Here is an 851968-nt window from a genome sequence, read left to right as displayed (position 1 = left end):
GAAAGCTTCTCTGTAAAAAAACTTTCTAGTTTAATACTTCTCTTTAAAAAATATACTTAGTAGTACTAATCTAATCAATTTTTAAGATATAATTACTTATATTTCTTAGCTTTAGTAGCTTGTTATCTTATTTAGTAACTCATTACTAGTTTTTTTTATAGCTTTTACTCTGAAAGCTGTTTCTGTAATTATTACAGTCTTCAAAAAAAAGCTATAATTTACAAGTTCTCTAAAGAAAATAGTTTAGAATTTTAAAACATAGCTTTTAAAAAATTACTATATTAAAATTTTCAGCTTTTAATAAAATAAGTAAAATACTTTAAATTAACTAATAAGTAAGATATAAAATAATCTTAGAAGATATTAAAAAAAATAATTTTAAAATATTTTCTTCTGTTTTCTTATTTAAAAAAAATATTTCTTAAAAATATAATTAAAATACCCTTATATCTGATTCTTCTTCTAAATTTACATAGTAAGATTTAAAAATTAATTTTCAAGTTTTTTTTATTAAAGAATATTGAAAAAGCAGGATTATATTCTTATATAAAAAAAACTTAATATTTATACCTTTATTTAGAAAGACTTTTCTTTTTAAGAAAAATAATGTATTATTATTTTTAAGCTCTGAACTTTTAAATCTTGAAAATCAAAATTACATAGCTTAAAAATTAAGAAATTAATACTTTACAAGTCTTTTAAATACTAAAAATAACTTTAATATTTTAAAAATTTATTCTTCTACTTTAAAGTCTAATTTAAATGTTAATTAAATCTTTAATTAAAATCTTCTTTATTTTCTCTAAGTTTAAATTCAATAGTAAAGAAGAAAACTTTAAATTAGTTAAGAATAATAAATCTTCTTAATTAAAAAGCCTTTAGAGAGAAGAGACTCATTTTTAGATAAGTTCCTAAGTACTTAAAAAAATGAGTAATAGAATTTTTTTTTTTTTACAAATAAAATAAAAATAATAACTTTACTAAAGTAAAAGATTACTAAAAAAAATGTGTTGCATTCTTAAGTTCTTAGCTTCTAAATTATTTAAAATACTAGTCTTTAATTTTAATAATAATAAAAAAGCTTTTTCGCTCTGTGTTCACTTCTCATCTCTATCTACTTAATTTTCTTTTGAAATATAAATACTCTGAATATTTATATTTTTAAATCTTATAAATATTGATATTGAGTTGATAAAATTTATAAAGATAAGTATTAAGGAATCTTTATTATTTATAAAATCTCTACTAAAATCTTCAATATTTAAAATAAATTATCTCTTCTAAAAAAAGAGATAGAAATTTTTAATAAACTCTTTAAAAAAAATCTTTAATCTAACTTCTTTTTACTGGAAATAGAAAAATCGTTTTATATTAAAAATATTATAATGGCTGAAAATTTAAAATTGATTATAATTACTAAACAAACTCTTCAAGTCTTATGATATAGATAATAAGAGAGATTTAAAACTATTGTATGAAGTATATTATAATACTTTATTTATTAAATCTATAAGTACAAAATATTCAATCATAAACAGAAAGCTAAACATAGTTTTGTACTCAAAAATATCAAAATAAATATATATAAGTGCTCTATTTATAAAATTATTGAAAGAAAATATATTTGCATGTCACTAAAATATACTAATTATTTAAAGAATTATATTACTTAAAAGTACTAAATATATATTCTTTTACAAAATCTTAATATTCAGTTTAATCCTTCAGTAAATTAATATTAATGAGATTTGAATTTAGTTCTTCAATATATAAATTTATTTCTAAAAGATCTTATAAAACAGACTCTGAGGATAAAGCTCAAAACTTAAGCTTAAAAAATAAAGTTAGATTCTTATATACTAATATATATATATTAAATAAGATTTTTGATACTTTTTCAAAATTAACTTTTCTTCAAAATAATATTGAAAGAAATTTAATAGCTATATATATATATATATATCTTAATATTAAATTTGAAAAGAAAATTAACTATATTTATTTTAAGAATTATAAATAAACTTAGATAATAATTTTACAATATTTTATAACATATAATATTGCATTTCTTTCTGAAAATAAAGAGATAGGATTTACAGTAGTTTATTTTTAATAGAAAATATTTTAAATATTAATTTTGCTCAACATCAGATATATACTCTAGTAATAATCTTCTAGTTATAGATATTAAAGGTAAATACAGCTAGTTTTAATTTATCTATATAACTAATTAATGTTTATAATAAAAAAGATCTGAAGAATAATGTAATCTACCACTGACCTGGCCATATCACTAAGTCAGGCACACTACCAAGTCAGCCACCAACATCAAAATATCTTCAATTCCCTAGTCAAGCCACTTCAATATACAATTATACCACTAAATCACAATAAAAATGCAAGAAACTCTATAAAGATAGAGAGAAGACTTGAACTTGCAATAAATACTATTAAAAAGTAAAAAGTTACTATAATTTATAAAGCTCTATATTTATATAAAGTGTCTTTATATGACTCTGCAAGATCAACTTAAGAGCAAATTTGCAAAATTAAATTTACATATAAAATTTACACAACTTAACTGAAACTGAAGAGAATCAGCTAGTTCAGTAGGTTCTTGATCTAGATAAACAGGTATTACTCTCACAGCTAGAATGTGTTAAGGGTATAGCTAATTATCTTCTCTTAAAATAGAATTCTACAAGATCTCTACAGATTAGAAAGAACTGAATTTTAAAGCTAGTAAACACTATACACAGCTTTAATACTACTATTCCAGATACTATAATTATGAACATGACTAAATATGAAGACTGAAAAATTATTAAGAATTAGTTTAAAATCTTAGAGAATATAATTGCTAAGCATTTTTCTTTGACAATATCTATAATTTTAATAAGACTACTCTGTAGTTTTGTAATGAAACTCTGTACAACTATCAAGATTATTAGTAATACTGAGCACTCCAGTCTGACAAAGCTTTTACAGTCTGAAAATGATAAATAAATCACTATAATTGAGATTATTAATATCTCAAGCTAGACTCTTTCTTCATACTATTTTTAAAAGTCTGATTCTTCACAAAGACTAGTTTGATAGTCTGCCAGATGACTAGAGACTTAGTATTAGGTCTAATAACTGAACTATAAATATAAAAATGTTTATTTCAGCTACATACCTAGAGTAGATTGACACTTATTTACTTCTTATTCTGAATAACTACAGCAGTTATTTTACCTCTGAGTTTTATCAAATATGCAGTAAGAATAGAATTATATTTCTCTGCATGCCAGTATACTCTTTCTATCTTCTACAGTCCCAGAATATCAGTATTCTTGTAGTTCTAAAGCAAGTATATGAAGAACTGATTGAACAGCACATGTAGCTTAAATTCAATACTATTTAAAAGTTTAATTTCTTGAATATCTATCCAGTAGTATATATAAAAGTCTTTAAATCTCAGAATATTTAAAATAGTTTTATAGCTACTGGTATAGTCTTATTTGAATTAGACTAGATTATCTAGCAGCTTAATATTCAGCTTTATATGTTTACTTATTCAGAAAGCTAATTTAGTAACTTCTAGTTATTCTGAGTTCTACAAACACCTAGCAATAATGAAGATCTTTTTAATAAAGAAAGTTTTACAAATCACTACTCTTATTTCAAAATAAAACCCAGAAGAAAGCATATACTCTTTCTATATCTAAGAAGATATGGTCAACTATTTGCTAATTGAAGCTTGGTTATAGATATTTCAGATCTTATCTAGTAAGATTATTTGACTACCTTTTCAATTTATGCTATTTCTGCAATTGTGTTGAAAATCTAAAGCATCTACTATTAGACTGCTCAGCTTATCAAACTGAAAGAAGAAAAATTTAACAAGAACTTAATATTTCTTAACTATCTTTAAATTTTATTTTTAAAACTGAATTGGGCCTAAAATAGCTAGTTTTATTTTTAAAATATACTGAAATAGCCACTAGATAGTGGCTTTCTCAAATATGTTAATTTTATTTCTTTTTAATTTGTATTACATTGCTACAAGAATTTTTATTTTTCTTTGAAATTGATACTATACTATCTGTTATTTGACTTTTGTGAAGAAAGAACATCTCATATTGCCTTGAAATACTTTGATTTTTCCCTTTTCCAGTTTCTACAATGTATACTAAGTAAATCCTAACAGAGAAGCTGCTAGGTAGTCTTTATAGTCACTAATGGTATAAGACTATAATAAATAATAATAATAATAATAATAATAATAATAATAATAATAATAATAACACCTAGCAATACCTGCTGGTTATATAAACTGGTGAATAAAATCAATAATATTATAAGACAAAGACTTGAGAGCTCATCTTAAGACTTGATGAAAGAATTTAATTAAATTATCAAGATCTGTAAATACAAGATAGTTAATACTACTGTTATAAAGAAGTAATATCAGAATATACTTGTAGCAAATAAGAAAGAAAAAAAAATACAAGAAATCTAAATGCCAGATTCAACATAAAGAAGATTTAACTTGAGAAGAAGCTCAAACTCTTATTATTCCATCTGCTAAGATAGTTGAACTGCAGCAACTGCTTATTATTTAACTTTCCAAGTCTTCAGCTTCTGAGTCTATATAATATTCACAGGCTCTACTTTGTATCAAGATGTAGAAACTGCTAAATTATAGATTATACAAGAAGAAGCTGCTTTAATCCTAGTGTAATCTAATTTAATTTAATTAGTTATTGTTGAGCATTAATAATTTAAATTAAAATCTATTTAATTACTACATACTATACAGTGATTTTGGTGGCTAACTCATTGGTGTAGTTAGCTTAGTAGTGAATTATGTTAACTTAAATCATTAAACTATTAAAATGAGAACTAGTAAATATTTTAACTAACATAATTCTCAAGTAAGCTGATCACTCAACCAAACTAATCACCTTAATATATATAAAAATTTCAACTTTTTAATGCTTTATATCTCAACTACTTTATATAAAATCATCATAAAAATACTATATATCATAAAATTTATAATGAATTATGTAAATAAAATAAATATTTCTCAGATTATAACTTCTTTTACTGAATTTTTTATTAGCTTTATTAAATAAATAGTTAAATAAATAAATTTTTATAGTATTATTTATTGAGAAATAGTACGAAGTATACTATAAATATTAAATTTAAAGCCTATATCTAAAAGTGTTATTAAGAAGCTGAATTTACTAACTACTACAACTTTATATATATAAACATATTACTTCAAGAAGAAAAGAGAAGAGAATAAACAAGTATATATATAAGTATAATATATACAAAATATTTGTGTATAGCACTAGATCAAAAAAGGAGTAGTGTAGAGGTTCTTAAATACTAGAACTGTTAGTCACTATAGTAGGCATCAAGACAGCCTAAGAGAAATAAAGATTTAACCTCCAACATATACTTTTGCTTGACTTGAAATAATGTCAAGTGTAGATTTTAAAATATACAGATCTTTTGCAATATTATTATCTCAAGCTACTAAATTGAAAGCTTGAATTCAAGTAGCAAGAGAATAGAAGAAGTTATTTTCAAGCATAATAATGGATTCAATCTGTAGGATTTGTAGGATTCATTAGATTTGGTAGACCTGAATGTTCAAATCCTGAGATGGGATGAAATGGCAGAGTGGTCTATTTGTTTTGATATTTACTAATTTGGTAAGAGATTTCTGTTCAACTATGCCACGCTTTACTTGTTTTTATAACGACTTTTGTTCCACACCTTTATATTGAGTACATCTGCTGGTCAGAAACAAAATTTGGCAAACTGAACCCCACTAACATGCCAAATTATAGCTAAGCCAAGAAAGGAATATCTGGTGACAGGCATCTCCTTTTCCCAATTTTTCAGTTGGCTATTGAAATTTCCACATGCTTAGAAGTTGAATCAACTATCCAGTGTTGCTTGGTGTCACAGCTTCCAAGATGCTTGTTGGTTTGTGTGGAGGTCATTGTCAACTTTCTCTATCCAAAGTAGTCTTGAAATCAGTTGAACTGACATATCCAGAATGTATTTAGGCATTTGTGCAGGGAAGCGCTCTGTGGCAAAATATCTTGTCCAAAAGCACAATTTCAGGATTCTTCAGTTAGCAACAGAGGCTTGCCAGCCTGCTCATTTTGATGCAGTAGATCAGCTACACCTTCAAAGTGGTGCCATGGCTGACACACCTGATCAAGTGTTCCAATCGGCTGATGATTTAGTCCTTTTCATCACAGCCCGATGGCAGGAACACTGGGTAATCACAGATTTATCAAATGAGTCCCTTCTTGAAAAACTCCTTTTGCGACCCTTTTTCTTACTTGTCAGCATTGATGCTCCCATTACACTTCGTTGGCGCCGCTTTACAGATAGGTTTTGCTCCTACAACCCCACCATTTAATAACATTGAATTAATGGAAATATAGATGTTGGAGAAAGCAATTGGAACCTCCAGAACTTGAGAGGTTTGTGCTCCTGAATGACCAGCACCAGTATCAGCATAAAAATGGGGTGGTTTACGTGGACGCACATGCCCACATCCGATTATTCAACGCGTCATCATCGATACACGACCTGCATGCTGCTTTGGATGCTCTGGATATACTGAACCACCAACGGCTACGGCCGAGTTGGGACGAGTATTTTATGCAGCTAGCCTCTTTGGCGGCGCAAAGGAGCAATTGTATGAAACGGCGCGTTGGTTGTGTCCTTGTGAAGGATAGACGAGTCATGAGCACTGGCTACAATGGCACAGCACGAAATACTAGAAATTGCAATCAAGGAGGGTGTAAGTTGTGTGTTGCTGTGGCATATGTGCAAGCTAAGACTAACATCTGGTAGGCCCTAGGTGTAACCTTGTGCAAGGAACAGCACAAGCATTGTCCACCTGCCTCTGTTTGCACGCAGAAGAGAATGCCCTTTTAGAAGCTGGCCGCGAAAGGATAGGTGAAGGATGTATTCTATACTGCAATACGTGTGTATCTTCCCTTTTTTTCTTTTTTCTTCTAATCCCGACTCGGACAACGTACTCCAGAATTAGCATACCTAACCTACCCTAACAGGTGTCCTTGCCTCACCTGCAGCGTCAAGATAGCGCAGCTGGGTATATCCGAGGTGGTGTATTCTCAAGCTTACGATATGGACAGAGAGGTTTGTTTGACCCTAAAGCAGCTTTGTGCATGGTGTACACGCCGATTAAATCTGCCATAGACTGCTGCTATTCTGGAAGAAGCTGGAGTAAAGCTTCGGCAATTCTCGCCGGTAAGTTACGCCTGATGAATTGGGAAAAGATTACGGTCATTGATTGCATATGACAGCCTTGCAATGGATTGATTGATATTAGATTCATGTTTAAGCAATCCTGCATCCAAGAATCCCCAGAGTAAAGATCCCTTGACTATCAATTATTGTTTGATATTTAATCAATATTTTGCAAACAACGTGCTTGTGAGCAGCCTGGGCAGGGTCAAATATCACCATCATCATCATCATTATTATTAGTATCATTTATCAACTCTTTTTCACAATACAATTAATTCTTGTTATATTTAATTAAAAAGCTCTTATTTTGATTCTTCTGATCTGAATTTTCAGATAAATTTATCTAGTAATTATTGAAATTTTTGGTTGGAAAAATAGCGCTAGTCTTATGTCTGCCAGCTAAGTTACTCATCTTCAATCTTCATAACTATAAGATTGTTTTTCATCTGCTATTATACTCCGTAGAATAAAGTACAAAGGACTTTGTATAAAATACTACATTTTGAAGCTATCATCTTGTATTTTTAACTTTTCTTTGCATGTTGAATCTCGAAACTCGGGGTTGATTCTTGAAGTTGATGGTGGTGTGCAAAACTTTTGATCCCTGACTGTACTCCGTATGGAGTAGCTTATCCGGACATCAAACCAACACATTTGTCATTTTTATAGCTCCGATTTCACCCCATTGAGGGAAGTACAAAAAGGACAAGATGGTCTCTAATTCTATCAACCCGAAGCGCTTTTTGCGATCCCAGGACGGAGCCCTAAAATCGAAAAGCGAGTTGTCCATTTACTTTCCCAGGTATGAGCAGATATTGAGCTTGACGCCTGCTAAGGTTGGTGAGTTTTAGTCATAAGTTCTTCCCATCTTTGACAAAAGTCGAACTGTCAAAATTTATCCATTACGCATACATGTAGTTGGTTGAAATGACTGATTTTCCAGAATACCTTTCTACCGAATCCAAAGTCAAACTCATTGACGACGTAACTCCATCCGAAATTGTGACACACCTTTCCTCCAAACCAGGATCATTGCACGAACAGGAAAGACTACTGTACAGAAACCCTATTCTCCCTGGAAGAAGGAACACGCCGTTTATCGACTTGCGCCAAGCCAAGCTCATCGAGGATCCCACGTTATCCCCCACTGCGAGTACCCAAGCAAGGGACCCTCTACTTAATGGAACATATTTCAAAGCTCACAGAAGGATCGAACGAAAAGAGACGCAACTCCGTAACATTGAAAAGGAGAGAGCTCAACATGAAAAGATACAAATAGACCGTCTACTAAGCGCGTTACGTGGGGCAGATTGGCTTCGAGTAATGGGTGTTAGTGGTATTGCTGAGTCGGAGAAACACCTTTACGAGCCGAAACGAACCTACTTTATTATGGAGTTGGCGGCATTGCTGGATAAATTTAAAATTTGGAAACAGAAGGAAAAGAGACGGAAGCTAAAACAGCAGCTTCTTTCGACAAAGGAAAACGATGATGGGCATCCCGCAGACAACGTTCAAACAGCTAATCCAGATCAATATTGTCATAAAGTGAACGAATCCTCGAGAAATGAGGGAAACGACCCGTCAGGGACCGAAGATATCGACGCCTGGGCTGCGCATCAGCTTCATCAGGAAGCAATGTCAGCGTTACCCATCGATCACGTGAAGCCTGATTTCAAGCTGAGCCGGCCAGACAATGAGATTTCGTTGGTGAGATCTCAAAATGCAACGAGTCTTACCTCAACCCTGTTACTAAACGGGAAGCCGATTACGTTCGTTAACGACCACCATCCTGTAAGGTTCGTCTCTCCTAGTCGCCCGAGGCCCGCGTTGAGTAATGCATTCGGTCAGCCCATACCGGGGATATCGCGGAAAGTATTTCATCTGCCAAGATGTATTTTGACGGAAGAAGCTATCAGGGATTGCCTAAGGAGAAAGAGGAGGAGACGAAGGCGGGAGAGGCTGAGAGCGACTTAACACGCAAAAGCGAAATTGTAGATTTAAATACCCCCGTGCTCCATGGTTAAACTGCTACAGCAGTTGAACCCTGATGACTAAGAGTCCTCCCAAGCTAAACCTAATTGGGCCTTTCATATCTAACTACGGAGTACCTAGCCTACATAAACGCACATTGAAACGGAGATGGTTCTCGACCAGGCTTCGTTCTGTGACTTGACGCATGGGTATTGTCACCTCACCGTTGCGACACAAATGACCCTGGGAAATGGAACCAAAATTCACTCAAAGCAAAAGCTCAAGCCCTAAGAGCCCTACTTCACCATTGCCGCGCGAGGATTTCACTGAAGCTGTTGTTGATGGTAAACTTCGGCTCAGTTTTTGTATTCGATAGACTGGTTCAGGGTGACTGACATTATTTTCTAGATCCACCAAAGTTTGATCTAGAATCATACCTTTCAAATTATGAAGGTATGTACCACTCTACCCATGATCAGGCTCTAAATGCGGGCCTTGGGGAGCTGTACGTGGTAAATATGCGTGCATACATTTGTTAACTCACATTCTTACATCCATTAGGAAGGACGAGATTTACCCGCCTTTACTTTATCGGCACACGCTCCAGTTATTTAGCTACCGAAGCATTAAAACTAGCCTTAGTGGAAGCTCGGAGTGGAAAGGATGTAAAGAACTATCAAAAGGCGTTGGAAGCCCTGGTCAAAGTAGCGCCTTCGGAAACCGACACTACCCTTGATAAAATCTGGGTTGAACAAACACTAAAAAGCGTGAAGGCCGATACAGACAGACTAGAGCATGAGTTGAAGGGGTATAAAAACAATCTTATCAAGGAAAGCATCCGAGTAAGTCAAGTTTGGGCATTTTCTGGTTAAGGTCGTGACGCTAATGAGTTTTATTCAGATGGGCAACGAAGATCTGGGGTATCATTATCACCAAATTGGTGACCTGAGTGCGGCATCTAAGGCTTACTCACGGATGCGAGATTACTGCACAACTACATCCCATGTTGCCTCGATGCTATTTAAGAATATCAATGTTGCAGTTGACCGCGGCGACTGGCTTGCGGTTCAGTCAAATGTCTATCGTCTTCGAAACCTTCAATTTAAACCAGAAGATGAAACTAAGAACAAAGCAAAGATGTGGGCATCCCTTGGCTTATCGCAGTTAGCGACCGGAGCTTATTTTGATGCCGCCATGAGTTTTGTGTCCACTGATCCCAACCTGGGCGATAACTATAAAGAGATAATATCTGCAAATGATATTGCTGTCTACGGTGGGCTCTGCGCAATGGCATCGATGGATCGATCTGATCTTGTCAGCTACGTGTTGGAAAATAAGTCATTCCGAAATTTCCTTGAATTGGAACCACATATTCGACGAGCAGTTTCCTACTTCTGTTCCTCGAAATTTCGGCCCTGTTTAGAGATCCTTGAGAGCTATCGCGGCGATTATCTCCTTGATATTCATCTACACAATCATGTACACCATCTCTACAGCCAGATCCGCACTAAGGCGATACTGCAATATATCGTGCCTTATAACCGAATCGCCCTAAGATCCATGGCAAATGTGTTCTCTCCAAAAGATATCATGACCAGAACCCAGAGAGTGACAGAAATTGGTTCCACATTTTTGTTGGAACTTCTCACTCTCATTCAGGAAGGCATCCTTGATGCCCAAGTGGATTTGGAAAGAGACGTCTTGATAAGTAGACAGAAAACCATTCGATATGGAAATCATCAGGCAGCTCTTGATAGTCTAAATGACTACATGAACACTGCCCATTTACATTTAGTTCACTTAAACATATTGCATGCTGGTTTGGATGTTCCAGACATTCAACAATGTGCTTCTGATTCTCATTTTTTTAATAGCAGATAGCTCTAATAAGACCAAAAAGTAAGTGCCTGTTGCGGAAAAAAAGGTCAGAAAATTTGAAATTTAAGATGTGGTCTGAATTTGCTTTAAAGCTCTTTATTGTCATGGCCAAGCTAAAGTTACTAGCTAAAGCTCTTATAAACACGAACATATTGCTTGGAGAGAGAGAGAAGAAAGATGGTAGGTGAGTGTATGTACAATATATTCACAACATTTGTGTGTGACACTAAGCCAAAAGAGAAATAGTGTGGAGGTCTTCTACATAGCATGCTATCAAGGGTTTAGTTCAAGAAGGGTAGAGGTTCAACCCCTTACAACACCTCTCTTCTGTTCCTCAGATGTTGCACTATTACTGATGTTTGCAAATGCTAGAGATCTTATCTTAATACTTACAGTACTCTCATTTATCAAGAGCTACTGTCTTCTTCATAAGTATAGTGTTGTTTCTCATTAGATGTGTGTATTCTTTCCATTTGACAAGATATTTAAGATGTTAGCAGTTTCTTCACTTTTTAAAAATCTTCTCTACTTTATACTCTTTCTCTTTCTTAATAGTGATTCCTGGTAACTGCCAATCCAACTGCTGCTGGATACAGAGATTTGTGGTGACTGGTTAGAGAAGCTGCATATAAAAGATGTTGTGAATTTTTAATAATGTATTCAGATGATAGCTATATAAGTCAATTATCTTAATAACTGTAAACTTGATGTTCTTTGCATCTAGCTTCTTGCTTATATAGTTTATCTTAATATTACACAGATCTAGCCAGACTTTATTCTTTATTTTGAAGTTTTATAAAGATTTATAATTATAATTAGTGTATTTTTCTTGCTTCTATTGAACAGTAGTTATTACAGACTAAACCTATTCAGCAGTACTCTGTATTTTATGCATGATGATCTCTGCTTATTTAATAGAGTTGTGTGAAGATCAGTTTGTGAGTAAGTGTTAGGGAACCTGATGTAGATCTCATGGGTTGTCCCAGAATTTAAGGTACAAAAAAGCTAAGTAGGTTCAATACTGACAACTGATGAAAAAGAGTTGTATATAGAACATATAGATCTGCTAACTAGAAGACTGAATGCTGAGATTTCCATAATCTGTACAAATTGTGTAATTTTTATATTTTCAGAGTTGGTGATCATGTGAGTTTTTCTGAACATCTAATGTCATCTGATACTGGATTAGTCTATATTTATTTAGTGCTTGGTTGGTCTACATTTATAACACTGTTCCCCCTTCAAAGGTCTTGAACTTTGAAGAATAAAGTTACTGAAGTTGTTTTTTATATGTTGTTGTAGCTCTTCTGTTATTAGTGAAGTCTTGTAGCTTCTTGAATGTGCAGATCTCTGCACTTCTACTGCTTGTCTATATAGATATTCCACATGTATGCTACTGCTAGTTGCAGTAGATATTCTATATTGTAAGACATTCATTACCCTGTTATGAATATCTAGTTTTCTTGTTACATTATTGTCTTGGTTTATCAGCTTGTATTTTAATTAGATTAGTTGCTATATTATCTGTTATCTGTTATTATGTTATTTATCAACAAGTTGTAGATCTAACTATTTTAAAATATTGTAGTTATTTTAGATATAAATAAAGATTTCTTTATTCTTATTCTTCTTCTTCTTCTGCCATGTCTGGCCTATAATTTCACAATATCTGTAACCCAGAGCTCTGTTTTCAGTAAGAATGAAGATATCTTCCTGTGTTCAATATGTGTCTATTCTATGTTTATAGATTGTCTTGATAAAAAGAAGCCATGTATGTGAAATGTAGAGAAGAATTCTTACAAGTACTGTTTGAATCATACCATCTGCAAATGCTGTAATATAAGAGAGTTTTCACTTATTTTCTTTGCTATTCTAATATAAATATAGATTTATAAGTCTGCAATTACTTTTGTACAAAAGTTGTTGTGTCTTTGTGAAAAATACTTGAATCTCACTACTATAAACTCTTATTAAATGATTCTTGCAAGAGAAATATGTGGCTTAATATATAATTATTATGGTTTGAACTCTAGCACTGCAAAGTATTAGAAGAGTTCAGTTAAGAAAATATATACTTCATATTATTGTACTTTATTCTTAGTTGCTAGTTCTTCTATAAAGTATTACTGTTGTTTAATACTGTTATCTGGCAATATTCTTAAAATCTCTTCTGAAGCAGTTTCTGATAATGATACTTGAGAGCCTTTATATTTTCTTACTTTTATTCATGTTAAAATATTGCAGATCTGTATTGAAGTAGAAAATGTACAGGTATTTATTAATTGGCTTGCTATACACTTAACTAGTGAAATGAAGAAGCTCTGTAGTACAGCTGAAACTAATTTTGTATATTTACTTTATTATTTTTACTTGTTCTAGACTAATTTTGATGTAGACTAATATTATGTTCACTATTGATAATCTGACTGATGCTGTTATCTCTAATTTTCAGAGTATTATAAATATACTTTACACATCTTATTATTCTTCTAACTTTATATCTGCTGTTTTATTTTTGTCTGTTGCTATACTATCTGCTGCTGTACTGTCTGTTATAATACTATCTGTTGTTGTGCTGTCTGTTTCTGTAACTTTTGAATATTATTTAGCTTTAGCTAGCTTGTCTCTGTTGCAGCCATGCTTTGAACATTCTTGTGATACTCTCTTTTGTTATTAGTTATTTGGTTTTGTGGTGTGTGGTAGTATTTAATCTTGTTTTCCCCCATGTGTAGTTTTCTTCTTCTTGTACTTAGGTTTATCTGTCTTGTGGTAGTTTTATCTTTTTCTTAGATAATTCTTGAGAATCTCTTGTACATTTTTGAGATTTTTCTCAGACTTCTATATTAATTTCTCAATAGAAAATTCTTTCCACTTCACTAGATAATGCTTCTTGTGATAGTGCACTTTATTGTCTAAGATTTCATCTACTTTCTACTGATGATGATTATCTACCAGTACTGCAGAAGAATATATTTGTATCTCATTCTTCTTTATATGATATGATTCTAATAATAAAATATAAAAAATGTTGTAAATTTGATAGCTTGATAAGAGCTTCAATTAATATATGTTATTTTCTATAGCCTCTATTACTGAGAAAGATCTATAGTACTTAGCTTCTTGCAGAAATATATTATATGTAAGTTCTTTAATAATAATATTACTTTATTATTAGATCCATATATCTTGTCTTATTATTTCTGATTATAAAACTATACTTAATCTTTTTTTGCTTTTGTTAAATATTCTATCAGACTATTTTTTAATATAGAGATTATTCTCAGTCTTCTGTTAGATGTTATCTGTATATTGTTAATCAACTTCTAAATCTTATCTGATTCTCTAGATTCAAAGCTCTACATTATTTTAAATAAGAATATATATATTATAAAGTATTCTAATCTGTTGTATGCAAACTCTGCATATACAAGCTATTTCTTCTAGTTGTCTTATCTATAGCTACAGTAAATATAAAAATATTTCTTCAAGATCTTGTTTAGTATCTTTATTTGACTACTTCTTTGTAAGTAAAATACTGTGCTAAGTTTCTATCTAACTTTTATATAAAAACATAGCTTTAACCAGTATTTGCTTCTAAAGACAGATTTCTGATCTAAGATAATATTATTTGAAAACCTGAAGTTTTTAAACATCTTTTTTAGTAAGAGATTTGCTATCTCTGATGTATTAATTTTCTTTCTATATACAAGAAAATGTGCAAGTTTTGTAAATTAATTTACAATAATCAGAACTGTATTACATGAATCTTTCTTTTCTTTACTTCAAGAAAGATCTGTTATAAAGTTTATAAATATTAAATATTAGAGATTACTGGATGTTAATGATAGTATAAGTAACTTATATAATTTATGTGTTGAAGTCTTCTCTTGTTAGCAGATTTGGCATTTATATATATATATTTGAATATTTTATCTTATTCAATATTATTTATATTTTTGCTAAAGTAAGATAAATATCTTTATTATATTAAAGTAATGTGCAAATAAGTTATTATAATAAATTTGTAGTAGTTTCTGTCTTAAAGCTAGATTACTTGAAATATAGATTCTGCTACTCTTTATTAATAGATCTTGTTTATTAATTTTCCACTCTGTTTATTAAAATTCTGCCTTGATAAATCTTACTTGTACAAAGAGATTGTTTCTTTGTATCTTTAGTAATAGATTCAACACACTCTTAGTTAATTTATTATAGATTTTTTTATCTTTTGTTACTATATTTGTGTACATACAGAAAATTCAGAATCTTCTGTGATATCTATATTAAGTCTTCTCAGCATCTCTAACTGATGCTTTCTGAACTAACTTAACTGTCTTGATACTATCAGATCTTCTCTGTACTATCTTTATCTTTCTGCCAGCATTTAGTCTTCTAGTTAGTAGACTATTTATCACAGGTACACTCTTTTCACAACTCAGTCAATTCTTGTTCAAACTGGACAAAAACACATTCATTTGAAAGCTATTTCTCTATCTAACAAGCTCTCTAATCTTCATATGAATTGCATTGCTAGTTGTTGAAATATAAGTAGAAATAGATGGTGCCAGTCTTACACCTGTCAGAAATATTTCTCATACTATTACTCAGCAACCACATGGTCTTTTCATCTGAATTTTGAGAGACAAGCTCAATAACACTCTTTAAACAAAGTACCAAATTGTCTTTACTATATCTTTACTATTTGTTGTGTTATTACACTCTTTTTATCTGAAAAATCTCTTACCAAACACTCTCTTATTTTGGTTTTTCTTGCCAAGACTCTTGCTTACTCACATTTTATTGAGATATGTCAAGCTAAGCTAGAGCTCTTATCTTATCTTATCTACTTCCATCTGATCTCTCTGCCTCTTCTCATCTGATCTTTGCTCTCCAGGCTTCATGCCAGCACTAAATCAGTTCTATCAACTTGATACTCTTGGTATAGCTGAGCCAAATTGATCTCTGCAAATTCTGATCAACCTTTACTAAATACTAGTATGTTTTATACTGTTTGGTAGCTGAGAAATCAGAATTAATTAGTGAAAAATAGCTTTTCAAATACTTATAGTAACTAAGTTTTTGAACTAGAAACAAGCTATAATATAGGCTACCTTGCAAATCAGAGCAGTTTTTATTAATTTTTCTGCATTTAAGAAAAAAATCAAGCTAGATTTCTAGTGATTTAACAGGTTTGCTATCTTTTCCATCTGATAAAATATACTAGCTTTCTGGTGCTGCTATATCTGAAAAAACCAGCTGCCCTTCTCACTTTTCTGCTCAGAATATACCTTATTTTTATAGTATTGACTTTGGTATCTTGAATATAAGTCTTTACTACTAAATTTAAGAATATTCTCAGCTGGTTTCTAAAAGCTTCTCTGTAAAAAGCTGTCTAGTTTAATACTTCTCTTTAAAAAGTATACTTGCTAGTATTAATCTAACTGATTTTTGAGATATAATTGCTCATATCGCTTAGATTTACTAGCTTGCCCTCTTGCCCTCTACTCTTCTAATAGTTTTTTCATAGTTTTTACTCTAGAAGCTGTTCCCACAATTACAGTCTTCAAAAAACAATTACAGTGTTCAAAAAAAAACTATATAATTTGCTAGTTCTCTCAAAAAACTAGTTCAGAATTTAATAAATGTAGCTCTAGCTAAAGAAAAATCTACTATATTGAGATTTTCAGCTCTCAGTAAAATAACTGAACTAGTTTGGGTTAACTAGCAAGTGAAATACAAAATAATATCAGGAAAGATTTTCTTAAAAAAGTAATTTTAAAAAATTATCTTCTGTTTTCTTATTCAAGAAGATACTTCTTGAAATATAGTTAAAATATCTTCTACTTCTAATTCTTCTTTTAAATGTGAACAGCAAAAATCTAAAGTCAATTCTTAATCTTCTTGCTAAAGGATCTCAGAAGAAGAATCATGTTCTTGTAGAAAAAAAACTAAATACTTGTATCTTGAGTATTCAAAAAATCTTTTCTTTTAAAGAAAAAGAAGATACTACTGCTTTTGAGAACTCTGAAGTTCAAAATCTTGAGAAAAAAATTATACAGCTTGAAAATCAGAAAAGAGTAGCTACTAATAGTAGTAACACTTCACAAAGCTGCTCTCAAGAGAAAGTATTTACTAGTAATACTTTCAAATCATATTCTTCTGCTCTAAAAACTAGACTAAACTAAATCTGCAGTCAAACCTGCTTTACTCTCTAAAGTAAATAATAAGAAAGATAAGAAACAGTTCTCTGAGCCAAAACTCTTTAGAGAAGGAAGACTAATTTTCAAGATAAATACTCAAGTACTTGAAGAGATCAGTAACAAAGCTTTCTTCTTCAGAAATAGAATAAATGACAGCTTTACTGAAGCAAATATTACTGAAAAACCAGTTATTTCTTTAATTACTAAGTTATTTAGAAACCAATCTCTAATTCTAATAACAACAAAAGACTTTTTAGCTGATTTTCTTCAAAAATACAAGCAAACTTGAATATCTATATTTTCAGATCTAATAAACTTTGATATAGAGAGCATGAAAATTTACAAAGATAAGCACTGGAAAGTCTTTGTAATTCATGGTATCTCTACAGAGATTTTTAATATAAAGAATAGATTATCTTTTCTAAAAAAAGAGATAGAAACTTTTAACTCTATCTCTTTAAAAAGAATCTCAATCTGGCTATCTTCTGCTGAAAATAGAATACAGAAAAGACATGCATCTGCTGTCTTTTATATTTCAAATACTATAATAGCTGAAAATCTGAAAACAGTTATAATTGCTGGACAGAATCTTAAAGTTTGTAAATATAAATAGTTAGAAAGATTTAGAAGCACTATGCAATGCTTTAACTATTAAATTTATAAATATACAGCACTAAACTGTAAAAAAGAAGCTAGATGTGGTATCTGTACTCAAAAATATTAAACAAGTATGCATGAATGCTTAATTTGTGAGATTACTGGGAGAAAATATATACAATTTACATTAAAATATGCTAATTGTCTAGAAAATCATATGACTAAAAGCACAGAGTGTATTTTCTTCAAAAAATCCAATTATTCAGCACAAAATACTAGTAAATTAATATAACTACTAAGAGCTGAGCAGAATCTTTCCAGAATTAAATCTGTTTGTAAGAGATCTCATGAAACAGATTCTGAAGATGAAAATCAAGTTGTAATCTCTAAGAAGAAGACTGAAGTTAGACCATCATTTATTAATTTATATTAAATGAAACTTCAAATACTTCTTCAAAATTAATCTTTCTTCAGAATAATATTAGAAGAAATGAAAAGTTAATACATACATGTCTTAATATTAGATTTGAAAAGAAAATTAATTATATTTTAGTTCAGAAATTATAAATAAGCTCAGATAATTAGTTTACAGTCTCTTATAATACATATTATTGCATTCTTTCTGAGAACAAAGACTTGAGATCTAGAGTAACTATTTTTGCTAGAAAACAGTTCAGATATTAACTCTGCTTAAGATCTGACATATGCTCTAGTAATAATCTTCTAGTTATAGATATTAAAGATAAATACAATCAGTTTGAAACTATACAAGTAATAAATATTTATAATCAAAAAGATCTAGAGAACAACTCAAATCTCTGAACTATTAAGAGAGAACTAGTAAATATCTCAGCTTCTCAATACTCTATTGTTACTGGAGATATGAATGCTTACCATTCATGATGGAATTTAAATATAGTCAATTCAGTTAGAGCTGAAAAACTAGTAGAATAGCTTGAGGAGAATAATATGAATTTAATAAATGAGATAGACACAGAAACTTTCTTCAGACCAAATCTATTATTTAAATTAATTATAGATTTGATCTTCTTCTCCACCAACTTAACTCAAAAGATACATGAGTGGTGAATTGATGAAGCTCTTCACTCTGACTCTGATCATGAAATTATTCAATTCAGTATTGAACTAAATACTGAAAATCTTGTTGAAAATTCACTTTATTCAAATTAGTATAACTTTCAGAAAGCTAATTGGAATGAAGTAAATAAATCTCTTCTTTAAAATCTAGAAAAGAAAGAATTTCAATGAACTTCAATAGAAAATACTCTATCAGAACTTGAATTAGAAGCAATTAAATTAAGAAATCTAATTCAAATCTCTATTAAGAAACACATTTCCAAAAAGAAAATAACTGAAAGATCTAAGTCTTGGTGAAATAATGAGCTAAAAATCAAGAAAAAAGCTATAATGAAAGCCTTTAGAGAACTGAAGAATAAGCAAGTTAGCTTAGAGTTCTTTCAACAAACTAGAAATGACTACTTTAATGTTATTAAAAAGGTAAAGTCATCTTGTTGGAATGAATTTCTGGAGAATGCTCAAGAAAAAGAGATTTTTAAAGCATATAAATATATTAAAGAAAAAAGAGTGGAAAAAACTTCTATTCTAAAATTCTCAAACTCTGAAAATGAAATAGAAAATAAAGCTATCTTATTTAAAGAGAAATGCAATGCTTTTATAAAAACTCTTTTCAGAAAACCACCAAGTTATCCACCAATAAATTGGAATGAATATCATGAAAATCCAGATTAGAAATGGCCTATTCTTCAAGAAATAGAGATCAAGAACTCTATTTTTTGAGGCTTCAAAACCAGTATATCTGACCCAGATGGTATATTCTTTCTTATACTACAAAAAATCTATCCAGTACTTAAAGATAGATTTTTCAAGTTATACTCTATACTATTTGAAAAGGAATATCATCCAGAAATCTGGAGTGAAGCTACTGGAGTTATTTTAAAGAAATTAAATAGAAAAGCTTCATTATTAAAATCTTACAAAATCATTTCTCTACTTAACTGCTTGAAAAAAGTTATAGAAAGAGTTATTACTTCTAGACTTTCTTATTAAACCTCCAAAAATAAACTACTATATTTTGATTAGTTTGGAGGAAAGAAGTAATGCTCTGCTATAGATACTGTAATGAGTTTGGTACATGATATTCAATTAGCAAAAGCCAATAAATTAGTAGTCTCAGCTTTTTTTATTGATATAAAAGAAGCATTTGACTATGTTTTACTGAATAGACTCTTAAAAGTCTTCTCTGATTTGCAACTACCTAAATCACTAGTTATATAGATTTTTTATTTTATGCAAACAAGAAAAATCCAACTGGTTTTTGATGGTGAGAAACAACAAGATAAGATATCTATAAATATTGAAATTTCTCAAGATTCACCTTTATCTCCAATACTTTTCTCTATATATACTATATTTTTCTTTAAGAATAATAATGATTTAGATCTTAAAGAAATCAGAATTTCTAGTTATATAGATGATACTGGACTTGTTATCTTTTCTTTCTTAATAGAAGAAAACTGCTTTAAGTTAGATAAAGCTTTACAAGCAATGTCTAATAGACAAGATTCTCATGTGGTTTAATTTGATATGGAAAAAACTGAGTTAATTCACTTTACTAAATTATTTAGTGAACATAACTCAGTTAAACTACATGATCAAGCTTTTAAATCAAAAAAGCTAGCAAGATAGTTAGATATTTGGCTTGACAATACTCTTACTTTCAAGAAACATGTTAAAATTAAGATATCAGCTGCTGAAAGAGTTTTTAATCAAATAATTAAACTCTCAAATACTGAAAAAAGCCTTACTTTTCAAGCTATGAGATAACTTTATATAGCTTGTATTACCTCAGTAGCTGATTATGATGTTCAGATTTAGTGGAAGAATCAAAAAAATCTTCTTAATAAGTATGAAAAACTTTAAAACTCTACTTTAAAAAAGGTTCTAAGAGCTTTTAAAACTTCTCTAATTTATGCTATGGAGATTAAGGCTACTATTCCTCCTGCCAAAGTAAGATTTAATAGACTATGCAGAAACTATACTTATAGACTATTAAAAATGTTAAAAGAATATGTAATTAGAAAAAGAGTATCTTCTAGCTCTTCATCTTATAATAATGATGTTAATCTTGATTAGAGAAGGGTTTTAAATTAGAATCAATCAGAATTAAATAATGAATATGTTGTACAAACATCAACTAAAAGAAAAAGAAAAAAAGAAAAATCAATAAACAAAAAAAGTATTCAAGTTAACTATTCAGAATTTGTTCAATGATTTCAAATATATTATCTTCTCTAAAAACAGAGAGAATCAAAGCAAAATGAAATGCATCTTGATCTGAAAATCTAGCTGATTTGATAGATATTCAAATTGAAAATTCAGACAAGAAAACAGCTAAAGATAGTCACATAAATAGAATTAAAGATCTAGATAATAGATTTTTAATTCTCTATTCAGATGAATCCAAAGCTGAAGAAAATTAATATGCTGGTGCTGGTGTATACAATCTACAAGATAATATTAGATTTTCATAAAATCTAGACAAATATCTTAAAGTCTTTGATGCAGAACTGTTTGCTATAGATAAAGCATTTAAATTAGCAAGTTCTATCTCTCAGTCTCAATCAAGATTAATATCAGATATCTGGATATTTTCTGATAGTCAAGCTGCTATTCAGAGACTCATGAATCAAGATCTTAATTCTGGCTTATATTATCTTCAATCTATAAGAAAAACTGCTAAGTCTATTAAAAATCAGCAAATTAATTTACATCTTCATTGGGTTCCTGCACATGTAAATATACATGAAAATGAAGAAGCTGATCTAGTAGTAAAGAAAGTTATAAAATTAAATCAAGTTTGTTCTGAAAGATATATATCTCTTACTTATATAAAAAGACAAATAAAAGAACAAGTAATAATAGAGTGATTTGAGAATTTTTTTAATAGAGAAAGTTCTACAAATTACTACTCTCAATTTAAAATAAAATCCAGATAGAAAGCATCTACTCTTTCTATATCTAAAAAGATATGATCAACTATTTGCTAATTAAAGCTTGATTATGAATATTTCAGATCTTATTTAATAAGATTATCTGACTACTCTTCTAATTTATACTATTTCTGTAATTGTGTTGAAAATCTAAAGCATCTACTATTAGACTGCTCAAGTTATTATACTGAAAAAAGAAAAATTTAATAAGAACTTGATATTTCTCAACTATCTTTAAAATTTATTTTTAAAACTGAATTAGGCTTGAAATGGCTAGTTTTATTTCTGAAATGTACTGAAATAGCTACTAGACAGTAGCTTTCTCAAATATGCTAATTTTATTTCTTTTTGATTTGTATTATATTGCTACAAGAATTATTATTTTCCTTTAAAATTAATATTATGTCCTATCTGTTATTTGACTTTTGTGAAGAAAGAACATCTCATATTATCTTGAAATACTTTGAATTTTTTCCTTTTTTTAGTTTCTACAATATATACTAAGTAAAATCTAACAGAAAAGCTGTTAGATAGTCTTCATAGTCACTAACTGCATAAGACTATAATGAATAATAATAATAATAATAATAATAATAATAATAATAATAATAATAATAATAATAATAATAATAATAATAATAATAATAATAACTATATTATTCTGATAATTCTAAGCACAATCTTTTGTACTATCTTCCTAAATTATAAAAATCTTTTATTTATTTATTGCTGATAGTTTCTTATTACTAACTAGTTATAGATATAATATATTCTATATCCAGCTTGAAAATTCTTGTCTATAAGATGCTTATCTGTCAGATCTTATTCTTATATTACTTCTTTATTTTGAGATTGATTCAGACTGCTACTACTATCAGTAGCTTGAGTATCTGCTATCTGATAGAATAGTGAAGCAATTTTGTTGATAGTAAATTCTTGAATGTAAAGTCTATTGGAAAAAGATCTCAAAGAAACATAATAATAGTCTATATCTGAGGTTATGCTAGATACTATTCTTGTGCTGCCTGCATAAAAGATAATAGTCTCTTTTTGCAATATATTGTTGCTAAAAGTATGTCTGATCTTGTGATAAAAAAGAATATCTGTATATTTTGTATCTGATCTAACTCTTCTCATGCTTGCTTACTATATTCTGAGATTACTGAATATTAGACTTTTTCTCTTCAGAAAGTTCTTGATACTTCTTTGTGTATTCTCTTTAACTAAAAGACTAAACTTGTTACTGCTTCTGATTCTGATAGAAAAGTATTAAAATCTTCTTCTGTCTTTGAGTGAGTTTCTCTAAAGCTATATTCTTATCTACAGACATTCATTTCTTCCTTGCATAATATCAAAAATAATATTAAGATATTGTGTAGTACCTGTGCTACTACTTAAACTGTTCTACAGAAGATTGATGATTATCTTGAAGAACTTGATAATATTTCAGAGAGAAAGACTAAAGACTTAACATCTGATTACAGATAGTAGATTATGACAATTTTTTTCTTGTTCTCTTTTAAGATTATTTCTTTTATTTTCTGTACTCTTCAAAGTTACTTTTTTACTTTATACTGTTTAGAGTTCTATTTCAATATATTTATTTATAATTAGCTGATAAAAAATGATAAAAATTTTCTTAAGATCATCAGTATCTTGTATTTTTCCCACCATCTATTATAATCTGAATGTTAAACTAGTAATCTCTATAGTAATTATAAGTTTTAACTAAATCACAACAGCAAAAAGTCTATTAAATAAGTTGATAAACTGGCATTTACTTTCTTTCTTGTCAGATTCTACATTATTAGAGATGTTCTTCTGTTTACTATTGAATTTCTTCTGTTCTGATTCTCATAAATATTCTGACTTATCATTCTTATTCTTGTGAGAATAAGCTTTGCATCTACTACTTTTTTTGTAAGAGAGCTGGTTACTACTGAATGTATTACTATCTTTCTATTAGTTTTTATTTCTGGTGATACTATATATAATCTCTTTCTTCTCTCTCTCAGACTCTAACTTATTCTCTGATCTACTTTCAAGCTTTTTCTATTTATACTTGATGATTATAGATAGCTTCTGATAAAAGGTAATATTATCTTTATATATGTTTATAATGTGTTTTATCTCTAAAGATTTTTTAACTGACAGATTTTTCTTCTTTAGAATATGACTGACTGCAGATAAAGATTATAATATTTCAGAATTCTTTATATAAGTCTTCACCAATCTTGTACTGTTAATAAGATTCTTTAGAACTCTGCTGTCAGATTTCTCTAGAATGTATATTTCTAGTGAATATGTTTTAATCATCTTATACAGACTAAACCATCTAGATTAAAACTTCTTGAGATCTTTATTTTGTATGAGAACTCAAGTCTCTATCTTGAAATTTGTTTTCTGAACTATATTATCTTGTATATACTTTAATTTAATAGCCTGATTAAGAAGAAGTTCATTTCTTATTAATCTGATGTATATAATATTGTGAATTCTCTCTTCTGCATTCTCTAAACATGTGTTGTCAGGGATAGAAGTGTTGTTATTGGAAGAAATACATGGGTGAATATCATATAAAAGATAGAAGAGACTCTGTTTATTTATGGCATGGAGATAAATGTGTGTGGCAAACAATACTTGTGAGAGATATTCATCTCAAAGATATATGAGCTTTCTGAGAAGATATTGTAATGGAGATTCTGGTACCTTATTAGAACAAAGATTGTTCTAGTCTGAAGTACAAACCATCTTAAAGCTACTATTACTGAGCTATATAAATCATCTGTAGTCTTTGCATCTTGCTCAACACCTGCATACATCTTTGCACTTTTTTACACACTTATTCTTTATTACTAGTTTGATTATTAGTTAGAGAATATGAAGATCTCTTGTTTATAAAGCTTGCTACTGTTTCTCTTTAGAGCTACCTGTATTAGTACAGAGCTTTTTGATACTATTACTTCTTATAAGCTTAGGTGTCTGTTAGAGCATACCTACCTCTGTTCTTACTACTTGGCCATTGTTATTCTTACTATATTGTGATTTTTCACTTTCCTGCACTCTCACCATCTCAATTAACTTGCCTACATTGATAAGGCACTCTATTATACTCTGCTTCATTTGGTGACCAAGCTGAGATCTGAAGATAATAATGTGGTCATTTGGTGGCTGCCAAGAAAAAACAAATTCTTAGACAGATGAAGCAATACACTATTTCAAGGTAAGATCTTATGAACTAGGAACACAGTACTAATCAGATTTTTATTTAGAAATAAGATTAGGGAGCTTAGATTTGAATAGCTCTTATCTAAAGCTTGCTTGATAAACAGGTTTTTGAAAAGAAATTAAATCATTAAGAAACAACAGAACACACTGTGTGATATAACTAAAGATCAAGAAATCAAGAAATCAGAATCAGAATCAACTATGGCTGAAGATACTACAGAATTGTATGTGATTATATTACAAAATGAGAACAGAAGAATTGTGGTTCATTGCCACATTTCTATATCTTTCTCTAGCATAGCAAATGCATCTTGATTTGATGGTAGAGATGCTATCTTGTTTATTGAAAGATTTTATCAGATGTGTAAGAATCATGAAGTAATTAACTCTAGAAACATTATTAAATAGTTGGCTAGATACTGTATTACATGAATTGGAGAATGGATGAAGATCTTGAAAGACTACAAGAAAAATAATTAGAAAGTATTCTCTAAAGAGATTATTCATGAATTTTGTGATCAGAACATTACTTACAAAATTTACTGTCAAAATTATCTTCAAGTAATTACAAAGAAACTGTGTGCTTGAAATGGTAACATTCATGTCTATGTCTGAGAATACACTACTATCACCAGTATAGTACAAGCTAATGAAAGGCTTGACAAATTCACTGAGATGTCTTGGTTTCTTCAGAGGCTATCTGAGAAGCTTCAGAATAAGATTATTAACAAGACAAAGCTCAATCTTTCAGATAATATGTTGTCTATTAATTTTAAAAAAGTTGTTTGAATGACCATAAATTTGATTGACCAGTATAAAGAGAATAAAAAGATCTTTAAAGAAGATGAAATAAAGCAGAAGAAAGTAGAGAAGCTTGATGAGCAATATTAATTAGCTAACAAATCTTCTACAGTTGAAGCTTTAAAGAAAACAGCTAGTTCTGCAAAGACTGAAGAATCTGAATTGAAATTCAAAGTCAAGAACTCTGAGAGTACTAATATTGAAGCTGCAATTGAAAAGATAACTAATAAGTTTACAAATTTAGCATTGGCTATGAAAGTACAGTCAAATCAGATACAAGAAAATTCTGATCAGTATTATATGCTGCAGAGAAAAGTGACTCCAAAATCTATATCAAATTATCTAACAAATGTGACTGCTAACTCTGCAACAGTATAAGAGAACATCCAACTGCAATTAGTTAATTCTTATGTAGCTTGAAACAGTTTGCTGATAACAAGCTATTATTCTAATGACTGAGAAGAAGCTTGAACTGAAGAAATTTCAACATGTCTCTCATACTTTTACTGTGAAAAATCTGGACACTGTTAATCTTAATGTTATGAATACCAATCTGATATGAATAATAGGTACTGCTATATTAATAATGAAGAAAACTTATGCATGGGTTCTTCTAGTTAAAACTATCAAGTTGTCACTTCTAAATCTGGAATTCTGAACATGTATATTGTACAGTCTATAAGAGAAAATGAATAGGTGATTCTGGAGTTAACAAGCCCTAAAAAGAAAACCAGTCAGCAAGAAGAAACACCTTTAGCAAATTCAACCAGTGTGAAGATTCAAGCAGAATAACTTGCATATCTAATATCTAATGAAGAGTCTGATTTGGATAAGAAATATAAATCACTGGACAAAAGAATATTAGTTAATATTGAAACTATTGAAGAAGCTAAGAATAATTAAAAGACTAAAATTGCAATACTTTATACTTAGTATACTGAACAATTTATTACTTACCAGAATAATCAAGCTAGAGTTGATGATAATATCATGAAAGATGTTGAACTGATTAATCAGAAGAAGTCTGAAATTCAGAACAAGTTTATAAAGAAATAAAGATCAAAATATTTTGCAACAGATTATTTATTCTCTCAGATCTGTAATTTAACAGATGCCAATAAATTAATGGATTGAATTCTCAATAGAAAAGTTGAAGTGTCAGTCAAGAAGCTTATAGATGCATCACTAAAGCTTCATCAAGTATTCTTTGAATCAGATTGGAATAACAATACTAGCAAAAGCCATGTAAAGGTTAGAGTCTCCAAACCAGTTCAGCCTGAGCTAAAGATTAATTCTGGTTAACTTACATCAAAGCCCATGGTACTAAAATCCAAAACAGCATATAGAATATGTTTGCTATATGCACCAGTTACTATAAATTAACAAGAATTAATAGTGTTGATTAATACTGGTTCAGAAATTAATTTGTTATCTTGAAAGTATACTAAAATATTGAATTTGTCAATGGAGAATAAGCTGTAAGTGACCATGGTTGTTTAAATAAGAGAAATCACTTCTTTTTATGTGTTTTGTGATGAAGTGCCTGTTCAGATCAGAGATATTATTACTTATATCTCTTTTCTTATATTTGAGGAAGGGGATCAGCAACTTATTCTTGAAAGATCTTGATAATTTGCTGCCTGTTGGGAATGCAACATCTCAGATGATAAAGAAGTGAACTGTGAAATTTATAATAAGAAATGAATATGTTGTCCAGTTTTTGAAGACTTTAAGCCAAACTCAAGCAACATGAAATATATGACTGATAAATTGAACAACAATTATTTAAACAATTCAACAAATATTTAATTAGGTGGATACCTGTAAATACAAGACCTGATGAGGATGAAGAAGATGTGATGAAGACAATAGATACAAGAATTAATGAGAAGGTTGAAGGTCAGGAGATGAAAAAGAATAGAAAAGTCAGAAGTGTTAGCAGCAGTACTGGTGTTGATAATTACAGTAAGAAGAAAAAACATAATTCTAGCAATGGTGAATCCAAAAGTGTGCTAAGTCTAATTAGATTGACCAGCATGCTGGTGAATCAAATGAATTAATCAGAGAACAAGAATAATTTTGCATCAGAAGTTTGGATTTTCCAATCTCTGCTTTCTGATCCAGACAGTGTTACAGCTCACTGTGAATATTACACACATGATATTAATTCCAGCTTAATTCAAAAATCTATTTCATAAAGTGCTTGATCAATTTACATATCTCTGAACAAAATCATGATTTTATCATAAAGAAATCACATCAGATAGACATTTTCAATAGTGAATGGGACATCAGGCTGTCTTCTTCAGAAGTCTGAAGAGTGTGCACTGCTTATAAGCAGAAAGCTTATAAAATAAGACTATTAGCATCTGGAAAATCTGATGGAAGCAAACCAGAAGATCTAGATAATTGAGTGAATATTTGTTTGAATAAGTATTACTCTGAGAAGAAACACATTATGTTTAATTGTGAATTTGATAACTATATTAGATCTAGAATTGTGCTCTTTTCTGTTGGAGAACAGCTAACAAATAAGAGAATTGAGAAGCTGAAAATTGGATTTGAACTGATAAGTCAGAAAAAGAAATTTTTCATATCAGTTCTCTATAAGTGTGCAGAGGTGTTAGCTTGATTATTCAAAGATCTATATAATGTTCATTCTAAATGCTTGCCTCTGCAGATTACTAAGACAGAATCTCATAATGCTTGGCAGACTAAGACTTACTGAATTTCTTATGCTCTATATGATAAGCTAATAAAAATCATTTAAGACAGATTAGAAGTTAAAATGTTGAAGCCTTGTCATAATTTATATATTAATCTCTATTTTCTGGTTGCAAAGAAACAGAAAGATGAATATTATTTAGTTGATGCAGTACATATATACAACAAAGTTACTATTTAGGATGCTTTTAGTTCTTCTAATATTGACAAATATGCTGAAGACTTTGGTAAACTTGTTATAGCTAGTCTATATGACTTGTTCTCTAAATATGATAATTTTCTATTAGCTGAAGAAAGCAGAAATATGACAGCCATTGCAACTTCTATTAAACTTTTTTGCCATACAATCTTAGTTCAAGAGGCAACAAATTCACCAGCTTAATTCCAGTACAGGATAATAAAAATTATATAAAAGATTTTTTCAGAGATTGCTCAAGTCTTGATGAATAATCTTGAAGTAAAAAAATCATGTGTCAAGAATGAAACTGAAGTCCTCTCAAGAATAAGAAGATTTGTTTACAACTATATACTAAATCTGAACTACATTTTATAGCTTGTTAAAATCTCTGGAGTCAAAATCTCCAGCACCAAATCTCAGTTCTACATGTCTGGAGTTAATGTTGTTTGATGAGTCTGTAACTATGACAGACAATAACCTGAGAAAGTCAAAGTGGCAAAAATTGTGAACTGGTCTACTTCTATAAATATTACTGAATTACAAGAATTTCTAGAACTTGCTGAATATTTCTGAATACTTATAGAGCATTATAGTTGAATAACCAAATCTTTACATTATCTGCTTCAACAAAATGTTATATAAACATAGACTGAAGAGCAAAATGATATCTTTATGCTTTTGAAACAAAAGTTATATTCATTCTCTATTGTTCTTCCAATCAATTATAATCAAGATTTTTTACTTATCACTGTGGCTGTTGATGTCAGTAAATTGGAATGGGGAGAATGCATTATTCAGAAGTAAGAAAAAGCTCAATCTTTTGCATAATATGAATCTGAAGTATGGAATGATTCAGAGAAAATATATAATGCTGGCAAACAAGACTGCAGAGCTGTTTTGAAAGTCTTCAAGAAATTCCAACATCATATCTATAGAGTACCCTTTATCTTGAAAATTGATACAAAAACACTTGTCACCCAGCTTAATAGAACTGCTACAGATGTTCCAGAAGTCTTGGTTATTAATTAGATAACTTGAATACATGTCTTCAACTTTACTGTTAAACATGTTCCTGAAACAAAACATACAGCTGCTGATGAACTATCTTATCAAGAACTAGATATTATTATTATTATTATTATTATTATTATTCATTATAATCTTATGCAGTCAGTAACTATGAAGACTATCTAACAGCTTCTCTGTTAGAATTTACTTAGTATACATTGTAAAAACTGAATAAAGAAAAAAATTCAAAGTATTTCAAGGCAATATGAGATGTTCTTTCTCCACAAAAGTCAAATAGCAAATAGGACATAATATTAATTTTAAAGGAAAATAATAATTCTTGTAGCAATGTGATACAAATCAAAAAGAAATAAAATTAGCATATTTGAAAAAGCTACTGTCTAGTAGTTATTCCAGTACATTTCAGAAATAAAACTAGCTATTTTAAGCCTAATTCAGTTTTAAAAATAAAATTTAAAGATAGTTAAGAAATATCAAGTTCTTGTTAAATTTTTCTTCTTTCAGTATAATAAGCTGAGCAGTCTAATAGTAAATACTTTGGATTTTCAACACAATTACAGAAATAGCATAAATTAAAAGAGTAGTCAGATAATCTTATTAGATAAGATCTGAAATATTCATGATCAAGCTTTAATTGACAAATAGTTAATCATATCTTCTTAGATATAGAAAGAGTAGATGCTTTTTATCTGAATTTTATTTTAAATTGAAAGTAGTAATTTGTAGAACTTTCTCTATTAAAAAGATCTTCAAACTACTCTATTATTGCTTGTTTTTTTATTTGTCTTTTTATATAAGCAAGAGATATATATCTTTCAGAACAAACTTGATTTAATTCTGTAGCTTTTTTTACTGCTAGATCAGCTTCTTTATTTTCATGTATATTTATATGTGCAGGAATCTAATGAAGATATAGATTAATTTACTGATTTTTAATAGACTTAGCAGTTTTTCTTATAGATTGAAGATAATATAAGCTAGAATTAAGATCTTGATTCATGAGTTTCTGAATAGTAGCTTGACTATCAGAAAACATCCAGATATCTGATATTGATCTTGATTGAGGCTAAGAGATAAAACTTGCTAATTTAAATACTTTATCTATAGCAAACAGTTCTGCATTAAAGACTTTAAGATATTTTTCTAGATTCCATAAAAATCTAATATTATCTTGTAGATTGTATACTTCAGCACCAGCATATTAACCTTCTTCAGCTTTGGATCTATCTGAATAGAGAATTAACAATCTATTATCTAGATTTTTAATTTTATTTATGTGATTATCTTTAGCTGTTTTCTTGTCTGAATTTTCAATTTAAATATCTATCAAATCAGCTAGATTTTCAGACCAAGATGCATTCTATTTTACTTTGATTCTCTCTGTTTTTAGAGAAGATAATATATTTAAAATCATTGAACAAATTCTGAATAGTTGACTTGAATACTTTTTTTGTTTATTGATTTTTCTTTTTTTCTTTTTCTTTTAGTTGATGTTTGTACAACATATTCATTATTTAATTCTGATTGATTCCAATCTAAAAACCTTCCCTAATCAAGATCAACACTATTATTATAAGATGGAAAGCTAGAAGATACTCTTTTTCTGATTGCATGTTCTTTTGGCATTTTTAATAATCTATAAGTATAGTTTCTGCATAGTCTATTAAATCTTTGGCAAGAAGAATAGTGTATGCCTGTAGAATGTAAACAAGATATATAGTAACTATTCTATACAAGTAGTTAATACACTTTATAATTCCATCATGCAGTGTCTTCAATTCAACTCATCACATACAATTGTAAAGATGGGGCCAAAGCAATATTTAATAAGAGAGAAGACCTGTATGGCATAAAAGCATCACTAGATCTTGAAAGATTATTAAAAAGACATATTCAAGACAGAAGAGACAGATCACAAGATACACTATAATATGCTAAAGAGAATCTGAGTTAAATATAAGTGATATACACTCTCAGTAGTTTGTATTAAATTATATTGACATTCATTGCAGGCAAAATAGTAGTAAGAAGAATTGCAAGACAATTAAAAATAAAGCTATTAAACAGCTAATAATTAAGTAATTTGTTAAGAGCAAGTCAAAGAAGTATTATAAGTATCAGCTTATGATCTCTCAGCAAAAAAAGAGAGAGAAGAAGAAGAAGTGTTACTGAGAAGAGACTACAGAGATCAAGAATAAAGCTTGACAAAACAAGAAAGTAGAATTTAAAAGTAATAAAATTTGATAACAGTTCTGACATATTTAAATCAAAACAAGCCAGATACAGTATTCTATTACTATATATAAGCAGGCCTGGTTTCATTAAATGATAGCCAAACTTCAGATTAAGATCATGGCTCATGATCATAATTATCTTGCTGTGGTTGGTGTGTTAAGAGAGGGAATTAAAAAGAAGATGAGAAGATTTCTAAGTCAATTACAGAATCTGATGAAAGATAACAACAGCTCACCTACTTTAGAGAAGATGGAGAAAGATGATTTCAAGATTGTGGTGTTCTCTGATAAGAACAATAAGAAGAATAATAAGATGAATAATAATTAAATTATTAATATCTAGAGAAGAAAGTTAGATTTTTAGTTCTTTTTTTATATTAATTTGAGAATGGGGTGCTATTAAATTGGCAAAATATTTTATTTTCCTGAAGAAGAATGTTCCATTTTGTAGATAATGATTTTGTAGTTAGTTACTGTACAGAGTAGAATGGGCCTAACTAGCTGAATTATCAAATTTTGCTTGAACTATTATTTACCAAATTTTGTTACTTTTTTGACTAAGACAGAACTCAGAGAAAAATCAATTTGATTGTAAAAAAAAAAAAATCTAATTAATGACTGAAGCCAGCAAACAAGCAAAATTTACAGAGATTTCTTCAGAATTAACCATAGTTTAATATGGAAAAAAACAATTTGTATTGTAAAAGAAGCAGCATTACAAGTTATTTGTTACTTGATGGTTAACTACTGAAGCTGCTCAGTTAGTTAAGAATAAGAAGTGTGGTAACCCCAACTAGAAGATAAAGTAATACCATTCTGATTTTTGACTAAAATTTAATCAGATGGCAAAGCATTCTAAGAGTACTTTAGAGATGATTTGCAAGCATTGCTAAATCTTTCTCAGTTATTCAAGCTTTTCTTAAAATAGTATAAGTGATCTGAAAAAGCATTTAACCAGTAAAAACTGTATAAAAACTGATAATGAACAGAGTAATACTCTGATTAACATAATAGTAGATTATGAATTCTAATTTTCTAAATGTAATAGATTTTAGTAACAGTTCTGGTATCTTAGTAACAGTTTTCAAAGTATTTTTGAACAGATTCAGATCTGCCTGTTTCTAAATATAATTAAGATAATTTTCTCCAGCAGCTTATGTGAACATTAATATTTTTGAATCTCTTATTTTATACTATTAAGCATCCAGTATTTTATATATTAATAATCATGCTTAATTCTGCAATGATATTACAGATATCTATACAAGAAACATTATATCAGATTATAAATAATATGTATAATCAGCTATTCTAAAATCTTCTCTTCAATTATAATTCAATAATCAAGATATCTCTGATGATAAATAATTAGACAAGTCTCAATAATCTTGTCTTTATAATAATTAATCATTATTATATTATAAAAAATTAAGAATACTGTAAACATTTACTGAATTTTGAAAGTTTAAAAAGTGCTTATACTAACAAGAATATAATAAAGATTCTTTAATAATTATTAGCAGTATAAAGACTTGAGAGTAATCTTCTTGTAATTATAAGTAATAATATATCAAACAATAGTATTATTTAAGTACATCTTATACATCAGTTAAGACTAGTATTACAGCAGTTGAACAAGATAATTAATTAAAATACAGACAGTAGAATAATATTCTATCTTATTTATATGATTTAACTTATAGTTTAAGAGCTGGTTTGCAATCTCAAGATTCAGCCAGATAATAATAATCTATTCACTATCTTTAATAAGAGCTTAATTACTGATAATCTAGCATTAACAGACACATTTGCAAATACTCTTAAAAAGATAATAAAATTTGGTAATAATCTTAATATACTTGAGTTAATTTACTAATCTTTACTTAATAATAGATTTATCTTATTATTAATATAATCAATGCCTCTCTTTAACTTGCTGCATGTTTCTGAAAATATCAATAAAAGAATCAGCACAAGATGATTCAAGATGTTTGCACAAGATGAAATTTTATCTATAAGATATATATTTATATCTTATTACTTCAACAAGCTGTAAACTTATGAATTCAGAACTCATTACTAAAATAATAAAGACTTTACTTATTAGATTATGACTGAAAGCAGATAAAGTATATAATTAAATTATTACAGCTATTTAGTTAATTTATCAAGATACTGTTCAAAACAACAAATCTAATAATTTATCTAGTATAAGCAATCTACAATCATCTTTTCCAGTATTTAAAAAGAGAAAAGAACAAGACTTAATAGTTAATAACAAGAAAGAACATTGAAGAAGTTATTAAAGCTGCTAACTTGAAATTTCAGAAATACTATAGTGATACTGAGCATTTAAAAAGTGAGCTACTAGTTATAGCTCTGCTCTTCATCTATCATACTGTATAAGAGCATATAATTCAGAGAATTAGATCAGTAACAAGTATAAAATATACTAATAACATATTTTGAGGTTTTACAAAAAGCATTATAAGAAATATAAATAGTTAAGAGAAGTAATACTTGATGTAAATAATATATATTTATTATAAGTATTATTCTGATCTTCTCTCTGCTAACTTCTCTAGAATATGAAGCAAATGATTTTTGAGAGATCTTATTAAAGATAAGCAAATTTTCAAAATGAAATGAAGTGATATTTAAATAATAAGTAAGAATTTAATATTATTTAAAGCTCTAATTCTGGAAGAGTAAAGAATGCTAGAGCCTGATTTTCTAACTGTTACTCAGATAGCAAGAGATATTCTAGCTGTATCTTTAACAGAAGTTAAGATAGAATAGATTTTCAATATTACTTGAAATACATATTATTATTAATAATTACAGCTTCATGCATCTACAATCAAGAAAATCATGCTACTTAAACATAAAGACAAGATACATATGCTAGATAAAGCACTTATATTATATAAGAAGTTGATCAAGAAAGTTATTCAAGATAATCAAGATAATTAACATATTCTAGAGATTATATAGAAAGAGATTACAAGTCTGCTAAATTCACTACTTAATTCAGATAAGAAACAGAAAATATATTAATATTATTAATAGATAGACTCAAGTAGTTAAAGTTTAATAGCTTGTAATATAATCTAATTATATAAAAAGTATTATTAAATTTTGTTACTTTTTCAAAATTAAATAAATTAATAAAATTATGTTAGAACTGTTATTAAATTTTGTTATCTTTTAATAATACAAATAAGACTAGAATTTCCAGTTTTATTTTATACTTTACTAGTTCTGTCTCATATACAGTATTGAAATTCCAGTTCTATTCTATTTTATTATGGCCAGGTTCCAGGCCTGTTCTATTAGCTAGATTTTAATTCCAGTTCTAATTCTATTCCAATTCCAGCTTCTATAGAACTGTCTCAATATGCTGTTAAACAATCTAGTTTCATTTTATTGAGCTGAGCTTCAACCCAATCCTGTTCTTGGGATGGGAATTGGGATGGGAATCCAGAACTAGAACAGGAAATTCTGAAATCAGATATCACTCTACCTCTGATCACCAATATGAGAATGTTTGACTTTAACTAATACATATAGATTACTGAAGTTAACAAGTTCACCACCAGCAATCTTCAGAAGAAATGGGAGACCACTGAATCTGTTGTTATTCTCCAGCTAATATACTGGTGAGATGATAAGTTACAAGACACTAATACCACAGTACTCACTTGGGTTAATAATGAATACAACATGTACTACTATTATCAGTAACTAATAGAAGATTGCAATAATTATAGATGGTTGAAAACAATATACTACAGTATTAGCTAATAACTTATGCACCAAGACTCTGTATATTATTTATGGTACATGCTGATAAGATCTGACCATGCTTGAAAACTTATCTCCTATCTATATTATATCAAGTATGCTAAGTCAGGGGATAAAACTAGGTTTTGCCATATTAATATTAGAGTGGTATCTGGTTTCAGAATTTTCTATTCTGGTTCTGGATTTCTGTCCCAATTTCTGTCCCAAGAACAGGATTGGGTTGAAGCTCAGCTCAACAGAATGAGACTGGATTATTTAACAGCATATTGAGATAGTTTCATGAGAGCTGGAATCAGAATAGAATTGGGACCAGAATCAAAATCTAGCTAATAGAACAGTTCTGGAATCTGGCCATAATAAAATAAGATAGAACCAGGATTTCAATATTATATATGAAACAGAATCAGTAAAGTGTAGAATGAGACTGGAAATTCTGGTCTCATTTATATTGTTAAAAGATAATAAAATTTGGTAATAATTCTAACATAATTTTACTAATTTATTTAACTTTGAAAAAGTAATGAAATTTGATAATGCTTTTTATATAATTAGATTATATTACAAGCTATTAGACTTTAGCTACTTGAGTCTATCTATTAATAACATTAATGTATTTTCTGTTTCTTGTCTGAATTAAGTAGTAAATTTAGCAGACTTGCAATCTCTTTCTGTACAATCTCTGAAATATCTTGATTATCTTGATTATCTTGAATGACTTTCTTGATCAACTTCTCATATAATATAGATGCTTCATCTAGCATATATATCTTGTCTTCATGTTTAAGTAGCATGATCTTCTTGATTATAAATATATGAAGCCATGATTATTAAAAATAATATATATTCTAAGTAATATTGAAAACTTATTCTACTTCAATTTCTGTTAAAAGTATAATCAGAATATCTCTTGTTATTTAAGTAACAGTTGAAAAATCAGACTCTAGCATTCTTTACTATTCCAGAATTGGAGCTCAAGATAATATCAAATTCTTATTATTTAAATATTACTGCATTTTATTTTGGAAATTTGCTTATCTTTAATGGAGTCTCTCAAAAATCATTTGCTCAATATTCTAGAGAAGTTAGCAAAGAGAAAATCAGAATAATACTTATAATAAATATACATTATTTATATTAAGTATTACTTCTCTTGATTATTTATATTTCTCATAATACTTTTTGTAAAATCTCAAAATATATTATTAATATATTTCACACTCATTACTGATTCAATCCTCTGAATTATATGCTCTCATATAATATAATGAATGAAGAGCAGCAGCTACAGCTAGCAGCTCACTCTTTAAATACTCAGTATTATTATAATATTTCTGGAATTTCAAGCTGACAGCTTTGATAGCTTCTTTAATATTCTCTCTTATTGTTAACTGTTAAGTCTTATTCTTCTCTTTTTCTAAATGCTGGAAAAGATGATTGTAGATTATCTATACTAGATAAATTATTAGATCTGTTGTTTTGGACAGTATCTTGATAAATTAACTGAATAGCTGCAACAGTCTAATTATATACTCTATCTGCTTTCAGTTATAATCTAATAAGCAAAGTCTTTATTATTTTAGTAATGAGTTCTGAATTCATAAGTTTACAGCTTGTTGAAGTAATAAGATATAAATATATATCTTATAGATAAAATTTCATCTTGTGCAAATATCTTGAATCATCTTGTGCTGATTCTTTTATTGATATTTTCAGAAACATGCAGCAAGTTAAAGAGAGGTATTGATTATATTAATAATAAGATAAATCTATTATTAAGTAAAGATTAGTAAATTAACTCAAGTATATTAAGATTATTACCAAATTTTATTATCTTTTTAAGAGTATTTGCAAATGTGTCTGTTAATACTAGATTATCAGTAATTAAGCTCTTATTAAAGATAGTGAATAGACTATTATTATCTGGCTGAATCTTGAGATTGCAAACCAGCTCTTAAACTACAAGTTAAATCATATAAATAAGATAGAATATTATTCTACTGTCTGTATTTTAATTAATTATCTTGTTCAACTGCTGTAATACTAGTCTTAACTGATGTATAAGATGTACTTAAATAATACTATTGTTTGATATATTATTACTTATAATTACAAGAAGATTACTCTCAAGTCTTTATACTGCTAATAATTATTAAAGAATCTTTATTATATTCTTGTTAGTATAAGCACTCTTTAAACTTTTAAAATCTAATAAATGTTTACAGTATTCTTAATTCTTTATAATATAATAATGATTAATTATTATAAAGACAAGATTATTAGAACTTGTCTAATTATTTATCATCAGAGATATCTTGATTATTGAGTTATAATTAAAGAGAAAATTTTGAAATAGCTAATTATACATATCATTTATAATCTGATATAATATTTCTTGTATGAGTATCTGTAATACCATTACAGAATTGAGCATGATTATAAATGTATGAAATGCTGAATTCTTGATAGCATAAAATAAGAGATTCAAGAATATTAATATTTGTACAAGCTGTCAGAGAAAATTATCTTAATTATATTCAGAAACAGACAGATCTGAATCTGTTCAAGAATACTTCAGAAACTGTTGCTAAGATACCAGAACTATTACTAAACTTTATTATATTTGGAAAATTAGAATTCATGATTTACTATCATGTTAATCAGAGTATTATTCTGTCTGTTATTAATTTTTGTACAATCTTTACTAATTAAATGCTTCTTTAGATTACTTATATTATTTTAAGAAAAGCTTAAATAACTGAAAAAGAGTTAATAATACTTGCAAATTATTTCTGAAGTACTCTTAGAATGCTCTGCTATCTGATCAAATTTTGATTAAAAATCAGAATGATGTTGCTTTATCTTCCAGTTGAAATCACTATAGTTCTTATTCTTAATTAACTGAGCAGCTTCAGTAGTCAATCATTAAATAACAAATAACTTATAATGCTGCTTCTTCTATAATACAAATTATTTTTTTTCATGTTAAACTATAGTTAATTTTGAAGAAATCTCTGTAGATTTTACTTGTTTGCTGGCTTCAGTTATTTAATTAGATTTTTTTTTTCATAATCAAATTAATTTTTCTCTAAGTTCTGTCTTAGTCAAAAAAGTAACAAAATTTAGTAACAGTTCAAGCAAAATTTGATAATCTCCAGCTAGTTAGATTTATTTTACTCTGTACAGTAATCAACTACAAAATTATTATTATCTACAAAATAGAACATTCTTCTTCAGGAAAATAAAATATTTTGCTAATTTAATAGCACCCTATTCTCAAATTAATATAAAAAAAGAACTAAAAACCTAACTTTCTCTTCTAGATATTAATAATTTAATTATTATTCTTCTTACTATTCTTCTTATTGTTCTTATCAGAGAACAATACAATCTCAAAATCATCTTTCTCTATCTTTTCTGAAGCAAGCAGACTGTTGTTATCTTTAATCAGACTTTGTAATTAATTTAGAAATTCTCTCATCTTCTTCTCAACTCTCTCTCTTGATATACTAACTGCAGCAAGATAATCATGACCATGGTTCATGATCTTGATCTTAAGCTTGACTATTATTTATTGAAACCAGACCTACTTATATATAGTAATAGAATGCTGTAGCTGGCTTGTTTTAGCCTAAATATATCAGAACTGTTATTAAATTTTATTACTTTTGAATTCTATCTTCTTGTTCTGCTGAGCTTCATTCTCAGTTTCTGTAATCTTTTCTTGATAATACTTCTTCTTCTGTTCTCTCTTCTTTTACTAAAATATTATAAGCTGGTGCTTATGGTACTTTTTTAACTTGCTCTTGACAAATTACTTAATTATTAACTATTTAATAACTTTATTCTTAATTATCTTGTAATTCTTCTTGCTGCTATTCTGCCTGTAATGAATGTTAATATAATTTAATGTAAACTACTGAGAGTGTATACTACTTATATTTAACTTGAATTCTCTTTAGCATATTATAGTATATCTTGTAATCTGTCTCTTCTGTCTTGAATATATCTTTTTAATAATCTTTCAAGATCTGGCAGTGCTTCTGTACTGTACAGATCTTCTCTCTTATTAAATATTATTTTGACTTCATCTTCATAATTATATATGATAAGTTGAATTGAAGACACTGCATAATGAAATTATAGAGTGTATTAACTAACTACTTGTATAGAATGATTACTATACACATTATTTACATTCTACAGGCATATTACTATAGGCAAGCTCCACACATTATTGCTATGCTAGCTACAGAATAATGAGAATATGAAGTGTATTAATCTAGTACTTGTATAAAATAATTACTATATATATTGTTTACATTCTACAGGTATATTGCTATAGACAAGCTCAACACATTATTACTATACTGGCTGCAGAATAATAATATAAGATCAGTCTCTCTTTTTTTCTTTTTCTCTTTCTCTTCTTCTTCTTTTTCTTCAGAACTACTGTTAATAATTTTTCTCTCTTTCTGATTATTTACTGCTCTGTGATTCCTCTGTACAAGAATCTGTACTGCAATAAAATAAGTTATATTAAGAGATAAGTGCTTGCAGAATACTGTTCTGACACACATTATTTACTGACAAGATGTTAGTTTTCCTCATATGCATTTATTTTATACAGCTGGAGAGAAGTAGCACAAGACTGTATTAAAAGAATGGGCCCTGAAGAAGAGCAATTGACATAAATCTAATAAAGATATTGATTTGGCTAAATTTAATCAGAAGAACCTCCACCTCCACCATCTTATTCATAATTAAAAGTCTGGCACTCATATGTCAAAAAGTAATAATTTTTAGTAATGGTCTTGATGCTAATTAATAAAATAGATATTATCAAGAAAATTCATTACTTCCAGAGCTCTACAGAGCTAATTCTTCTGGTAATTCTGTTTCAGTAATTGATTCAGAAAATTACTTTGTCTTGTTATCAAGAACATGAATATCACTAATAACATTCTGCCATTGAGTTACTTCAGAAGACTGCTGAAGTAATCTTGTGCACTTTATTTAAGTATAAGTTACTATTGACAATGGCACCAATAATTATACTAAGTAATATAGGCTCTGTTATGGCAATAGCATACTATAAGTACATTATAATTAATGCTGATGACATGAAGCTCATTCTTGACATTAGTATCATGACCAGATTAAACTATTTTGATCTAATTAATGTATCTGATTACTGTGCTTTTACTGTTTCTGCTTCTGCTATTACTACCTGCTGTCTGCATTCTGCTCCTGTTCCATTAACTACTGTTACTGCTCCACCATCACTATTACTGCTTATCACTGCCTCTCTGCCTCCCTCCAGCACTGACAGGATCTCCATCTATCAAATAGCAGATATTAGAGCCTTTGTCCAGTTCACAAAGCTGGTTCTGGAGGAGCAGGAGAAGAAGAAGAAGAAAAAGAAGAAAAAAAAGAAGAAGAAAAAGAAAGAGAAGAAGAAGAAGAGAGAGAAGAAGAAAGAGAAAAAGAATTATAATAATAACAAGAATAATGATGATGATAAGAATGATAATAATAATAATAATAATAAACTTGCTATTTAGATGGTTTCTAGTTGTTTGCTAGCTTTAACTATTACTTAGTTTTAATACTTTGTTTTTTTCTTTTACAATCAAATTAATTTTTCTAAGTGTTCCACCTTCATCAAAAAAGTAACAAAATTTGGTAACAGTTTCATGCAAAATTTGACCAGTTTGACTCTTGACATAATGGAGCTGGGAAATCCAGTTCCATTCTGGTCTTACTATAAACCTGGTCAGAATAGAAAATAAGAATCTATTTTCTCTGCTGGAATAGAACATGGGACATAATTTTCTATTTGAGGACAGGACCAGAAAATAATTTATAGAATAGAAATGGTAACAGAATCTCAAGCTCTTGAGTGGAATAGGATATGGGACTGAGATTTCATATTTGAGATTCTGGCTGTTTCTAAATTCAGAACCAGAACAAGCTTCAATAGGAAATGGGATCCTGTTCTGGTCCCAAATACCAGTCTAACTAATATCAATGTTTCAAATACTATTACTACTGGAAGAGGTGTTAACATGATATAAGAATTCTTGATCTTAACTACAGAAGAGCCTGGTGACTACACAGAAATCTTGCCAGAAATGCATAATTATCTAGAGAATTGGTAGAGACTAGTTAAAGAACAAGACTTATTCACTAATAACTATATTTACTGCATTAAGAATACAATATATACCAAAGATAACAAAAGAAAATTTGGTATTAGATAGATTAATATCATTTGCAAATCTGGCAATGTCTATATTATAAGCTCTCTGCTGCTGCATGAAGCTTACAGTCTATACAAAAAGATCTGGTGTACTATGCTATTCTGGTATGTGGCAATTCAAGAGAACTATAAATATCTTGAAGTCAATAAAGCTGGTACCTGGTTATAACTCTCTGCTGCATATAGAGATCTGGTTCCAGAGCTATTATTATTCTCCAGCTATTTAAATTGTTACACATTAGTTTTATATTAATTTCCTACCACTATTCAATTACAAGGCTTAGAAGCTATATCAGATACTTTGATAGGCCAAATTAGGTAGAACAACTCTATAGTAATTAAGGAACTTGATATTCTCTTTGGCTCTGATGACAAAAAAACTCAGAACTTCATTAATAACTGATGTCTAAAGGCCATACAAATTGCTTTAGATGCCATTGTCAAGACATACTAAATTGAAAAGAAAGCTTTTGGTAACAAACTCTATTAGCATTATATGCATAACAATATTGATCCAGTGTCAGTGTGGTCTTCTTCTCTCAAGAACTTGGTGGAAGAAGAGAATTATAGTGATTACTATTAGAAATTGCTGCTGTCACTTGCTTTATTATTATTTCCTACTTTTCTTACCAAACTGCCAATTACTATTTCTTATCTTTACTAAATTGCTTTTGTTTTGTTTTATATATTACTTGTTGTCAGGGGACACCAATATTGAAGGCCAGAAGAAAATGTAGTGAGAATTCTGGTATCTTATTAGAACAAAGATTGTTCTGGTCTGAGATGCAAATCATCTCAAAGCTACTATTGCTGAGCTATATAAACTATCTGTAGCCTCTGCATCTTGCTCAACACCTGTGTGCATTTTTGCACTTTTTTACACACTTGTTCTTTATTGCTAGTTTGATTATTAGTTAGAGAATATGAAGATCTCTTGTTTATGAAGCTTGCTACTGTTCCTCTTTAGAGCTGCCTGTATTAGTACAGAGCTCTTTAGTACTATTACTTCTTATAAGCTTAGGCATCTATTAGAGCATACCTATCTCTGTTCTTACTACTTGGCCATTGCTATTCTTACTATATTGTGATTTTTCACCTTTTCTGCACTCTCACCATCTTAACCAACTCACTTATATTGACAAGACATCCCATTATACTTCACTTCAATATTTTATCAACATTCTATCAAGAGTGCTATTCAGATTCTTGATCTTTCTGTTTATTCATGAATGATAGAACATTATTGTGTAGTGCTTTGCTTAAAGCTATATAATATAGTAATGAATAACTTCAGACAGAAGATTGGTGCCATTATCAGATAACAACTCTTGAGATATACTATAATTAATATATATCTTATTATGAATGAACTTTATAACTTCTTTATCTGTTGTCTTCTTTAGAGACTTTGCTAATGGCCAACTAGTTATATAGTTAATAGCAGTTATGATTTACTGGTTTCTGTTAGATATTATAGGTAATTATTCTATAAGATTAATACTTCATCTCTTGAAAAACTTTATATAAATATCAATTATGTATTAAGTCTCTCCTCTCTCTAAATTCTTCTTCAATTCTTTGATTACTTGATAATTTGAATATTATTTGACTGCATTCTGAATATATCTCTTTATATTAAATCAATATCTGTGAGATTGAATGACTTCTAAAAATTTAAAATATTTTAAATAACTGAATTTATTATGCATATATCTGACCAAGTTATTGCAAAAGAGTTTCTTGATATACAGCACATTCACATTCTTGTCAAACACATAAATAAGCATATTCTCATGTCTATTAAATGGATTCAATTTCTCATATCAGAATAGTTAACTCATCTTCAAAACTGTTTAATAAAGTGATGAATTGTCAGACAGTTTCTTTAATTAAAGATAGATTATTAAGATATTATACCACTTTTTTTCTCTGCTATTATAGAGAGCAGAAAAAGTCTCAGATTAAGTAATATTAGTTGAGCTGGTTTCAAGAAAATCAGAATATCTGCTAATAGTATCAGAAACTACAGCTTCCTTGCCAGAACAATATTAAATTCAAAGATTATATTTCTGAAAGTTAGCAACTTAACAAGCAAGTTTTTTTAATAATTTGCAAGTTGTCTGAAGATACTGCAGACTCTTATAATTAGTGATTATAGTTATCTGCATTCTGTTATTAATATACTAATTAAACATCTTCAGAGTGTATTTAATTACTAACAGCTTCTTCTTGTAAACTGAATAGTTAAGGTCAGCTCTTAAAAGCTTTTTGCTGTTAAATACTACAGAATAAAGAAATTTATTCTCTCTTAATTAATAAAGAGCACAATTAATTACTCATTTCAAAGTATCAGTCTTGATTATATAAGGCTTGCTTCTATATAGTTAAATTATAACAGAATCTTTTGTTACAGCTTTATATAATTCCAGAAAAATTAAGTAACAGACAGTATTTTAAACTATCAGATAAAACTTTTTTTTTCTTATTCTTTTGTTGATTTCTCTTAACAGATTTAATAAAGAAGCAGTAATTCAAGAAAAGTTCTTGATAAATTATCTATAGAATATAACCAAACTCAAGAACTGTTGAACTTTGTACACATTCTTTAGTACAGGTTATTTTGTAATCACATTCACTTTAGCAGATAAGAGTTATATCACTTTCTTTTCTATAATGTGACCACAATACTCAAGGTTGTTCTTTAGAAATATATACTTACTCTTTTTTATATAGAGTGTATGTACTCAGAGCTCATCAAAAACTTTTAAAAGATACTTAAAATGTTTCTTCTCTGACTGAGAGAAAATAACAATATTATCAAGATACACTAAGCAGAATTTACTAATATATTTTGAAAGAATAATATTTATTATTATTTGAAACAAGAACAGAGTATTTGTAAGTCTGAAAAACATTACAAGAAATTTATACTTACTCTATTATATGTTGAATGTAATCTTCTTTATTAATAGTTTACTAATCTGAATCTGTCAGAAACTAGTGGCAAGATTTATCTTTAATAAAACTCTAGCATTATCAACAGTATCTAATAGCTTCTAAATTCTGGGCAGTGAATAAGTATTTTTCCAGATAACTTTATTAAGTGCTTGATAGTTAACACACAATCACCAGATACTGTTAGACTTCTTAGTGAAAAGAACAGAAAATTGTCATAAACTTGTAAATAGTTATATAAGTTCTTATTTTAATAATATCTTGTTGATCTGATGCTTCTGTTGCTTGACAAGTGTCTGTAATAGTGAGTATATATAAATATTTATTAATGATGTGTTTCCAGTATCAATGTTGAGCTTGAATAATTAGTCTGGTGAAAGTCTTAATAATAAGTTCTTTTAAAAGACATTCTTATACTTATCAAGTAACTTTCTTAACTTTGAATTCTTAACAGAAGTATTCTTCTTTTTCTTCTTTTCTTTTCTCTTATCTTTTATCTTTAGAATATAAAGGTAACACTCTGTTAACTTCTTTTGCAGAATATGAACTAACTGATAATCTGTTATTAGATTCAGCTTGAGATTATCAGTGTTGATATGCTGTTATATATCACAAAACAATATCATGTGTGTTTATTTTTATCTATTAGTAATATTCATGCATACTGACTTTTAACTTATATGTAAATTCTAAGTTTCTAGCTACAATCTTTTCAAGATTAGTTCATAATCAAAGTTATTGAGAATTCTAGTAACAATGCAGTATTTGAAGATGCTGAGTTTAAAATAAAGATAAGTTCTGTGATTTAATTATATATATTCTCTGTTTGGTAGTTTAACAGCTTTCTGAAAGAGAATTAACTTAACTTTTATCTTTTCTGCTAGAGCTTTATTGATAAACTTAGTTAATGCTTTAGAATTCAACAAGATCTTTATCTTGATATTTCTGTTAGTTCTAGACACAACAATCTTTATATAATAGAGTATTTATTTTGATCCTGCAGTATTAAGATGTTCAGTATTAAATAAAATAGTGAGTAATTTGATCTCGAGAATCTCTGCTGGGTTCAGTAGATCAGGCAGATTAGAGATCTTATTAGAAGTAGAGATCTTATATAGAGTATTAGCAAGTGTCTCTGCATTCACTGACTCTACTCTTTTCTTAATTCAGAATTAGCATTGAATTTCTTCTTTTTTCTTCTCTTCTTCTTTTTGTCAGTTCTGTTCAGGTATTTGGTTGACTACTCTTGTAGAGTCTGATTGAGGATACAGATTTTCATAAAGAATCTTTATTAGACACCCATATATTCTGTATTAAAGAATAACTAAAATTAATTGCATATCAATTCTTAAATTATAAAACAAGATCTTGACTACTCTGTTGGAGATGTATTGTAAAGATACATATTTAACAAAGAGATAATCTTTTAACATACTACCAGATGTAATCTGAGAATAGAATTGCTTGAGTCTTCTGAACTAAAGAGAGCTGAGCTATCTACATATGCATAACTATAGGCTGATGTTGGAAGATATTAAGATCTATCAGAGTTTGTAGGCTCTGATAAAGTATAACTAAGAAAAGAAACATACTATAGTATATAATATAGATGTAAGGGAACTACAAGTCTATATTACTTAATATAATTGTTGATGCTATTGCTAATAATAACTTATACTCAAACAAAGTACACAAAATTACTTCAGCAGTCTTCTAAAGTAACTTAATAACAGTATATTACTAGTGATATTTATATTCTTGATGACAGAATAAAGTAATTTTCTGAACTAATTACTGAAACAGAGCTGTCAGAAGAATTAACTTGATAGAGTTCTGGAAGTAATAGATTTTCTCAATAATACTTATTTCACTAATTAGCATCAAAATTATTAAAAATTATTACTTTTTAATATACAAGTACTGGACCTTTAATTATAAACAGAGAGATGGAAGCAGAGATTCTTCTGATCAAAATTAATCAGATTAATATCTTTATTAACTTTGCATTAATTACTCTTCTTTAAAGCTTATTCTTTCAATGCAGTCTTGTACTACTTCTCTCCAGCTGTGTGAAATGAATACACACAGAGAAAACTAACATCTTATTAATAACATATGTGCCAGAGTAGTATTCTGCAAGCACTCATCTCTTAGTATAACTTATTTTATTGTAGTGCAGATTCTTGTACAGAGGCATTAAAGAGCAGTAAATAATCAAGAAAGAAAACAATTATCAACATCAGCTCTGAAGAAAAAGAAGAAGAACAGAAAGAGAAAAAGAAAAGAAGAGAGATTAATCTTATACTATTGTTCTGTAGTCAGTATAACAATAATATGTTGAGCTTGTCTATAGCAACATGCCTATAGAATATAAACAATATGTATAATAATCATTCTATACAAGTACTTGATCAATACACTCTATAATTTCATCACACAGTGCCTCTAATTCAACTCATCACATATAATTATGAAGATGGAGCCAAAATAATATTTAATAAGAGAGAAAATCTATATAGTACAGAAGCACTGTCAGGTCTTGAAAGGTCATTAAAAATATATATTCAAGACAGAAGAGGCAGATCACAAGATATATTATAATATGCTGAAGAGAATTCAAGCTAAATATAAATAATATGCACTCTCAGTAATTTGCATTAAATTATATTGACATCTATTGCAGGTAGAATAGCAGCAAGAAGAATCACAAGATAATTAAAAATAAAGCTATTAGATAGCTAATAATTAAGCAATTTATCAAGAGCAAGTTAAAGAAGTACTACAAGCATCAGCTTATAATCTCTCAGCAAAAGAAAAGAGAGAAAAAGAAGAAGTATTATCAAGAAGAGATTACAGAGATCAAGAATAAAGCTTGACAGAACAAGAAGATAGAATTTAAAAGTAATAAAATTTAATAACAGTTCTGATATATTTAGGTCAAAATAAGCTAGATATAGTATTCTATTGCTGTACATAAGTACACCTAATTCTGTCAAATAATAGTTAATCTTGAGATTAAGATTATAGTCTATAGTTATAATTATCTTGCTGCAGTCAGTGTATCAAGAGAGAGGTTTGAGAAGAAGATAAAAAAAGTTAATTACAGAGTTTAATAGAAGATAACAGCAGCTCATTGATCTTAAAGAAGCTGGAGAAAGATGATTTCAAGATTGTAGTATTCTCTGATAAGAACAATAAGAAGAACAATAAGATGAATAATAATTAAATTATTAATATCTAGAGAAGAAAGTTAGATTTTTAATTCTTTTTTTATATTAATTTAAGAATGAGGTGTTATTAAATCAGCAAAATATTTTATTTCCTCAAGAAGAATATTCTATTTTGTAGATGATAATGATTTTGTAGTTAGTTACTATACAGAATAAAATAGGTCTAACTAGCTAGAGATTATCAAATTTTTCTTAAACTGTTACCAAATTTTGTTACTTTTTTAACTAAGACAGAACTCAGAGAAAAATTAATTTGATTGTGAAAAAGAAATTTAATTAATGATTAAAGTCAGTAAACAAGCAAAATCTACAGAAATTTCTTCAGAATTAATCATAATTTAATATAGAAAAAAATAATTTGTATTGTGGAAGAAGCAGTATTATAAGTTATTTATTACTTGATAATTGACTACTGAGGCTGCTTAGTTAATTAAGAATAAGAAGCATGGTGATTTTAACTAAAAGACAAAGCAATACTATTGTGATTTTTGACCAAAATTTAATCAGATGGTAGAGCATTCTAAGAGTATTTCAAAAGTAATTTACAAGCATTGCTAAATCTTTCTTAGTTATTCAAGCTTTTCTCAAAAGAGTACAAGTGATCTAAAGAAGCATTTAACTAGCAAAGATTGTATAAAAACTGATGACAGACAGAGTAATACTCTGGTTAATATAATAATAAATCATGGATTTTAATTTCTTAAATATAACAAATTTTAATAATGATTCTGATATCTTAATAACAGTTTCCAAAGTATTCTTGAATAAATTCAGATCTGTCTGTTTCTAAATATAATTAAGATAATTTTCTCCAGCAGCTTGTGCAAATATTAATATTCTTGAATCTTTTATTTCATGCTATCAAGAATCTAGTATTTTACACATTAATAATCATCCTTAACTCTGCAATAATATTACAGATATCTACACAAGAAACATTATATCAGATTATAAATAATATATACAATCAGCTATTTCAAAATTTTCTCTTTAATTATAATTCAACAATCAAGGTATCTTTAATAGTGAATAATTAAACAAGTTCCAATAATCTTATCTTTATGATTATTAATGATTATTACATTACAAAGAATTAAGAGTATTATAAGTATTTACTAAGTTTTGAAAGTTTAAAAAGTACTTATACTGACAAGAATATAGCAGAGATTTTCTAATAATTATTAGTAGCATAAAGGCTTGAGAGTAATCTTCTTGTAATTATAAGTAATGATACATTAAATAATAGTATTATGCAAGTACATCTTACATATTAGTAAAGGCCAGCATTGCAGCAGTTAAACAAGCCAACTGATTAAGATACAGACAGTAAAATAATACTTTATCTTGCTTATATAATTTAACTTGTGATTTAAGAGCTAGTTTGTAATCTTAAGATTCAGCTAGATAATAATACTCTACCCACAATCTTTAATAAGAGCTTAATTACTGATGATCTAGCATCAACAAACACATTTGCAAATATGCTTAGAGAGATAACAAAATTTGATAACAATCTTGATATACTTGAGTTGATTTACTAATTTTTACTTAACAATAGATTTATCTTGTTATCAATGCAATCAATGCCTTCTCTCAACTTGATCTTTCAGTTATTCTCTTTTTGAGAATATGTTTTTCAATGGAGATTTAAATTAGATTTCTTAATTTAATTGCTTTTAATTCAAGTTTTGATGGAGTATTTTCTATTGAAGTTCATTGGAACTCTTCTTTTTCTAGATTTTGAAGAAGAGATTTATTTATGTCATCCTAATTAGCTTTTTAAAAGTTGTATTGATTTGAATAAAGTGGATTTTTAACAACATTTTCAGTATTTAGTTCAATACTAAATTAAATAATTTCATAATCAGAACCAGAGTGAAGAGCATTATCAATCTACTACTTATGTATCTTTTAAGTTAAGTTAATGTAGAAGAAGGTCAAATCTATAATTGATTTGAATAATAGATTTGGTCTGAAGAAGATTTCTCTGTCTATTTTATTAATTAAATCTATATTATTCTTCTCAAGCTATTCTACTAGTTTTTCAGCTCTAACTGAATTAACTATATTTGAATTCCACCATAGATGATAAGCATTCATATCTCCAGTAATAATAGAGTGTTGAGAAGCTGAGATATTTACTAGTTCTCTCTCAATAGTTCAAATATTTGAGTTGTTCTCTAGATCTTTTTGATTATAGATACTTATCAGTTGTATAGTTTCTAACTGATTGTATTTATCTTTAATATCTATAACTAGAAGATCATTACTAGAGTATATGTCAGATCTTAAGCAGGGTTGATATCTAGACTGTTTTCTAGCAAAAATAACTACTCTAGATCTTAAATCTTTGTTTTCAGAAAGAATATAATAATATGCATTATGAGAAACTGTAAACTGATTATCTGAGCTCATTCATGGTTTCTAAAATAAAATATAATTAATTTTCTTTTCAAATCTAATATCAATTATTATTATTATTATTATTTATTATAGTCTTATGCAGTCAGTAACTATGAAGACTATCTAACAGCTTCTCTGTTAGAATTTACTTAGTATACATTGTAGAAACTGAATAAAGAAAAAAATTCAAAGTATTTCAAGACAATATGAGATGTTCTTTCTCCACAAAAGTCAAATAGCAGATAGGACATAATATTAATTTTAAAGGAAAATAATAATTCTTGTAGTAATGTGATACAAATCAAAAAGAAATAAACCTCTGGCCCTCAGCCACTCTAGCTCTGAAGTTCTAGATCTATATGAGAATCATACATGTGGATCAGCATGATAATGAATCTATAGGAGGAATTGTACATGGAAAAGAGTACATAAGATAAAAGGTCTAGTAGTAGCAACTATATATGACTTGTAGACAAGATTGCCACTGGCTTTCAACAAGAGATTTATACAGTGGTGGCCTTTTATGTATGCTTGCAAGCATGTGACTTAGTGTCTCACAAGACCACATGTACTTCTAACAGCTTGTGAGCTCAGACTCTAAGCTCTCATGGGTATTGTTCATCTGTGTAAAAGGTTTATAAGTGAATTCTTACAGATTTCTCTCTCTTGTAAGCCTTGATCCCTCAAGACAGCTGTCTTATTAAAAATCTTCATGAGTAGAAAAACAAAATCTCTTGGAAAAAATAAAAATTTCCTTATAAGAAAAAGAGTACAGCCTCACTAGAGATGTAATATCAACACAACTTCAATAATACAACACAACATAACAACACAACAGAGCTCAATAACACAATAATATGTAGAGAGTCTTTATTGTTCTCACTAGCTCTATATCACTATTAGATAATGAGTACTAGCTTAAGAGAGAGCTTTCTCTTGCTTTCTCTTTCTTTTCTTTTCTTCTCTTTCTTCTCTAGTTTATATTATTATTATCAAGATAAGTAAACCCTTCAAGCACTGCTTTATATAAGAGACAGACTTGTGGAAGATCTCTGATGTTCTGAAAGAAAAATAAAAATAACTATATTTTAATACTCTGTCCATCTGACTGCAAGGCCACAAGCTAGTGAGTTCACTTCTGGTTATGTCTTTACTTTATGTAATCATAAGATTTTACCTTCATATAGAGTTTGATTTACAGAGAAGCTTATGCTTGCTAGAAGCTGCCAGTTCACTCTCTTCTCTTCTTCTCTCTCACAAGTCATTACTGCTCTTCTCTCTCAGAAGAATCTTCATCTCTTCCTCTCTTTAAAGAAGAGTTGTCTGGATCTTCAGTAAGTAGTCTTTAGAGATTGAGATATATTTGTAACTAATAGTTCTAGAGCATTGTTGCTTCTTCTCTCTTCTTTTTATCAGTTACTGTCTCTCTTCTGCTAGCTCAAGTTGTAAGTATCTTCTCACAAGCTGATATTTGATTTGTGTACTGATGGAGTTAGAGTTCTGCTGCTCTATCTTCTTCCTCTACAGTTATTGTGCTGGCTCCAGCCAGAAATATGAGTATTCTTTATCATATTTTAGTTTATAGCTAATCTTTTTTAGATTATTATTGCTGTTTCTTCTGCTCCAGCAGAGTTCATAAATACTGTAGTTCTATAAAGTATCTGGAATTGCCCAGTATCTCTTTTACAAGATCAACAATAGTGATCTTAGATTATCTTTACTTAATTGCTGCCAGCTGATACTTTTACTGGTGCATTATAGGCCAATCTAGTGGTTCTTCCAGATCTTCTATCTTATACTGGGGCACAAGCTTTATCTGCCTGTAAAAGAGCATGATATTGTAAGCCTATTCAAAGACCTGTACTTATTACTGGTTTGAATAATTTAAATTAGTTAGCTGTCTGTATTCAGCTTCACAAGAGTATTCTCATGACTCAAGCTGGAGTCCAGCTGTCACCAGAACAGAAGTGCTTCATCTGTAAGAGAGCTCAGCAAGACTATAGTAATATACTCTTTACAGAGTGCATCTTTACAGACTTGAATTAAAAGTATAATAATTATCTATATTATGGGTATCTTGCTTGCTCTTTCCAGCAGTGAGATTATAGATAGTTATTACAGATCTTTACAGAAGAAAGCCAGAGACTCTTATATAGTTCTTAAATAGTTCTTCTTTTAAAATTAATTTAATTTGATTTAACTATATCTTTTCTCTCTTTAACTTATTTTCTAGTTCCACTACCTTCATTCATCTCTTTTGTGAATCAGACTTGTCCAGATTTCTAATATAAAATTGTTGGAGTAGCTTTCTTAGTGAATAAACATTACTTGCAGGCACTCATGTCTTGTTCTTCTCATTATTATAATCTTCTTAATGTACTCTGTACTACAGCTTAGAACTCTCTCTCTTTAAGTTAATTATCTTACAGATCTGATACTTCTTTTCATTCTCATTTATCTTGTGAACTTTATGATGAGATGAGCTATTAATTTCTTTACAGATCTTGTGCTTGTGAAGCAGAAATATATAAAAAATATTATAAGTTTACAGATCTGAAGGCAGCTTCAGTCTATAGACTTACAAGTCTATCTTCTTTATAATTCTACAAGGCTTATGCCTCAGCAAACCCAATTTCTTGTTAGACTATATAGTCTTGATATTATGAAGATCAAGCTACATCTTGTCTTCTATCTGAAAAGTCTTTATAATATGCTTCTGATTATAGTACTTCTTCTGGTAGACTTGTGCCTTTATAAGTAATTTCTTAATCTTCTTACAGAGCAATCTTATTGTCTCTGTCTGATTTTTTAAATTCTTGCACATATAGCTATACTTCTCAAAGTCCAACAGATCTGTTTGTAGATTTAATTTATATATTAGCTGAAAAAGTGATTTCTGTGTGAAGGCCTGCCATGAGTTATTGTACACAAACTCTACTATTAGTAACCACATCATTCAGTTATCTTGATTATAACTGATATAGCTTTACAGATACTGCTCTAGCACACTATTCAGTCTCTCAGTTTGATTATCAATTTGCAGGTGGAACATCATGCTTATTACTCTTGTAATCTTCAAGATGTAAGTTAAATTATCTCAAAATTTACTTGTAAACAGAGATTCTCAATCTGTTACTATACTTACAGGTAATCTGTACAATCTTACTATCTCATAAATAAAGAGATGAACCAATTTCTCTAATATCAGCTTCTTTGTTATAGAGATAAAGTGAGTCATCTTTGTGAGCCAGTCCACTATAACCAGAATACAGTCAAACTGTATCTTCTCAAAATTCAGGCTCACAGAGAGATCTGTAATAACATCTATACTAATAAATTCTCAAGAGTAATTCAGAATTAGTAAGAATGATAGTTCTTCTTAAAGTTTTCTATAAACTCTTTTTGAGTTCTGGCAGATTCTACAGACTTTGCAATACTTTTTCATCAGTTCTCTTATTCTTAGCTAAAAGTATTTGTGAGCTATAAGCTCATACATTCTTGCTGTAGTAAAATGCTCTGTAAGAGATAGATCATAATAATGTCTAATCAGCTCTATTCACAAGATCTCATTCTGAGAAATGTACATGCAATTATTTCTATAGGAAATGCTCTTCTTCTCTTTTCACATTGTGAATTTCTTCATGCTCATCTTAATGTCTTTGTGAACTTTAACTGCATAGTCATTACTTTGCAGTAGATTTGATAATGATGCCAACAGATTAGAGCTGCTCTTCTTATAAGAATTCTCCTTATAAACAAGATCTTTGATCTTCTGAACCTGCATTATAATCTTCTTTACTTTATACATGTCTTTCAAGACAATTTTCACAAGTAGTTTCTTGGTCACAATCTGAAGCTTTACAGAGATAAGTTATGTATTCTCATCTTCTCTCTTCTCTCTCTGATTAGAAGAAACTTGAGCTGTCAGTTCTAACTTTTCTGTAGTTTCTTGCTTCTTCACAAGCATTACTTTCAGTTGATTTGCAGTCTCACAACCCTTTGTATTATCTAGATCAGCCTTCTTGACATAATCAGATCTTTATAAAAATCTATCTGCCAGATTCTTGATTTCTTTCACATGGTTAACTGTAAATCAAAAGACTGTTAGTCTTTGTGCTTAGCAGATCTGTCTTTACAAGAGGTCTTGAGCAGTCTGGAAATAGCACAAGCTATTATAATCTGTAAGAACTTGAACTGGTGTTTGCAAGCCTTTCAACCAGCAGCATTAATATCTAAATAACTTCACAATTGTGAGCAGTTCTTGATCATTAATGCTATAATTCATCTTCACAGATTGCATCTTCCACAAATAAAACCCAACTGAAACCCAAATGCCATTCTTTGCCAGCTGTAATAGAATATCACATACTATAAAGCCAGATGCATCTGTTTTCAGTCTGATTTTCTGTTCTATATTAAAATAGTAAAGCATAACAGCTTCTGTAAATGCTCTTTTCAGATTTATAAAGACTTTATGATCTTTCTCAGTCATGAAAGTATTGGTCTCTCTTCTCATCTCTCTTCACATATGTCTGCTTAGCTTTACTTCTCCTCTCTTTAAAAAAGCAGTCAGGCTGCAGGCTATTTTAGAAAATCTTGAGATAAAACACCTATAAAAGTTTATAAATTCTAAAAAGATCTGAATCTCTTTCTTACTAGTTGATTCTGGCCAGTTAAAAATAGTGTTCATGTAGCTCTTCTCTATAAGAACACTTTCTGGTGTTATGACATACTTAAGATAGTCAATCTCACAAGCATTGAACTTGCACTTTGCCAGCTTGTAATAAAGATCTGCATTCTTGAGTGCCTTAAGTACTAATTTCATATACTTCTTGTAGTCTTTCTTGTGAGTCAAGTACATGACCATATTATCAAGATAGGTTACTGTAAATACATTCAGATATTTGCTAAGTGTTTTCACAATATATAATTGAAAGACTGCTGGTGCATTTGTAAGTTCAAAAAACACTATTAAGTACTTAAATAGCTTCTGTAAAGTTCAAAATACAGTCTTTCACTTATTCTCTTTATGAATTCTCAATCTATAGTAGGCATTCTTGATATTTAACTGAGTAAATATTGCAGCTCCTGCAAGCTTATATAATACATCTTTAATTAGTGATAGAGAATATCTATTCTTGACTGTTTTTGAATTCAGATTATGATAGTTCACACACATTCTTGATTCATTATTCTTCTTGAACACAAACAGAATAAGTGCTCCTGCAGATGACTTGAAAGAGCAGATAAATCTATAAATTAGAATACTGCTCAGATATTTGTGAAGAGTCTCTTGTTCAGCTTGTAAAAGTTTATATATTCTTTCAAATTCTGGCTGCTTCTCTGACTCAAGATCTATAGTCAAATTATCTTTACAGTATAATGGCAGCTTTCAAGCTTTCTTGTTACTAAACACTTCTGTAAGTTTGTGGTAAGCTTTTAATATCTGAAAATCTAGATCTGCTGTCACTATCTGTTCTAATTTGTGAAGAGCTATTATGTAGATAAGCTTTCCTCTCTTCACTAGCTCTGAGAGGTTAACTGGTTTAATCTTTGTGAGCAGGTTGTGATATACAGTTTGAAACTCTAGTCTTAGTTCTCTGAAATACATCTTGAGATTATATTACTGCAGCCAGCTCAAACTCACTAGCATCTCATCTTTTATGTTTGTGACTATCACTTGTTCATGGAACAACTGTCAGTTTTTCTGAAAGTTACAGGCTTCAAAGAATATATTCACAATCTCTTTCACAAGAGTGATATTCTCATGATCTATAGCAGTTTCAATCTCTATAGACATCTTGTGCACCTCTAGCACTAGCTTCACAGCTAATCACAAACTAATCACTAGAGATTGATAACCAGAGTCTATTAGTGCTGACCAGATGATACTTCTGTCAGTTAGACTTTATATGTCTAGAACAATAAGAGAAAGAGCAAGAAGACTTTTCTTGAACAACTTTATTATATTAATTCTATCTACTTGCAGCTCTCTAATTTCCTATTTACTATTCTTCTTCTTGGGACAGTCTTTCATGAGATATCTCTTTTGACTATACTTAAAGCACTTTTCTTCTTTTTTTAAAGCTTCATAATTTTTGATAAGATCTTTTTTTATCTTCTGAGCAGATCTCTGGAGTTGACTTCTCTTATCTATTTACAGTCTTGAGTTATTAGTCTTTATATCTCTGTAAGTACTTTCAACTAGATTGGTAGACTTCACATGCAAGGCATTCTTTTCAAGAACTGCTGTTATACTTGATTGGAGCCAGATAGTCAGTACTACTATCTCATTAATATCATCTGGTATTTCCAGCTGTTTATCCAGTTTAGCTCACATGAGCTTATTCAAGTTCTTTATGTATAGATTCTTCTTTATTTTTTTAAAGCTTTCAAATTCTTCACCAATTTCTGTTGCAAGCTCTAGAAATTATTAGCAGTAGACTTGGTCAGTTTCATTCAAACTCTTATAAAGATTAAAGATTGCTTATCAAGAATTTTGTGTATGGTTTGCTGAATCTTCTAGTCTCACACATAGGAATTTCTTAAGGTCATTCTAGTTATTCTTCAATAGATTATTTTTGTAGTAAATCTTTCAGAGATCTTTTTTAATGTAATCAAGTTCTGTAAGAGCATATACAAGAGTTTTCTCATTATCTAATTTGCTTATATCACAAGTGAATTTAATACTGAAGATGAATCACTAATATTTTATATAGAAGCTAGTCTGATAGAGCTTTATGTATTATAGTGATCTCAAGACTAACAGACATTTTACAGATGTTGAATTAAAGATAATTATATCAAGAGATTTACTTCACAAGTACTTTTAGATAATTTGAAGAGTATTCAACTTTTCTTGTCATTTTATTATTCTCTTTAGTAGTTTGATTTTCTTGTGAAGTCATTGGATTTCATCTCTTGATGCTAAGATAGACTCTCTCTCTGAAATTGTGATGCTAGTTTTGGTTTCATCCACAGTTAAGAGAGTTAAGATGATTTCAAGATTTATCATCTTCTCACAAACTTGAGTTTGTTCTTCAGGTAGATTTTCTGCTAGTGTTTCAGGTTCACAAGCTTCAGAGAATTGGCTTCTTCATGTTAATATCATTGTCAGGCATCACTAAAGAAGAGTAGCAAAATGTGAGAATTGTATATGTGAATCAGTGTGACAATAAATCTATAGAAGAAATTGTATGTGAAAAAGAGTACACAAGATAAAAGATCTGATATTAGCAACTATGTATGACTTGTAGACAAGATTGCCACTGACTTCTAACAAGAAGTTCATACAGTGACAGCCTTTTATGTGTGCTCATGAACATGTGACTTAGTGCCTTATAAGAACATATGTACTCCCAACAGCTCACAAGCCCAGGCCCTGGGCCCTTGCAGATGTTGTTTGTCCATGTAAGAGGTTCATGGGTGAATCCTTACAGCCCATCCAGGGGTCAACCAGGCCTGTAGAGAATGCAAATGCAGGGGGATACACCTTAAGCTATTATACATGCGCCTATAATAACTGACTGCTGCAAACTGTCCTCTCAAGCCAGCATTAACTATTCTGATTCTAGTTAAGCCACTTACCTCTATCAGGGATAACCAGAGATGCCCTTGTCAGGTGGTTTTCAAATCTATTCCCCTGAATTGGCGCCCCACTTAGTTACTCAATTATTAGTTATTATTGGATTTGTAAGTGAAGTAGGTTTTAGTAGTGCAGTGGAGCCTACCCACTCACATTCATTTTAGCTTCACCAGATGCTAGGTGAACCTATTATCTCTACCCAATCATCAGTTATCATTAGGTAAGAGGTAGTAAGTAGCTTAGTAGAGCCATGAGCATACATGTGTTGCTTTTTACACCACAACTCTGGTGGGTAAAAAAGTGTGCCAGTTGAAAGATTTGAACTCTACACCCTAAACTGCACCTGCAGCTCATTTTTACCAGTGAGCCACCTGGCAAATCTAATATCAAGACATGTATGTATTAACTTTTCATTTCTTTCAATATTATTTTGAAGAAAAATCAATTTTAAAGAAGTATTTGAAGTTTCATTTAATATAAATTGATAAATGGCAGTCTAACTTCAATCTTCTTTTTAGAGATTATAACTTGATTTTCATCTCCAGAATCTGCTTCATAAGATCTCTTAGAAACAGATTTAGTTGTGGAAAGATTTTGTTCAGCTCTTACTAGTTTTACTGATTTACTAGTACTTTGTGCTGAATAGTTAGATTTTTTGAAGAAAACACACTCTGTGCTTTTAGCTATATGATTTTCTGAGGAATTAGCACATTTTAATGTACAGTGTATATATTTTCTTTCAGTAATCTCACAAATTAAGCATTCATGTATACTTGTTTGATATTTTTAAGTACAGATACTATATCTAGCTTCTTTTTTACAGTTTGGTGCTGTATAATTATAAATTTGATAGTTAAAGTATTGTACAGTACTTCTAAATCTCTCTGGCTATTTGTATTTACAAACTTTAAGAGTCTGTCCACCAATTACAACTGTTTTCAGATTTTCAGCTATTTTAGTATTTTGAATATGAAAAGCAGCAGATGCATGTCTTTCTTATATTCTATTTTCAGTAGAAGATAGCTAGATTGGGGTTCTTTTTAAAGAGATAGAGTTGAAAGTTTCTATCTCTTTTTTTAAAAAAGATAATTCATTCTCTATATTGAAAATTTCTGTAGAGATATCATGGATTACAAGAACTTCCCAGTGCTCATCTTTATGAATTTTCATGCTCTCTATATCAAAGTTTATTAGATCTGAGAATATAGATATTCAAGTTTGCTTGTGTTTTTGAAAAAAATCAGCTGAAAAATCTTCTGTTATTATTAAAATTAGAGATTGGCCTTTAAATAACTTAGTAATTAAAGAAATAACTGGTTTTTCAGCAATATTTGCTTCAGTAAAGCTGTTATTTATTCTATTTCTGAAGAAGATAGCTTTGTTACTGATCTCTTCAAGTACTTGAGTATTTATCTTGAGAACTAGTCTTCTTTCTCTAAAGTGTTTTGACTTAAAAGACTGTTTCTTATCTATTTTACTGTTTACTTTAAGAGAGTAAAGAAGATTTGACTGAAGATTTAATATTTAATTCAGTTTGTAAAGCAGAAAAATATGATTTAAAAGTATTACTAGTAGATATCTTCTCTTGAAAGCAGATTTGTGAAGTATTACTACTGTTATTCTTAGTAGATAATACTATTTTTTGCTTTTCAAGCTGTGTAATTCTTTTCTCAAGATTTTGCAGTTCAGAGTCTTTAAAGACAGTGATATCTTCTTTTTCTTGAAAGAAAAAGATTTTTTAAATATTCAAGATACAAGTATTTAGTTCTTTTTACACAAGAATATAATTCTTCTTCTGAGATTCTTTAGCAAGAAAATTAAAAATTGACTTTAGATCTTGCTGTTCAGATTCAGAAGAAGAATCAGAAGTAAAAGATATTTTAACTATGTTTCAAGAAGTATCTTCTTAAATAAGAAAACAGAAGATAATTTTTTGAAATTACTTTTTTAAGAAAATCTTCTGAGATTATTCTGTATTTCACTTGCTATTTAACTCAAACTAGTTCAGTTGTTTTTCTGAGAGCTGAAAATCTCAATATAGTAAGTTTTTCTTTAGTTAGAGCTACATCTATTAAATTCTGAACTAGTTTTTTGAGAGAACTAGCAAACTATATAGTTTTTTTTAAAGACTGTGATCACAAAAACAGCTTCTAGAGTAAAAACTATAAAAAAACTATTAAAAGAGTAAAGAGCAAGAGAGCAAGCTAGTAAATCTAAGAAATATAAGTAATTATGTCTCAAAAATAAGTTAGACTAGTACTAGCAAGTATATCTTTTGAAGAAAAGTATCAAACTAGAGAGCTTTTTTGCAGAAAACCTTTCAGAAACCAGCTGAAAATATTCTTAAATTTAGTAGTAAAGACTTACATTCAAGATGCCAGAGCCAGTACTATAAAAATAAGGTATATTTTGAGCAGAAAAGTGAGAAGAGTAGCTGGCTTTTTCAGATATAGCAGCACCAGAAAGCTAGCACATCTTTTATTAGTGAACCTGTCAAGTTACTAGAAATCTAGCTTGATTTTTTTTTAAATGCAGAAAAATTAATAAAAACTGCTCTGATTTGCAAAATAGTCTATATTATAGCTTGTTCCTAGTTCAAAAACTTAGTTATTATAAATATTTGAAAAGCTATTTTTTACTAATTGATTCTGATTTCTCAGCTACCAAACAGTATAGAACATACTAGTATTTAGTAGAAATTGGTCAGAATTTGCAGAGATCAATTTGGCTCAGCTATAGCACCAAGGGTATCAAGTTGATAGGGCTGATTTAGTGCTGATGCAAAGCCTGGAGAGCAAAGATCAGATAAGAAGAGGTAGAGAGATAAGATGGAAGTAAATAAGATGAGAGCTCTAGCTTACTTGACACATCTCAACAAAATGTAAGTAAGCAAGAGTCTTGACAAGAAAAATCAAAATAAAAAAGTGTTCAGTAAGAAATTTTTCAGATAGAAGTGTAATAACACAACAAATAATAAAGATATAATAAAGAAAATTTGATAGTTTATCTAAAGAGTGTTATTAAGTTTGTCTCTCAAAATTCAGATAAAAAGACTTTGTGGTTAGTAAATAATAGTGTGAGAAGTATTTCTGACAGGCTTGAAGCTTGCACCATTTATTTCCACTTATATCTCAACAACTAGCAAGGCAATCCACTTGAAAATTGGAGAACTTCTTAGATAGAGAAATAGCTTTCAAATGAATATAGTTTTGTATCATGAGCCTAGCTGAAGTTGCTAGCTAAAAGTCTATTTACACAAATATATTGCTTGAAGAGAGAGAAAAAAGATGGTAAATGAGTGTATATACAATATATTCACAACATTTGTGTGTGATGCTAAGCCAAAAGAGAAATAATGTGAAGATCTTCTATACAGCATGCCATGAAGAATTTAGTTTAAGAAGAATAGAAGTTCAACTCTCTGTAATATCTCTCTTCTGTTCTTCAGATATTGTGCCATTACTAGTATTTGCAAATGCCAGAGATCTTATCTTGACACTTACAGTGCTCTTATTTATCAAGAGCTACTATCTTTTTTATGAGTGTGATGTTATTTTATATTAAGTGTGTGTATTTCTTTTATTTGATAAGATATTCAAGATATCAGTAGTTTTTTTACTTCTTGAGAATCTTTTCTACTTCATACTTCTTTTCCTTCTCAGTAGTGATCTCTGGCAGCTGCTAATCTGACTGCTGCTGGCTAGAAAAGAGGTTCATGGTGGCTGAGTAGAGAAGCTGCATATGAAAGTCATTATGAATTTCTGGTGGTATATTCAGATAATAACTATATAAGCTAACTATCTTAATAACTGTAAACTTGGCATACTTTGCATCTAGCTTCTTGTTTATATGAGCTGTCTTGATATTGAACAGATCTAGCCAGAGTTTATCTTTTATCTTGAAGTTCTATAAAGATTTATAATTGTAGTTAATATACTTTTCTTGCTTTTGTTAAACAGCAGTCATTACAGACTGAGCCTATTCAGCAGCACTTCATATTTTGTGCATGACAGTCTTTGCTTGTTTGATAGAGTTGTGTGAGACTGGTTTATGAATAAGGTATTAGTTTTAAGATCCAGAGAACTTATATTATAGCTGTGCATCAAAAAGAAGAAGGTTACTTCTGTTAATATACCATTATAATTATTGATTGCTAGCTTGACTAGTGACAATTATTAAGCTTAGTTATTCTATATAAAGTTAATAAACTTTTTAAGATAAGCTTTCAGTATTTAATTTATGTATTCTGTAGATCTATTAGTTTCAAAATGTGTAGTTATGAAGAGATATCTTTTAATCTTCAACAGCTGGCACAAGTAGATCCAAAAGCCATCTACAAATTATAATTTCTAATCAGAAACAATAGTTATAAGTAATCTGTAGCAGTAGTATATGCTTTATATAAAGACTTGAGCTGTCACAGGTTAAGCTGAAGTTGCTAGCTAAGACTCTATATACATGAATATATTGCTTAGAGAGAGAAAAAAAAGATGGTAAATGAGTGTATGTATAATATATTCACAATATTTGTGTGTAACACTAAGCCAAAAGAGAAATAGCATGAAGATCTTTTACATAACATGTTATCAAGAATTTAGTTCAAGAAGAGTAAAGATTTAATTCTTTATAACATCTTTCTTCTGTTCTTCAGGCATTGCACCATCACTAGCATTTACAAATGCTGGAAATCTTGTCTTAATACTTATAGTACTTTTATTTATCAAGAGCTACTATCTTCTTTATAAGTGTGGTGTTATTTTATATTAAGTACATGTATTCTTTTTATTTAACAAGATATTTGAGGCATCAGCAGTTTCTCTGCTCTCTAAGAATTTTCTCAACTTTATATTCTTTCTTTTTATTAGTGGTAATCTCTGGCAGCTGCCAATTTGACTACTGCTAGCTAGAAAAAAGATCTGTGGTGGCTGAACAGAAAAGCTGCACATGGAAAATATTGTGAATTTCTAGTGGTATATTCAGATAATAGCTATATAAGCCAATCATTTTAATAACTATGAACTTGATATTCTTTGCATCTAGCTTCTTGCTTATACAGTTTGTCTTGATGTTGTACAGATTTAGTCAGACTTTATTTTCTATCTTAAAGTCTTATAAAGATTTATAATTAGAGTTGGCATACTTTTCTTACTTCTGTTAAGCAGCAGCTATTATAAACTGGGCTTATTCAGCAGTGCTTTATATTTTGTACATGACAGTTTCTGCTTATTCAATAGAGTTGTGTGGAGACCAGTTCATAAGTAAGACATTAATTTCAAGATTTAGAAAGCTTATGTTATAGTCATACATCAGAAAAAAGAGACTCACTTCTGTTGATATAGCATTATAGTTATTGATTACTAGCTTAGTTAGTAACAGCTATTGAACTCAGTTATTCTGTATGAAGTTGATAAACTTTTTAAGATAAACTTTCAGCATTTAGTTCATGTGTTTTGTAAATCTGTTAGTCTTGAAGTGTACAGTTGTAAATAGATATCTCTTAATCTTCAACAGCTAGCACAAGTAGGTTCAAAAGCTGTCTACAAATTATGACCCTTAATTAAAAATAATAGTCATAAGTAATTCATGGTGGTGGTATATAGTTTATATAAAGACTTGAGCTACTGTTTCAATTCTAATATTCTTGTATAGTTTAAAGATAACTTCTTTGGTAAGCCAGTCTGTAATGATTATAATATTTGTATATTCTTCTGATTTCAGTAGATCAAGAATAAAGTTTATAAAGAGTTCTGATCAAATATAAACAGAAATAAACAGAAACTTTAGCATCTTTTTTTAGTAATCTCTCTATATTATTATTGCTTGACAGAGATTATAGTTCTGTACAAAGCACTATATATTCTTGACAAACTCAGGCCAGAAATATTTATGCATGAGTATAAAGATTATCTCCTCTCTATCTAAATAATCTGTTATTACAGAATTGTGGGTTTTTTGCATAATCTGTTATGTGTAACTCTTTAGAATCTGAAATTCTGTATTATCTCTGAAAGTATAACTTGTTTCTGTTATTAAGTAAGTAGTCTGATACTAATATCTTTACTAAGAGTTTAGAAGAAAACTGTAAATATTTGTCCTTAAGAGCTTGTTCTATCTCTTGAAGTTGCATGTCTGCTGTATATATGTATTTCCAGTATTTAGCTAGCAACAGCTCTATTGTATTATTCACTCTGGTAACATGGCAGGTTATTACACTATCTGTAATTATATAAGACTTTAATAGCTATGCTTTTCAGTTCTTTGGTCATTCATTATTAGTGTTAGCCAGTATATCTTCATTATATTGTGAGAGGACATCTAATTCTATATTAAGCTTTCCAGAGCAGTAGCTAATTTAAAAATTAAAATTATTCAGAATATTCATTTATTATATCTGTCTCTTATTAAGATGCTGTTAAATTATAAAGTATTCTAGATTCTTCTAGTTAGTAAGAATCTTGAATTTCTTGATACTACAAAGCTTAAAGTTCTATTTTTATAAATATTTCACTACAGCTAACAGTTTCTTATTATAAGTCTCATAGTTGCATTCAGCAGGTGTGTTCTTTCTTAAGAAATAAATATATAATTATAGTGTGCCTTTTTTGTTATATTGCAGAAGCATGCTCTCTATTATATAATCTGAAGAATCTGTCTTAATTAGTGTCTCATGGCTTGCATCAAACTGTAAGAGAATAAATACAGTAATAAACATGTTCTTTAAAAGTTTAAAGATATTATTGTATTTCTTAATTTATTTGAATTTGTTATTCTTTCTGATTAGTGCTGTGAGTAATATTACTATTTTGAAGAAGTTTTTTTATAAACTGTAGAAATTTGCAAATCTGATAAAGTTACACATATTTTTGACTATTATAAAGATCTTTCATTTTAGTATAGCTTGCATGTTTTCAGAATTTATTTATATGTCTTTGCCAGTCTTAATAATAAATTCAAGATATTTTGTTGATGTGACTTCAAACTTATATTTGCTAATATTAATATGCAGATCTGTCTTCTGTAATTATTATAGCATCTTCTGTACATGCTTCTGGTATTCTTTGCATGATCTGGTAGAGAAGATCAAGATATTATCTATATAGATAGAGCAGAACTTATCCAGATAATCACAAAGCATTTAATTAATATATTTTTGAAGGATACTTGAGATGTTTGCAAGTCTAAAAGAGATAGTTATTTATTCAAAAAGTTCATATTGTATTCTAAAAGCTGTTTTTCATTCATTACTTTCTGATATTTGTATCTGATAAAATGCTTAGATAATATCTAACTTCATAAGCCACTTAACATGTCCAATCTGTTTCAGAGTTTTATTAATTAAGAATAGCAGATATTGATCTTTTTTAATCAGATTGTTTAGTTCTTGATAATTTACATAGAAATGTAGACTGCTGCTAGACTTTTTTATAAAAAGAACTAGTGCTGCAGTACTTAATTTACTAACTTGAATAAATCTCTTGTCTAGTAGATCTCTCAGTATCTTCTGTAGAACTAGAAGCTTCTTCTGTAATATGCTATATAGTAATTCTTATAAAGACTGAGCTTCTTTTCCATTCTTTATTATTAATTTGATCTGGTGGATAATCCCAGATCTGTAATAAAGAGACAGCTTATTAGCATTCTTTATACTGAAAATATTTAGAAATTCATGATAATGCTCTGGTAATTTTACTCAAGAGTCTGAATAATTCTTCTGATGGAGAGTCTTGTTGATATCAGTCAAACTAGCAGTAAAAATATAAGCTTGTTTGATTCTCTGTTTCCAGTAACAGATTATCAAGCTGCTGGCTGAGATTTATAACACTTTCAGATCTCAAGCTGTCTATTCTGTATGTTTGGCAGACAGTATAATGTCAGAAAGCTTAAATCAGAGTGTATCTTCTTTTTCATTTAGTATAGTTATATCTGACTGTAGCTAGAGATGTTCTAGTATTATATTATACTTATTTAACCAGAAAACTTTATATGCAAAGATTTGTTATATTTTATACTCTTTAATATTCAGGTTTATTTTTATTACATATCTTATTATCTTATAGTTCTTTGCATTGAATTCTTTCAGTATTTGTTTAAAGATAAGTATATACTTAAGCTTATACTTCTGTATAACTTGAAAAGTAATAAGAGAGTAATCTTAATATTTATTATTTATTATAGTTTTAGCAATATTTGTATTATTAATAATTACATACATAATAAAGAGTTCTGTAACAGATATCTTCTTAAACTTTCTTTATTTTTCTTGTATAAGCTTCTTGCAGTACTTCTGCTAGTACTTTTTAACAAAAGTTATTTATTTCTCTTCTTATTATTCTTTATTATATATTCTCTTTCCAGTCTCAGTACAATATAGACAGTAATTATAGATTATGGCTAAGCTTGATATTATAAGTATTAAGATAGAGTATAAGAATAAATTTATATTATGTAATCTGATTTACTATAATATAAGTAGAGTTTTTTTTGTTATTATGACTCTATCTTCTTGTTATCTATCAGTTTTACTTGCTGGAGCTGCCTCTCAGCACTGATAAAGAGATTTATGAAGTCACTAGCAGAAAGAGAAGCAGACTCTTTCAGAGCATAAAATCTAGTACTAAAGCTAGAGGAGAAGAAACACATATGTATGCAGAATTTAATCTGATTTAGCTCTTGTATCTAGTAATTAATCTGACAGAGTTGTGTGCAATATTCTTTAGAGATTTCAGATGTAGATATTCTAATAACTCTTTTTATTAATTTAATACTCAGAGCTGATTGTAGATATTCTTTTCATAATTAGTCATCTATTAATACATCTGATTTGGGAAGAAGATAGTTGAACTCAGACAAAAAGATTACAAAAAAAGTCTATTCTTACTTAATTAAATGTAAGCTTTGCAGAACTTTTTGTCAGTATACAGAGTTACTAAAGATCAGTCTTGTCTGCTTAAAAAATCTCTTGAATATGTATTTTATTATATTATAATAAAATTTAACTTAGAGAAGCATTATTCTAACTACAATTTTCTTTAATTATAAGTTTATATAGACTGCTTGATTTTGTTCATTTTCAATAATACATCTGTTAATTTATAATTTGTCTTGTAGATTTACTTTAAAGCTTAGATACAGACTCAAGTTCTTTTTATTAAATCTGATATAATTGGAGAGCTGGTAATAAGAGTGCTTGACAGAAGTTTTGCTAGTGCTGACTAGATTAAAGTTAGTATTATTTCAGACAGCTTTCAGCTACTAATACAGGTTCTTGTTCATCTAATTCTGAATATATTAGTAGTTCAATAATTATACTGGTGTGTTTTCTTTCATTTTCTTTATTACTCTGTAGCTAGCTTTAATATCTGAAAGACATTCTGAAGCTTTAAATATGAGCATTCAGTTTATATTTGTAGTTTGTGATTCTCACAGCTATTATTAATATCTCAGAGTGTAAGTATAAGACTGACTTCTTTAATGCTATCTCTTATAGTTCTGTTCTTTCTATTCTTCTATTTGTGAGCCTCTATCTTATAGAGTGAAAGAAAGCAATACATAATGTTACAGATCAAGCTGACATTACTAGCTAAGACTCTATATACATGAATGTATTACTTAGAGAGAGAAGAAAGATGGTAGGCAAGTGTATATATAATATATTCACAATATTTGTGTGTAACACTAAGCCAAAAGAGAAATACTATAAAGATCTTTTACATGACATGTCATTAAGAATTTGGTTCAAGAAGAGTAGAGGTTCAACTCTCTATATAAGCTACTGTTTCAACTCTAATATTCTTGCATGGTTTAAAGATAACTTTTTTGGTAAGCTGGTCTGTAATAATCATGATGTTTGTACATTTTTCTGATTCTGGTAAATTAATAATAAAGTCTATAAAAAGTTCTGACCAGATATAATTAGAAATAGACAGAGACTTTAGCATCTCTTTTTAGCAATTTCTCTATATTATTGTTGCTTAGTAGAGATTACAGTTTCATACAAAGCACTGTATATTCTTGATAAATCTAGACCAGAAATATTTATATATAAGTATAGTGGTCATCTGCTCTCTAGCTGAATGGCCTGTTATTACAGAATCATGAATTTTCTGCATGATCTGTATATATAACTCTTCAGAATCTGGAATTCAGTATTATCTCTGAAAGCATACTAACTTGTTTCTGTTATTAAGCAAGCAGTCTGATACTAATATCTTCACTAAGAGCTCAGAAGAGAACTATAAATATTTGTTCTTGAGAGCTTATTTCATCTCTTAAAGTTGCATGTTCACTGCATATATATATTTTTAGTGTTCAGCTAGCAATAGCTTTATTATATTGTTCACTCCAGTAGCATGGCAGGCTATTACACTGCTTGTAATCATATAAGACTTTAGTAGCTGTACTTTCCAGTTCTTCAGCTGTTTGTTGTTGGTGTTGATCTGCATATCTTGATTATATTATAAGAGTACATCTGATTCTATATTAAGCTTTTCAGAATGATAGTTAATTTAAAAATTAAAGTTATTGAAAGTATCTATTCATTGTATCTCTCTCTTGTTAAGATATTATTAAATCATAAAATATTTTAAATTCTTGTAGTAAGTAAGAATCTTGAATTTCTTGATATTATAAAGCTCAGAGTCTTATTTCTGTAAACACTTCACTATAGCTAACAGTTTCTTATCATAAATCTTATACTTGTATTCAGCAGATATGTTCTTTCTTGAAAAATAGATGCATAGTTGTAGTGTGCTCTTTTCATCATATTACAGAAGTACACTTTTTATTATATAGTTTGAAGAGTTTATCTTGATTACTATCTTATAACTTGCATCAAACTGTAAGAGAATAGATGCAGTAATAAATATATTCTTTAAAAGTTCAAAAACATTGTTATATTTCTTGATTTATTTAAATTTATTATTCTTTCTAGTTAGTACTATAAGCAGTGCTATTATTTTAGAGAAGTTCTTTATAAACTGTTGGTAGAAATTTGCAAACTTAATAAAGCTACACATATTTTTAACTATTATAAAAGTCTTTTATTCTAGTATAGCTTGCATCTTTTCAGAATTCATTCACACATCTCTGCCAGTCTTAATAATGAATTCAAGATATTTTGTTAATGTAACTTCAAACTCATATTTACTAATATTAATATGCAGGCCTATCTTCTGTAACTGTTGTAGTATCTTCTGTACATGCTCCTGCTATTCTGAATATGATCTGGTGGTGAAGATCAAGATATTATCTATATAGATAGAGTAGAACTTGTCCAGATAATTATAAAGCATTTTTAGAAGATGCTTGAAATGTTTGCAAGTCTAAAAGAGATAATCATTCATTTAAAAAGTTTATATTATATTCTGAAAGCTGTTTTTTATTTATTACTCTCTAATATTTATATCTAATAAAATACTTAGATAATGTCTAACTTTATAAATTACTTGACATGCCTAATCTGTTCCAGAGTTTTGTTAATTAAAAGCAGTAAATATCAGTCTTTCTTAATCAGCTTGTTTAGTTCTCAGTAGTTTATATAGAAATGTAAACTACTATCAAACTTCTTTGCAAAGAGAATCAGTACTGCAGTACTTGATTTACTAACTCAAATAAATTTCTTGTCTAGTAAATTTATTAGTATCTTCTGTAGAACTAGAAGCTTCTTCTGTGATATGCTATATAGTAGCTTCTATGGAGGCTGAGCTTCTTTTCCATTTTCTGTTATCAATTTAATCTGGTAGTTAATTTCAGGTTCATAATAGAAGAGCAGCTTGTTGGCATTCATCATGCTGAAAACATTTAGAAATTCATAATAGTACTTTGGTAATTTTGTTTAAAAGTCTGGATAATTTTTCTCATAAAGAGTCTTGTTAATATCAGTTAAACTAGCAGCAAAAATATAGACTTGTTTGATTCTCTGTTTCTGGTATCAAGTTATCAAGCTGCTGGCTAAGATTTGCAACACTTCCAGATCTTGAGCTGCCTGTTCTATATATTAGATAGATAGTATAATATCAGAGAGCTTGAATTAGAGCATGTCTTCTTCTTCATCTAGTATAATTATTTCTGACTGTAGTCAGAAATATCTCAGTATCATATTATATCTATCTAACTAGAGAACTTTATATGCAAAGACTTTTGTATTTTATGCTCTCTAATATTCAGATTTATTTTCATTACATACCTTATTATTTTGTGATTCTTTACATTAAATTCTTTCAGTATTTGCTTAGAAATAAATATTTACTTAAGCTTATACTTCTGTACAGCTTAAAAAATAATAAAAAAGTAATATTGATATTTATTATTTATTATAGTTTTAGCAACATCTGTATTATTAATAATTGCATGTATGATAAAAAATTCTGTAGCAGATATTCTCTCAAACTTTCTCTACTTTTCTTATATAAGCTTCTTATAGTACTTCTGCCAGTGCTTTTTAACAGAAGCTATTTATTTTTTTTCTTATTATTCTTTATTATATATTTCTTTTTTAGTTTCAGTATAATATAGACAGTAATTATAGATTATGGCTGGGCTTGATATTATAAGTATTGAGATAAAGTATAAGAACAAATTTATATTATGTGATCTGATCTGTTATAATATAAGCAGAGTTTTTTTTGGTTGCTGTAACTCTATTTTTCTGTTATCTACTAGTTCAGCTAAACTGGAGCTGTCTCTTAGCATTGATAAAGAGATTTATAAGATTATCAGCAGAGAAAAAAGCAGACTCTTTTAGAGTATAAAATCTAGTACTAAAGCTAAGAGGGAAGAAGTACATGTATATATGAGATTTAATCTGATTTAGCTCTTGTATCTGATAATTAACTTGACAGAGTTGTGTGTGATATTCTTTATAGATTTCAGATATAGATATTTCAATAGCTCTTTCTATTAATTTAGTGCTTAAAGCTGATTGTAGATATTCTTTTTCTGATTAGTTATTTATTAGTACATCTGACTCAAGAAGAAGAGAGTTAAACTCAGATAAGATAATTACTAAAAAAGTTTGTTCTTGCTTGATTAAGTATAGGCTTTGCAGAACTTTTTGTCAGTATACAGAGTTATTAAAGATCTGTCTCATCTGCTTAAAGAATTTCTCAAGTGTGTATTTTATTATATTATAGTGAGCTTTAACTCAAAAAAGTATTATCTTAGCTGCATATTTCTTTAATCATAAGTTTATATAAACTGCTTGATTCTGTTTATTTCTAATAACATATTTATTAATTTGTAATTTATTTTATAGATTTATTTTAAAGCTTGAATATAGACTCAAGTTCTTTCTATTAAATCAGATGCAATTAAAAAGCTGATGATAAGAATGCTTGATAGAAGTTTTACTAGTACTAATTAAGTTAAAGCTAGTATTGTTCTGAGCAGCTTTTGGCTACCAGTACAGGTTCTTGTTTATCTGATTCTGAATATATTGGTAGTTCAAGAATCATACTAGTCTGTTTTCTTTTATTCTCTTCATTACTTTATAGCTAGTTTTGATATCTGGAAGAGACTCTGAAACTTTAAATATAAGCATCTAGTTTGTGTTTATAGTTTATAATTCTTACAGTTACTGTTGGTATTTCAGAATATAAGTGCAAGACTGACTTCTTCAGTATTATCTCTTATAATTCTGTTTTTTCTATTCTTTAGTATTTGTAAGCATCTATCTTGTAGAGTGTAATAAAGCAATATGTAATGTTATAGAGCAAGCTGAAATTACTAGCTAAGACATTATTTACATAAATATATTACTTGAAAAGAGAGAAGAAAGATGGTAGGTAAGTATATATATAATATATTCACAACATTTGTGTGTGACACTAAGTCAAAAGAGAAATAGTGTGAAGGTTTTTTACATAGCATGCTATCAAGAATTTGATTCAAGAAGAGTAGAGATTCAACTTTTTACATTTTGTCTAGTTTGAACAAGAATTAACCAAGTTGTGTCATACAAGAATCTATACTGCAACAAAATAAGTTATATTAAAAGATGAGTACTTGCAGAATACTACTTTGGCACATATTATTTACTGATAAGATGTTAGTTTTTCTCATATGCATCTATTTTACACAGCTGGAGAGAAGCAGCACAAGATCATATTAAAAGAATAGGCCCTGAAGAAAAGCAATTAATATAAAGTTAATAAAGATATTGATCTAGCTAAGTTTAATCAGAAGAACTCTTACTTCTGTTTCTTTATTTGTAATTGAAAGTCCAGCACTTATATATTAAAAAGTAATAATATTTGGTAACAGTCTTAATGCTAATTAATAAAATAAATATCATCAAGAAAATTTACTACTTCTAGAGCTCTATCAAGCTAATTCTTCTGATAGCTCTGTTTTAGTAATTAATTTAGAAAATTACTTTGTTCTGTTATCAAGTACATAAATATTGCTGGCAATATACTGTTATTAAATTACTTTAAAAGACTACTAAAGTAATCTTGTACACTTTGTTTGAGTGTAAGTCACTATTAGTAATGGCATCAATAATTATACTAAGTAATATAGACTCTGTTATGGCAATAGCATATTATAAGTGTGTTATAATTAATACTGATAATCTAAAGCTTATTCTTGGCATCAGTACTATAATCAGATTAAACTATTTTGATCTGATTGATGCATCTGATTATCTTGCTTCTGCTGTCTCTGTCTCTGCTGTCAACATGAATTACCTGTATTCTGTCTCTATTTCATCAACTACTGCTGCTACTGCTCTATTATCACTGTCACTGCTTACTACTGTCTCTCTGTTTTCTCTCAGCACCAACAGAGTGTCTGCTTATCAAATAATAAGTATTAAAGTCTCTGTCCAGTTCACAAAGCCAGTTCTGAAGAAGCAGAAGAAGAAGAAGAAGAAGAAGAAGAAGAAGAAGAAGAAAAAGAGAGAGAAGAAAAAGAAGAAAAAGAAGAAAAAGAAGAAGAAAGAGAAAGAAAATATTAATAATAATGAGAATAATAATGATGATAATAATAATAATAATAATAATAATAATAATAATAATAATAATAATAATGAACTTGCTATTTAGATAGTTTCTGATTGTTTACTAGCTTTAGTTATTAATTAGTTTTAATAGTTTGTTTTTTTCCACAAATAAATTAATTTTTCTAAAAGTTCTGCCTTCATCAAAAAAGTAATAAAATTTAGTAATAATTTACACAAAATTTGATCAGTTCAACTCTTCTCTATAAATTTAACATGATGAGGATGGAAAATCTAGTCCTATTCTGATTCCACTATAAATCTGACTGGAATGGAAAATAAGAGTCTATCTTCTCTGCTAGAATGGAATGTGGGACATAATTTTCTATTTGAGAACAGGACTAGGAAATAATTTATAGAACAGAGATAGAAACAGAATCTCAGGCTCTTGAGTGAGATGGAACATGGGACTGAAATTTCATATTTGTGATTCCAGCTGTTTCTAAATCTGAGACCAGGACAAGCTTCAATGAAAAATGGAATCCCATTCTAGTTTCAAATATCAGTCTATTTCAGATTACTTCAGCATGGTGAAAACATTTGTCTTGCTCTGGCAAAAATACAATTAGCAATTAATAAGAAAAGACATCCAAATATACATACATAAATATCAAATCTGCTAATAAGAAAAGATTCTAATGTACAAACTATATAAGCTGCTTGCTTTATTATCAATATTTAGTAGTCTCTGGCATTCAATATTTATGAACTTTATAATAGATCTTTCTCTAAGTGAGAAGAAAAGAAATCTATACAATACAGTTCTAATTATTGCAAATTAATTTACAAAACTTGTATGTTTTCTTGTGTGTAGAAAGAAGATTAATACATCAGAGATAGCAAATCTCTTGCTGAGAAAGATGTTTAAGAACTTCAGATTTTCAGATAATATTATCTTGAATCAGAAATCTGTCTTCACAAGTGAATACTAGTTAGAGCTACACTTTCACATAAAAGTTAGACAAAAACTTAACACAGCAATTTATCTGCAAACAAACAGCCAAACAGAGATACTGAAGAAGATCTTCAAGAGATATCTTCATATCTACTGCAGTTATAGACAAGATAACTGAGAGAAATAGCTTATGTATACAGAATTTATATACAACATCTCAGAACACTTCATAATATATATGTCTTTATTTAAAGTAATGTATAACTTTAAATCTAGAGAACTAGACAAGATTCAGAAGTTAACCAACAACATACAGATAATATCTGACAGAAAACTGAAAATGATTTCTGTATTAAGAGATAGTTTGATAAAATATTTAACAAAAGTAAAAGAAGATCAAGCACAGTTCTATAACTAAAAATATTAAGATAAGATATATGCATCTGATAACAAAGTAATATTGTTATTAAAGAATCTACAGATAATACATCTTTACAAGAAGCTAGATAATAAGTACTATAAATCTTTCTCAGTAGTGAAGACTATAGAAAATAATGCATATTAACTAAAGCTCTTATCAAGCTATCAGATTTACAACAACTTTCATGTCTTATTGTTGAAATCATATTGTATAAAAAAGAGTAAGATATCAATACATTCTTCTGTAATACTGGTAGATAACCATTCTGAGTAGAAAGTAGACAAAATTTTAGATAACAAGATGTATTATTACAAGAATCTGATGAAGTGAAAAGAATTCTCTATTGAGAAATTAACATGAAAATCTGAGAAAAATCTTGAAAATGCACAAGAGACTCTCAAGAATTATCTAAAGAAGAAATATAGCTACCACAAGACAGATAAATCTAAGTATATAAAGAAGAAAACATATAATAGAAGATGAGTCTAAGTATCTACAGAACAGAAATCAAGAAGTTAATAATAAAATAGAGTACCACAAGAATATTCAAAATATGGCTGCAAAGTGAGTGAGCTAGTAAAAGAAAAATCATGCTCAGAAGTCTCTGAAGCAGATAGTGCCTTAGCAGACTTTAAAGATATAGAAACATAAATTATAAACATAGCAGAAGCTTTAGATAAAGAAGAGGTAACAAAGACTTCAGATAAAGAAGAAGCAACAGAAACTTTAGATAAGAACAAAACAATAAAAACAGAATCAGAAAAATAACAAAAAATACAAAGCTCACATATAATATTATAAAAGCTATCAGTAACTATAACAGTCAATCTATCAATAATCAACATAATGTTTACCTATACAAAAGTCAGTAATAAACACTAAGAAATATTCAAATAATCAAGTAGATATATAAAGTTAGTCTTTACAGTCTCTTGAAGATTCTTTGTCTTACTTGTCACACAATTAATAAGATAGTAAATTAAGACGTGTACATTTCTGATCTTATTCTGGATCTGAAATAAAATAGCATAAATCAGAGTTAACAGATAAAGAAAGCTAGATAGATTATCTTTAACAGATTCTGAGTTAAAGACAAGATTGACAGACTTGATTTACTATGGAGAAGAAAGATAACATTATTTTAAAAAAGATTTATCAAGAATAGAAGAAGCTTAACAACAACAAAAAATATATGTTTTCTTTTGATATTTTATAACTCTGAAATCAAGATCACAAAACTCTTGCACAAGAATACTCATGCTTTTAACATTATAAGAATAATATAGGTCAGCAGTATTGAAAAAGTGATACTTCTCATAAAGATAAAGAAGTCTGCAGATAATATTAATAACAGACTCAGAGACCTATACCCATATCAGAATAACAAGAAAAGTAGATAAAAATGCACTTACATTATAGTAAGTACAAGTTTAATATTCTAAACTGTAACTGCAAGATTTCTTTTCAGTATCTCAGATACAAGAATTTTTCTTGTTCAGATAGTTAGTAAATATAAAATATATGCACATCAAATAGATAAAGACATCTCATTATTCAGAATGGGTTTCTTTATTGAAGACATGATAACAAAGTTGAATCAACAAAAAAATAAGGAATAATAACTCTTATAAACAAGATATAATTGAACAGAAGAAGAAGAATAAAGATAAGAAAGTTTCTATTTATATCTGTAAGCTATTCACAACATCTTAAAATAATTACATCTATAACTTGTTGATAAATAACATAACAACAGATAATAAATAATATAGCAATCAATCTAACCAAAATACAAGCTGACAAATCAAGATAATAATGTGATAAGAAAACTAGATATTTATAGCAGGGTGATGTTCTACAATATCTATGTAAATATACATGGAAATAAAGAAGCTGATCTAGTAGCAAAAAAGGCTAGAGAATTAAATCAAATTTATTTAGGGAGATATATATCTCTTACTTATATAAAGAGACAAATAAAAGAACAAGTAATAATAAAGTGGCTTGAAAATTTTTTTAATAGAGAAAGTTCTACAAATCACTACTCTTTATTTAAAATAAAATCCAGATAGAAAGCATCTACTTTTTCTATATCTAAGAAGATATGATCAACTATTTGCCAATTAAAGCTTGATCAGAAAATGTTTCAGATCTTATCTAATAAGATTATCTGACTACTCTTCTAATTTATGCTATTTCTGTAATTGTGTTGAAAATCCAAAGCATCTACTATTAGACTGCTCAGCTTATCATACTAAAAGAAGAAAAATTCAACAAGAACTTGATATTTCTCAACTATCTTTAAATTTTATTTTTAAACTGAATTAGGCCTAAAATAGCTAGTTTTATTTCTGAAATTTACTGAAATAGCTACTAGACAGTGGCTTTCTCAAATATGTTAATTTTATTTCTTTTTAATTTGTATCATATTGCTACAAGAATTTTTATTTTTCTTTAAAATTGATATTATGTACTATCTGTTATTTGACTTTTGTGGAGAAAGAACATCTCATATTGTCTTGAAATACTTTGAATTTTTTTCTTTTTTCAGTTTCTACAATGTATACTAAGTAAATCCTAACAGAGAAGCTGTTAGGTAGTCTTTATAGTTACTGACTGCATAAGACTATAATGAATACTAATAATAATAATAATAAGATCACTCTACAACAAGATCAAGAAACCACTTGTGAAAGCATAAGTCTATCAGAAGAAGTATTATAATGAGAAGTATACTGTAAAAATCTTTCAGATAAAAGATAAGATATGGCTTGATCTTGATAATATCAAGACCATGCAGTCTAATAAAAAATTGAATTTATTGAGGCATGGATCTTGTAGGATTATAGAGAAGATAGACTTATTATTAGATGCTCAGCTAGATACTATGAAAAGAGAATCTCTGTTGCTAACTAGATAGCTATAATAACAAAATACTAAAACAAGCTCTAGAAAGGGGGCTTGAAGTGAGAGCTCACTATATACACAATAACCTTTTATATCAGATAAATATTTATCTCTTTAGTGAATTCTCTGTCTAGAGTTTAGAGCTTTGCTTCAGAATGACTTTTCCCCAGTCTGCCAGCTCTGTCAGAAGAGTTGCAGTTCTTATATTATTCTTCTACCAGCTTCAGGCACGCTCTCATGCTAGCAGGTTATCAGCTTCCTCATTCAGAAGATACTCTTCTAGCTTTCAAGCCTCTTGCCATTTATCTAACTGTTTTAGGGGTCCAGACTTTATAGAATTTACTGTATTGAAGATACAAATCTTGTGTGAGCATCTTTTCAGATTCTGGGCAGAATATTACATATAATCTAGGTCAAACCCCAATTATTTAATTTGGTATTGAAGCTTTCTTCTACAGATTCAGCTTGCCAGAATCTTATTCACTTCCCATTCATTCTTATTATAGATTATAACACAGTTAGAGAAATCTATACTCTGATCAGAGAGAAGATTATTTGCAGCTTTTCTAAGCTTATTCAGAAAGAACATAAGATAGATTCTTATAAAGCTCAGTAGCCAGAGCCAGTAGCTATTATCTATTTTATTCACTATTTTAAAAGAGTCTTCATTCTGCTCTGCTAGCTTTCTGCTCAGTCAGTCAATGTTGTAGTTCTTTAGTGATAAGAATATCTTATCCCTAATACTGAAATTAGATTTGCAGCAGTACTTACTTATTTGAATCTCTATAGCTTTCTGTACCTTCTCTATATCTTGTCAGACCTTATTTGACATTTTCTGTAAGAATCTTATTTATCTTTAAGCCTCTTTCTGACTCATTCTTTTGTTCTGAGACAATAGAACTTTCTCTAGTGGCTGCTCTTTCTAATTGAAGAAGGTTCTCAGTTTATATCTGTTTGCTATCTGAAATAACAAGATTCTAGTACTAGTACTAACTGTAGCCACTATGTGATCCATTATTGGTAAAAGGTCATTTCAATTATTATCATAATGATTAATATACAGTTTTAGATATGTGGCCAGATACTGATTTGTGATCTTAGTTTATCTGTTTATTTAAATATAATGAGCTATAGAGAGATTTAGTCTAATATTCAGAATCTTTACAATCTTCTTTCAGAATTCTGAAACAAACTGAGGCTCTTAATCTGAGATAATAGTATCTAAAGCTTTATAATACTGGTAGTACTTTTTCAGAATCAGCTTGACTAATTCTACAGCATTCACTCTGCAGATTGTTGATAATGATATTAATTTCTTGCTCAGCCAGCAAATAATAACTAGAGTAGTATTATAGCTCCACTTTATTCTGAAAGTCTTTATAAAGTTTATCAAGATGTGTTGCTAGAGACTTTCAGAGATTAGTAGTGATTTCAATAGTTCAAAAGCCTTATTATAAGTTGTTTTGTTTCTTTAACAGAACAGAGAGTTACTCATAAAATATTCTATCTTCTTCTAGTAGTTAGACTAATAAAATCTTCTGTTAATAAGCTTTATAGTCTTTCTCTTTTCTGAATAAGTATTGAAGAGTTGATTGTGAATCTTCTTAAGTAGTTAAGTTTACAGAATAAAATTCTTCTCTGTTGAAATAATCAGACAGTCTTTAAAGTACAGCTGTCTGTTCTTCATATTCTACTTACTGTTCTTTCTTGTCTAGTCTCATTATCTCTTTAATAATTCTGCTGTATGATTAGTGGTCAGAATTTGATTAATTAGTATAATATCTTTTTTCTCTAGTATAGTCAGATTAACTTTCTTCAGTAATTTCTTTTGAATTTCAGAGTTAATACTTTCAGACTTCAGTAGCAGCTGCAGATGAAGATTCTTTGAATTTTTCCAGATTTTAGAATAGCTTAGTATATCAGTAGGAGTATTCTGCTTTCCAGACTGATATTTAATAATAAAATAGAATCAGAATAGGAGTTTGACCTAACAGACCTGTCAGATATTCAGCTTCTTCTTTATTGTAAAGTACTTTAATGCTTTATAGTTGGTAAAGATCTTGAATCTCTTCTTCTGTCATAATTCTTTCAGTTCAGTACACCATTCTAATAGAGCATGTACTATTACTAACATCTTTTTATCATAAATCTTGTAGTTCCATTTCACTTCACTCATTAATACTGAATAGAAGACAACTAGATACTACTAATTATTCTTAAACTTCTGGAAAAGGACTCTGTCAAAGTGTACTATCAGATGCATCTGTCCTCACTCTTGTTTCAAGAGTTAAATTATAATGCTGAAAAACTGAAGCCTCAGTTTAGTACTTTCTTTAGCTAGTTAAAGACTTGTTTGCACTATTCTGTTCATTCAAATAGTTAATTCTTCTGAATTAGTCAGTACAGTAGCTTAGAGATTGAACTATATAATTGTATAAATCTTTAGTAGAAATTGCAAAAGCTTAAGAAGAATTGAATCTCTTGAACTATAGTGAAAATCTTCCAGTTATTAATAACAGTAATTTTCTCCAGATTAATCATGATACCACTGGTGCTAATACTAAATCTCAAGAACTTTATCTTCTATATATGGAATTTGCCTTTTGCAATGCTTGCTTGCAGATCTGTCTTCTGTAGCTGAACTAGTATCTGGTGCACATGCTTCTTGTACTTCTTGAAAGTCCTGCTAAAGATCAGCAGATTATTCACATAAGCTACCAGAAACTTATTTAGAAAGTCAAAGAATATAATATTAATAAATCTCTGAAAAATAGAAAGTTTATTACTCAGTCTAAATAAGATTATGTTATACTTATAAATTTCATATCAGAGGCAGAAACTGGTCAGATCTTGAAAGACAGAGTCTATTAAAATTTAATAGAAGTTCTGTTAGATATCTAGCTTTATAAAAAATCTTGCTTTATTTAAAAGATCTATAATCTCATTAATCAAGAAAAAAAAATACTAGTCTTTCTTTAAAATAATGTTTAACTTTCTATAGTTTATGCAAAATCTCATCTTTTCTCCAGTGTGTGTAATTAGAATTAGAGAGATAAATAATACTACTATAGAAGAGATGAAGCTCTTGTTCAGATTAGCTTTCAAATACTTTTTAATAATCTTCAACTTTTTTATACTTATTTTATAAAGCAGCATGTGATTAATATCTCTATTTGAATAAGATTCTTCAATCAGATCAATTTTATAGTCAACACCAGATCTAGAAAAGAGTAGCTGATCAGATGCTGTCTTGAAGAATATATCTTGAAATTCTTTATAGCATTCTGGCAAGTTCTTATTAATCAATCTCTTATTATCTTCTTCTGCTTTAATAATGGTCTTTTTTCTTTTCTCTCTGAGAAGACTATTAATTTTGCAGAGACTGGTGATATAGATAACTGCTTTCTAATACTTTACAGTTTTGTGAAAAGAAGCTGTGTCAATAAATACTATATCTACTGCCAGAGCTCATTGTGTCTGCCAGAGAATGGCTTTGTAATCTACAGCTGGGGCTCTTTGAATCTTGCTGACTTCTGATTAATCAGTCTGATTCACCAGCACACTGGCCAATGCTTTTGAATTTAGTGTTATTTTTAACTTTGTGTTCTCAATCTCTGTCAACAGATTACAGCAATTCACATCTGCTTGCCAAATTAGATAAGTATTCTTATTAAATTACTTTAGAATTTCAAGAGAAATTGGGATTTGAAGCTTCTCAATTACTCTATTAATTACTTCTTACTGTTCAGATTAGATAAGTTACTGCTTTTTCATATCAAGCCAAATCTTTTGCTTCACAAGCTAGACTCTGTTCAGAATTATTAAATGACTTCTGAAATCTGCCAGCAGTATAAGAATATTCAGAAATCTTCTTTCATTAATCTAGAGATAAAGCTGAATAAAATATATAATAGATTTTTCTTTCTTTTTTTTAAAGCTCTTTATTTAACACTCTTCTAGAAGTCTCTTCAAGTGCAATTCATATTTAATACAGAGATTTAATGTGAGACTTTAATTAATAAATATATATTTGTTTGCTCCAGAGTCAACTAGAGGTTTTATAGTTATAGTATATCTATTAACATCTATTTTGTTAGGTATAACAAAAAGCCTTTCATCTACTAATCTGCTTAAGTTCAATTTCTCTAGAAAGACTTTTAAGTCTGAGATAAAGACTTCTTTCAGACTTCTTCTTTTTCTAACTTAACTTTAGATTTAAAGCTAATTTCTTGTACAACTATCTGTATATCTGATTCTTTAAAACAGTTTCTTGAAAGATACTTTTTTTTCTCTGTATTTATAACATGTAGCATTTTTAATTTAATTATTTTTTATAAAGAGATCTGCTGGCTTAGAAATAGTAGCATAAAATAGAAAAATGATAAACTTTAGATTAACAGACTTTAAGCTAATAGTTTTTGAGTAAAAGAATCTTGCTGTGTATACTTTATGTGTATATTACTGCTATTCTCTTTAACTGCTGATTTTACTTAATAAATAAGTTATCTGAGAGCACATTATCTGAATCTTCTGAAAGATAACTAGATTTGTGCAAGATGCAATGAACAGTGTAATTAATTTGTCTGAAATCTTGTTCAAAAAGTTATCTTAATAATTCTTCTTGTTAACTCTAGCTTTATCTGTTAAGTAAAGAAATTTAGTTACAACATTTGTGTAGTTATCTCTGTTATTTATGTAGAGATGTTAGTAGTCAGACTTAATCTTTTAAATCTTGTTTAAATTCTTGTATATACTTGCCAGATATTCAAAAATTTTACTTACTGTAGTGAATCTTTCTGAGTAATTAATTTATATTCAGAAAGTAAGATGCTTCACAATATCTTCTGTTATTTAACTCTTAATATAAATAATCTTGCTATTCTTATTAGCAAAGTGGTTATTATTGATTCACAACTTGCTTTTTATTTGAAAGACTTAATACTTAAATACAGAATTCTTTTTATTATAGAGAGAATTAGAATTAGTTATCTTACTACTTTTCTTCTTATTAATACTTTCAATACTGCCAGCTTGAGTCTGCATTACAAGATTAAAAACTATCTGCTGAAGATTCTTCTTTTTTATTATCAAGATATTAATCTGTGTATTTAATTTCTAAATATACTTTTGTAGTTTATTTCTCTTAGCTTACAGTTACTGCATGTTGAATCTTTCACTATTTATAGACTGTACTATCTTCTTATACACATGATCAGTATTTTTCTTCAAAGTGTGAAGGAAGTCTTTCTTTAAAATTACTGTTGCAGAGTCTATATTCTTTAGCTTTTATATTATAAACTTTCAGTCTGATCTCCAGACCTCTTTACTAAAGATTGAGCTTATTATTCTGATATTTGTTTATCTGTTCATTTACTTATTAATTTGTTTCTTCATCTGTTTATTTTTTGAAGACTCTAATCATGAATCTTTAAAGAGTCAAAGATGCTGTAGATCTTAGTAATATGTTAGAAGCTCAGCTAGATGCTGTGAGAAGAGAATTCCTGTTGTCAACTAGATAACTATAATAACAAAATACTAAAACAGGCTCTAAAAAGAGGGCTTGGGACAAGAGCTTACTATATATACACAATAAGCTTCTATATTGGATAAACATTTATCTTTTTAGCAAATTCTTTATCTAAAGTTTAGAGCTTTGCTCTGGAACAATCTTTCTCCAGTCTGCCAGCTCTGTCAGAAGAGTTACAGTCCCCATACTTATAAGTTTACAGACTGGAGCTGTCTTCAGATCTGCAAACTTATAATATTTTTTATATATTTTTGCTCTGCAAGCACAAGATCTGCAAAGAAATTAATAGCTTATCTCATTATAAAGTTTGTGAGATGAATAAGAATAAAAAGAAGTATTAGATTTATAAGATAATTAACTTAAAGAGAGAGAGCTATAAGCTGTAATACAGAGTATATTAAGAAGATTATAATAATAAAAAGAATAAGATATGGGTTTTCACAATTAATGTTCATTCACTAAGAAAGTTACTGCTTTAAGAATTATATAGTAAAAACCTAGACAAGCCAGATTTGTGAAAGAAATAGATAGAGGTAGTAAAACAAGAAAAGAAATAGAAAGAGAAAAAGATATAGTTAAATTAATTAAATTAATTTTAAACAACAGAAGAACTATCTAAAAAAATTATATAATTCAGAGTCTCCAGCTTTCTTTCACAAAAAAATCAGTAACAACTATTTATAATCTCACTGCTGGAAAGAGCAAGCAAGATATTTATAGTATAAATAATTATTATATTTTTAACTTAAGTTTATAGAGATGTACTTTGTAAAACTATATTTTTATAATCTTGTTAAGCTTTCTTGCAGGCAAAGTACTTCTGTTCAGATAAAGACTGAGCCTTAGCTTAAGTTACAAGAATACTCTTACAGAACTAAGCATGTATAGTTAATTAATTTAAATTATCTAAATTAGTAATAAGCACAGATTTTTGAATAGACTCACAATACTATACTCTTTTATAAACAGACAAAGCCTGTGTCTCTGTATAAAGTAAAAAATCTGGAAGAATTACTGAATTAATTTGTAATATACTAGTAAACATAGCAGCTGATAGTATTTAAGTAAAGATGGTCTGGAATTATTATTATTAGTCTTGTGAGAGAGGTGCTGAGTGGTCTCAAGTATCTTACAGAACCACAGTACCTACAAACTCTGCTAGAGCAGAGAGAACTCTGAACAGCAATAACAATCTAGAGAAGATTAGCTATAAACTGAAATATAATAGAGAATACTTATATTTCTAGCTGGGGCTGGAGCAATAACAACTATAAAAAAAAAAGATAAAGTGAGAAAACTCTAAATTCATCAGCATATAAATTAATATCAGCTTGTGAAAAGGTACTTACAGCTTAAGCTGGTGTAAGAAAACAGTAACTAGTGAAGAAAGAGAAGAAGAAGCAATAAAACTTTAGAGCTATCAGTTGTAAGCACTTCTCAATCTCTCAAGACTACTTACTGAAGACTTAATCTCATTTACAAAGAAAAAATGAAGGTTCTTCTAAGAAAGAAAAGAGAAGAGAAGCTGCAGAAGAAGAAAGAGAAAGAGAGTAAACCAGCAACTACTAGCATGCATTAGTCTTATCTACAAACTAAAACTCATGTAAACCAAAACCCATGTGAAGGCAAAATCTTATAACTATGTGAAGCAAGACATAATAGATAAACTTACTAGCTTGTGGTTTTTCAGTCAAACAGATAGAATGTTGAAGTGAAGCTATATTATTTCTTTCAGAATATCAGAAATCTTCTGTAAGTCTGTCTCTCATGCAAAGCAGTGGTTGAAGAATTCACTTATCTTGATAATTATAATATAGACTAGAGAAGAAAGAGAGGAAAAGAAGAGAAAGAAAAAGCAAGATGTGAGAACTGCAATTCTGTAAACTAAGCTGGCAGACTAGTGGAAGATTGTTCCAGAGCAAAGCTCTAAACTCTAGACAGAGAATTCACTAAAGAGATAAATGTTTATTCAATACAGAAGCTTATTGTGTATATAGTGAGCCCTTGCTCTGAGCTCTATTTCTAGAGCCTGTCTTAGTATTTCATTATTATAGCTACTTAGTTAGCAACAGAGATTCCCTTTCTACAGTATCTAGCTAAGCTCCTAACATAATACTAAGATCTACAACATTTTTGGCTCTTCAGAGATTCATAGTTAAAGTCTCCAACAAATAATTGAACAAGCAAACAAACAAACAAACAAATAAGCAAATGAATGAACAGACAGAAATATACCAGAATAGTAAGCTCAAGCTCTAGTGAAGAGATCTGGAGATTGAACTGGAAGTTTATGACATGAAATCCAGAGAACATGAGCTCTGCAACAGTGATCTTGAAGAAAGACTTCCTTCACACCCTGGCAAAAGATATTAACTGTGTGCATATGAAGATATCACAGTCTATAAATAGTGGAAGATTCACCATGCAGCAACTGCAAACTGAGAGAAACAAATTACAGAAATGTGTTCAGAAATTAGATATGCAAATTAATATCTTGATACTGAAAAAGAAGAATTTTCAGTAGATAGTTCTTAGTCTTGTGATGCAGTCTCAAGCCAGCAGTATTAAAAGCATTGATGGGAAGAAGAGCAGCAAGATAACTGATTCTGATTCTCTTTCTGATGAAAAACACACTGTGTTCAAGCATTGAGTCTTTTGAATAAAAAGCAAGTTGTGAATCAATAGTAACTACTTTGCTAATAAGAATAGCAAGATTATCTGTATTAAGAGCTGATACTGTGAAGCATCTCAGTGTTTCCTGAATATAAATTAACTATTCAGAAAGATTCACTATAGTGAATAAGTTTTTTCAGCATCTGGTAAGTATATATAAAAATTTAAACAAGCTTTAAAAGATCAAGTCTGACTACTGATGCCTCTACATGAAGAATAGGAATAATTATGCAGACTTTGTAACCAAATTCCTTCACTTGACAGATAAAGCTAAAGTTAATACAAATAACTACTTAGATAACTTTTTGAATAAAATTTTGGACAAAGTAATGGTGCTGTCTACCACATTTTGTACAGATCTAACTATCTTCTAGAAGATTCAGAAAATGTGCTTCTGAATAGCTCACTTATTAAGCAAAATCAGCAGTTGAAGAGAACAGCAGTAATATATATGTGAAGCATGTGTAGTGAGACTTTTTTGCTCAAGATTTGTTGACTTAAAGTTTGTTAAACCAGAGTTTACTATTCTCTTATTTTACAGTACCATCTCTAAGTCAGCAGATCTCTCTGTAAAGAATAATTAGATTAAAAATGCTGTCTGTTATAAATACAAAGAAAAAGAGCATTTTTCAAGAAACTGTTCTCAGAGATCAGACATACAAATAGTTGTATAAGAGATTAGCTTTAAATTCAAAGTCAAGTCAGAAAAAGAAAAAGCCTGAGAAAAGTTTTCATCTTAGACTTAAAGATCTTTCTAGATGAATTAAATTTAAGCAAGTTAGTAGGTAAAAGTCTCTTTATTATATCTAATAAAATAGTCTTCAATAAACATGCTATAATTATAAAATCACTAGTTGACTTCAGAGCAAACAGATATGTATTTATTGATTGAAGTCTTACAATAAATCTCTGTGCCAAATATAAATTACATCTGAAAAGACTTCCAGAAGAATGTTAAACAAAAAGCTTTAAAAAGAAGAAAAAAAGATTTATTATGCATCTTATTCAGCTTCATCTCTAGATAGATGAAAGAAGATTTCTGAATGTTCTCATGCTGCTGGTGAATCTTGAAAGCTATTCAATAATTCTTGAAAGAGTCTGGCTAGTGAAGCAAGGAATCTGACTTAATGTGGAGAAACAGCAGCTTGTCTGGTCTGAACAGTAAAAGATAATAGACAAAATGATCAAGAAGCTTCACACCTCAATTTGACAAGCAGATATGAATTGCCATAGTTAGTTGATGAAGATTGAGAATGCAAAGTTAAAAATAGTACTAAACTCAAAAAAATTGGCCAGTGTGCTGGTGAATCAAACTAACTAATCAGAAGCCAGCAAGGCCAGAACAGCACTAGCTCTAAGTAGTGAAGCTAACCTCCAGCAGATACAAGTACTTCCAGTAGTGAATATGGTATTTATCAGTATGGCTTCTTTTCACAGAACTGCAAGATGCTGAAGAGCAGCTATCTATATTACAAGTCTTTGTGAAATTGATAGACTTCTTGAAGAGAAAAGAAAAAAGACCATTGTTGGAGCAGAAGAAGATAATAAGAGATTAATTAATAAGAACTTGCCAGACTGCTATAGAGAGTTCTGACATGTATTCTTCAAGACAGTATCTGATCAGCTGCTCTCTTTCAGATCTGGTATTGACTATAAAATTAATCTGGTTGAAGAATCTGATCTGAATAGAGATATTAGTTATGTGCTGCTCTATAAGATAAATATAGAAAAGTTGAAGATTGTTAAGAAGTATCTTGAAGCTAATTTAAACAAGAGCTTTATCTTCTTTACAGTAATATTATTTATCTTTTTAATTTTAATTACACACACTAGTGAAAAAATGAGATTCTGCATAAACTATAGAAAGTTGAATGTCATCTCAAAGAAAGACTGACACACTCTTCTCTTGATTAATAAGATCATAAATCTTTTAAATACAGTGAGATTCTTCACAAAGCTAAATATCTGACAAAGCTTTTATTAAATTCCAGTAAACTTTGCCTTCTGAGGTCTGACCAGTTTTTGCATCAGATATAGAACTTACAAGTATAATATTATCTTATTTAAACTAAGTAATGAATTCTCTGTCTTTTAAAGATTTATCAACATTATATTCTTCAACTTTCTCAATAAGTTCTTGATAACTTTAAACTTATGTAGTCAATTTGCTGATCTTTAGCAGAACTCTCAAGAAGCATAAGAAGTATGTGTATCAGATTCTAGCTCAGCTGCAGAAGACAGATCTGCAGATAAGCATTATAAAATGTGAATTTCATATACAGAAGATAAAGTTCTTGAGATTCATTATTAATACCAGTAGTGTGGAGATTAATCTGGAGAAAATCACTGTCATCAGTAACTAGAAGATTTTCACTATAGTTCAAGAGATCCAAGTTTTCTTGAGCTTTTGCAATTTCTACTGAAGATTCATGCAGTCATATAGTTTAATCTCTAAGCTGCTGCACTGACTGACCCAGAAGAATCAATTATTTAAATAGATAGAACAGTGCAAACAGATCTTTAATCAACTAAAGAAAGCACTAACTGAGGCTTCAGTTCTTTAGTATTATAATCTGATTCTGGAAACAAAGATGGAGACAGATGCATCTGACAGCACAATTAGTGAAGTTCTCTTCCAGAAGTTTAAAAATAGTCAATAATACTCAGTTGCTTTCTATTTGACATCAATAAGCAGAGTGGAACAGAACTATAAGATTCATGACAAGAAGATGTTAGCTATAGTATATGCTCTATCAGAATAGCATGCCAAACTAGAAGAATTGTAATGGGAGAAGAGATTCAAGACCTTCACTGACTATAGAGTATTGGAGTACTCTATGAAAAAAAAGAAGCTGAATATCTAGCAGACTTGTTGAACTGAATTCCTATTCCAATTCTACTTTGTCATTCAATATTGGCCTAGGAAGCAGAATACTCTTGCTGATGCATTAAGCTGCTCTGAAATCTAGAGACATTTAAAGAATCTCTGCCTGCAGCTGCTACTGAAGTCTAAATATATTGACTTCAAAATCTAAAAGAAATTACCAATATAAGTTAATCTGGCCATGCTAGAGAAGAATAATGTCATGCTAATTAATTAAATCCTGACTATTAATCAAACAGCAGATTTATTGAAGAAATAACAAGCTCAGATAAAGAAGAATAGCAAGTAAAGTATAAAGAATAAGCTGCTGTGCTTTAAAGATTGCCTGATTATTTCAATAAAGAAGAACTCTACTCTATAAATCTAACTACTTAAGAAGATTCATGATCAATCTTTCATAACTCATCTGGGGAAAAGAAGGACTATAGAGCTAGTCAGCCAGAGATTTTATTGACCTAACTACTAAAAAAAGATAGAACAGTTTGTGAGTAACTACTTGATCTGCTGAAGAAATAAAATACTTCATAATAAAGCTTCTGGCTTGTTAAAGTCACTATTAATCTCTGAAAGACTCTGATAGCACATCTTTATAGATTTCATGAAGGCTTCTATAATGAAGTAGAGTTATAATGCTATCTTAGTTATTATTTACTAGCTGAATAAGAAGCTAATATTATTGCTGACAATCTGCAGAGTGAATGCTGTAGAACTAGCCAAGCTGTTTTTGAAAGAGTACTAATGGCACTATAAAACTTCAGATATTATTGTTTCAGACTGAAACTCTTAGTTTGTCTTGGAGTTCTGGAAGAAGATTATGAAGATTCTGAATGTTAAGCTAAAGCACTCTATAGCTTATCATGCTCAAATAGATAAGCAAACTGAAATCACAAATCAATATCTAGTTATGTTATGAATCCTGCAGCACAATAACAGAACATACAGAATGATTGGATGACACCTGACAAGATAGAATTACAGACTATTGCAGGAGAATCTTGAGGCAAGAATCATGTGACCAGTAATAAAACTGATAAGCTGACTGATTGCACTGAGCATGATAGAATTGATCAGAAAACATAGCAAACATATTGTAATAGAATGGATAGAACAGCTTAGCAGAACTATCACCAGAGAAGTATCATGTATATAAGAATGCTTATTACCAGAGATCTGATGAACTTGTTCATCATGATTAATCTTCTTACTTATCTACTAGATATCTTTAAATCAGATACTTTTATATCTTGATTACTTTTCATACTACTGAAGTTCTGTAATACAGTATAACTGTACCTGATCCCACTACTCTTGAGAAAGCTCTATAGTCTTATTCTGACTCTATTACACCTGGACAGAAACTCTTTATCATCAGAGCAAGACTGCTGGCTCAACTGGAGCATCATTAAACTATTAATTACTACTTCAATCTGTTATTACTTACTGTAATACTCTTTTACCCCCAAAGATTCAAGAGTGTCATACAAATACATAACACATTAATTATCTCTGACTCAGAAGAGAATACATCTGAGATCTCAGAGATTACATACAAAGAAAGAACTTTTTATATCATGTTAAAAGATAAAGATACAATTCTACCCCATGTTAAGATCTAACAGAATATAGAAACTATGTCTGCATCTAAAGCACCAACTGTCAACACTCAAGATCTTATGGATAGGATCTTGCAGCTTGAACAGATTATCAAGAAACTTGAAGAGCAGAACTGTAAATTGAAAGATTATAATAAGTAGCTTGAGGTCCAGATCATGATCATCCTATTCATCAGGTAACAGGAAAAGAAAGATAAAGTTAAAGTTAACTTACTAGAACTCTTCAAGAGCAAACAGAAAAAATTATAAGCTTTCTTGAGTCAACTATACATCTACATGAATATGAAAGGCAAAGAACTCAACAGCAACAAGAATAAAGTAATAATGACAGAATTATATTTTTACAGAGCAGCATTTAATTGATTCAACATCTATCTGCAGAATTACTACAAGAAAGATGAAGATAATCAGAATAATAACATACTCAAGATTATTAACAGTTACAACATCTTTATTCAGATATTGAAAACCACTTTTAAAGAAGTTGAGGAATAAAATGCAGCAGTCTAGCAGCTACATCACATATAACAAAAGATATCACCACAAGACTATGCTATAAGATTCCAGCAAGTCTGTATTAACACTGATTGGAATAACAAAGCCTTAGCTAACATCTTCTATCAAGAACTATTCAATAAGATTAAAGATGAAATAGTATGATTGAAAAAATAATTATGCACTCTGATCAAAATAATTAAAGTGGCAGTCAGGATTGGAAACTGACTTTATGAATGAAAGATGGAAAAACAGGAAAAATCATCATGAAAGAGAGCCAGTCTGTTAAATTATATAGAAAATTGAGGCCAGAACAAGCAAGTACAACCAGATTCTTATAAATACATACTCATGAAGCTGGACATGATGAAGTTTAACACTCTTGATAAGAAAGAGAAAGAATGAAGAAAAAAGAAAAAACTATACTTCTATTATATCAAGCCAGAACACTGAGTAAGACAATGCAGAGCAAAGCAGATAGATCAAAAAGATAAGAAACTCAGAGCAATCTCAAAAAAAAATAAAGAAGACTCTGAAGTAAAACAGTATCTCTAAATAATAACTCAGAAAGAGCAAACTGAAGAAGAACTTCAACAACAGTTCAGAGAGATATTTGAAGATCAAATTATAAAAGCTTATCTGAAGCTACTCCAGCAGCCAGAAAGTGAACCAAAATGCTGAAACAAGCTGAATGATAAAAAATAAGAGTTATGTGAAGAACTATATGTGAGAACAAGAAATGAATCAAGTAATAATTGGAGAATTTGATTACTTGACTGCAAATATCATTACAGACAAAAAATAGACAAAATTCAAGACCCAAAATACAAGAAACATGCTTAATACTCAATCTATAAATATTTATATGAACTTCACCAGAAACAACAAAAAGAGTTTGAATGATAAACATGGATTACAGAAGACTTCATATATTACAGAGATTATAATTATAACATTAAAAATTGTCAGCATTGCAGATATGATACTGAGAAGAAAGAATGAAAGATGCCAGATCCACAGAATATCTCATATATGAAATATTCAGATCATGCCAGAATTCATTGAAGCTTTTGTTATGAGAATAATTACTCTATTTATTGAGATGAAAAGAACAGCAGATATTACTTATAACTACTGAAGAAAGTGCAAGCAATCTAAAAGCAAGATAACAGCAATAATGAAGAATATTGATTGAACAAGAAAGAAAAGTCTACACTGAAATTAAAAAAAGAGCTAAGCTGGAAAATACTAGAATTTGAGAAATATGAAGAAGATGTCATAAAAAAATTGTCTTATAGAAAGTGAGATACTTGAAGAGAAAAAATGCCTAACAGCAAGAACATTATGAATTCAAGATAACTAATTGCACTGGACAACATGTGAAGAAAATAATAAATTATTAGTGATAATAATATGTGAACAGCACTGGAGTAAAAAACAAAAAGAGATGAAAGAATCAGATCATTCTTGCTATAACAAATTTAAGTACAAATGCCAATGCAAATTCCATGAAAACAAGAAATTTTGGAAAATGACAAGATTTCTGCATGATTTAGAAGAATGTGAAACCTGCACAGAATGCAGAGACAACAAATATATGTGAAGAATACACAAGATCTGGTGTACCAACAAAGAAAATTATATAATATACAAACAGACACTTAAGATGACTCTTGTTGATTTGAAAAATAAGCAGGCTGCCATGAACAAGAGTCTGTAAGCAGTATAAATAGACAAGTAAAACTGTTAGCCACTAATAGACAAATCTGTCATCTCAGAGTTATAGCAATCTTACTGAGATCAAAGTATGCAACAGTTTTAGTAGACTCAGAAGTAACCAGACTATTTATTGACAGAAGATTTACTGAATGAGCTGGCATTATGAAGTGAATAAAGAAATACTTCTACCAGTTATCAGAACTGGGAGAAGAAACTCTAGACAGAGTTAAAAAAGAGACATATCTTATTGAAATAAAAATAGAATAACATCACAAGAAAGTGCATTTCAAAGTAACAAATCTAGAGAACTATAATATAGTCTTGAAATATTCTTGATTGAAATGGCACAATCTGAAAATAGACTGGCAAGAAGAAAAGATTAGGCTGATAAACTATAAACATTCTCTTGAACTAGAAAGCTATGATTGAAGACTCACACTCAGAAACAACTTAGACAAGATACTGGCTGTAATAAGTCAGGTTAATCAGAAGATACTGCATGAAGAATAATTAATTAATATTACAGAAATTCATGAAAACCTGACCCATGATGAAAAAGCAGATCAAATGATGAAGAATCTTAATGACTTGATACAGCTGCAAGTACAAAAGGATAATCAAAATAAAGAAATCAAAAAAACCCTACCAAGAGAATTTTGGAAATACATTAATGTATTTAGGGAAAGAAATTGGAGCAACAGCTTACCAAAGCACAAATTCTAGAATCATAAAATAAAGCTGCAAGAAGAAAAACAACCAATGAAACTATCAATATACAGATTAAATGAAAAAGAATCAGCTGAAGTGAAAAAATATATTAAAGACAATCTTTAGAAAGATTACATAAGAGAGTTAATGTTACTGGCAGAATACTCAATACTATTTGCACCAAAGAAAGACAGAACCCTATAACTATATATGAATTATAGACAGTTGAACAGCATTATAGTTAAAAACTGTTACCTAATATTACTGATTAAGAAAGTGCAAGACAGATTGAGAGAAGTAACATGATTTACTCTAATTAATATTAAAGACGCCTACTGTTAGATACAAATCAAAAAAGACAACAAATGAAAAACAAATTCCAAAACAAAATATCTTGATGATGTAATTATATATACCAAAGAAGATCAAAAGAATCACACTGTGAAGATCAAGAAAGTACTAGAAAAACTACAAAAATACAATCTACCAGCAAAACTAAAAAAGTGTAACTTCTATAAGAAAGAAATTGGATATCTTGAACACATCATATTAACAGAAGAAATATAAATGGAGACAGGAAAAATCAATAAGATACTACAGTAGCTGATATCAAAAGAAGTCAGAGAAGTGCAGATGTTCCACAAACTAGCAAACTACTACTGATAATTTATACATGGATTTCTGAAGAAAGCAAGACTGCTTATACAGCTATTCAAGAAAGACAAACTATTCAGATGGATAATGAAGTGTCAACAAGCATTTGAAGTAATAAAAGATAAATTCAGAAAAGAAGAAATGAAAAAGCACTATAATCTGACAAAAGATATATAATTGACATAGATGCATTGGACTGTATGATAGCAGAAAGACTACAACAGCCAGATGAACAAGAAAAACTGAGATTAGTCATATACTATACAAGAATGATAATGCCAGCTGAACAGAACTATAATATCCACAACAAAAAACTACTAGTAATAGTAATGTCACTAAAGAAATGGAAGATTGAACTGCAAGAAAACTAACACCAAATAGAAATTATCTCAGACCATAACAACCTGCAATACTTTATAATGATAAAAGAGCTTATAAGAAGACAAGCCAGGTGGTACACAGATGTACTAGTACACTATAACTTCAAGATAAGACACTGCAAAGACATAGAGAATGCCTGGATGGACATGCTAAGCTGAAGACCAGATCTGATGAAAAAAGAACAAGATTCAAGAACACTTTTTAAAGAATTGAAAGAAACAAAGAATATGATTCTGGACCAACAGATATTAAGAGTGACAAGAATTATTACAGAAGAATCAGACATTAAAGAAAGAATTAAAAAAGCAATAAAAAAAGATAAATATGCAAGAAAGATTAACAAAGAAAATGAAAACTTCAAGAAAGAAGATGAAATGATACTATATCATAAACTAATATACATACTTAAAAAGGTCAGAAAACAAGTAATAGTACAAGAACATAATACAGTCACTTCAGAATATTTTGAGACTGACAAGACAATGGAGAAGATTACAAGAACTTACTATTAGTCAGAAATATGAACAGATATTTAACAACATGTTAAAGAATGTAAGATGTGTGCACAAAGCAAAATCAACAAAAACTAACCATATGAAAAACTGCAACCAATATCACAACTGCAAGAACTATAGAAATTTATAGTAATGGACTTCATCATAAAACTTCTGAACTCAAAGAACATGAAAGAAAAGAAGTATAACTTAATACTAGTGTTACTGACAGATTAACAAAATATAGATACTTCATACTATTCAGAAAGGCAACAACAGCACCAGATACAGTAATAGTGATACTATAAAATGTACTTGCCAACCACAGAATGCCAGAAGAGATAATTACAGATTAAGATACCAGATTTACAAGCAAATTCTAGATAATATTAATGGCACAACTGGAAATTAAACAAAAAATGTCAACAGTCTACCATTCACAAACAGATGGACAGACAGAATGATTAAACCAAATCTTGGAGCAATATCTGTAAGAATATATTAACTATCAATAGAATAATTAGATTATGCTACTACTTATAGCACAATTAGCTTACACTGGAGCAAAGAACATTACTACAGAGATGACACTATTCTACATAAACTATAGCAGAGAACTGGAAATACAAAAACAACCAAGAATTGCATAACAAAAAGCTTAAGAAGCAGAACTCATGGCAATACAATTATAAGAACTGCAAAACCAGATGAGACTAGATATTGAATTTCTGAACAAGAGAATGAAGCACTACTATAACAAAAGGTGCCAGGAGGCACCAATCTTGAAAGAAGAAGAAAAAGTATTTCTAATTTGATGAAATATCAAAATCAAAAGATCTAGTGAAAAACTTGATTTCAAAAAATTAAGACCATACAAAATCACAAGATAAATCAGAAAAGTTAACTACAAACTTCAATTATCCAAAAAGATAAGAATACATCCAGTATTTCATGTCTCATTATTGGAGAAAGCATTATTACACACTAAAGAGATGCTCACAGAGATCAACAAAGAACAGAAATACAAAGTTAAATGAATACTGGATCATTAAAAGATCAGCAGAAAACTTCACTACCTAGTAAAATGAAAAGAATATGATATCTCAGAAAACATCTGGAAATCAACAGAAAATCTCAGAAATACTCAGATGATTATTATGATGTATTATTAATAACATTCTCATCTAGCAAAGCATTAATGAATGAATTGAAGACAACTGAAAGAGAATCTGAGAAAGAAAGATTACTTAATAAAGCAAGCAGGCTCTAAATCTCTGTCTGCTCAGCCACTCTTTTCTGCTTCTTCTTCTTGAGATGTTTCAAGTTCTTCATGAACTTTAACTTGGATTCAAGAAATTTGTCAGCTCAATTACAAAGCAGCTTTTTCTGTTTTTGAAGATGAAGAAGATAAGAGAGAGTTTCTTGCTTGATACACTCAAGCTTGTTCTGAGCCTCAAATAATTTCTGCCAATCAGCAGCAGAAGAATCATTATTGTGAATGTAATAATAACTAGCATAAATACACTCACTACATTAAGAAGAATGACTTGATTTTAATCAAGTTTTACTCAATAAAGAGCACTGAGAGCAAGAAGAAAGCATTATAAATCCAGATTACTCAATAGTAAAAAGAAGATTATTCTTGTAAATATTAGAAGCAGATGACATGGTGAAAGAAAATTATAAGAACACTTACTAAGAAGAAAGACAAGAGAAAATCAGAAACTCAAGAAAGAGAAAACACTCTTTTATACTTTAAAAAGCAACAAGCAGAGTAGTTGAGAACAACATGCTATAAAAAAAAAAAGATGATGTTATGAATTCTGTAGTACAACAACAGAACATACAGAATGATTGAATGATATCTGACAAGATAAAATTACAGACTATCACAGAAGAACTTTAAGATGAGAATCACATAACTAGTGATAAAACTGATAAGCTGACCAATCATACTGAGCATGATAGAATTGATTGGAGGACATAGGAAATATATTACAATAGAATAAATAGAACAGCTTAGTGGAACTATCATTAGAGAAGCATCATGTATATAAGAATACTCATTACCAGTAATCTGATGAACTTGTTCATTATAATCAATCTTCTTACTTATCTACTAGATATCTTTGAATCAGATACTTTCATATCTTGATTACTTTTCATATTACTGAAGTTCTGTAATACTGTATGACTGTACCTGATCCTGCTACTCTTGAGAAGATCTTATAGTCTTGCTCTAACTCTGTTACACCTGCACAGAAACTCTTTGTCATCAGAGCAAGACTGCTAGCTCAATCAAAGTACCATTAGACTATTAATCACTACTTCAATCTGTTATTACTCACTGTAATACCCTTTGACCCCCAAAAATTCAAGAGTGTCACACAAATACATAACAAGTTATATGTCTGAAACTGTATATTAATCACTACCAGAATAACTGGAATGATTTTCTATCTATAATAAACCATGCAGTAGCTACAGTTAGTGCTAGTACTAGAATCTTGCTGTTTCAGATAGTGAATAGATATGAATCAAGAATCTTTTTTGATTAAGAGAAGTAGGCACTGGAGAAGACTCTATTATTCTGCAACAGAAAAATCAGCTGTAAAAAGGCTTAGAAATAAATAAGATCTCTACAAGAGATGTTAAATAAGATCTGACAAGATATGAAGAGAGCACAGAAAGTTATGAAGATTCAGATAAATAAGCACTGCTGTAAATCTGATTTCAGTATTGGAGATAAGATATTTCTATCACTAAAGAACTATAATATTAACTGACTGAGTAGAAAGCTGGCGAAGCAGAATAAAGACTCTTTTGAGATAGTGAATAAGATATATAATAGCTACTGGCTCTGGCTACTGAGCTTCATAAGAATCCACTCTGTATTCTTTTTGGATAAGCTTAGAAAAGCTGTAAATAACTCTCTCTCTGGCCAGAGTATAGATCTCCCCAACCCTGTTATAATTCATAATGAGAATAAAGGAGAAGTAGATAAGATTCTGGTGAGCTAGATTTATAGAAAAAAGCTTCAATACTAAATCCAATAACTAGAGTTTGATCTGAATTATATATAATATCTTGTCTGAAACTTGAAAGATTGTCTGCACAAGATTTGTGTCTTTTATATGGTGAATTCTACAAAGCTGGAGCTATCAAAATAATTAGAGCAATGGCAGAGAGCTTGAAAGCTAGAGAAATATCTTTCAGATGAGAAAGCTGATGAACTGCTGGCATGAGAGCATGCCTGGAGCTTGTAGAGAGATAATGTGAGAACTATAATTCTGTAAACTGAGCTGATGAACTGGTGAAAGATTGTTCTGAAGTAAAGCTTTAAACTCTAAATAAAGAATTTGCTAAAGAGATAAATGTTTATCTGATACAGAAGCTTATTATGTATATAGTAAGCTCTTGCCCTGAGCTCTCTTTTTAGAGCCTGTCTTAGTATTTTGTTATTATAGTTATCTAGTTGGCAACAGAAATTCTCTTTCTACAGCATCTAGCTGAGCTTCTAACACAAGAGAAAGCTTTCTCTTAAGCTAGTGCTCATTATCTAATAATAATATAAAGCTAGTGAGAATAATAAAAACTCTCTATATATTATTATGTTATTGAGCTCTGTTGTATTATTATACTATTAGAGTTGTATTAATATTATATCTCTAGTAAGACTGTACTTTTTTTCTTAAGAGATTTTTTATTTTTCTACTTATAAAGATTTTTAATGAAATAGCTATCTTGAGAAATTAATGTAGAGAGTTGAACTTCTACTCTTCTCAAGCCAAACTCTCAATAGCATGCTATGTAGAAGATCTTCACACTATTTCTCTTTTGACTTAGCACCACACACAAATGTTGCAAATATATTATACATACACTCATCTATCATTCTTTCTCTCTCTTCTCAAGCAATACATTCATGTATATAGAGTCTTAGCTAGTAGCTTCAGCTTGGCTTATGACATTACATATTGCTTTCTTTCACCATACAAGATAGATACTCACAAACAGAAGAATAGAAAGAACAGAACTACAAGAAGCAGCACTGAAGAAGCTAGTCTTGCACCCACATCTCAAGATATCAACAGCAGCCATAAGAATTATAAACTACAAATATAAACTGAATGCTTATATTTGAAGTCTCAGAATCTGTTCCAGATACTGAAACTAGCTATAAAATAATAAAAAGAATGGAGAAAAACATACTGATGTAGTTCTTGAACTACTAACATGCTTAGAATTAGATAAATAAAGATCTGCATCAGCAGCTGGAAGCTGTCTAAAATAATACTGGCTTCAATTCAGCTAGTACTAGTAAAACTTCTGTCAAATACTCTTGTCACTAGCTTCTTAATTACACTTGATTTAACAGAAAGAACTTGAGCCTGTATCAAGTTTTAAAATAAATCTACAAGATAAGTTATAAATTAACAAGCATATTATTAGAAATAAACAAGATCAAGCAGTCTACATAAACTTATAATTAAAGAAAGATGCAGCTAAGATAATGCTTCTCTAGATTAAAGCTCACTATAATATAATAGAATATATATCTAAAGAATTCTTTAAGTAGATAAGACTAGTCTTTAGTAACTCTGCATACTAATAAAAAGTCCTGCAATGTCTATACTTAATTAAGCAAGAACAGATCTTTTTTATAATCTTCTTGTCTAAGTTTAAGTGTCTTCTTCTTGAGTCAGACATGCTAATAAACAACTAATTATAAAAAAGATGTCTACAATCAGTTCTGAGCACCAAACTAATAGAAAGAGCTATTAAAATGTTTATATCTGAAACCTATAAGAGATATTACACACAACTCCACCAGATTAATCACCAGATACAAGAACTAAATCAGATTAAATCTCATGCACATATGTACTTCTTCACCTCCAGCTTTGATTCTAGATTCTATATCTTAAAAGAGCCTGCTTCTCTCTCTGCCAGCAATTCTATAGATCTTTCTACTGATGCTGGGAGGCAACTTCAGCAAGCCAAACTGATAGACAGCACAGAGATAGAGCTACAGCAGCAAAAAGAACTTTGCTTATATTATAGTGAATCAGGTCACACAGTATAAGTCTGCTCTTATACTTCATCTCAACACCCACAATACTAAGCTCAACCAGAATCTATAATCACTGCTTATATTGCACTAAGTCTGGAAAAAGAATATATAATAAAGAATAATGAAAAGAAGAAAAAAGAGTAGCTTCTGTCAAAAAATACTAACAGAAGTGCTGCAAGAAGCTTATATAAGAGAAGTAGAGAAGATTTGAGAAGATATCTGCTACAGAACTCTTTATTATGCATGTAATTATTAATAATACAGATGTTGCTAAGACTACAATAAATAATAAATATCAAGATTACTCTCTTATTACTTCTTAAACTGTACAGAAGTATAAGCTTGAGTATATACTTATCTTTAAGTAAATACTAAAGAAATTCAATGCAAAGAACCATAAAATGATAAGATATATAATAAAAATGAACCTGGATATTAAGAAGCACAAAATACAAGAAGCTTTCACATATAAAGTTTTTCAGTTGAATAGATATGATATAATACTAGAATATTTCTGACTACAGTCAGAAATAACTGTACTAGATAAAGAAGAAGACACACTCTGATTCAAGCTCTCTGACATTACACTATTCACCAAACATCTAGAGCAGGTGGCTTAAGATATAGAAGTATTGCAAATCTTGACCAGCAGCTTAATAACTTGATACTGAAAACAGAAGATCAAACAAGCTTATATTTTTGCTGCTAGTTTAACTAATATTAACAAGACTCTCTGTGGAAAGAATTATCCAGATTCTTGAGCAAAATTATCAAGATACTACTACAAATTTCTGAATATTTTCAGCATGAAGAACATCAACAAGCTATCTTTCTATTGTGAACTTAGAATTAACTATCAGATCAAATTAATAGCGGAGAATGGAAAAAAATCTCAGCTGTCATAAGAGTCACTATATAGCATATTATGAGAGAAGCTTCTAGTTCTACAGAAGACACTAACAGATCTACTAGACAAGAGATTTATCTGGGTCAGCAAATCTAGTACAGCTGCACTAGTTCTCTTTATAAAGAAGTCTGGCAGCAGCCTATATTTCTGTATAGACTACTAAGAACTAAATAAGCTGATCAAGAAAGACTGATATTCATTGTCTCTAATTAATAAAACTCTGAAACAGGTTGAATATGCTAAATAGTTTATAAAGCTAGATATTATTCAAGTATTTTATTAGATACAAATATCAGAGAGTAATAAATGAAAAACAGCTTTCAGAACATGATATAAGCTCTTTAAATAAATAATTACTCTCTTTAGACTTGCAAATACTCCAAGCATCTTTCAGAAATATATTAATTAGATGCTCTATAACTATCTGGATGAGTTCTGCTTCACTTATATAGATAACATCTTAATCTTCTTTACCAAATTGTGCAAAGAACACCAGAAGTATGTATAGAAAATGCTACAACAGTTACAGAAAATAGGCTTATATATTGATATTAGCAAATATGAGTTTGAAGTCACTTCAACAAAATATCTTGAATTTATTATTAAGACTAGCAAAGATGTATGAATGGATCCCAAAAAGATGCAAGCTATACTAGAATGAAAAGCTCTCATAACAGTTAGAGATGTGTATAGCTTCATTGGATTTACAAACTTCTATTAATGATTTATAAAAAACTTCTTCAAAATAGTAGCACTGCTTACAGTGCTAACTAGAAAGAACAGTAAATTCAAATAAATTAAGAAACATAATAATGTTTTTGAACTTCTAAAGAATATATTTACTACTGCATTTATTCTCTTATAGTTTAATGCTTGAAGCTGTAAGATAGTGATTAAGATGAACTCTTCAGACTATATAATAAAGAGCATGCTTCTGTAATATGATGAAAGAAGCATGCTATAATTGTATATTTATTTCTCAAGAAAGAACATGCCTGCTGAATGCAATTATAAGATTTATAATAAAAAACTATTAGCTGTAATGAAGTATCTACAGAAATAGAACTTCAAGCTCTGTAGTATCAAGAAATTCAAGATTCTTACTGATCACAAGAATCTAGAGTACTTTATAATCTGATAATATCTTAATAAGAAACAGATACAATAAATAGACACTCTGAACAACTTTAATTTTCAGAGTAGCTATTGTTCTGGAAAGCTCAATATAGAACCAGATGCACTCTCACAATATAATCAAGATATGCTGGCCAATACTGATGATAAATAGCTGAAGAATCAAGAAGCACAGCTACTAAAGTTTTATATAGTTACAAGCAGTAAAATAGTCTGCCACACTACCAGAGTAAATAATATAATGAAGTTGTTATTAGCTGAACACTGAAAATACACACACACTACAGATATGTAACTTCAAGAAATAAAACAAGCTCTCAAGAACAAATACTTATAGTTTCTCTCTAAGCTTCTAGTGAAGATATCTGTATCAGACTACTTACTTAATAATAATAATAAGCTCTGCTTTTGAAAACAGCACTGGATTCTGAATTCTGAAGAGTTATATATATGAATCATGCAGAAAATTCATAATTTTATAATAACAGGCTATTCAAATAGAAAGTAAATAATTTTTATACTTATATATGAATATTTCTAACCTGGATTTGCTAAGAATATACAGTACTTTATATGGAACTATAATCTCTGCTGGGCAACAACAATATAAAAAGATTATTAGAAAGAGATGCTGAAGCTTCTATCTATTTCCAATTACATCTGATCAGAACTCTCAATAGACTTTATTATTGATCTACTAGAATCAGAAGAATGTACAAATATTATAATTATTACAGATTAACTTAGTAAAGAAGTTATCTTTAAATTATACAAGAATATTAGAGTTAAAACAGTAGTTCAAGTCTTTATATAAAGTATATACTACTGTCATGAATTATCTACAGCTATCATTTCTGATTAGAGATTATAATTCATAGATAACTTTTAGACCTCTCTGTGCTAGCTATTGAAGATTAAGAGATATCTCTCTACAACTACATATTCTGAGACTAATGAGTTTACAGAACACATAAACTAAATCTTAAAGACTTACCTTAGAAAGTTTATCAACTTTGCATAGAATGACTAAGTCTAATAATTATTATTAGCTGAGTTAGCAATTAATAATTATAATACTATATTAATAAAAGTAAGTCTTTTTTTTCTGATATATAGATATAATATAAGTCTTCTGAATCTTGAAATCAATATTCTATCTATAAGCTAGTCTCCACACAACTTTATTGAACAAGTAGAGATTATTATACATAAAATATGGAGCACTACCAAATAGATCTAGTCTGCAATAACTATTACTTAACAGAAGCAAGAGAAGTATATTAACTGTAATTATAAATCTTTATAAGACTTTAAGATAGAGAATAAAGTCTGGCTAGACCTGCACAATATCAAGACAGACTGTATAAGTAAAAAGCTAGATGTAAAGATTATCAAGTTTACAATTATCAGAATAATTAACTTATATAGCTATTGTCTGAATATACTATTAGAAATTTACAATGTTTTTTATGTACAGCTTCTTCACTCAGTCATCACAGATTCTTTCTCTAGCTAATAACAGTTAGATTGGCAGCCACCAGAGATCATTATCAAGAAAGAGAAAAAGTATAAAATAGAGAAAATTTTCAAAAAGTAGAGAAACTGTTAATATCTTGAATATCTCATTAAATGAAAAGAATATGCACATCTAATATGAAATAATGCCATGCTTATAAAGAAGATAGTAGCTTCCAACAGATAGAAATACTGTAAGTATCAAGATAAGATTCTCAGTATTCATAAACACCAACAACAGCACAACATCTGAAGAGCAGAAGAGAGATGTTGTAAAGAGTTGAACCTCTACTCTTTTCAGACTGAACTTTCAATAGCATGCTATATAGAAGATTTTCATGCTATTTCTCTTTTGGCTTAGCATCACACACAAATGTTGTGAATATATTATATATATGCTTGCCTACTATTCTCCTTCTCTCTCCTCAAGCAATACATTCATGTATATAGAGTCTTAGCTAGTAACTTCAGCTTGGCTTATGACAATCAAGACTTATAAGAGAGAAAAATCTGTAAGAATTTGTCTGTAAATCTCTTATATAGATAAATAATATTTATAAGAGCTCAGAGTCTTACCTTGTAAGTTATTGAAAGTATGTGGTTTCCTTATGTTTATATTGTACAGTATAGTATGTCTCTTTTCTTAGTTACACTCTATCAGAGTCTACAAACTCTGATAGATTCTGATATCTTCTGACATTGACCTATAGTTATGTATATATAGATAGCTCAGTTTTCTTTAGTTCAGAGAAGTCAAGCAATCTGATTCTCAGATTATATCTGGTAGTATGTTAAAAGATTATCTCTCTGTTGAACATGTATCTTTATGATATATTTTCAACAGAGCAGTCAAGATCTTGTTCTATAATTTGAAAATTGATATACAATCAACTTTGGTTATTCTCTGATGCAGAATATATGGGTACCTAATAAAGACTCTTTATAAAAATCTGCATTTTCAATCAGACTCTACAAGAGTATTTCTTTACAAGATAAATACTTGTCTTCTTTCTTTTGAATATTTGTTCATCAGAAAACAATATTATTATCTATAATAGCTTTACAATTCTTGATATCTTTGCAAAACTTATCTGCCATTGTTACTCTTTTATAAAATCTTATTATGGCAAATCTCAACCAAAATCTCTTGGTTTCTATCTTCAACTCTTCTGGTACTATCACCCTGTCCACTATATCTGAATCTGATGCTTTGAACTATCTGATATTAGCTACTACTATAAATACTTTGTGTGTTGTGCTTTCTGATAACTCAACATTACACACAGTCTATAGTTAGCTTAATGCAGCCATTAATACTGTTACTGCTGACAGTTAACATATTAGTCTTCAAGAGAGAAGAGTAAGAGCTGATATAGAACAAGAGTGTGATTTTAAAAAAGAGATTCAATGCCTGAGAAATGAGATGAGTGAGAACTTGAATTATCTAGTAGAACTTCAAATGGCAATGCTTGCATGATATAGTGCTTAACTAGAGATGTTAAAATCAAAGAATGACAAGTTTCTTGCTTGAAAAGTTTCAAAACTTGAGAAACTTAAAAAATACAGTAAAAAGATAACTAATAATACAGTTAATAAGTGGCTTTTCCAATACTGATTATACTAGAATAGAGAACTCATCTTTATCAGAAAGACTGTAACTGATGCTCAGAAAGTTACTTTAGTGTTTATCTGATTTACAGATAATACTGCAAGAAGATAAGCTACTAAAAAAGATCTAGCAGACTGTGACTCAATTAACTATTGTATACCTGATATATAGCAAGGTTTTGAAGACTGAATCACCACTTAATACTCAGAACTCAATATTAAAAATACTTGATGAAAATGATTAATGAGTGTTAAACAAAAGAGAAATATCTAATTATATATTATTAAGCTTGATTAAGTATATATTGAACTTGAGTACTTACTACTAAAGTCTATCTATATTTAGTTACTATTAAAAGAACTGAAAAATAATATTTTAATAAAGTAAAAAAAGGAACATCACAAGCTAATGACAAAAGATAAGATTGTAAAAGTTCTAAAAGATATTGAAGAATTTCTGAGAATATCAAGAAGCAGAACTGCTTGAAGAAATCTTGATAAACTTAACTTTAATACAATGAATCTTAGTGTGTTGGTCTTTACTCTTAATAAAGAGAAGATAGAGAAGATTAATACTTTCTGTTAAGCTCTAAATTTTTTAAGAAAGAACTTTTGAGTCTGGTAACTCTAGTGCCACTGCAATAATATGTGTTATAATTGTGGTGTAAAAGATCATGGATCAGCTAAATGCCTGAATAGAACTGATGAAAAGAAAAAGAAGAGAAAGAAGAAAAAAGCTAATACTAAAAGTTCTGAATTAGCAAAAGAGTAGAATCAGTAAATGCAGAGACAATTACTGATACTCTATATAAGATCTCTACTTCTGATAAGATTCTTAATCTTTCTGATCTGTTAAATCCAGCAGAGATTCTCAAGACTGAATTACTCACTATTTCATTCAATGTCAGATATCTTAATACTGCAGAATCAGGATAAATGCTCTATTGTGCAAAGTTTATTGCATCTGAAATTAACAGAAATGTCAAGATAAAGATCTTGTTAAATTCTAAAGTATTAACTAGATTTATTGATAAAGCTCTAGCAGAAAAGATAAAAGTTAAGTTAATTTTCTCTTGAAAAGCTGTCAAACTACTAAATGAAGAATATATGTGATTGAATTACAGAACTTATCTTTATCTTGAACTTAGTATCTTCAAATACTATATTACTGTTAGAGTTCTGGATAACTTTAATTATAAACTAATCTTGAGAAGATTGTAAGTAGAAACTTGAAATTCAGATATAAGTTAGAAGTTGATGTGCATGAATATTATCAATAGATAAAAACAAACATACATAATATTGTGTTGTAATATGCAACAGCATATTAATGCTGATAATCTTAAGCTGAATCTAATAACAGATTATCAGTTAGCTTGTACTCTATGAAAAAAGTTAACAGAGTATTATCTTTATGTTTTAAAGATAAAAAATAAGAAAAAAAAAAGAAGAAAAAGAAAAATACTTTTGTTGAGAATCTAAAGTTAAGAAAGTTACTTAATAAGTATAAGAATATCTTTTAAAAAAACTTATTATTAAAGTGGTATCTGGTTCCAGAATTTTCTGTTCTGGTTCTAGATTTCCATCCCAATTCCTATCCCAAGAACAAGATTGGGTTGAAGCTCAGCTCAACAGGATGAGACTAGGTTGTTTAACAGTATATTAAGACAGTTCCATAGAAGCTGGAATCAGGATGAGATTAGGACCAGAATCAAAATCTAGCTAATAGAACAGTTCTGGGACCTGGCCATGACAAAATAAGATAGAACCAGAATTTCAATATTGTATACAGAACAGAACCAGTAAAGTGTAAAATAGAACTGGAAATTCCAGTCCCATTTATATTGTTAAAAAATAATAAAATTTAGTAACAGTCCTAATATAATTTTATCAATTTATTCAACTTTGAAAAAGTAATAAAATTTGATAATACTCTTTACATAATTAGATTATATTGCAAGTTATTAGGCTTTAGCTACTTGAGTTTATCTATTGATAATATTAACATATTTTCTGTTTCTCATCTGAATTAAGTAGTAGATTTAGCAGACTTGTAATCTCTTCTCATACAATCTCTGAAGTATCTTGATCATCTTGATTATCTTGAATGACTTTCTTGACCAACTTCTCATATAATATAAGTACTTTATCTAGCATATGTATCTTGTGTCCATGTTTAAGTAGTATAATCTTCTTGATTGTAGATGCATGAAGCTACAATTATTAATAATGATATATATCTCAAGTAATATTAAAAACTCATTCTATCTCAATTTCTGTTAAAGATACAGCCAGAATATTTCTTGTCATTCAAGTAATAGTTAGAAAATCAGACTCTAGCATTCTTCACTGTTTCAGAATTGAAGCTCAAGATGATGTTAAATTCTTATTATTTAAATATCACTACATTTCATTTTGGAAATTTGCTTATCTTTAATAAGATCTCTCAAAAATTATTTGCTTAATATTTTAGAGAAGTTAGTAGAGAGAAAACCAGAATAATACTTATAACAAACATATATTATTTACATTAAGTATTACTTCTCTTAACTATTTATATTTCTTATAATATTTTTTGAAAAATCTTAAAATATGTTGTCAGTATATTTTACACTCATTACTAGTTTAATTCTCTGAATCATATGCTCTCATACAATATAATAGATGGAGAGCAGCAGCTACAGCTAGCAGCTTACTCTTTAAATACTCAGTATTATTATAGTATTTCTGGAATTTCAAGCTGGCAGCTTTAATAGCTTCTTTAATATTTTCTCTTATTATCAACTGTTGAGTCTTGTCCTTCTCTTTTTCTAAATACTGGAAAAAATGATTGTAGATTGCTTATACTAGATGAATTGTTGGATCTGTTATTTTGAACAGTATCTTGATAAATTAACTAAATAACTATAACAGTTCAATCATATACTCTATCTGCTTTCAGTCATGGTCCAATAAGCAAAGTTTTTGATATTTTAGTGATGAGTTCTGGATTCATAAGTTTACAGCTTGTTAAAGCAACAAGACATAAATATATATCTTATAAATAGAATTTTATCTTGTGCAAATATCTTGAATCATCTTGTACTGATTCTCTTATTAATATTCTCAGAAATATGCAGCAAGTTGAAAGAAGGCATTAATTATATTAGTAACAAGATAAATCTATTATTAAGTAAAGATTAGTAAATTAACTTAAGTATATCAAGACTGTTACCAAATTTTATTATCTTTCTAAGAGTATTTGCAAATATGTCTGTTAATACTAGATCATCAGTAATTAAGCTCTTATTAAAGATAGTGGATAGAGTATTATTATCTGGCTGAATCTTGAGATTGCAAACCAGCTCTCAAACCACAAGTTAAATTATATGAGCAAGATAAAGTATTGTCTTACTGTCTGCATTTTAATCAGTTATCTTGTTCAACTACTGCAATACTAGCCTTAACTAATATGTAAGATGTGCTCACATGATATTATTATTTGATATATTATTACTTGTAATTGCAAGAAAATTACTCTCAAGTCTTTATACTACTAATAATTGTTGGAGAATTTCTGTTATATTCTTGTCAGTATAAGTACTTTCTAAACTTTCAAAATTCAGTAAATGCTTACAGTACTTCCAATTCTTTATAATGTAATAAACATTAATTATTATAAAGACAAGATTATTGGGACTTGTCTAATTATTTATTACTAGAGATATCTTGATTATTGAATTATGATTAAAGAGAAGATTTTAAAATAGCAGATTGTACATATTATTCATAATCTAATATAATGTTTCTCATATGAGTATCTGTAATGCTATTACAGAGTTGAGCATGGTTATTAATATGTGAAATGCTGGATTCTCAATAGTACAAAATAAGAGATTTAAGAATATTAATGTTTATATAAGCTGTCAGAGAAAATTGTCTTAATTATATTCAGGAACAGGCAGATCTGAATCTGTTCAAGAACACTTCAGAAACTGTTGCTAAGACATCAGAACTGTTACTAAAATTCATTACATTTGGGAAATTAGAATCTATAATCTATTATTATGTTAACTAGAGTGTTACTCTGTTTATTATCAGTTTTTGTACAATCTTTACTGATTAAATACTTCTTCAGATCACTTGTACTATTTCAAGAAAAACTTGAATGACTAAAAAAGATTTAACAATGCTTGCAAATTACTTCTGAAGTACTCTTAGAATACTCTGCCATTTGATCAAATTTTGGCTAAAAATCAGAATGATGTTGCTTTACTTTTCAGTTAAGGTCACTACAGTTCTTATTCTTAATTACCTGAGCAGCTTCAGTAGTTAATCATCAAGTAACAAATAACTTATAATGCTGCTTCTTCTATAATATAAATTGTTTTTTTCTATATTAAACTATAGTCAATTCTGAAGAAATCTCTGTAGATTTTGCTTGTTTACTGGCTTCAGCTATTTAATTAGATTTTTTTTTTTATAATTAAATTGATTTTTCTTTAAGTTCTGTCTTAGTCAAAAAAGTAATAAAATTTAATAATCTCTAGCTAGTTAGACTCATTCTACTCTGCACAGTAATTAACTACAAAATTATCATCATCTACAAAATGGAACATTCTTCTTCAGGAAAATAAAATATTTTATCAATTTAATGGTATTTCATTCTCAAATTAATTTAAAAAAAGAACTAAAAATCTAACTTTCTTCTCTAGATATTAATAATTCAATTATTATTCTTCTTACTATTCTTCTTATTATTCTTATCAGAGAACACTACAATCTCAAAATCATCTTTCTTTATCTTCTCTAGAGCAGGCAGACAGTTATTATCTTTAATCAGACTCTGTAATTAATCCAGAAATTCTTTTATTTTCTTCTTAATCTTCTCTCTTGACACATCAACTACAGCAAGATAATCATAATCATGGTCCATGATCTTGATCTCAAGCTTGACTATCATTTATCAGAACCAGACCTGCTTACATGCAGCAATAAAATGCTGCAGCTGGCTTGTTTTAGCCTAAATATGTCAGAATCATTATCAAATTTTATTACTTTTGAATTCTATCTTCTTGTTCTCAGGTCAAGCTTCATTCTCAGTCTTTGTAGTCTTTTCTCAGCAATACTTCTTCTCCTGTTTCCTCTTTTTTTGCTGAGATATCATAAGCTGGTGCTTATAATACTTCTTTAACTTGCTCTTGACAAATTACTTGATCATCAACTGTTTAATAACTTTATTCTTAATCATCTTGTAATTCTTCTTACTGCTATTCTGTCTGTAATAAATGTTAATATAATTCAATGCAAACTACTGAGAGTGTATATTACTCATGTTTGACTTAGATTCTCTTCAGTATATTATAGCATATCTTGTAATCTGTCTCTTCTATCTTAAATATATCTTTTTGATGATCTTTCAAGATCTGGCAGTACTTTCATGTCATACAGGTCTTCTCTCTTATTGAATATTGTTTTAGCTCTATCTTCACAATTATATACAATAAGTTGAATTGGAGGCACTGCATGATGGAATTATAAAGTATATTAATTAACTACTTGTATAGAATAATTACTATACACATTATTTACATTTTACAGACACATTACTATAGGCAAGCTTCACATATTATTATTATGCTAGCTACAGAATAATGAAAATATAAAGTGTATTGATCTAGTACTTGCATAGAATAATTACTATATACATTGTTTACATTCTACAGGCATATTACTATAAACAAGCTCAACACATTATTGCTATACTGGCTGAAGAATAATAATATAAGATCAGTCTCTCTTTTCTTCTCTTTCTCTTTCTCTTCTTCTTCTTTTTCTTTAAAGCTACTGTTGATAATTCTTCATTCTCTCTGATTATTTACTATTCTGCAATTCTCTCATACAAGAATCTGTACTGCAACAAAATAGATTGTATTAAGAAATGAGTGCTTGCAGAATACTGCTCTGGTGCACATTATTTACTGACAAGATATTAGTTTTTCTCATGCACATCTATTTTGTATAGCTAGAGAGAAGCAGCACAAGATTATATTGAAAAAATAGACTCTGAAGAAGAACAATTGACATAAAGCTAATAAAAATATTAATCTGATTAACTTTAATCAGAAGAATCTCCACTTCTGCTACTCTGTTCATAATTGGAAGTCCAGCACTCATATATTAAAAAGTAATGATTTTTGATAATAGTCTTAATGCTAATTAGTGAAATAGATGTCATCAAGAAGATTTATCACTTTTAGAGCTCTACAGAGCTAATTCTTTCAGTAGCTCTGTTTCAGTAATTAATTCAGAAAATTACTTTGTTCTGTTATCAAGAACATGAATATTACTGGTAATATTCTGTTATCAAGAACATGAATATTACTGGTAATATTCTGTTATTAAGTTACTTCAGAAGACTACTGAAGTAATCTTGTGCACTTTATTTAAGTATAAGTTATTATTGATAATGACACCAATAATTATACTGAGTAATATAAACTTTATTATGGCAATAGTATACTGTAAGTGTGTTACAGTCAACACCAATAACATAAAGCTTGTTTTTGACATCAGTACCATGATCAGATCAAATTATTTCAGCTTAATTAATGTGCCTGATTACTTTACTTCTGTTGTTTCTGCTTCTGCTGCTATCATCTGCTGTCTGTATTCTGCCCCTATCTCACTAACTACTGCTGCTGCTCCACCATCACTGCCACTGCTCATCACCATCTTTCTGCCTTCCTCCAGCACTGACAGGGTCTTCACCTGTCAAATAGTGGGTATTAGAGCCCCTGTCTGGTTCACAAAGCCAGTTCTGGAGAAGCAGGAGAAGAAGAAGAAGAAGAAAAAGAAGAAGACAAAGAGAGAAAAAAAGAAGAAGAGAGAGAAGAAGAAAGAGAAAGAGAATTATAATAATAATGAAAATGATAATAATAACAAGAATGATGATAATAATAATGATGATAAACTTGTTATTTAGACAGTTTCTAGTTATTTACTGACTTCAGTTATTACTTAGTTTTAATACTTTGTTTTTTTCTTTTACAATCAAATTGATTTTTCTAAGAGTTCCATCTTTATCAAAAAAGTAACAAAATTTGGTAACAGTTCCACACAAAATTTGACCAGTTTGACTCTTGAGATAATGGGGCCAGAAAATCCAGTTCCATTCTGGTTCCACTATAGATCTGGCTAGAATGAGAAATAGGAGCCTACCTTCTCTGCTGAAATAGAACATGAGACATAATTTTCTATTTGAGAATGGGACTGGGAAATAATTTATAGAATAAAGATGGCAACAGAATCTCAAGCTCTTGAGTGAGATGGAATATGAAACTGAGATTTCATATTTGAGATTCCAGCTATTTTTAAATTTGGGACCAGAATGAGCTTCAATAAGAAATGGAATCCTATTCCAGTTCTGAATACCAGTCTACTTATTATTAAGACTTCTGTCAGACTGACTATTCAAGCTTAATATTAATACTAAGAACACACTACTAATAAATATCTGTATGTATCCACTATTATAGATGCTTCTTGAGAAACAGAAGCATCAGATTAATAAGATACTAAAATAAGAACTTATATAATTATCTGTAAGTTCATGAAAATTCTCTGTTCTTTTTACTAAGAAGTCTAACAGTATCTGGTAATTATATATTAACTATTAAGCACTTAATAAAGTTATTCAGAAAAATACTTATCTACTGCTCAGAATTCAGAAGTTGTTAGATACTATCAGTAATGCTAGAGTTCTATTAAAGATAGATCTTGCTACTGGTTTCTGGCAGATTCAGATTAGTGAACTATTAGTAGAGAAGACTGCATTCAACATATAATAAGATAAGTACAAATTTCTTGTAATATCTTTTAGACTTATAAATGCTTCACTCTTGTTTCAAACAATAATAAATATTATTCTTTTAAAATATATTAGTAAATTCTGCTTGATATATCTTGATAATATTATTATTTTCTTTCAGTCAGAAAAGAAATATTTCAAGCATCTTTTAAAAGTTTTTAACAAGCTTTAAGCATATATACTCTATAGAAAAGAAAGTAAGTATACATTTCTAAAAAACAAGCTCAAGTATTATAATCACATTATAGAGAGAGAAGTAATATAATTTTTATCTGTAAAAGTAAATGTAATTACAAAATAGCCTGTACTAAAGAATATGCACAAAGTTTGACAGTTCTTGAGTTTGGCCATATTCTATAGATAATTTATCAAGAACTTTTCTTGAATTACTGCTTCTTTATTAAATCTGTTGAGAGAAACTAAATAAAAAAATAAGAAAAAAGAAGTTTTGTCTGATAATCTGAAATACTGTTTGTCACTTAATATTTCTGAAATTATATGAAGCTGTAACAAAAGATTTTGTCATAATTTAATTAGATAGAAGCAAGTCTTATATAATTAAGACTGACACTTTGAAATAAGTAATTAGTTATGCTCTTTATTAATTAAGAAAGAATAGATTTCTTCATTCTCTAGTATTTAACAGCAAGAAGCTTTCAGAAGCTGAGCTTAACTATTTAGTTTATAAGAAGAAGCTGTTAGTGATTAAATATGCTTTAAAGATATTTGATTAGTATATTAATAATGAAATGCAGATAACTATAATTATTAATTACAAAAGTCTACAGTATTTTCAGACAACTTGCAAACTATTGAAAAGACTTGCTTGTTAGATTACTGACTTTCAGAAATACAATTTTTTAATTCAGTATTATTCTAGCAAGAAAGCTGTTGTTTCTAGCACTATTAGCACATGTTCTGATTTTCTTGAAACCAGTCCAGTCAATACCACTCAATCTGAGACTCTTTCTACTTTTTATGATAGTGGGGAGAAAGAGTGACATAATACTATAGTGGTCTATCTTTAATTAAAGAAACTGTCTGACAATCCATCACTTTATTAAACAGTTTCAAAGATGAGTCACATATTCTGATATGGGAAATTGAATCTGTCTAATAAACATGAGAATATGCCTATCTGTATGTTTGACAAGAATGTGGAAGTGCTGTATATTGAGAAACTCTTTTGTAATAACTTGATCAGATGTATGCACAATAAATTTAATTATTTAGAATACTCTAGATTATTAAAAGTTATCTAATCTTATAGATATTGATCTGATATAAAGAGAGATATTTAGAATACAGTTAAACAATATCTGAATTATCAAGTTGCCAAAGAATTAAAGAAGAATTTAAAGAGAGAAGAGACTTAACACATAATTAATATTTGCATAAAGTCTTTTAAGAGATGGGGTATTAATCTTATAGAATGATTATCTATAATATCTAATAAAAACTGGTAAATTATAACTGCTGTTAACTATGCAACTGATTAGCTATTAATAAAGTTCTTAAAGAAGATAATGAATGAAGAAGTTGTGAAGTTTATTTATAATAAAATATATATTAATTATAATGCATCTTGAGAGTTATTATCTGATAATAGCACTAGTAATCTTCTGTCTGAAGTTATTTATTACTATACTATACAGCTTCAAGCAAAGTACTATATGACAACATTCTATTATTCATGAATGAATAAGAAGATTAAGAATCTGAATGATACTTTTAATAAAATGTTGATAAAATGTCTTTTTAAAAAGCTCACATGTCTTTGAAATAAATATCTCTCACAAGTATTATTTGTTATATATATTTGTCTTCATGCCACAAATAAATAAAGCTTTTTCTATCTTTTATATAATGTTCACCCATATATTTCTTCTGATAACAATGCTTTTATTTCTGATAATGTGTCTTTAGAGAATGTGAAAGAGAGAATTTGCAATATTATGTATATCAGATTAATAGTGAATAAACTTCTTCTTAACCAGGCTATTAAATTGAAGTGTATAAGAGATAATATGATCTGGAAAATAAATTTTAAGATAAAGTCTTGAATTCTTATACAAAATAAAGTTTCTAAGAAGTTTCAATCTAGATAATTTAATTTGTATAAAGTGATTAAAACACATCTGCTAGAAACATACACTCTAGAAAAATCTGATAGCAGGGTTTTAAAAAATCTTATTAATAGTATGAGATTGGTAAAGACTTATATAAAGAATTCTGAAATATTATAATCTTTATCTACAGTCAGTTATATTCTAAAGAAGAAAGATCTGTTAGTTAAAAAATCTTTAGAGATAAGATATATTATAAATGTATATAAAGATGATGTTACTTTCTATCAGAAGCTGTCTATAATTATCAAGTATAAATAGAAGAAGCTTGAGAGTGGATTAGATATTAAGTCAGAGTCTGAGAGAGAGAAGAAAGTAATTATATATAGTATTATCAGAAATAAAAGCTGACAGAAAGATGGTAATATATCTAATAATAATCAGCTCTCTTACAGAAAAAGTAGTAGATGCAAAGCTTGTTTTTGCAAGAATAAGGATGATAAGTCAGAATATTTATCAGAATTAGAACAGAAGAAATCTGATAATAAGCAGAGAAATATCTTTGATAGTATAGAATCTGACAAGAAAGAAAGTGAATACTGATCTACTGACTTATTTAATGAATTCTTTGCTATTGTGGTTTAGTTAAAACTTATAATTACTATAGAAATTACTAGTTAAACATTCAGACTATAATAAATGATAGAAAGAATACAAAATACTAGTGATCTTAAGAAAAGTTCTATTGTTTTCTATTGACTAATTACAAATAAATATATCAAAATTGAATTCTAAAGAGCATGAAGTAAAGAAGTAACTCTGAAAAGTACAGAAAATAAAAGAAATAACTCTGAAAGAGAGCAAGAAAAAAATTAATATAACTTATTATTTGTAATTAAATGACAAGTCTTCAGTCTTCTTTTCTGAAATATTATTAAGTTCTTTAAGATAATTGTTAATCTTGTGTAGAACAGTTTGAACAGCAGTACAGATACCATGTAATGTCTTGATATTGTTTTTGATATCATGCAAGAAAGAAACAAATCTCTGTAGATGGAAATATAATTTTAGAGAAATCTGCTTAAAAATGAAAGAAGATTATAATACTTTTTTATTAAGATTAAAAGTAGCAACAAGTTTAGTCTTTCAGCTAGAAAGAATATATAAAGAAGTATTAACAACTTTCTAAAAAAGAGAAAACTAACTTTCAGTAACTTTGAAATATAGCAAGCAAGTATAAGAAAAGTTAGATTAGATACAGAACATACAGATATTCTTTCTTATTATAAAATTAGATATACTTTCAGCAACAACATATTGCAAAAAAAAATTATTATCTTTTATACAGGCAGTGCAAGAATAATGCTTGATATAATCTTGAATATAAATTATTACTGTATTTATTTAATATCTCTTTTCAATAGACTTTATATTCAAGAATTTATTATTGACAGAACTGCTCTATTATTCTATCAAATAGCAGATACTCAAGCTACTAATAGTAGTAGCAATCTGGATTGACTCTGAAATAAAAAAGTAATATAAGAGCAAAATCTAATAGATAAGTATCTTATAGATAAGAATTTTCAAGCCAGATACAGAATATATTATATTTATAATTAGTTAGTAATAAGAAACTATCAGTAATAAACAAATAAGAGATTCTTATAATCTAGTAAGATAGTACAAAAGATTACACTTGAAACTGTTCAGATAATATAGTTATTTATAAAGTAATCAAATGTTTTATTAGTGAACTTCTTCTTGAGATTAAGTAAGTAAGAGTTCTATTTCTTTAATTATAACTTCATACTACAAGAATATATTGCAACTGATAAATCTGCCCTCTCTATAGAGTATGAGAACTTAGTCTCAGGAAGAACTGTAGTTATAGTCTGAGCTATTCTTTCAGTATTCTTTTCTAACTCTTTAATATAAAAAAGGTTTGAAATTAATTTAAGAAGATCTGAAGAGACTTCTGATTGTTTTTGAAATATTCTAGTAAAAGAAGTAGAACCTTCTAATATATCTGAAGTTGAGATTGCAATAAGAGTTTTGACAGAAGTTTTAACAGAATCTTTAACAAGAGATTTATTATTATTTTAGATTTTCTGTTTCTTCTTAAGTTCTAGTATAGAGGATTTTATAATATCTGTGTCAGATAACAACAACAAAAAAAAGCCAGATAGAGACTTACCATGGAACTTTAATTAGTGATGATTAAACTTATGCTTGTACTTCTTTATTAAGAAAGTTTTTACTTTTGTAAAAGCTAGCATTGCATGTAAAAGAGTGAATAATTGATCTATTATAGTATCTTTTATTATAAATTTTGATAATTTCTGTTTATTTTTATTAGTAGAGGTTTAGAAAAAAGAGAAGACACTATAAAAAGTTCATACAGTAATAATTGAAACTTCTACAGTCAAGAATAAATATAGAATTGCAATGATATACATGACAACAACAACAAATAAAGTAAAAAAAGAGAATATAATAAGAGAAGAGAAAGAAGAAAGAAAGAAAGAAAAAGAAAAAAGATATTATTAATATTCTATATATATTACTGAATGGAAAAATTTCCTCACTAAGTAATAGCAATATCTGTGATAATACTTATTAATAAGTCTTATCAGTAATTATATATATGTATTAACTCTTTACAAACTTCTTTCTATTAAAACCTTTTTAATATATCTATCACTACCAAGCTATATTTAATAGGTCTTGAAGAATCAAGTCTAATTAGATGAAGAAGAATATAATTCTCTTACACTATATTATATAGTATAGTATGTTTCTTTTCTTAGTTACACTCTATCAAGACCTACAAACTCTGATAAATTCTCATATCTTCTGATATCAGCCTACAATCATGTATATGTAGATATCTCAGTTCTTTTTAGTTCAGAGAACTCAAGCAATCTGATTCTCAGATCACAAGTTGCATGTATTTTTGTGAAACACTAAGTTATGTACTTACAAGCATATATAAAAGACTGCTACTATATAAATCTCTTACTAGAAGCCAGTAGCAATCTTGTTTACAAGTTATATATAGTTGCTAGAATACTATATCTTTTATTTTATGTACTCTTTTCTATATATATTTCTTCTAGAGATTCATTGTCATGCCAATTCACATATACAATTCTCACAGTTCAGAATAAAAAGTATATAATTATTAATTTAACATAAATAGTTTAATAAGTTATTTGACTTCTATCTTATCTGTAGTTTAGTTATTAGAACTAATATTCAATCTTCAGTTATCTAATAGTTTATTAAACTACCTTTTCTGAATATTCTGGTTCTTAAAAATAATATACAGATACAAAACTTATTCTAATATATTAACTAATTTAATTACTATTACTTATTCTTAATTTTCAGACTATAAAAGCTTTATCTAGCTATAATACTTAGTATTAGTAATAATCTTAGTAGTTATACAAAGTTTTATTATAAATTCAGTCTAAATCTTATACTTAGTAATTATATCTTTTAGAATCTTAAACTACTTCTGAATAATTTTTTTATTTTTATATTTAGCTTAATTATAATTATAGTATTTAGAATAGTGATACTGAAGCTTTGTATAATATTTAATTAGCTTTTATACTTAGTTTTTGTTAATACATAGAGAATTAAAAATAAAATACTATAAAGTAAGAATATAATTAGTTATATTCTCAACAAATACTAGCTAGAAAGGTAATTCTTATTTAGCTAGATCTAGAATTCAGTAAACTAGCAGATTCTTGTCAGTTTCTGTTAACTTAATTAAATTTGTGTGTAGGCTGATTCTTGCAGACTAATTATTAAGTTAATAGTATAGAGTTAAATATAGAACTTCAAATAAGCAAGCAGCTTTATAAATTAAGAGAACTTCTTGCTTTTTAATAACAGATATCACAAGTTCAAGTCTGGTGGTGCAGTCTCAAGCTAGTAGTGTTGAGAGCATTAATAAGAAGAAAAGCAGCAAGATAACTGATTCTAATTCTCTTCCCGATGAGAAGAACTCTGTATTCAAGTATTGAATCTCTCAAATAAAAAACAAGTTACAAATCAGTAGTGATCACTTTACTAATAAGAATAGCAAGATTATCTACATTAAGAGTCAAATAATCAGAAATGCTGCAAAGTATCTTGCCTCCTAAATGCAAATTAACCTCTCTATCTCTATAGGGTTTCTTGCATTTTTACTGTGAATTGGTGGCATTTTCACATGTTGAAATGGGCTAATTAGAAAATTGAAGATATTTTGATTTTGGTGAGCCGCTTGGTGTGAGCCGCTCGGGGGTGGATTACATTACGTTAGTTGGATTATGTAACAATTACAAAGACTCTAACTATAAAAGGTTAGGGTGCCGCAAAGATCCTTTCTCTATGCCATCCCAGCGACTTGTTTCAACCTTTTCTTTCCCTTTTTTCTATCTTCCTTTTATGGAGTCCGTGCTATTTATTCCAAAACAAGAATCTGAAAAATGGCGAAGCGCCCTCTTCAAACCGAGGCAAATGTGGAACGTTTACCCAGCGAGCTGAAGAGGAGGAAAAAGAAGAACTCCCTGAAAGTCACTCCAGGTACTGTGATCGGTCAGAATAGCAAGAGCCGTCGTAACGTACCTGGTATGGATGATGGGAACGACAAGCGAGCTTCCGATAGTCGGTATCTTCCAACTCCAGAACTCAGCGCTCTCCCACAGTCAACAATCGATGAGTACCTTAGTTCCAACTCCATCCACATCGCTGATCCATCTACCGATCCCTCACTGCGACCGATAACTTCCTTCTCCTTCCTTCCTGAGTCTTCAAATGATCTGTACCTTCCGCTCGAAAAGTTTTCATCACCCACTCCCATTCAGGCTGTGTCCTGGCCATTGGCCTTCGCCGGTCGGGATTTGATTGGAGTAGCAGAAACTGGAAGCGGGAAAACTCTTGCGTTTGGTTTGCCATGCTTGCGGAGAGTTCTAGAGTTGAATAATTCTGAGACATCCTGTAAACCATGTGCTCTCATAATCACACCGACCAGGGAGCTTGCAGTGCAAATATACGATCAACTTCTGAGGTTTAGTTCCGCCGTAGACGTGGGCATTGCATGTATATACGGAGGCTCCCCGAAAGACCACCAACGTCGAGAAATAAGGAATGCATCTGTTGTGATTGCAACCCCGGGAAGGCTGAAAGATTTCCAAGCAGACCAAACGATCAATTTATCAGGGGTTAAATACCTAGTGTTGGATGAGGCGGACAGGATGCTAGATAAAGGTTTCGAACAGGACATACAGGACATTGTTAAGGGAATACCTTCCACGCAGAAACGACAAACCATTATGTTTACCGCAACCTGGCCTATAGGCGTGAGAAATCTTGCTGCGTCGTTCACCAAAAACCCTGTGACTGTCACAATTGGAGACTCCTCGGATATTCGAGCAAATAAACGCATCAAACAGATGGTGGAAGTTTTGCAGCCTTACGAAAAAGATAGCCGACTCCTAGAACTGCTGCGAAGATACCAGGATGGTGGGAAGAATAATCATAGAATTCTGGTGTTTTGTCTATATAAGAAAGAAGCTATGCGAGTCGAGCGGTTCATTGGCTCCAAAGGATTCAAAGTTGCTGGCATCCACGGAGATATGAGCCAAACTGAACGCTTCAGAAGTCTGGAGGCGTTCAAATCCGGTTCCATCTCACTCCTAGTTGCAACTGATGTGGCAGCCCGCGGGCTAGATATTCCCGCTGTCAAGCTTGTGCTCAACGTAACATTTCCCTTGACAATCGAAGACTACGTGCACCGCATCGGAAGGTATGTACAAACGTCATTTCTCGGTCTCTACGTAACATTAAAAAAGATTTTAGGACGGGCCGTGCCGGTGCTGAAGGGCTGGCTATTACCCTCTTTACCGAACGGGACAAGGCGTTATCTGGCCCGTAAGTCATAGGCTGTCACCAAACCGCTCTGGATGTTTCTCAGCTAACTTATGCACGCAAAGGTTAATAAATGTTCTTCGAGCGGCTGACCAGGATGTGCCTGAGAGCCTTCTGAAATTCGGGGCGACCGTGAAGAAAAAACAGCACGAATCTTATGGGGCATTTTTCCGCGAAATGGATACAACAAAGGTAGCATCGAGGATCAAATTTGAGGACTAACAGATAAATTTGGACCCGACAAAGCTTATGAGGTATTGCTGGTTGAGTTTCAGGAATTATTGGTTCGACAGCGGATGATTTGCCCCTTCAGAAAATTTCTTTCTAGATATAGACTACTGCAGTATTAGTGTATGGATAAGAAGTACGAGGTTATAGGACATACATTGTAATTGTAACGATTGCTCCGGCAAAGAATGCGCCAGCCACGTTTGTTTTGGTTGAGATAGGAGTATGCAAGGCGAGCGTACAGCTCCAAGTCACAATGCCAACGGCACACGTTTCCCGCCTTGGTAGCACGTCACGGAGTCTTAGCTCTTGCTTATACTTGCCGAAGTATTTTTGGATGAAACGGAAACTCCACAAAATGCGTAAGGCCATGTTGAAAATGTTTGCCCACACCAAACCTCGGACGCCCAAATCAGCAGCTTTGAGAAGAAAATATGCTGCAAATGCAAATGCCAGGGAGCATGCTCCCATCCAACTTGCTTGGGCTCGAAGTTCCGAATTACTGGCGGCAGAAGATACGAAGGCTTCTGTAATGCCGTTAAAAGCAAGGAACGGAATATAGTAACAATACGCCAGGAGCGGTTCCTGGATGTTTAATAACGCCCACCGCGAGTTTAAGATGACTCTCAAAGCCACGGGAAGGAGAAGAGGCCCAAGTGCCCAGGACACTATAGTTAGGAGGAAGTATGCATGAAGCATATCCTGAAGATGCGACCTAGCAAAAGTAACGGAAACAGGTTTTGCTATCCATGGCTTTCGGCTCGGAAGCCACCGTCCAAAAGCAGTGCGACTACTCTCTTCGATGGGTTGGAAGACCAGTCTAGCTACGAGACCACCGTAATTCGAGGCCAGTGCATACAGACCTTGATCTTCCAAGGTCGAGAGAGCTGTGAGTATCATTGTGTCACCCTGTGTAAGGAGATGTTTCACGACTGACTGGAAAAATATGCTGGCGCTCCGATATAATAGGGGTAACGATATGAAACCTGAGAGATACTGCCTTTATAAAGGTCAGCGGATGTTATGATGCACACGGCAATTACTGCATGGAGTCACTCACTCCTTTGACAAACAAGCTGGCAGCAATGAGAATCCACCCTTGCCAGTAAGACGTTTGGCGACAATAAAGTATCCACAGAAGATAAAAACGCCGTAAGCAACTTGACCGATGGCATATGGCAAAGGTCCTCGGTCCAACCCCATTCTACCCACCCAAAACGCAGTGCCACAGCTGAACAAACCTTTTGCAAGAGCAGAAACTGTTTCAATTGCTGCTCTTGACTGATAAAGCATATTGTGCTGTACCACAGCAAAACAAGGTTCAGCAAAAAGCTCAAGGGTAGTAGCAATCCCCACCAATGCCAGACTTTTATTGAAGTAAGGGGCGTTTAAGATGTTCACAGATGCAACTCGCATGTACAAGAACCCAAATATGTATAGCATTAAACAGCCAAAGATGGCCGCCAGATAAGACATATTCACAAGAGCTTGAGAGGCTGAGTTCGGGGGACTGTCCTTCCAGAGTTCATCTTGGATTATTTTTCCAGGGTTGCCAGAACTTTCTTTTTTTTTGACTTCTTGAAGGTGTTGAGGTTCTGTTTGAGCTGCAACCCTGATGCTTTCACGAGAGAAATGGAGGACAGTGATAGAATATAGTTCTAGTTGCATGGCAATTCCTAGTGCTTCGGGGGAGACATGTAGCAAAAGAATTTGATTTGCAGAAAAGGTTATTGCACGAGAGAAAATCTGAATGCTGATGAGATACATGGCGCCACCAGTTGCTGGTTTCGCCATGTGGTCACTGATATCACACTCGTCGGCCATGGTGGATAGGATAGCTTTTCTGACTTGATGATTATGCTTTCCATGAAAATGAATGGTGGTGATCCAACTTACTAACCAGGCGGTGAAGAGCTTGGCCAATAGGCAATTAGTAACTGAGCAGAGTACATATTTAACCCGCCATGCAGATAAAGTTTTGGCAGAAAATAAGTGCCAACTCATCAACATATCAAATCAATTTTCAGGCGTCGCGTCATGCTCTCTGGGTAAACGCGTCGGGTTAGACAGCTTCTTGTTGCAATCTGCTCCCATTTCTCCTCCCAGAACATCCACACATCCTGACTCACTCGACTTGTATGTGGATGCTATAATATTGCAATTGAAGCATGGCAAATAATATCACAGTTGGAGCACTGAGGTTAGAGACCTTACCAACATGTCAGGAATACCTAGACTTACCTAAATTCTTTTCAGTGCCATTTTTGATGATACGAAGGAAAAAGTGGCCAAACCTATTGTGCAATGTCTCCATGTGAAGCTTTTATCTTCACCGTCTGGGGGCCCTGATAGGTACCGAGCTGTCTTCAGTGATATATCAAATTTTGTACAGACAATGCTCGCAAGTTGTAAGTGTTGTTATAGCGTGTGAATTAAACAAGTGCCACTAACATTTCATTAAGCACTGAATGATCTTGTGAACAATGGAGCATTGCGGCGGGGATGTTTTGTGCAGTTAAAGTCTTTCCAAGCAAATTTTGTGAAGGGCAAACGGTTGGTCCTTTCTCATACCTTCGGAGCCTTTGGGTTTAGGGTTACGTTCAACTAATAATGACAGGATCCTTATCGTTTTAGACCTTGATGTATTAGAGGACCTAGGTGAATGCGAAAGGATTGGAGACCCAAAGCCTTTGGAGACAAAGGTAGCCGAAGTTGAGAAGCCGACGCCCACAGCCATTTCCAGTGATGGATTCTATGGTGTGGTGTCAGAACATTCAGTCGCACAACCACAACGCCACCAGCGAGCAACTGTTCCAACAATGGCACCCACTCACGCGAATATTTATCCAATTGAGGCACTGTCACCTTACTCTCATAAGTGGACTATCAAGGCGCGGTGTACTAACAAATCAGCCATCAAAAAGTGGTACAATAGAAACGGAGAAGGAAGGTTATTCAGTGTTAACCTGTTGGATGATAGCGGAGAAATCCGAGCTACAGCCTTTAAAGAACAATGTGACTTGCTTTACCCGCTCTTTGAGGAGGGTAGTGTGTATTATATATCGAGTCCTTGTCGTGTTCAAATGGCCAAAAGGGAATTTAGCAATGTGAACAACGATTATGAACTTACTTTTGAAAGGGACACTGTTATTGAGAGGGTAAGCCTTGATTGGTCTTCGACATCGGTTGCCCCTTAGAAACTAATTGATTTCCATAGGCAGAAGACCATGAGGATGTCCCTCAAATGCGCTTTAATTTTACGAGTATTGGTCACCTACACTCTGTGGAAAAGGGTACGACGATCGACGTTTTGGGCGTCTTGAAAACCGTTGAACCAGTCGCAGAAGTTCCGTCCAAATCCACGGGCAAACGATACACGAAGCGTGAGCTTATGCTAGTTGACGATACTGGGTATTCTGTTCCTCTTACCATTTGGGGGGGAATGGCGACTTCTTTTGACGTTATGCCGGATTCTGTCGTCGCATTCAAAGGTGTAAAGGTTTCCGATTTTGGGGGAAGATCTCTGAGCCTATTGAACTCGGGAACGATCACGTCGGACCCGGATATCGAAGAAGCCCATAAATTAAAGGGCTGGTATGACGCTCAGGGTAAATTCGACCAATTTGCAACTCATGCCTTGAGCGAAAATGCAGCGATTTCGACAGGTACCCGGCAGGATATCTACAAGGCAATCGTTGAAGTTAGAGACAACCAACTTGGAATGACTGAGAAACCAGACTATTTTTCTCTCAGGGCAACTGTGGTTTTCATCAAGCAAGATACCATCTGTTATCCGGCCTGTGTTCAAGAGAGATGTAATAAGAAAGTCGTTCAGGTCGATCCTGAACAATGGCTCTGCGAACATTGTGAAAAATCAAGTCTTCGGCCTGAATACCGGTACATTCTATCTGCAAATGTCTCCGACCATACAGGGCAACTTTGGCTGAATTGCTTTGATGAAGTTGGACGAGCAATCATGGGCATGCCAGCTAATGTTCTTATGGAACTTAAAGAGAGTGATGATAAAGCTGCAAGTGAGGCCATTCTTCATGCTACCTGCCAGATGTGGAATCTTAAATGCAAAGCCAAGTTGGACAATTTTCAAAATCAGCCGCGGTGAGCCACTTAACAATTAATGAGTTGATACCCGAAACTAACATTTCTATAGTGTTAGATATCAGGTCTTGGGAGCTTCACCAATCAATTTCTCGCATGAGTCTTCACGGCTTGTAAGTTTGATTGACTCTTATGGTATTGAGAAGTCTGATGGAGAATGAGATTGGCCTGCCAATTGCTCTGTTGAGGAAAATAAGTCTGATTAAATTTCAAGTACGAAGTAGTTAAGTAACGCTTTCTACTAAAAACAGTAACATATAGCCTATCAATCTGAATTACCATTCACGGCGTCCAGGAGAAGTCTCAACAGTAGAAAGTAATAAAACAGATAATAGAAAGACAGCAGTGAGACAACATATTTCGAGGATGCGCAGTACCTTGTCAGGCTTCTTGTGTTTCCTTGGTTCTTGGGGGGCACAGATCTGTCTCGGGTGTTGCCCCAGCACACTGCTTATTATCATTGGACTCTTTGTTAGCAGCGGTAGACTGAGTAAGACTCCAATCAATGCCTCCCTCAGGCCCGTATCTCTTCTCCAACCATTGATTGGCCTTTTTAAAATGGCCACAGTTAAACTTTGGATTATAGGACGTTAGTATTCATACTTTTCGATCTGAAGTGGTGTACATAAATGGGTTTGGCTGAATGTCTGTGTGGGATAACTCGAAAATCTTTGACTTACGAAGCCATTATGTGCACTCAGCGGACTTGGGTGAACAGATTGCAGGACACAATGCTTTTCACGATTGACATTGGCAACACGATTGGCAGCGGGCCTACCCCAGGCAAGGAAAACAACACCGCGTGTGCGAACCCTAGCGACCACATCAATGGCTTTCTGAGTAAAGCGCTCCCATCCTTGTCTAGAGTGGCTGTTTGGGCTTCGAGCACGAACGGTTAAACAAGTATTGAGCATCAAAACCCCGCGGTCAGCCCAAGGAGTGAGCAATCCCCCCCCATTCGGTGGCGGCTGAAAGGAGGAATAATCTTTTTTAAGTGCAATATATATGTTTTTGAGTGAGGGAGGAGCAGGCGTTGGAGGGCGGACAGAAAAGCACAGCCCATGGGCTTGTCCATACCCATGATAGGGATCTTGTCCAATGATCACGGCTTTGACTTTGTGCAGCGGTGTATGGCGGGACCTTTGGTAGACCGTACAAGTTAGACCTTGAAAGGCAGAGGACTTGAGAAGAATCATACCAAGAGTAGACATCATTAAGAGGGGGAAAAACCTCAGCCCCAGAAGCTACTTCCTTCCGCAGGAATCGTTTTAAATTCAGAAAGTCTTTGGTTAGGAGCTCCTCCTTAAGCTGAGCGAGCCAACTCTCTTCCAGCGTGTCAATCTCCAGTTTCAACAACTCCCTTTGCTCGGAAGTCAAGCTAGCAACCCATTTTTCTTTGCAGAATTTCGACGTGACAGGGCCTGAAGTGGTATTCCCAGATACAGGATCATTTGTGCTTTTTGAAGTTGGGGCGCCAAAAAAAGACGTGATTGTCCCATTTGACTTGGACTTTTTTGTGTTGACAGAGACAGTTGACAAATGGGAAGCATTTCTTTTTAGGCTATTTGAGAGTGACATAATTCAAGCGACTTCTCATAAAATATAGAAGGAACGGCAATTGCTCAACTGGTATTATTAATAAAAGATGTATAGGTGTGACCAGGTAAGGATAAAATGTGTGCAAGGTTAAGGTATTCAAGCTCAGGTTAAGGAATTAGAGAATCATCGAGTGCCAGAGTCCGTGTTGTGACGCGTGGTGCTGCATAAGACGCGAGTCAGGTTCCGGGGCGCGTGGCGGTGTTTGCATGATTTGCTTCTACAACACCATTGCATGTCAAGCAGAGAGAACTCTGGACTCTGTTCAGAGAACCGACAACTATGTGCAGAGCCTAGATAAAATTTGTTCAAACTTCAACCTGTTATATCTACATGTCATGTGAGCCATTGTTCAAGCAGACAAATCGGAGGTAAACATCTGTGTTCCCTTCATTGTAACAAACTAACTCAATAGCCTTCCACATACTCTGTATTTTGATTGTGCTTGATACAGCAGATCTTTTAAGAGACCGGCCCGGAAGTCCACACAATGAAGAAGTCGCAGCAAGCCAGCCTCCCTGTGCTGTTACCTCCTTCGTTGCTTAGACCGATCGTGTTTCGCATCTTTACTAGAAAGCACTCCCTTAGTGTTACGTCTGCATCGCTTGAAACCCTTGCACGTTTTGTTGGCAGTAATTGCGGTTGTGGATGGCGCGAACAAGGCCTCGCAGAACTTTTGTTGGATGAAGTTGCTAGGAACTGGAAGCATGCCGGCGGTGGACTCATTGTCGAGGAGGTCAAGGAGCCATCCCTCCATACGATATTGGAAGACCTAGGAAGCCGTATTAGCAACGGACGCATCCTGCCGTTGCCGCAGAACATACCAGAGCACAATCCTATGGAAAGCAACCCTAAAAATGAAGGGAAATGTCATTCTTCTACCGAAATGTCGTATCCTTTGGATGACAGATCGAAAAGCATTGATCTACAGGGTGGTGTTTGTGAAGATAATATATTTTCACCCAATGATCCGCGTCAGTGGATTCGGGTAGTCAACGCTTTTGACCAACCTCGATTACTATACAACATGGACAAACGAAATTTCGCACTATCGCCGTCATCGGCATCCGTGTTCCCATCGTCATCGAGTAGGATTGATGCATTCCGGGATAGATACAATCGTGTATATCAGCGTGTCCTCCGAAACAGCGCGTTTCGGCAACCCTCAACCGTTTCAAGACAATCACGTCAACTGGAATCGTCAACATCATCAACCAATAAGGGCAGTTACAGTCTCACCTTCGTCTCGAGTCTTCAAGGACGACCGGGTACGTCACACTTACTTCTCGGTCTACTTCACCTATCGCCTATTGGTGGTTTTTGCCTATCGGATCTTACTGGTAGCGTTGCACTAGATTTGCGTTTTGCAAAAGGTGTGCCTGAAGGTGAGACGTGGTTTGTACCAGGAATGGTGCTTCTCGTAGATGGTATCTACGAGGAGCAAACTTCTTCAGGTCCTCTGCCGAGCATTTCTGGCGGAATCGGGGGTAATATCGGCGGAAGATTTGTCGCCCTATCAGTTGCTGGTCCACCTTGTGAGCGAAGAGAATTATCGCTTGAAACAAACTCGTCTTCTGATCATTCCTCAGCACCCATTGGTGGGTTCGGTTGGACGGACTTCCTTGGTGTTGGAAGTAGGCGTGCAGAAGGCAACCGCATGAGACAGATAAAGCAGCAATGCTTTGAGACTTCTTCGCCGATATCAGCTCATGCTCGGACCCAGATAGCTCTTATGAGTGATGTTAACTTGAACAACCCAAAAACCCTACAAGGTCTCTCGAATGTTCTTCAGGTTTACAATAATCTTCCTATCGAGCGCACCCCTCTAGCATTCGTGCTAATCGGCGATTTTGCTCAGCAAGCCATCATGACTGGAAAGGAAGGCGCGTGCAGTGTTACTTATAAGGGGCTTTTCGATCGACTTGCCATTATTCTATCCAATTGCTCTCGTTTGCTGCAAAATTCTACCTTCATATTTGTGCCAGGGGATAATGATCCTTGGGCATCCAATTTTTGTGCTGGAGCAGCACCGCCCGTGCCACGAGGACCTATTCCAGACCTTTTCACTTCTCGAGTGCGTCGAGCATTCACAGTAGCCAACGCCGAAACTCAAAGTTGCCGAGCCGCACATCGGGGGGGGGAGGCTATTTGGACCTCTAATCCTGCGAGACTGAGCATATTTGGACCAGTTCAGGAGCTAGTTATTTTTCGGGATGATATTTCAGAGAGGCTAAGACGTATGGCTCTCAACTTTCGAGATGGGTCTTGCCAGGAACCAATATCTGCAATGCCAGTAGGCCATTCTAAAAATGAACGTCATCATGACACATATACGGATGATATGGCCTCCGATTTCCGAGCCACTGCTCCGGATTTGGAGCGGTCGCGGCCAACCGAAAACAATCGCATCAAGGAAAACGTTGGAAATGTTGCAGCGCGAAAACTTGTCAAATCAATACTTGATCAAGGGCATCTCTCTCCTTTCCCAACGACTACCAGGGCTGTATTCTGGGATCATGCGTCGGCTCTATATTTATACCCGTTACCCACATGCTTAATTTTAGCTGATACGTCCACCGGTCCATTTTCAGTCACGTACGAGGGATGCCACGTTTTAAATCCGGGGAAGTTCGTAACCGACAGCGCTCCCAATAAAGTTACTTGGGCGGAATATGATATTAGCACATGCAAAAGCTGTATACGTGAAGAGCAATTCTAGCTAACTAATACAGTAGCTTGGCGAATATTGGTTTCCTATGATTTCAAGAACCAAGCACACCCCCTACTTCGCTATTCTATGTACGGAGTAATGTTGGACGAGTTCATATCTCCCGATACTACACCACCAAGAACAAAACCTTATCTGGATTCCCCTTCCGGGATAAACCATGATCCGACTTGAAACCTTCCGTATCCTCAGCAGGAAAGACTAGCTTCCATCTTGCCATCTTTCAGATCAGAAACGATGACCACTTAAAATGGTGGGCAACATACGGATCCTACCAGATCAAACTAATGAAGTTGCAGGTTCATTGGGTTCAGAGATTCCAAGACGGATTCGATTCCCAATAACAAGAGTCCGAAACCATCAAGAGGAATGTCGTATTTAGGAAGTTTAATCGTAATCGAATAGGGAATCTATGCATGCTTATGTAGTTGTGGGATATGTGCATTGAGCCATTGAAATGACACTACTCACAAAAATGCAGAACCATGGATACTTATTTAATGGGCAAAGCAGGGACAGCATGAGAGAATTACGACAGACTACATGTTATCATAGCAGTTACTGATCTTGATGGAAATGAGACATCATGGCCGTAGTAAACTGTACAAATCTCTCCCCTGTTCTATTTTATCTGAGTAATTGATTACTATGTACCTGTGCATTAATCGATTGCGATTACATCGACATCCCGAGCAGCGGCTTCTCCTTGGCGCACACTTTGAACGACCATATTCGAGTTTCCATATGCGTGCTCAAGAGTAGGTGCAGTAGTAGTCTGTATATGACCTTTCTTATTTTCATTCTTGGGAAGATATCTTCCGAATTCACAACCAGCGCTGGGGCTTGAGTCCGTAGGCTCACCACGTTGATTTGACTTCGCCATCTGACTTATATAAGACTTCATTAATTGATGAAGGTCGAAAACGAGGCGAGACACATTTGCTGAGTATGCCATGGCACCTTGATTGATTCCCCTCCATCCATCACCTTGGGAATTGTATATTTGATCCTTTAAGCGAAGCTCCAGGGAAGGGTGTTTGGATCTCTCAGGTCCCGGTGTTGAGTTTTGAATAACCCAGACCACGTAGCTTTTCCGCTGGCTGGCGCTGACGTTAAAGCGATACCGGAGGAATGGATACCTTATTTGGTATAGTCTTGCGCTGCGTGCTGTATATTGGGCTCGGAAACACCATGCATTATCAATGTACTCCTCGGCACATATTCTCTCTAAAGTGACTAACAGTGGGAGTGTAATATTGATAAGCTCTAGAACTAGGCTCATACCATCCTTATGCGAATTGAGGATGGTTGAGAGAGATTCCGTAATGCGGCGGTGGGGATTCTGATAGTTGAAATCAATGCCGATGCGAGGGTGGAGTATCGGTTTGGTGGTCGTCGCCGGAAATAACAGCTTAGATTCAAAGTGCGATCCCTGGTCATGATAAATAAATTTGATGCTTCCGCGTAGTTCTCCCTGCGTTGGATAGGAAAATTTTATTCGTAATGGTGATAATGAGTGTGGTTGAAACCCTTGGGATTTCATTGACTCAACAACAAAAGCAATATTGTTCATTTGTTGTAGCCTTTCAAGCAAAGGAGCAATGATGGGTGTACCAACCGGGGTGCGAAATAGAATGGCAAAGCCTCTCCCCTTGGGTTGAAATGCGATGTCTTGAACAGATTTCGCATATAGTGCACCAAACATGTCAATGTCTGTCATTAAGCGCCCATAAACCATAGTTATGGCGTGGCCAGATTGCTGGTCAATCCCTTTGTACGAGATTCTAAACGTTTCATCTATAAACGACCGCCTAGGACTTCCGCCTGAAAAGATCGTACGGAACTGAGAGGGAAAATCGTCGTGCCGAAGGCGAAGATATATACTCGGAACACGGAGGCAAGGCTGTAGCAACAAGTCTTTGGGAGGTGGGAAAAAGTGAATTGCGCCGATTTCGTTTAAGAAGTCGACATTACATTGCACCATAATCATCCCAGAAAGCGCGCTGAGGAGACTGGAAAAAGACGCATTATGCAAACGTCCTAACCAGCCAGTAAACCAGCCAGTTATAAGTTTGGCTCTCTGGGCTTCCAGCAGCCTCCAATGACTTTGGAGCGCAGGTGGATTTTGAGTTTGCAACTGGACAATCCACCAATTATCCCCATCCATTGCACTAGTAAACACGGCGAGCCACGATGGCTCCCAGCATTTTGCTCGAAATAAGAGCATGGAGCGAAGAGCGCTGGGTGGGAATATCCGCTTGAGACTTTCGAGGTTCACGTGTCTTAAGTTTAAAGGCATCCATCCGACGGCTTTTGCATAACGTTCGACTTCTTCCAACGCGGAAACGCAGCGCAGCCTCGATACTCGCTCAACGATATCCTCGACGGACCCTCTGTCAACAATTATCTCTGTATCGTATCGAGTTATTGGTGACGGAGCGACTCGCAACACCGTATCACCAGACACGGCTTCCACCATTATATCCAAGTGGCTCGTTTGGGTCATCTGCAGCTCAAGATAGCAATCTCCAGGCTCCTTTGAGGAAGCGCTCATGCCGATATAAAGTCCCCCTAGACAATACAAGCGGTTTTGGCGGAGAGCCTCAAAGGCGGTTCGTAAAATGTGCGTAATGTGCAATGAAATAGCGCTGAAAAGAATTGACTTGGCACTTAGAAACGTTAAATTGAAATCTATATCTGTGGCGCTGACTTCCTCATTATCACGAAACCAACGTAACTGTAAGAAAGACGTGGTAGTTCCCGTACTCTGTGGAGATCCTTTGAGGCCACTGTGGACTCCTATCTCAATCCAACTTTTTCCTCCTGGCTTCTTGCTCCAGTATTGCAAAACCAGAGTGCGATGGAACAATTCAACACGCAAGTGCTCCGACCAGTACGTGCGGGCGAGGTCAATAGCCTGTTTGAAAAGGATAGTTATTTTATGTGTTAAAATAAGGTTATGCAGCAAGTTGAAGCACCCAACGAGGCCAGCGTTCATAAGGGTGGAGTTGACTTGATGGTCCACGATACTTCGTAACCTCCCTTTTGGCAACGAGGAAGGGAAGAACAGAAATTTCATATCGACTAAGAAAAATTGCGCCGATGGTGCCGCAGACGCAACTGAAAGATCAATTTCAAACTCGTTAGGGACAATGAAAGTGACCCTTCCATCATGAACAAAGTAATTCTGGAGGGAATCGGGGACATGATCGTGTAGTGCCAGTCGCATGTCGATGAGCTTGTTGATACCCCGGAGTAATCTAAGCACTTGGCTTGGTGCTAATGGCCGCGGGGAGAGAAATTCGAGCTACAGATAAAACGTTAGCCTCTAGTTAAGAACTCCCGAGATGTAGGTGGGAAAGGACTCCTAACCCCGTGCAACGCGTCGATTTTTCCAGCCGAGAGAACATGTGAAGCGGTTTTTAAATCCGGGTTGGCTAATTGGGCGACGATAAGATTTTGCTTCATATTTCCGATATGGAATAGAGCAGCCTCATAAAATCCAGAGCGCATGCGAATAAAAGCTTGGATATCAATAAGCCTGCTCACTTCGTTGGCCTGTCGACTCCACTGTGAAAGAACTAGCAACTTGATGAATTCTGCTCGTCTTGAATGAGTAAATTCAAGAATCCGGAGTTTCTTAAGAGAGTTTTCAGTCGCTTGATCACCTCGGAACTTCTCGCTCATTCCATTTTTGGTTGCTGACAACTGGGAGGATATGCCGGTCTGATATGCCTGGCTGCTACCCATCTCGTTCAAGAGCTCATTCAAGTCGTTCCACGACTGCTGAACAACTCTACTAATGAGATTATTGAAGGGGAAAAAGCCAAGGGTGATATGTGAAAGCTCGGGAGGTAGTTCGTGCAGACACCCGATGTGGCTATCGTGTAGCCCATCAACTGGAGAGTGGGATTTCTTCCCGATTCCATTGCGATAAATACCCCCATTGGCCTGTTGTGAGGCGGAGGCTGGGTCATAGTGCATATCAGCGACTGTTGCCCTCGACGCCATTGCGCTGGGGCCGTCCATGGCAAGGCCTGGCATTTCTTGGTCTGTCGAACTTTGCAAATCCTGGGCTCGAAACACTCGAGAAGAGAGGTCTAATATCTTTGCCCATACACCATATCAAGAAGGAAATCGATAGATTCTCAGGAAAGGTTTCTTGGCTATATAAATAATTAAGGCATCAATTCCCTCGCTCGCTTTTTGATAGAAGATGGGAGGTCAAAGAATCGACATAAAATTAGTGGCGTAACTAATAGTCTTTGTACTGAGTACGGGGTACTGGATACATACTTCGTACTCCGTACAGAGAGCTATCTGTAGCAGTGGGAACCCGCTAGTTAACTAGTTAACTAACTAGTTAGTTACTGATTATCTAATTCTGAAATGTTAACTAACGTATTCCACAACCGAGCGGGACAACCAAGCGAGCGGGACACCAAAATACACATACAAATCTCAACTTTTTGCTCTCTTATATCTCAACAACATTGTTGAATATAGACTTTAGAATTTAGATGTAGAGTATATAGACACTTAATAAACAGTATTATCAATTTGATTTATTTAACTCTATTATTTGTGAAGATACTTTGATACATGCTAGTAAAAAGATAATAAAATACTATAACTTAAGAAATAATTATTATATTTAAATAATTCTTATAATTTACAAACTTTATTATATCTGTATAGTATCTTCTTCATTTTATAATGATCAGACATAGACTTGTTAAGATATAAGAGAGCAAAAAGTTGAGATTTGTATGTGTATTTTGGTGTCCCGCTCGCTTGGTTGTCCCGCTCGGTTGTGGAATACGTTAACTAACTTAGTTAAGTTAGCCCAGTGACCACCTTTTTGCATACCTTCCCTTCCATGACGACCATTGTCAGACTCTCTTCCCCAACTAATAGCTACATATTTAAACACTATTTCTACTTTCTACCAGACTACATACTTCAGAATTTTATAATTCACAGTTTTTCTATTTGAATAAAGATGTACAACCCCATGGCTTCCTCTCAGATGTGATTACTTCCTTTTGTCACAGCCGAGTCTTATTCGCCACTGGTTAAGCATCCAGGTTTCCAGTTTGCCTCCCTTCTAAACTGATGATATCTCCGACCTTCTGCTATCAAGACATCTTTGGTGCACACTTTTGAGTGTTCCACATTCTTTCTTTCACCGGGTAATGCAGAATACGGCAGAAAGAGCAGGCACCTGGGATTATTATGTTCATTCAGTAATCTTGGGCATTTGGGCTTGAGAACTGTGCTCGTTATTCCTGCCAATTTCCAGACATATCTTCTGTACACACACGACTGTTGTCATAGACGCAAGCCCCTCAGCCTATACTGTATATTATTTGTTGTCGCTCAATCCCTTTACTGGTGAGTATAGGTGGCTCTGAAGGGAGGTGCTCTTTTACTCTTTAACACAGTTGTATACTCCGTACACACTTTGCTTTTCTTGCTTTAGGACACCCAACTTGGAACAATCAAATATCGTCAATTGTTTGCAACCTGCACTATCTGACCATGAGTTCCTCCGTCCATTTCAAATTCAAATCTCAGAAAGAGCCCTCTAGGGTATCGTTTGATGGTACTGGAATCTCTGTTTTTGAGTTGAAAAGAGAGATTATCAGCCAAAATCGCCTAGGGGATGGCTCCGATTTTGATCTTGCCATTTATAATGAGGACACCAACGAAGGTACGTGGTCCGGGTCTCTTGAGTAGCATTATGTGGTGTTATCCCGCTGACGTGTGGTCTCTAGAATACGAAGATGATACTGCTATAATTCCCCGGTCGACCTCCATTATTGCTCGCAGGCTTCCAGCGTCAAGACCAGGTAAAGGAACCGCAGCTCGTTACATCTCTGGTAAAGTACCGGTGACTGGGCGCCCATCCTCCCGGATTGAACCGAACGTTACGAGTCGCCCAGGAAGTGGTGGTGGCAATTTAAGGCCTGATTTGAACAGTGTGCAGTCAGAAGACGAGAAGATCAAGGCAGTTTTAAATCTTCAAGAATCTCAGTGGAGGGAGCAACAAGAGGATATGGCTACGTTCGTGCACTTTTTGATTAGCTGATATACCGAGAGTTTAGCAAGTTTTGCTGACGGTGGCCTGAAGCGCGACCCCAGTACCTTCCAACCGAAATCGAGGAACTTTTGCTACCGCTCCGGAGCATCCCCCTCCTCCAGGCTACTTGTGCTATCGCTGTAGGCAGAAAGGTAAGGGTGGAATATCTTTGGTTTGTGTGAAATCCCCGTTGACAGAAATACAGGGCATTGGATTCAAGCATGCCCCACCAATAACGATCCGAGGTTCGATGGTCGTTACCGTGTAAAGCGTTCCACTGGGATACCACGTTCCTTTCAGAAACAAGTAGACAAACCGGAGCCCCGTGCACTCGATGGCTCCGATGAGGACCCAAAGCTTTCTGGAGTCATGGTCAATGCCGATGGGGATTTTGTCATTGCTGAGCCGGACAAGGCGTCATGGGAACTATATCAAGAAAAGACTAGTGCCGCGGCGGCGGCGGCGGCAGAGCTTGCAGCTATTGAAAATGGCAAGAATCTTCAGTCTCTTAATCTTCTTTGTCCCATTGACAAGCGATTATTCCTTGCCCCAACTAAGACTCCGTGTTGCAAAAAGACTTATTGCAATGATTGTATCACAAATGCATTGATTGAAAGCGACTTCGTTTGTCCAGGGTGCAATACTGAGAGTGTACTACTCGATAACCTCTCTATTGATGAAGATGCGATTGCGAGAATAAAGGATTATGAGGCCAAATCTGTTGGAGTCTTGAAACAGGGAGACGCCCAACTCACTGGCGATTCTAAGTCCGATTCCAAAAGTATATCAGAGGATGCGTTAGAGCTTTCAAATGAGCCTGGACCGAAAAATACAAAAAAACGTCCCGCCAAAGAGCAAGGAGCGAATGAAAGCGTCGATTCCACAGCTGCCCCGAGAATGAAAAAACAAAAATCCGAGGAACGTCCAAACCTGGCTCAGGGCGCCAAGTTAGAATCTACAAATCCCTCAACTTCGTCCTTCAACCAACCTTGCAATTCTTTTGATTACCCAGCAAGAACGGAACAATTACAATCAGATCCGTTGGTCAACCAGGGCTTTCCAGCTTTCAATCCATATCCCAACACCGGAAATATGTGGAATCAGCAGCCCGCAGTTAATTATCTGCCCTCAGGACAGACAGGTTTCTACCAAGACAATATGGTTCATCCAATGGTTCCTATGGGTGGTCATGCCTCGCCTAATTTATTCTCGGCTCAACCCAACTCTCTTGTCTATGTGCCTGCTTCGAACCATTTCTTTCCACCATTCCCGGTCCAGCAGCCCCAAGGAATACCCCCCTTCTCTAACCAACAGCGCACAACTTTCAGTGAACCATTTGCCAAAGAAGAGGACAATGCCTATTTCCGACAACCGGTGAATCCACACCGTCATCAGGCGAAACAAAGGAGACTCAGGCCTAGTGATTACAGGGAACTTTAAGGGAGTCTGCGATATTCATTCAGTATTAGCGGCTCCAGGGAGTATGACTTCCGGACTTTACGCTATTACGGCTACGGAAAAAGAAATAAAAAATGTACATATATTGAACTCCCCGTCAATTTGGCTGTAGTTTCAAGTATTAGACAGGCCAATACAGTCTTATGGTTCACCATTAAAATCCCGTTTCATTGCCTCTGGATGCATATCTACACCTTTCCCAAGTGCTGTTGTTGCTGGTGCATAAATATTTTCGGGTGAAACGAACGGATATTGCCCGCCTTCTAAACCGCAAAACCAAGCGTAATCGAGGTAGATCAGAATATCACTTACGATACCACATACGGGTAATTTGAGTGTGCCGCATCTTTTTTTGCAGTTGAAAAATGCCGTACATCAGCGCCTCCGACGTTGGTGGGCCTTGAAACCACGTTAGTGGCGAGCACTTCATGGCCACAATGGTCTACTTACAGCCAGGCACGTATATATCCACAGGTACAATTCTGTCGCATCCTCGAGTAACGGAGTAGCTATAGTGATAATAACCGCCGCCATTCGCACAGCTCCCCATGCTGATCACCCACCGGGGGTCTGGCATCTGATCGTATACTTGTCTCAAAGCCGGAGCCATTTTGTTTGTCAAAGTCCCAGCAACTATCATGACATCGGATTGACGAGGAGAAGCTCTGAAGATAATTCCTAAACGATCTTGGTCGTAACGGGGGGTCGATAGATGCATCATTTCCACTGCACAACATGCGAGACCAAAAGTCATCGGCCATAATGAACTTTGCCTTGCCCAATTTGCGACCTGGTCAAGTGTCGTCCTGCAGAAACAGGATCGATAAGCGAATAGAGCAAACATATAATGATTTCATGGGTTATAGGAGACGAACAAGGCAAACTGCATGGCACCCTCCTTCTTCTGCTGGCTCGGAAGCGGCACTTCTCTTCGGTCTTTTTTCGTCTGAGTCATGGAGGATTGCGTTTGGGTTTCCAGGGAAGCCGAGGCCTGGGCAGATGAAGCTGTGGAAATCCAAGTTGGTGACAGAATCTGCAGCGCAGGGAGTACTGGCCGAGTTTTCACTACAGGCCGACCATAAGTAATTACGCGCCCGAGGGGTTAACGGGGAAACTGGTGTACCTTTAGATAGGGCCAATGCCCTTGCTCTATGGCAAGAATGCATAACTTCGCAGTGGTATATTCAGCTAGCAGCTGGCTCTTCTTGGGCAACCGCTTTGGGAGAGCTAGGGAAGGTTCCTCCTGGCATTGGAGAGATGAGCCGAGCATGCGAGTTCATGTTCTCTGGAACTTCGGAAGTATGTAACTAATTAGTTAGTCCATTATACGTAGTTAGTAATAGAGTTTAGGGTACGGTGTAACGGTATTGTATTTTGATGCAGAGAGTGCTGCAACAGCGCTGAGTGGAACACCACATCTACTTCGTACAGAGTACTCTGTACGGGGTACTCCGTACTCCATACCTATTAGCTTACTGGAGTTCAGGCACCATGTGCAGGTAACTACTCCACTTGAGCGCAGGTAAGTTCCTCCATTATCTTCTTGCTCTTAGTTACTTCATCCCACAGACTCTGGCAAATGAACATTCTGGGCCACTCAGGACTTTCTACCTTGACAATTAAGTATCTCTAGGGATTTTCTTTTAATTCACTTTTCCCGTGGGTTGACAAGGTTGTCCAGTAATACTGTGCTCTGAAGTTGTGAAGCACAGTACTGAGTACATTTGATATCCCAAGCCCGCACCAAGGGTTATTTGAGATATCATACCCATTGTTTGGATGAACTGATTCAAATTGTTACCCATTTTTCTAAGCCCTTCACTATGTTTCACTCCAACTGACAGGCACCTTCAGATAGATCCTACTACTGAGGCCCCATAGCCTAGCCTTTTAATTTTGCCTGCTAGACTGACTGTTTCCCATCGTACCTAGCCTCTAATTTGTCTATTATAGTGATTTCCTTCCTAGCAATCTCTTTCTATCAAGATGGCTGATGTGCTTTCTATTCTGTTATCCTTCCCCCCACAGCCCCCTAAACCTGAAATTACATCTGAATGTGAATATAACCAAAAGGCTCGTGCTCTGGTTTCTCGTCTCCGTCAGATTCCCCCCAAAGATTTGACTGGACAAACCGCAAGCAAAAGTCCGCTTGATGTGAGTCTCCAAGAACTTAATCCTCTCCAACCTGACTTTGCTAACTAGCTGATGATGAAAAGATTCTTGAGCCTGCTAAACAGTCCTTAGCCTACTTATTTCTCTTACTGGCTCACTATCAGGAATGGAGACCTACGGATAAGCAACCCCTTCCTGATAATATACGCCCTGGTGGTGGTATATGGTGCAAAACTGTAGCTTTTCTACACACATTTGACCCTGTTCAAGTGAGATATGCTGGCCTTGAATTCAACAGAATTGTTGAGTATGTGGCAAACGCCGGTGAATTTTCATCACAGGTATGTTGGATGGAATGTTTGCAGCCTCTTTATCTGTATTATTGACAGGGAGGAAAAAGCCATGCGCAGTTGTTAAACCCATTCAGCAAGCCATACTTCGATTAGATCCCTCCTGTTCCACTTTCACATCTACTCATACAGTCTTTACACGACTATGTTTACTTGCACGATGCTATCTGCCCGCCATATGTATCCTGGACAGGGATGTTTACCACTTCCCGGCTGCTGTTGACAAGGTCTTCCTCAACCGATCTCAATTACTTCCATCTCAGCAGCATCCATCTAGCAATTCTTACATTACGCTATCTTCAGGATTGCCGGGGTCAATGAACTACAAAACACCTCTCGAATACTTTCTCTATGGCGCCATGATCTATATCGGCCTAAAGCGGTGGGGAAAAGCGCGACATTTCCTAGACATTGTTATTTCTACACCTACTAGCAGCTTTGCAAGCATGATCATGGTGGAAGCCTATAAAAAATGGATTCTCGTTAATCTTTTAGAGAAAGGCATGGTAAGATAATCTAAGCCCCTACCATTACACCTTGGGAATAACTAAATCAATACATCCCTTAGGTACCAGCCATGCCGCACACCGTCAACGGTTCGGTGGCAAAGGCATATAAGGCGCTGGCAAAGCCATACAGTGCTTTAGCCTTGGTTTTCAAAATAGGCCCCTTTTTAAGACTAAAGGCTGAAGTGAGTGCAGGGATAGAAATATGGCGTAGAGTAAGTTACTGTTAGGCATTTAGCGTATGGTGGCTTTTGAACTTCATCTCACTGGTGACTAGGATAATAACACGGGTCTTGTTTTCCAATTACTCGACTCTTTTTGTCGATTTTCTGTCCTTAAGCTTGAACGGTCGTTCGCAGCACTTTCTTTGCCGGATGTGGCGCGTCTATCCCTTAGTGATGGCGATGGTTGGCCTATGGAACTATTTGTGGCGGAGCTCCTCGCGACAAAGCGGTTGGATGCTCGCCTCTTCCAGAAATCACATCCTTCAACTCCAACTATTCTTCGTTTTGGCTATAACTACCACGCTACGAGAGGTGCCAACGAAGCCGGATTGTGGGATTGTTTAATGGAGCAAAAGCACCGTATGGACGTTTTGTTGCGATGTGTACATGGAACCGATGTGAAGTTGGAACTAGGACGGGAGTACATCGAGGGTCTGAGAACATCCAAGTGGCGAAAGAACGGAGGTGATAACGAAGGTGGTATTCTGATGGGAGAAAATCACAGTGCGGTTGAATTTGAGGAAGATATCATGGCCGATTTACGGTAATGCTGAACACTATTGAGCATTGAGTAATAATGGCAACGAACTCGAAAATTCAACAGCATTGGGTTAGCTATAAAGGAGAAGCATTAAGGAGAGGTATTCCTTTAATCATGTAGATAATATATCGGCGGACAACCTTGACGGATAACCGGATTCTCTCAGACAAGTGGTAGTATCATTAACGTATGATTTTGATTAGCACTAACCACGAGATAAACGCATTTTACTCTTATCCCTATGAAGCTGAAAACTCCAGATGTGATAGAAGCACCCCATCGTTATTGATTTCGGATAAAGGCGGGTAAAGCAGAAAGAAAAGAAAAGAGAGCCATCGAATTGATTTAACTACTTGCTTCACTTCCTGGACTGGGGGTAGGTCGAGATTCGACTCGGGGAACGGTAGACTCTGTGCCTGAGAGATTTGTCGGTGCGGCTTTAGGGTTTTTCGTATAGTAGTTGGATATGGCTGACTTAATTGCATCTTCTGCAAGCATAGAACAATGCACTGCGGAGTATTAGTATCATCAGAAGAAGTCTGGCGGGTCACTGGGCACACACGCTTTACTGGGGGTAAACATAGCTCCTTCGCTATCTCTGTATTGCGAATCTTCGCAGCTTCCTCCAAAGTCATGCCTCTCACGAGCTCCGTTAAGTAACTAGAACTGGCAATGGCACTTCCGCAGCCGAAAGTCTTGAACTTTACATCGCTGATTGTATTGCTGTTTTTGTCAACGCGGATCTGAAGCTTCATTACATCTCCGCATGCAGGAGCCCCGACAAGCCCTGTACCAACATCCTGATCTGTTTTCGGCATTGATCCCACATTTCGAGGGTTGCTATAGTGGTCAAGCAGTGCTTTGAATGTTAGCCAGAGGAGTGTATCGAACTGGGAGATTGGGATGGAATAAGGCAGCTTATCTTTTTCGTGGTAGCTTCGGGAAATCTGTTGGAAAATGATGGGAGCAAAAGTCTTGGATGCTACAGTTGGTCGAATCGGGCGTCGCGAGAGCTGTCCAGCAGCCGACCTAGAAATGGTCGTGATGGCTCTGCGAAACATTCCGGGGCGCTATGAGAGAGTAGGTCGGAACAGATACGGTGGCTCGGCAATCAAAAAGTCGGGTTTCGAGGTAGGTAATACCTAGTCACAAAATTCCGGATGATGATGGCTGTGATATGACTACTAAGAAATGATAGAACCTTGGAGAAGTTATAATGTTTCCAGTTTCGCCACTTTATGCCACACTTGCCCAGGGTTGGTAATATCTTGTACAGTACTCCATACTCCGCCCTAGGTAACTAAATTACCATCTATGGCAAACATTAAGCTACTTTGCGCATTGCGTTTTTTCTTGGCAACCAGACCAATAGAAAATGGGAAAGCAGCAGGAAATTGCGGCTCCTTTGTTATCCAGCCTGAGAAGTAGGAGAAGATTTATTAATGAAAATTGGAAATTCAATAATGGCAGACGTGGGGTAGAGTCCTTTGCACAGATTATTCCACAAGAATTGAATATGGACTCAAATTGCTGTTTCCTTGGCGAGACACCGTAACTCCCGTATGAAAAACTTACCGCGGATTTGGGTCATTTGAGCTAGTACTCCGTACTCCGTACTTGGGTTGGCTTTCGACACAGAAATGTCTTCATTATTCTATGGCCTATTCAGTGTAACAGCTAATAATCATCAGGAGAGAATGCAGATAGAAGTAAGAGAAAAAAAAAAAAAAAAAAAAAAAAAAAAAAAGGAAAGAGAAGGTGTACGGAGTACATCCTATCTGTCAGCCTTCCCGTCCCCCTACCCCCACAATGATTACCAACTTGCGGTAGCATATCTGATTAGGGCCGAAGTTTTCCCTTTCAACCTGCTCCTGGATCAAAGCTCGAAGGAAATCCCGAGCCATGGATCTCTGGATGCCTCGTTTCTCCCATATGCGCTGAGCCTGGAGTTGGAAACAGGTTGCCGTAGCCATCAGGGGAATAGAGGCTGACTGTAGACCAGGACACTAGATCAGCCTTGTGGACCATTTGACGAAACTGCACTTCGCATTCAATCCATCTCTCTCATCAGCCGCCGAGAACCCTCTCACTAAAGCCGGTGAGCTAACTCGAGGGACTTCACAGGATGCTGTATCTTCTTGGTCGTGGGAATGGTCGATGATGATGGATCCGCCAGGCGAGAGGCAATTGCTCCACACTGTATCTCTGCATGTGCATAGGCGTCGAGATCGTCAAAGTCCCAAAGGGCCAGAATCTTGTTAAATCTTTCACACTTATCAGACGGGATGAATGGTACAGCGATTTGGCCACCCAGGCTAGCATGCTCAAGGTATCGGCTGGCATGTCCGAGAATGCGGGCACTGATATTAACCCCGACGACGCGCCCGTTGCCAGCAGCTTTCTTGGCCGCTTTGCCACCCATACTGGCCCACAGCCAAGTACAGCTCGTTTGTCATCTGGTTTATATCTGCGATCTATATAAAGCGTTCAACATCGAGGACATGATACTGGTACGCTGCGTGATAATGCGATGCAGAGTTGCCAAATGTTTCTTCAGTTTGTTGTGGCGTGAAGACCAGTATTGAAACTGCGGAACAGGAACCAGACTGCTGGTGGATATAAATCCTGACCAAGGGAGAGAATCGGCCGTGTGGGAAGGAACTTCATCGACTCCAAGACAGAAATATCAGACAAAGGACTTGAAAGTGAAGCCACCGCGTGTGAGAGAAACCTTGCCGCTGAGGACAGAAAAGGGTAGAGAAGAGGGAACACAAAGTAACTTGTTGAGAGACAGAACGGCCTGATACAGTGAATGATGTGAAACTCTTCTGCTAGGAAGGTTATCACCTTACCAGATAGATTTGAGCTAGATATTCTATTTGAAGGGGATAACACTCGATCTCTCATAAACAGACAAGCAAAACACGGGATCAATCTCAGGCAAGACAATCATGGCGCTTGAGCGATTTATATCCGATAACCACGTGAGAACGAAGACTCTTTGCTGCATGGGAGCTGGAAGGAAAACTATGCTATCTCGAGCGGCGACGGCCTGCCTGTTGGTGAACTCATATGACTTAGACACCTGATTGTTCTTTCACAGGTTGTACAAGTGCAGTGATTGGTGTTCTTTTGACCGGGTATCTTCCCCATCTCCTTCAGGTTCTCCCAAGCTTCATCAGATGCTCTTTTGAAATCATGATTGATCAGACGCTCTCGCGTTTTGGGTGATAACTCCTGGAGAAGTAGCGGGAAATAGTCGGATTCCTCCAGCTCAAGTATAAGCTCGTTTTGTGTGATATAAACATCCCCGCTTCTTTCACATATGAAACATCCTGGCTCAAGCTCATCTGGGGAGAATTCGCATATCCACACTTGTTGCGGCTATTGGTTTCGAGAGTAGAGGTAGAAACATGCTTGGAAGCTTCCAACTAGCGAACATTTGTTATCCTTATGCCACTGTAGGATATGTTCGGTGAGATCAAACGAGTTGAGCCGGCCAAGTACATCCTTAGAAAGGCCCCAGTCTGTTGTTTCAGCGGTTCTTTCTCTTGATATCCTTTTTTTGACATCAACAACAATAACCAACTTTGTGCATTCATTAGAGCCCTTGAGCCATCTTTTAGCATCTTCAAACGCCTTCCTTGTAGTCTCGCAAATCGCATATCGCATCTTCAACAGAAATTAGAGGAAACTGCTTTCTGATCTGACAGAGACTTTCATCAAGAGCCTTCTCATTTCCATTATATTCACTGCTGAGGCGGACACCTAGCAATATATAATAGATTGGCTGTAATACAAAAGCTTGGTAAGGAAGCAAAAATTGACCAAAATAGAACAAGAAAGAAAATAATGCTTGGTTAGGCTCACCTGCAGACCTGATACAAACAAATTTGTTTCCAGTGGCTTTGCTGAGACGATCCGGCGACCATTCATGAATGGCGTCCATTGCAGCTTCATGCAAAGGAATAGCTGTAGGTTTGATTCTCTCTGCGCGTCGTCCTCAATCCCGCGCACCTCCAGGTCTTTGTTGTTCCATTTTTGCCAGTCCCACGAATCAACCCTGAACTTCTCAATTGAAAATCTTCCAGCCAATGTCCCTGTAGCTCTGCAACCTTACCCAGGTCTGGGTCACCAATCGGGTTGGTCTTTGCGGGGATTTGTCAATTCGCGCTCTTGTTCTACACTCCATCTTGTTGTTGTCCGCGGTAAATTGAGTTTCACTCTTGGGTTGAAAAAGGTGCAATGGCCCGGGTCCTCAGCATTCATCAAGTCTTTGAGCACTTGGGGTGGCGTGTGGCTTTGTAACTCGGAAAGGTTGTCGCTTGGTTGGTGGAGCAGGCTTGCATCTAGCAGACGTTGCGAGCTAGTCGCGGTGTCGCCATTGTACTTGAAGGTTCTGTTCCAAGACAAAGACGCGGAGCACAGCCTTCTTTCCCCCAAACAGCTGCCATTTTCTTTCGAGCTGGTTGCAAGTGCCTGAGCTATGCTGTATTCGCCTGGATACGAAATCTTTAGTCATTTCTCCCACAAAACTGCCAATTACTGCAGTCTATTAAGCATTTCCAAGCTAAAAGGGCCACCTCTTCCTCCTCCTCTCCTCCGCCGGCTGCTCTCCTCTTTGGTCAATCTCGCCATCCTAGGCCATTTTAGCTTTCAGGAAACCCCAAAGAGCCAGACAAAGGTAGAGTTCTTTGCATAATTAACAAGAAAGCCATGGATGAAAGCTCTGCTCTATTCAGTTTGACATAAAGAGAGGAAGTAAAAAGGAAATAGAAGAGAAAAAGAAAAATTGGTAGGTCAGGAAAGGTGCTTTGCTAGCCAATAACATCTAGATTCTTCAGTGCATTCAAAGAGTATGGATCATCTCCGTATAGCTTAGTATTAGATTTCTTCCATTGTCTACCACCTGGGAATATACTCCATTGTAACTGATAGAGAGTGACCAGAGAGGAGGAGAAGATGATGGTGGCAGAGAGGTCGCAGAAATAGCATCACAATCTCTGCAAGATCGTAGCTCCTCTGCGAGATTGCAGTACTTATTCATGGCCATGATCATGCAGCATGTCATGTCGAGAGGGAAGCAAGTTAGACATTTCTGAATAGTAACCTGGAAGGCCCTAACTTATCAATGAACACGGGCTGAGTCCGAGTCGAACCACGACCTCATTTTGTTCGTGCACCGGCCCAGCCAGGATGGAGGATCTCAATATCGGCAAGCCCACATCACTCACTGGTGGGAAGGTCTGCCAACATGCGGATCGAGCTTATGGAGAAGACTTTTGCGCGTTGCATTGCTGAACTCCGACTCTTCTAAACCACCACTACCAGGGGGGATTGGATTGGGATCTCTCAGTCTTAATTGAGATGGGTTCAGGGCCGTCGGAAAATTCCTTCCCTTCCCGGTCCCAACGGTCAGTCTAAAATATTAAGTAGAGATATATATTAACAGATTTAAAATGCTAAGATGCTGAAATTGAAAACGACAAGATGAAAAAGATGAAGTACGGAGTACGGCGTACAGAGTATGAAATTTACCAATTTGGTTGGGTTACATTTAAATTACACAAAGCCTTACAAATACAGAGTACGGAGAACAAGGGCTTTTGTCCACAATCTGTACGGAGTACGGAGTACGGAGTACGGAGTACTCCGTTCTTGCTTTCAATTCTCAACTAGCGTACGGAGTACGAGTCATAAGTTGGAAGGAAACCTCGGCCGCCTGTACTCCGTACATCAGATCAAAGAAGATCCGAACCTAGAGACTAGCTACATAGAGACTAGCGCCTTGCCATCTGCAAGCTTCCTATGGGTGGAACTACTCCGTACTCCCTACACACAAAATAACTACTTTGTCGAACAACACTTTCTTTTCTTTCTGCTCTCTCACCTTTGACTTTGTACTTTTCTACTTTGTATTTTCTTTTCCCTGGAATGTCACCTGCTGTCTATAAAGAGATGATGGCCTATCACCCCCACCATAATCATGTAGCGATTTCCCTGAAGTAGATGTACGGAGTAACGTGTACAGCATAAACGGCTGTCCTTCCCCATTTTTAGTTTATCCCTAAAGGTAGGTCGGCTACGGATTTGGGCGATTAGAAGTGCTTCCACCACGATATGCAGGGTCCGAGTAGAAGGTTATGTTGTTCCCGGCCATAGATCACATATGTGTCCTTGGATCCTTCGCTACAGAGTTGAGTGGCAGCGACTCCGTACGTACCCACAGCCTTCGAGTCGCCGAGGTTGGATTCCCTTGGCTGCCAAGGCACAATTATAATGAGTCTGACTTTTTCGAGAGTTCAGCGAGTTATTTTGAGTGGGTAGGTTTCAATTCCGACAATATCGTCCAGTCGTCCAGTCGTCCATTCCGTACTCTCGCATAATACCGACTTTTGCACAATGTCCTTAACAGAGTCCTCTCCATCGGAAATAGCCAAACTTGCCTCGAGCGTTTCAAGGCAGTTGGGAGCTCTTCCAGTTGTGTCTCGCAATGACGCTTTAACTGCAATACACACGGCTCTCTACCAAAATAAGGATGCTATTTTACAGGCGAACGCTCGCGATATTGAGGTTGCGACAAAGGCTGTGAATGAAGGGACGCTCAGTCAAAGCATCCTCAAACGGCTAGATTTGAGCCGTCCAGGGAAATATGATGACATGCTACAAGGGATCCTTGATGTTCGGAGTCTTGAGGACCCATGTAAGTTTCTTTTTATCCGCGTTTGTCAATGCGACAGTCTCCACTGAGACGCCAGGCTGACCTTTTTTTTTGTAATTATTACTATATAAAGTGGGAAACGTCTCTTTAAGAACCTTGCTCGATGATGGCTTGGTCCTCGAAAGAGTAAGCTGTCCAATCGGCGTCCTGCTGATTATTTTTGAAGCTCGGCCGGAAGTCATAGCCAATATCACCGCGCTGGCGATCAAGTCTGGAAATGCTGCGATACTTAAAGGTACGTGTTTTGGATCATATTGAGAGTTTCTTTCTGACCTCGTTATAGGAGGGAAGGAATCTATTGAGTCGTTCCGAGAAATAGCGCGCATTGTGTCAAAGGCACTTTTGTCTACAGATGTTCCCAACACAGCCATCCAGCTCGTCGAATCGAGGGATGTGATTCTTCCCCTGCTGGCTCAGGATAAATGCATCGACCTCGTAATCCCTAGAGGATCGAATGAGCTGGTCCGATTTATAAAAGCCAATACCAAAATTCCGGTGCTTGGACATGCGGATGGTCTCTGTTCAATCTATCTTCGTTCCGATGCAGATATTACAATGGCGAAAAAGATTATCCTCGACGCAAAGCTGAATTACCCTGCGGCTTGCAATGCAGTCGAGACTCTCCTCGTTGATGAAGACGCATTATGCACACTATTGCCTTCCATCGCGGAAGCATTGCTCCAAAATGGCGTTTCGTTGCGCTGTGACAGGAAATCGAAGTCCGCACTTGTAGCATCATTGTCGCCGAGTCAAGCAGCCCTTCTACAAGATTCAATGGAATCCGATTATGATACTGAATTTCTGGATCTAATCTTGGCTATAAAAACCGTGTCTGCCTCGCCGTCCTTATCTTCCCTTGATGCAGCAATGGCACATATCAACGCACATTCGTCCAAACATACCGACGTTATCATAACGTCGTCAAAAGAAACGGCAGAACAATTTTTGATCGGCATCGACAGTGCAGGAGTATACTGGAATACCAGCTCCAGACTGGCCGATGGGATGAGATATGGATTTGGCACAGAAGTTGGCATAAGCACCAACAAAATCCATTCAAGAGGACCAGTGGGTTTGGAAGGTTTAACAATTTACAAATATTTGATTAGAGGCAACGGCCATACCGCAGGAGAGTTTCAAGGCGAAGCCGGAAAGCAATGGAAGCACCAACAACTGCCCCTAGGCGACAGATAGTATAGCCTGCACATAGGAAATAAATGAGGCATCGATGGATATTTTGCTCTTGACCCCATCAATCCATACTATCAGCTTCTCCATACATCATGATTGAATCATTTCGGGAAACATATGATCGACATGCTCCTCGCCAATACAAGATATGTTCCCTATGCGTAGTATCCTATAGCTAAAATAGGTTTGAAATTAGGAAACTCGTTTCGATTGACTTTGGGATCCAGCTAGCTAGGATACCACCGGCGGATGACGACCTCACACAATGAGAAGATTTAAACTTTGAAGCCACGCGATCTTCTCCGTCCCCGAGCTCTCTCAAACTTCCGGCCCTTGCTGGCAACTTTTGGTTTCTATAACATAGTCAGCTGTTGGTACAAAAATGACATTGAAAAGCGACATGGCTAACCTTCCCACTGTGTGGACCAAATCCGAAGTGCTTGACAGCCTCTCTGGCATTTTTCTTTCCCCTAAGAAGAATAGTGTTTGCACCAGTTGGAGCTCTGAGCGCGAGTTGATCCAAGGTAAGGATTTCACCACCAGCTTTCTCAATTCTAGCTCTGGCAGTGGCGGTAACTCGAAGTGCAGCGATCGACATTTTTGGAACAACAAGTAGACGCTCATCATCAGTGATGGTCCCAACGACAACGATGGTCTTGTTGCTAATAGACTCTTCGGAATTGTCCTTCTTTACAATAGAGACCAAGCGCGAGAGAGACATTGGAGGACGGTTAATACGGGACATGAAGAGGCGTCGCAAAACGACTTTGTTGAAGTTAGAATCAGTGCGGCCTACGGTGATGACATCGTTGTTAGCGGCGCCAAATTGGTTATGCAGAACTTGCAGGTGCATACGGGCAAGGAAGCGATAGAGCTTCACCAAGAGCTGAAGGTAGACATTGTCGCTCTTGGGCGCCTTCCGGTGGGTGCTGCGGACATGGTGACGGTCCAAATCGATACCTGATGAGATCAATAATTGTCAGCGTACAGTTACTCTAGTAGTCGAAAATCGCACCAAGCAAATATCCTATTATTTGAAAGAACAACACAACCTACCCATGGCTGCTATCGGAAACGGACTTTTCACTCCTAGGCAGTTTCTCACACCACCGTGGAATCGAGACTGACTCCTCGTGGTTTTTGTCGAAGAGATTTTGATGTGGAGTGTGGGAGCGAAGCCCTACGCTAGTCTTATTATGGAATGACGCATGCTTACCTAAGGCATTTAGCCAAGGCCAAGCTTGCTTTGTCACCGTCTAGAGCACGTTGGCAAGTGACGGCGTAATACGGAGTATTTGAGCATGCCTTATATACGGAGTACAAAGGAAAGGATTCGATATGGTATTGGATGGGTGTACTTTACACGTAACTTTCATGATAGCCTCTACTGGTTGGATTCCAGGAAAGGAAGCAGTCAACAATTGCTTAAGGTAAAAAGTCTTGTTCACCTCTTTTTCTCAGGTCAAATCGGTCTGGCTGTCTGTGAGGACCTTCGATGTCATGTCGCAAAAGCATCAAATTAACTAAAGAAGGATGCTGTAATGTTCTCTTTGACCGGAGATCTCTGCACTGCACTGGCCCAAGAGCTTTAAACATTCACCATGCCAGGCACCCACAATTCACCAATACGGTTAACTTCAGCAATGAAATGATGATTTTTGATCCCTATGTTACTGGTTGCAGGCTCTCCACAATCAGTATTATTTCTGTCTGGATCATAAAATGGATTTTGCAACAACTTCATATATGCTGTCTGTAATGCGCGAAAAGCCTGGACCATAGTTAGATCTTAATCCATTCATGCCTGCGTTCACAGTCTTACCGGCTTCAAATCAGACTCTCGAAGGCCCGCAAGCGGTGCGAACTTTCCAGGGACAGCCACTCTCCCCTCTAAATCAACAATAATCAAAAATTTTACGCCGGTGTTTGTCAACCAGCCATAAACTGAAAATCTCTCATCCAAGGCATGTAGTAACCCAAAATCTTGATCAACAGAGGTGTCATGTTGGCGCAATTCAAGTACATCAAGAGATGAATTGAACGCTAGAGAAAACTCAACCTGTGCGCTTTGATGAGGTGGAAACACCGAAATATGGAGGAGATTATCCTATGAAGCCATAAGCATCTCGCCCATATGACAGAAATAAGAGTGTGACATGGGTTTACCGATTTGCCAATGATACCAATGGAGGCTATTGATGGAGTTCCCATTTTCCCTGGGGGGTTCAAGTCAGGGTCAATGCTGCAATAACTTGCATACAGGTAATCCACCGAACACTTTGCAAACTTGTTGATGTTGCAGCAAATACAAAAACACAGAGTGATAACCTGTTAACAAAGTATTAAAGATTTCACTACTTGGTACGGAGTACTCCATACTCTGTATATTTTTATGTTTTACAAGACAAACTTTGGAGTAGGCTTGCTGACTGCAGAGAACCGCTAGTTAGTATTTGTCACCATAACTAGCTCTGGTGGACCACCCAAAGGACAAAAGGCTATTGTGTATGTACTCCCTACCCTGTACTCTGTTCTCTCGACTCTGCTTTTGAATGCGAGTAGGAATTTTGTGGAGTTATCAGCATCTCTCCATCTTCGTAAATCCCCAAGTTGAGAGCCAATATTACCACACATAGCGGTGTGCAGAGTATGTTTGTATTCCTAGGCTTTGCTACCTAAATTAAAATTTGTATCATGCCAATCATTTTTTGTCGGTTGGATCCCCTTGGTAGCAGAAGTAACGTATGGATTAACAGATAAGCAATGAAGTATCTGCTGGTTTCCTCGGACTGTACTCTGTGAAAGGAAGTTGGTTCCATGCTGTGCTTTGCATTTTGGCTAAAAGTACTCTGTATGGAAGATTCAAAGAGTAACTCCAGAGAACAAAGTACGTAGTACCCACTGACTCGACATCCATCCAGAGCTGTCTAAAAGAGGTGATGCAGGCCAGCTAAGGTCGGCCCTAGAGAGAAATGTGCAGTACGCATGGGTATGACAATTTTCAGCCCGAAAACAATTAAATCCTACAACTAGATGAAACAGAGCAAAAACACATAGATAAGAAGACAAACCGCCATTGATGATTCACACCCAAAGAATGACAGTTAGGACGGACAACAAGCATCGACGACGATAGGGCCGCGGGCGAGGGATAAAACGGATATTTCGCGAGAAACCCGTCGGAAATATCACTATTTCAATAAATGTATACCGCCGAATGGGAGAAGACCTACACTACCGAGCTCTTTGGCTTGGAAGAAATATGCCACGTGTAATAACCGGCAAGCAAACATAAAAACAAACGCAGGAAAGGAGAATGAGACAGACTGCTCGAAGCGAATAGGGAAAGAAACTGGGGCATGACCTTTATTGGATACGACGGTAATATTTCAATATCCTTCCACGAATGTGCGCCGAGGTTGGTTGAATCATCGTTCAAAGTCGGTGATTGGGTTAGAGACGCGTGCACAGGAGTAATGACCCTCGGTAGGAACTAGGGCACAACTACCGTTTAACCGGCTTGACCTACTCAGCAGTATCTAGCTCGTCATGAGCAGGGGTGGGAGAATCCAAGGGAACTGTCCGCAGCTTAGTGAGATAGTAATTTAAAAAGCTATCATTCTGTGAAGAGATTTACCTTTCCTGTCATCACCATTTGTCCCATTCTCGCGATCTTCATCCCGCCTATCGCGATCGTCTCTGAGGTCCCGATCGCGCTCACGATCACGCTCGCGGTCCCGATCACGCTCACGATCACGGTCATCGGGGCTCCGAGAGCGATCGCGATCTCTGCGGTCGTAATCGCGATCACGACGATCTTCCTTGCGGGGAGAATAGTCACCCCTGCCACGGCGAGGAGAAGGCGAGCGCACTCGACGGGGTGGAGTGCGATCACGGCGTCGATCGCGACCGGAATCAAAACGCCACGACGCAGAAGGCGGTGTACGAGCCCACTAGACTGAGATAAGCCACTGGGTGATCAAATGGGTAAGAAAGCCTAGAGCTCACCTCGATCTTCAAAACATCGTCCCGACCAATACGTTTGTTGTGCATTTCGTGATAAGCATCGTCTGCATCGCGTCGGCTCTCATACTCAACAAACGCAAAGCTATGTACAATATTAGCATGTCTGGGGCGGCCACACTCAAAGTTCAGTGTACTTACAGACGACTAGCGGCAGTCCGAGGAGCCGGAATATCGCACCGAACAAGGCGGCCATATCTTGAGAATGTCGTCAGTATATATTACGTACACATTATGTTGCAGGTAGCCAGGGTCAGGGTTCCAAGCTGTAAGACACGAGCGAGTCAAATAATACGTGAAATATGCAGGTGGGAGGCTGCTGTCAGATAGAAGCATTCATAAGAGGGGATGCAGGCGACCAGGACGTCGGCAACGACGTGCGCTCGATAGGTGAAGGGAAGGAGAAAATTGTATCGAAAGATCACGTTTCGAGAGAAGACGGAAGTGAGAGGATCGTTCGTGGGTTATCGATGGAGGAGAGCATCCACGAATGGGACGTACCGTTCGAATTCGTAGGCAAGTTCTCGTGCACGAGTTCCGTGGCCAAAGCCGGTGACATAGAGAGTGGTACCACTGCGAGACATGATGTAGAGATTCTAAGAGTGATAGAGGCAAAGAGGAAAAGATGCTATATGAGCTGGCACACAACCAGACTAGTGGCCAGTGTAAAATCTAAGAAACTCAATTCGACACAATCCACAATACAGCCAAAGCAGATAAGAGAATGATGGGTTAAGATGATGGCCGTTTGGTGATGGACGGTGGTTGTTATGATGGTAAGGAAGAAAAAAAAGCCTTTTCCAAACAAGTCATTCTTGCTTATATAAGCGAGGCTGAAAGGCTTGGTTTGCTTAGATAATTAGCACCCGGTCAGCGGTTCACTCTCAGTTGCAGCAGTGGCATCGGGAAAAAAACGCAGGAAGAGTGCCAATCTTGCTCCTCTAACACCGGGGGGGTATGGGCATTGTCAATTTGGTTGTGCTGAACTCTCAATTCTATCCTAGAACAATCCTCCTCCTAACCTTATCAGTGAATCTACCTCTCTCTCTCTTTTGTGTTTCTGTTCTGCGTCGCATCCGACTGCAACACCAAATCTCTGATTATTAGCATTATTGCTCTGCTCTCAACTAACTATTTAACCTCCATGCTGATTTGTATGTACCGGCAATTTTAGACCAAATTTATTGTGCTGCTTACCATTGTCCACGGCTAGTTTAGTGATGCAGAGATCAAATTGCTCCAACGGCTCTCCCCAGATCAAACCACCCTTCTCACAACAATCCCTACACAGATAGCGGGTTGCTTTCGTATACTTCAACTGACCACCACCTGATGGTTAAGGTGATTGTTTTCCCTATTTGACTGTTGTCATTCGCTGATATCCTGCTTTCTGTGATAGGCCTCGCAAATCCTTTGGCTCGCCTACGATGAGTCTTGACGGTAAAGAGGGCTCCCCGCCCGACCGTTCTACAAAGCAATCAAGTGGTACCTTGTCCAGTCTACCACCACAGGTAGGCCATCTGTTCCTTTGGCGATCCTTCTTCAAAACGCATTTGTTAAATTCGCTACTAGGTAGCGGTCCAGACCAACCCTACTTCGTGGTATGCGGATACAAGGAATCTCCTCTCGGACCCCGTGGTTGCAGCGTTCATTGCTGGTGGAGTGGCTGGCGCAGTGTCCCGAACAATTGTTTCACCCCTCGAACGGTTAAAAATTCTCCTCCAAGTTCAGAATGCCGGTAGAAACGACTATAAATTGTCCATATCAAAAGCTCTAATCAAGATGTGGAAGGAAGAAGGATGGAGAGGGTTTATGCGGGGGAATGGGACAAACTGTATTCGAATCGTACCTTACTCGGCGGTACAGTTTGGAAGCTATAGCATCTACAAAAAGGTGGGGTGGAGTTCTACAACTATCTATATTGAATGTCCTCTGATGTGCTTCCGTCTTAGTTTGCGGAACCATATCCTGGAGGTGAAATGACCCCTTTGAGTCGACTGGTATGCGGGGGTCTCGCTGGAATTACTTCCGTCAGTGTCACTTATCCTTTGGACATTGTTCGAACCCGGCTATCCATTCAATCTGCGTCATTTTCCGAACTTAAACATGATCCGGGTCGAAAACTTCCTGGCATGTTCCAAACCATGCGCGTCATGTACCGGACGGAAGGAGGTATAATTGCGCTTTATCGAGGGATAGTTCCAACTGTTGCTGGAGTAGCACCCTATGTACGTTTTCCCTTTGGTTCAGCCAAAGCAATTGATCTTCCGCTGATTTTGCTCTTGGATAGGTCGGTTTGAACTTTATGACTTACGAGTCAGTCCGGAAGTACTTGACGCCTGAAGGGGATGCCAATCCAAGTCCGTACCGGAAGTTGTTGGCGGGTGCTATCTCCGGTGCAGTGGCACAGACGTGTACATATCCGTTGTAAGTTGGGTATGCTCCGCATTTATGTAGAGAACCTCATTGTTAATGCGACTTGAAAACAGTGACGTTCTTCGGCGACGCTTCCAAATCAATACCATGTCGGGCCTGGGCTACAGATACACGTCGATTTGGGACGCTATCAGGGTTATTGTAACCCAGGAAGGTATTAGAGGACTGTATAAGGGAATCGTTCCAAATTTATTGAAAGTGGCTCCAAGCATGGCCAGTAGCTGGCTCAGCTTTGAATTGACTCGCGACCTTTTCATCAGCCTTGGCGATAAAGGTGCTTGATTTGCTTAATTTTCATGAAAGTGCTGCTTCGGGTTCAAGGCCGCCACGATACAACACATATTCATGGACTATACCCGGCCATTTGGTTTCGAGAAAAAAGATTCAGACATAGAATTTAGATGTACTATGCACAAAGGAGTTTTGCTGCGGCGGATTTGGAAGCTCTTTTAGATGGGGATCAGGCCCCCTCTGAAGCCCACTGTACCATTGGGGGTTATATTGTGTATTCTAAGCAGTACAGTTATTCACAAAATCTGCCCCTGAAATCAGCAGATATTGATAGTATTAGCATCTCTGGTGGATCAAAGATTCTGGAGTAATATAAACATTTGAAAACTCATACTTTCATTTGGAGCCCGTCACTGCACAATCACTTTCAGCGCTTGCAGCAGGACAGCACAGACAAAGCCTCTTGCGACAGATTCTATTTGAAGACTATCAAAAATCCGCCCAAGAGCCTCACTTGTTGCATTGCTGCCCATGCAACTAATCAGTGCGGAGGGCATGCCGTTTTCAATCAATAAACTTCGAGCCCTTTCCTGCATTTTCTTCCGATCCTTCTCAGTTAGTGTGAGCGGGGTGGCAGGTTCACCATTATCTTGTGCAGAAAAACATGATTCGCGCAACATATTGATGTAGTCTGCCAAAGTTTCATGCGTTGTATTGTCCTTTATGATCGAATCCTGGATAAGCAGCCTAATAGCTTCGAGGTTTGGGTTCCCTGGGCGGAGAAGAAAGGCTTTGGCTGCATGTAACAAACGCTTTCGAAATTTCCAGGCTGAAGATAGACCATAAATCTCATTAACAACCGCAAACAACAATTCCACGACCATGATAGCCTCCTCTTCTGAAAGCGCTGCATGCGGATCGGATTTGGAGTCGGCAGCCTTGCCTTCCCGATGTATCTCGGCGGCTTCGCAGGTGTTGGGATTAAGAATTTCGTTCCCTTGTGCGCTTTGGATTGTCGTTATGATGGTACTTTGCGTTTCACCCCGATGAGGTACAATTCTCTCTTGTCTCGTAACTGATTCACAAGACAAATGTAGTGTTGAGTCATTTGGGAAAGCAACTCCATGGTCTGAAACAGGCTCAATTTCCCCATTTTTCCAAGGACCAGCACTGACTGACTGAGTGAAAGAGGAGGAATACGTTGTGGGGGGTTCGTCTGATACCTTAGCTAACTGTGAATGAGACATAACAAGCCTATCTCCGTGCTCTTCCAGCTCAGGTCGGCTGGACCGATCCCAATGAGATTCAGTGATTGCGGACTTGGCATGGTCTGCTATCGTTTCCTCGAATTCTGGCCGACTTCGAGATGTTGGGCTTTCGGCCCGTCTTCTCTTCGCCCCGGAGGCTGTAGAACCAAAAAAGCCGGATACACCTCCAAGCACCGCTTTGCCCCCTTCAGCGACCCCCTTAGGGGCAGTACTTATAACTCCCAAAACCCCCTTGCCCATGTTTTCCAGTACTGCAGGATTGCGGAAAACAGAACCCATCCTCGTCGGAACGGAAGTGGATGGAAAACCAGCCCCCAACCCTTTCTCGAAAAACCTTTTCAAACCTTCAGATTCAGCAAGGGCTTCATGATGTAACGCGTCTTGTAAGTAATTTTCAAGGAGTCCACGCAAGTCCTCCGCATTGCGATTTTTCCAATCCGGCAGATTAGGATGTCGCATTGAAAATTGAGTGACGCCGGAAACTACCGATATGCGCCGTAAAGTCTCATGAAGCGATTCAAAGTCGGTGTATTGCCTCGCAATCATCCAGCCAGAGAGATGAGAGCATTTGGGCTCGACTTGTACTAGATATTCGGTGGTAGGCCTGGAACGCATGATTCCATCAACGTGTGTAGCAAAGTCCTCAAGAATTGATATCGACGCATGAAGTAATTTTGCTGCGGACGGTGTGGCAGCCAGTGCTTCGGCTGAGGGAGTATGACCTCTATTTTGGATGAGAGGAGACGTTCCACTGGAAGCTTTTGAAACGTGACAGCCATCCATAGAGCCCGGAGACACGGAGGCACCTTCTTTTGTAGTGAAAGTAGGCAGTCTGATGATCCCAGAACTTACCCCTTCACCACTATCCAATGTAGCAGAAGTTGCCTGGCAAAGAGCCTCGCTATGATTTCCCATATTTTCATGTTGGATTACCGTGTTTTCAGGACTCACCATGCCATTAATACTTTGGTTTCTGCAATGTGCCTTTCCGCTTTCATCTGTACTCGGAACCCCCATTGGATCAGATCCGGTCAACACCGTTGTGGCCAAATTATGACGGGTCCTGGGGTTTGGTGACTCTCGATCGGTTATTATTGAATCTGGGTCGCCGTGCGCCGGTGAAATGTATGTGGGTCCAGGGTTCAGTTGCGTGTCACTAGCTTTGTCCAGGGCATCCAATCCAGCATCTATCGCATTGATAAATTCGGGCTCGCCTCCTTCAAGTAGATGAATGATCCAGCCGTTTATATAATCCGGTGCCGAACACGTTTTGATAATGGATTCGAATATCACTCCCGTGACTATTTCGCGGAGAAAAATTTGTACCGGCGCACAGTCGTAGGCAGTCGAATCAAGGAAGTTTTTCAGCAGTTCACTAGCCATAACTCTCAGCCGTTTTCGCTGTTCTTCAATGGAGACAATATTTGCTAGACCACTCTCCGGGAACTCCTCTAGGTATATATTTATAGCATCGGCTACAGAGGTAGCATTTGCATTTGCGGGGCCAAGAGCAATGGATATCTCGCTCAAAAACACAATCATGATCGAGGAAGAATTCATAACGAATTGAAGAAAAAGTTCCGCAGGCCTCTTGCGTGAAAGGTGGACAGATACAGAATGGATAAAGCTGACCAGAGACTCGCGACATGCGCGCGGAAAATTTGTTTCAGAAGGCAAAATTGGGTCATACCACCACCTGCAGGGTCTTCAGTCTCATGGTGCGAATTTATGTGTGATCAAGCAAGCTCACCGGATATAGTCTTTGATTACAGCATTCACGACCGCTTCCAAAGCTGCGGCTGGGGCAGGATGCAATGTGGAAAGATCGGGCTCACCATTCTGTATCTTAGCAACAGATGGATGCTCAGCCGGAGTCGATTCCATTGATATTACCTCCGATCGCATCAGCCTTTCGGCAAGTTCGATGCCCAGCTCCCGGCGCCTTCGAAGCGCCTCATTGGCCTTGTTCTCGCCAGGGCTATCATTCCATTCCTCCCACCAAGCATGTAATATTGCGCCGCCAACCACACCAATGAAAAGCAACGCCAATCGCCCAAACACAACATACAAGCAAGCAAATAAGCCTCCAATAATGGCAACAAAAGAGCTTGAATTGCAACGTGAGAAGAGAGAGAGAATATGGTTGGTGAGTGTGGGAGGTTGTGCCTCTGTTTTCAAACTTTGTTGCGATCCATGTACTGTTGCTTTCAAAGGGGCATCCTGGCCGTCAATGGGTGCCATGGCACATGAAATCTCAAGTACAAATATTCATTGAGCCCGCAATGGAGATAGGAAGAATAGAGGATCTCATATGCTGGAACACACAACCAGCACCTGGTGTTTGGTTGGATGGGATTTGCGCGGAAAGAAGCACACAGGAATCCTTCTGTAGAGAAGAGAACCACCACATCCAAGCTATGAGGACTTAATTGAAGAAAACATTAACACCAGACATTGTTTTGAATACAGAATTGAAGGGTTAAATAAAGTAAAATAGACCTGGAAGGGTCTTCCAAAGTATGTGGATCGAGTCAGAATGTCTATGGAGGTTTCATTTCTTGGTCCAAAAGGGTAAGTTAGTCCGAGCGGAGGAACTCTCCAGTGCGTTAGCCTTCCAGGTACGGAGTACTCCGTAATTAACTAATTAAGTACGGGGAAGTGCGGAGTAACCAAGGAGTGTCTAGCTTCAAACCCATTCCCAGGCCTGGACTCAGTATGGAGTAGCCCGGGCCTTCCTTTCTATCAAGCCTGCACGGGGAGAACCCAGTGATCTCCTCTACCTTTACACACTTGATCTCCTCTGCACAACCCCATCCCTTGTTCAACCCGGCAATGCAATCCCGCATTCGTTTGGACTGTTTGCTTCCTCACCTCCAGACAAGGATGGACTCAATTCAGCGGAACCTGCTGCCTCTAACTACGAATATACTTGAATCTACTCCGTACAGACGATCTACTATCCGCCTAGCAGCCCTCCTGCCCACAGGCCAGTGAATTATAACTGCATACACCACCAGCAGATACCGGACCAAAAAGTTATGTTTAAATTGGAAGTGCTCCAGTGCTCTTAGCTGGTCACAAAGGAGTTGAAGAATAGTTCTTAGGGATGCGAGGAAGCAGCTGAGGTTGAAACTCGCTTTGCTCTAGAGAAGATACATAGATGTAGATTGTAGCAAATGCGGGTACTGGAGGCGGAATATACAGAGATGGCGATCGCAAGATTAAGGCACCATTTCCGTGTGTGAGGCTGGCTGAGCCTGGCCCAGCATGATTGTTCCCAGGGCGCTTTGAATGGTGTAGCAAGTGTTCAGCAGGCGTAGTTGTGTGGTTGCAGAATCTGTTAATATAGGGTCACTGGTTATATGGTACTGCTAAATCAGCTCTGTCGTCACAACCTACCAAGATCATCAGGACTCGAGTAGTTGCCCCCAGCACTCTCAATGAAAAAAAAAAAAAGAAAAAAAAAAAAAAGAACCGAGAACTTCATATATTTAGGAAGTATCCAAACCCTTGTGAAAGTGACTTGCTGTGCACAAAGCATTTTGACAATGTTCTAGATTCAACCCTAGGGTCCAGTGTCACTATTCTTGGTATTATTATTGACCACATTTTAAGGTTCATATTCTTCATAGAGCTCTTCAGGGTGTGACAGATCCAGGTTTCAACTGGGAGCTGCATTTCATACATAATTCCACACCAGCCTGCTAATGGTTTTGTTCTTGTGTTGTAGGAAGAGAGCGGGCTATCAGAAAGGGTTCTATGTCATCATAGCTGAAGAAGGAGCTAGGACAGAGTTAATCAGGTCATGGACGGAATCCGTGAATCATAGACTGCAAAAAACGTCGCCTTATCCACTTCAACAACTTTGCTAATATGCTTTATGGAACCGACCCGAATGAAAAATATGTACGCCGCAACATCTGCATTTGAATCGGTTAATGGGATGGCTGGCGTCACACCACAAACCCCTGCTACAGCCTACGGCGTCCAGAATGCAAGCGCGATATATCTCCATATTCACGAAACCTCAGCCAAGAGAATACAGACCCTTGATTATCTACGAAAGGCGTTAGTATTTATCTCGTTCTTATAACAGTGAACACAAACTAATAGGAAAGCTTTGTAGCCATGAAGGGCGAGTTTATTGGTTTAACACTATCCATTTTACCCGGGCTGATGTTTCCCGACTCCCATATTTTGAGAAGCGAAAGCTTGCCCGTCGAGCGATCAATTATCTGCTGTTAGGGTTGTCCGTACCTCCAATCCTAGATGTCAGCTCCAACCCGTTTGAATATCTCCGATCATTTAACGCGCTCCTTATTGAATTCGAGGCATTCCAGCAAATTCACCCGGCCGATGGCGGTTCTGCATCGACTCTCGCGCGGGCGCGAATTCCACAAATGTTCAAGCGATCAACTCACACTGGCACCAAAGCTCGGCGAGCAAGCTCAGCGACCGAAATAGGACTGCCCATGCAATCAAGCGATCAGTCAGAGCTCAAAGCAATGACGGGGAATATCGCGTCTGCCACGAATGCTGCCTCCGCAGTGGCCACCTTTCCATCCATTTCCGAATCTTCAGATCTACTTCCGGGGGAAGAATATACTTATCTCTTGACCCCCACACTACCCTTCGACCCGGACTTTTTCGAGACATATGCGACATTATGCGACGTCCTCATTGACTGCTATAGTAGATTGATGAGTTTAGTGTCGAGCCCTTCGCTTTGCACCGGTGCATTGGGAGAAATGTTTGCGAAGGCAGATTCACGGTTACGGAAAGTGATAATGTCAAGTGTTGTGCGTGAATTCGAAGATGCAAGCCGTAGTAGTGTCAAGGGTGAAGTTGCAGGAGTTAGTCGAGTGGTCCTGGGGGGACTCTTAGGCTAGATTAGCAGACGGGTGCAAGCCCAATTTTGGAGAATATGCCTAGTTAAAAATGGGGGAGCAATATCTTCGCCTCAACCTACAGGAGTCAATTCCGGACAAAAACCGGTAGCATACCGGTAACTAATGCATATGGCAGCCGCAAAGTTTCAATTATTCTAATTTGAGGGACACGGGAAAGGACAGAGGAAGGTTCCATGAATGGCGAATTGTGTCTTCTCTTCAAATATAGACCTAGCATACTCCGTAATGATACAATATATGCTCCATAAAATATAAACAATGCGATGCTGTCATGTCACGTTCAATTACCATGCCACCAAAAACGCCGAGACCAGCCACTTGCGCCATTGTGACTGTACATAAATCGAAAAAGGAAGATCTAAACCCCTCAAACTCCGAACTTTTCTTTTTTTTTTCGCTGCGAGGGAAAGTATGATAGCAAGGATCGCTTGACGAGGAAGCAGTCTGAGAGGTGGTAATGAGGATTGGTCATTGGGGCACCTGCTGCAACGCCTCCATCTCTTTCTGCTCTCTAAATACCCTCCGACTCATTTCAAGGACAGCCTCAAACCCTTCCCGCCCCTTCTTTGCGTTCTGGCTAAATGTTTCCACGCTAAGTTCCTCGATTTTGTTCTTTAATTTGTGCCATCCACCACAGAGAGCGGTTATCTGTGCGTCTTGTCTAAAGTCCGTCCTCGATGCCGGCATTGATTGAGATGGTTGATAGATGACAGTTTCGCGGACGCTAAGAACGTTTGACCAGGTTAAGTTTGTGGAACACATAGTGACTTTCTTCGAAGACGGGTCGACATAGGAGACTTCGTAGACATGCGATGTCGAAGAACCTCCAAAAAGGTTAAGGATCCATTGCGGAGCAGACTGGTTGCATGTGATTAAACGCTCCGTTCGTAACTATGCGCACGTGTGTTAGCCCTCCGGGAACATTGAGACACAGAATTCAAGCCTTACAATTCCAGATTCTGGATCGAATGTTCGCGAAAGGACATCGACGGCAACGACATGCGTGGACTTGTTATTCCACGGGCAGTATTTACGCCAGTTAGCAGTGGAAACCTCTTCCCACGAGTAATCGAACGTGCATTCCGACGCGAAAACTTTCATAGCGATCGACGGCCGCCAAATACCGGCACGAGGAAGAAACGAACGAGCCCAGCGGGATAATAGAAATTAACGATTAACTTGAAGCTGCCTCCCTACTTTATACGCAGCGAATAATATTAAAGTAGAAAGGAGAAAGGAGAGCGGCGAACTGGCAGAATCAAAAAAATAAATAATCTGCGGTAAGTGACAGCAAAAGTGAATCGACTCATCAAGGCATCTGTGGAGTAAAAAGAATTAATTTCTTGCCGGAGAGGCGGAATCCCGAATTATTGCGGCGAAATCGCAACCCAAGGAAAATTTTTGGGACAAATCGAGCTGCAAGCTGACTCAGCAGGGGTCTATGCAGTTGGTTAAGGTACTTTAACTTACTCGCAGGCAAGGAGGGCTTGAGCCTGCTGAAGCAACCTAGTTACCTTGCTAATGTTGTTCCTACTCCGTACCTCGAATAGTTACCCTGTGATCAAGAGGGAATCTGGATTTTCTTCCGTTGTTCTTGGATATCATTGATTCTCTCTTGCGAGGGCACTAATTTCACCCTAGCCAAGAATCGCTAGCAAGATAATATAAATTTTGTCATTGAAGGGATTGTGTCTCCTATGTGGTTGACCTGGATCTGGTTCTATGAATCTCAATCCAGCTTGTTTTAGAGAGTGCTGAATACTGAAGAAGTGCAATATGGCCCTCCCAGGTCGATTTTTTTTTGGGTATTTCTGGAGCTCAAATCGTTGTATGGACGTTGTAATTTCTGATTCCCATCTCTCGGGAGCCTCTCGCTCTTACTGTCTTTCTCCTTCAAAATTTTTGATTTTCTAATCTTCCAAGTTCGCAGTTTAACTTTAACTCTTTCATGCTGCTATCTTCCAAACTGGCCCACAGTGTCTTCCTGAAGAAAGTGTAGGAAGTTTTTTGGTGTGTCTATATGAAGTTCTATCCAACCACTTGTTGTTGATGGCGTTGTGATGGATGGTTTTGTCTACCAAGCTATCAGCACTTTAGCACCCTTTTGGAGAAGGCTTCGCAAAGGCAAGTTGATACTTTATTTTTTGTTTCAGGGCTAACAATTTGACAAAGGCCTTTCTATCAAAATTGACTCTCAATTCGAGACAACCGGTTCGTTGGAGCCTTCCCCAGCATGGCCATGACGTCAAATTGAAAGCCAAGTACGGAGTAGATGCTTTCGCATTAAGAACATATTGTGTAAACGAGGTTAAGTTAAGGCGAGAGGAGAACCACTTCCTTAAACCTACATTAAGAATCATCCAGACGAGCAATAATTCCTTTGGGCCATTGCTCAATTTCAACTGCTGTCAAACAATCTCTCCATGCAATGGAAGCAGCTACAGATTTGGTGGAGCTTTCCCCGAAAGCTCTGCTGGTAGAGGTGTAGCTTAGCTAAGTAGATGATGTTGAGGCTGTGTGACTGTTTGTCTTTAGCATAAATCCTATGTTTTGTCTACTGGCAGTTTTGCGGGACATGGTAGGCGGGAGTAGCAGAGTCCTGAAGTATTTTTTGTGTCGTTTACTAATGACGACTTGAGTGGGTAGTAGTTAACTAGCTGTTGGAACCAACAGTCTCTCAGAGAAAGTGATGCGTGGAGAAGTTGTCTGTGTTGAGGCATGTACCACCACAGCTATGGCAGGGTTAACAAGGCAGGAAGGTACAGTACTCTGTACTCCGTACTAACGCTTCCGATCCAGGGATAGCCTTTCCTTTATTCTGACAAAAAGTAAACTGTCCGAGGCATACTCTGTACTCCGTACTCCGTACTTCGTCGTACTTCATACACCATGAATCTTCGGTCTGTGGGTAAAGTAAACATTTAACTAAATCCTCGCCAATTACGGAGTATGAAGTGCAATACGTTGCAGTTAATTAATGTGGGGTTCCTTCGCACCCGCGACTTCACAGTCAAATAACTAGTTACGCAGCAAGGCGGGACAGGAAGGACTTTTGATTGCAATTTTTGAATATCAACCGCTCTTCCCGCCATACCTGGTATACAATCCAGCTGCTCAACAACAATCCGACAAGCCCTTGACTTACATACAAACCTAGGCCCACCGACGGTTTCCTTTGCCCCGGCCTGATCTTTGACTGCCTACTTAAATTAGAAATACGTAGTTCACACGGAGTACGAGTATCGACCATGCCCTTACAAATATGTGTACAAAATGCTGATTTTAATGCTCTTTCTTAGAACTCTTATCGATTTCCATTTAGCCACACACTCAGTCCCGCATAACTGTGAAGATTGTCTTGATCGACATGGCGGCAGAGCCTTCCCCCAAAGGGTCGGTTCCCCGCTTTGGGGAATGGCCTGTTGACCCCCAGCAGGACGTGCCCATCCGGAAAGAACGTATTTGGATAGATGGCTGTTTTGATTTTAGTCATCATGGTCGGTTACTCTCACATCTACTGTTGTCCACATGTCTAATCCAGGCGGAGTAGGCCATGCGGGTGCGATGCTGCAAGCAAAAAGATTGGGTCAAGAGCTTTTCGTTGGTGTCCATTCCGACGAGGAAATTCTAGAAAATAAGGGTCCAACTGTTATGACGCTGGCAGAACGGTCCGTTCAGTATTCCCGGTTGGAGCGGAAGCCCTTGCTGACATACTCTGGCTAAAGGGTGGCAGCGGTGGATGCTTGTCGCTGGGCATCTAAATCAATCCCCCACGCTCCATACGTTACATCATTGCCATGGATATCCCATTACGGCTGCTACTACGTTGTTCACGGTGACGACATTACTTCAGATAGTGATGGAAACGATTGCTATAGATTCGTGAAAGCTGCAGGACGTTTCCTTGTGGTGAAGCGAACTCCCGGGATATCAACCACGGATTTGGTTGGGCGTATGCTTCTCTGTACTCGTGGGCACTTCATCAAGTCTTTACCTGCCTTTCTAGCCGGCCAAGAAGGATCCGGACCGCCGGAAGAGCTTAAGGAGCTTGCAAAGCAGTCCCTTCAAAGAATTAAAGACTATGCCACGGATGAAACTGGTCACAAACCTGGACCCGATGTTTGGACTTGGACTAGTTCTCAGCGGCCAAATGATGATCACGATGCGCAAGCAACTGGATCGTTTGATCACTTAGTTCATGGAAAGGGCCCCAAGCCAGGGCAACGAGTCGTATACGTCGATGGAGGTTTCGATTTATTTTCATCGGGTCATATTGAATTCCTACGCCGTGTTCATGAAATGGAGAACGAAGAGGGCTCCCGCCGCGGATGGTATTCGTCCGATCAAGTGAAAGCCCGAGTCGAACAATGTGGAGAAGACTATGGACCTGCGTACGTTGTAGCTGGGGTCCATGACGACGAAGTCATAAACCGTTGGAAAGGTTTGAACTATCCTATAATGAACATTTTCGAACGTGGTCTCTGCGTTCTCCAATGTCGCGTGGGTACCCTTAACTACGTTCAATTACCTATCGAAAAATACCACTTAACTAATATTTATTCGCAGTACATTAACGCTGTTGTGTTCGGTGCTCCCTTTACGCCATCAGAGCCATTTCTTCGATTACTGCCATTGGGTATGCCTGGTGCTGTCTATCATGGACCCACCACCTTCATCCCTTTAACGTACGATCCCTACATTGACCCAAAAAAGCTGGGCATCTTTAAGGAGATCGGAACCCACCCTTTTCAGCACGTAAATGCTGGCGAGATCGTCCAAAGAATTTTAAGAAGCAGAGAGGCATTCGAGGCACGACAACGAGCAAAGCTGCTCAAAGCGATTGGTGAAGAAAACCTTAAGCAGAAGGAGCAGCAAGAAGTAACTTGGCCCGCTAACTAGGCATGGGTTCCTTTATCTTGATTGCACGTGTCTTACAGGTGCTGGAAAGCCACCAAGTTACAGAGGGCATCCGGTTTTCAGCACTTTGATATGTTTCTTGTTGATTTCTATTAGATACAGGAAAAATGTCTTGAGATTTTGGCAAGAGCCGAGGCTCCATATCTTCCGTGGATCGGATGTGGCTTGAGCTATATCGTCAGTTGGAATAATAATGGATTTAAGTCTTGTATATAATCAGCACGCCTAAGATATACGGTAGGGGCCATAGTCATGGGTTTACAACCCTGCACATTTAATAGAAAGTAATTTAATAATCATTGTACTCGAGACCGTATCTCTTGCTATAACTGAAATATGGACTTTATCATACGTAAAGTCACCGTGTAAGATGTCCTGGATACAGAACCTTTCGTGGGGTGGCCTTCCTAGCGTCAAACGCCCAGAAATCCTCCGAAGTATATGTAAATCGCTCGGAAACGCCATACTACTTCAGATCCCAACAATCATTTCCCTGGCTAGTCTGCAAACTTCCTCATTTTGCTGTTTAGTATCATGCTTCCATTTCTATGCAACATAGAAATCAGTGTTCAATGATGTGACGTAGTCAGCCATTAACTGAGGGGGCATCCTACCTTTTTTTGAACTGCCAGTTCCTTCAGCGTGTCTCTCCTTATCAAAGCAACATTCCCACGTTGTTCTTCGGCTATTCGGCGCATTCCTTCGCTCCTAACAAATTGTATCTCATGTCTACCAACGGCCCGGTTGATTTTTCTGTTTAGCAATCTAGGCAGATTAGGACTGTAAAGATCTAGCGAGCGCGACCCAAAGACCTCGGCCCCAAGGCAAAGGATCTTGCTTTGAATCCTAGACCATTCTTGCCAAAGCTTTTCAAGAGTTCTTTCAATGGTTCTCAGCTTCTGGCGGAGCTCGCCCACCGGGGCCACATAACCGTCCTCATGTCGTGCCTGTTTCCGATCAGGCAAAGGCCAACCCTCCAAGCCCATCATCCGAAACGGAGCCAGAGCACTATGATTAATTAACCCTAGTTCATCAATCTTTTCCATAGAAGTAGCCCTTGTGTGGTAAAGTCTATCAGTAAGAAGCTGCTCGGCATCAATAAGGGAATTGAAGGCATCTTCAACGATTTCATCTTGTGTTCGGTCGAGGGAACCTTTATTTGAAATATATCAATGGGCGTGCATAGGAATGGGACCATGATAAACCCACGGGAAAACTCATTCACAATAGCGTGACCGACTGGTTCACCCGATGAGCCTTCACTGTTATGTTTTGGTGCAGCTCTGGTTCTTTTGTGTGCAACCTTGAATGGGGAGGTGGCCGTGGCCATGTGTGTAATAAAGGGACTTCTTTGGTCAGAATGGGTGGTGCGAATTTGTTGCTTTCGCCTAAAGATTCCTGACGCCAACATGGTGCTTCTTGAGAGAGACCTCAGCGCAAACTTTTGCTTTGTCATGATGGGCTGATGGAATGGTGTGAGATAGTTCACTGTGGTTTGACAAGTGTTCTTAAAGATATGAAGTCACAGTATGAAACACGGTAACTACTCCGAAGGTTCTCATCTGGGAAGAAATTTACCTTCCCAATCGGGTCAGGCGAAGGTGGGGTTTGAGATTCATTCAAACTTCGTTTGATGGCCGGGCGCGGACGCAATGAATCAAATCGATATCCATTCCTAGGGACGATATCGAAGCCCATTATATCATACACACATGTCGAATAAGAAAACACATAAAGAGACGCCGATCTTTTAGGCATTGGGCAAATAGGTAAAAGCGGCCAGCCTGCAGCCATTGAGCTTCGGATTATTTTTACGTGCAATAACAAGACAAAAGTAACGTAGTGTCTATTTCGCAGCTTCCGATTCTCTGGGAACCAGAACTCCTTTCTCTTCGAGCAGCTTCGCTAAGTCCCCATTTTGATGCATGGACATCAAAATGTCACATCCTCCAATAAATTCTTTGTCGATAAAAAGCTGAGGAATGGTCGGCCAGTCAGAGTATTCTTTAATCCCTGCTCAGTACATCAGTCCCCGTAAGTACTTTATGCCTTTCAGAATAGCGCCTGATGCACACATACCCTGCCTTAGTTCAAGATCCTCAAGTACATTAAACGCTGTAAATTTATCTGGGTCCACTCCTTGAAGTCCCAGAATCTGAATGCTGGCCCTGGAATATCCGCATTGCGGCGTCTCCGGAGTTCCTTTCATGAAGAGAACGACAGGTGCCGATGCAACTGCTTTATCTATGGCAGCTTTCATCTCGGTTGATAGCAAACGAATTTGCAGTGGCGATAATGTTGAAGCGAACAGAGGCCTAAGGGAATGAGAAGCCGGCCGAACTGCTCGGCAAAAAAACTGCACATTTCCTATCAGTCAGAAGGATTGCCGCTGGTGAAATAATGTGATCACTTACAGGAAGGGCAGCCATTTTAAGGATTGTTTGCAAAAGAGATTGATGATTATTCCCCCCACATTAAATAAGTTAATGAGCTTGAAATTGATTACGGAGTATTGTTGCTAGGACTAAAAAATGGTTTAAAACATCATCTTAAACTGTCGACGTCAGGATCATCCCGGTGTGACAAGGTTTGGCCAGGGACTCGGCCTCTAAAATGGAATAGGTTTAGTGTGCTTAGTTAGACTGCCACCTACGGAGTACTCCGTACAGAGTACATGCAATCCGCCCGGGGATTGCACTGTGTATACAGAGTATGGACTGGTATGAACTTATAAGTGTTTTGTCGCAAAGAAACAGTGCTGCTGCGGTCACAAAACCTTTCTAGTTACTTACCTGCCTAGTTAGCCATTTTTATGTCTCTTACAGTGTGCTCCTTAAACCCCCCAATCTCTCTTGGATCCATATCTCTCATGCTACACCATAAACCCTAAAACACTTGACTCTAATCTTCCTAATGCCTAAACATCTTTTTTGTGATGAAAAAGGTAGTCAAAATTGAGATGATAGGTACTGAGGACATTGAGGATGAAGGAGATCTTGAAGCCCAGAACCTGAGAGTGTGAAGTTGTTATTAAAAATCGAGTTTACGGAGTACATGTACCCCGTACTCTGTATGTAACCAGCTTGGTCTGATTTTTCAATGTGATTTCCTGAGGTAGTTAGTCAACCCTCTACTCCATAACAACAGCGGAATATGGCATGGGCAACCAATTTCATCTCTTAGTACTCCGTACAGAGTATATTAGTGTTCTTACAAACATCATCCTCTAACAACTGATCAATTTCTATGGCATTATAGATTTTGGGCCCTTCTTCCTTTACTTTTTTCCCCTTAACTACATGGCGGACGGTATTGTGCCAGAACTCGGGCCTCCATTTTCGGCTGCCGATTACGCCAACGATGGAAAGTTCCATATCCTACTTGCGGCCAGTGGCTCAGTCGCTACGATTAAGCTACCCAACATCGCTGAAGCTCTGGGTCGCCACGCTAATGTTTCCATCCGCATTGTTTTGACGGAATCTTCCAGCAAATTCCTTGCCGGGCAGAGTGCGGAACAACCGACCCTGGAACAGATACGCTGCCTCCCGAATGTCGACGGCATATATCAGGATCTAGATGAGTGGAAGATTCCGTGGGTGAGAGGAGCTACTATCCTCCATATTGAACTACGAAGATGGGCGCATTTCATGCTTATAGCTCCATTATCAGCCAATACGCTGGCTAAGATGGCACTGGGACTCGCGGATAATTTACTGCTCTCGGTAGTTCGAGCTTGGGATGTACAAGGCACAGTTGAACCCCCAAGGAAGATATACGTTGCCCCAAGTATGAATACGATGATGTGGAAGCATCCGCTTACCGAAAGTCAGATCAAGACGTTGGAGCGGGGTTGGGACGTGGACTCTACGGAGGGAAAGGGCTGGATTACGGTCCTAAGACCGATGGAAAAAGAGCTTGCATGTGGCGATACTGGCGATGGCGCCATGCGGGATTGGAGGGTAATTGTGAGGTTTATCGAAGAACACGTGGGCTTGAGTTCTTGAGTGATCGGCATCTATTTCTGAAGGGGCATCTCATTTTTGGTGACGTTTGTCGCGCCATCATCAGCCATCTGCTGAAGACTGGATCTTTGCGAAACGTACTCTCCAAACAATCCGGTGGCTATACCAGCACCCGTGAACCAGCAGCCATATTTAAACCACCACCAGCAATCTTTAACATCATCCAACTTGACACGCCATATCATAGTTCCCAAAGTTATAATTGCGCTTCCGCAACTGCCTACAAAGAAAATAGGACCAGAGCCAACTGCTACGCCAGCGGCGGCAAGCAGTCCAACCTGAGCAACCGCCAGACCAGAAAGGATTGCCTTTGTATCGCCCTGATGTTTGAGCGCGATGGATTTGATACCGGCAGCAGCATCATCCTTTACGTCCATGTGCGCATATATTGTGTCATACAATATAGTCCACGCAATACAGCTCGCGTATAGAGAAGCCGCGGCTACGGCGGCTCCGCCATTTGCCAGAAGATCGATGCCCAAAGTTGGAAATCCCATTATTGCGCCCCATGAAAATGTCAGCCCCAGCACCGCTTGTGGGTAGTTTGTGACCCTTTTGGCTAGCGGGTATGTTGCCACTAAAAGTAGGCTAGGAGTCGCGTACCAGAAGCAAGTCGCGGGAAACTGCAAGAGGACTGCCAAACCAACAAGAAGTTGTGTTCCGGTAAAAATCATCGCACTCAAAGGTGTAATGGCTTTTCTTGCAATGGGCCGGAATTTCGTTCTTTCTACATGGGGGTCGAGATTACGGTCCCATAAATCGTTGATAGCGCATCCGGCTCCCCTCATAATTAAGGCACCGAGGAAGAATAGGCCTGAGTACGAAACCACTTCTAATGGTGTTGCCATGGGCGTGGCGAGCGGTGCGGCGAGAAGAGTCGAGAATAGGCATGGGAAAAACAGGTAATAGGTACCGGTCGGTTTGTCAAGGCGCACCAATTCGGCATATGGTATCCATGATTTGGGCAGCGAGGCGATCAGACCGCGAGTCGGAGGAGTGTATTTGACGATTGGTTGTTCTGAAGCTGGATTAACGGGGCTCGCGGACGTTACGGCTCGGCGAAAAATGACCGAGGATGTCAACACCGGTTGAGACGACACTGGCAAGACAAAGCTACGCCTCATACCGTGGGTCCCTCGTAACTTGGACGCGGACGAAAAGCATCTAAGGCTCCTTCGGAACCCATATCCATAGCGGATTTCGGAAATGGGTTGGAGTAAAGGGCTGACAAAGGTGAGCGATCGCATCACTGCTTTCAGAAATTTGCTGTGTAAAGTCGCCCAGTCGCACCTACCGGAAAGCCGGACTATTAGTTTCATCAAGCCAACTTTTGTTCAGCGGCATTCATGGTAGTGTTTCTTGATTCCAACAATACTAAGGTAGAGGGCCATACTCCGTGATTTCAAGCTAAGTAGGGAAGCCAAGGGTTGCTCGAGGCTTTATCCTCATCATTCTTCGGACTCAAGTTGCTGGGACGCAGCGAGCCTTATTACGAGTTCTTTCATTGTGCTCCGAGCGCTGGGGCAGACGGGAGCTCTTAATCACGTGACACTGTAGCTAACTCTGGCCTAACCGGTTACGGAGTAGTTGCCGAGGCAGGCACAGGGCTGGCAGGTAACTAGTGAAGTTACTCCGTAGTGAGATTACGTAACCAGGTACTCTGTATTTCATGTGCGCAGGGCAGGTAACGAACTGCAGCATCACCTAAAAAGGTAACCAAGTAGCTGGTTTCCAGAGCGCGCTTTTTCTAGCTGGAAGCAACAGCGGGCGTCCGGACCGCATTTTCAATGCTATCTCACTCATGCTGATCCTCCATCTCAGGTCAAGTTTGGCATCAGGTTGCTCTAATAAAACAGTCCAGTGTCGCTCCCGACATCCAAACAATGCCTTCCCGAAGACAGCCCCGAGCGTCCTTCGAGCCAATATCCCCCGATCTAGATCTTGCCGCGTTAGTTGAATCAACGCCGAATTTTGAATATGTGGTTCGGATCCATTGTGATGCCATTGACGAACAGGGCATCGAGGACTTTGAAAGATTGGTACAGCTGCACGTCATCATGGGAGGGAAGCCTCTTGTTGTTGAGGGATATCAACAAAGGCTAGAGAAATGGATATTTTCTTTGCAATGGTTGAAGGATAACCATGGGAAAAAGAGTAAGCAATCTCTAACTAGAATTTGCCTGCTTTAAATTTGCTAAGATACGGTGGTGTTAGCTGAAAACGCACGGAATCTCACTACCAAGTCCAACCTTCCATTAACCATTCACCATTACCTAAATAATATGGCCTTGCTAACGGACCAATGGACGGTAACAAATTACAAAGATCCAGAGAGACAACGGATCTATCTCAAGGATATTGACTGCCCCCCCATTTGGCATGAGAAGCTAAAAAACATATTGCCTCCATTCTTATGCTATTTGAACGAAGCCGACGCTCAATGCGGAGCTGGAAGATCCGGAGATCTAATGAGCAGTCTTCCTCCGGAAATGAGAGCTGAAAACTTGATGTGCTATATCGGTCATGAGGGGACCTACACACCGTCCCACCGGGAAATGTGTGCTACATTGGGCCATAATATCATGGTTGAGACTTCAACGGGCGCCGTGGAAGATGGAAAACTAACCAAACCGGGCTCTTCTATTTGGTTCATGACAGAAAGCAAAGACCGACACTTAGTCTCGGAGTATTGGCGCTCTCGACTTGGACATGACATCGAGATTGAAGACCACTTCGCACAGATCAACGCCTGGAAACTTGCCCCGTTCAAAACGTACGTGGTGGAACAGAAAGCTGGCGACTTTATTCTCATTCCTCCTCTTGCTCCTCATCAGGTCTGGAATCGAGGCACTAGGACAATGAAAGTAGCATGGAACAGAACTACAGTGGAAACCCTGGAAATGGCGATTCATGAAGCCCTTCCAAAAGCGAGGATGGTTTGTCGAGACGAGCAATACAAAAACAAGGCCATTGTCTACTATACCCTTATGAAATATTCTGACGTTCTGCGCGGAGTCGACCCGCGCAGTAACCCAAAGATGCGACAAATACAGAAAGATTTCCGGCGCCTCTTTACCCTGTATACCCAAATTCTTCTTTCCGAAAGTTTTTCGCAGAAATTGCCTGAGCCCAAAAGCGTGGAATACATCCCCTTTAGTAGCAACATTATCTGCTCATATTGCAGATGCAATATTTTCAATCGCTTCCTAACATGTCCTTCTTGTGTTGGGAAGCTTCCGGATGGGGACGATGATAATTATGATATCTGTATGGAATGTTATTCCATTGGCAGAAGTTGTGCGTGTATTTCCAAGCTCAAATGGGCCGAACAATTCAAATGGAAGGATCTTGTCAAGAAGCACGAAATTTGGCGAAATCAGATCCTACAGTTTCGAAATCGAACATCCGGTGCTGGTGAGCTTCCGGAACCTCTGATGGTGGAAAGAGTGCGCCTTGGGAAAAAGACACTCGCAGAGATCTGCCAAGAGGAATTGAGACGAAGGCCTTGGAATGATATTTCTAAGCCAGCACTTCGTGAAGAAAATGACGCGATAATTGAAGCTAATGATGATGGCTCAATCAGAAAACGTCGCAAGATCCGAAGATCTGAAAAATTTCGGAAGCAACATGCGAGCTGCCATATTTGCAAAACTCCAGAGCCCAAGTGGAAACTCGCTACCTGTGATGCTTGCGGACTAAATTATTGTTATGGAAGTCTTTATAGGGCGTTCGATACCTCTCCACGTGAGATCCTGGAAGAACGGAGCTGGAGATGCCCAAAATGTCGTAAGATTTGCTCCTGTGGGGCATGCCGGCGTGATGCGAGTATAAATCCCTACGAACCTACTGGAACGCTTCTTGGACACGATACTAGTAAGGTAGCCGACCCTAGAAGCGTGGAAAATCTCGTTGACTTCAGCCACTCAAACATTACTTGGATTATCAAAGCTGGAGACCATGGAGAAAATCTCACTGAGACCCGCAGGTTGAAGAGAAGATTGGAAGAAGCAGAAAAAGCCAAACAACATGATCCAGTCTTGGAAGACCAGGACCTTGACCAAGATGAGACTGATACCCTGGTACCCGCTGCTAACAATGCTATCCCCATTGATCCATTGCTGGTTATAGAAAATAGTCGAAACCCCTCAGAAACACGGGATGAAAACGGCGTTCCCATTGACCCAACACTTACTGCTGATTTCGCTAGACCGGGTGATCCAAGGGAGATAGTCGTGCCGAGCAACGCAGTTTTCAAAGAGGAGATGGCAAATCGTTACGAGGCCACAGAAGCAATTACTTTTGAGTACGCAGACCTGGAGCCCTCGGTCACGACTTTACAGAACCCTCCTGGAAGTGCTTTAATTCACGAAAGGGAAACCCGCACTACGGCTGGGCAACACAGTGCAAATGAGCATTCCACGCCTACATTTGGTTTGGACGGTGTAAGGGACATGTCAAGCACGACCATTATTCAGTCTGACATATTACTTAATGACCTCAGTGTGAATGCAAATCGACACCCCTTCAAGAGATCCGACGTCCTTCGATCAAAAGAAGATGATGAGTTTATGCCTGACCCAGGATCCCTTCACAATATACAAAGTAGAAATGGTAGAACCGTGACGAGACGAAATAAAGCCCGTGTTAGATATACAGAGGAACCAATTGTTCTCAGCGATCAAGATGACGTCGAGGATGAACCAAGGCGAGTAGAAGGTCCACAATTTAAGCCGATTAACCTGAAACCAACTTCACGAAAATCCTCTCTACTTGACAAACTCGAAATACCAGGTGGTGATGGGGCCATCGATGCCGGTAACGCTTCAAGCCTGGATTCAAATTCCTTTTCTACGCAACAAGCACTTGAACTGAGCGGGTCACCATCATTGTCCGAATCCTTATCGAAGGAGCCAGCTTCGGCTGATACGGAAAAGCTGATGATCCAAGTCGAAAAGAATCGAAGAGCAAAACTGATGGCTATGCAATGGGCTGAAGGGAATACTGATGATATTGATAGCGAGGAGTGGATCTAGTCTGCTAACGAGGCCATGATTTTCTATCGTGCACAATCGGGCGTATTCAGTGGCACTCTCTTCCGGATGTTCGACCCCGTCTATAGTGGTTGCTGTGCGTTCTCGCCAGGCGCTTTTTCTTTCTGGGTTGTTGTTTTGCTCACGGCCTGAGTTTCAACGTTGTAGCTCGGGATATCGGGTTTGCGGTTTGGACTGGCAGAGGCAACCGCCTTCCCCCGCCAGTTTACTTAGCTCGGCATAGCTTTATCTCGTCTTTCACTTGTGATGGATTCTGGCGGCTATGATCTTTGTGTTTGAACTCTGTCAGCCTGTGGATAGCTGGTAGGAAAACTTGGGTGGCTGTCTGAAGTTCAGAGGTCCCTGCGTTGTGAACGATTTCGCATACATACGGCATGCCTGGAGTATCTCTTTGACTCGTTTGCAGTTTGCTTACGAAATGAACTCAAGTGCTTGATCAATCTGGTCTTCGGATCCCGGGATCGTGATTTCTCCGTTAGAGTCCTAATCACCGTAGAGTGTACCAAAGCGAAAAGCCAACCTCATGAGACTTCACTCAGGTACGAGATACCTGCACATGTCCCTGAAATATTTGAATTCCATCCCCCAAGCATTGAAGCTCTGCCATGATAGCAATTAGCACACATATCAAGTCTGTAAGAAGAATTATGGCTGCACAAGTTATAAGCCCAGCAAACAGAAGTTGGGCGGGATAAATGGTACATTCTCATAAAGTATCAATAAAAGGGGGGGAAGGTGCACCAGCAAAGCAACACAGTATCGCGGGAAACAAGTTCTACTCGAGGCCCAGAACACTGTAAGAGAGTGGTGAATACTGAGAAATCTGGAATGGACCAATCCTAAATTAGGCACCTTTAAAGTCATACCGCAGGCGTTCTAACTCTCCTATGTCAACAGATATCATGGCTCTTCGAACCATGAAGATAATAACATAGATCACTATATTAGCGAAACTTATTAGCTCTCATATCGTAGTGGTCCTGCTTAATCTTTAAGCTTACCACCAGGTACAACGTATAATATTCGTAGAACTTCTTTGGAAACGGATGAATCCCCAAGGAGATAAGCAGCTAGAAAAAGGAACGCGGAAACTAGGGCATTGCTCAAGCCTAAGTATTTCTTTAATAATCCATCTTTTCGATTATTATCCCTTATTCGACGATCTCCCTTTGTATCTAGGTAGGATGGTATAAATTTCCACATGCTGTATGCCGTGGATAACAGGGATCCGATTCCCAGAAAACAGAAAATCCTTTGTGGCGCACTTAGACTCTGCACAAGCAAGAAAGGAAGATAGGTTATTGAGGAAATCAGAGGGATGGCCGTAAAAATGAGCTATGAGAATTGTTAATAGGAAAAACGTCAGAAGCCCGACGTCACCTTCGTTTACCTTGTACTGAGCATTCTGCTTTTCATCTTGGCAGCGGAGACCCTGTATTAAAATTTCCTGCTCTAGATATATGTACCCTGGTTAGCCAAAGCCTGACTTGGCTATTAGAGCTGGCTGCGGCCCATGGCATAGTGTTCCACACACCTTGTTCATCAAGCTCCCCCCGCTGGCCGTCATCACTGTCCAAATCGGGGTAGCGGAACGTCTTTCGGAGACGAGCGGTTGCCATAATTAAAGGCTCACTGACGGCTTTTTGTAATGAATATTTGTGAGCTTCATATTTCGAACCTCAACAGCATACCAAGCTCATGAGAGCGTGCCAGCTGCCTGTTGATACTGCTGAGTTGGTTAGTCGTGAATATATTAACTTAGCGGTTGCGGGTAGCTGCCTAAGCTTGCTTATCTCCACGTGACCGGATTAAGTATCCAGCTACTCCGTAGTTAACCCGACAACTAACTAGCAAGTCTTTGGAAACAAGGTTCGCTCACAAGCCGACTCATTGCAATAGTTGTATCTCACCACCTTCAAGCTCTTTGATGGCAGGATAGTTGATTGCAAACAACGTGGGAATTTCACCATCATGAACAGCACATTGTTCCTCCGACCCGGTAGACTTCCAACAAATGCCAACCGTATTCGTTACCGTGCATGGTCCTTCCGGCGCACACTAATTGCGGCGCCAGGCCCTCGCTCGGGGCCCCTCCTAAGTCGAAGGGCCGACCGCGAACTTCCGTCAATTGATTCCCATCGGCGGTGGATTCGAACTCTTCCTTTATTTGCTGCAGCCATTGGTGTCTCCATGTTGGCGATATTCAACTACCAAAAGTCATCTTCGAGTGTCGTGAACAGCACCATGTATGCCCTTAGAACATCTCCCAAAGCGAGAGAGTTTCTGGGGGATGAGATCTACTTTGCGCAAAAGATACCATGGATTGGCGGAGAAATCAATCAACTTCATGGACGGATAGATATTTCGTTCTGGGTCAAAGGAACACGTGCGAAGGGGAAGATGCGGTTTAAGAGTACTAGAGAAAATCGCATGGGTTTTGTAAGTTTTTTCTTTTCCTTTTCCTTTTTTTTTTTTTTTTTTTTTTTTTTTTTTTTTTTGTTTCTTTGAAATACTGTTCTTGATTTCAAGTTTATTGTTTTCACCTTTTGTTTTCTTCAAAGTACAAGATATCCTGTACTAACCTCAGCTGGTCCGAATAGTTCCGTACTGAAGACTGGAGCCTGGAGATGGAGGATGGGACAATGGTTCGGTTGTTAAATGCAAGCGATGGCGATCCATTCCAGCATTCAATTGGGACGGAGGCCGACCAACAGGCTACGTCTTCGATATAGAACAGTCATTCACATCCTGAATTATCAAGGCTTTCTCTCCTATCATCGAGGATTGGCCCGGCGTTTACATTTTTGTTTATGTTTGCTGGAGTTTTGGCGAAGTGATGTTGGATTAGGGGGGATAGGATACATTGGTGTTCTAGACTGATTGATTCCACACTCAAAATGTAACTGAATAGTTGCTAATGTACAATACAAGAAGGAAATATGGGTCCGTAATTATTCCGTTGACTTGGCCGCTAAGGATGGAGTCTCCGGCCATGGTTTCTTAATAGCATCATGTATCTTAACACAACGGCCCTTTGGTCCACCCACAGAACCTACACAAAAAGAAAGTGATGATTTAGTAAGTATAGGTCAACGTAAAGAGGAGTGGAATGGGCCTTTTACGAACCTTTTACCACGACAAGCCCCTTTTCTGGGTCGACTTGGAGAACTCTTAAGTTTTGAATTGTCACCGGCGTATTTCCCATATTCCCTGCCATCTTTTTTCCCGGATATACTCTCGAACCACCACCCTGGCTTGGACCAGTTGTACCCAACGAACGATGCGTCAAACTGACGCCGTGACTGCGATCCTGTCCGTGAAATCCCCACCGCTTCATGACACCGGTGAAACCCATACCCCGACTCTTCGACCGTACGTCGACGAATTGACCCTCCTGAAACCAGTCTGCATTGATCATTTGGCCAACTGGTAACAACCCTGCTTCGTCCCTCACCCGAAACTCCTCAACATAGCGTTTTGGAGAAACCCCATTCGCCGCGAAGTGGCCTAGCATTGGTTTTGTGACGTTACTCTCATGCTTCCACCCAGCGCCGACCTGCACCGCAAAATAACCATGTTTCTGGCGGGTTTTATGTGAAATTACCTCCACTCTGTCGAGCTGGAGAATAGTGCAAACTGTTCGCTTTCCAGTTTCCGGGTCAATAACCGCAGACATTCCTTTCTTTATAGCAAGCGCGCCGGTCCGAAGAGGGAGGGTGTTCATTTTGCGTTCATAGGCTGAAGACGGAGAGGATGTGAGGACGGGCATATCTGGGCCAACATTGAAGCGATGCGTTTTCGGAGGATATAAGGCTTTGATGCCGAATGATCTTTGAGGGACATAGTAGGTGACAGCCGGCTGAGGGATTACAACGGGTGCGAGTAGTTGCTGGAAGCTTTTAGACTTGAGCCGCGGAGGCATGGCTAACGGTGACAGCTATTGAATTAGTATAATGAGACAATTCCTTCTGGGACCTTATTTCCCGCTGTCACTCAGTACATCGAGTCGGAGCTTCGATGGTGTCTGAAATCGAATTTCTAACCACGGACAAATATATTATCCGATGCCAAGAAGCGCCCGCGAGGACCAGCGCCGGAAGATTGCCCGCGATCAGGCAATATTTCGAAGCGTTCAAACGTACATACATACCTGTCGATTACCGGAGACGAAGTAATCAATCATTCTAGAAAAGGCGGCTTTGACAGTCGCTTTGCAAGCGGATTGTCCTCCTCCAAAAGCCTTTGCAACTCACCCACCAAAATTGGCTTGAGCAGCGTCCTCAAGCTCTCCAGTCTTGCAAGAGCGATGTCCGCTTCCCGGCTTTTCGCTCCCTTTGGCACAGGCCAATTGTTCCATATATCCAGTGAAAGCCGGGGGACACTGTCCTTTTGGTCCGTCACATCGAGTCGGACGTGGCGGCCTATCCAACTGCCTACTGTGCTCCGCTCGAGCCTTCGATCCGTCCACACCTCCGCGAGACCGCTCCTTTACCCCCACCTGACACAATCCTCCGCGAGACGCGCGACAGCATCCATCTTTTTCAGGCCCTCCAGCCTCAGATCCTCCGGCCGTTCCACCCGCCGCTGGAATTCCACCAACTCATCTCCTCCAAAACCGCCCAGCTTTTCTGAGCGCATGCGCAAGTTATCCCGTGAATACGGATGGTCCGCATTGGGAATATATCTACTTCTGTCAGCACTTGACTTTCCCTTCTGCTTTGCGGCCGTTAGGCTATTGGGTGTTGAGAGGATCGGACACTATGAACATGTTGTTGTTGAGTCTATGAAGAACATCCTCAGGCCAATTTTTGGCGCCAGAAAGGATACAACAGAAAACCTTTATGGGGGTGATGTTGCAATGGCCACAAGCGTTGAAAGAGCTGCATTAGATCATGGAGTAATGAAGGCTGGAGGCAAACCCGCCGGCGAGGAAGCTAGTGCGTCTCTTTTTAGCTCTTTATCCCCGTACTCGACAGCAAATCTCAATGACTAACGCTTTCATTCGCTTCTTTGCAGGTATTTGGACTCAGCTGGCATTAGCCTATGCAGTGCATAAGAGTCTAATTTTCCTTCGAGTTCCACTCACTGCCGCTGTCACCCCGAAGGTTGTAAAAACCCTAAGACGCTGGGGTTGGGATATTGGCAGGAGGAAACCGAAAAGTGGGTAGATAAGATTCCGCTCAAAGAGGTCCAGCTTTTAAAGAGCCAGGAATTGGCTTGAGCAATGACGTTTTGCAAAAGCATCCCAGGTCAAAATTCCTCATGGGACATTGGTCCTCCCATCCCAAGAGACCAAAATATACCGCCATAGAACCGCCTATTGTCCCACTCATTACACAGACATTTTGAGCGACACTTTGACATACACATTAGACCTTTCGTCATACCTGCACACATCTCCTGTACTTATCCATATGTGTACTATAATATTTATAAAAAGAGATCATGGAATCATCTGCTAGATTCGTGCATGCGGCCGCCTAACTACACCAAAGATCGATATTCGCTAACCCAGCGACCAATAAACGCCGCGGTCATGGCATCACTTTCGAGCTTTGGAGCTTCCATACACTGGATCGATGAGGAACCACAAAGATCCGTTGGGAAGGTTGGGGTGTAAGGGGGCCGGCTAAAGGGCATATCGAAGATCAAAGGCCATATCAACCGCAAAAAACTTGCCACAACCCCTATAAATAAACTGGGAAAAAAAAAAAAAAAAAAAAAAAAAAAAAAAAAAAAGGAACGCACAGTTCGTACTAATGGAAGTAAGCCCAGAAAAGCCAATCAACACTCAGCCATTATTAAAATGGGATGTCAAAAATTCTCGAGTAGAACCAGAATCGTAAATCACATATCAATGCTGTCGTTAAACCGCAAGACACCAGTCCCTCTCATTACGCCATTGACGCCTGTCGGCATGCGATATGCCCACTCGGTTCTAACCGGAGCACCGGGTCGACTTCTTTCGCCGGCTTCATCGGATGTGTCCGCCACGAGAACAAGTCCTTGTTCTTTGATGGATTCGACGAGCGCAGGCATAACATTCTTTTAAAAACACAGTGAGCAGGAGATAAGAAAATGACCTAGTACACATTCCGGAGACTCACCAATAGACTTGAGCGACACATTAAACCCATGAAATTATTGCTCTGGGCAATTCGAGCCGCTTCTTTGATGGACATCGAGGCGCGTCCGCTACAGCGAATCAACGGCTGCGAGGTTGAATCCCGTGTTAGGTCGCGAATCTGCCCAAGGTCATTGCAAAGGACGACAGGAACTAATCAAAAGGTCAGCAGCAATCCAAGACAGACAAATCCCTTTAAGAAACATACAATTCGGCTGCTTCCAATTCAACGCAATACAAATGTCAGGATTGTACGAAGTGAACACAATGGAGCGCATAAAATATGGGTCATTTTCTTTGGACGCTCTGGCGTGATGGAACACTTCGGCGAGAATAGAGTCGGCAAAAACATTCACATCAGTTTGTGGCCCAAAACCAAACTCTTTCGCATCAGCGAGAGAGGGGTATAGGATGCAAAGGTTGACATGAATATTGGTCGGAAGGTGCCCAAGAACTTCTCGCAAAGGTAGAAATGATGTCGCCAGGACTCGATGGACATGAGCTAGATCATCGATGCTCATTGCATCTAATGAATGAAGCAAAGCCGATTCACTGGACTGCATTTGAGCGTGACGTTCGTTCCCCACAAGCTTGAACTGTTCGTAGGTTAAGTGGCAGATTGGAATTTCGATGCCATGATGGTTGACAGTAAATTCTGGGTATAAAACCGGAACATTGTCCGCTGTCAACTGAATAAAGAGTTGAACATAATCTCCCGATAAGCTCGAACCAGTGACTTGCCCATTATGATCGGAATCTAGAGAGCTAGTGGCCTTCCAATAGGTCGCAAAATGCGTTATTTCAAGAGGCTCTCCGTAGTACGGCTTTATCACCTGGAAGCTAAACTTCATTTCGCCGATTGGCCGTAACCTTGGATCAAAAAGAGGCAGACAGTAGGAACCCGAGCTTCGGATGCCTCCCGTAAAGAGATCCGGCAGAGCGACTGTTTTCGCGATTACCTTAGAGCCAAATGTAGGGAAGATCTCAAACTCAAGGGCAAAATTGTCCAGCCGGTCAATTTGGAACGATATAGCCCTGGAATCCTCTTGCAAAGGCAACATGATATTCCGCGGAATCAGGTCTGACATCTTGGATGATATGATCAGTCTGGCAGCAGCGTAACGACCCGCTTGGTAGAACAGAATTGGCTCCGACGGGGCTGGCTCAAAGCAGATCTGGAGGAATGTTTTGTTATCCAGGAAATTATGCCCGTAACGGCGTAGTGGAATAATGGGGGGAGGCAACGATAAGTCCGGAATACCATCGCCATCCATTCCCCCGGGTTCTGCAAGAGCTGGAGAAGTCATTGAGGCAGCGTCGCGGAAATTGGGTCCGTTGAGGGTATTGAGGCTTGGTTGGGAGAGCTTCGAGCTGGTCTGTCTCGACCATAGAAGGATCATACATTCTAGATGACCTTCCCAGACGGCATAATACATCGCGGGGAAACCTTTTTCATCCAGAGTGTCGGCATCAACACCACTATCTAGGAGTGTCCGCAGACAGCTAACGCATCCTTCACTGGCGGCATGAAATAGTGGAGTCCATTGATAGAGCTTGTCTTTTTGATCAAGGTCCGCACCGTGACTTTTCAGGAGGAGGATCACTTCCGGAGCCCGACAGGACCGTGCCACCAAGTGTTGCGGGTATAAGCCTTCGGCATCCGGAAGTAGTTTGGCATTTTGTTCCAAAAGCATGCGTATGATCGGTAAAGATGCGTGTTGGCATGCCAAGTTCAAAGGAATATGATCCGAGTCTGATGCTGGATTGATACGTGCATGGTGGGAGAGGAGCTGTTCCACGCAAGAGAGCTGGTCTCGAATAATACTGTGAATCAAAGGAGTGAAGTTATCATGATCCATGAAATCGACAGTGGTTGGCCCAGCATTAACGAGAGCTCGTACCATTTCAACCCGGCCGTGCATGCAAGCATAATGTAGCGGTATCCTTCCGTAAACATCTGGGTGTGAAACGTCAACTCCGCGCTCCAGCGCAGCTCGTAGGACAAATTCCCGTCCTGAGATAGCTGCTTCATGCAAACAATTTCTCTCGTTGATGTCATCTTCAGCATGCATATCCACTAGGCCTGTATCAAGAAGTAGTGTAAGGACCTCATCCGGGAATTCATTTAACGCAGCTAGAAATATGCGCGTAACCCGGGTGCCGGCATCCTGGGAAGACTGCAATTTTGAGATCCAGTCCCGCAATACTGAAAGGTTTCCGGTGGATGTGGCGTGAAGAGCATGGAAATCAGCATCATCCTCTTCGGGAACAATGTTGGATCGTTCAACAGTATAAGAAGTATCAAATTGTATATTTTCACCTTCCGCCCAAGCTTCTAGCTCCAATCGTGCCGTAGTAGCACGATCCGAGAGATCCCTGAGGACATCACGGTTAAAACACGGTTGCACTTCAACTGCGCGCTGAAGGTAGACCTCCTTTGTGCGAGACTGGGTAGGGTTAGACACAGCAATAAAACCACAGAACAGGACACAAGAGACAAGTTAAGAAAAAAATGTACCTTTGATGTTTTATCCCACTTACACACAGTTGAGTTAGCTTCCTTCTACCAGGGAGAGCTCCGCGGCATGTGAGAAGGTGTAACGAACCTTCTTTAAAATCTTTGAGACTGCAGTTTCATTTACTTCAACAAATTGCTGGGCGAGATTTATCTTCATGAGTGTGATGATATCAAAAGGACAGGGCGTTCCAGCTTACTTGGAGCTTATTCAGATCGCCATCGAACTGCTGGAAACCTTCAAATAAGGTGACAAAATTGGCAGGCGTCTTCGAATTTGATACCGACCGTTTGGACTGAACCACTCGTTGCTTATCAAGTAGGGTTTTTAAGCGTAAGGAGAACTGCAACAGCTTTGCGGTCAGGAGGCTGCCGCCAAAGAAAAGAAGTCAGGCACAAAGGAAGGACGAACCTCAGCCTCTTTTTGTAAATAAAACACATTGACTTTTTCAATCTCCCTCTCCTAAGTTAAAAAAAAAAAAAAAGGGGGTCAAAAAAAAGAACAAAGCAGCACCGTGAGCCTTCTGAGATCATGAATAACATGCTCGCGGACTGCGCACGAGAGTGGCGGGAGGGAGTATTGGACATACAAGCCGGAAGAAGAACACCTCCTTGTTCGCCCGAAGAGCGGCCTGCGGATCAAGAGTGTCCGACGCAGGAGACGCACTAGCTCCCTGGGCTGGGATCGTTGGGGTCGCGCTCAGTTGCTTGATAAGCTGAACATAGGCGCAAATTCATCAGCGACGTTCGCCCAAATACGACAAGATATGTCGGCATCCGGAGACACTTAAAGCCAAAATAAAAAAATAAAAAAATTTCTGCAGGGTCTCACCTTCTTGAGGGCCTTATAATTGAAAAAGCTGGCCGCATACTCGGGGAGGTCGAGCTGGCGCCGCTGGATATGCTTTCCGAACTTCCTGCGACATTGAACATTGGGTTAGTGTCCGTTGAATGTGGGATAACATGGGAAAGCCATAGCAGCTCTCCCCCGAAACAACCTGCTGGAATAGCTTGCTCACATAATGTCCCTCAAGCTTGATCATGGGCAGGGCGTCGGGGTGGTTCTTGTTGACGGGTCCGAGAGAACGGCCCTTGGAGTAGGAGGCGACGGCCGCAGCAACAGGGGGAGACGGAGGACAGCGCGTTTTTTTAGAGAACCGGGCGAGTCGACAGGTCCTTGCCAAGGGCTAAGTGCCAAAGTCAGACTGATATGTAGCTAAAGATACTGCGTGGAAGAAGATGGGTCAGCCAAAGCAGTCAAGGCCATGGCAAGATAGCTCGGGGGGGGAAAAGAGGCGCGGCGGGGAGAGGTGGGCAGGGAGGAATTATTATAGCAGAACGAAAAGATAAGCAGCTAGGTGAACAGCGCACGAGATAGCATTGATGGAACGTCTAGCTAAAAGGGTTAGATGGAGACAGGTAGCAGAGGGCCATACATTGGTGCAGGGTTGGAAATCGATCCGCATCGTTTACGTTCAAATGGGAACCAAACATCCACCCCCTCGGGAGCTTCTCGTGTCCGGAAAACCTATAGGAAGCGGTTCTTTCTAGCAATCTACCACGGGTGCCACGGGGGAAGTGGGCAGCAGTTGACAATGGGGGTTTATGTGTTTATTCTTGTCCGATTCTAGCACCAGATCGGATGGATGTCAACGGAGTGCTACGATGTCGTAACGCATACACTGCGGGTGTGGCTGGATCTGGCTGCAGTTTTGATGAAGACAGAGAGAATGGAACGGCGGATTGAATCGGATGGAGTTTTCATCTTAGTAGGGGGAAGCCTTTTGTTTTTTTTTTTCCCCAAAAATTCTCGGCTCTCAGGTCTTGACGTTGAAGCTTCACTTTTTTCTTTTCCTTTTTATTTTTATTCTTTTTTTTTTTTTTTCTCTCCCCTCTACGCTTTTTAGCCTGCATGGAAGCTCTCCGACGGGTGACGATGACGCCGGTTCGCCAAGACCCTCACACGCCTCCTCGTCCTATCAATCCGCCATCCGCGCGCTACGGCCCCTCCCATTGGAGCTCGACCGCGGAGCAGCATGCCACTCCCGGGGCGGACCAACGAGCACGCTTCGTCGTATCTACATGTATCGCGGCCAGCGCCGTGTGTCCTCCGGTCGTCCATCCATCGATCAATCAAATCACCTGGCCCTGTCTCCTTACCCGGGGTTAAAGCTATCTTGGCGGTTCCTGGAAATACTCAATATCTACAGGACCATCAACACATTCGATTCGACGACGGCGAGGTGCGTATCCACAGCCTCGACTTACCGTATCCGGCGTTGAGGGTTGGCTTGGGCGAAGGTTCTCGGCCAGGTGTTCTGTCGCTGTTATCCCTGGAGCCAATTTCTTTTTCGAACTTGCGGCGAGTAAAAGTCGGCTACATGGTGAAGCCCGTTTTTCAACGCCCGGCCAGAGCAAAAACTTAATCTAGCATGACATCACCCCCCTTTTGCCTGAATATATATAGGGCCAGGTGAACCGTAGATACAAGGAGCCAAGTTGTTAAAATGCAAACTATTGTTTTAAATAGAGAAGAACACACCCAGACAAGTGCTGTCCGGGAATATTAAAAATATGAGACATTCCCCCCGTTATTATCAGCCGCTGCCATCAGGGCTTTACAGGGAGAAATTTCAAAGTTGAAGGATAAAAAAGAAAAGAGATATTTAGATGGCATATGTACCATGTAATAATAAACACAAAAGTGGAGCAATGGGGTCAGAAACTTCGTGAGCTTTCATACAAAAACCAGGGTTCTAAAAGATATGATAGATATGAAAAGAAAAAAAAAAAAAAAAAAAAAAAGGAGAATGGGCCAAAAAGGAACGGGGACGACAGGACCAAAAAAAAAAGAAAAGAGACGAAAAGAAAGAAAGATAGGGAGGGGGAAGGGGGGAAAAAGTTAACTCGGGACAAGTTCCGGGATATCAAAGGAGGTCAGTGACGAGGCCAAAGCCCAGCACAGTGTCAGAAAGCACTCAAAACTGTTTCGGAACGGCAACAACAGAGATACATTTATAAAAGCAAGTTAAGCAGGCGACTGTCAGAAATTCTGCGAGATACCCGCATTTCCCTGTTGTGGGAATACCGAAGGGTTTTCAATGCGCGTGTTCCGTCTTGCTTGAACATCCCGGATCACAGGTTGCACATTGCTATACGCACTATCTCCATACGGCCCTTGCTGCCCTAGCGCATCGCTATAGTATGGGTTTTCTTCATAATAATGAGTCCCGGGAGGGGCACCGGGAGGCGAAATATCATCGGAGATATCTGAGTGATTTGCGACTGAATACCCGGAAGAAGCATTAGAAGGGCCCCTATGTATATCTCCCCTGTTGCCGGACCTCGCAGGCAACGCCCCGATGGTCTCAGAGTCACCAGAATCCGGTCGATGGCCATTGTCAGCGTAATGGCCACCGTCGTCTATCGGGGAGACGGGCCGAAACGGCTGGCTGCTTCCATTATCAGAAACCGGCATGCTTGGGCCAGTGGAATATTTCCGCGAACTTGAAGTTGCGCCCCAACCACGATAGCCGGAGTTGCCATCTTTCGGCCCGGACGAGTCGTTGAAGTTTCCGGTAAGGCCGATCGCAGGAAGGGTGGGATCGGTGTTCGGGTTAAATCGATATTCTTCAATTTCCTGTTTTCGCTCTTCTTCGGCAATCTTTCTCGCTTTCCGCTTTCTCCACCAGAATAGCAGTGCTATAATTATCAAGGCCACAGACACAACAGGGACCACAACGGCGACTGCGATCGTACCGCCCGCAGATAGTCCCCCTCCATTACTCGGGTGCGACGTGGAAGTTGGTAACGTCGAAGTTGTGCCTAGAGTCGGAGAGGCCGGATTATTTTGTGGTGGGGTTGGCGTATTGGGATCAGGAATGGGTGGCAAAGTCGACGTTACTGTCGTTATGACAGAACTCACCCTGGGGGTGGATTGCTGCGGCGGCGGCGGCGGCGGCGACGGTGACGGGGGTCGTGGTGACGATGAGGGTGGTGGTGGGGGACGAGAAGGGGAGGGCTCCTGAGAAGAGGTCGGGGTGGGTGGTGGTGGTGGTGGTGGATTATCGGTGGTTGGCGGCGGCGGCGGTGGAGGAGGTGAAGTTGGTTGCTCTGGTTCCGATTGCGGTGACGACTCCGGAGGAGGTTGAGTCTCTGCAGGCGGCGGTGGTGGTGGGGTCTCGCGTGGAGGTTGATCTGGAGGTGTTGGCTCGGTGAGAGAAGCTGTGCAACGGGGTTGTCAGGACAATCAACCACAGAAGACAATGGGACAAAACGAATGGACCAGGCATACCCTGTGGCGGAGGAGCATCGGACATTGCGGGCGGTTCTGAACGGCGTAACCGTTTTCAGCACAAAAAGATTCCGCAACAGAGTGAAGCAATGGCACCAAAAGAAAGCTTGGTTGAAGGTTCACAGGCACGAAGAAGTCAACTGTGCCTGAAATTGATCCTCCCTTCCACACAATCTCCAATCTGCGATCGTGGTCTTGACGCAGCAGTGGCTACCAGAAGATAATTGATGAGGCGCGATCCCAGCTTCGGAGCTTCGTCTATTCAGCAGCCGCGCGATTGCGTGTGGTGACGACCGGGGGAGCACGCTATCATCTAGGCACGAAACGGGTCCAGGGCGGCAAGGCACGATTTCATCAGCCCGGGTTTGAGAGGCTGATATATTTTGTTTCTGGATCTTTCTTGTCTTTCTTTTCTATTGTTGTTGGTATTGGGAATAATTACGTATGGCTAGGATGGGAGCAATGACGCCAAAGAGGAGCGCTGCTTTGTTGTCGAACTCGGTGCTGTTCCTGAATGATACTGTATTGATCAAAATCTTGATCATCAAACGGCGGATGGTGACAAGGCAGCCTAGGATGAAGCGGGAAAGCAATGTCTCAATGACGGACCGGTCGGAGGCGAGAAGCGAATGGAGAGGAAAAATAATTAAAATAAAAAAAATAAAAAATAAAGAAAGGGCACTGGAAAGAGTGAAAATGTGAGTGGGCTTGCTGCCCAGCACCGGCCTCAGAAACGTTGTCGGGATCGATGAACGGGTGTTGATTATTTTCAAACCAAGTTGATGTCGAGGAGGCAAAGCGAAAGGGAGATCTCCGGAAGGGAAGCAAAAACGAGCGAGAATCCCAGACGCCGGGGTCTCTCAAGTGCGATTCTTTACAAGTCACGGTATGGGGGCTGTACATACCAGCAATCCATCCATGCTCGTACAGAACACGGAGTTCGGAGGAGAGTCTGACAAAAATAAATTAAAGTAAAAATTTCTTTTGCGGACCCTTGGGCTCCTCCTTTCAACGATGATACCTCAAGGGTCCTCCATTCACTGGACGAACCGAGCTGCAACGTATTGCCATCGCTTCGCCTCAAAAACAACAGCAGCCAACGCGACGTACTGATTTTCGGATTTGCGCCTGTGGGAGGCTGTATTTGTCGCCGTTCCGTACGCCGTTAGTTACAAGGAGCGAGCAAGAGACCCGCTCATTTAGTGAGTTTACAAAGATCCCCATGAGCTAGTTTGTCAAGGTGACAGCGGAAGAAAAAACAAAAAAACAAAAAAAACAAAAAGGAAAAACGAGGGTGGCTTATCATTTAACTCTTGTACTCCGTAAAAAAAAAACGAAGCCTAATTCTTTTTTTAAGTACGATCGTGTGCTCATACGTTCCAGCAGCAAGGAGTTTGCATGGAGGAAGCAACCGCTGTTTTACTACGGACTCCTTACTCCTCTGACACAACACGCACTCACTCGAATCCACACATGATGGGAAATCACTTTTTTTTTTTCTAATTCTACGGACATGAGAGCGAGAAATGCCTGGCTGGATAGGGTTCCGATAGTGTTTGTATTCAGTATCATCGGCCACCCTGGGATTGGGAACAAGCAAATACATACCGCTCGGTCTCACACCTCAAATACCGTTAATTACACGTACTTTTCTGGAACATTACTTACGTAGTGCCGAGGTGTGTCATTGGGTGAGCCGCATTTGGCCAATCTCGCTCTTTGTCGGCTTCCCAACTCAACCTTCCAACGGGCGCGGGTTCTTGTCCGACTCTCCAGTCCCAAAGACGCATTTTTGCTCATATTTCCTGTGTTGCCCTGACTCAGGCGCCCCAACTCACCTTGGGATAACAAGGATCCGGGTCTTGAATAAAAAAAAAAAAAAAAATGCTTCGACTGGCGATCTCAAGCTATCTATTGCCGCTAACATCCACCATGGGCAAAGTTGGCCTAACAGATTCAACATTGAGAGCTCACTTAGGTTCGGCTCGCAGGGATGAAACAGACGCCTTTTGTCGCTCAATTCTTGGAAACGCGATATTGGTGCTGAACGACCCCTCTTTTGTGAGGTCTGTGTCACAGCTACCATACGAAGGCCTCACCCGCAAGTGTCAACACCTTTCGCCCTAAACTAGTGTTTCCTCCATGTTTCAGGCCTGCATACTCTCTGTACATGAACTATTTAAGACCTGTCTCTCCTCCGTACAGACACCTAAACCCTCTTTAAGTTTACCTGTTTATTTATTTATTTCTTCACCATGAGCCACTTCCTATAGACATGCCTATGTTTAAATTGCTCTCACCATATATAAGATGTCCGCTCTGTACATAAATGATTGACTGCCGAAGCAGCAGATCGATGTATACCCACACCCCCCAAAATTGAAAACCGAGTTGCCTACAGGAGTCCAATCATCTCAAAAAAAAAAGAAAGGGGGGAGGGGAAGTAAAAGTAAAAGAAAAAGAAAAAAGGAAAAGGAAAAACGAAAAGGGAACATATCACCAACTACTCCAAGTCTATTAACACCAAGTGTCACAGAAAGGTTGAAAAAAACGAGGCAATTATGGTAATTTTCCCGAAGATGAACAATCGCGATTATGGTGAAATCATCATACACCCGCAGGAAGACATACAATGCTCATTAGACGGAACACTCAAGCTGTACATAAAGGGGAAAATAACCGAGATCCAAGCAGCTTTAGGTTTTCATGTCCCAGGTAGGGCGGAGGTTCGAAATAATATCATCTTTGGTACCAACTGTCTGGGGTGGGAGACGGCTAATGCGATAAGCTCCGGTGCGAATGCTATAAGATTGCGCTGCTGAGAGACCTGTTCTGTTACTGCGAATGCTGCCTGCGTCGCTGCCGGAGTCGGCATTCTTGAAGCGGGGAGGAGGCACAAAGTCTAAGGCAGTAAAAGTCCCAGATTTCCTCAACGCATGCCTGAGGCTGCCGGTTAGCTGGATTAATACTAGAAGTATGGAGCAGACTTGTACTTACGGGCTAGGGAGCATAGCAAGGTCATCATACGATGATGCGAGAGGAACATGTGCCGGAACCGTGAGCATATACGGCCTCACACCACCCTGGGGTGTTTCCGGACGCCCTTCTCTACGTTCACGCGAGTTGGCGCCGGGAGCAAAGTCGATTGGCAGAATGGAATCGTCCTTTAGCTTATGAGGAGTGGGAAGAATGTGGAGAGGAGATGGCGGGGGTAACGGTTTTCTGGGACCTCTGACAGGAATGCGACCTGATGCGGATGAGAAAGCACGCGGTCCACTCGAAAATGAGGGAGTCCCGGAACGGCTTGAAGTACTGGGCGGGCCAAAGCCTGGACCAGGGCGTCGATATTGTACAGGTATTTGGGGCATTCTTGGTGGCGGAGTCATGGCTCTGCGTCCTTCGGGTTGTGCAAAGGGACGTGGATGTGCGTAGTGTCCCGGGTCGCCATACGGGTCAAACGGTCCGTAATCAGCTCCTCCAGGACCGTGATCTTCGACATGGTCATCTTGGGGCTTCGATTCATCAAAATATTCTTTGTAGAATGATCGGATACGATTAGCTCGCTGTTCTGGGTTATCTGACGGATCTTCCGGCGGCAAGGGCCGGATTCCCACGGTCAACCGGCGCGTATCAATTTGATAACCTCCATCATAGTAGTGATCATGCGGATCAAGTGTCGCCCTGGCAGCTTTGTCATTGCTAGGTGGTGCGGTTTCGACGTCCTGGATATTCAACTGCGGGACAGGCTTTTTTGGAGCTTCCGACTCATCTCCATAGTCACTCTTGTCGTCATCGATCGGAAGCGAAATTCTTGGTGGCTGCGAAGGGCTAGGATAACCAGTAGCTGGTACCTCTGCTGGGGGAGGTGACTTCGAGGTGTTGTCTGGGACAGGTTCTTGTATCTTTGGCTCGTCCAGCGGAACATCCGCCTTTGTTGTTACCGGCACCCTCCCAAGATCATTTTCCGGAGACCGATCGTCACCCCGCTGGATTAATGCGCCTAGGTAATTATTACTTTTCCTGAGCACCGAATCGTCTCTTTCAGAACTACTACTCGAGCTCCGATCACCGTGACTTGAGACGGCTGTTGGGACGGTAAGCTCACTTCGACCATGGAAGGTTGTATTTCCCGATTCCGATGCGGAAACTGCTGTCGCATGATGAGGAGGGTGGCCAAGGTCACTTTCGATAGGATCCAATTCGATTGCTGGCGGGGATCGAGACATGCGCTGGGCGTTTTTCAGCAAATGTTGATTCATATCATCCCCATAGGGATATTTAGAACTGGGCGAATTATGGCTAGACGCATCGTCACCTCCGCGTTTGAAGCTGGGAGAGCATGATCGTATGGAGCCGCTATCACCGGTAGGGAAGGCAGACGCATGGCGATATTTGTCATCCTCTCCATGTAATGACCTTGACAAAGAATGGATGGACTCATGGGATCCATGCAGGCCTGGGGGAAGTAGATAAGGGCTATTCAGCGTCAGATCCATGGAAACACCGTGCCCGCCACGACGAGTGGATTTTTCAGCCATGGATGGCCCGTTGCCTCCATTCCCGCGTCGATTGTTATTACTTCCCGAGGGCACAAAATCTAGCCCAAAATCGAGTGACTTGTGTTTATCGTTCGCATCCTCAAGGCGTAGCTTCTTGACATGTCTGCGGTGCAGGAAAAAGAAGGCGATGAACGCGCAAGTCAAGGGAATTCTAAAGATCAGGTTAGCTCAAATCTTCTAATTGCTTTTTATTTTACCTCCTAGGGGGAAATTGTATCGGGGTTAGGACGTACACTGCACCAAGAACGATTGGTAGGGTCAAAGTAGTGGTGCTGTTAACAGGACGGGTACAGACTCCGGTGGTATCGTCCGGTCCACAAGTCTTGGTCGGTACAGAAGAGCTCGATGCAGCATCTGCTGGGTTTCTCTTGACCAGCGAAGGGGGCTCCAGGGCGGTGAGGATGATGGACCGTTCGACGGGTATGGCGAGCGCGCGAGACACCAAGCGTGAGGGGTCGCGATAGGTGTGACGGGCCATCTCTCGTCAAAAGGGTCCTTGGTACAAAAGACCAGTTATGTCAAAAAGGTCGATTCAGCGTATGTTCTATGTGATGCCTAGTTGGAACGATCGAAGGGACTGATGAGTCGAGATAGAAAGGAAAAAGGGGACTCTGGTAGCAGTGGCTGAGTGGGAGCCCCAAGTTTCATGTAAACAGATCGACCTCTCTTCTCTTCTTGAAGGTACATACAAAGATTGTGGGAGCCCAAAAAAAAAAAAGAGCGAAATGGCCGTAGTGAGGGCCTGACTACTCCGTACTATGTCAAAAGAAGGACAAAAGTTGGATTGAGCTCGCGAGAAAAGAGTGTAAGGATCAGAAATCCATGAGAAAAAAGGAGTGCCTTTTGTTTTTGCCCCTTGGCACGGTCGTCTTGGGGGAGGGGACGGCAGAGAAGGGACTAGCAGAGCGAAGGATGCAACGACAGGAAATGAGAGAGCTTCGACATTATGAGGAACATAAACTCCTGTTGAAACAAGGGAAGAAGCGAAGGTGAGAGGTTTGGCTGAACTGGCACGCAGGAAGGGGAACCGTGAAAGGGGAGGAGGTCCACGTTCCAAACTTGGCCAACATTGCTTGAAAAGGCTTGGCACCAGGGCGCTGTGGCTGCTGATTGGCTGGCGGGCGGACAGGGGCCAGAGCGCCAGGGCCAGAACCGGTCTAGCGCAGGGATACCAGCCAATGGCATGGGCGCGGTGCCTTCGTGGTGCGGCAGCAGCGACTCCACTTGCAATAAAGGACAGCAGCGGCGACCCGCCTTGCTTGGGCAGCCTTGGCGCCTTCCCACTGACGGACAACTCACGGCCACGACTGCATCTGCACGGAGATGCTCGCTGGCCATACTCCGTAGAGAGGCAGAGACTCAGAGATTTGGCCGAGTGCTTACCTAGGACCGGTCTGATCCAGATTACTCCGGACCCTGGCCCGGTGCCAGTCGACAGGAGGCATCGACAATGGCATGGAACCGTACAGGTACATGGTCTAAGGAGCTAGATAATTAATAATTCTTCAGTCTCATCGGAGAGCCTTTCTTCCGTAATATATACTGTATGGAGCACTCTGTATAGTGTTCAAATAATGGCGCTACACGGTGGGAGCAGATTCTTGCGTCCATCTTGAGCGGACGAGTGTGAAAACTGCCACAGAAGCCCATTGTGTATGTACATACATACATACACACACACTCTGCACAATATACATATGAAGTTAGGAATCAAAAACAAGCCGGCAGAAACAGCAACCGGTTGGTGGCGGACGGAGTGCTGCTATTCTCAGTAGTGTCTCACAGTTCCCGTTCTGTGAGGCCAGGACGGTAGGGCTGAGCGACAAAACACTCCAGCCACAGATGCCAAGACAAACTAACTCACTCGATAACCAACTAGTTGAGCAGGGAAGAATTTTTATTAATTCTTATTTTTTTTGTTTTTAAAAAAAAAAAAAAAAAATTATTGGTTATTCCTTAAGGAGTACTCAGTATTCCGTACCAGCAATGTTTTTGGTACAATTAATTTCCCAATGTCTGGTGTGATGTTGTTTTTGACTTTCCGTTTCACCTGAAATTATGTCTTAATTGCGAGAGGTTTGTTGGACGCGGAGTGCGGAGGCCTCCGTACATACTTTACTCCCGGATATTTCGACACCGCCACGGGCCCGGCTGTCTCGTTGGTCTCGGCAAATGCCCGTGCCGAACTCCAAGACACCGAAAACCTACTGACATCATCAAAGCACTGACAAACCCGGGTTCATCGGTGACATGGTCGGTAGGAGAAGAGAAAAGTCCTGCTGGTCACTCCTCAGCTTTGGCACCAATTCGTTCGAGTAGAACGATGCGCCGTGTGAGAGTCAGGCCATCCCTCCCCTTTTTTTCTTACCTCACGAGCTTGGGCCCACTTGTGGGCTATTCTTCTAGCAGAACCACTAATCATCCCCATCTGTTACATTCCAGAACCACCGATGAACTTTTAAAGACCTAACTCTAAAATATCAACCGAAGATTTACGGATATTTGCCACCTTCCCCCTCATCCGTTCTGGAGTTTATATGTAAAGTGACGGGATGCTTGTGATCCTCAATTTTTTTTTTTTTCATTCAGTGAAAAGTGTTCTTGACCTCACTGTCGCCTCCCTATAGACATAAATATAGATGGGAACATCCGTTTCTCGTTGAAATTCCCTCTACTCTCTATTGAATGTGTATATAGATACATACATTCGTTATCGAAAAGTTTACCCCGAAATAGTATATACTACTGTGATTTCCAATCTGCCCAAGTGCATCCTCGCTTTGATATCCTTGATCACTGCCATTTTCCAGTCGTAGCATTGCTCGAAAGGTCATCCTGGGTGGTGAAACCAAGTGCGCAATCTTCTCGCGCCGTCCGCACTTCGTGTGAGGATGGATACCGTCTCTAGGGACCTTGAGAAGGCCGAGCAGCAGGCCGACCGTGGCCATCTACCTCCTCCATTTGAGCTAGAATCACGACGGTTGTCCGATTCCTCCATATCATCTTCGAGAGCTAGTGGTTCCATCTCTAGCATAGATGGCACAGATATCTTTAGGGCCCCAACATACCGAGACTTGGAGCGGCATCCTACCGCCCTAAGTCGCATCGCCACCCAGCGAAGTCAGCATAGTGCGACAGTCGGGGCAAGCTTTCGGTCGAGGACCCCAAAGGGACCTCTGCCGGCCTTTGGGGCAGGGAAGCCATATCCACCACCACTACCGGAAAAGGAAGAGTATGTGGTCGAATTTGACGGTCCGGACGATCCCTTACACCCTCAAAATTGGAGTATGAAACGAAAGTACGTGAAGGCCCCTCCACTCCCCCGGGGGTCGATATTATATACCCCAAGCTCTGCAGAGAGACCGGTGAGCTAACGATACTTTTTCTTCTGGAAACTAGAGTGGCAACTGCCGTAATACTTGCCTGGACGACTATCATCTCATCTTTTACCAGCAGCATCTTTTCTACGGTGACCGGTGACGTAGCCAGGATATTCGGGGTGTCCGTTGAAGTTGGCATTTTAGGATTGTCACTCTTTGTCCTTGGTTATGCGACCGGCCCTATTATCTGGGCACCTTTGTCTGAGCTCAAAGGACGTCGACTACCGATCGTTTTGAGCATGTTCGGATTCACGGTTTTCCAATTCGGCGTTGCAACCGCTAAAGATCTCCAGACCATCATGCTCTGTCGGTTCTTCGGAGGTTTCTTTGGGGCCTCCCCTGTAGCCGTAGTTGCGGCTGTCTTCTCCGATATGTTTGATAACCGCCTCAGGGGCCTCGCCATCACACCGTTCTCTATGACTGTGTTCACTGGTCCGCTTTTGGCACCATTCATTGGTGGCTTTATGGCTGAAAGCCACCTCGGCTGGCGCTGGACCTCGTATCTCCCTGGAATCCTGGGCGTCAGTGCATTCGTTCTTAACTATTTCTTTCTCTCAGAGACCTACCCGCCCGTCGTACTTGTTCAGAAAGCGGCCGAATTGCGCCGTCGTACTAAGAACTGGGGAATCCACGCCAAACAAGAGGAGATTGAAGTCGACTTTGCCGAGCTTGTTCAGAAGAATTTCAGCCGACCCCTCAAAATTCTGTTTACGGAGCCCATCGTTCTTCTTCTCAGCATATACACCGCTTTTATTTATGGTCTTCTGTATCTTTTCTTGACAGCCTATCCCATCGTGTTTCAACAAATTCATGGATTCAGTCGGGGCGTCGGTGGCCTCCCGTATTTTGGCATGATTGTTGGTCAATTCATCGGTGGCATGTCCATTATCCTTTCACAAGGATGGTACACTCGAAAACTTGCTGCAAATAATAATATCAGCGTTCCCGAATGGCGTCTCCCTCATGTTATTGTTGGAGGCATCGCATTCGCGGCTGGTTTGTTCTGGTTTGGTTGGTCCGGCTATAAAGCGAGCATCCACTGGATTGTGCCGACGCTGTCCGGCATCCTGACGGGATTCGGGCTCTTGGTCATCTTCTTACAAGCTATAAACTATATTATCGACGCATATATATTATTGTACGTCTCCATGTTGGCCTTCTATTTTGTTTGATTCTGGCACTTATCGTCAAGTATGCGCGCTTACTGACTATATCACAGCGCTGCCTCTGCCATTGCTGCCAACGCGCTTCTTCGGTCACTTGCCGCTGCAGGATTCCCGCTCTTCTCCCGGTTTATGGTAAGCTGCCCGTTTCAAATTCCTAGTTCTTGGTAGCTAATACTCACAAATTCTTTTTAGTTCAATGCACTGGGAATGAACTGGGCTGGTACACTCCTTGGTTGCGTTGCGGCCAGTTTGGCGCCAATCCCACTTATCTTCTATCTCTACGGCCATCGGATTCGTGCGAAGAGCCGTTTCACTCTGCAATTTACCCCAGAGCAAGAAGTAGATTATCAACAATAAATCCCTTCAACAAATGACTAAATAGTCTCGGAGATGTTTTACGGTCCCACTGAGCTTTGAACTTTACTAGTCTATTTTCGCCCACTTGACGTTATCTGCCATCGCTTGTCATCGCATCCTTTATTCTCTTGAAAAATCCCCCTGCGTTGAGCCCATTATGAGGGACATAGACGTGGAACTTACACTATATACTACTTTAATACCTGCTGCTTGTGATACCCCTTAGTTAATGCTGACTAGCACTGAGTCAGCAATGAGATGAAAGTTTTGTTTTTACTGCTAGCTCTTTATAAATGTATTGGATCCTGTTTTGATTTGTTGCAACAGCTGCAGGGCGACAATCTCACATGGCATGGAAAAGAAGTGATTTCCTAGTGAATGCCATTTGAGTAAAGTTTCGTTTCAGGAAGGTTGATAGCCTCCAGGGAATAAGAGATCTGTTTTTGAAGTTAATTCGTTTTAAAATTTATCATGTCACTAAACTCGTAGGGGAGCCAAACGTTTGAAGGTGGATAGATCCTTTATAAGATAACTTTTTTAAAAAGATACCATCGGCTGGAGTTGAGAGACCATCCTGACGCGCCAGATTAAGCAAATAAGTGTAAACAACGAGAGATGGGTTTATCTGGTAGCTTTTCTATCTTGTGTTCCAAGGTGATGTGTAGTGTGTATGCTATTCAGCTCTCACAACTACGCATTGACCATGTCCTCAGGCTCTTGGTGAACATGAGGCAGCCAGTGGACCATAAGTACACATTAGTTCCCAAAATTCTCCCAAATCAAGGTAAGAAGGTCTAACATATACAGCATGCACATATGTGAACAGCATGGATATGTGATTAGCGGCTAATCCTTGAGATAAACATCATACAATCCAGGAATCTCATATTCAAATTCCATGTTTGAGAGAAGGGAGCCATGGATTGTCGTTTCTCGACCATCAAGACCTTGCCACTGATATTGGTTATGCCTAAGCTTTCTAATAAAAATAGCTAGCTAATCTATTGGCAAATGCTTCAATTCATATATATATATATACTTTATTTATGTCTGAACAACATTTCCTCTCCTTTTCGCAAACCTCTCTAGGCTTTCCCTAACGCCCCATCCATCTACTAACAGACTTTTAACATCCTCCAATCCAAGCCCACTCATTTCAGGATAAATAGCCCACACGGCAAGCCAGCCCACAATGCAGACAACTGCATAAATCAAAAATGTCCAACCTGGTGAAATGAACTCCATTAGTGGCAGGAATGTAAGCCCAACGAGGAAATTCGATCCCCAGTTCGTCGCGGTTGCGAGTGCAGAACCGAGGGATCGGACCTGAAGGGGAAACAGTTCGGATTGTTGCCAGGGAACGTTCCCCAAACCAGAGGCATAGGAAGCGGTATACATCGTTAGGGATATAAGAATGAGTACGGGTTTAAGGCCCGGTTGGGGAGCAGCTGCGTAGTCGTTGCTGTCGACTCCGGCAGCCATCCCTTTACCCGGAGTTGGAAAGATATCCATAGCAGGGAATACGGCTGCACAGAAGAGAAGGGAGACGGCCATGATTGGAATAGATGAGAGAAGAATTCGTCTTCGGCCGATACGATCGATGAGGGAGAAAGCTAATAAGGTAAAGATGAAATTCGTCACAGCCACTGACAGCGATGTTAATGTTGGCGAGGAAAAAGAAAGGAGATCGAAAATGGTTGCCGAAAAATACATCAGCGAATTGAAACCACAGAGTTGTTGAAAACCCTGTAGCATACAAGCTATAATCAGGGCACGGCGATTTGAGGGAATTCGGAATAAGCTGCTCCAGGATTGGAGCATAGAATTTAGGCATTGTGAGGCCTCGGACGTCGCGTCTTGCTGTGGGGCCAATCTTTGGCTTTCTTCATTAATATCATTCTCGATATCTCGAATGATCCGGTCGACCGCCTGTCTGATTATATCAGACTTGCCGTAGACTTTGCCTAATACCAGACGGGCTTCATTATCCTTGCCGGCTTTCACTAGCCACCGTGGTGTCTCTGGGAGGAATATAAGGATGAAAAGTTGAATTAAAGCTGGGAGGGCGCCGAGCCCAACCATCCAGCGCCAGCCTGATGGAGCTGTAGATAGTAGCCACCCGGTTACATAGGCAGTTACCTGGCCACCGGTGATGAAAAGCGCGAGAACAGTCACTAATCTGCCCCGAATTTCTGACGGGGAGAGTTCAGCAATGTACCTAGATTTAGAGGTGCAGGATCGAATCAGCACGCCATTCAATAACGTCGTAGATGTGCTGCACTCTTCCGCAACGGCTTGAACCAGCAGAAAGGAGAAATCAAGACGTTGCTCGCTCGCACTTGAGCGCATCTTTACGTACAAGGGCGTAATCAGACTTGCCGCTCCAACGGCCAACCCCACCAAACTCCGACCGACAATCATGCCACTGACATCTGAGGTGGCCGCTTGCCACAGTGCGCCGACGACGAATAGAGCGTCTGCGATCAAGATGACGGGTTTTCTTCCAAGCCTGTCACCTAAAGCTCCCGCAATGGGGCTCGAGATAAGCGCGAATAGACTTGTGGATGATGTGATTAAGCTCTTATCCAAGGTTGTCAGCTCTCGATGGGACAGATCCGTTTTGATGCATACTAAGGTCGATGAAATGACGCCGGTACTACATCACCAGGAAGCACAAAGTCAGGACAGGTGGATGAAACAAGCGTACGATAAGCAAGGAGGGTATAAATTTGTGATATATATTTCCATCTTTGAATCAGACATAACCCAATGCCAGATATGGGAAATGGGGCAAACGGCTAGAGTCGTACTCATATCCAAACAGCAGTCCACTGAGGCCTGCGGATAGTGTAAGTGCCCATATAAACCACGTCCCCGAGCCATTAGGAATCAAGTCCTCCGTAGCAGCTTTAGCACCTGCGTGAGCGCCTTCTCCTCCTAAGAGTGTCCTCGACTGGTACCACGATCGAGGGCTTGTTCGGTTCTCGGAGAGTAGAGGAGCGTCGGGGTTGTTGGCGTTATCGTCGTCCATAGCTTGTATTTCTTGGGCTTCTGGCCTTCTTCCCTCTTCTGCAGATTCCGGTCTTCCGGTCTTCCGGCTTTGCTATTTGGTGGAAGGGAATAGCTTGCGAATGAAGTTCATCATCACGGTTAGAGCTGTTGAGTACAGAGTAGAAGGGGCCAGATAGTCTGGATGCGCTTGGCGGTTAACCCGCCTCAGGTTCCAAGCTAGCAGGTTCGGAACAACCCACGGAGCCAGCATCCCGTCAGGTCCCAACTGGCTGGCTGGAGGAGCAGTATGTGCCGTCTCCGGCTTTCTGCTATGTACGGTGTAGAATACAAGCGGCTAGTACTCCGTAGATGAACAAATCAATTCTTGGCCCTGAGAGAACAAAGTTATCTACTCCCTAAACTACGCACAATGTCTAGAGATCATATAGTCATACTTTTTAAAGAATACTAGGTTGTTTTTAAGGTGGTTATTAGCAAATATACTATAAAAGCGAAGGCGAACTTGCTCTCCAGTAATTTCGCCAGTATTAGGGGCTTAGACTAAGGCTCAATGAGCGGCAACAACACCGGCTGCGTTTGCCTGCTCTGAAATCCTCTTTTTATAAGCATTCACGTCCCCTGGGAATTTCTCCACTGTACCTCCATCACACACCCACAAACTTGTACAAACGTTTTGGAGTAGGGTGACATCGTGGGATACAATTAGAACGCCACCCTGGAAGTTTTGAAGTGCCTCAGAAAGCGCATCCATCGCTTCGATATCGAGATGGTTGGACGGTTCGTCCAGGACCAAAATGTGAGGATTGGTTAACGATATGCATGCAAATGCCACACGGGACTTTTGACCTCCAGATAAGAGCTCCAGCTTTTGAAGGCCAGTCATGCCAGTAATGCCGAAACTGCGATCGCCAGTAAGCCTCAAGTATTTTGGATGAAACTTCGCAGGAGAATGGCAGGGACCTACGCTCCTAGATGTCGTCTATACTCTTCCTCCGTTTTTCCCGGATAATTCTTGGCCATGAAGCCTACAGCGCTCGTGTTCATATCCAGGGCGTCAACATGATGCTGGGCAAAAAACCCAACCCGGAGTCTGGGGTGCTGAGATATAAGTCCAGATGAGGGCTGTAGTTGACCAGTAAGAAGTTTCAAAACCGTCGTTTTTCCCGCCCCATTAGGCCCGACAATACCTATTCTCGAATCTAACTGCACGTCAAGGTCGACATTTTTTAACAAAACCTTGTCTTTCGTGTATCCAAAAGAGACTTCGGACATTTGGACGATAGGAGGTGACAGCTTCTCGACATCAGGGAATTTGAAGTGAACCACGTATTCGTTCTCTGGGGGAGTAAGAACTGGCATCCGCTCAAGCTTCTTAATTCTCGACTGAGCTTCAGCCGCTTTGGCAGCATTGTACCTGAATTTATCAATGAAAGCTGGAAGGAGCAAAATTAGCCAATGTTTCACCATGATACGTGCCTTGAATTGAGTATACCTTGCAAGTGCGCTCTCTGTGCCATTTGGTTCTCATACTCTCTCTTTGCATTTTTCTTCCGCTCTTCCTTGGTAGCATAGAACGAATCTGATTGATCGCAGTTAGTCTGGTGCTAGTCGCCTCGAATAGAATTTTTATGCTCACCGAAATTTGCTCCTCTATAGTAATCCAATCTTTCTGAATGTTGGTGGATAATATCGGTAGCCACCTCATTTAGAAAAGCTCGGTCGTGAGAAACGACCAGAACGGTGCTTGGATATGTTTGTAGATAGTTCGACAAGAATGTGATAGACGGGACGTCCAACATGTTTGACGGTTCTAGGATTATCAGTTACGACGTTTTAACGACGGATACAACTGGGGAAGGATTACCGTCAAGCAGTAGAAGATCAGGTTCGCAAAACAGAGCACGAGCCAAGGCTAATCGCATACGCCAACCTCCGGAAAATGTTTTCGTAGCGTATTGCTGTCGCTCTGGGGAGAAGCCCAGTCCTGCCAGAATACTTGCTGCCCGTGGTTCAGCCTTGTCTGATTCCATTTCCGCTAATTTAGCGTGGATATCGGCGAGGGTGGTATCAAGAGCCTCTCGTTCTTGGTCTAATCTTAATGCATCTTTGGAAGTATCTGCCATAGTCGATCTTTCCGCATCAATATTTGCGAGTTGGGATGTAATTTTCTATTGAATGGGTCAGTTTCGCTTCTCTTATAAAAGAAGAAACTTGCCTACGTTTTGGTCTTCTAGGAGACGCTTTCGCCAAACGTCGGCATCGAGAACCGCCTGTAAGGCTGGTGTATCATCACCCCTTATCTAGTCAAAAACATCAGTATACAGTCATATATTATTGTGCATGCATAGAAAATGGAAAGTGTTCACTAACCTCCTGTTCCACGTGGAGGATGGAAATGTGTGTTGGAATAGCAACCTCTCTACGACTAAGGGCTCGCAACAGTGTACTTTTTCCAATTCCGTTCTGGCCAACTAGACCATAGCGCCGCCCATAAGCTAAAGTTAAAGAGGTATCTGTTAATATCCGATTTCCCGCGATAGAGATGTCTATTCCATCCACTTTAATGTCTTTGCTCTTTGACTGTGAGTCGGACCCCAATTGTAGAGGGTTAACAGCCATGAAAAACTCTTCGTACGATTGCGTAGCATCAGGTTGATTGATGAGTTTTGAAGCCTCATACTCGACATTTTTCATAGCCTTCTTATCTTGTTTGGCTCGGATTTTCCTTTCTGCCTTTTCTAGCTTCTTTTTGTCCACACGGGACTCGACCTTTCTGGATGCAGCTGCCTCAAGGTCAACAGAAACACCTGTCAAACCTAAGGTCGAAGAGATATTCCTTTGAGATCCCACATGGATCGTTTGATCGAGCTTTTTAGCAGCAAAGGGCATTTGCCTACGTTCCGGATCAACACCATTTGCGGCGCTTAATGAGGAGATGAATTTCTCCACCAAGTTCCGGATTGTGGTTTCATTCTCGGAACTGAAGTCTCCAGAAGCAGATAGTAATAAAGAAGTTACAGTTTCCGCAGCTTCTGACAAAGGTGATGGAGCTGTGGGATCCATGTCCTCTACATAGGCTTTGGAGGCATGGGTGAGATAGCCCTATGAACAAGTGTAAGATATTTGAACAGCCATGGGGAGTCTATCGTTCACCAGTCTATTCCCCTATTTTAACAAGGCGAGGTACACCTTACCACTGAATATTCTGATATCACATGATCAATACCAGGAATTTGTGCCTGGATTTCAGATTCCATGATGGGTATCTGGTGGGTAGCACAAATTGTAGAAAGTAAACTTCTGGGCTTGCAGCACAAATATCAGTCAATAGAGTTAACAGTTTATATGAACAGATGGGGAAAAAATTTTGGGTTTAAATCATACATGGCTTATGTTGTGGTGCATGGAGACTTCACTTCCAATGAGTTTGAACTCTTGAATTTGATGACTAAGAGATAACTAACTAACGTTAAATAACCTTGTTAACTAGTTACTCCGTACTCCGTAGTTAACCAAAACTCACACGGCTGCCCTTGAACGCATTTACTATATAAGGCTTGGGCCTGTTGTCTAGGTTTAAGGAGCGGCGGCATCTAATTTCATTCTTATTAGAGCATCATTCGTCTCGTAGCATAACGGAAAGGTGCTTGATCACATCAACTCTGTGGAGAAATTGACACAGGCTCGAGGATTTTGCTTAACGGAACTACCATGAGGGTATTAAAAACAAAAATAAACAAATCTAAAGAGTACGGAGTACTCCGAATTTGAAGGATGAACAAGGCGGGGTGCGGTTGGATTCACATTAGAACCGATCATTGGATGTTTCGATAACCGGAAGTCTCGTGCCGATATGACGAAAACGCTGCAAGTGTCGGTTGCTGATCCATGTAACTACGGCTTGCCATCTGAAATCGTATGGACGAATGGCCCAGTCCAGAGCCTCGGAATGCCATTTGCCATCTAATACTGCTGAGGTTGAAACTGAAGGTTAAATAACAAAAAGAATGGGATGAAATAGGATTTGGTTGACATGCGACGTCGCCATGCCCAGATTCGGGTCGAATTTCTGTGTGCATCTATACTAGTTAGCTGGTGGGCCTTCCGCTGTTGAAATTTGTCCATACGACCAAATGCTCCCAAGGAATGAAGTCAATTTACCTGCGTACAGGGTAACAGGATATATTTTCGAAACTCAGGAGCCGGTACTATTTTGAAACAATTAAAAACCGAAGCCTTTCCCAGAAGTGGATCCATCTATCTATGGGACGCTCGGAACCATCATTGAAGCAGAAAATATCAATCTAATCAAGACGGTGGTGTTGTGTTGGTAGTATAGCTCGAAGCCTAAGGCTACTCACACCCAGGCTGCCAAAAAGGTCAAGTATGTATGCACATACATAGCGAGCGGCATTGTATGTACGGTTTTCGGTTTTACACAGGTGACTCAAAGTACCAAATGGCTAAGAGAATCGTGTTGAATTCGAGCAGAATGTAGTATTGCAAAACATATCTTCCGGAGCCGCGATATCAAATTTTGCTGACTGTTTGTTGTTCCATATTTTCAAGGTTGATTTTAACGCTAAGGCTCTGTTCTAGAGTCTCCTTGGCCTGTCCAAAGGAATGTTGTAATCCTCACCCGCGCTCCAGAATATGATTAGGGCCAGAATCTCCAAATTAAATTGATAATACCTCACAGGTCAAGCAGAGAGCTGTTATATGGCAACATGCCAAAGTTTATTCAGTTCTGCATACACTTGATTAGAATCAGATGCGTGTTCACCATTGGTCCTGGGAAGTTTCTGCTGGTGATATTCATGAACACAAATTCTCTTGTTGCACCGAAGATATGCGAATCTTAGATCACCCCAAAACTGCTAACAAGGCAAGCTTTAATGTTATTTGATGAGAAACTAGATTGAGTCAGCTGAATTGGAGAAAAATTGGTCATTTTTAGCAAATCCAATTCCGATGCAACACGCAATAAGCTGTGATGAAGATCCTCAAAACCATCAACTCACAAGGCGACTCCATTCTCCCGGCAACTCTGGCCGGATCCGCGACATGGCCTTTTTCGTACAAAGCCAATAGCCCCTAGCAGACGAGGAAATCCATCGTGATACTGGTCCGGATGGACATGGAAGGCTGCGTCTAGAGTGTTAGATAAGGCAAAAAATTGTGCGTTGCGGGGGTGCTGTGTCTCGGAGTTTACCCCATCATGGGCGTTCTATCCGGGGCCGATTACATGAAGTAGGAAAACTACATGTCGAAAAACTATTTTCTGGGCCTTTTTCCCACGCTCTCTGTGTAGAGTAGCATGGAGAAGTCAACATGGGAAACACCACGACCCGGATGTAGTTTGTCAAAATTGGAGGATCGGCGGCGGCTTGACTGTATCACAGCATCTCTAGTGCCCTAGCCACTTACAAGAGAACATGCTTTTTTGAGCTTGGTAGCCTACAAGTGCTTCTTCCGCACTCATATAGGTAGGTACTTGAGTTCTCGAAACAGAGTTGCCCTCCCCGAAGGAAATCAACAAACAGTGTAAAAACACATATCGGGGCTTCCTGAGGTAGCTAAGAGGTCCCTCAAATTGTGACTTGTGACGGGAAGCTTCAGCCTCAGGAAACCGGAGTAACAATGCAATAGTTCTTTATATTTTTCAGCAAGGCTATGAAGCCGTCTTCTACCTAGGGCTGCAGGTAGAGGTTTAATACCTGAACTACCCGGCCTAAGGGCAGCAGGTAGCCAGAGAAGTGAGGAATAGATCTGTCCTTCTGGTCTAATCCTGGGTGCTGAACGTTCAGACACCAGTAGAGTTTCCGTTTTAGTCTTGCCGTTTTAGTCTTTTGATCAAACAGCTGGCCGGTATAACCCTCGTTAAGGGGTTAAGGAAAATATAACGAGCTGGTGATACGGCTTCCGTCTCAAAGCATTCTCTCAACAGTGCGACATTCAACACACTTTTACCAGCTTCTTGTCCGTTCGTGCGAAGGACTCGAAATGAACCGCTTTGCACTGCCCAGAAAAAGCTTGATCATGTGACATGAAGATGGGCCAAGCTTTTTGCAGGCAGGGAACCCCAAAGCGACAAGTGGGCTCGGGTGGGTTTTGGAGCTCCTGAGCGAGCCTTGTTGTCTGTGTGGATGTCTGCATGGCGAGACTCTGAGCTCCTCAGACCCGGAGGAGAGGAGAATTAACTAGGCAACAGATCAGCAGACAAGATGAAGCAATAACCTGGGATTGAGCGATTTCTCTGTTGTGTGTGATGATGATGATGACTTGGAAGGTCGAGAGAGTTACACCAGGACAGCAGCCGGCTGAACTATTGGCTGAACCAAGAATCCATGGATTGTTTGCATTCCCTGCTTCTGGTTTGTTGCTTTTTTCCCGCGTCTGGAATACCAAAACAAATCAGCAGCCAGAGATTGCCCGGCCCCCAGTCATCAACCTCATTCGATCATAACAACCACCACAGCGAAGGAGAACACCTCCTGAGACAACCGAACCACCCTCCTCTTCCATTCCCATGTTTCTTTTTCTCTTGTTCTGGTGTGAAACCGCTCTTGTTGATTTAGGGTTGATCTAAAGTTGGAAGATCTCGGGGCTAAGCACGTAGTTAGCCTGCCGAAGGGCGATTCCCTCCACCATCGGTTGAGTTGGTCAGACCCCCGACCACGCTTCCCCCCAAAATAGAATCCCCCCATCAACAAACCTTGGTGCAAAACACCTCCTCATTATCTCGCCGGCCAACTACCTCCTCTCCGAAACATTTCTCTTCTCGGAGGCTGGCGTCAAACTTCCAGTTTCGTCGGTCGCACCTCGATCCCTCCTCGTCACCACCAAGAGCGCTGCGACTCCCCATCGCCTCTCTCCAATTGATGTTCTGGGAATTCGTTACGCGCCCACAGGCATCGACGACAACATGATCGAAGGCATGTGAGGTCTTCCACAACTTGGAACAGGTCAACCATCGATGTGGCGTCGAAGCTCATCCCTGGCTACGTAACGGAAAGATGGAGCACGTATCAACCGTAGGTGCCTCCCAAACCTTGACTGTTCAACTCCAATCACTGCCCAATCTGTCCCAAGCGCGCTTTGCGCCCCCTCATCGGACCTTTTTGGAGCAGAATTCAGTGCCTGGCCCGTCTCCCTGCTATCTGTTCCCACCAGCTAGACTAGAATCTGAGTCTGGTGTTCTTTTTATATATGCTAACATGCAACCTATCACTTAGCTCTGTGCGGCTGGCACAATTGGCATTGCAGCCACGGGTTTTGCTCTAGGTCGACCGTCTCCCCCAAAACAACGCCCATTAACAGCGAGAAGGAGGCAAAGCCTCCTCGCGAGACGCTGCCACTCCCGCTCGAACAGCGCTGCTGAGCCTCGTCCTGCAACCGCCGCCCACCCCGGCTTTCCCTCTCCTAGCTTTTCGCAGCAGCAGCCATTCCCACAGGTTCAAGCTCCGCATCCAGCTGTGAATAAAGGCCTGCAAACAGAACCTAGGACGCCGGCAAGGAAGCCAGAGGAGAGAACCGGCCTTCGTCCCCGCCGTCGGACGTATGTAGGCCCCGGAATTACAATCAGTGAGGGAGAAGTCACAGATGAAGCACTTCCATCTCCCATCACCGGGCGACCGTCGTCATCGTGGCTACGACGGCTTTCGACAATTACCTCGTCCTTGAATGGGAGCTCAGTCTCTGGGTCGCGACCACAATCTCCATCTATAACCAGTTCTACGACCCCCTTTTTCCTCTCATCGCATCCCGTTACCTCTCCCAACAAGCTTGTGAAACGATCGACCTCCTCGCACGGGCTCCCAGAATCGCACCCACCTTTTACTGCTGGGCCTACTTCTTTGCCTCTCTTACGCCGCCCGGCTACAAGCCATCAACGATCTGCAACTATGCGCCAGCGTTCATTAACTGATAGCCGAGTAGAGTCTACGCCCCCAAAGCTGACTCCGAATTTTTCGATTCGGAGTGGGAACTCTGCCTTCGGCATAAATCACGACGGCCCATGGCGACCATACTTTAGCAGGACCCGCCCAACAAGGTGTTCAGAGAGCTACGGCAGGCGACGGACTGCGACGTCAAAACATCGAACCCGGTCTCCATGTCGGCTTGTTTCTCACTCCAGTGTCCCTCCCACTTTGTTACTTGCATCCTCTATCGCACCTACGAACCGACACAGCAATTCCATCGTCAATTCAGACCAACCAAGGATCGCCAAAGGTCATCAGTCATGGAACTCAGCAGACTTAGGAGGTGATCCTTTCGCGCATCGACCTGTCACTAGACACGTACCCTTGAAACCTTGCTCTTCTATGCAAGACGTTGACAGTGAAGACCTCATATCTCCATGGACCATGCCGAGGAACGCGCCACATAGATCTTCTTTTTCACAAGATAATGATTGTCTGGATCTGCCATCTATAGACTCCGCGCGTAGATGCAAAAGTGAGAGGCTTAATGGGGGTTCTGTGCAATCGCGACGAAGAGGAAACATCACCGACCCAGACGTCTTCCGTCGTCCGAGTACATCGTCCCAAATAGAGCTGACCGCAGCCCACTTCGAGAGAACTGCGACCGTGACTGAGGATTTTACTCCAAAGGCCCGTTTACGCCATCTTCCAAATTTTTCGAATCTTCGATGCGAGGCGCTTAATTTGGCTGCAGCTGATTCGGGCAATGCAAACCTTGATTCTAAGTCGTCACCTAGAGCCCCTTCCCCCCCAGGTTCCCCGACCGCGAACTCCACTCAACCGTCGGTAGATTGTTGTCTAAATCAACGTCACTCAGCTGCAGGATCAGACCCAGCGTCGACGTTGGTTGGATCTGATAATGATATTAAGGTGTTTAGTTCTGGGGAAGAAGATGACACCGACTTCCAAAGCGACATTGCCTTTGATTCATTGCCAACCCGTGCAGCCGGAAGCAACAAATCGGTCCGTCGTGGTCCTCGTATTGAAACAATATTTGATCAGTCAACCTCGATTACTGCCCCAAAACTTGTCTCTCTGCCTGCTGAAAATTATCCCCCCAATATTGATTTCGCATCAAACCACTCAACGCCCCTTACCCATTCTTTTGAGGGCTTCTCCGACGATAAACAGCATCTGCTTTATGCTGAGAAGAGTTCACCGCCCGCTCAGATAAGTTTCTCGGATACCGGATTAGACAAAGATGCTAGTTCATCGTCTGCTTCAAGTAGTCCGCAAACCCAGCGCCTTAGGCGAACTGCTAAGCTCCAAAATATCGAAAAGTCCCGCCGTGATGCCAATGGCCTTCCTTTATCAAATAATCGGCATGACAACAATCTTAGTGTCACCGTTACAAACTCCGTTTCCGCGTCGGACTTTCACAGAACCACTACATGTAGTCCAGTTTCATCCGTCGCATTTAACGAAAACTCTGAGAAGAATTCTCACCTCTGTCTTTATGACTGGTCCGAACAACAAAAGATTAAAAAGGACGAGCAAGGGTCCGATCCCCGACCTAGAACTTCTCATATAGAGCAGTTCCTTGACCTACGTGGGGGTAGAACTGCTATCCGCCGTACATCGAGCTCTCTTCATCTGCGAAGCCAAAGCGTACCACTTTCGCGAGAGCCGGTTGCACCAAAGGAGCCCAGCGCCAAAAAGTTCGCAACTTGGGGTTTAGGAAATAAGGGAGCAAGCGAAGATTGGGATGGTGATTTTGATTTTGGGGATAGCGAGCGCCAATGCCAAACCAATCCTTCCGAGAAACGCCAGGACCCGCCGAGCATGACGCAAACTGTGAAAGTTCCTCAGGCAATCATGGAACGACAGGAGAGTGTTTATGGACAATTTAGTCACGTCCAAGAGCTGACTGTGCTAGTAGAGGAGCTCAAACTCCTCAGGGCTAGGGCTAGGGCGATGCATATAATTGACGGTCCTTCGAGTGAATTGTGGAAAGAAGCACAAGGCATCATTAGTCTGGCCACTTTCGAGGAAGACGAAGAATATGAGCACGAGCTCAGGATGAGGCGCTCAACCTCGTCTCTCACATTTAGCCTCGAAGAGTTTGATGCCGAACTAGGGTATGCTAAGCAGTCAGGACTATCTGATACTGTGGCGATTACCGATGACCAGTTTGCACTCCCCAAAGCAGAACATGTCTCGTGCAATGGGAGGCAGCACCTTCGCCCACGAACAGACTCATCCACAAAAGCCAAGTATGTTCTCGATACGATACACCGAGATCGAAAGCTGCGCGAAAACGCCTTTGCCAAACAAGGTTCCGACGGACAACATAAACTAGCCTTTGACACCCAATCTCTCCGGGACCTTGTCGTACGTGCAGGTGTTGTTACGAGGGCACTGAAAGACGTGGTTCGAAAGGCAGAAGGAGTCTGTTTGCTGCCAGAGGTCGACACGCGAACCTCAGACCCTCCGTTTAGCAAAATCTTTTGTCGACCCCAAGCCGATTCGTCTGTTGTCAATTCCCACAATTGAGTCTTCATAAATGACCCGCGATGATTGTTTGCGATTCCCTCGCTTGGTTGATTAATGAAAATGATGTCAATGATCACACAATCTTTATGGTGTTCTTCATGGCCTTTTTTCTTTTTCTTTTTCTTTTTTCTTTTTTTTTTTTTTTTTTTTTTTGGTCTCTCACAAAAAAGGACTACTCTGTTGTCAAATTCTGATCGGAGGCCTTCACGAATCTGTTCCTTTGGCGCTCTTTCTCTTTTGTTTGGCAATTAGTTTCTACTTCTACTGATTTCCCTTCTGACTTGTAATTTCTGCTATTCAGCTTGAGAGCAATTCCTTATGTTTCTGGGTACAGTGGGTTGGGAGGTGGCCCTTTTTTCCTTTCCCCCTTTTTTTTTCTTTGGTCTCAGCCTTTTGTCTGATTATTATCCCTTCTTCGATTCAACACTGCTCATTAGCGCTGTCTGGAACTGTTTTCAGATACCCGACATTCTGATAGTAGCGGACTTTTCAAGGTTTCTGATGTAAACCAATGAGGCCTTTTTTGTGTCATTATCCTGCTTCCTGATGGGTCTCTTTCTTCAATTTCCTTTTTTTTTTTTTTTTTCTTCCCTCCTTGATTCTAGTCAAAAGCTTCACTGTCATCTCATAGGAAGAAAAGTCGGCCATGGACATCCGCATTGGGGCCAAGTTCAGTTGATTGATGTACTTCTAGCTTTGTTTTGAATTCTAACATGAAGCATGCCACGAAGAAAGATAAATGTTGAAGCAAGCAGACCTAGTGTTTGATGAAACATTATACGAGGGCACTCTATAGTTTCCCTGATAGGCTAACCATCTCGTTACCTACCCATAATAATCAAGAGAGACTCTGGAATGGTACGGAAGCGTACAACTACACTTTTCCTCTTCTCCATCCTCCCCATCGTCCCATCGTCCTACCAAACGATCCACCCTTCCCTCGCGACATCGACGGTCATTAGCTCAATATTGCACTCAAAGGTGCCTTTCCGGTTTGGCAAATCAATCCCCCTTGATCGAAACCGCCCGAACGTTCCGGTCCACGAAAGCGAAGCGTCTGATGGCAACCACACAATCCCAAAGTCCAAGGTTGCAGAGCTTGTTCGGAATCAAGTGAACAATGACCGGGACGATGGGTGCATTTTATTATGGTGAATTCGTAGAAGAATCGGTGCCCTTTTCAAGATGACTCTTTTTCCTTATGGTTACACTTTTGGCGGCAAAGGGACGGTTACTGAAGCAGTTGATTTACTTCGGCACGAAGCACAAGTGTATGCATTTTTGGAGAATCTGCAAGGAAATCAGATCACTGTTTGCTTTGGAGGCGTCGACTTGGAGCATGCTTTCATCATGGACAGCCTGGATGAAATCGTGCACTGCTTTCTTGAGCTGGAAAGCCCCTGCATCAGATAGAAGGATTCGATGAGAAGGATGGAGAGAAATACAAGGCTTTCTGCAAAGCCCAGCACAAGCTCACAAAACAACTGCGTCAAATGGGTGTGGTTCATGGTGACCTTTATCAGCCAAATATGCCGTGGAATGAAGAGATGCAGCAGTTTATGGCAATCGATTTCGAGCAGGGGACGCTGATGCCCAAAAAGCATCCAAACAAACCTTATTTATATCCAAAGCGTATGCGAAACTCTTCTGATCCTGAAAATGCGAAGCGGCCTGGTGGGCTTTTGGCCGCGCAGATTAAGTATACAGAAGGAAACTGTGACAGCGTGCATCAAAGACTATCGGGATCTCTCAAGCCGACAGATTCCTTTCTCGCGATACAGGTATGCGTAACGCATTTAGCTCTTCGCCAGGACCGGCCGTTTCGCTCTTTGCGTGAAGATTACGATATTGCCATTGCGTATGGAGTCGGGATAGAACCAAGATTTTCGATTTTGAAGGGGGGGAAATGGATTTGGAGCAGCTTCTGCATATCAGAAATTTTTGGAAGAGACATTTGACAAGCAGAGAGGAGTATACTTTGCATTCGTCTTACAAGCTGACGGACCCGCCTCTTGGCTGGCATGTAAATTTCGGGAGGCTTACTTTTGGCTCCAAATGGATCGGTTACTATTGTAGGTGTTAATTTACCTTCGTATATATCTTATGGCGCTTGGTTAACCTGTTAATAGCGTGCATCCATCCCTTTAGGGGGGTAGACGACCTTATCGATCGTCAGACGTGTGCTGATTTCTCGACGCATTGGAACAAACTCCCTCATTTGGTGTGGTAGATAAACAAAGAGATCCTTTACCAATTGTCTCTGAGGCTAATTCTTCAACTTGTAGCTGCTTGACGTGGTTGTAGGGCCCGTGGCCTGGCCGGAGTTATTCGAACGGGAGGAGTTCCCATATTCTGCCGCCGATGACATTCACCGAGAATGGTATAGCGGTGAACAGTTTGGGGATGGCGATACCTATAAAGTCTTGGGATTCTCCGAATGTTTGCCCGGGAAGCAAGGGGGCTTCCCTGGTTGGAAACGCGTCTGTTTCATGATCTATGAATACACAGACCAAGGCTACGAAACCTGTCTAGGTGCGGGTGCTCTAGGAAACTGGGAGCCCGGCAACTGGGTAGAGAATTTTGCATGGGCATATGGTTATGAAGGCGCAGTTCTACAAGGTGGTAGAATTATGATGGGAAGATGGAGGAAGATGATGTCCCAGGAATGGGATGGGGGCCCATTTATATTCTGGGAACCGCTGTGAGGAATATGGCTTGGCAGGCGAGCAGGAAAATTAGTGCTTGCGGAGGCAGCACAGAGCATTTTTCGGTTCTTCTTGCCTGTGGTTGCATTGGGCTCTCGAAAACCTGCAGCTAAACCGGTTACGCTAAGGTGGCTTGTTTGCTTCTGGGACTTCTCCCAGTTTATCCTGCAGTATGCCACGAGATCGACGCACCGATTGTTTGTCAAAGAATTATGAAGCTTTATAAAAATGCAAAACAAGGAGAATACTTTCAGTCATTACATCAACACCTCACTCCTCGATATCTTTCACTTTCTCCCACTGGCCTTTCAGGTTCTCTTTCCACAAGCTAACTTTGTTATCACCACCACTGACAGCAAGAATATTTCCACTTAAGCTCCAAGAGACACGCCAGACCACCGCGTCAAATTCAAGTTGGTGGCTTGTCCATTCGTTGGGATTTGATGGATCAGATGTCCAGATTCGGACAGTCTTATCCTGAGAAGCGGAGGCAATGTAGGACCGTGAAAGAATGCTCGGTGACCAGGAGACGTCCCGGACCCAGCCAGTGTGTCCTTCGAGAACATGAGACGTGGCATAGGTTTTTGTTTCGGGGCTACGGATAGTTAGATAGGATAGTCATGGGTTAATTATAATGCAAGACTTACTTGTAGTCCCAGATCTTTACTAAATTGTCACTTCCACCAGTTACAAATCTGCGAATTTGTCCTGTACTGGGTGTCGCGCTAATGACGGAGCCTGGGGCTGCAGCTGGCGCCCAGCTAACGGAGTTGACACCCATACCATGGGCATGGAATATTTGATGTGTCCAGCTATTATCCCGGAATTCTAGGACGCTGACGTGCCCGTCTGAAGAGGCACATGCAAGTACACAGCCAAGTTCATGTGGAGCCCAAGAGACCATATTCACAGATGCGGTATGGAGAGAAAAATCGAAAACTCTGCTCCACGAGCTGCCGGTTGACGCGGCAGAGCTTTGCTCGCGCCATATTAGAACCTTGCCATCGTAAGAGGAGGATGCGAGAATGGTGCCGAATTTAGGGTGCGCCTGGAGAATAAGTCACTCGTCAATATGAGGTTAAGTAGTCCTTTGCATATTGGAGATGCAGAGGGTCACTGGATGTACATACCCATGCGACACACCACACCGCACCTTCGTGCCTTCAGGGAACCCTCGTTAACCTCCACACAGTCAGAAGTGGATACGGAGCCTTCTCTCACCCTTTAAGCGTCTCAATAAGCCGATGTGAATCGCCCTCCAACTCGAATATTTTTATTGTTTTATCAGAGGAACATGTCGCCAATCTGCGGCCGTAGTAGTCCATCCCAGCATCATGCTACAACTACTTAGCAATAGCTAGCAAGCCTCGAGGAGAGCATCTCCGTCCGTTGGTAAGATGGTACCTAGAGGACTGAAGGGAACGTACAATCATGTCATCGTGACCGGAGTTGGTTATCACTTGTGCCTACCAAGTTGATTAGTGAGAGGGCGGCTCGAGAGGGAAATGGTGCAAGAGTTAGGCATACCATTTTGACAGCAACGGATTATGCCGTCCGAGTCAGGCTATAAGGAAATCTAATGCAATTGGAAAAGGACGTGAGGCTGTTGATCGAGGTGGGTAATGGAGCGACACTCCAGCTAGGTTTTGTGATAATGGGACCTTCATAGCTGGCCCAAAGTCGCAAACAAGCCACCACAGCCCCTTGCTGCCACCAATGCTTTGATCTAATCTTATCAATCTAGAGCTAATTTTGGGTAAACTATATTCCGCTTCCGAAAGGTCTGCTTATATAATCCGTCGCGCTGGTTTTAACAAATCACCCACCAAGACACCACTATCCGTATACACATACAAAATGCGATAAATTACAACATAATATCTCTGCGGCTAGATGTTATTGTGACTTTTTAATTATGAGGATAGATGATATGCATCTCTTTTATGATTATAGATAAAGTTTGAGCTTGATTGCTGATAATCCTCACATACAATATCAAGATTTGCTATAAATTACCAAAAATATCTTGTAATTTCTGTAATCTCCACAAGAAGAGGTGTTGAAAGAATGAGAACTTACAAGAATACTATGAATAACTTACTAAATAGAAATAATAAATATTCAGGTCATGTCTTTTGTGACAGTTAAAATATTATGTTGTAAATCTATTGCATTTTGTAAATGTATACGAAGTACTCCGTAGAGGCGTCGCAGTACGGAGTACGGAGTACTCCATAGATTGATCTGTGTGGTAGGTGAGAGCTACCGTTAGTTTTCCCCCGTACAGGATTCCAGTCCAGCCAATCGGGAAATTCTAACCGACACCGTTGCCCCTCCGCTTTCATCATCGCCTCGGTTGAAAGTGAAACACAATCCCCAAGCATCTGAAGGATTCCATTTTGGATGCACTATGCATGGATATTCCATTAAGTATAATGCGATAATTATGATAACGAGCGAGGTGCTCTAGTCAAGCCTGAACCCTTTTGGATTGCCAGTTTCAGTTTCTCCTGCCCGCCGTCCTAGTCTCTTCGCCCTTTCGATCGCCATTCCGTCTTTCATCAGTTGACATCTACCAAGGCGACGTTCGGTCATGGCAGACGCACTCTGCGGGCCTTCAAATGCGCTTCAGAATTTTCAGAAGCATGCTTCTACAGACAGAACTCTTCAGCAAGACCGAATATCATCACGTCATACTCCCACACAGGTAAGCCTGGCCTGTCATCTTGGTCCACAACCACTAGCACGCAGCGTTTACTGACCAGAATTACAAGGGCTTCCGGTCTCGTAACCCCAATGAAGGCACTCTAGATCCCGAGTTTCACGCTTTTGAGTCCGGGCTTTCAGGCCCAGCTGTACCGGATATCCATAGTCCACCGGTCTTTCACGAAAGAGGGCCAGCTCTCTCCCCGTTAAACCACCACCCACAAAATTCTAGCTGGGCTTCCGATTTCCAAAACCTCCATATTTCAGCGCCATCTCCTTCAGTTGTTCAACATCGACTCCAAGCCCAGGTGGCTGTTCATGCCCCCGTTTCGTCTAGCTGGCATAATGAGTTTATCAACCAGGCCCAACCAAACTTGCAAAATCCGATACCGCAGAAGCAAATGATGCATAGCCCCATGGCGCATATGCCATATCAACCAATGAACACATTCGGGACAAACCACTCAGACCAGTCCCATATACTCGAATCGCAGAACTCGCAGGCAGTAGAGGTTTTTGATGAGGTAGCATTTGAAGCGGCATTCGCCGAGGCCCGCGCTGAGGTTGAACTACAAGAGAACAAGCTCCAGGAATTGGAAAATGAAACGCTAAATGAGGAGATATCGTTGGAACCAATAAAGATAGGGTCAGATACAATACCAGCACAGCAAGCCGTTACAGATGAAGCCGAGGAACTTGCCCGAACGGCCGGCCAGCTACTCGAGAGCGTCAGTCACGATAAGAGCCAGAAGTTCAAAGAGAGCAATTTTCTTGCATTGATGCGGCAGCTTCGAGATCGCGAGGTCACGGTCGAAGGCGACGAATTCCGCCAAGTCAGTACCCTTCCATGAATTTTTCGGCTGCCCACACGGACGCTGGTACTCGATAAAATCCTTGAAGGTAACGCTCGTTTTTACTAATGTGCCTCTTAGGCGGCTCAACCTCTACATCCAGGTGGACCATATTACCCGGAACAGAGGAAGTTGTCGCGCAGATCCGATGCGGAGGATTCTCAAAATACTTTCATTCATCACGACGACACTAGTAAGTTTGGTGAGACTAGGCCACAGACGGGTGTTGCATGAAGATCAAATTATCGTCTCAATAGAGACCTGACTCTGGGACCCCAGATACTCGGCCACTTTCCTCCAATATCAAAGGTGCTAGGAAGATTTCTTCTGAAACCACGTGCGCCGTTAGTGCCGGGGAGGCGTCCAACGTTTTCCAAGGGAGGCTTAACAGCGCAGCGGACAACAGTCCACTTAGAGGAGTCTGGGCACCATCACTAGTGAATCCCCGGGTTGGCTTTCCCGTGCCTTGCCTCTCTCCGCATTGTTTAGAGTCGCACGACATTATTATTTAGCTCTGCTAACTGATCAGAGAGATGCTGTCAACTGTTTTCGAGAGCCTGTTCCCTGAAAATGTATCTTACACGTTTAGTTTGTATGATAATGCCAGCAAGGGATACCTTTTGAATCTACATTTTCTACCCTATGTAATGATTATCTCATATCAGGCACTCTGTACTCCGTACAGAATACACCTAAACAGATGACTGCTTGTGATAGTTTCGGGGAAGGTTAACACTCCAGGTGGTTGGAGAGGCCCTATTTGATGGAGAACCGCCACTTAGAATAGGAGACGATGACCGCCAAAACTTTGACCTCCAATTGTATGTCACTAATAGCGCCCTCTTTTCATTCACAACAATGCGCATCTTTAGACAAATGAAAGTCCATCAGATCCATCCCTGAAAATTTAATGTTTAAATATTGACTCCAAATTGCCCTGCCTGTCCGTTTGAAGCGCCGTGTACAAGACGTTAGCACCCCAATCCAGCTAGTTGGGTGTTAGGACAAACCCAGTCGAGATTCAAGCGCACCCATTCTGACCTTGCTATTGCAGGGGCCAAGGAGCACAAGGGCCATTATTTTACTGCTTCCAAATTAATAACTTCATCGCCTTGTCGAACCGACAGGATTCACTCGGCTCGCCTGCTAGGGCGCTGCCATATTGTGAGCGCTACACCTTCATCGTGGAGAACGACGACGCATATCCTCCGCCACCTCCACCTCCCCATTCTCCTTCTCCTTCTCCCAGTTCTTCCTCCTCGAGTCCCCCGTCCCCTCGCCCGCCTCCCTTTTCGTCGCTCTACCTTCACCCCGAGCCTGAGTTTGAGCGGGTCAAAGACATAATCACAGGTTCAAGCGCTCCCTTCATTCCTCCTTTCGCGCCTGCTCCGCCCTTTGAGGAAAGTCCCGCCCTCTCTTCACCCGCAGCCGCATCCTCCGTTGTTGCAGATACCAAAGCTGCTTTTTCGAGAGAAAAGAAAGGGGAATCCACAGGAAAAAGCTCGGACGACGCTGAGCCTCCTCCTCCTTACACCGAAGGATCCAGCCCTCTTCAGTCATTTACATACGTCATGGCGGCTGCGGGAGGGGCAGCGAGTATCATTACTCAAGTGCAACAAACGGGAGGGCCGCCGCTCAATACGCTTGGAGGTATGTGTCGGAATCCTGTTCGATGAGTGGCCAGCCGTGATGGCGATGAATCCTTTTATAAAAAATGCCATTTTGTTGGTTGGAAAACTGATACATATCTCACTTTGATTTGCGTAGACATTGGAGGAGATGAGCATATTACTTTGGATCTACGGTTTGTATCTCCCCTTTCGAAGAAACTTATGGCCGTCTGGACGATGATCGGGTTCTGATTTTCAGCGATTTTAGTGGCACTCGATTCACATTATCACGCGATGAATTACTCACTCTACCGGAGTTTGTATTACTGTCTCTTTTCCCCAACGGATTGCTTCCTGACACCCATATGGGCGGATTCCACGAGGGAGATGTATACTCAGTCGACGTAAGTGGGTAGATGGATGTGGTTGGCTTCGAAGCCATCCTTTTTTTTGCCCTCGCCCTGTTTTAGACTAGATTCTTACGCTTTTTGACTAGTATGACCCTGTATCCCTTCAGTATATGCTAGATTTTTTCCGGACCGTGGCGCAGTCGATCCCGTCCCCATCTCCATCCCCGACTACTTCACCAGAAGGGGAGCAAGTCGACCCTATGCAGAGTGCCTCTAGAGATATGCTTCAGGATCGCGCGGGAATCATAGTACTTCGCGAGGACCTTGACTTCTACGTGATTCCACCCCATGCGGAAATTGACCATCACGAGATGATGGAAATCAAGCGAGCTGCTGGCCGAGCTTTGCTCAAACAGGATGGAATCTTTTCCGGTCTCAAGAAAAGCGACGAGGCCGGAACGACAGAACAGCACCTAATCGAGATGTTAACGGCTGGGTGAGTCACATTTCCAATGTAGAGGTATGGTCAAGTATTAATCGGCCTACGTGTCCTAGCGGATTCAATCACAACGACCAGTGGGGACACCGCTCTGGAGAGCCCAATAAGGCTGTTATATGCAGCTTGGGATTAGCCAAATTGCGGACTGATATCCGGAGCGATATAGCTAATAACAATGCTGTTGGCATGGCCCAGAAATTGCTCCTTTTTTGGAGGAAGCCCGCGCGACGGTGTTGGTGGGAGGGTGTGGAGCTAGAAGGGATAGAAGGGGTAGAGGGCACACTTAAAGTCTGGATCCGTAGGGTTTGGACGCTTGAAATGGTATGTGTCTGGACGTTGGATTTCCCTGCTCCTATTATAGTTGCCTGAACCTACCAAACTAACCTGTTGCAGAGTGTGATTGGACTTCGTTGACAGAGGCATTTAATTCTTGATTTTCCCACCTGTTTTGGGCGATGAGGTTGATGATAATCCTCCTATCCTCAGCATGTGGTACAGTGGCAGTTTCCTATTTCATTCCTCCATGCTCAATATATCCCCCAAGTGTTATTGTATTTCCTGTTTCAAACAGTGAGAGCTAGATTATTGTATTGTTTCCTTTATTTGACGTCCTCGAAAGTTTTGTTCTGCATGGATCTATCCCTTGATGCTCATATTTGCCATTTTGACTGCACTTTGCTAGGTTTATCTGTCCTAAAGCCAACTTTGTCACTCCAAGTGGTTGCTTCTACTTGGTTCTTCTTTTCTTTTCCCCTCTTTTGGTACTAATGAATACACTTAGACAGATGTTGTATTCTTATATTTAGACCTTGGGTCATATCACATTTGAATTGCTTTCTATCCCCAGCTTCTGAGATGTGGATATACAAGTCTTATAACTTACAGTCTTAAAGATGTGGATGTCTCATCTATGGACACTTCTAATAATGTCTGTTTGATCAAGTGCCTGTCTATCAGCACAGCATTGCTACGTCTAGTCTTGAGAAGGCGCGTCTCTCTGCCTTTTACTAAGGTGCGATGGAAAAAAGACGTTGAACTGTGAGGATACATGCGAACAAACCTAGGAATACAGGGTATATTTGTGCGAATCTGCTGAAAGCAACAATAAAATGGCTGGCAGCTTCTCTATTCCTGGGCCTCTGTACATAAGATAGCCCATTATTCTGCGATATATTTCATTGCAGAGTTTTCAGCAAATAATGCGAGGTGGCCTGGCACCAGGGGACATATATAATATACTATGTACGGAGTACTCCCTACTGCACTTAATTAAGCTAGATGTGTACTAGCGTACTTGACTAGTTAGTTAAAGGCTAATTTGGGTTGGATTGAAGCTTACAGAGGTTAGCGTCCATCGATGATCACCTTTGGATGGAAGAGAGCCTTCACTGCCAGCAATCTTCTACTATCTTCTCTTTTACTTTTATTTTTATTTTATTTTTCTTCTCAGCTGTCTGTTGATATATGCTGACCTAACCAATTACTACAATTTTAAAAGGAAAGGGCTTTCAAGTGTGAACATCTTGTCTTTGTTCAAAATCATCATATCTTTTTGGCTTTCGTTTTCTGCTCTGCGCATCATTGCGCCGGCACAACGGGATAGCTTGCGCAGGAAATGCTTCATTACCTCTAACCTTAGGAAATGTCTTTTCCCTTCGCTTCCGTTACTTCTTATTCCCCTCGCCTCCGCCAATATGCCAATGCCTTATTAACCCCGGTTCTTCCTGCGACGCAGACCCCGGCCTCTCGAACCACAAAGCGCGGGACCGCCGCGATAAACTACGCGGAGAATGACATCGATGAAGAAGACTTCGACGATAGCGATAGTACGCGCCGACCAACTGGCTTAAGAAGCCTCAAAAGGGAGGACATCCATCCGGATCGAGGACCAACAGGGGAGAAACTTGGAACAGAGATCTTCGCGCCCGCGAATGTACAGCCAAATTTCCGAGAATGGCTACTTCGAAGACGGCCAAAAGCAATGTAATGCGAAGTCTCCCTTCTTCCAGACGTATGGTGCGCTAACCAAGGTTTTTATGCATTACCAGGAAGGAAGTTCAGTTAACAGGCTATGGCCTGTTACCTCTCAACTTGGTTCCTATTCGCATCGATCTTGAAGTTCCTGCCCATCAGCCACTTGAACCATTTCCCTTGCCTCGAAATTACCTTGAGTTAGGTATAAACCCTACGGCACCAGCGTATCGAAAGCCTGAAGCAGCTCCACCCTACAGGATTAAAGATTTCATTCTTTGGAATCTCCATGAGCCATTCATTACACCTGAGGAATATGCGGTTACATTTGTGCGTGAATTGGATTTGCCAAATTTGCCGATGATGGTAACGGCTGTCTGTAATCAAATCCGCCAACAGCTCGAGGAATATGCGGGCGTGGCGATGCATCCAATTTTCCAGAAAATACCCGCTTCAAAAAACACACTATCCCGTACACAATATATTCCAGAATCACCCACACCTGCTCAGATATCCGCTACCACCCCAGCTAACCAAGCTGACGCTGCTGGGAAGCAAGCAATATCACAGGGTGTTTCTTCCGACGACAATTCATTTAATACGGATGACGCGTATCGTTGTATTGTTATTTTGGATATCACTCTGCAAAATAAGCTATACACTGACAAATTCGAATGGTCCCTCCTCCATGATCAAGGTCTAGCGGATCAATTCGCCCGGATGACATGTGCAGACCTCAGTCTAGGACCGGAATGGGTAAACGTTATATCTCATGGCATCTGCGAGACTGTTCTTAAATTAAAGAAAGAAGCATGCGAAAGCGGTGGTTTAGTGGGAATTGGCGGGGATGGAGCCGAAATCGACAATCTAGCAGCGAACGGCCGAGAGGCTGGCTGGCGGTACGACCCCGACGGTTTGGGCGACGAATGGGAGCCTAGGGTTCAAATTCTGTCCAAGGAAGATATAGAAAAGCGTGAGGGAGATCGAGAACGGCAAATTCGAAGACTTCGACGGGAAACAGCCAGGTTCTCGTCGACGGCCAACATGAGCTTAGATATGACGCGTCAAAGCTCCGGCGGCTACTTTGATCTCCCAGATCCAGACACCCCCCTAGGTCGAGGTGAACGAAATAAGAGACGGCGTCGTGCCCGAAGTAATAGTCCAGCAAGTGGGACGCCCGGAGGTAGGGGTACTCCCGACGTTGGTGGCGTAGCGGGATATGGAGGTGGAGGAGGCACGCTCACTGATGCGTAAGAAGCGCTTATTCCTAAAATAGCAAAGAAAAAAGAAAAAAAAAAAAATGTGGCTACTAACATCCACGACAGGGAGAGACAAAGCTGGCGATGCGCCTATTGCTCCTGGCCAGGACACGCCACTTGGGCCGCGAGAGATGGGCCTGAGGGGCCAAAGGTATAGTCATTGCCCTGACGGCTTCTTCTTTTCCACGTTCTAATGACTATTTTACACAGGTTCTCTGCCAAAATTGCGGAGTGGAATATGAACGGGACGGCCGGTTACCAACGTGGTCGAAGAACCTTTTTGCCCCTCGACGAGTTCTCGCATAATGTGCATCTAAGCTGTGTGCTACGAGAAATCCTCATCTGCACCTTATTTCTCCTTTGGACGAAGTTGGTTCAGACCGGTTTATCAGGTACCCTTTTTACCGTCTGCTGTACACAAAATGGGTTTGTTTGGCGTTTGAACCAGAAAGAAGGTTTTTTCCGTTCAGCAGGCGCGGCGCTAGCCACCGGACGATTGTTTTACTTGGCATGGTATTCGGGCATTCGGGGCTGTTTGATGGGCGTTTATGGTGACAGTCGGAGGATTTCCAGTCTTTTTATGTTTCCAACAGGGTCTCAGCATGAGAATTGCCCCAAGGTATGTAGACCGAACTGAATGTTCCTGTTCTATGAAGTGTTCTGCTTCAACCTTACAGCTATGTAGACGAAAGCATCCTTTGTATGAGGTGTTACATACGTAGTCTGTGACCCGATAGCCTAGCAAATATACCTGATTCTTTGACAGAGTAACAATCAGCTCCAGAGATTGACTGAGAGACTGCTAAACCAGGACTGTAGTTGATTTGACGCAGCCACTATTATCTGTTCTGACACCAAGTGCTGATACTGTGGTCAACCGAGTGTCACAAGAATGGTTGAATGTCACTGAACCTTGTAACCTGGGGTCTTGTAACCCTCTTGTCACACCAACACACCGAAAGCGAGCAAGCAAACCAGAAACCAGAGCAGCGGAAGTGGGCAGGGGTTTACCTTCAGGATATCCCGGGGGAAATACATGCATGTACTCTGTGTTGTTGTTTGTCAATTTGTTCTTGAACGCTTGAAGGGGAGCGGTGGGCTAAGGTTTAACTAACTAATTAAGCCAATCACCAGTCATCCCTATTGACAGCTGCAACAATTGCGAACAATAGGAGGACAACCTATTCATTCTCACCAAGGAATCAATAATAGAGCGCTCCGAGTGCGTGGATCATATTCATGCACTGCTGACGTCCAATCATGATGTGGGAGCAGGAATGTCATCCCCATCCTCAGTTACTTTTGGAGCTCATTCTAGCAGTGACTGTGGGGGTTCATATGAGTGACTTCTTGGTCCATCAAAAAGACAAGAGTTCCATCGTTTCTATGTATGCAACTTAATGGAGTGAGCAATCGAGGCGCAAGGTGCAATAATTGTCCCGAGTCCTATTGAAGGAGAGCTATGGCTCCATTATGCACTGCAATCTCTGCTCTCATTGCCGTTATTTACGCAATACCGTCCCATTTTCCAGCCCCGTCCCAATGTGCCATCCTTCCCATTTCTTTTTTCCTATTTATTGTTGTTATCCTTTGCTTTTTCTCTCATTTTCCTTTTGAGAGAGTACCTAGCCTCTCTACACAACCCAGTTAAATACTTAAAAAGAACTTCATTCCCTCTCAGCCTTTGATCTTTTCTAAGATCTATTCCGTATTGACTGACCCATTCTCATCTTCGGAGAACCCTTTATACCAATCGATGGTGCCCGAGCCCATTTCAAGTGGATTGCCGAAACCATTGCTGCACCGTCCCTTTTGATTGGGCTGGTTTATTTGCATATTGCAGTGTTTGTCACACTGCCGCCATCCTTTGCCCTGCGGATATATAAATCTACATCTGCTATTAGATTATTATTATTATTTTTTTTTTTTAAAACCATAGGATCCCTTCTCATCGTCATCCTCTTTCAAACCATAACCAACTTCCTACCAAGCACGTTCTGCAGCGCTGGTTCGCAATCTAATCCGATCCACATCTTTATCACACGTCTTATCTTTCTGACATACTCAGCAAGATGCTTCCTCCTTCGGACTCCATTAACCACCAGAATCTGAAACTGGCGGAATTTTTGGCAAGTCTTCAGAATCAACCCGCGCTGCCCGCCCCACCTCCCCCATATACTGCCGTTCAAACCAACGATGACTTGGACCTCGACGACGAGGAGGAAGATCCACTCCCCCCGATTGTGTTGAAGATTGACTCTTCAATCGTCGTTGATGGCCAAGCCAACACCATCGCAATTCCGGCATCCTTTGGGCCAAACCTCGAAAATGGAAACACTGCTCCATCCGAGCTCCGGCCAACAGTTTCCAATAGTGGCGCGATGCAGCAACTCCAGCAACAAAGACAAGTGAAATCTGCCCAGATTGCCTCGTCAGTCATGGCAGCAATGAAAGCCTCCGGTATTTTGAATGATCGGGAGACTGGAATGTCCCGTCCGATCGAGATCCATATAAATTCCGGGATACATGTCAAGGGGGTCAAGAATGTTGTGTGCCTGGGATTAAAACGTCGAACGGAAGCAAATTCGCCGCCAACAACTCCATGTGAGGCCCGAGAGGGAGGAAGAAAAAGACGGGCTCAATCAGTATGTCTCCTAACATCGTGTATTTGCGTTTGTCTTGGTCGGGCCGTCGAACTTCAGCTTTTCTAACGCCTTAATTCCAGGAGCCCATCGAGCTTCCAAATCCAAAAAAACGCAGTATCTAAATGACTTACTCTTTTTATTATTTGCTAATGACCGACAACGAGGTTCGAGCGGCGACCGAAATTTCCGTTACGAGTGAGACGAGCCGTAATCTGGCCTAATATATGACCCAAAAGAAGCAAATTCTTATGGAGAGTTACTGCTCGGCTACTATCAACGTCGGACGCAGTTCTACCACCCTTGGTCTCCTTCCCACTTTTAGCGATAGTCCGATTTCTTGACCATGGCCTCGATGCCCATTGCTAAATATTGGTTTCCCTCCTGCCTCTTCTACGAGCTAGGAGTGGAATTGGGACTCTCATCTTTGTTTCATTCACCTGTAAAACAGTGCCAAAGACACTCTTGGCTGTGAAAAAAAAAATGTTAGAAGAACAGACCAAAGTTTGGACCGGGTAGTGTGTGCCTATTATTTTCTCCTCTGTGACCAAAAAGCAATACGACCCATGATGATCACATATGCAATTCCTTTCAGGATTCCTGTACGGACGGAGTATAAAAGGGCTTTACAAATAGAGTGTACACAATATTTTCGTCACTGAACTTTCCTGCCATTCCTCAAGCCGTGGAGTTGGAATGATGCTTTGAGCACCAGCAGTGTATGTCTCAAGGTATCTAAGCAAAAGAACAGGATATCATTCTGGAAGCGTTGCACCATTCACGAGATCAAGAAATCAAGGGAGGGCACGGCGCCTGTTGCTCCGTGTAACTCCTAAACCGTTTTCCCAGGTCGGGCATTGGCTCCCAAGACCTCTACACTTGCCAGGGTGGCGCTAACCAGAACCAGCCTCTGAACTTACGCTAGTCTATTTTAAGACTGGCACCTCGTGAGGTTACGTCTTGGCGGCAGCTGCGGCTGATGCTTGGGTCAGCCTCGTTCTGAACCGTCGAATGGCCGCTAGTATACAACGTCATGATTGTCCGGAGAGGTGCGCACTTGTCTCAAGGTATTCGCGCCTTCAAAAGGTACCTGATCGTCGCTACCATCTCCTTTTGCCATCTTCCACGCCTCTCATGCCTGCATAGCATATATCCTTGACACCTTTCAACCACACCTTACAAGCCTTTTGCCTCTTGTCATTGAACCAATCGCAGAGGTGGGGCCCCCCACGATGAATTGCTCAGTGCTATCTCTTAAAAGAAGAGAATTTTTCTCTTCACTGTTGCAAAGATCTCTTCGTTAATTCTTTTCCCTGTGTCTCTCGTTTCTTGGTCTGGACCTAGGATTTTACCTCCCTTGCTTCCTTCTTGCACCTCCCCACAACCATCGACAATATGGGCCGTGAGGGAGACGGGGCTCCCATACCCCACAGTGCCGTCTCTACCGCGGTGAAATCTGTTTCTCTGACATCAGAATCCCCGGACCTGGAGAAGCACGTGGATTCGTCATTTACCATCCGCCGGGCTTCTGATCCCAAGAGCGCCACCGTTGGGAGTAGTGAGTCCGTAAGCAATGCGAATTTCAAGCCGTCCGCGGACCATACCCATCGCAAGCTTAAGCCCAGGCATATCCAGCTAATCGGAATCGGAGGAACAATTGGAACGGCTCTGTTCGTCCAGATAGGCACCGGCTTGATGAGTGGTGGGCCCGCGAATTTGTTCATGGCCTTCACCTTATGGTACGTCTACTCCTAAGATCGACCTCAGTTGGCTGAGGAAAATCACCATTCTTCTTTTTCTTTGTTCCCCTTGTCTATTTTATGTAATTTCTCTTATGATTAGCTTTGGCAAGCTATGATTTATTGTTGTTTATACAGAGACAACAAGTTTATCTCATGATCTTTATCGTATGCTCCATTTGCAAATGTCTAGGTCGAAAAGGCTCTTATGTTCAACCATTTAAGAGTCAAGGTAAGAAAGGCCAGGCTACTGAATGCAGAGCGACCTTATTTCTTTCATTGGATTGGAATCCGCCAAACCAGAGATTATCGATAGAAGCTTGCAATGAACTTGTGCATTTCTTTTCTATCACTTGAAACAACTGGAATCTCATACCGATCGTGAAAAACTAGGAGTACCTTTATTCTGGCTGTTACTATGTGTATGGCAACTCCCTCCGTCATTCTGACTCCAAGTGAACCCCGGTTTTCTTTCCCAACCCCGAAGATGACATCGCGGTATTCACGATGCTCCAATAAGCACCATTCCATACAGGCCCAAATGCGGTTTCCCGGAGCACTTGTCTCTCCAGTGGCCCAAACACCCCTTTTTTTTTTTTGGGTGGACTATTCGCCCTTTTTCCTCCTTAACACTACCCCGCTGGAAATATATGTGCTAAGACATGGATCCCGTGACACGGAGAATAGGCATGGCTGAAATGGTCACATATCTACCAATCTCTTCACCTTTCATCCGGTTCGCTGGTCGTTACGTGGACGAGGCGTTTGGCGTTGCCGCCGGATACAATTTTTTCGTCTTCGAAGCTGCCATGGTGCCCTTTGAAATCGTTGCTTGCAACTTCATCATCCATTACTGGAGCGATATCGTTCCTGCTGCGGTCATTATTTCGATCGTAATTGTGATCTATGCGTGCGTGCTCTCCATTCCCTGCTCGACCGGATATTTTATTGCGTCCGTTCAACTTGATTTTATGCAAGAGCGAAGAATTTGGATTCTTGCTGACTATGGTTAGGATAATCAATTTCTTCGCCGTTCATTGGTACGGGGAGTCAGAATTTTGGCTGGCTATAGGTAAAGCCCTACTCATCATCGCATTAATCATATATACTTTCATTGTCATGCTTGGGGGCAACCCAATCGGGGACCGTTTTGGATTCCGGTACTGGCGTGACCCAGGGAGCTTTGCAGAGTTACATAAGACGGGAGATCTTGGCAGGTTTCTAGGATTCTTACAGTGCCTAATTCAGGCGAGTTTCACGATTGCCGGCCCGGACTATGTGTCAATGGCTGCCGGTGAGGCCGAAAATCCGCGGGAGTCAATGCCCCGAGCGTACAATGCCGTCTTTTACCGATTAACGTCGTTTTTCATTCTGGGAAGCTTGGCTGTGGGCATCAATGTACCCTACAACGACCCGACTATGAAGGATGCTTTTACCAAAGGTCTCCCAGGTGCTGCTGCATCCCCGTACGTCATATCAATGAACAGGCTGAAGATCCCGATTTTCCCGCACATTGTGAACGCGATGGTTCTCATGGCCGCATTCAGCGCAGGTAATAGCTACGTTTACTGCGCCAGTCGGAGCCTCTACGGTCTTGCCCTCGAGGGCAAAGCACCTCGAATCTTCACTCGTTGCACCAAAAACGGAGTACCGACGTATTGTGTGATGCTCGTTCTTCTAATCGCCCTGTTGAGCTTTCTTCAAGTTTCCAACAGCGCCGGTGTAGTGTTGCAGTGGTTTGTCAGCCTAGTCACGGCGTCTCAGCTGATCAACTTCTCAATAATGGCGTTCACCTACATTCGATTTAAGAAGGCATGCGATGCGCAGGGCCTGTCTCGCAATTCCCTGCCATTCAAGTCCCCTTGGCAACCGTTCCTAGCGTGGTACGCCTTCGTGGGCTGTGCTGTTATGGCAGTTGTGGGTGGTTATACCGTCTTCTTGCCTGGTAAATGGGACGTACCGACTTTTCTGTTCTCGTATACGATGATCGCTGTTGTTCCATTCCTGTTTATTGGCTGGAAAGTCTTCAAACGTACCAGGTTTCTCAAGCCAACGGAAGTAGACCTGATGCAAGATCTAGATGAGATTGAAGAATATACGCGAAATTTTGTCCCGCAGCCACCGAGGTAAGAATCTCTTCGTACCCGTTCACCGGCCTGCAGTTGTCCATACCGCTTCCTACTCGAAGCAATCTGTGTTCACCATTAGAGTACTGATTTGTGGTATGGTACAGAAACACAGTGGAAAAGATCCTCGACAAGATGTTTTGATTTCTAGACGACATCCTGAACGGCGCATCAAAACCCACCGTACGCGGCGAACTTTTTATGGAATGGCGAGAATGGGCGGACGGCATAATTTTGACCAGTTTTCAACGATTATAGGGTAGATTTAGGAAGCAATTTGGTTCTGCAGTTGGGAACGACTCGATGCGGGGCGCAACTAGTCGCCAAGGATACGCTGGGAACTACAGAATAGAGATTCATTGCATCGATCCTTCGTCATTTTCTGTTCGCAATGTCAAACGCGTACAGGATTCTGGTTGAATTTGATTATTAATGAGCATGGCGGACTCCAGGGTAAAATTCAAGATAACTATAAGTATTATTCCGCTAACATGATATAACTACATATTTCCTCTGATTACATGATGTTTAAAGTGGGGATGTTGGTTGCACCCAGGAGGATCAACATCCGTGGTCACGACCAGTGGCCTGACATGTACCCACGTGTTAGGCCCCTAGGAAACTCAGGGCCTCAAGACTCATTTTCCAGTTAAGGAAATCTAATTCCGCTTTGAAATAGCCAGTCAAAGGCCTCCCAAGCTAGAGCAACATAAAATCGAGCTCTGGGCCATCTGTTTGTAGTCGGGAGCAATCGTTTGCCGTGAAGAGTACCTACGAACAGCCCGCTACCGAAACCACCAATTGACCTGAAAGAAGATAACAAGATTAGCAAGAGGTGGTTGATAAGGCAAAGGATGGCGGGGTGAATGCCACCCAGAAGATAATATCGAAAATAGTGTCAAACTCACCGATGCAGTAATGCCTTGGCCGACGCCTTTGATGCTATGCCACCAACCCATTGGGATAAAGATTCCATCACCTGCATTGACCACAGCTTCATATCCATATTCTTCTCCATTTTTTCCCTGCTCCAACCGTATGTTATCATCATTTTGGCGATCTCCCCATATTTCCTGATCCAGCAACTGTTTTTCCAGACCGTACATCATATCCTCACCACGGAGCGCTGCGCTTCGAGAGCCACCACTCCTTCCCATTCGCTCTCTCACACGGTCAAATACGCCTAGTCCAACGTTTGCAGGGAGCAATCTCACGTGTTTCGTGCCCGCCAACTGCACGAATACGTTCGGGTTTGGATCCCTGTGCAAGGGTGTGTAGGTAGGTGCTATTCCGATCCAAACATTGGTGTCATAAATATCCCCCTTTCCTGCATCCGTAACATACGACGGGGCTGCGAAATCGTCACGCAGCGGTGCTGCTAGGTCGAGGAGTTGGCATTGGGCAAGGTACAAATGGGCATTTGGTCCTGCGGATTTGTCGGTGACTTGAGAAGTTCCCTCCAGACCGGAGCTTTGAACGGATCGAGCCCAGTCGAGGAACAAACTCAACGGCGCGTGAAATCGCTTAAATGATTCCTCCGGCTGAGAATTGCCATTGAAAGCTGTGGTCGTCAGTTCGAGGGGGACATGACAGTCGCCGTACTGCTCGAGGTAGTCATAATTGAATGACTGGACGGAAGAATTGTCACCACTGATTGAAGACGGAGCAGTGAACCACCGGGATATGGCAGGTAAGTCTCGAAACTGGCCTCGTGGTAAAACAACTGGAACCTGTGGCCTGAAGTAGGATTCCCGGAACGCTGCAATGCTGTTATTTTCGGTCAAGGTGTTCAACGCAACAAATCGGCGTATTTTTGGGGGCGATTGAAGGGCTCTCTTCATCCCTTTGAGAAGCTGTGCACCATCAATTGTTGCTGCTTTCGACACTCTCCGTGGCTCGTGTGCTGCGTTCTCGGATACTGGTTCTGACTGCCTGACTGCCGGTCGCTCGGAAACTAAAATAGGCCAAGCGGCTTTTCGTTTTCCCCAGAAAATGAGCCCTCCACCCCCTCATGGATAGAGTTCAACCTCAACACGGAGTCGCCCACCAGGCTAGAAGCCTCCAACAGTCACTCACGGTCGGCATCTACCATCTTGGAAATCAGGCAATCGTAATGTCTGCTAAATCTCCAGCCTCGAGCGCGCCAGCTCCCAATGAGACTCAGCCCCCACCCGCCAACAGCACCGGTGAAACAAAGCGAAAGGCGGAACCAAACAGCGGAACTCAGACGCGGACAAAGCGGAATCGATACATCTCCTTGGCTTGGTAAGTCAAAGTTATCAAAAAAAGCTATTCGTGGCCTTGCAACTAACTGTGGACGTGTAGCAACGAATGCAAGCGTCGGAAGATCAAATGCAATGGCCAGGTGCCCTGCCAGCGCTGTGGACACCTGGGCCTGGAATGTATGGTTTTGCTCGTTGAATTTTTGTCTTCCACATTTGCATGGCTAATGAAAGTGCTTCGCAGGCCTCTATGCGCCAAATTGTTGTAGTAGTAATTTCAAGGAGTCCGAGTAAGTTTTTTTTTTGTTGAACGCCTCTCATACCCTCCTCTGCAATTGCCCTACTGTTATAGCTGTCGTCTAACTTCACCTTTTTGTGTAATGTAGAGAATTCCGGTCTATGAAAAAACATATCGAACAGCTACAGGAACAAGTGAATACATTGTTCTCCAATATCACCGAGCTTTATCGTAAATCGGAGTCTACCCCTATTGACCCCAGCCAGTTCAGTCGGGAAGCATCACGATCGATATCCGGGCAGCCTCCCGTTTACGATGGGCATAATGTGCCACCGACAAAGCCCCGCTCGAAGCATCCACGATTCCATGGACCGACGAGCACGGCATTCAATTTCGATGTCGCTAAATCAAGCCTCCAAACCATGGGCATCGCGCCTGTTGATGATGGAACACACGAGCTTTTCACAGCGCAGGATGCGACTCCTGCCCAAACCCCTCCACAACAAGCGTTAGCCTACCCACAGCTGCTTGCTCACCCGAACAAAGATCCACTCTGGGTCATCAAGCGAGAAGAGGCCATTCGATTATGTCGAAATTATGAGGAAGAAATAGGTCTCATGTATCCAATATTCGATATCGAGAAGCTTATCACACAAACCAATCTTCTGTTTACGTTCCTCGAGGCTGCTGATCGGACAGGCTTTGCTAAGCGTTTTAAGCCGGGTGCCGACTGCCTGAGCGACGATGACACAAGTAATCTGAAGATGGTGCTGGCGGTTGCTCTTATTGTCGAAGGCAACGGGGAAAGCCCATTGGGCGCAAGGTTTTACAACAGTGTAAAACATAACGTGGAGGCCAACCTCTGGGAGCCTGGTGATGTAAAGACCATAAAGCTTCTTGCTCTCGTGGTAAGCATGGTTATGTTTTACGATGGTTTTCGTCCGGCGAAGGCTCATAGAACCTTAGGCAACCTACCACTTCCACACGGACAATGATGCCTTGGCGTATCGTTTGATCGGGATAGCAGCACGAATGTGCGTTGAAATAGGGCTGCATCGTCGAGATGCTGTCTTGAGGGCATTCAACAACGAGGAAGAGTTGATATCTGTGAACAAACTTTTCTGGTCTATTTATTGTTTAGACCGGCGATGGAGTATTGGAACCGGGCTGCCTTTTACAATTCAAGATGAAGATATCGATCCATATTTGCCGGAGCCGGTGAGTCGCTTCTTTGAAATACTTTGTATTGAATGTGTTGGTTCCTAATTGTCGTAAAACAAAGGATGACTCTGCTCCATACTTAAGGTCGATGGTTGCATATTGCCGACTTAGCTCGAAGATCTGGTACTCTGGAGTTGGTTCCGAGGGAGCGGCAGCAATAAAGCGAGATAAGATCGAGTTTTTGGATTATCAAGTCTTGCAATGGATGAAACACGTCCCTGAAGGCCTTAGATTCTACTCTGTTGAGCCCTCCCCGAATTCGGAGCCCGTCAGTAGGGCAGTACAGCGTCTACGCCTGCTGTTACACATCCGTGGCAACCATTTAAGGATTCTCATATATCGCCCAGTTTTGCACTCAGCTACGAGTATCATGGAAAATATGCCATATGCACAAACTGTCGTGGACATTGCCAAGGACACGATTCGTGTCTTGACCAGACTCAACCAAACGACAGATATTTACCGATCGCAACAGATGCTGTTTAATTATTTCCTTGTTGCTGCTCTTGCCGTCCTATTTTTGGCGGTATCTCATGCTCCTGTCGAGTTCAACCGGCAGGTGCGAGATGAATTTTATATGGCGTTGGATTTGGTCAAGGGCATCAGCACGAAGTCCTATGTGTCTAAGAGGTTGTGGAAGACAATCAAAGGCCTTCGGGAGATTGGAGAAAAGCTAGGCCTATTCCCGCGAAGTATTGGATCGGAACCTAATGACCCACACTCTACCGCCGCTGTAGCGATGGCCGGACTAGCAGGTCATCCGATGGAAGTTTTGTCTGCGACTTATGCTGGAGTCAACGCCAATAATGAATTGGGCAACAGCCCTGTGAATGGACTTCAGATGAGCAATGAGTTGACAAATCTCTTCGAAGCGATGGGCGCATACGGAGGTTATCTCCACGCTGGGGGTGGGGAGGGACTGAACGGGGAATTCGTGCACCCCGAAGGTGAATTGCATCATATTACCGAAGGGCTCCCAGCCGGGCTTGCTAACGAAGGAGAATTCTCACGGATTGTACGAGACTTGTTTTAACATCCTTGCCGATCAAATTTGTCATACAACCAACTGTATTTGAGGTAGCGAAGTATATCTGCTTGTTCATGGCTTTGGGATGCTTCGGTGTATTGGTAGGAGCAGCATAGTCTGTCTCGAGGAACAACATTGCTTCTCGCCTGGTTGTTTTTCTTTTATTTGTTTAAAGCCATTTCGGTTTAGATATTGTTATCCACAGCTCCGTACAACTAAAGGATATCATCTCCTTCTCCATCAATACTTTCCATTCATCATTGGCCGGATGGTGCATTGCTTCATCCTGTCGCCATGTCCGAATTTCTCGCACGGCCGTGCTAGTGGCTTGGCATCGGTGGCTGGATTGATCACGTGATGCGACCTGATGTCCCACTGGATGAGGAAAGAGGGACATCTTGAGGGTTCACCGTTATGCTTATTTTCGCTGTTGGGCACTGTGTGTTGATTGTCTTGCAATTCACCCCCATGTTGCTGCTTGAGCCCATTGGTATCTTCTGTATCAGGTCACTTCTTCTAAGACCTTTATAGCACTTATATCCATCCAAATCTGGATGCAGTGCAGGACCCTTACCTGACTAACACCTCTTGTTCGCTCTATCGCTCCACTTCCTATTATCAGTATCCTGCCATATAATTCAGCCAGAGCTTTGCAAATCATAATCGCGCCGGGACCCCCGCTCTTGTGATTGTTTGCTTCCTACTCTTATTCCCTCCCTTCAGCGCCGGGACGCGCATTGAACTGTACCTCCTGCACTCACTGCTGCCCGATTTTACGTATAGGGCGCATTCGCAAATCCTCCTGATTCTGTTGCTCTTGTCGTTCCCTAAGTGCCTCAACGTTGAAAAATCCTTTTGAGGACGACGGCTTCGTCACTCAGAGCCCGTTTCGGCTTCGCCCACGCCAGCACAGCGCCTTGCGCTTTGCGCCTTAGCGAACCTATCGCTGATTCTCCACCATGTCGATCTCTTCAGGAGTCACGGAGTCATGGATAACTGCGTTTTGCTCCCTCATGGGACATGAGTATTTTGCGGAGGTTTCCGAAGAATTCATCGAGGATGATTTCAATTTAACGGGACTGCAATCGCAGGTTCCAAAGTTTAAGGAAGCTCTGGAGATGATATTAGATGTGGAGCCGGAGGATGACGAAGATGAAGACGATGACGAATATGATGAGGATGAAGATGCTATACTAGGCGACGACCGTGACTATATAAGATCAAGTGAGCGAAGGCATGTAAGAGTTGCGAGTGACCTCAGCGCTATCGAAACCTCAGCAGAACTTCTATACGGGCTGATCCACCAACGTTACATCACATCACGCCAGGGTATTCAACAAATGTTGGAAAAATATGAACGTCAAGATTTTGGAGTTTGCCCACGAGTTTTTTGCAATGGATGCAGGGTTCTACCGGTTGGACGAACAGACACCCCTGGACTTGACACTGTCAAATTATATTGTCCGAGCTGCCAGGATCTATACACACCTCCAAACAGCCGATTTCAAACTGTTGATGGCGCATTTTTTGGCACAACATTTGGATGTCTTTTCTTTATGACGTTCCCCGAACTTGACGTTTCAGGCCCAGCGGACGGACCCGTGACCAGTCTGCCGGCGGCAGGCAGCGGTAAAACGCCACAGGGTGCGGCGGGACAGCCAATCCAGATCAACGGCGTGATGACAGATAATTTGGCCCCCGGACTAGGACAAGGCAAAATATATGAACCAAAAATATATGGATTTAAAGTCTCAGAACGTGCCAAATCAGGCCCGCGAATGAAATGGTTGAGAATGAAGCCGGAAGATATACATGAACTCGATGAAAGTGCTATTTACCACGCAGCCCGTCGTGACTCGGGCGACGCTGATGGTGATACGGAAATGGGAGCTGTGGACCCTCAGCAGGCTGCGATTAACCGACGGAAGAAGGCGCCAATCCGGAAACGAAGAGTTGGCACTTCTGCGGCTGCTGGATCGATGAATAAAAATGGGGCTGGCGAAGCGGGATAGCAAGGAGTGTTCGGTTTATATCTACCCACTCACGATATTATCCACCGTTTCCGAACACCTGGGTTTTGATAAGTTATTGGTTTAGGCTGAAGAAATGTGTCACCTCTAATCGGCATCCCGCCGAACGAAGCATCTATACGCTCTTCTGCATTTCCACCCGCTCTTCTTTACCTTTTTTTTTTTTCTTTTTTTGGTGTTGCGTTGATTGAGCATTCTTGGGAAGAGGGAAAAAATACATGTCATCATGAACCATAGGACTGTTTAAAGCAATTTTCTATTACTATGACGTATTCTGCTTTCTTTTGATGATTCATCGCGGCTCTGATCAGAATATTCCGAAGAAGGATCTCTCCATTCTGTTGGTTTTAGACGGTGCTTGAAGATTTTGTCCAAACTTTCGCCAGGCCTAATGGAAGAATTTTCATTTTTTTTTGTCAATAAATTGCACGGCCGGTGCCTCTTCCCTGAGGGCATCAAGCTGGTATCAAAATTGGTCACTGGTGTCGCTTTTCGGTAGGTGTAACTTGAGGACTGAGGTGAAGTTTGGACGGGGCAAACGTCATATCTGGCTGTTGCTGCCAAAATTCTTGAAGACAGGCAGACAGAGAGCACCACCAAAGGCTCGAGCGCCAGGCAGCTCAGAACCTGACCTTTTCTTCTGCAGAGATCACATGCATTCTTTCCACAGTGGCATCGAAGGAGAGTTGAAGGAAGCAGCTAATTGCATGTACTCCAACATGGTTACACGCACTCCAAAAATAGCAGAGGTGGTGACATTCAAATGATCGCCTGTCCCAGCCCAGCTTGGGCAAGAGTGCGAGAGGAGGTCAATATAACTAACCGAGACGGGCCATTGGTGGACAGGTGCATTGACGAAATGGCTGAAAAAAAAGCGGAATTCTCCCTCGTTGAGCCACGCTTTGCAGGACGGATTCTCTGTCAATTCGCTAGATCTCAAAACCATGAGGAGCGGAAGTTTGATGTGGGCGTTTGCGGCGGGTCAAGGGGGCGCCCCCAATGGAATATCCACGGTGGCCGACGGGCCGATGGGAAAGGGGTTTGAGGCGGTGCACGACAGAGACCGCCTGCGCGTCGTGAGCCTACTGGGGAGAATCCAAAATTCCAGATCAACCCCTGATACAGTGTGGCAGGCTCAGCTGAACGGACAGCCGGCAGTGGCTTGGCGCATCGTATAGCTACGAGCTATGATTGGCCGCAGGCCGGTTGTGGCTCGTGCTCGCGTTCTTTCTGAGCCTCAATCGCGTGCCAGCTTCCAAGACCTGCTCGACGATCACATCAAACGGCCGCTCTGCAGCAAACTCGGATCTGTCTGGCCTTGAGTACGAGTTTCTTAGCTTCGAGCGTGCTTAGACTGGAACTATCGCACTTTGCGACTAGCTCAACCACAATTCCGAATTGGCATCGCTTTCACCCTCCTGCGGTGTGTCGTTGCGCCAGCCCTGCTGGCATTCTTGTGCAAAAGACCGCAAGGCAGACTCCGCTCTGGTCAAGAAGAATTCAAGCGATTTCCTTTCCTGGGTCTTCTCATCCAGCCTTGCCGAGTTATCATCAAAATCGCGCAGGACAAGCGCTTGCCGCCTAAAAACGGGCAGAAGTTTCTTTTTCCGTTCCAAGCACCGCTGTCTGGGGATTCACGCCCGAAGGGCAAATCAGAATGGATCGCTCGCTTTTGAAACACAAATTAAAATTGAACACTAATCTTTCATCCCGCCAGTGGTCCACGCCCTGAGTCATTACAGACCTTGCAGCAGGGAAGTTTCTCGATGCAAATCACGGCGGCCTGGGCATGTCGCTAGCACCGTTCGTTCATTCCCCAGTCTGCGGCCGCTAAACCCCCTCGGTTTCCTCGACATTCGTCCCCTTCACCTGGGTGCCTTGACTTAACCATGCTTCAACGCCATCAAGCGAAGATCTCGTCGTGCCGTAGAATCCACGATCGCTCGTGTTAATGCCGGCTATTTGCTGGCCAATATCCCCTGCCAGTTAGATGGAGTATCTGTCTATAAATCTCTTTTCTTTTTCTGCAAATTTATTACTCGTAACGCACGTTTTGCCTGCAGCCTTTTAGGCAATCTTTGATATTTGATGCATCTGTAGGTTCGCATATAAGGCGTCTGAATTTTCATTTACCCACGTTTCGAGCATGGCCTCCCCTCTACCAATTGTCAACCCGAGCCTTTCTCTTGCTCAGCTCTGCTGCCAACAATCGTATTACTTGGCTACTGCTGGCAAGGACATTTTCAGGTCTCAGGACGCATATCACACCGCCATGCAACGCCGTGGCGATTATCCTGCGTCGCCACAGTCGAACTCGTTCTCGAGGACGACAGGAAGTAGCGCGTTTAGCGAGAACGCGCTCCCAGATGAAGATTGGACCCAGGTCTCAGATCTTACGGAGAGACGTCGCATCCAGAACCGCATTGCTCAGCGGAACTATCGTACGGCAACTATTCCTAGCGTCCGTTCCAAGGTCTCAGATTGAACTAACTCATGCTAGGTAAGAAACTCAAACAACGCATGGAGAACCTGGAGAAGGAAGAGCGATGTGCAGCCCAGCGTGATACAACGAGCCCTTCGGGCGGAATATCTCACGAAGACCGCTCGTCACGTCTTCAGTCGCCAGCTTGTCAAACTCCATATGGTTTCAATCAGACAAGTCCAACAGATTTGGCTCCCAGAGAGACTATGATCACCAACAGCCACCACACTGAGGCCCAATCTTACCCCTACCAACAGCATTACGCTCTATCGGAGTTGGCTTCTTCAACCTTGCCATATACGGAGAGTTACGCTTATGTCCAATATCCAGTACAGAGTTCGTATTATTCAGCGACGAGCCCATATGGGTCCGGTTTTTCCTCAGACAGCTATGTCCAAGCCCCGACTCCATCCCATCGAACAGGTTCTGGTGGAGATCGAGCTTTCGTTGCCCACGCCGAGAGTTTTCTAGAGTACAATACGAGCTTCACAGGAACGGGTGTCCTAGAAAACACAGCCTTATATCAGCAATCTGCTCTCGAAGTATGTATATTCCTTGTCCAATTTCAGTGCAGCTTGACTAAGCAGTTCTTGCAGCCCTCGTTAGCGGAGCCTCGCGACTATCATCTTTACGATCCAAATGGCTTCCCGGTCTCAGATGCTATGACGCCATACAGCCAGAGAAAATACCGCCCGCACTAGGCCTCAACATCCTTCTGAAGTTCAATATTACAACGGTCTCCTCAGTTTACCCTTTGCTTTGTCACTGGGATGTCTAATGATTAAAAAAAAAAAAAAAAAAAAAAAAAAAAAAGGGATTACGAATTTCCTATGTTTCTGCTTCCCATTGTTGCATCTCCACCGGTGTTGTCACTAGTTTGTGTTTTAAGAGGATAGGAAGGGATTTTCTGTTTTTAAGATTTACATAGTAGAAAGCCAGGGTGCAGGTTAGATTAGGAGAATTTTGAGTTAATATAACCAGTGAGCCGCCACCCACCTAGGAGTCGGTACTGCAATTTCTATATTTATCCACATCATCATCATGGTGTGCACCCATGCAAACGTCAATGCAGCCTCATGGTTGGCTGTACTCTCCCTGTCATACCCCCCGCCCGGCGGCCTTCCCTGTAAATACAATATCCCAGGGGAACCTGCGAATGCAGACATTCACGGGGGTTTCTGGAGCTTTAGTCCGTACCAAATGCACTCGCTCCCAGAGATTTCTTCTCGTACAGATCTTGCTCGTCCATGGACCATGCAGAGCAGCAAATTCTCGCATCTATGGGGGCCAATTTCCACGATAATATTCTCTCAACTTGGAAGTTGATCTTCCGCAGGAATGGAATACTGGCTCCGACACGAACTTTGGGTTTCTTTTCTTTTTCTTTTTGGCCGGGTCAAAAGCCAATTTCCCTCCAGTGTACGGAGTAAAGGGAGGTCATACAACCCCCGTGAAACCACTACATTGACAAAACAATCCCAGTGAACCATAGCAGCGACGTAACACCCTGAGAGTGGGACAGGGATGGCTATGCGACAGTTGCGCTGGATTGTCATGTTTTCTTAAATTATACCTGCATGATCAAAAGATATTTATTGGACTATTCCCCAGGTCGAATCATCATGCACACCAGGGAGTGTTCTCATGAGGGCACGGAGTGGATATTCCAACCTGGCATCTGCATCTTAGGATTGCCAATATCCGCGATTGCCACTGTGAGGTGAGGAGCCGAAGGCAAGTGCATTTAAAACGGTTTGTATAGGGCGTGTTCATCAGTTTCGCCCGAGAGACAGTCCAGTCCAAGCCTCCGATGCCCCCGCAAAAGCATGAGCAGCCCACATTTTATCGATATTCAAATTGACTCCTGGGAAACAAGGGCTACCCACTTCAATAAAACCCCCTAGGATGAGCCGCATTCTGGACCGTGCTCGTCGGCTGTGTATTGAGCAAGGAAAGGCTACTTCTACGACGGAGAAATCGAATACGGTCTCAGCCTCCAGCCTTTTGATAAGCCATTAGTGAAATATCGACAGTAGAACGGAGGCAAGCTCAGATCCACCAGTTGGCATTTAATGTATTTCTCTACTTTTTATGAGAAGTCATTTACCGATCCACCTTTCAACCAACTGCATATATTTGTACATACTATATGTAAATACACAAATATCCACAATATCTCGATTGGTTTTGTTGCTGCTGCTCGGACCCGAGGACTCAGCGTTTTCTGGCTCGGATTCTAATGTTAGTGACAAATTGCCTCGGCCTGATAAGGAAACCGTATTGTTAAGAGAAAGATGATCTACGACTGGTAACAAGAACGTAGTCATACAGAGTCAGTTGCTCCCTGTTGACGCTTAAATGGGTTCGTTGTTTGAGATTTCAATCAGCAGGAATACTTGTTTCTCCGGCCTTGCCGCCAGTGGAGTGGACGATGAAAAATCTTGGGTGTGCATGAGCTGTGTGTACGAAGTACGGAGCACGGAGTTAATAAAAGAAAATGGCATTTTGAAATAAATGTCCTTGCGTAATAAGCATGGCATATAATATTAGTGGTGTGTTGAGTCCCGGGTTATTGGCACTTTGTTCAGCCTCCTCGGGAGGGAAGGATGCGCAAGGCACCAGTGTGCGGCCTAGTCCGGTGGACCTTAAGAGCGTTAGTACGAGCCTCGGTACAGCGAACGAGAATATGAAATAAAGGGTGTGTTGCAAAGAACTTGACAGTAAGTCATAAGATTATCTGGCAAAGTCGTGGACATGAATCGTGGACTGAAGCTGGAGACCTAGGATAGTCACGATAACATCAGGATTCCCGTCTAGGTGTGTACGGATTTGAATGTATGAAAATCAAGGCTTATGTGACTCTGTAATTATCGTCCAAATGCTCAGGACAGGTAAGTAGATGCGGGATCAGAAGTCTAAAAAAAAAGAGTTAAAAGCCATGCTACCGAAAAGCCTTCAAGATCCAGAGTAAATTTCAAAAACAAAAAAAAAAAAAAAAAAAAAAAAAAAAGGTAAAAAAAGGAGGTAGCCGAGCAACCGTTATTTTATTTTAACCCGAGAAGCAATAGTCGCGTCAAAGCTCAACACTGTAAGATTGTTAATCTCAATTCAAATCGTATAACCTTCCTAGGGTCCGGCTTACCTCCATGGGTGCTTCTCTTCACCATACTGGATGCCTTCAATCCAGTTCTTCATCTCGAGCGCAATCTTGCCAGCCTCCTCGTCCTTCTTCAATCCACAATCGACGAGTCGTCCCTTCCAGCTGATATTACGAACGGGACTCACGATTGCAGCGGTGCCGGCACCGAAGACTTCAATCAATCGGCCTTCGTCTGCTGCCTCTGCAAGCTCGGGCATGGTGAGCTTGCGCTCGCTGACCTTCCAGCCTTTGGGTGTTAGTCTCTCACGAGCGAGCGTCAACACAGAATCCCGGGTGACACCTTCCAAAATGGTGCCATCCAACGGGGGTGTGATGAGCTCATTTTGGCCGGTCTCCTTGTTTTTCATGGCAATGAAGAGATTCATGGTACCGACTTCAGTCAAGTATTGCTCTTCGCCAAAAAGCCAAAGGTTCTGCTGGAATCCACGGGTAGAGGCTTCTAGTTGTGGGACGATGCATGGCGCATAGTTTGCTCCAAGCTTCTTGTCTCCAACGCCTCCTGGCCAAGCGCGAACAGCATAGTCCGTCGCCTCCAGGGAGACAGCTTTGAAACCGGTAGGATAATACGGCCCAACGGGGCTAGCAATCACGAAGAGCATTGCCGAGCCCGGGGGAGACACACCAAGCGTGCTTTGAGTACCGATCATGGTAGGTCTGAGATATAGGGAGTAGCCTCGTTCCCTGTGAAAGAAATTGGTAAGCGGGTGAGGGCCAGAACAAATTAACCGATGGACGAGGAGGTTCACTGTGGAATAAATCTGCTGTCCAGCTTCACAAGTTCCCCAATTAGCTTTATCATCGTTTCACCGTCGAAGGTGGGCAACGCAATGCGTTTCGAGGACTTGTTGAGTCGGGCCATATTTTTATCGGGCCTGAATAATCTGATAGAGCCATCCTTGCCTTTATAGGCTTTCATTCCCTCAAAACACTCGAAGGCATAGTGGAAAACGCAAGTGGCCGGATCAAGGCTAAGATTCTGGTATGGTACGATTTCTGGGGCCAACCATCCATCTTTGGTGTTCCAATTGACCCGGAGCATGTGGTCTATTCCATCCGGATCAGCGGCGTGTCTCTCTCACTCCCAGGGTGCAATGGAGCCCAAACCTGTGAAAGTCGATCCAAAAACGAGCTCTTTTGGCGGGAGAAGATTCTTTGGGCTGGTAGTTTTTGTAACGGAGAGCTTCGAAGCATCGATGCCGGGTAGGCCATCGCTTCTGCTTGGCGATTGCCAGGCACTGTAGCCCCTTTGCCATGCGGCATTGACCGCATACCGGAGGAAAGGAGAGTGAGAGGGGCTGCCGGAAAGGGAGCGGGCACCTGCGCGGCTGAGTCTAAGGATGTTCTTCATTGTGAAGCGGGAGAAGCGAACGGAAAAGAAAAAGCGAGGGCCGCACACAGTGAGAAAAAGAGCAGAGAGGATTTTGGAGCGGAGAGGGGTCGCAATTGGCGACACAGGATGGCCGGTATCTCGAGAAATGTTAAAGTAAGAATGCCCACAGCCTCGACTGAGAGCTTGACTCAGCGCTTAACGGCGGAGCTTGGGGGTTCAACTTTCCGCCCTTTGACTGCCCGCGCGGGCCCCGACAACCAGCGGGCCAATCAGCGGCCACCCCACGGAACTCGGCTCGGAGCAAAATCGGAGTCTGGGAATGGTAAGTCTCGGCAAATGCTTATCTAATAGATGATATCACGTGGTAGAACGGCGCCCAGCTTGCCTTTCTTGGCGACGCAGGACCGTCGAGCCTGGCATCGCGGTCTGAGAACGATTGTGTTCGGGCCGCTTCGTTTCTCCATAGCGCATCATAGCATGGTCTGTTTTTGCAATTTGCTTGCATTGGAGCAGCTTGCTGTTCGTATTTGCCCCTGGCTCTTCTCCTCCTCAGAATAAATGTATTCAATGGAGTGATATCGCAGTTTCTTGGCACCAGTCAACTGCCCTGCGTTTGGATTGCTTTGATATACGACTCTCCTTCGGTTAGCTCCCTACATACCTTTTATTAAATGAATATCTTTTGTCCCGAGCGATCATGTTCTCTTCCTTGAAATCCTTTAGCTCGAATATCTCTGCGAATTATCAGGTTTCCCCAAGCCCCTCTTTTATCTCTGGGCCCTGGAAGGTACACGACGGGAAGAAGAAAAGCACCGGCGCTCCGGCCTCTGTTTTCATTTTTGAAAGGAAGTCCTTAGAATATCGGTCTAGTGGCTTTGGATCTCGCTCCAGCTCTTCCTACCTGAAGAAGTTACATGATGGAGTCATTGAGCGTTTGAGGCGAGAGGCATCAAATCTCGCCAGGCTGAGACACCCCTCGATCCTCCAGGTTCTTGAGCCGGTTGAAGACACAAGAAATGGGGGCTTGATGTTTGTTACTGAACCTCTCACTGCGTCGCTAGCTGGTTTGCTGCAGGAGAAAGATGAACAGGAGCGTACCGGTGGCGTCGGAGGTCGTGCCAGCCGGTTCGTGGTTGAGAGTCCTGATGGCTCGAGACAGAGACGGGACCTTGAAATAGACGAACTCGAAATACAGAAAGGTTTGCTTCAAATTGGCAAAGGTCTTGAATTCCTCCACGAATCGGCCGGGCTGGTTCACGGCAATCTGACCCCAAATGCAATCTACATCAATTCCAAATCGGACTGGAAGATATCCGGCCTTGCGTTCGCGGGACCTGCTGATTCACAAACAGCCTCCCAATTGCCTCCATTAGCGCTTTCCGAAGTTTTATATCATGATACCCAGCTTCCACACTCTGTTCAGCTTGATTTGGACTATACCTCCCCGGATTTTGTTCTCGACTCCAACGTGTCCGTTGCAGCAGATCTATTCTCTCTCGGACTAATAATAGTTGCCCTCTACAATTCACCACATACCTCACCAATCCAAGCACACCATAGCATCAACACATATAAAAGGCTTATATCGTCTCCCTCCACTGTTCCTTCGCAAGGCAATTCATTCCAGTGTTCGCGACCAATCCCGAGAAGCCTTCAGACTGAAGTTCTCCCGAGACTTATAACGAGAAGGCCAGCGCAGCGGATGAATGCTCGTGAGTTTCAACAAGCTCAATATTTCGATAATGTTCTAGTATCTACCATCCGATTCTTGGAATCTTTCCCCGCGAAAACACCAAATGAGAAGTCTCAGTTTATGCGGGGACTTGAACGCGTCTTGCCAGAATTTCCAAGCTCGGTTCTGGAGAAGAAGGTCCTTCCCGCTTTGCTAGAGGAGGCTAAAGACCGAGAGCTTTTGCCACTTATTTTGCAGAATGCATTCAAAATCATCGGTAGGCTTCCGACTGGACGTCACGTTGTACCAGAGAAAGTAATTCCCCAATTAAAGGAATTATTTACTCCTTCAAACAACAAGGGGGTTGCAGTAGAACGGGACACTAGTAAAGATGCTGGTCTGATGGTTGTCTTGGAAAATATGAGGCTTCTCGCTGATAATTGCTCTGGGAAAGATTTTAAGGATGGTGAGTATCCGAGATACGCACAAACACAGCGCCATCAATTAACAAAAGGTTCATAGATGTTTGGCCACTGATTCACCTGGGATTGGATTCGCCTATCCATAGCCTAGTGGATGCATCCTTAAGATGTCTTCCGGTTATGCTGCCAGTCCTGGATTTCTCAACTGTAAAGGACGAAGTGTTCCCACCTATCGCTCTGGTTTTTAGCAAAACAAGCAGCTTAACCATTAAAATCCGCGGGCTGGAAGCTTTTGTTATTCTCTGTGGCGGCACCGTTGACGCTATGGGTTCGACGGACGAGTTATCTGGGGTAATAAGCAATTCCCGGTCTCTAAGCTCCAGTCACACGTCCATCCTCGACAAATTTACCATCCAGGAGAAGGTAGTTCCTCTCTTGAAGGCGATTAAAACCAAAGAACCAGCTGTCATGATGGCAGCTTTGAATGTTTTTAAGCAAATTGGTCAAATTGTGGATATGGAGTTTCTCGCCTTGGACGTCCTCCCTATTATGTGGGCATTCAGTTTGGGGCCACTACTCAACGTGCAACAATTCAGCAGCTATGTGGATCTTATCAAGTCGCTTTCAACACGCATTGAAACTGAGCAGAAGAAGAAGCTTCAAGAGCTGTCGTCAAGTAATGGGGATAAGTCGCGGAATAATACCTCTAGCCCGTTTGGAATGTCGACTAATATCAATGTTGGTGTTGCTGGAAGTGAGGAGTCGGATTTTGAGCGGCTCGTACTGGGGAAGGATCGTGCTGCGAAGGCTGATAATTCCCTGGACACATGGGGCGCAACGCTTTCATCTTCTGCACAGCCGACGACGGCCGATGCTGGGCCTAAGTTTTCTTGGTCTTCAAGTCGCCCAGCTGCGAGTACTCTCGGTCCAGGTTCTGATCCACGATCAATCACACCAGATTCCAAAGTCTCTTCTTTTCCCGCGCTGCAGCCTACGAGCGGACAAAGCCTTGCGTCCACATATCAATTCCCAGCCACTTCCCTATCCTTGAATTCTGCAGGAACAAGGTCTACCCCCGGTCCCCAACCGGGCGCCTCAAACCTCTCTATGAATTGGCCTTTATACCAATCAGCAATGAAGCCTCCTATGCACCATTCGTTACAACAGACAAGTTCAGTGTTCACGATACCTCCACCTCCTCCGTCTAATTATGCGCCCCCGAAAATGAACCCAATGTCGCTACCTCCCCCCACTCCTCTTGGATCCTTGAATTCCCGTCAGGCATCTACAGGGCTATCCTCAGATAATCGCTTACCATTGAGGCCTGGGAATTCCCAGGTTCAGGGCCTTGATAAATACGAGAGCCTACTTTAAGTTTGTAAAGCCCTTGAAGCATTGCATAGTTTAAGAAAGGGAATTGTTGATTTCAATCTTCATGGCTAAAATTTGTTCTGTAATCTGGAAATAATCCAGGCTGGGAGGACAGTCAAAAACCATAGCTGCTATGCAATGCTGTGATGGTATTTCGGGGTTAACTTTGAGACGTAGAAAATTAATGGGCAGACATTCTAAAGCTCAGCCACTGCTCTTGTAACTAACCAACTAGTTAGTTAAACTTAACAAACTGAAATAGTTTCCCTTTTAACTAGTCGCTGTTTTGGATCTTAGGCTGGAACCGAGAAGCCTAAGTTCATTCTTCTCCCCGCGCGTGCACGTCGTCCCAGGCTGGGGTTGGCGGGAATGACCCCTCTTCGAATCTCCTGCACGACTATCAAAAGGGTCGCCCGTCGCTCCTTGACTTTCCCTCGTCTTCCAACTCAACCCTACACGCGTCTTCCGCACATACAGTCACCCCTCACCAGATCATCTTCCAGCGCTGCCTCTTCTATCAATTCAAACTCATCAACAGCTAGCGGAATACCCAATTGCTTTCCCACTATGGATGCCAAGGCGAAGGAGCAGTATCTCGCGGATTCTCCCCCGACGGTGGTCAGGCTAGAAATCAAGCAACACTTCGATGCATTGAAAGATGAGAAATTGAAACGATATGCCCATTTCGTCAGCAGGTAAGTCTAGGAGTATCGACATCATTTCCTCCCAGGGATCCAGAAGATGTCCCGTGCATACTCCTGGCTTAACTGATATTATTCCTGCTGTCAAACCCTTATGAAGCCTGTTAGCCTGCCCTACTGTTATACGGAGTGAATTTGTTTTGGGTTGAGAATTGTGCTAACGATATTTAATCATATAATAGAGCTGCGTTCTTAGGAACCAGGATTACCCTTCGTCAAGTTTCTCCAGAATCTGAGCCAATCTACGATCTTATTATGTCTCTCTACCGCGCCTGCAATGGCGACTGGAAATCCCTTGGCGAGAAAACCGGCGTCAGCCAGGACGAGATACAGCGCTTTCTAGAGTATGCAGCTCAGTTCTTGGGAAACTGCGGCAATTATAAGGGCTTTGGAGATTCAAAATTTATCCCTAGAGTACCGGAGAACGTACTCAGACAGCTGGCATCCGCCACGGAAGAATCAAAGACCGCGTTTGAGGCGGCGTCGCAGACCGGCGGTGGCATATACGAAACTTCGTCTCCTCCGCTAATGCACCTGGGATACCCGGAGGACGGGCATATGACGACGTATTATCCAGATTCTCCCACGATTACGAAAGAAGAAATAACGTTGGTGGGCGATTTCTTGGAGAAGAAGAAACTTCTGCTTGAAAATACTAGACTGAGAAAGACGAAAAATGGTGACTTCGAGCTTCTCATCGCTTCGGCACAAAAGAATCCCGCGGGAAATGATAGAGATGTGGGTGATATAAATGGATGGTCTCTGGAAGGGAAACTTCAGGGGAAACAACTTACTCTCGTCTATGGGGACTACTCGGAACAAATGGCTAGAATTTCAGAAAATGCCAGGCAAGCTTGTTTGAATGCAGCAAATGAAATTCAAAAGAACATGTACGATGAATACGTTAAATCGTTTGAAACGGGATCGCTTGAAGCCTACAAGGAGAGCCAGCGATACTGGATCAAAGATAAAGGGCCAATGGTAGAGTCAGACCTAGGATTTGTTGAAACTTATCGTGATCCTCATGGTGTTCGCGGGGAGTGGGAAGGATTTGCTGCTATGGTTTGTTTCAGACCCTATCCCGAAGCTGATAACTTTCTAATGATTTTCTGTAGGTAAATCAAGAACGCACAAAAGCGTTTGGCAAACTGGTTTCAAAAGCTGAGTCTTTTATTCCAAAGCTACCATGGAGCAAAGACTTCGAGAAAGACAAATTTCACAGCCCTGATTTCACTTCATTGGAAGTTTTGACATTCGCTGGAAGTGGCATTCCTGCTGGAATCAATATTCCGAATTATGATGACATTCGGCAGAACTTAGGATTTAAAAATGTTTCCCTTGGCAACGTTTTGAGTGCAAAGGCTCCGAATGAACCTATTCCATTTATTCGTGAGCAAGACTTGGAACTTTTCCGGAAATATAGAGACCCTGCCTTTGAAGTCCAGGTCGGTATTCACGAACTGTTGGGACACGGCACCGGGAAACTATTGCAAGAGACTGCCCCGGGTGAATTCAACTTTGACGTTTCCAAACCACCTGTCAGTCCAATTACAAACAAACCCATCACTACTTGGTACAAGCCTGGACAGACATGGAGCTCAGTTTTTGGGTCCATTGCTTCGTCATATGAGGAGTGCCGTGCAGAATGTGTTGCCATGGCCCTCGGATGCGATTTTGGTATTCTGGAACTGTTTGGGTTCGGAAATGGCGATGAGGACCTTGAAGGCGAGGCAGGAAACGTGCTCTATGCAAGCTATTTAACGATGGCCCGTGCTGGTATCACCGCCTTGGAATTCTGGGATCCGAAGAGTCAAAAATGGGGGCAAGCACACATGCAAGCCCGATATAGCATCCTTCGCACGTTCCTCGACGCTGGGGGCGATTTTGTCCAACTGAAGCACAGCCAGGATGATCTGTCGGACCTTGAAATCCACCTAGATAGATCTAAGATTTTGACCTATGGACGCCCGGCTGTTGAAAAATACCTGCAGAAGTTACACGTCTACAAGGCTACTGCAGACGTTGAAGAAGGGAAGAGATTATATGACGGTATCACACACGTGGATGAATGGTGGAGCCAAAAAGTGCGACCCGTTGTGCTGCAGAAGAAGATTCCGCGCAAAGTGTTCGTGCAGGCAAACACCGTGCTGGAAGGGGACAGGGTGATTCTCAAGGAGTACGAGCCAACCCTGGAGGGCATGATTCAGAGTTATGCTGAGCGCGACGTGTAAATATTCCATATATCCATCGGCTCTTTGTCGGTAAAGACAAACTCCACTCTCCGTCATGCTCGGATCGTTCCTGTAGCAGAACATCTTGAAAGTCGCTGGTCCACTTCCTAGCTAAGATCCATTGCTTGGCTTATTATGAAGCGCAAATATACGTATCTTTTTTCTCCTCGCTGCAGTTACTTCCATATTTTTCGAACGTATATAGAGCTTAGCTAAAGAGCATCAACCGAACTGGAGGGCGAACCCCGATGTTCAAGGATTCATCCTCTTTCAGCACCATAAGAGACACCTCTTTTCCTTGCTCAGAGTCCTTTCGCTGTCAGGGTCCTCTTTCTCAACCTTTGAGAAGGAGATGGCATACACTTTTGATTCTCCTGTCAATGCTGCATGTCTGCGAGGGCTAGTGGGGACCTCTGATGTATGTTGGAGCACTTAAACCTGTAGACTGACCTTAGTTGCTTGAGGTGTAGTCCAACATTAGCTACAAAGATGAATTCAATGAGGGTGAGCTTCTCCTGGCCTTCCTACAGGTGTTTCTTCGCCCTGGAACGGCTGTTTGTTTCACCTTCAAAAATTGTTTATATTTCAGAGAAAAAAGGCGCTTGGTAAACAACACCAGGAAGGGCAAAGGGAATAAGGCTATAGCTGTTAGAATAACTTAAGCGGGCACCATCAAAGAGAGCACAGATGTTGCGGCTAAAGCGGAGCTTGTTTAGCTGCGGAGTTGGAAAATGCAGCTTTGGAAGGGAGGAATGAAAAGGGGGATCCCACATGCGCCGAAAAACCCTTGAAGGGCTTAGCAAACCGCTTTGGCGTTGGCACTGAACCCTCTGACCCCTGCTAACAATAGCCAGAGATATCATTACCAACAAGTCCACTAGTTTTAATAGCAACTAATTGGGTTCCCAGGATGAGCAATGGTGCAGTAGTAGGCTGACATTGAGGTAAATAGTACCGGATACATAGTACCTAACCTGCGAGGGTCTTACTAACTATTGTGGGCGATGGTGCTTCGGCAGCCCCTGTGGAGAATCGCACATACAGAGGCGAAGCAACCCAATTGATAGCTTTCCTTGCACGACTAGGGTAAATTTCCATCCAATCTTCCATGCTGGGATCAAAGAAAATTTTCTCCACCAACCTTGACCTACTGGTTAGTTAGCTATGAGAAAACTACGCGTTACGCACACAGATATGGAGTGCTCAGCACATCGATGTTGAATTAAGCTTGATTTTAAGCTCATAACTAACTTAACCTTGACAAAATTTTAGACTCTGTCAACCTATGGAGTTACTGCTGGTTGACTTTTGGGGGATGATTTTGGCAGTGTTATAACTAGCAGTTAATGTGTAGGCTAAATACCTATGCCAACGGCACCATATTGGTTAGCAGCCAGTTGCAATGAACCTGCCCCAGCATTTTCTGGATGACAATGAAGCGAGACTTCATAGCAAGGGGTTGATCGCTTCTCCATTGAACACAGCAACGAAGGCATGTACTTTTGCAATTGATGACTGTGTACTTGTACTTGGATGATTCGAAATCGTTACCTCAGGATGCTTGATGGCTGGCTGGAATGTAGTGAGAAGAAAGGATCTAGCAGCAGATAGTGTGGGTTGAAAGTATCAATGACAACAATAGTGCAGTGACCGACGGCGAAAGGTTGGGCAGCTTCCGTATGATTTTTGAAAAGAGAATCGTCGAGCCCGCGCTCAGGTTCGAATTCATCCGGACACACAAAGAAGTCTGCACATCTCGACTCGCTCTAATGCCGGGTGCGTGAGAGTCTAGGGAGTTAGCTATTAGTTAACTAGAGATTCTTGAGGCGATTGGGATATTAAAATCCGGGTGGCCGATCCCTCACCTACCAATAGCAGTCTTCATAAAAGCATGAGCTATTAAAATGGATTCAAAAGGTACATGGAAACGATAGTACAAATATATATTTTCAGGGATAGAATCCCTAGCCCAGCGTGAAGTTAGCAAACACATACGCAAGGCTTCCATAATACCAGCATTAAAATTTTTGAGATGTCCAGTCCCAGTTAATGTGGTATTCCCTCCTACCCAAATAACAATTAAACAGTCTTTGCGATAGCCTTGGCTGATGTGCAAGCATTTGTTGATAGATAATAGGTTTTACCGCCACGAGCACTTGAGATGGTACCAGCGATGCCAAGGATAAGAGCAGTGCAATTCGATGTGATCTCAACGTCCGAAAAGACCTGGGCTTTTTCATCGTTGCCGAGCATAGCTGACATACCATCAGCAGAGATAGTACCAAGGGCACGGCCTTTGGCAGTCTTCACATCAGTGATGCTTGTTGTACTGAAGCCTCCTGCTGAGCGCCTTAGGAACAGTTCAATAAATTAATATAGAAAGGTCCTGTGAATTAGAAAGTGACAAGAGCCCTAGCTCCCAAGACATAAGACTATATGCACATTTGCTGGCTTTTGGCAGCTTACGGGGTAATCACACAGGTCGCTCATAGAAAATGATCACAACCAAGCTTGCTGGTAAGCAGCAAGACTGGTAAGGAATCTCTGCTGATTCTCTTCAAACACAAGCCAGTCTTCTTAACTATGTCAGATGTGAAGGCCTAAATCAAAAGGAAAAACATGCTAGCTATGTCAAGGCGGTGACATCTGAAGCAAAGAATTGAAGATTCTTTTGAGAATTTCGAATATATATTGAATATATATACTCTAATCTCCTATGAATCTGTTGACGAAGCGCTTTAATATCACACGACTCTCCAAAGGTTAGATAGTCTTGACCTTCATTTTAAAGTCACACTATATCGGAGAACGAGGGCCTGGAGTGCATGCACAGAATTATAACTCATCAATGATTTCAAATGTAGTGAGGCTATACGCAGCTTCAACATTGATCAGCGTCTGGCCGCAATTGCACCGTTTGTAGGGCTCTGAAATAAGCGACTCAAAAAAACGCTTGATAAATGGTGCCTGCTTGTGCATAGTCAAGGCGGAAAGCCCGCGTGATAAGACCCTATACATACATCATAATCTTCCTGTCTCCGTACACCAAGTTGTCAGGAATTCAGCTCAACTGTTGAGCCCACGACACTAGCCAGAGTGTTCACTCTTTTGGCTCAGCAGGTTAAGGTAGTTCACCACTAAACAAGCCACACCACTAAACAAGCCAAATTTTCCACCACCAAATTCCTCCAACATTCAACATTCAATATGCAACAACATGGTCAACAATACCTCAATTAGGCTTGCAATTAAAGATCTTGAATTGCAAGAGACCCCAAATTATGCTGCAACTGTAAGAAAGTACTCAGTTAACTGAGAGACCCTGTACTGACAGTACAAAGACTTGCAACTTGCTCAGAATGAAGCAGCCTCCTGATATAAGAAAAAGCTCTCTGATATACAGAAGACAGAGCTTCTGAATTATATAAACAAGCTCTCTAGTCATGGCCTTGCCATTACATCTCAGATCCTATAAAATATCATACAAGAGATGACAGGAGAGAATGTTGAAATCAACTAGATTAATTAGTTTTACAAGCAGCATAATGACAAGATTAAATGCATTTATCTCAAAGCAATTAATTAAAACAGACAGGTAGCAGATAACTATCAGTACTTTAAGCACTTCTATATGCTTGTAATTTAATGATTTATTTGATTAATTGTGATTGCAGTTATTAATGCTGGCTAATTATTTGATACTTATAGAGTAGTTGGAGCAGAAAATTAATTAATATAATCTTGAGCTCTCAAACATCTACAACTTTAATAAAAAAGAATTTCTTCTAGACTTCTGCCATGTCTCAAAGTGATTAGTCTCTATTGAAGCCCTATAAGCTGGAAAGAATGCTGCCACTCAGAATAATAGTCAGAAATTTCTCTCATTACTCTGCTCAGTCTCTGCTGAAGAAATTACACTATCTTCAGCTCTTATTTATCAGGGTAAATTATGAGATCTCCAGAATATATGGCTAGATAATTATGATGAAAGTGAATGGGCCTATTTTGTAGCTTCAACAAATGGTTGAAGCAATGATGAATATGAACTGGAGTGGTTGAAATGAGTTTTCAATAAGCATACTGAGAAACAAGCTGATTAAGAAAGATATCTGCTTCTATTAAATGGGCATTCCTCCCATATAAATATGAAATTTATCAAACATACTGACTGTAAAAAGATTCTTCTTATAATTCTTCTGCTGCATTCAACTCATCATTTGCAATCTCTTGATGTTGGAATCTTTGGGCTGCTGGACAAGGCATATTTAAATAAGCTGGAAGCACTACTACATTACAGAATGAACTATATTTAAATAATAAAAAGAAATTTCTGGAGACTATTCAATATAGCTTGAAAGAAGGCTTTGACAGTTGAAAATATACTTGCTGGCTTTGCAAAGACTGGAATTAATTCTCTGGATTCTCAATATTAACTATACTAATTTAAAACTGCTCAAGCCCCTATACTGTCAGTTAAATCTTCTATTTCTAGCAATATGCACCAGCTTCAACAAGAGATCAAGAGTATATGTCTTCAGCACAGCCTAAATTCACAGAGTATTGAATAGATTATTCAAGCCAGTGAGCAGTTTGCTCTTTATAATAAACTACTGAAATATGAGAATCAGTATCTAAGATCAACTCTAGTAACAGAGAAGCAACACTGCAAGTGAGACAAGCCTCTAGATCTACTTAATAGAGATAATTCTAGCCAAGCACAGTTCTGATCTTCAATAAAAGTTCTTAAGGCACACAAGCATCTGAATGAAATAAAGACTGAAAAAACTGATAAAATTACTCAAACACAACAGACAAAGCTTTAACAGGAGCTTTAAAAGAAGCAGACTGCTAGAGATGCTGAAGAAAGATAGATTAAACAGGAGAATACTTATAAAAAGATCTGTAAGCAACAAGAGACTGAAAAAATCAAACATGCTAGAGAAAGAGAGACACAACATGTTACTTGTGAGAAGAAGAAGACTTTACAACTAGCAGAGAAGGAAAAACAGACAGTTGAACATGCTACTAAATACTAGTAGTCAGAGCTTCAAGTGCCAGCTTCAAAGCATCATCAGAAGGACTCCCCTACTAAAGATTCTCATCACAGAGAGCCTATACAATCTTCTAAAAGAGAAAGTAAGAGCTCTACAAGCCTCTCTAGCAAGACATTAGGCTCTCTAGCCAAGAAATCTACTGTTGACATTCCTTTGAATTCTTTCCTATCTACCCCCCAGATCTCTTGCTCTGGCCACAATATTAGGCTGTCCACCTGTTTATTTTCCTAACTACACTAATTTCTATGCTTCAAAGAACACATTCATTTAATATTTAATAGCTATTTAATAATAAAGATCTGGTTGTTGAGATATTTAATAAATTCGTTGCGTGGAGCATTTGGTGAAATTTGGCTCATTTAGTGGTGTGGCTCGTTTAGTGGTGAACTACCTTAGTATGCCAGTTTCTTGCAAGTACATTGCCTTCGAAGCCTTCATTATAAACAGGCCCTTCGGTCATTTGCGAATGGCTGCCAACATTCTAGGAAGAAATGGAGAAGCGCCTGCAAGTGCAGAGGGACAAAAAGATGGGGAGCATGACGCTGCGATGGAGGAGGAGAAACTGATTGGCACCATCGCTTGGCGAGCTTCACAACCTCGGCGGACTGGTCGCTGCGGTGCGTGGGCAGTACGGAGCGTTGTGCGTGGAGACAGCGTTAGCGACAAAGGTGCCGGATTTGGCCGCCAAAACGGATCGGATTCGGCCTCTTGATTGCCAGATGAATGTATAATGAAGAAGCAATCTCTCTTTACGATTACGGAGTATGTATGATTGCGTTGAGAAATTGGGATCTGAAAGCGATGGGATTCGGTGGTAAAAGATGGAGACGTCGGATTTAACATAACCAACTCCGGTAGTGCGATGCTTGAGGTCCCGCACATCCTATCTTACACCGGGAAAATAGCATCCTCGACTCGACTCTGGTCGATTTCACTGTCATAGCCATCGCCCGTACAAAGCAAAGCGACTGTGAAAAATGGCTGCCCGAAAGGGTATCATGTCGCCCGAGGTGAAGAACCTTAATCCTCCAAAGTATGATCCCATCTCTCTTGACGAGCTCAGCCGATCCGATGGTACGTCGAGCGTCCGTCCTTGTCGTTTTCAAAGCACGGATTTGATATTTATGGTTAGCATTATCCTAACCTAGCGGGGCAAATGGCCCTATCCAACAAACAGGTAAAGATCCCAGCCGCCCGACCCTCGTCGCGATCAAAGGAATCGTCTTTGATGTCTCTGGAAACCCCGCCTATAAACCTGGTGGAAACTACAATGGTAAACTAACGCGAAAGATCCCACCCGGGCTTTGTATCGCATATACGCTGACTTGTGGACAACACAGTCTTTGCCGGAAAAGATGCCTCGCGCGCTCTAGCACGCTCGTCCCTGAAGCCGGAAGATTGCCGACCGGAATGGCAGGATTTGGAGGATAAGGAAAAGGGCGTTCTTGAAGAATGGTTTTCATTTTTCAGTAAGAGATATAATATTGTTGGAAAGGTGGAAGGGGCATCGAATATTTAACAAACATGAATGCGATGGATGGTATGGTGGAACCCAAGTAATTGAAGCGGGCGTGATGCCTTTGAATGATTCAAGGCAGGCATGGCAGGTTCAGCTGGTTCTTGAATCGACGTATATAGGTGGAGCGTAAGACTGACCCCTTAAGAGATACGATTTGCTCCTATCGTGTATTTTGGGTATACATCATTGGTGGGGATGCCGCATGTTAAATACGCCCAGAGCTACTCCGTAAGCATTGTGAGGATTGGAGGCTGTAGATAGCCCGTAATAACTACAGCGAGTATATACAGAACAGACATCGTCACAGAAAGGAAATCCTTCTTTTCTTGAGATGAAAGCCTGTTTGCTAATTGACAAGTTGGGTGTCTTGGGACCATGTAAGACCAATGCCCTTATTTCCCTTTTCTCGTTTTCCTCAGCATGCGTTTTTTCGCAATTATACGGTTCCTTTTCGCGATATGATTCTGATCATCCGATTTATCCGCACCATTGGACGCCTGCGTTGAGGATTTGGCCTTCTTCGCGTTGCGTGCATCTGCTGATCGATCACCTCGTTTCCTCTTCAATTCACGTTTTGCTCCTCCAGAGCTGTTAACAGCATCCGAGCCTTCCCTAGTCGACGTTTTCTTTTCATTTTGAGTGCGATCTTTCATTTCCGCTTCTTGCCTTCGCTTCACTACCTGCGCATTTTCAATGGCAAATTCCACAATAAGGCGCTTCTTTTTCTCGTCCGGGTCGATTTTCGAAGACCCAGGTGATACACCCACAGCGTAGCCATTCAACCATCGTAAACCCATCAATGCGGATCTATGAGAAGTATACTCGATAAATCCGTATCCTCTGCTGCGTCCTGCTCCGCTTGTGTCTGAGATCTTGCTACCTTCTCTTCCTTCAAATATTACTTTGGCTTGTTTCACAATTCCCTTTCCCTTAATTTTCCGTAGTTTTTCCTGCTCTTTCATGAGTTCAGCACTCCTGGAGAGCTCTTCTTTTGATAATGGCTGGCGGTGACCACTCTTGACATCCTTTGCGAAACCGACGACGGCCTCCCGTGCTAGCTGCTTTAGAACCTTGGAATCAACATGCCTTGGAATATTTCGAACCGAAAGTCGAGTAAGGCTAATATGCAACATTGGGTTGCTTTTTATGAGCTTCTGTCGCTGTTTGGCACTGGCTTCTCTCATTTTAACTTCGGATGGAGATAACTTGGAATATAAGGGTGAATTTGTAGGAATCGTTCCTTCAGATAATAGGTAGAGTCTCCGTTTATCTTTATCTCGGGCATCACGACGCGAGGATCCTTCAGCTTCAAGCCTACTCGCTTCCTTCCGACTTACTGCCTGGGATACTTGTAACACACGACCATCTATGGTGTATTTGCCTGAAGGATCCGCTTGCTCATTTTCAAGGACAGACTTCTTGATTGCAAAGGCAGATTTTTGCTTCGAATCCTTAGATAGTACTTCTTCTGTCCGCTTCGGTGATTCACGGATGCATGCTTTAGCTTCGTCTTCCTTCCAGAAACAGACAAAACCAGTTCCCCTAGGACGGTCGGTTTCAGGATCAACGACTATTCTTGCGTAACGAACGGCGCCGAACCGGGTAAAATGTTCATAAAGGGTCTCGTCCGTGGCGCTGAAAGGGAGGTTTCGAATGAACACGGTGGACGCATTTCGATCATCATCACCGTCTTCTTCCTCGTCATCGTCATCCTCTTGCTCCTCGTCTTCTTCACCTTCTTCGTCTCCTGAGCCATGGAAGTCAACGTCTTCCATTTCAGCGTCAACATCCGTGCCTGGTTCAATGGCATCATCTGATTTGGCAGAGTCGTTCTCTACTCCAGAATGTCCATCAACTCCGTTTTCCACAGCCGTCTGTCCATCTTCTAGTTTCCCTGCCGTATTGTCTGTAGGCTGTTGCAAAGTATCCCAAACCTCTTTATCAACGGCCCAATCCACCGCTAACGTCCTTCCGTCTACTTCTTTTCCGTTAACTCCCTCAAGCGCTTTCTCGGCATTCTTCTTCCCTCTCATTACAACGAAACCAAAGCCGGCATGGCGGGATCCCTTCTTTGGAATAACAGCATGTTTCACTTTGCCATAGCTTCTAAAGAGCACAGCTAATTGTTCGGGTTCCCCCACGCTCCATGGCAGGTTTCGAACAATAAGCTTTGGCGGTTGGGCTTCTTTTCTCCGTTGCTCCCTTTCTTCCTTCAGCTTTGTCGCCTCAGCAGAAGGCACACTTTTCCCAATTTTTTCATCAATCTCTCTGTGGCGCGGCTCAGCGACTTCGATTTTCAGTTTCCGACCGTCAAACACGGAACCATTCAATTCCCCTAGAGCTCGCTGGGCATCTTCAACATCTGCAAAAGTCACAAATCCATAACCCTTGCATTGCTTTGTTTGCGGATCGGCAACAGCTGTGGCATGTTTTATAGGATAGGATTGTGAAAAGTATTCCGTTAACGACTCTGTGGTTGCGGACGGGGGTAATGATCGCACGAAAAGCGTTCTGCGATGGGCTTTCTTTGAGGATGAATGAGCTTCTCCCTTGGGAGATTCGCTCTTCTGACCATCCTGTGGAGTTTGTGGCTCCGATTCCAAATTGGTGCTGTCAGACAGGCGTCTTCTTTTGCGTGTTTCCATCATTGTTCGCCTGCTGATAAACTTGATTTCCGCTCGTGTCGTGGGCTGAAGCTTTCAAAGAAAATATTAAAGTTCTCTGCTGTATGGAGAATTATCAGTTACAATACGGTACAATTGCCTGTAAGAAATAGTCAATCGGCGCTTATCTCCGCTGTTCCCGAGCTCCATCTCGGCTTCAACAAAGATGCAACACAAAGGGGCCACTGTTACAGCTTGAGCACGATGGAAGAAGACTTTGGTGAAATTCCGGATTTCGATTCTTTGGCCGCGACTGACGGTACAATACCGGCGCCCGCACCCCAAGTGCCTCCCGCAAAGCCTCCCGTCCAGTCGAACAGAATCCAACAGCCAAAGCCACAAGTTATAGCTAATCGCAGCGCTCGTTCCGCCATCCTTGTTTCCGCACGGCAGAAAGGAAATCCAATTCTGAATCATGTGCGCCTTCTACCTTGGGAATATGCCGATATCCCGGCGGATTACGTCCTTGGGGCGACGACTTGTGCGCTTTTCCTCTCGCTAAAATATCACCGTCTACACCCTGAATATGTCTATTCCCGGATAAAGCTATTAGGTGGAAAATATGATTTACGTATTTTATTGATTATGGTGGACGTACCAAACCATGAGGATAGTTTGAAAGAGCTATCTAAAGCCTCCGTTGTGAATAACCTGACTCTCATTTTATGCTGGTCTGCAGCGGAAGCTGGCCACTACCTGGAGCTATTTAAATCGTCGGAGAATGCACCACCAACTGCAATACGATCTCAACAGCCACATTCGTACAAAGATAGCTTGGTGGAATTTATTACCACCCCAAAGCGCATCAATAAGTCGGATGCTGCTAGTTTGATTTCTACATTTGGAAGCTTGCGAGCAGCGATCAATGCCCAGCCAGAACAGATAAACTCGGTCCCTGGCTGGGGAGAGAAAAAGGTTAGTCAGTGGACAAATGCCGTGAAGGAAGACTTTAGAACACGAGCGGTGACAACGAAAACGGCTGCTTCCAGAATAAGTGTTGGCGCGGAAGACGCCAAAACGCAAACTCGAGCTGGTGCCGAACCAGGGTACATGAGTGAGCTTTTCAACAAAGCAGTCGAGCAAGAACGGATCAATGCCCATTCAAACACCAGAAAAGATATACGTGAGCCATCACTTGTGATAGGATCGGGCGAGAGTGTCGCCTGTACAACTGATACTAGCAATCGATGCACAAAAGAAATTGAAAATGGACAAGAGGAAATTAACGATGGCATCATGGCCGCGCTGGCAAGGTTAAGGAAGGGAAAATGAAATTTGCTGAGAATACATCGAACAACACAGAGAAGGAATTGTTTTTGATACCCAAGTGGAGGTCGCCTAATGTGTAGCTCAAAGAATGATGGCTCGGGTGGAAATCCATGAAGATGATGTGCTTTTGCTCCACAGACAAAGGCATTTAAAGGAGCTACACCATTAACTCTATAGATATATAGAGGCCTGATTGACCCCAACATGGATTGTAAGGGGATTCATCCTGCAATTGTTCACATATCCCACAGTTCAACCCCTGGGTTGTGTATGGTGACATACACCATAATTACCTCACAGAATAATGTGAAGAACATTTTTGCACTAATTTTGACAGATTTTATCACAGGTATTCCTGCATTCTTAGGCTGGGGGATTTGCATCTTTCATCAGTTGAATTGCTGGAACAATAAGGATGATAATTGCGGACTCGTAATTTTCGATGCCCCAACTCTGTATTATTTCGGGTTCGATCATTTGTTCTAGATGTAATTTTTGCGGATCGGGTGTCTAAAAATAGCATGATCACGTGGAGATACGTTCTCCACTTTGTCAGATTTGGAAATGTGTCTCTGAACCTCATTCCTGACCCGCCTTGGAACTTGGATGGCAGAAGTCATTGAACGGTGAGTATTGCTACAATTGAATTCCGCTTCAGACGCTCTGAATGAGCAGATGCTAGATGCCGCAATCAATGGCCCTTCCCTAATCCTGTGATCCCGACGGTTGCCGATCTTCTGGCAGAAAAATCCCAACGGAAGATGGAATTATGGGAAAGGCTGCCAGGAGTACTTCTGCTCGTGGTAGAGCACCCGATTTAAGCGGCCCAGATAACAATGATGGGAATGACTTTAGGATGTCGAGTGTCCTGCAGACGAGCACCGATCTAGCTCCTACTCGCGCCAATCAAGCTCGAGAGCCAACTCCGCCCTCCAAGGGCAGAGAGGGTCCTAGGAAGTTTGAATTCGTCCTGGTCACAGATTCCGAATCCCGTAGGCAGGTTCGCCGCTATGCAATGCGACAATATGTTCATCAGCGCCGCCTGGACGGTATTGCCCGGCTAGAGTCGAACAAGGCAAGGGTCCGTGGATGGACGACCACAGGAGCTGGCAGCGATGGCATCTCTTCGCCAGCGATTAAACAAGAGGACCACGAAAGCTCCTGCGACTCGAAAAATATTTCCAATTCCGAGTCCAGCGGGAGCTCTATCGACTTCGGGGAATTAGACGCACTCGCTTTGTTCGCTCCGCGAACCGATGAGGAGATCAGGGAACGGGAACCATTTCGTGGATTGCCGGGTTTAGATCCACAAGCCGGTCCAAGCTCTGGAGTTATAGACCCTTTTGATAGTTATCCGCTGGCGTTGAGAAAGGGTGACCATAATCTTATACCTCACTGTAAGTTGCCACGTATTCGCTGATCGCCTGTATGGTCCTCTTCGGATTTATGTATAATTCCAGAGTGGTATTAGCTATTATAAACTTTGTACTCACAGCGTTAGAAGTTATTACGAGATACCCCCTTATGATGTACAAGATGGGCCATGCGCACCAACTTAATCCGATTAGAGCGATATTCCATCGGGTTGCGATTCACGACCCCGTTCCTTTTCAGGCCATGCTAGCTGTCGCGTCGAAACATATGGCTGGCGTTCATGGTCAAACTGACACAGTGCTGTCCCTAACCCACAAAATGCGTGCGTTGAGACTGCTAAATGAACGTTTAAAGAATGATCCTTGGGGAAAGCACGAAGGTACCATATATACAGCAGCGAGCATGGCTGTAATTGAAGTACGCGCTCTCTTTGTCATATTAAATTTTCGACCTGAAAATCTCTGAAATTGCTGATATATAACTTTCTCAGAAATGGTCTAAAGCTGATAGCGTTGAAAGCTTGCACATTCGTGGGCTTATACAACTACTAAAGAGACGTGGTGGAATGCGAGGGATGCGTATAGCAGGCCCAACAAGTCAATTCATGGAAAAGATCCTTTATTGGTATGCATTTCACTTCCAGTTCGGTTTTACAACCATCACCTTTTAACAAACAGGCTACAGGGTGGATTTTAGCTGTGCGCCAAGTGCCATTGTTGGTACCTCCCTTCCATGGACAGGAAATACCCCAGACATAGCCCCTACGCTTCCGTTTATGGTCCCAAGACTTTGTTTGGACACATCAGCCCTTTCCGATGATCAAGAAATCACTAGCATTCTTCAATCTTGTGAGGATTTCTTTTCGTTCTTCCATTCACTTAATAAGCTGCAGCAATTCCTCCTTGGCCCTTCTTCTTTATCGAAAATCGGGGATTTGGAGCAAGACAGTCTACCCAAAAACAGGGCACCTTTTGACAGCCTCTCGCCACTATATAATATTCTGTCGTCCCTTCCAGATTACGATCACGGCATACGTGATATTCGCTATATTGATGAGCATTGCTGCATGGCATGCTTGCTATATCTTAATCTTGCGCTTTACGACTACTATTTGACCTCCCGAAATTTTAACGATTATTTGGCGTGGATCAATTTTGAAGTTAGAAAGCTCAATCCCAACGGCGGTGCTAGCATCGCATCTATACTTTGGATATTCTTGGATAACGGTGGCTTCCCAGGCGGGGAAATATCGGATCATGGTGAGCGAAATTGGCTCGTATCTCGAATGTTACGAGTTGCCAAACGATACAAGCGTACAGGACCTAGAGATATGTGGGATTGTCTCCGCTCAACGCTCTTGGGGTTCCTGACTATACATCAGGAATGTGGGATCGGCGACGACTCCGTTGGCCCGGTAGAACTGAGCGCTCGGAGACGCTGGCGACATAATAAACCTATGATCATACTAGAGGAGGCCAGGTTACGCGAAATGATGCTTGATCAGCTTCGTACTAGTCTTCCCACCCCCTGATTCTGGTACCTAAAATATCTATTATGTGGAATCCTTATGTAGTGTTGCCTTTACGATGTTTTCGGAATAACGAGATACCCCGGAGCAGTATTGCTTGTGTGTAAGGAGTTTGGCCGCTTTGGGTACATTTCGAGGGCCATTCTTCCTGCCTTCGACTCCAGTCCTATTTTATATAACCTGATTGTTTTCCATTGTTGCTACCTATTTCCTGCATTCTGAACATATGACTGTTGTTCCTGAGATGTGGATATACAGGTTGACACACACTGACCAGCCGTTGCGTGGCACAAAGATCTTTTTGAAAATTTAACAGGCCCTACCTACAGAGTACATAACTAGTTAGTACATCAATCTAAATGTTCAAAGCTCCACTGATCTGTTTACTTCAGCAGCTTCCAAAAATGCTACATTAAAAATTGAGCCTTGGGAATCAGCCAATAACTCAGAAACTCCCTATCTGTTCCCTGGGGATCTGAATGAAAACCTGCCTGTGATGCATGCTCCTGTCGGCCAGAGCATTTGCTGACACCAGGGCAATTGCGTCATACCACGTGATACACTTGGAGGTGCAGGCGGTGGGCTTGAAGGTTGTGTTTTTCCCTGCCCCTCCATGTAGTTAAGCTCGAAAGAAGTGTCCTTAAGTACTCCGTACTTCGAGTGTGAAGTTTATTTTTCCTATGGAAGAAAAATAACGTACCCTTGACAATCGACCTTTCAGCGATAAACCGAGCCTCTACACTAAAGTTGACACAGTTAATTTCGACTATCATGGCTTCCTCCGAGTTCGATGTCTATCAATCCCCGCTCAATACTCGCTATTGTAGCGCGGAGATGAAGCATCTCTTCTCTGCCCGGAAACGATTCTCCACATGGCGCCAGTTATGGACATGGCTGGCGGAGGCAGAACAGCAATTGGGAATAAATATAACTGATGAGGCGTTGGAGCAGATGCGTGCCCATCAGACCATTACAGATCAAGAGCTTGCCGATGCTGCAGTGGAAGAAAAGCGCAGACGACACGATGTGATGGCACATGTCCACGTATGAATCCTAGTGAACCCGGTGAATCCACGATCTGATATGAGATCCAAATGCTAATTCTGCTCTCAGGTCTACGGACAAACTTGCCCCGCCGCCGCTCCTATCATTCACCTTGGCGCGACATCGTGCTATGTCACTGATAATGCGGACTTGTAAGGACCCCATTATGGCCGTCAGCTTGATAGTATCATTAAAAGAGGATTAGGATCTTCCTTCGTGACGGCCTGGATATACTCCTCAAGAAGTTGGCTACTGTTATTGCAAGGCTGTCCGAGTTTGCAAAGCAGTATAAGGATCTTCCCTGCCTAGCATACACTCATGGTGTGTCATTTCAAGAGCAGCTGACACGCATTTGCTAACTATCTCTCCAGGCCAACCTGCGCAACTCACCACAGTTGGTAGGGCTCTTTACCCTTCTTTTCCATTTCTTAATTTTTATTTTTATTTATTTTAGCCCTTAGTAGAGTTGATGATGGGAGTGAAGTATTAACTTACAACAGGCAAAAGAATGTGCCTCTTCATTACAGATCTGTTGATGGTATGTGTAGCCACTAAACTGTGCCAGGGGTCTACTAATTGCTTTACAGGACCTCCATAATCTTGAACATGCTAAGAAATCCCTTCTTTCTTGGTTTCGAGGTTGCAAAGGTACCACTGGGACGCAGGCGTCATTCCTCCAAATCTTTCATGGCAAGGATGACCTCGTTGAACGCCTTGATGAACTTGTGACAGAGAAAGCTGGTTTTGATAAGGCCTTCACCATCACTTCTCAAACATACACGAGAAAAGTGGATACCAATATCATCAACTATCTTGGAGAGTTCGGGGCTACTTGGTAATTACCCTTTTGAATGTGTAGATGTTTTAGCTTTCTAATATTTTTGATAGCGAGCGTATCGGAGGCGACATTCGTCGTTTGGCGGCGATGAAAGAGATGGAAGAGCCGTTCGAAAAAGACCAGATTGGCTCGTCTGCGATGGCCTACAAAAGGTTAGTTAAATCTACGAGTGTGCAGTAAAATAAGCATTTTTTATTCTTTGCTGACTTCTAAAAGAAACCCCATGCGCTCGGAGCGCCTCTGCTCTCTCGGGCGTCATCTGCAATGTTTAACCCAAAATGGACTCACTAACTATGCTGCTCAGGTATGGGCTGTGACAAACCTTTCGAAGGCTGAACTAACAGCATACAGTGGTTTGAACGTAGCTTGGACGACTCTGCTAATCGTCGCATTACTCTTCCTGAGGCCTTTCTTACAGCCGATGCATGCCTGATACTATTAGATAACATATCAAACGGTTTAGTCGTCTACGAGAAGGTTATTGCTTCTCGAGTTGCTGCTGAACTTCCCTTTATGGCCACCGAGGTGCTGTGTAGCCCATGTTTTCCTCTTTTTTGTCGACTTGAAGAACCTTAACTCTAATTTTGTTCTAGAATGTCATCATGGCTTTGGCACGCCATGGCGTAAGCCGCCAAGAAAGCCATGAGGAAATCCGGGTGCTGTCTCACCAAGCCGCGGCAGTTGTGAAGAACGAAGGCGGACAAAACGACCTGATTGAACGAATCAAGCGGACAGCTTTTTTCAAACCAATTATCGGCGAGCTCGATGAACTCTTGGACCCGAGCAGCTTCATTGGCAGGGCACCTCAGCAAGTGGAGAAATTCATTACTGAAGAAGTTGACAGGGCTCTTGAGCAATATAAAATTGATGTAAGACTTGCCCTCGGAGTTCTTGATTTTGTATGCTGACAAGAATCCTACTTTAGCTCCTCAATACTGCGGCGGCAGACCTCAAGGTCTAAGAACCTTCAAAGACCGTTACATTGGTTGCAGCGCGCCAACAGATTTGTTTAGAGTACACCAAAAGGAGTTCCTTCTGCTCTTTGTAGAAAAAACTAAGGTTTATAAAAGCAATTGGATGATACACATATAAATAAGTTGATGTTTGTGGCGTATATATAATTGTGCCACCAACGATCCCTTCAAACTAGTTACTAGTTAGAGCGGATAAACTGTTCAAAGGGAGGCATTGGTAACTAGTCAAAGGTGGCATTGCCTACCCTGTAAACAGCGACATCGCATGCATTATATCATGGTCCATAGCACTGATAAATCAATGATAGAAAAAGGACCTGCCTCACGCACAGAGACAACTAATCCTCCGTACGCCTCAGAGAAACCGAGGACGTGGTTAAGAAGGGCTTGGCACGGCCCGCCTTGTCAACTTACTACTAGCTAGTTAGTCACTGGTCACAGCAAAGGATCTAAAATTTGTAGGAGCCTGGAGGCTAGCGGCAGAAGACTTGTGGAACTTTCACCACTCAATCTCCAAACACATTGTGAATAATTCAATGGAAAAGGAAGAATGGCGGTTCCTGGATGTATCAGGATCTATCTAAGCAACACTTCACCCTGCTGAACAAACTCAGACTTGGGCGTCCCGCACGTCATCCAGTCCAGCCTTCTTGGAGTTACCGGCCAGGTGTATACACAACATAAATATTCGAAATGGATTCCGAAAGCAATAATGGAGGTCCATCGGCTGAGCGACCTGTCTTAGCTTCTCGCGCGGTAAAACAATTAAAAGCACCCCTTGTTGAATGCGCAGCTACAATGCACTAACAATGTCTCCAATAGTGTGACAATTGTCGTGTCCGTAAGGTCAGAAGAGTGGATATAGACATCATCATTCCGCCCGCCTTGCTGTAGTTATGGTTGCTAAAAGTGGATCTACAGATCAAATGTGATAGAGCTTCTCCATGTTCAAACTGCCGGATCGCGAAGAGTATCTGTCGAACCTCCCCAAGAGTAAAAGAGCAGCGCCAGAGGGTTTTGATATCGCATCAATAGTATGACTCGCTGTTGTCTAACGTGCCACTATAAGCGTCTAATACCATCCAGCGAGAAGAAAATAGAGACCATAGACGAGAGGCTTACGAGCATTGAGCGCCTTCTACAAGATCTCGCGTTATCCATCCCGACTTCAAGCCAAGCGCCACCCAACACCCGACAGTCAAGCGACCATTCACGACAAAATGACGGCGCAAAGGTCCGTTCGGTCATCCAAAAATCAGAGGCAACCACCCCGAGTGCGCATTTTGAAGGAGAATCCGCCCTCAGTGCGCATTCGGTTCTTGCAAGTGCTATTTTCGAACAGACGATGGGAAGTAGTCCGAATATAGAGCAGAATCCAGCCATGATCCAAGCCCTATCGTCATTGCGAGATATTGTGAAAGGGCAAACTCGTCCCTGTGGGATGCATGTACTGCGATTTCCTGGCCAGTCACCGGGGAAAAGACTTGATCTCTCTCAGCTGGAGCTACCCCCCTTGGATATTGTCCTTTCAATGCTTCGGCTTTCGAAAGGCATGCCTCTATTTATTCCCTTTGCAGCAAACCTTAACTTACTTGTCCTAGATCATTATCCTATTTTTTTTCTCACCGTTCCGATGTTGGATTTGCCGTCCTTCACTCAACTTTGCAAAGATTTATATTTTTGCACCGACGAGTACTCTAGTGCCCAGTTTGCTACTGTTAACTGCGCACTTTCGTATCTTTTCAAAGAATACACATATTATGGACCGAATGGCACATTAAAGGACAAATTTAACGAATACTCTGATATGTGTAGATTGAATTTTGAAACCATTATTAGCAGTTTTGACCTGTTTGTGGAGCCAAACTACGATAATATTCTAGCGCTCGCTTTTGGAGTGTGTTTCCCCATCCTCCATAGACCTTGTCTCAAGTGCTGACAGTATAAAGGCCTTTCATGCAACTGAACTTTCCAAAACTTCGCTTTGTTGGAATTTCACTGCCGTGGCAGCTCGAATGTGCCAGAGTTTGGGCTATCACCGTACATTCCCCAGAAGGGACGAGAGTGGAGGGGATACTCCTACCAATGTTACAAGAGAAAGATCACTTTTTTGGTTCATATATATGATGGATAAAAGCATGTCTTTATGTTTGGGCAGAACCTCTACTCTCCAGGATTATGATATCGCGGTTGAATACCCGGAATTGCCAGATGATCCTGGCCTACGCCCCTGGCGCCTGCTTTACCAATATTGGACTGAATACAGCAAAATTGTGGGCAGAGTCTACGAACTTCTCTTCTCTGCCCGGGCGTTATGCGATAGTGCGGCAGAACGTTCGAGGAAAGCCCAGAAGCTCGAGGAAGAAATCAAAGATTGGCGCACCACAATGGCCCGATTTGAACCAGGCGACGCATACCACGCTTTCTTTTTTGGTTGGATGATCCCAGGCGCAGACCTGAGTTACTATTTGCTTCTTACTTTGGTATATCGCGCGCTCCCGCCTACACAACCGCCAGAAACTCCGTCCGGCCTGAGTTTACTCTGTGTAGAGTCTGCTAGACGAGCCCTACAACTTCACCAACATGTCATGTTGACATTTCGTGCGAAAGACACGTATGTGATGAAAGGATATGTAGATTGGTACGTGCTTCTCTTTTCTACCCGATTATCCTCATGGCCCTCCAAATCTGAGTTGGTACGGTCACATTGATTTATAACATACTCATAGGACCATTTTGCAATGCCCTTTCGTTCCCTTCCTGGTAATTTTCTGTCACACCATATCCTCGGGTGACCTGGACGATTTGAAATTGCTCGAAGAGGTCGCAACCAGTCTACAGGCTGCAGGGAGTCTTTCAGAAGGTGCTGAGCGATTGTATCGCTTGTGTATGGTGTTCTATCAGGTTGCGAAGGTATACGTGGATGCAAAACGCCAGGAAGTTGAGAACACAAATACCACCTCGGAATACCAACCAATTGCTTATCCGGGTGAGCAATTCGACAGTTATTTGAACGCTCTTGGCCTGGGACCGTCTTTGGCACCTTCAATGCTAAGAGGGCATGCCGATATTGGCAATAATGACGGCGTAGAAGCAATTCCTGAACTTTTTGACGTTGAGATGGCGCAGTCTTTAGAAGACTGGTATTTGGGCAACAGGCATATGATGGGATTGCTAGAGTCGGACTTTTGAAACAATACCTGACTCGTGTAATATAAATGAGGCGTCATCCCTAGGTGGGATCGTTGGTTAGGCTTTTCCGTACCCCATACGAAGCACTTTGAAGGAATAAATTCCACCTTGATGGCCCGCCGGCCGAGGTTCCCAGCGACCAACGCCGTTTGCTCTTCGAAGTTGCCAAGACTGTTAATAAGCGTACCTTTCCTATTCTGGTCTAGCACTGGAATAAGCAGAACAAAAACCAAACGCAGCATTTTCCGAATCCAAGATTTCTTCTTTTCTTCTCCTAACTCCTCGCTCGAAGAATCGCATTCAAAGCTTACGCACAGGACTCTCAACTCGAGATCGTCCATACCATATAGCTTTGGGAGAAAGTCCCCGGGCACCCTGCACAACATACTGTGTCAGGCAATGCGGAAACGCGCCGCCATAAAAGCAATTGATAGCGGCTGATGTCTTTCCTTGCCTCCTATCATCGACTCGACCCTAGCCGCGTGAGCCGTCCGCACTCCTTTCCGATATTCCATGGTTCCTGCTGGAGTAGGTTTCGCTTGGTTTGCTTCAAGACCACCGTCTCGTTTCGACGGGACGGACCAGGACGATGATATGAGTCCGCGCTTGGGGTACTTCATTCGAAGCTATTGGTCCTTCTGGGTTCTCTCTGGGTACCGGGTGGGAGGAGGCTTCTAGGGGAAACAATGGAGTATGGTGATGGGGTCCAGGCAGGATACGATTGCACTTCGCCGTGGCTGGATAGCTATGCGATTGTCTTTTCGACTTTGGGCCACATGGCTCTTGGTTCGATGGATAACTCGATGGGGCTTATTCTCGAGGCGAGGAGTTAAACTTTTTTTTATCTCATTTTTCGGGTCCGTAGCTTATGGAAAGCGGTGAGAAGTCCCTAGTTCGCTTGGTGGACTATCACAGATGCCCTGTCGAAGGGGTCGGATCCAGTCCTTATGTTCAAATGACGATAACATTTTTATAGAGTCAAGCACAGAGGTCTACTGCCTTGAGCAAAGACCGTTGAAGACTATCCAAGTATCTGATGAACAGTTCACCTCGGCAGGACATGCCATGCCTGATTTTAATTTTAATTGTGTTTCTTCCAGGCGTGTCTTAAATAATCATCAATATTAATGTACATACGTAACAACGCATTTTAAAGGATCATAAGCATAATTCTTTTGTCGTCATAGTTCTTTTTTTATTGCCATAGGCCGTGCAGAGTTTTCTCCTGATGTCGCCGGCTCTTTCTGTTTAGGGGCTTTAGAAGTCAAGTACACATTCACAACACCAATAGCGTCTCCCGCAAGGGAGACGACAGTCGCGCATACGCCGCCCCAGATTTGTATGCTCACGGTGCCCAACGGCGCTCGTGGGAAAGACAGGACCCATTCAACCTGCCATGGGATCCATCCACGAGGAAGTTCGAATATCGGTGTTTTCGAGCACCAGAACTGAAGGAAAAGCTTCAAACCAGTGGTACTGAAGAATCTAATCGATTTAACTGCTAAGTCAAACGAGGACTTGTGCTTGCCAAGCGCTTTATCTGGATATACCAAAGACTGAATTAGTATTCGTGCCTGCCATCTCGCATAGGACACGGGTGATAAGAGGATACCAGCTAAAGCTCGGGAGTGGGAGGGGGAACGGGACGCACTTTTCGCCTCGTACTCTTCCATAGTCTTATCGTGACGTCTTCTTAATTTAGCCCACTTGGCAAACTCATCCTGCGAACTCGTGGCATTCATTTCTCGTTTGAGCTGCATGACTTCCCGCTTCAGCCGCCTTTGCTCGTTCGCTGTTTGCGATGTCTGGTTGGGAAGTTTGAGATAGAGTAACCATAGCTATTTAAAAAACAAAATTAGCCCTTAAACTAGAAGAAATCCTCCGACGGCCCAAAGACAAGCCAACAATCAGACACTAGAATCTGTGTGCCAGTGATCGTGTCTCCGGCTAATGATCGAGGGACATAAGAGAACTCATACTAGACTGTCTATGGTATTAGCGCCAATTGTGTTAATTAGATAGGTCACGACATGAATGATCAGGACGATAATGAGGAGAGAAGGCATGATGACAGTGTCCAGGAGGAATCAGTTGAAAAGGTCTGAGGCGCTTTGGCGGCAGTGCATTGGCAGGTGGTGGATGAATGTCTATACAATGAGAAGATCCGGAAAAATGGTTTATAGGAGAGTGTCCATAGTCAAAGTTTCACACTCATGGGGGCTTCAAGTGAGAAGGGTGAACCTGGCCGTTCGATTCTCAACGTGCGTGCTGTGCGATGATGACGATAAATAAATGGGGAAAGCTTGTTTGTTTGATTTGCATCAAATGTTTGATAGGTTTGACAAAACTGCTGACAACAAACTCTAGGCGCTCATGCAAGACCACTTTGATATATGGTAGTAGAAAATGCGAGATACCTCAAATGTCTGACTCAGAGAATATTTATCAATCTTTATCAAAGTTATTCGTTGGTAGAAATGAGCAAATCTACGATATTGAGATTCTCCCATCAGGGTTCGGCCCACTGCTTCAGGATGGAACCAATATCGGAATCACAAAGCGCGCTCTCGCCCAAGCATTTCTTATTGCAAGAAAGGCTTTCTTCGGGTCACTGAAGGATGGCAATGCTAGAGAGGATTCGGTTATTGTAGGGCAAACAACGGATTCACCCACTAATACCAATATAAGAGTGGCATCCGAAATCATCCTCCTCTTCGACTCCGAGCACCTGACAGTTTGCAATTGGCGCAAACGGAGAATCTGTGCCTTAAGAAGCTCTTTGCCGGCAAGTGACTACGCTAGATCACTTAAAGAGGAGCTTTCGTTTACTGCAACCTTGCTTCGCTCTCCGTTGCACCGACATGCTAAGTCTCCTACTTTGTGGTACCACCGATATTGGGTCATGACCGAAGTCCTTAGACTCGACCCTTGCCAGATACAATCAGTTTTATTAGAGATACCCCAGATGCAATCAAGCGTGGATGATGTGATGATCAGCGAAAAACTTCTCCAACGTGAATTTGCGGTAGGCCTGAAGGCTGGAGAGCAACACCCGATGAACTATTACGCCTTTAGCTATCTACGCCAGCTCCTTGCCCTGTTGAGCCGATTCCGAGATCGTGGCCTAGACCTACTCAATAGCGAGATGACAAGGCAAAAACACGGTGACATCCTTACCACCCCACTGAATAGTGATATCCAGTTGCATTCCTTCCAGGATATGGCGAGCGTGCTGCTTGAAGGGATGCATAGATGGTGTCTAGACCATCCACCCGACATTTCTGGTTGGACTTTCCTGTTGTATTTGCTTGAGGTTGTCGACGATGCACCACTCCAGACAGTCATGGTCGAAAAGACTATCAAATATGCTCTCGATGTGGGCTGGGAAGGGGAGGCATTGTGGGTATTCGTCGCACTTGCCATATCAAATTTTCGACTTGACCTTGAGGCGTTTTCCCGCATGGATCACGGAATAACCAGACGGGACAATGAAGCTGGCCATGCTACACAAATCCGCCGCCATTGGGCTGATTTAGCTGCTCAGGCGAAGGCTCATTTCAAGGGGTAGTGGATGCCACAACGTTCCTTCAAATTTTTGGATGCCTTGTGCGAAGCACAGATTTACCATTTTGAATCCGTAAATTAGCGGCATTAACACATAATATATATAAACGCTCTATTCCAACTGAATGATGCCGCTAAATCATTAAAATCGCTTTCGTTTCGTCATCTGAAATAAACGGAAACCTCAAGAAACGCATGATTACCCTTTGTAGTAGGGCAGCCTCCATCGTACTATTCCCTCACCGCGCCTTAACATGAATTCCGTAGTTCGCGGGTGGGATAAAATTGCCGGATCAAGAGTGACCATACGAATGTCCCGTCATTATATACCGGTGAGGGTGCAAAACGAATTATGAACGTAGCTATTTCTTTTTACCCCCGCCAGCAGCGTCTGCGGCTTTTTTGGCATTGGCTACACACACCAAAAGGGGTCTCATTAGCTTCCGAAATGCTTCGCAAGAGAAAGGGACATTTCTTCGTACCTGCTTCCTGTTTTGCACGCATGATGGCTGCTTGAGCTTCTTTAGTCCGGGCAAATTCAGTCCCCGACATATTATTTTTCTTTTTCTGCACGGAGTTAATATATATCTAACAGAAGCAACGGGCAAAGATAGCAATTTCAACGTAGCTCTAGTGAGGCGGAGGTCGTGGATTTGAACTTTCTGGAGCAGTTAGAGGATGAAGGGGCGCTTTACCTGCTGAGCCATCTCTTTTTGAGTTTTCTCACGAGCCTTCTCACGCTGGTTTCCACGGGCCATCTTGGATGCGGTTTACTCGAACACAGTTTGCAGTGAGAGCAGTGGAGGGACGAGCAAAGGCAGCGGTGTGAGCTGGGCGACACCGTTGTCGCTCACGCCGGAATTAAGCCAAGCAGAGCACACGTGTTGAACGTGGGGTTGCTCTGTTTGCAATGTTTGTTATGTTTGTTCCTTTTTAGCTAGTCAGCCTGCCCTGCGGGTTTTGAGCCCTAATTTCCGGATCCAGACAAGCCTGTCCCAACCTCTTCCCATCGTCGACTGGAATCTCTCCATCACGCCGGTATCTGAGCTTTTCCTCTCTCATAATACCAGTTTGGAAAGACTCCCAAGTATACTTAGATAAGCGCTGGGGACCAGCACAACCGCTGTCAAGGGGGTTGTCTCCACACAGCTGTCAGAGTCCGGCGCCAAACAACTGGCCTATGAGCATGCAGATTTGTTGCAGAAAACACCCGTCCAGGAGCGGCGATGCGTTTCATCAGGAACAAGGTCAAGCTGCCCAACTTACTCCCATAGCCAGTCCATAGAAGCCCTGTTCGATTTGGTGGGATGGCTGGGGGCCAGAGAGTCTTGAGCTCTCCATTCCTGCTATTTTCCTCCGTTCTTTGCAGGCACTTCCTGAAACATGGAGTTTGCCCCTAGCTGCCTATCTATTGCAGGGCAGAAATTGCTAGAAATGAGTGATTTCCAATGCCGATGACGCGGGAAGAACACTTCACATGGAATACAAGAAGCGGCTGCTCTCTCAATCATTGTGAATGCACCAGTCAATGGACTGGTTCCTGTCATTTCTCATTCTTCACCTTTGTTTCACAGCCATTCTCTCATAGATATTTCCCTCCCTCCAGTGTGATCAATCCTTTCCTCTCCTGAATACTCTTCTTTTTTTTATTTAGAGGAGTTTTTTCGCCCTTTCCTTTGCTTTTGGCTTTTGAGGCGCTCTGGTTGTGGCCTTCAATGGCACATTCAACAATATGTTGAATCTGCAGTGCTAAGCCTTCACATCCATTTCTCAAAGATCTTTTACTGCCTGTCAGGCTACAGGGCATAATCTCTTTCTTTCTTTTTTGTTTTTTTTTTTTTCAGTCAAGCTCCTACATCTTCGCCAGCGACGCTCTTTTTCTCCCCTTCACCCCGTCCTTCTAGCCCTGGTATACGCGAAATATAACCCTTCGGGTCTCTTTCATTCAGCGAATCTCGCTCATCTCGCCTCGGCTATCTATTCGAACACATATTGCGCTATAAATTTCAGCTTCAAAGATGGCTCTTATTAAACAACCCCTGGCCGGCCCGGGATATGTGATCCTGAATGTTGTCAGGGTTATGAACATCATTGCTCTTCTCTCAGTTATTGCTGCTTGCGCTGTTATGCTGGTCAAGACCTTCATCGTCAGCAAATTTTTCCTTTTCGACGCCGTCACTCATGTGGTGGTTGCTAGTGTCAGTCGTAAGTCCTATCGAGATAGCTGCCATCATTTTGCTTGTATGTACTAAAAACATGCAGTTTTTCTAATAGTTTCCGAATTAAACATCTTTCGCGCGTATTTCAATCGCAATTGGCCGTTGCTTGGTCAGAATTCAGGATTTGTCACGTTAGGAACGACTATGATTGTCCTCGGGGTGTCAACTCTTGGGAACCTCAATAAAGAAGCTACAAGCCAAAAGTCTCTAGGATTAGCATTTTGGAGAATTGTGATATCCTCCGGCATTGTTGTGATAATTGTTGGAGTTGTCAATGTCATTGTTGTATGTCCCTGCCTTTCTCCTTTTGTTTCTTGACGACATCGTTTGCTAATGCCCGCCATTCAGAGCTTTGTGTTCCAAGATAGGAACATCGGAGTCACGGCCCGCCATGTCCGCGCTCATGGAGCTGTTGCCGAGCAAAAGGTTATCACTAGAGACAGCAGCCACAAGTCTTTCCAACTTTCGCGTAAAGATTCGCTCCCGACATATCGCTCGTCTTCCTCCAATTATTCTAGCCCAAGGGCGGTATCTACGAGAACCGCCTCGGTGCGCGCTACACCCAGAATCCCGATAAAGATTTCATCTCCGATCAATGATAACCAGGATCAATTTGGCAAATTTACCGCCGAACCTGATTTGGCGGTACCCAACCTGGCACATCACCCAGCAATGTATTCCGACCGGGTATGATTCTTTAACATAATAGAGCGAGTCATGCGATGGTTTCAAGATAATATTCTCAATTCGTCTACCCACGATTGGGAAAGAAAACGTTCTTTGATTATCTGTTGGGAAATCTGGGGGTTTCAGGCGTTCGAGCATAGGCACTTGAAGAGATAGCGTCCACACGATCTTCCCTTTATATTAAATGTACTTGTATCTAGTCATAGCTATTCTATCCTTTAGCAAGTCGCATTGGCTTCTCTAATACATGGACTTATGAATTCACTACTCTTGCCCTGAGCCTATAGTTACAATCCAAGCTGCTGGTTTTCTTCGGTCTGGGGAGAGCTTGAGCTTGGCGCTGCCATCACCTTTTCACGATCTCTAACCGCCAGCGTGGTCTATTGTTGGTAATTTCCACCAACTGCTGAAAGGCCCTCACACTTGCTTTTGGTTGGCACTGACAATGCAAGTCGGTCATTTATTTGATTTGCATGCTGAACCTCTCACTCCAAGACTAGCCTGTCCGCCTGAATCAACATGACGCTCTTTGATACGTACGCTTCTCGCCCTCAATCAACGCGAGGCGCCAGCTGACAGTAATCATGCAGCATTAAATCCCTCACCATCTTCTTCGCGCCCATCCTTATACCTCGTGCCATATCCCTAATCCGCGCGGTGCGGCAATCCGTCGCGCAGCGACGTCACATCTCGCCGAAGCCGCTCACTCCCCAGAGCTCCCGTGCCCTGAATATCCTCTTCTTCTCCGCTGCTCTCTTCTTTACCCTTAGCCTACCTATTCACCCACATGCTCCAGCCTCAAGCATTTTCTCCCTAACATCCTCGCGGTTTTCCACTCCCACAGAGCTCCTCTTCACCCGAGTCTCGCGCATCCGGCCCCTCACACACCTCGACACCTTACTCCGAGCGCAGTTCACCTCTCCCGCCGCCCGCAGGACCTACCTCCGCTTCGGCCCGGAAACGCTCCTCTCCTGCCCCTTCTGCGGCCCCGAAAATCCAAAGTCATACTTAATTTACTACATCTCCTCCAACGTCCTCCTCCCACACCTCTTTCACCTTCTCATCCTCGGAATTGTCACTTCCGCGCCCATCGCCGGCCCCATCGCCGCACGATGGAGGACCAAATTCTTCTGGACCGGATTCTTCTTCCTCCTGGCCGAATTAAGCTTCGTAGCCGCCTACAACCCGTACGAAATGGGTGTGCTGAACACATCGTTGATTCCCGGTAGTTTGTACACCCGTCTCTACATGGCGAGAACGCTAGGCCTTACAACCTTTGACGCGCTATGTGCGGGAATCATATATCTCTCCGCGACTGATCGATTCTTCTTTGGGACTAAGACTTCGTGCGCGTCAGTGGAGGAACAGATTGATGAATTTGCGGAGACGGTGGGTAGTAGTATTGCGAGCGCGATGGGCAAATTGCATGCTTTGGGGTTGGCGAAGAACGCCATTATGCGCGATGCGGTGTTGAGAGAGCGAGAGCGTGCAGTGTGGACGGAGATAATTGGGAGATCTGGGGGGATGGTAGGGGATGATGGAAAGAGTGTCCTGGACGATGAGAAGGTTGCACAGGCAGTTGCACAGGCTCTAGCAAAACGCGCGCAGAGTGAAAAGAGCGAGATCAATGAAGCTGACGTTATGAAGAAAGGGATGGAGGAAGCGGCGAAGTTCGTCGATGGGGTTACAGCTGGGCTGGAACTCGAAGGCTAAATAGGCGAGGGTATATATTGATTCGTCACTTCTCTTCCTCTTGAAAATCAATAAATACACAATTTTCTTCGATAGATCCCTCCCAGAACACCAAAGGGAATTTCTGTTGTCTTGTAACCATATATACCAAGCCAGTCCCACTATATACTTCGAAGATGAAGACAATATTATAAAACATTGGCTGAAAGGGGGTTAAAGGAAATAATTAGTCGATTTTGCTGCCATTTTCTTTGGCTTAAACCCCATGCTGAAATCAGTAACCATTAATCAATACCCTGAAAGTGATACTGCTTCCTCTTCCACGAGTGGACCTTGGTATGTTTTTCTCGCATACAGGAAATAGTACACCAAGCTGAAGGCCATCACTGCCACAATCAAAACACTGCTGTAGTTCATATCGTTGGGATCTGTCACAGGCGTGCGGGCTGGGAAGAAACTAAACACAAGAATCACAAGGAGATAGCAGAGAGCAAACACATTGATAATGGGTCCGAATTTGCCGAACCGCCAGGGTCCCCAAACAAGGCGAGACCCTGCAGTATTGGCCAACGTAGTTGGCGAATCCGAGGAATAGGAGATGCCTCCGGTGACGCGACGGTAGAGAAGCAAAGCAATTGCTAGCATGTAACTGATATATAGAGCGGCAACAGTCAAAGAGACCACAATATCGAAAGCCGTGAGAGAGCCGATGGTGATGAGAGAAAGCAGGATAGCAATGATAGTAATGGTCGCAATTGACCACAGAGGAACCATTGTGCGTTTTTCGACCTAGTTGTAATCAGTTTTTCTTTTCTTTCCTTTTTTTTTTTTTTCCAACTCTCATGATGGGGATAAAAATTACCCTTGACAGAATCCGCCAGCCAGGAAGACCACGATCGCGTGCAAACGACCAGACCATTCTTGATGCAGAGGCGAGGAAACCAACATTTGCACACATGGCAAGAGCAGTAATAATGCTCGCCATGGCAGCGGCTCCTCCGACTGAGGGAGAAGTAGCTTGTCTGAAGATTTCCATGAAAGGGAAGCCTGTGGGTGAATCAAGAGCGGCATCAATATCTTGAGTGCAAAACAACACAGCAATGATCATTCCAAAACCGAGCGATCCGTTGATCACCAAAGTAAGCATGATTGATCGCGGTACGATGACAGAGGGTCGCTGGATTTCCTCGGACATCTAAGGAATTGTTAGCAATCGAACACATTTGAAAAAAAGGAGAATCGTACATGATAAGCGCCATCAAGTCCTAAGCGAAATGTTAGTCACGCCAACAGCCCCAGTTTGGAGATATACGACTCACCAAGGAAGGCAAACGCATTTCCAGTCAGGCCAACCAGAAATGACAAGCCATTACTTGACCAGCCACCGTCATTTTTAAAGACTGTAAAAATCACTTCCGGGTCCGCCTTCTCGGATAGCTTGACCAAGGGGATCAGAACAGCAAAGAACCCCAGGATGTGCAGAATAAGGATCAAGCCTTCAATTTTTGGCAGTAGTCGACTGATAACCGTGTTGATAAAGACACAGAATAACACGACTGCCCAAAGCAGAAGCGTCCCATGCCAGTTTTGAGGGGTATAGTCGGGCTGTGTCAACGCAATTAGGCCTTGAATAAGGCCACTGGTCAGAGAGCAAGTGGAGGCAATGGAAGCTTGCCATCCAAGAACAGTAACCCACCCTGTCATGTAGCTTAAAAATTTGCTCCATCTAGGCGGCGCAAGCATGGCAACCCAGTGATATTGACCGCCAGACGTCGGAGCCATAGAAACCAATTCCGAAAGAGAAGCGAATACCGCAAAGTTACCGAGCCAGACAACAAGGTAGCCGTATATCAGGCCAGCATATCCACCGTTTTCAAGACCGGTAACGAATAAGATCAGAGCACCTTCCCAAGTAATAAGGACGGTACAGCTGAAACCAAGGATGGACATAAACGCAAAGTTTCGCTGGCGAAAGGGGATGGCTCTTGTCAGCTTTGCGCTCACGACTTAGGTTGAGGATGAATTTGTACCCTTAAAACTTGCTTCTTCCCCAGCCGAAGAAGCTCATCGCGATCCCGATCCTGTGAAACCTGGCTCGCTTGGGTTCTGGCACCAGCTTTGGTTCCATTGCCATTCAAAGAGCCAAGCTCTTGAGCTACTTCCTCCTTCATCATGGTCAAGGGCACCAAAGTTCAATGGGACGAAGTTACCCTCAGGTTGAAGGATCGATTGAACATCGATTAAAAGGGTATAAAAGGGGAACAAAGGCTCCCGGACTAATGCTGAGCAGACAAAAGACGATGAAGATGGCGAAGAAGAAGGAGACCTCGAAGGGAAAAAAATAAATAAATAAATAAAAAGAGAGAGAGAGAGAGAGAAAGAGAAGGTGGGAGGCGGGGAAGAAAGAAGAAATTCAAGAAGAATACGGAGTACTCCGTCGACCGAAAAGAAAGCGCCTGGTCTTGACTATGTACGGAGTAATATTGTGAGAAATAATAATGTGTAATGCACGGAGAGGAGAAAATCTAGTGAGGGAGAGAGCGCGAGCTCTCGGTATGCGGAAACTAAGTCTCGTTGGAACAATAATGCATGGTCTTCGAGAATTTAGCCGTGCATTTGACGTGGCGCGACCCTGAGGACATGGTACCTGGAACTAGCTGGGGTCTGGGGGTGGTTTTGCCATGTTTTAGCTGGTTTGCTGAGACTGCGGAAGTATCGAAAAGAGCGCAGCCGGCGAGAACAGCTTAGGCGAAATGGGTCACTGTTTGTTCCCCGACGCGATTGCAAGTCAGTTGGCGAAAGAAGAACTAACGGACTCGTTCACACATGGACCAGTTCGGAGGGTGGAATGCAGGCATTACTCGCGCTGCTGGGATCCTTGTGCAAGGGTATCGGGGGCTAGTGTGGAAGTTTGATTGCTGCGTGTGGCTCCTAGTGGAAGAGATTGACATCAAGGTCGTACTTTATCCCTGACTGGACCAGATACTTATTGGACAGGGCCCATCACGATGAACTTCTTTGGTTCATCGACGGAAAGTGTCTGTTGGAGCAGGAGAGTTGTCTTGATATTGCAGCGAAGTGGCGCTGGCTGGCGCTGGCTAGGGCCAAGGGGAGGCTCGATTCCACGCCGTCCACTGGTATCTGCAAGCCCGCAAGCTTTTCCGCTGGAATTGTCAGCGGCATTGTTGTTGCTCAGTATCACTATCGAATGAAAGGCGATCGAGACCACGACGACGACGACGACAACGAGCGAAATAACGAAAAAGTTGAAAGTAAATGTTTGCAGCGTTTGGCAGCGGTGTGGCTAGCGGGCTGAACCCTAACAGCAGCGCCTCCATCAGGTAAAGCTCCCGCGTTCTTTAAGGGCAGTCCTTAGGGCACTCTGGGCACAAGGAGCGCCTAACCTTAACCCATAAGTAGTTACCAAGTAAAAGACTTTTGCCGCCAAGGATTTCTTCCCGCTGGGAGACTTAGTTGCCACAAGCCTCTCTGGACCAAGTCCAAAATAGCCACCAGGACATCCATTGCTCCATACGCTGTACATGCAAACGGGATCCACCTTTCTACTGCCTGACATCTCGTTTAAATCTTTAGCAGCCACATGGGACCCAAAAAAAAAAAGTTGCCCGCAAGTACGGAGTACGGTGTGAACCTCCTCCTCCGCCTTCAGTCAGAGCTTAGCTCAAAGCGTTTCTCGTGGGTGTGGGGGGAAACGGATACGAGGCGTAGATGGAGTGTTTTTGGCCCACTCCACAAGAAATGCGTTAGCTGCTAATTAACTCCGGGAGCTCACGAGCCTGTGGACAAAATTCTGCTGCTTCTTATTGCTCCGAAGTGAACCCTAATTTCAAAATGTGTATGGATGTGGGAGGAAGAACGGAGTACGGAGTACTCCGTACAGACATGCATCTGGACGAAACACGTACATTTTCTGCCGGAGACGAGGCCTCATTGGCCACGAAAATGGCGAGTACCAAGCTGAAGGCTCTCTGCCACCTTCGTACGACACAGAGTTAGTTGAGCGAATAATGGGAATGAAAATGACCTGCGTCGCAGGAGGAGGTCCTCTGTGCTGAGGTACACATCTCTCAGAGAGGACGAGCCCAACTAGGTGGCTAATCATCTCCATGAATGTTGTGTACTGAAGCAGACGGGCAGTTTCGAGGTCTTGAACAGCATTGTCCACCTTCGTTAGCCAGACTTGCCCCAAGGCGTCTCTCTTGGTTGGGAGAATCCTTATTCAATATTCTCCTGTGCCAGCATCGTTACATCCGTCCCGATGCGGGATCCCCAATCGATAACTGGCTAGTGGCCCCTGCTCGCCTGCTGCAAATCGAACTTCCCGGAATCTTAATTGTTCACGACCGTCCGAACCAGATTACGCGCGAGGATAGGCCCAGACTATCCAACAAGCCGCCGATCCAGGATGATCCCAGGAGCGACCACTCCATCCGGGATCTCCCAACGGATTTTCACTTCTGTTGCAACTGGCAGCTAGGTTTTATGGCACCATTCTGTCCGAAAAATAAAAGAAAAGAAAAGAAAAGAGACCAAAGGAAAAGCCCTTGACTAGGAGAGTTGAGACAAAAATGATGCGTCAGACGAGATGATTCATTACTGAGATTCTCCAAACCACATAGACTGCTGGATGGAACCTTTTTTGAGACTCTTATTTGTCCCACCATGCGAGAGAACGAAGCAGATGAAATTTTTTGGGCAATGACGCCAAGGTTTGAACACCATCTCGGCTTGCTTCACCGAGAAAAATAAGGATGCACACCTGCGGGCGGCCCGCCACCATTAATGGCTCGTTCATTGATCTTCGAGACTCGAACGACATAACCGCCTGACTGGTTCCCGCCTCATGTTCGTGCCTTCAGGCTTGGTCCGATCCGAAATAGCAAGAATCCGAAAGCTCTTTGGAGAGGCTCGGATAATCGAAACTATCCCCAGCTCTCCATTGAAGTAGCCTTGCATACACATGCGTGTACTCCGTACGAAAGAAAGAAAATAATAATAATAATAATAATAATATTCCACACGCTGCTCGTTTGTACTGTACGTCCTCAGCCATGCCGCAGCAGATCAATTAACTACCCTCGCCAGAAATTGCCTTCGCGTGAGGGGAATCCTTGCGGGCGCATATTCTAACGTCCTCACTTCTCACACATCGACCTTGTCAATTCCCAAGGCTCCCTGGGATATACGGAGTACATATTTCATTAAATATTGTACCTGTCCATCGAATCCGGATTGATACTAATTTATTTATTTATTTTTTTTATCATTTTGAGAAAAACCTCCCTCTATTTTTACTGTTTTGCCATTTGCTGTTATCGCCAATGATAATGGTGATTCTTCCTACTTCTGTTTTCGATTGACACTTCAACATCAGCCCCTTTTTGCTTCCTGTTTGCGGTTGATTGTCGTGACTATCATGAGAAGAGGAGGTGTGGATATTACTTTCATCTAAGTTTGCGAATGGCGCAGACTTTGATCACAGACACCGACAAGTCTGCGTTGGTGGATATTTTCGTTTGGATATTTTTGGTCATCGCCGTACTCTCAGTTATCGCCTCGACTTCAACAAAAATAGCGATTCGAGGACGACCGACAACTGAAGATTATATTATCCTGGTAGCTCTGGTGAGAATAGTTATCATTTTACTGCTTGTTTAACGGTTTGGGTGCGTTTTAATACTAATGAACTCCCTTAGGCATTTTGTATTGGGCAGTCCATCACTGTTGGGATCCAGAATCAGAATGGATGGGGGAGATATACCAACACTTTAAGTGAATCTCAGCTGCAGACAGTTTTGAAAGTGTGTTGTCGCCAAACATATTTTCCGGAGCAAACTAACTCATGAGCTTATAGGGCGACTATGCTGCGAGTTTCTTATTCATTACATCCATATGCCTCACGAAAATTGCCCTGCTTGTTCTAAGCCTCCAATTTGCCCTGCTGAAGCAATACAAATACACTATATATGCTCTCGGGACCATAGTGATCCTATGGACAATGTCATCAATGTTCGTGGTCGGTTTTCAATGCCGTCTGCCTGAACCATGGAACTATGTCAATAATATCTGTGTGGGAAGGGTATGAATCTTTCTTGAATGAGCCCCGGTATGCTTATGGAAGGCCTGTGCTGATAGTTTGCAAAACCAGAAAAACTTTTGGAATTTTTATGGGGCGATGAACATTCTGACCGATGTTATCCAAGTCGGCCTAATGATCACCATCACATCTCAGATTCAGACTTCAACAAAGCGCAAAATAACCATCGGCTCTGTTTTTGGAGCCCGCTTACTGTATGTCAACCCCAGAAGCCAAATACACACCGCAACAACCATCGTTACTAAAAGCTAGGGTCAACAGTGTTGTGGTCGTGGTGGCTTTACAGCTGTACTTTCTCAACCAGGTCCCCGACACCAGCAATGCGACATTCGATTACTGGCAGATGACAATCTGCACTCAGATTCTCCAATCCCTTGCAGTCGTCACGGCATGTATGCCGTTCCTCAAACCTTTCCTTGATAGCCTTGAGTCCGGGTTACTTCGTGCGGATGATCAATACCGCCGATCGACCGCCAAGGGATCTTATCGATACAATTTATCCGGGTCCAAGTCGTCTGCGAGAAGGGCAGCACGCAGAGAGGCTGGCGAGTTCAACGAACTGGGCGTGTTGAGCTCGAACCATGGCCGTGCACGTAATGGCCATGGGTCGCAGGTTGAAAGCGGTGGGGTAGACTGGGATGAATCGAACAGCCAGTCGAGCCAGTCGCGGATAATCAAGGAGACGCGGACGTTCACAGTTGACGTTGAGGTACGTAATAATCACGGTAATGAGTTCTGAAATGGGATATGGGTTTAGTTACGGGAACGGGATAACTTTTAATGAGAGGAAATCCAAAAGCAATAGATGACGAAATCAGAGGCGAGGCCCTCTTTTCTTTTCTTTTTCTTTTTCTTTTACTCTCTTTTCTTTTTCGACTTGGATGTTTTAACTATTGGTCATCTTCCTTTTTAGTCTGTAGTTTTGTGCCGAGATGGATGTACCAATTATTTCTTTTTTTTTCTATTCGTCGATATACCCCTTCAGTTTGTACGTACGAGTGATTTATTTCTCCGATGAGTCGAAACCTTCCAGCCCGGCTCTCCTTTCTTTCCCCCCTTTCAATATGACTCGGATCGGTCACACGCAAAAGAATTTTGTCATTTCATTCGCTTTCAGCCGATCAGAAAAGCTTAGCCTGAAAGGGTGATCAAAAGCCAGCGATATCCGCCATCCCTGCAGATGTACGGAGAGATTGCGAATACCACTCCTCCTTGCCCCATACATGTACAGCGTCCTCTGTATTCTCTGCGCAGCTAGGATAACCGTCCCATTCAGCCAGTCACGTTCTGAAATCTCCATTATCTCCAGCCCCATAAGCATAAAGTAGAACTATAATCAGGGATATTCTTCAGGGAGCTTTCTTAGCGACGGGACCAACCCAATCGTAGTCCTCGGTCAGCGAAATTCACATGCAGCTAGAGCCACTCGCTTCCTTCAAATCTGGGAATAGAGTTAGGAGTTCCTTTCAAAGCCCGAAATTCTTAACATCTGTTATCCAAGTTTTTCCTCCAAAAGGTCTGAATCGATAAACGGAACTAGTCAATATCTTAATCCAAATTCTTTCAGATGGTGAGCTTGGCTCAATTCCAACCAGGAGCGATAGTTGGTTTCTAGAGAACAAAATCGGTGTGCAAATACCTCTAGAATGCAGCGAGATACGGCTTCATGGCACGGAATATGTCCACTCACGAGAGACAGATGAATACACAGGCGAGCTAGGTTCCTTTTTAATGTCGAGCTACCCTTTTTAACGAGCTCATTCAAAGCAGCCCTTGAAAGATCCAGCCCAGCTACCCAGCCATCAGCTAGTGAGCCTTCCACAAAGTCTCTACCTCAGAGCTTCAGTTGAGACGCCCAGCCAACTGCATGCAGGGTAGACTATGGCCTCATGGAGCCTGCACATTTCCCTTTTCATACTTCAGTTCATACCTAGAGAACATCCCGTTTTTCGGGTAGCTTTCATATTTGTTTTTGATGGTTATTAGCTTTTCATCCCTCTGATATCTGGGACTCCACTATGAGCACAAAGAGATGGGGCAATGGTCCATGGAGGGATGTGTCGAATGGGATGAAAATTTAACAGCCAGTGTGTGGGGATTTCTTGACTCAATTTTTGGTCGCAAAACTTCGTTATCAGAGACTATAGCCTTTCTTATCCATTCAAGGTACTTAGCGAGTCCCGATTGTACGGTTGATATGAAACCATGTCTGATTAATTGGGTGGAAGAGGAATTAACTGCCCGTTAAGAAACAGAAACACAGTTTGAAAGGAGCCTGTGTACCAGTAAGGAATAGAGAGCGGGCCCCTAAGGCATATGTAACATAACGACTTGGTGCAAATACACATATTTCTCCAGGTTTCGGGTCACCTGCAGAGCATGTGGCATTCTCCATACAGATATGGAGTAGACGATGCATGTATGTTGCGCAGCCATGCAAGGGCGGTTGCTCCTGAAACAATCTCATAAACATTGGCGAGTGGGCTTTGGGCGGGATGAGACTTTTCTGGAATTTTCTTGGGCTGATGATCATATGAAGGGATTAGACGTCGTGTAACCTCCTTGGTGTACGGAGTTACTCAGCAACATAATTGTGACGCTCTCCGCAAAGAAGTCTGATTCCATACGGACAGACATAGTTTCATAGATTTTCCGTAGTTGCAGGTATATATGTTCTGTACATACGTACGAACATACCATCGCTTTTCCATGATTGGCACCCGGCAAATGAAGTCCAGTTATATCAGCCCACTGGATCGGTACCTGCGTTGTCCACAGTAACATACCCTGGACATTGCCCGCCGGGCCACATTCACAAGGGTCAATCCGCCGCTTTCCAAGAGATGGTTATCTCCAGGACGCCTCCAGGAACCCTCGAACTCCGACCATGGCTCCACTCTCGAGCGCACAAAAGAACCAAGAAACGTGGAATGTTAAGTTCCCGGCCCTTCGTTATCGATATGCATCTGCATGGATTGCCCATCCAATAATTATCGTCTCTACGGCATATGCTGTTCCGGAACCTCAATAAAAATGCCGCTCGGCCCAAAACGTCTGTATTCCGGTCTGGATTGCGCCAGAAGCATCAACCCAATAGTTCGATGCTGAGTTACCAACCACGAGAACTTCACAAAAGCCAGCCCCCAATCAATAGCAACCGGGACTTTGTGTCCAACTAACCACATTCAAGTACTCCGTATGAAGTGCAAAGGTATGCGGAGTAAAGACACGTTTGGCTTTTATCCACATCCCTGCGAACGGCCCAGCGCTCAAAGTCAATTCAATCGATAAATATCGGAATTAGCGGAATTCCATCTGGCGATTCAACGAGTCAATGGTTCATTTCCAGATCTGCGCGTCCCGCAGGCTGACTCTAGATTTCTTGATGCCACATAAAATACATCATACTACAAGACAGGAATGCCAGATCGACTGCCTCCCAAACGCATAACATGGTTCCTTCGATTTTCTAGAAATCGGGGTCATTCCTGGGCCCCTTTAGGATACCGTTTTAGGATACCGGGATTGAATGTTTGAAAACTAGGATGATCCCGTCCGGCGGTTGCGCTCATTGACCATGATCATACTTGTCTGTCTCGTTGGAGACCAACTCAACCATGAGCATTGTGTTCGCGAGGGCAGTGTCGTTCCGTCAGAGCAGTTTTAGAAAGAGAGCTACTGTATGAGCGTCAGAGAGTTATGGCCAACGCCGCCGTTATGCGTATTGACTTCTTTGTATAGTTAAGTAAAATGTATCTGGAGCATGATTTATCGAAGGTTCGAGGGTATACACAGGTCATCACACCCGTAATATTTGCTTCTGGCATATTTGCGGCGTGCTTTCTGGAGTGATTCACGGATTTCTTTTGCTGCAATCCTTTTCGACCTGGCGAGCTTCAGTTTACGCATACTCTCTCTATCAGTGTGTACGGCCTTGTGTTTCTAAGGATCTTAGCCATGCTTTCACCGATCATCATCCAGACGGCCAGATCAGTTTCGAATGAGGGACTGAACGTCAATGAGGCTGCGGGAACGAAAGTGGTGGGTTTTTCCTTCAATCTCCCAGCTCCAAACCACTTGGGCGCTTCAATAAATCCAATGAACCGTAAGTTCTCATGATGCCATTGCCGACCGGAGTGTTTTTATTTCGTTTCACAAGCGGGTATTTTCTTTGTTTTCTCCAAATCGGAAATGAAAAGTTCGCCTTCAGGCGTTCTGGTAGAGCGAAGGACTGCCAATCCAATGTGAAGTAAAAATTCTCAATCGAGTCTCACGGCGGCCTTTGCTTATCTATTCTTGAGGCATTGTTCTGGTGGGCGTGTCCTACCGTCCGTTCGCCCAACTCGAGCTTGAGAGCCTCCTCCCGAATTGCAACATGCTTGAGGAACGCAAAGGATGTCGCCTTGAGCATGCTCTTGTTGATCGAAACTAAAGGTCGCGGAAAGGAAAAGGAAACGAACACGAATCAGCAATTGTTCGACCTAATAGCCGCAGCTCTTCAACGGTATGCCTGTCTTAATGCCTTGACCCTCTTGCCCCGGCACAGAGAGAGGGGGGGGAGAAGGGGTAAAAGAAGGTGGTATTACTGAGAACGAAATCGAGGGGTTTGGTCCGGTTTTGCAGATTATGGGTGATTAACGCTTCAAATGTTTGTTCTCAATCCATAGGCAGCAACAAAACAAACAGTAGCAAGACTTTAGAAATAGGACATCCTCTCGGCCTTTCATGGAGATTGAGGAGATTTACCCTCGAGTATATCCAAAGCCATGGTGAGAATAGAAGGATGCTAAACCACACACATCAAGCCATAACAAGCGGCTTGACAGGAAAAAGATCGTTTGGCCGTTAAGAAAAAGAAGAAAAAGAAAGAAAGAAAAGAGGCATTGCTTCCTGGTACGACTTTTCTCGAAACTAAGAGCAATATTCGACAAGTGGGATATAGACCCTTTAGCTGGAGAACTTGTGAGATAAGAGGGAGCCGTGCTGTAAACGAGCTTATTGGATAAGGATATCACGAGGGTAATTCCTCTTGAGACACAGGCGATGAAATAGCAGGAATTCTCGGTATGAAACGAGCGCAATTTTCATCCCATCTCTTTGCTGATCGCATTCATTTGTTGCTGATGCCAGGAAATAGGAAATAGAACCGTCAGGCTCAACAGTCTCTTGACTTGTTGGCCAAATTCACATCGTGCCGCTCACTTCAGTGTATGGTTGATTTAAAGCCTGTTTTTCGATAATAGGCTTCGATTATCGCGCCATCAAGGTATTGTGACTCCGTCTTGTTTGGATTCCTTGCCATAATGAAGGCACGGTAGACTTATCTTGTCAGTCATGAATATTTGCAAAGCGATGTTCCATTTTTCGCCACGGCAAACAAACGCACCACTGCGATTGAGGAAGCGCAGAAATTCTCTCGTGTGTATGCTAGGAAATCCCTCATTGTGGCATCCCTAACTGAATAATCGTTAGGAGTTCTGTCATATGCTTGTGCGGCGATATCAATCTCGGATGCCTCAGGGGTTTGCAACAAAGTCTCATACTTTTCTGGGCACCATTTGATCTTCTGTTCTACATTCTCGCTCCCCCCACAACCCATGGAAATACCTCCGCCGATTCGTCTCCCTAGTCGTAAACATTGCTGACAGCACTGAAGTCCAAGCAATGCACTCCACTTTGCAGATACGAGCTTCTTGGAAGCCCGGTTTATAGGCTTTTTTGAGTCGACGAGAATCCGGAAAGGGAGCCCAGGCAGTTTTCAAACATTCAAGCCGATCAAGGAACCAAAAGACTCGCAGCGAAATGTTATAATATTCGACCTCAATCTGAGAATCCATGTGTAAGTCAGGCGTGGATAGCGACTGGATCCAGCTGTGGTGTCCAGCTATTCAAGTACGCAATGCTGCTATCCCCTAAATACGTTCCCTCTCTATGTTGTATTTGCCGCTTCGGTTATTGCTGCGAAGCTGAGGAGTACCTAACGCAAAGGCAGCCGGGTCATGCACAGTGTATACATTGCAAATACGGTCCCTGTATATCACCCAGATTTCGGAGACATTTGTGCAACAGAAGCTGGCGTGCGACAGTCATAATGATCGGAAATTAAGCGCTGGGCTTCAGTCAAATCATGCAAAGTGCATATATCTAGACACAAATACGTTAAAGTCTGCGTGTATATAGATATCCACGCGTCGGGGCCCTGTTTATCCTTCGAGTGGTCCTCTGCGCTATCCAGATTTCGTCGCGAATACCCACTTGCAAACGTACTCCTTTGTCCTCGTCAGTACCAATTGAGACTAGGATGATTTATCTTTTTAGACGCCAAGGAATGAATCGGAGCGCTTTGAAGGAACAGCTTCATAATTTGATATGGCGGGGTCCGAGGCAATTCAAGTGAGCAGTTTGACCGAAGTTGGTTATTTCTTGAAGGAACCGATTCGTGGCGAATTTCCTTTCCACGTTTAGGAATCAATATGGTAGTTAGTGGTCTCTCGCAGTTCGTCCTCATGGACTTAGGGGCAACATTAGCCGTTTCGTTGGTCCACATAGATCCGATCGTCCGATAGGACGGTTCAATCCTCGTACGGGCTTATGGGGGAGCATTGAACATGTTCACTCGCATTCCAGGGCAACCGCTGGAGTATCGAAGGACACAGAAAATCATGCTAGATCTTAGGAGATATGCCATAGTCTTAGGCTGGTAAAGTACATGTGGAACCCAGTTCCGAGCTTAGTAGACCCAAAAGGTCGAGTTGCTCTGGCTGTTGAATATTTTAGCAAGCAAGCGAAGACAAACCCGAGGCGTTAGCGATAAGTCGACAAGACTCAAAATCAGATTCTCGTTTGGGATGGGGGACGGACAATGTGGCCGTTAGCGATTCGTGTTGCAATCTATTCAACGGAACTGGAAGCGAGTATAGAACTCTCCAAGAACCGATATTAGCATTAAACGATTGACGATTTCGAATCGATCAGACGACGGAGTTTGGGTGAGTTAAATGGCAACAGATATGACTTCTCAGTCATAGCCTTTCTCAAATTCGACTTCTCTAACCACTCGAGCTGGGACTGGCCCCATAGTTGAGCGGTAGCTTGACAGATAGGAGCCTCGTTTTGATATGCATTGCGTCAGAACACCGGTAAGCCAAGAGCATACCCCATGGTACGAAGCGTTCGTGCGTGCCATTATGGCGAATGCGCCGGATTGCTGTTACGCTTCCCCTCGTACATGCTAGACTGGCATGTCAAAAATTCAATGACGACGACGGAGAGCGGTGGATTACACTCTCAAGTCGCCGGCCAGCTTATGGGGCACATTAATTTGACTTCGAACAAATTCCACATTGACTAGTTGACCCGGCGAGCGATAGCAATGATGCAATGAAGCCAAAATGTAGACCTTTGACATGGTTTGCAAACCACGTGGCGCCGATAGCCACCGATTCACACCATCTTAAAGTGTTATGTAGGGCATTCACAAAACTTGCAACTAGGTTCGCAATATGTTACTCATTGGCGTGTAGCTACTAGCAAAAGTTTGGTAATATTGGCATCTTTGGATCCCACGCGAGCGGGTATAAGGAAAAGCCGTTTGGAATAATTCTGGCTTCTGGGTAGCCAAGGTGCCAAAGTGGCAGTTAAAATGGGAATTTATGTGGATGAAGCTATCAGATGATTTGAACTCAACTATCAGCACACAATGCAGTCACATAGATCAGCTGAGGGTTGACAGGGATGAATTAATCCGCATTCACCGGATCTTGGGGGGCCTTTCTGTAAAGCCAACACTCACAGGTTGAGAGCATCAAATATTTAACTAGCAGATACTCTGCAGTGCCCTGTATAGAGTACAAATGCTGCAGAGTCAGATGAGTAAAGAAAACTCAAGCCCGGAGTTTGCCACTGCGAGTCAAGGTGAGATTTTGTTCGGGAGATAGACATGGGGTTGATGAATCTGTGGGAAATCTGTTGATGTTAATTGGTTAAGAAAGATCTTCAAAAGCGGTGAGATGGTGTGACCGGCTTGTTTGGTGCATGATCATAACCCCATGCCGAAAATTTGTACCAGATACTTTATTGTGTTAGGAAATTGCGCCAGGAGTAAAGTATTGAGTACATTAACTTGCCTGAATTCTATGCACAGACTCTCCACCTTTGAAGTACTGCTTGGTAACTGGGTCTCTCAACTGTTTAGCATTGACTGTGAAGAGCTCCTCGGTGTCCTCCCCCCGCCATTAGAGTTAGCTATAACTACCTTTCCCAAATCACCAAGTTTCTGCTTGCGCCGCCGCCTCGCTTCCTTTAACTCTTACTCTTCATATGCTTTGTTTCTGTTCGGTCGGTTCTCAGTACCTTTCCGGAGTCACAAGTAGCTCCTTTCCGCCGTCTGAGGAAATTTTCTGAGCAAGCAACACAAAACTCAGAGACAAATTAATATTCTCCTTCCTCTCTTCCTTCTACTCCCCCCTCTACTCTTGTAGGCGCGATCTTCCTCGAATTTTCAGTCCTGGATCTCCCGATACCTCTTCTTGTCAACTTCGGCCCACAAGAACAAATCACGGGCTTTCACTCTTGTTGAGGTTGCGTGGTGTCGGGGGCGCCATTGAAACAGAGTCGATAATGGCGAAGCCGGCCCGTAGCCATTCCAACTCTGTTACAGAGGTCGAGGCCTGCGTTTCGTCGCCAGAAGGGAGAGGGTCCATCAGGAAAGATGCCAGTCTTCGAGAACGGCTGCTCAGCAACCAAATCGGTAAGTCAAAAATTTGCCCAAATAACTTCCTAGTCTCAATTGTCCATGTAGCAGTGAACTAACTCGAAGGCACATCCTAGGAATCTCCCTTACCATTCTTACGATGATCTTCGCGGTTCACAACTTATACCCTTCGCTTAGACCATACACGTCTCCTTTCTTAACTTTGCCACATTACCGATCGACAAAAGGAATATACGTCCAGGGATGGGACGACTTGTACTTCATCATCGGTTCCATGGTCGCCTTTACAGCAATCCGAGCCATCGCAATTGACTGGATCCTTATGCCCATCGCACAACAACTTGGGCTAAAGTTGAAGGCATCGTTGAGATTCGCCGAACAAGGCTGGCTACTGGTGTATTACATTGTCTTCTGGTCCTATGGTTTGGTCAGTGGAGTTTGACTGGCGCTTCATATAAATCGCATTGCTAATTCGTATGCATATAGTATATTTGGATGAATTCAAAGTACTGGATGGATTTCCGAGAAATTTGGACGGACTGGCCGTCGAGAGAGATACCAGGCTATTTCAAGCTGTATTGCCTGTTGCAGTTGTCATTTTGGTTGCAACAAATTTTCGTCATCAACATTGAGGAAAGAAGAAAAGACCATTATCAGATGTTGACGCATCATATCGTCACAAGCACCCTTCTCGGATCAGCTTATGTTTACAGCTTCTATAACGTGGCCAACGTTGTTCTATGTATTATGGATATTGTAGATTTCCTCCTCCCGGTGAGCTAGGCTTTTCCCAACCCGTGAGCTCACACAAAGCTCATACTAACAGCATGAATAGGCTGCGAAGATGCTAAAATATATGGGTTACGAGCGCATTTGCACCATTGCATTCGGGGTCTTCCTAGCCACATGGTTCATTGCCCGCCATGTGATTTACATGATGTTATGGTGGTCCATTTACCAAAATGTTCCAGATGCAATGTCATTTGGATGTTATCTGGGCGCAACCGGCCAGAAGCTTATTGACGTATCTCCCGATTCCTGGGGCTCACTCATATATCCGTTTCGGGATATCGATGGACCTATTTGCATGAGTTTCCGCATCAAATGGGCCTTTCTCACTCTGCTCCTAATACTTCAGATGCTCTCTCTTATCTGGTTCGGCATGATCCTTCGTGTGGCAGTGCATGTGCTTCGGACAGGCTCATCCGCGGAGGATACCCGCAGCGACGATGAGGGCGAAGAATCAACTGAGGCAGTCCGCCCTGTTCGCCGAGGCAGCCCTAGAAGACAGGAAGATTATGAAGAGAATGGATGGAGTAAATCTGTTGCGGTCAACGGTTCCGCCCAGAATCATCACCCGGTGCGAATCAGAACAGCTCGCGGCCGCGTTACACTCAGCGATCAGAACGAACGAAAGGCTTTACTCGGCAGAATCGGGTGCGACAAGCCTTCTTAAGAGGAACAGCACTTGATTCCGAAGAACCGGCTTCCATTTGTCCTTTTACAAGCATACATGGCTGCAGGGAATATCCTAACCGTACTGTTTTTGCTTTGCTTATACCCCCATCGTTTCATTTTCCTGTTGAAAAATGAATTGACGCTCTCTCGCCGAATTTCTCTTAATGTTTTTTTTCGGATAGGGCGGTGCATTTCTGAGGGTTCTTTTACCTTACTTGTACTATTTACTAATATGGCATTCTTCTTTCATTGGTATCTTTGTTTCCAAAAGGAAAATATGGACAAATGTTGCGCAAGTTTCATCGACTAGATGGATGATATTATTGCTAAAGCTCCTTTGCTCGCTTTTTGATCGTCTTCCTCATCCCCCTTAATGGTTGTTTGGTGTAAGTGGAGATTTGATGGCCCAGTTGCTGCAAGGTTATTGGCGATCAGCTCAACTCAGGACCCTGCACAAGCTGTCTATATCCAGACCATGGTGTCACGAATGATAATGTCTGCGCTTTGCTTCCAGAATTGATTCGCATCCCATTACTCCATACAGAGTACGGGGTCTAAGCTTACCGGTCAAAAATATCTTAACTATACATAATGTACATACATACCTAGCGGATAGATGGGGGGGGTTTAGTGTGGGTGATCACCCAGGTTGCTGCCTGGTTACTGCCAAGCCGCCAAATAACCTGTTTGGACCAGGGAGGGTGGGAGGTGGATTATATAATCAGTACAGAGTGATCAAGATCACCAACCTTTTCAGCTCCATCTCAATCCATTCTGTATTGTACAGGAGCTTCTGCTTCTGATGAATCTACATTAATTGACATACTCTCTGCAACACTAGACAGCATGGCCACTCCAACTCTGAACAGCCAGTCTGCCCTGATGGTGGAGATGGAGGCACGCGTACGGCATGCACTTGATAGCGCCCTGGATGCCCGGCCAAAGAAGACCCGGATGCAGTATGAGTCGCGCCAGGAGGAGTGGAGGGTAGGTATCTGTATTATATGCATCCTCTTGTTGATTCTTGCTCTCTTCTGCCCTGTTCTCATGCCGTACGACGCATCTGCATTGGCCTGGCTGACACCCTCTGGCTTCTACTTGCTAGCATTTCTGCCGGACGAAGGGCTTCCAGGATGGAGAGCTGGTGACAGAGCAGAAGCTGCTCTGGTTCCTGTCTGAATGTGTGGTTGGCCGTCCAGCCAAAAGATCCTGCCATTCCCGCGACCGTACAAATGAGAATGGAGAGCCTGTTGTGCAAACCCTGGACCAATCATTTATCAAGGTTTACAAGACTGCAATTGTCAATCTCTGGAGCTATTAATAGAGCTGTTGTACAAACTCTTACTCTCATTCAGTTGGCCAGGCCGTCCGGGCCCTGCTTGAAACCCATTCAAGACAGGAGCATGAACGCAAGAAGGCAGAGTTTGTGGATCGCGGCGCAGGAACCCTGCTGGATGGATATCATGAGAAGGACATTGTACGGCTGGTTGAGTACTGCTGGCAGGGCTGGTCAGAGTCCAAAAAAGGCCAGTCAGTGGAGCCACATCTCCGCACTGCAGTGGACTTCCTAATGGGCCACAGCATGCTTCTCCGCGGTGAATCCCGCCGTACGGCACAGCTGGCTGATCTCTTCACCCTGGAGCTGACAAATGAAGGCCCAACCCCTTGCTTCCCCATGGTTTTGATCATGGGAAATGGCAAGACTAACCAGATGGGCCGGATTGAGTATGCCACAGTGATGCGCCATCGCAACCCCTTGCTCTGCACCATGGCACAGACAGCCTTTTACCTCTTCTACCGATGGGACATTGTACGAGAGCCACCACCCCAGTTCCACAACCGCCAGGACTGGTACCAGCTGCACCTGATCAAGGGGGATGATGTGAGGAAGCCCCTGTCGTACGAGACCCAGCTGGACTGGATTCGACGTATCTACAGTGGGACAGGGCTTTCTGGCCTGAAGAAGACCCATGCTGGGCGAGCTGCTGGAGCCAGGCATGCAGAGCAGGTTGGGGTCAGTGAGGGCCAGATCCGCCGTGCTGGAAGATGGAACAGTGATGCCCTCAGCCAGTGCTATCTGACTAACATCCCCAGGAAGTTTGTACGGGCCATGGCTGGCTTTGACTCCCGCACACCTGGGAACTTCTACCTGCCGCGGGCCAGGGTGCCTGTGCCTGAGTCACTGGAGCGCGCTGTCTGGCCCTGGGTTGACGACTGGATGCGGTGGTTTGAGTCGTACGATGCCCAGGACCCCAACTCCTGCCTCCAGGGGCCAGAGCTGAGAAGATTTTCAGATCAGAGTGGTCCTTGGGACCAGCCCAGGGGACCTTCTGCTGTGCGGCTGGATAGGGATGATCTGGCTGCTCAAGGGTTTCTACGCCTGCTCCATCATCTCCGTACGGTCCTCCTGCAGGACTCTGTCATCCTTCAGCCTCTCTTCCCCGGCCACCCCCTGTGGACCAGCCCTGTGTTCATGAGGGAGGACTATCGTCAGTTTGCAGAGGCAGTCCGGGTGGCCAACACCCACAAAGAGGAGCCGTACGAAATGCAGCTGCAGCAGACAGTGCCCATGGTGGCAGATCAGCTGTGCATTGTACAGCAGGATCTGGGTGTGGCCTGTGGTCATTTACATACTGCCCTGGAAACAGGACTGCAAAAAATTAACAACCAGTTAGAAGCACTGACCAGTGGGCAGGTTTCTTTTCTTGTACAAGCATTTCCTGCTGGTCAAAGAATGATGACAGCAGCTGCTGCCTTTGAAGATAAAGATGAAGAGAGAGACAGTGGTTCTACAGCATCCAGAGAAGCACAAGCCCCAGCCTGTTCATTAGAGATAGCTCCAGCCTCTGCTAGTGCCTCTGTTCCAGCCACATACCAGCTTTCTCGTACAATCACTACAGTCCCAGATCTGTGGCAGGAATGGACAGTTGGTCTGGGGGGTGGCCCTTCAGTACAGAGTCTAGATGCCTTGTACGGAGCAAAATGGCGGCCAGGTGGCACAGAGAGAATGTTCTACAGCAGAAGAAAGGTGATCATTGATTATATTAACAGACAGAGACAGGGGAGTGCCAGTGGCAGTGCTGCTGTAGAGGAACTAGAGCTTGTACGGCAGCGTGGGAAGCTCAGTTTGAACAGACTATCCAGAATGCTGCGAGTGAAAAAGAAACTGCCCTGATTCTTATTATGGCAAACCCTGTCCATCATACCCAGCACGGCCCGTCGTACGATAGGAAGATAAAGAAGAAGAGATGCTGAATACATGATGGTGGTTTGCTTGGCTTCACCCCTTAGGGCTACTGGTCCTGGACACTGCGTAGAAGTGCAAACCATGTCCAGGTGCCGTACACAGGGCCTGTACGACTAGGCAAGAGCAGTTGAGAAAAATCACAAAGAAAAGAAAGAAAGCAGACAAGCCAGAAAAGAAAGTCCATGCATACCTAGTTTAAGGTGATAGGATTGCTCTGAGAGCCATCCTCTGGCTCCTCAGGCTCCTCAATCTCGTACGGGAAGACCGACGGCGGATCTCCAGAGCGGGGCGGGGGGGAATTGGTTTCAACATGGATGGGATCATTTGCTGTCCCACTCTCAAGGAGAAGAATTGGGCGGGCAGGAGACAGTCCCAGGCTGGCCCTGCTGCCTGGTGTGTGTGGGTGGCCAGCAGCTCTGTACGAACTCGGTCCTCTGTCATCATACCTCACTGCAGATTCTGGCCTGCCATGCAGAGAGCAGCGGGATGCATAGTCTGGCCATTTGCAGTTCCCGCATGCGCCTCCAAAGTGACCGTACGCACGGCGGCACAATGGGAATGGGGCCATGGGCTCCATCTCTGTGCATCTGTTGCAGATACTGCTCCAGTGCAAAGTTCTCCCGCGTGACTGGATCAGAATTGCATTGATGTACGACTGGCGGTGCATGTTAATCTGGTAGGGGAAGATTCGTCCGAGAACAAACTCCACATTCCTTCCTGGTTGAGCAAGCAGTCGCCGTGACTGAGGGGAGTGGGCGTACGGGGCCAGCTGATTCTGTCCAACAAAGAGACAGGGTGGTTGACCATCAGTTTGGGCCCGGGCAGCAGCTTCAGCAAGGTCCTGCTCCATCTGGTCAGGGTGGGAGGGGGTCCATCGAACAAGCGCCCTATATCAACGAGTCAGCGCCTCCTTCTCGCATTCCACCAACACACAGGGCCGTACAGACATTTTCTTTCTCAGATTTGTGGGGGGGAGAGGGGGGAGGGGCGAGCGGAGGTCTTAGCGGCGGAGGACGTTGTAGCGACACGAAATTGTGAAATTGTTCTGTGAGTCAGTCAGCTTGCTATCGTACGATTGATGGATGATGGCTGATGCATAATCTACAGGAAGACTCACGAGAGAAGCAAAGCAATGGTGGCAATGAAGGCTCTGATGAACAGGCTTAGAGTAAAAGAAAGAGAGAAGAGGAGAGGAGAGGAGAGGAGAGAAGGAAGAAAGGAAAAGAAAATCTGTTGTCAAGACGATGCTTAATCTACTGTTTACTGATTCTGATACTACCTGCCGTACGGTGTATCGGTATGGTGTATATAAACAAACAGAGCATCGGGGCAGCATCACAGCTGCATCAGGCGCTGGTGCTGAGCAGCACTGCTACACACACACTCTGCCCCGTACGGGATAGAGAATAGTATAATCATACTATGTAGGCATCTAGCTATCTACAGAACCTATATTTGGCTGCTCTACAGGACCTTCTCTGAGATCCCCAGCTGCTGACCTGAGCTATCACAGATGGTCGGTCGGTCGTCCGGTGGGTGCACCCCGATACTGCTGTTCCAGCCGTACGGCGCTGTCTGAAAGACCTCTGTAATAAAGAACTCTCACTGGTCCAAATGGCTGACTCAGCACCACCCTCTGTACCAGCTAGTATGCAACCGCCAAGATAACCGTACGACGCCAACCTCCCAGAAAACCCGGTTATTTTTGCGGTCTTGCTGACTAACCCCCTGTCTAACCAGGTTACATGGGGCGCCTGGGTAGTAACCCGCCGCAACCTGCCACCCCGCTAACTATAAATATCCTTTTAATTTTGAAGCGCTCCATATATGTAAATACATACTCCGTACTCCGTATCTCCTGGAAACTCTATTAATATTCATCAGTCCCTTCACTATTACCTGGGGCCTGAGATGCCCCAACTGTGTGGTGAACCAAGACAATCGGCAAGCCACTTTCCTCATATCAACCCACCCTGAGATAATTAGGAAAGGTTCCTGTGGCTCTCGCGTGGGTCAGATAGAGCTTTGCAAGCTTCATCCAATGGCATCAGCAATCAAGCCCACCTTCACATGCGAGCAGTTCTTGGCGGTGGCTGAGCTTCAACCCACACGACCTCTGAGATGGCACTAGCGGCCACAAGTCAAGGGATGGTGATTTTGGAGATTCGCGGACAGAGTTGTCGATATCAATATTCAAGATTCAAGGGACCGTACAGATGAAAAAGCCTCGTCCACGTCTGCATAGCTAATCTTTTGTTGGTTGTTATCTTGCTCCGCTCCCTCCGCCTCGTCCATACTGCACATCAGACAGCCGGGCTCAGCTTTCCAATTTCTTTCCATACAATGACCCAATGCCGCAAAGTCGATGTGATATCTCTGATCGATAAGGGTTTATGAGTGGTGTTAGCTGTAGACATGGACGCATCGCATTGATTTCGACGTCGTTGGATACCAACGCAAAGACAACGCCCAATATCAAATGGAATAGAGACCATAAATATACTACCCTCGTGTGAAGTGGATGGTCGTCAAAACATAGGCCCAAAGACATTATGGCACCCAGGCAGGTTAAAATTAAAGATGTCTTCGATTCGTTTGAAGTCGATGGTCCGGCTGTAGTCACCAATGCTATCATCTCTTGATGTTCTTTTTACGTTTTGAAGTTTCTGTCTAACCACCATGTTAGTAGTGAAGATGTGATCAAAGTCCTATTATGAGAACTCTGCTTCGCTCTAGGTTACATATTTGCATACAGAATCGGATGTTGATGGCGCTACGAAGCCAAGCTGCGTATCTAGATATCAAAATATCAAACTCTAAAGAAGGCAACAGCCCATTGACATTACAATCCTCCTCTCTCGAAGTGGCATGTGGATATGTGGAATGCTGATGTCTTGGTATGCCCAACAGCGATTGTTAGATAGAGATCCATATTTTCTCACGCCCCATACTGACAGCATGCTATGAATAGGATATCTTTGTGAACACTCTGATTTTTACAGACTACCTTTGCCGAAAATGGTTCTCACAGCGGGCCCGCCTCCAATCAGATTCCTTAAAAAGTAGCGATAAACCCTGGGGCATCGGACAGAAACTGCTCTGTAGTGCATTTCAAAACATGCGCTCTTTCAAAGGGAGGCTATCATCCATGGCAAAGGGAACCAAGCAGAATTTGGCCCTGATACCAAACAGCTCCCTCAAAGATTACAAGAAGTATCTTGAAAGCTCCTGAGGAACTTTTCATGCAATGTTTGCGTAATTCACTCGCTTGGACACCCCGAGCGGTCGAAACAGCTTAAGTCACTCACAATTGATAATTAACTGTGGTTATCCGGTTGTCTACATGAAAATTCACGTCTTATTACAACTGGGTACGCCATCCATGCTTCAGTCTGCTGCTCCCAAGATCTGTTCTCTTTCGGCTTTGGTGGGTCTCCTGATGTAAATATTCCGCCAAGCCGGTGCTGTCAACAATAATTGCTGGCTGCCCCATAGCCGATCTTGTGTCTTTCCGATCATAAAAGAATATTTAGCCGAGTTCGAACCGTCGCCCATATGGCTTAGTTGGTAAAGCGTATCACTAGTAATGATAAGATCCTCAGTTCGACTCTGAGTGTGGGCATTAAAGCACGCTTCTACCTTCGTGTCTTTCTTTTTGTCGTTTTAGCCAGGGCTGTTGTTCGAAACGCTCCAGGTCTGCATCTTTAACTGCTCTCCAAGCTTGATGACAGTACTCAGGGTTGCCACACACTTTCTTCTGTTAGATGTATTTATTCATAACACATATGTCTACACATGTTGTAAGGCTTTTGACATTAAACGAACACAATTTAACATGAAGCCGGGGTGAATACATAGAAGCTATTGTTGGTTCTAATCTACTCATTGCTTGTTTGGTCTGAACACTGTGATCCTCTCACATATGTATGTTCCAGGACTACCAATGGACAGGGACTACATTGCAAGCTAGAATATCCCATCATCGCCTATGCCTTAGACTTTTTGCTTTTCTTGGATTTTTCTGGTTTCTCAACTTTCCCCAGTTTATCCTTAATCTCTTTACCCTTTGGATCCTTGGCTTCTGATGGATTTGACTTGGATGGCTTTTCGGTATTGTCTGCAACGACAGTGGGAGTTTTGGCCTTGGGCCTTTTATCCTTTTTGCTTTTGGTTTCTCCGTTCTGGGCTTTCCTAGTATCGGCCTCTTTAATCTTGGCCGGCTTCTCATGGGTAGCTTCTTTGGTCTGTTCAGACACAGGCGCATCTGCCTTCTTCGCGCTTGCATTGGCAGAATCCTTGCTCTTTTTCGATTTCTTGGTTGCCTTCTTGAGCTCTTCCTGTGCGTCAGGTTTGGTTATGGCCTTTGGCGGCGCTTCAATAGCCTTGGGAGCCTCAATGTTATCATCCTCGATCGCAGTTTTAGCTTGTGCCAAGGTCTTCTGAGCGGGGACTCCGTCCACACTGGCCAGCTTGGGCAAGTCTATTTCATAACCTAAAGCCTTCATTTTCTCGGCTTTCGCAGCTCTCTTCGATTCTTCCTTTGCAATCTTCTTCGACCACTGGTCTCTTGTTTTGCCAGCCTCTAGCTGCTTTTTCTCGATCTGATTCCACGGCACGCTCTTGAATCGCCTGTTGGCACCCTTGAATGTCTCTGGGTGGAGTTGGTCTTGCGGCACGAACTTGCATTTCAGGATGTGGCCAAACATTAGATAATTGTCCATAGTGTCAGCAACGATTTTAGCGACGGATTCCGACGCGAATTCAATGTAGCCGTAGTGCTTGGATCGGCCCGTTGTGCGGTTACGAGACATTCTTAGGCGAGTGATGTCACCAAATTGGGAGAAATAGGCCCGCATTTCATGTTCATAGAAACCATGGGGAATACGTCTGTAGGTCAGGATAACATTAGCTTTCCGGTGTTCTCATAGTTATCATATTCGAGAACTCACCCAATATAAACAGTACCCGGTTCCTCAGGCTCATCGGTATGATTCTTTTTCAATTTGCGAATCTTCCGTTTGACCTGCTTAGAGTCTGGAATCTGAGGAACTGCTTGTCCGGGTTCGAATCCCTCGTCTCCAGAGATATCCTCCTCTCCGCTGCTATCAAACCCTCTAATCAAGGCGAGCGTCTGATCATCCTCGCTTTCATGCTCATTATCTGCGCGAACCTCGACTTCCTTCTTAGATTTCTTGAATGACTCCTTCTTTTCTTTAGCATTCGCATCATCCTTTTTCAAGGAGACTTTTTCAGTCGTAGTAGTCGTAGCTTTAGCCTCTTCCTTTGCTTTCTTTTTAGGACGCTTGACGGATTCATTCGTAACACTCGCTGAGTCCTTCAATGCGTCCTTTTTATCTCTTTTTGTGATCTCGTCTTCCTCGTCGCTGAGGAAGTCGGCGGCTCGTTTCCGTGGTTTGATATCGCGAGCTGGGGCATTGTCCAAGTTGAGAGGTTTTGTAGCCTTGCCATTAGTGACATTATTTGGTTTTTTATCCTTAGAGGCACCCTTTGATTTAGTCTCTGTTGGAGCTTTCGCGTTTTTCACAAAGGACTTCTTGGATTTTTTGGACGGCGGGTCGGTCTCGACTGCACTGGAACTTGAAGCGGCTGTAAACGCATGTTAGTGAGGTTAATGCTACAAGCAAGCATTAATAAATACCTTTGCGCTTCTTATCTTTCTTTTCTGCAGCCATTGGACTCGATACGCGTGGATTCTGCGTTTGTTTGCGGTCTGGCTAGTGTTTAGATTTTCGGAACTCTGTACGGAGTAGCTATCCATTTAATTTTTTTTTTTGAGTTCACGGTTGCCGCCAAGACTTCCCTCCGCTGTGCAAACAAAACAAACGCGTCGACCTAACCTCCGCCGTCCGCGTGTTCTTGGCGCCGACGAGTGACATCTTCACAAGCGAAGATGGGGAAACGAAAGAGAGGCCGAAAGGACAGGCCCTTGACACACGAAGAAATATGGGACGACTCTGCATTGATAGAATCCTGGGAAGCGGCTGCAGAGGAGTACAAGGTAAGCTTCTGTCCCGCAAACAGTAGCAATATTTTCTGTCACAAACATGGCTTGCAACCTCTGACATGCTGTGTTTCATCAGCTCTATCACAGCATTCAAGCAAAAGGGGAGAATATTGAAGATGCTTTACGAGATTATGAAGCTAACGAGGCTGCAAAGGCGGCTGAAGAGGGGAATGAGATTGATTACGGTGATGACGATGCTGCGATTCAAGACGACGGCGCGAGCGCTCATGACTTACGGCCTGGAGCGGCAGCTAGTGGAGAGGGCGGCGAAATTATGGAAGAAGGAGAACCAAAGGCAGCTCGCTCATACGCAGCACAGGTATGTCTATGTCATGTTTCTTGAAGTCGCTTTTCCCATCCTACTCTCGAACACCTTTTGCTCTTCCTTTCGGAACCCAATGATGCATATCAAGGCCACTTGGTTTCTAAGCATACCACAATAGGAGCCAGCGCCAAAGCGGCCGCGTCAGAACGAGACCCAAGGTGTTCCTGTAACTCAACCCGAAGCTAACCAATCAAGCGGGGCGTTCACGAGCGTTCCGCATATGGTTCTGGGGACAGCTGACGCATCCACCGGTAAGCCGCCTTTATGCCACAATCAATCTGGGAGGCACCTTCTTGCCAAGCATGCTGACCATGGCCTATCACTTTCTTTTACAGCCCAGGAGGATGAGAGTTTGAAGAACCTCATGATGGCTTGGTATTTTGCCGGATATTATACAGGGCTCTATGAGGGCCAACGACGCGCAAACCCGCAGCCACCAACTTGACTCATGTTAACTGTATTTGGAATCAGCGCTATGGCTTTCATGCCAACTTGAGTAAGTCGCTGATAGATTCAGGGTACCCGAGACACAAGCCGCACCGCGTGGGAGTGGCAAGTCCGAAAAGGGCATTATATCTTAATTGAAATCCACTATTGACTGCCGAAAGCGGGAGTGTTCAACCTGGCGAAGTGGCTTAGAGTTTCATTTTGGGGAAATGCCATGCATTGGCTGACTGACATATCGGCATATGGACTATCCCGAGCCAAATTAGTTCAAGCTCGAGCCCGAGCGTCTCTCTTTGAGCCCCAGAGGATCTGCCGGCTCCCCAAAGCACAATACCAATTGTTCACTGGAGCCCAGTTTGACACCCTTAGTACCTGTCGAGCAAATCTAGGCGCAAAAGGATTTTGATTGCGGAACTACTGTATTTAATTGGCAACAATGCATGGTATATCTTCTTTCCAGCCACGATTTCGCTGCAAAAGCGCGAACATGGCTTATCGCGCTCACAACTGAAGGTGCGTGTGTCTTGAGCCCTGAAACACGGGGCCCGTTAGCGTGAGACTATTGTGACACACCCCAGACCCTCACCAACGTCAGAACTCTCGACGACAATGTTCCAGCATCTTGCCAAATCCAAAAACATCACATCAAGCAAAGACTTTTTTGGCTGAAAGTGGGACTTTGGCTGTCTGATGTGAACATGTCGAGTCCTCAGTTTAAGACAGGAAGTGTTCCAACTTCAAGAATTGGGAAAGCCCCTAATTTAATGCTGCATTTAACAATGGACAGTTCCCCCTGGATAAATCTGTCCACGCTCCTGTTCTTTTCCCCCTCGTCCAGGAACGAGAAGCTTTGTCTCTTGTGGTGTTAGACCGTTCTCTTCTCATATTCGTTCATTCCTTGCTGGGCTGGATCTCTTTCGTTCTAATACAAGCTGGTGCAATCCTTTTGATGCCCACGAGCAGGTTCTCAATTCTATATTCTTTCACTCAGCTTTTCGATATTTACAATTACCGGCCCGCGGATTTCTAGGTCGTAATACCCTTCGCTTTGTACCACGGCACCTTTGCCTTACCTTTTTTGTTTCCATTTTAGCCTTTCAAGATCTTTGTTCCCACGAGCGATAAGAAAACGAAGATGACCCGACTCCTCCCTTTGCTTTCTCTTATTGCGGCAGCAATAGCCACGTCCCATGAAGGCATGGCAGCCACAGCGATGGCGGGCGGTGACAGCTCACTGCCATTTGCACTGCCATCGGGAATGGAAAGTCAGCTCGGTGGAGACGGTCAACTCGGTGGTGGAATACCCACCGGTGGTGAAAGTCAAATGGGAGGCGAAGGCCAGGCCGGTGGGGAAGTTCAACTCGGTGGTGAGGGCCAACACGGCGGACAAGGTCAGACGGGCGGTATAGGGCAGATCGGTGGTGAGGGCCAAATGGGTGGTGTGGGCCAGCACGGCGGAGAAGTTCAACTCGGCGGCGGGCAACAGTTGCCTGGAGGTGGACTTGGACAAGGGAATACAGTTATCGGAGGAGGTAATCGTGGAATCCATGGAGGTGGCGGCTCCAATGTCATCACCGTGACAATCATCACGACAAATAATGGCGGAGGTGCAAATACACATGTATGGAACCAACCTCCAATGAAGCAAGGAGTCATACACCAGGTTCGTGCCTTCGTCGACCCAAACAGTCCTACGTGTATGCTAATAAACTCTAGGTTACCGTTGGAGGCGATGCCGGCCTTGTCTTCACGCCTGAGACGCTCAACCCTGCTGTTGGTGATATGGTCCATTTCACTTTTCAATCCCAGAACCACACTGTCACTCAGTCTACATTTGACCAGCCCTGTCTCATGATGGGAGGCGGCGTGGATTCTGGTTTCATGCCGAACCCGAACAACACAGTGAATCCGCCTCCAACTATGATGTTCCAAGTTACCACCACAGATCCAATCTGGATGTACTGTAAACAGGGACCTCACTGCGAGAGAGGAATGGTATTCAGTCTCAACCCCACAGCAGAACAATCCCACGAAGAATTCAAGAGAAAGGCGATGGAATCCGGCGGCGAGGGCGGCCAAGGCGGAACTCCTCCACCACCACCTCCTCCTCCACCGGCCGAAGGTGGAGAGCTTCCTACATCGATTGGTGGTGAAATTCCCGTTGGGACCGGTATCCCAGGAATTGGAGACCTCCCACTTCCAGGAGAAGGCGGACTCGGTGGTGAAGGTGGTCAAGGCGGCGAGGGTGGCCAAGGCGGTGAAGGTGGTCAAGGTGGTCAAGGTGGTCAAGGGGGCCAGGTCATTCCAGGAACCGGAAACATGGGAGATGGTGCTTGCTCTTGCTCTTGTCTATGCGGTGCCTCGGAGTTCCCTCCTGGGGCGGGCCAGGGAAGCGTAGGCGGTTTTGGAGGTATGTTTGGACATCCCAAGATCAAGCTCGGGGTAAAAGCTAACAGGAGATGATTAGGAGCCATTCCAATGTCTCCGGCTCGGAAGCGTGCCGTTCCTTTCTGGTACTAAGCACTTATTTTGATGGCATGATGACATAGTTCGCATTCGACTATTGCCTTTTTGTGCGATGCGAGCAAATACCCCCCTTTCAATACATTTTCTCTGCGATTCTTTCTTGTAAATTTCGACGCCCTATGTTTGAATGTTGAACATTCCGATTCCTGTTATTTTTTCGACTGTGCTTGGACGTTCCTCTTGTAATATCTCTGATGGATGGAATACAGTTACTTTAAAGACCGGCTTGATTACATGGGTTGCAAACATCTTTTATTTTTCCCTCGCATGTTGTATGAAGATACCGCCAGAGTGATAATGTCAGAAATCAAAATTACTCTATCAACGGGTAAGCCACCTTATACAAAAGGAAATAATGCTGCACTTCCTCTAAAGTTATTACACACATCGAGGCCAATATCCAACACCTTGCCGCCTGTATGCGTGGAATGTCTCGCAAGCAGTACCTATGAGGAATGTATCTCACATATGTTGCACATCTTGCCTTATATAGGGAAAAGGGCAGACGTAAGACTAGAGAGACAATGAGTTTGTAACTAGATAAATTCGATGTCGGCATACTTTTGACCTCGAAAGTCATGGGAAATAAGGACGGACGAGACTTCGATGATGCCTTGTAGTAAGAGTCGGACACGAGAGCCCTGGTTTTGTGATATAAATGGACGGGAATAAGTCAATAATATACTAGGCAACGATAGCGTTCCTCGAATTCGATAAAGCGATGTGGTATGACAGGGAAACTCTTGAGGACATATCTCATTTGCGGTTACTAGAATGTTCGGAACTACCTCAGTCAGCGTTCAACAATTTTTGCAGCTCTGTTATCGATTTGGCCAGGAATCCAAGTCAGGGAAGAGATCGGCATGGTCCAATCATTATATAGCGTGCATCACAGCGCCCGCTCTGAATCTGCTCCAGCCCAACCCAGCTCCAGCAGCATGATGCCTTGTTACACCTCCCAGTTACCATTAGTATCAAAGGTAAGCAGTAAACTTGGGACAAGAAAAGGAAAGGAAAACAAATAATATATGCCCAACAGCGAACCCATCAATCTCATGTTGGCAACGTAGCGGAGGGAAGGTTGGGATTAGAACGGGCATTTTTCTTGTTCATTCTTGGTCTCTGACATAATTTGTTAAGGCAACAGAAAGCATACCAAACAAGGGTATTTTTGAGACCTTGGTTTATTGTTTTTCAAAATCGATGGGAGAAAGAAGAAGAGAGATTCGAGCAGCCGGAAAGATGAAAATTGTTCGTGCTGAGTGAACGGGGCTAGCCAATTTAGGGATAGCGGGATTCCTCGGCTTGGGGTTGCCTAAAGATTGGCTTCGAAGAAGAAATACATAGTCAACGGGGTGGAATTAAGTAGAACAACCACCAGTTTTGGCCTTGAGAAAGTGTTTGATTTGATATCCATTGCGCGCAAGTTCATCAAAGCATCCAGGTAATTACAGAGGCACAACACATATCGTTACTCCATGGATGTACACATGTAGTACACAGTTGCAAAGGTGAGTAAAGGGTCTTAGAAGCGAGCCAAGACCTTCTCCGATGTGTCCGCCATAGCCCAATCATTTCTATGCTCCTTACTAAGGACTCTGTTCATTTGTTCCACTGTGAAACCCTTAGCTTCCACTGCAGGGTTATATCCAAGGCCATTCTTCCTTCCGACTTCTTCGTTCGAAACTGCTTCGGCAACCTTGCCGTCGGCGCGCTTATAGACAGTAACAACAACAGCTCCACCTAGTCCAAGGTTATGCTGGAGAGCGGAATCGGTACCCTTTACCATGCGGTTATTGGCCCATCCACGGAGGTGCCAGGTAAGCTCCGCACATTGAGCAATACCAGTAGCTCCTAACGGGTGGCCCTTGGAGATGAGTCCGCCAGAGGGATTGATGACCATCTTGCCACCGTATGTGATGTCTCCGCGGCGAACCATCTCATGAGCCTTTCCGGGATCGGATAGTTCTAGGGCATCAATGGTGATCATCTCGTTGGCAGAAAAACAGTCATGCAGTTCGCAGACTTTGATATCCTTAACATTGACGTTCGCCTCTTCGCAGGCGGTCTGGCAAGCATGTCGGCCCATATCGAAACCCATGAGGCTAATGGAGCTTCGGTTGTAAACTGAAGGTGCATCGGTAGCAAGGCACTGACCGGCAATCAGGATGGCTTGGTCCTTAAGATGTGGACGAGCATCAAGGAAAGCTTGGGAGACGACGACGGCAGCAGCACCGCCATCGGAGGTAGGGCAACATTGGAGTTTGGTCAAGGGATGGTGGATCATCGGGGCCTTCATGACCTGTTCAAGAGTATATTCATCGGTGAATTGAGAGTAGGGGTTGCGCTTTGAGTGCTCGTGGTTGATGCGGCCAATCTCGGCAAAGTCCTCGGGCTTAGCGCCATACCTAGTTTAGAAAGTTAGGTCGATGCACGAATCACTGAAGGCAGCAGAAAATAGAGGCTTACTTTTCCATATACTCTCGTCCAGCATTACCAAACATCTGGGCGGCCCCTGGCGCATTGGTAACACCTCTTGTGGCAGCCATCATGGCACCGAATTGGCCAGTAGGGTTTGCACGATCCTGGAAATGCGACTGCAAGCTTCCAGGGTTCATTTTCTCGAATCCAACCACAAGAACGCAGTCAGCAGCACCGTGAGAGACCATTGTCCTAGCCATCGCGAGACCTGTGGAACCCGTGGAGCAATTGTTGTTCACATTGTAGATTGGGATCTTTGTCAAGCCGAATTGATAGAAAACACGCTGACCGCATGTGCTGTCGCCGTAGCAGTAGCAAGCGACTCCCTGATCGACCTCATCATATGTGATGTGGGCATCCAGCATTGCCTTGACGCCGGCTTCGAAACCAAGCTCAGTGTAGTCAACCTTTCCGCGGGGCTTAATGAATTTCGTCATGCCCACGCCCAGGATATAGGCGGGAGAAGCGGCTCGTTTGCCCATGTTGGAGGATGAATGTGTTATTTCTCGGGAAAGATTAGCTGCATAAACAAGTTTCTCTCTGGTCAGCACAGGTCCGTCCTCAGATTCTAGAAGAGCACGTGCAATTTCGAGGACGGAGAACTCACAGGGATCAAAGTATCTCGAGAGATAAGTTTTGCAATGATCTCTATGGCAGGGCCTAATCTCTTCTCTTCAGCGAACTTCGAGTTGTCCGGAAGTATTTATGCCATAATTACAGTAAAACGCTCCGAGTGAAACGGCCCTTGGAGCGGGCTCTGCGGGGATCCGAGGTCCCGAGGTTCGATGGGCCAGGGCAAACCAGCCAAACATTCACCGTCGAACGCCCTATAAACGGTTGAGCTAGGCAAAGTCCGCATGCTTGCCATTCCGTGCTCCGTATATGTTTACTAAACGAACGGGATGATGACAATTAATGGAGACCTTGTGTCCAGTTTGTAGTTTTCTTTTCACTGTATGGTGGCGTATGCAAGGAAAGGCGCGGGGAAGCTCCATCTGGAAGCCAACCTTGGCATAGTTGAATAGCTCGTGTGTATCCAAGCATTTCAAACCCATGCTCATTCCGCCATTGGTTACGGAGTAGGCCGTTTCTATCAGATAAAGCTACGTAGTACAAATTGGCGGGAAACAAACCTTCCAAGTGATTACGTAGTTACCTTCCATCCAGCCGTCCAGCGAGCCGTGGATCGAGGGGTGGGTTTTGGCCATCTCAAACAGTTTGAAGGGTACACCGTACAGAGTATTAGTTAACTCGTTTGCACATTTATTAAAACACCGCCGAGCCTTTGGACTCCACACAGACTGTCTCATCGTTGTCGCGTACCCGTACTTACCCCGACTCAGGAGTAGGATGCTTCCCAATGCACGCTCAACTCGCCACCTCCATTGGCGTATTTTTGGCTGGCAATGGTCTATGCCCCCTTGGAGCAACACCATAGTTACTTGGGTGCTCACGGTATGGTGTGGATGTGCATGCGTAAGTCCATTTAGGAACCCAACACAACACCTTGACCATCGCGCAGAGGCTGGATGGTGGTCTTGGAGGTCCAGACAACGGTTGGCTGCACGGAGCCAATATTCGGAGATGCGAAAGACCATGTTCCATTTGTTGAAAAAAGGCGTGGCTGCATGGAAAGATGCAGATGATGCGCTGGACGATGAGGGTACCGTGGGATGTCCCTCCGCTCAATGCAGTCTGACGGTTCCCCTCACAAACTGCGAGCTCCCTGTGTTGGATGGTTACAAGGGATCCAAATCTTTCCCAATGCAGTTCACCAACACTTGGTAAGCTGTTCCAGGGGCCACCAGATAACCCACAACACCCAATCCTGATCGTCTCATGCACCACAAATGCCTATTGGCCTTTCTTCTTTATCTCCCCAAACAAGAACTGCGAGCACCAGCAGTGCATTCTAACCCTAAAGAAATCCTGGAAAGTAATAAACCTTGGTAAGCCACAAGCAGCCAAGCACCGCTGAAGCTGACTTGCTAGTCGCCCTCCATCAACCAGACCCTTGAACAACGCTAGACCAAATCCATCCACAGAAGCCTGGGCCTGGGCCAATCACGAAAGTTACATTTCTGCCACGCCCATGCACCGTCCAAGTGATTTCAGGCCTCTTCGCAGCAGCATGTGCTTGCTCTTCTTCTTCTCACCTTTCTCCTCTTCTGCCTGCCCTACTCCCCTTTTTCTCTGTTGTGCTCGAGGGCATCCATTCTCGGTCTCAATCAGGATAGGAAATCAGGTATCCTCTTCTTTGCGTCTGATTTTCCATCGTCTCTCCGAACAAGCCAGAGGAGAAGTGCCCAAGAACCAAAGCACACATTGCACTTAGGGCTCTACAGGAACTGCTTATCCTGTGACTCTGAGTTAATATTAGCCACTTCTTTGCTGGATACTGAACCTTTCTCCCGAGCAGCTGTGTCTTGGGAGTTTTCCAGCAGCCATTCTCCTTTGTTGAGGCCAGCCAGGACTCCTGTTGAAAGCACAGACACTGTCCTATTAGAGAATCAGTTTTAGCTTTGCTTTGTTGATTTAAGACTTCAGTGTCTCCAAGTGCTTTCTCCTTTGCTCACACGCGGCGGTGGCGGCCCCAGAGAAGCCTGCCCTCCAAGCTCTGGGGATTCTCTGTTCCATTCTCTCTTGTTGAAGAGAGGTGAATTGAACGCTCCACTTCACATAAGATCTGTGTCGTCCAGTTCAATCCATGGACGGCCGTGGAACGCCGAGAGGTCTGCTCGTGTTCACGCCGAGAGACCACTTTGCGTTCCATAGGATCCCGCAGTCCATACCGTAAAGAACTATCTCAGCCCTAATGAATTTCCCACGAGACAACGCTGGTCATGTAACCAAAACAATCTCCGCCACTGCCCGACCAGCACAACCATCTGCCATGGCGTCAACTCTTTGGTGGACCGATCCAACCAAGAGAAATCGATTCCTCAAAGAATATCGTACTCAGGTGGCTTCTGGGGCATCTACAATCATCGCGACTCTAATCTCGGTAGGTCGAAGTGCTATGGCACTTCTTCCTGGAGTTGCTGGGAGATATTAATCCTCCTCACTTGGTGATTGAAGCTTTCACTGACATCCTGTCTCGGATTAGACTCCGTTGGAAAATTTGAAGACTCGCATGCAAACGTAAGTCGTTCTCAAGATCCAACCTTTTACATCTTCTGTCGCACCTTCCATTAACTTGGTTGTTGGAAAGACATGACTTCAAGGGCTATGGACACTGTGCTCGCTACATGTGGCGAACTGAAGGTCTTCGGGGATACACTGCTGGTAAGTGGGAAATATACTATTCCTAATACCCCATATAGTGCACTCAAGTGCGTTGGAGCCGTTTGCTCATTAAAATCAGGCGCTCTGCCACCACTCGCGAGTGTCACCATTGTGCGGGTGATCAACTTTACCGTCTACCAGAAAGTGAAGCATATGGTTTCGGATACTATCGAGCAAGCTACTGGGACGTCACCTTTGGTGTATTATAATACTCCGGGAAGTGTTCCAACATTGGCAACTTTAACAACGTTTACGATCGGAGGCATGGCTGCAGGCCTCGCAGCAGCTCCTCTTGCTTGTAAGTCTTAATTGATTGTAAACTCTTGTTCCATTGACTCACTTGAGACCCAGGCCCATTTGAACTAGCGAAAAACGTTGTGCAGACTTCGGTCCTCATGGCCAACCGAGCCCAAGCTCAAGCTTCCGCTGGCAAGATCCCGGACAAATCTCCTTTGCGAGATGTCAAGCGTCTCACGACCTCCGAGGCAATCAAGCAGATTATTTCGCGTCATGGTATTCGTGGCCTCTACACCGGGGTTCAGTTGCATGCGTTACGTGACACTATCGGTACCGGAATGTACTTTGCAATATACGAAACAACTAAACAGCTGATCTCAACTTACCAAGGCGATCATGGATCTCCGTTTGGGGCACCGATGGTTGCTGGAGCTCTTTGTGGAGTCATTCCCTGGATCTGCGTAAGTTAAAAATTGCAAAATGCTTTTCCATGGCCGTCTATCCAGCTGCTGACATCCATCTTCAAAGACCTACGGTCTTGACACAAAAAAGACACGCGCACAAAGCATCTTGCTTGGAAAATCAAACGAGATTAATGAAGCAACAGTCGCCGCCGCGAGATCGTCAACTTATAGAGGCATGACTGTCCTTCTCTTCCGTACATCGGTGCAAAACATGATCCTTCTCTCAACATTCGAGTACATCAAGATGAAAATTAATGAGCTCCCACTATATGACGAGAAACCTCAAGCTTGACTCTTATTTTTATTTTGGAGGGGAAAGCGCGCCGTTTTGGCTGATTCAGACAACTTCTCTTCTCGGTTTCTGCGTCGAGACTTTTGATACTTTTACCCTTAGGTAAATCGTGCTTTGAAACTTTAGGGCTGCAGAAAGACACCATTCCCAAGAATTTTGTAAATAGGCACTTGATTCGCTAGAACTTCCAATGAGCCCGTTCGAAACGTCGAATCGAATGTCATATGATTTGAGAGCCGTCATTCCTAGGAGGAATATGTATGTGGCACGTAGCGCCACCGATAGTCCCTCCCTCTCCCTTACCGTGAAAAAGCGTGCATCCATGACTATGGCGTAGCGTTAGGAAGCCTGTAAGACATCCACCGTTGAAGCCAGGGCGTCATTTCTCTATGGTCTTGGCGCATGGACCCTGGTTGTTGTGGTGATGAAGTTTTGTGGAGCTTTGGATCGAACAAACAATTCATTTCGCCTTTCAAAGACGGCCGAATCAAGTCCATGCAGATAGGATATCCGACAACTAAAGCATACGTCTCTTATTTTGCGTAGCATGGTCCATCGTCATGGCTTCGTACGTCCCCCGCTCGACTCCACGAGAGCTACCCAGCCCCGCGCACCGAACCTCTTTGACATCACAGGATACTCACTGAATGGGCTGTGAAGACAAAACATATGGCTAATTCAAACGTGAGAAATACAGAAATATGCTCAAAATCCCCTTTCGGCGGTCCCACCCTGTCTCCCTCTCCGACTCTCTTGCGCAATACATCTCTTCCAAATATGACCAGCACCCAGACATGTTTTCCGAGGACCTCCTGGTCATCAGCCGTTTGCGCACCGATGCCATAAATGTACAGGAACCACATATTAGCGGGATCAGCAGGCTGGTCACGTACGCGGCGCAGTTGAAATGGATTGGGGGTAAATTTCCAATCGACGTGAGTGGAATGATTTAAGGGATTTCCGAGCTTTGTGTTTGTGGCTCACATCTGCGGGCATACGAGTTACCTGTGAAATGAACCATGCTAAAATGAATTGGGAGGCATTGTAGGTTGGTGCCGACTTTGCATGGTATCCCGCTTTCGGCTTTAATACCTCACGACCAGGTTGGGAACCGCTAACTAGTCAAGAATGACTTTGCAACGCCAGAGCTGACCTGACATGTATAATTACGACAGTATCCCAGAATAATGTACGATATGAGTTGGTCAACATTCTTTTCAACCTCGCTGCACTGCTGTCCCAGCTTGCCGTTTCACTACACCCGTCAGATCCGAATAACCTAAAAATAGCATGCAAGTATTTTTGCCAGTCAGCCGGCGTTATCTTACACCTACGTACCGATATTTTGCCTGATCTTAGAAGCTCGCCGCCGGAAGATATGGATGAAATGACATTGCGAAGTTTAGAAGAATTAATGCTTGCACAGGCCCAAGAATGCTTTTGGCAAAGGGCCATAAAAGACGGCCTGAAAGATGCTTCAATCGCCCGGCTTGCGGCCAAAGTATCAGATTTTTATGCCAATTCAGGTGATTTTGCTGTGAAATCAAACGCTATAAGCACTGCATGGATTCATCATATGACCGCTAAGCACCACCATTTTGCCGCAGCTGCTCAGTATAGACAATCTTTGGATTGCTTAGAGAAAAGAAAATATGGTGAGGAAGTTGCTCGGATGAGGGACAGTCTCACATGTGCCAATGAAGCACTGAAAGAGGCTAAGTGGATTAATAAGGCCGTCCTTGGTGACCTGAATACGCTCAAAGCCCGGGTGAGTGAGGATTTGAAGCGGGCCGAGAAGGATAATGACATGATATACCTAAACCCGGTGCCTCCAAAATCAGAATTGAAACTACTTGATCGGGCTACAATGGTTGCTGCCGAGGCTCCCAAGGAAGTCATAGAAGCATTGTCTATGATCGGTGAAGGAGCGCCACTTGGTCGGCCCTTGTTTGCTAAGTTGGTGCCATATGCGGTGCATGTTGCTGCAAGCATATATGCCGATCGTCGAGATCAACTTGTTAATCAGACGATAGGGGAGCTGGAGTCAATGACACTGAGGCTCCGGGATCTGCTTCAATCATTGAATCTTCCAGGATCTTTGCAGGCGCTCGAGAAACCGCTTGGTTTACCCCCATCCCTAGTATCACACGCGGAAGAGATTCGACAGCAAGACGGCTTGAACCGTCTCTATCGCTCCTTAGAGGATACCTCCAAGCTCAAGGCTAACGATAAGGCTATTTACACAGAAGGAGTTGAACTTTTGATGGCAGAAAAGGAAGAGGATAACAGGGCGCGAACGAAATACGGCACGGATCGATGGACGAGGCTTCCTTCAAAGCAGGCGGCAGAGAAGCTTTACACTAAGGTTCACGAGTTTGATGGCTACTTGGCGTCTGCAGACAAGAGTGACAGTCTAGTTTATAAGAAGCTACGGGAATCGGAGCATGTTCTTCGTGTATTAACAGCAACGAATAGAGAGTTGGAAGCGTACGTTCCGAGCAGCAGAAAAGCCACAGTCACCCCACAAGTAGAGCGAGAATCAAATCGGCTAAGAGGTTCATTAAATGACGTGACGAGATTGGAGAATCGACGCAAGCGCAAGATTGAAGCATTGAGAGAGAAGGCGAAGGCTGATAAAATCCGTAAGTCCGCACTGGGTTTTGAATCCATGTCCATCCCTAAATGCAAGCTAATTTTTCCCTTAGATTCAGCGCTTGTTAAGGAAACTTCCCGTCTCGAACGGGAGTATCCAATGCAGACTATTGAGCCAGGCCAGTTTGAAGACCTCTTCGAGGAGCATCTGCGTCTATATGACAGTGACCGTGATATGCTCAACGAAGAACAGAAGAACCAAACCCAGATCGAAAACCAGATTCGAGAAGCCAACAAAGCGTTCATAATGGCGAGAAAAGGTGACTCATCTACTAAAGAACGCGAGAAAGCTTTGCAGGACTTGGGAAATGGCTATATCAAGTATAACGAGATTATATCCAACATTGAAGGGGGAAGGAAATTTTACAATGATTTGGCGAAATTGGTTAGCCGGTTTAGGGAAGAGTGCAAGAAGTTTGTGCAGCAGAGACGGATGGAAGCCAGCCAGATGGAGACGTAAGGCCTTCCTCGACTTCTTCTACTCTATCTTGGAACCTATCCACGGTGCTAACGGACTCGTCATAGTGACATTGCCAACACCACTGCTATGGCTTCCTTGAACATAACCCAAGCCAGCCCACCCATCCAACCGCAGCCTCCGTCACCGACAGCGCCGCAATTTAAGAACGCCGTACCTTTCTCCCTGCCAAGGCAAGAGAATAATCCACCCTTCACAGCACCACAGCCTACACGCGCTCTGGCCCAAGCACAGCTACCTACCTTCCCTCCGCCTCAAACTCCAGCCTCAGCAGGAACAGGCACATCACCTGCATTTCCGACGCTTCCCTCTGCCGCAATGTCAAGAATGTGGTCTCCCGAAATGGGGATCAGATTTGGTACGCCCACACAAATGAGCTTGAACTCGCGAATGTCCGGTCCTGGTTCCTCCGCCAATGAGACTGCTGGTGGTGGCGGCGCTGCTGACGAGCGCCGGGTGTCTCCCGGAAAATGGGATCCCAATCGTGGATTGAGGTTCTCATAGGAGTGCCTCTGTCCAACTCTTAATTTTGAGTGGTATTTTATATGTTATAATTTAAGACTTGATAGAACGGTCCTTAGAGCAGGAAGACGACCAGTTAACTATATAAGAACAAATGCAAATGCAATGATTTAAATCAAGCCACATAGTCTTGGAAACATTTTGATCATTTGTTTTTCATCTGTCGATAAATCTCTAGCTGATTTCGAAGCGGCGTGATGTATAAAATCTCAAGCCATTTCCCCTTTTAGCTCCTGTTCTTAACCACCCACCGATACACAAGGTTTTATTCTAACATAAAAAGCAAGCAAACAAAAGGGGTAGAATCAAGCAGATCAAGCAAGCACCAATCAAGGACACCGAATATTCACACATTAAAAGTGAAATTGCTGGGCAACAAACCAGAAGCAAAGAACCAACCACAATACATATGGCAATTATTTTGGTGCTGTTCTCCCCTCCTCACACGTACGGATACGGTGGGATTTATGTACATACGAGATGGGGAGGAGCTGCTAAAGGGAGGGTAATGGATGAAATACAAAAGCGAAATGTCCAGATCGAAATGCCCACCTTCCCTAAATCCTGCCAAAGCTAATAATAGCCAATTCCTAAGAACCGGTTGATGGCTCTAAAGAATATCCAACCCTAGTATCACATGCTAGGGGAAGATAAGGACACAGATTTTGCATGGGAGTGGCGATCGTTGTGAGGATGAATTAAGCCCGCATTACTCGTCGATTCGTAGATGTAACGTCAAAGTGATATAGGGAAGAGGCACAAGCCATTCACGAAGCCCTCGATTCCGTCTCATCGGTTTCTGTTTTCACTTGCTGCTGTTGGGTGGCAGCCTGTCCTTCTTTGCTATCTCGAAATTTGGTAAACATGCCCGAAATGTCGCCGTCAGAAAGCATCGATCCATTCTTCTCGGTAATTAGGTTCTTAAGCCACCGGTTCTCCAGTTCGAGTTGACTAACGCGAGCTTCCAAAGCGGCGTTCTTGGCTGTGACGTCTTTGACAGTGCGCTCGAGGTTCTTCTCGCGTTCCTTCTTCTTGATACGGAATCGAGCGCTAGCTGCAGTGTTGCGGCGTCTTTTATCTTCTTCTTGGGCTAAACGGGCGGCTTCATCAAGGGTGGACGCGTCCTGCTTCCGCTTGGTTCCTACAGTGGTGGGGGTGGTTGTGGTGTGTTGAGGTCTGGGCTGGGTCTCTTGCGGGGTAGGCTGACTGGCAACGGGCTGAGGAGGCGCGCTTGAAGCGGCATCTGTGTGACTTGGTGGTTGCTGTGGAGGGGCAGAATAGGCGGGAGCCTGAGCGGGGCCCATTGCGGTTGGATAATACTGATAGTTTGGGAGGTTGAAGTCTGCTTCCTCACGGTATTAGCGTCATGTCTCGGATAAGCTCAATGTGTGAGCAAAGCCAGCAAAACACTGCTATAAACTTAAAGAAAAGTAAGAGATAAACAAACTTGCCAGGCAACTGCATTGGAAGGATGAGTTACAGGCATAGATCGTGCACATCAGTCACGTGGAGCTGTATAATGCCCTTGTGCATTGATATCACGTGCAGATGTGAAAAAGATGGGACGGAAATAAAGACTTGTAAATCAAAACCAATGCAGCTGTGCAAGGAGAGGGAAGAGTCTAAGCTAAGGATATGGTCTGAAGGGCGTGTTGAGATGACCTGCAGACGGGTCCGGGTTCATATCAAGCACGCAGAAGCCAGCAAGCGGATAACATTGGCGAGAGGGCAGAAATTCCCAAGACAATGATATATGAAATTCTTCCGTGGATCTAAGAGCCGTTGACAACATACCATTCAACATATCCAGGTACTTTACGTCCTGACTCGAGGTCGGCTCTGACTGTGCGAGGTCCTCGCCAAGGGAGACGGGTACGTGACTTGACATATCTCCTCTGGAGTCAAAGTCAAAGAACTCTGCATTCGTGAAAAGAGCCAATTCTGCGTCGACGTCGAAGAGGCCTTGGTCCTGCTGCAATGTCTGATCGTAGGGAGAGGGAACAGTGTTCAGGTCATTCAAGTACTGAGAGAAGTTGGGGGCCCGGCGCCCGTTGTAGCCTGACATGGTAGAGGGCTTGGGGATGGGCGTCCAACTCAGAGGAGTCGAACTTTGCTTGGAACTGATGCCAGGGAGCACGCTGGATCAACTCAGATCGGCGATGGAGATGGACAGGGAAGCGCAAAGGGGGAGTTTTGTCGGCGGCTGAAGCCGGAGAGAAGGGATAAGCAGCGCAGCAGCGATAGCGGGCGAAACCCGGTAGATGTCACACAAGAGCGACTGAAATGGCGACCACGAGGCGGACAGATCCCAGGGAAAAGCAGTTTTCAATGTTCAATCCGTCGAGGCCGACGTGACAGAGAGAGAACTTGATCCGAAAATGGCGTGTGCGGTCGTCGTGGGAAAAGTTAATGGGCGTGCGGCAAATTTCTGGCTTTGACGGCCAGGTGGGCTGTTCCAGCGTTTCCCCTCCTGCCGGTGATGACTAATTCCAGCCAGCTTCCAACGCTGTAGTCCCGGGGGGCTCGCTGCACTCCTCCCCGTGCGCCAATTGCATACATAACTATGTGGCCATTAAACCAGTAACTTACTCCATACTTCCGTACAGTCCTCCACATCAGCTATCACTCCTAAAGATACTACGGCGTATATCGACTGCCTCGACTGCCGCTCTCCCTATTTTACCCTCCGACCCGTGTTGGGTTACCTGAGGCATCCAAAATCTTGTGCTCTGGGGTCCAGTGGTGCCGAAACCGGGGCCGCACGAGAAAACCTCGGGATGGAGCCAGCCATTGAGTTGAATCATTATTAATCACGTCTCAGATAAACTTAGGGTTAGTCACAGAGAATGAGCAAACTCTCTTCCTCCAGGTGGCGAAGTAACTTAATGGGATATTTGGGGGGAGGTTTTTTTGGGCAGTTTGAAAGATAGTCCGTCGGCGAGACCGCAGCCCTGCGTACGGAGTAATGGCCGTTGTGAATATTTCCGAAGCGAGAATTTTCCTTGACTGATCGGCTTCCGCTGCAGAAAAAAATCCCTGTTAACGTCGTCGTCGTGTTCCAACATGGAGCAAAAGACTTTGTACATATCCTGGCCCACCGTTTGGTGTTTGTTTTGTTTGTTCTGTTTGCAGGTTCCATCCAGAGCTCCGACGCGCTTATCTCCAACGGCGCGAACGCTGACCGGAGGCATGCCGGCGGACAAGGCCGACCGAGCATTGAATCAACTGCAATAGAAGTCTAACGAACCGTTTTTTTAGATAGCATAGATCTCATCTCATGGCGCGTCGCACCTCTGTCCTTGTGCCGTCCGCCGCAAGCCTTCACGACACTTTTCGCATCCCGGCAAACACCACTTCCCTCGTCAAATCACTCGGGAAACTCTCCAGAGCTTCTCTAATCGCCCTTGCGCTGCAATGGCTGGATGACGAGTATGTTCATATCTGTCGTCCCTACCTCAGTAGGGATGCGGAACAACGGTGGGATGCCGATGGAGAAGATGACGATGATGCCAACCCGTATGACCCGGCCACCTCAATTGAAGAGCTGAGGGGCATATATACAGACCTACAGGAGCGCCGGGGGGGCAAACGAGAAGTTGTCAATCGTATACTAGAAGGCGATTGGAGGAATGGTTTGACGCTTCGTCAACTTGCCATGGCCGACATCCTCTACATCGAAGACAATCCTGCTGCCGCGCATCGCTGGACTGCGCTGCAGCTTGTGCCGAGCGTGGACAAAAAGGAACCATGGCATAAAATCAATGACTCCAATGATATTTCTGTTCCTTTACCACGCTTTCACGGCGCTACATTTCTAAAATCTATCCAAAACGAGATATCGCCCCTTGTCAAGGCGCACTACTACATATCACGCTCTGCCAGTCTTCCACTCACCTTTGTTCGGATTTTCATCGTGGACTCCCCCTACCAATATCCAAAACAACCACCCAATGCCTTCACCGACGCTTCAAGGATAATCTATCTTGTGTTCCCGGATAGTTCTCCGTTTATATACTCCTCACTGATCTCAATTCCCGCCCCTCGCGCCGCGACTCTTTCCTCCGCACGTTTACCATCACTGACAACCGACACCAGAGCTCTCAGACGAATTGTCATGGACGCCATTCCTAAAGCATTATCCCGCCCTCAACAGCGGTATTCTCTGAAAGCAACGTCACTGGTCACAAAGAGTCTTCATACTCTCCTTGCACTCCGCGGCCCGTGGAGAACTAACACTGCCAACGGCGCATTCAGTATCTTTGCGGATGCGGTCGTTGAGCAGGGCCCCCTTGATCCAAGGCTACCCATATCGACTCCCGTTGAGGTCTCGTCGATTAATATACAGGAGGACTCGGCAAATCCAGGAGCCCAGAAAGAAAATATGTCATCATTGGCGGGGACGGAAAGCGAGTCTAATCAGCACCCGTCCCATTCCTCAGCGAAAACAAAACGACAAAAAACCATACTCTCGAGATTTGGAACATCAGGCTCTTACCGTCATCTTCTGGCGATTCCTCCTTCGTCATCTCCTCGCGCATCATCATCATCATCATCACCATCACCACCATCAGTCCCCCAAGCAGCCACCTGCCCCAATCCCGCTCTCGAAAAAATTGACATCTCCCTCCAAGACCCCATCACTCCTTCGTCTCAAGTCAAAGGTCTCGAACTCGACGACAATCCCACCATGTCGCTTACTTTTTCCGGCTCCGATGTGATATCCGGTCTGCGACAACTTGCGGAATTGGGCGTGATCGACGCAGCCAAGATGCCCCCGTGGATGACCGGCGAGGAGGGTACGAGTTCTGCTGTAGTTAGGGACGGAAAAAGGATATTAAATGACCACGGATAAACGTCGACTCACTGGTTCGGAGGAGTAGTATCTGTGTTGCATGATAAATGCAAATGTACGACCGGAGTACGAACCGCGATCGGTCGCTTATAGCGAGTGTATTGGTTATTTAAATCCCATGATGCCCAATGTCCCGGTGTCTAGTCAAACATTCATTCTTACCCAGAGGCCTGCCGCGCAACGTAGTGTGAGATGGAATTAAAACTGATTATATTGTTAATACCAACCTTGTCATTAGGGGTACAACAGAGAAGCAGAATGAAAATTCTCAGGAGGTGCCAGAAACCATTGATGATAGCTGCACTCGCCATGTCAAAGGGAATTTGGTAGCAGTCCACGTTCTCAACAATGCGAACATCAAAACGTCCTTGCTCTTTGAATATCAACCTTGACGCTTGGTGTGTAGCCAACCATCCTAAAACGAAACCTGCCAATATTCTTGAAGGCAACAAAGCGTCTTCATTTAAACGGACATGATGTTGGATTGTAGCCAAGAGTCTCCACAACCACATTGTGGTCAAGCTGAGAACCAACCATGTTAGGCTAATAGTAGGGATACAATTGTCGGCGCACCCAAGGCTGATGATATGTTGAATAGTCTTGAACAAGATATTCATGTTAGTACAAATAGTCTTCTGAAAAACCAGCCAAATACTCTCAAAAGAAAAGGGAGTATACAGAGAGGAACCCCTACCCCTTTCCTGGGACAGTCCCATCGCCTCTGCCACGTTAATATAGCCATCCTCGCTGATTGTAGCACGGCTTAGAAGTGAGTGAATATCGAACCCGTCGTCCTCCCAAGGTGTTCGACTAACGATTGTTCAGCACCATCCTCCAATTCCCATGCCAAAAGTGTATAAAAGCTGACTAACCAGTAAACACATCTCAGTTGCTTTCCGTTCAGACTGGCTGCCCACTGCTCAAAACAGAGCCTGTGGATATTGTTTCCGCATGCGGCCTTGCACCACACAACTTGATCGTTTGAAGAATCAAGCGGCATAAAACATATAGGGCAATCCCCGTCAATGGGCTTTTGCTTTCCTTTGCTGCCTGTAGAACTACTGTCTGCTGGGTTTATCGGAGCTTTCTCGAAGATTTCACGGAGCTCCTAGGGTGGATGAGCAACCAAGCTATTGAACTTTTGGAGAAGCTGCACTTACAGAGGAGAGAAAGGCAAGCTGATATCGGAGATAGTCCTTGACTTTGAGGACATTACATAGGACCTGCGCCATGGAGGATTGTTAGGGACATCTTTCTTCATGTAAATTAACAGTAGTAGACACAGCAAACATGAAGGAGGAATGCATACATAAACAATGTGCTTGCATTGATTGCCCTTCATTGCGTCGGGGCAAGAGCAAGCAGGCACCTTCCCAATTACAACTTTATAGATGTTCCCTGTTGTGCCTACAATATGCACAGTTTCTTCTGGGCCCCTTGTGGTCTCTTCCCTTTGTCTCTTGACGATGAACATTCTGCATGGGACCGCATAGTTAGCTAGCCCGCCACAGAAAGATAGATGCTTTGAACAGCAAAGGTGCACTGAGCATAGTACCTCTGGAGAGTAGCCCTGGTAAGTTTTGTGATATAGGACTGAGGAGGCTTTTTCCGAAATGAGCGGAGCCTCTTTTCTTCGCGAACCATTTCAACACCATCGTCGGCGCCACGCTTGCGCCGTTTTGAGCCGGGTGCCGGGGGTTTCGGCTGGCAAGCCAAGGATACAGGAGCATCTGAAGCAGACTTGTTCCGGGAAAGGGTACGAGGTCCTTTCGTCTTCCTTGGGGAAGTAACAGGGGCCGAGCCGTCCACTTTGTGTTCCTCTCGCTTCCTTTTGGTCCGTGAGACGGACCCGGATCCCGCAGCATATACCGAGCCCCCGGGCATGGTGGATTTATCCGTATTGATGTTCAGTGTTATGTAGATAGTAACTAGGAACCAATAGTGTTCTCGCTGAAATAGGGGGTGAAATCACTGCAAAACCCGATCCAGAGAGAAATCAAAAGCGACTAGAGAGAATTTCGACACAAAAAGTAACATATAAAATTCCCTAGCGCGAGTCCTTGCTCGAAGAAGTCGTGATATGAGTGTGATGTAAATGCATTTGTCCTGTGAATGCTGATTTCATCTTGAGCTTGGATCGCGACCTGTTGCGCCCCCTGGTCGCGACGCTCAGGATCGACGTCACCTGCGGATGGTCCCGTGACTATCGTTATCTTATCTTGATCGGCTGTCGACTTCTTCTCCCCCTGCGCTTGGTGAGGGTTTGGCCGTCGAGCTGGGAAATTTCTACGGTAAAATTTTGCAAAAGTCGCTTGACCATGGCTCGTTCAAGAGCTCTCTCGGCCGCTGAAGGACCGAAAGAGCCCCATTCTGTCTCCCTCAAAGGTAGGGTTCCCAAGTTGCTTGCCGCAAACAATTGATAGCTGATAAAGTTCCAGTCCTGCGGTGGGTTATCCCTGGCCTATCTTGTCTATCTACCATTTCCAGACACTAATTCCGTCTCTGTAGACTTTCACGCCCTTCCCTATCATACCAACATCCTCTTCCTGAAGACTTTGCCAACGTTCCGGTGCAGCCTTCGCTGAGCTATCCGTCAAGCACAGCAGATAAGCAGTTCATTTTAAGCCCCAATGTGAGAGGTTACGGTCTCAGATAAATTGAGCAATAAAGGCTTATTACGTGTTCAGCTTATGCTACCGCCTGCGTTTGGGTCTGCGTATGTCGGCGAAACCTTCTCCTGCTCGCTATCTGCCAACAATGAGTTCCTCCGCGGAGACGCCTCGCGTGTGGTGACCTCCATAAGAATACTTGCAGAAATGCAAACGCCCTCCCAGGTTGTTCCTCTCGAGCTTTATCCGTCAAGCGACGATAACGATACCAAATCGGGGGGGATAGCGCAGGTTGAGTCGATGCAGAAGATTGTTCGCTTTGACCTAAAAGAGGAAGGGAACCACGTTCTTGCTGTTGGCGTCAGCTATACAGAGACCATGATTACCCCAAGCTCTGATGCACACGGAAGTGTCCAGGCTTCGGGAGGAAGGGTACGCACGTTTCGAAAATTATACCAGTTCGTTGCACAGCCATGCTTGAATGTACGCACGAAAGCTACGGAGTTACCTCCACAGGAAGTAGACAATCGATCTCTAGGACCGTATGGCAAAACGAAGTTGTACAGGTTCGCGCTTGAAGCACAGCTTGAAAATGTTGGTGATGGAATCATCACTCTTGGGGTTTGTAAAGACTTTTACTCCAGTTTCGGGAATTGGAAACGACTAACTCGGAACAAAACACAGGCTGTCACATTGAATCCAAAGCCGCCATTCAAATCACGATCGCTAAATTGGGATTTCGAGTCTTCTGCTGACAAAGAAAGTATACCGACATTGAGTCCGCGCGATGTTTTACAGATAGCTTTCATAGTAGAGCAGGAGCACGGTCAGCAAGACGGCCTCGAAACCTTGCAAAAAGATATGAACCGAGAAGGACGGGCTACCCTTGGCCAGTTATCTCTCGAGTGGCGAAGTGCTTTAGGAGATCGAGGATTTCTGACCACTGGGAACCTCATGACAAAAAAGCGGTGATACGATTCCTGTCCGCTAATCGCAGCGATCCATAGATTTATTGAATCTGACGCATTTGCTGGGAGTTACTAGCTTCGGCCTACTCTCTTCCATTCAGGAACGGCGGACTCTAGAGCTCCAACATCCCGATTGTACCCTAGATAAACCAAAATATTGGGACAAGTGGTGCTCTTATCCGTTAAAAGGATAGCAGGATTTCAGGACAGAGATGACAGACTATGTTGCTCCATACGCTCTTCATGGGGAAAAGAGCTCCAACAAGGGGATTTAAAAAAAAAAAAAAAAAAAAAAAAAAAAAAAAAAAAAAAATTAATAAAATGAAGCTGGAATAGAAAACTCCCAATGTTTGAAAGCTCCTTGCTCATCGGTGTGGTATCATAGAAGGTCAATCTTGGAAGTATATTTTGCACATTGTGAAGACATGAAATTACTGCGGTAGGCTGGATAGTTGTGAAAGCATTGGGGTCCAATTTCAGACCAAATTTTGGGTTGTGTTTTTTTCAGCGCCTCGCTTGATTTTCTCAGGGGTAATAATTCGATTTTAATATTATGACAAGGATCCAGCATCCTACATCTCTGGAGTGCATTACTTTTTCCCCGGAAAAAGGATCGTTTCCATTTTTAGGCCACCTCGGCCAAATAATTCGAGGAGCAATCACATCCGTGGGCATCAGTTTGTGATAAACTGTGGAGCAGAGCAAAATGCACAACATGCCCTTCACGTGCTAGGTGACGATCTCTTTAGCGCTTGGCTTCGTCGTTCTCGCTTCTTTTTCCTATCAGCATCAGGAGTTAAACTTCGCTTCCGTTCACGGTCGTTAAGCCGGTTCGGAGTATTTCCATGAGTCAAAGTGGATAAAGCAGTGCCCAATTCTCCATACTGCCTAGGGCTAAAATGTTGGCCGGCGTGCTAACATTTGAAAATCTCTCCCTAATTGCCGTCCTCTTGTCTCGGTCCATTGAGCAATAGATAAGGTGAGTCTCAAGCCTTGGTATCTCAAGCCAGTCACCTTCATCCACGATGACAACCAGCACCTCCCTCTGTCACACGAAAAGAAGGCTGTTTGTCGCCTTACCAGTGAAATTTATCGAATCAAGAAAGGTCTTCCACCAGGCCCTTAGGGCGATCGCCGCTTGTTTCAGAGTCTCAGGAACAACTGAGACAAATGCAACTCCACCCTGCACTTTTACACGTAGACCCAGAACAGCGCCATGCAGGTACACAATTCAAATGCGGGAGTACCGTTCAGCCTACGGGTGTATCCGCCGGTTTGTCTACTTTTTGGTTGTACCGCCGGGTTCCTGGATAGAAATAGTGTGTGTCTGGAATTCAATTGACAGTTGGACCTCCTAAAAGTTCCACGGTTAAAACCAAGGTTGCTCCGATCGTTTCACCATTTCAACACTCTTATGTACTGAAAAATTTGTTTGGTGATTACATATGTGGACTTGCACGAACATTCCCCTTGGTCCTAGAGGACGGCAAAATGCGAAATCGCGAAACTCGCAAGCCAAACTGGGGGACATTGAAAAGCTAGCTAAACCCTCCCGTGTAAGGTATAGAGCGACAACAGGTGATTGACGTCTTCTGCCTTGACTCGTCCCCAGGCAGGCCGTAACTAGAATGCGCAAACACATATATCATAGTACGTACGCAGCGTGAGGTGGGACGACGATCGAAGACAGTACAACGCGGTGATTGACCAGAAAACTTTGGGTGTCGCGCGGAGAGAAACACTCCCAGCCAGTGATACACTGATGGGAACACTCCGCGCCAAAGCGTCCTTTCGACGTTGTACTGAAGTACGTGGATCCATGACCCATGAAGGGGGGATCGTCCACAGCGTCTCCACTCCAACTCGATAAACGAAAAACGCATCCCTGCCGCGGTTGGATTGGGCCCTGGAGGCCCCGATGTCTTGTTCTCAGTCTCCGGGTTGATGACCGAGAATATGAGCCACCTTCAAAGCATGCAGCCGCGTAGGTTGCCAAAGCAAAGGACAGAATGGCTGCGTGTATGGAGTATGTGTTTGTGCCTGAGCCTTCCAAAGTACCTTGCCTGAAGCTGTGATTGCTATTGAGCAATTAAGGATATATTGTGTCCTCGGGTAACGAAAGTTGAAAATCTCTGGGGACAGAGTGATAGCCCCTGTCCCCGTAGTTAGCATTAAAGCTGCCTTTGACAATGCCTGTACTCTGGAGACCAGGAGTAAATAATCATTGTCCCTGGGTATAGATATTTCTGCTTGGACTGACGCTGCAGCCGACAAAGCACCATTCACTGCTGCCCTTTCAAGAACATCATCTCATCTGTGAATGCCTGGTATAATCCGCTTGTTAATTGTCCCGGAGGACACAAAAAGTTTTGGGGCCTGGTGAAACGTCTGTGCGGCATGGATCTGAAATCTAACAAATATCACAACTGATTTTTTTTTTATTTTCATCTTCATTTTCATTTTTATTTTCATTTTTTTTATACTTAAGTTTATTTTTGCTTCCTTCTCCATATCTTCCAGTGCCTTTCTCTGGAACCGACCTGCACTCTGTCACTTGCGCAATTGGCCGACATCCTCAGGCGCTGTAGGATCACTATTGGGACGCAAAGCGAACACCCGAAAGAGGGGCCACCAACCAGCTCCAAGCGTTGAGCCTTGACTCCAACAAGCTACGGAGCACCACACCGGAAAAGCTAACCAAACGACTACTGCAACAAGCGCAGAAGCGGGTCAGCCACCCCCTAACAGTAGCATTCTCACCATGCGGCGCTGGGTGTGCAATGCACCGTTTTCTGCAGCTGCTAAAACATATTACTAGGGTCAGGCCGCCGGTCGCAATCGTTATCTGAACTTCCCGCCTCTGTGACCGTCGTTGTCCTGTCCGCCGTCTCAGAACGATCTCTCCCTTCCCCGAGACCCTTCGGCCGTTTCACCGAATCCTCCCTCCACCAGATGAGCTGGCCAGTCCTTTTCTAGCTCCTTCGATGCTATGAGCTGGTAGTGCGGGGATCCCACATCTCATTCGCCAACGCTCTCTTTTTTTTTTTTCGGTGCTCCCAGAATACGCACTCTCCCCCAAGGCACCGTATCACAGAACACCATGGCGCCTGCATCATCTGTCGACGCGCACTCAGCCCCTCTCGCTGACTTTTTCTGGATTGCTGGTGTTGATGGCTCGGAGATAGTTGACATATTCTTGAAGCTAGGGGAGGAATACAATAACACTCGTTCTCAGCCGAGACCTATGGCAGATACAATTGAAGAAGATGCAGATGCAGAAGAGGAAGAAGATGCTCTGGCTGCTGACTCTTCCCTGCCGTCCTCAAAGCGAAACTCGTCCCAGCGTCTATCGTTCAAGCCCGCAGATGACAGAAGACTGTCTTTCCAGTCTTTGACAGTGGACTTCAAGGAGTCGAATAACGCCTCACATAGCAATCGAAGCAGTATGACCATCAAGGGCTCTTCTAACGGAACTTCTTTTCTCAACGACGCAGACTTCGATAAAGCATTACTGAAGTTTGCCGCTGAAAGAGACTCTTTTCTAACTGACCTTAGCCTGACTGCTGGAGCTGTTGTGTCTAAGCCTACAAAGCCTAGACCAAAGACGCAGAAAATTGTGGCCGAGGATATAAGCCCCAACCCTTTGAAATCTAGCATTGGAAGCGTGCGAAGGCACATGTCCTTTCGAGATATGAGCAGCATGAAAAGACAGCCGTCCCTAGCTCGCCAATGTAAGTGTCCCATCAATCGGTTTATATTATCCATTGTTTTATTGCCTCAGTTCTGCTAACTGTGAGGACCTTACTTTTTATCGCCATAGCTTCTATACGAACGTCGCGACGCCTAAGCAACTACAATTCAGTGATTCCAACCCCTCAGCCCCTAGAAATGTCCCCGAACATGCATCCTCTTAAACGCAGATTTGAACCGGTCCTCCTTGATAGATACCCGCCCAAAGGAGCACCTGATGAGGGCCATCGAAGGGGGAAGTTTCCAGACTACGTGCCGATGTTCGCATTTCCAAATGATATCCATATTGTCTCTTCGGATCAGCGGCCGCGATCTACGTGGCATGGCTTCGCGATGACCGGCGGTGATGGATCTAAGATTCACGGTGTTTGTGTCACCATCTGGATTCCACTCAGCCACAGAGCAGCTGACGAACTCGAAAAAAGATGTGAAGAATGGAGACGAGATAACATGACAGAAGAGGAACGCGAACTTGCAGCGAGCCTGGGTGAGAGATTGGGATCGGAGCGAGCAAAGCTATCTAGGCTGCTTGCCCAACTTCCGACCGTCCCTTCTGGTTCCGCTGCAAGAGAGGAGCTGGAGGACGAAATCAGTGCCGTGGAAGAGAAGATTGGGTTGATGGCCGACTTACTACGCCCAGTCCGCCATGGTGCCGCGTCAAAAATAGATGGGTTGACCGATGGTGATACCGGCTTCTGGATTCCACGTGCATACGGAATCCTTGGAAGAGATCCCTCAATGACAACCTTTTGGAAAGAATGGTTGAGGTCCGTCGTTATTCCCATGATGGACGGAGCCATTCTCAGAGTTCCTCCTACTTCACCGAGGGTTGGAAGATGGCAGCCTTTGGAAAGATATGTTGTCAACCTTTGCATGGAGGCGTTTAGCCCTCTATCATCAAAAACCCAGGTGGAAATCGCAGTTCGAGAATTACGTTTGTTTGCCCGCAAAGAGGCAGATAACGAATTGCCAAGTTCACGTAACGTACGTTATAATATGTCCCATATTCCATCGTCTAGAGCCCTAACCTCTATAGACGGATCTTTACCCGCTTTTCCGATCGCTCTCCATTTCTAACATAATCATCCTCTTTGAAGTAAGTTCGCCCTGATTCAGAAGTAAGCCGCTTCGTATACGCTAACCGCGATTTAGTATGTACTTGCCGAATCACGAATTATCCTCCTCTCCTCCCATATCGCCATGTTAAATCTCGTTAGTAGATCTATCACAGAGCTCCTTTTCCCCTTCCAGTGGACAGGCGTTTTTATCCCGGTCCTCCCTGCACGTCTCTTGCAAGCACTCGAAGCTCCGTGCCCATATATCGTAGGTGTTGAACGACGATATGAGAATTTGGAGCTCCCATCCGATGATTTTGTTCTTGTGGATCTTGACCAAGATGTCATTGAGAGCACACAAAGGCCAACACCTCTCCCTCGTCATCAACGTCGAAAACTACAGTCTCTGCTTCAACTTGCGGCTCCGCTCTATCGATTCGGTGTAAAACCGGGTCCCCCCGCCTATGCCATTGAGGCATATCCCTTCGATGCCATGCCTGCAGAGATACCATCTATCTACTCTTCCAAAGCAGCCTCGACTCAGCTTGCAAAGTATGTCAATCTGAATTCTGGTTCCTTTGGTCAAGATCCATATGTCACGGCACCACCCCCTATTTTTAACGTCTTCCTCAACGCTCGAAACGATGTATCCTTCCCGAGAAGTCAAGATCGCCCAGCTACCGGCTCCACGTGCAAAGCGAGCACACCACCTTCCCCTAAAACATCACCTACTTCGAGCAAATTTCCTCCTTTACCATTAACCCCAATTTCAAGGAACGACTCTGGATTTGCTCTTCAAGCATCACTGCGTGAAAAGAGGTCCGGCCATTTTGATGCAGTATCCCGTAGAAGTTCCTCAATGGCCATTGACCGACGAGCCGGAATACCAAGGAGGCCAAGTGTTCCTTTCCTGGGTCATTCTTCCAACCTGTCTGTCACAACTCTAAACACAGACGCCAGTACGTCAGTGTATGCACCATCGGTATATGCTCAGTCTACGATTGCCGCCTCGACCATCATGCCTCAGGCATTCCAGCAGCCCATGAAAAACCCCGTTGGTAGCACGTTGATAGAAGGCCATTGTTTGCAATTGCAGCAAATCGATGACAAATCAATTTGTTCCATCTGCGATGAGAAGGCTGAAGATGCGATGTATAGATGCTCTGGCTGCAAGATTATTGTCCATGGTCGCTGTGCTTCGCAAATTTGCCTGGTGTGCACGGTAGCTTTCCACCCGGATCAAATTCGAGCCGCCTTCGTTCGATGTTTTGCCAGCCTGCTCTATACTTATAAGAAATTTATGCGCCCCGCGACTGGAGACAAGAAGAAGGCGGGAATGACATACAGTTTCCAGATGGATGCGTTTTTGAAGAGTCTTCCGCATGAGCATGCAGAGTACATGGCTGTGCTCCAGCAGACACAAGGTTAGCCTACTTGATCGCAAGCTACATTTCCATGCTAAATTTCTAATTTGCTGTCTTTAGGATTCAATGAGTTTATCGGTGAGCGCGAAAGAGTTGATTCCAAATCGAAAAACCCTAGGATTGTCATTTTCGATGAAATTATCCTCTCCAAGCGAAATCGTGGCAGGTCATCGATATTCTCTGGAAGAATGACGACCGATTTCTTGTCAGATACATCAAATCACCTTTGGCGGTCCGCAAGCGCCTCATCTTTTCCGCCCAGCAGTCGACGAGAGATGTCAGCATCCGGAGACTGGAAGAGTGTGGTCACTAGAGGTTAGCACTACCGAGAATTTTTTGTCCAGTTTGTTGGAAGCTAACGTTGACCATAGTGCCTGCAAAACTTGATCCAAACTACATGAAAGAGCCCCGAATGATCCAGGGTGTACCCCGGATACCGAAAGTCACAGACAATTCCAAAAGAAAGCCAGTTCCTCGAATGGCCAACGGAAATTAATTTTAGCAATGAGTTTAAACGAAAATCATAATTTTCTAATATGTGACCGTAACGCCCTTGCTCTAAGCTGCGATTTCCCGCTCTCGAATTTTGAATCACCCGAGCATTTCATTCCTTTTCTCTCTTTCTCTTTTTCTTTTCTCCCCTTTCCTTTCTTATTCATTGATTGCCATACATAAAAATAATGTCTGGTCTCCTGCATTATTCCCTTTTCCTTGCTTTCATGAGTTAAACATACATTTTAACCCTTTTTCTAATAATTTCCTGGCTCAGTCGGATATATCTGAGTTTTTGCCGATAAAATGAGCCTGATGGCGTGAGACTGATGCTGCAACGAATTTATTCTGCCTCTTCTCTCTGATCTTATTATGGGAACCGGGCAATTGTTTCATGATATGGGTGAGAGGAGATTTGTGAATCGCCCATCGCTGAAAATTAAGGGGAAAAACGGTAAACTTAATTGATTGCTTGGGTATAATCTTTCTTGGTCTGGTTCAAATCTGTCCCTGTTCTTGGTTTGTGAGATGCGCAAGGCTTTTTGCTTTTCAGCTGTAATATCTTTTTTGATCATGGATGGATTTCTTTTCTTGTGTGTTTCTGAGTTGATTTCATTGTACTATTGTGGTCCTTTTTCCGGTTTGTCAAATACCCCTTCGCCAAGTTGGCTACGAAACAGAGTGCACATGAGCAATTGCCGATTCTTCTTTTGGACTGCTTGGAAATAATGCGTTTGGTTGGCCATGGCTGTGATGTGAATCTCTCGCATTGCCTCTAGAATAATGATATAATCTGAGTGCAGTACTGAGCTATGCGGGAACGCTTGAACTTTCGGTGCTTTTGAGTGGAATACAGAGTATACTTTAACAAAGGAAAAATATTGAATATGTGAATTTAGGGGGTGAATGGAATGTTGTATACATAGGATGGATGTTGAGATCATAGCAGCATCAACTTCCCCTTCCATGTATGTCCAGTACATATTATGCACAATTAGCGAATAGAATTGCATCGATACTATATACGAGCAAGCAAAAATGTGCCAGGTGAATGGAAATTAAATATCATGAATATTATATATAGTCCATGAGGTGAAGAAGCTTTTTCAGCTGCCTCCTGTCTCGGCACACCACATCTTGACAAATGGCCCGGCTATGACCTTCATATCGAACATAAGCATTAATTTCTAAATTCGGACAAGGTATGGTATGCTTTGTCACGGGGTTACTCAAGCGTAGACGGCCGGAGCAGCTGGTGCAACAACTCCGCCGTTGTTGAAGCCATTCAGATTGATGGTCACTTCGAATTTCATCATTTTGTTCACCTTGTGGACCATCCTGCAGCCCCAGACAAAGATGCCAAAATGAGCGAGCCTAAAAGTGGTTTGAACATGGTCAGGAATTGCTTTCAAAAAGAGTATGTGACCACTAGCATGATCAGCCTCAATGCAAAACTTACCCGTTGAAGATAGCAAGCGCATTTGCAGCCATCTGCATCTTCCATGACTCGATCAAGACGCTACGGCATCCTCGCTCGGGACGATACCTCCGGTAATTGTAGCTGCAGGCATACCCGTCCTGGCTTCCAAGGAGGATGACGATGCATATCGAGATTCCGAGGATGGTGAGCCAGAGAAGAAGATCAAAAGCAACGTAGAATGCCGGATGGACAGGTGTTCTGAGTCCACGAGATATTCCCAGCGCTACAAGAGCCCAAAACGCGCTGAGGCACACCTGCCGTATTTTAAGTAAACATCATTGGGTTAGTCCAAACGTCGCATGTAAATATCATAGAGTAACAGCACGACGCGAGGGTGAAAGACGTCGGGAAGTGTAAAAACGCACTGGAGCAATCGGAACAAACGCCAAACCGCTGTAGTAACCCCGAACGTTGGCATTTTGCTCTTTTGTTATGCTGGAACCCAGCAGAGCGGCGGAAATAATACCCGAAACAAAGATGGCGCCCTGGGCGATGGTAATGCCGATCGAAGTGTTGATCTTCCGCTGGACGGGTCTAACCGAGACAGGGTTCAAAGCAGAGGCCGGAACATTGACTGCCTTTTCATCCATCGACAACGTGCGAGAATTGACGGTGAAAGTGATCGTGTCTGGGTGCGGATTTGAGGGCGCGGGTTGGAGAGAGGGATTTGCAGGAGCGTGTGAAGGCTCGGGCTGAGTGACCATGATGAATGACTGGTGTGGTGCGGACCCTGCTGCTTTGGAAGACTTTGCAAAACGACTCTCGAGAGGGGTAGGACGAAGATATTTAGATCAGAATTCAATAAACAAGAAAGCGAGCGACTGAGAAGTATGGAGTGTGGAAAAACGAGCGACAGAAGGATGTCCTTCAAATGAATAAATTTTTCTTTTGGAAGAAAGTCCGGATGAATGAAGGGGGAAAGCAATGACCCCGGCTCTAGTGTATTCTAACCTCGAATAGATTGAACCCCCATGGATGCTTGGGACCTAAGGGCAGCTAATGACCAACGGCGTGAAGGGTTACCTCGTGCTGCCTGGGTGGTGGTATTTTTAGGCGAGCTCCCAACATCTCGCGCCACGGTTTGATTGGCGGGACTACAGCGCCAGCGCTGTAGGCAAAACGTGTGACTGAAACAAAGACTTTGTGAAGCAGGCTAGGAGGATGGATGTGTTGAATTCAGCAGTCAGAATGTCTGGATGATGCTGCTCTTTAATTCGTGCCAGCCCCTCCCGCCTTGAAAGCAGCAACTCATTGCTGAACTATAAGTTATGTGGCTCGCAAAAAGTCGGACGAAACTGCCCCCCACCTTGATGGCCCAAAGCGGATAAAGGTGCGCTCTCGAATCCTTCGCTTGACAAATGGCTGCAGTCCATGGATGCAGGCGGCATGGGGCTGCGACTTTATCCTGACCAAGCTTCGCTGCAACCGTGGTTTGGCAGTGCAGATTCTCAGAACGCCAGCCGAAGCGGCTCTGCGCGAAACTCAAGATATGGTGCTGAAAGGGGCTGGCCGCCAGCCTTTTAAGGCATCAAGGCACTGTGGCGGAGTGGTTATCGCGTCAGCCTAGAATCGAATGATCTTCGACAGCTGATCCCTTCGGGGGCCTGAGTTCGAATCTCAGCGGTGTCGCTTTCTCAAAAGTTGACTTTCTTTCTCTTTTTTTCTTTCCTTTTTTTGGTTCCTTTTCCCGTTGCTAAATTATTTCTTCTCTAATTTGGTTCTCTTTCTTATTTGCTTCTTTTTGCTTTAACGGACTGCGAGTTCTCTCCATTTTGACATGTATTTGCCCGCTTCTGAAGACTGGATGTCGTGAATATTGCCTCGTGCGTCTCATCCCTTGAGCCAAGTGGCGATAAATATCCTGATAAGCTGCTCTTGTATCTCGCAAAGATCTCCGCCGCCCCAGATAGCTACCAGACTTCATTTGCTTGCAGGCGCCCGGAATATGGACTACAGGTTTGTAGAGAGGACGTGATGATGCAAACAACGTCCATCGCGCTAACTCTGCTGCTGATGAGGTGGGTTTCCCCTATCAATCAGCCAAAGCCCGGGCTTACAGAATGGTGGTGCCATGGAAGCCTTAAACTTATAGCCAAAAGCTGAAGCCATGTCACTCAAGGTTAAGTTCAACAGCATGCGCAGACTGCTGCGTGCAGAAATGAATTGTCATCTGTCTAGTCCTCTAAACAAACCAGGAGAAAAGGTTGAATCACAGGCGTCATCAGCCCAGAGATTCAACATCAGATACCACCTTCGACCCGGCGAAGGAAGCACACTCTAGTTCTCTTTCTCTTCGGGACAATGGCGTTTCGTCCGTTGACAAATGCCCATGGATTTCCCCTTTACATCCCCGTGTACATATTTTGTCGATTTGGAGCAGCCTCTCCCAAATCCAACTCCCACTCCTCAACGGAAAGTTCTCACCATTGCTGCTCAATGTACTGTCGCGCTGTTGTACACTCCACATGAAAATTACCCTTTCTGGGATTGCGCGGGCATGATCCTTTCAAGTTTAAAAAACCTAGCAATAATCATATGAAATTGCGCCAAACGCCGCGACCGTGCCGGACTGCGTCGATAGAAGCCTCTGGGCCAAGGCAGGAATTTACCAAGATGGACAACACGGAGTATTTGAAGCAGGCGCATTTTATCTGCGCAGATTGCGCGTGAATATTCTTGATATTCGCTGCTGGGGCGTGGCTGCTCGGGTCAAAAGTCACCCTATCGAAATCTTATCTTCTCCCATTCCACCATTAGGTCATTGTATTGGCTGTTGGCGCTAGACATAACGGCCTTTCCCTTAACGATCGGGTAATGGCAGCATACACTCTAGCTGCCTCCGGGGCGGATTTTCCGGGGGTATCCCGAATGCCATCGCAAATGGATGGTCAAGAAGAACAAAAGACATCATCAGATGGGGATTGTGTGACTGAGTGCCAATCATAAAGTGCCCAAAATCAGACGTTTGCTTGGCTTTGACATTCCTCTGCAACCTCAGCATTTTCTAAGGCAGCAACTCGCGGAAAGTTACCATTTTGTTTCCTACTTTTCGAATATTTGTGTAGTCAACCATACGGAGTACAAGACATTGATTTTCGCCTCAGCTTCATCGCAGTCAAACCCCCTCGCCTTTGCAGATCCAACAGTTGACGGGGTTTCTTCCCCGTGTCGTGTGTGAATAGCCAAACAAGCTCATTGGTGCGAAGTATTCGAGACAAGACGGAGCGCCGTGGACAGCAAGAAATGGTTCGCTGAAGAATTATTTGAGGCCGGGCCGATATGATTGCCGCTTATCCGCCCCATCCAATACTTAGCTTTCTTCTCTATCCGGGTGACGGCACATTTAGAATATGCCCAGAAATCGACGTGTCGAAAAGAAAAACAATATGCCCCCTTTAGTCATTTTCAGACGGGTTGTGGATTATCTGCAAGCGGATCAGTAAATCATTTCTCTGCGGAGCTGAAAGAATTGAAAATTTTGTTCTGTCATTGAATTGGATGAATGAGCGCTGCAGGACAGAGCTGCCTTGCCATTCGAGTCACACCGCGGCATCGGAACGCATTTCAATTGGATTTTTGACGACAGATATTGTGCGCATCTTTTCTGGGTGAAGGGAGCCGAGAAGGAACGTTGGCTTGAAAGCATTCACATTATAATTTCTTATTAACTCAATTATTTCACGCATGTGAATATCTTGTTTGGAGCCCTCTAGCTCTCCATGGACTCTCTGTTGATTTGAACAAATTCCATGATTTCTAGTCACTCTCTCCTTTTTTCTTTTCTTGTGCAAAAGGGCAAGGAACAAATTTTCAGACAACGATCCGGGATGTAAACGATCAGTTTCCCAGGGTCTCAACACAGAAAGCTGCTCGACCTTTTCTCTTTAGATGACGGTCCGGACAGGCATTGCTATTCTGGTTGACAGCACTGCCTTGTCATGCTTTGATCGACACGCAAACGCGAACATGGTCTGGGAGTCTGGAGTAGCTTAACAGTGAAAACAAGGAATTGTCCTTTATCAACTTTGGCCGAGGTAGAGTGACAACCTCTCATGGCACCTTCACACGACTGTTCGGTGTGAAGCTGTTGCAAGGGGTCCCTAATCACTTGTGACCCCTGATAGTCAGGCTGCTGGTGTTGTTGCCGACATGATGGCAAGGATGATGATCCTTGGAGGGGAGTCGGAGAGACCTGCAAACCTCTCGCATGTCATTCCGTGTCAATTCCGTCCTTCGGGACAAAGGCTGGCCTGGCCGTTGGTTTGTTGTGGTGTGGGTATTCCAACATAAATTCTTGTTTGATGAGAGCCCGACGATCACCATCAGCTCTTCAAGGTCTTTTTCTCTCCCATGTCATATTTTCATTCCAACAGAAAAGGACATGGGATATCAGTGGGTGTTCCCTTTTAGGTTATTGCTCCATTTCCTGAAACTTAAGGGTCTCATCAGGGATGAAAGCCATAAAACCTATGTCTGCTTGGAATTCCCTGCCATAATGATGCTCACTGTTTGGATACTTGTCTGACGACACAACACGATATATTCTGAGTAGCTTGGCACGCTGCTTATGGCTTCTTCCAAGTATGCTTGGGGCACAGAGAGTTGTAGAATGAAGATTTTTGTGTATTTCAAATCAAGCTCACATGGCTAGTGGAGTTTGAAAATTCTCATTAAAAAACATATCCCTTCTCCCAGCAATGTAGCCCAGGAGGGTGACATTGTCCTTGCGACACTCCTTAGCAAGAGTCACGTTTTGGATTTGTGACAGGCATGGTATGGATACAACCTTGTGTTGGCCCTGTCTCGTGAATATTTTTATTTTTTTCCCCTTTATCTATAGAGTATGTGCAGGCTTTTTCACCAGAGGACCCCGTGACAGAGTCACAGTGCACAGTAAGTAATCTAGAAAGATTGTGAGAGAGTTGAGGTAGGGGTCTCTCCTCAAGCTTGAACTAATACTGATAAAGTTGGCCCTAGCCGGACTGAGGAAAGGATAGCGCACAGCCAGGTGTGGTTGCAGGCTTCCCAAGTACTCCGTATTCGGAGAGAAATATCTCATGTTTGACACTCTCATTGCTGCGCGAATTTGAGATCCCATTTTAGCCGTTGGGCCTTGAACAAATTTGGAACGGTTGTCAGGGTGAATAAGGTCCTTCTGGCATGGAACGCTGGAGAGGCGGGCGGCTCAAGGGAATAGACGCCCTTCACTACATAAAGGGGGAGGTGGAGGCCGTTCTGGCCATGGATCGTATGACCTAACTAAGTACGGAGAGCAGGACCGTCCCAGGCGACTGGAACTACCTTGTCCGGAGTAGCGGTAGTCATGCAAAGAGAACCGAACTCGTGGAGAGAGCTGTACGATGTCTCAAAAATGGAAGAGGCCCGACTGAGAGGCAGCAAAAAAAAAATATAGGACTAGTATGGCAATTGTACGCCATATCCTTCGTATACAGAGAATCTAACATGCCGTTCTATATTTCTTGCTCTCAAATTCAACGTAGGACGGCACGACGAGAGCAGGGAGCCTAATTGCAGTTTTTTCTGGCACAATTGTCTTCGTTACCACCGCGGGATTTGGGACGACGAGACTGGAAACATGCTCGTTGCGCGACAAGGTCCCCACGAGAGACCCCAAGGCAGCCCCCGGGGGGGGGGGCTGTGGGACATGGACAAATAGTTAATTGAACAAGACAGGCCAAAAAAGAAATGGGGAACGAAAGAAGATGATGGAGAGATGATCAGCGGGTGAGGCGAGGGTCGCTCCTCCACACCTGTGGTCCTTTTTCCGCATGCAGGTCAACAATCCGGGAGCTCGTCCTCTGTGCAATGCGCATCAACTCACGATAAGTTCATGGGGAAATTCGAGAGGCCATTCGATCTCTTTGCCGAGGGAAATAAATTTAAGCCGTTGAACTTTGTTGCTCTTCCTGATGATTTTAATTACGGGGTGGGTTCTCCGGTGGGTTCTGGGCTGGGTATTTGTGGGAATGTTTGCTGTCGATCAGAGACTTTTCTCCTCCGACAAGAAGAACCTTAGTTCTGCCTCTGGAAGAAAGTTCAGTTAAGCAAAGAGGAGTTTCTCTTGTTGATTGGGAGCCGTTCGTGTGGAGAAGCGGTTGTCCGGCTGGCCGAAAAAGGCTCCTCCACAGAGTGGTGAATAATGGGGAGGTTGGAGAGGGCAGATCAAGATGGCTTACTACGAACCCGTCGATGCGGCTCTGATTTGAGAAATTCGAGTGCAATTCTCCATCCACCGTACGGAATACTCTGTACATACGGAGTACACAATATGAGTTGAATGTAACGAAGCGGTGGCTGTTGAGTTTGACATGTCTCCTGGTGGAAAATGACAGCTCAAAGCGCTGGCTTGGCTGGTGTCACGGCTGGGCTCGTGCCTCCTGAGCGGCCATTGGGCAAACCGCGGCCAGAGCTCCTGACTGGAAGATTTTAGCGGAACTCCTGAGCGCAAGTGCCTGGGGGTTGAGCTTGGGCATCTGTGCTCCTGCATAATGTGGGCATGCAGTTTGTCCCTCTGGCTGCATGTCCATGGATAGCTTCGACCTACATATGCAGAGTGTGAAGATTATTGCTTGATCGCTCGTCCGGAGTAATTTACACAGGGCCCTCATCAGGCCAAAAAAAGGATATTCAAAATAAAAATAATTCCATCCCACGAGAGCAAGGGAGAATGAAGAAATCACACACGTGCCTCTCGAGAGCAGTTGCAGATTCGGATTTTTCGAGCAAGGCAGGGGAGCAGAAATGAACTAGGGAAAAAGAAAAGAGCAAGCGGAATGAAAACCGTTTGGTGGTTGAACAAGACTGTCGGTCTGCATTGCCTTGTCATTTGTCACAGGGGGGCTTTTTCATGCACGATGATGCATAAACGCCTCCCAGCACGCCCGAGGTGAAACCTCCCCTGCAATCCGCTCGAGGGCACTCTCGGAAGGACATCGGAAAGTGGGGCGTGGCGCCATTCCCTTCCACAGGCCGCGCGGTAGTGGTGACAAGGGGGACCCTGCTGCTGCTGCTGCTGGCGCAATCGCCCTTGAACCCGGCCTTGAGGTCGCCCTAAGCACAACCAAGCCGAGCAGCTCGAGAGCCGTCGCCATCCAAGTGGAGCAGAAACGGGATGCTGGGAGGCGGGCAAGATCGAAGAGCGGAATCTACTACGGCTGAGGGGAGATGCGATTGATGGATGGCGATGAGGGAGACGCAGAGACGCAGGTGGAGAGAAAGCTGCACCCGATGTCTATGTGATGCTGGCTGCTTTTCAAACTATCATGGTATCACCTCCCGAGAGGGCTGTCCTGTCCTGTTGCCGCCCCCTTTTCTGCCGTGAAAAAGTTTGGTAAGGATGGAGGCAGGATTTCGGTGGGAACTGTGGTTCTTTTTTAGTCGAACCGGTGGAGGATCTTGGCCAGCGGGTCCTATATCAAAGCCCGGGACACGCCAGAACTCCGGTCAAACAACAGATGGATCGCAGCCAAATGCTGGGGAGTTGCCATCCTTTTTTTTTCCCAGGGTGTTTTCGGCAACCTACACGGAGCAGCATCGTCCGCATTCATCATCGTCACCATCAGCAGCAGCAGCAGCATGGCAACGAGGCCGCACCTCGCAGTCCATCGGAGTGGATTGATGACTGGGTCACAGCGTAGTCATAATAATAGCAGGGCAAATAAACCCCGAGCGAACCTGGATCGGTTCCTGTCTGATGTGACCGTCCAGAAACCTTAACGGTTCGAATGCAGACTATCACATACCGTTAGAACTCTCTCTGCTCGCTGGCAAGACTCCACCGGGCGCTAGGCGGAGCGCAGACTCCTTTTTTGCTTTGCCTTTCTTTTTCTTTTTTCTTTTTGCACCCCTCGAGCAGCGCGTTGCCTCGTTGCCGGTGTTATCAACGGGCTTCCAGACCAAAACACCAGAGAAGCACGCTAGACGAAACATCCCACTTGTTCTCCGTCCTCGCCCTTGAGTTTGGCTCATTAGTCGACGACAAGCACGTCTCCACCATCGTCCGTCCCGTTGTCCTGGGTTGCTGCCAATCAATCCCGCCTCCATTCTTCTTCTTCCTCCTCCTCCTCCTCCTCCTCACTCCTTCTCGCCCGCCTGGCTTGTTCTGCCTCAGTCATCTCTCTCCACGTCCCGCTGCAGGCGTTTTCCTTTCATGCCATCTCACATTTGACAAGTGCTTGTTGTGAAGAACCCTTCCACTCTCTCCAGCGCAGATCCAAAAAGAAAAAAAAAAAAAAATTAGAAAAAGCACAATTCTACTTCTGGACTGTTCGCACAGTGGGCATATCGAACCTACCTTTAGTCTACTGGACCCGAGTGTCTGCCGATGCTTTTGTTGCCATTGTCCCAGTGACATCGATCTGTCGTTCTGAATCTCCTGATAGCAAGTCGGCTTCCACCCAATTGCTCTCTTTCTCTGCGATTCGGGGCCATTCTACTTCCAATTTTGTCGCTGGTGCCGGCACTGCAAACTTCACTCCCTACGAAGGATCCCTAGTGCATCCTAAACTCTGCCTCTCTTTCTTAGTATTCCTTGAATACCGGTATTGTTAGCCTCAGCGAGCAGTTGTTACATAGATCGCAATCAGCCAGCGCTGCTCTGACGCGATATATATCGTTTTGAAAGCTTGATCTTGACAAATTTTTGTGGGATAGGTACGAGCGCCCATTGCTATTAACCCCTAAACTCAGTATCCCGCCCACGATGTTCGCTCATGATGGCGCCGTGGCATATTGCTTTCCTCCCTGGTCCAACATCTGCTAACACCGTCAAACATGTTAGCCGATCGCGAGTGTTTCGGTATCACAACATTATACACTGCTAAACTTGACCTGTCAGGGTCATAAGTACGAGGAAGGTTTCACCAAGTCTATGACCATGTTGTCACGTTAAGTGCAGGTTCACACATACAAGTCGGTCAATGAAATCGGGACCGTACATTTTATGAGAGCGCTGGGCCATCTGCGAATCGCTATTGAAGATGGAGCCACATCCCGAATATATCGCTCCGCTAAACATATCTAATGGCAAAGCTCAGTCACAGTTTCGAAATGGATCATTCTCCACGCGAATTGCATCCAACCAACGCTTGTTCTCAGCTCTGAAAACACAGTTACGGATGACGCCACCATTGACGCCTCACAGTTCACGCGAGGATATGGTTGATCGAAGCAATTCAGAGAGATCGGCATTCCCAAATTATCTTCGTGCGTTCTATCCTTTTCACCCTGGCGCTCCAATCTCATCTGCCACTGTGACTCTCCCGCTGGATCAGGGCGATCTAGTGCTTGTGCACTCTGTTCATACCAACGGCTGGGCTGATGGCACACTCTTGGATACCGGCGCCAGAGGCTGGCTGCCTACAAATTACTGTGAAGCTTATGACCAGCAACTGATGCGCCCGCTGCTGAAGGCCTTGATGGATTTTTGGGATGTCATCCGTGCAGGATCATGTGCGACTCTCCATCAGTTTGGGAATCAGGATTACATGAGAGGTATCATTGCTGGAGTGCGATTCCTTTTGGTACGAGCTCTCCTTACGAAGCCTCTGTTTTGATGAAAGCTAACTTGGACCAGGAAAAATCGGAATGCCTGAAAAGGGAAGACGAGCTTGTTCAGAAACTTGTTGGACTCAGGCGAAATCGGAAGGCTTTACTGTCCGATCTCTCGTCGTTGGCAAAAATGGCCAAGAATCTCAGAGATATTGCCAATGGTGCGCCGCTGGACGACTCGCTGGATAGTATCTTTGACCAGATGCTCCTCAAGGCTTTTAAGATAGTCACACGTGGCGTCCGATTTTTGGATGTGTGGAACGAAGAAGTTGGCCTATCTCGGGTAATGGCTGAACTTAGCCCCAGCGATTCGATAGCTCGCATGTACGATGAGCCACTCACACCACCTGTTGAATCATCGTTCAGCATATCAAGCAGCGCTTGGGGATCGACACAATCTAGCACCCCAGAGTCGTCCATTAGCGCAGCTTCACGCATGGAAACCCGAAGTCGCATCAATGGATCATTCATCTCGCGAGCTGCTTCTCAACTCTCCTATAACGAGCCTAACCAACGTCGCCATTCTCCAATTCAAACCAAACGATCATCCGTCTCACATCGAATATCTTACACGGCCACATCCTCTACCTCCCGAAATCCAAACCTCGCCAGCGAAAGGCTGAACGTTGCCATCGATGACTTTCTCGGTGTGTTGGGCTCCTTCATTGGTCTTCACCTCCACTCTCGATCGTCGACGGAGCTCATCGTGACGACGCAACAAGCTGTTCAGTCCTGTCGAGTTTTGCTATCGGTAGTCGAAGAAGTTTGGGAGCACGACCTGCACCGTTCGGAGGCTCTGGAGGAAGCCAAAGACACGATGTACGAGCGAATCACAGAACTCGTTCATGCTGCTCGAGATGCCTTTCGACCCGCAAATGGGAACGAGGACGAAACAATATTCATGCCAGACGAGGGAAAGCGTTTAGTTGACGCTGCGACCGTCTGTGTTCGCGGAGCGGGTGACTGCGTGGCGAAGGCCCGACAGGTTCTGGAGCAAGTCGGGGATTTCGAGATTGAGGCCGCGGCAATTGGCTTGGGTATCTCGACTCCTGATGTGGACAAGACCGACACGACAACAGACGACTTTGGAGGTGCTTTGGACACGGAGACGCCGCCGAAAACCGAGTCTTTATCAGGCAATGATAACAAGTCAGAGATAAAAGAAAGGTCAACTCGGCTCCCTCCACCACTACAAATTCCTAGCGGCTCACTTTCGACGCTATCATTGACGCCTTCCCTCACAACCGATGGTGGCACTACGCCATCTCCAAGTTTTATCACTACTGCCGTTGAAACACCAACCTCCACCTTAGACGAACCGTTTAGCGCTGCTCTCTCCTCATTTTCAGACCTTAATGACTCTCTTATCCCCTCTACTGACCTTAAGGAGAGCCAGGACCTTGATCTTTATCTTCATACAAAATCTCAAGAACCTGAATCACAGAATGAACCAACTCGAGGTGTGACCAGTGCAGAGAGTGAGCGAACTTGCGTGAACAATATTGATGACACTGAAACTGCTGATGGCACGGATGACTCGACCCGTGTTTCTACGCCGGTCGATGATAGCCAGCCACCTCCGCCACCCCTGAAAGACGATGTGGCTTCTCTTCACCATAGCGGTGGTGAAGATGCAGAAGAAAGCGAGGAGTGCATCCTCGAAAAGACCTACGCCCACGAGCTCATGTTCAAGGATGGCCAGGTCATCGGTGGAAGCCTTCGAGCTTTGATTGAGAAGCTTACTGCTCACGAATCTACCCCAGACGCCATGTTTGTCTCGACTTTCTACCTTACCTTCCGCCACTTTGCATCCCCCGTCGAATTTGCTGAAGCGCTGATTGATCGATATGACTATATTGGTGACAACTCCAATGCCGGTGGCCCAGTTCGACTCCGGGTGTCAAATATATTCAAAGGATGGCTAGAAGCTCACTGGCGACATGATTGTGATGATGTCGCTTTACCGTGTATCTTGAACTTCGCACGTTCGAAGCTCCTAGTCAGCTTGCCTACTGCTGGAAGGCGCCTGGTTGAACTGGTGGAAAAGGTGTCAGATCTTCACGGCCCACTGGTTCCGAGGCTAGTCTCATCAATGGGGAAAACAAATACTTCTATTGCTCAATATATCAACCCTGACCAGCCATTACCATCCCCTATTATCTCGAAGAGTCAGATGAACTTGCTCAAGCAGTGGAGAAATGGCGGTCAGAGTATCACCATTCTGGATTTTGATCCTATGGAGTTAGCTCGACAACTCACCCTCAAGGAGTCAAGAATATTCTGCTCAATTTTACCAGAGGAACTTCTAGGTACCGAGTGGATGAAGAAGACTGGTTCACTGGCGGTCAACGTTCGCGCGATGTCGACTCTCTCCACGGATCTTGCGAATCTTGTCGCTGATTGCATTTTGCAGTTGGATGAGCCCAAAAAGCGTGCTCTTGTGATTAAGCAATGGGTCAAGATCGCATCCAAGTGCTTGGAACTTAACAACTACGACAGCTTGATGGCAATCATCTGCTCTTTGAATTCCTCGACCATCTCGCGCCTCAAGCGAACATGGGAACTAGTCTCCCAGAAAACTAAGAATATCCTTGAAACTCTCCGGGAAATTGTCGACGTATCTCGGAACTATGCGGTCCTGCGACACCGTATTCAGAATCATGTGCCTCCATGTCTGCCATTTGTGGGAACATACTTGACAGACCTGACCTTTGTTGATCATGGCAATCAAGATACCCGTACGCTCACAGCGGATAGCGGTTCCATCGAGGTGATTAACTTTGACAAGCACATGAAAACAGCCAAGATTATCAGCGAACTCCAACGGTTCCAAATTCCTTACCGCCTCACGGAAGTTCCTGAGCTTCAGACTTGGATTCAGGATCAATTGGTTCGCGTGCGATCGGCCGGCGAGAAGGGGTTCCAAAACTACTACCGACGGTCGTTAATCCTTGAGCCACGAGAAAGATCGACACCACGCAATTCACCGGGAGATGCGAACGCCTTTTCTCTCTTTTCGCGTGAAAACGCTAAGGAGAAATTCGATTTCTTAGCCTGGACTCAAAGCTCAAAGATTAAGGCTGCTGTTAGCTAAACGCAATCTTTCCCATCTCAACTCGAATCTTTCCACATCTTCCGATCCTCTTTATTTATTCCAAAACATCTCTGGTGCATAACCCCTGATGCATTTACGATTTTATGACCTTCATGTAGTTTCGATTCACCAGTGTTTATATTGATACCTATTTTGCTTCGTTATCCGCTTTCGGATCCCCATCGGGTTTTTGGCTTCAACTTGGATACATTTTTCTCGTCGGCGGCGGCTCTTTTTTTAAGTTTTGGGATTAAAATAAGGAAAAGGGGAATTTTACAGGATTCAAATCGCTTTTCACCATGGAAGGGGTATTATAGACGCCTTTCCTGGGCTGGTGAAGAGAAATATAATGGGAAGACCGAAGAGCGCACACCAAGTGCCCTGCTTCGGCCGTCTTGTTGTCTTGTTTTGCATGAAAAAGGATGGATACCCGGGGGATCTGGTTTTCTATTTTACTACCTTTCGCTTTCAAAAGATGCGGTGGTTGGCCTTGGTTTCAAAGTATACCTGGAGTTGCAAGATTACCAGTTTTGGATTCTAATTTTTGTTTACTTTTTCTATTCATGTCTTCTACCTTTTTTGGCATCGGGGTTCCTTTTTCTATACATTTCTTGGGGTGTTTTGACTTCAAGTTGATTTTTGGATTGGTATATCCCCCTCCCGTTGGGCTTTTTGAGATTCTTGTATACATTATTTAGGATAGCACCAGATTGGAGATTGAGTAGAAAATATATTGAAATATAGGAAAAATATTTGCTCTCTTGACCAGCGACAGCCTCCGATAGCCAGCAGGTGACCTTTGTGAACATATCCAAGAACTCCGTCACATGATTAGAGCGCTATGCAGGCCAGTATCCGGGTTGAAAGTCGCCCGATGTGGTGCACACCTCACCATCAAGGGGAAAACTGGGATCACAAAGAACGGGATTCATCCACACGCAGGTTCCAATTTTAGCTTTCATTTGACTGGTCAGAGCGGCCCGACCCCATGCAAATTGCAGAGTGCGATATGCAGCGAGAGACTGCAAGGATCAGTTTGCAGAATTGCTGACATTAACACCATCCAATATCTAATTGCAACCAGTTGCTCAGGACTTGATACCTTTTGCTGTTCTGTGGATACATCTAACAAACTCATAACAATAAAAAGCCCCTTTCTCTTTGTGGAGCGCAGTTCAAGTCCCAGGCAGGACAAACAACCCCCAGTTCAGCGTTGAAAGTATGCCAGGCCTCTTGATAACGGCTTCCCCGCTCTTAGACCCCGTGGGTCCCGTACTCTACTTGTTATTGGCCGTCACTGGCGATTTAACCTCGAGGTTACGAGCCAAACGGACCTCGTCTCCCACAGATCTCCCCCGTACCAGCGCCTCTCACATTTTCGAACTCCGTAGGGAGTTCTCTGGCCCCCATCCGGCTTTCTTGAGGGTGACCCGACGCGTGCCACACTGCAGCAGCACGAAGGAAGTAATGCTTTTGCGAGAAAACAGAGACCTAAACGCCAATATCATCAGACATTTAGCAAGCTTGAAGACTAAAATAACAATCCTGAAAACGGCATTCTCGATTATATGAGAACCTTTCTGGATCCCTAACACCGAGGTGGAGAATCTCGAGATGCTCGCTCTGGGGTCTCTTTTTTGTCGTTTTGAGCATGATTTCTCCGAAAACATGGGACTGCTAGGGTGTGGGGGGCTTTTCCAGTATTTATGGAGCAAGAAGTGACCGCCTCCCCGTGTATGGGCTTAGTTACATAACCTTTCTCGGCTGCTGGCAGTAATTTTTCTTAGGGAGGTTCGGATTCGAAACCGTGTCAGTTTTGACCCTGCCTCCGCTGCCTTCCAGAGCCAATACCGAAACGTTTTCAATCCTTTCATGGATAATTTTGTCGGGTCACAATTTGAAAAACAAGACGCTCAAAGTGAATTGAAGATGGTTTCCAACGGATTCAGCGGTGCTACTTCTACAGCGACAGATGACTGGACTATTGATCCGGAACTATTCGCGTTCACACCAAGGAGGCTCCGGGTTGTCTGCATTGGTGCTGGCTTTGCCGGTCTGACTTTGGCCTATAAACTGAAACATGAACGACCATTGGATTTTGTGGACTTTACCATTTACGAGAGGAATTCAGAGGTCGGAGGCACTTGGTTGAAGAATGTATATCCTGGTGTTGGATGGTATGTGGCCCTTCGAAGTCTAAAAACACTCATGGTATTCATTTCAATTGCTTACGTGCGTCGTGTAAAGTGATATTCCATCTCGTGAGTCATTCACCTAACCAAAGGTAGTTATCGACTATCCTGATCAAAGAAGATAGCTATGTATTCTCCTTTGAGCCAAATCCAACGTGGTCGAAGTTCTATGTTAGCGGGGCAGAGATCCAGCAGTATATACTTAACACCACGGAGAAGTATGGACTAAAAGACAAAATAATATTCGATAGACACCTCGTGGAGTCTATTTGGGATGAAGAACAAGGAAAGTGGGAGCTCAGATTGGAGTCCAAGGAGGGTGTCATTCAAGATAAGGCCGACATCCTGATTAACGCAGGCGGCATTCTCCAGTAGGTGACCTCATTGCTTGTGGTCGATACTGTAGGGGACTGAATATATGACCAGCCAGTGGAAGTGGCCTGAACTCGAAGGGCTCGAGTCCTTTAAAGGCAAGCTCATTCACAGCGCTCGATGGTACGTTGTTTACCGATGCTACCAAAACAGCCTTCTACAGTAATAGATCTAATGAGTGTATTAAAGGGATTCAGCGTACGATTGGACTGGAAAGAAGGTTGCCGTCATTGGTAATGGGTCGTCGGGGATTCAAATAGTACCAGCAGTGCAACCAAAGGCTGCAAAGCTGGTTAACTATATACGACATGCGACTTGGATTGCAGCGAATATTTGCGGTCATTTGACTAAGGATGGAAGCAACTTTGAATTTACAGAAGAAGAAAAGCAGCGATTCCTGGAAAATCCAGAGGAATTCTCTCAATACCGAAAAAGAATCGAATCAGAGTAGGTCTTTCTCTGCGCTCTGGCTGAGAACACGCCCATGCTAATGCAAACGGCAGGGTCAATAGCGTGTTTAGGATGATGATTTCCGGATCTAAGGAGAATAAATTCATGTTCGACCTGTGTGATAAATTAATGAGAGATCGACTGGCAAAGAACCCCGAATTGATAGAGAAGCTCATTCCGAACTACGAGATTGGATGCCGTCGAATCAGTCCTGGTGATGGGTACTTGGAAGCCCTGCAGGCTGAGAATGCTAAGTGCTGTTTCAGTGATATCAAGCGCATTACAGAGAAAGGCATTGAGACGGATGAAGGCGAGGAAGAATTTGACCTGATAGTGTGCGCGACTGGATTCAACACAAGGTTTATTCCCTCGTGGAAGCTTGTTGGTCGCGATGGTCGACGTCTGGATATTGCTTGGAAAGATAAGCCAGAAGCATATCTTTCCGTTTGTGCCCCAGGGATTCCTAATTATTTTATGTTTGCGGGACCCAACTTTCCCGTGGGCCATGGCTCTATACCTCCAGCCTTCGGATGGAGTGCCGATTACATGCTGGATTGGACGACGAAGATAGCAACCGAGGATATCAAGTACGTTCTCTATGAGATTTCCTCGAGTATTCCGTTTTACTTGGAAGACGTGCGAACTAACCTGCGCCCTCCATAGGTCCGTTGTGGTGAAAGATTCTGTTGTGCGTGACTACAATCGCTATGCCCAAGAGAACCTTAAGCGAATGGTCTGGTCCAAGGGCTGCCATGCCTGGTACAAGAGCGCGAAAGGAGACAACAGAGTAGTCACTGCCATGTATCCAGGTAGTGTGATGCATTATAAATGTATGCTCGAAAACCCAGTCATTAAACAGTTTTACCGATGCATTTGCTCACAATCTTTTTTTTATAGCTGCACTCGAAATCATACGTGGGGAGCATTTCGATATCGGATACAACACGTCCAACCAATTCCGATTTATGGGCAACGGCCAACTGGCTTGGGAGATGGAAGAGGGAGCGGATTTTGCACCGTATGTGAAGTAGTCCTGGATAGGCTTCAAATTTCGAAGAGAACGGAAATGGGAATACATCCGAAAGTTCAGTACCAGAATAACAGAATACAATGAATTATGAGTTAGTGCTCTATGCTAGGATGATTATCCCTTTAATTGAGACAGAATTGAGTGATGATTTACAAACACAGCATCAGAATCAAAATTATAACTCGTGAAATAAACTGTAACATTGATGTTTCTGAGCAGTTTGTTTCTCTTTTGGCCCCAATTACCAGTCTTGTCTCCCCAACATAGGCTGTAGGTGCAGTCTCCTTTTCTTAGAGGAACAGTTCAGACCTTGTCACTGGTTATGTAGAATCGTTTGAGTGTGGACAAAATGCCCCTAAGCTCTTTAATCAGCTTGTAGCATGTGTAGTTATGTCAGTCGTATTCTAGTGTGAATACGTATATAGCTCTAGTCGCTTTCATTCAATTTTAAGAACTGATCCTTTGGCTAATTGGTATCAATTGATATCTCAGGAGGAGAAAGATATTGAAACGTCTGGACATCATTCCCTGCACAACATGGCATTTCACCGGAGCTATTCTTGTACAAAGAGGTAGCTATGATTCCAAAGATTAATCCTTTCTAGATCCCAATGGTTTGTACATACATATTGCTTGTAGGGATGCAGCTTAGGAAACTAAATTTGTGTCTTGGGTTTATGCATGTACCTCCCAAGTTTCTGAAAAGTAGGGTAATGTAGTACAGCAATTCAAGGCCTATCGTTTGTCTCCTGGTACAAGTTTCACAGAGCCGGACGCTAGCTATACAACATGATGAGGGTTTATTATGATGCAAGAAAAGGTTCAGTTATTATTATCTAATATACATAGGTGATCCCTAGTCATATAGCTGTAAGAAGAGAAAGAAAAGGAAAGAAAACACTCATTATAGGCAATATCTTGTCTCTATGCTCGGATGGCCCAATAAATTAACGCGTCCTATAGCGGATTTGCGGCCGAACCAGTCATAGAGATATACATTCTCCGGAGAACAGAGTTACGGAACAGTACCGCTTGGCGGAAGGGTGTGTTTGGACAACAAAATTGCGAGCACCGGGGACTTCGTGATATCACCAAATCGCAGCCCGGCTGGCCTAAAACTCGCTTGGCAAAACCCTAACTGAGTTAAACTACTTAACCTTAACTCACAGATCCGTAGCAACAGGAGAGCCGAGACTGAGAACCTCACTCGCGAGCACAAAAAAGGGTTCTACGCGCCATGACAGCCCCATCGACCTGGTCGAACTCGGGTCCTGTCCTTGGGCAATGTCGCCGACTTCTTGGATCCCTAGCCTTTTTGAGCCCGAAAATCGACGGCAGTCCCCAATAGGAAATATGCACATTCTCCGCAGACACCAGGTTATCCTGTTAGTATCAAATGTACTAATTTAGATCTTTCATGAAGGTGCAACGGTTTAAATAGGCACTAGAATAAGTGTTCAAGGTACAGCCGCACAATCTTACAGTTGTCCACCCAAGTGCGGGATGGAGCTGGAGCTGGAGCTGGAGCTGGAGCTGGAGCTGTTGGCCTTGCAGCGCTCCTCGAATGTATTTAAAGCATGTAGTCTCTCAACATCATGCGCCCTCCTAACACCAATCTTGAAGAAATCAGCTCCAGTCATATCGACTCACCTAAGAAACTCATACAATCTCACGCCATGGCTCTCAATCCTCCGATATTGGTGCTTACTCTTCTCATCTCTTTTCTTTCAATACCTGCATAAGGCATCCCCACGGATACTGTGCCCCGATCAAAGGCTAGTATAGCAAAAGATCCATTCAAAGCTATCGGCATCGCGACAGGCTCGGAAAAGGCGGATGCATGGGTAGGTTGCTTTTTCAAGCTCTGATCTCCCCGCGATCTTGGGCCTATTGACTGAGGCACCAGTGCAGGACTTCGATAAAAACCCAAATACGTGCCGTCTCTAATTTTCAACTCACAACGGCGGGCACTGAAGTCTTGAGGTCGAATGTCAAGAGGGAGGAAAGCGGACGATTGAGGAAACGTTGAGCAGGTGCTACGTTGGAGGACGAACATGCTTTAGCGACCCTCGACTTGGTGACTTCTCCATCACCTTCACAAAGAGAAATGGCACGGAGGGTGAAGGACTTAGCGACCCGATAATCCAACTCGCTTCATTCCAAAACTGGAGAGAGATTCCTGTTTCCGCTCTTGCGCTCGACATGCGAGCGCCCAGCGCTGCGAACGTGGTATTTGACTTGGATGGTTAAAGCTCGGTTCTCGCTTAATTTTGCTTGTATATACCAAACCGGCCATACGGAAGATGCCCAGTCGAATCCAGAACCTAATGTAGTGGAATTTAGGCTTGAATCAGTTGATATTTGACAGAATTCGATTGTGTGCCTAAGGCGGCTTTTGCAAGGATGCATGGTATATTTAGATGTCCAACCAGATTATCGTCCCACAAAGTGCAGCTGGGAAATGAGTTAGTCTACACGCCGTAAAATATGGTACAGGGAAGGAAGAGGCAAGGTAGGGGATCTGATCAATCATCAGAGACTTGGCCATATATTGTGTGTGTTTTCCAATGTTTAGAAAGGCGATCAGATGGACAGAAAATGCTGAGGCTGGTCGCCCTCAACCAAAGATAGAGTGAGAAAACGTATCCCAAGCGTTGCATACCAGGGCTGGATACTTGCTCTTACCATGTCTCTTCGCCGGAGGCTTGCACTTTGCCGCCGGCCTAGCAGCTACCAGATAAATTGGATTAAATCTCAAGGAGTGGTAAGAACTTGGTTTCAAATGAATATTTTGGTTTGCTTGTGCAGAGTTGGGTGTGGCGGATTTACCGCAAATCTTGTACGAAGGTCTGTTTGATGGAAATTTCCTGGATGGACTTTCTTTGGGTTCAGAAGCTTTTGGGAAATCTCTTCGAATGCCTCATAGATTCTCTGTACCTTTACCCGTACTCCGTACTCTGGGCCCAGAACTATAGACCAATAAAACTACTCGATCACCATGCTGTAGTGCCATAAGAGAACACCGCTCTCATGTGGAGGTGGAATCGAGTGTCGTTGGGAGTCCGCCAGGCACACGCAAAAGAAGAAAAAGAGAAGTCCAAAAGAAGCGATCTCTCTGGACAAATGTCTGCTTAGGATGGGTTTTTTTCGCAATCGGATTGTACGGAATAGCCGCGGCAGAGACGGACGATCAGCTCGTTCGCTGCTATGATTACGCAGCCTTGGGGGGGGCCAACTTGGCGCCTTCATCGGCCAGTAGGCGCCCAAGACTAAGCGAAGGGCCCGTCCCTTAACTAGCGAAACATCCCCTGACGGCTAAACATTTTGAAACCTGCGCACGCGAGCCTTGTCTGGAAACAAGTGGTATCCGCCCACGAAAGGGACTGCTGTTGATCGGTCAGTTAACCGGTCCACACGCGGGGATTTGTGTCCAGGAACCGCTGTCTTTCTTTTGGTCTCGAAAAAAGCTTGGTTGTCTCTTCTGGACATCTCTCAGACATAGATCTACATTTGTACTACCTTGGCCGATGGGAAGAAGCAATCTTATCTCGCCTTTGTTTTCGACCTTTTCGGTAGGACATTTCCCTTTTTTGCGATGCCGGGTAATAATGGCATCCTTGTGGGCCAGAAATCCAAGTTTCTCGACTTGATTTCTTCCGCTATCAAAGGGCGCGGAGGCTTGTTTGCGGTGACGGCATTGACCATCTTGAACATCCTCATTTTCATGAACGTACTTTACCAGCGAAGTGCAACAGCTGCTATCTCGAATAATAGCTATACTTTACGCCAGCCTGACCAGAAGAGCTCGAACGGACCAAATCTTGTCAAGCCCGATAATTTGACGATATCCGGGCTCGTGTTCTTTGGGCGAAAAGATAGAGTGGAGTCGATGCATTGTTATCTCGAGGTATGCTGTTGTTCATCTGCTTTGCTGCTTGCTTAAAGACTCTGAAGGCTAACTCTCTGAAAGCGGAACATAGTTGACAACGGCGGCTGGCTAGACGAGGTTCTGTGGGTTGTCAACACGGAAGATGGGAAAGACCTTGCATACTTGGAAACTATCCTTAAGCGCTCGCCTAAGCGTTATAAGAAATTGGATCTCGGAAAGAAAGTAAGAGGCCCGGAATTTCGCCAGATTTGGAAACATTTGGAGCGCGGAAAGATGTACGTCAAAGTTGACGATGATGTCGTGAGTCTCTTCCGAGTCGTTTCTATCAGAGACACTTTGTGCATCTGACGATCTGACAATCTCTTCTTAGGTATGGCTTGCCGACGATGCAATCCCGAAGATAGTTGACAGGAAGTTCAATAATCCCAATGATTTCGCCGTATCCGCGAATATTATCAATAACCCTCCTTTATCCTTTATGCACTATCATTTCGGCGCCTTACACCCCTACTTCCCTGAGTTAGACAAAAACGGCGACGCAACGACGAAAATCAGCTCAAACAAAGCTTGGAGACCCTCAGCACATCCATACTGGAGCGGGCCATCGGGTTTCACATGGCCCATGGATGCGAATCCTCCAGCAAGAGGCCATCGCTGGCTCCGGGTCAAAGACGACAAGGCTATTTCCCGCACTCCAGTGTCAAAGCTAAAGTATGAAGTGTGGGGTGATACATATGTGAGCTGGGCTATCGCTGCTCAACAGCACTACTCATTTCTCGAGAACCTGGAGTCCGGCAATCTGCATTTATACAAATTCGAACCTCCCTGGAATATGGATAATGAGCGAATTAGGATCAATGTACTTGCCGTCATGGCCGATGACATTCTGGATAGCAATATTGACAGTTGGCCAAAGGAGAGGAGTGACGAGGAGATGGTTGTTATGGAGCTACCAAAAATGTATTCACGACGTAAGTTTCGTCCCTACGCTCCGACATCTGATCGTGAAATTGTGAACGCGAGTAGCTAACATGAGGCTGTAGCTGTTAATATCGTCGGCTCCGCGCTCGCCGTACATTTCAACTTCCAGCATCAGCGAGGTGTTGTAGACACTGATCTTCTCGCACGATATCGGGCATTGGCGCTCGAGCAGGCGTGTCTCCCTAAATAATTTTGTCATATTATCGTATTTACGAGCTTTTCTCTGAAACACACATGCGGACCGAGGAGAACCGCCAAAGTGTGCTCAATATCCCGACCTACCGCAAACCGATGGCTGTTTCATATTGAAATGGGATTGCGTCTTTGTTTATAGTTCGTTCTCGGGAATCGAACTTGGAGTTTTGGGAAGAAGGAGGTGCATCTACCAAGTCGCAATCTGGAGTACTTCTTGTATTGGATATAGAACTGAGAAGTTTGGGGTGAATATCGCTGTACTATTACCTAACTCTAAATACCATGGCTGGAAAACTGCTGGGGCGCATCAGGTGTTTTTTTTTCTTTCATATTTCATTGTATCTAGTGCATTTCGAATGGGGATAGGGGCATCTATGGGGCAGAGACGAATTAGCAAGCGGGGGAATTGAAAGCGGGTTGCAAAGGATGACTGTGACCTAAACTAAGACCTATGAGGATGTGGAAGTTAATCGCGGTACATTTCTTGGCTAACATTTCCCCTTAACATCAGGCAGAGCTCAGGATATTCCTTCAGAAAGGAAGACCTGGTAGTTTAGTACCACGGTTATGACATCATCCATCATGTCAACTTACGGAGAATTTGTTTTGCCGAAACGATGAAGTTTCGGTATGCCGAGACCTACTGACGGCATGCCGAAGCTCAAAAGGTGCCACAGATGGAGCTTTAAAAGTCCTGTCAACAACCTTCCATTCTGCAGTGAAAAACAGAGAATTGCGAAGACCAGATTCGCACATAATACCCATCATTTAGGAAAATGACCTGGGATATATTCTAGCCTTATCTGAATGGACAACTACAGAAAATGACAGTCCCATAATAAAGTACTGAGGCAATGTCGTTTTATGGTGAAACCTCAGGAAGGTCAGGCGGTTTTGCAACAGACTGATCTTCACCACTTGGCTTCAAATTCTTGTGTTATGCTAGCTATCCAATCTTAAATGGAGATTCCAGACCCAGATGTCAGGATTACATACTTTGTACTCTTACTTCTTCTAACCCCGCACATGAAAGAATTCCTGATAAAGCAGATCTTCAAATCAATCCCTCTTTTTCTAGGGAATACATGCTGTTTGCTTTCTTCCTCCACCCATGGAATTCCTCGTCACTCAAATTTCACAAATAACTGGCTGACGAAGACGGAGAAAAAAAAATTAAAAAAAATAAAAAATGTGACATATGAAAGTAAGGGATGTGTATATGTAGGTAGCAGGTGTGTAATTTCGGACAAGGCGATACAGAGGCCCGGGTCACGCCGCATCAACACAGATTTGTGCAATACAGGATTGGCACTGTTATCACCATCTAATAAAGGGAAAAATACAAACAGTCAAGGGAAAAAAAAAAAAATAACACACACAGCTGATGAGAGCAACAGAGGTTAAAAAAACAAGTACCAAAGATCGAAGGAAAGTGAAATTGGGACACCAACGCCAGAATATCTTGAACTCCAATAATGAAAAGTAATGTAATGAGAGGAAGAGCAAGCTGAACTCCGGTCACAAAGCCCCGCATCTATTGGCTATCGAGCTGGTATCGTAATCGTCTCAAGAGGATCGGGTAAGATGGTATCAATTCAACACAATGTGGACTGTTGTGGTACGAGCAGGTATGGTTATTGCCATGAGCGTCTAATATTCGAGAGCTGGGAGAATGAATTAAAATGATATCACCAAGGGCCGACCTTGAGGGGTAGGCCAGCGCCATATGTGCCTGAGAGTAACTGTTGCCGAATGGAAGCAGTATCGGTCTGGGGACAACCAGGCCCTGGATGGCTTGGATTACCCGCCATCCAGCCAAGACTAGCACTTAATGCATGGACTGCGTCTTGAAGCTTCCCACCAGACGTTTGATTATGCTTTGCTAGCTTTTGATCCCATTCCCCATACTGCAACTGGATGCCGCCACCCCGCTTACTGGCCTCACGGATTACCAGCGCCCAAGCTTTCGCTATTTCTTCATATGCAGCCTCTTTTTCCAAGTTATAATGTGGAGTATCCCATCTTGGCAGTTGGTGAATGATTTCAGTCACACCATCGAGGTAGTTTAGAGAGGTCGAAGGGTGCGTTTCATTCGGAGGAAGAAAATGAGGCGTAAAGTCATTGAGGGCGTCTAGCAGATTCATCACATGTGGCCTGACACGGTTATAAGCATAGTCTGAGGAGGGATTGCCGCCAAGAGGGAAAGAGGACTGAAGAGTCGACTGGTAGTTGCTGAGGACCTGCAGAGCAGATGTGATATTTGGCCGAGGAGCGGTATCGACCACTTCTTGTCCAAGTTCGGGATGGCGATCACACAGGGACCGGAGCACGGATCGAAGAGCGTCGCTGTCCAGAGTTTCGAATAGACGTCCAAGAGACAAAGGCCGTCCCGAGAGGTTTGGTCTCGGCCGTTTTATCTGACGAGCTGCTAGGGGTTTAGTGGGCAGTGCAGGCGAGCTTGTTGGCGAGGCAGACATGCGAGTGTCATGATCACTTGAACCGTTGTCATCTTCTGCTTTGCGTTTCCGGCTCCCAGCTGGGTTCATTGGGGAGACTGCTTTCACAAGTTATCAGTATGATAAGGCTCTTCTGTCGCCGGCGGTTTCGCTCTTGGCGGCAGGGACTATCTTACCGAATCGAGATGTGGTGTTGAATCGGTTATGCTCGTAAAAGTGTGGAGGGATGGGTGGGGTTGCCACCAAGCTGTTCATGATGCCGATAGCAAGAGGAGGAAATGAAAAGCCACTTGCACAGAAATAGCTCTTGGGAGGAGAAAAGGAGAGTGTGGGATGTTTCGGGAGGATGTTGTGGTTTGAAGGAGTAGGAAACATTTCTTGAGGGTTTGGTCACGTCGGGCAGCTCACTAGTAACAAATCCTTACAATACAATACAAACTCTGCAGCTGACTGGTTGCGCCGGGCAACAAAATACATGTAAGATACATGAAATGCTGAGCAGCTCTTCTCCTGAGTTCCTCTTTTTCTTTTTCTTTTCTCTCTTCTTCTTTTTTTTTTTTTAAAAAAAAAAAAATTAAACAAAGACCAAGTACATATAAATGTAGAGGAATCCGCTTATTATTGCTATAGCATGCATTTTTACCCTCTATCGGAACGAATAAAAACGCCTTCGGGAAAGGACCCTGCTAATAGGACAGTCATACGCCTTACCCTCGGCCAAACTCATACACGTGTCGGGAGTATAACGAGAACAAGCCTCCGATAAAAAGAGCGCGAAAGAAACATTGGATCTCGTTTTCGTCTCTTATAGATACAAAGACTGGGCCGCGACAATATCACGTTTCACTAACGATAGTGAGGCTTCGAATTTAGACTCCAGGTCGCTGCTGCCCATCACCTTTGCAGCCTGTGCCATCTGTCTCATACACTCTTCTAGCCTACGGAATGTTCGAATCAAGCTGCCTTCGTAGACATCGGTCATCTTGCTGCGCATTACATTAGTATAATTCTTTCGAATCAAGAGCATGCGGGTTGAATACCATATTTCTGCAAACGAGCCACCTTTGGCCCACTTATAGATGACTTCCATCAGTTCCCACCGGAAGCTCTGCACATACTCCTCTTCATTCACTGCAAGTTTCGATTCTTGTGCAATTTTTGCAACGGTTCTTGCCTGTGCTTGAATTTCGCGAAGTGGTTTTGCAAGCTCCTCGTTCGTTATAGCCGGAGTTTCCTTTGCTGTCTCCTCGAAAACAAAGACACTCAGCACTGCTGCACACTGCTCGGGCGTAAGGGTGTTGAAAAAACCATTAAACAGCAGCTCGCTCAGCATCAGTTCGTCACCGCTGCTAATTTCGCAAGCAACTCGGGCCTTCAGCTGCACAACGTCGGATGCATTGATGAACTGGAACCGGCGCAGAACGCGCTTTCGACATTTTAATTCATCAAGCTGAATAATCGACATTGCGTCTGAAATCTTCCGCTTCGTTTCCTTAATCTTGTTGACTAACTCCACCTTTGTCGCATATTGATCGTACAATTCCGGCAGCCGCGGAGAGTTGTGGAGGGGATTTGATAATAAACGTGCCTCGACAACTTCGACTTTCTATTCAAAACGTCAGAATAATCTTCGAAACAAGCCATAGTACGTCCACATACCCTCATTGTCATCTTAAATGGCTCCTCTTTGATTCCCATGTCTTGAATGGGATCCAACACCGCAACGCCATCTGGGAATCGCCGTTGGACCTCAGTAAGAATCTTTTTTGTGTATTTCTTTGATTCGGCAGACTTTAAATCTTTGGGTAGCGTGACTTTCACTGTGGAAAATGCCTGAATGCAGCTTAAGACGACGGGGACCACTGCCATAGTAGACTTCTCGCCTTTCCTGGCAGGTCGGACTCCGGGAGGTAATGTCTGGTCCCCTGTCATGTGGAATGATGCATTCTCGCAAATGTCTAAAAGCACGTCTACTATAATGCTTTCATGTGGTGGATATTCTTCCAAGACATTCTTGGGAGGTTTGCGCTGTTGAAAATTGACAACCAAGCCCCAGCCAAAATCGATTTTTCCATGTTGAACATGAACAAGCCGCCCAGGGTCGAGGAAGCGCTGACAATAAGTTGGTCTGCACATCGTTATTCGCATTTCATCGTTATACGTAGCCAAAAGTTGTCGTGAATCGTAATACTCTCGAATCGTGCCTTCGTCAGAAATGGTCATATTTTCCCGCTGATTTTCCAGATCCTCAAGTTCTGATACCGTCAGTGAAAATAAATCGAGTAGTCAAGTGTGAGAGAACTCACCTTTCTCCAATGTTCCAACACTGGATGCGCTCTGGAACTGCGCAAAACAGCGCTCCAACATGAACTCTGGAGATATCCCTTCCACTCTTAGCAAATTGAGAATCATGTTATAGCCCAGGTAGAATGCCGAGTTAAGTTTGTCCTGTTCACCACGGACTATTTCCTTTACCACAGTTGGGTCCATCTCCTCGTTGACCATCATGATGACAATTCCGCGGTCATCAAGGCCTCTACGGCCTGCACGACCCGACATTTGCACGAACTCTGAAGGCGTTAACCATCGCTGACTGGTCCCATCAAATTTTCGGACGTTTGTGAAAACCACTGTCTTCGCCGGCATGTTCAATCCGATGGAGAACGTCTCCGTAGCGAACAAGACTTTGATGAGGCCTTCCTGAAACAAAATCTCGATAGTTTCTTTGAGGATTGGCAGCAAGCCGGAGTGATGCACACCGATTCCACGTCGAAGGAGCGGAAGTATATTCTCGATCTGCGGCAACTTTTTGTCCTCGTCCGAGAGCATCTCAATAGCACTATTGAACACCTTGGTAACCATTTCCTTCTCGGAGTCATCGTTGAAGCTTAAATTTTTCAGGGTTAAGGCGTGCGCCTCGCATTCACGTTTGCTGAAGCTGAACACAATAACCGGATTATAGCTTTTCATCATGATCATTCTCACGATCTTAAACACATCGGACGGACCCTTTTCGCCCCCTTTATTCGTCTTTTTATTTTTCCCCTTCCCTTTTCCGCGTGCATTTGCGTCCGCGGGGTCATCTCCTTTTTTATCCGCAATTGCGCCCATAGCTTTTTGAAAATTTTCCTCCTTGAAATTTCCCTTCTCGTTGACTACCAGGAAAATGCCTTCCCCACCTGCAGGGAAAAGGTAATGCTGAAGGGGAGTGGGTCGAAAATCGGTATACACAACGTGGCATGGTTGGCTATGGGTCTTCGTGATCCATTCGGCGAACTGCATGGCATTGGGAATCGTAGCGGAAAGGAATACGTAGCGGACCTTATCAGGGAGAAGGATGATCGTTTCTTCCCAAACAACACCACGGGCTTGGAAACTGGTTTAGCAGGCTGCGCGCGTGGGCGGGGGCATCCAGTTCAACTTACTTTTATCTCGCATATAATGGATCTCGTCAAAGACTACCCACGCCACTTCTCGCATTATCTCGGATCCGCGATATAACATGGAGCGTAAAATCTACTTGCAGAGTCAGTTGCTCTTCCAACTCGAATTTCTGAGAACAAGCCTCACCTCTGTGGTCATGACGAGGCAAGTTGCCGTTGGGTTAATTGTCACATCGCCAGTCATCAACCCTACATCCCCGAATTCAGATGCAAACTCTCGGTACTTCTGATTGCTTAGCGCTTTGATAGGACTTGTGTATATGACTCTCTGATTGTTCTTCAGGCAGTGGGCGATAGCATATTCAGCGACGACAGTTTTTCCGGCACTGGTATGAGCGGAAACAAGAACGCTTTCACCTCGTTCGATGGATGCGATGGATACTTGCTGGAAGGGATCAAGCTTGAACGGCCACGTCCTGGCTGGTGTCTCAGGCGGCTTATGTTGGGAGATAGGCACGTAGGGGTAATTCGGCGGCAGAGCAACCTGATGTCGGACTTGATGCGAAAGGACGACAGCAGCGCCCTCTTGGGCTGGCTGTAACCCAGCCGAGGCCGCAATTTCACGGGACTGCTCTGTTTCGAAGGTGTCGGCGACAACGGGCTCGGGCTCGACTCTGGGTCGCTTCGCCTCGGGTTGTTCGGCCTCGAATTCAGCAAACGCCTCGCTCTCATTTTGTGCCGAGTCTCCAGATGGCTGCTCAGCTCCATTCACATCCGCAATGGGCGTATTCTGCTTGACTTCTCCATTCGCCTGTCTCTTCTTGGTTGTATCCTTCTTTGCTCGAGGTATCACAGGGTGAGTCGACGTAGCTCCGGATGCTGGAGCATCTTCAAAGACGTCAAAAAGCTCCTGCATGGCGCTTAACCGCTTAATAACAACCCGCGACAGTCGTGCAATCAAACAGCCAGAGGACGCAGAAGCTCTCTTGCGGCGTTGCTCCGGTTGCCGTTCGAAATAATTTCAACCCTGTCCCGGCCGGACAAACTTTCCGAAGAGGGACAAGCACCGCTATAAATCACGTGATAGTAAAACTAACACCCGATCTGGACAGGCTTCGGGTTGTTCCGTTCCGCTCCAGCGCCGTTTGGTGGGAAAACCAGCCCATATTGTGATCACCTCGCTCGCTTCCTCGTCTGACCGCAAGCCCCAATCACGCCCGCCTCGATCTTTTTTTCCAAGGTATGCCGTAAGAAGCGAAAAAACCCGGCTTGCCATCGCTGACTTACCTAGATGTTTGCTCGATCTGCACTCCGCGCCAAAACGGCCACCTCCCTCGTCGCCCGCCGCGGCTTCCATGCTACCCGTCCTCAGTTCGGCAGTCCGTTCCACTACCCTGAGGGTCCGCGCAGCAGCATTCCATTCAATCCTCTCACAAAGCACTTCTTCTGGAGATACTGGGGCTTTATGGGTATGACCCTGGGAATCTTGCGGCACACTACAAGACCCAATGGCTGATTTGTTTTCTAGGCGTCGGCTTCTTCATGCCCTTCGGAATTGCTGGTACGTTTTTACATCCTCACCATTGCTTCCTTGAAAGACCCGATGCTAATTGCCCTATCTTCAACTAGTCTGGCAAACAATGAAGTCCCAATAAACGACCCCTTGTTCCATCTATCCTTTGACGTTACTGAGAGGTGGTTGCAGGATTGGAATCAACGCCACTTCGGGGCCGTAGGAAGCATGTACAAAATTTAGAATATGAAAAAATTTTTATGCAATATCCTGTACTTCTACACAATCTTGATCAAATACATGATGTATCTGTCATTCGCTGTAGTTTTGGTGTATGTGTGTTGTCCGACTGATTGTCTTGTTAGGGAGTTGATGGGCAGCGCGGATGAGATCATTGGTCGGAAAATGCTGTCACCCCATGAAAGGCTCGAAAAATTAAAATCGTAAATCTACTCCATACATACCTAGTTGTGTGCAGACAACGCAACACAGCCAACCCAGGACAGCAGTGAACTGATGCGCAATGTCTGTAATTGTATTCTGAGGACAAATTCCTGGCACGTCAATGAACTTCCGGCCGGTTTCCTGATTGCCCACCGAAATCCAATATAAAAATGCGCAACCTAAGAAATATCCGCTTCGCGGAAATCCCACTTCCAGAGGGGCTCCCCCTAACTGCGACTGCGTGGGATCCCACCACGGACTCTGTTCTCTGTGCCTTTGGTCCAACAGAGACTAGTGCTGTTATTGAACTGAGGCGCAAAGAGGAGGATGCATATATCAGCTCAAGCCTGGAGCTCCCGCTTGTCGCCTCGTGGGACGCGCCATGTCCTCTCCCAGAGCTAAAATGCGATCGCATTTTGTCAATGCAATATTTTGCGGACACCCTCTCTACGTGTCTAGTTCTCGAAGGAGGAGATATCATCGTTGTGCGTGAGGAGCCACAGCCCGAAGAAGACAAAATTGAAATTCTTGGATCTGTGGATGTTGGGATTACGGCCGCTGCTTGGGCACCAGACGAGGAGCTCCTGGCGATTACTACGAGATCTAATACGTTGCTTTACATGACCCGTGATTTTGAAAATATTGCAAACATTGTATTTTCTCCCGAGGACCTCAAGATCTCGAGACATGTCTCCGTGGGATGGGGAAAGAGAGAAACTCAGTTCCAGGGGAAACGGGCCAAAGCTCTGCGGGACCCAACGATGCCGGAGAAAGTTGACGAGGGGAAATTAAGCGACCTGGACGATGGAAAGACCTGCATTAGTTGGCGAGGGGACGGTGCCTTCATTGCTGTGAACAGCATCGAATCCGGATCTCGACGTGTAATCCGTGTATTCTCTCGGGAGGGCGCTCTGGACAGCGTCAGTGAGCCGGTGGATGGACTGGAAGGGGCTTTAAGCTGGCGCCCTGCTGGTAACCTGATTGCCGGCATACAGCGCCTTGAGGGTCATATCGATGTTGTCTTTTTTGAACGAAATGGCCTTCGTCACGGTCACTTTCCGCTTCGGCTGGAAATGGAAGATAGAGACACTTGGGCTTCATCTATCGACCTGGCCTGGAACATTGACTCAACTGTGTTGGCTGTCTTATTCAGGGACAGAATTCAACTCTGGACAATGGGAAATTACCATTACTATCTTAAGCAAGAAATCCCGCTCACTTCCGAGTCTGATCAAACTGAGCTTCTTCGTACATTCCGCTGGCACCATGAAAAGGCGACACGATTTGTGACTGCTTCTTCAAGTATGTGAAAAAATTGTCACTTTCAAGATATATATCATCCACTAACTGCGATCGTAGGATCAATGATCGACTCGGATTGGGTTTTCGATGTTGCGCGAGGTTCAAGTGCACTGCCCAATGATTTTGGCGCGGTTGGAGTCATCGACGGGAGTATGTGACATATCTCTCCATTCCCAATACCATATAGCTCACTGTCTTTTAGAAACGTTAAAGCTTTCTCCATTGAAAGTCGCTACGATCCCCCCTCCGATGGCCCTTTGCGAAATGCCTTTAGATTATAATGCGATAGATATTGCATTTAGCAAGTCAGGGACGAAAATCGCAGTCTTGACCAGTGAAGGCATCGCCATATATTCATGGCAACTTCGAACCTCACCGCCACTGGAACCGAGTCTTGATTATTTCTACCCATTCCCACAGATGTCAAAGCGGCCGAGACACATCGCGATGTTGGACGAAAACACTATCTACGTGCTGATGCAAACCGACATGTTTTCGGAAGAGGTAGAAAGGATTGATATTGACACGAAGGAAGTAACAATCGTCCTATCGTCGACGGAGTCTGATCGACTTGTATCAATCTTCCCTAACCTCGAGCAAAGTATGCTCTGGATTGCACAAGCAACTCCAGGTCGTAAAAATTTCTCATACTCTTACATCTCGAACGAAGGGGCCAATGATGTATCCCCAAGTTCCTGGCCTGAGAGCCCAGCTCAGGAGACAAGCTGGGCGGCTGCAACGACATCTACAGAAAACAGAGTAAGTCATAGGCCCTTCCTTACCGTTCGTAGGCCGACTAACTTTCTGCAGGACATCCTCTTCTCGCTTTCGAGATCTGGTTCCCTCTATGCCAACAAGAGGCTCCTTGTAAAGAACTGCACGTCATTTTTGATTACCTCCGCGCATCTCATCTTCAGTACAACTCAACATCTGCTGAAATTTGTCCACATAACAGACGTTGATGGTGCGAACTCTCTGTCTCAACTTTGAGAAAAGACACTAATAAAGGCTCCCAGACCTTGAAATACCAGGAGATGTTCCTGAAGCCGATGAGCGTTGTAGAAGTATCGAGCGAGGCGCACGATTGGTTGCTGCTATGCCATCTATCTTCGCCCTGACGCTGCAAATGCCTCGCGGGAATATCGAAACCATTTACCCTCGCGCGCTGGTTCTCGCTGGAATACGGAAATATATTGAGAACAAGAAGTATCGATCCGCATACCTAGCATGTAGGAGCCATATGGTGGATATGAACATATTGCATGACTATATGCCAGATCAATTTATGGCCAGCATACAGTTATTTATTGACCAGGTGAAACGAATTGATTTTATCGATGAGTTTCTATCTCGTCTGAGGTATACCATGTCATGTATTTTCTTGTCAACATATACTAATTCTCATGATTAGGGATGAAGATGTCTCCGAAACTCTATATAAGGACACTCTGAAAATTGCACATACAGAAGCGAAGGACGCTACTGCGAAGCCTGAACAGACCTCCGGCCTCCTACCTACAGTTTCCACACCAAATAAAGAAAACAAGGTCAACAAAATCTGCGATGCATTTTTGTCGGTTCTCTCAAACCGGGTCGCGACCAATCTTCAGAATCTTGTCACAGCTTATGTCTGTAAATCTCCACCGGACCTGGATGCTGGTCTTCAGCTTGTAGCAAAATTGCGTGGTGCGTTCACATATGTGTCCTTATCATGCTCAGCTGCCAAACTAACAAACCTGGCTACAGAACAAAGTGCCGAACAAGCCGAAGAAGCAATTGAGCACATGTGTTTCCTGACAGATGCAAATAGGCTTTTCAGCAATGCTCTTGGTTTGTATGACCTCGAGCTCACCTTGCTCGTGGCCCAGCAAGCACAGAGGGTAAGGATGACATTTCTCTTGCCTTTTGTTCGAGCTGTAAAGCTTACTGCGCAAATAGGACCCGAGAGAATACCTCCCATTCCTTCAAAAATTGCAAGGACTTCCTGAACTTCGCCGCAGATACGAAATTGACAACCACTTGGGTCGATATGCAAAGGCTTTGAAAAGCCTGCATGCGCTCCACGAATATGACGAGTTGAAACTGTACACGATCAAACATACTTTGTATCGTGAAGCGTTGGAATTATACAAATATCAACCAGATCTCCTTCGTGACATGACCCAGCTATATGCTGACTACTTGCACGACCAGTCAAAGTACAAGGAAGCAGCAATAGGTATGGCCTTCTAGTCGGGATTTATCACCAAGTCATGGAAACAGCAACTGACAGCATGGGTGCAGCATATGAATCCCTCAACCACTACGAATCAGCCTACGAATCATATAAGATCGCAAATATGTGGCAAGAATGCCTTTACTGTGCAGCCCTTGTACCCCTTTCCGAATCTCAAATGACGGACCTCGCTCAATCCCTGGCCACCGCTCTTGCTGAGATCAAAGACTACATTTCAGCTGCCAATATTCACCGTGATTACCTCCAGGATATCCCTGGCGCAGCACGTCTTCTCTGCCGTGGCTCAAAGTTCGGCGAAGCTTGTCGCATCCTCGCGCTAAACGGTCATCATTCTCTCGTCCCCGACATCGTTGATGGCTCCCTTGGGGAAACCATGGGCACAATGGTCGAACTCCTCGCGGATTGCCGGTCTCAGCTCCTCGCTCAAGTTCCCCGAATCAGGGAATTACGCATCCGACGAGTCACAGACCCCCTAGGATTTTTCGGTGGCGAACCCGCTGGCGGAGCTGAAGGGCTTGATATACCGGACAACATTTCCATCGCACCCACCGATGCTAGTACCATGGCAGGAAGGAGTATGTTCACGAGATACACCGGCTCAACATCCGTTTCTCGAAAGACTAGCAAGACACGACGTCGCGAGGAGCGAAAGCGCGCGCGGGGCAAGAAGGGTACCGTATATGAAGAGGAGTACCTGGTGAACAGTGTTCGTAGATTGATGGAGAGGGTTAATAGTGCTGTTGAGGAAGTAGAAGTCTTGGTACAAGCGATGCTGAGACGGGGTATGCGAGAGAGAGCTGCGGTGGTGGAGCAGAACCTCGACGAGGTATTGACTATGTGTAGGGGTTGTGTGGAGGAGATATTTGAAATCAAGCCTCAAGCAGTGCCTGGTACCGAAGGATCAGAAGAAGCCGAGCCGAATGGAGGAGCGGTTCAGAGGGTTACGACCGGGGCAGAAGGTGTATTTTGGGACACCTTGGAAGCAAATGCGAAACCGAAAGAGCCGCCCGTTGTGAGAGAATTTAAGAAACTGGCGCTACTGAGTGGTTAAGTGAGAGGGTGTGTCACAAAAGAATAGAGAGTTCATAATCTGAAGATGCAACAAAGAATGATTACGCTAAGCCTATCTGCGGTTGGATACTGTTGCTCTATCATGGTGGTATCTTCGCTGGATTAAAGTCGTGTCTCGTAACATATAACTTTCGCGACCAAGCTTGGATCTCGCAATCAATATCAAAAGATTTATCAAAGATTCCATAGTATTAATTGCCAGCGCCGGTCAGGATATCCCCGGACTCGCTGACAAGATGTTCAACCACTTTCATAGGTCCTTCGCCAACACCTGATAGGATTACGCGGTTCACACCCACTGTAAGCATGTCAACAGCTCTCGGGTCAACCTCTCCTAGGAGCGATTTAGCGTCTTGAGCCGGCTTGGTTTCGCCCCAACCTTCTGTGTCCGATTTCAAAATTTTTCTAAATGTGCCCAGAACCCGGTCAGAGTCCTTCTCGAGGTAGTAGATAACAGCATTCGGACCAGCATCAAAGGTATACGCGCAAATTGTCTCTCCTGCGGCCCGGTTTACGTCGTGAACCACCCTCACAGCGGCGCGAGAAACGTCATTCATATAGAAAATCGGTGGCCACGTGTCGAGACATGTCGCATGGAAATTATTACTGTCTCGCATTGTGATCTCTGCAAATGATGCAAAATCTCGGTTCTGAATGGCTTTCTCCATTGCTGCCATTCTCTCAGGTACTACAGACGTAACACGGAAAGGGAACAGAGTGGAGGTCGCACGGGTGGCCTGCATCCCTTCCGTACTGGGAACATCCTTTTTCGCATCGCTCACAACGAGAATCAATGCACGCATCTCAGGCCAATGGCTCGCTGGCGCCACTTGCTCGGCGAGGCTATCACTACCATCTTCCTTCGCACCGGACTTCCAGGCGACATAGCCACCCATCAACGAACGACATGCAGATCCTGAACCCTGGCGGGCGATGCGACTCAGCTCGCTCGGAGACTGGGGGAGGTCGTACAAATCGGCAACTGCACGAACCAGAGCTGCGAAACCTGCAGCCGAACTCGCGAGGCCTGCGGCAGTTGGGAAATTATTTTCCGATACAATGCGCAGAGGAAAGGCCGATAGTCGTGGCAGGGATGGATCTGCATCCTCTAGAGCTCGTCGAAGAATACGGAGGTCTGCGAGACATGCCAATGTTCTTTTGGATGCGTGGATGTTCTGGGGTTTTGAGTTGAGAACCAGGGTGTCTCCTTCAGCATGCGGGTAACTATCTGAGCATGAAGCTGTGGTGTGCGCACGCAAATTGGCTTGTGAAAGAGTTACAGAGAGAGAGGAATTGGTCGGGAGGTTGAGCGTCGCATCTCGTTTTCCCCAGTACCTTCAAAACCAGATCAGCTTGGAATAGTGTCTCAAGGAGGGGGCCAGACGTACTTAATGACAGCAATATTCACTGGAGCTGTAGTGCTAGAGCGGTAGACTCTGTGGTCATGGCCTGCCATGGTGATGTTTGTTGGAGATTTTAAGGTTGCAAGAAATACCTTCTGCAGTTTGGAGGGATGGTGGGGTTAAGAGAAGGGAGCTGAGCTCTGTGAATAGGAGTTTGGCTAACTAACTAAATAACTAAATTAAGGTTCGCTCCACCACCACCTTTCTCACGACGACGACCAGTGAGCTGGTTAACCCGGACAGAATTTCCTATAATCTAGTGCAGTGTCTCTGAGGATACAGGTAGAGCTTGCTGTCATGAATGAATCTCTTAACATGAATGAAATAGGGGACTATCCAAGCCTATTTCTGTCTCTATACTCCATCATACATCGCTTGATACCCGATCTTTGGGCACCTTTAGAATGATATGACATCGCTGAGAAGCCGTAATTTGAACCGTCATCAGCTATGTTGTTCCCGTGCCCTGAGAGTCTAACGGATAAAATACACTCACCAGACCTTTATCCGCAGTAGCCAACACCGCCCCTAACCTCGCAGTCCTGCCATTTCTCGCACCGTGCTGCAACCTGCCAGCCACCTTCGAGGTTACAGACTTTGACCACTTTTCGATCTCTTTCAATGCCGCAGTCGTAACTGCCCGGGTCACAACCTCTCTCAGCGCTAACAAACATGGCGAGAGAGAGAACACTCGCAAGAATCACGGTGAATTGCATTATGGAGTCTGAGGTCTAGTCGACAGTATTTTCTCTGAGCTACATGATCAGATACCTAGACTCGGAGGTAGAGTTGAGGCTGGCTTTACCTTTTAATCAGTCTTAGATGCTTCAGCTGGGCTATAATTTCTTCCTTGAAGTCAGCTGCTGTCTCTTTTATCTCATTGCAAAAACAAAAGGAAAAGGACCCAATTCTCGTTGTGGCCCATCATTATTAATTGTGCGAAACTGGAAGGGAAACGAACCTTAATTGCTGGGTGTTGAAGGAATGCCTTTGTTTTCTCCTGGTAGACGACGTCTCTGCTAGTGTTTAGGCTGATCAGGGAGGGGAACGGTGCTCCTTTTATACCCAACGCTGCAACTGAGGGATCCCGTGGACTCAGCTCGGTTATCACGGCGGTCTGTTGAGATGACCTTGTGTAGCTCCAGTTTTTTTCTCCCATGCTTCTGCAAATGGAAAAAATACATGGGACAATGTAGCACAAGCAATCTCTTTCACATACTAGACCTCTTGCATAAGCCTTCCCAATCAATGTTGATGTGCGAAGGACGACCTTGTTCACCATGAACCAACAGATGAAGGATTAGCGTCCTCTATGATATAGCCAGCAACAAGGATATGGCTGTTTGCATCAAATCGTCACTTCAATTGTAGGGTGGAGCTATCATTTCAAGGCTGTTGAAACCTGGTATAGCTCGATAAAGAACTCAATAAATTAAAATATAACATGGATCTACAACATCTGGAATGGTTACCTAGGTTTAGGAGTGCGGAAACCCACCACCATGATCGATCTTCCACAGTGCACAGAATATATTGTCCCTATCTGCTTGGTAAAGGAGCTTGAACTTTGGGACTTTCAGCAACATAGCTTCCACCACGACATTAACGTCTATCATACCCAAGGCTAGAAATCCACTCCGTTTGGACCTTGCTTTCGTTGATGGAGCCCTTATGAAAGCGATTGCAGACAAGGAATAATACGGAGTACTCTATCCATCGACAAACTTCGCACGAAACTGCAATTTGAGGATCCACCAGTGGGTCCTGCTGCGCCCGATGAGACTTTTTCGCAGTTAATTCACTGCATTTGTGTCCGCTTGAGTCGAATACGTTCCGCCAGGCGAAGCAATAGCCGGTGTAGTTCTGAGCTCTCGGCCCTTTTTTCCCAGGGCGATGGGACGGTCCAGCGCCAAGGCTCAGGGATACGCTGACTGGACTTTTTCTCTTACCTTCGCAATGCCCATCTACCCCTTGATAAGTGTCACGGACCACTGCCATGTCGGCTATGGAGGGCTCATGAAGGCCTCATTTATGTATATCGCCTATCGGCACCCGGCGCTCATTTAATTCTGATGATTTTTTCCACGACCGAGGATGCGTTTGAACGAGTCTGAGTATTAACACTTACCGTATACGCAGCATAACTCAAAAACGAGTCGGATACGTGCACAGGTAGGATTCGGGTTGAAACATCCAAAATGCGAAAAGAGTACATGTAAAGCGCAGTTGATGCTTAACCTTTAAATAGCTTCGTATTCGGATGTCAATCACTGGCGCATTTAGGCATGTATGCAACCGGCCATAAAAAGTCAGAGCTGCATTAAATTCCTTGCAGTATGCATGTGCGCATGCCATGCAGTCCCGAGAGTAGACATGGCCAAGAAAGAAAAAGAGACTGAGTTACTAAAAGAAGATTCTCCAGTCAATGGCGCTAAACAGAGCTGTAGACAACTATGATGAACTTGCTTCTTTCAAGCAAATCAGAAAAGTGGTACGGTTGTTTCAAAATGCAAGTGCCCAGAGAGCAAAAGACGCTTTGAGAACAGAGAAGAACAGGAAGGCTAAGTATCAATTGTCATCCGGAAAGGGATATCTCGTCACTTTGATGGCCTTCCTGCCTGGCAGCAGAGCTACAGTTCCCTGCTGTCAACAGCCGATTCGGCATGGATTTGTTTAGAATAGGATGTTCTATGTACCAGCATATCTGTGGCTACTCTAGTCAGTGGTTGATGCTACATCGACATGCACATGGACCTGGACGATTAGTATGACAAAAATATCCCACAGGAGATGGCCGCATTTCCGATAAGGTCAATTCTATCAGCTCCAGGGTTGCCAGGATGTGGGTACAAACATCACTGGTCACATTATGTTGACACAGGCAGAAGCAATGCAATGTTGATTGCCTTGGGGTACCCTGTTAGGAACTGGACTTTGATTTAGCCACTTTGAAGGATGGTCCCATGCACTGCACCCAAGCCTAAAACAAAACTGCAGTGACTGTTGAACAGTCCTGTCCGGGAGCCAGCGATTGATACTGTTGGTTTGCCAAGTGGTTAAAGTCTGGTCCGGCTGGGAGCTCCCGTGAGGTCCGGTCTAGCTTGGCACGGATAATCTATAATCCGTTACCGAGTAGATAGCATTTAACTGGGATAGGTTAGCTTATTAGCCACATAAGTGGCTGGACTTGCAAATGACAGCGGGAGCAACTTTTGTTCGCGCGAGGGACGAAAAGCATTCGAAGCTGAGCGATCTCTGAACAATGACAAACATGATCCTCAACCTTTCAATGGACTGTTTGGCATGATTTTTTGAGCTGTCATCATGGGAGCTGGTGCTAGTACGCCGTCTTCGACGGAGAGCACTGCCGCTCCGCCAGCGGCATCGTGTCCTGTCGACCACAAAGCGCGCGAAGTCTGGCTCTCAAAAAGCCAGGCATCAAGTCCTCCTCCACGCCCCAACCCCGAGGAAGTTCCATCGTGCCCGGTCGATCATAAGGCCCGTGCCGCCTGGCTTTCAACATCCGAAAAATCCACGAATCCCACCCCAGACCCGTCGTCCACTGACTCAAATGCACCACAAGTGAAGCTCCACAGACCCCTTTCCACAGACAGGGAGGTTAGCAGTATCCCACGAGCCTTATCCGGCCATTCTGAACAAAAACCGCCATCTCAACCTCCTTCGCCATATGCCCAGCAGTCATCTTCAGCTGCGTCACACTCTGCTCCTTCAAATTCCGAAAGTGAAACAGGCCATGATCAAACCACGGGCAACTGGGTCTATCCGTCTGAACGCCAGTTTTTTGAAGCCTTAATGCGCAAAGGAACTCCCACGTCTACAACCTCCGCCAAAGAACTTGCTACTTCTGTAGCATCAATAATACCAATCCACAATGCCGTCAACGAACGGGCTTGGTTAGAAATCCTCTCATGGGAATCTCGGGCACCTACTTCGGACCCGGGAAGTCGAAAATGTGGTGGTCCAAAATTATATTCATTCCGAGGATTGGGCACGGAAACTCAATTTTTGAGCCCGAGAGCGAGATTAAATGGCTTATTAGGCTACCAGCTTCCATTTGACCGCCATGATTGGGTGGTAGAGAGATGCGGTGGTGAAAGAGTCGAATACGTTATCGACTTTTACCAGGGGAAATCTGGGGGCGGCTTAGGATTGGGTACTAGTGGTCCAGACGGAAAGCTGAGTTTTTACCTGGATGTCCGCCCAAAGCTGAACTCATTGGAAGGGTGGAAAATGAGGATTGGCCGTTTTTTGGGGCTATCATGAATATCCCAGTGGCTATATCCTCGCAGCAGAAAGTCACTGCTCATGACATAAAACAAAGCATGTATGATTATTATTTATTATTATGAGAAACTAGGAAAGATATTGTATGATATGTAACACCAAATGTATAGAGAATTTCGACCAATCATAACAATACACTGCTATTATCATAAGCTGAGAACGATGACCAACTGAGAGGGAATCATAAAGCAAGCGCCGAACCCATATAACCATACAACACTGGCGGCCCCGGGGAAATGTTTCAACGTATCATCCGAGGGTCACAGCAAGGACGATAATGACTAGGACAATCGCTAGGATAAGCAGAAGGCAGCAAGCTTTATTCCTCGCGTTTTTCTGATACCTGCTAGCACTTCGTAGCTCCCTATCAGCACCACGCGTATCATCCCTCGTTCGCTCCACGTTCTCACTGATTAAGTCTAGCTGCCCTCCTTGTTCCCGGACAATGTGGGCGACGTCACGGAATAGCTCATTCAGTTCGCCCACACTCTGTTCGATATTCCTAATCTCTGCCTCGCGCTCGATAATCAGAGCATCCTGGAAATCAACTTCTTCCTGAGAAGCAAGCCGCGGTTGTTGCTCCTGTAATTGCTGAAGAGATTGTCCTTCCTGGGGCGATTCGACGGCAGCAGTTTCCTCAAGAGCTGACCGTGCAGCCGCTGCAGAGGCGCGCTGTTTTTCGAGGGCGCGGCGTTGAACGGATTGGAATTCTTCAAGAGTTGACTTGAATTCCGACGACAGTTTCTGCTGTGTCCATTTCTGCGCAGGCTGCGGGCACCAAACCCTGTTACTAGCGGTCTTTGCATAGGTTCGAGAAGGAGATTTATGCTTACAGTTATATCCTCCCATGTCTGAACCTTCTTCACCCCTTCGCCAACTACTCGAAATCCATCCCGGGTTTCCTCTAAGAGATCATGTATTCTTTCTCGAACCCGCTCGGTATCACGCTTTGTTCCAAGTAGACCAATCTGGTTTGACAATCGGGATATGTTTGAAGTCAATGTAAATAATTGATTTGACAGAGACTCCGTCAAGCGCTGGAAGTCGGGATCGTCATGGTATGATGCACCAATACCTGGTCCACCAGAAGAAGTTCCGGCTTCTAGCGACGAAAGACGATCGAAGGACATGATGTGAACTGAACCGGTGGCTTAAGGTATCCTCGAATACGATGTCTAACGAAAACAAAAAGGAAAATAAACGAATGAAGAGCGACTCGAGTGCTTCCTTGCAACTCCGTCCCCTCACCGAACTGGAATGGTGCCTTTGAAACCACATGATGTAACTAAGTTACTGCCGATTATGTCATCTCCAGTTTTGCTGTGCCACAGCTCGCATGTGTGGCCGGGCAACGAAATCTTGTGGCTGATACTTGAGGCTGTTGTTTTTGTTGCTTTTCGGGAGATGCAGCTTCAACAGCTTCTAATCAGGCTTGTACTGGGGCCATTACTCGGGTGACTTGCAGATTCGCGCTCCGGACTGGCTCAATTTCATTCTACATTTACGTCAATGATGAGATAACAAATACGCGCTCCTTTTATAAAGTCTGTCTGTCCTCTCTTTCATCTCGCCATGGCAGCACTCCCCGCCGTTATGGCAAAACCCTACAGGCGAATCTTAACGTCGACTCTCCATCGGAGATTTGTTCATGCTTCAGCTTCGGCTCTTCTTGTGTGTTACATCATATCTATTTTAATTGGCACCAAGGCGTCTCGTAAGGTTTCCGTTTCTAGCCTCATTTGGAAGAATGTGAGGACATGGCAGCTAACAGCGGCATCGAACCTTAGTTTTCTGGTCATGGTTTCCGCTAGGTTCTTGCGGGCTCCGAACACTGCTTCTATTCATTTCCAGCCTGTCGATATTTATTCTTCGCGTAGGCCAGCTTCACGTTGGCGCCCGTACGACAGTTTCGTCCTTTCAGACATGGCGGCAAACAATGTTTTCTGTAAGCCTGCTTCAAACCTTCGGCTGGTATCTATTCTCCGCATGGTGGTTTAGCGAAGTGTATATCTGGTCAGCTTCAACCGATGCGGAACTAAACTGGGTGAAACCAGGAAGGTTGGTGAACCCTGAGTCTCTACCAAAGCACCCGCCTGACAGATCCGCCTAGGTCCTTTGAACGGGCACAACTCAACGAGAGACCAATATATCTTCATTCCTTTTACTTCCTCCTCGCAGTCACCCAGGCGACCTTGCACCTATATTATGATTGGGATGAGCTTGTCATTCCAGTGGCTAAACCTTCCGATAAGTCTGACGACCGGCGAACTCATGCACTGGAACCACTACTGCCTCGTATCGCGAGGTCGCTCCAAGAAATAGTTCGCCATGCTGCCGTCCGAAGTGGAATAACCGCCGTTGTGGGACCGTTCATTTACGTGATATTTTTGAGAAAACGGGCGTGGAGTTTCACGCTCTATTTTGCAAAATTATTCTGGAATTTCCCAAGATCGGCAGAAGAACCTCCCGGAATTATACCGCCTTTACATATAACATTTTTGCTACGGTCAGCAGTGTCAGGCATGTTGCTTGTTGTATTGTGGCAGATGTCAAATTTTTTGTTTTCGGTATTCTTAGGTCGAGCGCCGCTCAAAAAGGGGCTGCCTTTAACGAACGATGCGAAAGATCCGAATGGAAGTCTTCTCAATGGCTTAAAAGCCAAAAAGGCACCAGTTCTTACATTTGCTTTGTGGGAGCTATGTCTTATCAGTCAACAATTTCCTGATCGTCGGAAAGGAATTTTTAGTGATATTGACCGCGAAGGTGGTTCTGCGTGGAGTCAAGTATTTGATGCGGCTTCGGATGTTATTAAAGGAATCACCAGACGGGTAACGCAATTCCAAAGTCCTCTACCAGCTCCTACAACCATTTCCGCCCCTGAAAGCAAAGAAATGAAGCAAGCAACAACAGACAACCACTCATTGCAGATGTTACCCCGTCTAGCTGCCGCACCGAAAGAAGATAACATTTTCCTTGCTATGCCAAAAGGAAATACGAGACCCGAGAGGTTTGAAGCCGCCTTTGGCTCTGTGGCCAAAAAATACGGCCAAAGCCCTGATTGGACCCCCCCGGCCAAAGCTAAGGCACGTCAAATTTTCGACCGAGCTTCAGCGATGGTGCTAAGCCCAGAACAAAAACAAAGAATTGCTGCATCTGCACAAGACTTAAAACTGCTTACGAATCCAACAGCGGGTGCCACACCAGCTGGGAGCCCATCGACCATTCACCCGCTCTTGCAGCGCTTTTTACGTAGTCCCTTTGGCATGCCGTTCCGGAGGCCCTATCAACGACGCCTGCGTGAAGTCGTTCTGGGATCACCATACGACCAGGTTGCGCCATTAATTGATGCAACTGAGTCTCTCACAATGCTTCTTGTGGCCAGCTTGGCCGAAGATCAATTTGGAAAGGTGCAGAACGATGTTCCTGCAGTGGTGAGACTCTTCACGGAGACAATTCTCGCCCTTGAGGCATTCGTTGGCGAAAAGGGCATGAATGTCCACTGGACAGATGTTGATTTCCCAGTCAATGCTAATGAGAAGACAAGGCGTAACGCACGGAAGGTGGATGAAGTCGAACTTGTGCTCTCTTCGTTAAAAACTGGACTATCCAAACTTTTAGCTACTTTCCGACTTTACCTTCGAGAAGTGGGTGTTGTAGGAAAGGACCTTCAACTCGCCAGGCAGGCTGCTGGTCTATCAGCGATGGATTAATTGGTGTGGCATTGTCTCGTTTCAATCTCAATTTTTATTAAAAAGCAAGGTTTTGGCAAGGTAGCGGGCGTCGAATAGATAGTTTTTTTCAAAGTCTTGGGTGTACTAGTAAGTGACGATACCAATGTTCCATTGTATATATTACTCTAGCATTTATTTGGGCCTTACAACTTTCGCACAATATTAAAAACTAGATTTTCCAGTTCTACAAGAGCACGATGGCCATCTGCCTAATCCAGCAATACGGAGTACTCAGGCATGAAAAGGTTGACGCCAGCCGCAGTCCCGATACTGACCAAAAACCGCCGGCTTGTTGCGATTCATCCAGGCCTTTTCTATTTAAAAGAGAGAAAGGAAAAAGAAAAAAGGAACTTGGAACGCTTTAAAATGTCGTACAGGGTGCCTTTTTTCAATCTCAAAAAAAGCTTGTCGCCCAACCCATAACTCGCAAGTTAGGCAACAGCAATATAAATCCGCACATGTCCATCATTTTGAAGTGGAAAAAAGAGAACAACCCGCAAGAGACAGTTGAGGCCCGTGTCTCGAACCTTTCCAACCCCCAGTTCTGATCCCTCCATGCCCTGGCTCGGAATCAGGCGTTCCCCATCACTGCGCTTTGGTTTCTTATTTGACTTATACCTACCTAAGACCAAAACTCAATGCTTAACTTTTGACGAGCGGCCCTTTTACTTTTATTTTTTTGTAAAAACATTTATCTATTAAACTCATACAGCTGCCTTCGGGAGTACATAAGCTCTACCGATATAATGCTGCATCTCTCGGACTCATTTGTTATCTCGGCTGGCACCGTCGCCATTGACATATTCAAAAACGTTGTACTCGTCCTCTATTCTCCTAGTATCCAGAAATATTTCCTTCCCAAAGGTCGAAAAGATATCCACGAATCTCTGCATGACACCGCCGTCCGCGAGACACTCGAAGAGTCAGGTTACGCAGTTAAGCTCCTCCCGCACAAGCTAGCCACAAACGCGGTACACGCACACCGGCTTCCCGAGAGAGATCCGGTTGTAAATAGCACGAGTACAGATCCTGTTTCCGGGGCGCAAGATGTGGCTCATCTCCCTCTTGCTGGTTGTTCCGCTGCTCGTCCTTGCCCCGCTCCTCCTAGTACTATTGTTGGTCGGGATAATAATCATCCTGTGTGCGGCCATCAGCCTGTATCTGCTTGCGCTGAAAGCACTGGCATACCTCAGCGGGAACGATCCACCGGGCATCTGGAGCCTCTGGAATGGCATATAGAACCCATTGCAGTTCAACAACGTGCCTATCAGCATTCCTACAAGTTGATTTTTTGGTACCTAGCGGAGGTGGATTCGGAGAAAGCGCCAATAGAGGCGCCGCGGGAAGCGTGGGAAGATTATGAAGTCTGCTGGGTTCCGGCGGAGGAAGCGGCGGGGAAGGTGACTATGGAGGAGGACGGAAAAATCATAGAATGGGCACTGGAGGGGGCAAGGGGGGTTAAAGCGGAGCGGAATGTTGGCGGGGTGCCGGCGGAGGCGTGATCTTAATTAACGCCTTGGGGCTAGCCGAGGCCTTTGGACGAGGTATATACCTACGTATCGTGCTGTGTATGTATGTACATACACATATACATACCCGCCCATGTAAATAGGTAATCCGCCGTTGAAGCGAGCTGGCAATGTTGTTGTGTAGACAGGAGGTCTTCGGAAAATGATATGGAGAATTCTATTCTTCTAGGAAGCCTGCAAGGAGAACCCGACGCTCTTCGCCTTCGAGGCGCCAAATGATTGAAGAGAAAGACGGAACACAGTAAAGGTTCTCAGTGTGTATATATCTCATCTTCATGCGGTTGCAAACCCCCCTCGCCCAACGCCGAGCCAGCGAAACTAACAATCCAGGTTAGTCTGTATGCAATAGTCTCTACAACAGCCCCCTCTCTTCTTCGACCTTATTTCCTTGTACTCTCATGCTTGGAGGCATTCTTATCCCCGCGCCACCACCCGCCAACCCTGCTATCCTAATTCCAACGTCGACAACATCGACCCTAGCCCGGGCCAGCGCGATTGCCGGCACAACCCATGTACCACAGCTGCATCGCATACCAGGCCAAGCAAATTTTCCTATATTTGCGCCACATGTAGCGTTGGGACAGACGAGCCGGCCAGCTAGAGGGGACTCAGATGGGGTTTCCTGGGCGAGCGGGTCATCTGTGGATGGGAAAAGTGAGGGCCGCATCCAAGTCAGCGGGTGGAGGAAAACGTGCGCGCAAGCAGACGAGAGCTGGGTGGCTTCGGGCTGAGATTTAGTTGTATATTGTTGCTGGGGTGTGTCATGGGGGATGATGAAAGGTAGGGCTGCTAGTTGGCGCCTAAAAAATGAGTTAAGAAGGGCGGGAAAGGTAACAAAAATATTGCAGGGGAAAGACATCACATACCGACATTTCCGACACCTCACTTCCACCCCCTTATCGTCACTGTGGTTAGCACTCTTAGCCTTATCTTCAAACCGAACTTCCTCCAACTCCGGACCACGCCCGCATGCTACACTTTCCTCCACTGCTCTCTGATACAGCCAGCGCTGATATATTGGATGATTCTCTACACTTTCAGGGCATCCCATCTCATGATACAGCTTCAATTGTTCCATGAATCCATCATTCGGCTCGCACATCTGTCGAGTTTCACGGAGGAGCCTGAGAGCTTCATGTGGATCAATAGCAGTAGGATCTCGATGGAGTAGAAAGGCTATGCACACTGTAGCCGACCGAGACTTCCCCATTGCACTATGCAAAACGTCAGTGCGTGGACTCGAGGCAGCACAGAAAATCGACGACTCAAGTGGTGACTGTCACGTGCAATAAGGGGGATTCTCGAGGCCAGAGAGGAAGGATGATCTTCGGACTGGAGATCTCTGATTGGGACAGTGCGCCACACAGCATTCCATGTTACACAAGTCGCAAGGCGACGAAAGTTTGTGGGAACACAGGAACTGCTGTATCCAGCCAGCCAAATCAACGTGGACCGAACAGTCTCTGTGGCCAGTTTCTCATGCGGCCAGGGTATCACAAAAACACAGCCATGGGGGAAAAGAGATCCGCAAAATCAGAAAAGAGGAAGAAATGACAGGGAGTTGTCTCACCAATGGATAAGAACACCACCTCCTTGCTCGAGACCTGAGCGGATGAATGCATTGGTAGTTGGGAAATGTTGCAAAAGGTCCTCATCACTGATGTCATCAACGGCGATGTGTAAATGTCCTTGAAAGGATTTAAACCGATCTTTGTCTACGCCGCCGCGCATTACTGTCACGACGTGAGTGATGTTTGCATTTCTGAGGGCGAGCGTGTTGCTCAGGGACATAAAACTGTAGGCACATTTTAGCTATGATTCACAACCGGCGAAGTCAAGGCCAAGTTTCAACACTTGACGTGACCCGTCAGAGGGCCAAAATGGAAGGACGAACCCGCCAAGGTAGAGATTATCATTTCCAATTTTGCTTATCGACATTTGGCGGTGTCGAACAGTATCAATAGCTCAAGTTTTGTCGGGTGTGATCTGCTTTGAGATGCGGCCGCGCAAACCCAATATCCTAGGACGTGCCGTGGGATGCGAATGACGGGTCTGAGTGAGTGAAACAAAGAGGTCTCGGCGTGAGCATGCAATCTAGCCCTGTTGATTCAACTTCTCTCCTGGAAATTGCTGTAATCGTGGTTTTATGCGGGCCTTTCCCAAGGCTGGCTGGAACCTGCGAACGCGAAGGTTAGTTAGGGCTGGGCGGCAGAATTGGTTCTGGTCAGACGGGCTGGCCAATGGGGATGGCAGAACACCCTGGGCGGTGTGACGGCTCCCCGCGTCTGGCGATTTAGGGTTGAAGCTCTGCCGCCGTGGCTGCGGTGCGCTGCCTGTTCAACCGCATTCCTCAGCCGGGAGATGTTTGCCTTCATTTGCCCTACAACGTCAATCATCTACAGCACGTGTCTCCGATCCCGCAGGTGGGCCAAGGGGCAAGCACTCGCACGTATCCAAGCGTTCTGGTTGAGGTATTATCGGTGCCAGGCCACCTTCACTCGTCCAACAGGGGGGGGGGTGGTACGGAGAACTGGGGTCTGGGAAGCATTGATAAAACGGCCCGATTCCCGCCGTATTCACTTAAAAGGCTGTGAGGTCTCATATCGAGCCCGTCCGCTGAGCAGCAATTGGGCCCAGGGTGCTCATGGACGATGCGGGGTAAGCGCACGGGAGCTGAGACGGGAACTCATCTTGTCCCTATTTCCTTGTGATTGATAATCATAGCTATGTATAGGGTTTGCCAGGTGGCAGGCGCACCATAATACATGCATATTATAGTCTCATTGTTGGAAATCATCATGGGAACATGGTTCACGGCGCATGAGTTTTATCCCTACGGGGCCACGAATGAGCATACAATACCTGCTTGTCACGTTCTGGCCAAAATTTGCAGGTCGATCAAGGTGAGCAGTGGGTACTGAGAACCGGGAATGATAACGAGTCTCTGTGGGATTCCTGACAAGCTCTGACGTAGGTGCGTGTCAAAAAAGGAATGCCATTGGTCTTCCATTGGCTGGCTTACGGCGAGAGAGGGAGTGCACAGCCGGAACAAGTTACAGGTAGCATTTGAAATCTTCATCTGGAGACTGGCTTCTTACTCTGAATTGCTACGAATTGAAGACCGCGGGACAGCCTTTTCCCAGCTCGGGGAATGAACAAGGATGTTACGGAGAAGTTAAATGTGATCTTCACGAAAAGCGGACCAGCAAGCTCGTCGACGATCATCAGGATACGAGTTGATTTTAACAAGGCTGTCTCGGCACGAGATATTGTGGTTGACATCGATGCCCGTCTGGTGGAAGACACGGAGGACGGAGTTCTACACAAAAACATGCACTTTACTAGGGTTGTTCGCGCCTTGTCAGACCAGAGGAGTGCATGTTTCCCCCTGCCACGGCGGTGGGAGCACAAATAATGGCATCGTTTGAATCTGCACCTTGAGCTCGTTAAGGCTGAGATGGAACCGAGGAGTGAAGACTCATCTCTCATGACCGTGAACTTAAAAAAGCAGAAATATTTCATTACCTTGAATTCAGATACCGGCAGACATCAACAATCCGGGCAATTCTGCGAACTTTGCCTTACAGATGTTGCGTTCTTGTACCACGATAACGGAGCTCGGGTAACATGGTGGTGGGCAGTTCTCCATACTCCGTCCAATAACTACGTTGTTTCATACAGAGCGGCACGATGCTTTGAATGTTCAGTTCTTGCTGCCCTTGCTTCGGGGGTCTTCGGCTAGCTGTTCAACATGCAGGAAACTCCGCACTGTCCAGCGTTGATCACAAAATCCCTCACTATTGCCGTTGATGATGGATGTCTCATGCAGCTTAAGCTTGTCAACGAGCCAACCGCCAGCGATTTGGCTCCACACACCTCCGCTTCAAATTCTTTTTTTTTTTTTTTTTTTTTTTTTTTTTTTTGGTGCACGGGAGCGGGGAGTGGGACAATACCAGGGAAATTCAGCTTTGCCCCCGCGTATAAGCTTCCGATCATAACAGGGACGAATAGCCGCAAGCCTCGGAGTACATTCTCGCCTCTGCGGCGCTTTGGGGCACGCAAGTGCAGGTAGCTCAATTTTTTTTTTTTTTTTTTTTTGGTGAGGCAAGGCGAGCTGAATTGCCATCGATCCGAAAAAAGCTCCCAGAGCCAGCTCATCCAGACCAAACCCTCTTATTCTCTTTGCTTTCCTTTCCTTTCCTTTCCTTTCTTCCCCCCCGTATCGAAGAGTTATGGTGGCTGGTCCATCCAGCGGGCCGATTCCAACCTCTGATCAGCTTTGGCTGTTGATTAGTCTTGGCAGCTGGTTGCCACTCAAAAGAGTAGCTCCCACATGTACTCCTTACTCCGTAAACTCCTCTGAATGCTTGCGACAAAGAGCCAGCACATCGTCTCGAGATTGCTGGGTAAACAGGACAGTTCCCACAACAAAGCATTATTAAGATCAACAAGAGAGAGGACCACAAGTGGACTCTGCGGGGAACTCAGAAGACGTGAACAAAGGCTTGGCTTTATGCAGCGTCCTGTGAGGATTCTCACCACAACAAATCGGAACCCGGGACTAAAGCGGCCCAAGCAAGGAAGTGAAGCTAGCTTGGCCAGCCCTAAAGACGTCAGGTGAGTCCAACTCTCGGCCGTCAAACCGAGCTGCTTCCACTCGGACACATCCCCATCACTGGAATAATAGCCGTTCCGTCCTCAGCGGGCAGGCTTGTGTTGGGCGCACGGTCTCCTTTGTGAACGTATCATGCAGTTCCCACCCTTCCACAGGAGGTGTTTTCGTCGCCGTCAGGGTGCGCGGTGGGAGAGAGAGCATTGCTGTCATTGTGGCAGTGCAAAATCGTCGGTGGGGGCAAGGTGATGACCCCCCTGCTAACCCTATCAATTGACCCCTGGGCAGGCCAATCACGCCGGGGCTTGGGGTGCGGTCCCGCCCGTGTCGAGGCAAGCCCTGTGGTTTCCGAGGACATTCTGGAATGCCCCAAGCTTAAATGCCGTAATATAACAGACTGACCATTCCGTTTCCTAGCGCCAAGCCCGCTAGCCGCTGAATCTGTTTCGTCGCAGGCGGTAATCGAACGGGTCCGTCCTCAGCTGGCCGTGGAATCAGCCATACCATAGTTACATACTTACATCCATTGTACGAGGGTCCCTGTGACATCGCGAAGGAGTTTAAGTTGCTTCATGTTTAGAAGAAAATTGAATAATTAAACTAACCCCTCGAGTCTGGTTCACTGAGCGCTTCTTGGGGCCCAGTGACTTCCATTCAAAGGCGTTCACGCCGTGCGCTTCACCGCCCACGAGGACCCTATCCCTGGATACGACGTCAATGCACCGTTTTGTGGTGCGAATTTCGGCTCCTCGTGCATGTAAAGGTGCGGGCGGTGATGTCAAGCGCATATTCCTTGTAACCACATTTATTATTATTGTTGTTTCCATACATTACGGTCCCCGCTGCATGCATACACATGTATGTATGTGTGTATCTCCCTAATGTATCCTCTTCTTTCTAGTCACCTTCTTCATTTGTCTTGAGTCCACAGCTGCTGTCCGCCTTTTTCCCATCACTTGTGGGAGAGCGAGGTAGGAAGATAACACTGAAATACTCGATGCTCCCCCAGATCGAAGAGGCCTCGACGCTTCGGATGACATGGAACTCCTCCACGCATGATAGCCCGTGCCGACATGAGAAACTGCCTTCAGGGATCTCGAGGTTCTCCTGACCCTTCCCTAGCGCCCTCCATACTTTTCAGACCAGGACGGTGTACGGAGTACGGAGTACCGGAGTAGGTTGCAGGGCTCGCCCATCCTTGCCGCTTTCCTCGCAGATGGAGCAAGTCGAACCGCTGCTCACGATCCATGAATGACATTTGTTCTTTTTTCCCTTAATCGCATCACCCGCCTCCTACGCAAACTGCGATGGAGAATTGAATTTTGGACAAACTTTGTTTTGTAAGGATGGGTTTCTGCACATTGTTCCTTCGCTTTTTTTCCTGTTAGCCCTTTCAGGTGCTTCTACCGGCTACCCGAACGATAATATAGGATTTGCTATTCGCAGACCGAACGACTCATTTTGTGATTCCGCTCCGCAATTAAAGGATGAACAGTTAGTTGTCGGCGTTGAGAACAGACAGGCGGGTTGGTGGTAGGGCCGAACTACCCGAGTACATGTTCTGTTCTGGTATTTCATTTTCCGGGCTTGTATTTATGGTCCCCGAGAGATCAACTTGCAGTGCAACAATGCGCATCTCATCTTAACCGTGGCTCCAGCCCACACGCTTCCCATGGAAAATGTCACTTCTCTTCTGGATTGTTCACATTAACGCTTCAACCAGTGAAAGTATCGTTGTCAATAGCGCCGCGCCGTTTCATGTCTCGTGGGGGGGGGCATCTGCCCTGTTTCAAAAGCTCAAATTCGATATTCAATCTCCCCAAGGTTGGATCCGAGATGTCTGGGCATCCAGGCTTGATTCGCTCGGCGTGGGCAGTGGACAAGGGCTAAATTAATCGACAACTCCGCACAAGTCGTATATCAATCTTCAAAAATCCACAGAAAAAAGAGACAAAAACGGAAAAGAACAATTTCACCAAAGGGGAAGAAAATAAAATAAAGAAATTCGAGCCCCCTTATTTTTGGCTTTGTTCAATCGACAGCCGGTTTCAATTCCCCGGATCGACATTAAAACAATTTTGGCCCTGGCTCATCACGGCGACGAAGGGGATTTGAGACACTAATCATAATGCTGAATTGCAGAATCGACCGGAAGACGCGCTGTTCCCTTGATATCAGGGACCCAGCCGCGAGGTAGCGCACTCCCGTCACTCAGATCGGCGTAATGTAACAGTAAAAATACACGTTGTGACTGTCCAACGGCAGAAACAACAAAACCAAAACCAGGTATTATTTCAGCCCTATCGTTTTAGCCCTTTCAACAGAGCCAACGAGGGCAAATTCGAGCAGGGCAAAGCTTAAGCAAGGGAGGGGGAAAAAAAGGAGAGCGCCAGGAGATAGGAGTCAGGACAGGACAGGACAGGAATAGACAGGACCGGCACCCGGCGCAGACATGCAGATGGAGAGATTGGGATAATCAAACAGCCAGGTACAGCTGGCGGGAGAACACAAACACATACCGGAGTACACACACGCTCACTCACGCAAACACACACACACACACACACTTCCTCCCACTTGGAACCTTAGTTGCTGTGGTAGTTTCGCTGTTCCCAGTCACTCCCAGATAGTAATAGTTGCTTCTATACGATCCTTTCCCCTCCAGTTTTAGTTCCCCGTTAATCAACCACCATATCCTCCCCCATCCTACCTCGTCGTTCCCCGTCTTTATTTCCTCCCTTCAACGCCCCGTTGCTCACCCTCTGTCGTTTCCGTTCCCCATCGCCGCCGTCCAGTGTCCATTGCACGTCCCTCTCCGTGGCCATTCTCTTCCCGCCTCTTGACCGACTTTATGATCCTGGCGACCGCTCGACCTTCCCCCCCAGCTGAGACTGATTTAGACCCGCAGCCCTTGCCACAATTGCCACTCTCTACACACGTCGCGACGCTCCACGAGCATCATTTCACGATCCGTCGTCCTTGCAGAACTTGGTCGGCTGGTCGATGCGGATGTTGACTGCGTGGCTACCTATGATTGAGTATGGACAATCGCTCCCTGGCCTCGCCGCCCTCGATACGCGTGTGTCACTCAACTCCAACCACTGCTACCAACACTGAACAGAACCACCGCCTGCCCTCGAGATCTCCGTCGTATTCGAAAAATTCTGATCGCTCGCCGTCATCGTATGGGCGACCAATGGCCATCCCAAACTCCAACGAGCCGCTGGCGCCGCCGCCATTGCCTCCGCCCCGATTCATTGAGGATCTCGCGCAGGGCCACGACTCCGGGTGGAAATGGGGCAATTCGTTCGAAGGAAAGCCAACTCTGGCCCCTATAAAGCCGACGTCCAGCCTCTTCGGCGGTCACAGTCGCCCGCCTCTTGTCCGCCGGGACGAGACTTTTTCGTTCCCTGACGAGTTCAAGTGCGGAGCGGCGATGTCAGCTGCGACGAGCCCGTCGTCGGAAACAAGCCCATCTGGACAACTGACTTCTCCGGATGCGGCTCGATCAGGCTCACTTGGCTCTAACCCCTCCGGCTCACGGTTAGTCTTTCGCCTTTTTCTTGCCCCTAGACGAAGAATAACCCATAGCCTTACGAACCCAAAAAAAAATTAAAAATTAAAAATTAAAAATTAAAAATAAAAATAAAAAAAAACACTTTTTGTCGCACCCTTTCGGTTACAGAGCACATTTCTTGGTATACATTGATATTTTCACCGTTCGATACCTGTCCTCTTGTTACCGTAAATCTTCCTTTTGGCTAGTTCGTCCGTTTTTGCACCTGAAGTTTCTTTGAGGATCTCTGGCTGATTTGAATCCTCGTGGTTTACGTCTCCTGGAATTAGGATGGGATATAGTCTGGAAGGAGAAAAGCCTCTTTCAAAGAAATGTGTTGAGCGTTCCTCAAATGCCTACGACCAACACCTCTTGTCGAAAATCGGGAAACCGGGTTCCCCTCCACGGCTTGCGTCGAGCTTGGGCACTTCCTTGAACAGCACAAGCCTGCCGTTCCATTCGAAAACCAGAACACTTTCGACCTTATCGATTGGGGATGGGTCGTTGAGCCCAAGGGATATCCCTCCAAGATGGGGCAGTGGTCCCCCGTCCGCCGCAATTTCTCCTGGCACAAAAATGGGGGCCTGGCAAGATTATGTTGGGTACCACAGTCCGACCGGTGATAGCTCTGTGCACTCTCCCATGGAGATCGACAGCTTCAACCATCCTCGGGAGCGGTACAACAGTAATTCCTCCGGACGTCGTCCAACAGAAGAAAGACCCAGCATTTCGGAACGGTCTAGCAAAGCGAGCTATGATCAAGGAATGTTCGCCGAGCAAGATACTGATTTTGCAATGGATGATGCGGGACCGACTTCTCAACCCAGTTTACCGGGGCGTATGTCCTTTACAGAAGGCTTTTCGTCTATATCGCGTAATAGCATGAAACGAAGGGCCTCGTCACCTCCACGGGGTGCAGCTGCGGACCCAATGTATGGATTTACGGATGTAGATAGAGACAGGCGAGCGCTGGGACTCCGATCCAATAGCTGCACCTCTCCTACTACCCGGTATCCAGGAAGTCACGGATCCATCTCCTCGATATCATCAAGTCTGCGAACAGAATCATATGCATCATCGACTGGGCTCTCTGCGGCGGCGAGCAGCATTTCTTCTTTTGGAGGGCCGTCTCCAGGAGGAATTTCACCCGCTTCCGATTTGGACACATGCTATGAAAGATCGTACTTGCCGCCTACATCACATCGCTCGCAGTATGCCGAGTCCGTGGACATGAAAAGTTCGGTTTCACGAAAGGGTTCAACACAGAATGGTATTGGTCTCTCAAAGCCTACTGCACCAAGAATAGGAAGACTATATATTTGCGAATGCTGCCCAAAGAAGCCCAAGAAACTTGAGAGCCTGGAAGAATTACGGTATGCATATCATTTGTTATTTTTTACTTTTATTTATTTTCTACATTGGTCACAGAACTAATGAGTTTCCTCGGCTCCAGTGCCCATGAGATGGAAAAGCAATATACGTGCCAGTTTTGTAATAAGCGATTCAAAAACAAGAACGAAGCCGAACGACATCAGAATTCTCTGCATTTGCGACGGCATTCTTGGTCTTGTGCTGCGTTGTCAAATCCCGAGTCTGCATTCCACCCTTCAGCTTCGCCGACTTGTCAAACCCCTAACGGTCCTTCACACGATACTTGTGGATACTGTGGGGTGGAATTTACGAATTTCCCAAAGCCCGAATGGGATCGGAGAATGGAGCACCTCATCAACATCCATAAGTTTGGGGAATGTAATCAGGCAAAGAAATTCTACCGCGCCGATCACTTCCGTCAACACTTGAAACATAGCCATAATGGATCAAGCGGGAAATGGACAAATACGCTGGAGAGTGCGTGTATGAAGGAAGAAGCACCCCACGAAGGACTCCCAAGCATTGGAGAGCAGCCAGGTGATAATGGAGAAGGAGAAAATACGGAAGTTGGACCTCGATCAGCGACAAGCAGAGTCGCAGTACATACCATTGATGAAGTGATGACGGGTTCTTGACATCGTTTAATAGCCATAATTTTTCGCCGCGCGAATATTCCTTGTGTCTCCTTCTGGGGAATAACTGGAATTATTCTTTCCAATTACTCGAGATTATCCGTTGGTTGGCTCAAAAACTTTCAATTTTCCAAATTGCAACGGCGGTTTTTTTTTTTTTTTTTTTTTTTTTTTTTTTTGCTAGACCCTTTGATTCTAATATGCCCCTTGCGGGGGTTTCTTATATTCATACTAGCTGATTGGCTTCGTGATGTGTTTACGGCAGACTTGGATGCGAACGTCCTATTCTACTGTTTTAAGGGGCTGGCTGAATGTTCTTTATATCCCTGCTCGAACAAGTTTGTTTTGCTCGCATTGAGAGTGCTGAGCGTTGAAATCGTTGGCAGAAAATCCCCCTTTTTTTTGTTTTCTGGCCATATATACACATACTTCGCTCTCCTTTTTTTTTTTTTTTTTTTTTTTTTTTTTTTTTTTTTTTTTTTGGTTCTGGCTTGGTACCTTGATACATATAAGAGACATACTTCACGGCCGAACGGGATTTCATTCTCATGGATCAGTTGTGAAATTCCTTGAAGAAAAAAAAAATATTAATACAGATCCTTGAACTTTCTAATATAACATCAGAGTGCGGTTATAAGCTTTGCTCTGTGTTGGCACTGGCCGGCCTAGCGGTTTTAGAATATGTAATCATACACAGGCTCCTACCGATTGCCAGGACCATTGGGATGGTGAGGTTCTTGGTTTCGAACAGAAGTTCTATAATAATATCCCACGTATATAACCCGCATAGGCAGGGCTGTGAAGCTCATGGCAGGGGAGGGCACAATTCATGTGACCGTATGCTGTTCCCGCTGACAAAACACACCCCACTTCCCCCACGAGCACTCAAAACCAACTGCGCTACATACACATATCAGGGGTCCCAGGGTTTCGCTGTGTGAAGACGATCATATATTGAGCAATCCAAAATGGCTCAATCACTTATCCCGAATAGATGGCATTTACGCAGAGTCGCGGACTCCGCAGCACGGTCATGTTATATTTGCTATAAGCCATCTTCAAGCGTGCTGATTACGCCGGACAATAAGGTACATACATGGATTTTGGCCTTTTATTGACTATTTGCTCAGAGGATTTCTTTCCTCATTCCTCATTTTGGTGATTTTATGTCTCTGCATTGTACTTATTTCTGTGGGTAGGATTTCTTCTACATATGTCCAATCCACTTGAAGGACAAGGGATTCTGCTCACCCATCATTGAAGAAGAAGAAGTGGCGGCCAAAAAGAAGAAAGAAGAGATGGCAAGGGAAATAGAGAAGGTTAAAAAGGAGTATGAAGAGAAAATGAAACGTAAGAAGGAGAAGGAGAAGGAAAAAGAAAAGGAGAAGGGAGAAAAAGACGAGGGGAACAAGAAAAAGGAGGACGAGGACGAGAAAAAGGCTGAGAAGGAAAAGGATGAAAAGGTCTGTCGGCATGCGTTAATGGCTCGAATTCCTGTTATGAATGGGTTCTAACGGCTCTTGCAGATCAATGCAATACAGGCTGCTCATACTGGAGGGGTTACAGGTGAGGACGGCCCTCGGATTTTTACACTCCACAAGTACGTTTTACGGTGATTCCCATTGGGCTACACGCTGATCTGTTGTTTCCAGGAACTTTTATCAGATGCGAATTGATAAACTACGCAGCATGGAGCTGGCAAAGCGGAATCGCGAGCGGATGAAGGACGCTTCATTCTTTCCTTCAGCTCCAAAGAACGATTTTTAAATTCTGCGGCATTTTCTACGTTATGATAAAGCGATACGCTACGTGCGCATTTGAGACGGAGGTGGAATTGCTCCGCAATCCTCCGTAACTTTGCAAGATCAGTTTATCACAGCCGCTCAGCTGAGGCGCAGGCAACCTCTTCCCATCTCCTCCGGACTCAAGACTGAAATCAAATGGACGACGCACCATACATGGCATCGATTCCCTTGGCTATCTTGGCCAGCTGAAGGTGCACGGTGTTGTCTCACGCGAGCTGGTAGTGCACTGACAAATACCATCCAGCACGGCTGGCACTTGGATTCTTCAGCGGCTGGAGTGGGTCAGGTCATTCTTCATGGTAAGCACTAGCCTCCGGCTGCGACGTCACCGGTGAGTCCAGGTCCATTCGAGTGTTTTGGCGTTCGTGGGGGGATGATGTCAAAATTTTAACTCCGCGGTCTGAAGCTCAGCCTTATCAGACGGCCGATGCGGCTTTAGCCAAGCGCGGAAATGACTTCCGTTTTGGAGTCGGAGATCGGACTTACTTGGATTTTCCACCGTAACTTCGTTACGACGTAACCTTGGTAACTTATGCTACGGAACCGGATTAACCGATCAACCCGACGCTTCCTCCCTCGACAAAGCGTGTGATATCAGGGATTTCACTCACCCTGTGACGAAGCTCCCGATATTGTTCAACAGAGGATTGCTCAGTGCTTCAAATCCAAAACTCAATTTACGACACATGCAGGTGATTTTTGACCAACTTCCAAGGGATGAAATGGTTGCATTACTACGTTTCCAAAATAAGTCAAAAAAAAAAAAAAAAAAAAAAATACATACAAAACAAGGGCGGGTTACTGGCTAGATATTTCCAGTCCAGTAGGGCAAAGGAAAGAAACTCCAAACGACCTTAGCAAAAACATAGACGCGGCTTCAGTATTAAATGCGGCATTCCTTTGTTCTGAAATGCATGTTCAATTCAAAGTGATCCGTGGACCTTTGTGCCCTTAATCTTCCCCTTCTATCCTATCCACCGAGCGAAATATGAACCGTGTTTCTCTGTCAAAAGAGGCTGTATGTGGCCCCTCCGCAGCGGCAAAGAAATAACCAATGCCCCTATGTCGCGGAATAGTAGGGGTACGGGGGTTCCAATGCAACATTACTATGCTTTGACCAATCCCTCCTTTTTGAGTTTCCTGTAGATCATGCCGAGAAGCAAGCGTCGAAACTTGCTGGAATCGCTGGAATAAGTGATCCTTGTCGGGAAGGGGTGGCGCCGATTCTCGCTCGCACCCTCAAAGTCGAAAATATACATGCTGTACCAGTCAAACAAGACGATGTCCTTGCATTCCCTGGAGTACTTCTTGAGTTGTCTAGATAATTTCAAAGCATTGTCTTTTAGGAGCGAAGAAGCGTCGGCGTCCAACCCTGAGTTGATTATTGCAGGAGCACCAGCCACATCGGTAATTATGGGTTTCCAATCATCCAACCGCAGGGCCTTTGTGTTTTTGTACTCGAGAACAGCCACAGTGACTGTCTTGCTCCCTTTTTGACAACGCCATATCAAATCCACGCGAGCTTTGCCCTTCTGCGAGACCACCTCAGACTGGCATCGAAGTGTTACACCTGCTGCGAGTATGCCAGATAAAACAACATTCACAGGGTGGATAAGCTGCAATTCTGAAGCTTGTAGAACGTCACACTCTGTATGGAGATAATGAGTTTTGTGAAGTAGTGGCATCGGGCGTTGAAGGCGTTCAGGGATCGACGGCTTAAGTTGAAGTGCCTCTTGAGCACTTTTTAAAAGGATGGTAGAATCCTTTTTGGTGAGGACACGGATAGGGTCCTGGTTCTGAGTTGACATGGTCTCCGACGTCACTGCGCGGTATTCGACATTGTCCGAGTCAACATGCGGCAGTGGCTTTGAGAAAGACTGGAAAATAGTGATGGCTGGCTCCATAGTTGATACTCGGCTCGAGGCTTTTTATTATAACGAGGACTCTGACAGAGGAGCTGGGGAGGGGTTTGGTAATATAGACAATAGCTTGAGAATGTATAGAAATATTGCTTTGTGCTTCGATAATTGTTTGAGGGAAGAGAGTTCTGAGAGGACATTCAGCTTCTTCTGCCCTATTTATGTAGTAGGCTGAATATACAGCTAAGCGCCTGGAGTGGTGGCAATGGGGGCAAGGCGGTAAGTATGAGAGTGCCTAAGCTCCTATCTGTAGATCAACCATTGGGAAGATGATACCTAGGCGCCCGGTATAGGGATTGATTCGCCGGCATTTCTTTCCCTTGGTAGCAAGTTTCAAAGATGCAGGAAGAAGCTCCATCGACTGGTATTTAGTTAATCACGCACTTCACGAGTTTCAAAGGGGAGTAAATAACAGACTGATCACAGAAAACATCGCTGTTCATTGGCGGCTCTCGTCGTAGGGCTCGACTATATTTATATTAAGCGTATAGATATCCATAAATAATTTTGGCGGACCCGGAGACTGGTCCCCCATATGCAAAAAATATGGATGGTCGGTGCCTGGCACTAGATACCGTTAAGCGCCGGTGTTGAATTTCTGGCGCCTTTTATGCATGAAGGGGGCCACCAGGGCGCCCTTAGTCCCTGCTAGCCAGTCATGTTGCTTGGAACCAGCTCAGTCGAATTAAGCTGCTGTCCGTCTTCCATGCTTTTGCGTGATATTGCACCACACGAGAGCAAAGTAAGGCCCAATGAATATGGAGTGAGGGCAGTCCGATTCAGGGTCTATTCAGTTGTGCTTTTTATAGAATCTAATAGTGCGGATAAGATGTGAGTGAGCCTTGATAAAAGGTTATTTTATGGCTGTAAGGATTGGGGTTTTCTCTGGTTGACGGGAGCTTTAACCATAAGTAATGTTCGATTGTGATGCCAGCTAACAAACAGCCTGTACCCTGTATGCCAGAGGAATCTCTGCGATCACTGATCATCTGCTCAAATAACTTCCCAATTGAGCTCTGTAGATCAACCTCTATGTTATACATAGCACGGAGGTTCATAACCTAATCGACGACAGGATCCTTATCAGTGGATACTATGTAGTTAAGCTCAGTATGAATGAGAAAAGACAAGTACTTTTTGGAACCCCACGGAAGTACCTTGTTAATCTACATTGCGTCACGTGAATGAGATTTGTGTACTCCGTATTAGGTAATCCAACTGGCGTCCTCCACATCTTCCACGCAGTCCTAATTGCCCACAATCCCTTCAAAACATCAGTGCAGCAGTTGCCAGGCTGTACAATCCTCTATACTTTGACCAAAGTGACGATAACACGGGCCCTTTTCGTTAATTTCGAGTGCCAGTATTCGCATGAGACAGCATCATATGCCAAACTCTCTTAAGAAAGTTACAAATAATAAGCTGACTCGGCAATTTGGTCCACTGGCAAATTGGCAATTTACTAAGGATAGCCCGGATCTGGAGAAAGAGGATAGCCAAGATAGATAATTGAACGCTTGGAACAATGCCAACGAATCTTTGGGACAGAGTTATAAACTTAACTAAATAGATTTAATATTTCAACTTCAATCACATTCAGTAGATCTTGTTATCTTCACATGTTTGACCTAGCCGCCGATATCACCAACAAACGGGCGGGAAAACACCCAATCTCTCCGTTGTTTGACCAAGAATATTAGGGTGATCCTCATATACCTATTTAAAATCGAGTCCATTTTTCCAATGCCATGTCACACGCATTTCTGATATCGCCCTTGAGGAAGCCCTGGCGTGAATTTGGAATTGTGTGGAAGAAAGGTAAGGGAAACGTGCATTGATAATGAATGTAAGAGTTTCCAGTGAGAAAAGGGGCTCCCTCGGAATAAAATCAGGACATGCATTATCATGATTCGTATCTGCTCACATGTAGGGAGCACGTGCGTACAATTCTATAGTTGACTGAAAAAAAAAAAAAAAAAAGGAGGTCTGGCCCGGGTCATATATTATTCAAAACCATTTCCTTTGCCTTGCCATCACCTCCCTGAGTTGTTCTCGTACGCTTCTCAACTCTTCGATCTGAACCGTTTCGCGCTGGAGGACTTGCATATGCTCTTTCTTCAGGGCCTCGAAGCTGTCGTCTAGCTGCTTGTGCCAAGGATATAGGACAAATACTTGAAAACACAGTGCCGAAGAAGCGACTATGAAGTTTGTTAAGGAGACGGAGCGCGTAAATAGCATTGTGTGTACTTTTGAGCGGGTTAGTCCTCTGGAAATGATAAAAAAATAAAATAAAATAAAAGGTCAAGTACTCACTAGGAAAGTGATAGGACTTTCGATGATATTATTTATTATCCTCGAGCGGTTAACGAACGGAGAATTTTGAGCAAGGATTATTAATTAGGAGGATTAATGTGATCTTCTGCAGTATATCGTTTCAGTCTGCTCCGTATGCACTATACGGGAGGAGCAGGCTTCGAATGAGCGACACAGACGTGAAAAAAGAGCTGAATATCGTAGGAAGGGGAATGTATGTACTTGTGAACGTGGAAATTTGGCAACTCTCCTCGACCCTGAGCTTATTTATATCTGCTTCGCATTTTCCCCTACATATATACTCCGTATATCGCTCTCATATCTTCTTAATCCGAATTTTGTTTCCTATTCACCCTGGTTTGCCGCCATACGCCGAGATATCGCCGAAGGCCCAAACAGTTTGGAGGCAATTTTAGGTTACGGTGAAGCCTGAATCACACGAGTCAGCTAACGTCGAATTAGGGTCTGTGCCTTACGTGGGACGCTGTTTCGGAGTATATGCAAGGCATATCGGCTGTGCACTATGCTATGGAATTCATGTTGGCATTCTGTCTTGATATCTAGAGCAAGGCAGGTCTATGCTCGAGATGTTGTAAGTTTCACCACATAATAGTCTATTCTGATGAAGGTAATTCCTGCTAGTTATTATACTTGCAGCGACATGTGAGAAATAGCATTCCCGTATTGCACTCCATGCTATATCGCAATTTAGGTGATATTCTTCGAAGGATGACTAGTCCATACATAATAAACTAGTTACATCTGAACGGCCGAGGTACTAACCAGTTGTGCACCCGCTACTGCAGGGTGGGAACTTTTGTTGCTTATGATCTTTAGTAGGACGTCAAGTAATTTCTGCGAGGAACAGAGAATCTGATTGTACTTGTAACAGTCCATTACCTTTAGTTGTGAAATCTTGAATATGTACTCCGTACGGAGTACTCTGTACTCTGTATTCACATGGAATTTGATAAAGAGTTGGACACGGACCTTCATATCAAGCACATCCCATACCCACAAAAATAGATGTCAATATCTTAGCTGATGTTGTTGTATCTAAACCAAAAATTTGTATATCTAAAACATACCATCACAAGATCTCGCCAAATTCAATCAAAATGCTGCTCAAAAGTGCCTCTTTAAAATAAAATAAACCATGAGAAGATAGTCACAGAAGACAGAGCCTGCCATGTAGATTCACAACAGGCCGAAAGCAAGATATTGATGGACCAAAAGAACCAATAAAAGGCAAATCTAAAAACAACACTGTTCTGGAAGGAGATGTGAAATCAAAAATCAAATCAACCACTAACCACGGGGAAGAGCCAAAGCCAACGCTATGCAATGATGTATAAATGACCTCACGAACATAATGAATTGTATGAACAATGCAAACATAAAAGAACCACCAGATGGAGCACATGATGGAAAACAAACCAGAAAAAAACAAGGAGCAAGGAAAGAAATGCTGTGAGTTTGGTGTGAAATGTTGTTCAGGAGAAACTCCAAAAAAATGTGGAATCAAAGGTATTGGAGAAAAGCTGGATGCAGGGAATAAGGAGACAAGAATCTACAACAATATGTATCGTGCTCTAAGATATGATGTGTAGATGCTTACACAAAAAAATCTATGAATGTGGAATGCGATCACAACATTCCCGAGCTCGACAGATACCAAGAATATCCGGTCGAGAAGAAAACAGCAAGCGAAAGCCAACCGGGAGTCGAAAGGAAAGCTGCAGCTCCCTCTTTATCCGGTGTGTTTTTGTCGCTCGGTTGACTCGAACCTTCAGTCGGATTAGCATTCGCATCCCGTGGAGGAACGGGGGAGGTCGTTGGTTCGGAAACTATTTTGACACTTGAAACTACAGGGTGTTGGCAATGGGAAACAAAGATAAAAGGGTCCGTTGGAAAGCTTACCAGCGTTGGGGGGTGTGGACTTGTTGGAAGGAGGAGTTCCTGGATATTCTCGAGCGGCAAATCCTGGAGACAAGCTTACGGTTAACGTCACAACTGCAAAGAAGGAACGAAGGAAAGCTCACCTATCCGACTCTCGTCATAGTCGAACACGGAATAAACGTTTTTTAAAAAGGTATCGCCCAATAGCCATTGATCTGGACCGAGGGCTTGACGAGGGAGAATGTACGAGTTACAACTATCTCCATTTCGGCTTCCGACATAGTCTTTGGGAGACACGGTCCATCTCGCGCCGGAAATTTCAATTTCTAGGGAGAGGTTTGTATCGCAGGGGATGGTGAAATACTGATCACCTTTGTTCGACCCTGGGATCAAGGCATGCATGGCCTCCGCATCCTTCATTGGCACCAAGATGAACGAAGTTCCCGTATCGATGACGGCGCTCTTTTTGGTGAAGTTAACGCGCTTACCGCCAACAATGGCATCACTAACTGGAATTTCCCATCGATTGGTACTCTTGATGACATCCGTATATGTAATGTCCCCGGTGAATTTGCTTTTGTCGATATCGCCAAAAGTCAGCTGTCCGTCCCTGGTATCGTCGGCGGCGCGCTGCAAACTGATCCCAAAAATGTTCTTTTTAAAGAGCTTCTGGTCCGCAATGACCTGCAAAATTGGCTTCAACTTGGTTATTTTGGATGGGCCTAGTCCTAGAATCCCATCCATAGGGTAGTTGGCAAAGTCCTGGGAGACATTCAGTGCGGAGCCGAAATCGAGTTCGAGTTGGAAACCAGCCATCGACAACGTGTCCCTCACTATGACGCCCTCCACATGTCCAGTGCCGTAGCTCACCTCCCACTCTTCGTCTGTGACACTTAGTGTCTTCGAATGCTCGATTCCAAACCTGTTGTGTTGCAAGCAGGCTGCAGCCGTGCAGTTTGAGCCCATCACCCAGGACTCCGAAGCACCCGAGTCCAGCAGCAACCACATTTCCTGGCCCCCCGATCCAAATCTGGCAACGGAGAAGTAAGAGTAGTCTTGACCATCCTGATTCACGGCAACACTGTTTTCCATTCTGGGATCTGATCCCATTATAGCACTGTATTTATTCTCACGACGGACCTACATACAAGCTCAAAGTGTCAGCCAATCTCTTCGAGCATATGTAGTAAGGACTTTGGATATCATTTCTCACTAACCTTCCGCGGCACCTTCACGAGATCTAGAGTCAATGGCTTCTTCTCATCTTGAAGAGGCATCCTCGTGAAGGGTACTACTGGATAAAACCGTCTTCGACCAGAATTCGGAAGGCCGGGGGCATCCCATTTTGGCAGTTTGATAGGATAGAATGCGGACACACCCGTCGAGAGTATCCCCGCAGAAAGGAGCCATGAGGAAAGATGCATGATCCTAGAAAAGGATGTATTGTACGTCGGCCTTCTGGGTCTTCATTCAGATAATTCCGGGGCTGGGAGTATGAGGATCTTTTTTCAATTTTGGCAAGGGTTTCGCAATTTCATCCCATATCTTGATCTCAATTGAAAAGCGTACGGGAAACTAGTGGGAGGTTTACGGCAAAGCCGCATGCGGAATTGACTTATATAGTGCTGGGTTAAGGAAAAACGTTGTGCCAGAGAAATTCGAGAATTCGATGACCAAACGCCACAAGTCAAGCAAACGTGAAACGAAACATGTAGAGAGGGGCAAAAAGCAGGTATGCCGAGAGCGTCGTGGCAAGTCTGAAACTGGCTGCGAATGAACGTGCAATATTAATAAGTTGTTCTAGAAAATTTGTCAGGGCGGAGCGGGCAAGCAGCAAATGAGATCCTGATGGCGAGGATTAGGACCATGGAAAAGTTAAGCCATGAAAGGAACAAAACCGAGACGGCATTGGAAAAGACCTGGGAAGGACGGATAGCAATTGAGAGCGCAAGAACGAAGGGAGATAGCAGATGAGAGCTGAGGAGAAGAGAGGAGAGGAGAGGGAGAGGTTTCAACCAGGGATGATGTGAAGGAGATAGAGAGAGAGGGCACGAATCGTTCGAGATGGACGTCGTGCTGCCTCCTTGCCTGCGATGCAAAGGGGGTTGAGCTGGACCGTCGACCGTGCGGGCCCGCGCATGTGATTGGTCGGCTGCGGGGATCGTCCGCGCAAGGAGCTTGGGCCAATGGCATCGCGTGCATTACTCGTGGGTGGGCCTAGTGGGGTCTGCTCTAACTTTATCCTGGACTAGTGGGTGGATCACCGAACATGAGCCTAAACCGCATTTCGGCCTAGTGTCAACCTTCTTAAGTCCGGCTAAGCCCGCACGCGCTTTGCCTCTTTGCGGGATCCGGGGGACTCCGCCGGGGTAAGCCAGGGACGAACGCCCGCACGGAGACCGCAGGGGTAGCCGGCCAGGCACCTACAGGCGTTGCACGTTAGGGGGTTGGCTAGGGGGTTGTTAGGGTTCGAAGGAGTGGTGCAGGGGCGTGTCGGCCTCCCACTCGTTTGCTTTCTCGGGATGGACCAGCGCGAAGCGAAACACAGTCTGGGCGAGAGAAACCAGGACTACTCTATTTTTACTCGTCTCTAAATGATATGTGGAGCGGTTCCAAATCCGCCCTTGGGTACAGTATGCCTGTGCCCCAAGGCCTCGAACTTCGGAAATGATGCAGTCTTTTTTTGATCCAACATATCACGGCCGCTGTCCTAAGCGCCTTTGACAACAGAGTGAAAATTATCACTTCCGTTCCTCGACGCCCGATGCCACAATCCAGGGCGCTTAGCCAACTATTCAAATTGAATCCCAGTCTGGCTCTGCATCTTCATGCCGATTAAGTCACCGAGACGCTTCATTTTCACACGTGTCCTCGGACTGCCAGCTGAGGCTGCTTTATATTGTGAGTGACGGTGGAGTGCCCACCGTCACAATCCCCCCGTCGAGCCAGTGGCCGGCCTCCCACGGTCACCCAGCAATACGTTATATATGTAGTACAATCGTGCTCCGTACCCTGTCCAGCACTCTCTGCACCGTTACCACGCATGAATCATCCGAATCACTTGGTTTATATACCAGCGCATGTCATTGGTTTATTGGTAACGACTATTACCCTCCCGGATCTTCGGTGCCTGTCATCCGCAGCAGAGAATTATTAGCAATGGCATGAGGAGATCAAACGCGTTTAACCGTCAGCTGTAAAGGGGGCTACGTGTAACAATCTGCAGTTCTGACCAAGTCCAGAATATTCATAGTCATGAGTTTGCCTCTTGTGAAATAGCTCCATGGCTATGCGCACGATCAAAAGGAGTGCAATGGTTTCTCGTTTACTCCAACCGCCTTTCTGTCAAATTATCTGAAGGTCTGCAGGAATGGTAGGAGTGTTTCCAGGGCAGTTAAGGAATCGAATTGGACATAATCATCGCCCGAGAGATAGTTGAGCTGAGACTCTGAACATGGTACTCTTTATTTAGTCCTGAGATAAACTTAGCTACATCCTCTATGTAGCCAGAATAGGCCACGTTGTCAAGCTTTTAGCATCATATCATGCAAATCACATTGAAATCTCAGCCTTAGGCTACGATATTTCAAGGTTACAGCTATACCTCCATCTTCTGTGAACCATTTCCTATCCCTGATACTGTGGAGGGGAAGTCATTAACTGAGGAGGAATCACCTTCTCATCCAAGCTCATCAAATTCGTCGAATGAAAGCAGGAATATACAAAAGGCATTCATATATCTCCATGACATCAAATCACAAGAATTTATGCTTAGAGCTGATTTCTGCACCAAGATTGAATATGCAACCTTTTGAAGACATGGGGCTTTAAACTTTGATTAATCCAAGAAGTGGTTACAGCAGTAATCCGTTGCCGTGTTCCGCAAAAGAATGCATCTTTAGTGATTTTGGCGTGGACAAAGCGGAGCCTATACTCGATAATGGGCCCAAACACATCTTCGTGAGGCAAAAAATATTTATCTTCTAAAGAAGCAAAAAGGGACACGGGGTGGGGTCTGAAGGACCAAACTTTAAGACCTGCCCAGTCTCGCTTCATGTTCAAAATGTTCCCCGGCTCGGGATCAGATAACATTAAACAAGCAGTATTGATAGTATACTTATGCAGAAATGGAAACGAACTGAATATAGTGTCAACTATACCAAAAACTTGACAATGCAAGTAAAGAGCTGGGGGGGCAAGGAGGTACAGCACCGTCAATGGACGATGCGACCACTCCAAAGCAGCGTTTTTTAATGTATAAAAGACGTCCATGTCCATCAAACACTCGGACCATCCGGTGGAGTCATGGAGGGAGAAAGGGGAGAAATAAAAGGAGAATCATCTTGACTGGGTATTCGAATTTTGTTTGGGGCCAAGGGCATCGTCCAACATCGCATTCCATAACCCTTTTATCATCCCCTTTACTCCTATTGCGCTTTCTTGACTCTTAGCCGCATCCAGTGAGGATGCGGCTAGTCTTGACCTATTAACGGTCTCTGTGAGATTGTACGGGTTGATCTCGAGTGCATAGTTGTCCACCACCTCAGCCATTGGGCTTGGTTCACTGCCGTCTGATGAAGCGCCACCAATGCTATAGATCTGAGGCTTCATGGGCAAGGTGCCGCTGGCGCCCGCTGCTTCGAAGTGGGCATACGCATCTGGAGGAACCGGCATACGAGGAAAACCCGAGGTGGCGGCCGTTTCGGCTTCGAGGTTTCTGGGCATGAAGACAAAGTCAACAGGAGATGAATCGTTGACAGCCTTGCTGCCACGGGATGTGTTGAATTGTCGTTCAGAGCTAGTGTTTCCAATAAATGTTAGCCAAGTAGTCTCGAAATCTCCTTGGCTAAGGAGCGCGTAGCTTACCTTCGTCCAAACGCAGGGCCATCGATCCGCTTCATCGCGATGCTGAATGCCCTTGTTTGGAGGAAATCATGATTTGCAAGGCGATCCACAAGCTACACATAAATCGCAATGCCTAGATCAGATGGGGGCCCAAGGGAGCCAAGTAGCCGGTGGCACATACCTCAGCCTTACTCCCCCCGGCCCGGAGATTCCTCCTCTCGCACTCAGCTCTCAGGTCTGCAACGCTTCTTGCACGGTAGATTGACGTGACATCAGGTCCAGAGGCTGGTTGAGCGGAATAGGCTCCGGTAATGTGCAGAAAGCGGCGGAACGGGGCCATTGAGGCCAGAGTAGAAGCTGGAGCTGAGGAATTTTGTTGGGAAAGGAGGCGCAGAGCACGCAGCGATGTAGAACGGGGAGCTGCCATGACGAATTGGACTGAGTGTACTCGACAGACCGAACGAAACCAGTTCAACAGCAATTATGAAAGGAGAGGTCGAGAATTGAAAAGAAACAGGAGCAAAGACGGATTTCTCAAGGGGAACAGGACGTGGTAAAGCTGTCAACAAAAAAAAAAAAAAAAAAAAAAAAAAAAAAGGAATAATGTGATCGGACGATCGACGAAGATTTAGTCAAATGAATTCCCACGCAGACAATTATGAAATGCAATTTTTTTTTTTTTTTTTTTTTTTTTTGCCTTTTCTACATATGATCCCAAACTGAAGCTAACGGCAAATTTCCTGTGTTGAGAGCACAGAGAGAGGATCAGAGCTCTGGAGGGTTGCTATTTATGCCAGGAATCAGCTGACCCGAATTGAGCCGATTTAGGTTGGATGGTTGAGGCGTTGGTTGGGGAAGCTGGAGCTGGTGACGGCCGGTGCTGCAGGCTGATCCAGGCGTGTCAGCTACGGGCGCTACCCACTCTTCATGCGCCGCTAAAACAGCTTTCTCCGCAGCTGCCAAGCGCCTGGTCTCCGAGTCCGGAGCTTAGCCAGAAGGTTCTCAAAAGGTCGGGAGAGCACGATGTTTTGCCAACAAGACCGAAGACATATGGAAAAGGAAGACCAAAAAAAAAGAAAAAGGAGACTGAGACTGAAAGCACAAGAACAAGGCGGAGAAACAACAATTAAAAAGGGGGCCGGGCCTGAGAGATGAAAATGAGGGGGAAAAGCCGTGTCTGATGTGGGCTAACCCGTTTGGTCCGATGCGATGGGAGGGTGGTTTGGTGTGCGATCCATCGTCAACCTTCTTCCTGGGTATTCCCTCATCCCCCCTTCGCCTCCGATTAATCCTCGCGAATGGGCCTGTCGGAACGGCTGGGACTGTTCGGGTGTCGTCATCCTCTGGGAATCCCGACTCACTTCGCCCGGGTCGGCATGATGGGGTCCCCGAATCTTCCTTTCTTGCACGCACTCCGTATGTATTAATGGCCATCTTCACTATGGAGTGCGAAAGAAACGAATTCCATGAACCGATTCTCTGTGGTTTCGAACCCATCCACTTTCACCGAGGCGTGACACTCCTCGATCAGACCATCGCAGGGATATTTATTACCTAATTTGACTCTCGGTTAGTTACGAGTTGTTCTCGAACTTGGTCTACGCGTCCCGTGCCGCAACCACTGCCGTCCAGATCATGCCAGTTTGTGGGGGGGGAAGGGGTCGAAGGCGGTGAAACTTGTATCTCTACATACAAGGTACACCGATCTGCGTCAAAAACGTGCTTGTCACGTCCACCCCGGTCTGAGGTACCGTGGTAGTCACCGGGAACAAAGCCGAAGAAGCGTGGGGAAACTCTCCATGGGAATGCATGACACATAATTTTGAAGTACGTGGATTGCATTGGCTTTACGGGGTGTCTCTCTCTCTCTCTCTCTCTCTCTCGCTCCTTTCATGCATTGGCTTCGTAAATGGTATCTACATATATATGATGTATATACGTTTTGCGAGTACAGTAATCCCAGGCTGAAAAGAAATCAACTATTCCCGCGGATAGCAGCTTGGAAAGAGGTAGGCCGGACGGGTCCTAAAGACGACAAAATAGCTCACAGTCTAGCCTTTGGTGCTCCTCCATTCCATAATTTCGACGTAGCAAGACGGCGGGGCGGGGTCCTTGCGTACGGATGACTTGCAGCATCGGGAACTAAGTGGTCAATATCACCCGTATGAACCAACTCTGGACCAAGTTGGTCGAGGGACGTGATGCCGACAAGCCTCATGGCTCCCTCAAGCTCGTCTTTCATGACTAAATAGGTAATAAACACGTTAGCGGTGATTCTGTAGGACGAACGGGGAATGACTGACTGTCAAATAAATGTTCCACCCCCTCTTGTCCATAGTTCGCTGCAAAGAGCACACTTCTCCCCATGCCCACGGCCGTCGCTCCCAGGCAAAGGCATTTTAGAATGTCCGTGCCACGTCGAATGCCACTGTCCACGTAGATTTCCATCTTATCGAAGATCTCCGGGCAGCGCTTATGCAGCTCAAGGAGAGTAATGATGGGTGGAGGGCTGGTATCGAGGTTGCGGCCTCCATGATTACTCAATAAAATTCCATCCATGCCAGCGTCCATCGCTAGGATTGCATCGTCTGCGCTCATAACCCCTTTCAGGATCAATGGAAGGTGAGTATGCTTCCGCGCCCAGACAAGATCCGCCCAGGTAAGACCCGGATCGATGCTGTCTGCCATAACACGGCCGAGGCCCCCTCCCTTCTTGTCGTTCCTTGTTTTAGCGTCGACCATCGGGACGGTCAGGCTTTCATCCGCCTTGACCCTTTCATCAGCCTCACGCTTCCCCGGCCAAGCTGCATCGACGGTGATGAATATGGCCTTGATGCGTGGGTTGGCCGAGCATTCTCGAAGGAGCTCTTCAGACTTGGTACGGTCTCTGTTGACATATAGCTGGAAGAAGTAATCTACCCCCGGACCGGCGGCTGTGATATCCTTCATCGAGTAAGATGCATTGTTCGAGATCCCCTGTACCAGCCTCTTGTTCTCACACGCTCTGGCAATTGCAAGTTCACCGTCGGGATGCATGAGCTTCACCATAGCAGCGGGGCTGACAAAAAGAGGCATGTCTACGTTGCAACCAAGGATCCTGGTGCGGGTATCAACTTCGCGCACATTCCGCAGAACGCGTGGTCGCATGAAAATCCGGTCTAGGAATGATTTGTTGGCATCACGCGTGATTAAATCGTTCGAGGCACTAGAGTAGAAAGCCCAGGTCTTGCGAGAAGCAGTTTTCGATGCTACCATCTCAAAGTCATGGGCACTAATCAGGGTGGTAAGTGGAGGTTTCTCATGATCCAGTACCACCTTCGGCTCCGCCTCTGGAGGGGCCTTCAGCCATGCGCTATCGACCGTGCTCTGGTCGAGGACTCCTTTAAACTTGTCAGGAGTGAGATTGTCTCGAAGGATATTGGGTGCATGGACCTCTGAATACGCCTTTGTCGCATCTCGCCCAGCATATTTCAAGATGACTGTTATCAGAGGTAGACACGCGGTTAGCCACAGCTAGTCCATGGCCATAGGTAATGTACTGTAGAGAAAGTGATCAAAAGAAGAACCGGCCCACGAACTTGCGGAACCCCCAGGGTGCTTTGAAACAAACGAGGTAACATCCCACACCTCGTTATCTACCACGATCCAACAATCGGAGAACGAGCTATGAGCAGCAATCTCTTGAGAAGAGACTAATTGGACTTTTGCTACCGACATGGCTGAAAAGAAGGGGTATTTCTTGAATATTGTGAAGGCCAGGGGTAGGATATCTCGGCGCGTTAATATGAAGGGGCGAAGAGAGAGGGAGAGGAAAAGAAAAAAGTTTAAAATTCGATTTCTCCCAGAGATGTGGACAGGGACGAACGATGGATTCGGTGAGAACTAGCACTGCCAGTGGGGAATTTGACAGATTAATATTTAGTTTATTACCCCAGAAAACAACCACGGTGGATGGAAAGCGAAGCGCGGAATGCTTAAGTTCCCACCCATGCTCCTTTAGTAGCTCCCAGCACTCATCCAGGGGCTAACGGTGGCGGAAACAAAGCCGAACGGACCCGCTAAGAAAAGGGCCCAGGAAGCCGGGCAGCTATCCGAGGCTGGGCATTTTGGGAAAAGAGAAGAGGAAGACATTGCAATAAATAAGTGGTGCAACAGGTAACTATCGCGTGCCTAAATACATGTAATATTGATCCGAACCTGCGGTTTTACTGATAGCACAGCAACTATGGATACAATGAACCAACCAGTGTAAGTGGCCACAGCAAAACACCATTTGGCTCAGATTTCAGCAAGAATGTTGCAAGAGGAAAATCTGAGCCTGTATAAGTTAAGGGACGTGCAGTAGACTGGCCGTCTGCGGCATTGGGCTTCGGTCAATTATTTTCGTCTCTTTTTCCCCAATGGCCTTTCTCGTATCTTTGTTCACACATCCAGCTTACATCTGACAAAGTTTGGATTTACTAAACAACCAGAAATCTGAGAATGCAAGGATATATGTGTGGATAAAAGAAAGGGAGCACCTTGATTGCCATGCCCTGATGCTTGGCTGGTGTGGGTTTCAGCTAACTACTAATACATGTGCATCGTCAGCGTGTTCCAATTGATGAACTGTCACACCCGTCACAGTGGCACAGCATCGCAACTCACACCAGAGAGTTGGCAGCGTGGCTTCTGGTGGAAAGGTAGCTGTTGGTTGGTCAAGAGTGCGCTTCTTGTTGAGTTCGTAGTTAACCATGACTAAGCCATTTAACCCAATTGGCCAGCAACCGCCCAAAACTTGCCTCCATCAAGCACAATCGGCTGGTTAGTTGAAGAGGACAGGAGCTGATGATACGGCCTTCCATCCCAAAAAGCATCTGGCGCAACTTGTCGTCCGTGAAAAATAGCATTTCCCGTGGAGCTCTTGGAGGTATGGGCAGTCCTCTTACCCTTTTAGTGTAGTTTTGACTGATCGCGAATCGCGGGAGGGGGAGGGGGGAAAAATAAAGAAGCCCATAGAAATTTTGACTATCAGCATGATAGACATAAAGCGTGTGTAAATAAGCTGTATCCTTGTTCTCAAAAGTGGTCAAGCACTTTCACGAAGCGTGTCGAAATGGGGGAGTCTGCGAAACAATTGAGATATGTCGATGTAGGTTCGCAAAATTACTGCAATTATTTTTTTTTTTTTTTGGCGCCTTCCTCTTGCACCAGTGCTGACCTTTCCCTTCAGATCGGCGTTAATCTCGGGGACCCTGTGTTCAGGGGTGAATATCACGGCAAAAAAGTACACGATGATGACCTCCGGGATGTCATCGAACGGGCTGTCAATGTCGGCTGCCAGAAATTTATGGTGACGGGCTCTGATTTACAGGAGTCCAAACATGCCATTCAAGTAGCAAGAGACCACGGTATGAAAAAATATCTATGGTTTGATTTCTTGCTCCTCAGTAGGTAAATAGCTAACGTTGTGTTCAGCTGGTCTCTGCTTCGCCACCGTGGGTGTACATCCCTGTCAAGCAAAGCTGTTCGACTCGTATCCCCAAGGCCCTGCAGCTTATCTAGCGGAGGTTAAAGCTCTGGCACTCGAAGCCAAAGAGTCCGGCCATGCTGTTGCCTTCGGAGAAATTGGACTGGACTACGATCGTCTATTCTTGTCTCCCAAGGACCAGCAGTTAAAATATTTCGAAGCGCAGTTGGACGTAGCCGTTGGGGTCCAGCTGCCTTTATTTCTACACTCCCGTGCCGCCAGCGAAGACTTCGAACGCATCCTTTCATCGAGACTTCCTAAGTTGCCGAAGGGCGGGCTGGTACACAGCTTCACGGGAACGATGGAGGAGATGCAGCGACTGGTCGCATTGGGCCTAGATATTGGGGTCAATGGATGTAGCTTGAAAACCGAAGAAAACCTAGAGGTCGTCAAGGCTATGCCGCTCGACCGAATCCAAATTGAAACCGATGGCCCTTGGGTATGATTCCTGGATTCTTTTAGTTTGGTGATGGTGGCTAATCACCGGAGAGCAGTGCGAGATCCGACCCTCCCACGCATCATTCAAATACGTCGAAGATGCACCCACATTGCCAAAAGCCGTTAAAAAGGAGAGGTGGCAGAAGGGTTGTATGGTCAAGGGCAGAAATGAACCGGTGACGATATCCCGCGTTGCGCAAGTGATTGCTCGCGTCAAGGGAATTACAGTCGAGGAAGTTTGCGAAGCGTAAGCAACAACAGATGTGCTTGTGAAAGATCTTGGCTAACAGCTTAATTAATAGCGCATGGAACAATTCTATCAAGATGTTTGGCCTGGGTGAAGAAATCTCATCAAGCTGATGGTTGAATGATGGAGGCACTGATTGGATCAGTGGTGTTAGATCAATTGGTTTACCTGGCTCAAATTTCTATGTGTATACCCAATAGAGTATAAATTCGCCTGTGAAAATAGACGCCATAGACATTCATAAACTAGATGTGTCTGCCGGGTAAAGTGCCATACAAGGATATGATCAAGACCCGTGGTTAACATAAGGCTGACGATCGTCACGCGGCATTAAGATAATCCGGGGAAAGATTAACCTTAAATTGTTGAGCTAAGCCTAATACAGGCTAGCATACCATCGGGGCCGGATAATCCTTCTGCACCGGCCAAACCAACTTCCAACTGTCCTGCATCAGGGCAATGTACCCAAAGCAGAAAAAAAAAAAAGAATAACTACCTGATGCTGAGATAACAGAGCTGGCACTCATAATACTAGCTTACGTTATTGGACTCCTCGCTCTACTTCTCCTCCCAGATTGTCGAACTGTTCCTCTTTGCCTCTGTTTTGTCTGTGAGGTCTCGCTCTTCTTTCTTCACCATGGATCTGACTTGTGGGATCTTGTTTATCTTCTGCCATATTGGGGGTTAGTTGTGACTCTGTAGCTGTGAGATCACATCCTGAGCTTCCCTAGGAACCGGATCTTCTCAAGATATTCCTCCTCCCACCTGCCGGTCTCCTAGGGAATGTTTATCTAGCCCAGGAGTGACGTCCAGCTCCCACTTCCTTCCCCTTCTATCCTTTTCACCTTCGACCTTCCTGCATATTCCATTGTCATCATTTCACTACCCCTCTCGTCTACCTTCCTCGTTTCCTTTTTTTCCCCTTTTTCCTTCTTCCTTTCTCTTCCTCAAGCTCGACTCATATGCCATCGAGGAAAAGCAAGCTCTCTTTCTCCCTTGCACTGCAACTTTGAACTGTTCTTCTCGTGAGGTTTGAACCCACCACTTTTCTCTTTTTCCTACCCTTTGCCTAGATCATACTGCGACACATCATCCTCCTTCATATCTCGATATTGTCTGTTGAGGTACTCCAGCAGACCATATTCCCTTGCCTCGCCATCCTCTATCGCACGTCAGAATGTCGCAGTTCGCCGCGATGGATGACGGTCAGTTGAATCCGCCCGATTCTAAAATTCCCCAGTTGCTGTCTCCGAACCATGATGGTGCCGGACAGCTTGGTACGTTGATATCCTTTGGTACTGCCGCGCCTCTCTTTCCACCTGCAATTCCAAAGCCTGCATCCATACGTCTCGATGCCACCTTCGCTCGTGCCCCATTATTGCCGTGTTATGCCTTTGGACCTTTCTGACTGCAGCTCCAGCCAACAACAAAAAGGAGTACATTACCAGCGGATTTGAGAGCGGCACCAGTCGTCCTCCCACCCCTCATGGCCCAGGGCTTCCTGCCAATTTCGCTGAAGTTGTCAGTGGAATCTACCGGAGCAGTTTCCCGTTGCCTGATCACTTTGAGTCAATCAAGAAGCTGAATCTGAAAACAATCGTGTAAGTTTGCTCCACTGTTATCATGGGTTTGTCGCTAAGAGATGTCAGAACCCTTGTTGAAAACGAACACTCGCGACAATTCAAGAAGTTTATCAAGGATAACGGGATCACCTCTTATGTGATGCCTATTATTGCAAACAAGGACCCTAAGATTTTCACTTCTCAAAATACTGTACTTGAGGTGCTCAGAATCCTTTTCAACCCTGACAATCATCCTGTTCTTGTGCACTGCAATAAAGGAAAGGTATTGCTATCATTATTATTTTCGGATACCTGAATAGAAGGCGCTCTCTGACTTATCGCCTAGCATCGAACCGGCTGCATTATTGCATGCTTCAGAAGGGCCCAAGGGTGGTCGAACACGGCTGCTGTGGCTGAATACATTAAGTACTCGGCACCGAAAACTCGTGTTTTGGACCGCAAATTCATTGAAGCTTTTGACGCAAACAGGCTCTGTGAGCTGGTCGACCGCGTTGGAGCTCAGTATTGGGTTCCAAGCAATCTCTCAGAACGGAAAGATTTGCGAAGTACCCCAGGCTGCCATCTCAACGGCAATCCCAAAGAAGTCGGTGAATGCGACGGAGCTTCCGCCCTGGTTCTTCCTTCAGATCCGCAGCAGATTTATGGTCTAGCAACCTGTAAATTGCCATCATGAACATTTTCTTCTCTTTTCCGATACTTACATGAACGTGGTTAGTATCTCAATTTCAAAGTTTCTGATTATACCCACTAAGACGCGTGCAGATTTTCGAGAAAGGCGTTTAGATACTCCCGGCATTTGGTCAGCGGATAGACGGAAAGCGATAATGATGCTGATGCTAAAGAAGCAAACGGAGTTTGATTGGCGCAAACTATATCTCTGATTTCGAAATTGAGCCAGCTGCGTCCTGACGGGAGTCGCAAAGTCCATAATGTGATAATTCTACGCGACATAAACCGATTTCACAGTCTTCGGCCGCAACATCTGCACTTGCAAGCTTTAGTATTTGCTGGTTTTCTTTTCAAATGGATTCCGCTGATTAAGAATCTCAATCCGTGGAATTTGACTGTATGAATATGAGCTGTTTCCAATGTTTTCATGATGTCGCGACCCTCGCCTTTGCCTTTTTTTTTCCTTGACCAAGTTCGCCTACAAGTTCAGCCACTGGGTCCTTGGGTTTGTGCACGGGTGCTGTGATATTTCGCTTTAAAAAAAAAAAAAAAAAAAGGATAAAATCCGGACCCCTTTCCCGTCGGAATTTCAGGAAAAAGCAGCGCGAGCAAAGCAGGGTGGCGATAGGTATTCATTTACGTTCAGACGCCTGTATTAATAGAAAACAATTCTTTTTATGGACTCGTACTTTGCACTAAAATTTGAAGTCTGGTAGTTGATTGTGACTCTTTTCCTTTTTTTTTATGTAGGGAGGTTTGGTTAGTTAATCGCAAAGTCGCATAGGTCAGCTGGACGACAATGATTTATTATCGAACCTTGCACATCCTCCAAATTGCTCCACAAAATATCAGCATCAATGTTGTTCTGTTAGAAGAGCATTTCTTCATTACTACACACAGGAAAGTGGGTGATATTGCTGCTGAAGCTGTTGTTGAAGCTGATATCGTGGTCTGCATCTATTCTCATATGCCCATCGTCCTCATCATCTAAGATTGGGTCTGAATTTGCAAAAGAAGTAGGAAATTTGGGGGAAAGCGACGGCTGCGAGGAGTGATCGAGCATCTCGATCTCATATTCCAGGGTTTCATCGACAACGGCGCCGTCGAGCATAGGTGATGAGAATTGGGCAGGCGATTGCGTTGCTACTTCGAGAAGCCCGTCCAACGATTGGTTTCCGTCAGACGTATCGAGATGGTCAAAGAAAAGCTCTTCCTCATCTGTTCCTCCGTCATCGAAGAGACACTGTGCAAATACTTCGAAAGGCGTGTCCATGGTAGGTTTTGTTTCGGGCAAGGAGTCATAGTGAGTCCACCCCCTCGAAGGCGATATAGAACAAGGTATGCCAGTTTGCAACGGGCTGAGCTTGCTCATCAGATTCGAGCTGGATAGGCCATTTTGTGCGTTTGTCCAGAGAAGACATTTCAATATTGTCCTGGTATCGGGGGTAGGGTTGGTGGTCCCCGATACACTGGAATCCTGGAAGCAATATCTGTCGAAGTATGTCCTGGCAAGACTACCAAGCCTTGACTTGAGTTCCGGTGATTGGGTAGTCGACAACAGGGAATGTATCCCCTTTGCTATCACTGGGATCAAAGATATCCGTTGCGCAATAGCCTTTTGAAAGAGTTTAGTTATTAGCTAGATAAGTAGAAGATTTTAATAACTTACACGATTATATTCCAGGTTAAGTATACGAGACGCAAGATTGGAGAGAACATCGGGATTCTCATTTGTATTTCCGCCCTCGACGTCGGGCTCGAGTCGAAAAGGCTGATGGCATAGGAAGTTGCGGAGTCCTAAATCTAGCAAGGAAGCGTAGCACCGGACCGTTTTGACTGGAAACCCGGTCTCAGATGTTTCTAAATGAGCCACCGTGCCATAGCCATCTGAGCTATAACTTGAGATCGACCTTTGGCTCGAATAGGTAGGATCATTTTCGAGCGAGATCCAGTCTTCATCCGGATTTGACAACGATTCTTCCGCGTTATCACCCAGGGAATAATGAAAGAGCAGTCCGCTGCGAGTACACACATCGGCGGGGATAGCAGCCGGGTACCGTCTAAGGTCATAGCAATTTTGCGCAAACCCCAAAGAGTCCGACTCTGTTAGCATAAACTCGAAGCTTGCCTCAATATGGCGAACGGTAACCACCGGGATACCGAAAGGGGGCTGAACATGAGAATCAAGGCATGAGACAAGACTGTGCAGGTGTTGCTGCCTTGGCATTTCTAGCTGGGCCGAGTAGTTAAAGTTCCGTTTGAGAGGAAGCAAGACGTGTACCTGGCCAGCTTTTATTTCGTCAATGACGACTTGATAGTTTTGCGGAGCCACAGACAGGCATAGATCAGACCATAGCTAGCCAGGGTCAGCTGGGGAGCCATATAGAAAGGACGAGTTATACTTGCATTTGCCATGGCAATCATATCTCCCAGGGTATCCAATATGCGCATGATCAACCTGTCCTCGTGGGAAGAATTATATATCCGAATGCTAATCTTGAACAATAATGTCGGGCCCAAGCAAACCCATGCATTTTCAAAGGTAGCTCTCAATCTCTCGGGGCATGAAGCAAAGGCGCTTGACAGAGCGGCTTGAAGAGAGCCCGACACCTTTAGCTGCACATGACCATTGTCATATATTTGGGGAATTGGCTGAAGTTGGATGCTATGCGAAGCCATCTCTCGAATCACTGGGTATGGCTACCTGAGGGGAGAATTAGAGTAGAACGACAAGCCTAGCTAAGCAAATAGCCTTAGGAGATGGACGAATCTGCTCGACATCTGGCCGGACGGCGGAGGCGCGGCGAAACTCCCTAACGTGGAAGGGCCGCCGGATTTCCTTTTTGGGAGAAATGTACACATCTCGTTGTGCGTATCTTTTCGCTCATGTGTGTGTGTGTCTAAGACTACGCTTTAAAAGTGCACAGCTGTGTGGATCAGCTCAAATTCACATGTCCCTTTCTTCTGCTGCGAGCGTTGCGGATGGCACAACTGCCATTCATCTGCGCCGTTCAATTCCTGAGATTAAAGAAACAGGGGGCCGTGCCGCAAATAATCACGTGATGCTGCTGAAAACGGGCCAAGCCAACAGGGGGCTGAGACGATGCGGTCAAAAGATTATTGTCTTGGAGCGACGGAGTTCGACGGATTTCTCTCAGCGCAAGCATGATCGATTCGCGTAGCTATGCCCAAAGCCACCGACAGACTCGATGTCCGCGAGACTGAGGCAAATGGGCATGACCCCGAGGAAGCTCGCTCTCTCCTTTCTCACTCTGTCGATGACGATGATCTAGTTGACCACCCCGAGCCTTCACAGTCCACGCGGCCCCCCGCTCCGAAACGACAATCCTCTCTTGCTCTCCCTACTCTCAACAATGGACAGCCTCGCGCACCTCGAACCCCGAACCGCGTTCGTTTCGACTTAGGTGATGGCACAGAAGAGGAACCCGGGCGGGATTCCACCTCGGCCGCGCCCGACCGATCATGGCTAAACGAGGCAGATTACTTGGATAGTGAAGCTCACCGCTCGAGGAGCAGCACAGGACAAGTCGCTCCGCTCCTTACGGATATAGAAGCTCCTATCGTTACTCTTGCGACCTCGAACAGCGACTTTTTCCCCGAAGAATACCTGGAGAGTGCAAGACCAAAAAGTGGCCTCAGAAACGCATTCATGAACATGGCCAACAGCATCATAGGTGCTGGAATTATTGGGCAGCCGTATGCCTTCCGTCAAGCTGGAATGGTGATGGGCGTTATTCTCCTGGTCGGCCTTACCTGTGCCGTCGACTGGACTATTCGTTTGATAGTTGTCAATTCAAAGCTCAGCGGAGCTGACTCTTTTCAAGCTACTGTGGAGTTCTGCTTTGGGAGGACTGGGTTGATAGCAATATCCATAGCACAATGGGCATTCGCGTTTGGAGGGATGATTGCGTTCTGTATCATCGTTGGCGACACAATTCCCCATGTCTTAGCGGCTCTTTTTCCTTCACTGAAGGATCTTCCATTTCTATGGCTCCTAACAGACCGGCGTGCTGTCATCGTGCTTTTTGTTCTTGGAATATCGTATCCTTTATCGTTATATCGGGATATCGCAAAGGTATGCATGCACCACATCCCTTGTTGCCGATAATACGTTAATCCGTGTAGCTCGCAAAAGCATCGACGTTTGCCTTAATAAGCATGCTTGTTATTGTTATTGCAGTGATTACCCAGGGCGTGGGAGTACAGTCCGATCTCAGGGGTGACATCAAGGGATCGATCTTCGTCAATTCGGGCTTTTTTCAAGCTGTTGGAGTCATATCTTTCGGTAAGCTGGAGCTTTTCGCTCGGGTTATCTCACTCACACTAACGTATCATTTCTAGCTTTTGTCTGCCGTATGTGCAAGCGAATTCCACTGGCTGTTGGTTTATACTCACCGAATTCTAGATCACAACAGCCTGTTGATATACGGCTCCCTGAAGAAGCCTACTCTCGATCGTTTTGCTCTCGTTACTCACTACTCGACTGGAATCTCAATGGTAATGTGTTTGATAATGGCCTTTGCAGGTTATCTTACGTTCGGATCCAAAACCAAAGGCAATGTATTAAATAATTTCCCTGCCGACAATGTTTTGGTGAATATTGCAAGACTGTGAGTGACTCCGTGAAAATGGCCTCAGGCACTTCCAGTCGTTGCTGATACTTTATATCATAGCTGCTTCGGCCTTAATATGCTGGCCACACTTCCGCTCGAAGCATTTGTCTGCCGATCTGTTATGACCACTTTCTATTTCCCCGACGAACCCTACAACGCGGGTCGCCATCTTATTTTCACCACTTCACTGGTTGTTACATCCGTTGTAATGGCGTTAATGACTTGCGATCTCGGCTCCGTCCTGGAGCTCATTGGAGCAACGAGCGCTTGCGTATTGGCGTATATTCTCCCTCCGCTTTGTTACATTAAACTCAGTTCACAAGGCTGGAAATCGAAGATTCCAGCGGTACTCTGCATCATATTCGGCGTTTGTGTTTTATGTATGAGCGTTTTGCAGGCATTGGTCAAAATCATAAGGCGTAAGTACTGCCGCTAACTCCCTCAATTGCATATTGTGGTAGCCCCTTTCATATTCTCATACATTGGCTGATACATTTTCGGTGTTGATAGACGAAGGCGGCCCGATGACCTGTTGAAGACGAGAAACCGATATATTCCTTTACATTTTATTTCTTCTACCTGTTTTACTAGAGATATAGATGTAATTATCCGTTGAATGTTATATCCTATGGCGGATACCTTACAGGGGGGGCTATCCACAAAGCCTAAGGCGTTTTTCGCTTTTGATTTGGATTTCTCCTTCGTCCTGATACCCTATATCCCGCCGCAGCTTGAGTCGTTGAAATATGGCATACCATATTGTTCTTTTTCCTATTCTTTTCCTATTGCTCCTTCTACAGAGCGTATCAATCTTGCCTTGTGATGGCTCTGCCATTGCAAATAAAGCCAAATATATTCCTGAGGGCAGGCTAGCGCAATCACGGTGCGTTTTGCCACCACCATCATCGATCGGGATCTACCTGTGTGTGCTTTAAGGGTTCACTGGTTACGTTCCTCAGATTCAGACAGTCATATATCCTTGCACATATATTAGAATCAAATCCGTAATGAAATGATCAATTCGGATGAGTTCCAATACCTTGAGGAGTACAATGCTTCTTTACCGCTTCCTTGCGGCGAGCCACATCTCAAATAGCAGCAACTCAAAGGGAGCTTGAGTTTGGCAATGGCTTTGTTTGGTGCTTCACGCCTTTTTAGAACCTCCATGTCCAAGAACTGTGAATATTGTCAGAGAGGGTAGCGTGACCAATTCAGACGGAAAGGCATGACTTTTCGATTCACATATTTAATTACATGATGATTGGTTGCTTTAGATACGGCGGAGTCCGTTTACATTCACTGCCCTGCCTGTCGAGCACTATATCAATTCTCTTCTCTTCCTGTCTGTGCTCTTCCTTTCCTTCTTCCTCACCATCACTCTTGACACTCTTTTTCTTCAAAGATTCTCTCTGGAGCAACCTCTGCTACTTTCTGTCAGCTTCCTCACTTTCTGAGCTGCCCTGCTGGGCCAGCATTCTTCTTACCCCCTACCATATCTTGGTAAGTACAATTCCACAAAAATCATAATATCTAGAGGCATATGGGCAATATATAAAACTCTTCAACATCCCTCTGCACTGGCTACCGGTCAGACAGGCCACAGTGGTGTTGTTGTGTTTGTCTGTTGCCTAGGGAGCTCCCCCTCTAGAGATAAACATCCCCTCCCTATCTTCCGCTCTGCAGATTGCCAATATCATTGCCGGCCATCAGCCTCTCTACATCCGTCAAATTAGGAATTTATCCTTCATTTTCTCTGTCCATTCCTTATTCTTCATACCTGTTACCATTGTCACATTCTTTTTTCTCCCTGGCTTCTGGGGTTTCCGTCCATACCTTTCACTCTTGCATTCGTCTCATTACAGAGGCTTCCGTCTGTACTTTTCACTGTGCACCCTTCAGCTCATTAACAAAGGTTTCTGTCTGTTTTTCTCACTCTGCTCCACTCCAGGGTTTCCGTCTATACTTTTCACACTCTCTTCCACTAGTCTTATTGCAGAGGCTTCCGTCTTTACTCTTCACTTCCGACCATCCGCTCACTCCCCCAAGTTTCCGTCTGTACTATTCCTCACTTTGCAACCTTTAACTCACTTGCAGCAGCTTCCGTCTGTATTCCTTGTCACTTTCTTCCATCTTTCGTCTCAGAGTTCTTGGCCTCAAAGTATCTCAGAGGCTTTACAGCTCACATAGTCTGGTGAAACCCAGGTAAGACATCTCAATCGTTTGTTGGGGGCAGTTTTCAAGCTGTTGGCAAAGAACCCCCTAATTTTGCCCAGATGTGTTGGTATTTCGCTAAAAAGTAGCTGACAGACAGTGAGAGGACTGCTTTATCTCAGAAAGAAACTCATCATCGCTTCAAATGGCCGAAGAAATTGGCGAAGAGCGTATTGCTCGTCTTCAAACCCTCCAAATGGTATATTTTCTTTTCTGCTAGAGCATATTTATCTATCATTTACTTAGCTGTGGCAATTTTAGGAGGACCTCGGCATTGCGAGACGTGATTACCTTTCGACACGAGACGAAGGCCCAAAGCAAGTGCTGTCCTTGAGTCGTTTGGAGGCTTCTAGAGCCTCAAACCAAGAGGGAACGGAGTGTCACCGTCTAGCTGAAGAGAATAAGGATAAATTGGATGCGTGGAAGAGTAAGTTACCTCGTGTTCCTGGTCCTACAAGACTTTTTATTAATATCCGACCTAGATGCCTGGAAAACTCTTGGTCAAGCTGAAGGTGATGATCTCGCTCCTATGATGGAGGGACAATGGCATAGGTACAACCTAATGCAAACAATCAAATCAAACGGTGGTCAGAAGTACGAGGCCGAAACTGATACGTCGGTTCATCCGCGTGGCCGACGTGCTCTCGGAGCCCCTGGGGGCACTGGTCGAGGTGGTGGTGTTATTGGAGCTCGTGGACGTCACCAGTCAATTTCCCAAAGATCGTATGTTATTCCGTCATTCCGGTTTTCCCTATTATGGTTCTAATGCCGGTTCACCAAAGGAGTGCTACTGTAAAGGAACGTGGCAAGGAAAGGTCCAGGGGACATGATTTTACATCTGGTCGTCCGTTAGACCCTTCAAGGGATATTAACAATCCGCAGTCACCTCAAAGACGGGGAGGAAAAGGCCGTGGCAATGCACGCTTACGACCAGCCACTATGAGACCTCGCGTTCCGGTTTCGGCACATCCGTGAGTACAATGTATTTCCTTTTTGTGTCCCAGCCCTACTAACACCCGATGGAGAAATGAAAATCATGGACCCATGCTGGCAGATACGGCTTCTTTCATGGCAGCTGTTTCGGTGCTACGAACTGCTCATGTTTCTTCAAGGCCAACCGCAGTCTCTGAGAAGGGACATAATACTCCCATTAACGATAGCAGTAGGCGTGAACCAACTCATTCCGAGGCTGGCAATATCGAGCCTTGCAGGAACGCAGAGTCTGCCGAAATCGCTAAGAGTGTGGGCAAAATTGTGCAAATTGAAAAAGCGAAAATTACTCAAGAAAAGGACGTACAGAGGCTTCATGAAACGATCGCTGAGCTTTCTAATGCTGAACCAACACCGGAGCGGCCAGTTTGGGATATTATAGAAGTATTTGGGAGTCCTTCCTCTACGAAAGAGACCCAGACTGACTCCATGAAAAAAAAGGTCGACCAGGGATTTAGCAGCACCCTTCCTCAACCTGTGGCTCGCATGCGTCGCCAGAAGCAAGTTTTGGACGACGGTCACATTGATAGAGACAATACATCGATGCCTTCGGTAAATTTCAACTCTCCGACCATTATGAATGATGGATCCAAAGCCCCCACTGGTGCTCAGTCTTCGACTGCGGTTAAGCCCTGCAAGGATACAGGCATGGAACAGGAGCGTAATGCCTCCGAAAATGTTTCATTGATAACAGAGGAGAAACAAACACACTACATTGAAGACGATGACGCAGAGAGAGAGGTTGAAGAGCTTCGACAGACACTTTCAGCAGGCTATCTTCTTCCGTCTATTCGAAAGCTCTTGACTGACCGTAAGAAGGAGCTAGAAGACACTTTATATTTTAAAGAAACCTGCCCTTTGCCGGCATCAATGAGCACTCAGCCGTCCGGAGATGAAACTAAACAACTAGACTTGGCTGCAGTTTCAGCAGCTCCTTCAACAAATGGAAGTACCTTTGTGCAATCAAAAGTGCTTCGTGAGTCACAAAGTGAAGTTGCGGCGTCGAGAAAAATACCTATGAAAGGTGGTCAATCTAGAGTGAAACCGGCGGATGGTAATATCCAATCCCATGATACGACTCAAGCTTCCAACCAATTGACTTTGGTTAACGATGAAGGTAACATTATTGGCAATCACCTACTTCCAGGCCGAGGCAACGAGCCCGAGCCCGAGCTCCCCGTGGAGGTTCTTAGTAAGATGCGCGAAGGCAAATTTCAATCGAGGAAAGGTAAAGATGCGCGATCACACGCCCGTGATGTATCTACGGGTTCAAACGCGTCAAATATCCAACGCAAGACCATCCACACACGCGATAATGGAAACACCTCTACCTCTGGGAAATCATCCTCGCAACCTCTATACGGGGCTCAGTTGAAAATACGAGAGACAGCATATCTTCCCCAAACAGCAGCTGCCATGCAATATGCTGGACAACTATCCCAGAACGCCGCCGCTCTAGCTAACCAAAACGCACAACTTCAAGCTTCATCCCACATAACTGGACAAAAGACTAACAGTGTGGTTACCGAAACGGAGACATCCCCTATTAGAGGACGCGAGGGGTATCGTAATCGTGGTCATACGCGAACTGATTCTCTTGGAAGCAGAGTTGGAAGAAGCCACCCGTCAGAAGCAGTCCGTATCTCCAGTCGTGCCACTTCACCTCCCTGTAGCCTAAGAGGAGATGCATTCAAAAGCCCACAGCATGCATCACTTTTATCGGGCTCGAAAGTCAATGACGAGAATCACGTGCCAAAGAATCTAGCTAAGAAGTCCACACAAGGTCTTGAGGCATCCAGATGGGCTCCAAAAGCTCCAGGAAAGCAAGGAATATCTGATGAGGGCGCTCAACCGGGACTTGAGGCATCTATGTGGGCTCCTCGGCGTGATGAGAAATCAGACAGCCGCGGAGAAGGCTTGATGGCATCTCGCTGGGCTCCGCAAGGTTAAGAAATGTGCCAACCAAATATCTTTTGTTCCCGCCAGTTTGCCGGAAGGAATTTACGAACGGCATTTATTTATCATGGCTTTATTTCAATGATATTGCCAATATCGTTCTTTCTTCGAGATATCGCAACAGTTGGCCCCTATCGCCCTCCAAGTTGCCTTGCTCCTTACAATGAGTTTAATGTGCTAGTCCGTGGGATACGCAGTTTATTTCCATTTCCTTTCAGCTGGGTATATATGGCCCTGTCAAGTATGCCGAAATGGATTCGCCGACCCCTATGCCCCGTTTATCGGACCCCCGGCCCTGGAATCAAAAAGGCACATGAGGGTTCTTTAGGGACAATATAGCAATATTATCTTCCCCTGACAAACGACTTGACCCGAACACGGCTTCCCCGTTACTATGCTCCATTTCTCTCCCCTTGGTGTTCTCCTGGATTAACCTTACTGCATTCTTGTTCTCGGTTCTTTGCGCAATTTTTCATGCCCAATTCCCCCAGGTTTATTCCCCCCCACGGCAACACCCACACCCACCTAAGCATTGAATGTATTTCATGACAAGCACGAAATGAGCTTCTGCCTTACCCTAAGACTTCCATGTCCCCATTTGCAAAAGCCAAATCCAAATTGCTCTTCACGGTTCCCCAATTATCCCGATAGATTTGATTCCCAATTTTAGGCGTTACCCCTTTGACCAGCCCCTTGCATTTGAGTGTACTCTCTAGATTGACAACTGAATTGCCCCTAATACCCCCTTCTCCCCTGTGCCCCAAGTTGAATGATGCTTAGATAGTTTAGTCGTCACCAATGAAAAAGTTTTGCCTTCAGGCAATTGCGACGCGACATAGACAGATAATCCACCAAGGATGTAAATCACCATTGCTGGAGTACACCGAGTCGTACGGCACCGAGACATCCAACGGTTTGTTGGCTCGAAAATCCGGAATGTTCACTGCCATTCCATATGCAATACATTTCCCACTTCAATATTGATAAATAGATTTGTCATGTCCGCTTGCATCCGGCCACTGGTTAACGCCGTCCAACCGGTCCCTCTAGTAGAAAAATGCAAGTACAGCTGCATCTTTAAAAACATGACCAAGCAAAACCATCCATCAGACATCAAGCCCGGCTTTAATCCATGATAAGGGCAGAAAAGTTTCTCCAAAAACAAAAAGAAAAAAATCCGGTCTAGAAGGAGCAATGTTATAGTAAAATGTATTCCCATGGTATTCCTAGTCCTTGTCCCTACTACTGATTATTCTCAGCGGCAGCAGAGCCAGTAGTGTTGTCGTTGGCTTTGGGCTTCTTCGCGGTTTCGTTATCGTTGGAGATAGATTCGCGGTTCGTTATATCTGACAGAAGTGGTCTCTTCCCGTTTAGGTTCTGAGCTGTCGGTAGAGGTTGGTTAGAGTTGCCATGAGGAAAATTGCTTGCACTACTATTGTTGGCTGCAGCCGTCATGCTTCTTCGTGTTGGCGGCCGATATGACGAAGTCATTGGTGCGCGAGCGGGGCTTACGAAATTTCCCGCCCCTGGCCTCTTGGTCACGTCCACGATGGTGCGAGGAGGGATGGGGGTTGATGACTGGCTTGCAGGGGGAATGTTCATGCCTGCTTTGTGTGGTGTTTGGCTAGACAATTGAGGTGGCACATTCTGAAACGTCTTTCGGGACACAGGTGCTGATTTCCCGTGGTCAATAGTAAGAGTTTTCCGAATGGATGGACTTGCAAATTTAGGGTCGAATGCGGGCGCTGGTTTTCCTGGTTCAGTGACACTCGCGGCACGAGCCGAATACCAGACACCGGGCTCGACACTGGGGCTATCCTGTCCAATCTGTGAGCCGAAAGGCGACGGAGGTTTCAACGGTGAATGGTTTCTTTTACTCTCTATGTTTGTTTCGCCTTTCGTCTTCAACTGATCGCACGGCAGAGGTGGAGGTAAGTTACGGCTCGAATGTGTAGATTTCCCCACAAGGAATTTCGAATCATGTGCCGGTTGTTGTGGTCGCGTGGGAGGCTGAGGTTTAGGTGTTGTGTATTGGTTTGTCTGAGGAACGTTTTGTCGAGTTATACAATCTGTGGGGGCTGGAAGGGCGGTATCGGACTGAACTATACTCTGTGGTGGTTTAGACGGTGTAATCATATAATTCGAGGCCGCATAGTTTCCAGTACTCCTTTGAACGTTTGGCCCAGCTGGGGGATGATTGTTTCTGTGGTTTTGGATTTGTGGGGGTGGCTCATCATCCAAGATAACTTCATCTGGATGACTGAGATGACGCTCTCCAAAATCTGCCTCGTCGAATGCATCGCCTGGGTCACAGTCAGCAAGGCCCCAACAATCCCTTCCACCAGGGACTTACTGCCGAAATCATTTTCAAGATCCATAGAAAGGGGATCATCTAATAATTTTGTGGGGATGTCGGGTATTCTCGAACTAACATTGCGGGCCTCTGCATGAGGCTCGCTTCTGACAGCAACTGGAGCAATAACCGGCTCTTTCTTTAGAGGCGCAAAATCCCTATGGCGATGTAGAGCGTCAACGTCCCATTTGGTCTGCGAACGATATTAGTAACAAACACCACGAAAGCTGCAAATTAACAAAATTTACCGGAACCGCCTTGACCTTGGTCACTTTCGATAAGTAATCTTTATCATAAATGCAGTTACCAAGGACGTTACCAAATGTCCTCAGGGCACGTTTCAAAGCATCTGTTGTGCCTTCTTTCTTGGCCTTTTCAAATGCTGCAGCTTTTCCTGTGCAGTTTTCGATGTGTCCATATCCGATATCCTACGATCACCAATCAGCCCAGTTGTCATCGCTGACGGGGAAAAGAGAAGACTCACCTCATGGTATGTCCCATTTCTCAACGTCACCCTTACAATTACTGACAGCCCAAGCGAAACTTTGCTAGAGTTGGGATGCTCATCAAGCTGAAGTGTTCTCACACCAATCAGCAATCTATTCAAAAGATTGTAAGCCATCCCTAGGTCTCAAGGTAGCATCCACTCACAAAGTCAATCTGAATATTTTGAATCGCACTTGACCATCCATTAAAGCCAAAAACCTCGTTGGCAAGATTTATGCATTTATCAGCCGACAAATAATGTACTCGTTTTCCCCCAGGGCCTGCCCGCGAAGATATGTATTCCGGACCTAAGCGTTTGTCTAGTCGACTTTGTAATGTTGCAATCTCCTGCGCCGTATACTCGTTTTTGTGCTGCTGAGGTATTTCAAAGGGGTTTGCGGCGTTCACGTTTGCTGGATAGGATCTATGTTGGTCCCCGGGCCTGTGTCCCGTTGCCTTAGTTGCGGAATTCATCTTTGCTGACAGACGGGGGTTACTCACGCTGGCATCGTGGAAGGACTTCGTAGGGCATCCGCATTCAAAGAAAAAGTTCAGTACTTCATAGGAATAATAGTAACTATCAGTAGTTGCTTGAGAGGGAACTGAACATTGACTCCGAAATGTCGAAGTTGGGTTGGCGCTTTGATATCTCCGCTTTAGGCAATCGGACGCGCCGCACGCGTTTGAATTCGGTGTCTGGCACCAGGTCACGTGGTTAAAAAAAAAGCTTACATAATAATTACGTATTTCGGGCTAACTAACGTAATTCCCAAGCGAGCCGATCACCCAAGCGAGCCGATCACCCAAGCGAACCGATCACCAAAACCACCGTATCCCAACTAGTTAGTTTTGAATTCAAATTATCTCAATGCAACGACGCTCAATTAAATTCAATTAAATTACACTTGGTTGAGGACATCTTAATCTTGTATGCCCAAGAGTGCCACAATTGCTACAGCATTGTGGAGCTCATCAGCATGGAGCAGGCTCAGATGGTGGGGGATTGCAGGATTGAATAACTGCTGGTTCAACAGGTGCTGCAGGCTCTGCAGGTGCTGTAGATGGACCTAGAAGACTTTCAACCTCTTCTCTAGTTAAACCTCCTACTTCTTGTTGAATTTGGCGCCTAGATCTCTTGCATTTTTGCTTCTCTATCTCATTCACGTTGAATATATCCTGGTATTGCTTCTTCATAATTGTGGCACTGACCATTCTGTATTTGCAGGCCTTGATAATTTGGTCAAAACCTTCCACAAAGCCTTGAGGCTGACCCTTCACTAAGCCCTTGATCTTATTCACCTGTCAGTGTAATTGCCGAGGATTACTAGGTGTTTGAAGCACCCAGGATGTGGTTGAATTGCTAGGGCTGCATGGGGGAGTAGGGGTCTGTAGTTGAATATCCAGCTGCTGGAGGACATAGTCAGGTCAAAAGGGCACTATTCCAGCTGTCTTGAAGCCATTTTGAATAGTCTGAGGTTTGAAGGCTGCAGTGCATGCTGTAGGGTAAGCATCTAGGAAATCTGTCTTCCAAATGGCATTAAATCCAAGCCACATTTGCTGCTGAACTAGGTCTCCATATGCTTGCTTTAAAACTGAGAAAATGCTCACATCTAGTGGCTGCAGAAGGTGGGAGGAATGAGGTGGCATGCAAAGACATATTATAGCATTATCCTTGCAAATTTGATTAAATTCCAGGGTAAGATGACTGCTGTGCCTGTCCAGGATAAGAAGGATAGAACTGCCAACTCTGCATAGATTTGCCACAGGAATAAAGACCTGTTGAAGCCATTTAAGGCCTATTTCATCAGTAGTCCAGCCATTTGAACTAGCATCTAGCCTCCAGCCTTCTGGAAGGTCTTCAAACCACCCTTCCAACAAGCCCTGACCTTTGAGAATGATGTAGGGGGGTAGGGCCCATCCTGAAGCATTCACTGCTTCAATCACAGTCACTCACTCATAATTGCCAGGCTGTAGGAGCTTTGCTCTGCCATAGTACTCACTACTAGTAATAACCTTAGTAGTGGTGCAGAGTCTCATAGCAAAGCCAGTCTCATCAAAGTTGTATATATTCTCTGGCAGAATCCCATGCTCAGCAATTGTATTCCCCAAGGTCTTAAACTAATCCTTCATAACCTGCTGATCTTCACACTTAGCACGGTCATGATTATAGTGTCTGGAATAGTGGCTTTGGAGCTCCAGACAGTGTGCCACTAGATTTGACACCCAGTTCTTGCCAATGTGTAGGGGGGGGTTGGTGGAGGTGGTGGAATCCTGTATAGTAAGAAGATAATTAGCTGTATCTTCAACCAATGCAGGCTGGGGGGGAATTCCTTGTTTAGCTTGGTCCAGCACCCATTCAACTAGCCTATCTTCTTCAGCAGGAGATAATTTGTGTGAATTTGCGTGTAAATTCACCCGTGGAGCTCATCCTTTTAGCCGGTCATAGAGTGTAGTGTAGGGAATATTATAGACCCTAGCAGCTTCACGAATAGAGGTAATTTCTTGATTTTTAATAGATTTTATCGCGAGTTCAAGTCTTCCCTCTCTCTCAATTGAATTCGAAGAATTTTTATTGCGAATTGGTGGCATAATTGCGCGTTGAAGTGGAAGAGTTCTTTAATTGAGTGGAATTTTGAAATGGTGATCGGTTCGCTTGGGTGATCGGCTCGCTTGGGAATTACGTTAACTAACTAACGTATGGAAAGTTGGTGTCGGGTTTGATATAATATTTCCATTTTGTTTAATAGGTCGTGTTTGATTTACAAATTTTTGTAGTCGTAGACATGGAGTAGCTCGTCGCACTGTGACCTCAGCCTATGTAACTAGATCGGTATGGGTCGTTTCCTTCAAAGATCCGAAGCCCAGCCTATTTGACGATCAGGCTGGCGCTAGGCACCAGACCGAGTTCCTTCAGCGTTTCCCCAAAATATTCACTATCAAACACCTTCTTTGGGAAATTTTGGGTGAAGCTCTGAACTTCTAGCCCAGTCTCTTGGTTTAACGCAGCCGCAACTTCAAATAGGGTCGTGTCAACATGGAACGTTTTCATCACATTTCCAGATGGAGCTTGAAGCCGTAATCTAGTTTCCGTGTACGCTGATGAAGGTTTTGGGGGAGCCGCGGCAGCTGGGGCAGCGACAGCGGAGGGAGCTACAGACCGACCTTCCCGCTCTGCCTTCTCTCTCTCTGCTTTGGCACGTCTCTCTGCTTTGTCGGCCTCGATTCGGGCTCTGATTCGTGCCTTAACTTCCATCTCCTCCTGCTTCTCGCGCCGCTTTTTGGCGGCTTCCTTGAGTTGTTCTTTTCGTTGTAGGTCTTCTTTTATATCTTGTGATTCTTTTGTGCTCTTCCGTCGTATTTCCTATGGAACAAGCATGTGTTATTAGATTCCACAGCATCTTAATCTAATTGTGCGCACCTCATTCCTCTTTTTGTCGATTTTGTCCTGCTCAGACATCTTCGCACGCTTTTCTGCCAGCTTTTCACGTAGCTCTGCAAGCTTAGCACTCTTTTCTTCCTCTGTCAATGGAGTGATCTCCTCTGTTGACTCTGAGAAGTCGACATGTTCTGTTCTCGAAGCGTGGAATTCTGCCTGCGCATGGCTACGGAACTTCTTGCCACACACATTGCATAGTAAACTTCTAGCTTCTTCTCCGGGTTGTAAGGCAGGACCTTCCTCATCGTTGGTTTGAGTGGTAGCTGACTGTATTTCATCGAGGGATTTGTCTTGGTTAACTTCTAGCCATTCGAGAGCTCCTTGCACTGTAGTGTCTGTCAGTGTTTGACCAGACGAGGCCAATAGAGATGAGGGATAACAGATACGCACATCCCCCTGTCTTTGAGACAGCAATTTTAGCCCTTTCTGGGTCAAAGCCCATCTCCACAAGCTGTTCAAGATCACTGGGCATGGTTTAAGCTGCTCTTCGTGCCTTCAGGATGAGAATGGTTCAGCTAGACTAATAAATGGAGGTAAGGGAGATGTTGCGACACAGAGTGAAGAAAGGAATGATAAATTGAAAGCAATAATTATGGAGGCAGCAGTTGGTTGATGTTGGGGAAGAGGCTGGTGTAAGCTAACTCGGGGCACGGTGCCGCCGGAGCTGGGGGAGCAAGTGCGGGATGTTCCACCAGAGGGGTGGAGCTTGAGTGGGGAGTCGAGTTCACAACTTCAGGTTGCAGCCTGCAACACTCTGCCCAGAGTGCTTTTTCACACAGGTTACTCTTCTGGAAATGTGAGTTTGAAGGAACATGGGCTGATTTCAGCACGGAAGTTCAGGCTATAAAGAACAGCCTTCAGTTCATCAACACATGTCAAACCAGCCCTGCATTTTTTTTTTTCCAAATTTAAGTCCCTAATCCTCCCCCAGATATAACAAGCACTTCAACAGTGAAGCCAAGAAATGCCAAAAAAAATACACTGTACCTACGCTGTGGGCGCATCAACACCTATTTCCCCTTTTGGTCTTGAGTAATGACAAGATCCCGGGAACAATTGTACGGAAAAATCCTGTTTCCTAGCTCAGTCATCTCCCTATCATTCCTTTTATTGCTCTTCAAGCTGCAAAAGCGTTGAAGGTCTTTTGAAATCGATTACTTTTTTCCAGGTGTCGCACTCTGTGTTACCCTGAGTGATATTTGCTTGATATGTCTTCAAATCTAAGATTTCCCGTGACCAATCTTCCGTTCTCATGCAATACGCATAGTATGGAAGTAAACAAGGATATCTGCTTGGGAATCCCATCGCTCATATTAGACACGTCTCCGAGGAAAAGGCGAACGATGGATAGCTGTCATAAATAAATTTCCCAGCCAATTGATCATAAAACGAGCTCAGTCAGGCCGTGGCAACGCCCAGACCTCGAGTCAAAACCCCTCCATCATTCCCTTGCTGGTATCAGCTTAAGATAGTTACCAGGTTAGTGTGCACGGTGCTGGAGTAATTGGCTTTTGCTGCTGCATGTTTTAGCGCCTGTTGAGGTCCAAATTGGAGACATAAGGAATGGCCAATAGTTTCACTTGTGGAAAGCATTCAACGCTTCTTGTTTCGAGGGCTCTGTGCGGGAATCAAGAAGACAAAAATTATAGAAGCTGCGGGAACAAGACACTGGCCGCAGCAACTGTCGAATTTGCATCATTTGGTCGGTGATATAGAATCTGATGCTGGAGTATACTATTCGCAAACTCTACAATGTTCGAGCACGTTGAAGCTATAAGACTTATTATTGAAATAGTCCAACATGCCATTCCAATGGGTCTAATTTCTCAGCTACTCTTCGATTGGATCCATCAGATGTCATATTACTGAACCCCATCATTATGCTTTAAGAACAAATTATGGTTGATGTGCGTCCAGAGACCTTATATGCAACCAGCCCTTGCAGTATACTCCTTTCTGCTTGCTAGCTTTTTCTCGTTGAAGAATTAGGCAATTGGGAGATATGAACTCTTGAGATTCAATGTAAAAAGTATGGGATGAAGCTCAAATTGGGGCTAAAGTTGAATGAAATTTGCTGGTATTTATTTGAATTCTCTTCATTCCTACGGTTTTTACACTGCATCGAGACGAATGTGGAACGGCAGGGCTTTTGCGCAAAAAACGAAACGTATTCCCGTATGGAAACTGCCATATTCAAACTCTGACCTTCAACCAAAATTCTGGCCAAAACCTTGCCTCGAATGTGTACGGATCCTTTCCCATTTGCAACTTCTCAGTCTTCCTGTTGGAGAAGCACTTATCTGAGCTCCCAAAGATCGAATGGAAGAATTGTTTTATATATGTATCCTCGACTTAAATTACGGGTAATTCGCCCTTATTTTATTTCAAGTGCCTAGACGAGACTAGCTAGAAGCGTGTTACTAGACATAGAAAAAGTACGGCGAAATTTGCTATCCCAACAATCAAAGAGCCGCTGAACCTGGAGGAAGGGCTTTATTTCCAACGTCGTGGTTGACCGAACGTTCTAAAAACACATAATTTTCCACTTGGCTTTGAGGGTAATAATATTATGAACTCGATACCAGCTCTCTTTCTGAGCTTGGGGTTGAGATTTCTGTCAACTTGATCCTACAACCCTGGTAACGGCGAGAGAGCAAGCATTGGTCTAAAGGCGTCATCTGTAGAATAGGTATAAGCAAGCCAAATGCTGTTTTGGATAGAGAGCATATTCCCGCAACCCCAAAATAGGAGATTTTGTACTCTGGTATCAAACAGAAGAAATATAGCATCGACGAATTCTCCATGTAACTCTTCGAGATGCCAGAAGGCGTCACCGAACCATGGTTCCCGGATCTAGGTGGAATGGTAGGGCATCCGCCCTCCGGTTAGGTTCCAATCTTCTGTTGTTGGAGAACGTCGCGGAGGGCATAAGGTAGTTCGGGACAGCACGTGGCCACCGAGCATGCATACAATGCAATTCAAATAATTGGCGCATTAAGGTTCAGATAGTGTTGAGAAGACCAAACCGCTTCATCTCGCAAATAACAACCGGTTTGCTTTCCGGCACTTGAGAGCAAGATGGGGTACAGTAGGGCTGACGATCTGACCTCACTCGAAGCGGTGCGCCCCACGTGACCTGAATCCAGCCATCCCAAGCCAGAGCATTATTAACTCGCAGGCCAACACCAACCAAGACACTCCATGTCATTTGATTCCACTTGCTGTCAAACCGCCAATGTGCTCAGTCGCAGTCACTTGGACTCCATAACCCTTTGATTAATTTTTATCGACACTATCCTAGGTTCTTGCTGTCAGCTTGAGCTTCCGCAACCATGTCTGTTGAGCTTGAGCCCGCCGAATTGGGCTTTCGACGTAGGTAGCGCCAGAGTGTCTACTCTCCCGCAATCTTTATTTGAATCAACCTGCTCACATGCGTCCATGTCCAGGCCCGTTTAACCAAGAAGTCACCGAAACTTTACACCTACGCAACCCTCACTCCGATCCTGTTGCCTTCAAGGTACCGTTGTTGTTGTTGTCTTCTGCCCTCTTCCGCATGGTAAACAAACAGCTGACGGATCTCCTCACGCTTCAGGTCAAAACCACGGCGCCACGAAAGTACGGACGCATTCATCTCGGGATTTATAAGCGACTCATCTGCCTCGATCATGTGCTGACCGATGTCTAGATATTGCGTTCGCCCAAATTCTGGCCGTATTGAGCCGGGCAAACATATGGAGGTTCAAGGTCAGTCGTCGTCGTTGCTCGCGTTGGTAGCGCTATTCAACACTTACCCATTTTTCGACCTTTAGTACTCCTGCAAGCTATGAAAGAGGATCCTCCGTTGGATGTCAAATGCAAAGACAAATTTCTTGTCCAGTCTGTGGCTGTTTCTGCAGACAAAGAATTCTCAAATGTAACTTCAATTGTATGTAGTCACATGCGCCGTTCTGGTTTGCTATGTTGACTAATATCATTGCAGTGGCACGACGTTGAAAAGACTGCCAAGCATTCTATTCAAGAACGAAAAATCCGTGTCAATTTCCTGCCCCCTCTAGATGCATCCCAGCCAAACGGAGTCGTAAGTTTTACTCGAATCCTAACGTTGAGTGGTAGGACAAGCTGAAGACTGAATTTCCGTTTCCGTGTCAGGCGTCGGAAGACGATTCGGCTAATTTACAAACGTCTCCCGCAAATGCGAAGTTCGAGACACCATCGATGCCCACCCGTGCAGCTCCAGTCATCATGGAGCCTCCCATTGAGCCCCCCAACTTTAAATCAGGATCCTCCGAGCCTAGTGCCCCAGAGGCACTTAAACATGCTGCAGAAGACGTGAAGTCAGAAGCATTTTCCGGATCGTACGAGGATCTCAAGTCCCAGCTCCAAGAAGCCAGAGCTCAAATTCAGCAGCTGAAACAACAGCTTGCTGAAAATGAAATACGGCGGAGGAAAGTGCCAGCTGCAGCCAGTAATTCACCAGAACTTGCTACCATACAACAACAATCGCATCCATCTTCTGAAGCGGGCGTCCCGTTGCAGGTGGTTGCAGGTCTCTGCCTAATAAGTTTCCTCCTGGCATACGTCTTCTTTTAGGTTATCACATGCTTAATATTGTTACGAACTGCTTTCTCCACCAGTTCGTTAAATCCCGCTATTGACCCTCCCTTATTTATTTTCCTTTCTTCTTTGCGGTCTTCACCCCCATTACGAGTGCCCTGACTAGCGTGTCCATCCTCCATTCAATGTTGCATATATGGCGGTTTTGACCGCCCCTCAGCCACCCGTTTATCTATCAGCAATGTGTCCCCGACTTTTTGTGGTTGTCAACTTACGTGTTTGTTCCTTTGTTTTATGTCAACATCCTCCTTTTCCACAATTGGTTGGCCCTTGGGAGTTTTGTACCGCGTTTTCTACCTATTAATGGCTAACACCCTTTCAATACAGGGCTCCTCTGTCCTAGCATATTTGGTACCTCTGCTCTCTTTTATTTCCCATTTCATTTCTCCTTTGTTTCATATACATGTCTCATGGCGCCAACCAAATTCCCCCCCCCAAAACTATCACCCTCTTCCTTTCCCTTCTCTTGCTCAATGTGATACGAACCATGCGATAGGAGTATATGCTTAAAAGATGCTCTTTCTATCCTCACTACCTCATATTATTATATGTTAGGTATTTACACATCGGAAAGCAGGTAGATAATTGACCCAATCATTTAAATAACTCCGAGTTCAAACAAGACCGAAGGAGACACGCGTACAGCTAAGGACCGTACATATAAATGGCTGCGAACAAGTATGTATGCACTAATAAAGGAAACTGTACTTGAGAACCCAGATATAAGCAAGCCAAGACATGATATCTTAATCTGTCTGGGTGGGATCATATTCCCCAGACGGAGGGTCAAAATGTATTGTGACAAATAAGAGTAGCCAGAAATCCAGCCCTGATATATGAGAGGGGAACATTATAAAACAGATATTAAGTATTAAAGTATCAAGCAAACTCCGAGAATGCCATATGAAGAGATCGAGGACATATTCGGATAGATTTTATAAAGCAAGAAAAAAAAAAAAAAGAAAAGAAATTGTAGATAAGAAATGGTTGTAGAGGAAGAAAAGAAGGCGTATAGACTTTTCTTCTCCAAAACAAATTCAGTTTTGGAGTTCGCTCTCCTTCCAACCACTCCCGCCGACCATTCTACCTCCTTCGGCCCTTTTCACTCGGCACCACATGCCCACGTTCTTATCGAAGATAAACGTCCAAATAACCCACACCCAGCTTCGATGGCATGGTAGCGGTTCATAGAACTCCTTTGCGATTTTCTGGAGAGTATGTAACCGAGTCCAAGGGATAGCTGGAAAATCGTGATGTTCGTTGTGCAAGCCGACGTTATAGGTTAAGATATTAAGGGGTCCGTAGTAGGAGTATGTTTCGGGTGGAGAGAGCGAGTCCAATGGGGATGAGGAAGAGGAAGTGTTGGTACCTTTCTTCCCCGACTTCATCGCCCGTTGTTCTTCGATGGACTCGGTTCCTCCGGATGTATTGGAAAAGAAGTAATGTTCCGCGATAAAGTGACCAGCACAGGGGTGCAAGGAGCCTGCAAGGAACGAACTAAGGAGAAGATAATAGATTGGCTGCATGGACGAGCCGCAGAATTTGTAGAGAGCAAAATCGAATGTAAATTGCGCAATGATGTTCAGCAAGTGTATGGGTGTGAATGTAGGTGTATAGATGAACATGGGACGGACTGCGTAGAAGAGGATCTGAAACGTGCAAAAGAACGCTTTTCCTAGGATTGAATCAAGGAACACTGCCTCCAGGGCTGTCGGAAGATCTGCATCGAGGGATGCAACACCGAGGGACTTATGATGGGTTAAATGATATGGCTGCCAATGACACGTTGAACGTTAGCCGACCTGGTCTGAATACCTTCGTGGAAGACAAACAGAAACAACATACCCTAAATGCAGCGCTATATGGCAATCCAATTGGAAAATTCGCAAAGATAGCCAACAATCTATTTCCCAATGGGGACTTAAATGCCAAATTATGCGATATCTCATGGATAGCGAGAAACAGGTTCTGATTCGCAGTGGCCCCAATAAGGTACGCCGTCAGGAGGAAACGCCATGAGAGTATCGGCGTATTACGTAGGAAGGTTGCGCAGGCAACCTGAAGTGAGACGACGCCTAGGACGACGTATTTCGTGAGCGGCTCAGGGCCACATAATTTGAGAACCTCAATTCATCGCAGAGTTAACACAAGGTGGAATTCCACACAAGGCCTGAAATCTCACCTCTGGGTGCGCTTTAATGATCGCCTGGCGCCTCGACTTATGTGGTTCTTCCGTATACGTCCAGAAAAAGTGATCCTCCACAGAGGAATTGGAAGGTGGCGGAGCACGGGCGGGAACGGTCTTCGTTTGGGAGGATTGGGAACGAGCGGAGGCAGACCTCAGAGCCGACATGTTTACAACTGCGAGGGCTGGTTGTTCTAGGCACGGTGTAGGAAACTAATGCTTGCGGAGAGTTGTGCAGAGCATGACTGAACGCCCCTAGGATCAATTGGCTCTGGCAGATTGCTTTGGATCCTCGATGGCGATCTCTGCTGTAACGGAAGCTTGAGCTCCACGTGGGGCGAGTGGGTTGAGCTTATGTAATTACTAACTAACCAACTTCGTGCGCCCAACCTTGTCGCACGGACGGAAGGGGAGATATAAAGAGGGCAAAGTACGGAGTATTGTCGTGATATTGCAAAAACTATTTATAGGCTATGTCTCCAGAGAGGAATGATCGACCTAGACTGCCCTGCGTTCTTAAGATATGATAATAACCGCCTACGCTAATGGAGCGTTTGATATCGATTACTTGCTGGCTCGAAAACCATCGATATGGCATGCTACTCCTATTACCAGAGCACACCGCATACCTGAGAGCATCAGTAATCGTCTCCTCGGGTGATAACCTCTTTAACGTTCGGCCTCAGCAGAATGGTCTAGAGAAGAAAAGTCAGTCGAGCGCCTTATGAATATGGCAAGAAGCTAGCTGCACTTACATGCTCAAATTGAGCCGTATATGAACCCTTCACATCTACAAGTGGGGGATAGGCATCCACAAGGCCTGACGAAACCAGATTATTTAACTGTTTATCGATTAGCCATCATCCTTCACGATGTTAGGGATGGTAGCATACCCCGAGAAGGTACTTCTCCTGCCCGAGTCGGTCAAGATAGCGACGACAGAACGGCAACGTGCCAAAGTTTTTCGTGATGACGTTCAACAGGTTCTTGGCCGAAGACAGACGAAGAGGAACATTAGGCGCATCGGGGACCTTGGCGTAATGAGAAACCTCCATCTAGAAGCGTTGTCAGCACTCAGGCTTCATTTCGAACCAATCACAGGACACGTACGTCGTCTCTCACAAACCCCTTCCCGGTACTTCCGAATGTTTCGATGGCATAGGTCTCACCCTCTTCCATCTTTGTTTGGTCACCGCCCTTGACGATGGGCACGCTCTTCCCGGTGCTTCCACCGTGGATAAGATAATGGCCAATTGTATGGCCATTGAGGTTGCGAATGGCTTTCACTGGGTATGTAGTGCCATTGATCTCAACCTCATAGCTTTCCATCGTCTCCTGAATAGCAGCGCCAATATCGCTCATTCGCACATCAATGCCCGCTTCCTATTCAAAGAGTCAGTCTCCATTTTTCCTGTAAAAGGACTTGAAGGCTCAAAATACCCTGATACCAGTATTAGTGGCATCTTTCACCGCATTCAACAAATTGTCGTAAACGGGATCAAAGGCAACAGTAAACGCACTGTCGACAATTCTACCGTTAACGTGGACACCAAAGTCCACCTTCATAACATCGCCATATTGAAGAACCATCTTGTTCCCAGCATTCGGGGAGTAGTGGGCAGCGCAATGGTTGATATTCAACCCAGTCGGGAAGCCCATACCAGCAACCAAGCTGTCCCCTTCTTCAAGGCCCATATGGCCTGTCAGTGCGCGAACGCTGTCCTCAATACCCTCCGCGATTTCGGTCAAGGAACGGCCAGGCTTAAGGAGTTCCTTCTGAGCATACTGTCGAACTTGCCTGTGAATTTCGGCCGACTTGCGATAGTCAGTAAGGAAATCATTGTTCATGCGGTCCAAATATCTCTTTTCCTCGTTCGTCGTACGATAGGCATTATCATCTTTGTATTCTACGATCTCGCCTTCGGGGTAGTTGTTGTTGGGGAAGAGAGTTGAGAGCGGCACGCGCGGTGGGTTGCTCTGGACCTTTGCGGTACCTTTCTTCTTCTTTTTCTTGGGCTTCTTCTTCTTCTTTTTCCCTCCTATAGGCCGAAATCCCTTTGTCAGAGATGAACAACAATTTTCCATGTTTTAGCAATTGACTGCAGCCTCACTGCGGGGAATCCGTACCAGCTGCAGCGGCTCCATCTGCTACCTCCTGTTCATCCTCTTTGTCTTCGTCAGATTCATCATTTTCTGCATCATCATTCCCAGCGGTCCCTTGCGCAGCCTGTCCTTTGGCGGCGGCGTTTGCGGCCCCCTCCTCGCTGACTGCACAATCCAGGTATTCATCAGCCTAGTGTCCGCGGATATCCGGTCTTTTTTCAGGCGAGGAAAAAGCAACGGCAAATCAGCAATAAATGGCAGGAAACTCACCGCTGAGCTTGTTGATTTCGGGAAGAGCTTGCACGGCCATTTTCATTAATTTGCCGCCTCTTCCACTAAATCAAATTTTGACTATATTCCTCCGTACCACCGTATGAGATGAGAAGGATTTGGATGCGAGGCCCAAGCGGTGGCGCGGAATGTTGCCGCATTAATCTCTCAGCGCTTTGAGCCTATAAGCTGACTAAGAAACAATAGGACAGCGCCATATATGGCCAAAAGGGGAAACAGCACGGTGTCCGTAGTACTCCTTGTACCGAATATCTTCGTTTCATTCTTACGCAAACTCTTCATCCAAAATGACAACTTATCTTCCTTCAGACGTTCCCATTTCAATTCTCACCACTCTTGTTCCCAGGCCATTGCACCCTGCAGGCTGGCGACTCTCATGGAATACAGTCCAGTACTCCACCCTCTCGGAAAGCTTTAGGGGAACAAATATAAGGAGTTCCAGCTCGGCCTTCAATGAATCTGGCTCTTGTTCCTCATGCTGTTCTTGAAAGCTAGACAACTCTCCAACTCCAGAGTTTTAAGATACCTCTCGAGTCGTGGATCGGTCATAAACCGGCCCAACCGGATCCCAGTCGTTGCTCGAGAAAGCGATGACGATGGTGTAGGCTCTTATGCGAGCCAAAATAAGGCACGGATTCGTCCGTTAGGACGAGAATGTTCTAAGGACAAGTTATTACCCAAGACACGCAGCCAGTTAAACAGCTCAATCAGGACTATTTTCGGCCTCTTCAAATGCTAGAGGTAGTAGGGCCCTTGAGACCATAACCAGAACTGCATGGTCGGTAAAGTCCTCCTCCTCCAACCCGGCCAGTTTTAAGGATGCTATTTTTGAGGTTCTAGGTCAGCATATTAAACGGCGTATATGGATCAAGGATGCCTACTAGTCATCATGTTATACTCAGCCAGGAGGTAACTCTCTTCTTCTTCATTTGCATCATCCTTGGGAGGCTCGAATACCGCCTCCTTATTATTTTCAGAAGACTGGGGTGATGAGGAGTGGTCAGTGTTTTCCCCGTCAGGCCCATCCTGCTCCCCCGACGTCACCTCTTTGTTATTTGCGTTTGTTACGGGTGATGAGGACTCGGAGGGATCCGTGTTCCCATCACAGGAGATCTCTTCTTCAAGCACTATGGGGCTCTTTCCTTGGGCAGGGCTGCTCGAAATTTTCATGCTTGTCATCCCCTCAGCCCAGTCCATCGTGCCTTCAATTATTTCAAACGAATGATGGCAAGGTTATATAATAAGGAATGCTTGGGTAGGATGATTCAGACCAACTTGGAAGTTGATATTTACTGGGAGCTAGTGAAGAAAGACAAGGAGAGGGGTGATAATCTGTATCTACGCGAAACAACTGCTCCTGCTATCAAAGGTGACGCGAAGGTGACGAAAAAGTGACCTTCTTTCCAATCGCGACATACCACAGTCATTTAGTTTACTTTCTTTCGATTCATCGGCCTGAGTGACTTACTAAAGAGTTAAGATTCTCACTCCGAAAGTCTTTCGGTCCAGGGCACCTGGAAACCTGGTAAAGTGCTGACGGATATCAGATTTAAGTGTCTTCAGTGCCAATGCGAACCAAGGTTCTGTCTGAAGGATCAGATACACCCAGTGACCGATGGGATCCATGGGTTTGAAGTAGAATCACGCCAGCTCAACTTCCCAGATTCTATGCATTTATCAAGGCAGCAGCAAATGACGAAGAAAGTGCTATGCAAATTTTCTTCCTTGAATACATGTATGTCTTCTATGTACCTAATAAGCGCCAACATTTAGCAAGCAGAGATAGCTGGCAGCCGGAGTTGTGCTGGTTTTGGTTGAAACATTATCTCAGCATCGGGAGGTGAAGCCCCTTCATTCAGATTCGCATAAAAGTTTATAACCAATGTTTTCGGCCTCAATGAAACTTGGGCAGGGCTGCATGATGGTCCTTGAAGACACTGCTGCAGGAGTGTCATCCACTATCCATTGGATGTGTGGTTCCTCCAAGGGACTGTTCCGTTACTACTTCCCGGTACAAGACCTAAAATATTTTCTATTAGCTACGCATTTACCATACATTAGATAAGGTCCTTTCCAAAGGCTAAAGTCGATGTATTTGATACCAAGTGCAAACCCTACCGCCTGACAAAGAGCCCGCCCAGAACCTGAGATGTCACTAGAGAGAGGTACCCAGATATGGATACAGGTGCAACCCATATCTTATTTGAATGCAGTTAGGGATCTAGTTGGGCATTAATTTTTCTTGCTTTAAAGCTCTGCGTGCTTCATGATCCTTCGACCAACTTTGTGGAGCAGCGTTGTACTCAATTCTCATACAGCATACTGTTGAAAGTTCTGCTAACCCTATACAGTGCTCTGTTCATACGGAATATTTAATAAACGCACATAGGTGGTGGGAGAAACATGAACCCTTATGCATCACCAGCCCACTTTTGTTCTAAATCCAATCCAAAGTCGAGTGTTAACTTTCACTGTAATTCTCTATGAATCTATGATAAAAAGGCCTTGCATCACAATGATATAGCTGGTGTATAGACTTGAGGCCGGAGAGAAGGGCGTTAAGTTCTCCTTGTTTATGTGGGCTTATATTTGCACTATTTTTTCCTAGCAACTGAGACTTGACTTCATTGTTATGGACTTCTGCAAACATTTATGTGACAATCATTTACCTCTCAGGATATCACGGCAACTTGCACATGCCACCTTGTTGCATCGAGGGCACCGGAATGCAAAACGGGTTGTGTGTGTGAGGCAACGGCTGCAGAGATGCGTTCCATCAACTCGAGGCCACCACAACGCATGGTCACACAAGACCATATTTGGCCTCAAGGGGTTTGTGCTCCTATTGGTGGCATGCGAACCCCTGTTTGCTTGCCTTCTAGCATTTTCCATTTTTGTGTCCTTCTTTTGCTCCGTCCAACTACTCTGCCTCTGTGTTTTAGCAGACTGGTTATGAGATTTTTTCTGCACCTTTCCCATTTGTGCTTGAAATTCACGGCGTCTCCTCTCTTCTTCTTCGGCTTGCCTCTTCAGTACCTCCCTCCACCTTTTCTCCTCCTCCTCTCTGTGTCTCTTTTTCTCCTTCTCTCTTTCTTCCCTCTCAATTTCCTCCTGAAATTTCTTAATCTCACAATTGGTGCTTTGCAATTGAGCTTTAATGCGTGAAATGAATTGTCTCTGTTCTTCCAGGTGCTGTTCCTTGATTCTCTGAGCTGCTTTTCTATGTAACTCGCGGCGTCTCCGGTCGTCATGCTCGTCTTTGATTTCCCCGCCCCTCGAAGCTCCAAATGGCCATATGTAGGCCCACCACCCGCCTTTGGCAGCCTGTTCCTTTGTATCCATCTCCGCTTCCTCTTGCAACCTTCTCAGGTCTCTCTCGTACCCATCCACCATCCTCTGTGCCTCGAATATCTTGTTTTCCAACTCCCATCTTCTGTTGTTTAGGTGCCGCAACCCCGACTCTCGCATCTCAGATCGCTGCCCGGCCTCTTGGGCATGCTTATTGAAGGGATATTGGGAATCATATCTCCGCCGAGTGTCAGGATTAGATAATATTTGATACGCTTCCAAGAGCTATGTCAAATGCATCAATTATCAGAGCACACATGCTATCCTTAGGAGTGGCCGGCAATCCTGCTCTCACCAGTTGGAAGTCCCGTGTTGCATTGGGATTTGTAGGGTTCTTGTCCGGATGCTTGATCTTTGCAAGGCGCTTGTAGTTTGATTTCACAGAAGCTTGATCTGCTGTCTGCGCGACCTGAAGCAAGGCATAGTAATCAACAGTAGGTTCAATGTGAGCCATGCTGCCAAGTTTCTTTCATGCTCGACGACAAAAGAGAGATATAGGCCCCAGACCAAGCTGGAGGGGTTGCAAACAGCTTGTTAACCAATGATTCAACACTAACTCCGCTGGTTACACAAGGACAACAAAGCGCACATCGCTGCAAGTGCTTGCATTTCTCACCATGCTCTTCATCATGGCTATAAAAAGGAAGTATCAACCCACAAGTGATCATAAACTGCTTAGCAAGAGGGTTCTGATGCATGGATTCAGGCATTATGGCCATAGGTTTGCTGCCAGAGTGTCTGCCGGTGTTTAGTATATCCAGCAACATGGAGTACTCGTTGGAAACACTCTGTAACTACGGAGTACAGAGTACCCCGTACTAATTGTGTATTAAGTAACATGCCAAGAAGTGTATGGTTAGTTAACTAGTTAACTTAATAATAAACCACTGTATTTGGTAATAGCTTGCCATTTTTGTATACAATGCACATTTCTCGACACCCGAATTTCCGTATGCCGGATGGATGTTGACGGCGGCAGTCTTGGCATCGGATGGCGAGGACCAGCACCGCGACCAACGAAATAGTACTCCATCAGCGCATGCCCAGCTACTCCGTACATCCTCCATAACATTCCTCAGTTAAAAGAGAGACTGCAAATGATGCAGCGGCATGCCATTCTGCATCCATAGCCCCTCACCATGTTTCTCTCCTGCCTTCCTACGCCTCCCACCTGGTCTCCGAACCCACCCATTTTCTTCTTCAGCAGCGCGATGGTTTGCAGATAGCCGCGACCCGACGTACTATGAGATTTTGAATGTGCCGATCACGGCGACGACGCAAGAGATCAAGAAGTAAATATCTGTCTGCCCTTGTTGGTAAAATGCTCATCCGGCTCGCTGTGAAGAGATAGTTGCCCCAATGCACGATGATTTAACTTGCAATGAAACTAGGCAATTCTACGCGCTCTCACTGGCTCACCACCCGGATAAGAATCCCAAAGATCCCACCGCCTCTGCGAGATTCGCAGCCATATCGGACGCTTACCAAGTCCTCTCAAATGCCTCCAAGCGTGCGGTATACGATCGCGACCATGACATACACCGCGCGGCGGCGGCGACAGCGGCATCGTCCAGCACTCGAAGCGGTCATCGCGGATCATATGTGGGGTCTCGACCACCATCCGGCCTAAGCAAACGTCGTGGACCTTTTAGAGGCCCACCACCCAGTTTCTACGCCCACGGCGGGTATGGTACAGCGCATCATAACCAACCTCATAACCGGCATCAACAACAGCATCCGCATCCACACCCTCACCCACAGCGGGAACATCAGCAGCCACATGGCTCCGCCTCCTCATCCTCCTCCCACCCCGACCCCTCCTCATTCATCTACCACAACACAGTCCCTCACTTCGACGCCACCTCCCACCTCCGCACGCAAACTCACGAAGATGCCCGACGCCGCGAACGCCGTCGCAAAGCAGTCGAACGCGCGAAAGCAGAAGCCGCCGCGCGAGGTATTGATGTCTCAGAAGACGAGGGAAACATCACGATGCGGTTGATCACGGTATTGGGCATCCTGGGTTTTGCGTGGGCGGCTGCAGTGGCAGGTCAACACGTCCTTGAGAGACCACGCTCTTCGGCGATAACGTCATCACCGGTTAAGCATGCTCCGAAAAGGGTGCAGGAACATTAGTCTGGTATGGGTTCAACTAAAGTGGTTTGCATCGCAGCCAGGCGACGCAGGATCGTCACATAGAATAAGAAGTTGGGGGGGGGTGAGGTTCAAGAGCATGGGGTTAAGACATGATCCATGCGGTATTTGCAAAAATCCATATTGTGATAATCCTAAACATACGCAGCGTATGCATTGTTTGATTTTGGTAGACTGTATAGCATGTATAGCTTGTGTATGTTGACTCTAGAAAAGTGTGGCCACTTTCCAATATTTGCTTTTTAAGGCGAACAACTTAGGAGGAGGGATAACCAACATGATCTAAAAGAGGTGCGGTCTCTTTGTAACCTCTAAGGGGTATCAAAAAACTAGGAAGTGTTGTCACGCCATGGTAGCGGAAGCGGCCCGTTAAGCCACAGATGTGTCCCGAGACATACTAGATGTCAAACTGAGATTGACCAACCAGGTTTTTTTCTTTGTTCTACCTCAAGCTCTTGCTTTCATCTTTTCATGCTGGGCTGAAGTCTCGAGAACTGAGCGACGTCATTGATCAGAAGACAGTATATACCGGCTTGATCGGACACAGATTGATATAGTTTATGCATTTAATTGGCGTACAGTATAGATGTCATGCTGTAATACATAAATGATTCTGGTTGATCAAGAGTCTGCTTGGGAATCTGACCAGAGAGGGAAAAAAGGCGGAATACAAGTTTCCAAAAAGGAAACTGTAGAAGGTTCAATTGATTTGATATTACACAAGTCTTCTACCACCAACGGGCTAACTCATCTAACCTTCAAAGGTGAAGCTGGCACCAACCTTGTGGGCAGCTTGGTTCAAGTTCTGGGTATCGACGGAAGCACCGAGACCAAGGGTGACACCTGGTCTAAGGAGGACATTGTAGGCAAGAGCAGCAATTCCACGGTCGTTGATCTTGGCCTGTAAGATGAATGCGATTAATATATGTGAAAGCAGACAAGATTGATACCACACGCCGAAACATACCTTAGCGAAGGAGGAAGGATCAAGTCTGTACTTGCTGGCAACTTCAAGGCCAACAGTATTTCCTGCCTTGGAGTCCCAAGTGGCCTTGGCGCCGGCCTCGACCTGGGAATTCACGCGGTGGTAGTAGCTGGCAGAGAAGAGGGTGAGGTTGTTGGTGGCAGTGATGGCAGCGGAGTACTCAGGGAGAGAGTAGGCAACGGCGGCAGAGTACTTGGTGATGGCGGCCTTTTGGACATCATAGCCACCCTCAGCACCCACCAAGAAACCCTCGTGTCCAAGGACGGCATCGAAGTTCGCGGTTGGGCCCTTAAGGAGATCGAAGAAAGCACGAGCGTGCAGGTTGGGCTGCTTGAAGTGGAGGTTCAACTTGGCACCTTTGGAGTTAGAGTATGGGAGGTATTGTGTGAGAACCTCAGCCTTGAGGCCCTTGGCGATGTTGTTGTCCAACTCAAGCTTGGTGTCGAGGGCGTTGCCGGTGGTCCATGTCTGAGTGAGGGTAAGGCCTGAATATGGGCGAAATATTAGCTTGATCTCAAGACTTGAAAGAACGCGTGAAAAGCGTAAAGATTTTCCACTCCGACGATCATGTCGGATGATAATTCCTGGTTTCCAAATTGGGGTGGGATTTGAAAGGCGAGGTGTCAATTGAGGGGATCGAATGAAGTGCGGAGAGTATTTACCAGTTGGTGGGTCGACATATTTGGCCTCGAGCTACAATTGAGAGTTGCGTTAGTACCGTATCTCGGCCACCTTGATGGTACACGTCAAGCTTACCGATCCGGAAATGGGACCCTCATGAGCAGATTTACCCTTCACGTTGAAGGTGACGCCATTGGGAGCCTTAGACTTGACCTCGAGGCTGGCTATACACGATCGTTAGCGGTGTTCCCAGTACGCCCAGCGAGACAAGGTAACATACCGGCACTGGTGTGGTAGAAATCCTTGTTAAGGAGCTATTGTTCCCCAACAGTCAGTTCTCAATTGCGAGGGCACAACAACATTGCCGTCGGGAAAACGGGCGGCAAGGCGCAGTACGCACATCATTGACAGTTTTGGCGATGTCGCCGAAAGCAGCTGGAGCGGCCATGATGGATGTGAGAGCGTGGAAGTGAGCAGAGAGACCTAAAGGCGGGCAGTTGGGGATTTTTGGGGGGGAAAACAAGAGAGGTTGTTGGGAACTTGGAGAGATTGGGAGTGGACATGGGATCACGGGAAAGCAGAAACCGCTGAAAAACACCTCTCGAATCGGAAAAGTTAGGCATCGTGACCATCTCCGCGCTTTGATTGGCCAGTTGCCTGCTGCTTGGCGCTTGAAGTGGGTCTGGCGGCACTCTTCAATCACGTGATTTGGCGGCCGGCATCAAAGAAAGGGCCATGACTTCATGCTGTGCAGAGAGTAGTAAGAGGAAGAACTCTGAACAACGAGGAGGTTTGCAGTGCATCATAATTAACTAGGTAGGTAGGTATCTAAAGTCGTCAGAAGGCCTGGATCTATTCTATCCTCCAAAACAGTACCCAGAACAAACATGGAGCAGCTCTATCATGTTGTCTTGGAAAACAGTCCATTTATCTGAAACCAAAACCCATACACACGAGCGTCCCAAAATCTAAGACGGCAAAAAAGATGGCCAGCAAATTTTACAGGGGGAAAAAAAAGGAATGAAAAAGAAAAGGAAAATATTGAGAACCTCCAAGCGCCGTTGACGACAGGAAAGTGAAAAAAAAAGAAAAGAGAAAAGGTTTCTCAGAAATGAACCTAAGAATGGGAAGATACTCGAAGCGGCAAATGCTTTTATGGCACCTATGCGTGGTCGTATTTCGCAACGTGGGTCGAGATGGCACTGTGATCGAAGTCAGCAAAGATCATTGACGATATTTTGTTGACGGAACTGAAAGCTTCATACCGTCCACTTGGGTCCGTTTGCTTCGACCATGTGGGTGTCCAGCGCATGACAGTGGACGCGCAGCACGGAGGGAAGTGTTCATCGAACATCATTCGGTACCAGTACCTAGAACGGCGTTAGCGGACGGGAACCATACCCTGAGAATTTTTCTTGTCTTCAAAAAAAAAAAAAAAAAAAAGAAAAAAAAAAGAAAGGAACATACGCCTCCTTTGTATCAGGGATATCATCGCCCCACTCTGGCTTGGGGTTCTTCATCATCTCATCCGTAACTTGAAGCTCTGCGTTGTCCCTTAGAGCATCAATCCAGGAATAGCCGACACCATCGCTGAATTGTTCTTTCTGGCGCCACAGAATGTTATCCGGCAGGAACGGCTTGGTTTCTGGCTCATCAGACGTGTCGAAGGCTTTCCTCAAGACGTACTTCTCGATTCTTTCCTTGGTGATCATCTTTTCCTGCGGATCAACACCCATGGAGACCTCCAGGAATTGCTTATCCAAGAACGGCACACGGGCCTCAAGACCCCATGCCGAAGTTGACTTGTTTGCTCTCAAGCAGTCAGCCAAGTGAAGGTTCTTAACTCGTCTAACCGTCTCCTCGTGGAAAGCTTTCTTATCCGGGGCCGCGTGGAAATAAAGATATCCGCCAAAAATTTCATCGCTACCTTCACCGCTGAGCACCATCTTGACGCCCATGGCCTTGATCTTTCTGCTCAGCAGATACATGGGTGTAGAAGCACGGATAGTTGTCACATCATAAGTTTCCAAGTGATAGATAACGTCTGAGAGTGCGTTAAGGCCGTCGTCGACTGTGAATGTGAAAGCGTAATGCTTTGTTCCAAGAAAGTTAGCGACCTCAAGAGCAGCCTTGGTATCTGGGGCTCCCGGAAGACCAATGGAGAACGAATGCAATTGGGGGAAGGAAGTCACAGTCGACAGCTCGTTGCTATCGTCGATTCCAACCAAGCCCGCGCCCGATTCTCCATTGGTGACCGTGCCGTTCTGCGCCACCATCATCCGCTGGGTTTCGCGCTGCGCAATCGAGGCGACCAGGCTGGAGTCCAAACCACCAGAGAGCAGGACACCATAGGGAACCTCTGCCATCAGTCTCTTACGAACAGATCGCACCAAAGATTCGCGGATCAATTTGTAATCTATGGGGGTCGACGGAACATTGGTTGGATCCCACCATTTCGGCTGGAAGTAACGAGTCATGGTGTCCGTCTTGGAGTCATACACATGGCCGGGAGGGAAGGAGATGATCTTGTCGCAGACCGGATGAAGTGACTTTAATTCAGAGGCGAAATAGACAGCACCAGGTGTCTGGGAAGACCATCCTTGGTAGAAGCTGGTGATACCAATGGGATCTCTGGCAGCAATAACGCGGTTCTGTTTTTTGTCAAAAAGCACCCACGAGAACATGCCATCGAGGAATTTCGGAGCATCGATATCATGTTCCATATACTACATTAAGAGTTAGCAATAGACGGCCTTCACTGCCTCGACTCATGAAAAGCATACCAATGGAATGATAACTTCGCAGTCCGAATGTGTCTTGAATTTATATTGGGTCTTCAATCCCTTCCTCAGGATTCTGTGATTATAAATTTCTCCATTGACAGCGAGTGCCAATGTCTCGTCATCGTTAACGAGGGGCTGAGCACCAGATTCTGTTTCTCAATTAGGATCATCTCCTCCATCTTATGTCAAAGATCGATGGCTGACGGAACCCACCGACACCGACGATGCTCAATCGCTCGTGTGCAAGGACTATCTCATGGTCAGCACTTCACCGCTGATCGCAGAAACAAAATCTTCTTTCAAGCACTGACTTGTGTTGTTGGAAACAAAGTTACCACCTATAATTTAACATTGCTTATTAGCCGACTATCACACCAGAAAAGAGTTCCTGGCAGTAACAGAAGAAGCGCCAGGACAGGGATTATGTTCCACTCACTCCAATCAGGACCACGATGCCGGACGCTTTCCCCGTATTCTCTTAGCCACATATTCCACAGAAGCCGCAAAATAGAACCGGTGGTAACTCACGCTTTCGCCATGCGTAAAGCCGTCGGCTTGAATTTCTGTACATCAGGGTGACTACGTTTGCAGGGTCGTAGTTAGCATTTACCATCCAAAACTCGGCTTGCGTGTGTTTGTGGTGAAGGTCACTTTTCTCACGGCGGGGCATGGGGGAGCCTTGTAAAATGGGAAGAATGCAGGGGGACCGAGAACATACCAGTGACACGCAAATATACCACACATGTTTTCTTTTCAATGGCAGTAAATATTGATTCCAAAAGAGAGCCAAAAAGAAGGACGAAGGAACCAGGCACCAAACACAAAGAAGACAATGTTAGAAGACAGAGTGGAGGAGGGTCCCTTTTTTTTTTTCTTATGTAGTTCTCCGGCGCTGGGGGGAAAAAAGTTTGAGTCATAAGGTTATTCCTGCTCGCTGGTGGACTGCTGGTGGCACCGATAAGATAAGGGCTCTCGAAACGTCTAAACCAAAGAATTTTCCCCGATGGCGAAAAGTCACCCAACCTAACAGTGTGACGGGGAGGATCCAGAGTTGCTCAAAAAATTGCTTTGCAGGTTGCAGCTGCATGATTTGCCCTGTTTCTGACCAACAACATGCAAACCTTACGGAGTACTCTATAGTTACTCCGTACAGCGCTCATCAATCTCATCTTTCGGCACTCAGGATAAAGCAATCGCCGAGCTTTCTCCCCTCGCGATACAAGCATGTGGGAGGTTTCAAATCGTTCTCAAAACAACCTCACCCCGTTGTCAGCGCGAGAACTATCCTATCCTATCTGTCTGTTCATTTATTCATATGCTTGCAAGTCTAGTGTTTGTAAATTGTGTACTGTCATATCCATGGTTGGAATCTGAGAGCATCAAACAAAGGGTCAACAGACGTAAATTGCATTAAAGATCAAGAAGGGAGAGAAACCTAATTCGCTCGGGACGACTTAGGAAGACATTTCCCGCTGCAAGTTCGAGTGTATAACAGAACTGGAGTCAAGAACAATTTCAGTGTCGCGTAAGATCCAGCAACCCCAATCGCACCTACTCCAGCCCCAAAAAACGCCACGCTCAATCCAATGGTGCTTCGATGAAAAGTAAATCCTTCACAAAAATTATAGGAATGGAGGGCAAGAGAGGATGAAGGCATCTGCACCCCAAGGTCGCGAAATAATGGAGAAGGGCTCCATCGTAAATAATACCCCAAGATAGTGCTCACATCGCAGGATTCTCTTTCACAACCTGGCGGACCTTCTTCTCATAAGCTGGCCGGTCCTTCTTAAACAAATTGTACGCTTCTGCCTGGGCGGGAGATTCTGGGTTGGGGTCATCAAGCAGGTCCTGGATGCCTAGAAGGATCTGCTTGACAGTGATGGCCGGCTTCCACGCATCCTCTTCGCTTAGGATGGATAAGCACACGGTTCCCGAAGGGTAAACATTTGGGTGGAAAAGTGGTGGAACGAATTTGCCTGGTTGTATGACAGTCAGCTACATCAAACCTTCCAAGGTAGGAGAACTGCCTCAGGACATACACTTCGGTGGCTTCGTGGGGTATTCTTGTGGTAAAATAGCATTTCTCATCAGCATCAACGTCTCCAAATTGCATATCAGCTCTCCCAACATGTGTGTGCATACCATCAGGGAAGATAACGTCAAGTTTGAACAGTCCGCCTTCCCACACTGTCTTCGCTTTTCCGGGGATCCCGCACTCCCATCGCTTCAAATCTAGGACACCTTGAGAGTTGCGATACGGCTTCGCGTAGAATCCGAAAGGGTGGTCCCTCCGCCATTGTTTTCTGGAAGCAGGCGCGAACCGAACTGTCAGCACTACGACGGAGAGATTTATCCTGAGGCCTGCTCACCGTTCTTCAGAGAGTCGATTAAGGCAAAGTGTAGACATTTTGATTGAAGTATAAAGATTGAATAAGCTGAAAGTACAGAGTAGAGCTCGCTACTAGTTTTGTCTAACGGAGTGCAAGTGTGAGGATAAAGTCAAGTCTGAAAGAGGGAAGGGTCGGACAAGTGAGTGAAAGTGCTCTTCATATATATTCCGTGCAGGATGACTGCCGCCGAGATGTGGTGCTCTTGTTCCACTGCACTTGTGGGGTAGTTCACCCTGCACGGAGTACGGACGGAATGCTCCAATTTTAGCTCAAGCTGATTATCTAAGGCGGGCAATGGGTGGTCGTGTCAAATGCATTGACTGCTCTTGACAGTCTCGATGAGCAAGGTTGACCAGGGAAATGGATGATGTGAATCTTGCTTTGTTTTTGTCTCAAATTTGACGACGAATGCTGCTTCACCATATCACTACCTTGCAAACTGATGCTTGAGCCTGATCAACACGGGACCTCTACATGCTTGAAATGACCCTTAATACAGAAGTATTGCAAGGACCAGCAATGTCCAGAGCTTCTTGGACACACAAGAACAGGATCAGTTCAAAAAGAAATGGACAAAGGTAGGAACTCTAGGATTGAGCGCCCAATAGATAAGCATATCTACAGCCTAAGTAGTGATATATTGTTCATGAAAAGCATCTTGCTACAAGCATCAAGGTAGATCTCAGCTCGTGTGCAGCCCATCACTTGTAGATTCCTTTTTCAAACTTCTCAGTGTCAAAGAAGCGGGCGGTGATCGTATTTCCATTAAATATGCGACCCTCAAGGGCGTTCACAGCCTAAAGTGAGGAATACAGTCAATACCGTTGACTTACCGTTCAAGAGCAGTCCACTCACCCGTAAAGCAGATAGCTGGTTTGTAAATTTTACGAAGACAGGCACTTGGCCTTTGGCAGACCGATCGATAAAGACTCTCTCCACGCGTCCGTACTATGACTAGTTAGCAGCAGATTTCATACAGTGGGTGAAGAAACCATTTTCATACCTTCTCGCCACATTCGTCACCAATCTCCTGCATCAAACCTCCGTCATCCCCAGCTTCCAGCTCCGCATCCAGGTCCATTCCATCCAACATTCCATGAAGCACCACCACCTCGCTCATAGCACCAAACTTGCCTTCTTCTTGCTTCTTCTGATGTCCACCAATGATTTTACCCCGTCCAGCTGGGGTGGCAAAGCCTCCACCCTCCGCATCTGGCCTTTTCTTTTGTTTCTGAACCTTGACTTGGAGCGGATTGACTATACCCGTCCCGCTAGCACCCAAACCAGATCCCTTTGTCCATCCATATTTTGATAGAAGCCTTTCTGCGAACCCCTTTTGTCCCGGGCGTAGAGAGCGCGGTGCTCCCTCACCACCCTCTGGCTCTTCCTCAGTTTCTTTCGCAAAGGCGGCTTCGAGTTCTTCCTCAGTTGCAGGTATGTCTTCCGGAGGAGGAGGTAAAGTATATCTAACAGGCGCGCGGGAGATGGTTGCTGAAGAGTATGCGTCTCTGGACGTTGCTGGTGTTGGCTCGGGCGGAATCTCTTCCGGGGGAGGTGGAGGAATAGAATATTCCGCAGCTATATCTGAGGTCTGTGCTATGCTTTGGCTCATCCGAAGACGCCGTGCAAATGCATCTTCCCCAGTTTGATCGTCCAGCAGGGGTGCTGTAGGTGGCGGAACGACTTCCGTGACTGGAGAATTCGGCGCAGATGGCTCCCGAGGGATGTCGTTAAGGTTGGGCGGGGGTGCAAACTGTGTAGGGGGTGCAAATTGCTCTACCAAGCCAGTTAGAGAACTCAGGTCAGGCAGGTTGAAAAGATAATACTGACTATTCATCGGCCTTCTTCGATAATCGTCATCGCTTTCCATATCGCTGCTCATCCTTCTGGCCATTCGGTGAGCATACAGGCGATCTTTCCATTCTCTGACTTCCCTAATCTTCTCGTCGCTATGTTTGTATTGATCATAGTTGTTTGGGCGGGATGGGTCATAAATGTCATCCCAGTTATAAACTACCTCTGCGTCGCGATTCTTCTTGCGCTTTTTCCGGCCACCGCGTTGTCTTTTCTCCCCATAAAATCCGTTCACGTCATCATCATCCGCCGTGGCAGTCCAGTCGGCAAGGGTGCTTTTCGCCTGAGGCCCGGCTGCACCTGTTGCGGGAGCGGGTGTGGTGCCTTGGCTCACTAGGCTCGCAGAAGTGGGGAGAACAGGAGGCTTGGGTATACCGGGCTTCGCTTTCAGTTTCTGAGAAGGTAATTGAGGTCTTTTGGTGGGTTGAAATCGTAAAGAGGCTGGAACTTTTGAGGAAACCGGAACAAACCCAAGGTAACAAGTGAGCAAACCAATTCGGCCAAAAGTATAGCAGACGTTGTGCTTCAACGGGCGATGGGAGGGATAGATAGTCTACCAGCACTTATCTGCTGCTTCTTTGAAGCTGCGTCATCTTGTTGAGATTCACCATCGGTAGCTTGCTTGAATACTACCGGGGCGCGGGAGATGGTACTCGAGGCGGAGGGAGTATCTGACGGATCAAGTAGGTTGGCATAAAGAGACAGGCCGCCCTTGGGAGCAGCCGGCGGAGCAGCCATATTGCCAAATCTAACTCAAGCAGTGCAAGATAATCTCAATAAGCACGAGGAGGCCAGGGCACGATTCACACACGAGAGCCCGATGTCTTGACGGGAATTATTAAGGAAGACGAGATTATATCACCAACCCGGGGTCACATGAAAGTTTGCATAGTTTGCCTGCTCTGTGGAGGTCCGGGTCTCGGCACAAAGATTTCCCGAGAGCTTTTCCGTTCCGACGTCATTCGGCTATTACGCTTTGTGTAACCAATCTGCGGCACTTCTGCAACTCGTGAATGCGTACTCCGTACTCCGTGCATCTATGAATAGATAGAGGCTGCCATTGAATTGGTGTTCCCATCGTTTACTACTACATATAATTTTCTTTACCTCTGTTCTTGACACATCCTCTTTTAACTGGAGATTTTCTTTATCATTTTCGCTTTCGGACTAAATTTAGATCTTAAGCTTCCATCATGTCTACCCTTGCAAACTCCTTACCCGGCAAAGCTCAGAGCACTGCTATTATCATCCCCGGCAAACCCGATGCATTAACCATTAGTTATGAGAGGCTGCATGCCGATATACTTGCATTCCAATCAAAATTAGCCCGCTTAGGCATCACTCCTGCCTCCGCGGTCTCCATTGCTCTTCCGAATTCGTACGAATTCATTGTCTCGTTTCTTGCTACCTCATGGCAAAGAGCAATCGCTGCTCCTCTGAATCCGGCTTATAAGCAGGATGAATTTGAATTCTATATTGGTGACTTGAGCTCGGCCCTGGCGCTCGTGCCAGAGGGTTCCTATGGACAGGATGGCCCTGCGGTTCGCGCTGCAAGGAAGTATAACGCCGCTATTGCGGAATGTTACTGGAACGGCAAGCAGGTCGTGTTGGACATAAAGGAGCATGGAAAGCTAGCCGGACGGGAGAACCAGAATGTTGAAACTGCACAGCCAGATGACATTGCACTTGTTTTGCATACTAGTGGAACTACGGGTAGACCCAAAGCTGTGAGTAGAGTAGTCATCTAAGTCTGGATATACGCTAAAAATATATCTTTAGGTTCCTCTTACCCATAGAAACTTGACAAAGACGATGAGTAAGTTGAATGAAAGCGCATACCTCTGTGCAAGCAAATACTCACGATCTCTTCCCAGGAAATATCCAAGCAACCTATTCCTTGACTGAAAATGACCGAACCCTCCTTGTGATGCCTCTTTTCCACGTCCATGGACTTCTAGCGGCTTTTCTTGCACCTGTTCTCTCTGGTGGTTCGGCAGTAGTCCCGCTCAAGTTCTCGGCTTCAGAATTCTGGTCCGATTTCATCACTTACAAGGCGAACTGGTATACGGCCGTCCCGACCATTCACCAAATACTGCTCAAGAATCCTATCCCATCACCAGTTCCTAATATTCGCTTCATTCGCTCCTGCTCCTCACCTCTTTCGCCAAAAACTTTCCATGACCTGGAGAAGGCCCTTCAGGCACCCGTGCTGGAAGCTTATGCTATGACAGAAGCAGCCCACCAAATGACAAGCAACCCTCTTCCCCCAGGGAAACGTATTCCCGGCAGTGTGGGTATCCGCCAAGGTGTTGATGTCAGAATCCTCGATTCGGAAGGCAACGAAGTCTCACAAGGTACAGAGGGCGAAATCTGTATCCGCGGCGAAAACGTCACTAAGGGTTATCTCAACAACCCCACCGCCAACAAGTCGTCTTTCACAAAAGGCGGCTTCTTCCGAACTGGCGACCAGGGCAAAAAGGATAAGGATGGCTACGTCTACATCACAGGCCGGATCAAAGAACTTATCAATAAAGGCGGAGAGAAAATTAGCCCCATCGAGCTTGATAATGTGATTACACAGAATCCTCATGTAGCCGAGGCGGTCTCCTTCGCCATCCCAGATCAAATTTACGGAGAAGATATTGGCGTAGCAGTTGTCCTTAAAAAGAGAGGGAGCATCTCCGAGGGCGCATTGAAGGCTGAGCTAGCGCCAAAGGTCGCCAAGTTCAAGGTCCCAAAGAAGGTAGTCAATTCCAGAGCACCCTTTGATCTCCGTGTTTTCGGGAATTGGAAGCTAACTTGAGCGTCGTTCAACGAGTAGATCTGGATCCTTCTTGAAATCCCTAAAACTGCAACAGGTAAGCTCCCGAGCATTTATTGTCTTGGCTTATAGGAGTCCAGTGATAAGGAATGCAACATATTCACTAATATACCTTTTTAGGTAAAATCCAACGTCGAAAGGTCGCTGAAGCAATGCTCAAGAAGGAGTCTCCTGCACCGAAGCTTTAATATATTATTTAAATCGCCGTACACTGATAGAACAACATGCTATATACCATAATCAACCCGATCCCATGAGCAGGATAGATTGTATTTTGAACAGGCTATTCGAAAGGTTCGCATTCTCCGCAACATTTAACTACATTTTCGATATTTTTTGTCGACACACCCCGGGATCCTTCTTTCTTTGAACACCAATCTCTCATCTTGAGACTATTCCCTCTACCCCATAAGCAAAAACACAATCATTCGGATAACAGATATTTAAATTAAGAATTTTCGGATGTATGTGTGTATGTACATGTCTGATACATTAGATGAACTATATATGGGATGTTACAATGAGCAAGCCGACCTTCTCTTCTTTGGCATCGGCACTTCGAAGATCCTGGTGAAACGTATGAGACCTCCAGCGTGGCATGACGTCCAGTGCCTTGTGCTAGTCATAAGGCTAGAGAGTGTCTTTTTGACTCAGCTATTTAAGCCTTATTTTTCATAGGCATTGAATGCACATCGGAACTATATTCGCATGGGAATGGTTAGCTGGTCCTTTTTTTTTCCCTCTCTACCTTCAATGAGCAATCGAAGAAAGAGAGGCACGCCATGGATCAACAACAAAGAAATCATCAACGAACGTACCGGATACACCTTCACCTGAAGAAACACGAGCACACATATGTCAGCACTGCCATTTTCGGACCCAGGAACAGGAGAAAAGGTGAAGAATATACGTACATTGTCCAAATCCCATACTCCCGATGTGGCATAGACATCTTTTGCCAGGATGTCACGGATCTCCTCTTCAGAGTCCGCTTGGACAATCAGTGCGCTTCCCTTCATGGGGGGAGCCTCACCGTTCTTGGGATGGTGAGATAGGACCGCGCCTAGACGGAGTGTAAGTTGATTTACATACTCTCCCACGTGCGAATAAGACAATAGAAAAGTAGGACGCGGGCCGACATACCTCCCATTTTGAGGAACCCAGATTCGATGATCGGGCCTAAGTTGCTGATATGGGCGCTAGAGTACGAAATTAATAAAAGGTCCTCCATACGAATGGTTTGAAAAATAAATAAATAAATAAAAAAAAGGTGTCCAAAACACAACTTACTCTCTAAACCCCATCCTCTTCTCAAGAGTAGTGCTGGCCGCATCTGGCACGATGACAATCCAGTCCGGCTTCTTTGGTGCGCCGCTCGCCATTGTCCTGTACGCTGGTCTCCAGTTAACTGTCCTAGGGAGCTGAGATGGTAGCCTTGCCGAGTGTCGGAACACTGAATTTATTCTTGCTGCTGAGGCTGATGCCGAATGGCGGGTGAGAATTGAACGAGGGGATACGGAGAGGGGGGATGAGAGGAACATGGTGGGGCTGCGCGGCAAAACCGATGGCAGAAGGCTATCGACGGCGCTAGGGTGGTGGGTGATGCTGGTGGTTTATGACGATAGAGGAGTGGAATATCGTAGGAATAAGTATTCGAAAACACCCCATTGAATGCTGCCAGCCACATAACTAACTAGTCATCTCGGGTTGTGTTTCGGCGGGATGAAACCTCAACCTCCCCTTGTCGGAACCGCCATCGAGACTTGCGCCCTTCCGATGACAATCTCGGCATCCATCCACATCATCAGCAGAAGCTCCCAATATTTCGGACATACCGTCCGTCCAAAAAGAAGAAAAAAAAAAAAAGAAAAGAAAAGTGAGAAGGGTGCGTGCAACTTCAGCCTATCCTGGTAGATGGATTTTAACTACGTGTTGACAATACTACTGACAAATGGCAAGAAATAAATTTATGGGTATCATGCTCTCTGGAAACAAAATAGGAAAAGCATACTTGGGAAACAAGTTGATAACTAAACCCCTAACTCATGCCTCGCTTCCGTGCAGCTACAGAGCGGTAAAAGCAAGGCAACCCCTTCATATATCATTATTACTCTCCCACACAAGCATGCGTACATACACGGTATGCCCTTGGCCCATGGAACTTGCTATATGTGAGAAAACCACGCGGACCATACACAAACAACTTCCACAGGTTATGGAGGGCAGTCCTGGGAGGGGAAGAAACACCAGAAGCGTCGGAATTAAATCTGGTTTCCGGGAATCAAAGAAAAGTAAGAATACACATCGAAGCGGAGGGGGAAAAAAAGGCGCCTTGAACCCCAGTTAAAAGCGAAGAGCAAAACGCAACCTGGTGCAAGCTGGCGAAAGCGTATAAGTCAAGTGTCAAGAACTAAATGGCAAAGCTGCTGTCTCGAAGCAGGTAGACCAGCAGAACAGAAAATAACAGCGGTCGAGAAAGAAGCAAGAGAACGTTTTCCGGGACACAGACCAGTTTTGCCTGGTAGACCCAAGTATAAAAAACAACAAGCCCAACGAAAAAAATACCCTTGTACACGAAAGAAAACATACAACGAATAAAAAGCAATATAATCTATAAAGATACACCAAGAAAAAAGAATAGCCGTGAGAAAAGCACAAGCACAACCCCTTCATTCCCAGGCGCCATTAAAGTTTTAGATAAAAGGATATGATAGCAAGTAGCCTTGAGCCCACAAAGGGGAGACAATGAGGGCCCGAAGCGAAGCGCATCCAAGAAAAAAGGGCATAAATGAACGGCTCAATTATTCCGTGTGACGACATGCAAGAGAAATCCAGTGTGGGATCGATTGGGTAGAGACTAGGCGGTCATTAATAGTGTTTTCATTTCGTTTCTTTCCGGTTACCGTGCAAGTATGGATGGGTTTGCGAGGCGATATCGGGAGTTGCGCCCCATCATGCGAGTATAAAAGTTTTTTTGGGCGAATGAGTCCTTGCAACGGAGAGCCTGCACCGGCTGTAAGGTTATGATTTCGGTACGACGGTGAACATAGTTCCTTCTCGACCTGTCCATCCCGAAGGCGATATATTAATAGGCCTTCCGGCCGCCGAGATTACCGCCTTTCTCTTCGGTATCGATGTGCCATACGACGTAATTTGGAAGTCCGACAACTTGATAGCCTGCTCGCTTAGCCATCTTAGCGAAGCCTTCCGTTTCGGCCTGGTTTTCAAATGCGTAGCAGGGAAAATTGATGCCTGACATAGAAGTATTAGCCGCTGAGGGGTTATTAAGAGAGGACCGACGCCTACCTGCTCTGTGAACATCCGCCTTGACGATAATGTTAACGCCACCAATTCCATCCAACTCGACCTCTTCATCTTTGTTCTTCCTCCAATCACCCATAGATACGAGGTAGGTTCGTCCAGTATCGAATTCTTTATATCCTTCAACGAGAATGGTGTCCTTATCAAGGGTAGACGCGAGTTTTCGCCCCTTATCAGATTCGATCCATGAGTTGTAGTCAACTAACCAAGTGTCAGTAAATTTGAACGAGACAGATAATGTCAAATATAGGAGATAGCACACATTTTCCTTCAATGTCCCGACCATTTTCATCGTATCTGTGGAACCAGATGTCTGCACATTTGTGTTAGCGCGGACGGGTCTCTCCGTGTATCTGATAAAAGTGAACGTACTGGGAACGAGGATATCCTTGTCATGAGCGACAAAATCCTCAATAATCTTCTTTGGGCTATCCACGATATCCACATCGCGCCAGTACACCCAGGAATGCTCTGGCTTAAGCGTAGCAGAGAGAAGGAAATTCCTGGCCTTTCCCATAGCCTTTCGGCGCGGAGCCTGTGCCTCGTAACCGTGCTTTTCCTGGACGTTCATGTCTAACGTGACTCCAAAATCCTTCTGAACGATCGTGGCACTTCGGAACGGAATCTTGCCAGGCATCCCCTGGACGCGATCTAACTCCGCCGCCAAAACCGCAAGGGTATCATCTTTTGAATCGCCAACAAGGAAGGCCAGGTCAATAAGGTCGTGGGGATAGGTCAATTCAGAGACGAGATCGAAGTATTTTCCGAGATACTGCGAGGCGTCTCGCAGAGGGGTGAGGATAAGGACACGTTCCTTATTCTGGACTGCCTTTGGAGTTGAGTGGACAGCGTTTAAGTCAACGGTTTGAACGGTAGTTGAATTAATTTCGTATGGCTCGTGGTGGTTGAAGAGAACTGGCGTTTGAAGGTGTGCGTGCCAGTCCACCATCTCGTTGGCAGTCATTTTATGCGGCGGCTTGGACGGTCCGAAACAGTAGAAGCTAGAGATTCAAAGACAGGTCAGTATAAAATTGAGAAAACGCGATCACGTATAAACATCTACTTGGAATCGACTTCCAGTCTCCCAATTCCTCCGGATGGGAGACGGGGTTTTCTTGATAAAAGGTCAATCCTCATACCTCTGCATCTCGGATGCTGAATGGCTGATACCTCTCCACAGTAACACGATCAATCCCATGATCGCAGCCGTGAGTATGAATCGAGGTCTCGACAGAGCGCCCAACACGGCCCTCCATGGGGCTAACTTGGCTTGTGTGGACTTCCACGTAATCCCGCCCTTTGGAAGCAACATCGTAACGACGTAATCGGCGAAGTGGGTTTCACAATTGGCTCCGAATTATCCAGGTAGAGTGCCAAATCGATCCCGATATCTCTTCTTATCCCTCTTTCACCCTTCTTTGTTTTGTTTATTTAATTCTCTCGCGGATGAAGACTCTGAAGGCACCAAGGGAACCCCGTCGGACCGCCCGTTAAAGTCGAAAAAGAACGCTGGTCCTTCCGCATAAACTTGAAAAGCAAATGTCTTTCGCCCAAGTCGACCAAGCGTAGGAAACAAGTATACAAGTTAGATGCTTGCAGACACCGCTCGAGTCCGACTTTGCCTTAAAAAAAAAAAAAGGGAAAAAAGAAGGGTAAAAACAGGTTTTTGGTTGAGATTATTATTGGAAAAGCTGCAAGAGTCACCTTGTCGACATCAGTCGACGACGACTGATTGATGTAGAAGGGCTAGGAAACGAGTGACAACGGATGAGAATGGATCTGTGAGCCAATCTGCTTCTCCTTTACCACGGATCGAGAGGACTGTCTTTTTTCCTTGGGGGGTGATGTCTGGAAATTTTGGATGACCAGCTTAATTCAACAGGCTGGAACCTGTGTTCAGGAGATCCCAAGTCACGTGAAGACTGCCAAGCGCTTTGTCTGGGCGCTGCGCTGCACCTTGATATGCGCAACTCACCTGTCTCCATTTGCTGTCAGGCTTTTGGGATGGATGTTCAATTTTCCTTTTTGTTTGCACTATTAACTTGCAGCAGGCTATCCCTTGCTCTGTATAAATATACCCGCTCCTGGGAAATTAAACATGACTGCGGGTGTCGCTGTTGCAGTCTGTTGGAGTACAGCATGCCAAACCACTCTATATAAACAACTCTGGGCATCTTCTATACATCCATTAAAAGCTCTCAAGCTACATTACGTTATGTGTTTTTAAATTCTCAATACTCCATAGCCTTCACCATACGCTCAGAGGTCACCGAAAAAGGAAAAATATGATAGGGAGCAAATATTCTTGACATTTTGGAGCTTGTGGCCACTAGCTTTGCTGTTTAAAGACCTGATTGAGGCTGACACGTGCCCTATTACTCTTCAGACAAAGCAGTCGATGACAATGTGGAAGCCCAGCAAGGAACATTGCATCAAAGGAAAGGTAATGACCAATTATTATCGTCAATGAATACTGAATACACACGGTGAATATGCGAACCTTTTACGAAATGAAACAACTCGGGATTTTACAACTGGGAAAAAAGAAGCGAGTAAGGTTCCTAAAGGAAAGCGCAGCGGACAACGGTACCAATGAGAGCCAGGATAGTCATTCCGCTTGGGGGGACGTAGCCAGGGAAAGCAGCGCCAGAGGATTCGCTTGAGCCAGAGCCAGTGTTGCTGGGATTCCGGGACTGAGGGTCCTTTACGCCACCACGGCAAGTGAACTTTCCGCGAACGTTGGCCTTCATCTTCTCCCATGGCTCACAGTCAAGGTCACCAGAGCTTTGCATGTTGAACTGGCCACGGACTTCATCCAACTTTGGAAGGTCGACCCTAAAACATAAGAGTTTAGCACCGTACGAACCTGATCAAAAAGAGAAGAGGATAACCTACTCAGAGAAGTTACCAGCGAAATCCAAAGCGCCGTTGATGGTCTCCAACTTGGGGACATTGGTGATAGACTTAAGGGCGGTGTTGTTAGCAATCTGGAAGGCTCCCCTGACGGTTTCCAAGGCTGGCAATGAAATGTTGGACAGCTTCGAGTTGTCGACAAGGACGAGATCACCAGTAGAAGTCAAGTTGGGAGCAGAAAAGTCTTCGAAAAAGTTTGAGTAGAACCCGAGCAGACCAGTAGTCTTCTTGAGAGATGGGAGAGACACCTCGCTCGCGTTACGGAAGGTCATGTTCAAGGCATTTTGGAGGTTGGGGAACATGATCTTAAGATTGACGGAGTTGGCAGAGAAGCTGACGAAACCAGTAGCATTGGTTATCTTGTTGACGTTGACCTCGGTCATATGAGGGTTGTTGCTAATTTCCATGTCGCCGACGGTCTCCAAGTCGATGCCATTGAGATTTCGCAAATCGGTGTTTGTAACGCGAAGTTTGCTTGCCTTAGTGACTACTTTACTGAAAGTAAGCTGTTGAAGTGCAGGAAGGGCCTCGAAGTTGATGTTGTCGACCTCCGTGAGGGCGTCGAATCTGAGGTCAGACAGACGAGTGAGGCCGCTGAGCATGAAAGTGTCTTCGATTTTCGACAAACTTGAAGCACTCAGTTCCCTCAAGTCCTCAGCTTCTTTGCAGATGAGACTGCCGGTGATACGTTGGACACCATTAATGGAGATTGATCCGGCGACTTTGGAGGAAATTTCGAGGTCGCCCTCGATGGTCCTGCAAGAAGCCAGGCCATCGGCGTCGCCTTGGTTGCGAATGGTTCTGCCGTCGCAGTCACCAGCGGCAGCAGTTGCTAGGCCGGCGACAGCCAAGACCGGGAGGAGGAACTTGATGAAAGCCATTGTGGCTAGGACAATTGACCAGACTATGACAGAGGTAGCGGATTAGTTCCGATCAAACGAGGTATGGGTAGGTGACGCGTAGATGGTAAGTAGAAAGGAACAGAGAGTGGTCAATGTTCGATATCAGGGTTGTTGTGGATGATGTTATTGTTGTTGTGGTAGTGGTGGTTGTGGTGGTGGATGTTGACGTGAGAGGTGTATGTGAGTTGTTTGGACGAGCGGTTGAAAGGTTTTGTGTCACCCGCTCACCAACAAGAAACAGACCCACGGTTGAAACTGAGACCAGGGAGATCAAGTGGCGGAAAGGGAAAGGATTGACAGAAGGCGTACTCTGTAGCCAGTGGGTGTATACTCACTTGCGCGGGTGGCGGTTCTATTGTATTATTAAAAAGTCGATACCTGCTGGCAAGAGAGCTTGGTGAGTTGGCCGGGGGTTCAGAGAAACACAAAGGAGGGATGTCACGGCGACGGAGACGATGATGAGGATGGGCGAGACTAACTCGATCTGAAAGGGCGCGGAGAAGCGTGCGAGAGAGGAGGTTGCCTGCGAAGTGAGGGAAGCAACGAGTGACGTGGAGGCCACAGCCCAGATTAAGAAGGTGTAATGGTGGTTAAAACAAGCGAAAGAAGAGAAGCCACGCAGAGGGGAAAAGAACGGACGAGCGAGCGAGCCAGCTTCCTCTTCTTTCGAGTGGTCGAACTCAACGGAAGACTTAGAAGGAGATAGAAGAAAACAGAGAGGGGGGGGGAGAGAGAGAGAGAAAGAGAAAAAGAGAGAAACAGAGAAAGAGAGAAAGAGAGAGAGGGAGCGAGAGATGAAAGGTTTCAAGGGGAAGAAAAAAAAAAAGAGCGTGTATGGATGTATGGCCGTATTATTGCAGGAAAGCGGAGAATAGGAGGGAGGGATAATTTACAGGCACAAAGGCGCACTAGGGTTAGCTTGGCGTTACAGGGGGTTCTCTCCGGCCCCAATCGTGCCGGCTGGCGCTGGTGGAAAAATCTTGGACTGGTCCAAGGAAATGTCGTTTGCTGTACGGAGTAATGAAGTCGTAAGGGTCGGGACAGGACTGGGCGCCCCCAGATTCCGGTTTTCTAAGTGGTGCGGCCTGTCTCATACGTCCACGTTACTCGATAAATACCATTGACTTTTGGAGGGTCAGGAACCGGTTCCACCAATTTTTCCTCCAGTGCTGCACTCGCATTGGCCAAGTGGCTTGTTGGGGATGCCCGACCTGCGCCATGCAATTGGCTACTTCAATACACACTAACGCTTCGTTCCTCAGTTCGGAGAGGAGAAAGCGTACCAGCATATACATACATTCTCCGTCTGGTGGTATGTAATTCTGGGTATCGTATTGAATGGCATATTTCGGCGGCAACCCCCAGATTCACATGTGGCTTGCGAACTCGAAAGGGACGCTTTGTCGTCATCAATCGTTGCACAGCTAGCCATCGAACAGCCAGTCGCCTTGGGGCGATCATCCTTTTCCGCCATGCGGTGATCCTATGTTCTGGGTCTCTCCCGACCCGGACGCCCAGTTCGTGAGCCCTGAGTTGTCGAAAGGGGCCCGGAGTTGCCCACTGCTTTCAGATTTTGTTTCACAGTTCCAACATCAAACAACCAGTATCTCCCTCCGACATATCATCGCTGAATTCTGAAATCATCATCCCTGTCATGATTGTGCAGCGCCGAATTCCCAGATCGACAGTTATTATTTCTTTTCCATTTTTGTTTTTTTCCTTTTTACTCGCGCGGCCAGACTACGGAGTACATATAGGAAGTGCACTCCATGTACCTCCTTTCGCATGGACCTTTGTCAACATTCCCACGTCCACATCTCCACCTTGATGGGCAACCCTGAACCAAGCAATCCAGCCTGTGGCTTATCTTCGCACTAACGATTCCGTCCTTGCTTTTAACCTTGCAATATGTATGCACGTCGTACAGAGTCAATACTCTGTACATACAAAATACATACAGTGTCCTGTCTGGCGTGTATCGCAACTTGAAAGGGTGTGTTGTCGAGTCGATTCTTCTTGCCACCATGCAGCAGTCCATGCTGTTGAATCAGCCACCCCGTTTAAAGAAGTTAAACCCGGACCGTTGTGCTCAGAGATTGAAGGGATCAGACTTTTCAAAATTAACGCGCGTGTGGATAAGCTGTACTCCGTGCGGAGTCCTCCGTATGAGGTCGTTTGACCATACATACAAGGAATAATGCATACCTTCTACCATGAAGGAACTGTCTCGATCAAACAGAACCATAAATAGCATGGGCCGCATTGAGGATGACACCGACTCTTTATCGAAACCAGATACGGAGTCCTCCGTGGACGAGCTGGATTATCTAGCGGTTATTATCGAGCTTGCCCCCTGCCTGTCTCCAGGATCTTGCATGCGCGCTGTCACGTGATCTGGCTTGTTGATGTCCTCGTTGTAACCGGTCCTTCGCCTTTTTCAGCGCTCTCTCTCGCTCGTGCTGTGGCTTCTGAGATAATATCGGCCTTTTCTATGAAAAGCCGAAACCTACGAAATTTACGTGGCGCTTCGTTTTATTCCCTCGGCTCATTTCTTTGACCACTATAGTGGAGTATGGCCCATGATTCCATGGTCTTGGAGGAAGGCAAAGATCGTGAACCTGCTCCTTCGAGTGCATTGAAGTCGGGCCCCGCGGAAGTAGTGGTCAACGCCTCGGGCCATAAGCAGGAACTAGAGCGTAACTTTAGTTTGCTCAGTATCTGTGGCGTAGGTATCACCACCGGGAATACATGGATAGCCATGGGCGGTAGCATTGTACGTTGTGCTCTGAACAAGCTGGTCGTGACATGTACCGGGTTATGAAAAGCCATATATATATATATATCTATGGTATTGACTGTTCTTAATGGTAGTCCGTGGCTATCTTCAATGGTGGCCCACCCGGGATTATATATGAATTGTGATTGCGAACGTTCCAATATCCTGCTTCACAACTTGCTCTGCTGTGCGATCATCTTTCTGACGGTGCCATAGTATCGTCGTTGCGATCTGTTACTGGTTTGTCGCAGCCTCGGTTGCGGAATTAGCTTCTGCGATCCCATCCGCCGCGGGAGGTAAGTTGGGGGTTTATCTCGCATAAGAAGTCCATCCCACGGTAAGAAACCTATCGACTAACGTGCCATCTTAGTATATCATTGGGCAAGTGTGACGGCTGGCAAAAGGTATGGCCGCCCAGTCGGGTTCTTCGCCGGATATTGGAACTGCCTCGCCTGGATGTTCGGCGCGGCATCGATCTCCTCCATTCTTGGAAATCAGCTCCTTGCAATGTATACGCTCTTTCACCCCGAGCGGGAAGCGCAGCCATGGAACGTGTTCGTAGTCTACATCGTCTGCACGATATTTTGCTGCGCTACTGTCCTCTTTGGAAACCGTTTTCTCCCATACACCGGCCACCTGGGCTCAATTCTGATTATCGGAGGAGTTATTGTGAGCATTCTGGTCTGCGCCACCATGCCCCGCGTCAATGGCTTGGGTTATGCATCGGATAGCTTTGTCTGGAAAGACTGGCAAAATCAAACCGGGTATGAGAGCAATGCCTTCGTTTTCCTGGCAGGTATGTTGAATGGTGCATACACGGTTGGGGCTCTTGACGTCACCTCTCATATGGCAGAAGAAATTCCAAGGTATGTTTTATTCCTTTGCCGGTTTCGTTTCGCCCAGCTTGGACTCATCAATTCTTCCGCTTCCAGACCAAGTCGAAACATTCCCAAGGCAATCCTGGCACAAATGGTAATCGGTTTCGTGACTGCTATTCCATATATGGTTGCTCTCTTGTACGCAATCAACGACCTCGACGCCGTGTTAACTACGAACACCCCGTTTCCCCTAGCCGAAATCTACTATCAGGCGACGGGATCAAGGGGCGGTGCTCTCGGTCTTCTCATTGTCATGTTCTTCCCGACCTTCTTGACATGCATTGGCTGTTACCTCACAGCGGGTCGTACTCTCTGGACCCTTGCGCGTGACAACGCCACTCCATTCAGTCCTTGGATGTCACGCATCAATCCCACATTCCGCAATCCCTTCAATGCCACACTGGCCTGCGGTGCGGTAGTAGTCGCCCTCGGCTGCATATACGTCGGGTCAAAGACTGCATTTAACGCATTTGTAGGCTCCTTCGCCGTCCTCTCCTCACTCTCTTATGTTACAGCGATCTTGCCACATCTCCTTAGTGGCCGAAGAAGCATCAATCCAGGCCACTTCTACATGAAAGGCCCGCTTGGCTTCCTCGTCAATGGAATCTCGTGCTCATACGTTATTGCTTTTGTCGTCATTTTCTGCTTTCCGTACGCGCTACCCACGGATGCAGAGACGATGAATTACACGTCTCTTATAACGGGAGGCTTGTCTATTTTCGTGGCCATATGGTGGTTTGTGACAAGGAGCTCGTACAAAGGTCCGAACGCAATCCCGCTGGGCGAAATTTTACTAGCGCCTGAGGTACATTCAGTGTGAACCGTCAATACTCCGTATATAGGAACCATATAAAGTGCGAAAGATCCAATATTTGGATATTAGAGGGATCAGAAGCTTTCAGGACGCAAAATATCTCTCCACTGCTGGCCTTATATGACTTGGAGGGTTCGTAGATTTCGATCGTTGATTATAGTTGGACGGAATCGACTTTGAAAAGGGAGAGGAAAAGGGGGAGCCGACAAAAGCCATTAAAACCACATCTCCACCACCAACGAAGGAAGGGTCCCAGCCATGGTTTAAACACAGTCATGCTGCTCGGGACAATACAACATCAAGATACAATCTTGATAGGTAATTAATATTGATCTCTCATGGGCATGTTTGCCTTCAACACAAAATGCATTTCTCCATGGTCTATGTTTCTTGGACCGCATTCCAAGTGGACAGACCAAGGATTGTGAATGGACCACCAGTATATTATTTCAAAGCACATGGCTCATGATCGATCTGCTTGACATTTCACAAGCCCAAATGGATGCGATGTGGACAAATCTGCTATTATATGTACCATCAGGGCCTAGTACACAGTAGGGCCACGGCTTTTGGTGTTGGTTACTTTGGCAACAAGGCTAGGTAACTTAGTTCATTGGTTAACTAATTAAACGCGCGACACGCCGATAACACCAGTTCCTCTGGTCTGGAGTCTGAATTCAAGTGTTGCCTTGTGTGACCAGGTGGCTCGAAACCCATTTGCACAAGGTGATTGACAGGTGTTACCTTTTTTTCTTTAAAAAAAAGAAAAAAGAAACTGAGCTTGACGTTCCAACTTGTCGCATGAGACTTAGCCTCCTCACAAAGAGGTTGAACCTTTTATATCCGGCCACACCGATGGCCGCTCGACGCTCTGCCCGTATCAGCGCTGCGACGCAAAAAGCAGCCACAAAAACGACAGAGCAGACGTCAGAAGTAAAAAATATCGTTAGTAAACGAGCCCAGAAGAGTCGGGTTGACAAACCCGCAGCGAAGAAGACATCGATCCAATCGAGCTCGAGCGCTGGAAAAAGGGCAGCTAAAGGGACGACTTCACGAGGGCCCCAATCCGCTGCTCCTGGACCGTCGGCTCCAAGGAAAAGAAAACGGGAAGCCAGCCACGATGGGGAGAGACCCGCTGCCCCATCCACACCTCCCCCTTTCATTCCAACCCTCAGGCCCAAACCGGCGTCTTCAGCACACCCGGACCTAAATCGCCCGGTTGATCCGCACCGCACAACGGCAACACTCGTTACTCCCCACGGAACACATCTAACAGCCTATCCACGAACCATCGAGGAGGCTTCTCCCTCGAAAACCGGTATTCCCCGTCCCACCGCAACAACGGGAAATATCCTCGAGCAGGGCCTGGCCCACCTGTTGAAAGTCGACCCGAAATTGCGCTCGGTGATTGAAAAATACCCATCCCCACCGTTTTCACCCTCTGATTTGGCCGAGGAGATTGACCCGTTCCAGGCCCTAGCCAGCGGCATCATTGGACAACAGGTTTCAGGTGCCGCGGCGAAGTCGATCAAGAAGAAGTTCGTGGCTCTGTTCCACAAGGGCCTAGCAGTAGCTGGTACTACGGGGGCTCTTGCCGATGCCACAGAAGTTAAGAGCGAAAATGCCAAACAGGCAAATGACTATGACTACGGGACAAACACGGAAAAGAGTATCAATGAAAATGATTGCAAAAATGAGGATGGTGCCGTGCGCTTTCCAACCCCGGAAGAGGTTATGAAGTGCGATCTTGCGACTCTTCGCACAGCCGGTCTATCCCAGCGAAAAGCGGAATACATCCAAGGCCTAGCGGAGAAGTTCGTCAACGGGGAGTTGAGCGCGCGCATGTTGCTAACTGCGAGCGATGAGGACGTTCTTGAGAAGCTTATCGCGGTGCGTGGACTGGGGAAGTGGTCGGTAGAGATGTTTTCCGTTTTTGGTCTCAAGAGGATGGATGTGTTTTCTACGGGAGATCTGGGGGTGCAGTAAGTCATATTTCCTCCCATCCTTTCTCCCCTTGATTTATAGCCGTTTACGAATTTCTCCAGGCGAGGCATGGCAGCGTTTGTCGGACGCGACATTGCGAAACTTAAAGCTAAAGGAGGCGGCAAGTTCAAGTACATGGCGGAAAAGGAGATGCTAGAGATTGCGGCGCCCTTTGCGCCGTATAGAAGCTTATTTATGTGGTATATGTGGCGGTGGGAGAATGTTGATTTGGCAGTTATGCAAAATTAGAGGCAATCACTGTTTATAGAGAGCCCATTGACGGCATGCTTGGACTACTTTAAGCTCCCTAACCTCGATTGTATTTAGCTTTGACTACTCTATCACTGGGAGCGAGCCACTAGTTATAGCATATATTTGATCGCTTGTCTCCATCGCCTTGAAATATGTCTCTTTGAGCAATTTCGGTCCAAGCTTACTTGGCTTCCAAGGTCTTTCTTTCTGAAGGGGTTGCTAGAGGCAGGCTCGCGGTGAAGTAATATGGTATCATTTTGGATTTGACATCTGAAGATGGGTAAAACATGGATTGCAGGCAACCCAGCAAAGACCAAAGTGCCACAAAGTTGGTTGAGGGAAGGGTAGCAGCGTTATATTGGGATTAATTGCCGCAAATAAATGGAATGCACAATAATTGGAAATATCAGTAGAGAACGCTCTCCCGGACAATGAAACAGAAAGTTGGGGCACCGAGCAAAGCTTAATATCCTGATGTTGACAGCATCTCGTGGTGTAGTTTGAGTTAGCCAGCACTATACTCCGTAGCGTCCGATAAATCTTGTTAAATGTACTCTGTACGTTGTGTCGGCATATTTAAACATTGTGATACCCGAATCAGGTAACAGCCAGGGAAAGATTGAAGGAGACACCTATAATGATACGAAGTATGAGATGGATATCTATGGTCTCCCCGAAAGTATGGGTATATACGGAGTACTCCGTACGCGTACTTCCATCCATGGGATCCATGTTCTCCTCCTTTGTTGCTTTCATCCTCATTATGTGCATATAACGGAATGCTTTGACCTGGTTCCTCCTAATCAAGCAATGTTCCCGAAGAAAAGCGTTGTTAAGCATTCGAGCAGGCATATAAGAATGTTTCGGGGTTTAGTCACTGTTTCACACCATAGCTGGTAGGAATGCAACCAGGCATAAACAGTGTCGAGTGAAAAAGTGAAACACAGGCTACCGTACTTATTGCCCAGGGCCAAATACCGGAGGGAAATGACAGCTCTGAATCAGTCATCGCCAAAGGGAGGAGTTGTTTGATACCCGCCAGCGGGTTAATTGCACATTTAGCAAAACAGGTAAAGAAGAGTGAAAATCTTAAATGTGTCCGTTCAGACCCCTACTGCAGTCGAAGGGCCCCGCCAGATGAGCAGCAATCTGGTGCTTCAACACCCCTAATGAGCTCATGGCAACAAGCAACTTTGTCATGCATAGATACCCTTAACATCTTGCCAGCCAAGGCACTTGATCCTGTAGTTAAAAAGGTGCGTTGAAGGAGTTAGTATGGAGTAGACCATTGATAAAACAAACGCTAGGGTTTAGCAAATGGAAACATCCAGAAGTGTACTCCGTACCTGGACTCCTGAACCCCCCGTGTCCCTATTTCAGGACTTGCTTTTCATTGCAGGTGTTCCCATTTATCTCCGCCCGTGAAAGGCTGGCGTAAGACGGAACTGGAGCCAACATTGTGTCATGTGACCCGAGTTCAATCAAAAAAGTTTCATCATGAATTTCTCGCTCAGAATGGTCAAACTCATTACTCTCCTCCCACCGATATTCTTTGGGGCTTATTTTCTTGTTCCATTGTAAGACTCGAAATAATGATGTATCGGACGTCTCTATCTAGTTATACTACTAAGGGCTGCCGACAAATATGCATTAAAAAGGAAAATACTGGACATGAAGGCGTTCCACTGGATGACGCCGCACTCAAAGCCTTCAATATGCCATTTGTGAGATCCAAGGAAGGCCGCTAAGACCTGCACTACAGCACTGGCGATGATGCCTAATGCCATTCTGTGGCAGCCTCTTTGCCTGCTCATCCCTCAAGGCTTGGTCTTAAAGCAAGTGACAGTCGTGGTAATTTTGGGCACGCCCTTTATATCTGACCTTGCTACCTCCATCTTTCTTATGTTGATGAAACTCATGAACATATCCGAGCCTCCACTCCATCGCAGAGCTTCGCACTCATACTTTTCGAGTTTTCACCATAGTTACAAAGGTGTATTGTCACTGGGGCAATATTTCCCTTGATGATACAATTATCAAATCTCAAATTGTGATCCTCTTTTCTTTTCTTTTCTTTTCTTTTTTTTAGGGGGGGGTGTTTTTGTTTGGTGGTATCATCATTTTTGTGTGCACGAACCGAGTTACACCTCAACTAAGGTGAGAAAGGTCGGGGGAGCAAAACAATAACATTGAAAGCGGCTTGTATAATTCACTAAAAAGCAGTTTATTGAAGGAGACCCTTTGTTGGGGCGTCTTGATGGTAACCTTCAAACTTGAAGTTGCGATAAATGGCGGCAAAGTCTTGGGAGGCCCTTTCGACTCGGATTCCGAAAAATCGGAAATATACCTGCACCTTGAGCAAGGGCTTATACACTATGTGCAATGCCATGATGACAACCAGGCTGTTCAGGCCGGTTTCAAGGTACGAGCCCGCGAAACGAAAGCTATTGACCAGGCAATGGAATAAACCGTTTATGCATGCCTTTGAAATTAAAATGTGTATCGGGTACGATATGCGCTATCGTAGCACAAAGCCCATCACCGTGTGCACACTAACCTAAGTCACGCTAATTTAAATAGCAGTCGTATAATATCGAGCTAGTTAGACATGCGGGAGGTCCATGGTGTCGAGAACGGGTTAAACCTGAAGATACCGCCCATGTCCTATTCCTAACCAGCTTAGGAGACCCTGACTCACGGACTATTGTGAATCGTATAATGCATGATCGTCCATGGATAGGGTCAAGGGTACCTTGATCGGAACTGGTCTTTTCAGCGGGCCGAATGATCTGTGCTTAGCTTTGTTGGAGAGCTTCATGCGTGGTGGATTATCAAATTTTGGTCACTTTCATCTATTGAGATATCCCATCGGAAATGGGAATTTTCAGGATCCCTTTGGAGACAAACTCGTGATATGCTGGCCTTCAGCGAGAATGCTCTTTCTCGCATCATCGCGTCCTATAGAGTCTCAGCTCGGAGACAAGATATACCTTCGGAAACCCCCTGCTACCTCCTACTAGAGCTCCCTACCGTGAATGTCAACCGCGAGTTACTTGACGGCACGTTTGGATTAGCATGTCGATCAGTTGTCGCAATAGCACATCCCACGACAAGAGGCCAGGCTCGGCAAATCTACAGTCCGGGGGAGGGGGGGTGGATGGGAAAAAGGAGGACGAGGACTGGATCGACTGAAAGACAAAACGATTGACAAAGATACCAGCGGTGCGCAACTGTATGAATGGGCATGTCAAACATGCTGTAGTTGATAGCCGCGACATCTATATGTTTTCCTGGATAGCTGGGCGTATACGTATGACTATCACCTCACCAAGTACTCGCGACCAACAATAAAAGCCTACGTCTCCAGGATGAAGCTTTTCACAGACTAGCGGGCTGCCATCATGCTATTTTTCCTCAATTGGATGGCTAACGCGTACTTCTTCAATGGACGTATCTTTGGACGGTCTGAGAGGGATAGATAGGGCGGGCCGGTGTTACCGCAGAAGTCGGTTTCTAGTAACATATTCTTTTGTTCTTAACCACCACATTCCAATCTGTCGCAAATACCGCCTTGCTTCGATTCTGGTTTCGACCATCCTTCGAATGCCATCTTTAGCCAGCTTTGCTCGATAAAAAACGGCTACAATTCCAGCGAATGCAAAGATTGATCCAAAGGAAAACGCGGGATATCCGTGTGGTTCTTTCAGATGAGTTACTTCCCGCAGCATGGGGTTCCTATTTTATGCATTTCCAATACGAAACTGCGAACACTCTAGATGATCAGCTCAACAGTTTCTTGCACCAAGGAGTTCCTTTTCCAATTTGAATACCATACTCCAGGGGCACATATAGGAATCCCGTGTTTCTCAATGCGACCACGCTCCATGCCATCCGTTTCATCACGCCCGGTCATTGAACCGTCCTCAACTGAACATTGCAGGAACCTTTCGTAACCTACTTCATTCTTGGCGTATTGCAAAGCCCGAGGATCAGCTTCACCTTCGTGGCTATGGTCGGAGTAATTGACGATGACAGACAACCAAGGTCTGCCCCTTAGTCGGAGAACCCGATAGTAACCATTTCCTGACCGCCGTCAGTTCTTCCTGACTCGAGGAGATCATTAAATGAGATTGAGAAAACGACTTACTTGGCTGCAATCGCGACGTTTGGGGCTTGTTTCGAGAACGGAATATGATTCATGCTATTATTTCCGTTCATTCCTCAATGGTCCCTCAACCAAAAACTGCTTGTAGGATCCGTGATTTAACAAGAAACACGGTCAGTTTCGCTAATTCGAGATTGACCGTCTCCTAGATCGAAGTTCTCCCTTTGTCCGGTTTGCAAATACTGCAGAAGCTGACCAAGGAGAGTCTTTCGTCTCCGTGCTCATCCCACAGACCCAGGCCGGAGACCAAGACTGTCGTGTTGAGACCAGGGAGATGCTTTAGCGTAGTCCATACGCAGCCAGCGAACTTGCCATCCTGGCCTTGTCGATTTAGCTTAGTTCTCATGGGGCGCTAGGTATCAAAACAACGCATCGGGACACCTTTGGGCTGGGCGAAAGATTGGTTTGCGGCTATTACTCCCTGTTTATTGTGCGAAAGTTATCCACGCTATTCACGGGATTGATAGTCAGGGGTAATGGCCAAGATGCTAGAAAAAACATGGGAATGATTCCTTATTGCCCTGTCCCTGCATCAAGCGGGTATGTTTGCATTGACATATATTCCCTGCCCTCGCCTGCTTATTGCGAACTCATCCTTGCAGGCCTTCACTTGTGAAAATAACACTCGCCGTCAAGCGCGGAGTCCAATGAAATAGGCCATGGACTGGGTATGCTGTGAATCGTGATCATCAGCAATCCTGAGGCAATGCGGAGACAGGCGATAGCGGTGAAGTTATCAGAGCTGACGCTACAAGGTCACTCTCGCCTCAGACTTTGGAGAGACTTTGCCAATTGACAAGGTTAAGAATGCTGAGAGCAGCTTTTCTCTGGGCAGGAGGACTGAGCTAAAGAAGAGCATATACGACCAGGTCTCGTATTTTTGCCGCTTTGAACGTCGTCCGCATTCTCCGCGGGGCAGCTATCGCGAGCTGATTCCCGTCAGCGAGGACCTCTGGGCATTCGAGTCCAAGCCTCGAGAATGTAGCCCAAGGACGATGCTCTTTTCTTGTGTGTGAAATGCTCAAACTCTGTCGTGATATTTCGTTTTATAGTGAGTCTCCTCGGGGTTCAGGTTCTTGTCAACTCGGGGTTCGATTTATTGGACCATTAGGTAACTAATACCACTGCCCACAACGGCAAGATATCGAGTGCTTCATGGCTGCCGGCTGAGGGCCAGAAGATGAAGCCAGACCAAGAGAGAGGACACTAACAATTACTATGAGCTAAATTAAATCCTGTTTACTTCCGAATAAATTTTCTCCGGGGACCGACGATGAACGTTTTCCTCCTGCTCCGTCCACGCTTCTAACATTTTCTAAGAATAACCATCCTCATGGGCGGCGGAGAGCTGAAGATTCCCGTATCCGTGAATTGATCGTCGACAACATGGCGGTGCTCGGTCGTGATGTGGGCCCTAGTCAGACGGGAGGCGATCTTGGAGTGACCAAGTCTGTAACGGGAGATTCGGGCGTGCGTCGACCGTCAAGTTGAGTTTGTTAGTTACAAAACCATTTTTCTCGAAGAATCGGCTCGCCAGCCTGCACGAGTTACGGAGTACGGAGTAGTGAGTTAAGAATTGTGCAGCCGCAAAAGTGAGTGCATTATAGGGCGCTCCGGATTCGTCGGTTTACGGTATGCACGATGCAACTTGTATTTCTTTTTTCTCGTTTGGTCGCAGACTTTCTTAAATTAGAGATCGAGCCCACTCTACACGCATGCACACACATTAAGATGTGGCCCGCTGCTGTTGGCAGCTTTTTCGCCTGTTGCGTGGCGCATCCTGCAGATGCTTGCCTTATTAGGTGTTAAACAACTCGTCACGATGCAAGGCGATTGGCGCGCCGTCTTTACCGGTCCAGCCGTCACAACTGACCACACAGAATACCCACGAGCGTTTTCCAAAATCGTAACATCCCCGGGAGACTGGTATTGGAAGATGACGGAGGGCGCGCAGCTGAACACAGTAGAATCTAAAAATGGGAGAGAGGACGGCAAAACAGAACTGCATTGTCTCGCGACCTGAGACCCTTGGCACAAAACCGTTGGAGGGTAATTAAAAAAAAAGCTACGACGCGCACGGTTGAGTTGGAGGAAGGGTCCCAGTGAATATTCACGCCGATCACATTCATCCCCTGAAAAGGGGAGTCAGATCCCATGTCGACTATGGAAGAAAATTCGTGATAACAATCCTGCAGTCAGCTTTCTCCGTTCACGAAAACTATGCTCTAACAGTTTTCCCCTTGATAGGGTATCACTCGGCTTACCGGGGTCGGACTCGGTAGTGCACGCTAGCGGCGGAGGTGTGAACAAGGATCCCGAGGCCGCGCCGGGTATTCTGCGTAGTCGCGACGTTCGAAGTGCAGTTGTCTCTTCCAGCTACCGCTTTGAGTAGCCAAGGCTTTGCTCACTGGAGTTCAGATCAATCAACAGAGACTCTTGACTCTTGGAGCTTGCAAATCTAGTTCGAGAAGAGGAGCCGAGCGGCACGATGCATAGACATCCTAGTACGGGCAGGCTCAACTGCATCTCTCGGCTCTTTGGATTTTTATTCTGCAATTCACTGATGAATAAAGACTGATTTTGGTCATTCTTCGGGTTTTCATTGATAATATTTAAGTAAATCGTATGATCACAAGATAACGATCCGCCCATAGTCGTTGAAATGATGAGACAAAAGTGAGAGCCGGTCGGGGATCTGTCGACATGTGTGCTTGATTTTGCCGCGCTAGTTACTTGATGACTCGAAGATGTCTGCCGTTTCGATTGGTTGGAGGGAAAATCAGACTTTTTGGCCGGTCAAGGATCTGCTTTTAGCTGCTCCGTAAAACTTTTTGACTTTTACTTTGTTGGGTGGTATGAAAAGCGCTTGCCGATGTCCACTATTGAGACAAGACATGCGAGGTTGAGACGCAGAGATTCAACGGCAAAGGAAAAAAAGCCAGCCAATATTCTCAAAGGACCAACAGAAAACTTGTCAAGTGATTTTCACAAAGAATGCAGCATGAGAATGATCAACTGAACGCGAATCTACAAGGGCCCTAGCGATGAGCATTTCTATGAGCCAAGATAAACTCCCAAGAGAGCCAAGGCAGGTCAAGGGGGGCGGCGGGATTGAAACATGTTTAATTTCACCACGAGCCTCCACAAAGCTTGGGCCTTCTCATGCAGATGGCGTGATTGGTGACCAGGAATTTTGCAGGTGTTTTGTGCACACGCTGCAAGGTGAATTGACGATGGCCATCAATATCTGGGGTAAAAATGCGGAGAACCCGAGAAGTTCTCTCAAGGCATGGCAATCGGATGGGCCAACTAGGTTGTCCATAAGGGGAGCAAGGAAGCCAGAGGCGTCAATAGCAGTTGTTCCCCTTAGTGAGTCTCCCTTCCTCCCCGGAGAAGCATCTCCATCTTCTCTTCCAAGCAAAGAGCCGAAATGAATCTAATTTTAATCACAAAATCGAGTCTTGGAAATGAGACACCGGGCACTACGCTTCGGTATGGTGTAGCCGAAACTGCCCATTGTGGTACTTTTTCCAGCCCAAATTAAGCCGGTTTCTCAGGGTGTTTTGGATGGTTGCATGGTTCTGGACATCCCGTGCGAGAACGGACGATTTTCCCCACAAATGTAAAAGTTCTCCAAAAAACATACGACCGTCCAAGCGCAGTGACGATTGCAAGAAACCAGGCTCGCAACCATATGATGCATTCCCTGTTAGAAGGGACCGTCGAGAAGTGCGCAGGGACCAAAGCCGAAAAGAAAGGCCAAGGAGCCACCAAATCTCCATGCATTCTAGAAATGAATGGGATCAGAACCCCCTAGTCCATGGCAACACCCCGGGTTTTTGTTACGAACCCCAGACACCAAAACTGACTTTTGCCGCAATCGAATTAGGTAATATTTCTGCGTTGCTGGTTTGCTACCCGTTCGTTTGCCTCGGCTGCCTCAAGAGGCTCTGAACGCCATTGCTGACATCTCTTGGCTGGCCACCGGCTTTTACGCAGAGCCAGCAGGTATGGATGCATGTACGCACGTAGATGTACGTTCATACATACCTAGATAACATACATATAGATACAACGCGTGTGTGGAGTAAACAGACACGGAGCCTTCAAAAGTGCCTAAACTCGGGGATCCGAACCGAATGCTCGGTCGGGGTGGGGTGAAGCGGCTAGTCTGACTACCCGAGCAGACCGAACGGATCGGATCGGGAACGGGGAATTATTATTTTGGGCGTGGAGTGAAGGGAGTGTATGGAAATGAATTTTGGGCATCGCAGGAGTGGGCTGTATTTCGCGCACCAATTCATCTCGACTGAATCTTGATACTGTTGTCGGTGTTGGCTCAGGGTTTGTTGATATTTCGGGATACGACCTTCATGGAGCCAGCGTGGGATCACGTGCAGCCAGGGTAGTTCCAAACTTGCGCCTGCATAACTGCGGAGGCCCGGTTTCAGCGGAGGCCATGCCCAACAGCCAACTTGGGTTTGTGCTTACTGGCTAGTGAGGGCCTAACCGGATATGTTGCTTTGATTGGCTGCCATCGATACTGGCAGTGCGAGTTCAGCTCCGTTGGTTGGATCTGTTTGCCTGGTTTGCCTCCCCGCTGGGCGATGCGGACGGCGGGACGCAGGTGAGATGGCGTCTCCCTTGAACGAGACATCCCCGTCAAGAATACCATTCCCATCAGCTCTATCCTTGACGATTGCCAACGTGCGGGCGCGGGGATGTCCATGGTTGCTCGAGGAGAAGGACTGTTTGCACGAGAGTTCTGGATATCTCGGGTCAATTTCGGAGCGCATGGGTGCGGTCGTCGCTGTTGACAATCGCACGGACTTTTGTGTGTGGAGCGGAGCTGTCGTCAAGCACATGGCTTTTTCCATGGCTGCAACTTGCAAGGCTCAGGTTGCGATGCACATATCGTATGTGGGCAGCCATTTAGTCGGCTGGCATGGATGGTGACTCAAGAGCTTTACCTAACGTCAAAAGGTCGAATACGCGACGGCTCCGCCCAGCTGTGTGGCGTGGTCCGCGAGGTGACGAATTACGTCACGGGCCGCACTCTGTTTGCACGTCCTGCGGCGGTTGTTCGATGTTTTGGTCAGATAATAGCGTTGTATTCGTGTCGGTACTGAACGCTGCCATTAGACGCTAAAATGACACGTTCGTTGATTCATCTCAGATCGAGGCTCGAGTTCTACGAAAATCCTTGCTCCTGCTACCCCACGGTTTCTATGTGCGCTTCCCCTGGATGACCAGGCCCTGCAAGGCACCCCTAGTCAATGCGTCCACCCTTGCTCTGCCACCCAACATGGAGGCCGATCTTCCTTCAGAATACGCGATAGGGAAGGAAAAAAGGTTTTCTAAAAAATAAAAAATAAAAATAAAAATACGCACAAATGAAATGAAACGATGAATCAAATTGAAACTCTAGAAGAGCTTTACCGGAATCCTAGGCAATCCCTGCCTATAGCGCTCTCGCATCCTGAATGCTCCTAATCTCGAGGTCGGAAGACCTTGGGTACCTTTTTTTTTTTCTTTTTTTCCACTTCGTCAAAGATCGCCAAGCGAAGTTCCCAGATACCCCAAGGTTCCTTTGCTCTTCGATTTCAGGCAGCTCCCAAGTGTCTCACAAGAGCTGCATGGTATCATGACACGAGGACCGCAGATGCCAATGTCTTGAGTTCCTCTAGCCTCACTCCATTTTTCCGTCTTGTCCCGCTCGGCGGCGGAAAATGCGAGGTCGGGGGCAAAAAATAATAAAAAAATAAACGAATATGGGAAAAAAACACGATCTGTGTTTCCTTTAAGCCCGCTGTTTCAATTAGTGCGTGAAAATGTTCGGGGATCAGGGGGGCAAAGCGCCTTGCTAGGGGCATCCTTCTTCTGCAAGGCGGATACCGATGGCTTCACTCTCGAGCAATATCAAATGTAGATAAATGAGCCCTTCCGCACCTTCATGTGGCTGCCCTTGATACAGTCTTTCCACAGTCACTTCTCTTGAGGACCACCATATCCTAAGAAACAGAAAGCGAAGTGAGATCCAAGGCGAAAGAAGGCAAAGAATTCAGATAATATGAAGTACACTTCAGCTCTTCTCGCCGGCTTCTCAGCGCTCGCGAGCGCAGGAGTTTTGCCAGGACAGTTCGAGAAGGGTATTCCCGTTGGCGAGGATGGCAGGGGTGCTCCATTTGCTGGTATGCATTGATCATTCTAATTCCTCGCCGCCGCTAGTCACTGGAAGAAACAATGGTCGCTGACAGTTCGGTATGACATCAGGTGCTACCAACCGCGAAATCGATTTGCAGAACCCCAGCGCCCTCGGTGCATCCACTGACACGGATAGTGGTTCCGTTCCAAATCTGAAATGGAGTTTCTCTCTTTCGAAACTCAAGATGTTCCACGGCGGCTGGCTACGTGAACAGGTCAAGACAGATTTACCAGCCAGTAATGACATTGCTGGCGCTCAAGTGCACATGAGCAAAGGAGCAATTCGACAGATGCATTGGCACCGAGTTGTATGTTGGATCAACAGAGCAATATCTTGGGAGGCTTCTTTACTGAGAACATCGTTACAATAATAGGCCGAATGGGGTTATGTGTACGCCGGCCGAATTCTCCTATCCGCTGTCGATGAAAACGGCCAATTCCAGCTGGACTACCTCGACGTTGGAGACATGTATTATTTCCCCAAGGGAACCGCTCATTCTCTTCAGGGTAAGGCCCGCAATGCCACTCCTACCAGCTGCCGGTAAGGTTAGCCAGAATGCTCACAAGCGGACTTTCTAGGTATGGAGGATGAAAACGAAGTCCTGCTGTGCTTCGACGACGGTGACTTCTCTCGCGTTGGGTATGTATCGTGACCGCTCCAAGGGATGGGCGAGATTCTAATAGCGTGATAGAACCACATTTATGATTAACGATTGGATTACCCATACGCCAAAGTCTGTCCTTGCTAAGAACTTCGGCGTTCCCGAGGGCACCTTCGACACATCGTGGAACCCCGATCCTAGTGTTGTTAACTCGACTGTCAGCATGAAAAATGTGACTGGTCCGGCAGGAGAGTTGATGGGTAACAGCTCCTACGTGTTCCACAGCCACCCGTCGCAGCACAAGGAGGTTCCTGGACGTGGAGGAACTATCCAGATTGTTGATTCACGCAATTTCCCCATCTCCAAGACCATTGCCGCAACTGTCGTCACCCTCAAGCCAGGCGGTCTCCGAGAACTCCACTGGCATCCAACTGTAAGACAACATGATCCGGAAAAGTTTTTGCGGTCTAATCAGTGAACTAACGGCTTATTACCCACACCTAGGCTGAGGAATGGCTCTACTTCCACCAAGGTACTGCACGCGCAACCGTGTACATCGGTGCCGGCAACACCCGAACCTTTGACTTCCAAGCAGGTGATGCTGGTGTCTTCCCAGACAATAGCGGTACGTATATCCATTTTCGAGTGGGCACCATTTTCAACGGAATGAGATTAACTGACTGATCCTTACAGGTCATTATGTTGAAAATCTCTCCGAGACCGAAGACCTTATCTACCTCGAAATTTACAAGGCTGACCGGGTTGCTGACATCTCTCTCGGCCAATGGCTTGCCCTGACTCCATCGGACATAGCTGCTGCTGCCATCAACGTACCCATCGAGGTAATTGAGAATATCAAGAAGGAGAAGCAGTTGTTGATTGATCCACATTTCGCCTAAAGTATTACGTCGGAGGCGTAGTCACGCCCTGACAGATGTTCCTTTCATTTCTTCTAGCTCTCTTTTCTACCTTATTTCCCCGGTGTTCTAATACTAGACTTACCTTTCCCCCCTTCTCACCACCCCTGGACCCCTTATCCGCGCTTGTACATATACTAAACCACCCGGCAACCATTGTTACCCCGCCGTACATACCCCTCCTCACGATGCTCCCCGACATATTTTTTTCTTTTCAAAGGCTATGTTAGAATTCTTTGACAAGAGCATATCTTTGTCCTTTTTTTTTTTTTTTTCCTTTGTTGTTGTTGCTTCCTTTCCTAATCCCAAGGGAGATGGACTTCTATCTGATTTCCTATGTGACCAGTGCTTTCTGTTTATGCACAGCAAGTCGTCTGAGCCATCGTACTCAAAAAGCGAGTATGATTTTGTCGAGTTACACATAACCTACATAGAAAGGAAATCGGAAAGAGTTCCAGAATCCTGTTCAAATTAGCTAAGGCGGGCCATGTGTCGACCCATTCATCCTGGCCACCATCCGTGTGAGCAAATTTGCCCTGTATCCATGCGCTGTTGATGCATCCGTCCGCCGGGGATGTGCATGTGTGTGTGTGAGAGAGAGAGAGGTGATAGAGAGCTGGCATCATGGAATCCCTGTGCGCGGCTCGACTTGTTACGAACTAATAATATAATAGAAATTGACTGAAGGAGATAACAGGGGCCGATCACCTGATTTGGCGGTCGCAAACACCCATGCTCCCGATCTTCGCGATCCGCTGCGCTCGCGTTTCATCCTTCTGCTCCCTCGAATACAAAAGAGCCCCATGTGAGTTCCCTAGGCACCCGGTCCTAACGGTTGGAAGAGCGAAAAAAAAAAAAAAAAACAAAAGTTAAAAATAGAGGAAACAAGAGCAAAAACGAGAAGGAGAAAATAGCTGCACATGCGGCTTGGGGAGCTGCTTGGTTGGGCCTGACGGGATGCCATGTAACCCTTTTCCCGTCCTTGGTGTGTGTCACTCGAGACATACTTTTTCTGCGGTTGTCCCGAGAGGGGGGAATAGCAAACGATTGAATAAGATTAACTGTTAAACTTCGTACTTCGTACGGAGAATCGTGTTCGCCATTGATGGGTCTCTCTTCGATGCATACGTGCCATGGGTACACACATACATCATTTGTGTCATCGTTTTGCGAGAGGGGCGGGATCAGGTGGTGATACGTGATCAACGGTGGAAGAGGCAAATAGCTTTATCTCTTTGTCTTGTTTCCATCCCATCTGTAGACACACTTCCCGCTTCAATGCTGCTGCTTTCTTGGTCATTTGGTCGCTTTTTTTTTTTTTTTGTTCTCTTTTTTGTTTCGGGTCTAGTTCTCCTTGATGTAGCTTGGCGTCTTCAAGGTAGAGTCAATATTTTTAGGGTGTCATCGCAGCTGGATGCGGTGACTCGAAGGGGAAATCGGTGGCCAGGCCTTGGCGGCAGTTTGGCATCGAACTGACATGCCGCGTTGTCGACGTCGACGAGTTGAGTAGCTCCGCTTTTGGCCACTGAAGAGCGGTTCTCCTAGGGTATCTCTACGGTAGTTGGATCATCTCAAAGAACAGTGCCAGGAAACTGAATAATAGGAGTTTTATTCCGTCTAGCGACTCCTCCGCCATGGAATCTAAACGACAATATCTGTACAATTCAAGGATATTTCCATTCTAATAACACATCACTGCGTCACCCTCCCACTGGGACAGCCAGAAAAACTTCTTCCTTAACACATCTGCTCCTCTAATTGGGTGTCAGTGAACACACTGTGCCCGTGTTTGAGTCATGGCTGGCTTGGTCTCATTGTAGGTACCACACAAGTAGCATCTATCTCTTGATAACCATGGCATCCAAATCCTCACGCTCCTTTTGCTCGCGCTCAACCTCTTCAATGAGAGGGCGGAGGTAGCGGACATCCTATGTTGCGTTGCCGCCAGATTAGCAAGCAGCCACATGGCCATGGATGCACTGATATAAGCAAAGCGGCTGGCTTTGGGCGTGGGCTTACCTCCTGCGGCTTGGTGTGCTCGCTCACTGGCAGAATCTGCTGCTGCAATGAGAGCTATTGATAATCACACAACTTGTTAACCACATTTTTCCTGACCGTCACTATCACCATCACTTGCGTGTCTCCTGTTTTTTGCTCAACTGAAACATCCAAAGAGGGCAAAATAAAAAAACCTACTTGGAATGCTCGTCGGAGGCGGTAGATACGGTCATAAGCCTCCTTGGGAGGAAGTCTCTTGAGGGCCTGCTGGACAACATCGTTCTCTTCGGGGATCAGATCGTCATATCTGTTTGGTTTCCAAAACACATCAGCACCCGTGGTCGGTTGGGGGTTGTTATCGCGGAGGGGCGCCAATGGCACTGGATCGTTGTCGCTCCATCGCCTGCTCGCCCCAGCTGCACGCACCTGAGTCCCATCTGTCTGTATCCGGCGGCATTGGTGTACCACTGGGCCAACGGCATTGCCATTCGCTTTACCCACGGCACCTCGAAGGTGCGGGCGACAATGTTAGAAAGCGACATCTTGGACGAGCAAAAGATCAGTCGATCGTAAATATGTCGTTCGGAATGTGCGGAATCGGTTATCACCCCAATTGCTAGCAAGTTGGAGGCGGTTCTGCCGGCTGACAATTGGTGGCTCTTTGATTGATCGCAAGAGATGATGTTGTGGAAAAACGCCAGCGCTCGGACCAACTCGGCCAAACTGGAACCTCCGAACCCCAAAAAATCTCGTGACCATGAGGAGAGGTTTCCAAGGAGAGTCCTGGTTTGGTGGCTGTCCTCTCTCTCTTCTCTCTTCTCTCTCCGCACAACCTGCTCTGCTGTCTCTGACTGGTGGTTTTAGTCCGTCGACCACAAGCGCACTGTCTCTTCCCTAGAGCACTGTTCACAGCTCTTCCCTTTTTCTTTCATCCTTTTACTCAATCCTTGGCTTACTTCATCTGGCTATCTCCCTTCTCTCCATGAGCATGAAAAGTGCAGATATCTAGCCTGCTTTGCTCCATCTCGGAGCTGCGAGGGTTGCAGACCCCGCAGGACCGCTGCTTACTATATCGCGCCAGTTAAAACCTCCCCCCGCTGCCCTAAAAATTCGCTCCTCGGCGGAAAGTCGCAGATTTATATTCAGTTTTGTGCGACCGTTCCATATACTCCCACATCTTATCGAGGTTCGAGCCGGGAAGCCCGACCTTCTCCGCATCCAAGTTTGCATCCATGAGGCGTCCCTGAGTGAGAGAAAAGTGAGAATCTGCTCGATATCCCGTCAATCATGTCTCCCAGCGACACCAACCTGCCTGAGGGTGTCGCCGGCTCATCCCGGAAGCAGCAGATCTCACATCATCCAGAACCACATTCTTCTGTCCCACAACTGCACCCAAATGCGTCGCCTCCTCCGGGATCCTCTCCTCTAACCAGTATTCAGATATACTCCACGCGCATCCCTCAAGCATGGGTTACGCCGTTCTGTGGAGCAAGTGCCGGTATCGCATCCGGAATAGTGACTTGTCCCTTGGACGTTATCAAAACAAAGCTACAAGCCCAAGGTGGATTCCAGCTAAGGCGAAATGGAAAGCTGGTCGAGACGGGCACGTTGTACAAGGGGATGTTAGGAACCGGAAGAATGATCTGGAAAGATGAAGGCGTCCGCGGATTATATCGAGGGCTAGGGCCCATGCTTTTGGGATACCTGCCAACTTGGGCCATCTATTTAACGATCTACGATCAGTCTAGAGAGTATTTCTGGGAAAAGACAGGTGCGTCCAGCTAGACTTTTGAAAGCGTAGATAATTTGCTAATCCATTGCGCCATAGAAAATTGGTGGATGGCCCGTGGTTATGCATCCCTCACGGCTGGAGCCTGCTCAACGGTGGCCACAAACCCGATTTGGGTCATTAAAACGAGGCTCATGTCGCAAAGTTTTACTCCCTCAACCAATGGTTATCGTGCGCCCTGGTATTACAAAAGCACGCTAGATGCTGCTCGCAAGATGTATGCGAGTGAAGGAATAGCCGCATTCTATTCTGGTCTTACCCCTGCATTGCTTGGTCTATCCCATGTCGCCATCCAGTTTCCTCTTTACGAATACTTCAAAATGGCCTTTACAGGGTTTGGGATTGGAGAGCATCCAGACGAAGGTAATACTCACTGGCTAGGAATCAGCGCTGCTACTTTCCTTAGCAAAATCTGTGCCAGTACAGCCACATATCCTCACGAAGTGCTGCGAACTCGCTTGCAAACACAGCAACGAGGTGATCCAGCTCCATCTCCCGAAGGAATCGCATTTCGTGGCGGTTTGGAACAGCCTCAGGACCATGGCCGACCGCCAGGTTTAGGCGCTGGTGCATCATCTTCAGATGGCATGCGCAATCGCCCACGCTACAGCGGAGTGATTCGCACGTTTCAAACTATTCTTAAGGAAGAGGGATGGCGGGCATTCTATGCCGGAATTGGCACAAATCTATTTCGTGCAGTCCCAGCCGCGATGACTACGATGTTGACTTACGAATATTTGCGGAATATCATACATTACACTCAACACGAGGGAGATAGAATCTTGACCGAGGAAACGGTGTCGGCTTATTAACTGCGAATAATTCATTATTTAAAAAAAATCCTGAAGGAATCTGGAAATGTACAGTGGGAAAGGATCCTCAATGACCAGCTTCAGATAATCTTTTTCCCGTGGGTGACCAGCCTTGCGCGATATCCGAGCGAATAGACCATAGCCTTCGTTTTCCTCTGCTTCTCCTTCCCCCTTCCCTTTGCATCCCGTGGCCTTTGCACTTTCGTCTTGTTACTATTTTAATATTCGATTAGGCTGGCTTGTCAGGGACTCGAGTTGTAGAAAAAGACATTAACCATTCTACAAGATTTCTCCTCTTATTTTCTCTGCTTTTTCATGATTGGCGTGGAAGACGCTTTTATTATACCCGCCTTCTCCAGCACGGCCTGGGATTCTAGGAAACCTTCTTATCTCTTATTGCTAGGCGCATAACCGGTTCATTGTACAAAGAACCCGTTCAATTCTGATGATCCTGCTACGTACCGATGGCCTTCAGGATAACTCTTTTCCACTCTGTCTGGACATTATCACGACACCCAGCCCGTCTTCGCCGAAGTTTGCCTTAATCAACTTTCGTTGTGCTGAAGCCACTCTACATCTTGGTTCTAGGTTCTAGTTAACAGCTTTGTGGCCCAGCTGTTGATGGATCCATGCCCTCCTGGACCACCATGTAGTCCAGACCTGTTAGATCTAATTCAGTGCTCATTGCCGAGTTGCTGCTTTGGGTCTGAAGGGCCATCGCTGGCCCTCTTCTTCTATTTTATGCCTTGGATGTTTTTCGTCTGGGATGATCTAAGGGTTTCTCTCTTGGACGGTCACTTGTTTCCCTTGAAAAACTTCTATGCAATTTTGCAGCATGAGCGCATAACTCGGTGCTGATAGTCATTTCATTTCCACGGAACACCGCCAACCGTTCCCACAGATGTGAGATATCCTAGTAACATTAAATTATGGCTTTTCAGGAGAAACGAAATCAGAGCCGAAGATGTACACGTGTATCCTTTGCGGAGCAAAGGGGCATAAAAAGTACACTTGCTCTCCGAGTGGAGATAGATACTCCACACTGATCTTTCTCAACGTCCACTTCCTCTCTGTCTTTCCCCTAATATACATCCTCTACCCATTGCGGTTGGTTACATTTTGTCATCTATTGGGTTCCTGGCACTGGTTTTTGGAACTGAGTTAGAACTGCTCCCCAACAAAACCCAACATATCTATATCTATTAATATACACGTAAAATATATATGCAAACGGGGCATGTCTATTAAACGAAAATCAGAGTTTAACAGCGAAAAAGAAATGTCGAAAAGGGTCGAGGGGACGCCGCAGTTATCTATGTAGAAAAGGTTTAATAAATCTAGAGAAGCTGGTTTGCCAGCCCTAATCTCCCTCTCACCGACAGCCACCGCTCATATATTCCCAATTTCATTTCCACGCGAAGGTATGACGCCCATGCACGGATAAATTGCAGGAAGTTACGTGGCCAAAAAATGCTACCGTGTTGGCGAATGGATTCCATCTGTTCCTCGAAGACGGTACATGTCGCATAGCGAGCGAGGATAAGAAATGCACGCAGAGGGCCGTGACGGGTATGTAGGTTTTCATCGAGGGATCGAGCTAAACGACACAATTTCGATTAATCACGTGTAGAGAAAATGAATTGATTGTTTTGAGGACAAGCAGCGGACAATACCTACTTAGATCATTTGTCTTAAGGATTAATAGAATGATCCGCGGTACTTTGCCCAGCAAAGTGACCAGGTCCTGTAGCATTCCGTCGCCCATGGCGTCGGAGATAACCTTCTTTTCGTCGACAGATCTCGAAGATGCGATTGCCTTGCTTGCCACAACACTATAGTCTCTGCCTGTGATGGCGCTGGCGAAAAGCGGGAATTCATCATTCGTTATACCAGCCACCTCATGTGCATACTTTCGCATTCCTTTCTCGTCTGCTTCCACGATAGAAAGCCACAGTTTGGCGTAGGCTCTTCGGGTTTCTCTAGGTATGTCACGATAGAGCCCATGGTCATAGAGGATAATATCAAAGTTGGGCTTACGCCGTAAATTATTTTTGCGGATAGCAATGTTTCCACCATGAGGGTCACAGTGGAGAGGTGCGTCCTCGCCAAATATCATTTCATTGAAGATGTGTGCGAGGGCCGCTGAGACTTCATCTCGATCGATTTTATTGGAGTCGAGGTACTCGAGATCATCGGGTCGATGCCCAGAAATGAAGTCCATGACGAGGATTCGTTCCTTTGCCCACATAACTAAGCAGTCACTGGTTAGCTTATCGCAACTCCATTCCAGCAGGGCCTGTAACTACCTTCTGGGATGACCAAACGTGCTTTTGTTCTCGTCTCAAAGTATTCTCTCGCCCTCCTTGCATTTTCCGCCTCCATACGAAAATCTAACTCCTGGGGTAGCGACATATCCATTTCGTTTGACAACCACTCGAGGTCATACTCCGGGAAGAACTTTTTCAGCATTGAGAACGTGAATCTTGTAAGTGCCAAATCCAGCGGAACCCATTCCGCCAATGCAGGGTGCTGGACTTTGACCGCAACCTTTTGCCCATTCTCCTTTAGCACGGCAATATGCACTTGCGCCAGGGAAGCCGCGCCTATCGGTTCCCTCTCAAAGCTGGAGAACAGCTCATCTATCCTGTGTCCCGTATCTTTGACGAACATCTCTTCAACGGATTCATACGAGGAAACGGGACATTTGTCCTGAAGAGGGATGAAAGTCGTCGTCCACTCCAGCGGCAACAAATAACCCATACTACTCAAGTGTTGTCCGAGCTTTATGAATATTGAACCATTTTTTTCGAGCACACGTAGTGTCCGTTCGGCGCATCGCTTATGGCAGGCTTTAAGGATCGTGGCTTTTTCCTCGTCGGAGCCTGGGTTTTGGTTCAGGGTTACCCTATAACTATAGCGCACGAATAGGAAAGAAATCAAGAAAATCTTTAGCAATTTTGACTTCTCTCTCCTCCGGCTTGTATTCTTTCCCCCAAGATGGGCAATGGCTGCCCAAATCACAAGCTCGCAACGCGGCTATAGACTCTTGCCAAACAGAAAGGAGACCGGCAACGTGACAGAAAAGGGGTCATCAGAAACTCACTCGTTAATACACACTGCCAGTGCGGTAATAACCCTTCCAGTCCTCTCAGCAGCATTGTACCCGTGCTTTATATCATCCGAAAACGCAAGCGCTGTGGCACCCAGTGTGCCTCCCGCCGCAGCATATTTCAACGCGCGCCGAGGTCTCTTTTTATGACTTCCACCCGACGAAGAGGCCTTTGTTCTGAACACAGCAGTCGAATAATTTCCGCGCGCATCTGTAGAATGTATAAGCTTTTGTTTTTGCCGGAGACACCTTCGACATGTCCATGGGATCGTCTGCGGTTGGAGAAAGAAAGGCCTTGCAGGAGCGCTCGTGACACCGGCGAACCTTCGGAGAGGGATCCGGGTTTTCATCTCTTAGTTTGGGGAGCAATTTTGCTAATGTAGACTGGAGTGATCGACAGTTAGATCGCTTGATGAAAAGGTATCATGTTGAGCATGGCAATCTTTCAAATTCTTCCAATGGTGCTCACCGTCGACTGCGGGATCCGAGATGACGATAACAATTTATTATTTTTTTGGAACTTTCCGCCGGCGCGGAATTTCCTCATTCCGGATCTCGTCACCCTACATGAATTCTTATCTGATCGCGTGCTCCCTATCTCACAGGTATTGGGCCGAACAGCCTGAGCATGGCTGCAGACTACAGTCCATCGTGGATGGCAAACCTCAGGAAATATCTGTGCATTCAAGCTGGAGTATAAGCCTGTCTCCGCCAAAAGAGCTAACTCTACTTTGGAGCATATCAACACATTCCCGCATTGAGCATGTATTCCATTGCTGGATGACAGGCCAAAACGGCAGGAAATGAAAGAAAAGGTAGCCTAAGAAAATATTAAAAGGGAATGAATATCAGCCTCCAAGAATGGCTGTAAAATAAAGGAAATAAGGTTTAACAATAACGACCTGATCCTCTGAGCCAAGCAACTAGGATGTATGTGTGTATCTCCCCAATGCGCCAATGCTATGCTATGCAATGCAGGGTTATTGAACGTCTCTCAAAGATATACCACTAAAGGGGATGCGATAATAAAAGTAATGGAACAATTTGTGGGAAGGCGATCTCCCAGATTACGTCCACTCTGGCCCGCCATTTGTCGGTCTCCTCCGCCGCGATTGGAGGATGGATGGTCTCCTTGCTGAAGTAGGGGTGCGGGCTTCCTCCTTTTGTTGCGTCAATGGTGTAATTTGTTGCGACAGTCGGTGCGGCAAGCGGAGTTTTCCACTTCCCGGAGCAGCTGGAGTCCCAGTAGAGCTTCTACCATCTCGGCTTCCTGGTCTCAACCCGAGGGAACCATTGAGCCCATTTGAAGAGTGAAGGTTTTCTCTTCCATCGATGTAGAGTTTGGATGCGCCAGTTCGATTTATTTGCGGCGTAGCAGGCATGGAATGGCTTGACATCAGACTCGGAGGTGTGATAGATGTGCTTCTTCGCCTCGTGGACCTTCGTTTTTGGCCGTTCATTTGATCGTTCTCCTCGCTCAACTTGACTAGTTGTGAAGCTAACTCGCGGACAAGAACACGAGAGTCCTTTTGTAATTCTCTAATCGCATCCAAAAGCCCATATCGGCTGAGAAGGCCGCATCTCTCTTCACAAGCGTCACAGATTGTCGATAAAATACGCAACAAGTTGACCCTTACAGCAGGCTTAGTATGATGGAGTTTCTGTCCAATACGTTCAAACATATCCGGCCTTGCAAGTGTTGCCGCAACCGCTGGACTCAACCGGAGAAGTTTCTGAAGAGGTTCCAGGAGGTTCTCAAATGCGTTAGCTTTCGATATGGTAACGCAGCGGACAATCGCGATCGTGAACGGAGGTTCGCCGTTCCGGTTATCTAGCAAATGCTCCTCAACTTTGGCAGTCTCTTCTTGAAGCCTAAACAAAATCATTAGCTGAAAGCTGAAACAAATTGACTAAGGTATTCTTACCAACTAAAGATCGCATCGAGGGCAGTAACCTGCCAGTACGGATCTGACAATAGAGATATATAGAATGCCAAACCCTTATTGCGCCAGAGCTCGCGGCGACCAACCTTACCAGAATGCGCCATATCGCAAAGAATGGGTAAAGCAAACTCCTTTAGTGGCCGCTCCGTTTTCACTATCTTTTGCAGAAGTGGTATTATGCCGTTTAAAGCTGCGTCTTCCTGCCGTGACTTGCTTAGGCGACACATGTTATATATCGTGTTGAGGATCTGATTTGAAACTTCGCGGAAATGAGGTCCTTTCATTGTAGAGCGCAGTAGTTCGGTGAGAACGTCAATTGCATTAGAATTTTGAAGTGCTTCAAGAGTTGTCGAGAGCATCGATAAGTTCTTGATAAATTTGAGCATCGTAATTTGAGGACTGGGGGACATCCGTTTCAGTTCTTTAAGTACTCCTGGAAACGGCGTCAGCGTTTGATGCATTCAACATCGTGTGTAGCACTTACTATGCAATACAGTTCTTTCTGCAACCATCTCCTTGACATGGCTTTCTGCTTGAGAGAATATGTGGAAAATATTCGCAATACGCCCTTCACAAAGCTCCGCCAGTTCACCTTCTTCCTCATCTAAGACTCTGCTTAGCACTAAAGATAGCGGATCAAGAACTGAATTTCGAGACAGGATACGGCAAAAGTCATTTTTCGGTGTCGATCCCTATCTCAATTAGGCTTACTCCAACGACGGTTAAAATTTTGCTACCAAAACGTACCTGCAATTCGAATACACTCCAAATACCATTGACGCCAATTAAAACGAGATCTCGCTCGTCTTCATAGTCGTCCTCCAAAAACTCAACCAAAACATTCAAGCCTCCGGCACTGACAAACATTTGGAGTGTTAATGTTGACGTCTGATACATTTGTTGGACAAACGAAGCAGCTTCCAGGCGGATTTCTCGAGGGTATTTCTTCGAAGCAAACTTATTAATGATCGGGATTCCTCCAACGAAGCATAAATTTTCTTGAACCTCGTAGTCGTTGTAAATAATCTTTGAGTACGGTTAGCCGGCATGATCACGACCATCATCCGTTACAATGGACAAACTCACAGCATTAACAATTTTCAAGAGGTTGGATACAACGTCCCTCCGACGGCAAGTGTCCAGGATCTCTAGCATAGGTAGCATTCCGTGGGCGCCAAGTATCACGTTTTTCGTCTCAGGCAGATCCGAAAACACAGTTACCTACATGATTCAGCCCGACGTCCATGTTCCAACAGTAGAGAGACAGCTTACCAATTGCTCGGAGATATCAGCCAGTACTTCCTCATCCTGAGAAGTTTTTAAAGAGCTAACAAGGCTTTCCACTTGACTTCGAAGTCGTGCGTATTTATCCCTAGCGATATTGGCTTCAAGGTCCATTTCATCCAACCCCTCCTCGAGCTGTGCAAAAGGGTCATCTTCGTCGTCCACATCACCGAGCCATGAGCTACTAGACAGTTTCGAATTAAGCATCAAGCTACTCCGATCCGAGCCATCGTCACTCTCCAGCTTCACAAGAGGATCTTCGTTGCTCCCAAGGATGTCGGAAAAATCCTCGTCAGTTTCATCTTCTGCATATCTCTCAATCCCAATTGATGTTCGTGCTCTTGATAATTGCGGCTTCCTCCTTCTTAATGGCAACTGAAAAACGCCCTTTTCGGGCGAGTGTACCACGGTGTCATCGAAAAGGCCCGACCCATTGGGATCCCGGGCATGATGGCCCATCTCATCGGTGGCATTGCCCTATCAATCGTGAGTTAAATTTCAGGGAGAGGATGAATTAGCAGTGAGCAACCCACCGGAATCACTGATAGTTTGCTTTCAAGTACTTCTTCGTTCGCAGCGATAAGATCAGAATAATCTTCGATGGAGCTCTCCTTGTAGAAGGCCGCGGGACGTGGGTGAGACGCAGGTTTGGGAGATTGACGAGCAATGGGGGCAATGATTGCACTCTTTTTGAAGGACGGCGTAGGAACTTGACGATGCCGAGTTCTTCTTGGAAGCTTCGGGGGGCTTTGATGTTCATCTGGTTGCTTTTTAACATATGGGCGAATAGTTTGCAGCGGATCGGAATCTGAGAAAGCTGTTCTATCTCTGGCTAATGCACCATTTTCGGTGAATTTATCGGTGCCAAGCTCCGCGATATTTTCGAGAGAAGCAAATGCCTTAAGTTTTTCCGAAGATAACATGCCGCCAAAGTTGTCCTGTGGCTTTAGACGAGGACACTGAAGGGCGCTTGGTGAGAATGCAGACGCAAAATCATCATCCCAATTGTCATCATTATTTTCTGGAGACCTAAATTTATCCGTGACATGTGTATTTATGGCGGGGAGGGATTCGCGAGAGGAAGGCTGACGGGAATGTGAACGTTTTCTCTGACTATGTCCAGGGCTTGCATATGCAGATCGCATGGGTCTTCGTAAGGTATTCGGGTTAGGGGATCGGAGTGCTTCATTCCACTCCTGGACGCTTTTGACAGCCTCCTCGTATTCTGTAGACTTTGTTGGAACAACAGAGTCGGACCGCTTGGCGTTAACAATCCAAGGGTGTCTCAACAACTTCCGAGCTGTTACACGAAGATTGGGGTCCTTTTGAAAGCACTGCATGAGGAAATCCTTTACGGCCTGTATCGACATTAGTAGCTCGATCTGTTATCGCCGAGAGGGCCTGGGAACAAACCGGTGAAGCTCCTTGAGGAAGCGGAGGATGGTCATCATTGACAATCCGAAACAACGCTTGCATAGGCTGGAATTTATAGTATGGTGGCTTCCCTTCCAACAGCTCTATTACGGTAGATCCCAAACTCCATATATCTGAGGCCGTAGTCGCTCCGGACAACTCTATCACCTCTGGTGCCATCCAGTATGGAGTTCCGACAACGCTCGACTCATGGAGACCTGTCGTGCGACTGGCAACACCAAAGTCTGCCAGTTTAACCAAGCCCTGTTTCGTCGTAAGGATATTTGCACCTTTGATATCTCGGTGGATAACGCCTTGTTCGTGTAGGTAGAGCAAACCCGATAGGACTTGAGACATATAGAGGGCGACGAGGTTTTCGGGAAACCGGCCGAAATTTTTTGAAATCGAATGCAAGGAGCCATTTTCGCAGTATCTACTCCATCAGTTAAGACTGAAAGCGCTCAATGACTTGGGTAATGAACGTAACATACTCTAATATAATGTTCAAGGTTTCCACAGACTTCACGAACCCATGGTACTTAACAATGTTCGGATGCTAGTAACTTTTAAGTCAAAACGTGGTTCCTGAACCATATTCTGCGATCCGGGAAACTCACGTCCAAATTTTTGAGAAGATCGATCTCTTGCTGTAATGTTTAGAGAATTTAGAGATGTTACTTCCAAGGATCTAGGTCTCAAGAGCGGTCTCTCACCATGATCACCCTCAATTCACTCTTCGGCAGGTCCACAAGTCGAATTTGTTTGACGGCAACGGTCTCGCCGGTTCCCCAGTTCAACGCTCTATATACCGAGCCGAATGCACCTTTGCCAAGGCAGTCGCCCAGTTGCTGTCGGCATCCATTATCAGCAAACGCGGTCTGCTGCATATCCCATCAACCAAAGTGTCAACGTACATAATCTGTCAGCTCCGAGACATCTTTCGCGGACGACCTTGACCTCTCCTTCTTCGGCGGGCTAGTTCCCGGTTTCAGTTTCTGTCGAGACGGAGTATCGTGAGCGCGGGACGGAGGGCGGATGTCCCCTGAATCATCGGACCGGTGCACCATGATGGAAAGGCTCTCAACTGGCGAGTGGCGGGCGGAACGATACTTGGGGCGAGTGTGACGATATCGATAACCCGGTCTTCATGTCAGACACGCTCATGAAAGTGGACAATCTCTGCCGGGAAACATTTGAGGAGGGGCCACGGTAAAAGGTCCAAGATAGAGACAGGGTTGTCGATAATTTGGCGCTGAGATCAATTGAGGAGCTCGAGAAGGAAAAGATGGAAGACAGGACAAGGAGCGGTCGAGAACGTTCAACGCAAGCAGTTCATCTTAAACGGGAAGGGTAATGGAGGATTTTAAGCATGCTGGTGGAGAACTTAGGAAAACTTGTGGCTGCAGAGTTGTTTCGATCCCTAGTCGAAGTGTGCTGGTCGGGATGACGCAGTTGGCTGCCGTGCTGGGGTGGCACAGAAGACAAGTCAGCTTTGGCCTTTTAGCGCCTTCGACGCCATAGACTTCAAGATGATGATTGAACAATCCGCAAATTAAACGACCACAAGCCCCATGTCGAACATGTGGAGCTTTACGGTGTTCTCCGTTCGCGCAAGGAACGATGGAAAAGACAGCCTAAAAATAAAGATCTTGCTCCCGGCAGTCTACAGTGTGTGTTTTTTAAAACAGCTGCGCATGCTATTCATCTGTCGATTTTCTACAATGAAGAACAGGAAAATCCCCCCCACTTCATGCCCCCTAATCCGCATGATCCCTGACGGCCAGGCCCAACGAGAGCCAAGTCATTAATTTACTGCATCACGAGCAACTCCAGCTTGAGCTTCCCGAAGCAGCCGCAGCACATCAGAAACAAGATACAGACTGCCAGCAATAACCACGGGTCCGCCCGCTGATATCGTGTTAGCCCAATTCAACCCTGCCAGAACATCTCTTTCGAAGCCCTCGACAGCCCCGATGCCAGGAACGTCGCGTGCCGCCGTAGCGAGTTCGGTGCTACGCACGCTCCGGACCCATGGCATGCCCGCTACCGGCCCAAACTCCACCACTGCCACATTGTCACCCGGCTTTAGCATGCACCCGAGCAGCTCTACGATATCCTTTCCCTGCGAAGCCGCCACGACCCAGGTAATGGTTTTGGCGTGAGCTCGGAATTTTCGATCGACATACGAAGCCAGGACCTCCGCAGATTGGGGGTTATGCGCACCGTCGAGTAGAACCGGTTCATTTCGAGAGATCAACGTCTCAAGACAAACTTCCTGCAATCTGCCTGGGCGTGGAGTCTTGGATATAAATGGAAATAGTTGATCGACCATTAAATCTGGTCGGATCTGGGGTAAAGCGACCTGCAAAGCCGTAATGGCGCACGAAAGGTTCGCGCGCTGGTGAGGGGGAAGATCAAGGGATCTAAATTTATCGCGAAGAAGAGGAAAAAGTTGTCCGACATGGTGAGCGTTGACGAATGTAGTTGGTGCGTCTAGCGTCTCTGCGTGGGCCTGGATTACTTGCTTCACTTCGTGAGAATTCGTGCTATCAACAACACAAGGCACTCCCGGCTTTACTATGCCAGCTTTTTCCCGGGCTATCTCTTCAATAGTGTTTCCCAATATAGCTTGATGATCATACCCAATTTTCGAGATGATAGATACGAGGACGTTTGTCAAGATATTTGTGGCATCAAGGCGGCCACCCATGCCGACTTCCACAACCCCGACTTCGACCTGTTCCTGAGAGAAGATCTCGAACGCAGTAGCGGTCAAAAGTTCAAATTCCGTAGCCCCAAGACCCAATCGCTGATTTCTCTGTTTGACTTCGTTTTCGATTCGCCGGAAGATAGACTCCTGAACAGCGCGTTCATTGATAGTAATACAATCCCAACGATCGATCAAATGCGGCGAGGTAAAAGAGCCACACCGCACGCCGCCTGCAGTGAGCAAGGCGGACAAATATCCGGTAATTGACCCTTTGCCATTCGTCCCAGCAACATGAATGGCCTTCCAGGTCAAGCTTGGCTTCTGGACCAGCTGAGTTATTCGAGATAGCCCCAATTCGATCATCGTTATCGGAAGGGAAATGTTTTGGTATTTGATGTCTTTTTAAAAAGTTTCATGACTATCCGGGATGTCGTGATAATAAACCTAGGTTGGAGCCAGCTAGGTGGAAGAAGCAACGTCTTATAATAGTATTCACAGCACCTTGTAGGCTATACCATCCAAATCAGAGCAAGCACTATATATAGTCACTGAGTGCCAGCGGGATCCGAAGCCAGGTCATCCAACAGCTGGCGCCGTGCGTTGGCAGCAGGGAGTTTTGCCGGGAATCCACGTGATTACCCCCACGCGCTTAACACGCCCACTCGCGAGGAAGGTTGAGTTGCGGTTGAAACAGCCAGCCGACGATTTGGGCCGCTCAATCGCCTTCGCAGGGCCGGCGCTTTCAGAGCCTTCTGGCCTCCGGCGTCGAGATTCGGACTCACATTTTGACGCCACGAACACGCGCCGCCAAGCCTGCCCTAGCCACTCACGCGTGCACTCGGATTTTCTTGCTTCCGAGTCTCAAACAGCGGCCCAGCCCCGTGGCAGAGTTGAATACGCCGAGATTTCATGTAACTTTCGCACCACGCGGAGAACTCGCCGCGGTTCTCTCCATGCCCTGTCCTGTAATTTTGGTATCAGCGATGTTTGGGGAGTGCTCCTCCGAACCCCCCAAAGGAATGAAGACCCAGCCCGCCTCACTCAGCGACAAACATAAATCATCTGGCGTCTGAAGAGCACCCAGCGCAGCCGTCAATTAATTTTTAATCCCGTTTCGAGATTCTGAATCGCAGAAAAGCGATCTGTCTGTTGACCTGCCTCTGAACCTGGAATCCGTGTTGTTGGTTGATCATGGGCATCCCGTAAGTTGAATTCGTCCTGCCCTTTGACGTGTTTGTCGGATGCATCACTATCTCCTCTCACCATCACCACGTTTTTGCGCGGCACACCACGTTAAGCTTCTTGTTGTATCAATAGGCTTGTATACGAACCCGTAGCATCGCGCACTGAACAGAATTTCAAACCGGACCCCTCCGCTGTCGCCCGGTCGTCCATTCGACGCCAGAACGCTATCCGTCGACCTCGACGGAATGGCGCCATCATCAGCAACTCGCGCAATAATCGCGGTTCCTCAACACGATGGCCTCTACCGCACATGCTTGACGCCTTCACCCGCGAAGCGGAACGGGAAGTCAACAGCCGCGGCTCGCGTAGCCCTAGATCGAACGTCTCGCCCACGGATGATTTGGGAACCTGGAATTCTCTGAATTCAATCACTCGGCATGAGATGGGCCAGCATCTTCTGAGGGACTCGCTGCGCTACTCCTCCCCTGGCCATCGGATGCGAATACCCAGAGAGTCGTCGCTGAGATTCGAAATGCCCAGGCCGTATTGGTACGGAGATTTTCCACAGCCCGCTGTACCTCAGGTTCCGCGTTCTAGGAACGCTGAAACATCTGAGCGAGTTTATTTGACTCCTCGATTTGCACCGGCGCACCCCGTGGACGGCGAAACGATCTCCCGCTCAAGCACAGCGTCCCCAGCCACCGTTCCGAACGACGGACCGGATTCAAACATGCCATTGCTCCGTAGAGTTGGACATCGATCCGTAGCTGCAAGCGAGCGCCGGTCCCGACGACGCCACGTAGTTGATGGCCTTGGTGATCGAGAGCGTAGTCTCGGGCCGGAAGAGGATGAAATGCATGATTCATGGGAGACGCTCTTGACTACCATTACACCAGATGACCAGCTCCCTAGCCTCGATTCCTCGTTTACCTCCGCAACAGCGAGTGCATCGTCGGCACTATCCAGAAACTCAGGACCCTCTAATTCTTCCACTTCTTCGCAAACACCTCTCACATCGTTTGGCCCTGACTCACCAAGAATGCGCATCACGTTTGATGACCCGTTTCCGGAGTTTTCTCCGAATTGCGAATTTCTAAGTTCTGACTCTGGCTCCGATACAGAGGCAGAATCAGAGCCTGACGCGTCCATGCGTGTGCCAGGGGCAATGTTTGGCTTCACTATTACTCGTTCAAGTGGACCTCGTGAAGGAGATCAAGAAAGAAGAAGCCAAGACCGGAATGATGATAGCAATAATGATACGCCTGTTACTTCGACCAGCGCCTCGTTCAGTTCACAGTCGATGCATCCAGATCTACAAGAGGTGCACGCGATTCTCGACCGGCTAGTGCGAAGGGACGACATTCCAGACGAGTGGTGGGCTACAGCAGGTTTATCACGAACTATTCGGCGCGAACTCAACAACGCTAGTACCGAGGACCAGGACGATTGAGCCAAATTCCCCGTTCCCTTTTTTTTTTCCTTCCCCTTTATCTTCCCTTCACTTTCTTCTTTCAATCTATTCGAAGCGGATAAGCTGGCATTACTCTGCTTTGCTTTTAAGCTTTTAACTCGATGGAAAATCAAATCCACCGGCAAATAAGTAGCCGGCGTCTCGTCAAAATTTTGACTTTGATGTTGCTTTCGGGAGTAGGAAATTCTTTCCCATATTTATGCCGCTCGAAATACCTGGTTTTGTCTCCCTTTTTTTTGGTTTTGTTTTGTTTTGGAGATCTGCATGTTGGACCATTGGTGCTTCCTTCAAGCACCATGTGGTTTTGTATGAAAGCCACGATTCATGTCTGGTATATCTAGTATTCATTATAGGAACAAAAGAGAGATAGGGTCAACCTTCAGGACCTCTTTTGAAGAATGATTGTCGTCGCACAGCACCAAGGTGTTAAAATCTAGTGAAGAATTTTATGAGGAGAATAAACCAAAAAATATCAAATATGATAAGCTTGACGCTAAGATCATTCAGAATTTTAAAGATAATATTGCTTATAGAATCTATTGGCAAGGATATTCTAATGTATTGTCGACCAAAGTTGTGAATGACATTTTATATAGATATATAATATGGTTTCTCCTAGGATTTTCAGAAATAAGATGACGGATTAAGGCAAGGACATCTAGCAGGCGATAAAGAGCAGATGAAATTTAATAGGACTATTGAAAGAAATGAAGAGGAAAGACATAGGAACAGGTATTGTCTACAGCCAATCTCCAACACCACGTTCATCAGGAATTTCCAGTCCAAATTAAACAAATTGTGTCCACATATCACAGAAAAGAGCACAATGTGGCCAGTCTTGCTTCATCGTAGCAAAGTTCATCACAAAGGGTTTCCTCGGGAAGAAGCTCTCTGTGGAAAAGGTGGGATCCATACCATTCATTGTTCGCCAGATGTACTCTGTCCTGGTAAGAGTTCAACTGAAAAGCAGATATTAAACATGCTTTTCTTCTGTTTGTCGAATACCGCCAGTTCACTTGGTGGAATGAAGATGTCAGCTCACATAGAGTAGAATGGTTGATGGATGCAACAAATTCTGGTCTTCTTCACTGTGGTGTGGTCTATTCTAATTGAGGTGGCGAGCATTGGTGGTGATGAAAGTGCTTGATATTAATAAGAACCTAAGATCACACACCTAGTTGTAAGTGTAGAGAGTAACTAAGGAGTTATGTAATGTCATCAGCACGCCAATCCGGTTTTATTTTAGATGCGGTGTGCTTGGATTCTGTGACCTACCATTTGTCACTTGTACATACAAAGTGTGGAGTAAAACACTGTCAGTCTGAGCAATTCTTCTTCTACCGTCAAACCAGCCAAACAACTATAAATCATCATGGACGACCAAGTGCAGAGGCTTGTTGATAAAGTATGGGGTGAGCAAACATCCTCAGTTCGCGGCTTTATGTGGCTATTTGATGAAACACCGCATGCATCCACAATCCTGCCGGTGCATACAGTGCGCCTTAGGTTGAGCAATAATGCTAACTTATTTCCACGATACGTGGCAGCCAAATTTCTCTCAATCCCGCCATCCTCGCGCTATATGGTCGCGATCAGCGGAATTCCAGGGTCAGGGAAATCTTCCCTGGCGAAAATCATGACCGAACAGATGAATGTTCGGTATGCGACAGAACACCCTGATAAACCACCCATCGCTACTTGGGTGGGCATGGACGGATTTCACCTCACGCGAGCCCAATTGGCAGCGATGCCGGATCCTGTGTACGCTGTGGCCAGGCGTGGGGCAGCGTTCACCTTCGACCCCGTGAAATTCACGAAGTTAGTCCGTGCAGTACGTGAAGATATTAGTCCAAGCTCGGCGATCATATACGCGCCTAGTTTCGACCATGCGATTAAGGACCCCGTGGAAGACGACATACCAATCCCGGTGACGGCGAGAATTGTATTTTTCGAGGGGAATTATCTTAGTTTAAACAACGAACCTTGGACTGAGGTGGCGGGGCTGATGGATGAGGTGTGGTTTGTGGAGGTGGACTTTGAGGTTGCGAGGCAGAGGCTAGTGAAAAGGCATGTTGAGGCGGGCATAGCGAAGAACGAAGAAGAGGCCGACAAGAGAGCGGTGGAAAACGATTTAGTCAACGGAAAAGAGATCGTGGAGAATAGGCTGGAAGTTTCGGAGATCGTTGTGAGCCGGGAAGATATGGGGTGGAAATGACGTGCGTCGAGGGGCAGATACAACGTTAATGACTTGGAATACATATGTAGTTACAGTCCGCATGTGAAGTTTCTAATCACTATACTTTCCGCACTTCACTCACGATCGTCACATGTACTCTGTAGTTTCGTGTATATCCTCGAACCATCGCAAAATACTCCGTACATACATCCTAAAACGTCGCTCGTCGTCGTCGTCGCAACGGCTTTCTGGTGTCATCGGACCGGCTGTTCCTTCGAACGGTGTTTTGGCTGAAGGTCTTGGCAGGAACCGCGCTAGTGAGTTGGCGGGCTGACAAGGGGAAATCCGATTTGTCGCCGCCCGAACTTTGTTTCGCCTCTCCTCGAACGACTTGAAACTCTCGATCCTCTCCTTGCTCAATCTTCCGCAGCTCAAGGTCACCTTCGTTTCTTTCATTGCACACCAGCTCCAGCCACTCCTTTGTTTCTTATTCTTCATTCATTTTTTCGCTGTCGAACAGTGGAAGTCTTTCCCATTCGTTACCCTCGTTTGAACCGCAATCTTGTCCGTGCCGACATCCCGAAGCCCATTTTGAAAACCCCCTTCTCTCGAAACATTTGCAACATTCGCCCGTGACATTATCGAAGATGTTCTCCGCTAGAGCTGTTCTCTTTGTGACCGTGTTGGCACTCCTCAATATTTTCGCCGTTGCCACTCCCCCAGGATGCCTTATTGCTGCTATCAAGTAAGCTTGCTCCTTCGTTGCATTGGACCGTCCTAGTTAATGCCAAAGAGAGAACGATAACGCTTTGCGATATTCTCTGATCCTGTGCTAATCCCTCTATAATAAATAGTACCCAAGAGGATCCGTCTGATATGGACGTTATGTGCGGATCAGCATCCAAGAAAGTCCAAAACGAAATCGTCAAGCTCTGCGACGACTCCAACGTCCAGGCGGCACTAAATGCTTATTCCAAATCATGCTCCGAATCCGGAAACAAAGTCGGTATGTGTTGTCATCAATTTGCGAAAGCGTTACCTTATTCCTTTTTTTTTTCTTCTTTAAAAAAAAAAAAAAAAAATCACCAAACAAAAAACTCGTGAATTGCAAGATTTGGCTAACAGCCCCTGTCTCGCCACAGAACTCATCGAGATTTCTACCACCCTAGCCACCATGTCTGCAACCGGATCTCCCACTGGATCGGCTACCTCTCCTGTTCAGGCAACGGGTTCGGCCACCACCACCTCCGGCAGCGAGCCTATAGAGACCGGAAATGCTGCATCTTCACTTAAATCCCAGTCCTTCGCATTGGCAGCTATGGCAGCGATCGTCGGAGCTGCTATTCTGTAGAGCTAGAAAGGGATTCTTTGCTGATTGCTTTTCGTCTGAGTGTATATGCTTTGATAATTCCACTTAAATCATTGTCTTCAAAGTGAATGCAGAACTGGTCCGGTTTAGCCATACCTCAAGGCCAACTCTGAACCTGCGAGCATTAACAACTGTTTTCCTGTACATCGTGTAGCTAGATAACAAACTATTTAGGCTTTCAGGAGCGTCACTATTTCTCCGTACAGAGATGGTATTTATTTCAACGCTTCCAATGGCTACTGGCCAGCTGCACATAAAACGTGTTTGGTTTCTCTGTAGCTAGAATTCGGGAAATCGAAACGTGCTTCTCAAGACGGCTCTCGCAGCTCGCTCGCTGGACTTGCCGGTCTTGGCACCGAACGCGAGCTGACTAAGCGTGTGTGTTAATAATTGGCTGGGAGCGCCCGCAACGCGTTCGGGTTGCTGCTGGAACGCGTCTGCTTGCTTCATAAATCGAAAAATTCCGCCCGCCTCCTCCTCTCCTCCACTGTTTACCTCATAATCTTTTCTCCCTCCTTTCTCGATAACCATCTTCCTTTCTTTTTTTCACGATCTAATTCTGATTAGATTCTAATAGGTGAAAAAAGAGTATTATATAGCTTATACCCGGTTCCAGACAAGCAGCAGCAGTGAGCCCGCGCATTCAGTGTCAACGGACGGACGAACGAAGATGTTCGTCTACAAGAGAGGTGAGTCCAATACATTACCGCACGAGCTGGAAGAGAGCTTCTTCTTTGGTACATTCAGCTGCCTCTTCTATTTCGTGTTTCCCTCCGGCCTGCGTCCTGGGCCTTTTTGGCTAACCTCCCCCGACACGTAGACGGGCGCAAGGAGCGCGTGCAATTCGACAAAATCACGGCTCGCGTGTCAAGATTATGCTATGGGCTTGATCCAGAGCATGTCGATGCTGCAGCTATCACCCAGAAAGTAATTTCGGGAGTATACCAAGGAGTAACTACCATTGAGCTGGACAACCTGGTAAGGATGAGCACATCGTCTAGCAAGCAAGCTTCAAGTGCTAAATTGCATGTTAAATCTAGGCCGCTGAAACTGCTGCATACATGACTGTCACCCATCCAGACTATGCTATCCTTGCCGCCAGAATAGCCGTGTCCAACCTGCACAAGCAGACCAAGAAGCAATTCTCATCTGTCATCGACGATCTTTACCACTATATTAACCCAAAGAACAACCGCCCTGCACCTATGATCTCCCAAAAGACATACGAAATCGTCATGAAGCATTCAGCTGAGCTTAACTCAGCTATCGTTTACGACCGTGACTTCAATTATCAATACTTTGGGTTCAAAACTCTGGAAAGGTCGTACCTATTGCGAATCAACGGCAAGGTCGCTGAGCGTCCCCAGCACATGATCATGCGTGTTGCAGTCGGCATCCATGGCGAAGACATTGAGAAGGCAATTGAGACGTATAATCTGATGTCCCAGAAGTTCTTCACTCACGCTTCCCCCACGCTTTTCAATGCTGGAACGCCACAGCCACAGATGGCTTCCTGTTTCCTCATCGACATGAAGGAGGACAGTATCGAAGGCATTTATGATACTCTGAAGACCTGTGCGCTGATCTCAAAGACAGCCGGTGGTATCGGTCTTAATGTCCATCGTATCCGTGCCACTGGTTCCTACATTGCAGGAACAAACGGCTCCTCCAACGGAATTATCCCTATGCTCCGTGTCTTTAATAACACCGCTCGGTACGTCGATCAGGGTGGCAATAAACGGCCAGGTGCCTTCGCCATCTACCTTGAACCTTGGCACTCTGATATCTTCGAATTTTTGGATCTTCGCAAGAACCACGGAAAGGAGGAAGTGAGAGCCCGTGATCTGTTCCTCGCCCTTTGGACACCTGATTTGTTTATGAAACGTGTTGAGAAAAACGGTGATTGGACTTTGTTCTGTCCCAACGAGGCACCAGGGCTTGCTGATGTTTATGGCGATGAGTTCGAGGCCCTCTATGAGCAGTAAGTTAATATTCTTGAAGGTAAAGCTTATTTGATAGTAACATATAATATGCAGGTACGAGAAGGAAGGCCGTGGCCGAAAGACCATCAAGGCCCAGAAGCTTTGGTATGCGATTCTAGAAGCTCAAACTGAGACCGGGAACCCCTTTATGCTTTATAAGGATGCGTGCAACCGCAAGAGCAACCAGAAAAACCTTGGAACCATCCGAAGCTCTAACTTGTGCACGGAAATCATCGAATATACCTCTCCAGACGAAGTTGCGGTCTGCAACCTTGCATCCCTTGCCTTACCCACATACGTCGATCCCGTTCGTGGCGAGTATGACTTTGGCAAGCTGCATGAAGTCACACAAGTTCTTGTTCGAAATTTGAACAAAATCATTGATGGCAATCATTATCCTGTCCCTGAAGCACGAAAGAGTAATTTCCGCCATCGTCCTATTGCTGTCGGTGTGCAAGGTCTTGCCGATGCTTTCCTTGCCCTGCGGTTGCCATTCGACTCGCCGGAAGCAAGACAACTGAATATTCAGATCTTTGAAACGATCTATCACGCTGCTTTGACCGCGTCTTGCGATATCGCCAAGGTGGACGGTCCTTATGAGACCTATGAAGGCTCTCCCGTCTCGCAAGGCATTTTGCAGTATGATATGTGGAACGTGACCCCAACCGACCTTTGGGATTGGGATTCCCTCAAAAGGGACATCGCAAAACATGGTGTTCGCAACAGTTTACTCGTTGCTCCCATGCCTACCGCTAGCACAAGTCAGATCCTCGGATTTAACGAATGTTTTGAGCCATACACGTCAAACATCTACTCTCGTCGTGTTCTTGCCGGTGAATTCCAAGTCGTGAATCCATGGCTTTTGAAGGATCTCGTCGATCTCGGCCTTTGGTCCGACAACATGAAGAATCGCATAATCGCTGAAGGCGGTTCAATCCAAAACATTCCAAATATCCCCGCCGACATCAAGGCTCTTTACAAAACAGTGTGGGAGATCTCTCAGAGAACCATCGTTCAAATGGCCGCCGACCGTGGTGCATATATTGACCAGTCTCAATCCCTCAACATCCACCTCAAGGAGCCTACGATGGGCAAGATCACCAGCATGCACTTTGCGGGATGGAAGCTGGGTCTGAAGACGGGAATGTACTATCTCCGCACGATGGCAGCTTCTGCACCTATCCAGTTCACGGTCGACCAGGAACAGCTCAAAGTTGCAGATACAAACGTCGCGAGGTCGAGCGTCGTGGGGAAAAAGAGAGGTGGTGGGCTTGGTAACTCTTCTGGCGCTTACTCCGCCGTGCCCCGGCCGATGTACGACCAGAAGCAACCTGAATCGGAGCCCCCTCGGCCAGTGAGTCCCAAGGGGATTCCTGCGTTCCAACGGACACCGGCGACGGCTCCGCCGGATGAGGAGCTGGGGAAGAAGCAAACCCAGTCAATGACGGAGGTACAGGTCAACGAGACAAATACCGGTGAGCAGGGACAGAGTGAACAGGATATTTATTCGCAGAAGGTGTTGCAGTGTAAGTGATACTTTTGCCTACTATTTCGGACTTCTAAACACACATCAAACTTCTTCGAGGATGTTTGCTAACCATGAACTTTTTTTTCCTTCTTTGGTTGTAGGTAGCATCGAAAACAAAGAAGCTTGCATGATGTGCAGTGGTTAGGATATGAAGTCGATGAATGTCTATGATGTGGGATTATGATCATGGGTAGTTTACATAGGGCAGTTAAAGCAACGCTGCTATTCCTTTTTGTTTTTCCCCCCACCCCTATAGTTTGCTATGTATTTTGCTTGTTGCTTTTTGGTACCCCATTTTGTTGCTTTTTTTTTTTTTTTTTCTCTTCCTCTCATCTATTATCAGTTACATGCATTATATTCCTTACCATCTCATTTCCTTTTTTTTTTCTTTTTTAGTATGTCTCAGCTCTTTTTGTTTTTTCGCCTCCCCTCCTCCTCCCTTCACGCTCTGACATGTGTAGTTTATGAGTAATAATAGGTGATTAAAAATATCATAATTTTATCAGCATCAGTACGGAGTACATAAAAATACATACCATACATAGAATCATCATACCCACACTCCATCTTCACCTCCCCCCATGCTTGCCATGGATGGGTTCTGTTTCTGACCTCTGGCCTCGGCCTCAGCCACATGAAACACGTCTGCCCGGGGGGGTTACTGTATATCTCGGAGTTCATGGGTGTGGGGTTCAAACAAAGCCTTGGGATATGGGAGGATGAGTGTCCGCCAGGGGCCCGGGGGGGCTTGTTCCCTGGTCTGACGTGCAGGTTTCCCCCCCCTTTTTTGCGCAGCAATTGCAAGGGCTTGAAGATCAAGGCGCTAACTATATATATATTGTCTGGTCCCGTCTCAATTCCTTTTTTTATGCGTAGCGCTTAGCCCAATGTCGAGGATAAAGTATTCCCGTAGTTGCTGACAGGATTTTCGGCGTTTTGACTTCTTTTTTTTCCCCCCTCGAGCTGGGGGTGTTATTCTGAAGTTAAAATGTGCTGGGTACACGAGATAACACGAGCTCACACTTAGTTAGAACAGAGATTTACACCGTACGCACAGGACATTTCCTCCGTTTAGAGTTGACAGGTTTTTTTCTTGTTCAAAACAATTGCTGTTGTTCCAGATCTAAGGTATTTTGGTATAAACAAAGTCTCAAAAAATTCATGTGAAACAAAAAAAGGGGGCCAAAATTCTCCTAGGGCAGAATTGAGGCAAGCGAGAGAGAAGAAGAGAAAAATCAATCTGCCCCCCCATAAAAAAGATCGAAAGCTGCGCAGATCTCCAGTACTCCTCCTTCTCCTTTTACCCTTTGGCCCTAACCTCGCCACAAGAAACCCCCTGTCTGAAATGCATATGAACAGGAAGCGCAGAACTTGACCATGAATCATAAAATCATTTCCAACAGTTTCAGTGGGGTGAGGTGGTTATATGCATGGGAAAAAAACAGAGACAATGTGCTTGTTATGTATGTACATATCCCTATCAAAATCAAAAGTCACCTTTGGAGGCTTGGTTGATAGGTCAACAATGGTAAATGTGTTGCAATCTTGCCGACGAGAATATTCTCTCTGAGAATCCCTGCATCAAAAAGGGATCAAACCCCCATCCCACACAAAAACAGTTGGAAAAGAAGTGAAGAGGTGGCAACGAAGCCAAGAATGAAAGAAAAAGGTTTCGGGATTGAGGTTGACACTAGGGACCAGCCTAGTCGTCAAACGACCATTTCACTCCATGGACACGACCTTCCGCTTCGTCGGCACTAATTTTCCGTCAGTTAGCGTCTTGTGGATACAAAGCCCAAGTACGAGGCAGGAAAACGCGGTACTTACAATTTGTAGAAGAGATGGCGAGTCATGTCAAGTGAACCACGAGCCTGCATCAAAAAACATCAGTAATCTACCTTTGTTTTATTTTAAGGATGTGATTTAACTTACGCAGGTTGGGCACTTGTCCTTGACGACAGCCTTGGAGGTCACACCTCCGTACTCAATGGTTATAGTCTTTCCGCAGTATGGGCTGTTGTTGTTTTCACTACCCATGATGTCGACGGAGATAGCGACAGCATCCTCACCCTGGGTATCGATTTCAGTTCCACAGGCACCCAGACCACCGTTGTAGAAAGTCATGTCACCAGAAAAGACCTGCTTGGAGGGGTCGGGCAGCTCGGTGGGTGGCTGGGGTGGTGGAGCAGGCTTGGATGGCTTAGGAGCTGGTGGCGCTGGTGGTGGGGGTGGTGGAGGTGGGGGAGGGGGAGGGGGAGCAGCTTTGGATGTTGTTGGAGCTGGTGGAGGTGGTGGTGGAGGTGGAGGAGGATATTGAGGAGCTTGAGTTGTCGTGGGAGCAGGTGGTGGTGGTGGTGGTGGTGGCGGCGGCGGCGGTGGTGGAGCCTGGGCGGTTGTTGTAGGAGCAGGCGGTGACTGTGGTGGTGGTGGAGCCTTGTACATGGTCGTCGGGACTGGAGGTGGTTGTTCAGTTGTGGTGGTGGTGAGCTCTGGTGGGGAGATCGTCTTTGGACCACCGGGGACTCCAGTGACGGTCAGTGTGACTTCGACGGTCTCGACGACAATGTCAGTGACGGTCTCCCAGACGATCGCGCGCTTCTGGAGAGGAGCGGCGGCCGCGAGAGAGGCGTAGAGGCCGGCAGCAGCGGTAAGGGCCTTGAGGAATTTCGGAGCCATCGTGGATCACAGGCGAGATTTCGACAAATGTTTGCAAAAAGAAAAATCTCTCTGAAAGGTGGGATTGAAGATGTCCGAATTGAAAGTTTCTGGCAAGGCGTCCACTGGAATTGCTAGAGAGCTTGCTCTAGAACGACGGTTTCAAAAAAAAAAAGAAGAAAATCGACGAAACACAAGAATTTTTGAATCGAACCAGGCGATTCTCAGAAGACAGAAAGGAAGGTTGTTTCGAATTGGGATCTGACAGCGCAATCAAGGAGTGAATTTGCGACTGTGGTTTATGTTGTTTTCCAAGTTTCGACAGCTGCTGAGCTACTCGAGAGAGTGTGTGTGAGAGAGAGAACGAACCGTGACGAACGGTGGGTTTGGTGTTTTGAGATGTGCGAAGATGAAACCCGGCTGTGGACTCAAAAGGAGTGAAGTCCCAGGCGAGCAGATGTGGGGGCGCTGACGAGAGTCGGGAGGACGAAAAGGAAGGACTGGACAGTCGTCAAGACGGACACAGAGAGAGAGAGTGAGAGAATGTCGTCGTGAAGAAGAAGAGGAAGAAGAAGAAGAAAAGGAGAGGAGGAGGAGGAGGAGGAGGGAGATGACGGGGTGGACGGGGGGTAGAATTTAAAAAAACGAGAGGTGGAGGGCGGTAACGACTAGTCATTCAGGGGCGGCGCGCGGCTCAGCAACACGCAGCAGCAAAAGAAAAGGAAAAAAAAGAAGAAAAAAAAAAATGTGCCTGACTTGGTTGGGGGCCCCACTTCACCCGAACAGGGCTAGCGTGGCGAGACGTCAGCGCCAAGAGTGGGGCGCGATCCAGGGCAAGGGTGCAGGGTGGCGGGGTATGATTGGCGGGTTCGGGACCTGACTAGGCCTGTTCGGGAGCGCAGTCCAGCTGGGAAAGGCCAAAAAGAGGCAGCTGATGACGGAGCCTGACGAACCAGCAGCCAGCTCTCTCTCTCTACATACGAGTTGTTGAGTGGTTGGAATAACGAGGGAGAGGGGAAAAAACCCGCTTTTTAAATCCCCGATCGCTGCTTACCCTGAAACGAAAAAGCAAGGAAGAACACGCAGGGCCTCAAGTAACGAGAAAGGACCAGAAGAGCCAGAAGAGCCAGAAAGAGTCAGCGAGTCATCGACCGCCAGGTGGGCGCTTTTCTTCCTGTCCCTCGAACGAAACTGTTGCGAAGTGAGCAACTTTTTTTCACGCCTGCTCCCAGGCTTTTTTCTTTTTTTTTTTGGTTGATTTTTATTTTTATTTTCCAGGCCCAAAGATGGTCGGCTGTTGCCGCCCTTTTCTCCGGCCCGGCTGCTCGTGTCGCAAAACCCGCCAGACGAGCGACTCCCGAGAACCTTCGCACGCTCCTCCTCTTGCTTTGAAGCTTCAAAAAGAGGCGCGCTGCGTTGTCGTTTTTCGGGCATTCTAGGCCCTGTTCGGGAGTCTGTGGCCAGACCCGAGCCTGAAGGAACCACCGTCGGGCGCGTCGTTCAGCTTCGGCTCCGCTGTGGACACTCCGCCGTTCCCGGGGGGAGAACTTCTCGTTTCCATTTCTCTGTTTCCTGGTTCTTCAGACGCCGTGGCAGAGTCGAGGCGGAAAACAAACCCGATCCATCTTCGAATTTCCCCACGTGGCGACGCCGATAACGCGTCGATAACCAAAAAGGTCCGAAAAAGATAGAAGAAAAAGCGCAAAAAAAAAAAAAAAAAAAAGAAAAAAAAAAGCAAAATGGCAAAAGCAGAAAGCGAAAGCAAAAAGCGAAAAAAAAAGAAAAGATTGGCGGTCAGCCTGACTATTTTCTCACTGGCTTGTCGGCCCATTTCTTTTCAGCTGCCGTTGGCCGCCCTTCAATTCGGTGCCTGACTTGGGTTGCATCGAGCCGCCAGGTCCCAAGGGGAAAAACTTCGCTGATGATCTCATCTCTCTTTTTCTGCTTCGTTTTTCTTCTTTTTCCTGTTTCCTTTTTTCAGATTATAATAATAATAATAATTCTCTTTTTTTTTCCAAATTGATGTACGGAGTACTCCGTACAGAGTACGTAAAATATGAACCCCCCGTTTTCAAAAACTTGTCAGTTGAGGGTAAAATCCTTCAAGACGAGCTTGCAAAGTTCAATGATTTCTTCCAACTTCCTCCATCCAGCCCTCTCTCATCCTAAATCTCTCACCATGCCACAGGATCCGCTATCCAAGCGCCGTGATCCGGTTGTGCACAAACCCCGACCTCCTTCTCATCCACTCCCCCCACCTTTCGCCCTGGCGTTTCTCAGTTGCCAGAAAACCGGTAATCTAAAACAATTATCAGCCATCCAAAGCATATAAACCGACAGATCTATGCATTATCTTGTCTTCTTCAGATCAATCAAATCTCTCCATTTTTCTCCAAGCACACAGGGACCAACAGCGATCAGCCATGTATGCATGCCCGGTCAAAGATGTTGGCGTGTTTGACAAATGACGCCCAGAAACCTGCTCATCCATCCATTGTTTCCAGTAGAGCATATGCCGAAATAAGACCCCTGGTCGACAAATCCAAACACTCAAATCAAAATGGGCGCACTCCATGCAGGCTGTCCGGCCCCCCCCCTTCATCTGCCTTCCTGCAGGTGGCGCCCGCCAGGACCACCAACCACCACCACCATCACCATCACCGATCAATCGCCGTTGTGCCCCGCGTGCGTTCGCTGAGGCGGTCGATGCCATGATGCCCGTTTTTTTTTTCCTCAGCATGCTCATGTAATCGGCGTTTACCCCCATCGGGACATCGCGCGTTTCAAGCCCTCAAAAACATCATCACCAAAACATCCAGGAATCTTCCAATGGTTCGAACTATATCATCTTTATTATAAATCATGTACCATTCATTTATTCTCCTGAACACCAGGAAAGACATCTAGCAAAAGCAAAAAAAAAAAAAAAAAAAAAAAAAGGGGACCCTCTAAGATACATTCATTTCCAAGACATTTCCAGTGCATCAGATCATGTATGCCGCCCAAAACCAAAATTACAAACAGAACAAGAAAAGCAGAACCAAAGAAAACAAAAGAAAAAAAAGAAAAGAAAAGAAAACAGGGAGAGAAATGACGTGATAGGAAACCCATTCACCCAAAGATCCTGGTCTCCCGCATTGAGAGTATTTCCAACGCCGAACCGGGGGGTTGGAGGAAAACAGAACCCGACAAAGATATTGATACCTCCGAAAAGAAATGGTTTTTGAACCAGGCGCCCAGCAGCCGACCGACAGAAGACGAAGGGACATCACGGCATTCATTAATAAAAAAAAAGGAGCGCAAAACAAAACAAACAAAATAAAAAGCGACTCGGAAAAGGGGGAATATTAAACAAAGGAGGATGCATGGTTTGAAGGGGGAGGCCAAAAAGCCAAAAGAGAGAGGGAAAAAAAAAAAACAAAGACGACGGGTTGTGATCTTAGAACCAGTCTCCGTGGTCTCTCATCGCCTCAGCAACCTTAATGAAACCGGCAATATTGCTACCGATGACCAAGGATGGAAGCTGGCCCTCGCTCAGCGCGGTGTAGGTTTCGGAAGTCCTGACACCGGTTTCGAAGCACACCTTCATGATGTTCTTCAGTTTCTGGTCGACCTCCTCGGCGGTCCAGGTTAGCCGCTGCGAGTTCTGGGCCATCTCGAGACCGCTGACGGCGACACCACCGGCGTTGGCGGCCTTTCCGGGGGCGTACCACACGGCGCCGCCTTTCTTGTGCAGTTGGCGGTGGGCTTCGAAGTGCTCGATGGCGGCGAGCGTGCAGCCCATGTTGGAACCTTCGGCGATGTACTTGCATCCGCTCTGGATCAGCCCCAGAGCTTCGGGTCCAGACACTTCGTTCTGGGTGGCGCATGGGAGGGCCACATCCACTTGGCCGACGTGCAACCAGGGCCGGGCTCCTTCGATGTACACGCATCGGTCCTTGAAGTGCGGGGCGTCGGCAAGGGCGGAAAGCTGCTTACGCTGGTCTTTGAGTTGCTGGATCTCATAGATCTCTTGGGGAGTGATGGAATCGCCTTCGTTCCGGATGACGAGAGCACCCTTGCTGTCTGAGAGAGAGATCACGGTTCCACCGAACTCGATGACCTTGAGGGCGGCGTACTGCGCGACGTTTCCGGAGCCGGAGATGGCCACACGCTTTCCCTTGAACGATTCCTGGCCGTTGGTGGCATATTCGATCATGTGTTGCACATACTATTTTAGTCCTTTTGATGAGCAATCTGATCCTCTCTTTGCATTTTTTTTTTTTTTTCCCTCGAAGCGCTAATTGGGAGTCCTAAGGGCGGGAAAGAAAAACTCACATAAACGAGACCATAACCGGTGGCCTCGGGGCGGATCAGGGAACCACCCCAGCTAAGACCTTTTCCGGTCAAGACACCCTCCCAGATGTGTCTCTGTCTCTTGTAGGCACCGAACAGGAAGCCGATCTCTCGGCCACCGACACCGATATCACCGGCCGGAACGTCGATGTCGGCGCCAATGTGCTTGCTCAGCTCCATCATGAAAGCACTGCAAAATTTCCGGATCTCGTTGTCGGACTTTCCCTTGGGGTCAAAGTCGGCGCCACCTTTACCACCGCCCATGTTCACTGCGATCAACCAAATGTCAGCCCCGGCCATGGCGTGTTTGTTGAAGGTGGACGGGAGGGGAGGAGAGGGTAGGGAAAGGAAAGGAAATGAAGTGAAGGGTTCTTCATGGGACATACATCCGGTGAGTGCGTTCTTAAAGATCTGCTCGAAACCAAGGAATTTGAGGATGGACATGTTCACGGTGGGATGGAAGCGGAGACCACCCTTATACGGACCCAACGCAGAGTTGAACTGAACCCGGTAGCCCCGATTGACCTCGAGCTGTTGTTCCCACCCCCCCAAAAAAAAAGGGAAATTGATTAGAGACTTGCGTGACTACAAGACATGACCGGATGAATTTCTCCGGCTGGCAGGACTGATTCTCACCTCTCCCTTGTCATTTTCCCAGGTGACGCGGAATTGGATGGTACGCTCGGGGATGGAAGCGACCTGGAGGGCCTTGCGGTACTCTGGGTGCTTTTCGAACAAGGTGGAGTTTTCGAGGGAGAAGGCCAATTCTGCGCAGAGGTACGGTCAGCCTGCTGGGTATTGATCGCTTTTGCCATTTGTCTTTTTCTTTCTTTCTTTTTTTTCCCCTCCTGCCTTCTCCTCCCTCCCAATTGGTGTCTGGCATTTGATGGTGTGCGGTTTGAGAGCGAGGAACTGGAAGAAGGAGAGAAAAACAGGAAGCAAGAGAGTGTGTGGGAGACAAACCTTTGTAGGCCTGCTCGAACTCCGGCTCGATCGGAAGATGGGACATGTCTGCTATTTTGTTCGTGTATAGGTTATACGTCGGCGTGTGTATTGATTGTGTGTGCCTCAAAAAGACTGAGGAAAATTGTAAGGAGGAAAGATTGATTTATTCCCAGGGAGCTCCGGACCTTTCTGGCAGGGAACGAGAGATGATCTCAGAGATGGGGAAAAACAAGCTTTGGTGCGTGTGCAGATCTGGGTTGGCTTCTTTTCTTTCCCGCCGACCTTTGGGACGAAAGGAATTGAGTTAAGATGAGAGAAAAATAAGGAGTGAACAGAGGCGGGAACAACGAGAAGAAGAAGTAGAAGTAGAAGAAGAAGAAGAGGAAGAAGAAGAAGAAGAAGAGGAGGAGAGGAGAGCAGGAGTACTTTAATTATTTGTCAAGCAGAAGTATCCAGCGAGTCCGGTGGCCATCGATTATCTATCTCTCTGTTTGAGGATTTCATTATGTACTACGACGAGGTCAGGCAGCTAAAACCAGGTAGAATTTTACCCTCAAAAAGAGACACACACACACACAGACTAGATCTCGAGATCCAATTTTACGGTTATCGTGGCCCATCCCCACCCCTCATCTTTTCTTTTTCCTTTCTTTTTTTTTTTTTTTCCTTGGTCTTCCCTTTTTTTCCCGATTGCCGTGTCGCAGCCAGCGACCGGGGGGGGCGCGTTTTAACTTCACGGCACATGCTTCTCGGAATATTCTTTCGAGGCTGTTTAAAAACCTTGATATTTTCTTTTCCCCCCCCCCTTCTTCTATTTTCTGTCTCTCTCTTTTTTTCTCTCTGTCTGTCTGATCTCTCTCTTCTTGTCTACATGTTTGCTTTTTACTCACTTTTTGCTTTCTTTGCTTTCTTATTTTCTTTTCTTGTTCTTTTCTTGTTCTTTTTTGGTTTTCCTTATCAGCGGAGCGGATTAGAATTGCCTATCTATGCGGCCAACTGTCCCGGTGGAAGCTTAATTTAGCCTATGTGGGGTGGGGGGGTGTAAGAGGGAAAAAAAGGGAAAAAAAGAAAGAAAAAAAAAGCAAAAAAAAGGAATTAAGAATCAAGGCATGCAGTGGGACGGGGATGGGGGCGCCGGTGGTGGCGGCAGACAGGGAGAGCGAGAAACGGGGTGGTTGAAGCTCGACAGAAATTAAAAAGATACAATTCAACGTGACACAACGGTTTTGGAGGTCTCAAATGGTGTGGCCGTTGGATGGAGTTTCTTAATTCTTTTTCTTTTTCTTTTTTTTCTTTTCATTTTCTTTTCTTTTTCCTTTGGCTTCTTCTTCTTCCTCTTCTTCCTCTTCTTCTCGTGTTGTTTTCTTGTCTGTCGCGTGCCGTGCTGGAAGAGTGCATGACGTAATGGGGCGTGTCGCTGTCTGAAATCTCTTGTGAAGCTGTATACTCCGTACTTTGTACTCCGTATATCAGCCCTGCTTAAGATCTGATATATACTCTAGTAATGATCTACAGGCATCAATCCTTGATCCATCTCTACTCGTAGCTAGATATTCGTCTTCATCATCATCATCATCGTCTTTCGTCTCCATCTCTCATTGCCTTGCCGGTTTGGAGAGGCAGAGATAGATAGATAGAGAGAGAGAGAGAGAGAGACAAGATCGCCGCACGGACCAGCAACCAGTTAGTTACAGTTTAAAAGATGACGAGATGCAATTGACTAAAGTGCGATCCGATCACGGAACCTTATCCGGCCCTTGTCTGCCCTACCGCCGACCTTAACTTACTCAATCGCATTATTATGTCGAGAGAGATAACGGCTTGTCTCCGTCAAACAACACACATACCGACTACACCCACTCACTCACTCACACTCACACACTCGGTAACCCGGCTTCGTCCCCGGCGTCGCCTTGCCCGCTCATGGGTGGGCCCTACGCCATCCAAGCCTTTGATGAACCTTTTTTGCCTTCCTTTCATTTCTTCTATATACCGATCGGGGATGATCGGAGACAACCGCGTCAATTATCGTGCCCGGATCGGCATGCGATGCTGAAGCTGTGGCAGTGTGGAAGAGAGAGAGAGGGATGGCAACATTGCTTCTATCGAAGTAGAGCAGCCGTGACCTTTTCTTTTTTTTTTATTTTTATTTTTATTTTTTTTTTAATTCCTTTGGCCTGAGAAAACATATCTGTCTGTTCCATGGAGATACCCCCTCGGCTTATTTCCCAGCAATCAGACTGTGATGCCAAAAAGTGCCCATCTACTTGTCTACATCTGCCTCGCGGCATTTACCATCTGACAACGCCTATACGTGCTGCTGTAATAGACACACACGACCCATTCCGAAATCTCCCTTGTTGCCCCCGCCCCCCGCCACGCAGAAATATGACGCGGGCCACAAGAGACTGGAGGCCCAAGTCTTTTTTCTCCCCTTTTTTCTTCCGCTTGGGACGACTTTCCCGTCCGCTTAAAAAAAGCTTAATCGCCGATAACACTCCGTACAAGCTTTTTCTTTTTCCCTTCTTTTCCTTCCTCGCCCACTCTCTCCCGTCTAGCAGGTAACCCGGTCAAGGCTGCTCGTACCGTCCTGACAATCCGAAGATCTCATCCGGCTGTTTCCATGGTAGCCTGGGAGGGGGTGCGGGTTTTCTACTGCCTATCAAAAAGTTGTTGTTATTAACAACGTCTCCCCCAACGTATACTCTCCATACGGTAGTAGAAGAAGGGGGCAGTATCGGGATGTGCTGCCCAATGAAGGATGTTCACATTTGGGATGATGAGATTTCCTAACCAGGATATACATAGTCACCCTATATTCTGTTTTTATGCCGCGGGACATCCTGGGCAGATATCAACTTCTCTCCCCTTCCCCCTTCCCCTGTTATTAACATACACATGGTACAAACGAACTACTCATCCCAGTGACCTGGAGCTTGGATTTTAAGCATATCCTCCAACCCAACTTTAAAAGGTACACCTGATCACAAGCTAGGACTTGGGACTCTGGCCCAACCCAAACCTTTCACACCACCGAACTCATGGACCTCCTGCATGTGTTGGTAACATGTCCGATAGGCAAAACCTCTGCAGAGGGACCCCCCGGTGCAGATCGAACACCGGCTTCGTATGTGTATGAAAAGAAAGACGGCCAACTTCTCTCTCAAGTTTATGGAGCTGGGGGAATTCATCCTATTGGCCTCCCTCCTCTAAGCCTTGCTTCTATAATCCCTGGCGGTGTCTCCGCACCCTGCCTTGCCCGCCTGATCCCTACAGTCTTCGACGATTTAGTTATAACACCTCTAGAATGCCTTTTCTAGAACCGAGTCGAGCCGCACCCCTGCGGTTCTTGATCACATGAAAAATCTTGACAAAGGGAAAAAACTAATAGATAATCGATATATATACAGAACCCAGGCACTACTATACCTTGTTATGTACTCCGTAGAGTTAGCCTTTCATACAACGTAAATGATGCTGTTGAAATTGTTGAGCTCTCTCTCTCTCTCTCTCTCTCTCTTTCTGCTTGGTTTGTTTACAGACTTTATGAGTCCCTCGCTTTCGTTACACGTTAGACTTTTCTTTTTTCCCCTTTAATCCTCTACGGTCTTTACTTTCCTACAAAAGCTCCCTGAATGCTGCTTTTGCTCTTCTGTTGCTTCTCCGGTTTCCTATTTAGCCCCAGGTTGTGCTTTCGTTCAACCCTGGAGAAAAGAACTCAGCTTGAGTAGGCTTCTCAGAATTCAAAAGTAGCTCCCCCCCAAAAAACAAAAAAAAAAAAAAAAAAGAGTTTAATGGAAATCGAGGACGACATTGGCCTTAAATATGTTCAGGGAAAGAAATCCTGAGTTAGCCACTATGAATATCCGCCAGTTCGCAAGGTTTGGAATGGTTAATTTTTTCGGCTCTGGAACGGACTCTAACATCCACAACACCAGGATAGTTAGGTTTTTAGTTGCAATGACTTAAAGGAACTGCCGTTCTATCTTCACTTATACGGCCTCGTAACTCTCTTTAGCATACGGTGGTCCAACTTGTCGTGGACTCGAAATATGATTATATGCTTCCTCCTGGGTATAATATACATAACAGGACGACACGCTACCACAACCAGCAGCCAAATGGCCCAAATTCCAAAGCTAATACAAAACACACGAAATCATCTAAGAAAAACTAAGTCACTGTGTCAAAACCTTCTCCCAATCCCCAAACGCCTTTGCAAACCCAACTTCCTCCTTTCTGGGATCGCATCCGAAACCGCCAAATGTTATACCGTCATTTCCATCACTCCCCGCATGGTCACCATCCACATATCCCAAACTCATGGTTGGCACCATACTAGGCCTACCGTGCGCGCACTGGAACGGAAACACGCATTTCGCCAGTGTGGATATTAATTCTTTGCATTCCTTCTTGCTCAGCTTGTCATTGAACATTATGGCCGAGCGGCACGCGCGGGAGTTTAGCAGGTCAATGATACCTCGGGGGCAGTGGGAGATGGAGTGAGGCCAGTGCGGAGCTGATGTAGGCTCTCCGCCACCCACCTCTTCAGCGGACGCGGACGCGGCCGAGGCGACTTTCGGCTTTGAAGTCGTTTTATCATCCTTGCGTGCCCAAATTTCGGATCGAAGCAGATCAATGGCTAGTTTCGGCTCTGCTCTGCATCTTTCGAAAATGAGCGTCGGAAGAGTGGTTACCTCCACTGTTGCGTGCGGGAATGATTTGTCCCTGGATGTGGAGTAGCTACAGCCCCAAGAGGCGAAATAATCTGTTCGGGATTCAAATAATCGTGCCTCCTCAGACGATACTTTGAACAGGATCGGCTCCGGGAGGGGAGTAGTATCCACTGTATGAGAAGGTGACGAACCGCATAATTCGTCAAATAGCCGCTCCACGCGAATCCGTTCGTCTGCCGCGTGTTGGTCGACTAGGACCAAGATCCGCTGGAAACCTGATTTGTCACCCAGCGATTCGATCATCCTCAGCAATATGAACTTATTATCCACCTGGGCCACGATTTGTGCATTTGTAAGACCGGATTTTGTTAATCGACCAGTGAATGATGAGGAACACGCATTTTCGAAATCTGCAGCGATAGGTAATACCCCGGAAAGCCTCGTATTTTCTTGCTCTAGTTGGTTTGGGGTAGCAGGCCTTATTGATGGTATTGGGCGTTCGAACGGACCAAAAACAGGATTTTTCCATTTTTGAAGGACACTGTCAATCCACGGCGTTGGCGAAGAAGGGCGCGATCCGTCCGCGCGATATGTTCTAGGCTGCCGGGAGGACAGGCTTATGGAACGAAACGGAATACGCTTGCTTCCGTTTGTAGGCAGTGTTTGGCCGGTGCGCTCGTTGATATTCAGGGCCTCTTTAGTTAAAGGGTCCGTCCATTGAATGATATTGTCTCTAGGACCTTGTTGAAGGCTATCAGCCTCTCCATCTATAGAGAACGGGGCCTGTTCCTCTGATTGTATCTTTGGAGTGGCACAAGTTGGTGATCTGCTGGAGGGTCGAGACTGCATGGATACCGGAGCCGACAAAGAGGACAAGGGACGAAGGCCCTCTTGTACTTCGTTTTCGGGTCTTCGGTTTAGGGTCTCAGTCGGTATTCTCCTTTCCTGTGCTAGTTCGGAGCGTATTTGTTCTTGAATATTTTTGTTGCTTCCAACCTTAACTCTAGTCCAATTTGTAAAATCACCTTTGGGGTAACCTGGAGAAGCTATAGAGCTACCAGCATAGTTTGGTAATTTAACTCGAGAATTCAAAAACTCCTCGTGAACGGATGGAATAGGCTCGGCGACGACAGAACAAGAAGAAGAAGGGATAACAGCACAGCTCCTAGGCCTTTTACCGAGCCTCTCTTCTACGGTGGCCAAGGCAGATAAGTCCCGTGTTCTCTTCTCACCTCTGAGATTCCGCGGTCGCGAAAAATGATACTGTTCGAGAAACTGTCGAATCATCGCAACAAGGACGTTGAGGATCCCTTCAAGAGATTTTTCGGAAGATAATGGCCCGTTTTGCTCGCCAGTCAAGGTGTCCTGTCCCGTTAGATTTATTCGGATGTAAAACACTGGCCACCTGTTTACGCCTTTTGCCCGCGCTTTATGCCGTTTCTCAACCGGTGTATCCCTTCCACGTTGACTGTCTTTCAGATTCAGCCCCCGAAGCTCCTCAGCAATCTCTGGCGTACTGCTGTCCTCTGAGCCAAAGCTAGAAGCTGCAAATAGTCGATTGACCTCATCATACAGAACGTTCGCATTAAATTGTTGATTTAGTGGGTTAATCCCAAACGATATGAATTGCGCCTGCTTGGTAGGACTCGGTGTAAGAGATATGGCAGACTGAACGAAGATACCGGAAGCTCGAGCTGACGCCGTAACCCAAGACGCGGGATCTGTGGAGGTAATATAGCCGGCTTGAGAGAGGACGGAGCGTATCTGAGCAAGATCAATAGCGGGGTCACCGAGGTAACTCGTTGGCTGTCTCAAATTTCCCGGCCTTTCTTTTCGGCCCCGAAGGATCAGCTTTCGAGATCTTGCGACGTCTTCAAGGATGACCTTTGGCCATTTTGTAGACGCGATCAGCAATCCGGTCAATAGCCTCTTCAGGTCGTCCCACTCCCTATCGATCTCTTCGTCTTTTTGGAGCGTCAGGGCGCGATGTTTCACCCGAACAGGGAGGTTCCCGAACAGATTAGTCACCGTGACCTTGGTACCGTGTTCAGAAGCGAACTCATGATGTGGCGGAGCTGGACAAAGCCTAGAGATCGTCGTTGAGTGGTGATATGTCACGGAGTTTGTCGAGGAATCGGGACCATGACGAGAGGTGACCGTGAGCAATGCAAGCGACGCCAGCGACGGAAGGAAAACACCCTTGCAACCGTATACTTCTCGTAAAGAATTAAGTTTTGACGTATCTGCTCGCATACACAGGCACCAAGGGTCAGCTTCGAATCGTAGCTCGAGATGTCAAGGATATTACATACGATGGAGCTTGCCGAGACCTCCTCCTTCCTCGAACTCAGAGGCCGGTATGCCCTCCCCGTCGTCTTCGACCGCGCAGCCGCCTTTTTGGAAGTCCACGGTTATGGCTACTGTCTGAGCATCCGCGTCCAGTGAATTCTTGACTAATCCCAAGATAGCGCTATTTAAGCTGGTGATGGAAGTGGACGACTCAATCTGGGCCGCAACCTTGGGGGGCAGGGGGAGAATAGAGGGAGTCCGAGACGCCATTGTGATGCCGTGACTGTCAAGAGCTCAGGTGCTATCGAGTCGCTAGGGTTTTACTTGGTGGTCCATCGGATCGAGCTATCTAAATGCAATTGAGACGGCGCCCGCATTCAGCCTTGTCATTTGGGCTGGATTGCCCTGGAGGCCGGGGGCACACTCAAGTACAACAGACAGTCTCTCGGGTCTCGCAAGTAGTGGCGAACCATTCCATCCAGGCAGCATTGCTTTTCTCATCTCATTCTGCCCTGACTCTCAGCCACCAATACGATCTCGGGCTCTTTGACGGGAATGCTGGGGGGTAAACCAGCTCCAAACCGCGTTTATTCCCGGGGTCTCCAGGCTCCGGGCCCGGCAACGGCGGGAACAGTGAATGTGTCAAGCCACACAGGAAGATGGTCACTTTCTCTCTAGCGAATGAAGACCTCACGCCCGGACAAGCTCGCGGTCAACCGTCGACGCCAGCGCGGATGATCGCAGCGAGTTGCTGATCTCCGCTGCCTGGCGAGTCGAGAAAGACCTGGCCTGGCCCTAGGAGGTTACGTAAGCGGGGCCGATTGGGCCGCCGGGCGTGCGCATCGACATCATCGTCGTCACCATCGATCCGCCGTGCAAAAGGGTGTGCTGGCGTGGCTGTCCCGTGCTTGTGAGCCGAGCGGACGTCTGTGGTTGCTGCTGCTGCAAGACGGGACTAAATTTGACGGAGGAAAACCTCAGGGAATCTGCTGCTGATTGCTCGACGCGGCCTCCCGCTCTCTACAGTTTCAAGACGGCCCGGCGGCACTAACTAGCGCTCAGCATCGGTTTGGTCTGGGATCAGGCCGACATTTAATTTATGACCTTGTCTTTGGCTGAAACGCGGCCGTTATCCCTGCACCGAAGACCGACCAGCCGTGGATCTGTCCTTTCAGTCGTCTTTCTTCCGCTTTGCATTTCCTAGACAGTTACCGCTCAAAGAGTGAAATTCGATGACCAAAATGGCGACTACGGAGGCGCCCTCAAGACCTCACGGTGTGTCCAGCCTTGTGGACGATGCCGCTTCAGATTGGGGGTGGAACCCAGAGGATGCTAACCCTATTTGCTAGACCGTCATGGCCGCCGCCGCCCTTTCGCAAACTGGATGAAGCGCCTCGCAAACCTCAAAAACTTATCCTCTTCAGACTCACCTGCCAACTCTTCAAGCCACAAGCATCGGAACAGCACGGCGACAACGAAGAGCAAAAAATCCGCTAGAAATAATCCCTATCCCTTATCGGGAACCGTCTACTCGCCAGGCGTAGAGCGTGCTAACAGACATCTCTCGTTCACGGAACCGGCAAATAGCTTGCATAGAAGCGAATTCTCCCGTTCGGAGTCTTACATCGAAGGCAATGATAATCCATCTCCTGTGGCTGGCCGGAAATCTGCCGCGCCAACGCTATCCACGAACGGTGATACCGTGATGTCAGAAATTTATTCGAAGGCGGGAACCTCAGCGACCGTTGGAGGAGGCAGAAGTTGCCGCGGTGGCGGAGAGGGGAGCACTTTCTCATCGCCTGCTCCATCCGTGCGATCTCTCACCACTACGCTCACAACGGTACAATCGGGCGCTCCAAATCACTACATCACCGGTGGTGCCCATCCTACGGGCCATGGAGGGAGCCAGCAGACCGTTCAATTTACGCATCAATTCCCAACGACGCCTGTATCCGCCATCCCCCCCCATGTCACCCCGCATCCGACAACGTACATGACTGCCACCGCAAACAATCTTCTTACGGACAACGCCTCCGTGCTCACACTCGCGTCTTCGTCCAAGCGCCGCCGCCGAAACTCTCTAGACACGAACGCATCAATCCGTGCCCTTGCACCGTCATCTATCTTCAGTGGTAGTCGCGAGAGCTTGCCTCTCAGTGTTCTCAGCGGGAATATGGGAAGTATCAACGCCACACAAGGCGGCGGAGGGGAGCTAGCAACTGGCACACTGGGTCGAGGCGGAATGGCAAGCGGCGAACGCGCTAGCGTCTACTCGGCCTCGGGCGTTGGGATCGCGGATAGGAGCAGTATACGTAGTGGACTGCAGTCCCATCATGCGCGAAACGATAGTGCCACCGGCAGTATAAGTGGCATTACAGCGAACTCTTATCTTCCAAATGGCCCCGGTAGAATCAGCCGTCGGAGCTCGGGATGGGGAGAGATACCCGGCTCCGAGGATAGTGAACATGACCAGGAAGAAGACGCCAAGGACGACTCGGACAAGATTGAAGGTGGGGACGGTAAGGGACAAGACAAATCCAACTGATTCTTTGATATGATATGATGGTGATTCCCTGTTTTCTTATACTGGATGGTTTTGGTGGATTCCTGGGATCTGGGGCTATTGGTTAATGTTTATTGGGTGCATATGCGCGATACGTTGATACGGGTTCTAATTACTATTTCATTTGCCGTTTACGGGCTAATCTGATGCGTCTGTACATACATGCCTCAGCTAACTACCTACTCCTACGCACCCTGGTGGCTTACTGTAGATTTGACATCGCACTTCCGACTGATTGGTCTCTGGATCACACATCACACATACAGGATGGACGCTTTTTTGCCTTGCCAGGGAACCCAGTAATCTTCAACACCCCGCGAGAATGGCATTTAATCTAGGCGAAGCACCGTTTTTAGAGTTCGATTTCCCCGCAGGAGAAATATATAGCCACAAGTTTCCCCACACTCCGGGGGGATTGTTTCCGTTCCTCGACTCCGGGGACGATGGGGACAAGCAACATAGTTCATTCAGGTTCATTCGCCCGAGTGCTAAGACAAAGTTGTGGTGATGGAGCAGCTCAAAATGGCACTCAATGTCCATACCCGATGCTGGAAGGAGTCGAAATATCCTTTTGGTTATCCCGGTTGATCGAGAACCAAAATGGCAGAAATCCGCATCAATAACGAAATACTTGCGACGGTCAAGGATAAAGTTGTCGTACTTACCGGTGGGTCCTTGGAGTGACTACTCTTACGCATCTGACGCTCATCTTCTTTACCAGGCGGCGGAAATGGCATTGGTGCCGCGACTGTCACCAACCTTTTCCACGCTGGCGCTCATGTTTTCTACTGTGACTGGGACGAAAAGCATGGTATCGAGCTTGATAGGTCATTGAGATCCGGTGCGCAGTCGGGAAGCGGTTCGTCAACGTTTATGAAGGCGAACGTTACCGACTACGGAGCGCAGTTGGCGCTGTTTGACGCTGCGTTTGACAAACATGGAAGAATAGATATGGCCATTTATTGCGCAGGGATTACGGACCCAAGAGGATGGCTGGATGTTAAGGAGTTGGATTTGAAAAGCGTGAGGAAGGTAAGCTTGGGGAATACGTCTCCTCCTTGTCGAACCTTTTTTCCTCGGCATCTCACGCCTCTTTTTGTGCACAGGTTCCCCAACAGCTGATCAATGTCCTCGACGTTAATCTTACCGGCTGTCTTTACTTCTCCCGCATAGCGCTTGCGTATTTGAAAGAGGACGCCGCAATCACCCCGGAAAGTTCCAAGTCTCTGACTTTCATATCCTCCGTAGCGGGATTCAAAGAGACTCCGGGGGTGATCGCCTACTCTGCCAGCAAGCACGGCATCATTGGCCTGATGCGCTCCCTTCGTATGACGAGTGTCTCGGAATTTAATGTCCGAGTGAATGCAATTTGCCCCTGGGCGACGGACACCCAGATCTTCAAAGGTCTAACCGATTCTTGGAGGAATAATAACCTACCGTTCAACACCCCTGCGGACGTTGCACGTTTAATTCAACACGTGGCTGCAGACCCGGAGCTCCACGGCAAAGCGGTCTTTGTAGGTGGGGGAAAAGGGTTTGATATTGAGGAGGGTATTAATCGACTTGAACCAGAGTGGCTAGGGGAGCAGCAAGCGCGAGAGCTCAACAGAGGACAGCTGACGCTGGGAAAGGTATGCCATGCTTGTCCGGTTTTCTCTTGGTTCAACTATTAACTGTTGTTGATCGAACAGGGAACCGGCTGGCTCAATAATGAATAGAAAGTCAAAGATCATCAAAATGCATCAATTCTCTTCGGCTCGACGCTGCGGTTGGCGATCTGGAGGCTTACATAAAGGTTATTCGACGAAAGCGGAAATTAGGGCTGAAAATATAGTTAGATAAGATAAGGGCTCACCAATCACGTGAAGAGCTTAAAAATTACAATTTTCCGGGGTTGATTGGCCAATCAGGTTGCGAGGTTTATTTTTCTGTGAGCAGCGAGTCATCGAGCGCTGGCAGTGAAGGGAACCGGGCGCTCAAATGTATATTTGTATATTTTCCCTCTTTTTCAACTTTTTCCTATGCTAGTCTCCCTATATCTTATGTCTCTATGAGGGGAGGATCTATACTTGTCCGTTTTAATTAAAATTAAAGCAATTGACTCCGTGATGGCGTTCACAATCAAAGTCCCCTGCTCTTCGGCCAACATCGGCCCCGGTTTTGATGTAATCGGTAAACCACCCCCAAGACATCCATTTACCCCCCGAGCGCTTTCAGTTGCATGGAAAGATTTGACAGGGAGTATGCTGCTAATAACCAAGCCTAGGCCTTGCGCTATCAATCTATCTTGAACTTCACGTCAGCACCACCACCAGCCCCTCCTCCGACAAACCCAAATTAAACTGCGCCATCACATATGAAGGCGAGGGCGCGGACGAAGTTAGCCTTGACCCTGAAGTTAACCTAATCACTCGTGTTGCATTATATGTTCTCCGGTGCCATAATAGCCATGGCTTCCCTATCCAGACGCATGTTCATATTAAAAACCCGATTCCGCTAGGTCGAGGGCTAGGATCAAGCGGCGCAGCGGTGACCGCTGGGGTAGTGCTGGGAAATGAGGTCGGAAAACTTGGTCTGGATAAGGCGAGAATGCTGGATTATTGTTTGATGATAGGTAGGCTTGCAGGCCTTTCAATTTGCCGGCTCAATGGGAGACTGATCCTTTATGACGGGTGTTGGAATGATGGAAAAAAAAAAAAAAAATTGTTTCATAGTATGCTAATTCCGATATTGACTGATAGAACGCCATCCCGATAACGTCGCCGCAGCTCTCTACGGAGGTTTCGTGGGCACGTACCTCCGCGAACTAAAACCCGAAGATCTGGCCTGGAAAGAGATCCCGCTTAGTGAAGTCCTCCCGGCGCCAGCGGGAGGAATAGATACGGGGATCAAGCCGCCAGAACCGCCCGTCGGAATAGGCCATTATAAGAAATTTCCATGGGCAAAGCAAATCAAAGCCATTGCGATCATTCCCGATTTCGAGCTTCCTACCGCAAAGGCTAGAGAAGTCTTGCCAGAAACATACTCCAGAGCCGATGTGGTATGTCATCCCTGGCCTATGCAACAAGTCCAATCTCCTGTTTCCAGCCCGTCAGCTATCTAACCCGTCTTTTGCCTTATTCTAGATCTATAACCTCCAGCGCGCCACCCTCCTTCCATCCGCTCTCAGCCAAGAGCCCCTCGACCCGGATATGATCTACCTCGCCATGCAAGACAAAGTCCACCAACCCTACCGCAAACATCTAGTCCCAGGGCTCACGGAAATCTTACAATCTATGAATCCCAGCACCCAACCTGGCCTGCTAGGGATCTGTCTCTCAGGAGCGGGACCCACGATTCTTGCACTAGCCACGGAAAACTTCACGGAGATCGCAAACAGGATCCTGGGCGTGTTTAAGGAGAACGGGATTACATGTCAATGGAAGGTGTTGGAGCCAGCAGAGGACGGTGCGACTGTGGTCAGAGAAGACTAGGTAGATAATACGAGTGTTCCGGGCAATGGAGAGAAGGATGAGGCATACTATGGAACACTCGAGAAACGATTTATTGTATATTTTAGTTCCGGGGTTCAATCGTTCTGGTACCCGATTTTTTAGGATGAATATAGAGTGTAATAGATGGCGTGAAAGAGAATGATCGATACGTAGACCTTTAACATTCTTGCGAAATGAAGCGTCGAAATGCATTCCAATACCCATACAATCTAGGGCGGCGCTTGGAGGCCGGTTAACCAGACCAACATCCTCATATATGTCACCATAGCTTTCCCGACCCGAATTCAACCTTATGCTCCTGCAAAACCATCACCCGTAAATTCAAATGATATCGTACATCTAGTTCAAAGCATATCTTCCATATCTAAATCGATAAACTCCGGATTTCCCATGTCCATCAAGGAGAAAACGTCGTTCATACCCGTCCCTATCCCGACACCAGCATCCCCACCAACTCCATTTCCAAGTAGCCCTGCTCCTGCAGCTGCCTCTGCTCCAGCAGTACCGTTCGGATCTGCCACAACAGCTGAAGCGGCGGCATCAAGCATAGCATCGAGATTTCCGGGTGTATTTCCAGTGGGGGCGACGACTCCTTGATTGGATTGGTCTGCATCTGGCTGCTGTTGCTGGTGTTGTTCACGCTGTTCATCATCGCCACCAACTGCTTCAAGGTGGATACTGTCCATGATATTACCGACATCCACGTCTCCCGGTGCTATTTGCGGGATGGAACAAAGTGCCTCTACTCGACGATGAAGCCGGATTATTAGCTCTGCACGGTGTGGATCCGCCTCAATTAATTTTGACAAAGATTCTCGCTGTATACCAAGGGCATCACGAAGTGTCAGCATCCTACATCCAGGAAGAGGATATTTATCTTGATCCATCTGTCGGTATAATATCTGCTCTAATGTGAATGACTCGGCCATTGGAGCACAGATAAGTGTTGCTGCAATGTCGAAAGCTAAGTTACCACTTCCGGTTTCCGTTTGTAATTTAAGCTCGTCAATTAGTCCCTGGAGCACTCTTTCAGAACCAACATGTCCTATCCCGGCTAGCATCTGACGATGAGTGTAACTTGGAGGAGTCATGCTTATCTCTGGGTCTGTGCTCCATAAAACAAGTGACGAAAACGTGTTGCGAATACTGGTCACTAAGCCTCCACCAGCAGGGTTGGCTCTCCAACTATCTAGTTCAGTTTGATTGGTGGCGCCAGTTCGTCTAAATGAGTGATATTGTTCGAGGACGTCTAGGATCGGGCTGATATCCGTTCGAGATGGGTGGCGGGCCCGGGTATCTTTTAGTGTAGCTTCCAGTGTTCGCGAAGCGATGCATAACACAGTCCGGTGGATTTCTTGTGCTTCTCCAGATATAGAAGCGGGCTTTACAAGGCCATGGAGGATTTTGAGTGACGTTTCCAAATCGCTTTCGGACTCCCATATATGGTTTCCAAGCCAAGTGAGCGCCATCACCAACGCCGGAAGCAGGAAAGGTTCGAGAAGATCTATCCCGAATTAGTACAGATTTGCCGTTTCTCAGTTCCTGCTTAGAGATCAACTCACACTCAAATCCTCCCTTAAGTGTTTCGAATTCCATTTTCCCAGCTTCACAAGCCGTTAAGCTTTGGCTGAACAAAGTTGCAACCAGGAGATAGAACTCTTGTGGACTGCATGAGGACATCGACTCATCACTAATCCCTTCGGCGACAAATAACGCAGTGATCCATGCCCCTAGATTTTGATTTTGCTTTTCGGTTAGATCTTTAAGTTGCTGGCTCGAAGCACCAGTGTCAAGAAGCCGCAATATAAACGAGTCAGGTTTATTTATTCCCAAATCTAGCGGAGTCAAGTCATATTTGTATTTGAACGCAAGTACCAGGAGTAAGATACTGCCGAATTCATCATACACTAGCTGACTCTCGCCTGTTATGGCGATGTTAGAGAAAAGTATTAGGGAATTCAAATGGAGGTTAATCCTTACCTTGGTCTTCGTCCCACTTCCACGCATCCAGTAATGAACAGAGAGGCTGTAGAATAAAGGACGGGCTTTTGAACAAGAGAATAATATCTAAAGTTTGTGGCCGCCGTGACAGAGAGTTACAGATACTTTTCAAGGTCATTGTCTCCTTCCTCGAGCATAAGTTATGCATGACCTCAATTATAGCGTCAACTATTGCTCCGGCATTTCCTTCCATGGATTCAATTCCATTCAAAAGTTGCTCCGCTCGCTCAGGATTGTTGTTTATCTGGGCGATCAAAGTGTCCTTCATGAATTGGCCGCCGACTGGAAGGGTTTGCATGGGATTCTCTCCCAGTAGACGCTCGATGCTCGATTCGGGAATCAACTTATGCAAGGCGCAAGAGAATAGGAACTCCTGCCTGACGTCCGAAAGCACTGAATTTCCTTGCATAGAAAAGGTTTCAGAGAAAGATGGAAATGTATTCGGATCCACGCGGCTCAAAGCACGGGTGATGCAAACCTCCATAGGGATTTGTGACATGGATGAGGCAGACATATAAGCAAGAAACGGCGGCAGTTTGTTGACCAGAAATGCTCTGAAAAGAAACATCGTCTTGCTGGATTCATTTCGATACATTCCATTCGATAAGACATCAAACGCAGCGGTAATTAGCTCTTCGACCATTGAGATGTGGTCACCCTGGATCAAAAAGAAAAAAATATATCAATTGGTGCTCAGAAGATTTCCCGTCAAAAATGCTTACCCCGTAGCGGTTGTTTAGGTAGTTAAGAAACATGCTGTCATCGATCAATGGGCGTCCGGCAAGCTATACTGGATCAACAATTACTCGAGTCCGAAGAGATGTCGGGGCATACCAAAGCATTAATGTAAATATAGAGCCCGGCTCTTGAACTTGTCGTAGGAATGTCCACGACGTTGGATTCGAACTGCAATACTGCAACATTAACGTCGCCCATCATCGACTCTTCCAGTCCTTTGCTGCTATCGCTCGGATAAATGTTGAAGTCTTTCTGAATAGAATCCAACCTGTTTCTTAGCGGAAGAGAGTAACTGGCACAGATAGGTGTATATGACGAAAGAGCCTGTCCAAGACACTTCCGGTCTTCATTTATGGTCAGCAGGGAGAGAGGATTGGTCTTGAAGAATGTTCCAAAGCCTACCTTTTTTGGACAAAGAAGATAGGGCACTCACGCCCTTTTCAGTGCCTACTAAAGCAACCAGCAAAAGGCCAAGGCTTCCGAAAATACACGCCCCATCCTGATGGCCCAGTATATCTCCAGGCTGGTCGCTTTCCGGACCCTCACCCGACGGGCTCCAAGCAAGCAGGGTAGAGATCCAATCGGCAACGGCACAAAGGACATCGGTCGCGCCCCGGGTCGCTTTAGGTCCCTGACCCATAGTGATGGTAGCCATGACATTCTGTATTATCTTGTTATCCGTCATCAAAGTTGACGTTTTTTTCTTTCTTTTCACGCCCTTTCCGTTAGGCCCTGCCTTTGATACCGGATGTGAATCATCATATATCGTTGAAAATAACAAGAGTGTCTTTAGTATCTCAGGCAGACTAACGTAGCCCAGTTTTTGCAGTACCTCAACGTACAGCGGTATCAGCGGATCCCACATGAGGCCTGTGGCGGATCTCGCTTCCAGGACAATTCGAATCAGCGCCTTTTCCGAGATGGGATGTCGGCGCATCATGATTACTGAAAAGTCCCGGAATTCGGTAGAGATGATCCTGTGGGATATGCATTGTTCCAGAAGAAGGGCCCATTCAGGCCCTGATGCTTTGTCATCTGTAAGATAGGCCATCTCTCTACTGTTGGTGCATGGTAGATTGCTCCCAGCAAGAAATGTAGTCGGTAAATCCTTAAAACCGCGAATTACAAGTAACAATGACAAGATAACCCTAAATGAGATATTAACATAGACCCAGGTTATTCACTATAATATGCAAGCATTAAATGCAAATTGGCGTTTACCTTCTTCCTGTTTCCCTCAGAGCCTGGCCCAGATGTGTGTGTGGTTAGTGATGCTGGCGGTTGTTCCAGGCTGTGGCAATGAGACAGTGACGGAAAATGTTTGTTGCGGGGATGATGAAAAAACAAGAGCAAGAAGATGCTTGCCCAGTCTACCCTACAGAGAATGTACTCTGTACTCCATTAGGTAGAATAGTTATTACCGCGAGATGAGCTCATCGGTGCGTACAGATCAACTCCCAGTGAGCTGAGCCCATCCGACCGTGTGACTATGCAAAAGTTGACTCCAACCAAGCTGTACGGAGTACTCTGTAGCACAATGTAAGTTTCAAAACCAAACTTACAAAGTGACATTTGAAATGTATTTCTCCATTCCTAACCATCCTTATTTTCTCCGCATATTTACTGGTTGCCAACCAATAATATTACATGTAAATACCTATAATTTCATTTTGTCAGATAACTTTGCTTAGTCATATGGTTTGATGAGCTCAGCTCACAGTGAGTTGATCTGTATCCTAGTACGGAGTACTCCGTACTCTGTACTGCTACAGATGGATTAACTGGTCTGGCTTCAAGTGAGAGTTCCGGCTCCGGCTGTATGGCTGATTGCCATTCAAATACTAATATGACAGAACGGAATCTCCCTTGTTCCTACAAATTCAGGCTGCTCACCTACCACGGCATGATTCTCAATCTAATGTCCTTGTGCACTTTGGATACATCACCTCCAGAGCTTTATTTACTCCATCCACCCACACTCTTGTGAACTATTTCTCTTTTGGTGGTCTTTTTGGCTTTTCCACAGAAAATATGGGGGAGAAACACACAAAAAGTAATGAATACCCTCAGTCATCGCCAACTGACAATGTTCTTATTGAGAGGTTCGGGCTGCCAATGCCTATTGATGGCTTGAACGTGCCATCTGTTTCCCTCCAACCTAGGCCTTTCTGTCCTAGTCGGCCCCAGGCTACATCCAGCTTCCTCGACGTCTTCCCCTTTGAGCTTGTGGACATGGTCCTCTTCAACCTAGACTGCAAGTCTATGACTAGACTCTCTGCCACAAATTCAAAGTTTGAAGCATACGTTAAGGCCCTCACATTCTACAAGCGCATTGCAGAAGAGTGCCAAACCACGCTCTACGAGTTAAAGCACTGCGGCCTCTATGGCACTCTCCCCGTTAAAAGGATATTCGACCTTTTGCGAAACCCATACTGCTTCACCTGCGGCGACTTAAGCTCTTCAGTCTTGATCCCAGACATCCAACGTTGCTGCAGAAGCTGCATGGGGCGAAAGGCGGATATCACATCTATCAGAACCGAAACTGAAGTCGACGGGATTGATCTTGCGTATCAGCAGCTTATGGACGGCGCTCCCCCCTTTTTACAATCAAAGTGGACATGTGCCTGCCTCTCTATCATTCTGAACTTCTCACACAAACACAGTTCCAGCCCTTTATCGCCAAATTACGACTGGATGTGGCTGGCTTCTGTGCAGCTTCCCTTCCTGGATCCCGAGTCTGGAAAACTCGAATTGGGCAGACGCTGTATGGCTTGTGGATGGGCCGTTCGGCGTTTTGATGATGAAGGAAAACCCATTCCCTATTCTCAAGCTAGTGAACTGGGGCTCATAAAGGACGAGGAAAGGCGTGCAATGTTCCGCGTCTATTCGGTTGAAGGCCTCTTGAGGCATATTAGAAGCGGAGAATGTCCTCATGCTCCGCAATACGAGAAAACCATAGCGATAAAGTCTATACCCTATTACGCTCTGATGCAATGGTTGAATTGGATAATCGACGTTGAACACCCCAGCGAGTCGCACTCCAACTAGTTGTACTTTTATACTTTCTCTCGGGTTACCATGGTGGTCTATGGTCTTGTCAGTAGCTGTGGTTTATTCGAGAGCCTTGTTTAAAGCCGAGAGATCGATACAATACACCGTAGTGATGTATCATTGTTTTATATCTTTATCCTATGTAATGTGAGGGGAGGTCTTGGTGCATAAACCTGAACGAGGGACTCTTGGGGGAATAAAGGAGTTTAAGGACGAATGTTGCCCTCAATGGAGAGCGGTCTCAATTCGGGGAATATCCATGCCTGTCCCGGGTTCCTGCTGCTGCCATTCAGTGATATCAATATGACATCCTCCAATGCAGGTGCCTAGTATACAGTGCATCCCGATGTGTGTGCTCCAGCGCCATCCCACCACGGTCGACATCGAAGCAAATAAAACGAAGCGGAAATCCTAGAGTGTTTCCAACTTGAACGCTGCCTCCACAATCCATTCTTGTGGAGAAAAACTACACCTGATGAATGAAAGTAGGGTTAATATTAAAGAACAGGGTTCCCAATTTCCTTCAAGTCAACGAGGATATGAAAACAAAACTCTATGGTCTGCTTTGTTATTCAGACAAGCTTGATGCTTAGGAACTCCGCACCCCAACGGGTCAGAAGTATATCCGGCTTCAGTAGCTGCTTCAAGGATGCACAAAACTGTGAGACCAAGATTCTGGAGCTGAAGCCAGTGTCTCTAATCACAAGATCACCCACAACGACTTGGAGCGTCGCAATATTATGAATGTTGGGAGACCTCGAACAAACGGAAAGCTAGGTACTGTCTTCTTTGTATTTTTGGCACGGTCCGATTGTCAACCGAGCAGAAACTATCTAAATTACCCGCTTCGAAGACGATGGGATCAGCATCGTAGATAGTCGCAGGTGCGGGTGGATTGACCGGAATTGGAGCAGCCGCCTTCAACAATACGAGAGCGGATCGGAATCGTCCATCCCGGTTATTTGCTTGCGCAACTCATCGCGGATGCTAGCGAAGAGCCCGATTGAATTCGACTTAATTGCTACTATTCTCTGGCGGTTGATGGCGACAGAACATGGACTTGCGTTAGCTTTCTTATGCCATCGGCGGATATGTACTTATGAGATACAAATACTATTTGTTGTATGTCGATTCTTTCACCGCATTTCTCCAATCCGAATTTAAAATCTTCGTCCGTTTTCCTTTTTTCCTTTTTTTCTCCTTCTCCTTATATTATCACGTGTACTCCGTACGAAGTAGGTAGAAATGCGGGCAGAGCTTAGGCTAAGGTATTTTTGATGTATCATATTTTTGGAGAGCTGGAAGATCGGAACTCCGCAATCAGGACCTGCGTTTGAGGGCAGAGGGATCTCTCGGCATCAAAATCGGGACTGCGGCCGGCGGCCACGTTTGCTGCAGCGAAATCAACAAACGACCAACCAGATCATGTTTTCTGATGTATCTGCAGGTGCACTACCTCGCCACCAAGAACATCCTTCAACACACGATGAGAGGTACATGCACGGGTCTCGTAGCTGTCCTCGAAGCTGCTAACTGATAGCTATGTGGTCCACGTTGTGGAGAGCGATCGGCTATCGCTTAGATAGTTCGCTGCTGGTTTTCCAGAGCGTGTGATCTGCAGCGCAGCCTGGTTTAAGTACAGGAGTCGACCCAGTTTGCAGGATAAGATTCAAGTATCCTAGGAGCCGTTTGGAAAACAACGCCAAAAGAGCTTGGCAGCTTCAGATCAAATGTACCGTACTTTGCTTGATTGCTTGCCACCCTGCATGGTTTGTGCTCCGTAGAAGCGGGCCCATATCATAACACCCTAAATATGAGAATGTCCAGAATGATACCAAAAGGTGGTCGAGATCACCTGGCTGGTTCTATGTGTAGAAAGAAAAATTGAAACTTTTCAGCCGGATCGCAAAAATTAACACGGCGCTGTGGAATTAGGCCGACAGTTTGCAGATCGGCCCACCGGATTCAATAATGAAAGGAAACTCAGCAGAAACAATATAGAGTCATAAACCACAGGCTATGTCATGTCGCATTAAGCAAACATAAGAAATATGCGATAGAACCAATCCGGCAAGTTATCATTCAGACATCGAAAAAGAGCAGAATCAAAAGGACAATGAAAGACAAATAAATCCCGGAAATGGTCAATAACCCCGAAAATCATCGAAAAAAAGTAATTTTATGAATTAACGAGTCAGGGATGGTAGAGCGCGATAAGATGTAGAAAGTATGTAGGGGAAAATGAGCCCCAAAGGCTCAGCTCAGGCACTTCGTGACCGTGACGATGGTGAAGACTCGTTAAACGCATCAGGCGCACGGGGTCCAACCATCCAATCTTCCATTGCAAGCCACTCACTCCAGCCCCTTTCTGCGGCCTCAATCTCAGAGTCAACAGGACTCTGGAGCGGCCGTAGGAATGGAATGGTTTCAAGCGGCTGGATATCATAATCGCGTTTAACAGCTGCCCATCCGCCGCTTTTGGCAGCAAAAAGATAGTTTCGACGCTCCTGTTCATGTAAAGGTCCGATTCCAGTCACCCAATCGTCGCCAAAAAATCCATGTAGGACGCCTGGGTAGTCCATTCCAGTCGCGACTAAACGACGAATGTAAGGGACCAGGGACACACTTGGCGGTACAGAAGTGGGCGTAACAGGGCCTGGCGACTGGGGCCGACACTGAGCTGCATCTGCTGCAGAATTGAACACCGGGTTTGGTTGTCTTTGAAACGGAAGAAGTATATTCAGAAATGAGGACAGAGCCTGAACGGGAACGCTGTGCTGAGCGCGATCAAGAAAATATCTCTGGCAACTCTGGTAACGAGGATACCAATCAAATATATCGAAATTACAGTCCTCCTGCCGCTGTGTAGCTTCTGACATTCCGGCCATGGCAACCGATTCGAAATGCGCACGCGATTCCGGATTCATTTCTGACCCGGGAAGGACAACCGGGTTTTCGGTATTTCTACAACCATGTAGCTTAGCTTGGAAACTCAATTTGTATTCACTTTGTGTCGCTTCCTACCTGTCAAAGAGAAGTAGGGGACGTTACCTGCTCCGGGAAACCCTCTGGAGGAAAGGTCGGCCTGCCACTCGAAGCGAAGCGCCTGTGATAGTGAGAAATCTCCTTATAAAATGCGATTCTTTTCCCCGATGGCCCTCTGGTATTGACATTGGACTGGAGGAATGCCGATTAACGTCGAAGGCTAACTCGAACGACTGGCAATTAACTAGCAGACAGATGGATGCGCGGCTATGCCAGTTGAAGATGCATAGCGGAAACGCAGCGTTGAGACAAGGGGGGGTAGCATATCAAATGGTCAACTTGCGCGAGGGTCCCAGGCGGCTTTATGAATCCTGACAGATACCATCGCGATATGAGGAAATGAAGGAATACTTTTGCTGCACTCTTGGCGTTGGGGCGAATATGAATCTACTACTGCACATAGACGCGAAACGAGGGACATGGTGCCAAAGGATGAACTCAGGCACTTGCTTTTTGGGGGGCAAGACTTGCAAATCCTAAGGCCTTCGTAATGCTCCACCTGCTAAGATCTTGGACCCATCCGGCCGGAGCATGAGCATCGTGCCTGCGAATCAGTCCTTGCTTTCGTTTCTTTTTTGAGCTGAGGAAGAGACCTCCGAGGGTGGATGGCAAAAGTTCAAATAGGACATGACTAGAGTCATCGGCCCGTCAATCGTGGTTGTTCGATTGGAGGCCGGGGAGGACGACGAAGCTACTTCGTACTAGGCTAGACTCGACCAGTTTTCGGAAACCAAAAGCTAAGAAGCCACCGAAACCAAGGCATTGTAGATATGTGTTCCAACATGTTTAGTTATTGGACTTCCGGGTTTTACATCGGAGGGGGGAAAAGCCTCGTTCACTGACCCAAGGCTTATCTTTGTGCCCGGGTATGGTGGAGAGTCAGGGTACTGCGGAGTTCCGAGGCTGTTTAGAGATATGTGGGTGAGCAGCGAAGTACGTATGAATTGCATGTACGGAGTATGTACTCCGTATGTATGTATGTACTGTACTCCGTACATATGCGTCCTCCGCCGCGTCAACGGAAATCGAAATGAGGCGAGGACCGATGCGCCTCCTCTTCCACCCTTGCAGGTGGTCAAAGGGTTTGTGCGACAGACAAGCTCGGGTGAGTGCGTGGGTGGCTTTTTGGCATTGTGGGTTTGCACGAAGGGCCCAAGCAGCCCTGACTAATCAGGGGGTCCGCCGCCCAGCTCGGTGCGAGATAGTCGGGGCCGGTTGCAGCTCTAGCCGCCGTCAAATTGTAAATCCAGAAAATGCCATCCGGCTCCTTGAAAGGGTAATGGCCGGGTTCCTGCCCACGCCGCGGCGCCGCAGCCTTCACATCACCTTTCCCTTTTCGACGTCGGACAAGCCACACAGAGTCTAAGGGCCACAGAGAGCGTCTGCAGAGAGCGCTAGATCGCCGAAAAGCAAGGCTAAAGCGCGGGCAGGCCCAAAATGGAAGAGAACGTCCATGTCCGAGTTTCCAAGTTCGGGAGGGCGCAAGCTGCATCGTCCCAAGTAATATATATCACATTGATGTTCTCGCCGATCGAGAACCATCTCGGAAGCTAAGCGCACCTGAGCAAGTCGAACCGCCAGCCTAACACAGCAACGGCTTGACCGTTCAAACTGGCATGGTTCATGCATTTTCACCCCGCCGTTTGTTTTACTGTCGCCGCTGTCGGCAATCAAGACCATCCAGCCACCAAATCTCTACTCAAAATCACCAGCACAGAGCTCGCTGTATTCTCTTCGCATTGGAGGGAGGCATTGAGCCGAACCTCACATGGCCCTCAAAACAAGACTAGACTAGACTTACCCCAGCATGGCTTTGGTGAGTTTTATGTGTTCGTGTGGAAGGCATCAGGGCGATTTGTTCGCCTGTTGTCCTCTAGGCTCTCGGAAGAAGTCTCTCGACCATGTGGGGACCTTGACTATTGAATCGACTAACAGCGTACCAAATGGGTCGAGGTGGATCACTGCAGAGCTCTGACCATGACCGTGCCTTCACGAGAAATGTCACAGGAAACTTTGCACAGCCGGAGTGAGAGCTGTCTCTCTTCGATGTGCTGAGTGCTCAGTACATGAATAGTTACTGCTGGGTGAGTGTAGCAAAAAGCAACAATAGCTGTCATTTGAGCGGAGCGGAGCTCTTTCCATCTGCCGGAGCAAAATTCCTGCAGCAGCACATGTACTCGTCCAGGACTGCCTGCCTTGAGCCATCTTTTGGGTGTGTACGGAGAGCATGGTGCGAACACATTGTGAAGTCCGATGGAGAAGAACATCAAACTGCCAGGTCGAACCTGCATCTGTGCAGAAACCTGGTACGAAAAAGTTCCTGACGTGATGATCGACTTCGCATGATTGCGGAATCCCTGCCAGCCACACTGCCTATGTACTCCGTAGTCGATTTGGAATCATCAGCGACTGGGTGAGCGGGCATTAACTAGTGGTTTCTCTCCAACTTTCCGGTTGTGGCTGACCCTCCAGAAGTTTGGGGTTTCCTGATCGATTTAACCAACCCAATCCTCGACAGCTAAAATGCACTTAATCTTTCAAATTTATTCTGGGCAATCAAGCAACGGAATACTTTGCCACTCATACATCACCTGCTCTCCCGCTTTCTCGCCCACTCGCTGCTGGGCTATTTTTCCAGCAAAAAAGCAAGCATATCTGCCGCATCACGCAGACATTTTCGAGCCAAGCCGGCTTGGCATATTCAACAGCCGATCAAACCAATCAGGGCCGTGCGTTTTGGCTGGCAGCTCGCGGTAATGCAAACCTAATTTCTCCCTCTTGATGGCTTCAATCTTGCCGAAAAGTCTGCTCTGAAGAAACTGAAGGCGAGGAAGGTTACTCATGCAGAGATATGGACTGCATGCATGTCGTATTGATGCCTCGACGGGGACACGAGTCACATCATTATACCATTCCCTCTGTTCCCGTCCGTGTGGCAACGTGGGGGAGGTTCAGCAATTCAAAACCAGGGAGAATCATTCTCCTAACCGTGGTTGCTCCTGGGGACCAATGGATCGTGGACCCTGCTGCGCAGCGTGGCCCTCCATTGTCATTCAGCCCATAAAACCGGACGGAACGTTGCACATACTTTGGGTTCATAAAGAGAAAAATTCCGCAGGTGCCGGACAGCCAGCCAGATAGTTACACACCATAACTTAAATGGGAAAAATTGACCTGGCCGAATATCTCTGGCCAACCAGCCCACCACTCCTTTTCATCTTGGCTCCGGTCTGGCCTGGCACCGGCAGAGATCTGATGAGCACCATTCGCTCAGAGCAACTCTGCAAAACGAAACGCCCCGCCTCACCAAGACCTGATCACGATCCCACCCGTATGGCGCATACCTAATGTGGCGCAGCACAGATCACATGTGGCTAGTGAGCATCAGAGCTGGTGATCGATGGCGAATGCTCACCTGTTTAACCCTTGCAGAGAGCGTTATATTACTTCTGAAGTGAGGAGATGTGGTCTAAATGGTGGAGATTTGCCAATGCATGTAGCCCAAGCGGTTAGAAACAGACGGTGAGGAATTTTGAGCCGTCCGGGCCCAACTGGATTTCGATGCGGCCCTTACTCCGATGCAGATACCTCCAGTGCTCCATGAAACACTTTGGGTACATTGTTTGACGCATGCATACGGGTGATATGGGGAGCCTCGCCGTTTTCTTTCTTTCTTCTTTCTTTTCTTTTTTTTTTTTTTCACGGGAATTGCGACCATGCATCAGAAGAGCGGTCCAGAAAGACGGAGGCAACTAAATGATCCTATGAGATTCAACGGTTTCTCTTCACCTCTGCGCATTGTATGGTGCAGCTGGCCCGTAACGACAGTTGCCAGTATGGTCTGGTGGCTATCTCATGAATATCGAATATAGGAATGTGATATGGGCATGGGCACTTGCGTGGTATTTCACCGAAATCTACTGATCTGCTTGTTCTAGGCCTTCTTGACATGTAAGCATAGCGGCAAGTGATGCTTGGACCAAGTGTGAGAGGGAAGAAACGTAAATACAGGCCAAAAATCTCACAGGGTGTTGATTGAAATTAGAGCCGGTTAGGAATACAAACAGGAAAATCATCAGAACCCAGCATCGTCAAAAAGGAAAAAGAGAAAAGAAATGAAAATTGGAATGTAAACGGACATTAAGTGCATATTGCAAAATATGCGAAAGCAGAGAGTGAGCAGGGAGAGGAATCTGATTAGGCCCAAAAAGTCAAAGAGAAATGTATCACAGAGCGTTCCTGGCAACGCGCAGTAGCCACCTCACATCAGCCCAGGCGCCTTTCTCAGTGGACTCTTCGGACTGGCCGGATGATGAAGAACTATCCGCGGTCCCTGTACTTTCACAGTCTGTTTCTACTTCGGAGCCTGGTTGGTCGTCCGCGTGGGTAAAGGCTACCTCTTTCCTAGCTGTAGCACTACTGACCAAGGCGTCATGTTCGTCTGCCCATTGGGTATGGACTATGGGAGAAGTCTCCTCTTCCACATTGAACAGCGCCCATTCAACCAGCCTGTCTATCCAAGGACCAAGGCCAAACCCTTGCTGGCGAGTCAGCCGTTGCATCTCGACCTCGCCGAATTCACTTTCTTCTTCGGACTCTGATTCAGAATAATTGGATTCAGATGAAGGGAAAGATCGGTCGAGAAGAGATGATCTTCTAGAAGTGTAGTCATAGCTTGCAGTTTCAACATCACCGTTCCGTGATGGGTTGTGGTCGTTTTTACAGCTCTGGGATATTATGGATCTCATTTCGTCACGGACCGTTTTCTCCACAAAGTCTGGGATAACTTCGGTTTGGTCGTGAGATGGAGTGGCGGGGACGCTTCGAGAACAGAATCCTCCCTCTGCCGCGGTCATGAACGATGCCCGACTGCTACGTGGACTTGGGAGTTGCGATTTCGACCCGCGTCTCGACAAAGCGATTGGAGTAGACACTCCAGAACGGTGTCTTCGCGCAGTCTGACTCCGATGCGGGTGCGGTCTGCGATTGGGCTCATGGTTCAAGTCCGAGACGAGACTCGTTGAGCTCTCCCGCTTCACAAGCCAGCTTTGGCCTTTCTCCTCGCGTGCTGAAGTTGCGAGGGCCAGTCCCGCTCTAAGAAGCCATTCATTATCCTCATGGTGATTCCGGACTCGTGGCAATCGTTCGCGCGCATTGTGACTCCGCGTCCTGTGATGGTGCGGGGGTCTTTGAGTGTTTAGCAAATCTAACCCGGTGTCACTCAACGGTGCAGTTTTCGATGACTTCCTCTTTTTATTCAAGTTTGTGAATGATAAATTTCGCGAGTCGGATAGCACTGGAGGAGTAGTTGGGACTGAACTGGTCGAATAGTAGGATGTGGTTGGAAGTTGAGGACGACCAGGGGGATCTCTCTCCTTCACCGGAACAGGGCCGTCCGAATCACCATCATCATCATCCAATGGAAATCTGCTGGTCAATGGAGCGAGGGAGATGTGTTGAAGACTGGTGTAGGACCGACGAGAGCGAAAGCCGCGTGAGCTGCTGCGAGAGTGGGACAGGGACTGAATGGCGTCAGTTATGGCGGCGCAGGACGTCTCCAAATGTGGCGCAGGAACTCACCTCCATCGTCGATGACTGAGGATAATCAAACCTGTCTCGTGGGTTTCAATTGAAACGAGACACGGTCTGTTAAAATAGATTGAGTCGTTGATAAACTTGGCGGCAAAAACTATGAGAAATTTGAGACAGGGTCCGGGCGTTTTTATCTAGTCTGGAGGCCGGACGACGTGATCGCGGGATCACCCGAATCGGAAGGTGGAACTGGGAAAGCCGTGCGAACTGTGATCAAGTCTTTGAAAACAATCAAGGACGCTTAATTTTCTCATATCCATGAGGAGCATGCAAATGTGGAAGAAGTGTGGTCTCATTTGCTGGGAAAGACATGGGTGACCTTGTCAGGTGCACGGACCAACACATTTATCCTTGAACGTCATGAAGTCGAGACATTTGCGTTTCTATCGCAAGCAACAGAGAATATGCAGCCAGAAAAAGAACAGTCACATTTCAAATAGATTACGATCCCTAAAGTTGGTATAGCTACTCCCCAGAAACCCCGCTAACAGCGCAAAAACGATGTCATCAGAAATCAAGAGTTCTATAAACTATCTAGCGAATCACCATCACCGGCACGCCATTGCTCAAGCAATCTTCCCCTTGTTAACAACAAACGCTTCCAGCGCCGAAATGGCCGCCCATAGTCGATTTTCGGCCTCTGGGAAGACGAGAGATCTCTCGCTATAGAAAACTTCGTCGCTAACCTCCTCGGGATGTCGTGGTAAGCAATGCATGAACTTCCAATTCTCTTTTGCGCCTCCTCGTTTAGCAAGCTCTGAAGTCACTTTAAAGTCTTTGAACGCTTCCAGTCTTTTGATTTTCTCGGTCTCTTGCCCCATCGAGATCCAGGTGTCGGTCACGATGACGTCTGCATCCTTGACGGCGACTTCTGGCACGGTGGTTTGTGTGAGATTTCCTGGTGACTGGACCCCTTCTCGTGCTTTCTGAATCAGTTCAACGATATGAGACGGAATCTCGTAGCCCCTGGGTGTCGCAACAGCCACATTTACACCCATCTTGGTCGCGGCGATCGCCAGGTCAAAAAGGACATTATTTGCATCTCCGACCCACGCAATTTTCAGTCCCTCCAATCCCAGGCTCGAGGGATGTGTTCCGTGTGTTGCAGATTGTGACGCAAAGGATTCATGGATGGTGAGGAAATCGGCGATTGCTTGCAGCGGATGGAAGGTGTCACATAAGGCGTTAATAACCGGCACACTCGAGTGTTTAGCCAAATTGGCAATGTCGGAGTGAGGTCCCACGCGGGCAACAATGCAAGATACCATTGAAGATATTACAACAGAAGTATCGTACAGTGACTCATTCACGCCCAACTGGATATCATCCTTTCCTAGAAACATGGGATGACCTCCCATCTTCACCACAGCGCCTTCGGTTGACACTCTGGTTCTGGTGCTGCGTTTGCTGAACATCATGGCTACGGTCTTTCCTGACAGCGCCCCCGTCAAGCGCTCAGGCATTGAGTCCGACTTGATCGTTTTCTTATAGGAAGAGGCATTTCGGACGAGAGTTGCGAATTCTGTGGGCGTAAGGTCTGCAATGGAAAGAAGATGTCGAGGCGTAGAAGGGGCATGAGAGCCGTTAGTATAAGGTCTCCACTGATTTTTCGCCATATTTCGACAAGCGTTGGCAGTGCTTCGTGTCGCAGATTGCATAGGGGAGGAATTGTACTTGTCAAGAGAGTGAGGGACGTGATAACCGCAGGTTTGAGAGAAAAGGGAGCAATGTCTGGGCACTTTGCGAATGCGGGAGAGTTGAAAAAGAAGGGAAGGAGTCGAGGAGAAACTAAAATTTGCCATCTTGAATCAGATCCAGATCTTCGGTGGAATTGATTTTTCCAGGAACGTTTTTGATGTGGAGCTCCTTTTTTGTTCTCCTGTTATGACTCTTCACAAAGCAGTCTTTGTCCGTCCACCGGAACCGCCCAGGCGCAAAGGCAAAATTGGGTTTTCTAGCGCCAAAGTAAAAAAAAAGAGCTAGCGTCGCATTATATAAGCCACAGTGTTTGGCTGGCGCTAGTCCAAGGGTAGTAAGGCGAATTCTTGGCGGGAGCCCAAGACGACACGCGGAGACTTGTGCCATGCCGAGGACGACGACAAGTGTATGACGCTCGGACCTTGCATGAGGAGCGTCCTCATCCACCGGTCTCGCATCAATGTCTATCATTTTGAGCAAATACCCTCATTCATTCACTTACTCTTCTTAGGATGTCTTCGCTCACTGACCTCAATGAGAACACTCCAGTTTTCTGAACAGTCAGCAGCAGGACGCGATGGCCGGTGCCGGTGACGAAAGCGCACCGCTGCTGGCTCGATCTGCATCTCCCTCCCTCTCTCGTCATTCTAGCTACTCCAAAAAGAAATCTACATCGGATCGGAATGGGGTGGCATCCGAAACAACCCCTCTTCTCTCGGGAGAGCATCAACGATCTTCTCGGGATGAAGATCACCGCTCCATTGCATCCTCCGCTAGGTCTGGCCAAGCGGTACCAGGTCAGCAAGTAGATAAAAAGGCTCGCAGGGTGAGATGGCCGATTGTGATTTCCTTGGCCAGCCTGTGCCTAGCAGTTATTGCTATCTTAGTCCTCGGCTTTGCTGCGCCCGCGACCGTTGAGGAGTATGCAAAGGAGGCCGCCATTGTTGAGCCTGTCGGAATATCAATTGCCGCGTTCACATCGTCTGGCGTCCGAACTAGAATCCAAGCTTCGTTCTCTCTCGACTCCTCCCGAGTGAAGAAACCAATTGTGCGGAATATAGGCCGTTTGACAACCTGGTTTGGGAAAGAAGTGGAAAGCGGGGAGTCCGATATTCAGGTCTACCTGCCTGAATACGGGAATATTTTGCTGGGAACAGCTACTATCCCGCCTATCAAGGTTAACATTCAAGATGGGCATAAGAACAGTATTGATTTTTTGGCTGACCTAAAAGCTGGAGATGTCGATGGAATTCGTGGAGTTGCCAACGATTGGCTTGAAGGGCGCCTTGGCCATTTGCGGATAAAGGGCGTGGCCTCAGTGCCGCTTCGCTCAGGGTTACTTCAGCTGGGTTTCCAGCACATTTCGGAGACTTTCGTTCTTCAAGGTCAATCCCTGGACAGACCTTTCTTAACCCCGTTTAATAGTTTAGTGCATATATGATTCTAACCAACAATTTTTAGACCAAGACCTCCCAAATTTCCCTGACTTTAACATCACGAAGCTGAATGTTCACGAGTTTCAATTGCCGGGGGAGCGTAGGGCTGTAGCTGCTGATATATCCCTTCACATTCAGAATGTATACGCCGTTGAAGCTACCGTCCCCGCCCTCACGTTTGAAATTATGGTGCCAAATTGTGCTCCTGGCGATGAGTACATTCGAATAGGAAATGCCACCAGTGATACTATTGAAATCGAGCCCAAAAGACCTGTCCTTGCGTCAGTTACTGGATTTATTTATGAGGTTCCGGATGCATTGATAACAATATGTCCCGGCAAGACCTCTTCCCCTCTGGATCTTCTCGTCCAAAGTTATATCAAAGGTCGCGAGACTTTCGTCTATGTCCGTGGGGGATCACTCACTTCTCCTACACTTCCGGACTGGCTAGAGGCCATATTACAGAGTGTCATCGTTCCAGTTTCTATTCCCAGCAAAGGGCTCTCAAATCTCATCAAACGGTTTTCCATGTCTCATGTACATTTTTTTCTTCCTGAGCCTTCTGCGAAACCAGATGCTCCCGAAGCACAGCCAAGAGTATCGGCTCTTGTCCAGGCGCTTGTTGACCTCCCTCAGGAAATGAACGTGCCTGTGAACGTTTCACGTGTTCGGACGGTCGCAGATGTTTACTACCATAGCAAGAAACTCGGTTATATCGATCTGCAGAAATGGCAAAATGCGACTGTTCGTCACATAAAAGATGAACTGGACAACTCCCCAGCTTTACTGGTAGAATTCGACATAGAAAAAGCACCATTGCGAATTGTGGATGAAGCTGTATTCGCCGATGTTATTAAAAAGGTGATTCTAGCTGGCGAAACGGTCTCCTTACAGGTCAAAGCCAATGTGGCTGCCGAGCTGGATACGGCCTTGGGGAAGTTCGTAATTCGAGACATACCAGCCAGCGGGGATATCACTGTGAAGGGTGAGTTGTGGCCTGTTTAACAGCCATGATAGGGCTTTCAGCTGACTTAGAACTTAGCTCCCCTGACAGGGGGCTTGGGCAACGTCAATCCCAAAATTGATTCCATCAAAATATCCCATACGACCGAGTCTACTATCTCCCTTCAAGCAGTTGTAAATTTTACCAACCCGACAAATTATTCTGCAGACATACCTTTCATCGACATGAAGCTAGCCTATAATGGTTCGAGCGTTGCCCATATAATGGGAGAGAATCTTTCCATATTCCCCGGTCACAACTCTTTTGTCAAAGTGCAGGGATTATGGAACCCCGCTGATGGAAACGGACAGCAAGGAGTAATTTCTGGTCGAGACCTAATCTCTCGCTATATATCGGGTAGGTACCCCCCCCCAATATTGGCCTCAGAGCATGATTTTCTGATTTTTTCGAAGGGTTAAATACCACTGTCACTATTTCACCGCATAACGGTTCCATTCCATTCTTACCAGAACTCGGGAAGGCATTATCGACGCTCGGGATTGAAATTCCAGTACCAAAACTTCGACTTCCTGACCAAAATGGCGATGGTGATGATGACGGAGATAACCCCGACGGTGGCGATGGGCCACACTTTATTAAAGATGCCACGGTATGGTCTATGTTTATCAAATCCATGGCGAACCACGCTTAACCATCTTGCCTTTTCCTTTTCTGCGCGCCTGAGTGCCTTCTATCTGGTCATCGCGTATTCCAATGCATCTCATGGTGATATTCGTTTTCTCTGGACTGATTCGAGCCTCCTTGCACTCTAGATGCATCTATGGACTTCGACGGCTGAATTTACATTGCTATCTCCCCTTACGGAAACAACGCTCTTTATTACGTCTGTTCACGCCACAGCGCTATATAACAGTACTTCTCCGGTCGGCAGGATTCAGTATAACTCCCCTTTCCCGGTCCCTCCAGGAGTTTCCATAACACCACGGCTTCCTGTGGAGTTAGACTTTGGAGGAGCAGGATATGAAGCTCTTAAAAAGGCACTTGGTGGAAGCTTAGAGATAGACGCTGTTGCGGACATTGGTGTCAAATTAGGGGAATATATGGACACGATATCTTACTGGGGAAAAGGCATCGGTGCAAAAGTACGACTATAACCAAATTGATGACAGATTCCAGAAAATGTGAAACTCCGACTAGTGGAGCGAAATACGATGACGACATGGAGATACACGGTTTGCTTTTTGGGCGTGTGCATTGGAGTTTGGGGGAGCTTTTCGGTCTATCATGCTAGTTCATTTGGTTTCGGCGGAAGATTCGGTTCATGGCTACAATGATGAAGACATTTCACTTCCTCGGTTCCAATTTTTTTTTTTTTTTTTTTTTTTAGCCTCTTATATGTCGATCGTATTCGATGCCACGTTGTTTGCTATAAAGAAACGCATCTATCCATGTCGATATTCGGGAGATGCAGTAGCTTACCGAAGCATAGTTAATTTTGGAGCGGCGGGGCTTGAGAGTTGCCCCAAGACTTTTAAACGATAAGTTTGGTCATAACGAAAGCAGCCGATGGAGGATGTGACTGTTCAAGTACCGGTCTAAGGCGCTGTTGCAGCCGTACGCGGTGGAATTGAACATAGGAGAAATTCAAACCTCTCCTTTGGTACCCAAGTCGATTGTGGCTATTAAGCACGCCAAGTTATTCTCATCGGTGGCCGACAGCCAGCAATCACATGCCTTAACAGGAGGCTGTGGATCGGCAAGCGTGAAGACTCATTGGTTCCAAGAGCTTGCGTTGGATTTTCTCTTTGCTTCTCCTAAAAGTGCATGGGATCAGTGGGATCAGTGGATGTCGCAAGCCGATAGGGGGAGCCTTCACGATCCATGGGCCGTCAACAAACGCAAGCACCAGGACGGCATGGGCTTGATGTCATCGTGCATCACCACCGCCTTGGTGCGGTGTTACTCCTGTCCTGAGATCGAACCTCTCTGATGGGTGACAAGCCGGCATGGAGGTTGCGCCAATGAGCGCGGTAAATCGTGAGATATCTCGGTGCCCGTCGGGATGTCCAATCCACTGATCGAGGAATAGAGGAGGGCGAACGGATCAACTCGATAGTTACCCAAGGTCTCACCGCATCGCGACCCAATCCCTTCTTTCATCATCAAGCCGAGACTGAGGGCGTAGATGCGGTGAGCAAACACATCTACGATAGTCATCTGCCCAAGTACAGCTCTAGTTTCAGTGCATTCGTATCTCTGTTGGGAGGGGGCCATTGTGGGAAGCCTTTGCGCTCTTCCCCCTCTCTTCTCCGCCTCGCCATGTCGGATGTTATAACCGAACGAATATCGACTTAGAGGTCATAGCACACGGAAATCGGTTCCTTCTTATGACCTCACCTTCTCCGGCTCTAAGCTTTGTCAATGATTCAGCACCACACTCGACCCGACGGTAACGGACACGATGCTATCGTTCCCTCAGCTTCGCCCCATGTACGCCCATGCTCACAGGAGTTAGCGCAGAGAAACCCTATCACCACACCCACACCCTTAATAGCGCCGCGATCAACGGTTTGTCAATCCCTGCGTATCTAAGTATGAGATCGATGAGATCATACCAAACGTCAAATCTCGTGTTTGACCAATACCCGGACCATATATTCCTTGTCCACACATACTCGGCATCACTCCTCTCACTGCCCCTCCTGAATTGTCCTGAGTATCCGATATGATCATCCCGGTCCTTGAAGATGAAGCCATTGGGTGTCCGTTCCTTCTTCTGTTCTTTCGTTTCTTCTTTTAGCTATTTGGTATCTCTGCGTGCGGGAAAGCTAAATTTGGTGAAACGCAACCTTAATGGCACTGATGCCTAACTCATCAGCACGATCTGCCCGAAAGAATTATCAATGTTACTCGAGGGAAGCGGGCGAGTGTCACGAGCGTGTGCGCTTCTTGTCGTCCATTTTTAGCCTCTCTTTACATCCGTGAGGTGTATAAAAGCGCGTGGCCTGCCATCCTGTTCCTGCTGCTCAGTACATTTTTCATTTCATGAATATATTTTAGCGCCTGCCTTTGTGATTATTCCCTCCTTACCTGTGACGGTCTGCAGGTTCAGGCTGATAGAGCTTTGAGGGTGCTCCTACGATACAATATCCATTTCATGTTTAGGTGTTTGGGCTCGAGTGCTCATACCCAATTTCTTCTCTGAACCCTTCCCCGACGAGAAGGTAATGATTTGCGCGGCTTACCCTTTTGATCTTGCAGCTGAATGACCAACTATCGGCCTGTCTGAGTGGTGTGTTGGCCCGTGTTCAGCCCTCATTGCTTCTATGATGGCTGATATCTTTAACAGGCTGCTTCCTGAGATCTGGCGAAAATTCTGCCTTAGGCCAACCTTGCGATCTCAAATTCCGACACCTACATTCAAGAACGCCCACTCCCTAAGATACTGCTGTTTGCTGGGAGTGCAAAGTCGATAAGAACGCAGAGTGAATAGTACTCTAGCAAGCGTTATACTTTTTTTTGGCCTGCTGTATCCGCTTCGTTACCGGTTAACGCAAATCCCCTGTCGGAAAGCTAGAACTCGGACTCTGGCTTCTTTGTCTCCAAGAAGCTCAAGACTTTAAGCCCAGGCTCACACTACAAAGTATCGACCGAGCCAAAGCCTCATTACCATTGGAAAGGACAGCACCTTCCGGGGAACAATGTGCCAGCGCATTATTTATTATCAGTGTGGATCGGTGGAAACCGTCTACTGCCAGGACTGTTCGTGCACGAGGAAGGTCGAGGACATCACAAGTGAGATGTACTGTGGCATTTGCAGAGACTGTACTCGTCGTTAGTACGTGACAGTGATGACGACTTCCCGCAAAAAGGATACCCGAGATTCTAAATTACGTTCCCACGGTGTAAACGGGAGATGTCTCGAATGCCAACCGAAGCCGGGATTAGGGGTGTGATTGTGAGAGCATGCAGAGTACGATATGTTGATCTAACGACAGACGAATTTCTTTAGTGACGACTGAGTTTTTCATATTGTATTTTTGACTTAGGCCCTATTCTTCCATTTTTCAACGTGATGACTTATGAGTTATGACTCCCATTGTTGTGGAGAATGAGATTTCAACATTGAGTTCATTCCTTTCGGATTGTGTGAGCAGAACCATTTTGACAGACAAAATAGAATGAAATTCCCAATACTCAAATAATTAGAGCTGCCCCAGGAACTGGTTGTAGGGCGGGAAGCACCTAAAATCTCGCTGGCAAATACTTGGCATTGAAACATGCAGACTAATAGAGCAAACCGATTTCAACAATGTAGTTTGAATTTCTGCTTGAATTTCCTCTTGCGAGTAAGAATATTTTAGATAATTAATCAGCCTTGAACAACATATTTCGCTGGTCCAAACACGCTTTCAACTGCCACTCCACGTGCAAAAGAGAGTGTTTTCATACACTTATTTATCCTGACAATGTAGATGAAAATACACCAATGGAGATATAAGTAACCCACAATCACTGGCAAACAGCATAATGATTGGGAGAGCTAGTAGGTTACAGAAGTTGCACATTAGCCTGGGGGAAGAGTGCTGGCGTCAACAACCTCGGCTGCCTCCTTCTCCATCTCCTCTGCCGTTGGGCCGATTGGAGAACGTGGCAGGGCCATGAGACCTGTGCGGGTGGACTCGAGGATGCCAAATGGAGCAATAAGTTTCAAAAACGAATCGATGCGGAAAGGTTTTGCAGAGCTAAGAGCGGCTTGTATGTTAGCCAGATGCTGGGTGAAAACGCACGGGAAATTAACAAGATAGTGAAACCATACAGTTCAACAATGCAGTTGTTACTGCTGATATCCAAGACCTTTCCTCCAAATTGGTGAGTCAAATGTGTGATTGCTTCGAGGTGTTCGTGTTTGTGTCTCAATGCTTCACTGGCAGCAAGGCTATTGGGGTGGTAGTCTGCGGCCCTTGAGAGATTGCCATTAACTTTTTCCACTTCACGCCTCTGAGCATCTTTATCCGCTGAGCCCTCCGCATTGGAGGCACTCTCGGATTCTAGTGGCATAGCTCCTTCGGTTGATGTCATTTCCCTGTGGTGCTGCAAGAGTTCTTCGAAAAATTCGGGGCCTAAGATGCTAACTTTGGCCAGAAGGAGTTCCCGTTGGACCAAAGCGGCTTCAGTATAGTCCAAAACAGCCCAGACAGGCACGAGATCATCTAATTGGCGCCGGGCTTGCTCGACGACGCCATCCAGACCGCGCAAAACGATAGTCATGCGAGATAAATCTTCCACCTCTGTATTGCACACAACCAAACTGTCAATGTTGAAGCCACGAGCGGCAAGAATGCCAGATATCCGAGAGAGCACACCGGGCTCGTTCTGCACCAAACAATTGAGCACATGTCGCTTCGGGGGCTTTGTGGATGGAACGGGAGTCTCATAAAGAATAGACGAGACGGCCGCCGGAGCAGACCAGGTTGGTGAATTTTCAGCAACCGGAAGCGGAAGTGGAGACCGACGATGGAGTGCCTTGTAGGCGAGCGCTGAAGTCGAGCTCGATGATGGGCGGACCTGGCATCGATTTGCTAACTGGCGAGCGACAGGAGCCGCATGGCTATTTTCAATACCGTAGGAACATCGCGCAACGGAGGTACGGGCTGCCCTCATGGCAGAACCTGGCCAGAAAGCCATTGTCGGGGGTGTTATAACGGCTTCTCCTCCGCTGAGGAGGGACCGGCGATTTTGAGAGAGCTGCTCCGAAAGATCGGCAGAAGAGAAATAACTAAACTCCGAGTAAAGATAGATGCAAGGCAGATATTATGGACAGACGGGCTAGCTGTCAAATCGCCTGAAAGCAACGAAAGAGAGACAGAGATGCCCGCCACACCTCACAAGTGCTCGCTGCTCTGAACGGAGAGCTCGCGATGAGTCTGGGATATATGGGGAAATCCCTGCAGGTGCAGTTGGGGCTTGCAGCATGAGTCACCTGACGCCGAAATCGGCCCCAGCCTCGTCGCGTCTGTGGTGGCTGTGGCGCAAAGGCTGGATGGAAGGGTGGCTGGATTGAACAACACGGCGCCTTTCCACTTTCGCGCTAGCGCCTGACCAGCCTGGATAATATGAATCTCCGAATCCCCGAGACCTTCTCTGTTTGATGACTAATCACGAGATCATTGCGCAAATTTGTCTCGTAAGGCAGCGTGAAGTTGCTCAATGAACGAGCCGCATCGCAGTTCTCTTACTTTTACTGTTGGCCTCCTTCGGAGTTTACGTGTGGCCATAGTTGATCCGAGATGGCGGATAGTGAGCGGCGCACGAAGCGATCCCGCTTTGACCAGACAGAATCCGAGCCCCGACGGTCCCGTTTTGATCGGCGCTCACGCTCTCCCTCTGCACGTCAATCTGAATCCGCGCGTGAACGAAGCCCTTTGAGTCGAGAACCCCAGAGCCCGACCAAGGATGACAAGAGGAAATCAAGCACTCCGCTTGACCCTGCTGCTGCTGCAGGCAAGTTTTTGCTTAACTCCGAGATCTAGAAGCCTATTCCCGCTAACATGGCATCAAAACAGCGGCTGCTGCGGCCAAGATCAAGGCACAGCTAGAAGCCCGAGGGGTCCAGCAACCTAGCACTCCGACCGTCCGCGCAGTAAGTTGTAAAGTCTGCATTTCTGCTTGCAGGTGTCTTCCCCCTTCGCTCACAGAAACCAGCAGACTGCCAGCCCCGCCGTGAAATCGCCCTCCTCAACGACGCAGCAGTTCCCGAATCTCAATGGTGAGATTTATATCTCCGATGGAGATTACATCAAAGATATTGAAGTGAACGATCTTCGAAACCGGTATACACTGACAAAAGGCGCGACGCAGAGAATGGTAAATATCTCTTATCATTCCCGCTGATATTCCCAGGCCCCTACTACCGAGGCTGCGATGCACATAGGTGTCGCTCATCGAAAGAACAAGTTTTCCTTTGTTTGTGATGGCTGGCGGTTGAAGGCTTACCCAACTTTTGCCTAGCTTCTGACACCCGCTGTTTGGCATCTGCTGACCTCCACTGCGTGACATATAGATCAAAGAAGAGACTGGCGCCGGTACGGCACTCCTCCATATATCATATTGTCAATTCTTCTTTATATGTTTGAGAACAGATTGCTCATCAGGTTTAAAGATGTCACTACCAGGGGAAGCTATCTCCCGGATAAAAGCATGGCTACTCCATCGGTAAGTGCTTTGAATTCCAGATTTTCGCATGTTACGCGTAGCAGCGGGGTTAATAACCCGGTCACTTGATAGAATCCACCGCTATATTTGCATGTAACGAGCACAACGAAAGAAGGATTAGAGAAGGCCATCGAGAAGATCGACGAGCTCATGAAACAGGAGTTACCGAACCTTGTTGACCAGCGAAGGTTTCAGCGCAGGGACCGGGAAACAGTTGAACGGGATGAATTCGGTCGCGTAAGTTGCAAAATAGAATACTGCATTATTTGTGTCAATTACTCACACTTTCCATAGCGTAAATGGCCCGAGGAACGCATACCTATTGGACTTGAGCCTCTCGCGGGGTTCAATCTTCGCGCACAAGTCGTAGGCCAGGGCGGGCAATATGTTAAGCATATCCAGCAAGAAACAGGATGCCGGGTACAAATCAAAGGGCGCGGATCCGGATTTAAAGAGCACGGTACCAATCAGGAGAGTGATGAACCCATGTATCTTCACGTTCTGTACGGATTCCCCTCCCCCGAATGAGGAGTGAACATACATTCAGCTGACAGGATTACAGAGGCCCAGATCCCAATGAGGTGCAGAAGGCAAAGGAACTTTGCGAGGACCTCCTAGCAAATGTTAAGGAGCAGTACGAACGATTTAAAGAGCAGCCTCCACCACACCGAGGATACGGGGGCGGATATGGCCAACGTGACCGCCACCATTACGGAATCGGTTATAGCGGAGGCTATAATAATCAAGGTTCTCCTCAGACACCTGCCCTGAGCCCACCAACAACAAGCGCACCAGGAACAACGCAAGCTCCAGGAGCTGCAAGCTCGACGGATTACAGCGCTCAATATGCGCAATATTACGGCGGTTCTGACCCATATGCGGCGTATGGAGGGTACCAGAATTATGTCGCTTATTATCAATATTATCAACAGCAGGCAGCCGCACAACAACAAGCCCAGAGTACTTCTGCATCCCCGCCGCCTCCTCCGCCTGCCTCTGAAGCTCCTCCGCCGCCTCCCCCGCCGTCTTCGAGCACCCCGCCCCCGCCTCCGCCCCCTTCTTCAGGCGGATACAATGCTGTGGGTGCAATCGGCCTTTTCTCCTTTGCTGAAGCTAGTCCCTAAACTAACATTTTTCTAGGTTCCCCCTCCACCAGGATTATAGGCTGCGCTCTAAGGTATATTAAATGCCGGGGGCTAAATGTACTTTTTTTACTCTGTCTCAAAATGAGCAATCGCCTTGGCGTTAAGTGTGATAAAGCCATGGAAACGCACTTGAAGTAGGGACTGAGATATGGAGATTGAGTTTACTTGTCTGCCACTGTACAATATTCTTGTTGTCCCCCTTTCTGAATTAGGCTGCTAATTGAATATTGCCGGGTCAATTACGATCTCTATCACACGTATGACGACGTACTGTATCTAGACATCGTATTTCACGCATTTCTCTACGATAAGCTTGCCTAAAGAACAAAATATCCCTGCTCTCCGGTTCCTGTGCTATATCCAACTTGTCCAAGTGCATCGTGAAACCATAGGGAATCATGATTATATGGCTCATATTTCACGAACACCCTTCACATAAAAAACGGCCAGCCAAAAGGATATGAAACCAAGATAGTGGGATTGCTTCCTCATATGCATGCTCTCGCATGCTGAGTGCGTTGCCTAATTGGATTTGTCGGCTGTGTAGGCCGTAAAGAATAATCGAACTTCTCTTTCGCAAAGACTTGGCGCCCTCCTTGCAGAAGTCGCAAGCATAGTCACAAATAGGACGTGTGGTGTTAGTAGGGATGTCTATCGAGTGATCCCCTTGAGGTTCAGATCTTGATCTTTCCGAGAGTTCAAGTTCTAGGTCTTCTGAGAATTCCTTGATAATCTCGTGCCTGCAGCGGTCTGTCTCTTCGCAGTACCGTATCACCTTTTCAAAACTCTCGAGCAGGGCATGTCGGTTTCGAAATTTAGTCTTCATATCGTCACTAAGCGCTTCATACGCGCGCTTCTGATCCGCATTGGGCGGCCCCATCACTAGCACGCCTGCTTCGATCATTTTAGCATCGAGCATACCGGCGTTACAATCGCGGAGGATACGCTCGATGACACGTTCTCGTGCTTCCGGGTTATAGTATACTATAGATAATGCCGCACGACCGTCTCGTCCCGCGCGGCCAGATTCTTGGACGAATCCCTCGAAACTACGTGGCGGAGTCCAGTGAACGACAAATCGGACATGTGGGTTATCGATACCCATCCCAAAAGCGTTGGTCGCAACCACGATGTAGAAAGCTGGGTGCTCAGATGGGTCGGCACCTTTTGAAGGATTTTTAAACGGAGCTGCCCATACAGTTTGTATGCTGGCGCGATCGCTAGCTGGTAGGCCTGCATGATAAGCGACTGCTTTAATTTTCGGGTTGATAGACGCGGAGAGTTTCTCAGCCAGGTCACTGGAGATAGCTCGTAGAGGGACATATATTATTCCAGAGATTGGAGGGAGAAGTGTTTGCTTTTTATGAGGCAGGCTATCGGAATCCTCGTTTTGTTCGGCTAGTCTGGCGACTCGACGCTCATGCATTCCCTTAAGCCAGGCTAAAAGATCATGCATTTGAGCCATCTCAGGACCTGCGGACGTGTGCGACTGCTCAGGGATGAATCTCACACAGTAGTGAATGTTTGGACGCGCAGAAGAGGTGCCAAATCTTCTTAAGGTGGTCGAGTCCAGCCCAAGCAAAGAAATGATATCGGTGCGAACCCGCCTCGTTGCAGTGGCTGTGAGTGCTGTTATTGGAACGGTTGGATTCTGTAGCTCTCGTCGAAACCAAGAAAGCTCCTTGTATGCTGGGCGAAAATCATGGCCCCATTCACTGACGCAGTGTGCCTCATCGATCGCGATCCGATTCAGCTCCCCTTGGGAATGCACCTGCTTGACATGTCTTCGAAATGCCTCCGTTTGACAGTATTCCGGGGTTACGTAGAGAAGGCGAATGTGAGGATGGCCAGAGAGAATGTCTGCGATAATAGCTTTACGCTTAGAGTGAGGGGTTGTTGAGTTGATTGTTGCGACCGGGATCCCATTTGCTTCGAGGGCGGAGACTTGGTCAACCTGCGCGAAGAGTTAGTCAGTATCGCGCAATAGATCAAACGCCGTTACATCATTTCACCAAGGATATTGTAAGGAGCAAGCCTACCATCAGCGATAGAAGCGGTGAGACCACGATTGTGACTATTCTCCGGCGGCTTTATTAGTCCACATGTCCGCGAAACAGATCGAGAAGATCCCCACGCACTTCCATGGCACACAACTGCGGGCAATTGATAGCACAGGCTTTTACCGAAGGACGTTGCAGCCTGGAGAAAGACATCATGGCCTTCAATCACAGCTTGGATAACTTCTCGTTGAAGAGGGCTGGTGCGATAGCATATTAGAATTGGGGCTGCTTCATAAATAGTATCTGAATGAGAGGAAGTGCCGGGGAAAAAGTTACCGGAATGAATTCTTTCCAAAGACACGTCGCAGGGTGAAATCAATATCAATATGCTGGCGTGTCATCCCGTCGCCATATTAAATACGGAGCTTTCGCTATCTGTTATCCCAGGATATCTCGCTTTGGTTGGAAGCCCGGTCGTCTTGGGGGCCGTTCGCATCAAGCATGCTGCCGCTCTCGCTGCGCGTTCCAAGGTTTGGAAGAGGGTCGCGACGTCACGGTCATGTGATTCTGCCGTTTTCTCGCTGGAATCGAACTTATCAAAGGCAACTCGGTTCGAGTTTGTAGTGATAACATCAAGCATGTTAAGCGTAACTGGCTGCGTTTCTGCTCGAAGGTCAATTATGCTCTCTTGATTTGCAATTTCGAATGCATCTTTTCACCATTACTGTTCTTTTAAAGGTTACTCTGTATAACAAATTTCGTCCATCATAATATTTACAAGATAGGGCAAACCCAACTGTGCTCTCGGAACATCGTCAGATCTTAAGGACGTTTATCAGGCAAAAGTTCGTACAGGACTTTGTTTACAGCGACAATATCCTTCAATCTCTGAGCCTCTGGGCGCCACAGAGGCTTGATCTGGTCCCAGACACCAAGCACCGCCTTGGGTCCACCGCAAACAGAGTGTGCTCGGAGGCAAGCAATAACAATTCTTCGACCAAGGAAAACGCCGTGTTCGTAATAGTACTCGTCCTCCTCATCGTCATAGTCATCATCATAGCCATTGGCCTCCAGAGCCTCGCTCTTGGAGTATGGATTGAAGACGCCGGGGCCCATGATTTCACCAGAGGTCTTCAGATCATTCTCACCATTGTGTGTAGTTATTCGCCGCAGATTTGGTTCATCGGAAGTGTCTTCAGATTCACGATAGCGTTGATTTAGTCGTGTCTCCCATACCAGCTTGGAAATTCTTTGTTGGACCCGAGGCAGATCTCGCTGTTCCGATTCGTTCATGTCGCGTAAAAATGAAGTCCACGCTCGCCTCAATCGCTCAAGAGTCCAGTCTGACTTCCTTTTGTTTCCGTGTTTTGCGAATCCCTCGAACAAAAATAAATAGACCATCCCTTGTGGGGGGGAATGGAATGTATTTTCCATGTCCTGTAATAAACTGAGGAAACGTTCAAGATCGCCGGATATGAATGCATGATAAGACAGGAATATATGAAATGTCTTCCCGTCAGGCGCTAAGGGGAGTGCCCCCTGCAGCGCTCGGTGATGCTTTGGTAGCTTGTCATGCAAAAAAGCCGCCACACTGAGAATGCGGCCGATATACTTGCTTGCTTTCCGATAGGACATATAATCATTCGACGGTAAGTGAGACAATGGCAGCCCGGATTCGCGTTGGTCCCTAACGATCTTGTTGTGGAGACTCTTCATATTATCGTACATTTGCTCGGCAAGTCCCAAGTGTCCCGTGCGAATCAAGGATGCCATAACACAGTTAAGGACGGCTGTATCGACGAGCTCTCCCGCGTTGACAAAGTCATGATATGCCTGCCGGACTGCCGCAGCGTCTCCCTGTACACCAGAGTAAAAGATCTGTGCCACCCTGCCAAACCGCGAGAAATCAATACCTCGTTGCCGCATCTCTAAAATGATTTTATCCGCAACCTTGTACTGGCCAGCTTTTATGGCAAGATCAAAGAGCATGTTAAAAACAAGGCTGTTGCTTGTCACCTTGCCTTCATATTCCATGCGTCGCCAAACACCAAGCGCGGATCGAAAAGAAGTCCTTGATACCTTGTCCGAGCTCTTGCCTGCTAGAGCAATCGCGGCTGTCCAAAGAGAGGGGGTTAAGGGGAGAGATGCTTCACACATGTCTTCGATGAGAGAAAGATAACGCATGGAGTCATGGGGGTGCCGCCGGGGAGGGTTCGCAAATCGGTGGAGTAGGATCTTGCGACTCCAGTAAGAAAGGCAAGATATTCTTGGTGACGGAAGGCGTCTGTATGCGCGGAAAAGCGTCCTGTTTGAGACCGAATCTTTCCCCAAAAGGGAGATGAGGCGTTTAACCCCTGGGGTTTCCAGGTCATCTTCAACACCATCCGACATTTGACTTCCAAAAACACGCATGTCTGAATTCGGATTGGACAGAGCAACCATCAAGCCTTTTGTTCCCTCCTCATAGCCAAGGGTTCTGTGGAAAAAATCGAATAATTCCCTGTAGTTGGGATGGGGGGTTCGCTTTGCAGCCAAATACGCCTTTGGATTTAGAGGTGCGTCGGGCGGTAACTCCGATTTGAGAGATCGATATATGGATGCCTCAGAGCTGTTCAGTCCGGGGACGGGACGTGGCTCAAGGTATACTCTCTGAGCAGGGGTGGTCGGCCGTCCTCGTTGGCCATCTGTCGATTCGGACGATACCAGCACATGGGCGGCTTTTGCGGCGGAAAGAGGATTGGACGAATCCGAGAAAAATCGTCGAGTAGAAGGGGAATGCTTCTTGCAATATCCTGCTATAACAAGGGAACTGATGAAAATATCAGCGAGGGAGAGGACACAAAGCCTGGGCCGTTTGCGCAACAGTCGCGTGCCGGAAAGCTGGTCTGAATGGGAACGCATGTGTCCCATTGACTTGGAACTGATGAATATGTTGCAAGAGGTCTTAGAGCCGAGTTGTTTGTGCCTTTCCAAGCAATTAATGAAAGACATGAATCGGATAACATCGTGCCATCTATACTGCAACTCGTAGAAGGGAGCTTTTGGTTGCAGCACGGGGAATCGTATCGTATTCGAGATCAGGAGATTTCAAAGTTTAAAAAAAAGAAGAAGAAGAAAGAGAAAGAAAAGATTTACCTCTTCCTACAAGGCACAGAAGTAATCGTCCATCAACTGAGGACTGGCCGTCCGGAGCTGTTCAACGTCGGCATTGCTGGACGCCCGTCACAAAATAAAATTTGGGCGGCGATCGCATTCCGTTGATTTGATTGGCTTACTTGCTCGACGCGGACATTCGCGAAGACATTTTTCGACTTTTCAGCTCGAGCAACCGGCTATTGCCAACTCACAATTGATGATATCCTCACAATTAACGTCAGATTCACGGCCCTTTTGAGACTGGCTATATTTAGGGCTGGTAGCTTCGTCTTCCGTCGAACCCGTCGTCTCTCGCCGTCCCCGGAGGTTTGGAGCGAAGCGAGGGAGCAAAATGGGAAAATTCAACTTGGGCGCTCTCCGCGTCAGACAAAACGCCCTTGCACAGAAATCAAGCGGAAAGATCTCGCAAACACCATGCTGGGTTGACATTGTCTCCGAAATCCCTCCGGCCACGGTTCTCGTGCGCAACCTCCCACAGCAACATGCGCTCGTCCAGCAAAGAGTAAAAACATTACCAGGAAAATCCAGACCGCAAACCGTCATCGAAGAGAGAGAAATTCGTCGCATCAAAACAAAGAAAGCCAGTCGCATGTTCCAGCCCATGCAAATACGCTACGAAGAAGATGAGCTACGAAAACAGTTCTTCCAGGACCATCCGTGGGAGCTTGCTCGACCGAGAGTAGTGCTTGAGACGAATGGAAACGACCATGCCAGATATGACTGGTCAAGATTACAACAACGAGGAAAACGCCTGGATGGCGAAAGGTGGGTGCCTCTTGCTTGCAATAAAGGCCTTAGATATTCAACAAAAGAGAAAGAGAACTAACCGGTTGCGCTCGCAGTGTCGTTCAACGCCAGTTATACCTTCTCAACAACGTCCCAGATATCACCAAGGGAGAAGCTTACGATATAGCCCGCCGAGAGTTCTATCAGCTTCGGTTGCAAGAAGATATTGAACGAAGAGTTGCACAAGAAGAGGCTAGAGCCACAGGTGCCTACTTTGGCCCAGATATGATGCAGGTCGGCATGGAGTTAGAAAACCAAGAGTATGATAGATGGAAAATCTGGGCAGAGAAAGAAGCAGAGCAGGCATCACAACGTTTGGCTGCGTTCGCCGGCGCAACCGGTGGCGCGAAGGAAGAATCGGACCCAGCCATACTACCGGAGCTTGAAGTGGCCGAATCTACCTCCGAGTCCGCACAGCCCGCGGAGATACGCACAGGGTGATGTTAGGCGAAAAGGGCCTGCGATCATTCTGCTTATAAACTTATACACAAGGCACACCACCTTTGTATGTACAATATACTCCGTACTCTGTAGCACATTAGCTTTACATCACAATACTTTTTGAGACACATCTGTATCTATACGCGCCTGGGGGTCCTGTCCTTTTGGCCAGGCTTCTCGCTTCAGGAACATTGCATTCCGTTGCTCTTCGACTCTTCCAGCCCGTCCTCGCTCCCGGCATCTCCCCATCTACCCTCATCTACCCTCATCTCTCCATCTCTTGAAAGACAGTATTCATCACGTGACCTCACTGGCGGGTTTCAAGTTGGCCCGCCACAGAGCACCATCGCGAGATCCGTCGATCATCTGCGGGAATTGGGCCCGGTTTGAGTTGCAGAGCCCATCGGCAAATCGCAGAGGCTGCAAATTCCATAGCCGACAGATTGATGGCATGCTTGCTAGAGCCATGGCGATTTTGTTGGGTCCTTGAGCAGCTTTCCTATCCTTGAATGGCTCAGCTAAGGTAACACGCTACACCCGCTTGCAGCCATTGGATGCTCAGTCCGCTTGGGAATCGGGCGATAACACAGGCTCATTGCATCGCTTTTACTGGTCAAGATCCTGATGAATGAGGTGACTGGCTTTGGAACAGACTCCCTTGAAGCATTCCTGTCCCGCATTCAGTCACTCTTTCGTCGAACCTCGAATAATCCAATTCACCTACCATTACCTATTATGTCGCTTTCCACGATCCTACGCAGACCCTCCAGGCATTTTGCGGCTATCGAAAATCATTAGAGGGAACATATATTCCGTCTAGATAAGCCTACCTTTGTGAAACCTCCCTTGCTGGCCAACTGCGCTCTTTCATTCGCGCCCGACCAACATGAGCCGCACCGACGACACAACATGGGGCCCTCGGCCAGGTCGAAGTGACAATCCTGAAGAAGCAAAGGAACAGCAAGCCCACACTGGTGGATCTGTGTCCAACCACGGGCCTCCTGCCCGAGATGATACCGCGCCCGCACGAATCAACCGGCCTCCTCCATCTAAGTTGCTCTCGCGAGAAGAGACCCTACAGCTTACCAAAAACGCTGTTGAAAATGGGCTCCAAGAGACCAAGCGGTCCTTGGCTGGTAGCGAAGCAGTGGGAGATGTGGTGCGGCCTAAATTAACAATTGATCTTGGGCACAAGAATATCGGCTGGGTCCCCGATGAAATAGTGGATATCATAAAGGACGAAGTTGCAAGGTGAGCCGAATTTGGTTTCGGACCTTGATATGTGATTCGCTGCTCACTCCTGTTGGACAGGCTGTCATTGTCGAACAACTATATCGACCAGATTCCTTGTCGATTTCAAGAATGCATCCATCTCCGGTATCTCAATATCAGAGCAAACAACTTTACGGAATTTCCAAAAGGGGTACGTAACATTTTTTGATGTTGTATAGCCCGTTTATCTGATTTAAGCTAGGTCTATAACCTCTCCTTTCTCGAAATTCTTGACGTGAGCCGGAATAAGATCACAAAAATCCCTGAAGAAATACGAAATCTTACGTCTTTACGAGTCCTTTCAGTCATGCAAAACCTCCTAGAGGACCTCCCGAGCGAATTATCCGATATGAATAAACTCCAAGTGTTAAAGGTGTCTGGGAACTCGCTGAGATACCCCCTGAAGCGGATCATAGACATGAAAGAAGCAGATATAACGACTACCGAGATGACTGATAACGAAAAGGAAAGCGCATTAACGGCAGAGCTCAAAAAATATTTGAAAAGCAGACAGCCTGCTCTCCTTGATATCGACAGCATAACGGATATAAGGTGGGTTCCCTTCTAGCTATCAGTTGACCCATCATTAACGGCCCTTTGTAGTGATAGCGCAATGGAAACACCGAAACCACCAAAGAGAGGAAACAGATTCCCGGTCATTCCCCGTTCTAATGGCACGGAGTCGTCGCAGGATTCGAAATCACCATCGTACTCGCGACCTCCTCCCATCCCTATTCGCTCCCACCATCGAATGGCATCTGGTCAGAGTAGTTTTGGGAATAGCAGTATGAGTCGATTCAGATTCCCTTCAGCCAGTGAACGGAACCGAAGTAATAGCGAAGGAGTCATTCAGGGCCCAGGCTCTTTGCAAAACAAACGCCTGGGCATGGTGAGTCGAATGAATGACCTAGGTACACTAGACGAAGTCCGGCCGTATCGCAATAGCCACTTACGTGGCTTAAGCCATGGCTCATTGCTTCGAAACCAACATAGCACGACCTCAAATAGCAGCAACTGCTCTAGCCCAGGTAGCCCCAAAGAACGAAGGCGGTTGCGCGAGGGCTTTGTTCGGCGTATGTCAAGTTTGCCAGAATACAAAATCGAACGAAAAACAAAGGTCCCCATCATGGAAGCCGCCAAAACCCTTCTTTACTCACTTTATCAAGTTCACCCTCATATATCGGCTCTAATCAACGTGATCAGGACCGAGGAATGCAGGAGGACTAGTCTCGAAATTGTGTTCTACAACGCATCCACTCACATAGAGCAGCTCAACGAAGCGCTTGAGGTTGCCGAAGGGGCTAATTTACAGGATGTCGATACGATGAAGCGGCTATCGGAGGCCGTCAAACATGAATGCGATACATGCATCAATGCGTACATACATGTTGCTACGCAGTTCCGCCATAATATTGCCAAGATACTATCTCTTGTTGATCCAAAGTACGTAAGATCATTGCTACTCATGATATACGGGAGTATAGCCGAACTCCGCAACGTTTACGTCAACCTTGGAATCAACTTTAAAGGCAAACGACAAACGGGCCTGATGAAACAGGGGATTTCGGATACGGCCAGGAAAGTTCCTCCTATCAATACTTGCGATCGAGCAGTCACTCCCCCAACTCGTGAGCGGCTCCAACCTCTTAGACGGCTTAGAAGCGAGACGGCGATTCAACAACAGAACCCCGTTCCTATTCTCTCTAATCCATCCAATCCTAATGCAAACGGCTTCCCAGGTCTTACGAGTCAGCCTTGGCTTTCAACCACGAGCATGGGAACTCGAAGCCGCTCAAGCAGCAGGTCCAACACTCTCTTGACTTCCTCGGGACCCTCATCTCTGGCCAATACTCCTCGGTCTGGCGAATCATTTGGCACCCTTCCCACGTCAACAATTAGCCGTATCAACCCGAATACAGGGCTGGACGAGTACGAAGAAGAAAGAATTTTTGAAAAGATATTCGTCCAGCTTACTGCTGCCTACCGAGCTGTACTGCAAGCCGTTCCTGTCGCGTCCCATCAATTTTTACAGTGCTTAGAACTAGCCGAGTCAACGAAAGCCCCGCAACCAATTCATTCACTGTTAAATAAACTCATTTCCCGTTGTCGTACCTGTATCGATGTCGCCGAAGCACTTCAAATTCGGTTATCAACCATGAAACTAAAGGAGCCCGGGGGTGGGATGAGAAACCAGCGTGAATTTTGGCAACTATGCAAAACTTTCTTACAGTCGTTTGTTGAACTGGTGATCGACATGCGAGAAGCCAAAAATCTCCGGCTGCTTCCACCAGACATAGTCGCCATTCTCCGACCTGTCCAGAAAGCCAGCAGAGAGGCGGGCAGGCTAATAGACTCCTCACCCTGGTCCTATCTTGCGGAATTGAATACATCCAATCCATCGACAGTTCTCCCACCATCCATGCACCCTCATCATATGCAAACATATTCTAGTTCGACAATGGGCTCAGGGACAACGGGATCGCTTTCTTTGACGACGGGATCATCGCCACAGTCTAGCGCGATGCCAGCCACACCATTGAGTGCCGCTTTAGGCCCTGCAGCCCAAGCCACGGTGCCATCCGCCCCGGTCAGCGCATGTAGTGATCGGTTCTTTGCGGGCAACTTATATGAGAGGGCGGATTCGCTGCTATCGATGTCCGGACCGGTACCTCTCTTTGTTCGTCGATGACGGACTACCTAGATTCATCCTAAGTGGACGCTAGATACAAAACGCAACCGCCCGCTTCTTTAGTCGCTTTTCACAATCTATAAGCTTCTACATTACTATTGTCGGACATACTTTTACGGTGCAAACTCTTCCCGTCCTCGGCCTCCCGATTTAGCCAAGTTTTTTTTTTTCAGTGATGATTTATACGGCTCCAGTATCATCCTTGATCTATCTACTGCTTAATTCTCAAATTGCATTCCGGGCTAAGATTCAAATATTTATGATCTGGCCTATGATGAACTTTCCTATTTCTGGTGTTATTAAAGCGTGCTTGTGAGAAATCTCTTACCACTTTGCTTATGTAGTTGGTTCTTATGGCATGCTGGGGAACCATGAATCGGGAGAAGCGGGCGTTCTTAGCTTTCTAATGTTACGGTTCAATGCGTACAATTTTTGAGGGAGAAATGTTTGTCTTGCGTGCTTGCGAGCTATTGATGTCGCTTTCGTAACACCCACTTCTGGGATGATTGGTTGTACTCGGCGAACTCCAATAGAGGGATATGATATTGATTTTTGGTATTTGGATAGATAGTATTCTCTCAAATGCAATGTCTTCCAGTATGTTTCATACCCGGCTACGGAACAGTCCATGCCTTTGATCTGGCCCACCACACGCCTGTATTCCCAAAAGCTCTGGCTCATAAGTCGATCGTCTGCAACTATTATTCGTATCATAGAAAGATGCCAAAGGCCAATGTGACCACCTCGGATGTGATATCAAACAGCAAGACGTAGCTAGGCTTTTTTCTTTTTTTGATATACAGATCTTCGAATTGCGCCGCCTGAGGAAAGGAAATGGACCGCGTTACTCCCTGAGAAAAGCCTTTTAAATGATGAATCCCGTTCACCTCCTTAGAACCCTAACTTAATGCAACCCGTCCCAACCGTCTATAAGAGGTAATAGGAGATAGCAAACGCCAAATTCCTCCTAATCTCTCTTCACTCTCGAAAGCGCCCACTCCATCTTCCAACAACCACATTCTTAACATAATGCCACATCTCTTCTGGCTGGTCTCTCGGCACGCCGTGTCCCGCCTCTCTGAAGAGATGATAGCTCAAACCTCTCTCATACGCCCACACCCCTGCTTCTGAACCGTTCAATGTTACTTTGGATTCTCCCTTGTTAATATCAAAATACGTGCCAAATGGGATACTTGGCCGGGATTGTAATCCTTGCTTTCCGTTCCAGGTCATGTTTTGCAAGACGAGTTCGACAGCGATGTGGTTGATAACCATGTCGAGTTGGCCCTGGTAGATATGAATAGGGATCTTGTAGGTAGCGAGGATGGAAGGGAGGATGGATTCGGTGGGCGGCGTGGGTTGGATAGACGGGGATAAAAGGGAATCAATGATGGTTTGGTTGCAAGTTTCAAAGCGGTGGGGAGTTCCTGACTTGGACGGAAGGACATTGAGCGCGGCTTGGACATCAGCACGGTTGAGATATTCGGTTAATGGCACTAAAGGGTTTGGAGTGTTGCAATTATATTTGATGTTATACCTGCTGAAGCATTTTGTTTCCCTGGCGGTTTCGATATACTTTTGTGCTGTGGAATAAGTGGCACATTGCCCATAACATGTGGAATTCAAGATAGATGAGAGGACTGCTCTAGAGTCCTTGGGCTTCATGTTGCAGTTTTCGTCTGTTGTAAAGCCAGACGGATTGGTTAGGCAGCTTGGGAGGTAAAAGTGGCCCTGGGAAGGATACTGCGCTGCCTTCTTCAGGACCGAGTCAAAACCGCAAATGTGATCAGCCTGAGAGAACGCGCCCGAAATGTCCCCCGGAAGCTCGAGATCCCTGGCTTTCTCTTTCAGGTACGCTCCAGCGGCAACGTCCGACATTGCTATATTGTTCCCAATTGCCCCATTCCCAATAACTACTGATGATAGGTTGATCGACAACTGGTCTTTATGCTTGAGAATTCGGTCGGCAAAATATGGGATATATATGCCAGCGTAGGATTCTCCCATTAAGTGGGTTCGTTTCCTGAGCAAATGCGGAAACACTTCGTAAAATTGTTTTATCCAGCTGTAAAAGAGCTCGGTAACGCTTTCGTTATTTGTGGCTGGGGTGGGATCACTTGAGAGAGACAAACCCGTCCCAACGGGCTGGTCAATGTACAAAAAATGGCCTAATTTGGTCCAGGAATAAGGATTTCGCTCCAGTTTGCTCATATCCTTCAGAAACATGAGGGGACCATTCTCTGCAAAGGCTCCAATCATTGATGAACAACCAGGACCTCCATTCAGCCAGACTATCAAGCAAGTGTTGTTAACAGGCTGTTCGTGCAGGTTCGCAGAATCACTGGTCAAAACTCACTGAGTAAATTATCATTGTAGGCCTTATCTTCAGGTTCAAAAAGCCAAAAGAACATCTCATTCCCTGGTGCTGCTCCAGGCACACTCATGCGACCAGCCCAGCTCCGAGGAATTGGCTGGGCATCTGGGAGCGACTTGACTGCATATTTAGAGGCATCAATCGGGGATATCGTTTCTTTCCCACTAGGGAGGCTGGATTTTCCGTTGCTAGTGGGAACGGGGGCTGCCGTTGCACCCCAATCGACACTCAAAGGTAACGGAGATGGCTCTCCCTTCACGGCCATAATCACCGCGAGAGTAATGACGAAACGCGACTTGAACCGCATTTTGGTAAAATATCAGACGTCTCAGTCCCTAAATATATCACCAACCAAAATAAAAATAAAAGAAAAAAATAAAGGAAAAGAAAAAGGAAAAAAGGGGTAGCCTTATAATGGCCTGAAAATGCCAGGGAATGTCGCCGCAAGAAATGATATGAAAGCAGACATTTCCCTACCAACCCCTAATTCATTGAATACAATGCGAAGTAGTTAGAGCCACGCGGCGCGAATATCACAGAATAAACGTTTGATATCCCAAAGAAGGTATCAATAGGGATTTAGGTACTAACGAGAGATCTGAACCTCGTATTCTGCAAGAAAATGGGAAGAGTTAGAGCGCCAAAAACAACTGCGGATTGGCTATGTCGTCGAGGCCTAATTTACAGGTCCCCGTTCCGCTGGTGAATGCTTATGTTCTTGCGATGAGAATGCTTCTCCAGGCAAGAAAAAAGGAAGAAAGAAGAGAGGCTGGAAGAAAACAACCGTAGACACAGTGGAAAATTCTCGAAAGCAAGACGATTATGCATGGATTATGCAGCATGGTCACTTGGGCAAGAGATCTGCACGCTTTTCCTATAAATGATTTGTTGTCGGTCGTTCGCAACATTTTCACGGCGCATTGACCTGCATATCGAGACAGAATGTGTACGACTCCTCTGACGGCCATCTTTAGGACGAAATTTACGAAAGTTTGCGGCCTAGCTAAGTCCTTAAGATGTTTATATGCTTAGTACTAGAGGAGTTATAAGCGCCGAAAAGTGGCCCTTTAGACTGCCTGAATATTTAGCCAGGCAACATGGCATATGAAATGCGGAACACCCAAGGACAGGTGTGCCAATCAAGGGGATATCGAAGATAGGGCGATGTCTCTAAGGATCTTCGGAGACGTGGGTCCCGAGTAGCAGGGCTGTACCAAAAGCTCTAAGCTCCATATGGACATATCTTCCGTGTCATAGGGCATTTCCAAGCAGCACTGCAGCTCTGCATATGCGGCACGGCAAGCAAAAACCACATGTTCCAAAACAACGTCACCTGGTTTGCAAGCGGCCACCCGGCTTGCCACAGTGGAGGTGAAAGATTTTCAAAAGCAGATATTGAGAAAGTCTGAAAAAATCTCACTAACGCAAAACCTGAAAGTTATGGGAGAAAGCTAGTCACATTTGCATCGTGCAGAGGAAAGTCGGCCCGGAAGAAATGAAGCTTAACGTTGTATGACGGGCACATCTCTGTCGTCGCCGAGAAATGTGAAAATGAGCCCCATATTTGCAAACACTCGAGTGTAACCATCCTTGCGAAATGTTGGGGCCACGATATCTCGCTTGTCCACATACTACACGGAGTATAGGTGTGCCGAGCCCAATACCGGAGCGGGTGGTGCCTTCAAGGCTGTCGGAAATTAATTCGCTCCCATTGGATGACTCGGGAAGTTGTTTTGAAGCTGCGGTCAGTCAAGCAAACAGAGGCGCCAGCGTCAAAGAATAGAACTGCCAACCGAGCCCCGTCGCTGCTTATTCTTCGCCGTCTCACAGCTTGGAATAATCCTCGTCGACGCCTGGGAGACGACACGCGACCAGCCAATGGACAACGGCGAATGGAGCTGACTAATCCAATTAGTCACGTGACAACACAGCCCTATGCCGCTGGCCCTAGATTCCCGTTTTTGGAATGGCGGGTGTTTGGGCCACCCCTTAATGAACGTCGCGTTCCAGACGGGCGACGGTGAGTCCATCCGGAAGAACGATCTGCTTTGGTCATCGAGTCAGATCGACGGTCGAGAGCGAGGTGATGAGTGCTGTGGCTATCCCGGTATGAGGAAGCTCGACACGCCACCACCGCCTTTTCAGCTTTCCACAGGACTGAGCGCCATAATGCTGTTATTAACTAACTTCTACCTCCCCCGCGATCCCTTGCGGTGTGCACCCTGCAGCCCCAGGAACTGCCAAACCATGATAGGTGGCTCTGGAAAACCAGCTTCCTGCAGTCTTCCAGGATCGGCTTTTAGATCACATGGATCTAAGCCTGCAATTGTCCCCGATTATTCCCTATTTCTTGCCTTGTTGTCGTTTACTCTGCTCGCCTCGAACAAGCCCTGCATTATATATCTGAAACCATCTCGGAAATGCAATGTCGTGATGATGGTAAAAGCAGCGACAGCGGGCCGTTTTTCCGGTATACAAGGGAGAATGGCACTGACGTTGCGCTTCGTGTTTCGCAGTTTCAATTTCATCGGCATAACCACAACACAAGCATGAATAGTTGATCGAAAGGTTGTTGACAACTCCATCTCGCCCATCCAATTTTGCGCAGAGATGAATTCCCTGTTGAACCCACCTGGTCTCACAGCATACTACGGTTCTTGATCATTTCACTATTTTGAAGAGACAGAATCAGTAACACAAAGCTAGTACAGAGTACAGCATGACGGGCTCAGCACTTCCGGGTCGACGCAGCCCCATCCCATCGAGAAACTCACTGAGCAGCTACACGGACTTTTCTCTCTCTCTCTCTGTCTCCCTTTTTTTTTTTTTTTTTCCCGCCCATGTATGGACAAAAACATGCCATCTAAGCTAGCAGGGAGCGTCACACCGCAAAATGTGATGATAACATTCTTCCCCATTAAGCGCCAGAGGCGAGTGCTTTGGCCCAAGTCGGATCCCTCTAGGCTTTATCATTCGAGGTCATGATTTCAGCAAATATGTGCTGCATCGCGATACTTCTCACTTAAATACAATTTTCATATCCGGCTTTGTTTGCCCGAAAGAATACGATTTCCACGGGCACATGCATGCTGAGAAACCGAAACTGACCGCTTTTCCCGTCGCATGTTCAATCTTGTCTCAATGAAATATACCTGCTGACTTATCCTCCATATTTGGGAAAGTTACGGCTAATGGCGTCCTTCACGGTATTACCATGATATTCCGGGAATCTGGTCCTTGACCTGCCTTTTATGACCTCCGAAGTTGCTGTTTCACACGGTGCAATTGCCTGGTCGCTATGCTTCTCATAACCCGTCATCTTGCCTTGGATATCCAAACTTTGGGCGTCAAAATTGATACAGTGCCGAAAAAAAGCAAAAATGACTACCAATATCGAAGGGCCACAACACCAAATCGTAGTTGGTGCATTCTCCAATTGCTTCTGCTGAAAGGGATTGAAAAGCTTGATAACTCCAAGACAATCTGTTCGTTGATGGTCTGCCAAGTCCTCTAGAGTTGCTTGCACCCTAGCTAACTAATCTTCGGTCGCCTCACTTTTCGATAAAAACATCAGCATTTACTTGACTCTGGTTAGATGACACTTCCAATTGGTTGGTTCCCCCCGCAGGGAAGAAAAGCCAATGAGAAATTTTTTCGTCATCCATCCCGCCTCTTTAAATGCTGCAGTCCGCTTGCCTGTGTGAACAGAGTCGGAAGATTCTAAGAAACAGAGTGAAAACCCTTGAAGAAAATGATGTTGAAAAGAATGCCTCAATAAAAGCAGATCTGTGTGCTTTTCTTTGCAAAAATACTGTCTCTATTTCCATCTCTTTCCTTTTGCAGTTGAACTTGTGTGTATTCACAAGTTGTTTGTCATTTGGGTACGTCTCATACGTCCTCATCCAGCACACCACCTACCCACCACTTCTCCACCCAACAAAGACCTCCTTCCTTTGAAGGTGACTTTTTACCACATTTCTACGTATTTCTAGAATTCCTATTTGTACTCTGCGGTTTCTTCAAACCAGCAAGGACAAGGGTGTTAGAACTGGCTTTGAATATTCCCAAGGTGGTGTGAGTTGGGCACATCACTTGAAGTAAGATACCTTTCGCTTCTCAAACAGAACTTTGCGCTGTGATAACTTTGTTTATCAAGACTTCAAGTACACTGTGGGGGTTGTTTTCATATTCTTTTTTTTAATCTTTCTGGAACAGCCTTATCATTCTAGTTTTTTTTTTTTTTTTTTTTTGATGGACCTCAAACAAAAGCCAGAGTCGGCAAGGAGAGCTGGTGAGAAAGGGGGTGAAGATACTGACCATGGAGATTGGCTGTCTGGCAATAACCTTGGGATAGTTCCCAAACGGGACTCGGGGGGTTGCCCGACGGCTGCATCATCGGCACACAAACGCCATTTGCCTGAAGGAGATGGAACATTGCAGAGTGACATCCCAATGCAATACAATTACGAACTCTCTTCTTGTTCTTCCTCTATACCCGCCCTCCCTAGAGCAACGGCCATGGCGGTTTCCATTCCCGCCCATATGCCATTAGACTCAAGAAGTCTACAGGTACTGCGATCGGCCGATCATCTACCTCCGATTACGAAACAGACTCTGAGTGAATTGGACCTGGACCGCATCATGAGGAACGTTAACCTGCGCGTTGACGTGAATTTCGATCGTGATTTATATTTCCACCCGGTGGAAGGCAAAAAGGGTGAAGAAAAGGGTCGTCTGGCTAAGCTTTACTGGGAGGCTATTGCTATCGAAATCTCGATCTACATGTATCATGCGAGAAGTCTTAGTGGCCAATCCAGCAATAGTGGGTATCAAGCAGGCGAACTGCAGGCCTACTTTGAGCCCAGACTACCTCGGTTTCTTGAAACTTTGAAAGATGTGCTTTGGAGCCTTGTTCCTGAACGCGATCATCAAATCATCACGGAAAGTCTGGATGTGCCGTTTATTTTACAACAAATTGAAAAGGGTGTCTTGGATTTAGTCGGCTTAATGCAGTGGCTCTCGAAGCTAGTGAAGGCGCACTGCGCTCCGATGAGAGATGAACTAGCGAATAAAATGGTCGACCAAGTCCAGGAAGGGCTCGAATTGCAAGACGTGTGTAAAACTGTGCAGGGATTGACGCTTATGTTTTCAGTTTTTGAGTGTATGAAGTTGGTTAGTGATACCAGTCTTACTTATGTACCTGCCATACCATACAATTCCCCATGAATATGCTGACATCGCTGCTCTGTGCAGGACGTTGCCAATCATCAGATCCGGACATTCAGACTGTTCTTGATTAATGATACTGTTCGATTCCTCCAAACTTACTTCCAACGGAGAATCTCTGAGAATACAATTCACACAGAGGGAGCGAAGAAATGGTTCCACGCTGTTTTGAAGGATGAGCAAGCCTCGCGTCGGCGATGGACGCGGCACTGGACCGAGTTCGATAATGTTGTAACGGTCTACCGAGGATTGTCCCAATTTTTGATACCATTTAACCCTCCGGGAGGGCTCCCGGCAACTTTCGAGTTCCATACCGATCGACTTTGGACGTTGAGATCTGACATCCAGGATCTTATCGGATTTGAACTCTGCACTTACGTCTTCGATCTTGTGGCCACAAGCCATATGCGCCACGTTGCGCGAACTCGGGAAACCTATGTTAGTCTACGGTCCCATATCTGGTCCATCATCGAATGCTCCGGGCATCAAGATCCCGCTATTTTCGATGAACAAAAATGGTGCGACAATGTTAGCCCCATCGCTCTTGAAATCGCTCGGATAATTTCAAATCTTGAAGCCAATAGCAGAGGTATTAAAACTTCCGTCGTACCAGATGAACATGTCCTGCTATTCGTTGAACGGATGCTTGAGTCATGTTTCGACCCTTGTTCTCAGCAGTTTAAACACTTTCAGATGGTTGTTCAACAACGATTGGAGGAGGCAACGTTAGCAGCGGCAGAGCGGTACGTGGATATGTCTCCCCTGGAAATGTGCGAAGATCAGCACCCATCACAGCCAGACGACAGCTTGCAATTGCAACCAAAAGACATCGATAGTATAGGGAAGAGGCTCGCCCACATCTGCGTGCTGCATTGGCATATATGGGGGCCGATTTTATATTTCCGCGATCTGCATCAGACCCGCGTATTGTGAATGGAAGATATCAGGGTATCATCGCCAGAAAACACGTGCCTTTGCACCTGCCGGTGAATGGGATGCCAGTTAAATGGTAATAGGCCCTTAGTTTGCCTCTGAAGTTCACCTTGTCATTCAATATAGATTTCATATGACAAAATTTTCATTCTTCCCTTTTAAATAGTTTATATTTCCATTCCCTCCCCCTTTTTTTTTTCGCTTATGCAGGACAGTTTGTTTCCCAAAAATTACCCAGAATGAGAACCTCTTTCAGTATTTTGCTTCCCAATTTTTCCAATGCTTAGCGGGTTAGTTGTATAGTTATCATGCCTTCCTGCTCTACCCAAAATATTCAACCAGTGTCCAGCTAGTTTCCGGTAGTCTTCTACGAGTAAAAAGGCCTTGACACAGTACTCCGTAGTAATTGTCTTTATGCGTGAATCTCGTTTTGCTGTTAGGTCCAGCCGTCTTGTCACGTGAATTCGTGTGCAAACATCAAAGGTTGTTCACAAACAAGCATCTCTCCAGACCAACAGGGATTGTAGAATTTTTCAGTGTTAGCGCATGCCAATATGGCCAGTACGTGTTGAATTTTTGATGTTTGCTTTGTGTTTCAAGGATTTCTCCTGTTCCAGCTGTTTTCTGTTTTGTGCTTGCTATGTTTGAAGGAGAATTCCCGTACTGCAACTTGTTTCTGTTGTTATAGTATACCCTTTGAGCATTTTCCAGTCTATTCTATGGGCTTCATTGCAAAAAGCTTGAACTTTCTGATCAGATGTTCATTAGCACATTTGCACGCCAATACTCCACAGCTGGAAAAGGATGCGGGTCCCCTCGCCGGCTCAATCGTCCCTCAAATGGCTCGGTTCACTTAAAGCCACTCAGCTCCAACGAATTGCGTTTTTAACTGGGGTATCGTCCTCCGGGACAAAACTGGCCTTGATCGAGCGTATAACGAAAGCCCTCTCTTCACCTGCTCATGCGCTTTTGAATACCACAGGTAGAGTACAGAATGACAGGCGAGATGTCCACGATGGGAGGCTGAGCATCCTAAGCATCGATATGGGAATCAGGAATTTAGCATATGCACATTTACTTGCTTATCCCGAGAGAAATAAAGAGAAGGATGGTCGTTCATTGTCTTTACATTCTCCAATCCTTGATGCGTGGAATCGCCTGGTTATATCAGAATTTCCGAACCATTCTACTTCCAAAATTGATATGCTCGCACCATTAGCGTTGCTGGGCGGGAAACATAGAAACAGTGAGGCGGAATGTAAGCATCGGGGGTCATCAGAAGTCGAGTCAGAAGTCGAGGAAGTGGACACAATATCCACCGCAGAAAAAGAATCTTTTGCTCCCGATATATACGCCTCTCATGCATATACACTTATCACTTCTCTCATTGACGCTTTCCGACCGACTCATGTTCTCATAGAACGGCAGCGCTTTCGCACAGGAGGGGGAAGTGCAGTTCAAGAATGGACTATTCGCGTTGGCGTTTTCGAGGGCATGCTTTATGCCGTACTACATACGTTGAAACGAGAATCCAAGAATGCCGATCTGAATATAATGGTGCAGGGCGTTGAACCACAAAGGGTGGCAAGGTACTGGATAGAAACAGACCCTGAAATGGAGGCGAAGGTAAAAGAGAAAAAGAAGAAGCCAACGTCAAAGGAAGGGAAGAAGGCAAAAGTTGATCTAGTCGGAAGATGGATTTCTTCTCCTACAGACGACGGGAGTGAAAAGCTTGCTAAAGTTGGGATTGAAGCAAATAGTCAGGCAAATGGAATGGCGGAGGCATTCCTGAGAAAATGGAGAAAGGGACGGAAAGGACCTGAAGTGGTTGGAGCTTCAGAGGACGCCTTGATATCATCCACCGGACTCAAGCCGACGAAATCTGTTAAGCGTAAGCGGAAAGGGGATGCTTCTAACACCAACCCCACTACTGCGACAAACGGTCAGGACCAAGTCGATATCGGCAAGCTTGATGACCTGGCAGACTGTCTTCTTCAGGGTGTCGCTTGGCTGGAGTGGCAAAGGATGCGGGAACGGATTATAGCAGAGGGAGTGGATGGTGTTCTGAGTATATGAGCAAGTGCATGCATATCGCTACCCTATTTCGCGCCCCAGGGGGATATTCCTTTGTCCTGGGCTGGAACCAGTGAGCGGGTTCAAACACCTTTGGAGGGTTGGGTTTGGAGATCGGCCCGGACATCCTCTGGGTTTGTCTAGACGGAGTCGCGATAGGGGTAAGCGAGTGGAAAAGATTTACCGGTTGACATCACCGCTGAGGATTTTTTTGGAAGTTTGAAAGACCGAAGCCAATAATAATTTCTTCAAATCGGGATCTTCGGCCCCAAATAGGGACGAAAGACACCTGGAATGGTCATCGTGCCACGATAAGTGATATCCTCTGAATGCGACTTCGTATTATGCTGCTGTGCACTAGAGTCACGAATCCTAAGGAGAATGATAAGATCGGTTGGTTTTGAGCAATTTGGATTTTATGGACCAGCATCCACATGAAGTCGAAATCCTTCCTGTTTTATGAACCTTCCCAGCGTGTGGCGCAAGGAGAAGATTTATGGAAGTTTCCGATCGGTGATGATCAAGAGATGATCACTGAGATCCGCGGGCACGCGATTTGGACGTCAGACGTCTTCATTCTGCCATTTACGATACGAACCTTCCGTCCCCTGTCATTCTTTGGCGTGTCAGGCCCTCTTATTGGGCGTGCCCCTGGCTCGTTGCAGGGATTACGAAAACCGACCCTTCAGGAACACCGCAGATCAATTTTGTCGTAGCTGGAACATACGTACTCGTCGTTTCACCATCGCCGTTCGGATCCAAGGTCTGAAGGCCACAAAAAACCGTGCAAAATGTTCATGCCTGGCACTTCTAGATTTCACCCGTTACAATGGAGGTCTAACATTACACCTAAAATTGAAAAATGGATATCAAGCTCCCAAATAAAAGTTTGCGAGGCTAAAATCGGCCGAAACTTGCCCCCAATACAAGTACGCAGAAAGAATTGAACTAAAAAATTGTAACGGATGCCCAGGAGTTGGGTCTCGACATCAAGTCGGTATTTTTGATGGAGAGAAAGTTGGGACTTAGGTTCTCCCGCTTTCATCTGATCCCAGCCTCCAAATCTAGAGAAACAAAACAAGCACAAAGCAGGGGTTTCGTAAAGGCTTTTTTCTTATCCTTCCATAAGACCAATCCGTTCATGCACATGATAGGTGCAGATTTACCCCTAGAGGCGCATTAGTTACGTACATTCGCTCACTCCCTAAGATTGAGAATATTCCTCCTTGTACTTACCTCGCTGGGTTCCGCGACAGCTGGGCGAGTAATGGTCTTGGTCACCACGCTCTGAGATGGTTTCTTGCCGAGTGTGTATGTGAAAGTGAGAGTTTCCATAGGCACGTCTTTAGATGGGAACCAAGTCGGCAGTTCGGTGGGAATTCCAGTAGGCCACCCAGTAGGCCACCCAGTAGGCCACTCAGTGGGAGGCCACTCAGTGGGAATACCAGTTGGAGGCCACTCAGTGGGAATACCAGTTGGAGGCCACTCAGTGGGAATGCCAGTTGGTGGCACATCAGTGGGAATATCGGTTATGGTTCCGGTAGGATATGGAGAACTGGGGGTCATAGTCACGAAGTCGACCCGACGAGGGGAGACGGCTTTGCGACGAGGGTGAAGACGGTATGGAGATGCCTCGCTGAGGGCTGCCAGGGCAGCGACAAGAGCAATCGAGAGTTTAAATTGCATTGTTGAGAATGAACTTGCACACCAACTGATATATCAGAGATCGTGTTTCAGATATGCTGTTTGCAAAAGCCCTCGCGCGGGAGATGGCTCGGCCCAGTTGCTAAAAAGCTGTAGTTGTAAGGATTGACTAGCGAAATCAATTCGCCGGAAACGAGAGACTCGGTTGAAGAAAGGATAGAAACAGCCTCTGTTCAGGGCGAGAAGAGAAACGAGCCGAGAGGGAGCACACGGCCTTCATATGTACTCAGCAAAGAGCTGGGAATGGCATGATCAGGGGATGGGTGTGGAGATCATAGAGCTTGAGAGAGGTCCACATCTGCAATATCCATTCCAAATGACAGTAATAAGAGAACAGCAAGGGGATTTTCCAGGACCAGCCACTAATTTTCCCCGATCGTGTTGTAATAATCTTCAGCGCCATGATTTTGTCCGAGAACCCTGCCCATGGATCATGGCGATATTGAAGACCCTGACGTGCAAATGCCTCAGATCAAAGGGACTCCTTTGCCGAAACAGGCTCGAGTGGTTCGAACCAATTATCATGTGCTCTGTCCTGCCCGCAAATGGTCAAACACGGTCATTCGATTCGTAGATGAACTCCCACGACCCGTCCACTGGCCAGCTGCAGTCGAGGTTACAAGACATGGTTCCTTGCAAGCAAGCGCTGCTGATGGTGGAGAAGCCGATCCCAAGAGAGAGAGAAAATAGTGTTGAAAAGGATTCGCACCTCGAAAGGGCGGGAGACAGGAGACGCGCCATACTCGGAACGGAGTACGGGAAATATAACAAAAAAATCTCAGCGGAATGCCGGGCTGCGAACAAAATGACAAACAAGGTGCTGGTACCAAACCAAGATTGGTGCTGATTGTCCTTGATCGGCTCATCTTCAAACGACTCCACTCCCGGCCACAAGCGAACCTTTCTGTTTGAAGAGATTGCAGGGGTTCCACGAAAGGCTTGCGAGCAAAGAGAAAAGCCTGATTGATTGATTGATTCAAACCCTTGACTTCTCTTCATTTGAGTTGTTCACAGGCATCACTCTCCAATCCTGACTGGCCGATGGCGCGAAGATGCTCCTCTCCATGCGATAAAGCGATGAACCCGAGGACTGCCATTGGCAATTGTTCTCGCTCTGGTGTCTTTCTCGAACTTGCCAGCGATGTCTGCTTGCGGGGTCTCGATTCGTAGCAAATCGAAGGAACCCCCAGATACCAGGCCTATTTATCCGCGCAGTGCTAGATAATTGCTCACGAAAATTCTAGGATCAGTCCACCACGCCTTGAAATTCAATGCTTATGACAGCGCGCCTAAAATTTCCTCGGCTATCGAATCCGGCCGGGACTCATCCTGTGCTAGTTAACCGAAGGACCCCTCGCCATCGGCCTGCAAAATTAAAAAAAAAGAAAAGAAAAGAAAAGAAAAGGAAGAAAAAAAAAAATTGAATGTTTCTAGAAAAGGCAGGACAAACTCCGTCGACGGCTTCTTGGACCTCCATGGCGCAGATCATATCCAGATGCTTCTGAAACTATGATGGAACGACATGCAGCCTCGGTTGGAAGACAATGACAAGGAGAAGATCTTTCCAGAAAGTCCACGGAAAACAACCCCAATAGACCCAAATATATATCAGGGTGTTACATCAGTTGAGCGGATTGATGGGGTTGACAGGGAGGTATGTGGATTCAAGGCATATCGCAGCGGGAGAGCTACGGCTAGCTCATAAACTTTGTCCCCCGTGGGATATCTGGCAAAGATTCCCTCGAACCTGAAAGGAGGCCACAAGCTGGGAGAACACCGGACAACAAATAAATGAAGAGCAACGTTTAGATAGGCCTGTACAGCACAAAAGTAGAGTACATACAACTTTGAAGAGTGAAGTTATTTGTGTGAGAGCCAAATTCTTCTTAACTACAGCTTCTATTTGCATGTAACGCGTATCCAAAATCGCCCCTCTCTGCAGGGTGCTATCTCTACGCAGTGGAGGCCATAATCAGAGCCTGTCTTTCATGTGCGTGTTCTCAGATCTCAGTGAATATTGGGTCCTCGTTTCAGGGAAACGGTCTGGATGGATATCTGCTCCACGGCTCTTTTTGACCCCCACGAGTCCGAATACCCATCAGCGGATGAGCCTCTCTTTCGTCGTGATATCACCACAGTGCACAGCACTGATAAGGAATCAAGCGTGGTCCCCCCCCAGGTCCATGCGTTGGCTCGAGCCGCGAAACTTCTGCAGGGCCAGGACCGTGTCAGAATGCGCTAGCAGGTGTGCAGGCCCTGGTTGTCCGGGGTCGTTCCCTGCAGAACTGCCCGCCAAGCCCAGAAAAAAGGGCTTAGATCGAATCCTGGTAGACTTCTCCGATAGGGTGATGTAGCTGATATGTGCAGCAGGCTATCAGCGTTGTCTTGAAGACTCTTCTCCTTTGCAACCGTCCTTCAAGAGCCAGCCATCAGCAAAAATTACCTTGCTATAGAATAACCATCCCTGCTATCCCGTGGGACAGGGAGAATGAGAGCCTCCGCTCATATCCAGTGATCTTCACACACAGGGTTCGAATGAAACCGCGGTGAAGGCGAATATCAGTCTGCAAGCGCGGATCGATTCCTGGAATATTCTATTCCCCGTATATATAATGGGGTCATCCTTGCAGGCGCCCTTTTGAAAACCCTTCAACCATGGTGCCCTGGTCTCAGGTGTCGTCATCAACCTTGCATGTCAGGGCGACGAGGTCAAGGGATTCGAAGAAATGCTTTGAGCGTAGGGGCCAAGTTTCCTCCATTTCGCTTTTTCCTCTCACAATCTTGTCGGCATCGATATTATCGAAATCGGGTTGTCACTGATCACTTTTTGCGTCCTCGTTCCGTGTGTCACAACTCCCGTGGCTCCGGGACACTCACCTTTTCTGGGATTCCTTACTTCCACAGACGAGAGAATTATTATACTCCCTCGCATGGTTCTCGATGTGTCAAACCCAGAGCCTTATCTTGAATGACAGGTGTAGGGCTTCCCAACTGAAACCTCCCGCATCACAGGACGATAATGTCCCCGTCATTTCGTTGGGCTGTTTGCTCATTTCCGGAATATTGCAAGTATGTCTCATACAAAGCCTGACTGTGGCAAGTGACTTCTCCGAGTGCTTGTGGAGGCGATATTGAGATTGCAATGCCTGGAAGTCTGCAACAAGCGAGCTACGTGTGCACATTAATTGCAACCATGATTGTTGGTAAATCTTCACGTCAGAAGTGAGTATAACCCGTAAATTGGATGTAAATTCCTGGGGAGTTGAACCAGCATGGTTTGACGCGGGCTGTTGTAGCTGCAAGGGTTCTCGCCCGGTGTTTAGCCTGTCGAGTGCATACTCCGCGGTCAAACTGTGTACGGGAACGAGGGCACCAATTGGATCCCTTTCGTGCTCCATGACTTGAACGGCCCAAACCCAGGACCACAGCCGTGAAAAATCCCTCCACATGTTGGCAATTAGAACCGCATTGAGTGCCTATTACCTGCGGATCACTTCCCCGCGCGATGTCCAGAACCCCCGCGTCAACCAGCGCCCTGCAGACCCTCCGACAACGATACCAAACGGCTCTGCATAATTTCACCGCCTCCTCGAAGCCGTTTGGAGTCCTTGACACAATCACTCCTCCACTACCTCCCTCTACCAAACCAGTCACTCTCTTTGTGCTAGATTCCTCCTTCAACCCACCTACCCGCGCCCACCTCCGCATCGCAAAGTCCGCTCTCCTCTCCCGCCACCACAATGACTTGTCGACGAGCCGCCTACTCCTCCTTCTGGCAACCCAGAATGCCGATAAGCCATCCAAACCGGCACTCTTCGAAGACCGTCTGGTTATGATGAACATGTTCGCTCATGATTTGCAAGATGCAATCCTCTCCACGGTTGCGACCGATGACGTCGGTAACACTGGCTATATGAGTCCGCCCATAGACATTGGCGTTACCAAGCTACCCTACTTCATTCACAAGGCTGTTGCCATATCTTCCTCTGGGACGTACCCGGCGGATTTGGAGCAAGTCCATCTTACAGGGTATGACACCCTGATCCGGATCTTTGACCCAAAATATTACCCGCCTGAACACACTCTTGGACCACTGGCTCCGTTTCTCAAGCAGCATCGGTTACGGGTGACATTGAGGCCGGATGATGAGTGGGGTGGCAGCGAGGAGCAGAGAAGGTTTCTTGTGGATTTGGCGAGTGGGACGATGGAGAGGATTGGTGGGAAACGGGAGTGGGCAGAGAGGATTGAGATTGTGGAGGGTACAAAGGAGGGAGAGGAGGTTGTTAGTTCGACAAAGGCAAGGCGGGAGGCGGGTAAAGGGAATGGGGAAGCGTTGGGAAATTTGGTTACGAATAGAGTGAGGGATTGGGTGTTGGCGGAAGCGCCGTATAGGGACGGATAGAAAGGCATCACGGCGGTGATTAAGCTCAGTAGAGGAAAATCATCAATACGGTACATATATATACATACAGAACATATTATACCCCGTAAAATGCCTGGATTCTCCGTATGCAATGCGCCCGAATGCTGTTCTGTACTTCAAAGTCCGGACCCGAATATCTTGCAAAAACGCCATACCCAAATGTAACAAAGAGAGTACCGTTGATTCGACCATTGTGCCTAGAGTCCATTTCCATCATCGTCTTTGCTCCTTTTACCAGAGATATATACTATCCCTCCGCTAACGAGGTTCACCAACCCCACTCCCATCGCCGCTCCTCTAACCGCACCCCTCAGAGTCCATTTATTTCTGAATGGCTGTTTCCTGCGTCCAGCAAGAAGAACGTATAATCCTGACCAAGCCGCGCTAATACCAGCAGCATCTTCCTTGTAACCGAGGAGATTGACGTAGCTAGTAAACAAAAGAGCGGGTGGAAAAATCATAGGAAGCGGCTGGAAGGGGCGCATGTGAAGAGCTGTAACGAATGTTGCGAGCAGCGTAGGTGGGAAGGACGATTCTAGTAGCGGAATTGGCCGGTTGTGAGCCGTCGATCAGAAACCACGGCAGATCTGGAGTCCGAAGGGGATGGGCCGGGAAGAGTGGAATACACGTAGGGAAAGGATGGTATCGGGATACTTACCTCCCCATGCACGGGCATAATGCATCAGAGGCCGGTTGACTCGCTGAGCTTCTGGACTATTCGCCCGCATCGAGCTTGGGTTTGGCATCTTGCGCCAAGAATGCCGAACTTCTAGACAGATAAATGTGTGCGTCCAGCCTGCACGGAGCCAATATGGTCGCTGTGTTCGGGTTTCTCAAGTGAACAGTTGATACACGTAAGTGATGGACGTTGGGAAATTAATCTGTGGCAGTCATTGGTGCAATCGGAACTGTGAAAACCGTGCCTGTAACGCTCTCGAGATGCGGTGCTCCTCGACGCAAGAGCTCCACGCGCGCAAAAAGCAAGTCGTGTTTGGCGATGCCACCCGCCATCCAATCAGGGCAGAGGCTGGACCGGGGGTCTCGAGTTCGAGCCCGCGACGGGTCGCACTGTTATTTCGGGTGGCCATCACACCCCTAGATCTCATGGGAATGTTCCAGGTGAGCTGAAAACCCAAATGAATGTCTCCAATTGAATATCATTGTGTATGAAATGGCGGGTTATCCGGCGCCGGTGGACCTCAACACCGCGATATCACGTGACTATACAGCGGCGAGAGTGAAGTTCCGTTCGCTCGTTGGTTAGTAACAGATCGCGAAGAGGCCATCATCAAGGTCAGGGTGGCAGGGTCCAAATCGATCGCCTCTCGTTCCCGTCATTTTTCGTCCACAACACTCTCTGCTTAAAGCTTGGAGAGCTTTGGGCCTTTGGCTCATTCAAGCGACTCTTTACATCCGACGAACGAGTCGGATCTCTACGGAGTACTCTCACTTCTATTTCCTCCCCCCCCCGCGCCGCTGCCATCCTTCCCTCTGGCCTTATAATTCGTTCCGGTAGAGAATGTCATCCGCGTCTACATCTGGCGCAGATGCAAAGGGAGGCGCATCAGCACGGTCCAGGGAGCATAATCAAGGCAACCAAGAACGCAAATACACGCCTGAACAAAAGGCCGCCGTGCTTCGAGTGCGGAAATGCTCAGCCACGGCGTTCTACGAAATTCTCGCGATAGAGCGGACTGCAACCGACTCGGAGATCAAGAAGGCCTATCGGAAGCTCAGTCTCTTGACGCATCCGGATAAAAATGGTTACGATGGAGCAGATGAGGCCTTCAAGAGTATGTGTGCTTCTTATCCAGGGAATGACTGTTTTGCGATGCAAGATCCTAATGTGAAAACTATGTAGTGGTGTCGCGCGCTTTTCAGATACTCTCAGACTCGGACAAGAAGGCAAAGTACGACAAGTTCGGGGGGGACCCGGAGAACCGATTCTCGGGTGGCGGTTCTGGACCATCCGCGTCTCCCTTTGGTGGTTTTGGGGGCTTCCCCCAGGGACGAACACATATGTATGAAGATGAGATATCACCTGAGGAATTGTTCAACCGGTTCTTTGGTGGTGGCTTCGGAGGTGGTTTTGGACCGTTTGGTGGGTTAATGCGTGGTTGTCTCGTTGCGTTTTATTCCGCTGACGAAGTGTATAATAGGCGGAGGCATATTCGACGCTGGTCCATCATTTGTATTCAACATGGGAGGCGGCCCAGGCATCCGTGTTCACCAATTTGGGGGTCCGCGCCCGCGAAGAAGGCCACGCGAAGCTAACCAGCAGTCCGAAACTGCATCTGCCGGAGGGCTTTCATCTTTGTCGCAATTTCTCCCTCTTCTGATCCTATTCCTCTTCCCTCTTCTCTCCTCTTTATTCTCAAGCTCGACTCCTTCCGGCCCTTCATTCCGATTCGATTCCGCCTCGCCACCGCATACCCTACATAGAACGACCCCGAAACTAAAACTTAATTATTTCCTTAATCCAACAGAAGTTGAAGACTACAGCGCACGGAAACTCCGCCAACTCGACCAGAAAGTGGAAGTGGATTACGTGTCGAATCTACGATATGAATGTGAGAATGAAGTGCGGATCAGAGATCGGATGATACAGGACGCTCAGGGCTGGTTCTTCCCGGACGTGGAAAAGATGAAAGAGGCCCGGAAGTTGGAGCTTCGAAGCTGTAAAAAGTTAGAGTCCCTGGATATTTGAGACTTAGGTTCGCTAAAATCGCCGCTACATCCTCGTGCTGGATTTACTTTGACTACCACCCTCGAACTTCGTACGATTAGAGATTCCATTTAGGTGAGGTTTTTGGCGTTTGATGGATGGTCTTCTAGCATATTAATACTTTTCTGGTCTTTTTATAGCGGATGAATCAATTTCGTGTATATGATCATTATGGTGCGTCCTCTAGATGCAAACAGGCTTTCAGTTTTTGGTTTGATTGCTTTTAGCAATGCAGTGTAATTCCTCTTCTTGTATTCTCCTTGACAACAAAGAGGGACATCCTTTTTTGGTTTAAATCGATATAATGACATTGCTAAATAAAAAGGATCGAGACTGTTGTATCCGAGCCTATCCTTTGAGGATGCAACTCTCGCAAGCTTAGTTAAGCAACTTCGAACAGGCGCCAGTTGTTTCCATCAACTGTGAAGCCGGCCGCACTCTTCGTCGTCCATCTTGACAACTGCGACTCTGTTGGGGCTCGTAGTACCTCTTCGAAGCATAGAAACCCTATCTCATTTAATGTTGGCCAACCCACACTGGTGGACGACTTTGTGTTGACACAAGAAAGGTGCGGAATTCCCCTTTCATCGAAGCAGCAATGACGACAGCGCCGGTTCTCCGCGCCTTTGTGCCCCACGAACCAAGCTAATCTGAGCATCCTAGGTCCGGGTCCAGCGCGTTGCGATACCTGTTGCCCAGAGATCAGCTTCACTCTCGTCGATGTCACAAGAAGGGACGCAAGAAGGCACAGCATTACAAGCTAGCGATAGCCCTCGACCTGCCCCGCCGCACCAATCCGACGCTTCTGTACCTCGCACCGGAGCTCCTCAGATCCATATCTCGCGTTTGCCACGAGGAAATATGAGTCAATCCGGCGATGGAGCTCCACGGATCCGAATTACTAAGAACCCGCCGCAGCAGAGGGCCGAGGAGACGCTGGAAGCGTTTGAGGATCGTACGCTGAGCGCTCTTTTCAAGATCACGCTAAACGAGTCTCAACAACAAGATATTCATGGCCAGAAGCTTTTATATCTCCCTGGGGTTGTTTCGGACCTGGAGGAGCAACGACAGCCACTCCGGTTAAACGTCGGAATTTTGGACCAAGCGCTTCTGGAGGCGGGGTCGAATGCGGAGCGACAAAAGCCTCTGGAGTACTTGCTACCGTGCTGGAAAAGGGTAACAAGGCTGTATAAAGGGTTTAAGAGGACGAAACCTGATGATCCCAAATACGATGTGGTCAAGGAGGCCAGGAGATTATGCTTGAGCTACTGCATATTCGCCGCTACAATGCCGGAGATGTTTGGGTAAGGGAACGCTCTCTCCTGTCGTACTGTTGCAAAAATGATGGATATTCATGAATTTTTTCTTTTTATTTAGAATTGACGCACCTCCTTCATCGCCCCTCAAACCACACCTTCTGAATGAGCCGGATAGCGATACGGGCTTGTGCCATGATTTTATGTCCGAGGCTATAAAACGTGCCGACGATGATGATACTATCATACCTGCGTTCGTCAACGCTGTGGAAGATATGAGCCGTGATCTGTCGTCCATGTCCCTGAATGACGACTATAAAGGGTATATGATGGTATGTCGGCAATTTTTACCGGCTATTGGTACTGAGATTAACATATGATAGGCGTTTCGTAACCTAGTTCGATTTTCTCCTCTGGCGGTTGCCATCACGGAATCTCCCATCTTTAATTTAAATGTAGGAGCAGATAAGTTTGAAACTGAGACGCTTTTAGGGCCCTGGTTCAGGCTGTCTCCGCTGCAGAAGGAAACAGCAATGTCATATTTCTCGAGTCCACAAACGAGAGACAAGGGTTCCATAATCAGCGCACAAAGGGCAATGCGAATGACTCAACAGCTGCATAGTTCAGACCTTCTCGACATCATCAATCACCTCATCAGGGCTTCCAAGTCCGCAAGAGAACATGTTTTGGATTGGTTTGCAGCAACTGTCAACATCAACCATAAACGAAGAGCTATGCAAGTGGATCCAGCCCAGGTCTCCTCTGATGGGTTTATGTTCAATGTCACAACTTGCCTTGATCAGTTGTGTGAGCCGTTTATGGACGCAGCATTTACTAAGGTATGGTGTTCTCCGATCATGGATGTTCACACTGACCCATTCAGATTGATAGAATTGACTTGAATTATCTGAAAAGAAACCCACGAGTGCAAATCAAAGATGAAACTAAAATAAATGCCGATCAAAAGACCTCTGATGAGTTTTACTCCCACTCCGTGGAAGGCGAGTCGAATTTCATCAGCGAAGTTTTCTTCCTGACGGTTGCTGCTCATCATTATGGTAGCGAGTCGTTAACTACCTTGTTGGAGCAGCTCAGGAAAGACCTGCGCCATATGCAAACTCAGATTGAGAAGCTTGAGCGCGAAAGGCCTAAATGGTCAGTGGATCCTAATCAGGCCAGAATGTTCGAGAGGGCACTCCAAAAGTACAAAGACAGGTTGGATATAGGCCTTGCGTTTAAATACAGCCTACAAGGTGTTTTATTGGATGAGCTCTGGCAGGCCCGGTCCATGCAGTTCATGAGATACGTTATTGTGTGGATGCTGAGGATTGTGTCTGGTCGCAACTTTCCCAAGGAACCACTTCAGCTACCGCTTCCCGCGACTGAATCTGAAGCTTTCAAATGTCTGCCGGAATACTTCCTGGACGACGTCGTGAGCAATTTCAAATTCATCATATGGAATATGCCTCATATAATTACTTCAACGCAGGGTGATGAGTTGATTATGCTCTGCATCGCTTTCTTACACAGTTCGGAATACATAAAAAATCCGTATCTCAAAGCGGGATTAATCACAATCTTGTTTTGCGGGACGTGGACCCAACCGACTGGAGCGAGGGGTGTCCTCGTTGATCTTTTAAATTCTATGCCGTTTGCTAATAAGCACCTTCTACACGCTCTTCTGAAGTTTTATATAGAAGCAGAGTTTACGGGAACCCATACGCAGTTTTTCGATAAGTTTAATATTCGACTGGAAATTTTCCAGATAATCAAGTGCATCTGGCCGAACGCAATCTACCGGGATCAATTATCGAATGAGGCACAAAGGAATTCGGATTTTTTCGTGCGGTTTGTGAACCTGCTCTTGAACGATGTTACTTTCGTCCTGGATGAATCGTTCACGGCGTTTTTGACGATTCACGACACACAAGTCGAACTGAGACAGCAAGGAGATTCAATGGATGAAAATACTCGTCAGGAAAAGGAAGAGCAACTGGCAGCAGCTCAAAGCAGAGCCAAGGGATACATGCAACTGACTAACGAGACCGTGACGATGCTGAAGTTGTTCACGGAAGCCCTTGCTGATTCCTTTACGATGCCTGAAATTGTACAGCGGCTGGCTGACATGTTGAATTACAACCTGGATGCGATGGTCGGCCCCAAGAGTTCGAATTTACGTGTGGACAATTTGGCCTCTTACAACTTCAATCCCAGAGCGCTGTTAAGTGAGATTGTTGATGTATATCTCAACTTAATGCAGAAGGATAACTTCATTCTCGCTGTGGCACGCGACGGTCGGTCGTATAAGCCGGCGAATTTTGATAAGGCTGCAGAAATTCTCAAGAAACGGTCCCTTAAATCCCAGAGTGACATGGTCAAATGGGAGAAATTAAAGTCTAAAGTCAAGGGAGCCAAAGAGGCAGACGAGCAGGCAGAAGAAGACCTGGGAGAAATTCCGGATGAGTTCCTTGGTTTGTTTCCACGTCAATCAGGTTTTGCATTTCAAACTAAGTTCAAAACTGATTTCCCCCTAGATCCGTTGATGTATACGCTTATGGAAGATCCTGTGATACTTCCCAGCTCCAAAGTTTCCATTGACCGGTCAACCATCCGGTCCCATCTCCTTAGTGATCCTAACGATCCTTTCAACCGAGCGCCACTTAAGATTGAGGACGTTATTGCAGGTGAGTTTGCGACAGCGACAATTTTGCTGGGTCAGACCTCTTGACTAATTGTTTGATTGCACGGTAGATACGGAATTGAAGGCGAAAATTGAAGCTTTCAAGACGGAACGGAAAGCTGCGAAGCTGGCGGGATTGAAAGACGCAGCCCCAGACCAGGATAGCATGGATACGAGTGCAGGATAATCAGTCGATCCTACTCCGTACAGTGGCCTGGGCTACATTTAATTTGTTTTACTTTCCATGTTCTCTGTTGATAGACTTGCTTAAGATGGCACATCTTCAGAATGTTGTCCCTTCAGATAATGGTCTAAAATGATGCTGTAGCCACAGTTTCAATAAAAAGTAACGCGACTTCTCATCAGCAACATGCGTGAATGTAATTGCTGATCGCATAAATTGATAACGTCAAACAATGGGGTCAGATCAACCCGATCGGAGAGCTCAGGCAACCGTCATGTCAACAAGACTCGACGTGAAGCTATGGATAGGATCATTCGAGGCGGCCTCTCTCTGATTGCCAATCGACCACATGGACCCAACAATACAGGACATGGATCTTAAGTCCTAAAAAAGTTGCCCTCTCATGTCAATGGGCACTGTTTTCTCAGAAGCAAGGCATTTCGAGGTTCGCTGGCCCCAGGCTCAAACTCCGCTTTGTATAGGGAGTATGCGGCCAAAACTGGCGCTGTAACATTCCACGGCCCATTCGCCTACACAACTATTGAGGATCCATTGTTGACATAAATTACGACTTCTCATACCTTGGAAGAAGTGGCGCACACACCAGGAGGATGGCCTATGTACTCCGTAGACAGAGGGCGGAAATGGAGCCCAAGAACCCATCCATAGTTTTGGATGCAGCAAGTTATGTGTGGCGTTGGTTGGTTAGTTAGTTAACGAGTTAGCCTAGAATAAGCTCCAACGTCACGCAGCCAAGGCTTAAGATCGCGTCCAGCACCGCCAGAGGTCCAAGCTCCAAGCTCATCATCAAAGAGAGTTTTGAACATAGCTACAGTATCTCGAGAACAGTTTCGCGAACTCAGTCGAAAAGCTGTGAGATCAGGGCATCATGGACTCTCTCTCTACTTGGATTCAATCCTTGCCTCCGCCCGCTGAATTCTTCCCGCCCACACCAAAGGCATACTCTACCCTCCTTTCAATATTCCAATACTTTCCGATAGTAAGTCCTCTTCCGTGCCAATTCTAAATCTCAAAGCCAGGCAACGCACGTGCGAAGTGAATCTAACCTTTTTCTCAGATAACCATAGCCCAATGGCTCCTCCCCTTCTACCCGCAGGGCAAAACGTCCCTCCCGACCTCTATCCTGAATTTCCCAGGCCGCTACGCGTGGTGCTTCATGGAGAGCATCGGCGCCATGAACATGTTGTACATCCTCTACACGCACTTCCAGTCCATCCCGAATTTCCTATCTACAATGCCAGCCTGGAATAAACTCCTCGTGGCTCTCTACATCCTCCACTACGTCAATCGCGCTTTCATCACCCCGCTGTTTTTGGCACCCAGCATGTCGCCCATTCACCTGATCATAATCTTCACGGCGGTGACATACAACTACTTCAATTCTAGCTGCCTCGCGGGCTGGCTCCTCGGATACGGCCTACCCGTCAGTGCTTCCGGCGAACACATCATAGCCACCACCACCTCCGCCGCCAACACACCTATTCACGCCTGGCTTCCCTACGTGCCCTACATCGGCATCGCCCTCTACTTCCTAGGCATGTACGGCAACATCCACGCCGAAACCACTCTCTTCCGTCTTCGCAGAGAAGAAGCCCACCGCAGACAACAAAAGGCGAAAAAGGACGGCGACGCAACCAACAGCAGAAAATCCATCTACGACAAAGTCTACGTCATCCCACCGCCTACTGGCGTCTTCCGCTCAATCCTCTTCCCGCACTACGTCCTGGAATGGCTTGAATGGGCCGGGTTCTTGCTCATCGGGTTTGCCGTGGCCTCGCAGACATCCCACACACCCTCTGCCAGTGCCAAAACACCGTATATTCCCTTGGCCCCATATTACACGCCGTTGGCAAAGTTGTTCTTGCAAAGATGGGGCTTGCCGTTCCCGTTCCCGGCGATTGTATTCCTAGTGAACACCGTGTTGACCACGGGGGCAAGGGCGTCATGGGGGAGGAAGTGGTATGCCCAGCGGTTTGGGGAGAAGGCCGTTGCTGCAAGAGGGGGGTTTGTTCCTTATTTCAAGTGGTTGTGAGGAATTATAGTGTTCACTCTAAAAAAAAAAAAAAAAGGCAGGCAGCGGTACTCCTATATTCGTCGACTTTCTTCGGGTGATACAAATACATTCTACCTTGTATTTCTACTAATTACGCAAGTCACATTTCGAGAAAAAATTGAATCGAAATTGGAAGATGTTGAATTACATTTTTATTCAGCTTCTTTAACTAGCCGTTGAATCATTAATTATTGTCAAAAATAAACCGCATCACCACATCATTTTGACCGAGTACCGCCCATGAGAATAAAAACATGTCAAGACCAGAACCTAAAATAAAAGCAAAAGAAGACCAAATGCCGTGATAAATCACCAATTCACCAACGCCGATGTTGAGATCGTGGGTATTCTTTTCGCTTTTACCATGTCACCCCCGTCATAAAACCCAGCCTGACCAGCTATGCATGCATGTTGAAAGATTTTCTCCTTTTTTGAGTTTTGACTGCCATCATGTTAAAATGAAGTCATCCCAATCGTCATATACAAACAACTGCTCCGTTTAGAGGAGCATCGAAAGGAAAATGTGAGAGAAGTATTTATTTAGAGTACTTTTGGCGGAAGTATTTGGCAGCATTCACCATGTTGGTGAGAGCAGCCTTGGTCTCCGCCCACTGTCTGGTCTTGAGACCGCAGTCGGGATCGATCCAGAGTTGATCTGGCTGGAGGAACTGAAGCATCTCCTCAATGCGATCCTTGATTTCCTGCTCGCTTGGGACACGAGGAGAGTGAATATCGTAAACACCAGGACCAATGTGGCGTGGATACTTCTCGTCAACGAAAACCTTGAGAAGCTTGGCGTCACTCTTGCTGTTTTCAATACTGAGAACATCGGCATCGAGAGCGGCAATTGCATGGAAGAAGTCCTGGAACTCGGAGTAACAGAAGTGGGAGTGGATCTGGGTGCTATCCTTAACGCCGGAGGTGGCGAGGCGGAAGGCCTTAACTGCCCACTTAAGATAGGCCTCACGCTCCTTGCCGGATCTGAGTGGAAGACCTTCACGGAGAGCAGGCTCATCAACTTGGATGACATAGATACCAGCGGCTTCTAGGTCAACGACCTCGTCGCGAAGTGCGAGAGCGAGCTGCTGGGCCTGGACAGACTGGTGAACATCGTCACGAGGGAAAGACCAGCGCAAGCAGGTAATTGGACCAGTAAGCATGCCTTTCATTGGCTTCTTGGAGATAGAAGCGGCATACTTGGACTCCTTAACGGTCATTGGTGCAGGGCGGGAGATATCACCGACAATGATTGGAGGTCTGACGCAACGAGAGCCGTAACTCTGGACCCAGGCGTGTGTGGTGAAGACGTAACCAGTCAGTCTCTCACCAAAGTATTGGACCATGTCGTTACGCTCGGGTTCACCGTGCACGAAGACGTCCAGATCCAATTCCTCCTGGATCTTGACGACATCCTGAATCTCCTTCTCGATGAATTGCTCATATTGCTGGGCGGTGATTTCGCCCTTGGTGAACTTGTTTCTCTGGATACGGATCTCAGAGGTTTGAGGGAAGGAACCAATGGTGGTGGTAGGGAACATTGGGAGATTAAGGTGTTTCTGCTGCTGGCTGATACGCTCAGGGAATTGAGACTGGCGGTTGTGCATCTCATCGGTGACGGCAGCCTGTCTCTCTTTAACCTTTGGATCATTGGTGCGCTTGGATGAAGCACGAGCCTGGATGGACTTGGCGTTGGCCTCGAGCTGTTCTCGGACGGCGGCTGGGCCCTCGGTGACAGCCTTGGCGATGATAACCAATTCGGCGGCCTTCTCGACGGCAAAGCTGAACCAATCACGGACCTCAGGATCAAGTTTCTTCTCGCTTTCGAGGGTGTGAGGAGTATGGAGGAGAGAGCTAGAGGAAGCCACAATGACTCGGTCCTTGCCTAGTTTCTGGATAGCTAGCTCGACAATTTCAATTGCTCTCTTGAAGTTGGTCTTCCAGATGTTACGTCCATCAACGACACCGGCGGACAAGATCTGGTTGGGACCGAGGGCTCCAATGACCGTCTCGAGCTGCTCAGGGTTGCGGACGAGGTCGACGTGGATAGCATAGAGGCTTTGGAGATGGGCGAGGACATCGATGTTGTGAACGATGTCACCAAAGTAGGTAGCGAACACGATACGAGGAGCCTTGTCACCAAGGGCGCCGAGCTTCTCATAGGCTGGCTTGAAGGCAGCCTTGGCCTTAGCGGCAAGATCGAAAACGAGCACTGGCTCATCAATCTGGACGGTCTCAGCACCGGCCTCCTTGAGCTGAATCAAGAGCTGCTCATAGAGAGGCAAAAGCTTCTCAAGGAGAGAAATAGGGTCGACAGACTGGCCACGGTCGGCCTTAGCGAGGACGAGGAAAGAAACAGGACCCAAGATGACGGGGCGGGTGTTGATTCCAGCCTCCTTTGCCTCCTTGAATTCGACAACAGGCTTGGGGTTGGCGGAGAGCTTGAATTCCTGGTTGTCCTGAAGGGTTGGCTTGACGTAATGGTAGTTGGAGTCAAACCATTTCACCATTTCCTGTCTTATGTCTCAGTCCCTGATTTGAGAAACGAGAGAGTAGCAAAGGGCTAGACATACCAAACTGGGAACGTCAACGGCAGGCTCGCCATCCTTGGCGGGTCTCTGCAGGCCACGGCCCATGGCAAAGTATTCATCAAGTGGGTGGAGTCCATATTTAGAATATCTTTCAGGAATGACCTAATTTGGGGGACAGAAGTTAGCAGTTATCTTTCGAGGTGCAGGGAAAAATTATAAACACCGTACCCCGAAGAGTTGAATGTGGTCCAAGACTTGGTCGTAGAAAGCAAAGTCGTTGCTTGGGATAAGGTCGACACCAGCATCCTTTTGGATCTGCCAGTGCTCCAATCTCAAACGCTTGCCTTCTTTCAAGAGATCATCACGGGAGATCTTGCCTCCCCAGTATGCTTCAGTGGCCTTTTTCAAGTCACGTAGGCGCCCCATGCGGGGAAACCCGAGGATGGAGCTAAGCCCATTGTCAGCCTGGGTTCGAAAAAGAAAGCAACAAGAGAGGATTATGACTTACGATTGGACCATCTTGAAGGATTTGGATCAAGGAAAAGCTGAGCGGAACGGGTGTGAGGGGTTAAGCAGGGACAAAGGTAGATACAGGCAGTGTGCGTGAAAGGATTTGATACAGCAATTGAGCTGCAGAATCAATTGATGGAAGAAGAGAAGAGCGGGGGAGGGGAAGAGGGAGTGGTGATGATGAAGGAGAAGAGAAGAGGAAGAAGAAGAAGAAGAGGGGGAGGGGAAAGTGAAAAAAAAAAAAGAGGAAGAAAGAATAATTTCTGGGGTGGGCGGACTCGCAGCCAACGGAGGGGCAGTTCGCTCCGAAGCGCGGGCTGCGGTCGGAGTGTCCCAGCTGCTGAGTCAGCCACACAGTCAGTAAACTCCGACCCCGAGTTGCCGCGCGCTGGTTGGCCACAAGGGGCCATGCTGGGCCAATCACGCCATCTGGGGTCGCTCCGATGTCACTACCCTGTACTATCAGAAACGTGACCAGTCGCCTTTCAGCTGGGTGATACAACGGACAGTCCTGGTCTGTTGCTTGTCCATGGCGGGATAAACCAACAGCATCCATTCAAGTGCCTAACATGCTAAGTTGTTGTAGTACTCCGTAGTATACCTATGTACACGAAGCCACAGCCACTGGCCTTTTCCCCCAAGCCATAGCTATATATATTGTACAATTAGGAAGTTACCGAAATTGGCTTGTGTGGCTGGACCAAAAATAACACAGCGTGTTCAGCCAGGGAAGGGGGAGAGGAGGATTGCACCTCCTATTTTGACAGTGTACTTTCCGCCTCCAGAAGAGACTTGCTCCGCACTTCGCGCCTGCTGGTTTTGGTGCTTTCCCTAGTTAGTCATTGCCAGCTTTGTAAACAAGATGGGCCCTTCCTTCCCTTCCTTCCTTTCCCTTCCCAGCGCCGGCCAACGACGGTGTGGCTCTGCTGGCGGCGTCGCATCCGGAAACGCGCTTCGCCGACATGTGGTATCTTCATCGATTTTCTCTTACCAGTTCGATGAAGTCTACTGAAAGGGCACTGCAGCTCTTTGCACCTTGCCTGATTCCGCAAAAATGGTGCTTCTTCCCTGTCCCCGGCTCCAGCTTGACCGCCCCGTCAGTGCCACCGCGCTCGAACAACACTCTGTCAGCGATTCCATGCAGGAAGGCTTTTCTGAGGCTTCGGATGACCAGAATCTGGATGACCATGCCATTGAGGTGATCTTCGGACAATCAAATGTCACTATTGACGCTTCGACGACGGCACCCTCCGTCTCCGGTGTGCTAACGGACACAGAAAGCGGCAAAAAGGGCAGGATTAGTTTGTCTCGCTTGTCGGACAAGCTTCTTACGAAGTTTGCGCGTGGATCCCGCCTTGTGAAAAAGCCTTTGACAATCTCAGATGCCCAAATTGAAATCGAAGCCCGTACTGAGCCTGGATGCTCAGACACGGCCCTAAGTGCTTCTCCAAACATTCTTGCCAGTATAGCCGCCAGCGATTGCGGCTATGATAGCGATGCCCGTCACATCCTAACGCCGCAGATTATTGCGCAGCCAGGATTTGGCTCCGGTTTAGGACGACCTGAGGCTATACTTCCCACCATGGAAGATAGGCGTGAATCGTCGCAAGCATTGCTGCAGATGGGCTATGACGGTGCTGTCCCGGATTCATTTGGCCTTGGGATGTCATATACCGCTGCCGTTTCTTCCGAAGATGAGCGTACACCGACGTATTCTGCGCAAATACCACTATCTTCGGACGAGGCCAACAGGCTCGAGGCATGCAGACACGAGTGCGGCATTCCCCGATATAGCCTGCTTGAAGCTGATGATAATCATGATTCCGAAACACAGTATATCAACCTCACTCCAACTCGAAAATCAAAATCTGCCAGAGAAAGCGACGATTGCGCTTCTCTTCGGGCTGTCAAAAGCCCCGTGAATCCATCTTGGCCGTTAGAAGACTCTGGGTTGACAGGTGAGCCACTTCGCTTTGCCAAGTCATTGTCAGCGTCTCTTGGGAAGTTAACATAGCGATAGCAGCTGGCAATATCGAGACTTTGCCATATCATAAAAGAGAACCTCCTGGAGACCTACGCTTTGAAGGAGCATTACGCCTGTCCGCGTATTCCGACCACGAGCCTCAAGATATCGTTCCACAATCGAGTTATCAGAAGGATTTGTCAGTCAAAGGCATGCAGGAGACATTGAAATGCAGGGCTTCCCCTGAAGAGAAAGACCTTCCTCTAAGATTACCCGAAGAATCCATGGATAGATGCACGGTTAAACCTTCAAGTTTGTTAAGGGAAAACCAACCGCCAAGGAATCCACGCAAAACCACAGAGCTATGTGTCTCCAGGATTCGCACGTTGCGATCTACCGCTCAAAAAGAGCAAGGATCCTTTCTCACAGGACGGAGATCGTCCCTAAATTTAGTCCAAAGTCGATTTATCGAGAATCTCGAGGACGTTTTTGTTGACAACCCTTGCGACATCAACCAGAACAAAAGCATAAGTGACCAGACAAACGACGAAATCAAGAAAACCAGCCAAGCTTGGTTGACTGGTGGAAAAAGGCTCGGATATAACTATGACTTTGTGCCAAATAGCAAGCCTTCGCCGCTTCAGGCTCACGAGAAATCTATAGATCAATTTGATCTCGCTACTTCTCCCTCCGCAGGAGAAGCTAGCTCTGATGCTGAAAAAAATCTTCCCAAAGAAGAAACCAACCAAGGTAATGCCGAGATTAAGCTTCACAAATCAGCCTGGAAAGATTCGAAACGTCAGAGCAGGAAGAGTAGCGGGCTTCTTTCACATCTTAACGTATTGGTAAAAAGCAGAAGACATCAGCTATCTAGCAGCGAGTCTGCTCTGACTAATATGATGCTATCTGAAGCACGACGCTCAAATCTCCATATGCCGGATACCTTTGGAGGTGATGAAGACGAAAACGCTCCCCATGAGAGTAAAACTAGGCAGTTTTTCAGAAAATGGAAAAGACGATCCATTTCTGACACTACTGGTTGTCATTCCTCAACAAGAAGGTCACCCAATAATCAAAACATAGCTTTGCAAGAGCAAATTGTGGAGGAGTCACCACCATATAACACCACGACTAGCTTCTCCGAACGGTTGCAAGTGGAAAACAAGGCTATACCCACAAATTCACATGCCTCCTGTAGGGCTCCACCAAATGGATTAGCACTGCAAGGACCAAATTCTGCCGAAGGTTGGTCAAAGATATACGAGAACTGCGTTGAGAGGCCCGCAGTGGACGACGAATTGGGATCGACTAGTTCAGGTGGTTCGAATCGTGCACAGTACGCGCGAACCGTATATGAAACATTAGAACAGGCCACAAGCTCAGACGGTACGGACTTGCGCGGATCGACGATTCGTTTTAACGAGGCACAACTGGCTGCCGAGACCGTAGCCCGCGAAAACCTTCTTAAGATGGTGAATGATACGTGGGGAAGGTGATATTCCCAATGGTCGGGTTATACGCTGGTGCTAAACATTGGTCACGCCAAGAGCACGCATATGGGCTTCGTCTAGGTTCTAGGCTGTGGTGCTTGATGAGAAGCCGAAACGACGAGGAGCTTGAGAAGGCATCAAGTAATAATTATCATTCGGGTCATTCCTGTATATAAATACAGCTTGTATCAACAGGAGCGGGGAGAAAATGAAATTTCTCCCACCTTCCTAAAGTTAAAAGGCTATCCAGTCACTTTTTTTGCTTTTTGGTACTCTTCTCGCTCATAGTGCTGAGCACACTGGCGCTGCGCTTGTGGGATGAACCTGTCGGGCCCTTGGTAGAAGAAGCACCATCGTCTGGGGCATCGAGTTTTGTCTCCTCTTTCTGTCCTTCACCTTTGATCTCCACGGGATTGCTACCATCCGCAGCTGACGTCTCCCCGCCCTCAGCCTCCTGCGCTTCCTCCTTTTCTCGCTCTTTTCTCTCTCTCTCCTCTTTAGCAGCCTCTAATATCCTGATCTCTGCCTCCACTTTCTCCGCATACTTCCTCATGTCGAGCAGAATATTCACTGAATGAATCAGCTTCTCAAATTCTTTGCACACCTTTTCCGTGGGCATGAACAAACGCGGCGGAATGTCCAGCTCTGTAAGGGCAGCGGCGATCTTTTGCGACTGAATGTTTGATTTTGCTTGTGTAAGCTTTTGGGCTTTGTCGTTGCGGAACTGAACGCCCGAGGTGAGGCGATCGTGGCGGGTTACGCCATATTTGGCTTCCTCGGAAGGAGTAAGAGTTCGAATTGCGGGTTGTTGGGCTGCTGCTGCGGCGGCGGCGGCTGCGCCGCCCTTTTTTGTAACTGGTTGGGATGTGGTGGCTGCTGGGGTCTCGGGCCGGCTCTCGCGGGAGCTTTGGGCGCTGCTTTGCGCGGCGCCAGCTGGACTGGGGGCGCCTTGCTCTGGGCCGAGGAGGGAGCGGCGCTTTTTGTTCTTATCCGCCTGTAGGAGAGACTGTAGCAGTTGTGCAAGACCGTGGCTTGATTGGTACATTGCACTGTTGCCGGTGCTGATCGGTGCTTCAAGACGGGAATAGAGCTCCTTGCGTTCGTCGACGAAGCTTTGTTCGTTTCCTACGATTCTCTTTAGTTCTTCGAGGAGTAGACCTTCTTCCTGGACTTCGTCTTTGCTTCGATCGAACTGTACAATGGCCAGCTCTTTGCGCTGCCTTTCGCGCTCGGGGTTGAATTTCATCATTGTTTCGTAGAGGGTGAATTCGGATTGTGACATCTCCGAAAGAGGACGTTCGATTGCCAGCATTTTCCCAGCAACTGTGTAATATCGCGACTTCATCTCTTCCATTGTCCTTCGTTTAGATGGTGCTACCAGAGCTGTTGAACTTCCTTCTGACTGGGGAACCTTTAGTTGGTAGTCGTAGCGATCTGCGATAAGGATCCACCTCAAATCAAATTCTTCAACAAGGTCCATAAGATAATCTGTTTCCTCGCGGCTCCAAAGGTCGCTTTGAAGGTGCTTATCGTATTCTGCGTCAGTGTATCTCCTCGGTATTTGCGGTTTGACGTTATATTTCGCAAAAGGGTATTCTTCTTCTGGCTTCGTTTCCGGCCGTTCCGTCAGGCTGTTAACGTCGCCGGCTTCCGCAGTCGTAGGTTCCCCGGAGGGCGCTAGGTTCTTGGGGGGAGCTTTTCTCTGCCAGTGGCGCAAGACGAGGTCGTCGGTCCTGGCGGCGTTGGTGAACGAGGTAATTTCCCTGTTCATAAACCATAAGCATCATTGACACCTCCCGGTATTTGTTGTGTGAGGAGCAAAGCATACCATGGCCTCACTTTCAGCTTGCTTGCCCATTTTCTCCGTCCCTTGTATTTATTCTCCGTGAGCGCGATCGGAGGAGCTTTGTCTCCAAGTAACGCGTATAGCTCTCTGTTGTACCCTTCTATAACATAGTTAATATCTCAGAATAGCCATTTATTCGGGCGCGGGCAGGCTTTACCAGGCCGTTTTGGCTCAGCAACCTTCTGCTTCTTTGCTGGTCTGGGCTGGCTTTCCTGGGGCAGATCCAGCATATCACGAATGTCTGCGGCTGCCATGGTTGCGGTGAAGGCCCGGGCGTCCCCCTTCCGGCACTCGTCGGGGGTGTTGTAAAACCGGCACAGGGAAGTTCTGTTGTAGTCAAGTACGATGACGATGAGATATGTTTGCTTATATCGATACGGTCGATGCTGGAGTTGCTGGTCTATCGCCGCTCGGCTTCCCGACGACGATGAAGTTTGAAGGGTTTGGACAGCAGGACGCACAGACGTGATTGGCCGACGCCAGGCCAGAGTGGTCCATCCCATCAAACAAGACACAATTCCCCTTTAAACACCAGCCTGTGCCTCCTCTCCCCGTCAACCGACACCGAATATTTAGCCTGAGAAGCATTTGCTGCTGGCTTGCTGTTCTCCTGCGTGTCTATTTTTTATATCCTGCTCAATGGCATTGTCAAGGTCGCGGCCGTCATGGCTGTCGACATTCTTCACTCTCGCGACCGTCCTCATGCTGTCTACCCCTTCGCACGCCATCTACTTTTACATATTTGGCCGAGAAGCCAAGTGCTTTTATGAGGAGCTACCGCAAGGAACATTAGTTGTTGGTAGGTCATTCTTTACAGTCCCCCGTCTCGGTCAAGGAGACCGGGCAGGTGCACTAGTGTCTCGTGAGCTCTCTCAGCTAACGGCCATAACTAGGTACATACAGTGCCGAATCCTACAACGACAAAACCGGCGGCTACAGCCAAGATCCCAATCTCGGTATCATGATAACGGTCGAAGAAACTTTCGACAATGACCACCGTGTTGTTTCGCAGCGGGGCGGCGACAAGGGCCGGCTTACTTTCTCCGCCGCCGACGCAGGCCTGCATAGGATCTGCTTCACTCCCGAATATGGTGGTAATAATGGATGGTTCTCCAGCGGTGGAGCGGTGAAATTGACAATTGATATTGCAACTGGTGAATCGAGCAAGTTGGAGAGCGAGGACCGGGGAAAGATGGAGGATATGGCACAGCGAGTGAAGAATCTCAATGCCCGGTTACAAGATATCCGCCGTGAGCAAGTTTTCCAGAGAGTGAGTCGGTTCCTTTCTTTGGGAAGGGCGTTTTGCGCCCTGCCATTGGCGAGAAAATTCACTGCATAATATATTTGGACGACCGGGCTACATTCTAACATTTTTATTTGCGCAGGAACGAGAAGCTCAATTCCGTGATCAATCCGAAGCTACTAATTCCCGTGTCGTCCGCTGGACACTGATCCAGCTTGCCGTCCTCACTGCAACTTGTGTCTGGCAATTGTCCCATCTTCGATCATTCTTCATAAAACAAAAGCTTACATGACCTGGACGATGGCTACGATGTAATGGTTCTTTTCTCACCGGTTGTTTTCTTATATAGGCTTAATTGGGGATGATCTTTGCTGCTTGTTAAGGGAGAGCAGAAGGATAGAAAGAAATGCTTTTCCCTCCGATTTGTTCATCGTAAATGCTCTTCCTTGAGATGGAGTTCCAAGGTCTCAGTTAATGCATCTTCTCATCACTTACCCTTGATTCTACTTGCTGAGCTCACATTTGCTCACTTTAAGCTTATCCTTAACAATCTGATGTAAATTTCTCTGTAGTCAACGGAAATAAGAATTAAAGGGGGAGGGAAAGAAGAAAAAGCCCAACAGTAGGCAAAAGCAAAGCATTGTCATGACCCATAAGTATTCTTCCAGCAAGCCTGGCGATCTCTCCTAAATAGGCTGTTTGATGCACGCAGAAGCAGCTCCCTAGGCAAGGCATGCAATAGAAGTTAGTGCATGGATATAGGTAGACCGCATACAGTATAGGAAACCAACAAGTAAGATTACCTAGCTCCGTATCAACAAGACTTGTTTACTCAGAACCCAAAAGCACCCTTGTAATGCACGCAAAAAGAAAGGAAAAAGAAAAAAAAGAGAAAAAGAAAACCACAGCTTCTCTCTTGCAAATTTATGAAGGCGTGCACCCCCTTCCTATCAAGCATTGCTTAGGTGATATGGCGAAGCAGATCACTGTTCATTAAATGCTAGGCTTCCTTCGTCGGATGCAGAAGTGCTAGGAACAGCTTTGTACTCCCCCTTAGGGCTGCTTGGAGTCTTAGGGTTTGAGCCAACCCGGCCCAAGGGGGAGCTTGCCCTTATACTCTCGAAGAAGCTGGAGAGCCTTCGTGATCGCGGTTCGGCACCAGGAATCCGGTGAGAATCCCAGTTTTCTTGAAGGTCTGATTCTATCGAGAATGGCCGCTTAATTGACTCTGACGGTTCGGAAGAGAGTTCAGAAAGTAGCTCTTCAAAGTGAGGTTTACTAGAATTGAACTGACTGCCTTGGTAAATCGGTTCGTTGGTCTCGTCCAGGGTTTCGTCTAGCTTGCCGGTGAGAACGAAGCTTGCATAGTCTCTAGAGCCAAGGGTGGAGCGGCAGTGGTGCTGTCTCTCCTTCACTAATTCGGCACTAAGTTCTTCCTGGAAAAGGCTAGGTTTTCGGGGGATCCTGCCATCTCCTGTGAGGGCTTGAACTTTCGGAAGGCTAAGGTTGATGCCTTCAAAGGTGCGGCGTCGAAGAATGGCAGTTAAGCTTTGCTCATCACCACAAGGGTTTGGAGGTTCTGAGCTGCACACTTGAGGAGCACATCGACCAAAAAGCTTCTGAAGGCAGCCCTTTATTTTTTCAAAGAGCTTGCTCCAAAATCCCTTTGGGCGGGGCCTTTGCAGGTCCTTATGTGCTTGTTCCATTTTGTGCACAGCTGCTTCAATTCTAGATTGAAGCTCTGCGGCTGAGGTGCTCGATGTGACATAATCGGTGGCTGGATCAGTGGAGCTTGATTTTGATGGAACAGGGCAAGAAGCTGATTGTAGTGCCGGTTGATGGATATCACGCTTTCTCAAAGGGGTCATATTGATGGCGTTACAAAGAAGGTTGGGATGGCAAAAGAAAAGAGACCAAAAAGTCACTTGTGAGATACAAGTTTGACCAACGAGAAGACCTGACTGTTGAGGAGCAAGCTTTCTTTGCAAAAGAAAGGGAAGAGTGATAGAGAAAGAGCAAACGCGAGTCTTAGGACTACCTGATGGAGATGAACTGAAGTGTTCCAAAGGAAATGAGTAGAGTGAGAATGGCCCTGGGTTGCGCGAAAGGTAAGCCTTGAGAAGAAAACAAACACAAAAAGCAAATAAAGCTGAATGCTTCAAGAGCAGATAAGAAAGGCATCCTTAAGTATAAGGGTAAATTCTCCTGTGCCTCACGTGGACGGGAAATGCCATAGATTTCCCGAAAAGACACTCTTTATATCTCTGAGGGATTCTACATCCTTTCCCTTGATTCTTATGGCTATAGTCGGATCGTCCAGCTGGGGCCTCCTGCGGCCCGCAATGATATTTATATACCAGAGCTATTGAAACAGGAACCTCGATGTCAGAGACTCTGCGTTGGGGGATTTCGCCGAAGGCGATTCTGGGATCGAAGCTAAAACGAAGCAGGGACTCTATCTTCGTTTGATCCTAAAGAGTTCGGGGCTAGAGTACCGCGACGCTTATGCTCGGGCAGCCATACCAGCTTAATCAAATCATACACCACCTCTGGAATCCTAGAGACAGGCCCCGTATCTGGAAGTTCATATCTGACATGGAACTTCGAGCCGCTTGTGCTACCAGCGCGGCTGGAACTGAAAAGAGGGTATCAGAAAGAAATAGTTCGCTTCGCTGGATAGAGCGTGTGGTAAATCCATGATAACAGCTCGACGTGAACTTCCTGCAAAATACATGGGGAAACGGGAGTCCCATGTACTGATGATCCCGAAAGCAAAGAACGCTTTTGCCGCGTCTGAATATCTGACCAATATTACACCATAGGTGATTGCACACGGGCCACGACAACAGATTTAGGGTCCCTTTCCACTTTATTCCATTGGATTTGTTTGCCTGAGCAGCGTGGTTGAGGTGCGAATCCGGCGTGACATCCGCCTTGCGTCCAAGCAACCTTCTGGAGACCTCGGGGCGGGATAAATGATAATCCGAATATTTAATTGGGGCCGGACTTTCCGCTCTCCGAGTGGCTGCCCTAAAATACCGCAAAAGATAAGCGGGGAGTGATGGCGGGACTCCAGGCCAGGATAATTATCTTCAGACGAACAGGATAACCTGGAATGAGTGTGCTTTTAGTAGTAGACACGAGGCAACGGTGCAGACGAAATGTGCTCTTTGCATATGTAGCTCGTAATAGCATCCATGTTATTATTCCGGGTGTCATAGCTGATAAATGTGTCTGGATCTCTGCGGGGTGGACTCGGGAACCAGCTTTGCGGAGTCTATGGCGTCCTGACGCCGAAAACGTACCCGGAGCGATTAGATAATGCTTGCGATCTTCCGGCCGAGGTACTGAAGAGGAGGTTGATACTCAGCTCCATCGAGGGGCTCGTGGGCGACACAGAACGAGTAGTTAATGTTAACCAGAGCGAATATTTTCCCGAAACTTCACCTTTATATAAAGTTACCTTGAAGTTCTTCGAAAAAATCCCTCAGCCATCATCCATTGCCATTTTCGCGAGTCTTGAGTCTCACTTCCGAGTAACTATTAGCCATGCCGTACTCGCTCAAGGGACGAAACGTCCTCATCACTGGCGGTTCGCGGTGAGGCTCCACCCCGCAATCTACGAATGACGGTATCAAATTTAGAACTGATATTAAGTCGCGACGTTGTCTAATTAGAGGCCTGGGAGCCGCAGTAGCTGAGAGATTCGCCGCAGAGGGATCAAACGTGGCCATCAACTATGTTTCTAGCGAGGACCGGGCTACAGCGCTCGCAGCGCAGCTTGAGGAAAACCACAAGATCAACGCAATAACTCTGCAGGGAGTATGCTACCCTCTATTCTTGCATGCAGCGCTACCACCTGTATCTATCCATATGCTAATCAGGCTGGTTGCAGGATGTCAGCTCTCGTTCAGACTGCGAGAATCTTGTGAAGCAGACAATTGAACAGCTAGGCGGGCTGGATGTCATAATCTCCAATGCTGTATATGTCCCGTCCCCGGTCTCCTTTCCTGATCTGCAAAAGTCCCGCTAATGGTTGGAAATAAGGGCTGGACTAGGATCTCCAACTTTGCTGATCTTGATGCATTGACGGATGACGAGTGGGATAGGGTAAGGCAATAATGAGATTATTTAACGTGTCGAAATTTCTTGGACAGTGCTCACTGCGATTCTAGTGCTGGACAACCAACGTCAAAGCAAACCTGCACCTCTTCCGAGCTGCAAAACCGACTCTCGACGCCAATCCAGATGGCGGTGCGTTCATCATTACTTCTTCCACGGCGGTAAGCCCCCACGCAAAACGTTAAGGCCCAGGGTACCCAGGTTAACCCTTGGCCAATCAGGGCATAACCCCCGGTGGTAGTAGTATGGCGTATTCAGTGAGCAAAGCGGCAGGTGAGCATCGACACCGACACTCATCCACAAGGACGGGCTCTCACTATATTAGGCTTGCATTTGATGAAAGCCCTAGCCTCCACGCAAGGGTCCAAAATTCGCGTCAATGCTCTGCTTCCTGGCCTCATTCTCACAGAATGGGTAAGAACCACAGAAACGCCCCTCTTTTCTCCTCATAATAACTTCGGATTAGGGGCAACGGTTTCCAAAGGAGGTTGTTGGCATGTACGAGGAGAAAGTACCACTGAAACGCGTTGTAAGTGACATAGCCATGGGTCAACCCGTATCTTTCGCTCATGCAAGTAACAGCCGTCCGTCGACGATTGTGCCGATGTATTCATCACAATCGCAAAAAACACTTCCATGACAGGCCAGCAGATCCAAGTTGGTGGGTGACTCCAAGTTCTAAAAGCAAGTTCCCCGTACTGACAAAGTATGTAGATTCTGGGTTTGTGATCAGATAATCCCATACAGAGTGAGAAAGCACACGTGACACGGAACGCAATTGAGAAGACTTGTCTTGGAGATTGATGAAATGCGGCACACCCACAGCGCTTTCCATCAGTGAAGAGGTTCATAAAATTTAGAAATTAGCGTCTCATCGGACATCCCCCTGTGAGCCAGTGGCTGAATAGCCTTAGCCTTGAGGGCGGCTGCATAAGCTCCCTTGGTTTTATCGCCTTCCACCTTAATTTGATTTATTTTAACCAATTTTCTATCGCTCGTGAGGACGTATATGGGTCGATCTTTGTCCAAAACGGAAGAATTTCCCGCTACCGCAAACGGTATTCCAGGTTCAATTCCAGACACGAACTCCAGAATGAAATCCGGCGGAACAGCCTCCATATCCGCAAATATAATCCTTTTTCGTAGGGAAGAGCCAGTAGATTTTGAAGTTCCAGATACGCTAGCATAGTTCCACAAAGAACCTAGGACTTTATGATGCCGTCGTATCCGATTCCATGTCCACGATGACCATTCCACATGGCGGTCCTCGGGACCGATTTTCGCAGCATGTCTTAGGGCCGTTTCGGGGACAACCGTAGGCTGCAAAACCGGTTCTAATGGGGGAACAAACAGACGGTCACGAATCCCATTGATAAGCACCTGCGCGCCTTTGTCTGCTGCGATTTTCACAAGCCCTTGCACGTCACACGATTCGGGCTCCGGGATGTCAAACTTTGTTTGATCCAGTATTAAGCCATAGTCAAACTTGGATTCATGGAGCGTTTGCAAGGTGATACCGGTCGTTTTCTCCGCTGCCAGAAGGGTATGATGAATCGGCGCAGGACCGCGGAAACTGTGAATCTCCCCGGATTAGAACACGAGATCGATCGATTACTGGAGAAGGGGGGGGTGGTTGTACTCAGGTAGCAGGGAAGGATGGATATTTAATCCACCATATCTAGCGGCTCCTAAAATTCGGGGAGGGACACGAAGGCCAAACGAAACTGCCACAATCAAGTTGCATGGGCCCTGTTGGGGTTGGGGTGGCTATTCACAACGGTGTTAGGGGGATGCATGGGAATAGCAATGTCCACCGTCTCTTACTGTCCATCCAGTGAATGTATCTATTTCGTGTACGGGAAGGGAAAGGTTTTCTGCAACGGCCTTGATTGGAACTAGAATCGAAAGAATACGTAAATATTCGGGTACTCTTTCTGGCAAGACGAGATCTCCCTACTGACCCTCACGAATTCTCTTCAATCCTCGACCCACACGCTTTCCGGGACGGCAAACAACATCTATAGAAGCGATTGTCTCCGGGGATTTGCTATGCTCGGCGTGGAGTGCCTGTAGTGAGGCAATGCTAATCTCATCCGATCCGCAGAAAAGTATCCTAAGGGGTTCACAATATTTCGTAGAGGAATGACGGGAGTATCGCTGCTTTGAGAATAGATATGACCGGCCTAGGGCAAAGCAGCGGGATCTTCGAATTAAAATCATCCTGCAATTGCGCCTAGAGATTCGAATCCCTTTTGTCTCGAGCTCTCCAACCGTCCAGTCGTTCAGCAAAGCTTCCTCGAATTTAGTTACGGTTTGAGCCGGGGGAGATGTTTGCTCTGTTTGACGGTGATGCAATCGACCCAAAAATTAGCCCAACGCAAATGAGCGCCGTCTGGTTGAAAGCGGCATCTCACCATCGCGATGTCAATATACCCTTAACAGGGCAACATGCCATGCCTCCAAATGAATATGCTTTAGTGGTCCCTGCCCATCCTGCCTTTCTTGCGATCTACAACCCGTCTTTGGGCACGACCGATGAGGCCCTGCACAACCAGATTGTCTACTACTATTCGAAATCAAGCCGCTCAAGGGCATCGAGGAGACAAGCAAGTAACGATGATGCGGGCGACGAAAGAAAACAGGAAGACGAAAATGAAAGATTACGCCAGATAGGGCTGGCCCAGGGCATGGTGAGCTTTGCCAAGTGCGTCGTGAAATCGCTCGTTTGGATACCATCCAGCAAGACATAAAGTGCTGAGTCTCGTGCTAGAACATTTTCAAATGGAGATTCGGTAGATACGGTGGAAACCGAAAAGTCGCGCGTTGTACTGCATGAACTTGAACCAAATTGGTGGATACTTGCGGTAAGCTGCCTGTCTAGTTTTCTAACCCACGTCTCCTAACACTGCTGGTAGCGTATCGACTTTACCCGTTTGGCCTCCGAATCTTCCATTTCTACAACGCCATCATCAAAGCCGAATGTGCCGCCTTCTCCGTCCGTCGAATACTCGTCTCGAGAAGTATCTCCGTCGTACCTATTACTGCAGCAGCTGCAAAGAGCCCACTCTATATTCTTGCTGCATCATGCACCGACCCTCGACTCGCTTTACAACAACATACCGAGGGAAAGGTTTTGCAGGATTTTGGATCGGTTCTGGACAAGGTTCGTCTTGAATTGGGATGTCCTACTTCATGGAAATCCCGCCGTGGAGATCTTCAACGGCATAAAGCTTGCTGCCGGAGCTGAATTGGGTATTGGAGTGGGAGAAGAAGAATGGGGGAGTGGAGAACGAGAGGTCCTGGAAGGGTTCATCTCCAGAACGGATGGCTTGGTTGATATGGTGCTTTCGCGTTTCGGGGATCCCGAACCAGCGAATGGAAAAGAGAGTGCTGTCCAAAAAAGAACAAACAGTACTGATCGACAATCAAATGAGGCTCTCTGGCTCGGGCGTGGGACATACCCTGACTCGTCAGATGGGGTTATATTTTCGGGTATGGGCAAAATTGCTACGTCTTCCCTTGTGAGTGTATCGCAGTGGATGGAATGGATATACCGATATGGCGAAGGCGCATATGGCGTAAGAGATGACCCGAGGTCAGCCAAGCGTCGGAGGCGGAGAAGGAACCATTCATCCGCCTTCAGTATACGCGATTCCGGCCCCTCCATAACTTTGCATGCCCGGTCAAAATCGGTTTCGGGAGATATACCAAATCGGAGCTTATCCCCTGGTATACCCCCTCCTCTCGTCGTCAGCCCCGGTCCCGTACCAACCAAGGACGAGCCTGTCCAGCATAGCCCTGAAGAACAAAGGTCTCCACCGGGAAAGCCAGACTCCCCTGCCTTTGGCACAGACACGTTTATGAAGCTAATCACTCTCGGTTATGGTTCGGCGTGGGGTGGCTACTCGAGAAGTCCACTCACCCATCCCCGGGTGAACATACTACGATTTGGCATGGGTGGAACTCCCGATAGGGAAATGTCCCCTTCGGACGCCAGTTCAGCAGAGCGAGGCAGGTTTTATCAGCAGCTAGACGAATCACCAGGCAGGTTTTTGATAGGATTATGCAACGACCTTGAAAACGAAGATTCAGATTCGGATGATACTGAAGGCCCCAACGAATTTCGTCGCAACCAAGCAGAAACAGGGAATAAAGGAACTAGAATATCTTCGCGGACATTGAATGTGAGTGTCATCGAGGGCGAGTCCAACGTGTCGAAAACGCTCCGGGTCGTAATATATCTGGTAAATAATCCCACTGCTGTCTTGATCATTACTTCCGCTAACTAGTCAACCAGTATCAACCGTTTATGTTTGTTTTTTTCTTCGACCCAGATACAGCGTGCCTTTCCGCTCCTTCGTTTTACCGAAGTGTTCACCATCAACTTGGCCCCTTACAAAAGCCTCTGTTATCCTCCACTTGTCCCTCAAAGGCAGCAGAGCGTCTCTCACACTGCAGTCTGTACCATGGCTTCAAAGAGAATGAAGCCTCCCGTCAGCATATATATGATGTGGTCTCGGACCCATCGAATCATACAGTCCGTGCGTCGCTTCCAAATATTCCCGAGCCTGGAGCTTCGACCAGTGGATCATGGACCCGACTGGACGCTTTGAATGTTCACACCCAAATCATAAATACCTTAATTGAAACTAGATATCGCTCTTCAGAGACCGAGCGCACGTGCAAAACGAGTCGTGGTTGGTGGGTGCTCTGGATGAGGCTGGGAGACAGCAGCTCCAGTCGTCCTAGCCCTTACGGCATGGGTGAGTCAGCGATAGGAGCTGGCACCTTGGGAAATGTCCAGAGACAAGCGTTTCTGATTCGCAAAGCAAGCGATCACGTTGCGCCAGGACAAAACTCGGGGAGAGGAATATTTCGGAACTTCAGTGGTGTCTCGGATGCACAAGGAAGTTGGATTGCATCGGGGAAGCTTGCAGAGGGGATCGGGCTTGATGCCAAAAGGTATATAGAGGCGCTCTTGAGTTTAAATCGATAGCCGAGCCGTTACCTTATGGTGTGCTGGTACGTAGATATCCCCCGCATGTTGGGGGCAGCCGCCGAACCATGGGTTTCGCCTGACGAACGCCCAGCCGTGGGCAAGCCAGCTCATATGAGACAAGTATATGGAATGGAATATAGTTTTAAAGCGGTATTTGTGCCACTTGCTTTCCTACTCTTCAATGATTCTACCTTGTCACCGAGCGCGATTGCGGTGGTGGCTCTTCTACGTCCAAGAGCACATGCTTTCTGGTCTAACAAGGTCACACACACACACACACACACACAATCAAGCTTCGCCACTTAACAAGAATCTCAACCCTAGAGTTCAAGCTCAATTACCTTTGGAAGTAGCTATTCCATGCCTGACTTGACGTGTAGTTAATAACTACTAAGCCTTGATCCACAAAAACCATCCGGAATCGGATACAAAGGGGAGAAGAGTAGTTACGGAGTAGATCGGAGCCTTTAGGGAAGCACGCCATGTTCCTGTTTTGCCCGGTTTGAGCGAAACAACTTTGGTCGCTCAGTATCCCACATCTCTTCGATGATTCCGAAACCGCCGGGCGCCCGGTTGAGAGCACTCAGTCTACTTACCCACGGAGAAATTCAAACCTGACGGGGACCCATCCCCCTGCCCTCGCACGGGCGTGTGTGTCAAGATACCGTGACGCCTGTGCTATCAAGCCATGATCTACGGTTGGCTTCCCGTCCAGCTAACCCGATGTAGAAATTGGAAAACGTCCCGAGCAGCTATCTCAGCGTCTGAAAAAGCAAAACGCAGTCCCGATACGGACCCGATTGACGATTCGAGGTAGTGGTGGAGGAATATAGGTACTGACACCCACTCAATGGCTGAATATTACCACGCTCAAATCTCTCAAAGATATCAGAAACCATGCGATGTAACGATGTTGAATTGGAAAATGGTCTTAGTAGTAAGTTTAGGCAAATTTCTAAAGGGTGAAACCTTGGCTTCTTGATCAGCTAGTTAACGGGTCAAAGGTGGTAAAGTTATCCCGACTGTCCTTTTTGCTAACCTTCCCGCTCGGAATGCTGGGATCTGAGCAACACAAAAAGGCCCCCCTTCGGCCATCTGCAACGGAGACTCTTTGATTCCCATCGCGTATTTCATATGCCAGCCGTACTTCTGCAGGACAGATGAAAATTAAAAAGAAAAGAAAAGCAAAAAAGACTGCCATTGCGAGGAGGATAGATGCCTTACGCCGCATGCCTCGTACGCCTGGAGCATTTCATCCAACTTTCTCGACAGGGCGAGTTTGATGGGCGTGATAATGGAACTCTGTTGGCCCATACAATTGGTTCCTAGTTGACGGAGTTAAACCATGCCCCTTCGCAAAGTTTCAAAACACAAGTTGAATAACTCAAATAACAGGAAATCGGTGGCTATTGCTACACATCGTTAACCGTTGAAAGTAATTTTCACACATCCGGTGCTAATTCATGCTTTCTGGCGGGTACCAACCTTGAGCCTTTCACCAATTTACATAGCGAACTGGGCTTGGTTACTTCATCATCCTTGCCCAGTCTGCGAGTGCAGTAAACAGTATCAATGCATGATGCCTGTAACAGGCCGATTCGAACAAAGCTGCTCCCCGTTTTCTGTGTCCTGCGTCCTGGCTTGAACAAGTGTAGGGCCCTGTCGCCTCCTGGCTACCAACGTCCTGATAAAAATCACAAAACGACAGCCAGGCATAACCTAGTTTTAGAGTAACTAACTGGGTTTACTGGGATACCCACAACCAGCCTTGGACTCAGTCCGAATATGCACATGCTGTATCTTCAGTCACACCATATGAAATCATAGTAGCTCCTAAATGTTGTTGTCAAGGAGGAACATGGAGCTAGGTTACTCCAAAACTCACCAGAACCAAGCATGTTTTTGTTTATGTGTGAGGGTCAAGAAAAAGTTAAAACCATGAATGGAAATTCTATGACAAAAAAGGATTGGACATCTTGGAATCTACAAAGGACAGCCAGCAATCAGGGTAAACAGGTCCTACTATTACCTTAGAAATGGTTTGAGATGGCATATTTGGACATTGGAAGCTGAGAGTATCTACTGGTTGTTGTATCCCTAGGACAAGTTTTTATTAAATCTTTAATTGGTCAACCAATGAGTTTTTGGAGGCAAAACGGGTTGACACTCTTTGTTTGTGAACTATCTTGAATTTCCAGTTAATCACGCTCAATAATTCCTAATTTTGTTCCCCTGTTCGACCCAGGTGCCGATACCACAAATGAAAGAGGTTACAACAGGGAAAACACATAGTTACTCTGTAATGTACGGAGGATGCACATTAGTTATTGTCAGCTGAATCCCGAGGAAGCAGCTCTGAGCCCTTCGGTGATTCCCAGGTTGCCCAACATTCGTGTCGGCGGGGATCAGTCGAGGATAACCACATGTAGTACGGAGAACACATCTCCAGTTCCGCCATCGCGGAACAAAAGGATAATTTGCAGATAGCGAAGGAAACTTTTAAAATAGAAGTGGACATGGATGAAAATGAAACTGTAACAAAAAATGGGCTCGATTTTCACGCTGAGCAACAAATAGGAAGTCGACTTCGTATTTTGGGCACTTTTGATAGGCGGAAATCCCAGGCCCAAATGACAACGGAGGGGAAAAGAAAAGGCACTGGTGACATGGCAGAAATTCTCCAGGGCAATCCGACCATCGTTGTTGTCTGGCTCGGGTCTCAATTGTCAGCGGCTGGTCTTCCGCTGGTTCCCTTTATCTCTTAATTGTTTTTTTTTTGTCTGACGTGTTTTGAAGTGCCATCGTCTAGCCTCCACCAACAGGCTGCCAAAAAATCTATCTACCTTTTAAGATAAAGAAAGGTTTGGGCAGCGTATGAGCCTCTGCAGATTGGCAAACAAGTCTCCGTTCACAATGGACGGCTTCTGCGTGATCAGCGCCGCAGAAAGAGAAAGACTCGTGGCTCAGCATTAAGGCTGACACCCGTCACCTACATCCCTGTCAGGCGAATCCGAGCTTCAGATCAGGTACCTGTTGTGCCAGGATTATGTTGCGAAACTCACCGAACATGAAAGCGGGAGGACGATGCGAGCTCCGAACCTGACTCGTTAGCGACTTGGGACCTCCGCCCCGTTGGCGATTGTCCCGGAACGAAGGACGTCGTGTAAAGGACACTGGGGGGAACGATTTGTGTGCTCTTTACCCGTGTCCAAGTCCAAGGTATTACGAGCGAACACGCGGATACCGTCTCCTTCTTCCCCCCGTCCACTCCATGCTCCCTGCTTGCAGGGTGCCCAAAGCTTCGGCCTTGACTTTTCAGACCCAACCACTGGTGCCATGCGAAAAAGCGCTAGCAGGCAGCGACCATGAAGAAAACAGCGGCACCCTGGCCCGGTATTAATAAAAAAAATATGGACACTTGCCTTAGTTCCCTCCAGTAGCCAGCACCGACGTCAGGGCGGATGCAGGAACAAGAGACGACGGGAATCTGGACCGACCCACAACATAACAGAAAACCCAAAACGGTGCAACCGGTTCGGCAACTGGCATCCAAAAAAGGGAAAAGGCAGCGAATAGGGATAGGTTTGGCCCTCTCTCGGACAGAGGGGTGACGAATTTGCCGCTAGATTTCGGCGGGAAAAAAAAAAAAAGAATGTTTCTCCATCTCTCCCAGTCTTCGTGGCTGGATAAAACTGGACCAAGAGGAATGGCCTGTACGAATAGGAATAAAGAAAAAAGAGAAAAAAAAAAAAATTGCTCGCTGGCTCCCACCAACCCAACCATGGGACCTCAGAAGCCAAATGCATCCCCGAACCGCTGAAGTCAGGAAGAAACGACGCGGGGACTGGCCGACGCCTGGACGGACAAGAGATGATATCTACATGGTAGAGAGAGGGAGTTGTGCTATATTAACGAACTCCCATTGTCAGCATGCAAAAGAGGGTAACTATTCCAAGGGGACATGCAGGCGGTCTGTGAAAGAAGCCCAGAATAGCAGCAAACAGATCTGTTTGGTAATTTAAAAAAAAAAAAGAAAAGAAAAGAAAAGAAATAGAAAACTCTGAGAAAAATCTGTGTGGAGTAAAGAATGAATTTCTTTTCTTGGAACAACATGCTTCTGTGGGTTTCTTTTTTTTTCCCCTGGCTCTTGGTTGTCCCTGTTAACTTTGTCGTCATTTTTGGTTCTGGTGGTCCCCGTGCTGGGCGGCGGCGGCGGTGTCGATGTGCAGCAAAAAGGGCACAAAAGAATGTCCAGATGAGGAGGTTCGGCGCTCTGGACACACTGTAGTTAGATAAATTTAATAATAATTAGTTCCATGGCCGTGCTCTTATTCTGGTCATCGCCCGTCGTTTGATCGTCTCCATCAGAAACCACCGCCGCCACTCCCTCAACCTCGATGCGTCCGCCGTCTCGGTGAATCACCGCTTCTTTTCGCAAAACCATTCTCCGTCATCACCCATCGGCCAACGAGAACCCTTCCCCCCTGCAGGCAACGAACATAGTCAGGAATCAACGGCCGGCTTGGCTCGCTGTAGAGCGCTGGAGCTTGCTTGTTTTGCTGTAAGTGGCTGCTCTTCCTCGCGACCTCTGCTTTTCCACCCAATCACCTTGTGGCCAGCAGGATCAGAATCTCACCCTCCCCCTGTTGCCCGCCATTTGGGCTTGGCCTGGGACGATTGGTGCATTCTGGGACAGCTGGAGCAGAGCGAGCAGCAGGAGAGGAGAGACATCACGCTGGATCATTGCCATTGAGGCGGTAACAAGCGGTCCGGAAGAGAAAGGCTACACATCACGGCCCGGGTTGGTCTTGCACGACCCGAGCTGCCCATCCAACAACCCACCACCTCGGGGTCCCCATCCGCCGTCCTGCTGGTGCGGCTACTTGTCCTCCTCGTCCTGTTGCCGACTCCTCCCAACATCCTCTCTCCTGCTCTGCTGTCAATTGCCATTTAGACCCGGCTGCTCCCTCTTCGTTTCATCTCGTTTCGCCTCTAAACAACTTAAGTGGAGGAAGTTTCAGTCTCTAGGCGAAGAGCTAGCTCCAGCGAGCTGATCATACCCGTTATACACCTGCTAACTGATCTACTTCCTGCGATCTTCAGACATCCAAAACCACACAGCTCGATCACAGAGGAAGATCGCTCGTGTGCTCTCTGTCTCCTGGCCTCATCGCTGAAATACACCTCCATCCCGCTGCCCTCTGCTACCGGGCCGTCGAATACGGGCTGTGGAAGAACGCACGTGTGATTATGAGCTGACGAGAGCTCAACTTCCACAGAGAGAGAGATAGCTACAGCGAGGGAGAGAGAGTGAGAGAACGAAAGAACGAAAGAGAGCGCAGCACCGTAGCTGCTTTGAGGCCTGACACTTGTTCCCGCCTCCGCGTTCGCTATTCTCGCGTGCCAGCCCCCTTGTTTGGGCTTCTTTAGTGCTCGTTACATTTGGCGCCACGTATTAACCGCTTAGCTCCTTAGCCCTAAGCGCTTCACTGACATCACCGCCCGCGCCCGTCAAGATAAACAGCCCAGCAGGTGCCCGCTGCGCAACCCTTTTCTCTCAATTGACTTTCAACTCCAAGATAATAATAATAAACGAGCACAACAGGACAGCCCTCTGATCCCCGGCATCACACACTGCAATCCTGACATGCTACATCTATTTGAATCACACCAACAACCAGTCGCTGAATCCAAGATGGAGTCCTCACAGCTTACGTTCGGGTCGAGTTCTGTCCCTGAATCTCCATTGTCCACTCTTTCGTCCACGCCCGGTTCACCCGTCGCATCTCTCTTCTCCGCGAGAACGCACACAAGATTCCCTAGCTCTGTATCGTCGGTCGCTTCTTCGCCAATTATTGGATGCCCTGGAGATACGTGCCCCCCAACCAAACTGGAGGGAGTCCAGGAAGAGCCTGTGGAACCGGACTATGGTATCGTGGATGCGGACAATTACTTTCGTAAGTCTGAGATGAGACGGAAGCGAACATCGCATCCTAGTGCTAATGCTTCTGATTAGCGGATTTTAACGATATCCATGCCGATGATCAAGTTTACAACAATGGACGCGGTTGCGCCGAACATGGCTATGACCTATCTGACGAACTTGCCGACCTGACCCGATCGCCAAAGAAGCTAAGACCGGACAGCAGTTCCTTTCGTGGAATTTCACGCATCAGTAGCCGCATCTCATCAATCTCTTCGAGGTGGAAACAGAGACAGGTTTCCGATACTGCGGCTGCGCTGGAAAAATATGACGAGTCGCTGAGGTCGCGAGCCAACTCTGCCACCTCTGCCCTTGCAAATCCCTTGGCCAGTTCGTTCTCTGCAAGACATAGCCAAATCTCGAATTCACCCGCGAGAACTATCCTTGAAGAGAGTCTGAGTGAAGCTGGTATCTCGCTCATTGACATTGAAAAGGCCAACCGCGAAGGTGTTAAACGCGAGCCGCAAGTAACCACTCCTCTCCTACCGCCTGTGATGATGGATCTGCCCACTCCGGACAATGAGGAACTGGTTCAGTCACCCTTACAATCGCCAACTGTCGCTGAAGCTACACATGTTATCCTTCCAGACTCACCCATTGAGGTACCACATTCGAATGGGTTATTATCTCCGCCTCTGTCTACGCAACCCTCCCTAGCTTCCATTGGTCTACAGATTCCGTTCCCACGGATGCACGGTCCGGAAATTCCTCCTATCACGATGCTAAACGCGGAAGATGAATGGTCCTGTAAGCTTGGCCACGCGAATTTCACGATACATCCAAAGCCTTACATACCCGAACTCTGCACTTTAGACGCGTTCGAAGTACATCGGGCGAATTGGAGTCTTGCGCGCTGTAATTACGCAAAACATCTCGTCCGGACCGGCGAGCACTACGGGGTAACGTCCAATATCTACCGCTTTACGGAGGAAAAATGGGAGTTCATCGACAGCCAGTGGAGAGCCAACCACAATATCGTGCTTGCCAATCTCACCGATTGCAATGGCAATCCGCTCTCTCTCAGCAAATCAAACGCTCATCCTGGAGAATCTGTCAAAATGCCTCCTTATCTTGACAAGACCAAATTCCCAGACCTTGGGGATGAGGATATTGTTGGACCCATGTCAGTTGCTCCCGCGCAACCGCAACCACCAGCTCAGGCCAAGTCGCTACGCAAAAGATCCTTCTTCAGATTTTTACAGGACCTATTTTCTTCCCGCGATTCAACGTGAGAAAAAGGATCGCACATTTCCCATTCCGCTGCGTTCGACATCCTCTGTACAAGATATACATTAATTGTAATTTACGGCCCTTCTATTTCGACCTGGAGTCATGACTTCTTGTTTGATGATGCCAATCACGATCTACGTTCCTTTTATGATACCCGATGATGAAATGACACTCGTTTTCTATACTCTGTTCATCATGGATTTCTTTTTTCCACTCCTCATGTCGCTCCTTTATCCCCTGTTAATTTCTATTACTAATTTCGGAGGTGGTTTTGGTTTTCCTTCTATCCTGCGGCTTATTCCATAGAATTTGCTTGGGCCTTTTGTCCGTGCTGCCCGGTCGACCTTGCTGCTTGAGCCAGACTCTACTTCCCACATTTTCATTTTGAATGGTTGACACCCGAGGATACGATATCCAATGCATTTTTTTAATGACCTATGGTTCTCTTCCCGTCGAAAACTTTGAGCTCCATTCCTCTTTGTTTCCCTCTTCCCTCCAATATGATCTTTCATAGCACACCCGATGGGCGGCTTATATGCGTCCAATCCTCCTTGGCTCCGAATATGTATGACGTATACGCGCATACACGGGGTTATAGCAGGTATCGTGTCGGATTGCTTTTTCAAAAAAAATATATTTCGTCCTGATTTTTACTGTCTCCATGCCATGACCTGTATACAGGCTGGCATTTGTCTTCAGGGAGTGTGCACAGTGGGTTTCGCAATAAAAGGAAGAAGGCGTCTCTAAAAAAAATTTAAGCGTATCACAGCTTTTTTTGGCATGGTTTAGTTGAACTTACATCTACTGGAAAATAGAGTAGTTACCACAGCGGCTATCATAGAAGTTAAAGCGTATATGCGCAGAATGCATCCTTTTTGCCCCTAAATTCCTCCGTACTCTGTATTGTGTAGGTCAAAGGTGATTGGCAAGCACTCTTCTTTATTCTCACTATTTGCTTGCTCATAGGTATGGACATATGTATGGAGTATAATATGTGCCTGTCATTATCTGCCTCGATAAAACCAGATTTCATCTCTTCCTACTCCGTACTCCGTAGTATTTTTGTTTCTAGCGTGCAGTGGGCTTGGAAAAAAAGAAAAAAGGAAAGAAATCGATTAGTCTAGGCTTAACATGCGCAAAGACTTCTTATGGAACTATGTCGATCAGGCGGGAGAGCTCTGGATAGTTAAAAGATCTGCATATCCGATGACAGATCCGGCCCACTGCCGGCAAGGCTTCATACCGGCCGATCTTAATCTGGACCGACATACCTCCGTTAGTCCATATTCCTTCCACATTTCCGTCCAGATCTCTTCCCTACCGGCAGTGATTTCTTGGGTGAATCGGGCTCCAGCATCTCCAGACGGAAGCTTGGCGGTTACAATATATGCTAATGGTTCGATCTGCTGCATTCAGACACACGTATGGGATACGTACTCCGCAGTCAGTCGGAGAACAAATGCTATCCGTCATACATTTCCATTCCGTCTGATAATCCCATAGCGACCAGACCAGATCAAATCGGATCTGTGCTACCAGCACAGGAGAGAGCGTCATCAGGCATCTTCAAGTCATCTTCCACGTCTAGTGTGGTGCCATGGAGCAGTCATTCATATCGTGACAATAAGGATAAACATCCAGCCTTTTCTACACCCAATGCTGTGCCCACAGCTCTCTCGTGATTGGATCCCCCTCAAACTGAAAATCGATATGGATTATATCCTCGAAACCTTCTGAGAGCTGCGGCTTCTCAAACCGGCTCGCAAAACTTCGAAAAGCAACATCCGGGAGGAATGTGCGTTTCTCAGGGTTCAAGGATTCCTGTGGTAGAGGAGGGGTCAATCCAGACTTTTCCACCTATCATTTTGATACTGTGCATCCGAAAAGGGGAACAAAGAAGCATACAAACATGTAACAGCTTCGTATATGGATAGGTGCTACAGGTGTGACGTACAAGTCTTGGGTTTGCAGCGCGGACAGCATTGTTGTGTGCGCATATGCTTGCTGGAGTAGAAAGATATACACAACGAATCGGGACGTCATGCTCCTTTGCCAGTTTCACCCAGTAGGCTCGTGTTTCAGGATCTGCATTCGTATTGTCTGTTGTTTAAAACATGAACAAGTTGGTTAACCACATCTTTTCACCCGAAGAAAGGACACAATCATACCGACTGCCACAGAATCTCCGGCTTGCAAATATTCTGCTGCAACACTCAGGCATTTGGGACGCTGATGCAGGCCAATTTGTAAGTAAATATTGCCGACAAAGGATCATTTGCCTTGGGGGAGACTGGGGGATGTGTAGGACTGCATGAACGAGATGTTCTGCTTACAGTTTTAAGGATATCTTGATTTACCCGCTTGTATTTCAACGGTTCGAGATATTTCCAGAAAAAAGTTGATTTCCCCGCACCCGGGCTCCCGCAGAATATTACGAGCTCTTGACCATGAGACTCTGGAAACGGGAGAGATGCTAGGTTTTCAGTTAGCAGCGGTGTCACCCATCCCCTGATGAACCGATAATCCACGACGGGACAACGATACTTACACCTACTCGTGCCGTCTAGGATGAAGTTCTTCGGGTTGAAGGCTTCCACCCCTTCTTGAGGTTTTCCGAGGAAAAACTCCTCTGGTGTATAAAACTTCAAGCCAATGTTGGACGCAAAATTCCTATACATGACTTAGAAAACCGGTCATGTATCATCCATGGGTCTCGTATATCGTACCGATCAACGCAGGAATGATCTGTGGGACGTCCCGCTGCATCACCTACGAATATCGATCCCTCCAAGTCGAGGACACCTTCGACGTCCAAGTCATAATCATCCAGCATCAGCTTCCACATCCCCATTCGCGGTTTTCGATATTCATCATACTCCGTCGCTGCGTATACGCTCAGCGGCACATCGAGATCCTTCAATATCATTGAAACCTTGGATTTAAAAATCGTCAAACTTTTGGAGTCACCAATAGCGCCTTTGCCGACCTTCTTCAAGAGAACCTTCTTTTGATTTGTAACTATAACCACCTGATACCTGGGTGTGTAGCATCCAGTCAGTTATGAAAATTGGCTGTCAGTTTTCCGACAGCAAACAGAACGTGGACATACCCTTTAGAGTATAGTTCTTTTATCCTCCCTGGAACACAGTGATTCCACCACTTCCAATCGTGTTCGTTCCTGGGAAACGTATTCCCCGACTTAGTCAAAATCAGGGTACCATCCTTTGGCAGCAACGACCGCGTTAGAAAGTTTGAGCCTGACTTTATCCTTGTCCAAACATTGACATACAAGATCGAAAGCCGCAACACGCTTCTTCACAGGAACAGCCTGATTGTCCACTGGAGGCCTTGTGGAGTATTTGGCGACTAAGCAGCTATTGTCAACAGTGCGCCACGCGAGATGCTGGAACGGCTTCTTCGATGGAGGTTTGAAGAAGTTGGCAACGGCCTCTCCTATCAAGCCAATATTTAGACATCACAATGCGCTGGCTATGGAAATGAAGATTCAAAGTAAAGAAATTTAAACTATTTATAAACTCACTTGTGGTCGTGGACTCGATTTTCCTCTTCGTCGCTGGCGGGGAGACTTCTCGTTTTGCGAAAACGGACGAATGTGTCCGCTTCATCTGCTTTTCTCTAGCCATGATGAACGCGTGCCGACACGCAAACCACCCTGCATCTGCTGACAACATACACGGCCGATGTAGGGCGGCGAATGGCTTCATGTATGCAAGCGGTCCTGGTGGCATGGCATCCAGCGGCGAGGGAGACGCGACCCGCGCGAGGGTTAAGGGCGCCACGTCACGTGCTTAAAGTGGTTTCTCAAGGGGACTTGATATATGGAACGCCGCGTTGTTTTACTCTCAATGCTGAGCACTTCGCTGCGAGAACCCGAATCCTGAGCTCAATTCTAGAGCGAGCTTACACACACCAGCTATGGGCAATGCGGGCCATGCACAGAAGTGTTTTGAGCAGCCTGTTTGAGGCGGTGTTTCTCTCTCGCCGTCAGCCTCTAGGCTGATAATTCAGTTTCAGTGCTCGCATAATGGTCAAAACCAGAAACATAACCCATAATTCTGGGCAAAATTGACTGGCGGTCTGTCAGCGCCTGCGCACTTTCCATGCAAGTCATTCAGGTCGGTCTTTTGGATTACAATTCCCCGGCCCTCGAGGAACTCGGGCCAATCAGCCTGCCTTGGGCATTTACACCAATTTCAGACCCTACATGATTCATATATTTCGTTCTATCTTGCCAGTTGAATTATTTAGCCTCCTAGGCCATTCAGTGACAAGGGACTGCTCGTCACCAGGCCAGCGTCGTACCAGAGTTGATCACGGAGTATGAACCGTGTTTCAATGACGTGCTAAGAGATGTCGAGAAAAGGGGTCCAAAGATTGTCGGAGAGGGCTCGGAAGGTCTACACCTGGCACCCTCCCACTACAGTTCTCTGCTATGGAGATAGAGGAACTGGAAAACGACGAAACGCCATGGGCCCAAGGTGTGGACCTTATAGATGATTTTATTAACAAAACCGCATGTCCTGAACATGGGATTTCGAAGGCACGACTGGCTAAGGGTGTTAAGAGATTGCTGAGTTGCGATGAGGAACGAGCAGGAGCGAAAGGCATCGCTCAAAGCATTTGCCTTTTGTGGATTAGACATAGGGCGGATCGGGGGACTACAGGGTATTCTACATATCAGGGTCATAAACAAATATCCGTAAATGACCCAAGAGCACCAAAACTCTCACCGCCTGGAGATCGCTCAGCTTTCTTAAATGAAAGACGGCCAGGGTGTCTTTGACCCGGAAGCCGTTCCATGAGAATGATCTAATTCGTTGGATCTGATCCGAACTGATTTCAAACTATCTCAAGCACTGGAATGCCACTGCGTTTCTTCACATGTTTCAGTGTGTGGTGAAATATGAGGCAAACTTCTGGCTGAACACAGTCATTGTAAAGTGTAGTTTGAGCCATCTGGACCATATTGTCCGAGAAGACTGGGTTATAAATAATGTTGAAGCCTGTTGGCACCAAATTAGTCTCGCTGTCATCTTTATCCAAGGCCAACATGCACAATTCAACAAGTTATGCACCTACCGTATGGTGGTCTAACGGACAGAGAATCCCACATCAATGGTTACCTGCAAGTACATAGAGCCCATCGAACCGGATGCTGCTGACGTCAAATTCAAGCGCGCACTTTTCGTCCACGGTATAAGAGGTACGTATTAGGCCTTCGGTTTCCTAGAAATGCAGGATATCGCAGACGTGCAAAAGAGACGTAGATAAATGCATAAAGAAGACCTAGCAAATGCGGCCTAATTCGCCTAATAGCGTAGCCAATCTGCTGTCAAGAGAAGCGAATTGCATTTATCTAACAATTACCTGCGGATTAAAAATCATTGCTGCCATAATTCGTTAAGACGATCGATTCCTGGGTATAGCGCATAAAAATACGTCACAATAACTGAAGCAGGACGTTAATAGAACATGGCTAGCCCCCATAAATAGGCTTCAGCAATCGGCTTAAAAATGAAGGCGAACTAGGAGAAATCCACCCTAGACACAAGGGCCTTAGTCTAGGAATTAACTGCCTGGCTAAGCCATTCGCCCAACCTCAGCAGCACAAATCAGCCTAGTTCTGTGGACCCGCCATCTCATGTCCCTAGCTTCATCATATCCCAGAGAATTCCGTTGAAACATGCTCCTGTGCTAGACAGATGAAGGATACACGTGATTGCCCTATGCAAAATAAGAAGCGGGTATAACAAGAGTCCTATTGATTGATCACTGGTGAGACACAAGGTGCGAGTGATGGGAAGTTGGAGTTCTGGCAAGGCAGCAGCAAGGAGAAAAGTATCAATTTTGTAGGTATTCTCCTGGTCAGATATAGGCTCAGAATTGAAGAAAATGTGGAAGTTGCCAAATATCATATATAGATCACAGGTTAGGCTCATAGCATCAAATGGCCGGTCAATGTTGATGCCATCAATGAGATAAGAAACATCACAGTCAAACATGTTGGTGATCCTTAGTGCAGCTTTGTTGGACTCGTTCTAAGTGAATCAATTAGCCATGAATGAAAAGGGGAAAAAATAAAAAAAAAAAAAGAAAAATTCGCTTGGTTGGATACCTTATTCTCCGAGTCTGTCTGCGTTAGACTATGGAAGGATAAGGGCCACCTCTGAAAGTATAAAGACTTGTCGCTGGAGCTGATTTCCTACATCCATCTTGTGCATTATTGCCCTGCTATGTCATCCAGATTATTGCCTCTTTTCGATTAAATAGGCGTGATATACAACAACAGTGGTCACAGATAAGACAAGTGCCTCAAAGAGCTGCTATTCACTCTGGGTATATCCCTGGACCCGTTGGACTGCTAAAAAAAATTGAGCGGGTGACGCCTGTGTGGTATAAAAAGTGATCCAGCAGGAATTCTGCAAACTGATCGGCTTCTCATTCAGCTGGTTCCAAGCACTGTCAGGCAATATCTCCACATCTAGCGATATCTAGCCCCATAAAACTGAAAAAGACGCGTAAGAGGAGGTTCCGCGATAATTCAGAGAGCGAGTACTCATATGTATAACGGAGGTGGAGTGTATGGATGTAGGCAACATCAGATGCTACTCTGAAATGGTTGATGATGCAGTAGAATCTCTACCATCCCGGGTGCGCTGGTTCGCTGGTAAGGATTCAGGCCTGGAAAAGCGTATGATACCCTCAAGAGAGGCGTGATGGCGATGCCCAGCCATTGCTTTGCTTTCCTTATATGTCCCCACTTGAATGAGACCGACCTCAAAAAGACCTCGACGCTTCTCTCTTCACACCCAAGACCCCTAACATTCCGGGGCTGGGTTTCATGGTAATTCCAGCACAAGAATTTTGTCATCCTCCTAAGGTGAGATCAACAAATGAGGCGCGGTTCCATGGTTCTCTGCAAAACAGTGAATGTATTGAAGTGAGATCCAGGGATTCCTCAGCCGTAGCTAACGCTGATTAAGCAATCAACTAGCAATCTATGGAGTGCAGGAGGTATGTGTACGTTCTCATAATCGAAAAGATCTATAACGCTATGCAGTGATTGAGTAGACTTTCCAACTTGACATCATGGCTAAGGATGCTGCCCCGCGGAAGATGTCCAAACATCCCTCTTTAACTCACATGCAAATCCGCTGCAATCACATGCAAGTAACTCCGGGGGATCATTTCACTCTCGTGTCTAAAGAGAGCCTATCGGCGGATTCGAGCCTCACAGCTGATTTCAGATGTTCTTTCAATCCGAGAAGTCGCTGCGTTGTTGCCTTCATCAGGTCTGGATTGCCACTATCCTGCACAGTTATCGATGCCTGTAGTAGGTATCCGCCAGTTGAGTCCAGTGGAACCATTTCCTGCAGAGGCGGGAGATAGAAGGCCGGTAAACCTTGGAGATGATGTTTGGCCGGGAAATTGAGTATCCGATGCAGCAGTATTACGGTATCATCGAGGATGAACATGTCGCCTTCGAGCACGTATTCTGACACATAACTGGAGAATCATGTTAGCCATACCTTCAGGAAAAAGAAAGGTAAAAAACCAAGCGGTAAGAAAAGAGTAAAAAAGGAATAAGACCTACTCGTAACCCCAAGCTTTCATAACTGGAACAATATCGCCATACGGAACCCTCGAAGTGCTAATTAGTCTCGAAGTCACGGCAGACCCAGTGCCAGCATCTGGGATATCCTTGAACTCTATCCTCCATGATTGATTTGAAATATCGTATTCATTCTGGTGTTGATTTCCGAAATCCGTTCCCCCCATCGTAGCATCGACGGTGGAAGGATGCGTGCCGAAATCAGTAAGTTTGACCTCGCCCACAACCTGGACGTGGTAGAGGCCGCCGTTGAGCATCTTATTCAGCCTCTGAACTTCGGGCGCCTGGACATCTTGGCTGCCCCCGGGTCGAGGTTTAAGATACCCCGGCTTTCTGTATGGCTTGAATACCAGACGTCGTTCGTAGATTCGGTTTGGCTGCATGGCAGTCACGCCAGCCAGCTGCTGCAGGAGGTCATGGTGCTGGGCAGCGGGGACTGGGGCGAACAGCGAGTGTTCGTGCATGTGATCCACCGTCCGTCCGCGCGTGGTGCCGGACGTGTTATGTATGTGGATTTGGCTCGGGGTATACTGGGAAATGGGGCGAGGGTACTCCGTAAATAAGCACACAGGCTTCGGGAAGCTCAGGTAGGGCGTGGTTCGGGTTGAAGGAGAAATAAAGGTAAAGTCCGGGCCTCGCGTTATCGGGCCAATTGGAAAGAGTAACTTGTAACTCCGTGCTCCGTACGGGCGAAGATAACAGGTTGGTGTCAGGCTTGGAGCTCAGGCCGGGGTGAGAAAATCGCGGGGAAGCGGGTTCCGGAAATCCAAGCGCAAACCGTCGATCTCCTCGGAGACTACGGAGTACACAATGGATACCTAATTGGCCCACGTCAGGTGGATGGATGTCAATTACCTCAAGGAGACAATGCGGCACAATGAATAATAAATGGCGCGAGAATAAATTTTTTTTTTTTCCCTTCCTCTCTCCCGACAAGCATCAGCGCGAGTAGAGAAAAAGACACCGGCCCTGCAGGCTTGTGACACGATCGGAATAACGTTCCCCCAGCTTGCGAAGAAGCTTATTTAAACTCGGGCGAAGCTTAATAATCAGCCAATCGAGGAGCTGTATTTGATGACATAATACAAAGCAGAGCGGCGGCGCAGAGATAAGGTGGTCGCCGCAGACAGCAGGTTTAGGCTATTCTTCCTCCGTTCGGCGCCAGATGGACAGCTGCCGGTCCGTTATCGTGGTGTCGGAGCAGATCGCTGCCATGGCGTGATGCGCGCCTGTGCGAGGTCAACCGTAAGCAGGTGTGTGTCCTACTACAGAGCGAGCGTCTGGTGGCAAGATCCGAGCTGCGGATGCCCTCGTTTCGGTGGGAGCTTTCCGCTTGTCATTGTGTTTGATAATCAGATCCACTGCGGCCTTATCTAGCTCCCAGCCCGTCTACATATAGTATTTCAAAGAGCCATTCTCTCCCACACACTCCTCTCTCTTCAACCCTCCAAAATCCCTTCCACCACCAGTCAACTACCAACCACAACCACCACCGCTGCAACAGGACAAACAGCCCCCGACGACAATCCCCAACCGTCACCTCAACGTTGGGAATTCAAACCTCTCACCAATTCAACAAGTCCCGCCCGCTTCATTTTCCTGTCATCACACAATTGTCACCTTGATCCCTACCTTTGCGACAAAAAAAAAAAAGAAAAGAAAAGAAAACATATCAAAAAATGCGTGTCACTGCTGTTCTCCGGCAAGCCGCCGCGGCCAGGACTCCCTTGATCAAGTTCGTCGGCAGGCGGGCAACTCCAGGTGTGTATTCTTACAATTGCTAATTTTTTTCCTTTTTTCTTCCGATCGCACAAAAATTGCTAATTCAATTCCTACAGCAGCCGTCGACAGCACCCCCAGAGTCCACCCCGCCTCTCCCACCAACGAATTACCTGACTCTTTTATGAAATATCGCTCCAGAGCCCAGCAACACGGCCCACTGAATAGCCCCTCTCGCCCATCGGCATACGGCGGCTACATAGGTGGTCATTCCGGTGCCTCGTTGGGATCTGTCCAGCCTAAGCAAGGCGAATACTTCGACAGAAATGATCTCCCAGAACGCTTCCGAAGAATCCCATGGTCGCAGGCTGAGATTGAGGCCATCGAGACGGGCGGGGCCAGTTTGTTCGCCTAAAATATATATATATTTATATGTTATTAAAGCTAAAATTGATATTAAAATCGAACAATCGAAAAGGAGATAAGGGGAAAGCGGTAGCACTCGCTGTGCGATGGCGCGAACAGGATCGATTTAAGCGACCTTTCCTTTTTTCGAGACCGCTGCTCGTTTTGGATCATCGAGCTTTGATAGCAATTTCGACACCAGAACGCTCTTTGATCGCTTTTCGACCTCACTTCAACCGACCGTGGTTGGCAATGGAGGACGACTTTCCTCTTCCCTCCGCGTGAGGGCGAGACACCACTTTGGGGCTTCACCTCACTTCTCTGCCTCCCACCACATCTCTCCAACATTATCTCTACCTTTGGGCTATTATCGGGACTAGATGGCCGTTTTTTTTTACTGGGATTATATACCTTGAATGGCGCTGGTGGTTTGTTTTTTGTATGCTCATATTGCGAGTGATTACCGAAACTTTCATGTACTACATATGAGCTTCCTCTATTTATCGGGGCATTGGACTTTTTCTGCCATATTAAGGACGGGCTGTTGCATGTACTGGAGCTGGCTCATTTGTGTCAGGTACTGTAACTACTTATGCATTTTGCAGAGAATCCACTAGTCTTACCGTTAAATTCACAGGTCCCAAATGCTCTTCTCAAAGCTGTTCTTGGTAAAGTAGATGTCAGTAGCTCCCTCAGGATCAGCCTCGCATTTTTGATCCATACAAAATCCTAGCATCGAGGAAAAACAAAATCCAATTCGGTACCTTCGAGCCGTTGGTTACCTCGATCTATTATTTTGCTTGGACAGACTATCCTTTTTGCTTTCAGGGTAATCAGCCAGCTTAGCAGACACATTTAGACGCACGATGAACCCCGGTCCCGTAACCATCAGAGAAGTTGATGAGATAGGTGCTCTCAAGGCAATATACACCATTTCATCGCCAGCAGCTTCAATTGGGACTAAGCCAGTGACTATCAGTGTATGTCTTTCTTTTCTTAGGAGACAAATTAATTCTTCACTACTGAGCTCTTTTTTGCATTATCTGGCGTTGTTATATGCATGTCACTGTCGTGGCAACATCTGGACAACTTGCCGCGAGAGCAGAGTACAGTTCCCACTTACCCTAGAGGTTAAATCCACAATTGTGCCAAAAGTGATATCAGTTTGGATTTGTTCGGCAGGTTCTTTAAGTCATCAGTTCTCACAGCAATGGCACAAGTCCCCGCTTTTGCGTGAATTGGACTCAAGTCGAAAGACTTTGTGGCTGCCCGCGTGAAGTACTCCATTGTGATACGACTCAGATACCTTATAGACCTAGCTTTAAGCGCCCTGGGCTAATACTTCAAAGGCTCCTACATCGAGGCGAACATGGTCATCCTACTTTACAGCTATACTGGATGCTTTTCTCCCAGTAGGATATCCTCATAGTGTCAGCGGGGATTATCTGGAGTACGTCCTCGTCTTCGCATATGAAGCCCACTGTCCCCAGCCAGATGGACAACTGCTTTGATTTAAATTTTATATAAATTTCTCTCTCTTCCTTGCCCTCCACAGATGCTGATGGATATCTATTTGGGCACCGAAGATACCAGGTTTATGTACGTCCAATCTTTCTGAAGCTCCACTGGTCCTTTACCGACGTCGCAAATAACAGGCTGTTTGTGCAGGACTCACTCCAAGCTTTTTCAAGCTCGATTGCAGGATTATTATCCTCGAGAGCTGTGTTGCAAGGTATTTGACATCCACAACAACTTCTCCTTCTCTCTAAAGGAAGATACAGGCGCGCGGTCTGTCTAAGAAAAGAGCAAGGGATTTTGTCTAACTATTCTTAGGAGTCGGGGTTGGTGATGCCACCGCGTCACCAACAAGCGCTCTTCTTTTGAGCATCCTGCAGGACAGCATGGGCCGAATAGCGACCATTCTTTTCGCACACCAACTAGGCACATCTCTCGAACCAGAGTGCAAGATGTACCGTCTAGCCGCCGATATTTTCAACGACTCCTCTATGATTATGGATTGCTTGTCGCCCATGTTCCCCAAATCGATTAGAGTCGGTCTGTTGAGCCTGTCAAGCGTGCTCAGGGCTCTATGCGGCGTTGCTGCGGGCAGTTCCAAGGCCAGCCTGAGTGCACATTTTGCGAAATGGGGGAATCTGGCGGAGTTGAATGCGGTATGTTTCGAAACGAGATATATATGTTGCATTTTCTGCATCCTGTGGCCGCTGATTTGCTCTTTGTGTAAATTTGCAGAAAGATTCAAGTCAAGAGACAGTGATATCCCTCATGGGGATGCTGGTAAACTCCTTTACAGATAAACCTCTCAAGGGTAAAATAGATTCGCTGATGCCTACGTAACAGGTTGGAAGTCTCGTCGTATCGTACATCACTTCTCCCCTCGCTACTTGGGTAGCGTTGATATCCCTTCTCATAGTACATATAACGACCAATTACCTAGCCGTGCGAGCAGTCAGCATGACGTCCCTTAACCGACAGCGAGCCAACATAGTCTTCTCAACGCTATTCGATGAAAACCGCGTCCTCACTGCAAAGCAAGCATCCAAGCAAGAAAGAGTCTTCGAACGAGACGGAGTTTTACGATGGAAAGCCTCATCCGACACTCTGGGGTTTTGCCAGATAGGAGTTCCATTTAAAGATGTAATAGATCATGTATCTTCGTCTAGCCCTGCGGAGCGAACAGAGGCGACCATCGTGGCGATTTTACGGGTTTTTGAGCAAGAAGAGTACATACTCTGGTTCGACCCGGCGAGGAAACGGGGAGTTATCGGTTTAAAGACGAACGCCAGCCCAACATCGCAATTGAAAGCCTGGAGTCATGCTTTGTTAGCAGCGAATTCTTTAAAAATAAAAGAGAGTAACACCAGAGGGCCGCTCGTACGTGAGCAGGTCGGTACAGACTCCGTTTTGATGCTAGGAATCCTACAAGACACTTTGGCGGAGCATTCGAAGGACTTTGATGCTCGAATCGAGTCTCTTCGAGATGCTGGGTGGGACATCGACACACCTTCACTGCAGACGAAGCCAGGGAGGAAGTTTGATGTCATTCGAAAGCAGGAATAGATATAAGGATCCCATGAGCACTAGCTTTACGTAGGATGGTTCTATAAATGGCTAGATGGTATGTGTCTACGGTGGAGAGCTAGTAATAGTTCCGAGTCATAGCGCCGAGGTATACAACACGAAACCGTTAACCCTGAACAGAGATCTTTGAGTAAAATATTCATGTATATATTGATGCTCATTAGACAATAGATATACATGGATGCAATGCCGAGTAGAGTAGAAAAGATGGGTACTGTACATATATAGGCACCAGTAGCCATAGGTCAGACACGCAACCGACTAAGAAGATACGCCTTCATCAGCTCTATAGTGGCAGTGTGGATTGCCCAGTCATCCAAAGGAAAAAATGAGGAAGAAAGCGAAAGAATATTGGGTTGCTCCACGACAGCAAAGAGGAGAGTGACGAAGGAGCCCAAATGCGAATTTTGGTTTTCGACATGACGTTCACGTCCGTCAAGAGTCGCTTTCCAATGCAGAAAACCCGGTCGGACGGAGACTTTTTCCTCTAAATTCTCCCACTTTGGTCCTCGACTCGGGAACCATAAAAATTTGCGAGGATAAAAAAAAAAGTACTTAATGCTCGGTTGGAACGAATTTAAACCAAAGAAAGAGTCAGAACAAAGTGGGTATAAACGCCTTTTCAGTGCAAAAAAAAAAAAAAAAAAAAGAAGAACATATGAACCGTGCAAAATCCCAGCTGCAACACAATGACCCAATGTTCATGCATCTCATCAAGACAAAATCATAGCAGAGCTGTTCTAGACAAAAGGTTGAAAAGTAGGTGAGGAGGTACGCCGCCGTGAGAGAAGATGTGAGAGAAGAAAAGAGACGGCAAGCGAGGTGATGGGGACGAAAGTGGTGATGACTGACGGTGTTGTGATGTGAGGTGTTGGTTGTTGATGCGGGGCGCCAGTTAGACAGCATCAAGCGCGGACAGGGAGGGGGCCAAGAGCGAACTCAGCTCCGCGAGTGAGAAGCATGGCATCGACCCTTGTCTTCATCCTGCGATTGCCCCTCTCCATCACGCTCAATTTCTTTCTTACTTCTTCCAACCAAGTTTCATCCCCATCTTCTTCCAGCCTTTATCCGACCGCGCCCTGGGACTATGCATGTTGCTGCCGGGGGGCGTTCGTGGGAGGGGTCATCGGTGCTCCGGCGCCGGGACTCGATGGAAGGCTACCCGAATCGTCTGTGAGGCTGCCTGAAACCGAATCACCGCTCGTGTACCCCTGGGGCGAAGATCGGTATGCTGAACTGCTTGTCGAACTGGTGTTGGAGCCGGATGTGGGATGCGACGAGTAGCCTGTTGAACGGGGCACGGCAAGCGAGGTTTCCGGCGAGATGTGCCTTCGCATCGAGATGTGACGGCTGACGCGTGCCTCCTCCATAGGTGCGTTCGGCGGATACTGCTGGTACGATGCGCGTGGGGGTGGTTGTGAAACAGAGCGGCTGTTAAGAAAGGGCAGAAATATCGATTCGTCCATCAGGTCGCGCATTCGGCGAACGGCTCCCTGGAGCACGTCGGGGTTTGGGGGTCTCGGTGAATGGGAGTGACTGAGTAAGCCGTCTCTAACTGTGCTTGGAAGATTTATCTCTCGAGGAGCTCCGGGGACGATGTACGCATTTATTATCCGGTTCCAGTATACTCGAAGTCTCTGGGCGTGCGTTTCGGCGGTGTCGTTTCGCTCGGGTCGATGATAGTATGTTCTATAGCGCTCGGCGTCCTTTGTGAATTCTAACGTTTCCAGGCAGTGGTTCTGAGAGAGGTATGCTGTGAATGCGCTAAGCGTGTAAGGCGGAGGCGCCCGGTCGGCCAGAACATCGTCTAATGTTGGGCGCGAATGCTGATTTCCAGGAACGGATATGCTAAGGGGTCTCGAGGGACCCCAGTTTTCCATTCTTTCCTCGTTATCCGAGTCAGAGTCTGAGGGTAATGGAGAATGATGGGGCGAAGACTCAGGCGTAGGATCCCAGGAAGACTCGGCTGATCGTCGAGACCTTCCTGAAATCATCCCCCTCAGAGACTCACGCTTGGATCCACCGTCCCTTGATCTTGTTCTGATGTCTCTCCACACTCTCCTCGATCCTTCCACCCCGTGAGCACGAAGAATTCCGTCTAACGGCTCCAGCGTTGGCAACTTGGGTACGGAGACCACAAAGAGTTATTGTTGGGGAAATAGGGTGGATTGGATAATTGACCTTGGGAGGGAGGCGTGCAAACCACCACGGACAAAATTCGCTGACTTCGAAAGAGGCAACGCGTCTAGTCCGCGATTGTTGCACCGTGGGATCTGGACTTCCCCCCGAGTTTGCTGTGCTGCAGCTGCCTTTCGAAACTTGCGGGGTTCGATGGCCGAGTCACAGAAAGTGGGTAGAGGATGGTACAGCACCAAAACAGGTAGCCGCTGGAAGCGCAGAAATAATGCCACCTCCACACGCAAGATTGGGAATATTGGGCAAGTTTTCCGGGTGGGAAGATTGGCGCGCCTCTACCACCGAAAGAGAAGAGTATAAATTTTAGGAGAGAGAATGCGCAAGAACTCTTCTGAGCGCCGGAGAGTTGAAATAGCGGATGAACCAGTGTAGGGATATGGCGGTTAGGGTGAAATGGGACCCAGCGGAAGTCGAGAGTCCGGCTAGGATTGAGTGTGACGGGGGAGAGGATCGAGACCCCCCCCGGACGGTGAGTTGAAGAACGGCCAGGATAATAAAGGCGATATACTAATTAAATGATTTCGAGTGAGTAAGATGGTAGGAGATTTGTGAGGGAGGGCAGGCCGGGATTATGGAGATCTTAGGGCGAAAGGTGCAGATATACGAAATGAATAGGTAATGTGATATATAAGAGGAGACCGTGACAACGGGAAAGGAAAAAGAAGACAAGCATCAGCGGAAGAGAGAGAGCTGAAGGGCAGCGAGAGGGAGATAAGAGTGAGAGGCAGAGCAGGGCGTGGGAAGGGCGGGATCGACTGACAAGTACCAGTGACAAGTGTATAAGTAGCCTAGATACAGTATTTCGGGTGTATCTGTTACCCCGTAACCGGTCTACCTTGTATAAATACCTTGTCTGGGTGGAGACAAGGTGGATAACGGGCGTGATGGTCGCAGGCAGTCCAAAAAAATAAAATAAAATAAAATAGAAAAATAAAGTCGCGGAAAAAAAAAGAGGATCAAGAGAAAATAAGAAGACCCAGGAGTGGAGCCGAAGAGAAGGATCGTTGACTATTTGCAGCGAAATGCAGGGAAGCGCTGAGGCAGTTGTATAAAAGGAAAGCCACTGACGATGATGAACCGCCAGAAACCCTTAGCAGTAAGAATTGGGCGGGCGAGACTCTTGCTCCCATATATCCTGCAAAAGCAAATCGAAAGCGCAACAGGCTTTGGGCAAAAAGGACGCGATGATGACGGCAAGCGGGTCAAACAGACCCAGGGATTGTCACCGAGTTTGAATCCAGAGGCTAATTCGTGAGAGAATCCCGTTTTCCCACTCGTGGTACCAGAAGAGGAGTTTTTGGCTTCGAGCCACGGTCAATGAATCAAACGATAAGTAATCAGTCCTTCTTGGCCCAAGAAGCCTGCTGACTGACAAGCAGAAATCCTTTTTGCTTTGCCTTTTTTCTTCTTTTCCTTCCTTTTCCGCCTTCCCGCCTGATTCATGCCCCAGGCCAAGTCAAGAATGCTAATTTCCAAATGGTGAATAATGTCAAATATGCTTCTTGAACAAGCTCTTTTAGTGGGAAAAAAAGAATAATTATTTTCTGCGAAATGACACCACTTCTATCCCGCACCCCGTGCAGTCAGTGTGTTTGCTGTACGTGGCCATTCGTCTGTCTGGTCTGCGGCGACGACCCGCACTGGAGGCGTCGAAAAGGATGATCCTCTTCTGGCACAGGTGGCAATAATAACTACCTCTCGGTTTAGCTTTTCATCGGCCTGTGATACGCCGCTTCTGTTGGCTGGCTGGCGCGTAAATGTAACACGCAGTTCCTGAAGATCTATCCAGCGGTTACGTGAAATGCCTTGCGCGGCCAAAAAGGGGAGGCTGTACGAGTCCTTAGTCGCAGTCATACTCTCCGCACATCCTGTTTCTCTCTCTCCCGGGTTTATTTTTTCTTTTTCTTTTTATTTTTATTTTTATTTTTTTTTTTTCCAAGCTACTAGACTTTGAAGAGAGAGAGAGAAGGGGGGGGGGTTTATTGGTTGTTCAAAGTATTAGGTTGCTGACCTGTCACTTTACCATAAGCTCCCAGGAAAATGCCAGCTATTCGACCAACAAGGCTACGTGGACAAGGGTGCGAGAGATCGGAAACCTGGCTAGCCACATACCGCGATACTTCCCTGGCCTGTAAGAGAATAAAAAAAGGAATGAAATATTGACTGCTGCGGCAGACCTAGCCGCCGACGCAGTCTGGATCGGATGATTTCTGAGCTCAAGGACGCACCTGGGTGGAAATGCCCGAAGAAAATCCATATCTTAAAAACAACCGCATTTTCGTGCAGGATTCTATTCTTCACCCGGCTATTTTTTACAGTTAAACTACTACTGGGGTGACGGCGAGACCTTTTCCACTCCAGCAAGTGAGCCGACCACCAATCGTACATTATTGGCCAGCGGCCCACTGTTGAATGGGGGAGAACAAGACGAGAAAGGTCCCGCGGCTATTCAAGAAAAGCGACAGGCAGAACAAAAAGGTCCCATCAGCAAGGGGAAAAAGTTGCCTGGATTTGACCGGCGATTGATCCCACTCCGAACAAAAATGAGTCTGCTTTTAAAATACCCTGGTAGGTGTGTGTATGTGTGAGTTGGCGTCGACAACCTGGACGGAAAGAAAATCATGCTCCCCTGGCTGTCCTTTTTTGATTTTGAAAGGGACCAAAGGGGCCCCTCCAGCATTCTTGTTCGTCTTGACGCCCGGGGGGGGGGTGTGGAAGAGGAGATGCGGGTGTGCGAATCATGGACCTACTTTTACCAAACAAGAAAAAGATAATAAAACAATAACTAACTCATAATAAAATTATGTCAACGACAACACCACCACCATCACCACCATCACCACCATCATCGCGGACCAGGATGGGGGGAGGAAAAGGGACCCTTGCGGTGCCCAGCAGCGGACCGGGATGTCGCCAATGAGCGAAAAAGGGTGACGCGCAGGGCGAAACCTGGTTGGCCCGTCGCAGGCAGCCCCGTCCCAGCAGGAAGCTAAACTCAGTTATGCTCCTTCGATTTCCTTCCATTCAGCTTCTTTTCGTGTTCTCGGCGTCTTCTAAGTTTGCTCGCTCGTTCTTGGCGTGCATGCATCGCCCCTGCACCTTGCCGAAAGCGGGCAAAACGCCAAGGTATTGAAACCGCCGCTGTCATTGGTCACTGCCTTCTCCTGTTCTGCCGGACGGCACGGTAACACCTATAGAGGGCGTAACTTATTACCCCGTAACGGAGCAGCCGTAACCATGATACTGTACGGACGTCCGGCAGCAAGCTTCGTCTGCGCCCTACAGAGGTATGTCTCTCCGCTCGATCTCAAGTCTAGTTGTCGGGCCCTTCAGAGGAGGGAGGGGGGAAAAAGAAAATAAAAAGGAAAAAAAGAGAGTGACCAAGACACCATCATTACTCTTTGAGAAGCTCGTATCTCGATAGCTCGCTCCGAATTGACACGGAGAACTCCGATTGCTAACATGCCCCGAAATCGCTCCTCGTCCCTCCCCCAGCCCTTGGCTTCGGCTCTTTTGCTCACTTCCCAGAAGGGACCACCCCGGCCGCCCAGCCCTTCCGACCACCACCACCGTTTCATGTAAACTTGACAGCGAGGATGTGCCTCTTAATCAGGCTGCTAACGAATTTCTGCCTGCAACCAAGAGTAGAGTACCGAAGCTTTCGTTATAGGCGATCGTCTCCCGTCTATCCATTGGACTGTACCGCAATATCATGCAACCCAGTACCAGAGATCCATCATTCAAACGATCGGCAGCATTATTGATGGCATTCTTTGCCCTGTTTGGTTCAGTTTCAATGTATGTACTCCGGACTCCGGACTCCGTATGTATAGTGTCGACATTCGCAGGAATGCTGCAAACTTGTCCCTTTGTTGGGGAAGGGGGGTTTTGCCGGTTGACGACATCACTTGACCACAACCCCGGTGATCCACGTTGAAAGGTCTTTATAATCCCCATCTGAACCAGTTCACATGCGATATCATCATGAAAGCAATTGGTGAGCTAACGGATGTTCCTCGATTTTCTTTCATTCCCTGCTTCCTTTCAGCCTGGAGAGCGTCAGCCGCTGGAAACAACGGCAGTGAATCCCTGATCGCCCCCCCCCCCCCCCCCCCCCCCTTTGAGCAAATGCTCAGAAGGTGTTTTGATGCCGCTGGTTATGTTCCATTATCTCTCCTCTGCTTTTGCTCCTCAATGTATCAGCCTCACGCGCACTGATCGTGTCGCAGCCGAATCAACCATTCTCACACCCTGAAATGTGACTTTTTGCTGGTACCATCCCATCTGTGCGGTTAACTGATCGGCACCTCGGGAATATGTATCAAATTATTAATGGAGCAACGCGTCAAACCCCCAAATCTGAATTTTAAGATCGGCCGGTCCACCTCAAGAGAAGCAAGATCAGCAACCAGTAGGAGGTTTTTGTCACAAGCGCGAGAGGGAGGGGGGTGGGGGAAGAAGGCGGATACCTTTACACCGCTTCCCCCAAGGGTTGAAGCTTCAATTCCGAGCGAGTGGCAGAGAGACGCTGTCCACTCTGCTTGCTTTCTGTGTTCTTCTGGTGAGATCCAATTGCTTTGGAAACTATTTATCCACAAGATGCTCTGTGGCTCTTTCGGGGTAACATCAGCTAAGTTCCGTCCTCCGTTCTTCGGCTTGATTTTCCCCGCGATCGGACCGTTGAAACTGGACAATCAGAGATCCTAATTGATACCTTGGTGGATCTCGAGGACCTATAACACCTCTAGCTATGGGAACCCTTGGAGCAAACAATCGGAATCCGTGGAACATTTGAGCTGAAACTGCAAACTCTCATAGGTTGCTGCTGGGGAGATGTTCTTAACAAAATAAATATTTTCTGCACCCCTGTCTTCTCAAGCTCTCTCTTTTTTTTTTTTTTTTTTTTTTTTTTTTTTTTTTTTTTTTTTCATTCCTGCATTCAGCACCTGCTGGAAGAACGGGTTTTCAGATGCGGAGTACAAACATCCTGGTTCTGGGGTTCGAGTTGATGACCGGATAAACCAAGCAAACCTTCCAGAAAACGCCCAGGTGTGACACAAGCTGCAGCTCGTATTCAAATGCTATTTTGATGCAGAGCATGCACGCGGTGGTGCAGAGCAAGGATTGGGGAAGGAAAGAAGAAAAAGAAAAGCTGAGCTAATGCATGCTTGAACAGCTGGCTGCGAGTGGCCGTGGGAAGAGTAAGGGCAGCCAGCATGCTTGAAGCTCCAGTATTGTCTCGTACTCAGAAAGCTCTTCTTTGGCCACAACAGCTTCTCAACCCGACAACGCGGCACCGGCGGGAAGACAGAACCGAGGCAAAAAGAACAGGTAAATTCCAATGATTATTTTGGAAAACCCTTCCTTGATTGATGCTTCCCAAGTACGGAGTATAGACAGCTCTTTCCGTGCCTCTTTTGCTTGCTACGTCGATGATCGTCCCCGACACCACCCATTTTCGTCGGGGAGAGGAGATGGTCGAAAAGTCAATTAACTCACCATTCATTTGCTCTCTCTTCTGTTGCATGCAAGCCACGTTTGCGACACATCAGAATGAGATCGCGTTTCCTGACGCAGAAAAGAAGAAACGAGTCACAAAGACACACATGGCCGGAGTTCGCGACATGGAGCTCTCTGGGATTTTGGCAACCCAAAGGGCAAAGCAGCTCCACCGATTTGCGCTAGCTGTCAGAACAAGGCCCACACGTTTGGTCGATGGACTGCACCTCCTCGCCAAAAGCACGCCCTTCGAACGACGCCAGTCGACAGACAAGCTCGACGGGGAATTCTGATTTGGAAGCAGCATCTCCACTTGCGGCGCCTTGATGATATCATGACCAACCGTGAAAGTTCGCCAAGGCTCGGGAATTTTCTTTGTTTTGAAATTGCCAAAGTTCCAGAGCCCACGCTTCGAGACCCGTTGGGGTTCCTGCAAAAGTGCCAGTTTTCTTGGAAGCCCTTGCGACTCTGAGCTGGATGCGCCCTTTGCTGCAACACACCAGCTCTGCCAGGTTGGCCCGCAGAGCCAGGAATGAGCTCGCACCCGTAAGTCTGGATGAAGATGTTCGATGTACCCTACATATGTACAGAGTACACACACACATACACCAGCACCGTAATAAAGCATGAAATCAATCCGGTATGTTATCGTAATACAGCGTGACGCTGGGAGGCTGTGTAACGCACTTCGCCCTTCTGCGCGTCTTCTGGAAGCCTTCCGGGTTAGTTCCCCCACTTAGAATTTCTTTTTTCTCGGTCAATTTTGTTGAATAAAAAGTCCTTCGTCTGCTCTCTCGTTCCAATCCCGAGAATTCGCCAAGGGTGGTGCAGAGCGTGCTGAGATGACTCTACGAATCATGGACGAGAATCTGTTGATTCTCTGAGAATAGCCTTACTACTGAACTACCCGATGAAGCCAAAACATTGGGAACCAAAGAGAAAGAAAAAAAAAAAAAAGTTCTGGTGTTGGGAGGCGACCAGGCGGCCCAGGCGGCCAGCCCCTGGTCTTGTCTCCTTAGGGCTGACAAAGCCCGTTGCTCGTATGCAAAAGAATTTTCCGATACCTCTTAATTTTCCTTGATTGTACGAAGTCCAGACCGTACATTCCGCTCCGCTATCCAAGGCGGGAGTTTTCCCATGGTCTTCCGTTTATTCAACTCTCGGGAAGTCCTCTGGGAAAGCTGCAGCGGGCTGTTGCCAATGTCCGAGTCCCGGCATTTGCGCCGGGGGGAGGGGGGGTTTGGGTTACAGGCCTGCTGCCGCCGGTGACCGTTATCATGCATCAAAAGGGTCCTTGTACCGTCGGAGGGACCCGCGGAGGATCCGTGTCAATTTGGGTAGATTTGATCATCCCGAGATCGATTAGGGTTTGAGCAGTACCAGTGACCATGAGGAAATCTGCGGACTTCTCGGCGGAGGCTGACAGAAACTTGTTCCTCCCAACTTTATTCCCACACGGAGACCCCGGACGAACTCGGAGTGACGGCGCCTTCGAGCCAAAAAAAAAAAAAAAAAAATTAATAACACCGTCACAGCATTTCTTGACTTATGAGAGCATGCGATGCTTCAATGGTGTAATAGAGACATGACTCGATTCGCCTCTCAAGCTCAACCTCTTGTCGCCCTGTCAGGTTGAATGATATCATCAGGGGTTCCGCGGAAATCCCTCTGAAGATTGGGTAATTGATCACACCCCTTTTCTAGCAAATCCTGGGTAGCCCTGGTGCCCCTGTTGAGCCAAGGTATCAACCATTTGCACGCCACTTTCCCTTCCCACTTCCAGACAAGGCCCCTGTGCGACGTTGGAGCAACCGCTCGGCCCATTTATTGGATCAGCCCTCTTCCAAAGTTTTCCTTGATTAGTAAGGACATAGACCCTCGACATAGATTTCTCTTACTAATCTGTGGGATATCGGCCAAGTATCGAGAGCGGATGTTATACCATGGTTTGTATCCTTCGATATTCAAGGCGTTGATGAGACCCACAGCATTGACCGGTCTTTATCCGGTGTTTGGCTTACCGGAAGGGCTCACGCGATGCCTCGTTCGGTATGAAGAGGCTGCCATTCTGCAGCAGCATATTCCTTGCTCCAAGAGCGGATAATCCGTCGAAAATGAAATTCGGCAACCCTTAGCCTCTGCGATTTTTTTCTTTGTTCGATAAGAAATTCTCCTGCCTCAAGAAAAAAAATTTATATATATATGTATATATAAAATAAAGTAAAAATCATGAAACAGCCGTCGATTGCCGCAGGGATTTGGGCCAATATGGAGTTCTGGACTCTGGGGAGGAAAAAGGCCTCAAGCAGTAGAGGGTTCTAATTGGGCAGGGACATTAATGAGACTCCACGTTGAAATGGGCCATGATATGCAGTAATAGCAGTGATATTAGGATTGTTTTTTGCATCATAGTTTGGGCGGCATCTTAATTCTCGCGGAGTGTTGGTGGAACCGCCTGGTTTCCACTTCATTCCGGTCGAACAAGTCATCAAAACCACCTCACACGGGGTGGGGGATTGTGAGCCTCTGCCTTCTGTTCGGTATCAGGGCAGTCAGAATCATCAATTTCGGATGTCATGCATTTGGATTCCCTTTGTGGTGTCTAACTTTCGCGACAATCGAGTCTGCGATTCCTTCTGATATTGCACTGATCTTTTTTGTTTCAACAAACGCAAGGAAGCTTTATGAGTTGAATTCCCTCGCAATTCAAACCTTCGTCTAGGAGGAGTGGAGCAGAAGTCCTCTTGGTCCTTTGCTCCGATGTTACCAGATGAACCGTGTAGATCTTCCTTTGGACGTCGAGCATTGGCATTCGATAATTCTTCAAGCATGGCCGTTGGCTCGAAGAGCCTAGAATAATGGCTTCCTTGTCAAGACAAACACATCTTTCGGTTACAAAGATGCTGGGAATAAGTGACCAATACCGTTACCATTTCAAATATCCAGCCTTGAGATTGAAGATCAGATGGTACGCTGTCAACGTGGACCCGTAATATGGAAAGAATCCCGTGTGGTTCTGCTCCTGGGACGCAATTTCGAACAACTTTTCACGGACTGGCAAGGGTCCACTTTGTCTAGTTGATCCATAGCCCCATGGAACATGGACAGAAGGCCAGGGATGAAGTTAGCCCCCAGCCCCCCTGGAGGAAAATGGAACGGAGTTCTTTTTTGGAAATATATACTTTTTTATTTCTTCGGATATTGACCAGGACTTGTTAACGAGCGTCATGAGAGTGCTCAAGCATGAGACCTTCAGTCATCAAAAGGCTCAAGAAACTACCAAGCCGACAGACAAACAGAATTAGCTTGGAATTCTGCTAAATCGAAACCTCCGACGTGGCGTAAGATGCCATTGGAGGGACTGGAGTGAGCAAATATCCCGGAAAAAAAAAAAAAAAGGTAATGACTGAAACAATTCCGCACGCGGCACATTGCAATTGTCGGCGACGAATCCCGGGAAACAAAGTCAATGCGAGGCATGCCAGGAAATGCGATGGCAGGCAAGAGAATTGTATATGCTCTAATCCCTTTCGTCCAAAGCCAGCCTCGAAATTCCTGGATAAACCGCGGAATGCATATTCTACCCGCTCCCTTGTTAGGCCCGTTTTCTCAGACTGTTATCTGCTGCACCGATAACCTCTGCTATTGCTCAGCTTCAAGGCCCCATCCCTCGTCGGCAAGGGAGAGCGCCGAGTCGGGAGTGATTTTCATCCGGCTACTCCGTATAAAACCACGCATCCAGCGAACGATTGAAAACGTTGGAGACCTGCTGTTCTCAACGGATGATATGCAAAAAGGTGACATTTTACATATATCCTTCATGCCCCATCACAGTGCACTGCATGGCTATATATAGCCGTCGCCAATTCTTGATCCGGTCAAGAAAGATATAGCTAGAGAGAGCGAACATGCGGCCAGGCTCCCGGAGCCGACGTTTGTCGTACTCGTCTGCTGTTTGTCCTGGCCAGAGACCAGAGCTGAGCCTTGTGTTTTCTGGACCGTATTCCAAGTTTACAAAGTGACATTGTCCTTATCTCCACCCAGGAACCCTGTCAAGGTAGCAGGCAAGAATAACTTCGACTACACGAAGGATCCCGGAGGGAATCGAAGGTGTGAAGGGTATCTTGGCCTGGTCTAATGGCTACTGTTAGCAGTGCCATGGCGGGAATAGAATTGGACAGCTGGCCGCTGCCTCAATAAAACTAACAAAAGGACGGGTAGACGAAATGGAGGACTGAGATTGCCCCCAGTTCCTCGACCTGTGCGCGGATGCGTACGGAGCAGGTCAGAGACACAATCCAACTACGCAGAAATCCACCAAACCCTTTGTAGATTAGCACAGATGGACCAGGTAAGTACATCCACCAAATAAACTCATATCTGAGCCAGCTTTCAGGCCAATGCACAGAGAATGAATGGAAACATGAGATGGGTAGGATTAATTGAGTCAATTTTCAGCTATTCAAGGCACTAATCCCTGCGACCGCCGACAATCTCAAGCCTTGTCAAGAACTCTTTCATGTTCCCTTTCGATATTCTGTACTGTATTGAAGCTAATAATTTGAAGTGGTGTTCAAAAGGTCATGCATGCTATTTGATAGAATGATACAGCCAGTTATTGCTAATATTTGAAGTTATGGGTAGGACCAAGATGATTTTGCTTGAGGGTTGAACTGCTGTGCTCCAGTGCCTCTTCTATGAATGTTTGACCGACAAGCTTTGCCAGCTTGATCAATAGCTTGACGGAGACACAGAATTGCACCACAGTACTCATAAACATATGTACTCCCCTTCAAGCAACTAGCAATCCTGTCTGTCACAGGCGGGTATTGTAAAGATATACCAAAGTAGCCAAAAGATGGAGTTATCCTTTCCGCTCTTCTTATTCCTGGTGTGACAAGCCAATTCTCACTTCACGCTACCGCATTTTTAGGTGCCTGGGTCTGAAGTCCTTTGTATTTTGTACGGATGTCGGATGAGGATCGATCATGTGCGGCAGAATATGTATGCATGTTTGCGCCTCTCTTTCTTCGCTTGTCCAAAAAAGGGTTCTCTCTATTCTTGGTTCAGTGCTCGCCATAGATATTGGTTCAACTAAAATCAATCTGAACAATGCTCAAACAATCCTTCAAAATGGGGGCGTTCCTGAGCTCTGGGTCACCATGTGTTAGCTGCGCATGTGATGCACCTAAAGGTTTTGGATGTACACCAGAAAATAGCACTGAGTATCCATTGTTGAGGTTACATGTCCAGATAAACCTGGCCTGGTTTCCAGTCAGAGTGTACCCAGGAATTCAAGAGTTGAAGTAAAATACATACTCCTCACTCCTCCAAGAAAGAATTGGCAACCAAGTCGAGGATGGGGATATCCAGGTCACAACCTTTGCATTCATAGTATAATCATAGCAGCGACGCTGTCACCTCACAGTCAATAGAATTCCAGCTATAAAATATAGTAATGAACTTATGGTCCAGTGGACATCGATCACCACTTTTGTGACACATTGCCATATGCCAGAGAACCCAAGGCAAGAAGTTTAACGACTGCGACAGTTGGTCTCACACCATCCAGCTCTATTTCTTCCTTCCTCTCTTCTCTTTGCTTATCTTATTCATGTTCTCCGTGGCAGCGAGGGCATGAGCAGCTGAAAGACACAATGGGCCAAGCACTTCGTCATCAGTTAATCCCCTATGGAGTACAGAGTATTAGTGATATGTCCCTTATGACTACTCTGTAGTGGAGAATAAACTACATACTTACCTCGGTAGCCAACTAAGCACGCAAGCTGGTGCATGGTAGCATATACAGCACACCAGTTCACTGCAAGTTGCAAGTGGTTAGTCACTTTGCTTTAACTGGGCTGGATGCTGCACCTCGACACATCCCTTGCACCTCTTTGTGACCACCTGGACCATGCACATGAGATCTACCCCGCTTTCCTTTTTTTCCCTTTGCATTGATATCGGTGATAGGGACATTGTTGCCGGGAACTGTACAATACCACCTCACCAGAGGAGAAAACAAAGTTTAACGGCCGGACAAGGCCCCTGGAATAGCATTGCGTGGGTATCCTTCGGGGAAAGACAGGCTGACAGCCTTGTCTGCCCTTGGAAGTTGACACAACCCTAATTCCCTTGAGAGATGGGGACAAGTTGAATGTTGATTGTCGCCCGCGGCTAAAATATCGACCTTGCCGGCTGGCCTCTCACGTGAAAGTGGTTCAACGACAAGACCAACTCCATTCCTTGATAAGGCGAGGATGAAGATGATGTGAACAGTCTCTGCGAGCTGGCTGTGAGTGTCATTGAATGTCACACAGTGTCCTTTGGGCAACAACCTCCTCCACCGTGTGCTTGAACTTATATGGGGGTGCTCTCACGGTCAATCTGCCAACAGAACGATGTTTTCGTATCTCCAGATATCTCAGCAACCAAGCCTAGCTATCTCTCTTAGACAGATATGTGCTGGACCCTTGGGGTATCACTGAGAAAAAGCGGTCTGAGTTTCACTTCCAAGATCAGGCTTTGACCTTTCCTGCACTCGTGGTGATGAAGACAGACCGCCGTTTTTTAACCCAATAAGAAAGACGCAAAATGCGACAGCACTTTCAGCGTGGATCATGCTTCATCCACTTGCGATCACCGGTGCCTTGTCTACTTAGGCCTAGGAAGCGGGACCGGCGTGCTATCAACTGTTAACTTGGGGATCCGCAGGAACTAGTTGTTCCCGCTTATTGCGCTTGCTGTCGCAAAATGCTCCTTATCTACTCCGTATAAGACCAGAGGACAGAACATTGGTAGCTAACCCCCACGTCTCCTTTCCCCATTACACAAGATCTGGGGTGAATCGGCCACTGTATCAGCTTTCCTTTGTCCTTTTGGGCCTTGCTAACGGATCGCAGTGTGACCAAGAAGCTAATTTTTGTCCATAATTGGCACCTAGGTCGGGACGGTTGTAAAATAAGAGTATTATCGAAATCGCTCTCGAGTTGCATTTTCCGGTTGACATGGGCATTCATTGGGCATTAAGAGGAACCGAGGCCTAAGCGTCAACCCTCCCTATTGCTGGTGTTCACAGACAAGTCTTGGTTTGCGGGGCCACAGAGCAGGAATACAACATCTCAAATTTGGGCTCGTACTGATAAATTGGCTTTGGGTGCTTGTCAGTACCTTAGCCTTGATGTAATGGTAATGTGGCAAACAGGCGCATTTCAGAAACACAAGCTAGTGTGTCTTATAAAAAGAAAGTGGAGCAGAATCAGTCACACGTAAAACAGTTGCATATTCAGGAAATGGGTCAATACAGATAAAGACAACCACCTGATTGTTCCCTGGGAACGTTGGGTAGGATATTCTCGGCTAGAAAAACATAGAAAGAGTAGTGCAGCATAAGACACAAAAGCAAATCGATACCTTAAGCCTGGGAATCTCCTGTTATTGAATATATTGGACAATATTAACCGGGTAAGTTTGCTAGAAGTACTTCGCTCACTGAGGTCCGCTGCTCTACGTACAATATTCTACTCGGAGATACTTCATCAATCAAAGGCCAAAAAAGACTTACATGGAGAGTCGAAAGAGGAACAAAAAACAGATATACGGTGGCAACCCAGCACGACGCCAATAGAACAAATGAAACAAAAAAAGAAAAAGGAAAAAGTCAAAAAGAAAAAACTGCTAGAGTCAGGCGCGGGTATGGAAACACAAAGTGAACGATGCATGACATTGGACTCTTGGTAAATCAGTTCATTACTATCACCCTCCCATATGATATCGTCTCGACTTCTCAACCCGACCTTTGAGAGAATGGCACACGAGGGATAGAATTCGCCGGTAAAATGGAACCATCGCCTTGTCCACCAGCTAAAAATGGCTCTGCACTTTCCAGCAACTCATGCGAATATGTGTATATAGCCGAAATAACGGAATATGCAAGGTACAGGGCCGCATGGCTCATTTTTCTGGTCGGAATCTTGGGCGATAGTCTATTCCGAAAACTGAGAGACGCTCAGACAAAGACAGGCTGAAGATATTCAAGTTTTACGCCAAAGGCAAAACATGAAAAGCTGGGAGAGAGGTTGAGAAGAATTTGCATCGCGTAACTGCGCGGAGAGTAACCGGGGTTGAATCGATTTGGAATGGACGGGGGACGAGATAGACACTCTAGGTAATCATGCCGAGAGTTCAGGTATTATCCCTCCAAGATGTTCGTAACGGAGGTCGAGATATTAATATAAGTAATACGAGAAAGAAAAGCGCTCCATAAATTAAAAGGGTGAACTGAGATTTTGAATCCGTCGTCGGCCGTGTCGTTAAAACGTGTTCCCGCGAAAAAGAAAAAAAAGAAACAAGCGAAAGAGAAAAGGCTCCATAGATGTATGGGATAAGGAGCCTTTCGATCAACTCCCACAGTAACATGTTGTCAAATCAGGATTATTTTGTTAGATGGGCTGGAAATTCAACCTAGATGACGGTGAGCAGTGGTACATAAGGAATCAGCCAATGTCAGACTCACCACAACACAATGCTTTCATCACTTTCTGCACAAAGGTAGGCTCAGGTTCAGGGGTTCTCCGCGCTGGTTGAGCCTGGGGATTGTTCATTGTGCTATTGACCGGGTTGCTGATCCGGCCCGGGAGATGTGCATTTGAATTCTGAAACTGAGCCTGCGTTGAAGCTGCTGCAGTTGCATCGAGTCCCCCCGCCGCTCCGTTTTGACGCTTGACTTGCGGCCCGCCGGATGCGTTTGGCCGCTCTCGCGCTGGTTTCCCAGCTCCTGGTTTCGCAGGAGATGGGGGCGGGGGCTGCGCGGCGTTTAAACGGTCAGCGGTAATTCCGGGTCTTTGAGGATGAGGGCCTCTTGCCGCTGAAGCACCATGAATTTCCCGAGCAGATGAATTCGGCATTGCATTGCCGGTGTGCAAGTGGTGTTGGGCAGGGTAAGACTTAGAGGCTTCCCAACCTCGACCTCCGTTCAGCTTCATCCAGTCATACTCCCCATCTTCCACTTCCCCTGTATTCTTCAATGCTTGAGTGAAAAGATCGCGCAAATAATCGTAATCAGGAGTATCTTCGAAACCGAGGTTTCGAACATAGGTAAGGTACTTGTTGAACTCGTCTATAAACCATGTTAGAATGTTTAAATGCTTTTTCAACCAATGAGATAAGTACCTGGATATCCATCACAGAGATCCTTGACGGCAGTTGTCTGTTTCTTTTCGCCAATTTTTTCGTACTTTTGCTTATTAGTGGCAGCTTTCAAGCCTTGCCATGGCAAACCACCTCTAAGGAAGTACATGAACACATGGCCTAGGGCTTCAAGGTCATCTCGGCGTGACTGTTCCCTACCAAGATGCGTGTTGATACTCATGTAACGTGCAGTTCCCGATAGAGATTTGCGTTCTCGGTAGGGAATATGCTGCTTTGTTTTTGGGTCCCTGTACTGTTTTGCCATTCCAAAGTCGACGACATGGATCACATTGGCTGCCTTGGAGCCAGGTCTCCCAATTAGGAAGTTGTCCGGTTTAATGTCTCTGTAAATAAGATTTTTCTCGTGGATTGTTTGGACCCTCGATAACTGATCGCCAAGTTAGCAGTGGATAGATGTGTACACACGAGACAACCATACCATTTGTTTTGCAACCATTACAACTGTTTTTATAGTGAACCTTCGGTTGCAATGATCGAAAAGATCTTCTAGACTTGGACCTAAGAGATCAATAACGAGAATGTTGTGGAGACCCTCCTGCCCAAAATAGTAGACATTAGGTATGCCAGCTATATTAAGTTAGCTAAAAAAAAAAAAAGATGATAACGATACGATGCATTGACGCGGGTTGACTCACGGCATCCAACGAGGATCTTGTAGGTGCGATATTCATCTCGGAGTTGAGGAGCATCACTCTTCCGCGGTTCCTAGCGCATTGTTAGCTAGTCCGTCCGCATTCTAACGTGGTTTGGGTTTATCGATTGGCACCTACGAATTTGATTGCAACCTGCTGATTGTTCAAAAGGTTTGTTCCTTCAAAGATAACACCGAAGGAGCCTTCACCGATTTTCTTTCCCACCCGGTAGTGAACCCCAACAACGTTCGAGGACGAAGATGTCATCTCTGTCGCCTATCGTACTAGCAAAACACTGTTGTTTTACAATGATTGGGATAGAGTAGTAATACGAGGTGTGATGGATGGAACGAGGCGAGCACGGACGTGGGCCCAGAGTGAACGTAAAAAAAAAAAAAAAAAAAAAAAAAAGATGCTTTCTGCGAAAGAGTCCGGTCAACTTCTGCCCTCAGGAAGGAAAGAAAGGAAAAAGACTGTGTCCGAGTGCGTCCAACAAGGACTCAGTGAAAAGGGAGGCCGCTTACTCTGAGGTATTCACGGAGAAAACATATCATAAATCGAGGTAATCGCTGTACAAAACGCCGATAATAGTAAACCAACGCGCCGCTCCAATTAGTAAACCGAAGAGAATCAAAAATCGACTAGATAAAAGGAGAGAATTGGCTTTGATGGCTTCGAGAAGCGTGGTGATAAAGAGACGACGTCGAGGGTTGGGGGGCAGGAAGGAGGTGAGCCAGAGCGCCAGGAAAAAGGGACTGGTATGCGAATCGTGGAGAACCGAGTAGGTGAAGAGGGGATAGATAAGAGAGGGAGGAGAAATGAGACGGTCGCAGTCAATGACGGAGGGATCTCAAAGACAAGCTGCACCGAGATCACTTCTGCAGGCGGGTAACTCTGATGTGCCAGAGCAGAGGTGAGAGAGGCTGGTTGGAGAGAAAGCTGGAGTTCGTCCCCCAGAAAGAGACGTGGACCATTTTTCTCACACAGTGGGATCGGTTCTGACACGGAAATTCCACGTGCATTACGCGCCAGCCACGGTGCAACTGCGTAAAATACCCGTAACTGCAACGTGAATACCTGTATGTGACGGTGTTACGAAAATGGGGCGCCTGCTGTTTCTAAGCCACTCCCCGTTTCATCCTACCGCCGTCTTAGCTAAGCATATCACCGTCAAACTCCAAACCTGCCTTCGGTATGCTGATTCCTGTGCAGCTGAAATGTTGCCGGACGCCCGCGGTTTACATGGCGTGGCAGCAGGTCAGGTGTGTCCCAAATGGTCTTACTTGACGTGAATGCCATTGTAGACTCGTCAATCGGAGTCTCACGCTTTGACTGCTAGCCCATCGGTCTAAACTTTGCCTTGGTATGGCCCTGAGCCATGGGGGCACCGCCGAAGGCCCTGGCTGGTATCGGAAAGGCGGTCTCAATCAATTGCTGACAGCGGGCTTTCGGACAACTCCCAAATGGCCCCGGCCCCCCGGGTTGACAGGCATTCAAGCATTGTAATGATAATCCGTGGTTCCACACTCATCTTCTGCAGATGATCGGATATATGCTGGAGAAGAAGTCTCGTTGTGATATGAATGATTGTTACCTATTGCCGACTGGGAGATTCAAATAATTCGCTACGAGTGATTGAAGGGGCTATACTTCCTACAGAGTATGGGCGAAACTAATTGTCCGCATTATGCGCTGCAAGAAACCCCTTCACGACAAGACCAATCAGGCCAGTTGAAAGGCCCATGCACATGTATGCAGTGTTTACAGAGTACATACATACATGAACAAAATGCGTCTGCTTTTGATATTTACTCGAGTGTGATGTTCGCAGCGCCAGCTTCAAAAAATCAGCATACTAGATGATATCGGCTATCCTCATGATAAATCTTGCAGAGCTTCGTTTGATGAGTAAAGCGGTCATGCTTTGCCATATGGTTATGGCCAAGTATGACTATTGGAAGAATGTGTCTAAAGTAGCTCCATGTAAGCATGAAGATAGCACCCATAGCATGCACCCAATTGCCAAGCATGGAATTTACTCATATCTCAGCTCAACCCGTCACCACCTCACCCTGATCTGGCGTTGATGTTCAACGCCAATTCAAGAGGTGCTGTCGGAAAGTCTCACCAGCTTTGATGGGTAACAGTCTCCTCAATTGGTCATCCCACTCCCAACCTTTCACCGAACAATGCCATGAGCTCAACCCCACAAGAGTACCGGGAAACATGTAAGTTGGTTTCGGATCTATTGCGTCCCTATTGAGTAATGTCATTCAAATCACAACCAGAGGCGCCAAAGAAGTAAAGCCAAATTCTTTAACTATATACCAAGGCCTTGATTTTCCCCATGATCCAGGAAGAATAAAAGAGATTGCAAATGGGTATGAATATGAGGGGAGATCAAACCTCCACATCCTCCGCTTCACTTCCCAACTCCTCCTTGACCAAGTTCCTTCCTTCGCCATGATCTTCATCACCGTAATGATCATCCTCTTCTTCACTACTGGTCCCACTACCATCACTATCTCCATCGCTTCCAGGATCATAGTCCTCCTCCTCTTCATCTTCCTGATCTTCAAGCTCCCGCTGGGCCTTGAGTAATTCGGATTCCGTCCCTTCAGCATGGGCTTCCTGGTTTTCACCCTTCTCACCATTAATATTAAGACTTTTGGCACGTCGAGCTTCCACTAGGCTAGCATCCTGGAGACGGTGCTTCTTGACATAGGCGTCGATACCTGGATAGTCCGCCTGGTCGATCATGGAGAGCTCGAACTCTTGCATATGGTCAGGATTGGTTGAGGAACGGGTCAGGATGTTGAGGTTGAAAGTTCTTTGAAGGACAGAAGTGTATGAAATCGATTCAATATTGTCGAAAGCGAAAAAGATGAGGGGCTTCTTGAAGCCAAAGAATATGCCCGTAGATAGGAGGAACATATATCCTGTACCGGAGGTTAGCTAAGTCTATATAAGGTAGGGCGGAGCTATGCTGACCTTCCTTACTTCCACGGAATGCCTTGACATGAAAGGCCTTCTCCCCTTTTCGATGAGGCTCTGGGATAGCACTCACAAACTCTTTTTCATCAGGGCAAATAACTCTGGTATGCTTCAACTTCTCGTCCAGAATACTTTGAAGATAGCCCTGATATGTCTCAGCCAAACTAGCACCTTCCATAGCAGGTGTACCTGATCCCAAGAATGCCGTCCGGGGTGGGCCATCGGGGACAGTCCAAACGATAGTTTCGTAGACCGGCTCTCCGGGTTTAGCCGCTGATATTCCGTCGTTTCCCTCGGGTATTATGCAGAAATTGAATTGCTTCTGAGATTTCTCTGGCACCGGAAGACACAGAACATGCTCTAGATGTAGGGCGTCAGTGCCAGGTTGCGAAACAACAGGCAAACATGGCCCGGCAGCAGAGAAAAAAAAAAAAGGAAGAAACTCACGAATCTTTGGAAAAGGCACCCCAAATTCTATCATATTCAAGGCTTGATTTCTCGCCCTAAGGTACTCGACATTGCCTGGCGCACGCGTGATCTCTAATTGTAGTTTCTTACGCTGGGGCACAGCGAAAGACATGTCCTGGACGTAAATCTGCAGGTCTGCATCCTGGGTCATCCCAGCCAGAGCGGATGAAGAGCGTATAGAATCTCCTCCATTTGCAATCTTACGTTTTTTAGGAGCGGGACCTTCACCTAAGACCGGTTGAGCTTGCGACCGGCTAGGTTGCGGTGGTGCAGCCGCATTGCTGGTGGCATCTTGAAGATCGGAGGTGTATTTTGCAATATCTTCGAATAGAGGACGTAGGTCCGGCGAGGCCGCTGTCATATAACTATTGTTAGCTTCTGATGGTCCATTCGCGTGTGCGGAAGTTCATTGCGTGTGGAATGTTCCGCCAGAGGAGAGCGATAGGCGCCTACCGAGAGCCTGATAGATTCTCTGTTGTAAGGGTTGATTGGGCCCGAATGCCTTGTTAATGATTTGGCTATTGTTAACACTTACGAAGCCCATCTTGAATAAGGGCGAATAAAATATGGAGCAGTGCAAATATGAGTTGCGCGGAGATGGGAACGTGGCGCGGCCGTACTAGGAGAAAATCTTGCCGGGCGGCACGCGTCTTAATCTACGCTGGAAGGCCAATGCGAATACATAACATGATATCACCCATATTTGGATCTCCTTCCGGGAATATTTACGAGTATGAACAATCATCAAACTCTTTCATTATTCATATACTTGGATAATCCTAGGGGCAATGCTGTCTTGATATTCTAAGGAGCTGGTGCTTCGAGGAGCGGTAGACCGCCAAATGATATGGACATTTCTATTGCTATAATACAGTAGTAACCGTACAAAAAATATTTCCCTGCCTTAATATTGCACCATTTGTAAACGCCATAATTCGGAAAGGGGGAGGTTTCAAGCAGAGGGAGATGCGTTAGTTGCCGCGCCTTGTAGCTTGCTCGCCATGAACTTCTCGATGAAATTGGCGGTGTCTTTCGACAGTGTGTAATTTCCATCTTCGTTTTTCGTAAGCTCTCGTTCCTTGATCCTCTTTTCCGCTTTCTTTTGCAAATACTGCGTCTTCGGTGTGAGCATCGTCCTGGTCTTCAGCCACTCCTGATACACATCCTCTTCCTGCTTCTTCGCGAGATACTCAGGATCATGGCGGGTTCGGTACTTAGAGTATTTATTTCTCAATTCGTCTATTAAGGTCTCCGGCATAGGGAAGGATTGGAGGGAAGGAACGTAGGTTTTGGCTTCGACTTCGATACGAAGCGTGTCATTTGGCTCGTCTTTGTACTCAGGAATCTCCGTTTCGGGCCATGGGATCTCAACATTTAGGCCTGATATGTAACGGGTGTGTCTGGGAGTATTTGATCCGTAAGGCCGATCGAGGAACGGAGCACCACCGTATGCATTCTTAACCACGACGTCTTTCACTTGCCCTGTGGTAGGATCCTCGAGGGGCACAACAAGGCGCACGTCGTTGATCGGAACAGGTACTGGATACGGTCGGAACGGCCGCTTGTCACTATCCCCAGCCAATGCAAACGAGGGGAATTCCACATCGTACTTGAAGCGAGGAAAGCATCAGTCATTCTTCCAGAGGCCCCCTAGTATTCCACGAACAGCACTTACAATATTGATGCCTTCAATAGTAACAGTTTCAGACTCAGCATCGACATTGAGAACTTTGCCGATCTTGCCTCTATCTCTTCCTCGCACCATGCACACTCGATCTCCAGGCGCAATTGTCATGTATTTTATCCTTTGTTCCTCAAGCACTCTGGGCATCCGGAGCCTGTTGGTTGAAATGGTCCCGTATAACCCATTGCGGTCTCCAAAGTCCCTTTTCGGCGCTAGGGGGCCTCGCATCCAATCTTCTCGTCGGTTTCGGCGCTCCTCCGCTGCTTCGTCGAGAAGGCTGCGCTGAAGCGCAACTTTCTCACGAAATATGGATTTTATCTGTTCATGGCGGTCCTTAGCAGCCTCAATCCGCGCCTTACGTTTGGCTTGATTGCTGGCAAGGACCGTGCGTCGTATTACCTTCTGCATTTTCCCAGAGATGAATACCAATGGCAGAAGACGCTCGCACTCCGCAATTCAAGCCATGGAGATTTGTGAAAGCGAAGTTTTGAACAGCCAGCTTAGGTGATCGTGAGGTCATGTGATTGATATTATATAATCTTCACCAGCCACAGTTCGAGGTCGACGGCTTGAGCCGGGCAAGTGTACAGTGTACGGCGTACACACGCTTACAATCTTTTCCATCACGAATATCTGAGTGGACCGTGTTGGAACCGCGTCTGGCGGCGATGCATATAAAGATGACACATCGGCTTTATGGGGCGCTCATAGCCCTTCCCTGTTCCGATCTCAGCCGGGAACTTTTTTGCATACTTGATAACAATACTCTGTACACGCGGCCTGTGAAACTAACTACCATATGTGTATACAGAGCGTACCTCCATGCAGCAGCTTATGATTATGCATGAAATTGCTGGTAAGCGGGAGAGGGCGAAGCAGCGACCTCTGAGATAGCCCTACTCCATCCAACCCAGAAAGACTACTCCGTGCTACGTACCGAAGCCGAGATAACGCTTGAACTAGCATTTCAGGTCCGAAAGATGGATGGAAAGTTGGATTTGCTTTGGGCCCCTGGCTCAAATTGGCCCGGGGATAGTGTGGCTGTGCAAAGTCAGCCTTGTGCCTGCACCGGGACTCCAGCACACTCCCGCAAACTGAACTCCAGGGTGGCATGTAGTGTTAGTTTGGATTGGAGAGATTAACGAAAGCTGTGAGCTGAAACATAGCTGAAAGGAAACGGCTGTCAACCAGCCTTTTGTTGGGATGGTGAGAGGCCAAACATAAAAACAGCCAACGATCAGCCATGGTTAGCCACTAGCGCCACAACTGATAAGTGCACCGCCACAGGCAGTCACGCTGCCCAATCGGTCCGCGGCAAGGAACAAGCCTGGAGTGAAAGAAAATCGGTTTCAAAATATTAAAGAGAAGCTGGCCTTCAATGGTGACCAGAGGCATCTGTCATCCAGGGAGCTTATTTTCGAGGATGAGACATGGTGGCCGCGTTGCATGTGGGGGAGGCCTGTACGGTGTGCCTTAGGTGCGGAGCTCCCGTATGGCTTGGGCCGAGAAGGCGTCTGCGTTTCTCTTGTCCTACTCCGCACGAGCAGGATCGTAGCTCCAGAATCGCCTGACTGCCGGGGTACTCCAGAAGGAGAGGCTCTGCCTTGCGAAGAGTTTTCAGGCTTGATTCGCATCACCTTTCGACCCAGTGTTTCTCTGTATGGCGGCTAGCCCCGAGCGTGACATGCAATCCTGGATTGTGATCCTCGCCCAGCCCTTTTCTGCAATATTGATCAGAAAAACTTGAACCCGTGACACTCTCTGTCCCGTTTCATCAACAGTAGGTTTGAGTTACCTGTGGGGAGGGAAGGTGATCGGGAGTTGGCCGGTGCGAAAGTGTTAAAAAAAAGGCATCGGCAGCGTTGCTTTGTTGAAAGCGGAGATTCTGCTTCATCTATGTTGTGAATTTTGAATGGAGAACCCTGACTAAGTGGCTTTCTTGGAACATGCTACAAGGATCATGAAGAGTCAACGGAGTGCTCCGTTGAAGTACACCCATTCATACCTACATGGGTTAGGTAGCTGTCGGCAGGCTTAAACGCCAATTTATGAATGGCCAGCGGAAGCAGAGAGAAGTTAGTCAGTTAGTCGTCTCCGGAGCATTCTGGCTCTGGATAGGACGGCCAGTCAGGCCTGTTTAAGTGAGTGCCAAGGGTCATGGAGACGGTATGGCAGCTCCGTCATCAGGAGTGCAAAAACCGGGTATTCTCACCGGAAAACACCATCAGCTTGTAGCTAGAACTTGAATGAGCAAAGCCATCAGTCACTCACAACCCAGCAGCAAGCTGACTTGTTGTTGGTGTAGGCGTTACAAAGGACAAACCCGTATGGAATGTATGTGTATCTGGGCGGTCGTGACTCCTGTGTGGTCCACTTTAATAATCGATTGGCCAAAGCATGCAAATTGACCCAAACAGTCTTAGATTCAAAACCAACCGTAACTTAACCTGGCGTGCCTTTTGCCTGCTGGCCCTTCTCAAAACCTCTCCCCGTTATTATTCAGACATCTTCTCTCCATCTTCCCTTCTGGAGCTCAACCACTTTCTCATCCTCCGCCATCCTCTATTTAACATCCTCTCCATCTCGCTCTTTGCCAGATTCCTTCGTGTTGCTCCATCCTATTTTCTTCAACCATCCTCCTTGTTTCATCTCTCAGCCTCATCCCCTTAAGTGAACTGCTCCAAGCAGACCTGAACAGTATGTACACCCCCAAACACCCAGACAACCAGCTCCTTAGGAACTTCCTACCTCCTGCTTCTGATGCAGTTCCCTCTCTCTTTCATGGAAATTATCCTTCTAGTGTTCTATAGTTCATTTTCGCTGTCAAACTCACGTGGCTAACCTCACTGGTTGCTGTGCAGATGGCTGAGATCCGACGAAAGCTCGTGATTGTTGGTGATGGTGCCTGTGGGAAAACTTGCCTCCTGATGTAAGTGCTTTCCGCTCATCTTTGCTCTCAGAAAAGACGCTAGTGTGTTGTTGAGATCCAGCCAAAGCTAACAGATGACGTGATGTCCAGTGTTTTCTCCAAGGGCACTTTCCCTGAGGTCTGCATACCATTCTGAAAGACTTCTGTCTCCCACCCCAGTTGCTCGTTATATTTAAAATTCCATCGCCGCCCTGATCTGTTGTTGAAAGGCCTTACTCACACCCCCTTAATACATCACTACCCACCCCTGTTCCTTGGTCCAACGGTGACTAACATGGGGCATTCTCTGTAGGTCTACGTCCCAACTGTCTTCGAAAACTACGTTGCAGACGTTGAAGTCGATGGAAAACACGTCGAACTCGCTCTTTGGGATACTGCTGGTCAGGAGGACTACGATCGTCTTCGCCCACTCTCCTACCCTGACTCCCATGTGATTCTCATCTGCTTCGCCATTGATTCCCCAGACTCTCTGGACAACGTTCAGGAGAAAGTGAGATTATATTGACCAACCTTTTACTGGAAGCTAATACTGACGTTGATGCAGTGGATCTCTGAGGTTCTTCACTTCTGCTCTGGACATCCCATCATCCTCGTTGGATGCAAGAAGGATTTGCGTCATGATGCTCGCACCATTGAGGAATTGCACAAGACTTCCCAGAAGCCAGTTACCCCCGAACAGGTATATTTTCACTTTGAGCATCTTCCTCGCTCTGTCTTTTAATATTAACGCGTTGTTTAGGGTGAGGAAATCCGCAAGAAGATTGGAGCCTACAAGTACCTCGAATGCTCTGCTCGAACCGGCGAGGGTGTTCGTGAGGTTTTCGAATGTGCCACACGCGCAGCTCTCTTGGCCAAGACCGAGAAAAAGAAGAAACTCTGCAAGATCTTGTAAATCCAGTTACAACTATTCTAGATCCCCATTTGCGTTGGCTCGCCTGACAGGACAAGCTTGAACGGCAATTGGAATCGTCACGCCTGGATAGATCTTCCCATGGTTTCGGTATGTCATACCTGCATCGAGGCCTTCTGGATAGTTGCAGTCACTGGCAAGCGTGGTCAATGATTAACCTGACTATGCAACTTGGTTGATATTTTCCTTTTTATTGCGGAGTATGTCTCTAGAGATGTTCTTGTTCATTGGCGTCGGGGCTGGTTCAATTCTCGGTTGTTCGGCTCATGGTTACCGCAGCTGTACAACTGTGATGTGGCAGGACCTTGAGTGCTTTTCCGCCACTGATAATTTCCCATGAAAAAGAGACTGCGATAAATGAGGCGATCATCTTTTTTCCTGTTCCTGTGTTTTGACTCTTTGGGATTGTTGAGCTCCAATAATGTCTCGGGAGAAGGGAAGGCACAGTCAATTATTGGAAAAGGTTCGTTATGGCATATGATCGCCCTTTGATTTATGCGTCGCAGTGTTATCCACAGATTCGGCGTTTTTGCTCTCTTGCTCCTGTTATGTCTACCAGTCTAGGAACTCTGTGACTACCACTTTACTCTTCGACCATTTGATGCTTCAAGTTTTCCTTTAATAATGCACGTCATCAGGAAACTACATACGCTTCCCTTCCAGGCCATGTCCCCTTCCGAGTTACGATTCCCCCAGGTCAATCTGTGTTTCTGGTCGTCCCATACCCCTTTTCATGCTCCGTCCCGGTTGTATCATGCTTTTAATTCTCCTCTGAGTTTTCTATTTGGTTTGCTCGCTGCCGATGATTCATTCCCTTTTATCCACAAGGTGTATTAGCTATTTTCCAAACCCGGCGTAATATAAATCCTGAGTAATACTGGCTTTTCCTTCCTAGTTTCACAATTTTTTTTTTCCAAAACATATAGCTTCTAGTTCATTGCTCTCTAAGTTCGGGTCCCGGTAAATGGCAACCTCGGATGGAGCAAATAGTTTGCCCGGATTATGCAGAGCAGGACCAGCTCAACTGAAAGGCTTCTTTGTGGTTGATTCTCGCTGCCAGCCTCTTAGGCGCCACCACGGTCAGGTGTAGCTCGAGCAGTCCAGGCTTTGTCAAGCATGCACGATATTCTGGGTGTATCCCATTACGTGTCCGTAACTCCTGCACCAGCTCGACTTACGTACACATTCTGGGAGTTCTGTCTCACCGGAGTCGGAATGGTTTTCGATGGCCCGGCAACAAACACGATGGAAAGGAGAGACATTACACCATCTGGGGGTTGTACCTTCACCGTTATCAAGAACGCCGTCGGCGAATAAACAGACATTTCGTGCACCGGGAGAACTCAAGTATTTGCCATAGACTGTTGTCATTCTACCCTTGAGCCGGAGTTGCGGTTGAAAATCGTTTCGCATTGCTGGTTCGCTTTTCGCATGACAAAAGCCGCAATTAGCGACAGGAATGACGTTAGGAACGTCCGCGGAGACCAATGTATACCTTCGTCCCAGATCATCATGTGAGCCAGTTGGATGTTCGCCACGTATGTCCGCATGTATGTAGTATATGCAGCTGCGATGTTAGTTTGCTGACAAAGGCGCAATTAGAGAGCAGACCCGACGTTCTGTATCATATAATTTGCCTCAAAACACCTGTTCTTCATGATTTGCGCATATAAAACGTTGAGGTCCTCGGATCAGAACGCGGGAAATTTCTGGGCGCCTATCAGAGCTCCGCACGGGAAGTATGTGAAACGTTGACGGTTGTGTTTGAAGTCGGTCTGAGCTTTTTGTTAATGCAATTCCTGCCCAGTTTGATTGGATAGCTTGTGAGCTTAATGAGTGGTTGTTGGGAGGCACGAAGCTTTGACGAACCGAGGGTTGCAAATCCCAAATACGCCGGTCTCTGCATAGCGAGGTTGTCTCAAACTCTAGAGAGATGTTCACAAATATGCATGTACCTACTCCGTACTCCGTACATACATAGTAATTTCATACTCAAGCGTCGCAAAACAACTTCGCCATTAATAGTTACGCTTTAGATTGGCGCTGGCGCTGGAGTTAAACTGGAGGACCCCAGTTGCGGGAATGATAGTTTTCAAGTTCTAGCAGCACATTCTTGCCCTCTGTTCTCTCGTTTGTGAAAACACGAAGTTTGGTGCTTCATATTATCACCCTAGTACTAACTTGTTGAGTTTGCACCAATGAATCGTGATGACAGAAAGGCTCTGCTTAATCAACACAGGAGCGTTCCTACATACTCCGTTTTCTTTCCATTCCAGCTCGAATATCCCTCCAAGGGTTTCCATTGAACCAGGAACCGGTCCACAATCGGAAGAATAAGTTTCCCGGACAAGCTTAGGGTCGTTACGCGCGCCCAGGACTCGATGAAAATGGTTCGGAGGTACCTCCTTTCCTTACCACGACGTGTTTTTCCCAACTTTTCAAAGGGCGGCGGGGGGATGGCGAATAGCCAGTTGAAGAGGCGCACCATTCGAGCAGCGATAACCACACAGACTGCTATTCCCGGCCCATTGGTCAAAATGACGTCTGGATAAGCTGGAGAACGGGACTGTGCGGGATTTAAAGTCATTTGATCCAGATGCTTGCCTTGAAGCACCAAGAAACATGCCCAGAGGCAGTGAAGAGTCGAAAGGGGGGCAGTTAAAAAGCTTTGGTGTACCTTTCTCGCTCGAGGAATGGTGACAATAGCATAGTCTGTTTGGACATTTGACGATGCTGCGGGTAATAAAGAGTGATCCGGGCGCGCTTTCGAACGTGAAGCCCTTGCTTTTGCTTCTTTTGACGGGAAGGTGGAGCGGGCGGTCTGAGAAATCTCGCGTTCAAGCTCGGCTGCTTTCCTTGCGCTGAACGAGTCCCCAGAGCTGACAAGATAGGTCCGTTGCGCATAGATCCAAGGATCCAGACGCGCGTATCTCATCATCGAGAGCATCTCTTCAGTGTGTCCGCCGCTCCCCAGAACAACGAGGAGGTGAACTGTATGTCGCGATTTTCCACGCCTAGATGAAGCATTCTTGAGTCGAATCAAATAGATCTATATTAAATTAGATTTAGAAAAATTGGAGATCCCAAGTGTATAGAATAGGGTTGCATACCAAGGAGAGTGTGAACAGTATTACTAAACCAGCAATCGCTAGAGCAGCTGTCGCCGTCGCGGCAGAGCCTAACATGGCGAGAGAGCATTCAATCCAGGAAGTGCCAAAGCAGAAACAAGTATTTTCTTTCAGAATTCACCAGCCATGGAGGTGGAAACCACCTAACGAATGTGAAACTGTGTCCGTGAATCGCATATCCCACTGGACGTTGGAGAGGGACGCCCTGGCAGCAACCCTGGCACTTCAAAGTTCCCTGAGAGCCATCATCAGGGAGAAACAGAAGTTCAGCTTTCAATAATTGTCCCCAGAAGGAGTAAAAGAAAATAAAATAAAAAATAAAATAAAATAAAAGGAATATAACTTTAGATGGTTGGTGTCTTGTACTCAAGATCAAGTATTTGTTTCGCCCATTCAGTGTCGATCCGGCGATTAGGCTTCTACCCTACCTTAACTCCCCGAAAATTAGCATCTAAGATAAACACTTCTGTTTGTTTACCCCCAATTGCAACCTTATCTTTGTTCATTATTTCAGTCAGCCGGATGCCATGGCGTCGCTCTTTCGGAAGCGCTTTAAATGCTTCTACTGTGGTTCTCGTTCAACACAGTCGCAAAAAGATAAGGTCCGTCAGTGGCAGTGTCGTGAATGTCAAGCAGTGAACTATCTCGACGAAGTACGTTCAGTCGCATTGCCTTTTAACCCCGCGTCATACATGATTCAGAGTCAAGAATAAGAACTAACTCGTACTCGGAATCTAACAGAATGGGGAAATAACCGATCCCCCCGCTACCGAAGCGTCCTTCGAGTCTCGACAACCTCAATACGCCCAACCTCTTTCCCGTACCCAACCAGATCGATCTTCAGATCCCTCAATATTCTGCTCGACATGTCTAAAAAACCAACATCTCCTAACGCAGACCCTGGCATCCTACCTTCCGCCGCAATCGCATCCGGAATATAAGGTCTATGAGGCTTCCTACCCGGCGTACCGAAAGAGCTTGGAGGAGCGGTACCCCCAAGTGTGCGAAATTTGCGAACCTAGGGTTATCGCGCGGATTAGACAGGCAGGATATGCAGCAAAAGCAGACCATTTACGGCGGATGATGGAACAAAGTCGAGACGGAAGGGCTGTGCGAAATCAACGCAAATGGAGATGGCGGAGCCTCTTCGTTTCTACCGGTGCCGTGGCTTTCTGGACAAGTATTGCTGGTCAACTGTCCTGGAATATCATGGGATGCATAGCCGATATTACACTACCAGCAGAGGATCAACAACCAGCACAGCTGTCGAAGGCCCTTCTTGGGTCCTGCTTAGATGAGGGTCGACTACATCGCCGGGTGCAGAGCGAATGCGCTTTAGCTTTGCAACCATATGCCGGCTTAGCCTTGGTCCTAGGTGTTCTTTCTCTGTGGTGGAACCCAAAGCTGCGTTACAAGGTCGATGGACGATCTGGGCGTATCAGCGGAGCGCGTGAGTATTATCGAATCCAGATTGTCACTCTCGTGGTGAGATTTGTTGCATGGACGGCCCTGCAAGATACTTCGATCACCGCCCTCAATCCGAAATTAACGCCGGCCATCCATACTTTTATGGCGTTTTTCACGTTGATTGTGAGAGATTTCCCTTATCATTAACGGCGGTTCAAGATTGCTAATATAATCTAGACTACAATTGCTTCAAGAGCCGCGATTCGATTTTCCACAAGGCCCCTGGTTTCCTGGAACGACAACATCGAGTCTCTAGTGCCTAAGCCGAACGGTAATATAGAGGGTCCGTCACAGAGTTTTTCGAATCTGGAGGCATCTATCCCCCAGCTCAGCCAACCCGTGCAGCGGTTCCCAATCGCAAATCTTGCCCCTGCTCGAGCCTTGAGCCCCGAACCTTACAACCCTCCAACCCCCCCTCCAGATCTGGCTGCAGACTTCGATGCCATGGATTGGACCCCATCCCACCAGACCTTACAGTCAAGCTTCCATATTAGCCGCAATCAACCTGGGCCCATTCCAGCACCAGCACCATCTCCATTCCAAGGTCAATTGCCTCCGGCTCCTAAGCCGCCTTCCTGGCAACTGCGCAACCCTAACCCCCAACCACCGGAAAAATCGGCCGTGAACCCACCCAATCCTTTTCACACCGCGCCTACCTTACACCCGTCGTCAAGTGCGCCGCAGAAGAACTCAGACGTAACGAAATTAGCCGATATGGTAATGGCCCCTCCGAGATTCTTCCCTCAGAGTGATCTTCAAGCAGAAACCGGCCTGGAAAGTTTGTTCGATAAGGCATTTTCGATTGCAGATAGCCCAGCAAGGGCCGAAAGAGGTTCAGCAGGGAAAACAGTTGGTCGCGATATTGCTGTTAACAAGCCACTCCATGTCTTGAAGGGCATCGTTTTGGCCGTTTGCTTTGTGTTGTGGACTGGATCCCAGTCTTTTGCTTGGCCGAAAAGTACCATAGAAACAGTTGTGCTGGGACTTAGCTTCCTTGTGGCCGGATTCTCTCTCCTTGATCTATTGATGCGGCCCATGGTTCAGTGGAAAATGACTGATATCTTTCTATCCTTGATCGAATTGGTTGGCTGTGTTTACTTCGCCTTGGTTCGTGCCGGCCAATTCGGTGACCCGACAACATTTGATAAAGCTGGAATCTATCTTGTAGCCTTCTTGGCAGGACAAGAAATGTTTGGCCTACGGTTCATGTTTGGCACTACAAAGCCTGCAGTTGCAGTCCGAGCACCGGCTAAACAAATTATCAAACGGCCAGCTTCACCTCCCTTAATGTCTCGCTCTCTTTCCTCTGCCAGCGGGGATAGGACTCCCACTCGATCGTCCTTCATTTCGCGACCAATGCCGAGCGAAATCGCTTACCAGTCGCCTTCTAAGAAACAGGCCCAGAGCTTTTTGCCTCCAACCACTCTTCAGCCCTTGGACGCGGGCTTTCACTTGCTGAATAGGCCGAGCACCTTCAAGGCGCCCCCGAAACCCGAGTTTCCACCATCACTTCCTAGCTCTTTTTCTACCATAACTCAACCGCAACACCTCGCGTCGTCTTTTGCATCCACGGAGCGTTTTATGTCACCCGCATCCACCACATCTGTCTCGTCGACGGACTACGCCTCCACTATATCAGAATCTCCATCCCCTATATTACCACCTCGCCATAGAACGCCGGGCCCTTCGATAACTGGTCTCAGTCTTGATGATAGTCCGATTCCCGTGAAGAGTCCTGCACCACCTCGTTATTCGCTGCGAAGTCGTCGGCGTCAGTAACGCGGAGGCGAGGATAACTTCATATCTCAAGTCTCTTTTCGATCCCCTTTTTTTCGCTGACAAGATTATTTTATTTTTCCTCCACTCTTTCTTTTATTTTTCCTCCCCTGTGATGATGCCCCATGATGAATTTAGCCGGAAATATTGGTATAGAATATGGCGTCAGCGTTTGATAGTCAGCGGGCTTACAGTTTATGGCGGCGGGCTTTGTCAGTATTATCATTTAGGGTTATATACATAATTCTTTGTGGTCTACGGAGTAAAATCTTTGCGTATTTTTGGCTTTGTCTCGTTGGGTTTCCTGGGGTCTCTCCTAGCGTGGGAGCACAATTTTCAGATAATCGCTATTCTCACCATTGAGGAAACAAGATCCCTTTCTGGTTATCAGCTGTCAGTCCTTGAATGATATGCATGAAGGTATGCATGCCGACTGCTTCGTTGGCCTCGAATGCAACCTTTTCTCAGGGTGCCTTGCTAGTGATTGTCAGCAGATCAGCAGGCAAGAAAAGGGGCAACTTCGGTCCGACTGGTCCGTCCTCCGCCCTCCTTTTTGTTCTTCGAATGGAGAGCAGAAATTCTTTCGATCTGATGAACGCCATGCATGGGCTGTTCCTGGCGATGAGGCTCCCATCACGACCCAGGCCCGTAAGCAGCTGAGCCAAGAAGTTCTGAAAGTGCAGATACGAAGGTTGTCGCGAACTATGAAACCCACCAGGGACCACTTTCATGCTAATTATAGGTGGCTTGGACAACGATAGTCAGTCCAACCACGAATTTTGCTCCACAGCGCTCGCTTATATGGAGACTATCGTTTCTCCGAATCCAGGAACGCGACCAGGATCTTCATGAGGCTCAAGGACGGGAAAGGAATCACAGTTTGACTGGGAACCAGACCTTCCACGCGAGAATTGCCGAAAAGCATCTTTTCTTCTTCTCTGTGGAATTCGAGAGAAGCCCAAAACTTTTCATGCAGCCGCTAATATGGATCAATGTTTGGTCCGTGCAGGGAGTTTGCTCCCACAGACCGCCAGCATGGATCTTTTACACCGTTCCCCATTGGACAGTACCTCTGATACGAGGAGTAGGGGAAATGAGGCACATTTTTCGCAAAAAGAACGTTTTAACCATATGTGCCTGAGCTATCCGTCATCGAGCCGCCGGCCCGACATGCTCCTCTTTTATTCTCCTCTAATTTTTCACCAGTCCACTTGATTTGCGAAATTCAATGGAATATCTTCGCTGTCAAATGCTGCCGATTTTTCCTCGCAACCATTTTATCAACAAGAATTGGTCGACATGGCAGGACTGCTGAGTGTTCTTGAAGCTCGACAACGTTTCTCTCGAAGGGACCGTGAGTCCAAGGACAGTTGCAGGTCAAACGAAGGCAAAGGAGTTTGCATCAAGAACAAGAAATGTGTGTATTTCCAAGAACTCCGTCTCGAGCGAAATCATTAAAACTAATGGTTTGTTCAAAGGCCCAGGCATCTCAACGAAAGGTCTATGCCCAGATGACGATGACGATGTGCAGGTGAGGACCACCCGCCACTCCATCTGAGATCACCTATCTCTTTCAAGGCGAAGAGTATGCTGACTTCGGCGAATAGTGTTGTCTTATTCGTGAGTGCACCGTGCCGCAAGGCAAGGGATATTGCCGGAGTAAGGAGGACAATGGTTGTCCGGGAGGCGAGTTTTTTGCTGGAACCGGGGACGTAAGTTGAAGCTCACGCTCCTCCATTCAAGTATCGGAGAAGGAAAGAGGATTGACTTGATAACTAACAATAATTCAGCCTTGGCCATGCCCTGGTCCGAATGACATTCAATGCTGTGTCAAAAAGGAAGATATAACTTCCGCGGAACCTAGCACTACACAAAAAACCAAAGATTCCACGAAGACAACGACGGAGACGCGCGAGACATCTTCAAAAATTACTACTACATCAGAATCCTCCGACGAGCCATCCACGACTTCCTCTACTTCTTCCTCCAGTTCTTCTTCTTCTTCTTCTTCTTCTTCTACTTTGACATCCTCCTCTCTTTTTTTCTCAACGGTTACAGTGACACCAAGCCCCGCATCCACTTCATCCATTCCTCAAACAATCTCCTCAACCTCCTTGCTGCCGTCTCAGACGACCACTCAACCAGTCTCCGACTCTAACCGGAAACTATCCAGCGCCCAACTCGGTGGTATAGCAGTCGGTTCTATTGCTGCTGGATTCGCCCTTATCCTATTCATAATATTTATCCTTATGCGCATTGCTCGAGCGAGGCACAACAAGAAGATTGCCCGAGAGGGTACATTGTATCAAACTCAAATGCCATCAGAAATGCCCGATTCAGGATTTGGTTCTAACGCAATTTCGGCTGTTGGTGCTGCAACAATGAGATCAAAAAACAGAACGTATATGAGAATGGGCACGGAATATGATAATGATAAACACTCGCCAGTCGGCAATGGGGCTGGCGAAGGATACGAATTGGAACCAAGGCCGGCATATCGGCCGTTTCGGCCGCATCATGCCGAGGCGATGGTTGAATTGGACGGTTCACCAACTACAAGAGAGAAAGGTAGAAGACACTGGGAGTAGGAAAACGACCATAACTCGTCTTAATCTGGGGGAAGAGCCATTTATTCCTTTTACCTTTTACCTTTTTCGCTCTTTCCCTTCAACATATTTCTACGCACTTGCGGAACGACTCGTTTCACCTTTTTTTTTTTTTTTCAACTTCAAAGTATATAATTTAAATTTATACCCCCCTTGTTTATCTAACGGGCCCATATAGAGCGACGTTGAGCGCTTTCTCAATCATGATAATATGCAGAGCACTGAATGTCCATTCAATGTCCTAGAGAGTGAAAGCTACATCTCGTGGTTATACGGAATTGGAAACCAGCGCAAATCACTTTGAAATTCTAGAAAAAAAGACCCTTTTGATTTTAAGGCTTCGATGTCTATCATTTTACCATTTCTGAGAACTATGATTCCCCACCAAGGAGCTGCCAGTTGGGACTTAAGAAAAAAGCATCTCTCTGTAGCACACAAGTGTCCATCAGCACATTATATAGCTCCTTAAATTGCGCAGTGAGGATGGCTGAAACGCCGTTTGTATCGTCTTAGGTCTGGGGAGTGCTAGTGGGCTTGTAAGCCGCGTCTTAAACGAGAGGGATATCCCATTTCTTTACGACTGTTGCGGTTGTGGTTGTATGCCCGTGGGATGCGTTGGGACGGTCTTAGGCAAACGCGGTAGAAGATTTTTTGCAGTTTCTCTAGCGTTTTGGGCCATCAATGCATCGATGATAACCAAGGCGGCCATGGATTCAACGATTGGTACTGCTCGTGGCACAACACATGGGTCGTGGCGTCCCTTAGCTTCGAGAATACCTTCCTCGAAACCATAGCTTGCTGTGGTTTGAGCTTGGCCAATGGTCGCCGGTGGCTTGAATGCCACGCGGAAGTATATAGAGGCACCGTTGGAAATTCCACCCTGGATACCTCCAGAATTGTTTGTCTTTGTAGTGAGGCGCTTGGTGCTTGTCGTGCCATTTCCGCTCTTTACTTCCTCAGTCGTGACGACGAATGGGTCATTGTGGATTGATCCGGGCACTTCACACCCTGCAAAACCAGACCCGATCTCGAATCCCTTGGTTGCAGGGATACTCAACATAGCATGGGCAAGTTTGGCCTCGAGTTTATCGAAACAAGGCTCGCCCAAACCGACAGGAACATTACGAATAACGCAAGTGACTGTTCCTCCAATGCTGTCCTGGCGGTCACGGAAATCCTCAATTATTTTAGTCATGCGTTGGGCAGCTTCAGTATTAGGACATCTAATCGGAACGAAAGAGTCCACCGTCTCTCTGTCAATCGTTTCGACGAGTTTAAGGAATTCTGGGTTTGTAGAGGCACTAGGAGATTCAGGGGTTGAAGGGAAAAGGTGCTCATTTCCGACAGAGGAAACGAATGCGACGATTTCAACGCCATGCGACAGTCGAAGGTACTTTTCCGCAATTGCGCCGGCAGCAACGCGACCTGGGACAGAATTAATAAAATGATCTACGGTAGATACGGAAACGAGGAGTGACATTAGCGGACCTATGGTTTCTCTTGCGCTACTCCGCCCACCGCCGCTGCTGGCCTTCACACCGTACTTTTCCAGATAGGTGAAATCAGCATGGCTAGGTCGTGGATAAATATCCATAGTTTTGCCTCCGTAATCCTTGGGTCTTTGGTCTTCATTTCTCACGACCATACCAATCGGCGTGCCGAGAGTGATTCCAAACTCTGTACCCGATTGGATTTCCACCTTATCTTTCTCATTTCTTGGTGTTGTCAGGGCACTTTGGCCAGGCCTCCGGCGAGTCATTTGGGGTTGAATATCTTCTTCTGTGAGTTCCATCCCAGGCGGGCAGCCATCGACGATGCAGCCGACTGAGCGACAGTGGGATTCACCATAGCTGGAGGTTGTCAGACCGGTGAACATACAAGTTGAAAAGAAAGAAAATACTTACGTGGTGACCCTAAAATATTCTCCGAAAGTTGACATGGGATGGTGGGGTAGCTCTTTGGAAGAGTAAAGATATGATTATTGAAGCCAGACAGCGCTTTGGCCTTGCTTTCGCAGATTGCAGCCAAAACTTTTGCTTTTTGAACTGCGAATAAACACCCAATTGTGAAAAGATGTTTAACGGGCAGAGTTGCTTTCACTCTCAGGTGGGCAAGTGAATGCGGGAGCTCCGATATCGAAGGCCGCGATGACTCAGCCACAATTCAACCTTACCAAAACAGTACTAGCTCCCGCTGCCTTGCTCCAGCCCGCCGGAGCTTCGGAGTCCGCCCAGACTCCGCCAGCCAGAAAAGATCTCCGCCAACGAAAATTCCGCCCTGCGTTCCTTGTCGTCCTCCCGCCCAGATCAATGCTTCCGCTACGCCAATTGCATTGGTCTTTATTTCCCGGAGCACCAACAGGACATGTTCCCAGAATAAAAACCCTGCGCATCGGTTTTCCTGGACGACGCCGGCACGCTTCTCACTCTCCCTCCGCTTTTCTATTCCTCGTTAGCCAGCCTTCTGCTGAACACCAAATCTACCAGTCTTTCAGCACCGATCCATATGTCAATCTCTCAATCGAGAACTTCCTTTACAAACATACCCCGACTGATTCGAAAATCCTTTTCTTATACGTAAACAGTCCAACCGTCGTTATCGGTAGAAATCAAAACCCATGGCTTGAAACGAATCTACATCTCCTTAACCGGGCTAAAGCTCCCAAGAATGGGGTGGAACCCTCATATACCCCTGTCACTTTATTGCGGCGCAGATCCGGCGGCGGGGCCGTCTTCCATGACGAAGGGAACCTGAATTTCAGTGTGATATGCCCCAAACCTATATTCCACCGCGACAAGCATGCTGAGATGGTTGTTCGGGCTCTACATAAACTTGGAGCCATTAATACGCGTGTCAATACTCGGCATGACATCGTCATGGGTGGGCATTCGTCGGCCCCAGTGCCGCAGAGGGTTGTTCATTTCGATACGGACGACGTCGAGAGCCCACCGGTTCGGGCAACACCCCAGGCTCTAAAGATTTCGGGCTCAGCATACAAGCTGTCAAGCTTTAGGGCATTGCACCATGGCACTTGCTTGGTCGATTCTCCAAACCTGGAATCCATTGGCGCATTCTTGAGGTCACCAGCTCGGCCGTACCTGCATGCGAAGGGCGTTGAAAGTGTAAGATCTCCAATTGGAAATATATCTTCGACTCTCGGCGGCTTGTCGGGATCTCATCTAATGCAGGCGCTGGTCACCAACATCATGGAGGAATTTGCATTGCTCTATAAGGTCGACCCGGATGCTCTATTCAGTGCCCAGAAGCTGCGTGACCGACCCGGCTTCCAGTCTGGTAAAAACTGGTTGGTGGGTGCTGTTACTGCCAACACCAGTGTGGGGGTGAATGAGATTGAAGAAGACATCCGTGACTTCAAGGTGCGTTGCGTCTCCGAGAGATTATTACCCTTCTAGTCAAATGCTGAGAATAGCACCCAAAGTCGCTGGATTGGACCTACAATCAATGCCCTCGATTCACCTTTTCCACCTATCCGACAGAAGAGGACCCGCGATTAAGGCCGGGCCTACCGTCTAATCTGCACCCTTCGGTACGTATATCTCCTAAGTCTTTTAAGTTGCTCAATAGAAGCGCCGTCGAGAGATATTGTACTGATGGCTCCGGGCTCTCCCGCACATTTTGATCCAGACCCGCATATTCCTACGGCTAAAATTTGGAAGAATAATCGAGTCTTGCATTTCCATGTCCGACGATCCCGAAACAGCAGATTTCCAATCTCGACGGGTCCATGAAGTCCTCCAGGGGAGGCAGCTTCACGAAATCTTAGACTGGAGACAAGCCCTCAATGGCGTTGCTGATGCATTCGGCTCGTCACAGGATGTCCTGAACCTTAGCGAATGGCTTAATACCAAAATTGGTCGCCGGCCGTCCTAGGAAGAGTATTCCTTCCCGTCTACTCTGACAACGGGCCGGTTCTATCTCGCAGTTACCGTAAAAAAGGTATGCAGTGTAAATTATCACACCCTGTTTTTAGGTATGCATATGCATCTACCAGGAATATGCAGCTACTTGCGACACTCTTTTCTTTTTTCTTTCCGCATCTCCCTTCTCTCAAGACTTGACGGCAATGAAGAAATCAAGATGCATAGATATACAATGGCAACACGTAACATCATCCTAGGTTAGACATATTATTTACAAATGAACAATTCCTATCCGGCTTTGATTCCAGCCTTTAGCATTTTTGCGTTAGTTCGCTGTTCCAGCAGATCGCCCAGTGCCTTGGCATGTAGTATTGGGATCCGAGCCGCTGGCACGCAACACTGCAGGCAAAGGAAATAGAAACTCTGATAAACCAGGCCGTCTGGACCTCTTCAGGGTTGAGACTAAAACATGAAACATGAAATGTCAAAACATACTCAATACAGATAGATTCGATATATTTCAAAACCAAATTGCCACCAAAACATACACCATGCACAAAGTGTGTATGTACCTACCCGGATATCCAATGCCATGCAAATGTAAGAAATGCAGACTTCCCAAAGGCATTTTCCCTTACCTCATTTATGTCAATTTTCGTCAGCAACGTTATTCTTTTTCGTATCTAGAGAAGTAGTATCATTGGTCGTGTCTCGTTCACGATCATTGCCATCGTCGTCGTAATCTAGCGTGTCTTCGTCCCCAACGTTGACGACCCTCAACTTCTCCTTTGGAACGGTAAATGTTACCTGCACCAACCGGCCCTGAGCTGCTGCTTCCACGTCCCAGTCTTCTTCTTCTTCGTCGTCATCTCCCGTCAAATCGGTGGCAGCCGAAATCCTTCCGCCATCGATGCCTCCGTCAAAGGACAGCGTACCGTCATAAGTTTCTCTCCGAAGCAGCGCCGATCTCTCAGCGGAGGATTGCCCAACGTCCCAATCCTTTGCGCCTTTCTTACGCCTCAAAACGGAAGAGTTGGTGCTTACGGCTCTTCGCGGTAGCCCCGCACCCATATCTAAGTGCGCGGATGCGAGTTCCTGGGCGCTATGGAAACTCTTTGTTGGACTGGAACTCGTACTCCGCTCCATGCTCGGAACAAGGTCAGAGCATGGAGAGTTGTTTCTATCGTTTTCGGGCTTCTTCACCAAGCTCAAGGCACGACGAACAGAGCCCACCCATTCCAATGCTTTGTTTTTATTTTGTGTTGGCGGGTCTTTCCTTTCTGACGGGAGCAGGGAGCTGGAGCCAGCCCCAAGCAGCGATCCACCACCCTTCTGTCCATGGCTTTCGAAGGCATACATTCGTTCCAAATATTGCGAAGGAAACGTTGCCCCATCATTCAGCAAGTGTGGTGCAAGATAATCATATGCATGGCTTTGTAATGACAGATTACGGCTCGTTTCATACGATGTATCGCCTGACAGCACAGTCTGGCGAGGCCGAAAAACGGGCGCCTGGGCGACCACCTGGTCCAGTCTCATCGAACTCGTTCTGTAGGATGACGTCGACATCGAGGATCTCGATGATTCGGAGAGATTGGATGAGGTTCGGTCCGCTTTATCAGGCGTTTGAGTGGGCCACCCTGAGACTTCACCCAACCCCCAATCGTTGGATCCAAGACTGTGCCTCCGCTCCAATTTAGAGCCATCCCCATTGCGAGACGGGGTAATGGGGGGAGGGAGGCAGGCTTTGATTGGCGATGGAGGATCTTTAAAGGGATCTGATATTACGGAACTCTTACTATCCCTCTTTGTTTCTCTTGAGATGACTGGTTCGATGTTCGCTTCCAAATTATTCTCAGCATGCTCCTCCCCTTCTTCGATCGGATGTATGCTGCGAAATGTCGGAGTCCTTCGGAGATCTTCAGAGAATGTTGCAGGCTGATACGTCCTCGACTGTATTGCCCTTTTCGGGCTCCTGGCAGATGAATCCAACAATAGCCCTGTTCTTTCTGCGATCGACGCCCCATTATCACTCCACTCATTCCTATTTCCAGGATTAGAGGAATGGCGCGCATATAACTCTACTTTCTTCCTATTCACTTGGACCATGGGTTGATACAGTCCACCAGGGACTTCATCAAGGCTAACATGCGGCCGTTCAGCGCCAAGAGCTAAGTTCCGCAGCTCTTGTTCACGGGCTTTTCGATGAGCTCGTTTATGCCGTGTCCGAACGCAGAAGAGAATAACAATACCGGCGGCGGCGGCGGATAGGCCAACCCCAAGGCCGACCCCCAGGCCAGCTTTCTGGCCCGCAGAGGAAAGCGGTCCCGAGCTATCTCCTGACGAATCAACTTTGGGGGGAGCATAGGATGTAATCCAGGATTCGGATGTGACATTGAACAAGTATAGTTGTGAGGCATCACGAACCCCTAAATTGGATCGTTTTGAAGATCCTGATATTTCATAGCCGCCAATGACAGCCATAATCCCTCCTGGAAGCATAGCTGCTCCGTGGCCAAAAATTCCGGTCCCAGGACGAAGTCCGTTGTTAGAGTCTCTGGGAATGCTCCAAGTCCAATCACCCGAACCGCCGTAATCTTCGCCTAGATGAAGGACTGCCAACTGCGGCTGGGCAGGTACCGTTATATCTCCTACCCACCCACCTAAAATAATGAGCTTATCCCCATCGGGCGCCAAAATAGCTGTGTGTCCGGATCGTGGTTCGATTCCCTCTATACCCTGATCTTTCATGCGGGTAGGCAAATTATCGCTCGGGGAATTAACGGAGACGTAACTCCAACTACCTTCCGGTAATGAGAAAAGAGCAATTCGAGACATATTGAGAAAGGCTTCCTGCGTATGACCACCAATAAGGGCGAAGCTCTGTTGCCGTAGTTGTCTCCCGGATGATGAATTGGAGACTGTCGGGAGCAGCGGGGTCATAGTAAAACCAGCTTCATCAACTGGTGGAGAAAGGTTTGGTAAAACTGAAACCTCATAAACGTTGTCTTCTGATGACTTTGGCGGTTGCAACGAAATCATAGCCCGCGAATAGTTGGCTGCAGAAATCCAAGTCCATGAGTCGTCAATAGCGGCCGTAGGACACATTCCGCCAAACACATAGATGTCTGGAGGCGCCTCGCTTTTTGGATTCGGAAAGGTGATTGCCGCAGCCAAATAGTTTGGACCTATGGATTCTACCTCCTCGTCACTGTCTCTTTGCATCAAAGACGATTTTGACCATGTCCCGTCACCATCCGATATTTCCGGATTGGGAGCAAAACGCCATATCTCTGCCCGGCCTGACCGGCAGTCACCAGTATAGACCATGGGAAGACCGTCATTATTCGGAATAGGAACGGTGCTTTTGGCACCATCGTCGGGCGGGGAGGGAGGGTCGGTGCTTGGACCTACGAAACGCGGCGCTGACGCATCGAAAGGGGCCGATATATCCAATGCTTTGAGCTGAAGCTCACTCGAGGTAGAAGACTTCGGGGAGAGAACATAAGCTAGAGGGCCATTGTCCCCAGACTGGGTCCAGATATAAGCTGGATGGTAAGGTAGATCCGGGGTCGTACTGCGTGCTATACCAGCGAAAAGCTGAATCAAAGCTCCGGGATAGATATACTTGACCATCATTGTTTTAAGGGGAGAATTTCTGGCCCATTTACTGCGTTGCTACGCCATTATCGGGTTGCGACCGGAGGCGCGACAGTAGATAAGACAGAGTTGGTATCAAACACAGTTGAACTGTATCGAAAGCAAAACCAGTCCAGTGGTGTCTCGAGCCCCATATGAAACCTTCGCCAATAGCGCCTTTGACTAACTGACAGTTATTCCAAGAAAGTAAAAGATGTTTGGCATGTAACTATGCCCTTCAACAGCTTGTTATCAAGAAACAAGGGGATGGGATGCGAGTATTCTTAGGACGATTGAAGCGGGGCATTTAGTAGAGAGGAAGATGTGGGTGGCAGTAGTGTCCAGCGCTCGATAACTTCTCTTCGAGCGGAAACCCGCCGGCTCAGCTCCGTGAAGATGTATCATAGCGTGCTCCCGACGGTTCAATGCAATTGTTTGCTGTCAACAACCGGGGGAGATGTTGCGCAGCAACGGAGCGCGCCAAGACAACTCTCGACACGAACGGTGGACTCGGATCTAAGTAGGTCCGGTCTCAAATCTTACGCTAATCCATATATGGTTAGACAAGGACTGGTTATGTAATTCGGCGAGTGACACCAGCAGGGGCCCTTTGGTGGTGGAAAGGTCGCTGGCTCGCTGCAGCTGGCAGATGATCGTGCCGTCGTCTAGAATGACTTGATCCTAGCTCCTGGTGGCAAGGATGAATAGAATTCCGTGCCGGCGCGCATATTCACTTGAAGAGGCTTTGATGGTGTGGGTTGCCCACCCCTCCTTTCCCATGGTCAGCAACCTTGATCTTCATCATCCGTGGAGAAGGCTGCCGTCAACGAATGCCTTGTGTGGCGTGGTAACTATGTGAACGTATTCTCCTCATTTCGCCTAATAGGCAGAAAGCTTCTGCTGATAAATCCTTTTAAAGAACCTCGCTGACGTCAGTGGAACCGCAGTCGCTTCCATACAGATCCGCCCTGATAACTTATCCGAGTTGCCGTTAAGGTTTGTCGTACATTTTATGCTCATGAAACTTCCGCATCCGTCCGCTCAACACCTGAGAGTCAGATTACACATACTGAGTGGGACTCGTATCTGATAACAACTTTCTGGTGATGATGGACTTTGGGGCACTGGGATATCTTCAGAAGTACGGAGAAGGCCCTGTTAAATAGTACTGCACGCTCCCTATGACCCTTATGCAAGGGCAACGCGTGGTTACCCACTCACAAGTATGTAGAGAATTGCACGCGAGTGAGGACAGTGCTGATAGGCCGGGCAGGATTTGGAGTGAGCTGCGAGCAACTCCCGTAACTAGAAAGGTACACTCCTACGGAGTACATACATGAACCTGTGGAGTTGGCTTGCCGTGGGCGGCTTGGGCTGGTATGGGCCGGCCCATTTTCCTCATTGCGAGCGTGTACTCCGTTCATTGCCACCAAATTTCACATGTGGACCGCGTGGTGCAAAATACACTCCCTCCAATCACCGCTGACATTCCTCTCTTTTTCCTTTGCGGCAGCCACTGACATACTTCTAGTCCCCCAGGGCTGAATGTCAGAACAGGCCATGCGAGAGTACAGAGATGTTGTAACCCCGAGCTTTGCGGAGTAGAGACTCCTAAAACTTTACCTACGTAGCGCCTCGATTTTATTTTTAACCTTGCTATTGAGCTGATTCGTCACAAGACGAATTTTATCATCCCCCAGACTATCGCATAGAACGACCTCGCCTCCCGGGGTAAAATTGAGGTCTTGGTGCTCTACTGTTTTAGTGCTAACAATTTCCCCATCGTCCACCATTTTCTCCATCTCACATTATTACGACGGGACGATCAGGAGCAAAGTATCCGTGCGGAATCGAATGATTTCCAACGCTTGACAATGTTTTGACGCATGGCGAATGTCCGTGCTGGAAATTGGACCCGCCAATTCATTTCGGTGGCGGCTGAACCGCCAAAAAAGAAAATATGGGACGAGGTCAAAACTCGGGTGGGAGGCAGGCTTGTCTCTATGTGGACTAGCGCGACCGCAAGTCGAGTTGGAAGATTCGGGAGCTTGTAACCGTGTGACGGGCTATCTCAAACCATGTTACTAGCGCCGTTTCTGGGTAATCTACTTTGTTGGGACTGGATCTTTTCCTTGGAAGTTGGATCCGAACCAAACCTGCGTCTTTTGGGATGAGCCTTTGAGAGTGAGCGAAGATACTCACAGGGTATCTTCTCCTGCTTGTTTCTCTTAAGGTGTCGAACACGGAGGCAAGATGCTTGAAGTGAACTCCCCGTGAAAATCTTCCTCGCGAAGGGCTTTACACAAAAAAAAAAAAAAAAAAAAAAAAAAGAAGGGACATCGCAGCGCAAAAGTCTCAGTGTAGCTATTTCTTTCAAGGGTCTTTCTGGAAATAAATATCTCAATAAATAAAAAGGCCTTGAAGGCAAAAGGTAGTGAAGGGCCGTTGGCTCTTTACTCCGTATATATATCTGCTATTCTACACAACTAGTTTCGCCAACAGCAGCGAGTTAGCTTTCATGAGCGACAGGCTCAGCAGATCAATCCTGAGGCGCCCCGTTCGGAGACAGGCGCCCATTAAGCGTGGCCTCGGGCTTAAGTGCCACCCCGAGCACCCGAGACCGGAGGGCTTGGAGCCAAGACGTGAGATTCTGAATTTTGTTCCAACGGCCTGGATTCAAAAGCCCGGAAATGTCTTTTCGCCGCATAGGGAAAGCTCACACTGGGAAGATGAAGTTGAGATATTCATTTCGCGTGTTTCCACATTGTGCACGGCCTGATCCTTTCAAGGGTTTCATTCTTGACCGTGTAGGAGTTATTAGGAGCCAAATTTGTGGAAAGGAGGTCCTCCCGTTCAGGGCGAAAAGCCTTTCGTGTGGTTGAAATAACCTTGACGATCTGGCTCTTGCTCATGGGTCCTGGTGGAGAAAGGCCACTTTGTTTCAAGTCCAAAGACTGGAACAGGGGCAGGAACCCATAAAAATTAGCCCACGGATCACGATATTTGAGATTTGCGCCTTCTTACAGAAAAGGACGCGGTATGAGTATTTCTCAAAAACCAAAAGTTGATGTCGGGACAGGGATCAAGGGGGCAGGCCATCTTTCCTCGCGGGCGACTGGTTGGAACTTTGGTGAGGTCTTGGGGGTGCTTGGGCCGCCCAACTTGCATATGTACGGAGCATTCCACTCCAAGTTTCCTACCTGGACACACACCCACGGTTTTTCAGTTCAACCAGATCTGACGGCTGCCGAAACATGTAAGAGTGCGTGTGAAAAAAGGAATAGGCGAGTCATTAGGAACTTGCGACTTGATGTATATGTCTTGGGTCCGTCCTTGTCGGTATCCTTCAGCAAGGATGCCCCAGCAGCCCGGCAAGGTGGTGATTCCGCGCCGCGAGTCCGAGGGAGAGGGTCCATACTAGCCACTCGCCAGACCCGGTCTCCTGCAAGTCACTTGTCTTGGCTCCGTTGATCCTGACTGGTTGCTTTTTTGGTTGGCCCCTGCTCACAAATTTGAGATGGAATTCAGATCAGCAAGTCGAAACAAGTCTAAACTTCCACACCATCTGGTGTCCACCCACGCCGAGTTTGAGAAAGCGCTCAACCACCACCACCACTTTTGAGAGGATCGAACACCGAGTAATGCCCGGATGGAGCGGCTCACGATGCCATTGTGCGTTGGGTGGACGGGCCGGTTGCTTGATGATATGAGCACGAGAATTCCGTAGAGAACGAAGTGTTCCGGAGCCAAGGGTCGAATAACTTGCCCCTGCCGTGTGTCTGGACTGAATAAATGCACAACTACGTCAGGAGAAGCCGATGAATCCCCTTCTTCCCTCCCCTCCGCGGCTTGAGGATATGGATACCCTCCAGACTGCCCAACACTTTTCGTTGTCGTTCAAGGGCAGATCGGAGAGAATGTGGAGGGGACTGAAAACTGGCCATCGTTCTGCTCATACTGTCATCTGCCCAGACTGCCAGTTCCTCATCGTTCGCCAGACGCAAGGCAACGGCTGAGCGCAGGAAGAGAGGCCTCCCCCATCCCAAGCCGTCCGCGGTGCTGTGACGCCCGGTAACCCCCTTTACCGAGCATGGTTACTAGTGTTACAGACCCGTACCAGCATTACTAGCGGGAACAGGGTTGGGCACAGGCAGCCAATCATGGCGCGCTGCCCGGTGCCCACCCACCGTGCCAATGGCGACGAGGAACCGGGCTGGGATCCCCTCTCGCAGCAGCAGACCTCGTCGCAGCGGGAAAAAAAGTACATCAAGATTCATAACGCCCACTCTTAATTCCAGGAGTAACCTCGAGTATTGCCCGAACCTCCAAGAACATTTCCTCCTTCACCTTCACTGTAAATTTTGTGGTCCTTTCACACATACTGTTCTCTTAACTTCACATTCCCATCTTACTTTATCATCTCCTTTCTGTCCTTTTTTTCCCCCTTCTTTCGATTGTGTGTTGCAGACCACCTCCCTGCCCAACAGCTTCGACCGTCCGCCGATCAGCGCAGCTCGACCAACCCTCACTCCATTGCTCCACCGCACGTTTATTCCATTGTATGCCGTCTTCGATTCAATTGTCCACCACCGTTCGTGTCTTGGCCAAATTGGGGCATTGGGATCGAGAGGGGCTCCAGACGCCACTTGACCTGCATGCGATGGACGCCCAAGCTCTCCCAAACTGAGTGCACGAAGGCACGCATAGATAGCAATCTTGTGGAGATGAGGACCATAGTAGATGTTCCTGGAAGGTAATACAGCGAACAGTGGCAGCAGTCCCGTTTGTGCCGGAGCCCTTTCGCCAATGATCTTCTTGCATCGTTGACCTGGACTGCGAGTCATTTCGATATCGGCATCAACCGAACCCACACCACGACGCATCGACACCATGGAGCCACGGCAGGGGCCCCCCAGAAAGCCTGGTGATGAATGGGATGGTCGAGGAAGGCCTCGAAGGCAGCGAGCCTCCCGCCACGCCCGTGGTGAGTCAGAGAACGAGGCGTTGGACACTTCCGACAGAAACCTTTCGACGTGGCAATCGTCGATTATGAGTCCAATCTCAAGGCAGATTTCCAACACGATAACGAGACAGAGAAGCCTGCAGTCCGAGGCACGTCCAGAGGAACGCAGGGGTTTATCGCAGAAATTTAATCTTTTTCCGTACCGACCCCATTCCTCCAACACCTCAAGACCCGCTTCGACAAGTACCTCCTCGAGTTCTCTCCGTTCCCTGACCGACCCGGTGGGCGTCGATGGGCGCCCTGATAATCGACCGATCCCGACGACAGGTTCATCGCCCAACTCGAGCACCCCTCGAGCTATCGAAGGAAGCCAACCGGTGCCACTTAGCCCATTGTCCGAGATCCCGCCCTCCTCCCGTCCCAAAGATGTATATACAGACGATTTTCCCGTATATCCTGATCAATCCTATGCAGTCCTGCAAAGACAGCAATACCCTCCACCCCACCCACCTCCTCTCCTTCGCTCCCGCAGTTCCTACCCTTCCCATCACACCAGATCGTCTCAATCACAAGGCCAGATTTGGACTCAGGAATTCACCGACCGCGCACAAACATCACGAACAGCAGGGAATACACCCATATCAAGCCCTGGACTCTTCTCCACTCACCTCTCTTCGTCTATGGGGTCCGAAGATGGTGGTATCCACACCTCACACCTCCACCCTACTCATCTTCAGGAACCTAAAGAGTAAGCTCCTGTATTTTCAACTGGTTGTTTTTATCTTCGTGCTTTACTAATCAAGGTCTGATGATAAATTAGAACCCATACAGCTGAGGTCGACCGTGACCTGCTTACAGGAAATAAACTGATCAACGAGTACGAGATCCTTGATGAGCTAGGCAGAGGCGAGCATGGCAAAGTCAAACTCGGTCGTCACATGAAAACCGGACAGAGGGTCGCAATTAAGATCGTTCAGCGTTATTCAAAACGTCGCCGCTTGGGGAAACTCGGAAATCCGGAGGACAAGGTGAAGAAAGAAGTCGCCATTCTCAAGAAGGCCCGTCACCCGAACGTTGTAAGCCTTCTAGAGGTCATCGATGATCCAAACCGGCAAAAGGTCTACATCGTGCTCGAATATGTTGAAAACGGCGAGATCGTCTGGCGAAAAAAGGGGCTCAGAGAAATCGTAAATGTTGATAAACGTCGGCTACACCGAGAGAAGCAAGGCCTAGCGGAATCTCCCTCTTTCCTTGAAGAGAGCCAACAGTATGTGAAGACAATGCAAATGCGCCGGCAGCGGAGGGAAGCGATACGCAAGAAGAAACGGTCACTATCGACAAAAATGGCCGGAATTCCCGCGTGGAGCCTGGAACACGGAGGCGAATCTGATGATGAACTGGGACCCGAATACTCGATGCCTTGCCTTACGGCCACTTCCACTGCCCAGGAACGCCCAAGTACATCACTCTCTCCTAGCCAGTCACTCTCGTCTACAAGCGAACTCGAGAGACGTATTCGCGAGTCTGCTTTAGCCGCCGTTGAGGGTAGCATGTACGGGGCCTACGCATCAGATCCTTCTTTGGAAAGGAGGTTTAGCACAACATCGAGTATTTTAGCTTATCAGTCCTCGGAATCAGATTGGTTATCCGACGATGATGACATGGCCTATGTTCCTTGTCTTACCATTTCCGAAGCACGTTCCGCTTTTCGAGATGCAGTTTTGGGTTTGGAATATCTCCATTATCAAGGAATCATACATCGAGATATCAAGCCAGCCAACCTTCTGGTGACATCAACCCATGTTGTAAAGATATCGGACTTTGGCGTCTCCTATCTTGGCCGGCCCATCAGGGACGACGATGAAGAACAAGTCGCAGAAACCGATGCCACTGAGCTGGATGATGCCCGTGAACTGTCAAAGACTGTTGGAACCCCCGCTTTCTACGCACCCGAGCTTTGCTATACAGGTACCGAATTTGAGGATACAATCGGCAAGGTGCCTAGGATCACAGGCGCAATAGATGTTTGGTCGTTGGGTGTTACTCTGTACGGAATGGTTTTTGGAAGGCTCCCCTTTCTTGCTGATGACGAGTTTGGCCTCTTTCACAACATTGTGAAGAACGATGTTTTCATCCCAAAGCAACGTCTGAAACCCGTCGAAGCCGAAATCTGTTCAACCGAGATGCCTACGGTTATGAACAGTAATAAGCGGACTGAAGACGAGCTTACCTATGAACCGATAGATGGTGAACTCCGAGACCTTCTCAGACGCCTTCTTGAGAAAGATCCTACGAAACGTATCACATTGAAAGAGATCAAGCATCACCCTTGGGTACTTCAAGATGTACAAGATCCGAGAGTCTGGGTGGAGCAGACCGACCCTGGGTATCAGAGCAAGGGCAAGAGGATTGAAGTTTCTAACGAGGAAGTGACACGAGCCGTCACGAAGCTACCGTTTATAGAACGAGTAAGGTCAAATGTCGCACGCTGGGGAGGCAATATCTTTGGTCGTTCGAGGGAAAGTAGAAGAAGGGCTCCGAGTTCCGTGACTTCTCCCGATGTTCAGTCCGCTTCATCTTCGAGTTTGACAATTGGCAAAGATATAATACGAGAATTGCGGCGATCGAGCCTGAAAGGCGATGAAGTTACATCGCGGACGCCGAAACTTAGCAGAGAGAGCGACCATCCTCTGTCTCAGAGTGTAGTCGCCAGCCCTGTTCGTGAAAGCGGTGATGGATACTTTAGCCAAGATCATGCTAGATCTTCCGACCGTCGCTCTCCAGATCGAGACTCGCGGCCGGACCTACCAGAACGCAGCACATCCACCTTCTCCAATGCCGCGTCCATAAAAACGATTAGGCCCACAAAACCTGAGCCAATGCCCGCCCAACATGATATGTCCTCTTCGTTCATTTCTGAACCAAGCGCATCGGCGAATATAAGCGGGATATTTGGTGGAGCGGGTCGAAAGCTGGTTAGGAGTCTGCATCTTAGTGAAAGGCGCCGAGACAAGTCGCCCTTTTCGGACACCTCTTCATTTGATGGTGATGGCCATGGCTCTCCAAGTGTAGCTGTCACTACTGCTTCTGCAACTGGCCATGTGGAATCCCCCGATATCCGAGACTCTACATTGGCCCACGCCGACATCATCGAAGATTGGAGCGCTACCGTTCGGCCACCCGCTCGACATAGACGAAGCGTATCACACCAGTGTATCCAAGGAGCTCCAGTTGAGCCTTTTCGACTGACTTCAGATTCGCTTCAACGGCATCGTGCCCAAGGGAACACTGCTCTTCATGTGAACACGGGAGTGGCTCTCGACTCGCAGAATAAGAATCGTGGTCAAATATTTTTTCCGAAAGAGACTGATTCCGACCAAGGGGAACGAGAGCAAGCGGGCACAGATAAGCCTCTGCGACCAATGACCTCGCCTCCTTCTGCTATCACCGTTTCTTCGTCATCGGCAGATGATTTGACAAGTGGGATGTCTTATTGCGCGTCCCATCCCAGCATACCGTCTGTTGTCTCCGGGGCATCGTCTATTTCAAATGATGGGTTTCACGCGTACGGTGGAGAATACGAAAGGGATCCTGACAAAGTACCTCCTCTTCTTCGCACTGCAGAGACGGTCACGACTTCAAAGCGCTCGTATGAACGTCCTCATGAAGATGAACTGAAGTACGATTGCGACGATGAAGGCGACGGAGACAGCAGCGACGAAGGAATCACCTTCGGCAGGAAAAGGTCCAAATCCACTGTCGAGAGATCGACAGATGACTGCATGACATAATGATCCACTCACTCCTTTTGCTTTCTATGTGGCCGATTCACAGCGTTTTTGCTATTCATAATTTCGCTGCCGTGTATACATTTTTCACCTTGCAGATGGCCGTTTCTCGTCATCTCCCGACCTCTCATCTACCATCATCGACCCTTACCTCCCTGCTCGGCCCCAGTCTACATACCCACTCCGGTTAAAGTCGCCAAAGCTGTTTCGAAATACTGAAAAAAAAGCTGGGCGATGTGTCCTCGTGTGGATTTTCCCACTTTTTCTTTCCTTCTAGACATATTACATACGTATTTTATCGCCTTAATTTCTCGATCAAGCCAATAAGAAAAAGTGGATCCGGGTGGTTCAACTTCTCTTTGGCCCTGTTTATTCCCCGCTTCTATTCGGATGTCCTATTTTGGTCCAGTTTCCCTTTCTTTTTAGTTGGAAGACGGAAGAAGGTTTGGGGCGGGTTATATTATCTTCTGTGATCGGACTTGGAGCATCATCATTGGGCATAAACTTCTTTGAATTGCCTTTCATTTTTTTCGTTTTGCGTTCGACGTCTGGCATTTTGGAAGTTGGATACCTCTTCGTTGTTTTGCATCTAGTCGTCTATATATTTTTTGAGAGCATTTCAGGTAAATCAATTGTGGGAGTGTGAAATTGTACAAAGTATTAAATCTCAGCCCAATAGTACATTCCAAAGGTCCAAACCCGAACCACATCTCTCATGTTATTCCTCCTTCCGTGTCACAGCCTTCCTGCGAACTAGGCCATCTATATTCCTATTGGACATCCCATACACATCAGCCAGGGCCTTCACTCAGCTCAGAGAGCATGGCAGCAGACCAATAATAGGACACACAACACCCTTCCCCAGAGTGAATACTGCTTAAAAATTTATTTCCCAGTCACTAACTGATCCCTAAAAAAATTCATTTCCATACTCCCTAGCCATTCCCTAATAATCCCCTCTATACTCCATATCTACAGGGTAGTTAACTAACTAGTTAGTTAGTTAACTAGTTAGTCGGATGAACTTTGCTTAGTCATATGGTGTGATGAGCTCAGGACTTGAGAGTTGATCTGTATCCTGATTGCAACTCCTGCGGGCGATAAGGTCGGGCGGAGAATAACTCGTCCTGCAGAAACACAGCCCACCTATTCATGCACGGGGGACCGTCTTTCCATCCCTATTGCGGACGGTGATGGGCTGAGGTGAGGACTGTCAGCTTGGACTCCCCGTAAGGCACCTTTTTGCTTTTAACATATTATTTTGGGTTCTTTTATGGTTGTTTTTGCGCCTGGGCGGTTAACCAAGGCTGCTATTTTTAGCTGTTTCATCCATCGCCTAGGGCTCCCAACACTCTCGCTCCGTGCTGGGCCCTGATTGCTCGACGGTGGAAAGGAATCTTGGAGAGTCGTCGGAAAAGGGACTGGCACTGACGTCCATGCCCACCGGGACCCTTTTTGCGGGTTTCTTGTGATATTCTTGTAATGTGGCACCCTGTCCTCCGCTTCAGCACCCGATGCTTGACGGCGAGGTTCGTTTTAAGGTTGGCGTTAACCAACTTGGTTGCTGGTCGTACGCTCGATATTTTCGAGGAAGCCGGCCATGAGGGAATCAGCTCATGCTTGATTGTAGCGGTAAGACTGGTATCGTCGGATTCCACTCAAGATCCAGAATCTTTTGTTTACGACGGTCGTGGAGTCAGTATCGCATCGCTATACGGCGTACTCCGTAGGTCGTATCAAATCTCCATGCATCACCACGAGCTCTGAGGACCCCTCCGTTTCCTCTGGGTATGGGGCCTCCCGCTAGGGTATATATTGTATAAATTATATATGTCTCATTGCTAAATCCTTCCTCGGGCCGGCAAGGTCCAAGGAACAACAGTAGCTGCATCAATTTGTACAGACTCTTAGGATTCGCAGTGCCTGTTGAGTTCATATTTGATGGAACTTTGTTGGTACTTAGTCTACTACGGGGTTGTTCATTATTGTCGATTACATATGTAGCCAGATCGCGTCGAGCGGGTAGAATAGTCTGGAACGGGCTCCATCACCGTGTCAAAGATGTAATCGACGTCGTAACACCGCATCCAATGGTAGGTAACAGCGCCCAGAGCCCAGATTCGGCACGGCCCAGCCAAGCGTGTCGACTCACGATTTCAAGCAGGACCTTGCTGAATGCACTGTGATAGCAGCTGTGTGAGAGTACGTTGAATTTATGTGCTTGGTTGCCAACGGGTCTCGGTGGCAATCCAGCCCTAAAAGGGTGGGCCATATGATGAATTGGAGCGTAAATCGCATTACATATGTAGAAGCTAGCTCTTAGTCTGCAGAGAAGGATTCTCGTCCGTGGCCGCAGGTTGGGGATGAAAGGTGCGAGAGCGACGTCTAGTTAGCAAATGTCATAACAGGCAGAATGGGATTGATCATCGGCAGTCAATCAAACCGGAACGCTGGCAACCGCCCATGCGCAAGGCTAGATCAATAACCATTTTCCCATGTATTTGAAGACGTACGTAGCTCGCGACAGGGCTGCTTGGCCCCCAACCTATGCGCTGCTGGTGCTGAAGGCGCCAAGTCCAGCTAGTTCTGGTGAAGTTTGGCGGTGGTGAATCAATGGGCCACCAAGCCCAACCACCAACGGACTCTACTCACGGGTATCGCTGCCATCCTCTCTCTCTCCCCCCTTCTCCTCGCTGCACTCGCCTCTCACTGCGTGCATCGAACGATTTAACCACCAGCGCGCTATTATATGCTCTAGTCCGCTATCTCTCGCGTTTTGCCTCCCTCCATAGTATGCGGTTCGGTTCAGTCTAGCTAAACGCTTCGGGCATAGGCGGGGTGTTTTAAATCGCCTGCAGAACAGCGACCGACCCCCTGACCAGTCCACCATCTCTCCTGCGCATCACCATCATCATCAGCGTCATCATCAGCGGACGTCCACTGCTCTCTCCAGCTGTCTTCTGCACGTTTCCTGCACCCACCTGTTGGCAAGGCACTGACGCTTCTTCCGTCCTGCTTGCGCCACGATAGATCTGTCAGGCACAAGCAAATTAGAGGAGCTCCAGGTCACTGCCACACACTGCCGCAACTGGGTTGCACTCCCGCCTCCAACTGCGTCTGGCTCTCCTGAAATCGACCCAGATCGTCTTGCCCTAGTGTGGGACCCATCTGGGCGGGTTGACAGCTTCGACCCTTGTTCGATCTATTTCTGGAATCCTTCGTTGGCTTTCCTTCGCGTGACGATGGACGTCCCGCACCAGGGCCGGGGCAGGTCCCCCTCGGTCGCCGGAGACGAAAACCAGCACATAAATCCCTCCGATCCCATGAACCCAGCGGCCCAGACGTATCAAGATCGAGCTGCGACCCTCGCCTTAGACCCTGCGCTCTCCAACGTCTCCCCTTCGCCGTCTGGCTTCCCTGGCTCGAATCCTACGACGAGTGGCGCCGCCGATGCCTACGCGATCAACAACTCGTTCATACATAATTCTACCACGCTGGATGACAATCTCCTTCGCGCGAATATCCCCTCTGACCCTTTGTTCAACCAGCCGCAATCGTACTCCCAATCCTTCGAGGCGAGCTTCATCCAGCAGCTTGAGCACTCCTCGAGCCTGAAGGCACACTCGGGAAATAACAACGTCACCAATCTCCTCCCATCAGATCAGCTTGGCTTCGAGGATTTTGGCATGTATTCGAACAACAACCAGGCTTCTGAGTTTGGCTCTTCGCTCCTTCTTGATCCCCAGGTGTCCCAGTCGTCACCTCACCTTAACCAGTCCATCAACCCAGCCGACCTCAGCAGGATGTCCTCTCCTCACAATCCCACCCCGCCCCATCTAGCGCCTCCAGAATCGCACCCGTCACCGCGCCCTACATCGCCGGTGTCAACACCCGGAACCTACTATACGCCACAGCATTCACGCCACACCTCTCTAGATCCCTCGAGTGCGGCATACATCACAGGACATGGGCACTCTGATTGGCAAGGAATGCTCGGAAACCCATCTTTCCAAGGTCACAGGAGGGCTCCGTCGGAACACTCTGACGTTTCTTCTGTTGCCCATTCCCCATACCTGCCACAAGAGAATGCCTTTGATATTTCGGAGAATAACCACTCTCCACTTTTAATGGCTCAACCCGACCCGGCAATATATGAAAACGCCCTGGGCATCGGATCCTTTACCATCTCAGATCAAGACCAGGCCTTCAGTCCCGCCCACAGTCCTTATAATATGTCCCCCCGACTCATGCCACAACAACCTGGCGGGGACCTCGGACCTGACCCCACATTTCTCACTACTCAGACTTTGACCAGTCAATTCAGTTCAGGACCCTCGGAAGCATATGCTATGAAGACGGAGACATCTGGTCCACCGCCCTTCCAATCGCAAAATAGCCCAGGTGAAATGGGACAGGCTGCCCAGATGACACCACCCGTGATCAGCGTGGAGTTTGCGCCGCCATCAAGGACATCGACCTTTGAGACGTCTACTAAGGGAGAAGGAGGCAAAGATACTCTGAGCCCACCCATTAGTCGTAAGCCACCGTTAATCGCCTTGCAACGATGATCTATCGTCACTAATTGTACGTTGAATAGGGCGAGGTAGAAGTAAATCCGACCCGTTCGCGCAGTCCATGTCACGCTCTTTATCTGCTTCTGCACTCACTGCACCTTTTCCTAGCATGCCACATGACCCCCGTTCGCTGTCTCCGTTCCCTCGTAGCACTGGAACTCTCAGCACTCCGTCATCTCGTGAAGTTTCACCGGCAGCGAAGAATCGAAGACAATCTACTTCATCAATAGATAGCCGCAACTATATACTTGATCTCGCGGATCCTCAGCGACCAGGTTCAAACGCAGGTGATTCTAAGCGGGTACAAAAGCACCCGGCTACTTTCCAGTGTAATCTTTGCCCAAAACGATTCACGCGAGCTTATAACCTACGCTCTCATCTCCGAACACATACTGATGAACGACCATTCGTGTGTACTGTGTGTGGTAAAGCCTTTGCTCGCCAGCATGACAGAAAGCGGCACGAAGGACTACACTCCGGGGAGAAGAAGTTTGTTTGCCGTGGAGACCTAACCCGAGGTGGACAGTGGGGCTGTGGGCGCCGATTTGCTAGGGCTGACGCCTTGGGAAGGCATTTCAGGTCTGAAGCCGGTAGAGTCTGCATCAAACCTCTTTTAGATGAAGAAGCTGCCGAGCGAGAGCGCACGTTCATGAGTCAACAAGATCAACAGCAGCAAGAGCCGCAGCAGCAGCAGCAGCGAGTTACGGGGCATTTGCAACCTGTTCCACAAACAATGACTGTACAAGGCATGGACGGCCAGCATCCGGCATTTACTCTTCCTGCTGCACTCCTGGCTCAATATCCTGCCCTCCAGACATTGCAATGGGACCAAATAGCCACCCAACCTGACGATAACGGTGACCTTCGGGGTGGTGGACGCAGCAGCTTCGATGCCAGTTCTGGTGGCGAGTTTGGATTTGGTGATGATGACGACACGGGATTGAGTAGCGGGTATGTGAGTGGCCCTGGGCCGGGCCGTGCCGCCTCATCACAGGATCAGCTGCTGGGTGTTAGTTCGAGCGGCGGAGGCTGGCATCCCCATGCCGGAGGATGGAGCAGTGACTACGATGGAGTTAAATAGGCCGCCGTACTGACACCTTCTCTTCTTTGCATTTGCCAACACCCTTTTTTAACTCTTAACCCTCTCTAACCTCTTCTTTACCTCTTTTCCCTTCCATCTCGCGTCTCGTCGGTTCCTTCACACCTTTCGCCTTTTCTTTCTTTTTCTCTTTCTCTTTTTTCTTTTTTCTGTTTTTCTCTTTTTCTTTTCAATCTTCGCCTACCAACCATTTTGCTTTATCGACATGCATTTCCCACCGTACCTCTTGACGATCCAATCTATGCGGTTTTTGTTCTCGATGTGAGGGACAGTTGTTTCCGCTGTTCACTTAAAAAATGGCATGGTATGGTCTGGCCTGGCCCAGGATCATTCTACATGTGTCTCAGTCAGGTTTCATTATTTTTGGTGGCTTCTTGCTGATATATATATACCGAAACCTCGGATGCTTTTTCTGCTTTCAAGCCCACGATCTTGTACCACTTTGTACTTTTCTTTCTGCGTTTATTTAACTGTTTTGTGTTGATAATTGATGCTTCTAACGCTTAATATTTCTTGACTTTGCCATCTTCCGCGTTCCCCCCCCTCCTTCTCTCTCTCTCTCTCTGTGGGGCTCTCTCATATCTGCTTATTGCTGATAGCAAAATACCCATGGGCTCTGAATTACTCTGAATGAAATTAGGGATCACCGAGTTTATGCAAGTTTCAGTTTGCTGCTGACACCAAATTGTTTAAGACAGCGCAGGGTAGTGCAGAAACGAAGAGAACAAAAGAACAGAAAGCCGAGGAGGGACTGGTGCTGCCACGATGACTTTTTCTAATGCTATTCAGCTTTTTCATTTTCTTTGGGTGGGAGATATGTTGGTCTCGTGGATTTCGATCCCGAATCTTGCAAATGGCGAACTTTGGACCTGGATGGGGGGTGTACAGGCGAATATTCTCCGTACAGCAGATGATGAAATGATGTCCTTGTTTTCTCTGAAGGTAACATGAAAGAAATATATATGGATATAAGATAGCATATAGCAAGAAAAAGGGAGAAGGCAAAGGGTATCGAGAGCATATATATACAGATACAAGTTACATGGCAGTACAAATTCACATCTTCACATTTCGTACTCCGTAATAATGGCCATATAGGAAGAAACAAAAAAAGACGATGCGTTCCCCAAAACTCCTCGAACAAAAAAGGTGCCGACAGCCGCTTGCTATCTCCCGGCTCTCTGGACGCGCAAGTCCACCAACTTCTCCATATCTCCCAGCCATTTCTTCTCGAATTCCTCCTCTGTGAACCTCTGTGCCGACTTCCTTGCCCGCATCCTCATCGCAACCTTCTCTTCATCCGGCAGTGCTAGTGCTGCTTCGAACGCAGCTGCATACTCGACTTCCGTTGTAGCCCTGAATCCAGTCGCACCCTCCTCCAAATCGATCACGATATCCATCTTCGGTCCACCCGAATCGTGCACGACGCTGATTAAGCCAGCCGCCTGGTACTCGACGACACCAATACCAAAATGCTCATTCCACATTGCGTTTGTGCCGATGGAGGCGTGGCGCAGATGCTCGAGGACGGTAGGCCAGGTAGCATCACAGATAAAGGTAGTGTTGTCGCGGATTTTGAGCTCGTGGGCGAGGAGGCGCAGGTTGTAGATATGAGTTTCGTCCGGACTGGATTGGCGGACGGAGCCGATGAGGATGAGCTTTGGTTCTGGCTTAGAGATGCAAGGGGAAGGCAGATCGGTTGAGGTATCCGAATGAGAATGTTTTATCCTGAGTTGTTTTAAGAAACGGGCATATGACCGTAGTATAAGGGCGTGATTTTTCTCCGGACGGAATTGGGCGATGTAGAGAATCGAGGGCTCTCGAGATTCGCGTTCGCTTGCTAGGTCAATTTTTATCCCCTCGAGATCCGATACTGCCACTGGAGGAAAGATAACTGTGGGTTCCTGGTACTGCTTTCTATTCTTCCTTGATGGGAGCCACAGAGCTTTTATATGCCCAGATGTCCAGGAAGAGTTGCACATGACAACGTCAATCGTACCTCCAACCCATCCGTACAGTTTCGCGAAAGCATGCCAGTACTTCCTTTTGACCATGCCTTTCCAACCTGTTCCGGCACCAGCATTTAGACCTCTTTGGCCGGTCTTATCATCAAGAGACTCCAGCATGTCCGTTGATATCGTTGGATAGTGGACATAGGCTCCCGTGGGGACAGACGGAAATAGGAAGTTGGAGAGTGCTAGCGCGAACGCGTAACCCATTGTATCAACGAAGACGTCTGGTACCAAATTCGTGAACGCATCGTATGCGAGAACCAAGGACCCCAGCGATTGTCCAAGAAGGGTAAAATGAGGATAAGTGTTGCTCAGAACATATTTCCGGGTCGATAGGTAGCAAAATACCACCGTAGGAGGGTGGAGTTGGATATTGAAACGTCTCTTTGGGCTGATGTGTTAGCGAATTTCAAAATGAAATGGACGTCTTTCGTAACGTACTTCAATATTTTTAAGCATAGTGGCCTTATCTACATCCTGATCACCGGTATATATGACGCAAATAGCTTTGGGCCACCTTTTCTGCGTTGCTCTGACTGCGGCCCAGAGGACTCGTTCTCCACCGCCACCCGCGTTGCTAGACTCACGTTCAGTAACTATGCCATCATCCCAAGGATAACATATCACCTTCTTACCAAAATGGGTGAAAAAACCCTACAACTCCGTCCCAGGCTGAGTCCTTGACCTTCCCATCAGTCGCGGTTTGGGACCCGTAGCTCTCAACTTTTTCCCAATCTGCATCTTCAGCTTTCGACTGCCTATTTCTTTGCGATTGATAATCCTCTTCTTCAACTCGAACTCTAGCACGTATCAGTTTCCGCTTTGCCTCTGTTCTCTTCTTGATACGGCAGCCGAGTCCTCGTAGCACAAGACGTATGGGATAGCCGGCTACAGTCGGAAAGATGACGGCGAGAGCAAGGAGTGAAACGAGAGTGGCGATCGTGGAGGAAATGAAAGCGAGCATTTCGAGCGATGGACAAACATGGAACACTCAGTTTATGAATTCATACTCAGCACCAGCTTCACCTTCGACCAGGCCGGGTAGAAGGTTCGTGTGATAAAAGACAAAAGGGAGAACCCGTTGGGCGGCTCACTGACAAAAGCCCAGGAGCTTATCTCGATCTTATCTCTTGTCACGTGAAGAAGCACCTTGTTTGCTATGTTTGCATAATCAGTTCCATCCCAAGAAAAGCGAGGAAACGATATATCGAGGAGAAAGTCGGAGCCAATTGACTCTCTTTTCGTCCACTCGCTGAAACTACTCACGTATATTCTCTTTCCTGGGGATTTCTTTGCGATGAGATCACTTTTCCGCTGTGCGCCCACGCCGTCCTTTTCTGGCGCATACCGATGCAGATCATACAGAGACCGCGTCCGTCACTTTCATTCTTCCCGGCCGAATCAAATCATAAACGAAACGGTCGTTTTGGCACATAATGCGTTGGAAAGCGTTCACTCTGTGACTGGCCTTCCCTGGGCAGTGTCAATTCCTCTCACAGCCGTCCTTGTCCGACTTACCATCGCAATGCCTTTCCAGATCTGGTCGTTATCACATTCCAGCAAAATGAAGAAGTTAAACCCATTGGTGGTTGGATGGGGTCGCTACTTCCAGGGTGCCGTCCTTACAAAAGCTGCTGTGAACAGGGCCTATATCAGCCCCAATGCGGCTGAAATTCAGTCCCAACTGCTACTTCGGAAAAAGACTAAGGAGCTCTACAAGAGGTGGAAGATACGACCGTGGACTCGATTTGCCCCTTTATTTCAGCTCCCGGTGTGGTTAACAATGATGGAGAGTATGCGTAGAATGGTTGGAATGACCGGTGGCCTACTGAGCATCGTTCAGGGATGGTTAGAGAAACATCCGGAGGCGCCCAATGTTCCCATGGTTCCATCTCTATATACTGAAGGCGCATTGTGGTTCCCTGATCTTCTTGCCGCTGATCCTTATTGTGCGCTTCCGGTAATTCTATCTGCGGCCGTGTTTACCAACGTGACATGGGGATGGAAGATAAAAAAGCGTGAAGACATTCCTAAGTTGCCCACTCGGAAAGAGAGAATAGCAGCTCATACAATGAGAGTTTTGAAGCGAGCTTTCCAAGCTTCAGCTCTGTTCCTATGTCCGGTTATGATCGCGTCAGAAGTCCCTGCCGGAATGTTGATATACTGGATCTCTAGTACCCTCTTTGCGACGGCACAGACGAAAGCTCTACCGAAAATAATCAGTACAAAGTCAATACCGGCTCCATGCAAGGAGAAAGCCGTTGCAGTCGTAATCGGAGGGGAAGTAAAAACTCAACTTTCCGGATTTGAAAACCTGGGTGAAAAACCGACGAAAATCAAGACTTTTACAGGCCGCTGATTATCGTTTTGTTTTGGTCCATATCTGGAGAAATGACCAATCGGATCATAATTCCTTGGAGCCCTCTAAGACGACAAATGGCCAGCCCTGCGGGTTATCAGTGCCATGGAGAAAAGAATCCTTCGATTTTCCCTTCCTGAGGGGGTCTAAGCCATAGGGTGGAGTCGACTTATGGCTGATAGTCCAATAACATGATCCAAGGAGAGCTCCTCATCGGCAATTGCTCCTGTAGGAATCCAAACGGCAATGAGAAATGTATATGCTGATCACCAACATTTGGTCGCCGCACCGATCATGCGATTCGCATAAAACCGGAGCAGTTTACGGTTCATTGCAGAAAAGCTTTTACCTTCTTGGGCCGCCGCAAATGAATATATGGACTAGCTCATTGAAAAAGAGCTGAGTTCGGATACGTTGTGTGTAAATAATGATGCAGACATAACATATCTTTGGAAAGGGGTATAAACTACTCTAGAGAATTCCAGATTACAATTAGCAGCTCTCCAAAGCCTCTGACGATCACCCTGCAAATCCTTGGCCATGAGACCACGTTCTTAAACCCCAAATTTCGGAAAAAATGAGATGAATGATGCCAACATTTTCCCTTGGGTATTCTTCTATGCTACGTATAAGAGAAAGACACAACCACATTCAAGAAAAAGCCCCCAAAACCACGCTTTAAAAGGCACGGACGCGGGTATTTGGGCGTCACGGAAGGGCTAAGTAAAGCCATTGAGAGGAGAAAAATAGAAATCAATTACGTCGCGTCGGGACTTTGGCCCGCATTGAAAAGTGAGTAGTGACTGCAAGAGAAATCACTTCATGCAAAAGAAAAGTCACGTAATCGAATCCCGTCAAAGTTTAGCAGGTATTTCGTGGGTGGAGGAGCTGGCTTCTGTATTGATCGTCACAGCACCGGTATCTTCACTCTCGCCGAAGAAAATTACTTCAACAGTAAGGTCGTCACTGGTAAATCGTTAGGCAAAATTTGCATTTCCTGATATTAGGACTCGAAGGGCATACCGATATCTTCTCGAATAAGGACTGGGAAGGGTGAGCAGTGCGCACACCGTGTCCTTATCCTTTCCTCCAAGGGCATTTCTAACCAAATGGGTCGCCGCGTTCTTGTCCTCAACTACAAAGCGGTTTTCATTTTGAGGGATGTTATATTGCATTTGACGGAATGGTGCACGCTGTCCAGTTGCATCGTCACGCGAAGGCTTTTCAATTGGCAACTGGTCCACTGAACTCCACCAACTCTGAAGCCAGCTTTTAACACCATCTTTACCTTGTGCGCTTGCACGCTGCTGTTCGATCCATTGACCGACAAGCCCAATGACTTCTTCGTTGCTAAGCATTTCCCATAGCCCATCCGATGCCAATACGAGGAAATCTCCTTTCTGAGGCTCAATCTTAGTTGACGTTACGACAGGTTCCGCCGTAACGTAGGGTGGTGTCTTCAAATATTGATGTGGTGTACGTCCGAAAAAGTGACGCTTGATCTTGTCTTGAGTGTCTCGCTTCCATTTGTAGAATGCGTCGCCAAAAGCACGAGTAGGCTCGAGGTTGCCCAACACGCGTCCATTGCGCACAACATTATCTTCTCCAGGGTGCTCTCGACGTAGTCGCTGAGCCTCAGACACCGTAGATCCCGTCTGGTCTTCGGAGAGGGGAGTAGCAGTCCATTTCCCGTTTGGCGTTCTGCGACCTAAAACTGCTCTGGAATCTCCAGTACAAGCAACATGCAGCAATTTGGAGCTGCTATCATAGAAGGCTAGGAGAGCACATGAACCGGAGAGTGCAGGCGCTAGAAGTTCTGCAGCAACTCTTTTTGAATTGGCCTTTAAGACTCTATCCACGCTCTTGTGCACAATTTCATTGTCGAGATTGACGAAACCCCTTTTTATAGCAGCATCGATGGCTTCGGGAGAAGGATACGGGAAACCTGACTTGGAGGAGGCAGCTTTGTAGGTGGAATTTAGTTCACGTGTCACAAAAGAGATCAAAGCTTGCCTAAGCTTTGCAGAGGTAGTCCAGCCGCTACAATTTGTTAGCTCAACTAGTCCCACTCTCGGCCAGTCTCAATGTATTAGCACGTACGAATGGCCATCGAAGACACCCCAAAACATCCAATCACTCGATGATCCATCCGCTGTAGAAGAGACAACGATCTTTTCGGCATGATCATCTTCAATCGGGTCATTGCTAGGAAGTTGAACGACATCATACCGAACGACACCCTTTCCGCGGCCAACCAGGTATGATTCTTCGTTTCTGCGAAGCTTCTCGGTTGCTTGTTCCGGAGTTAACATTCCTACCACTCTATTGCCGGTCTCGCTCGTTTGTTTCGAGACGGGTTGTTCGCTGACCGAGGTGGCCGTATATTGCTGGTCCTCCACAACGAGTGAACTGTCCGACTGAAATGTCGGATTGTCGCCTGCTACTGCCGAAGTATGATGGCCTGCCGTGCCTGAATAGACACCGTTTGTATTTTGCTGGAAGAGTGAAGGAGTCGCATTTAAAGCTGCAGTAGGTGCAAGCTCCTGTTGATTCGAATTGCCCTTGTATGCATACCAGGCGCCAGATGCCACGAGTGTCGAAATGAAAGCTAAAGAAAAGTTACGGAAAAACATTGATGACTGTAGTACCGCCGGTATGAAGGTAGCGGTGGACCGGGAGGAAAATGCGACTCGAGACGTCAGTGCATGATTGCTCGAGAAGAGCGGAGCTGGGGGAGGGCCAGCAACCCTCCGCACAGGATGGAACCGGGCTGTACGGAAGGCCTGGATTGCCGCTCGACGCATCGAGGTGGCGGATATCAACCCAAACTGAGAAAAGCAGACAATGCAAGGGCCTTTTGCTCAGTGTAGGAAGATCCCTTACTGAGGCTATCCGGGGTCTTTTGCGGTGACAACGGCGGCAGGCAACGCTAAGCCTAAAACTCTATCCGCCTCCCACGTGATCTGTAGCCGCCTGCGATAAGGCTTATCTCTCGGCCAAAGCCATCCCATTTGTCTCGCAATTCATAGCTTGTCTGTCTCGTTTTACCCTCTTTCCCTGAACCACGAGACATGTCTTTCAGGGCTTTCAAGAGACTACAGAAGCAGCGCGAACTTGAACAGCAGAAAGCTGAGCAAGACAATGCATCTGACGATGATTCACAGGACCTGAAGCCATCCACCTCGAAATTCAACGCCTTTGACCTCTTGGAAACCGAAGGAGCGGATGAGCAGCAATCAGACATTGAGGAGGCGCCTTTAGAGGCTAAACCAGAGCCGGCACCTACGCCAAAGACTGGCGGAAGCAAGAAGAAGAAGCAGAAAAAGCAAAAGGGAAAAAAAGGCACAGTCACGAAGGACGTTAGACCCTCCGGCTCAGCTACACCCAAGCATGAAGATCTCGACGATATCGATCGAGCCTTGCAAGAACTCTCTACGAAGAATGCTGGAGAAGGACCGGATAATCTTGCCGACAGACAATCACGAATTGCGAACGATGAAACCGAAAACATGCTTTGTGCGCTGCTGGCGGTTGATTCCAAAAGGCTGAATGCGATGAATGAAATGAAGAGACTGTTTGGCAATGCTGCTGTAGAAAGTAGACATTCAAATGGTGGACAACAGTTTCCAGCTCGCAGGCGGGAGAGAAATCGGCAGGCGCTTGACTTGGGCAGAGCGTTAACTGGGAGGTTCAGCCCCGCGAGTCGAGGGCAGGATCTCTCCGGAACGACTCTTCGGAAAAATGTGCTCATGCAAGGTAAAGACGAATGGCCCCGAGCAAACAGTGGTGGTCTTGGGATGGAGGTTGTAGAAAAACGGCCTTCTGGAGTGACTGAATATAAGTTTGTTCATAACGCAGCATACGTTGATGCTCAAAGTCAATTTGACATGTGTGTGCAGTCAATGCAAGCGGAGAGAATGATAGAGCACCTGCAATTTAATCGTGAGTTTCTTATACTTTCTGGGCCTACGTGCGGGCTTAATACTAACGCCTTTGAAGCATACCACATATCTACCTTGCTACAAGTATCAGAGATCGCCAAACACCAAGGCGATCATGCTGTCTCCGGCGACCTGTTAGAAAGGGCATTGTTTAATATTGGCCGGTCCGTCCAGTCGTCCTTCGCCTCTTGCATAAAAGAAGGGAAGGCAAGGCTGGACTTTAATCTGAAAGAGAACCGCGAGCTTTGGCTTGCTGGGTGGAGGTATATCATAAACCTAGGGATGAAGGGCACATGGAAAACTGCGTACGAGTGGGCAAAGCTTCTTCTGAGCCTGGATGACGAAGATCCGTATTGTGTGAGCTTGACGATTGATCAGATTGCAATAAAAGCCAGAGAGCATGAACACTTCATCCAACTCTGCTCGCATCCTACGTTCAAAGGTCGCTGGGAATTATTCCCAAATATTCAGTGCTCCCTAGCTCTGGCGCATTTCCAAAAGGGAAATGCAAAGGAGTCGAGAGCGCAACTCCGTTTCGCCATGTCCCGATACCCATGGGTGTTTTGTCGGCTTGTTCAGGAACTAAATGTTAACTCCGTACCGAAGTCCATCTGGGGAGCGCAAGCTCCCGACGATGCTTTTAGGTTGTTAACCGAGCTGTACATCAACCGTGCCAAGGATATATGGAACACGCCAGAAGCAATATCTCTTCTAGTGGAAGTAGCCGGCAACATTAGCGCTCCGGAACCCGCAGCAAAGGCTCCAGAAATATCGTTGAACGTCGCCCGTCATATCATTCTCTCTGATATCCCAGCGGTCACAACACACCTGCCAAGGACCTTCACAACCAGGCATATTTCAGCGTCCGATCCATTACCGCCGAATGGGTTACCTGAAGGACAATCTGCCTCTTCATGGTTCTTCGATGCTGTGCGAAATGCAATTGGCCTCGATAACGCCGAACACCTCCGTGGCGGATTTGCACCTCCAGGGGGAGATGACTCAGGCTCCGAGGATGCTGAATGGCCTGAAGGAAGCGAAGAAGGTACCGTTACATACCTTCTGGATGAGGGTTGGCAAGAACTCTGTCAATTCTTGGATGTCCACGGTATCGACCCGGGTAACTGGCAGATTGACCGAGATCGTACGCCTTTAGCCTCCTGGGTCGAAACATTGCGCCGGCTCGACCCGGAACCACAGAACTTTTTTATGCAGTTTGCAGCCACGACATCGAACGCAGATATCATGCTTGAATTATTGAGAGAAGAACTAGCGCGGCAAACTGAGGAGGGCTGATTTGACTTTGTTCCAGATAACAGCACTGTGTCACTCTCTAGGGCTGTTTGATGGCTGCTTTTACAGGGTACAGGCTTGCCCGTGAAATTAATAGAAGTGAGGAACGGATAATGCTGTCAATAGAGCTGGAAAATATAATATAAAATAAAATAAAATAAATAATTGCATTGCCCGCTTTTGCTGCACCATTACAGAACACATATGGCTTGGCAACTTGTGAAAAGCCTGTGATCTCACAGCCTTTCTTCATTCAGTACTTCAGCTTGTTATAGGAATACAGCATCTCATAGACAAGCTGAGCAACCTCCCTCTGTTAAATTGTCTTACGGAAGAAATATTTATTAGTCAAATTATCTCAGAGTAATAGTCTCTGTTTATTTAGACTGTAGAATATTTAGACTGTAGAGATTTTGTGGACAGTCAGTATTGGGTGATCTGAATGTATTAATATGGAAGAGCATTCAGTAGTAAGACATGTAGACTCAGAATAAGTATGAGATTATATATGATCTCTAAAAGCAGAAATATATTACTGTATATTAATCAGTCAGAATTATTATATTAAGATAATCAAGAGAGCTTGTATGCATCCTTCATTCTCAGAAATCTTTTTGTGAACTCAGCAGTAAGCTTAATTACAAGATAAGAATATTTACTCTCTAGATCTCTAACAAGAGTAAACTATAAATATTAATAGTGAAGCTTCAGCAAGGCCTGTGATCAATTCGTCATATATCTGATAAGTTGGCAGAAGAGAATTACTTGAATATACAGTTAGCTGATCAGAAACAATATCTCTGCTATTGCCAGAAGTACACAGCACAACTTCACAAGATTCTGAACATATATAGTTATCTTCTTTCATTTCTGATGGCTGGGGCGCTTTTTATCAGTGATGAGTTTCAATAACTGGGAAACTGTCAGTTCAGTACCATCACTGGATGGTAAGCCAAGTCTGCTCACATTCTGAGAATTTTGATGATTATCTCATTGATTCTCTTGCCACAAGCTGGTACCATTTCCAGAATGTCTCAAGAAAGCTGAGGCACTTGATCCCTCAACATCTTCCATTCTTTCCTCAATGCCAGTCACACACCCAGCTGAGGAAATCTTTCAGGGACTGTATGGTGAGATCCTCATATGCTTGAACAAGATCCTGACCAACAAACTTGCAGTACCTGCAGTGACAGACAATTAGTTAGCTCACAGAGCTTAGATAGAGCAATGGTTCAAAAAGTACTTACTGCTCCCAATGCTCTTTGGCCCAGTTGACTTTCTCCTGGGTCCTTGGGCTGTACCGTCACTATTGAAGACAGGATGGGTTGAGGTTGTCTTCCTCTTCAAGGTAGTGCTCTGGCAGATGCTCCTCCTTATTGCAGAGCCAGTCACCATCATCCTTCAGTGCATCAGCTAGGTCTCTAAGGAGCCAGGAACAGTCACCCTCCAGCACATCAGGTAGGCCATCTTTGCCTTCATCACAAACAGAGGTACAATCTGTTTCATTGCCTCCATCATCTGAGAAGCATTCGTCATCTACACTGACATCCGCACCACTTATTGAAGCGAGAGGGTCATCCTCTGCACCAGAGATGGCCATCCTGTCAGCTGCCTTGGGAAAGATGTAGACAGTGTGGAAGAGAGAGATTGATCACAGAGTGAGCATCAAAGGCCTGGTCAAAAAGCAATGGGTATAGCTGGTTGCTATGATCCAAAGAAAACAGTGAGGACAGAATAAAATATCCCAGTGAGAGAAGAAAAGAAATGGCCACCAGCAGACCATGGTGAGGCCTGACTGATGAGCAAAAGGGCACCATTCTTGTTGCCCCCCTTTTGCTCACATTTTGCCTACGAGCCAGGGTGTATCATGATGTAGCCGCTGGGTGAGCGGACGAGGGTACAGGCCACGGCAGATCGCGGTGACCGTGGCCAGGCAGGAAGAAAGGGATGCAACACCATTTCCAGCTTGCGGAAAGTACAATGTTGAGAGAGTGCCCAGGGGTGAAGCAGGGTGACTGGTGGAGCATCAAAGAGGTCGATCGGTTCGTGGATCGCGAGGTGTGGTGCGTGGATGGTACCTGGGAGAGTGCGTGGAGAGAAGCTTTGGCGAGTTGAGGGCCGAAAGCAGCCCCAGAACTGGCCAGTTTTGGCCGCCAGCTCGCCGGATGTCGAAGAGAGAAGTAAAACGACTGCTCCGTAGACAAAACAAACAAATATACCCCGTACTCCGTAGGGGATTTCAGAATAGGAGAAAACATGCTGTTCATCAACGGGTATTCTCGGCGCAATATGAAGAACGGGCGTTTTCTGGGCTGCTGCGTGGATGTCGGCAGGCCAATGGCGCCGGCCAGCTCACGGCCGGGTGTTTTGTTGGTCTCGTTCGCAGTTCGCTATTCAGCCCCATAGGGTCGGATTAAGGTTTTCCATGACGCCAATTAGCCCGCGGCAGAAAACTTTATCTGCACTGCATGCATTTTGGTTTTGTGGCGCCTCCTAGTTCCGCCATGTATCAGGTCGGCGAGGAGGGCAAAAAAAAAATTAACTTGGGATGTTACAGAATTCCAAGCTTTTACAGGGAAGAATTTTCTTTTCTTTTTGTTTTTCGTCTGAATTGGAAGCAATCTCAGAAAACTATGCCTTTCGTCCCCATGCGAGACACCCTTGTTTAAAGTCTCAGTTTTCCCCCCTCCCCTGAGAGTGTGGCTCGCAAGCCTTATAAGAAGCACGTCCGTTATATACATCCAAACACAAGGAGGGGCAACGATGGAGGAAGTGCTCACGAACTCGGTACCCTTGACGTTTCGGGAGGCAGCATCAGGCATCCTTGGATCAATATCTTTGGCTTGTTGGATATTTCTCCTAGTTCGTTCCCCCTTTTCTTGATACGGAGTAATCGCCCGTGGGATTTGGAACCTTGCTCTCTAACCGATATGGCAACCACTAGGTCCCACAATTGATAGAAAACTACAGATGCGGGAGCGCAGAAGCCATATCAATCACATTCCTTCTTGTATGGTTCCTAGGCGACTTGACAAACCTGATCGGCGCGCTGTGGGCTCACTTGGTCCCCGTCGTCATCGCCATTGCGGTCTACTTTTGCATAGCAGACGGCGTCCTGATAAGCCAGTGCGTCTACTATAATATTCAGAATGCACGCAGAGCTGCTCGCTACCGCCGCTTATCGAGCACAGTTTCTGACACCCCTGATCCGACTACGCCCCTGCTGAGCCGACGGATGAGTGAAAACACGGGCCTTCCCGGGTCGCGGCGAAGATCGTCTGCCTCATTGCGACGAATGAGTAGCCACCGCTCTGCGGTCCAACGGAGAGATTCGTTGGCAAAGATTTTGGAGGAGACGGAACCAAGAAGCGTTTGGCTGAAGAATATATCCAGCGTTTTGGGAATCTGCGCGACGGGTGTCGTAGGCTGGGCTATTGCGTGGCAAACGGGGGTGTGGAAACCCGTTGCGCAAACTGGACCTGAACGTTCTGGAGAAGTTGCGCTAGGAGCGACAATTTTGGGATATATCAGTGCGATTTGCTATTTAGGGTATGCCGTCTTTCCCGCCCTCTTCCCGAGACATACCACGCTGACTGCAAATAGTGCGAGAATTCCACAAATTATTAAGAATTACAGGGAGAAATCCTGTGAAGGTAAAACAGTTTACATTTTTAAGTACTCTTTTACAAGCTGTCGCTAATGTGCAACAGGGCTTTCATTATTATTTTTTTTATTCTCTTTGTTAGGCAACGCATCATATGGCGCAGGGGTGAGTTGACATCGCTTCCGCCTTCGAAACCAATGCAAACTGACGTATGAGTTAGATTTTGTTTCATTCAACCGAAAAGGAATATTTCATCACCAATCTCCCGTGGCTTATCGGATCTCTAGGTACCATGGTGGAGGACGTCACAATTTTCGTGCAGTTCCGTATATATGCCAACCCCAATGGATCGTCGGCCATCGTATAATGCAAAGCGGGTTTCTCTTGATTCCTTTACCTTGTATATATGTGTATCATTAAAAAAAAAAGGCGGCATAGAAGGGAAACCAGCGACGGTGCACATTCACTTTTATTTGGCGATAGCGCTAGCTCATAACGACATGACATAAAAACAAGTAATCATATCATAATATGAAAATGTTGTGCTACCCGACAATTGGCCCTCTTATGATCCCCATCGGAAAATCGTAGCAGAACTGCCCGCATGCGCCCAAGACGTGCATCCCTTTTGGAATATTGTGTACAAGGAAAAAAACGAAGGTGCGCCGCTTAGTCGAAAAGGCCGAAACCCATGTCCTCGTCGGATTCTTCCTCTATACGAACGAAAAAGAAACATATTGTCAGCCACAATTCCAGGTAAATCGCCTAATATGACGATTCTATCGCCAGTCGCTTGCAAGGCGAAATTTCCTGTTTCACGTACCTTCCTCCTTCTTCTCCTCGGCGGCTGGTGCAGCTTCGGTGGGAGCAGCGCCACCAGCAGCGGCAGCGCCACCAGCAGCAGGAGCGGCAGCACCGGCGGAGCCGACGTTTGTTAGGATATCCTTAACATCCTTGCCCTCGAGAGCCTTTTTACATCCAGCAAGTTAGCCTCTATGTCGTTGTTCGAACGGTCCACGCGTTTGAATCCGTGTGTGTGTACCTTAGAGAAAAGAGAAGTCCAGATTGGTTCAACATCTTGCACGTTGGCAGCCTTCAAGAGGGCCTGAAGCTTGTCGGCCTAAAAAATTCGTAGAGAAGAAAAAAAAAAAACAATCAGTCTCTTGCAACAAAAAAGGAACGAAACCAGCAGGTTTCGCCCTTGGTGGCTGATCGAAAGGTGGGATTCTGGCAATTATCATCGTACCGAGATCTCGACACCGTCATCCGCGAGGATCAAGGCGGCATAGGAAACAGCGAGCTCAGGGTTAGACATTTTGAAGATGATATCCGACGTGGAGATGGGATACGAAAATGGAGGCGGAAGACGTCGTTGGGGAAGAGGTTGTCGACTGTTCGATCTTCAAGTGCTGTTTGATTTTCTTAATAATCGCCCAGTGTGTGCAAAAGCGACCCTCGCTTAATCCGCGCCGGAGGGTGGCCCGTGCGCTGCCCCGATAGCGTCATGTGTCTTTGACTTCTTGGGCGCTCGCCCCGCCGCCCTGATAGGAGCTTCGAGAAGCATATCATCAAACTGCATTCCCCCATTGCTCTTCATTTTCGGCTTTCACCTGCTCTTCTTGCCTTCTTGGCCAGGCTAGGATTTGTGGACAGCCCATCCGGTTCATCAGGTAGAGCAGCACAATATGGACTCCCCTGCTGTTACTGTGCCGCTGGATCCCCAGGAACAGCCAATCCTGGATCAGTTGTTGCTCATCCGGGATGCTTTACTTCTCCTAAAACAGGACAAATCCACCTATATCAAGTCCCAAGATGTTCTCCCCTATTATGATAGAGTCATTGAGCAAGTCCAGCTGCTGAACAGTATCCGTTCAGGTAGAGGGGAGAGTAAAGAACATAATAGAGGTGTGCCAAACGGCCTTATACCAATGCTCCTGGATTACCATGTCTGACCAGTCAATCGCACAGTGGATAATGTCTTGGATGACTGCTTTCAACTTATTTCTCTTTTGTTTCTCACTGTCGGCAGGAATAATGAAGCTCCTGCAACGTAAGTACTTCCCTCTGGATCTCTTATGTGTATGACTCTATAGCTGACAGCGGAGATAAATTGAAGCTATTCAATGGCTTCAACAATTAAGGTGAGCAACTTTAACCCTATTTATGCCGCTATCTTGGCTAATCTGCTGGCTCAGCGGCTGCTCGATCATCTTAAAGAGGCTGCTTTCTACAGCCAAAAGGATCTCGATTCCATAGCAAAAACTCTCAGAAAAATGGGAGAAACTGTGGAGAGGGGTAAAGAAACATACTCTCCACAACTTGTCGCGCTTCTGCGGACTCGATTGGATAATTGCGAGAAACAGTTGGCAGAATTACAACATGAACTTTGCTTCCTCTCCGCTCAATTGGCTCCCACGCATGAAACTCTTGTTTCAATATTAAGATCTACCGCTGCTGCTAATACGCGGTCCAATGTAAGTTTCAAAGAATACTTCCGTCTACATGGAAGCTTTCTGGGAATCGATAAAGCTGATGCCAAGCTGGGTTGCAGTTTTCGTCATCCGAGGTTATAGGCTTCAAAGAAAGATTGAACGAAATTAAGGCAGGTATGAAAGATGGAAACTTTCTCGCATCTGATGGGTCTATCCCTGAAGGCCAGGAGATTGTAAAAACCCTTTTGGACAGATGTTTAAAATGGGTGGATATTGTATTGGATCGGTATCAAACTCCTTACCACTCATGGTTTATTCCCTAGCTAATTCCCATTTCAGGCAAGGAAAGATTGATGAACGCTTCAAAGATCAGTACGATAAGCTAGTAGAGATTAGGAACCAACTTGACCGGCTTGCGATGACCCAAGCATGGTCCTTAAGAGAAACTGATCTTTATATGTTCCAGAGAAAACTCAATCACATAGACGAGTGTCGTGTCAACGGCAATTTTTTGGATGTATCTGGCCAACCAGCCGATCTTCATGCGCAAAGGGTAACGCTGGAGCCATGCCTTGCACGTTCCAATGAGAGAAAGCTAATGATGTCCTAGACTTTACTTTATCTGATTCGACGAAGCTATGCGTTGATATACGGCCTTCTTATTTCTTCTGAACCAGTATCAGAAGCGCTCCTACCGATATATAACCAGCTCCAGACCCTTAGGAAATGCCTCATGGAAGTCAAAGAATCTGGCGGAGTTTCTAACTCGAGAGAACTATACCCATATAGCATGAAGGTAAAACAGTGATTCGCGCGGAAATTTGCGAACTTTGGATGCTGATTCTCTTTTTAGCTAAATTCAATTGATAACATGCGGGTGGATGGCAAATTTTACATAGGATCTGACCTTCCAGAAGGTCAAGGCAGCGTTAACGAACTACTCGCCCAATGTTACGATCTCTGTTATGAATTACGGGCTGCAGCTGAAGAAGAGAACTCGGCGAAGCCGAACGACTTATCATAATCTAACACTCGAAGGGATGCTACCTTTAGGATTAATTTGAAAGCAGCTATCTTCTGGCCTCGAGTATTTTTGTCTCGGCTCCCGCATGCTAGCTTGGATATGGCAATGTATTCTACGATGGACCATAATCTATCAAGATAAGACTCCCATGTTTTGGTAATGCAAATCGAGAGCATCTGTAAGCCTCAGACTCGCCTACCCATGTACCAAATGGGTTTGGATCGGCTATTCTCAGGCGCGACGGGCGAGGGAAGTCGTTTTGATCAGGGCCTCAATCCTGATGCACCCGAATTGCCCGTTGGGCTCCAACGAGGCTGACTCATCGGCCAAGGCGGCACTGGACTAAGATTATTGAGTGTTATGCATCATGCAGCCAATCAGAGGTGAGATAAAAAACCAATTGGTAATGGCCGTACGGAGGACAAAAGTATGTAAGATGAGAGCTTCGGGCTCAAATTGCTCAGACCATTCTCTCGTCACACCGCGAGTAATTCCGGGCTGATTCAAGATGATGTGGAGGCATAGCGCAGGCACAGCTCGGGCTGTAAGTTGAAAGTCACAAGTCGCCAATTGCTGTTTCTAACCAACATTCCCAGATTGCCCAATGTTCTCCCTTCCGCCGATATCGCAGCTTTGCGACGGAGGCCACCACCCCCGCCAGACCGCAGGTTCCCAGTCGTTCACCCCCTTATCCTAAGATTCTGAACAAATTAAACGAAGTCCGACGAGTTCTGGGGTCAGAGAGGCCCCTCACCCTTGCTGAGAAAGTCGTCTATTCTCATCTTGACAATGTGGAGGAGTCACTCCTCACGGGCACTCAGAATGGGAAGAGCATTCGTGGTCAAGCCAATCTGAAGCTTAAGCCGGATCGAGTGGCGATGCAAGATGCCTCTGCACAAATGGCTCTGCTTCAATTCATGTCCTGCGGGCTTCCTTCGACCGCGGTTCCCGCCAGCATTCATTGTGACCACATGATCGTCGGCCAGAAGGGTGCGGACGTTGACCTTCCAGCCTCAATTCAGGGAAATAAGGAGGTCTTCGATTTCTTAGAATCCGCGGCCAAGAGATATGGTATTGAGTTCTGGCCCCCAGGCGCTGGCATTATTCATCAGACTGTGCTGGAGAATTACGCTTCTCCGGGACTGTTCATGCTGGGGACTGACAGTCACACTCCTAATGGTGGTGGATTGGGCGCAATTGCCATTGGCGTCGGTGGAGCAGACGCTGTGGACGCACTTGTGGATGCGCCGTGGGAACTGAAGGCCCCAAAGGTCCTCGGTGTAAAGCTGGAGGGAGCCCTGAGCGGCTGGACAGCTCCTAAGGATATTATTCTTCACCTTGCCGGGAAACTAACAGTCAGGGGGGGAACTGGATATATCATTGAGTATTATGGACCTGGTGTGGAGACCCTCAGCTGCACAGGAATGGCTACAATTTGCAACATGGGCGCTGAAGTCGGAGCTACTACCTCGATTTTCCCATTCTCTCCCAGCATGGTCCCCTACCTCAGAGCGACCAACCGAGCAGACATTGCCGAGACTGCCTCCGAGATCGCATCGTCTGGCCCTAATAATTTACTTCGAGCAGATCCTAAGGCCGAATATGATCAACACATCACAATTGATCTCTCTACACTTGAGCCTCACATTAACGGCCCCTTTACCCCGGATCTTTCGGTTCCTCTTTCGTCCTTTGCAGAGACGGTGCGCAAGAATAACTGGCCAGAAACCTTTGGAGCTGGATTAATCGGAAGTTGCACTAATAGTTCTTACGAAGACATGACCCGTGCGGAAGATCTTGTTAAACAAGCTTCCAAGGCTGGTCTTCGTCCAAAGGCCGACTTCTTTATCACTCCTGGCAGCGAGCAGATTCGCGCAACCTTGGATCGTGATCAGACTCTGAATACATTTTCGTCAGCCGGCGGTACCGTCCTTGCGAATGCGTGTGGCCCTTGCATTGGCCAGTGGAAGCGAACAGATGGCGTGAAAAAGGGCGAGACCAATGCTATTTTCACGTCATACAACAGAAATTTCCGCGGCCGTAACGACGGAAACCCTGGAACAATGAATTTCCTTGCTTCCCCTGAGGTTGTGACAGCCCTATCCTATGCAGGCAGCACCACTTTCAATCCTATGACCGACAGTCTCAGCACTCCAGATGGTACATCTTTCAAATTCAGCCCTCCTAAGGGCTCGGATCTTCCCAAGGCTGGTTTTGAATCCGGAAATCCTGACTTCCAGCCCTCTGTGGCTGTTCCTGATCCCTCCTGCGAAGTTGTCATCTCCCCAACCTCCGACCGCCTTGCAGTTTTGGAACCTTTTGCTCCCTTCCCTAAGAGTGAGCTCAACTCACTACGTGTCCTTTACAAAGTCAAAGGACAGTGCACCACGGACACAATCTCTGCGGCCGGTCCCTGGCTCAAGTACAAGGGACATCTCCCCAACATCTCCGCCAACACATTGATTGGCGCAGTCAACGCCGCCACGGGCGAAACCAACGTAGCCTACGATATGGATGGCAAGACCTACTCCATTCCAGATCTTGCAAGCAGATGGAAAGGCCAAGGGATCGAATGGCTCGTCATCGCTGAGGATAACTACGGTGAAGGTAGTGCTCGAGAGCACGCCGCCTTGCAGCCGCGCTACTTGGGTGGCCGTATCATTGTGGCCAAGAGCTTTGCCCGCATCCACGAAACCAATCTGAAGAAACAGGGTGTTGTCCCACTAACTTTCGCGGATAAGGCTGATTACGACAAGATTGACGCTTGCGACTCCGTCGACACGGTTGGCTTGTACGATCTACTGCAAAACGGTGGACAGGGAGAAGTCAAGTTGAGGGTCACCAAGAGGAATGGAGAGGTCATGGATATCGCCGTGAAGCACACCCTGAGCAAGGATCAGTGTGGCTTCATTCTTGCAGGCAGCGCACTGAACCTTTTGGCCGCTCAGGCGAGATCGTAAAGGTTTTGTTCGGGTGAAGGTAAACTCACTGGTAGACGCCATTTCTACGTCGCTTGTTCGGAGTTTCGGGTTGGCATAAATTGTTTCGGTTATGGTGTATAGATCCTGCTTGTAGTTATATAAGGCGTTTATACCCTTCTATGTTACTAGATAAAGGTGTAGAAAAGTTTGGGCCTAATAGTGAAACGCATTTAATAAAAATAACTACAGAACCGCGTTCGAAGCTGCATATTTACTTCGTATATTTGTTCTATAGAGTGGTCATCGAAAACGAGCATCTACTTTGACCGTCTAACCTACTCCTGCTCCTTGATGGCTTGGCTCACAGCTTGCTCCAGTGTCGCCATTTGTGGTTCCCCGATAATTTCGTTATCCCTCTTCTCGTATAGCGTTCCTCCTTCCGTCCAAATGCGCCTCAAAGTCAGGACAGTAGCCCTGCCAGGCGGACCATTCTTCCAAGCATCCTCTTCTAACTTGCGTAGCTCATCAAGTGGAGTATATGTAACGTTACCCCATCCCTGGCCACCGGTTTGGCGCTCGAATTCATGAAGAATTTCCGCAGGTGTCGTGGTGAAAGAGTTGACCTTCAGCGCACGGTTTCTGGCTGCCGTTGGGTGGAGGAGCGCAGCGACCACGAGCTTACCAACACTGGCAGCGATTGTTAGCTCTTTGCTCAGTTATACATAAATCAGAGCCAGACATACTCATCCATGGTTGTCAGGCTGATCCTACCATTGCCGTCGCCTAGCAAATCCGCTCTTCTCTCTTTCACCCTGAATGCTCCACCCCTGATGTCCGGCAATCCCGGGCCCAGATAGAGGTCAGAGAATGGGCCGGTGACGACATACGTATGTACTAATCTATCTTTCACTTCGTTTAATGCTGCCCTCACTTTGAGTTTCTGCTGGTGGGGCTTCTCATGCGCAGAGGCTGGTGAGTACTCAATGTCCGTCCCGTATTCTGATGGGAAAAACCATTTTACGGACGAAGAAGGGGAGGCGGCAAGGTGAATTAGAGGAATCTGGGAGGCGAGAACATCACGGCCAAGCGCACTCACGACAGTGTCAACACCTTTTTATGCGAAATGTGTCAGTATTTAAATGGATGTTGTCGCACGGCATAGATCTTGTGTGACTACACGGCCGGGCACGGGAGTGAAGTTATTGATCCAACGCACCTTGATAAGCAGCACGGACATCATTTTCACTGTTGACATCGCCAGTAATGATACGAATGCCTTGAGCCTTAAGAGGTTCGAATAATCCTGGTTTCTTTTCGAGATTCGATGCGGAGGTAAACACCGCGATAGACTCAAAGTTCGACTTTGCCGCAACCACGGCATTTAGAATCCTGGAACCAATGAGGCCGCTCGCACCGAGGAGTAGGAGATTCCGCGCCTTGAGCTGCGGAGCGTCTGATTCTTGAGCCATGTTTCAATGAGTATTAGATCGACTTAAAAGCTCCTGTTCTGAACTTCAGCCAAATACCAACCTGTGTGGTTTAAGTCTATGCAGGTGGGTAATTGCGGGGTTAAACTTTTAATCCTAGAAAGCGTGGATGGAGGGACGATGTTGGGGACTCTAAGAGGACACCCGTCGGGTAGCAGCTTTGATATCTTTTGCAATGGGTTTGAAGGATCCCGTGGACATTAACTAGATTTATGCATATTTCTAGATCGCGCTATAGCGGAATGCTAATGAAGAACATGTTTCGGTTTTCAGGCGGGATCATCATATAACAGTCGAAGGCAATTCGGTCATTTGGTAGTATGAGCTCTATCTAACTCGGGAGGCTAAACATCATGGGCCAATTGGAATTTCGGTGAGGTGGAAATGTAGACATGATATAACAAGAATAATGGGGTGGGCTTAAAGGAGGATGGTGCTAGAAGGGCGAAAAATGCAGACTGGGGGTAACATTGGGATTCGTTCGCATCAGAGTCAAAAAATGTTAAAGACTTTCATCAAAATGGCCGATGGATCATTGGAAGAATCGGCGCACAATCATCTGTTTCTCGGGTTTGACGATTGATAGAACCTGCTCCGCGTTCACATTGGTTGACGCAACGAGTTGCTTCACCGAAGCAACAATTCTATTGGCAACTGCACCTTGAATACTCTCAGCATCAAGTGCCTGAACAACGTAGGTGAATGCCTTTTCAGCATTTGCGAAGACGGCCGGGTTTCGTCTAAGAAGAAAGCAAGTCAGCGAGTGTAAGAATACAGGACGAAGAGAGGGGGAACGTACTGATCAATCAACTGTGCAAGGAAGGAATAGCCATAAGGAGCTGCCTCCTCGTCGTTTAGAATTGGGAGTGTGTTGATCCAATTCTCGGCCACTTCCTGTGGGTTCTGCACTTTGCTGGCATTGAAATGTAGAATTTTGGCAATGCTGGCGCAAGCATTTTCTGTAGCAAACACATGGTCCTCGGCTCTAGCTTCTCTGTGCTGTGTTACTTGGAATAGAGTTGGGATACTGGCGGCTACGAATTCGCTCCATGCGATACCACCTTTTTGAGCTGCAATTCCAACACCATATGAAGCAGCCTGTCTGTTGGCTGCGTTGTCGTCTCGCATTCCATTTATCAATGGCTGTATGATGTGATCTTTGTAGTTCCAAGACCGCTCGCCGCAGAATTCGAGGACGTCGTCGATCACACAAAGAGCCCATTGTCTCTGAGTTGGTTCAGAGGTCACAACAAAGGCGTCATAGAAGGGAAGGATGCGTTCCCAGGCCGGTAAAAATGATGCGCCGTGATTTTTGAAGATTGTATGGAAAGCTTTGTTCATGTCACTCAGCAGATTTTGGTCCTCTTCGGCTTCGTAGTCAAATGAAAGCGTCTCGTCGTCCCCTTCCTCAGCTTCAGCCCTGTCTTCCATACGCTTCTTCACACGGATCTGATAGTCCTCGAGCGTTGATCTAGTGGCCTCAATAAACGCCTGCATGTGATCCTGCGTCAAACTATTCTTGCCAGCAATCTCCACAGATTCATAGAAACACTGGAACATCTCCGCTAAGGTATCAACTGCAGGTTCTGCACTGAGGCACTCAATAATTTTCTCAGCAGTTTTGGACCATAACTGGAAAAACTCTGGTGAACGGTCGCCATGGGCCTTCTTATATGAATTCAACAAATGGGGAATAAGTTTGGCACAAGAAACCCTGACAGGATCGTGGAAGAAGAATGCAAGGCCGGGTATCGCAATCTTTTCAAGCGGTTCGACAACGTATGGCTCAAAAGCGGCTTCAAGGACTTGGGCGTATATGGTGATCAGGTCAATTGCCATATTCTTGTCTTCAAGGACACTGGTTTTAATCCCAATAACTTTATCCTTCAGTGGGAGTAGATCCCATTTTCCATCCTGCTCGACTTCCTGAATTTGCGTCTCATCATCGAGGATTTGGACATCCGCCTTTGCAGCAGCGACTTGAAGGAGAGGCGGCATAACGCCAGGAAGATATGGAATAAAATCGGGACCTAGGACACGGCACATGCGACCCCAGCAGTGGAGGAGGTAGGATGACTGTGGATCATCCGCATCAGTTATATTTTGCTGGATATGGGCAAGTAATTGAGCCAGCGTCAAGGCATCTTGGCCCATCTTTTCCTTGCCAACAGCTAATGCGATCAACGTAGCACATTCCATAGCCTTGGCTCGGATTTCCCGGTACTCCTTAGACTGTTCTTCCCTTAGAACATTAAACAACATTGGCATAAGTCTGTCGTAGTAATTGGCAAATGTGCTTTCCGCCGAGTCAGCGATGGTGGCTATTGTGCAGAGAGCCTGCCCCTGAACAAACTTCTTCGGACTTTGAAGCAGTTGGACGAGATGTCCTAGCAACTGTTCAAGATATGGCTCCAGAATAGCGGGCTCCGCCTCCTCGCAGAAGTTGACCAGAGCAGCTGCGGCGTGGGCTTGGACTCGTGGGTGTTCCGACATCAAAGAAGGGATGAGGCAACCAAGAACCACTGAATGATACTTCTCTTGCATAGTACCAGCGAAATCAGTGCTCATTTGTCCTAGAGCATTGCAGCCTGCAAATTTCACGCGAGGATGCTGGTCCTGTAGAGTTGGAACAACAAGCGCAAGAACTTGATCCAGCTCACCGACCATCAGATCACCACAGCCCTCTGAAATAGCGGAGATAGCCATCAGGGCGGCATGTCTATCGCGCCATGAGGAGGATGAAATCATTCTTGGCACCCAGCTGAACGTTGGAGGAAGAATAACCTGTCCGCCTAGTTTATTGGCAAGTCGATCCATGCATTGCTCGCCAGCAACATGATTCTTGTCGCTCTCTTCAAGATCAAGCTTTTTATTGTTGTTAGTAAGGCGAAACCAATGATAATTAAGAAACTCACATTTTCTGAAGCCCCCCATTCGGACGCATCATCATCATCGAGACCAACATCAGTCATCAAACTAAGGCATTGAGTCACCATATCCTGCGCATAGTTCGCGTCCTTCTTGCACATTGTTGGTGCATAATCAGCAAATGTTGCCAGAAGCTCCAGTGCATTTTGCCTGACTTGGTCTGAAAGTTCCTTGTCGCTAATCACACTTATACTGAACTTAACCAGGTTATTGAAAAGTGGTTTGAACATCCTGGGACAAATCTCGGCAATATCTATGAGGGCTATGAAAGCCTTAGACAGCTCCTCACTTTCATCTGCTTCTTTAAGTGGAGGGAGAATATTCAAAAGATCGGGCACCAAAGAAAAGAATTTAGGCTGAGACTTTTTATGTAGGGAGCCGAAGAAAGATGCAAACGCTTCCATCGCAGAGATTCGGACCTTCCGTGCGTCGTTAGCAAGCCATATTTTGGGGGAGATATATTGGCATACGTACCGAAATGTGCTCATCTTTGAATCCTTTCGAGAATACACCTAGGACAGTCTCTTCGTGCTGCTTCTCAATGATTTGTGGTGTGGTGGAGAATATGCGGAACGCCGATTCGCGAAGGCCCGTATCAGAAGATTGGCTTGCTTGGAAGAGAACACCAAGCAGCTCTGGCCATGGCTCTCCTATACCCCAGAATACCATCAGATACTTGTCTTCAGAACGAATATTATCCTCCCCACTTCGAATGCTCATTCATACCGCTCTCAGAGTACTGTTCGGCGATAGCTGCCACCGCATCTCCAACTTTATTACGCACACTAGATACTGTTTCACCGTTTAATGCTTGCAGCAATTTCTGACGAATGGCCAATCTCTGTTCTGGCACCAGGGTGAAGAATAATCTCCTTGTATCAGCCGAATTCGGATCCTTTACCGATCGTCCCGCTATCCGTCGAAAAAGAACTGCTGCAAAAGACCGTGTCTAGCGACAGCGGAAGCTATGTTAGCATAAACTATCCTGACTTAGGAAAGAAAAAAATCGGTGCAGAAGGGCACAACGAAGAATGACGCGGGTTACCCCGCTCTCTCCCATCACATACGTTTGTATCCTCCGCAGCTTGTAATTGTTCTGCCAGCCCCATAAGCAAGAAATCCGGGCGTGCCTGAACCCACTCATTATTCAACTGCTCCTCAGCTTGTGTGCGCACGAGATTGTCGGCTGTTGAAAGGCCCAACAGCAACTGCGATAAAGCAGTGTGGATCTCTTGTGGTAAGATTGACATCTTGTCCACTCTAATGAACTTTCCCAGAGATACAAAAACTAATTAGCTGTAAAATGAGAGGGGTGAGGGAGCAGGGCAGCGCGCGCTATACGTGGTAGTGAATACACCAAGACTGCGGCGCGCCCAACCGTGTCAAAGGGAAGAAACAGCTAACAATGCCAGGAGAAAAGAAACAATATGTTTGATAATGAAATTCAAGACAACGAAAACACAACAAGAGTGTACATTCAGCCACTGCAGCTCAGCTTGAGAAACAGAGAGACAATATGTGAGAGGTTGTTTCACAGCAAAGCTCTCAAAAGTGGGATGGACGATAAGTGATAGGTAGGTTTGAATATTTGTTTGAAAAAAGTTTAGGGTGCTGAACCCCAGGTTTCGCGCTATTCCCCAATGGTCCCTAGTGTGTTTGCTTTGTTTGGCTGGTGACTGTTAAAAGTCCAGATCCATGGCAGTTTTCAGGTGCACATAGATAGTAAATCTCAGCATTGAATCATCTCTTCGACATTACTGACACATTGTTGGATCTACAAGAGCTCTATGTGACAACATGCTTGGCTTCAAATCAATCGATTCAGGCGCTGGCTCTAAAGTCATGGGAGAGATGTATAGGGTATTAGAAAAAAACATACTGATATGTAAAGGGGGAAAGGTCTATGAAATCAAGAATCGATTGGATGAGCACCATCCAATAATTTGTATCAACTTAGACAGCCTCAATTATCATCTCTTTCCACCCGCCCGACTCAAGACAAACACACCCAAAATAACCGCGGCAAGAGTTACAATTGCGCCCGGTAAAATCAGCTCGTTGGGAACACCTGCTATTAGCTGTTGCTCCGCTGACGATTGTGTAAGAGTCTGAGAAAGGCTCTTTTGAGGGCGGGCTTGGTCCGTGCTTTGCTCTTCTTCCTCCGGTATGGGTGATCTCGTCACTGGTTCTGGGGGCGCCTGCGTGGTGGCCTGTTGGGGTTCCTGAGCGATCACCGGGGGGCTTTCCGGGTCATGAACAAAGAGGTCCACTTTATCCCGACCAGCTTTTCTAGCTTGCACGATGGCATCAAGGAGGTCTTGGTCTGTTGTGATGGAGACAGTGTCACCTTCATTATCCAAATAACTCAGGGCGTACCCGCTGTTGCTAAGTTTGCCGTCCTCCACAACGGCCTCCCCGCCAACAGCTTCAACTTCGGATCCAAGTTTACTCGAAACGTTAGCAGCCAGCTCAGCAACACCGGCGGACGCAATGACCTGAAGTCGGTGGACGCGGCCGCTCGGAGCCTTGAATTTGAATGGGAATGGAGAATCGTCGTTCGCAAGGTGCCGTGTGTCCAATAATTCAGAAGTAGCATCTTCGCCGTGGTGTGACGCGGATTCGTGTGGGAGAACACTATCTCCACGATCTCTTGGATCGGTGCTGAGGATAGATCGACGAGGGTTCTGGCTATGGCCACCCCCCGAGACCATAGAATCAGATTCCTGGTCCATTGAGAGCCAGAATTTGTTCCAGGCTGGCCCTTCATTCTCGTTTGTTTGCATAGTATTGATCTGGGAAGGTCGTAAGCTGGGGAGCGTCTGAAGAATATATTCACAAAATACACACCTGCTCTAGTGTGGCGTATGTCAGTTTGAGCACATCAACCATGCCAACGATCTCTCCTGATTCATTCATGACAGGGAGGTTCAAATAGTGTCCATCTAGAGCATGTGTCAGTATACAGCGTTAACAATTGCACAAAGCAATTCACATACAATGCATTTTCCGAAGGGCAGCTTGGATGCTCATGTCAGTGGGCGCAAAGTCAGGGTGAGGGGTCATAACCCTCACAACGCTGCAGGTAGCTGGGTCCAATCCAGGGGCAATGACTCGCAATACAACATCTTTGCTTGTAAAGATTCCGGTGATCGATCCTTGATCTTGCACCAAAAGAGCTGTAGTATGATGCTCCCTCATCAAAGCGGCTGCGTCTTTCACTGATGTTCTTACGGAGACAGTAATTGGGGGCAGCCCATTCAAGACGGACTCAAGGGTAGGCCCAGACATTTTCTGCCGCAACGCCTCCACATACTGTATAATTTGCTGAGGCTGAGACGAGCCCAATTCAGACTGTACACCTTCCAAAGCATCATACAACTTGCGAGAGGAGCTGTATGCCCGTTCAAGCTTCTCCATAGCATCATAAAAACACTTGGTAATATCCAAAATACCAGAAATATCCTGATTTTCGTCCATAACGGGCAAGTGGCGGAAGCCTTTCCGAACCATCAAATCCAGGGCGTCGGTCGCACTGGTATCGGTCCGGGCACATAGCGGGTTTTTGGTCATGATCTCGGCAATTGTAACGTCTCTCGCTCTAATGCCGGCTCCAACAACGCGGAACGCCAAATCCTTAGCGGTAAATATACCAGCAATGCGGTCATCATCGTCAGTTACTAGAACGCAATCCTCGCGTTTGGCAGCCATCAATTGTGCGGCCTCTGCTACCGTGGTATTTGGTTTAATCTGAAGCGCCTGGCTAGGCTTCAGGGCGAGAACGGTTCCAGGGGGTGCTTTGCGAGTCGATCGAGCTCTAGCGGGGTTATATCTTTTCTTATTAAGGTCCGCTTCCATCTTTTTCCTAATAGCCTGTTTGATGTTATCAGCGATATAGACTCGATGGCGGAAACACAATTACCCAGGGAGTAGGTAAATTGGATCCATTAGGAGGTGAGATACGGGCGAATCGAAAAGTACCTCGTCTCGCTTTGATTGTTTTTGCCTGCTAACACTCAATGTGGAACTTCCAACATCCGATGGCATGCTCTGCGTGCTTGAATGTTCGACCTTGCGAGGTATACCGGACGGAGCACCCTCAAAGGGGAGCTGGCCGCGACCCATGGTTCGATTTCGCATTGTACCTGTGGACGACATACTGGGAAAGGGGAGTCGTCACTGCGGAAGTATGTAGCAATTAGTTAACAGAGAAGATAGCGTGGTCGTGCCTCTTCGATAGGTGAAGACAGGCGTGAGAGGCTCCGTCGGCTGAGAAACGTCTGATCTCTCGAAAATCCCCGAGCGGGCAACAACAGGTCAGGTGGTGCCATCCACTCCAGCGGTCCTCCTGCTTTTGTTTTGTTGCTCGGGTATCCGGTGCACGGACCATTTATCACGTGAACGGGAGCCAGAGAAGGCTTGGCGCGCTAGTCCCGAAATCCCGTGAGGGTCATGTCCCGTGACCCACTAGTCTCGCTTAGGAATTCTAGCCCTGCCTGCCCACAACGACAAAGCCATCGCGAGCCGAGCTGGTTGGGAAGAGAACCGAGAAAGATTCGACCCTCCCGACAGACACCAAGTAACCCCCTCCCCCCAACACTCCAAAGGGCTGCTCTTGTCGTCTTCGCGCCCGAAGATCCTCGTTTGTCGAATTTGACGTAGGAAGTCAAAAACAAAAGAACCACTGCCAAAATGGTCAAGAAGCGGGCGTCGAAGTGGGTGACCAATCCCCTAGAACCTCCAATTTAAAGGGATCGAGAAATTTGCGAAAACTAACGGATTCTTCGTTCTGTTTTTCTCTCTGTGCAGCGGACGCAACAAGAAGGGACGCGGTCACGTTAAGCCGATTCGCTGCTCCAACTGCTCAAGATGCACTCCAAAGGACAAGGCCATCAAGAGATTCACCATCCGCAACATGGTTGAGTCTGCTGCCGTCAGTACGTCGCGCCCACCTATCTACTTTGCGCTTTGCGACTCTCGCTCTGGAAGGGAACCTTTTGTGGAGAGCCGGGTGGGCTAATCTTTGAATACATTGAAATTTTATAGAGGATATCTCCGAAGCGTCCGTTTTTGAGGAATACGCTGTCCCAAAGATGTACCTGAAGCTCCAGTACTGCGTTTCCTGCGCTATCCACGGAAAGATTGTGCGGTACGAATCGACCTTCTATCCTTAACGTGTCGCGGAGCAGATCAATGCGGAGAAAGTACAAAAGGATACTGATACTGGGCTCTTTTTTAGTGTCCGATCCCGGGAGGGCCGCCGCAACCGTGCTCCTCCTCCAAGACTCCGATTCCAGAAGGACGCAAAGAAATTGAACCCTCAACAAGCTGCCAAGACTGCTAAGGCGTAAATGCCTTTTTTCTCCCCTTCCATTATGGGTATGATGGGTTCTGGGGTGTCTAGGGCGGGGGGCACCGGATCAACATGATATGTGTAGGGAAAACGAGCGTTTTGACGAGCCGGGCTTCGAAAAAGCAACATATAAGGGAATGGAAGGGGTCCTATGTATCGTGCTACGCTTTGTTCTCCGCACCCGGATATCATTTTCTTCTTTAAATGGGAACGAATATGTATCAATTGGCGGGGACTGGGTTAAAAAACCCCCAGCCTCCCCGCATACAATGCATGACTTGTTTTGATGCCCCTCCATAGTCCAATTCAATGCCTAACATGTGTAATGGATAGGAGTTCTGTGCAGGTTATCCAGTCTCCTAAAGTCAAGCATCACTAATTTCAAGACATTCTAGATCGCTTCAGCTGTAACAGTTACAATCCATACACCAACCGACAAACTAGGGCCAACATCTCCGTTTTCCCAACGCGGCACTCGACATGCATTTCCCAGCCATCATCAAGCGACAATCTCTCTTCTGAATAGTCCCGGCCCCCTTAATCCTCACTTTAACCCGGTTATTTCACAACTCTTATCTCTCCATTCCAATGCCCTTCAACGTAGATAGGGGTAGTCGGCTGGGTTGAAGACGATATGCCGCCCGATTCCTCATTGTTACTGTTCTTACGTTGCTGTGCGCTCCGTAAATCCTCGTATTTAATCCTCTTTTCCCGACGGAATGATGCTATCGCCGCTACCAGGTCTATTTCATGCTTACCCGGATCTTGACCAAATACAGAACCAACACCGCATCTCTGAGAATTAGCCGGAGTGTAGCTCACATCCTCGCTAAAAAAGCTGAAATCATTCATGGCTGCTGTCCAGAGATTTTCGGAGTCCGCGTCCCCGGTGCTAGATTTAGTACTATTAGGGTTGTGGTAGCCCGATGGAGACCAGGAGCTGGAGTTGCTTGGTTTTGAAACGGGTCTGATTTCTAAGATGAGCCGCTCAAGCGCAAAGAGAGATTTTGCATGTTGTTTTTCTGCTTTGGCTCGATGCCGGCCTGGTGGAAGGGAATAGTCTGATTGAGCTCGTAAGGACGCGAGTAAAGATTCGTCGGCGCAGGCTGTTATGAATCTTTTTAGGGACGATAGGATAGGGGATGATGAGGGCACGGAAGACGGCAGGTCTGTAAGGATTAATGTTTTAAGATGTGAGAGATTCGAAGGATGAAGAAACGGCAAGTGGCCACCTTCGCTGCTTTGGTTATCCGTCGCAGGTATTGTAGGACGTCGGGCAATAAGATCTTGGATAAGACAGTCTCGTGCTATCTCCTCCTCTGGTGCTGATGCACTCCAGGGCCCAACCCGTTTCAACACCTGAGTACTGCTCGTCACCATAGCATGATGAATTCGTAGGTAAGTGAGAGTCTTGCCCGCGGGTTGACAGAGAATAGTAACCAGCCTCTCCGCACCAGGAATCATCTCAGCCTGGGAGACATCTTTATTGCGAGAAGCCGGTAGGGACACACTCTCTTTCATTAAACGGGCTGCGCCAATTGTCCCGCAATCGAGGACAAAGAGCATCCCCAAACCGACAATTCCAAGTAAACCATCCACTGAAATATTGTTATCCGCAACGTATAGGTGCGTGATACCAACATGGGGTATATCCTCCAATGTGGACCTACCATCAAGCGGCATTGTAAGCTGCTTGAGGAAGTGTCCGTCAAGGTGCTCATCCTTCATTGAATCTGATGTCAATATACTGCCAAGCGGGACGGTTGGAGGTCGCCATTCGAATTGACATTCTTCCATCCGCCTAAATGTATAGTCATTACTATGGTTAGACGGAGGAAAACAGTTGTGCATCAGGGCCCTAATTGCACTATCACTCAGTAAGTTATTACGGAGGTCCAAAAGCCGCACCCGTATCCCGATGGCACGCGCCAGAACATCAGCGTCAGGATCCCTGAGTCCGATGCCTCGTAGCTTCAGTACTTGCAGGTGAAATAACTGCGAAAGTGCTGATAACACTCCGTGGTCCTTTGCCGACGTGGTATAAGATAGATCCAAGTATACAAGCTTTGGGAAATGTAGCAGCCCCCTGCGGAGTGCTACGGACGTCGTGTTTGGCTCACGGTCTGCAAGAAGCAACCGCAAATCATATGTCCGTAATCTTAACTCGGCATCAAGTCTACTCTGACCGGACTTTGCATCCAAAGTAAGGAGGGAATCATGATCGAAAAACGATAATCTTGAAACAATCAACGACTGTAATTTCGGCAAATACTCCAGCACCTCGAGAAGCCAGATCCGCTCCGGTCCATAATATATCTCTGACGGCGCAGGAGGAAGATGCAATGTGTGCGTAAGCTCTCTAACCCAGTAGCGGGAATACCTCAGAATTTTTCTGAATCGAGTCAAGGCGTCTTGATAGAAGGCGACCCAAGAGATAAACTGGTTAGTCAACCTTTCCAATCGAAAGAAGCCGGGAGTAGTTATCGATGGTTGCCCACCATATACATCAGCACTATCCCCACGAAAGTGCAAGGCCGGTGCTCCCCACAGGAACGGGACGAAGAGTTCGTGCCACTTCCTTGATACTAGGCATGCAGCGCAGAGGTCTGATGAGGGTATGTAGCGTGCCACGATGGCCCAGGTGTCTCTCGCGGTAGCATGTTCATACGACGGGGGAAAAATCTCCATTTGCCTTATAAAGATTGGTCACCGCATCGAAATTTGTGATGGGATTGATAATATTGTATGAGATAATTGGAATGCATTCACTCGACTATAAATTAATTTTCGTTCTCCGACTCCGTGAGGTTGATGTGCTCACGGTGGTTCTCCGGGCACAGCCTCCCAGGATTGGTTCCCAGGAGACTAACTCTGAATGTACTCCGTGCGCGCACTTGAAAGTCGCTCTATTTCACTAATATGCTACCACAAAAGACCCACCATTACTCCGTATTTCCTAACAATTCCTCATACAACTATGTTGGGCTTGTTTACGATATATAAAGTTACCCCCAATGATTTTTAATTGATGCGAATCCATCGGCTTTTTTACCAGCCTTTCACCCACATTGATCATAGCCCTGGAGCGGAAAAACGCCACTAGGAAAATATGAAAGAGCCGAAAATCAAGCTGATTGAGTAGAATGGGGAAACACGATCATAACCCGATGAACCGTCCTCCATTAGCCAACGTAACATATAGAGCAAAAAGATGCACAAAACGCAACCCAACATTCGAGTAAAACCACTAGGATCGAAAACGGAAGACGCGTTGAAAGTAGACGTAAAGATATGAAAGCAGGTATCAAATCGCCAAAGCGTATAAACGTAAGTACATGTTATAGTAATGGAAAAGGATAAGCTCTAGGAGATATTGCTCGGCGAACTTAAGCCTGCCCCCAAACACCATGTATTTATGGTCCATATATGACCCCGAAATATTCACAGCTGCGCATAAGAGTCGTACTCTTTACATAACGTATAAGAGGTTCGTATCTATCAGCATCCATTAGCTGGAAATCTTAGCACAAAGTGAAGATGGACTTACCTAGCGGATGGCTGCAGCTTAACTGAGGTTTCTGCGAGTATTTCGAGGCGAGTTCATCTCGAATACTGTTGAGAAGTTGAACGTAGCTCTGTTGGGGGTTCTTCTTCAAGGCCGTAATGAAGGCCCAGGAGAGTGCTCCAGTTGCTTGGCCATTAATGGTTGCATCTGCGCTAGTCTGGACATCTTTACTACCTGACCACATAATGACATCGGCAGGGCTGGTCTTTGTTTGTTTGGCTCTTTGGTACGTTTCTTCTCCTCGAGTTGCCTTTTTGATGAATCCCATAGCAGTCGAGACCATGCTTCCCATGTCTCCGCGAGCATATGCAGAGACAACACCAAGAAGACCTTGACCAGCTTCCTTGGCAAGATTGGGTTCCTTGAGGACACCCTGTGTGGAGTAGATGTAAGGAAGGTCCAGGGCGGAACCGGAGTGGCACGAATCGAAGATCGCCGTTAAACGAACACCAGCCGGTAATGGCCGAACCATAATCCTGTGCATTTCATCGTCTACGATGTGACCAGCGTTTCTAAAGTCAACGGGATAGATAACTTCGTCGTACCCGTCGTCCTCGTCGCCATCCAAATCTGGTGTCTGACCACCATGTCCTACGAAATATGTTTTAGCACCACTATACCGAATTGCAACTCTTATATTCACCACTCACCAGAGTAATGGAAGAACAATGAGTCGTTCGGTCGAGCATCTTTCACCAACCAGTGCATCGCGCGTAAGATATTGGCCTTTGTAGGTTGACTCATGGGGTTTTGTTGATCATCGGTCAAGATCACCATGTCCTCTCTCGCGTAGTTGAAACTCTGATTCAAATAGGTTGACATGTTCTTGACGTCATTAATACAGCCCCGTAACTGGCCTCGCTGACCAAAGTAATTTATGCCAATCAGCAATGCCTTCCGTTTCCCAGTGCAGTTCGAGTACTGATAGCTATATCCCTGAGGAGCTCCATGGCCAAACGCGACGGAACCGGAAGGGGGAGGTGGCGGCGCGCTGTGATTTCCATGGACATAATCATTATTGTTCACCGTCGCAATGCCTGGGTGCTGTGTGAGATATACAGGCATAGGTGTAGAAGGGTTCTATCCCACATACCTGGTTGCCCATGGAAGGCAGGTCCGCTATTCGGTGTTGAAGGAGGCAAGTGGCCATAGCCCGGCGAAGGTGGTGGACGGTGCGGTGGTTGGTGTGGAGGGTGTTGAGGTGGGGGATGCTGAAGATTCTGTGAGCGGGTTTACAGAAGAATTGCTGGACACGAAGATACTCACTCCGTATGGAGGCTGGGGAGAAGGAGTGTGGCCATATGGGGAGCTGTGGGGAGGATAACCGGGCTGGGGAGGGTGGCCGTACTGTCCTGGAGGAGGGTAGGAAGGGGGAGCGTAATTGTTCTGTGGTCTGGCGGAATATTAGCAGCGGCTAGAAAAACACCAGGAAAATGGGGTCAAAGCATAGCTTACGGGTATTGAGGCGGGGGAGCTCCATACGAAGGATACTGCTGCTGCTGCTGCTGCTGCTGCTGCGGCGGAGGATATGCAGGAGGGCCACCTGGGTAGCCGGATGGAGGAGGATAGTAAGACATGGCCGTCGGTTACTAAGAGAGAGATTGGTTGCTCGAGAACAAAAGGAGAGGGAAGACTGCTTCGCCAGAGAGCGGACACCGCGTGTCTTACTGGGGGATAGTTTGCGACTTCAGTGCCTTTCAAGGCCCAAATTTGCGGATAGTCAGGTTTGCTGATAAGTTTCAATCAGGAAAACAAAATCAAAACTAAACGAAAAATTAAAAAAAAGAAAAAAAAAAGAAGTAATCTCGAAGACGACCCTTCAAAGAGAGAGAGTTTTATCGGGCTTGCAGTGAGAAAATTGCGACGACGACGGACGGCTGATTAAGGAGAGCCAAAATCCGCTAGAATACGAGGGGAATAAGCGCGGCTGAGTCGGCGAAGTCGATAAGGGAGAACTCCGTGATGATGGCGACAGGCACAGGCGAAGGAACCGACTGAGAGCTCCCAGCCGACAGCAACTCGGGAACACCGTCGAAAAAGGGTTCACAAACGAATGCGGCCGTCTTGCTGGCAAAATGTTTGCGTCTCGAGGACAGACCAGCCGGGCGGGCGAGCGAGCAAGTGAGGGGTTTGGCGAGTTAGCTGTCAAGGGACAAGGATCACTGGGCGGTCTTGCCGATCGCCTGGGCCCAATTGCGGGTCGGAACGCGGCTCACGTAGGGCAGTGAAGACGACCGATCAGCCACAGTCCGACCTGGGCGACGGTCTTGAAAGTTCGCCACTGGGGGCACCGGGGTGCTGCGGTCTGGTGTAACTGCAAATTCCAAATATTCTGCATGGAGTCTCAATAGCCGCTGAATCTGTCCAGTGCGGAATGATGAAGTTGATCCCGAGGAATCCAGTTGTTCCCTGCGGTGCCGGACCATCACCGCCCTGAACAAGGGTTAGTCACTACGTGGGCACGCATTAGGAGTATGCAGAGAAACCCGACTTGCCCAACCATGGACAACTACGGTAATAATTTTTGGGGTCCATATGCGTATGTATGTACGACTGAATGGTCTTTATTGCTTCTTGACATACATTAAATTAGACCTATCTAAAATCTCCCAGGACGGGGAGCTTCCAAGACCGTCTGTGATCTTCGTTGTCGGCTGTTGAGAGGGCTGTTGGCCAATTTACCGTCGAGGCATTCCGCGTCCTCTGCCCTTCAAAACCCTCTGAGCTGCTCCTGCCGGCAACGGCTTACCTGGAGCTTGTGGCTGGGCGGATTCCTGGTTCTCTGTTGGGGTACAAATGTTAGACGCACCATCGACGGAATGCGAACTGTTGGGGCACCGTGCCTGAGAGGGATCCAAAGTCAAGGGTGAAGGAAAAACTTACTTATAGTCTCGTCAACGCTCAAGATCAAGCACGCGGCTTCAATCGCCGCTTGGATGGCATTGATCTTGACCAGGCTCGGCTCCCACACGAACGCCTTCATATTGTCCCGAACGTCCTCGTTGTCGAAGTCGACACCTGCCCACACATTGCCTGCCTGATGCTGGACGCGAAGGCGAGTGAGGATATCGGTGGCATCAAAGCCTGCATTGTCGCACAGCTGTCGCGGAATAACCTCGAGTGCCTTTGCAAAAGCCTTGACGACCCCTTGCTGTTTGTGCGGCACAGCCTTGCTCTGATTGGCGTAGGAATGCAAATAGCCGGACACGTCCATTTCCGTAGCTCCTCCTCCGGCAACGACAGATGTGTTGCGTAAAGATCTCTTCACAATCATAATGGCATCGTGCAAACTGCGTTCCGCTTCTGCGATGAATTGCTCAGCGCCACCACGAAGAATTAATGTACATGTCTTGGCAGCTGGGCATTCGGAGAAGATGTTAAACCGTTCACCACCAATTTGGCGTTCCTCAAAGGCACCGCAAGTTCCAAGATGGCGCTCCTGGATGTCCGAGCAGGTTGATTGTGTAGATGCCCCAGTGGCCTGGTTAACGCGCTCCATATCCTCGGCGGAGACTCGCCCCGCGCAGAAAATGTCACGGTCAGCAAAGTATCTACGCACACTGTTAGTATAGACGGCCACATATAGCTGGATATGATTGAGTGCTTATGACATACTGAGTGGCCAGATCACCGATGGGAAGTTTGCTCAGAACGACCTTTGCGCCCGTCTTGTAAAGTGCCTCCAGTTTATTGAAAATGATCTGCCATTCGGCGTCCACAATCGCTTGATATTCAGATACCTGATCCACTCGAACTTCGGCATTATCCTTCTCGCTCTTTAGCTCCAATTCGACGTTAAGACACACAATTTTGGGATTCTTGAAAGATTTGGGTTGCTGTTCGAAACCTGCGTAGGAAAATGTCTTCTTGAACGCTACACCATCGACAAACAGAGAATCTTGTAGCGCCCCGCCGGTGACTTTCTTAATACCGATGAGTTTCTCGTTCAGATCATCCTGATCCAAGGATAAAACGGCATCGACAACCACTATTTTAGTCAGTAAAGAGGAAAAAAGAACAATAAACGTCGGCATACGCAAAAGGAGATCATACTCTTCGTAAAGAAGTCCGCATTGCGCTTAATTAGTTTACTATTCATCGCTGTCCCAGCCAATCGTCTCAGAGTCTCAACTTGCATCGTTGCTCCATCAGTGGTGTCTCTCATATCCACCGAGATCTCTTTAATTCTGTTGACCGCAATCGAACTGGCTGTTCTCAATCCCTTTATAATCGTTTGTGCGCTCACACCCTGTTCCACGAATTCGCGGACTTCTTTTAAAATCTCTCCCGCCAAAACCACCACGGATGTAGTGCCGTCGCCGACCTCAGCATCTTGCGATCGTGCAATGTCGGTGAGAATCCGAGCGGCTGGGTGGACGATGTCGAGGAGCTACATATTGAAAAACGGGGTTAAACTTAACGCTCCAAACACGAGCCTGAACGCGGGTGCCGTTTGACCAACCTTCATCACCGTAGCCCCATCGTTTGTGATCGTTTGCTTTCCATTGGAATCCACGAGTAATACATCCCCGCCATAAGGACCCAGGGTCCCTTTGATCGTAGACTGAACCGCTAGACATGCGTTGATATTCGATAGTATTTGACCCTTTCCTTGTGACGAATCCGTTCCTAGCAGTCGAAGTCAACTATGTCATGTCTCCTTTAAGTCTCCAAAGAAAAAAAAAAAAGAAGAAGAAGAGGAGGAAGAGAAAAACGATAACACAACAACTGCAAATCAGAACGAGCCCATGAAAGCAGGGAATACCAACCTTCTTTCAGAACAATAATTGTCGGGGTCTGGCCGCTGAAGGCCATGGTTGTCTAGGATAATGAGTAGAAGCCCCTTTTCCCAAGATGTCTTGTTTGGTCAAACCAAATATATTAATTAAGATGGCGGGTTAATGGGAATGGGTTCGTATCGACCGTGTTATCAACACCACACCAGGGCAAGCGTGGGGTGAAGAGCTCCAGAAAATTGAGCTTCAAGTGCCCGAAAAAAGTTCCTGGCCAATCAAAACGCAACTTCGGGAAGCAAACCAACCAAACACACTCTCGACGACCTCAACGCCGAAACAGAAGAACCTATCCCGATCTCGATTAGACGAAATGGCTGGCAGGAAATAATTGCAATATTGCATTCAATATAGATCTTCCGTATCGTTTCACTTCTCGTCTATAATAAACTCTAGAACGCAATTTTTGTACCAGCTGTTATATAGTATGGAGGGGCCGCACCCTCGTGTACTTCAACGCCGCCCATAGAATGCCAGTTAACACCATTAACAAGGCTTTCAAAATGCAATACATATTCCCACGCCGGGAAAAAAAAAAAAAAAAAAAAAAAAAAAAAAGGGGAAAAAGAGGATAGAAGGACGCCAAAGGCCATGTATAATTACAAAACCATTCAGAAAAGAATTATGGTCAGTATCTGCTGTCAAAATGTGACGGATCTTCTCGACCAACAAAGGCGGCTGCGAGAAGATCACGATGTAGCTGTGTTTCGTTGTGGAGTCGAGACGTGTCAACCAAGTGCATCGTTTGATCCCGCAAGGCGTCTGCTGCCTGAGAAGCCATTATTCCGTCGTCATCCTCAACAATACGATAGTCGTTCGAGTTATCATGATGTTGCAGATGGGTATGGCCAAAGCCATGGCCCAAGTCATGCGGTTCTTGAAGACTGTTTGTTTCGTAGGGATCAACGTCGTTGTGATGCTGGAACGATGGCAAGTGGTGCTGAATATCATCCATAATTTGTGGGTCGAGAGGAAGGTCGGCGTAGTCGGTTATTTCCTCCGGATCTGGTTGGAATTTGATGTCATCCATAGCCCCGTGTAACACCGTAGCGTTGGGCCCGCCAAAGGGATCTTCTTTGATGTATTGATGAACATTGGCGAGTTGTTCTGGAGGCGTTCCAAAACCATTGGGCGACACTTCAGGCTTGCGCTCTTTTGGTGTGGATGACCTTTCCCGTTTAGAGGCGGGCCCGTCTGGGTTGGAAACGGGAGCTTTGGGTGATTCCTTGCACTTCTCGCAATTCTTTATCACCATACTAACAGTCTCTTTGATCCTAACCCAATGGTACTTCAAAGCAATGTTTGCGGTGGTTTTGTTAATTCCACCGTGTTGTTGCTCATGGATTTTCCGGGCTATCTCATATTGTTGCTGGGGATCCGACACAACTTCCTTGTCCTTCAACATCAATTTCTCCGGCTCGCCATTTTGCCCTCCGACGAGTTTATAGTGAGTCGCCGCGCTACGTAATCGACTCTTTTCTGCTCGGTCGGCACCGCTCGGGTACTTGGAATGCTTCAGATAATATCTGATTTTGTCGAATCGTTCCTCCGAAACGAAGTCCTCTCCCTCAGGGCCTAAATCGCGGCCATATATAATCGCATCAATCAGCTGACCAGGGTATGACTTCAGATTTCCGCAGCCGGGAATCCTTCCGATCCGCTTGAACCCGAGTGCATCCCATATACGGCAAGAGGCGACGTTGGTCTCATAAACCATATTGAAAACAGAGTATGAGTAGCCCTACGCCAGTTAGTAGGTTGCACAACATATAGGCGCTGTGACAAATGAAGAGCATGGGGGGTTTTGGTAATTGCTAACCAGCTGTGGCGCCCATTCAAGGTAGCATTCTCCCATTAATCTACCTACTCCCCGATTTCTCGAGGCATCCGTTACCAAGAAAGTGCCATTGCAAACATGACTGCTCCGGCCCGGGTAGTTAGACTTGATATTAAAACTTCCTAGGCACGTTTTTTTCCAGTCTTCTCCGGCCAACGCCATTGACTGAACATCCTCGACGCCCTTGACCTCGCCCAGTAGCATCACAGCTGCGAAATGCGAGAACCAATCTTGACCGAATTCTTCCAAAGCAAGGGGACGGTCCATCGGGTATGTGTCCCCTTTCTCTATCTCTTTGTTTAATTGGTCGCATAGGTAAACTAAGAGAGAATGAGGCAGATCGGAGGCGGAGGAGAATGGTACGAGGGTTGCAATGGTGACGCGATCCCGCAAGGTGACCTGCTTGGGAGAGATAGTAGAAGGGAGCTGCGGTTTAGCTACATCGAGGAAAGGAGGTTGGCCCGAGGCCCGATATATCCCAGGTGCCCTCGAGTCATCATTTACGGCGGGCATCTTCGCCCTAACCTGGCCGCGCAGGTCACGAGACTAATACTCATGATTAGTCTCAATATCTCAGTTCGGATGCGAAGCTCAAGAATGAAAAGCGCCCGGGAGATAGACGGTGACGGGGGGGGAAAAAAAACGGAAAAACGAAAAAGAATCTCGGCGTGTGATACGCAATGCGAGAACAAGGGTGGATATACCAGAGATTGGATGTCAAGCCGCTGGAATTGGCTTGGAACGTGCTAAGGTGTGATCAAGGCTTGTTCATGCATGCGAAAGGCCCGGGAGATTCCACGGCGGAACTCCTTGGAACGCTTCGTACTTTGTAGAACGGAGAAGACAGCAACAGAGTGCTGAGATGAACGCGAAGGAGTTGGTCGGACTTTGACCCTTGGGGCGGTGGGGTTGCCTGGTTGGCTGGCCGCTCGGGGAGTCGGGACCTCCAGTGGTTAGTTAGGGTTTCGGGTCAACCCTCGGCCCGAGAGACGGCCGTCCACTGCGGACCTCACGCCTTGGTTCCAGAGTGAACCTCTCTGGATTCTGGAAGATATGAATGCTTAGGGAGTTACTTGGGAATTTGGACGCTTCTCATACCATATGGAGGCCTGTACTCCGGGCGTCATTGCTACAGTAATGGTTCTCTCTGCTCCGTTCTTCACCGTTGGCTGCCCTGAATCTTTGAGTTGAAATATCATGCTGCTTGGGGTTGGGGGGGAGGTTAACCCTTACGTGATTGTAAGTAGTAGACAGTATCTGGATGGGGATATTTGCAAATGTAGGCGTTAACTAGCAAAGCCTTCCATACAGACTCGATAGCGTGAGGCAAGTCATTCAACATTCCTTCCAGTGACTTGGAAGACCCGCGCTGTTTCTGGATTGATTTGATGGAATGAATAAGTGCTTCATCACAGCTTGCATGAGGTTGATCCGCTTGGAAATACTTTGCGGCCCCATAATGATCTTTTTTTTCTTCTCTCTGAGGTGGGAAATATGTCTAAGAACACTTGCGAAATCGCTGCGGGTAAGTGGCTTGCGGCAAGTACTTAAACACCTGGGATGATTATGAAAATTAGAAGAGAACGGAACATACCAGTTACAAGGAGCTGCCCTTTTGAGAGTCTTAGCTCTTCATCCAATACAAGATTCACATTCATACATTCTGGAAGGATGAGTATCTTTATCTAAAAGCTCCTGCATCCAGCCATAAGCCCAGCCCAACTGATCTTGATAGATGTCAGCCACGCACAAGGAGATTGTGGTCAGGAAGATATAAGTAATACTACATCTGCAATCAATCTCCCAGACAACTATCAGTCTTCTAGCCGAGAATGCCCACCTTGACCAACTTTCCAGAATTTCTCTGATGAAAGGTACCTGTGCTGCCATACCATTCCCTGTGGCAAACATCAAAATACTACTATAACGCCTCATATCAATTGTATCTCCATAGGGTCCTTCAACCAAGGCAACTAAGTCCTTTTTTTCGATGGTGCAAAGCGGGGTAACTTATAAAACCCTCTTGAGACCGAGCCAGGAGAGATATGGAGTGGGCACGTCCCTCTTTGCCATCCTGCCAGGCGATTTCAAACATAGAAAGAAAGTCCATATACAGCATGCCCAGGTAAACAAATTGTCTGGGATAATATCTGAATGGTTTCAAATTGGTCAGATCAACCCTGACTGCACCAATCTGCGGTAATAACATGAGCTCTAATGAAGTATCTGCCAAACTCGAAGTTGCGGGTTATGAGTTTGACCAACCGCAAGACACATGTAGAAGTAAAAGAGATTGCCCCGACGGCTAATTATACAAGGCACTCTGATCATATGCTTGTAAGTACATCCCGTCGATGTGCTCACGGACCATTTTTTTTCATTCGCAAACGCGAATTTCATACATGTTAAAGTATATACAGTTTTGTTCGCCCGGGGGTTGTGGCTCATCTTTTGATCGCCCCAGGCTCAGAATTTCGTGAGAAGGAAAGACTTTTGTCTTGTTGTTGCCTTTGACGCTGCATTGCTAATATCCCAGTTCTATCCGTCGCCGTTGTGGCATTTATTATTTTGTCAAAAGCCGCATCGTCCTCGTCCTCGGACACATCGTCTTCATCGACTAGTTCGGTTTCCGGTCTTGTGTTCTTACTTAGCGTCGCGGGCCGTCCAACAGTTTGGGGAGTTGGTTTGTTTTCTGCCGGTCTAAGATCTTGGAAAGGTTTCGAATTAAGAACCTTGCGCCGAAGTTCAGCCATTTCTTCCTCGTCGTCAGAATCCTCAGGCAGCGCGTAAGGGTCTCGCTCTTCCGATTCGTCTCCTTCGTTAGCCTTTGACTCCTCATCCGACTCATCTTCTTCTTCCGAATCGGCAAAGCCCATGCGGTTTGTATTTCCGGTCTTCCAAATGTCATCCTCTGTGCGTTCTGCGCGGCTTTCCGAGTATTCCCTCTCTATTTTATCAAGCCATTTCTCTTCCGCCACCTTGATATCTTCCTCGGTTTCACATGCAGCATAGCGCTTAAGGAGCTGTGAATTTATCTCCAAGAATGGTCCGCCGTACTTGAAATGTTTTAAAACTTGGGTTGCCCAGTCCTTGTGACCACAGATATAGAAGCATGCTGCGAGAGCTTCCACGCAATTCAGTCGCCACGGTCGTCCGTAATTGACAGGATTCGCAGCAACAAGGTAGGGTACTGCACACAAGTCAGCGCGTAATACTTCTCCAGAGAATCGAATTGAGTCTCACATAGACGTTCACACTTTCCTCCAATCCTAGACCAAGGAACCTCCTTGACTCTAACCCAAGAACACTCGACAACAGCAGCACCATACTGCTCGAGCAGTGGCCTATCCGCGGGAGAAAGGGTGTGTTTCGCATTCGGTCTAGGAGGGCGCTATAAGTTCAAACACTTTTGCAAGCTGGATACGCATGTCCAAGTACTCACGATATTACAACCCCAGGAAACTTATGTCCAATTGGAAGATCTCTCATCATTCCAAAGTGCATCAGCTTCTTTCCAGAGCACTTCTTGGGATCGCAATGGCCCAGGTCCCAGCAGGCAGCATTGAAAGGAACTCGTGGGGTATCATCATTCTCGTTGTCCGGATCGCGAGGTGGGAGGCGCCGATGGCCTTCAGGAAACGCTCTCTTACTTCGCTTAGCTAAATTATCTTTCTTGTGACGGACCATCGTGTATGTTGGGACCGATGGTAATTTGTAAATAATAGCTCTAGTACTCCGTAGATCAAGCCAAAGAAGCTGCTCTGAATAGTGGAGTTAAGGTTGGTGACATCAGAAAAAGCAGGATCGGACCTCTTACACAACCAAGCGGGCCGACAAAAGTCCGGGGTTATCTTCTCTGCCAATTGCTTTTTTTTTTTTTTTCGTTTTTTTTTCGCTCCATTCATTCCGCGCAAGGATGTTTTCTTGCTAATACCAGAAAGATTCATCTATCTCTGCTGTTTGTCTTCAGTCCTGGGTCCTAATTTGTGTCTTCTTGCTTTGATAGCACCTAGTATCCACCCTTGTAAGATTCGGAGCATGTCTTAATACGGGATGCCATGATGAGTACTGCAAGCTCATGCACAAGTGGCACGTTCTCAGTGAGACTAAACAATGGAATAGTATTCTGCATACCTAAGGGCTGCTAAATTCATGTCTTTGTCTAACAGAATCATTTTATGCTAGCTGCGGAATTGACAAGCCTCCCTGATGGGTCCACAATGTTGACGATTAATAACGAACACTTGCTGTAGATGACAGACCAGCAGGTTGCAAAGGGCAATGCTAAAATACGAATGCCGGTGTAGCCAACCCATCATACATATATTAATCGCATGCAATATGCGATAAACGTCAGAACCAAGATAAGGAAAGGCTGAGGGCCTGTCGCAAGTTCGCTGTTGTCAAAAAAAAAGGATGGATACAGATAATAGTCACTAGCTCGAGACGTTTTATAAAATAAGGATATCCACTGACACCCATTGAAGTACAACGAGGATGCGAAGTCGAGTACAAATGTTCGTTTGCTGCCTGTCCGGTCTGGCGGCTGCTAGGCGCAAGAATACGGAGTAGTTAGTGAAGATTACCCAGCTCGTTCAATTCGACCCATATGTCAATATAAGCCCCCTCCCACAGCATGCAGCGGCTCACATCAGTCCAAAGAGGCTCTGTCATGGATGCCGGGTCAATTGCTCTTTGAGACTCAGTCAACTGGGTAAAAATCAGAAAGCTTTTGGTAAAATGAATGTAGAATTCTGCCTGTCATTCGAGGCATAGCGCCCTAGCAACTGCAGTGCATGGATGCGTAACAGGAACCTCCATTATTAGATGAGAACATCCCGTTCTTAGAACCTCTGTGCTGCCTTATATCGGCGTAGTTGCATCGTGAATGCGATGGCTGGTTCTTAGACAATAGTTGGACAAAATTACCTCCCGCGTGTAGCGACGGACTAGCTAATAGACTTCTAAAGAATGCAGAAGCCTGTTGTTTTCCATTATCAAATTTTGTTGCCATTGGTTAATCGCAGGTAATGCCGCTTACTCGGAAGTTAACTGCCAGATGAGCGAACCCGAAGGACGGAGAAGTTCTTCAAGAGGCGGGGAGGACGATGATTGGCTGTTCATTTGTTGGACGTTCGAGGGCACGTCAGCGGAGCTTCGGCCAACCAACTCCCATATGCATCTTGTCTATTTGCTGTCTTAGGGATTTCCGCGACTTTTGTTCTTCCTCGCATTGAAGCCGCCCGGCTCACTCTGTCTCTCGGTTTCTATCTTGCTTGTTCGTCGATCCCACTTCCATCGTCAACGTGGAGGCCACATCCGCGCGCATGGCGGCGAGGGACCGCTTTGGTGCCTATGCTGAGCCGGCAAGGTCAACATTACAACGCTACATCTGTAGGTCTTCTATTTAATCCCGATGTGAGAATTAAGTGATAGTTTGCTCATGTGCGTTTTACGTAGACAATGCTTGCGACCCCCAGAACTACGAGCCCAACCTTGCTCTCAATCTGGAGGTTGTGGATCTCGTAAATTCGAAGAAAGGCAATGCGTACGTATCTACAAGATATAAGGGCTATGGAGTATATTGACCGTTTTAAAAGCCCTCGCGAAGCTGCTTTTACAATAGTACAACTCGTCAATTCTCGGAATGCCAACGTTGCCCTACTAGCTTTGGCTGTATGTCAAGACCGTTCTCATCTGCGCCTATCTGGGTTACGAATACTTATAGCTTGTTTCCTTCTTTAGCTCCTCGATATCTGCGTGAAAAATTGTGGATATCCCTTCCACCTTCAGATCAGCACGAAAGAGTTTCTGAACGAGCTGGTACGCAGATTTCCAGAGCGGCCCCCTATGCGGCCCTCGAGAGTGCAGCAAAGAATCCTTGAATGCATCGAGGAATGGCGACAAACTATATGCCAAACTTCGCGATACAAAGAAGATCTAGGCTATATCAGAGATATGCATCGGCTGCTGCTCTATAAAGGATACATGTTCCCAGAAGTTCGCCGCGAAGATGCTGCTGTTCTGAATCCAAGTGATGTAGGTCGAATATGATGCTCTCTGGCGCCATCACATTGTCTAACATAGTGGTAGAACCTTCAATCTGCGGAAGAAATGGAAGAGGAGGAAAAGGAGGCTCAATCCGCCAAGCTTCAAGAACTGATACGAAGGGGAGGCCCGGACGATCTGCGGGAAGCGAACCGGCTTATGAAGATAATGGCAGGCTTCGATACCAGAAACAAAACTGACTATAGAGCGAAAGCTGCAGAGGAAGTGGCGAAGGTGCAGCAAAAGGCAAAGATTTTGGAGGAAATGCTTCAAAATCATAAACAAGGTGATAAGATTATCGAGGGAGACGTCTTTGAGGTGCGAAACAATGCTCAAGTTGCTCGTGTGGGTTCTGTTCTAATTATGTTCAAAGGAGCTTGCAAATGCATTGCGAAGTGCGCATCCGAAAATACAAAAAATGTGTGAGGAGGAGTCAGAAGATGCCGAGGCAGTTTCTAAGCTTCTAGAAATAAACGACAGTATCCACCGTACGATTGAACGGTACAAACTAATCAAGGCCGGCGATGTCGAAGGAGCTGCGAAGATTCCCAAAGGAACTCTTGGAACGAGCACCGGAGTGAAGAAGAATGCCGAAAATGAACTGTCGCTCATTGACTTTGATGAACCTTCTTCGAACGGAAATGCCGGAGCCACCCAGAGCGCTTCATCTCTTGAAACCGACCTTCTTGGTCTTTCTTTTCAAGATTCCTCTCAGCCAAGTGGCTCGATATCGCTGCCATTGGGTCGTGCAGCCGGTAAGTTTCCGTTCCTTTTCTTTCTCAAAAAAAAAAAAAAAAAAAAAAAAAAAAAGACCAATGCGACAGATCTAACTCTTGCGTCAAGATGTCTCAACCCAGAACACACTGCCATCAACTGGCTCACCTTCGGGAACCCCCTCCACCCCCCAACCGCATATTCTTGCCCAAAGCAGCACGACAACCAAACCATCAATCGCCACCCCACAGAATGACCCATTCGCCTCTATAGTATCGACGGGTTCCCGCACCTCATCCCCATTTCGCCAACTTCAAAGCCACCAGCTCCCATCCACTTCCCCATCGTCCTTGCTTGATCTTGATCAGCCATCATCCTCGGCCGGCGCCCCGGCAACAGCTAAAGGCTCAGGGGATGATGAGTGGACATTTACCTCTGCTCTGCCGGAAGACTCACTTCCAACTTCTAGTCAAATCCTGGTTTTGAATTCCTCGATAAAAATAGAGTTCGTCTCACAAAGAATCCCGGGAGAGAAAAGAATCCGGGTGATGGTACAATTTTCCAATAACACGAGTCAAGTCGTCTCTGAACTTCACTTCCAAGTTGCAATCGAGAAGGTAAACCCCCTCGTTTCCTCTTTATATATGCCCCATTTGGATTGCTCTGACAACGTTGGGGGTTGATCTAGGCGTATAAATTGCAGTTATCTCCACAGTCGGGGAGGCAAATTGCCCCGTTACAGAAAAACGGGGTGCGTCAAGAGTTGCAATTACATGGGATCGAGCAAGGAAACGGCAATGGAGTGAGACTTCGATATAAGATCTCCTACAAGTTGGGTCAGGAGAGCAAAGAAGAAGACGGCTATGTACCCCCACTGGGGATAGCATGAGATGACGATGAATGATGTACTGCTTACTCGAGTCAATGCCTAACCCTGGACCTTCCTATACTGCGCATCCCAGACGATTCTCCACGTTGCGTGGTGCATCATGTAGGCACGATGCATATCAACGATTCATCACTTTAACGGTTGTGCTCCCCCCTCCGTGGCCGGGATATAGGTGAGACATCACAGTCTCGTAAAATATCACTTTCCTCATCCAATGGCGAAGTTCCGGGGTATATCAAGCTTGTGCCTTTACAACTCCGACCTAAACTGTCTGTCTAAGATGGGCCGATACGGGCCAGTATCGATGTGGTTCGACATTCCGTCAACCTTCTGTACACCCTGTAAAACCCTTGCTCGGAAAACTCAACCAATCACTTGCCAGATGCCAACATTCGTCCTAAGCTAAAAGCAAGGGAGTTTTACAGGTCGGCCCTTAATGTAGCTAACCACCAGGTCCTCTCCACTAGAGATTCGACCCGCTTCAAGCGCAAATCAGTTCCCTGAAAGCAGCTTCGCGAAAACGCCATATCCCTTGCCAACTACTGGTATGTATTCGGAAGTGAACCATGAAAGCGTGCCGGTTTGCCACCCCTTGCTACTTTTTTGCCTTCGCCGCGCTGCCTCCGTTGCTGGGATGACATAAGAATCTGTGGGATGTTTTTCGGCTTGTGGGTCTAGGCCAAATAGGGCTTAGGGCGGGTTTCTGGAGGCGAAAATGGCAAAAGCCTCTGTTCTGCCGCGCTCCGCGCATCCAAACTCTGCATTGCAGAACTCCCCACGACAGCCTTGCATCGCGCGTACTTCGTATGATGTAGGTACCATGTACTTACCCGGCACTAGTCGAGTTCTCAATCCAGATATCAAAAGATCATGAGCTGCTAGCCATGCACGTTCCAACTGTGGAGAGGGTTCGTCTGCGGGCGTGCTGGAGCCCCATCTGAGGCAAAGCGGGACATACATGGGCGTGAGCGAGATCCTGTTCTTCTTACTTCCCGCTGTGACCCGCATCCTGTTCGAGACATACGGACCAACCGAGGAAAATCTTGCAGCTACTCGAAGAACGAACCATGGAATCGCCAATGGTAAATTTGCTGCCTCCCATCCTCCTAGGGAGAACTTGCCTGCGAATTACTGAGAACTGGCGGGTTCAATTTAGGGTACCAGACAGAAGCTTGCGCACCGACAACCCTCTGGTTCGAGAGAGGGGTTTCCAAATTAAACTCGCAGAATGATCTGCCACTAAATTCAGAAAAGCCCCGAGCCTGTCCGCAGGATCCGCAGGCCTAGATTGCCAACCCTCATCCACGAAAGCCTTGAGTTTGTTCTGCTAACTAAGCATTGCCAACGGAGGATGCCGTGCTATTCCTCCGTCTGTGCCAGAAGTTGCACAGTTCCCCTCCCAGTTAGCCTGCCTTGACAATCTTGGGCTCTTGGTTAAACAAATAACCCTAAATCTGAGTCGCTAGAACCTTGTTTGGAACTGCTATCGCTCGCAGCCAAGGTACTTCCCCTCGCTCCAGAATTGGACCAGTCACCTCTCCGTTTCTCTATCTGCATGGGCGAAAATATGAGTGGGAATGCCCGCACCTTTCGCCTTCTGATAAGGGCATGCTATCGGCTCCACAACCCGCTATGGCATTTGGCGGCTGCCAAGAGAACGACCAGAGCATGGATCCTAAAACCCCCAAGGCCTTTGGGGTTGGGGCACTCCATATGTTTCGATGGTTGGGTTGTTGTCTCCATTGTGTTTGAAACATCAATTGTCGCGTCTATTTCGTTCGGATGGACCTTTTCCCCCCGCGCGCCAGACAGAAAGGGAAAAAAAAAAAAAAAAAAAAAAAAAGAAAAAAAGAAAAAAGAAAGAAAGAGGAAACACCATAGCTCCATCCGTGCGCTCGGATATCTTGTTTAGGCTGGAGAGTGGTTAGTTAAGCGCAGGTGAGCGTAAGGTTCAGTGGAATCGCGAATGGGATGGCGGTGTTTGCGGTAGGTCCTTCGAGGCCACGGCAAGGCTGAGGGAAGGATGTTGCCGGGGTCCCAACTACCCCTTGAATCTGGCCTTCAAGGGCTTCCGGGGACTAAACTATTCTACCCTAGCTGCTTCTTTTTCGATCGCGGAGTCTTGCTGCAAGCATTTTCGCCGGTGTCTGAAAGCGAGTGGAGCACCAAATGGCCATGGTCACCCATTGCAATGATGGGATACCGGGCCCTGGTATGGGACAGGGAGCGCGGTGTGGCCTCCGCATGTACCGCTTCAGTTATTGCTCTGCGGAGTACTTTCCCGGCTTGCCTTGCCAAAAAAAAAAAGGTGGTTTGATAGAATGGATCTAGGCGCCTCGACTGCGGAAGCAAAATATCGGATGTACCTACGTATTGTGTGAACGATTCCGGAGCTACTTATGTGTACTAGCCGCTGTTCTTTTGTTACATTGTAACGTTCCCTACGCATGGATTAGCTTTTGGCCTGCCCTCCTTCGTTCTACATAACAGGCCTCTAGAGGTCGAAACCATAAATTGAGCTTTGAACCACGGTACCTTCCTCTCCCTCTTCCTACATGCTTGTGATTTAAGCCAGAACTCATCCGCTTTGATACCTCCCGCCGCCCCTTACCCTTCTTCGTTTCCTTCTTCCATCTTGCTCACCCCCTTGCATTTTTATTGTATACTGTATGCACAGTATTACTATTCGTTATGCTATTTCTCCCGACAACCTCCACTTTCTAGTTGACTCTCCAGACTCTGCAGACTTCTGTCTCTAGTACCGTGGGTGCTTGTAGCCTCTCTCGCTGCCACTTCCCCTTGCGCCACCGCATCTTTATTGTGTTTCCGCCGCAGTACTGCGGTTATATTTTGCTATTATCTCTCGCCGAGGATTTATTATACACGGATTACTTTTTGTTATCTTGGATTCATCCGGTGTTTCACCATGGGTGCTCGCAAAGCTCCTCTAGATGCCAAGTCGTTGAAAACAGAGCGGACGCATGCGGAGAATCAAGAAAGGTAATTCTTGGCTGCTCCCTGACACTGTTCTGTGATGATATTCACATACCCATCAGAGCATTTATTGCTGCCTCCCGTCGCGGCGATCGAACGCTTGATGCTCGCTTCGAGTCTGCGCAACGTGCGTCAAAGATCCACAAAGTGCGCACAGGCCGAGGGCTTAAAATCACCATGGACGCCGTGAAGAACGAAGAGATGTACGAGGAAGAGGATGATGACAATCATCGACGGAAGCTCAAACAACTCGAGAGTCAAAGCGCTCAACTTAACCGTGAACTGAATCTAGATCACATTTTCCTGAGGTCCGCCCGAAACGGAATGCCAGGGTATACCTATCACGCTGCAATGCATCTATATCCGTATCAGGCATATGGGAACACCATTCCCAGTGCTCCGCAAGGGTATCAGATGCAGCCTTACCCCTCACCGGTCCAAGGCCCCCGTACTGCGCCAGCCTTCTATAATAGACCGGATTCATGGACCCGGCCTCTTGTTCATTCGAGGTCCATGTCGATCGCGACACCCGAAGGTTCTCAGATTTCCCATGGAGCGAATATGGGAGGCATGAACCAGCCAATGGGTACACCTTGGGTCGCGCAACGTTCACTGTCGACTCCTTCAGCTAGGTCGCAGCCTCCTACTGCCCAAGCTATCCAATCGCGTGGGCCTACTCCCATTTCAGCGTCAGGCGGCCAGACGCCACTATATGTGGGAATGCCAAATTCGAGGCAGTCGGTTTTGAAGCCCAGACCGCAACGTGTCGTCCGGCTTGGTGAACTTGGGGAGCCGCATAACAACGCAAACTTTGAACGAGGAGCGCAATTCGAGTCCACGGCTCAACCTCAGATTCGCCGCTATACAGCCCCGCAGGCATTGCCGATGGATCAGATGGCTCCAGGCTCTGAATCGCCTTCAATTCCAGCATCAGTTTCAATGGCACGAGCAATGTTTGACGCTGCCCCGAACAGCAACTTCGGTGATCAATCCGCCTGCTGGAGTCCATACCTGCCATTGTTCAATGGAGCTCGTCCTGAAAATCGGCATGCTGTGGTCCAACCCAGTGCGACAGTGGCACCGTACAGCAACCAAATCACTGGCGTGGCACCGATGGCATTGGCCAATCAACAAAGCGGAGAAGCCTCGAGAAGCTCCACGTCCGTCCCCACTGAAATGACCGTCCAGGAATCAAGATTCGTCTCGCAGGCCCCGACAATCCACGACATATCAGCGTCTGCTTCAAGCGTGCCTCATTCCGTGAGCCCTGTGCCACCGGGCCCAATGACTGCGGCCGCCATGGTACGAAGCAGTATTGACAGTCAACCTGCAGAGTCGAACGGCGCTACCACTGACTCTAATGCACGAGCTATCTTGAGCGAGCCAAGGCCAGCATCCGAGGGTGCGTCATCAAGCAGCCTCAGTTCCGGGTTCTTGCCTGCTGAACCGCCTTCAGGCCAGCTGTCGCCAGAACATGAGCTCATTTTACCTGACGCTCTGGCCCCAGAGCTGCTCTTTGACGATTCCGCCTCCCAAAACTCAAATTTTGCTGAGTCAGCATTTGACGATGATGATACCGCGATTAGCAGCCCTCATGTTGAGGTTTGTCGTCGGGACTCGTTTGAGTCCATCACTGGCACGGAAATTACGAAAGACCAGTGGCAGGAATGCTTCAATAATGGTTTCTGGAAAAATAGCACATTTGATAACTCGGCGTTTATGCCCGTAGGGCTTCACGAGGATTGAGTCGATCTTGACGCTCGGACTCCTAGTCGGCGCCTCAGTCGGGCCTAGTATTTCGATTCAGTTTCGGTTTGAATTTATTAACCGGTTCTCGATCCAGCCATTGTGCATGGCTTTTTTCCCCCCTCGGTTTCACCATCCCGTCGATCACGATATTTAATCGCTATTCGCTGGCCGAGATATCCTACAAAAAGAAACAGACGAGTTTACGAAAAAGTAGCGTGTTATACGGACTGTGTGGCTTTGACAACTTTTTTTTTTTTTTTTTTTTTTTTTTTTTGGGAGGAGTGTACAGAGTATGCCATGCCAACTATTGCCCCTGCACCCGACTGCGTGATACCATAAATCGAAAAAAAAAAAGGAATTGAGCGTCTTTCGGTCAAAAGTTAAATACCCCTCAAGGCGAGTCCATTATTTAGCCGGCCGCGAGGATTTGACTTGATATTGCTTCGCTTTTCTAGCGCTGTTTGGCAACAGAACCTGGAGAGTAATAGGCGCGGTTTACGAGGGAAGCAGGCATAGACGAAAGTCTTCTGCTTAAAACCTCTGCTACTTTATCTGGAATGACTGCTGCGGGTGGCTTCGTTGCAAACGTGCCAAATACCCAGTTTCTATTTCTATTTTAATATTCTTTGCTTGTGTGTCTGGCCCGATTTTAATTCTGCAGTGTGTAATATTAAATTTTGCTCGCAGCATGTCACTACATAATGGGGGGGTTATTCTGGGCATTTTGAAGGAGTACATGCAGGTACCAACGGAGTACAACCTATTTATATAAGGATGTCTCAAGATCAAAAAGAAAAGAAGCGTGCGGAGTCTATGAGAGCCCAAGTCCGATTCGTTCGAGGCAAACATACGTTGGATTGGTTCTTTTTTATCGTTGATGTTTTTTTTAAAACCTTCAATTTTTTATTTTTATTTTATTTTATTTTTTTTTAAACTGATAATGAACCGCGAAGGATTAATACTCTATACGGAGTAGGGATTAGCAAAATGAAACTTTTCGAGCATGACCTTTTCCTCTAAGCTTGTAAAGCGCCGCTTGACTTCTGAGCTTTGGCTTGTCGAAAAGCCCATATTCCATGAGGGCTCCCTTGTGGCCAGTGGCGCTGATTCCAGAACCCAGTCGCCAAACAGGACGCGAGGGGAGTGCACGGAATATTCCGTATGGGACCACAGACCAGTTGCCATGCTTTACGCGCTTCTCTCTTTTCCTCCGAATTTCAAAATCTCCGTTTCGCCGGATGGGCCGTCAAATCGTCCATGGAGGGGCAAAAGGGTTCATTCCGCGGCCCCCCCTCTTCTCCTTCTCCCCCGCCCGCTTCTTTGAGTGTTTGGAAAGCCAGGACCTTGAAAATGTTGCAGATAAGCAAGGCAGGGGTTTATCATAAGGTTTTGCGAGTCAGCAATATTGCATTTGTTGTACTACCATGCGCAGAGTACCTACCCAGCCATCGCAAGACTTTGCATCTAGGTACGGGAGTGGCTGGAACTATTTGCAAATCAGGGACGACGAGGAGAGTTTCTGTGTACCCTAACTGATCCGAAAAACGTCGCTGAAAAGGGGAAAGGTTTGGGTTGATGTCAGGTTGACACCGGGTCTCTTTGGTACAGAGTTCTTGGGACTGGGAAACTTGGGAGCCGGTACAGGCCGGATTTACCGTCACTGAAGTGGATTTTGGGGTTAGGCAGTAGCGGCAAACCGAGGAAGCAGAATAGCGGACCAAGTGGCAATTTGTGGGCACAAGAGGACCTCTTTGGCTCTATCCAGACATCGACTTTTGCAGCTTTGGATGATGGTCGTCGTTTGACAGCCAGGCCAGGGCTTCGTAATGACGTGGTATTGATACCGATCCACCTGCCTTTTAGGCGCACTACGCCGTATGGTTGTTAGATTACCAGACTCTCTCTTCATCTCGGCAGGACCTCAGGGCATTGCAACGTAATCACGTCGCCAGTTGGGAGTCCGCTTGCAGGGTAGCCGAACAGCTCACTCTTCATCTGCAGGATGCTACATCTTATCATCTGTGTTAACTGGGCCAACTTCCTGTTTTAAAGAATCAACTGTTGGATACTCCGTACTGGCTGGCGGAACTCTCCCCTAGAGAGGAGTTTCGGTTGAACAAAGCCCGACCCACCAGCTCCAGGGCCCCCGCGACACTGTTCGCTAATACCTCAAGGCCTGGTACAACGAGCCATGAGTCTCTCCATGCAACCCAAAGATCACGGAACCCGTTACTTCTGGATTACATCGTGATCGACAGGAAGGATGTACAATGCATACCAACCCACTTTCTGCCACTTTCGTATCTACGGGACTATACTCCGTAGCGGCCGGGGGTTCACGATGGTCATTCATATATGTACTCCGTACGGAATACTCTGTGCTCCACACAGAAACAGGGTACTCCGTACATGTGTACCCCGTATTGATGCGAAGGGGATGTGATGTTCAGGGATTTTCTCCGAATTAGGTTATATCCCGTTTCCATCCAGCTTTTCTTGCCATTCCCAACGCAACCATCCATGCTTCGGCTGTTCTGCCGAGATCTGCAAGATCTGAGAGGGACAAATGGGAACATCTTGTGACAAGAGATGATCTCAATTCATTCCGCTGCTGTGAAACTTCTTCCCCGCAATTTCAAGCCACGTGCATTGGATGGACTGTGTTCTAACTGGTCACATATTCGATTACTTGTCATGTTCTCCTCTGTACGGAGTATTGTGTAGGGTTAGGGGCGAAGTTCCCTACCTGGAATATTCCAGGGGAGCAAGCTATGAGTATTGAGGACCTCCATCAGAGACTCAAACCCAATCGCTCCTTCTAGCTTATAATATTATTGCATCGTTAACAAGAGTGCCCTACACGAGGTAACCGTGCGCACAAATACGATGCAGTATGGAGTGCTCATGAATTCAATGGCGTTTTTAGCCAGTTGACCTGTATGGCTGTACGTGTACGGAGCCACTCCATATCATGTTCAGAACGTCACCCAGACGCTATCTGAGGGATCTCACCTCTCACGGCCATCCACAATGGCTGTTTTAGTCTCAATGTTGTGCGCGAATCAAGCTCTGTCAAGTTCGAACACGCTCGACACGTAAGGTTCAGCAAAACTTCGAGATCTTCCTAAAAGCAGAACGAGGCCGATCATTAGCTGTTATTGATCGAACCGTGTCCCAATTAGGTTCTTGTCCTGTACTTCTTTCGGTTCATCCCCACCAAAGCGGAAAAATTGCCTTCGGATTGTCACCGATAACCTGTTCTTAGCTTTGAATTAATCGGGTCTTTCTTCCGTGCCACTGATGTGTTTTGCTTCGGGCGGAGTTGGCCGTTTGCCTATCAAAGTACGGAGCAACTACCCTTCTTCAAAAGTATAATCCTTTCTAGACGGTCGAGGTGCGACTCTCCTTGCTTATCTCGCCCATGTCTGCCTTTGGCGGCTGAACAGGCGTTCTTTTGGCTTTTGATTTCAAGGTTTCTTTGTTTGAGATCCCCCGCCTCAAGCCGCTGCACCTAACGTTCTTCCGACAGAATTGCTCCTCCGCCTTCACGGTCAAACAGGCGAATAACATATGGAAAACATGATTATACGAAGCTCGATAACTTTGAGGCTAAAATGGCTGACTGAATTAAAAACCTGTGTCTTCCCACTCGACACTCGGCCACCAAGACGGGAAACTTCGTTTTCCTCCCCTCCCATCGGTCCAGTCGTTGTGAATAGGTCTCACTTCCCGGGATCAATGATTTCAATCGATGGTCGCGCCGCCCGGCGCGACGAATTAGACCTTTCACTTTCTACGCCTCTCCGGGTATGAGGGCATACCGTGCAAGAGGTGCCAAAGAAGGTTATGTGCGGCTGAATGGACTATTCAATACGAACACTTTCAATCTTTTTAAGTGGTCTGTCAAGGGTACTCCGTACAGCCCTCGGCAAATACTGCAACTTCTCTCACTTGTCAAAGCATTTTATGGCGTCTCTTCTAGACTTTAGCCAATCTCCTTTTTATTTTCTTTTTATTTTTTTTTTCCTCCAAATCCGATGAGTGCATTTATGGCGCAAAGAATTGATGTGGTGGCTCCTTGCTATTATCCCCCCATGCCCCAACGACTCCTTCTCACGATGGTTTTCCTTTCAATCACTGTACTTGAGTGCTATTCTATTGCTACAGCATCTTCCAAGACGGTTCGGGAAGTTCTACCGGGCACTGGGGATTTGGTCAAATCTTCGGATCGTTGCATGCTTAGAGGAGATGATGCAAAACGTTTCTCAATACCTTCCCATCCAGCCCTAGGCCAAACCGGCGTGGCAGGGATGCGGTTAAGCACATATGCTCTGGGTGATCGGATACGACGATGAGACGCAGGTGCCATGATCCCGGGAAGCTTTCAGCGGCAGGCAAGAGCAATCATACATATTCTTCGTCCTGGAATAGTATCGCCTAGTCGGTTGAGAGGCCTGAGAGCATTTCATCAGATATCAATCACAACAGTGGTCTCACAAACCTATCCTCGGGATCTGAGCGTCCGTGCAAGCCGAATCCAAACTCGACTTGGTAACTGGCGCTACGTGGGAGGTCTAGAAGGCTCCAGGATGCAGGAGACACAAGCTGTTGACTCGTAACAATGCGGCTGCAGATAGCCACGATCGGATCAACACCCCTAGTAGAGAAGAAATGTGCAGAGAACCTTGGGTTGTCTGCCTCGCGTGAACCTGGGTCGACGAGGGCAACCTATTTCGGTACCGCACAGCCACATCTAGAGCAGAGAAAGTTTAGTTAGTTAGCAGAGAAGCTCCCTTAGTCAGGATGGTGGGTATGGCGTTTCCTTTCCGTCGTTTTTCGGAGGTCGCGATCGTCTGTGCGCCGGGTAGCTCCGCGGTCGATCCAGTCAGATGTGGAGTCTGGAGGCTTGCTTCGTGCTTCGCTGGTGGGCACGGAGGAGACCGGGGTTATTTGATGCCTCTTACAGAGTACTCCGCATGAGATCTTAATTTAACCTCGGGCACCGGAATGCAGATTTTAATGCTCAGAAGCTATATGACCATAACGGGGAATAAACCCGAACATGGCATGAAAGATAACAGTGGCTCAAGCCCAGGACGCCCACAACAGCCAGAATACTGGCCATGTTAAGCATGGGAGAAAAAGCAAAAAAAAAAAAAAAAAGAACAAAGTGATTCGTAATCTCACGCATCTTGAGGCGGAAAAATTGCTCGATGAAAAAAGCCCCAATGAGACGCTGGTCTCAGCAAACTTCGAAAAATAACAAAAGTGGAGAGTAATCCAGATCCCAAATTCTAACGGTACGGGTTCAAAGTGGTGCAAAGGTAAACCCATCTTTCAAGCAAAGGTTCCGGTGCCAAGTTAGCAGGCTACGAAATTAGGGCAACTGGTTGGCCGGATAACTTGGGCTTGGGTGAACCAAAAGAAAGGGTGGTGGCAAATTCGTCAACACTTAAGGAAAGGGTGCCTTCGCTTGATCCGACGTCCTTATCCGGTCAGAAGCCGGTGCGATTCCAGATCTCTCTACCGATATCCCCACTCTTCCGTACTCCAACGCTGCAGCTACTGCTTCGTCGCCGCCGGCTGCGGATATCGCTCGGATCTGCTGGTTTAAGCCCACTGGCCCGGGCGTACAGATTCAGAATGTCCGTTAGACTGACCACCCCGACAAGGCGGCCTGAGAGCCGAGCACCTGGAAGAGCTGAGGCAGGTATTGCCGAGGATAGGGACGCGGGGTATATGCCTGGTGAACTCTGGGAGGGGGCTATAGGGGTGGGATGATGGGGCAGAGCGGACTGTGGGAGAGGTGGAGACGATGGACTGCTTGAAGTGGAGTGTAATCTGGGGGAAGATACTTGAGCTCCAACTGTGCTGCCCGCCGTAGATCCGGAAACAATATTGTTCTGATTAGAGAGAGGTACGTGAACGGAGGAGTGTGCAGGAGTTGATGGGCCTGAAGACGAGGGAGATTGAGGATCAGTGACCCACATTCTGTTGCAACATCAGCATCAAGAATTTACTCGCAAGACAGACCAAAGTCTGGAGAGACATGATAGACATACCTGTGGGACCGAGTAGCGACCAGCTTGGCGACGGTGTGTGCCAAAGTCGACTGAGGGTTTACGTGAAAAACTGGGAACGAATCCTTTCCTTCGTTTAAGCCTCGTGTCGATAAGATAACGGAGATAAAGTGGATGCAAGTATCGCGAAGCAGAGGGAGCGACGTAGATTGCGTTAGAAGCTGTACGACTGTCAAAATGTGTGCTATTGGCAAGAAGGGGAATCATGAGACTGACTTTGACATCTACCACCGAGATATTGCCGACCACGTTAAATTGATTATCAACAACTGCAACAGATGACACACCCTCATTATTCATGAGCTCTAATGCATTGCATAATGGTCGATCTCCACTATTGAGCGGGTCAGCTCTTATCCATAACGACCAAATTCGGAGCATTGAAGAGACTCACTTGATAGATATGACATCCTGAGAACCAAGACCTAATTCTCGCAAATATTGCGGATACAGCTGCTCTATGACGGGGAAACTCCTGGCATTCTCCCATAGGAATTTCACAAGTCTCCATTGATTGAAGGAACCCAGGACCTCAGAAGAATTCTCTTTCACCACGACCACGCTGTGTACACCTCCACCAAACGCCTCTACAGCTTTTGTTAAGCTCACGTTTGACGGTAGCGTCGTCAGGGGCTCCTTCGGCCTTAAGTTCTTGACTTCTCTTAATAGAATTCTCTCCCCTGCTCTAGCTTTCCTCCCAAGTTCTTCAAGCGATGCAGCATGCTCGTCATCTGGTTTGGTTATGCCAACCACTAGCAGCAGATAAGCGTTGAGATCTGCATAATCGAATGTTCCGATAGCTGAATTTTGCTCTGCGGATTCTCGAATTAGGAGCGAGGGCGCTTCGCATTCGATCAGACGCTAGAACAGCGAGACAACAAATTAGCATCGGCCTGAGGGAGAGAGAGAAATCATAGAAAAGAAAATCTTCGTCCACATGCAGCGTACATTCGTAGCATCCTCAATCGTCATATCCGCCTCCACAAAATGACAATCCTCCGGATTCACCAGCTCCTCAACGGATATCTGCATCCAGTTTCGGCCTGAAAAAGCTGGGTCTGCACCATTATGGGCCGGAGGATTGTCAATGAGACTCTGTAAAGCAGCCTGCGTTACGGACGGCCGACGCGCGCGCGGTGAAGGTGGCATAATGCGAAACGATTCTGAGAGGCTATGGCGGTGTGGAGAAGCTCCAGAAAGGGAATTGATGCGAAAATGAGATGTGGACGGAGATCGGGAATCAAAGCTTGAACGAGGAGAGGAGATAGCAGAGTCTTTATACGTGTCTGATGCTGTGGACTTGCGTTTATCTGCCATGATGTGCTAGCTCATCAGTATAGGGAGAGGAAGCTATGACACGGATCGAGACAACGGGGATTCGGTAGATAGAAACGCTCAGGTTGGGGGAAAAAAAAGACGAACATGCACACAATCAAGGGTAGTGAATAGATCAGGACCAGTCCAGCTATGAGATTGGCATGTAGTGAACCTGATCGAGAACAGGAGGGGGAGAAGTTGGTGCCGCCAGTCTTAGCGTTAACTACTCACCTCTCCGACATCACCGAGTGGGGCATCATCAACATCATCGGTCAGTTAGGACAAAAAAGGGATTGTTGATTCTTTCACTTAACAGCACGGAAGTACGGAGTACAAAATTTGATCCAAAGAAGCCGCTGAGTACTGCTTTTGAACAAAACTTGATTTACCAATTTGATTTTAGATTTTTGCCAACCAAAACCTACCAAAGCTTTTTATAGACATCATTTGTCCATTCAACCTAGCCAGACTCCAATTGTCAAACTAGGCCTATAGGAGCATATAGTATTATTATAAATTAACATCTTCATTATTATTAAGGGTCCAACTGGACATACAATTGGAATGCATCAAAATGGGAGCGATATCCACATGCATCCCCGACATACATTAATATTCAAGATCGGTCCCCGAGCCTTGTCGAAATCAGGCAAGCATGTCAAAGGGCAGCCTTAAATTGACATGCTGTCCAGACAGGCCATACACGATATAACGCTACCTGAGGAGTGATTTTTTTCAGTGAAAAAGGCGACCTTAAAGTTTCCCCAGCTTCCTCAAAACCCTCATCTCTGGGAGGACTTCAAATAAACACCTGTTAAGCCCGCTGCTGAGGCTAATGTACCTGAAATATAATGGAATAAAAAGCAGGTGTACCGATCAGAAGAAAGCAGGTATCCTATCCGAAATCCGCGAGCAAGCCACTTATATCTTGTCCTTTGGAAGCCTTGACCTTGAGCGGCCGCCTGGGTTTGCTTATTCCCGGAAATTTATCTGTCCTCGTCAATCTAGCAACCTTCTTGGAAGATCCCAACTTGGGATCAGTAATTTTTGGCTCTCTGTGAAAATGATATATCATTGTCACTTCATGAAGGCTGTCACCAGAACAGTCTATTTGAAAATGTAACGTCGGAAGAGAGAGATCGTTTTTAGAGTAGATCGATGGTTTCTGTGGCTCCTCCCCGTTGGTACACGATGCTTTGAAATCTTCAAAGGAGAATTCACCATGAGCCAATGTGCTCGCTTGCCAGCCATGGCGATCTCCAGCTTCTAGAAGGCCCTTGCCTTCAACCCGTAGGCGTCCCTCCAGGACAAGCAAAGACAAGGCGGGAAAGCGGTCCAGATAAGGAAAGGCATTGATTGTGAGATCACATGAAGAATCTAAGATCAAACCACGAAGATATTTGAACGCTTTGCCCGCACACGCGGCTTCGCTCCAGCTTTTGATCACTCGATCATTCACGAAGGTGTTTTGGGGCCACTGCCGCCTTCGCCGGGACCCCGTTATTCTCAAATAGACAAGGTTGGAGATCCTGGAAATATCAACTAGCCCACCAAGGTCCACAACGTCAATGGAAATGGACATGGCCGTTTGCCAACAGAAAGAATCAGATGTTATTAAGCTGAAATACTTGCGCATTGGCATTTGTATGAGCAGTGGCTCGAATCTATAGGCGCTGTCTTCCTTTACTAACTCCTGCGGATGAGTGGTAGCGAATATTTTCCACAAGTGTAGTGTCAACAATTTGCTATATTCGCTTGTCATTATCGAGAACTCGGGTTTCGGTGGTGTCTCACGAACCTCTGCTTTAGAAATCTTAATAGATCGGCCGCAAGCGTCGGGGGAATTGGATTGAAATGGTCCACAGTTAAGCAGCGCTGGTCGGACAGAAATTGCCGCATAGCACAAACTTTTAGAGAATTGGCACCCACTTCAGGAAATATTATCGTACTTGGTGGTAAGAAAGGAGAATCATGGACCCAAGCTGCACCTTTGGAGCACGATGCATCCATAATCATCCTGGCAGGCACTACGAACTCTGTAAACATTTGCCCACTGGCCTGGTCATAATTGCTTTTGAAATTTATGCGCCCAGATGCCATTAGTCGTCTCCTTGGACCCTTTTCCCGTTTTACCTCCAAGCAACGTCTCACGGCCTCTTGTTGAGGCAAGGGAAAAGGTTTACTTTCGGGAGTTGGGAAGATCCAGCCAGGCCAGGGGATATATCAGAACAATAGCAGGCAAGATTAAAAAACAATAGCAAGCAGCAGGGGTCACAGCGAACCATGCCGCCGGTACGCAGTAGTTCTGCAGGGAATAGAAATGCTTCTGTTGCCGCCGGGATCGAGGTTGCTGCAGACGCTGGAGAAGCCGTTGGACGAAAAGCGAGATTGAGATGCATATGCACTAGTCCAGATGCGGACTAGTCTTCTAGAACCCGCCCCAGCGTTTGGTAGCAAAGCGGCGAGAAATCATGCCACGGCGGCATGGGAAACGAGAGCGGGTTCCTGAGAAGTTTTTGGTCCTTCTCCCCAGCGTTTGGGGGTCCAAAACAGCCAGCGATGAGTTGTCATTGTCCGTATCAGCCATTGACCAACCAGAGGACCGCTCGCCACCAACTCTGCACACTCGATACGACAGCTCTGAGAGACTGAGAGCCAAACTTTCAAGACCCTTCCCTGTCTGGCTAAGGTTGCTCTTTGATGGGAGGTTGGCGTCGAAAGAATTGGCTAGCGAGTAAGCTCGTGAGAACTTGTAGCGCCCATGATTTTCCCCAAGGTTTTGTGATGGGTTCGTCAAGAATGTTCGGCGAATCGTTGAGTTGGGGGAATCCTGAGCTGCTCTCTCGGAGATATCTGCCCTTTACTAGGGTTGCACTGTGCATGTCGAAGATCATGTTTGATGTGCTCCATTATGCGTCGCCCTGGTATCCCTCAGAAAAATATTCTATCGTGTCGTATTAGATCCCCTGTGACCAAATTGATTTTATTGTCGTTTGTTTGTCCTTTTTCTCCGCCAGCCTCTTCATCCCTTTCTCAATTCCTTCAGCTTATGCCTTTCTCATATCATCTACGATTCCGTTCCCAGACTCGATGACCTCTTTCTTTTCCCCAAAGTCAAGATTCAAAACTCGGTCTAACCCATCCTTGCGTGAAAATATCGGTCATACAGACCACGTAAATGGTGACCACTTCGGTTCTTTCAGTGGTAAATCTACGTTTTCCAAGATGCGCAAGAAAAGGCCACCTCCGATCAATATCTCAGTTGGAAACGGGAACGTGATCTTGACAAGTGCTACTCCCACGTCAAGAGTAATACATGCGGATTCCCAATGGCCAACCACTCCGCAAACGCCACATACTGGTACTGGATGCGCAAATCCCAGATGCATAGAACGAGAATCGGGCCTTCGTTCTTTCTTGCAGTCAGAGTTTGACCGCTCAGTGCATCCTTGGCTGCAATCGACGTCAACATTGAATCCCTCGACTCCTCCTAAGCGATGTTTTCCCATGGCGGAGCTGCCGGGCTCTGCACATGGGCCTAGGAGCGTGGAGCTACGTACCCCATCAACACCACAGAGACAATCATTTGAGCATGCAGTCGGCAACCATTTGGAGTCTCCTTTACACTTGACTTCGAGGTCGACCCTTCCAGATCAGCCTGTTGGGCTTGCATTCGAGTATGGCTGTCCGAGTGAATCTATGCACAACGGCAGACAGGCCCTAGAGTTGAAGCATGCTCAGCAAGATAAGTCTCTGTCAGGAAATGAGTCTCGACCTGGCTCATCAGGAAAATCGGTAAGGCTCTCTCTGTCTCGTTTGAAGCCGTTGGATGTCAGCCTGTTCTTGTTCGCCTGCAATTGGTCCATCTTTTGACGGAGCACATCATTTTAGGGGGTCTGCACACAGGATCGCATCGATCGCATGAAATCTGAATACGAGCTTCAACTAGATCAACAAAAAAACGAGATTTGTAGCCTATTGGAACTTCATGAGACGCGGATGGCTATTTTATGCGACTTCATCTCTGAACGTCACGGGACCGGAGTGAACGAGCGTAGAGACTCTTCTCAAAACTGTTCCCTGCACAAGGTTTTCCAGCTCGTCAATGAGCAGAAGCAGCGCGTCCTAAACACTCCCGCGGATGATGCGACGAAAGCTTCACAATCACTGCAGATCCAGAAGCTACAAGCTCATGCGGCAGACCTTGTGGCCCAGATAGCACACAGAGATCGAAAGCTTCAATCTTACAAGGCGGAATCTAGGACGTTAAAAGAGCAGCTCCGGCAGGAGATCAAGGAGAAAGATGCTCAGATTAGCATTTTGAACTCGAAAGTAACTCAACTGTTGAATATGGGACCTTCGCTGTTTCCAGCATCCTCAGCGGCCCATCGAGTTGAAAAAGAACTACCCTCGCCAGGCCGTTGCAGCGGGAGCAGTGGAGAGAAATCGAAGCGGCAGCTGGGGAACATTCCGCGTACTCCCAGCGCGGTGACAGCCGCTAGTTCTCGCGGACCCATTACATCGGTCGAGGCAAGCCGTGGCGGACATCTGTTATCCCATAATCGTGAAGGCAAGCAGCGACGGTCGACGGTCACATAGAAGAGTCATGTGTTTGTTCATATTTCCTAACTTCGATGCATATTCTTGGTTAAAGGCGAGCGGTAGATTGGGTCTGTAGGTGGGTTTTAGTTGCCCTGGTGTTGTCTCGAGCTGGTCGTCTTCAATTCACCCGTCGATCATTCTACATAATACTTTTCGAAATGTAATTTTGCCCCCAAGGACACCGAGACACACGTTTGCTTCCATGACGGTTAAACTTTGGTTGATGTGTTCTTTCTGCAACATGATCAATATTACTCATACAGTCACGCTAAGAAATAAAGAATAAAGCCGTTACTGAAGGTGTGTCAAGTCTCTGTAACCATAGAATCTCCTCTAGGATCGATCTGTAGAGGTATTACGCATCTCCCAGAGGTTCTGGCTATAGTCAGCAGCTTGAAGGTGCATATCGGCGCAGCGTGGCGCAGACATGCCCTCCAGCAATCCCACGCCCGGGCTCTCTTAGCGGGATCGACTTCTATTGTCCTCCTGTCAGGGTTGGCCTGGGCTCGACTGGCGGTCTGGTGGTGAACGTGCAGCGTGCAGCAAAACCGCCAAAATTAGCATGATGCCAAGTATAGTTGGTTACTTGCCTACATATGACACGCCGCAGGCCATGCTGGTCACAGGCACTCAACCGCTTTCAACGAGAGGGCCAAGCAACGACTGGAGGCCGCTCGAGTTAAGCGCCGTGATGCAGCCAGACGCGAGACATGCCGCGAATCACCGTCCTCGAACGTCCCCAGGTGATCCAACCCCGACCTCCCCGTAAACCTTCCCGCCTCACGCACGAGCAGCAAATAACAGGCTTTGCAAATCGCATCGGCGGGGGACGTTAAACTAAGTTAGCCCGGGTTTCATGTTGCCTGAGCCACGTTGTTTGCCTCGCTACTGGAATCAGCCGAGTGACTGCAGTCACTCGGGCTCTCTCCTGATGGCTCTGCTTTACTGTCAGCGGACGCCGAGGACAGAATCCTCTCTGCGAATTCTGTCATGAGAACCAGTCATTTTCCGTTCTGCCTTTCTCTCTCATCCTTGCTGCTCTTTGCCCTTCTGCCTGACTGCGTCGCTGTGAGTCAGCCTTCATAAGGCTCCTGCCTGGCAAGCTCGGCCACAGCTTGTACCTACCTGCTCGCTGGGCTGTTTTCGTACTTTTCTCTTTTGCCTTCTTTCTCTCCTGCAACCTCAAACTCTCTGGTTTGACCTTGCTATCTCTTGGTTCTCTCCCTCGAGCGCTGCGATACCCAAAGTATTCGTCGAGGATGGCGAAAGACCCGTTGCCAAACTCCTCTATGAGCATGGAAAGCCAGTTGTGTGAGACTAGCGACGAGAGGCGCGGTCGTGCTAGGGGCAATTTTCACCGGGTTGAGAGTCAGCTTTCTGTTCACTCACTCCATTCTCAGAAATCATGCCTGATTTCATGGGTAGAATACCTCGTCTCCTTCTTGGGTTGGGCACACCCAAAGGTGGCTCGTGCGGACCCTCGACATCATACCGTCTGGCTTTTCAACAGTACGGCCTTCCAGCCTCGAACGCAGACCCGCCTGGATCATCCTGACACATGGCAAACCGAGGTGGTAGCTGCGATATTTGAAAAGCATAGCCGTCAGGATCTAGGGAAACTGATCGCTCTCATCGCCGACCTGGTTGGCTTGGACGGAAAAGCTGGCGAAGACCCCGTGGTCCGTCAACGGATAGCAGAACGACTTCAACCGTTCGTTAGCGAAGTTGCGCCCGCTCGATTCGTAGAACTAGACGTCGCCCTCACGCCCGCCGATGGGAATAAGTATAAACTCAATCCTTCCAACCCACACGGTATCATATCACATGCAATCCGTATAGGATCCTACCAATTTATCAAAGATGGCACTGTCATATCGTCGTCACTGAGCAACTGGCCTCAACCTGTAACGATGAGCACCACCTTTGCGGCCCCAGAGGGCTGGCTGGTTGTTTCCGATATTGACGACACCATCAAATACACCATGACCCCAGATGCGATTGGGATTCTCCGAACCACCTTTGCGGAAGAACCGAAATCCGTACGTGGCATGCCTCAGCTTTATGTTCACGTCCAAAACCAGCTCCAGCCAACATGGTTCTATCTATCCGCATCTCCCTATAACCTCTATCCGTTCCTGCGCTCGTTCCTTGAGCAGAACTATCCGCCGGGCACCATGATACTGCGAGAAAACTCGTGGCAGTCTCTAGCAGGCTTACTGAAATCATTCACGCAGGCGACACAAGAATACAAAGCCGACCGCATGCAAAAGATTCAGCGCTGGTTTCCAAAAAGAAAGATCTTGTGTATTGGAGATTCGACCCAGAGCGATCCGGAGGCATATGCAGAGATGTATGAGAAACACGGTCCATGGATCAAAGCTATATTCATCAGGAAGGTGATGGGCTTGCCCAATATGGAAGAGAAAAACAGCCCTGAGAGGTTTGACAAAGCGTTTAAGAAAGTTCCTCGAACGGTTTGGAGAGTATTTGAGGATCCAGAAGAGCTATATGGGCCCGTCAACGAGCTGCACCACCTTTACCCTTCGAGGCAATGACAGCGCCAGCGTTTCCTCATCGAAGCCACTTCCCCGATATCCTACATTCGCCCCAAGTGATGGCTTATCTTGCTGGTTCAGCTTTTGCCTACACATGATGATGGTTTGTTTACGGAGTTGGCAGGCTTTGTGTCTCTCTTTTCCTACTTACCTTTTTTCTCTGGTTCGATTCCTCTGTTTTCCGTTCTCGTTTAATTTCTCCCCGTAGAAGATGCTCCCATCTTTTGGATTTTTTTTTTTTATACTTGCACCGCATACTTTTAACCCCCTCTATCCTTTTCTCTTCCTTTTTATGACTATTGACAGGCTACGATTCTCCTTTTGATTGTTTTTCTCCGCCCTCTTAGTCAGTTGTACGACCGCAAGTTTCGAATGCTGGTGGATCTCTCGGTTTATCTCCCTTATTCTGCAAATCACCTCGATGCCTTTATGCCCCCTACGATATCCATATACGCAAACCTCTTTATTTTTTATACTAATTGCTATCGGCTGCTTTGGTCAAAGGTGTTTGTTTTTTTAATCTGTTGATGATGTCTGGTTCGATGGAATTACTTTGGCGAGGACATGGCGCTCTACCTTTCCTTTCTCTATCCAACTCCTCCTGTTCCTAGTAATGTATAACTATGACAGACCATAAGCAAATTTTCAAGCTGCTGGTAGCTATTTTATCCTGATGTCAAAAGCTCGTGGGAGAATCTCCCCGTATTTTTGCCTGCTGGTCCCCTGAAGGCTTGGCAGCGTTGATCCTTCATCAAGAAGCTGTCAACCATTACATCATTGCCCGCCCCGCTCGTTTGGCAGTCGGGAGCTGATTTTAGCCAGCGTCCAAAAATTGAATTTAGCATGTTTCGGTTACAGCTTCTTATCCCTTGTAATGCAGATGCATGGCTAGCATGAATGGCCAGGTCTTGCTAGGAATGCTTTTTCCTATTGAATGCTACACATCTCCATGGCATTACTCTGTCATAGACCTTGGGGCACACAGTGACCTCCCTGTACGTAAGTCGTGTTAGAATCCCTGCATTTGTTTTGCTTCCTTGTTTAACTCCTTGGTCGCATACCAGGATACTGACATTTCGTCCGCCGCCATCTTGTCTCGATTTATCCGATCAAGAAGTTTTGATTAGCTACCTACCGTCGAGAATCCATGGATACAATGCAGCCGACAGGCGCCAGCGAAGAGCTCATCCCACCCACAATGCCAGCCGTCTACCTCCCGACCCATCCCTACGTGAAACACCGCAAGCCAGGGCCCTCCAATCTCGTCTACAGAGCTGATTTTCCTACTCCTACACCTACTGAGACGCAATACCTGATCAAGGTTCAAGCAGCCGCTGTATGTCGCGGCGAGCTAGAATGGCCTCATCTCCTCCATCGCAGAGAAACCGGAGCGGTCATCGCGCATGATATCTGCGGAACTGTCCTCTCCACTCCTTTTACAGACGAGCATCTTAGAGACGGACCTAAATTCAAAGTTGGAGATCGCGTGTTTGGCTTGATTGAGCCGAGTAGAGATGGTGGTGCTGCGGATTGTGTTGCGGCTGAGGAAGACGAATTGGCGTTTAAACCGCAAAATATCTCTGCGGTTGAGGCTGCGAGTATTCCGTTACCTGCGCTGATGGCGTATCAAGGGCTGTTCGAGCAGTTGAGGGTGAATGACTGGTTGAAAGAGGTGCATGGAGTGCATAAACCTTTGAGGCTGCTGATTTTGAATGGTGCCTCCAGCGTGGGCATTCATGCGATTCAGATGCTAAGGTCCAAATCGCTTTTGCCTAGCGCGTCCATTTGCATCTTTGCTACCACTAATTCTAAGCAGCAGAGCTCCTTTTTGAGAGACAAGTTCCATGTTGATGAAGTGATCGACTGTGCTGAAAATCCGGATCTTGTTGAGGCATGGGTTCAAAAAGGCTGGGCGCCTGTACACCTCGTCCTAGATTGCATTGGCGGTAAGGCACATAGACAAGCCCACGATGAGAAGATCATATGCAAAAATGGTGCGATCACAACCACAGTGGGAGCGGAAAGCGAAGTTAGGGAAGCGTCAAAAAACCAACACCCACACAGCCAATTCGTTTCAATAGAACCGAACGGGAAACACCTAGAGATAATTGGGAAACTCGTCGAGAAGGGAGAGCTGACGCCGTATGTTGACAAAGTATTTGAGTTGCATGAAGTAAAGGAGGCTATGACATTTGTCGAAGCAGGGGAGCTTAGGGGAAGGGTTGTGCTGCATATTAATTATGATTAGCCTTACAAACATAAGGCGGTGAAAATATATATACCGTCCATTCTAGCTTTACGAGGGAAGTAGTGCTGAAATCCCAAGGAGCAGGTTCGCAACCATAGAGGCCCTCTCACTCTTCATTTTGGCAGATTTTTCGTTTGCGAGATCCAACAGTAAGATGGACATGCCGGACACTTCACAATGAAACGAAGCCAGAAAAGAAAAAAAAAAAAAAAAAAAAAAAAAAAAAAAAAAAAGGGATAATGGCAAAGGTTCATTAATGTCACGCTCTATCCATAGTGAGTCTTCCATTTTCTTGGATCCGGAAAGGTATGCCGGGAAATAATCCGCCAAATTCAGAGCATATCAAACAAAATATAGATGAACGAATAATGGCAAAAGGAAATTCAAAAGTGCAATTTAAAATTACCCTAATAATCGAACAAGGATTAGAGAGAAAAGAAGAGCGAGAACTTATATAGAAGAAGCAGAGGAGAAAAAAAAAAAGAAAGAAAGAAAGAAAAAAAAAAAACGGGAAGGGCATATGCGGTCTCAGGAGCAGTCTCCAGTATAGAAACAGGATAGACAAGACAAAGGCCCAGATAATCAGCTTTGTGTCATATTTCCCATGATTTCTCAGAGGGATCGCTTTAACTGTGGCCCATTAGACGGATGAACAATTAGATAGAGGGCTGCTATAGGATGAGAGCGGCATTCGGGACCAGACGACCCGTCTCATCTCTGGTTTCTGATGCGGAATGGTAGGTGGTTTGGCGGGCGGGTCGTAAGTGTAGGCCACGGACAGAAAGATGGGCCTAGAGATAGATACAAGACACAAGTACGAGGTGCTGGTAAGGCAAAAAAGGTATCAGGCACATAAATCTAGAATAAAAGTTTCACGCTCAGAGCAGGGAATCAAGACGAGTAAACACATTTAGGCATGCTGCCACAACCTGTTGGAGAGTAAGCATTGAACTTTTCCAAACACGTAACCCAAGGGGGACAAACCTCTAATTGAAGCTCCCTATCTTTGGCTTTGTCAAGCTCTTCTCTGACTGCCTGAGCCAAATTCGCCCCTATTCCTTGTGTACCACCTGTCCTTAATGAAAACGGCCATTGCGAATAGTCAGCAAGTAATTCATCCACCTGAGCAAATGCTCTTTCTCGTGCATCATGGTTCATCGTAACGAGGCAATTTTCAAGAACATTAGCGGCATAAGCTGCGCAGACCATGGCTATAGTCCTCAAATATCTGAATTCAACATCGTTGGGAAGGAATTGAGTTGGAGGTAAGATGACAGTGCGGCTGCTACAGATATTTCGAACTCTCTTGTTTAGATCGTCCTTCGCAGCGCTGTCGGCGACAGGGTGGGTGGCCATATCGAAGAGCAGGAAGTTTCGTTTCTCAGTGCGAAGGACACCTTTATCGACAAGGCCCTTTGCAAGCCTTTCTCGTACTTGTTTAAGCTGATAGCCGATTTTCATTAAATTCCAGGTTTCGCCTGATTGTTGAGACACACGCTAAGTTAGCACATAACTGCTTCACAGAAGAGATATATAGAGAGAGTGGGCATATCCGTACCACTCATAAGATCAATCCACGAGCTAACACTCATCTTCTCGCTTGATTTCATCATTTTCAATGCCTCGTCCAGCAAGACTTCTCCAGTCAATGTGTCGTCAATAACCTCAATGACCCGATCAGCAAGCGGGAAGCGGCGTCGTGAAGAATCCTTTTGCATGCTGATCCGGCCACGGAAAGCCAGCTCGATCACAATACATCCCCGTAAGGCGTACGAAATGTTCTCGTTCCAAAAGGAGTAGTAGCCCTAGCACAAGCAATTGAATCGTGAGCATAATAGCCAAGTGATAACATTAAACATCACTATATCCCATTGCATATCACAAAGCCCAAGGGGAAATCCCCGGTGATATGATTCACCAACCTGCTTATCTTTTATCCCTAGCAATAGCACCTCTTCCATTAACGTCAACTTTGGCTGCTTGACCTTGTCAGCGCTCTCGCTGATATCTCGCGGATCAAAGGCAATCTTGTGCCCGTTTTCTCCTCCGATGAACGACGTCTCAGGTACGCGGTTATCGGATCCATTGTGGGGAGATGGAGATGTCACTCGACTGCCATCACTGGCGTCGCCCGTACTCCTCCCTGCCCCCCGACGGCGGGTTAGACCACTCTGAGTCGCCATGCCGCCAGATGTGGAACCCGTTGGTGTGAAGAAGCGTCAGGAAGTCGGGTTATACAGCATGGACTAATTCGAATATCTTCGAAGGGGCGGGATTAAAGCTTTCGGGGTGAGCTGCTTGTCCGCGAGCGATGATGTTCGCAGGTCGGTGAGGCAGCACGAAAAAAAAGTGGTCTCTGCAGTAATGAAGCAGAGAGTGCGCTAGGCAAGAAAACAAAGAAGACGATCTCTCGGGGCGGGATATTTATTTCACTGTTGAAATAAGCTCGTTTGGCGGAGAGCAGAGCGACGCCTCCTGGAAGAAATCGGTGCCAACAGGCACCCCAAAATCTGGCCGGTACAAATCGTATCAGCTCCAACGGTCTTGGCAGCCTTTTTCGCTCTCTCTGCAGAGAACAAGGGGTTTACCTGGCAAGGGGAATTGGATCGCGTGCTTCTAAGTGTTTATTAAACCGTGTCTACCTACACTAAGATGCCGAGATTGCGTTTCGACTGGCCGCCTCAATCGAGTTTTCACATGAAGTGGCATCGAATTTACACCACGACTGGTATGGTATCTGGAAACGCGACCCTTTTTCCCGGGGTAACAATAGCAAGGCATGCACCATTGGCTGTGCGTCAGTATTCACTGGAAAGGCAACTCTTATTCTTTCACAATTGTTGGGGGCGAATAATCACTACAGTTTGGGTCCATTTGCTCCTGTCTCTCTTTTTTTTTTTTTTTTTCCCCTGTCTCCATCCCTGCGATCGAAGCTCCGACGCAGGCAGAGTCGCCTCACCAAGGGGAACAGCAGATAAAAGACCTCTAAAATTGTTCGAAATCTCAAAGTTGATATACACAATACAAGAGAGGAACGGTTAGAACCGCAAAATCGTGACCTCCCCATGCAGCCTACTAACCGGCGCCTTCACCCCTTAGTTCTAATACATAACCATTTTCCCTGGGGTAATCCTGCTCACTGAATCGAATATCGGCCAGTTTAGTGGGCTACATGCAGTCAGTAATGTACTAGAAAAATGAGGGCCAGACTGTTACAAACCATCGGGCTGGGAAAGGATATACTGAACAGCTTGATCGACTACGTAAACATTGTTAGCGTATCTTGCAGTTAATTTTTGAGCCGGTGGTACATACTGCTGTGGATCGCGTCTGCCTCCTTGTCTGGGATTTCAATGCTGAATTCCTGTTGAGAAACTGGTCAGCACTGACGCCAAATGCGGATAATTCTTTAACTCGAAACACAAACGTACCTCTTCAATAGCCATCACAACCTCAACGGTGTCCAAGCTGTCCAGTCCAAGGTCGTTTGTGAAGTGCGAAGTGGGAGTAATCTAGGGTTCAATTGTGAGCATCGTCACACGAGGAGCAATAAAATGATGATCGTCCTGTACCTTTGAGGCATCCGTAACCTAAGAAATATCAACCTAGTCAGAATTCGACAGTATCACTTCGCTGAGTCAATGGTCCGGGGCTCACCTTGTCAAAGTTCTTAAGCAGGTCGATTATTCTTCCCTCAACCTCTGACTGGTTAAGGCCGGCTGGCGCAGAGTACGATCGGATAGCCTGATAGGGGATGCACGGAGCGAATTGGGATTGCCGAACAATGGCAGAGGCTCTGGGGAGTTGACGGACGGTCGAAGAGTTCCTCACGGCACGAGGTATGGAGACGGTTCGAAGAGACCGGATGAGAGCAGATCGGAACATTTTGGCTAGCGAAAGGAACTGAACAAGAGGAGAGCAGTGGAGGTGAGGCCGTTGGACCGGGGTAACCGTGACAGTTGGAGGGTTTGAGGTGCTGCACGGGAAGATATTAAATTCTTCAGGTTCTTTTGGAAGTTCCTGTTCTTTTGGGCTTGGTCAGCCGCCGGCCAATCAGCGCCCGCAAAAACCATCTGACCTTCACCACTTCTGAGAGGGCAGCGAACATCTCCCGTCCAGAACTCACTTTGCTTCCTCAGTCGCTGCAATTGACGCATTTTCACACCATGGCGTCGTCAAGGGCAGTTACAAGATTGGTCGCCTATCGACGCCCGGCCGCTCTGCCATACTCACTCCCTTCCTCGTCATCCGTCCACCGCTCCGCCAGCACGCCTGCCCTCACTTTTTCGACATCAGCCGTTCAGAATGCAACACCACACGGCCCGCCACAGCCTGGCTTCCGCATGCCTACACCAAAGAGATGGGATCAAGACGAAGATTCGACTTTAGACAAGGCCGGAAAATACTTCTTGATGACAGAGTTATTTCGCGGCATGTACGTGGTGCTAGAGCAATTCTTTAGGCCACCGTAAGTACCGCCTATTCTCTCTCGGCACGCTTTTCAATTGCAATACCAGGCCACTATGCTCCTAGCTCCATGTTCCAGTGCGGCTTGCGATGAGTGTTACGTTCTTATTCTGACAACGTTTGCCTTTCTAGGTATACAATCTACTACCCATTCGAGAAAGGCCCCATCTCTCCACGATTCCGCGGCGAACACGCCCTACGCAGATATCCATCCGGCGAAGAGAGGTGTATCGCCTGTAAACTCTGCGAGGCCATCTGCCCTGCACAAGCCATCACCATTGAAGCCGAAGAGCGTGAGGACGGAAGCCGACGGACGACACGGTATGACATTGATATGACCAAGTGCATCTACTGTGGATTCTGCCAGGAGAGCTGCCCCGTAGATGCCATCGTTGAATGTAAGCAATGCTTAAGAGTTCCTATGTTAACCTGAGTGACCCTCGAAAGAGAACATCCAGCCTTCGTGTTTCGAAGCATTGAATGCCTGCTAATCGTATTGCTCGCTTGTAGCTCCTAACGCCGAATACGCGACAGAAACCAGGGAAGAACTATTGTACAATAAGGAAAAATTACTGGCCAACGGTGATAAGTGGGAGTCAGAAATAGCTGCAGCTGCTCGTGCGGATGCCCCTTACAGATAAAATTAAATCGAACTATTCAAGGTCTATCGATCCGTTTCGATGCTAGCAGTTTCCTTTTTCTTTTTGATAGACAAGCTCTTTTGATCTCGAGAAGCTACTCAAATGATAACCGGTGTATGTATATAGTGTGGTGACTTTTATCGGGCCGACACCTGGAGCATTCTGGACCTGAGTCCGTATTACAATGCAGTTTCATTTGTCAACAATAAAAGTCATTTTCCTGTCGCTTGTTAAACAAAAAAAACAAAAAGGCATCAAATCAGATCGAGCGGATCATTATGTACAAGATTTCTGGCCCTGACCTACACGCCGGATAAATCACCGAAATCCAGAAGGTGGAAAAATTGCGTGGTCGAGTTGCGGTTGTATTCTCCCTGTCATCAACGGACAGAGCTGCACAGACGAAGATAAAGAAAACAGGTATCAAGGTAGGAATCAAACGTAATCATCGTACGGTGTTATCATTTCTTCTTCCCACCAACTTTCGTTTTAAACCTTCCTTCAAAGCCAGGCCTAGCTTTGGGCTTGCCTTTCTTCCCCTTGTTCCCTTTCTCTTCTTTTCGTTTTCGAATATTCTCTTCTCTCTTAGCCTGCCTCGCTTCTCTGCTTTTCGCTACGCCTTCTATCCTCTCCTTCCATTGCTTCTCGCTCTTCTTCTTCGTGCCCTCTTTCCTGTTTAGCGCCTTTTTCAGCAAAGACACATCGTCTTTCACTTTCTCGCCATGAGCCCTCTTCTTCGCGTTAAGCCACATGTCTTTCTCTTCGATTTCCGCCTTCTTCTTTTCATCAAGGCCAGCAAGTCTTGTTTGTTTGGCCTCAGCTGCCTTTAGCGCTGTTCCGGTGTCTTGAGGGCCTTTTTGTTTTTTCTGATTACGAAGGGTGGACAAACTTGGATCTGCTGTTTGTCCATCGGCAAAAACAACTCGGCCAAACGAAAAATTGTTTGTTATCGATGTGATGGATTCCGCGGGGGAGCCGGGAGATACCAGTAGCGAACCCTTGGGGGAGAAGCGCTTGGCGATGGCTTCATCACGAAGTCTTTGCTCTTCCTCCTTAGCCTTCTGGCGCATCTCCTTCTTGTGAGCACGGCGCTGTTCCTCACGTTGCCTTCTAGCTTCTATCAATTCTTGACGGTTTTTCGCGGGTTTCCCATTGAATCCATCAGCATGTCGGGCAGCGCGCAGCTCGTCAAGACGTTTCTGTAGACGTTGTTTGAGTTCTTCTGAGGTGGGTTTTAAAGGTTTTGGGTTAGATTTTTGTTCATCATTCTTATTAGCGCCATCATTTTCCGTAGGCGGGACAACGGACGATGTAGACGAGGTTCCCGAGGGCGGTTTTGATGTATCAAAAGGATTGGAATCGGCTGCAGGCGACGTGGGTGCTGTTGATTCAGAATTGGACTCTTTTTCCCCAGAGAAGCCTTCAACAGGGGCCATCTCATCCGCAACCTCCTCGTCATCACTAGCGTCATCGGCGCTGGAGGCTGTTGCATCTGGTTTTTCAGCGGAAGTTATGGGGTGCGTCGAAGCTTTCGTCGATTGCTCTAAGGCCCTCTGCTTTTGCTTTCGTTTCTCTGTCTTTTCTGCAGCCTTTTGTTTCTTCTTTTCTTGTTTTGCTGCTTTTTTCTCTTGCTTCTGCTTTAAACGTTCCTCCTTTTCATGTTGCAAACTATCATTTGTTGACTCCGGGAGATGTCCGTCTGTCGAGCTGTCTCCCTTTTTCTGCTTCTTCTGACGATAATCGCCGCGGTTAAGCCCTTCAAGCGGTTTCTCGGAGCCGAGTTCCCCATCATCCGTGTCCAACTGTCCGTCCTCGCGTTTTCGCTTGCGGGCATTTTCATCCATAACGTCTTTCGCTGACTTTGCTGCATCAGGATCTAATTTAGCTCGTTTTGCATTTCGGGCTTGTTCTTTTGTCTGTTTCTTTCGTTGCCATTGATCCTATAGGTTCGTGAGAGAGTCAGCACTGATAACCAGCATGAGATTGGCACCCACAAAACACCATATATCAGAGAAAATAAGGACTGAGACACTCACACTGGTATCTTGTCCATAATAGTATTTTGCTGGGATTAACGACAGCAATCCATCAAAGGCGTTTGCATGGCTGCGGAGCCGCTCCTAGAAGTAGCATTGTTGGTCAGCGAAAGAGAAAATTTCATTAAGAGACCATCCTCGACCTACCTCTAAACTATCTGCCATATCTGGGATATTAATTATTAGACTCGAAAAGATTTAAGCTATTGTCCCACTCATGCACTCGCTCCCCAATGCGCTCCTGCGACACTGGCCCGTCCAAGCGTGCTGAGCAGAAAAATATTTAGGTTGGGTGGGCAGGCTCTCTTCCGGTTTGGTGACGGTTGCTCGCCGCCCTTACGGATGTCGGACTTGTGCTCCACGTGACCTCAGGGCCTCCAATCAACTCAACAGCCGAACAGAAGTTCCTCGTCTCTGCCCATTGAGACTTGGTTCCCTGCCACCCAGATCTTGCAAGGCTCTACGCGATGAATTTTCCTTATGCCTATAAGTGGACACCTGGAAGCACAGCAGACCAGATGCATTCCAAGAAAAAAAATGGACGTAGAGGAAGACCTTGAAGTCCCTACCCTGAGTGACCGCGCTCCCTCGTTTTCCCTACTTTTCACATCTCGTTGTCATTGAGCCCGCCACACGATCAGACTTCAGCGCTATTTTCTCCGTGGCAATAAGCCCTCCAGCCGAGCGCGATCCGGAGAATGGATAATCCGGATCCAGTTGCCGATACCCGTATCGGAATTTTGTAGGCCCGAAAAACCATGGAACCCCGATGAACCCACCATAAACAGCACCTGAAAGGTTCCTGCAGCAGGAATGACATGTTTACTGTTCCTGAATAGGAAACAGTTCTCATTTTTAAAGATTCCCCTGCCTGAGAAACATTCCCAATTGCTGTAGAATGATTTTGGAATGGTGAGAACATTCTCAGAGTTGCTGAGAACATCAGTAGAAACCCAGTTGGAATACTGTTGGGAATTAACTACTACAATTCTAGTTTCAGGCACCATTCATTTCTAGTCCTTGATCAAATATGTACAAAGCAGGCAAATCTCAGAGAAATGAAACATCCCAGGTGTATAGTAGAAAGGTTCCAGAATCACAACCACTGAAAACCAGATTGCCACTGATATTCAACACCTCACTAATCAGTACAGTATAAAGACTTGGCTTTTTAATTACAGAAAGTCCAATAATAGTGTAGTTGCTGCCCTCTAGATCTACCTGCACAATTGATAGATCTAAAACCTGATCTCTTATCATTTCCAATGCCAGAATCACTAAAAAGAATACTCTTTTATTTGTATACAATTCATGAATAAAAATACTGGTAATTTGCCTGATAGTGGAGCTGATTCCATGCATATACTCAATCAAATCATCAACTATTAGTTTGATTTGCTGGTCTCCAAGTGAGAAAGTAATATTCTTATAGAATTATATTGCAGTTGAGTCTGGTTTCATTACAGACAGCTTATCCCAATCTTGCTTATATACATTTTGGAGTTTCTGCAAAAATAAGTAGAGATTCAGTAATACAGATAGCTGTATATTTAGAATATCTAGTACTGGCACCATTTTTTCTGCAGATTGTTGTGCTTAGAGATTCAGAGAATACTCACCAGTAATATCTTTGTCTTCAGTATCCAGTGTCTCAAATTCATCTTCATGCAGATTAATATTCAGTCAGAGTAAGTCTGTAAAAAGAGTCAGGCAGTACTTATAGAGATTAGAGATGTACTGAATTAAGAATAGCTTACTATCAGCAAATGCTTCTTCAAGTAGTAGAAGCAGTATACATCTGAAGCTTTCTTGCATTAACAGAATCTTTTTAACATCTTACTTATTTGTTCTCTGAACCAGCTTCTTGTATTTCTAATGCTTGTCCTCTTCAATGAGAATATTGCAATTATTTGAAATTGCATATTCATTTGCTTGTACTGAATAATGTATGTCAACATGCATATTTGAATAGTTTTTAAAGCTCTGAATTGTCTTTATCTTCTTTTTTGAATCAAAATTTTCCACAATTGAAATGCCTGTCTCTTTGACATACAAATCAAGTGCCAAGAGCTCAATTGAAACAGGAGATAATCTTGTACTGATTATAAAAGCTGCTCTAGATTCTGCTCAAGTGCCTGCTGGATGAGTAATCTTAACAGCTGATGCAGCAGTATTAATTAAACTTTGTAGATTCTGTCAGACTGTTGTGATAATCTCTTATAATTCTGCAGAGGCAAATTAAGCTGGTGATTAAGATGTTAGAACAGAATTGCTGCATGCAATTTCAGCATAAATTTGAACAATCAAATTCTTTGTCAATCTTTCAGAGTGATCTTTAAATGTTACAGACATTATTTGTTGCACTGCTGGATTTATCCATTTCTGAATCATGTAGTATTGAAGAAGAAGTGAAATTATAATAAATGCTTGCACATGCTCCTGTAATTGATAGGATTCCAAATGAGTAAGCAGAGATTAAAGATGAGTCTATCTCTGACAGAATGAAAACTTCTGAAGCAATTTACAGTATTCTTTTTGATCATGAGATGTAAGAATCACCAAAACCAATAAATAGTGTGCCAGTTTTGATATTTCTGAAAATTCACTGTAACATGAATCAGAAGAAAAAAAGATTACCAGATTAAGAGATAGACATATTTTAAGCAATACTGTCTGCTCTTTGGTCATTTCATATTTCTTGCAGAGACTTTACTTTAAAGCTTGAGTTTCTGTAGAGTTGATTTTTTCTCTCTGCTGCAGAATTCAAAAATGATAGCATTCTTCAGTCATGGTATCAAAATTCATGTCATGTTACTGATTCTCTGAAACCATGCAACTCCAACAAGATCATATTACTGTAGGCCCTTTGATTTCAGCATTAACATTCTGTTGCAGCATATTCTCAAGAAAACAGAGACAAGAGAAAATAACTCTAGTAACTTTCTTGCTGGAAATATTCACATTAATGTTTTTGTCAAGCAATGCTAGACCAGGCTTCAAGACTTCAATCACATCAGGAAAATTGGTTCCATGTGGCCTGAAAGTAATTATATAAACATTATTATGCTTGGCTCTCTTGATAGATTTCATGCTGGCAGGTATCATGTAGAAACTCATAAGGCTTCAGTACATGTTGCAGTATAGGCTGAATCCATTAATGAAAAGTTGGTAGAGAAGAGATATAATCTTTTTGCTGTTAGAAAACATTTGCTTCAATATCTCTCTATCATATGTTACTATTTCTAGCTTATCATGTAGTGAAGTGCTCATATTAAGTGGTCAAGCTTTCAGTATTCCTGATTTCAAAGTTAGTACTTGCTGCATGAAATATTGGGCATTCAGAAGCTTATATTCCAAATTCTCCATATTAAATCTATAGTCAAGATATATGTTAACTTGGGAAAGAATATTGCCTGCTAAAACAAATGTTTCTTGACTTTCAAGAGCAAGAACTTCATTTGAGTGGTGCTGTGAATTCAAATGGGACAATTTTCTGCCATAAAATATTGACATAAATCAGTATACTGGTTGAATTCAGAGAGTGATTGCATTTTCAGCAAGTGGATTTGATCTTTTATCTCAACCAACAAATTGAACTCTTCCCAAATGATCATGGTTCATTGAGTCTTTATTGCAGGGGCAGTCAGCATTGTGGTATTGGTAGAGAACAAAGTCAGAGAGAAATATAGGCTTGCCATTATGGTAATATGCAAATTCACTCAAGAAGTATTTAATGAAGCTTCTCCAGCTTCAAGATTACTATAACTCTCTTGAGTTATCAACCAATTCAGCCATTTCTATATGCAGCTTCTTCCAGAAAATCAGTAATTTCACAAGTGTAGATATCAATGCAATAGAGTTCTGGAAATACATGTTTATGCACAATGTCACTTAAGCAAGTCTTTTGTCCACATCTGATAATATTGGCATTTTCTTTGAGATGACTGACAGCACTTTTTGATAGATAGATAGTATCAGAAATTGTAACCAGCATCTCTTCTTTAATGTTGACAGTCCAGTAGGCATAAGTTTCAATGGCTTGATATCTATTAGGTTCTGGAGGATTTCCCTCAGTAATTGATATTGCTGTTGGAATATGCCTGTATGCTTACACTACAACACAAGAGACATTAGAAATTAATCTATTTAATCATATGCTTTGGCCTGTAAGTGTGGAATAGCTTCTGATGATTCATTCTCAAGAATCAGTATTGTTACTTGAGTATTCATTGGCCCTGAATCTTTGTCAATTTCTGGATCTTTGTCAATTTCTGGATCTTTGTCAATTTCTGGATCTTTGTCAATTTCTGGATCTTTGTCAATTTCTGGATCTTCTTCAACCAGGATTTTGTTTTCTAGGCATGACAATTCTGCATCAGCTGCAGCATCTTTCAATATTTCATGTAATTGATTGTCATTGTTGGTATATGCTGGGCCAGCATTGCCATCACCAGTATCTAATGTAGACTATACAATATTAGTCTCAGCATTTAATAATTCTGATAAACAATTTTTCACACTATAAAACCAAATTTGTCATTATCAGAAATTGATGCCAAATTCTCCAGCTGCTCTAACTGTAGTAATGTCAGGTGGACACTGCTTTCACATTTAATTGACTGATGAATGCTCTCTTTACTTGCTTGATTCTGGGTCTGTTATTTACCAGCAATTGAAGCATTATTGCTTGAATTTGAATCTCAGAGCATGATTTTCTTGACTTTTTAGAGATTTGGACACAACATTTCAATAACAAGACTACTATTAATTGTATGAAGTTGTAAAAAAAATGCATGGAATGCTTATGAGATGAAGTATCTTTGGTTACTCTTTCAGAAAGTAAAGATTACCTGTTATCTGTCAACAGAAAATGTAGAGGAAATTGCTGATAGAATATGAAGTTAGAAATAATCACTTTCATGCTGGGGCCAGAGAAGCTTGCAATTGATATAAATTATAGTATATTCAAAATTTTACAAGAGTTTCAGAGTTAAATTCTTCAATATGAATGGTGAAGCTTTCTTTTTCAACAAATTTAATGTGGGTGACTTTGATGAGATTGCTGTCACAGGAACCAATACAGACATACAGAGGTGAAATATAGAACAAGATCAGAATTCTGAAAAAGGCAAAGAGAATGAGAAAAGAGGCAAGAAGTGCAAGTAAAGAGTTTGACACCCTGATGCAGAAGAATATGAGAGAGAGAATCAGTTAAAGAAGAAGGCCCTGAAATAGCAAGTGAGATGAATATATCTCACAACATTCAGCAAGAAAAAACTTCCCAAAATTATAGAGAAAGTATATAAAACAAATAATGAAGACTTATATGTCTTTAGTTCAGCAAGAGTATCTGCTCTGAAGTTTTTAAAAAGCTGGAAATATAAAACATTAAGAAAGATAAGTATTAGTATGCTGCTCCTTAAATATTGAGAGATCTTTTATCAACTGCTAGCAGAAGCATGTCAAGAATATAAAGAAGATTAATCACAAGAATAATTCTAATATTAGCATGCACTGTTGTCAGAATCTCAATAAACTCTTTGCATATTTTGCAAAGCACTTTAATTCTAAAAAATTCTTTGAGATTTTCTTCTGGGCAGAGCCAATTGTTGATTATAAGAAATCAAAGTAATTAGAGTAATAGTATATCAAGTATATGTCAGAATTAAAGACAAGTATAAGATAATGAGTACAACTGATCTTGATTTAGAGATATATGCTAATTTGGCAGTGCAGGTCAAACTGCATGACAATCTCATGAAGAAATCAAGCTGTGAGAAGGAAGCCATCAGAGCATGACAGGAAATTCTCAAATTTTGAAACTATATGGGACAACATCTGCAATATGAGAATGTCAACAAAGAGAACTTTGCAGAAAAGAGAAAGAAAATTAAGAAGAAGACAAGAGCTTCAGCTTCTGGAGCTGATAAGTCAGCAATTCTTATAAAGATTCAATTTTCAGGTGAGGCTCTGCTGAAAGAGTGAACTGCAAAATACTGAATCAGTAATGTAAAGCTCTCTTGAGACATCTGCACATTGATTAGCATGTATATATATATGATATAGAATCCAAATCTGAGCAGCACCAAAGCTGCAATAATTCTCACAATAATCTGACAGGCAAAGCAGCTGTATAGTAGGAATCAACTTTTCAAGAATTCCTGTCAAAAATCTGCTGGGGGATTACTCATCAGGATTGTATAGGTAATATAAAAATAAATATATCTAGTAGAGCACATGTCAACAAAGCTCTATCTAATCAGGACAGCTCTCATGTATATAAACAACCTCTCCCACAACCCCTTCTCTTTCTCTTCTCTCTCTCTCTCTCTCTCTTCAAGCCTTTCTAATCTTTATTTCTCCCCCCTTCTCCTCCTCTCTCTTTTCTCTCTTCCATTGGTATTTCTTTTCAGATTCATTAATATACTTCAATTTGCAAAGATAGGTGATCTGAGATATATGAGATTAGCAAAAGCTGATGCATTTTGCAGAAAAAACACATCAAAATGGTGAACATGTGTGAAACCCTGAAAGAGAACAAGCCAGGCCATAAACCAAAAAATAAAGTTTCAGATGGGCCATCAGTATTCTGTCAATAATATGTTACAGCATATATGACCCCAAAAAATCTTGAAAAGCTCTGTAATAATGTTCAAGACTCTGGCAATGCTTGCTCAAACTGCTTACAAGACAAGAAGCATTGCTGTAACTTTTCTGAAACAATAATTAATCAGATTCTTGAGTTGCAAAGTGCATACTTCAAATAAGCAAATACAACAAACACTGTTATCAAGAATGCTCACAAAGTGGGTGTTGTCACTTTTGCTCAAGCTATCAATAAAGAGTTGAAAATCATTCTTGCAAATATGCTGAAAGAGACTTCTTCCATTGATGATAAGCCAGATGCATTAAATAGCAAAGTCATTAAAGCTCTTCAAGAGATTTCCACAATCTTGAAAGAAATTCAGGAAATTCAAGAGGCAAACTTCATTGCAGTCTCCAACATAAAGAATGCTCTTAATGTAAGTTCACTTCACATCTCATCTTTGAGGCAAAGATTCTAACTTTCAAAAGAATATGCTGCAACTTATTGATTCAGGTCTTCATGCAGCTCTTGCTGCTAGCACTCGCTCAGCTCTGGCTGCAAATACCCCCTGTCCTTCTCATGCTGTAAGATATTCTCTTAGAATTGAATTGGAAAAGGGATCTAATGAGAGTGAATTAGTTGAAATGTTCTTTTGACAGTGCTTCTGATACTGAAGCAAAAAGGATCTGCTTCTCAATTGACAAAAGCTCCTTGCTGCCACAAACTGTTCCTGAAACCCCAACTCCAATCAGGAGCCTTCAATTTTCTCCATTTTCAACTAGTATGTGTGCAAATAATGTTTCCCAAAATATACTGACTGTTTATTCTGACAGAGCAATAAAGTATGGCACCAAAGGGTGTGTCTTCTTCTCATGATGTGACTCTGACACAAACTGTCTCTGCAAAGCCAAGCACGCCAGCAGTCAAAATTCCTGATGCCAATGAGAAGGATGCTGAAAAGAACACTGCTGACAACAAGGATGCTGACAAGAATGATGCCAACAAGGATGCCAACAACAAGGATGCCAATGAGAAGGGTGCTGAAAATGAGAATGCTGAAAAAGCTGATGCAAATGTTACTTCTGATGTTAGCAGCGAAGGATTCCAAAATTGGTTTTTCAGTCAGGGTGATCTGTAAGGTTAAGCGGCGGGAATTGTATAACTACAGTAGTTACCTAGTTTTCGGAATTAAGAAAAGGTTCTTTCAATTTGAAACGAAACCCTCAATCTCACAGTTCAAATTTCAGTTATGTGTTAGAACTGAGCTCATTTCCCGAAAGGAAGCATTTTCGGAAGGGTAATAGAAATCCTACAGTGCTCCAACAGTTCTCTATTTGGATTATGGTTCTCGCACGATTCCTAATTAGGTTACCGTGAGATCTCGGAAACGTAAGGGTTTTTCGGACCAACGAAATCCCGATATGGACCGGGTCTACCCATAAATGGTCTAGCCTCCGACGCTCTTATTGGATACTTGGCTTTGCTTGCGAATATTCAAAAGCTTGACTTGAATAAGCCCTTTTTAGCGCCCGCACTTAAAGAACGACAAACAAACAGAGTACTCTGTACAAAGTATGGAGAACAAAGTATTATGGAGCGAGAGAGAGCGCTAGAGAGTGCAGGTTTCCAATATGTCATATTTAATTGGACAAAAATTAACTGTTCACTCAATACCAGTCCAGAAATTAACCGGTGAAAGATCGAAAAAAACATTTGGAAAAAGGTAACCAGAGATGAAAACAAATTCCACTACCCTTCCCCCAAACACTTTGCTCAGGCAAATAAGCCAGCACAGCCGTAGCTCATCCTCCTTCCAATGGTATGGTGTGAAATTGCATTATGCCTTGCTAAGGGCCTCAAAAATTTGTTGCATTTGGTTGTCTGTCAGTCCTGTGTACTGCAAACAATCCGATCCGCACGGAAAAGGATAAACTGCATCGCCACAGGAGCTTGTCAAGACTGTGGCAAGATTCATACAACCTGGTGGGACTTTCTCAAAGCGGACCACTGGTGCGCAACTCTGTTAGATCCTACCATAACACAGGTTGCTTGCGCTGACCCAGGGAATATGATACTTACCGCCCTCCGAAGGGTTCGAACTGACGATCTTCTCCGGCTGCTTGTTGATCTGATCGCGACATATTTCAAAATTATACTTGGGCACATTGCACGGGCCGACTTCAGGACGCCGAATCTTGACGCGTGGGATATTTTCCGTGTCGAAAGTGGCACGCGGGTTGACGTATCTGGGTATATGGCGCGGTGGAGGCCACGCAGCACCAGTATCTAAGACTTCACCACCAAGGCCCACCAAGGTGAAGATCCCCCCAATCAATGGGGCGACAATAGGCATGGCATCAACAAGATGGATGAGTTTGTGCAAATGAAGGTTTTGACTTGAATTATACTTTTGAGAAGTTAAGACTTCATTGACAGAGTTGCTTGTTGAGTAGATGTCTTATTTTTATGGCAAACTAGTCGCTCTTTATTAATTGGTTTCCAGCTATTCCTGTGATGAGCAAATTCATCCTGTTAACAGCCAAGACAGAGATGTTGGTAGGTATTCAGGCATAGGACGCATTGATTCCAGTTCAGCTGTAGCTGGCATTGATTGTATTGGAACTGGATGATGGATTTTCATCAGAAACTATGGTAGATCCTAACTTCTAATGTAAAATCAAAGAAGTGCTTTGGGTAGAGGTGGGTACAATGTATCCAATTCAAGGAATATGATGGTGCAACAGATTTATCGAGGTGCAGAGCCAGGAGGAGCAATATGCGTGGGAACAAAATCAAGAATGATGTATCAATAACACCTATAGGGCAAAACTATGGGCCTCTGATTGGCAGGGAAAGATGATAGAGCTTCTTTATGATAGCCAGAAGGTATGTAAATGATTATTTGAGGATAGGCCTAAGTAAGTACTAAGTTCCAACAGGCAACATTGCTATATAGAGGATGAAAGGCCTGGAATGTAATAATTATGTTTCCTATGATCCAACTACCATAATGTGTTGCCTATCATGTTTTACTTTCAACCAACTTGTGGGGATCTGTCTGTATAGCCATAACACTAACATTCAATGTTACCACATATCCATCCTCTGCATAAAAGACTGGATCATGAAACCAGAGCCTCATCCCTGTCTTCCAACAACTTCAGACAATATATCAGGCATGGAGTAATGTTCACAGCTTCATCTCATCAAAGAGGACATGAATTATAGTTCTGAGGCATTCACAATCCAAAGAGGCTGGTGTGTCCTGGTTCTGTGGGTGATGCACTACCTTGCCACAAAATTGAGCTCAAGGGCACACTCCATTGACTCAGTTTCACAATCTGGGTTAGCTTCAAGAGATCTGTCCCTAAGGACAATGGCTGTATTTTTCTCCCTGCCAACCACATCAGCAGTTCTCCTGGATATATTACACTGTTGTCGGACTCCAGGTTCAGCCAATGAGGAATTACCTCAAATTACAACATATTATTCAACACGCTGTGGTGGCAACACATCTGATCACAATTAAAAATCACAAATCACAAGAGCAGTTGGGGGGCCTCACTCCGCTTTGAATAACAAGCGCGTCAGGTTCTTTACAGCGTAAAACCCCCGAATAAGCAATTTTACTGTCAAGTCATGTTGGAGGTTCGAGTACCGGGTACGGAGTACGTAGTGGGTACTCTGGAAGAGCTCCAGAGAAGAAAAAAAGCAAGAAAAGAAAAAGGGCACTGTTGGGCGGCAGCATATTAGTTAATGGCCTTCCGCGCTCGTGTTTCAACAAAATGATGTTGTCCAGGCAGACCGGACTGCTGGATTGCGGTGCAGTTCGACAAAAATACCTCACGGCCGTGATATGATCTGCGCATCAACTTCGGACTCTCCTATGATCAGGCTCACCGTCAGTGCGGATGGGACAAGGTCAAGATATCCACACATTAGCGGTTGGCGCAGGGGCGCACATGCATTGTTAAGGGATCGGCTGCGCCGCTCGTGGTGCCTCTATGTAACCAACATGTTAGTTGGCATTTCCATCACAAGCCTGTAACATGAGTTAGCTATGGAGGAGAGAGTATGACGTGTAGAATACCTGGATGTGATTGACTACAAATCACGCCCCCGCCTCTTCCCTGAGACCCTTGGGCAACTGCCGTCTGTTAATACTTGGTGGAATCACCTGAAACAACAAGCTCGCGGCCTTTCTCCTGTTCGCATCTCTTGATCTTACATTCATTTTTCGGTTAATTAGCAGATATACACACCTTGCTCGATCAGAAACATTAACACAAGCAAACAGTCCGAACCGAGTGCCCAAGACAAAGTCAGAGATGACTCAAGTTCAACCTGCTCCGCGAACGAGGAGAATCAAGCAACAATAGTCCGTGGCAAGGAACACGAATCAATGAGCATGATCGCAAAGCCTTCCCGTTACCCACAGTTCCCCCCACTCATGAATGCATACGGTCATTGGAATCTGATGTCGATGAAGACTTTCAGTCTCTGTGGCTCTAGCAAGGACGAGTGCTTGTTTGCGATCGAGATGCACACTGGCTACGGCTGCAAAGGTCCACTTGGGCCCAGACCAGGTTTGAACCTGCACAATGGAACGAGCAGGAAGGACCCCATCATCGCTGCAGCCGGAGACGGATCCCAATGGGCCGCCCGAATCTACTCATTTAATGTCAACAGTGTCATCCTGCTACCACCGCTCCGGCCCGACGCGAAAACCTTGGCTACTGAGTTGATGCATGGAACGATTACTGGTGACGGCCGAGTCACCTTTCATTTCTCTATCGAGGTTAGCTCTGGCAAGAAGATGAGGCGTGAGAAATTCGAGTGGAGGAGGATGAAGGAGGGCGACGATGACACCAAGAGAAGTGGGTTCAAGCTTGTGCGGCTCTTTTCCAATACGCGAGAGGCGTCCTCGAGTAATGATAACAGCAACATCGGCGAAGAACATCCCCCATCTGAGACCTTTGCTGTGCTTGAGTGGATAAAAGGCTGGTCAGGCTTCAAACAGGCATTCTCCCTCCAGTTGGGCAATGGGCAGTCAGACGCCCTGGGAGAACGCTGGACGCTTATGGTTGTGATGACCGCGTTGAGGATCTGGTACCTGCGTGTGTGCGGCAAGGCAAACAAAGCTGTTGTTGGCATAGGCGAGAAAATCCGAAGCAAATAATTCCCCTGGATGATAATCTGAGCTGGAAAGCTGGCTTATCTCCTGTTATAATGTTTATTTCCGAACTTGTCTTGATACTGAAGCACATTCTTAAATGTGACCACCGACCTTGAACTCTATGATGGCCCGGAGCAAGAGCTTCGTTCCCGTGCTTCCGGCTTTCGGAATATCTATTTGTTCAGTCAGTCCGTCTACACCTCGTAACTAAGTCGTAGATATTGGCTGAGATAGGTCGGAGCATCCCTCTTTGTGTCTGTTTTTCCATTGACTGATTTCCAGCTAATTGGATGGCTGAGCGATATGGCTCGCTCGTCGTCGCAAACAAGGGTATTTTGGCTGAGAGCGTTTGCTGGAGCTAACTACGATATTAGCTCGGCATCAACCACCAGCACCCCCCTGTAGTCTGTACGGGGTCTGTGTTTGTGCCCTAATGCCGCCAGCAAATCGTTCGAATCTGTAACTCCATGATCGAGAGTGTGGTGCGCTTATTCCGTATTTATTACTGCGTGCGAGTTAAAGGAATTTGAGGTTTTCCTCGAGGTAATCCCGGAGGCCGCATGTGAGCCTGAACACTTCTCCGTTAGTCTCTTCGGCCAAATAAATGAACGGTGGCATTTGTGGGTGATTGGTGTAGGCTCTTGGAGGAAAGATTGCACCCAGGCTACAAAAACAAATTGCGGGAAAAAAAAATTCCTGTAAAATGAGATTGACTAGACTGGGGTTCGATCCCAGGACCTTATCGGAGCCAGTGGATTAATCCAGCTGTGAACGATACGTGATAACCAACTACACCATCCAGCCATATCTGGAGTTTAAAATCCGACCCCCGGATTCCAAAAGGAAAAAGAAGACAAGTTCGCGAATCAGAAAAGGTAAACCGTTGGACACCGACATCCTTCCTGCTAAAACAACTGGACGCGTTGAAACAAAAAAGGGCATTTTACGGGGTAGATGGGATTAAAAGTGCCTCGTTTCACCTGCCCGGACTGATTGAAGTGGAGTGTCTATGCTACGCCATGCTGCGGCAACCGAGACGCATCCTGTGCCCTCCAGATTGCAGCAATATTCGGGTGCGTACCTCCTCCTCAGCCCCCTCGCAGGTCGCAAGTCGCAGGTGAAGCATACGGATATCTGCCACCAGGATAGCGAATTAAAGGGGGGGTTACGGTCTCAAAGAGGTCCTTACTGTCAGGCTGGAAGACTTTTTCCTGGTGAGCAGCAGATTGGAAATGTGGGTGAGCCACAGCGGCGGCGGGTGGACGAGTCACGTTATGTGGCTGGTCCTAAAGAATGAGCTAAACCTTGTCGGGACGGTAAGTTAACGGCCTTCCTTTCCGCCTTGGCGCAATGTGGATTTGATATCTCCAGACGCGTTGGCTTGACAATAACGAATTTGCCCTGTTAACCATATAATGAAATAATTTCGATAGCAGGAACTCTGCTATTATGCACTAAATTCCGAGCTTCGGTTGGTGTTCTTCCGAGTTGTCCACGTTAAACGGTAAACGCGCAGTGCTCTGTGAGCGATTTCGGATATTCGAAGTCCTTGGATATTGGTGGCAAACCATCACAGTCTTGCTACCAAAAATGAATTCTTTGAACGGGGCTCTTTTTGAGTTATGATGGCTTGAAGTATTGGCTGGAATACAACACCGGATTGCCGACTACCAGGGTGATTAACAGGAAAGAGAGCCTCCGTGCTGGTCGCCTAGGGTCTAATGGTCAGGGCCCATGAAAATAGGGAGGGGCCTTTGCCGATGCCTTCCGCAGACCATGGCTTGCGGAGGTCCTGGTTCAATAAAGCTGCCGAACGGGTATCGCGACCGTTGTTGTTTGATTCAGCCAACCTCTACCAGTCCTGGGAGGTCGTTTTCCAACCGAAGGACGCGAATTTACCAACTATGGAGACAGGGACGTTGTCCTGATTTATTCTTCCGATTGAAACCCACATCACAGCGGAGTACTTCCTTAGACACAACTACCAAACTCAGTCAATAATAACTGATTTCAGAAACCTGAAATGAATATAAAATTCTCGAGAGGATCCCGTCGAGATAACCTCATGTAGGTTATGTTCAAGCCCTCCATGATGCCATCGTCAAGTCAAAAGGCCAACGCCGAAACCCCAAAGGGCGGATGGCATTTGTCTTATGCATGGCCCGCTGTGCGGTCCAGTAATGCCATGTCGGTTCAGGAACTTTCATGGCAACGCTACAACTTACTCCAATACATGCCAAGAGATATATAAAGGTCCCGACCAGGCTTATAAAGGCCCTTTGGGGAAGTTTCGTTACTTGGTTCTGCGAAATTTTCTCACGGAGGAAACTAATATCGAAGTGGAATGTACTCTATATCCAGACATAACTTATACCAGAGCCCCATATACATCGTTCCCATTTTACTATATCCAAAGGTTCGGCTTTGAATGGAGTTCAGACATGGTCAACAAGTTTGCGGACCCATCAGTGAATACGGGAAATAAACTACAATATTTTTCAGGGTACGGAGTATGGAACCAAGGCTTTGTTTCCACTTCACACGTTCACAACTCCCCTCCGCCACTCTTGGGGTTGAACTCTCATCATTGGTCCCGCTTTGATGACTCCTTACCATAAGTATGATCCTCCATTCAACTCAGAGCACGTATCTCCAGATGAAGGCATTTATATAAGACGAGTTAGTAAAGTACTAACGACATTCGAGTTTGGCCTCGTTCAAAAATTTTCGGTTTCTGCTGTCCTGCACTGCTTTATTCAGATAGGGACCCTGATGGAGATAAAAGAGGTTTCCCGGATCATGTCGTGTGCGGAGGCAATCAAGGTTCGGGAAACGTTGATGAAATGAAATCCCTGGTGCATCCTTGGCATTTAATTTATGACAGGGATCGAGGATTATAACGATGGTGCTGCTGATCGAACAAATTACTGGATAGACGTCCTCTTAACCTCAGACAAGAGATAAGACAAGTTCAGCGTTAATTGACGTTAAACTCATGACGTGGTACGCTCCTTCAAGACTCCTAATGACATCGCTATGTTTTCTAACGTACACCAGTGGCAGCTGGATGGAATTTGAGATAAAAATACCCGCCATATCCACAGGAAACGATGCATGATAAAATTCCCACAGAAGCATGAATGCTGTCCTTAAACAATTCGGATTAATATTCCCGTATCCGAGCTTCTGTGTTTTCTTCGGTATACCCCTGTGACCTCAGCTGCCTGAATCTGCCAAGTGCCAGGGAATATCGCCAAACGTTTACCGAGGAGTCCGGCGCTTCAACATGACAGCCTTCAACATTCACTACGGTCGAGTGTTTGAAATATGAGGGCCTTAATTTCAAGCTGTCTGGTAAATCTAAACATGTTTGGAAAAACAATTGAAGGTGTCGAGCCGGTTAGTCCTTTCGTTTCGTCGCTTCCATCCGCCTGAAGAAAACTTTTTGCTCTCATTTCCTTCTATGTTCGTCTCTTTACTCCAGATATCCGGGGATTATGATCGCCACCGTGCGTCTCCCCGCATGTTCCCTCCACAACAATCAAACACCCGTTTCCCAAGGTAAGCCATTACATTATTTGCACAGAGCACGCTTTGAGGGCCATCAATTCAAAACCTCGTCGGGTTGCAAGCGGCTACTGGATGTGTTTCTCCTCGGCATTCATCGCTCACTCTGGGCAGGGGCTCGGGAAACCACCCCCTGGTCATCGGGAATGCACCCAAAGGTCTCGAGAACCATCGGTCTTCCCTGCAGAAATATATGATGGGCGTACATCAAACTTTACACACATGTTTCTTTCTCTCTCGATGATCCAACTTGCAGGCATGTCCCTTATCAATCAGCCAATGACATGAAGCTCGGCCGGTAACATGACTGAAAACGATCTTCAGCATTTCATCCGTTGCCGCACCAGATCGAGCGTGGAACCCGGTTGAGAATTCGAGAATGCATCGATACACGCCCAATGGAGAAGTTGCATTGCGTCGTGCAATGGGAATCTCTTGATATTCGTGGACATAATTTCCGTTGATGATGCACGCAAGGGCGGATTGATGTCAATATGATACCCTGTCAGGGCCGATCTTCTGAGCAACCGTGCTAGAAAAGACGTAGCGGCCTTAGGTCAATCCCACGCCATCCCAAGGTCTTGCGTGATGCTCTCGCACGAATATCCGCGAGTCCGCGACTGTAATTTTCTTAGGGCATTGTAGTACCGCACTGTTTAGGCGGTTCATGCTAGTCCGCGGCTAACCTAGCATGTCGTATAAATGTGAATCAGAGCCCGCTATCTCTCCTGACTCTCATCCTGCGTCGCTACAGCCCAAGCCCTTTGATCCGCGGTTCTCTTGGTGATATCGCTCGCCATGAAGTTGCTAAAATCGAGTCTGCTGCTTTTGCTGCCCTTCGTGACAGCAAGCCCCATTCCATCGGAGGACAAAGATATCATTCCTGGGAGATACATTGTCACTCTGAAGGATGGTATCACCCAGGAGGATATTGAGTACCATAAATCCTGGGTCACATCTGTGCATCGATCAAACCTTGCTGCAGCAACGGCTGCTGGCCGCCCCAGATTAGAAACTGAGGGCATTCGCAAATTTTTCCAGATCCATAAAATGAATGCTTACTCTGGAGCTTTTGACGACCAGACTGCCGAGGATATCAGACGCAACCCCTATGTAAGCTAACGATTATCCCAGGACCTAAAATGATATATCCCCTGCTAAATCAGTCATGACCTCCCTAGGTTAAATCCGTTACCCCTGACCGAAAGGTCTACCTTGCTGATACTGTTGTGCAAGAAAATGCAGGATACAACCTTGGACACATGTCAAGCAAAGGGAGACATTCATTCACCTATAGGTATGACAGCACGGCAGGAGAAGGGATTTGGGCATACGTTTTGGACACTGGTATCAATGTGGACCACATTGAATTTGAAGGACGGGCCGATTCAGGGTATAATGCTATTAAGAATGTCTCAAACACGGATAACTTTGGACATGGCTCGTTCACAGCCGGCATAATTGCCGCAAAGACATATGGGGTTGCCAAAAAGGCAACTGTGATTTCCGCAAAAGCGTTCGACACTGGCTCAGTTCGTGCCCCTTTGCATTTGAAACGCTTTAGCTGATATCGCTAACCTGAGGATGGCAGAGCACGTACGATTATATTTTTGATGCGTACAACTGGGTTGTCAAGAACATCACTGATTCCGGGCGGCAGAAAAAGTCCGTTGTTAACATGAGCATCAGTATGTTGCCTCGGCACGAGTGAACGGTGAAAAACCAGTTAGTGCTAAGGATATTGCGACTTTTAGGCAGTGCGAAGTACCAGCCATTCGACGACGCTGTTGACAATGCCTTCGAGGCCGGTATTACAACCGTTGTTGCAGCAGGAAACGACGGAGTAAGCGCCCTGACAGAGGAGGTGAATGACTTTTCCATTAACATGTTAATGCAGAGAGACGCCTCGAACAACACCCCTGCTAGTGCGGCCAATGCCATCACCGTAGCATCCATTCGTTTCGATAATGGTCGATCATTGTTCTCGAACTATGGCAGTGTTGTCGATATTTTTGCTCCTGGTGAAAGAATTGTGTCCTGCTGGATTGGCGGCAACGACGCAACCCGCAAGGCTGATGGAACCTCGGTGTCATCTCCCCATGTTGCCGGATTGGTTGCATATTTGATGGCTATCGAGGACCTTCCTGACCCTGCAGCAGTCACCAAGAGGGTTCTTGATCTCTCAATCCCTGATTTGGTTAGGGACCCAGGCGAAGGCAGCCCTAACCGAATCGCCTACAATGGTATTCAGGAAATGAATGAAACTGTTATTGCTTGAGGAGATATCTGGTATACTTTATATGTATATCCTTAGAATGCAATTCAAATATGTACGTATGTGCGCTCGGAAACACACCGCGTGCGGCGCGAACTTAAACGAGCTCTATCCATCTGCACTGCATGTCACATTGTCAAAGCGACAACCCACTAGGGATTTACCTTTGCTTTACGGGGAAGGTAGTACGACACATGTTATCGATGAGCTCTTCCCACTGCACAGTAAGCTAAGAAAAGAAAATAAAACCGTACATACTCCGTACTCCGCACCTTGATAATATGTAACAGGGGAGATGTGGCTCGACGTCTGGAGGACGGACGGAAGAAAAGACAATGCTGACTCCGGGAAATCGGAAAGGAACAGTCTTAAAGATAAACTTTACCGTTCGGGATCAGCTCCTGCAACAATCCGTTGCGGAATCGTCCAAGACGCCCTCAGATCAGCGCTCATTGCGCCAGTATGTCGTCTATGCCCCGTTCTCCGTATACATGCCTTTGTCTCTGGCGCGTTGTGAAGGCGTCGAGCGCGCAATCGGGATCGATCAAGTGCGGAGTAGCGGACGAACCGTTCCCCAGTCCTCCGTATTCCATGCAATTAGCTCCCGCCATGCATATCTTTCAGCTGGCAGCTCCATTCTTGGCCATCCGAATACATAACCAGTTACGATGTGGTGGGCATCGAGGATTAGCGTTGGGCCGTTACTCCTATCAAGTCTCGCAGCCACGACGTTGGAGGCCAGACAAACCGCTGGACGCAGCGCAGGAGCATCGGCGCAAAGCCAAGATTGCGGGTTATTGCGATCATCATCCGGAATAAGAAAATCAGCGCGTTCTCACAGTTACGATCTAACGGGGCTCGTATCTTTACTCGTTTTCTCCGTCTGCCCAGCGCGGACGGCGGGGATGTCCACTTCGGTTATGATCCGTTACACGAACCCACGCGCCTGGTTCCTTCGTTACGATCCTCGTAGTGAGCCGCAGTCCATTTCTGTAGCATAGCTTCATTCTTAGGGTCGTGATACGGCTCTTTCTGGCCTGGTCAGAGCTCGAAGCCCCCTTTCTCCGACGACGACGCCAACAAACTAGGCCGGATCCGGAGCAGGGTTTAATCACGTGGATGCTATTCATAGCTTGGGTTTGGCGCTAACTGCGCCACAGATCCGTTGGTGCCACTGCTAAGCCCGGCCGCTCGAAGGACCACCGCCTCACCTGTGGCGCAGGGACACTCTTGGCTGGGTGCGTTCCGGTGCTTTTCGCCTGCATCAGCTGAAAGACGCAGCAATCCACTAGCGCACGGTGGGTCATCTTGTCACGCAAATGACGAATGAAAAGGCTAGGCTGTGGCTAGGGATGACGAAAAGCCACTGATTGCTCGTATGATACGCCTCGATTACACCATATACGGGCATTGTTGTGTATTGCCGGCTGGAACCTTCAGCTGCTGTGAACAGTCACGGTACACCAGTTACGGCCGGAGGAACGAAGCAGATGATATAAAAGCGGGGGGTTCACCCCTCCTTCGCTCCAAGAATCATCTTAACTTTGCCTCCAAGCAATATTTCGGGAAACTCTCCATATCCACCTCGAGATCGAACAATATCAAATTCGTACTCTTCAATTAACTCTCGATCTCCATTTCTACTCTTACAGTCCAAAGCAAACCACCTTTTCACAATGTCGGGCCCGTACGATCAGTATAACCAAGGCTACAACCAGGGCGGTTACGGCCAGCAACAAGGGTACCCTCAGCAGCCATACAACCAGGGTTATCCTCCCCAGCAAAATTATCCTCAAGGCCAGCAAGGCTATGACCAACAACAATATGGCGGATATCCCCAACAGCAACAGTATGGCCAGTATCCTCAGGACCAAGGCTACCAACAAGGACAGCCCCAGTCGCATCAGTCGGAGCAATACGGTCAACAGTAAGTTAACAATGGCTCTTTCATGATGAGAAGTGAGATGTTAACGGTGAGACATAGATACGACCAGCAGGGTGGCGCTCCCGGTGGAGCTCAAGATGGTGAACGTGGTATCGGAGGCGCGATCACTGGCGGAATTGCTGGCGGCTACGCTGGGTCCAAAGCGAACCACGGATTCATTGGCACAATTGCTGGTGCCGTTATCGGAAGCCTTGCGGAGGATAAACTAAAGAAGCACGGTAAAGAGAGCCATGGCCACGGCGGAAGCAGCGGCGGAAGCCAGTTCGGTGGCGCCGCCAGCAGCCTTGGGTCACTCTTTGGCAAGAAGTAGAAGGATGTTTGATGGACCGTGTTGATATCGTTGCTTTCCTTTGTTAACCGTGCATATATGCTATTATACTTTGACGGGTGCCTCGTTTGTCGCATTCAGCTCATGATTGGGTGTTAATCTGCACTTTTTTTCTCTCACTTTTAATGAATTATGGATTATCAGTTTGAACAGAAGGCAGGCATTTAGCACGTCCATTGGTCTTTGTTTCGATCGCCCTGTAGGGCTGAGGGGTAAAGAAGCCGATCGTGTGCAAGACAGAATTCCACAGCAATCCGGAAGGAATCGGCTGCATGTCGACGGGGCAGGGGCAAGGGAGAGGATCATGTGATATATGCCAAGGAACTACTTATGTAATAAATGGAGTATGACAAATCCGGTTAGCGCGTTCCTTAGCTTCCCGATCTCTGGTTAGGACGGGAAGAATATCAAATTGATTCGGACCTGGTGATCTCTCCTCATGACCGATTCCGCAACCATCCCACCATGATAATAAGACAATTATGTAGACGGCAGGGTGAGCCACTGAATCCAATCGAATGCCATGTTGGCGCATCAACTACCACAGGGAACTAATTGCATTCAAATTCAGGCCGAGCACTGTTCGGTGCTGTCCGCCCGTCTTTTCAATCCCGCTACCATTCGACAGAAACAGAGACAGTGGCTCAGATTTCCCAGTCTACGGACCCAATTCAAGCAGTACAACCTAAGGCATCGGCAGAAGAGCAGCCCGCTCTCTCTGAACAGTTCCGAAATCTAACGGCGCGGCGTAGGTGCCATGGGTCCCCGAAGCTGCTCCTTTCCCATGTGTCTGTGTAACTGACAGCATATTTCTGGTTTTAGGCGTTCGATTCAACGAACTTGGCTCACAGGTCAAGAGCGCTTATGAACCTGAAAATTTACTGCGCAGCCCCCCAGGACCTTCTGACATTACCCTTGAACTCCTTCTAGCCTCCCAATCTCACCTCGGCCACGCCACTTCCCTCTGGAACCCCCGAAACTCGAGCTACATCTTCGGTATCCGTGATGGGATTCACATCATTTCTCTTGAAGTCACCGCCGCATATCTGCGACGAGCGGCAAAAGTCGTCGAGGAGGTAGCCAGGCGCGGAGGATTGATCTTATTTGTTGGCACCAGAAAGGGCCAGCGGCGAGCAGTGGTGCGCGCGGCAGAATTGGCTCAGGGATATCACGTGTTTGAGCGCTGGGTTCCCGGAAGCATCACGAACGGCCAGCAGATCCTGGGCCACTGTGAGCTGAAGGTGGTAGACGAGTTCGACAACGAGTTGCCTAGATACAAGGAGAATGTCTCAGAACAGCCAGTTTTGAGGCCGGATCTGGTTGTCTGCTTGAATCCAATAGAGAACGAGCCGTTGTTGACGGAGTGCCGGGCGTATAATATCCCAACCATTGGCATTATAGATACAGATGCCGATGCCTCGATGGTTACATATCCTATTCCAGCAAATGACGATAGTTTGCGATCTGTCGCTGTCATTGCGGGTGTCTTGGGCAGAGCTGGCGAAGCAGGACAGAAGGCGAGATTACAGCAATCACGGACGGGCAAGTTGCCGTATGAGCGCGTGTCAATGAAGAAGCTCATGCCGGACTCAGAGGGATCCAGTTGAAGGAGTTGTATAGGGAATTATGAGCAGACATGTATAACAGTGTCCTTTCTATGTATGTTTTAGGTTGAGTTTATGGTGTGTGTTCATAGGCTTGTGTTTTCGGTATCTTCTTGGTATCCTATATGCTATGATAGACTACTTCGTATGATCATTATTCCCATTTCAGGATTGGCCGGCTAAGCCAGAGTTTCGAGCATGCAGACTAGGATCTATACCAGACCTAAATGTTGAAGATCTATTATTATATATACATGAGCCTCTAGGCGAAATAGAGATGTTGAGAAACCATTTAATCCGCAAGGTATCATACCAACCCATGTCGTGCTCTAAAGGAAAGGACGGAAAACGCAGAGCGAAGTATTTTATAACCAGCAAAAAACACCCAGAACTTTTTTTCTTGCTAGTAAAACAGCCAATGAGTTTAGCCAAGGGCTCTCATGGTCAATTCGACACTATATCCATATGTTAGCTCTCATCAGGTCGGTCAGGTGGAAGCAAAAGTTAGCTCAAACTTACACAGCAAAAGTACCAGCAGACACAGGCATTGCCCTGAGCAATGTCGGGCCGATTCCTTTCCAGAATCCTCCCAGCCCTTCTGCAACATATGTCTTCTTGAAGCAGTCAATCATGCCCTTGTACTTTTGTTGGGCCCCAAATCCATCGCTCTGCATTTTACTCTTCACAACATCGAACGGGTAGCTGGAGAGCCACAGGGCTTCACCAGCTATACCGCCGTATCCCGCAACCTTGACACTCGAGATTTCATCACGTTTGACCTGGTTACGCTTGGCTTCCCAGTTCATCATATATTCAAATGCAAGGAACCACACGCCGTAAGCTTGTGCTTCTCTGTAGACCGTGACCGCCTGGCCTCTGTACAAACCACGAAGAACACCCTCATGGGCGGAGAGTTTTTTAATGCAATCCAAGGGACCGCTGTAAAGACGGTCTGCACCGTGAGGTTGGGTTTGAAGGCGGATACGGACATGTTCGATGGGACCGGATATCACGGAATTGGTGACACCGGCGAAGGCTCCGGCGAGGTAGTATTGCGGGTATGAAGGCGCTGTGGGATGCCCTCGTTTTGCGTTGAAGTCTTCAATGCGGCGGCGCGCTTCGTGGAATGCTCCGAATTGGACACTAACCTAGGAGAGAAGAAGGTCGAGATTAGGTCAAGCTCAACCGAGCAGCGGCACATTGGTCGACGCTCGACGTACACAAGCACCAATACCAATCAATGGAGTTAAAGTTCCTTTATAAAAGGCCAGTGGGCCTTCCTTGGATAGAATCTTGGTGGCACAATCCAGTGCGCTTGAGTATTGCGTTGTGGTCTGCAATCTGACTTTGACGATATCTGTCCGATGTCAACATCAGACCGTTGTTCCCGTCCATTGGAATTAAATGATCAACACGAACCGAAAGGCTGGCCAAGCAGCACCTGCGCGATACCTCCTGCAGCTCCCGCGGACAGATCTTTGACTGTCCGCAACGCTCCCTGATCCTCGTGCCCTTTGATCTCGGCCTCCATTGCGCTGGGAATTCAGCCCCTCTTCGTAATTGAGAATTATTTGTTTTGTTCTAGATGAACTGTAAAATTGACAGTCAATTCAGCGCATGGACCTTGCGACGAGCTTGCAGAAAGGCTCGATACAGATGAATCAGAGTGGAAAAAAGTCTTCTACCCCCGGCCGAGATGGAATTCCGCCCGGTGCGGAGAACGAGAGACATTCGCTCGCGCTGAGCGCCGAGAGAATATGGGGAAGCTAAATCTGATTGGTCGGAGCCACTGCACATTGCCCCACCTGAGCCGATTACGTGATTCCCGGCGAAATTATCGGTCCGAAATAATTTTCAAGGCGCGACTCCTTCCTAATCGAGTAAAGGCTTCTGGTTTTCGAGCAGCTCAGATCCAATGTAGGGCTTGTCCGACTCTGTCAGTATGCGGAGGTCTGCTTTGAAGGTATGTGCTTCAGTTCCATGTCCGCTGGTGTGTGCGACTCGCTAAGCTCAATTGTACTAGGCGCTACCATGCAATTGTTGCCGTCTTCGATCCCATGCCCGCTCAGCTGCGTGGATCCCAAGCAGTCTGTACTTCCGACCACAAACTAGACAGTTTAGCTCCGCTGTCGCTCTTTTAAATGGAGACAATAATGGCGTGACCAGTCCCGCAGCCGCTGGTGCAACGCCGGCGAGCGCAGTGTCACCGAAACCCACGAGTCCCAAATTTGGCTTCGGGGGTGGATGGGGGAAACCTACCTTTCGGTCTGGAAGCCAGCTCACGGTTGATGAGATGAATCAAAGAGAGCGAGTTCTTGCTCAGCGCAAGCTGGAAACTGCGCGGATTCCTCCCAAACCTGCCGAGAACTGGGGTAAACAGACGAACCAAGCACATGTCAAGCAATCTACCCAAACAACGCCCAATGCCAACCGTTTTAGAATTATATGGGGAGGCTCTAAACGTGAACGTGATTCACCTTTGGCAACTACGGATAGCCCACCGCGAACGGACGGTTTTGGGCGCGAAAGGAGACCTCCAGAAGAATCCAAGCCTGCGACTGATTCCGGCCGTGCTTATAACAGACCTGGCTCTAATACGGGATTCGTATCGTTTATGCCTCAGCGGGGCACAGGAGACTCTATTGGCGTCCATAAGGGCCCTGCAACGGGATCGTCTGAGCGAACCGCATCGAAATCGAGCTCTGTTGCTGAACGTGAAGCGAGATTTCGGGACAACGGAAGTGATACATGGGGATTTACTAGGTTTCGAAAGATTCTCCCCGAACCTTCGGATATGCCCACCCCTGGGGAGACGGGACCACAGGTGCCACGTCGTGAAGCGCCTCCGCCCTCTAAGCAGCAAGACGTAGCCATCTCGTCGCCACACAATCAAGATTTGAGTTCCTCTGCAGAAAAACGCCAGATATCAGGGGTTGAAACCGATATACCGAGTGCCGTACAAATTGGTGCTGCCGAAGGAGCCTCGCGCGCTCCTAGGCAGCAGAAAAAGAAGGACAGATGGAAGTCAACAAAAGAGCTTGAGGCTAAGGAACAAGAGTTTTTTGCTACTTCTCGCCGGTTTGGTTATGATTTGGATGAAGAGTTTGATGTTGAGGATGACGGTGGTGCAGGACGGGCCCGCCGTCGGCGGAAGGAGCGTAAGAAAGAGAAGGAAGCACAGCGGCGCGCACAAAAGGATAACAACACTCCTACCCCTATATATCTCCCAGAATTCATAAGCGTTGCCAACCTTGCCAATGCATTGTCAGTGCGACCTTCGACGTTCTTGGAATCGTTGCAAGAGCTTGGTTTTGAGGAAGCGACTTTCGATCACGTCCTTGATGCCGAAACAGCCGGTCTTATTGCTGCTGAATACAACTATGAACCTATATTTGAGACTAATGACAATGATTTGGTGGCTCAGCCCATTCCAGAGGACACGTCGCATTGGCCGTCACGACCTCCCGTTGTTACGATCATGGGACACGTTGATCATGGCAAGACTACAATTTTGGACTGGCTGCGAAAATCTTCTGTTGCAGCGTCAGAGCATGGAGGAATTACCCAGCATATCGGCGCATTCTCTGTGATGATGCCTTCAGGCAAGCAGATCACTTTCTTAGACACCCCAGGTCACGCAGCCTTCCTTGAAATGCGAAAACGTGGTGCAGATGTTACCGATATCGTTATCCTTGTTGTCGCCGCAGACGATAGCGTCAAGCCTCAAACCATCGAAGCTATCAAGCATGCTAAACAAGCAAATGTCCCAATGATCGTGGCAATAAATAAAGTTGACAAGGACAATGTCAATATCGAAAGAGTGAAACAAGACCTTGCTCGACACAATGTGAGCGTTGAAGACTATGGTGGAGATGTACAAGCCGTGTGTGTTAGTGGCAAAACAGGACAAGGCATGCTGGAATTGGAAGAAGCAGCAGTAACGCTGTCCGAAATGCTTGATCTTCGAGCTGACCATGAAAACAATGTTGAAGGTTGGGTTATCGAGGCAACTACCAAGCCGGGAGGAAGGGTGGCCACGGTACTAGTCCGGCGAGGCACTCTCAGACCTGGCGATGTCATTGTTGCTGGAACTGCATGGGCTCGAATCCGTACCTTAAAGAATGAAGCTGGTGTAGAAGTCAAGGATGCCCCGCCAGGAACCCCCGTCGAGGTAGATGGCTGGAGAGAACAACCACTGGCTGGGAATGAAGTTCTTCAAGCTACAAGTGAGCAAATAGCAAAGGATGTTGTCCAGCTAAGACTTGAGAAGGAAGAAAATAAACAGCTGAGTGGCGATATGGAAGCCATCAACGAAGCCCGCCGCGAACGCCGTCAACGAGCAGCGGGGGCATCGCAAGAAGAATCGAGTGACGAACTTGCGGGGGTCTCAGATGATAGTGCGACATCTGGTTCAAAGGGTATCCCTTTCATCATTAAATCTGATGTCTCGGGTTCTGCTGAAGCTATAGTCAATTCTGTCTCCGCCATTGGAAATAACGAGGTCTACGCCAATGTCCTGCGTTCTACCGTTGGCCAAGTATCAGAGTTTGATATTGAGCATGCCGCTGCTGCAAACGCACACATTATATCATTCAATCAAGTCGTTGATCCACAACAATCTCGGCTTGCAGAATCCAAAGGCGTCAAGATTCTGGATCATAGAGTCATATACGAGTTGATTGATGACGTTAAGGCGAAACTGAGCGAACATTTACCTCCCAACCTAGTACAGCGTGTATCTGGAGAAGCAGAAATTGGCCAGATTTTTGAGATTACGCTTAAGGGACGACTAAAAACCTCGATCGCGGGATGCAAGGTAAAAAATGGTGTGATTACACGTGCACACAAGATCCGAGTATTCCGGGGCAAAAATAAGGATGTTGTTTATGATGGTCAGTACCAACTCCTCTCCAGGGCGGTAAGCCATGTGCTTTGAACCTATCCTTACGTGACCATAGGAACTATCTCGTCTCTTAAAAATGTAAAGAAGGATGTGACCGAAATGCGGAAGGGCACAGAGTGCGGTATGGCATTTGAGAACTGGACCGAATTCCAAGTGGGCGATCAAGTCCAGACATACGAGGAGATACGTGAGAAGAGACATCTTTGATCAACTCCTATCTCAGCAATGCATAGAAGGGCTAGACAAAACGTTTGGATACAATGCATGGTAGCATTATCCTCCCCGGTTCCTATTGAACCTTTTTTTCCCTGCTTTCTTTTTGGATTTTCTTATCCGTCAGGTCTCTCCTCTTCGCCGCTGCTAGGACTGTCATGCATTGGGAACCCACGGATACTTAAAAGATATCGCTTTATACCTGTACTTATAGATATGGAACGGAAGGGCTGGCATATGGTTTGGCATCTAATGTGTTGAGAAATTTGTATAAATATTCTACGCAAACTGCCAGGCAGCAGGGAAGTAGTACAAAATCACAAAGCATTGAGATTGAAAACGGTGTCATACGGAGACCATCATTAGAATATACTAGAAAAAGGGTCTGAGTCAGGCAGGAAAATTTTCAATTTCAAACACTGGGTTTTCCTTCAAGGACAATTATGTCGAACTCGAGCTGGACAAAACCATACGACTCTATGCACGCAGTCTAGAGAAAGCACAAGACAAATAACTAGACATGGGGTGTCATGCAAATATGAAGGTTCGGGTCTTCATATCCATCATGCCAAAAGGCCCCCTCACTAGCGACTCATGTTTAATGACAAACAAGAAAAGACGAAGAAGAGCAGTAGGACCTGGAAGAACTGAAGATAGAAATCGAGACAATCATGTCGAAAGTAACAGAGTGATTCTTAAAAGTGTTCACCTCTGCTGTATGCCGGGTCAGTACTAAGGGTCCTTCGAGAGTTGGTCAATATTTTCTTCGCCGTCAAGATTGGTTTCGGGGAGGTTGAAACGCACTGCTTTCTTCTTTCTGCCTCGCCCTTTGCCGGCTTTTGCAGCTGGGGATGCGGCAGGCTGCACGACAGTGTTGTGGCATGTAGCTGTCCCCTCCTCCTGGGCCAAAGCCACTGCCTTTGCGGCTGCTTTTTCGGCTGCTTTTTCAGCTGCTTTACGTCGCCGTGTTTCCCAGGCTTTCTTAACCCGCTCCTGTGTTTTTGTCTGGTCTCGGTCGCCCGCAGAGGTGGCTCGACTCCCCATTTGGAGCTCTGGGTCGACGCCATTGGGTTCTGCATTCATCGGCTCTCGGTCTTTCTCAGACTCTTCGGTAGTAGTGCCTAGAGTAACTCTAGGCTTTTTAAGCGCCACTTTAGGTTTCTTCTTCGACGGAGCTTTCATCCTAGTGGCCTTTTGGTTCTTGGGGGTGCTTGCAGTAGCTGTTGTTTTACGTGCCTTGCGTGCGGGCTGCGCTGGTCTCGGAGTGGTCTTCCTGGATGTCCCAGGAATGACACCTATTTCTGAAATGGTTTTTCCTGATACATGGGGATGGACAGGCCCACCCTCAATGCTAGGAATTAGTGTTTCTGCCGGAGTGGCTTTGTAGGCTTCGGCTCGTTCCTCAGATTCAGGCTGCGCTATCGGTGGTGTATCGGATGCCGAGGAGGGCTGGTTGTCGATTGTTCCGTCATCATCGTTAGAGCTTGAGCTGGAAATTGAACTAACTCCTTCAGCTGTAGTCTCCGCCTGTGGGCTGTTAGACATCTCTCGATCCGAGCAGGCAGGAGAGCTTTCGGGGCTTTCGAAAACGCATTCTTCAATAAGAGATTCATCCGGCTTCAACCGCGCAATCGACTCTTTGCTGAGATGGTGCTGGTCGCGCTGCCCCAGCCAGTAAATATCAAACGTGTCCGATTGCAATACCTATAAATATTAGTGGAGCCATATAACACATGCACAACTCAGCTTTTCAAGGAGATTGAAGGAAAAGGTAGCCTTACCAATGCGTACCACGAAACGCGATATGCTGACGGAAGAGAAGATTTCTCGATTTCTTTCAGAATTTGCATTTCAATCTGCGCCCGAGAAATCTTGTGGCGTCTTCCTCTGGTGATATAATCAGTAACAACGCGGTTTGCATGGCTCAGGTATATCTGGTGGAAGAAGTTCGTCTGTGAGTTTGTCAAGAAAAAGGGGAGATTAGTTAGCTTGCATGGAATATCATCTGTTTGCGAGGAGTTGTGAAAACAGACCATTTTGAAAATCTCAGCAAACAGCCTTGGTGCGAGTAGCGATAACAAGCCCTCAGAACTGGATCCTGTGGAATAACAAGAACAATTAGGGGTTGACTGCAAATGAAACTACAAAGGAGTTGCAAGAGAGGATGTATAAATGCGATCAGGCAATTTTTTAATGAAGAAGACAGAATGACCACAGCCTGGACTGGGAAAAGAATGTCATAAAAACCAGCCTGAAAGAAGAAAATGAGTAATGAAATTGGTATCACAGGGAACGCGAAAGCAAATTTTGCAATGAAAGGTAGGGGCTAGGACTGTGATAACACAAGGCTTTGAATAGCGGTAAAAACTGTTTGTTTTGTTTTGGTAGCAAGTAGAATCACCACTATGCGTATGTTGACTCTAGAATGTGTTCTTAGTGAATACATTGTACTCATGGGTATCCACGGAAGTGAGCTGAAAATATTCATTCAAGAATTGAATGGCCCGTGAATAGGAAAAAGGAGAAGGGTACTTGAGTGCCAAAAGGAGCTGATAGCACCATTCACACCAACCGGCCAAGCAGGAAGGATGCTGACTATTGAGCAGATACAAGCAAAAATGAGACATAGAAGAGAGAGAAATAACTGTACAAGATTATGAGTAATGCATTCTCATACTAGTCATCAAATAAATAATAGCACACTAGGGGATTGATGATGAAGAGAAATAGATGGATCTCTGTGGATATCATCATTTTAGGGAGTGCAATATTTTTTCAAGCTATCTTTGTCAAAATCCAGTGGACACCATTGATATACTAAAAAACAAGTAAAGATCATATCAAGACATTGTTAACAATCATCAGTATGACGCCAGCATCAGCGTGATTGCCATATTAAATTGACATTTAATGTGACAGATGTTGAAAGGTGTGAACATAGAGTCGAACTTTTAGAGAATTGTAGGAAGGCTCCAAAGGAGAATATTCTTAGGCCTTTTTAATATTGTGTTCAGGAAAAAAAAAAATCTGTATACATGGGGTATAAAATAGTCGCATTTCAAACTGGAAGAAATTAGAGATAGAAACAATACGCAATTCATGGGTCGATGGGTATAAGTGTGATTGGCCCAGACTCTGGCTGGCTTTGTGTCGTGGTGACGGGTATTATACTAATCTGTGGGGGTGGTGGGGCGGATGTGGGTGCAGAACCCAGTGGGATGTCCGATTTAGGTGAGGCACTGGGGGGATTTGGGGGTATCGAAGGGGTCGAGGGAGAAGATAAGGAGGAAGTTGTACTTGTGGTAGGCGAAGGAGATGGAGTTCCCGACATGGTGAACAATGTGACATTGGAAAGGTGCATCGTTGTACTGTCTGCACTCTCGGGAGGGTCGGACCCGGGGAAGCTGATTGTTATAGGTACGTTGGGTGGAGGAGCAGGGCTTGAAGTCGATGAGCTAAGACATGGCCGTTTTGTGACAGTCGTGCGGACGAAGGTGGTGGAAAATGCACCAGTTCCCGTAATTGACGGACGAGTGCCATTCTTTCCAGCGATCGATGAAAGCATCGGTCTGTGGGTTGATTCCACTTCGGGAGAAGCCGTCCCATCGCTGATCGAGATGATTGCTGGATAACCCGTCGCTCCAACGCCGCCAGATCCACGGATTCCAGACGTCGTTAGAAAAGCCGTCGATTGCGTTGTTGGGGAGCAAAGAACCACTCTCGGAGCTCCGCTTCCACCAGAATCCACAAACTCCAAGCAGACGGTAGCCTTCGCATCACTGCCACGAGTGGTTGAGGGAACCGAAGGAGGAGGGATTGTTAGAGTCACCACAACTGAATTAATGACAGATACTTGGGTTGGGGTGGAGGTCGTGCAATTTCTAAAGCCCGCGACACCATGCAGCCGAGGATTCCAAGGGAGACGACGTGTTGGGCTGCAAGAAGATGACGATATTAACGCCAATAGAACTGTGACCAAATCTTTTACGCGCATCCTGAAGAGAAACGAAAATGCCAACAGGGCCGTGAGCTGTGATGAAGAACGAAGAAAGGCTTCTGAGATCAAATACAACAATCATAATAGATCTATCATGATCTGCAGAAGAAAAAAAAACAAATAAGAAGAGAAAACATGAAGAATAAAAGACAGATTCTTCAAAGGAAAAAAAAAAAAACAAAAAATGGAATAAAAGCTGCAAAACGGGGCCCTTTGACCATCGGGGGGGGGATACCTGATGGTTTCAGGTTATTTTGATACATTCCAACTGCGCGTCTAATCCAGCATGCTCCTCGAATGTTTCAATAGAAGGTGTTTCACAGCATGCGATGGGTAGCAGTTCATCTTGGCCTGGCGCGTAGGTCATCCCTTCGAGGTCGCAGAGTTGAAGTCGTCGCAAAGTGATGGCAGTCGTTGGTGAAAAGTCGATTTCATTGGCCGGCGGCATTTAGCGCGAACCTAAAATTGAAACAAAATGCACTAGCCAAAAGCAGAATAGCCTCTTATCGGCTGCCGTATGCGTACTATATACATGAAGGCACTCCGTACGGAGCAGTGGATGTTGTTATTCCGTACTCCGTACATCTATGTGGTCTTATTGTGCCTCAGTTGCTAGGTCAAGCGGACGCGATACCTAAACAATAGCAAAAGAAATTAAAAACTATGGTATATATAGATAATCCAACTTTACCAGGGTATGTGTGCACCCAAGTCTCCCAATCATATATACTGTCGAAGTGAAATTTACTAACGCGCGTGTCCTCAAAAATTACCCCGTATATGCAAAAAAAGAAAGTCTTTTAAGCAGAAACTTTGAAGCTGGGACCAGTTCCCTTGAATCCACGAATCTTTCCATCCCAACCTTTCGCATCTCCATAGTATATCATGCGGTACGTGCCGCTCTGGACCCTCGGAGAACCGATAGAGTAATAGTCGTTCTCAATTTCCCATTCGATGGTAACCGCACTGGAGCTGAGTCCAGGGCTCTTGCGTCCCCAGTGGTACACCAAATTCCAGTCCGAATCGTCACGGACAACCTCCCATGTGTTCCGGCCGGTCTGCCGTTCAACTGCGGCAAAAGTGCCTTCAAGTCGGAAGTTATTCCGTGGATTGGCAGCCACGAACTTAGTTTTAACGATATCACCGGGCCGGAACACCTGGTCTGAAGATGGGCCCGAAAGCACGTCTCCGAAGTTCTTCTGGATCGGTGGTGTATCCAGGACGACGGGAAGGATAAAAGACATCGATCGATTGGTGTTGACCTCCGGGCTCGGGCCTGGTGGAACAGGTGGCAAAGAGGTCGCGTCTTCTGCAAGATTGGGGAGATAAGTGAGGGTTAGATTTACATGAGCCGCAAGCGTATGTGGGCCGTGGAGAGTCGAGGCACCCTCGTAGCGTTGGATGCCGTATTCCTCTTCAGTGGTGATATAATGGACATAAGTGTTTGCTGGGCCGCCCAAGAGAACGATGGGTTCTGAGATATCGAGAGCATGTTTGGCGGTTTTCGCCACAGCTTCCCTCCAGCGACGACCAGCCATCGTCGAGACTTCCCCGGAAGATACGATGATGACCACCTGACCAACGCGAAGAAGCTGGATGTCCACAATATTTGGCGTCCATTGGTAAGGGAAGTGAAGCTCGCCCACGTCCAGGAGAATTTTCTTCGGGCTGTGGCACTCCTTCTGCTGTTTAGTTGGCGGATGGAGAAGGTCTCTGGCAAAGTTCCAGAGCGGATTTCTCGTGCTTGGAGAGTCTGTGCCATTTTGGGTGAAATCAAAGTACCCCGGCCCGTCGGTAGTTCCACCAGCAAAAGCAAAACCAAGGGCAGCAGAGCAAGAGGTCAATTCTCTGCTCTTGTTGAATGGTGAGATGAACTTGTATTTGGAAAAGTCTTGGAATGTGTGGAACGAAGAGACCGCAGACGATCCCCGGACGGTCTGCCGATCCATCTTACCATAAAGATTCAGGGCAGCGAAAAACTGGCGCCGACCAATTTCGAAGCAGCTCTTTGAACCCTCGTCCTTCTCACGGAAGAAGGGCCCACGTCCGTGGCATAGAACCGCTTTTCCATTGCATGTACTGTCCTCCTATAAAGACGGATTAGTATGCTGAGATGGGGGCAGAACTGTTTTTTCTTGGGAATACATACGAATTTGCAGGGAAGCCCAGTGTCCTCGCAAAATGCGCCCTCGATGTTTGGCGAGACATCTCCAACGGATGATTGAGAAAATCCAGCAACGAAGTCTTCCGCAAACCTGTGATCATGTCGCACGCCGCGTTCGAAGAGATAGGAAGCGACTCCCTTGTTATCACCTGATACAAGAGTATTGTTTCGGTACAGCGAGGTCCCGTGCACCGAATAGAACGTGAGCACGCCAATTGTCTTGTCGTCTTCTTCACGGTCAAATCTTAGGAGCGAGAATTGCTTTTCGGTGTCTCCATTATATCGAGCCCGCTCCTCCTCTGGATTTGCGAGATATGCGAACGGACTTCTGTTGATACTGGTATTGTCAAGCTGGCCCGACGCGAAGCTCAGTCGCCCAGGGGCCAAGGATTCATGTGCTCTTTTGATTGAGAGGATCGTGCCATCAACGATGGCTTGATAGCTCTCTTTGTTGAACCCGTTAGTGCTTATCTGCGGGATCAATGAGTTCAACCACGCTCCAGGGCCTGCATGCGAGTGTGTTCCAGTCAGGGCCAGGTTGTGCTGACCATAGTGGACGTACTCGCCGCCAAGCTCGGCAAGGCCCTTCAGGATTCCGTCCCTGATGGCTGTATCACCAGCGACGGTATCCAAGACGATATACACAAATCTATTTTCTGGATTCTCGCGGCTTCCAACGATGAAAGCGCGGGAATAGAGCCTCTGGCGAAGTCCGGAGCCGACTTGCTCCGAATTCGCATAGCCCATGAAGATGATCTCGGCGACAGGCCTGCGTCTCTGCAATAAGCATACTGGGGGAACAAAACAGCGTTAATTTCCTGGCTGTTTGCAGCGATCGACGTACCCAGTAATGTCGGCCTTTCCCACGCCGAGTAGATACACATCGTCATCGATGTCACCATACCGTGCCCTGCCAGCCCTTTGGCTCGAGGGGAACCTGAGCCATCTTCGCTGCTGCGAGACACCGGGGTTGGAGAGGAGTTGGATCACAAAAAAGGTTCCAAGAAAAAAGCTGACAAGGCATGTAATTATGCCGAGGCGGGCCATCGTGTAACTCCGTCACGATCGGTAGGCAGGCATCCGGAGAAGACCGCCGAGAACTCGAGACCCTTAATCTGGCAGTCCAGATACAGGATCAATACGGGCCACCCACAAGATTTTGTAGTCGGCCCATTCGGCTAGAGAAAAGGGGCATATCCATCACAACCATCGCCATGTGAAGATGCACAGGGGTAGTTGTGGGGATCGCCAGCCGGAGAGGAGGCTAAATCCCCAGACCCCCAGAGTCATGACATCGCGCGCAGGCTTTGACTTTGCGCTAGCAGCAAGCTCCCCCGCTGGCGGAGAATGTGCTGCCGCCAACTTCGGGAAGTTTGAATAAAAACAGCCGCTGCTAATTGGCCGGTGCCGGTCAGGGGACGATGCGGCGTGCCGTGTAGTGCGCTAGTCCCGATGCGGCTAGGGCAGCAGTGCTCATTAGATAAGCGCGTCGAGCTTTGCCCGTTCGCCGTCCGGATGACATGCAGCAGCAGCTCCATCCGATGTCTGGTGTCGCTGTTCACGAGATACATATATTCATGTCGATTGTGCGCCTGACACCTAGTGTCCAATAGTCTGCAAAGCTAGACATGTCGCTAATCAACGAGTTCCATGATTCCCTGCCGTGTAGGATCCTTCCATCCACTCACTCACTCACCCACCTTTTTCTGCTATCCCGGTGGATATCTATGCTAATAAACCTCATCCTCTTAAGACATCGACGGTGAAATTGCTCCAGAAGTCCGCACCGAAATAGACAAGCTTATCGCTGCCGAATTACCAGCCGGGCACCGAACCACCCTCCACCCTTCGATTCCAACGCTCCCAGAACCAAAGTTCTCAGCCCTCATCCAGAGCGAGCTTGAGCGCAAGGCCAACAGCCGCCCCATAACTGGCGGAGTAGACCTGTCCAGATACGAAGCCCCAGAAGCCCCCTCGACCGAAGGGAAGGACCAAGCAACCATCCTGAGCGATTGGCGCGAGACTCTACGAAAAGCGTACACTGCTAGCTCACATCTAACTGCAAGACAAGAGAATCTCTCTCTGCTGGAGGCCCATGGAAAAAATGCGTGGTTGATTGGTAATGCGCAGCTAGAGGAGATTCTACGACAGGTCGAGAAGGAAATACAGGAGACGAAGCAGGCTACGGATGAGGTGAATAGGGAGAGGAAGATGAGACAGGAGACCGCGAGGGGCGAGATCGAGGGCTTAGAGGATGCCTGGAAACGCGGTGTTAGCGGAATAATTAACGTGGAGCTCGCCGCAGAGAAATTGAGGATGGAGATCCTGGAAAAAAGGCGGCAGCAGGCAAGGTCTTGAAATGATGTTCGAACCTTCCATTATTTTACACACACAGTTTTCAGGCGTGGTCCAACCGATGCTGGTATCCAGGGAGCCGTTCTCTATACCAAGGCCACGTCAGGGTTGAAATCTATAGCCTTCGGGTCGGTGGCTGACGTGCCGATGTTGCTTCCCCTTTTTGAAGGAACGCTCCGTGCAAGCTGCAGCCAGTTACAGGGAGTATATCTTCTGTCGTGGCCCAAACACCGGCAGCAAGGTTAGATAGTTACACTTCTACCAAGTCGGTGGGTGGTGCTAGTTTGAGCAAGAGGTTTGTCTCACAAGGGTATTGTCATTCCCACAGCATTACCTGTGGCCATTGCTGCTCTGAAAGACCCGGGTACCTTAACCTACGTTTAAAAAGGAAATACTACTCTTCACAGTAGGTTAGTGAAATGGAATAGAAATGCATTCTTCAGTGTGTGTTACCTTGTGGCTACAATGCGGATCTGTCTAGTCCAATCCACAAAACTGGATTCGAAAATCTTTGTGCGACAAAAAATTCCGAAACAAGGTAGGAAGTTTCCCAATATAAGGATGCGATCTGCAAGAAAATGATGTCATTGAAGGAGAGTGATAGGGGGTGTTATAACAATGCTAGCATGAAGTTGACCTGATTTCTGGTTGAAAGAAAATTCCCCTTCTGAGTTGGGTTTCCTGTAGACATCTACCTTCCGGTAGCTATATGCCATGATGTACGGAGTACTCCGTAGTAGTTCTATATTTTGAACTCTTCGAGCTGGCTCATACTCTGAGATTGGCCTTGTTCATTCAACATCCAGTCTTGCATACCCAAAAACATTCATTGTTTCTGTATACAGGAAATTAGAAAATGCCAGATCAGAATTTTGTGACCACCAAAATTTCTTTATTGGTTAATTAACCATATTATAGGGCCCTAGCTGCTACCTGAGTCCAGGGGAACTTCAGAATTTCTCACAGCTGAGCAAAGCAGTCAGCCAAAAGTTAAACTGGGATGACAAATCAGCCCAACTGGCGTTAGAAAATTGGTAAATCATATCATTTCTTCGATGGGGATGAAGAAAGTGTCCCCTGAAATTCGCATCCGAAGTTTTTGCAAAGGGCCAGTTAAATAAATACATACAGATCTTACACTGATGTATGAACTTGATTTTTGCTGAAACAGTGCCACTGCATTCCCTTTTTTCTTTTCTTTTTTGCAAAGACTTACCCTGAGTGGCAACCTTCTTCGAGACAACTCTTGTTTATCAAATTTATCAATAGTGTCGACAGACGCTTTGGGGTTTCATAAAGTGAGGTACCTAAGTGAAATGTTAAAGGCATGAATCGAGCATTTTATAGCCAAGATGTATTTCGACATCTCCTAGAAAAGGGCCGTATCGGATACCGGTTTCTATCCTCTTTGGCTATGCACATGGTATCATCAAAATATACGCCTTTCTAACACTTCATGTGGTATGACTTGGAAGATTCTTATATGCTGTATCTTTGCTAATGCAAATGTAGACTACCTGGGGAGGTCGAGATGTTGATGCTGATGCTCAGCGGAAAAAGGATGACCCGAGCCAAGGAATCTCAGGCCCCACAAGCGAAGGAGATCCAGAAGACACAACAGTATCTCGGTCCCAGGAAGGCCAGGCAGTATGGAGGCACTACATCACCACTTTTCAGGTAGGTCGCCGCTAGGTATTTTCATGGTGGAATTGCTAACCATTTTTTACTCCAATCTGTAGCTCCTTGCACCTATTTTCTGGCCAGAAGGCATCTCTTAATGGCTTCACCTCCTCAGCATTGGGGTGTGCATACTGGTGGATCGTGCCTTGAATGTCATGATGCCGTTTCAGACTGGCCAGGCTATCCAGAATATGATTAGCCGATCTGACAGTATGTGCTTCTCACTACCATTGTGAATTTTTTTTCTAGGTAACTAAGAACGCTCAGGACCGTCATCAGGGGAGATCCTGACCGTGGCCATCCCCTATCTACTTGAGCATTTGGCTGTGACTCCGAGAATCCAGCAATACTGTTGGTGGACCCTGGAGAAAACCTGGTCCCAAGAGATAAAAGTGAGGACATACAAGAAAATCATGGGCCTTTCGGGCGATTTCCACGAGTGCGAATCGAATGATCTATTGGACCTAATGTCACGACTTGGTGGATTTGAGTGTCTGATGGCCAACATTTCGTTCCCAATGACAGCGTTTTTGGATCTGATACTCCCTATCCATGCGCTCTACCTTCACTTCGGTATCAGGTTGGCAGTATACTACTCGATAACCGCTGCCGCCTACTTATGGTATTCCCATGGGTTCCTCTCTCAGCGGGAAACGCAGCAAAAACACGCACTGGAAAATGAACAGCAGGAAAGCCTGATTGTACGGGAATCCGTCGCAAATTGGCCGATGGTAGCCTCTTTCAACAGGTTCTTGCATGACCTGGACCGGGTCTCCAAGGCAATAGACGCCAGTCTAGAATCCAGGTTACGACAAAGGCTTCTTTTTTCCAGTGCACGTATTATACAGAACGCCATTATCCTAATTGCAGTGGCTATGGCGGCAGCTAGCCAGCAAGACAAACAGGCTAAGGATCTTGTCATAATATGGACCTTGTGGACTCAATTATCGAACGTCCTTGGGTGTTTAACGGATGGGGCCGATGGATTAAAGCAGATTGCCGTGAGGTTAGAGCCAGTTATTGAGGTTCTAAAGCGGAAACCGGCAGTGCTTGCTCGAAAAGACGCCCCCATTTTAACTGTCGTCAATGGAGACATCGAATTTAAAGAAGTCACTTTCTCCTATGGAGGACAGCCGGTTCTTAATGGTATCTCATTCTGTCTCCGTGGTGGTCAAACCACTGCAATTGTCGGGGCATCTGGAAGTGGAAAGTCAACGATCTTGAAACTTCTTCTACGTTTTTTCGACCCACAGTCAGGCTCTATCTATGTCCAAGGCCACAACATTTCGGAGATTTGTCTGGGAAGCTTTCGAGATAGTGTCGCTGTTGTCCATCAGGATCCGAAATTTATTACTGGCAGTGTTAGGGAGAACATCGCATTTGCCAAGGACGACGTGAATGATCATGAGATAGAGGCTGCCTGCAAAGCAGCAGAAATCCATGATTATTTAATGGGGTGCAAAGGGTGTTTTGACACAAAAATCCAGGGAATGTCAGGAGGGCAGCGGCAACGTATCGCAATCGCTCGTGGACTAGTCCGAGATGCGCCAATTTTGTGTCTGGATGAGCCTACCAGTCATCTCGACAACGACACAGCAGCGAAAATCTGGGGGAATCTTGAAGCACACGCCAACGGGAAAACAGTGGTCATGGTTACGCACCAGCTTCACTTGGCAAAAGATGCAGACCATATCATCGTTATGCATAATGGCGAAGTTGTTGAGCAAGGGACACATGCAATTCTCATGGAGCAAAAAGGTCGCTACTACAAGATGTGGAAGCCCACAAAGGAGTAACACCCTTTCCTATACCCAACCCATCTCCTTTGATTAATGGGTGATAATACCAGGCTCACAAGAACCTCCTCTTAGGATCTCCAGCACATATAGAGGAAAAAGGGCAGCCAAATGCGGCATTACTAGTTTGTTTCTTCGGGCCTGGATCCTGCTGCGGAGCTCGTCTCTATTCGCCTCGGGCAAACCCCCAGGCCTAATATTGCAGATTTCCTTCGGTGTATAGTTTCAGATTCAGTTATTCTGTATAATATTCCTCAAAAGTGGTCAAAACAAGGGCCTTTCGTTGTGCAAGATCCCTCTTGTCGCCCGGAGTCGTGCGTCCACTGCTTCGATGAGACACCAGCCCAAAAGGGAATTCAGGTCACGTGATGACCAACTGGCTCCACTCAACACATCCTCTCGACATCCTCTCGACATCATCTCGACATCATCTCGACATCGAAGGAAATCGACGGTACTATCAACACCAGATGCATGCTGTGGTTTTCTATAGGTAGAACCTCCAGGACGGGGGCTTAATCTGTACCTAGACCGCGCGAGGGCTTCGGCCGACTAGATATGTCAGGGAGCGGAATAGCCGCTGCGCTGGCACGCCTGATACCCCTAGGGAGGTTTTGTGGGCGTGGCGGCGAGCCGATCCGTTCGGCCGGTTACGTGTCTCCAGGCGTTAAAATATTCATCATCATCATCATCATCATCAACTGCTTGATGAAATCTCCATGGATTTGACGTTGCATAGGACGGAGGAACAACACTTGCCGACGATCTGAGAGACTAACTGCAGTTAAAGGCTGATACGCCACTCGGCGCTGGAGCCACGCCTTAGTAGGCTTTCTTGTGGGCAACAATTCTATGGATATCCACCGCATTTGGAACCCCTTGAAGGACGAAATTCTACCGCTACAATCCTGAGGGAGTTTTCCTGCAGCGCAGCTGCTCATGAGGCACTGGAGGTTCTTGTTCTGCATGACTATATCAAGAATACGATTGAAGATCAACTGCAGAAAATGCAGGTCATAGATCTATTCAAGAATGTGAAACCGGTGAATTCAGCAAACGAAGCTCCTGTGCAGCAAGAACGCAGCACCAAATAGCGGTCCGCAGCTTAGGCTGCCTCCTATCCCTGAGACTTCCCACGATCGAGAAGCTGATGCGCAGCTAATGCAAGCCCTCAAACAAATCGTCAATACCAATCCTCTCAAGTCACAACATACCCGAGATGTTTGGAATGCGGCCACAAGCTCCTGCATGCGGTGGAGGAATCAGCAGACCTAGATTCCGCTCATACAGAGATCTTGGCGACCTTGGCGTCTTGGTGGTTCTCTGGTCTGTACCACCAAGGTGTGTACCATCTGGTCTAAGTCTACATACAACGAAAATACGACCGAAAACCGAAGTCGGGCGGTAGAAAAAACACCACCTCCAGCTCAGAACAAATTTTTGAAAACGCGTAATATTTTATCATCTTTATAGTATACTTGTATCCTCTTTGGCAATTACCTCAATTGACGCGTGAAAACGCGTTCAATTCGTGGTAATGGCGCCGAAGTGGCCACAGGTAAACAATGGCCCGGAACATATCAACGAGCACGCCACGTACCTTCGAGAAGCATGCCATCAATTGCAGGCCGTCGACAAAGGCAGACAGAACCAAATACCATGGAATATTGTGCAGAAGTACCTCGAATCCACTATTGCGCTCGCGGGCAAGGTGCTCCAGCAGCCTGCCTTGAGCGAGATCCTCCACCACGCCCAAGATGCTGCGAAATGTACACAGATCATCCAGAAAGATGTCTCGATCATCAAAAACTCCGTTGGTTTCGGCACCGCTCCACTTAACACAACCAACTTCAGTGGAGGCAGAGCAGCCACAACCTGGGCACAGGTGGCCGTCAAAGGCCCCATGCCACCTCCGCCGGTCCCCAGCAGCACGCATACCATCAAGACCCAACCCATTGTCACGGCATACAAAGACCGAGCGATAACAGTCAGACTCAAAGACCATGGAATCGCCCAACGCTTCCGGGCGCTCTCCGCGGTCAAGATAAGACAGCAAGTAGAGACATCCATCCGAAACCACACGGCCACCAAGTCGGTGGCGGTGGTGGCCGCCCACCAGCTTAAGAGCGGCGACATACAGGTCTTTACCTCCTCTACAGCAGGGGCAGCGAAGCTCAAAGAGAACAGACAATGGGTCAGCAGTCTTGGAGAACACGCAGAAGTCATCGTGCCAACCTATGGAGTGATCGCCCACGGCATCTCAACAAGCACCATCAACGTCAAGGACCAGAAAGCAACCATCCAGCAAATACTTGCAGACAACTATACAGTCATCCCCAAGGCAGACATTTCATTTGTGGGATGGCTCACCCGGGAATCTCCCAACAAACGCGCATCCTCAATCGTGGTGGAATTCACAGACCCAGAAATGGCCAACGCCATCATCTATGCAGGGATGGTGTGGGACGGACAGATACACACATGTCAACTATATGACCGCGCCTGCAGAGTCAAGCAATGCTTCCGTTGCTATAATTACGGTCACATCAGCACTCAATGCGACGCAGCCCAAGCATGCGGCTATTGCGCCGAGCTACACGAGACCAAGACCTGCCCACAGAAGGGAGCGGCAAGCTTCACTCCCCGATGCACGGTTTGCAAGGGCGCCCACACAGCATGGAGCAATTCCTGCCCAGCAAGAAAGAAAGAGATGGGAAGAATCGAGCAAGCCAAGCAGGTCCGGAACACCTACTGGCCAATGGTCCCCAAAGCCAAACCCCTGGACAAATCCCCGGAGAACAACAACCCACGGAAAAGAGCTCGTCAAGCACGCGAGCCCACCCCCGACAAAATTATCACAATAGAGAGCCCCCGCGAAGAATATCCGGACCACGAGGCCATCACGCAAGAACCTGCACAGGCGCCAGGGAGAAGTTCTCTCCAAGAACTACAGACGCCCCAGGACACCACGCCCGTGCAGGCGCTTAACCATATGGCTTATTGGGCCCTGTGGCTGCGAAGTCACTGGATTCTTCCATGGGTGCACAGGTCTTCAATTGTATAACTACATTCTTTGAGTCTTACAAGAGCAAATGCTTATAAAGCCTAATTTATATTTAAAGTCATCTCTGGCTTTACTGATAATCTTCTATGAGTGGCCTGGGGAAGCTTGTGGCCTGGGGAAGCTTGTGACTGGGGGAAGCTTGTGACCTGGGGAAGCTTGTGGTTAAAGAAAGCTTGTGGCCTGGGGAGGCTTGTGGTCTGGGGAAGCTTGTGGCCTGGGGAAGCTTGTGGCCTGGGGAAGCTTGTGGCCAGGGGAAGCTCGTGGCCTGGGGACGTTCGTGGCCTGGGGAGGCTTGTGGCCTGGGGAAGCTCGTGGCCGAAGGAAGCTCGTGGCCTGGGGAGGCTTGTGGCCTGGGGAAGCTTGTGGCCTGGGGAAGCTCGTGGCCTGGGGAGGCTTGTGGCCTTTCTGGAGCGCGCTCCATTACTGGCTTGCAAAGTTATTCTGGTGTGCGCTCCAACCCTGACTTGCAACCTCTTTCATTATCATTTCAGCCGTGCAGAGTTGTATAATGATAATGTCATATTCTTAACTTGCTGGCTCAATTCACAGGACAATCAATGACATGAATAAGATGGAAGTGTGGGAAGCGGCTGGTCCAATTCCCAAGATGTTAGCTATAAATCCCATGAGACAAAGAAAAAGAAGTCCCAGCAAAGTAATTTCAAAGATAGATCTTGTGCACTGAAGCAATGTGGTCCTTGAAATGTATGACACCCTGTACATCCTCTGAACAAGAGGGGTGAGGGCATGGAAAACTATCATCTGAGGCCAAGTAGTGAAGATGGCAATCATGCATATGCCTTCTGAGGTCGAGAGAACGAGTAGTTCCTGGCCTTATAGGCCAATTGATCGTTTCCAAGGCAGAAGAGGCACTGGGTCGGTGGACAAATAAGAGGATATGTATCGCTGTTCATCAGATCAGGCTCCTCCTTTATTAGTCCACAAGCATTTTTCCTATAGGAAACCCCCTGAAGGTGACACAGAGAAGTCCAATCACTGATAGCTTGTACCTGATGACTGTGATCATGCTTCTCATTGACACAGCTACCAAGAGACTGAAAGAGACTCTGTGCAAGGCGGGCTCGCTCAACAAAGGCAAACTGAACCTCACTGGCATCTTTTATCTTGAGATGATCAGCAACAGATAATCCCAAGAGCTGATGTTCTATCTCAATAGTATCAATTGTGGCAAAAAAGTGTTCCCGAGTTTCCTCTCGTGCCTGTCGCCTTAGGAGTCGTCTCTCGCTCTGAATGGTCTTCTCAAGGGCTCTATGTTGGGCATGGAGATCAGTACCTTGTGCTTTTGACACAGACCCAGATTCTAGTTTCATAGCGCTGACTAGATCCTGCCTCTGCCGGTTGAGCTCCACTAGATAGGGATCCTGTTCAATGGCGGCTTTCTGCTCATCAGTCAGGTCTTTTGGAACTCTTGGGTCTTGAGTCAAGCTCATCATTCCCACAGCACGGATGACAGAGTCACGGGCTGGACATTCAAGATATGCAGATTGCACATCCCACTTTACCTTTTGGGAGATGTAGTAACGTTCAAAAATGTCAGCTCGAGAATGTCCTAACACCTGGTTCCGTTCAGCCGCCGTTGCAACGTCTATTCTTGATAATGAGCATTCAACAAATCGTATATATGGGCATCAACCCACCATCCACTGCATTTGCTGTGCCTCTCCTGATACAATAAGGGGTCAAAGGATCTTCAAGCCCGGCATTGCGCCCCAGCCGCTGCAGGTACTGATTGAACACATCGTATGGCAATGCACGGTCAGGGGAGACACGAATTCCCTGCGCGGTGCGGATGGTACGCCGAAATACTGGTACATCAAGTATATCAGGTTTCCATCTTAACTGCAAGCTGTTCCGGTAAGGAGGAACCGCAATCTGGAAAATATCATTGGAAGAGTTGATCCCCTGGGCCTCAAATGCCTGGTCTGCGAGAGCTAGCGCAAGAAAATGAGAAATTGCACACAGAGCCAAGTTGTCATCCCGCTCATGGAATATATATGTTGTCCTACAACCATGTTAGTGTCAAGCGATGCACATCATCCAAATCCAGGAAAAATGGTGCCTCACGGCTGTGACTTATTTCTCTTTCCTTTCATATACATCAAGGTAACCTCCATCACTAGGACATGGCGGTCTGGCTGTTCTGGATTGGGGATGACACGGAGTACCACATCCCTGTATCGCAGCGCATCATTAGAGCCTCGAGCACAACCACTCTCAATGAGAGCTCCTGGACGAGAGGAGGTATAGGCAGTCATTAACATCAGTAGTAGTAATTGGACCGTGTATCGCTCGTGTGGCACTGGAGATGTGTCCAAGCACCAGTGATAGTGAAGGATGGAGAGTAGATCTTCAACACTCATGGTAGGCTTGGATTTGACAGACAAGTCCAGGTTATACTCATCCGTCAATGGTCCCAAAATAAACTACAAAGATAATAAAACCAGGTCAGAACATAGCCAACATGGTAAATTAATGCAGCTTACCTCGCTGATTTGCTCACCAACAATATCATCCAGTTTTTCACCAGTAACTTGCTTATAGAGCAGCCTGAGAAACTTCCACTCAACCCATATTGTGCTTTGTTTTCTGATATTAAACTCACTTAATCGCCAATCAATATATAATCGAAAATTTTCCGCAGTACATGCTGAGAGATAGGAGTAACTGGATACTCCCATAAAAGTACAATACCTAAAATGATGTTAGCTGAATAACATAGATTTTTGTTGCAAAACTCACCGGTCCCAGAAGCGCTGAACGCGGTTGATGGCCATGGTTGTAGCATAAGCATATTTCTTCCTTATGGTCAGAGATTTGGCAACCCTGGCAGCATCTCTCGAGTAGTAATCCTCTGGACGAAGAAGTGGAATCTTTTTCTCCCGATAATGTGATCTCTTTAAGTTGGCTGTGCGCTGGCAAGGTTGGATAGTCATCATATGCGCTTGAACAAAAGCTGGCAGCAAAAGAGTGAGTGATATGAGGTCAGAAGGAAAGAATTGCACCACAGCTTGAAGAGGACAGCTCAGGACAGCAGAGAGCCTGGAACTTATACGTCTGGGAAGAAGGGGCCCGCGGCCACGTTTAAGAACAGAAGCCAAAATGGACCCTCTGCCAAAACAGGAGCGCAGCCACACGACCACCAAAAGTCGTGGCCTTTGACTTGAAAATCAAGGTGCTTGTGGGTGCAGGTATGGGTGACTGGCCTTCTAACTGGGCGCATGTTTGGCAGCTATACTGTAGTACATTTCCATCTTTCTCTTTTGGTCTTTTCGTGTTTCTGGCTTTCTGGCTTTCGTCGACTTTGGCGCAGCCGGAAAAATGTACTTTGCAATCGCTTATGTAATATTGCCCATGTCAGTGGATCAGCCGTGAAGGGGCGTCTCGCTGCTCTCACTAGCAAGCGAGCCATTAAGACCATTGGAAGAAATGTTGGGATTGATTGAGCTACCTAGTGCTCCTGAGGGCGAGGAGAGCTATGACGAGAATACAGGGCAGAGGATACCTACTGAGGCCACACATTTCCTCGCTATGGTGGGCGCTAATCCTAAAGAGGCTAGATCATTAGGATTAGGGGGAATCACGTGAATCCTGTCTTGAGACACCAGGCACAAGACAGAGAATCAGTTCAGACTCTCTTATGCTGCTTGCCATAGGTATTGCTCTGTCGTGTGTTTACTGTCTTGTGATAAACGTTTCCATGAGTCAGCTGTCACAACTCTTGGCAAGAAACGAGACTATATCAGTCCTGGGAATTTCTTCCCATTCAAATACTGATATCAGACTATTGCGCTATCTCATTGAGTGCGCGGCCTGGGACACTGGATACAAGCCATGCTTTGCATAATTTCCCAGGCAACTCAGGCTCCCTGGGGCTGTGAGAAATTCGTTCTTTGGACAGGGCCATGAATTCCACAGGAACTTCACCGATTCCGCAGGGCACAGGATACTACTGAGGCAGCATCCCAGCTGATGCCACAACGCCAATTCCACAGGGCAAATGATGCTTTTGAGGCAAGCCACTTGTTACCAGATTAGGGCCTTTCCTCTTAGGGCAAGCATGCCCTCAGGGCATCGCAGTCCATGAGGCTTTTTTTGCCCTAGAACCCTAAATGCACTGGGGCAGGCCACAATTTCAGCATCAAAGCTGATGTTGTCTCAGGGTGTTCCTGATCTTGCGGCATGAACATTCTTAGGGCGCCTTCTGGACTGTGGCAAGCCTCGCTTGAGCCACAAACTTCTTATTCCTCAAGGCAACCCAACGCCCCAGCACACGCAATCCCCCTGAGGCAACTCTTCGCCCCGGGGACACCGCCAAACCATCAATTTTCAATTGTCTCCCAAGGCAACTTGTCGCCCTAAGGGCAACCACTTATTTCTCAAAGCCAAGAATTCAATATTCCCCTGAGGGAGTCACATTTTCAGTTCAAGCTATAAAACTCAAGATTTCCCTGAGGCAGTCACATACTTCAGTTGAAGCTATAGACTTAAGATTCCCCTGAACCAAGCTCCTTGGGCAATTCAGGAGTACATGAGGAACAAGCCGAGCAGAGAAACCCAGGAATAGCTCAAGCTGAGCAATGAGTTCTTAATTGTACAAGGATGCATCACACCCCTCACAGCAGCAATGAAAGGGGTATTAAGCATATGCCAGGGATATGGTGACAATATAGTGAAAGGGGGCGTTGATGAGATGGCGGAGATAGCGATGTTTGCAGTGTTTGCTTTGCTTGCTAACGGCAGCATGGAGCGGGTACAAATGACTGGGCACAGCGCAACCAGAATGAGACCTTTCTACGCAGATTATGGTTGGCAGCTGCTGGTTGCCTCGTTTCCTTCAAGCATCTGGTTCCAGTCGCACGCCCTCGCTGTTTGCATCTTCTGAACATCCATCCCCTGACGCCGTAGGATGGGCTAAACCAAAGAACGTTATTTGGAATGAGTGACATGCTTCTACCCTTTTATTCCACCTTATAGGAATCTAAAGAATGTGGATGCGAATAGCCAAGGTTGCAAAAGGAGTTAACTCTCAGTCTCGTCAGCAATTCCCACAGTTCGCCTCGTTATCTTGCTGCAACAGGAAACTTTTGATCTTCTGTAACCCCTGTTTGTCCCCTTCAACCGTCCCCGCTATTTCCCTCTCTACCCAGCCTCGAGTGTATCCACCTCCGAAGTCAATAATCCATATATCATCGTTTGTATCAACAAGAACATTGGCAGGCTTCACATCACCCCAGATAACCCCAGCCAGATGTAAACGATCCAAGGAGGCTGCCAGTTGGTCTGCCCACTTCTGTCTTAAATTCATCGGCGGGTCGGCCCGCAACGCACATTCCAATGTCGTGTACTGACAATCAATCCAAGACAGTAACATCCCAATACAATGGCAGCCTTCATCATCCAGGACCACACCACACAGACGAGGGATCTGCACCTCCATGTCGAGCAATTTTTCGATGCGCTTATAGCTTTGAAGCTCACGGAGAGCCCCTCTCTTCTCACCCGCGCCCCACTGCTTAAAGAAGCAGACTGTCTGCCCATCCACAAGTACTTTCTTCGGGGTTTCGAAGTATATATCTTTGGGTCGATCGACGCAGATCTGTATTTGCCGCGGATGAAACGAGGAGCATACTGTGCGGAGTTCATAACCATCCAGATTGAACCCCAATTGGCTTGCTGGCGCAGCTTTGTAATACAGGGAAGGAACGAGTGCGTTATTGACGGCCAAGAGTAAGTAGTGAAAAGTTTCCGGGTAAAGATAGTCGTGGAGAGTGGGTACATGTGCTTCCTCCCAAGCTGGTTCTGTGTCTTGCAGTACTGGAAGAAATGGTTCTAGTGCCCAGTCCTGAAAATCGTCGATTGTTAAATCATCCAGATCACCGTCCGCTTCAGTTTCAGCAAATCGAAGGTATTTTTCGAGAATGTCTGGAGAGTCATGGAAATAGTCTGGCGATAGAAAAATGTGGAAACATTTCCCTTTGCAACGCACGATCATCTTCAACTCCTTTTTGTTTGGGTCGAACCAACATTCCGCAACGGACAACAGTGGCCACGGACTCATGATGACGAGTGGTCCCGTTGGACAAAGAGAAATACAAGACACTGGACAAATCGAATGGGTAGTGCGGAGAGACTGAATGAGTGTAAGTATGACCAATTTCTGCCTTAAACTGTAGGGAGAAACTGCCTGGGTGAAAGCGTAGAGGAGTGCTGCTGTGCTGTGATGCTATGGAAGGCGGAGTTGAGTCGGCCTCAGCGCTTCACCATCATGACGGATCAAAGTGGGGCCGGCCCAAGCGAAATTCTTGGCGACTGGCATTGACCACGGGCGGATCAACCCCACCCACTCTCGATCACGCTTGCCCGCTCACCAGAGCACTTGCATGAGCGCCTTGTCAGGGGCGATAGGTTGGGTCTAGGATGGAGGGGGATGAAAGGCGCGAAAATCCATGTAATATATTGATTTTGTGTCTCTTTTTTCTCTAATCTAACAATAGCATCAAATGGATGGTTGCGACGTTCGACAGTAACTATGCCTCGATACGCGCTGGAGTACTTTTCGCTTCGAGTCCTGCAGACCTATAATTTCTGTTAATAGTGGTTTACCTGTCTGATTTGGCGGTAACTGAAACTCGCAAAGTCTCACCTCTCTCGAACCGCCAGGGGGCGTTATATTTAGTGCTGCAGTTGTCATCTGCCTCCAGTCTACGTTGAACCTGATGAAGGCCTATAAATTGCTGCTTCGCGACCGAAAATGAATGGAGTGCAAAGACATACCCATTTTTACCTTACTATATCCAATCCTTGGAGATAACGCTGCTTTTTTTTCTCCGCAATGTGCTATAGATACTGTAAGCAGTATCGGTGCGGGCACAAAAAATGGGCGGCACCTCAGTACTGCAAGTACGCCACTACCAGCAACATTACTGGTCGTCGATCGATGTGCAATGAAGGACGAACTACCGAGACAGTCGCGGACGCTGACCTCTGCGGGCAAGATGCGTGCTTCATCGAGGATCTCAAGCGCTCTGGTTGGACGTGTTGCCAGTGCGGTGAAAAGGAAAATAGGATGGACGGCTGCCTTGGACCACCAACTGGGGTAATGTCGTGCACTCATTTGGTCTGTACTCAGTGCCGATATTCATAAATCATGACGTATTTTGTCGTTCGACTAAGTATGTTTTTTATCACCTAAGCATTTCCGACTCTGCTGACGGGAACTTGCCAGTAGCACGCGATCGGGAAACGGCAGATCTGCGACTACAGCCATCCGAAAGTCAGGCTCGGCGCTGGGAGCGCATGTTTGTTGTAGAGATCAATGGCAGCACGCAGGTTAATTTTCTGCTCCTCACTGGTAGATGGATTGTCAATCATGGTTTGGAGCTCTCTGATCCGAGAATCAACATTGAACTCGATTGAAACCGGACACGCTGGAAGTGGGGTAAATCTAGGCATGGTTGCAGAGTTGCGTTCCTTGCTGAAGGACAATGAAAGGGTGCTGGCAGAAGTGAGACGGCGGCAGGCAGACGAGCATACATGTGTTGGGAGGTCAGCCTTGGCACCTGCCAAGCCTACTCCCCTACTACTGTGGGCTCCTGGTGAGCCCATGAACCCCCCCCCCCCCCCCCGGGCGGGGCTGGCACGAGTGCCGCGTTGATTCGAAGATCGATCGGGCTTTCTACCATATACAAGAGAGCTTCCCTCCCCGTCCTCCACGAACAGATATTAACGCCTCCCGGTCATCTTCGCTATGTGTCGACAGTACGGTGCCTCCAGTAGTTAAATCGTCAGTCCTTACCCACCTACGACTCCCCTTCGCCTTGAACTTTCGTTCTACGCCCTGCGGCCTTTGCCACCTTTATGCACAGTGGACGATGAAGAAACTTGCACCCGGAGCAACATACGCATCGGAGATTTGGTGGCCACAAACTACGAAAATCAGAGACGACTCTCTACACCCTGGACAGTGATGAGTGGATAGAAAGGTGTGTTACAAGCGCTTTGTTATTGCAGGCTTGACCTGCCGCTATATATGAGCCGTGAGGAGCAACACGTGAAGGTGGTGTGGCATGATGAGGAATGCCTTGTTCAAGGCTCCGCTGCTGATATTCCCCCGACATCGGGTGAAGCATTCAGCATGCTCGTCGATTTCTGTCTGCTCCATGAACTCGGTACCCAGTTTCTGGCTTCTTTCGCGGCAGCATTAACATTTCCGACACACAACCACTACAAAGTCGCTATTGAACTCCCAGTTCCTGACAATGCTAAAGATTCGACCGGACCGCCTCCAGCACAACAAGATGCGACAGACGAATGGGCCGTCCTAAATGAGCAGCTGCCTTATTACGTGACCTTGAGCTGCAATTACGCTGTCGTGATTTCAAGCCTCTGCGGCTCATTTTGGGAACCCAGCGTTCCTTGCAACCTAGTTAGTGCTTGGTTGCACCCTGTCTTGAAAGAAATACCACGGAAACGTGAGATCGTCGATAGTCCGGGACGATACACTGAGTTTCTCGCGCTTATATGTGGTTTTCGTCGTCCACCCATCTTTGCACTCTGGATCGGAGCTGCGATTAGTGGACTGGTACCTAAGATTCTCAATTTAGTTGGTGGTGGCACACCCCCCCTGGATCCCAACGGGTTTCCGTGGACCGGTTGTCCTCAGTCTTTCATGGACCTGGCAGGCTCAGGACCGTACTTCGGACAACACTCTGGAGAAAGCATGGTTGAAAGAGTGGATGCCTGGCGTCTTCTCTACCTTCCGGTGGTCGAACCTGATGGTCTATATTACGAGAGCTTCCCATTCTCGCCCTGGCAACCTGTTGGCTTTACTAAAGATAAAAATTGTGTTTTCCGAGTTCGGGCCCACGAATCCTGTCCGAGACACCGCCTTGTGTATGAATATTGGACGTGGCAGTTGCCGAATGGTTCCACTATCCACGACAATGGCCTCCAATCCTCTGAACCCCGAAGCTATCCAGAAACAGAGCTTCTCCCTCCAAGAAGCGTTGATCCTGTCATACCACTTTCAGATCAAGAGGCGTCCCGCGAGGAAGCAACAGAAGTGTTCCGATGGGTTTTGGCAAACCACGAAGGCAAGCCTGCTTCGGAGCCCATTTACTATGATGACTGGATAGCAGACTGCGACTACAGTGATGGCTCGTTGCAAGAAAGTGCTGCCGGTGACACTTGCAGCATGCCGGATACCAGCAACCAGGGCCGACTCTCGATTGTGGAATGGATGGATGGTGTTGAGATTTCTTAAGATTTTTTTTTTAAAAAACTCAGTAGTTTCCCCAGATCTTAATCTATAATCCACCTCACTGAACACCCTGGAGCGCGACATGCTTTAACTTTATGCTCATTATTTGCGTGTTGGCAGTAGTTGTTCTTGCAGAAACCCGATAAGCCAGAGGTAGTCATCTTGCTCTGTTTTCACGCGTAATCAGCCTCCCCTCAGCCTCCCCGCTTTTATAAGGCATTTGGTGCAACTTACCTTAGAATGATTTCGGTGATTACGAGGAACTGGGCACTCTCCTACAAGGACACTCAGGAAATGCAAGATCTTGCAAGTGGGTTGAGGGAGGGCGACGGTTTTTCAATCTGCATCCCCGCTGATGCTGCGTCGCATTAAACCATCTGTTCGTTGCCCAAGGAAATCAGGGGGAATCAAGGCTCTTTGTATGCCATTTTGTAGACAATTCCCGCACATTTCTCCCGCAGTTTTGCAACCGCCGGCTTCTGTAGTTATGAGAGGACGTGGCCATTAAGCTCCCGCTTGGGGATGCATGATGCGTTGTCCGTGTTGATTAGACCTTGGGCTGCAATTACGCTGTCGTGATTTCAAGCCTCTGCGGCTCATTTTGGGAACCCAAGACCACAGGATATCCGGCAAATGGGGAACCCAATATGACATACTCGGCGCTTGTACCCCTTACCCCGCTATCTAGCACATCGAAAACCTCACAACCGAGACCTTGGCTCCTCAGGATACTGGCAAGAGCCTATTAGAGTTGGTATCACACCCTATAGCTGGCAGCTGCAGCTGTTTTGGTTGATGCCTTTTTCGCCTGTCACATATGGGGTAGAGAGACCCTGACGCCCGAATGAGAAATGAGAGCCAATCGGCAACCTTTCTTTCCATGCTAGTGGCTTCATTGGTGACTGTAAACAGCCCCCGAAGAAGTGGCTGTTTCCCTGGAGTTCTGCTATTGGATCTTGAGGAGTTGGGCAAGGGGGCCGAGGGTCAAAAAAACAAGGCGCTTAACATTGAGCTCACTGTTGACTGAGAGCTCGGTTTTTTTTTTTTTTTTTTTTTTTTTTTTTTTTTTTTTTTTTTTTGTTTTTTTTTTTTTTGGGGGGGGGGGGTGAAGAATATTATAGAAAGGGTGTGTTAAGAAAAAATGATATGAGTGTTAATAGAAGCGAGATCATAAAGCCTTAACTTCGGGTACAGCTGTCAATAAACATGTTGAATTAAAAAGAATGGAATGTTGAGATGCCACAAGTGAGGCCTGAGGAGGTAAAAGGAACTGAGAAGTGAGTGACATCGCCCTTAAAATACCGGTGATACTGGGTTCCCAATATCAAAGTGCACCGACATGAACGCGAAGAATGCCCTCGATGGCTGATAAATTAAAGCAATTTTTCATTAAATTGAAAAGTATAGATTTTCAACAAGTAGGCCGAGGTCACTGGAGGACAGCAACGGAAAGGAATGAGAAATCAATATATCCGAGGGGCTTCAAGTATCCCCGCCTTGGTCGAAATGCATCGGGAGAAAGAAAGATATAAGGGTAATATATACCCTTTAAATAACTAGAAGGAAGAGGGGGCCTACGACGTAGAATTCCAGCTGCTAATGTAGCTTCGGAGTCCTGCAGCTTAGAATCAACCAGTATATCCCAGCCGCTGGGAATCATATTCCACCATTTTGTTCGGTAGTACTTTGGCTCATAGCCCGAGATATGTCGTGAGCCGCGTTCCGCTTTCTCGCAAAGTCGACATGCCATACATATCATAGAAAGTTCCCCGGATACTATCGTCGTTACCGATGGACATTTCGCCGCGCCCTGACATGCTGTTGCCAGTATCGGGCTCCAACCCCTGCCAGCGGAATATAAGCTCAGCATCAGGTAGCGGGCTCTTGGGACTCTTGACTAAGAGAAGTACGCCTTCACAAATACCTGTGTTAAACTTTCCCCGGATTTTATTATTGTCGAGGTCAGCATGAAGGCGAATGGATAAGGCGCGGGATTTCCTTGGCCATTCTTTGGAGGTTGCTTTACTTGAGATGTCGTATCTTCCAGTGACATGCAAAATATTCTGTCTGGGCTTCAACACTCGAAGTGTCTGACGACCCTGACCATGCTGCTAGTCTCCCCAGGGTATAACCATCCTTGGCTCTTGGTAGTTCGCGTGGATTTTCATCCGCCTCGACATGAGCGGGCGAGGGAAGATTGTTCCATTCGTTAATTATGCCTGCTAGAAAAGGGGAGATAAGACGAGGCCCAAAAACTGGCGAGCCAGAGGACTCGTAGATGCCACCAGGAAAACCCTCAAAACGCCAGCTGATTTCGTAACCATAAAACTTAATTTCGCCAACCGTCAACAGAGACTACAAAATATGGATGGTATTCGGCCGCGCCGCTTAAAGCTGTAGGTTTGATGGAGGCGAGTGGGCGCAGCGTTCGACGGGTAAAACTCCATTCGACAATCCCAGATCGAAAGAGCCCAAGAGTCTATCACAATCCCATGCCAGCATAAGTCTATAGGCTTCACCCCGAGATTCCGCATGGGACTCCTTCACTTTGTACGTTGCGAAGAATGTGTCATTGTGCACCGAATACGGTGACTTCCCATTCCTCACGAAGTCTAGCTAGCTTGGTGAAATTAGCTAGTGGGCTGGTCGCTGCTACCCGTCACTGACGCCGATGTTTCTCTCGTGATGGGTTGCGGTTCCGCGGCCGGGTCAGATGAGTTTTCGCGTTTTCTTTTCGCCATTGTGCGAGAAATTGAACTTTGTAACTCGAAGACTAGACTGATGCGGGGTTAGGTGGTCTGCAGCAAATCCAAGGCCCCGTAGACTGTAGATGTGTGCGTGGTTGGAGAATTTTGACCTTCCGTCGCGACGTCAAATCGCCAGCGCTACGTCTGGGGACGGCATCGCGTGTTGTGCGGTTCGGAGTGGCGCCTGACGGCCCCCGGCTACCACCGAGCCGATGAATATATGGACTACCATGCCACAGAGCTGGGCTCTGCGGAGTTTTAACGGATTCTTAGCTAACTACGGACTGCTCGGGGACACTGTGTTTTCGTACGGTTCACCTCAGCTTGGGGTGATTTACAGGGAGACCCAACAACTTCGCTATAAAAATGCTTTCCCAGTACTCCGTATCGCGAACTTCTTCGCACCACGCGAGCCAAAAGAGGATCTTCTCTAACTGGCCAACAACTTTGTAGACGAGTTAGTGGCTTGGCTAGGTGCTGGTGGTAAGCCTTTTTTTTTGGAGAGCCGAGAGCGTTAACTCCATTTCTTCCTGTGGGCACCGTGTCACCACGGCGGTGTTGGGGACTGGAACGCAGAAAGGAACATGCACCTGAAAGATCTGCGTCCTCCCTGTTCCCATCGATTATCGCGATGCATGACAATCCTGATGTACGGATAAAGTTGTACGGATAGATGAATGTTTTCTTAGCAAGCGGTGCAGGTGGGTGAAGCTGCAACCCGAGTCGTGATGTTTCATCTTCGCGGCGTCCCAATCCCCACAGGTGCAGGGACTGGGGAGTCGTCTTGACCAAAATGTCAGCTCTCGTTGGCTGGCGAATCTTGAAGCATCATGCATGAGTGAACCAATGCGCTGCTGTTGGCTTTCGCGAGGGTGCTTCCCAACCCTTTTGCTCCAAACATACAGAGAAATGCGGACCGTTTTGACGATCGACATTTGTTTGCTATTCATGCACAGATCATGTTGCTTTGGATGAAATAAATCAAAAGAGTATTTAAAAAAAAAGAAAGAGAGAGAGAGAAATATCGCAGCGGCACTGCTGGACTTGTTGGGGGCATCCTCGGGGGGGTGGCAAGTTTACACTGATACATGAACAAACGCTCGGAGAATATTCCCTTTGCGTCCTATGGAGCGATATTTATTCAATCTTTATTCAGAAGATTGAAATCCGCCCTTTTGTTTTCTCTTCCAGGCCGTGTTTCTTTTAATAGCGACTCGTGACAATTGTTTGTCGCTCACCCGATACCCACACCTCGAGGAGTGAGACATGACACACACTCTTTTGCGATACAAAGACCGATTATACCCTAGTGCTGTGCTGCTTCGTTCCCCTCTATTGCTTTTACCCCTGCGTTACATAGGGTGTTCATTCCACCTGTCGCCTTTCGGGTGTCCGCATGCAATAAGGAATTCGTTTCGGGGTCCCACGACCCAAAAGCCGTTACCTTTTTTTGGGGGCAGTCACTGTAATCCGTTGGCCATGACATTTTAACGCCTATCAAAATTTTTTGTGGAGTTTGCCTCAAAGACAACTATGCCTTGGTTAATCACGGTTTTGTGTTTATGGGGCCTCCTCCCCATACGGCCACTTATACCAGCCCTTATAATAATGGCAAATCCCTATGCCTCTTGGAAAAAGTGGAATGAGATCGGGGTTCTAGGTTCCCATGGCAAGGCGTTGACAAAACGAGAAGATAGCCCAACTGACGTTTGCAAGAGATGGTCGCAGCAAACTGCAATTGTCAACGGAACGCTGTACATCTATGGCGGAAGGTCTATCAGCCAGTCAAGCCAGAGTGACAACACTTGGAGTAAGTTTAGAACTTCACCCGGGTAACCTAGGTGTCGATGATTAACATTAGATGGTAGATAATGACTTTCTCACTATTGATCTTGAGAACGATTGGGATATTTCCTCGCCAAAATTGACGGGTTTGACGAAATCTTCAGGCCCTCCTGCTGTAGCCAACGCTTACCTCTGGAACTCTTATACTTCTCTCTTCCTTTACGGTGGAGAATTCTCGGACAATCCTCCGGCGGATCCCGTTGAATTTACTTTATGGGAGTATGATATATTTTCCGAAAAATGGACAGGGCATGAAAACCCAACAACATCCAAGGGCAAAAACTCGGATGATGGCGACAAGCCTGTACAGAGATCAGCCGAAGGAGCTGGCATTACCGTTTCCGAACTCGGAAGAGGCTGGTATTTCGGCGGTCACTTGGATGGATACACGACCAAAGGATGGTCGCAGTCAGTTGCAAGGGTTTATTTAAAGTCGATGATCGAGTATACATTCCCTGGCTTTGGTAATAGCCAAGTCGAAATGGAAGGAAATAGCAAGGTTGCGGGGGCCGATGGAATTTGGCGAAATATTACCGAAGGTGGTCTCCAGGATTCCGCTGGATTCACGGAGCGGGCTGACGGTGTCCTTGTGTACGTACCTGGCTTCGGCGAAGAAGGCATAATAATAGGACTGGGTGGCGGCACAAATGCGACTTTCGTAAGTAGAATTCAGGCTGGTTATTTTACTGCATTGCATGAATTTCATATATTAACAGATGCGGCAAAATTAGACTTCTATGAACGTGATTGACATCTATGATATTGCAAACTCCACTTGGTATAAGCAAGCGACAAGTGGGAAACCTCCGGAGATCCGGGTCAACCCTTGCGCTGTGGCAGCCTCTGCGGCTGACGGTAGCAGCACGCAAGTATATCTTTACGGGGGGCAGAATCTCATACCATATGGCGAGCAAAAGCAATACGACGATATGTGGATCTTAACCATACCTAGTTTCACCTGGATCAAAGTCGATACAGACAATCAATCTGCCCCTCCTGCCAGAGCTGGACACACTTGCAATATCTGGAATTCCCAGATTTTGGTAGTAGGCGGATATGTTGGAGAGGACTTAAGCTGCGACAGCCCTGGGATATATGTTTTTGATGCGTCAGAGTTAAGGTGGCAAACCAAGTACACTGCGTTGGAAGGTGGAAACGATCTGAACCAACAGGACTCGCAGAAAAATAGCAAGGGTGGCTTAAGCGGGAGCTATGGATATAAAGTTCCAGAGCTTGTTCAGTCCGTTATCGGTGGAGACAGCCAGGGAAGAGCGACTGTAACAACACCAGCTGTTCATGTCACTGAAGGACCGATAGCCACGGGAAAGCCGATGACCTATACCGTACCGGATTCGACCCCGACGGGTGGGCCAGGAAATAATACGCAATCGCCCAACAGTAGCGACGGCGGACTCAATGTCGCCGCCATCGCAGCAGGCGTGGTCGCTTGCTGCCTCGCCATTCTCGCAGCGTATCTAGGATTCTGCACATATGTGTACCGCAAGCAGCTCGCACTCTACAAACAACACGTTGCTGCCGCCCAGCGGTCATCGGATGGGAGTCGATACGGTGAAAAGCTGTCCTACCTCTGGCCCCGGGAAAACCTGAGCGCGAACGGGCCGTCAATAGGCGAGTCGAGCAGTGCCCTCACGATGACCCCCGCTGCTGCAGCTGCGCATGCATTTGCCGCAAGCGGGTATTCGCGGAGCGCACAGCCTGGGTCAGCGAATAGCAGCGCGGATGATTTGCTCGCAGGACAGGAGCCGACATTCCTGGGAGTAATGCTTAACCCGAGAAGAAGTTTAAGGGTCATAAACAAAGACTGAGCCCCAATTTTTCTTTCTTTTTCTTTTTCTTTTTCTTTTTTAATTTTTCAGTTGCATGACGACTTGCACGACTCGATGACTCCCGCCAATGGCCCTCTGGACCGTGAAGTTTGTTTGTCTTTGTTTCGATAGTGCTTTGTTCGGCACGATGTACGGTAACTAGATGTCTCCAGCATAATTAACGTTAAGAGATGAGCAGATATGTTTAATATAACAGACCCTGACACAATAAAAATTGCATCCAATTGAAAGCATTCCGCAAAAGACAGCGGAGAAAAAAACAAAGAGAATACAGAATAAAAAAAGAAATGATTTTCCGACACCGGGAATCGAACCCGGGGCTGCTGTGACCTGCTTGAGAGACAGCGATGTTACCTCTACACCATATCGGAGAAGTTCTAATTTCGAGATTAAAAAACACCTTGACATTTTAATTCTGTATTGCTCACGAGGAATATTCGAGACATACGGCGTGCCCTAAGTATTGTACACCGTTTAAGGAGTTTTCAACCGGCAACTCCAGAGTACTCCCTTGCCGTTTTCTAATTAGATGGCCCGAAAGTTAACTAGCCATTTGTTCAGACTCTATAGAGACCGAAGTAACATCCATGGAGTGAACTCAGGACTTCGGTTCTCAGCTCGACCCCTTTAGTCTCTTATCTACTTCTCTAGCTTCAGATAAAACTCTTTCATATTCCCCAACTCTAATTCCGCCGGCAGGAATGATCATTAGTGCCTCAACGTACACCGACGAAGGCTTTTTTCTTCCGCCTCCTGACTTGAGCATCTCATTTTGAAGAACGAGGCTGGGCGCCGGCGACAGGGGCCTCACATAGCCGATAACGTTAATCCAGTTTCCGATGTCAATATCTGAATGGCTGAGAGACTCGAGAAGCAGGTTTACATCGACATCTATTCGAGCCCCCGGCGCTCGACGGGGCCCTTTTCTGTTCGGCGAGGATACACTGTCATTATGCTCAAGGGTGAGGATGCCCTTTGCAATTGTGTACTTCGATACACTTAGGGAATAGTTAGCTGTCAATGTAAAAACCTAGCTTGTATGGGTTTATTCCGCTTTCACGTACCATCCTAGAAAGCGGACCTTTGAACCAACGGGGAGATTAGGTAGCTCGGAGAGGAAGACAAGTCGAGTCGGGAGCGGACCCGGGACGTTTTGGTTCATTCCGAGCCATGTACATAGCCATCAGGTCATAGTACCGTGAGAGCAACGGAGGGCCGAAAGTTTGACCTTGCTCTCGTCGCTGCATCTGTTCCTCGCCCTGGATGCTGGACGACGACCCGGGTGGCGGCGCGATGACTAATATTTCACGTGATCTCCTCCCTGCATTCCCGATGTCATAAGCAATCGAGAATGGGAGGCTTCATGCTGGCGCTCACGCACGAGGCATCCGCATTGCCGCCTTCGCGACCGCACAGTCAACAAGTCCGACCGTCTTTCAAGCTCTACGATACTCATCACCTCTATCAACCCGCGCTTGCTCCACTCTCCTATCCTCCTGTACTCTCATCCTTACTCCCGCTCCTTCAAATATCCCCCCCCCCCCCCCCCCCCCCAAATCCACCCCAGTCCTACCTCGAAACTTTGAGAGACCGCCATAGGAGGCCACGAGCCTACGGGTTCCTCTATTCCCGAGGTCCTCTCTTCATATCGCTCTCGTGTACTCCCGAAATCTCTTATTCACTTTCCTTTCGCAGCTCCTACAGACCTAACAAGATGTGGTCGTGGTTTGGTGGTGCTTCGGCGCAGGCGAAGAAGGATGTGCCTAAAAAGGCCATTCTCGAGCTACGGCAGCAGCTAGAAATGCTGCAGAAAAGAGAGAAGTACTTAGAAGCTCAGATGGCAGAGCAAGATGCTCTTGCTAGGAAATATGTCACTTCAAATAAGAATGGTATGAACCTGTTTTTGCCCTTTTGCAGCTTGGTGGAACATAAATTTATACGGCTCGCTTTTACCGATGGCTGGTGGATTCAGTTGGGAGGGATTTGCTATGCTGTGATGCTAACTCTCAAACTTCTGTCTATATAGCTGCCAAAGCGGCCTTACGAAGGAAAAAAGGCCACGAACGGTACCTTGAACAAACTACAGCCCAAATTATCCAAATGGAACACCACATATACTCCATCGAATCCGCAAATCTTAATCAAGAGACTTTTAATGCAATGAAGAATGCAGGTGCTGCAATGAAACATATTAATAAAGGGCTTACAATCGAAAATGTTGATGCAGTAATGTACGCAGCCTCTTAGACTTCAAACTACGTATTCGATCGATATCTTTTGCTAATAAAATTCTAGGGATGACGTACGCGAACAACATGCAATATCCGAAGAAATCGCAAACGTAATCTCGAGTGCTCCCATGGGCGATACAGTTGACGAATCAGAACTGGAGATAGAGCTTGATGGCCTGGAACAAGAAGCCATCGATGAGCGGATGCTTAAGACGGGAACTGTTCCTGTTGGAGATAGGCTTGATTCTCTACCCGTTGCGGCAAATGGAGAGCGTAAGTTTTCAGAATCCCCCGGCGCCACCTTAGAATGATGCTAATATGCCTCCAAGTCAAAGGCAAGACCAAAGCACAGATCGAAGAAGAGGACGAAGAGGCTGAACTTGAGAAATTGAAAGCTGAAATGGCTATGTAAGGAAGACTATTGTGAAATTGGTCCTCTTCGCATTTTGTATCACCGCCTTGGATTTTGGTGGATTAGTTCTCTCGTCTAATTACCCTGAGAGCTTAGCTGGAAACCTCGCAGCGCCATCTTTTGACCTATATACCTTACCTTTCTCATATATTCCGACTCCCCGCGACTCCTTTTGTTGTATGACCCATGATATATATTTCGCTTCCCTGATCTTCGGTGCATGCTATCCACGCCTCCGTTATGCAGTCATGATTTGCTCTTCGTCCATGGTGTATGGAGTAGTTCTGAGATTGTCTCTATCCTCCGGTTTCCTAGAAGTCCAATTTCCCTTTTGCCAATGCATGAACAAACTTTGTCTTCCGCTAGGCTTTCAAAGCTCATAAATAATGCCCCGTGGGTAACTAGATTCAGACTATATGTAAAGAAACATAAACCAACCCGATTGAGAATCGAATGAAACCACTGTGTGGCAAAGTAGAAATGTTAACAGCATACCCAATAATTGCATGAGAGGGGGGGATTGAAAGTTTCTGCACTTAAACTGCTAGTTACTCCTGTACTCCACAATTCTTAAAGTCGAGGTGTTTTTAAACTGGGCAAACTTCAATGCTGGAGATATGGCGCCCGGGAAAAAGAAAAAAAAAAAAAAAAAAAAGGAGCAGGCCAAGCGGCTGGAAGAGAGATCAATTACATGTCGATTTGGATTCGGAATCTCATGCGGCCATGATCATAGCCCTGCGCTACTATATGAAGGGAAAGGGAGGTAGAAGACAAAAATCAAAAGTAAAAATATATGAAATGAATATGAAAAAGACGTGACAGAAACGCCATGCTCTGGTCTTTGGATATCATAAAACACTTGTGAATGAAAGATGTGTAGACCCGATGCAGGTGGGAGAAACCAGTGAGGAAGTAAAGCACATTGCGACAGTAAATAGAGGGGGAAAATAAAAAACCTATGTACCCAGGTAAAGGATTAAATAATCATAAATCTTCCACGGGACCATCAATCGGCCGTTTTCATTTCACTCATCACGCGTATGCCAAAAAGAGGATTCCTTGCCCGAGCCAACCCGCATCCCGATTTTCCATATATAGCGCCGTTTTTTGTGTGTGTGTGTGTGTGTGTGTGTTTTTTGGGGGGGTGTAAATTAACAGAAAAGAGCCAAAACCCTCCCAAACCATGCCATGCCAAACGAAGAAAAAGAATGAACCTAAAAGAAAGGCGATTTATAGTTTAATCTGACTTTTTTCCCCTTCCCTTGCTGCTCGTTCATTGTCGTGAAATAGATCAGGGCAGAAAGGTATTAATAGAGCAGACAACATAGCCAGCTTGAGGCAAGATACTTAAGGTATCCCTGCTTGGCTCTGGTCTCCCGTCAACTGGCCGATAATTCCGCGAAGAGCATTGATGATTACGGCTTCATCTTTCGGCTCTCCACCAGGGAAAGAACTCTCCTTTGCGCCATTGAGGACGCGATCACGGGCACTCCTTAGAACCTTCTTGATGTACTCCTGATCTTCATAATCTTCCATAAGAACTGCCTCGAAATTATCGATTGCCTGGTTGGCTCGGGAAAGGAATGCCGGGTCTTGGTTAATGAGAGATAACGATGAAATCGGTGAAGTGTTCTGAGGCGGTGGAGGTGGCGCCGGCGGCATGGGATGTAGAGGAACAGCGGGAGGGGGTGGAGGAGGGGCTTGTGGAGGACGCTGGCTGGGATGGGGAACTGCATTGTACGGTTGAGATTGAAATTTTATAATGCTTGGAGCATTATAATTTTGTGGCGGCGGTGCCACTGGCCCCGATGGCGGAGGTTGTCGACGTTGGGGCGGTGGTTGCGGTGGAGCTCGACGATGTCGTGGATGCGGAAAGTGAGGCGGCGGTGGAGTCGAAGAATAGGGTGAGCTGTACACCGGAGATCGTAAGAGAGAAAACGGTCGAGGTAAGTCATGCTCTGGCAATACAGTCTGTGGCAGATGAGGCAGGGTGAAAGGAAACGGGTTGGCTCGGCGGGCAGGTGGAGGTGGAGGGAGAGGTGGAGGAGCCATGGGGGTTGGATGTTGGGTAATTGGCTGATACGGATATTGTGGCGGGGGATGCTGTGCAGGCATGCCGTGGGGAATAGTATACTGCGGAACCGCTGAGGGCGGGAGGAAAGGCTGGTTGTTGTGGTTGGTTATGTCCTGGGGAGGCGGAGATGGACGACGCTTCTTTTCTTTGTCCACTGACGCCCCCGGAATCAGTTTCCATGACCACCCTTTGCCATCTCGTTCAGCGTGCATAAAGAGATGGTTATTGCCGTTCAGATTATGCCGCACACTTGAAGTCCAACCTTCAGTTTCACACCTAAAGCGAAAGTATGGATATTTTAGTTTTAATGCACGATAAATTTGCTTCAGCGTCATGGGAGTTGGAGACTCAGATAGCGCATCGTAGATCAATACGGCGTAATTATATGGTGGTTTCGCTAGTTCTTTGGGCGTGTAAAAGCTTTCTGGAGGGTAGTCAGGTGAAGGTGACCTGGAAGGCTTGCGCTTCTTGACAGGCGCCGGCTTGATAGGCTCTTCTTGTCCTGGCGCAATGTTTCCATCGCCGCCCTCTATGGACTGCACAACCGAATCACCAGGAGCAGAATCAGGTCGTTTCCTTTTTGTATATTTTCGCTTTTCCGGTTTGACTGCGGGTTGGTCTTCAGCTTCCCCGTCTTTCCCGGACTTGGACGCCTTCGATTTGGTCGTTGGAGGCGGCGTCACTCCACCATTGGCTTCACGGCGAGCAGCTAGTTTCTGCTCACGCGCTATCTCTGCCCGCTCACGCTTTGACATGATGCCATCCTTTGGCGGGCGACCAGGGCCACGACGACGAGCAGGCTGAGGAGTCTGACTTTCTTCTGTTGATGGCTTTTGTCCGGATACCGTCACTGTCAGCTTCTTGAGTTTCACTTTACCAGCTTCTTTGTTACGCGCGGAGTCCTCTCCACCAGAATTATCGGCTTCTCCTTCACTCTCGATCTTAGCACTGCCTTCTTCAGGGCGGGAACGGGCGGCTTCATTAGACTCGGGTACTGGCGATTCCATTGCCTCCGAACCGGTCCCTCCGATCGGGACATCTGGGAGTAGAAATCTCACCCTCACTCCACCTATTTGTATAAAATCACCGCTATGAAGAGGGCGGACCTGGCCTGGTGCAAGCCAATCTGCGCCCATAAAGGCACCATTTCTTCCCATTACCTCCATTTCAAATACATTTCCGTGAAAATTGTACGCGATCTTGACATGTTTTCTTGATATACCACGATGAGATGAGGGAACTCCGTTGGCTGAAGCTGGAGGATGTATCGGTATGATTGGACAAGAATCCGGTGTCGGTAGCAAAGCAAGTGTATCTACTCTCTTTGGCTCATTTCCATTCTGTAACGACTCCATGGCGAGGGCATTGTAATCCTTCATCACTCGAGGAGGTTCAACTGGAGTTGACATGTCAGGTTCCGCTTGGGTCATATGCAACATGGGGTGGCTATGGTGACCATTCGAAGAATTGGAGGACTTCCAGCTCATCTGAGGTGGGCAATGTTGGGGAACATCGGGGTCAAAGCCCATGATGCCACCGGTATCACTGATCACACTGCCCATGATCGTGTGGTTATTATCCGGTTTTATCCGTTTTGGGGTTCGGACGCCATTCCCATTCTGAGCTTTTTGCTGCTTTAGCTGCAATTCTCGCTGAAAAGCAGCGCGAGCAGCACGAACATCACGACCGAGGATAAAAGAATAGGTATTGACGTAGAAGTGGCCATCATCAAATTCCAGCTTAGCATAAGCCTGGATTCTAGGTTCCGACCCAGAGACAGATCCAGAGTCATTTGTTGTACCTTTGGCATCCTTTTGAGTAGGGAGCTCCGGATAGCCAACGATTCTGGGTGTAGGACCACCAACTGCGCCAAAGTATGCATCCGTAAGAATTTCACTTTGCAAAAGGGCTTCCTTCGCGGATCTAGGAGCCGGGAGTGGCGTGAAGTCCGAGAACATCGGGATAAAATCTGGGTTGGCTTTTGCGTTGCTCTGAATTGCATCCAGAATTAGATTGTGTTCCCTTTCGATGCTGTCTTCCTGCGAAGCCTCAGGCATCAAATTATCTTCGGTGGCCTTTTGTGCTTCACTTGTATCCAATGCGGCGTCGGCCTGGGCACATGATGGCGGTGGAGCTTGTTCGATGGGAGGGTTGTCGCCGTTCAGTTGGGTTTGCGGTGACGGACGAGGTGAAGGGTTCCGGGACTGAGGAATTTTTTCATCGAGTTCCATTTCAGTAGACGATTGGTTTTGGTCGGGTACCAGCTCTTCTTCGGGGGGGTTATTCAACGGTTTGCTTGACAAGAGTTGTGCCAAGAGAGCGCTGGCCGCATTTTGCTTTTCACGCTCAGTCTGTTTCTTGTAGTCATCTAGGGCCAGCTTGTCAGTCAAGTAGCCGGACCAGCCCAACAGTTACATACCAGATAACGCTAGAAAAGCAGATTCGGAAACGGCTTTGAGTTGATCGGCCGTCGCATTATTGGATGCTTCGAGCTTGGGGGTGACGTCGCTGGCGGCTGGCGGCTTCGACTGCTCGCACCGGTCGACCTGGAGGTCCATCGCAGACCTCTCTGACGCCGCATCGTGAGGTCTTTGCCCCAGCAGCGACGCCGCCATGGTCTGGGATGATGACATTGCATGCGGGTGCACCATCCAACGAGGGTCCGGGGCGGTAGGACGATGAAATAATGGTCGGGATGATTTTGTCGGCGTTATCGCTGGTTGCTCTGGATCCCCGTACCGCACGCCTTCCCTCTTTGGGTCTAGCGCCGAATCTAGATCGCCTCGGCTGCCTTATGTAAGTATCAAGAACGCACTTCCGTCCGACCAGCCTGTTGCGCGACCCTGTAAAAACTGCGAAAAAGGCGTCCGGAGCTTTGTGTTCGTGGAGGATGCTCCAGGAGATATGCACAAGGGCCTGACCCCCATGCAGGTGCTCGCCTACGAAGGCTAACCAACTAGCTTAGGCCAGTAACCTGTTCGCATGCTTCGCTCACCTCTTCGTCACTACAAGCGCCCTACACCAAGTTTGGGTTTCAACGATGCACACATCCAGAGTTAATACACATGACTGTTCATTTATGTACCTATGGTCCAGATTACACATTATCGCCGGTCAAAACTCTCTCGTTCCCTGTCCAACGGTATACTGGGAGTCTAGGGCCACCGGGTCACTCCGGTCTGCGACCTTTTCCACTTTCATCCATTGGCGTGCTTTGGTAGGGAGCATCCTGTGGACAACACTGAGAAGTTGTGCGTAGACCGATGGGCGATTGGGATCTTGGATTCTTGCCCACCGATAAAACGGGATCAGTTCCCATTTGGTCCCACCGTCGCTACCGATGCTTTCACCATCCCCCGCTTCCGCTTCGCCTTCCTTCCTTCGAATCCTTCGAGCGACAAATATACGACATCTTCTGCATACCTCAGGGAGCACATAAAATATACGATACTCGCAGTGCACCCTATGTTTCAGACGGTCAGCATCGGCGGCGACCGTACGGGAGAGGAAATACTTACGACAACGGCAGATCAAAGCTAAATTGCAGTTGCTCCAATGTCCTGTTTTCCTTTATTAATTTTCTGCGTTGGGATCCAATTTTTGTTTTTTTTTACTTACCGATCTCTAGTATCAACACAAAACAGGAAGCATGCGACAAAGCCAACTATATTGACGCAGCCCTGAAACTTATTAGCATTTTCTCATGGTGGTTGGTTGCGATTGGAATCTCACATATATGGAAAGACTCGTTGTGAAACCAATGGGCGTTGTTATGAATGGGTACATCAGGAGCTGGATTCCAAGGGATGTTAAATTGATAAAAACACACATAGCCATGCCTGCCTCGCGAACGGTGCTTGGAAAGGATTCAGCGGAGAGGCTAAACGCCGCAGGTCCCACAGTGAACGCATACACAGCAGTAAACAGCATTGTAAACTGACTGGTTGTTAGAAAATTCTGTAGAAACAATCCATTCCTAAAAGCTTGACTTACAAGCATGATTGTGGGTGTTCTCGCGCTGTTGTCCAGCTCAAAGAGCGAGGCCAATATAAACATAAAAACAGCCATAACAGGCAACCCGAGAAGCACTAGATTGGTTCTGCCGAGTCTATCACTGAGTAATGGAGTCAATAGTCCAAAGCTAAAGCACACTGCGCCAAAGCAAAGGGCCAGAATCAAAGAATATTCAGGACTGATTCCAGCATCCAAAAGAGAGGAAGAAAAGAAAGCGAGTGCGTTGATTCCGCACAGTGACTGTGTCAACATTATTGTTCCTCCAGATACGAGAGCATGGCGACAGCGAGGGTCTTGAATGATTTGCGCCAGTCTTCGAAAAAAGTGCGCCTCTTTCATATGGTAACTGTGAGTACAAATTTCGTTGTTCTGGCCTCGTTGGGAGCGCAAACACAATCCTGGCGGAAAGTGGGCGAGACGCTCTGATAACGGTTTGGTCTCATCCGCAAAAACATTCCTCCCTGGAGCAGGTTTACTTTCTTCATCAGAACATTTGCCTTTGGATTCCCCTTTTTTAGCAACCTTCCGGATCTCCATGAGCTCTCCTTCTGCTTCCATTTGGAAATGGCTAGAGATGATATCTCGGAATCCTTGGATGGGGTACTTTCGGTAGAGGCAAGCCGCCTCGGTTGCTTTGGAATATTCCCCCGTCTTCATTAAAAACATCCAACTTTCTGGGATCATGTAGGAAGATATCATTAAGGGAATGGTAGGTATCAGAGTGGTAGCGCTCAGGAATCGCCATGCCGTGTCAGGCTCCAGGTTGAATGAGTCCACCACTTTCCAAGATACATCCCCAAGGAAGATGCCAAGAGCGTCTGAAACTTGCCTAGGAATTTGGTCAAATCAAGTTTCCTGTGAAGATGCAGTGGTGTGGCTCACCATGTGGACAGCAGAGCACCTCGCATATGCACTGGCGCAAGTTCCGCCAAAAATGGTGCGATCACACTTGCTTTGGCCCCAAGCGCAGCCCCGATCAGCATTCTGCAGCCAATGAGCTCCGCTGGAGTCCGCGAGCAAACAGCACCAATCGTCGCTCCCATGCTTATAGCTGCAGAAATTGCGACGGCACCACGTCTTCCCAGCCAGTGGTTCTGAATAGGGTCGGCAATGAGTAGACCTCTATCATGATAAATTAGGACCCGGCCCTTCTTCAACATCAATAGCTAGACTCACAAGATACCTGATGCAAGTGTTACAGAAGCAGATAGTGCACCAAGGAGAAATTGGTCTCTAGTGTTGCTTGATCCCGGCGCAACGTCCAGGTGGAAGGCTTCTCCCAAGGGTATATCTAAGAGCCAACGTTAGCCAGCACGATAGTCGCATTTTAGTCCCGAGCAAATACTTGTTCCGTTTAACGTGCTCTGTGTCCATCCCTGGCAGACACCTGATAGTCCGCCAATGATGAGAACAGCAGAACGAAGACTTCGCGTCTGCTGCCAGAATGTAGCTTTTCGTTCGTCCTGCAAGGCAATTTTTTCCTCCTCCGGAAAATCGGGGTCGCCGAAAGCCTCCATATCATCTCTCTCAAAGCGAGCTGCCCGCTTCACGCCATCAACCTCCGATAGAAGACCATGCTGGGAAGCAAAGCATTCCACCCCTTCATCTAACGTCTCCACAGATTCGAACAATGCAAATGGGTTGTCCAAATTAGGTTCATCTATGGCATTATATGGTGCGTCATCAAACGTTCCATCGCCGCGAACTCCATTCACGAGAATGTCCTCAAACTTTTCGGATTGGACTTCTTCAGTCGCCCTTGGTGTTTCCGCTATGTGTATCTCGTCATCGAACTCTTCTGCCCATCTGAATCCATTTCCGTTCAATCGTCGTCCTAGGTCTTGGTGGCTAGCATCAGATGGCCACCTATTCCTGCCTTCAAAGGAAGGCCATCGGCCAACTTCCTGGTCATCATCCGCGCTCATGTTGACAACATCGGGGTATCGAGACGGAAAATATCGAGTTGACATTCTTGCAAGAAAAGATGAGCGACAGCTTAACTATCCGTCAAAAAACAATTTCTCGCTGCGCTTAAATGGTTGGATATAGCTGTGACACTGTCTTTCGCTATGCCCCAAGTTTGACACTATCATGAGGCTCAGCTTTCCCTGGAGTTCCCGCAGGTCGACTTCAACTGGCTGGTATCGAGATTTAGCGGCTGTTGGCGACGGGGGCTATGCAGATAGGACGAATATGACTGGCTGCCTCGCCCTCAACTCCGGCGTCCAGAACACAGAAATAGGACAACCTGCAATCTCGACTGCCCCCACTGACAGAGTGTAGAGGACGCTTGGGGAAAACCTGGGGGGCGACTCCACGTTTTCTGACAAACTCCTAAAAGTCACCGACAGATTTGACCTCTTTACTCGATGCCCAGTTACCAGTATGGACGAAGGAAACACGTCCACATCGTCGTCCGTGACTGCCCGGTCGAATCCGAGATACCCTGCTGAGTGGTTAGACACAACGACTCATCGGGCGAAAAACCAGGATGTTGTTCAATACGTAACGTTCGCCCGTCGGTATTCAGGATACAGAGCTGTGGAACATTTAGAGCCTCATTCCGCCGCCAAAATCCCAAGGCTGTAAAGGGCCATCATGGCGCTCCGTGACATTTGACCTCCTCAGCCACCAGTTCCCTCTTGGAATGTCAGTGGGGCCGCATGGTTTCGTGTCTGTTCTCGTATTTCGAAGCATTCCCGTGCCCCCCTAACTATGGAGTAATGAACTTGTTAATAATGAGTTAGCTGTGCTGCTAAGTCAGTCGCTGACTTATGATTAGTTGCGGAGTAACGATCCTGCTCTCCATGCGTGACCGCAGTGAGGCATCCTGGCTGTTGCCTTGCAAAAGGATACCCTTTTCCCTTCTTCCCATATAACTTGTCGTACTTCCAAAAAAGAAATACCCCTATGCTTGTTGCACCTCTTTAGCGCCTTTGAGCTTTCATACGCCGTCTTCCCCTTTCCTCCATGTGGTTCAGCCATGCACCATCCCTCTGGCTTCCCCACACCACTATACGATGCTCGATTCCACCGTACTTTTCAAGAAAAGATCACTAGCAATAAAAGGTGATAAAAATTATTCCCAAAAAGTCCCGTAAAACCGAGCGATGGATCCCGCAGGCCTCGCGGTTGCACTGGTGGCCGCAGCGACCGAACTCGCTATCAAAGTGAGGGCTTTCAAAAAGCGAATGAATGACCGCCCAACCATAGTCGATGGCTTGCTGGATTACTGTAGAATGGTTAAAGGTGATTCAGAGATGATTGCCGGGCAGGCAGACCGCATCCAAGCAATCACAGATCCATCGTTCCACGGAAGAGGGAGTCCGCTATACGTCCTGTGCACCAGACTACAAGGCCTGACCAGGCTCCTCGGTGAATTTGACGAGGAGCTGGGCGATCTCACCAGATCAAGTGCTACGACTTGGCTAGGAAGAGCGATTCTGCAGATTGACACAGACGATGCACTCCCAAGAATAAGGCACGTTCAGGATAGAATAGAACAGTACCTCTCCAGCATGTTGCGTTCGATGCAATGTATCCAACTTACCCTCCAGTAAGTCTTCATCATGCCCATCCGAACAAGCATTGTAAATAAGACAGTTGCTAATGTTCAAATCAGGGAACCTCCAGTGCCACCTCGGCCACCGAATGCAGCGTCATCCACACCTCCCAACTTTCCGACTCCGCCTCCGTCGCCAGGCCTCAGCGATATCAAAATCCCGCCGGGCGGCAGGAAATTCTCGAATATCTCCAGCCTAAGCCAGACTACAGATATTGAGAGGGCAACTCGGAATCTGGATATTCATCTCGTCGAACGATTGCTGCAGGAAGACGTCACAGGAACTCTTATCCACACGATAGATTCCCATGGACGAACTCTTGTCGATATCGCCGTGTGCCAGGGTAAAAGCACTCACCCATCCCAAGTGCCGCTGGTCAGAATGTTAAAGGAGCGAGGCGTAAAATTCACACTCAAAGACGACCGTCATCGGAGGATGTATCGTGAAATCATGGACACCATCAAACTACAGTCGAGGAAAAAATGGTGACATAAACCATATCATCTACCAGACTCGACCGGTAAACGCAAAATATGCGGTATAGTGTCAACATATCCGTGTCTCGACGCCTCATCGAGGGAGACAGTCCTTGCACGCTTCGGCCAGTACAATGTGTCCGGCTGGAAAGACGACTCCCGTATAACGGTGACCGATTCCACAATGCCCACATGCAGATCTGAATTCCACGGATGTATCCTAAAAATATGCGTTGCAATCGGAATCCGGCGGCAGATATCCTTTTCTCTCCGATTCCCCTTGGTAGAGTCCACTGAGGAGACTATGCCTTGTTTCTGTGGAAATCGTCGGCACCGACGGGACGCAGCATTTGAGTACACATTTCGCTGCACGATAATGCCGGGGTTTGCCTGCGTGTGCGCAATAAAGCGAGAGGATACTCCATCATTCGATTTTGTTAACTTTTCTTTCCCTTTTTTTTTTTTTTTTCCCCTTTTTTGCTGTACAATAATTTTCTCCAAAAGAGTCAACAAAATGTACATATATACACACAAGCACCAACGAATGGCAGAAACAATTTCAAAACTCGCAGGTATTCTGCGCAAAAATCATTCTTTCATAATTCCGAAATAAATACACCTCAGCGTCGAGAGGCATTCGTCCGCCTGGATATGTATATATACAGCCTTTCGGGTATACTTCGGCCAAAACATTCGGCTCCTTCAGTTCCCAAAGGACGTATCTTGCAGGCAGCTGTCGGTGTCCGCCTGACGGTGCAGCCACGGATCAGCGCGGCTTTGGAGGAATTTTGGCCTCTTTTGTGGTGGCATAGCCAGCTCCCAGCATGGACGCTTGGGCTGGACTCCACTAAAACCACGCCTAATGCAGGGTTGGGCAGCAACGGTAAACGGATCCAGCCTCAAGCGGCTCTTTCAGTTTCCGTGCCGAACGGGTAACGGTGAGAACGAAAATGAGATATTTCGCTTCCTCCTTTTTTCTGGGATCGCCCGATATACTTCCCAGATATCTAGTGGACATTTGTCTATCCTCATCATAGCCTTATTTGGGTACGGAGAACCCCGCAGAATATCTCTCATCTCCTGACAACTAAATCACTCCTTATCACCCACTTCTCGCCTTGCTTGACCTCTCTACCTTCATGAAGCAGACATTTATCACCATGACGGTGGAGCAGCGCCATACCAACCTCCAACTCCACGGCGATCGGGTCCATATCAACATTGTTGTCTTTCAAAGGCTTAGATTTTGAGCCATTCTTCTTCGAGGAAAGAACCGGTTCGGGATAGAACACCGTTTCTCCACCTGTGCAGGTAGTCAAATAAATCAGAAGCGTCCAGGTCGTTTTACCTGGGAGAGACCGGTCGGCTAAGGAAGGGAGGTGAAGTGATACCGAGTCATCATCTGCGATCAAGATCCGTCCATTAGCATCTCATTTACCACTCTCGTCCTGTGGACAGGTTAGTTGACTCACAATGCTGTCCAAAAAACTGCCCCTTCGAATACCTATACACCCTGATATTTGGATTCAATCCAAGAACTTCCCCACCCCACAAGTCCTTCCCCTCGGCACTGTCAGCATCTGCCGATTGTCCCGAAACTACCTGGCTCAATGCCGTCTCCTTCCACAATCTCTCTGCAAACACCGGGTCATCAATCTGGAAGCGATCATTCACCCTTACTGCCTCTCCCCTTTTCGGTCGTCCGGGCGTCGTAACCAATGGCAGGGTGGAGAGGAAAGACACGTAGTTCTTGCAGAGGGTGGAAGTAAATAAATTTCTAACAACGTAGATTTGATCTGAAAGGATTGTCTCGAGCGCGAGGTCGGTGGACGGGATCAATGGCTTGAGCAGCGGCCAGTTCGGCGGGGCCGGTTCTTGTCGATGGCTCTTGGTGGGTTCGGAGGACGACTTGGACTTTGGGTTATTAGTAGCTTTGGGCTTAGATTTTGGCGGCATGATTGAGTTTTGTTTGGAGCCCTGGGGGAATCATCCTGGAGGAGAGAGAAAATGTGTTTCTGAAAGATGCATCAAATCGGCTATCGAGGATGGCAACTAGCTAGTTACTTAACTAGTACGGAGTACGGATACAGGAGCTGGTTTTTACCCCGGAATTTTCGCTCCACCCCCCTCCCTCGCCAATAGAGGAGGCAGAATTTCAACTACCTCTTTGCCTACGAAATTTTAATGTGGATCGATGGTTCTGAGAGTTAAATAATGATAGGCTATGATAAATGGACCCAAGAGGGATGCAGCCTGCAGGACTGCGGCGCCCATTAAACTGGAGACGGGACAGGGGAGGACAGGAGAAGAAAAAGGGGACAGGACACCCATATATATTGGCTGATAGCATTTCTTCCTTTAATATATGATGTATGTATTGCATCCAATGCTGCCATAAGTGGAGTAGGGCTTTTCCTTTGACAGTTTTGCTGCTGATAGCATATTTTGTTTTTTGATGCCTGATTGCAGACAAGAGAGTCAAGCAATTTATCTCATGAGAACAGAACCAAACAAGGACAGGGGAGAACATCTGGAGGCACAATAAATAAATAAAAACATTCAGAAAAAAAAAAAAAAAAAAAGGAAAAAAAAGGAGGGTTTATTCGGATGCTTCTAGCTTAGGCTGGCCTTCTGGGACGCCGTACTCCGTCCGTCGCATGATGTCCTCCACAGGGCCCAGTAGTCTCTTGAAGCCATCTCTCCCCAGTTGTGCAACTTTCACATCCGTTTTTGCAATCACACTCGCCTGTCTCGGTTTGTCATCGAGTAAGGCTAGCTCGCCGAAGTAGTCACCTCGTCTGTAGTGCTTAACCGCGCCGTCAATGCCACGTTTATAAGCAGCAGCTTCACCAGATTCAAGGAGATAAAACGCATCGCCCGGATCACCTTCCTCAATAATCGTATGCCCAGCAGGGTGCTTAATCGTGTCCAGAGCATCAGCGATCTTCGAGCGCTCATAAGGTTTTAAAGACGACAGTAGCGGAACCTCCTCCAAGAACGCTTCATACATACGTCGCCGTTTAAAGGCGGAGTCCATCAGGATTCTTCGAAACGTGACACGGTCAAGCGCCCAGACGGTCGATGGCTCGGTCGACACGACCGTGGCCGCCCGAGGAGCATTGTACATAAGAGCGAGTTCGCCGAAGGATCCTCCTGGCCCGATCTCATTAACCTTGCTTCCCATGCCGTTGTGCCCGGGTTGGGCCGATCCCGACGGATGGATGAAGACATCGAAGTGCCCTTGCTCAACAATATAGAAGTAATCTCCAGCATCACCTTGGGTGATGACCTTGATATCCTTAGCCGGAACAGGTTTCTCCACGAGAGCATTCAGAACGGTCTTGAACTGGTCCTCCTCAAGATGAGAGAAGAGAAAGTTCCCAGCAACCGCTGTCTTCAGCCGATCAAGTTGTTCCGGAGGCTTAGGGTGATACGGCGGTGTCCAGGAATCCGAATCGGAGCTGGTAGGGTTCAACGATTCTGCCGACACCGAGGTGCGACGGCCCAGGGCGTAGTGGTTGGGAAATCCGGAGTCGCTCGGGCCCGCTGCCGGTCGGAAAGTACCATGTTCCTGTTCGCCTCTCCCCCCAAACGGATTGGGGCCAAATGCCCCGAATTCCCCAAACGTGCCCACTCCATCACCACTTTGGAATGGACTGAGGACATGGTGTATGTGGGCTCTCTGTCGGGAAACGTCGGTTCTGTGGAACGTCGACGTCGTTGGAGAAGTCACATTCTCATCCTCTTCTACTATTCTGTTGAAGGGTGCCGCTCCGCCACCCGCGTGTCTTTCGCCATGGCCTGCATGGCTTCCGGGAAAGGCATTGGACTCAGACATCACGGTATATGGTATCTGTTCTTTAAGGCGTCAGGACGCCGCTGCCTTCGCGAGGAGGGGTGAAATGCTTGGTACGACTTGGCGGCAGTGCAGTCGAGTACTATTTTTTAAACGCAGCAACTTGGGGAGTAGCCGAGACGGGATACAGAGAGTCCGTGAACGGGATTCCAGGCTGACTAGGAGGAAGGGGGTGGGCGGGAGGTCAGTGGATATTTGGGCGATGGGAGGTTTTTCGAAGAAGAGAGAGGCGAGGCTCACCGAAGTGATGGCATACAGTTGCGGGGATCCTCCTTCCGTCGAGAGTCGCCTGCAATGATGAAAAAGTTGAAGCTTCTGTGGGATCGAGGCTTGAAGAAGGATAGATTATGGTGGTTTCGTCGCCCTTTTTGAATTAATTATTGGATAAAGAGAGGGCGTGGGAGAGAAACAAGGGGTCCTGGTTTCCTTGGAAGCGTTCTAGAAAACAATGTGTGACCCGGGAGGATGATCTGTAACCAGTCTCAAACGGAACGAGGTCCGAATACCGGGAGGCTGAGAGAACTGACAATTAAAGCATAAATTGCTATGTGTAGGTTATGAGGGCAATTGGGTCGAATTGAGGCCGAGAGCTCACAGCAATGGTCATGAGAGAGAGAAAAGTTGTTTGGGGCGGGAGGGGGTATAAGACGAGGGCGAGGAGGGGCCTTGGAGGTGATGATGTATGGGCTGAATTTAGCGGGAGAAGCTTATGTTTGCTTCACGCGCATCCGCAATACGGACACGCTCACTCCCCCAAAGCTGGTTTTCCCTTGACCGCCGCGGGCTATATGTAGGAGCACTTCATCTAAACCAACTCTCGTGACTTGCTGCCTTACGGGTCATTCCTACGATTTATATTCCTTTGGGGGAACAAGAAAGCCTACTCTGCAAGATCACTTCGAGACTTGGGCGATCTGTAGCGGTCAAGGTGCTCAAATGATGCACTCTGATCCTTGTTGCCTGCATTTCTTGTAAGGCTTAACTATTCAACCCATGGGCGGGAAGATTGTGTCCATGTTGCCGGAGGACAGTTGTCACTTATGCAATGGGGACGGGCTGCACCCCAACACCCTCCATTTTTCCTCCAAGCTGCGGGCCAACCTGGCGCCATATCGGCGAGGGTCAGCTGCCAGGCACCCGTCATCAGGAGAACCCGGGGGACAGAACTCGTTTTCTATGCACTCGCAAGGGAGCGTGGTTGGTTGGATGATGGGTGAGTGGCGGAGTGCCCAACTGCTCTGAGCTGTTGCGGGTGCTGCGTGGAAGCTTCCGTTGGGAGCTCCAGAAGTATTCCAGTTGTTTTCTAGAAAACGTCATGGATTGCTTTAGTCGAAATCCACATTTTGGCTGCCGACGGGTGGGCGAGCTAATGATGCGCACCGTTTCATCCCCCCAGTCATCGATAAAATTTTTTCTTCTTTTTCTTATTTTTATTTTTATTTTTAATGGGAAACTTCGGGCAGATTTTTTTTTTTTTTGGGGCGGCCAAGCCAAGTCGGCATGCTTAAGATGTAACGATTTAGGCTTGAAGGAACTAAACTCGGTCAATCAGGTTAACTAAGAGTTAGTTGGCTAGTCATCTACTCCATGCAGAGTAACTAGTTATTTCTCCGTTCAGGGTGTCTTGAATGAGCAACGGAGAATTCTACTCCGCATTCGGTGAGCAAGCGCATTTGGTACAGCTACGAAACTGAGATCCTTATGTATGGTATGTGTGTAGTGTACAAACGGAGTACTAAATGTGATTTTAATTGATGCTTGAAGGCGAATGAAGGCAAGCTTGCGAGCTGTCCGAAGATCCAAGAAGCAACGCTGGTTACCCAAACTGCATCCGTTCCATGGGTAAGTAGCTGCGAGCTTTGTGAGTGGTCACCTTTCCGACAGATCCCAAACAATGGCAAAGGTGGCCATTTTGTGATCAGAAATCGTCATCTGAGTGATGTGAACACCAACCTGAGGTTAAATATCTTTGCCCCGAGCAACCGCCCGGAGCTATTTCCCCCTTGTTCTCTCAAGGGTGATCCCGTTGGACGGAAGCAAAACTGTGGCAAGACTCAGGTGGACCATTGCTTGAAATCCCAACCAACTCCAGAAAAGAAAGAAAAAAAAAAGAAAGAAAGAAAGAAAGAAAGAAAAGAAAAGAAAAGAAAAAGAAAAGAAAAGAAGAAAAGAAAAGCACGCAGCTGTGCGACATCGCCCTTTCCTACCATCATTACCGCAGCGGTCAAGGCCCTACCGTCCATATTCTCTACTCCCTTGCGGTGTACTATCCCCGAGCACCAACCAGACGCCCTCGATCGGTGACGGGAATACGTCCACGGACATAGCCTGTTGCGGCCCCCCTCTTTGTGCCAGCCTTCCAAATACAAGCTTTCTCGGGCTCCTGCGGAGGAGTCGAAGCGCACACCTTGGTCGCCCTGTCACCCCGCTTACTTGACATATACTGGAACGGCACGATTCTCCGACCAACTTTCGCACGCGCCAGCAGGTCGCCCGTTCGTGATATCTATTCTCGAGCTAGGGTGATTCGAGGAAGTAAAGGCGACCGGGGAATCGTACCGTTCAGAGCAAGATTGAACATGGGAGTGTACACGTTTCAGTGGTACGTCAAAGAGGCTGAGACCGGCAAATAATGGTTATTTGAGAACGGAGTGAAGAGCAGAAGACAGTTATGATGGCCCAGAAATTTTACAGGATACCTGTGGTGCTGGATTCTCGATTTGGACCCCTGCACGCCTCTTTGGTAGCACAATGGCCGTATTCCCTCTGAGCCAGTGATGCAAGCTGTCTGCATGAATTAAAGCGTACGGCGTCCTTTGCAAAGGGAAACTAACCTATTCTTCGATCCCGGCAATGTAGGTTGCGCCCGGCGAACGAGGTGTATGTCACCGGAACATTTGATAATTGGAGCCGGAGTGTTAAGCTGGATAAGTCGGCAGATGGCCACTTCAGAAAAGCAGTCGAGCTCCCAGAAAGCAACGAAAAAGTGCTCTACAAGGTATGACTGGCCGGCAAGCCATTCGCTTCTTTGTCCTGTTCTCTCCTTGCCTCCATCTTACCTTCCCCGCTCTCTCCTCGTCTGTCCTCACCCGCCGTTCCCCTCCTTCCGGAAAGGAGCTGGAACCTGCAAAGAGTCATATGATGGTTGCCTTAGAGTTTTGGCTAGCGAGACATCGGGTCGAAACGCAGCATATGGAGGCGCAGGAGGAGAAATGCAGCTGCCTTGGGGCTCGACGTTGCACCCCTCGTTACCGACACAATCCAGGTTGCAGCGCGCATCTCCCTCGGCTCTGCGCGCGTGTCTCTCTGTGTGTGTGTGTGTGGATAGCGTTCTTCGGCCTTCCCTCGTGGCCGCTTGTTGTGCCTGGAGAAACAGCGGTTTCGCTGGCCTGGATTGTGATCAGAACTACGCAGGGTACCCAGCAGCTAACTAACTAAGTAACTAACTACCCCACACTAAAGCGTGTTTTTGCCGCGCGCGCGTCTCTCTACAGTATGCAGTTGGGGCCCGGTACCTTCCAAGCTTGGTGCGCCCATCAGTCCCTGACGTCATACTCTGGTGTGGGAGCCAATCCTGCCTTCCGCATCGGCGCTCTTGCTTTAAAACGTCCCAGGCCCACCCAAATAAGCAAGAACGCAACTGTTGGAAGGGAAGGAGTCCCCCTCGCACTCCGAGCTCCTTTGACCTCGTTCCTACCCCTCCCTTTTATATCTTTTTTTTTTTTTTTTTAATCCCCCACCTGCTTTGGCTTCCGGTGCTGCATCAGATATTTTTTTTTTCTTTTTTTTTTCTTGCAAAGTTGATTTTACTTATCCATCTCTCGTCCAACCGCAGTTCGTCGTCGACGGTCGCTGGACAGTAGATCCCACCGCTCCCCAAGAAGACGACGGGAATCACAACATAAACAGCGTCCTGCTCCCTGATCACATCGACCCTTTCCGTCCTACCACCACCACATCGACGAGTGCCGTCGCGCCAACCGAGAAAGCCGCCACAATGTCTGCGATGACACCGGAGGATACAGCCGGAGGTGTTTTTGAAGAGATGTCGCAAGAATTTTCCGAAACCCACAAATCTGCGGCGCGGAGAGTATCCCAGTCCGAAGAGGCTGGCCCAATGCCGTTCACTATGTCGTCACTTGCCCCGGAGTCTACAACTGTACATCTCGCCAAGGACGTTCCATTAGAACCCAAAGGAAGTGCTCCCGGTGGATTTCCAGAAACGCCCGATGTACAGTCACCGGCAGGGGATGATCAGGCGTTCATCAGCCCTCTTCCGGCCACAGACGGCATCGGCAACCCGATTCACTTGCCACCGGGCCAGAAAGTGCCACATCCATCGAGTTTCACTGACAATACAGTGAATTCTGGCATCAAGACAGATAAAGCTGGATATGAAGGGGATGCCAGCGATCCCACCATGGCGGCCATGGCGACCTCTCATGGCTTCGTTGGTTCTCAGCCTGTCAAGGTCAACCCGCCGACATCCGGTGGTTCTGCCTTCATTCAATCTGCGGCCCCGACCTCGACTACGGCTGCTTTAGCCGCCAATGTTCCTCTAGAAAAGTCCAAAGCATCTGGAACCAAGGATCCCCACCAACCAGCTCCAGATGTGCCAGAAGTTGTAAGAAGATCCCTCAGCGATGCCCACAAAGATCCCGAAGCTGCCTGCAATGAAGAAGCGGTTATGGAAAAGAAGGAGGTCGAGCAAGAGTTGCTTCGAGACGTTAAGCGAGACGAGTCGACCGGTGAACCTGCGCCTGTAATAGCTGCAGGATCGTCCGCAAAGGCTCCAGCTAGCACAGCACCCCTTGCGAAGGGTGAAGCTGGAGATGTGTCGCCAAAGACCAAAGAGCGTGCTGAGGGCTCCACAGCTGCACCGCCTCAACAGCAAACCACAGCAACTGGTCCGACGAAGACGACAGCCCCAGAGACCACTGCGCCGGGGTCGCAGCAAGCTCAGAGCCAACCCTCCGGGACCCAAGCCGAGCAGCCGACGCAGCCAGGACAGACACCGAAAAAGAAAAAGAATCGTCTTAGCGGGTTCTTCTCTAAGTTGAAGGAAAAGTTGAAGTAGATTCATCAGATGCTCGCCCTTGTATCATTTCCCCCCGTTCCTTACAGATGAAAATTGGCGTCTGCTTGTCATACTTCCAATTTGTGAGATCCCTCTTCTCCACCTTCATAAGCCTGTCTGTTTGATCAAGTACATATGCATGTTTGGGATCTAGGTTTCATTAAGATTGTATTTGGTTCACGGGAGGACCTTTTCTATATTTTTGCTTTCGATTGTTCCAGATTCCCCCGTTTTGTCTCACACTTTTGATGTTATCATACATGTAACTTCCCACTTCCAAGCTGGTAATAGCACCTGGTGGTACTCCAGGAAATTGATGTGAAATTCTTCCCTCTAATTTTGCCCCCCCAATCTCTATGGTCCATGGGACCTTTGAAGAAGATTGCATGCTTCTCCAATCAAATTTCTTCTTGCATACCATTTTGATTCGGGGCTGTCACCATGGTGGTGATGAAAACATTTAGAGAAATCAATTGCTGCTGAAGCTGTTCACACCTTCCATGGAAATTATTTGGCGGTGTTGAATTTGTCTAAGAAAGCAGAATAAGGCTGGATTGCGCAGACATTTTATCCCTTGAAAAAACAACAATAGATGGGGAAGACTGATCAAATGTCTCAAAAAATTTTTTGGTGATGTCTCCCAAGTTTTATTAATTGCAAAAAAGCACCTGACCAACAGATGATGGTAATATATATACTATTTACTACCTACGATTGCTAGTGAATTGAATTCATTTGGACCATGTGCACTCGACCCCCCATCACCAGAAACACCATTTGTAGGAACCCAAGAAAGAGATATGAACTGCCTTCCTTTGTATGGGTATCTTTTTGCCTTTTTTTTCTTTTTCTTTTTCTTTTTTTTTCTTTTTTTTTTAGAAAGGAATAGCCTGGCTGATAATTGCGTTCAGTTCAACAGGCATTTGGAGCACACTGCGGGAAGATGATGAAGCAATGGCATATAGTTGTTAGCCACCTGCATTATGAGTTCAGTCTCGTGATGGCTTCAGCACTCACCGCGCGCCAATCTTGGTGGCCCAGCATCCGCAGAACAATGAAGCTGGATAGCATATGATGGCAGAGAGAATCCCTACCGCGAATCCTGTAAATGTTCTAGGTGTCATTCCCCGTGCATGCATAAAAGGAGGAAATGCACCCTCCGTATCGGATGTAGATGATCGGGATAGGGCGGGGGGGGAAGGAGTCCTGACGTACCCAGCGTTGGTCCTACAAATTTACACCGACAAGGATTCTGGTCGGTGCCGCATTGAAAGCAGATGATCGGGAAGGGAATCCAAATCACCATGTTAGCAATATGATATGGAAATTGATCATGGGAAAGATGTGGTCCGTAGGTAAGTGGAGGGTTTTAACGGTAGAGCAACCTTTTTTCTTTTTTATCTTTCCTTTTTTTTCTTTATACTGCCCATTCTTTTTTTTTACTCGGCTTAAGCATGGAAAGGAATTCGAGCTGGGCGGAAACTGTTTTTAACTGGATGACGTTGATTACCAAATTTCCAACCTGAACAAGATCAAGGAAACGATGTCAAGCTTCGGATCCGACTGGGCCAGATGGCTCTCAAAGATGGGTAACCTTGTTACTGAGCAGGGAAATGTTAACTGCTGGGACGAAACGCGAATGGCTTTTCTGATAGACTTTCGTCAGCTGATGTCGAACTTCCTGAATCTCAAAAATAGACAGCCATGGTTATGCGCTGAGGAAACGCACTTGTTCAGGAACCAAGCTGGCTGACGCGTACCGCTGCGCGTTCGCTGCAAAAGGTTCGGCCGGCACCATCGCAAGTCATTCATTCTATGGTGAACCTGGAAAATCAGCGTCAGCGTGTGCGTTCTCAGCAGTTGGCTGCTCCATCCGTAGGTATGGGACGCTTTACATTTCCACGTGGCTCGATTTGTGGCTGATGCACAATGAGCAACCTTGAAAGATACCACCAGTACAGGTATAACTACCCTGCCCAGCGTTATATAACTACAATACAACTGCAAAACCCGCCTCTCTCACATTTTACATATGTATTTTTAGTCTCAAGTCTTTGTGCACGACCCATCACACACCTGATTGGAAGGCCGGGGTCGGGGAATCTTGTTTCCAGCACGCGGAATGGTGGCTCATCTGTGGCTCGGAACGGAAACAAGCCTCAGAGCCAAGAGAGGGGGGAACCGACCGTCAAGGAACTGCTGTGGTGCAATTTGTGGCTCAACCCACCAGCGAACAACGAAACGACATGTGGCTGGGGAGCCGGGATTGGGCCCGGGATAACGACAGCCCTGGGACAGGGTCCGGAGCAGGCATCGGAGTTTGCAACAATGCAACCTCTTTGACCCTCTCCTAGCGGGAAGCAGACGAACTCTCCCAGATATTTTCCTCTACGAAGCAGACCACTTAGCATAGAAGGGGGGAACGGGGTAAGAAATTTTTCGTTTTGTCCATTCTTTAGATACTTTTTGTGGATCTTCATTTCCCGAGAGCAGAATTTCATTGGGACGATGCGGACGGATTTTCCCCTCAACCTACCAGAATTGACGTCTTCTTCGTCGACTAACCCGGATTAGTCCTCAGCCCTGCAGGGCCCAGGACGAGATTGGGTTAGGGCGCAGAATTCTATCGCAATGCTAAAATCAACACCCCTGTATCACGAACCACAACAGAGAGTTATGGTGCATATATAGACTCCAGCCGGGCCCGCGGCGGGCACATGAGCACCTACACGCCCACGTGCTTGTCTTCCTTTTGAGGTCGTCGGCTCTTGCAAATATCTTTGAATATATTGTTTGCCTTTACTCTTGCCTTAGCTAGTTAGTTAACTGTTTGTTTGTCAATCTCTCAGTGCAAAGTTACGTACTTTGTCTATGTTGAAGAGTGTGTCTTCCCGCCCTCCGTCTAAGAGAGCTTTTTTTTTTTTTTAACTACCCCTCAACCGACTTGTCAGCGAAATACCGGGGACAATCATTGCTAATTCTTCTTCAACAGCCGTGCCTGTCACCCAACACTGTTGTGGAAAGCCTTCAATCCAATATTCGTTACAAGTCCCTGAGAGTATATCCAGCTATATATTTCTCCTCAATTACCGTCGTTATCAGGGTGGCTATCAAAACAATTTCCTAACTCACTGTTCTCGTGTTTTGTTAGAGCACATTCCCGTCACGGCAGACGTCAAGTCGGGCCTTCCAAGAAAAAGTTAACTGTGAAGTGGGAAAAAAAAAAAAAAAAAAAAGATCTCGCTTCTAGCCCACCTCGGTCCTCGGGATCCTTTTGATCTTCTTTCTGGTTCATCTTTCCCTCGTCTTCTTCTTACGGCACACAAACAAATTTTTCTTTCGACTGAGAGAGCCTCCTCTTTTTTCATCTTCCAAAAGTCTAGAGACTCCAAAATGGGTCTTGTAAGCCGGCTGCTCCCACTGGCTATGCTATTCCTTTTCCTTGCAATTATTGGATTCCTGGGCCTGGTAGTGTACAACATCGTTATGGACGTGAAGGCGCAGACGAAGAAGCACATGGAGAAGAACAACGTGATGTTCTCGAAGGACGGAGTAACTGTGGAGTTAAAGGAGCTAAACGATGAAGAGTACAAGGACAGAACTCAAAGGTATGTGTGTATGGCTTGCAGCTTTTCAAAAAGGGTGATCAAGATCAAAATTGACTCAGGGTATTAGCGTCCTTGTCGACGTTTGGAATCACGGCGCTCTGCCTGATATGAAGTACCACTGGCGACGGAAGACGCCGAGCAACAACCACGGAAAATAAAGTCCGATAAACAATTCGAATCAGTGGGCTTTTCGGTTACGAAATTTTTTCCCCCGTCCTCGATGCTATTGACATCCTGGTCATCCACGTTTGTGCGCAATATGTTAGGGGGCCAAATCAACCACTACATAGTATGCTTTCGGCGACACCAATCCATGTCCAATATCCACGCTAATTTGCGGCATCCACCACGTATGGGTCAGTGCTAACCCACGATAGGCCATCGGGTGAAGGGGTTTAGGGGTGTGTAATGATACCACAGCATGTTCCCTTGCTTTCAGAGTAAACTGAACTGCCTGGAATGCAATGGATCTAGTTTCAAAGTCGTTGCTGACACAATAGTGTATCTGCTTTGTGCTCACCTAAACATCATGGTCTGATGGATATTTTTTTTCTTTTTCTTTTTCTTTTTCTTTTTCTTTTCTTTTCTTTTTGGTACATTGAGAATGGAGGGTTTTCTATTCTGAAAAAAAGCTCAGATACTCGACACTATTCGATGGCACTTGGTTTGTCAGAGAACAAGTCTCATTGTCATGGAGATTTCGCTACCCATCAGAGTAACATCGACAGCGACACTCCAGGCGCAGAAGGATAGTGCACAATGCATGATGCTCAATGAGCTACTACATGAAATCTGCAGTGCATGTTAACTGACAGTTACCCCAACATGAATGATTTTGTTTTCATTCTTTGTAGCTACCAGCAAGCTATAAATGCAAGAGGTTGCTTTTTCTTTTTCTTTTTTTTCTTTTCTTCTGTTTTTCTTTGGTTGAGGAACTCCTTGTCGCGCAGCTGACTGTTTTAACGCGAATATTTGTGTAACCCCGCAAATTGTCAGCTGTGAAATCGCGACAATGCAGATCCTGGGGTGAGTCCCAGCGGAGAACTCCAGGAAGCTGCTGATCGAGTAAACCCCCCCTTTTCTTTTTTTTGGTGTATCTCTTAGAATATCTCGTTCTGTGTGAGCGGCACGATACCCACCTATCTGGGAAAAAAAAAAAAAAAAAAAAAAAAAAAAAAAAAAAAAAGGAAAGAAAATTTAGACATGAAAAGACTCGACGAGCATGCCGATAGCTCATGCTTTCCCCGGGGAATTCTCGACGCGTTTTCGGCCGCTGGCATCACTCCTGCTCGGTTATTCGCAGTGTGTGCCCTTAGAGCCTAGACTGTTTACCCGAAGGATGAGCCTGTGGGCCACATATCGACCCACGCTGCCAGCACCGTGCCCATATGAGAACAATTCCTTTTTTTTTTTTTTTTTTTTTTTGGTGTCGGCCAGTGTGATCGATTGTTGACGCTCGTATGACGCTGGGCGCAACTGACTATCCCGTCGTCAAGTTTCGCGTGTTCTATCGCATTGTGCTTGGGTGATCGAGTGATATGAATGAATATACAGAGGAAGCTACCTGATGGATGGTCGGAGCGCGTAGAGCAAAAGGCGGAATAGTTGCCGCTGCCAGACTTCGGCGCTCACCCACCGCAGATCTGCAAAAAAAAAAAAAAAAGGCCCGCCCTGTGTTTTTGAAGCCTTTCACCCCCCGCGCCAAGAGTCTTGGCCGGAGTTGTGCTTTCCGAGAAGAGCTTAAGCCCATCAAGCAAACGCCTGGCCCTTGGTGGGGTGGCGCTTTCCTTGGCAAATCCAAAAACGGGGGGATCGACAAAATCCCCACTTGGAAGCCGCCGTTTGAACATGTCCCAAGTAGGTAGGTACAGTACATACATACATTATTGGGGTCAGGCGCGACCTTTAATCGCTTCCTACCCTGCGTGACTGCCGCACCGGGCAGCGACTTCGGCATCTCCCGCCGGCCCAACTGCAGGTGCGCAGCGTCCACGTTGGGCGGCGATTCGAGACAAGCCGGGTCTCAGCGGATCCAAGGAAGGAAAAGCCTGCAGCATGGTATGTACATAGGATTTATTCGGGGGGAAGAAGGAGAATAGTGGCGTTCGCACGGGGTCGACGATCTTGACTCGGGTCCTTTTCCCACATTTATCCCGTGCTGGAACCGCTGTTGGAGAGCGCAAAAAGGGTGGATGGAGGTACAGTAACTCCAGGGCGTGCGTGGCCTGATGATATGGAACTATGTGTGTGCCACCCGGGCGACCGTTGGCCCGCACAACCATCCCTGAGGTCGCCCATCGGCTCGTGCGGATAGCCGTGGTAAACGGCAAAGTTCGCTGACGACCGACCCTGGGTGTCCCGCCGCTCTTTCCCCTCAGTGGCCTGTTCCCAGGCATGTCGATCCCAGCGAGTGTATGTGTGTGTGTGTGTGTGTGTTTTGTGGGAATCGCGAACAGATCCCAACGCCAATGACGTCCTGTGGTGGCACATAGTTACTCCTCTGTGTGGCACCGTACGCCCATCTTTGCCTGCTATATATCCGCGGATCCTCACGCGTAATCTCGACTTTGTGGGCTTCTTTTCTGGACCTGACTTCTTCTTCGTCTCTTCCCTCAATTACCGAGTCACCGTCTGTCGGTCCATTTTCTTATAATAAAAATAATATAAAAGAATGCCAGACAACGAGCCTGCAGAACCAATCGCGAAAGGCACCCTGGCCACGGCGAAACAATGCTGGGGTGACCTCTTCAGGTGGAAGATGCGCGTTGAAACGACCAACGAACTTGGCGAAACCCGCACCGAATGGCAGTCCCCGGGACCCCTAAAGAACCCCATAAGCATGGTCGCCGAGCTCTCTGCGAAGAACTGGCTTTATTTCCTCGTCGGACTCTTCTCTTGGCTGGCCGATGCTTTCGACTTCCATGCCCTGTCGATCCAGACCGTGAAGCTGTCCAAGTACTACAACCAGTCGAAGACGTCCATCACCACTGCCATCACACTAACCCTTCTCCTTCGCTCCGTCGGTGCTGCGGTGTTCGGCATGGCTGGCGACCGATGGGGCCGCAAGTGGCCTATGGTGTTCAACATGATTGTCTTGGGCATTCTCCAGATCGCTACCATCTACAGCGCGACATTCTCGCAGTTTTTGGCCGTGCGAAGCCTGTTCGGCCTCTTCATGGGAGGCGTGTATGGAAACGCTATCGCTATGGCCCTCGAAAACTGCCCCGTCCAGGCGCGTGGTCTCATGTCCGGTATCCTCCAGCAGGGGTATTCGATGGGCTATATCTTTGCCGCCTGTGCGAATCTCGGCGTCGGAGGCAGCGTCAACTCGTGGAAGATTGTGTTTTGGATCGGTGCCGGGCTCTCGTTCCTTGCTGGAATCATTCGTGTCTTCCTCCCTGAATCGAGGCAGTTTATCGAAGCCAGGAAGGCTGGGAAGAGAGGCACCACGGCCAACGCGTTCTGGGCAGACACAAAGCGGATGTTGAGAGAGGAATGGCGCATCGTTATCTACTGCACTTTTTTGATGACTTGGTTCAATTACTTCAGCCACACCTCTCAGGATAGCTACACAACTTTCATGCTTACTCAAAAAGCTCTAAACAACGCTGCTGCCAGCCGGGCAAGCATTCTTATGAAAACTGGAGCCAGTGTGGGTGGGACGATCATCGGATATGTTTCCCAGTGGTTTGGTCGCCGCCGATCGATTATTGTTTCGGCTCTAATGAGTGGCATCCTCATCCCGGCCTGGATTCTTCCTCACGGAGAACGCGGTCTTTCTGCATCGGGATTCTTCCTGCAATTTTTTGTTCAGGGTGCCTGGGGTGTTATCCCCATACACCTCAACGAGCTTTCTCCGCCGGCGTTCCGGTCTAGTTTCCCTGGCCTCACTTACCAGCTCGGAAACATGATCTCATCTCCTTCTGCGCAGATCGTCAACGCCATTGCAGAATCGATCAGTATTAGGGGCGCCAACGGCCAACCGGCTCCTGCATACGGACCGACTATGGGCGTTGCCACGGCGATTATTGCGATTGGTATCGCTGTGACCACCGCATTTGGGCCTGAGAAGAGAGGTCGGAAATTTGAATTGGCCCGTGCTGCTGGTGCCGTTGACTACCCTACACTGAAGGATATCGAGGCTAGCGCTGAAAAGACGGAGGAGAGAGAGTCCCGTGATGGGGCGAAGATAGAGCTTAACTGAAGAATTTAGCGTTGGAATCTGTGTGTCGCGTCTCGTGAAAAGCGATGCTTGGATGGGGCTAGTTTCGCGGCGTGTAGCTATCTCTAGTTAGATTTTTGTCTTCCGCGGCTGGTTGGATAATGAGAGCTGTGCTCATAACAGAAGACAAAAAATTAATGACTCTTTAATGACACTCCAATTTACATAGATTGCTTGTGTGTGTAAGTGTGTATGGATGGGTTGGGGGGGAGGAGAGGAGTTGGGTGATGTTGTTTCATAGAAGGATGGAAAGGTTCATAACTTTTGACTAATCTTGCACGCGATACTGAATGCAGTTTGCCGTGCTCTGTACTCATAAAGACTCTACCCAGGAAACAAATGCTTTTCTGGGATTATTTTTCCTCCCTGTGTCTGAAAATGTCGAGTAGGATCTTTGGGCGGGGGGGGAAGAAAAAGCAGGCTGGGTAATATCAGAGAAAATTGGGCTAAAATGCAGAGTATGCAGTTCCCTCTTGTTGCTTTTAGCAACGGAGGGCCAGTTCCGAACATGCACAAGTCCACCTGATGTCCTAAGCTTTAACGGGTAAGCGAGCTACATATGCAAGAATAGCCTCGACTTCTTAGAACCAAAAGCTTCGATTCGCTGATTTCTTGGGGTAAGACTGAGATTCCCCGGGAGAAAGATTTTTGTCTGGTCAAACAGGGGAAAGGAAGATCTGGGGGTGGCTGTGCTAAAGCCAAGCAAAGTTAAAAAAGACATCAGCCAAAAAAACCTCTCGTGATGTCACAATGTCCTTTCATCTTCAGTTGGATGCTTCCCCTCTAGTGAAAAAGACGTGGTTTGTTGTTTTGCCGGTGGGGGATGACTCTCAAAAAGCAGAAAGATCGGTGCAGGGCTTTGGAAGTAGGGTGTCCGCCCTGGAAGTGATGACCAAGATACCCGAGATCCTGCGGCAGAACATGGATTGATGTCAGAAGAGCCAAGGTGCAGATGTCAACAGTTTTTTCCATTCAGGCTGCTATCTGAGATATTTGCTCAAGACGGATCATCGAGTGCCCAAGGCTGCTCTCTCTGCCCCTTTAAGCGAGATGTGAGGATGAAGGCAGGTATACGCTCGTCTTCTTCCTCCTCCTCACCCCACCATTGCCCAACCGCCTGCGCCTTTTCAATCGTCATAGGCTTCCTCCCATGCCTGGTCGAATTCTTCTTGTGCTTCTTGAAGCTCTCTTCTCTTTTCCGCCAGTGTCGCAAATTCGTCCTCGTCTACCTCTCGTTCGTCGTCAGATGAGCTCGAGTCACCTACAAAAAGCGTTTTAGCGCATTTGAATCTGCCAGCTGCTTAAAAGGGAGAATAGGGCTCTTTCTCCTACCCATTTCATGAGCGATAAGAGCACCGCCCAGTGCACCGACAGCCAAACCTCCGACACCCGCTGCGACCAAGGCCCCAGTTCCGTGTCCTTCTTTCTTTTTCTTTTCCTTTTTCTCCTCCACGACTGTCGTCGTTTCGGCACTTAGGTCGGGGTATCCAGGCGCGCCACCACCACTATAGGCATTTACAGGTGGAGTCGGGTATGGACCCTGTTGAGGAGGCGCTGAGAAATCGGGTGCATCTCGGTCACCGACTTGTTCGACGTACCAGCGGCGAACGTTACTATCCCAATGGGCTGTCCACCCCGGCGGCATTGGCGGCGGAGGTCCTTGAGGGGGAGGTGAGGCTGCGGGAGGTTCCCATTGAGAGCGACCGGTGGCTTGCTCGATGTAATACCATCTCTGGTAGTTTTGATCCCACTGCGAAACCCACCCTGGAGGCAGTGAGGGTGCCCCTTCGGGGGGTGCTGGGCCTTGAGGTGGAGGTGGTTGTTGGCCGTAATACGACATGATTTCTGGAATGACTAATACGAAACGGGGGGAAGGGGGAGGGGGAGCGAGGGGAGCAACGCAACGGCAGGGATGGGCGGATGATGGGAGAGAAAAAAAAAAGAACTCCCAGAGACTTATGGGGACGAAGCGTATTTATATTTGGACACGAGGCACGTCAGCTTGACGGAAACGAAGAGTGTGTGCTTTCCCAAAAGTTCTCCGAGTCCAAGTCGAAAAACTTCCGGCATTATACCCCTCCAACGCTTCGATTTCCCCCCCTCCATGCAACCCCGACATCGTCACCCCAGCATGAGAAATGTGTGTGCATGTTTCTAGATATGGACCGTTGGACTGTCGGAGCCCGTTTGACCCATTGCACCGCCACAGGTGATTGGATCGCGGTAAGGTTTAGCGGCTTGGGGCGAAGAGGCTAAGGGCCACACTAGCCACATGTCGCCTGGTCGTTGGCTCAACACGGCATGTGCCACAGTTCCAAGGAGCCACAACATTAGCGCCCTTGGCATCAGGCCTTGTCATAGGGCTCGACCGACGGCTTCCGGTGCAGGGGTTCGGAAACTGTGTGGGAAAGGCATATTATTCTAGTGTACGGAGTACGGAGTACGTCTCAAAAATTGTGACTTATGTGTTGACGCTACGGCTGGGATTTATGCCTCACTCCCTCAAGGTATATACATACAGACTGCGATTATGGACCCACCAATTCGTTTCGAATGCAAGTTGAGCCGATCTGATAAATGATATTGGTTGGTGGATGCCGTCGTTTTGCTCTCGAATTCTACATATATATATGGGGTATGGAGACCAGGTGAGATGTCGACGAGGGATAGGTGAGCTGAAAAATGCTAGGATGCAAACCAGCCTTGTTGGGCATGCCGCGCCGCCTTCTCCGACACTATCCCGCAGAAGCGTGGGAACACACCTCGAAAAGGAATCCGTTCCTATTTATGACCCCGCAATGATAGCAGTCCGAAATAGTTGGTATTGTCATTATGTAATGCCATTAGCGAGAGGGTTTTACGCGTCTTCCGCTCTCGCTGTGAGCCTCTCGATCTGGACCTTGCATACTAATTCCGGCCGCCAGTGGTTACGGTTGCGGGCCGTTACGCTTTGCCACATTCAGCAACACTTCATTCACACGTGACCTGTTTGAGAATTCAAGACCTAGGAGACTAGGGAGTATGCTTGGGCTTATTCTGCGTCGATAGGGATCCTTTTATCGCCTCCCGCACTTGCGGAAATATCCCACCCCAACAGGTTCAAAGTCATGATAGCTCACGCCTGCAGGTCCTCACCTATCCCCGAAAATCATCGCTACTCTACCATGGATTCGAGACCACTATGAGGTAGGGTCTATGAACTGTGAAAAGGCAAGCTTGGCGCAGGGAATTGCTATGACCCTCCAGTGTATGGAGTGTAAACACTTACATTCAACCCTTACCTTCTTGTGCGTCTGGTGGAAAAACTAAATATTCCGTTATCCTTTTTGGAGCGATTGCTTGATTCTACCGACTTAGCAGGGCCGTCCACAGAGGGCAGCTGGGTTGGAAGCACAATATTCCCTCGCGTTCCCCTAATATTCTGGCGACTATCTATTCTTTTTTTGTCGGGGAACTACGCTAGCAAGCTCGGTACGCGTACGGAGAAAAGTCTCCTTTCCTGAGTATTTCTCCTCGTTTCCGGTTCCTCTTCCAACCCAATCACATCCAACCGTTCTCAACTCTGTTCAATCCTGCGTTGTGGACATTCGACCGTGTTCCCCCAGGATTACTATGTAAACAACGTTGGAAATTTCAGAAAAACCGGTTCTTCAACGAGAGTTAAAACCGCCAAAAAATTATCCCAGCATTTCTTCCACACAATAGCGTTGCTAACATCCAAGAGACTGATGACTAATCCTGACGTAACCGGTGAACTCATCCCGTCGCGAGCTTTCCTTGGAAAGGAGGAAAAGGCAGCTCCCCAGCTCGTGGTTCTCGCCCAACGTGCTTCGATCAGCACGGGCGAGCCACATGGAAGCGGGAAGCTTGATATTCCTTGGATCGCGCGGACATCCGATCTAACATGATTTACGAAAAGCCGTCCGAGTCTGGGATACCTGTGGGGGGGGGAACAAAACTCTTTTCAGGGATGATTGGGAAGGATTCCGGGAGGGTGTATTCCCATTATTATTTTGCCAGATAGGGAATTTTTTCGCAATAAATAGCGACCTGTTTAACTTGTGCTGGAGAGAAAGTGATGAACAATTTTCTTTTTTCCCTTTTTTTTTTTTTTTTTGGAGGGTTCTTGTTCTCTCCCACTCCCAGAGCAGAGCCGGGCCCAAAAAAAAAAGAAAAAGGAAAAAAGGGAAAAGAGAGAGGGGGTCCAGGAAGCTGACGGAGCAAAGGGAAGATGTGGGGAACTTGAAGCCTAAAAATCTTGGGATCTTGCACAATATTTTCCTGTTTTTGCTTGTGCTCCTTTCTACGTATGATAATGAAAAGTAGAAGACTGTACAAAGGCCGTAGAAGCCTGTAGTGCTGCTTAATGTAGAGGCCCTCACATCAGCGAAATTGAGTTGTTATTGGCCTCAATGTTATTATTATTCTACACCAAAGGTCCTCTTTCACAAGGGCATCAAGTGTATTTTGGACAAAGTCAGTCATGTGGAGTGTCTCCAGTCGTCGCAAAGGAATAGGCTCCCCTTACGTCGGCGATTATCGAAGGTTGGAAAAAAAAAGAAAAAGAGCAAGAAAGAAAAAAAAAAAAAAAAATCAAGCAAAAAGAAAAATAAAATTGAAGCGTTTTGCATTTGCCCGATTCATGGTACCTGGGAGAAATCTTCTTTTTTTTTTTGGTTCCAGGGATTCATGGAAAGGGTAAAAAGCTCTTTTGGGTTCTGCAACGTCCACCAGCAGGGCCTGAGAGGTATCTGCCGTGTATTCCGGAGATATATGGAGTATTCAGAAAAAATTTTTCACTCGATAACCCCGATAATGGAGAATAAATTCAGAGCGGGTGGCAGTGTGCGGTTCGCACTCCGTATTTTGGGGCGAAGGAATATGGCCCCAGGCACCAGCATTATTTCTGCCAACGCGTTGTAACACTGCTCCTAGCAGTACTCCGTAGTCACACAGACAACAGCTCTGGAGTTGGGGTTAGCTGATTTGACTCCGCACGCGGGGGCGCCCAATGTTGTGCAGAGTGATAAATGTGTGACGACGGCCCCTGTGGCTTTTGAAATGAAAAGTAGACGCAATTTCGAACATCTTGTCTGTGAGTGGCTCAGGATGCCCAAAATTGCGGGAAGACGTCTCTGTTTTGAAAGCCAGCTCTGTAAAATTGTTAGTACGTCAGAAGCTGAAAGAGGATGACATGGGTTGCCTGCTGAGCCACGAGGGCTTTTAATCTTCTTGAAACGGAGCATGGACGCACTTTCGGTGCCGTCATGCCTGCGCTTCACAGCCCCCCCTTGGCGGGCAATAGAGAGAGGGCTTGTTCTCCTACATGTTTCTTTTCCTTTTCCTTTTTTTTTTTTTGGGGCAGAATACCAGGTTACACAGAGATCAGGAGCAAAAATACGTCCCGCCCGCCGAAGCTGGAGTTGCACCGTGCCAGCCACCCACACACACACACAGAGAGAGACACAGAGAGAGGGTTCGCAGAGTCAGTGTCCTATGTGTATCTGCAAGATTACACCATCGGTCACCAGGTATCGCTGGAGTACCGCTCGGATACATGCCAAGACCGATTTCATTTCGCTACTGGCTTTCCCGGACAGCCCCACATAGCTGTGGCTGCGGCCCAATCACAGCCTTCGAGATCTGCGCCAGCTGCGATTTCACGGCGCTGCTCAACCACTAGCGTCTGCCAGAACTGTGGCCGGTGGAGCTCAGTTGCGGTTTTACGGTTCACGGTGAATCTGCCATTGGCTGCACCCTTTACAAGCTCCCAAGCCGTGCTGGTGTTTCATGGCGCAAGGAGCTCAGAGCTCCCGCTCAGTGAGCTCCTCTCTCACACTCTCTCGTACTCGTAAAGTGGTGATTATCACGGGCCTTGCATCTGCTGCAACAGAGGGGACGGTGACCGGCCAGCCACCACTCAGCTCCTCACGAATCAGATAAATAATCTCGAAAAAAAAAAAAAAAAAAAAAAGAATCCCATTACAGAAATGCCCAGCAAGATCGAATGATCATGTGTCCGCTTTTGTGGGACGCAGATCTGCCCGGCTATCCGCGAGTTCCGCAGAAGCTCGCTAACTCGACTTTAACTCACGTTTCGGTAACTTTACGAGATCCGAAAGACGCAGAGAGGCCGGAATACCGTTACCAGCGCTAATTAAGCCTCTCTGGTGCGGGTTTTCCGCCTGTGACACGGGGAGAGCCAGGCGTGACAATACCGTACGCAGAGGACGTTATAATCAAACAGACAACCAATCACCGCACTCCAAAACCACCCAAAATCTTCCCGATTGCCCCAGGGCGCTTTGGTACCGCCGTTTCATGTCTGTTTTTTATTACAACCCTT

General features: G+C 45.4%; 306 protein-coding genes and 4 non-coding genes across 321 annotated transcripts; 159 read left to right on the top strand and 151 right to left on the bottom strand.

The window, feature by feature from the left end:
• The first annotated feature begins 5717 nt into the window (after nucleotides 1-5717).
• CIMG_04268 (deoxycytidylate deaminase) lies at nucleotides 5718-7585 on the top strand. Its single transcript, XM_001244826.2, has 7 exons — nucleotides 5718-6003; nucleotides 6075-6408; nucleotides 6462-6823; nucleotides 6877-7009; nucleotides 7098-7185; nucleotides 7246-7296; nucleotides 7353-7585. Exons 1-7 carry the CDS (start codon nucleotides 5982-5984, stop codon nucleotides 7419-7421), a joined length of 1059 nt encoding a protein of 352 aa, XP_001244827.2. The 5' UTR covers nucleotides 5718-5981; the 3' UTR covers nucleotides 7422-7585.
• A 158-nt stretch (nucleotides 7586-7743) lies between these two features.
• Nucleotides 7744-9369, top strand: CIMG_04267 (uncharacterized protein). Its single transcript, XM_001244825.2, has 2 exons — nucleotides 7744-8136; nucleotides 8240-9369. Exons 1-2 carry the CDS (start codon nucleotides 8007-8009, stop codon nucleotides 9268-9270), a joined length of 1161 nt encoding a protein of 386 aa, XP_001244826.2. The 5' UTR covers nucleotides 7744-8006; the 3' UTR covers nucleotides 9271-9369.
• Nucleotides 9370-9481: 112 nt separating this feature from the next.
• Nucleotides 9482-11385, top strand: CIMG_04266 (COP9 signalosome subunit 1). Its single transcript, XM_001244824.2, has 4 exons — nucleotides 9482-9611; nucleotides 9676-9720; nucleotides 9829-10109; nucleotides 10168-11385. The coding sequence occupies exons 1-4, from the start codon at nucleotides 9518-9520 to the stop codon at nucleotides 11146-11148; spliced, it is 1401 nt and encodes a 466-aa protein (XP_001244825.1). The 5' UTR covers nucleotides 9482-9517; the 3' UTR covers nucleotides 11149-11385.
• A 25191-nt stretch (nucleotides 11386-36576) lies between these two features.
• CIMG_13785 (uncharacterized protein) lies at nucleotides 36577-36762 on the bottom strand (the record flags this gene model as incomplete). The annotated part of the gene is made up of 1 exon (XM_004446419.1): nucleotides 36577-36762. The coding sequence occupies one exon, from the start codon at nucleotides 36760-36762 to the stop codon at nucleotides 36577-36579; it is 186 nt and encodes a 61-aa protein (XP_004446476.1).
• A 21422-nt stretch (nucleotides 36763-58184) lies between these two features.
• On the bottom strand, nucleotides 58185-58562 carry CIMG_13784 (uncharacterized protein; the record flags this gene model as incomplete). Its single annotated transcript, XM_001244820.2, has 3 exons — nucleotides 58185-58279; nucleotides 58406-58476; nucleotides 58549-58562. The coding sequence occupies 3 exons, from the start codon at nucleotides 58560-58562 to the stop codon at nucleotides 58185-58187; spliced, it is 180 nt and encodes a 59-aa protein (XP_001244821.2).
• Nucleotides 58563-72928: 14366 nt separating this feature from the next.
• CIMG_13783 (uncharacterized protein) lies at nucleotides 72929-73444 on the top strand (the record flags this gene model as incomplete). The annotated part of the gene is made up of 2 exons (XM_001244818.2): nucleotides 72929-72948; nucleotides 73009-73444. The coding sequence occupies 2 exons, from the start codon at nucleotides 72929-72931 to the stop codon at nucleotides 73442-73444; spliced, it is 456 nt and encodes a 151-aa protein (XP_001244819.2).
• Nucleotides 73445-111360: 37916 nt separating this feature from the next.
• CIMG_13782 (uncharacterized protein) lies at nucleotides 111361-111971 on the top strand (the record flags this gene model as incomplete). The annotated part of the gene is made up of 2 exons (XM_004446416.1): nucleotides 111361-111373; nucleotides 111526-111971. The coding sequence occupies 2 exons, from the start codon at nucleotides 111361-111363 to the stop codon at nucleotides 111969-111971; spliced, it is 459 nt and encodes a 152-aa protein (XP_004446473.1).
• Nucleotides 111972-119409: 7438 nt separating this feature from the next.
• Nucleotides 119410-121151, top strand: CIMG_04255 (ATP-dependent RNA helicase DBP3; the record flags this gene model as incomplete). The annotated part of the gene is made up of 3 exons (XM_001244813.2): nucleotides 119410-120728; nucleotides 120782-120853; nucleotides 120916-121151. 3 exons carry the CDS (start codon nucleotides 119410-119412, stop codon nucleotides 121070-121072), a joined length of 1548 nt encoding a protein of 515 aa, XP_001244814.2. The 3' UTR covers nucleotides 121073-121151.
• Nucleotides 121122-122902, bottom strand: CIMG_04254 (rft domain-containing protein; the record flags this gene model as incomplete). The annotated part of the gene is made up of 3 exons (XM_001244812.2): nucleotides 121122-121185; nucleotides 121236-122078; nucleotides 122139-122902. The coding sequence occupies 3 exons, from the start codon at nucleotides 122900-122902 to the stop codon at nucleotides 121122-121124; spliced, it is 1671 nt and encodes a 556-aa protein (XP_001244813.2).
• A 236-nt stretch (nucleotides 122903-123138) lies between these two features.
• On the top strand, nucleotides 123139-125484 carry CIMG_04253. 2 transcript variants are annotated; one of them, XM_004446414.1, is made up of 6 exons: nucleotides 123139-123278; nucleotides 123335-123486; nucleotides 123541-123631; nucleotides 123696-124236; nucleotides 124296-125194; nucleotides 125247-125484. In XM_004446414.1, the coding sequence occupies exons 1-6, from the start codon at nucleotides 123247-123249 to the stop codon at nucleotides 125353-125355; spliced, it is 1824 nt and encodes a 607-aa protein (XP_004446471.1). In that variant the 5' UTR covers nucleotides 123139-123246; the 3' UTR covers nucleotides 125356-125484. The 2 variants fall into 2 exon arrangements, with proteins under 2 accessions (XP_004446471.1, XP_004446472.1); XM_004446415.1 differs by having other exon boundaries at nucleotides 124296-125484.
• Nucleotides 125380-126892, bottom strand: CIMG_04252. Of its 2 annotated transcripts, XM_004446412.1 has the most exons (3): nucleotides 126393-126892; nucleotides 125875-126334; nucleotides 125380-125767 (listed from the first exon to the last, which is right to left on the bottom strand). In XM_004446412.1, the coding sequence occupies exons 1-3, from the start codon at nucleotides 126770-126772 to the stop codon at nucleotides 125576-125578; spliced, it is 1032 nt and encodes a 343-aa protein (XP_004446469.1). In that variant the 5' UTR covers nucleotides 126773-126892; the 3' UTR covers nucleotides 125380-125575. The 2 variants fall into 2 exon arrangements, with proteins under 2 accessions (XP_004446469.1, XP_004446470.1); XM_004446413.1 differs by having other exon boundaries at nucleotides 125380-126334.
• A 196-nt stretch (nucleotides 126893-127088) lies between these two features.
• Nucleotides 127089-130148, top strand: CIMG_04251 (DNA polymerase epsilon subunit B). Its single transcript, XM_001244809.2, has 2 exons — nucleotides 127089-127161; nucleotides 127206-130148. The coding sequence occupies exon 2, from the start codon at nucleotides 127281-127283 to the stop codon at nucleotides 129507-129509; it is 2229 nt and encodes a 742-aa protein (XP_001244810.2). The 5' UTR covers nucleotides 127089-127161; nucleotides 127206-127280; the 3' UTR covers nucleotides 129510-130148.
• Nucleotides 130149-130179: 31 nt separating this feature from the next.
• Nucleotides 130180-133713, bottom strand: CIMG_04250 (mediator for RNA polymerase II transcription subunit 14; the record flags this gene model as incomplete). Its single annotated transcript, XM_001244808.2, has 2 exons — nucleotides 132891-133713; nucleotides 130180-132825 (listed from the first exon to the last, which is right to left on the bottom strand). Exons 1-2 carry the CDS (start codon nucleotides 133560-133562, stop codon nucleotides 130180-130182), a joined length of 3318 nt encoding a protein of 1105 aa, XP_001244809.2. The 5' UTR covers nucleotides 133563-133713.
• Nucleotides 133714-134449: 736 nt separating this feature from the next.
• CIMG_04249 (zinc knuckle domain-containing protein) lies at nucleotides 134450-137218 on the top strand. The gene is made up of 4 exons (XM_001244807.2): nucleotides 134450-135231; nucleotides 135296-135584; nucleotides 135652-135752; nucleotides 135806-137218. The coding sequence occupies exons 1-4, from the start codon at nucleotides 135060-135062 to the stop codon at nucleotides 137038-137040; spliced, it is 1797 nt and encodes a 598-aa protein (XP_001244808.1). The 5' UTR covers nucleotides 134450-135059; the 3' UTR covers nucleotides 137041-137218.
• CIMG_04248 (NADH-quinone oxidoreductase subunit B 1) lies at nucleotides 137127-138313 on the bottom strand. Its single transcript, XM_001244806.2, has 4 exons — nucleotides 138182-138313; nucleotides 137934-138123; nucleotides 137509-137864; nucleotides 137127-137457 (listed from the first exon to the last, which is right to left on the bottom strand). The coding sequence occupies exons 1-4, from the start codon at nucleotides 138222-138224 to the stop codon at nucleotides 137363-137365; spliced, it is 684 nt and encodes a 227-aa protein (XP_001244807.2). The 5' UTR covers nucleotides 138225-138313; the 3' UTR covers nucleotides 137127-137362.
• A 277-nt stretch (nucleotides 138314-138590) lies between these two features.
• CIMG_04246 (COP9 signalosome complex subunit 3) lies at nucleotides 138591-140941 on the top strand. The gene is made up of 5 exons (XM_001244804.2): nucleotides 138591-139212; nucleotides 139275-139511; nucleotides 139571-140026; nucleotides 140089-140241; nucleotides 140304-140941. Exons 1-5 carry the CDS (start codon nucleotides 139045-139047, stop codon nucleotides 140796-140798), a joined length of 1509 nt encoding a protein of 502 aa, XP_001244805.2. The 5' UTR covers nucleotides 138591-139044; the 3' UTR covers nucleotides 140799-140941.
• On the bottom strand, nucleotides 140740-141951 carry CIMG_04245 (iron sulfur cluster assembly protein 2, mitochondrial). Its single transcript, XM_001244803.2, has 3 exons — nucleotides 141714-141951; nucleotides 141354-141647; nucleotides 140740-141300 (listed from the first exon to the last, which is right to left on the bottom strand). The coding sequence occupies exons 1-3, from the start codon at nucleotides 141850-141852 to the stop codon at nucleotides 141137-141139; spliced, it is 597 nt and encodes a 198-aa protein (XP_001244804.2). The 5' UTR covers nucleotides 141853-141951; the 3' UTR covers nucleotides 140740-141136.
• A 489-nt stretch (nucleotides 141952-142440) lies between these two features.
• On the bottom strand, nucleotides 142441-143213 carry CIMG_11290 (uncharacterized protein; the record flags this gene model as incomplete). The annotated part of the gene is made up of 3 exons (XM_012358306.1): nucleotides 142441-142452; nucleotides 142594-142782; nucleotides 142914-143213. The coding sequence occupies 3 exons, from the start codon at nucleotides 143211-143213 to the stop codon at nucleotides 142441-142443; spliced, it is 501 nt and encodes a 166-aa protein (XP_012213729.1).
• Nucleotides 143214-143635: 422 nt separating this feature from the next.
• CIMG_04243 (uncharacterized protein) lies at nucleotides 143636-145283 on the bottom strand. Its single transcript, XM_001244801.2, has 2 exons — nucleotides 144662-145283; nucleotides 143636-144463 (listed from the first exon to the last, which is right to left on the bottom strand). Exons 1-2 carry the CDS (start codon nucleotides 144749-144751, stop codon nucleotides 144176-144178), a joined length of 378 nt encoding a protein of 125 aa, XP_001244802.2. The 5' UTR covers nucleotides 144752-145283; the 3' UTR covers nucleotides 143636-144175.
• Nucleotides 145284-147158: 1875 nt separating this feature from the next.
• CIMG_04242 (glutamate-5-semialdehyde dehydrogenase) lies at nucleotides 147159-148917 on the top strand. Its single transcript, XM_001244800.2, has 3 exons — nucleotides 147159-147494; nucleotides 147586-147747; nucleotides 147796-148917. The coding sequence occupies exons 1-3, from the start codon at nucleotides 147194-147196 to the stop codon at nucleotides 148704-148706; spliced, it is 1374 nt and encodes a 457-aa protein (XP_001244801.1). The 5' UTR covers nucleotides 147159-147193; the 3' UTR covers nucleotides 148707-148917.
• CIMG_04241 lies at nucleotides 148594-149851 on the bottom strand. Of its 2 annotated transcripts, XM_004446410.1 has the most exons (5): nucleotides 149760-149809; nucleotides 149559-149663; nucleotides 149113-149495; nucleotides 148947-149056; nucleotides 148594-148878 (listed from the first exon to the last, which is right to left on the bottom strand). In XM_004446410.1, the coding sequence occupies exons 1-4, from the start codon at nucleotides 149761-149763 to the stop codon at nucleotides 148979-148981; spliced, it is 570 nt and encodes a 189-aa protein (XP_004446467.1). In that variant the 5' UTR covers nucleotides 149764-149809; the 3' UTR covers nucleotides 148594-148878; nucleotides 148947-148978. The 2 variants fall into 2 exon arrangements, with proteins under 2 accessions (XP_004446467.1, XP_004446468.1); XM_004446411.1 differs by having other exon boundaries at nucleotides 148594-149056; nucleotides 149760-149851.
• Nucleotides 149852-150095: 244 nt separating this feature from the next.
• CIMG_04240 (uncharacterized protein) lies at nucleotides 150096-151080 on the bottom strand. The gene is made up of 3 exons (XM_001244798.2): nucleotides 150870-151080; nucleotides 150526-150810; nucleotides 150096-150474 (listed from the first exon to the last, which is right to left on the bottom strand). The coding sequence occupies exons 1-3, from the start codon at nucleotides 150912-150914 to the stop codon at nucleotides 150292-150294; spliced, it is 513 nt and encodes a 170-aa protein (XP_001244799.2). The 5' UTR covers nucleotides 150915-151080; the 3' UTR covers nucleotides 150096-150291.
• Nucleotides 151081-151512: 432 nt separating this feature from the next.
• Nucleotides 151513-153480, bottom strand: CIMG_04239 (uncharacterized protein). The gene is made up of 5 exons (XM_001244797.2): nucleotides 153228-153480; nucleotides 152868-152924; nucleotides 152712-152811; nucleotides 152341-152656; nucleotides 151513-152281 (listed from the first exon to the last, which is right to left on the bottom strand). The coding sequence occupies exons 1-5, from the start codon at nucleotides 153308-153310 to the stop codon at nucleotides 152229-152231; spliced, it is 609 nt and encodes a 202-aa protein (XP_001244798.1). The 5' UTR covers nucleotides 153311-153480; the 3' UTR covers nucleotides 151513-152228.
• Nucleotides 153481-153674: 194 nt separating this feature from the next.
• On the top strand, nucleotides 153675-155698 carry CIMG_04238. Of its 2 annotated transcripts, XM_004446408.1 has the most exons (7): nucleotides 153814-153880; nucleotides 153940-154067; nucleotides 154126-154237; nucleotides 154299-154619; nucleotides 154679-154954; nucleotides 155017-155153; nucleotides 155216-155698. In XM_004446408.1, exons 3-7 carry the CDS (start codon nucleotides 154154-154156, stop codon nucleotides 155442-155444), a joined length of 1047 nt encoding a protein of 348 aa, XP_004446465.1. In that variant the 5' UTR covers nucleotides 153814-153880; nucleotides 153940-154067; nucleotides 154126-154153; the 3' UTR covers nucleotides 155445-155698. The 2 variants fall into 2 exon arrangements, with proteins under 2 accessions (XP_004446466.1, XP_004446465.1); XM_004446409.1 differs by having other exon boundaries at nucleotides 153675-153880; nucleotides 155017-155698.
• CIMG_04237 (PX domain-containing protein) lies at nucleotides 155539-159172 on the bottom strand. Its single transcript, XM_001244795.2, has 3 exons — nucleotides 158412-159172; nucleotides 155788-158357; nucleotides 155539-155704 (listed from the first exon to the last, which is right to left on the bottom strand). Exons 1-2 carry the CDS (start codon nucleotides 158900-158902, stop codon nucleotides 155804-155806), a joined length of 3045 nt encoding a protein of 1014 aa, XP_001244796.1. The 5' UTR covers nucleotides 158903-159172; the 3' UTR covers nucleotides 155539-155704; nucleotides 155788-155803.
• A 904-nt stretch (nucleotides 159173-160076) lies between these two features.
• Nucleotides 160077-161774, top strand: CIMG_04236 (uncharacterized protein). The gene is made up of 3 exons (XM_001244794.2): nucleotides 160077-160251; nucleotides 160392-160729; nucleotides 160788-161774. Exons 2-3 carry the CDS (start codon nucleotides 160542-160544, stop codon nucleotides 161548-161550), a joined length of 951 nt encoding a protein of 316 aa, XP_001244795.2. The 5' UTR covers nucleotides 160077-160251; nucleotides 160392-160541; the 3' UTR covers nucleotides 161551-161774.
• Nucleotides 161741-162882, bottom strand: CIMG_04235 (mitochondrial protein sorting protein). The gene is made up of 2 exons (XM_001244793.2): nucleotides 162520-162882; nucleotides 161741-162462 (listed from the first exon to the last, which is right to left on the bottom strand). Exons 1-2 carry the CDS (start codon nucleotides 162670-162672, stop codon nucleotides 162040-162042), a joined length of 576 nt encoding a protein of 191 aa, XP_001244794.1. The 5' UTR covers nucleotides 162673-162882; the 3' UTR covers nucleotides 161741-162039.
• Nucleotides 162883-164617: 1735 nt separating this feature from the next.
• On the top strand, nucleotides 164618-166701 carry CIMG_04234 (cytidyltransferase-like domain-containing protein). Its single transcript, XM_001244792.2, has 6 exons — nucleotides 164618-164668; nucleotides 164729-164804; nucleotides 164871-165068; nucleotides 165122-165239; nucleotides 165297-166071; nucleotides 166138-166701. The coding sequence occupies exons 3-6, from the start codon at nucleotides 164939-164941 to the stop codon at nucleotides 166468-166470; spliced, it is 1356 nt and encodes a 451-aa protein (XP_001244793.1). The 5' UTR covers nucleotides 164618-164668; nucleotides 164729-164804; nucleotides 164871-164938; the 3' UTR covers nucleotides 166471-166701.
• A 380-nt stretch (nucleotides 166702-167081) lies between these two features.
• CIMG_04233 (uncharacterized protein) lies at nucleotides 167082-167899 on the bottom strand (the record flags this gene model as incomplete). The annotated part of the gene is made up of 2 exons (XM_001244791.2): nucleotides 167082-167641; nucleotides 167698-167899. 2 exons carry the CDS (start codon nucleotides 167897-167899, stop codon nucleotides 167082-167084), a joined length of 762 nt encoding a protein of 253 aa, XP_001244792.2.
• Nucleotides 167900-167988: 89 nt separating this feature from the next.
• CIMG_04232 (Grx4 family monothiol glutaredoxin) lies at nucleotides 167989-168971 on the bottom strand. The gene is made up of 3 exons (XM_001244790.2): nucleotides 168903-168971; nucleotides 168568-168844; nucleotides 167989-168501 (listed from the first exon to the last, which is right to left on the bottom strand). Exons 1-3 carry the CDS (start codon nucleotides 168915-168917, stop codon nucleotides 168335-168337), a joined length of 459 nt encoding a protein of 152 aa, XP_001244791.1. The 5' UTR covers nucleotides 168918-168971; the 3' UTR covers nucleotides 167989-168334.
• Nucleotides 168972-169609: 638 nt separating this feature from the next.
• Nucleotides 169610-170683, top strand: CIMG_04231 (flavoprotein). Its single transcript, XM_001244789.2, has one exon. The coding sequence runs from the start codon at nucleotides 169788-169790 to the stop codon at nucleotides 170490-170492; it is 705 nt and encodes a 234-aa protein (XP_001244790.2). The 5' UTR covers nucleotides 169610-169787; the 3' UTR covers nucleotides 170493-170683.
• On the bottom strand, nucleotides 170502-171963 carry CIMG_11289 (4-hydroxybenzoate polyprenyl transferase). Its single transcript, XM_012358305.1, has 2 exons — nucleotides 171904-171963; nucleotides 170502-171800 (listed from the first exon to the last, which is right to left on the bottom strand). Exon 2 carries the CDS (start codon nucleotides 171755-171757, stop codon nucleotides 170504-170506), a length of 1254 nt encoding a protein of 417 aa, XP_012213728.1. The 5' UTR covers nucleotides 171758-171800; nucleotides 171904-171963; the 3' UTR covers nucleotides 170502-170503.
• Nucleotides 171964-172257: 294 nt separating this feature from the next.
• CIMG_04230 (JmjC domain-containing protein) lies at nucleotides 172258-175965 on the top strand. The gene is made up of 2 exons (XM_001244788.2): nucleotides 172258-172664; nucleotides 172725-175965. Exons 1-2 carry the CDS (start codon nucleotides 172394-172396, stop codon nucleotides 175541-175543), a joined length of 3090 nt encoding a protein of 1029 aa, XP_001244789.2. The 5' UTR covers nucleotides 172258-172393; the 3' UTR covers nucleotides 175544-175965.
• CIMG_13781 lies at nucleotides 175498-177284 on the bottom strand. Of its 3 annotated transcripts, none has more exons than XM_004446406.1 (7): nucleotides 177096-177279; nucleotides 176952-177013; nucleotides 176563-176896; nucleotides 176414-176500; nucleotides 176082-176161; nucleotides 175933-176007; nucleotides 175498-175828 (listed from the first exon to the last, which is right to left on the bottom strand). In XM_004446406.1, the coding sequence occupies exons 1-5, from the start codon at nucleotides 177178-177180 to the stop codon at nucleotides 176097-176099; spliced, it is 633 nt and encodes a 210-aa protein (XP_004446463.1). In that variant the 5' UTR covers nucleotides 177181-177279; the 3' UTR covers nucleotides 175498-175828; nucleotides 175933-176007; nucleotides 176082-176096. The 3 variants fall into 3 exon arrangements, with proteins under 3 accessions (XP_004446463.1, XP_004446462.1, XP_004446464.1); XM_004446405.1 differs by having other exon boundaries at nucleotides 176112-176161; XM_004446407.1 differs by having other exon boundaries at nucleotides 176082-176500; nucleotides 177096-177284.
• A 210-nt stretch (nucleotides 177285-177494) lies between these two features.
• Nucleotides 177495-178510, top strand: CIMG_04228 (cytochrome oxidase assembly). The gene is made up of 2 exons (XM_001244786.2): nucleotides 177495-178000; nucleotides 178162-178510. The coding sequence occupies exons 1-2, from the start codon at nucleotides 177533-177535 to the stop codon at nucleotides 178291-178293; spliced, it is 600 nt and encodes a 199-aa protein (XP_001244787.2). The 5' UTR covers nucleotides 177495-177532; the 3' UTR covers nucleotides 178294-178510.
• Nucleotides 178511-178512: 2 nt separating this feature from the next.
• CIMG_04227 (mitochondrial 54S ribosomal protein YmL9) lies at nucleotides 178513-179541 on the bottom strand (the record flags this gene model as incomplete). The annotated part of the gene is made up of 2 exons (XM_001244785.2): nucleotides 178688-179541; nucleotides 178513-178613 (listed from the first exon to the last, which is right to left on the bottom strand). The coding sequence occupies exons 1-2, from the start codon at nucleotides 179481-179483 to the stop codon at nucleotides 178513-178515; spliced, it is 897 nt and encodes a 298-aa protein (XP_001244786.1). The 5' UTR covers nucleotides 179484-179541.
• Nucleotides 179542-179704: 163 nt separating this feature from the next.
• On the top strand, nucleotides 179705-181007 carry CIMG_04226 (uncharacterized protein). The gene is made up of 2 exons (XM_001244784.2): nucleotides 179705-180498; nucleotides 180578-181007. The coding sequence occupies exons 1-2, from the start codon at nucleotides 179868-179870 to the stop codon at nucleotides 180727-180729; spliced, it is 783 nt and encodes a 260-aa protein (XP_001244785.2). The 5' UTR covers nucleotides 179705-179867; the 3' UTR covers nucleotides 180730-181007.
• A 285-nt stretch (nucleotides 181008-181292) lies between these two features.
• CIMG_04225 (ankyrin repeat protein nuc-2) lies at nucleotides 181293-185467 on the bottom strand (the record flags this gene model as incomplete). The annotated part of the gene is made up of 10 exons (XM_001244783.2): nucleotides 181293-181606; nucleotides 181669-181838; nucleotides 181894-184132; nucleotides 184204-184221; nucleotides 184292-184339; nucleotides 184401-184544; nucleotides 184613-184663; nucleotides 184791-184916; nucleotides 185033-185117; nucleotides 185427-185467. 10 exons carry the CDS (start codon nucleotides 185465-185467, stop codon nucleotides 181409-181411), a joined length of 3120 nt encoding a protein of 1039 aa, XP_001244784.2. The 3' UTR covers nucleotides 181293-181408.
• A 636-nt stretch (nucleotides 185468-186103) lies between these two features.
• Nucleotides 186104-186783, bottom strand: CIMG_13780 (uncharacterized protein; the record flags this gene model as incomplete). The annotated part of the gene is made up of 4 exons (XM_001244782.2): nucleotides 186104-186278; nucleotides 186361-186404; nucleotides 186469-186577; nucleotides 186743-186783. 4 exons carry the CDS (start codon nucleotides 186781-186783, stop codon nucleotides 186104-186106), a joined length of 369 nt encoding a protein of 122 aa, XP_001244783.2.
• Nucleotides 186784-186847: 64 nt separating this feature from the next.
• On the bottom strand, nucleotides 186848-188519 carry CIMG_04223 (uncharacterized protein; the record flags this gene model as incomplete). Its single annotated transcript, XM_001244781.2, has 2 exons — nucleotides 186848-188424; nucleotides 188495-188519. The coding sequence occupies 2 exons, from the start codon at nucleotides 188517-188519 to the stop codon at nucleotides 187244-187246; spliced, it is 1206 nt and encodes a 401-aa protein (XP_001244782.1). The 3' UTR covers nucleotides 186848-187243.
• Nucleotides 188520-188956: 437 nt separating this feature from the next.
• Nucleotides 188957-189450, top strand: CIMG_11285 (uncharacterized protein; the record flags this gene model as incomplete). Its single annotated transcript, XM_012358304.1, has 2 exons — nucleotides 188957-189192; nucleotides 189300-189450. 2 exons carry the CDS (start codon nucleotides 188957-188959, stop codon nucleotides 189448-189450), a joined length of 387 nt encoding a protein of 128 aa, XP_012213727.1.
• A 1305-nt stretch (nucleotides 189451-190755) lies between these two features.
• Nucleotides 190756-193531, bottom strand: CIMG_04222 (uncharacterized protein; the record flags this gene model as incomplete). Its single annotated transcript, XM_001244780.2, has 3 exons — nucleotides 190756-191434; nucleotides 191492-193204; nucleotides 193287-193531. 3 exons carry the CDS (start codon nucleotides 193529-193531, stop codon nucleotides 191191-191193), a joined length of 2202 nt encoding a protein of 733 aa, XP_001244781.1. The 3' UTR covers nucleotides 190756-191190.
• Nucleotides 193532-193875: 344 nt separating this feature from the next.
• Nucleotides 193876-194683, top strand: CIMG_11284 (uncharacterized protein; the record flags this gene model as incomplete). The annotated part of the gene is made up of 3 exons (XM_012358303.1): nucleotides 193876-194042; nucleotides 194183-194522; nucleotides 194618-194683. 3 exons carry the CDS (start codon nucleotides 193876-193878, stop codon nucleotides 194681-194683), a joined length of 573 nt encoding a protein of 190 aa, XP_012213726.1.
• Nucleotides 194684-195702: 1019 nt separating this feature from the next.
• Nucleotides 195703-198407, top strand: CIMG_04220 (multidrug resistance protein). The gene is made up of 4 exons (XM_001244778.2): nucleotides 195703-196351; nucleotides 196453-197571; nucleotides 197653-197731; nucleotides 197792-198407. The coding sequence occupies exons 1-4, from the start codon at nucleotides 195945-195947 to the stop codon at nucleotides 197954-197956; spliced, it is 1770 nt and encodes a 589-aa protein (XP_001244779.1). The 5' UTR covers nucleotides 195703-195944; the 3' UTR covers nucleotides 197957-198407.
• A 593-nt stretch (nucleotides 198408-199000) lies between these two features.
• CIMG_04219 (sugar porter (SP) family MFS transporter) lies at nucleotides 199001-200987 on the bottom strand (the record flags this gene model as incomplete). The annotated part of the gene is made up of 2 exons (XM_001244777.2): nucleotides 199001-200612; nucleotides 200767-200987. The coding sequence occupies 2 exons, from the start codon at nucleotides 200985-200987 to the stop codon at nucleotides 199001-199003; spliced, it is 1833 nt and encodes a 610-aa protein (XP_001244778.2).
• Nucleotides 200988-201407: 420 nt separating this feature from the next.
• CIMG_04218 (ATP-binding cassette, subfamily F, member 3) lies at nucleotides 201408-204346 on the bottom strand. The gene is made up of 8 exons (XM_001244776.2): nucleotides 204163-204346; nucleotides 203339-204070; nucleotides 203188-203268; nucleotides 202833-203136; nucleotides 202605-202778; nucleotides 202461-202547; nucleotides 201933-202401; nucleotides 201408-201867 (listed from the first exon to the last, which is right to left on the bottom strand). The coding sequence occupies exons 1-8, from the start codon at nucleotides 204223-204225 to the stop codon at nucleotides 201516-201518; spliced, it is 2262 nt and encodes a 753-aa protein (XP_001244777.1). The 5' UTR covers nucleotides 204226-204346; the 3' UTR covers nucleotides 201408-201515.
• Nucleotides 204347-205985: 1639 nt separating this feature from the next.
• On the bottom strand, nucleotides 205986-206450 carry CIMG_04216 (uncharacterized protein; the record flags this gene model as incomplete). The annotated part of the gene is made up of 2 exons (XM_001244774.2): nucleotides 205986-206119; nucleotides 206396-206450. The coding sequence occupies 2 exons, from the start codon at nucleotides 206448-206450 to the stop codon at nucleotides 205986-205988; spliced, it is 189 nt and encodes a 62-aa protein (XP_001244775.2).
• A 1534-nt stretch (nucleotides 206451-207984) lies between these two features.
• On the top strand, nucleotides 207985-211977 carry CIMG_04215 (uncharacterized protein; the record flags this gene model as incomplete). Its single annotated transcript, XM_001244773.2, has 2 exons — nucleotides 207985-208002; nucleotides 208204-211977. The coding sequence occupies 2 exons, from the start codon at nucleotides 207985-207987 to the stop codon at nucleotides 211441-211443; spliced, it is 3258 nt and encodes a 1085-aa protein (XP_001244774.1). The 3' UTR covers nucleotides 211444-211977.
• Nucleotides 211978-212972: 995 nt separating this feature from the next.
• On the top strand, nucleotides 212973-214493 carry CIMG_13779 (uncharacterized protein; the record flags this gene model as incomplete). Its single annotated transcript, XM_001244772.2, has 4 exons — nucleotides 212973-213301; nucleotides 213379-213515; nucleotides 213573-213664; nucleotides 213729-214493. The coding sequence occupies 4 exons, from the start codon at nucleotides 212973-212975 to the stop codon at nucleotides 214146-214148; spliced, it is 978 nt and encodes a 325-aa protein (XP_001244773.2). The 3' UTR covers nucleotides 214149-214493.
• CIMG_04213 (protein transporter SEC13) lies at nucleotides 214207-215808 on the bottom strand. Its single transcript, XM_001244771.2, has 6 exons — nucleotides 215676-215808; nucleotides 215576-215614; nucleotides 215370-215485; nucleotides 215279-215309; nucleotides 214796-215196; nucleotides 214207-214743 (listed from the first exon to the last, which is right to left on the bottom strand). The coding sequence occupies exons 1-6, from the start codon at nucleotides 215676-215678 to the stop codon at nucleotides 214419-214421; spliced, it is 915 nt and encodes a 304-aa protein (XP_001244772.1). The 5' UTR covers nucleotides 215679-215808; the 3' UTR covers nucleotides 214207-214418.
• A 732-nt stretch (nucleotides 215809-216540) lies between these two features.
• CIMG_11282 (peroxin 20) lies at nucleotides 216541-218336 on the top strand. Of its 3 annotated transcripts, XM_004446400.1 has the most exons (4): nucleotides 216541-216855; nucleotides 216923-217687; nucleotides 217787-217898; nucleotides 217985-218330. In XM_004446400.1, the coding sequence occupies exons 1-4, from the start codon at nucleotides 216742-216744 to the stop codon at nucleotides 218215-218217; spliced, it is 1224 nt and encodes a 407-aa protein (XP_004446457.1). In that variant the 5' UTR covers nucleotides 216541-216741; the 3' UTR covers nucleotides 218218-218330. The 3 variants fall into 3 exon arrangements, with proteins under 3 accessions (XP_004446457.1, XP_004446458.1, XP_004446459.1); XM_004446401.1 differs by having other exon boundaries at nucleotides 217787-218330; XM_004446402.1 differs by having other exon boundaries at nucleotides 216923-218336.
• Nucleotides 218337-218582: 246 nt separating this feature from the next.
• CIMG_04212 (general stress response protein Whi2) lies at nucleotides 218583-221252 on the top strand. The gene is made up of 6 exons (XM_001244770.2): nucleotides 218583-219355; nucleotides 219473-219509; nucleotides 219584-219719; nucleotides 219812-220161; nucleotides 220221-220485; nucleotides 220558-221252. Exons 1-6 carry the CDS (start codon nucleotides 219277-219279, stop codon nucleotides 220576-220578), a joined length of 888 nt encoding a protein of 295 aa, XP_001244771.2. The 5' UTR covers nucleotides 218583-219276; the 3' UTR covers nucleotides 220579-221252.
• A 307-nt stretch (nucleotides 221253-221559) lies between these two features.
• CIMG_04211 (RSC complex subunit Sfh1) lies at nucleotides 221560-223981 on the top strand. The gene is made up of 4 exons (XM_001244769.2): nucleotides 221560-222147; nucleotides 222213-223385; nucleotides 223461-223545; nucleotides 223605-223981. Exons 1-4 carry the CDS (start codon nucleotides 221807-221809, stop codon nucleotides 223698-223700), a joined length of 1695 nt encoding a protein of 564 aa, XP_001244770.2. The 5' UTR covers nucleotides 221560-221806; the 3' UTR covers nucleotides 223701-223981.
• A 1485-nt stretch (nucleotides 223982-225466) lies between these two features.
• CIMG_04210 (uncharacterized protein) lies at nucleotides 225467-226516 on the top strand (the record flags this gene model as incomplete). Its single annotated transcript, XM_001244768.2, has 2 exons — nucleotides 225467-226039; nucleotides 226120-226516. The coding sequence occupies 2 exons, from the start codon at nucleotides 225467-225469 to the stop codon at nucleotides 226159-226161; spliced, it is 615 nt and encodes a 204-aa protein (XP_001244769.1). The 3' UTR covers nucleotides 226162-226516.
• A 625-nt stretch (nucleotides 226517-227141) lies between these two features.
• CIMG_13778 (general amino acid permease) lies at nucleotides 227142-230417 on the top strand. The gene is made up of 5 exons (XM_004446399.1): nucleotides 227142-227775; nucleotides 228169-228197; nucleotides 228436-228685; nucleotides 228789-229901; nucleotides 230009-230417. Exons 1-5 carry the CDS (start codon nucleotides 227432-227434, stop codon nucleotides 230043-230045), a joined length of 1773 nt encoding a protein of 590 aa, XP_004446456.1. The 5' UTR covers nucleotides 227142-227431; the 3' UTR covers nucleotides 230046-230417.
• Nucleotides 230361-231815, bottom strand: CIMG_04207 (JmjC domain-containing protein). The gene is made up of 2 exons (XM_001244765.2): nucleotides 230810-231815; nucleotides 230361-230707 (listed from the first exon to the last, which is right to left on the bottom strand). Exons 1-2 carry the CDS (start codon nucleotides 231740-231742, stop codon nucleotides 230687-230689), a joined length of 954 nt encoding a protein of 317 aa, XP_001244766.1. The 5' UTR covers nucleotides 231743-231815; the 3' UTR covers nucleotides 230361-230686.
• Nucleotides 230586-234852, top strand: CIMG_04206 (transcription factor). The gene is made up of 6 exons (XM_001244764.2): nucleotides 230586-232166; nucleotides 232227-232303; nucleotides 232368-232413; nucleotides 232510-233269; nucleotides 233328-233579; nucleotides 233644-234852. Exons 1-6 carry the CDS (start codon nucleotides 231913-231915, stop codon nucleotides 234613-234615), a joined length of 2361 nt encoding a protein of 786 aa, XP_001244765.1. The 5' UTR covers nucleotides 230586-231912; the 3' UTR covers nucleotides 234616-234852.
• A 166-nt stretch (nucleotides 234853-235018) lies between these two features.
• CIMG_04205 (casein kinase II beta 1 subunit) lies at nucleotides 235019-237059 on the top strand. The gene has a single exon (XM_001244763.2). It carries the CDS (start codon nucleotides 235569-235571, stop codon nucleotides 236619-236621), a length of 1053 nt encoding a protein of 350 aa, XP_001244764.1. The 5' UTR covers nucleotides 235019-235568; the 3' UTR covers nucleotides 236622-237059.
• Nucleotides 237060-237583: 524 nt separating this feature from the next.
• CIMG_11280 (uncharacterized protein) lies at nucleotides 237584-238315 on the top strand (the record flags this gene model as incomplete). Its single annotated transcript, XM_012358302.1, has 2 exons — nucleotides 237584-237811; nucleotides 237977-238315. The coding sequence occupies 2 exons, from the start codon at nucleotides 237584-237586 to the stop codon at nucleotides 238313-238315; spliced, it is 567 nt and encodes a 188-aa protein (XP_012213725.1).
• Nucleotides 238316-238785: 470 nt separating this feature from the next.
• Nucleotides 238786-239822, top strand: CIMG_04204 (uncharacterized protein; the record flags this gene model as incomplete). The annotated part of the gene is made up of 3 exons (XM_001244762.1): nucleotides 238786-239080; nucleotides 239140-239663; nucleotides 239718-239822. 3 exons carry the CDS (start codon nucleotides 238786-238788, stop codon nucleotides 239820-239822), a joined length of 924 nt encoding a protein of 307 aa, XP_001244763.1.
• Nucleotides 239823-241966: 2144 nt separating this feature from the next.
• On the bottom strand, nucleotides 241967-243765 carry CIMG_04203 (branched-chain amino acid aminotransferase). The gene is made up of 4 exons (XM_001244761.2): nucleotides 243386-243765; nucleotides 243028-243325; nucleotides 242264-242962; nucleotides 241967-242207 (listed from the first exon to the last, which is right to left on the bottom strand). The coding sequence occupies exons 1-4, from the start codon at nucleotides 243627-243629 to the stop codon at nucleotides 242195-242197; spliced, it is 1254 nt and encodes a 417-aa protein (XP_001244762.2). The 5' UTR covers nucleotides 243630-243765; the 3' UTR covers nucleotides 241967-242194.
• Nucleotides 243766-244064: 299 nt separating this feature from the next.
• On the top strand, nucleotides 244065-247350 carry CIMG_04202 (SCY1 protein kinase). The gene is made up of 2 exons (XM_001244760.2): nucleotides 244065-245749; nucleotides 245806-247350. The coding sequence occupies exons 1-2, from the start codon at nucleotides 244309-244311 to the stop codon at nucleotides 247077-247079; spliced, it is 2715 nt and encodes a 904-aa protein (XP_001244761.1). The 5' UTR covers nucleotides 244065-244308; the 3' UTR covers nucleotides 247080-247350.
• A 68-nt stretch (nucleotides 247351-247418) lies between these two features.
• Nucleotides 247419-250290, top strand: CIMG_04201 (dipeptidyl peptidase III). The gene is made up of 3 exons (XM_001244759.2): nucleotides 247419-247771; nucleotides 247960-248839; nucleotides 248893-250290. The coding sequence occupies exons 1-3, from the start codon at nucleotides 247644-247646 to the stop codon at nucleotides 250006-250008; spliced, it is 2124 nt and encodes a 707-aa protein (XP_001244760.1). The 5' UTR covers nucleotides 247419-247643; the 3' UTR covers nucleotides 250009-250290.
• Nucleotides 250291-251286: 996 nt separating this feature from the next.
• Nucleotides 251287-252498, bottom strand: CIMG_11278 (uncharacterized protein; the record flags this gene model as incomplete). The annotated part of the gene is made up of 7 exons (XM_012358301.1): nucleotides 251287-251371; nucleotides 251560-251580; nucleotides 251748-251796; nucleotides 251878-251904; nucleotides 252004-252072; nucleotides 252153-252312; nucleotides 252475-252498. The coding sequence occupies 7 exons, from the start codon at nucleotides 252496-252498 to the stop codon at nucleotides 251287-251289; spliced, it is 435 nt and encodes a 144-aa protein (XP_012213724.1).
• Nucleotides 252499-255027: 2529 nt separating this feature from the next.
• CIMG_11277 (uncharacterized protein) lies at nucleotides 255028-255774 on the top strand (the record flags this gene model as incomplete). Its single annotated transcript, XM_012358300.1, has 2 exons — nucleotides 255028-255144; nucleotides 255400-255774. The coding sequence occupies 2 exons, from the start codon at nucleotides 255028-255030 to the stop codon at nucleotides 255772-255774; spliced, it is 492 nt and encodes a 163-aa protein (XP_012213723.1).
• An 86-nt stretch (nucleotides 255775-255860) lies between these two features.
• CIMG_11276 (progesterone binding protein) lies at nucleotides 255861-256841 on the top strand. Its single transcript, XM_012358299.1, has 3 exons — nucleotides 255861-256136; nucleotides 256240-256335; nucleotides 256403-256841. Exons 1-3 carry the CDS (start codon nucleotides 256040-256042, stop codon nucleotides 256579-256581), a joined length of 372 nt encoding a protein of 123 aa, XP_012213722.1. The 5' UTR covers nucleotides 255861-256039; the 3' UTR covers nucleotides 256582-256841.
• CIMG_04199 (ribosome biogenesis protein) lies at nucleotides 256778-259251 on the bottom strand. Its single transcript, XM_001244757.2, has one exon. The coding sequence runs from the start codon at nucleotides 259227-259229 to the stop codon at nucleotides 256974-256976; it is 2256 nt and encodes a 751-aa protein (XP_001244758.1). The 5' UTR covers nucleotides 259230-259251; the 3' UTR covers nucleotides 256778-256973.
• A 154-nt stretch (nucleotides 259252-259405) lies between these two features.
• CIMG_04198 (DNA repair protein rad10) lies at nucleotides 259406-260847 on the top strand. The gene has a single exon (XM_001244756.2). The coding sequence runs from the start codon at nucleotides 259449-259451 to the stop codon at nucleotides 260514-260516; it is 1068 nt and encodes a 355-aa protein (XP_001244757.1). The 5' UTR covers nucleotides 259406-259448; the 3' UTR covers nucleotides 260517-260847.
• A 302-nt stretch (nucleotides 260848-261149) lies between these two features.
• CIMG_11275 (uncharacterized protein) lies at nucleotides 261150-263789 on the top strand. Its single transcript, XM_012358298.1, has 4 exons — nucleotides 261150-261910; nucleotides 262018-262304; nucleotides 262378-262511; nucleotides 262572-263789. The coding sequence occupies exons 1-4, from the start codon at nucleotides 261283-261285 to the stop codon at nucleotides 263416-263418; spliced, it is 1896 nt and encodes a 631-aa protein (XP_012213721.1). The 5' UTR covers nucleotides 261150-261282; the 3' UTR covers nucleotides 263419-263789.
• A 397-nt stretch (nucleotides 263790-264186) lies between these two features.
• CIMG_04195 (adenylosuccinate lyase) lies at nucleotides 264187-266540 on the top strand (the record flags this gene model as incomplete). Its single annotated transcript, XM_001244753.2, has 11 exons — nucleotides 264187-264459; nucleotides 264529-264611; nucleotides 264665-264780; nucleotides 264831-264857; nucleotides 264960-264997; nucleotides 265047-265294; nucleotides 265348-265449; nucleotides 265514-265601; nucleotides 265649-265822; nucleotides 265891-266166; nucleotides 266223-266540. The coding sequence occupies 11 exons, from the start codon at nucleotides 264187-264189 to the stop codon at nucleotides 266256-266258; spliced, it is 1461 nt and encodes a 486-aa protein (XP_001244754.1). The 3' UTR covers nucleotides 266259-266540.
• Nucleotides 266541-266964: 424 nt separating this feature from the next.
• On the top strand, nucleotides 266965-269463 carry CIMG_04194 (transcription factor; the record flags this gene model as incomplete). The annotated part of the gene is made up of 6 exons (XM_001244752.2): nucleotides 266965-267027; nucleotides 267094-267117; nucleotides 267193-267305; nucleotides 267358-268168; nucleotides 268221-268912; nucleotides 269001-269463. The coding sequence occupies 6 exons, from the start codon at nucleotides 266965-266967 to the stop codon at nucleotides 269461-269463; spliced, it is 2166 nt and encodes a 721-aa protein (XP_001244753.2).
• A 287-nt stretch (nucleotides 269464-269750) lies between these two features.
• CIMG_13777 (uncharacterized protein) lies at nucleotides 269751-270647 on the bottom strand. The gene has a single exon (XM_004446398.1). It carries the CDS (start codon nucleotides 270081-270083, stop codon nucleotides 269856-269858), a length of 228 nt encoding a protein of 75 aa, XP_004446455.1. The 5' UTR covers nucleotides 270084-270647; the 3' UTR covers nucleotides 269751-269855.
• CIMG_04193 (protein GET1) lies at nucleotides 270494-271715 on the bottom strand. Its single transcript, XM_001244751.2, has 3 exons — nucleotides 271443-271715; nucleotides 271115-271301; nucleotides 270494-271003 (listed from the first exon to the last, which is right to left on the bottom strand). Exons 1-3 carry the CDS (start codon nucleotides 271527-271529, stop codon nucleotides 270645-270647), a joined length of 633 nt encoding a protein of 210 aa, XP_001244752.2. The 5' UTR covers nucleotides 271530-271715; the 3' UTR covers nucleotides 270494-270644.
• Nucleotides 271716-271864: 149 nt separating this feature from the next.
• Nucleotides 271865-273183, top strand: CIMG_04192 (uncharacterized protein). Its single transcript, XM_001244750.2, has one exon. It carries the CDS (start codon nucleotides 271886-271888, stop codon nucleotides 273029-273031), a length of 1146 nt encoding a protein of 381 aa, XP_001244751.2. The 5' UTR covers nucleotides 271865-271885; the 3' UTR covers nucleotides 273032-273183.
• Nucleotides 273106-273815, bottom strand: CIMG_04191 (uncharacterized protein). The gene is made up of 3 exons (XM_001244749.2): nucleotides 273723-273815; nucleotides 273510-273594; nucleotides 273106-273439 (listed from the first exon to the last, which is right to left on the bottom strand). Exons 1-3 carry the CDS (start codon nucleotides 273783-273785, stop codon nucleotides 273390-273392), a joined length of 198 nt encoding a protein of 65 aa, XP_001244750.1. The 5' UTR covers nucleotides 273786-273815; the 3' UTR covers nucleotides 273106-273389.
• Nucleotides 273816-275045: 1230 nt separating this feature from the next.
• CIMG_04190 (uncharacterized protein) lies at nucleotides 275046-275939 on the top strand (the record flags this gene model as incomplete). The annotated part of the gene is made up of 3 exons (XM_001244748.2): nucleotides 275046-275232; nucleotides 275290-275531; nucleotides 275595-275939. 3 exons carry the CDS (start codon nucleotides 275046-275048, stop codon nucleotides 275937-275939), a joined length of 774 nt encoding a protein of 257 aa, XP_001244749.2.
• Nucleotides 275940-276452: 513 nt separating this feature from the next.
• On the top strand, nucleotides 276453-277646 carry CIMG_04189 (uncharacterized protein; the record flags this gene model as incomplete). The annotated part of the gene is made up of 2 exons (XM_001244747.1): nucleotides 276453-276469; nucleotides 276524-277646. The coding sequence occupies 2 exons, from the start codon at nucleotides 276453-276455 to the stop codon at nucleotides 277644-277646; spliced, it is 1140 nt and encodes a 379-aa protein (XP_001244748.1).
• CIMG_04188 (GABA permease) lies at nucleotides 276736-279947 on the bottom strand. Its single transcript, XM_001244746.2, has 5 exons — nucleotides 279656-279947; nucleotides 278945-279590; nucleotides 278871-278890; nucleotides 278488-278820; nucleotides 276736-278414 (listed from the first exon to the last, which is right to left on the bottom strand). Exons 1-5 carry the CDS (start codon nucleotides 279797-279799, stop codon nucleotides 277914-277916), a joined length of 1644 nt encoding a protein of 547 aa, XP_001244747.1. The 5' UTR covers nucleotides 279800-279947; the 3' UTR covers nucleotides 276736-277913.
• Nucleotides 279948-280378: 431 nt separating this feature from the next.
• CIMG_04187 (uncharacterized protein) lies at nucleotides 280379-280941 on the top strand (the record flags this gene model as incomplete). Its single annotated transcript, XM_001244745.2, has 2 exons — nucleotides 280379-280468; nucleotides 280561-280941. The coding sequence occupies 2 exons, from the start codon at nucleotides 280379-280381 to the stop codon at nucleotides 280939-280941; spliced, it is 471 nt and encodes a 156-aa protein (XP_001244746.2).
• Nucleotides 280942-282924: 1983 nt separating this feature from the next.
• CIMG_04186 (uncharacterized protein) lies at nucleotides 282925-284482 on the top strand (the record flags this gene model as incomplete). Its single annotated transcript, XM_001244744.2, has 5 exons — nucleotides 282925-283271; nucleotides 283343-283447; nucleotides 283501-283725; nucleotides 283795-283937; nucleotides 283996-284482. The coding sequence occupies exons 1-5, from the start codon at nucleotides 283107-283109 to the stop codon at nucleotides 284480-284482; spliced, it is 1125 nt and encodes a 374-aa protein (XP_001244745.2). The 5' UTR covers nucleotides 282925-283106.
• Nucleotides 284483-292046: 7564 nt separating this feature from the next.
• Nucleotides 292047-293912, top strand: CIMG_04183 (longevity-assurance protein; the record flags this gene model as incomplete). Its single annotated transcript, XM_001244741.2, has 4 exons — nucleotides 292047-292492; nucleotides 292573-292883; nucleotides 292943-293230; nucleotides 293292-293912. Exons 1-4 carry the CDS (start codon nucleotides 292363-292365, stop codon nucleotides 293910-293912), a joined length of 1350 nt encoding a protein of 449 aa, XP_001244742.2. The 5' UTR covers nucleotides 292047-292362.
• Nucleotides 293913-294760: 848 nt separating this feature from the next.
• CIMG_13776 (uncharacterized protein) lies at nucleotides 294761-298053 on the top strand (the record flags this gene model as incomplete). The annotated part of the gene is made up of 3 exons (XM_001244740.2): nucleotides 294761-294901; nucleotides 295020-295196; nucleotides 295239-298053. The coding sequence occupies 3 exons, from the start codon at nucleotides 294761-294763 to the stop codon at nucleotides 297087-297089; spliced, it is 2169 nt and encodes a 722-aa protein (XP_001244741.2). The 3' UTR covers nucleotides 297090-298053.
• CIMG_13775 (uncharacterized protein) lies at nucleotides 297352-298110 on the bottom strand (the record flags this gene model as incomplete). The annotated part of the gene is made up of 2 exons (XM_001244739.1): nucleotides 297352-298048; nucleotides 298091-298110. 2 exons carry the CDS (start codon nucleotides 298108-298110, stop codon nucleotides 297352-297354), a joined length of 717 nt encoding a protein of 238 aa, XP_001244740.1.
• A 2600-nt stretch (nucleotides 298111-300710) lies between these two features.
• Nucleotides 300711-300783, top strand: CIMG_15121. The gene has a single exon. It is a non-coding gene; the product is annotated as a tRNA-Thr (tRNA).
• Nucleotides 300784-301008: 225 nt separating this feature from the next.
• Nucleotides 301009-302886, bottom strand: CIMG_04180 (ribosomal biogenesis protein Gar2). The gene is made up of 3 exons (XM_001244738.2): nucleotides 302821-302886; nucleotides 302111-302768; nucleotides 301009-302048 (listed from the first exon to the last, which is right to left on the bottom strand). The coding sequence occupies exons 1-3, from the start codon at nucleotides 302852-302854 to the stop codon at nucleotides 301148-301150; spliced, it is 1593 nt and encodes a 530-aa protein (XP_001244739.2). The 5' UTR covers nucleotides 302855-302886; the 3' UTR covers nucleotides 301009-301147.
• A 186-nt stretch (nucleotides 302887-303072) lies between these two features.
• On the top strand, nucleotides 303073-304636 carry CIMG_04179 (uncharacterized protein; the record flags this gene model as incomplete). Its single annotated transcript, XM_001244737.2, has 5 exons — nucleotides 303073-303180; nucleotides 303263-303505; nucleotides 303630-303762; nucleotides 303847-304471; nucleotides 304537-304636. 4 exons carry the CDS (start codon nucleotides 303073-303075, stop codon nucleotides 303954-303956), a joined length of 594 nt encoding a protein of 197 aa, XP_001244738.2. The 3' UTR covers nucleotides 303957-304471; nucleotides 304537-304636.
• A 457-nt stretch (nucleotides 304637-305093) lies between these two features.
• On the top strand, nucleotides 305094-306624 carry CIMG_04178 (uncharacterized protein; the record flags this gene model as incomplete). Its single annotated transcript, XM_001244736.2, has 3 exons — nucleotides 305094-305621; nucleotides 305675-306368; nucleotides 306426-306624. 3 exons carry the CDS (start codon nucleotides 305094-305096, stop codon nucleotides 306476-306478), a joined length of 1275 nt encoding a protein of 424 aa, XP_001244737.2. The 3' UTR covers nucleotides 306479-306624.
• Nucleotides 306625-307865: 1241 nt separating this feature from the next.
• CIMG_04177 (nonspecific lipid-transfer protein) lies at nucleotides 307866-309878 on the bottom strand. The gene is made up of 3 exons (XM_001244735.2): nucleotides 309573-309878; nucleotides 308954-309485; nucleotides 307866-308892 (listed from the first exon to the last, which is right to left on the bottom strand). Exons 2-3 carry the CDS (start codon nucleotides 309445-309447, stop codon nucleotides 308010-308012), a joined length of 1377 nt encoding a protein of 458 aa, XP_001244736.1. The 5' UTR covers nucleotides 309448-309485; nucleotides 309573-309878; the 3' UTR covers nucleotides 307866-308009.
• Nucleotides 309879-310561: 683 nt separating this feature from the next.
• CIMG_04176 (uncharacterized protein) lies at nucleotides 310562-311339 on the top strand (the record flags this gene model as incomplete). Its single annotated transcript, XM_001244734.2, has 3 exons — nucleotides 310562-310749; nucleotides 310958-311210; nucleotides 311301-311339. 3 exons carry the CDS (start codon nucleotides 310562-310564, stop codon nucleotides 311337-311339), a joined length of 480 nt encoding a protein of 159 aa, XP_001244735.2.
• A 441-nt stretch (nucleotides 311340-311780) lies between these two features.
• Nucleotides 311781-313479, top strand: CIMG_04175 (mitochondrial carrier protein; the record flags this gene model as incomplete). The annotated part of the gene is made up of 6 exons (XM_001244733.2): nucleotides 311781-311969; nucleotides 312072-312106; nucleotides 312177-312250; nucleotides 312330-312548; nucleotides 312602-312948; nucleotides 313016-313479. The coding sequence occupies 6 exons, from the start codon at nucleotides 311781-311783 to the stop codon at nucleotides 313241-313243; spliced, it is 1092 nt and encodes a 363-aa protein (XP_001244734.2). The 3' UTR covers nucleotides 313244-313479.
• Nucleotides 313480-313803: 324 nt separating this feature from the next.
• Nucleotides 313804-316877, top strand: CIMG_04173 (pH signal transduction protein PalA; the record flags this gene model as incomplete). Its single annotated transcript, XM_001244731.2, has 6 exons — nucleotides 313804-313811; nucleotides 313941-314178; nucleotides 314292-314346; nucleotides 314419-315885; nucleotides 315949-316351; nucleotides 316421-316877. The coding sequence occupies 6 exons, from the start codon at nucleotides 313804-313806 to the stop codon at nucleotides 316875-316877; spliced, it is 2628 nt and encodes an 875-aa protein (XP_001244732.2).
• Nucleotides 316878-316938: 61 nt separating this feature from the next.
• CIMG_04172 (bZIP transcription factor) lies at nucleotides 316939-319279 on the bottom strand. The gene is made up of 2 exons (XM_001244730.2): nucleotides 318690-319279; nucleotides 316939-318237 (listed from the first exon to the last, which is right to left on the bottom strand). The coding sequence occupies exons 1-2, from the start codon at nucleotides 318958-318960 to the stop codon at nucleotides 317663-317665; spliced, it is 846 nt and encodes a 281-aa protein (XP_001244731.1). The 5' UTR covers nucleotides 318961-319279; the 3' UTR covers nucleotides 316939-317662.
• An 893-nt stretch (nucleotides 319280-320172) lies between these two features.
• On the top strand, nucleotides 320173-322321 carry CIMG_04171 (CHL4 family chromosome segregation protein; the record flags this gene model as incomplete). Its single annotated transcript, XM_001244729.2, has 1 exon — nucleotides 320173-322321. The coding sequence occupies one exon, from the start codon at nucleotides 320173-320175 to the stop codon at nucleotides 321745-321747; it is 1575 nt and encodes a 524-aa protein (XP_001244730.1). The 3' UTR covers nucleotides 321748-322321.
• Nucleotides 321244-323631, bottom strand: CIMG_04170 (uncharacterized protein; the record flags this gene model as incomplete). The annotated part of the gene is made up of 6 exons (XM_001244728.2): nucleotides 321244-322346; nucleotides 322426-322557; nucleotides 322620-322855; nucleotides 322908-322970; nucleotides 323057-323222; nucleotides 323303-323631. 6 exons carry the CDS (start codon nucleotides 323629-323631, stop codon nucleotides 322286-322288), a joined length of 987 nt encoding a protein of 328 aa, XP_001244729.2. The 3' UTR covers nucleotides 321244-322285.
• Nucleotides 323632-324031: 400 nt separating this feature from the next.
• Nucleotides 324032-325396, top strand: CIMG_04169 (uncharacterized protein). The gene is made up of 5 exons (XM_001244727.2): nucleotides 324032-324132; nucleotides 324186-324192; nucleotides 324256-324379; nucleotides 324435-324977; nucleotides 325041-325396. Exons 1-5 carry the CDS (start codon nucleotides 324066-324068, stop codon nucleotides 325326-325328), a joined length of 1029 nt encoding a protein of 342 aa, XP_001244728.1. The 5' UTR covers nucleotides 324032-324065; the 3' UTR covers nucleotides 325329-325396.
• Nucleotides 325397-326769: 1373 nt separating this feature from the next.
• CIMG_13774 (uncharacterized protein) lies at nucleotides 326770-327754 on the top strand (the record flags this gene model as incomplete). The annotated part of the gene is made up of 4 exons (XM_004446395.1): nucleotides 326770-326880; nucleotides 326976-327131; nucleotides 327313-327350; nucleotides 327592-327754. The coding sequence occupies 4 exons, from the start codon at nucleotides 326770-326772 to the stop codon at nucleotides 327752-327754; spliced, it is 468 nt and encodes a 155-aa protein (XP_004446452.1).
• Nucleotides 327755-328424: 670 nt separating this feature from the next.
• On the top strand, nucleotides 328425-332747 carry CIMG_04167 (dDENN domain-containing protein; the record flags this gene model as incomplete). The annotated part of the gene is made up of 6 exons (XM_001244725.2): nucleotides 328425-329055; nucleotides 329145-330058; nucleotides 330111-330170; nucleotides 330227-331553; nucleotides 331614-331868; nucleotides 331925-332747. 6 exons carry the CDS (start codon nucleotides 328425-328427, stop codon nucleotides 332047-332049), a joined length of 3312 nt encoding a protein of 1103 aa, XP_001244726.2. The 3' UTR covers nucleotides 332050-332747.
• Nucleotides 332748-333025: 278 nt separating this feature from the next.
• On the bottom strand, nucleotides 333026-334654 carry CIMG_04166 (uncharacterized protein). Its single transcript, XM_001244724.2, has 3 exons — nucleotides 333891-334654; nucleotides 333505-333779; nucleotides 333026-333419 (listed from the first exon to the last, which is right to left on the bottom strand). Exons 1-3 carry the CDS (start codon nucleotides 334227-334229, stop codon nucleotides 333275-333277), a joined length of 759 nt encoding a protein of 252 aa, XP_001244725.1. The 5' UTR covers nucleotides 334230-334654; the 3' UTR covers nucleotides 333026-333274.
• A 403-nt stretch (nucleotides 334655-335057) lies between these two features.
• Nucleotides 335058-335154, top strand: CIMG_15120. Its single transcript has one exon. It is a non-coding gene; the product is annotated as a tRNA-Ser (tRNA).
• Nucleotides 335155-340319: 5165 nt separating this feature from the next.
• Nucleotides 340320-340704, top strand: CIMG_13773 (uncharacterized protein; the record flags this gene model as incomplete). Its single annotated transcript, XM_004446394.1, has 2 exons — nucleotides 340320-340349; nucleotides 340423-340704. The coding sequence occupies 2 exons, from the start codon at nucleotides 340320-340322 to the stop codon at nucleotides 340702-340704; spliced, it is 312 nt and encodes a 103-aa protein (XP_004446451.1).
• An 869-nt stretch (nucleotides 340705-341573) lies between these two features.
• Nucleotides 341574-342212, bottom strand: CIMG_11271 (uncharacterized protein; the record flags this gene model as incomplete). The annotated part of the gene is made up of 3 exons (XM_012358297.1): nucleotides 341574-341676; nucleotides 341851-342023; nucleotides 342117-342212. 3 exons carry the CDS (start codon nucleotides 342210-342212, stop codon nucleotides 341574-341576), a joined length of 372 nt encoding a protein of 123 aa, XP_012213720.1.
• Nucleotides 342213-342524: 312 nt separating this feature from the next.
• CIMG_04163 (Ras guanine-nucleotide exchange protein) lies at nucleotides 342525-346189 on the top strand (the record flags this gene model as incomplete). The annotated part of the gene is made up of 2 exons (XM_001244721.1): nucleotides 342525-343067; nucleotides 343121-346189. 2 exons carry the CDS (start codon nucleotides 342525-342527, stop codon nucleotides 346187-346189), a joined length of 3612 nt encoding a protein of 1203 aa, XP_001244722.1.
• A 1872-nt stretch (nucleotides 346190-348061) lies between these two features.
• On the top strand, nucleotides 348062-350234 carry CIMG_04162 (flavin-binding monooxygenase; the record flags this gene model as incomplete). Its single annotated transcript, XM_001244720.2, has 8 exons — nucleotides 348062-348366; nucleotides 348437-348450; nucleotides 348503-348752; nucleotides 348808-348876; nucleotides 348943-349200; nucleotides 349257-349790; nucleotides 349867-350033; nucleotides 350101-350234. 8 exons carry the CDS (start codon nucleotides 348062-348064, stop codon nucleotides 350232-350234), a joined length of 1731 nt encoding a protein of 576 aa, XP_001244721.2.
• Nucleotides 350235-351248: 1014 nt separating this feature from the next.
• Nucleotides 351249-352289, bottom strand: CIMG_04161 (uncharacterized protein; the record flags this gene model as incomplete). Its single annotated transcript, XM_001244719.2, has 5 exons — nucleotides 351249-351345; nucleotides 351401-351616; nucleotides 351716-351838; nucleotides 351907-352120; nucleotides 352193-352289. The coding sequence occupies 5 exons, from the start codon at nucleotides 352287-352289 to the stop codon at nucleotides 351249-351251; spliced, it is 747 nt and encodes a 248-aa protein (XP_001244720.2).
• Nucleotides 352290-353394: 1105 nt separating this feature from the next.
• Nucleotides 353395-355737, top strand: CIMG_04160 (uncharacterized protein). The gene is made up of 4 exons (XM_001244718.2): nucleotides 353395-354140; nucleotides 354204-354422; nucleotides 354493-355093; nucleotides 355166-355737. The coding sequence occupies exons 1-4, from the start codon at nucleotides 353829-353831 to the stop codon at nucleotides 355291-355293; spliced, it is 1260 nt and encodes a 419-aa protein (XP_001244719.1). The 5' UTR covers nucleotides 353395-353828; the 3' UTR covers nucleotides 355294-355737.
• Nucleotides 355738-356245: 508 nt separating this feature from the next.
• On the bottom strand, nucleotides 356246-358065 carry CIMG_04159 (tethering factor for nuclear proteasome STS1). The gene is made up of 2 exons (XM_001244717.2): nucleotides 357931-358065; nucleotides 356246-357852 (listed from the first exon to the last, which is right to left on the bottom strand). The coding sequence occupies exons 1-2, from the start codon at nucleotides 358007-358009 to the stop codon at nucleotides 356987-356989; spliced, it is 945 nt and encodes a 314-aa protein (XP_001244718.1). The 5' UTR covers nucleotides 358010-358065; the 3' UTR covers nucleotides 356246-356986.
• A 494-nt stretch (nucleotides 358066-358559) lies between these two features.
• Nucleotides 358560-362128, bottom strand: CIMG_04158 (ATP-dependent RNA helicase DOB1; the record flags this gene model as incomplete). The annotated part of the gene is made up of 6 exons (XM_001244716.2): nucleotides 361325-362128; nucleotides 361180-361270; nucleotides 360061-361122; nucleotides 359414-360009; nucleotides 358795-359360; nucleotides 358560-358740 (listed from the first exon to the last, which is right to left on the bottom strand). Exons 1-6 carry the CDS (start codon nucleotides 362051-362053, stop codon nucleotides 358560-358562), a joined length of 3225 nt encoding a protein of 1074 aa, XP_001244717.1. The 5' UTR covers nucleotides 362054-362128.
• A 161-nt stretch (nucleotides 362129-362289) lies between these two features.
• On the top strand, nucleotides 362290-362965 carry CIMG_11270 (cytochrome c oxidase subunit VIIc). The gene is made up of 4 exons (XM_012358296.1): nucleotides 362290-362377; nucleotides 362429-362606; nucleotides 362666-362698; nucleotides 362767-362965. The coding sequence occupies exons 2-4, from the start codon at nucleotides 362429-362431 to the stop codon at nucleotides 362790-362792; spliced, it is 237 nt and encodes a 78-aa protein (XP_012213719.1). The 5' UTR covers nucleotides 362290-362377; the 3' UTR covers nucleotides 362793-362965.
• A 162-nt stretch (nucleotides 362966-363127) lies between these two features.
• Nucleotides 363128-368987, top strand: CIMG_04157 (killer toxin sensitivity protein). The gene is made up of 8 exons (XM_001244715.2): nucleotides 363128-364396; nucleotides 364454-364546; nucleotides 364599-365360; nucleotides 365413-365755; nucleotides 365808-366082; nucleotides 366143-366276; nucleotides 366335-366614; nucleotides 366680-368987. Exons 1-8 carry the CDS (start codon nucleotides 363265-363267, stop codon nucleotides 367681-367683), a joined length of 4023 nt encoding a protein of 1340 aa, XP_001244716.2. The 5' UTR covers nucleotides 363128-363264; the 3' UTR covers nucleotides 367684-368987.
• CIMG_11269 (diphosphomevalonate decarboxylase) lies at nucleotides 366841-369214 on the bottom strand. Its single transcript, XM_001244714.2, has 2 exons — nucleotides 369092-369214; nucleotides 366841-369038 (listed from the first exon to the last, which is right to left on the bottom strand). Exons 1-2 carry the CDS (start codon nucleotides 369157-369159, stop codon nucleotides 367895-367897), a joined length of 1212 nt encoding a protein of 403 aa, XP_001244715.2. The 5' UTR covers nucleotides 369160-369214; the 3' UTR covers nucleotides 366841-367894.
• A 3096-nt stretch (nucleotides 369215-372310) lies between these two features.
• On the top strand, nucleotides 372311-373568 carry CIMG_04155 (cytochrome c1 heme lyase). The gene has a single exon (XM_001244713.2). It carries the CDS (start codon nucleotides 372431-372433, stop codon nucleotides 373388-373390), a length of 960 nt encoding a protein of 319 aa, XP_001244714.1. The 5' UTR covers nucleotides 372311-372430; the 3' UTR covers nucleotides 373391-373568.
• CIMG_04154 (SNARE domain-containing protein) lies at nucleotides 373444-374654 on the bottom strand. Its single transcript, XM_001244712.2, has 2 exons — nucleotides 374245-374654; nucleotides 373444-374179 (listed from the first exon to the last, which is right to left on the bottom strand). Exons 1-2 carry the CDS (start codon nucleotides 374539-374541, stop codon nucleotides 373661-373663), a joined length of 816 nt encoding a protein of 271 aa, XP_001244713.2. The 5' UTR covers nucleotides 374542-374654; the 3' UTR covers nucleotides 373444-373660.
• Nucleotides 374655-374860: 206 nt separating this feature from the next.
• CIMG_04153 (nuclear envelope protein) lies at nucleotides 374861-377283 on the top strand. Its single transcript, XM_001244711.2, has 3 exons — nucleotides 374861-375125; nucleotides 375199-375469; nucleotides 375522-377283. Exons 1-3 carry the CDS (start codon nucleotides 374984-374986, stop codon nucleotides 377119-377121), a joined length of 2013 nt encoding a protein of 670 aa, XP_001244712.1. The 5' UTR covers nucleotides 374861-374983; the 3' UTR covers nucleotides 377122-377283.
• Nucleotides 377284-377588: 305 nt separating this feature from the next.
• Nucleotides 377589-378860, top strand: CIMG_04152 (uncharacterized protein). The gene has a single exon (XM_001244710.2). It carries the CDS (start codon nucleotides 377889-377891, stop codon nucleotides 378642-378644), a length of 756 nt encoding a protein of 251 aa, XP_001244711.1. The 5' UTR covers nucleotides 377589-377888; the 3' UTR covers nucleotides 378645-378860.
• Nucleotides 378806-380677, bottom strand: CIMG_04151 (dual specificity phosphatase). Its single transcript, XM_001244709.2, has 4 exons — nucleotides 380566-380677; nucleotides 380242-380466; nucleotides 379538-379885; nucleotides 378806-379471 (listed from the first exon to the last, which is right to left on the bottom strand). Exons 1-4 carry the CDS (start codon nucleotides 380607-380609, stop codon nucleotides 379024-379026), a joined length of 1065 nt encoding a protein of 354 aa, XP_001244710.1. The 5' UTR covers nucleotides 380610-380677; the 3' UTR covers nucleotides 378806-379023.
• Nucleotides 380678-381469: 792 nt separating this feature from the next.
• On the top strand, nucleotides 381470-382546 carry CIMG_04150 (uncharacterized protein; the record flags this gene model as incomplete). Its single annotated transcript, XM_001244708.2, has 3 exons — nucleotides 381470-381574; nucleotides 381646-381730; nucleotides 381815-382546. 3 exons carry the CDS (start codon nucleotides 381470-381472, stop codon nucleotides 382084-382086), a joined length of 462 nt encoding a protein of 153 aa, XP_001244709.1. The 3' UTR covers nucleotides 382087-382546.
• Nucleotides 382547-383658: 1112 nt separating this feature from the next.
• On the bottom strand, nucleotides 383659-384071 carry CIMG_11266 (uncharacterized protein; the record flags this gene model as incomplete). The annotated part of the gene is made up of 3 exons (XM_012358295.1): nucleotides 383659-383765; nucleotides 383805-383823; nucleotides 383889-384071. 3 exons carry the CDS (start codon nucleotides 384069-384071, stop codon nucleotides 383659-383661), a joined length of 309 nt encoding a protein of 102 aa, XP_012213718.1.
• Nucleotides 384072-386323: 2252 nt separating this feature from the next.
• Nucleotides 386324-389215, top strand: CIMG_04147 (C2H2 finger domain-containing protein; the record flags this gene model as incomplete). The annotated part of the gene is made up of 3 exons (XM_001244705.2): nucleotides 386324-386826; nucleotides 387130-388212; nucleotides 388293-389215. The coding sequence occupies 3 exons, from the start codon at nucleotides 386324-386326 to the stop codon at nucleotides 388843-388845; spliced, it is 2139 nt and encodes a 712-aa protein (XP_001244706.2). The 3' UTR covers nucleotides 388846-389215.
• Nucleotides 389216-389749: 534 nt separating this feature from the next.
• CIMG_04146 lies at nucleotides 389750-391424 on the top strand. 2 transcript variants are annotated; one of them, XM_004446391.1, is made up of 5 exons: nucleotides 389750-389930; nucleotides 390042-390305; nucleotides 390369-390442; nucleotides 390495-390978; nucleotides 391054-391401. In XM_004446391.1, exons 1-4 carry the CDS (start codon nucleotides 389811-389813, stop codon nucleotides 390607-390609), a joined length of 573 nt encoding a protein of 190 aa, XP_004446448.1. In that variant the 5' UTR covers nucleotides 389750-389810; the 3' UTR covers nucleotides 390610-390978; nucleotides 391054-391401. The 2 variants fall into 2 exon arrangements, with proteins under 2 accessions (XP_004446448.1, XP_004446449.1); XM_004446392.1 differs by having other exon boundaries at nucleotides 390495-391424.
• Nucleotides 391425-391753: 329 nt separating this feature from the next.
• CIMG_04145 (uncharacterized protein) lies at nucleotides 391754-392551 on the bottom strand (the record flags this gene model as incomplete). Its single annotated transcript, XM_001244703.1, has 1 exon — nucleotides 391754-392551. One exon carries the CDS (start codon nucleotides 392549-392551, stop codon nucleotides 391754-391756), a length of 798 nt encoding a protein of 265 aa, XP_001244704.1.
• A 1586-nt stretch (nucleotides 392552-394137) lies between these two features.
• On the bottom strand, nucleotides 394138-395161 carry CIMG_11264 (uncharacterized protein). Its single transcript, XM_012358294.1, has 2 exons — nucleotides 394880-395161; nucleotides 394138-394812 (listed from the first exon to the last, which is right to left on the bottom strand). Exon 2 carries the CDS (start codon nucleotides 394802-394804, stop codon nucleotides 394574-394576), a length of 231 nt encoding a protein of 76 aa, XP_012213717.1. The 5' UTR covers nucleotides 394805-394812; nucleotides 394880-395161; the 3' UTR covers nucleotides 394138-394573.
• Nucleotides 395162-395205: 44 nt separating this feature from the next.
• CIMG_13772 (uncharacterized protein) lies at nucleotides 395206-395875 on the bottom strand (the record flags this gene model as incomplete). Its single annotated transcript, XM_001244702.2, has 2 exons — nucleotides 395206-395308; nucleotides 395640-395875. The coding sequence occupies 2 exons, from the start codon at nucleotides 395873-395875 to the stop codon at nucleotides 395206-395208; spliced, it is 339 nt and encodes a 112-aa protein (XP_001244703.2).
• Nucleotides 395876-395902: 27 nt separating this feature from the next.
• On the bottom strand, nucleotides 395903-398335 carry CIMG_04143 (aspartyl protease 4). The gene is made up of 4 exons (XM_001244701.2): nucleotides 397996-398335; nucleotides 396922-397918; nucleotides 396800-396862; nucleotides 395903-396744 (listed from the first exon to the last, which is right to left on the bottom strand). Exons 1-4 carry the CDS (start codon nucleotides 398200-398202, stop codon nucleotides 396527-396529), a joined length of 1485 nt encoding a protein of 494 aa, XP_001244702.2. The 5' UTR covers nucleotides 398203-398335; the 3' UTR covers nucleotides 395903-396526.
• A 2378-nt stretch (nucleotides 398336-400713) lies between these two features.
• CIMG_04141 (uncharacterized protein) lies at nucleotides 400714-402219 on the bottom strand. The gene is made up of 3 exons (XM_001244699.2): nucleotides 401805-402219; nucleotides 401645-401736; nucleotides 400714-401576 (listed from the first exon to the last, which is right to left on the bottom strand). Exons 1-3 carry the CDS (start codon nucleotides 402048-402050, stop codon nucleotides 401117-401119), a joined length of 798 nt encoding a protein of 265 aa, XP_001244700.1. The 5' UTR covers nucleotides 402051-402219; the 3' UTR covers nucleotides 400714-401116.
• A 479-nt stretch (nucleotides 402220-402698) lies between these two features.
• Nucleotides 402699-403602, top strand: CIMG_13771 (uncharacterized protein). The gene has a single exon (XM_004446389.1). The coding sequence runs from the start codon at nucleotides 402804-402806 to the stop codon at nucleotides 403179-403181; it is 378 nt and encodes a 125-aa protein (XP_004446446.1). The 5' UTR covers nucleotides 402699-402803; the 3' UTR covers nucleotides 403182-403602.
• Nucleotides 403463-405391, bottom strand: CIMG_04139 (cytochrome b2). Its single transcript, XM_001244697.2, has 3 exons — nucleotides 405202-405391; nucleotides 403927-405102; nucleotides 403463-403867 (listed from the first exon to the last, which is right to left on the bottom strand). Exons 1-3 carry the CDS (start codon nucleotides 405338-405340, stop codon nucleotides 403668-403670), a joined length of 1515 nt encoding a protein of 504 aa, XP_001244698.1. The 5' UTR covers nucleotides 405341-405391; the 3' UTR covers nucleotides 403463-403667.
• Nucleotides 405392-406431: 1040 nt separating this feature from the next.
• Nucleotides 406432-408046, top strand: CIMG_04138 (TatD family hydrolase). The gene is made up of 6 exons (XM_001244696.2): nucleotides 406432-406532; nucleotides 406591-406754; nucleotides 406836-407013; nucleotides 407081-407571; nucleotides 407627-407817; nucleotides 407873-408046. The coding sequence occupies exons 1-6, from the start codon at nucleotides 406451-406453 to the stop codon at nucleotides 407928-407930; spliced, it is 1164 nt and encodes a 387-aa protein (XP_001244697.2). The 5' UTR covers nucleotides 406432-406450; the 3' UTR covers nucleotides 407931-408046.
• A 547-nt stretch (nucleotides 408047-408593) lies between these two features.
• Nucleotides 408594-410608, top strand: CIMG_04137 (tyrosine phosphatase). Its single transcript, XM_001244695.2, has 5 exons — nucleotides 408594-409094; nucleotides 409238-409418; nucleotides 409467-409662; nucleotides 409726-410110; nucleotides 410163-410608. Exons 1-4 carry the CDS (start codon nucleotides 408995-408997, stop codon nucleotides 410071-410073), a joined length of 825 nt encoding a protein of 274 aa, XP_001244696.2. The 5' UTR covers nucleotides 408594-408994; the 3' UTR covers nucleotides 410074-410110; nucleotides 410163-410608.
• A 196-nt stretch (nucleotides 410609-410804) lies between these two features.
• CIMG_04136 (uncharacterized protein) lies at nucleotides 410805-412748 on the bottom strand (the record flags this gene model as incomplete). The annotated part of the gene is made up of 3 exons (XM_001244694.2): nucleotides 410805-411684; nucleotides 411739-412425; nucleotides 412596-412748. The coding sequence occupies 3 exons, from the start codon at nucleotides 412746-412748 to the stop codon at nucleotides 410938-410940; spliced, it is 1587 nt and encodes a 528-aa protein (XP_001244695.2). The 3' UTR covers nucleotides 410805-410937.
• A 465-nt stretch (nucleotides 412749-413213) lies between these two features.
• Nucleotides 413214-415711, top strand: CIMG_04135. 2 transcript variants are annotated; one of them, XM_004446387.1, is made up of 6 exons: nucleotides 413214-414165; nucleotides 414216-414375; nucleotides 414432-414443; nucleotides 414496-414700; nucleotides 414764-415122; nucleotides 415214-415711. In XM_004446387.1, the coding sequence occupies exons 1-6, from the start codon at nucleotides 413254-413256 to the stop codon at nucleotides 415237-415239; spliced, it is 1674 nt and encodes a 557-aa protein (XP_004446444.1). In that variant the 5' UTR covers nucleotides 413214-413253; the 3' UTR covers nucleotides 415240-415711. The 2 variants fall into 2 exon arrangements, with proteins under 2 accessions (XP_004446444.1, XP_004446445.1); XM_004446388.1 differs by having other exon boundaries at nucleotides 414764-415711.
• A 1144-nt stretch (nucleotides 415712-416855) lies between these two features.
• CIMG_04134 (uncharacterized protein) lies at nucleotides 416856-420679 on the top strand. The gene is made up of 6 exons (XM_001244692.2): nucleotides 416856-416905; nucleotides 417037-417113; nucleotides 417176-417341; nucleotides 417397-417637; nucleotides 417697-417885; nucleotides 417940-420679. The coding sequence occupies exons 2-6, from the start codon at nucleotides 417060-417062 to the stop codon at nucleotides 419852-419854; spliced, it is 2565 nt and encodes an 854-aa protein (XP_001244693.1). The 5' UTR covers nucleotides 416856-416905; nucleotides 417037-417059; the 3' UTR covers nucleotides 419855-420679.
• Nucleotides 420680-420734: 55 nt separating this feature from the next.
• Nucleotides 420735-424690, bottom strand: CIMG_04132 (recombination protein rad52; the record flags this gene model as incomplete). The annotated part of the gene is made up of 10 exons (XM_001244690.2): nucleotides 420735-422163; nucleotides 422214-422406; nucleotides 422462-422641; nucleotides 422698-422784; nucleotides 422865-423276; nucleotides 423432-423456; nucleotides 423603-423651; nucleotides 423807-423998; nucleotides 424137-424495; nucleotides 424654-424690. 10 exons carry the CDS (start codon nucleotides 424688-424690, stop codon nucleotides 421103-421105), a joined length of 2595 nt encoding a protein of 864 aa, XP_001244691.2. The 3' UTR covers nucleotides 420735-421102.
• Nucleotides 424691-425517: 827 nt separating this feature from the next.
• Nucleotides 425518-426607, bottom strand: CIMG_04130 (UBX domain-containing protein; the record flags this gene model as incomplete). Its single annotated transcript, XM_001244688.2, has 3 exons — nucleotides 425518-426060; nucleotides 426118-426461; nucleotides 426526-426607. The coding sequence occupies 3 exons, from the start codon at nucleotides 426605-426607 to the stop codon at nucleotides 425566-425568; spliced, it is 921 nt and encodes a 306-aa protein (XP_001244689.1). The 3' UTR covers nucleotides 425518-425565.
• A 2860-nt stretch (nucleotides 426608-429467) lies between these two features.
• Nucleotides 429468-432339, top strand: CIMG_04128 (integral ER membrane protein Scs2; the record flags this gene model as incomplete). The annotated part of the gene is made up of 6 exons (XM_001244686.2): nucleotides 429468-429507; nucleotides 429582-429750; nucleotides 429821-429879; nucleotides 429945-430060; nucleotides 430115-430213; nucleotides 430285-432339. The coding sequence occupies 6 exons, from the start codon at nucleotides 429468-429470 to the stop codon at nucleotides 430723-430725; spliced, it is 924 nt and encodes a 307-aa protein (XP_001244687.2). The 3' UTR covers nucleotides 430726-432339.
• CIMG_13770 (dihydroceramide delta(4)-desaturase) lies at nucleotides 430305-433124 on the bottom strand. The gene is made up of 3 exons (XM_001244685.2): nucleotides 432932-433124; nucleotides 432595-432873; nucleotides 430305-432521 (listed from the first exon to the last, which is right to left on the bottom strand). The coding sequence occupies exons 1-3, from the start codon at nucleotides 433100-433102 to the stop codon at nucleotides 431787-431789; spliced, it is 1185 nt and encodes a 394-aa protein (XP_001244686.2). The 5' UTR covers nucleotides 433103-433124; the 3' UTR covers nucleotides 430305-431786.
• Nucleotides 433125-433377: 253 nt separating this feature from the next.
• Nucleotides 433378-435372, bottom strand: CIMG_04126 (methionine aminopeptidase, type II). The gene is made up of 7 exons (XM_001244684.2): nucleotides 435308-435372; nucleotides 435062-435202; nucleotides 434375-434973; nucleotides 434045-434317; nucleotides 433828-433989; nucleotides 433690-433776; nucleotides 433378-433629 (listed from the first exon to the last, which is right to left on the bottom strand). Exons 1-7 carry the CDS (start codon nucleotides 435351-435353, stop codon nucleotides 433573-433575), a joined length of 1365 nt encoding a protein of 454 aa, XP_001244685.1. The 5' UTR covers nucleotides 435354-435372; the 3' UTR covers nucleotides 433378-433572.
• A 274-nt stretch (nucleotides 435373-435646) lies between these two features.
• CIMG_04125 (uncharacterized protein) lies at nucleotides 435647-436740 on the bottom strand. Its single transcript, XM_001244683.2, has one exon. It carries the CDS (start codon nucleotides 436523-436525, stop codon nucleotides 436196-436198), a length of 330 nt encoding a protein of 109 aa, XP_001244684.2. The 5' UTR covers nucleotides 436526-436740; the 3' UTR covers nucleotides 435647-436195.
• A 1249-nt stretch (nucleotides 436741-437989) lies between these two features.
• On the bottom strand, nucleotides 437990-439130 carry CIMG_04124 (uncharacterized protein; the record flags this gene model as incomplete). The annotated part of the gene is made up of 2 exons (XM_001244682.2): nucleotides 437990-438901; nucleotides 438972-439130. 2 exons carry the CDS (start codon nucleotides 439128-439130, stop codon nucleotides 437990-437992), a joined length of 1071 nt encoding a protein of 356 aa, XP_001244683.2.
• A 604-nt stretch (nucleotides 439131-439734) lies between these two features.
• Nucleotides 439735-441064, top strand: CIMG_04123 (DnaJ domain-containing protein). Its single transcript, XM_001244681.2, has 2 exons — nucleotides 439735-439968; nucleotides 440068-441064. Exons 1-2 carry the CDS (start codon nucleotides 439787-439789, stop codon nucleotides 440810-440812), a joined length of 927 nt encoding a protein of 308 aa, XP_001244682.1. The 5' UTR covers nucleotides 439735-439786; the 3' UTR covers nucleotides 440813-441064.
• Nucleotides 441065-441378: 314 nt separating this feature from the next.
• CIMG_04122 (mitochondrial outer membrane protein porin) lies at nucleotides 441379-442976 on the bottom strand. The gene is made up of 6 exons (XM_001244680.2): nucleotides 442837-442976; nucleotides 442717-442750; nucleotides 442572-442660; nucleotides 442478-442508; nucleotides 441798-442300; nucleotides 441379-441731 (listed from the first exon to the last, which is right to left on the bottom strand). The coding sequence occupies exons 1-6, from the start codon at nucleotides 442882-442884 to the stop codon at nucleotides 441582-441584; spliced, it is 855 nt and encodes a 284-aa protein (XP_001244681.1). The 5' UTR covers nucleotides 442885-442976; the 3' UTR covers nucleotides 441379-441581.
• A 251-nt stretch (nucleotides 442977-443227) lies between these two features.
• CIMG_04121 (asparagine synthase (glutamine-hydrolyzing)) lies at nucleotides 443228-446021 on the bottom strand. The gene is made up of 9 exons (XM_001244679.2): nucleotides 445938-446021; nucleotides 445748-445798; nucleotides 445656-445681; nucleotides 445531-445557; nucleotides 445433-445468; nucleotides 445220-445368; nucleotides 443904-445162; nucleotides 443702-443806; nucleotides 443228-443638 (listed from the first exon to the last, which is right to left on the bottom strand). Exons 1-9 carry the CDS (start codon nucleotides 445961-445963, stop codon nucleotides 443599-443601), a joined length of 1719 nt encoding a protein of 572 aa, XP_001244680.2. The 5' UTR covers nucleotides 445964-446021; the 3' UTR covers nucleotides 443228-443598.
• Nucleotides 446022-446463: 442 nt separating this feature from the next.
• CIMG_04120 (SUMO-conjugating enzyme ubc9) lies at nucleotides 446464-447626 on the bottom strand (the record flags this gene model as incomplete). Its single annotated transcript, XM_001244678.2, has 4 exons — nucleotides 446464-447195; nucleotides 447259-447282; nucleotides 447362-447522; nucleotides 447589-447626. The coding sequence occupies 4 exons, from the start codon at nucleotides 447624-447626 to the stop codon at nucleotides 446942-446944; spliced, it is 477 nt and encodes a 158-aa protein (XP_001244679.1). The 3' UTR covers nucleotides 446464-446941.
• Nucleotides 447627-448389: 763 nt separating this feature from the next.
• CIMG_04119 (G-patch DNA repair protein) lies at nucleotides 448390-450275 on the bottom strand (the record flags this gene model as incomplete). The annotated part of the gene is made up of 4 exons (XM_001244677.2): nucleotides 450021-450275; nucleotides 449440-449904; nucleotides 448613-449385; nucleotides 448390-448557 (listed from the first exon to the last, which is right to left on the bottom strand). The coding sequence occupies exons 1-4, from the start codon at nucleotides 450199-450201 to the stop codon at nucleotides 448390-448392; spliced, it is 1587 nt and encodes a 528-aa protein (XP_001244678.2). The 5' UTR covers nucleotides 450202-450275.
• A 242-nt stretch (nucleotides 450276-450517) lies between these two features.
• Nucleotides 450518-452796, top strand: CIMG_04118 (coenzyme A synthetase). The gene is made up of 5 exons (XM_001244676.2): nucleotides 450518-451190; nucleotides 451243-451279; nucleotides 451338-452206; nucleotides 452285-452321; nucleotides 452405-452796. The coding sequence occupies exons 1-5, from the start codon at nucleotides 450657-450659 to the stop codon at nucleotides 452470-452472; spliced, it is 1545 nt and encodes a 514-aa protein (XP_001244677.1). The 5' UTR covers nucleotides 450518-450656; the 3' UTR covers nucleotides 452473-452796.
• CIMG_04117 (uncharacterized protein) lies at nucleotides 452712-453981 on the bottom strand. Its single transcript, XM_001244675.2, has 5 exons — nucleotides 453575-453981; nucleotides 453428-453483; nucleotides 453199-453347; nucleotides 453103-453117; nucleotides 452712-452982 (listed from the first exon to the last, which is right to left on the bottom strand). Exons 1-5 carry the CDS (start codon nucleotides 453823-453825, stop codon nucleotides 452950-452952), a joined length of 504 nt encoding a protein of 167 aa, XP_001244676.2. The 5' UTR covers nucleotides 453826-453981; the 3' UTR covers nucleotides 452712-452949.
• A 311-nt stretch (nucleotides 453982-454292) lies between these two features.
• Nucleotides 454293-457442, bottom strand: CIMG_04116 (mannan polymerase II complex ANP1 subunit). The gene is made up of 5 exons (XM_001244674.2): nucleotides 456745-457442; nucleotides 455978-456606; nucleotides 455868-455918; nucleotides 455591-455806; nucleotides 454293-455536 (listed from the first exon to the last, which is right to left on the bottom strand). The coding sequence occupies exons 1-5, from the start codon at nucleotides 456915-456917 to the stop codon at nucleotides 455370-455372; spliced, it is 1236 nt and encodes a 411-aa protein (XP_001244675.2). The 5' UTR covers nucleotides 456918-457442; the 3' UTR covers nucleotides 454293-455369.
• Nucleotides 457443-457871: 429 nt separating this feature from the next.
• Nucleotides 457872-460235, bottom strand: CIMG_04115 (GPI-anchored cell wall organization protein Ecm33). Its single transcript, XM_001244673.2, has 4 exons — nucleotides 459900-460235; nucleotides 459756-459813; nucleotides 458501-459422; nucleotides 457872-458440 (listed from the first exon to the last, which is right to left on the bottom strand). The coding sequence occupies exons 3-4, from the start codon at nucleotides 459397-459399 to the stop codon at nucleotides 458167-458169; spliced, it is 1173 nt and encodes a 390-aa protein (XP_001244674.1). The 5' UTR covers nucleotides 459400-459422; nucleotides 459756-459813; nucleotides 459900-460235; the 3' UTR covers nucleotides 457872-458166.
• Nucleotides 460236-461992: 1757 nt separating this feature from the next.
• CIMG_04113 (choline transporter) lies at nucleotides 461993-463936 on the top strand (the record flags this gene model as incomplete). The annotated part of the gene is made up of 5 exons (XM_001244671.2): nucleotides 461993-462193; nucleotides 462292-462338; nucleotides 462413-462492; nucleotides 462567-463062; nucleotides 463129-463936. The coding sequence occupies 5 exons, from the start codon at nucleotides 461993-461995 to the stop codon at nucleotides 463892-463894; spliced, it is 1590 nt and encodes a 529-aa protein (XP_001244672.1). The 3' UTR covers nucleotides 463895-463936.
• Nucleotides 463937-464583: 647 nt separating this feature from the next.
• On the top strand, nucleotides 464584-466123 carry CIMG_04112 (DNA-3-methyladenine glycosylase). The gene is made up of 2 exons (XM_001244670.2): nucleotides 464584-465870; nucleotides 465934-466123. The coding sequence occupies exons 1-2, from the start codon at nucleotides 464690-464692 to the stop codon at nucleotides 466118-466120; spliced, it is 1368 nt and encodes a 455-aa protein (XP_001244671.2). The 5' UTR covers nucleotides 464584-464689; the 3' UTR covers nucleotides 466121-466123.
• A 2288-nt stretch (nucleotides 466124-468411) lies between these two features.
• CIMG_13769 (uncharacterized protein) lies at nucleotides 468412-469143 on the top strand (the record flags this gene model as incomplete). The annotated part of the gene is made up of 2 exons (XM_004446384.1): nucleotides 468412-468629; nucleotides 468864-469143. The coding sequence occupies 2 exons, from the start codon at nucleotides 468412-468414 to the stop codon at nucleotides 469141-469143; spliced, it is 498 nt and encodes a 165-aa protein (XP_004446441.1).
• A 515-nt stretch (nucleotides 469144-469658) lies between these two features.
• CIMG_04111 (uncharacterized protein) lies at nucleotides 469659-470323 on the bottom strand (the record flags this gene model as incomplete). The annotated part of the gene is made up of 3 exons (XM_001244669.2): nucleotides 469659-469763; nucleotides 469959-470130; nucleotides 470271-470323. 3 exons carry the CDS (start codon nucleotides 470321-470323, stop codon nucleotides 469659-469661), a joined length of 330 nt encoding a protein of 109 aa, XP_001244670.2.
• Nucleotides 470324-473346: 3023 nt separating this feature from the next.
• Nucleotides 473347-474626, top strand: CIMG_13768 (uncharacterized protein). Its single transcript, XM_001244667.2, has 2 exons — nucleotides 473347-473657; nucleotides 473748-474626. The coding sequence occupies exon 2, from the start codon at nucleotides 473856-473858 to the stop codon at nucleotides 474240-474242; it is 387 nt and encodes a 128-aa protein (XP_001244668.2). The 5' UTR covers nucleotides 473347-473657; nucleotides 473748-473855; the 3' UTR covers nucleotides 474243-474626.
• Nucleotides 474158-475228, bottom strand: CIMG_13767 (uncharacterized protein). The gene is made up of 2 exons (XM_004446382.1): nucleotides 474780-475228; nucleotides 474158-474719 (listed from the first exon to the last, which is right to left on the bottom strand). The coding sequence occupies exon 1, from the start codon at nucleotides 475163-475165 to the stop codon at nucleotides 474794-474796; it is 372 nt and encodes a 123-aa protein (XP_004446439.1). The 5' UTR covers nucleotides 475166-475228; the 3' UTR covers nucleotides 474158-474719; nucleotides 474780-474793.
• Nucleotides 475229-475866: 638 nt separating this feature from the next.
• Nucleotides 475867-478471, top strand: CIMG_04107 (oxalate decarboxylase family bicupin). The gene is made up of 7 exons (XM_001244665.2): nucleotides 475867-476479; nucleotides 476562-476800; nucleotides 476867-476999; nucleotides 477072-477132; nucleotides 477185-477527; nucleotides 477599-477719; nucleotides 477788-478471. Exons 1-7 carry the CDS (start codon nucleotides 476359-476361, stop codon nucleotides 477991-477993), a joined length of 1224 nt encoding a protein of 407 aa, XP_001244666.1. The 5' UTR covers nucleotides 475867-476358; the 3' UTR covers nucleotides 477994-478471.
• Nucleotides 478472-479592: 1121 nt separating this feature from the next.
• CIMG_04106 (ubiquinol-cytochrome c reductase complex protein) lies at nucleotides 479593-480675 on the bottom strand. The gene is made up of 4 exons (XM_001244664.2): nucleotides 480436-480675; nucleotides 480208-480316; nucleotides 480031-480084; nucleotides 479593-479939 (listed from the first exon to the last, which is right to left on the bottom strand). The coding sequence occupies exons 1-4, from the start codon at nucleotides 480549-480551 to the stop codon at nucleotides 479850-479852; spliced, it is 369 nt and encodes a 122-aa protein (XP_001244665.1). The 5' UTR covers nucleotides 480552-480675; the 3' UTR covers nucleotides 479593-479849.
• A 175-nt stretch (nucleotides 480676-480850) lies between these two features.
• CIMG_04105 (mitochondrial carrier protein) lies at nucleotides 480851-482909 on the top strand. The gene is made up of 2 exons (XM_001244663.2): nucleotides 480851-481780; nucleotides 481838-482909. Exons 1-2 carry the CDS (start codon nucleotides 481297-481299, stop codon nucleotides 482608-482610), a joined length of 1257 nt encoding a protein of 418 aa, XP_001244664.1. The 5' UTR covers nucleotides 480851-481296; the 3' UTR covers nucleotides 482611-482909.
• An 865-nt stretch (nucleotides 482910-483774) lies between these two features.
• On the bottom strand, nucleotides 483775-486154 carry CIMG_04104 (ubiquinone biosynthesis protein). Its single transcript, XM_001244662.2, has 4 exons — nucleotides 485714-486154; nucleotides 484917-485521; nucleotides 484288-484860; nucleotides 483775-484207 (listed from the first exon to the last, which is right to left on the bottom strand). Exons 1-4 carry the CDS (start codon nucleotides 486067-486069, stop codon nucleotides 483948-483950), a joined length of 1794 nt encoding a protein of 597 aa, XP_001244663.1. The 5' UTR covers nucleotides 486070-486154; the 3' UTR covers nucleotides 483775-483947.
• A 222-nt stretch (nucleotides 486155-486376) lies between these two features.
• On the bottom strand, nucleotides 486377-491702 carry CIMG_04103 (STE/STE11/CDC15 protein kinase). Its single transcript, XM_001244661.2, has 12 exons — nucleotides 491274-491702; nucleotides 491073-491207; nucleotides 490977-491006; nucleotides 490851-490915; nucleotides 490360-490792; nucleotides 489480-490304; nucleotides 488935-489423; nucleotides 488749-488883; nucleotides 488410-488688; nucleotides 488147-488354; nucleotides 487645-488095; nucleotides 486377-487591 (listed from the first exon to the last, which is right to left on the bottom strand). Exons 1-12 carry the CDS (start codon nucleotides 491424-491426, stop codon nucleotides 486787-486789), a joined length of 4008 nt encoding a protein of 1335 aa, XP_001244662.2. The 5' UTR covers nucleotides 491427-491702; the 3' UTR covers nucleotides 486377-486786.
• Nucleotides 491703-491905: 203 nt separating this feature from the next.
• On the bottom strand, nucleotides 491906-493526 carry CIMG_04102 (FolC protein). Its single transcript, XM_001244660.2, has one exon. The coding sequence runs from the start codon at nucleotides 493430-493432 to the stop codon at nucleotides 492164-492166; it is 1269 nt and encodes a 422-aa protein (XP_001244661.1). The 5' UTR covers nucleotides 493433-493526; the 3' UTR covers nucleotides 491906-492163.
• A 734-nt stretch (nucleotides 493527-494260) lies between these two features.
• Nucleotides 494261-496227, top strand: CIMG_04101 (uncharacterized protein; the record flags this gene model as incomplete). Its single annotated transcript, XM_001244659.2, has 2 exons — nucleotides 494261-494271; nucleotides 494387-496227. 2 exons carry the CDS (start codon nucleotides 494261-494263, stop codon nucleotides 495702-495704), a joined length of 1329 nt encoding a protein of 442 aa, XP_001244660.1. The 3' UTR covers nucleotides 495705-496227.
• Nucleotides 496228-497082: 855 nt separating this feature from the next.
• On the top strand, nucleotides 497083-498032 carry CIMG_04100 (uncharacterized protein). The gene is made up of 2 exons (XM_001244658.2): nucleotides 497083-497137; nucleotides 497273-498032. Exons 1-2 carry the CDS (start codon nucleotides 497098-497100, stop codon nucleotides 497938-497940), a joined length of 708 nt encoding a protein of 235 aa, XP_001244659.1. The 5' UTR covers nucleotides 497083-497097; the 3' UTR covers nucleotides 497941-498032.
• A 305-nt stretch (nucleotides 498033-498337) lies between these two features.
• On the top strand, nucleotides 498338-499460 carry CIMG_04099 (uncharacterized protein). The gene is made up of 3 exons (XM_001244657.2): nucleotides 498338-498646; nucleotides 498756-498907; nucleotides 499044-499460. Exons 1-3 carry the CDS (start codon nucleotides 498549-498551, stop codon nucleotides 499250-499252), a joined length of 459 nt encoding a protein of 152 aa, XP_001244658.1. The 5' UTR covers nucleotides 498338-498548; the 3' UTR covers nucleotides 499253-499460.
• Nucleotides 499461-499940: 480 nt separating this feature from the next.
• Nucleotides 499941-503125, top strand: CIMG_04098 (ribonucleoside-diphosphate reductase large chain; the record flags this gene model as incomplete). Its single annotated transcript, XM_001244656.2, has 5 exons — nucleotides 499941-499959; nucleotides 500091-500248; nucleotides 500311-501251; nucleotides 501307-502778; nucleotides 502882-503125. 5 exons carry the CDS (start codon nucleotides 499941-499943, stop codon nucleotides 502923-502925), a joined length of 2634 nt encoding a protein of 877 aa, XP_001244657.2. The 3' UTR covers nucleotides 502926-503125.
• A 734-nt stretch (nucleotides 503126-503859) lies between these two features.
• Nucleotides 503860-506577, bottom strand: CIMG_04097 (uncharacterized protein). Its single transcript, XM_001244655.2, has 3 exons — nucleotides 504713-506577; nucleotides 504608-504651; nucleotides 503860-504537 (listed from the first exon to the last, which is right to left on the bottom strand). Exons 1-3 carry the CDS (start codon nucleotides 505454-505456, stop codon nucleotides 504483-504485), a joined length of 843 nt encoding a protein of 280 aa, XP_001244656.1. The 5' UTR covers nucleotides 505457-506577; the 3' UTR covers nucleotides 503860-504482.
• On the top strand, nucleotides 506181-507092 carry CIMG_04096 (uncharacterized protein; the record flags this gene model as incomplete). Its single annotated transcript, XM_001244654.1, has 3 exons — nucleotides 506181-506289; nucleotides 506509-506593; nucleotides 506714-507092. The coding sequence occupies 3 exons, from the start codon at nucleotides 506181-506183 to the stop codon at nucleotides 507090-507092; spliced, it is 573 nt and encodes a 190-aa protein (XP_001244655.1).
• Nucleotides 507093-508376: 1284 nt separating this feature from the next.
• On the bottom strand, nucleotides 508377-511029 carry CIMG_13766 (NADP-specific glutamate dehydrogenase). The gene is made up of 5 exons (XM_001244653.2): nucleotides 510734-511029; nucleotides 510407-510537; nucleotides 510157-510301; nucleotides 509753-510039; nucleotides 508377-509645 (listed from the first exon to the last, which is right to left on the bottom strand). Exons 1-5 carry the CDS (start codon nucleotides 510777-510779, stop codon nucleotides 508875-508877), a joined length of 1380 nt encoding a protein of 459 aa, XP_001244654.2. The 5' UTR covers nucleotides 510780-511029; the 3' UTR covers nucleotides 508377-508874.
• Nucleotides 511030-514724: 3695 nt separating this feature from the next.
• Nucleotides 514725-518414, bottom strand: CIMG_04094 (DNA mismatch repair protein). The gene is made up of 2 exons (XM_001244652.2): nucleotides 517704-518414; nucleotides 514725-517634 (listed from the first exon to the last, which is right to left on the bottom strand). The coding sequence occupies exons 1-2, from the start codon at nucleotides 517948-517950 to the stop codon at nucleotides 514894-514896; spliced, it is 2988 nt and encodes a 995-aa protein (XP_001244653.1). The 5' UTR covers nucleotides 517951-518414; the 3' UTR covers nucleotides 514725-514893.
• A 168-nt stretch (nucleotides 518415-518582) lies between these two features.
• On the top strand, nucleotides 518583-520449 carry CIMG_04092 (uncharacterized protein). Its single transcript, XM_001244650.2, has 2 exons — nucleotides 518583-518955; nucleotides 519030-520449. The coding sequence occupies exons 1-2, from the start codon at nucleotides 518913-518915 to the stop codon at nucleotides 520223-520225; spliced, it is 1239 nt and encodes a 412-aa protein (XP_001244651.2). The 5' UTR covers nucleotides 518583-518912; the 3' UTR covers nucleotides 520226-520449.
• A 244-nt stretch (nucleotides 520450-520693) lies between these two features.
• On the top strand, nucleotides 520694-521961 carry CIMG_04091 (3-hydroxyacyl-CoA dehydrogenase; the record flags this gene model as incomplete). Its single annotated transcript, XM_001244649.2, has 4 exons — nucleotides 520694-520910; nucleotides 520965-521275; nucleotides 521350-521874; nucleotides 521935-521961. The coding sequence occupies exons 1-4, from the start codon at nucleotides 520844-520846 to the stop codon at nucleotides 521959-521961; spliced, it is 930 nt and encodes a 309-aa protein (XP_001244650.1). The 5' UTR covers nucleotides 520694-520843.
• Nucleotides 521962-522255: 294 nt separating this feature from the next.
• Nucleotides 522256-523801, top strand: CIMG_04090 (homoserine kinase). Its single transcript, XM_001244648.2, has 4 exons — nucleotides 522256-522415; nucleotides 522510-522857; nucleotides 522985-523283; nucleotides 523369-523801. Exons 1-4 carry the CDS (start codon nucleotides 522352-522354, stop codon nucleotides 523714-523716), a joined length of 1059 nt encoding a protein of 352 aa, XP_001244649.1. The 5' UTR covers nucleotides 522256-522351; the 3' UTR covers nucleotides 523717-523801.
• A 62-nt stretch (nucleotides 523802-523863) lies between these two features.
• On the bottom strand, nucleotides 523864-527979 carry CIMG_04089 (RNA polymerase II mediator complex subunit Nut1). Its single transcript, XM_001244647.2, has 7 exons — nucleotides 527698-527979; nucleotides 526879-527624; nucleotides 526573-526820; nucleotides 526461-526523; nucleotides 525718-526396; nucleotides 525300-525659; nucleotides 523864-525241 (listed from the first exon to the last, which is right to left on the bottom strand). Exons 2-7 carry the CDS (start codon nucleotides 527525-527527, stop codon nucleotides 524082-524084), a joined length of 3159 nt encoding a protein of 1052 aa, XP_001244648.2. The 5' UTR covers nucleotides 527528-527624; nucleotides 527698-527979; the 3' UTR covers nucleotides 523864-524081.
• Nucleotides 527980-528350: 371 nt separating this feature from the next.
• CIMG_04088 (uncharacterized protein) lies at nucleotides 528351-529524 on the top strand (the record flags this gene model as incomplete). The annotated part of the gene is made up of 1 exon (XM_001244646.2): nucleotides 528351-529524. The coding sequence occupies exon 1, from the start codon at nucleotides 528508-528510 to the stop codon at nucleotides 529522-529524; it is 1017 nt and encodes a 338-aa protein (XP_001244647.2). The 5' UTR covers nucleotides 528351-528507.
• A 1497-nt stretch (nucleotides 529525-531021) lies between these two features.
• Nucleotides 531022-532844, bottom strand: CIMG_04087 (uncharacterized protein). The gene is made up of 2 exons (XM_001244645.2): nucleotides 532579-532844; nucleotides 531022-532491 (listed from the first exon to the last, which is right to left on the bottom strand). The coding sequence occupies exons 1-2, from the start codon at nucleotides 532698-532700 to the stop codon at nucleotides 531789-531791; spliced, it is 825 nt and encodes a 274-aa protein (XP_001244646.2). The 5' UTR covers nucleotides 532701-532844; the 3' UTR covers nucleotides 531022-531788.
• A 1351-nt stretch (nucleotides 532845-534195) lies between these two features.
• CIMG_13765 (uncharacterized protein) lies at nucleotides 534196-535094 on the top strand (the record flags this gene model as incomplete). The annotated part of the gene is made up of 5 exons (XM_004446379.1): nucleotides 534196-534388; nucleotides 534508-534598; nucleotides 534683-534878; nucleotides 534961-534985; nucleotides 535045-535094. The coding sequence occupies 5 exons, from the start codon at nucleotides 534196-534198 to the stop codon at nucleotides 535092-535094; spliced, it is 555 nt and encodes a 184-aa protein (XP_004446436.1).
• A 141-nt stretch (nucleotides 535095-535235) lies between these two features.
• CIMG_13764 (uncharacterized protein) lies at nucleotides 535236-535619 on the bottom strand (the record flags this gene model as incomplete). The annotated part of the gene is made up of 2 exons (XM_001244644.1): nucleotides 535236-535428; nucleotides 535561-535619. The coding sequence occupies 2 exons, from the start codon at nucleotides 535617-535619 to the stop codon at nucleotides 535236-535238; spliced, it is 252 nt and encodes an 83-aa protein (XP_001244645.1).
• Nucleotides 535620-536798: 1179 nt separating this feature from the next.
• Nucleotides 536799-538158, bottom strand: CIMG_04085 (uncharacterized protein; the record flags this gene model as incomplete). Its single annotated transcript, XM_001244643.1, has 2 exons — nucleotides 536799-538094; nucleotides 538153-538158. 2 exons carry the CDS (start codon nucleotides 538156-538158, stop codon nucleotides 536799-536801), a joined length of 1302 nt encoding a protein of 433 aa, XP_001244644.1.
• A 411-nt stretch (nucleotides 538159-538569) lies between these two features.
• CIMG_04084 (ornithine carbamoyltransferase, mitochondrial) lies at nucleotides 538570-540056 on the bottom strand. The gene has a single exon (XM_001244642.2). It carries the CDS (start codon nucleotides 539964-539966, stop codon nucleotides 538731-538733), a length of 1236 nt encoding a protein of 411 aa, XP_001244643.2. The 5' UTR covers nucleotides 539967-540056; the 3' UTR covers nucleotides 538570-538730.
• Nucleotides 540057-540276: 220 nt separating this feature from the next.
• CIMG_04083 (uncharacterized protein) lies at nucleotides 540277-543521 on the top strand. Its single transcript, XM_001244641.2, has 5 exons — nucleotides 540277-541247; nucleotides 541324-542283; nucleotides 542341-542658; nucleotides 542715-542911; nucleotides 543075-543521. Exons 1-5 carry the CDS (start codon nucleotides 540440-540442, stop codon nucleotides 543414-543416), a joined length of 2625 nt encoding a protein of 874 aa, XP_001244642.2. The 5' UTR covers nucleotides 540277-540439; the 3' UTR covers nucleotides 543417-543521.
• Nucleotides 543522-544221: 700 nt separating this feature from the next.
• On the bottom strand, nucleotides 544222-544536 carry CIMG_13763 (uncharacterized protein; the record flags this gene model as incomplete). Its single annotated transcript, XM_004446377.1, has 1 exon — nucleotides 544222-544536. One exon carries the CDS (start codon nucleotides 544534-544536, stop codon nucleotides 544222-544224), a length of 315 nt encoding a protein of 104 aa, XP_004446434.1.
• Nucleotides 544537-546568: 2032 nt separating this feature from the next.
• Nucleotides 546569-548169, bottom strand: CIMG_04081 (acetolactate synthase, small subunit). The gene is made up of 2 exons (XM_001244639.2): nucleotides 547082-548169; nucleotides 546569-547007 (listed from the first exon to the last, which is right to left on the bottom strand). Exons 1-2 carry the CDS (start codon nucleotides 547948-547950, stop codon nucleotides 546830-546832), a joined length of 1047 nt encoding a protein of 348 aa, XP_001244640.1. The 5' UTR covers nucleotides 547951-548169; the 3' UTR covers nucleotides 546569-546829.
• Nucleotides 548170-548532: 363 nt separating this feature from the next.
• CIMG_04080 (KH domain-containing protein) lies at nucleotides 548533-550704 on the top strand. The gene is made up of 9 exons (XM_001244638.2): nucleotides 548533-548766; nucleotides 548829-548905; nucleotides 548971-549129; nucleotides 549326-549347; nucleotides 549425-549477; nucleotides 549550-549714; nucleotides 549772-549980; nucleotides 550040-550556; nucleotides 550618-550704. Exons 1-9 carry the CDS (start codon nucleotides 548553-548555, stop codon nucleotides 550639-550641), a joined length of 1440 nt encoding a protein of 479 aa, XP_001244639.2. The 5' UTR covers nucleotides 548533-548552; the 3' UTR covers nucleotides 550642-550704.
• A 186-nt stretch (nucleotides 550705-550890) lies between these two features.
• Nucleotides 550891-553069, bottom strand: CIMG_04079 (RecQ family ATP-dependent DNA helicase). Its single transcript, XM_001244637.2, has 4 exons — nucleotides 552959-553069; nucleotides 552761-552879; nucleotides 552662-552696; nucleotides 550891-552576 (listed from the first exon to the last, which is right to left on the bottom strand). Exons 1-4 carry the CDS (start codon nucleotides 553021-553023, stop codon nucleotides 551041-551043), a joined length of 1755 nt encoding a protein of 584 aa, XP_001244638.1. The 5' UTR covers nucleotides 553024-553069; the 3' UTR covers nucleotides 550891-551040.
• A 245-nt stretch (nucleotides 553070-553314) lies between these two features.
• Nucleotides 553315-555805, bottom strand: CIMG_04078 (uncharacterized protein). Its single transcript, XM_001244636.2, has one exon. It carries the CDS (start codon nucleotides 555611-555613, stop codon nucleotides 553445-553447), a length of 2169 nt encoding a protein of 722 aa, XP_001244637.2. The 5' UTR covers nucleotides 555614-555805; the 3' UTR covers nucleotides 553315-553444.
• Nucleotides 555806-555957: 152 nt separating this feature from the next.
• CIMG_04077 (mitochondrial 37S ribosomal protein RSM25) lies at nucleotides 555958-557037 on the top strand. Its single transcript, XM_001244635.2, has 2 exons — nucleotides 555958-556543; nucleotides 556621-557037. The coding sequence occupies exons 1-2, from the start codon at nucleotides 556110-556112 to the stop codon at nucleotides 557003-557005; spliced, it is 819 nt and encodes a 272-aa protein (XP_001244636.1). The 5' UTR covers nucleotides 555958-556109; the 3' UTR covers nucleotides 557006-557037.
• An 854-nt stretch (nucleotides 557038-557891) lies between these two features.
• Nucleotides 557892-561240, top strand: CIMG_04076 (RAM signalling pathway protein domain-containing protein; the record flags this gene model as incomplete). The annotated part of the gene is made up of 4 exons (XM_001244634.2): nucleotides 557892-558256; nucleotides 558317-558428; nucleotides 558480-558829; nucleotides 558881-561240. The coding sequence occupies 4 exons, from the start codon at nucleotides 557892-557894 to the stop codon at nucleotides 560964-560966; spliced, it is 2913 nt and encodes a 970-aa protein (XP_001244635.1). The 3' UTR covers nucleotides 560967-561240.
• Nucleotides 561241-561317: 77 nt separating this feature from the next.
• Nucleotides 561318-561680, bottom strand: CIMG_04075 (uncharacterized protein; the record flags this gene model as incomplete). Its single annotated transcript, XM_001244633.1, has 1 exon — nucleotides 561318-561680. One exon carries the CDS (start codon nucleotides 561678-561680, stop codon nucleotides 561318-561320), a length of 363 nt encoding a protein of 120 aa, XP_001244634.1.
• A 264-nt stretch (nucleotides 561681-561944) lies between these two features.
• On the bottom strand, nucleotides 561945-563647 carry CIMG_04074 (serine carboxypeptidase; the record flags this gene model as incomplete). The annotated part of the gene is made up of 2 exons (XM_001244632.1): nucleotides 561945-563257; nucleotides 563323-563647. 2 exons carry the CDS (start codon nucleotides 563645-563647, stop codon nucleotides 561945-561947), a joined length of 1638 nt encoding a protein of 545 aa, XP_001244633.1.
• A 790-nt stretch (nucleotides 563648-564437) lies between these two features.
• Nucleotides 564438-565643, top strand: CIMG_11251 (uncharacterized protein; the record flags this gene model as incomplete). The annotated part of the gene is made up of 3 exons (XM_012358293.1): nucleotides 564438-564470; nucleotides 564987-565360; nucleotides 565595-565643. 3 exons carry the CDS (start codon nucleotides 564438-564440, stop codon nucleotides 565641-565643), a joined length of 456 nt encoding a protein of 151 aa, XP_012213716.1.
• Nucleotides 565644-567591: 1948 nt separating this feature from the next.
• CIMG_04072 (cAMP-mediated signaling protein Sok1) lies at nucleotides 567592-569823 on the top strand (the record flags this gene model as incomplete). Its single annotated transcript, XM_001244630.2, has 2 exons — nucleotides 567592-568512; nucleotides 568594-569823. 2 exons carry the CDS (start codon nucleotides 567592-567594, stop codon nucleotides 569497-569499), a joined length of 1827 nt encoding a protein of 608 aa, XP_001244631.2. The 3' UTR covers nucleotides 569500-569823.
• Nucleotides 569824-570303: 480 nt separating this feature from the next.
• CIMG_04071 (uncharacterized protein) lies at nucleotides 570304-571575 on the top strand (the record flags this gene model as incomplete). Its single annotated transcript, XM_001244629.2, has 1 exon — nucleotides 570304-571575. The coding sequence occupies one exon, from the start codon at nucleotides 570304-570306 to the stop codon at nucleotides 571573-571575; it is 1272 nt and encodes a 423-aa protein (XP_001244630.2).
• An 837-nt stretch (nucleotides 571576-572412) lies between these two features.
• On the bottom strand, nucleotides 572413-573360 carry CIMG_04070 (uncharacterized protein). Its single transcript, XM_001244628.2, has 2 exons — nucleotides 572809-573360; nucleotides 572413-572740 (listed from the first exon to the last, which is right to left on the bottom strand). The coding sequence occupies exons 1-2, from the start codon at nucleotides 573256-573258 to the stop codon at nucleotides 572735-572737; spliced, it is 456 nt and encodes a 151-aa protein (XP_001244629.1). The 5' UTR covers nucleotides 573259-573360; the 3' UTR covers nucleotides 572413-572734.
• A 2861-nt stretch (nucleotides 573361-576221) lies between these two features.
• On the bottom strand, nucleotides 576222-576725 carry CIMG_04068 (uncharacterized protein; the record flags this gene model as incomplete). Its single annotated transcript, XM_001244626.2, has 1 exon — nucleotides 576222-576725. The coding sequence occupies one exon, from the start codon at nucleotides 576723-576725 to the stop codon at nucleotides 576222-576224; it is 504 nt and encodes a 167-aa protein (XP_001244627.2).
• A 56-nt stretch (nucleotides 576726-576781) lies between these two features.
• Nucleotides 576782-577678, top strand: CIMG_04067 (cytidylyltransferase; the record flags this gene model as incomplete). Its single annotated transcript, XM_001244625.1, has 1 exon — nucleotides 576782-577678. The coding sequence occupies one exon, from the start codon at nucleotides 576782-576784 to the stop codon at nucleotides 577676-577678; it is 897 nt and encodes a 298-aa protein (XP_001244626.1).
• A 218-nt stretch (nucleotides 577679-577896) lies between these two features.
• Nucleotides 577897-578445, bottom strand: CIMG_04066 (uncharacterized protein; the record flags this gene model as incomplete). The annotated part of the gene is made up of 2 exons (XM_001244624.2): nucleotides 577897-578234; nucleotides 578358-578445. The coding sequence occupies 2 exons, from the start codon at nucleotides 578443-578445 to the stop codon at nucleotides 577897-577899; spliced, it is 426 nt and encodes a 141-aa protein (XP_001244625.2).
• Nucleotides 578446-578985: 540 nt separating this feature from the next.
• Nucleotides 578986-580676, top strand: CIMG_04065 (ER associated DnaJ chaperone). The gene is made up of 3 exons (XM_001244623.2): nucleotides 578986-579492; nucleotides 579561-579800; nucleotides 579859-580676. The coding sequence occupies exons 1-3, from the start codon at nucleotides 579219-579221 to the stop codon at nucleotides 580404-580406; spliced, it is 1062 nt and encodes a 353-aa protein (XP_001244624.1). The 5' UTR covers nucleotides 578986-579218; the 3' UTR covers nucleotides 580407-580676.
• Nucleotides 580677-580712: 36 nt separating this feature from the next.
• CIMG_04064 (ubiquitin conjugation factor E4) lies at nucleotides 580713-584701 on the top strand. Its single transcript, XM_001244622.2, has 7 exons — nucleotides 580713-580992; nucleotides 581088-581728; nucleotides 581802-582012; nucleotides 582064-582519; nucleotides 582564-584151; nucleotides 584215-584364; nucleotides 584432-584701. The coding sequence occupies exons 2-7, from the start codon at nucleotides 581145-581147 to the stop codon at nucleotides 584545-584547; spliced, it is 3105 nt and encodes a 1034-aa protein (XP_001244623.1). The 5' UTR covers nucleotides 580713-580992; nucleotides 581088-581144; the 3' UTR covers nucleotides 584548-584701.
• Nucleotides 584702-585392: 691 nt separating this feature from the next.
• On the top strand, nucleotides 585393-586762 carry CIMG_04063 (3-oxo-5-alpha-steroid 4-dehydrogenase 1). Its single transcript, XM_001244621.2, has 2 exons — nucleotides 585393-585544; nucleotides 585623-586762. Exons 1-2 carry the CDS (start codon nucleotides 585434-585436, stop codon nucleotides 586595-586597), a joined length of 1086 nt encoding a protein of 361 aa, XP_001244622.1. The 5' UTR covers nucleotides 585393-585433; the 3' UTR covers nucleotides 586598-586762.
• Nucleotides 586739-589872, bottom strand: CIMG_04062 (5-methyltetrahydropteroyltriglutamate-homocysteine S-methyltransferase). The gene is made up of 4 exons (XM_001244620.2): nucleotides 589655-589872; nucleotides 589375-589594; nucleotides 589189-589308; nucleotides 586739-589128 (listed from the first exon to the last, which is right to left on the bottom strand). Exons 1-4 carry the CDS (start codon nucleotides 589663-589665, stop codon nucleotides 587155-587157), a joined length of 2325 nt encoding a protein of 774 aa, XP_001244621.1. The 5' UTR covers nucleotides 589666-589872; the 3' UTR covers nucleotides 586739-587154.
• A 683-nt stretch (nucleotides 589873-590555) lies between these two features.
• On the top strand, nucleotides 590556-594650 carry CIMG_04061 (uncharacterized protein). The gene is made up of 2 exons (XM_001244619.2): nucleotides 590556-591614; nucleotides 591677-594650. The coding sequence occupies exons 1-2, from the start codon at nucleotides 590711-590713 to the stop codon at nucleotides 593113-593115; spliced, it is 2343 nt and encodes a 780-aa protein (XP_001244620.2). The 5' UTR covers nucleotides 590556-590710; the 3' UTR covers nucleotides 593116-594650.
• Nucleotides 593360-595350, bottom strand: CIMG_04060 (SWR1-complex protein 4; the record flags this gene model as incomplete). The annotated part of the gene is made up of 3 exons (XM_001244618.2): nucleotides 595113-595350; nucleotides 594938-595055; nucleotides 593360-594872 (listed from the first exon to the last, which is right to left on the bottom strand). Exons 1-3 carry the CDS (start codon nucleotides 595207-595209, stop codon nucleotides 593360-593362), a joined length of 1728 nt encoding a protein of 575 aa, XP_001244619.1. The 5' UTR covers nucleotides 595210-595350.
• Nucleotides 595351-595507: 157 nt separating this feature from the next.
• CIMG_04059 (endosomal cargo receptor) lies at nucleotides 595508-596692 on the top strand. Its single transcript, XM_001244617.2, has 3 exons — nucleotides 595508-595754; nucleotides 595849-596225; nucleotides 596341-596692. The coding sequence occupies exons 1-3, from the start codon at nucleotides 595595-595597 to the stop codon at nucleotides 596488-596490; spliced, it is 687 nt and encodes a 228-aa protein (XP_001244618.1). The 5' UTR covers nucleotides 595508-595594; the 3' UTR covers nucleotides 596491-596692.
• A 317-nt stretch (nucleotides 596693-597009) lies between these two features.
• On the bottom strand, nucleotides 597010-598265 carry CIMG_04058 (uncharacterized protein). The gene has a single exon (XM_001244616.2). The coding sequence runs from the start codon at nucleotides 598064-598066 to the stop codon at nucleotides 597182-597184; it is 885 nt and encodes a 294-aa protein (XP_001244617.1). The 5' UTR covers nucleotides 598067-598265; the 3' UTR covers nucleotides 597010-597181.
• Nucleotides 598266-599587: 1322 nt separating this feature from the next.
• CIMG_04057 (short chain dehydrogenase) lies at nucleotides 599588-601302 on the top strand. The gene is made up of 10 exons (XM_001244615.2): nucleotides 599588-599797; nucleotides 599876-600020; nucleotides 600094-600180; nucleotides 600246-600308; nucleotides 600374-600481; nucleotides 600542-600593; nucleotides 600646-600734; nucleotides 600787-600849; nucleotides 600903-600981; nucleotides 601035-601302. The coding sequence occupies exons 1-10, from the start codon at nucleotides 599748-599750 to the stop codon at nucleotides 601055-601057; spliced, it is 759 nt and encodes a 252-aa protein (XP_001244616.1). The 5' UTR covers nucleotides 599588-599747; the 3' UTR covers nucleotides 601058-601302.
• CIMG_04056 (methionyl-tRNA formyltransferase) lies at nucleotides 600796-602583 on the bottom strand. Its single transcript, XM_001244614.2, has 4 exons — nucleotides 602282-602583; nucleotides 602145-602215; nucleotides 601960-602087; nucleotides 600796-601893 (listed from the first exon to the last, which is right to left on the bottom strand). The coding sequence occupies exons 1-4, from the start codon at nucleotides 602538-602540 to the stop codon at nucleotides 601155-601157; spliced, it is 1197 nt and encodes a 398-aa protein (XP_001244615.2). The 5' UTR covers nucleotides 602541-602583; the 3' UTR covers nucleotides 600796-601154.
• Nucleotides 602584-602759: 176 nt separating this feature from the next.
• CIMG_04055 (uncharacterized protein) lies at nucleotides 602760-605472 on the top strand. The gene is made up of 4 exons (XM_001244613.2): nucleotides 602760-603024; nucleotides 603091-603184; nucleotides 603236-604564; nucleotides 604618-605472. The coding sequence occupies exons 1-4, from the start codon at nucleotides 602774-602776 to the stop codon at nucleotides 605314-605316; spliced, it is 2373 nt and encodes a 790-aa protein (XP_001244614.1). The 5' UTR covers nucleotides 602760-602773; the 3' UTR covers nucleotides 605317-605472.
• A 184-nt stretch (nucleotides 605473-605656) lies between these two features.
• On the bottom strand, nucleotides 605657-606633 carry CIMG_04054 (uncharacterized protein; the record flags this gene model as incomplete). Its single annotated transcript, XM_001244612.2, has 5 exons — nucleotides 605657-605672; nucleotides 605916-606012; nucleotides 606185-606249; nucleotides 606359-606468; nucleotides 606544-606633. 5 exons carry the CDS (start codon nucleotides 606631-606633, stop codon nucleotides 605657-605659), a joined length of 378 nt encoding a protein of 125 aa, XP_001244613.2.
• A 798-nt stretch (nucleotides 606634-607431) lies between these two features.
• On the bottom strand, nucleotides 607432-608657 carry CIMG_04053 (uncharacterized protein; the record flags this gene model as incomplete). The annotated part of the gene is made up of 1 exon (XM_001244611.2): nucleotides 607432-608657. One exon carries the CDS (start codon nucleotides 608655-608657, stop codon nucleotides 608427-608429), a length of 231 nt encoding a protein of 76 aa, XP_001244612.1. The 3' UTR covers nucleotides 607432-608426.
• A 982-nt stretch (nucleotides 608658-609639) lies between these two features.
• On the top strand, nucleotides 609640-612534 carry CIMG_04052 (uncharacterized protein; the record flags this gene model as incomplete). Its single annotated transcript, XM_001244610.2, has 3 exons — nucleotides 609640-609880; nucleotides 610423-611276; nucleotides 611336-612534. Exons 2-3 carry the CDS (start codon nucleotides 610967-610969, stop codon nucleotides 612532-612534), a joined length of 1509 nt encoding a protein of 502 aa, XP_001244611.2. The 5' UTR covers nucleotides 609640-609880; nucleotides 610423-610966.
• A 228-nt stretch (nucleotides 612535-612762) lies between these two features.
• Nucleotides 612763-613116, bottom strand: CIMG_13762 (uncharacterized protein; the record flags this gene model as incomplete). Its single annotated transcript, XM_004446374.1, has 1 exon — nucleotides 612763-613116. One exon carries the CDS (start codon nucleotides 613114-613116, stop codon nucleotides 612763-612765), a length of 354 nt encoding a protein of 117 aa, XP_004446431.1.
• Nucleotides 613117-613627: 511 nt separating this feature from the next.
• CIMG_04051 (polynucleotide kinase 3'-phosphatase) lies at nucleotides 613628-616176 on the bottom strand (the record flags this gene model as incomplete). The annotated part of the gene is made up of 9 exons (XM_001244609.2): nucleotides 613628-614353; nucleotides 614487-614632; nucleotides 614701-614761; nucleotides 614866-615005; nucleotides 615081-615202; nucleotides 615259-615567; nucleotides 615642-615754; nucleotides 615822-615985; nucleotides 616074-616176. The coding sequence occupies 9 exons, from the start codon at nucleotides 616174-616176 to the stop codon at nucleotides 614180-614182; spliced, it is 1332 nt and encodes a 443-aa protein (XP_001244610.2). The 3' UTR covers nucleotides 613628-614179.
• Nucleotides 616177-616518: 342 nt separating this feature from the next.
• CIMG_04050 (uncharacterized protein) lies at nucleotides 616519-617361 on the top strand. Its single transcript, XM_001244608.2, has 2 exons — nucleotides 616519-616668; nucleotides 616843-617361. The coding sequence occupies exon 2, from the start codon at nucleotides 616986-616988 to the stop codon at nucleotides 617334-617336; it is 351 nt and encodes a 116-aa protein (XP_001244609.2). The 5' UTR covers nucleotides 616519-616668; nucleotides 616843-616985; the 3' UTR covers nucleotides 617337-617361.
• A 583-nt stretch (nucleotides 617362-617944) lies between these two features.
• On the bottom strand, nucleotides 617945-619574 carry CIMG_11248 (uncharacterized protein). Its single transcript, XM_012358292.1, has 2 exons — nucleotides 618669-619574; nucleotides 617945-618591 (listed from the first exon to the last, which is right to left on the bottom strand). Exon 2 carries the CDS (start codon nucleotides 618553-618555, stop codon nucleotides 618193-618195), a length of 363 nt encoding a protein of 120 aa, XP_012213715.1. The 5' UTR covers nucleotides 618556-618591; nucleotides 618669-619574; the 3' UTR covers nucleotides 617945-618192.
• On the bottom strand, nucleotides 619466-620782 carry CIMG_04048 (RNA polymerase II mediator complex subunit Srb5). The gene is made up of 2 exons (XM_001244606.2): nucleotides 620148-620782; nucleotides 619466-620059 (listed from the first exon to the last, which is right to left on the bottom strand). Exons 1-2 carry the CDS (start codon nucleotides 620627-620629, stop codon nucleotides 619738-619740), a joined length of 804 nt encoding a protein of 267 aa, XP_001244607.2. The 5' UTR covers nucleotides 620630-620782; the 3' UTR covers nucleotides 619466-619737.
• Nucleotides 620783-621615: 833 nt separating this feature from the next.
• CIMG_04047 (uncharacterized protein) lies at nucleotides 621616-622919 on the top strand. Its single transcript, XM_001244605.2, has 2 exons — nucleotides 621616-621926; nucleotides 622004-622919. Exons 1-2 carry the CDS (start codon nucleotides 621845-621847, stop codon nucleotides 622297-622299), a joined length of 378 nt encoding a protein of 125 aa, XP_001244606.1. The 5' UTR covers nucleotides 621616-621844; the 3' UTR covers nucleotides 622300-622919.
• On the bottom strand, nucleotides 622603-623576 carry CIMG_13761 (uncharacterized protein; the record flags this gene model as incomplete). The annotated part of the gene is made up of 5 exons (XM_004446373.1): nucleotides 622603-622653; nucleotides 622701-622768; nucleotides 622913-622953; nucleotides 623072-623261; nucleotides 623507-623576. 5 exons carry the CDS (start codon nucleotides 623574-623576, stop codon nucleotides 622603-622605), a joined length of 420 nt encoding a protein of 139 aa, XP_004446430.1.
• Nucleotides 623577-623844: 268 nt separating this feature from the next.
• On the top strand, nucleotides 623845-625510 carry CIMG_04046 (uncharacterized protein; the record flags this gene model as incomplete). Its single annotated transcript, XM_001244604.2, has 5 exons — nucleotides 623845-623888; nucleotides 623945-624021; nucleotides 624123-624460; nucleotides 624540-624584; nucleotides 624648-625510. 5 exons carry the CDS (start codon nucleotides 623845-623847, stop codon nucleotides 625365-625367), a joined length of 1224 nt encoding a protein of 407 aa, XP_001244605.2. The 3' UTR covers nucleotides 625368-625510.
• Nucleotides 625511-625516: 6 nt separating this feature from the next.
• On the bottom strand, nucleotides 625517-627531 carry CIMG_04045 (uncharacterized protein). The gene has a single exon (XM_001244603.2). The coding sequence runs from the start codon at nucleotides 627380-627382 to the stop codon at nucleotides 626474-626476; it is 909 nt and encodes a 302-aa protein (XP_001244604.1). The 5' UTR covers nucleotides 627383-627531; the 3' UTR covers nucleotides 625517-626473.
• Nucleotides 627532-627719: 188 nt separating this feature from the next.
• Nucleotides 627720-628772, top strand: CIMG_04044 (uncharacterized protein; the record flags this gene model as incomplete). Its single annotated transcript, XM_001244602.2, has 5 exons — nucleotides 627720-627839; nucleotides 627940-628053; nucleotides 628126-628199; nucleotides 628354-628452; nucleotides 628613-628772. The coding sequence occupies 5 exons, from the start codon at nucleotides 627720-627722 to the stop codon at nucleotides 628770-628772; spliced, it is 567 nt and encodes a 188-aa protein (XP_001244603.2).
• A 375-nt stretch (nucleotides 628773-629147) lies between these two features.
• CIMG_13760 (uncharacterized protein) lies at nucleotides 629148-629972 on the bottom strand (the record flags this gene model as incomplete). The annotated part of the gene is made up of 3 exons (XM_004446372.1): nucleotides 629148-629452; nucleotides 629596-629631; nucleotides 629813-629972. 3 exons carry the CDS (start codon nucleotides 629970-629972, stop codon nucleotides 629148-629150), a joined length of 501 nt encoding a protein of 166 aa, XP_004446429.1.
• A 607-nt stretch (nucleotides 629973-630579) lies between these two features.
• CIMG_13759 (uncharacterized protein) lies at nucleotides 630580-631162 on the bottom strand (the record flags this gene model as incomplete). Its single annotated transcript, XM_004446371.1, has 3 exons — nucleotides 630580-630677; nucleotides 630799-630863; nucleotides 631047-631162. 3 exons carry the CDS (start codon nucleotides 631160-631162, stop codon nucleotides 630580-630582), a joined length of 279 nt encoding a protein of 92 aa, XP_004446428.1.
• Nucleotides 631163-633016: 1854 nt separating this feature from the next.
• CIMG_11246 (uncharacterized protein) lies at nucleotides 633017-633376 on the top strand (the record flags this gene model as incomplete). The annotated part of the gene is made up of 1 exon (XM_012358291.1): nucleotides 633017-633376. The coding sequence occupies one exon, from the start codon at nucleotides 633017-633019 to the stop codon at nucleotides 633374-633376; it is 360 nt and encodes a 119-aa protein (XP_012213714.1).
• A 3200-nt stretch (nucleotides 633377-636576) lies between these two features.
• Nucleotides 636577-637748, top strand: CIMG_04040 (uncharacterized protein; the record flags this gene model as incomplete). Its single annotated transcript, XM_001244598.2, has 6 exons — nucleotides 636577-636880; nucleotides 636977-637193; nucleotides 637305-637367; nucleotides 637416-637434; nucleotides 637480-637515; nucleotides 637728-637748. The coding sequence occupies 6 exons, from the start codon at nucleotides 636577-636579 to the stop codon at nucleotides 637746-637748; spliced, it is 660 nt and encodes a 219-aa protein (XP_001244599.2).
• A 543-nt stretch (nucleotides 637749-638291) lies between these two features.
• Nucleotides 638292-640075, bottom strand: CIMG_04039 (uncharacterized protein). The gene is made up of 5 exons (XM_001244597.2): nucleotides 639464-640075; nucleotides 638966-639365; nucleotides 638845-638904; nucleotides 638403-638772; nucleotides 638292-638347 (listed from the first exon to the last, which is right to left on the bottom strand). Exons 2-4 carry the CDS (start codon nucleotides 639060-639062, stop codon nucleotides 638765-638767), a joined length of 165 nt encoding a protein of 54 aa, XP_001244598.2. The 5' UTR covers nucleotides 639063-639365; nucleotides 639464-640075; the 3' UTR covers nucleotides 638292-638347; nucleotides 638403-638764.
• A 422-nt stretch (nucleotides 640076-640497) lies between these two features.
• Nucleotides 640498-643287, bottom strand: CIMG_04038 (CK1/CK1/CK1-G protein kinase). The gene is made up of 7 exons (XM_001244596.2): nucleotides 643064-643287; nucleotides 642929-642998; nucleotides 642712-642860; nucleotides 642255-642660; nucleotides 641948-642201; nucleotides 641599-641887; nucleotides 640498-641546 (listed from the first exon to the last, which is right to left on the bottom strand). Exons 1-7 carry the CDS (start codon nucleotides 643190-643192, stop codon nucleotides 641542-641544), a joined length of 1302 nt encoding a protein of 433 aa, XP_001244597.2. The 5' UTR covers nucleotides 643193-643287; the 3' UTR covers nucleotides 640498-641541.
• A 1915-nt stretch (nucleotides 643288-645202) lies between these two features.
• Nucleotides 645203-646981, bottom strand: CIMG_04037 (histone chaperone). Its single transcript, XM_001244595.2, has 4 exons — nucleotides 646841-646981; nucleotides 646367-646741; nucleotides 645917-646279; nucleotides 645203-645864 (listed from the first exon to the last, which is right to left on the bottom strand). The coding sequence occupies exons 1-4, from the start codon at nucleotides 646929-646931 to the stop codon at nucleotides 645326-645328; spliced, it is 1368 nt and encodes a 455-aa protein (XP_001244596.1). The 5' UTR covers nucleotides 646932-646981; the 3' UTR covers nucleotides 645203-645325.
• A 156-nt stretch (nucleotides 646982-647137) lies between these two features.
• Nucleotides 647138-648523, bottom strand: CIMG_04036 (KOW domain-containing protein). Its single transcript, XM_001244594.2, has 2 exons — nucleotides 648063-648523; nucleotides 647138-647996 (listed from the first exon to the last, which is right to left on the bottom strand). Exons 1-2 carry the CDS (start codon nucleotides 648477-648479, stop codon nucleotides 647340-647342), a joined length of 1074 nt encoding a protein of 357 aa, XP_001244595.1. The 5' UTR covers nucleotides 648480-648523; the 3' UTR covers nucleotides 647138-647339.
• A 234-nt stretch (nucleotides 648524-648757) lies between these two features.
• CIMG_13758 (uncharacterized protein) lies at nucleotides 648758-649912 on the bottom strand. The gene is made up of 2 exons (XM_004446370.1): nucleotides 649867-649912; nucleotides 648758-649792 (listed from the first exon to the last, which is right to left on the bottom strand). The coding sequence occupies exon 2, from the start codon at nucleotides 649182-649184 to the stop codon at nucleotides 648864-648866; it is 321 nt and encodes a 106-aa protein (XP_004446427.1). The 5' UTR covers nucleotides 649185-649792; nucleotides 649867-649912; the 3' UTR covers nucleotides 648758-648863.
• Nucleotides 649913-650573: 661 nt separating this feature from the next.
• Nucleotides 650574-652792, top strand: CIMG_04034 (GTP-binding protein rhoA). Its single transcript, XM_001244592.2, has 6 exons — nucleotides 650574-650768; nucleotides 650933-651000; nucleotides 651091-651118; nucleotides 651293-651490; nucleotides 651545-651679; nucleotides 651740-652792. Exons 2-6 carry the CDS (start codon nucleotides 650933-650935, stop codon nucleotides 651890-651892), a joined length of 582 nt encoding a protein of 193 aa, XP_001244593.1. The 5' UTR covers nucleotides 650574-650768; the 3' UTR covers nucleotides 651893-652792.
• Nucleotides 652793-653910: 1118 nt separating this feature from the next.
• CIMG_04033 (glycosyltransferase) lies at nucleotides 653911-655373 on the bottom strand. The gene is made up of 2 exons (XM_001244591.2): nucleotides 655021-655373; nucleotides 653911-654959 (listed from the first exon to the last, which is right to left on the bottom strand). The coding sequence occupies exons 1-2, from the start codon at nucleotides 655093-655095 to the stop codon at nucleotides 654141-654143; spliced, it is 894 nt and encodes a 297-aa protein (XP_001244592.2). The 5' UTR covers nucleotides 655096-655373; the 3' UTR covers nucleotides 653911-654140.
• A 192-nt stretch (nucleotides 655374-655565) lies between these two features.
• On the top strand, nucleotides 655566-658667 carry CIMG_04032 (uncharacterized protein; the record flags this gene model as incomplete). The annotated part of the gene is made up of 3 exons (XM_001244590.2): nucleotides 655566-655691; nucleotides 655780-656628; nucleotides 656683-658667. 3 exons carry the CDS (start codon nucleotides 655566-655568, stop codon nucleotides 658282-658284), a joined length of 2577 nt encoding a protein of 858 aa, XP_001244591.1. The 3' UTR covers nucleotides 658285-658667.
• Nucleotides 658668-659268: 601 nt separating this feature from the next.
• CIMG_11244 (uncharacterized protein) lies at nucleotides 659269-660869 on the top strand (the record flags this gene model as incomplete). The annotated part of the gene is made up of 4 exons (XM_001244589.2): nucleotides 659269-659698; nucleotides 659760-659812; nucleotides 659889-659993; nucleotides 660072-660869. The coding sequence occupies exons 1-4, from the start codon at nucleotides 659581-659583 to the stop codon at nucleotides 660867-660869; spliced, it is 1074 nt and encodes a 357-aa protein (XP_001244590.2). The 5' UTR covers nucleotides 659269-659580.
• Nucleotides 660870-661189: 320 nt separating this feature from the next.
• CIMG_04030 (chorismate synthase) lies at nucleotides 661190-662963 on the bottom strand. Its single transcript, XM_001244588.2, has 3 exons — nucleotides 662792-662963; nucleotides 662376-662737; nucleotides 661190-662312 (listed from the first exon to the last, which is right to left on the bottom strand). Exons 1-3 carry the CDS (start codon nucleotides 662824-662826, stop codon nucleotides 661462-661464), a joined length of 1248 nt encoding a protein of 415 aa, XP_001244589.1. The 5' UTR covers nucleotides 662827-662963; the 3' UTR covers nucleotides 661190-661461.
• A 71-nt stretch (nucleotides 662964-663034) lies between these two features.
• CIMG_04029 (lipoyltransferase and lipoate-protein ligase) lies at nucleotides 663035-664778 on the top strand (the record flags this gene model as incomplete). Its single annotated transcript, XM_001244587.2, has 3 exons — nucleotides 663035-664264; nucleotides 664327-664434; nucleotides 664533-664778. The coding sequence occupies 3 exons, from the start codon at nucleotides 663035-663037 to the stop codon at nucleotides 664776-664778; spliced, it is 1584 nt and encodes a 527-aa protein (XP_001244588.2).
• Nucleotides 664779-665416: 638 nt separating this feature from the next.
• CIMG_04028 (uncharacterized protein) lies at nucleotides 665417-668407 on the bottom strand (the record flags this gene model as incomplete). The annotated part of the gene is made up of 1 exon (XM_001244586.1): nucleotides 665417-668407. One exon carries the CDS (start codon nucleotides 668405-668407, stop codon nucleotides 665417-665419), a length of 2991 nt encoding a protein of 996 aa, XP_001244587.1.
• A 2385-nt stretch (nucleotides 668408-670792) lies between these two features.
• CIMG_13757 (uncharacterized protein) lies at nucleotides 670793-672734 on the bottom strand. The gene is made up of 2 exons (XM_004446369.1): nucleotides 671432-672734; nucleotides 670793-671361 (listed from the first exon to the last, which is right to left on the bottom strand). The coding sequence occupies exons 1-2, from the start codon at nucleotides 671573-671575 to the stop codon at nucleotides 671152-671154; spliced, it is 354 nt and encodes a 117-aa protein (XP_004446426.1). The 5' UTR covers nucleotides 671576-672734; the 3' UTR covers nucleotides 670793-671151.
• Nucleotides 672735-673135: 401 nt separating this feature from the next.
• CIMG_04027 (CAMKK protein kinase) lies at nucleotides 673136-677845 on the top strand. Its single transcript, XM_001244585.2, has 2 exons — nucleotides 673136-674118; nucleotides 674191-677845. Exons 1-2 carry the CDS (start codon nucleotides 673298-673300, stop codon nucleotides 677159-677161), a joined length of 3792 nt encoding a protein of 1263 aa, XP_001244586.1. The 5' UTR covers nucleotides 673136-673297; the 3' UTR covers nucleotides 677162-677845.
• Nucleotides 677846-678640: 795 nt separating this feature from the next.
• Nucleotides 678641-679547, top strand: CIMG_04026 (uncharacterized protein; the record flags this gene model as incomplete). Its single annotated transcript, XM_001244584.2, has 3 exons — nucleotides 678641-678884; nucleotides 679163-679251; nucleotides 679482-679547. 3 exons carry the CDS (start codon nucleotides 678641-678643, stop codon nucleotides 679545-679547), a joined length of 399 nt encoding a protein of 132 aa, XP_001244585.2.
• Nucleotides 679548-679862: 315 nt separating this feature from the next.
• Nucleotides 679863-683511, top strand: CIMG_04025 (C2H2 type zinc finger domain-containing protein). Its single transcript, XM_001244583.2, has 2 exons — nucleotides 679863-681694; nucleotides 681756-683511. The coding sequence occupies exons 1-2, from the start codon at nucleotides 680401-680403 to the stop codon at nucleotides 682811-682813; spliced, it is 2352 nt and encodes a 783-aa protein (XP_001244584.1). The 5' UTR covers nucleotides 679863-680400; the 3' UTR covers nucleotides 682814-683511.
• Nucleotides 683512-683775: 264 nt separating this feature from the next.
• CIMG_04024 (alpha-1,2-mannosyltransferase) lies at nucleotides 683776-685875 on the bottom strand. The gene is made up of 3 exons (XM_001244582.2): nucleotides 685479-685875; nucleotides 685285-685420; nucleotides 683776-685227 (listed from the first exon to the last, which is right to left on the bottom strand). Exons 1-3 carry the CDS (start codon nucleotides 685805-685807, stop codon nucleotides 683998-684000), a joined length of 1695 nt encoding a protein of 564 aa, XP_001244583.1. The 5' UTR covers nucleotides 685808-685875; the 3' UTR covers nucleotides 683776-683997.
• Nucleotides 685876-686140: 265 nt separating this feature from the next.
• On the top strand, nucleotides 686141-687202 carry CIMG_04023 (membrane insertase COX18; the record flags this gene model as incomplete). The annotated part of the gene is made up of 1 exon (XM_001244581.2): nucleotides 686141-687202. The coding sequence occupies one exon, from the start codon at nucleotides 686141-686143 to the stop codon at nucleotides 687200-687202; it is 1062 nt and encodes a 353-aa protein (XP_001244582.2).
• A 573-nt stretch (nucleotides 687203-687775) lies between these two features.
• CIMG_04022 (phophatase 2C family protein) lies at nucleotides 687776-690072 on the bottom strand. The gene is made up of 3 exons (XM_001244580.2): nucleotides 689303-690072; nucleotides 688226-689242; nucleotides 687776-688168 (listed from the first exon to the last, which is right to left on the bottom strand). Exons 1-3 carry the CDS (start codon nucleotides 690004-690006, stop codon nucleotides 688057-688059), a joined length of 1833 nt encoding a protein of 610 aa, XP_001244581.2. The 5' UTR covers nucleotides 690007-690072; the 3' UTR covers nucleotides 687776-688056.
• Nucleotides 690073-690252: 180 nt separating this feature from the next.
• On the top strand, nucleotides 690253-692609 carry CIMG_04021 (Nulp1-pending protein). Its single transcript, XM_001244579.2, has 2 exons — nucleotides 690253-691144; nucleotides 691202-692609. Exons 1-2 carry the CDS (start codon nucleotides 690274-690276, stop codon nucleotides 692437-692439), a joined length of 2109 nt encoding a protein of 702 aa, XP_001244580.1. The 5' UTR covers nucleotides 690253-690273; the 3' UTR covers nucleotides 692440-692609.
• Nucleotides 692610-693742: 1133 nt separating this feature from the next.
• CIMG_04020 (uncharacterized protein) lies at nucleotides 693743-694036 on the bottom strand (the record flags this gene model as incomplete). The annotated part of the gene is made up of 1 exon (XM_001244578.1): nucleotides 693743-694036. The coding sequence occupies one exon, from the start codon at nucleotides 694034-694036 to the stop codon at nucleotides 693743-693745; it is 294 nt and encodes a 97-aa protein (XP_001244579.1).
• Nucleotides 694037-695018: 982 nt separating this feature from the next.
• Nucleotides 695019-696566, top strand: CIMG_04019 (vacuolar membrane PQ loop repeat protein). The gene is made up of 5 exons (XM_001244577.2): nucleotides 695019-695298; nucleotides 695381-695985; nucleotides 696040-696089; nucleotides 696147-696205; nucleotides 696261-696566. The coding sequence occupies exons 1-5, from the start codon at nucleotides 695200-695202 to the stop codon at nucleotides 696405-696407; spliced, it is 960 nt and encodes a 319-aa protein (XP_001244578.2). The 5' UTR covers nucleotides 695019-695199; the 3' UTR covers nucleotides 696408-696566.
• Nucleotides 696482-697452, bottom strand: CIMG_04018 (60S acidic ribosomal protein P1). Its single transcript, XM_001244576.2, has 4 exons — nucleotides 697287-697452; nucleotides 697083-697160; nucleotides 696864-697008; nucleotides 696482-696753 (listed from the first exon to the last, which is right to left on the bottom strand). Exons 1-4 carry the CDS (start codon nucleotides 697353-697355, stop codon nucleotides 696710-696712), a joined length of 336 nt encoding a protein of 111 aa, XP_001244577.1. The 5' UTR covers nucleotides 697356-697452; the 3' UTR covers nucleotides 696482-696709.
• A 125-nt stretch (nucleotides 697453-697577) lies between these two features.
• On the top strand, nucleotides 697578-699574 carry CIMG_04017 (uncharacterized protein). Its single transcript, XM_001244575.2, has 8 exons — nucleotides 697578-697945; nucleotides 698009-698090; nucleotides 698157-698181; nucleotides 698236-698514; nucleotides 698592-698758; nucleotides 698812-699025; nucleotides 699083-699268; nucleotides 699326-699574. The coding sequence occupies exons 1-8, from the start codon at nucleotides 697726-697728 to the stop codon at nucleotides 699494-699496; spliced, it is 1344 nt and encodes a 447-aa protein (XP_001244576.1). The 5' UTR covers nucleotides 697578-697725; the 3' UTR covers nucleotides 699497-699574.
• A 415-nt stretch (nucleotides 699575-699989) lies between these two features.
• Nucleotides 699990-702660, top strand: CIMG_04016 (aconitate hydratase, mitochondrial). Its single transcript, XM_001244574.2, has 2 exons — nucleotides 699990-700040; nucleotides 700093-702660. The coding sequence occupies exons 1-2, from the start codon at nucleotides 700005-700007 to the stop codon at nucleotides 702454-702456; spliced, it is 2400 nt and encodes a 799-aa protein (XP_001244575.2). The 5' UTR covers nucleotides 699990-700004; the 3' UTR covers nucleotides 702457-702660.
• A 14-nt stretch (nucleotides 702661-702674) lies between these two features.
• On the bottom strand, nucleotides 702675-703937 carry CIMG_04015 (isoflavone reductase). The gene is made up of 3 exons (XM_001244573.2): nucleotides 703634-703937; nucleotides 703161-703527; nucleotides 702675-703104 (listed from the first exon to the last, which is right to left on the bottom strand). The coding sequence occupies exons 1-3, from the start codon at nucleotides 703884-703886 to the stop codon at nucleotides 702753-702755; spliced, it is 972 nt and encodes a 323-aa protein (XP_001244574.1). The 5' UTR covers nucleotides 703887-703937; the 3' UTR covers nucleotides 702675-702752.
• Nucleotides 703938-704171: 234 nt separating this feature from the next.
• Nucleotides 704172-708386, bottom strand: CIMG_04014 (importin beta-3 subunit). The gene is made up of 6 exons (XM_001244572.2): nucleotides 707900-708386; nucleotides 707559-707781; nucleotides 707307-707482; nucleotides 706820-707251; nucleotides 704704-706769; nucleotides 704172-704644 (listed from the first exon to the last, which is right to left on the bottom strand). Exons 1-6 carry the CDS (start codon nucleotides 708080-708082, stop codon nucleotides 704437-704439), a joined length of 3288 nt encoding a protein of 1095 aa, XP_001244573.1. The 5' UTR covers nucleotides 708083-708386; the 3' UTR covers nucleotides 704172-704436.
• A 220-nt stretch (nucleotides 708387-708606) lies between these two features.
• CIMG_04013 (CBS/PB1 domain-containing protein) lies at nucleotides 708607-711067 on the bottom strand. Its single transcript, XM_001244571.2, has 4 exons — nucleotides 710811-711067; nucleotides 709829-710702; nucleotides 709680-709774; nucleotides 708607-709624 (listed from the first exon to the last, which is right to left on the bottom strand). The coding sequence occupies exons 1-4, from the start codon at nucleotides 710985-710987 to the stop codon at nucleotides 708803-708805; spliced, it is 1968 nt and encodes a 655-aa protein (XP_001244572.1). The 5' UTR covers nucleotides 710988-711067; the 3' UTR covers nucleotides 708607-708802.
• A 282-nt stretch (nucleotides 711068-711349) lies between these two features.
• Nucleotides 711350-712570, top strand: CIMG_04012 (40S ribosomal protein S26). Its single transcript, XM_001244570.2, has 4 exons — nucleotides 711350-711544; nucleotides 711639-711766; nucleotides 711876-711978; nucleotides 712069-712570. The coding sequence occupies exons 1-4, from the start codon at nucleotides 711522-711524 to the stop codon at nucleotides 712178-712180; spliced, it is 366 nt and encodes a 121-aa protein (XP_001244571.1). The 5' UTR covers nucleotides 711350-711521; the 3' UTR covers nucleotides 712181-712570.
• On the bottom strand, nucleotides 712540-714945 carry CIMG_04011 (leucine Rich Repeat domain-containing protein). The gene is made up of 2 exons (XM_001244569.2): nucleotides 714681-714945; nucleotides 712540-714593 (listed from the first exon to the last, which is right to left on the bottom strand). Exons 1-2 carry the CDS (start codon nucleotides 714868-714870, stop codon nucleotides 712741-712743), a joined length of 2043 nt encoding a protein of 680 aa, XP_001244570.2. The 5' UTR covers nucleotides 714871-714945; the 3' UTR covers nucleotides 712540-712740.
• A 390-nt stretch (nucleotides 714946-715335) lies between these two features.
• CIMG_04010 (metacaspase-1) lies at nucleotides 715336-717359 on the bottom strand. Its single transcript, XM_001244568.2, has 6 exons — nucleotides 717203-717359; nucleotides 717014-717140; nucleotides 716841-716958; nucleotides 716398-716784; nucleotides 715730-716338; nucleotides 715336-715677 (listed from the first exon to the last, which is right to left on the bottom strand). Exons 1-6 carry the CDS (start codon nucleotides 717322-717324, stop codon nucleotides 715652-715654), a joined length of 1389 nt encoding a protein of 462 aa, XP_001244569.1. The 5' UTR covers nucleotides 717325-717359; the 3' UTR covers nucleotides 715336-715651.
• A 934-nt stretch (nucleotides 717360-718293) lies between these two features.
• CIMG_04009 (T-complex protein 1, eta subunit) lies at nucleotides 718294-720678 on the bottom strand. Its single transcript, XM_001244567.2, has 6 exons — nucleotides 720517-720678; nucleotides 720210-720376; nucleotides 719801-720137; nucleotides 719363-719735; nucleotides 718631-719298; nucleotides 718294-718529 (listed from the first exon to the last, which is right to left on the bottom strand). Exons 1-6 carry the CDS (start codon nucleotides 720560-720562, stop codon nucleotides 718426-718428), a joined length of 1695 nt encoding a protein of 564 aa, XP_001244568.2. The 5' UTR covers nucleotides 720563-720678; the 3' UTR covers nucleotides 718294-718425.
• Nucleotides 720679-721095: 417 nt separating this feature from the next.
• CIMG_04008 (histone acetyltransferase Spt10) lies at nucleotides 721096-722924 on the bottom strand. Its single transcript, XM_001244566.2, has 2 exons — nucleotides 722360-722924; nucleotides 721096-722281 (listed from the first exon to the last, which is right to left on the bottom strand). Exons 1-2 carry the CDS (start codon nucleotides 722888-722890, stop codon nucleotides 721169-721171), a joined length of 1644 nt encoding a protein of 547 aa, XP_001244567.2. The 5' UTR covers nucleotides 722891-722924; the 3' UTR covers nucleotides 721096-721168.
• A 1731-nt stretch (nucleotides 722925-724655) lies between these two features.
• On the bottom strand, nucleotides 724656-726134 carry CIMG_04007 (pre-rRNA-processing protein TSR3). The gene is made up of 3 exons (XM_001244565.2): nucleotides 725820-726134; nucleotides 725621-725757; nucleotides 724656-725567 (listed from the first exon to the last, which is right to left on the bottom strand). Exons 1-3 carry the CDS (start codon nucleotides 726062-726064, stop codon nucleotides 724822-724824), a joined length of 1128 nt encoding a protein of 375 aa, XP_001244566.1. The 5' UTR covers nucleotides 726065-726134; the 3' UTR covers nucleotides 724656-724821.
• A 1448-nt stretch (nucleotides 726135-727582) lies between these two features.
• Nucleotides 727583-730093, top strand: CIMG_11241 (VHS domain-containing protein). Its single transcript, XM_012358290.1, has 8 exons — nucleotides 727583-727771; nucleotides 727838-727925; nucleotides 727978-728053; nucleotides 728123-728416; nucleotides 728471-728743; nucleotides 728799-729180; nucleotides 729269-729756; nucleotides 729828-730093. Exons 1-8 carry the CDS (start codon nucleotides 727705-727707, stop codon nucleotides 730026-730028), a joined length of 1869 nt encoding a protein of 622 aa, XP_012213713.1. The 5' UTR covers nucleotides 727583-727704; the 3' UTR covers nucleotides 730029-730093.
• A 650-nt stretch (nucleotides 730094-730743) lies between these two features.
• CIMG_11240 (uncharacterized protein) lies at nucleotides 730744-731163 on the top strand (the record flags this gene model as incomplete). The annotated part of the gene is made up of 2 exons (XM_012358289.1): nucleotides 730744-730832; nucleotides 730911-731163. The coding sequence occupies 2 exons, from the start codon at nucleotides 730744-730746 to the stop codon at nucleotides 731161-731163; spliced, it is 342 nt and encodes a 113-aa protein (XP_012213712.1).
• A 1791-nt stretch (nucleotides 731164-732954) lies between these two features.
• On the top strand, nucleotides 732955-734768 carry CIMG_04005 (uncharacterized protein; the record flags this gene model as incomplete). The annotated part of the gene is made up of 2 exons (XM_001244563.1): nucleotides 732955-733028; nucleotides 733085-734768. The coding sequence occupies 2 exons, from the start codon at nucleotides 732955-732957 to the stop codon at nucleotides 734766-734768; spliced, it is 1758 nt and encodes a 585-aa protein (XP_001244564.1).
• A 1581-nt stretch (nucleotides 734769-736349) lies between these two features.
• Nucleotides 736350-737293, bottom strand: CIMG_04004 (uncharacterized protein; the record flags this gene model as incomplete). Its single annotated transcript, XM_001244562.2, has 4 exons — nucleotides 736350-736639; nucleotides 736848-736866; nucleotides 737050-737083; nucleotides 737181-737293. 4 exons carry the CDS (start codon nucleotides 737291-737293, stop codon nucleotides 736350-736352), a joined length of 456 nt encoding a protein of 151 aa, XP_001244563.2.
• A 1149-nt stretch (nucleotides 737294-738442) lies between these two features.
• On the top strand, nucleotides 738443-739934 carry CIMG_13756 (uncharacterized protein). The gene has a single exon (XM_004446367.1). The coding sequence runs from the start codon at nucleotides 738809-738811 to the stop codon at nucleotides 739124-739126; it is 318 nt and encodes a 105-aa protein (XP_004446424.1). The 5' UTR covers nucleotides 738443-738808; the 3' UTR covers nucleotides 739127-739934.
• On the bottom strand, nucleotides 739763-742482 carry CIMG_04003 (CBS domain-containing protein). The gene is made up of 6 exons (XM_001244561.2): nucleotides 742400-742482; nucleotides 741800-742161; nucleotides 741246-741712; nucleotides 741068-741185; nucleotides 740834-741012; nucleotides 739763-740762 (listed from the first exon to the last, which is right to left on the bottom strand). The coding sequence occupies exons 2-6, from the start codon at nucleotides 741998-742000 to the stop codon at nucleotides 740267-740269; spliced, it is 1461 nt and encodes a 486-aa protein (XP_001244562.2). The 5' UTR covers nucleotides 742001-742161; nucleotides 742400-742482; the 3' UTR covers nucleotides 739763-740266.
• Nucleotides 742483-743063: 581 nt separating this feature from the next.
• CIMG_04002 (uncharacterized protein) lies at nucleotides 743064-744495 on the bottom strand (the record flags this gene model as incomplete). The annotated part of the gene is made up of 2 exons (XM_001244560.2): nucleotides 743967-744495; nucleotides 743064-743913 (listed from the first exon to the last, which is right to left on the bottom strand). The coding sequence occupies exons 1-2, from the start codon at nucleotides 744266-744268 to the stop codon at nucleotides 743064-743066; spliced, it is 1152 nt and encodes a 383-aa protein (XP_001244561.2). The 5' UTR covers nucleotides 744269-744495.
• Nucleotides 744496-744991: 496 nt separating this feature from the next.
• CIMG_04001 (uncharacterized protein) lies at nucleotides 744992-747075 on the top strand. The gene is made up of 2 exons (XM_001244559.2): nucleotides 744992-745963; nucleotides 746060-747075. Exons 1-2 carry the CDS (start codon nucleotides 745259-745261, stop codon nucleotides 746765-746767), a joined length of 1413 nt encoding a protein of 470 aa, XP_001244560.2. The 5' UTR covers nucleotides 744992-745258; the 3' UTR covers nucleotides 746768-747075.
• Nucleotides 747076-747741: 666 nt separating this feature from the next.
• CIMG_04000 (uncharacterized protein) lies at nucleotides 747742-749325 on the top strand (the record flags this gene model as incomplete). The annotated part of the gene is made up of 2 exons (XM_001244558.2): nucleotides 747742-748138; nucleotides 748196-749325. The coding sequence occupies exons 1-2, from the start codon at nucleotides 748030-748032 to the stop codon at nucleotides 749323-749325; spliced, it is 1239 nt and encodes a 412-aa protein (XP_001244559.2). The 5' UTR covers nucleotides 747742-748029.
• Nucleotides 749326-750158: 833 nt separating this feature from the next.
• CIMG_03999 (alcohol dehydrogenase) lies at nucleotides 750159-751668 on the top strand. The gene is made up of 2 exons (XM_001244557.2): nucleotides 750159-750324; nucleotides 750390-751668. Exon 2 carries the CDS (start codon nucleotides 750473-750475, stop codon nucleotides 751571-751573), a length of 1101 nt encoding a protein of 366 aa, XP_001244558.2. The 5' UTR covers nucleotides 750159-750324; nucleotides 750390-750472; the 3' UTR covers nucleotides 751574-751668.
• Nucleotides 751669-751808: 140 nt separating this feature from the next.
• CIMG_03998 (vacuolar protein sorting-associated protein 74) lies at nucleotides 751809-753756 on the bottom strand (the record flags this gene model as incomplete). The annotated part of the gene is made up of 4 exons (XM_001244556.2): nucleotides 751809-752502; nucleotides 752558-753051; nucleotides 753132-753378; nucleotides 753496-753756. The coding sequence occupies 4 exons, from the start codon at nucleotides 753754-753756 to the stop codon at nucleotides 752452-752454; spliced, it is 1053 nt and encodes a 350-aa protein (XP_001244557.1). The 3' UTR covers nucleotides 751809-752451.
• Nucleotides 753757-754377: 621 nt separating this feature from the next.
• CIMG_03997 (acyl carrier protein) lies at nucleotides 754378-755550 on the bottom strand. Its single transcript, XM_001244555.2, has 6 exons — nucleotides 755231-755550; nucleotides 755146-755163; nucleotides 755005-755085; nucleotides 754889-754937; nucleotides 754794-754832; nucleotides 754378-754741 (listed from the first exon to the last, which is right to left on the bottom strand). Exons 1-6 carry the CDS (start codon nucleotides 755456-755458, stop codon nucleotides 754734-754736), a joined length of 423 nt encoding a protein of 140 aa, XP_001244556.2. The 5' UTR covers nucleotides 755459-755550; the 3' UTR covers nucleotides 754378-754733.
• A 171-nt stretch (nucleotides 755551-755721) lies between these two features.
• Nucleotides 755722-756931, top strand: CIMG_03996 (NADH-ubiquinone oxidoreductase 23 kDa subunit, mitochondrial). The gene is made up of 3 exons (XM_001244554.2): nucleotides 755722-756041; nucleotides 756173-756438; nucleotides 756551-756931. Exons 1-3 carry the CDS (start codon nucleotides 755740-755742, stop codon nucleotides 756679-756681), a joined length of 699 nt encoding a protein of 232 aa, XP_001244555.1. The 5' UTR covers nucleotides 755722-755739; the 3' UTR covers nucleotides 756682-756931.
• CIMG_03995 (60S ribosome biogenesis protein Rrp14) lies at nucleotides 756856-758938 on the bottom strand. Its single transcript, XM_001244553.2, has 3 exons — nucleotides 758865-758938; nucleotides 758718-758801; nucleotides 756856-758621 (listed from the first exon to the last, which is right to left on the bottom strand). The coding sequence occupies exons 1-3, from the start codon at nucleotides 758880-758882 to the stop codon at nucleotides 757143-757145; spliced, it is 1581 nt and encodes a 526-aa protein (XP_001244554.2). The 5' UTR covers nucleotides 758883-758938; the 3' UTR covers nucleotides 756856-757142.
• A 3925-nt stretch (nucleotides 758939-762863) lies between these two features.
• Nucleotides 762864-763398, bottom strand: CIMG_13755 (uncharacterized protein; the record flags this gene model as incomplete). Its single annotated transcript, XM_001244552.2, has 2 exons — nucleotides 762864-763184; nucleotides 763357-763398. 2 exons carry the CDS (start codon nucleotides 763396-763398, stop codon nucleotides 762864-762866), a joined length of 363 nt encoding a protein of 120 aa, XP_001244553.2.
• A 2185-nt stretch (nucleotides 763399-765583) lies between these two features.
• On the top strand, nucleotides 765584-766441 carry CIMG_13754 (uncharacterized protein; the record flags this gene model as incomplete). Its single annotated transcript, XM_001244551.2, has 4 exons — nucleotides 765584-765739; nucleotides 765792-765887; nucleotides 766056-766084; nucleotides 766147-766441. The coding sequence occupies 4 exons, from the start codon at nucleotides 765584-765586 to the stop codon at nucleotides 766439-766441; spliced, it is 576 nt and encodes a 191-aa protein (XP_001244552.2).
• A 699-nt stretch (nucleotides 766442-767140) lies between these two features.
• On the bottom strand, nucleotides 767141-767656 carry CIMG_03992 (uncharacterized protein; the record flags this gene model as incomplete). The annotated part of the gene is made up of 2 exons (XM_001244550.1): nucleotides 767141-767310; nucleotides 767383-767656. 2 exons carry the CDS (start codon nucleotides 767654-767656, stop codon nucleotides 767141-767143), a joined length of 444 nt encoding a protein of 147 aa, XP_001244551.1.
• A 1286-nt stretch (nucleotides 767657-768942) lies between these two features.
• CIMG_03991 (uncharacterized protein) lies at nucleotides 768943-770736 on the top strand (the record flags this gene model as incomplete). The annotated part of the gene is made up of 3 exons (XM_001244549.2): nucleotides 768943-768971; nucleotides 769132-769347; nucleotides 769579-770736. The coding sequence occupies 3 exons, from the start codon at nucleotides 768943-768945 to the stop codon at nucleotides 770480-770482; spliced, it is 1149 nt and encodes a 382-aa protein (XP_001244550.2). The 3' UTR covers nucleotides 770483-770736.
• A 453-nt stretch (nucleotides 770737-771189) lies between these two features.
• On the bottom strand, nucleotides 771190-771283 carry CIMG_15119. The gene has a single exon. It is a non-coding gene; the product is annotated as a tRNA-Val (tRNA).
• A 428-nt stretch (nucleotides 771284-771711) lies between these two features.
• On the top strand, nucleotides 771712-772407 carry CIMG_03990 (uncharacterized protein; the record flags this gene model as incomplete). Its single annotated transcript, XM_001244548.2, has 3 exons — nucleotides 771712-771795; nucleotides 771913-771983; nucleotides 772224-772407. The coding sequence occupies 3 exons, from the start codon at nucleotides 771712-771714 to the stop codon at nucleotides 772405-772407; spliced, it is 339 nt and encodes a 112-aa protein (XP_001244549.2).
• Nucleotides 772408-774844: 2437 nt separating this feature from the next.
• CIMG_03989 (subtilisin-like protease) lies at nucleotides 774845-776324 on the top strand (the record flags this gene model as incomplete). Its single annotated transcript, XM_001244547.2, has 4 exons — nucleotides 774845-775159; nucleotides 775228-775578; nucleotides 775638-775734; nucleotides 775801-776324. The coding sequence occupies 4 exons, from the start codon at nucleotides 774845-774847 to the stop codon at nucleotides 776322-776324; spliced, it is 1287 nt and encodes a 428-aa protein (XP_001244548.2).
• A 332-nt stretch (nucleotides 776325-776656) lies between these two features.
• CIMG_03988 (uncharacterized protein) lies at nucleotides 776657-777593 on the top strand (the record flags this gene model as incomplete). Its single annotated transcript, XM_001244546.2, has 3 exons — nucleotides 776657-776905; nucleotides 777013-777290; nucleotides 777482-777593. The coding sequence occupies 3 exons, from the start codon at nucleotides 776657-776659 to the stop codon at nucleotides 777591-777593; spliced, it is 639 nt and encodes a 212-aa protein (XP_001244547.2).
• A 42-nt stretch (nucleotides 777594-777635) lies between these two features.
• CIMG_03987 (uncharacterized protein) lies at nucleotides 777636-778854 on the top strand. Its single transcript, XM_001244545.2, has 2 exons — nucleotides 777636-778248; nucleotides 778306-778854. The coding sequence occupies exons 1-2, from the start codon at nucleotides 777998-778000 to the stop codon at nucleotides 778574-778576; spliced, it is 522 nt and encodes a 173-aa protein (XP_001244546.1). The 5' UTR covers nucleotides 777636-777997; the 3' UTR covers nucleotides 778577-778854.
• Nucleotides 778855-779038: 184 nt separating this feature from the next.
• CIMG_03986 (mitochondrial 37S ribosomal protein MRP4) lies at nucleotides 779039-780348 on the top strand. The gene is made up of 3 exons (XM_001244544.2): nucleotides 779039-779090; nucleotides 779166-779342; nucleotides 779417-780348. The coding sequence occupies exons 1-3, from the start codon at nucleotides 779060-779062 to the stop codon at nucleotides 780199-780201; spliced, it is 993 nt and encodes a 330-aa protein (XP_001244545.2). The 5' UTR covers nucleotides 779039-779059; the 3' UTR covers nucleotides 780202-780348.
• A 42-nt stretch (nucleotides 780349-780390) lies between these two features.
• Nucleotides 780391-781910, bottom strand: CIMG_03985 (mitochondrial carrier protein). The gene is made up of 4 exons (XM_001244543.2): nucleotides 781618-781910; nucleotides 781419-781555; nucleotides 780718-781346; nucleotides 780391-780653 (listed from the first exon to the last, which is right to left on the bottom strand). Exons 1-4 carry the CDS (start codon nucleotides 781727-781729, stop codon nucleotides 780623-780625), a joined length of 909 nt encoding a protein of 302 aa, XP_001244544.1. The 5' UTR covers nucleotides 781730-781910; the 3' UTR covers nucleotides 780391-780622.
• A 180-nt stretch (nucleotides 781911-782090) lies between these two features.
• Nucleotides 782091-785388, top strand: CIMG_03984 (translation initiation factor IF-2). Its single transcript, XM_001244542.2, has 3 exons — nucleotides 782091-782161; nucleotides 782222-785090; nucleotides 785157-785388. Exons 1-3 carry the CDS (start codon nucleotides 782141-782143, stop codon nucleotides 785306-785308), a joined length of 3042 nt encoding a protein of 1013 aa, XP_001244543.2. The 5' UTR covers nucleotides 782091-782140; the 3' UTR covers nucleotides 785309-785388.
• A 658-nt stretch (nucleotides 785389-786046) lies between these two features.
• Nucleotides 786047-787350, bottom strand: CIMG_03983 (uncharacterized protein; the record flags this gene model as incomplete). The annotated part of the gene is made up of 2 exons (XM_001244541.2): nucleotides 786047-787018; nucleotides 787096-787350. 2 exons carry the CDS (start codon nucleotides 787348-787350, stop codon nucleotides 786047-786049), a joined length of 1227 nt encoding a protein of 408 aa, XP_001244542.2.
• Nucleotides 787351-788411: 1061 nt separating this feature from the next.
• CIMG_03982 (uncharacterized protein) lies at nucleotides 788412-789308 on the bottom strand (the record flags this gene model as incomplete). Its single annotated transcript, XM_001244540.1, has 1 exon — nucleotides 788412-789308. The coding sequence occupies one exon, from the start codon at nucleotides 789306-789308 to the stop codon at nucleotides 788412-788414; it is 897 nt and encodes a 298-aa protein (XP_001244541.1).
• Nucleotides 789309-789887: 579 nt separating this feature from the next.
• CIMG_03981 (neutral/alkaline nonlysosomal ceramidase) lies at nucleotides 789888-792708 on the bottom strand. The gene is made up of 3 exons (XM_001244539.2): nucleotides 792320-792708; nucleotides 791461-792244; nucleotides 789888-791398 (listed from the first exon to the last, which is right to left on the bottom strand). The coding sequence occupies exons 1-3, from the start codon at nucleotides 792520-792522 to the stop codon at nucleotides 790112-790114; spliced, it is 2274 nt and encodes a 757-aa protein (XP_001244540.1). The 5' UTR covers nucleotides 792523-792708; the 3' UTR covers nucleotides 789888-790111.
• A 307-nt stretch (nucleotides 792709-793015) lies between these two features.
• On the top strand, nucleotides 793016-794290 carry CIMG_03980 (BCAS2 domain-containing protein). The gene is made up of 2 exons (XM_001244538.2): nucleotides 793016-793140; nucleotides 793229-794290. Exons 1-2 carry the CDS (start codon nucleotides 793104-793106, stop codon nucleotides 793831-793833), a joined length of 642 nt encoding a protein of 213 aa, XP_001244539.1. The 5' UTR covers nucleotides 793016-793103; the 3' UTR covers nucleotides 793834-794290.
• An 867-nt stretch (nucleotides 794291-795157) lies between these two features.
• On the top strand, nucleotides 795158-797979 carry CIMG_03978 (uncharacterized protein; the record flags this gene model as incomplete). The annotated part of the gene is made up of 4 exons (XM_012358209.1): nucleotides 795158-795253; nucleotides 795343-795507; nucleotides 795681-795720; nucleotides 795778-797979. 4 exons carry the CDS (start codon nucleotides 795158-795160, stop codon nucleotides 797304-797306), a joined length of 1830 nt encoding a protein of 609 aa, XP_012213632.1. The 3' UTR covers nucleotides 797307-797979.
• Nucleotides 797980-798843: 864 nt separating this feature from the next.
• On the top strand, nucleotides 798844-800370 carry CIMG_03976 (uncharacterized protein; the record flags this gene model as incomplete). The annotated part of the gene is made up of 1 exon (XM_001244534.1): nucleotides 798844-800370. The coding sequence occupies one exon, from the start codon at nucleotides 798844-798846 to the stop codon at nucleotides 800368-800370; it is 1527 nt and encodes a 508-aa protein (XP_001244535.1).
• A 572-nt stretch (nucleotides 800371-800942) lies between these two features.
• On the bottom strand, nucleotides 800943-803327 carry CIMG_03975 (uncharacterized protein; the record flags this gene model as incomplete). Its single annotated transcript, XM_001244533.2, has 5 exons — nucleotides 800943-801976; nucleotides 802029-802393; nucleotides 802456-802814; nucleotides 802875-803082; nucleotides 803131-803327. 5 exons carry the CDS (start codon nucleotides 803325-803327, stop codon nucleotides 801159-801161), a joined length of 1947 nt encoding a protein of 648 aa, XP_001244534.2. The 3' UTR covers nucleotides 800943-801158.
• A 1976-nt stretch (nucleotides 803328-805303) lies between these two features.
• CIMG_03974 (uncharacterized protein) lies at nucleotides 805304-806632 on the bottom strand. Its single transcript, XM_001244532.2, has one exon. The coding sequence runs from the start codon at nucleotides 806447-806449 to the stop codon at nucleotides 805427-805429; it is 1023 nt and encodes a 340-aa protein (XP_001244533.1). The 5' UTR covers nucleotides 806450-806632; the 3' UTR covers nucleotides 805304-805426.
• A 906-nt stretch (nucleotides 806633-807538) lies between these two features.
• CIMG_03972 (uncharacterized protein) lies at nucleotides 807539-809725 on the top strand (the record flags this gene model as incomplete). Its single annotated transcript, XM_001244530.2, has 4 exons — nucleotides 807539-807563; nucleotides 807620-807720; nucleotides 807883-807986; nucleotides 808402-809725. The coding sequence occupies 4 exons, from the start codon at nucleotides 807539-807541 to the stop codon at nucleotides 809651-809653; spliced, it is 1482 nt and encodes a 493-aa protein (XP_001244531.2). The 3' UTR covers nucleotides 809654-809725.
• Nucleotides 809726-812038: 2313 nt separating this feature from the next.
• On the bottom strand, nucleotides 812039-812391 carry CIMG_03971 (uncharacterized protein; the record flags this gene model as incomplete). The annotated part of the gene is made up of 2 exons (XM_001244529.1): nucleotides 812039-812262; nucleotides 812307-812391. 2 exons carry the CDS (start codon nucleotides 812389-812391, stop codon nucleotides 812039-812041), a joined length of 309 nt encoding a protein of 102 aa, XP_001244530.1.
• Nucleotides 812392-813782: 1391 nt separating this feature from the next.
• Nucleotides 813783-816263, top strand: CIMG_03970 (kelch repeat protein). The gene is made up of 3 exons (XM_001244528.2): nucleotides 813783-814207; nucleotides 814266-814900; nucleotides 814974-816263. Exons 1-3 carry the CDS (start codon nucleotides 813931-813933, stop codon nucleotides 816066-816068), a joined length of 2007 nt encoding a protein of 668 aa, XP_001244529.2. The 5' UTR covers nucleotides 813783-813930; the 3' UTR covers nucleotides 816069-816263.
• Nucleotides 816264-816382: 119 nt separating this feature from the next.
• On the bottom strand, nucleotides 816383-816460 carry CIMG_15118. The gene has a single exon. It is a non-coding gene; the product is annotated as a tRNA-Glu (tRNA).
• A 34-nt stretch (nucleotides 816461-816494) lies between these two features.
• On the bottom strand, nucleotides 816495-817298 carry CIMG_03969 (uncharacterized protein). The gene is made up of 2 exons (XM_001244527.2): nucleotides 817154-817298; nucleotides 816495-817087 (listed from the first exon to the last, which is right to left on the bottom strand). The coding sequence occupies exons 1-2, from the start codon at nucleotides 817249-817251 to the stop codon at nucleotides 816703-816705; spliced, it is 483 nt and encodes a 160-aa protein (XP_001244528.2). The 5' UTR covers nucleotides 817252-817298; the 3' UTR covers nucleotides 816495-816702.
• Nucleotides 817299-817803: 505 nt separating this feature from the next.
• CIMG_03968 (SNF7 family protein) lies at nucleotides 817804-818856 on the top strand (the record flags this gene model as incomplete). Its single annotated transcript, XM_001244526.2, has 5 exons — nucleotides 817804-817978; nucleotides 818116-818320; nucleotides 818385-818593; nucleotides 818650-818728; nucleotides 818829-818856. The coding sequence occupies 5 exons, from the start codon at nucleotides 817804-817806 to the stop codon at nucleotides 818854-818856; spliced, it is 696 nt and encodes a 231-aa protein (XP_001244527.2).
• Nucleotides 818857-820079: 1223 nt separating this feature from the next.
• Nucleotides 820080-823457, bottom strand: CIMG_11238 (forkhead domain-containing protein; the record flags this gene model as incomplete). Its single annotated transcript, XM_012358288.1, has 2 exons — nucleotides 820080-823174; nucleotides 823226-823457. 2 exons carry the CDS (start codon nucleotides 823455-823457, stop codon nucleotides 820080-820082), a joined length of 3327 nt encoding a protein of 1108 aa, XP_012213711.1.
• Nucleotides 823458-823731: 274 nt separating this feature from the next.
• On the bottom strand, nucleotides 823732-826790 carry CIMG_13753 (uncharacterized protein; the record flags this gene model as incomplete). The annotated part of the gene is made up of 8 exons (XM_001244523.2): nucleotides 823732-824269; nucleotides 824325-824366; nucleotides 824425-824486; nucleotides 824539-824742; nucleotides 824800-825649; nucleotides 825703-825942; nucleotides 825997-826111; nucleotides 826166-826790. 8 exons carry the CDS (start codon nucleotides 826788-826790, stop codon nucleotides 823921-823923), a joined length of 2487 nt encoding a protein of 828 aa, XP_001244524.2. The 3' UTR covers nucleotides 823732-823920.
• A 121-nt stretch (nucleotides 826791-826911) lies between these two features.
• On the top strand, nucleotides 826912-827409 carry CIMG_03964 (uncharacterized protein; the record flags this gene model as incomplete). Its single annotated transcript, XM_001244522.2, has 2 exons — nucleotides 826912-827043; nucleotides 827104-827409. 2 exons carry the CDS (start codon nucleotides 826912-826914, stop codon nucleotides 827407-827409), a joined length of 438 nt encoding a protein of 145 aa, XP_001244523.2.
• Nucleotides 827410-827930: 521 nt separating this feature from the next.
• CIMG_03963 (uncharacterized protein) lies at nucleotides 827931-829457 on the top strand (the record flags this gene model as incomplete). Its single annotated transcript, XM_001244521.2, has 2 exons — nucleotides 827931-828376; nucleotides 828443-829457. 2 exons carry the CDS (start codon nucleotides 827931-827933, stop codon nucleotides 828870-828872), a joined length of 876 nt encoding a protein of 291 aa, XP_001244522.1. The 3' UTR covers nucleotides 828873-829457.
• Nucleotides 829231-830894, bottom strand: CIMG_03962 (uncharacterized protein). The gene is made up of 2 exons (XM_001244520.2): nucleotides 830332-830894; nucleotides 829231-830261 (listed from the first exon to the last, which is right to left on the bottom strand). Exons 1-2 carry the CDS (start codon nucleotides 830813-830815, stop codon nucleotides 829933-829935), a joined length of 813 nt encoding a protein of 270 aa, XP_001244521.2. The 5' UTR covers nucleotides 830816-830894; the 3' UTR covers nucleotides 829231-829932.
• A 282-nt stretch (nucleotides 830895-831176) lies between these two features.
• CIMG_03961 lies at nucleotides 831177-833321 on the bottom strand. 2 transcript variants are annotated; one of them, XM_004446362.1, is made up of 3 exons: nucleotides 832956-833297; nucleotides 832776-832869; nucleotides 831177-832712 (listed from the first exon to the last, which is right to left on the bottom strand). In XM_004446362.1, the coding sequence occupies exons 1-3, from the start codon at nucleotides 832967-832969 to the stop codon at nucleotides 831459-831461; spliced, it is 1362 nt and encodes a 453-aa protein (XP_004446419.1). In that variant the 5' UTR covers nucleotides 832970-833297; the 3' UTR covers nucleotides 831177-831458. The 2 variants fall into 2 exon arrangements, with proteins under 2 accessions (XP_004446419.1, XP_004446420.1); XM_004446363.1 differs by having other exon boundaries at nucleotides 831177-832869; nucleotides 832956-833321.
• Nucleotides 833322-833560: 239 nt separating this feature from the next.
• CIMG_13752 (uncharacterized protein) lies at nucleotides 833561-834469 on the top strand. Its single transcript, XM_004446361.1, has one exon. The coding sequence runs from the start codon at nucleotides 833709-833711 to the stop codon at nucleotides 833955-833957; it is 249 nt and encodes an 82-aa protein (XP_004446418.1). The 5' UTR covers nucleotides 833561-833708; the 3' UTR covers nucleotides 833958-834469.
• Nucleotides 834470-835294: 825 nt separating this feature from the next.
• On the top strand, nucleotides 835295-838547 carry CIMG_03960 (uncharacterized protein; the record flags this gene model as incomplete). Its single annotated transcript, XM_001244518.2, has 5 exons — nucleotides 835295-835317; nucleotides 835575-835713; nucleotides 835882-836031; nucleotides 836178-836357; nucleotides 836551-838547. The coding sequence occupies 5 exons, from the start codon at nucleotides 835295-835297 to the stop codon at nucleotides 837790-837792; spliced, it is 1734 nt and encodes a 577-aa protein (XP_001244519.2). The 3' UTR covers nucleotides 837793-838547.
• Nucleotides 838548-839125: 578 nt separating this feature from the next.
• CIMG_03959 (uncharacterized protein) lies at nucleotides 839126-840146 on the top strand (the record flags this gene model as incomplete). The annotated part of the gene is made up of 4 exons (XM_001244517.2): nucleotides 839126-839147; nucleotides 839324-839381; nucleotides 839538-839667; nucleotides 839907-840146. 4 exons carry the CDS (start codon nucleotides 839126-839128, stop codon nucleotides 840144-840146), a joined length of 450 nt encoding a protein of 149 aa, XP_001244518.2.
• Nucleotides 840147-841185: 1039 nt separating this feature from the next.
• CIMG_03958 (uncharacterized protein) lies at nucleotides 841186-841558 on the top strand (the record flags this gene model as incomplete). The annotated part of the gene is made up of 2 exons (XM_001244516.1): nucleotides 841186-841400; nucleotides 841468-841558. 2 exons carry the CDS (start codon nucleotides 841186-841188, stop codon nucleotides 841556-841558), a joined length of 306 nt encoding a protein of 101 aa, XP_001244517.1.
• Nucleotides 841559-843316: 1758 nt separating this feature from the next.
• CIMG_03957 (uncharacterized protein) lies at nucleotides 843317-843796 on the bottom strand (the record flags this gene model as incomplete). Its single annotated transcript, XM_001244515.1, has 1 exon — nucleotides 843317-843796. The coding sequence occupies one exon, from the start codon at nucleotides 843794-843796 to the stop codon at nucleotides 843317-843319; it is 480 nt and encodes a 159-aa protein (XP_001244516.1).
• A 275-nt stretch (nucleotides 843797-844071) lies between these two features.
• Nucleotides 844072-845604, top strand: CIMG_03956 (sialate:H+ symporter (SHS) family MFS transporter; the record flags this gene model as incomplete). The annotated part of the gene is made up of 1 exon (XM_001244514.1): nucleotides 844072-845604. One exon carries the CDS (start codon nucleotides 844072-844074, stop codon nucleotides 845602-845604), a length of 1533 nt encoding a protein of 510 aa, XP_001244515.1.
• A 964-nt stretch (nucleotides 845605-846568) lies between these two features.
• On the bottom strand, nucleotides 846569-847593 carry CIMG_03955 (uncharacterized protein). The gene is made up of 2 exons (XM_001244513.2): nucleotides 846955-847593; nucleotides 846569-846883 (listed from the first exon to the last, which is right to left on the bottom strand). The coding sequence occupies exons 1-2, from the start codon at nucleotides 847460-847462 to the stop codon at nucleotides 846750-846752; spliced, it is 642 nt and encodes a 213-aa protein (XP_001244514.1). The 5' UTR covers nucleotides 847463-847593; the 3' UTR covers nucleotides 846569-846749.
• A 653-nt stretch (nucleotides 847594-848246) lies between these two features.
• Nucleotides 848247-849276, top strand: CIMG_03954 (uncharacterized protein). Its single transcript, XM_001244512.2, has 2 exons — nucleotides 848247-848257; nucleotides 848312-849276. The coding sequence occupies exons 1-2, from the start codon at nucleotides 848253-848255 to the stop codon at nucleotides 848604-848606; spliced, it is 300 nt and encodes a 99-aa protein (XP_001244513.2). The 5' UTR covers nucleotides 848247-848252; the 3' UTR covers nucleotides 848607-849276.
• Nucleotides 849277-851968: the final 2692 nt, after the last annotated feature.

Source organism: Coccidioides immitis (genome assembly GCF_000149335.2).
Source record: "Coccidioides immitis RS genomic scaffold supercont3.6, whole genome shotgun sequence".
Taxonomy (NCBI): domain Eukaryota; kingdom Fungi; phylum Ascomycota; class Eurotiomycetes; order Onygenales; family Onygenaceae; genus Coccidioides; species Coccidioides immitis.
Note: the sequence above shows the minus strand (reverse complement) of the source record. Positions and strands in the feature narration are given on the sequence as shown.

What these genes read in the sequence shown, in the direction of transcription:
- CIMG_04268 (XM_001244826.2), top strand. Translation starts at nt 5,982, where the DNA reads ATGCTTGTTGGTTTGTGTGGAG. An exon ending in GCTTGTTGGTTTGTGTGGAG is followed by an intron (nt 6,004 to 6,074) that starts GTCATTGTCAAC and finishes GAATGTATTTAG; the next exon opens with GCATTTGTGCAGGGAAGCGC. An exon ending in AGCTTCGGCAATTCTCGCCG is followed by an intron (nt 7,297 to 7,352) that starts GTAAGTTACGCC and finishes TGCATATGACAG; the next exon opens with CCTTGCAATGGATTGATTGA.
- CIMG_04267 (XM_001244825.2), top strand. Translation starts at nt 8,007, where the DNA reads ATGGTCTCTAATTCTATCAACCCGAAGCGCTTTTTGCGATCCCAGGAC. An exon ending in CTTGACGCCTGCTAAGGTTG is followed by an intron (nt 8,137 to 8,239) that starts GTGAGTTTTAGT and finishes CTGATTTTCCAG; the next exon opens with AATACCTTTCTACCGAATCC.
- CIMG_04266 (XM_001244824.2), top strand. Translation starts at nt 9,518, where the DNA reads ATGGAACCAAAATTCACTCAAAGCAAAAGCTCAAGCCCTAAGAGCCCT. An exon ending in CACTGAAGCTGTTGTTGATG is followed by an intron (nt 9,612 to 9,675) that starts GTAAACTTCGGC and finishes ATTATTTTCTAG; the next exon opens with ATCCACCAAAGTTTGATCTA. An exon ending in ATACCTTTCAAATTATGAAG is followed by an intron (nt 9,721 to 9,828) that starts GTATGTACCACT and finishes TACATCCATTAG; the next exon opens with GAAGGACGAGATTTACCCGC.
- CIMG_04253 (XM_004446414.1), top strand. Translation starts at nt 123,247, where the DNA reads ATGGCAAATAATATCACAGTTGGAGCACTGAG. An exon ending in AATTTTGTGAAGGGCAAACG is followed by an intron (nt 123,632 to 123,695) that starts GTTGGTCCTTTC and finishes TAATAATGACAG; the next exon opens with GATCCTTATCGTTTTAGACC. An exon ending in AATTTTCAAAATCAGCCGCG is followed by an intron (nt 125,195 to 125,246) that starts GTGAGCCACTTA and finishes ACATTTCTATAG; the next exon opens with TGTTAGATATCAGGTCTTGG.
- CIMG_04252 (XM_004446412.1), bottom strand. Translation starts at nt 126,772, where the DNA reads ATGTCACTCTCAAATAGCCTAAAAAGAAATGCTTCCCATTTGTCAACT. An exon ending in CTTAATGATGTCTACTCTTG is followed by an intron (nt 126,335 to 126,392) that starts GTATGATTCTTC and finishes GGTCTACCAAAG; the next exon opens with GTCCCGCCATACACCGCTGC. An exon ending in TGAGTGCACATAATGGCTTC is followed by an intron (nt 125,768 to 125,874) that starts GTAAGTCAAAGA and finishes TATAATCCAAAG; the next exon opens with TTTAACTGTGGCCATTTTAA.
- CIMG_04251 (XM_001244809.2), top strand. Translation starts at nt 127,281, where the DNA reads ATGAAGAAGTCGCAGCAAGCCAGCCTCCCTGTGCTGTTACCTCCTTCG.
- CIMG_04249 (XM_001244807.2), top strand. Translation starts at nt 135,060, where the DNA reads ATGAGTTCCTCCGTCCATTTCAAATTCAAATCTCAGAAAGAGCCCTCT. An exon ending in TAATGAGGACACCAACGAAG is followed by an intron (nt 135,232 to 135,295) that starts GTACGTGGTCCG and finishes TGTGGTCTCTAG; the next exon opens with AATACGAAGATGATACTGCT. An exon ending in CTATCGCTGTAGGCAGAAAG is followed by an intron (nt 135,753 to 135,805) that starts GTAAGGGTGGAA and finishes ACAGAAATACAG; the next exon opens with GGCATTGGATTCAAGCATGC.
- CIMG_04248 (XM_001244806.2), bottom strand. Translation starts at nt 138,224, where the DNA reads ATGCATTCTTGCCATAGAGCAAGGGCATTGGCCCTATCTAAAG. An exon ending in GGCATTGGCCCTATCTAAAG is followed by an intron (nt 138,124 to 138,181) that starts GTACACCAGTTT and finishes GTCGGCCTGTAG; the next exon opens with TGAAAACTCGGCCAGTACTC. An exon ending in GGTGCCATGCAGTTTGCCTT is followed by an intron (nt 137,865 to 137,933) that starts GTTCGTCTCCTA and finishes CTGTTTCTGCAG; the next exon opens with GACGACACTTGACCAGGTCG.
- CIMG_04246 (XM_001244804.2), top strand. Translation starts at nt 139,045, where the DNA reads ATGGCTGATGTGCTTTCTATTCTGTTATCCTTCCCCCCACAGCCCCCT. An exon ending in CAAGCAAAAGTCCGCTTGAT is followed by an intron (nt 139,213 to 139,274) that starts GTGAGTCTCCAA and finishes GATGATGAAAAG; the next exon opens with ATTCTTGAGCCTGCTAAACA. An exon ending in ATCTTTTAGAGAAAGGCATG is followed by an intron (nt 140,027 to 140,088) that starts GTAAGATAATCT and finishes TACATCCCTTAG; the next exon opens with GTACCAGCCATGCCGCACAC.
- CIMG_04245 (XM_001244803.2), bottom strand. Translation starts at nt 141,852, where the DNA reads ATGTTTCGCAGAGCCATCACGACCATTTCTAGGTCGGCTGCTGGACAG. An exon ending in CCGAAGCTACCACGAAAAAG is followed by an intron (nt 141,648 to 141,713) that starts ATAAGCTGCCTT and finishes CATTCAAAGCAC; the next exon opens with TGCTTGACCACTATAGCAAC. An exon ending in ATGTTTACCCCCAGTAAAGC is followed by an intron (nt 141,301 to 141,353) that starts GTGTGTGCCCAG and finishes AATACTCCGCAG; the next exon opens with TGCATTGTTCTATGCTTGCA.
- CIMG_04243 (XM_001244801.2), bottom strand. Translation starts at nt 144,751, where the DNA reads ATGAAGCTGCAATGGACGCCATTCATGAATGGTCGCCGGATCGTCTCA. An exon ending in TGTTTGTATCAGGTCTGCAG is followed by an intron (nt 144,464 to 144,661) that starts GTGAGCCTAACC and finishes TTTCTGTTGAAG; the next exon opens with ATGCGATATGCGATTTGCGA.
- CIMG_04242 (XM_001244800.2), top strand. Translation starts at nt 147,194, where the DNA reads ATGTCCTTAACAGAGTCCTCTCCATCGGAAATAGCCAAACTTGCCTCG. An exon ending in TCGGAGTCTTGAGGACCCAT is followed by an intron (nt 147,495 to 147,585) that starts GTAAGTTTCTTT and finishes TACTATATAAAG; the next exon opens with TGGGAAACGTCTCTTTAAGA. An exon ending in AAATGCTGCGATACTTAAAG is followed by an intron (nt 147,748 to 147,795) that starts GTACGTGTTTTG and finishes ACCTCGTTATAG; the next exon opens with GAGGGAAGGAATCTATTGAG.
- CIMG_04241 (XM_004446411.1), bottom strand. An exon ending in GCTCTATCGCTTCCTTGCCC is followed by an intron (nt 149,496 to 149,558) that starts GTATGCACCTGC and finishes TCATCACCGTAG; the next exon opens with GCCGCACTGATTCTAACTTC. An exon ending in TTGGTCCACACAGTGGGAAG is followed by an intron (nt 149,057 to 149,112) that starts GTTAGCCATGTC and finishes ACTATGTTATAG; the next exon opens with AAACCAAAAGTTGCCAGCAA.
- CIMG_04240 (XM_001244798.2), bottom strand. Translation starts at nt 150,914, where the DNA reads ATGGGAACTCCATCAATAGCCTCCATTGGTATCATTGGCAAATCG. An exon ending in TTGGTATCATTGGCAAATCG is followed by an intron (nt 150,811 to 150,869) that starts GTAAACCCATGT and finishes ATGGCTTCATAG; the next exon opens with GATAATCTCCTCCATATTTC. An exon ending in GAGAGTCTGATTTGAAGCCG is followed by an intron (nt 150,475 to 150,525) that starts GTAAGACTGTGA and finishes ACTATGGTCCAG; the next exon opens with GCTTTTCGCGCATTACAGAC.
- CIMG_04239 (XM_001244797.2), bottom strand. Translation starts at nt 153,310, where the DNA reads ATGTCTCGCAGTGGTACCACTCTCTATGTCACCGGCTTTGGCCACGGA. An exon ending in CTTGCCTACGAATTCGAACG is followed by an intron (nt 152,925 to 153,227) that starts GTACGTCCCATT and finishes GACATTCTCAAG; the next exon opens with ATATGGCCGCCTTGTTCGGT. An exon ending in ACGATGTTTTGAAGATCGAG is followed by an intron (nt 152,657 to 152,711) that starts GTGAGCTCTAGG and finishes ATCTCAGTCTAG; the next exon opens with TGGGCTCGTACACCGCCTTC.
- CIMG_04238 (XM_004446408.1), top strand. Translation starts at nt 154,154, where the DNA reads ATGAGTCTTGACGGTAAAGAGGGCTCCCCGCCCGACCGTTCTACAAAG. An exon ending in GCTATAGCATCTACAAAAAG is followed by an intron (nt 154,620 to 154,678) that starts GTGGGGTGGAGT and finishes CTTCCGTCTTAG; the next exon opens with TTTGCGGAACCATATCCTGG. An exon ending in CAGACGTGTACATATCCGTT is followed by an intron (nt 155,154 to 155,215) that starts GTAAGTTGGGTA and finishes ACTTGAAAACAG; the next exon opens with TGACGTTCTTCGGCGACGCT.
- CIMG_04237 (XM_001244795.2), bottom strand. Translation starts at nt 158,902, where the DNA reads ATGGCACCCATTGACGGCCAGGATGCCCCTTTGAAAGCAACAGTACAT. An exon ending in GTAATCAAAGACTATATCCG is followed by an intron (nt 158,358 to 158,411) that starts GTGAGCTTGCTT and finishes AAGACCCTGCAG; the next exon opens with GTGGTGGTATGACCCAATTT.
- CIMG_04236 (XM_001244794.2), top strand. Translation starts at nt 160,542, where the DNA reads ATGGAACCGACCCGAATGAAAAATATGTACGCCGCAACATCTGCATTT. An exon ending in CTTGATTATCTACGAAAGGC is followed by an intron (nt 160,730 to 160,787) that starts GTTAGTATTTAT and finishes AAAGCTTTGTAG; the next exon opens with CCATGAAGGGCGAGTTTATT.
- CIMG_04235 (XM_001244793.2), bottom strand. Translation starts at nt 162,672, where the DNA reads ATGAAAGTTTTCGCGTCGGAATGCACGTTCGATTACTCGTGGGAAGAG. An exon ending in TCGATCCAGAATCTGGAATT is followed by an intron (nt 162,463 to 162,519) that starts GTAAGGCTTGAA and finishes ACGTGCGCATAG; the next exon opens with TTACGAACGGAGCGTTTAAT.
- CIMG_04234 (XM_001244792.2), top strand. Translation starts at nt 164,939, where the DNA reads ATGGCGGCAGAGCCTTCCCCCAAAGGGTCGGTTCCCCGCTTTGGGGAA. An exon ending in TTTTGATTTTAGTCATCATG is followed by an intron (nt 165,069 to 165,121) that starts GTCGGTTACTCT and finishes CAGGCGGAGTAG; the next exon opens with GCCATGCGGGTGCGATGCTG. An exon ending in GTTATGACGCTGGCAGAACG is followed by an intron (nt 165,240 to 165,296) that starts GTCCGTTCAGTA and finishes CTCTGGCTAAAG; the next exon opens with GGTGGCAGCGGTGGATGCTT.
- CIMG_04232 (XM_001244790.2), bottom strand. An exon ending in GGATCTTGAACTAAGGCAGG is followed by an intron (nt 168,502 to 168,567) that starts GTATGTGTGCAT and finishes TGTACTGAGCAG; the next exon opens with GGATTAAAGAATACTCTGAC.
- CIMG_04231 (XM_001244789.2), top strand. Translation starts at nt 169,788, where the DNA reads ATGGCGGACGGTATTGTGCCAGAACTCGGGCCTCCATTTTCGGCTGCC.
- CIMG_11289 (XM_012358305.1), bottom strand. Translation starts at nt 171,757, where the DNA reads ATGCGATCGCTCACCTTTGTCAGCCCTTTACTCCAACCCATTTCCGAA.
- CIMG_04230 (XM_001244788.2), top strand. Translation starts at nt 172,394, where the DNA reads ATGCCTTCCCGAAGACAGCCCCGAGCGTCCTTCGAGCCAATATCCCCC. An exon ending in GGATAACCATGGGAAAAAGA is followed by an intron (nt 172,665 to 172,724) that starts GTAAGCAATCTC and finishes CGGTGGTGTTAG; the next exon opens with CTGAAAACGCACGGAATCTC.
- CIMG_13781 (XM_004446405.1), bottom strand. Translation starts at nt 177,180, where the DNA reads ATGGCAACCGCTCGTCTCCGAAAGACGTTCCGCTACCCCGATTTGGAC. An exon ending in AGCAGAATGCTCAGTACAAG is followed by an intron (nt 176,897 to 176,951) that starts GTAAACGAAGGT and finishes CAATTCTCATAG; the next exon opens with CTCATTTTTACGGCCATCCC. An exon ending in CCTGCGGTATGACTTTAAAG is followed by an intron (nt 176,162 to 176,413) that starts GTGCCTAATTTA and finishes CTATCATGGCAG; the next exon opens with AGCTTCAATGCTTGGGGGAT.
- CIMG_04228 (XM_001244786.2), top strand. Translation starts at nt 177,533, where the DNA reads ATGAACAGCACATTGTTCCTCCGACCCGGTAGACTTCCAACAAATGCC. An exon ending in GAGAAAATCGCATGGGTTTT is followed by an intron (nt 178,001 to 178,161) that starts GTAAGTTTTTTC and finishes TGGTCCGAATAG; the next exon opens with TTCCGTACTGAAGACTGGAG.
- CIMG_04226 (XM_001244784.2), top strand. Translation starts at nt 179,868, where the DNA reads ATGTCCGCTTCCCGGCTTTTCGCTCCCTTTGGCACAGGCCAATTGTTC. An exon ending in ACCCGCCGGCGAGGAAGCTA is followed by an intron (nt 180,499 to 180,577) that starts GTGCGTCTCTTT and finishes GCTTCTTTGCAG; the next exon opens with GTATTTGGACTCAGCTGGCA.
- CIMG_04220 (XM_001244778.2), top strand. Translation starts at nt 195,945, where the DNA reads ATGGATACCGTCTCTAGGGACCTTGAGAAGGCCGAGCAGCAGGCCGAC. An exon ending in AATTGGAGTATGAAACGAAA is followed by an intron (nt 196,352 to 196,452) that starts GTACGTGAAGGC and finishes TCTGGAAACTAG; the next exon opens with AGTGGCAACTGCCGTAATAC. An exon ending in CGCTCTTCTCCCGGTTTATG is followed by an intron (nt 197,732 to 197,791) that starts GTAAGCTGCCCG and finishes AATTCTTTTTAG; the next exon opens with TTCAATGCACTGGGAATGAA.
- CIMG_04218 (XM_001244776.2), bottom strand. Translation starts at nt 204,225, where the DNA reads ATGGAATCTGAAATCCAGGCACAAATTCCTGGTATTGATCATGTGATA. An exon ending in TCCTCCACGTGGAACAGGAG is followed by an intron (nt 203,269 to 203,338) that starts GTTAGTGAACAC and finishes GTTTTTGACTAG; the next exon opens with ATAAGGGGTGATGATACACC. An exon ending in TGATCTTCTACTGCTTGACG is followed by an intron (nt 202,779 to 202,832) that starts GTAATCCTTCCC and finishes TGATAATCCTAG; the next exon opens with AACCGTCAAACATGTTGGAC.
- CIMG_04213 (XM_001244771.2), bottom strand. An exon ending in CCGGTCACGATGACATGATT is followed by an intron (nt 215,486 to 215,575) that starts GTACGTTCCCTT and finishes AAGTAGTTGTAG; the next exon opens with CATGATGCTGGGATGGACTA. An exon ending in CTTATTGAGACGCTTAAAGG is followed by an intron (nt 215,310 to 215,369) that starts GTGAGAGAAGGC and finishes GGTTCCCTGAAG; the next exon opens with GCACGAAGGTGCGGTGTGGT.
- CIMG_11282 (XM_004446400.1), top strand. Translation starts at nt 216,742, where the DNA reads ATGGCAGACGCACTCTGCGGGCCTTCAAATGCGCTTCAGAATTTTCAG. An exon ending in CACGTCATACTCCCACACAG is followed by an intron (nt 216,856 to 216,922) that starts GTAAGCCTGGCC and finishes CAGAATTACAAG; the next exon opens with GGCTTCCGGTCTCGTAACCC. An exon ending in CATTCATCACGACGACACTA is followed by an intron (nt 217,899 to 217,984) that starts GTAAGTTTGGTG and finishes CTGGGACCCCAG; the next exon opens with ATACTCGGCCACTTTCCTCC.
- CIMG_04212 (XM_001244770.2), top strand. Translation starts at nt 219,277, where the DNA reads ATGGCGGCTGCGGGAGGGGCAGCGAGTATCATTACTCAAGTGCAACAA. An exon ending in GCCGCTCAATACGCTTGGAG is followed by an intron (nt 219,356 to 219,472) that starts GTATGTGTCGGA and finishes TGATTTGCGTAG; the next exon opens with ACATTGGAGGAGATGAGCAT. An exon ending in GAGATGTATACTCAGTCGAC is followed by an intron (nt 219,720 to 219,811) that starts GTAAGTGGGTAG and finishes CTTTTTGACTAG; the next exon opens with TATGACCCTGTATCCCTTCA.
- CIMG_04211 (XM_001244769.2), top strand. Translation starts at nt 221,807, where the DNA reads ATGTCTTTTCCCTTCGCTTCCGTTACTTCTTATTCCCCTCGCCTCCGC. An exon ending in GGAGGCACGCTCACTGATGC is followed by an intron (nt 223,386 to 223,460) that starts GTAAGAAGCGCT and finishes CATCCACGACAG; the next exon opens with GGAGAGACAAAGCTGGCGAT. An exon ending in ATGGGCCTGAGGGGCCAAAG is followed by an intron (nt 223,546 to 223,604) that starts GTATAGTCATTG and finishes TATTTTACACAG; the next exon opens with GTTCTCTGCCAAAATTGCGG.
- CIMG_13778 (XM_004446399.1), top strand. Translation starts at nt 227,432, where the DNA reads ATGGGCCGTGAGGGAGACGGGGCTCCCATACCCCACAGTGCCGTCTCT. An exon ending in TTCATGGCCTTCACCTTATG is followed by an intron (nt 227,776 to 228,168) that starts GTACGTCTACTC and finishes GTGAAAAACTAG; the next exon opens with GAGTACCTTTATTCTGGCTG. An exon ending in ATCGTAATTGTGATCTATGC is followed by an intron (nt 228,686 to 228,788) that starts GTGCGTGCTCTC and finishes GACTATGGTTAG; the next exon opens with GATAATCAATTTCTTCGCCG.
- CIMG_04207 (XM_001244765.2), bottom strand. Translation starts at nt 231,742, where the DNA reads ATGAAGAGAGCCCTTCAATCGCCCCCAAAAATACGCCGATTTGTTGCG. An exon ending in GCCAAGGCATTACTGCATCG is followed by an intron (nt 230,708 to 230,809) that starts GTGAGTTTGACA and finishes ATCTTCTTTCAG; the next exon opens with GTCAATTGGTGGTTTCGGTA.
- CIMG_04206 (XM_001244764.2), top strand. Translation starts at nt 231,913, where the DNA reads ATGGATAGAGTTCAACCTCAACACGGAGTCGCCCACCAGGCTAGAAGC. An exon ending in CGATACATCTCCTTGGCTTG is followed by an intron (nt 232,167 to 232,226) that starts GTAAGTCAAAGT and finishes GTGGACGTGTAG; the next exon opens with CAACGAATGCAAGCGTCGGA. An exon ending in AGTAATTTCAAGGAGTCCGA is followed by an intron (nt 232,414 to 232,509) that starts GTAAGTTTTTTT and finishes TGTGTAATGTAG; the next exon opens with AGAATTCCGGTCTATGAAAA.
- CIMG_04205 (XM_001244763.2), top strand. Translation starts at nt 235,569, where the DNA reads ATGTCGATCTCTTCAGGAGTCACGGAGTCATGGATAACTGCGTTTTGC.
- CIMG_04203 (XM_001244761.2), bottom strand. Translation starts at nt 243,629, where the DNA reads ATGAAGAACATCCTTAGACTCAGCCGCGCAGGTGCCCGCTCCCTTTCC. An exon ending in TTTTGGATCGACTTTCACAG is followed by an intron (nt 243,326 to 243,385) that starts GTTTGGGCTCCA and finishes CGGATGGAATAG; the next exon opens with ACCACATGCTCCGGGTCAAT. An exon ending in GACAGCAGATTTATTCCACA is followed by an intron (nt 242,963 to 243,027) that starts GTGAACCTCCTC and finishes TTTCTTTCACAG; the next exon opens with GGAACGAGGCTACTCCCTAT.
- CIMG_04202 (XM_001244760.2), top strand. Translation starts at nt 244,309, where the DNA reads ATGTTCTCTTCCTTGAAATCCTTTAGCTCGAATATCTCTGCGAATTAT. An exon ending in TGGGAAAGATTTTAAGGATG is followed by an intron (nt 245,750 to 245,805) that starts GTGAGTATCCGA and finishes AAAGGTTCATAG; the next exon opens with ATGTTTGGCCACTGATTCAC.
- CIMG_04201 (XM_001244759.2), top strand. Translation starts at nt 247,644, where the DNA reads ATGGATGCCAAGGCGAAGGAGCAGTATCTCGCGGATTCTCCCCCGACG. An exon ending in TATGCCCATTTCGTCAGCAG is followed by an intron (nt 247,772 to 247,959) that starts GTAAGTCTAGGA and finishes ATCATATAATAG; the next exon opens with AGCTGCGTTCTTAGGAACCA. An exon ending in GGGAAGGATTTGCTGCTATG is followed by an intron (nt 248,840 to 248,892) that starts GTTTGTTTCAGA and finishes GATTTTCTGTAG; the next exon opens with GTAAATCAAGAACGCACAAA.
- CIMG_11276 (XM_012358299.1), top strand. Translation starts at nt 256,040, where the DNA reads ATGGCTGCCCGAAAGGGTATCATGTCGCCCGAGGTGAAGAACCTTAAT. An exon ending in CGAGCTCAGCCGATCCGATG is followed by an intron (nt 256,137 to 256,239) that starts GTACGTCGAGCG and finishes TCCAACAAACAG; the next exon opens with GTAAAGATCCCAGCCGCCCG. An exon ending in ACCTGGTGGAAACTACAATG is followed by an intron (nt 256,336 to 256,402) that starts GTAAACTAACGC and finishes TGGACAACACAG; the next exon opens with TCTTTGCCGGAAAAGATGCC.
- CIMG_04199 (XM_001244757.2), bottom strand. Translation starts at nt 259,229, where the DNA reads ATGATGGAAACACGCAAAAGAAGACGCCTGTCTGACAGCACCAATTTG.
- CIMG_04198 (XM_001244756.2), top strand. Translation starts at nt 259,449, where the DNA reads ATGGAAGAAGACTTTGGTGAAATTCCGGATTTCGATTCTTTGGCCGCG.
- CIMG_11275 (XM_012358298.1), top strand. Translation starts at nt 261,283, where the DNA reads ATGGGAAAGGCTGCCAGGAGTACTTCTGCTCGTGGTAGAGCACCCGAT. An exon ending in CCATAATCTTATACCTCACT is followed by an intron (nt 261,911 to 262,017) that starts GTAAGTTGCCAC and finishes CAGCGTTAGAAG; the next exon opens with TTATTACGAGATACCCCCTT. An exon ending in CGAGCATGGCTGTAATTGAA is followed by an intron (nt 262,305 to 262,377) that starts GTACGCGCTCTC and finishes TAACTTTCTCAG; the next exon opens with AAATGGTCTAAAGCTGATAG.
- CIMG_13777 (XM_004446398.1), bottom strand. Translation starts at nt 270,083, where the DNA reads ATGAAGTACCCCAAGCGCGGACTCATATCATCGTCCTGGTCCGTCCCG.
- CIMG_04193 (XM_001244751.2), bottom strand. Translation starts at nt 271,529, where the DNA reads ATGCCTTCTCTCCTCATTATCGTCCTGATCATTCATGTCGTGACCTAT. An exon ending in CTAATACCATAGACAGTCTA is followed by an intron (nt 271,302 to 271,442) that starts GTATGAGTTCTC and finishes TTTTTTAAATAG; the next exon opens with CTATGGTTACTCTATCTCAA. An exon ending in GGAAGAGTACGAGGCGAAAA is followed by an intron (nt 271,004 to 271,114) that starts GTGCGTCCCGTT and finishes TGGTATATCCAG; the next exon opens with ATAAAGCGCTTGGCAAGCAC.
- CIMG_04192 (XM_001244750.2), top strand. Translation starts at nt 271,886, where the DNA reads ATGTCTGACTCAGAGAATATTTATCAATCTTTATCAAAGTTATTCGTT.
- CIMG_04191 (XM_001244749.2), bottom strand. Translation starts at nt 273,785, where the DNA reads ATGGCCCGTGGAAACCAGCGTGAGAAGGCTCGTGAGAAAACTCAAAAA. An exon ending in AAAAAGAGATGGCTCAGCAG is followed by an intron (nt 273,595 to 273,722) that starts GTAAAGCGCCCC and finishes AACTCCGTGCAG; the next exon opens with AAAAAGAAAAATAATATGTC. An exon ending in GCGTGCAAAACAGGAAGCAG is followed by an intron (nt 273,440 to 273,509) that starts GTACGAAGAAAT and finishes TGGTGTGTGTAG; the next exon opens with CCAATGCCAAAAAAGCCGCA.
- CIMG_04188 (XM_001244746.2), bottom strand. Translation starts at nt 279,799, where the DNA reads ATGATGAAGGAGGAAGTAGCTCAAGAGCTTGGCTCTTTGAATGGCAAT. An exon ending in GGAAGAAGCAAGTTTTAAGG is followed by an intron (nt 279,591 to 279,655) that starts GTACAAATTCAT and finishes CCCTTTCGCCAG; the next exon opens with CGAAACTTTGCGTTTATGTC. An exon ending in AAATGCGTTTGCCTTCCTTG is followed by an intron (nt 278,891 to 278,944) that starts GTGAGTCGTATA and finishes CATTTCGCTTAG; the next exon opens with GACTTGATGGCGCTTATCAT.
- CIMG_04180 (XM_001244738.2), bottom strand. Translation starts at nt 302,854, where the DNA reads ATGGCTGCAGAAAAGAAAGATAAGAAGCGCAAAG. An exon ending in GAAAGATAAGAAGCGCAAAG is followed by an intron (nt 302,769 to 302,820) that starts GTATTTATTAAT and finishes ATGCGTTTACAG; the next exon opens with CCGCTTCAAGTTCCAGTGCA. An exon ending in CCGGGTACTGTTTATATTGG is followed by an intron (nt 302,049 to 302,110) that starts GTGAGTTCTCGA and finishes CCTGACCTACAG; the next exon opens with ACGTATTCCCCATGGTTTCT.
- CIMG_04177 (XM_001244735.2), bottom strand. Translation starts at nt 309,447, where the DNA reads ATGGGCAAACGAGCCGCTTCTCCCGCCTATATCCTGGGCGTGGGCATG. An exon ending in GGACGAGAGTATATGGAAAA is followed by an intron (nt 308,893 to 308,953) that starts GTAAGCCTCTAT and finishes TTTCTAAACTAG; the next exon opens with GTATGGCGCTAAGCCCGAGG.
- CIMG_04172 (XM_001244730.2), bottom strand. Translation starts at nt 318,960, where the DNA reads ATGTCAGGCTACAACGGGCGCCGGGCCCCCAACTTCTCTCAGTACTTG. An exon ending in GTACCTGGATATGTTGAATG is followed by an intron (nt 318,238 to 318,689) that starts GTATGTTGTCAA and finishes GTGAGGAAGCAG; the next exon opens with ACTTCAACCTCCCAAACTAT.
- CIMG_04169 (XM_001244727.2), top strand. Translation starts at nt 324,066, where the DNA reads ATGGCTCGTTCAAGAGCTCTCTCGGCCGCTGAAGGACCGAAAGAGCCC. An exon ending in AGTTCATTTTAAGCCCCAAT is followed by an intron (nt 324,380 to 324,434) that starts GTGAGAGGTTAC and finishes TTACGTGTTCAG; the next exon opens with CTTATGCTACCGCCTGCGTT. An exon ending in ATGGAATCATCACTCTTGGG is followed by an intron (nt 324,978 to 325,040) that starts GTTTGTAAAGAC and finishes AACAAAACACAG; the next exon opens with GCTGTCACATTGAATCCAAA.
- CIMG_04166 (XM_001244724.2), bottom strand. Translation starts at nt 334,229, where the DNA reads ATGGTCACTCAGCCCGAGCCTTCACACGCTCCTGCAAATCCCTCTCTC. An exon ending in CGTTTGTTCCGATTGCTCCA is followed by an intron (nt 333,780 to 333,890) that starts GTGCGTTTTTAC and finishes AAAATACGGCAG; the next exon opens with GTGTGCCTCAGCGCGTTTTG. An exon ending in GCGCTTGCTATCTTCAACGG is followed by an intron (nt 333,420 to 333,504) that starts GTAAGTTTTGCA and finishes AACCACTTTTAG; the next exon opens with GCTCGCTCATTTTGGCATCT.
- CIMG_04160 (XM_001244718.2), top strand. Translation starts at nt 353,829, where the DNA reads ATGCCGGGTAATAATGGCATCCTTGTGGGCCAGAAATCCAAGTTTCTC. An exon ending in CGATGCATTGTTATCTCGAG is followed by an intron (nt 354,141 to 354,203) that starts GTATGCTGTTGT and finishes ACTCTCTGAAAG; the next exon opens with CGGAACATAGTTGACAACGG. An exon ending in ACCAAAAATGTATTCACGAC is followed by an intron (nt 355,094 to 355,165) that starts GTAAGTTTCGTC and finishes ATGAGGCTGTAG; the next exon opens with CTGTTAATATCGTCGGCTCC.
- CIMG_04159 (XM_001244717.2), bottom strand. Translation starts at nt 358,009, where the DNA reads ATGAACAGCTTGGTGGCAACCCCACCCATCCCTCCACACTTTTACGAG. An exon ending in CAACACCACATCTCGATTCG is followed by an intron (nt 357,853 to 357,930) that starts GTAAGATAGTCC and finishes TTGTGAAAGCAG; the next exon opens with TCTCCCCAATGAACCCAGCT.
- CIMG_11270 (XM_012358296.1), top strand. Translation starts at nt 362,429, where the DNA reads ATGTTTGCTCGATCTGCACTCCGCGCCAAAACGGCCACCTCCCTCGTC. An exon ending in GAGATACTGGGGCTTTATGG is followed by an intron (nt 362,607 to 362,665) that starts GTATGACCCTGG and finishes TTTGTTTTCTAG; the next exon opens with GCGTCGGCTTCTTCATGCCC. An exon ending in CATGCCCTTCGGAATTGCTG is followed by an intron (nt 362,699 to 362,766) that starts GTACGTTTTTAC and finishes ATCTTCAACTAG; the next exon opens with TCTGGCAAACAATGAAGTCC.
- CIMG_04157 (XM_001244715.2), top strand. Translation starts at nt 363,265, where the DNA reads ATGCGCAACCTAAGAAATATCCGCTTCGCGGAAATCCCACTTCCAGAG. An exon ending in ATTTGTGACTGCTTCTTCAA is followed by an intron (nt 364,397 to 364,453) that starts GTATGTGAAAAA and finishes CTGCGATCGTAG; the next exon opens with GATCAATGATCGACTCGGAT. An exon ending in GTACAAGGAAGCAGCAATAG is followed by an intron (nt 366,615 to 366,679) that starts GTATGGCCTTCT and finishes GCATGGGTGCAG; the next exon opens with CATATGAATCCCTCAACCAC.
- CIMG_11269 (XM_001244714.2), bottom strand. Translation starts at nt 369,159, where the DNA reads ATGGCAGGCCATGACCACAGAGTCTACCGCTCTAGCACTACAGCTCCA. An exon ending in GTGAATATTGCTGTCATTAA is followed by an intron (nt 369,039 to 369,091) that starts GTACGTCTGGCC and finishes CTGGTTTTGAAG; the next exon opens with GTACTGGGGAAAACGAGATG.
- CIMG_04155 (XM_001244713.2), top strand. Translation starts at nt 372,431, where the DNA reads ATGGGAGCTGGTGCTAGTACGCCGTCTTCGACGGAGAGCACTGCCGCT.
- CIMG_04154 (XM_001244712.2), bottom strand. Translation starts at nt 374,541, where the DNA reads ATGTCCTTCGATCGTCTTTCGTCGCTAGAAGCCGGAACTTCTTCTGGT. An exon ending in AGACATGGGAGGATATAACT is followed by an intron (nt 374,180 to 374,244) that starts GTAAGCATAAAT and finishes TGGTGCCCGCAG; the next exon opens with CCTGCGCAGAAATGGACACA.
- CIMG_04153 (XM_001244711.2), top strand. Translation starts at nt 374,984, where the DNA reads ATGGCAGCACTCCCCGCCGTTATGGCAAAACCCTACAGGCGAATCTTA. An exon ending in AATTGGCACCAAGGCGTCTC is followed by an intron (nt 375,126 to 375,198) that starts GTAAGGTTTCCG and finishes ATCGAACCTTAG; the next exon opens with TTTTCTGGTCATGGTTTCCG. An exon ending in AACTGGGTGAAACCAGGAAG is followed by an intron (nt 375,470 to 375,521) that starts GTTGGTGAACCC and finishes AGATCCGCCTAG; the next exon opens with GTCCTTTGAACGGGCACAAC.
- CIMG_04152 (XM_001244710.2), top strand. Translation starts at nt 377,889, where the DNA reads ATGCTGCATCTCTCGGACTCATTTGTTATCTCGGCTGGCACCGTCGCC.
- CIMG_04151 (XM_001244709.2), bottom strand. Translation starts at nt 380,609, where the DNA reads ATGTCGATAAGCAAAATTGGAAATGATAATCTCTACCTTGGCGG. An exon ending in GATAATCTCTACCTTGGCGG is followed by an intron (nt 380,467 to 380,565) that starts GTTCGTCCTTCC and finishes ATGTGCCTACAG; the next exon opens with TTTTATGTCCCTGAGCAACA. An exon ending in GGTGGTGTTCTTATCCATTG is followed by an intron (nt 379,886 to 380,241) that starts GTGAGACAACTC and finishes CGTTTTGCATAG; the next exon opens with TGCAATGGGGAAGTCTCGGT.
- CIMG_04146 (XM_004446392.1), top strand. Translation starts at nt 389,811, where the DNA reads ATGGCTCAATCACTTATCCCGAATAGATGGCATTTACGCAGAGTCGCG. An exon ending in TGATTACGCCGGACAATAAG is followed by an intron (nt 389,931 to 390,041) that starts GTACATACATGG and finishes TTCTGTGGGTAG; the next exon opens with GATTTCTTCTACATATGTCC. An exon ending in CGGATTTTTACACTCCACAA is followed by an intron (nt 390,443 to 390,494) that starts GTACGTTTTACG and finishes TGTTGTTTCCAG; the next exon opens with GAACTTTTATCAGATGCGAA.
- CIMG_11264 (XM_012358294.1), bottom strand. Translation starts at nt 394,804, where the DNA reads ATGCTATTTACGCGCTCCGTCTCCTTAACAAACTTCATAGTCGCTTCT.
- CIMG_04143 (XM_001244701.2), bottom strand. Translation starts at nt 398,202, where the DNA reads ATGCATCTTTCCTCATGGCTCCTTTCTGCGGGGATACTCTCGACGGGT. An exon ending in CTATGACGAGAGTCGGATAG is followed by an intron (nt 396,863 to 396,921) that starts GTGAGCTTTCCT and finishes GCTTGTCTCCAG; the next exon opens with GATTTGCCGCTCGAGAATAT. An exon ending in GTCCACACCCCCCAACGCTG is followed by an intron (nt 396,745 to 396,799) that starts GTAAGCTTTCCA and finishes AACACCCTGTAG; the next exon opens with TTTCAAGTGTCAAAATAGTT.
- CIMG_04141 (XM_001244699.2), bottom strand. Translation starts at nt 402,050, where the DNA reads ATGGCAGCTCCCCGTTCTACATCGCTGCGTGCTCTGCGCCTCCTTTCC. An exon ending in CCGGGGGGAGTAAGGCTGAG is followed by an intron (nt 401,737 to 401,804) that starts GTATGTGCCACC and finishes ATTTATGTGTAG; the next exon opens with CTTGTGGATCGCCTTGCAAA. An exon ending in GGCCCTGCGTTTGGACGAAG is followed by an intron (nt 401,577 to 401,644) that starts GTAAGCTACGCG and finishes TGGAAACACTAG; the next exon opens with CTCTGAACGACAATTCAACA.
- CIMG_13771 (XM_004446389.1), top strand. Translation starts at nt 402,804, where the DNA reads ATGTGGGCTAACCCGTTTGGTCCGATGCGATGGGAGGGTGGTTTGGTG.
- CIMG_04139 (XM_001244697.2), bottom strand. Translation starts at nt 405,340, where the DNA reads ATGTCGGTAGCAAAAGTCCAATTAGTCTCTTCTCAAGAGATTGCTGCT. An exon ending in GCACCCTGGGGGTTCCGCAA is followed by an intron (nt 405,103 to 405,201) that starts GTTCGTGGGCCG and finishes CTCTGATAACAG; the next exon opens with TCATCTTGAAATATGCTGGG. An exon ending in GGTGGAACATTTATTTGACA is followed by an intron (nt 403,868 to 403,926) that starts GTCAGTCATTCC and finishes TTACCTATTTAG; the next exon opens with TCATGAAAGACGAGCTTGAG.
- CIMG_04138 (XM_001244696.2), top strand. Translation starts at nt 406,451, where the DNA reads ATGATACGGCCTTCCATCCCAAAAAGCATCTGGCGCAACTTGTCGTCC. An exon ending in TCAAGTAGCAAGAGACCACG is followed by an intron (nt 407,014 to 407,080) that starts GTATGAAAAAAT and finishes CGTTGTGTTCAG; the next exon opens with CTGGTCTCTGCTTCGCCACC. An exon ending in GTCGAGGAAGTTTGCGAAGC is followed by an intron (nt 407,818 to 407,872) that starts GTAAGCAACAAC and finishes CTTAATTAATAG; the next exon opens with CGCATGGAACAATTCTATCA.
- CIMG_04137 (XM_001244695.2), top strand. Translation starts at nt 408,995, where the DNA reads ATGTCGCAGTTCGCCGCGATGGATGACGGTCAGTTGAATCCGCCCGAT. An exon ending in TGATGGTGCCGGACAGCTTG is followed by an intron (nt 409,095 to 409,237) that starts GTACGTTGATAT and finishes CTGCAGCTCCAG; the next exon opens with CCAACAACAAAAAGGAGTAC. An exon ending in CTGAATCTGAAAACAATCGT is followed by an intron (nt 409,419 to 409,466) that starts GTAAGTTTGCTC and finishes AAGAGATGTCAG; the next exon opens with AACCCTTGTTGAAAACGAAC.
- CIMG_04135 (XM_004446387.1), top strand. Translation starts at nt 413,254, where the DNA reads ATGCCCAAAGCCACCGACAGACTCGATGTCCGCGAGACTGAGGCAAAT. An exon ending in TATATCGGGATATCGCAAAG is followed by an intron (nt 414,166 to 414,215) that starts GTATGCATGCAC and finishes TAATCCGTGTAG; the next exon opens with CTCGCAAAAGCATCGACGTT. An exon ending in ATTGGTCAAAATCATAAGGC is followed by an intron (nt 415,123 to 415,213) that starts GTAAGTACTGCC and finishes CGGTGTTGATAG; the next exon opens with ACGAAGGCGGCCCGATGACC.
- CIMG_04134 (XM_001244692.2), top strand. Translation starts at nt 417,060, where the DNA reads ATGGCCGAAGAAATTGGCGAAGAGCGTATTGCTCGTCTTCAAACCCTC. An exon ending in GTCTTCAAACCCTCCAAATG is followed by an intron (nt 417,114 to 417,175) that starts GTATATTTTCTT and finishes TGGCAATTTTAG; the next exon opens with GAGGACCTCGGCATTGCGAG. An exon ending in TAAATTGGATGCGTGGAAGA is followed by an intron (nt 417,342 to 417,396) that starts GTAAGTTACCTC and finishes TATCCGACCTAG; the next exon opens with ATGCCTGGAAAACTCTTGGT.
- CIMG_13770 (XM_001244685.2), bottom strand. Translation starts at nt 433,102, where the DNA reads ATGTCGGCTCTGAGGTCTGCCTCCGCTCGTTCCCAATCCTCCCAAACG. An exon ending in TCATTAAAGCGCACCCAGAG is followed by an intron (nt 432,874 to 432,931) that starts GTGAGATTTCAG and finishes CGATGAATTGAG; the next exon opens with GTTCTCAAATTATGTGGCCC. An exon ending in CATATAGCGCTGCATTTAGG is followed by an intron (nt 432,522 to 432,594) that starts GTATGTTGTTTC and finishes TGTCATTGGCAG; the next exon opens with CCATATCATTTAACCCATCA.
- CIMG_04126 (XM_001244684.2), bottom strand. Translation starts at nt 435,353, where the DNA reads ATGAAAATGGCCGTGCAAGCTCTTCCCGAAATCAACAAGCTCAGCG. An exon ending in CGAAATCAACAAGCTCAGCG is followed by an intron (nt 435,203 to 435,307) that starts GTGAGTTTCCTG and finishes TGGATTGTGCAG; the next exon opens with TCAGCGAGGAGGGGGCCGCA. An exon ending in ATACGGCTCAATTTGAGCAT is followed by an intron (nt 433,630 to 433,689) that starts GTAAGTGCAGCT and finishes TTTCTTCTCTAG; the next exon opens with ACCATTCTGCTGAGGCCGAA.
- CIMG_04125 (XM_001244683.2), bottom strand. Translation starts at nt 436,525, where the DNA reads ATGGACTGGGCTGAGGGGATGACAAGCATGAAAATTTCGAGCAGCCCT.
- CIMG_04123 (XM_001244681.2), top strand. Translation starts at nt 439,787, where the DNA reads ATGCCATTCTGCATCCATAGCCCCTCACCATGTTTCTCTCCTGCCTTC. An exon ending in ACGACGCAAGAGATCAAGAA is followed by an intron (nt 439,969 to 440,067) that starts GTAAATATCTGT and finishes CAATGAAACTAG; the next exon opens with GCAATTCTACGCGCTCTCAC.
- CIMG_04122 (XM_001244680.2), bottom strand. Translation starts at nt 442,884, where the DNA reads ATGGCCGCTCCAGCTGCTTTCGGCGACATCGCCAAAACTGTCAATGAT. An exon ending in TTTCTACCACACCAGTGCCG is followed by an intron (nt 442,661 to 442,716) that starts GTATGTTACCTT and finishes GATCGTGTATAG; the next exon opens with CCAGCCTCGAGGTCAAGTCT. An exon ending in ATATGTCGACCCACCAACTG is followed by an intron (nt 442,301 to 442,477) that starts GTAAATACTCTC and finishes GCCCATATTCAG; the next exon opens with GCCTTACCCTCACTCAGACA.
- CIMG_04121 (XM_001244679.2), bottom strand. Translation starts at nt 445,963, where the DNA reads ATGTGTGGTATATTTGCGTGTCACTG. An exon ending in CTTTGTTTCCAACAACACAA is followed by an intron (nt 445,469 to 445,530) that starts GTCAGTGCTTGA and finishes ACCATGAGATAG; the next exon opens with TCCTTGCACACGAGCGATTG. An exon ending in CAAACGGACCCAAGTGGACG is followed by an intron (nt 443,639 to 443,701) that starts GTATGAAGCTTT and finishes CTTCGATCACAG; the next exon opens with TGCCATCTCGACCCACGTTG.
- CIMG_04118 (XM_001244676.2), top strand. Translation starts at nt 450,657, where the DNA reads ATGTCTACCCTTGCAAACTCCTTACCCGGCAAAGCTCAGAGCACTGCT. An exon ending in CTACGGGTAGACCCAAAGCT is followed by an intron (nt 451,191 to 451,242) that starts GTGAGTAGAGTA and finishes ATATATCTTTAG; the next exon opens with GTTCCTCTTACCCATAGAAA. An exon ending in AATCCCTAAAACTGCAACAG is followed by an intron (nt 452,322 to 452,404) that starts GTAAGCTCCCGA and finishes ATACCTTTTTAG; the next exon opens with GTAAAATCCAACGTCGAAAG.
- CIMG_04117 (XM_001244675.2), bottom strand. Translation starts at nt 453,825, where the DNA reads ATGTTCCTCTCATCCCCCCTCTCCGTATCCCCTCGTTCAATTCTCACC. An exon ending in AAGAGGATGGGGTTTAGAGA is followed by an intron (nt 453,484 to 453,574) that starts GTAAGTTGTGTT and finishes TTCGTACTCTAG; the next exon opens with CGCCCATATCAGCAACTTAG. An exon ending in TGGGTTCCTCAAAATGGGAG is followed by an intron (nt 453,348 to 453,427) that starts GTATGTCGGCCC and finishes CACTCCGTCTAG; the next exon opens with GCGCGGTCCTATCTCACCAT.
- CIMG_04116 (XM_001244674.2), bottom strand. Translation starts at nt 456,917, where the DNA reads ATGTTGCTTCCAAAGGGCGGGATTACGTGGAAGTCCACACAAGCCAAG. An exon ending in CAAGGATATCCTCGTTCCCA is followed by an intron (nt 455,919 to 455,977) that starts GTACGTTCACTT and finishes ACAAATGTGCAG; the next exon opens with ACATCTGGTTCCACAGATAC. An exon ending in GGCGGATGTTCACAGAGCAG is followed by an intron (nt 455,537 to 455,590) that starts GTAGGCGTCGGT and finishes CTTCTATGTCAG; the next exon opens with GCATCAATTTTCCCTGCTAC.
- CIMG_04115 (XM_001244673.2), bottom strand. Translation starts at nt 459,399, where the DNA reads ATGGCTTTCATCAAGTTCCTCCTCCCGGTCTTGGCTGTCGCCGGCCTA. An exon ending in TTCGCTGGTAACTTCTCTGA is followed by an intron (nt 458,441 to 458,500) that starts GTAGGTTATCCT and finishes CTTATGTTTTAG; the next exon opens with GGTCGACCTTCCAAAGTTGG.
- CIMG_04112 (XM_001244670.2), top strand. Translation starts at nt 464,690, where the DNA reads ATGAGACTTAGCCTCCTCACAAAGAGGTTGAACCTTTTATATCCGGCC. An exon ending in ACGGGAGATCTGGGGGTGCA is followed by an intron (nt 465,871 to 465,933) that starts GTAAGTCATATT and finishes GAATTTCTCCAG; the next exon opens with GCGAGGCATGGCAGCGTTTG.
- CIMG_13768 (XM_001244667.2), top strand. Translation starts at nt 473,856, where the DNA reads ATGGTTGCATGGTTCTGGACATCCCGTGCGAGAACGGACGATTTTCCC.
- CIMG_13767 (XM_004446382.1), bottom strand. Translation starts at nt 475,165, where the DNA reads ATGGAAAAAGCCATGTGCTTGACGACAGCTCCGCTCCACACACAAAAG.
- CIMG_04107 (XM_001244665.2), top strand. Translation starts at nt 476,359, where the DNA reads ATGAAGTACACTTCAGCTCTTCTCGCCGGCTTCTCAGCGCTCGCGAGC. An exon ending in AGATGCATTGGCACCGAGTT is followed by an intron (nt 476,801 to 476,866) that starts GTATGTTGGATC and finishes TTACAATAATAG; the next exon opens with GCCGAATGGGGTTATGTGTA. An exon ending in GGTGACTTCTCTCGCGTTGG is followed by an intron (nt 477,133 to 477,184) that starts GTATGTATCGTG and finishes ATAGCGTGATAG; the next exon opens with AACCACATTTATGATTAACG.
- CIMG_04106 (XM_001244664.2), bottom strand. Translation starts at nt 480,551, where the DNA reads ATGTCGCTTTCTAACATTGTCGCCCGCACCTTCGAGGTGCCGTGGGTA. An exon ending in TACAGACAGATGGGACTCAG is followed by an intron (nt 480,317 to 480,435) that starts GTGCGTGCAGCT and finishes GAAACCAAACAG; the next exon opens with ATATGACGATCTGATCCCCG. An exon ending in AGCACACCAAGCCGCAGGAG is followed by an intron (nt 479,940 to 480,030) that starts GTAAGCCCACGC and finishes AACGCAACATAG; the next exon opens with GATGTCCGCTACCTCCGCCC.
- CIMG_04105 (XM_001244663.2), top strand. Translation starts at nt 481,297, where the DNA reads ATGTCTCCCAGCGACACCAACCTGCCTGAGGGTGTCGCCGGCTCATCC. An exon ending in GTATTTCTGGGAAAAGACAG is followed by an intron (nt 481,781 to 481,837) that starts GTGCGTCCAGCT and finishes ATTGCGCCATAG; the next exon opens with AAAATTGGTGGATGGCCCGT.
- CIMG_04104 (XM_001244662.2), bottom strand. Translation starts at nt 486,069, where the DNA reads ATGAAAACCCGGATCCCTCTCCGAAGGTTCGCCGGTGTCACGAGCGCT. An exon ending in CTGGCAGTGTGTATTAACGA is followed by an intron (nt 485,522 to 485,713) that starts GTGAGTTTCTGA and finishes CGTGCGCTATAG; the next exon opens with TTATAGGGTAACCCTGAACC. An exon ending in CCTTAAGACAAATGATCTAA is followed by an intron (nt 484,208 to 484,287) that starts GTAGGTATTGTC and finishes TGTGTCGTTTAG; the next exon opens with CTCGATCCCTCGATGAAAAC.
- CIMG_04103 (XM_001244661.2), bottom strand. Translation starts at nt 491,426, where the DNA reads ATGGTGCACCGGTCCGATGATTCAGGGGACATCCGCCCTCCGTCCCGC. An exon ending in ACCTTGAACATTATATTAGA is followed by an intron (nt 490,793 to 490,850) that starts GTATGTTACGTT and finishes CTGATGGAGTAG; the next exon opens with ATACTGCGAAAATGGCTCCT. An exon ending in TCTTGAAAATTGTTAATGCT is followed by an intron (nt 488,689 to 488,748) that starts GTGAGTTTGTCC and finishes CCGTACTCAAAG; the next exon opens with ATTATTTACAACGACTACGA.
- CIMG_04102 (XM_001244660.2), bottom strand. Translation starts at nt 493,432, where the DNA reads ATGATCGAATTGGGGCTATCTCGAATAACTCAGCTGGTCCAGAAGCCA.
- CIMG_04100 (XM_001244658.2), top strand. Translation starts at nt 497,098, where the DNA reads ATGGACGACCAAGTGCAGAGGCTTGTTGATAAAGTATGGG. An exon ending in GCTTGTTGATAAAGTATGGG is followed by an intron (nt 497,138 to 497,272) that starts GTGAGCAAACAT and finishes GATACGTGGCAG; the next exon opens with CCAAATTTCTCTCAATCCCG.
- CIMG_04099 (XM_001244657.2), top strand. Translation starts at nt 498,549, where the DNA reads ATGTTCTCCGCTAGAGCTGTTCTCTTTGTGACCGTGTTGGCACTCCTC. An exon ending in TGCCTTATTGCTGCTATCAA is followed by an intron (nt 498,647 to 498,755) that starts GTAAGCTTGCTC and finishes TATAATAAATAG; the next exon opens with TACCCAAGAGGATCCGTCTG. An exon ending in CGAATCCGGAAACAAAGTCG is followed by an intron (nt 498,908 to 499,043) that starts GTATGTGTTGTC and finishes GTCTCGCCACAG; the next exon opens with AACTCATCGAGATTTCTACC.
- CIMG_04097 (XM_001244655.2), bottom strand. Translation starts at nt 505,456, where the DNA reads ATGGCTCCGAAATTCCTCAAGGCCCTTACCGCTGCTGCCGGCCTCTAC. An exon ending in AGGACAAGTGCCCAACCTGC is followed by an intron (nt 504,652 to 504,712) that starts GTAAGTTAAATC and finishes TTTTTGATGCAG; the next exon opens with GCTCGTGGTTCACTTGACAT. An exon ending in CGCCATCTCTTCTACAAATT is followed by an intron (nt 504,538 to 504,607) that starts GTAAGTACCGCG and finishes ACGGAAAATTAG; the next exon opens with TGCCGACGAAGCGGAAGGTC.
- CIMG_13766 (XM_001244653.2), bottom strand. Translation starts at nt 510,779, where the DNA reads ATGTCCCATCTTCCGATCGAGCCGGAGTTCGAGCAGGCCTACAAAG. An exon ending in GGGAAAATGACAAGGGAGAG is followed by an intron (nt 510,302 to 510,406) that starts GTGAGAATCAGT and finishes TGGGAACAACAG; the next exon opens with CTCGAGGTCAATCGGGGCTA. An exon ending in TAAGAACGCACTCACCGGAT is followed by an intron (nt 510,040 to 510,156) that starts GTATGTCCCATG and finishes GGTTGATCGCAG; the next exon opens with TGAACATGGGCGGTGGTAAA.
- CIMG_04094 (XM_001244652.2), bottom strand. Translation starts at nt 517,950, where the DNA reads ATGGCGTCTCGGACTCCCTCTATTCTCCCCCTGCCCCCCAAGGTTGCG. An exon ending in AGGTCTCGGCAAGCTCCATC is followed by an intron (nt 517,635 to 517,703) that starts GTATGTAATATC and finishes GTATGCGAGCAG; the next exon opens with ATACGTCAAAACTTAATTCT.
- CIMG_04092 (XM_001244650.2), top strand. Translation starts at nt 518,913, where the DNA reads ATGACCAAAATGGCGACTACGGAGGCGCCCTCAAGACCTCACG. An exon ending in GGCGCCCTCAAGACCTCACG is followed by an intron (nt 518,956 to 519,029) that starts GTGTGTCCAGCC and finishes CCTATTTGCTAG; the next exon opens with ACCGTCATGGCCGCCGCCGC.
- CIMG_04090 (XM_001244648.2), top strand. Translation starts at nt 522,352, where the DNA reads ATGGCGTTCACAATCAAAGTCCCCTGCTCTTCGGCCAACATCGGCCCC. An exon ending in GGATTATTGTTTGATGATAG is followed by an intron (nt 522,858 to 522,984) that starts GTAGGCTTGCAG and finishes ATTGACTGATAG; the next exon opens with AACGCCATCCCGATAACGTC. An exon ending in CATACTCCAGAGCCGATGTG is followed by an intron (nt 523,284 to 523,368) that starts GTATGTCATCCC and finishes GCCTTATTCTAG; the next exon opens with ATCTATAACCTCCAGCGCGC.
- CIMG_04089 (XM_001244647.2), bottom strand. Translation starts at nt 527,527, where the DNA reads ATGGCCTATCTTACAGATGACAAAGCATCAGGGCCTGAATGGGCCCTT. An exon ending in ACCTAAACAACCGCTACGGG is followed by an intron (nt 526,397 to 526,460) that starts GTAAGCATTTTT and finishes TTTTTGATCCAG; the next exon opens with GGTGACCACATCTCAATGGT. An exon ending in GAAGTGGGACGAAGACCAAG is followed by an intron (nt 525,660 to 525,717) that starts GTAAGGATTAAC and finishes TCGCCATAACAG; the next exon opens with GCGAGAGTCAGCTAGTGTAT.
- CIMG_04087 (XM_001244645.2), bottom strand. Translation starts at nt 532,700, where the DNA reads ATGTCAATACCAGAGGGCCATCGGGGAAAAGAATCGCATTTTATAAGG. An exon ending in CAGAGGGTTTCCCGGAGCAG is followed by an intron (nt 532,492 to 532,578) that starts GTAACGTCCCCT and finishes ACATGGTTGTAG; the next exon opens with AAATACCGAAAACCCGGTTG.
- CIMG_04084 (XM_001244642.2), bottom strand. Translation starts at nt 539,966, where the DNA reads ATGGCAAATTTTAGTTTCTCCTCGACTCCTTCCCTTCTTTTTCAACTC.
- CIMG_04083 (XM_001244641.2), top strand. Translation starts at nt 540,440, where the DNA reads ATGGCCGGTGCCGGTGACGAAAGCGCACCGCTGCTGGCTCGATCTGCA. An exon ending in CGGGGATATCACTGTGAAGG is followed by an intron (nt 542,284 to 542,340) that starts GTGAGTTGTGGC and finishes CTTAGAACTTAG; the next exon opens with CTCCCCTGACAGGGGGCTTG. An exon ending in AATCTCTCGCTATATATCGG is followed by an intron (nt 542,659 to 542,714) that starts GTAGGTACCCCC and finishes ATTTTTTCGAAG; the next exon opens with GGTTAAATACCACTGTCACT.
- CIMG_04081 (XM_001244639.2), bottom strand. Translation starts at nt 547,950, where the DNA reads ATGGCTTTCTGGCCAGGTTCTGCCATGAGGGCAGCCCGTACCTCCGTT. An exon ending in AACAACTGCATTGTTGAACT is followed by an intron (nt 547,008 to 547,081) that starts GTATGGTTTCAC and finishes AGCCGCTCTTAG; the next exon opens with CTCTGCAAAACCTTTCCGCA.
- CIMG_04080 (XM_001244638.2), top strand. Translation starts at nt 548,553, where the DNA reads ATGGCGGATAGTGAGCGGCGCACGAAGCGATCCCGCTTTGACCAGACA. An exon ending in GCACTCCGACCGTCCGCGCA is followed by an intron (nt 548,906 to 548,970) that starts GTAAGTTGTAAA and finishes AGAAACCAGCAG; the next exon opens with ACTGCCAGCCCCGCCGTGAA. An exon ending in AAGGCGCGACGCAGAGAATG is followed by an intron (nt 549,130 to 549,325) that starts GTAAATATCTCT and finishes CGTGACATATAG; the next exon opens with ATCAAAGAAGAGACTGGCGC.
- CIMG_04079 (XM_001244637.2), bottom strand. Translation starts at nt 553,023, where the DNA reads ATGACACGCCAGCATATTGATATTGATTTCACCCTGCGACGTGTCTTT. An exon ending in TTTGGAAAGAATTCATTCCG is followed by an intron (nt 552,880 to 552,958) that starts GTAACTTTTTCC and finishes CTATCGCACCAG; the next exon opens with CCCTCTTCAACGAGAAGTTA. An exon ending in CGCAGTTGTGTGCCATGGAA is followed by an intron (nt 552,697 to 552,760) that starts GTGCGTGGGGAT and finishes GCCGGAGAATAG; the next exon opens with TCACAATCGTGGTCTCACCG.
- CIMG_04078 (XM_001244636.2), bottom strand. Translation starts at nt 555,613, where the DNA reads ATGTCTTTCATTAATTGCTTGGAAAGGCACAAACAACTCGGCTCTAAG.
- CIMG_04077 (XM_001244635.2), top strand. Translation starts at nt 556,110, where the DNA reads ATGGGAAAATTCAACTTGGGCGCTCTCCGCGTCAGACAAAACGCCCTT. An exon ending in AAACGCCTGGATGGCGAAAG is followed by an intron (nt 556,544 to 556,620) that starts GTGGGTGCCTCT and finishes TTGCGCTCGCAG; the next exon opens with TGTCGTTCAACGCCAGTTAT.
- CIMG_04070 (XM_001244628.2), bottom strand. Translation starts at nt 573,258, where the DNA reads ATGCAATTTAAACTCTCGATTGCTCTTGTCGCTGCCCTGGCAGCCCTC.
- CIMG_04065 (XM_001244623.2), top strand. Translation starts at nt 579,219, where the DNA reads ATGTCATCCGCGTCTACATCTGGCGCAGATGCAAAGGGAGGCGCATCA. An exon ending in AGCAGATGAGGCCTTCAAGA is followed by an intron (nt 579,493 to 579,560) that starts GTATGTGTGCTT and finishes AAAACTATGTAG; the next exon opens with TGGTGTCGCGCGCTTTTCAG. An exon ending in AGGTGGTTTTGGACCGTTTG is followed by an intron (nt 579,801 to 579,858) that starts GTGGGTTAATGC and finishes AGTGTATAATAG; the next exon opens with GCGGAGGCATATTCGACGCT.
- CIMG_04064 (XM_001244622.2), top strand. Translation starts at nt 581,145, where the DNA reads ATGTCACAAGAAGGGACGCAAGAAGGCACAGCATTACAAGCTAGCGAT. An exon ending in ACAATGCCGGAGATGTTTGG is followed by an intron (nt 581,729 to 581,801) that starts GTAAGGGAACGC and finishes CTTTTTATTTAG; the next exon opens with AATTGACGCACCTCCTTCAT. An exon ending in AATTCCGGATGAGTTCCTTG is followed by an intron (nt 584,152 to 584,214) that starts GTTTGTTTCCAC and finishes ATTTCCCCCTAG; the next exon opens with ATCCGTTGATGTATACGCTT.
- CIMG_04063 (XM_001244621.2), top strand. Translation starts at nt 585,434, where the DNA reads ATGGACTCTCTCTCTACTTGGATTCAATCCTTGCCTCCGCCCGCTGAA. An exon ending in TATTCCAATACTTTCCGATA is followed by an intron (nt 585,545 to 585,622) that starts GTAAGTCCTCTT and finishes CCTTTTTCTCAG; the next exon opens with ATAACCATAGCCCAATGGCT.
- CIMG_04062 (XM_001244620.2), bottom strand. An exon ending in ACCACATTCAACTCTTCGGG is followed by an intron (nt 589,309 to 589,374) that starts GTACGGTGTTTA and finishes CCCCCAAATTAG; the next exon opens with GTCATTCCTGAAAGATATTC. An exon ending in CCGTTGACGTTCCCAGTTTG is followed by an intron (nt 589,129 to 589,188) that starts GTATGTCTAGCC and finishes GACATAAGACAG; the next exon opens with GAAATGGTGAAATGGTTTGA.
- CIMG_04061 (XM_001244619.2), top strand. Translation starts at nt 590,711, where the DNA reads ATGGTGCTTCTTCCCTGTCCCCGGCTCCAGCTTGACCGCCCCGTCAGT. An exon ending in AGAAGACTCTGGGTTGACAG is followed by an intron (nt 591,615 to 591,676) that starts GTGAGCCACTTC and finishes ACATAGCGATAG; the next exon opens with CAGCTGGCAATATCGAGACT.
- CIMG_04059 (XM_001244617.2), top strand. Translation starts at nt 595,595, where the DNA reads ATGGCATTGTCAAGGTCGCGGCCGTCATGGCTGTCGACATTCTTCACT. An exon ending in GCAAGGAACATTAGTTGTTG is followed by an intron (nt 595,755 to 595,848) that starts GTAGGTCATTCT and finishes GGCCATAACTAG; the next exon opens with GTACATACAGTGCCGAATCC. An exon ending in GTGAGCAAGTTTTCCAGAGA is followed by an intron (nt 596,226 to 596,340) that starts GTGAGTCGGTTC and finishes TTATTTGCGCAG; the next exon opens with GAACGAGAAGCTCAATTCCG.
- CIMG_04058 (XM_001244616.2), bottom strand. Translation starts at nt 598,066, where the DNA reads ATGACCCCTTTGAGAAAGCGTGATATCCATCAACCGGCACTACAATCA.
- CIMG_04057 (XM_001244615.2), top strand. Translation starts at nt 599,748, where the DNA reads ATGCCGTACTCGCTCAAGGGACGAAACGTCCTCATCACTGGCGGTTCG. An exon ending in TTCAGTGAGCAAAGCGGCAG is followed by an intron (nt 600,594 to 600,645) that starts GTGAGCATCGAC and finishes TCACTATATTAG; the next exon opens with GCTTGCATTTGATGAAAGCC. An exon ending in AGGCCAGCAGATCCAAGTTG is followed by an intron (nt 600,982 to 601,034) that starts GTGGGTGACTCC and finishes CAAAGTATGTAG; the next exon opens with ATTCTGGGTTTGTGATCAGA.
- CIMG_04056 (XM_001244614.2), bottom strand. Translation starts at nt 602,540, where the DNA reads ATGATTTTAATTCGAAGATCCCGCTGCTTTGCCCTAGGCCGGTCATAT. An exon ending in ATTGAAGAGAATTCGTGAGG is followed by an intron (nt 602,216 to 602,281) that starts GTCAGTAGGGAG and finishes TTTCGATTCTAG; the next exon opens with TTCCAATCAAGGCCGTTGCA. An exon ending in CATCCTTCCCTGCTACCTGA is followed by an intron (nt 601,894 to 601,959) that starts GTACAACCACCC and finishes GGAGATTCACAG; the next exon opens with TTTCCGCGGTCCTGCGCCGA.
- CIMG_04055 (XM_001244613.2), top strand. Translation starts at nt 602,774, where the DNA reads ATGCCTCCAAATGAATATGCTTTAGTGGTCCCTGCCCATCCTGCCTTT. An exon ending in CAAATTGGTGGATACTTGCG is followed by an intron (nt 603,185 to 603,235) that starts GTAAGCTGCCTG and finishes CACTGCTGGTAG; the next exon opens with CGTATCGACTTTACCCGTTT. An exon ending in TCCGGGTCGTAATATATCTG is followed by an intron (nt 604,565 to 604,617) that starts GTAAATAATCCC and finishes CTAGTCAACCAG; the next exon opens with TATCAACCGTTTATGTTTGT.
- CIMG_04050 (XM_001244608.2), top strand. Translation starts at nt 616,986, where the DNA reads ATGGAGATAGAGGAACTGGAAAACGACGAAACGCCATGGGCCCAAGGT.
- CIMG_11248 (XM_012358292.1), bottom strand. Translation starts at nt 618,555, where the DNA reads ATGTTTGACTGTGATGTTTCTTATCTCATTGATGGCATCAACATTGAC.
- CIMG_04048 (XM_001244606.2), bottom strand. Translation starts at nt 620,629, where the DNA reads ATGCACGAACACTCGCTGTTCGCCCCAGTCCCCGCTGCCCAGCACCAT. An exon ending in ATGAAAGCTTGGGGTTACGA is followed by an intron (nt 620,060 to 620,147) that starts GTAGGTCTTATT and finishes ATGATTCTCCAG; the next exon opens with TTATGTGTCAGAATACGTGC.
- CIMG_04047 (XM_001244605.2), top strand. Translation starts at nt 621,845, where the DNA reads ATGCGTGTCACTGCTGTTCTCCGGCAAGCCGCCGCGGCCAGGACTCCC. An exon ending in CGGCAGGCGGGCAACTCCAG is followed by an intron (nt 621,927 to 622,003) that starts GTGTGTATTCTT and finishes CAATTCCTACAG; the next exon opens with CAGCCGTCGACAGCACCCCC.
- CIMG_04045 (XM_001244603.2), bottom strand. Translation starts at nt 627,382, where the DNA reads ATGATTTCAGGAAGGTCTCGACGATCAGCCGAGTCTTCCTGGGATCCT.
- CIMG_04039 (XM_001244597.2), bottom strand. Translation starts at nt 639,062, where the DNA reads ATGTCCCTATCACCGATATCAATGCAAAGGGAAAAAAAGGAAAGCGGG. An exon ending in CACAAAGAGGTGCAAGGGAT is followed by an intron (nt 638,905 to 638,965) that starts GTGTCGAGGTGC and finishes TGCAACTTGCAG; the next exon opens with TGAACTGGTGTGCTGTATAT.
- CIMG_04038 (XM_001244596.2), bottom strand. Translation starts at nt 643,192, where the DNA reads ATGACATCTTCGTCCTCGAACGTTGTTGGGGTTCACTACCGGGTGGGA. An exon ending in CAAGATCCTCGTTGGATGCC is followed by an intron (nt 642,861 to 642,928) that starts GTGAGTCAACCC and finishes AACTTAATATAG; the next exon opens with CTGGCATACCTAATGTCTAC. An exon ending in TCTCTGTGATGGATATCCAG is followed by an intron (nt 642,202 to 642,254) that starts GTACTTATCTCA and finishes CATGGTTTATAG; the next exon opens with ACGAGTTCAACAAGTACCTT.
- CIMG_04037 (XM_001244595.2), bottom strand. Translation starts at nt 646,931, where the DNA reads ATGGGCTTCGTAAGTGTTAACAATAGCCAAATCATTAACAAGGCATTC. An exon ending in GGTGCCTTTTCCAAAGATTC is followed by an intron (nt 646,280 to 646,366) that starts GTGAGTTTCTTC and finishes CCCTACATCTAG; the next exon opens with AGCATGTTCTGTGTCTTCCG. An exon ending in ATTCCGTGGAAGTAAGGAAG is followed by an intron (nt 645,865 to 645,916) that starts GTCAGCATAGCT and finishes CCTCCGGTACAG; the next exon opens with GATATATGTTCCTCCTATCT.
- CIMG_04036 (XM_001244594.2), bottom strand. Translation starts at nt 648,479, where the DNA reads ATGCAGAAGGTAATACGACGCACGGTCCTTGCCAGCAATCAAGCCAAA. An exon ending in CTATTGAAGGCATCAATATT is followed by an intron (nt 647,997 to 648,062) that starts GTAAGTGCTGTT and finishes CCTCGCTTCAAG; the next exon opens with TACGATGTGGAATTCCCCTC.
- CIMG_13758 (XM_004446370.1), bottom strand. Translation starts at nt 649,184, where the DNA reads ATGCCACCCTGGAGTTCAGTTTGCGGGAGTGTGCTGGAGTCCCGGTGC.
- CIMG_04034 (XM_001244592.2), top strand. Translation starts at nt 650,933, where the DNA reads ATGGCTGAGATCCGACGAAAGCTCGTGATTGTTGGTGATGGTGCCTGT. An exon ending in GGGAAAACTTGCCTCCTGAT is followed by an intron (nt 651,001 to 651,090) that starts GTAAGTGCTTTC and finishes CGTGATGTCCAG; the next exon opens with TGTTTTCTCCAAGGGCACTT. An exon ending in AGCCAGTTACCCCCGAACAG is followed by an intron (nt 651,680 to 651,739) that starts GTATATTTTCAC and finishes CGCGTTGTTTAG; the next exon opens with GGTGAGGAAATCCGCAAGAA.
- CIMG_04033 (XM_001244591.2), bottom strand. Translation starts at nt 655,095, where the DNA reads ATGTTAGGCTCTGCCGCGACGGCGACAGCTGCTCTAGCGATTGCTGGT. An exon ending in TACTGTTCACACTCTCCTTG is followed by an intron (nt 654,960 to 655,020) that starts GTATGCAACCCT and finishes AATTTAATATAG; the next exon opens with ATCTATTTGATTCGACTCAA.
- CIMG_04030 (XM_001244588.2), bottom strand. Translation starts at nt 662,826, where the DNA reads ATGTCAACTTTCGGAGAATATTTTAGGGTCACCAC. An exon ending in GAATATTTTAGGGTCACCAC is followed by an intron (nt 662,738 to 662,791) that starts GTAAGTATTTTC and finishes GACAACCTCCAG; the next exon opens with CTATGGTGAATCCCACTGTC. An exon ending in TAGCGCAAGAGAAACCATAG is followed by an intron (nt 662,313 to 662,375) that starts GTCCGCTAATGT and finishes ATTCTGTCCCAG; the next exon opens with GTCGCGTTGCTGCCGGCGCA.
- CIMG_13757 (XM_004446369.1), bottom strand. Translation starts at nt 671,575, where the DNA reads ATGCAAGTTGGGCGGCCCAAGCACCCCCAAGACCTCACCAAAGTTCCA. An exon ending in CTCATACCGCGTCCTTTTCT is followed by an intron (nt 671,362 to 671,431) that starts GTAAGAAGGCGC and finishes CCCCTGTTCCAG; the next exon opens with TCTTTGGACTTGAAACAAAG.
- CIMG_04027 (XM_001244585.2), top strand. Translation starts at nt 673,298, where the DNA reads ATGGAGCCACGGCAGGGGCCCCCCAGAAAGCCTGGTGATGAATGGGAT. An exon ending in CATCTTCAGGAACCTAAAGA is followed by an intron (nt 674,119 to 674,190) that starts GTAAGCTCCTGT and finishes ATGATAAATTAG; the next exon opens with AACCCATACAGCTGAGGTCG.
- CIMG_04025 (XM_001244583.2), top strand. Translation starts at nt 680,401, where the DNA reads ATGGACGTCCCGCACCAGGGCCGGGGCAGGTCCCCCTCGGTCGCCGGA. An exon ending in TCTGAGCCCACCCATTAGTC is followed by an intron (nt 681,695 to 681,755) that starts GTAAGCCACCGT and finishes TACGTTGAATAG; the next exon opens with GGCGAGGTAGAAGTAAATCC.
- CIMG_04024 (XM_001244582.2), bottom strand. Translation starts at nt 685,807, where the DNA reads ATGCTCGCTTTCATTTCCTCCACGATCGCCACTCTCGTTTCACTCCTT. An exon ending in GGGTTTTTTCACCCATTTTG is followed by an intron (nt 685,421 to 685,478) that starts GTAAGAAGGTGA and finishes ACGTGAGTCTAG; the next exon opens with CAACGCGGGTGGCGGTGGAG. An exon ending in CTATGCTTAAAAATATTGAA is followed by an intron (nt 685,228 to 685,284) that starts GTACGTTACGAA and finishes ATCAGCCCAAAG; the next exon opens with AGACGTTTCAATATCCAACT.
- CIMG_04022 (XM_001244580.2), bottom strand. Translation starts at nt 690,006, where the DNA reads ATGCGTCGAGCGGCAATCCAGGCCTTCCGTACAGCCCGGTTCCATCCT. An exon ending in GGTGTCTTCGATGGCCATTC is followed by an intron (nt 689,243 to 689,302) that starts GTACGTGCTAAT and finishes AACAAATTGTAG; the next exon opens with CGGCTGGACTACCTCTGCAA. An exon ending in CCTTATTCGAGAAGATATCG is followed by an intron (nt 688,169 to 688,225) that starts GTATGCCCTTCG and finishes ACGATTTACCAG; the next exon opens with TGACGACCTTACTGTTGAAG.
- CIMG_04021 (XM_001244579.2), top strand. Translation starts at nt 690,274, where the DNA reads ATGTCTTTCAGGGCTTTCAAGAGACTACAGAAGCAGCGCGAACTTGAA. An exon ending in AGAGCACCTGCAATTTAATC is followed by an intron (nt 691,145 to 691,201) that starts GTGAGTTTCTTA and finishes ACGCCTTTGAAG; the next exon opens with CATACCACATATCTACCTTG.
- CIMG_04019 (XM_001244577.2), top strand. Translation starts at nt 695,200, where the DNA reads ATGGAGGAAGTGCTCACGAACTCGGTACCCTTGACGTTTCGGGAGGCA. An exon ending in CTTGTTGGATATTTCTCCTA is followed by an intron (nt 695,299 to 695,380) that starts GTTCGTTCCCCC and finishes GGCAACCACTAG; the next exon opens with GTCCCACAATTGATAGAAAA. An exon ending in ACGCATCATATGGCGCAGGG is followed by an intron (nt 696,206 to 696,260) that starts GTGAGTTGACAT and finishes CGTATGAGTTAG; the next exon opens with ATTTTGTTTCATTCAACCGA.
- CIMG_04018 (XM_001244576.2), bottom strand. Translation starts at nt 697,355, where the DNA reads ATGTCTAACCCTGAGCTCGCTGTTTCCTATGCCGCCTTGATCCTCGCG. An exon ending in GGACTTCTCTTTTCTCTAAG is followed by an intron (nt 697,009 to 697,082) that starts GTACACACACAC and finishes GGATGTAAAAAG; the next exon opens with GCTCTCGAGGGCAAGGATGT. An exon ending in CGAGGAGAAGAAGGAGGAAG is followed by an intron (nt 696,754 to 696,863) that starts GTACGTGAAACA and finishes TCGTTCGTATAG; the next exon opens with AGGAAGAATCCGACGAGGAC.
- CIMG_04017 (XM_001244575.2), top strand. Translation starts at nt 697,726, where the DNA reads ATGGACTCCCCTGCTGTTACTGTGCCGCTGGATCCCCAGGAACAGCCA. An exon ending in GAGTAAAGAACATAATAGAG is followed by an intron (nt 697,946 to 698,008) that starts GTGTGCCAAACG and finishes TCAATCGCACAG; the next exon opens with TGGATAATGTCTTGGATGAC. An exon ending in CAATGGCTTCAACAATTAAG is followed by an intron (nt 698,182 to 698,235) that starts GTGAGCAACTTT and finishes CTGCTGGCTCAG; the next exon opens with CGGCTGCTCGATCATCTTAA.
- CIMG_04016 (XM_001244574.2), top strand. Translation starts at nt 700,005, where the DNA reads ATGATGTGGAGGCATAGCGCAGGCACAGCTCGGGCT. An exon ending in GCGCAGGCACAGCTCGGGCT is followed by an intron (nt 700,041 to 700,092) that starts GTAAGTTGAAAG and finishes CAACATTCCCAG; the next exon opens with ATTGCCCAATGTTCTCCCTT.
- CIMG_04015 (XM_001244573.2), bottom strand. Translation starts at nt 703,886, where the DNA reads ATGGCTCAAGAATCAGACGCTCCGCAGCTCAAGGCGCGGAATCTCCTA. An exon ending in TGTCCGTGCTGCTTATCAAG is followed by an intron (nt 703,528 to 703,633) that starts GTGCGTTGGATC and finishes TCGCATAAAAAG; the next exon opens with GTGTTGACACTGTCGTGAGT. An exon ending in AGCCTGACAACCATGGATGA is followed by an intron (nt 703,105 to 703,160) that starts GTATGTCTGGCT and finishes AATCGCTGCCAG; the next exon opens with TGTTGGTAAGCTCGTGGTCG.
- CIMG_04014 (XM_001244572.2), bottom strand. Translation starts at nt 708,082, where the DNA reads ATGTCAATCTTACCACAAGAGATCCACACTGCTTTATCGCAGTTGCTG. An exon ending in AAGCTGCGGAGGATACAAAC is followed by an intron (nt 707,782 to 707,899) that starts GTATGTGATGGG and finishes CGCTGTCGCTAG; the next exon opens with ACACGGTCTTTTGCAGCAGT. An exon ending in TCAAAGATGAGCACATTTCG is followed by an intron (nt 707,252 to 707,306) that starts GTACGTATGCCA and finishes GACGCACGGAAG; the next exon opens with GTCCGAATCTCTGCGATGGA.
- CIMG_04013 (XM_001244571.2), bottom strand. Translation starts at nt 710,987, where the DNA reads ATGTCGTCCACAGGTACAATGCGAAATCGAACCATGGGTCGCGGCCAG. An exon ending in AACAATCAAAGCGAGACGAG is followed by an intron (nt 710,703 to 710,810) that starts GTACTTTTCGAT and finishes AACATCAAACAG; the next exon opens with GCTATTAGGAAAAAGATGGA. An exon ending in CATACGCCACACTAGAGCAG is followed by an intron (nt 709,625 to 709,679) that starts GTGTGTATTTTG and finishes CGACCTTCCCAG; the next exon opens with ATCAATACTATGCAAACAAA.
- CIMG_04012 (XM_001244570.2), top strand. Translation starts at nt 711,522, where the DNA reads ATGGTCAAGAAGCGGGCGTCGAA. An exon ending in GTCAAGAAGCGGGCGTCGAA is followed by an intron (nt 711,545 to 711,638) that starts GTGGGTGACCAA and finishes CTCTCTGTGCAG; the next exon opens with CGGACGCAACAAGAAGGGAC. An exon ending in ATCCACGGAAAGATTGTGCG is followed by an intron (nt 711,979 to 712,068) that starts GTACGAATCGAC and finishes GCTCTTTTTTAG; the next exon opens with TGTCCGATCCCGGGAGGGCC.
- CIMG_04011 (XM_001244569.2), bottom strand. Translation starts at nt 714,870, where the DNA reads ATGGAGATTTTTCCCCCGTCGTATGAACATGCTACCGCGAGAGACACC. An exon ending in GGATAGTGCTGATGTATATG is followed by an intron (nt 714,594 to 714,680) that starts GTGGGCAACCAT and finishes CCTTCTATCAAG; the next exon opens with ACGCCTTGACTCGATTCAGA.
- CIMG_04010 (XM_001244568.2), bottom strand. Translation starts at nt 717,324, where the DNA reads ATGTCTTACTATCCTCCTCCATCCGGCTACCCAGGTGGCCCTCCTGCA. An exon ending in ATTGTTCTTCCATTACTCTG is followed by an intron (nt 716,339 to 716,397) that starts GTGAGTGGTGAA and finishes CATATTTCGTAG; the next exon opens with GACATGGTGGTCAGACACCA. An exon ending in AAGCTGCAGCCATCCGCTAG is followed by an intron (nt 715,678 to 715,729) that starts GTAAGTCCATCT and finishes GGATGCTGATAG; the next exon opens with ATACGAACCTCTTATACGTT.
- CIMG_04009 (XM_001244567.2), bottom strand. Translation starts at nt 720,562, where the DNA reads ATGGCCTTCAGCGGCCAGACCCCGACAATTATTGTTCTGAAAGAAG. An exon ending in TGCGGACTTCTTTACGAAGA is followed by an intron (nt 719,736 to 719,800) that starts GTATGATCTCCT and finishes TGACTAAAATAG; the next exon opens with TGGTTGTCGATGCCGTTTTA. An exon ending in GAGCGTTGACGAGACTATAA is followed by an intron (nt 718,530 to 718,630) that starts GTAAGTTTTTCC and finishes GTACCCCAACAG; the next exon opens with AGAACCAGGAATCCGCCCAG.
- CIMG_04008 (XM_001244566.2), bottom strand. Translation starts at nt 722,890, where the DNA reads ATGCCCGCCGTAAATGATGACTCGAGGGCACCTGGGATATATCGGGCC. An exon ending in TTGAATGGGCGCCACAGCTG is followed by an intron (nt 722,282 to 722,359) that starts GTTAGCAATTAC and finishes TAACTGGCGTAG; the next exon opens with GGCTACTCATACTCTGTTTT.
- CIMG_04007 (XM_001244565.2), bottom strand. Translation starts at nt 726,064, where the DNA reads ATGGTCCGTCACAAGAAAGATAATTTAGCTAAGCGAAGTAAGAGAGCG. An exon ending in TTTCCTGGGGTTGTAATATC is followed by an intron (nt 725,758 to 725,819) that starts GTGAGTACTTGG and finishes GCGCCCTCCTAG; the next exon opens with ACCGAATGCGAAACACACCC. An exon ending in AGGAAAGTGTGAACGTCTAT is followed by an intron (nt 725,568 to 725,620) that starts GTGAGACTCAAT and finishes ACTTGTGTGCAG; the next exon opens with TACCCTACCTTGTTGCTGCG.
- CIMG_11241 (XM_012358290.1), top strand. Translation starts at nt 727,705, where the DNA reads ATGGCGGCGAGGGACCGCTTTGGTGCCTATGCTGAGCCGGCAAGGTCA. An exon ending in AACATTACAACGCTACATCT is followed by an intron (nt 727,772 to 727,837) that starts GTAGGTCTTCTA and finishes CGTTTTACGTAG; the next exon opens with ACAATGCTTGCGACCCCCAG. An exon ending in GCCATTGGGTCGTGCAGCCG is followed by an intron (nt 729,181 to 729,268) that starts GTAAGTTTCCGT and finishes TCTTGCGTCAAG; the next exon opens with ATGTCTCAACCCAGAACACA.
- CIMG_13756 (XM_004446367.1), top strand. Translation starts at nt 738,809, where the DNA reads ATGAGTGCATTTATGGCGCAAAGAATTGATGTGGTGGCTCCTTGCTAT.
- CIMG_04003 (XM_001244561.2), bottom strand. Translation starts at nt 742,000, where the DNA reads ATGCCACCTTCACCGCGCGCGCGTCGGCCGTCCGTAACGCAGGCTGCT. An exon ending in CGATTGAGGATGCTACGAAT is followed by an intron (nt 741,713 to 741,799) that starts GTACGCTGCATG and finishes TCGCTGTTCTAG; the next exon opens with CGTCTGATCGAATGCGAAGC. An exon ending in GTCGCTACTCGGTCCCACAG is followed by an intron (nt 740,763 to 740,833) that starts GTATGTCTATCA and finishes ATGTTGCAACAG; the next exon opens with AATGTGGGTCACTGATCCTC.
- CIMG_04001 (XM_001244559.2), top strand. Translation starts at nt 745,259, where the DNA reads ATGACCTCTTTCTTTTCCCCAAAGTCAAGATTCAAAACTCGGTCTAAC. An exon ending in CTGGCTCATCAGGAAAATCG is followed by an intron (nt 745,964 to 746,059) that starts GTAAGGCTCTCT and finishes ACATCATTTTAG; the next exon opens with GGGGTCTGCACACAGGATCG.
- CIMG_03999 (XM_001244557.2), top strand. Translation starts at nt 750,473, where the DNA reads ATGGATACAATGCAGCCGACAGGCGCCAGCGAAGAGCTCATCCCACCC.
- CIMG_03997 (XM_001244555.2), bottom strand. Translation starts at nt 755,458, where the DNA reads ATGTTCCGATCTGCTCTCATCCGGTCTCTTCGAACCGTCTCCATACCT. An exon ending in TTGTGATGGCTATTGAAGAG is followed by an intron (nt 754,938 to 755,004) that starts GTACGTTTGTGT and finishes GTTTCTCAACAG; the next exon opens with GAATTCAGCATTGAAATCCC. An exon ending in GGCAGACGCGATCCACAGCA is followed by an intron (nt 754,833 to 754,888) that starts GTATGTACCACC and finishes ATGTTTACGTAG; the next exon opens with TCGATCAAGCTGTTCAGTAT.
- CIMG_03996 (XM_001244554.2), top strand. Translation starts at nt 755,740, where the DNA reads ATGGCGTCGTCAAGGGCAGTTACAAGATTGGTCGCCTATCGACGCCCG. An exon ending in GAGCAATTCTTTAGGCCACC is followed by an intron (nt 756,042 to 756,172) that starts GTAAGTACCGCC and finishes TTGCCTTTCTAG; the next exon opens with GTATACAATCTACTACCCAT. An exon ending in CGTAGATGCCATCGTTGAAT is followed by an intron (nt 756,439 to 756,550) that starts GTAAGCAATGCT and finishes GCTCGCTTGTAG; the next exon opens with CTCCTAACGCCGAATACGCG.
- CIMG_03995 (XM_001244553.2), bottom strand. An exon ending in ATTATGGACAAGATACCAGT is followed by an intron (nt 758,622 to 758,717) that starts GTGAGTGTCTCA and finishes ACGAACCTATAG; the next exon opens with GATCAATGGCAACGAAAGAA.
- CIMG_03987 (XM_001244545.2), top strand. Translation starts at nt 777,998, where the DNA reads ATGTCGGGCCCGTACGATCAGTATAACCAAGGCTACAACCAGGGCGGT. An exon ending in TCGGAGCAATACGGTCAACA is followed by an intron (nt 778,249 to 778,305) that starts GTAAGTTAACAA and finishes GGTGAGACATAG; the next exon opens with ATACGACCAGCAGGGTGGCG.
- CIMG_03986 (XM_001244544.2), top strand. Translation starts at nt 779,060, where the DNA reads ATGATAATAAGACAATTATGTAGACGGCAGG. An exon ending in ACAATTATGTAGACGGCAGG is followed by an intron (nt 779,091 to 779,165) that starts GTGAGCCACTGA and finishes ATTCAAATTCAG; the next exon opens with GCCGAGCACTGTTCGGTGCT. An exon ending in CCGAAATCTAACGGCGCGGC is followed by an intron (nt 779,343 to 779,416) that starts GTAGGTGCCATG and finishes TTCTGGTTTTAG; the next exon opens with GCGTTCGATTCAACGAACTT.
- CIMG_03985 (XM_001244543.2), bottom strand. Translation starts at nt 781,729, where the DNA reads ATGGAGGCCGAGATCAAAGGGCACGAGGATCAGGGAGCGTTGCGGACA. An exon ending in TGATTGGTATTGGTGCTTGT is followed by an intron (nt 781,347 to 781,418) that starts GTACGTCGAGCG and finishes CTTCTCTCCTAG; the next exon opens with GTTAGTGTCCAATTCGGAGC. An exon ending in TCTGCTGGTACTTTTGCTGT is followed by an intron (nt 780,654 to 780,717) that starts GTAAGTTTGAGC and finishes ATATGGATATAG; the next exon opens with TGTCGAATTGACCATGAGAG.
- CIMG_03984 (XM_001244542.2), top strand. Translation starts at nt 782,141, where the DNA reads ATGCGGAGGTCTGCTTTGAAG. An exon ending in TGCGGAGGTCTGCTTTGAAG is followed by an intron (nt 782,162 to 782,221) that starts GTATGTGCTTCA and finishes CAATTGTACTAG; the next exon opens with GCGCTACCATGCAATTGTTG. An exon ending in TAAGGATGTTGTTTATGATG is followed by an intron (nt 785,091 to 785,156) that starts GTCAGTACCAAC and finishes ACGTGACCATAG; the next exon opens with GAACTATCTCGTCTCTTAAA.
- CIMG_03981 (XM_001244539.2), bottom strand. Translation starts at nt 792,522, where the DNA reads ATGGCCCGCCTCGGCATAATTACATGCCTTGTCAGCTTTTTTCTTGGA. An exon ending in GGAAAGGCCGACATTACTGG is followed by an intron (nt 792,245 to 792,319) that starts GTACGTCGATCG and finishes GCAGAGACGCAG; the next exon opens with GCCTGTCGCCGAGATCATCT. An exon ending in CTGGGCTTCCCTGCAAATTC is followed by an intron (nt 791,399 to 791,460) that starts GTATGTATTCCC and finishes CCGTCTTTATAG; the next exon opens with GAGGACAGTACATGCAATGG.
- CIMG_03980 (XM_001244538.2), top strand. Translation starts at nt 793,104, where the DNA reads ATGTCGCTAATCAACGAGTTCCATGATTCCCTGCCGT. An exon ending in GTTCCATGATTCCCTGCCGT is followed by an intron (nt 793,141 to 793,228) that starts GTAGGATCCTTC and finishes CATCCTCTTAAG; the next exon opens with ACATCGACGGTGAAATTGCT.
- CIMG_03974 (XM_001244532.2), bottom strand. Translation starts at nt 806,449, where the DNA reads ATGAGTCCGTGGCCACTGTTGTCCGTTGCGGAATGTTGGTTCGACCCA.
- CIMG_03970 (XM_001244528.2), top strand. Translation starts at nt 813,931, where the DNA reads ATGCCTTGGTTAATCACGGTTTTGTGTTTATGGGGCCTCCTCCCCATA. An exon ending in CCAGAGTGACAACACTTGGA is followed by an intron (nt 814,208 to 814,265) that starts GTAAGTTTAGAA and finishes ATTAGATGGTAG; the next exon opens with ATAATGACTTTCTCACTATT. An exon ending in GCGGCACAAATGCGACTTTC is followed by an intron (nt 814,901 to 814,973) that starts GTAAGTAGAATT and finishes CGGCAAAATTAG; the next exon opens with ACTTCTATGAACGTGATTGA.
- CIMG_03969 (XM_001244527.2), bottom strand. Translation starts at nt 817,251, where the DNA reads ATGAACCAAAACGTCCCGGGTCCGCTCCCGACTCGACTTGTCTTCCTC. An exon ending in AAGGTCCGCTTTCTAGGATG is followed by an intron (nt 817,088 to 817,153) that starts GTACGTGAAAGC and finishes CTATTCCCTAAG; the next exon opens with TGTATCGAAGTACACAATTG.
- CIMG_03962 (XM_001244520.2), bottom strand. Translation starts at nt 830,815, where the DNA reads ATGCCGCCAAAATCTAAGCCCAAAGCTACTAATAACCCAAAGTCCAAG. An exon ending in GCAGTTTTTTGGACAGCATT is followed by an intron (nt 830,262 to 830,331) that starts GTGAGTCAACTA and finishes TCTTGATCGCAG; the next exon opens with ATGATGACTCGGTATCACTT.
- CIMG_03961 (XM_004446362.1), bottom strand. An exon ending in CTCGACTGCACTGCCGCCAA is followed by an intron (nt 832,713 to 832,775) that starts GTCGTACCAAGC and finishes CTTAAAGAACAG; the next exon opens with ATACCATATACCGTGATGTC.
- CIMG_13752 (XM_004446361.1), top strand. Translation starts at nt 833,709, where the DNA reads ATGGGCGGGAAGATTGTGTCCATGTTGCCGGAGGACAGTTGTCACTTA.
- CIMG_03955 (XM_001244513.2), bottom strand. Translation starts at nt 847,462, where the DNA reads ATGTCGTATTACGGCCAACAACCACCTCCACCTCAAGGCCCAGCACCC. An exon ending in TCTTATCGCTCATGAAATGG is followed by an intron (nt 846,884 to 846,954) that starts GTAGGAGAAAGA and finishes CGCTTTTTGTAG; the next exon opens with GTGACTCGAGCTCATCTGAC.